The 1,153,433-nt window shown below is 35.9% G+C and overlaps 6 protein-coding genes, 2 long non-coding RNA genes, 1 other non-coding gene and 3 pseudogenes across 40 annotated transcripts; 7 read left to right on the forward strand and 5 right to left on the reverse strand.

Annotated features, from left to right (window-relative positions):
* Positions 1-1,477: 1,477 nt before the first annotated feature.
* FAM76B (family with sequence similarity 76 member B) lies at positions 1,478-219,024 on the reverse strand. Of its 8 annotated transcripts, XR_012474351.1 has the most exons (12): positions 198,973-199,150; positions 198,218-198,282; positions 197,828-197,882; positions 196,573-196,728; positions 195,601-195,800; positions 192,528-192,575; positions 191,973-192,053; positions 191,195-191,330; positions 188,247-188,348; positions 134,584-134,644; positions 43,334-43,492; positions 1,478-1,492 (listed from the first exon to the last, which is right to left on the reverse strand). XR_012474351.1 is itself a non-coding variant. In XM_074216526.1 (11 exons), exons 1-10 carry the CDS (start codon positions 199,057-199,059, stop codon positions 134,621-134,623), a joined length of 954 nt encoding a protein of 317 aa, XP_074072627.1. In that variant the 5' UTR covers positions 199,060-199,150; the 3' UTR covers positions 43,325-43,492; positions 134,584-134,620. The 8 variants fall into 8 exon arrangements, 7 of the variants coding, with proteins under 7 accessions (XP_074072627.1, XP_074072628.1, XP_074072625.1 ...); XM_074216526.1 differs by lacking the exon at positions 1,478-1,492 and having other exon boundaries at positions 43,325-43,492; XM_074216527.1 differs by lacking the exons at positions 1,478-1,492; positions 43,334-43,492 and adding an exon at positions 127,528-128,075.
* CEP57 (centrosomal protein 57) lies at positions 199,412-317,493 on the forward strand. 17 transcript variants are annotated; one of them, XM_074216510.1, is made up of 18 exons: positions 200,145-200,383; positions 208,889-209,045; positions 233,309-233,386; positions 233,653-233,832; positions 234,312-234,433; positions 238,602-238,718; positions 239,311-239,388; positions 247,463-247,570; positions 253,270-253,389; positions 260,604-260,681; positions 262,372-262,610; positions 264,032-264,176; positions 265,609-265,819; positions 268,143-268,212; positions 271,774-271,890; positions 276,337-276,521; positions 288,049-288,166; positions 317,389-317,485. In XM_074216510.1, exons 1-14 carry the CDS (start codon positions 200,351-200,353, stop codon positions 268,148-268,150), a joined length of 1,674 nt encoding a protein of 557 aa, XP_074072611.1. In that variant the 5' UTR covers positions 200,145-200,350; the 3' UTR covers positions 268,151-268,212; positions 271,774-271,890; positions 276,337-276,521; positions 288,049-288,166; positions 317,389-317,485. The 17 variants fall into 17 exon arrangements, with proteins under 17 accessions (XP_074072614.1, XP_074072613.1, XP_074072611.1 ...); XM_074216511.1 differs by having other exon boundaries at positions 268,146-268,212; XM_074216513.1 differs by lacking the exons at positions 200,145-200,383; positions 268,143-268,212 and adding an exon at positions 199,412-199,740.
* MTMR2 (myotubularin related protein 2) lies at positions 265,376-363,423 on the reverse strand. Of its 3 annotated transcripts, none has more exons than XM_074216502.1 (15): positions 363,197-363,423; positions 334,266-334,371; positions 312,142-312,217; positions 309,958-310,052; positions 309,720-309,830; positions 307,482-307,583; positions 306,028-306,111; positions 296,025-296,174; positions 295,035-295,223; positions 282,920-283,105; positions 280,334-280,540; positions 276,385-276,477; positions 272,121-272,234; positions 271,004-271,180; positions 265,376-269,737 (listed from the first exon to the last, which is right to left on the reverse strand). In XM_074216502.1, exons 1-15 carry the CDS (start codon positions 363,274-363,276, stop codon positions 269,576-269,578), a joined length of 1,932 nt encoding a protein of 643 aa, XP_074072603.1. In that variant the 5' UTR covers positions 363,277-363,423; the 3' UTR covers positions 265,376-269,575. The 3 variants fall into 3 exon arrangements, with proteins under 3 accessions (XP_074072603.1, XP_074072602.1, XP_074072604.1); XM_074216501.1 differs by lacking the exon at positions 363,197-363,423 and adding an exon at positions 362,744-363,066; XM_074216503.1 differs by lacking the exon at positions 363,197-363,423 and adding an exon at positions 340,578-340,975.
* On the forward strand, positions 328,119-331,576 carry LOC141510220 (cyclin-Q-like; annotated as a pseudogene).
* LOC141508153 (uncharacterized) lies at positions 363,202-371,780 on the forward strand. Its single transcript, XR_012474353.1, has 3 exons — positions 363,202-363,882; positions 367,265-367,403; positions 371,088-371,780. It is a non-coding gene; the product is annotated as an uncharacterized LOC141508153 (long non-coding RNA).
* Positions 371,781-416,078: 44,298 nt separating this feature from the next.
* On the reverse strand, positions 416,079-839,089 carry MAML2 (mastermind like transcriptional coactivator 2). Its single transcript, XM_074216528.1, has 5 exons — positions 836,994-839,089; positions 564,285-565,862; positions 436,754-436,957; positions 428,402-428,513; positions 416,079-423,774 (listed from the first exon to the last, which is right to left on the reverse strand). The coding sequence occupies exons 1-5, from the start codon at positions 837,525-837,527 to the stop codon at positions 422,774-422,776; spliced, it is 3,429 nt and encodes a 1,142-aa protein (XP_074072629.1). The 5' UTR covers positions 837,528-839,089; the 3' UTR covers positions 416,079-422,773.
* On the forward strand, positions 502,538-512,508 carry LOC141508155 (uncharacterized). Of its 2 annotated transcripts, none has more exons than XR_012474355.1 (3): positions 502,538-502,684; positions 507,428-507,503; positions 511,559-512,508. It is a non-coding gene; the product is annotated as an uncharacterized LOC141508155 (long non-coding RNA). The 2 variants fall into 2 exon arrangements; XR_012474354.1 differs by lacking the exon at positions 511,559-512,508 and adding an exon at positions 509,339-510,143.
* A 1,563-nt stretch (positions 839,090-840,652) lies between the features above and the next one.
* Positions 840,653-840,759, reverse strand: LOC141510508 (U6 spliceosomal RNA). The gene has a single exon (XR_012474986.1). It is a non-coding gene; the product is annotated as a U6 spliceosomal RNA (small nuclear RNA).
* Positions 840,760-840,880: 121 nt separating this feature from the next.
* On the reverse strand, positions 840,881-912,044 carry CCDC82 (coiled-coil domain containing 82). 6 transcript variants are annotated; one of them, XM_074216531.1, is made up of 9 exons: positions 911,949-912,044; positions 892,597-892,812; positions 890,447-891,216; positions 889,728-889,926; positions 887,028-887,120; positions 882,897-883,021; positions 881,105-881,275; positions 848,359-848,544; positions 840,881-845,036 (listed from the first exon to the last, which is right to left on the reverse strand). In XM_074216531.1, the coding sequence occupies exons 3-9, from the start codon at positions 891,200-891,202 to the stop codon at positions 844,971-844,973; spliced, it is 1,596 nt and encodes a 531-aa protein (XP_074072632.1). In that variant the 5' UTR covers positions 891,203-891,216; positions 892,597-892,812; positions 911,949-912,044; the 3' UTR covers positions 840,881-844,970. The 6 variants fall into 6 exon arrangements, with proteins under 6 accessions (XP_074072632.1, XP_074072630.1, XP_074072631.1 ...); XM_074216529.1 differs by lacking the exon at positions 911,949-912,044 and adding an exon at positions 897,647-897,731; XM_074216530.1 differs by lacking the exon at positions 911,949-912,044 and having other exon boundaries at positions 892,597-897,306.
* Positions 898,463-900,040, forward strand: JRKL (JRK like). Its single transcript, XM_074213903.1, has one exon. It carries the CDS (start codon positions 898,463-898,465, stop codon positions 900,038-900,040), a length of 1,578 nt encoding a protein of 525 aa, XP_074070004.1.
* A 24,606-nt stretch (positions 912,045-936,650) lies between the features above and the next one.
* LOC141488157 (RNA ligase 1 pseudogene) lies at positions 936,651-937,503 on the forward strand (annotated as a pseudogene).
* A 33,421-nt stretch (positions 937,504-970,924) lies between these two features.
* LOC141488162 (bridging integrator 3 pseudogene) lies at positions 970,925-972,526 on the forward strand (annotated as a pseudogene).
* Positions 972,527-1,153,433: the final 180,907 nt, after the last annotated feature.

The following is a 1,153,433-nucleotide window of genomic DNA, read 5'->3' on the forward strand; positions in this document are numbered from 1 at the left end:
CCATCCATAGAAATATTTCCCAACCTACTACCTGGCAACCCTTTGCTGTTTTGTAAATGGGCACACCTCCTCACGACGCTGTTGAGGTTTACTGAGGTTCCTTCCTCTCAGGATTCACTAGATTCCTTTCTGAGAACAAACTGGCTTATTGGAAGCAAGGTGGTGGGAGTTCTTCAGGCAAACAAAGGAGATCTTTGGAAGGAGTATTACCAACATTTCTGAAGCCACAAAGGCTGCCCTACACAGGGATAATAAATCTTTATCTCCCCATCTTGTTTTGTAAGGTTGGCAAGAATACACTGAGGCTCCAAAGGGAGATGATGTAGGTGGTGAGAACTTTTGCTGAATGTCAGCATAAAGGCTCAATGGAGCTACACAGGCCTTGCAAAATCAGAGAGATGGAGAGGCTCCCTGGCAGAACCCACCCCAAATGGATAGTCATGTGGAGGGTATCTTTCTAACCCTAGACCCTGAATTGACAAGAGCCTCCTTCTTTGAATATTTGCTCAACAAGAAACTTGAAAGTGAATGAAGTAGATGTGGTCTGCCAGTGGATCTTTTTCTGGATTGCCTTCTCTTAAATGGACAAAAAAAGACCCTCTATTCATTTCATATTCTCTCAACAATAGACCAGAATCGACTAGTGGATTTCAAAATCTTGCATAAACCCATTCCCCTCCCCCACCACATACTGCATGAAGCAAATTTTTTAGCAACATGTCCCCATACTTTCTGCCCCACACCAAAATTCTTCAATAGAACTATTTGCCTTTCCCCTAGAAAATTCATTAATAATAAACACTCAGAGGACAAAGGGAGCAGTTCAGAGATGACATAGAAGTACAGTTGACAAAATTGCCATTTGGTGGGTTGGGGAGGGGGCTGATGAAGGAGAATGTAGAACTGGGGAAGTCTGGTGTTGCCAAGGCAACTGCAGTCAGGATTCAAAATTCAATAAATCCAGGAGTGAATTAATTAAATGTCTGATCAAATATAACCCAGGAATGATGTTATAAATATCCAAATAGCCCTTGGCAGAAAAAAAAGTTTTCCTACCCCTAATGTAGAGTTAAGAATGATCTCAAAGTTGGGAAACTGAGTGACTAGAAGGATTTGGGGTGTCATTGATAGAAAAAAAGGAAATTAAGGGAGGGATTGTTTAGAGGACAATTAATGAGTTTGATTTTGGACATGTTGAGTTTGAGGTGTCTATAAGATATCCAAGTATATCAATCCAAGTAGGAAGATAGAAATGTTGGACTGGAACTCAGGAGAAAGGTGCTATAGTGATCTAGGGTTTATCTGCAAAAAAAGTGATAGGATCTTATGAGGTCACCCAGGAAAAAGGATATAGCAGAGGACACAGGGAAAAGGTCCCCAAAAGAGCTTCCAAGAGTAAACATACCTTTTGTCACTAAAGTGCCACTTGGTCACAATCAATCAATCAATCAGCAAGTATTTATTAAGCACTTACCATATCTTAGGCACTATCCTGTGGAAACAGAAAAAATGAAAAAATTCTGATGAGCCCACATTCTAGTGTCAGAGAAAATAAGTACTTATAATAATGTTCAGTGTAAATTTAACATATACTTATGTAATAATACATTTATATATAATATATAAAATATGTAATAATATGCAAGATTTTGAATACAAATACATACAAAGCAGATAAATACAAGGTAGTTTAGGACAGTTGGAGGGATTGGGGAAGATTATACTTGAGCTATATATTAAAGGAAAAAGAAGCAGTGTATAAGTAGGGTAGAAGAAGGGAGTGACTTCCAAGCATGAAGAACAATCAATACAAATGCAAGGAGACAGACCATGGAATGTTACAGGTGAGAAACTGAAAAAAGTCCAGTTTGGCTACACAATAGAGTGAGGGAGAAGGGGCAATTTATAAATAAGGATGGTGGAAAAACAGGTTGGAGGCTGGTGGTGTATGAAGGCTTTAAGAGCCAAACTGAGGAATTAATATTGCCTAAGGGCCATAGGAAGTCACTGGAATTGGTTGGAGAGAGAGAGAGAGAGAGAGAGAGAGAGAGAGAGAGAGAGAGAGAGAGAGAGAGAGAGAAGGTGAGTCATACAATCAGAGAAGCATTTTTAAGGAAAATTATCTTGGCAGGAATGTTTAAGACAAAGTGGAAAAGGGAGAGACTTGAAGTACAGAGACCATAGGTGGCCAGATGCTCAGATGGGAGATCTCCAAATTTTCCAACTAGAATATTTTGGATCGTTTTACATGTCATTTTTACTGCCACTTATTTTCACTTTTAAGATTATGAACTACTTATTTTTACTTAGTACAAGTATTCCCAATACATGTCTAAATATGCCTTTCTAAGGTTTTTTACCTAAGAGTCAAACAAAGCTAAATGTCCCCCTCAGTTAAGGTTTTAAATGGTACCCCCTTATGCTTGAAAATGTCATAATCTATCAGAGGCTTTTAAGACTTCATTGTTAGGGGGCAGCTAGGTGGCACAGTGGATGGAGCACCAGCCCTGGAGTCAGGAGGACCTGAGTTCAAATGCGGTCTCAGACAGTTAATAATTGCCTAGTTGTGTGACCTTGGGCAAGTCACTTAACCTCTTTGCTTTAGATAAAAAAATTTAAAAAGACTTCACTGTCACCCAGATCATTTGTTTTTTTTTAAAAACAAATACATATATGTCATAGAGCTGAGGTTCTTGGCACTAAATGTATATACACTTTAAAAACATATTTAAAAGTATTGGTCTAGTGGGGGGGATTGGGTTGTCTAATATTGCATACACTGTCAGATATAAACACTATGTCAATTGTGGTTTTGCCTAATTGTTTTTCTTTGTTACAAGGAAAAGTTCGTTTGTGAGGGTCAGATTATATCTTGATATGACTACAAAATAAAAACATAAAGCATTTTAAAAATAAAACATTTTAAAAGATAACCATCTTTGTCCCTCCTGAGTGTTCAAATGTTGACTAGATGACCATTTATTTGTTGTTTATATGGTATAGGACATTTTTGTTCCAGTATAGGTTGAACTAGATCAGTACGGTCAATACTCAATTAGAAACAAGAACCATTAAAGCCCAAGTAAGCCCTAGGATAGCTACCTATTGACTTAGAAAATGTTATACATACACATACATGCACATATATACTTTTATTAATACAACACATTAAAATCAGACTAGAAATCTATTTTAATTTGATTCACACCACTTTTGGTGAAGTTAGGTGGCTCAGTGGATGGAGTGCTGATCCTGGAATCAGAAAGGTGCATCTTCTTGAGTTTCAGTCTGGTCTCAGACACTCGTGACCCTGGGCAGGTCACTTCACCCTGTTTGCCTCAAATCCTCATCTTTAAAATGAGCTAGTGAAGAAAATGACAAACCACTCCAGCATCTTTGCCAAGAAAACCTCATGTGAAGTCATGAAGAGTCAGATTAGATTGAAAGACTGAAAACAGGTGAACAAACCCAATGCCACATTCAGAGAGTTATGGGTCACTTTGGGTGCTGGGGCTAGGTGTTTACATTTTCTGACTAGATAGATATTTGAGGTTTCTTCTAGATCTGAGATTCTATGATTGTGCTGAGACCTGGAATACTCTTCTTCCCATCTCTGCCTCTGATAATATACTACATTTCATAAGAATTACTGAGTTTCTCTCATTTTTACCACAAAGTTTTAAAAATATCATTCATTTTTACATCAATACATCTATAAGGATTCTGTTTTAAATTATTCTTAGCCCTTACATCACTCATAGCCCTCCTTGGTAATAGAACCTACAAGATACATATACACACACACACACTCTTGTATGAACATACATAAACACACATACCTAATCATTTTCCAACTGACTTCTATCTATTCTCTATCTCACCAACCCCAGGAACCTTCTACCTAGCTCTCCCTCACCTGCTAGCTGTCAGCCAAAGCTGTGTGAAGGATGCCGCAACTGCCCCATCTGCTGGTCAAGTACGTCAGGGTGCTCTCCTGGCCTGAGACTGACCTCCCCAGACCAAAGAGGAGAAGAAGCACAAGCTAATATGCTAATATTACATGCACCAAAATACATCCACTTCAGGAATGGCTAGCCAAACAGTGGTTAAAGTGCTAGCATAAAGAAAAGCCTTAATGAAAATCATGTTCAATAAACAAAATATTTGTATATCTGTTTATATATAGATATAGATATATACACAGTAGGGCCTATTTATAAAGCTATTTTGCTAAAGGACAAGTTTAATGTTTGTGTAATAACCATGACTATGTTATAACCACATATAGCAAAATCCAGATGTTTTGGCAGGGGGATAAAATGACCCCTAAACAAATATGATTTGACCTCTGGTATATCCAAATCAAGGTAAAAATAAATTCTGTTGACCAAATTTCTCTATTTTAACTCTACTGCTTGGCATGTTGTGTTTTATTGTTGAGGACTGTAACTTTAGAAGAAACTGGTTTGTTTGAGTAAGTGACTAATGTGCATCCAGATCCAACTCAAGTGTAACTCGTAGTTTTGTCTTAAAATAAAATGGGAAATAATTCAAGTTTTCTAATAGGCAACTCTGCTAGTGGTCTCATAGATCTAGAACTGGAAGGAACCTTAATGCCCTTCTGGTCCATTTCTCTTATTTTACAGATGAAAAACACAGGACCCTGAAAAACTGAAGTTATTTTCTCAAGGTCACACCAACAGGAAATGGCCAAGCCGGTATTTGAATTCAGGACATGAGATTCTCTCCAGTAGGCATGAATAGTGTCACAGTCCTTTTGTACCTTTTGACAGGAAATGGGTATATAGCCTACAAAACATCAACATACATGTGTCTTTTTATATCTCCTTGAACCATAAAATAAATATTTAGTCAATAAACATTTATTAAGCACCATTTTATTAAGTGCCAGGCACTGGAACAGTTATATGTTTCAAATGAGTAAACAGATTCGATCAAGTGACTCTTCTGTTCAAAAATCTTTCCTCTCTCTCTATTGTTTAGGGAGTAAAGTTCCAAGGTCTTTTCTTTCCCAGATCTTCAAAGCCCTCCAGAATCTGTCATCACACTGTGTTTTCAACTTCATCTTCTGCTACTCTAACCTCAAAACATTCTCCTGTTGCCAACTCTAATCCCTGAACAAGCTCTGTTTACCCTTGTACTTTTACTTTTTTTCTCTATCCTAAGCCTACCATGTTCTCTCAAGAATGCTTTAAAGCCCAACTTAAATGTTGCCTCCTCCATGAAGCCTTCCCCAGTCCTCTTTATTAGCAGTGACCTCCCCCCCCTCATTTTGTGTGGCTCTTAAATAATGATTCATTATTTACGGATGTCTTTTCTCTGGCATTCCTCAATTCTGTCTATTGCCTTCTCTTGTTTCAATTAAAATTCTGTCTTAAAGAGGAAACCTTTCTCCCTCCTCTTGATTCTAGTGCCTTAATCTGTGAATTATTTCCTATATATCCCATATTTAGCTTGTTTTCTATATATTTGTTTGCATATTGTCTCTCCCATTAGATTATAAGTTCCTTGAGGACAAGGTCTGTTCAACCTCCTTTTGTATCTCCAGTCCTTAGCACAGTGCCTTAATAAATGTTGACTAAAATGTAAGCACCATAAGAGAAGTGATCATGGCATAGCTAATCTCTGTATTTTTCCAGCACAAGTTCAACACAGAATAAATACTTAATGAATGCTTGTTGAAATTAAAATATTTGAAGTGAGAGATCAGAGCTGTCCTGTGTTCTCTGCTCCTCTAGAAGTCTAGACTATAGCTAGAGACAGATTTCATCTTAACATAAGGAAGAACATTCTAATGAATAGAGACATCCAGTCGTTGCCAGGGAGATGGTGAATTTGTGAACACTAGAAGTAATGAAGCAAAATACTGACAACCCTCCAGGAGGAATGTTGTAGGAGAGATTCCTGTATTGGATAAGGTTAAGCTAGGTGACCTCTCAACTCTTTTCTAACTCTTAGATTCATTAATTACAATTCTAGCCTCCAAACATAGTGTGTATTTTTCTTCCATATTCCAAGATCAATCAATCAACAAGTACTAAGTAAGTTCCCAACATGTGTCAGACTTTTTGCTGGGTGTGAAGTTACAAGTACAACACAGAAATAATCCAGACTTAAAATGAGCTTATATTCTAAACAATCAACAGCAATTATCTATGCATCTGGTTTTTTTGCTACAAAACAGCCTAACATGTATATAGGATCTTGTTTGATTTTCACAATAACTCTGTTAAGCAGATAATACAAATGATATCAATTCCATTTTACTTATGAGGAAATTGACTTGACTAAGTATGTCAGAGCCACAACATAAAATCAGAACCCAAATCTCATATTCCTCCTACAACATACCACTGCCTTAAACTATGACTGATGATGATGATGATGATGATGATGATGACAATGAATCAGGACAGACAAGAATAATCCTAGCAAAAAGTTTCACATAAACCCTGTCAGATAATTAGTACAAACAGCATCATTCCCATTTTAAAAATGAAAAAAAAACAACAACTGAGGATCAATGAGGTTAAGTGACTGGCCTGTAGTCACATAGCCAGTAACTATCAGGGCTAAAATTCAAAATTCTCCTGTCTCCAAGATAAGGAGTTTTTCCACTACAACAAAATTGCTTTCTACAAAGTTAGGAGAAGGTATGATTGCATTTTTTAAAAATCTGCCATGCTTTATCATTTTGTCTCTGATTCACCTTCTCTTCAAGGCCTTTTGCAATCCCTATTTCTGATGGCTTCCTTCCAGCTCCTACTGCTTCTTTTCCCAGAAGCTCACAGCAAGATATCAAGCCATCAGTCTAAGAATGCTTCATTGGCAAGAATTCTACCTGCCCAATCACCAATATCCTCATGTGCAATATCCCCATTTCTCCTTGGAGACTGGCTGTCCAAAGACTGAGCAGACCCAGATCTGGGAGGTGATGACAGCTCAGTCTAATGTAGAATGATAAGGGCAATGGCTATGTGGAGTTCCATCCTACTCTCAAGAGGTAGTGCATAGGTGCAGAAGACTTCCATCTCAGGGATTTAAGAGCCTCACAAAGTGAGGGGGAAGGTCACTGATAATAAATAGGGTTGGGAAGGCTTCAAGGAGGAGGTAACATTTAAGTTAGACTTTAAAGCATTCTTGGGAGGACATTGTAGGCTTAGGATATAGAAAAAAAGTAAAGGTACATGGGTTGAAAGAGCTTGTTCAGGAATAGAGTTGGTAACAGAAGAATGTTTTCAGGTGGAGTAGTAGAAGATGAAGTTGGAATCAACCTGAAGGAAGATGATTCGTTGTTCTATTTTGTACAAGCCAACAAAGGGGACCAGAAAATCCTTTGTTAGGCTTGCAATGATATTCATCTGAAGTGACCAGCTTCCAAGAACTACTTTAACATTTAGCCCTTAAACTCAGAGAAAGGAGAGAGGAGGGTGTGATCAGATTGGTTATTTTCATATTTGTCTTAAAAAAGAATTATGACCTTCACTAAGTAGCATCCTCAGGGAGCAAGTTAATAAATAAGACCATCCAATAAATGATTGCATGTCTAGGGAAAAAACAAAAATAAATGAGTGGCAATATTCAACACATAATGAAAATCAGTTTCAAAACAAGAACTGTCTCTGACTCATACTCATTGCCCACTGGGATGAGGTTGGCAGGATGCTTCAAACTGGGCCTTCCAGAGTACTTATTGTACCCTTAAAAATCATCACAAGTCTCAGCTTTGGGAGTTTAGAAGCTTGATCTCATCAGCTCAGGCAGAGGCAATTAGGCTGATGAATTGATTCCTGCTAATCCAACTCAAGAGATTGGCCAATAAACCTGTGCATTTATTTAAACTGAGAAATATGCCTGCCAAAGAGACCAGGTATCCTCATTTGCTGGCTAGTACATTTTCCTCCCTATAAGAGAGTATGCTTTGAAAAACCAAATTAACATCAAGAAGTAGCTAGAAAAATCAAGGTCCTCTATATTAGAAATGCTTTGAGAATGTACAGTGGAAATTTGTATCCAGAGTCAAAAGAACTGGATGCAAATCTTGATTCTTTCACCTCCCTACTTCTATGGAATGCCTAAGTAAGTAAATAGTTCTCTGGGTCTCAGTTACTTTATCAGCAAAATGAGAGGGTTAGACTAAGAAGACTTCTGAAATCCCTGCTGGTTCTAAATCAATATACAACTCTTTAAGATTTATACAACTCTTTAAGATTTGTAAAGCACTTTACATCATTTTATCTTCATGTAAACCCTGTGAAATAAGTTCTCTAGATGTTGTTTTCCCTATTTCGCAGATGAAGAAACTAGGAGATGAGAAAGTTAAAATATTACTGGTATCACTAGACCATTAATGTCCAAGGTAGAATTTGATTCTTCTTCCCAAATGTTTCCTATATCTACCCATTAATACCTTCTCTTATAAACTAAGGGTGGATTGATATATACTAAGGGTATCTGTCTACCAAGTAAACAGGATATTCTTATAAGCCTGTTCAGAGTACTCTGTAAGAGATACGGTGAAAATTCGTACTCTAATTCTTTGCTTTCAAAACTCAATACAGACCCTTAATTCATATTTTTGGAATTACCATTATCCATCACCCTTCTTCATTTCAACATAATCTCATAAAAACATAATTCTTAGGGTTATGTATTTTTTTACATTAATTACTACCAAGTCAGCCACTTCCTGACAATAATATTATGGTTTTATATGTCTCTCTATATAAAGAGTACAGGAAATAAATAAGGTGAACTTGACATTTTAAACATGAGAAGGTAAACCACTATTTTGAGAGGGGTGGAAAGGGCATGTGATTTGTTCATTTGTTCATTTATTCAAGGTCACTTAGCTGGTAAGGAATGAAGCCAGTATTCAAAACCAGTTTGGAGAATAGTAGGGGGAAATACTATTCTGCATATAAATTTGACCAACAAAAAGGAAATTATGGGAACCTTAGGAGGACATGCCTACATCATCCTAGAATTCATGATAAATAAGGAGGGTTATGCTGGGCATTATCTGATATTTTAAGAAAGTAGATTTTAAGACATATTCCATATCCCAAGAGAAATGGGATGTTTTCAAGGTTGAATTTTTTTATAACACAAATTCAAATTATCCCAATGCCAAATAAGAGACTCATCAAACAAGTCAGATTTAGAAAGTAACTTCAGAGATTCTACCATAGTCTTGGGGATCACCAAGAAAAATAAAAAAAGATCTCAGATGCAAGATGTATTTTGGATCAGTTTATACTCAAAACCAAAACTGATAAAATTCTTGGTGATGTTTCTTTTTTTACACCAATAGGAAAACACATTTAATCAAAAAAATACATTTTATTAAACACATAAGATGAAAAAGAAAATTCCTCACATGTACAGAATGGTACACTTTCCCATAGATTACCATATCATTGGTGGGAGAAGAAATTCATTTGAAGAATGCTTATAGTCAAGGAACATTTATGAAAGAGGTTACATATGGAAGAAACTTGTGGTACAGGAACGCTGTGGAGAGGGTTTAAGAATGGGAGCAACACATTCTTCTCTGCCCCTACTTGTTGCCATCCATTTACCCTAGGCAACAGAACTGACTCCTGGCTAGACTACCAAACTGTCCAACTGGGATATTCTCTCTGCGACACTGCCATCTGTTGAACGCTCATGGTTTGTCTCTGTGACTTTTGCTGCCCTCTATTGCCATCTGCCAATCTTCCCCAATTATATGACCTTTTTCCCTTTAAGGAGAAAAAGTCTATCTGCTCTCTTAGCTCATAGTCCCTAGGGCTATCCTAGTTCTGGTTCTTTTGCAATTCCTTAGATCCAGTCATAGCAATCCTTAGTATTGTTGAATAGTGTTGAGCAAGAGGAAAATCCATGAAAGAATAGAACTGCTACTTTGGGTAGATGGAACAGTGACAATGGATGGCAAAAAGAAGGCAAAACAATGCACACCTGTTTCAATTCTGTTTTTCTCCACCATGAATGTTCATCAGACTATCAAGTCAGAACAAAAATTAACAATCAATTAAAACGCAAGACAAATGAAAAGATGACATAGAACAAAGTTCAAGTCACCAGGGCCAGAGACAAAGATAGAGACAGAAACAGACAGAAAGATAGACATATACTGGAGCTAGCTTAGACCAGTTTATGAGAGCCAATTGTTAAATTATCATTGTGAGCATTTACATTTTGGACATTGGCAAATGCTATAAACCATTTCTTGATTTATTATTTTGTTTATTATCTAGATTTTAAAAAAGTGATGGGGGGGGGGGCGGAGAGCAAGATGTCCACAAGAAGGGATCGAGTCTTAGGAGCTCTCTGATAAAACTTCTAAACTAAGGACTCTAACTAAACTTTCAAGAGACAGATCCCACAAAGGGACCCAGTGAGGCAGTTCTCCTACTCAAGGTAACCTGGAAAAGAGCAAAAAGGCTCTGCTCCCCGGGGTCGGAGGGGCGGCCCACCAGAGGGGTGGCCCACCAGAGCAAAAGAACTTCAGCCTCCTGGAGGTAGCCCCAGGGCACTGAGAGCCATGGCTCACAGCAGCAGGGGAGTCTCCTGAGCTGCACCCCGGGGAGCACGGGCACAAAGTGGGGGAACAGCTGGGGATCTCTGCCAGCGCGAGCACGTGGAGCCCAGCCCTAAGGGCACACAGCAAGCAGCTTGGTCTTTCGGCAGCCCAGACCCAGAAACAGAAGCAGGCGGAGCCAGTAAGCAGGAGCCCCCAGAGCATGAGCCCATTGAGCTGAGGGAGGGGAGTGAAGAGAGAGAGACTGCGGAGCTCTGTCCTCTGCCCCTGGAACAGGACTCTGGGGTTCTGACCACATTCAGATCCTGATCACAGTCTAGGCCCCCCAATAGAACAGCAGGGCCCCCTCCACCTCGGCCCATGGCAGAGGTGGGTGCTTATATGGTCATTCACAGACCAGAAGGGAGGACAGAGCCTCACACACTGAGATCCTTGTGGGAGTGTCCAAAAGCTCAGGAAGCACCCCAAAACCAGGCCCAGGCTGGGAAAATGAGCAAGCAGAGAAATAAGAGGAAGACTATTGAGAAATATTTTGCAAATGAGCTCAAGAAGGATCAAAATACTCAGTCTGAAGATGAGAAAGCACAAGCTCCTGCATCTAAAGACTCCAAGAAAAACAGAAATTGGGCTCAGGCTATGACAGAGCTCAAAAAAGACTTTGAAAATCAAATGAGGGAGTTGGAAGAAAAACTGGGAAAAGAAAGGAGAGAGAGATGCAGGAAAAACATGAAAGTCCGCAACTTAGTCAAGGAAATCCAAAAAAAAAAAAATGCTGAAGAAAATAGCATGCTAAAAACCAGCTTAGGTCAAATGGATAAAACAGTTCAAAAAGTTATTGAGGAAAAGAATGCTATAAAAAGCAAAATTGGCTAGATGGAAAAAGAGATAAGAAAACTCTCTGAGGAGAACAAATCCTTCAGACAAAGAATAGAATTCAGGGAGATTGATGAATTTAACAGAAACCAGGAATCAATACTTCAAAACCAAAAAAAAATGAAAAATTAGAAGAAAATGTGAAATATCTCATTGAAAAAACAACTGATATGGAAAACAGACTTAGGAAAGATAATTTGAAAATTATTGGAATACCTGAAAGTCATGATCAGGAAAAGAACCTTGACATAATTTTCAAAGAATTCCTACAGGAAAATTGCCCTGATATTCTAGAAGCAGAGGGCAAAATAGAAATGGAGAGAATCCACCGACCCCCCTGAGAAAGAGATCCCAAAAAACCAACCCCCAGGAATATTATAGCCAAGTTCCAGAACTCCCAAGTCAAAGAGAAAATATTACAAGCAGCCAGAAGGACACAGTTCAAATATCGTGGAGCTGCAGTCAGGATCACACAGGACTTAGCAGCAGCTACATTGGAAGCTCATAGGGCTTGGAATACAATATACCGGAAGGCAAAAGAGCTTAGAATGCAGCCAAGAATGAACTACCCAGCAAGGCTGAATGTCCTCTTCCAGGGAAAAAGATGGACTTTCAATGAACCAGGGGAATTTCAAAGGTTCCTTTTGGAATGGCCAGAGCTGAACAGAAGGTTTGATCTTCAGGACTCAGGTGAAGCATAGAGATTGGAGGAGAGGGGGGAAATATGAGGGACTTAATGAGGATGAACTGCATGTATAGAAAAATGATACTGATAATATTCATATGAACCTTCTCAGTTAATAGAGCAGGTAGAGAGAGCTTTTATAGTTGAAGCACAGGAGAAAACTGAATTTGAAGATAAAATATGGTGTAAAAATGGAGTCAATAGAAAAAAAAAGGGAAATGGAATGGGAGAAAGAAAAAGGAGAGGGGGAGTAGTCCAAGATATTTCACATAAGATTTTTTTTATTACAATGAGCTATTGCAATGATATGGAAGGGGGGAGGCAAGGGGGAAATGAAGGAACCTTTGCTCTCATCAGAGATGACTAGGAGAGGAAACAGCAAATGTACTTAATGGGGTATAGACAACTGGAGTAAGAAGGAGGGGGGAACAGGGGGAAGGGGTGGGGATGTGAATAAAGGAGGAGAGGATGGACCATGGGGAGAGAGTGGTCAGATATAACACATTTTCTTTCTTACTTCTTGCAAGGGGCTGGGATTGGAAGGCCTGTCCAGGACCATAGGGCCAGGTGGATTCTGGGCTTAAGGGGTGGTATGGGGGCTCAGGGCTTCTTTGGCCCCAGGACTAGGGATCTGTCTGCTGAGCCACTCAGCGACCCTACAGCAGAGTCAGAGTGAAAGGAGGGAGAAAATATAGTACATGGTAGTGGAGAAATAAGAAAGGAGGGAGTTGCAATCAGCAATGGCAACGTTGGAAAAATATGGAAGCAACTTTTGTGATGGACTTATCATAAAGAATGTGATCCACCCGTGACAGAGTTGTTGGTGTTGAAACAAAGACTGAAGCACATTTTTTGTTATTACTATTTGGGGGAGGGTGCAGGGCAAGTGGGGCTGGGTGGCCTGCCTGGGGCCGCATAGCAGGATGATCTTTGGGTGTCTGGGGCCGGATTTGGACCCAGGTGCTCCTGGCTCAAGGGCCAATGCTCTATCTGCCACCCAGCTACTCCTACTATTATTACTATTTTATTTTATTTTGGGTCTTTTTTTTTCTTCTTCTTTTTGCAGGGCAGTGGGGATCAGATGGCTTGCATGTCACATGGCTGGGTGATTGTTAGGTTTATGAGGCTGGATATGGACTCGGGTGCTCGTGGCTCCAGGGCTGGTGCTTCATCCATTGCCCCACCTGGCCATACCTACAATTATTACTATTATTTTTTATTTTAATTTTTTTCTCTCCCCTTTACTTTTTTCACCCAAGCAAGTCTATCTGTATTCATGGGGGGGGTATTTTGTTTACTTGTAAACAAGCATATTTTATTAATGTAAAAAAACATTTGTACAAAATGAGAATAAAAAATAAAAAATAATTTTAAAAAAGTGATGAAGAAAATTTTATAATGAAGATTAAGCTTAAAAGTGTATTATATAGGGGCAGCTAGGTGGCATAGTGGATAGAACACTACCCTGGAGTTAGGAGGGGCTGAGTTCAAATCTAGTCTCAGACACTTAATAATTACCTAGCTGTATTACCTTGAGCAAGTCACTTAACCCCATTGCCTTGGAAAAAAAAGTAGGATATGCATATATTTCCCCCAAAAAAGATACATTATTGTTGAACATTTACTAATACATGAAGAGAGAGAGGGGGAGAGAGGTTCATGGAGATGAAGAGAGGGAAAGATTTACAGGAAACAGAAGGAGAGGGAGGGAAAGAGACAGAGATAGAGAGAGAAATCCAAGAGTAGTTAAAGAACTTGTAGGTGGAATTGATAACACCCTTACAACCTCAACCACTATTGGTAAGCTTTGGGGGGAAAAAAGCCCATAGCATTAGAGATCAGGTTGGAGATGGAATAATGTCCTTTATTCAAAAGTGAGGTAAAGAGCTGAATTACTATAGGCCAATGAACTTGGTGTCAATTCTTGAAAACATTCTAGAATGCAATTGTAAATTGGCTGGACTTTTTAGCATGCCTAGCTTGTCCAATATTAAGCCATGTGGTTAGAGATACCTCCTTGATTGACTATCTGCATTTTTTTAAATGATGAAAAGGAAACACTCTTTCTCTTCCTACCATCTTTTCAGCAGCAATCTTTTTGGTTACTCTAAGCTAACTGGATAGATAGATTGAGGCCAGATTGTGGAAGGTTCTAAATGCCAGGTTGAACATTTTTATACTATCCTACAGGCAAAATGATGCATTAGAGTTTTTGAACATGGGAATTACCTGGTCAAGCCTTGGGAAGAGTCTTTTAGTAGCTGTATAGAGGATGAATTGGAAAGGGAAAGGAAAATGGAGGGAGACAGGTAGGGATACCAATGAGGCTGTTGCAACATTGTTCATGATATCTTTGTGGACAAGAGGGAACCAATTGTATATTTGGAGTTTGGTGGATTTAGAACTCACAGAATAACTGGAAAGGGTGATGATTGAGCTAACTATGAAGACACTTCTCTAATGAACTGACACAGTGCCTTGACCTGGACTCTGTTTTAGTTTTTTATTAATAACCATGAAGCAATCAACATCTTAGAAGGGGCCTAGGGCAAAGCTGCCAGTGCTGATCTAGACAGAGTTGAATAATCAACCCTGCCCTCCTTTTACATCAAGTTCCCAGGCACCAGGCCTCTCAACTCTCAGTCACCTGGAATCCAGCCATGGACCAGAGCCCTAGCCACCAAGGGAATACAAGAAAATTAACATTAGAACTAGAACCTGGGTTGTAATTAACTCTCCTATGGCTTATAAGTCATCTTCCTCTCTGAATTCCTGGGATTCAGATTTGAAGTTTGCTCAAATGAAAACTCTGTTCTCCTGCCAGCTTTGCCTGTTCCTTCAACCTTATTCATTTCAACCCTATTCCTTTCAAAGCCCTGTTCCTCCCCAGAGTCTTTCCTTTTTTATGCTCTCTGAAGCCCCCATCTTCTTACACTAATATTCAACTCCAGAAGACACTGCATACCTCATCACCACCTCTAGTACTAGAACTTTCTTCCATATTCCCCCCACACACACAGACAGAGAGAAGTTCACATGTCCTCTATTCCTTTCTTCCATTTCTATACCCTCATTCTACCTACATCACTTAGCTAACTCTCCTTAGAGATTCAGCTCATATTCCTATATAACCATATTTAGATCTAGTGGCTATTTTCTACCAAATCTCAAGTGATTCACTTTCATAAGGAGTTCAGCACTTTGGGTGACAATCTTCTTTATCACCCACGTAGCTCAAAAACAAACTTTGGTTTCCCACTTCAACAACCTCTTCAACATCTATTATCTACATTTTGGTTTTACTTTAGTCACACATAGGTATGGATCATACCTTGGATCTCACCATAACCCATAATTGTTCAACTTCCATGATCCAGAATTTTGAACTTCTTTTGGAAAATACCTCCTATCCATCTTTCTCTCCCTCTTCCCCAATCATCCTAAATCTATTCTTCCTCATTACCTCTAGTCATTCCAGCCCTTGGCTGCCTCCCAGTTTATCCCTCCTATCCTAGTCTCATAACCCTCCCTTCAAAATTTTTACTCTTAAGTTAACCTGACCAACTTTTCAAAGCCCTCTTGCCTCAATCAAGTGTTATTTTGTTCAATTGCCACTGTCTTCCAATACTTCAAACCTGGGTCATCCCTAACATCCCTATCATCTGGCCTTACCTTACCTAATTAATCTTTCTAAGGAAGACATATAGTTCTATCAACAGGGTCTTCTGCATTGGATATTATCAAATCTCAAGTAGCACCTTCCATATTCACCAAAGCAGAGGGCCTTGCATCATAATTAACTCAAAAAAATGGAAACTATTTGCCAGGAGCTTTCTCTGCCAGGAATTTCTTTCTGATTCTACCCCTCAAATTCTCCAACATCATATCCATATCTGTAATTCCTGAGGAGTCTGAAGTTGAAGAATCATTTGAGCTCTGGATTCTGTGTCGCAGTGGGGGAAGCTAAACAAATTCAGTGTCTGAACTAAGTCTGGCATCAATATAGGAACTCCAGGTCTTTAAGATGGTATAAGTAGATTAAGGTCTTTAAGATGGTATAAGGTATTAGCCCATTTTGGAAATGAAGTACATCGAAGATTTCATACCATTAGTGGGATAAAGCCTTAAGTGCTCATTAAACTTTGTCAATCAAGAATAAAACTCAAAACCAAAAAAAGTTTTAGAAAGAATTTTATTGAGGTGATTTGGTGAAAGGAAGAACAAGAAAGTTAAGACTCCATTCCTAAGAAACTCTAAGATTAATATCATATCATATCATATATATTATAATCTAATATAAACAGCATAAAGAAAAGGTTGCTTGAGATGTTTATCAACAGGTAATTATAAACTTTTGATAAAATTTGGGCAAAGTCAAAAACTGTTAGGTAAACCCAAAACACAAGACTTTTGAATGTACCTAAGTCCTGGGTTTGACTCAAAACAAAAACCTGGGTATAAGTTCAAGTGTTTCTTGCGACCTTCTCTGGGTTAAGCATTAAAGTTAAGCTCAAATAGTATTAATAAAGTATTCTCCCTCAACCTTAGTCTGGATTTAAAATAAATAATGATAAGGCAGATTCTGCTTATAAATGGATTTTTTAATTGATATGCAAGCTTAAAGACTATATATAGTCCACCTCAATCATTTCACAGAAGAGGAAACTGAGATTCAGAAAGGCTCCCTCAATTTTACCCACTGTCACAACCCAGGACCTCTGATTCCAAATTCAGTCATCATCCTACATTCTATCTTCTCTAATACCAACTCTTGTTAATCCACTAACAGGATGTCATACCTCTTCATTTCATTAGGTAAAAGAAGACAAATGTTGATGATGAAATGATGAAATCCCTTTGATTTATAGTTCCATTTTGTAGCATACTTGCAAGGTTCTATATCTCCCTCCAGACAGGAACTGCTCCTGATTCTCAGACATTCTGAGACTCCTTATATCCATGTGATCCAACACCTCTCTCTATACACTTAGTCAAACTTTCTCTTCTCAATAACAAAGTGGAACCTTGTTTTTTCTGACCTCTTCTGTTCTCATCATAGCTTCCATCTATCTGTAGAGATAGGAAATGACCCAGGAGAGCTCCCTTTAAATATCATTGCCTCCCTCAAAGGTTTATTCTATTTGTCACTTTGATTTTTAATATTTGAGATGAGGGTTACTCCCTCTCATTGTCTAAGAAAGAGCAAAGGCAGTCTTGACTGTTGTTTCTGTAAAGTTCAACCTCTCTTCCTAGGGTGTGATTCATGGGCAGTGTACGTTGCATTCATGTTAGACAAATATCTGGCAGCACCAACTTCTGTTACCAAAGAAAAAGCAGGGAGGTCATTCAGGACAAAATAAAGGACTTTAATTCCTCAAGGACTAAACTTTTACCTCAGTCCCTAATAAGGTAACACAGAGGCTTAAGTTTTTTTTTCTATCAGGAAAAAAATGCTATCTCTAGTGAGGCAGATATTCTGTCAGTCAATAAACATTTATGAGACTCTTGCTATGGTCCAAGTATTATGATAAGCTCTGAAAATACTAAGGGGCAGCTAAGTGGCACAGTGGATAGAGCACCTGCCCTAGTGTCAGGAAGACCTGAGCTCAAATCCAGCTTCAGATACTTATTTCTTAATACTTGCTTAGCTGTGTGACCTTGGGCAAGACACTTAATCCCATAGCCTTATTAAAAAAAGAGAGAAAGAGAGTTCCTTCCTCCAAGGAGTTCACAATCTAATGGAGAAAACAACAAGTAAACAAATATGTATAAACTAGCAATATACAGGATAAATAGAAAATAATTAATAGAGGGAAGACACTAGAATTAAGAAAATGAAGGCTTCCTGTAGAAGATGGGATTTTGGTTGGGACTTGAAGGAAGCCAGAAAGTCAGAGATGAGGAGGAAAAACATTGTAGACATAGGAGCTTGCCAGAGAAAATGCCCAGAGTAAAGAGATAAAATGTCTTGATCATGAAACTTGGATTGAAAGTACACAGTAGGGAACAAAGTTTAAGAAGATCAGAAAAATGAGAGGGGAGGGCAAAATTATGAAGGGCTTTGAATGCCAAACACAGGATTATCTATCTAATCCTGAAGGAGCCACTGCCATTTATTGATTGTTGGGGATGAGAACAGGGATGAGTTGATTGGATCTGTACTTTAGGAAAATCACTTTAGTGACTGAATAGAAAATGGAGTAGACTAGCAAGAGGACTTGAGGCAGGTAGACCTACCAGTATACTATTCCAATAGTCTAGGCATTAATTGATGAAGGCCTACACCAGAATTGTGGCATCATCTAGAGAGAAGGGGACATATTTGAGAGATGATGTCAAGGTGACATTGACAGGCCTTGAAATAGATTGGACATGGCGGGGCAAAGGGCAGGGAGATGGTGAGGAATCTAGGATGAATTCTAGATTGTGAACCTGAAGGCCTGGGAATATGGCACCCTCAACAGTAATAAGAAGTGGAGGAGGGGGCAGTAGGGGGAAAGATAATTAATTCAGTTTGGTACATGTTGAGCTCGAGATATCTTCTAGACTTCTGATCCAAAATGTCTAAAAAGGTAGTAGAGAGGAAAGATTGGTGGTCATCAGAGAAGTTAGAGGACAGGTAGATTTGAGAATCATCAGAATAAAGATGGTAATAGAATCCATAGGAGGATGTAGGGTGAACATAATTTACATGCAGGGCAACAATACTTAGGGGGAACACTTCCTCTAATCAACAATATCCATCCCCAAGTCTCACCTTTTGATAACATGGAAGCATATTGTTATATCTTTAGATGGTACCTCATTCTCTTCTCCTGTGGCCTACTTTCCCTCTTAATCTACACAAGTGGTAAAAACTAGACTCTTTGATGCAATGGATTGTTCTCTCCTAACATGAATACATTCACAGAAGACCTATGTTTTGGGTTACACCCTTCTTCCCACTCCAACACTAAGATGAGTTTTATCTAGGTAAAATTATAGCTAATTACATTTCTGATATAAAGGCTAGATCTTGAATAAAAGAAAATAAAGTATTTTGAAAAGTAGCACAAAAAGGTAATTATGTTACTGCCATACCAAAATTAATAAACTTTTTTGGGGCGGGGGAGATTGTGTCTTCCTATCTCATTTAGGTTGGATGTACTGGTCACTCATTCCCAAAGCTTCACCATATTGGTGCCAGACTTAATGGGGACATCTGATTGACTTTAGTGCTACTGCATTTGAGGACTCCTATACTCAAGGTATCCTTAGCCTCCCCAAAGAATAATTATGGAAATGAGTCACCACACCTCGCTCTCCTTTTTCCCCCCAAACAAGCTTCTCAAAACAGAATTTCATGTTTTCATACAGAATCCTCTTTTTTCTTTTTTATGGATTGAAATGTTTGGGTTTGTTGACAACTGTCAAGATAATTATTAAAAATAAAATTTTTTTAAAAAGAAAAGAATTTTTTAATTAAAATGAAATGAAATCCTTCAGAAGGCAGTAAATACACTCCTCAACCCCCTTTAGAATTTTTAAGTGGGGCCTAGTTGACCAATACATTACCATTTTGCTATAATGGAAATTTCTTTTTGGTAATGGGTTGGATTAGATGGGCCCTTAGATCCCTCACAATTTAGAATTATTTGATTCTTTTCTTCATGGAAATAATTTAGTTCCCTAACAACCCATGGCCACAATTCACAGGAATGTTGAACTTACAACAAGCAAGAATTTGACTGCTATTCATTGGGAGGTTTCTTAGGATAGTTGAATTTCTGTTTTATACTCTTGTCTTCACTAAAGCAGATTTTGTGACTGACTCCAGACCAACTATCATCAGATGCTTTTATTCCAAAGGAAAAAAAATCAAGTATTCCATAGCTAAAGCTTTCTATCTTATCAGCTTGGGAAAACACTAAAGACAAAGTAACCACCTGAGAGAGAAGAGAGACAACTTGGTCAGCAGTCACCAGCGAACTCTGAAAAATAAAACATAAAAAAGTACAATTTTTAGAAAATTGTAAAAACAGTCTGAAGAAGACTGCTAGTAAAAAGAGGGAAAGAGTCAAGAAAGTAGAAACTTAGAATTCTGTTGCAAGGTTCTATATCTCCCTATATCTATATCTCTATATTTATATTCATCCTCTGCAACCCAGAAGTCACTAGGGCTGTTTTGGGATTCAGTTCAAAATCATTACCTTGAGTAATGAAATCCTAAGGTCTTTATGATATTTTTAATGTTATCAGTAGACAATGTCTCAGAAATCATTTTTGGTGCAAAAATACCCCTAAATGTTGCCTATGGGGAGAGACAGAAAAAGAAAGAGACAGACAGACACAGACAGAGAGTGATTTGAGGTTTGCAAAGGGCGATGAAAGTGAACTGGTCTGGGAATAGAGAAGAACTGGTTCTGAATCTTACTGCTAAAACGTCATGATTGTGTGACCCTGAACAGGGCCAAATAATTCTCTAAGACAAGAGATTGCAGAGAAGGGGCTGAGTTGCATTGGTGGAGAGTGTTTCCTCACTAGGAGTCATCTACACATATTCTCTCCTCTCTTGATTTTTGTGATACTGGTTTCTCCTGCTTCTCCTCCTATCTGCTTGACCACTCTTTCTCAGTCTCTTTTGTGTCTCTGATGCCTTCTGTGGTTGTGCATCAAGGCTCCATCCTTGGTCCCCTTCTCTTTTTGATTCATATAATCTTATCTGATGATGCCCTTATGATGCCCTGAAGGCTGTTTATGGGCCAAAGACCTATAGTGCATCTTAATTACTCAGTGCTGATGAAACTACATTGATTAATGATAGAAACATGATCCTAGAGAGATTGGCTGAACATTTCCATAGTGATCTTAACAGCCCATCATCAATCAATGCAGAAACAATTGACCATTTACCTCAAGTTGAAGTCAATCAGTCCCTAGCTGAAGTTCCAACTGAAGAAGAGGTTTTGAATGCCATTAGGCCCCTTTCAAGTGACAAACCACCTGGCGCTGATTCTATTCCAGCTGAGATCCACAAGGTGTGGGGTTCATTGATCATCCAAGAAATCTTGACTGAAATTTTCCAGGTTATATGGCATGAAGAGATTATTCCCCAAAAATTCAAGGATGCCTCCATTGTCCATCTCTATAAAGGTAAAGGGAATAGATTGTTCTGTGGCAGTCACAGGGGTTTAGTCATTGCTGATAAGATTCTTGCCAGAGTCCTTCCCAGTAGACTGATCCTTTACCTGGAAGCCAATGTGGCTTTAGAAAGGGTCAAAGATAGTGTTTGCTGCCCAACAACTCCAGGAAAAAATGTCAGGAACAGAATAGAGGTTTGTAGACAATGTTTGTAGATCTGACCAAGGTTTTTGATACTGTCAGTGATGAAGGTTTATGGAAAATTATGTCAAAATTTCCCAGAAGTTCATCAGTATTGTATGTCAGTTCCATGACAGCATGTATGCCTGGGTTCTAGATAGTAGATGATGCTCTGGAGATTTCCCAGTCAACAGGGGAGTGAAACAAGGCTGTGTCCTTGCTCCAATGCTTTTTAGCATGATATTTTCAGCCATGTTATCAAACTCCTTCATTGAAGATGAACATGATCTCAAGGTCACCTACCACACTGATGGCAAATTCTTCAACTTGAAAAGGCTACAAGCCAAGTCCAAAGTGGAGGGAGTGTTGGTGCAAGATCTTCTTTTTGCAGATGACAGTGCACTCAATGCAGCCTCTGAAGCGGAGATGCAACAAAGAATGGATCGATTCTCTCCTGCTTGTGCTAACTTTGATCTAACAATTAACACCAAGAACACAGAAGATCTCCATCAGCCAGCATCACACTATTCATGTGGAACCATCAATTACAGCAAATGGAGAGGTTTTGAGTTCTGTGGACAAGTTCACTTACTTTGGCAGGGAAGTACACATTGATAATGAGATTGATACACACTGTTAGAACTAGCTCATAGTTTGGGAGGCTCTGAAAGAAAGTGTAGGGGAGAAAAGGGAGAGAAGGGATATTGAACCTAATGACCAAACTGAAGGTCTATAGAGCCATTATGCTGACCTCATTGCTATCCTATGTAACCTGGAAAGTGCCGTGCCAGAAAACTATCACTTCTATTTAAATTGTCTTGGGAAAATTTTGAAGATCACCTGGCAGGAGAAGGTACCAGACATGAAGGTCCTTTCTTGAGCTAAACTGTCTAGCATTCCAATGTTACTACAGAGAGTGTAACTACAATGGACTGGGAACATTAGAATGCCAGATGTGTACTTGCCAAAAAGATAACAAAGGACAAGAATCAACCATCTCACTTGGTGATCCCATAATTTACCATGATTTCAATGACCATCTCTAAGCAGATTATTCCTAGAGCTCTATAACCTTTAGAAATATCCTCTCTTCTCAGCTATAGTCACAACTCTACAGTTTGGCACCTCAAACTTTATGTCCTGTAGATATATTAAATTAACAGGTCCAAAACAGTCCCTTTCTCCCATTAATACAGATGGCATCAGTATCTTTCCAGTCACTGATACTTGTAACATTAATTTCTTGACTCTCACTTTCATTTGCCCCATATAGGCAGTTCATTTTCAAATCTTGTCATTTCTAATTTCACATTTCTCATAAATGTTCTCTTTTTTTTCTGATTACACATTCACAATCCTTGTTCAGACCCTTATCACATAGCACTATATCATAACTTTTTAACTCACCTTCCTGCCTCAAGTCTTTCCTCATTACATTCAAACTTCCCATCATTTGCTGAGATAATTTTTCCAAAGTAGATCATGTCACCTCCTTGCTTAGGAGCTCCATAACCAATTGTAAGAACTTTTGGCCTTTCCAGACTTCTTATATTCTACTTTTCTCTATACGTTCCAATATTCTGCCACAGTAGTCTCTTGCAATTCCTCAAATACATATCATCTCTCAATTAGGCTTCTTTGTATCCATTGTCCTCCAAGATGGCAATGTTCTGTTGCCTTCACCTTTACTTGTGGCTTTCCTTGTTTTGTTGAAGACTTAGTTTAAATCTACTGTCTTCAGAAGGTTTTTCCCAGTCCCTAAGCTGCTAGAATTCCCCTCAGAGTATCTTCCATCTACTCTGTGTATGTATGTGTATAAAAAATTTATTTTACATATTATTTTCCCCATTAGATGTAACTTCTTTGAAGGAAAAGATTTTTGCTTTTCTTTGTATTCCCAGTACTTAACAATGTCTGACATATAATTAGAGCTTAATAAATGCTTGTTAATAATTGACCATGCCAATGAAATTACAGATCTGATAAAAAAAAGTTATTTTTATTTCTTCCATTATTAGACTGCCTTTTATGTATTCATGGATCTACCTATTTATTATGATTTAGATAGTTCCATAACAGTATAGTGTTAAGAGCACAGAATCTGGAGTCAAAAAAATCTAGGTTCAAAGCACATCCCTTATGACAATTAACTATGTGACCTTAAGTTAGTCACATAATTTCCTTGGGTCTCCCTTGGTTCCCCTATAAAATGGGAATCTTAGAAGGGTTTGTGTACATAGTGGTTTAGGAGAAAAGGGGGTTGGGTCAGTGAACTTGGATTCAAACCTTGCCTCTGCTAACCTTACTCCCTGTGTGATTTTGGGCAAGTCACTTAGATTCTCTGGTTCTTTATCTGTAAAATGAAGGAACTGCACAAGATGGTCTCAAAGGCCCCTTCCAGTTCTAGATAAAGAATCATCAGCTCCTTGGCAGCTGCATCTTCCTAGTTGATTGTGGTATAAAGAGGCATTTTTGAGGCAGTGACTAAACAGCTAGATATGACTGTTATCTTTGGGTTTCAAGTTCCATTTCTGATATTGGGTAATTATGTGACCTTGAAAAGCCATATAACTTCTGAGTCTTAGTTTCCTTATCTGTAAAAATGTAATATCTACCTGATTTGAGTTGTTACAAGGCTTGAATGATAAAAGAAATAACTATTACTTATGTAGTGCTCTAAGTCTGCAAAGGGTATATATTACCTCACTTGGTTCTAACAACTCTGTGAAACCAAGGCTAAGAGGTTAAATGATTTGCCTGGAGTCAAATAGTCAAGAGTCAAGAAAAGATTTGCCTAACTGTTCAGCTTCCTAACCTCCTAGCTAACTTTATTTGTGCCAAGTGTTTGGCACACATATATAAATAACATCTATTATTATTTATTATCATATCATTGTATAGAGTTAAACACTTTTTGGTTTAGGCAGGTTTCTCAGAAGTGGAATTTTGTCTCTTATGCCAAATGGGATCTAGGATATACAGATGAATTAAAGGATACTGCTAATTACTAACCTGGCTGTAGGTCAATAATCTACACTTTGTCCTCTCTGACACTTTCAGGAAACATTAGCAAGAATCAAAATTGATTTTGATTTAGAGTTTCAGTCAAGTTTTCTCTTTTCTCTTCTCTGCCTTCTGACAAAAGCCTTGTTAGGCAGAAATAGTCAAAGGTCCTGAAAATCCACAAACTCGATCAGCAGGGGAAATGATTGCCAGCTAAGCATAAACAATAGGAAGGTCACAGACCTACTCCACTTTCCTTTTGTCTTAAAGGGGGGCGGGTCATACAGAAGTTTGTTTGGAAAGGTTGGTTGAGCTATGCATAATAAAACAGAAGAAGGAAAGAGAAGAGGAAGAGAGGAGGGAGAAAAATGGAGCAGGAAAGACAAAAAACAAAAAAAAGACAGAAAATGGAGAGACAGGAAAAAGGGAGGGTGGGAGGGAGGGAGAGAGAGAGAGGAGAGAGAGAGAGAGAGAGAGAGAGAGAGAGAGAGAGAGAGAGAGAGAGAGAGATTGAGAGAGAGAGAGAGAGAGAACACAAAGTCAGAGGGAGAAAGACAAAAAGAGCTGGAAATACATCTGGAAAAAGCAAAAAGGACAGGATTGCAGCTGAGATTTAAATTATCTGTATACCACAGAAAAATAAAATTTCCAATATGCTTGCATGAACACAGCTGCACATGGAAGTCCTCCCCTCTCTCTAAACTCCCAAGGAAAAAGGTCACACAACAGATGCACAAATGAAAATGAAGTTCATTCCTTTCCTATCTTTTTCCCCAAAGTCCCTGGCAATTAATCCAGTAAAGAGAGGCCAGTGACTTAATTTGCATGGGAGAAAAAAGGAAGAAATACTAACCAGGTTAGCAATAACCAAAATCCAAAGTTGGCCTGGTTTTTGGTGCCTAAAGCAGGGAGATAATAATACATACATATATATGGATATAGATATAGATATAGATAGATATCCATCCATAAAGTGGAAATAACAAAAGTCCCTACCTCACAGAATTAATTTTAGGACCGTCAGGTAATATATGCACTTTGCAGACCTTAGAGCATAAATATTAGTTATCATTATTATCATATATAAGTATTAGTTATCATTATTACCATTCAAGTCTTGTTTCAAATCAAATCAGGTAGATATTACATGTTACCATTTTACAATAAGAAAACTGAGTCTCAGAAGGACCAGGTTCAAATCCTCTACTCAGACACTTACTTTGTGGCTAGGTTATTTAACTTCTCTGGAACTTGGTTCTCTCATCTGCAAAATGGGGAAGTTGGATTCAATGATCTCTAAGGTTCTTCCAGGGCTAAATCTATGATCTTAGGATCCTACTCAACACTGTCCCACAAATAAATGAGTAGAGGTTGAAGAAATGAAAAGAATAAGTAGTTATTGTTATCATTCTTAATATTACCTACTATATCCTAGGCACTATTCTAACCTTTTTTTTTTTTTTTACAAATATCATCTCGAGGGGGATGGAGCCAAGATGGTAGCATGAAGGCAGCATTTCCCAGGAACTCCTTTCCCCCAAAATTCCAAAAGCCAACAAATTATGACTCTAGCCAAAATTTAGAGGGGCAGAACCCACAGAAAGACTGAGTGATACATTTTTCCCAGTCCAAGATAACTTAGAAGTTCCATAAGAAAGGTGTGTTTCACCAGGACCAGGAGTTAGAAAAAGTCCCAGTCACAGCACAGCCCCAGAATAGCTTGAAGGGGCGGGGAGAGAATTCTGCTACACTAGAATGAATGTGGAGTGAGGCAGCACTGGCCACAGAACCTGCAGCAAGAATCTGGAGAAAGCAGCCTGCACCTCCAGAACACAGCAAAGGTAAGGGGGTGGGGGGGACTACAGAAATTTCTCTGCTCTCCCTCAGGGTAGAACTCTGCTGTTTGCCCACACTCAGAACCAGGTTGTAGTTTGGGCTTCCATACTAAGATTGCCAAGCAGGACCCCTCCTTACAGCTCCAGGGCAGAGGGAAGTGAGGTGGTCATCTACATATCAAAGCACAGGCAAGAGAACATAAGACCTTAGAGGAATAAAGGTCCCAGTGGGGTGTCTCCCCCCCCCAAAAAAAAAACCAAAGTCTTGGAAATGCTGTAAATTAGTCTCGGACTGAGAAAATGAGTAAACAAAAGAAAAAGAAGAATCTGACCATAGAAAATTACTTTAATGCCATGGAAGATCAAAACACATACTCAGATGATGACAAAGGCAAACCTTCCATATCCAAAACTTCCAAGAGAAATGGAAAATGGACTCAGACTATGAATGAGCTAAGAAAAAAGACTTTGAAAAGCAATTAAGGGAGGTACAGGAAAAATTGGGAGGAGAAATGAGAGTGATGCAGAAAAATCATGAAAACCAAATCAACAACTTGATGAAAGAAATACAAAAAAAAAATACTGAAGAAAATAATATGCTAAAAACTAGTTTAGGCCTAATGGAAAAAGCAAAACAAAAGGCACATGAGGAGAAGAATGCCTTAAAAAGCAGAATTGGCCTGCTGAAAAGGAGATAAAAAAGCTCTCTGAAGAAAATAACTCCTTCAAATGCAGAATGGAACTAAAGGAAGCTGATGACTTTGCAAGAAATCAGGAAGAAATAAAACTCTTCCAAAAAAGCCAAAAAAAATTTTTGAACAAATATCTCATTTGATCTTCTTAACAACCCTGGGGAGGTAGGTGCCGTTATTATCCCCATTTTTCAGATGAATAAACTAAGACAAATAGAGGTTAAGTGACTGGCCCAGCATTACACAGCTAGTGAACTTCCAAGACCACATTTGAACTCAGGTCTTTCTGATTCCCCACCCACCCAACACTCAATTCACTGTTCCTCCTAGCTGCCCATAACTGAGTCATGAAGATTCAGACAACAGTGTGGGGGTATGGTTGTTGAACCTTAAGAGCATCTCAGAGAATCAAAATAATTTACCCTCTTTCCTTGTAAGATATGTGTGCCCAGATGTTCTGGACCACACTGGAGGATAGGAAGGGAGCCGGCATGAGAACTGGAAGAAGGGACAGGATGCTAGATTGGTACTCTTTCTTCCATTCTCCAGGTCTGGAATTCTATCTATCTCCCTAAATATTACTGATGTAAGGGCATGCAAACATCTCTACCTTAGAAATCAGCAAAAGTACAAGACAGATCTTGACTTGTCATTTTGCTAAGTGTTTTAGAGAAAGTGAAGGAGAAAATGCTAATAATGCAGATTAGACTTAAAAGGATATCATTGGTACATTCCCCCCCCCAAGATAGTTAATTGGTTGTTAAACCTTTACCAGAACACTACTGATTTTATGTAATCAAAATTGTCCATTTCATCTTTTTCAAGGATTCCCTTTTTTTATTGGTTTTCAGTTGTTTTCAGACATGTCCAACTTTTCATGACCCCAACTGGGGTTTTCTTGACAAAGATACTGAAGTGGTTTGCTGTTTCCTTCTCCAGTTCATTCTACAGATGAGCAAATGGAGGCCAACAAGGTTAAGTGACTTGCTCAGAGTCACACAGTTAGTATGTGCCTGAGACCTGAGTTGAACTCAGGAACATGAGTCTTCCTCACTCCAGGCTCAGTACCCTATCCACTGTGCAACACTTAGCTGCCCTCACCTCTTGCCCTCTCTTGTTTTTATTTTTTCCTTTTCATTCAAGAACTTTCCCTCTATTTCCAAAGTTATAGAAGGTATCTCCTCCTTCCTTGATGTTTTTATTTGTTTACAATAAGAATTTTTATTTCTAGGTCATATAATCATTTGGAATTTAGTGTGTAAAATGTTATTCTAAACTTAATTCCTGCCAGATTACTTACTAACATTTCCTATAACATTTGACTAGGTGTTAATAATGAAAATAAAATGAAAGTAAAAATAAAGTTATGTTGGAGGTGACTCATCTTTGTTAAAGTATTCAAGGATTAATTTTCAAAATATCTCAAAAGGGAAAGATTTCAAGAGATCCGCAAGATCATAGGCAATGGTTTTACTTTAAAAAAAAAGACAACCAAAAAGACATGAAAAACCAGCAACCCACTTACCTGCCTTCTATCTAAATGAAATCTTTATGAAAAGGGCCTATGAGCACATATGCAGGGTCTCCTCAATGGAAACATGAGAAGGGAAAAGAAAGCTTTTGCAAATGGTTTTCAATAACCTTTTGCTGTCTAGTAGTGAGAAACCTTTTTTTTCCTGCCAAGGGCCATTTAGGTATTTATAACATCATTTACCTACTATATTTAGTCAAACATTTAACTAATTTACCCCTAAAAAGCTCCTAGATTTATTGAATTTTGAGTCCCTGCCTGTGGTTGCCATGGAAGTACCAGATCAAATAATTTCATGAGCCTAATGGATCAGACAGGTCTCAGTGTCACACCATTGATTGAGAGATAGACTATTAAGTTCTATTGAGTTTATTATTCTGTGTTTTTAAAAGGTGTTTTGCTCAGTGGAAAATATATAGCTAAAGCCTTTAATATGGGAAGAAAAGACAAAAATCTAAAGCTCTGTACAATCACTCCTATCTCTGTACTCTCTCAAGTTCTTAATGAAGAATCAGTATGAATGCATCTTTCATATTAAGGACTATTTTAACTTTGTGTCTTTCTGGGTTAATTCAGAGTGAAACTTAACAATTTTTTTGCTTGGAAATAAAATAAACAAACTTCTAATAAAATCAGAGCTTACCAGCTAGCAAGACACTGATTTTGAAAATTCTCATAAAACAATTGGAAAGATCATTTTGTGATATTAAAATGTTTTACTAAAATGAATAAATGGACCATGGGGCTTTATTTAGTGTTGTTCTTTAAATGATTAACTCTTTTCTCCATTTATGGCCATTTCCATGAAAATCTTTTCATTGAATGAACTGACCATTAAGTATAATTGTACAACAGAACTGTAGGCAGTGAAAGTCTTTCTCATCCCAGCTGCTATAATAATTTGCTTTTGATTATCATTTTTCCTTTATTATGTTATTTCATTCTTACAGAATTTTTATAACAGGAAACTATATTTCACTTTTTTTTGCAAGATAATTGGGCTTAAGTTCCTTTCCCTGGGTCACACAGTTAATAAGTGTCAAGTATCTAGGGCCAGTTTTGAACTCAGATCCTCTTGACTCTAGGGCTAGTGCTTTATCCATTGTGCCAACTAAGTTGCCTTTTGCTTTCTTAAACATTACCTTCTATTTAACAATAAGATGAAAGTAATGCTAATGATGTCGTAGGTGTTTAAATAAGGCATATTCTGAAATTATATATATATATGTATATACATATATATATATATATATATCAGAGTATACATATAAGCATGAGATCATATATCCATCAATGCACTTAGTGGGAAATCTGGGGAAAAGTAGGCACATACTTAAAGAAACCTAGGAGGGAAATTCATGGGTCACTCATCACTGAGACTACAAAATCAGTTTTCTCTCTCTGTCTGAGAAACTGTCCATGAAAGGTCCTGGATGGATATAGCTTCTGAGTGGAACAGATGCTTTTATTACTAAATACCGAATCCATCCTGTGATTTACTAACACCTCAATGGCAAATATCTCAGTCAAATAAGCTGATCTACTGGATGTCTTCTTTGATTCTCTTCTTCTAAATTGTTGTGCCCAGCCAGACTTACATTTCTCAGAGTACAAAACAAAAAAAACTTACAGAATAAATAGAGTTACATTTTGAAATAACTTCTCTTAAGTGAGTGATAGAAAATTAATTGGAAATGGCTTTGTAAAAGGATTTCAAGCAGCACTTGAACATGTGTACAGCATACACACTTACAATTGCTTCCCCCACCAAACTAAAAAGCAATTACACAAATATTCCATCACATTTCAATCCCTTAGAAATATAATAAACTCAAATCTTTATTATTTCCCTGTTCTTATTTATGTTTCTGTTTCTTCAAAATATGCTTTTCCATTCTAGCATGTTTTTCTGGCTTTTTAAAGAAAATTTGTTTCAAATATTAACAGGCAAAACAACATAACATTCAAATCTATTTATAATTGCATTTTTAAAATTCAGAAACAGCCTTTCTTTTGTTTCCTCTATGTACTTTTCTGCACTATCTGTTCATTCCCCCTCTGAATATTTATATTATATAGATAGAGATAGAAATTGAGATGGAAAGTGAGATGTGAATATGGCAACATAGATATGAATATGTTATAGATATGGTTAGATATACACATGGATATGGATAAAGATACAAATACAAATATAGATATAGATACTGATATTGACATAGATATATTAGCACATGGCTCTGGGATCCTGTGATACTTTCCTAATTTGATATGCTCTCTTTGGCTAATGTATATTCAAATCCATAGTTCTGAGCCCCCATTCAATGACATTTTGCAGGACCAAGTCAGAAGACACATAAAATCAGAATAATATTACATATGTATGAGTATATATATATACACATATATTTGAAGATGATAGAAAGGCAAATAATAAAGAATCATCTGGGGGCTTCTGTTTTTTTTCCACAGTTCTTGCTGTTCTCAATTGAATAGTTGCTGCCCTCTGCTGCTGGGCTGCTTCTATACTGAGAATTCATTAAAAATATTCATCATAAATAATTAGAATTTATATTCTATTGTCAGATTTCATTTTTTAAACACAGAACAGCTGCCAACACACTACAGACAGGGATCATGCATTTAGAGCTAGAAGAAACATTAGATGTGATTACATTTCCACCCCATCCCTTTTCTTTTAAAGATTAAGAAACTACAAAGTGGAGTTACACAGATTGTAAACATCTGAGGCATAATTCGAACTCAGATCTTCCTGATTACAGGTCCAGCATAGCATTCACTGTACCACCTAACTGCTTCTTCTCTGATGAGTTGCTAGAGGATTTCCTCTTCTTTAAAAGAGAGTATTATCATTCTTTTATGAAATTACATATGCATAAGGATATTTTAGTTATTTTGTCAGTCAAACCCATACTTAACTGAGAGCCAAAGCAGAAAAGAATCCTTTAGAATAAGATGTCTTTTCCAACTTTGAGCTTCCTTTACTGGGAATCTTCCCAAGCAAATTTGATCCCTGAGGTGAGTAAATTGCCTTTAACTCTCATCATTCCCCTAGCATCCAGCTCTAGGACGTAGGTCATGCAATTTATGCTGCCTAGCAACACTGGAGTGGTAAGGGAGGAGGAGGTGGTGACTCATATTCCTCCTGTAAGGATGTTTCCTTCCTACAAAAAGTGCCCTGTTTTAAAGGGTATTATTATTTCACATTGTGCCAGAGTCACTCTTTCTTGTATAACCATTTGTTGGTTACTTTCAGGTATATAGGTAGCACAGTACAACCCTAATGAACTTTGAATGGGCTGGGTATCATGATTGACCCATAGCATTAATAGCTGTGTCATACAGGCATCAACCTTGTCAATCCAGACCATTTCATTATCAAATCCCTCCAGTGGCAATTGTGCTGCTCCCCACCACCATCCCAGCAGATCAAAGGCCTCTTCTCAAAGTGTATGAGAGCCAGTAAACAATGGAGCTCTTACATACCCCCTACATATTGAGAGATATCCTCTACTAAGCCTTATCTCTTACTTCCTGGGATCCTTTGATGCTATATGGAGTTTGCTCTAATGAGACCCATCTTGGAATCTAGTAGGGAACCTTGAGAGAAGTCCTTTCTAAAGGAGCATCTTCACAGAGCTTAAAAAAGCAATATCTAGTCCTGAAATTATGCTTCATTTATTTGGAGAAGTAAAGAAGAAAATCTTTTTTTATTGTCACTCTGCATATTTCCAACTAGAATACAGTGATAGACTTTCTTGGTCTTCCTTCTTATCATATCCTCAGAGCCTTAACTAGGAATGCTGACAAATTCAATTAATCTAGGTGAGCCAGGGGAGTTGGGGGGGGGGGGGAAGGCAGGGAGGGATGCCAGCAATTCCAGCAGCACATGACTCCCTATTCTGGAGCTCATTTTCCCCCTTGAACTGCCCTGGGTGGTTTAGGTCAAATAAAGAAGAAACATTCTAGTGAAGTTTTTCATTACACTAAGTTCATGATTCTTTCCCTATTACATATATCACCACTTAGCGTAATGCTAACTTTAGCCTCCTTTTCCTTTCAGGAAGATGGGCTATGTCCTTAAAGCAAGCATTCTAGTCTCTCCCAGGGCTTCTAACCTTGATAAGATACAGGTCATAATTCCTGACTCCCATTTGAAGAGATCATGTGCAATTTAGGGTTATGAACATTCCTTTTAAATGGGCTTAGTCCCTGACCTACCCTTAAAGGGTCTGTTTAATAATAAAAATAGCTCACATTTTTACATTGTTTGAAGATTTGTAAAACACTTTACATATCTCATTTGAGGTTCAAAATAATCTTGCGATACAGGTGCTATAATTATCACCCATTGATGGAGAACAAACCCAAGAAGTTTAAGTTTTAGAAAGAAGTTTATTAAGTCTTCCAGGAGAAATAAGGGCTGACTTGGCAGTGGATGGCATTGCTCCCCTAAAGTATCATATTATGTAGAATTCAAACAAAGGAAAAGCTAAACAGCCACTGACAGACCAGCACAGAGGCAGTTTCCAGATAAGATATGTAAGTTGCTTGAAATATATAATAGGAGGAAACTTCTTAAATTTCTTGCAGCAATATTCAACTCCCCTGGAAGTTTTGTGGGGTCAGTATGACCTAGATGTCCTGAGTAAAAGTCTGAAGTAAATCTGGTCTCTAAGCAACAAGTCTGTTCTCTGTCATGTAGGGCTATATTCACATAACACAATTAGTTTTCTCTACACACCACTTATAGAGGCAGAAACTAAAGTCTCAGAGACTAAATAATATGATCTAATTGTCATTTAGATCATAAGTGTCTGAGCCAAAATTTGAAGTCTTTCTCACTCTAAAACTAATTTTCCAGAATAGCTGTAGTACCATTACTACCTCTTCTTTAGAAGCTAACACAAACTCATTTCTAAGAAGACTGAAATTTCCTCCAATACCCTACTTTGACAGGATAATTTTTAATTAAAGGAAATTATAATTCAACATTTGTTAACTAAGGGATGATGGTGATGGAAATGGGGAAAAAATTAATTTTGATCTATTGGAAGAAAAAATTTCCTAAAACAAGAGTAAGAACTTAAATTCCTTTTGTTCCAAGACTACCCAATAGAAATCATGAAATTGATTCCCTACTTTATAATACTTCATATTTTTCCATGTTTCATATATCAGAATATTTTTTCTGTTATATGACATATTGGGTAGTTTGTGTTCTCTTCCATTATTGCCACAATGTGATTCCCTTATGGAATACTACAAATGGAGTCTAGTCCATAGAGGGGTATAAACATTCCCCTATTATTTCTGAGTGTGGCTTACTTCTTCAACCTCCTTGAGAGGTAGAACACCACATATAGTTATATTCAACCTCTCTCAGAGTCCTAGGGGAAACCCTGTTGAGAGGGAAATATACACTTCCCAAATCTAGCACTTTAACTTTTGAGCCCCAATCCAGTGTCTTTTCTTTATACACATCATTCACAATAATGACAGTTTTCTATTTTAAAAATAACTATATACAGCAGATACTATATATGGCAGCAGATACTAATACAAAAAAATCCATAAATAATAACATATACTTAAATATATCTATAAGTAGCTCATACTCTTTTTTTGGCAAGGCAATGGGGTTTAGTGACTTGCTCTAGGTCAGAAGTATTGTAGATCATAGTGATTACAAATTTATAAGAACCTGACAAAGAAACAATGAGGGAGGAAAAACTCATGACTTTAGAAAACCAGGACCAAATGAAACTCCTCTTTTCACTGCTTGACTTCAACTGTTCTTTAGCTGGGAAAAATATTTTTTTTACTTGAACACAGGATTTACAAAAAGCAACTACCATATGGTTTTATTAACCATATTTGATAAAAATTAATATTTTTGAAAGGACCTTTAGAAAATTTAGTTCAATATAAATAGCAATTCTCTTTAAACTAGAGACTTAATAAATTCTTTAAACTTATCAGATATCTCTGAGCAATACAAATAAATACCAGTCAATTATTCATTCACTTGAATGTTGCCTTGTTTAATGGAACTCACAGCCACACAGTTCAAGTTCATTCTTGAGGGAATTGAGGAGATTAGAACACCAAGTGGTAGTGGGAATTGGGTGAACCACACTGACTCCATTTTGTGATTCAATTCCTCCCACCCATGAACAATGAGAATTTTTTCCAATTGTTTAGATGATTTTACTTGTGTAAAAAGTGCTTTTTGATTGTGTTCATATAGTTCCTGGGTTTATCTTGGCAGGTACAGTCCCAAGTATTTTATATTGTCTATGGTTAATTTCAATGGAATTTCTCTAATCTCCTTGATAATGTTTTATTTAAATTTTTGTATCAATAATCATTTCAGAAATTAGTCTATAATTTTCTTTCTCTGTTTTGGCTCTTCTTGATTTAAGCAACAGCACCATTTTGAAATATATAATAGGAGGAATTTAGTAAACTTTTTTGCCTATTTTTCTAAATAGTTTTATTTAATAATGGAATTAATTGTTCTTTATGTTTGGTAGAATTTCTTTGTGAATCCATCTGGTCCTGGTGATTTTTCTTATGAAATCATTGATGATTTATTCAATTTCTTTTTCTAACAGAGTTGTTTTTCTATTTCCTCTTTTGTTAACCAAGGCAATTTATATTCTTGAAAATATTCATCCATTTTACTCACATTATGAGACTTACTGGCATATAATTGAGCAAAATAGCTCCTAATAATTGATTTAATTTCATCTTCAGTGGTAGTGAGTTCACTCTTTTTTATTTTTAATATTGGTAATTTGATTTTCTTTTTTTTGTTTATAGAACATATTAATCAATAGTTGATCCATCTTATTATTGCTGTGGTTTTTTTCCCCCCATATAATCAACTCCTAGTTTTATTCAATATTCAATGATTTTCTTACTTTCATTTTATTAATTTCTCCTTTTATTGTCAGGATTTCCAATTTGGTGTTTAATTGGAAATACTTTTTTTCTTTTTCTAGTTTCTTTTTAGTTTCAATGCATTCATTGATCTTCTCTTTCTGTTTTACTGATCTAAGTGTTTAGAGATATAAAAGTTCCCTTAAATACTGTGTTGGCTGCATCCCATAAATTTTGATTTGTTGCTTTCATTACATTCTCTGTAATGAAATTATCGGTTGTTTCTATAATTTGTTCTTTGAATCACTCATTCCCCCCCACACACTCATTCTCTAGGATTCGATTATTTAGTTTTCAATTAACTTTTAATCTATGTTTCCACAGGTCTTAATGAAATGTAATTTTTTACTGAATTATGATCTGAAAAGGATATCCTTGATATTTCTACTTTTCTGTATTTAGTAATATGGTTTTTATCCCCTAATACAAGGTCAATTTTTGTGTAGGTCTTACATATCACTGAGAAAAAAGATATATTTCTTTCTATTCCTATTTACTTTTTTTTCAGAGGCCTAAAAATTTCTCTAAAATTTTATTTATCTGCTGAAGCTCTTTTTTTTGTTAATTTATCTAGTTATGAGTGAGGAAAGTAGAGGTTTCCCCCGACAAAAGTTTAGTTTTGCTGTCTATTTCTTCTTATGACTCATTTAACTTTTCGTTTAAGAATTTGAATACTATATCATTTGATGCATGTGTGTTTAGTTTTGATATTACTTCACTGTTTAACACAACATGGCAGAATGTAGTTTCCCTGCTTATCTCTCTTAATTAGATGTATTTTTGTTTTTTCTTTGTCTGAAATCATGATAGCTACCCCTGCTTTTTTTTTTTAGGTTTTTGCAAGCCAAATGGGGTTAAGTGGCTTGCCCAAGGCCACACAGCTAGGTAATTATTAAGTGTCTGAGACTGTATTTGAACCCAGGTACTCCTGACTCCAGGGCCAGTGTTTTATCCACTAGACCACCTAGCCTCACCCCCCCACCCCGCTTATTTTTTAACTTCAGTTGAAGCATAATAGATGCTACTCTTGCTCCTTACCTTTACACTATGTACATCTCTCTCCTTCAACAGTGCTGCTTATAAATACAATATTGTAGGCTTATTGTTTTTAATCTATTCTCCTACCTATTTCTGTTTTATTGATGAATTCATCCCATTCACTTTCATAGTTACAATTTCTGTATATTTTCATCCATCCTATTCTCATTCTCTCTGTCTCTCTGTCTCTCTCTCTCTATGTCTCTCTCTCTCTCTCTCTCTCTCTCTCTCTCTCTCTCTCTCTCTCTCTCTCCCCTTTCACCTTTTCAAAAGTTCTTTGGTTTTGATTACCACCTCTCATGATCTACCCTCTCTTTTATCAGCTCTCCCCACTTCTCTCATTCTTCTCCCTTCCTATATCCCTGTAGGATAAGATAGATTTCTATATCCAATTGAGTATGTTAGTCCCTCTTTGAGTCAATTCCATAGAGAGCAGAGTTCAAGCATTCCCACATCACCCTCATTTTCCCCTCCACTGTAATAGTTCTTCCTTCCACACCTCTTTTTAATGTGTTAAATTTGCCCTACTCTGCTGTTCTTTTCCCCTTCTTCTAGTGTTTCCTTCTTTCTTGTCCCTTAATTTTATATTTGAAAATCATCCCATTATACTCAACTACAACTATGATCTCTTTCCAGGTATACTTTTTCCAACTGCCATAATAATGAGAAAGCTCTTAGCTTCACATGTAGAAATATAAACAGTTCAACTTTATTGAATCTTTTATAATTTGTTTTTCATATTTCCTTTTTTTATATTTCTCTGTCATTTTATATTTGGAAATTGATTCTTCTATTCATCTGGTCTTTTCATCACAAATATCTCAAAGTCCTCTATTTCATTAAATATCCATTTTTTTAGCCTGACGAAATACTCTCACTTTTGTTGGGTAGGTTATTTTTGGTTGTAAACCTAGCTCTTTTTCCCTTAGAATATCTAATCCTTTAATGTAGAAGCTTCTAAATCTTATGCCAATCTGATATTTAAATTGTTTCTTTATATATTTATAATATTTTCTCCTTGACTCAGGGGCTCTGGAACTGACCATAATAGTCCTTGGCATTTCGTTTAGGGACATCTTTAAGGAGATGACAAATTGATTCTTTTCATTTCTATTTACCCTCTGGTACTAGGATTTCAGGGCAGTTTATGATTTCTAGATTATTGTTTTTAATCATGGCTTTTAGGTAGTACAATAATTCTTTAATTATCTCTCTATGATCTTATTTCAGGTTAGTTGAAGTATAATTAGATATTTCACATTTTCTTCTACTTTTTTCATTTTGTTTTTGCTTTTTAATGGAGTCATTAGTTTCTAATTCTAATTTTTAATGAATTTTTTTTTCAGTGAGCTTGTACTTCATTTTCCATTTGGCTAATTCTACTTTTTTTAAGGAGTTTTTTTGTTTAATGAATTTTTGTATCTCTTTTTTCATTTGGTCAATTCTGATCTTTAAGATATTTTCTTCAGTATCTTTTATGCTCCTTTACCAAGTTGATGACTCTTTTTTCATGATTTTCTTGCATTGTTCTCATTTTTCCTCAACCTTTCTTATTTGATTTTTAGAAGCCTTTTTGAGTTTTTCCAGGAATACATTTTGAGTCTGTGAACAATTCACAATTTTCTTTGAGGCTTTGCATGTGGCTATTTTGACTTTGTTTTCTTCTTCTTCTGAGTTTGTGTCTTGATATTCCCATAATAACTTTTTATGGCCAGGTTCTTTTTTGGTGTTGTTTGCTCACCTTTCTTGCCTATTTATTGACTTTTTACTTTATGTTAAAGTTGAACTCTGCTCCTGGGGTGGCGGAAACACTGTCCCAAGATTCAGGGGTGTTTTTAGCTGTTATTTTCAGAGTCAGATGGGGGGGGAGGAGTCTTTATGTTTTTGTTTCTTCCAAGGTGGTATGATCTAAAGTGAGGTGCAGTCATAGCTTTCTTAGTCAGTGGTCAGGTTGATGAGCATCAAAATCATGATCAGGGTCCTCGTTTCTCTACAGCTACAAACATTGGTGTGTCACTGCTCCTCTTCTTCTCCCTGCTTCTGCAACCTGGAACTCTGTATCCACAGATCCCCTTTAATCTCCTTCTGAGCAATATTACAACCCACTTTCTGTCAGTGGCTAATAACTCCAGAAGCCACTGCTGCTGACTTGCTGGGTTGTGACTTTGTTGCTCTGAGTTCTACTCTCACCCCAACAAGATAAGCCCTTCTTTTTTTTTTAGGTTTTTGCAAGGCAAATGGGGTTAAGTGGCTTGCCCAAGGCCACACAGCTAGGTAATTATTAAGTGTCTGAGACCAGATTTGAATCCAGGTACTCCTGACTCCAAGACTGGTGCTTTCTCCACTACACCACCTAGCCACCCCGAGATAAGCCCTTCTAAGTTGTCTTGGACTGGAAAGTGTTTTCATTCCCACTTTTTATTGGTTCTTCTGCTCCAGAATTTAAAGTAACAGCAACATCATATGATAATCAATTATGAATCATTTTAGCTAATGATCCAAGACAATTACAAAGGACTTTATGATAGAAAATGTTATCCACATCCAGATAAAGGATTGTTTGACTCTTAAGTAGAACAAAGCATACATTTTTCACTTCACTGTTTTTGATTTTTCCTTTTACTCTGTTTTTTTCACAATTAAGACTAATAAGGAAACATGTTTTACATGATTACACAAATATAACCTATATCAAATTGCTTACCATTTAGGAAGAGGAGAGGGGAGGGAAAGAAAAATAATTAGAATTGTAAAATTGAAAAAATGAATGTTAAAAATTGTCTTTACATATAATTGTGGGAAAATACTATTAAAAATAAAACAATTTTGAAAAATAAATGATACACCTTTTCAGTTTTGAAATTGAGTTACTATTTTGTATTTGTCTTGAAGAAACTTCTGTATTCCTTTAATGTATGTCTATCCTAAGTATGCTTGAAGATAATTTTAAAATGAGTATAAATCTTACAAGACACATTGTAGAAAAGCCTTTCCACTTCAAGATATTGACTCAAGAGCACATATTTATATATAAAATGTTTTAAGCACTTAGTACATACTAAGTGTACTTTGTATACAACACTAGATTGATGCTAGATGCTAGAGACACAAAAATAAAAACAGAATAGAGTCAGTTTTCAAGAAGCTCATATTCTTCTGTTTTATAAATTCCAATTGCTCTGCTTGCTTCCTCCACCCCCACCCTGAGTTTTTGGCCTTTTAACTCACAGTATATTTATAATGCCCATGTAGAACCCTCTGCCCCATCATACTGGCTACTCCTAGTCCCATGACATTCAAGGGTTGGGGAGAGTAGCAATGCTTATTTCAGTCCACAGCTCATGAACCCACTGTTCCACTAACTCTTTCCAACCAAGCCAAAATAAAACTTGTAATGCCATGTCCAGGCCCTTTATTTCAAACAGAAGGCAAGATAATAAGAAATGAAGTCAATCAAGTGTCACACTACTCACAAAAACCACTATTGGCTAATTCCCTATACCCAGAGAATGCTACCTCAATGTTGTCTTGGCATGTATATTAAAGAATCCTGGTACTAATACGGCAGTTTTTGTCATTGCTTCTATCTTGGAGCCATAGGTTTGATTGGTCTAGAGATATGGTCCCTTTCTGGCTCTATCATCTTCATCCCAGAGCCCTTGTCTCAATCTCTCCACAATCCTCCTTTTAACCTAACTCCTCAGATTTCTTGAAAATATAGTTCAGAGACTCCCAGAACTTTTTACATATTTTTTTAGCATTTCCCTTCACTAAAATGCTCTTCTTATGCCTCATCCCAAGGTGACCTCACATTCTCAAAGAAAATTCTATTATGGCACAATCTTGCATAGAGCCTACTGAACTAAACAAGTTACCAGTGCTGCATCTCATCTAGAATCCATTCTTTCTAAGTTTGGAAAGGTTTATCAACTATTGACTGATCAAAATGATGATAAACTCCTTTAGCCACAGCAGTGCATAAGAAGCCCCTATGAAACAACATGAAAGCTTGTTCTCTGGGTTACCAGAAGGAGTATGCTTGGTGATAGAATGGCAGATCCTTGATATTTTGAAGCAGGTCAAATGTTTTATGGATGATACTTCCATGGGTCACTGTACAAAAAAAAGGCCAACTTCTAGTGATAAGCCTCACTAGAGTCAGCTATGTTAGCAGACATTCTGTCTCTGGGACCATATAGTTCCAGTTGAATAAATAAACATACATTTGGAAGAAGTTTTAAAAACATTCATTCAGCCTGGGCAAGAAATGAACAGTTAAATATCAACCTCATCCAAAGTTTTGTTTTCTCAAACACATTCCTATCCCTTAAGACTGTATTTTCCAACACCAGGCCATTTGGCTAATTCTAATCCTCAATTAGCTGAAAATATCTAATGTCTCTCACTCCCTGCAGATCTGCCTAATTGCATTCTATTGGCCATGAAGGCCTAGCCACAGTATGTAAAAGCACTGTACAATTTTCTTTTGTGGAAATTAGATTGTCATATTAAAACAAAGTTCCTGAATAATCCTTGAAATTTTATGCATTGGTGATTTTACCAACTATTGAAATACAGATGTAGAATGAGGAATAAGATTTAGGAATAAGGAGAACTAGATTCTAGTCCTATCTTTACTACTAACTATTTTTGTAACTTTTTATAAATTCTTCAGACCTAGGTTTTCTCATCTGTAAAATAAGGTTAGACTAAATCAGTAATTCCTATCTTCCTCCAATCTCCTAGTCCCTTAACTTTCAATAAACTGGTCCATATTCCCTTTTCAGTATAAAATAAAACTGAGATTGATTAATTTAAATAGGATAATCATTATATTTACAATATTTCTTATACCTCCTTGGCAAGCTTCTTCTACCCTTGTAGACATGAATACCCAAGACTGGAAACCCTTGGATTAGAGGGCTCTTGCTGGTTCTCAAATTTTGTAATAATGAACCTATCTGTCCTCTGAAAAACAACTTTAATTCTATCTCTGCCCGGAAGCCTGCCCTCATCCTCATAACTGATAATGCCCTTTTCCCTCAGAGCTCATAAAGCAGTGAGTTGGAGCTATTGAAAGAAACTAATAACAAAAGTGGAGAGCTGAAAAGAAGGTGTTGGTCACTAGTTCCTGATTAGCTAAATGCAGAATACAATACAAACTATTGCTCTCCATTGCACATAAGGTCTAAAAGATGTGAAACTTCACAGAAACAAACATTATTTGCTCTTTTCTGACCCCTCTAGTTTATGAGAGAAAAGCAGAAAATGGAAAGATCCAGTTGCTGCTGTGCTATATGTGAAGAGCTGGCTAGGTTGGATTTGCCTTACACAACCTGAATTGATTTGACATGAGCTTGCTCCTTACTGGACAAAGCCACATCTTGATGAGTAAAGAAGTGGTTGGGTTGAATAGGCCAAGGATAGAAAGCCTAATGAGTTTTGCAGTTTCCTGACATAAAGGAAATTGCTTTTTACACTAGAGATGTAACACTTTCTAAATGTCCTTTGAAGGATGATTCTAAATCGAAAGAGATTATAAATCCTATATTCAGATATAGAGGAAAAGAGAATCTGTCCAGTTGAGAAGTCATAGCAAAAAAGTGGTTTTGAGTGGTGTGTATGTTATTGAATGGACTAATGATGTCAAAACTTACAAGAATTATTTTGTGATAACAAAGATTTTCCTCCTTCATATGTTTTCCTGACAAGTTCCCATAAGTTTGTACCCATTCCCTTTCACAGATTTTAAAAGCAATGGTAGGAGATTGTGACATAGGCTTTTTAAATGTATTCTGGTGTATTTTATCATTCATATACTTTTAAAAATAATATCTGTGCTATTATCAATAATTCTTTTACCTTATTAACAAAATGGTTTAGTTTAAGCTCCAAATATTGTCATGGTGAGTAGTTGTTTGTAGAAATAGAAATACATAAGTGGGACATTCAAAGATGACAGTGGTGAATAGAGAAATTGGATTCTCCCATAATGGGGCTATCTCTAGGGTCCTGAGAGAATTTAGTATAACTATGCAGTGGTAGTCCTTTCCTGAATTAAAAAACTACACCTAGAATTATAATCATATAATCTGAATAAAAGATCCAGAAGGGATCTTTGGAGGCCATCTGCCCAGCCCTGCCATTTTACAATGTACTCAGTCATAACTATCCCAGGGCAGAGGAGACAATCTCATAATATTGACATCCAGCAGTGGGAAGAATTTATTCTTTTTAGAAAGAAGAAATGAACACTTATTAAGTACCCACATGCCATCACTATGTTAAGGGATTTATAAATATTATCTTATTTATCTTCACAACAAGCCTGGAAGATAGATACTATTATTATTATTCTCACTTTCCAGTTGAGGAAACTGAGGCAGAGATAAGTTAAGTGACATGTCTAGGCCAATAAGTAACTGAAGCCAGTTTCCTGGACTCCAGGTTCAGAGCTCCATCTATTGCCCTAACCAACTAGGATTATATTTTGCATATACCTTATATTTGCACTTACTAAAATGAATATGTTGCTTGCCCCCCAGTAAAATGCAAATTTTCTAAGAGTAAGGATTGCTTTACTTTTGTCTCTATACCCTCAGTGTCTTGAATTCAGTAGGCACTTAATAAATGCTTTGTTAATCCAAGGCAAGGGGCAGAATTAGGCTCAATTATAGGCAGATGTCCTTCAGATAAGTCCCTCATTTGTCTGTCTCATAGCTTACAGTTGAACCAAGGGTACAGGTTGTTCAAGAGGACTAAGCATCTCTACTGTGAGGATTTGTTGAGACCTTTTGGGGGCTGCTCATTCATCTTTGGTGTCCACCTGATTCATCCAACTCTTACCTGTGGCTCTAAGAAGTTGCAGAATGTGCAATGGTCATATTCCGGTCAACCTTCTTTGCAAAGGAATTGGTTGAGGGTGACTGATGGGTCTCAAACCAACCCATCAGTGAGTTAGAGGAATGTCTGTTCCAAGAATGTGAAGATTTTACCCAGTGGAATCTGCAAAAGAGAACAATTTATTCTAATGACCATGAAGTTGGCAGCATGGAGCACTTAGAGCTTGGCCATACATGGAAGATGCCAAGGTCATCCACTGCATTCAAAATATAACTGACAGCAGTCCTGACTTTTGTCTTGCCACTAGACTTCAATGACTTGGGAAGAGAGAATGAGACTGATGACTCTGCAATTATACTTCATTTAAATCCAATCCTCCTGCCAGTAAAGACATCACCTGGTGATGTCATTGGTCCTCTTGGAAAAGGAAGGACAAACAACAGCGTGCTGTGAAGCCTTTCCATACTTCAATTGTAAATTCTTTTTAGAAAGGGTAATAACCTTAATTTATTATCACTGAAAACATTAATGGGGATTTATTGACGATTTATTAAGAGCAAGAAATTGCTGGGAATGGAACTTAGGCTAGACATTTATGGTGGGGTGAAATTAGGAGCATTCAGAGCAGGAAATGGAAGACTTGGAGATGAGAAGATTCTAAAAAGTAAATCTGCCTACTTCAAAATCTTGCCTAAAGTTGTTCTGAACAATGGATAATTCAAAAAAAGATCTTCTTTTCTGATCTTAAAATGAATAGTGTGTTTTTATTTATAGCAAATTTGCTAGGTCACATTATGTGTGTTATACAAATAATGATTTTAGTTTACTTTTCATCTCCTAAATTTAGTGGCTTCAAAGGAAAGGCACTCAGAAAGGTGTATAAAAATTTGGAACCAGATGAGGTTAAAAATTTGCCACCCATAATCTTCCAAAAATGAATAATAATAGATGAAGAAAGTATTGGAGTCCAAAAGACTTGGATTCAATTCAACCTCAATGACCACAGTGGTTGATCAAGTCCTTTAACTTCTCACTGCCTCTAGCAACACATTAACAATGTAGATTACTAATGGAGGCAGTTTCCAAAATAGGACTTTCCTACACAGAGGAATCACACTCACAGTTGTTCCACTGGCTCCCTAAGACCTCCAAGATCAAATACAAAATCCTCTGATACCCAAAACCCTTCATGATCTATTCTCTTTTTCTTCTCTCACCCTTTTTCCAGTCTTCTTACACCTTCCTCCCCACCGTGATTCATGGCATTGGCTTCTTGGGGGTTCCACAAACAAGACACTCTCTCTTGGTTCTTCAGCTTTTCTCTGACTCTTCCCCCATGCCTGAAATGTTCTCCCTGCTCAACTCCATCCACTGACTTCCCTGACTTCCTTTACATTCAAATTAAAAAGCCTATCTTCTACAAAAAACTTCTCCCTCTCATTTTTTTTATTTATCTTGCATTTAGTATATTTGTGCATATTGATTTGCTTACTGTCTCCAATATTAGATCATGAGCTCCTTGAAGTCAGGGACTGTCTCACCTTTTTTTTTTGTATTTCCAGCTGTTATTTGACTGACTTTGGATTCTATTACTGTATCTATAATTTCTGTGACAGTACCTTTTGAAATAGGGGTTATAATAGGATAAACTTAAGGTTGGTGGAAAGAGTACTAGGCTCAGAGATGGAAAACCTGGGTTTCCAGGAAAACCTGGGCAGTTGACTCTGCCACCTACTTACCATCTTGGACAGGTCATTAAAAAAAATCTCAGTCTCAAGTTCCTTATCTGTAAAATAAATATGATGATATTTGTACTCCCTAGGATTTGCATAGGATTTTTTTTGATGATCAAAGGAAATAATTTTTGTAAGGCATTTTGTCAACATTAAAGTGTTATTCAGAACTAACATAAAATGATTTTTTAAACTACAGTAATTTATTTCCCCTTCCACTAGTCTCCTATTCTAATTATATGGAAAATGGCAATGACTTTTGGGCTTGAGTAGAACTTAAGCTAAAGCAGAATCTCTTCAAGTGAGAGCCCAGTTTGGCTACCTGAGGAGCATCTTGGCAAATTCAGAGAGATTCTTCTCCAGAAGGTTGGAGATGGGGGCATGTTTTTTTCAGGCAGAGAAAAGAAGAGAATTTATTTAAAGTTAGAGGACCTACAATCTGTACCCATAGCAAGCTTGTCCCCACCATGGATGAAATCCCAGATACTTGAAATCTTCTGGTTTTTTTCCTTTAGGTTTTTTGCAAGGCAAATGGGGTTAAGTGGCTTGCCCAAGGCCACACAGCTAGGTAATTATTAAGTGTCTGAGACCAGATTTGAACCCAGGTACTCCTGACTCCAGGGCTGGTACTTTATCCACTTTGCCACCTAGCCACCCCTACTTCAAATCTTCTGATGACTATTTTTGGATGACATGCTCTTAGTGAACTTAAAGGACATTGTTTTAGTGCACCATGATTAAATACTCTTCTGAAAAAAAAAAGTAGCGAGGTAGGTAATGTTGCTAGGAATAGAGTTCTAATAAAGGCTAAAAGATTTGGTTACTCATCACATCAAAAAACATCTCTGGATCATACAGGTTACATACTGGTGCTAAAATGCTTCAACCTTGATCTCCCTTTGTTTCTTAGCTTGGTAGCAAGAAAATGGGAGATGGGATTTTCAAATGAGTCACTAGTAACAAATAATTTTCAAAGGACACACTTTGAAGTTTGAACCAGGTGGGTACCAAGTAAGAAATAAAATCATTACAACATTTTTGACCCCATAAACTTCAGTAATCCAGTTTAGCTCCATCAATAGAATGTATATAGCTTAAATATGTATAGTTCTCCTGGTAGCCCTAGGGAAATGAGTCCTCACTGTGAGAAGCCAAGAGTGTGGTTAACACATCTTCTGCCAAAATAGTACATTTCGACTTTTTTGTTTTTATGGATAGTTTCCTAAAATAAACTATACACTTCCTGCCATCTTAAACAGTGCAATGAACTTATAAATGGAATCATAAATCTTTTCTTGATGACTTAGATTATTTAATCAGTTTAGGATTCAGTTTCTTTGTCTGTAAAATGAAGGGATTAGATCACATGACCTCTGAGATCTTTTCCAGTTCTAGATCTATGATCTTATGATCCTAGGATTATCATAAATAAGTTGTTGTGATGTGTTATAAAAGTAGTACATGGTACTAAGTAGATAGTAGCCCCAGCAGTAAGGTAGCACAATGGATAAACTTCCAGGTTAGAATCATGAATATTTGAATTCAAACCTGGGCAAATCACATGAAGCTCAATTTGCCTCAGATCCTAATCTGTAAAATGGGGCTATCTTGGAATGAAATGACAAACTATTCCAATAACTTTGCCAAGAAAAATCCCTGGAACAACTAACTGAACAACAAATCCAGAAGCAGTCCTAAAACTTTTTTTCTTTGAGAACTGTTTTCTAGTAATTTTTTCTTTTTTTAAAATCTCCTATAAAGTTGGAATGAATTAAGTATTTAATCAAAAAATGTTTATCAAGCATCTACTATGATGGTAGCACCATGCTTTGAGTACTAAGAAACAAAGACAAAATTGAAACTGTTTCTGCCTTCAAGTAGCTTACTTTCTAATGGGTGAGACACTTTTATATATAGGTATATGTGGAATACATACAAATGAATTCAAGATGGAGGATAGAATAAAAGAAGAAAATAAAAACAAAAGTTCTTACAATCAAGGGACTTACAGTTTACTTGGGGGAAATCATTCTATAGAGAATTTTTTTTAAAAAATGTATTGTCTGATCTTGTTACCTCTTAGACTTCTTGTTGCTTCCTTAAGGATACGATTTCTCTCTTATCACACTCAATTTGATTCAATGTACAACATGGAAACAAAGTAAAGACTGACAGATTGCTTTCCGTGGTGGGGGGGGAAGTAAGATTGGGGGAAAAATTGTAAACCTCAAATAATATCTTTAATAAAAAAAATTTTAAATAAAATCAAGAAATTCTGACCAATATCCAAAGGATTTAAGTTTAATAATAGTTTTTGGGAAAAGAAAGGTAAATTATCAAGAAACATCCAAAAAAATCTTTAAAATTACTAATATTCAGAGAAGTGCAAATTTAAACAACTGAAATCTCACCTCACCCATCAAATTGGTAAAGATGGAAAGATTCAATGTTGGAGAGATCATGGGATCTTAGCAGAATTCTAGACACAAGTAATATAAACAATTCTTTTATTGTTATACCAATTTGAAGGTCATGCTTAAAGTCTTCATAATGGTACATCTTTTCTCATTAAATGCCTCCTGTAAAAACATTCTGCCTTCTGAAAAAAAAATGCCAGGATCCATAGCCTCAAGGGTTCAGTCAATGTGAAACACTGGAATTTAGTGCAGGAGGAAGGAGAAAACAAGGGAAACATTTTTTTTAAATAATTTCAATCACTAAATATGCTCTTTGGAATGAATTCTATAATTACATGGCAATAAAAGCCTTCCATATTTCTGAGTTGGTAATAACTTTTTCCCTAAGACAATACATCATTTTGTGCCTTCCTAATGCATTTATCAGGGTTTCTTGTACATCACAGACATCTCTGTTGGCATCTTTTCCTATCTAGGTTGTAAGTTCCATGAAATCAGTACCTGTCTTTTGTATATTTTGTGTCTTCTCTAGACCCTCTCTGTACCCAGTAGGTGTTTTAAAAATACTGTTGAATTGAATGGCACAGGAATTGATACTAATGTCAAATTTTATTCTCAAGCATCCTGTACAAAGTAGTAGAATAATCTTATATTTGAGGAGAAATATTTAACAGAGTATTAAATATATAACATGTGTATTTACATACATAGGTGGTGTAGTGGATGGAGTCCCAGACCTAGAATCAAGAAGATTCATCTTCCTGAGTTCAAATATGGCCTCAAAAACTGTGTGACCCTAGAAAAGTCACTTAACCCTGTTTGCCTTGGTTTCCTCATCCTTATTCTTTTTTAGTTTTTGCAAGGCAATGGGGTTAAGTGGCTTGCCCAAGACCACACAGCTAGGTCATTATTAAGTGCCTGAGGTTGGATTTGAACTCAGGTACTCCTGACTTGAGGGCCAGTGCTCTATCCACTGTACCACCTAGCTACCCTGTTTCCTCATCTTTAAAATGAGCTAGAGGAGGAAATGACAAACCCCTCCAGTCTTTGCCAAGAAAACCAAAAAATGAGGTCATCCACAACTGAAATGATTCAACAACAAATGTGTATGTGTGTGCATATATATATATATATATATATATATATATATATATATATATACATATATGTTTTAAGGATGTGAGGTTTCTTTTTTTGGAAGGAAGGATTTGAAACAGAGATAACACGTACTTTGGCTAAATGATTTCCTAGAAGATTAAACTTGTAATGGTGAACTTGGTACATACATAAGGAAAAAGTTACAGAGGTGGGGGTTGATTCAAAAAGTGAAGAAATCCAAAAATTTAAAGAGTTGGGAGATTTGGATAAAGAGTATAAATTTGTTGTATTAATCAAGTTAAATGCTTATGAGTTAGAGAGGCATAGAATTACCAATATGTTCCTCTGGAGGAAATGTCTAACAAGAATGCAGAGCAGAATAGTCACGTTTGGGGATTTTTAATCATTTTTGTGTCATGAACCCCTTTGCAGTCTGGTTGGGTCTTTGGGTACCTTTTTAATTATAGAAAATTAAGAAAATTTTAAGAAAGTTCACACACCCCAACTTAAGAAATTCTACTTTACAAGCCTTCACATAAAGACAAGACAATCAAGAGAAACCTGGACTTCTGTTTGGGATCTTAAAATCCAAAATAATTACTCTTTCCCAACTAAACAAGGTTTTTTGTCTCAACATTCATTTTCAGAAAGTGTACAGTTAGCGAATCAACCTTGGGTAAAGATAGCAGTTTTTTAGTTAAAAACAAAGGTAGGGAAGCGGAGCCAAGATGGCAACAAGAAGGGATCAAGTCTTAGGAGCATTCAGATAAAATTCATCAGCTAAGGATTCTAACTAAACTTTCGAGAGACAGAACCCACAAAGGGACCCAGTGAGGCAGTTCTCCTACTCAAGGTAACCTGGAAAAGAGCAGAAAGGCTCTGCTCCCCGGGGTCAGAGAGGCAGCCTGCCAGAGGGGTGGCCCACCAGAGCCAAAGAACCTCAGCCTCCCAGAGGCAGCCCCAGGGCACTGGGGGTCTCAGCTCATAGCAGCAGGGGAGTCTCCTGAGCTGCACCCTGAGGAGCACTGGCACAAAGTGGGGGAACAGTGGGGGACCTCTGCCAGAGTGAGCACGTGGAGCCCAGCCCTCAGGGCACACAGCAAGCAGCATCCTGTTTCCCCAGCCCTGATCCAGGAAACAGAAGCAGGCAGAGCCTGTAAGCAGGAGCCCCCAGGGCATGAGCCCATTGAGCTGAGGGAGGGAAGTGAAGAGAGACTGCCTAGCTCTGTCCTCTGCCCCTGAAACAAGACTCTGGGGCTCTGACCACATTCAGATACTGACCATAGTCTAGGCCTCCCCATAGAACAGCAGCCCCCCCCACATCAGCCCCTTGGCAGAGGGGGGCACTTATGGTCATTCACAGACCAGGAGAGAGGACAGAACCTCACACACTGAGACCCTTGTGGGAGTGTCCCAAAAGCTCAAGAAACACCCCAAACCAGGCCCAGGCTGGGAAAATGAGCAAGCAGAGAAACAAAAAGAAGACTATTGAGAAATATTTTGCAAATGAGCCCAAGAATGACCAAAATACTAAGTCTGAAGATGAGGAAGCACAAGCTCCTGCATCTAAAGACTCCAAGAAAAAACAGAAATTAGGCTCAGGCTATGATAGAGCTCAAAAAAGACTGAAAATCAAATGAGGGAGTTGGAAGAAAAACTGGGAAAAGAAAGGAGAGAGATGCAGGAAAAACATGAAAATGAAGTCAGCAGCTTAGTCAAGGAAATCCAAAAAAATGCTGAAGAAAATAGCATGCTAAAAACCATCTCAGGTCAAATGGATAAAACAGTTCAAAAAGTTATTGAGGAGAAGAATGCTTTAAAAAAGCAAAATTGGCCAGATAGAAAAAGAGATAAGAAAACTCTCTGAGGAGAACAAATCCTTCAGACAAAGAACAGAATTCAGGGAGATTGATGAATTTAACAGAAATCAGGAATCAATACTTCAAAACCAAAATAAATGAAAAATTAGAAGAAAATGTGAAATATCTCATTGAAAAAAACAACTGATATGGAAAACAGACTTAGGAAAGATAATTTAAAAATTATTGGAATACCTGAAAGTCATGATCAGGAAAAGAGCCTTGACATCATTTTCAAAGAATTACTACAGGAAAATTGCCCTGATATTCTAGAAGCAGGGGGCAAAATAGAAATGGAAAGAATCCACCGATCCCCCAGAGAAAGAGATCCCAAAAAACCAACCCCTAGGAATATTATAGCCAAGTTCCAGAATTCCCAAGTCAAAGAGAAAATATTACAAGCAGCCACAAGGACATAGTTCAAATATCATGGAGCTGCAGTCAGGATCACACAGGACTTAGCAGCAGCTACATTGGAAGCTCCTAGGGCTTGGAATACAATATACTGGAAGGCAAGAGAGCTTAGAATGCAGCCAAGAATGAACTACCCAGCAAGGCTGAATGTCTTCTTCCAGGAAAAAAGATGGACTTTCAATGAACCAGGGGAATTTCAAAGGTTCCTTTTGGAATGGCCAGAGCTGAACAGAAGGTTTGATCTTCAGATACAGGACCCAGGTGAAGCATGGAGATTGGAGGAGAGGGGGGAAATATGAGGGACTTAATGAGGATGAACTGCATGTATTCCTGCATAGAAAAATGACACTGATAATACTCATATGAACCTTCTCAGTTAATAGAGCAGGTAGAGAGAGCTTTTATAGTTGAAGCACAGGAGAAAACTGAATTTGAAGATAAAATATGGTGTAAAAATGGAGTCAATAGAAAAAAAAGGGAAATGGAATGGGAGAAAGAAAAAAGAGAGGGGGAATAGTCCAAGATATTTCATATAATAAGATTTCTTTTATTACAATGAACTATTGCAATGATATGGAAGGGGGGAGGCAAGGGGGAATGAGGGAAACTTTGCTCTCATCAGAGATGGCTAGGAGAGGAAACAGCAAATATACTCAATGGGGTATAGACATCTGGAGTAAGAAGGAGGGGGGAGCGGGGGGGGGGGGAAGGGGTGGGGATGTGAATAAAGGAGGAGAGGATGGACCATGGGGGGAGAGTGGCCAGATATAACACATTTTCTTTCTTACTTCTTGCAAGGGGCTGGGAATGGAAGGCCTGCCCAGGACCACAGGGCCAGGTGGATTCTGGGCCTAAGGGGTGGTATGGGGGCTCAGGGCTTCTTTGGCCCCAGGACCAGGGATCTGTCTGCTGAGCCACTCAGCTACCCTACAGCAGTCATAGTGAAAGGAGAGAGAAAATAGAGTACATGGTAGTGGAGAAATAAGAAAGGAGGGAGATGCGATCAGCAATGGCAATGGTGGGAAAAAATGGAAATAACTTTTGTGATGGACTTATCATAAAGAATGAGATCCACCCATGACAGAGTTGTTGGTGTTGGAACAAAGACTCAAGCACATTTTTTGTTATAATTATTTGGGGGAGGGTGCAGGGCAAGTAGGGCTGGATGGCCTGCCTGGGGCCACATAGCGGGGTGATCTTTGGGTGTCTGGGGCCAGATTTGGACCCAAGTGCTCCTGGCTCAAGGGCCAATGCTCTGTTTTTGGTTTTTTTTTTTTGGTTTTTGCAGGGCAGTGGGGATCGGGTGGCTTGCATGTCACACGGCTGGGTGATTGTTGGGTTTACGAGGCTGGATGTGGACCCGGGTGCTCGTGGCTCCAGGGCTGTTGCTTCGTCCATTGCACCACCTGGCCATACCTACAATTATTACTATTATTATTTTTTATTTTAATTTTTTTCCTCTCCCCTTTACTTTTTTCACCCAAACAAGTCTATCTATATTCATGGGGGAGGAGGGGTATTTTGTTTACTTGTAAACAAGAATATTTTATTAATGTAAAAAAACATTTGTACAAAATGAGAATAAAAAAATAAATTAAAAAAAACAAAAGTAGTTTCTTTGAGAAACCTTAACTACTACATAAGCCCATCTTAATGGTGGCTCTGAAGCAAAACTCAGTGTTTTTCTTCCTTTAATGTAATTTAATATGTAGGTCAGTACCATTATCTAGCGTTCAGTTCGGTGTCAGGAAGACCTGGGTATGAATCTAGCCTCTGACACTTATTAGCTGAGTGATCTTGGACAAGTCAGTTAACCTCTGGGTTTCAGCTTTTTCTTCCATTAAAGTACAGGGATTTGATACTTTTTCCAACTTTAAATCTCAGATCCCAAGTGATCCAGAAGTCTGCTATGGTGCTTCTATCTAGGCTGAGCAGGAGATGGGTTTACTTCCTTCTCATCTATTGAGAACTCAGAGGGCTCACCAGATAAATGTAAAGACAATAGTCTTTCTCAGGTACTGAGATTTCAGCATTCATTCACTGGGCAAGTCTTCACTTGCAATGTTGAGCCCAAAATTAGATCCATGAAGCAGGGACATAGAGTCTCACAATAACATGACTCTGAAAATCATGATGTGGGGAGATTGTATTTAGAATAAATATTCCTTAGTATTTACCTTGCGTGCTTTTTCACTGGCATGTTGCCCATTGGGGGCATTGGCATCTTCATAGTTCAAGTTTGCTTTTGGAATGAAATGAGTCACTCATAAGTCATTGAATAGTTAACAAAGGGATATTTACTTAGTTCCAACACAGCACAGATATGCAATAGGATACAGTGGAATTTATCATCTATAAATGCAGCCTTTCTTATCTCCCCTTGGAAACCATCTGGTCAACAGGGCAGGACCTGAAGACCATGTGGCCAGCAAACAATCACCATGTGGGTGGGGTTTTTTGTGCCCTTGGGTAACTTAGAAGCTTAATCAGGGAAGGCAGGGGATCATCAGTTTCCAGGGACAGCACTGTTACCTTTGAGGGGGAAAAAAATTAATCCCTGTGGAGGAGAGGGAAAGGGGGAGCAGGGAAGGGGAAGGGAGGTGCTAAAGAAGGGGTGAAGGAGAGAAAGGAATAAGTATTTATTTAGCACCTAGTCTGTACCTTTCTTATTTGTTTTTTTCTTCTAGAAAAGGATCAGGTGATGCCTGGTCATGGCATCATGGCATCAGGAAGGTGATGCCATGACTTGCAAGTGAATGAGATTTAAGGGAGTGTGTGTGGGGGGGGTGCAAAGGCACCAGCCTCACTCTGTCCTCCAGAGCCATCTGGGTCCAGTGGTCAGATATAAATCAAGTCAACTGGAGATAACCCCCTATTCTGTTAAGCATTGTGCTTCTACAAATATCTCCTTTGACCTAAATAACGAACTTGAGTTGGGGGTTGTTATTCCCCTTTTGCTGAGAATAATAATTTAGTTGAGGAAACTAAGGCAGATAAGACTTTCCTTGGGTTATACTGCTAGTAAATGTTTGGTGCACAATTTGAACTCGGGGCTTCCTGACTCCCCTGGATTCTAGAAGAATCCTGGGAGATAATGGCCTTATCATAATGCCCCATGATTAATTATCAACTATTCTGGGGGAATTTGGAGAGGGGAAAGTGGGAATCTGGAGCTATGCTTTTGATTAGAGGAAGAATCCAAAAAACATTGTAATAATCTGAACCTTTAAGATGTTGCATAAAAAATAAGGTAGGTAGAAGATAGATAATACTAATGGTCTCTGATACTAAATGCAAAGGATCAACTTTAAGAAAACTGATATTGTATATAAAAATACAGATAGATGAAACAGATGTAATTCTTCTACTAAAAGATTCTTAGTTTGACATCAGGATTCACATAAGGAATTCTTTAAATAGCAACCATAGTAGATTGAATATGATTTGATTTACCAAAATTCGATTTGTACATAGCTTTTCAAGATCCTATCAATTTCATGAAATGAAATATACCTATATCCCCCTGAAAATAGCATTCCTCAAAAATATTTTCCTAGCCTCACCACTCTTCCCTAGGGCATATATAGTAAGTCAAATTATTGCAATCTTATTCCTTACAATGACTTCATACAAATTGTTATTCAGGTCACCTGTCTGAGTGGGTGTAGCTATTTGACAGACTGATGTATCTCATGATGTGAAGGGCAACCTTTAAATCACTGGGTTTATTAGAAGAAAGTGGTTTGCAGCACTTTAGCTTTTTCTCTCCAAGCATATACATGGTAATAAGCTATTTTCCTGTAGTGATCACCCATTTAGGAGATATTGGTTTCAGTCTATTTCCAAACTCAATTCAAGAATGATGGGGTTGGGTTTTTAAAATTTTAGATTAAAAACTATGTACTTATTCTTGTTACTAAATGCAGTGAGTTACAACTAAACCTTAATTGGCCCCTAGCCATGTGCCATGTACAGGTATGTATAAGAGAAATATAATTTTATGATTATGCCGAAGGAGGTTTGAAAATATTAGGTTCCCTGGGTGTACTGGAACACACTTACAGTCCTTGCTATTGAGGAGACTGAGACTGGTGGATCTCTTGAAGAGAGAATTCTGAGCTAGAATAGGGTTGAGAAAAATGATTATTAATTACTAGTAATTTGGGGTAATTCAGATCTTTCTCTTTTAATTTTATTCTCATTTCAAGACCTCAGCCTGTGAAGGTTGAGCTAACCTTCTCTATCCAAAGTCCCTCACTGCAACCAGAGCACCTTGAGTCATCCTAAACCATATTTGGTCACTGAACTCAAATGGCTCCAGGGGAGAAAATAAGACTGGTGTGATTTTGCCCGGCCTAATGCTGAGCAAGAAGCAGACACAAGAGCTGAATGAGATCTCCCTACTAGCTCTGATCAGCTGGGGGTAATCCACTATGAACTACCATGAGGAGTGATCACAGTATGAAGCTTTGTACCTAGAAAGCAGTAAGACCAAAAGTGACCCTGGAATATCATTTTTGATTCAGCTCAGATCCAGTCTAAGACCAATAGTGGGGATCTTAGACCAAGGGGAAGCCTGAAATTTTAGAACTTTCTGGATAGAAGACAAAGGCTGGGACTGGAGTCAGGAAGCCCAAAGTAGACACTTCTTAACTGTATTACCCTGAGCAAAACACTTAACCTTTATCTATCTGAGTTTCCTCAATTATAAAATGAGGAAAATTATAACATCTACCTTATAGGGTTATTAAGGATTAATAAGGTACTATTTTAAAATCAATTTAATGGTGCACATAGAAGGCTCTTCAATATTCATTTTTTGGTAAGATTTTGAGTTCCTCATTTCTCTCTCTCCCCTCCCCTCCCCTCCCCTCTCCTCTCCTCTCCTCTCCTCTCCTCTCCTCTCCCTCTCCCTCTCCCTTCCCTCCTCTTGACAGTAAGTAATCTGATTACTTATTCTCTTCCCCCACTTCATTTCTGGTGCTACCAACCTAGGTGTGCTCCTCCCTACCTCTCAGGGAAAGAGCCTTTTAACTAGTCTCTCCATCTTATTTCTCCTCCAAAAGACATACTGCTGCTTGGAATTATTTTTCTAAAGACAAATCAGATTATGTATTTCCCTATTTAAAAAAATCTCTTCAGTAGCTCCTTATTGCTTATATGATAAAAGTTCTAACTCCTAAGGGAGACATCCAAGGCTCTCCTACTATTTTTTATAATCTCCTACTGCATGGTCTTACCCATTTCCATTGCTTAGCCACACCCGATTACTTGCCAGGACTGAATCCACCCTATATCTTTGCTTATTTTGTTCTTTCTGCACCACCCTATCTCCAAACCTATCTCTTCCCATCAAAATTCTACTCATTCTTCAAGGACTAGATCACATTCCAACTCAGCAACATTGCCTTTTTCTTCTAACAGCAATAACAAGATTTAACTGGTTTCTATGCTTTCTAATTGCTAGCATCTTCTTGTCCCTTACCAGATTTCCTATCTATGCACCTGTAGGGAAAGGTGCAAGACTGTTTCTTGTACTTCTGCTATATGAAAACAAGACCCTGAGCATCCTTCACATTTTAAAAGGATATTTTTAAATGAACAGTCTTTGCACACATAGCACACAATAAATGTTTGTTCATTTGAATTACAAAAGAACTACAGGGAAACACACTGGATAAAATCATAAACTTCAAACTAGAAAGGACCTTAAGAGCTATTGAGTGCAATCCCTTCATTTTACAAATGAGGAAATTGAGGTATCAAAAGATGCCATGTCCAGTATCACATAGTATCTGAGGATTTGAAAGGAAGTCTTTCTGACTCTAATTCCAGTACTCCATCCTTACTCCATATTGCCATGGCAAGAGGTAGGATAATGTCAATTAATAAATGGAAAATAGGAAAGTCTTACAATAATTCAAAGGTCAGGAACTCTACTCTGTCTCTATAGATTGATAAGTGAAATTCCAAAGTAACTGGCATAGATCCAGTGTAAAAAATCAGGGATATGATGGGAGCTGAAAGGAATTTTCTCACCCCACACCCTTCAATCCTGAAGAAATTGCAGATGGCATAAAAATCAAAAGAATCCAAAGGACAGATATGACCCATGGGATTTTGATTGCTGGCTAGATGTGACTATGTGTATGACTCACAAAAGAATTGGAATAGCACTGAGGCTAAATTACACACAAAGTACAGTCAATATTCCCTGGTGGAGATTAGGCCGCACAGCTGCTGAAATTTAGTGGAGCCCTATCAGAAAGTTTAATAGTTCAATGGTGAATCAGCAAAGCCTTCCTTCTCCTACTAGGGATGTAGAAATCTGTGGGAGGGTATGCACCTGTGCATATAAGGGTAGGAGGACTTCTTTCATTGTTTATTTTATGTGGCAAATGAAATGGTTTTTTGCTCTGAATATAAATTTTCTCTGATTTGGTCTTTTAAAAGAAAATCAGACATTCAAGAGCTGTAGTTTTGAACAGCTGCCTATTCAACCATGCCATAAACAGGGGAAATCCATCCATCTATATTTGAGAGGGTAAATGGGGGAGGGTCCTAGGTTATGTTTGTATTATTATATGTCTATATACCTTATCTCCCCAGGTAAAATAAAAATGCCTTGAAGGCAGAAGTAATGTTTCCAGGGACAAGCCTTATACTGACAGTCTTAGTGAAGGCTCATATTTTGGGATAAATTGAGACACTCGTAAGTTAACAGTGAACAGGGGGGTGGCTAGGTGGTGCTAGGTGGATAAAGCACTGGCCCTGGAGTCAGGAGTACCTGGGTTCAAATCTGGCCTCAGACACTTAATAATTACCTAGCTGTGTGGCCTTGGGCAAGCCACTTAACCCCATTGCCTTGCAAAAATCTAAAAAAAAAAAAATGTGAACAAAAGGAAGGATCCAGGTGACATATCCCTCCACCAAACCCTAAATAAGTCCATTCAGCAAGGCAGAATTTGCCAACCCAGGCAGTCTTTAAGCAGCCACTAAGAAAGAGACTCCACACCATCTTTGTATATCTTTATACAAAGGGAGGCTGAGACCAATACCATGCCTCAGATAACTTTGATGCTTTTTAGGGAAAACTAATCCCTCTCACAAGGAAACAGGGAATCTTGAGCCTATCACAGATAGGCTTTATATACCCAACATAAGCTAGTTTACACCTTTGGCATATGATAGGCACTCAGCAAATAGCTATTGAATTGTTGAATTCAACACCTTCCCTGGGCAAATGGTGCCACCTACTGCACCCTCTCTATTTCTTTTCCAACTCAGACTGACAAAACAAAATCCTTCTGCACATCCATGTAATCAATTTTTGATCTACTTCAAGTCTAATATTGACAAATTACAACTAAGAAAGCTTGATATGGAAGTCTTGGGCTGTTGTTTCTGGGGAGCATTGAACTCATAGGAGAGAAGGGTCAATGATGGAGGAATAAGCATCAATGAAGATTAGGGATGGAGTGGGGAGAGCAAGGTTTTTTCCCATCACTCAGACACTTGTTGTCCAGCATTCCTTCAGCAGGGACTTCACAAAATTTTAAAAATGAGCAGAATCTCTAATATTTTATTTTTTCCTCAAGATATTATTTTTTTCTCATAGCACATTCAATTTTGATCAATGTATAGCATGGAAACAATGTAAGGATTATCAGACTGCCTTCTGTGGGGAGGGGGAATGTGTAAAATTTAAAACCTTATCAAAAAATGATAGGTAGAAACTACTATTGTATATAATTGGAAAACAAATAAAATATTTACATATTAAAAAAAAGAAAACTGAGTAGTCATATGGCATAGTCATAGCAGCTGCTAGAATTTGGTTTCTTTTGTCCTGAAAACCAAATCGAAGTGAGATCATTATTAAAGAAAGAAAGGAAGACAGTCAAGGTTAGAGAGAAAGAAAGAGTCAAAACCACAATGGAGATTCATCCAAACAAAAGACATGAACAGACAATGGAAAAATAAAGACAATGAGAAAGCAAAAAACACAACAATCTCTTTTTGCTTGCAGATTCAATAATCTATGATTCTCAAAAATAGAAAAACTCCTCAGTTACATTAACCCCGTTCTCACTTTATCCACTTCAGGAATAATAAGTACAATCATTTTTCCCAAATAAAAATGTACCTATGACCACATGATCCAATCATACCAACTTCCTTTCTCATTACTGAATGCATAGTGTTCTGTTTCTCTTTGTTCCAGTTAATTAAATTTTAATAGTTGGGCTTTCCCCAACTCACTGGGCTTTGTCAACTTTTCTCAAGGACTTTGCACCATAGCTCAGGCTCCAAAAAGGCTCTCCTCCCTATAAAGTATCTGCAGATCCCTCTGCTACCAAAGCCTGGGGGGAATTCTAAAGTTCTGATATCTGTATAATCTGTGGGAACTCCTCCATGACTCTGGGAGGTGATGGAAAGCTAATCCAGGAGCTAACCCAATTACAAGAAGTGAAAAGAAATTAGCCTTAGCTAGAAAGAAACATGAATTTTATAGCAATTAAAATCTTCAATGAATTCAACTGCTCCACCCTATAATATTTCTCTCATGTACCTTGTTCTTTCCTTTTCTTTCCTTTCTCTACCTACTTCTTTTTCACTATGAAGCATTTTCCATTGTCATCATCCTAGCTTGGGTAGTTAATGATAATGGAATTTCTAGAATAACTCCTGAATGTACTTGCCTGCATAGAGACTTCTTTCTGTGCCTTGCCCCTCATCTTTCTTGCAGTCAGCAAAAAAACATCATTACCCTGCTTGGAAACTCCCACAGGTCTCCAAAATCCACCAAATAAAGTTTAGTCTCCTTTTATTCAAAGTTCTCCATAATCAGGTTCAAACCTACTTTGCCAGTGTTATTCACCTCTTACACTCATTCATGAAGCCTCCAGATAAAATGATTAACTCAGCCCTAAAACATACATTAGCAGACAGGTCAATAATAACATATTGCAGAATAAGCACATCTAAGACATTTAAAAAAAAACCTGGTGACTGCATAAACAACTTCTAATTTTCCTTTTCTACATTGTTGTTCATACCTTTTTCCCCTGCCTAGAGTTAGGCATGACTGAAAAAATGACTTACCAACAACAGCAAAAAATAAACAGTATGTTACTGAGGAAAGATCTGGAGTTAGGGACCTGCATTCAAGTTTCCATCATGCCACTTAATACTGATGTGATCTAAGGGAAGTCATTTTAAGACCTTGTTAGTCTCAATTTCCTCATTTTGTAATGGAGTTGTATTGGATGACTTCTAAGGTCTCGTCTAAGTATCTGGGTAGTGTAATGGATAGAGGGCTGGATCTAGAGGCAGGAAGATCTGAGTTCAAATCCACTCTCAGATACTTATTAGCTATGTGACCCCAGGCAAGTTGATTAACCTTCTGCTTCAGTTTCTTCAGCTATAAAATGAGAACAATAAGAGTATTCTAGGATTGTTGTATCAAATGAGATAATATTTGTGAGGCACTTAGGACAGTGTCTGGCACACATAGCAGGTTCCTTGACAAATGCTTGTTTTCCCCCTCCCCACACTTGATTCTCAGTGCCACCCACCTAGGACACCTCTTCATTACCTCTCAACTGGACAAATTCAGTATCTTTAACTTTAAATAACTTTAAATGGAGATAATAATAGAAACTACCTCCTAAGGCTGTGAGGATTGAATGAGAATACATGCAAAAAGTATTAAGAACAAATCTGGTCCTTTCACTAAATCCATGATCCTATGATTCTTTGCTTTAAGTCCCTTTCTCCTCCATGAAGGCTGCCCTTATGCTTTGACTTTACTACTCACATACAGGTATTTAATTCATATCTTTCTTTAACTTATTACTGCCAATTCCTTGCATTTCCAGTGGTGTCACACCTGGTCCTAGTTCCCAATCTCCTTTTTTTGCACAATGCAAATTTTCCTATAGCAGGCAACTTCTAAATTAGGTTATAACCACCTTCTAAATCCATCCTTTAACATAGTTCATCCTAAAGGAGAGCGCTTTTGATTTCTTAGCCTAACATCTCATCAGAAACAAAAGCTTCACCTTATACTCTAATGCTATACAAGGTGTAATTGTCTATAAAATGAATGAACTAACATTCTGGACTTTTCATTCTTTGTTCCCTCAACACCTTTTTTTAAATTTTTTTTATTTATTTAAGGCAATGGGATTTAAGAGTGACTTGCCCAAAGTCACACAGCTAGGCAATTATTAAGTATCTGAGTCCAGATTTGAGCTTAAATCCTCCTGACTCTAGGGCCAGTGCTCTATCCACTGAGTCAGCTGGCTGGTCCCATATATTACTGAGTTTGCACCAGCAACTGACAAATCAAAAAAATATTCATCCCAGTCATTTTTTTTAAATTTAAATCTTATTTTTTCCAATTACATGTAAAGGCAGTTTTTTTTTTGCTTTTGCTAAGCAATGGGGTTAGGTAATTATTAAGTGTCTGAGGTCGGATTTGAACTCAGGTACTCCTGACTCCAGGGCCGGTGCTCTGTCCACTGTGCTACCTAGCCACCCCTAAAAGCAGTTTTCAATATTCACTTTCTGTAAGATTTTGAGTTCCATATTTTTCTACCTCCCTCCCTTCCCTTCCCCATCCCTATGATGTGAATAATTTGATTTAGGTTATACATGTACAATCATGTTGAATACATTTCCATATTACACATATTGTAAAAGAAGAATTAGAACAAAAGGGGAAAAACCATGAAAAAGAAATAACATAAAACCAATTTTTTTAAAAATGAAAATAAAATACTTTGGTCTACATTAATACTTCACAATTCTTTCTCTAGATGTGGATGTTATTTTTCTGTCACAAGGCTTTTAGAATTATCTTTGGTCATCATACAATGAGCTGAGAAGAGCATTGATCATCATACAATATTGTTGTTAAGGTGTATAAGGTTCTGGTTCTGCTCCCTTCATTCAGCATCAGTTTGTGTCTTTTAGAGTTTTTCTGAAATCTACCTGTTCATGATTTTTTACAGAATATTAATATTCTATCATAATAATAAATCACAATTTCTTTAGCTATTCCTCAACTGATGTAATGCTCTCAATTTCCAATTCTTTGCCACTACAAAAATATTTTTACTATAATTTTATTATTTTTGTGTATGTGGATCTTTCTACTTTTTTTAAAAAAATCATCTCTTTGAGATACATTCCCAAGTAATAGTCTTGTTGGTTCAAAGGGTGTGCACAGTTTTATTGCCCTTTGAATGTAGTTCCAAATAGCTCTCCTATGATGGATGGATCAGTTCACAGCTCCACCAACAGAGCATTAGTGTACCAATTTTCCCACAGTCCTTCCAACATTGATCATTTCTCTTTATATTAGTCAATCTGATAAGTGTAGGATGGTACCACAGAGATGTTTTAATTTGCATTTCTCTTAACAATAATGATTTAAAGCATTTTTTCATATGAATATCCATAGCTTTAATGTCTTCATCTGAAAACTGCATGTCCACGTCCTTTAACCATTTATCAATTGCATCCTAGTCATTTCTTGCACTCGACCATAGGAGAGTAGATAGCAATCAACATCCTAGCACTGATTTCTTCTTTTATTATTTATTTTTAAGGATTTTAAAAATAAATGCTTTCCATGACCTATAAAGTGATTTTTAAGGTTGTAGGAAGACTCAAATGTAATATTTTTAAGTCTTAAGTTACTATATAAATGTCGGTTATTAATTTCTCTTTCAGTGCCAGTGTGGAATTGTAGATAAGAGTGTAAAACCTGGAATCAGGAAGACCTTGGTTCAAATCTGATCTTGGTTTCATCTCCTTCTCTCTCTACCTTTTGCTTTACTCATTTTGATTGCCCTCTTTCCTTCTTCCCCCTTTTCCTTCCCTGATATTTGAGCCAGTGTAGGGGAGAGGAGAGAGACTAGAATGAGTGAGAGGGAACCCTAGTCACTCAGAAATGCATCAAAAAACAGTTTGACTGACAAGTTTAATTGTGTGCTCACTGTAGGATGATAGAAAAGGAATAATTAGCTAGGTACCATAATTATGTATTCAGGACTTGTTTACCTCAACCATAGCTCCTTTGAGGGTATATATCATACTCATTAGTCATAATAGCCACTTAAATTGTTTTTTAACTGAGCCGCTGGATTCTTTCTTCCTATGGAAATTAGTATAGTATATTCCATATGACAAATCAAAAAATCTCCATCCCAGTTATTTTTTAATCTCAATTTTTTCCAATTACTTTAAAAGAGTTTTCAATAATCATTTTCTGTAACATTCATTTTCACTAACTTGTCTAAAACATTGAAACATTCGTTGATTTTATTTTGCCTCTTTGATAATCTATTTTTACTTAGTGTGACACAGGAATTTATGCCTATATGTGAGTTGTGTATTTGTCTGCAGCAAATTCTGTATTATATTAGTTTAGATATTTAACAAGTAGGAGACGAGAGTTAAGGCAAGAGAAGTGGGAGGAGGTTTTGACAGCAGAAGATAGCACCTAATTTTTTTTTTCCCAGAAGGTTTTTAACCAAACTGTAAGACTGGCCTTAACCACATTTTCTGACATGCAGTGAAGGACTGTATTCTTTTGAATCCCATATCTTTGTCTAGCAATTCTCTTTCCCCTTGAATGTGTTTTATATAAATACTAGACTTCAAAATAAAACAAAAATACAGTGAGGAAAAGAAAAAACATCTAAAAACAATAACCTTCAAAAGTTTTAGCATTAACAGACTAATGTAAATGTAAGTGTAGGAAGGGAGCAGAAGAGTATAGGAGCAACTTAAAATTGCATATAATTCATATTCCACTGGGGAAAGGGTTTCCTAATCCTCTCAATCATTGCCATACCATCTCTGGTATGTCACTATGTAGACTTACTGCTCCCACTTGGCTCTCTTGGAATTGTTATCAGCTTCCCCTACTTGGATTTCCTGAGTGTTTATTTTTGAGAGGAAAAAGTCTCAAGGTGCAATCTATTGGGTGGAACTGATGAACAGGTGCCTCAAGGGTTACATGTAATATTAAAGTGAGAGACTAAAAATGAGCTTCTAGCTCAGTTTATGAACAATATGCATTTTTGCTTGATAATTTGTACAAATTTCTCATTGTTATCTAGCCAGAGTGGACAGAGTTGAGTCAGATTATCAATGCCTTTGTTCTGGATATAAATAGTATCATCTTTCAGATTCAGCCTAAAAGATATTTATCTGATCCTCTGCAAGCATATTGAAGGAGTTATATTTATATAGTCTCCATGTAAGTATAGTTATAATTAAGAGAACACTAGATTTAAAATTGCCATGTTGGACAAATCATTTAATGTCCCCAGACCTCAGTTTTCTCCTCTATAAAATGAGATTGAATTAGAAGACTTTACATCTCTGAGGTACCACTTCACACCTTTCAGACTGGCCAATATGACCAGAAAAGACAATGATCAATGTTGGAAGGGATGTGGGAAATCTGAGATACTAATACATTGGTGGAGCTGTGAACTCATCCAATCTTTCTGAAGAGCAGTTTGGAATTATGTCCAAAGGGAAATAAAAATGTGCATACCCTTTGATCCAGCAATAGCACTACCGGGTCCATACCCTGAAGAGATCATGAAAAGGGATAAAAAAAAATACTTATACAAAAATATTCATAGCAGCCCTGTTTGTGGTGGCAAAGAATTGTTAATTGAGTGAGAATGTCCATCAGTTGGGGAATGGCTGAACAAATTGTGGTATATGTGCATCAAGGAAAACTATCGTTCTATTAGAGACCAGGAAGGATGGGAATTTAGAGAAGCCTGGAAGGATTTGCATGAACTGATGCCAAGCAAAATGAGCAGAACCAGAAGAAGATTGTACACCCTAATAGCAACATGGGGGTGATAGTCATTCCATCAGTGCAACAATCAGGGACAATTTTGGGGTATCTGCGATGTAGAATACCATCTATATCCAAAGAAGGAATTGTGAAGTTTGAACAAAAACCAAAGATTACCTTTAATTTTAAAAAAAACTGCTATCTTATTATGCAATTTTGCTATCTCTTATACTTTATTTTTCTTCCTTGAGGATATGATTTCTCTCTCATCACATTCAACTTAGATCAAGGTACACCATGGAAACAATGTAAAGACTAACAGACTGCCTTATGTGGGGGTGGGGTGGGGGGAGGGAAGCAAGATTAGAGGAAAAATTGTAAAATTCAAAATAAATAAATTAAATTAAAAAAAAGAATTAGAAGATTTTAACTCTACCAGTTACAGGTAGCCCAATTTCATATTAAAGACCTTCCCACTCCAAACCTAGGATCCTGGGATCCTAGGATCCTAAAAACTAATTCAGAATATTGGCAATTGGATAATCAAGTTCAAGGGGAAACCATGTAGATTAGTTTTAGAAGTTTAGGCCTGCCAAATGTAAATAGAACAATCAACTCTTCATTATCAGAGAGTGGATTATTAGTTTGTAGTGACCAGGGCCCTCCTCTCCCCAAACTGAAGAATCTAAAGACAGACTAGGAAGTGATTAAAACCTAGCCAAATGTATGCTAGTGTGACCAAGATCCTTTTGGACTATATATGTCTAACTGATAGAGTTTTAAACTGAAAAAGGAGAGGAAGAGAGAAATATCTGCCCATATATATATATATATATATATATATATATATATATATATATATACATATATATATACATATATACATATATATATACATATATATATATATATATATGCCAAATCAGATACCATAGAGATTAAGTTTAAAACACAAGAAGAAAAATAGCAGTTGAAAGACTGATAATTCACAGAAGACAACATCCAAGAGAAGAGGGATAGTAATTAAATTTGAACTATTAAATATCTGTACAGAAAGGAACAGATTAGGGGGTAGTAAAAAAAAAAAGATAAATAGAATACTCAAATGCAAGGAGATAAAACTCATATATCATGAGAATATGTATGATTGGGATCGATTTATTCAAAAGAAAACAGATTAGATAAAAAGGACAGGATAGTCTCAGAATCAAGAAAATATGTAGATGCATTCATTTATGTAAATTATATGTATGAATATGTATGTCTATGTGCATATACATATATGGATCTATAGTTATACTTTTATGAAAGTATACATGGATTTATATAATATTCCTTTTATATATATAAATCATAGCATTAATTAATAATATATACTTATGTATAATAAAGGATAGGTTTAATAGTTCTGCTTTTTTGAATTATTGTGAGATTTTATGTTCGAATATATGGTAAATTTTTGCGAAAGTTCCATATATACCTGAAAATATGTATGCTTTTTCTATTACCATTCAATAATTGCCAGCTATTATATTTTCTAAAACTCTATGTCCTTGATTTTTAAGCTTTATTTAAATTAGTCTAGGTATGAAAGGGGAACATGGATATACCTATTATATTTTTAATATATATTTCTTCACATATATATATAAATATATATAGATAGATGATTAGATATAGATATAGATGATATAGATAGAGATAGAGATAGATGATATAGATATAGATATAGATATAGATATAGATATAGATATAGATATAGATATAGATATAGATATAGATATAGATATAGATATAGATATAGATATAGATATAGATATAGATATAGATATAGATATAGATATAGATATAGATATAGATATAGATATAGATATAGTGGGCTAAACATCTAATCCCAGTCACCCCAAGAATTGAGGATGGCAGAACTTTTGAGATCTAAATTCACCCTTATAAGGAAGGAGGGTGTCATTAAGTTGCCTAAAAAAAGGAGATTTGTTCAAGTCAAAAATAAAGTTGCCCATGACCCTGAAAAGTCTATGGCAGATAGTGAGATTCAGTCTGGTTTTAAATCTACATTCTCTTTATAAATCATTTAACTTATTCTTTAAGTACTTAGATGCAATACCATTTGATGCATATATTAAATATTTATATAAAGGCATTGTGTTATCTTTAAGCACCATAAATATGATTGTCTTTTTTTATCTTTTAACTCAAATCTATTTTTACTGTTGTCTTATAGAATATCATAATTGCTATTTTGAGTTGATATGAAGCAGAATAGATATTGCTCCAGCCCTTTATTTTTACGCAAGTGTATTTCTCATCAATTATGCATTGTTGCATTCCACTTTTTAATCTATTCTTCTATTCTGTTTTATTTATAAATGAGTTTAGCCCATACAAGTTCACAACTATGATGACTATTTATTGTATATTCCTCTCCAGTTCATCTTATTATTTTTTCCTCTTTTTGCCAACCCCATGTCCTTTCTTTATTGAAAAGATGAAAGGAATATATTCAACATTACTTGACTTGAGTTGAAGCAAAAATACTTTCACTCCATTTTTCTTTCCTTCACTCAGTTCCTGATTACAGAATCTTTCTCTTTTTTCTTTCCTTTTAAGCTCACTTCAGACAAAGCTTGTGTTTCTTATATCTATCCCTGAATCTACCCTCCCTCTTATTTTTCTCTCTTCCTGTTCCCTTTTCTTTTCTTGTTGAATTGAATATACTTCTATATCCAACTGTGTATATGTGTATGAGTTAATATCTATGTTCTAGCCTCCTTTACATGATTCAGATGAAAATGAAGCTCAAGAGAAACTTTGTCCTTTCATTTCTTCTTCCATGTTTGTACCTACATCTTTTGTATCTCAATTTTGTGAGGTAGTAAGTTTCATTCCCTTCATTTCTTCTAAATGTATTCTTTATTTCCTTACTGATAACAGAAAGAAGGCAGAGCTATTCAAGTCTTTATTTGTTTATTTTGTCTGCAAAGGAGAATATCTGCACTGGAAAGAAGAGAATTAAAACATCCAAGGGCCAGCTGATACTTAAGTAAGAAGTAAAAAAAAAAATAGTAAGAGAACATCCAGGGCACTAGGTGGCATAGTGGAAAAAGCACCGGCCCAAAAGTTCATTATGAATTTAAGTCACCTGATGACTCACATCATCAGATCCAGAAAGAACTGGCAGATGTGATGAGCTCTATGAAGTACTAGTTGAAGATAAGAAGAAATAAGAGATGTATCAATATCTAGAGATTAATAAATGTTATTACAATTTTCCAAAAAAGGAATAGAAAGTCTGGAATTGATAGGCCAGTTAACTTGACTTTGATTACCAAGAAAATTCTAGAACAAATCACTGAAGAGAAGTTGACAAACATCTTAAAAACTCATCATGGCTTCATTAAGACAGATTATGTCAATTTCATATTTATAATAGGTATTAAATTTCTTGCTTGTCTACGGGGGGAATTTGAAAATGAAAATAATTTAAGTTTTTAAATTAAGTTAAATTAGTTAATAAAAATTAAAACTAAAACTCTTAAAAAATGTCCCATCAAGCCTAAGCTTATTTTCTTTTTTTTGACAGGATTCCTAAACTGATAGATGAGGAGAATACTGGGGATTTAGCATATTTAGATTTTAGCAAAGTTTTTGAAAAAGTATCCCATCCTATTCTCGTAGAGAAAGTGGAGAGATGTAGAAAAGATGATAAAATGATTAGATGAATTCAGACCTGGTTGCATAATGGACTCACAGAATAGCTGTTAGTATCTTCACAACAATATGGCAAGAGGTCTCCGGTAGAGTTCCCCAAGGATTGGTGCTTGATCCCATGTTGTTGAACATTTTTATCATTGACTTAGATAAAGGAATGTATGGCACAAATACTTATTAAATTTGCATATGATAGAAAGCAGTTGGCAGGGATAGCTAACCCAAAGGATAACTGAGTGATGATACAAAAGATCAGGGACTGATTACCTAAGGTATTTAAACTTTAAAAAAATTTCAATAATTGTAGTTTAATATTCTTGCCTTTCTTTGTAATCCAATATATTTTATTATATGCACTTTAAAACATTATTCTGAGATGGGTTACTAGGCTTCAGAAGACTGTCAAAAAAGTCCATCACACTGAAAGTCTAGGATCCCCTGTGCTAAAGCATTGGACTGAATTTAATAAAATGAAATTCAGTAAAATTGCATGTGAAAAAATCAGCTTCACAAATATAATATGAAACAGGGAATGATTAGACAAGAGTTCTGAAAAAGATCTGGTGTTTTTAGTGGACTGCAACTTCAACACATGTTAAAAAATTTCAGTTAAGAAAGTCATGGCACGAAGGAGTAGAGAACCAATGGTTCCAATGTACTCTGCTTTCATCAGACATTAAAGTATTGTATGAAAATGAAAATAATTTAAGTTTTTAAATTAAATTAAATTAGATAATAAAAATTAAAACTAGTTACAAGTTTCTCTTAAAAAAAGGTCCCATCAAGCCTAAGCTTATTTCCTTTTTCGACAGAATTCCTAAACTCTTAGATGAGGAGAATGCTCCAGTTTTACTGAAGCATGTTTTACTAGAGCATGACCAAAGAAGGGCAGTGAGGATATTGCAGGAACTCAGATGCATGATGTAAAAGGATCATTGAAGGAACTAGAAATATGACTTAGGGGAGTCAGGTAAGCTATGTCCAAGTACTTGAAGAGGCATTAAAAGGAGGAAAGTTTTAACTTAGTCTGTCAACAGAGGGAAGAACCATAAACAATAAGAAATAACCAAGGGGCTCAATTCTGTGCAGAAATGGAATGGGCCTCTAGAGGTGGTGGCTTCCCCCTCTTTAGACACCTTCAAGCATAAACTGGAAGACAACTTGTCAGGTTTATAGTGGAGATTCCTTTTGAGTATGGATCCAATAAAACAGCTAAGATCCCTTCAGACTCTCTAATTTGTGATTTTGTGAACTGAACTTGCCAAAATAATATTTTCTGTGCTACCAAATTAAATTTGCTCCCAATACAGCATAATTCCTGGTTCCAATCCTATCGGTTCATCTTACATCCACTGGAAATGGCATTTTCCCTCCATTCTTAAAGACCATAGCTAAATGTCTGTTTAGTAGAATAGTGGTGCAAATATTCTCAAAGCACTTTTTCTGCTCTCCTCCTTTCTGTGACTCACTAGGCTACCCTAGTTATAGTACCATGATAACCCCATGCTTCCCCACAAGGGATTTTTCTCATGAGAAGTAAGTTGGATACTAGGATAGACTGGGAGAGGGAAATAAAATGGTCCCTGAGACACACTGAACTCTGAAATTCTAAAGGAGTAAGAAGAAATATAGTCATTGAACTGTACAGTCAATGATGCTCAAAGGGCAACAAAAAATGTGCGTACCCTTTGATCCAGCAATACCACTACTGGATCTATACCCTGAAGAGATGATGAAAAAGGTACAAACATCACTTATACAAAAATATTCATAGCAGCCCTGTTTGTGGTGGAAAAGAATTGGAAATTAAGTAAATGTGCTTCAATTGGGGAATGGCTTAGCAAACTGGTATATGTATGTAATAGAATACTATTGTTCTATTAGAAACCAGGAGGGATGGGAATCCAGGGAAGCCTGGAAGTATTTGCATGAATTGGTGCTGAGTGAGATGAGCAGAACCAGAACAGCAATATGGGGGCGATGATCAACCTTGATGGACTCGTTCATTCAATCAGTGCAATAATCAGGGACAATTTGGGGCTCTCTGCAATGGAGAATACCATCTGTTTCCAGAGAAATAATGGTGGAATTAGACCAAGGACTATTATCTTAAATTTAGGAAAAAAACTGATATCTTATTGTCTGATCTTGCTATCTCTTATACTTTATGTTTCTTCCTTAAGGATATGATTTCTCTCTCATCACATTCAATTTGGATCAATGTACAACATGGAAACAATGTAAAGACTGGCAAATTACCTTCTGTGGGGGTGGGAGAGGGAAGTAAGATTAGGGGAAAATTTGTAAAACTAAAAATAAATAAAATCTTTAATTAAAAAAAAAGAAATGTATAGTCAATGGAAGAGGGCGTAGACATATTCCACTGTCCCAAGAGTCCATTCACATATTTCTTTTGCTCTTTGGCATCCTGTAGTCACTAACTGCTTTTCCCATTTCCTCCTATTTTCATTCACATCAATTTACCCTGAAGTGTTTAAAAAGAGTTTCCTGGACTGTGTATGTTTTTAAATTCTTCTCTTTTTTAAAATAAGTTTTGTGGAAAGATATTTTGCTTCACATCCAAAGGAAACATTGGCCCAGCCCATTGTAAGTGGTAGAGAGAAGAGCTTGCCTAAAAAAATTCATTTGACATGGAAATTTCCTCTAGGTTTGGTCTTATGTTTTCTAATATTATTACACTAAAGCACAGTAACTGAATTGAAAGCATGTATGCATATATGTATATAGATATATAGTTATATACCTATATCTATATCTATATGTATGTATAGTTTTAAATGTAGATATAAATATAGTCATAAGCAGAAACAGAGATGGAGACACAGAGAAAGGGATAGAGATAAGATAGATGTAGCAGCCTTTCATCAGAATTCTATTCAGAGGATCTTGAGTTGGCTACTTGACTTTGGACATGTGTTTTGACCACAACTCTATACTTTATGCATGAAGATCTGCACATATTCCCTAACACACACACACATATACCTCAACCCTCTACCTAAAATTAAACAGAGCTTAAAACCAATTACATTACAATTTTCCTGAGACTTATAAATGTGTATCTTAACATTCTGGACTTAAAACTCTGTACCACCCTAGCTGTGCCATCTAGCTGACCTATAATGATAATCAAAAAAGATAAAATTTAAAATATATGACAAACCTCAAACTGCTTTACAAGCATCAGCTATTATTAGTATCTGTGTATGTTTAGATTGAAAACCCATTCATAGGATCAGAGCTCTAGAGCTGGCAGAAACCAAAGAAGTCATCCAGTCCAGGAAACTGAGGCCCAGGGAAATCAAGTCATTTGCACATAGTGACATAGGTACTAAGTGTCAGAGGCAGAACCTGATTCCAAATCAAGCCCATTTTCAGACCACACAGCAGCTTCACAGGAGACCATGGAACAAAAATGTATATTTTTTGCTGATAGCCTGTTAAATGTTTGGGAAACATTTTTCCTTTTCTTTATTATATTTGATTGTTTATATCTGTTTATTGATAGTTATTGGATTTTTATTTGTTATTGATGGTTATTAAGTATATGTGTACACACATACATATACTTCAATACTCCAAGGGATCTACATCTTCTATGTGGAGATACTCCTTCCAATATAGACACTACCATTCGATGCCAATCTGACTTGTACTTTTGTCCATGTCCCTCCATAATGATGGTCAGTTCAATGTGCTGGGTGGCTTTCTTGTTTTCTCTTGAAAAATCATAAAGTTTCCAATGGAGTGCATGATTAGTTACTGCTTGGTCTTACCACATCTTTCTTTGGTAATATCTTTGACACTGCTTCTCCTGTGTGTTTCCTTGTTCATTGTATTGTATCCTAATAACACCTATCGTGTATCTTTCCATTACCCTTTCTCAATCAGTCAGTCAATAAATATTTATTAAGAGTCTTTTATGGTTCAGTCACTAGACTTCTTTTCTTCTCCCTCTATACTACTCACTTGATGTTCTCATTACTCCCATGGATTTAATTACTATCTTAATACTTATCATTCTCAAAAGGACCTATCCTTCACAAATTTCTCTGCTGACCTCCAATTTCACATCTCTCATTGTTTTTGAAACAGTGTAACCTGGATGCCCAGTAGACATCTTATGCTCAACCTGTAATAGAACTCACAACCTTTATCCCTCAATTCTCCATTCCTCCTAACTTCTCAATTACTGTACAGGGCAATACTATTTCCCTAGTCAGCCAGTCTTGCAACTTAGGTGTCATTCTCAACTCATCACTACCTCTCTATCCTCTTAACTAATCTATTGCCGAGATGTATTTCACTTTTGTGACATCACTCAAATATATCTCCTTCTCTCCTCTAATACTGCCACTGGCCTGGTGTAGGCATTCATCATCTCAAGTTTAGACTATTGCAGTAGTCCACTGTGTGGGTAGACTCAGTTCCCCCCCAATTAGAATCCATCCTTCATTCTGTCGAGTGATTTTCCTAAAGTACAGGTCCAACCATGTCACCCTCTAATCAATAAACTCTATCAATTCCCTGTCACCTCTAGGATAAAATATAAAATGTTCTGTTTGCCATTCAAAAGCTTTTTTAACATTACTTTCTCCTACCTATTGATTCTTCTCACATCTTACTCCTAACCATGTACTCTTTGATCCAGTAGCCTCTTGTCTGTTCCACAAACAAGATACTCTATTTCTTGCCTTTGGGCATTTTCTCTGGCTTTCCCACATGCTAACCTTACTCATCTCCTCCTAGACTACTGGCTTCTCTGGTTTCCTTTAAATCCCAATTAAAATCTTCTCTTCTATAGGAGTCTCTCCCAATTCCTGTTAATTCTAGTGCCTTCCTCTATTAATTATGTCATATTTTTACTGTATGTAGTTTTTGAGATATATACATATATGTGTATATATATATATATATATATATATATATATATATATATATATATATATTTGTTTGATTCTCATCTCTCCCATTAGACTGTGGACTCCTTAAGAGCAAGGACTGTCTTTTGCCTCTTTTTGAATATCCAATGCTTACTTTACACAGTGGCACATAATAGGCATTTAGAGCTGTGGAAATAAAGGCAAAAAGCGCTAATTACTCTAAAGGAACTAACAGTCCAAAAAGAAAACGACTATATACAAATAAGATACACATAATAATTTGGAAATAATCAATATAAGGGAATTGGAAAAGGCTTCCTGTGGAAAGTAATGTTTTCACCAGAACTTGAAGTAATCCAGGGCAGTAAGCATGAAGATTTGAGAGGGAGACCATTCCAGGCAAGGATGGGATCTCAAATACGGGGGGATAAGCCAGGTGTAAATATGCTGGAAAAACAGAGGAGGAAGCAGGTTATGAAGGCTTTGTACAACAGAGAATTTGAGTTTTATTGAATGATAGAGGATGTGTGCCCTTTGCTTTAGGGAGATCCAAATACAGGGGAAAGGACCTAAACAAATATTTATAACAGCAGTCTTTTTGGCAGCTAAGATTGGAAATCAAAGGGATGTCCATCAAGTGGAGAATAGATAAACAAGTTGTAGTATATAATTGTAATGAAATATTATTGGGATATAAGAAATAACAAGCAGGATGATTTTTAGGAAAACCTGGCCTTACAAAGTGAACTGATACATAGTGAACAAAACTAAGAGAATCTTGTACACAGTCACAGCAATATTGTTCAGTGAAGAATTGTGAATGACTTAGCTGTTTTCAGCAGTACAATGATCTAAGATGGGGAAGGGAACCTTTTTTCTGCTAAGGGCCATTTGGATATTTATAACATCATTTGTGGACCATATTTGGTCAAACTTTTGATTAATTAAACTTCTAGATTTATTGCATTTCAAGTCCTGCCTGTGGTCACCTTGGCAATGCCAGACCAATGCTGTCCACAAGAGACATTCTCTGTCCCTGATCTAAGATAATCCCAAAGGATAATGATAAAGCATACTATATACCTCCAGAGAAAGAACTGATATTGACTGAAAACAGACTGAAGCATGTGATTTTTCAGTTTCTTTTTTTCTTTTATTTGAGTTTTCTTGTCTAAAATACCATTGCACATATATAAGCTATATCTTATTATTTTTATCATATCAGGGAAGGGGGAGAGATAGAATTTGGAACTCAAAACTTTAATTAAAAATAAAAAAATAAAATGACATATCTTTGGATTAGGAAGAAACTTGGTGGGTAGAAGGTGTCATAAAAATAATATAGTTTCCCCCTACTTACCATAGGTGATCAGGATCACATAATGATAGATGCAGCCCACTCTCCTACTGTTTATTTCTGGTTGCAATTCATTGTTTATAATTTTTTATAATTTCCTTTCTAGAAATCAGGTTTGTTTCATAAGATCAGGAAACTATAACTTTACAACCTCTCTCCCCAGTCCTTTGTGCTATCTTCTGGCTGATGAAGGTCTGCCATTTATAGCAATTTACCTAAACCTATCTCTGTTCCTGTCAAAATGTAGGTTTCGTGTATTCCATGGCCGCTGGATCTTGCTAATGATCCTTGTCAGTGTGTAAGCAGGTGTTAATGTCCTCTGTTGCCATCAAGGTAGATGGAAGGTACTATTGCTGCAAATACCAAAAGCCAAGACCTGGTCCCAGAAACTCAAATGTTCTAGGAAAGGGATTGTAGATTATTATTAATCATTTATTGATATTGTTTGAACCTAGCTTGTGTGATTAGAAAATCATCTAACCCAAAAAGTTTATTGTAGAGGTCAGACTGACCTCAGAGACACTCCCGGAAATTCAGATAGTTGTAACATCTTAAAGACCTGTAGAGGGAACTATCTATTCTTTTCGGCTTTCTCTATCAAACTACTAAATAAATTTCTTTTTTAAAAAAAAATTTATTAATTTAAGGCAATGGGATTAAGTGACATGCCCAACGTCACACAGCTAGGCAATTATTAAGTATCTGAGGCCGGATTTGAACTCAGGTCCCCCTAATGTCAGGGCGGGTGCTCTATCCACTGCACTACCTAACTGCCCCCAAAAAATTTGTTTTAAGAACTATTTCAGATTTGGGGGTTTGTTCTCATTAACAACAATATGGTGTCAGAAATAGGATTCCCTGATGGTATAAATTAAACCAGAAGATTCTGAAACCATGGAAGATGAGGAAATTTTTGTGATTTTGGGATTGAGCAAGAGCAGAAGCAATACAGAATCACATTGAACACAGTAAACACAGTCCAGACAGGTTCAGTTCTTGGTGTTCAGAAAACTAAAGGGCTACATTTGGCTTTAATCCAGGAAAAGTCTCAGACAGGCCACCCTAATCTGCCAACAAGTAATTTCCTTTAATTGATCACTCAAGAACTTAGTAAAGAACTAAAATATTTGGCTAAAATTAGGCTAGAGGTGCTTTGGTAGTTTTTTTCCCTTTCTTCTTTCTCTTTTTCCTTCCTCTTAATGTTTTTTCTCCTCACCTCTTCCTATATATATCCTGGTGAACATAGGCATTAATTCTACAGTCTAACTGGCTCTTTATTTGGCCTCCCTTCCTTTGCATTACCTTTTATGGGGATCTATAGAACATCTGTTTTATCAATAGTCTTCCTGCCATCCTAGATCTCTACTTCTCACTTGTGGTCCATCTGGTGATGGTCACAGAAGCTTGACTTTATCCAGGAGGTGTTCCATCCACTGCCACACTCTCTGGAATTGGCTGCTTCTCTCATGCCCTTTAATGCACTAGGAAATAAAATGGCATAAGCATATTTTGTGTTTCCTGTTACCACCCCCAGATGGTTTCTTTCCATCCTCCCTCAAAAACCTTTTTTCAGATTCACTCCATACTTCTATATTAGATGTCAAACACAGAGAACTTTGGAATACTGCTCAAACCAAATTAAAAAAACTATTCAAAATAGAGTTGGTTCAGTACCTACCCACAGTCTTCCTCTCTAGCCTAATCCCTGACCTCACTCTTGGAATTTCAATATTATTTCCTTAAATACCCAGATTTTGCAAATCATCAACCTCCTCAATCTCCATGACCTACATTGTCAAACTATTTCAGTTGCTATAGCAATGGTCACACCTGAGACCTCACCATCACCTAAAACTATATGACTCCCAACACCTTGAATTTTGAAATTCTCTTATCGATCCTTTCACCTCTGTCTCAACTATTCCCCCTGAACAAGACCTCTAGTTCCTGCCTCCCTGTTCTCCCAATCCATCACCCCATTCCAGGTTTCTTCCTCATCAGACTTAAATTGATAGTCAATTTAATTTTGTCTCCCACTTTTGATGCCCTTGTCCTTTTTTCCTACCACTATCCATGACCAGCCAATGCTAAATCCTAGAGAACCCTTGCCATCTACTTTTTCTGTTTCAGTTCCAGAACTGCTAAATATTGTCCTTTGATAAAGTCATACAACTGCTGAATAGATTGTGAACTCATGGGCATCTAAGTGGCAAAGTGGGAATGGATTTGGATTCAGGAAGACCTAAGCTTACATCCTACCTCATCCACTTATTAGTTCTGTGACCCTGAACATCAATTAACCTCTCTATGCCTCAATTTTATTAACTGTAAAATGAAAGGTTAGACTCAACAATCTCCAAATTCCCTTCTACCTATAAATATATCATCCTATAATCTAACCATAACTGGATCCTCACTGCTTTATTCTCTTAATTAACTCTCTATTTGTTCCCAGAGCTGCTGTTACAGACCTTTTTCCCAGTCTCTCCCAGCAGGTGACCTTGCCAAAAATATTGAGAACATTCATTTATTTGAGAAATAGCTAAACAAGTGATTGTTATGTGTGTGCCATAGATATTATTGCATCACAGAAAATTATGAATATGAAAACTCAGCAAAATATGAAATATTTTAAATGGACTGATACAAAAATGAAGTAATCAGAATCAGAAAAAATAACATCCACAATGATTACAACTGAATAAATAGAAAAAAATAATATAATTAAACACTGTAATTATAATGACTAAGTTTGGTCCCAAAGAAGAATTGAGAAAAATATACCTCCCTCTTCTATGGTAGTGTGGAGGGGGTGTATAGATGTAGAACACTACAGTCAAATAATAATGATAATCAGGTCAGTTTTTCCCTTTACCCTTTATTCTTTGTTAATAGAGATGGCTCACTGGGCAAGGAAAAAAGAAAAATATATATTTAGTGATCAGGGAAATAGAAAAAAACAAAAGAATCAGTACCATTTAAAAAAATTTAAATAAAGAATTGAGGACATTCATCATAAGCTCTTTTGTGTCCCCTCTCTACACCTCAAAACTCCCATCACCCATTTTCTTTAGAGATATTTTTGTGCCACTGAACCTTTTGGCAATCAAGCGAAGCTTACTGATTCCTTTTCAGAATAATGTTTTGAAAATACAAAGCATATAGGATTATAAAAGAAGTTAATTATTGAAATGCAGTGATCAAAATATAAAACAAATTCCTGGATTCCACATTAAGGTTTGCTCTAATCACAAAGGATAAAGTACTCTCTCTCTCTCTCTCTCTCTCTCTCTCTCTCTCTCTCTCTCTCTCTCTCATGTATCTCTCTCTCTCTCTCTCTCTCTCATTCTCTCTCTCTCTCTCTCTCTCTCTCTCTCTCTCTCTCTCTCTCTCTCTCTCTCTCTCTCTCTCTCCTCCAACCCTTTACTTGGGCCTCCTCAGGAACTGGAATATTGTCCCATTAATCATTCTTTATCTCATATCTTCAATCTTTTGCTTTTGTGTGGACTCCTTTGCCAGTAACACACAAACATGCTCAGGTCTCCCCCCCCTCCTTGGAAAGACTTCTTTTGAACCTAACCTTCCCTGTAGCAATCATCTTCTCTCTTTCCTCCCTTTTCCTGCCAAATTCTTATAAATAGACATCTAAGCTCACTGCCTCCACTTCCTTACCACCCACTTACTTCTCAGTCCCTTGGAATCTGGCTTCTGACCTCGACACTCTACTGAAACTGTTTTTTGAAGTTACCAAAAACTCTACTGCTTATCTCCAGTGGCCTCTCAGTATGAATCCTCCTTTCCTTTTTTGCTGCTGTTGACACTGTGGAATATACTCTCTCTCTCCTGGATTCTCCTCTCTTTACATTTGTGACCTTTTATGATACATTTCTCTTTCTTCTTTTTCTACTAGTCTCAGAACTAATTATCTTTGTTTTGCATCTACCCTTTTCTTTTAACTCTGCCTCACTTAAATCCAATTCACTTGCAAATCAAGACATAGCCCTCCTGATACCATTGGTCCTCTTTCAGAATGAAAGACAAACAAACAATAACAAAAATTTCTTTCCTCTAATTTTACCATTTTTATCATATGTCTTGAAAATGCTCCTCACTATCCTTCCAACTGACTTTCCATTCTCTCTCAACCTTATCCCTTTCTCTGCACCACCACCACCACCCTGCTCAACCATATCCAATCACCTATGGAATCTTACTGATTCCTCTGATCCTTTTCCCAAATGGGCATACATAAGCCTCTACTAACCAAGTAATGCAAGGAAAAAAAGCTTTCACTGACTACCTTAGGGGTAGATATTAAATACTGTTCAAAACTGTTTTATTATTATTATTCAGTTGTTTTCAGTTGTGTCTAACTCTTAGTGACTCCATTTGAATTTTTCTTGGCAAACTAGTTGTTTGCCATTTCTTTCTCCAGTTCAGCTTACAGATGAAAAGGATAAGCTGAAAATTACAAAAATTTAACTAAATCTCTATTATTCTGACCCCAACCAATGCAACATTTGTTAAAGCCACTTCATGCTCAACTGTCTCTGTGTATATTATCTAAGTAAAAAATTTCTTAGTCACATAATTTACTTAGTCAATTAATCCAAAAGCATTTATTAAATACCTTCTTTATGCCAGACACTGAACTAAGCACATAAAAAATGAAATATTTCCTGCCCTCAAGGAGCTTACATTTTATAAGAGGAGACATTTTAATTAAATATATGCAAATGAATTCCAAGTAATAGGGAATCAGGAAATATCTCGTGTAGAAAGTAGTAACTGAATTGAGCTTTGAAGAAAATCAGAAAATCTAAGAAGAGATAAGGAGGATACGAATTAGGGAATGACAGGTAAAGTATGGAGAAAGGAGACAGGGAATCATATGCGAGGAAAAGCAAGAAGGTCAGTCTAGATGTAGGGCTAAGGACTTGACAGGGAGTAATTCTCCTTGCCTACAGTCTTCCTTTTTTCAATATTGCATTTTCACCAGTTTTCCTCCCCCTTCCTTGAACTTTCTTCCTCTTCACTTGGGCCTTCTTAACTTTTCTAGGCTCTTCAAGTATCTGCTAAAATTCTGCCCTTCCTAATCTTCCTTAATCTTATTTCTCTTTTGCTGGGATTATCTCCAATTTATCACGTATATATATTTTGTTTGAAGTATATGGTTGTTTGAATGTTGTTTCCTTCATTAGATTGTGAGTTGCTAGAGAACAGGGATTGAAGGTTTCCCCCCTTGATTTTCTTAATATTCCCAGGGATTGGTACATAACAGGTATTTAATGAATTTATTTAATAAATTTGCTTAATAAAATTATTGGCTTGGCTTGACCATAATAAAGCTGAAAAGATAGATTGTATCTAGGTTATACAGATCTTCACCTGCCAATAGAGTTTGTATTTGTCCAGAGTAATAGGGACCATTGAATTTGAAGCAGGGGAAGTCATGGTTAGACTTATTCTTTAGGAAATTCACTTTGGCAGCTGGGTAAAGAATAGACCAGAGAGAAGACTATATATTATATATTGCCAAGAGACCGATTAGTAGATTATTTCAATTGTCCTTCTGAGAGCTGATGAAGGTCTGAACTATGGTCATATAGTAGGGAAAAAATGAGATGTAAGAGGCATTATGGAAATATTGTACTAAATCTTATCAATGTAAATTTAGTAAGATTTGACAATTGATCAAACATGAGACATGAAGAAGAATGAGGAGCTAAAGAGGATGCCAAGTTTGAGAGCCTGAATGATTGGAAGGATGGTGGGGGGGCTTGACAGAAATAGGGATGCTTAGAAGAGGGATGGATTTAGCATAGAAGAAAGTTAAAAAGAAATAGACTTAAGCTCTTACAGGGTGTCCCCACATAACCATATCTCCCATCTTCCTCCTGCACCCTTTGGTGATGCCATAAAGAGATTGGGAAGTACAAGGCCATTCTCTGTCTGAGAACCAGAGACTAAGGTAGACCTTATCTCTTGGGAGTCATATGACTTTTTTCAGAGAATGTCTGGGGTCCCTCCCCAATAAAAGGTCAATCTTATCAAACAAAATCAAACCACAAGAGTATAGATAAGAATGACAAAACAGTGGTCAACCTGACCTAGACTTTTCTGAAGATGCCATCAGTTCTGGCTACATAGTCAATAGGAAAAAATTCCTTCCAATCACATGGTAAGCAAAATTGAACCATTTCAAGACATATGATAAAAATGGTAAAATTAGAGGAAAGAGTTTTGTTATTGTTTGTCTTTCATTCTGAAAGAGTGGTATTGGGTGGGCGATGTCTTGACTTGCAAGTAACTTGGATTTAAGTGAGTCAGGAAGATGTGACTTCAGAGGGCAGGAAATATTTCATTTTTATGTGCTTAGTTCTGTATCTGGCATAGAGAAGGTATTTAATAAATGCTTTTGGATTAATTGATTAAGTAAATTTTGTGACTAAGAAAGTTTTTTGCTTAGATAATATATACAGAGACAGTTGAGCATGAGGTGGCTTTAACAAATGTTGGATTGGTTGGGATCAGAACAATAGAGATTTATTTAAAATTAACACATATGCCAATCTCTCCAAGGAACCTCCATCAAGAGCTAGATGGCACAATGGATAGAGTGTTGGGCCTGGAGTCAGGAAGATGTGGCTTCAGAGATTTACTAGCTGTGTGACCATGAGTAAAATCATGAGACCTCTGTTTGTTTTGGTTTCCTCATCCTATCTCACAGGGTTATTGGGAGGGCCAAATAAGAGAATATTTGTAAAGTACTTAAAACAGTGACTGGCACATAATAAAAGATATTTAAGTATGTTATAACAATAATAATAAATTATAATGTAATATAGTATGATATAATATAATAAATATAATGATATGATATGATGTGATATCATATATCATATCATATCATATCAATATAATATAATAACCAAAGACTAAGTAGACCTTATCTCTTGGGAGTCATATGACTTTTGTCAGAGAAGGTCTGGGGTCCTTCCCCAATAAAAGGTCAGTCTTATCAAACAAAATCAAACCACAATAGTATAGATAAGAATGACAAAACAGTGGTCAATCTGACCTGGACTTTTCTGAAGATGATATCAGTTCTGGCATATTATTATGTAATATAATATAATAATTGGTTATAATTATAATCAATTATTATTGTAATTGATTTTTTATCATAATTCTCCCAAAAGTAGATCCCTAGCACTGACAACATGAATTCATCAATTGCTCCTGTGTATACCTTCCATGCAGAGACAACATCTTAGCACAATGAAGGGGCCTATACAAGCTCCTTACATTTTGTTCAGCTATATGTTAATGTGATAGGAAAATGGAGCTTTGAAGAAAGAATAGAACTTGCAAGAAAGATAGAATACAGATGACCAGTAAAGAAAAGGAAGAGCTTTTCTCCATGTAACATATATCCAACTGAAACCCAGAATCAAACTGTTACTTATATTGTAGGTTTTCAGTCATTTCAGTCATGTCCCACTTTTCATGATCCCATTTGGGGTTTTCTTGGTCAAGGTACTAGAGTGATTGTCATTTCCTTCTCCAGTTCATTTTGCAGATGAGAAAACTGAGGAAAAGAGGATTAAGTAACTTGCCCTGGGCCATACAAGTGTCTTGTCAGATTTGAACTCAAGAAAATGAGTCTTACTGACCTCATACCAGGCATTCTATCCACCAAATCACCTCTATCCCCTTATTAATTATATGTCTTAGATTTAACTTGTGCCCCCAAGCTAGAGTCTTCTCAACCACTAGGACCAAGAATGAGCCATAAATGACATAAAATATTTACTTGAGACAGAATAGCAAAATAATTAACAAGGGGAAGTTGAACATTAGAATCATTCTCAGCCTCCACAACCTCTCCCTTCTCTTTCCCCCTATACATTGATAGCTACAACTTCCCCCAGTCTCACACATTTGTGGAAAAAGAGAACAGATCCCAAGGAATTTTATATTTTGGGCATAAATTCATCCTGGGAAGCCACTATACATTTACATTACATCATGGATGGAGAATACCTCTTTCCTCAAGTGCCCTTCAGCTTCTCTCATACCCACCCACCCCCCCCCCACACACACATACTCAGCTTCTTGGCATGGTCCAGGAACTTCACAGGTTATTGTTTGCACCCTGCATCTGTTTCCTTCAAGGCCAAAAAAACCCCATCATCCAAAGTTGTGTTCCATAATTTTCATCAAGACCTCCATCTGGCTGCTAGTTTCAGCTCTTCACCATTTTTTCTGGAAAAAGTATTTTGTTATCACCTTTGATGTGAAGTCTCTCATAAGGTATCCAAGAGGATTCCCTAGATATAGGTGCGACTTTCTTTCTTTGATCCTATCTATGAAGTATTCTCAGACCTCCATCCTAACTACATTAGAGGATCATAGATAAAAACCTAAAAGGGAGGTCATCGAATCTTCTCTTGCAGAAGAGGAAACTGAGGACCAGAGAGGTTAAATAACATTGCCATGAAAAACTATTAATATCAGAGAAAGGATTTGAATTCAAGCCATACTAATTCCAAATCCAGCATGCTATTTACCGTATCATGTTATGTCTCAAAGGGAAATGAATTCTTTTCACAGCTTCTGTAGCTCAAGATATAGGCAAGACTCATTTCAATGGGCAGTACCACTTATGAGTTTGAGACTGGGAAATATATATAAATCTATATATTTATATATATATATGAATATTTACATATTTACATAATTCCCCTTCCCCTTTTGCTTGTCCTTTCGGTTCTTGCCATGCCCCTGTTAACTAGTGTCCCACTATGCAAATGAACATTAAATACTGATAAATGTCCAGAAAAGACTAGAAACATTAAATGGGAAGGAACTAGTGGCTTTCATCATCATTCCTGTCATGATAGCAAATGTGCCTTGTCTCCCATAAATCTACCAAGGTAAATAATCTTGTCATTGGAAATGACAGTATAAAAAAATAAATAACTAATGGAAAATTGAAATCTCAAAAAAGTAGAAAGATAGTAAAAGAGTCCCCTGGTCAAACTTGAGAAATTCAAGATATCAGATTCCAATCAAACTATATTCCTGGGTAGTGAAAGAACTGGCAGATTCAATTACAGGAACAATGACAGTGACCTCTGAAAGACTTATGTGAAGAGAAGAGGTGCCATAGGACTGGAGAAGGAAGAATGTTGTCTCTATTTTACTAAAAAAAGGGATGAAAATAGCATTTTAAAGCCTGGAAGCTTGACTTTAATTATTGGCAAAGTTCTAAAATGCATTATAAAATGATTAGTGAGAATCTGGCAGGAGCGGGAGGAGAGAGAGAAGAATCATCAAAAAGAGCCAAAATGGCTTCATCAAGATGTCATGCCAAACCAATTTTGCTTCCTTTTTTGAAAAGCCAAATAGATTAGAGTCCAAAAGAGCCCCCCAAAATTACCCTAGTCAGCAAATACTTTAAATTAATTGCCAAGTGGAAGGATAGGGCAGCCAAGGGCACCACTGATTTAAAACATAAACTCATTTATAAAATCTTCAAAGGGTGGTTGAAAAATATGAGCCTATTATCTTATAAAACAGCAAAAAAAGGAGTAGAAGGAAAATTCAGTTTAATGTAAGCTTAAGGAGAGACCAGACTGAGCCCCATCCTGAAGCAATTTAAGGACAAGATCATAAGGAGAGCAACAAACAGATGAAAAACAGAAAAGATCTGTAAAGATTTTTATAATGAACTCTTTCATTATCAAGAACCCACAGTTGCAGATGTATATCCAGAGACAAGAATTGTTCTGAAGACAGAACACTGGGAAAAGAAAAGTTGGATAGACAGAAGTTTACATGAAGGAGACCTATATTGGGTGCAAGGAACACAATTTTAAGGGTTTATAAGATCATTTCTCAAAGATTATTCAGAGAGGAAGATACTATTCATGTAAAAAACATCTCCAACCTTATTATTACCCCCAAAATGACCGATAGTATACAAAAAAAAACTAGCACATAAGACTTACTATCATTGATATAAAATTTTTATGAGAACAATCTATCCATACATTGAGGGTGTCCAATAATGAGTATATTAGAAGAAGACAGACTTTCAAAATACATTACACAGTAGACCACATTTTAATGTCATACAATTTATTGAAAGATGTAGAGAATACATCATTCTGCTTGTTTGCTGATCATATCTTTTTTATGGAGCAAAAAACTTAATGACTTTAATAAAGTCAATTTGCATCAGTCTAATTTCTGCATGAAATTATCCCATCTGTTCATATTCAGAGAAACATAGGGAAATCTTTGTGATCTGCTGCAGAATGAATTAAGAAAAAAACAAAAGAATACCAATAGTTGACTACAATAATGTAAACAAAAAGAACACTAAAATGAACATCAATGCTGACTATAAATGATCACTCAACCCCAGGGAAAATACAAAAATAAACCTCCTTCTATATAAAGAATGCTTATTCCTTATTTCTTCCTTTAAAAATTTTCTTTTGAACTATTCTGGCAACTCTTGCTGTGCTTCCAAGATTTGGGGGGAATATGCAGGGTCTCTTTTTCATATGATAATTGTAGTTGATCTTCTTTCATAATACAATATTTAAGTTCTCTGATATAATTTGATAAGTTTTAAAAATTATTTTAATCATTTGAGGTTTCTGTTTTCTTAGTTTGGGGATTAAACTTTAGTTCTATATCAAGCATGTAATTTCTTTCGGAGGAGGTTTTGAGCTTGTTAAAGGTGTAGAAAACAATTATATGACTAGTAATTCATATAAGTAATCTGATTTTTAGTTAAGTATATTGTGAACAAAGTCAGGTAGTTCTCCTTGAGTTATAGCTTGAAGCTATAATGAAGAAAGGTTAATTTAAATAATAGATCACCATGTTTCCATTCTTCTTTGTCATTCTGAGCTTCATTTTTGTGCTCTGAAACATGAGGTTCATCTTCATCATAATACCAAGTTGCTAGTGGCTTTGGAATAAGTGATTATTCCCTGTGCAAAGGAGGTCTTATAACTGATGTTAAACTGGATATTACACAGTGCTTTTAGACTTGGAAGAGAACCCTAATTCATAGCTAAGTAAAAATAGAAATGTGTTGAATGATCTTTTAGTTTTCTACAATCCTAAGAACCACAATGGCATGCAATGAGGTCCAACTAAAGACTAGTCTGATGAAAGTGATTCAGCCCTAGTGAAGGGATGAGGTCTTATCTTGAGAGCCCATTTTATAAAAAAAAATAATAATAAAGTTCATATACTTCTTTCACTAAAATAATACTGTTTATCTCTGAATTTAAAATTACTTCACTACATATATAACAAAAGCTATTTAAATATTTGACAAAAATATCAGCATCTAAAAAGTAGAAAACACTAAAGAACACAGAATAGAAATAATAATGGTGTTTTAACAAATGGTGCCATTCACATATTTGACCGAAGAATCTACTCCATAATATGTTTCACTATATAATTGAATAGATGTTCATCAACTTGGTCTGCTTTATATTATCTACACAGTGTTTCACACAGCATACATAAAGAAACTAACCAGGAGAGGCAGTAGAAAATATGAAAAACATTTCTACATACTATCAACAAAATGCAACAAGAAGAAATAGAAAGAGAAATTCTATGTAAAATAACTGCAAACATAAAATATTTGAGACTCTATCTACTGAGGCAAACCCAGGGATTACATGAAAATAATTACAAAATGTTTTTCACACAAATAAAGATAGATCTAAACAAACTGGAGAAATATTAACTGCTCAAGGGTAGGCCAAGCCAATATAATAGAAATGACAATTCTACCTAAATTAATTTACTTATTCGGTGCCCTACTAGCCAAACTAACAATTATTTTATAGAACTAGAAAAACTAGTAATAAAATTCATTTAGAAGAACAAAGCATCAAAATATCAAGGGAATCAACAAAAAAGAATGTGAAAGAAGTCAGGATAGGAGTACCAGATTTCACATCAACAAGGCAGTAAGCATGAAAACACTCTGGTACTGGCTAAGAAATAGAGTGGAATAGGTTAGGTGCATAATGCGTAGTAATAAATGACCATAGTAATCTTGTGTTTGTTAAACATAAAGATTCAATCTTTGGAGGCAAGAACATACCATTTGACAGATATTTCTGGGAAAACAATTTGACAGCAAGTAGGCATAGATCAAAATCTCACCCCATATACCAAAATAAGGTCAGAATGGGTAAATGGGTCATAATGGGTAATATAAGGGAAGCATGGAAAATTTTGTTAGACCTCTTGATAAGGGAAGAGTTTATGATCAAACAAAAGTTAGAGATAATCATAAAAAATAAAATGAATAATTTAAATTATATGAAATTAACAGTTTTTGCACTAATAAATAAAGTCAAAATTAGAAGAAAAGTGGGAAACTGCCCAGGGGAAGGGGGGGTATAAGGAACAATTTTTTTCTCTCAAATATAAAGGAAGTGAGTCCAATTTGTAAAAATTGAGAGTCATTTTCCAATTGAGAGATGATCAGAGGATATGAACAGATAGTTTTTGGAAGAAAAAATTAAACTGTCAATAGTGACATGGAAAAATTTATTATTGATTAGAGAAATGTAAATTAAAAGTTCTTCAGTTACCACCTCACATCTATCAGATTGGCTTCCATGACCGAAAAGGAAAATGATAAATGCTAGGGGGACATAGAAAATAAGTACACTAAAACAATGTCCAATCATTTTGGAAAATAATTTGGAGAAAGGGAGAGTGAAAAAGAGAAAGTGAGAGGGGGGGAGAGAGGGGGAGGGGGAGGAGGGAGAAAAGAGAAAAGAGAAAAAAGAAAAGAAACATTAAGACATCTATTCATTTCTTGCTACTCCCATACTCCCTCAATCAAATTATACATAATCACCACCTTATATTATATTATATTATATATCAAAATTCACATCATTCAATAATAGTGATAGAAAAGTCATCTGAATTTTTGAATTCATCAGTTTATATATGCATGTCTTTATACAGACATACATATATTTGTTGTTGCTGTTCTTCAGTCATTTTAGTCTTATCTGAATCTTCATGACCCAATGCTTTATTATTTCCTTCTCCAGTTCATTTTACAGATTAAGAAACTGAGACAAAATAGATTAAATGGCTTGTCTAGGGTCTCATAGCTAGTTATTGTCTGAGGTGAAATTTGAATTTGAGTCTTTCTTATTCCAGGCACAATTCTATACTTACAAGCTACTTAGTTGCTATATACACACACAGATATATTACACATATGTGCATACATACAAATGACCATACAACATAACATATGTGCATGAAATTTCCATGTTACTAAATGTGTACTTTATTGGAGTGATTATAATTATGATTCCAAAATTCAATAACAGATTTCTATGAACAAGAAAAATCATCAAATCAAATAAAATATGATTAAATGATGTTTGAAACTCATCACTTATCAAGTTCATTAGTATTTAGTGATACAGTTAATCAAATAGGTCAACTACACCTTGATTCTTCAAATGATCAGTGAAATCCATAGCCAGCCTGGTCAGGTACAGTTTTCATTCAAAAATCTCCACTAAGGAATGACATTCTAAGGGTGATATCAGTAATATCAACTAATTTTTAAAAAAAAACTTCTCAGAATTGATACCCTTGAGAAGATAATTTTATATTAGATCTTAGAGAAATCACTGTGACAAAATTCTACAAAGGGGAAACATACAGGATTCAAGGTAGGGGGGATGAGAGATTTGTCAAGAAAGGGGTTTTAAATGACTATCTTAATTTCCTTCTACAATGATTCTCTTTCTTCTGGTCAGAAACTAATCAAAAGTTCCATCCTTCATTTAAAACCCCATTTTTTAATGCTTTTAGTACTATTTCATATAAGACTGGCACACCAACATTCTATTTTAAAAAAAAACAAGATTCTAGGGGCGGCTAGGTGGCGCAGTGGCCCTGGAGTCAGAAGTACCTAAGTTCAAATGCGATCTCAGACATTTAATAATTACCTAAGCTGTGTGGACTTAGGCAAGCCACTTACCCCATTTGCCTTGCAAACACCTAAAAAAAGATTCTACAGGGGAAAAACAGTAATTCACACTGACATAGTGCTTTATAGTTTAAATCTCATTTCAGCAAACTTTTAAGATAGAAAAGGAATTATTATTGTCATCTTACAGATGAGGAAACAGAACCAAAGGAATTAAATGACTTGCCTAAAGACACATGACTGAGTTAGGATTCAATTCCATGCTTTTTAATCCTGACTCCATTGTTTTTTCTCCTGCATTGTTACTGTTTCATAAGATTTTTGTGAAGATCAAATGAGATAACATCCAAAAGTATTTTGTGAACCTTACAGTGCTATATAAAACCCTAATTAGTCTTATAACTACTATTTCTTAATCTCTCCATGCTCTAGCCAACTCTATAAGACTCTAAATTACAGAGAAAGTATCAGCTTCTATTGGTAAGAATCTGAACAATTAGAAGTTTCCTATACCAGCAAAAATCACAGGTCCACCAGCAGAATCAAAGATCCAAACCTTATATCCCTATCCTATTTATTGGATCTTTCCTTGTCCCTTATCTGTTTCCTTTCTGCCTACAACTACAACCAAGATAGACCAAGGTTATACTGCATCCTGAGCTAATTGGTCATCTTGACTTTGGAGGAAAGAGCAAGTCTTGATGTCTTTGCACAACTCTGCCTCACCCAAATCCAATTCACAAGCAAATCAAGACATCACCCTTGTCATGGCATTGGTTCTCTTCAAGAGTACTTCCCATACAGAGTCAAAATGGTGACATGAAGCTAGGAAACTCCTGGAACTTTTCCTGAAATTGCTTTAAAAGAAACTTCTAAACATCCTCTAAAGCAACAGAACCCACCAAAAATAAACAAAAAAAAAACAAAGTAAAACACCTTTTCAGTTCAAGAAAGCTTGGAGGATCTTCAGAAAGGGGAGTGCAGCCCAGCATATCTGGGAAGAGAGTGGGAAGCTGTTACCCAGATTCTAACTTAGCACACCAGAGATATAGCAGGCCAGCAGTGAGGGGCCCAACCCCAACTCTGAAGGCAAAGTTTGAGCCAGGGAACACTGATGCAACAGACAGGACTGGGTTGGGCTATTCTAACCCATGAGCAAACTATGAACATCTGAAATGCCAGAGCAGGAAACTTAGAACTCTACCCACTGTGCCCCAGAGCAGATCTCAACTTTTAAAATGAGGGGAAAAAAGAGTGCTATCCATATAAAGCTACAATTCTCATAGGGATAATAAAAATGCCATCTCAGAAGAAGGAAAGCAATGATAAACTGCTTCAAAGATCTCTTGGAAGAACTCAAAAAAGGATTTTAAAAACCAAAGAATAGAAGAAGAAAAATTGAGAAAAGAAATCAGTTATGCAAGAGAGTTATGAAAAATTAACTGAAGAGAATACCTTTAAAAGTAAAATTAGCTGTGCCACCTAACTGCTATACATTAAACAAGAACATCACAATTCATCTGTCATAGACTCCTATGGATTTTGCTTAGGCAGAGAAACCTTGTAATAACAGATTCTTTGAGGTTCAATTTTGCTTTACTAATTCAAATGCTTTTGTAAAGTCACAATTAATAGATAGCAAGATGTAATCTCTGCAACTCCTTTAAAAATAAAATTAAACAACTTGAAAAGGAAAACAACTCATCTAAAAGTAAAATCAACCAAATGGAAAAGGAAAAACAAAAGCTAACTGAAGAATGAATGAGAATGAAGTATGAACAACTAACTGCTCTTCAGCTGTCCTGCCTAGTGGTAATACAATCAATGAGAGGAGGAGGAGAAAGACAAATTCACAGAAAGTAAATAGACCATAAACTAGATCCATAAAATTGCAAAGTAACTGAAGGATCTTCTGACCCTCTTTTCCTTGGGGTTGGGGTGGGGGAAGGAAATAGCTTAAAAATTCCCTTAGTTGTGGAAAATTTGTCAGAACTTTGTCACATTGTGAGAGTGAGAGTTTTTCTTTCTCTTTTAAAGTTTTACTGGTGCAGTTTGTTTTTATGTTATATTTATAGATTCCTTGTACATTCATCAGTTTATAAAAGTTCTCAAAAATGTTCATTTTTATGTTGATGCTATGATATAAATTATTCTTCTGATTCTGTTCACTTCACTCTATCAGGCCATAGAAGACTTTCTATGTCTGTTTTCTTATTTCTTATCATGCAATAGTATTTCACATTCATTATGACACAACTTAATGTGTCATTCTCATTTGAGAGAATGACCTTAGATTTCAAGATTTGTCAACACATAAAAGATCTTTAATTAATATAAATAATTAATATAAATAATAAATCTGTAATTTGGGGTATAGGCCTAACAGTGACAGAGCTGGGTCAAAGGGCACACATCATTTAGTAACTTTTTGTGTATAATTCCAAATTCTTTTCCAAGTGCTCCAAAAATACATCAATGTACATTTTCCCCACAGCCTCTCCAACATTGATCATTATCCTTTTTTGTCATCTTTAGTGACAAAGTTCAGTAGAATACTATAATTGCTTTAACTTACATTCCTCTAATTAAGAGTAATTTGGAGAATTTTTTTTATCTAGTTATACATAACCTGATCTTTTTCTTCTCTTGGGAACTGACTGTTCCTTAGATCATTTGTCAATCAGGGAATGGCTCTTTTCCTCATAAAGTTGATTCAGTGCCTAATATATCTTGAAAATAAGAACTTTATCAGAGAAACATGTTAACAAAGATTTTTTTCCTTCTCTTAATTGTTGTAAGGATAAACCCTGGGAGGTAAGCGCAATTATTATTCTCATTTACAAATAAAGAAACTAAGACAGACAGAGGTTAAATCACTTGCTCAGAGTCACACAGCAAATAGCAATTAAGTGTCTGAAGCTGGATTTGAACTTAATATTTCCTGATTCTCAGTCTGACACTATTCATTGTGCCACCTAACTGCTATACATTAAACAAGAACATCACAATACATCTGTCATAGACTCCAATATGATTTTGCTTAGGCAGAGAAACCTTGTTTTAACAGATTCTTTGAGGTTCAATTTTGCTTTACTAATTCAAATGCTTTTTTAAAGATAGATAGCAACATGTAATCTTCTCTGCAGTTCTCTCATTTAGTTGTTTGTAAAGATATGGTCTATTACAGAAAATTACCTGCAAAAGCCAACCTGATCTCTTCTATTTTTATCAACAATAAACTTAAAGACCTTCCTTAGAGACATTTTCTAGAAATTAGAAAGCAGCCATACATGTCAGAAGTTGATAATTTTTTTCCTTTAGACATCTGTGATCTTTTCCATCCTTTTAGAATTTTACCCTCTGTCAATTACCTTGAAAATCAATGCCTGGGCAACCTATACCATAGGATCATAGATCTAAGGCTGAAAAAGTACCTAAAGACTATCGGTCTGAACCCATCAGATGTGAAAAGTGAAGTCTAAGGAGATTAAGTGACACTAAGCATCAGAGGAAGGATTTGAGCCAGTTCCATCAACTCTTCCCACTCTACCACAAACAAATTGGGATACTTGAAAGTACTGGAATATTCCTGAAATTTAAGGAACAATAAATAGGAAGAATTAAGATAAGTATGGAAAGATATAAATGCAAAAAATGATGCAAAGTGAAGTTTCCAATTAAAATGGAAATATGAAAGTTATCAGTTGAGTTCAGTTCACCCACTTTTATTCTGACTATGATCTAAAAAGGTCACTAGGTCAAATAATGACCAAGAAATCTAAAGAGAAACAATAGTAATTTTTTTCATTTAGCCTAGAACTGCACCCAAAAAATTTAATGGGAAGTCATAGGTACTAAAATTGAAGTCTCACCAAGAAAGACAATACTAGCTCAGGTGTTGTTCTTGATCCTTCATTTTCAAAGAGGACCCATGACCTCATATTGTATATATTAACCCATTTATGAATTGGATTTAAGTGAGGCATAGTTGTGAAAACTTGCCAGCCTCACTCTTTTCTTCCAGAGTCATCAAAGTCCAACAGCAAGACAAAAGTCTAGATGATTGGCAACGGCCCAGAAAGCAGTGGATGACCTTGGCATCTTCAATGTCTGACAAGCACTCCACAGCACCTGCTTCATTGACCACCATGGCTGATGGAACAAATTATCCTCATCCACCCATTGCACCATGTCTAAGGAAAGCATCCTCTAATTCCTTAATGGCTTTGTGGTCTGTCACTTATCCTTAACTTGGTTTAGCCCATTTGCCAAGATGATTTACCAGGGAGTAGTGAATGTACATTACAGTCTCAGTTGAGAGTTGAGTGTCAGATGGATGCCCTGAAAAGGGCTGATCACTCCAATAGCTCAGATAGTGTTGACCTGAAATCCATAGCAGTGCTCCTATTGGAGACACTCTAAAGAATTCTGAAGATCTCCAAGTCATAATTAGGTCGATGGATCCCTTTGAGAGACCATGAATCCCAGGTTAAGAACTTCTGTTCTAACTTATTGAGGTCTTTTTTCAATTCCAAATCTGTCATTCAACATATTAGCTATCCTTTCCAATTTTTCATCTGCAAATTTGTCAAATATATCTCAGAACTCAGTCATCTCAGAGTCCATATAGTATGTATGATATCTGAACAAGAATTCTACCTATAACAGCTTCAAAGAGATTCTCCAGTTTTTTCTTGAAACTTTGCAGTGAATGAGAAATTATGATTTCCTAAAGTAGCCCAGTCCGCATTTGAATATCACTGATGAATAGGAGTTTTTTTTTCCCACCTTGTATCAAACCTAAATTATTCAGTTCTCACTTATTAGCCCTAGATTTGCCCTCCAGGGAGTTTAGGAATATCAATTTGGCAGCTGTGTAGAGGATGAATTTGAATGGAAAGGATATGACCAATTAGAATGCCATTGCCATAATCTAGAGATGAGGGCTTGAATTAGACTGGTAACTGGGTGAGAGGACAGAAAGCAGATGCAGGAAATTTTGTGGAAGTAGAATGAATAAGACTTGACAACTCCTTAGATATGGGGGGGGTGGCAAGGGGAGTAATGACAGAAAAGAAAAAGTAACAGATGATTCCAAGGAAAATGGAGTACCCTCATCAGAAATAGAAAAAGTTAGAAAGTGTGAGAGGGTGGATGAGTTCTGGTGGGGCAGACATAATAAGAAACACCTATAGAATATCCCATTAAATAAATCTACCCACCTAATATCTACTTATCCCTGATTTCTAAGTTCCCCACTCTACTTCCCACTGATGCTTAGCATTCTAACCTAAGATAGGACTATCATAATAACTCATTTCTAAAGAACTTTGTAATCTAAAAAATCATAATCCACCATATTGGCTATATAAGTAATCTTATCTCCATTTTACAAGATAAAGAAACTGAGACTCAAAGTGGTAATGATTTCAAAATGGCAAATCTAGAACTCAAAAACCAAAGATCTTTTAATTCCTGAATTGTTTTATCATAAACAGATGCTAATATGTTGGATGACAGAGTTGGAACTGAAAAAAAAAAGACCTCAATAAGTTAGAACAGGTGTTCTTAACCTGAGATTCATGGACCCCCCCCAAAGGGATTATGATACACTGTCTTTTTTAGTGTGTCGTGTATATGTACACATATATTCATGTATTTAATTATACCACACTGCCTCTTTTAATATATGCTGAGTATATAAATAGACAAGTATCTGATTATATCACATGGCTTTTTTAACGTATGCTTTGTGTATGCATGCATGCATGTATTTGATTATGCCACACTGTCATGAAAGCTTAGGTCTGTGACTGGTAGAAAGGAATCTGGTATATAATAGAGCCATAACTAAAATGGAACACTTTATATTTTGAGTAATGAAACTATTTCTTGATAAATTCTGCCTGATTCTTCTGGATAGTTAAAATGGATTCCAATGATTTGGAATGACTAACAAGTGTCTTTGCAATACATTAGATGAGTTGAAAATAGAAGGTAATGCAGAACATAGAGCTCTTAGTTTAAAACAGAAATTGGTTCATTTGGCTAGAAAGGGTTTGAAAAGAGGGCATTTCTGGAAGTTTGCATTGGTGACCTCTCACTTTCAATCTCCCATTGCTTGTTTGTTGCCAATAAGAGGGAACAAATATCCTTAACAGAAAAGCTAAGGAAAAAAAGATTTCCATTGCTTCTGCCTATTTTTAAATGCATTGTTTGACCAAAGGTCATCAGTTAGATATTGTATGAGTCCTCTGACCACTAACCAGCTCTAAACATATCCTTGAATATTTGAAGTTTTTAGGACAGACAAGTCTCAGCAACTCCACAGGGTCCTATAATTGGGTCTGTTATGTTTTCCCTCAGAGAAGAAGTCATTGAGAATAGCTTGTACTTTTGTTTCTCTAATCCCATCATTGTTTTCTTTTCTGAAAAGCTGGTTAATTGTGAAGTGGATGTTTTAGAATACAGCCTATTTCATAGTGCCCCATGGACAAGTTTACATCTTTATCAAAGAAAAAAATTGGGGGGATTCTGAGGAAATAGAAAGGAAAATTGGTTTTGTTCTTTTTCTTTTTAACCTGATAATGATGATGCAATCCAGTTTTTATATCCAGTTCCACAGAGTCTGAAGTAATGATTTGTAGACAAATGCTTGATCCTGATTATTATTAGTACCAGATTTGAATGGTTATATTTACTGCTATGGTCAACAATAAAATAACAATAGTTACCATTTAAATACTTATGTGACACCAAGAGGTGTCTCTAACACCATGAACAGTTTTTGTCACAGAAGACAAATAATAGTAATAGACATATTTTGCTTCTTTCTGACTCAGAAAAACTGAATACCTAACCCTTTTGAGTGTGTTATTAATATTCCTATATGTCTAGGGTAGGATGTTTTCCCAAATCAGATCATGTTTTGGCCCCAAGATTAAACAACAATTCTTAAATGTTTAATAATCTACTTTCTAAAGAGGGAAAATGTACTTTTAATTTTAATCTGAATTATTAACATCTCCATCAATTATTTAAATCTAGACAATCAACAAAAAAAACAAATCAAGAACTGATTTGTAGCTTTTGTTGATTTCTGAAATGTAAAAAAATACTCACTTTGAAAATTTAATAATCAGCTCTGATAGACATGCTAGAGCAGACTTCACTTCACTACTGATTAGCTGCCATCTTAATAGCTTCTGTCCTGGTCTTGTGGAGGTTCAAATTTATTATTAATTAATCAGCACAATCCCTTACCCAACTTTGTTTCCCTGGGTTTCTTACAAAGATGTAATAATGTATAGATGTTTTTAATCAGAATATTAAAAATGAATCAAAGTAGCTTAGCACCAATTCACACAGTTGGTGTATTCCATTAAATTTCCCAGTGACATATAAACCAAAAGCCTAGAAATTCAGCCACCAGCCCCAGCCCCACTACTCAACTCCCTAGGAGTGAATCAGCAGGGACATTTTTCCAGTGCTTTTAATTTACAACAGAAACTCTGTGGTTGATTGTTAAGTTCCTGTTAGACTAGCTGCTCAGGATGTGTTAGGCTCCTGCCGGCTAGTGCATCCTTACCTACGCAAATGTTGAAGGGGCAGGAGACAAGGATGGAAAGCTCTCCTTAAAGTTCTCCAAGTTCTTCCAGATCTCCTAGATCTCTGTTTATTAAACCAAATACAAGCACTTAAATATCCTCCCCAGTCCCTGGTCCACTCCCACTCCCATGGCACTCTACAATCAACCAGTAAAACAAGGCTCTGGCACTTGGGGATACCAGGTGATGAAAGTTTACAGTACTCCTACATACAACAGTCCCTTCCATTTGATCATTCCACTGATGTGATTTGGGAATTTGGAGGACTCTGTTTGACATCCCTGAAGAAGCTATGTAGATGCAACTGCATCAGAAATGGTCTTACATGCCATAGGCCGTGGTATGATAGGACGATCAGTTGTATGAATTTATTTCTCCCACCTTAGTCTCCATCATCCTAGGACCAAGGTCCTAGGAAATTTCATATATAAGGAATATCATTTGCCTCTCTATCACTGTCCTGACAAAGGAGCCAGGGAGCAAAAAAATGGTAGAGTTTCCATAGCAGGATGCCATTTGCTTCATCCTACAAGCCCATTATCTTTGCCAAGAAATCTGCAAATGGAGTCACAAAGAGTTGGATATGACTGAAAATGACTGAACAACAACTCCCATATTTCAACTTGTTCTTTTGAATTCCTACATCAATCATATGACCATTCAGTTATACTACTTCCCAAACTTTGTAGGTAGAGCATGGATGCTACATTCAAAAAAGTGCTTTCTAATTTATATACTTTTCTACAGTGTTGTAGAGAAATTATTATTACTGTCCCTATTTTATAAGGCAAAACAAATCATGATGCTTGGACTGTCAAGCCCTGGGGATACCAAGAAAGGCAAGATTCCTGTTCTTTGAGAGTTTACAGTCTAATGGGAGAGACAACAAGGAAGCAAATATGTACAAATAAAATATATACAGAATAGATTGGAAAGAATCTCAGAGGGAAGGCATTAGCATTTTTTAATTAAAAATTTTTTCCACAAAAATTCATTTTCTTTCCCACCCATCTTTCCAACCTGGAGAAAAGGAAATTGGTCTCTCTCCTTTGATCTACCCTCCTTTTTTCTTTATATTTCCCCTTTTCTTCCTATTTTCCTATAGAATGAGATATATTTCTGGACTCAAGTGTGGGGATGGGTGTGGTTGTGTGCAAGTGTATGTGTGCACAATTCAGATTAAACTTGATCTCCTTCCTTCCTTTGACTAGTTCAGATGAGTATAAGGTTCAAGAGTTGTATGATTACCCTCCCCAACCCCTCCTCCTTCCTTGTATAGACTTACTTGTGTAGCCAATTATGTGATCTTTCCCCACCCTTCCTTTACCTTCTACCCTACAGTGTATTCTTCCTATTCATTCTTTTCCACTCTGTTTTTAAGATCATTGAAATATAATAGAACTATTCCCATTACCTCTACATAATTGCTGTTTTTTGTTGTTCAGTCATGTCTGACCCTTGGTAATCCCTTTTGGGATTTTCTTGGCAAAGATATGAGAGTGCTGTGCCATTTCCTTTTCCAGTTCATTTTACAGATGAAGAAATGAAGGTAAACAGATTAAGTGACTTGCCCAGGGTCACAGAACTAGAACATGTCTGAAGCTGGATTTGAACTCAGGTCTTCCTGTCTCCAGATACAACACTCTATCCACTGGGTCATCCAGTTGCATATCCTTTATAGTACAAATCCATTTTTTTCTGTTGGATTATACTATCTTTTCTTGGTAAATTATTGTTGGTTGTTAGTCTATATCCTTTGGTGTCTGCTCCTTTATAGTGGTGGTGCTAAATCATGTATAATTCTGACTGTGGCTCCTTAGTATTTCAGTTTTTTCTGGTTGTTTGCAATATATATTTTTTTATTTCTCTTTCTGGAAGCTCTGGCTGTTTACTATAATGTACTTAGGAGTTTTTCCTTTTAGAATTTCTTTCAGGAGATGATTAATGAATTCTTTCTATTTCCCTTTTGCTCTCCAAGCTAAGAGATCCAGGTGCAGTTTTCTATTATGACTTCTTAAAATATGATTTCTAAGCTCTGTTTTTGGCCATGGCTTTCAGGTAGTCCAACGATTTTTTAATTATTCTCTTCAATTTGCTTTCTAGGTCAGGTATTTTTAATATTATCTTATATTTTCTTCTATTTTTTTTTTAGGTTTTTGCAAAGCAAATGGGGTTAAGTGGCTTGCCCAAGGCCACACAGCTAGGTAATTATTAAGTATCTGAGACCAGATTTGAACTCAGGTACTCCTGACTCCAGGGCCAATGCTCTATCCACTGTGCCACCTAGCCACCCCTATTTACTTCTATTTTTTAAAGTCTTTTGACTTTGTTTTAATACTTCTGGTTGCCTCACAGCCTCGTTATCATCTCTTTGATCTATTCTAATTTTCAGCAAGCTTGCTTATTGACTAAGGTTTTACTATTAATTCTCTTTTGAATTCTTTCATGTATTGCTTTCATTTCTTTCCCCAGTTTTCATCTAGCTCTCTCATTTGATTTTTAAAAATATTTTTGGCTCTAAAAAAAAATCAGAAGCTCTTGTTTCTTCTCATCCAAGAATTCTATTTGAACTTTGCTAAAGCTGAATTTTTCTTCAAAGCTGTGCCTATAAAATGTTTGGGAGTTATTCTCTTCTTCTTAATTTGTCTTAAATATCCATCATCATAACAGCTCTTTATGGAAGAATTCTTTTTTTTCTTTTCCAGTCTACTTCCTAACTTCAGAATTAATGTTGGGGTCAGACTGCACACTTAGAGTAATGACTGTGCTTGGGTCCTCTTGGGTCCTTCAGCTGCTTTCCTGGGCTATTGAGTATTGTTCCTCCAGGATCTTGGGGACAACTTGTGCTGAGGATTTGTAAACTTTTAATAATCCCTAACAGTTCTGATCCAGAGCAAAGGGTGATCTTGACCTCAGTTTGGGTCTAAGTAATAGGATAATTAACTGGTGCAATGGATAGAGTGTTGAGTCTGAAGTCAAGAAGACCTGAGTTCAGATTTGATCTGTAATTACTCTCTGTAAATGGTATATAATGTTGAGACTAAAGTTAGTGCCAGAAGCCCAGTGAAATGATTGACCCTGGCAAAGGACCCTTCCCTCCTTTCCAAGGCAACTGGTTTGGCACATGATGACAAAGAAGGTGACACCCCAAATAACAACTTTAAACAAAGTCACAAAACTAAAAAATGGGAAAATTTGCAAGACCTCAAATGTCTCCAAAACCAAATACTCTTTGTATGTTTGATTTAATAATGATCTAAAAAGACTTCCTAAAGGAACAACCAACATAGAAATTTCTATCCTTCTTTTACTATGTGACCACTAATCTGTTACTGCCACAACAGCTGATGTCTATAAAACAAAGATTGCAATTTTAAGTAATGATTTGGGGATTTGAAATCTGGTTCCTTTATCTGTGAAACTTTGGGCAAATTACTTTCTCTCTCTGAGTCCTTTTTTATGTTTACAAGGTAATGAGGTTAAGTGACTTGTTTAAGGTCACGTAGTTAAATAAGTGTATGAGTCTTTTCTATAAAATGAGGGAATTGAACTAACTTACCTGTTAAGTACTGATATTCTATAATCTCAAAGAAACAAAGTGAACAGTCCTTTAACTCTACAGATAGTGGGACATGAAACAGGTTTAAGGAAATACAGGCTACATACTAATATAATACACTTGTAAGAATACTTTGAATATTTAGGCTGATTATAGAGTTTGGTTGGGTTGAACACTTCTTGAAAGTCTGTCATTAGCTGGCAGTCAGCCATTTTTTGGTCCACTTGGTAATAGTTGCTTTGCAACAGTATATGTGATAATGAAATTTGACTGTATAAGATAGCATCTTAATCTAGCTATTTAAAGGCCTTCAAGAGTCCTCCTCCAAGGCAGGTGTTAGCAATAATACTGAGTAATAAATGTAATTCTATTTCTAAGAACAGTATCTCAATAAAACTAGAACTAATGAAGACACCTGCCAAGTTTGGTTTAATGAGGATCTAAAAATAAGGAATATGTGTTATCATAGAGATAAACACAGTAAAGGACTTGTTAGAAGTGAACAATTTAAGACTACAGGGACATGTTCCCCTTGTGGAACTTCCATGCCAGGTCTCTTGAAACCCTAAAGTAATTATTCCATAGCTAGGAGTGAGTTTAATGGTAAAAGGACAGTTTACTCTTGACATTGTCATCTATGAATTTTAAACAATTTTGTATACCATTCTGTCAGTTATAAGATATACAGAAATTGGAACCCAAACAGAAACTGATGGTTGGAAAGACCTAAGAATTAATTGGAAAACAATTCGGAAATCAGTGCCCCAGTTCCTTCATTTTACAAAGGACCAGAGACCCCTAAGAAGTTAAATGACTTGCCCAATATCACACAGTTTTTTTATAACAATTGATCACATTAAAATCAAGTATGTAAAGGCACCAAAAAAGATGAAAAAACTGGACAAAATTGAAATCAACACATAAAATCAGGGAATGAAATATCTGAAACTTAGGTTTGATTCTTTTTCTTACACAACTCTTTCATATTTGAAATATCAATAAAATGAGTTATAATAGATATTTGAGGATTACTTATCATGTAAAAAAAGCATTACTTCGCAACTTTGATGCATTTCTCTGTGTGTCTCTGTCTCTGTCTCTCTGTCTCTGACTCTCTCTGTCTCTGTCTATCTCTCTGTCTCTCTCTGTCTCTCTCTGTCTCTCTCTGTCTCTCTCTCTCTCTCTCTCTCTCTCTCTGAATCAGGTTCTAGGATAGGGTTTTTTTAGAGAATAAAATAGTCCCTTTGGTAGAGAGAAAAAAATTTCTGGCATATCTCTTAAAAATTGAAGTCCTCTATCAGTACTTCAGCAGCATAACATAATATATAGAGTATGGGTCTTGGCATGAAGAAGACTTGGGTTCAAGGCTTGCCTCCAACTCATATGAGCTATGTGACCCTAGTCAAGTGACTTTATCCCTCTTGATACCAAGGTGCAGAACTTGGTACTGTAAAGGGATTTTTCTCACTGAGAACTCTCTATGCCAATGAATGATAATTCTGGTTCCCCCAAAACCACTACATTCACTGATATGCAATCAGCATCATGATTTGTTTTCCAAAATCTTAATTTAAGTTTTACTTCCTTCCAGGGACGCAAAATATTCCCATTATTCTATTCTGTTTCTTAATCCTCTGAAGTCCAAAACTCCAAATAGGGTCACAGAGAATCAGACACACTGGAACAAATTAACAAATGACAAGCAAAATGAAGCAAGTAAATGATCAAGTCTACGCTCATCTGATCCTAGGGATTTTCTCATTTGTGATTTTATTTTAAATTTACCCCCCCAAAAAAAATTCCCTCCTAAACAGAACACAGAGGGAAATTCTATGAAAAACCACTAATCTCTCATATCACTTCTTTTTAAGAATTATATTATATATCAAATTGTTTGCCTTCTCAAGGATGAGTATGGTAAATATGATGCAATAAGCATTCATTTAGCACTCGGTATTGTAAGTTCCTATGTTAGGTGATGGAGACACAAGGACAAAAAAACCAGTACCTACCCTCAAAGAACTTACATTCTATTGGAAAGGAGAATGGATTAACCATTTATATAGCACTAATTATATGCCAAAGCGCTATGTGCTAGTAGTTTTTTACAAAAAAATTCTAATTTGATCCTCACAGAAACCCTGAAAAGTAGGTGTCAATATTATTTTCATTTTATATTTGCGGAAATTGAGGCAAATAGAAGTTAAGTGGCTGCCCAGTATGTCACAAGGCTATTAAGAATCTGAGACTATATCTAAACTTAGGTCTTCCCAGCCCACAAAAATGTAAGATTAACCATTCAAATAAATGTTGCTGCTCTAAACACTCATAATATACACAATAAATTAAATGAAGTTTTCAAATTACACAATTATAGAAGAAATCAAAACCATGTTCATAAAGGAAGAACTATATAGTATCCATGTCATCTTTTGTGATACCAAAATTATCTGGACTTTTTATAGTTTATAGAGATGGGATCCAAACATTTTTCGTTCAAGTACTTGTTTTAAATCATTTTTAGTTCCTATGCAATAGTTAACCAAAGATTAAACATGAAAGGACAACAGTAGGATATCCAATTAACCCAGAATCATTTCTATTTAAACAAAATAAAAATATAATAATACCATACCTTTGAATAGAACTTTACTATTTAAAAGAAGTTTCAATATGCTATTCAATGAAAATAGTCATTAGCATAAACATATTGCTTTAAAGTTTATAAAGTATTTTTACATACATTATCTGATTTGATTTTCATATCCTTTAAGGAGGATGAAGCATACAAAAGTAAATATCCATATGGTTATTCTCAAATGGATCTGAGATCACATTATTTTGGGAGCTCTCTCTCTCCAGTGATGCAGATCGCAGTCCATTCATGCCTATAATAACTTGAATAATGCTTGTCCTTGCAATCCCAGAAGTTTGCTCTAGGGAGTCCACCCCAAATGTCAGAATCTTTCCTCATTTTCTACTGATATTGCAAAGGTCCCAGTGGAGTTCAGTGGTTGTTTTTCAGGACTCTCTCATTCTTGCCATATGACCAGACCATCTTTTCTGATTACACAATTGCTGAATGACTTCTTTTATTCCTAATTTTCAGGGGTTCTCATTGTTTATATGTTGTGGTCTTTTCAGTTCCAACATGTGCCTCTCCTTTGACTTTTGAATTATTTTTTAAGTCTGCAGAGGCTTTTGTATTATATGTCTTGCTTCGATACAATATTTCTAAAGATGTATCTATAATAAGTAAAATCTTGGAGGGGATGTTACAAGTTGATGGGAGTATGAATGACAAATGTAAATTTAAAATAAAAATAAGGAAATGTTTTTACACCAATAAAACCCTGAATGGTAATAGCATATGTACCCATTATTAAATTCCCTAAATCTGCCTGAGCAAGGAAAAAAATCATTTCTACCTAGATCACACATTGCCAGTATTTGCTAGAGACAGGTCTTGAACCCAGGTCTTCTTGAATTTGACCCAAACCACCAAACTATGCTTTCTTCCATCCAAATACTAACCTTAGATGCCAGCAATAGTGGTATAATTACAAGGTGCAAGTCTACTGACTCTCATCTCTATTGCTTTCTATAGTAATTGTGAGATGAATCTTTTATTCTGAGTTTTTGGAAAATTTCCAGGGTATACACATTGTTATCTTTAGTTGTTTCCTTTGTTCCTCAATAAGATAATTTGTAAATCTATCATCAGAATTTCAATTTCGAGAGGCTTCTATTCATTTTAAGCTATCTTCCTTTTGAGAATTTCAAGGTATAAAATTATACCTATTTTTCCAAGCTTTGAGGAATATGACTTTCTAAAGGTTACAGCAGTAGTTCTCAACTTCTTTTTTTTCAAATAGAAAGACAGTTTCTTAACTCCAAAAAGTTTTATATATCCCAAAAGATAATAGTTTCTATTTTTTGTTTGAGAAAAAAACACAATGGAAAAATGCTAAGAATTGAGAAATTCTTTTAAGGAAATTTGTGATTTATTGTTAACAAAATTAGCACAGTATAGTGGAAAGAGAACTGACATTACTAAAATCCAAACTTCTTCTGAAAAATATTGACTATATGACATTGGTTAAGTTGCTTGTGCCAGGGCAAACCTCTAAGAATCTTTGCAAAACATGTATTGATCTTCTTTGGTTATACAGTGAAAGGTTTTTTTTGAATTTTAAAGTATATATGTTCACATATTTATTTATATAAAGATATATGCATAGAAATATATATATAGTATATTTGTGATGCTAATTACTACACCAAGTTTATTTTACTATCCTAAGTCATTCTGCAATTTTGATGGGTTGAAAAAAAAGATCAAAATAACAGTGATTGTACCAAGGCCTTTAAAATATCTCTGTAGTCCCTTAGGATCTGCAACTCATAGGTCGACAAGGTTGGCAACCTTTGAGCTAAGTCACATGTCTCACTATATTTGGCTTTTACCATTTTGGTTATCATAAATTCCAGTATATGATAGCCAGACTGTTGAGTGGTGGAATGGATAGAATGCCAGGCCCAAAGTCAGGAAAAGTCATCTTCCAGAGTTCAAATCTAGCTGTGTGTTTCTGGGCAAACACTTAATTCGGATTGCCTCAGTTCCATCAACTGAAAAATGAGCTTTAGAAGAAAACTCGACATGGGGTCATGATCAGGCAGACATGACTGAAAACAACTAATCAACATTCAGGATTTAAAGAGATTTTTGAGTTGGGAGTTGGGTGGGAATGGAACAAAATATAATAGAGATAAATGCAAAGTATTACACTTGAGTTAAAAAAAATCAACTGAATTTTGGATCATGATATACTATTTCTCCTTCCTCTGAATCTTAGAAATCTTTACCCCTGAGATGCAGAACAAGTCAGTTTTTGACCAATTTTCCAATCTGTATCTATTTTTGACTCTAAGGTAGAATGGTCTTTTTCCTCTCAAGATTCCATAATTTCTACTTAAACGGCCAGTTTTTCTCTCTTCTCTCCTCTCCCCTCCCCTTTCCTCCTCTCCCCTCATCTCCTCTCCTCTCTCTCCCTCTCTGTCTCTGTGTCTCTGTCTCCCTATGTCTGTCTATGTCTGTCTATGTCTGTCTGTCTGTCTGTCTGTCTCTCTCTCCATCTTTCTGTCTCTCTGTCTCTTTGTCTGTCTCTGTGTCTGTCTCTACTCTCTCTCTCTCTCTCTCTCTCTCTCTCTCTCTCTCTCTCTCTCTCTGTCTCTCTCCCTCTCTCTGAATTAGGTTTTAGAACAGGAATTTTTTAGAGAACAAAATTATTCTTTTGTTAGAGAGAATCAAATTCTAGCAGATCTCTTAAAAAATCCCCTATCAGTACATGAGCAGCATAACATAATATATAGAGTGAGTCTTGTCATGAGGAAGATCTGGGTTCAATTCATATGAGCGATGTGACCCTGGGCAAGTGACTTTATCTCTGTGATCCCTCTTGATAACAAGGTGCAGAACTTGGTAATTGATAAAGGGATTTATCTCACTGAGAAATAATACTCTATGCCAATGAAATCATAATTCTGGTTCCCCCAAAACCACTACACTCACTAATATGCGCATCAAACATCATGATCTATTTTCCAAATCGTAATCTAAGTTTTACTTCTTTCCAGGGACTCAAAATTTTCCTATTATTCTATTCTGTTTCTTACTCCTCTGAACTCCATGCTGGAACAAATGAACAAACAACAAGCAAAATGAATCAGGTCAATGTTCAATGTCTATCTGATCCTAGGAATTTTTTCATATATGATTTTATTTTGAATTTATCCCCCCCAAAAAAAATTTCCTTATAAGCAGAACACAGAAAATTTTATGAGAAACCACAAATCTCTCATATGACATATCAAATTGTTTGCCTTCTCAAGGAGGGGTATGGGGAGAAAGAATTTTGGGACTCATGATTTTTTAAAATAATGTTAAAATTTTTACATGTAATTGGGAAATATTTAATGAGATAAAAATACATTAAAAAATTAAATCATAAACAAATTTGATATGTTACTTTCAAAACTGTTCCATTTATCTGTGCATTCTTTTCAACTTGCTTCTATTCTCTTCTGCATGTAACCTTGACAAACCTAGCCTCAACTACCTAAAAGTTACATATGTTTTTCACCCCTTCTCCTGGGGTTTTGGGAGTGTCTGTCTCTCTGCCACTGGCTCAGGCCAATACAAATGTTGTACCTCCCAATTTTAGAGGTCTCTTATACCTTGGTTCCACTTAACTATTTAATAGCCAGAAAAGCTTTTCAAAGGGTTAGAAAATACAAATGTCCCCCCCCAATATTGATGGGCTCATATTCTCCCCTCTTTTTTTGTCACTTTAGTGTCTAGGGAGGGAAAGGAGATTAGGTTCAAAGTTAACTTTAGTTCACTCAAAGTTCCATATCACAGTTCCATATCCTGGGTTTGGGACTCAGCATACTATTTTCTCAGAGCTTCCCTACTAATCTAGTAATAACACTGGCTTCAAATCTGGCCATCAAGGTCACCTTCCCAATTAACCAAAATAAAGGAGGGAACAAAATCACTATGTAACAAAGGCTGAGTGGTACAATGAATAGAGGGCTGGACTTGGAGTCAAGAAGACCTGAGTTCAAATTCAGTCTCAGACACTAGCTGTGTGGCCCTGGACAAGTCACTTGACACTGTTTGCCTAAATTTTCACATCTGTAAATTTAGATGGAGAAGGAAATGATAAACTCAGTCTTTGCCAAGAAAACTCCAAATAGGGTCACAGAGAGTCAGACATGCTGGAACAAATATACAAATGAAAAGCAAAACGAATCAAGTCAATGATCAAGTCTATGTCCATCTGATTCCAGAGATTTTCTTATTCATGATACAATAGAATTAACATTCATTATTTTTATGCTTGCCTTGTTCCAGACATTGTACTAATATGTGGGAAAAGATAATACCCAAAAGGTAGCTAAAAAGGTCAAGTTGAAGTAGAAGTCTGGGAGGAAAATGATTAAAATAGAGTCCAAACTAAGCAGATCAGCAGGTGAGAAAAGAAGACATAGGAGACTAGAAGGCCTTGGGGGGGAGTTATTTGCTCTACCTTCCAACCATACAATTAGAGAGAGAGAGAGAGAGAGAGAAGGCAACTGATGATGGTGATGATGTTTGTTCTTCATTCTTATTTTTTTTAGTTAGTTTGTTTGTTTTTGCAAGGTAAATGGGGTTAAGTGGCTTGCCTAGGGCCACACAGCTAAGTAATTATTAAGTATCTGAGGCTGGATTTGAACTCAGGTACTCCTGACTCCAGGGCCAGTGCTCTATCCACTGCACCACCTAGCCGCCCCTTGTTCATCATTCTTGAAGAAAACCACATCAGGGAGATGATGCCATGACAAGCCCATGAACTGGATTTGAGTGAGGAGTACTGTGCTAGGTCGTTAGCTTCACTCTCTCCTCCAGAACCATCTGGTAGGTTCCCTGCCCAGATATGAAACAGGATAATGGGAGATGGTCCTGACATCATGGTCTTCTTCAAGAATGAAAAACAAACATCATCCTCATGGAAGCAACTTAAGATATTGTTGAGGTATGAGTAGCAAAACTGAAGAATCTTTCTGATGATGAGTTTTCTTGTGGTAGTTATCCAGGATAGTGCATAATGAGGATAAAGATGGAGTTGAAACCAAACAAAGTATCTAGTAACAAATGAAGAAATGACTGTAGCTTTTTAAGATATATACACATACATACATATACACAATACACATACATCCCTATCTTAGTTTCCATGTTTTATCTAGCCTCTTCCTTTTAAATAAAATATACCCTTTCCAGAGAATCATATTCCAGTCATGGGTTCTATTCTGCCAAGTATTATTAATGTCAATATGATTAAATTTGCCTGCTACTAAATGGCAAAGAATCGGAAAAACTGAACAACAAACTGAGCATTCTGAACCTCCCTATACAGAATCTCTGTAAATCTTGGTCATTGTTAATGATTATCTATCTCAAATGCATCATAATTCTGTTTGTCCAATTTTAAGTTGTCAATCTGGATTTCTTATTTATAGTTTATTAAAACTTGGTATTCAGTTCCTCCAATAAAGAAACTAATAATACTAATATGAGATTGATCCTCTGGGCCCTTTGGAACAGTTCTATGTACATATGAAAAATCCAAAGAACTGATTAGACCTGTACAAGAGAGTATGACCAAGTTTAGCTTATTTTTGTGATTTTTTTCTACTCCCACTCATCTTCACAGAAGTACAAAGAGTCCTAGCATTTGAAAACTGAACAATACAGAATCCCGGAGCTTAGCATCTAACTTGCATAGATCAAAAATTGGATGGTATGTGAGATTACCTCCAAAAGATAAAGTAGTATCTCTGATACGGCACCCAGGGCCATGGAATAGAAAAGATAAACCTAAAAGAAATTAAAGATTTCTGCCTTTTCTAAAGAACTGGGAAATACTGTAGGCTTTATGATACAAAAGTATTTCTTCTCTGAGGAAGAAATGGCCAAGGATTTCAACTGAGCCATCAGTTAGAGGCAACAAAGACTACAGTCAATCAGCATGCAGAAGTGGACAGTGGAGCCACATCTAATAGACCAGCATCTAGGGGACCAGAGCAGAGAGACTATTCTTCAGAGCTTCAATCGGTGGAGACTAGACAATGAACTGAGTAGTATCCAACAGGAACCAGTAGCAAGGCAACCTTGCAAGAGCAGCATAATAACATAGCTAGAGTAGAACCAGTTCTGCATCATTGGAAAAATAAGTCGTCCCTCCATGTAAATGGCCTGACTTCACATATTTCCTATGTATGAGTCTTACCATGTTTATGCCTGGCTACATGTGTTGCCTAAATGTGTACTTCTCTTTTCTTACATGTGTCCAGTCTTCTCAGTGACCTTGTATTTTTAATTCAAATGTGTCCCCCTAGGTTTATTTTTTTTCTTACTATGCTACTTCACTGTTTTTGTTTTGAATTAATTGAACTCTGAATACTAGTGTGATTCATGAATTAATATTTTTTAAGGAATAAAGACCCACAAAGTAACTTGTGGTGCCATGTCAAATTATGCAATAAAATCTTCCTGGCCAAACCTGGATTCATGTACTAATTATCATAACTTAAATCATGAGACACTATGGCCCACTGCAAAAAGCACAGAACTGAGAGACAGAAGTCCACATTTTTATTCTGCTAATCACTGAATATCACATTCTAGCTCAGTTTTCTAGTACATCAGATGAGTATAATAAGATCTCCTCTACCTTGTTGGATTACTAGGAAGATCAAAGGAGATAATGAATGCAGAGTACCCTTATATAAGTATCAAGCATCATGAAAAGTAGGTATAATTATTAAACAAAAGACTGTTGATGATTCTTTTTATGGAAGCTTTCTGGGCAATGTTTTCTTATGTTATACTTTCTACAACCCTTTAAGGTCAGTTTAGTGAGATGGTTAAAGAAAAAAAGGAATTCAAATTAAAAATTGGATTTAAGTCAAAATCTAGCAGTTCTTTCTATGATTAATATCTGTTGAGAAGAAAAATATATCATTTGAATTCACTGGGCATGAGGAAGGAGATTTCACTCAAGAAATTACCTCCATGCTTAGCTTTCTTAACCTTTGTTTGACATTTGATACAGATAATCACCCACTTCTTTTGCATACATCAACACCAATGGCATAACTAAGAATAATATATTTTAAAACTAAAATTCCCAAATTGTCTGATATTAACATTAATCTTGATGTTTACCAACCAGAAAAGTGTTGAAATGAAAGAGGAGGAAGTATACTACCATGTTATTAATATAATCTTAACACGTTGATGATCTTGCTTCTAAATGCTGACTTGTGGAATACAATATACATTCTCTGAGGACAAAAATAAACTGGCTAATATCAATATCAGGTATAGTTAAAGTTTTCACATATGTGTGTGTGTGTGTGTGTGTGTGTGTGTGTGTGTGTGTGTCTTGCAAATATCTCCTCACACACCAAAAGATCTTTTCTGAAGTTTCAAATGCTGTTTTTCTCTTCCAATTACCTTCTATCTTTTCAGGGAAGTGAATGGAAGAGTTCCTGCTGTCATCATCTAACCTTCTTCCCTTGCTATATAAATGTATAGAAAGTAAGGTAGGTGATATGGTAGCTAGAGCACAGACCCTAGGGTCAAGAAGACCTGAGTTCAAATCTGGTCTCAGACACTTGATGCTTACTAGCTGTGTGAACTTGAGCAAGTCACTTAATTCTGAATGCCTCACATCCAGAGCTGTCTGCAATCTTCTGGTTTATATCTGATCATTGGACCCAGAAAGCTCTGAAAGAGGAAGTGAAACTGGTGACTTAGCCTAGCACCCCCTCACTCAAGTCCAATTCATTTGCATGTTATAGCATCACCTCCCGATTGTCATGGTGTTCTTCAAGAATGAAGGACAAACATGATCATGAGAAAGTAACCTGACCTGATACTTCCTCCAAAGAATTCATTTCAGGACCATTCCAGAGTGCTTTACAGGAAACAAATGAGTAATTTTCTATTTCCCTAGTCCTCCTTTGATATTAATTTGGGTAGTTTGTAAGATCTCAGGGCTAGAGTTGCTTCTGAAATTCTAGATCAGAAAAATATCATTTATCCCAATAGGTTGAGATATAGTATGATCTGAAAACATAAAGAAGATTTACATAATTAACTAAGAACTAAACAAATTGAGAAAATTAAAGTTATTCTGTATCATTAAATCATATTCCATAATTGACCCTATTCTGCATCAATGCCCCATTTTGTCAATCCATATTTCTCTAAATTTGAGTTGACTGTGGAAGAATTTTTCTTCCAAGTGAGTTTAGAAATATGGTTGAAAGGAAAAATTTATCATCCATGTCATTAACACCAGAGATACTTCATGTTAAGCCCCAACCAGGGGTGCCATCCCCTCAAACAATATGCCAAGTCTTGTATGTCCAAATGCAATTGGAGAGATTTGATCTCCCAGAGACAGCAAGTCTGGTGGTATTGATTCCCTAGAAAAAATTCCAAAATGCAGATGAGTTCCATAAAGCCTTAATTGTCTTAATTGTCCATGCCTTAATTGTCAGATTGGGGTATAATTAGCCACACCTGAGTGCCTTTTCATTTTTCCTATGTAGCTAATTGTAATGGTCCTAGACCTCCTTCTTTCTTGTGTGTCAATAAAGAGAGAATCTCTACCCTCTCTCTGGGGTGACCAGCTTTACTGAGATGGCCAGTCTGACCCACTTTGTTAAGAGTAATTTGTGTCTTTATTAATACAGTGATTTTGTTCAGAATATGTACCTCCATTTACCTTTGTTGATTTACTCAGGACAAAAGACAAAGAAAACATGACTAAATCTAGTGGCACAAGCTGGAAAGCCTTATTGTTATTATTAAGAAGGCTGAATGACTTAATGGAAAGAGTAATAACTGTAAAGTCAGACAACCTTGGGCTCTAGTCCACAAAAATATATTTGTCCATGATTCTGGCATAGAAGATGTGAATGTATACATGTGTGCATGTGTAACTAGATAGTCTTTGGAGTGAATTTTCTGATCAAAATGTCTTTAACCTGAAAAGAGAAGGAAGATTAAAAAAACTGTTCACATATATTTGTCAAGCCAAAAAATACTACAGAGAAAAGCAGCTACAAAAAAGAATTGTATCATCAGAAAGAATCAATAATGTGGAGGGCACCATGACCATGTTAGAAATAGAACTATTATTCAAAGGAACAGAGTTGGTTGATTTTTTTTAAAAAGGGAAAAAAGAATAGTTACAGGATATCTCAAATATCCTGACATCTGAAAGAGTTCCATCTTTTTTACAAAAGAAAGACAGCAAATAAATTCTTGATTTGCCTTAAAGAGAATTTTGTTCTTCAAAAGTTGAAACAAACATGAGAGATAACCTCTTTGGAATCTGATTTTGGCCAATGAGGAGGCCAAAGTAGAGATGGTAGAAATGATGGGAACCTTGGGGAAAAGTTATTCTTCATAATTTCAGAGTTTAGAAGAATATATTTCAGAGTTCAGAGAAAGGATCCCATGTTGAAACTGGTTATAAATTCTAAGGACAAAAATAAGTTCTTTTGTGTGTATTAAGAAATAATTAGGAGACCAAATGAAACAAAGCACTGATAATCCTTGAGGGTCAATGAGAACAGGTTACTGAACATAGGGGGGAAAAAGATGAACTACTCAAAGCCTATTTTGCTCCTGTTTTCTCAACCAAGAAAAATGTCAGTGAAGAAAAATGATATTGCAATATCCTGAGAGAGTGTAGTACAGTGGATATTTAGCAGGGAACCAGAGTCAAAATACAGACTCTATCAATTATGACCTATTTGACTTTGGGAAAATCATTTCATGTCTGTGGGCATCTTTCAGTTTCCTGATCTGTTAAAAGAAAGAATTAGATTAGATGACATTCTAGACTCCTTATGATTCTAAATTTGTAATCCTATAATCCTATGATTATCATACAACATAGTGCTATTTGCTGAAGATACAAAAATTATATTAAAAACTTTCATGGAGTTTGGAAATAAAATGTACCCAGAAAAATAGAAAATATAAACATACAAAATTTGAGAGTGGATAAAGAGTGCTACAATTGGAAAAATCGAAAAAAGTTTCTTGTATAAGATGGTGTGTAAATTAAACCTGGAAGATAACAAAAGGTTTCAAGAAATAATAATAATGTTTTGTCCTTCATTTTAAAGATGATGATGACAACAGGGAGGTGATGTCATGACAAGCAGGTGAATTAGATTTGAGTGTGGGTATGCTGTGCTAAGTCACCAGTCTCACTTTCTCCTCCACAGCCATGTGATTCCAGTGGCCAGATATGAATCAGCATGCCTGGAGATGGCCCTGGATGTGAGGCAATCAAGTGACTTGCCCAAGGTCACACAGATAGTAAATGGCAAGTATCTGAGGTTGGATTTGAACTCCTGTCCTCCTGAATCCAAGGTTAGTACTCTATCTACTGCACCACCTAGTTGCAAAAGATAGAGGTGAGAAGGAAGAGCATTTCAGGCCTACTATGTAGAAAGGCCTAGGAATAGTATTATGAAAAAATGCACTAAATCACTTTTTAAAGAAATTAAATGAAAACAAGTCTGAGGTACCACTTCATACCTATCAGATTGTCTAATAGGACAGAAAAGGAAAGTGATATATGTTGGAGAAGATGTGAGAAAATCAGGACACTAAAGTATTTTTGGTAGAGTTGTGAACTGATCCAACCATTCTAGACAGCAATTTGGAATTCTGCCCAAAGGACAATAAAACTGTTATGCTCTTTGATTCAGCAACACCACTGCTAGGTCTGTATCCAAAGAGATTTTTAAAAAGGGGGGTCAGGGGACAATGACCTATTTGTAAAAAAAAATTACAGCAGCTCTTTTTGTGGTGGCAAAGAAATAAAAACTGAGGAAATGTCTCAAATTAGGGAAAGGCTGGACAAGTTGTGGTATATGATTGTAATCAAATAATATTTTCTATAGGATATGATGATGAGACTGATTTCAGAAAAACCTGAAAAGACTTACATGAAGTGATGCAAAGTGAAATCAAAAGTTCCAGAACCATATTCATAGTAACATCAATAATGTACAATGATCAACTATGAATGACTTAGTTATTCCCAGCAAATCCAATGCAATACAATTTCAAAGAACTCATGATAAGAAATGCAATTTGCTTCCAGAAAAAAGAATTGATGCAGTTTGAATACAGATAAAAGCATTCTATTTTCAGTTTCTTTTTCCCCCCATTTTTTCCCTTTTGGTTTGTATGTTTTTTACACGACATAACTAATAAGGGAATATATTGCATATGTATCACATATATTAAATTGCTTACCTTCTCAGGTAGGCAAAAGGGAATAGGAGGAGGGAAAAAAGTTTTGGAACTTAAATTTTTTAAATGAATATTTTAAAAAATGTTATACATGTAATTAGGAAACAAATTTATTTTAAAAAAGGCACAAGGGAAGAAATATCATGTAAGGGGAACACCAATTAGACTTGACTGGAAAACTATGTGAAGAATACTTATTTGTTAATCAACTCAAAAAGATTGAGGGGAATAGACAATTACAATTTTTAAATGGCATAAAAAGTTTTAATTTAGAGGCAATAGGGAGAAAAAAAGAGTGGTATAGTCATGACCTATAGGAATACTACTTTGGCATCTCTGGGGAGATGGCTTGGAGAGGGGAGAGGCTAAATGCACTAAATTATTTTACTATCTTTTAGCAAATAATTTGTCCCAGACAAACCAGTTTAAGAAAATTAAATTAGGTTCAGTGTTTTAGGAAGCACATTGACAAGTTGGATAGTGTAGAGAAGAGAAATAGTAGGTGATGGAGCTGGAGACCTTATCACAGAAGAATTAGTTGAAGGAGCAAGAATTCATGGAGAGGGGAAGACAGGAGAAAAAAGCTACTGTCTTCAAGTATTTGAAATACAGGAAGGACCTCTGAGGCAGGGTTCAAATGAGATAATGTATGTAAAGTACTTTGTAAACTTTAATAGATTATAGAAATGATTACTGCTATTGTTGTTTGTTTTTATTATTTGCTTCCAGACACTAGGGCTCCAGCCTCGAAATGACTTTGTTCCCTATGCACCTGCTGAGCTCAAATAATATTTCTAAAGGACTCAAGGTGTGTTCTGATAAATGCTTAGCAAGGAGAGCAAGGCAGAAATGTATACAATATACGTTTAAAATAATATTTTCCAATTACACGTAAAAACAATTAACATTTTTAAAATTTTGAATTTCAAATTCTCTCATTCCTCCCCTCCCTTCCCTCCCTACTTCCTAAAACAGTAAACAATTTGATATAGATTATATTCCCTCTTAGTCATGATATAAAAGGAGACACAAAAAAACACCTCACAAAAAAGAAAGTGAAAAACAATATACTTCAATCTACATTCAGACTTTATTAGTTCTTTCTCTTGAGATGGATAGTATTTTTCATCATGAGTCCTTTGGAATTGTCTTGTAACATTGTATTCCTGAGAACAGATAACTCATTCACAGTTAATTTTATGATATAGTTCTTACTATATACAATGTTCTCCTGGTTCTGCTCACTTCACTTTGCATCAGTTTATGTAAGGCATTTCAGGTTATTCTAAAAGCATCAAGCTTGTCATGTCTTGTCACACAATAATATTCCATTTCAATCATATACTCTGCTTGTTCAGTCTTTATCCATTTGATGTGCCTCCCCTCCATCTCTTTTTTATTAAAGATTTTATTTATTTTGAGTTTTATAATTTTCCCCCATTCTTAATTCCCTCCCCCACCCCTCACAGAAGGTAATTTGCCAGACTTTACAGTGTTTCCATGGCATACATTGATTCAAATTGAATTTTATAAGAGAGAAATCATATCCTTAAGGAAGAAACATAGAGTATAAGAGATAGCAAGATCAGACAATAAGATATAAGGTTTTTTACTAAGTTAAAGGTAATAGTCCTTGGTCTTTGTTAAAACTCCACAGTTCTTTCTCTGGATACAGATGATATTCTCCATTGGCTCAAATTGTCCCTGATTGTTGCACTGATGGAATGAGCAAGTCCATCAAGGTTGATTATCACCCCCATGTTGCTGTTAGGGTGTACAATGTTTTTCTAGTTCTGGTCATCTCACTCAGCATCGTTTCATGCAAATCCATCCAAGCTTCCCTAAATTCCCATCCCTCCTGGTTTCTAATAGAACAATAGTGTTCCATCCCATACATATGCCACAGTTTGTTAAGCCATTCCCCTATTGAAGAACATTTATTTGATATCCAATTCTTTGCCACCACAAACAGGGCTGCTATGAATATTTTTGTACAAGTGATGTTTTACCCTTTTTCATCATCTCTTCAGGGTATAGACCCAATAGTGATATTGCTGGATCAAAGGGCATGAACATTTTTGTTGACCTTTGGTCATACTTCCAGACTACTATCCAGAAAGGTTGGATGAGTTCACAGCTCCATCAAAAATGTATTAGTATCCCAGATTTCCCACAACCTTTCCAACAATGATCATTGTCCTTTCTGGTCATATTGTCCAATCTGAGAGGTGTGAGGTGGTACCTCAGAGAAGCTTTAATTTGCATTTCTTTAATAAGTAATGATTTAGAGAATTTTTTCATATGAATATGGATCTCTTTGATCTCATCTGTAAATTGCCTTTGCATATCCTTTGACCATTTTTCAGTTGGGGAATTTTTTTAAAATTTGACTCAGTTCTCTGTATATTCTAGAAATGAGTCCTTTGTCAGAAATACTAGTTGTAAAGATTGTTTCCCAGTTTACTACATTTCTTTTGATCTTTGTTACAGTGGTTTTGTCTGTGCAAAAGTTTTTTAATTTAATGGAATCAAAATCATCTAGTTTGTTTTTAGTGATGTGCTCCATCTCTTCCTTAGTCATAAATTGCTTCCCTTTCCATAGATCTGACAGGTAAACTACTCCTTGATCTTCTAGTTTGCTTATAATATTGTTTCTTATGTCTAAATCATATATCCATTTTGATCTTATCTTGGTATAGGGTGTGAGATGTCGCTCTAATCTAAGTTTCTTTCATAACTTCCAATTTTCCCAGCAGTTTTTATTGAAGAGAGAGTTATTATGCTAATAGCTGGACTCTTTGGGTTTCTCAAACAGCAGATTACTATAATCATTTCCTGCTATTGCACCTAGTCTATTCCACTGGTCCACTACTCTATTTCTTAGCCAATACCAGACAGTTTTGATGACTGATGGTAATATTTTAGATCTGGTAGGGCTAAGCCACCTTCTTTTGAAATTTTTTTCATTGAATCCCTAGAAATTCTTGATGTTTTATTTCTCCATATGAATTTACTTAAAACTTGTTCTAACTCATTAAAGTAATTTTTTTGGAATTTTTATTGGTAGGGCACTAAACAGATAGTTTAGTTTTGGTAGAATTGTCATGTTTATTATATTAGCTCAACCTATCCATGAGCAGTTGATGTTTGTCCAGTTATTTAAATCTGAGTTTGTGTGAGAAATGTTTTGTAATTGTTTTCAAAAAGTTTTTGAGTCTGCCTTGGTAGGTAGACTCCCAGGTATTTTAGATTGTCTGAATGGGATATCTCTTTCTAGCTCTTCCTGCTGTACCTTGCTAGTCATATATAGAAAAGTTGAGGATTTATGAGGGTTTATTTTATATCCTGCAACTTTGCTAAAGTTGTTGTTTCCAGTAGTTTTTTTTAATGATTTCTTGGGCTTCTCTAGGTATAGCATCATGTCATCTGCAAAGAGTGAGAGTTTTGTCTCTTCCTTCCCTTCTAATTCCTTCAATTTCTTTTTCTTTTCTTATTGCTGAAGCTAGCATTTCTAATACAATATTGAATAGTATTGGTGATAATGGGCATACTTGTTTTCACCCCTGATCTTATTGGGAATGCCTCTAGCCTTTCCCAGTTGAATATAATGCTTGTTGATGGTTTCAGATAAATACTGCTTATTATTCTAAGGAACAGTTTATTTATTCCTATACTCTCTAGTGTTTTAGTAGGAATGGGTGCTGTATTTTGTCAAAAGCCTTTTCAGCATCTATTGATAAGATTTCTGATAGGACTGCTATACTAACAGTTTTCCTAATATTGAACCAACCCTGCATTCCTGGGATAAATCCTACTTGATCACAATGTATTATCCTAGTGATAAATTGTAATCATTTTGCTAAGATTTTATTTAGGATTTTTTGCATCTCTATTCATCAGGGAAATAGGTCTATAATTTTCTGTTTTAACTCTTCCTGGTTTAGGTATCAGCTCCATACAGGTGTCATAGAAAGAGTTAGGCAGAGTCTTTACCTATTTTTCCAAAGAGTTTATAATAGAATTGGAACTAATGGTTCCTTAAATGTTTGGTAGAATTCACTTGTGAATCTATCAGGCCCCAGAGATATTTTTTCTTAGGGAGTTCAATGATGGCTTGTTGAATTTCTTTTTCTGAGATAGGGTTAATTAGGTATTTAATCTCCTCTTCATTTAACCTAGGCAGCATATTTTTTAAAAATATTCATCCATTTCACTTACATTGTCAAATTTATTGGCTTACAGTTGGACAAAATAATTCTGAATTATTACTTTAATTTCCTCATTGGTGGTGAGTTGACCTTTTTTAATTTATAACACTATCAATCTGGTTTTCTTCTCTTTTTTAATCAAATTGACCACAGGTTTATCAATTTTATTGGTTTTTATTAATTCAATAGTTTTTTTGCTTTCGATTTCATTAATTTCTCCTTTAATTTTAAGGATTTCTAATTTGGTATTTAATTGGGGATTTTAATTTTTCTTTCCCTATTTTTTAATTGCATATTTAGTTCTTTGATTTCCTCTTTTGCTAATTTATTCATGTAAGCATTTAAAGATTAATATATCCCCTGACAGCCACTTTGAATGAATCCCATAGGTTTTGGTATGTTGTTTCATTATTGTCATTATAAGGAATAAAATAATTCTTTCTATAGTTTGTTGTTTGATCCACTCATTCTTTAAAATGAGGTTATTTAGTTTCCAACTAGTTTTGGTTCTATATCTCCCTGGGCTAATATTGCATATGATTTTTATTGCATTATGATCTGAGAAAGATGTATTCACTATTTTTGCCTTTCTGCAATTGATTATTAGGTTTTTATGCCCTAGTACATGGTCAATAGTGCCATGTACTGCAGAAAAAATGGTATGTTCCTTTCTATCCCCATTCAGTTTCTCCATAAGTCTATCATATCTAGGTTTTCTAACAATCTATTTACCTCTTTAACTTCTTTCTTGTGTATTTTATGATTTCATTTATCTAAATCTGAGAGTGGGAGGTTGGGATCTCAATCTAGTAGAGTTTTGCTATCTATGTCTTCCTGTAGTTCTTTCAGCTTCTCCTCTAAGAATTCGTGTCCTATCACATTGGGTGCGTACATATTCAGTACTGAAACTACTTTATTGTATGGTATCTTTTAGGAGGATATAGTTTCCTTCCTTATCTCTTTTAAAGCTATCAATTTTTGCAGCTGCTTTGTCTGAGATATGGATTACTACCCCTTTTTTCACTTCAACTGAAGCAAAATATATTTTGCTCCAACCTTTTACCTTTATATGTATCTCTCTTCTTCAAATGAGTTTCTTGTAAGCAGCATATTGCTTTTTAATCCAGTCTGCTATTTGCTTATGTTTTAAGGGAGAGTTCATCCCATTCACATTCAAAGTTATAATTACTCTTTATTGCCCTCCATGCTATCTTCCCTCTGTATTTTTCCCCTGTCCCCCCCTTTATCCATATTCCCCAGTATTTTGTTTCTGAATACCACCACCTTCAGTGTGTTTGCCCTCTTATATCCACCCATCACCTTTCTTTCCCCTTTCCCTTTTCGCACCTTTTCTTTTGCTTCTTTCTGTTAGTTCCCCCTTTTCTCCCTCTCCCTGTCTCCTTCACCACCTCCCCTTTTCCCCTTTTAATATGTGAAAGGAAAGATGTTTTTAAATTAACTGTGTGTGTGTGTGTGTGTGTGTGTGTGTGTGTGTGTGTGTATGTGTGTGTGTAAGTTAACTTTAAGCCAAATCTGATGAGAGGAAGATTCAGGTGTTTCTCATCTCCTCCCTTCTTCCTCTCTATTACAAAAGGTCTTTTGTACCTCTTAATGTAATGAGATTTACCCCATTCAATCCCCTCTATCCTTCCATCTCCTTCTTGTCCCCCTTTTAAAGGAGGAAGTGCTTTTAAATAATTCTATCTGAGTTATAGGAAATCCTGAGTATCCATCACTTCTGGCTAAGTATATTCTCTCTAATAGAGTTACAACTTGTGAGACTCCCAAGTAGGGTATAGCCAGTTTCATTCCCATTGGATAGAAGTCTCATGGATAAGTTATGAGTGTCCATCACTTCTGGCTAGGTATATTCTCTCTATTAGAGTTATGAGAATCTTTTTCTTATGCTGGGATAAAGCCAGTTTCCTCTTATTGGATAGCAGTTTTTTCCTTTATCCCCCCTTTTTTAACCTTTTCATGTGTCTCTTGAACCTCCTGTTTGATGTCGAAATTTTCTATTTAGCTCTGGTCTTTTCATCAGGAATTGTTGGAATTACTCCATTTAACAAAATGTCCATCTTTTCTCCTGAAAGAAAAGGCTCAGCTTTGCTGGATAGTGGATTCTTGGCTGCATTCCAAGCTCCCTTACTCTTCAGAATATCTTGTTCCAGGCCCTTTTCATTTTAGGATCTCTTTCTGGAGGGGATCGATGTATTCTTTCAATAACTATTTTGCCCTCTGGTTCCATGATATCAGGACAATTTTCTATCACTAAATCCTGTAATATTAAATCCAGGCTTTTTTCTCCTCGATGTTTTCAGGAATATTTATAATTCTCAAGTTGTCCCTTCTTGATCTGTTCTCAAGGTCAGTAGTTTTGATGATGAGGCATTTTACATTTTCTTCTATTTTTTTTTTTATTTTTTGGTTTTATTTAACAGACTCTTGCTGTCTCATGAAGTCATTAGTTTCCACAGACTCCATTCTTTTTTTTCGAGAAGAATTTTCTTCATTTACCTTTTGCAACTGCTTTTCCAATTGGTCAATTCTATTTTTCTAAGAGTTTTCCATTTGATCAATTAAGGTATTTTTTTAGGTTGTTTTTTTTTGCAAGGCAGTGGGGTTAAGTGGCTTGCCCAAGGCCACAGAACTAGGTAATTACTAAGTATCTGAGGCCAGATTTGAACTCAGGTACTCCTGACTCCAGGGCCAGTGCTCTGTTCACTGCGCCACCTAGCTTCCGGACCAATTGAGGTTTTGAGAGAATTGTTTTCTTGTTGCAAGGTGTTAATTTTCTCTCCCAAGTTTTCCAATTGATTTTTAAATTCCTTCTTTATTTCTTCAAGGAAGTCTTTCTGTGCTGGAAAGCAGGTCATATTCTTCTCAGAGGTTCTAGGTCTCTCTGAGTTAGTGTCTTTTCCTTCCAAGAATTTTTCTATGGACCCTCCTTTACACTGGCCTTTCTTCATTCTCCTAAGACCTTGTGTTGGAAAGGGGTTGGTTCACAGAGGTTTGGTGTTGGGATCCCTAGAGGCTTTACTCACTGAGTGTAATATCTGCAGATGGCCAGTAGGGGGTGCTAGACTTTTTCTCAGAGTGTAATTTCTCCAGCTGGCCAGTCAGGGGTGCTGGTTGCTTTCTCTGGAGTTCCTGTGACCTTGATTGAGGCTCTCTCCCTTGGCCTGGAGGGAGTGGTTGAAGCTGTTAAATACTTTTGTCTTTGATCAATGGTGACTATACCCTGGGTTGAGGTCATGCCTCTCCCTGTTGTCAGCTGAGGTGGTTCTGTGCTCACACACCTGTGCCTGGGGCAGAGGTAGTCTGTAATTGTGTTTGTTCTGGGAAGAGGCTTCAGCTAATATGGAGGTATGGACTCTGAGTTCCTTCTAACCAGAGGACTCCAGGGATCTTTGTCTGCAGCACTTCCGCACCAGAACTCTCCCTCCAGCCCTGCTGGCAAGCTCCAATCAGGGCCACCACCAATGCCTCTGCTCCCTAGTTGACCCAAGCCCCAGCAGTAGACCAGGTTCGAGCCCTGCCACTGATCATGCTGGTCCAGTTCTCAGGCCCTCAATCTCCAGGGCTCCAGCCCCTCTACTAATCAGGATAATTTGAGGCTAATCCAGGCTTCCAAGATCTCACTGATCCTGTGCTCCTGGCAGTCTGCCCTCTGTGCCCAGACTCACCCATGATCTCCGAAGACAAATCCTGAGGTAGATGTTCTTTTTCTGACTTTTCTTTCTGGGTTTTCTCGATTGGATTTCTGTTAAAAGGTTTGTTTCATATTATTTATGAGGGGAGATCAGGAGACTTTAGAACTGTGCCTGTCTTCTCTCTGCCATCTTGGCCACAAGTCCATCCCCTCAAATCTCTGATTCTTTGACACCACAAAAAGAACCATTGAAAATATTTTTATACAATGTCCTTTTTCTTTTTAAAAATCTCTTTGGCATACAAATCTAGAAGTGGTACTACTAGGTTAAAAAGTATGCATCAGGGCAGTGGATAGAGCACCAGCCCTGGAGTCAGGAGGATTGGAATTCAAATCCAGTCTCAGACACTTAATAATTGCCTAGCTGTGTGACCTTAGGCAAGTCACTCAGTCCCTGTGCCTTAAATAAATATTTTTTTAAAATATGCACAGATTTGGGCATAGTTCCAAATTGCTGTCCTTAATGGTTGGATCACTTCACAATTCCAACAACAGTGCATTAATGTACCGATTTCCCAACATCCTCCAACATTTATCACTTTTATTCTGTCATATTAACCAATCTAAAAGGTGTGAGGTAGTACCTCAGAGTTGTTTTAATTTGCATTTCTCTAATTACTAGTGCTTTAGAGCATTTTTTTATGTGCCTATAGATAGCTTTTATTTCTTTTTCTGAAAATTTTCTGTTCAAATCCTTCAACCATTCCTCAATTAGGGAATAATTTGTACTCATAAATTTGGCTCAGTTCTCTGTTTTTCATCCTTTGATGTTGAAGAGAACAATTACATCACAGGGTAATGTCTTGACTCATGTATGAATAGGATTTAAGTGAGGGAGAATTGTACAAAGTCGTCACACATGAAATCCAGTCTCAAGACAAAAGTCAAGATGATTGATGCTAGCCCAGAAGGCAGTGAATGACCTTGGCATCTTTATTGTCTGACAAAAATCTAAGCACTCTATAGCAACTGCTCCAACCACCTTCAAAGCTTTTGGAACAAATTTTTCTCATCTGCTCATTCTGCCGGTGGGAGTTTTCACATGCTTAGATATCCCCTATCTCATTGATGACTTGGAGACCCATCTGTTACCTTCAACCTGATTCAGTCCATCTGCTGAGATTGTTTTGCCAAGGATGTGACCACCATGCAGGCTACAGCTTCTTGAAGCCACAGGTGAGAGTTGAGTGCCAGGTGAGCATCAAAAGTGGAAGAGCAACCTTGAAAAGAGCTCAGAAAACATTCACACCAGAGAGAGGTGCTAAACCTCCTTGAAGATAGTTTTATATACATATGTATATATATATATATATATATATATATATATATATATATATACATATGTATATATTTGAAAAATGAGATTTGTATCTACTTTTATTGCCAAAAAAAAATTTTTTCAGCTTTCTGCTTTTCTTCTAATCTTGGCTGCATTGGTTCTATTTGTAATCAAAATTTAATATAAGTAAAATTATCCATTTTACCTCTTGTAATGTTCTCTGCCTCTTGTTTGATCATAAATTCTTCCTTGATCCAGATCTGACAGGTAAACTATTCCACGTTCCCCTAATTTACTAATGATATCACTTTTTATGTCCAAATTGTGTCCCCTTTTTGCCCTTATCTGGTATACAGTATGAGATATAGTATGAGATGTTGATTTATACCCACTTTTTGCAGACTGTTTTTCAGTTTTCCCAGCAGTTTTTGGTCAAATAATGATTTATGTCAAAAACTTAAATCTTTGGATTTTTAGAACACTAAACTATTATGGCCATTTACTAATGTATATTATGTACTTAATGGTCAGAACCTAATGGTACTGACCATTCCTCTATTTCTTAGGCAGTACCAGATTGTTTTGATGATTTCTGTTTTATAATATCATTTGAGATCTGGCAGGGCTTGGGTCTTCTTTCATATTTTTTCATTAATTCTCTAGATATTCTTAACCTTTTTTTCTAAATGGATTTCATTATTTTTTTCTAGCTCCACAAAATAATTTTTACAATTTGTTATTGTCCTAAATAAGCAAATTAATACAAATAAAATCATTATCTTAGTTCAGCCTACATATGGGTAATTAATATTTTTCTAATTGCTCAGATATCATTTTATTTGTATGAAAAGTGTTTTGTAATTGTCTTCCTATAGATCTTGGGTTTATCTTGGTAGGTAGAGTTTCAAGTGTTTTATGTTGCCTATTATTTCATTTATTTATTTATTTTAAAGTAATTTAATTATTTTAGATGGATTTTTTATATCTTGCTACTGACTTTGTTGGCATTAAATAGAAATGCTGATGATTTATCTGGGTTTATTTTATATCCTTCAACCTTGCTGAAATTGTTAATTATTTCAACTAGTTTTTTAGTTAATTCTCTAAGTATACCATCATATCATCTGAAAAGAGTGACAATATTGTTTCCTAATTGCTTATTCTAATTTTAGTTTCTTTTTCTTCTCTCACTGATATAGGCACATATACTTTTAAGTTTACTCTTCTTTACTAACACTTTTTATGTCTAATTAATCAGCAAAACAATAAATCAATCCCTGATCAAGGCCAATAGATCAAGGCTATTTTAGAGCATGTCTCTGCCGAAATGTAACTTTGACTCCTGTCCCGAGCCCATTGCTATGGAACTCTCTCCTTATTGGTGGAAATGAATGCCCTCCTCTGTTAAGGGATAAGTTGGAGTTGAATAGAATAAAAGAATGTCAATGTTCTTTGTCCTCTTTGGGACTCTTCCAGTTTCAAGTTGCTTCAGGCACTTCTGGTTTTCAGCTTCAAGAAAAAAAAAACTGAATAGTTCAATTCTACTTCAGAATGCTGAAGGAAAAGACTCTAAGAACACATGAGAGAAGTTGGCAGTCTCCATCATTTCCCTATCCCCAATTTGCTGCACTTGAGACTTTGGGGAGTTTCCCCTTAGGCAAAATAAAGGACACTATCTCTTGGCTGAATTGAGTTTTCTTGCTCTCAATGAGAGAGCTCCTTCACTCTACTGTATTATCTGGTATATATTTTTCTACATAGATATTCCCTATTTTCTGTTTTGTTATGATTTGAATAAATAGTATTCTTTGCCTTTTGCTCTGTGTTTATAAGATAACCGGTATTTGGTAGGAGAGAAGTCAATCCTTGAGTATAGAGCTTAAGTCCTACTTCCCCCTAAAGATGACACAGCAATCAGAAAGTAGATTGAATTCAATCCTACCCTCTCTAGACTAACAATATTTAAAAAAGCAGACAGGCATAATTCTATCATAGTACCCCCTCTCTATGAGGAAGGCAAATTCCTGCTTCCCCTCTTATCAGGAATTTAAAATCTCTTTTTGGAGAAGGGTGGGGGGAAAAAAAAGCTGGAGTTGTCTTTTTTGCCTCCCTTCAGGTTACATAATGACCTCCCTCTTCAGCCCCTGTTATACATGGGGTCTTGCCACATGAGATCTCCTTATATAATTATCAACTCTGAAAACTAGTTAAAGTTGGCTCCATCATTTCTTCTCTCTGAAGTCCCTTCCAAGTTTGAGTATCTGATTCTGTGACTTACAACCCATGTGTGGGCAAATCATATCTTCTTGGTATTTGTTTCCTCATTTGGAAAAATACATGTGATTATATTTTCATTGTCTACTCTATGGAGGTGCTACAGAGAAGGTACTTTGTAAACCATAAAACAATATCTAAATAGGAACTATTATTCTTTCTACTTTCTATTCAATGAGAATTAGGTATATCATTACTCACTAGTGATACATTCTAAATCTTTGGAATCAGAGTTAATCTGGTTTTAATGGTTCATAAGTTAGAATGTATGTTTTGGCTTTGATTCATTCCCCAAAGGATAATTTCTCATCCAAAAATATATAAAATTTAACTCTTTTTAACCCCTTGTAAAATATATTGAGTTTTCCTATATGAAAGGAAAAGACCTGTCACTCCTTCTGTAGAAATCAATTTTTCTGCCTTTTGCAATCCTCTTAAGCTCATCCCAAATCCAGTTGTGATGGATAAGGGTGCTAAAGAGAAGACAAGAGTCTTCAAACATTTATAGTGGGTGATAAAATAACACATTTTGGACATAAATTATACCTACTGAACCTGTTGTTATATCTCACTAAGAGAAACACGCCACTATGCGTAGTGGAAAAAGTTTTGAACTATCAATAGATCAATCAAGAAACAATTATTAAGGGTCTCCTATGTTCCAGACACTATATAGGACACTTGAGCTACAAAAGTAAAACAGCTCCAACCTTCAAGAAGCTTAATGTCGCCATCCACTGCTAGTGGCGCAGTGGATAAAGCACCGACCCTGGAGTCAGGAGTACCTGGGTTCAAATCCGGTCTCAGACACTTAATAATTACCTAGCTGTGTGACCTCGGGCAAGCCACTTAACCCCATATGCCTTGCAAAAAAACAAAAAAACAAAAAAAGAAGCTTAATGTCTACCTAGGGAGGTATCTAGGGAGGAAAGATGAGTAGAAATACACACACACACACACACACACACACACACATATATATATATATATACATATAAACACATATATATGAAAATATATACTGTACAAAATAAGTACAGTACATAGCATGAAGTAGACTCTTAATAAATGTTGATTGATTAATAAATTGGAGCACTAATAGCTAAGGGTATCTGGAAAGGCCAAATATAGAAGGTGGCATTCAAGCTAAGCTTTGAAGCAAATGATGGATTTTAAGAGTAAAAATGAGGAGAAAATATATTTCAGGAATAGAGGACATTATTTACAAATGCATGGAGGGAAGAAATGTAAAGGCATAAAAGGGGAACAAGAAAGTAGGCTAATTTGACCATGACATAGAATATGTGAAGGGAAATAAGGAAGATTGTCTTGGGCTAGATTGCAAAGGATTTTAACCATCAAAGTTAAGATTTTAAGGTAAGAAAAATAATAAACCACTGAAACTTTTTTTTAGGTTTTTGCAAGGGAAATGGGGTTAAGTGGCTTGCCCGAGGCCACACAGCTAGGTAATTTCAAGTGTCTGAGACCGGATTTGAACCCAGGTTCTCCTGACTCCAGGGCTGGTGCTTTATCCACTGTGCCACCTAGCTGCCCCTCCACTGAAACTTCTTAAGTGACATAGCTGGGTCCATGCTTTAGGAATATCAACTTGTCATCTTTGTATAGAATACGTTGAAAAAGGCTAGTCTAGATGAAAAAGGGCATAGTCTAGTTGCTGGAGACCAATTAGAATATTCTAATAATGTAGGAAAAAAACTAATGAGGGTCTGGACTAGGGTGATTGTAGTATGAATAGAAAGAAAGGAAAAGATGTCAGAGATTTTGAGGATGTGAACTTGTCAAGATTTGGGAACTGACTGGATATATGAGATAAAGTGAAGAGTTGAAAATGACTAATAAGTTGCAAATTTTATTCACCTGAGAAAATGGTGGCATCCTCCAGAGAAAGAGAGACATTAGGACTGGTTGTTGTAAGGATGGATGGGTTCTAGGAGAACTTCTTTGATTTCAGTTTCAGCATCCTCCCTCCCCACCACCCATGTTCCACCTTCCCTTGGTCAGAAGAGGACTTCTCAAGTTTCATAACAGCAAGAGGATAGGACTTCTCAGATCTCTCATCTTAAAATTCTAGAAGAATTGAAAATATATTTGACATTAAATCCTGAACTCTCTCAGGTCAGAGGTATCATGCAGTATATTGAATAAATATGCTTGTTAGGATGGTCAGTCACTCCAGAATAATATACTATTCTTGGGAAAGATGGGCATTGCAGGCCCACCATCAATAGTACAGATGAGTTACATTTTCAATAAAAGAGTTGTTTTTGCACTCACTTTTCTGTACTGTCATCTAATTTCCTTCCTTACCATCAACATACAGTGGCTGACTGGATATTTTTTTTGATGTTTTGTCTAGAGTATTTATTTATTTTTTTTAATTAATTTTTATTAAAGATATTATTTGAGTTTTACAATTTTCCCCCCAATCTTGCTTCCTCCCCGCCGCCACGGAAAGCAATCTGTCAGTCTTTACTTTGTTTCCATGTTGTACCTTGATCCAAATTGGGTGTGATGAGAGAGAAATCATATCCTTAAAGAAGAGAAGTCTAAGAGGTAACAAAATCAGACAAAAAGATATCTGTTTTTTCCTAAATTAAAGGGAATAGTCCTTGAACTTTGTTCAAACTCCACAGATCCTTATCTGGATACAGATGGCACTCTCCTTTGCAGACAGCCCAAAATTGTTCCCGGTTGTTGCACTGATGGAATGAGCGAGTCCTTTAAGGTTGAACATCACTCCCATGTTGCTGTTAGGGTGCACAGTGTTTTTCTGGTTCTGCTCATCTCACTCAGCATCAGTTCATGCAAATCCCTCCAGGCTGACTGGATTTTGAAATATAGTTGATAGCCATAAAGGAAAGAAAAGACTATGCACTCAACTCATCAATAAGTTTAGACCCACTCATTTGTATGGCTCCACTTTAGTTCCTGCTGTTTAAAAGGCTTTTAAGAATTTCTCCAAACATTAGTCCTCTACAACATACCAATATGATCAAACAGATTTTTTTTCTTGAAGATTTCTAAAGTAGGGGGAATCACTACCTCCTGGTGCAACTCACTATATTTTGGGGAAAGAGCTAACTGAAAGGAAAATTGTGGGATTGGGGGGAAGGGGCTTCCTGACATTAAATCTAAAGCTGCCTCTTGGCTCTTTTCACACATTGATCCCACTTCTGCTCTCAGGAGCCAGTTGAAATACTTCTGATCTCTAAGGACCTAAATGGGTCAGAATTGTCCTTAGCAAATGAAAAGTTCTGGGTCTTATCCTTCAATAACCCCCCTCTCTGACCATTGTAGGTATTAGAGTAGTGATTTGGTGCACAATTTTCCTCTCAAATCACCTCACCACATCCTTCAGACTTTCATTTTGCCATTCTTTTCTCTTTCAAGAGTTCATGTGATGGTTATTTGAACCTGTTTTGCATAAAAATACTGTGGATGGATCAAACAGTAGGACATGTTTCAGACTTCAAATCTTCTAGGTAATGACCCCATGACCCCATGGAATTCATTCTTCCAAAAGACAAAATATAGATTTCTTTGAACCAATGATGTTCTTTTGGTATGTATTTATGAAACCATTCCTGTGGTTTCTCCTTTAACAAAAGCAGATTATAATCCAAGATCATGCCTTCAGAATCTATGAAATTATTGCATATGTCTTTACATAAATCCCCCATAGGGCATCTACCCATGTGCTGGAGATCTTTCTTTGTATCTAGAATGTACTAGATGTCCAGATGTCATATATTGTCCATATATATTAACTTCCATATATTCATATTCCTTATGGTGTCTTTAGGACACTTCTTATCCACAAGTTATCCCTGGTGATGTTGCTTAGACCTTTTGTGTCCATTATAAATTATTCCATTGATTTTTGAACAACTCATAATTCTGGTCCTTCAGAGACAGTTATGGTCCATGATTGAGGAAACGGTATTGCAAGACAGGAAGAAGAATTTCATAAGTAGAATAATATAATATTATAGTTGTAATTAATTTATAAATAGGCATCTAGAAATCATGAGATTCCTTCTAATTATTCATCTTAACTCAGTGTCCTCTAAACTTTTTTTCTCTTAGGTTGCTGAGATCATTCTAATGCTTTTGCTAACTGCCTTGAAATTGAATTGGTCAATGAAATGGGGAGGAGGGGAATATGGAAAGATGATGAACACAGGACCATTTTTTCACAAAACTTAAGAATATAAATACATGGAGAGAGAATAATTTGAAGGATACAGTTTTGAAAATCCCCACTTTATTCCATTGTTTGGGTTAGACTTTCTGTTAAAATATAGATGCTATTGAGTAAGCAGATCTTCACTAATCTGTTAACATTTTGGATCAAAAAATGAGTGTTGAGGGGTGGCTAGGTGGCACAGTGGATAGAGCACCGGCCCTGGAGTCAGGAGTACCTGAGTTCAAATCCGGCCTCAGACACTTAATAATTACCTAGCTGTGTGGCCTTGGGCAAGCCACTTAACCCCATTGCCTAGCAAAAAACTTAAAAAAAAAAGTGAATGTTGCAAAATTACAAAGAACAAGCATGACACCAAAGAAGAGATATGATACAACCCCATCCCAACCCTTTGCTGAGGTAAGAGATTCATTATTATAGTATATTGTATATATATTCTCAGATTTTTTCAATATATTTATAAGCTTTGCTGATACTTTTCTCTTTTTTTCCCTTTGAAAATTTACTTTTTTTTTAGTTTTTTGTTTTTTTTTTTGCAAGGCAAATGGGGTTAAGTGGCTTGCCCAAGGCCACACAGCTAGGTAATTATTAAGTGTCTGAGCCCGGATTTGAACCCAGGTACTCCTGACTCCAGGGCCGGTGCTCTATCCACTATGCCACCTAGCCGCCCCCCAAAATTTACTTTCAATACAGATGGTTCTTCTGCCTTGAAGGGGGAAGGACATGGGGCATTTTTGGTATTATAAGGAAATCATTATATTGAAAAAAAGACAGCAAGAGTTTGGATATGCATAAAATATCATACCCACCCTATTTTTAAAAATAATTCATTAATTTTTAGGATGCTACGGTAGATTGAAGTATGGAACATACTGTGGAAAGAGCATTGGTTTTGGAATAAAGAACCAGATATGCTACTTGGTTTTTGTATGTCCTTGAGGAAGTCACTTAAACTTTCAGTTTCAAGCTTCAGTTTCCTCATTTACAGAATGTGGTAGATGGACCAGATGACTTTTAATATCCTTTCAAACTCTTATCCTGTGATCTCCAATTCCTATTCTCAGCCTTAATCTACTTAATTTAGGCTTTTCTACTCCTACTTTACTTTTATCTCCTGATTTCATTATGTCCAAAAAATGTAACTGAGAAGATCAGAAGGATAGAAAACAATTAATGGCAGGAAGGTAGTGAATGATTAAGGGAATCACATAATCTAGGCTTGCTGACTAATTAGCTTTAATTCTCCAGATATTAACATTTATCAGCCATGAATTTTTCTTTTAAATAAAGAAATACTTGGAGGAATCAGGATTGGCAATTGGAAAGACATTATAGATTTGAGATCTATTGGATGAACTTTTTTTCAAGAATACTAAGTGATCTTTGAAAAATTATGGAGTATGAAAGTGTTGCTATAGCACAAATGTCCCAATTAACAACAAGCAAAAAAAACCATAAAGAGGAATAAACTAGTGGACCTGATTAATTTTAGAATATAGATGGAGTATCCCTGTGATTGAGGACAACTCTAAGAATGTTTTTGGTGCTCTTAAGTATGTGAATCCCAGAGTTTTTCTCAAGAGCCTTGTTCTAGACAGACTTTTTGATCACTGGACTTTGGAGATGAAAGGCAGAGGGCAGATCTCTTGGTCTCTTCTCTGACTGAAGAAGAAACTTTCTATTCCTCTAATAAAGAAATCAGGAAGTATGATCAACAGAACAAACAAGATTGTATAAATTATTATGGGAACTCTACAAAGTTGATGAAAAGTAAAAAAGGGGGATCTAGATTCCTGTCGTTCTTAGATTCATGGTATTCTACTTCTAAAATCTTTTTTCCTGTCTAACAATACAATTTCTCAATAAATCATGGACCATAACTGTCTCTGAAGGATCAGAACCTTGAAAGAGGGAAATGGTCAGCACTAACAGGAACACTGAGAAAAGGTCATGTCAGAGTAACCTCATTTCCTTTTTCCAATAATGTCAAATGATTATTACAAACATAATTTAACTAGATTTTAGCAAAGTATTTAACAAAATTTCTTGTGCTATTCTTGTGGAATAGAAGGAAAGTTATAGGTTGGGTTACAGAATCTCAGAGAGGGAGGGACCTCATCTAGACTAGAGGTAGTGAGTGAGAATACCATGAACAAAGGGTCTTTGAGCACCTGTACTGAAGGAGAGCTCACTGCATCCAGAGGCAGCTCATTCCTCTAGGGATACTCCTAACTGGAAGTTTTTTTTTCCCTTTCATGGACCCTCTCTACAGTTACCAACCATTTCTCCTAATTTATCTTCTGGGACCAAGTCAAAGAATCAAGTTAGCTAGGGGAAAAAATTCCAGAAACTGGAGCAAGTATGATTTCCAACACATCCTTAAGGAAGAACCATCTGGGATAGAGAAAAGGAAGAGTAAAGATAGCTGTTTAAGCTTTGACCAGAACTCCTTCCCCTCTTAATTTTAATAGAAGAAAAGCTTCTAGTTTGAAAGGGTCTTCCCACTTCCCATTAATGTTTTAAACTGTACTCCCAGATCATCTGGCAGCAGTGTCTGCATTATCTTAGCCAAGAACAAATTAGACTACCCCATAAGGAACCAGCAAAGAGCCTATGGAAACCCCCCACCCTCAAAATGGAATAAAAGGCTGCCTAGCAACCAGTTGTCAGTAACCCTTTTGCCAAAGATATTCTCTTAGACTGAGCCCATTTTTTCTCTTTATCTTGTTTAATCAGTTCTAACATAACATATACATATCTCCAAAGCACTGTGCTATGCAAAATGATGAAATAAAAAATCACAGAGCTTATAAGAGAAATAGGGCCTGGGGCCCAACACTCAAAATATCATCACTGTCATTAAAAAAAAGATAGGTACCTAATAAAAATTGGTAGCACAATTTTATACATCTTAAATCATTATAAATTCTACAATAAATAGCGAAGTCTTTGACTATGGCAAAATGGGGTGGGGGAAGCAGCTCCTTTCTGCTCACAGCTTGCACAACACCAAAATTTATCCAATAAATAGGGTTTTACCTTGATAAAGACCTGAAGCTTCTGGAAGTGGTGGCAGCTTGTAAATAATTGTGAAGTGGTACAGTTTTCTGCATTCTCAGCTTTTCTCAGGAAAGGAATTTCACAGAAGCAAACTCAAAATTTGAGCTACGCTCAAAGTGTTTCTTATTATATCAATCACATTGGAACAAATGTGTATTTTCAAAAATGGACATTACAGCAGAACTATTCTCTTATGGGAGTTTGTGTCATAGACTTTGGAGATGGGACATGAGGGAGTAGAGGTACCAACTATACCAACTATTCTTACTGAGTTGATTTATTAAAACCCCCCTTATACCAAAAACTAAGGTTGACTGACTAAATTGATTCTCATCTGATACCCATAGAGAGACATGACTAGTGGGGGTTCTAGCCAAAGGCATTAGAGAATCATCCTTTACTCCTCAAAGGATAGCTTTCACTCCATAGAACAATATGCCCTCCTCTCCAGAATAAACAGATCTCCTGAAATCTCACCATCTTGAAGACTGGCTCAGGTTTGGATGCTCTACACCTTCTCAACTCTCAACCCTCATTTTTCTCTGCCCTCTGATTGAAGGACTAGAGGATGGAGCACTAAACTTCCAAAGCTTTCCTTTGAAAAGCTCTCACAACCTCTCTGGGAACTCCATTCTCCATCATTTTGCTTAACTTAATTCCACAGAACATCATCCTTCCAGGCAGGGTATCCTTTAATGTAACACCCTATCTCACAACCCCATTTTCAGTTTCCTTTCTGTATTGTCTTTCTCCATTAGATTGTAAACTCCTCAAGGGCAGGGGCTATATCTTTTTCTTCTTTGTATCCCCAACACTTAGTTTAGTATTAATAAATGATTTTGAGTTATCTACATCCAGAGGAAAAAAATCATGGAATCTGAATGCATACTATGTCTATTTTTTAAAACTTCTCTTATGTTTTTTTCCTTCCTATCTCACGGTTTTCTTTCTTCTCCCTTAGTTCTAATTCCTCTTACAGAAAAATGACTAAATCATAAATATGTTCAACACAAAGGTACGTATACAATTTGTACCAGACTGTTCACTGCCATGAAGAAGGGGAAGGGAAGGGAAGGTGGTAGAAAAATGTATAACTCATAAATCTTCAAATGGATGAATGTTGAAAAACTACCATAGCATGAAATTGGAAAAATAAAGTTTCAATTAAAAAATAAATGCTATTGAAATTGAAATATTGTCAACCTCTAGGCACTCAAAACTCATCTTCTGTGAGTGGGAGTTAGAATATGAATCCCTAGAGTTTATGAAGGCTACACATATCTATTCATTTTGTATACAATTCTTTGTACATGACTCCCCCAACAGAATGTCTGCACCTTGATATCAGAGATTTTCCTTTTTTCTTTTTTTTAGCTATGCATCCCCAGCTCTAGCCTAGAGCACATAATAGGAACTCAATAAATGTGTATTGATAGATTGATTATGTAACTTATTATGAATATAGATTATTTTTAGTGCTAATACATTTTCCAAACTTTAGGACATAGATTGTAGATTATCTAAGGATCCCATATCTTACAGCATATATCTACATGGAACTGTGGCACCACAGACCCCCAAAAGACAGAACTAAAGGGACAGGCAAACACAATGTTTGATGATTTTTCCTTTGAGAAAACACCTGTCTTACACTCAGGATACCAGTCATCACGAATGCTGTCCAATATTAGCATATTTCTAGCCATCTGGGGTGTTTGCCTCCCACTTACACAAGCTTAGTCACTCTCTCTCTCTCTCTCTCTCTCTCTCTCTCTCTCTCTCTCTCTCTCTCCACACACACACACACACACACAGACACAAACACACACCCCTTTTGCCTGCACTTTGGAGGTATGCTCCCTGTCAAGGAAGTACTTTTCTGGAAGGACCCACAAGAAATTAGCTAGTCCACATTTCTACCCTCAGGAAAGTCTGTGGTGGCTTAGTGGTGGTACAAGGGAAGGGGAAGTAGAGACCTGGGTTTTCATCCTAACTCACCAACACATCACTTCTCCTCTCTGAAATACACTGGACTTGATGTCAAAAAAGCCATTGTTCAAATCTCACCTTCAGTAGTAGCTGTGACCCTGATCAGATACTTCATCTATCTGAATCTCAGTTCCTTCACCTGTAAAAGAGAAAATTATATATATATACTTACCTTATAAAGTTATCATTATTCATGTTAAATGTATGGAAAATGACCATCAGATGATCTCTAGGGCCCCTCCCAGTTCTAGCATCCTCTGATTCTAGAATTTTACACTTAGTTATAAATCTATTTTTCTGAGAAGTCAAGAAAGGAAATTTCACAAGGTCTCTAAATCTACCTTCTTAAGCAATGTAATCAAATCTACCTTTTTTTAAAATGATATGATAAAAATTGTAATCAATGCATCTTTAAGTTGTGGATAATATTGGCATTATCAGTCAATTACTATTTATGTGGATTCCAAATGCAGATAAGCAAATGTCTTTTCCATTCTTACTACTCTTGGTGCTATTGCATCTGCAACCATTAGAATTGTTTTAAATGGTAGGTGATGAACATAACACAGTCAGAGGTAGGATTGCTACAGTGGAGGTGGAGAAGTAATAGCATAATATTCTAAATTCTATTTGATTATTATGGTGACTCATGACTCAAGTCTTGATATTTCTAGAGCCCGGTGAAGGCCCTGGGGACAAACCAGGCTTCAGTCTGGGATGGTTTTGTTTAATTATTTTCCTTTGTGACAAGTGAGGATTCAATCTAGAAATGGGGGAAGGAAGGATGATTGTATTATAAAGAAAAAAGATCCATAAAACTTATTAAAACAAAACAACAAAAGAGATGAACTTTTAGACCTTTTGTTACAGTCTTGAGGACCCAGAGAAATCAGTGTTCTGAGGTCCATGGAGGAAATTTCCAGGTTTATCCTTTTCTAGTTTTCATCCACTATTCTTGCTGAATTCCAAATGTACCTAAAGAATATATTACTATTGTCCAACTTGAGGGGGGAAAAGTTGTTGTATGGATTAATTTAGTAAGGAATTATTTTATATTCAGACACAATTTTGAGAGTTGAGGTTTTTCCATTCTAGTGGGTAATACTGGTCACTAACCTAAGAGGATTAGCATCTCTCTTAACAAATTCAAGTTCTTTCTTGAAGCTACTCTTTCATGAATAATATTAGATCGAGGAAGATTTGAACCATCTCAGCTAAAAATCCAAGATCAAGCATCTATTTTGCTTTGGTGTTCTAGAAAGGAATTCTAATCCTCTCTCAAACTTCTGTTTAACTTGATCCCTATCTATGACCATCCCATAACCTGCTACTCTAACCTATTCCTTTGTGAGCCTCTGTCTTTGGACAAATGCTTAACCCCAGCTCTATAATGAATTTACCTGATTTTAATCTCAGCCTGACCAACAATACTCCTTTCTTCCAAATAGGTCACACAGGCACCAAACTCTGCTTGAAAACCAAATTCCCAGACTATGAGAGAGAGAGAGAGAGAGAGAGAGAGAGAGAGAGAGAGAGAGAGAAGAAGAAGAAGAAGAGGAGGAGGAGGAGGAGGAGGAGGAGGAGGAGGAGGAGGAGGAGGAGGAGGAGGAGGAGGAGGAGGAGGAGGAGGAGGAGGAGGAGGAGGAGGAGGAGGAGGAGGAGGAGGAGGAAAGAAGAAGAGGTGGAGAGGAGGTAAAGAGGTGAGGAGAAAAGAGAAAATACATAGAAGAAAAATAAGAGGTGAATATAAAAAGATAGGCTGATAAAGAAATGGATGGGCAACAGATGGATCACTGGATGTATATATATATATATATATATATACACACACACACACACACACACACACACACACACACACACATAAATAACAGATAGGAGGATAGATGGATGGATGGATGAGTAAGTAGATACTGTAACTAAAGCAGGTTAATTCCCTAATAGATATTCCTCTTGATTCTATCTAGTCCCCTTAATTGCAATCAGATAGAATTATACTCCAAATCAGGAAAGTGGTCATGAAAATAGACTTCAGAAAATTCTGAGAGAATTGCTCTGGAACTGATGGGAGAAAAGGAAATAGCTAGATTTCTCTTGGGTTTTTTTCTTGTACACACAGTAGTGTACAATGAAAAGAAAACCTGATAATCCAGCATTCTCTTTTTATTTGGGAAAAAATCTCCTACATTGCAACTACTAAATTTGATTTATTACTTTTCTTCTTTTGTTTCATTGTTTTTGATTGGTGCTAACAGTCATGTCTCTTCTTAGTTAAAAAGTTAGCAAGGGAGTCAGAGAGCTACCTTGCCTGATTCTGGCCCACCATGTTTGTGCTAACTCGGTACATAGGTGTTTGGGGGGTGGAGAGGGCGTTGAGACCCTGGACACATATTTTTGACTGGTCATATTCCTAGAGCACTGAACAACTCCAGAACTTTGAGGCTTATGAATCAACTCCTTATTGACCACTTAACAAAAAAAGTTAGATGTGGTATATGTATGTCATGGAACACCCATTAGAAACCAAGAGGGACGGGATTTCAGGGAAGCCTGGAGGGATTTGCATGAACTGATGCTGAGTGAGATGAGCAGAACCAAAAAAACACTGTACACCCTAACAGCAATGTGGGGGTGATGTTCTACCTTAAAGGACTTGCTCATTCCATCAGTGCAACAATAGGGAACAATTTTGAGCAGTCTGCAAAGGAGAGTGCCATCTGTATCCAGATAAAGAGCCGTGGTGTTTGAACAAAGTTCAAGGACTATTCCCTTTAATCTAGAAAAAAAACAGATATCTTATTGTATGATCTTGTTACCTCTTAGACTTCTTGTCTCTTCCTTAAGGATATGATTTTTTCTCTCATCACACTCAATTTGGATCAATGTACAACATGGAAACAAAGTAAAGACTGACAGATTTCTTTCTGTAGGAGGGTGGGGGGAGGGAAGTAAGATTGGGGGGGAAATTGTGAAACTTAAATAATATCTTTATTTTTATTAAAAAAATAAAAAAAGAGTTAAAGACTCAGTAGATCTTTAGAAGGAAGTAATACACCCTTTGTCATTTCTTCTCTTCTTTTCTTCAAACTGAACTTGTCAAGACTATTTACGTCTGTCTCTGAAAAGATATAGAGGGTGAACTCAAGTTTTTCTCCCAACCCTGAAAGAAATAGTGCACTACTAGCATGTGGCAATTAAAACAGTGGCTCAACTACATGAGCTGAGTCGGGATTGCAAGGTCTCTAACTCTTTTCTTCTCTGTTTCCTTTCCTATATATTTTCCTGAATAGTAATCCCAAGAAGGACATACCCAGTCTTGGAGTCAACCATGTGAATTTGAGAGGCTGGAGATACTAGGTCCCTTAATCAGAGACAATTAAGTATCAAGGACAATTTTAATGCCTTTAAACAGAAAAGAACTAGCCGATTTCACACGATAGGGACATAATGGATATTGTTACTACATAGATTTAAGGGGTTTTTTTTTTTTGTCAGTTTATGCTTTTGGGTCTTATGTGAGTTAAGCATTTCTTTTTTGTAGAGAAAATAAAGAGATATCTCATACCTGATTCATATTGTACATTGAGTACCTTTTTAGAGGAAAAAATAGCTATCCCATACCTTATCTCCAATAAATGGCAGAACAGCTAAAATCCCAAATTCATCATCCATTTCATTCTTTTGTCCTAGTAGTTTTTAAACATACTATTATTATATTACTGCTTTTTTCTTTCCCTCCACTGATCATCATCTAAATTAGACAGTATATTTCCATTTTTCTGATTCATAAACGTCCTTATTTTTCATTAATATGCAATAGTAGTCTAACAACCTTTTTTAAATCTTTTTAAATAAAGTATATCCATTCATAATCATCTTTGGGAGTTTGGACCTTTGTGAAGCAGTGAAAGGAGAAATAATTGTACTCCAAAGCAACAAGGGAATGTAGATACCTATGAAGCAGAGACCTATTTATCAACATCCATCTATGTTTGGTATTTTAGAAGTTTAAAAACTGCTCTGGGAAGAATGAACAATGGAACAAGGAAGGACTATGACAATAATTAGCATATATTCTTACTATATAATTCCTGAAAATCTTCTATCCTTTAAGAATGCTAGGGTTTCAAGTCCAGCTTGTCCCCGCCTGATGCTGAATCAGCATGATCATTAATCAAATGAACACTGAAGGTTTTGTACCTTGCTCTTGATGTGTCCTCCAGATTCTACTTCCCGAAATAAGAAAAGTAGAGCCTCAAAAGCACAATCACATCAAAGCTCAACAACTTGACATGGACATCAGAAGGGAGATGCCTCAATATGTCAGATCCAATAGGAGTAATACAGGCCTCAGTAGTCCCCATATCCAGGGCCATTACTTCTTTCCCACTTCCTTTCCCAACTCTCTCATCCATTTCTGTCTCTTCATATCCCTACTGGGTGAAATCATTATTCATTGAACTCAAATAGACTTTTGGAGGATGTAGTCCCAGACAGAATATGGTATCATCCTAGATCAGAGACAAGCCTCCTATTATTCTATGATATTTAATTCTTACATTAAGTTCTTTGTTTTACCTTGTTTATTATCCATACTCTGGTCACTTGAAAATAAGCTTATGAGATCACAGGCTTTATCACTTCCTTCCTTCTTGAATATTGAATACTCTAAATTATTGGTCCACTTCACTGGTAATTTTTTTCTTCTTTTCTGTTCTTATGCTGTACCTGTACCAGTACCTGTACCTGTACCTGTACCTGTACCTGTACCTGTACCTGTACCTGTACCTGTATCTGAAGGGGCAGGGATATGTGAACAATTTTTTCCTCTCCTTTAATGTTCAATTTAAAGACTTACATTGAAGCACTGAAGGGGAAAAGAGTCAGTTCAAGCATACATATTCACATCCTCTTTGCCTGATTACAATACATTTTGGTCTTGACCTAGTTAGAGTTCAGAATTTGAGTCTGAGTATGTAAGGAAGTCCAAGTAATATGCATATATGTGTGATATGTGTGCATGTATGTATGTGTATATATATATATATATATATATATATATATAGTCTATTCATTGATAACAAGGAGTTGATTTGACTAGGTATATTAGCTTAGACTTTAAAGACCAACATAAAAGATTTCTCTCACTATGCTTTAAACACACCTGCTAATATTCCCAACAAATCTAGCATCATTTTATAGCACAATTAATTAAAAGTAACAAAAAAAAGTAATAAAAAGTTAAGGGCCTTAGTACTGGACCACGTAAAAAAAGATTGCTATGAATCTGTGGGACAAATCATCAATGTTCCTATCTATCCCATGGGTTCAGAAGCAGATTCTTATGGTAACACTATCCCCCAGGCAAATTTATGACTGTCTTTCCTAGAAGATCAGTCACCATGAAGAGCCACATAAAGTAAACACAGAGGGAAGAGGGAAGATCACCAGACCAATTCAAAACTTCCAGAGTTTTATTTAGTCATTCATTTCCATATTCTCCCACAAATGGCACTATGAATTTAATAACTGATATCAGTTTGTATTTTTTCAAATGTTATAATTATTTATTCTAATTCTAAACTTAACATCAAATGAGATGAACATTTCCAGTTACAAATAGCACAGAAAAAAGGATCATATGAATCTCCATTGTGTATGCTTGCCTTTTAAGTATGTAATAAATCCTGTTTTTAATAGCTTCCTTCTGATTTTCCTTTTTTCTCATCAGTGATTTTTTAATGCCTCAATGACCTCCTTTTCTATAACTTTGTCTTTTCTGTTTTTTATTTTTGTCAACCCTATAATTAGTCTCACTTATCTTCCCTTTGTTCCCTCCCCCAAAAGAAAAAGCAAAACCTTAAATACATATGTATATAGTAAAGCTAAAATGATTCCTAAATTGATTGTGACCCCCCAAAATACATGTCTTATTCTATACCTTGAATCTATCATCTCTTTGCCATTGTTGCTCTGGAATCCTGGTTGGTCATTGCATTGATTAGAATTCTTAAATTTTCAAAGTTTTGGGGTATTTTCCCTTGTTATGTTCCGGTGCTCAGGATGTGCTAGATTCCTGTCAGCTAGCCTATCCTTACCCAGGCCAATGTTGAAGGGGGTGGGAGACAAGGGAGACAAGTTCTCCAAGTTTTCCAAGATCTCCATCAAGCCAAATACAAGTGCTTAAATATCCTCTCCAGTCCCTGGTCCACTCCCACTCCAGTAGCACTTAGTAAAACAAAGCCCTGGTGCTCAAGGACACCAGGCAATGAAGGTTCACAGCACTCCCACACACAACAGTCCCTAACATTTCCCCAGTAGCATGGTGAAAGAAAAATATAAAAGCTAGCTTAAAGCTTAAAATGTAAAAAACTCAGATCGTGGCAACTAATCCCATCACTTCTTGGAAAATAGAGGGAGAAGAAATGGAAATAGTGTCAGATTTTATATTCTTGGGCTCAAAGATTACTATAAACAATGACTATAGTCATCTATTTAAAAGACCCTTTCAACCTGATGGAAAACTATGGCAAATCTGAACAATATGCTAAAGAGAAGAGACATCTCCTTGCTGATAAAGTCCATATAGTCAAAGCTGTGGTTTTTCTAGTAGTAATTCACGGATGTGAAATATAAGGAATATAAGGAAATATATGGAATATATGTGGAATATAAGGAAAACTGAGCAATGAAGAATCAACACCTGAGGATTTTGGTGCTGGAGAGGGCTTTTGAGAATCCCTTGGACAACAAAGAGCAAATCAGTCAATACCTAAATCAATTCAGACTTGTCATTAGAAGGACAAATACTGAAGTTGGAATTTAATTACTTGGGTCACATAACGAGAAGACAAGACATATTGGAAAAAGACCCTGATATTGGGAAAGATTGAAGGCAAGAGGAGAAGGGAATGGAACAGGATGAGATGGATAAATGTTATGGAAGCAATGAACATTAATTTGGACAGTCTTTGGGAGATAGTGGAGGATAGAAGATCCTGTAGTATTATGGTCTGTGGGGTCATGAAGAATAAGACACAACAGAATGACTAAACAACAAAAATAATGCTGTTATTAAATAATTTGTTCTCCTATTTCTGCTCACTTCATTCTGCACCAGATTATTTGTCTTTCCAGATTTATCTGTGCCTATCCCTTTCATTTCTTTCTTTTTATTAAAGATTTTATTTGAGTTTTACAATTTTCACCCAATCTTGCTTCCACCCCCCCACAGATAGCACTCCATTAGTCTTTACTTTGTTTCCATGTTGTACCTTGCTCCAAATTGGGTGTGATGAGAGAGAAATCATATCCTTAAAGAGAACAGAATTCTCAGAGGTAAACAGATCAGACAATAAGATATCTGGGTTTTTTTCCAAATTAAAGGGAATAGTCCTTGTACTTTGTTCAAACTCCACAGCTCCTTATCTGGATACAGCTGGCACTCTCCTTTGCAGACAGCCCAAACTTGTTCCCAATTGTTGCACTGATGGAATGAGCAAGTCCTTCAAGGTTGAACATCACCCCCATGTTGCTGTTAGGGTGTACAGTGTTTTTCTGGTTCTGCTCATCTCACTCAGCATCAGTTCATGCAAATCCCTCCAGGTTTCCCTGAAATCCCATCCCTCCTGTCTTGTAATAGAACAATAGTGTTCCATGACATACATATACCACAGTTTGCTAAGCCATTCCCCAATTGAAGGACATTTACTGGATTTCCAATTCTTTGCCACCACAAACAGGGCTGCTATAAATATTTTTGTACAAGTAATGGTTTTACCCTTTTTCCTCATCTCTTCAGAGTATAAACCCAGTAGTGGTATTGCTGGGTCAAAGGGTATGCACATTTTTGTTGCCCTTTGGGCATAGTTCCAAATAGCTCTCCAGAAGGGTTGGATGAGTTCACAGCTCCACCAACAGTGTAATAGTGTCCCAGATTTCCCACATCCCTTCCAACAATGATCATTATCCTTCCTGGTCATACTGGCCAATCTGAGAGGTGTGAGGTGGTACCTCAGAGAAGCTTTAATTTGCATTTCTCTAATAATTAATGATTTAGAGCATTTTTTCATATGGCTATGGATTGCTTTGATCTCCTCATCTGTAAATTGCCTTTGCATATCCTTTGACCATTTGTCAATTGGGGAATGGCTTTTTGTTTTAAAAATATGACTCAGTTCTCTGTATATTTTAGAAATGAGTCCTTTGTCAGAATCATTAATTGTAAAGATTGTTTCCCAATTTACTACTTTTCTTTTGATCTTGATTACATTGGTTTTATCTGTGCAAAAGCTTTTTAATTTAATGTAATCGAAATCATCTAATTGGTAGCAAAGAGGGAGTTTTTATCCCAGTGGCCAGAGTCTTTGGGTTTATCAAACAGCAGATTACTATACTCCTCTCCTGCTTTTACACCTAGTCTATTCCACTGGTCCACCACTCTATTTCTTAGCCAATACCAAACAGTTTTGATGACTGATGCTTTATAATGTAATTTTAGATCGGGTAGTGCTAAGCCACCTTCGTTTGCATTTTTTTCATTAAGCTCCTGGCAATTCTTGACTTTTTATTTCTCCATATGAATTTACTTACAATTTTTTCTAACTCATTAAAGTAATTTTTTGGAATTTTGATTGGTAGGGCACTGAACAGATAGTTTAGTTTTGGTAGAATTGTCATTTTTATTATATTAGCTCTCCCTATCCATGAGCAGTTGATATGTGCCCAGTTATTTAAATCTGATTTAATTTGTATGAGAAGTGTTTTATAATTGTTTTCAAAAAGATTCTGAGTCTGTCTTGGCAAATAGACTCCCAAATATTTTACACTGTCTGAGGTTACTTTGAATGGGATTTCTCTTTCTAGCTCTTCCTGCTGTTTCTTGCTAGACATATATAGAAAAGTTGAGGATTTATGGGGGTTTATTTTATAACCTGCAACTTTGCTAAAATTGCTAATTGTTTCCAGTAGTTTTTAGATGATTTCTTGGGATTCTCTAGGTAGACCATCATGTCATCTGCGAAGACTGAGAGTTTTGTCTCTTCCTTCCCAATTCTAATTCCTTCAATTTCTTTTTCTTCTCTAATTGCTGATGCTAACATTTCTAATACAATATTGAATAGTAGTGGTGATAATGGACACCCTTGTTTGACCCCTGATCTTATTGGGAATGCCTTTAGCCTCTCCCCATTGAATATAATGCTTGTCAATGGTTTCAGATAGATTCATCATTTCTTATGACAAGATAATATCCATGATATTCATGTACCATCATTGGTTCAGATATTCTTCAGTTGGTGGGTACCCCTTTTGTTTTTTTATTTTTATTTTTATTTTATTTATTTTTTTTAGGTTTTTGCAAGGTAAATGGGGGTTAAGTGGCTTACCCAAGGCCACACAGCTAGGTAATTATTAAGTGTCTGAGACCGTATTTGAACCCAGGTACTCCTGACTCCAAGGCCAGTGCTTTATTCACTACACCACCTAGCTGCCCCTGGGTACCCCTTTTGCTTCTAATACTTTTTTATTAAGAGATTATATAAATATTTGTGAACATATAGGTCCTTTCCCCTCTTTTTTCGTCTCATTTCTGAGAACAGAAAAGGTTATAGGCTTAATAATAAGGGTATTACTGGATCAAAGGACTTAGATTAAATTATAATTTAGTGATTTAGGAGGTGGGGTTCCCAGAACAATGAGATTAATTCACAGCTCAAGCAAAGGCACATCAGTGTTTTTATTTACCTACAACTCTTCCAACATTAACCATTTTCCTTTATTGTCATTTTTTCAATCTAATATGTCTAAGGCAGAACCTCAAAGTTTCTTTCATCTTCAGTTCTCTAAGTATTAGTGATTTTGAAACTTTTTTCTTATGGTTGCTGATAGCTTGGTTTTGTTTTTTTTTTTTTTGAAAATTGCCTATTAGATAAGGCAGTTTGGTAACTGCGTGCTAGCACTTACCTCAGCATGAACCTAGTTTAAATGTCTCCAAAACCTGTCTCTGGTTTGCACAACCATCTGTGTTCCTTTGCTCCCACGCCTGTTGCAAACAGTGAGCTCCTAAACGCCCTTTCTATCATTAAGGCAGTTACTATAGAAACCATACAATCATTACTATGGCAGTTTATGCCATAATCCTAGTTACTACTCTGCACTAGAAGCTCATGTAAGGCCTGGAAGCCAAAAAGCTAAAGAAGACTCAAGACCAATCTGGAATCTGGGTGGTTAAAATTTAACAATTGACTTTCTGATTCATTTTTAAGTTGTTTGCATTGTTGGCATTATTATTAGCTGTATCACTTTTTTTTTTGTTTTTGCAAGGCAATAGGTTTAAGTGACTTGTCCACAGTCACATAGCTAGATAATTAATAAGTGTTTGAGACAGGATTTGAACTTGGGTCCTCCTGACTTCCAGGGTCAGTGTTCTATCCACTGTGTCACTTCGCTGCCCCAGCTGTATCCCTCTCTTAAGTCTAGATGATCAACAAGCCCTAATTTATAGCATTTGCTGATTTTCTAGGAATAAATATTTGCACTGAAAATATAACAGTTCATACAGTTTGAGCTGGCTCCAGTACACTCTTGCCTGTAAGTCACAGTCTGTAGTCTTCTATGGTAGTTCAGATTCTTTCACATGTAATTCAGAGTCTAATTAATTTAATAATTAACACTTACAAAATTTAAGAAGTTTCTCAAATTCCCAGAAGGTCTAAATTTAAATATACTATCCACTTGAATTAATCCCACTAAATAAGCAAAAGTCTCTGGTCTTCAGAAAAATCAAGCCAATAAAAGCTTATTGAAAACAACATAGTCTTCTGTAGATACAGTGCAAAGGAAGTAAGTATGATATGATCCTCTCCCAAGAAGCTTGCAATCAAGGGGAGTAAAAATATTCTTACACAATACCTTAAAATAAAGAACAATGTAGTTTTTGATTGCCAAACAAGCAGGAGAGATAATAAAGGCAACAAGTTCAGAGAAAAGAGAGCCCATGATGGACTGGAATGGAGTAGAGAAACTTCATGGAAAAGAAATAAATTTGGAGATGGACTTTGGTATAAGGACAATAAAAACACAATAGTGGTAGCTCTCTGAATGATATAGCTGAAGAACACTGAATAAAACACTGTCCAGACTAGAGGTGGAGGAAGAGGAAGATTTCAGACATAAAGTTGGATAGGTAGATTGGGTCTGTATAATACAGGTTTGCAATGTCAGGTTAAGGAATACTGTGGGCCCCTAGTGATTCTCATGCAGTGTATTGATAGCTGTACAACATAAAAGAAGGCTTGAAGAGACCCTAAGGAATGACTATAAAAATGGGGTGGACATTGTGTCTAAATATATTGGAAATACTTAACTAAAATCCTCTGCCCCAAGGCAGAACAATGTCTAGGAAAAAACAAACAAACATGAAGAAGCCCTATTCCTCACTTCCTCCTAAACTTCCTTCTATTAGCACCATTTCTTTTCTCAACTCTGACACACAGGAAACCTCCCAACATCCTATCAAAAAGCATCTTGTTGAAGCACTATGTTCTAAATTCATAAGTTATTTTGAGCAACTATCATACTCACAAAGACAGTTTGACCCCTTGTATAATCTTAACTTTTTGACTTTTAATTTCAGTAGTTGATTAAAAAAATCTGAAATTCTAATATATTTTTATTTTCCAGATTTTTTCCTCCATGTTTCTTTTTCATTACCTTCAAATGAATAGTATGCATTCAAGTTTTCTGAGGGGTATTTTTTATTTTTATGTCATCTTTTAATGTCTTTCTGTAGCTCTTCTCAGGCTCCTCTTTCTATGTTTGGCACCTGTCCTTAGGAATTTTAATTGTTAACTTCACTTTTATTTCTATGGTTTTTACCAGGGTAATGGACGTAGTTGATTGTTATTATAAGGAAATCCTGAAATATTTTTATGTTTTTCTATCTAATATAGTGGAAGGATGCATTTTTTGTGATGTTTACAGCAAATACCAGGTTTTTAAAATAATTATTGTTTTGAAATACTTGGTCTGGTAGTAGGATTCATGACATCAAACTCAAAAAGAATTTTTTGAAATTCTTGTCTAATTATGCCCATATGTTCTTCAAAATCATTTGATGCATCAGCATTATATTTGCCAAGTCTTTCATTCTTTGAAAGGCTTTCTTTACATTGAGTGAAACTCATCAACTTCAACTTTTCTCAGGATTTTAGTAGCCCTCCAAATTCATCTTTTATCAAGAAATCTTGAGATTTCTTATGATTATTCTGCACTGGTCAGCAATAACATTATTATGTGACATGAAAGTAATACTGACAAAAGATATTGTACTGAAACATAAAAGACTCATGTCTTCAATCTACCTCAAGTATACTCGATGGTCAATACCATCTGCACTGAAGTATTATTTGAGTGTCTGATTTATTCTGTTATACCTTGCCTTCTTTGGGTATCAGTCAATCCATCAGTCAATAAACATTTATTTAGGGCTAAGCACTGGGGATACAAAGGCTTAAGATAGTCTCTTACCTTAAGGAACTCATAATTTAATGGAGAAAGACAACATATGAAAAGAAATGATAAAAGGGGGAGCTAGGGAGGAGAAACAATGAAGTCCTGTGAAATCAGGTAAAAAATTAGAAGGATCTAAGAGAAGTTCTCCAAATTCTAACTTTCACCCTCTTTGATGTGTGAGAGGGGGTAGTATCAAAGGGCAGTGAATACTGAGGAGTGAAATTCAGAGTTTATTTGATTTTTCAAGAAGATGAGTTTCTGGAGACAATGGAGAAATGCAATGGAGCAGTCAGGTTGAAAGTGAGGAACAAAGGAATCAAAAGGGCCTTTGTGACCTCATTTGGAGTTTTGTTGGCAAAGCTGCTAGAGTTGCCACTTCCTTCTCTGGTTCATTTTATAGATGAAGAAACTGTTTTCAATGCTTTTCAAATGGTTTTCAATGATTTTCCCAGGGGTCACATAGCTAGTCAGAGGCTGAATCTGAACATAGGAAGATGAGTCTTCTAGACTTCCATTGAGCTACCTGTTGCTTGTTCAGTTGTTTCAGTCATGTTTGATTCTTTGTGACCCCAGGAGAGATGTTTTCTTGGCAAAGATCCTGAAGAGGTATGTCATTTCTTTCTTCATCTAATTTTACAGATGGGGAAACTGAGGCAGAGTTAAGTGAATTGCCTAGGGTCACACATCTAGAAAATGTCTGAGCCTAAATTTGATCTCAGCAAAATTTTTCTTCCTTACTTCAGGCCTAGCATTCTATCCACTGAGCCAACTAGCTGAGCCAAACTTTTATTAAGTATTTATTATCTGCCAGGCAAAGTGCTGGAGATACAAAGAAAGGGGGAAAAAAACCACAATCTCTGCCCTCAAGAAGCTCACATTGGAGTGAGAGACACATGTAAACAACTACAATAAAGAAAGGAATATATAACATTCATGGAAGGTAAAGTCATAGAGAGCATGGTGAAGTGGAGAGCTAGGGAAAGAAGCTCTAGCAGAAGGCAGGATATGAATAGAATATTGGAGGAAACTAGGGGAACTGAGAAGCAGAGGTGAGGAGAAAGGCCATAGTAAACATGGGGAACAGGCAATCTAAAGGTACAGACTCTGGAGGTGGAACAGCTTCAAGTGATAGTTTTCTGGGGTATCAAGCCATGATGATAACTGAGGCTACTGAAAACCCATGCCCACAGAGCTACTGCAGGTCATACCAAGCTAGAAAGAATTCAAGTATAGACAAAGTGATGACCAATGTATCACTTGTGAAGAGCCACCTAAGTAAGTTTGGAAGAACTCATCATTCACTTAGTGGGAGTGAGGTGGTATTTTCCAATTATAGCTACTCACAGTAGCTGTGAATTGTGACAGGAGAGAAATTCCTCATACCAATAATATCACAGCCGCTCAAAAGTTTTCCATAGTTTCATGTCCAGTTTGGTGGGGAGTCAGGGAAGATGATGTAGACTTCTCAGGCACATTGTTTCTGCAGACCTTAAATCAGCCTGAATGGTGTTAGTTGCTCCTCTGTCTAAGGACAGATATTTCTACTTGGTCCCCAGTTCCCTTATGACTAAATTCCAGGTATAATAATAGTTCATTAGGTTAGGTCCAGGTTTGATAAGGCAGATTTTTAAAGATCCAAAATTCATCATAGTTATGTGTTTGGAAGTATAGTCTAAGAAAACAAGTAAAAAAAATAATAAAAATCTATAAATGGTTCAGGAGGACCCTGTTTAAAGAAGAAAAACTCCCTGACAATGGATTGGAACCCCTCTGGGAGTGATCATTCTATTTTGTTTATCTCTCAAAGCTGTCCTACAGCCTCATGTCATGTGCTATGACATACATATAAAGAAATGAAAGAACAGTTTCAAATACAGGCTTTTATAAAAAATAACTTTAGGTCACCCAGATAGCTTTTAACAGAATAAAAGGGCACAATTAGGGATAGGTACCCATCTGAAATAATACAAGGGGTTCAGGGTCCTTTCATTGTTTCTCTCATTGTTCCAGCACCTTGAGTGATGCTGGAAATTTGAAAACACAAATTTATACTTTCTACTTGTCTTTTTAATTTGTATTTCTCATGAATTCTCTTGCAGGTTTTACTTTGAAGCAAGGAATTGTAGATGTATTGCTAACAACCTCTGAGGTTGTACTGCTGCTCTATTTGTGGAAAAAGATCTCACTTCTCTCTTTTCCTTTTCTGTGTCTTCTGTCTCACTTTTCCTCTGAAAAAAAATCTTTTAAAAATTCATACTATATGGGGGAAACCCTGGCTGGAAGGTCTACCTAATGTTAGCATCTTATCTTCCTACACTAGGATGAAATATAATTCCCAAGGTCTCAGAGACTAGATCAAGCCTTACCAAAGGGCTATTACATTCTACCCACAATAAAGAATTTTGTTGTCCCTTGAAAAAGCAACTGTGACCCACCTAGTATCTGTACTTACATAAAATAGCACTAAATACTCAATGTTTACTACAAGAAAAATTATTAACCAATATTGCAAAAAAAATCATATTGGAGTAAGATATACAACCAATAGACACTAATGTGTACAATATGCATATCAAAAGGCACAGTATCACTCAGCAATTTGCATTAGTAATGATGGGTCTCAATTAAAAATAGTTGCCTTTGAGGACCTTGGGTCTCATTTGTCTTTATAAATTCTCTGATGTTTCCTATTACTTAAAAAAAAAACCCAGGGGTGTGTGTGTGTGTGTGTGTGTGTGTGTGTGTGTGTGTGTGTGTGTAGGTGTGGGTATCAGAAGTTTTTAAATTTGATCCTGGGGTGTTTATCAAATGGGGTGTCTATTTGACAAAGTCAGATCTATGCTTTAGGAAGATCATTTTGGTGTTTATTGATGTATAGCCATATTGACTGTTCTGTATTATGATAGTGCTGCCTCTCTTTATCATTTGTTTGTCCAGGACTAAACATAGTACTTCATTAACTTGAATGCTCAATGTGTTTTCAGGAGGCATTTTCAATATAAAGTTGAACTTAGCAAAGTCAGAGAATTGGGGAATAAAAGCAAAAGCAAATGACTAATAGTGTGTTTTTAGTAATTTCCATTCACTTTAGAGAAATTGGGTCAAGATGAGTTCTTACTTAGTTTGATCTCAATATAAAATTAGATCTCAATAATCACACACACACACTTTTGCTTGAATGAGAATCTGTCAAATATTTGTTAGCACAGATCATTTCACTGTCTAAAATGATCTCCATTTAAGTTTTTGCTTTTGTTTATCTATGTGGAGACTTTAATAAGGAATCCATAATCTTTTTTTTTTTTTCTGGGTAAGTATCAGATCTAAGCTTGGGCTGAGAATTTAGCATGAAAATCTAAGGAGGAGGCAGTAATTGGGAGTTCTGGTTATTTCCATTCCAGTCACTGCCTCTGAACAGAGCTTGACCGAAGACCACAGAAGCTTTGACTCTGATGAGTCAAAGTAATCCCCAGACCAGTCAGATACTGTGTCTTCTGTGCTGAAGAGGGAAAGGGGGTTTCCTCAACTCCACCTGTGCTCAACCCCTCCCATTCCTGCTTGGGAATTTGGATGGAATGAGGTCTTTGGATGAGAGGATTGGAATTTGTGATTTAGTGAAAAGGTGGGTGGAAACAAAGTTGATATTTCCTTTATTATATCTTTGATTTCACCATGCTTTTATTACTTCATTTAAACATTCACTCTAATTATGCATGTAAACTTGTATAAGTAGGAAATATAACAGGGATCTGAACCAAGGGAAGAATTTTCCTGGAATGGGGAGGGGAGAAGGGGTAAAGGAGATCTGATTGAATAATCCACACATTAACCCCTCAATAAAGGAAGAGAAAAAATTTACTATTTACAAAAGATTAGTGTTAAAAGACAGTCAACTTTCTGTAAGTCAATGAACTAGCTACATTTTTAAAGAGGAGCTTGATATTCCCAATTAATCTCCAGGTGATATTCCAGATGGTGGGCACCAAATTTTCCTTCCCTTTGGTCGACATTTTCTGAAAGAAGGGGCTTCTCCCATCTGATCCCTGAGATTAAAAGGAGTCCTAGGAAGCTCTTGATTTCCTTGCTTCCCTCTCCTACAGTTTTTCCTCCCATGGATCTTAGCAATATTTCCTCAAAGCATGGACTTCTAGCCTCTTGGTTTTTTCCCCTCTGAAATCTGTCCTTCACTAAAGTCCTTCTTTGATTCTTCATTATGGAAGAGACTGTGAAACAGAAGCTCTGTCAAGGCTACCAGATTGGAAAGGCTTCAGGTCTGAGCCCCATGGCAGATTGTGTCTGTCTGCTTCTTGAAATCACAACCTTGCTAAATTTGAAGAAGCTCTGCCCCCAGGTGGACAATGAGGTGATCAATATTTTAGCCAGAGCAACTCTTAAAAAACATTTTAAAAGCTGCAATGCATGTCTGTGAAGAAATGTCCACAAACTGCATAACATTTTACTGTTCTGTCTGGGACTAGGGAATTAAGAGGTATGGTAGTGATCCCCAAAAGCAAGTAAGAAGTGGTCACAAAAGGATTGTGAGTAACCTTTATGACTCTGAATTTTGCCCTTTATTCACTTTCCATTTGCCAGTTAAGAAGGAAAAAGGGGCAGGGACTAAGAGTGAATTCTAGTGTAACAGTAAAAAAGAAACAACTAGACTTGAAATTAGGGAACTAACTAACTAATCTAACTGCATGACCTTAGACAAGTCATTTAATCTCTTCAAGTTTCAGTTTCCTCATCCCTGAGACAGTTATTGATATGGTACTCTATCTCATAGGTTTGTTGTGAGGAAGGTGCTTTAATAAACCTTAATGTTTAAAAATGGGAAGCACTCTTATTAATCAGAGGCACTTTGAGCAGCTATTTCTTTGATGGAAGTTTCTGCCAGCCAGCCCCCACCCCACAAAAAAGAATAAAGCAGTACATCAGAAGCATAGTGATGAATAGCACAAACCTGTCCCATTCCAATGATTTATGAGGTAATAAACATGCAATTGAATTTGGGGATGTTCATATAATTCCTTATTACAGATATACTCAAGTCCATACCATAATCAAAAATGGATTGTCTTGGCCTTACACCAAGGTTAGTGCTTCATGGAACATTTCTTCAATCACTGTTTGCCTGACATTCACTAAGCTGAGAAAGCATTTTCTTCAGTAAGATTGGTTTTGAAAGCTTCTCTCTTTTTAGGGCATTTTTTTTCCTTTTCCTACTCAATTTAGGAAGGTCAGAGATGATGCCAGGGAAATGATGAACCAGGTAAAAAAATATATCTTATGGATATATTATACCCTATACTTTCAGCATTTCCCCATCCCCTTCCCCAGTATATATTCATTCATGCACTTATAGTATAACTCATAAGATTATACATTGAGCTTCAATGGACCCCAGTGGTGATCTAGTCTAACCCCCTTCTTTTAGACAGCAGTCCTGGTCCTCAAGGAAACATCATGTACAGACATTTGACTGGGTGGGCATGGGGGTGATTCCCTAAAAGACTATGCTGTATTTCAAGTTCCTAGGACAAGCAGTGGGATATGATTGCTGACTGAATGATAGATTGCTGATAATGAGGACTCATGCCCACCTAAAATTCATTCAGTTGGTTCAAGATAGTTTTGGAAGAAAAATATGGAGAAAGGATGAGAAGAGATTTCCAAACCTTGTCTTTCCAGGGCCTTTCCTTCCCTCCTCCTCAGCTATCATACTGGTGGTATAGGCACAGTCTTTCTCCTACTACCTATAAAGGTAGACTAGACCTCAGCTCATATCTACTCCTACTACTCTTGAGTTAGTTGACATATTTAAAAAATTCATACTAATATATGAGTAAATTATATATATATATATATATGTGTGTGTGTGTGTGTGTGTGTGTGTGTGTGTGTGTACATATGTGTGTATAATAAATAAAAAATAATATGGTGGGGTAGGTAGGGCAAAAAATTGGAGAAATTAGGGAAGGAAAAAAACTCTTAAAGGAAGATGTCACTTCAGACAAGCCATGAAGGAAGGTAGGGATAAGCCATGAAGGAAAGGATTTTAAGGGAGTAGAACTGAGGTGGGATTAGAAGGGTACAAAGCTTCACCCTGGGGTTCAGGGCCTCCCTTGCTTTGGCTCTACCTGCCAAGTTCCTTAATTCGTTTTTTAATAGATGCTGTTAACTCATATTTAATGTTTATCACTTGCATAATAATTTTATTACAGTTCCTATGAAATATTTCCCCATCTCATAAAGAAATACTAAGGTTTGAAACATGTAAGTGGCTCCACTATAGTTACCAATTATTATTAAGTGTCAGAGTCAGGACTAAAAAAAAAAAAAGTTTAGGCCAAACCCTGTACCAAGCTGCCTCATCATTAAAGAGTAGGGAGGAATTTTAAAGGTCACTGAGTAGAAGCCCTCCATGAGGAAAAGAGAAACTCAGAGGGAGGAATTGATATCAAAAATATATAATTCTACATGTCATCCCTTCTCTCAAGAGAGCTAATAACTAATCTGATGAATGATACAATATCAATGGGAGAGAGATAGCCCCTGAGTCACCCTTTTCTTCCAGGTAACATATATATTTTAACAAGTGCCTTGAGAACAAAATATTCTTACCATTGCTGCCTAGGATGAAAAAAAAATTAATCTAATCAAGCCAAGTAGACATTGCTGCCACCCTATTTCCCTGGGCATCCTGGATCTGGAGACATGGAATTTGAAAATCAATTAAATGAAAGAAAGAAAATCTCTTTTCTTCTCTCAAAGCAGCAAAAGAAATAATGACCAAGATAGTTTCTAATTAAATAAGGCAGGAGGTGGCATAGTGAATAGAGTCCTAAAATGGGAGTCATTATGACTGAGTGGGATTCTTATCCTGACACCAGTTGTGTGATCTTGGGCTTTTAAACTTCACTCAGACTCAGTTTCCTCATTTGTAAAATGGGATAATAATAGTACCTACTCCACAGGATGACTGACAAAATCAAATTAGACAACATGCAGAAAGCAAACATCAAAGCAAAGTAAAAATGGCAATAATTATTATATAAATGTCAGCCATTCATTATCAGCCCAAGAATAGAGCACATAAATCTGGTAAATTGTAACAAAATCAGTTTTGCTCAAATTCATTAAACTTTGAACAAAATTGGGGACAGTCATAAGTTTAGACTAGAAGTAATCTTAGAGTCCATCTACTCTAACCCTCCTTAGCCTTGATGATGTACTGCATTCTTTTTTTAGTTATATTTTTAAATTATGTAAATATTTTGTTTTCCAATTACATACAATGGTAATTCCTACCACTCATTTTTTGGCAAGGTTTGGAAATTTACAATTTTTTTTTCTCCCTCCCTGCCTTCCCTCTCTCCCTCCTCTCAAGAGAAGGCAATTTTGGGGTGGCTAGGTGGCACAGTGGATAGAGCACCAGCCCTGGAGTCAGGAGTACCTGAGTTCAAATTCGGCCTCAGACATTTAATAATTACCTAGCTGTGTTGGCCTTGGGCAAGCCACTTAACCCCATTGCCTTAGGGGAAAAAAAAGAGAAGGCAATTTGATATAGTCTTTACATTTTCTCCTGTGATATTCATAGATAAAAAATGAATGTGTTGATAGAAGAAATAGATCCATAAGGAAGAAAAAAACATTAGAGATAGTAAAGTTATGCTAAAACCCAAGTTTTAAAATTGAAAATAACAATCTTTGGTTTTTCATTTAAACTCCACAGTTCCTTCTCTGGACACAGATGGTCTTCTCTATCACAGATTCCCTAAAATTGTCCCTAATTATTGCACTGATGGAGTGAGCAGATCCATCAAGGTTGATCATCATCCCCATATTGCTGTTAGAGTGTACACTGTTCTTCTGGTTCTGTTCAACTCATTCAGCATCAATTCATGTAAATATTTCTGGGTTTTTCTGAAATCTCACCCCTCATGATTTCTAATAGAACAATAGTGTTCCAACACATACATATACTACAATTTGTTCAGTCATTCCCCCAAAATTGGATGTCCTGCATTCTTTTTTTTTTTTAAGATTTTTCAAAGCAATGGGGTTAAGTGGTTTGCCCAAGGCCACATGGCTAGGTAATTATTAACTGTCTGAGGTCAGATTTGAACCCAGGTACTCCTGACTCCAAGGCCAAGGCTGGTGCTCTATCCACTGTGCCACCTAGCCGCCCTAGATGTCCTGCATTCTTAAAAAAGAATCTCAGACACGTACTTAGTAATTGCCTAGCTAGCAAGCCACTTAACCCCATTTGCCTTGCAAAAAACCTAAAAAAAAAAAAAAAGATCATGACATCAAGGAGGTAATGCCATGACAAGCACATGAATTGGATTTGAGTGGAGGGCTGCCATGCAAAGTCACCAGCCTCACTTTCTTCTGACCAGATATGATCAGGATGACTAAAGATAATCCCAGATTCAAAGCAATCTTAGGTGAGGTAAGACCCAGAAATGCTGAAGGACTTGCTCAAGGTCATACAAGTATTAAACCAGAATATAAACTAAACCCTTTTCACTTTAGGAACAGAATACAGAAAAACACTAGATGATGCTCAGTCATTTTAATCATATCTGACTCTTCATGACCCCATTGGGGTTTTCTTGATAAAGACATTAGAGTGGCTTGCTATTTCCTTCTCCAGCTCATTCAACAGATCAGGAAACTGAGGCAAACAAGGTTTAGTGACTTAATCAGTGTCTCATAGCTAGTGTCTGAGATCAGATTTGAATTCATGAAGATGAGTATTCCCACCTCTAGAGCCAGCACTGTATCCACTGTGCCAACTTGTTGCCTTAGAACACTAGACTGAGAGTCAAAAAGAACTGGATTCTGATCTCTCTTTGGTAGTTAGTATCTAAAGGACTCTGGTCAAGTCAATCAACCTCTTTGAAATTCAATTTCTTCAATTGCAATGAACATAATAATACCTACCATTTCTCCCTCACAAGTTGTTAGAATAATCAAGCTATATCATATGCTCTGTAAACTTTAAAGCACTAGGTTATTATCTTCCACATAATGTTATTGACATATTTTGTTTTAATGTCACTTTTATTTCTGAATATACCTCTCCCTTTTTTCCACATACATACCTATCCAGCAAGTCATCCCTTATGCTGTTCAGTCATGCCTGACTCTTCATAACCCTGTGGACCATACTTTCCACAGCGTTTTCTTGGCAAAGATACTAGAATGCTTTGCCATTTCCTTTTCCAGTGGACTAAGGCAAACAAGAAAGTGACTTGCCCAAGGTCATATAGCTAGCTAGTGTCTAAAGCTGAATATGAACTCAAGTCTTCCTGATTCCAGGTCCATCACGCTAACAACTGAGCAATCTAGGTGCCCCCTCCCCCATCTATTATAGTTAAGGATGAAAGAAATTGTTGAAAGGACTATGGAAATTCAGACACATTAATGAAAAATTGGTGGGGCTGTGAACTGGTTCAATAGAAAAGTAAACTGAAAATATTCCTCAGGTCACTATCCTTTGACCCAGCAATACAACTAATGGGCATATTTTCCAAAGAAATGAAAGCCAGAGGGGAAAAGGGGCATATTACCAAAGTAATTATAGAAAGACTTTGTTTTAATAAAGAAGAGGAAAGAAATAAAAGGAAGAGGTAGTTTTAAGGTGACAACTAGACAAGAAGAAAAGAAATTCCTCAATTTAATGGTACTATAAGTTGTAGGTGATAAGATGAAGACAACTGATACCTCAGGGTCTTTCAAATGAATGACTGCCTAAAAGAACACACTTGTGGACCATAAAAAGTGATAGCCAGCTCCGTAGGCTGTGAACAGTGGAGAAAAGAATCACCTCTGGAGGAGGAGCACATTAGCTGAGGTTGCTATGCACTTTCCCCTTGTGAGTCTTACATAGTATTAATAAGGTGGAGAAGGAGATGATCTCCTTGCCTCAACATCCTTCAATAACCACCTCTATTGGCAACAGCATCTTGCAACAGAAGCCTAGAGTCTGATTGTGAAGATGAGCAAATCAGGGAGAAGAGTAGGGAGTCAAGTGCTCAGAGCTTGAATTCTCCTTAGGAGATGACAGGACCTCATTTTACAAATAAACAGAGAAGTGAGTCAAATTTATAGGAATATAAGTCATTCCCAATTGATAAATAATCAAAGGATATGAACAGGAAGTCATGAAAATATATTCTAAATCACTATTGATTAGAGAAATGCAAAATTAAAACAACTCACACCTAATATGACCAAAAAAGAAAGAAAAATTGTAAAAGTTGAAGAGGAAGGGGAGGCTAGGTGGCATAGTGGATAAAGCACTGGCCCTGGAGTCAGGAGTACCTGGGTTCAAGCCCGGTCTCAGACACTTAATAATTACCTAGCTGTGTGACCTTGGGCAAGCCACTTAACCCCGTTTGCCTTGCAAAAACCTAAAAAAACAAAAAGGTTGAAGAGGATGTAGAAAAATTAGGATATTAATGCACTATTGGTGAAATTGTGAACTCATCCAGTTATTCTGGAGAACAATTTGGAATTATGCCCAAAGGGCAATAAATCTGTTAATAGCCTTTGACACAACAATACCACTACTGGGGAACAACTAGATGGCACAGGGTAGAATGCCAGCCCTGACATCAGGAGGACCTGAGTTTAAACTGGCTTCACACACTTACTAGATGGGTGACCTTGAGCAAGTCACTTAACTCTGAATGCCTCTCATCCAGGGCCATCTCCAGTAGTCCTAATCCATATCTGGTCATTAGATCCAGATGCTTTTGGAGAAAATGAGGCTAGTGACTTAGCCCAGCCCCCCCTCACTCAAATTAAATTTATGTGCTTGTCCCTAAAGGATAAACATCACCACTACTAGATTGATATTTCAAAGATATCATAAAAGGGGAAAAGACCTACATGTACAATATTATTTTTATAGCATATGCTTAACATAGTCATACATGTATAACCCATATTAGATTGCTTTCTGTCAGGGGAGGGGGAGGGAAAGGAAGGAGGGAAAATATGTAAATTGCCAAAAAATGATTGTTGAAAACTTTCTTTGCATGTATTTGGAAAAATAAATTAAAAAGAATAATAATAAAAATTATTTTTAGCACCTTTTTTGTGGTGGCAAGGAAGTATAAATTGTGGGGATGCTCACAATTGAGGAATGGCTGAACAAATTGTGGTATGTGAATATGTCATACTATTGTGCTATAAGAAATGATGAGCAGGTGGATTTCAGAAAAACCTGAAAAGACTTACATGAACTGATACAAAGTGAAGTGAGCAGAACCAGAAGAACAAAGTACACAGTAAACAGCAATATTATGCAATTATCAGTTATAAATGTGTCCAGAACTCATGTTAGAAAATGAGGTCCAGGGGGCAGCTAAGTGGCGCAGTAGATAGAGACTGGCCCTGGAGTCAAGAGGATCTGAATTCAAATCCAGACTCAGACACTTAATAATTGCCTAGCTGTTTGACCCTGGACAAGTCATTTGCCTTAAATAACCCCATTGCCTTAAATAAATAAAAAAACAACACCATTGCCTTAAGTAAATAAATAAATAAATAAATGATTTAAAAGAAAGAACAAAAAGAAAATAAGATCCATATCCAGAGAAAGAACTGATAGAATCTAAATGTAGATCAAAGTATGTTATTCTTGCTTTATCCATTTCCCTTTTTTTTCTATTGGCCTGATTTTTTCTTTCAGAACATGACCAGTATGGAAATATGTTTTATATGATTATACATTTATATCCTATATCTAATTGCTCAACATCTTAGAAAGGGAAGAAATGAGGGAGGGAGGAAAAAATTGGGAACTCAAAATTTTTTTAAGTGAATGTTAAAAATTATCTTTACATGTAATTGAAAAATACTATTTAAAAAGAAAAAATTAATTATTTCCAATCATATCATTATATTCATTGTTTATCTCTTTCTGTTTACTTCACTGCATCAATCAGCTCATGTAGGCCTTCCCAGAGCCTTTTAATTTTAATTTAATAGAACTTCAAATGTTTGTTGTTAACAGGCAACAAGGAATATATGCAACCCTTTACCAATGCTGACAGTTTTAAATGAGATAATTCTGTGAGATAGGGAAGCTAGTTGGCACAGTGAATAGTGTATGGTCTAAAAGTCAGAAGATTCATTTTCTTAAATTCAAATCTGCCCTCAGACACTTACTAGCTATGTGACCCTGGAAAAGCCACCCATTTGCTTTAGTTTCTCATGTAAAATGAGCTAGAGAAAGAAATGGCAGACAGACCCCAGTATCTTTGCCAAGAAAACCCCAAATGAGGTCACAAAGAGTCAGACAGGACTGAAATGGATGAACAACAACAAGTCTAGTAGTATAAACGTAGCTGTCTGAGAATAGACAGTGGCAAGCTAAGGCAAAATCCAGGAATATGACGACTTTGCATTTGACAAGTGCTTTCCCCCAAAGCAGGTCACCTTACATAAGTTAAGGTCAGAAAGCTGCATACACATCTTTCCACCTTTGAGATCCAAGCAAGTAACCAAAAATAGAAGCTGACACCCAGAATTTTTATTTTTCAGGAAAGAAAATCCCAAGGTATCTCTTGGTTACAGTTTTGTTTAGAATAGCAAATATAAAAGTCAGTAAAGGTATAAGGGGAAGAGCACTAAATTTGGAGGCAGAGGATCTGAGTTCAAATGTGACTGCAGCTTTAATGTATTAGACAGGTCATTTGACAAACTCTGAGTTTTAGTTTCCTTACATGTAAAATCAAGGTTGATCTAAATGACTCCCAAGGTCTCTGCTACTTCAAATCCTCTGAATTGATGTTCATAATTAAAGAATATCTGAGCTGTAAGTGAACTAAATAACAAGAGAGTAAACAATAAATTGGATAGTTATATTCTGTTTTGGGAGGCAGGTGTAGGGAGGATGATGAGTCTGGGACTGGCAAGGAGTTAAGGAAAACCTCTAGTTCCCCTTGAAGTCTTGCTAAATGAAATTCTGGGAAGCTCATTTGTAAGTTATTCTATGGGAAATGCTAGGCAGAAATAAAGATGTTTAAAAGACTTAATGTCTTAAAGAGACTGTTAGGTGGCACAGTAGATAGTGTGCCAGACTTGGAGTCAAAAAGACTCATCTTTCTGAATTCAAAACTGATTTCAGACACTTACTAACAGTATGATCCTAAGCAAGTCACTTCACCCTGTTTAGTCCTTAGTTCCTCATCTGTGAAATGAGCCAGAGAAGGAAATGGCAAACCACTCTGGTATCTTTGCCAAGAAAACTTCAAATGGAGTCACAAAGGACTCAAAACCACTGAACAATAACAAAGTTTTAGAATTTCTCTGATTAACTGTGGAAATGAATCACAAAAGAGTTAAAACCTCCCCAAAGGCTAAAATAGCTGAGAAACTCCTACCCTACAGGAAAAGTCTACATAATAGCTTTAATTAAGTAAATATCAGCAGAGAAGCACCAAACTAACAGAACAACTCCAAGGTTTCAGGAGACAGCTTCGCTGCAGAAGAGATAGACCAGAAGATGATGCCAACAGTGTGCATCGGGGAGAAACATCCCCCAGTTTAATGATATCACTAGACAAGAGTTGAAGACAAAAACATATTCTAGTGAACAGACAGAGGAACATTACAGTGGGGATGCCAACCAAGGAAAATCATTACCTAGGTTATATGAATTCCCAGGTTCTACACATATACTCTTTCCAACATATCACCTAAATATACATTTCCTATATATTTTCTCCAAGTATCTTCCATATATGTGACCTTTTCAGTCAAGTTCCTTGACCACAATGTGTGTTACCCTAGCCAAAGAAGTTCCCTATGTATTTTCCCTTCACTATAAAATGTGAAGGAGCATATCACTATGTGGTAGGGTGAAATTTTTCTAGTCATTTATTTTACTGTGTTATTTAAGTAAAAGTCTCTTGCCTTGAACTAGTGTTATCTTCTGATTGGACCAGTAAAAGAGGGTTTGAGAGTTGTGATTTGATTAGATGGTCCAATCTACCTGGGGTAATTTCTCATTGCAGTCCAGGCTAAGCAGGGGGATGCGTGATGCATTTTACAAAGACTTTCATTAAAGAAAGAAAGAAAGAAAGAAAGAAAGAAAGAAAGAAAGAAAGAAAGAAAGAAAGAAAGAAAGAAAGAAAGAAAGAAAGAAAGAAAGAAAAGAAAGAAAAGACTATAGTATTAAAATTATTAAACTTTAAGTTATTAAGAAAATCAACAGGGGCAGCTAGATGGCACAGTGCATAGAGCACCAGCTCTGGAGTCAGGAGGACCTGAGTTCAAATCTGACCTCAAACATTTAGTAGTTCTGTGACTTTGGGCAAGTCTCTCCAGTTATCCTAATCTATATCTGGACACTGGACCTAGATGGTTCTGGAGGAAAAAATGAGGCTGCTGAATTAGCACAGCAACCCCCTCACTCAAATCCAATTTATGTGCTTGTCATGATCTTCTCTGAGAACAAAAGAGAAACATCATCATGACCTGTCTAACTACTGAGCTTCCTTCCCTCATTCATCATCCATTTCATATCCTGAAACTGGTTATTTCCCAAGGTTCTGTCTTTGGCCTTCCTCTTTTCTCCCTCTTCAATTTCTCTTAGTAACTTCATCAACAAACATAGACAATGACTTCTAATGGAGTCTTCAAAAAGGATCATCTAGAGACCTTCCAGTTTCAAAATGTCTTAAAATGAATTCTTTATCCTTATTCCAAAGGAAGATACATTTTCTGAATGTCCTTATTTTTGTCAAAAGTGCCACCATCTTCCAATTTTACAGGTTCAAAATCTTAGCATTATCCCTGAGTCTTCATTCTCTTTATTCCACAAAGCAAATAAGTTATTAAACTCTATTACTTCTACCTATATAATCTTTCACATTTCATCCCTTCTATTTACACAGCTACCATCTTAGTTCAACCTTCATGTAAATTATTGGAATAGCCTCCTATTTCATATCTCAGTGTTCCAATCCATGATATATACTTCTACCCTTGTAATGTTCTTTAAAAATATTAGTCCATGTGATTCCCCTACTCTGTCACTTCCAGTGACTCCCTATTATCCCTAGGATAAAATAGAAAAATAAAGCATTATATAAATACATAAATTTTTTTTATTCTTGTTTGCTTGTTTTTTTTAAAAGAACTGCTAAAGTTTTTTCAACCTGGCCCCTCTTGAGATTACCAACTTCACTAGATATTATTCCCCTGCCTAAAAATTCTTTGATTTATCCTTATTGGCCTTCTCTATTCTCACACAAAATGGTCCATTTCTGGTCTTTATAACAGCTATTCCACATGCTTGAAAAGACTCTCTCTCCTTCACTTTTATCTCTCTTAAAGTTTCAGTTCCTGTAAAATGAAGCTTAAATTCCATCTTCTGAATGGAACCTTTCCTGACTCCTCTGATAGCTAATGCCCTCTTTTCCAAACTACCTTGCCTTGAACTATTTTGTAAATATATATATATATATATATATATATAATATATATATGTATCTCAAATATAGTTGGAATTGTTTTATTCTTTGAATTTGTTTCCTCAGTGCCTAATAAAATGCCTGACAAATAGTATATACTTAATAAATGCTTGTTGGTTAATTGATTAATCAATTTTTGCATACTTAATAATTTAACAGAGAAGAAATACATGAGTATATTTTGATAATCTGGTTAAAATGAAGAGGTTTTTAAATTTTCATTTTAAAAAATGCTTGTATTCTAAAAACAGCAAAGCAAACATTTTTACAACCCAAGCCCCTAGATATTTATAGGCTAGGTTATAGATAGCTTAAAGCTCTTGATAATCAGGGGTTATAATAACATCACGGTAACCATAGGAGCGCACAGAGGTACCTGGTAAATCAGAATCTTAAAGTACAGCTTCTCCTATTTGCTCAGTGCTGCATTTGAAGGAAACCACCAAAAAAAATTTATTTCTAAAATGTCAAGTCCTCCCCCCCCCTTCAGTTGTTTTCCTCCTTTCAGTTTGTTAGAGGAAACCCAAGAAGTCTTGGAGTCTTAAAAAAAAGTCATACACACAAGCAACTATTTCTATCTTTCTTTTCATAGAGAAGCAGTTAGAACAACCTTGAAAACAAATAAAAATAGCTATCCCTTATTTATATATAGTACCTCCACTGGACTATTCTTTCAACTTGGACTTGGACTCAGGAAGTCTCCAGAGTATCATCTACTCTCAAGATTAAAGAGGTGGTATGGGCGACCCAATTGACCCATCTATCTCAATCTTCACCCAAGAATGGGGTTCCTAAGTTACAAACTATCCACTCCATAAGCCTGGAGCACATCTCTCACCACTACTAGAAGTGACAATAACACTGGTGGGCAAATCATTCTGCCATTTTTAAAACTGCTATATGCTCTCCATTGCTCTTCAGAAAAAAGAGACTTGAGCCTAGATCTGGCAGTAGTAGCATTTCCAATTCTTTCAGATTTAGGATTCTGAGGCTTTAAACTCCTTTTCATCCATGCAAATTGATGGATTAATAAAAAGGTACAGAAGCCTGGGGACAAATCTCTGCCCTAGGGACAAATTAATTGTCCCTGTTGTTCTTTTTATATGCAAATAAGATACTCAAAATATCTTACCCTTTACTAGGAATAGAATAATCTGCTCATAAAATAAAGGGACTCACTAGCTACACAGAACAAATTCAGTTAAGTGGAATCTACTCTTACATATCATTATCTCTGCAAATTTTCTGAAATCTAAAAAAGATCATCCTTTTAGCATTTGTGAAGGCTTAACATAGTATCTGACATATGATGAAAACTTTATAAATGCTTCCCTCATCCCTTACACATGGATGAAGAGGGTTCCCCAAAGGCTTTCTCTTGTCTTGTTTCATTCAAGTCACATCAAAAAAACAAAAGTATAATTTACACAAAGACCCTAATGTTAAGGAAAAAAACAATCAAAGTGCCTACTATGTGCCTACAAATTAGAAAAAGGCATTCCCTATCCTCAAGGATCTACTGGGGAGAAAATGATACACAAAAAGGTAATAAGATTCTTAGAATCAAGACCAAGCAGAATACCTAATGAAAAATGAAATGGAAAATTCTGAGCTCTCTCTATGGGGAGACTCTGGGAGAAATTTATTGTTCCACCCTACAATTATAATTCATTCCTGTCTTTGTTGACTCCATTTGGGATTTTCTTGGCAAAGATATTGAAGTGATTTGACATTCCCTTCTCCAATTCATTAAATGACTCACCCAGGGTCACACAGTTAGCAAGTATTTGGGGCTGAATTTGAAGTCAGTCTTCTTGCCTCCAGGGTAGCAACTCCCTTTATTGTGCCACCTAGCTGCACCCCCCCACATACTTCTATCTACTCCACATATATCTTGTATGTAACTAGTTGTCAACATATTACTTCCCCCTTTAGATTCTGTAAGCTCCTTAAGAGGAATAATTGTTTTCATTTTCCCTTGGTATCTAACACAGTCTCTATACCTCACACACTTAATGCTTGTAGATTTGTTGACTTGAATCTTTTGAAAGGATCATTAGATTTGTTATCTTGACTACTGGGGTTTTTAATGTGTTTCATTTTATTTTTTCAATCACATGCCTAGATAGTTTTCAACATTCATCTTTTTGTAAGTGTTTGAATTTTGACTATCTTGAAAGGATTTATCTTTAGTGATGGGTAATGGATAACACAGAATACAGATATAATTGCGCATTAGCCTTTACTACCACTTCATATCTACTTATCACAGTCTAATAAAGTGAACTTCCTTTTTTTTCTCCTCATATAAGAGAAACTAACAGCATTTTATAGTGACTTCAGTCTGGGCTGGAGTCTAGAGCATATCAGAGGTCCCTTTTGCTGATTCTTGATGGTAAATTGTATATCCAATATAATTTTTAAGATGTTTTAAAAAGGAGGTTTCTTCCGGGTTAATAAAAGGATGCTGGCAGTGGGGCAGTGGGAGAGGGAAATCAGAGAAGCCCAGAGGATGGTTGAAAGGAAGATAAAATAGGACATAAAGGTAGCAGTATAGTTCAGATAGGAATGGATGATAAATGACAAAAGTCTTACTTTTAAATGTCAAAAATGCTTTACTAACTTAAAAAAAAACCCACTATGGTCATTTCCTAATAACCACCCAGTAGAACCCTCCCTTGTAACAAAAAGGTACAGTCAAGTAAGACAAACCAACATGTTGACTATGTATCTAAAAGTATGTTTCTTTTCATGTCCTTATTTTAGAGTAGAAGGAAAATTAGTTGCCTCATCAGAATTCTTAATGTCTTCCATCATTTTCTGCCCCCCTTCCAAAGGTCATCACCAGAAATGACCTGATGATGATGATGTTTGTCCTTCATTCTTGAAGAAGACCATGACACCAGGGAGGTGATGCTGTGACATCAAGTAAATTGGACTGGAGTGAGGGAGTGCTGTGCTAAATCACCAGTCTCACTTTGTGAGAGGGTCAATAAGGGTCAAGGTCATACAGTTAGTAAGAGGTAAGTATCTGAGGTGAGTCTCTGAGGTCAGATTTGAACCCAGACCCTCCTGGGCCTGACCAGAGCAGGTATTCTATCTACTGTGCCATCTAGCTGTCCCAGAAATATAATCACAAAAACTGATTCAGCTTTGATACTGAATACCTCCTCATCCTTCTCAACTTATATTATTTAGATCAGAAATCATTTCTCCTTTTACAGAAACTAGACACTAGATAATGATGACAAGGGTAGTTACAGAGCTTTTCAGCTCCAGGTATTAGTGCTCTTTCCACTTTGGGGTACCTCCTCCATGTGTTCAATCTGCTTTTGGATCTCTTTCCCACCTATCCAGCTTCCATTGTGTCCCATCTCCAAAGAAAGACTCAGCAAGGAGATGATTTTGGCCCTCAACTTGGTGTCAGTGATGGTCCTTGGAATGATCAGATTCATAAAATATGTGGTTTTTTAAATTAATACTTTAACATCTTAAAAAAACAGACATGTCAGGATTTTAACTGAACCCCTCTGAGGCCCAGGGCACTATTATTTATATTTGCATAGCATCTTTTTTCAATCTGGCAGCATTGATCTCTTCTTCACCTTCCCCTCCCTTCCCCCTCATTTCATTAGTCTGGCTAAGCCAGCTCAGCTGGCTTAGAAGGTACAAGCCCAAGAACTTTTCTGATCCCTAAACATAAGAGCAGCCCAATCAGGAGAATGAAGGAACCTTACCTCGAAGTCTAGAGAGGGAGTAACAATAGTAATGAGAATTAGCAATTATAAAGCAATTTAAAGGTTACCAAAGCTTTACCAAATTAGCTCATTTCATCCTCAGTTGTTACTCTGATTGTTATGCTATAATTATATAGATACTTATATAAAATATCCTTATTTTATAGATGAGGAAATTAATTCAGTCAAGGGTTAAGGGACTCATCCAGAGTCTAATCCTGAGTTTGAGAATGGATTTGAACTCTGGTTTTCCTGACTCCTGCACCATATCCACTGGGTCACTGAGCGATTCTTCCAGCTCCATGTGGTGGGAAATCAGAGGATCCTTAAGGCTAGAAGTCATAAGAATGATAGATAGGATATCTGACATTCGAATAAGTTTTTAAGGTTTGCCAAGCCCTTTGAATGTTAAGGTAAATAACTGTAGGTGTTATTATTACCCTATTTTTAAGAGGGGGGAAAAACTGAGACTGAGAAGTTTAAAAATTTCCATAGGGTCACATAACTAGTATAGTCTAGAAATAGAGTTAGTCCAGAAATCATAAAGATTCAGGAGATACCAAAGCTAATAAAACCAATCACAAATTTAGTCTCCAACCTTCTTCTCTCAACTTTTAAGTATTTTTGACAGAATTTGAATGGAGGTCTTTCTGACACCAAGTCCAGTCCTCTAGATACTATATCAATACAAATCACCTACATGGGCAGGTGAAAATGCAACTAGGCCCTCACAGACACTCTAAGTGGAAAAGGAAAGATTGCTTTAAGGTAGATAGAAAAATATAATTTTATTGACTTTTTAAAAAGATAAAAACTGATTCTTTAAAAAATACACTGTACTTAAAGGAAGAAATAGCATATTAAAAATTATTTTCACTGAATTTAAAAACAATACCATCCCAGTGACAATTATGGTAATGCACTGCTTAATTGGGAAGTTGGCAAAAGAGATGAATTATGACTTAAAGTGCTTTCTGGCAGAGAAAGACCTAGATCAGGATTGTTTTCTTCATTTTAGCACTTTGGTAATTTTGGAGTATTAATGAGACATATTTGTATTTTGTAGTATAACACTCCCCCTAGTGGAAAAATTGGTAATTCTGCAAAAAGTTGGGTTCTTTTTAAATTCTCTTATTTCAAATAATTTTGAAAAGACATTAGATGTCATCTAGTTATCTCCTCACTTTGTAGATGAAAAAAACAGAGCCTCATAAAGGTCAAAGTATTTTCCCTCATTATCCCTGACCTGGACTTTTGTATTAACATTCCTCTCTTTTGTGTTCTCTCATTTGTGGAAATATGACTTCACATCTCTACTTTCTAGATCATTTTTCACACAGTTGCCAAAGAGATCTCCCTAAAGTACAGTTCTGATTGTATTGTTCCTTCTTGTAGAATTCCCTTGCTTCTTGGATCAAAGACAAACTTCTGTTTTGCCTTGAAGGCCCTTCAACAAACTGGGTCCAACCTACATTAAGATGCTTGTTATAATTTATTTCTCTTCATGTACTCCAAGTTGGAGCCAAACTGGATTTTTTGCTATTCCTTAACCATGATGTTGTATCTCCCATCTCCATACCTTGGTAAAGACAGTCCCCCCAAGCTCAGAATTCCTTCCTTCCTCATTTCAACCATCTAGACTCTTTTTGCTGTTTTCAAAGATCAGTTTAAAAGTCACTTTCCACATGAGGCCTTTCCTGATTTCCTTAGCTTCAAGTGCCTCCTCATGTATATACATATACATACATACACCTACACATTCTGTTTCCTCAAATAGAATGTTAAGTTTCTAAAGGACATTATTTATTTTTGTCTTTGTCTTCACATAGTAGGTGTTTGATAATTTTTTTTTTTTGGATTCATCACTCTCAGGGCCACATGGGTAGTAAATATTGTGGCTAGGAATTCAAATACAAACAAAGATGGTGAAATGGAGAGAGGATAGGAAAGACCCTGAACCACAATAATATATGGTCTATGTAAAAAAAGGAACCCAAGCTGCTCTCTTTTTGGAAGTATCATCTTGACTAAGAGTTACTGAGAGAGTAAAAAGAACATTTCTAGTAAAAGCCCACAGAGCACTTGAAAGTATATCTTAGAAGAAGAAAGATGGAGAAAAAAGTTCTGCAAAAAAACCCCAAAATATCAAAAAAGTCTGACATTATCTGTCATATTCCATGCTCATGAACTTCTTTCTACTTTGGCAAAGGAGTTTGGGGGAAGTATTCTCTCTTTGGAGCTTCTCTTGGCCACTATAATTTCTGAGAAGTCAATTTTAATTGCAGTTTTCCTTTTATTTACATTGTTGTAATTGTGATACTGTTTTCCCGAATCTGTCTTAATTTGTTTTTATTTTTATTTTTATTTCATTTTGCATTCATTTAAGTCTTTCCAGGTCTCTTTGAATTTACTATATTTATCATTTCTTACAAGTACAGAAATACTCCATTACATTCATATGCATCCATTTGTTTAACCATTCCCTAATTGAAAGGCATCTACTTTGTTTCCAGATCTCCCTAAAGTACAGTTCTTTTAGGCCACAAAAAGTGCAGCTATAAATATTTTGCTGTATATGGATGGGGCTTTTCATTTTATCATTGACCTTCTGAGGAATATGCCTAATAGTGAAATCTAGAGATTAAAAGATATAGACATTTTAAATCACTTTCCTTGCATTATTCCAAATTACTTTTCATAATGGTGCACAATCATCATGATATACTGCACTCAGCCATAAAATAAGTGTTAAAGACAGAAAATGAATTCTAAAACAGAACTCAACTATGATAGGGCCACTCTCTACAAGGGTTCTCCCTTCCCCTGAAATGTGAATTAGGCAATAGTTGTCTTTTTTACACCCTATTGTAACCAGGAAACAAGACAATAAAATGTTTCTGGGACTGCCTTGGCCCAAAACCCAAGATTTAAATGGCACCTTCCTTTGACCCAGATTCCTGGTAGCCTCTGACTGTGTGGGTAGCAATAAGATTCTAGTTTCCTGGTTACAATAGAGTGTAAAAGGCCCACCCATGGGGAGCCCTTCAGACAAGACAGATGTTCCAAGATGACCATACCTTACTCAGTGTTCAAACACATGTCTATATGAAGAGGATGGAGAAATAGGACACAATTTCTACCCAAGCTGAGAAGTGTCCTTATTGAATATTCTTTCTATGACATAACTGAGTAAACCATAACAAAGTAAACTATTTTGTTAACCATTGAATGCCTACTTGTCTCATTTTGTTTTAAGATTATTGAATCCAAACAGAACAGGATATCAGCTTGCCCCATCACTCCAACAGATTTTCTACAAAAAAAAAAATACACCTAAAACAGAAACATGTAAAGAGTTTAAATGAAAATAATGGGAAAAATTATTATGCTTCTGATGAATTAAAAAAAAAGTAGAAATATCAATCATTTTGGAAAGGCAACAGTAAAAATAAATATTGACAAGAAAAAAAGTATTATGCTTAAAGACAACATGGAAAATGAAGATTCATATTCAACATCAATATTAAATTTATTGCACCAAAAGGCATAGTAACCAATTGAATAAAAATAAAACTGAAATGCAAAAATAAAATCTTGATAGTAACAGGAGTCATCTTCCACCTACCTTGAACCATGCAAGTTCAGCAGTCATTCATGATGACCATGTGAAAGCTTAGAGTGAGCAAGCTTCCAGTTATGTGTATCTGTGATAATTCAAAAATTGGTTGCTGAGCCAGAGGAGATGATTAATCTGGGGACTTGCTAATTGAAGAGCCTCTTCTCTGTGGCTTTCTGGGAAAAAAGATGCAATTCCACTAAGAAGTTTCAGATAGGTCCCTTGGTCCACCTAGGTCTTTATCCCAAAGAGATTCCGAAAAAGGGTAAAAAATCCACATGCACAAAAACATTTATAGCAACTCTTTTCGATGTGGCAAAGAATTGGGAGTTGAAAGAATGCCCATCAATTGGGGAATAACTGAACAATTTGTGACATATGAACGTGATATAACACTAACTATTGCTTTATAAGAAATTATAAGGGACAGAACTTCAGAATAGACTTCCATGAACTAATTCTGAGTGAAAGGAGCTGACCCAGATAAACATTACATACCCTAACAGCAACATTAAGTGATGATCTACTATGATGGACTTCATCATTTCAACAGCACAATAATCAAAGAATTCTAAGACTTGTGATGGAAAATATCATCCATCTAGAGTAGGAACTGCGGAGTTTAAATGCAGATCAATGCTTATTACTATCCTCAATTTTTAAAGGTTGTCCTAGGTTTTTTTTTTGTAATGTTTTTATTCTGTTTTGATTTGCTTCTTCTTCTTTCACAAGACTAATATAGATCTGTGTTTAGCATGGTTATACATGTATAGTCTATATTAGACTGCTTTCTGTCAGGGGTGGGGGGAGGGGAAAGGAGGGAAGGAGAAAAATATGGAACTCAAAAGTTTGCAAAAAAATGATTGCTGAAAACTACTACTGTGCATGTAGTTGGAAAAATAAATAAATAAAATATTTTTAAAATGTAATAAAACAAATGGCTCCATGGGAACTTGTCATTGTTTTAAAATTTTCCATTTAAAAACAGTTAAAAGAAATTGATACTTAAAAGAGTAAATCATATTTGGAAAAATTCACTTTTTTAGACTAAATGTTGTTAGATTAAAAAAAAGAAAAAGTAAAAGACCGTTCTCTACCCTAATAACATGGTAATTTTACATGGAGCATGGGCTTAACCAGGAGGAACCTTGGCAGCTTTTGCCCTTTTGTGTTTGTTTTCTCTTGATAATAAATGAATGAATTTTCTGTGGGTCTTATGAGTTTGGAACAACTGGAGGCCTCATCAGAGGTCTCTAAATAATAGCAACAGTGGATCCAAACTGACAATGACTGATGGCAGATGTAGCATCTAACATCAGAAAAAAAGGTCGCTGGAAAAAAAAAGACCAAACAAAAAAATTGACTGTTAGATCAAACAGTTAATAACATTGGCCAGCTGAAATGTTAAATGACTACCTCGAGGTCACAATTAATATGAGTTCAATTAGGGCAATAATTGTAGGTGACTTTAATAACAAGAATAAATAAATAAAGAGAAAAGGAAGAAAAAATATTGGAAAAATAAATTTGATCTATCTATGGTGATTACTGAATGGAAAATTAGACTATATTTATTTTAAAGAAGCAATCAAACATTTATTAAGTACTCACTAGGTGTTGAGGATATGAAAAGTCACTGAGGAAATAAAAAAAAAATCAGTGATATGTTTGAAAAAACCAATTATGCAATCGGACTTAAAAAACTCATAAATAAATATATTGGAAAAATATTAAAAACAGCCTTTGCTGTGTTTGCATGAAAATCAATAAAAGACATATAAGCAAAAAAATAGTCTCATGTGAAATGATCCCCTACATTTTGCAAAAGAGAAAGTTGAAGTCCAGAGAGAATATTTATTCAAAGTCTCACAGGTAATAAACGGTAGAACAGGATTCTAACTTGGTTCTTAGAAATGCAAGTTAAGGGGCGGCTGGGTGGCGCAGTGGATAGAGCACTGGCCTTGGAGTCAGGAGTACCTGAGTTCAAATCCGGCCCCAGACACTTAATAATTGCCTAGCTGTGTGGCCTTGGGCAAGTCACTTAACCCCATTGCCTTGCAAAAACTATAAATAAATAAATAAATAAATAAATAAATAAATAAGCAAATAAATAAATAAATAAATGAAAATACAAGTTAAGCAGTCTTTAGGGGGAATATAGCCTGTAAGTGTTATAAAGCAATATATTAAAGATTTTTGATGAAATATTATATGTAATTGTAAAAAAAATGAAAAAACTCTGAAACAACTTAAATGTTCACTAATAAGGACACAGTTAAATAAATTATAGTATATTAATGTAATATAATACTGTGATGCAATTAAGACCACAAGGTGAGGAATACAAAGAAATCTAATAAAAAGTTTTTTTTAAATGAAAATTGACAAAAAGCAGATCCAGAAAGATGAGATACACGTTAACTTTGCTCTTGTAAGAGGAAAAGTGAATGACAATGTAAACAAAAAATCCTCAGCATGATTTAGGGACAGGTGAAAAATTGTTTTGATACTTTATAGTTTGAAATTTATTTACATATAATAGTTACTAATAATATAATATTATGAACTAAGTCTCCTTGATTATAGTGTTATTCAATGTTAAGAGCTTAATAAAAATAACTTACTTTTCTTTGTTGGGTTTTTTTAAGTTTTTGCAAGGCAAAAGGGGTTAAAGTGGTTTGCCCAAGGCCACACAGCTAGGTAACTATTATGTGTCTGAGATCGGATTTGAACCCAGGTACTCCTGACTCCAGGGTCAGTGCTTTATCTACTGTGCCACCTAGCCAACTTACTTTTAAAAACAAAAATGAACCAAATGGAAATATTTCTGTAGAAAGCTCAAATTTCAATTCAGAAATTAAATTCTTTAAATTTAAATTCAGAATCATCAATAATTAATGAAGAGTATATACTAATTCACATTACCTTTCCTCACAATAACCCTTTAAGATAGAGATTCAAAGTATTATCATCTCCATTTTAAAGTAAGTATTGGAGCCTGAGTTTTAACTCATCATCAGTGAGGTTTTCTTTAACAGACAAGCAGATGCCATACTGATTCAAATCAAGACACATTTAATTAATCGCCATAGAAGTAAGTGACAAGACAGATTACCTCCTTATACCCACAACTGCAATAATAATACAATTTATTACTGAACTTACAATGGGAAAAGGGATAAAAAATAGGAAATAGGAGAGCTACCTTTTCCCTTCCTTTAATTTCTACAGAATTGCTTCCTTCTAACACCTTTTTAGGTCCTTGGTTGTTGTGTCCCTTCTGGTACATTCTTCCAATAATTCCATTGAGCTGCTCTATGCTGCCATCTATTGGCATTTTAGCTGAATTCAGTAAAATTACACCAGATAAAATCAGGGAGGGATATTTCAACTTTTTTTTTTAAACCAAACTATACTCAGCTACCCCACAAACTAGTTAATAAAGGAGAAAGCTGGTGCTCCAGTTTGGTATCTCTCAATTTAAAATCTTATTTGAATTATAATCAACAAAGTTCTTTTAACTCCTGTAATAACCACTATAATTTCTGAGAAGTCAATTTTAATTGCAGTTTTCCTTTTATTTACATTGTTGTAATTGTGATAGTTTTCCTGAATCTGTCTTAATTTGTTTTTTTTTTAATTTTTATTTCATTTTACATTCATTTAAGTCTTTCCAGGTCTCTTTGAACTTACTATATTTATCATTTCTTACAAGTACAGAAATATTCTATTACATCCATATGCATCCATTTGTTTAACCATTCCCTAATTGAAAGGCATCTACTTTGTTTCCAATTCTTTTAGGCCACAAAAAGTGCTGCTATAAATATTTTGCTGTATATGGATGGGGCTTTCCATTTTATCACTGCAAATCATGCTATGAATTAGTTTAGCAAAACTAACAATGCAATAAATGGAGCCATGGTATTTACCAATTGTCTCTTAATGTTAGTAGGTACTAAGAGACGAACAATAGGTTACCCCATTCCACCCCAGTAGCTGATGATTTGAGACAGTAGCTCAGGAGAGAGATGAGAAATCAAGGTGTAGATTTGGGAGTAATCTTCAAGGGAATGATGATGAAATCCATGATGGTTTTCATATGATACGATGAGAGTAGCCAAGGAAATTGTAAGCAAGTATTAGCCTCAAAGGCACAAAAAAAGGCAATAATTTTCATGGCATTCTTTTTGAAAATAATTATGAGTACTACAGTATGAAAGGACCAAAATATCCCATGGAATGATTTTTGTTGCCTTCAGGCATATAATAAAAATACATTTAATTATATATATAATTATATTAAATATTATTATATTATAATGTACTATTTATATTACATAATATATAATAAAACTAATTCTACCAACTCCATCTTTTCATTATTAAAAATGACATAACTTTTTCAAGAAGTATTTTTGTCTCTGTTTCTTTGTCTCTCTTCTTTCTCCTTTTCTGTCTGTCTCTCTGAAAGCATAGCAATTAAAAGGGATTAAACAGGAGGAAGAAAGTAGGTTGAACTGCCTTCAGAAAATGACAGTTTCTTTAATAACTCTAAACTTCTTGAAAAAAGTTCTATCATTTTAATATTAATATTGCAAGAAGGTTGCATGGCTGATGGAACACTACAATTTTGGAAGAATTCAAAATGGCAGAAGGCAATGGAGAGGCACATGATTAGTATTAGTAGGTTTTAGCAAAATAAAAAAGAAATTCTGAAATAGAATTGAGATATCATCAAAGAAGGATGATTAAAAAAACTTGCTAGTCCCATCAGCAAAGGCTAATCAATAATGCAGGATAAGTAAAGGGATAATACACTTCAAAATTAGATAGTTGAGCTCCTTGAAAATAGGCTTTGTTGTTGAAGGTTCTAAGAAGATGGCATAATAGGTGAAAAAAAAACAACAGAAAATCACCTCAGAGCAGCAGAAATAAACTTAAAATAAAAATTATCCTCCTACAATTTGAGAAGCTCCTAGGAAATACTGGACTTCCTAGGGCAGAGGTTTGGTGGCTTGGATGATCTCAGAAGAACAAACAAGCCTGGAGGGATTGGGCAGAGAGGCAGTCTCAGTCTTAGAAACTTTTATTTTGTAGACAATGTGGGGAATCTGAAGGCTCAGTAAGAGAGGATTCAAAGATCTTCCACCTCAGCACTACTGTGCTAACCAGACAGACGGGACAGAGCCTGGGCTGTGGCTGAGGGGAGAAGGACCTAATACACACCTGGTGATGCAGCAGTGAGGGTTGGAGACCTCATTGTTTGAAGGAGAGCAGAGTCCCTGGTTTCAGTTCCAGGGCAGGGAGGATAGTGTTTGCAGCCACAGAAGGGACCACAGGGAGAAAGATCATTTGCAGGACTGTGTAGGTAGGAGTCCAAGCCATGGTGTAGGAGTAGAGAAAGAAGAGCCTAAGATTGAGCCTGGGACATCCTCAAAAAATAACATTAAGAAGGACTTGAGACTTGAGACCCCAATTCCCATATCTGGGGACTACAACTTATTACACTAAAAGCTGCTAAAAAATAAATAAGATGTAAGCAAATCCAACCATACATAGCTACAATGGAGACTGTATAGTTTGTCCTTTGTTCTAAAAAAGAACGTTGATATTAGGGAGGTGATGCTATGACAAGCAAGTGAATTGGATTTAAATGAGGAAGGGCTGTGCAAAGTTACCAGTCTTTCTTTCTCCTCTAGAGCCATTTGGATGCAGAGCTCAGATCAGGACTGAAGGGAGATGGCCCTGGATGCAATGAGAGATCTAGGCCTTTTTAAACTAGGATATTTCCCAGGCCTCAGTTTAACTTGAGGCACTGGTCTTTTCATAATTAAGGCAAGTAAGAAGGAAAAGAGGCAAAGAATGCTCTTCTTTACATAGTCAAAAAAAAAAATCAGTTTAGGAGGGGAAGACCCTTAGGGTTTCTGCTCAAAACAGAAACAATTGCCAGTTACATTCACTCTGAGCCAATCAGGGTCCAAACAAAGCCCAAGTGGGGCTTAGCCCAGGACCTTTTATTGACCAATCAATGAGAGCCAGAGTGATTTGGGTTTTAAGCTTTAAGCTTGGTCCTTAAGAAACAAATCTTTCTGGTAAACCCCAAGATGGCTTGGAGGTTTCTGAGATCAAAATTTACATCAATTTGGACTATAGGAATAGAGAAGATCTGGGTTCATATTCAGAAGATGATAATAGATTTAAAAATATCATTCCTTTTTCAAAGAGAAATGTCAAATGGTCCCAAGCACAAAAAGAGTTCTTGGAATTACTATAGACAAGACTTGAAATATCAAATAAGAGACATTAAGGAAAAATTAGAAAAAAAGAACAATCCAAGAAAATACAAGAATTTATGAAAAGAAATTCAAACAACTGGACATAGAGAATCAAAAACTTAAAAATCAAAAGAATGAAAAAATAGAAGGGCAAGTAAAACATATCATCAGAAAAACATCTGATTTGGAGAAGAAATATAATAGTTGAAATGCCATAAAATTACAATAAAAAGAATATTGATACAATATTACAAGAAATTATCAAAGAAAATTGCCTTTAAGTTCTAGAACAAAAAAACCAAAGCAGAAGTGGAAAAAAAAATCTACCAATCACTACCTCAGAGATTACAGAGGAAAACTTACAGGAATATTATAGACAAGTTTCAAAACTCCCAGGTTAAGGAAAAAATATTGGAAGCAAAAAGAAAATACAACTTAAACATCATAGAGGATTACAAAAGATCTAGCAGCTACTTCAAAAACCCAGAAAAAAAAGATGTAAAGAAAGTAGATTCATTGGTATCAGTCCTTAACCTATATAAGGGAGAACATTATTGAAGTATAAAAAGAATAATTTCAATTATTTTAAATTAGATTTTTCTTATATAAAAATCTACATAGTCAAAAATAGAAAGAATATAGAATATTGGAAAAAACTTTCATAAACAATCTCTTAGATAAGGTGTGATTGGATTGGAATAGTGCAATGATGTAGGAAATGATGAGTTGGTTGATTTAGGAAAGCATGGAAAGACTTGAAACCTATGAAGATGCTATCCACTTTCAGAAAAACAGATGACAGTGGGAATAAGGATAGTAGTCTTGCATATATGTATATCAGTTTATGTGTGTGTATATGTGTATGCTTATAGATATTTATGTAATATTAAGCCTTCTTTGAGGAGGAGGGGAGAATAAAGTTATAGTGCACAGCAGAGAACAAAAGAACCAACAAGGAAGCAAAGAAAAACTGGGCAGCATTGAAAACTATATAGTATTTATTATATAGGTTTTCATGAAATTTGTTGCTTTTATGCTGAATGACCTGCTATATACATGGCAATTTTTTTTCTTTTCTCATTTTACATTTCTTTAAAATAAAAAAATTATTTAAAAAATGGAACACAAATGAGATATTTTGGGATCTGGATGAGACAATTTGTCTGAATTGTGTATATTTATTATGAGTTTTTTATTATTATTTAAAAGGAGAATGCAGTAGAAGATATAATAAATGCTTATAAAATAAACAATATAATAAAGTTTTGAAAAACAGAAACTAAGCATTGTTTTATTTTTTGCATCCAAATCCCAGGTGGCTGGCACTTAGGAGAGATATGGGACAATAGCTAGTGGGCTGAATGAATCAACTGAGGTTTTTTTTAAGAATGGGGAGAATTAAATATATATGTAGGTAGTAGGGAAATAGCCAGTAATCAGAGAGAGATTGAAATTGTGGGAAAGAATCAAGTGTTTTGCTTTCACAAGGGTGAGACAGGGTATTGCCAGAGTCTCACAGATGTCTGTGAGGATAATACATTACAAAAGCCAGGAAGACTGGTCTTTATGGAAACTCAAGAGATGCCAACCTGTTTACAGGAAGGAGAGAGTTAGACAAAGGGAAAAGGTGAAATAACTTTGTAGGGGTTGAATGGAAGTCTGTGCTATTGTCCTTTGCACCTTGCTCATTAATATAATGGGGAAATATAGTGAGGAAAATGTCTGGGGGTGAATATATCAATTAGATTTGTGACCCCAGCCAATGATCTGCACAGAGGGGAGGAACAAAGCCTTTCAAAGTGCATATAACATTTAGCATTTTGGGATTTCAAGGCCCCTTTCCCCTTGAGAGAGGTGTGCCATTTATTAAGATGACTTAATAAAAAAATACCATTTTAATCACTCTGGACTAAGTATTCATGAGCCATTTATAACAGAAGATAAATAAGAGAATAAGGAATGGCAGAGGGGACAATCTGTTGGGGAAAATGGTTTGGATTAGATCACTTGTTCAGGTAGATGGGTTTGCCTTGGGAAGAAGGGTGACCTTATCTGAGACACAATTAAGGTGGAAATATTTTTTGAAACTATTTGTCATTTGGAGGAGGGGACAAGAGGAAGCTCTTTGCAAATGACTTCAATTTTTTGAGTTAAATATTAGGTAAGCTTCTTAAGCTGAGATGGAGCAAGGGGAAGCCATGGTAGGTTTGTGGAGAGATGAAAAGGTTCTGAAAAACTGAGGCTCTGGTGAATGAATCTACTAAGGATTGTCTTGCTACACTGAGGTACCAGATGAGATTATATAACATAAATTTGTACTTAATTTTTTAGTATGGTTTTGTTATCTTCTGAAGCTTCATTCAATAGCACATGAGTAGAAACAAAGGTAGCAGAGGATGAAGTCATCCAAGAATGAGATTTGATGGGCCATCATCAGTGATAGGATAAAAGTGCAATGAACTAGAAAGAAGGGGCTAGAATTGTCTAATTGGTTCATCTAGAGTTCAAGATGAGGAAGGAAGTAGTAGAAGGGTGATGGTCTTGGAAGAAACAAAGAGACTGGAGGTCAGTGAGGATGAAGAACAGGGTTAAAGGATAGGGAGAGAGAGACAGACAGACAGACAGACAGACAGACAGACAGACAGAAAGACAGAGAGACAGAGAGGAGGAGGAGGAGGAATGATGTTATAATAAAGATACGGGAAATTTCAGTCTATAAAAGAGGTACATCTGACAGTGACACAAAGATCAAGGATACAGTAATGTCTGAGTGTAGGTTAGGTGGGATGGAAGAGTAGATAATGAGAAATAAATTGAGGAATTGAGAAGTTAAGGAGTTTGAGGGAGTATACATACATACATATATACACACATATATTCATATGTAAATGAATATGTATATACATTGAAGAAAGGTTTTCAGGAGGTACTCACCTCATTGACAAAAGAAGATTGATATTTTCCAAAGGTCAAAAGAAAAGTTACCAGAGCTTTGTTTGAATGACAGAATGAACCTCAAAGAAGTCAGGTCTCAGTGACTTGTAAGATGGGGAGACTTATAACAAAGGCAAATTTGTTACTTCTGGAACAGGCATTCCAGAAAAGTGAAAAGAGTAGATAATCTTGGAGGGGATTCTAGAGGTATTGACTTTGTGATGGGAATAAGGGAGAGGACAGTGAGAGGATGGAAAACTGAGTCTAAATAATGATAGTTGAGATTTTAATCATAGTTATGGGGAAGGTGTGACATTTTTTGAGGAACGAATTCTGTTAAGTTATCAGTATCTCTAAGAATATGGGATCAGGACAGAACTTTCAGGATTAGGTAGTTCAGGTGAAGGGGGAATAATAGAGGGCTAGTGGATCATCACAGATGAAAGTTTTTCTCCAGAATGGAGGCAGAAGACCTCACCAAGAGATAGGCAAGATAGGATGTAGTTTCTCTATCACCCACAAGGAGGAAGAGACCAAATTTGAAGACTAGGAAATTCTGGCTGACCTCACCACTCTTGTGAAATTGCCTTCTTTTGATGATTCTCTTTATCACTAAAACCAACAACAGTCTCTCACTCCAGGCCTATCCAAACTAGCAACTCTGGAATATATGATACTGTTGCCCAATATTGGTCTTGGTTTCTTGTAACCCTTTTCTCTTAGTTTCCATATGTCCTCTACCTTCCATAATGCCCTGTCTCAGACATTCTATTTGGCTGGTTCCTAAATCATCTTCTTGCTTTTTAAACACTGACATCTTCCCATATTTTTGGGCCTCCTTTCTTACTTCCCCCCTTAATGATCTTGTTCACTCCCATCGTATCAAACATCACATTCATTCAAATAACTTTAAAAAGCAAGATGATAGGTAATTATGGAAGGTAGAGGACATATGGAAACCAAGAGGGGCAGAACCCACAGAAAGACTGAGTGATACAATTTCCCAGTCCAAGACAACTTAGAAGATCCATAGGAAAGGTCTGTTTCACCAGGACTCAGGAGTTGGAAAGGGCTGCATGCAGCACAGCCGGGCCAAAGAAACCAGCTCCAGCCTTCAATGAACAGCCTGTGTGGTGCTTGGGTGCCTGGCAGCACCTGGGTCTGTGGCAGAGGGAGATGGTTTCCAGACTTCTTGGCCCAGGGCTCACTGGGGACAACCTGAAGGGGTGGTGAGAGAACTCTGCTGCACCAGAGTAAGCTGGCCACAGAACAGCCTGTGGTGAGCACGTCCAAAGCTCCCAGCCCTCTAAGGGGGTAGGAAACTGCAGAGGTCTCTCTGCTCTCCCTGGGGCAAGACTCAAGTTGTCTGCCAAACTCAGATCCAGGTGGCAGTCTGGGTCCCCATACTACCATAGTAGAGCAGGGACCCTTCTTACAGTTCCAGGGCAGCAGGGAAGACTTGTGGTTGTTCACATACCAGCGCACAGGCAAGAGAGCAAAGTCTCTCATTAAGACTTTGGAGGAATTAAGGTCCCTGTGGATTATCCCCAAAAGCTCTCAAAGTCTTGGAAATGCAGTAAATCAGATACAGGCTGAGGAAAGGGGCAAACAACAGAAAAAGAGGCATCTGACCATAGAAAATTACTTTGGTCTCAAAGAGAATCAAAATACATACTTAGAAGATACCAAAGTGGAAACTTCAATATCCAAAACCTCCAAGAGAAATAGAAATTGGGCTCAGGCTATGGATGAGCTTAAAAAAGGCTCTGAAAAGTAATTTAAGGGAGGTAGAGGAAAAGTTGGGGGGGGGGAGAAATAAGAGCAAGGCAGATAAATCATAAGAAGCAAGTCAGCAGCTTGGTGAAAGAAATATGAAAAAATGCTTAAGAAAATGAAATGTTAAAAAACCAGTTTGGGCCAAATAGAAAAAGCAAAACAAAAGGCAAATGAGAAGAATGCCTTTAAAAGCAGAATTGGCCAGCTGGAAAAGGAGATAAAAAAGCTCTCTGGAGAAAATAACTCCTTCAAATGCAGAAAGGAACTAAAGGAAGTCAATGACTGTGAGAAATCAGGAAGAAATAAAACTATACCAAAAGAACCAAAAATTAGAAGAAAATGTGAAATATCTCATTGGAAAAACCACTGACCTCAAAAACAGATGCAGGAGGGGTAATTTAAAAATTATGGGCTACGTGAAAATCATGACCAGGAAAAGAGCCTAGACTTCATTTTTCAAGAAATAATAATAGAAAATTGCCATGAGATCCTAGAAGCAGAGGGTGAAATAGAAATTGCGGGAATTCACTCATCATCTACTGAAAGAGATCCCAAAAGAAAAACTTCCAGGATATTATAGCCAAATTCCAAAACTCCTATGCCAAAGAGAAAATACTAAAAAAGCTGCTAGAAAAAAATTCAACTACCATGGCTCCATAGTCAGGATTACACAGGATCTGGCAGCAGCTACATTATGGGCTCATAGGGCTTGAAATATGATACTCCAGAAGACAAAAGATCTTGGTTAATAACTGAGAATCAACTACCCAGCAAAACTGAACATCCTTTTTCAGGGGAAAAGATGGACTTTCAATTAAACAGGGGACTTTCAGACTTTCCTATTGAAACAACTAGAGCTGAACAGAAAGTTTGATCTCCAAGTACAAGACTCAGGTGAAGCATAGAGGGAGTGGATGAGAAGGACAAACTATGAGGAACTTAATGATGTTGAACTGATTGTATTCCTGCTTGGGAAGAAGAGATTGATAACTCATGAACTTTCTCAATCATAAGAGCAGTTAGAAGGAGCATATATAGACAAGGCACAAGGAGTCGAATATGATGGTATAATATAGTAAAAAGATGGAGTCAATAGGTGATGAAGGAAAATACTGGGAGGAAGGGAAATGAGAGGAAGAAGGAGCTAAGATATTTCACTGAAGAGTCAAGATAAAGGTTTTTCAATGGAGTGGAAAGGGAGAAGGCAAGGGGGAATGAGTAAGCCTTCATTCTCATCAGAAATGGCTGAGAGGAACATACACACTTATTAGGGTATAGAAATCTATCTTACCTGAGAGAAAAATGAGAGGAAAGGGCTGGGGATAAGGGAAAATTGGGGGAGGTAAGAGGGGAGTAGATGATAGAAGAGAGGGAAGATTGTGAGAGGGGGAACTCAGATACAACACACTTCTGAGCAGGGACAAGGTGAAAGGAGAGAAAGAATAGAAGTGAGAATGGGGAGGAATATAGTAGAAGTACAGCTAGTAATAGCAATTGTGGAAAAAAAAAAGTGAAGCAACTTCTCTGATGGACTTATGATAAAGAAGACAACTCTCCCTAGTGACAGAGTTGTTGGAATGTGACCACAGAGTGATATACACATTTCTTCCTCACTATTCTTGAGGTTTCTTTTTTGAGGTTAGGAAGTCTTCTCACAAGATTATCGTAATAATAAAAATAAATGAATCAAAAAAATAAAAAAAAAAGATGCAGGAAAATATATAAAGTGAAAAGCATTTATTCCAGAATGGGAAGTCAAAGGATATTAACAAATATTTCTCAAAAAAGAACTGCAAACAATTAACTAAATAGAAGAATGAAGCAAAAGAGTCAAAGGAGAAATGATAATCAAAACAACTAAGGTTTCTTCACACTAGGCACATATTGGCAAAGATGACAGATGCAAAATTGGATGGACTTTGGGGATAAATGAAACTATGGTTAAAAAAAAAAATCACTAAAATATTCATGTCCCTTTAGCCACAGGTGCCACCGATAGAAGCAAATATCCCCGAGGGAAAGTTTTGATATATACCAAGATTCTCATAGATTATAGAAACTGGATAAAAACAATGGCACACAAATGTAAATGAATCCTGTTGTTATATGAAGCAATGAATGTGAATTAAAAAAAAGAATTATGGGAACTTAAATAGATTGATGTAAAACGAATAGAGAAAAACAGGATACAATAAAAACTAAATATTTATGAAGATGCAGGACATTTCCTTCTTTGCATGGATGGGAAGCAGACCATACACCATCAGACTTGCTATGTTGGTTAGTTTTGTGGAACTGCCCCCCCCCCCTTTTTTTGGCTATAGCAAGGGATGCCTCACTACATTTTCATTGATGAGGATGCAGCAAGATATATTTTGAAAAGTTAAAAAAAGAACAAATGATGTTAACACAAATTTTTTAAACTATAAAAATAGGAAAAAAATGAAGCCCAAAGAATACATTAATCTATTGGTCAATATCATAATGAAAGATTGTGGAATTAGAAACTGAACTCTTAATCTTTAATTTATTATTTGGGGAAAAGGAAAATAAGATAAAGAACATGTTTTTGAAAGCTTTTTATTGTGAAATATTGGATTTAGAAAAAGTACAAAATGTCAACAGTCAGATGTGTGCAAGTACAGTATTTCAATAATCTATACATGTGAACAGCTTAACAGCTTCACTGCAAAATGCATATTTAGACCAATACTATCTAAAAATGACTGCAATATTAACAAGCTTAAAGTACATAAATAACTTGAGCCAAAGAGGCTATTACTTGTCAATGCTAATGAACAGCTGAAAACAAGCTAAAAAGCACAATACAGCACACAATAGTTTCTCTTTACAGATCCACAGTTAAAGAACATCAGGCCGTTTTGTCAATATACTACAGACCCAGGACATGATGGTCTAGAACTCAATGTATTTGTTTACAACCTTAAAAATTTAAGTTTTAAAATGAGGTCATGGAATAAAAAGGGTATATTTAAATTAGGACTAAAGACTGTGAAGCCCCTAAAAGATTTTAGCATTAGGATTTACAAAGCTGCCATATTTCAATTGAATTACAAGGTGTTCCTTAAAACAAAACTAATTTTAAATTGCAGCAACTTCCATGAGTTTGAATATGAATGTTACTAAAATGGATGGTTTGCTTAAAAACCATAATGACCACTGTAAAATGAGAAATATTTATGAAATTGGAAAAATACCAGTTATGAAAGATTTTAAATGAAAATAAGGGTCTTTTTTATGTAGCAAATCTCATCAGCATTAAAATGCACTAGAGTATATAATACAACTAGGGCAGAAAATGTTAGGCTAAAAGTACAGTATGTTTATTAAACCTAAGAAAACCATATATATATGTGTGTATGTACATACATGCACACATGTGCATATATATATATATATATATATATATATATATATATATATTCATTTAAAAACTTGATGGAAATAAATTGCTGCTTTTTTTTCCAAGTTAGAAGTATTCAGGTTATGCTTTACTTGAAAACTACCCTAACTTTGAACTTCTAAATAGGGCATCAGAGAATGAGAATGTGATTTTACACTAAACAGCTGTAGGAATAAGCTACTAAAGTACAAGCCATTTCAAAAAGAGTAGCACCACCCACAACTGTATTTGAGAAGGCCACCCTTCCCAAGGGCAATAAAATTCAAATGCTTTTTGATCATACTTCAAAACATGAAAAACTTGATATGTCTAGTAAAACAAAAAATGTGGTGGGCAGAAGTAGATTGCCCAGAGAAGAATTGAGCTGGTTTAACCTTTAAGATATAAGGGGAAGAATTGTTGATTTCATTCTACGTAAATAGTGAACCCAAAAAGCTGAAGCGATACATTTAAAAGCAGACCAATTCCAATTCAAGGTTCACAGTCACTTTTTTAAAAAAAGGCCCAATAAATACATTCTACATTAACATCATCCATACATCAGCCTATACTATGCTTTGAGAATAATGATTTAAGACGTTGGGACAGCTTTCTTTGTAAACACCACCAAAATCTATTAGTAATTCCCATTTATTCAAAGAAAATTAATCAACAGCTTCAAAGGAAATTTAAAGAAAATTTAGAAAACTTAGAATTTATCCAACTATGCAGTGGTGACCACTGATATTATCTATCAGGTAAAAGAAGGGAAAGCAGTAGTAAGAATGTTTTGAAAATATTAATATTCAACCAAGAAGAAATATGTAGAACTATGTACATAGCTATACATGCATATTTCTGCACACAAATACTAAGATTCATTGTGGCAGAATTAAAATATAGTATTGTCAAGAGAATGAAATCATTTGGGAAATGATTGACATAATACTAGGACCAATACCATCCCTTATCCTATAGACACAAATCACAAAGACCTAAAAAACCTATATGAGCTAGTTGTCTGCTAGTTCCTAATGCAACTTCAAGCATCTCACTAGCAGTTTACATTTCCTTTTTCATGTCTCCTGTACATACGCATTTATATACAAACATTTATTAAACATGATCTTAAAAACAAAACCTTATGTACAAAAGACCAGCATTCCTATAAATAAAAAACATTGGGTGGCAAAAAGGCACTTGTAAGTAAAAATCTACAGTAGTCTTTACAAAACAAAAACATGTATTTACCTTGGATACTGTACAATAAATGTTAAATTCTATCACAGTAATGAAAATACTAGGCTACTCAATGACTACTACTAATGATGCAACTATTAAAACATATTTACATATATTTCTAAATTTCATTTAATAAAAGCACCATGATTTCCCTAAGTTTACTGTATTTTAATAGAAAGTAAAAGAACACAGTTGCCAAAAATTTAAGTGTTCATTATAATTCCTTATTCCAAAAAGTTATATATTCCTAAACTTGAAAATGGATCATCTGAAGTTAAGCAGGGTCAAACAAAAAAATCATTACTTTTAGCTCTTAAAAATGACATTTATCCTATTATTTATTGCATGTTGCTTTTTAAAAAGAGCATTGTTTCCTGTCCTTTTACAACTGTTTTAATACTATTGCTGGCAAAAAAAAGTTCTTGGATATCAAAAAATTAAAAAGGTTCTTCAAGCCAGTTGAAGTATTATATTTGAGTACTTTGAACAACTTAAAAAAAATGCTGCATTAGTTACAAAAGTGAATAGGAAACACACCAATTCATTTGGTATGCAAAAATATGTTTTCTACTACACAGAATTTTAAGGGCTTCACAGAATTATTCAAATTTACATTTTAAGCAGAACACTAAATATGAATAATTATTTCCTCAAGGAGATGTTAATATACTTCCACTTTTATCAAACTTTTTACCCTTCGACAATGCTGCAACCTGTTTGAGTAGTTCTCTATTTTTGGCCTGTAGTAGACAAAAAACACTTGTGATTAAAAACAAAGTCTTTTGTAATAAAAAGATTTATAAGGCTAATTTTATTAATACAACATAAACATTACCATTATTACAATTTCCTTAATAAAAGATTCCATTAAGAGCAAAAGCTAACAAATATAAAAGATAAAAGTTCAAAATTAATAGAGAAACTCATTGCTTCCTGTTAAGACTGGACTGTAATACTGTAAACAATTGTCACTTTTCCCAATATTATTCTTAAGAATAAAGACTAGTTTACTCCATATTATGCTTTATGTTTACCAACGTCATTCATGTACATCATTTCATTTGATCCTCACAAAAATTCTATGAGGTAGCTAAGGTGAGAACTTATCCCAATTATACAAATGAGGAAATCAATGCTGATAAAAGACTTTTCCAATTCAGTATGATTCTCTTCTACTATACCACCTGTGTTTTAGAAAACAAATGACTAAGTCCTGGCAATGAAGACCAAATCCAAACAAAAGGTTTTGCTCAGTATAATTTTTTGGATACTGGAAACTTTAAATTCCAAAGCTATAACCTAACCAATAAAAACTCTTCCTGTCTATTGGTTTCAATCCTCAATCTTACCTGTTGTTACTCAATTTAAAAGGCTTCCTTCTGTTCTATTTGTGACATTTTTTTCCCTCTTCGTGTATATCCTTCTACCTTAAAGTTATTTCAGAAAATATTTACTATATCTCAACAACCCACTTTATCTTTTTGGAAACACTATATTTATTCCCCTATGTCTAATACGGAACCATTTGCTACCTTCGTACTTTCTTTCCAACACTCCAAAACTCTTATCAATATTTTGATACTTTTTCTTACTTCTTCTCAAAGCAAGGAAGGTTGAGAGCTTGTCAATTTAAACTTTGCAAAATCAAAATCCCAAACCTGTATGTATTTTCTCTTTGTGCATTGAGGGTGGGGCAGTGGGAATGAGAGAAGAGGGAAACCAACAATTTTAAGATTGAAAAATAACTAGAAAGCTATCACCAAACTGAAATTTCTTACTAAATAGTATTCCTTACTTGCTTATTCTGAGACATTAGCTTATTTATAACTTAAAAAATTTCATTAGAAAGTCCAGATATAAATACTGGAAGGTAGAAAAGCCATTGAATCGATGGCCCAACCTTATAGAAGTAATTAGAAAAATCTAACAAAGAAATTTGGCTCTAAGGGTGACATACATGGAAGTTAACTGAAAAAATAGAGGGCAAAAGGTTATTGGAACTTTCAGAGTTCTCCAAGAGAAAGAGCTACATAATACATTCAAACCCTAACTTAAAAGAACACAGGTAAAATATGTATATGCTATCTTTAGTTCTACTGTATTTAATCATGGACTATCTTGCAAAATATTTAAAATTCAGACAAGAACTCAACATATAAACCTGAAAAAAAAAATAGAATCAATCACTAAGGTCTTTATAAAAAACAATACATGTTGACTATCATCAACACAACTCTCTCTAAATGTATTAATTAACCAAAAAAAGACCCCAAAAAACCCATGGCATAAACAAATCTGTATGGGGCACACAAAGCTATATAATCTTAAAAAGTTGCCCAAATGGTAAAGACAGAAAAGGGAGACCTGGAATAAGGACTTGCTAATAAATTATTTATCACTTGTTTTCTTCTGTGCTGAAATCATACTTAAACCATTGTTTACAATTTCTCTCTAGGCAACCTGCTTCATAAATCAAAATAAAATAAAATTAAATGGATCCTGGAATTAGATACTCCCCTGCCCTCCATGTGATTTTACCTATAGCAAAATACTGCTCACTCTTATGGTAGACAGTAGGGGAAAACAATGGATAAGAAAAGAGAGACACATGAAGTAGGGGGATTGCATATGTGTGCCTAGGGTAAATGCTTACTTACAAAAGATATACTCCAAGAACAAGGCAATTTGTACTTTTTGCTCTTTGAAATTCATAGTTTCAAAAAAACATACACTAAAAAAAGTATTTACCTGTAGTTGTTCCACAGTTTCCTTGTGAGCTTTCTCCATACTGTTCATTTTTGTTCTTAAATTAGATTCCTGGTATTGGAAGTCTGCCTTCAGTTCAGTTAACTAAAAAAATACATCATTATTCATGAATTTCATTTGCAATTTCTTTACAGCATCATTCACAAAGCAGTTCATATTAATAGCAATTTCATGAATTCCATCATCTAGTTTATACTTTATCCCAAGTATTGTTTTGTCAAATCACAAATACTTAAGTCTTACTAAATCCATTATTATGAATTATATTTTCAAGTCAGCAACTGAATACATATGAAGTTTAGAATTTAAACAGCTGCTTTTTTAAAAACATCTGGCATTTTTTACAAACAGGACAGCTTATGCAGTATACTTTAGTTGTGTCCTATGTACTTGAAAATACTTCCAAGATTGAAAAAAAAATAATGCATTTTATGTTGCCAGTGGTTTATATAATAGATTTTACTTTAAAATAACAATTGGAAACCAAAAATGAATAGACTTTTGGATAAAAGTATAAATTGGAAAAAATTCTAACAAGCTTAAGGAAATCTTTTCAAACTAAACACTAAAATAATGATCTAAGATTTTTCTTTCTCATTTTAAATAAATTAAACAAAGGAACTAACCTGCTCTCCCCTCAAAACCCTAAGTTTTTACATTAAGCACAAAAAGAAACTAATAAAAGCCTGTTTTTCCAATAATCTGAAAAATTCCATTGTACAATTTGCTCATTGATATTTGATTTTCCTAATTGAACTAGAAGTTAGAAATAGAGTACAGAAGAAGTATTATGGATGAAGAAAGGGGAGCAGCAAATTTCAAAACTTTTTGCAAGTCACTTGGATAATAGCTATATTTATAAGTCATATATTTGCGTTCTCATAAAAGCTAAACACTTTTAGCATAATCAAACTAAAACCCCCATAAAATATCAACATATAAATAATCTCACACTTAAATATAAAAATTATATATATATTATATGTATGTTTATAAAGAGAAATCAGGACATTAAACATCTACAGGCTTGAAGAAAGCTGGCAGTAGATACTGTTCCAACTATAACACTATTATAACAATGGAATTTTCATCCACAGAAAACTAGCATACTCTAATGTACAAAATCTATTCTTAAAATGCAAATATAAAGCAAAATCCTTTATGCTAAAAAAAGCAGCTCAATCATTTAATTACCAAAAAGATGTCCAACATATTATGTAATAACATAACTAAAATCCTTGACTTTGTTGTGGATTCAAATAGCAAATAAATTCTGCTTTCATCTGATCTATTGGTTCAAACCACCTCACCCATATTGTTAATCTATTCATAATAATGAACTGGGTATTTCTACATATGTAATTGGTGAGTCATACTTGATATATATGCTTTTTTTGTAACATATTTTTAGTACTGTTGATTTGTAAAATGCCAATCACCTTGATAAATTACAAAAAACAAAATCAACTAAATTATCTGCATTGATGTGATATTATGACGATTTAAAAACGCACAACAATAATGAAATTCATTTCCATTTTTCTTTGGAATTATATTTCTTCAAATGGATATGTCTTAATTCAAGTTAATTAGACATAATAAGTGGAGTCCTGATTTCAATTAAAAATGATTTCCTAATTTAAAAACTATAGTTCATCTCTATGAAATTTAAAATTGGTTTAAAATTGGTTATCAAATAAACAATAACCATCTTAAATTTATTTTTGCTTCTCTTTTTAAAGGGGTAGCTGGATAACTCAATGGATAGGGAGCTGAGTCTGGAGTCAGGAAGATCTGATTCCAGTTCAAATCTGACAAACACTATTAAACCCTGGACAAGTCAATTAACCCTAGCTGTCTCAGTTTCCTCATCTGTAAAATGAGCTGGAGAAGAAAATGTCAAACTACTTTAGTTATCTTTGTCAAGAAAACCCCAAAAGGGTCATGAAGAGTTGGACATGACTGAAAAAATGAACAATGAAAAGTAGTCTAAACTTGGCAATCAAATAATCAATAACCACTCTATATTTTTGCTTAAATATGAATTTTTACATAAGTTTGCAAAGTACCCATTTTAAAAATGAGTTTTCCCCTTTAGGCAACATCTGATAATGAAGACTCTTTAGGATTACAAAGAGCTGAAGCAATAGGTTTGAGAATTATTTTAGATATTCAAGGAGATTAATTCACACAACTCTCTGTTCAACATACTTTTTGTAATCAGAGTACTAGACAACAAAAATAAGTTCAAATTTATTGCAAGTTTGAAAGAATGTTAATTCATCTAAATATGATGAAAGCACACAAAACATGAATTAAAATGAATGAGGGTGCCTTAAATTGGTATTCTAATTTCACTTCTAAAAAACAGTCTTTTACATTTACCTAGTGCAGAATAACTTAAATCTACAACCCATAATTTGCTATATATTGACCCTTGTAAAGAAAAGTCTCATAAGGATAATTTTTATTATTGACTCTCATTGGTCAGATTAAGAAATGAGAGTAATTGAAAACTAAAAGCTGTAAATTACTTGCCTAAATCATTAACGTTCACATAATGGTATTTCTACCCACAGAATGACCTTCATTCATTAAAACAAAAGGAGACATTTAAAATATATGTAAATATATGTACATAAAATATACATAAATAAAGGTGTGTGTGTGTGTGTGTGTTGATAGTAAACATTCAGAAATCAATAAAATTCTTACTAATTGGTTTCTGATAAGAACTTCAAGCTTCTCTCTTGATGTAGGTGTTTCAAGAAAAACCATCATTAAATATTTCTGTTTCAGATAGAACTATGCACAGTGACCAATAAAGAATATTATAAACACTGTCAAAGAAGGTCTATTCTTAGATTTGCAACACTCAAATAAGAGTTAAGATAATAGCTCACCAGACTTAAAATGGTCCACATTCTCACCTTTTTATCTTTTTCTAAAATGGTTTGGTCTCTTTGTTGTAAGAGACGTTTAAGTGACATCACTTCTTCTTTCAGCTGGCTTATAAGGACAAAATTGTCAGTTCCTCCACTATCTGCTGACTGATTTATAGAGCTACTAAAAATAAGAAGTAAAATATAATTAACAGAAGACCAAGAAAAACAGCATGTGTTCAAAATGCATAAATTAGACAATTCCACAAACATCCTTAAGGCTAATGCAAAAAAATATGTACCTGACAGAAATGGATGCAACTGGCAAATTACCTTACTAATGGCACACATTACAAATACCTGCAGAAATATAATTCAGTATTAGCTTTTAGGGGGTCAATATTTCTAGTGTAAAGCAATAGGCAGCCAATTTGTACAGTAATATCAGTATATGTTTGGCTAATGTACTATGTAATAATTCTATTCTAACAAAACTTAAAAGTTTAAAGATACTTATTGAGATCAAACTTGCATTTCTCTGAAGGGTCCCATAGTTAGAAAATGTTCTTTGAAAGTATGTGGCCTTTTCCAAATTACTTATACTCAAAAAAACACTTTTTGACTAAACAAAGCAGTAGGAACAGTGCCATTTTCATTCTATTAAATTTTCACTAAAAAACATCCAATTGATTATGGTCACTGTCCTATGTGACACAAAGAAATTAAAATAGAATATATAGTTTTCTTTATCAAATAATTGTAAACTATCAACCATCACTGTTCTCTTGGACTGAAATTTCATAGCACTGAAGAAATTCAATTTTACCTATCTCCATTGGATGGCTTGGATTCCAGTTTGGGTTTTTTCTTTGGAGTTTCATTCTGAATTGTTGCAGAGGTTTTATGGCTGAAACCAAATAAGAATCCTAAGTATAGAATACTAGCTACAGAAGTACTAACAATCAATTTAAAAAAAATAAATATAATCAATCAAAACTCATTTTGAGGTGCTTACTATATGCCTGACATTGTGCAAAGTGCTGGGGATACAAGACAAAAATATGGTCCCAGTGATTCAGAAACTCATTCAAATGGGAAGACAATTTTAAAAAAAGTACTCTGGGAGCAGAAAAGGAAATAGATCCACTGCAGAAAAAATAGGACTGAACTGACACTTGAAATGAAATTTATGATATTAAAAAGTCTAACTACTACAGAAGTGGCAGATGGGGAGGGGAGAAAAACACAAAGACACAAACCTGAAAGTCAGGAGTTCATAGGATTTTAAATTCTATTTATAACTTAGAAAATAAAAAGGTACAACTATATTCAAAATGCAAAAACACTATACTCAAATAGTTCAGAAATGATAAGCATTTACCTCTGTTTCCACAGTCCTTGCTCTTGTTCTGGACTCAGACTGCTGATTCTGAAATACACACAATTAACATCTAATAATATCTATTAATAATATTTATTATCATTGGAAAACAAAATTAAACTTTTATAAGCATGTTTTTGTCACCAAAGGAGATTCATTTATTAGAATGAAAATTGCAAAGCTAATAGTGATCCTCTACTTGTCTACACCATTTTCAGATTAAGAGTTTGTGAACTTAATTAAACAAACCATATGAATAATTTGGTCAAAGAACTCCGCTATACATCTTTATGGGTTCCTGGAAAGAAAACACAGCAATGGGGGGGGGGGGGTCTTTATAATTTGTTCCAACATCTCCAGGCTACAATCTAATATATGGGGTCTTTTAAGAATATGAAAATCACCAGATGGGTACAATAACTTCAAAGTCTGAAAGCCATCAATTTAAGACCATAGTTATGGATGGTTAAAATTTAACCATCTTATAAATCAATTGAGATTTTTACCCTAATTTAAAAATTAAGGCACGCCTCAGTAAAATTTCTGAACCTAATAAAACTCTTCCTTACTATAAAAAACTGCTTTTGCTGTATTTTAAATTAGTATCATTTTATTTATGGGGTTTGAAAAACCATCAATCATCCTCAAGGGGTGAAAAAACTTTTTTCCACATAGAACATTTTGGTTTCTCTTAATCCTATAACTTTTCCTTGCTTTCCTAAACCATTCTCCTGATTTTCTATACATATTCTGTTGGTAAATTAGATAAACAATCATCTAGTAAAGATTAAGACCATAATTGGAACATTTAAAGAGTTCACAATTCTAATTTTTAATACTGTTTATATATCATAGTATTCTTACTTCTTAAACCACTATGATACATTCCTAACTCACAGTTAGCTTGTTACTCATTATGACCTTTGGACTTTTTTTCTGCTGTACTTACACATATCTAGTCCTTCACAATCTTGCATTCATATACTTTAGTTTTTCTTCAAGTACACTATTCTGCATGTGTCCTTACTGAACTGCTGGGAAAAGAGAGTGGCATACAGACCAACCTGGAAGGCAGCAATCAGAAATTAGGTGGGTCTTTCTGAGCAAATGTGAAGAGCAAGCCATAGATTTAAAGACACAGTTGTGTATAAGTTCTTCAAACTGGTTATAACATCAATCCAAAAGAATCTTTACTTGCATTCAGCATAACAATTATTGTTTTGTTTCTGGCCACACTCAAGATACAAACAAGTAACACTAGTCACATTATCTTTAAAAACAAGGAAAAAAATTTTTCTCCATATACTCTGAGAAATACGATCCTACCAGATTATAGTGAATCTGGGATCCAACTTGATCTTTGCCTTGAACTTACTTAGCATGCACCTTCTGGTGATCTATTGTTTTAATTACTCTATAGATAGGACCCTATAGTCAGTTGTGTACTCACCTAATAGTTGGGAGGTCTAGACCATATTTTTTCCAGTTTAATGATGAGAATTTCTTGGGGGGACAAAACCAAAAACCTCAATGAAATTAAATTTTATTAACATCAACTTCCTCGTGTTAATCTACAAGACCTACCATTCTGACAGAAAAAAAAAATTGATAAGTCTCATAGGATTTGAACTTTGTAAGCTAATTGGTTCCCTTTTTCTTTATCCTCATAGAACCTATTAATTTGGGTTAGGGAGAAAACTATACTGGTACTGAGCTATCAGTATTCAAAACACATTGACAAACGTTATCTATGGTTTGTGTTCTTCCATCACCCCAAAAAAGTACAACTTGGTAATAGGTAAGACTTTCATCCTTTGTCTCCTAAATCTAGACAACTCTGTTGCAAAAGCCTAGGGGAAGGAGTTCCAAATCATATTTGAAATCATTAGTAAATTTAGATTCCCTATTGAAAAATTTGAGATATGAGAATTTAAGGCAAGTGGGAAAGTTGTAATGCTAAGTCTCAATCTTTTAATTTACTTCACACAGATTCAGGAAACTCAACTATAATACAAATGCTTCCTTTCTAATCTCTAAATCACAACTTTTAACTAATTAAATGACAGAACACAAATTTGACTTTACAAAATATCTCCTTCAAGTCCTAATTCTTTTTTCTACTCACTGGGCCAAATTTCCAGTAAACACTACATACAGACATATTTCTACCATTCTATATATCCTCTTAATTATGTATTTTCTTTGGAGGTAGGAAGGTACATCAAATATTATCTTCAGTGTGCTAGGAAAACTTGCCATCTGAAGGAAGTTTGCAGTAAATTTTGAAATGCAAAGAATCTTTACTTTCTACTTTTTCATTCCCTTATCTTTTACCATTTAGATTTTTCTTATACTATTTTCTTATACAATGTGCAAAGATCAGATAATTTTAGTGTCAAAAACCCTAGAAAGTTTTTTTTTAAATGTTACGATATTGTTGGCATCTTTTACCCAAAATTTAAAAATGGCAAATATTTCCCTTGAGTATAAAGTTCATGCAAATATGTCTGAATTAACCAGAACACAAAAGTTTTTAAAATGTTCATGGTTTTCTTTTATGGAAAAATCTCTTTAAATTGCAAATTTCCCCCACTCCACCCCAGTTTTGATATTTAGTTTTCATAAACTATTTTTATGAGAATGGTCCTTATACTAACAGTCCAATGTAATGTATAAGAAACAATGAAATACTGAAGCTTCTGATAGCCCAAGTCTATGAACTGATCATTTTTTAATATACTTTCCTTTCAATACTACTCTGTAATTACTGCCCTCTTCAAGCTGTGATTTGAGAATTAGCTTAAAGCAAATTATTCTCAGTCATATCATCATTAACATCACAAGAATTAGTAAAGAAAAAAAAATCCAAATACAAAAACATAAAGTTGTAAGTGGTGATGGTCGATGGGGAAGATGGGGACAAAATACAGTATCTGTGACCTTCAAAGAATTGACAACATGGAAAGGAAGAATAACAGGGCAAATACCCTAACCAACAAGCAAGTTGTTTTCTTATAAATGTTGAGGGAGTTCTTGAATTACAGAACTAGATACTGAAATTCTAAGTACTTACTTGTGGTGACTACTGCTGTGACGATGGTGGTGATGATGGTGGTGGTGATGGTGTTTTGAATGGTGCTGGTCTTTCTCAGTAAGTGATGAGGAAGATGAATTAGAATGTGAAGAACCCAGGCTCTTTCTCTGTTCCTTTGTCTTCTGTAAAACTCTCTTATATGACAGGGTACAAAGCCAGCATAGTAATTTTCCATCAACCTTTTAGAAGAACATTTATATTAGATCAAATAGATTCTCAATTATAACTGAAATCTCTTAAGAAATCACCTAAAATGCAGTGAAGCCTTTTAAAGAGTTTGAGTAAAATTATTCTCAAACTTGGAAAACAGAATCTTCTAAGGAATATTTAATAGGCACTCTAATGCAATTTCAGATAGATTTCAGCAATGCATTTTAGTTTAGTTTTTGATGACTCTTTTTTGTGCCATAATGGCCACTTGATGTTTGTGGAATTAATTTGAAATGAGAATGTATAAACATATAATCCATTAAGGGTAAATTATTCTTCTTCCTATTCCTAAAGTTCACATTTCTGTTTAATTTCTAGAAATATTAGCAAGAGATAATCTACTATGCCATTATTGACATTTATTTCAGTACATATTGTATATTCTCTGATAAATTATACCTCATTTTCCACAAAAGCAAAACACTCAAATTTGGTTGAAGGAATGGAAAGAAACTCAATAACAAATCTGAGTAAAATTTAAAAAGGTTTAAGCTAAAGTGCTGTTTCTAAGAAGCAAAAACCTGTTATCTACATTTAAACTAAGAACTGACTCAAGAGAACTGCAACTACCCAGTCTGACTCCTGGGTTCAGTGATGTCTTGACAAGGCCTCCTGGGGTTGCAGCAATGGAAGCAGCCACCCAGAAATATACACATTTTATCAATTTCACCTTGAATTCAAATCAGTGATGTCAGTATTTCCAGGTATCACAATACCATGAACAACAACAAAAAAAATCACCTTTCTTCTTCCTTCCTCTTTCCGATCAAAAGCACATTGTTGTTTGCACTGTTCACAGGTTTGAGGTGGTCCATATTTCTTTTCTGAATTTGTGCAACGCTGACACTTTGTGCCAATAAACGCTGCAATAATATTACAGTACTGACATGGCTTGGGCTGAAATTGATAAGAAAACAACTTTCTTTAATTTATGCATTTTAATACTGAAAATTCTAATAATACTACAATATGAAATAAAAATCAAATACTTTTATTACTATTTGGAATAGTGTTCAATGGTTATCTGCTCAAACTTGATCTCACAACTCATGAACATTATTTTTGTTTTCTTTTTTGGACTTCTGAGCTCACAAAGATAATATGAAAGCAGGAATGACAGCTGTGTTTTTAAAAGCACTAAATTATATGGAAAGAAATGAAATACTATGAATGTATACTGCCAATTCCTTAATCATACTAAATGAGAAGTCACATAAATCTTGAATTAAGATTTATCATATCTGTCAGTTTCGAAAAACTTTGTACAGTGCATGCAAACTACATCAAACATAATACCATCTTTCTTTCATGAGAAAGTATTTCATAATCTTCTAGCACCCAAGGTCCTCAAGATCATCATCAACACATTATACTGTATTACATACTATACTGGATCTAAGTGCATGAGATTTGACCAAATTTGTATCTATTTATATAATATAAAATGGTTTTTGGAAGTGAATCCTTTATACTGCTCTCATGAAATGCTTAAGTTTGAGGAAGAGGAAAGACAGGCAAATTTCAATTTTCTGAATGTTTAGGTTCTGAATAAAGAGTCCCATATCTGCTTAAAATGTTTTTTTCGCCAGGAACTATGGCTTCTCAAACCCTAGATTTAAAATGGGCATAGAAGGGGCAGCAAGGTGATGCAGCAGATAGAGCACCGGCCCTGGAGTCAGGTGTACCTGAGTTCAAATCCAGCCTCAGACACTTAATAATAATTGCCTACCTGTATGGCCTTGGGCAAGTCACTTAACACCATTGCCCTAAATTAAAAAAAAAATTAAAATGGCCATAGAAATTGTTAGTTTCATGATTGAGGACATGAGTTCCTCATTCTGTTTATTCTACTTTTAATTGAATTTATGAAGTAATGATTTCAGTTGTGTGTGCTGAAACTATGTAGCCCAAATCAACACATTTTCCATATAAATGCTTTGTCTTTAGAAAGAAACATCATTTGGCAAAGTGAAAATGTAAGTAAACACAGACTTACTGTCCCAAACTGCTTCACATTTTGAGCACACTTCTTGCAAATTGTGTTAGTTTTGCTGAAAAAAAAAATTCACGTACCATAATTAAGTCTAAATACAACTTTTAATTTACTGAAAAACCATACAGATGAACATACATAGTTGATTGTAATAGGTCAGGAACAGCTCAAACTATGTACTTCTTCGAAGTAGATAGTGAACATTGTTTTTATAGTTTGTTTTAAAACAAACAGCAAGTATAATTTTTTCAACATTAACTCTTGATCCTATCAGTAAATATTACAACTTAAACAAATTTATATGCTTTATAAGAAATAATCACAAAACCGGGATTATTACAGCCTGGATAAAACTTTTATAATCTTAAAGGTTTTAGCTCTTTTTATACAAACCTCTCCTGCTGAAATTCTGATCTGCAGTAAGTACATTTTACAATAGGATGTGCAATCCGACATTCCTGCAAGAAATTAATACAGAAATCAGTATTTAATTATACAGTCAAATCTCTTCTCCAAAAGGAGAGCAAATCTCTATAAATAATTTAAAATCAAGAGTATGTCTCTGCGAGTAGAATTGGATTATTGTTCCGTTAAATTGTTCAATTAAAACATACTGCAATCCCTTAGGGAAAAGGTAGATCTCTTTGTGTTTATTAAATTTCTGTATGCTACTGGTAGGGTTAAATAACCATGGTAACCTTGTACAGGCAGTTTTAAGGTTTTGCAGTTTTGCAACGCTGCTTACAAACGATGGGTTTGATTTTAATAGGATCTGAGAGGATTCGAATGAGACCAATTCTCTCTGTGTCCATCCCCAGACAAGTCCTTCTGCTTTTTCTGCGCTGAAGAGGTCACCATTCAGTCCCCTCGTGAGGTTTCAAGTGATCCCTAAATGCTGAAAGGGGAGAGCTTGAAAGGGCTGGGAACCGGGACAAAAACGCCGCCTCCGGGGGACAGGTGGCTGGCAGGCTCCGGGGCTCGGCCCCACCCCGGGCGCCTCGGGTCCCGGCCCCCAGGCGCGAGGGCGCCTCCCGAGCCCCAGCCCGCAGCCCCCGAGGCGCCGGCGAGGGGAGGAAGGAGGCGGAGCGCGGGACACCCAGCCCCCTCCCAGGCCACGTCCGACCAGACCCCGCCCGGCGCACACGGACCTTGCAGAGCTGCTGCCCCTGGGAGAGCTCCTCGAAGGGATAGCGCTGGGTACACTTGGTGCAGGCGTACAAGGCCGAGGCCGCCATCCTCTCCCTCCTCCGCCGACGCGGGGCCCCGCGGGGCGCTCCGGGGCAGCCTGGGCACCGGGCCCCGGCCGCGCGCCGCTCCAGACGCTGCCCCCCTCAACCCCCTCCCGCGCCCACCACGGCCCGACTACGGCGCCGCCGCCGAGGCGGACTCCACACCGACGCCACGGCCGTCTCCCTCCGCCTGGCTGCGCCACCCGCCCGCCCAGCCCCGCAACGGTTCCCGGCCGCTCCCTCCTAGGCCCCGACAGCGGCGGAGGGAGACGAAAGGGAGAGTCCAAGCCTAGATTAGCTGCGAGGCGACAGATCCGCTTCCTCCTTCTTCTCTCTATTCTCAGCCGGATTGGCTGTGGCCGCCTTGACGTTATTCAGACGCCACGCCCCCGTCCTCACCCCGGATACGCGCAGAGCCCCCACAAAGGAAGGAGGTCGCTGGCCAATAGCAGCTCGCTGATGTCCGCGCGGGAAACTCGCTTAAAAAAATCTTTCCCCAGCCCAGAGGCCAGGGTCCTTGTGCTCGCTAGCGGCCAATCCGGTGTCAAGGGGAGGATTCTTGAATCCGATTGGGCATATGCCACCAAAGACTTTCCCTCCTGCTCTTCTGACTCGCTGTATTTTTGACTCTAATTGGACCGTGTAATTTGAGCGCCTTCCATACTCCCTCGTCATTGGTCGGACTTGGTAAGCACCGCCCTCTGAGAACTACCCTAATCCATTGTCATCTTCTCCGACCCTGAGCCAATGGGAATGTTTTGTATTCCCGGGAATACAAACGTCAGTTGGGCTTATTGACTTCGGAAGGCCATTTTAAGACACCGACCCAAAATAAAACCCCGAAGAATTTCCTTTGCCCGCGTTGCCCGGCTCAAACTAGTTCTGCCCCTTCCTCGCATCGCCTTTGGAGTTATCCGGTTTTGTTATTGGCCCTCTTTGCTCTCAATCTGACACTTTATGGCGTCATCCCGCGAAGGGGCGGGTTCTTTTTCTCCCACCACTCCCGGACGAGGTCCTCTTCTTTGATTGGTTATTTGTGACGCCTCTCCAGGTTTGTTGTCCTTTGGCTGTGCGCAGGGAGCGTGCGCGGGAAGGGGGTGGGTAGATCTCCGGCTTCCTTACTAGCGGCGCTACCCCGGGGCCTCCTCCGCCTGCACCCCGCCGCTGGCTCGGTGGTGGACCGGGCTGCGCCGGGAAGGCTCGGCGGCCCCCTCGTGGGCGGGGCACGAGCCTGGAGGCCGGGCCAGTGAACCCCCGCAGCCCTGTCCGGAGGAGGAGCCTGCTGGCAGGCGGGAAGATGGCGGCGTCGCCTGGTTACTCCCGATGCTCGGTAAGGGACTGTTTGCGTTCCAACGGGGGCCGGGAGGGCGCCTCCGGGCCAGCCGCGACCCTGACGCCCTCGCCTGGCTCCCGTCGGCTTCCTGGGGAGTCACCAGAGCTCCCCGAGCTCCCCCGGCTCCTTCCTTCCTCTCTTCCCGCCTTCCCGCAGTGTCTCCCGCTTCCTGGAGGTGAACATGACCTCTGCCCCCAGGCCCACCGAGGGTCCTTAAGTCACCCCGGGCCCGGCTGCCCGGGTATTCTCAGGGCCCTCCTCCCTGCAGCCCCCCAGCCTGGGCAGAGGGGCGCACCGGTCGGAATGGCAGGATTTAACGCGGTTGAGTCACGCTTGGACATTTAAAAAAAATTCCATTTCACAAATGTAAAACGGGGGGAGGCTTTCTGGTCAGAAGTACCCGAGTTCAAGTCCGGCCCCAGACACTTAATAATGACCTAGCTGTGTGGCCTTGGACAAGGTAACCTCATTGTCTAGCAAAAAAAAAAACTAAAAAAAAACAGATTCGGGGCTTTCGGGGTACTCCAGACTCAAGGTAAGTGAAGCCTGTGATAAGCAGGAAGATGGAAGCCACAGTCTCGTTGGTAGTACCCTTAATGAGCCAGTGATTGTATTTTAACGCCTTGGATTCCCGTCCACATTCAGGTTTGGATACTCCTTAGAAGGGCAAGAGTTAGCTGGAAAAGAGTAGCATTAGCTTGGGTAGTACGGTGCCATAGAAAGAGCCCTGGATTTGGAATGAATTTGAATCCGGGCTTTGCCAATTCGCGGGATTTGTGGGACCCCGTGCAAAACATATTGTGTCTCTGGGCCTGCTTCCTCATCTGTCAAATGAAGGTCTGAAGTCTCTGCTCGATGATCCTATGAAATATAAATAGGAGTCATTCAACTTTGCTAAAAGCTGTGGGTATAAATTGTAAATAGGCCAGATTAGGTTTGATATAAGGAAAAAAAACTTAACTGTTTCAAAAAATGGAAGAGTGCCTTAGGAAATAAACTCTCACTAGAGATATTCTAGATATTCTATCTAGCAAAGACTGGATGACCACTATCAGGTTCACCTTTCCAACTTCTCTTAAATATGCCCACTTCTCTTTTGACACTCATTCCTGGATTATTTATTGTAATAATAAAACCTGGCGGGTCTGCCTGCCTCAAGTCTCTCCCCACTCCAGTTCATTCTCCATTTAGCCACTGAAGTGATTTCCCTAAAATGCAGGTCATACTCATCTTCCTAATAAACTCCTGTGGCTTCTGTGATCTGCTTGGCATTCAAAGCACTTGATAATCTAGCCCCCTCCCATGTTTCCATACCATATTATGCAATAAGTACTCCTTAATCCAATTACACCAGCCTTCTGGACTCTCCCATTAAACAGCTAACTCCTCCTGATTCTAAGTATTTTCTTTATCCTCCATGCTTGGAATGCTCTCCTTCCTCCACTCCTATTACTAACTTCCTAGCTGCTAAAATCCTGCCTTCTAAGGAATCCTCTCCCCAATCCCTCTTAATTCCAGTGCCTTCTCTCTGTAATTTCCTATTTATCCAAAGACTTACTATGTATAAGTATTGTTTGCATGTTGTCTCCCCCATTAGATGGTAAACTGCTTGAGGACAGGGACTATTTTATGCTTCTTTTTCTATCCCCAGTGCTTAGCATGGTGCTTGACATATTTTAGGTGTTTGATAAATGCTTATTAATTGATCTGTGGGATTTACTCTAGGGAAGATTCTTGCTCAGATCATAGCTTGAACTAGAGAGCCTCTGTTTTCCCCTGTTCTAAACTTTGTAGATTATTTTAATGTCAAAATCAGAATCTCAGACTTGGAAGAGACCTCAGTAGCCAAGTGGTTGAGTCTGTCCCTGGACAAGTCTCCACCAAAGTATAATTGACAAGTGTTAACCAGCTTGAACTGGAGATCTGCAGTGGAGAGAACAGTTTCTCCTCTTGCAACTAATTTTAACTTTTAGAAAGCATTTCACTAAACTTAAACTAGGCCTCTTTACAACTAACATCTACTGTTTCTATTTTATCCTGATGTCGTTTTTTTTTTTTACTATTTGATCTTGAGCAGATCACTTTTCTTCTCATCTCAGCAATGAAATGAAGAATATGCTTGTAATTTGTAATGTTTTTCTAGTTTTGCAAGATTAAATCTTGTGAAATAAGCATTGAGTTTTGAACTCAGTAGATGAGTTTGAATCTTGGTCCAGTCGCATAACTGGTCTTTGATTGTGAACAAAATCCTTTCTCTTCTGAGTTGTAAAATAAGAGAATTGACTAGATTATCTCTAAGGGACTTTCTTGTTCTATGTTTTATGAATGTGTGAAATCTCTTGTTCAAATATGTATGGCACATCTGCAGACATCTGCCCACTTTCTGATAATCCCATCATTTAGTTAAGCTAACATTTATTGAAGAGTTTTTCTCCTTCCCATTTTTTTTGTTTGTGTAGTTCTTCTGTTTTCCACCAAAATCTTAATTATCCTTTATGGCCCAGTTGAAATCTCCACTTTACTGAAATCTTTCCTGATTAACCTCTGGCTTTCTTTTGATAAAGGATTATGGCATATTTAGTTACCTCCCCTATCAAATCGCAAACATGTAGAAGTAAGGAAACCCTGACTTATGTTTTTCATTTCTCATTGTGTTCTTTACAGTCAGTAAAACAATTTATTAAGTTTCTGCTATGTTCCATGCATTATGCTAAGTGTTGGGGATAATAATAATAACAATTATATAACTACCCATACTAGGTTCTATGGTAAACATTTTTTCTCATTTACTCAGGTGCTGCTATTATTCCCTTTTTACAGATGAGGAAACCAAGGCAGACAGAGGTTAAGTAACTTGTCAGGGGTCTCACAGGTAGTGTCAGAGACCAGACTTCCATGATCAGTGAGTGCTTTCTCTACTGTGTCACTAAAGGCAAAAAGCATTCTCAGCTCTAATTGGGAGAGACAGCATGCAAATTTGAAAATCCAGTATATATACAGGATAAATTGGAGAAAATACTCTAGAATTAAAAGGGTTTAGGAAAGACTTCCTGTAGTAAGTGAGATTTTGGCTGAAATCTGAAAGAATTCTGGGCATTGGGATACCAAGTAAAAATGCCTGGAATCAAGAAGATTTTTCTGTCTTCTGAAGGAACAGTATGGAGGCCAGTGTCACTGGAACACATAGATGGGTAGGGGAAGTGACATCAATTTATTAAAGTCTTTGAATGCCAAACATAATTTTACATCTGATGCTGATTTATTGAATAGGGAAGGTGACATGGCCAGAGCTGGGCTTTAAGAGAATCACTTTGACAACTGAGTATAGAATGAACATGATTCCATCTCATATACTTGTTTTAAGGAGAAAGAATTAGGGCAGGGAGATCAATCATCAAGTTATACAACAATAGAGATTTTAATGATGAGGGCCTACACTAGGGTGGTGCAGTTGTTAGAGAAGAGAAAGAGATATAAATGAGAGAGGTAAAATCAACAGGTCTTGATGGGGGGGGGGGTGATGGCAGACATCAAGAATGGACATCTATTAGGAAAGAGGAGGTCTAGGGGAAAGATAATGAATTACAATTTGTACCTGTTGAGTTTGCTTGTTTCTGTGATTAGTTCTCAGAATAGAAGTTTGGAGGTGTGGCTGGAACTGGTAGAAAGGTTGGGACTGAAGTAAATATAGAATGATCATCATAGAGGTGCTAATTAAATTCCCGTGGGAGTTGAAGAGAACACCAGTAAAATCGAATAGAGGGAGAAGGGAAGAGAGCCCAGGACAGAGCTCTAATCAAAAAATTATTTAAGAAATGAATGAATGACTTCTACTATGTACTAATAATACAGGACTTTGGGGATATAATTTAATGGGTCATTGAACTCACTAATGTTTATATGTCCCTTCAGAGATTCAGATTGTGACTCCTCAGATCTTCTCATTTTGTATTATTCTTGACCAGATCCACACATGTGCTCAGGGTTCTCCTTGAATTCTTTTGACATTGTTTGTACAAACACCTCAGAAACACACCCAGCCAGCATTATCTCCTTTTCTGGTATTTATCATATCTGATATTTTTAAAGACTCATTATTCTTCAGTAATAATAATAAAATTGTTGCCTCCTATATTTCACCCCGTGTCTCCATGGCTCTCTGGTTGACCTTCAACTTTATTTCTTTGAAGATTGTATATTATTCTTTGATTCAGAGCCATACAGTAGCATCCCCAGAACAACATTAATTTTGGAAAAACTGGCCCTTTGTTTGAAGGTGTCATTTAGAGACATTATGAGAATTGTTCAGTGTTTTGCAACAGGGTATTGATGATGGTGGTATGTGATAAACAAGACTAAGAATAATAGTTAACATGGGGCAGCTAGGTGGTACAGCGGATAGAGCACTGGCTCTGGAGTCAGATGCACCTCAGTTCAAATCTGACCTCAGACACTCAATAATTACCCAGCTGTGTGGCCTTTGGGCAAGCCACTTAACCCCATTGCCTTGCCAAAAAAAACAAAAAACAATCCACAAGAATAATAGTTAACAAATTTGCATGAGACAGTCAGGAGCCAAATGATAGAGCACCAGACCAACGTTAATGCAATTAAATGGAACTCGTAGACTTAAAAATAAAGCATTGTTACACAAGTTTAACAACTTCATAAATTCACAAGTAGATCTGGGGGTTTTAGTGAACCACAAACTCAGTTACTTCATTAATATGGTATAAAGACAATGCTCAAATAGGTTTTAATGATTGGCTAAGCTTTTTTTGTGTATTTTGTGATTAGTTCTGGATACCTTATTTTAGAAAGGACATTGACCAACTTCAGAGCATCCAGAAGAGAACAACCATGATGGTGAAAAGCTTCAAGATCATATTTTATAGGACAGATATTTGAAGGAAGGAGGGAAGTTTAACTTGAAGAATAGAAGACTTAGATGACATGATAGTTATCTTTTAAGTGTTTAAGATGACTTAGGTGGTACAGTGGATGGTATTGTATCTCATCCTGAAGATAAATTTGTCCTCAGACACTTTACCAACCATAAGATCCTAGTTAACCTTTCCAATTTCCTTACATGCCAAATGGGGCTAATAGTGCCCACTATTCTGGGTTGTTTTGAGGATAAGATGAGATATTATTCATAAAACATTTTGCAAAATTTAAAGCACCATCTATGCTAGTTCTTTGAAGGGCTGTTATGGAGAAAAGAAATTAGATTTGTTTTGCTTGACCCCAAAGGACAGAACTAGGAACAAGGGTTGAAGTTTCTGGTAGTAAGGGAAAACATCGTAATAAATAGAAATAACAATAAAATAGAATGAACAACACCAGGAAGTGGTGCATCTTTCTTACTAATCTTTAAGCAAATTTAGATGGTAAGATACAGGTTGAATAAAATGGCCCCTAAAATTTTTATTCAGTTCTAACTCCTATTTTGTTGTGAAAAGCAATAGAAGGTTTTTTCAGCTAAGTATTAAAGTAATTATAGTGCAGTTTCTGGACCTTAATTTTCTTATATGTAAAATGAAGGGAATTGAGTAGATTGCCTTTAAGGTCTCTTGAAGTTCTGAATTTATGATTCTAAATTTAATTGAATGTCTAGATACAAAATGATTGGGAAGAAATGGGGAAAGAGACTGAACTCCCTGCCCTCATAATTCACAGAAGGATGATTTTACTTTTAATTGTGCTATGTTCATGACCCTCAACCCTTCAATTCCCAACATGTCTTTTTCCCTATTTTTCTCTGCCATATTTTTTATTCTCTCTGGGAGCTTCAATCCCTTCATTGCTCTTTGGTTCTCCCAGTCTCCCACCCAAGCAAAACATGAATGCCACCAAAAAAAAAGTTAATGTGGTCTCAAAGGACACTCAAGACCTAAAGCCAGAAGATAAAACTCTAAAGATTCTACAAAAGCAAGCATCAAAGAAAATAAGGTTTGAGCTCAAATTCAACTAGAATTCCTGAAAAAGATGAAGCAGCAATGTAGAAAAAAAAGACTAAAATGATTTTTGTCAATGAAATTTAGAGTCAAGGTAAAAAGCAGAGAAGTAAAACCTTTGGAAGAAAGAATGTAACAGCTTGGCAAAAGAGGTACAAAGTACAAGTAACAAACTCCCAGAAAATTAAAATGGACCAAATAGAAGCCAATAGCTCCATGAGACAGCCTTTAAACAAAAGTTAAATGATTGAAAACAGAAAAGAAAATGTAGATATATCAAAAACTACTGATCTAGAAAACAGATTGAGGAGAAACAAATTTAAGACTCAATGAACTATCTGAATGTAGTGAACATAAAAAAGCCTAGATACCATATTTCAAAATTTTTTTTTATAAAAAGCTTTCCAGAATGCTTAAAACCAGAGGGCAAAGTGAATAGAAAGCATCAATTTACCTCTTCCTGAAAGAAACCCCCAAAAGAAAACTGAGGAACATCCCATCAAAATCTAGAACTTGTAGGTCAAAGAAGTATTGTAAGAAGGCTGCAAGAAATAATTCAATCACAAATCATAACATCCAACACTAAAAAAGGAACAGAGAACTTGGAATACAAATTCCAGAAAGCAAAGGCTACGAATTTACCACCAAAAATAACTTAACTAGCAAAAAAAAAAATGAGTGTAATGTTACATGGGGGGGGGGGGATTGCATTTTAGTAAAGTAGACTTCAAGCATTCCTGATGAAAAGACCAGAGCAGTGTAGAGAAACTTTATGTCTTGATTTTAAGAATGAAAGGAGAAGGAAAGAGAAAAACACCCAGAAGGATGGAGAAATGAAAGGAAAATTAGGGAGTATCTCACATAATCGGAGAATGCAAATAGAAATCTCTATAAACAAGGAGAAGTGGTTGAGGAGAAGTTGCTGACACTTGAACCTCATTCTCATTTGAACTGGTCTAAAGAGGGAAGAATATATGCACACACCCAAAAACATGTATATTGGATAGAGAAATTCATTTTAATCAATAGGAGGAAAAGGGAATGTGAGAAGAAGTGATCAGAGAAATTAGAAGAAGGGTAGATTAAGGGATGGATTAACACTAAACAAAACAAACTTTAAGTATGTACAAAAATATTTCAACCTCTTTTTGAAGTAGCAAAAATTGGAAATTTAAATAATTTGTGGAATGATTGAATGTGATGGAATGCTAATATGCTGTGAAAAATGATGGAGGGAATGGTTTCAGTTAAACCTGGGGGAGACATGTATGAACTGATGCAGAGTGAAGGGAACAGAAGGAGCACCATTTATGCAATAACATCAATATGGTAAAGACAAAAACTATGAAAGAATTAAGGAACTCTGATTACCAGATACATAATCCTTTAGGACTAACAATGAAATTTAGCTACCTATTGATAGATGAAAGATTCAGAGTTCAGAATAAGACATATTTATTCATTTATTTAGCCATTTTCTTATTTGTAGTATTTTTTTAGGGTTTTTTTGCAAGGCAAATGGGGTTAAGTGACTTGCCCAAGGCCACACAGCTAGGTAATTATTAAATGTCTGAGACCAGATTTGAACCCAGGTACTCCTGACTCCAGGGCCAGTGCTTTATCCACTGCGCCACCTATCTGCCCCATTCTTATAGTATTGACCAACATGTGCATGTTTTGTTTGCCTTTAAAAAGATTTTGATAAGTCTTAGCATAAGATTAGCTATTAGGGGTAAGAGTGAGGAGCCAAAGATAACACTTAAATTACAAATCTGTACCCTCAGCAATAATAGGGAAATTGAGAAAGAAGTGAATGTTTTGGGGGAAAAGATAAATGAGTTCATTTTTGGACATGTTTAGTTGGACGTGTGTATGAGATATCAAGATTGAGATATCCAAAAAGCACTTAGATATACAAAATTGGAACTTTGGAAAGAGGAGTGGATAAATCTGGGAATCTTTTGAATGGTGATTTCAATTGAATCCAGTAAAGCTAAGAGGATTACCAAATAAATATAGATGACTCCTGACAGATCTTTAGGGAATATACATGGTTGGGGTACAACCTAATTGAAGATCCAGCAAAGAGTGAAGGAGAACCAGGAAAGAGCAGTGTCAGGAACAAACACACACACACACATACACACACACACACACACACACACACACACACACACACACACGCTGTAGAAGAGGATTGATAAAAGGCCCTTTGCTTTTGGAGGTGGGGAGCTGGAGAAAGAGGTTTAATTTGAATGAAGCTTGGAAGCCAGATTGTAGAGCTAAAGAGAAATAAAATTGTAGATATCTTTTGTAAATGACCTTTAATAAAAAGGAAGGTGTGTGTGTGTGTGTGTGTGTGTGTATAGTACAATAACTAGTAGGAATGGACAAATCAATTGAGGGCTTTTTTGAGTATGAGAGAAAAGATTAGGAAAAATGGGAATGATAGGGCAGGTTGCTGGAGAATTTAAGATGATTTAGAATTTACAATGAGATAACAACCATTCATTATTAACAAAACTAAATCTGTTTCCTTTTTCAGAACATCCTACCTGAACCACCTCTTTCTACTGCAGCCATGGTTCGACTGTCTACATCTTCATATGTAGTCTATCCACCTGATAAACCTTTCCTTAATTCAGATATAAGAATCTCTCCACAAAAGCCAACATGTGCTTATCCAGAAAGCAATAGCAGAGGTAAAGTAGACAAATAAATTTGATTTTTATCTGAGGTTAATTTGGGTTAAAATTGTGTTGTAGTCAATATTTTTCAATTCAGATCCTCATTTCCTCCTTTTTTTTTAATGATATTTTGGTTTGCATTTGAATGTTTGTGAACTAACAGCAAAAAGAGAATTGTATAAGTTTAAATCTTATGTAGACTTGAGGGTATTTTTCTAGTCTAATTCCATTCCAAAACATACTTATGTTATCCAAAACAGGTATGTATTTATAGGATCATAGATTTACAACTGAAAAGGGACCTAAAAGACTTTCTAATCCATCTCTATTATTTTATAGATGAGAAAATTAAGATTTAGAGAAGTAATGTGACTTGTCTATAGTCACATAGTATATTAAGCAAATAACTAAGTTTAGAGATTTTCAGGAGTCAGTTGATGCCATAGCTCAGTGTTTGAGCATCATTACTGAAAGACATTGTTTACATATAACCACCCTCTCTTCCTGCAAATTAATCTTACAAAATATTTGTGATTTTAAAAGGTGAGTAAATTTTGTGAATTATTATTTTAAATTTATTAAAGTAACAAAAGCCAAATATTTTTTGTTAAAGAGGATGCTTTTTGTTAAGTGAGAAATAAAATCATTCTGTTTTGTATTTTAACTCACTAAAGAGAATTTTAGAGCCAGACTCCTAGCCAGAAAGATCTTGTTTCAAATCCTGCTTCTAACTGTGAATTAGTCACTTCATCTCCTTGAGCCTCAGTTTCCTCATCTATAAAAGGGGAAATAAAAATACATAACAGGGTTTTAATGAAGTTCAAATGAGATAATTTAAGTTAATTTTGCAAACTTAATAATGTATTTCTTTTATATCTTCCTGCAATTCTTTGCTTAGTGCTGAATACTAATTAACTTAATTTTTAATGTAAATTTTAAGACTCCAGATATGAAGTAAACTACTATTTATGCAGAATTCAAATAGCCAGATAGTTCAGTGGTTTCAATTTTAATTGATCATATTAATGATTCAGAAGTATTGTAAGATTATATTTTAAAGTTAAAAATTATAATAGAAAGAGGTGTATGATGTGTCATTATGTTTGATATGATTTAGATGCTGCATATTATAAATATTTTTGAATTCTTGATTGAAATATACCATATAGTAATTCTTAGTTGACTAGAACATTCAGTTTTTCATTTGTAGGAATTCTCTAATAATTCAATGTAACTATAATTCTAATGTAAATATAAAAATAATTAGTTGGTATCTTTCTTTTGATCTACCAGAAGTTAGTTATAACCAAATCCTTAAATCATTTTTACCAGACTTAAATATGCCTTCTTGTACAGCTGGTCACCTAGCAACTTTCTGTTCTCTTCCTTCATTTGTGCTTGAAATTTTCCATTTTCTTCCCTTACCTCCCTCCTTGGCTGCTACATGGAGAATTTTGCCTACTCTACTCTGACCATATTTTATACTACACCTCTTTTTAATATGCTGCAATTTGTGTATTATGGGCATTGTTTTCCTTTTGTACTATTTCATATCCCACTTAGAGGTTCATCCTACTTTTCATCTAGAGACCCAGCCTTAATTCTTTGGTGAAACAACCAATATTTCATTAAACCTTATAGAGGACTTGAATATGATCTAACCCAATCCTCATTTTAAAGAATAGGAATCTTTAAATTCAGAGATCTGAAATTCATTTCAGAATTTTTCTGAAGTATAAATGAATTTTATTTCAGTTCTTTTTGAACCTACAAATAGCTTGGGGGTTTTTTTGGGTTTTTTTTAGTGAAGTCTGTGGAGCAGGATGGAAATAAGAAAATTCAAGCAATTTTTTTAACCTCTTTTTTCTGTTGTTGCTCTCATTTTAAAAACAAAACAGCAGCCTTAGAAAACTTCAGAAACTGTGTTTTTGTTTTAGGGACAGAAAAATGGGGAAGTTGTAAGATTTCTTCAGAGACTCAAGGGATTATGACAGGTGTTAATGGTAGAAATAGAAGCAGGCAAGGCAGTCCCTTGGGTTCCTCAGGAAAAAAAAAGAAAGGATGTGACAAGGAAAACACATGAGGTTTCAACATCATTAAGCCCTGATCTCCTTCCATTTGTCCTCCATCCTCCTATACTTTCTAACTTTGCTGAGGCTCCTGCTGTAAGTGATGGCCCAATCAATTCTTTAGTCAACATTAATTAAATGCTTACTTAATAATACCAATCAGTATTCTAGACGCTAAAGATAGACAAAGACAAAATAGTCCTGGACCTCATGGAACTTATGTGAAATAAATACAAGGTGGTGAAGTGCTGGGTTGGAAGCAAGCAGGAAGAACCAAAAAAGAATTCATGTTAAATGTAGCATTTGTCTTGAATATTGAAGGCAGGGGCAGAGATGAAGCAAGTACATTCGTGCCATATACAGAGAGAAGGAGAAAGAAGCATTACCTGTCAGGAAAAATAAGAAGACCCATCTAGTTAGATTGAAGATTTGAGGAAGAAGATTGTATATTTGAAAAGTGGGCTGGACTTGGTTGTTTTTTAAAGTCAAACAAAGGAATTTATATTTTATCATTAGGGGAAGCTAGGTTGCACAGTGGATAGAGCACTGGCCCTGAGTTCAAATCCGGCCTCAGACACTTAATAATTACCTAGCTGTGTGGCCTTGGGCAAGCCACTTAACCCCATTTGCCTTGCAAAATCCTAAAAAAAAATGCATTTTATCATAGAGGCATTTGGGAACCACTGTAATTTATTGAGTTAGAGGAGTGACACTGTCAAACTTGTGTTTTAAGAAAATCAATTTAGCAGGTATGTGATAGATAAATTAGAGAATAGAGATACTTGAGGCAGAGGTCCAGTTAGTACCTGCAAGATGTATCACCACTAAAGTGGTGGCTATGAGAGTAGAGTAGAGGATTGATGGAAGTGTTATAGAGGTAGAGATGACAAGATTAGATATATAGGATGAGGGAGATAGAAGATTTTAAGATGACTTTGCAGTTATGGTTATAAACCTCTGCCTGAAGAGGGTAGTGCCCAAAATAAAAGAGTGGATATTTAGAAGAGGGGTGGATTTTAGAGGAGAGATAAATATTTTATCTGATACCAAGGTAGATGCTATTATTATCCTCATTTTATAGATGAGGAAAGTGACTGAGTAAGCTAATTAGTGACTTGCCCACAGTAACACAGCTAGTAAATATCTTAGACAAGATTTAGACTTAAGTTTTCCAGATGCCAAGCTCACTAACAGCTTTTATCCATCATACTACCTAACTTCCTTTATTTATGACTAAGGTGGATATTGAGAATTATAGAAATCATTTGCATAAAGTTGATAACTATGAGAACTAATGAAATCACCAAGTGAGAACATACAGAAAGAGAAGAGAACAGAGCCCAAGATAACTACAGTTACTGGTTATATTATGAAGAATCAGCAAAAGGCATTTAAAAGGACTAATAGTCTGGCAGGCAAATAATTAAAGAGAGAACAGTATCATGAAAACTCAAGAGAGTATAGGCAACAATTTCAGATATGTGGATCACTGGTACCTTTGAAGAGAAGAGTGAACTTGAAAGTCATATACATAAAGTTAGAAAGGATGGGGAGAAAAGAGGGATAAAGATAGGAAAATTGTTTTGTAGATTATTCTACCTGAATTGAGCCATAAAAAAATATTGGAGATTTATACAGTGCTTTTAAGATTTACAAAGTACTTTTACAGAGCATTTTCTCATTTGATCCTCAGAACATCCATGGAATTTTGAAATAGCTTCCTTACAATACTTGCCTTGATGGAACTTTATCCCTATGCTCAGCACAGTGGCAAGCACATAATAGGTGTTTAATAAATGATTCTTTTATTTATTTATTTATTCATTCATTCATTCATTCATTCTTTTATTTATTTAGGTTTTTGCAATGCCATGGGGTTAAGTGGCTTGCCCAAGGCCACACAGCTAGGTAATTATTAACTCTGAGGTCAGAATTGGAACTCAGGTACCTCTGACTCCAGGGTCAGTGCTCTATCCACTGCACCACCTAGCCACCCCCAAAAATGATTCTTCATTGATTTTTGCATGCCCCTGCATCCCCTGCTCACCCGCATAAGGGGAAAAGACACTTGGATTGCTGTATTCCACATGACTATATAACAGTAAAGGGATATTTCTACTATTTTCTTGATGCATATGGTTCCCTGAGGGGATCATGCAGGTGCACAATTGAGTTTGTGTCTTTGTTGTATCCTTTCTCTGGCTTGTTTCTATTTCCAGTCATTTAAAAGGCCAAATACAAGACTTGAATTAGCTGAAGACTTTAATCATTATCAGAATAACAGTTGCCAGTAGAGATAGTATTATCCCTATTTACAGATGAAGTAATTATATCTATGGCTGTGTATTTTGCACAGTCCCACAGTTAGTCTCATTCATTTTAGACTTGGTATTACTTCTCTAGGCTTAAAGAGGTTGTTGATGGAGAATGTATATATTGAACACAACTTCTTTAATCTTTCTATTATTTGATGATTTATTATTTTGTTTAGGAACCTCTCTAAAGTATCTATATAAATACAGACAACAGAAATGGTCTGAGGTTTTTTAAATGTGTTTTGTTTTTAGATGAAGAAATTTTTTTGATGTTATTTTTTCTATTACATGCAAAGATAATTTTCAACATTCTTTTTGTAAGCTTTTGAGTTTCACATTTATTTTGATCCCTTCACTCCCACCTCCCCATTTAACATATTTCCATTTTAGTTATGCTATGAAAGAAGAATCAGTACTGAAGGGGAAAAAAATATAAGACAAGTTTTAAAAAGTGAAAATAGCATACTTTGGGCAGACTCCATGGTCGTCCCCCCCCCCCCCATGTGGATGTCATTTTTCCATCACGAGTTTTTTTAGAATCATTCTTGATCAATGAGAGGAGCAGAGACCATCATAGTTGATTATCACACAATATTGCTTTTAATGTGTATAATATTTTCCTGCTTCTCACTTCATGCAGCAAGTCTTTTCAGGTTTTCCTGAAGTTGGCCTGCTCATGATTTCTTTTTGTTTTAATGAAATACTCCTTTAATGGCCATCAGTATTATATGATGATCTCCACATAACACCCTAGGCCTCCTCTAAATTCTTGGAATCATCTTTATTTTTTTTTAAGAATGATTTTATTTTTGAGTCTTACAATTTTTCCCCTAATCTTGTTTCCCTCCCCCCACCCTCACAGAAGGCAATCTGTTAGTCTTTACATTGTTTCCATGGTATACATTGATCTAAGTTGAATTTGAAGAGATAGAAATCATATCCTTGAGGGAAAAAAATAAAATATAAGAGATAGCAAAATTACAATGAAATATTCTTTGATCTTTGTTCAAACTCCACAATTCTTTCTCTGGCTCTTCATTGCAGATATCACAAAATTGTGCCTGATTGTTGCAATGATGGAATGAGCAAGTCCATTAATGTTGATCATCAACCCCATGTTGCTGTTAGGGTGTACAATGCTTTTCTGGTTCTGCTCATCTCACTTAGCATCAGTTCATGAAAATCCTTCCAGGCTTCCCTGAACTCCATCCCTCCTGGTTTCTAATAGAACAATAGTGTTCCATCACATACATATACCACAGTTTCTTAAGCCATTCCCCAATTGAAGGACATTCACTTAATTTTCAATTCTTTGCTACCAGAAACAGGGCTGCTATGAATATTTTTATACGAGTGATGTTTTTCCCCTTTTTCATAATTTCTTCAGGGTATAGACCTAGTAGTGGTATTTCTGGATCAAAAGGTATACACATTTTTGTTGCCCTTTGGGTATAGTTCCAAATTGCTCTCCAGAAAGGTTGGATGCATTCACAGCTCTACCAACAATGTATTAGTGTCCCAGATTTCCCACATCCTTTCCAACATTAATCATTGTCTTTTCTGGTCATAATGACCAGTCCGAGAGGGCTGAGGTAGCACCTCAGAGATGCTTTAATTTGCACTTATCTAATAAGTAATGATTTGGAGCAATTTTTCATGTGACTATGGATCGCTTTGATTTCCTCATCAGACACTTAATAATTGCCTAGCTGTGTAGCCTTGGGCAAGCCACTTAACCCCATTTGCCTTGCAAAAACCTCAAAAAAAAATGCTAGTTGTAAAAATTATTTCCCAATTTACTACATTTCTTTTGATCTTGGTTACAATGGTTTTGTCTGTTCAAAAGCTTTTTAATTTAATGTAATCAAAATTATCTAGTTTGTTTTTAGTGATGTTCTCCATCTCTTCCTTGGTCAAACTGCTTCCCTTTCCATAGATCTGACAGATAAACTACTCTTTGATCTTCTAGTTTGCTTATAATATTGCTTTCTGTTTCTAAATCCTGTATCTATTTTGATCTTATCTTGGTATAGGGTGTGAGATGTTGGTCTAATCCAAGTTTCTTCCAGACTAATGTCCAATTTTCCCAACGGTTTTTATCAAAGAGTTTTTATCCCAATAGCTAGATTCTTCAAACAGCAGATTACTATAATCATTTCCTGCTACTGCACCTAGTCTATTCCACTGATCCTCCACTATTTCTTAGCCAATATGAAACAGTTTTGATGACTGATGCTTTATAATATAATTTTAGATCTTCTTTTGCAGTTTTTTTTCATTGGATCCCTGGAAATTCTCGACTTTTTATTTCTCCATTTGAATTGACTTACAATTTTTTTTCTAACCCATTGAGGTTATTTTTTTGGAATTTTGATTGGTAGGGCACTAAACAAGTAGATTAATTTGTAGAATTGCCATTTTTATTATATTAGCTCAACCTATCCATGAGCAGTTGATGTTTGCCCTGTTATTTCAATGTGATTATATTTGTGTGAGAAGTGTTTTGTAATTGTTTTTTTAAAAGTTTTTGAGGCTACCTTGGCAAGTAGACTCCCAGCTATTTTTTATTGTTTGAAGTTACTTTGAATGGCATTTCTCTTTCTGGCTCTTTCTGCTGTATCTTGCTATTCATATATAGGAATGTTGAACATTTTTGAGGGTTTATTTTACATCCTGCAACTTTGCTAAAGTTGCTCATTATTTCTAGTAGTTTTTTAGATGAGTTTTTGGGATTCTCTAGGTATACCATCATGTCATCTGCAAAGAGTGAGAGTTTTGTCTCTTCCTTCTCAATTCTAATTCCTTCTATTTCTTTTTCTCTTATTGCTGAAGCTAAAATTTCTAATATGATATTGAATAGTAGTGATGATAATGGGGTGATATTGAGATCCTTGTTTCACATCTCTAGCCTTTCCCTGTTGAATATAACGCTTGTTGATGGTTTCAGATAGATACTGCTTATCATTCTAAGGAACAGTTCATTTATTCCTACACTCTCTAGTGTAGGAATGGGTGCTACATTTTGTCAAAAGCCTTCTCAACATCTATTGATATAATCATATGCTTTCTGATAGGTTTGTTATTGGTATAATTAATTATACCAACGGTTTTTCCTATGAACCAACCCTGCATTCCTGGGATAAATCCTACTTGGTCAGAATGTATTATCTTAGTGATAACTTGTAATCATTTTGCTAAGATTTTTATTAAGATTTTTGCATCTTTATTCATCAGAGAGATAGGTCTATAATTTTCTGTTTTAACTCTTTGTGGCTTAGGTATCAGCATCATATTGATGTCATAGAAAGAGTTAGGCAGAGTTCCATCTTCACCCATTTTTCCAAAGAGTTTATATAGAATTAGAACCAGTTGGGACCAATTGTTCCTTTAATGTTTGATAAAATTCACTTGTGATTCCATCTGGCCCTGGGTTTGTTTTTTTTTTTTTTCATAAAACTAACTCTTGGTTTGATTTATTAGTTCAATAGTTTTCTTGCTTTTGATTTTATTAATTTCTCCTTTAATTTTTTAGAATTTCTAATTTGGTTTTTAATTTGTTCTTTTTTAAAATTTTTTTAGTTGCCTATTTAGTTCATTGAGTTTCTTTTTCTCTAATTTATTCATGTAAGCATTTAAAAATATAATATATCTCCTGGCAGCCACTTTGAGTGAATCCCATAGGTTTTGGTATGTTGTTTCATTATTGTCATTATCTAGGATAAAATAATTAATTTTTTCTATAATTTGTTGTTTGATCCACTCATTCTTTAAAATGAATTTTTTTTTAGATTTTTCAAGGCAATGGGGTTAAATGACTTGCCCAAGGCCACACGGCTAGGTAATTATTAAGTGTCTGACGTCAGATTTGAACCCAGGTACTCCTGACTCCAAGGCCGGTGCTCTATCCACTGCACCACCTAGCCGCCCCTAAAATGAAATTTTATACTAAAATTTAGTTTCCAATTAGTTTTGGGTCTATATCTCCCTGGCCCACTTTTGCATATGATTTTTATTGCACTATGAGCTAAGAAAGATGTATTCACTATTTCTGCTTCTCTGCAATTCATTATTATGTTTTTATGCTCTAGTTCATGGTCAGTTTTTGTGTAAGTGCCATGTACTGCAGGAAAAAAGGATATTCCTTTCTATCCCCATTCAATTTCCTACATAAGTCTATCATATCTAGGTTTTCTAACAATCTATTTAACTCCTTAAATTACTTCTTGTTTATTTTATGATTAAAATGATCTAAATCTGAGAGTAGGAGATTAAGGTCTCCCACTAGTAGAGTTTTACTATCTATGTCTTCCTGTTGGCTCTTTCAACTTCTCTAAGAATTTTGATACTATATGTCATTGGGTGCATACATATTTAGTATTGAAATTACTTTATTGTCTTTGGTACCTTTTAGGAGGATATAGTTTCCTTCCTTATCTCTTTTAAAGCTATTTTTGCAGCTACTTTGTCTGAGGTAAGAATTGCTAATCCTCCTTTTTTCACTTCAGCTAAAGCAAAATATATTTTGCTCCAACCTTTTACCTTTAGTTTATATGTATCTCTCTGCCTCAAATGGGTTTCTTGTAAGCAGCATATTGTAGGATTCTGGTTTTTCATCCATTCTGCTATTTGTTTATGTTTTAAGGCACAGTTCATCCCATTCACATTCAAAGTTATAATTACTAACTCTTTATTGCCCTCCATTCTATCTTTCCCCCGTTGGTATTTTTTCACTTTATCCATATTCCCCAGTATTTTGTTTCTGAATACCACCACCTTCAGTGTGTTTGCCCTCCTATATCAACCCCCCCACTTTCTTTCCCCTTTCTCCTTTCCCTTCCTTCTGTTAGTTCCCCTTTTTCTCCCCTCCCTTCCCCCCCTTTTAATACTTGAAAGGTAAGATAAGTTTCTTAACTGAGTATTGTTTAAGTTAATTTTAAACCAAGTCTGATGAGAGGAAGATTCTCACCTCTTCCCTTCTTCCCCTCTATTGCAATAGGTCCTTTATACCTCTTAATTTAAGGAGATTTACCCCCATTCAATCTCCTCCATTCCCCCATCTCCTTACTGTCCCCCTTTTTAAGGAGGTATTGTTTTAAAATCATTCTGAGTCACAGAAAAGTCATGAGCTTCCATCACTTCTAGCTAAGTATTTTCTCTCTAATAGACTTACAATTCTCCAGAGTTATTAGAGTCTTTCTCCCAGGTAGGGATATAACAAATTTCATCTTATTGGATAATAATCCCACTGATAAATCATGATTGTCCATCACTTCTGGCTAAGTGTGTCCTCTCTGATAGAGTTACAATTCTCAAGAGTTATGAGAATCTTTCTCCCAGGTGGGGATATACCCAATTTCATCTTATTGGATGGCATTTTGTTTTCCTTTACCTTTTTTTTTTTACCTTTTCAGGATCTTGAACCTCCTGTTTGATGTCCAAACGGGGAATCAGGAAATGTTGGAAGTCTCCCATTTTGTTAAATGTCCATCTTTTCCCCTAGAAGAGAAGGCTCAACTTTGCTGGATAATGGATTCTTGGCTGAATTCCAAGCTCCCTTGCTCTTCTGAATATCTCATTCCAGGCCCTTCAATCCCTTAATGTTGATGTGGCCAGGTCCTTTGTAATCCTTACAGTGGTTCCTTGGTGTTTAAATTGTTTGTTTCTGGCTGCTTGCAGAATTGTCTCTTTTATCTGATAGTTCTGGAATTTGGCCTCAACATTCCTCAGTGTTTTCATTTTTAAGATCTCTTTCCAGAGGGGATCAATGTATTCTTTCAATAACTATTTTGCCCTCTTCTTCTATGATATCAGGCCAGTTTTTCATCACTAAATCCTGTAATATAAGTCCAGGCTTTTTTGCTCTTCCATGTTTTCAGGAAGACCTTTAATTGTCCCTTCTTACTCTATTCTCCAGGTCAGTGCTTTTGCTGATGAGGTATTTTACATTTTCTTCTTTTTTTTCCATCTTTTGGTTTTATTTAACAGAATCTTGTTGTCTTATGAAGTCATTAGTTTCCATAGACTTTTTTTTAGAGAATTTTCTTCCTTTACCTTTTACAACTCCTTTTCCAATTGGTCAGTTCTATTTTTGAAGGAGTTTTGCATTTGTCTAATTGAGAAGCTGAGAGAATTATTCTCATTTTGGATTTGTCTAATTGTATTTCCCAAGGATTTATTTTCTTGTTTGTTGCAAGGTGTTAATCTTCTCTTGGGTTTCTTTTCCCAAATTTTCCAATTGATTTTTAAACTCCTTCCTAATTTCTTCAAGGAAGTCTTTCTGTGCTAGAGACCAATTCATATTCTCCTCCGAAGTGCTAGATCTCTCTGGGTAGGAATCTGTTTCTTCTAAGTATTTCTTCATTGGTCCCCCTTCTACTGGCCTTTCTTCGTTTTCCTAGGGTCTTGTGTTGGAGGAGGGGCTGGCTCTCAGAGGTTTCCTTTTGAAAACTCTAGAGGCTTTGTTAACTTGGCTTAGTAACTCCAAGTGGGCCATCCAGTAGGAGGTGCTGGTTGCTTTCTCTGGAGTGTTTGAAGCCCTCTCCCTAATTCTGGAGGGGGTGAGGAGAAGCAGCAGGGTCTGGGTTGACCTTGAACAATGGGCTTGGCCCTGGGGGGAAGGATCTCCCTTTCAGCTAAATGAACTCTGTTGCCCACACCTGGGGGGGGGGGGGCAGCAGCATTTACCATTTGATCTGGGAAGAATGCTCTTCAAAAAGTATGATTCCCCTCAAGAATAACATGAAAGAAACCTCTTAACAGAAATTCAATCAACAAAATCCAGAAAAAAGAAGCTAGGAGAAGAACACCTACCAACACGGTCTGTCTCGGGAACATGGGTAAACCAGGAGCAGCACTTAGCACAATACCTGTCTTCTCTCTGCCATCTTGGCCAGAAGTCTATAATTTCTTATAGAACAATAGGTGGCGCAATGGATAGAACACTGACTTTGCAATCAGGAGGTTGGGAGTTCATATCCAACCTCTGACACTTACTAGCTGTGGGCAAATCACTTAATCCTGATTGCCCTGCTTCCAGGGCCATCTCCAGTCATCCTGATCCATACCTAGCCACTGGACCCAGATGGCTCTGGAGGAGAAAGTGAGACTGGTGACTTAGCACAGCACCTCCTAACTCAGATTCAATTCACTTACTTGATGTGGTATCACCTCCCTGATGTTGTAGTCTTCTTTGAGAATGAAGGAAAAAGCATTATTAGTGCTCCATCACATTCATATTACCTCAGATCATTCAGTCATTCCTCAGTTGATGAACATCTCCTCATTTTATAATTCTTTGCCACTACAAAAATAGCTTTAATTTCTTCATCTGAGAACTGCCTTTTCATATCCTTTGACTATCAGTTGGGGAATGACTTATATACTTATAAATTTGACTCAGTTCTCTACATATTTTAGAAATGAATCATTTATCAGAAACATTGATAAAATTGTTTCCCAACATTTCTTGTAATCTTGGTTCCTTTGGTTTTATTTGTGCAAAATTTAAATTTAATGTAATGGAAATTATCTGTTTTGCATTTTATAATGTCTCTCTTGTTTGGTCACAAACTACTCCCCTCTCCAAAGATCTGACAAATAAATGATTCCTTATTCTTCTAATTAGTATGTGATAGTACACATTACATCTAATTCTTGTATAAAAATGTTGGTCTTTGCCTATTTTCTGCCATACTATTTTCCTGTTTGCCCAGCAATTTTGGTCAAATGGTGAGCTTCTATCCTAGAAGGTGGAGTTTTGGGGTTTATCAAACAGCAGATTACTATAATCATTACTTCTGTTTCTTTTGTATCTAATCTATTACACTGATCTTAGCCAGGATCAGACAGTTTTTGATGACTGCCACTTTAGTCTTAGATCTTTATCTTGCTTTGATTTCCTTGATACTCTGGAGTTTTTGTTCCTCCAGATAAATTGTTACTATTTTTTTCTAGCTGTAGTCTGATTGTTATGGTACTAAATAAGTAATTTGATGCAGGTGTAATTGTTATTTTTATTAGTAGCTCGGCTTAGATGTGAGCAGTTAACATTTTTTCAGTTGTTTAGATCTGACTTTATTGGTGTGGAAACTGTTTTATAATTGTGTTCATATAGTTTCTGGAATCATCTTGGCAAGTAGGCTCCCAAATGTTTCATGTTTTCTACATAAAGGGAATTTCTCTTTGTCTATTTTTGCTGGAGTTTGTTGATAATATACAGAAATTCTGATGTTTTATGTGGGTTTATTTTATATCCTGCAACTTTGCTAAAATTGTTAATAATTTTTTATTTTTTTCTTGAATTTCTAAGTATATCATCATATAATTTGCAAAGTTCTTTTCCTACTTTGTTTCCTACTATTTTAATTCCTTCACTTTCTTTTTCTTATTGCTAAAGCTAACATTTCTAGGGGTTTTTTTTAGTTTTTTTTCAAGGCAATGGGGTTAAGTGGCTTGCCCAAGGCCACACAGCTAGTGTCTGAGACCGGATTTGAACCCAGGTACTCCTGACTCCAGGGCCGGTGCTTTATCCACTGCGCCACCTAGCCGCCCCTAAAGCTAACATTTCTAAAACAATATTGTACAATAACTGGCATCTTGCTCTTTCAACCTTGATCTTATTGCAATGTGTCTAACTTATCCCCATTTCATATATATGCTTGCTGATTGCTTTAGAACAGATATCACTTTAAGTAAAGCACCATTTATCTTTATGATCTCTAGTGTTTTGGGGTTTTTTTATGTTTTTTTCTCTTTTGCAAGGCAATGGGGTTAAGTGGCTTGCCCAAGGCCACACAGCTAAGTAATAATAAGTGTCTGAGGCCGGATTTGAACCCAGGTACTCCTGACTCCAGGGCCAGTGCTCTATCCACTGTGCCACCTAGGCACCCCCGATCTCTAGTGTTTTTAATAGGAATAGGTGCTATATTCTGTCAAAAGCTTTTCAGAATCTATTGAAATAATCATGATTTCTATTACTCTTGCTGTTGATTCAATCAATTGTGCTGATTGTTTTCCTGATATTGAACCATCCATACATTTCTGGTATAAATTCTGTTTGATCATATTGTATTATCTTAGTGATAACTTGCTGTAAATGTTTTACTGATATTGTATTTAAAATTTCTGCATGGGGGCAGAGCCTAGTTGGCATAATGGAGGCAAGAATTCCCACAAGTTCTCCCCCAGACCACTTCAAATACCTTTAAATAATGACTATAAATTCTAGAGTAGCAGAACTTACAGAAAGACTGGATGAAACAGTTTCCCAGCCCAAGACAACTTGGAAGATCTGCAGGAAAGGTTTAATACATTGGGGTTAGAAAGGCCCACAGTACAACTGGCCTCACCAGAGGAAACTGGTTCCAGTCATCCAGGAACAGACTGAGGGGTGCTTTGGTCCCTGGGGATGCCTGGGTCTGTGACTGTAGCAGCAGTTTCCAGACTTCTCAGCCCAAGATTGCCAAGAACAACTTGGATGCTCAGCAGGAAAACTCTGCCTCACCAGAGTGAATGTGGCGCCCAGTCTGGTCCAGGCCCAGGAACCGGGAGCAGGCCTTCAGATTCACCCAACAGGGAGCCACCTGGCTGCTGCCTTCCCAGAGCATTCAGTCCACAGACAATAAGGAGGTCAGGGGTCTCTCTGCTATCTGTCCCTAAGGCAGGATTCTGTGACTGCTGATACTCAGATCTAGTCTGCAGTCTGAGCCCCAGTTTCAAGAAAAGGAGCTTTATTGCCATAGTGGAATGGGGAACCCTCCTCATAGTTCCAGGAAAGAAAGGAGTGCTTGTGGTCATCCACAGGCCAGGAGAAGAAGCAGCCAGAGCCTTTCTTAAGACCTTGAAGGAACTGAGGTCCCTGGAAGACAGTTGCAGAAACCCTCAAAAGCTTGGGATGATGTATTCTCCATCCTGGAAGCAGAGCCCCACCTTAACGAAGACTTAAAGTCAAGTCATAGGCAGAGAAAATGAGCACATGACAAAAGGAAAAAAAAATCTGACCATAGACAATTACTTTGGTCCTATGGAATATCAAATTACACATTCAGTAGATTATAATGGCAAAGTTTCTGTATCCAAAGCCTCAAAGGGAAAATATGAATTGGTCTCAAGCTATGGAAGAACTCAAAAAATATTTTGAAAATCAAATAAAGGAAGTATAGGAAAAATTAGAAAGAGAAATGAGAGTGAATGAGAGTGATGTGGGAAGAATATGAAAATTAAGTCAGCAGTTTGGTAAAGGAGATAAAAAAAAGTACTGAAGAAAATAATATCTTAAAAACCAGTTTAGGTTAATTGGAAAAAGTAGCCCAAAAAGTAAAAAAAAAAAAAAAAAAGTTAAAAAACAGAATTGGCCGGAAGGAAAAGAAGATATGAAAGTTCTCCAAAGAAAATAACTTCTTCTAATATAGAATATAGCTAAGGGAAGCTGATTACTTTGTGAGAAATCAAGAAACAATAGATCAAAACCCAAAGATTGAAAAACTAGAAGAAAATATGAAGTATGTCATTGTAAAAACAACCAGCCTGGAAAACAGATCCAGGAAAGTCATGATCAGGAAAAAGAACCTAGACTTCATTTTTCAAGAAATAATCAAGCAAAATTTCCTTGATATCCTATAAGGAGGGGGCAAAACAGAAATTGAGAAAATTCTTCAATCACTTTCTGAAAGAGATCCCAAAATGAAAACTCCCAGGAATGATATAGCCAAATTCGAGAACTCCCAAGTCAAGGAGAGCTGAATATGAAGGTATAATATATTATAATGATATATTATAACTATTTGTAATAATGTGAAAAAATTTTAATAATAAAAAATAAATTTGATTACTGGCAAGCTCAATTTTTTTGTTACATCCATATTCTTTAGGGAAATTAATCTATAATTTTTTTTGGCTCTTCTTGGTTTAGGTGTCAGTACCATATTGGTGTAATAGAAGGAATTTGGGTAGAGCTCATTCTCCACTTATTTTTTTCAAATAGTATATTTAGGATTTGAATTGTTTTTTAAATGTTTGGTAAATGCATTTGTGAATTCATCTGGCTCTAGAGAATTTTTTAATTTCCTCCTGATTAGTGGTAAATTCATCCTTTTCATTTTTGATACTAGTAATTTATTTTTCTTTCTTTTTTTAATCAAAGTAACAAAGTGCATTTTAAAATAGATTATTTTAAAATGTTTTTTCATGAATTCAATTTTTAATCTTATTTATTCAGACTTTTTTTAACTTTCAATTTTATTAACTTCCTTGATTTTCAGAATTCTAATTTGGTATTTAATTGGGGGTTTTTCATTTATTCTTCCAGCTTTTTTAGTTATGTGTCCAATTTTCATTGATCTCTTTCTATATTTTATTCATGTCAGCATTTAGAGATATAAAATTTCCCCAAATGATTGCTTTGGCTGCATTGCACAAATTTTGGTATATTGTCTCATTATTGTCATTGTCTTGGATGAAATCATTATTTATTTCTATGATTTGCTGTTTGTGACATGTGTTCTTTTTGGGGGGGTAATGTAATGGGGTTGTTACTTGAACACAGTCACACAGCGAGGTAATTATTAAGTGTCTGAGGTCAAATTTGAACTCAGGTCTTCCTGACTCCAGGACCAGTGCTCTATCCACTGCGCTGCACCACCTAGCTGCCCCTAAGCCATTCATTCTTTAAAATTAGATTATTTAGTTTCCAATTAATTTTAGGTCTCTCTTTCCAGGACCCTTTATTACATGTGATTTTTATTTCATCATGATCTGAAAAGGATGCATTTAATATTTCTGCCTTTCTGCATTTGATTGTGATGTTTTATGCCCTAATTATATAGTCATTTTTTTGTGTGGGTACTAGTGTAAAAAAGATTTTTTTTCCTTTCTCCTTTCAATTTTCTTCTGAGGTCTACCAAATCTAACTTTTCTAAAATTATATTCATCTCCTTAAATTCTTTCTTGTTAATTTTGTGGTTTGATACATGCAGTTCTGAAAGGGAGAGGTTGAGGTCCCCCAATAGCATAGATTTTCTGTCTACCTCTTCCTGTAACTCACTTAATTTCTCTAAGAATTTGGATGCTATACTGCCTATGGTACCTTTCAGGAAGCTAAAGTTTTCTTCCATGACTTTTAATTAGATCTGTTTTTGCTTTTGCTTTATTTCTTCACTTGATTGTTTTTTAAACTTCAACTGAAGCATAATATATACTGCTCTAGTCTTTTACCTTTACTCTTTGTATAACTCTCTACTTCTTCATATATGTTTCTTGTAAACAATTTGTTGTAGGATTCTAGTTTCTAATCTACTCTGCTGTCCACTTATGTTTTATAAAATTCAATCCATCTCATTCACATCCATGGTAATGATTAATAATTCTGCATTACCCTCTAGCTTATTTCCCCATTTTACCTCCTCCCCCTCAGTTGTATTATCCTCTCTCTCTCTCTCTCTCTCTCTCTCTCTCTCTCTCTCTCTACCTACCTAATCCCTCATCACCAATATTTTCCTTCTGACCACCATCACCTCTCTCAATCAACCCCACCCCCTTTTTCCCCTTTCCCCTCCTAATTCCTATAAGGTTAAGATAAATTCCTAAAACCCAACTGAGGGTATAAATAATTCTCACTATGAGCTAAATCAAATTTTGAGTAAAATTTAAGTATTTCTCACCCCCCCTCCCTTCTTTCCCTTTACTGTAATGGGTCCTTTATGCCTCTTCATGTAATGGTATTTTCCCTATTCTGCCTCCCCCTTATATTTTCCCAATATAATCCTTTTTTGTGTTATTATGTTCAATGTCTGTTTTCCTGAAAGAATATGCTCAACTTTGCATAGTAGTTGATTCTTTGTTGTAATTCAAGCTTTTTTGCCCTCCAGAATATTATATTCAAGCTCTTATGAGCCCTTAATGTTAGAACTTCCAAGTCCTATGGAATTTTGACTAAGGTTCCTTGATTTTTGAATTTGTTTCTTCTTCGCTGCCTGTAGTATTTCTCCTTGATGTGATAATTCTGAAAATTCTGTGATGTTTTCATTTTGTCATCCCTTTCAGGAGATGATTGGAGGATTCTTTCAATGATTATGATTATTTTACCCTCTGATTTTAGGACATCAGGACAGTTTTCCTTGATTATTTGTTGAAAGATACTATCCTGGCTCTTTTTTTGATCATGACTTTCAGGAAAAATAAAGTGAGGGAGAAAAAGTATGCTTCATTGTATTCAGATACCATCAGTTCTGTCTTTGGGATGAATAGCATTTTTTTTAAGATTTTATTTATTTTGAGTTTTACAATTTTCCCCTTAATCTTCCTTTCCCCCCATCCCCCCCACACACAGAAGGCAGTCTGTTAGGCGTTACATTGTTTCCATGGTATACATCGAAATAAGTTGAATGTGATGAGAGAGAAATGATATCCTTAAAGAACACAAATGGTATTCTCCATCACAGATTCCCCAGAATTGTCCCTGATTGTTGCACTGATGGAATGAGGAAGTCCATCAATGTTGGTCATCACCCCCATGTTGTTGTTAGGGTGTACAATGTTTTCCTGGTTCTGTTCATTTTGCTCAGCATGAATTCATGCATATCCTTCCAGGCTTCCCTGAATTCCTGTCCCTCCTGGTTTCTAATAGAACAGTAGTGTTCCATGACATATACCACAGTTTGTTAAGCCATTCCCCAATTGAAGAATATTTACTTAATTTCCAATACTTTGCCACTACAAACAGGGCCCCTATGAATATTTTTGTTCAAGTGATGTTTTTCCCCTTTTTCATCATCTCTTCAGGGTATAGACCCAATAGTGGTATTGCTGGATCAAAGAGTATGCACATTTTTGTTGCCCTTTGCGCACATGAATAACATTCTTTATCATAAGTCCATCAGAGAAATTGCTTCAATATTTTTTCCCCTCACATTTGCTATTTTTAGCTGTATTTTCCTCAGTCTTATCCCTCCTACCCCAATTCTATTCTCTTTCTCCTTTCACCCTGTTCCTCCTCAGAATTGTATTGCATCTGGATTATCCTCTTGCATGATCTCCTTCTCTTCTTACACTTACACCTCTCCCCCCCAATCCTTTCCCTTCCCTCACCTTCCTTCTGTCCCTTTCTTCTCCTGTTTTCCTGTAGGGTAAGATAGATTTCTATGTTCAAATGAATGTTATTTCCCTCTCTGAGCCACTTCTGATAAGAGTAAGGCTCACTCACTCACTCACCTTCCTCTTCTTCCATTCCTTTGCAAAAGCTTTTTCTTGCTTCTTTTATATGAAATAACTTAGTCTGTTACACCTCTCCTTTCCCTTTCTCCCAGGATACTCCTTTCCTGCCCATTAACTCCATCTTTATAATATATCTTCATATTCAACTCCCTCCTATATCTTGTCTATATAGGCTCCATCTAACTAACAAATGAGAAGGTTGATAGGAATTATCAGTATCATCATTCCCATGCAGGAATACATGCAGCTCAGCATCATTAAATTCTTCATGATTTGCCCTTTCTATCCACCCTCTCTGTGCTTCACCTGAGTCCTATCCTTGAATATCAGACTTTATGTTCAGCTCTGGTCATTTCATCAGGAAAGTTTGAAAGTTCCCTATTTCATTGAATGTCCCCTGAAAAAGTATATTCAGTTTTTCTGGGTAGTTGATTCTTAGTTGTAATCCAAGTTCTTTGGATTGCCAGAATATCATTGCAAACCTTATGGGCCCTCAATATAGAGAACACTAAATCTTTATATTATCCTGACTAGCTCCACAATATTTAAATTATTTCTTTCTGGCTGCTTGTAATTTTTTTTTCCTTGACTTGGGATTTCTGAAATTTGGCTATAATATTCCTGAAAGTTTTCATTTTAGGACTTCTTTCTGGAGGTGGTTGGTGAATTCTTTCAGTTTTTATTTTATAGGGTATCTGGGAAGTTTTTCTGAAGAATTTCTTGGAAAATGAAGTCTAGGTTTTTGGTTTTAATTTTTTTGGTCATGATTTTCAGGTCCTTTAATTATCTCAAATCTGTTTTCCAGGTCAGTTGTTTTTCCAAGGGCATATTTCACATTTTCTTTCTTTTAGTTTTGTTTTATTGTTTCTTGATTTCTTTCAGTCATCAGCTTCCCTTCACTCTGTTCTATATTTTCTTCAGAGAGTTTTTGTATCTCCTGTTCCATCTGGCCAATTCTGCTTTTTCAGGTATTCTTATTAGTGGTCTTTTGACCTGTTTTTTCCATTTGATCCAAACTGGTTTTTAAGTGTTATTTTCTTCAGTATTTTTTTTTGATATCACCTTTTCCAAGCTGCTGATTGGTTGATTTCCCTGCATCACTCTCATTTCTCTTCTCAATTTTTCCTCTACCTCCCTTACTTGATTTTCAAAATCTCAATCCAAAGACTGAGACCAGTTCATATTTTTCTTAGAGCTTTTGGATTCAGAAGCTTTGACTTTGTTATCATCTAAATGTGTATTTTGATCCTCCATAGGGCCAAAGTAATTGTCCGTTATCAATTTTTTTTTCTTTCTGTTGTTTGCTCATTTCATCAACCTATGATTGCTTTTAACTCTTTTAAGGTGGAGCTCTGCTTTCAAGGCAGAGGACACAGTATCTCAAGCTTTTGCGGGGTTTTGCATCTGTTTTCAGGGATTCTCCAGGGCTCTACAAGTTCTCAAATCCTCCAAGATCTTATGAAAGGTTCTGACTGCTCTCCTGGCCTGTGCTCAGGTCTGTGGATGACTACAAGCCCTCCCCTCTGCCCTGGAGTTGTAAGGAGGGACCCTGCTCCTCTATGGTAGTATGCTAGTAGTAAGGGAGTGCTGACAATAATCTGATTTATACACTATAATTTAGGAATACATATTTCAAAAAATTTAAAAGTAAGATAGGGAGAATCCCTTGACTTTAAAAGAAAGTCTCTAGAGTGATATGCTAAGTGTGTATTCCCTTTTTGAGCCAATTTAAATGAAAGTAAGTTTCAGGTGTTCCCCACCTTGCTCATCTTCCCCTCACCCATAAACGCTTTCATGCCTCTTTTATGTAAGATAACTTTCCCTTCTCCTAAGTGCATTCTTCTTTCTCATCCCTTAATTTATTTTTTTTAACATCTCACCATAGTCAACTCATACTCATACCCTCTGTCTCCTTCTACCTGCCCTAATAATAATTAAAGGTTTTAGGAGTTATAGGTATCATCTTCCTAAGTAAGAATATAAGGAGTTTAACCTTATTGAACCCCTTTAAATTTCTCTTTGCTGTTTACTTTTTTTTGCTTCTCTTGAATCTTGTGTTTTAAAGTTAAACTTTCTGTTCAGTTCTGGTCTTTTCATCAGGAATGCTTCCAAATCTTCTATTTCATTAATGTCTATTTTTCTATCTGAAAGATGAAACTTAGTTTTTCTAGGTTTTACTTCTTGGTCCTTTGCTCTCCTCCAAAATAGCATATTCCAAGTATTCCAATCCTTTCATATAGAAGCTGCTAAATTGTGTGTTTTCCTGACCTTGGTTCCACAATACTTGAATTGTGTTTCTGGCTGTTTGCATTAGTTTTTTTTTCTTGTCTTCAGAGAGCTCTGGAATTTGGCTATAATGACTCCTGGAAGTTTCCAGCTTGTAATCTCTTCTAAGAGGCAATTGATGGATTCTTTCAAATTCTATTTTAGCCTTAATTTCTAAGAAAGATATCAGGGCACTTAACAATTTCTCGAAAGCATGATGTCTAGGCCTTTTTCCCCCCTTGATTATGACTTTGAGTTAGTCCAGTAATTCTTAAGTTATCTCTCCTAGATCTATTTCCATGTCAGTTTTTCCAATGAGATTTTTCACATTATTTTATATTTCCTCATTCTTTTGATTTTGCTTTATTGTTCTTTGATGTCTCATGTAGGCATTGTCTTCTAACTTTTAATTTTTTTCTTAATAGTATTTTTTCAAAATACATGTAAAAATAGTTTCCAACATTTATTTTTGTGAAATTTTCTCCCTCTATTTCCTCTTCCCTCCCTAAGAAAGAAAGTAGTCTGATATAGGTCTCATACCTTCACAATCATATGTCCTTATCTTATTTTAATTTTTAAGGAATCATTTTCTTCATTGAGCTCTGTACTTCTTTCCAATAAGCCCATTCTACTTTTTTAAGGAATTCTTCAGAGAATTTTGGTACATACATCTTTTCCAATATAGCTAATTCTTTATGAGGAGTTCTTCTCTTCAATGACTTTTGTACCTCTTTCACCATGTAACCTGTTCTTTTTTGTAAGGTCTTATTTTCTTCAGCATTTTTTTTTGTGCTTCTTTTATCAAGTTAACTTTTTTCATGACTTTCTTGCATCACTATCATTTCTTTTCCTAATTTTTCTTCTACTTCTCTTAGTTAATTTTGTAAAAACCTTGTTATAATGACTCATCCAAGAATTCTTTTTGGGCGATCAGTCCACATTTTTCTTTGAGACTTTCGATGCAGTGATTTTGATTTTTTTATTTCCCTGTCATTACATTCCTTTTTTATTGTTTCTTTGTTTCATCCTGTTTCTTAACTATGCTAAAAGTGGTCCCTGCTTCTAGTGTAGAGAAAGGATTGTCCCAAACTTCAAGTATTTTTGTGCAGCTGCTTTCATAGGCTGTTCTGGAGATCAGTAAGTTTTCAGTTCTTCCAAGATGTGATCTAAGGAGAGTTGTTTTTACTTTATAGGTGTATGAGCTACCACAAGCACTCTTTCACCCTGGAACTTTTACTGAGGGTCCTCATTCCCTTCTGATGTGCTAATGCTTCTCCTCCTCCTCCTCCTTACATTTGAACTGTGACATAGATCCCTATTTGGGCAATGCCCAGGGCCAGTAAAGGGACCCTTATACTCTCCTTCTAACCAGTTGTCTGATCCCTTTACCATCTGTGACCTGAAAGTGCCAGAGGCCACTGCTGATTCAGGTGCCCCCAAGTTTTTGTGGCTTACTGAGATGCCACCTGTTGCTGGCTTGCTGGGATGTTGCCAGCATTAGACTTCGCTCTGCTTGCATCCCAGTGAGACAGACCTTTCCTGCTGAAGACACCTTACTAAGGTGTCTTGGGCTGGAAAATTATTTTACCCCATTGTTTGGAGGGGAATTTGGAAGAGCTCAAGGAAGTCTCTGCCTTTGTTTCCTTGACTGCCCCTTAGAGATTGAAATTCTTTGAATATGTTATGTAGGATGACTGGATGAATGAATAATTTTACCAGTCTATCTCTTCTTGCCTACTACTACTTTTCATAATTTATAGCACTTGACCATTGATTGCCACAACAGCAAGGTCTTCTAGCTTCTTTGTTTTATACATGAGACTATCTAGTTTATATAAAATTACTAAATTCTTTAGTAGGATTTAATTGAAAAACTAAATTTCTAATCTAATTAAAAAAACTCATTGCCTACTTCCCCAAAATAATAAATTATGAAACCAGGCCTTTTAATGATGTCTTTTCATACTCCTTTGTGGAAAATGATAGAATGGATACCATTATTAAGAAAATATAAAAGACACTAATGAAATGCTTTCTTACAATTAACTAAATGTTGAATGCCCACTTTAGACAAAAAAAAATTATATAAGCCATGGTTCTTGTCATAGGATCGTAGGAATCTTAGATTTAGAGCTAGGAAAAGATGCCCTATAGGTTATGTAATCCAATCTTTTTTCACAATACAAATGAGGATCCTCAGAAGAATCAAGAGATTGTGAATTTCTTATTGCAACAGAGTTAATAAATAGCCGAACAGAACTTGAGCCTAGATTCGCTTGATTCCAAATCTAGTACTTCCCTTGCTATCTTAGAAGACAAGATTCTTCTACTTCCAAAAATAGATATTTTATTCGTTCTTTCAAGAGTTAGTGTCAGGGCGGCTAGGTGGAGCAGTGGATAAAGCATCGGCTCTGGAGTCAGGAGTACCTGAGTTCAAATCTGGGATCAGACACTTAATAATTACCTAGCTATGTGGCCTTGGGCGCAAGCTGCTTAACCCCATTTGCCTTGCAAAAAAAAAAAAGAGTTAGTGCCTATAAGGTATCATGTCAAATACAAAGTTGAATAAAAATAAAGCAAGTAAAATGTACACAGATGTTTTACACAATGTGGTGGGTAGATTGCAGTATAAATAGAATGAACTGAATCCTGAAGGGGGTCATCATGGATCATAAATCTAAAGCTAAGAGCATGTCACAATTTATATGGTTCCTTTCCCCTTCTTCAACAAGTTAAGAAATTAAAGGCCTGAAATCAAGTGACTAGTCCACAGTTTTAGACAGTTCTCTATTTACATAATTCCCATTACATAGACACACAGAAAGACCACTGCTACGGAATCCTGGATTGAGAGTTTAACTTGAGACCTCTGGTGCCAAGAGAGGAGACTTTTGCCCCACTCGGCTCTCATGTACCTTTTCTCTGGCCCCAGCCCCTTGTAATGTTACCCATCCTTTTTAAGTCAATGTCTACCGCTCCATACATCCTCTCCCCACCTTGTTCTCTGTTCCAGCCAGGCAGAACACCATATGACTGACCCTGGCCCCCATGTGTTCCTTCTCCTCTCATTTTGATGTCCATGGCCCCCAAGTGTCCTTGAACCATGTGCCAGCCCCTCTCCCTCCATAACTTTCCAAAATATTTAATAATAAAAAAGAAAATTACAGTTTTCCCTTCTTTTCTCCCTTCCTCCCTTGCCTATACTAACAGGGAAATTTGTTTTGTATAAAAACCATTTTACATTGAGGACATTACATCCTCCTACGTAAAGCAAGAACCATCTATACTTACATATTAAGTGACAGAGCTAAGATTTGACATCAGGTTCCATAAATCTATATTTAGCAGGAAAGTATTATGCTCTTTATCTTTATTCATTGCTAAACTATCTCACTAATTATTTCTGATTTGGAGTGATTAGGAAAGATATCATCAATGAAGTGGCAAAATGTGCAAATGGGACCTTTGAAAAAGGAAGAATGTGATAGAAGAATGTCAGGTACAACATCAATTAGTAGCTATTAGCTTCTGCTTAAATTTTTTTGATGCTGGTTATTGTTCATAGTGTAACCATTAGTATTATTGGTAGGTACCATGAGGCACTTGATATGTGAAAATTGAAAGTAATGCTGAGAGATCATTGAACCCAAAGAATATTCTATTAAACATACATCAGCCATACTTCTAAGCATTCATTGCTCACAAAGAACTAACATCTCAAATATGATATATTTCTTCTAACGGCAAAGTGTTTTCATATGACAGCCATATTTTCTGCACTGAAGAATCTTCAAGAGAAGATTCGACGTTTAGAGCTTGAACGGATTCAAGCAGAAGAAAGTGTGAAAACCTTGTCTAGAGAAACAAGTGAATACAAGAAAGTGCTGGATGAACAAATACAAGAAAGGGAAAACTCAAGGAATGAAGAGTCAAAACACAATCAAGGTTTGTTTAACTGTTAAGTAATGAAACTGCCTTCTGTGGAGGGTGGGAGGAGGGAAGCAAGGGGGGGGGGATTGTAAAATTCAAAAAAAATTTTTTTAAAAAGATAGTAATGAAACCACAGGTCATAATTGGGAAGTTATTCTAAGAGCTTGTTTTAAAGGCCTTGACAATATTCTATAGAAGTTTAGTTGTTATTAGGGCTCTGGTTTTTATATAGGTATTCTGAAATAATAATGAACCAGCTATATATTCTTGATAAAGAACTTAGAATGCTCACTTTGTATTGTAAAACTGTTGCTCCCTCATTGCAGCATAGGATTGATTAGAATACAACTGATGACCTGAGATAATTTGGAAGTTGCTTTTAGTTGCAATGGGGACCTTCTTAGTTTTTAATAGGAACTATAGTTTCATTATTAATATTTTTAACTGTATCAAGATAAATGGGCTAATAGAAGTTTTTCTTCTGTCCTCTTTAGAACTGACATCCCAGTTGTTAGCTGCAGAAAGTAAATGTAATCTTTTAGAAAAACAATTGGAATACATGAGAGACATGATAAAGCATGCAAAAAACGAAAGGACAACTGTCTTGGAAAAACAGGTATAGCCATGTGCTGTTCTAAATATGTCCAGATATTAAATTATAAAGTAATTGACACTTATTTTTTCTTAATAAGAATTATATTATTTTTGTGAAGTTCATGCTTTATGGAAGAGAACAGTGAAGAGAAGTCTTAATTTTAGTTTTCATGCATTCAACAAACATTTTAGTGCCTGCTATGGACATTCATAGACATTTCCAAATGTTATGAGTCTATCTCTATTTTTATCACAGGGACTCTTCTAAAAAGTTAAATGTAATGAATAATAACACACACACATAGGATTTAGGATCATACTGTTCTGAGAAGAGCTAGAAAATCATTCAGACATTACTAGGCTGGAAGAAGAGAGGAATCTATATGGACTGGAATGATGAAGGAAAGTTTCATGGAATTGACTTGAATTAATGAAAAGTATGTGGAGAAGACCATATGGGAGCACACAGTAAAGGCATCAAGGTAGAACTGAGTATGGCACATTACAAGCACAGTGGAGAAACAATTCTTATTAAAAATGGAGTTTTCTTTTTTTATTATTAAATTTTTTATTTTTCCAAAGTGGCTTGCCCAAGGCCACACAGCTAGGTAATTATTAAGTGTCTGAGACCAGATTTGAACTCAGGTACTCCTGACTCCACGGCCGGTGCTCTATCCACTGCGCCACCTAGCCGCCCCATGTTCACTCTTTAAAGTTCACTTGATAAGTTCACTCTTTTAAAAAAAAGTTAGTAAACTCCATAGTTCTTTCTCTGGGTATGGATGGTATTTTTTAATTTTCATTTATTTTGATAAATATTTCCCAGCTACATTTTTAATCTGGTTCAAGCTCAGAATTGTTGTAGATTCCTTTTAGCATGTAGTGCATGTTGTTTGATTACTTGTGACCTAGCTAATTTCTTCTCTGGATACTCAACACTTAGGTATTCTTTTTTCTCCATATGTTGTAATACTGCTCCTTTGTTGATTCATCACCTCCTGCCTCTACATATATATACACACACACACACACACACATATATCCCAAGACACTATCTTCTCTTTCTATATTTTCTTACTTGGCAGTTGCTTCAGCTTCCATAGATTCTGTTTTCATTTCTGTACAGATAACTACCAAATTTTGGTGATTTCAAATTGAATGTCTCATAGCCATTTTCAGTTCAGCATGTCCAGGCAGAATATTATCCTTCCTGCGAAGAGCCAAAAGAATATTGTACACATTAACAACAACATTGTGAGTTGATCAGTCTTGTTGGATGCAACTCCTCTCAGTTCAGAGAGCTAGGTTAACCCCAAGAGACCTGATATGGACAATGCTATCTACAACCAGAAGAAGAAAAAAAAAGCCTACAGAATCTGAATGAACACTACATTACATTACTTCACTCTTTAAAATTTTGTTTCTTTCCTATCTCATGGTTTTCTTTCTTTTTCCTTAATCTTAATTCTTCATACAGAATGACTGATTTGCAAACATGTTAAATACAAACGGGCATGTACAACATTTACCAGAATATTCAACACTGAGAGGAGGGGGGGGTGAGAAGGGGGCATGGAAGGAAATTATGTAACTTAAAAATATGCATATGAATGTTGAAAACTTTCATAACATGTAATTTGAAAGATAAAATAAAATACTAAAGCACACCTCTCGGGCGGCTAGGTCACACAGTGGATAGAGCACCGGCCCTGGAGTCAGGAGTACCTAGGTTCAAATCCGGTCTCAGACACTTAATAATTACCTAGCTGTGTGGCCTTGGGCAAGCCACTTAACCCCATTTGCCTTGCAAAAAACTAAAAAAAAAAATAAAATAAAAAAATAAAGCACACCTCTCTTCAAAACTGACCTATAGTCAAGGATAGTATCAATCTTCCCAAGACATCAGGTTCATAATCTCAATGGTATTCTTGTCTGTTTGTTGTTCTACATCTCCTGTATCCAGTCAATTTCCAAATCTTGCCATTTCTGTTTCCACATCTTTCACATCTATCCCTTTCTCAATTTAAAATTTACATCCAGGTCCATAATTGCTTCTCACATTATTACAATAGCATCTGCACTAAATAAATAAAATGAATGAACAAATAAAACAGGTTTATATACACCTATAAATGACATCAGCTGCCTTGGTTGGAAAAATGACTCACTGTCACTTTTTCTTGGCTTTCCTGATTGGAATTCCATCTGGCACTCTTTATGAGCATTCCTAGTGAAGGCTATCAAGGAGCTAAGCAAGAATTGCTAGCTCTTGCTCCACTATCTTGACTCCCATCTTCTCCACAACATGTTTCTATAAATGTTTTTGTACATATGGACCCTTTACCTCTGAATTTGACATCTTTTAAGGGAATATGGATTATGCTTATAATTGTAGTATTATTTTTATGTCAAAGATTATACACAATTAATGACTTTTAGGTTATAATTTCAAATTGCTTTCCAGAATAATTAGCAAAACCACAGTTCTACTAAGAAAGCATTAGTGTCCCTCTTTCTCCCACAGTCCTCAAACAAATATTCTTTTTCTCTCTTTTTTTTTTTGTCCTCAATTTGAGGGATCTTTTATAGTATTCATAGGCTCTCTTAGAGAGTACAAAGCTGAATGAATGGTTATTGACAGTCTGATGAGTACAATGTTAAACCTCAGAATTGTTTAAATTTGAAATTCTCTTATTGTGATATGGAGCATTTTTCACGTGGTTGATAAATTTTGTAATTCTTCTTTTTGAAAACTACTTGTTCATATTGTTTGATTATTTCCCTTCAGGATCTTCAACCACTTATCTATTAAGAGAGTGGTTTTTGGTCTTATATGTTTATTTCAATTCCCTATATATTTTGAGTAACTGATTTTTATCAAAGGAACTTGCTGCAAAGATTTTTGTCTCCTTAGTCAACTATATATTTTCTAACTGAATTGATTCTGTGTTTATCAAATTTTTCAATTTTATGTTACTAGCATTGCCTGTTTTGGATAATAGTCACAAAATTAAATAGTCATAAGAAAATATTTATTTCCCTCTCTTTCTTGGGCCATCTTGTCTAAACAAGTTTCTTTTGAGTGTATATAGATTTTACATTCTTTGCTTTGTTATTCTTTGTCTTGTTCTATACTTCGTTGTAATTTTTTTTTTAGGGTTTTTTGCAAGGCAAGTGGGGTTGAATGACTTCCCCAAGGCCACACAGCTAGGTAATTATTAAGTGTCTGACGCCAGATTTGAACTCAGGTACTCCTGACTCCAGGGCCAGTGCTCTATCCACTGCGCCACCTACCTGCCCCTTAAAAAAAGCAGAATTATTCTCCTTCCTCCCTTGCTACTTGGGAACCTTTCCTAATTCCAGCTTTTAGCACACTCCCTCTTCCAAATTGCTTGCTTTGTGCATTTCATGCTTGCTTGACCTTGTAAACATTTTTTCCCTTAGTAAAATGAAAGGTTCTTGGGTTTCAGTGACTATAACCCTTGTATTTATACTTTCATACCTAGCATAATGCCTGTCTCCTAGTATTTAGTAAATACTTGTCGAATTGACCTAATCTATTTTGGAAGCAATTTTTAAAACCTTTTTCCTCCATTTTAAAATACAGGCCAAAAAAGGGTTATTTGTTTGTTTGTTTGTTTTTGCAAGGCAAACAGGGTTAAGTGGCTTGCCCAAGGCCACACAGCTAGGTAATTATTAAATGTCTGAGACCAGATTTGAACCCAGGTACTCCTGACTCCAGGGCCGGTGCTTTATCCACTGCGCCACCTAGCCGCCCCTATTTATTTCTTTCAAATGTTTGTTTGAAGAATGATAAATAAAACAAAGAGAAATTGAGAAATTGACGTGGAAGGCTTATTCTATACCATGTTTGCTTCAATAATTCATTAAAGATATGTCTTAGCTCAACCTGGTCCACCCATCAAGACATAAAAATAACCCTGTCCTGTGGAACAGATTTTCAGTAAACATGGTATTCCACCATTATGCTCTAATGTGTTGAATGAAGCCCACATTTTTCATCTTTTGATTATGTAGTGTTAAATTTATGTTCAATATAGAAGTTTTGCAGTTAGCTTGTTGCAAAGTGAGAAGGTATTACATTGTGTTTTATAAAACATTCACATACATTTCTGTGTTTTGATGGCCAGCCGCATTTTCAATTTTGTTTTTCTGATGTTCTTTTCTAGGATTTGATAGAGAGAGACCAGCAACAGGGTCGAATGCATGTTGAGAACCAACTTGAAAAACTGGATATTCTTGAGCAGGAATATAACAAGCTTACTGCTATGCAGGCTCTTGCAGAGGTCAGCAAATGACTTTATTATTCATTAGCATAAAATTTCCTTGTTTGCAAAGGGTATTATTGAGTATTCTTCTAGCAAAAAGGGATGTGTAAAAAATCTTAATAGAAGGAATAGGAATAGGCATAAGTAATTTAAAAAAATAATTTTGTAAACCCAGTTTAGAATTTACTTTCTAAGACCATTGGGAGAAACATTTTAACTCTTTTTAAAAGTTGATATGGTAAAAATATAACAAATACGGTTTTTCCTGGGTTTTTTTAAATTATTGCTCATTGTCAAAAATGCTGAGATCCAAGGTTCCAACTTTATGTCAGCCTCATATTTCCCTTTACATTAAAAAAAATCCTTTTTTTTTTGATCAAAGAATGTACTCATAGTCCTATCCAGTCTTACACAGATATCTGCCATTTGATCATAAAGAAAAAGTGAAGGAGGAATCGAGGCAAAGCCATCCACTACTATTAGAAAAATAATTGAATAATAATGGGTCATCTCCATCACCTTTGTGCACTAAAATTTTAATATGATTAGATAGCAGGAAGGAGATACAATTTCTTGCTTTTCATTATTACTTCTTTGTATTTATTGCTAGAAAAAAATGCAAGAACTGGAATCAAAGCTCCATGAAGAAGAACAGGAAAGAAAACGAATGCAGGATAAAGCAGCCCAGGTATCTAAAGTTAAAAAAAAAAGTAGATCTTTTCTTTGTATTAAAATCATATTGTGTATACATTTAATGAAACGATTAAAAATTTACCTTTTACATTTTAATCTAAAAGAATTTCAGCTTGTCTGAAAGACACTCATGTTTATCTCCTATGGTAGGGGCATCGCATATAATTATTGGAATTCTAACATATACGGCCTTATGTGGATTGTTGTGCAAAAGTTATGCACAGAGTACAAAATTCAGGTCTTTAACCTAATTAGATCATAAAGAATGATTAGTTGCTTTCTAAATTTATAATTTCAATAATTGTCTGAAATAAAGAGGTAGGCATGCTTCGGTAACCATTCCCAGGAAACACTGCTTTGCCATTTATTTATAAATAACTCTTGCTGAAATAGAATCTTGTGTTGAGTTTTTCCCTTTAAATGTATCATTTAGTAATAAGGTAACCATCACTTTTTAGGCACTATTTAAAAAAGGAAATCATAGCATCCAACCAGACTTTCTCAAACTTTTCTTTGGTAATTTTTGTATATTCTTGATGGTTGCTGAGATTTCTTCAGTAAAAAGAATTATAAGAACATTTTCAAGAATTTTCCAAGGTCTTTCTTGGGCCACCTTCCAACATTTCTTGGATTTGCTGTCCTCAGATGTTTGAGCTAATAGAATATTGTCTTCCTGCTTCATAAGAGCATAAAAATTTTAGAGGGAGTAATTTTCTGACAAGCTTTTTAAGAACATGACCAGAGTCTATTCTGGTCAAAAGAAAGCTGTCCATATGAGATCACGTAATAAATTGGCCCTATGAGTAGTCTGTCTTATCTGTCTCAGCCAACTCCTTGCCATTTTTTGGTTTCATCTGGATCTGGGGTAAGCTCTCTCAAGTGGTCTATAGGCTAGACTAACTCAGCAACCAGATTTAGCCAGAGTTCTTAGAAGACTTGAATCAGTGTCTTAAAGTTAACTTAGAGATCTGCAGTCTATTTAGGTACTGAAGCTTCACCCCATTTAAAAAAATTTTATTCTGTACTTAATTACCAAAAAAAAGTATTATCATATACAGAGTATAATAGAACACAAAAAAAGATTATATGTGAAAGCATAAACTCTGTTAAAGTATATAATGAATTCCAAAGCAATCCTATTTGTCTGGACATCCTTCTGTTCTGTGCATTTTTTTAAAAAAATATTTCAGTGACACATTGGAAGGGCATCACTATTATTGATTACTGCTCCCCCACAAACATCTACTCCTCTCTTTACCCTTTACAGAAGAAAAAACACCCTTCTAACAAGTAAGCAAAACAGACTTATACTAGGAAGAAACAAGCAGTTGTTTTTTTTAATTCTAGAAAGGTAATCTTGCTTCCCTACCCCCACACAGAAGGCAGTTTTTAGTCTTTACATCATTCCCATAGTATGCATTGATGTAAGTTGAATATGATGAGAGAGAAATCATATCCTTAAGGAAGAAACATATAGTATGAGATATAGCAGAATTACATAATAAGACAATTTTTTTTTTAATTAAAGGTACATAGAAAGTCTTTGGTTTTGTTCAGACTCCACAATTCTTTCTCCGTATACAGATGGCATTCTCCATCGCAGATATCCCAGAATTATGCCTGATTGTTGCCCTCTTGGTATGAGCAAGTCCGTTAAGGATCATCACCCCCCATGTTGCTGTTAGGGTGTACAGTGTTTTTCTGGTTCTGCTCATCTCACTCAGCATCAGTTCATGCAAATCCTTCCAGGCTTCTCTGAATTCCCATCCCTCCTGGTTTCTAATAGAACCATAATGTTCCATCACATACATATACCACAGTTTGTTAAGCCATTCCCCAATTGATGGACATTCCCTCAGTTTCCATTTCTTTGCCACCACAAACAGGGCTGCTATGAACATTTTTGTACAGGTGATGAAACAAGCAGTTATTAAATACTTATCTTTTGCCAGGTATCATGCTAAACTTTACAAATATTATTTTAACCAATCTTCACTGCAGTCCTTTGGGATAAATGCTATTTTTATTGTCATTTTATAGTTGAGGACACTGACGCAAACAGCAATTAAGTGATTTGCCCAGCAAGTCTGTGATCAGATTTGAGTTTAGGTTTTCCTTACTCCAGGACCAGGACTATCACTGTACCCAGCTAGGATGGGGACCTGTCTGAAAATGTATGTGTTGTTCTGTACCTTGAGATGGCACCTCTATTAGAATATGAGTTGGCATGCTTTATCATCATATAGATTAATGTTTGATCATTGCTGTGATTAAAGAGCTTAAGTCTTTCAAAGCTCTTTTTCTTTATCATGTTGTTATAGTGTAAATTGTTTTCCTAGTCCTGCTTACTTGACCTTGCATCAGCTTATACAAGTTTTCTCAGGATTCTCTAAAACATCTTTCATCATTTCCTATAAGGCAAGAATATTCCAGTACATTCATATACCATATTTGTTCAGCTCTTCTTCAATTGAGGGGCACCCTCTTAGTTTCCAGTTCTTTTCCTTTCCTTTAATTTCTCCTTTAGGATCCACCATTGGAATCTGGAAACAAGAAAAAGGCCTCCTGCATAAGGGAGGGATTTAAGATGAGTCTTGAAGCCAGGAGGCAGAGGTAATAAGAGAGAATTCCAGGTATGAGAGACAATCAGTAAAAAGGTACATAGATATGGAATATCATGTGAAAGGAATAGCAAGAAGACCATAATCATTGAATTGTCGAGTATTGGGAAGAGACAAAGAATAGAAATACTGGAAGGGTTTTTTAATACAGGATATTTTATATTTGATCTCGGAGGTAATAAGGATCCTCCCTGGCTTTTATAGAATAAAGAGTTGCCATCAGAATTGCCCTTTAGAGAAATCAGATTGGCAGCAGTGTGGCAGATGGATTGAACTGGGGAGACTTGAGTCAGGTAGACCAGTTAGAAAGTTACTAAAGTAGTTCAAGCATGAGGTGAACTAGGGTAGTTGTAATATCAGTAGAAAGGAGAACACTTAACAACAGTTTGGATATATGGCGTAAGTGAATGGGCTCAACAATAGCATTGAGATTGTGCTGGCCTGATTAATTGAAAGGACACAATAGGGAAATTTGGGGAAAAGGGAGTATTAGGGCCAGAACAAAAATGAGTTCTATTTTTGACATTATTGAGTTTGAGGTGCCTTTATGATACACAGTTACACAGTTAAAGATGCCTAAAAGGAAATTGATGACCCAAGACTAGAACTAAGGAGTTTTTATATCTTTTTATTCATATATATATATGTATGTATATATACATATATATATTAATCTTCAAATCATCTGTGTAGAAATGATAATTGATTCATAAGAACTGATTAGAACACCAAGTGAGATATATAGAGGGGGGGGAAACCCTTGGGAGGAGATCCACGTTTAGTGAGCATGACCTCTAGAGGAAGAAAAAGAGTGATCAGACAGATAAAAGAAGTAGGAAAGAGTGGAACATGAAAAGCAGAGATTAGCAAGGAGAAGATGGTGATTTTTATAGTGCCATAGGATCCAGAAAGGTTAAGAATGATAAGAATTGAAAAAAGGAGATTATATTTCTCAACTAGAGATCAGGAAATAATTTGAAGCAATTATAATTCTTGAACTGAACTGCACCTCAGGGTGGATTCCTGTCTTTCAAAGCAATGAACCTTCACCATCTAGAGTCTCTGGACAGATGTCTTGGGACATAGGTATTACTACAAGCTCTTTTGTTATAAGTAAAGTTCCTGACCACACTGATGCTTTTTCAGAAACTCAGAGTTTAGAGCCACACAGGCTTTAGGTTCTTCACTTCATTTCTGGCATTTTCAGGGGGTTGCTGACTGGTCCTGTATAAGACACTGACATTTGTTGTCCTGTAATTCTTTGCTTTTGTTTTCTAATCTTTTCCCTCAGTATTCCAGGATTTTTAAAAGAAGAAAAAAACCCAGATTCTGATTGTCTCTTTCACCAAATCAGTTCATTTTACTAGTCAAAATCAGTTTCAAAATAGCAGTTTCCCTGTGTTTTCCTTTACTTTCCAAAGGATAAAATTGTCTATAAGTATACATTAGCTGTTCTGATATTAGCAGAGAGGAAGCTCCATTGCTACATTTTTATCTCTCTGCCAGCTTTATCTTTTTCTGTCAAGAAATTGTCATTCATTTCTTCCAGGTAGCTTCACCATCTATGGTATGTGCTCACATTGATAGTCTCCCATTTCCAATAGGATACTGTTTTTATAAGTGATAATTAAATTTCAAACATTCTTATTGTATGGGCATCCTGGGTAGTTAGGTTTGAAAGTAGATAGAGTTTTAGATATACAGTCAGAAAGAGCTGATTATAAATCCTGCCTCAAATACTTATTGACTCTATGGCCCCGGGCAAGTCACATAACTTCAGTCAACTTGTTTCCTGATTTGCTAAATGAACACTTATCTCAGAGATGTTGTGAGAATCCAATGAGGTAATATAATAACATATATAGTTATATATTATTGGTTTTATTTATTAGTTATTCATTTTACATATATATAAATATAAAGTGCTCTGCAAATCTTAAAGATTCAGGTAAAAATGGTAGGATTTGGCCATTGAATTGTTACGTGAGGGGTAAGAGAAGAATCAAAGATAGAGCTTGGGTTGGAGAATTTAGCATAAAAAAAAAACCTAGAAAGGGAGTATGAAGATTAATTAAATTATTTAAATTAATCATTAAATTAATCATCAAATGATTAAATCAATCATCAAAGACCATTTGATTTGGTGATTAGACTTTTAGTGGCTTTGAAGAGTACTAAGTCAATAGACAAGACTGCAGAGAGTAAAGTAGAGAATCAGTGGAAGGGAAATGGGGTTATCAATTATAGACAGCCTTCTCAAGTAGTTAAGCCACAAAAGAGAGGAGAAATATGAGATGATGGCCAACAGGAATATATGGATACAGGGAAAGATTGAAGATAATTGAGAAAAGTAGGGATGATAATGGAAGGAATCTACTGAAAAAGATAGAATAGAATGGAATCTATTGTACATGGAGAAGATTTTTCCGTTGACCAGAAGGGCCACCTCTTCATTTAAGATCTATGAAGGAGGAGCAAAAACCTTATTTTTTTCAATGAAGTATGAGGTTCTCAGCTGAAAATGTGGTGCAAAGGAAAACCTTAAGAAGTCTGAGGAAGAAATGAAAAAGTTTGGATAAACTCCTGGGGTGCATGGGATAGTGAATTCATTGGGGAGATGTAAAAAAAAATAAAAGCTTTGCCTGATTGAGGGCCCAGTTGAAATTATGTAACATAATTTTGTAGTGGACCCAGGCAGCATAGTTGTGTGATTTTCTTTAATATTAAAGTGGGGGCAAAGGCAGATGGATTGTGGAAGTGATCCAAGATAGCACCTTGGGCAGGACAAGCACTTCAACAAAGGGACAAAACTCAAGAGAAGACAGTGTACAGTTGAACTGATTCACCAGGGGAATCCCAATGAAGAAGGAAAAAATGTCTAGTCAATGTAGTGGTGATGGCCTTGGAAAGAATTGAGGCAGATGGTTTAGAGGGTATTCTGAGAACTAAGAACTTAATGATAAGACAAAAAGGAAGAGGAAGAGGTGGGATTGAAACACATTATGATTAGATAATGGAATTTCAGGTTTCATGAACATGGAAGTTAAGTATCTCTGTAACTTCTAGTGTTCTTGGTTTTCTAGAGCCAAACAAAACAAGATAAATCCCTCTTCTACATTACTGTCCTTCAAGTACTTAAAGAAAGCTTTCATGTTCTTAAGTCTTTTCTCCTGCAGATTAAGTACCTACTTGAATTTAACTAATTTCAGATGATTTTGAGTCCTTTCACCATTCTTTCTTTTTTACTTTGAAAACTGCCACATTTGTTCTTAAGGACTTCCTCATTTCTTTGCAATTTTTCCATACAGTTACCTACAAGTTCTTTCATTATCCTTAGATACAGTACACCTAGACCTGGAGTTTTTAACTCCAGGGAATTTTAGATGCCAGAACTCTTACTCTCACTTTTTTCTATTCTGTTCTTGCAAGTTTAAAGATCCTTCTTGGTAGTAAAAATGGAAGCCAAAAAAAAAGGATACAGTTTAATTTTCTCATGTACTGTAGTTCTGTCCTCTCTTTGTGCTTTTCTTAGTCCCCAGAATAGCTTAGTCACACACTCTTTTTTGTTGTTAATTATCCCAAGCATCAGTCAACTATTTTAATTGTAAAGCCAAGTCCTCTTACTCCTACTAGCCTTCAGACATGTTATCCTCACCTTGTCAGCTATATACCTCTTCTGGCTGGTAATGTCTCTTATATTTTAAACCATGTTTCAAAATTTTAATTATTTTCTTCCAATATCGATTTTTAATCAGTTGTTCATTTCCTAAATCCCTACTTTCTGTTCTGAAATACCTTCTTTAAATAAGCATGAATGAATAAAATAACCTGCTGTGCACTTAAATCCTTCAGTTTCTGGTCTTGAGCTTCAGTCTTTAATTAAGTCTTTACAAATTCCTTGTGGCAGTATTAACAGTTTCTGCAGGTTTAAAAAAATATAGTATTCCTCAGATTTTTCTAGTTTTATGAGATGAGGAAGTGAACATATTTCATGATCATGATTGTTCATGTTAAGTCAACATTTGGTTTCCTCAGTATCTTTGACCTGCCACCAGGAAGGGTCTCTGTTCTTCCTTGAATCAGTGTGAATGTTCTCGATCTCAGGGTTGGATCCCTTCTATGAGGAAAGAGACACTGCTTCCTGACGCTCCTTCTCAGTGGGAAGAACTCTGCATTCATAAGCTCTAGTTAATCAGAGACCGTTCTTCATTTTATTTAAAAAAGACAAACATTTAAGTGCCTACTCTCAGCAGAACTCTCTTAGACTTTCTCACTATCATTCTTTTACCTTCCATCCTATTTTTTAATATCCCTAGTTTGGACTAGTTTAGATTTTTTTTTTCTTTTTCTCTTGAATCATTTTATTTGTCCTGAAATCTTTAGCTTTCTCCCTCCCCACTCCCTTGCCCCATTGTTTTATTTTTACCTATGTAATCCCAACATCTTGCATACATAGTAGTAGTAGGAGGAATTTAGCCAATATTTAACACATGAAATGAAAACTCCATCCTCTATGATAAACTTTAAAATATTCTTCTAAATTGTGCACCCTGCTAGTATATTTGCCTTTTAGTGAATGGAATGATTTTTTCTTAAAATTTAGTTTAATTATTTTTGACTTTTATTTCATTGCAAAGGGAAATATCCTTCACTGACAACATAGATTGTCTTAAGGGAGTTAGTTGCCTTAAACACTGGAAGATTAAGTTACTTGCCTTACAGAATTTGAACAAGGCTTTCCTGATTCCAATCCTAATCCCAGCTCTGTTCATGTATAATGCCCTGTTCTCTTATCTTTAATCCTGCAGAAATTAGAACCTGTTTTTCTCCTCACCTTAATATATGCTCATGTTTTTGAACTAAGGAGTCCTAACTTTGATAAGTCACCAAGTGATCTTTTGATTTCCCCTGCCAACATAATCTTCCAGATATAATTGAATAATGATTTTATCAATGTCCTAATTAAGTAGATTATAGTCCTGATATAATCAGTGGCTTAAATGAAAGGTTACCTTGGGGAAGCCCTATTTGAAAATTTCTAAACTAGATCACATAACCCCCATTGTCCTCTTTCCTGCTGTCTGTTTTCTATGCATATAATTAATGGTCTTTATAATTATATGGAATTTTAAAATGAAGTTTGATAAATAAACTGCAGTTAAAAATAACAGATGAAGTATTCTTGACCAAAATAATAAGAAAAAATAGAAAATAAAACAGTAATGATTATTAGGAATAAGATGCTGAACATGTATAACTGTGGTGTAGGTAGGTTTATAATAATGTAATCACAATTGTGGCTTTGATTTTTAGTAGTTGTTTCCAATGATTCTTTTTCATTGTCAGATATTGTCAATAACTTCTAGTTTTTGGTTAGCTATTTATAGATTTGTATGATAGTTCTACTTTGTTTTTTAGTAAATTAACTAGCCTCTTTATATTTCCCAGTTGCAGACTGGAATAGAAACAAATAGACAGTTATTTGAGGAAAAGATCCCTTCGTACTCTACCAGTGCAAGAAGAATAAAGAAAAAGAAAACAAAACAGCCAGACAAGGTAATTGAGGGGAGTCTTACTAGGCCTTATTTTTTAAAACATGTTTTTATTCATGTCTCTTTTTTATATTACCACAATTACCCTCCCAGTTTTCTAACTCCCCTCAGAGCTATCCCATTAAGCAAATTGTATTTTTTTAAAAAGATAAAGCAAAGGAAGAAATAAAAATAAGAAAATATATATGCTATACATCATTTGGGGACTTCCTATCTCTGTAAAAGGAATTGAGAATTTCTTTTCATATTGCTTTCTCTGAGCCATGTTTGTTTGTGATCATTTTAAAACCATGTACCTAGCTGTGTGACCTTGGGCAAGTCATTTAACTCCATTTCCTTAAATAAATAAAATTAAAAACAAACCAAAAACAAACCCCATGACTTGATTTGGGGGGGGGTGATGATGATGATTTTATTCTTATTTTTGTACAAATTTTTTTATATATTACTAAAATATTCTTGTTTAAGAGTGAACATAATACCCCCTCCCCCCAAAAAAGTATAGACCCACATGAGCAATAAAGTAAAGAGAAAAAAATTTAAATGATGATGATGATGGTGTTGATGGTGGTGGCAGCCAGGTGGCACAGATGATGGAGCACTGGCTCTGGAGCCAGGAGCACCCGAGCCCAAATTGGGGTATAGTTCTTTACATTTGTTTTCCTGCAGTCATTGCTTACATTGTTATAGCCATGCTTTTTTCATTACATTTTTCAGGTAGATCTTTCCAGGTTTCTCTATATTTATCACATTTATTATTCTTTTAGCACAGTAATATCCTGTTATATTCAAATACCACAACTTATTTAGTTATTACCCAATTTATGGGTATTCACTTTTGTTATAAGTTCTTTGTTATCACAAAAAAATTCTATTGAGATTTTTGTATATTTACAGATTTCTTATCAACAGCCTCCAAGTGTAACCCTAGGAATATTTTCATTGGATGAAAGGGGATGGTTTCTTAGTCACACTGTATTTGAATAATTCCTAATTACTTTCCAGAATGATCCAGACAGCTCCACCAATAATGCACTAATTTCCCTGTCTTTCTTCATCTCCCCCCAACATTGATTATTTCCATTTTTGTCATCTTTGCTTTTTTTAGCATGTGAGGAGAAACTTAAGGGTTGTTTTCATTTGCATTTTACTAATGATTAGTGATTTGGAGCATTTTCTCATGTGGTTTACAATTCTTTAGAGAACTTTGTTCTTATCCTTTGATCACATATATATTGGGGGGGGTGTGTGTGTGTGTGTGTGTGTGTGTGTGTGTGTGTGATATCTTGACTACTGACCTTTTGAAATTTGATGCAACTTATTTTCATAGGCAACATTAATTTTATTGGCATAACCTTTTCAGCTTCATGTAACAAAAGTTGTGAGATTTTTCCTCAGAATCAAGATGGATAATTTGTGGCCAAAGTCAAACTCTCCTCAAAACTCTTCTAGAAAATGTATCAGATCATATCCTATTGAGAAAATTAAAAAAAAAAGTCATAGTGAGTCATTTCTCCAGCCCAGCTTAGCTTAGGGAGAAGAGACACAAAGGTTTTATAATCTTAAGAATTGATAGAGCTAGGAGCACACTACAAATAGGACATTCTATTGTCCAGGGAGAGGTTCTACACCAGGACAAGACTTCCCAAGTCCATAATGGGTACCTTGAAAGTGTCAGGTGCCAGCTAGCAGTTTTGTACCCAAGCAGATCTAGAGCAGAGTGAGAAGACTTTTGGATAGAGAGTCCCTAACTGCTATACCAAGAAGGGATTGAAGTTCAGGGACAGGCATCAGACCTCAGACCCTAGAATCAAGATCTCAATTCCTGCATCTATCCCAGCCATACAGGAATGAACTGGGCAGGAATTAAAGACCAAAGGGGAGCCTATAATACCATTACTCTCAACAGCAGAACTTTCCAGCTGGTTGAAAGGACTGAATCCAGCATCAGAATACTCTTGCTCAGACCCCTAATTTAGGTCAAGAACTTGCAGGGTTCAGACCAGGGATACAGCAATCAGACTTTTGCCCATCCTTCAGTCCTGAAATGACAGAAAAACTAATACTTCCGAAAAAATAGCAACAGAACCAATCCAGACCTTTCCTCTAGAAATGTGACATAGCCCAGCTCCAACATCAAGTCTGGGTCATGAAGTAGACTAAAATAATGAATAAACATAAAGAATCCCTCATAATTAACTGATGTCCACAGGAATGCTCACGTTAAACCCAAAAAGAATTACTCCAAAACATTTACAAACAAAACCTTAGAAAAACACAACTTGAGCTCAAAACTCAACAAGAAGTCCTAGAAGAACTGAAGCAAGATTTAAAAAAAAAAATTTTATAAATGGAATAAAAGTACTTAGGGAAAAAATTGGGGGGGAAAATTAAAACCATGGAAGAATTAGAAAGAGAATTAACATCTTGGTCCAAGAAACCTTGGCCAAGCAACAAACTCCCTGAAAATTAAAGTGGAACAAATAAAGGCAGGGACTCCATGAAGCAACTAGAAATAATAAAACAAAGTTCAAAAAGAATGAAAAAACTAAATATAAGCTATTTCATAACCAGAAAAAATCCCCCCAAAAAGCAAAAAAAATACAAACTAATCTGGGAAACAGAATAAAGAGGGGGAAAGTATTCATTAGATTCCCAGAACACCATGACCATAAAATGAACTTAGACATAATATTTCACAAAATTTTAAAACTATCCAACTCTTAAAGCAGAGTGCAAAGTAGACAGAAAAAGGATCCACAAGTTATTTTCTGAAAGAAACCTCAGAATGAAAATTCCTAGGAATATCATAACCAAATTCAGAGTTTCTAAGTCAAAGAAAAGATACTACAAGCAGCCAGAAAGAATTAGGAGTCACATGGAGTCACAGTTAGAATCTCAATGACTCAATAATCACACCATAAAGGAGCAAAAAACTTGGAATAAAATATTCTAGAAGAAAAAGAATGCAAGTTTACAGCAAAGAATAACTTAACCAGCAAAACTAAATATATTGTGAGAGGGAGAAAAAATAGATCTTTAATGAAGTGGAAACCTGCCAAACATTCTTTTTTTAAGAAATTATTGTTGATTTCTTATTTATCTATTGGAGGCCATCAGGGTCAAGTGACTTGCCCAGGGTCACAGGACTAGCAAGTGTCCAAGCCAGATTTAAACTTAGGTCCTCCTGACTACAGTGCCAGTGCTCTAACTGTTCTGCCAACTATTCATTTACTTTTAACATTTAATTTTAATTTCAGTTTTGAATTTTCTCCTACCTTTCCCCCCATCCATTGAAAAGGTTAAAAATATGATATCAATTACACCTGTGAAATCATTTAAGTCTTTCTAGATTTTTCTGATACCATCCTGCTTATCGTGTTTCAAAACACTGTAGTATTCCATTGTGATCATATACCAAAACTTGTTCAGCCATTCTCTAATTGGGTAGCCCTTCAATTTTTTTTTTCCTTTGATCTCTGTGGCATATAAACCTAGTACTGTGTTGAAGATTAGGCACAGTTTTATAGCCCTTTATGCACCATTCCAAATTTTTCTACAGAATGGTTCTACATTCCCTCCAATATTTGTCATTTTCCTTCTCTGTCACGTCAAAAACAATCTGTTAAGTCTTAGTGGTACCTTGGAGTTGTTTTAATTTGCAATTTTCTAAATTGTAGTGATTTACAGTATTTTTTCAGGTGATTATTAATAGTTTTAATTTCTTCTGAAAATTTCCTGTTCATATCCTTTGACTATCAATTGGACAGCAACTCATTTGTGTAAATTTCACTCAGTTCCCTGCCCATTTGATAAATGAGACCTTTATCATAGAAATTTGCTGTGCATTTTTCCCAGTTTCCTGCTTTCTTTCTAATTTTTGACTACATTGTTTTCTTACTTTAATGTAATAGGAAAATTATCCATTTTACTTGCTTTGATTCTGTCTTGTGCTACTGCTAAAAATCTGTGTTCTTCTCTGAAGCTTATAATCTTAGATTATTGCTTTGAGTACTGATGAGACCAGTTCCTGTTGTTGTCTCTATTTCTTATTTAGTCTTAAATTCTTCCTTTATCCATAGATTTGACAGGTAAAATTTCCCATTTTCCCCCCTAATTTGCTTATGTTACCACCTTTTATGCTTTCAGGTGCCCATTTTAACTTATCTTGGTATACAGTGTGAGAGGTTGTTCTATACCATTTATACCTCATTTTTGCCAAAACTGCTCTCTTAATTTTTCCAGAAAGTTTTTGGCAACTAGTGGGATCTTGTTCCAAAAACTTGGTTCCTTGAGTTTATCAAATATTAGATTGCTATAGTCATTTACTACTATGTATTTTGTACAAAAGAGTCATACAGAATATTTTTGCCCATCCTGTACTTAAGCCTTCCAAGCTTATAATGGTCTGATTCACCACAATTGATACATTATATCTTGACCCCAAAATAGTTGTGCATTTTGGTCCTCTTCAGGCAAGAAGAACAAACATCATTGGGTACTTAATCTATTCGACTGGCCCACCACTGTGTTTCTTAGTGCAGTGCCAAGTTATTTTCTTGATTACTTCTTTGTAATATAGTTTAAAATCTGGTAGTTTGACTCTTCTTTTATTTATTTATGTTTGTTTTTGTTTTTTATTTGTTTGTTTTATTTTATTTTTTATTAAAAAAAGACACTTGTTTTGGTCATGTAACCTTGGACAATAATAATGACAGCTATCATTTGAATAGTACTTTAAAGTTTGTCATTATTATCTTATTAGATGCCCATAATAACCTTGAGACGTGTATGCATTTTACAGATTAGGAAACTTGAGGCCAAACAAGGTTAAGATAGCTAGTCGGTGTCTAAGGAAAGATTTGAACCTGAGTCTTATTAATTTCAGGGCAGCTAGGTGATGCAGTGGAGAGAGCACCAAGTCTAGCCTTAGACACTGACCCTGGGCATTTCTCACTTAACTTGTTTATTATCTATGAAATGAGCTGGAAAAGGAAATGACAAATCACTCCAGTATCTTTGCCAAGAAGACCCCAAATAGGATCATAAAGAGTTGGACATGACTAAAGAAGAACTAAATAAAAAAGGATTACTGGGAATGGCTTCTTAGACTGAAGTTAGACTGAAATAAGACCTCCTCCATCATCCTCTTTGCCTTATAGAGCTTTGGGACTTTGGCTCTGGACTATTGATTCCATAATTGAATTAGTCACTGATGAAAGCCATTGATTTCTCCCCTCTGGAAGCCCCAGATTATCAGACACTTAAAAGGATTAGAAAAACAGCTTCAGGGCTAAATGAACTAGAATGAGTCTTAAGAGGTAATGACTCTGAAAGGGGCACTCAGACCTTCAGGGTGGCCTTGGGTTTTTTTTAATTTTACTATTTAAAAAATTTTTCTTTATTTATTTACACATTACTAAAATAGTCCTATTGTAAAAGTAAACATTTTACACACACACACAAATAGAAAAAACTCACAAAAAATAAAGTGAGAGAAAAAGAAAATTGTACTTGTCTGTGTTCAAATACCATCAGCCCTGTCTCTGGAATGGATCGCAATTCTTTATCATAAGTCCATTAGAGAAGTTACTTTAATATTTTTTTTCTTACAGTTGCTTTTGCTAATTTATTTTCCTCCATTCCTTTGCACTCCCATTTATTCTATTTTCTCTCTCTTTTCACTTCATCCCTTCTTAAAAGTGTGTTGTGGGGCAACTGAGTGGCAGAGCAGACAGAGCACTGGCCTTGGAGCCAGGAGGATTCAAGTCCAAATCCTGCCCCAGACACCCAACAACCATGGAGCTGTGTGGACCTGGGCAGGTCAGCTAACCCTTCCACCTTGCAAAAAAAACAAAAAAGTGTATCTGAATATCCTCTCCCATGATCTTCCCTCTTGTCTATTACCTAGACCCCCACTCCTGTCCCCTTTCTCCTATCCCCTTTTTCTTCTTTTTTTCCTCTAGTGTAAGATAGATTTCTATACCCTATTAAGTGTGTTTGTTCCTCTGAGCAATTTTTGATGAGAATGAAGGCTCACTTATTTCTCCTCACCTAACCCCCTTCCACTCTATTGCAAAAGTTTTGACTCTTTCATGTGAAATATCTTAGCCCATTCTCCCTCTCCTTTCCCTTTTCCCCAGTTCATTCCTTTTTTTACCCAGTGGCTCCATCTTTATATTATACCTTCATATTCAGCTCTCTCCTGTGCCTTGTCTAAATATACTCCTCCTAACTGCTCCATTAATTGAGATGGTTCATATGAGTTATCAGTATCATCTTCCCATGAAGGAATTAATGCAGTTCAACATCATTAAATCCCTCATAATATACCCTTCTTGTCTACCCCCTTTATGTTTCACCTGAATCCTGTCCTTGAAGATTAAATTGCTGTTTAGCTCTGGTTGTTTCAACAGTAAAGTTTGAAAGTCCCCTGATTCATTGAATATACATCTTTTGTCCTGGAAGAGGATGTTCAGTTTTTCTGGGTAGTTGATTCTCGGTTTTAATTAAGGATCTTTTGCCTTCTGGAATATTACAAGCCCTTAATGTGAATACTGCTAAGTCCTGTGTAATCCTGACTGCAGCACCACAATATTTGACTTATTTCTTTCTAGCTGCTTGTAAAATTTTCTCTTCGACTTGGGAGTTCTGAAATTTGGCTCTAATATTCCTGGGAGTTATTTTGGGGGAATTTCTTTCAGGAGGAGATCAGTGGCTTCCCTCAATTTCCATTTTACCCTCTGCTTCTAGGATTTCAGGGCAATTTTTCTGTAGAAATTTTTAAAAATGAAGTCAAGACTCCTTTCCTTGTCATGACTTTCAGGTAGCCTAATAATTTTTAAATTACCTCTTCTGGTTCTGTTTTCCAGATCTGTTGTTTTTTCAATAAGATATTTCACGTTTTCTTCTAGTTTTTCATTCTTTTGATATTGTTTTGTGTCTTGATTCCTCACAAAGTCATCAGCTTCCTTTAACTCCATTCTACATTTGAAAGATTTGTTTTCTTCAGAGAGCTTTCTTATCTCCTTTTCCATCTTGTAGCCCAAGCATTTTTAAATTGTCTGTTCTGGATCTGTTTTCCAAGTCAGTTGTTTTTCCAATGAGATATATCATATTTTCTTCTAATTTTTCATTCTTTTGGTTTTGTTTTGTTTCTTGATTCCTCATAAAGTTGTTATCAGTTTCCCTTAGCTACATTCTACATTGGAAGTTGTTTTCTTCTTTCCTTATTTCCTTTTCCATCTATCCAGTTCTGTTTTTGTAAGGCATACTTTTCCTCATTGACCTTTTGGATTACTTTTTTCCATTTGACCTAAACTGGTTTTTAACGTTATTTTCTTTGGTGGTTTTTTGGTATCTCCTTCACCAAGCTGCTGACTTGGTTCCCATGATTTACCTGCATCATTCTCATTTGTCTTCCCAATTTTTCCTCTTATCTCCCTTACTTGCTTTTCAAAATCCTTTTGAGCTCTGCCATAGCCTGAGATCAATTTCTATTTTTCTTGGAGGCTTTGGATGCAGAAGCTTTGACTTTGTCATCTTCTGAGTATGTTTTGATCCTCCCTGGGACCAAAGTAATTATCTATGGTAAGATACTTTTTTTTCTGTTTACTTATTTCCCCAACCTGTGCCCTGGTTTTGGCATGCTTCCTGAGTTTTTGAGTGTTATTGGAATATCCCCACAAGGGTCTCACTTCCTTTAATGTCTTATAAGTGGGTCTGACTGCTCTCCTGCCTGTGCGCTGATCATTGGTTGACCACAAGCACTGCCCTCTGTCCTGGAGCTGTGAGGAGAGTCTCTGTTTTGCTTATGGCAGTGGGGTGCCCCAGACCGCCATTATGGTCTGAATATGGACAAAGCAACAGAGTCCTTTCTCAGGGGTAGTGGAGAGACTTGGACAATCTCCCCCAATCCCCTTAACTTCTGTGGGCAGAGTGCTCTGGGAGCAGTTGCTGGGTGACTCTGTGGGCCTGCTTATGTTTCCTGGGATCTGGGCTTCATTGACAGCTGTGGCTGCATTGAGGGCCACACTGGCATGGGGTCCACAATCACTCTGGCAGAGGTTTCCTGCTGAACTTGATGTGCTTGGTGATCCCTGTGTTGGGAGGTCTGGAAACTGCTTCTGCTGCCATAAGCCCCAGGCATCCTCACAGACCCAGGCACCTTGTAGAATGTTTCTGGAAGACTCCAGGTCTTCCCTGTTACCTTGGGCTGGAGAATTGATTCCCTGGGTCTTTCTGTGGTTTCTGCCTTTCTAAAATTTGGATTGAGTAATATTAAGGTTTTTGAAATATTTTGGAAGAGACCTTATAGAAATTCCTGTCTTCATGCTGCCATCTTGATTCTGTCCCCCTAAATTCTTCTTTCATATTTTTAATTGATTTACCTTGATATTCTTGACCACCTTTGTTCTTCCAGATGAATTTTATTATTTTTTCCCCTACCTCTATAAAATAATTTTTGGTATGATTGGTGTGGCACCGAACTAGTACATAAATTTAGATAGAATGATCATTTTTATCGTATTGCCTGAGCCTACTCCTGAGCAATGAATGTTTCTCCCATTGCTTTGCTCTTTTTGTGTGAAAAGTATTTTGTGATTGTGTTCATATCATTCTTAGGATTATCTTAATAGGTAGACTTCTTAGTATTTTATAATTGTTTGAAGTGATTTAATGAAATTTCTCTTTCTATCTCTTCTTGATAGACTTCATTAGTAATATATAGAAATGCTAATGACTTACATGTTTATTATCTTGCAATTTTGCTAAAGTTAGTTTAAAGTATTTTTAATTGATTCTCTAGGACTCTTAAATATACCGTCTATCATCTGCAAAGAGTGGCAGTTTTGTTTTCTCATTGCTTATTCTAATTCAGTTTTTTCTTCTCATTGCCTTAACAAGCATTTCTACTACAGTATTGAATAGTAGTAGTAGTGATACTGGGAATCCTTGCTTCACACTGATCTTACTGGGAAGGCTTCTACCTTATCTCCATTATGTAGATAATGCTTGCTGGTTGATTTAGATAAATATTATTTAGCATTTAAGGAAGCTCCAATTATTCCTGTGCTTGCTAGTGTTACTAAAGTGTTACCTCAAAGCATTCTTGATGAAAAACCCAGAGTTGTGTAGAAACTTTGAAGTTCAAACACAAGAATTAAAATACGTAAAAAAGTACACACAAATGAATAATCATAAATGGATAAACAAGGAAAAACTTCTTACATTCTACTGTGGGGAGATGATAAATGTGATTCCTCTGAACCCTGTTATCCTCAAGCTTCATAGAGTCAAATCAGACACCTCAGAGTAGCTCTATTAGTTTTTGAGGGAAGAAGAAGAATACACTAGGGGGGAAAGGAAAAGATGGTTTGAGAAAATTATCTCACCTATTCAGGTGAGGGAAAGTATACATCTAAACAAATAGTAAGGGGTTTTGGTGTGGGGAAATGGGGTGAGCAACTCAACAACAATTAAACTTCACTTTTCAAACTGGTCAGAGGAAGAAAGAACACACACATAGTTGAGAACAAAAAATACATTTTATTCAATGGGGAAATAGGGGGAATTAGTATGAGAATAGATTGAGAGAGGATTAAACTTAAAGATTTTTTTAAAATAAATATTTGTGTGGTGTCAGAGAATGATAATTTGAAAGAATATCCACAAATTGAGTAAGGCTTAACATGTTGTGGTATCCTAATGTGATGGATTATTATTATGCTGAAAGAAATAATGGCGAGGCAACTAGGTGACAAGTGGATAGTCAGAATTACCTAAGTGTGTGACCCTTGGGTAAGTCTCTTAAACCCCATTGCCTTGCAAAAACAAACAAAAAAATAATAATATAGTAGACTGTTTCAGAGAGAAATGATACAGAGTAAAGTGGATAGAACAATTTCAATAGTAAAGGCAAACAGCCCTGTTCAGAATTCGGAACTCTCATTAGCACAGTAACCAACCATGATTCCAGAGAGCTATGGTTGAAACTGCCTTTTAGAAAGATGAAAGATTCAGTGTGTGTAATTCAGACCAGGGCTGTCCAAAATGGGATTTGTGGCAATGAGATTTTATGCAGCCCCTTGTGGCTTTACTAAATGCATTAGAAGCTGAGCTACTGCAGAGCTCTCAATAAAATGACAAATCAAAATATATTGTCTATTTTCCAATAAAAAAAAACTTTTTAAAGTTGGACAGCCCTGATTTAGGAAAAAAATTGGGGATTGTGACCAATTTGGAAATTTATTTTGATTGACTATACATGTTTGTAATGGTTTTCCTTTGTTCTCAAATAGGATTTAGGGATAGAATGAGGGAGAGTGAGAAGGAGGGTTTTTGCTGATTGAATACAATATCATTTAAAAAAATTTTTAAAGAAAGGTATGTGATCTTTTCTGATTTCTTCAATAGTAGGATCTTTAAAATTAAGGTCATAAATATTCAATTTAGTGGAATGTGGTGTAGAGTATTGATGTAAACTGAGGTTTTTTCTTTTTGAGTTAACTCTTTTTTATAATCATTATTAGGACTTGTTTTGTGACTGCTATTTTATAGTATTGATACCTGAACATGTTTTCATCATTTTTCTTTTTTTATTAATTTTTATTAAAGATATTATCTGAGTTTTACAATTTTCCCCCCATCTTAATTCCCTCCCCCCACCCCCCATGGAAAGCAATCTGTCAATCTTTACTTTGTTTCCATGTTGTACCTTGATCCAAATTAGGTGTGATGAGAGAGAAATCATATCCTTAGAGAAGAGACAAGAATTCTAAGTGGTAACAAGATCAGACAATAAGATATCTGTTTTTTTCTAAATTAAAGGGAATAGTCCTTGAACTTTGTTCAAACTCCACAGCTCCTTAACTGGACACAGATGGCACTCTCCTTTGCAGACAACCCAAAATTGCTCCCGATTGTTGCACTGATGGAATGAGCAAGTCCTTCAAGGTTGAACATCACCCCCATGTTGCTGTTAGGGTGTATAGTGTTTTTCTGGTTCTGCTCATCTCACTCAGCATCAGTTCGTGCAAATACCTCCAGGCTTCCCTGAAATCCCGTCCCTCCTGTTTACTAATAGAACAATAGTATTCCATGACATACATATACCACAGTTTGCTAAGCCATTCCCCAATTGGGACCATCATTTTTCTTGATATTCTAGATCTAGTGTTTTTAATTTATGAAAAATATTGAATATCCCTTTCCTAATTTCATTGGTATTGCATTAAAACCATAAATTAACTTTGATAAGTATCATTTTTATTTTAGTTTATTTGCACAGCCCAGCCATGAAACTAAATATACTATTGTTTAAGTTGTTCTTTCTATCTTTAAAGGATAGCTCCTAAATTGAATCAGGCTATACAATGGTACTGTAGTGGATAGAATGCCAAGCTTGAAGTCAGGGAGATTTATTTATCTTTCTGAGTTCAAATCTGACCTCAAACACTAGCTGTGTGACCCTGGGCAAGTCATTTAACTCTGCCTCAAAGTTTCTCATCTCTAAAATGAGCTGAAGAAGGAAATGGCAAACTGCTTCAGTATCTCTGCCAAGAAAACCCCATTTGGGGTCATGAAGAGTATGACACAACTTGAAAGGACTTTAAATTGAATCTGGATAAGTATTTTGTGTCCTTTGATAGATTGATCTCTCTCTAAATATTTTAGTCATTTTGTAGTTATTTGCAATTGAATTTCTCCTTCTATTATTGCTATTTAGATTTTGCCATAATTGTATAGAAATGCTATTGATTTTTGAGGATTCATTCTGTAGGCTGCAACATTAGTGAAGCTATTGTCTCAACTTAGTTATCTTTGCTGATTCTTTAGGATTTCCCAAACAAACTAAATATGTGTGTAGTCTTTTAAAAAGACAAGTAGCTTAAGTTTCTGAGCAAATATTGTGACTTTTTTCTTTCAAAAAAAAGGTTTAATTGATGGATTTTATTTCATTTTTAAAATTATATACATTTTGTAAAGATAAAAGAAAATAAGAAAGTTTCTCAAAAACCAACATATTGACCATGTTCTGCCAACAATTGCAATATTTTGTACCCACAGTCTCCCTTTTCCTTGATAAATGTTTTTTGTTTGCTTGCTTGTTTTTTGAAAGGCAATGGGGTGGTGTGGAGCTTTTATTTCATTTTAAACTAAGCATCTGATATCATCAGTATAGAGAACTCAGAAAGTGCTGCTACTGTTGCAGATCTGTGTCCTTCTCTAAAGCTTAAAATCTTAAGATTGTTATCTTCAGTATTGCCAGGAGCTTCCATCAGTGACTTGTTTAGCATAACACAAACTGAAGGGAGATCTGAGTCTAAGACCAATATTATATCACTAAGTTTCTCTTAGAAAGCTTTTCTTATAATTAAAATAACAATATGAATTATTATTATATTATTGTTGTTTGTCCTTCATTCTTGAAGAAGACCATGAAATCAGGGAGGTAATGTCATGATAAGTAAGTGCTAGGTCACCAGTCTCACTTTCTTCTCCAGAGTCATCTGGGTCCAGTGGCCAAATATGAATCTGGAGATGACCCTGGATAAGGGGCAATCAGGGTTAAGTGACTTGCCCAAGATCACATAGCTAGTAAGTATTGGGGCCAAATTTGAACTTCTCTCCTCTTGACTCCAAGATCAGTTCTATCCACTGCACCACCTAGCTGCCCTGTATGAATTATTAACCATTGGCTATAACTATCATCTAGGTTTTTTAGGTTTTTGAAATTCACTCCTTTATTTTTCTTCAGCAATTTTTTTACTCAAATTAGCATTAAATTAAATGTTACTTTGTAAATCTTGTGTGTGTGTGTGTGTGTGTGTGTGTGTGTGTGTGTGTGTGTGTGTGTCTGCCAACTAAACTGGAAACCTAGAGACTACATACCAGTCTTTTTTTCTTTGTAATTTAACACAGTTAAGATATAGTACTTGTTGACTAATTACTCAAGTTAATCATATATAATATAGACAACTTTAAATTACTGATAAATGGATATTGATTCATTGCCCTTTTTTCTTTAAACCTAGAAATCTCCTAGACACCATTTTCATGTACAGCCACATTATAGATTGTGCTTGGGTGATATGCCATTTGTAGCTGGAAAGGTGAGTTGGATAAAAAGGGAATTTATGTTCTTTTATTGAAATCTACTTTTTGAAGCTAAAATCACATTAGAATTCAGAATTTACCAAAGTATCATTCTAAGAATTTTTTCAATTATGTACCAATATTCTGAAAACAGTTCATCTAGGATGTAAAAGAAGCCCTTATGTAGGAGAGATCTAGACAGTATTGTAGAACAAGAGAAGGAAATTGTTAAGAAAAGAACCCAGAGAAGGATGGGACAGCTAGGTGGATAGAGTACCAGTCCTGAAGTCAGAAAGACCTGAGTTCAAATCTAGCCTCAGACACTTGACACCTACTAACTGTATGACTTGGGCAAGTAACTTATCCCCATTGCCTCACCAAAACCAAAAAAGAACTCATGGGAAGGGAAGACAGCAGGTCTGAATATGAAGATCAACACATAGATTTAGAACTGGAGTTTGGCTTTCAGGTTCAGGCACTGCAACTTGTTTGCTTTTTGATATTGAGCTTCATTTTCCTAATCTGTAAAATGAAGGGGACTGGACTAGATCAAGGTTCTTAATCTGGGATCTGTGAATTTGACCAGTAGCCCATTGTGCTCACAAATTATTTTCAGACCATATTTTAGATTGGCTATGTCTATCTTTTCTGCTTTATCTTTTCTTCTAATTCTGTTCCTTTTCTGTAGTCAAACTAACCAATTTCTGAGTCCTTTGATTCTAGACTCAGAGCATCATTTCTTAACTTGGGGTCTGTGTTTTGGGAATTTTTTTGCTTTTCTTTTTTTATAAAGCAACTTTTGATAACTATTTCAATATAACTGGTTTCCTTTGCAGTTCCATGTATTTCACTTTATGCACTTACAAACCTTAGTTTGAAAGAGTCCATAAGTTTTATCATACTGTCATAGAATGATGCAAAATAAAAAAATTAAGAACCTCTTCTCTAGAATCAGTGTAATAGATAGACCTTCCTGTAGGTGACCCTAAGCAAGTCATTTAGCTTCTCTAGGCCTCAGTTTCCTTATCTGCACAAAAAGAGCTTCTCAATAGTTATTTCCTGCTCTAACTAGCTGATCCTATTCATATCTTCTGCTCCTGACACTTTCCTATTTATTAGGGTCTTGTTGTCTTTTGAGTTATATAGGGGACTTCTGTAGATACTCATCTGCCTCTTTGAAACATAGAATCTTGTGTGTGTTACTGGTTTTTGGTAATATGACATCATCCAGTAAAAGTTCATACAGGAAAAGGAACTTGTGTTGAGGCAAGTCCATTATTGCATGATAGTTAATACTCAAGAACTTTAAAGTATGCAAAATGTGTTCTATGTATTATCTTATTTGATCCTCACAATTCTGTGAAAAAGGAGCTGCTGCTATTTTCATTTTGCTAATGAGAAAACTGAGGCCAAATAGTGAAGTGAATTGTCCAGGATCATATAGATAATGTATAAGGTACTTTTTTCTTCCTCCTTGCTTCTCATTACTCCATGCCAAATAGCTAAATAGCTAGCTGATCATTTTTTATTTGATCATTAAAATGATCCTAGTGTAGGGAAGAATACAGATCTGTTTATCTTCATTCATGTGACCCTGATCAAGTATAATGTTTTAAAGGGGGAAATAAAATTAGGATCAATTTGTGTCTTTAAATTTGTAATATATGTTCATAAAAAGTAATATTTTTTCTGTTTTCTTCCTTTAAGTCTACTACCCCCAGCCATGCAGTGGTAGCCAATGTACAACATGTTTTACATTTAATGAAGCAACATAATAAAGCTTTATGCAATGATCGTGTAGTCAACAGTGTTCCCCTGGCAAAGCAGGGGTCTCCTCAAAATGGTAAAGGCAGGAAGATATCAGCATCATCTTCTTCTTCCACCTGTTATGAAGAGCTAATTGAAGTCTTACAGACCTTACAGGATGAATTTGGACAAATGAGTTTGTAAGTGGCTTTTATTTTGATATATTTTGTTTTTACATTTCTAAATATAAAATGTCCCAAAAGTCTTTGTGCATTTTAAAGGTTTTAATGGCTTGGAATACTCTGTATGTTTCTCCTCATTTCCTTATCCACAAAGACATCCCCCATTACAAGAATGAAAGAGAAGAAAGGGTGTTTTGGAGGGGCAGCAATTCTGCAAATAATTTTCAGCCTGCTCTTGATGATATTTGCAGAGGTTTTATGCATCTGGTACTCTGACTCAGAAAAGGGAGAGCATTACAAGGTTTCAAGTTCGTTCTTATTTCATAAAAATCACTCTTTTCCTTTGTTTTCATCCTTTACATTTATATTACTGAAGTCATTAATTTCCCAGTTCTGCTTACATTATTTTGTATCAGTTCACATGGGTTCCCTTGCAGTTCAGAAATCTATTACATTTGTATACATCAAATTTCTTTTAGCTATTTGGCATCTACTTTATTTCCATTTTTTTGCTGCTATATATTTTTGTATGAATTTTGAATTAACCTGAGTAGAGTTACACACTTAAGTATTTTATCTGAGTCAAAGGCTGTGAGCATTTAAGTCCAAATTGCTTCCAGAATAGTTCAACTAATTGCTCTAGAAACAGCATGTTAGTTTGCCTTATCTTGCTTATAACTCTGCCAACACTGTTTTCATCTTCTCATTGTTGTGAGGATCAAATGATAGTATGAAATACTTAGCACATTACCTAATACATAGTAGATGATTTGTAAATATTTATTCCCTACTCTTATCAGAGATACAGGATGCAAACTTTTTTCTCATTCCAAAGCCTTCCCTTTTCATAGGTGCATTGATTTTATTCCCTTGAAAGCTTTTCAGTTTATCCAGTTTGTCTTTTCTATATCTGTCTTATGGTGTCAGCAATTGTAGTTATTAAACACCTTCACTGAACCAGGCACTACGTTAGATGCTTTGGCTATATATTTTTAAAAATGAAATAGTTCCTCTCAAGAACCTTCAAATCATACCTTCATTTTTGAGTCTCTTTTGCTACTTCGTATAAGATACTGGTCCAAATTTAATTTCTGATTTATTGTTTTCAGTTTTCTCAATAATTCTTGTTCATAGGGGAAGTTTTTCCCCAAGGAGTTAATGTTCTCAGGCTTATTAAAAGTTACATTTTTGTTGCTTCCAAGTTAATGATTTTGTTTAGAAATCTTAGTATTTCATCAAATAGATACTAGAATTTATACATTTATTCTCCTTTATATAATGATCTAGCATCTTTTTACAAGTTAAAAAAACTTTTTTCTTGTGTTCTGATAGTCTAACAGTCAACACAACAGGATACCATAAGTAAATGATAATATATTGTGATTATTTTATATATAAAAATAAAGAGAATTTTATCAACTCATATTTTTCATTTAAAGCGATCACCAGCAACTAGCCAAACTTATCCAGGAAACACCAACTAAGGAACTGAAAGAGGATCTTGAGCTGGAACTTGAGGAATTAGTAGAAAGGATGGAAGCTAAGGCTAATCAGATAACTAAAGTTCGAAAACATCAGGCTCGGGTAAGTCATTTTATCCGTACTCAGCTTTCTTTTAAAAAATGCCTATTTTTAATGTATTATTTGTATACTATTATATATATATATATATATATATATATATATTATACAAAAAATTTTTTTCCATTGTTGATCGATATGATGTCTTTGTCAGAAAGTCACTTTATTAAATATCTGCTGTGCTTCCATTAGAAAAGTTACTTGCTGTTTCCAAAGGAGTAAACAAATCAGACTAGGGAAAAATCTTTAGTACACGGGAGTTAGAGGATGACAAGCAGCTGCCTTGATAATCTGACTCTTTTATCTTGTTTGCAGGTCTTAAAAAGGATTGACAGGACTGTATTGTATTACTTTATTCCTACATCACCACCTTCCATGTCATCCTTTAAGTTCCTTGCCAGTGTTAACTTCTACCTGCTTTCATTTACTTTCTTGTTCTGTAACAAGTGTTAATGGAAGCAGGTTTGTATTTTGTACACTCATACATTTTAATGTAGGGTTGTAACTATTTTAAGACATCTTTTTCTTTGAACTCTTAGAACACTAGATTTGGAAAAAAACAAATGGAAATCTCCATAAGATTATTAATTACTTTTGTCTACCTCCAAAATAAATAGTAGTGTGGTCATTAGCCAAAAGTTTGGCTTCTAGAATACTCCACTACTACTGTCTGTAGATAAAACCCTATCTAAGGTTTGTTCATTCATTGAGGAACCTTTAGGTACCAGATAATTAATCTCAGCACCTGAAACTTGAATTCCTCACATAAAGGGCAAATTTGCATCCCAAATAAAGAACCTTAATTGTTGGGTATGGGCTTTATTTCTTCCAGGAGACTTTGAATTGATAATGCTAATTAGAAAAGTATGCCCCTTCATCATCAGTAGGAGAGATACCATGACAATGCAGGGCACTTTATGTTAGCTTCCAGGAATATAATGTGAAGGGTGGGCTGGAATTTCATTCTTTGAACCCTTCCTGTTAACTACTTGAGGTATGTAAAATTAAGTAGACACTGAACCATCTTAGCTTTATTGTATTACAATTATATGGAGAATGTGCAGCCTAAAGAATGGGGTATTTTTTTAAATTATATATTTAAATATTTATCTAAGGAATTTCCAATAAGGAAATGGTTAAGGTGATTCTTATGAAAACTGAACATGTTTTAAGTAATGAAATTATACTTTATTTTCTTCTAATAAAAAGAACATAAATAGTCAACAGAATTTTTGGAATAGTATTCTTCCACATTTACTTGTAGTGGCAAATAAGAATGGAACAAATACTCTGGAGGACCCTTTTGCACTTATGGTCCAATGTGTTATCAGTGACACAGGATTGTTTCATAATATCATTTTGGAGTAAGGGCCCTTTCTAGTAAAGGACATTGCTTCCACTAACATTTATTTTTTCCCTTTTGGATGCTTTTCAGCTGGAAAGACAGATGAAGGAGCTAAAGGGCAGCAAGACGTGTTGGGAGGGCCCCGAAAACAGCAGCAAGCTCAGTCCTGGAGTCACTGGGAGCTCCCCAAAGAAGGACTCTGTTTCTATCAAACGGAAACCTGGAGAAAAAAGTCGTCAGAATCTACGATTATTGAAGGACATGCAAACCATACAGACTTCAATTCAAAAAGACAACCTAGGTTGGGAATATTGATTGGTACTAGGTCAGACATTTTATTCATCTAATTTATATTTCGTCACATGTTGACAGATCATATTAAAACACAGTATGTTCATATACTTTTGGAGGGACTGGCTACTAGCTGTGCTGAGAACTACAAGCATCAACATTCAGACGCCCTGTACTAAACCGCTGTAGTAAAGGTTGAAGTTTTACTACATAAGAAGCCACATTTTACTGAATTCCCTTTAGCAAATCTTGCTGTACTTGTGCAATGAATGCACTTTTGTAAACAAACGCCTAGGTTTTTATTTGTAGATTTTTTTTTAAATAATGTCTACTATGCCCGAATTAAAATTAAGTTTAAATTATTAAAAACCTGTATGTGGAGAGTTATCAGCACTATCTGCTTGAAAAGTCTCATAAACCTCACCCCAAGGCATTTTCATCACCTCTATTTCCCCCATTTCTACTGATGGAGGCTTTCTGAATTTTAAATCTTGAATATTTTCTTCTGGTAATTCATATTGTAGAGTAGAACTTTGCCCATGAATGAGTAAAAATCATTTTTCTCCCATTGGTGTGTTGTCTCAATAGCTAATTAGTAAAAAAAAGCACAAAAAAATTGTTTTTTTAAACAAAAATATATTTTAAGTTTCTAGTCAATTTTTAGTAAAATTAGTGTTGTTTCATAAAAAAATAAAATTATTCTTCTGTTTTTCATTTCAGAAAACCCAAATAATCATTTATGGTAGTTACTTATATGAGGTTATAGAAAAATTTTTTTTAAATTTACCTGAGTATTTTCCAATGTGAACAAACTTTGATGAGAAAATAGATAATACGATTTAGGAATAAAACAAAACAGCCTGGGGGGTAGAGGATGTTTGTTATAAAAGCATATACATTTACTGTTTTTAAATATTGCCTCTTCATAATCATGCCATTCAATCCTGGCAGAGTGTTTTTTAATCTTGAAATAGTTACTGAACACCCTGGATAAATTAACTTTATTAGCGTTCTGTACATATACAAAATAAACTGTACACAGCATCTGTTATTTATTATGTTGATGATGTAAAAAAATTCTTCCTATTTTGGAATATACAAAAAACATGTTAACTTTTTATAAATGTGCCATTAAAGTCAATAAAGCCAGCTTTGTTTTAAGGAAATGCTGAAATTTTCCTTAAAGTAGCAGATTTTTATTATAGATGGCATTGTTTGTTTAGTTAACAAAAAAGAAAACAAAATTTCAGTTATGATTAGCAGGAGCAACATAAGTTACTCATAGACTTTTGATAATCTGATAAGAAAACATTGAAAATGGGATTATCTAAGCATAATAAGGTTATAAGTACTTAAAATTAAATCTAAGTAAGCATCTCAATCGTTGAGATATTGGCTAGCATTCTGAATCACTATGTATATATACGAGCACCAGGGAAACTATACTTGAAGTAATCGGGGGGCACTCCACAATTTCATTAGGTTACTATCCTCATAGCAAGTCCATAGTTGTTTTGTTGCTAATAACTTTTGTTAAAAATTAATACTTTTCTAGAAATCAGATTTAGAGGCTGCAGGATCCAGTGAGGAAACAACTGAAGCATGGAATTTAGTAAAAGAAGTGTGAAGGATGTTGGAATAAGGACTTTTTATTCAAATTCCCCCTCTTAACATTTGTTGGCAGTGTAACTGAGTAGGTCACTTAACTTATCTGCACTCAATTTCTTTATCCATAAAATAAAGATATTTAATACAGGTACTTCACAGGATTGTTAGGAGAACATAAAGTGCTATTCAAATGTAACTGTTGATCGAAGGGAAATAAGGAAAATGTATTTTTTTCCTCCATAATTGGTTAATGGGTCTAGGATGCTAATGTTAACCTGGGTGATAAGAGATCTATCTGTGCTGAAAGTTGGAACAGATCATAAACTCAGTTTCTCATTTGACAAATATGGATCATAATTTTCACTTTGTTCACAAGAAGTGTTGGGGAAATTGAAGTGACAAATTTTCATATGAAAATGTGGTGTTGTGGTCCATAAAAAAAATAACAAATGATCTTAAAGTTCCTTATAGCCAATGTGACTGTAACTGTAATGACAGTACTTGTATTGGAATTGCCAGGGTGATTTCCACTTTTGCCTGTTTTTATTAGGTGGCTGCCCACATAAAAGAATGTTTTAAATGTTTGTTGACTCTTAACAAAAAACCACCATATTTTATATAGGACTAGATTTAGAGAGGGAAAGAGATTTAAAAAATGACTAAAAAGTTAGCAATTATTAGAGGTTCATTTCAGTGCCTGAGGCAGTTTCTTTTTTTATACTTAGCAGATTAAGAAACCAAGATTCAGAGGTTCACTATGTCAGACCACCTATCCCACTGAGTTTTAAGGATCAAGTAAGTGTTTTTAAAATCTTGCCAAAACACTATATAAATGTCAGCTATTAATTATTGCTACAAATAGCTAAAAAGAAAATGAAGGGGGTTTGGTGCCCTACAGAAATCTTTGTACACATGTGCACACACATATATATTATAGAACAATGAGTTTCATAGGGTGGGGTGGTTGTAGCTCTTCCTCTTTTTTACAAATATGTAAATAATGATAAGCACATTTGTAAGACAGACAACTTGCCACAAAGTTTAAAATTGAATTGAATTGTGTTTGTTTTAATTAAAGATCCAAGGGGGCAACAAGCTTGTTATTGTTACAGTACATTACATTACACATGGCTCTTAGTAGACATCGAGGGAGTCAAGTATTTAGAGCCAACGAAGGTTACCTCTACTTACAATGAGAATGTAATGAATACATGTTTTTACATGCAATAATAGTTTCTTTGGTTGGTAGGTTTAATCATTCAACAGAATTATTGGATTCATTATGGGGAAAAGTAGTAAAAGTACTTGGTATAAACTTTTGAGTATATCACTGATCTCAAACTATTTGTACATAAAATCCTGGGGGGCTGTAAATCAAGAATTTCATACTGTCACTTTATACCTACCAGTTACCTTGATATTGCCTCTGAAAAAAAGTTAGCATCGGAACCAAAGTTTTCAAAATCCAGCTTAATGATTAATAAAACTGGTGGGAGATGTGGGTAAAGTAAAACTTGAAGAGCTTTCAATTAACTGAACTTCAGAGTCCACCATATTTTCTTCCATAAGAATCGTAATAAATCTTACACAGTGATATTAGTTTAATAATCTATGACTGTCACCACCCCAACAACAGCCTCAAAACTTGGTCTTTCACATTATAAAAAAAGAGAAAAGTAATTCTGTGGCCCATCACTTAAATATTTGTGATGCCATTCACCACTCTGTGATGTCATTCAAGTTCCAGGGTTCACTTGATACTCTTATGAATTGATTATTCTCTGTGGAAGGCTATTTTTGCCCCAGACAACCTTTATTCTGTTTCCACTGGATAATGATGAATTCCTGAAGCTGTATTTTCCTATTAAAAGTTCCCATTCTGGATCCAGAGATGAGCATTCTAATAGTCTGTAGGTGTCATGGTGGGATTAGTGTTAACAGAACATAATCAGGTAATTGCATAGGGGAGTTATTTTTAAATACGATACTTTAAGTACTAAAGTACTAATTCACCCTAGAGAGAGAGACATAATAAATAAAGTGGCTGAGAGCTCTCTCATATGGGTCCTAAATTCAGAAGACAAGTCTATCAGAAAAGCTGCCGTGATAAGGGGAATCAGTGATAAAAATTCCTCCTTGCCAAAAAGAAAAGTCTTTTTTATACGACAGTTTGGACTGGAGTGGCACATTGTGCAGGAGAACTGGCCCTTTCTGAGGATGAAGCTGAGCGGCTAGAGATTTCTCTCTGTAGTTCCTCCACCTTCTTCTGAAGCTCTGTTCGTTTAGCAAGAAGTTCTTTATATCGATTATGGATAGGCTCCTATGAAGAAAGAGAGCACAAAAAAGTTGCTTTGTGAATTCAGCTATATGAATGGACCACCCATTTCAATACTGCCACTATGGCCTACAGTGGCAAACATGGTTATTACTTGATTAAACCTAATTGGAAGAAACAGCATGCACCATAGATGAGCTGATATAAAACTTGGGGAAGTCAGGTTTAAGATGAGCCTTGAAGCCAGTATTCTAAGTGGCAAAGGACTGAGAAAAGCATTCCTGGGGTGGGGAAGGGCAATCTATATAAAGGCACAGGCGGAATAAAACATGACGAAGAGTAATAGGAAAGCAGGACAGAACTAGACTGAAGGATTTTAAAATGCTGGTGTTGTCTCCCCCAATATTCCCCCAAAAGAGGGTAAATATTTTATTCAAGTCAATTAAGCCACTGAAGCTTGAGTAGCATGATGACAAAAGACATAGGAGCAACTGGAAAGGAGATTGTATACAGGGAGCCAGGTTTTTGCAACAGTGCAGGTAAATAATGATGCAAAAGTGGTAGTCATGAAAGTAAAGATAGAAATGAATATGAAATATAGAGGGGGAATATACAAGCCATGGCAACTGGTTGAATATGTGAGCTGCCAAGCTTGAACAACAGAAAATGGCTACGGTTTAAAATCTAGGTGGCTGAAAGTAGTGTTGTACAGAGTGGCAATGCCAGAAATAAGGAAGTTAAAAATGAATAAAGAAGTTCCATTTTAGACATGTTGAGTTTGGGACAGGCACAATACTTGATCAGAAGAAAGATAACAGATGAGTGGGTGGGTGTGTGTGTGTGTGTGTGTGTGTGTGTGTGTGTATTTGAAGATCATCTGTCTAGACAGACTGATTGGAGCCTTGAGGACTGATGAAATTATCAATGTTCCACTGCTAACAGGAAATTACTGTTATTTTCCCATAGTGCATAACTAAGTATAGCTACTTACAAAATTATAATTAACTTAAAAACCAAGACTCTAAGATCGGCTAAAATTCCATGCTTCTGGGTTTTAGTTTTATTTTTGAATAATTATAATTTATAAAAATTATCTACTCTTCAAAAATTATATACTCTTCAAAAATATTAAAGGATTTCATGAAATTTTAGATAAAGCAATTTTATGTAACATTTTAAAAAGCATTTGTTTCAATTCTATATTCATAAGCCCAAGATACTTTTGCTCATTTGTTTTTAAAGGTAAGAGAGGGACTCATCAAACGTCCTTAAATGAAAAATCCCAGGGCATATTTTATGAAGAAATTTTACCTGTGGCTTCATCCGTGGGTTCCATCTGATGTAATATCCCACCCAAAGCTCTAGATGGCGCATGCTGGCTACTGGATAAAGGACATGATTGGAGTAGCTCACATACAAGGGATTAGTGAAGTCTTCAAGCTGGCTATTTATATAGGACCACAATGACACTGTTCTTTTAGGAAGATTCTACGAAAAAATAAAAACATTTTACCAAATACTACATAAACTATATGTGTGTGTGTGTGTGTGTGTGTGTGTGTGTGTGTGCGCATATATATGTATATGTACATATATATATACATACATATATATATATATATAAAATGTAATCAAGATCTGATTTTTCTATCATTAAATCTTTTTTTGGGAAATGTAAATAGTTTATATTTCAAAAGGGTTACTACAATAAGGATCTATGATAAATGGAATTTTCAGTCATCAATACCATAATTCATTAATAACACCTGTTTTAAGACATGATTTTGCATAAAATGAGGAATGATACAAATTTTTAATTATTTCTTTTTTTAGAACTAAAATTAGTGTCCAGGAAAGATAACTACTAGTGAGATCATTATGAGAATCCTCAGAACAAGTATTTTGGAAAGAGGTAAAAGAAAGGGTCAGGAAGATACTTAAGAGATCAGCATGAAACAATCAGAAAAATCTTCCTAATTTACACTTTTCATCCTAAGCCACAGAATATGATCCATGATTGACCTGTACTCATTTAAAATAGGCCATCTTCTCTAACTCTGTTTTCCATATTTGCCTTGAAGGAGTGCCATACTACAAGTAGTCAACACTACAGAAATTGGAAGACACTGCTTTATCTCATTTCTTGGGGCATGCTACCACTTACCCATGAGCAACCTGTTCCACTCTGCTTACAAACGGTATGTGAGCTGACAAAATAGGTTCTTTCAGGATAATAACAGGAATTTTGAAAATTAAACCACATCCAGATGTATGGAAGAAAGTAGTAATATTATGGTAAGAGAACTGAGCAACAAATATGATCCATAATCTCAACTGTTGAAATACAGCGTAGACTACCTAGTTATAAGGATAAAGGACATGGTGGAGAAAGTCTAACCATCAGTTGTGGAAATTCATGGTATTTTACCTCTTTAACTCTTTGCTGCTCACTGTTACACAGGAATGTTCCAAATAAACAGCTGTATAGGTGGTCCAATATGGTAATCAGAAAATATTCATTGAATTCAAATGCTGTGGGAAACTGCAAATAGAATAATGCACATGTACACAAAAATCTTTAAGACTTTGTTTTTCAGGAAAATTCTGTAAATGCATCTAACACATTTACAACTAAACAATAAGCTGAAAAATATTCAAACATATGTAATTCTAAAGTATTACTTGTTTATGTTATCTTGCTGGCTCTTTTCTAAAAAAAAAAAAAGTCACTTTTCTGAACAGTAGTTTCTGCCAAAGACTCCTTTACATGTTTAATGAGGAATTTTGAGCAGAAGCCAAATAGATTGTTGGGTTGACCACTGTGTTTATGTACAGCCAGTATCTCTACTCATCTAAACTTCAATGATCCTTAATTTGGACTCTCTTCTAGCTGTTCTAACCTTCTTCTGCCAAAATTGCCATAAACAATATGATGAGTTAGGTGCAAAATCAGAGAGAATAAATAGAATTTTCGTGATTGTTCAAACGGTACATTTGATTCTAGTAATTACACAAAAATATCAACTACATTCTTTTAAGACCACTTTGCCTCAAAGCAAACATCATAATGTACATATGTGGATAATTTCACAAGTCAGCTCACTTTTCTTTTTAAGAACACACAATTTGCCAATGTGGCACAAATACTAGTCATTCACTTTAATCTAGCACAACTTGTCAGTAGAAAAAATTCTATTTCCTTTCATCAAGATAGAAAGTTAGGTTAGTTAGATTAATTTTGAATAAAGAAAACAAAATTTTCAGGCACTAGCAAAGAAAGAAATACAGACCCAATAAAGAGTGTAAAAACCTCATCTTAAGCCACCTTATCCACTGGATGTTTCAAATGAATTTGGAAATTTCTGTAGGGTTAGGCCAACTACATGACTATCAAATGAAATTCCCTAAGTTGTTAAGATGGCAATTTGGGGGAAAATAAATACCTCCACAGTTTTGATTTCATTTCCTGTTTAAAAGAGGAGGAAAATAGCCTCAATCCAAGAAAGGAATAAAAGGTTATGGGTTATAAGCAACTTTAGTTAAAATTTTCCTGCAGGAAAAGTCAGCAAACAATCTTTTGGCAAGAAATGCTCCTGAGCCTCTAGCATTGAGTTTGGGAAAAGGGGATAAGGGGATAAGGGATGTGAAAGAAGGGAGGAACTGCAAAAAAGACAGGTGATGAGGAAAGCACAGCCAACAACAAAAGCCTAGTTATTTCAGAGTATTTCCAAAGCAATTCCATTTCCTATTTCTTTACATTATTCTTCAAAGTATGACTAGATATTGACTTGCTATCCTCTAATTCTGTCATATATCCCTCTGCCTGGATAGAGTTGTCATCTTCCCTCACAAAACTATCTACATGCTTCTGAGAAAAAAGGCTAACTTAGGGGAAGTTTCCTCAAAGCAAAGAAAATTGTGAAAGCACTATCTGCTACTACTAGGATTTATTTTGCTTTTATGAGTGTGGATTTTTTTTTTGTTTGGTTCTTGAGGAATATTTAAAATCAAAAGGACCATCATCAAGTGTTAACAAACTCTAAGTGTCTAAATTTGGAGACAAAACATCTCACTAAGTGACATATTTTAACTATCTCCTACGTGCATCATTGTCCCCTTTATAAATAAAATATAGTGTCATTTTATTAATATCAAATATTTTTAGAACTAGGAACATAATTAGGTGGTTGAAATAAAACAAACACTGAATACTGTTTAAAAGCTTGTCAAAGAAATAAAAAATTTGAACTGATTTTCCTGTGATTTTGAACATATGCTTCAAATGAGAAAAGAATTATTTTATCCTAAATTTAAAAAAAATTAAAACTTTTAGATTAAGAGTAAAGAAGAAATATAGCTCTCTGCAGTGGAATCAAATATGACCACAAATAAGAGGTGTGATAATTACATAATATGAATGATTTTTAACAACTATAATAGGACTTAACCAGTTATTTTGGAAGGTTATACACTTATTGCCAATAATGCTGCCACTGCACAAAGCAAGTTTGAAACTCGACTCTTTGGGACTTGCCTTTCAAAACCTGAACATATTCTTTTTCATATACTCAGTGGTAGTAAGCTTTTGTCTTTTGGAAATGGATTTGCTTTTGGAATCAGCAAAAGATCAGTCTTTGTCAAGTGTAGTGCATAAGATGGATAATCAAACTAGATGATAAATAGCATGTAGAACATTGTCCCTTCTAAAATTGGGGATCTTAAACTGGCTATATATTAAAATCTAGATGAGTCTAGATGGCCAAAACAGAGTATTTTCTGGTCTTTGTTATGAAAATTATGCTTAATTGATGCAGGTAAAGAATTGATACCATCTTAAATAGATATTATTACTGCTCAAAATGTCAGTTCTGTACTCTACTGCTTTGGTAGTAAATTATCTAGACTACTACTTATTTGAAAAGTCAGGATATGTCCAGAGAAGGGAGATTATGCTGGACAGACAAATTCAAAACCTAAGGGGTAAAAGAACTCAATATTTAAGTTGAGCAAAATAAGGCATTAGAGCAAGATGAAAGTGAATGGAAATAACAGTAATCTTAAATATTTGAATAGTTCACTATCAAGGGGAAGATAATATAACTTTTGTTCTAGAAGAATGTAGAAGTTACTGAGAGGCATATCTCAACCTTAACATCAAGAAAAATTTGACCACTGAGTCAGAATGGGGAATAAGCTCCAAGAAGGGGGGGGCGAAGGAGAGATGATTTCTCCATCAGAGTTAAGTTCCTCAAAGCAGAAGCCAAAAGGACCATTTATCAGGGAGTTTATAGAAAGGATTCATTATTTGTATAGAGGCTGGGCTTACATGATGCCTGACTTTCCTTCCAAATCTAATGTTCTATGATGATTTATTTTAAAAACAAAAAACCATCAAAATGTAATTAATGAAGTAGTGAAACTGCTTTTTTTGATATGGTTTGTAAACTTGCTCTGAAGGTGATTTCAAAGGAAGACTCCAAAAACGTTTTGAGCATTATAGGAATAGGTGTGAGTGCAGAGGAAAGACTGGATCTGGAATCAGAAGACCTGGCTTTTAATCCTGGCTCTGCTTTAATTTTTCTACTGTCCAATTTTGGCCAAACTACTCACTATGTTTAAAATGAGTTTTATGTTATCATTTGTAAAACTGAAGGTTGGAGTTTCTTTCCAATTCTGCTCTAATGGACACTCATTTGAGTATATACTTATATATTTGATTTTTGTTTTATTAATACCAATGACTCCACTTCCTGCTCAACCTTAAAATTAAGATAATCCAAATTGAAGTTGAAGAAATAAAACTGAATACATAAATTACATACCTCACCTCTAAGTTTTGTTTCTTTACACTAATGACATTTCCCTCAAGTGAATATCCAAAATGAATTACTGGCTCAAAGCCAGACAGAGCTTACAATGCTCCAATGTCATACTCCATTAAGTAGTCTTTGGTCTCAAAAAAAATTGTAAATATACAAGTAGCAAGAGGACAAAAATTCTATTTATACTCACAGTTTTTGAGGTGTTTCAGAAATATAAATCATATTATTCGAGTAGGTGGATAAAATTTGCTTTCGACCATACTATGTCAGCATACCCAGGACCAAACTTATTTTTGTTATGTTACTAAAACCATGTTTTCATCGTTACCTAGAACCTTTCTAGAAATGTTAACTTTCATATGTTAACTTTCATAAACCTTTTAAGTAAATTAACTTGTTAATAGATGATATAGTTACAAAACATTATGACTGTCTACACATACAAAAGGATCTGAAGTATTAGGCCAATTAACCCTTCTGTGCAGTATTTGGGGTCAAAAACATTTTTTTTTACTTGAAATAGATGAAATCATATTAGGTTTTACTTGCTTGAATTCTCCAGATAACTGCTTTATTTCTCAATGTGAACATCCAAAAATGCAATTATTTAACACATTGTCCAAAACAAAGAAGAGGTCAATGTCACATCTTACAAATTAAAAAAAAGTACTCCAACTGAATGCTTATATAATCAGCTGTCAAGTGTGCAGTCCTACAGTGAATGATGACTTGTTGCTTTCTTAATGTGACAGTGAATAATAGACATTCTATTTCACATCAACCTGGGCTGTGCAATCAATGGCTACATCTCTTCATTTCCAGCTTGAAGACTTTATAGGGGAATGTTCTGAGAAAGATCCTGGAAATTACCTGTCTTGTCATCTGCCAGACACAGTCAATAAACTGAAGAAACACAGGTGATCTATCTGCATCTGCATGGTTCTTATCTCCATGACCAATTCTCTAAAGCAAAAAGAAGACAGTAAAAAATGAGTGCCCACTTTCAGGTAACCACTGAGATCATGCTGATTATACCAAGCACTCAATGACAGTGGAGAACACTGCTTAGGTGAAGGAGAGTTGCTAATCCAATAATCCACAGCAACTTCATTATGGTCATTGATGATTTGGATTGTATTTCTTGAAGCAAATGTGGCAAGTTTTCTCCTAAGTAATCTTTTCATATTTAGTGCCCTTTTATAGCAAACTATAAAACATAAGCAGGGGCCCAGATGCTCTTCTGGCAACAATTTCACTTAACAGTTCAAGTTCAAAAGAGCAGAACAATGTTAAGCATTGCTCCTTCTGTTATTTAGAAGTACCCTGGTAACTCTGGGATTCTCCAAGGCAAAGAGCTGAAAGTAAGATGAGAGACTAACTGAACTAAAATCTTGAAGAGCCAGAGCATGCAAGAATGTCTACCAGTGCTAAGCAAGTGGAAGGCTCTAGATAATCTGCCACCACCCTTCCTATTCAATCTAATTTCCTGATTTCCTCTAACAAACCTCCAGCCTGAGCCAAACAAGTATCCTCATCATCCCCATATTATGCCATACTAGTTCTTACTTCAATATACTGTTCATTCAGCTACTTCTGCTTTAAATGTTTTCTCTTCCAATCCTTTTCTACAAAATTCAACTTGAGCCCTACCTCCTCAATGAAGCCACCCACACTGCAGTAAGTCTTTTTTGGACTCCAATTTAACTTCATAATCAAGATCACACAATTTATATCACTTAATTGCTCCAGTTATAGCTTTTATTTTTTTAATTATACTATGACTCCTTGAGGATGGGTTCTACTAGTTCCAGTACTGGCCATAAACATTCCATATATTTCCTGACTGAATGAACAGTAAAGCTTTGGGGAATGGAGGAAGGGCCTAGACTGAAGGCAAGATAGAGATCTACATAAGGATGGGCTCATAGGATCCTGCTGTTCTTGTAATCACAATACCTAACAATTAAAATAATTTAGCCCAAAACAAGGTACTTAGTCTAATGAGCTGAGAGATGAAAATTAACCTTTCTACCCTTATTCATCATAGACTGTTTACTATATATACTTTCATATTAGATGGCAGTTTCAGACAATTCCTTAAACCCAAGAGCCTTGTCCCAATTTTAGCTTTTTAAGTTCTAAGAGTTGACTACACTGCATAAAATATCTAAGTGGGCACTGAACTGTCACAGCCTTTGAAGCACAGAAGATTTATGTGGCTGCCCCAACACTGCAATGGAAAGGTAGGCCCAGACTGGGTTGGTCGACAATAATAGCATTTATACAGCTCTTTAATGTTTGTAAACAATTTTGCATATATCATCTCATTTTATCCTTAGAACAAGCTTATAAACAAAGAGCTGCTGTTAGCCTCATTTTTCATGTAAGGAAAGTGAGGCACAGGGAAGCCAAATGACTGGATTAGTCTAGCTTTCTATCAACTGTCACATAGTAGCTTATATTAAAATGTATTCATTTCCTTCCTCTTTAGAAAATACTAAATAATATTTAATTAACTTAAGGACACACAGCATGCAATTTCAAGCCTATGTTCAAGTCCAAGTTCCCACTTACTAGTTGTACAACACTGATCAACTTCCATTTCTCATAACCCTATCAGTCTCCTAATCTGTAGAATGGAGATAAGTAACAACTGTCCTGTCTAGGTCTCAGGTTTGTTGTGGGATTAAAATATGACATGTATAAATGTACTTTGTAAACTGTAAACAGTCCACAATATTTGCCTCTGATTATGATAGTGACTTAGAGTTAAATGGATTATTTTGGGGTGTTAAGTAACTTGCCCAGGGTCACAAAGCTATTAAGAGTCAAAAGTGTCTGAGAACAGATTTGAACTTGGGTCTTCCTAACTCCAGGACTGGTGCTCTATCCACTGTGCTACCTAACTACCCCTTAGTGTATTATGATTATAAAATTTTAAAAAGTCCTCAATTTTGGAAAACATAATCTATGTCCAGAGGTGGGGAAAAAACTATGGAGGTCAATGAATGCAGAGCAAAGCATACTGTGTTCACTTTTTGAATTTTCTTTTTATGTTTTTTCTCTTTCTCTGTGATTATTCCTCCCTTCTTTTTTCTGGTTTTTATGGGGTAATGAGGTTAAATAAACTACCCAAGTTCACACAACCACTAAGTATTAAGTGTCAAAGGCCAGATTTGAATTCAGGTCCTACTTATTCCAGGGTCAGTGCTCTATCCACTGAGCCATCTAGCTGCCCCTAGTTCTAATTCCTCCTTCACAACTTCACTAATAGACATGTTAAACATAATTACACGTGTACAACCTACATAAGACTGTTCACTGCCATGGGGAGGTGGGAAGAAAGGGACAGTGGTAAAAAACTTTCAATTTCAAAACTTAGAAAACTGGAATTTCAAAACTTGCATCCTTTGCATAAGGATAACTGTAGAAACTTTGCATGTGACTGGGGGAAAAAAATCTATAGAGACTGCTTATTATCACAAAATCCCAAAGTTTTTTCTTCAATTCTTAAAAGACAGACATTATGATAGGTAAAAGAAGGCTAGTGCGAAGTGGTACAAAAGACATCATAAAGAATGCAAATGGTGGGAAAAGGTAAGTTTTCCAGTCAGGTATCAAGAATATGGGACACAACAGATAAAACAGACTAAATTCTATACTGATAACTGAGATCTTAAAAGAGGCAAAAGCATTGTTAAGGATTACACAGAATGTGGGGCGGCTAGGTGGCGCAGTGGATAGAGCACTGGTCCTGGAGTCAGGAGTACCTGAGTTCAAATACGGCCTCAGACACTTAATTACCTAGCTGTGTGGCCTTGGGCAAGCCACTTAACCCCACTGCCTTGAGAAAAACCTTAATTAAAGGGGGGGGTGATTAACACAGAATGAAAAGGGGCTGAAGAAATGGAATCCATATCAATGAAGAACAAACCCACCAATGAAATCACAAGGAAGTGTAAAGTTTTTGAAGTCACTTTGAGCTAAAAATTTTCATTTCTGTTTATCCATTTTATCAATGTTTATCAATTTTGTCCAGTACTAGTTACTGTGAAAGATCCATGGTTCCTTCAGTGCTGGTTTGCAATCTTAAACATTTCATGAATTAAAGTAGATGAAAAAAATCATCTAATAGCCAACCTAGTGATAAGCTAGATCAATCAGCTAGCTCCCCATCAAAATGAGCCTCTGGTAGAAGCAAGTCTATGATGAAGGGCACAATCCTTTGCTTTTCAATTTGAGTTAAAATTATACTTATAATAAAATTTAGTTTTAAGTCTTGACTAGAGACTAGGTCAATGAGAACAATACTTTTATGGATAAATGCTTTGAATCAAACTAAACATTTTTCCTTTTTAGAATTCTAAAAATTGTGTTTGAATCCTACTATTATTTATGCTTATATCCAATCTAATAGATTTTGCTACAGATTAAATATCCTAATGAATATGAATCCTGGCCTTAGGTTTATAATGTGGCTTTGGGCCATCACATATGTACAGAAGTAGGAAAAATATAAGAGTCTGTATTGGACATAACATTTCCACAGAACAATCAGTACAGCCTTCTAATATCACAGAAAAAAACTCATACAGAAGATGTATGACATATCAACAAAACGAAGTCCCAGACTAGAGTTTCAAAGTCAAATATACTACTGCTTTCTAGGGAAAAAAAATGAGAAATTTTCTCTTAAAAGATGCAAATGTGCCCTGAACCAATTAACTGATTAAAATATGCATATTAAATTAAAAAAGACATTTTTTTTTCCCTGATGCAGTGAGGAAGATCATATTTTGGCCCAAATTTATTTACTCACTAGTTGAAATCGGTGTCCAAAGCTCAACCATTCTTTTTCCACAAGAACTTCAAATCCTCTGATAGTTCGATAATACCCATCCAGCATAAGCATAGCCAAGGAAGTGAGTTGAGCAGTTCGGTCCCATCCATCACTACAATGCACCACTACAGAGGTTTTCCCTGACTCCACTTTATCAGCAATTCTAAGAGCCCCAGCAAGAATGAGCTAGAAGACAAGTTTAGGAAAAAATACAATAAATGAAAAAAATAAAGTTCTTCCTGGTATATGAAGAATTCTTAAGGTTAAAAGATTTGTCATTTGTAATAATGGGAGGACTATCACTTACCAAGTGGTCCCTTTTTTCCTAAGGATGTTATCTGAAGATGCTAACCATAAGAAAGCTTTTGAAAGCATTAAACATAGACATTTATTTTAAATATGGTAAAACTCATTAATTCTGGCCCTCCTAATTTGGATGAAAGACTGGAAAGGGATCTCTGTATTATATTTGAAGAAGAGGTTTGTTAAACAATAAATTGCATATAAGAATAATTAACTACTTAAAAGAACAAACTCTTAATTACCTTAAAAACTCTTTCAAAGCACCTAAATCAATAGAAATAACTAGTATATGTAAATCATTTCTATCATGCTATTCTTTCCCTTCTGGGCAACAGTGAGTCACTGAACTTCTCTGAATAGGTAAGAACTACACTCTAGGAAGATTACTTGCAGTTGAATGTAGAGTAAACTGGTGGGGAAAGACTTGAGGCAAAGACACAAAACAATAAACTATGGCAATAATCCAGGTGTGAGATGATGAAAGGATATATGAGATATGAAAATAAGACAAAACTGACAGAACCATGGCAATAGTCTAGATAAAAAGACTGAAGAGAAAACTGGAAGAAGCATGAACTTGAGGTTGCAAGCTTAGGTGATTGGGAGCAATAGGGAAGTTAGTTTGGAAGGAACATTCTGAGGATAAATACGTTTAGTTAGGAGCATGTGCTTAAAAAGTAAACTATGAAACTGAAGACCAACAGCAATTGGTCCTGAATAAGTAGATTTAAAAAATATTGGCATAGAGATAATTGAATCCATGAGATTTAATTACAAACTATAAAGAAGGACCAAGACAGCACTTTGTACAAAAAGCAGGGTTAGCAGCTATACAGATCTATCCGAGGAGACCGGAAAGGAGTGGGTAGATAAGTAGGAGGAGAAACAGGATAGAACAGTGTCATAAAAATTTAGACAGAAGGGACTATAAGGAGAAAAGGGTGATCAACAGTGTCAAAGATTGTAGAAAAGTCAAGAAGGACAAGGACTGAGAAATGACATTAGATCATTAGTAACTCCATAGACGTTTCAGTTGAAAGATGAAGTTGGAAGGCAGAAAGGAGATAGTAGAGACTGAGAGGGAAAGGAGTAGAAACAACTATAGGAGATAGTCTTAACAAAGAGTTTAGGTACAAAAGAAATATGTAGAGCAATAGCTGGATTGAAGGATCAAGTAAAAGTTTTCTGAGTGAGGACAGAGAAGCCATGGACATGTTTGTAGATAGTGGAAAGTGACCAGGAAATAAGGACAGACTAGAGAGGAGAGAGAGGATAGGATATAGGACTAACAATCTGAAGATAATGGGGTGAAATGGAATTGCTTGTGTATGTAGAGGGGTTTGACTTGGCAAGGAGGAAGGCTAATTCATTATATGAGATAGGTGAAAGCAAAACATCTAGGAGATGTCAACTGAGGAAGAAGAGTGAAAAGGAAGCTTTTGGTAAATGACTCAATTTCTTCACTGAATATGAGGTAAGATTCCCAGCTAAGAGAGTAGAGTGAGGGGAGGAAGAACCCTACAAGGGTTGATGAGGAATAAAAAGGTTTTGGGGAAAAAAGTCACTGTGGTGAGTAGTCTAGAGGTATAAAAGGATTGCCATACTGCAGGTAGGGTCCAGTTGAGATTATTCTGTAATGATCTAAATTATGTAACAAAAATGTAATGGCCACAACCATGTGAGTTTCTTCTGCTGCTTTAGAAAGTACATGAGAAGGAATAAAGGTGGGAATGATCCAGAGCTGAGGCTTTAGCAGGTCAATCTTGGTGATAAGATAATGGGTCGAGGCATTAGAGAGAAGAGAGCAGCACAATGAAAAGGGAGCCAGTGATGGAAAAGGAGACTGTGTCATTAGGAGGGAGCCAGAAATCCCTGAACCAGATGAAAGGAGTGAGAAAAACAAATGATTTAATATGAAAGTAAGTTTTTGCCTATGGAACATGAATTTCAGGGAACACAGCAGAAAGAGTGGATAGATTTGAGTGTGACACTGAGTGAGTGGGTTGAGGCAGGTAGAAAAAGGGAGGATGGAGAACAGAGTTCAGTGATGGTTCAGAATCACTGAAAAGGGGAATGTATGACCAGGTGGAAGTTGGCAAGCCCCTGCCAAACAAGTTCAGTAAAATTACTAACAAGTTCAGGATGGTGTCTTCTCAGTGTTAGGTCAGGAAAAGGGATCAAGTGAAGGGGGCTCATGAAATGAAATTTCTCTCCTATCCTTGAAGACAGGAAGAGTCCCTCAAAAGAGCAAAGAAGACCTACCTTAATATGTTCTAGCCAATGAGTAGATTCCAAGTTAGAAAGCCAATGAGTTTCCTCAATGTTTGGGTACACAATCTCTTTTAGTTTTCTTAATGATTCTCTCATGACATGAATATTGTGGATATCCAGAAAAACTAGTTCTGCATTCTGATATGCATCCTCACTCTCATAACCACCACCTTTAGCCTAGAAAGAAAAGACAACACAGGAAATCATGAATGAACATAGTCAACATTAGCATCAGTGAATAGTAATTAGTAGAGAGGACAAGGAAAAAGTTATTTATCATCAAGATGATCCAGTGAAAAAGTGTGAATGTTTCAGTCCTTTTCCTCCACTGAAAAGTCTCTGAAATATTTACTACCATTGACCATTGAAACTCTCTTTGACCTTGAAACTCTCCTTTCTTGACTTTTATACTGTTTAAGTTCTCCTTAGAGCTTACTCCAATCCAGACTAATAAATTACCACTGTCCATTCTCCTACTCAAAAAATCTTTAGTAGCTCCCAATTACTTACAGAATAAAAGGAGACTCCTTAGCCTGAAATTCAAGGTCTTCTATGATGGAGCCTCCACCTACCTTTCTAAACACCTCCAAATATTCTACTTCATAGGCATAATAAATATATATTTTTTAATCAGTTTTCAAAAAGTCCAATGACCTTTAAGAAATTTCTCTTTGACATGTTTTCCAGAACAATTTTTAGTAGCAGATATCTTACATTTTCTTCACTTTTTTTGAATGTCATTTTTCACCAATTCACTTTTGCAGTCATAAGATGTCCCTTCAAGGAATCTCTCATGAGGAACAACAGAGTAACACTTTCCAAATGAGATGATTATTTATGATGTTTTTAGTTCTGTATCACACTGTCAGTACTTGAAGCAGTTCCTTATTAATGTAAACTGATAAAAATTCCCAATAGACTATAAACTTCTTGAGGGCAGGAACAATTGCCTTTCTTTAGATTCCTAACACCTGGCACAATGACTTGTTTAACAGCAGGTCCTTGATACCTACCTGTTGAACTGAATTGAATTTGATATTCTGATCAAAAACAAAAACAAAACTTATTCATAAATTAAAATGATCAATAGGAGGTAAAGAACAAACCATGCCAGACTAGTCTAACTTCCTCTTTTGGTAGAGTTACTAGATTTGCATGAATAAGGACTTTGATTTCAATGATGTTGGGAACTCTCTGGATGAGGAGACTCCCTCAAGTAGTACCGGATATCAGAGGTTCCACTGACTTCCCAGGATCATCACACAGCAGGATGCATGGGGTCAGGTCTAGAGGCCAGGCCATCCTGACTCCAAGATATCATGCTCTGTCTCACTCTAGACTATATGGAGGAAATGCTATAGACAAGGTTTCTGATAGTCTGTCTTAAAATGTGCTTGTGGTCAAGATGGAGAGAAAGGAGACAGATGATGGTGATGAAGAACTAGTTGAAAACCCAGGCAGATCCAAAGAATTGAAAACAAGGAATACAGATGAATGTGAACCTGAAAGGTTTCTACTGGTATGCCATATGGCTCTATTCTCAATTCTGTTCTATTAAATGTTTTTATCAATAAACTGAAATGTTTCCTTTAAATTTGTGAATGATATGAAATTAGGAAGATAGCTGAATACTAAAAATAAATGCAGAAGTCAAAAAAAAATTTTGACAGATGACAAAAAGAGAAATCTAAAATGACAGGTGAAAACAGAAATAAATATTAATTTCTACATTTAGATTTTTTTAAAAAAGCTACATAAGGGAAGGTGCAGTTTCACAGAAGTTCATGTGAAAAATAAAAAGATAGATCAACTAATTCTACCTTATTCTACTTTTATTGATGAAAAGTGAGTCTATAGGATTTTATTCAATTATCCATACCTCCCTACCCCCCAAAAAATAGTAGCTTCTGGACTATAAAAATCCTTCAAGATGGAGAGGATGAAAAATTGTTTTCTCAGTGACTCCACTAGGTTACCTTTTTCTCTATCCCATTTCCCTATCCTAAAAACAATATTCATGTTGTTAACATTTCCCTATTCTAAAGATGTTTCAATATTCATGTTGATGACACTTCAAAATCTCCTTCAGTTAGGACACAACCTCTTTCTCCCTCTTTAGTCATAACTTATATCCAAAAGGTAAAAAAGAGCAATAAGAGGTAGAGAAGTCACAGAGGCAGATTTCAAATTTCAAACCAATTTCTGGTAACCTCCAAATCCCTTCTGTTCTCCATTGCCTCCTTAGTTCTGTTTCTGACTTGCAGGATTTCAAAACTATGCCTTCTCTTCAGCTAGCTCATTCTGGAACTTCCCTCAGAGCTGGAGCATCTTCACGCCAAAACAGCCTATTGTTCCTGTAGTCTGTTCCTGCAGAAGCTGCCCCCTTGCTTCCTCATTGGTGAGCTCCTTCTGAAGTCTTCATTTTGTGAAAGGACCTAAATTGGTCTTCCTTCAACCTCCTCTTGACTAACTCAGTTCCTGACTTTCTAGACTTAAAATTCATGACTTCACAATATATATTTTCCTTCTCTACAGCTTTTTAGATCTTTCTCATGCATTTGCATTTGTAGCTCTTTCTGAGTGTGATTCCCCTTGCCCCGAAATATAAACAGCTCCTTGTTTTTGTTTGGTTGTTGTTTGTTTTTTAATTTTTTAATTTGTTTTCATCCATTTGTACATGCATATTTCCAAGTTACAAAGTTTACTTCCACCCTCCCCTCCCACTCCCCTCCCCCTCAGTTGGGAACAGTCAGGTTAGCATTTTACATACATATTTTGTTAAACATTTATAAATTAGCAATTTTGGGCATGAGGAATTATAATTAAGGGAAAGAGATACATAAGAGATAATTTTTATAGTGTTCATATTTGGTAGGGGTAGTGGGTTTTTTTTCTGTGTTTTATTTTGCTTTTCTTCCTCTGGTTGGGGATAATATAGTCAATAATCTGTCAAATATGGTTGTTCAAGCTCTCTGAAATGCTGAGAGGGATTGCTTCCATCAAGGTTGTTCATCTCATAAGGTTGGTGTGTAAATTGTTTTCTTGGCTCTATTCTCTTTGCTCAGCATCAGATCCTGTAAGTCATTCCATGCTTCTCTAGAGTCCAACCATTTATGGTTTCTTATAAAACAGTAATATTCCATAGTATTCATGTACCATAACTTGTTTAGCCATTCCCCAATTGATGGGCATCCCCCTCAATTTCCAATTCTTTGTCACTTCAAAAAAGAGCTGCTATGAATATTTTGGAACATGTAGTACTTTCCCCATTTTTTACAATTTCTTCTGGATATAGTCCTAGAATTGGAATTGCTGGGTCAAAGGGTATGAACAGTTTTATTGCTCTTTGGACATAGTTCCATATTGCTCTCCAGAAAGGTTGGATCCATTCACAACTCCAGCAATACCTCAATGTCCCAATCCTCCCACACCCTCTCATCTGGGCTATAAACAGCTCCTTGTGGAAAAAAAAAAAAGACTATTTTTCTTTTTGCTTTGATTTGAATCCCCTGCCTGGCACATAATAAACACTTAAATGCTTGTTTCCTTCCCTCCTCTTCAATATCATTGGAACCTCTGGAGTTGTGATACGTTCTTCCTATCTTCCTAACACATTGCCTTTACTCTTGCTTTATGTGCTTCCACAGTAAACCTAAAAACTCTGGTCTGCCTCTTCTGTGATTTGCACATCACCACCCAGACACTAGACTCATAATCTGCTTGCCACTTCCCACCTATAGGATTCATCCTGAGCAATATTTACCATAAGGTTGCTCTGTTACTCCGCTCAGGTTGCTAAGCATTGTGGGATAAATAATGAAAATTGAGACACTCTACTGATAATATATAACTGCAGTTGGGTAAAGCAAACTTAAAATCTATACACAAAAATGTCAAAAATGAGAGGAGAAACAGGAGAGATGTGAGAGAAGAGCATGAAGGTAAAACAGAAGTGACTGCTGAACTACTGACAGTGATATCTTAAGATCATTGAATGCAAGGGAGGTGTCAGAAGATTAAAAAACTGGCACTACCATTCCTTAAGGGGGTGAATTCATTGCTCTGGTGTTCCTAATAGTCTAAGCAAAAAGAGAACTCCCAGGGCTTCACAAATGACTGGCTATAAAAATAAAAACCTTACAGAGATAAATTCAACTTCCAGAGGAGCTGAGACTGTCTAGGTCAGCATGCCTGTAAGATAGAAAGGTTGCTGTCTCTTCTGCATGAGGCTTAGAGTACTGACTGACCCTGAGAACTACCCATACTGAACCCAAAAGACGACTTCTGAGAGAGGGATTCAATCAAGTGGGAATTAAACTGTTTCCTCCTGAGAAGGGTCCATAGAGTTTCTATCACTTGCCTGGCATTTGTAGGGAATGAAGTTCCCTGATAAGTGAAAAGCTCACAGAGTTCCCAGAATGTTCCTACACCCTAACTTCTACATTTGCTCAGGGAGGAGAACTCCATTACTATTTTAGGGCTATACTGGTTGTCTGGAGCTAGCCTTTTTCCATGCTTCAGTATGGTTAAGGGGATGACAATATCATTCCACTTCTCTTTTTACCATGCCCTTGTTATTGTCAACTTCAATACTCAGAGGACTGGGAAGAGTCAACACACTTTCACTTACATTTTTTTCATTAGAGAAAATAATATATTTTATTTATTATTCCAACTACATGCATCAGTAGTTTTCAAAAATCATTTTTTCCTAGGTTTTGACTTTTACATTTTTCTCCCTTCCTCCCTTACCTCCCCTCTCCTCTGATAGAAAGTAATTTAATATAGGCTCTATATGTAAAACCATGCTAAAAAAAGATTCATATTAATCATGTTGTGAAAGAAATCAAATCTAAATGGAAAATAAATTAGAGAGAGAAAAAAATAATACCTAAGACAACTTTTAAAAACTGAAGATAGTAATAAGCATTGGTCTGCATTTAAACTCCACAATTCCTTCTCTGGGTATGCACAGTATTTTCCATCACAAGTCTTTTAGAATTTTCTTTGATTATTGTGCAGTTGAAATGAAGTCCATCATAGTTGATCACCACCCAGTGTTGTGTTCATGAAAGTTTTTCCAGGCTATTCTAAAGTCCCATCCCTCATTTTTCTTACAGAACAACAGTTTCACCTACATTCTTCAAGAAGGCCAAAATAGGATCTTGTTGTGAACTAGTGCTACTGGATTTGGGAAGTCTCACTATTTGTGTCTGAGCAACATATGGGCTTCATGAGGTGAGTAGCAATAAGATCTAACATAGCACCCCCTAAAGGGTGGGGGAAAGTCACAAATCTCACCTACTGAAGTCAAGAGTAATGGGAAACCTATTCAGGCAAGAAGATGAAGGATTCTGAAACAGAATTATGCTGTGATCCATGAGAAGGCTTTTGCCCTCACAGGTGCCCACTTCAAGTGGTTTCCCACCATCAGTCCTTACAGTAACCTTACAGTCATCACAAATCATTTTAGAGTGCACCATGTTTGGGGTAACTTCATGGATACAGGAACAGAGATGATCCTTCTTACATTTCCTCTTTTCTTTGATTTACCATACCTTTCCTCATTAAAAGAAAAGACAAACTTTACTCTTGTAAAGAACATTTAGATGTTCCCAGGCTATAGCAAGAGGAAAAATTCGACCACATGTTAAAGCAGCTGTTTCCAGTAGCCTAGACCATTTGGTAGATACAGCTAATAAATTTTTGAAGACTGAGTGAGGGTTTTAAGGGACTCCAAGCTCAATATAAGTAAACAATGTGATGGGGTATCCAAAACAGTTAATAAAAGCTTGGGCTGCATTAAGAGAGGCACAGATTCCAGGAAGAGGGAAGTAACAGTCATACTGAATTCTGCCCTCAGCTAGAACACTGAATTAAAACTGGGAACCAGTTCTTAATAAGAACACTGATAAACTGGAAATATTAGCCAGAGGGCAAACAAAATAATGAGTACATAACATGAGAATTAGTTGAAGAAAACAGGCATGTTAGCTTAGAGAAAAAAAATTAAGAGGGACACGTGATAGTTATCATCAAATACTTAAAGGGTTGTCACAAAGAGGGGTAATTTAACTTGTTATGAAGGTCCCTTAAAACAGAACCAGGATATGTATATATGTGTGTCTGTGTCTGTGTGTGTGTGTGTGTGTGTGTGTGTGTGTGTGTGTTTGTGTAGAGAGAGAGACAGAGACAGAGAGAGAGAGACAGAGACAGAGAGAGTGCACCTTCAAGGATTTGCATGAACTGATGCTGACTCAGGCGAGATGATCAAAACCAGACAAACAATGTATACCCTAACAGCAACATGGGGGTGATGATCAGCCTTGATGGACTTGCTCAGTGCAACAATCAGGGAAAATTTTGGGCTATCTGCGATGGATAATACCATCCATATCCAGAGAAAGAATTATGGAATTTGAACAAAGACCAAAGATTATTATCTTCAATTTTGAAAAAAAACAAACTGTTATCTTATGTAATTTTGCTATTTCTTATACTTTATTTTTCTTCCTTAAGAATATGATTTCTCTCTCATCACATTCATCTAAATTAATGTATACCATGGAAACAGTGTAAAGACTAACAGACTGCCTTCTGTGGGGGGTGGGGGGAGGGAAGCAAGAATAGGGGGAAAAACTGTAAAAAAAAACTGTAAAACTGTAAAACTCAAAATAAATAACATCTTTCTTTAAAAAAAAAAACAGAACCAGGAGATAGAAGTCATGGTTGCAGAGAGACCAATCTAGGTTTCATAAAAGGAAAAATTCTTATTAATTAGAACTTTCAAAAAGTAAAAAGACCTGCCTTGGAAGGTGCTAGGTGAACTTTCTCTCTTTCGGAGATTTTCTACATCAATTATATGATAGCAAGGAGAGATAGCTGCTGATATTCTTTCCAAATCTCAAATTCTGTCATTTATACAGTATCTCCATGCTGCTTGCCCTCCTAAGTATGTGTGTTAGTTTGTCAATCCATTTCCTAACACAAAAGACCCAGAAGGAACACAGAACCATTTTCCTAACAATATAGGATCCACCACACTTCATATGTGATCTACCTAACACAAAGGAGAATGGCACTGTTCCTCACCTTATACTGGACATTCTGTTTCTATTAATGCAGCCTAAAATTATGTTCAGTGGTTTTACTGCTGCATCACATTTTGAACTTATGTTGAGTCTTTACTGGCCCAGATGTCTTTCACATGAATTGCTTCTTGGTGTTTTCTATTTTGTAAGTGTAGAATCTATTTTTTAAGCACAGTTTACAACTTTGCATTCAAACTTCATGCAGTGAATACTATTAATAATCTCATTTTATAGCTGAGGAAACTTCAGCATTAAGTGAATTGCCTTAGATCAAACACATAAGGTCGGAGGCAAGATTTGAACTTGTCTTCCTGGATACACATCCACTGGTCTATCCACTGAACCAACTAACTGTTGATCTAATAACCCATTCCAAAAAAAGTAAGGATAATATATTCTTGATTACCCAACACTGGCTCTTAGTCATTGCCATTTTCCTTGTATATGCTCACAAACCATCTCTCTAAAAACATTCTAGAATTGTGCCAAGTTCATTGGTCTATAGATTGAGAAATTCACTTCCTTTCCTCTTTTGAAAGTTGACATTTTGGGGGGCCGAGCCAAGATGGCGACATGAAGGGATCGAGTCTTAGGAGCTCTCTGATAAAAACTCATAAACTAAGGACTCTAACTAAACTTTCAAGAGACAGAACCCACAAAGGGACCCAGTGAGGCAGTTCTCCTACTCAAGGTAACTTGGAAAAGAGCAGACAGGCCAGAGCCAAAGAACTTCAGCCTCCTGGAGGCAGCCCCAGGGCGCTGGGAGCCGCGGCTCACAGCAGCTGGGGGGGGGGGGGGAGTCTCCTGAGCTGCACCAGCACAAAGTGGGGGAACAGCAGGGGACCTCTGGAGAGCGAGCTCCTGGAGCCCAGCCCTCAGGGCACACAGCAAGCAGCTTGGTCTTTCAGCAGCCTAGACCTAGAAACAGAAGAAGGTGGAGTGACTAAGCAGGAGCCCCCAGGGCATGAGCCCATTGAGCTGAGAGAGGGAGTGAAGAGAGAGACTGCAGAGCTCTGTCCTCTGCCCTTGGAACAGGACTCTGGGGCTCTGACCACATTCAGATCCTGATCACAGTCTAGGCCCCCCCATAGAACAACAGGGCCCCCCCCCCACCTCGGCCCTGTGGCAGAGGGGGTCGCTTATACTCATTCACAGACCAGGAGAGAGGACAGAGCCTCACACACTGAGACCCTTGTGGGAGTATCCCAAAAGCTCAGGAAGCACCCCCAAAAGCAGGCTTAGGCTGGGAAAATGAACAAGCAAAGACACAAGAGGAAGACCATTGAGAAATATTTTGCAAATGAGCCCAAGAAGGATCAAAATAATCAGTCTGAAGATGAGGAAGCATAAGCTCCTGCATCTAAAGACTCCAAGAAAAACAGAAATTGGGCTCAGGCTATGACAGAGCTCAAAAAAGATTTTGAAAATCAAATGAGGGAGTTGGAAGAAAAACTGGGAAAAGAAAGGAGACAGATGCAGGAAAAACATGAAAATGAAGTCAGCAGCTTAGTCAAGGAAATCCAAAAAAATGCTGAAGAAAATAGCATGCTAAAAAAACAGCTTAGGTCAAATGGATAAAACAGTTCAAAAAGTTATGGAGGAGAAAAATGCTTTAAAAAGCAAAATTGGCCAGATGGAAAAAGAGATAAGGAAACTCTCCAAGGAGAACAAATCCTTCAGACAAAGAATAGAATTCAGGGAGATTGATGAATTTACCAGAAATCAGGAATCAATACTTCAAAACCAAAAAAATGAAAAATTAGAAGAAAATGTGAAATATTTCATTGAAAAAACAACTGATATGGAAAATAGACTTAGGAAAGATAATTTGAAAATTATTGGAATACCTGAAAGTCATGATCAGGAAAAGAGCCTTGACATCATTTTCAAAGAATTACTACAGGAAAATTGCCCTGATATTCTAGAAGCAGAGGGCAAAATAGAAATGGAGAGAATCTACCAATCCCCCCAAGAAAGAGATCCCAAAAAGCCAGCCCCCAGGAATATTATAGCCAAGTTCCAGAACTCCCAACTCAAAGAGAAAATATTACAAACAGCCAGAAAGACACAGTTCAAATATGGTGGAGCTGCAGTCAGGATCACACAGGACTTAGCAGCAACTACATTGGAAGCTCGTAGGGCTTGGAATACTATATACCAGAAGGCAAAAGAGCTTAGAATGCAGCCAAGAATGAACTACCCAGCAAGGCTGAATGTCCTCTTCCAGGGAAAAAGATGGACTTTCAATGAACCAGGGGAATTTCAAAGGTTCTTTTTGGAATGGCCAGAGCTGAACAGAAGGTTTGATCTTCAGATACAGGACTCAGGTGAAGCATGGAGATTGGAGGAGAGGGGGGAAATATGAAGGACTTAATGAGGATGAACTGCATGTATAGAAAAATGATACTGATAATATTCATATGAACCATCTCTGTTAATAGAACAGGTAGAGGGAGCTTTTATAGTTGAAGCACAGGAGAAAGCTGAATTTGAAGATAAAATATGGTGTAAAAATGGAGTCAATAGGAAAAAAAGGGAAATGGAATGGGAGAAAGAAAAAGGAGGGGGGAATAGTTGGGGAATAGTCCAAGATATTTCACATAATAAGTTTTTTTTATTACAATGAGCTACTGCAATGATATGGAAGCGGGGAGGCAAGGGGGAATGAGGGAACCTTCGTTCTCATCAGAGGTGGCTAGGAGAGGAAACAGCAAATATGGGGTATAGACAACTGGAGTAAGAAGGAGGGGGGAGCAGGGGGAAGGGGTGGGGATGTGAATAAAGGAGGAGAGGATGGACCATGGTGGGAGAGTGGTCAGATATAACATTTTCTTTTTTACTTCCTGCAAGGGGCTGGGATTGGATGGCTGGTCCAGGACCATAGGGCCAGGTGGATTCTGGGCCTAAGGGGTGATAGTGGGGCTCAGGGCTTCTTGGCCCCAGGAACAAGGATCTGTCTGCTGCGCTACTCAGCGACCCTACAGCAGAGTCAGAGTAAAAGGAGAGAGAAAATATAGTACATGGTAGTGGAGAAATAAGAAAGGAGGGAGTTGCGATCAGCAATGGCAACGTTGGAAAAATATGGAAGTAACTTTTGTGATGGACTTGTCATAAAGAATGTGATCCACTCATGACAGAGTTGATGGTGTTGGAACAAAGACTGAAGCACATTTTTTGTTATTATTATTTGGGGGAGGGTGCAGGGCAAGTGGGGCTGGGTGGCCTGCCTGGGGCCACATAGTGGGGTGATCTTTGGATGTCTGAGGCCGGATTCAGACCCAGGTGCTCCTGGCTCAAGGGCCAATGCTCTGTCTGCCACCCAGCCACCCTTACTATTATTACTATTTTATTTTATTTTGGGTCTTTTTTTTTTCTTCTTTTTGGTTTTTGCAGGGCAGTGGGGATTGAGTGGCTTTTATGTTACATGGCTGGGTGATTATTGGGTTTACGAGGCTGGATATGGACTCGGGTGCTCGTGGCTCCAGGGCTGGTGCTTCATCCATTACACCACTTGGCCATACCTACAATTATTACTATTATTTTTTTTATTTTAATTTTTTTTCTCTCCCCTTTACTTTTTCGCCCAAGCAAGTCTATCTATATTCAAGGGGGGAGGGATATTTTGTTTACTTGTAAACAAGTATGTTTTATTAATGTAAAAAAAAACATTTGTACAAAATGAGAATAAAAATAAACTTAAAAAAACAAAAAAAACAAAGAAAATTAACATCAATGAGATCATTTATTAGTGATAGAATTAAAAAATCTAATATGCAAAAAAAATTAAAAAAAAGAAAGTTGACATTTGAAAGTGAGAGATTTGCCCATCTTCAGCCCTGTACCAACATTCCAATTTCCTATTAGCAGCTGAAAAGCCAAACAGAAAGTACCAAAGTTCAGCATTCTGGACTCCAAGTAAATTTCTATAGTATATCAATTGAAGGAAGCCTATTGATCATTAACTCTTAGTTAAATGGAATGTTTAATGACTACTCATAAGTCCTGTTTTTCTAATATTGTAATTATCCTTGTTAGGCAGAAAAAAGAAAGGAAAAAAAGGAGGCTACAAGGAATCCTTTCCCCCAAAATGAATCTCAAACTTTTAAAATAATAAATCTTTGATTTAGGTGACTTATGAGGACTCAAACTTTCAATCCTAAGGAAAGGATCTACATGTAATGATATGAAATGTGATTCTTCAAATATAAATGAGAAGTCATCCAAATTTCAAATTTAGACAAGAAGAAAAAGACTGTGTGGAAAAGAACTAGAAATAGAGGGGATGCCCACCAATTGGGGAAAGGTTGAACAAATTACAGTATATGAATGTTATGGAGTTTTATTGTCCTATAAGAAACTGAATGGTTGGATTCTAGAGAAGCATGAAAGGAATAACAGAACTGATGCTAAGCAAAGGGAGCAGAACCAAGACATTGTACACATTGATAACAATATTGTGAGTTGATCAACTTTGATGGATACAGTTCCTCTCAGCAGTTCAGAGAGCTAGGACACCTCTGGGAGACCTGTTATGGAAAATGCTATCCATATCCAGATGAAGACAAAAACAACAACAAAAAAAACACCATATTTACTTTTTTTTAAAATTTCTCTTACAGTTTTCCTTCTTTCTATAGTTTTCTTTCTTTTCCTTTAGTCCCAATTTCTCATACAGAAATTGAGTAATCTGTAAACATGTTAAACACAATGTATATGTACAATGTTCACCATAGTGTTTGCCACTGAGGGGAGGGGGGTGGGAAAGGAGGATGGAATCAAATTTTGTAACTTAAAAATATGCATATGTATGTGGATGAATGTTGATAAACTTTCATACAATGTAACTGGAAAAATAACAAAATATCACTTGGTAAAGAAAGAAGGAAAACTACATAGCATGGAACTTCTCTTATTCTGTAATGCCTTTTCTTAAATTCTTTAAAATCGCACGCTTGAAACATCATCAACTTATGAAATACTTATACTTAGTGACAGAGAGAAAAAAATAATCTCACCTTATTAGCAACAGCATTAACACTTGGTCGTGCATCAAAAATGAAGATTTTATGGGACTGAGCATTAGAATCCATGATAGCCTGAAGATATTTTTCATCCTCTTTGCTTCTCTTTCCACTCACTCCAACCATAGGCTGACTACATCGTGTAATCGTTGCTTGACTTTCAGGATGAATCCATGCTAAAACCTTAAATAGAATACTGAGGAAAATAAGGGACAAATCCTAATAGATTTCCCTATTTCCCATTTTTCAGTAAAGTACCACACTCTGAGCCTAAATTTTCTACCCAAAGTCAAACTCTGGCTGTGAAAATATGAAAGCAGATATTCAACACAACTTTTCCTAGGCAAACTCTGTCAGAAAGAAAATGACATATTACTAATTTATGAGAGTCATAGCTGTGCTGCAGTGTACAAAATATTACTACTAGAAAAGATAAAATAGAAAATAGAAATGAGGCAGCCAAAGTTTCAGATTTCTTTTTTCTTCATGCATAAGAAGATTCTGAAATGTAGGGACTTCAGATTTTTTTTTTAAGTATTTCAGCTGACCATTCTGGAAGGTGACAGACATTCCATTACCAAATCATTCAATACAAATACACCTAATAGTTTGCAATAAAAGATCTGGGGCTTAAGGTGAGAGGATTCATCACTTAGACTAAAGAATGAATTTAAAAAAGAAATTGTGAATAATATACTAACTTTGTTTTTGAGGGAAAATGCTAGCACTTCTGTTTAGGATTTAATAATAGCCATACTTATCCTCCCAGACTGTTTCTTTAATCTAAATTTTTTCTCTGGTTTTCCTAAAAAACTTGTCTTCAATATCCCTTGTAAAAGTTCTACTGCTACAGCTATTTTTATGTTCCATCTCTGCCTCTGTTTATTTTTTGTATGAAATCTCAAATTAAACATTCTCTAATCTTGGCATTATGCATGTACGGTACAAAGGCATTTGCAAAATACATCAAGGTTTCAAACTTACAGGAACACGGCCCCTTGATCTGAAAGATGCCACTCTCTTCAGTTCCTCATCTGGAATATTTGCTGGCACAACCAGGAGGGAGGGATACGTATCACATAACTCATAACGTTCATTAATCTTTGTAATTCTCCAACTTTCATTGGGAATTCCCTATATTTTAAATAAAACATATGGTAGGTTATTACCTAATCAAAAGTTTCAATGGACACAAAAGAGAAACAAACAGACCAATCCAGAGCCAGGAATTATTTATATTCAAGAAAGTCCCTCTTACCTTCATGGTGCAGCCTCTCAGTTACTCAGATGATGGAATGCCTATACCTACTTGCTTTTAGATTTATGTTGTCTAATTAGAAATCTTATAACACTTTTTTTTTCATCTTGATAATGAATTATATACAACATCTACTCAGTGAGCATTATGTACTAGGTGCTCTGAGAAATAAAAAAAAGATAAATGATATTTTCCATCTTCAGGAAGCTTACAAATTAGTAAATTGTTTTGATTTATTCATTGACAATAAAATCTAATTTTTTTGCATATAGTTGTTATTTCCCCAAAGAGAACATTAGGTAAAGATTATGTCTTCAATCCTTTAGGTTAAGGATTGTGTTTAATAGTTTGGGTTTTGTTTTGGTTTTATTCAGTGTCTAGTATACAGTAGGTATTTAACTTACTGATTTTTACTCTTGTATCATAAGTAGTATAATGAAAATGTTAGGAATTCAGGTCTTAATTGCAAATAGGAAACACAGTTATGGAAAGATTTAAGGAAATGAAGAAATTTAAATCAATTCACTTTTAACAAATGGTAATTTACTAAGTTTTCATACTATTTTTAGCAGTTTCCAAATTTTTTAAACATATTTCATTGATTAATTCTTAAAACTGTCTAACAAGATCAATAATATTTAACAATTTCCTTCTTAAAAATAAAAGACACCAGAGACAAAAAACAAAGTTAGTGAAAGAATTCATAAATCTTCTATACTCTCCTATGTCCCAAGACAAACCCAGAAACCATAAAAATAATTTTCATACAAATAAAGTCGGATCTAAACAACTGGAAAAAGGTCAACTGCTCTTGAGTTGGAGAGGAAAATATAATAAAAATGACAATTCTACCTAAATTAAATTACTCATTCAGGGCCATACCAAACTACAAAAAATTATTTTATAGATCTAGAAAATATACTAACAGAATTCATCTGGAGCAAGAAAAAGTCAAGAATATCAAGGAAATTAATGAAAAAAATGGAAAAGAAGATGGCCTAGCTGTACCAGATCTAAAGCTGTATTATAAAAAAGCAGTCAACAAAATGATCTGGTACTGGCTAAGAAATAGAGAAGTGGACCACTAGATTACATTAGCTACAAAAGAATCAGTAGTAAATGACTGGCAATCTGCTGTTTGAAAACACAAAGCTTCCAGCCTCTGGGATAAAAACTCACTATTTGGAAAAAACTTCTGGGGACAACTGGAAACTAGCATGGCAAAAACTAGGCATAGACCAAGTCTGAAAATGTAAACAGTTTTTAGACATAAAGGGGAATATCATAGGGCAAATAGGAGAACAAAGAATAGTCTGCCAGATCTATGAAGAGGGGAGTTTTTAAATGAGATAGAGAATATTATAAATTGCAAAATGAATCATTTCAACTATATTAACTTAAAAAAGTTTTTGTAAAAATAAAACCAACACAACCAGATTAGAAGGAATGCGGGAAGCTGGGAAACAATTTTCACTGATAGTACTTCTGATAAAGGACTCACTTCTAAAAATATATAGAGATCTGTGTCAAGTTTATAAGAATACAAGTCTTTCTCCAACTAATAAATGGTCAGATATGAACACAGTTTTCAGATGAAGAAATTAAAGTTATCTATAATCTTATGAAAAAAATGCTCCAAATCATTATTGATTAGAGAAAAGCAAATTAAAACAACTCTGGGATACCACTTCAGATATATCAGATTGGCTAAAATGACCAAAAAGCAAAATGATAAATGTTGGAGAGAATGTGGGAAAACTACAGCATTAATACACTACTGATAAGAGTTATGAACTGATCCAACCATTCTGGAGTACAATTTGGAACTATGCCTAAAAGGCAGTAAAACCGAGTATACTCTTTGATCCAACAATATCACTACTAGGTCTATATTCCAAAGAGATCATGGGGGGGGGGGGAATCTCACATGTATAAAAATATTTATAGCAGTCCTTTTTATAGTGGCAAAGAATTAGAAACTAAGGGAATGTCAATCAATAGGAGATAGGATGAACAAGTCACAATATGGGTTCCTGTCCTTCATTATCGAAGACAACCAAAATGACATCACTATGTTAGAGACAAGTTACAGTATGTCCAACTGTGGCTGATCAACCCATTAAGATGATCTAAGAATGCTCTACCATAGATCAGGCAGAAATCATCTATGTGAACACCTGGGGTGAATTCTCTAAACACATACATCTCACGTTTCCTTTGAGCTGCTTCAATTCTGCCTTGCTCATGGAGCAACAGTACCCTTTCTGATAAGGGTACATCATGTGGGGTGGTCCTGTGTCAATGGCTCCCATGCTGAACAATCAGTTCCAAAGTTCTTAAGAGAGACCTTTGAAGTGTCTCTGTAATCACTTCTTCTGACCCCACCATAAGTGCTTGCCCTAAGTGAGTTCTCCATGGAATAGTCTTTTTAGCAAGTGTACATTTGATATTCTAACAGTGTGCCCAACTTATCATAGTTACACGCTCTGTAGGAAAGTTTGAATGCTAGGTAGTTTAGCTTGAGAAAGGACCTCATGTCTGGCATATTCTCCTGCCAGGTGATCTTCAGAATCTTCCTAAGACAATTTAAATGGAAGCAATTTAGTTCCTGACATGGCACTGGTAGACTGTCCAGGTTTCACAGGCTTGTAGCAATGAGAGCAGCACAAGAGCTCTTCAATTTGGTAATCAGTCTAACACCTCTTCTCTCCCATACTTCCTTTTAGAACCTCCCAAATACTGAGCTAGCTCTGGCAATGCATATGTCAACCTCACTGTCAATGTGTACCTCCTGAACCTGTCCCCAGTACTCAAGACTTCTCCATTTGCTGTAACTGATGGTTCCACATATGGATGCTATTGTGCTGGCTGATGTAGCACCTGTGTTTCCTTGGTGTTAACTGTTAGATCTAAATGAGCACAAGAAGCAGAGAATTGATCTGTACTTTGTTGCATCTCAGCTTCAGAGGCTGCATTGAGTACACAATCATCTGCAAACAGAAAATCATGCACGAACACTCCCTCCACTTTGTTCTTGGCTTGTAGCCTTTTCAAGTTGAAGAATCTGCTGTCAGTACAGTAACTGACCTTGATGCTGTGTTCATCCTCAGAGAAAACATCTATACCATGGCTGAAAATATCACGCTAAAACCTATGGGAGAGAGAGCAAGGACACAGTTGTTTTACTACACTGGTGCCTGGGAAATCTCAAGAGCATCATCTGCTATCCAGAACCCAGGCATGCATGCCATCATAGCACTGACATACAATATTAATGCCTCTCTAGTCAATCAAATTTTGACATAATTTTCCATAAATCTTCACAACTGACAGTATCAAAGGCCTTGGTCAGATCTACAAACATTGTATACAGAACTCTGTTCTACTCCTAACATTTTTCCTAGAGTTGTCAGACAGCAAACACCATATCGACTGTTCCTTGGTCCTTTCAATACCTCACTGGCTCTCGGGGAGGTGACCAACTTCTAGGTGAAGGATTAGTCTATTGAGGATTCTGACAAGAATCTTATCAGCAATGACTAAAAGAGAAATACCCTGTGATTGTCACAGGACAATCTATTCCCTCTACCTTTACAAAGATGAAAAATGGAGGCATCCTTGAATTCTTGGGGAATAATCTCTTCATGCCATATAACCTGGAAAATTTCAGTCAGTGTCTATATGAGCATTGAATCCCCCACCTTGTAGATCTCAGCTGGAATAGAATCAGCATCAGGTGCTTTGCCATGTGAAAGGAGCCTAATGGTATTTCAAAACCTATTCTTCAGTTGGAGTTTCAGTTAGGGATGGATTGTCTTCAACTTGAGATAAACAGTCAATGGCTTCTACATTGATTGATGATGGTCTATTAGAACACTATGGTATACAAATTTAATGGAATACTATTGTTCTATAAGAAATCTTGAGCTTCAGAAAAGCCTGGAAAGACTTGCAAGAACTGATGCTGAGTGAAGTGAGCAGAACCATGAGAACATTATACATATTAAAAGTAACATTGTCAAATGATCAACTATGACAGATGCAGCTCCTCTCAAGCTGTTTAGTGATCAAAGCTATCCTGAGATAATGGAAAATGCAATTCATATCTAGAGAAAAACTATGGAATCTGAATATAGGACAAAGCATCACTTTTTAAAACTCCCCCCCCTTAGTTCTCATTCCTTTTTCACAACATGGAAATATATTATTCACATATGGAAATCTATTAAAAACTATTATACATGTACAACCTATATCAGATTGTTCACTGCCATAGGGAAAGGGAAGGGAAGGGAGGGTGGCAGAAAAATGTGGAACTCAAAAGTTTGAAAGATGATGAATGCTGAAACCTATCATTTTACTTCATTATTTTTCTTAAATATCTAAAATAAATCAGATGACTGACCAGTTAAAATTAACATTTTGCTTTACTGGTATTATCTTGATTGTGAAAAACAGAAGACAGGTTATTAGGAGGTACTCTACTGTGAGTATTTCTCATGTTGGTTACTTGGAGTCCCAAGAGGGAATTCAGGTATAAGTGTTAGAGAAGAATGAGTCAATTAATCAACCCACCCCGATATCCTTAGCAAATGAGAATATTTCCACTGAACCAATCAAAGGTATTTCAACTGGGTTTGACCAGAAGTCCTTTGTATTGGTCAAGGAAACTTATTCATGCAATGAAAGAATTGCTTAAAACTAGCAAGCTGGGGGGGGGGAGGGGGCAGCTAGGTAGCACAATGGGTAGAGCACCAGCCCTGGAGTCAGGAGTACCTGAGTTCAAATCCAGCCTCAGACACACAGCTTAGCTGTGTGACCTTAGGCAAGTCACTTAATCCCATTGCCTTACATAAAAATAAAAATTAAAAAGTAAAGCTAGCAAGTTAGTTTAGAATCTGGGATTCAAGAATTTGGTAATGGAGAAAAGAGAACCATTCAAGTCAAGCCTGAAAAATAATCACTTTAGGGAGAAGAAAAGCTGCAGACTTGGCCTCTATGTCTTCTCCCATTCAGAGTAGAGGAAGAACCTTTTGAACTTCAGAGAACTGGAGAATTTGAAGTTCTCAACAAGATCCTGGAATCATCTCCTGAATAGCAGTGAACTTCCAGCACTATTTGGATCAGAAGCTAAGGACATATCACATGCACTGAGTAAAAAAGATGGCTTCAGAATTCTATGAAAAGGCAAGGAAAAAACTATATTGTGCTAAGGGGAACAGTAGCTAAGTGAGGTAGAAATTCCAGGAACAAGGTCTATGAGTTACCTCCCATCCGCCATTACTCCCTTTTTTGAGACATATGCTCTTTGAGCTTTTGTTCACTTTCCCCTTGTTTCCATAGGTATTGTTGGAAGAATGTGTCACAGATTTGGGGGCGGGTGGGGGGGAAGAGGCAGCTAGGTGGTATGGTGGAACACTGACCCTGGAATCAGGAGGACTTGAGTTCAAATCCAACCTCAGATATTTAATACTTACTGTGTGACCTTGGACAAGTCACTTAATCCCACTGCCTTGCAAAAAAAAAAGGAAAGATTTATGGGAAGATACTTTGAACCAATTAGTTTCAGTAAAAATCATCTTAGTTAAAATATTCCTTTCTAAAAGTTAGTTAAGTTTGCCCAAAATCCATAGCAACCAGTTATTATAGGAGATACACTGATATGGAATCATGAATTACAACACTTGAAAAGACACCCCAACTTAACACCTCAAAACTACCCCTAGAATCCTGAGAGGACACAGTAGCTAAGTTTAGGGAATCCAACCTAGTAGCAGGGATGGGGGGTTGCAGAAAGCGCCATGAAAGAAAAAACTCCAGAGTCTCTAAGTTCTCTTTAAGAAATTCAGTGAATCAAATATGCCCTCTTCCTTGTGATCATATCCACCCTATCAACAATGTTTTCACCTCTTCTTAACTACAATCTGCACCATGACTGACTTTGTCTATAGTTCATTCTTTGTCAGTACATCATCCTTTACTCTTTATTGCCATACTTCTTCTATCTATTCTTTGTCTTCTATAGACTAAATCATAGAGCTCATATAAGAACTCAGTCAGCTGGAAAAAGACAAGATTGTACTACAGGTAAAATTAAATTTTAACTAACAGTGAAATATCAAGTGAAACCAGTGCTCTGAACATAGTATTATAAAGTGTTGGTTATCATGCCTACTTTTTTATTCCCTTTACTCCAAGAAGTGACTTTTTCAAGTGGGTTTATTATGATAGTTTATATAAGAAGGAGAGAGATAATTTCTGCTAAATGAATGAAAATGAAGGATGAATGAACATCAGAATAATAGATTTGTCATTTCACCTATACTCTCCCTAGGCACTTTCATTAAAGAGATTAATGTCATGGTGAAAAGGATCAGAGAAAGTACTTGCAGGTCATAATATTTACTAGGGAAAATTCATTTCATAACCAAATTGACAAAGCATTATTTTAAAAATCTACAACTTATCCACCCCATGAGTAGATATGAATATTGTAAACAATACAAAGAAGGATAATAGTCCAAGCCCTCAAGAAGCTTATGGTGTAGTAGAAGAGATACCACAAGTACAAATATGTGAAAGGGCACCAAGAGAAATACAGATTATTAGTTAGTTAGTTAGTTCAAGGTAATCAAGAAAATTACAGAAGAGGATTATTTGACTTGGGTATTGAAAGAAGGAAAGGATCTAAATAAATCTTAGGGTAAAATCACTCTAAGCCGGACAAACTAGTATACTCCTGACTGGACCAAGGACACTCTGGAACAAAGCTATGGGAAAGAAGACTGAAGAGGTCAGGTTAAACCAAGCTGCCAGGCTAAGAACTTTAGATTTTATTAGACTCAACTTCCAAACAGCATGCTCTTCCCATTCCACCAAAAAAAAAAAAAAAAAAGATTATCTACCAACTGAAAAACATTTCATTTCTAGAATGGAGCATTTTTCAAGACAGGATAGAAAATACAGTTGGTACAAAAGTATTTGTGATTCATTCTTCCAAGTATAGAGAATTCAAGGAAAGATGGGAAAGAAGGAATAAAGCATTTACTAAATGCTTACTATGTAAAAGCAAATAAAAATAAAAAAGTGAGACAATTCCTGCTGCATCATCCTCTCTCCCCACCCCTCTCCTGGAGTTCATGTTCCAATGGACAGAAACAACCCATATGGAAGGTATTAGCTCCAAGTAAGATGGAAAAGTCATCCCATAGTCCTCAGAGTACAACAACAAAGTATATGATAATATTTCTTTAAGATACTTTCCACTAACAACCAACATCCATTTCTGATGATGAATCATTTAACAATGCCAAAGACTTTGGTGGAAGAGCTTATTTTTCTGGGTCTTCAGTAGCTGTGGCTCTAGCTTTAAGTTGCAAGGTGGCATTTTGACCCAGGATGGTGGGTTGGGCTGGAAACAGGACCAGCGGCCTGAGAGGTATTGTCCACTCCCAGGGCTTCTGTACCCATCTGATTGTTAGTGGCCAGTCAGCACTTGTTCTGGTGGTGTTAAGAAAAGTGATCCTTCTCTCCACAATGATTTCTCTCTGCAATGTGAGATCAAGTTTAGAGAGCACCAAGAAGTAATTTATTTGTAGCTCTTCGTTGCAAAAATTCCCTTGAGTAAAAGAGTGGCAGGGCTTTGAGGCTGTCACACCTGTTAACAATCCATTTTCATATGGAGTGAGGGATTGAAACTGCAAACTGGCTTTAATTATAGGATAGAGAGGCAGCTAGGTCACACAGTGGATAAAGCACCAGCCCTGAAGTCAAGAAGATCTTAGTTCAAAACTGGCCTCAGACACTTAATACTTATTTATCTGTGTGACCTAAGGCAAGTCACTTAACCCTATTGTCTTGCAAAAATAAAAACCAAAAAAAGTAGGACACAGAGGATTATGTATCATTGTATTTACAGGGAGAGGGGGAGGGAGAGGAAAAATTAGTAGTAGAAATAGTAGCATTTATGATATACTTTAAGGTCTGAAAAACATATTGTAAATATTATTTCATTTGGAGGTTACACAGAAAGGATATGTCCCTCCTACAGTTTACACTTTGCTCTTAATTTCCTATGGGGGAAAAAACAATACCTGGTATATGTGTCAGAAAAGATGATCTATTGTCAATCCTTTAACAGGGAAATGTTGTCCTTATTCCACAGAAAATAACCAAATACTCATTGTCAGTAGTCTGACAAAAGAAACTAGAGGTGTGAAAAGATTCAACTTGAATATTATCTTCTTACTACCTTTTGCTGATCTCTCCTGATGATGCTGTCCTCCCCAAATTACCTCACCTTTATTTTGTATTCACTTATATTTGAACATGTCTCCTCCAAAAGATTATAAACTCTTTGAGGGCAGGAATTATTTCATTTTTGTCTTTGCACATCCACATATCACCTTAACACATAATAGGCACTTAATAAATGCGTGTTAATCTTGACACTTCATCTAGGAGTCTTCAGTTGTTGAGAAAATTAAACTTGCTGAATTTTTTAAATTAACTGTTCTTTTTGCTCACTGGTTCAGAGAATTATCATTTAACATCACCTGTGATCATTTCACAAATCTTCGAACATTTATTAAAGATTTACAATGTGCTAAACCGGGAATATAAAACAAAAGTAGACTGTTCTCAAGAAGCTTACAATTCTAATGGGGGAAGAGAATACATAAAGAAAGCTGAAAGGAGGTAGAGGAGGGAAGCACCCACAACAAAATAAGCTGTCAAAACTCTGAGAATGTGAAATGGAACTCACCATTGGGAAAAGAGGGTCATGAAGGAGGAGGAAAGGGTGTCAAAAGCCAGACATGGAAACTTGGCTGGCATGATCACCCAACTAGAAAGAGTCAGAGGAAGGATTCATGCCCAAGTACAGAACTAAGTCAACTGCAAGAGATGGACTCTCTTAGTAGGTAGCAAAGTCCTTCAGCAAAGCAGGTCGTCCCCTTGGCTGTATAACAACTTTTCAGAATATTATAAAGGGACCTCTAGGGTTCTTTCCAATTTTGTGATCCTCTGGCTTGAATTTTTTTATTTTAGTTTTGTTTTTGGGGGGTTTTTGGCAAGGCAATGGAGTTAAGTGGCTTGCCCAAGGCCACACAGCTAGGTAATTATTAAGTGTCTGAGGCTGCATTTGAACTCAGGTACTCCTGACTCCAGGACCCGTGCTCTATCTACTGTGCCACCTAGTCACACACCCCCCCACTTGAATTTTAAGAATTACTTACCCTAAATTTTATGAAGGCCTAAAAATAGTCTAAGCTTTCTAGTATTTCTCAGGAAAATTAATTATACAATCAAAAAAATCTGAATAAACAATACTGAATGTCAAATCAACTTCAACTTCACTAAAATCTAAAAACTGTCCAATATCTTAAAAGAACCAGAATTGTTTTAAAACTCTGCTTTAGGAAGGCTAGATGGCACAGTGACTAGAGCACCGGTCCTGGAGTCAGGAGTACCTGAGTTCAAATCCAGACTCAGACACTTAATAATTACCTAGCTGTGTGGCCTTGGGCAAGCCACTTAATCCCATTGCCTAGCCAAAAAAAAAAAAACAAACTCTGCTTTAGACCAACAGGATTCAAAGATCTAGAACACAACCTGAAAAAGCAGATAAAAATCTCTTCATGGAACTAAATAATGGCCAAAGATTATTAATAATTATTTTAATGAAAAGTTTTAATCTACTAATACAGTTCCAAGAAGTGAAGAGCTTACCTGCCTTCGGTATTCCAAAAAAGGATCATACAATTTCCATCCATTTTCTGAAAATACTTCTTTATATTCAAATGCAAAGAGAGGCTACAAAAAGTAATCAGTAAATTATTTATAAAGATTTACCATTTATCTTGTTATAACTTAACTGGTTTTCATTTTATCATGACTATCAATACATCCTATCAGAAATACATAATCATTATATCCAAAAGCACTAGGTATATATAGCCTTATTTCAGTACTTTTTTGCTGGATAACAGAAATAACAGGTTTGTGAAATATTCTGTTTTGCCTTTGTATAAGAAATAAAAAGTGAAAAGTATTTCTTCAAATTTAATTGATTTATAACATCACAGAAATCAGAAATTTGTTGAAGATTACATATTTAATGTTCAATTAATTTAATTCCCTCAGAAAGCATGTAAAGGGATACTAGTTTCTTATTTTTACAGCACATAAACCAAAATGCTATGTCACACCAAACATTTTAATAGAGTGAGCTTCATTTTGACTTTATATAAGAATAAGACCATTACTTTACATCTCAAAAAACTCTTAAGAGAAAATTTTTCCTATTTTTTTCTCAGAAAAAAAATCATCACTCAAATTCCACCTAGATGTTAACATCCTATTGTGGAGGTAAAACTGGTTATAGCAGTTGTCTGACACAAGATTGGATAAAACCCTAACTAGTTGAAAAAGTTTCAAGTGAAGACCTTGGAGAGGGTCTATCTACCCCTTACCTGAAGAATGATACTCCTAAAATTTGGAGGGCTCCTCATGAGATTGGCTACTCCATAGTTGAGAATGGAATAGCTGGAAATATTGGGGAGTCCTTGTTAAAAATAGGGAAGAAAGGAAGAAGTTTTGGTTTGAGTAAATAAAAGTTTTGTTTTAGACATGCTGAGTCTGAAACTTCTGAGATACCTACAAAATGGAGTTGAAGATATCAAATAGCATTTGATAATGTGGAGCTATGTTTTAGGAAAGAAACCAGGACTAGATAGACAGCTTCAGGGAGTCATTTCTATAGTAATGAACCCAAGTGGTTGATGACATCTCTGAAAGAGGATATAGGACAGAGAAGATGAGGCAGAACAGAGCTTTGGTTATCCAAGGATAGTGGGAAAGGAAATTCATGATGCAAAGGCATCTAAGACTAAACAGTCAAAAAAGGTAGTAGGTGTTCAAAAAAACGTGGGGAGAAAGGGTTTCAGGAAGGGGAAAGGATCAAGGGGTTAAGAAAAGACAAGAATTAGAAAAACTTCATCTGATTTAGCAATCTTGATAATCAGATTTCGTAATCTTGAAGAAAGCAGTTGTTGAGTCATTAAGTTTGTTAGCTACTGGTATCTGAGAGTAAAATCCACAAAAATCAAATCACAAACCCTTAATGGAACTACTACATGATTATATCACAGAAGAAATTACAGATCACAGAAGAAATATCTTACCAAGTTATTGGACACCGGAAATGCATATTTCATTAGATTCTCAAATATAGATCTTCGTGTTCGTCCCTCTGGTTTATGAGCAAACCGTAAATTCCGAATATCCTAGAAGAGATTTAGGAACTAAATCAGTCAGCCAAAGTTTTATAACTTCTTTTGTTCATTACATCCTCCCTGGAACTCATTTTCACTGTTACCTTCTTTTACTAGCATCCTTGTGATGGACTAGGAGGATTTGATGCTGTTTATGGGTCTATCTCATCAATTCCATGCACGGCTTTATCTAATTCTATAACCATCTAATACTAAAATCAGAAATGTTTTCAGTGACAATGCTATTTTGGGGGATTAAGATGAGATCAGAAAGTCAGGATGGGTCCTAAGATTTGGTATCACCTCAAACTATTGTCTTCAAGAAAGCATTATTTTGCTCAAGTCAAAGCTCAAGCCTTGATTTATGGTCACATTTTGACTATGCTTCCAGCTAATTAATAACTAACCAAAATTAAAAGACTGGATTATCCAGAGTTGAAGCACTTTATACATGTACTCTAATGTCCGGGTTTAAGGGACCTGGGTGGTGGGAGGGAGGAAGACGGGGATGAGGAACTGGATCAGATGTCATCAGTATAGGATGTCTCAGGAACACCCACCACCAACTGATTGACACTTGCTCTATCACTGAAAATAAGATAGCTAATATCCCTACATTATATGATTAATTATATCCCTACTTATATGATCTTCATGATTAATTATATCCCTACTTATATGATCTTCAGAACAAGCATATGAGGTAGGTGTTATTATTCCTATTTTACACATAAGTACAAACCATGTGAAATGACTAGCCTGGGTCACAATCTGTAAGTGTCCGAGGCAGAATTTTTACCTCAGCTCTTCCTGACTAGAAGTCTAGAATTCTAATCACTTATGCATAGTTGCTTCTCTGCAATGATTCATTATACAAAGAAGATTCAAAATATATATGCAGAATGTTAAAAACACAATTTGATTGTAGCACAAACTAGATAAAAAAATCAACTCATGCTAAGCATAAAAACCATTAAACATAAAAATGGGGGTGGCTAGGTTGGCACAGTGGATAAAGAACCGGTCCTGGAGTCAGGAGTACCTGGGTTCAAATCCGGTCTGGTCTCAGACACTTAATAATCACCTAGCCGTGTGGCCTTGGGCAAGCCACTTAACCCCATTTGCCTTGCAAAAAAAAAAAAAACCTTAAAAAAAACAACATAAAAATGTCAATTTTGCTTTCTGAGAATTTAAAGAATTCTTTAGGAATTAGGTATGAGGCAGCTTTTGTTCCTTTCCTCTTTCAAACCTCTTCAGATTAAAGCATGGTTCATTTTAGACCAAATAAAGACTGTTAAGGATCCAAAAAGTTCCACTTGACACCTAACCAAAAAAAAAAAGAACACTTCACTGGAAAGCCATAAAAAACTATCAGACACTCAGGAACTTTTTGAAAGAGAGAATCAAAACATTACTCAAAAAATTTATTAAGGGAGACACCAGAAAGAATACTAGCCATATGCTCTCCCCCTTCTGTACTTGGTAAGGTAGCCCTCCAAATAAATATATAGAGATGAGACTAGAGGTAAAGGATTTAGACAACTCCAAATGCATGGAACAATGAAAGGCAAAAAATACAAACTTTAATAAATGATTCAAATATGACAAATGCATCTAAAATTTGGCATTATTTTAAAATTTCCACTAAATGTTAGCACAGCAACGACTCAATTATCCTATTTTTCTACCACTGCCTATGAGACAAAAAAGGTGAAGAATGAAAACTTTTTTCATTTTTGCTAATATATCTAAATAAAGACTTCAAAATTTCAGCAAGAAAAAAACCACTAAAAATAACTTTTGATATAAAAAAGAGCAAATATGAAAATGAAAGCTGTTTACTTTGTTTCTTTTCTTTGTATATTTTGCTTTTACCAAATCATGGTTATTGGACATAGTTCCTCAAAAATTACCATGAACAGTATAGACACTTAATATTAATGAACTAAACTTACATGCATTTAAGCTACCATCTACTACTTACCAAATTTTATTTGCACTACTCCTGAAACCAATTAACATTAATATATAGTTTAGGTCTAATATGAATTTCATTGTTTTCTTGGGGGGGGGAATTAAAACAATCCTTTTAAGAAAAATTTTCCAAATCAAAATGAACTCATTCACAAAGAGAAAAAATAAACTTGCCTTGCATACAGTTTCTAGTCCATAAGAGTTTTCACCTCTACTAGAAGCACCACCAATTTTTTCTACTCTACTGATCACACCAAGTGAAGCATCTAAAACAAATGGAGGATCCTGGGGGATGGAGGGAGAAAAACCATTACTCATTACTAAGGGAAAAAAATTTACATTCACTGCATTACAAAATAATCTTAGTTAGAAACATAGGAACATGAACAGGATCCTCTTAGATAAGTCTTACCCTTTCCATGCTTTTGAAATATAACCGGTAATTTGTAACAGTCAAAGTTCCTCGTACAGCCCCAGTGAATGGGCATATATAAGTAACATCTTTGGCTGAAAATGAAAAAGAGTTCACAGGTTACAATCACATAGCATTTTTAAAAAATCCATTCTCAGTGGTTCACAGATATAACTTAATGAGAATTTGTTTGTTGTTTTTTAAAGACCAAAGAACTTCCACTAAGAATCTTTCTTAGCAGCCAAAATCTGCAAAGGGTCCATATGGCCCAATCTTCCACTTATACAATCTCTTCCCTATAGCATCTCTGATAAGTGATTATCTAGTCCATGCTACATCACTGTTCATTCTATTTTTGGAATATGATTTTATACCAAATCAAAATCTTAATTCTATTCACTGATTCTAGTTACTAAACAAGTTGCTAAACTAGTTTCATCCTTCCTTATGGCTATGGCAGCCCTTAAAATAACTATTATGTGTACTCCTACTCTTCTAGTCTCAGTTTTGCCATTTATTTGATAGAAAATACTGGTCAAGCTCTTACCAAGCCAGTAACGTCTAATAAATATCTGTACATCTTTCATCAAGGACAACTCCAATGAAATGTCAAGAGTCTTTTCACCAAGAGGATGACCAGATAATAAATTTTTAGGTCATGGTGAGTTGTAAAGATAATCCAATTTTTATCAGTGAAAAGGAATCATATATTTCAAATGATCAAATTCCCACTAGCTATTTTGGTTTTACTATCTCCTATCATTGGTTTACATTGAATTTAGAGTTCACTTTTCTTGCTTGTGTTTTTTTCCACCAAGTAGAATGATTATTAGGCTAGAAAGGAAAGAACAAAAATGGCTAGTAAGGAAGATTCCAGATGAATATGAAAATGAGTATCTAACCACAAGGATCTCAAGTTATTTAGTCTATATCTTAAAAAAAATTAAAGAATTCACAATCAAGACTCTTGAACAAATTGTCACTAATTTTTAAGCAATCAAGGATATTGGCAAAGATGATGAAAATGAGTGAAAAAATCCAAAGACTCTTTTTATATGAATTGTTAGGTAGTTATATATACCTTGTGGTTTATTTTTATCTTTTTAAAAAGCATGCTATTTTGTTTATTGCTTAGCGATTTGATCCTTCTGGCTTAATATATATATTCCAATTGTTAAAATTTTTTGTAAATCCCAATTCAGTCAAATGCAAATTTGATATAAACAACAGTTACGTATTAGAAAGTCCTCTAAGGAGATCTCTACTTCCTACAGTTTTCTTTACTATTTTGTTTTCTTCCTTTTACTCCATATATATTCAATAGACTTTCTTCGAAGATCCATAGAGAATTAGAAACTTTAATAAATACCTTTTAAAAAATATAATAAATGGAGTTCTAAGTCTAAGAAAATACTTCATTTCTCCCTAATATAGATATTTTATTTTGCCAAAGCTATTTTATAGAATTATCTAGAATAACATATATAACAAGTAAAATGCAAGTATTGGGGTACAGTAGTGGCTTAGATCTCATTTTCTAATCAGAGATGTAAAGTAAATATTCTTTAATAAAATGGAGAGAAAATGTTTTCTTCTAATAAATTAACTAATCCTATTTTCTGAGGAAGGAAAACAAAAGAAAGATATACCTGAGAAAGGTGTAGTATCTAAGGAGTAGTATCTAAGTAACCCAGCATTTAATATCTTAGTTCAAACTTTGAGTACCATTTTGATCAGGAACAATGACCCCTCAAGAAATGATGGCTATAAGAGCAGCTAGGTGGTACAGCGGACAGAGAAATGGTCCTGGAGTCAGAAATTCAAAGCTGGCCTCAGACAGTTAATTACCTGACTGTGTGATGGTGGGCAAGTCACTTAAACCCATTGTCTTGCCAAAAAAAAGAAAGCAAAACAGAAAAAAAAGAAGCATAATTAGCTTATATATTTTCTAATAGTTTTAATTTGAAAAACAAGGATATGTCTAAATATGGGTTTGCTGAACAAATTAAAAAGTTGAAATATTGCAGTTAGTTAATTATGATCTTTCTGTGACAATGGAGTCATTTTCTGTGTTCTAAGGATATTAAGATAATATATGTAAAATGGCTTTGAAAAACTTAAAGTATTATATGTTAGCCAGTCAAAAAGAAAATGAAAAATTATATAAAAGTCATTTTTACATACCCATGTCTTTTATATTTTCTCCTGGAAGTAAAGGTGGTTCTTCCATTTCTGCTAATTTGTTAGTCTCCCTCAGAACCTGTATCAAAGGTGAGCAGGGGAAGGGAGAGAAAGGGAAGGAAAGAAATGTTGATGCTTAGAATGTTTAAAAGTTTGACAGAATTTTCTAAGGACCACAAGTTTTTTGTTTGTTCTCCTTCCCTTACTTTCCTTTTGGTAGAGGGAAATATTTGAGATCTCTATTTGGTCTTCTGCAATTTTGGGTAATTTTCTTATATATTCTCAGCATTACTATATAACAATACCTATATAAGCATCACTATAAATATATGTATAAATACATACACATACATACATATACACAAACACACACACACACACATATATATATATATGTGTGTATGTGGACAATTCTTTTTCTTCTGCATCTATTGTGATTTCATTTTGTTTACTGGCTGTTTTGTTAATTTGATGTTCTACTCTCTTCTTTTTAATCAGATGATCTAAAAATTCTTAATTTTCTGTCTTTTGAAAGAATTAGTTTTTAGTTTTATCATTTCCATGGGGGGTTTTTTGGGGGGGTTCCAGTATATGTATTTCTTTCATGATTTTTAATATTTATTCTTTTTTGCTTATTTTAAGCTTTTAACTTGCTGGCTTTTGATTTTTAAAAAATACAAAATCAGTTAATCTTCTCATTTCATTTTCTTAAAGCATATTTACAAGGATATATATTTCCTCTGAAGGGAACTATCTCAAAGATGCTGATATATTGCTTCACCATTATCATTTTTTTTCACATAATTATTGCCTCAAAGATATGTAATTTGATTCTTTCATTATTCAGGATTTCATTGTTAAGTTTCTATTTTGATCTGTCTTTTATTTGTGATTCCTGAATTGAATACTAGTTTTATGACATTACATTCTGCAAAGTATGAGTTGTTACTGCTCTATTTATACTGTTTTGCAATATCTCTGTACCTCAGCATATGGTCAGTTTTTGCAAAAGTTTGATATGGTGCTGAGAAACACACATATTTTTTAGCAATTTCATTTAGAAGATGCAAAAAGACTTTTTCCACTCTAGTTTATCTAATATTTTGTTCAATTCAATGTCCTTTCCCTTTTATTTTTATTTCTGTTTAAGAGAGGGCATTGAGGACAGAAAGACAAGAAAGAAATAATCCCTGACCTCAAGGAATTTACCTTCTATTATGGACAAACAACTTGAACACAGATAACTAAACATAAAGCCCATACAAAGTACCTGCAAAGGAAGTGGGGGAAGAATGCGAAGAATGCTGGCAGATGGGAAAATCAGTATTGATGCCATATAGTAGCCTTTAAAGTGAGTCTTAAAAAGAATCTAAGCATACTTAAAGGTGGAGGTGAGGAAGGAATGTATTCCTGATATGAGAGAAAAAGGGTAATAGCATGTACAAAAAAGGAGGGAGATGAAATGTCATGCAGGACAGAGACAATAAGAGATCAGGAAAGACTGCAGAGATTTCTCTGCTCTCCCTTAGGGTAGGACTCTGCTGCTAGCCTACACTCAGATCCAGGTTGCAGTTTGGCTTCCATACTAAGTAGCCAAGCTGGATCCCTCCTTATAACTCCAGGATAGAGGGAAGTACCAGGGTCATCTACATATCAGAACACAGGTAAGAGAGGTAAGGTATTGGAGGAATAAAGGTCCCAGTGAGGTGGCCCCCCACCAAAAAAAAGTCTTAGAAGTGCTGTCTTGGACTAAGGAAATGAGTAAACAGAAAAACAATCTGACCATAGAGAATTACTTTAGTCCCATGGAAGATCAAAACACATACTCAGATGATGACAAAAATCAAAGCTTCCATATCCAAAACCTCCAAAAGAAATAGAAAATGGGCTCAGACTATGGATGAGCTCAAAAAAGACTTTAAAAACAATTAAAGGAAATGGAGGAAAAATTGGAAGGAGAAATGAGAGAGATTGAGAGCGATGAAGAAAAATAATGAAAACCAAATCAACAGCTTGGTGAAATATATACAAAAAAATAATACGGGAGAAAATAATATGTTAACAACTAGTTTAGACCTAATGGAAAAAGCAAAACAAAAGGTAAATGAGGAGAAGAATGCCTTAAAAAGCAGAATTGGCCAGCTGGAAAAGTAGATAGACAAAGGGGAATGAGTGAGCCTTCATTCTCATCAGAAATGGCAGAGAGAAGAAATAACATATACACTTAACAGAGTGAGGAAATCTATCTTACCCTACAGAAAAATAAGAAGAAAGGGACAAGATAAGAGGGAATGGGGGGAGGGAAGGGGGAAACAGGTGATAGAAGAGAGGGAAGATGGAGGGAGAGGGTACTCAGATTCAACACACTTTTGGACAGGGGCCAGGATGAAAGGAGAGAGAGAATAGAATAAGAGTGGGGAGGAATAGAGTGGAGGTACAACTAGTAATAGCAACTGTGGGGAAAATACTGAAGCAGCTTCTCTGGTGGACTTATGATAAAGAAAGAAACTCACACCAGAGACAGAGCCATTGGAATCTGAACTCAAAATGAAGTACATTTTTTTCTCTCTATTCTTGAGTTTTCTCATCTTCTTGGGGGGGGGGGTATGTTTACTCTTATAACACATTCAATTTACATCAACTTATAACATGGAAACAATGTAAAGACTATCAGACAGCCTTCTGTGGGGGGGGAGGGGAGGAATTGTAAAATTCAAAACCTTACAAAAAATGATAGGTAGACATTACTTTTATGTATAATTAGAAAACAAATAAAATGTTAACAAATAAAATGTTAAAAAAAAATAATAACTGGGGCGACTAGGTGGTGCAGTGGATAGAGTACCTGCCCTGGAGTCAGGAGTATCTGAGTTCAAATCCGGCCTCAAACACTTAATAATTACCTAGCTGTGTGGCCTTGGGCAAACCACTTAACCCGTTTGCCTTGCAAAAGCACTAAATAATAATAATAATAATAATAATAATAATAATAATAACAAATTACCTATCTTTGTGACCTTGGGCAAGTCACTTGACCTCACTGCCTTGCAAAAAACAAAAAAATAAAATTTACATTCTTTCCAAAAAAAAAATCATCACTCCATGATATGGGCAAATGAGAACAATTTTTTCCAATGGCCATGAAAGTGGTTGAAGCGGGTGCTAGGGAGAGCTTAGAGTTAGGTCAGGTATCAAAGATACTTAGAATGATGGGGTTTTAGTTCCAACTCTGACTATTTTTAGAAAGTAGCTGATTATTATTGTCTGATTATAATGGCCTAATGATCATGATGCTGCTGCTATTAATAATAGCATTTCTATAGTGCTTTAAAATTGTAAAGATCTTTATACAATATTATTTCAGTCTATTCCCACAACACTGGAAGACAGGTTGTATTATTCCATTTTATAGATGAGGAAACTGAGGCAAACAGAATTTAAGGGAGCAGCCCAGTTATACAACTAGTAAATGTTTGAGGCTAGAATTGAACTCAGGGTCTTCTATTCTATCAATTCTGCCATCTAGCTGTCTAATTGAGACTTCAAGTCTTTCCTCATTCAAATCCATCTTCAACATGGCTGCCAAAATAACTTTTCTCAACGACAGTCCTGACGATATCAGTCCCTTCTACCTCAAATATTAACTCCTCTGTTTGGCTTTTAAACCTCCTTACAACCTATTGTTTTAGCTTCCTAACAACCTCATTTCCCTTCTTGCACTCAAGACTTCAGCAACACTGGCCTTCTTCCTGCTCCTCACATATGAAAGACCCTTGTTTCTTCCCTGTGTTTCCTTCTACCTAGAAGGTTCATCTCACAGAATGCAACAACTCCTTCAAGTCTCAAGACCACCATGAAGACATGAAGATATTCCTGACTGACTACACTGTTAGTGCCTTCCTTTCCAAAGGGTCTCATTTATTCTGCACTGATTTTTCTATGTGTTTACATATGTACATAAATTCTGATAAAATACAAGTACTTTGAGATAGGGACTTTTTTTTTACATTTAGAACAACATCGTGCACATATTAGGTACAGATTAAAGGATTGTGACAATATAAGTTGTCCCTGTCGCATGAGAAATTCTATTATGTTAACACACTTGTCCCATTATTTTATGGATAATTTATACTTTAAATAATTTTATCTAAGTTTGTCATCTATTTTCTGTCCCACAGAAACTCCATGAGAACATGAGAGCTAAAGGGGCAGGTTTTTGGCCAAGAACAGGCAGGGAACTTTGAAAACACAGCTCTTTTTCCTAATAGTGAGTTGGACCAGCTTGCTCCCCTAAACCATTCTAGGCCCAACCTGGGGGGATGGTGTGCAGCACCAAGACAAGGCTATAGTCTCATTAGAATGGGCTTTCCAAACATATTTATTTTTCTTTACTGAATAGTTAGCAGAATCCCATTCATATAACTGGCACAGTAAGACTCTGTAGCACTCCAAGGTTCCCGGAACTGATGTATCATTAATTTGGCAAACTTCAATAACACTAAATTCATTAATAATATGAAATCTTTCTTTTGATTAAGCTTAACATCTTCTATGATGTGATAAGCACCTCAGGTGAATGAGTGTGTGTGTGTGTGTGTGTGTATTTCCTTAAGCACTGGAAGTTTTGTTCTTGAAAAACTAAGGCACGTAGCAAGAGGATAATATATATACAAAAAGCAACAATGGTGTAAATGAGAACACTGAAAGAGATTAAAATTCAAATTAATTGGAAAGGTCAATATTAATTCTAGTGGGACAGTCAATGATATATATATACTTCTCTCCTATAGATTTCAAATGGTAAAATAGATGTAGAATGCTGTATTCACTGTCAGATGCAGTTTTTGAAATGGTTTTGTTTCTTTGTTAATAAAGAAGAAGAAAGCAGAGTTAAAAAAAAGTATATCAACAAAATATATAAAATATATGTTGCCTTTGTCTGGCATCATGTTTGATGTCTATGCTTATTAAATCATTAAAGAAAGTTATCTTCATAATCAAATCCACCATTAAAATAGCTATAAAATGAAAGGTAGGAATGCTACTCTCAGTTACTTTCAGACTTATGATCTTATGATGCTAAGATCCAATTTTAATCTTAGTCTATTTTTAGCTACTCTTAATTCTAATTCCATGTCTGTTTGCAATATGTTTTAATTATGTTAGCAATACTATTATCATCTTTTACATCTATAGTGTTTTATAATTAAAAATTCTTTCTTAAATGTACTCTCACTTAATTTTCAGAAATTAAGAGACTCAAACAGCATAGCATGGATTAGAACCCACCCTTGACTGAGACTACTAGAGAAGCATTCTTCCCACTGTTGTTTTCCTGATGAATGTTTTGTGGAGTGTCAAATAAAATCTTTATCAAAACTAAAATCATCTTTTATATTTTCCATCTATGTGAATTTATTACTTTATTAAATTGACTGTCATTCAATTTTCCTGTAATGACTGGTTGTGATAAATCCTCCATCCTCAACATACTTCTGAAAATAATTATAACTGAATTGTTCACATGACATTAATAAATTTTAACATGTATTTAACATCGGCGGAGCCAAGATGGCAACAAGAGAGCAACAGCTCTTATAAGCTCTGTCATAAAACTTCAATACTAAGGACTCCAATTAAACTTTTGAGAGACAGAACCGAAAGAGGGACTCGGTGAGGCAGTTCTCCTACTCAAGGTAACCTGGAAAAGAGCAGAAAGGCTGTGCTCCCCGGGGTAGGAGGGGCTGCCCGCCAGAGCTTCAGCCTCCCAGAGGCAGCCCCAGGGCTCACAGCAGCAGGGGAGTCTCCGGAGCTACGCCCCCAGGGAGCACCAGGCACAAATTGGAGGAACAGCGGGGGACCTCTGCCAGAAGGAGCACATAGAGCCCAGCCCTCAGAGCACACAGCGAGCAGCTTGGTCTTTCTGCAGCCCAGATCCCAGAACAGAAGTAGGCAGAGCCAGTAAGCATGAGCCCATTGAACCTAGGGAGGGGAGTGAAGAGAGAGACTGCCCCTGGAACAGGACTCTGCCCCTGGAACAGGACTCTGGGACTCTGACCACATTCAGATCCTGATCACAGTCTAGGCCCCCCCATAGAACAGCAGGGCGCCCCTACCTCAGCCCCGTGGTGGTGTGGGGCGCATATGGTCATTCACAGACCAGGAGAGAGGACAGAGCCTCACACACTGAGACCCTTGTGGGAGTGCCCCAAAAGCTCAGAAAGCACCCCAAAACAGGCTAAGGCTGGGAAAAATGAGCAGAGAAACAAAAGGAACACCATTGAGAAATATTTTGCATATGAGCCCAAGAAGGATCAAAATACTCAGTCTGAAGATGAGGAAGCACAAGCTCCTGCATCTAAAGACTCCAAGAAAAAACAGAAATTGGGCTCAGACTATGACAGAGCTCAAAAAAGACTTTGAAAATCAAATGAGGGAGTTGAAAGAAAAACTGGGAAAAAGAAAGGAGAGAGATGCAGGAAAAACATGAAAATGAAGTCAGCAGCTTAGTCAAGGAAATCCAAAAAAATGCTGAAGAAAATAGCATGCTAAAAAACAGCTTAGGTCAAATGGATAAAACAGTTCAAAAAGTTATTGAGGAGAAGAATGCTTTAAAAAAGCAAAACTGGTCAGATGGAAAAAGAGAAAAGAGAAACTCTCTGAGGAGAACAAATCCTTCAAAGAATGGAACTCAGGGAGACTGATGAATTTACGAGAAACCAGGATTCATTACTTCAAAACCAAAAAAAATGAAAAATTAGAAGAAAATGTGAAACATCTCATTGAAAAACAACTGATATGGAAAACAGACTTAGGAAAGATAATTTAAAAATTATTGGAATACCTGAAAGTCATGATCAGGAAAAGAGCCTTGACATCATTTTCAAAGAATTACTACAGGAAAATTGCCCTGATATTCTAGAAGCAGAGGGCAAAATAGAAATGGAGAGAATCCACTGATCCCCCTGAGAAAGAGATCCCAAAAAAACAACCCCTAGGAATATTATAGCCAAGTTCCAGAACTCCCAACTCAAAGAGAAAATATTACAAGCAGCCAGAAGGACACAGTTCAAATATTGTGGAGCTGCAGCCAGGATCACACAGTACTTAGCAGCAACTACATGGGAAGCTCGTAGGGCTTGGAATATAATATACCAGAAGGCAAAAGAACTTAGAATGCAACCGAGAATCAACTACCCAGCAAGGCTGAATGTCCTCTTCCAGGGAAAAAGATGAACTTTCAATGAACCAGGGGAATTTCAAATGTTCCTATTAGAATGGCCAGAGCTGAACAAAAGGTTTGACCTTCAGACACAGGACTCAGGTGAAGTATGGAGATTGAAGGAGAGGGGGAAAATATGAGGGACTTGATGATGAACTGCATGTATTCCTGCATAGAAAAATGACACTGATAATACTCATAGGAACTTTCTCAGTTAATAGAGCATGTAGAGGGAGCTTTTATAGTTGAAGCACAGGAGAAAGTTAAATTTGAAGATAAAATATGGTGTAAAAATGGAGTCAATAGAAAAAAAAGGGAAATGTAATGGGAGAAAGAAAAAGGAGAGGGGGGGATAGGCCAAGATATCTCATATAATAAGTTTTTTCTTTATTACAATGAGCTATTGCAACGATATGGAAGGGGGGAAAGGCAAGGGGGAATGAGGGAATCTTTGCTCTCATCATAGGTGGCTAGGAGAGGAAACAGCATATATACTCAATGGGGTATAGGCACCTGAAGTTAAGAAGAGGGGGACAGAGGGAAGGGGGGGATGTGAGTTATGGAGAACAGGATGGACCATGGAGGGAAAGTGGTCAGATATAACACATTTTCCTTTTCACTTCTTGCAAGGGGCTAGGATTGGATGGCCTGTCTGGGACCATAGGGCCAGGTGGATGCTGGGCCTAAGGGGTGGTAGGGGGGGCTCAGGGCCTCTTGGCCCCAGGACCAGGAATCTGTCTGCGCCACTCAGATACCCTACAGCAGAGTCAGAGTGAAAGGACAGAGAAAATATAGTACATGGTAGTGGAGAAAGACGAAAGGAGGGAGTTGCGATCAGCAATGGCAACGATGGAAAAATATGGAAGTAACTTTTGCCATGGACTTACCATAAAGAATGTGATCCACCCAAGACAACAGAGTTGTTGGTGTTGGAACAAAGACTGAAGCACATTTTTTATTATTTTTTTGGGGGGGGGTGCAGGGCAAGTGGGGCTGGGTGGCCTGCCTGGAGCCACATAGGTGATCTTTGGGTGTCTGAGGCCGGATTTGGACCCAGGTGCTCCTGACTCAAGGGCCAATGCTTTGTCCGCCACCCTGCCACCCCTACTATTATTACTATTTTATTTTATTTTGGGTCTTTTTTTTCTTTTTTCAGTTTTTCCAGGGCAGTGGGGTTGGGGTGGCTTGCATGTCACACGGCTGGGTGATTGTTGGGTGCATGGGGCCAGATATGGGCTTGGGTGCTCCTGGCTCCAGGGCTGGGGCTCCGTCCATTGCGCCACCTGGCCATACCTACAATTATTACTGTTAATTTTTAAATTTTAATTTTTTTCTCTCCCCCTTTACTTTATTGCTCAAGCGAGTCTATATTTTTTGGGGGGAGGGGGTATTCTGTTTACTCTTAAACAAGAATATTTTATTAATGTATAAAAAATTATTTGTACAAAAAGAGAATAAATATTTTAAAAAATTTTTTAATTATTTAACATTGAGTACAACATAAAGAAATTAGATTGAGAAGAACCTGAACAGAGAAAAAACATTCGATATTGAGGGAAACTAGTAGTTTATTTATATTTTTAAATTAACAATATACTAAGTATATTCAACTTGACAAATTTTAGAATCATATTTGCTATTATTTTTACCTCCAATAGTATAAATAATATAAAATAGAAACTTCAATATTAAAAAGAGTATAATAAATGAAAATTCAGCAATTTCATCATTTCAAAGTCAGAAAGACAATTACTATCTTTCTTTTTCTTTAAAAACCTAAAACCTCTGAATAATGCTGAAGTTTCTAACAAGATTTATATATTGATTCTTTAGAACATGCTTCTATCATATTCATTAACATACACTCAAAGAAATGATCCAGTTTGATCTGGCCTTTGCTTTCTAGAGAAAATATGCAAAATATAACACATCTTTTGAAGAGCACCCTGCCTGACTGAATTTTATTAAGTATTTTAAACTAAGCACAGATGGTAAAGAAGAAAACATAAACTGTTTCACTATTTATCAAATCTCTCATTTGTGAGATCAAGCAGACCATCTAAAGTAAAGAAGGAAAGGAAGGAAAAGATAGTGCTATTTTCATTTTCAATTCTGAATTCTACCCCAAAGACCTTATACAATAAAAAATAAAAAACCCAATATATATTTATATATATACACACACATATACACATATGCATGCATGTTTATGGGGTATGTGTGTACTTCTTGGTTAGCTGATTTTAATTTATCACTTTATCAAGCACCAGCATTTTGGAAGTGCATTTCATTTAAGAGCAAGGATCAAGTTTTTAAAAATAGAAACAAAAAAAGGAAATAGATCATCTTTTTACAAAGCTTTTAAAACCCTGATTTTATGTAGATGCATTCAAGAAAGAAAAATGTGTGTGTGTGTGTGTGTGTGTGTGTGTGTGTGTGTGTTTGTGTGTGCTGGCACAAAATTGTGGCAGACACCTATAAAAGAAATTTAGGAAAGCCTGAAGTACAAATTCAGAAAACTCTTAAGTAATTTTCTGTGAATAGTATTCTTCACTACTATTTTAGAGATTATTAGAAAATAGGAAAATTATAATTCAATTGACTACAATTTGATTTACCTGATTTTTCCAGAAAACACATCTACTATATCTATTTGTATAAGATGATTTTTATAGCAAGTTAGGCTAACCCAGAAAAAAAAAAACAGTAATGTGGGTAACATTCCATTTTAATTAATATCTCAATAGCACTAACATCTAGTTTGACAAAAAACTAAGTCCTTGCTAGTCAACATCCATAACAACAGTAACTTTCACTGTGAATGCAATGACTTCTATGAATAAAAAATGAATGCAAGTGTCCAAGTTTAAAAGCTTATTTATTTAATATATTACCTTTTGATAAGGCATCACGTATACAATCAGAAAATCTGTTAAATGGTCTTAATAAAATGTGAAATGGTTTTAAGAGATTGTACTCACTGAAGCTTTTGCAAGATGAAGATTTTTTAAAAATTTGCTTCAATTATAAAAGGGATTCTGTCTCAATGCTAAATCTAATGCAACATAAAAATTTTACCTACAAAATTTTTATAATTTTATACTTAAATCTGTTCAAAACATTTTGGAATAGATTGTGTTAAATGCTAGAGAAAACGAAGATGATTAAGTCTCTGTCTACACTTAAATTTTTCTTTAAAAATAATAGCACAGAAAAAACCCTTCTGAACAATGTAACTCTATTCTTTCTTATTATAAGGTTTGCATAAAAACAGAGAAACATTGGTGTACTTGCCTGTTAAATCCACATTCTACATAGAATGTTCCATCAAACTGTTCCCACTATCTTCCCTTCTCTCTCTAATTTTCAGTCTTTCCTTACCTATTCATTTCTACCCTGCGACATATAAGCACAACCAAGTTTCCCAAATTCTTTTTTTTAAAGGCAAATGGGGTTAAGTGGCTTGCCCAAGGCCACACAGCTAGGTAATTATTAAGTGTCTGAGGCCAGATTTGAACTCAGGTACTCCTGACTCTAGGACCGGTGCTCTATCCATTGAGTCACCTAGCCACCCCCCAAATTCTTTAAAAAAACCCCACACTGTATCCCAACAGCCCTGTCAGATCATTATCCCATCTTTTTCCTTCCTCAGTGAAAATCTTTGAAAAAAGCCATTTATATTCAGTGTTTTCCTTTCTTCTTCTCTACTTTCTGCAACCTGGTTTCTGACCTTATCAATCAAATGAAGAGATATCTCTGAAGTTAGCAATGATCCCTTACCTGTCAAATTTAATAAACTTCATCATTTTCACCCTTCGTGATCTTCTGGACACATTTTCCTCCCTTGATTTTAAATATCTGACTGTTCCTTTCTCAGTTTCCTTTGCTGACTAATCATGCATGTCACTGATTGTAGGCACCTTGGGGTGCCATACTACCTATATTTGCTCCCATGGATGGGTTCTATGATTTTTTTTATATGCAGATAATACCTGGATCATAATATCTGGTATGATTCTCTAAGTTCTGGTCCTACATGATCTTACATTTCAAAGTGGAAATACCCTAAGTACCTTAAATTCAACACCATCAAAACAAAGACTATTCTATTCTGACTATTCCCCTTCCTCTCCTCCCCCCCACCCTCGCCAAACCAGCCCTCTTTAAAACTTCCCTTTTACTGTTGAGGGTACCACCAGCACTTTAGTTACCAACCTAGGAACACTGATATTGTAAAAGTGTCCCCAAAATTAATATATCTATTTGCTATGAGTTACCTTACCAGGCAGGTAGCCTAGCCACAGTAAAAGGAGTCAATAAGGAGCCTGCAGGGAGCCATAGTCTTTCTCATTGCCAGGCACCTTTGCTGGTGTTTACAGGCTGAACTTACTGAGCTATGCACCACAAGCTTAAACCAAGCTTGTAGTTTACTGTTCTTGTAAAATACCCTGCCTCTATGTCCCACCTGTTCCTGGGAAAAACTGCCCCTACTTTAAAATAACTCTTCTCTGAACCTCCCCTTTGTGGTTTCAAGCATAATCTGCACCTGCCTCTTCTAGACTTGTGGGCTCCTTTGTAGTTTTGTAATAGTGTCCTATAAAACTTTTCTGCTTTCAACTCAGACTGCAATTTGAGGACTTCATCCAATTGATATTTCCATCCTTGATTCCTTACTCTCATACATTCAATATATCCAATTAAGCTACCAAATTTTATCATTTATATGACAACATCATTTCTCATAGAGTCCTTTCTTTCCATTCATACCCCTATGCTTAGACCCTCATCACTTCTTGCCAGGACAATTGCAATATCCCCTTATTTAATCTCCCTGTCTTCAAGTCTCTGATGTTGGTTGTTCCCCTTTACTTCTCCAAATTTCTTATACAAGACTCCCCTCCACCACTTTGAAGTCCAATTATACTGGCCCAACTTGTTCCTCATACTTGAAGTTCCATCTCACATCTCCATGCCCCCATTCTGATCAACCGTCATTCCTGCAATGTGCTCTCTCCACAGCTCTACCACTTGAATCTTTCTTTAAGAATAAGCTCAAGAATTTACAGAAGAGAAAGTTTAAAAGACACAGTCGAGTAAGCATTTTTGTTAGCTTGTTAAATCTGCTTTGCATGTGAAATTGAGAACATTTTTAAAACCATTACGGGGCGGCTAGGTGGTGCGGTGGATAGAGCACCAGCCCTGGAGTCAGGAGTACCTGAGTTCAAATCCGGCCTCAGATACTTAATAATTACCTAGCTGTGTGGCCTTGGGCAAGCCACTTAACCCAATTGCCTTGCAAAAAAACTAAAAAAAAAAAACCATATAATCAAAGTTTAGTTTCATACACACTCCTTTTTCTGTTATTCTTTGTATAGTAAAAGGTGCATGTTCATTAAGTTTGTTGGTCCAGAACTTGTATGGTTGCAATGTAAGTGGAGAGAAGAAACTGAGTATAAGAGATTACTAAGGGGGTAAAATTAATAAAATTTAACATATAAGAGTGGAAAATAATTATGGAGAGGGAAGAGTTAGAGATAACTCCTAGGATGCAAATCTGAGTGACTAAAACGCAGTAAGTAGACTTGACAGAAAAAGACATTAGAAAGAGGGGTGAGTTTGGGGGAAAAGGTGTTGAGTTTTGGTTTGGTCATATGATGTCAAAAATTCCTTGAGTACATCAGTTCCAAATGTTCAATATACTGGTTAGTTGGTTTTTGTCCTTAGTTACTGAAGAAGACCAAAATGAAATCACCATGTTTGAGACAAATTACAGTGTGTCCAACTGTGGCTAATCAGACCAACAGAGCTCAGAATGCTCCACCACAGGTTGAGCACAGATTGTGAACACCTGAGGTGGGTACGCTAAACTTACAGATGTCACATTTCCTTTGAACTGCTTCAATTCTGCCTTCCTTATAGAGTGTAAGCATTCTCACTAATGAGGGCATGCCATGCTGTGCAGTCCTATGCCAGTGTCTCACATACTGTACAACCGGTTCTGAAGTTCTTCAATGAGACCTTCAGTATCACTTCTTCTGACCCCCTTGTGAGTACTTGGCCAGGGTAAGTTCTCCATATAACAGTTTTTTTTTTTTGTTAAGCATACATCTGGCATTCTAACAACATGTCCAGTCCATCGTAGTTGCACTCTCTGTAGTAATGTTGGAATACTAGGCAGTGTAGCTTGAGAAAGGACCTCAGTGTCTGGTATCTTCTCCTGCCAGGTGATCTTCAGAATCTTCCTAAGACAATTTAAACAGAAGCAATTCAGTTTCCTGACAGGGTGTGGATAGACTGTCCAGGTTTCACAGGCATATAGCAATGAGGTCAGCACAATGACTCTATAGACCTCTAGTTTGGTGTCAGTCTAATACCTCTTCTCTCTCGTACTTTCTTTTGGAGCCTCCCAAATACTGAGCTAGCCCTGGCAATACATGTGTCCAACTCATTGTTAATGAGTACCTCTTTGGAAAGGTACAAAACTTCTCCATTTCCTGTAACCAATGGTTCAAAATATGAATAGTGTGGTGCTGGCTGATGGAATACCTGTGTTTTCTTGGCATTAACTTTTAGACCAAAATGAGCACAAGCAGCAGAGAATTGATCTGTACTTTGTCGCATCTCAGCTTCAGAGGCTGCACTGAAGGCATAATCATCTGCAAACAGAAGATCATGCACCAACACTCCCTCCACTTTAGTCTTGGCTTGTAGCCTTTTCAAGTTGAAGAATTTGCCATCAGTGCCATATAACCTGGAAAATTTCAGTTAGTTTTTGGATGAGCAATGGATCCCCCACCTTGTAGATCTCAGCTGGAATAGAATCAGCACCAGGTACTTTGTCTCTTGAAAGGGGCCTAAATGGCATTCAGAATTCCTTCTTCAGTTAGAACTTCAGTTAGGGACTGATTGACTTTAACTTGAGGTAAATGGTTAATGACTTCAGCATTGATTGATGATGGTCTGTTAAGAACATTATGGAAGTGTTCAACCCATCTAGGATCATGTCCCTATCATTAATCAATATTGATCCATCAGCACTGAGTACTGAGTACTTGAGATGCACCATATATCTTTGGCCCATAAGTAGCCTTCAGGGTATCATAAAAGTATTTTGGCTTGTTACTGTCTGCATAAAATTGAATTTCATTACTCTTGATGGAATTAAATACTACCTTATTAGAAATGAATGAACCACCCTGTGGAGTCCTTTTTTTTTCATTTAGCATCTTCTGTATTTTCCCATCATTTTCATCAAACCAGTCTTGGTGTTTTCGAGTGTTCTGGCCCAGATGAAGAAATGCAATGCTGTACAACAGATGTCTGAAAGCTGTTCCATTGTTGTCAACCATGTGCTGCCTCAGTTTTCCCTACAATTTAGCAAGAAACTATTCCCACTCAGAGAGAAACTCTAATCTCAACATGAATTCTTCTAGTATTCATTTTGCCTTGGGGCCAATGCTCTGGTTAAATGTCAGTATTTAGCTTAAAGAATCAGTCTGTGATCAGTCAGCACTCTGCACCACATATTGCCTTTGTCACTCTTACATCCTGTCTCTTCTCCTTATAATCAACAGTCTATTAGATGCCAATGTTTATTATGAGGGTGTATTTAGGGAGTTTTTAATTGCATTTAGGTAAATGGAAGACAGTTTGTGATGAAATCATGAGATATGCAAGTCTTCAGTAAAAGGTGACCATTGTTATTGCTATTTCCAACTCCATTTCTCCCAAGGATGCCCTGCCATGTCTGGTAATCTGAGCCTACTCTAGCATTAAAGTCACTCAGAATTATTAGTTTGTCCTCTTTTGGTATAATGATGATAAGGGTCTCCAGGTCTTCATAAAATTTTTCTTTAACTTCATCAGTGTTGTCATGGTGGGAGCATAGGCACTGTGATGGTGGCATGGCATTTTCCTGGGAGTGGCAGTCTCATTGTCATGAGCCTGACATTCACTCCTTTTGGCAGGCATTCAAGAATGTTGACTAGATTAGTTTTCATTGCAAAATCTACCCCAGCATTCCCTTTCACTGAGACCACTCCAGAAAAATGTGTATCCAGCTCCAACTTCAGTTAAGTTGGCCTTCATTTGCAAGCCTTGTTTCACTCAGGGCTGCTAATTTGGATATCAAATCTGCTGAGCTCTCTCACAACAAGAGCTGTTCATCTTTCAGGTCTATTGAATCTTGTGTTGTCTATGAGTATACACATGTTCTATTCTTTTGGAGTTTCTGTAGATTTTTTTTGTGTCTCATTCACACTGTGGGATCCCTGCCTGCTATGGTAATCAAGCCAGGATTGGGGAAGCAGACAATTTTTAGGGCACCTTTTCTAGCCCCTTCCTCACATCAAGAGGAGAGCAGTATAATCTATAAATGGGCTGCTCAGTAACCCAGGGGACTGCTGAATTCCACTGCTGCTTTCAGTGGGGAAATGACCCTATAGCCCAGGCCACCCATATGCAGGGTTGTGACTAGAGCTCCCAGTGTATCTGCACCTGCTGCTTCAACACTTGCCTGTCCCCGCAGGACTTTAAGGAATAGTTATGTCTTTTTTGTGTGCATAGACTGAATTTAAGAGAGGCATAGCTGCACAAAGTCAACTGCCTCACTCTCTCTTCCAAAATCATCATGATCCAGCATAGAAAGACAGAGTCAAGACAACTGGTGATAGCTCCAGATGCAGTGGATGACCTTGGCATCTTCAATGTCTAACCAAGCACTAAGTGATCCACAGCACCTGCTTTAGCTGACTTCATGGCTGTTAGAACAAACTGTTCTCTTCTGCCCCTTCTACCAGTGGAAGACTTCACAATGCTTGGGGTAAATAAGCCAAGAAGAGATAATGATGCTTTATACAGAAATACAGGAATCAGCAAAGAGATGAAATTAAACCCACAGGAGTTGATGTGGTAGAGAGAGAAAAAAAGGAGAATCTAGTGCAGAGCTTTGGCAGTATATCAAATCAAATAAGGACAAAACTAGAAAAATATGTCAGGGTAGGGGTAGAGATTCACTATAAGTGATTTGTTTTACAAGTGAATTGAAATCTGCTTAGTCTGTAATTAACATAATTAGAAGAAATCCATAGAGGTTCAAGGACAAACATCTTGAAAAGTGAGGAAGTTTCAAAAGCTAAAGTAAAATTTTCAAAAGTCACAATTTTGCAAATGGCCATTATTACTACTAATTGAGGTGTAAATTTGGTGTAAAATATATAACTTTACCCTAGCTTAACTAAATAAACTGAAATCACATTTCAACTGTGGGCTTGAAACTAAATTTTTATTTTTAAAAGTCAATATACTAATCTATTACAGTAATATAACTATTACAAATACTACCATATACAATAAAATGCCACTTAACTGAATCAATTTTTATTTGATTAAACTGAATAATTGTCAATTTAAATAATAATGAATGCTTTCAATTGGTGCCTCAGAACATAAAATATTAACTCAATCTGGATTCATGCTATTAAATGAAAGATAATAATAATAATAATTAAAGTTTGCAAAGCATATCACATAATATGATTTCTTTTGAGCTTCCCAAAGTTTAGAGGGGTTAAATAAAATTACTAAGTCTATGCTTACACAGCCAAGATAGAGATGGCATTTGAACACAGATTTTCCTGACTTCAAGCCCTATATCCAAGGCACTATTATCATACTAACTCTTACATAAAAAAATTCAGATGTATTTTCAGTTCATCATAGGTACTAATGAGTTTAAGACAAATCATTTTACTTGAAACACTCAGTAATATGTAGAAACCACAGAAAAGTAAGTTTTGGGTTGAAGTCAAAAGAAACTTCCTAACAAATGGAATGCTCCAAAAACAAAAAGGGTAGGTTCAGGAAGCAGTGCTCTATCCCTTACTCAAGCTAGGAAATTCTTATGGGTTGAACTAGAACTAGACCATCTCTGAGCTATCCTACAAATCTGTGATTCTGTACATCTGTAATTCTAAATTTCTATTTCTCAGGGAAACAGGAGGAATAATGTAATACATGAGGGATTAAGGCAAGATGAGTAAATTTGAGAATTTAGCACAGAGATCAATCTATGTGAGCTGATCAGATTACCAAGTGACACAGCTTTGAGGGAGATGAAGAGGACAAGGACAGAACCCTGAGGGATACTTATGATGAGATCAACATGACCTCAATGAGGATTCATTAAAAGAATGATCTGATAGTGGAAAACTAGCAAGGAGAGTATCAAGGAAGAGAAAATGATCAAGTGTCAACAGCTGTGTGACTCTGGACAAGTCACCCATTAACCCTCATTGCCTTACAGAAAAAAAAGAAAGGAAAAGGGAAAGCGGGGAGGGGAGGGGAGGACAAAGAAAGAGAAAGAGAGAAAAAGAAAAAGAACAAAAAAGAAAAAGAAAAAGAGAAAGAAAAAGAAAAAGAAAAAGAAAAAATTGTAGGGGCTATTAGCTCCCTGGCCAGCTCCACCTCTGAATCATAGGCCAGGTTCCTGGATCCCACAGGTCACATCAGGCCAAGCTCCACCATCTGCCTGCTTCATAGACATGGTCACCTGAGGCATCCAATACCCAGGTCCAGCTGCCCACCAGCAGCAACTATTTATGACCCTGGGCCACACCAGGAGGCACCACCACTCCAAATCAGAAAAGCATCACTGCTGGGCTCCCCAGGAACCAGTTCCAGACCTTCTTTCTCCTCCTCTTCCTCCTCTCCTAGGTTGCAGGAAGTGCTGAGGGCCAGCTCCACCCAATGCTGAGCAGGGCTTGGCACAGGGGAGAAACAACTTGAAGCAGCTTTAACAAATGATACTGTAGATGCTGAAAATACAAAATGAATGCCCTTCAGAATTTTACAAATATAGTTCCAGTGTACTTTCTTCCAGGATACTTTCTTCCACCTATGTAATCTGCCATCCATCTAATGTCTATTTCATGAACTGATGTATTGATTCAGCTGCCTGGTCATCCAATTGCATGTCATATTTCAAACAAGAGGCACTTTTCATCCTTTTTTATTCCTGTTTGGAAGTTTCATGTTCTGGGGCTTGATGTAATCAACACAATATTATTCACAACCAGGAACATCAGAGTACCTCACAGTCCACTTTTAGTGCGTAAAGGGCATCTTCCATAAAACTGACATGAACTTTTGGTGAACATCCCTCTTATGTTTTATGGTTTATTTGACAACGGTCATTGAAATGTTGTTTATCAGCATTAACTCTAAGTGCATTCATCAAGGAATATCGTATTATCTTAACATACTTATGAAAGACTTCTGGTTGGAAGAAGTATTCTATGTGGTGTTCTAATCTGTGAAGTCAGAGGCTTCCAGAAAACACTAAAAACAGTGGAATCTTTTCTTCTCTGGAGGATTAATGATATATACTGTAGTATACTGTTGGAAATCTTTTGGGAAGGCTAACAGGTTCATAGTTTCAAGGTTTCCATGATATGTGTATAGATGGTTCATCTTATTTTGTCATTCCTTGTGACCTGAATTGGATTTTTGTTTGGAAATGAGGAACCCAAGGGGCCAGGTATATTTTGGGGTGAGGGTGCTGGCTATGGTGTCTTGATAGAGTGAGGGCAACAGAGGGTGCTGACTTCTGAGGTCAAAGTCCACTTCAAAGTGACACAGTTCATCACGGAGACCAGGGATTCAATCCATTCCAATAGCCACAGTCTATACCATTTACCATAATTTTTTCTTTGACAGGTAAAGTGGAAGAGCAACACCTCAGAACAAGAGACATCATCAATGTCTCTCACAGGTATTTAAATCCTAGGAATGAACCTTTAGAGTTAGACTCCTAATTCTGGGAATTTAAGGACAGTACTGTTCAGTATGAATTACTTATATTGAAAGTTTAGCATTTCATCAGGCTCTTCTCCAACCTTCCCATAAATCTCTGCTCAACAATCTTACTTCTGTAAAGAATTGGATGAACCATCATAGTTGGGAGAGGACTACCATCTCCCTGGAAGGCTGGGCACTGCCTGCTATCATGGAATATTATGCCTCCAATATCCCAGCTAACACAAAGCTGCAAAGATGCTCTAACTTGTCTTGTAGTGCTACAGAGCAGAGATGCCTGCTAATTCAGAGACAGAAAAGCCTAGCAGGTTTTTAATGAAGACCTTACCAAGCCACTCCATTAATAACATTGTGTCTCACCTGATTCAGATTTACACAATGATCACAGAAGTTTCTTAATTGATCTAGGACCATCCAAGGAAAAGCAAACATTTGCTTTGTTTTGAGGGTTGGATATGACCCACTTAAATGGGTCCCAACTTCAAAAGGAGCATAAGTCACACAAGGAGCAACTTTGCACTGACAAAGGGAGAACTAAACTTGGCTTACTTTCTGATTGCTCTGGTATTTATTTATATGGTATCGCAGTACATGAGTGAGAATAGGCATTATCCTAAAAGCAGGTTTAGAGCTTATCTTGTCTGAATATGAATAAGTTCAAACTTAGTTCAGTTGCCTTTTACACTTGAGGAATTATTTGAAGATGAACCTTTTAAATTTGATGTATTTAGGTGTCTCTTCATTAACACAAAAGGCAAAATAGAATATTCGACTGTACCCTTTGGGATAGCTTTTCAAGTCATACCCAAGCTTAGCCTTCTAACATAAGTGAACAGTACACTTTATTTTACACAATAAAAGATAAACAAAAAGTTTTTTTGGTAAAGATATGAAAACAGATGTATATTTTAAGAAATTTCAATATTCTCTGGATCACACTGGGGAAGGGGTAATATTAGTCTTTTTTTCATTTTGTGTTGTCTTCTCCCTGAAATATAATATGATCATCTTTTTTTTTTCTTTTTTGGTTTTTTGCAAGGCAATGGAGGTTAAGTGACTTGCCCAAGATCACAGAGCTAGGAGGTATCTAGTGTCTGAGGCCAGATTTGAACTCAGATCTGCCTGACTCCAGGATCAGTGCTCTAACCACTGTACCACCTAACTGCCCCATGATCATATTTCCAACACAAATATTCTTCCAACTATTTTATATGTTCAAAATCTTGGAACATCTTGATCTCTAATTGGATTTTCCAGGAAACCCAGGGGTAAATGAGAGTTAGGTAGAGGGCAAAATCATGACTATTTCCACTGATAACCTGTGAATAAGAAATGGTGTAAAAGGAGAAAAACTATGTAGCAGTCATGTAGAAACCATCAGAGACTAACAGAAATACAGCATAAATGATGGACTGGTACTTACAAAATGTAAAAAGCAGAGAAAGGCTGCTAGCATTCTAGGTACCTATGAAGAATTGCTGTGGTACCAGAGGAAAAAAATCATAGAGAAAGAGATAGTAGAGATGGGTGACTATTAGTTTCAATAGCAGGAGTGCCCTCATTAAAAAACTAAGGCCATATTGCCAACAGTAAGTCAAAGAACAAAAACAAAAACAAATCATCTTAAGATTTTCACTTATTTCATTTACAAAACAAATGTTGTTTTATATATTAAATCAGCTTGTTGGTTTTCTAATAAAATTTTTTTCATTTTAGAAATCAAGATTGTAAGGGATTAGTCTAGAAGAAAGTGTGAGAAGAGAGAAAGTAGATGCATCTACCCTAATGTCCTTTTTTGAGGAGTTTAGTTACAAAGGGCGGAAGAAGAGTTATGGGACAGTAATTATCTGGGATGGAAGGATTTAGTGAGTGTTTTTTTCCAAAATGGGGAGACCTGGGTATGTTTGTAGACAGTAAGAAATTAGGCAGTAGACAGGACAGATTGAAATATGTGAAGGGGCGATCTTCTAGAGGAGAAAAAAATAGGATGGGATTGCTGGAACAAGAAGTGTTAGCTTGAGAAGGATTAAGGTGACCTCATCCTCATTCATTTCTTTCTTTCTCTCTCTCTCTCTCTCTCTAACTACTAATTTCACAAATATTTCTGAAGTGTCTATTATGCACAATGCACAACAGTGAGTGTTGATGTACATCTTGTAATTCAGAAATTTAAGGGGAAATTTGCAGAAATTTTTGTTTGGAAAGATTAAATTTGTAGTTCTACCACTAACTTCAAGATTTTTATCTTAGCCATTCCATGTAAAAATATGTATATAAACAAAAACAAAATGGAACCATACAATCTCATTGAGAGTATGTTATAGGCAATAATAAGTATTAATACAAAATGCTATGAAAAAAGAAAGAGCACTAGCAACTAGAAACATCAGAGAAAAGACTTCAAGGAAGAAAAAAAGCAATTTTCACAAATATAAATAAATAGTGCAAATTAATTGGTTCAAAATCTTGGAACATCTTGATCTCTGAAGGAGACACCTAATAAATAAATAGTGCAAATTAATTGAATGCTATAAATAAATAAGATTTTTACTTATATATGTTATCTCACTTGAGCCTCACAGCACCTCCCCATGAGGAAAATATTAAAGAAATCATGATTTTTTTTTATTACAGATGGGAAAATTGAAGCTCAGAGAAGTATGGTGACTTGCAGATGGTCAAAGAACTAACAAGGTTCACACTCAAGAGTTCAAAGCCATGACCTCCCTGCTTTAAGTTAAGCATTACCTTGCAAGTTTCCAACAGTGCTTCAAAAAGATCATTTATCAAATTAGTCAAAACTAAGAACACAATTTGTGCTATCAGCTGAACTTCAGAGACTCCTTCAAACTCTGAATGGCTAGTTTGAGAGAGGTTGTTTTGGTTGGTGGTTATATGACTATATTTTTATTTCTTTTGTCAAACACTTTCCAATTATGTTTTAATCTGGTTTGGACTATATTGGAGAATTCTACAGGTCACACCCAGGCAACAAGTTTGATCCTGTGGCTTAGATACCTATGCTCATCAAAGTACCATTATCAACTTAAATCAACTGATCATCACTTTTAAAAGTTAAAGTACATACCCTCAAGTCAGGAGAAAAGTTGTCTGCTGAAGTTGAAATGGAATCCGATGATATGACAGAAGCTGATTTTAAATGTACTGAATGGTCCGAATGAGAGGTAGAGGCACTATGAAATTTAAAAAAATTAAAAAGAGATTATGAGAGATATATAGATTATAGCTAACATAATATTTCTAATGCATGAGAATTTTAAAAATACTCTTTCCAATTCTATCAAATAGTCCCACCTTGTCTACTTAACAACTCCTTTCAATATTTCCCAATTCAGGACACTTTAGTCAGGACACTATTCATATCTTCTTCTACATATCATGTCATTTCTTTGTTTATGCTGCCCTACAGATAATGTATCCATGCCATAGTATTCTTTCTTCTGTCAATCCAAACTCTAGACTTCTTTCAAGGTCAATTTCAAGTACCTCCTCAATTATATTAACCAAAATAATTCCAATCCACATTGATTCTTTTCCATATTGAAGTTTCTATAGCATAAAATAAGTATTTGTAAAAAGTGGAAAGGAAAATGATTTTTCAATAAAACTCTTTAAATAAGAGCAGATGTTGTCTGTTGTTTATCCTTCATTCTAAAAGAGGACCATGTCATCATGGAAACAATACCATGATTTACAAATTAATTGGATATAAGTGAGGAAAGGCTATGCAAAGTCATCAGTCTCATTTTCTCCTCAGAGTCATCTGGGACCAGTGGAAAGACATTCATCAGGATGAGTGGATATGACCCTAGATGTTGTGGGAGACCTTGGCCTTTTAAGTTAAGGTCTTTCCTAGGTCTCATTTGACTGAGGTAACCCCATTCAGTGATTAAGAATAGGGAGGAAAGGAGACAAAGCATAGTATCTTTTACCTATCAAAAAAAAAACCATATGTCTGGGAGAATAAGACCCTCAGTTTCCTCATCTGTAAAATTAGGATTGTTTTGATTTGTTGTGAGGTTTAAGCAAAATAATATATTTAGAATGATAAGCAAACTACATAAATATACACTATCATTATTATCTCATGGCATCTTATCAGTTCCCATGGGTTTAATTATCAGTTCCAGGCAGATGATTGCCAGATCTATTTATCCAGCCCTGATCTGTCTTTCTGAACTTTAACATCATAGCATCAATATTTTCAACTGGGGGCAGCTAGGTGGTGCAGTGGATAGAGCACCGGCCCTGGAGTCAGGAGGACCTCAGTTCAAATGTGACCTCAGACACTAAATAATTACCTAGCCGTGTGGCCTTGGGCAAGCCACTTAACCCCATTGCCTTGCAAAAAACAAACATTAAAAAAAAAACATTTCCAACTGAATATTCGATAGATATCTCAAACTAAATAACTCATTCATTACCATTCTTCCAAAATCCACTCCTCCCTTTTACTTTCCTATTACTGGGGACAGCATCATCAACCTTCCCCTTACCCAAAGTCATTCTCAATTCTTTTCTTTCATATAATATTATATATCCATTCGGTTGCTAAATGTTTTAATTTCTTTCTCAACATCTCTTGCATACTTCCCATTCACTCTACTCAATAAGTTCAGACAGTTTTGCTTTAACTATTATAATAACCTTCTAATTGTATTCTCTGCCTCAAATATCTTCCTTTCTCAAAATTATCCTCCATAAACATGCAAAATACATTCCCCATAGTTCCTCAATAACTTCACCAAGGAACTCACTGCATGACTTGGGGTATAATAATCACATATCAATTTTGCTATATTCTACCAGCAATTCTTTGTGATACCAATTGATGAAAGAAATATACAAATAATTCACATTCATAAATGCTTTTATATGCCAATCTTTTTTTGTTCAGTCATTTTCAGTTATGTTCAACTATGATCCCTTTTGTGATTTTCTTGGTAAAGAAACTTGAGTGGTTTGCCATTTCTTTCTCTATTTAGGCAAACAGGGTTAAGTGACTGTCCAGGATCACATAGTCAGTAAAAGTCTGAGGCCACATTTGAACTCAGGTCTTCCTGACTCCAGACTCCACACATTTTCTACCAGGTGTGGGTAAAGAAAAGAAAGAAAAGAGAGCCTAGGTCAGATTTTTTGGGACAAGCACAGGGGCCATCTTAAATATGCCAGCACATACATGAAACATATTACAAGCATTTATTTTTTCACAATTCTCTTTTCTTCCTTTGGGAATAGTAAATTATTTTCTCATTCTCAGACCTTCTCCTTTTTTTTTAGGTTTTTTTTTTTTGCAAGGCAATGGGGTTAAATGGCTTGTCCAAGGCCACATGGTTAGGTAATTATTAAGTATCTGAGGATGGATTTGAACTCAGGTCCTCCTGACTCCAGGGCCAGTGCTCTATCCACTGCACCACCTAGCCCCTCCTCTTTTCCAAGGAATAGTATTTCTCAGTTTTGTACTCAATTTTTTTAGTTCCAAAACAATCTATTAAAAACATGAACCTCAGAACTCACAGAATTACAGTGATTTCAAAATAACACAGTAATTCTGTCAATATCTCAGGAAAAGCGTTTTCAATACAAAATCAAAAACAAAAACCATCACCTGATAGTGAGTTACTTCTGATCCTTTAATACATATTGCTGTAATGACCTTTGTTTTACTACTCTGGAGAAGATAATTTGATATTTCATCTCAAAAAGCTACTATTTAAAATGGTTACATTTTGTTGGACATTTGTTAAATTTATACTGAAAAAATGTTTTATACACTTAATAGCAATCTGAATAATGAAATAAGAAAAAGCTTCAATTTTTCTTTTTGTTTAATTTTTTAAAGGAGGTTTTTGTTATTCCTGCCCTTATAAATGAATCAAAGGTAAAGGAAACTTTAAAATCATGTTGTAACTTTGTTTCATGGAATGAATATCAAAACAAAGTTTATTTCAGAAGATATAAACAGGTCGTTACTCTACAAACAGCACTGGTGTAAAGGTTTCTGTGTTCTGAATAAAGAGTTTCTTCTTATTCTAACACCATCCCATACCTGTAGCCACACTTCTTCAGGGGCACCATACCTGTCCTGATAACAATTAGGGTAGCAACTAGAGATAACACAGTGGACTAAAGTCCACTTAGCCACATTCTTTCTATCCACCATGTCATTTGTTCTTTGGATAAAAGCTTTTTTTAATGACTTTTCTTTTTATTTTTTTTTATTTTATTTATTTTTCTTTTTTGCAAGGCAAATAGGGTTAAGTAGCTTGCCCAAGGCCACACAGCTAGGTAATTATTAAGTGTCTGAGGCGGAATTTGAACTCAGGTACTCCTGACTCCAGGACTGGTGCTCTATCCACTCTTATCCACTTGGATAAGAGTTTCTTCTTAATCTAAAGAAGAATCCACTTGTCTCTCATGCTCCACTCCTCAACTCACAGGATTCCAGTGGAACACAGCTTTCTGTTTTGAGGACTAGTCAATGAACCTGGTCTATGTGAGCTGGACAACAAATCCTGACTAATTAGTGCCTGACTCAAATCTTCAATTCTCAGAGATCACAAGAAAATGACAAAAACAGAGAAGTAAACAGATTGAAAGAAACAGACCAAGGAGAAAAAAATCCCAAGTAAAATTAGAAAAGGAATTCTGAGGACTAAGATTTAGATTCCTTCCTTAATGAAAACAGTACACATTCAATCTAAGTCCCAATACAGTCCTAATCATGGCTGACAGACCTAAGAGGAGTACCAGACTTCCAACTGTATCAAGAGAAATTAAAGTCTTCCAAATGCATAAACATTTTTATAAGAATTTGCTTTACAAAGGGCGGCTAGGTGGTGTAGTGGATAAAGCACCGGCCTTGGAGTCAGAAGTACCTGGGTTCAAATCTGGTCTCAGACACTTAATAACTACCTAGCTGTGTGGCCTTGGGCAAGCCACTTAAGCCCATCTGCCTTGAAAAAAACCTAAAAAAAAATTTGCTTTACAAAAATATAAAGTGATAATAAGAGTAGAGAAGGGATGGGCATTTATATAACACATATGATACAGTGCTTAAACTTTTTTTCTATGAATATTTTTCCCAATTACATGTAAAAATATTTTTTTAACTGATTTCCAAATTCTCTCCCTCCCTCTATTTCTCCTTTCCTGAAACAGTACATACTAAATCACTTTTACAAGTATTATTTCATTCCATTCTCACTACAATTCTGTGAGGTAAGTGCTATTATTATTATTCCCTTTTTACAGATGACAACACTGAGGCAAATAGGTTAAATGACTTGCCAAGGAACATATAGCTACTAAGTATTTGAAGTTAGATGTGATCTCAGGTCTTTTTTAAATTATCCCTTCTCAAGTTACATTGTTTTTCAAGTTTGGTTAATTGCTAGTGTTGAAACATTGCTTGTTAACTTTTCTTGGCAAAATATATAATATTTCAAGCCTCATAATGGGTTGAGGCCTTTTTTCAATTATCCTAAGAACCGAACTCCCGTCTTAAAAGACTATTTCTATGAGAAAAGATATCACATGTTCCAAGTTTCAAATAACCTTGTAGAATGAAACACTTTGAATCATGTAAGATGACATTTTTGTTCAATATTTGTTCTTTCCTAGTTAGTCTCTTACATGAATAAAAAGTCATACAAATATAATTTCTGGTCATATCAAAATAGAACAAAATCTATTGAAAGACATACTGATTGTTTTGTTTGTTGTGTTGGAGCTTGAGTTTCTCCCCCAGCTGGAAATGTCATTCACAGGCCCAATCACAGTGCCTCACCAATTAGTCCCATTGGAAGCCTGAGGATCTAGACACCTATCAGCTTATTGCAGAAGGGAGCTCTTAACTCATAAAATTCCCAAGTGTAATTTTCTCTCCCCACCCCCACCCCCACCCCCAGCCAGATTAAAACAGGGAAACATTTATCAAAAAAAAAAAAAATAGAAAACATATAACATAGAAGTTAATGGGTGGTTTTCTAAGTCAATATGCCATCAGCAGAGATCCTTTCTACTTGTATTGTTTGACATTTGACTAGGTATATTATAGTTCAGAACTCCTGAGTTCAAGTCTCCATAGATCAAAGGGATTTACCAACTTGTGCTATCAAGCCAGTTTCTTAAGCAATACAGTAGACAAATTAGTTTGCTCATTTGGAAGTGTTGCTACTTAATGACAACACTGAAAATTAGGGAGAAGCAGTTGTTCAAAGAATAAAATAAAATGCATACCAAGCAAAAAAAATAAGTATTATTAACAGGTCACATAAATATGTTTATATTCATATTTTTATATTTCTTAAAACAATTCATATTCTTTGGAAAAGTGGAAGGGCATCTCTAAAAATCTGAAAAGCAAATAATTTAATGTTATCACCCATTTAAATCAAAAGTCCTGGAAATATTAATACTAGCACCATGTTAGGAGGGTTAATTTTAGTAAATACATAAAAAGGATGTCAGGAATTTTTTATGGAGGGAAAAAAGTACGGTTTAATTGGCTGCAATTTTTTTCTAAATAGTATCTAAACTACTTGCCTGACTTATAGACTCCTACTGCCAATTCAACTTGACTGTGGTATTCCAAGGCAAGAAAAGTCATTTTTCAAAGGTAGCTTCTTTTAAGTGTAATGTTCTTAGCTGAAAATGTAGTATGTTTCCCCAAGACCAATAAATAATGTGTCCCATATCCCTATTCTGAATAAGCTTTTCTAGGAATGCAAATTTTGCTCTCAATACTTACACAATAGACTTCAGTGTCATAAGCACAGTTCATGCTCTATTAGTCATTCTGCTGCAAATTTTATTAAAAACAATAAAAGGCCTACAGTGTGCATAAAGCATCTGTGACACAAAAGATGATTGTTTTATTGCTTTCAAACTTCCATAAATAGAAAACATCCAATACCCAAATAAAAATTAAAATATAGCTTAGAATTTTTTAAAGCACCCTGTCCATATTACCATGTGATTATCAATGAACAAATCTGATAAAGACAAGACACAGAATGACCTTAGTGTTGGCTTCTGAGATGATAGCATCACATTTTGTATTTTCAGGAAAACAAAGAGAACTTTAGCTCTGGAAAACCTTCCAACTGGTGCACACTGGCACTTAGTTTTAAAGATAACTGAAAAATTCTAGTAGCCTAAGAGATGTATTGCAGATGACAGTGGTTAGTTTATATTATTTTGCTTCCTGGACATTTATTCAAGAACAATTCATTAATAGCTAAGAATAAAATTTGGTTATGTTTATCAGTAAGCTAATGAAAATAAGCTTATTCAATTTCATTTAAGAGATGGTGGAGTAAGCAAGGTATTCGGAATCAGAAGAGCTGGGTTTTCTGGTCTTGGATTCACCACTTACCACTTGTATGAATTTGGATAAGTCAGCAAGAGAATGGATTTCATCTTCAAGCAAAGGGTGTTATGACCATTTGTCAGGTATGTAATAGAGGGGATTCTTGCTTACATATGAATTTGATTAAATTGCCTCTGGTGTTCAGAGCTTCAGTTTCTTCATCTATAAAATAGGAATAATAGCATCTTCCTGGACAGCCTCAGAGTTATTGTGAAGATAAACAATTTATGGAAAAGCCCTTTATAAACAAGAAAATATCATTCAAAGTATTAATAATAGTAGTAGTAGTGGCTACAGAATAGCTAGATCATCAGAAATGAAGACACCTTAGAGATCAATGGATCCAACCCCCTTCATCTTAAATATGAGAAAGCCAAGTCCCAGAAAGAGGTAATAAAAGTAATACCACACTGTCTCAAAACTGAATTGCTCTGATCTTTTTTTTTTTTAAGGAAGGGAACCATATACATGAGAAAAACAATAAAAACCTTTCAAAAACCACATTAATAAGTTTCTAGAACAGAAATGTTAAAATAAAGGGGATGATGATTAATCAATCAATACATATTTAATCAATAATTATTGATTAGCATTTATGTATTTATTTTTAGCTATTTTCCCTGGCAAAAAGAATTCCTGGTTATGAGAGGGAGACACAAAGGGGTGAAAGAGTTTAATGAACAATGTAGCTAAAATAGTATACATAAAAGATCAAAGAGGGGTCAAAATACCCACAGCAAAATGCTTACATTAAATTAATTTTTTCATAAATTAACATGCCAGTGTTCGAATATTTTACTTAAACCTGACAAAGGATAAATAAATATTCTCCATATATAAAGATGACACTATTGCTTACTACATCAGAAGAATGTTGAGTTTACCCCAATACAGCCACAAATCTTGTATCTGGAGCTGAAAAGTGTCAGAAAACACCCGCTTGCTATAAAACAAAACTACACTATTTGGTCAAAAAAAGGTACACTATAAAGTCCCTTCCTACTAATCCTAAAATTTGATGAATCCACATTTAATTTTAAGTATCAAATTCTTGCAATTAAGTCAATAAGTCAAAGTCTTGTACTATAATTAAAAAGAAAACACCCTCTAAGCTACCTTGATAGCCCAATAAATGTAAAGACTGAGGAGAATAAAATAGGCAGTAAATGGAATCTGAAAGTCAGATTGAGAATTTCTTTTTGAAAGGAAACCAGTTACACTCTAGAACTATGAAATAAACTGATTAGCATCAGGATAAAAAGGCCACCAAAAGACAACATAGTAGCAGTGACATGATAGATTTATCTATGCTTTAGGAAAATCACTTTAGCAGCTAAATGGAGGATGTAAGTAGGGAAAGAACTTATGAGTGGCTATGTGAATGAAGAAAATGGAATATAGAGATGGAGATATATATATATATATATATATATAGAGAGAGAGAGAGAGAGAGAGAGAGAGAGAGAGAGAGAGAGAGATTATATGAGAAATATTGTGAAAATAGCAACATGACAAATAATAACAACAAGGGCTTTTCAAAGGCACAAGGAGAAGACATTTTGGGAGTAGGAACAATATTAGTTCCACTAAATTTAACAAAAATTACTATAAAGAACACTGAATTTGGGGTCAGAGGATGTGGGTGTTTGAATCCTGGCTTGATTTCTACCTTCATGGGTAGAATCATTGGGAAAATCATTGTTAACCTCTCTGAACATAAAATTCCTTATCTGTAAAAGTGTCTAATGATTGCAATTACTAATCATTATTCTAAGTATATCTCATTTTGTATAAAAGATGTGTTTCTGAAGAACTGCATATAAGCGTTTTTGATTAAGCTGATTTTCTACATTGAATTAAATTATAATTTGTTAAAGCTTTTAATCTTCTTTTCTTACTACCTGTACTTGGTGGTGATTTTTACTTTAACCATCCAGGTAAAATCTGATATTTAAAGAAACAGCTATCATTTATTTTTGTAAAGTCAGAAAAATCATGTAATCATTCTAGATTCACAGAAAAATATTCATTTCTATAAAGAAATGAAAGAACCTCAAAGTTGGAAGAAAACCCAGTGATCTAACATTTTCCTCAAGTAGGAATCTCTTCTCTACATTATTTTATTAAAATTCATGATTAGTTCAGTAAGAAGCACAGCAGTTTACTGCCAGGAACTCTAGATGTGGCAACTTCTAGCAGATCTCCAACTTATATGACAAACCCTATATGAGACATAGAAGCTGAGTGATTGGTCCAAGGTCATAGAGTTAGTAAAAGTCAGAATCAGCATTTAAATCCAGATCTCCAATTCACTACTTAAGTCAGTAGTCTTAATTCCATTAAAAAGCAAAAAGTAAAAATGCAACTTCCTGGCTTAAATAGAGCTAACTTCAAGGTTTGTTAAGTGGAGGGGAGGAGAATCCAAGGGAATATCTCCAAATACAGGCAATCCCTATCATTCAAAAATGTTTACTAAAGGTTAGCAAATTAGTAGCTCAAAATTAACAATATAGTATTCTATAGAAATAGTCTTATACAATGTTAAAAATTAATGACAGTGAGGATTCCATGCTTACAGTACAGTATTATTTTAACCATAATTGGTCAGCATGCATTAAGCACTTACTACATAAAGTCATATAAGTACAAGTAAAAAGACAATTCCTGCCCCTAACAAGCTTGAATTCTCTCAGAAAAGACAACCCATGAAAGGAAGCTGAAAGCTGATGGGGGAGAGAAGGTATTTGAGGAAGAAAGGGGTGATGGAGAAGTCCAGAGGGATGCAATCTGGGAAATGGACACTGAAAAGTCTTTCATCCTCCAATCATTAACTTCCCCCATTCTCTACTACTGTAGCATCTTCAGACATTAAGTGTCATCCTCTACCCTTTGTCCCTCTCACTCCACAAACTCCAACCTGCTACCACAATGAGCCTTCTCTCCACTCATCCAGGCATCTCCTCAGACCTGGATTACTGCAATTGCCTTCTGGATCATTGACCCAGACTCTCTCTACTCATATTATCTACCCAACTGCCAAAGTGATTTCCTGAAGCATAGATTTTCCTACTCAATAAATTCCATTGTCTCCCAATTACCTACTCACTCCAAGATCAATTATAAAATCTTCTATTTGGCACTGAATGCCCTTCACACCCTTGTCTCTTCACTGTCTTATATTTGACTTCCTTTCAGGCACAGCCTTCACAAAATTTCTCACATAAAAAAAAAAAAACAAGTCTCAGCTCAAATTTCAGTTTCTGAATAAGGTCTTTCTAAGCCTCTTCCAGTGCTAATGCCTCCCAAGACTACTCATCTATGCCTCCTCTGCACATAGATGATTGTATGTTATTTCTCCTATTAAGAAGTGAGCTCCTCGAGAACAAAAACTATATTTCTTCCTTTCTTTGTATTCCAGAGGTGAGTGCAGAGCCTACCACATATTAAGAGTTTCATGAATACTGATAACTCATAAGAACCTTCTCATTTATAAGAACAGTTAGAAGCATCTATAGACAAGGCACAGGAAGGAGTTGAATATAATGGTATAATATAGTATAAAGATGGGAGTCAATGGGTGATAAAGGAAAGTACTGGGAGAAAGGAAAAGGAGAGGAAGAATGGGCTAAGATATTTCACATAAAAGAGTCAAGAAAAAGCTTTTGCAATAGAGTGGAAAGGAGGAAAGTGAGGGGGAATGAGTGAGCCTTCATTCTCATCAGAAATGGCTCAGTGAAGAAATAACATACACACTCAATAGGGTATAGAAATCTATCTTACCCTAGAGAAAAATGATAGGAAAGGGATGGGAGAAGGGGGACAGGGGGAGGGAAAGGGGAGTGTAGCTGATAGAAGAGAGGGAAGACCATGGGAAGGGGTAATCAGATACAACACACTTCTGAGGAGGGACAGGGTGAAAGGAGTAAGAGAACAGAATAAATGGGAATGAGGAAGAATAGGATGGAGGGAAATATAGCTAGAAATAGTAATTGTGAGAAAAGATACTGAAACAATTTCTCTGATGGACTTCTGATAAAGAAGGCAACTCATTCCAGAGACAGAGCCAAAGGAATCTGAACACAGACTGAAGTACACTTTTTTCTCTCATTTCATTTCTTTTGAGGTTTCTCTTTCTTGGAGGAGGGGGGTTATGTTTACTTTCACAAAATTATTTTAATAATATGAAAATAAATAAACCATTAAAAAGTTCAATATAAAAACATAAACAAGAAAAGATGTTGGAATATGCGATATCAAAAATAAAAATTAGCTTTATCAAAAAAAAAAGGGCTTCATGAAGCTCCTGACGGAGTCATAATACTTGCCTGAATGACTGATTGACTGATAGTACAGATACAAAATTAGGCTCATTACTTGGCACATGCACAACATACATACCACACACAAGACACACATACACACCATATCCCACACACACACACATAGTACACCCTGCCTACCCACCCACCTACACACACACACACACACACACACACACATAGAGTTACCCCTACATACAAAGCTTCCCCTAGGCTCAAGTCACTAGTGGTAGATGCCATGATCTAGATAAAAAAGCTTCAGTTGGGCAAAGGGAGCAGGGGTTGTTGAAGGGCAAAGAGGACGGTTCTAGAGTTAATTTAAGAATCTAGGATGAAGAGCCTGAGTAGTTGAGTCAGAAATCAGGACTTCATGCTCATATTAAAAAATAAAAACAAAAAACTGCATCAAAGGGATACTTCTGAATCAGTATCAGCTCCCCATTTTCTACTCCCAGGCACTGCTGTGCCTACCTCCCATAAACGATCACTATACTACTATTATCACTTGGAGGGTTTTCCCCACCATGGTTTTTTCCTTCTGTTCTGTTTCTTCACAATGTGATTAATGTGGAAATATATTCTACATTACTGCATATGTACAATCTGTATCAGACTGCTGTCTTCGGGAGGGTGGAAGGGAGAGAGGGAGAAAAATTTGCAACTCAAAATCTTACAAAAAATTAATGTTGAACATTGTCTTTACATGAAATTAGAAAAAATAAAATGCTAGTAACTTTTTAAAAAAAGAGCAAAAGGTCAAGAATTATCAAAGGAATTAATTTCAGAAATATAAGGAAGAAGGCTTAGCACATGCACATAAACTATATTATATTATCAAAACTATCTGGTACTGGCTAAGAAATAGAGAGAGGTAGATCATTGGACCTAAGTAGACATATAATGTGCAATAACAAATGATTGCATAATGTTGTGTTTGACAAGATTTAAGCTTTTGGGGGGGGGGGCTAGGTGGCGCAGTAGATAGAGCACCAGCCCTGGAGTCAGGAGTACCTGAGTTCAAATCTGGCCTTAGACACTTAATAATTAACTAGCTGTGTGGCTTTGGGCAAGTCACTTAACTCCACTGCCTTGCAAAAAAAAAAAAACAACCTAAAAAAAGATTTAAGCTTTTGGGATAAGAATTCTTTATTTGGTAAATATTATTGAGAAACTGGAAAGCAAATTTGACAGAAATTGGATATAGATCAATATCTTACACTACTTACCAAGATAAGGTCAAAAGGTATACATGATCTATATATATCAAAGGAGATTTCAAAAGAAAATTGGAACACAATTCTGACATAGATAGGAGAACAATTTATGAATATACTAGATATAGAACATTGTGAGATCCAAAATAAATAATTTTGATTATATTAAGTTAAAAAAGGTTTGAACAAATATAACCAATGAAGCTAACATTAGAAATAAAGCACACAACTGGGGGGGAGGGAAATATACACACTCATCTCAATTATAGAGAGAACTTTTGTCAAATTTAAAAGCATAGGAGTATAAGGAAATAAGTATGCAAAAATATAAGACTATTCCCTTATTGATAGATGGTCAAAGGACATTATGAACAGACAGCGTGAACAAATAAAGGGAATACCCACACCCACAATGATTAAGGATCCATCAAAACATAAACTATATCACTTTATTTTTCACAATAGTTTAAATTTAGATAAAAAATAGTGATTGAAACAGGCATCAAAAATTGGCAGTGTCATGTTAAGTCTTGGAATTCTATATTTGCACATATTATCTTTTAGTGTCTTGATTTTTTATAATATTCAAGTACATTAATCTTAAAACGAACAGTATTAATTTCAAGTAAAAGAGTTATGTAGTCTTTCTCAGTTTTAAAGTCAGAGTTTTTCTTTATAAGAAATATGTTATTTTGAGCATCTTTTCCCTTAATTAGTCCAGTCTTATCAATAGTCTTATCAACTTGATGTTACGAACATTTTACTTTATTATAGTAGTAAAAATCTCAACTAAATCATTAACTGCTTTTTCCGCAATACTATCTAGATGGTTAGCTATATAACAAAAGTCTGTCTTGTTATGACAAGATTGTTACCTGGAATACTGAAAAGCTATACCAAAGGATTGGAAGTACCAAGTTAAAAAGGCTTTGACTATAAGTCCAATGAAGACCTGTTTGTTTACATGACCAGTCTACGTATATTTGGAGAGGGTCATCAACAAATTGTCTTCAGGGTGGCAAAGTTTTTGATCAAGCCACTCTAGAAGATTTTGTACCAAGTCACAGAACACGATGAGATCTGCACCAGTGAAAAGAGAACCTAAATTGATGAATCAAAGAGCTTTGAAGTATAAAAGTAGATGGTCCAGAAAAAAAGGTAGGTCATCACAACACTGTAGAATCCATGCATATCTGGATTATTGTGTTCAATTCTAGAAGCTACACTTGTGAATGGATATTAACAAAGTGAGAGGTCAACCAATAAAGAAAGAGGTTCAAAATCCTGTTTTATCAGCATCATCATGGAAGCTGGGAAAGTTTAATCTGTGAAGCAAAGACTTATGGGAATATGAAAACTATCACAAATGCCTAACAAAGTATCATCCTGAAGTCCGATTAGATTTGGTTCAACAGGGAAAAACTAGGAACAATGAGTGTAAGTTGTAAGGAGGTAAATTTCCATTCAATATAGAAAGGAAAAAACCTTGTTAATATTTAAACCTTACTAAATATTAATGGGCTACCTCAAAAGGCAATAAATTTCCTATTAATTCACAAATTTGTTCAAGCTAATGCTGAACACTAACATGTTGGAGATGTAAAGTGAATTTATGCTTTGGATTAAATCCTGATAATTTTTAATTTGAGGTCCTTATTTCTATGATTTTAAGTTGAATTTTTGCATTTGAGGGATTGTCTAGACTTATTGTTGAAGAATGATATATCAATAGTGGGGCATATGTATTGAACACTATTGTTCAGAGTAAAAGAAAGTAAAATTAAGGTTTATTTTCACTAGCACTTCTGATAATAGTTAACTACTGACAAATCCCTTCCTAAATGACTCCCTTTTCATTAGTGTCAAAGGTGTTTCAAGTGGCAAGGGGAAATTATGTGTGAACTTAGGCAGTAATGCCTTTTTAAAACTTATCTGCTAAAAGAAAAGCAAAAGCCTACTTCATAACTCCCAATTCTTGTGTTTAGCCTTTACAAGCAAGATGGTAGCCACACTCCAAGGACCAGTATACCTCCAAGTTCAATTTCATCACCAAAAGCTTGGCCACTAGATAACGAATACTTTGCCTGCAACAATGGACAATTCAGTCAAAAAACATTCAGTGTCTACTCTGATCCAGGCCCTGTGCTAAGCTGGGGGGTGTAAAAAGAATGGTAAATGGCAATCCCCGTCCTCAAGGAGCTCAAAATCTAATGGGGGAAAATAACTGGCAATTAACACAAACATATGAACTATATACAAATGATATGGAGGAAATAATCAACAAAGGGAAGACACTAGAAGGAAGGGGAATGAAGAAAGAATAAAAGATGGAACTTGAAAGAGATTAGGGAAGCCAATAGACATAGAAGAAGAGGTAGTGTTCCAAGCATGGCAGATGGGCAGAGAAACCTAGAGCCTCAAGGTGAGTGTCTTGTTAAGGGAACAATAGGGAGGCCAATGTTATTGAATCAAAGAGTACAGTATAGGAAGACTGGAATGGTGAGAGGAAGGTTAGGCTATAAAGGACTTTGGCCATAGGGAGTGACTGAGTAGAGCAGTCACACAGTCATACTTATGTAGGAAAATCCCTTTGACAGCTAAATAAGGAAAGGTTATAATTCAAAGATTCAAGGCAACAAGAAAAGTAAAAGTGAGATGAGGAGGACCTGCACCACTGTGGCAGCAGAGTCAGAGGAGAGAAAGGGGAGTATTCAAGAGATGTTAGAAATGTAAACCCAACAGATACTGACAAAGATTGAATGGAGGAGAAGGTGTGAGGAGTCAGGGCTGACAGTTATGTTGAAAGGGTGAAGGGTTAGAAGAATGGGGGTGCTCTCAAGAGTAATAGAGAAATTGGGGGTGGCAGAAGGCTTACAAAGAAAGGTAATAAATTCAGTTTTGAACGTGTTGAGTTTATGATAACCACTGGAATTGATGAGATCACCAAAGTGAAGTAGTACAGAGGAAAAGAAAAAGGAACACAGGATAGAACCGTGTAGGGCATTGAAGTTGTATAACAAATTTGCAATGAACCAAATCAAAATGTTGTGTGATTTTTCTTCACCTATACTTAACAGTACGTTTGTAACTTAACAGCACATTGTTAGCACCAGGTGAAGGTTTGATGGAGTTGGATATGGTAAGGGTCAGGAACTGAATAGGATAATGCAGAGTTAAAATGCATCACAATCAGTTCAATATGGGGGAAAAAAAAGGAGAATTGTGACCTACAGTGGAGATAGCCTGGGAAAGAGTTGAAGGCTCAAGGGATTAGTATGTCCACAGTATGAATAAAGAATAGAAAATGGTGAGGGGTAAACAAAGGGAGAAGTAGAAAAGCAATAGATTGTAGTCAAATATTGAGATTTCAGCAGTTGTGAACATGAAGGTGGTGCATTTGTGGGTGATGAAGAGATCAAAGATATGACCATCTTTGTATGTGACTGAGGTGAGATGGAGGAATAGGTCACGGGAAATGAGAAGGATGAGGAAATGAGGTGGTGATAGCTTTTGAAAGGAAATAAGGAATTCCAGGTGGGGGATGGAGGATTTGGAATCAGAGTTATTACAGCATATGCTCAAGTGTGAGAATGTTCATCACTGAGAAGGGGCTCTCCTCTTCTCAAGAAGCTGGAGAACTGATTGCTCCTCTTACCAGATGCTTTCAACATTACAGACAGATGAAATCTGACTAGCAATAGGAAGTGAAAGCTGCCTTGGGTGGAAATCCAACTGCCTGCCCCAAAAAGCTTCTCTTTGAGAATACGCCCATCAGGAGACTAAGAGTGTGCTCCAAAGAAGGTCTTGCTCCTCTTCTAAGCTCAGGTTATCAAGAAGTGGAAGTCTTTATGCAGGGGAAATCTGACAGTAATGGAAATCAGCCAGATTGCTTACTTTCCCTTAACAGGCATTTCCACCAGGAAATGGAAGGTATTCAGTTCAGCATAAAAATATCAAAAATATGCCAGCTAACAAGCAAAACAGACTTTTGGCTTCTCAGTAAGTATAATGAAAAAGTTTAGATCAAAAATACAGTGACTAACACCACAATCTATACAATACTCAGCAAAGATAGTAGGGACTTTTTTTTAAATTAAATTTTATTTTGTTACATTTTATGTTCTGAACTATCTCTCTTCCTCCTCCCCCCCATATTAGAGAAGGTCATTTGACACAGTTGTATAAATACATGTAAAAACCATACTTCTATTTATCATTTCTTTCTCTAAAGACAGATAATATCATCCTTCAAAGGGTCTTTGTAATTATTTTGAGTATTTGGAATATTCAGAACAGTTTAATCATTCACAGTTATTCTAATAATACTGTTGTTAGTTACTATATGCAACATTCACTTGGTTCCACCCATTTCATTCTCTATTATTATATAGATGTGGATGGCATTTTCCATCACAAGTCTCTAAGGATTGTCCTTGATCATAGAACTGTTGAGAGAAGTTGAATTCATCATATTTGATCATCTTACAATATTGTTGTTATTGTGTACTGTGTTTCATTCTGCTCATTTTACTCAGTATCAGTTCATACAAGTCTTTCCAGGCATTTCCAAAGTCGGTCCATTCATTATTTCTTACAGAAAAACTGGCTGAGAAAATTGTTTCCCAGCTTTTTGTCTTCCTTCTAATTTTGTCATGGTGGTGCAGGTCATCCTCATCTCACTTTTACTCTTGTCATTGGCTTGAGACTTTGAATTCTAACCTTTCCTTTATATATATTATATCTTTTCATACTTTTCTAAAATCAACCAACTCATTACAGTATAGTGATATTCAATACAATCATAAATCTCATGTTCAGCCATCCCTCAATTTCAATTCCTTTGGCACTACAAAGAGAGTTGCTATAAATATTTTAGAACATACAGGGCTTTTTTCCCCTTTTATCACCTTATTATAAAGATCTGTTAGTGTTACTGCATGTTCAAGGGGTATACAAGTTTTATAACTCTTTGGGTATAATTCCAAACTGCTTTCCAAAAATGTTAGATCAATTAAGTTACACCAAGAGAGTTCTGGTGTCCCAACTTTTCCACATCACTCAGTCATTACTCTCTTGCCAAAGACCAAATTCTCAGAGCTCAAATGAGACATAATTTAAACTTCTGAACTAGTAACTTTTGAGGGGAAAGATATATAGAGAGAGAATTGGTTGGGAAAAGGATATTACGTTGAGAAATGAGTAGGGCAGATTTCATCATCATTATTATTGCCATTATTTACTAGGAAAGCCCTTGCTTTTCTGACAAGAAAAAGACTGTAGCTTCATATCCTTACAAGAATATAGGATACTTAGTTACAATGATTTGGCCTAAAGTATCCTACAAAGAGGCTGCACTTAGGCATTTGAGATTAAAGCACCTCAAATAAGTAAGCAGCTACTCTGCCCAGTGCAAATCCTATACCAATTTGGACTCTACACAACTTCTCAGCATCAGTTTCCTCAGGTAAAATAGGGATACCAACTTTACAGCAATAAGGATCAAATGAGAACAGAAAGAAAGCACTTTATAAATCTTCAAATGCCATATAAAGGCTAAATCTTCTGCTTAGGAGAAACTATTACACTTCCTTAACATAAGAAATTATAAATCACAACTTTATTAAGTCTAGGTGCATAAGAGTTTTCAAAAGGCAAAATATGAATCCAAGTTTTCCTGATTGTAAACCCAAGACACTACCACAATATCATGTTGCCTCTTTCTGTACTTAATTTACATTATTATTACCTCTCTATTTTCACAAATGTTCAAATTCCATAATCCTTCACAAAAATGGGCTACTGCAGACAAAGTAGTCAGTTTCATTTTACTCTCTGTTAAGATTTTTCCCCTTTGAGAAGATAGGATGAAGGGAAAGAAAAAGTTTTTGCACAAAAAAAAAACTAATTGATCACTTCCTAAATACTAAGTACTATACTAGGCACTATATTTGCTGTGAAGATAAAATGAGATGTTTGTACAGCACTTTAACAGGGTGCCAGGAATATAGTAGGCACTATATAAATGTCAGCTGCCCATATAAGTAGTTCTCCAAATAAAAGGTACAGTAAATAGAGTAAATTGATTTTTTAAATGAAAATAGTTAAATCAATCTTTTAAAAATGTAATTCTTATATATTTTAGATATAGTGATCTTTAGTTAACATAATGTCTTAAGGGCGGCTAGGTGGCGCAGTGGATAAAGCAATACCCCTAGAGTCAGGAGTACCTGGGTTCAAATACGGTCTCAGACACTTAATAATTACCTAGCTGTGTGGCCTTGGGCAAGCCACTTAACCCCATTTGCCTTGCAAAAACCTAAAAAATAATAATAATAATGTCTTAAAATTATCCAAAAAATATCACGCCAAATACTCTAAGATACTTTGAAAGGTTAACTACAAACTAAACTACTGACAGCATGTCTTTCATGTGCTTCAGCTGTGGAAAAATTATTGCACTTACTCATTAGTAATCTCTGGTGTTGAAAAAATTGGTACTCATACCTTAAGATGGAGAAGAATAAATTAGTTCTGTATAATAAAGGCAGAAGATCTGAATGAGGTTATTCTCATTAAAAGGGCATCTTTCATAGATTTATTTTTAATCTGACTCCCTATGGAAATGAGGAATATTATTTTAAAATAAAAATTACTCAATGTCTCTAACCATTTCCTTTTTAATAGTTTTTGTTCTCTACAAGTGACTTAAACGAAATTTAACATTTTTTAATCATGAAGTCCCTTATACATTTTAAATCTATTTTTCTTAAAAATGGAAATTAGTGCCCACTAAGAACTAGAAGTTTCCATTAGACAAACTCTGAGTTACATGTAACCTTTGGTCCATAGGATTTCAAAAGCAACTGCACTGCTTTGGCAGTTTTTCAAGATAAATTCAATGCTTTCTGGACATCTGTATCCAGGTTATTTCCTTCCCCTGGTTGTAATTCAAATTATATTGGATCAGGTGTTGGTCTCATAAAACAATTTCCTTATCATACTTAAAAAAAACTTTAACATAATCCATCATGATTAAGGAAATGAAAGGAAGAGGAAAGAATAAACATTTACGTAACACCCACTATGTACCACATCACTGACAACAAGGTTGCAAGACAGGTATTAGTATCTCCATCATACTGTTGAAAAAATTGAGGCAAACCATGAGCTCTTGGCTTGTATTACCCAAATCTGAGAAAATTTTCTTTTCTTAACAGGTATTTCAAAATGCCAACGATGATGATGATGTTGACAATCAACAAGCATAAATTAAGTATTTACTCTGTACCCTCACCTGCAATAAGGAGCAGAAGCAGCTCCATTACCGCCACCACTACCACTACTGTCACTATTACTACCACTACTACAGCAGCCAAGCAATAAGTTTAGTGGACAGAGTACTAGAGTTGGAGTCAAAAAGACTTGAATTCAAATTCTGATTAGTGGTATGACTGCTCAAATCACTTAACCTCTCCCAGTCTGTCTCCTCATCATAAAATGGCATCTATTTCATCTCAGATGAGATAATATATGAAAAACACTAACCTTAAAGAACTATATATGATAACTATTTACCATAAATACCATAAGTTCATTTATCAAACTTCAATTACTTTTTTTGGAAATACTATATACCAATTAGCAAAAAACACAATTACATAATAACAAAAACAAAATAATAAATACAAATATGTAATAACATAATAACAGGCATTGTAAGCAAAAGACTTCAGAGTCAAAAGTACTGAGGTAAAGTAATGGCTTTGTCAAGATGTGTGACCTTGGGTAAATAACTTCCCCTCTCTAAACCTCAGTTTTCTGTTCTATAAAATGAGGGAGTTAAACAAAAAGATCTCTAAAATATCTTTCGGTTCTAATATTCTGTCTTTGTAAAACATAATACAGTAAATTAATAACAGATACAATACATAATAATATACATACAATAAATGTTTATTTAAAAAGACTAAGAAACAATCTCAGCTTCATACTGACTTATCTACTTTGGTTATCTATTTCACCAATATAACTTTGCTCCTCTTTCAATAGTTAATTTCTGACTAATTCACAATATTAGATACTGTTAAAGATTTTCTCAGTAGATTTAAAAATCTTAACAGTGCTGGATTAATTTAAATTAATCATCAGTCCATAAATAATTTTAATAGCAGAACATTGGTATTAATAATGCCAAGGTCACTAGCTGAATTCCCATTTAAGACAGTCAGCTTCACTTTTTTTCCCCCAGTCACCAATGATTCTACCACTAATGCTGACTAGTTGCCAAAAGCACAAGGGAAGTAAACAAAATATGAACATGGAACACCACAAATGCATTACTATTATTACTAGGAAAAAACAACTCAAAACACAGATCCTTTGGTAAGAGGTCATCTTAAAGATGCAACTAGGGAAAAGGTGATAAAAAGATGGTTTAGTAACCTCGGGCACAACAGACTATTAGAAGTCAGAAATGATCAACTAATATTTGTTTTATTCAGACAGAACCCTCCAAGCACATCTGCAAGGAAAATTATAATCGACTGAAGAACACTTAAATGTGCATGTATTAACAGTAAGTTCGAAGAAAAATAAGTACATTTGTTAATGACAAAAAACATTTCAAGCAACTATTAGAAAAGAAAATGTTATTAGCCACTTCCTTCAGCTGTTTATTATAGGTGTGCAACCCATACATACACACTCACTTTTTCAGCAAACACTTAAGTCCACTTGTAAATCATAGAAGTTCTACTTTTCCGTTTCCATGTGGGAATCCCCTCTTACAACATACTTGATGGTTAGTGATCCACCTTCAATTGTTTCCAGTGACAAAAATACAGCATCCATCTCATAAAAGCTCAATTCAATTCATATTAAGCTCTTCAAAATTTATAAAACACTTTCTCAACAACAACCCTATGACAAAGCTAATGTCGGTGTTGTTATGCCTATTTTAATAGATGAGTAAAATGACTCCAAATTCAGTGCTCCTTCTACATCACCTTGAGGCAGTGCTGATCATTAGGAAGTTCTTAATATTGAGCTAAGATCTGCTTCTCTATAACTTTCACCTGTCCTGTTTCTTCCCTCCAGAACTACAAAGATAAAGTCTAAACTACAAAACTAATTGAAATGAAATAGATATAGAAATATAGACTGAACCCAGAATAACTAGAACATGGGAGACTGAAAGATAGAAGAGGCAGCAGTAGAGGGGTCAAGTAATTACGCTGCATACATTTAAGCTGCCTATGGCCCTGTATTCTTTACTCAGAAATTATTCAGAGAGTAGTCAAGTTGTTGTCAAATACTAAATAGCTGATTATGTGTGTGACATTTCACAAGATTCATTACAAATGGGTTTTGCTGAAGGAGAGGGAAGAGAAGAGAGGAAGCAGAAGGGAGAATATTAAGAAAAACTGAGGAGAAGAGCTGTCTTCTCAAGATCTTGTCAAGTCTCTGTAGCCATTTGAGCGGACAGGAGATAAAACCAGTTGTTGGGATGATACCAATATTTTGTTATAAAGAGAGATAAAAGTTATCACTGAATTCTGTCATTTAAGCAGTATATTCTACAATGATGAACTGAATAAGAAATAAAAAAAATCATAACTATTATACCTTAAACTGATAGGTGGGAGAAGTTTTATTCTTCAGCAGTTTTCAGTCACGTCCAACTCTTCCTGATCATATTTGGAATACTAATGACAAAGAAACTGGAGTGCTTTGCCATTTCCTTCTCCAATTCATTTTACAGATGAGGAAACTGAGGAAAAAAGGGCTAAGTGACTTGCTCAGGGTCACACAGCTAGTGTCCGAGACCTGACTCTAGGTCTGGTACTCTATCCATTTTACCGCCTAACTGCTAAGTATGGTGATAATGTGTCTTCAAGCTCCAAACCACTAAAAGTAAATAGTTTCCTGAAACTATTTTTAACAGTTTTTATGATACATGTGTCGATGTCTCTTAAATCCAATATTTTGAACAATCTCCTAGCAATGTTATATATTGATTATATTGATGTCAAATGAAAGAACATTAAGACTTCTAAACTAATCAGTTTCTTGACATTTAAGTGACAACTTTTTATACCATATACCTGTTGGACTGGTATATAAAAAGATAAATAATAACAATAAGTCTAAGCAGGTAGTAAATAGTGAGCTGTAGCAGGAAAAATCACAGAGAATGAAAAAGAAACTTTATTTAGGGGCTCACAGAAGCAGTATGGCAACCATGGATAGTCACAAAACAATTACGACTAACTAGTATAATATGGCTATAGTACACAAAAATAAAGTTATTTTCTAAATATGAGCTTTAAGCCTAACAGGAATCTAGGAGGCAGTATACAAAGAAATGAGGGACATTTGGATAGTAATCATTTTAACAAAGGAAATACTTTACAAATGGTTCAGTGTGATCATGATCTGTATACACAATGGTGTGATTTTAAAAAACAGGTAGTAGTACAAGTGAGTACTGTTATGATTTAAACAAAAATAACTTCCAACCTATAGATAAACACATAGTTTAAAGTATGATAAGTGATTTTAGCTAGTGAAACACAGGGTATTTAAGGGACAGCAGAAGTACTTTCAGACAATGAAGTTGAATACGTGGGCAAATAAATCTGACTACATTTCCTAATCACTGGAAAGAAAATAAAAACACAGTTTGAAAGTTTTCATTTTCTGATAGAAATCCATATTTATCAATGATATTTTTTCCTTGAAAATAAACTCAAACAGAAATTTATCAAGTGATTCTTAAATGAATGGCACAAAGTAACAAAGTAAATTGTCTCTTTAGCTACTTTACAAAAAATACATAAAGGCTTTCAAAACAGACAATTCTTATGTTTACTTTTTATAAAAGTAGAACACATGATAGCAAAATGTAATTCAAACAATTCATTTCTACAAGTGATTGCAATAACGTAGATGTTCTGACTTAATAAAACGAAAAAACTTGGGAGAATCTTAATGATTGGATAGTTAAGGTGTTTAAGGAAATTTTCTCTCACCTTCCTTCAAATATCAGGTATCTTAAATTAAATTCAGCAACTGCTGGGTTTCATCCATCTTATTATCAGAGTCTCTTATAGATATCTTTAATTGTTGATAATTATTTTTAGGATTGAAGTGAGGACCAAAAGCTTTAGATTCTAGACATAAGAAGGGCAAAGTTGACATTTTTCCATAAGATTATGAGCTGGACCCTTAGTCTGGCTCCCATCTACTTTTCCAGTCTTATTTTCCTTTCCTTTCATTTCATACTACTCTCCTTCAAAAATTCTATCTTCCAGTCAAACTGGATTACTACATATGCCCTGAACTCAAAATTATATCTCCTACCTCCAGGCATTCACAAAAACTATTCCCAATTCATTAAATATGCTCCCTTCCTATCTTCCAGCCAAATAGGTATCTTGTGGTAACTCATAAACATTTCAGCTCCCACCTCTGGCCTTTGCATTGGCTATTACTCATTCCTGGAATGACTTCCCTCCTCATTCCCAACTCTGAGAATCCCTTGTTTTCTTCAAAACTCAGCTCAAGTTCTCCCTTCTAGGTGTTTTCCAACCCAAAGGCCACCAGCCACATGCAGTCCTAAAAGCCCATTCAAGTGACCCCCCGTCATATAACCAGAAAATGAAGAAGTGAGCACATACACCAACACTGCTAATCCATAATTAACATGACTTGACTTTTTCATGTAACTAACATGCAATTTTACAGACTGCTGGAATTTTTGGTTTTTATATAAAAGCTATGCATATAGAAATCAGGATCTTTATTTTAAAATGTTTTATGACTCATAATTGCGAAAGATAACTTTATTGTAATTATTTTTTCTTTTATATACTGAAAAAAATTAACACATTTATATGTACATTTGCAAGCAGCTTTTTTTCCCCATAGGAAGCACATAAAAAGTAAAAATAGAATAAATATATCAGATGAGCACCTTGAAAATATTCTTTGCTTTGCTACAACCTCTATCAAACCAGATATAGATATACACTGATATCAAAAAATCAAGTCAGTGTTCACATTTAAAAATGGCATGTTCTTATTTTTTGTTTAAAAAGTAAATGTTCTATTATTGTACTCATTATTTTTATACTTTGTAACATTATTATATTTATTATTATACTCAATGATATATGGGTTACACTGTAGTCATAAACATGCATAGTGAATAGAGCATTAGCCCTGGAGTCAGGAAGATTTGAGTTCAAATCCTGTCTTAGACACTAGCATGTGAACTTGGGCAAGTCATTTAATGCTAATTGCCTCACAACCAGGGCCATCTCTAGTCATCCCAATTCATTTCTGGCCAGTGGACCCAGATGACTCCAGAGAAGAGAATGAGGCTGGTAACTAAGCACAACATTCCCCCACTCAAATCCAATTCATTTGTTTGACATGGCATGATCTCCCTGATGTCATGGTCTTCTTTGAGAATGAAGAACAAACATCATCATCATCATCATCATCATTCATAAATAAATATTAAATTATGTGAGCAGTCCTTGACAAGTTTTTGTGGGCAATGCAGCCCAGAAGAACTAAAAAGTGGAACACCCAAGTCTACATGAAGATTTTATCCTGAACACTCTAGCTGTAAGTGCTTTCCCCAAAAAACTACCTTGTATTTATTTTGTATATACTTATGTAAAACATTTTATATGTTGGCCTTCCCAGTAAACTATAAGTTCCTTAAAGGTAAGACTGGCACAAAAAAGGCACTTAATAAATGCTTGTTGATTTTTCTCTCTCAGAATCTTCATCTTCATTTAAAGTTTCATGAAGTCTTCCCCTGATTTCTTCAATTGTCAGTACTTTCTCTTATTTTCTTTGTCCATGATGCATCCCCATTTTCTTTTTTTTTTTAAGGTTTTTGCAAGGTAAACGGGGTTAAGTGGCTTGCCTAAGGCCACACAGTTAGGTAATTATTAAGTGTCTGAGACTGGATTTGAACCCAGGTACTCCTGACTCCAGGGCCGGTGCTCTATCCACTACACCACCTAGCCGCCCCTTGCATCCCCACTTTCTATAGAGTGCTGCTTGTCTTTTGTCTTTATATCTTAACATGAGTTCAACCAGTATCTTACACCTAAGTATTCAGTAAATGCTTGTTGAATTGAAATTATCAAACTTTCAGACTAACAACAGAATCAGGCTCCAAAAAAACCCTCAACAGAACAAAAAACAGAATCAAAGAAAATCAAATAAACTATAATAGCATTAAGTGGAAATTAAATTTTGTTCTTAGGAAGTTTGTTGTTAACCTTAAGTAGAGGATGGAGAAGACATATCTAAATAGTAGTTCTTTTTAAAAAAAGATCATAGCAGTTTTGTGAACTGAAAGTTTAAAGTATGTTAATGGAATGACTCAGCATTCAAAAAGAAAAATATCTGATCTAAAGCTACATTAACAGAATAAAGTGCTCAGGACTTAAGCAATAATTTCACTGTGCTCTGACTTGATCAGTTTGTCTACAGAGTTGTTTTCATTTCTAGGAACCATATTTTAGGAATAATACTGATGGACTGGAAAAATGTTCAGAGAATGGCAACTACATTAAGAGGCCTCAGATAAAGTCACATAAACACTGCTGAAGAAACAAAGAATGTTCAGCATGATAAAAAAAGACTTGAGAGACATGATATATGTGTGTGTGTGTGTGTGTACATATATATGTATATACATATAAATAAAGGGCTTTCATATGGAAAAGAAATTAAACATGTCCTGCTTGGCTCACAAAGGAAGAACAAGGAATAAATTTTCAATGAAGGAATTTGGGCTTCATGAAAGGAAAATTTCCGAACAACTAGAGCAGTCCAAAGGTAGAATGGTCTGCCTTGGAAGGGAGTGAGTTCCCTTGTACCAGAGGTTGTCAGACAAAGGCTGGATGATCTCTTGTTGACTATACTGTATGGAGGACTTGTTCAGTCACAGATTGACCTTGATGGTATCTGAAGTCCCTTCCGATTCTGAAAGTTTTAGGATTATATGTGATTCTAGCCACACAAATGTTTTGGTGTGAGGAGAAGAGGGTATCTAGAGGTAGAGCCTTTTTATTCGGGGGGGGGGGGAAGCTTTACATCTCAAGCTACCATGCAGGTGAGCATCATAACTTTTTTTTAAAAGAGTAAACATATAGGCATACATGAACCTCAATACATGAGGTTCAACTAAAGACTGTTTTTACAGTTGTTCAAAAATGAATATAGCTCAGCTGACAGGGTTAAAAATCTAGCCACCAACACTTACAAGCTGTGTGATTGAGTGCCCATCAAAGAAATTCTCTGAACATCAGTTTTCACATCTACAAGATGGAAATAGGATAAGATATAGAACTGAAAAAGCAATTACTACAATCCCTTCATTCTGAAGATGGGTTTGGTATGAATAAAAAGATAACCCAATGGGCAAGTAGGGGATGCAGTGGATAGAGCACTAGCCCTGGAGTCAGGAGGGCCTGAGTTTAAAGTTGGGTTCAGGGGGTGGCTAGGTGGCACAGTGGATAGAGCACCGGCTTTGGAGTCAGGAGTACCTGAGTTCAAATTCGGCCTCAGACACTTAATAATTACCTAGCCATGTGGCCTTGGGCAAGCCACTTAACCCCATTGCCTTGCAAAATCTAAAAAAAAAAATTTTTTTTTTAAAAAGTTGGCTTCAGACACTTAATAATTGCCTAGCTGTGACCTTGGGCAAGCCACTTAATCCCATTGTCTTAAATAAATAAAATTTTTAAAAAAGACAACTCATAGTCAGAAAACTGAGATGAGGCAGATGAAGAAACTGAGGGTACAGGAAATCTTCATGAAGTACCCAAGACCAAATAAATAATAAGCACCAAAGACTAAATTGTGAGGATCTAATAAAATGTTAAAAAAAAAGTACTATATAAAGTAAACTATAATCTGTATTTCTTCTAAACTATAGTTAGGTCTACTGGATTTAATAAAATAGTATGCTATAAAATACTATATAAAGTAAACTATAATCTGCATGTACTTCTAAACTATAATTGGAATCTGTATTTTTCCTATATAGTTGTAACTTTTACATCTGCTGTTGTATTTCTAAATAATTTTCAACTTTTTTTAGCAATCATTAGTGATTTAATGTTAAAAAAGTAATCAGAGTTAAGTTCTAACTTTCCGGCATAATTTCAGAATTAAGTATCAAAAGGCAAGAAAAGATTAATGTATGACGCTTCTGTATTATTTATACCGTTTTTCACCGGCAAACAGAATGATAGAGCACTAGACCTTGAATTAGTAAGACAGCAACTCAAATCCTGCCTCAGCTACTTACTAGCAAGTCATTCAAACTCTCTAGGTCTTAGTTCCTCATTAGTAAAATAAAAGATGCATCTACAGTAGCTTTAAGCTCTAAAAATCTGATGCTAATTTATGATGCCCATTATCCACTTATAAATTCAATATTCCCAAGTCTTTCTATGATGATATAACAACTGTGCCATTTCAGTTTTTTTCATTAAAAAAAAACTGAAATGGCACTGAAAAAAACTGAAATGGCACAAACACAAGTATTCCAAGACACTAGAGATTTTAAAGACTAGCAGGTTTTCAGTTATTATTCACAGAGAACTCTAATGGAAACTGGCAATTTACTAATCTATTGCTTTCTCTTGAACTTCTAAAATTTAAAAACAAAGCAGAAAAACAATCCTTGATAAGCACACAGGCCATAAACTGAAGTTTTATTTTTTCCTCTTTACTTTACTGTTTATGAGGGTCTATATTTTAGGGGGGAGGGGTATTATGTTTACTCTTAAAAAAGAATCTTTTAGTAATGTATAAAAAACATCATTTGTACAAAAATAAATATAATAAAAAAACTAAAGATTTATTTTTTCTCTTTACTTTATTGCTCATGAGGGTCTATATTTTGGGGGAGGGGGTATTATGTTTACTCTTAAACAAGAATATTTTAGTAATGTTTAAAAAACATCATTTGTACAAAAATAAATATAATAAAAAACTGAAGATTTTTTTCCTCTCCTTTCCTTTAATGCTCATGAGGGTCTATATTTTGGGGGGGAGGGGGTATTATGTTTACTCTGAAACAAGAATATTTTAGTAATGTATAAAAAAATTGTACAAAAATAAATATAATAAAAAAACTGAAGTTTTTTTTCCTCTCCTTTCCTTTATTGCTCATGAGGGTGTATATTTTTTGGGGGAGGGTATTATGTTTACTCTTAAGAATATTTTAGTAATGTATAAAAAAACACCATTTGTACAAAAATATAATAAAAAACTGAAGACTTATTTTTTTCTCTTTACTTTATTGCTCAAGAGGGTCTATATTTTGGGGGAGAGGGTATTATGTTTACTCTTAAACAAGAATATTTTAGTAATGTTTAAAAAACATCATTTGTACAAAAATAAATATAATAAAAAACTGAAGATTTTTTTTCCTCTCCTTTCCTTTAATGCTCATGAGGGTCTATATTTTGGGGGTGAGGGGGTATTATGTTTGCTCTGAAACAAGAATATTTTAGTAATGTATAAAAAAAATTTGTACAAAAATACAAACATAAAAAAAAAAACTGAAGGCATGGGGGCAGAGGGGAAGGGGCCTACCTACCTGACCCATTCTATAAGAGGGTTTTCTTTTTCCATCCACTCCCTCGGGGCGAAGGCTACCCAAGAATCCCCAAAACTGAAGTGTTGGTCGGGGGAGTTGGAGAAGAGTTGAGGCGTTTCCATGGCAACCCTTAACAGACTCAGGGGAAGGAGTTTCCAGGGAGAGCACGAGGAGGAAGGGGCAAGATGGGAAAACGGGAAGGAGGAGAACGATGGGAAAGAAGGGAGGAAAAGGGGAGGAAAGGGAAGAGGAAGAAGAAAGCGAGGAGGGAAGGGATGGAGAGGAAGCCGGGAAGTTGGAAAGGAGACACGAAGGAGGAAAAGGCGGACTGTGAAGCGTCAGGTGCCCGGGAGGGTCCTGGCGCGGGCGCGGGCGCGGGGGGCCGGGGTGGGGCCGGGCAGCCCCCCCCCCCCCGGCGGCGCCTCCCTCCCCCCGCCCGGCGGCGCCGCTCACCTGGACAGCGAGTCCACGCTGGGCTGCCGCGCGGCCGCGGGCCGGGGGCCCAGGCTCTCGCAGCTGGAGCTCTTCTCCATGGCGGGGGCCGGCGGGGCGCAAGGCCGGGCGGCGGCGGCGGGCAGGAGGAGCCGCGCTCAGCCCCGAGCCTCCCGGCCCCGCCGCAGACAGGAAGCGGCCATGTTCGCCCAGACTGCACCGCGAGCGAGTCGGGGCTGCGGGAGGGGGCCCTCCCCCCCCGGGCCGCCCCCGCCCCGCCCCGGGCCGCCCCCGCCCCCCGCGCATCCCGCGCCGGGGGGCATTCTGGGAGACGGCACCCGGGCGGGAAGTGGGCCGGGAAGCGGGGGTCGAGGCAAGGCGCGATGGAGGAGGGCGCGGGTGGGCTTCGGCCAGAGGCGCGGGGCGGCCGGACTCGGACCCTGTGGCTCTGGGCCAGGCACTTGGCTGCCTCCATGGCCTCAAGTGTAAAAATGAGCCGGAGAAGGGAGTGGCAAACGGGCCAATGCCCAGAAGCCCCGAGGGAGGCCGGGGAGCCAGACACACATGCACACAGTTGGGGTGAAAAGGGACAAGTGACTTGGGAAATAAGGGGGGACGATGATGAGGGAACAGCTGAGGCAAGGGGGGGCTCGGGATTGGAGGTCTCTACAGCAAGGCTGAAGTTTAGTATCTCTGAAGGATGGCAGGTAGGTGGAGGCTCTCTTCCCAGCTCCTAGATTCAGGAATCATTAATGAATTTTTTTTAACTGCTAATACCGATGTAGAGGTGAGAGGCACAGACTAGGTCATTTGGAGAAAAAAAAGTACAGGGAGTATTTCCAAAATCCCCATTCCTTTCCATCACCTGATTTCTGGGAAATAAGAACCGAGGCCTATATGGTTTGAACTAATTTAGTACTATGTCCCCTGAAAAGTCAGCATTTCTACTCCTCACAAAAGTAATAGAAAATATGATCAGTAAGATGACACTGGATACTTGGAGTCAGGGAGGAACCTGAGTGCCAATGTGACCTCAAACACTAACTATGATCCCAGGCAAAGCCATTTAACTCTATTTTCTTTAGTTCCTCCTCTATAAAATAAGCTAGGGAGAAAACTGCAGACCAATGCAGTCTCTTGCCAGAAAAATCCCAAACGGGGACTTGGAGAGTTGAACAAGATGGAAACAAAGTCAACAATAATAGAAAATATAATAAAGTATGCAGTCTGCATAACTTGGAATGAGTGGGGCTGCTAAGTGGATAAGAGCACTGGCCCTGGAGTCAGGAGGACCTGAGTTCAAACTCGACCTCCGACCTAATAATTACCTAGCTGTGTGGTCTTGGGCAAGCCACTTAACCCCATTGTCTTGCAAAAAAAAAAAAAAAACAACTAAAAAAAACTTGGAATGAATGGATAGGAGCATAAGACTGGTGTGAGCTTGGTATTCTTGGTAATGTGTAAAATATGGAAGAAATAATAAAAGGAAATTGTCTTACAAAAAAAAAACTTGGAATGAGAGGATTAGGAGCATAAGATTGATGTGAGCTTAGTATTCTTGATAATGTGTAAAATATGGAAGAAATAAAAGGAAATTGTCTTGCAAAAAAACAAAAAAAAAACTTGGAATGAGTGGATAGGAGCATAAGATTGGTGTGAGCTTGGTATTCTTGGTAATGTGTAAAATATGGAAGAAATAATAAAAGGAAAAACATGGAAAAGAGACTTCAGGGTTGAACCAGCACTCTTCCCTCTTCTTAGTTGCTTGCCCACAAAACAATATAGGAAAGAGTGGACATAAATAATTCAAGAGGAAAATTAAATATATCATGGGGTGAGACCTAGGTTAAACTTATGGACTCCTTTCAATTTCCCATGTAAAACAGGAAGGCGGGTTAAAGAGATAGCCAGACATTGATTGTGATGATAAGCGAACAGAAATGGGCAAAGGGAAAATGCTGCTGTCCGTAATCATCTCCCAACAGAGGATACAGGAAGATCAGAGGAAGGTCACCAGTGAGGCATTTTTAAATTGATAGTGAACAATTGAAATTTCATCTCTTGGAGTATAGAGAGTGAGTCAAAGATGTTATTAACCATTAGCAATTAATACAATGATCCTATTTTTTTTAAGTACTTTCATGTACTTTTTAAAAAGTACTTTCATGATAGGGAATTTTTTTTTTCATCTTGATTTTTGAACCCAGACTTATTCTATTGGGCTGCAGGATTTTTTGATTTCCATAACTAACATTAAATTAACTAGAGACAAGAAATGAATTGAGCTGTCCACTACACACACACACACATACACACACACACACACACACACACACACACACACACACACATACATCGGATCAAATATAGCTCTGTTCACTAGACACTTAACAGCTTATTACTGAATGTGTTTGTGTTTAAACACAAAGGATTTTGCCTCTTCCACCCACAGTTTGCTGGTGACCAACTGTGGCCATTCAGTAGCCACATAATGGTTACATCATTTTATTTCCACAGTTGGCAAAGAAAGCTTTACTGTACTATGATGGGTGGAGTAACTGGTTAGTCAGAACCCAGTTTGACAAACATCTGCAATAACAGCTTTGGGAATATAACTTACTATTTGTTTCCCCCCCACTTCCTCACCATCTCCCTTATCTTCAGAATTTTTTTCTTTCCAGTTGATTCACTACCACCATGTTCTTTAATTCAATCTAGTCCACAAGGCTCTTTCCAGTACTGAGGAATGAAGAGAATGCTGGTTCTGGAGTCATGAGACCCATAAACAAGTCACTTAATTTCAAGTTCTCTAAGAAACTCAAACTATATTTCTAGATACTCTTAAGAAACTCAAACCATTAATTACAAGGAAACTGCTAACCCACATAGGTAGAGGGAGTCTCCTCATTTTGTATATCAGTGAAATTTCAGGTCCAGACCTTTCTCCCTATCTTTGACAAGGTGGGGCAGCTAGGTGGCATAGTGGATAAAGCACCGGCCTTGGAGTCAGGAGTACCTGGGTTCAAATCCGGTCTCAGACACTTAATAATTACCTAGCCGTGTGGCCTTGGGCAAGCCACTTAACCCCATTTGCCTTGCAAAAAAACCTAAAAAAAAAAAACCCTATCTTTGACAAGGTAACATGGAATAAAGACCCATGAGCTTTAGAAAGGACATCTAGATAATGATTATATCCTATGGTTTATTCTCAGGGCAAAACTGACACAATTTATAAACCATTAAGCTTTCCAAATGGTATCATCTTATATTGTACCTTCTGCTCTCAAGATTGTTAAGCAGTTCAACATCTTCTAAGAACACATCTAAGCCAATAGGTTGTGATTAAAAGTTGGATTCAGACTAAATTTATTTTTGGTTTAGCGGTTTCTACATTGTTTACCTGGGAAAAAAAATCACTTGACAATACTTTTCTCATACTTTCTTTAAGTAACTCCTAAACTTTCTTTTTTGTCAACAGCTACAAAGTATTATTCTTTCTCAATGATTTCTTGGTATTACACACCAGACAATTTTAAAATAGATGATCTAATTAACAGACTATAGAACTTCAATCTAGATTTCTCTTGCCCACACTTAAGCTAGTCAACTGAATAGCTTACTGCAAACAAGATTTTCTTACAAGTCATCTAGATCCACAACACTAATGCAGTTCATCACTCAAAGCTCTGAGTGAAAAAGTTAGAAACCAAAGACCTGAATTCAGAACCTGATTCTACTACTTATTACCTATGAACATAGGCAAGTTACTTTTCTGAAGCTGTTTTCTCATCTATTAAATGAGAAGTTTGACTCAGATGACTCCTAAATTTATTTCCAGTTATAATCTATGATAATTAAAATAAATTTAGGCTGCAAAGGCAAAGCAAAGAGGTAACAATCTTAGGTCCATGAAAGAATGCAAGATGGGAAGAAAGGCACCAGACTAAATTATTTCCAGCAATATCCCTTCATTCTCTAGCAGAGCTACTACAGGATAATTTGTAACCAGCAATAATCCCCAAAGATCATTCATTATTCATTCAAATATTTATTAAGTAGGTAACACTTTATTGTTTTGTTTTGTTTTAGATTTTTCAAGGCAATGGGGTTAAGTGACTTGCCCAAAGGCCACACGGCTAGGTAATTATTGTCTGAGGTCGGATTTGAACCCAGGTACTCCTGACTCCAAGGCCTGTGCTCTATCCACTGCGCCACCTAGCCACGCCAAGTAGGTAACACTTTACTGGATCATTATCAAATTTTTTTGTTGTTGTTGTTGTACCTTAAGATACCAGCTTTCAGTAAAATATTCCCTTTGTACACTGTACCATTCAGTCAGAGTATCATATCTATAACTTACAACCTTGTGTCTCAGTGAGTTTTTACTCTAGGAAGCTTGGATTTAATCAAAGGGGAGTCAACTTTTAACCCTAATCTATCTATATAAAGAATGTCAAAGTTCTGTTTCCTAAATCTGATAGGCACATAACCTTACTCTCTAATCCTAAATTACATTTACCCTTGATCTGTATGTTATATAAATATTTTGCATCTACTTATTCTTAGTTTATGGTTTAATTTTGATTGTTTTAAAAGTCCTTTGTATAGATGTATACCTCAGTGTCCTGGGTCAGAAGCATGATAGAATGAATCACAGCATAATTTTCCATACATAGAACCTCACACAATATTATAATTAGCACTTAAACATATTTTGGTGATGAGTTCAGGAATATCTACAAATACATCATCAAATATGGATCCAAGGGAACTTCCAATTGAGGGATAGTCCAGGGATTCCAGGTGAATTAATTAGTTCTGGTACCCTCGAAGAACTTTGCACTTTCTCCTAAAGGGCCTGGTTTGGTCCAAATCTAGGCTTCTTAGAGGAATCATTATAGAAACAATCAATGGAGCTAGGTTTTTCAAAACAGATGCATTATCTTAAAAATCCCTTGTCATACCCATCCTATGTAGGCTCAGAACAGATCTAAGCACTGTGTGTACCCAACCTGATGCTACTTGTATAGTTTTATCAGATTAGCAGCAATCCCAATATCCCACACACCTCTAAGAGCAACAAAATGGTTTGCAGTTGTAGCACATACTTTTTTTTTGGTTTTTTGCTAGGCAATAGGGTTAAGTGACTTGCCCAAGGTCACACAGCTAGGTGATTATTAAGTGTCTGAGGCCAGATTTGAACTCAGGTACTCTTGACTCCAGGGCTGGTGCTCTGTCCACTGCGCCACCTAGCAGCCCCTGTAGCACATACATTATGGTAACTATCCCAATTCACACTCAAACTGAGAAGTCCCCAGAACATGGCTACTGTATTTTCTCAGAGCTATATGGTTAGTCCTGAGGGAAGTGTTTTGTCCTAATGCTACAGCTCACAAGTCCCCTCTGGTAGCCTTCTTGTTATGATTATAAGTTAAAATCAGTTAGCTAAACTTTATTAGCTTTTAGGAAAAATCATTAAAAAGGTGCACTAAAAACAACTGATACAAAACATCCACTCAAAGGTCTCTGGTACCCTCTACCACAAGTAAATTCAGAGTTCAAAATTAAGTGGACAAACTTAGAGCACATGTGGAAAAAGGGGTAATGATAACTCATGGAGTCCTTAATATCTTCTTCATCATTATCCTCAAATATTCTCCTTAGGTAAGGTGAAGAGTTTTTCTTTCATAGCATTTACCATTCAATCTGTCCCTATGTCTTGATGTGAAAACTGCCCTTACCTGTTTCTGGGATCCTGTCAGAATTCTAGTGGGAAAGATGGACTTTCAAAGTTTAAAACATCTTCCTCCAGTCAAGGACTTGGGAGATGGGGGTGGAAAGACCAAAGTCCAGAGTTCTACTCCTCCTCCATTCCTTTTTAGGAATTTAACTGGAGTGCACTCTCCAGTTTCTCAAATATATTGGGTTCTGAAGTAAATCCTCATTTTATACAGGTCAGACAGGGTATTATTAAATATAACATTTAATTGGGGCAGCTAGGTGGCGCAGTGGATAGAGCACCAACCCTGGAGTCAGGAGTATCTGAGTTCAAGTCCGGCCTCAGACACTTAATAATCACCTAGATGTGTGGTCTTGGGCAAGCCACTTAACACCATTTGCCTTGCGCGCGCGCGCACACACACACACACACACACACACCACTTAATCAGAATAGACTTCCTATGAAATTCATGGCAGTTCATTCAATGGCTTCAAAGACTTTACATACTTAAGGTCTTCAATTGACTGATTCAGATGTGTTCTCACCTGATAAATGTATCAGGGTTAAGATCTTTCCACATGATAAATGTACAAAAGCTATATGGAGTAGGATAATTTCAACCCCACCCTTAGACTATAAACTTTTGATTATCCATGCCAGTGAAGATGAGTTTTGTCATGAATAATCCACAAGTTGTGAATGATTTATATAGCTTTTAAGAGGTTAATCATGGGAAAACTTTAAATAAGAAGTCAGAATAAAATAGACACAAATTGTAGATAGGGAGTTGTAGGAAACAACAGGAACACTCCTTTCTAGTCAATTAGATTATAGAAAGTGATGCTTTATTAAGAATATTTTAGGGGCAGCTAGGTGGTGCAGTGAATAAAGCACTAGCCCTGGAGTTAGGAGTACATGGGTTCAAATCCGGTCTCAGACACTTAATATTGACCTAGCTGTGTGGCCTTGGGCAAGCCACTTAACCCCATTTGCCTTGGAAAAAAACCTAAAAATTATATATATATATATATATATATATATATATATATATATATATATATAATATTTTATAGGTTATGAAGAAAGCATGATGTGTCAGATACTATACCAAGTGCTTTACAAATTTTATTTTATTTGATCCTCACAACAATCCTAAGAAGAAGGTGCTATTGTTATTCCCATATTACAGTTGGAAAAATTAAGGCAAAAGGTTTAAGTGACTTCTCCAAGACCATAGCTAGATAGCACTAACTTTGCTTTATTTGCTTAATATTCAGCATAGTACTATTGATAATGTGTTGGATTTGTTGTTAGTCAGGTTTGGGCTCAAATCCCACCTGCAAAATTTAGCCATGGGATCTTGGGCAAATTTCTTAATCTTCCTAAGTAGAAATAATTATATTGTTTTGTTAATTTGGTTGTTGTGAAGCTTGAATGAGATAATAGATACTCAGTTCTTTGCAAACTTTAAAGCAGTATGTAACAGTTATAAGTCTGCTCAAATAATTAATCTTAGAATTACATTTGGAATTGGAATCCAAGGTCTATATTATTTTGTTATGCTTCTAAAGCACTTAGTACTGCAAAGGACTATAGGTATAATGAATATTACAACTCTGAGGGATTATGAAGTATTTTCTTTCTCAAGGGGAAAATTTGCTGCCTCTTAGTAAAACAATACAAAACACCATCTCAAATTGCTATAATCAAGGGCAGCTAGGTGGAGCAGTGAATAGAGCACCAGCCCTGGAGTCAGGAGTACCTGAGTTCAAATCCGGCCTCAGACACTTAATAATTACCTAGCTGTGTGGCCTTGGGCAAGCCACTTAACCCCATTGCCTTGCAAAAACTAAAAAAAAAATTGCTATAATCAATTATCTATTAACATGTAACCTATGTTCAAAAGAAACACACACACATACACACACACACATACACACACACAGACAAACTAATACCTCCTTCAGTCACCTTCTTTGTATCTTCCTCTCCCAGATCATTTTGCACAATCCTCATTTGACTTTTCAGTGCTCTCAAAAGATTATATATTGCCCACCAAACTCAGTTCATGAGAAGAGTGGTTATAGTACCCAGTCAACATGTCAGTAGTTTGGCTTCTCCTTTTCTCAAGAAATAAAAATGTCTTAATTAAGCTGAAATGCTACTGCTCTGGGTTAATTTTTGACACAGGATTTTCATATTGGAAGGGACCATATAAGCTGCCTAGTCCAACCCATACCCCAAAAGGAATCCCAACTGTAACATGGTAAGTGTTCATTCAGCTTCTGCTTAGTTATCTTTGGTAAGGAATCCACTACTCTTAAGGCAGACTATTCCATTTTGAGATAGCTCTGATGATTAGGAATTGTTTTCTCATATGAAGATTAAAGGTGCTTCCTTGCAATTTTCCCCCATGACTCCTAGTTCTGTCCTCTGGGGTCAAACAGCTCAAGTCTAATCCCATTCCTGTGTCACTCACCACAGTTCAGCATCATATGCATCATCATTTCAGTCCTGAGGATATACAGTTATCCTTTCCAAATTTGGTGGGGGGTTAGGGGTGAGATACCCTCATGATCTGGAAAATCCACATAAAATTTTTGATCCTTCCTTCATACTAGAGAAGAAGGCTGAATTATTATGGCATTAAAAGGTAAAATATGTTGATAGTATACAATACTGAGCAAATATTTTATGTATTTCTGAGTTTCTAAATTTTTCCTGTGTCATCTGCTAGTCTTCATGTGTCATTCCTACCCCACCCCCTCCAAATTCCCTAAAGGCTGATCCACAATATAATGAAACTGCAATGGGGAAAGTTTCAATGTGGAAGGGATAACTGTTCATCTAGACAAGGTGACTTGAATTCATTAAGAACAACTAGGTGATTTCTTGCTATCTCCTTACTCATTTTTGTTATTGTCTGTTACTCATTTTTATTCTGTCACTTTCACTGAGTTTTCTCCTTGGCAGAGAAAACAAAAACAAATAATTAAACAGTTCTCTCTTCTCTCTGTGGTCACTAACACTGTTCTCCCTTCACTCTACTCCCACTCCCAAGCAGTGATCCTGCCCTTTTCTGCGATCCTCATCTTTGCCTCAATTATACCCAGGGTAGGGTGGAAAAGAACAATTTTTATTGTTCTTAGTTTCCCTTGACAGTTTTAGCTCATTGTGGGTTTTACTACTTCTGATATTATTTTTACAAACCTCTGTCAAAAACTCTTATATTTATCTTCTGTTACTTGTACTGATTCTGGAGTTTTTTCCCTTGTTTGTTTTTATATATATAGGGAATAGGATCTGGCCTCAGATTTTGGGAGTATCTCTTTTTTAATGCTACCAGTTCAAGTCCCTGTTGATTATGTTTCTTTCACTGTTACTTGCCAATGGCTAGTACTCAGTTTCAGTTAACCATTTAACTTCAATTAACTTTTGCAAATGGATATTTGCTTCAGAAATATAACCATCTGGAGCACAATCTTCCCTATATTAACTCAAGCTCAATTCTATACTCTCTGTCTACATAATTTTGATCTACCAAGTTCAAGTCCAATTGTGGCATAGTTATAAGTATTCATTTCAACTACTGCTGGGATGAATCTTAAATGTCACTCATGGGGGTGGCTAGGTTGCACAGTGGATAGAGCACTGGCCCTGGAGTCAGGAGTACCTGAGTTCAAATCTGGCCTCAGACACTTAATAATTACCTAGGTGTGTGGCCTTGGGCAAGCCACTTAACCCCATTGCCTTGCAAAAAAAAAAAAAACTAAAGAAAAAGGTCACTCACAAAGATCACAGCCTATACCTAGACTTTCAGATGCCAGGATACTCATAATCTTTCTTGATTTTTCAAACTCACAAAGTCAGTCTCTCATTCATTTAAAAATGACAAAAACTTGGGCAAAAGAACAGGAGCCCATTTCACTATGTCACATCTTAATCTCAGTTTGGAGGGTCCAAGGTCTCTTTTGTCATAGATGTTTCTCACCAGATACCTTCAACAAAAGAATCAAACTAAGAAGCTGAAAAGAAGATGTCTGAGGATCTGGTCACTGGAGTCTTTTGGAAGATATTTTCAGTTCTAATTATGCAGCCAATCAAAAAGATGTCTCAAAACAACATAGCAGACTAGAACAAGTTACAAAATGTTCCAAGTTCAAGTTCAAAAAAATTTCAATTATACTCAAGTCTCTCCAAGGTCCTTTCATTTCAAATCATCATGACTCCTATAAATAGGTTTCTCAGCCTCTGCATAAAGGGAGATACCAACAAAGGCACTTTGCATGTGCCTATTCTGTAACATGTATATATCTTTTAAAAATTCTACATTGGTTAGATGATTCACTTTTAACAGTGTCTATCTTTCCATTTGCTTCCTTTTACTTCTTCAAAATTTTATTTTTAAGAGTTTCCCATTCTTCCTAGATTGATTATCCCTATACAGTTTTATTGTTTTATTGTTTATTGTTCTTCCAAACAATGTTTTTTTAAAATCTGTTCTTCCAGATTTTAGGGTGCACTTGAGACTCTGACTGACATTCATCTCTTCTATTACATGTAAGAGGCAGAGGGCACTTCCTCCCAGTCTCCCATCATTTCTATCCCCAGCAACAAGTTTATCCCCATTAAGATTCAGATCCAAACAGCTCTCTGATTTTGTCAGAAACAGAGTTCTAACAGGTATTTGGAGTCTCCTATGACTTCTCTCTCATGCCCCTATGGTAGGCAGAGGCCCTTATGATTTCCAAATCATGCCCCCATGCCAGACTTACAATGTTTCCTGTACTAATTTAATTTCGATTTTAGTAGGTGGCGTATAATAAAACCCAGTGACACAAAAAGCACTTCTGTTTCTCCTTCCATTGGTGTTCAATTACCACATGATTCTCTCTACCACACTTTCCCTTCTGGTTCTTGAATTAATATGAGTGTACCTTTTTTTTTGTTTATTTTTTGCAAGGCAATGGGGTTAAGTAATTTGCCCAAGGTCACACAGCTAGGTAATTATTAAATGTCTGAAGCCAGATCTGAACTCAGGTCCTCCTGATGCCAGGGCCAGTATTCTATCCACTATGCCACCTAGCTGCCCCAGAGTGTGTACCTTCTTTATATAAAATGCTACTAGGAAGTCAATTCAATTATGTGTGTAAATCAATGTACTTATTCATTGCCATCAATCAAATTACCAAAGTATTACTTTATAAAGCTAGAAAAAATAATGTTGAATGCATCCGGCAGATCCAAAGGTCAAGAATCTAATTTGCTGAGAGTGGAAAGGGAAAGGGAGAAAAGAAGAAATGGAAGAAGATCTTGTAGTACCATATAGCAAGTTATACTTCAAACCAGTAAACATTAAAATAATTTGGAGCTGGTTAAGAAATAGAAAGGTTAAACAGAGGAACAGATTAGGAAGACAACATTTAGAAACAAAAAGGCACAGTAGCCTAGTATTTGATAAACCCAAGTAAACCAACCACTGGTATAAGGACTCACTATTCAACAAAATCTTCTAAGAAAATTGGAAAGTGGTGTAGAAGAAATTAAATACAGAAGAATATAAAATATAAAAAGAATGGTCATTTGGCCATCTCTCTTAGATCAAAAGACAAATCCATTCATCACTTAGGTGCCCTTGGAAGAGTGGGTATTCCTGAGGAAATCAACTCTGATTGCTCAATAAATAATGAGAGAATGAATATTATAATAAGAGGCTGACCTATTCTAATGTAAGGTCTGGGAGACCTAATTTTGATTTTGTTATTTTCTCTCAAATCACCCCCCAACCTTGGGCAACATAATCAAAGAATTTATCTACCCAAAACCTAAGTAGGACACAATGGACCTCCCCACCTGGGTAGCCTCTGAACAGATTGAAGAGAAAGTCAATCCATTATCATTATCATTATCCTTCAGAGACTTGTTTGGCCTAGTAGAGAATGAGGTTCAGACAGGGATAAATCCTGTTTCTCCCCAATATTAACAATTAGTTATTTAATAATCTTTTCTCTCAACTGGAAATTTCAAGGACTAGAAGTAGTGTCAACCAATCTAGATGTGGCAGAGCACACTAAGCTCAGGTTATTAGGATTTTGTCTCTTTTATTCAGTCAAAGGCCAGTATTTGCTGACCCTTATCATAGAGAGCCTTGCTGAACCGGAGCTCTATACCTCAAAGATCTAGAGGAGCCTAGACCTAGTCATTGGAGAGAACTCAGGTGTAGGAACAGAGGTGATTCAGGTTGAGACTAACAAGGGCCAACCATCCCATTCAAAAGTGCAATAGGGGAAAACCTTGGCCCTGGCACAAAGTCCCAGTTCAGAAACCTTAAGGCTTGAAAGATACTCAAAGAGAAAAAGTTCCAAGACTATCATAGTCAAAATCCCTAATTTGTATGTCAAAGAAAAAATACTTCAAGTAGCCAGAAAGAGTTCAAATATCCAGGAACCACAGGAACATACAAAACTTGGAAGCTTCTTTTATAAAGAAGCAATATTTCAAAAGGCAATATATATCTATATATATTTCCACCAAAGAGTAAAGGTACCAAATATACATTATTTCTTTCATTCAGTAAATATTCACTGAATTCCAGTATGTACTGTGCTATGTGCTATGGATAGTTAATATTGGTAGTGTCCCTTAGTATTTGTGGGATGTTCTATTATCAAGGCTCACTGAAGCCTTTTGAAGGCTGCTAATTCACTTTTGGTGTCTACCTTTACCTAACTCTCATTTGTGGCTCCAAGAAGCTGTAGCATACAAAATGACTATAGCCCAATCTTGGCAAAGGAACTGAATCAGGTAGAGGGTTTAGGGAGACCTAAACTTTCAGTGAGTTAGGGCATCTCTATCCCAAGCATGTGAATGAGGAACGGGGTGATGAGAACAATTTGGTTCAACAGCCATGAAGATGGCTAAAGCAGGTGTTACAGAGAACCTAGAGCTTGACCAGGCATTGAATGCCAAGACCATCCACTGCATTCCAAACCATCACCAGTCATCCTTACTTTTGTTTTGCCACTGGACTTTGATGACTAGAGGAGAGAGTGAAGTTGCTTCATCTAAGTCCAATTCACATGCAAATCAAGACATCTTCCATAATGTCATTGGCAATAGAAAAATTTCAAACATTCCAGATGAAAAGAATAGGCAAGAAAGAAGGTTAAAATGCAACATAAAATTCAGGAGAAATTTAGAAAAGTACATTTATTTGAGCAATTCACAGAAACTTGATATTGAAAGGCTAACGTTGTGATAAAGGCAAAAAGAAAAAGTGTTATTTAATTAAATTAATTTCTTCTTTTAAAAAAATTTACTTAGTTTGGCATTCTTTTATTTTTCATTTTGAGTTCCAAATTCTTTCCCTCTCTTTCCTCCCCCCACTCATTGAGAACGCAAGTAATATATCAATTATACTTATGAAGTCATCAAAACATATTTCCATGTTAGCCATGTTGAAAAAAAAGCAAGAAAAATGAAAACAGTATTTTTCAATCTGCATTCATAGTTCATTAGTTCTCTCTTTGGAGATGGGTAGCATTTTTCATCTTGAGGTCTTTGCAATTATCTTAGATCATTGTATTGATCATAGTATTTTAGTCTTTCACAGTTGATCATCATTACACTATTTCTGCTATTGTGTTCAGTATTCAAAGGGAATTGAATTAAATAAGATAGAGAATGTGAGTGTATATTGAGTCTGCGTTGTGTTCTGATGGTTTTAAGAAGGAAAGATTAAAGGATTGAAGGGTATAGAACTTAGTATGTCTCATAATTGGAGTGTTTGAGAAGAATAAGTATAAAAATAAGAAGGAAGAGATAGTGGACTGGGCATCAAAGAAATCTCATTAATAATCTAAAATGAACAAAGGAGAGTTGAGCACATACATATTCACAGTTTGATGTAGAAATATATTAAGCTCAGGGAAACAGGAAGGGATGGGGTGGGGAGTAAGAGGAAAGATAATAAAAGGGAGAGAATAGTTGCAATCAAAACAAACTTCCTTTATCCTGAAGGGAGTAATTAAAAGGAAAAGAAATAGAAACTAAAGGGGGGGAACCCACATTATTGAGGAGAATGGATGAATAAACTACCTTATGTGAATGTAATGGGATTTATTTGAATTTTTTTATTTAATGGAATGGAATATTATTGTCTTTAAGACAGTTAAAAAAATGATTTTAGAGAATCCTAGGAATCAGGAATTGTTGCCGAGTGAAGAGAGCAAAACCAGAAGAAAAATTAATACAATGACAACACTTTAAAGAAAAACAACTTTTAATATATAAAACATATGATCAAAGCAATGAATAATTTTTTCTCCAAAGGACCTATGATGAAGTATGTTTCCAGAGAGAGAGAGAAATGATTGATACAAAGTGAAGAATGAGATATACATTTTTTTGTATATGGCTGTTCTGTGTATGTTCTGCTTGACTGATAATAGTTGCAAGAAATTTTTGTTTTGTTTTATTTTCTGTTTTTAATTAGGCATGGGGTAGCAATAGTGATACTCCCCCCAAAAAAAGAAAAGAAAAAAAACCCGTTGAGATATTTTTTAAAGTGCACTGGAATACATAAAGTAGCAGAAAGCAGTATAAACAAGTTAGTAATTGGTTTCAAAATAATTAAATTTGATATGTACCTTTTTTTAAGGTGAGCAGTATGGAATATAGATATATCTATTTTTAATCCTTTTATCATGTTCTATTTTGTATGTAGAGCTGCTCATTTTAAATTTATGTTCAATTAAAACTGTATACAATGAAGCAACTTGATGGCACAGTGGAGCTAGTTGACTGGGCCTGGGGACAGTAAGACTTGACTTAAAATCTAACCTCAGATACTTAATAATACCTATTTTTTTTACTAGTTACTTTCTAACTGTGTAATTGTGAGTAAATCATTTAACCTTATCTACCTTAGTTTCTTCAACTGTAGAATGGGAGTATTAATAGCACCTACCTACTAGGTTTGAGGTATGGATCAAATGAGATCATATTTACAGAGTGCTTAGCACAGTGCCAGTGCTTAATAACTATTTGTTTCCTTCCTTTCTACTCTATCATTCTCCCCAATTCCCCAATTCTTTTTTTCCCAGTTCCCCTGTCGTTTGCATATCCTGTTGCTTTTGAATAAGGTATATCCATCTAGAGGTATAATATAATCACAAATTTCATACTATTTAATCTAAATGATACCTAGTCCCCTTCACTTGTCACCTAAACTTTGGGCATTTGGGGCTATGGGTATACTTTGCTCTTCAAATTTTTCTTTCACAAACTTCAAAGTCCCTCAAGTGTTTTTCATCCTCCTTCATTATAATCACTTCCTATGATATCGATTTTGGTGGATATATCTACATATAGAGGCAGTTTTCTTCCTTTCTCTGTCCCTTTAATTTTAAAGACTTTCATGAGATTTTCAAGACATCAGGTAATATATTCTTATTATGGCCTTTGTAGATGTACATTATGGTTCAGAAAGTCAAATTCTATTCTTAGACACTATCTTTGTAGCCAACTGTTTATGTCCCAAATAATTTTTTTTTCTTCTTCACTTGTGTGAACTTGGTCTCTGATTTCATTTGCAACATTTGTAATTTTTGGAAATATTCTCTAGGTTTCCTCTGAAAATTTTTGCCCATGAGAGTTACTAGAAGTAGGCAGTATTTATTCATTTTTAAAGTCTTGAAAGGTTCTCTAACGCTTTAGGTTCTCTAACACCTCTCTTAAGACTATAGTTTGCAAAACAATTATCAGAATTGGTGGGAGTTTCTTTCTGGGGACAGAAATACAATTTCCCTATACCAATGAAACCAGAAATCCAGTTAAACTGAATTAAATTAAACTAAATTAGATCAACTCAAACTCAACTAAACCAAATCAAACCTCACCACCCACTTCAATGTAAAGAACTGTGCCAGGTACTGAGAAAGACATTTACTGTAACTAAAGTATAAATTCTGCATTCACAGAAATATCTGACACTTAGCATTGAACCTTTGTATCTGTGCAATGGAATATGATGATGATGATCATGATGATGATGTTTGTACTTCATTCTCGAAGACCATGACATCAGGGAGGTGATACCATGACAAACACAGGAAATGAAGGGGTGCTGCCTCATTTTCTCCTCCAGAGCCATGTGAGTCCAGTGACCAGATATGAATCAGGATGATTGGAGATAGTCCTGGATGCAAGGTAACCAGAGTTCAGTGATGTGCCCAAGATCGCACAGCTAGTAAGTGGCCTGTGACTGAGGCTGACTTTGAACTTCCATCCTCCTGACTCCAAGGTCAGAGCTCTATCCTGTGTGCAATGAAATATAACAGACAGATAAAGGGGGGGAGAGGAGAGAGAGAGAGAGAGAATTATAATATTAATTAGAGCTCGTGCATACAAGAAGGAATAAAATAAAGCATGAAGGAAAGTTTCTTACTAATTAGAGGAATTAGGGAAGATATTTTGAAGAAAGGGATTGAGTTGGACTTTAAAGAATGAATAGGAAATCAAGTTAAAGAGGAAGGTCTGAGGAGACAATGAGAAGTCCCTGTCTCCTATTCTTGTGTGAAAAATGATACATCAATAAGAATTCAATCTTGAATGATAAAAGCCAGTGAAGCTAGCTGAGGTTACACACTATTAATTAATGCCATGAAGTAGGCTTCATTTTCTAGCTCCTCAGTGGCACTTGATAGTCTAGAAGCAGGAATGGAGGATTTAGAAGGTGGGTCAAACCCTAGAATGGCAGCTTGTGAGTCATGCAAGTCATGGCATCACCTTCTTGATATCACAGTCCTCTTCAAAAATGAAGAACAGGGCAGCTAGGTGGCATAGTGGATAAAGCACCGACCCTGGAGTCAGGAGTACCTGGGTTCAAATCCGGTCTCAGATACTTAATAATTACCTAGCTGTGTTGCCTTGGGCAAGCCACTTAACCCCGTTTGCCTTAGGAAAACCTAAAAAAAAAAAAAAAAAAGAATGAACAGACAGCAAACAAAGTGGTAGGACTTGGTGTGGGTGCTAGTAAAGTTGGAGTGGAGTTGATGGTCTTTCTAATAAAGGCTTATTTTCCTATAGTTACTCTATTTATAATCAACTATTTTTATTCTATTCCTAACCCCCAACTTTCTGGTTTGGAATCAGTAAGGGAAGGGGAAGAAATGGAAAGTTGCAAAGAAAGGGTGGGGGAGGAAGGAGAGGAATAAGGAAGAAGGGAAAGAAGGGAATACTAAGAAGAAACAGTAGAAGAGTAAAAAATATGGACATGGGGGCAGCTAGGTGGTGCAATGAATAGCCAGCCCTGGATTCTGGAGGACCTGAGTTCAAATCCAGCCTCAGACATTAATTGCCTAGCTGTGTGACCTTGGGCAAGTCACTTAACCCCATTTCCTTGCAAAGAAAACAAAAAAACATATGGACATGAGTGGAAGAAAAGGGGTAAAAGAAATGTGTGGAGACATACCTTGAAGGCCTTCTACCTATAACAATATAGTTGAAGTCTTTCTTCATTTCTCCCCCCCTACCGGCCCTTTTCCATCATTATAATATGGTTAATCCATTTAATCAACATGACTTCTTTTTGTTAATGGACATCACCCATCAAATTCTCTAGTGATCCCTTTCAGGACCTTGTTTTGTGAAATGTGAAAAGTTGAAAATCCCAAAGTTCTAATAGAATCATAGATTCGTAGGTTCAGAGTAGGACTGTACCTTCTAGCCTAACTTCTTCCTCTCATCTTTTTTTTTTTAATTTAAGGCAATGGGGTTAAGTGACTTGTGTGTCTGAGTTCAGATTTGAATTTGGGTCCTCCTGACTCTAGGGCTGGTGCTCTATCCACTGTACTACTTCTTCTCATCCTGAGAAAAAATGAAACTCTGAGAAATCAAGTGACTTGTTACTTCTTACTCACATAGGTAGCCAGAGTCAGGTCTCTTGGAGTTAAAACTAAATATATTGCTTCTTATACAGCATAATCATGAGTTCTTTTGAATCTTTCAGTAGCAAGCTTTCTAAGTTGTAGGAATAGTTATTCTTTATTAGAGATATGTTCTTCCAAGTTTCAGAGAATTAATATGCTATTCCAAATTTCAGAGAATTTATTGTAAATTTGGAGTAATTATAAACAGAATTACCACAGTTTGGAGTCTAGTTTTTCCAGTCCATGTTTTCATTGAATCCCCCTCTATATAATGCAATATCAACTATTCTTTAACTGGAGAATGCCTTTACTGTGAATTTGGTCTATGACTCATAATTTACTGATTAAAAGAAAAGTAACCCTGCCAGCTCAACATCTTGCTTTCATTTTTTTTTTAAATCCTGCTTAGTCTACTTGAATTTAAAGAAGCTATTTGAGGGGGGGAAAAAAGGTTTTTGATGGCTTTTATTTTGTTTTAACTTCCCATTTTTTATATATCTTAATCTAAATCTTTACAGAAAAAGTGGAGAGATGATCAATTACATGTACTTATCTACAGTTATATCTGTCATAAGAGCAGCTAGGTTTCACAATCAATAGAGTGCCAGGCCTGGAGTCAGGAAAATTTGTGTTCTTGAGTTCAAATCTGGTCTGAGCGACCTAGGCAAGTGACTGTTTGCCTCAGTTTCTACATCTATATTGTGAGGGAAAAGGAAGAGAAGGAGACAAGAAACAAAATATTCTATTTGTGATCTGACTAGCACAGAGCATCAGGTTCCTCATTGCATACACAATATCGCCTTCAGGATAGTTTTTAGCTACATTGATAATTGATGCATTACACTGTTGATTCATATTGAACTCTCTAGCTACTTAAACCCAGTCTCAGATATTTTTCACATGAGCAACATGTTATTTAATCATCCTTTCACATCTTGTACTTGTGAAGTTGATTTTTTTTTAGATTTTACAAGGCAATGGGGTTAAGTGGCTTGCCCAAGGCCACAGGCTAGGTAATTATTTAAGTGTCTGAGGTTGAATTTGAACCCAGGTACTTCTAACTCCAAGGCTGGTGCACCTATCCACTGCACCACCTAGATGCCTCTGAAGTTGATTTTTGATGCTCAAATGCTTATCTTTATTAAATTTCATCTAATTAGGCCTTGCTCACCCTTCTAGCTTGTTTTCTACTCCTACTGTTTTTGGATTTTGACACTTTTTCAAAGTGCTAAAGTACCCCACCCAGCTACATGTTGGTATAAATTTGATGTCTGTATTTTTATGCCTTCTTTCACCATGGTATAATAATGTGTTGGATGAGGAGTCAGGGATACCTAAGTTTGAATCTAGCTTCTAATAGTAGCTATTATGACCAGCTGTTAGTGATTTTCTCAGAGTTTCATTTTACTTATCTGTAAAATGGAGATAATAATACCTGGAGAATCTATCTCATATGGTCATTGTGAGACTTTAATGAGATAATGATGCATATAAGTTGTTCTATAAACATTAAAGTGCTGTGTAAACAGTAATTTGGTATTATTGATGTTGATTTTTAAAATACTAATTAGTATATGACAAAGTATCCATGTGACATTCAATAAGAAAACTCTTTCCAAGCTCATTTGCTAATGAGGACTATTCTTTGGGACTTAAGCAATCCCAAATCCAGTGTACTAACAATTTTCATCTATCTCACATATCTCCAGTGTGTTCCCTCAACTCAATTAACTTCAATGTCTCTATATTGTCTTTAGGACCAAATATAAGTTCCTCTGGTTAGTATTTAAACTCTTCTACAATTGTCCCAAATCTACCTTTTCAATTTTTATATGTTACTCCCTTTCCTGAACTCCTAAACTGTCTTTCTCTCTTCTCCATACCTTTGCCCTGGTCTACTCCATCTCCACCCCTCACCCCTATCTATAAGCTACTTTCTTCTTGCTTTCCCATTCTAAAATCCCTTATTTACTTCAAGACTATTCAAAAAGCACTTATTACATATAATCTCTTCTGCTACCCTTAGCTGCTAGTGCCCTTCTACCAAAAATGTACTTTTTATTTATTTAGAATACATGTACATATACATATTTTTGTCCATGCTTCCTTTAATAAAATTGTATCTTGAGACAAGAACTTATTTTTGTGATTGTATGCATTGAAGATGATACACACCATGTTTCCCTAAAAATAAAACCTAGCCTGAATTTTTCCTTTCAAGATTCTCATCATATAAACCCTGCCTCCAAAATAAACCCTAATTAAGATTGTCAGCCAGATGTATGCATTTAGTCTTCATTGCAACCTACAATGGACATATTGAATTATAAAATAATATTAATAGATAATTAAATATAAATAATATTATTGACATTGATACCTAAAATGATAATTAAATATTTGTAAATGACCAAGCAAGTGCCTTTGGACTAGAGATAAAAATTTATGTAAACAGATGAACTTGAAATTTATTACTGAATAACCAATTGCAGTACAGACAGAACACATGACTAGTGTGTGTACTTGATAGTGTCTGGATGGAAAGAAAGCACTACCTCTAATCACACTAAGGGCAAGAAAGATAAGATTGAATGTGTTTTGGGAATTTATGTTCTTTTTTTAAAATTGTTTTTATTTTTTTTTCCAATTACATGTTCTGAAAGTTTTTCATCATTCATCCACTTGCATATTTATGTTACACATTTTTCTACCACCCTCCATCCCCTCAGCGGTAAACAGTCTAGTAAAAGTTGTATATATGCATGTCTGCTTAACATGTTTACATATTAGTCATTTGATGTAGGAAGAATTAAGACTAAGAGAAAAGAATGAAAACTATGGGATAGGAAGGAAAAAATAAGAGAAGTTTTTGTAAATGTGAACACAGTATCCATTCAGATTCTGTGGTTTTCTTCCTTTGTTTAAGTTTTCCTCTGGATGGGGATGGCATTGTCCATAACAAGTATCCCAGTATTGTCCTAGATCTCTGAACTGCTGAGAGGAGCTTCATCATCTACAGTTGGTCAATTCACAATGTTGTTGCTAATGTGCACAATGTTCTCTTGGTTCTGTCCCCTTGCTCAACCTCAATTCATGTAATTTTTTCCATGCTTCTCTATATTCCGATCATTGATGGTTTCTTATAGAGCAATAGTACTACATAACATTCATACACTACAACTTATTCAACCATCCCCCAATTGATGGACATTCCTTCAATTTCCAATTCTTTGCTATTACAAAAAGAGATGCTATAAATATATTTGAACATGTGGGACTTTTTTCATTTTTAAAAAAAATTCTTTTGGATATAGGCCTAGTAATAGTATTGCTGGGTCAAAGGTATGAACAGTTTTATTGCTATTTGGGCATAACTCCATATTGCTCTCTAGAATGATTGGATCAATTCACAACTCCACCAGCAATGCATTAATTTCTCAATCTTCCCACAATCTCTCCAAAATTGATCATTTTCCCTTTTAGTTATTTTAACCAATCTGATAGGTATGAGGTGGTATCTTATAGTTATTTTAATTTGCATTTCTCCAATCAACAATGATTTGAAGTATTTTTTCATATGATTATATAGAGCTTTAATTTCTTCATTCGAAAAACTTCATATCTTTTGATCATTTATCAATTGAGGAATGACTTATAAACTTATAAATTTGATTCAATTATCTATATATTTTTGAAATGAAATATATATCAGAACCTCTAGCTGTGAAAATTGTTTCCCAGCTTTCCATTTTCCTTCTAATCTTGGCTGCATTAGCTTTGTTAGTGCAAAACCTTTTTAATTTAATATAGTCAAAATCATTCATTTTGCATTTTATAATGTACTCAATTTCTTGTTTGGTTATAAATTTCTCCTCTTTCCATATACCCAACAGATAGAGTATTTCTTGATCTTTTAATTGATATAGGGTATTACCCTTTATGTCTAAATCCTGTACCCACTGAAACCTTAGTTTGGAATAGGATGTCAAACAATAGATTAATGTACTAATTTACTGCTCTATCTTTTGTAGCTATTGTAATCCATTAGTCCATTACTCTATATATCTTTTTTTTTTTTTTTTTTAGTTTTTGCAAGGTAATGGGGTTAAGTGGTTTGCCCAAGGCCACACAGCTAGGTAATTATTAAGTGTCTGAGGTCGGATTTGAACTCAGGTATTCCTGACTCCAGGACTGGTGCTCTATCCACTGCACTACCTAGCCGCCCCTTTTACTTTATATATTTTAACCAGTACCAGAAAGTTTTGATGATTGCTGCTTTATAGTATAACTTTAGTTCTGGTACAGCTAGGCTACTTGGCTATTCCTAGTTTAGGAATCAATACCATATTGGTGATATTGGTGTCATAAAAGGAATTTGGCAGAATGCCTTCCTCTCCTATTTTTAAAAATAGCTCATATAGAATTGAAATTAATTATTACTTAAATATTTGGTAGAATTTACTTGTAAGTCCATCTGAACCTGGAGTCTTTTTCTTTATGGAGTTTATTGATGATTTCTTCAATTTTTTTCTGAAATGAGGTTAAGTATTTTATTTCCATTTCTATTAATCCAGGTAGTTTATATTTTTGTAAATTTTCATCATTTTCACTCAGGAAGTCAAATTTATTGGTATGCAGTTGGGCAAAATAGCTCCAAATTATCTCTTTAATTTCTTTCTCATTAGTGGTGAGTTTACCCTTTTCATTTTTCTTGATATTTTATTTATTTTGAATTTTACAATTTCCCCCCCCAATCTTGCTTCCCTCCCCACCCCCCACAGAAAGCAATCTGTTAGTCTTTACATTTTTTCCATGGTATGCATTGATCTAAGTTGAATGTGATGAGAGAGAAATCATATCCTTAAGGAAGAAACATAAAGTATAAGAGATATCAAAATTACATAAAATAATGGTGGGTTTTTTTAAATTAAAGGTAATAGTCTCTGGTCTTTGTTCAAACTCCACAATTCTTTTGCTGGATATAGATTGTAGTCTCCAACGCAGATACCCCAGAATTGTGCCTGATTGTTACACTGATGGAATGAGCAAGTCCATTAAGGTTGACCATCACCCCCATGTTGCTGTTAGGGTGTACAATGTTCTTCTGGTTCTGCTCATCTCATTCAGTATCAGTTCATGCAAATCCTTCCAGGCTTCCCTGAATTCACATCCCTCCTCGTTTCTAATAGAACAATAGTGTTCCATCACATACATGTACCACAGTTTGTTAAGCCATTCCCCAGTTGAAGGACATTCACTTAATTTCCAACTTTTTGCCACCACAAACAGGGCTGCTATAAATATTTTTGTACAAGTGATATTTTTACCCCTTTTCATAATATCTTCAGGGTATAGACCCAGTAATGGTATTGCTGGATCAAAGGGTATGCATATTTTTGTTGCCCTTTGGGCCTAATTCCAAATTGCTCTCCAGAAAGGTTGAATGAGTTCATGACTCCACCAACAATGTATTAGTGTCCCAGATTTCCCATATCCCTTCCAACATTGATCACTGTCCTTCCTGGTCTTACTGGCCAGTCTGGGAGGTGTAAGGTGGTACCTCAGAGATGCTCTAATTTGTATTTCTCTAATAAGTAGTGATTTGGAGCAATTTCTCATATGACTATGGATCACTTTGATTTCCTCATCTGTAAATTGCCTTTGCATATCCTTTGACCATTTGTCAATTGGGGAATGGCTTATCTTTTCAAAAATTTGACTCAGTTCTCTGTATATTTTAGAAATGAATCCTTTGTCAGAAATACTAGTTGTAAAAATTGTTTTGCAATTTACTACATTTCTTTTCATCTTGGTTACAGTGGTTTTGTCTGTACAAAAGCTTTTCAATTTAATGCAATCAAAATTGTCTAGTTTATTTTAAATGATATTCTCCATCTCTTCATTGGTCATAAACTGCTTCCCTTTCCATAGATCTGACAGGTAAACTATTCCTTGATCTCCTTGTTTGCTTATAATATTGCTTTTTATGTCTAAATACTGTATCCATTTTGATCTTATCTTGGTATAGGGTGTAAGGTATTGGTCTAATCCAAGTTTCTGCCATACTAACTTCCAATTTTCCCAACAGCTTTTATCAAAGAGAGAGTTTTTATCCCAATAGCTGGACTCTGGGTTTATCAAACAACAGATTACTATAATCAATTCCTGCTATTGAACCTAGTCTATTCCACCACTCTACTTCTTAGCTGATACCAGACAATTTTGATGACTGATGCTTTATAATATAATTTTAGATCTGGTAGAGCTAAACCACCTTCTGTTGTGCTTTTTTTCCATTAAATCCCTGGAGATTCTCAACTTTTAATTTCTCCATATGAATTGAATTACAATTTTTTCTAACTCATTAAAGTAATTTATTGGAATTTTGATTGGTAGGGCACTAAACAAGTAGTTTAATTTTGGTAGAATTGTCATTTTTATTATATTAGTTTGGCCTATTCATGAGCAGTTGATATTTGCCCAGTTATTTAAATCTGATTTTATTTGTGTGAGAAGTGTTTTGTAATTGAAACCCTTTTCACTTTTGATGCTGGTAATTTGGTATTCTTCTTGCTTTTCATTTATGTTCTTGAAACCAAAAAAGCCTAGTGAATACAAGCAGTTATAAGGAATTCAGTCAATTTAATGCTTTCACTTGTTTTACAAGGTGGCCAAAGAGATTTGCTAGTCTGGGATTCAGTCAGTACTCATCATGCTAAAGATATATAAAGAACTTCCTTGCAGAAAGAAGAATAGATCAAATAATGATTCCCACAGTAATAACTGCTATCTCCAGACATCCCCTGAAAATAAGCTCTAATGTATCTTTAGGAGCAAAAATTAATACAAGACCCGGTCTTATTTTGGGGAAAATACAATAGTAGCATCTTTTTTTTAAGAAAGATTTTATTTATTTTGAGTTTTATAATTTTTCCCCCATTCTTGCTTCCCTCTTGCCCCCACCCACACAGAAGGCATTCTGTTAGTCTTTACATTGGTTCCATGTTATATATTGATCTCAGTTGAATGTGATGACAGAGAAATCATATCCTTAAGGAAGAAAAATAAAGTATGAGTTAGTAAAATTACTTAATAATATAACTTTTTTCTAATTTGATGGTAATAGTCTTTGGTCTTTGTTCAAAGTCCATAATTCTTTCACTGGATACAGATGGTATTCTCCATTGCAAATGGCCCAAAATTGTCCCTGATTGTTGCCTTGCAGGGATGAGTAAGTCATCACCCCCATGTTGCTGTTAGGGTGCACAATATTTTTCTGGTTCTGCTCACCTCGCTCAGCATCAGTTCATGCAAATCCTTCCAGGTTTCCCTGAATTCACATCCCTCCTGGTTTCTAATAGAACAATAGTGTTCCATCACATACATATACCACAGTTTGTTAAGCCATTCCCCAATTGAAGGACATTCACTTAATTTCCAATTTTTTGCCACCACAAACAGGACTGCCATAAATATATTTGTACAAATGATGTTTTTATCCTTTTTCATAATCTCTTCAGGGTATAGACCCAGAAGTGGTATTGCTGGGTCAAAGGGTATGCAAATTTTTGTTGCCTTTTGGGCATAATCCCAAATTGCTCTCCAGAAAGGTTGGATGAGTTCACAGCTCCACCAACAATATATTTGCGTCCCAGATTTCCCACATCCCTTCCAACATTGATCATTGTCCTTTCTGGACATATTGGCCAGTCTGAGATGTGTAAGGTGGTATCTCAGATATGTTTTAATTTACATTTCTCAAAAGTAGCATCTTTTAAAAAATGGTTTGAACAATCCGTGAACATTTTTTTCTTTTTTTTAATTAATTACACTTTTAAAAAATTTCCCCTAGCTACATGCAAAAGCAAGTTTCGACATTTACTTCCAAAATCTTGAGTTCCAAACTCCCTTCCTTCCTCACACCCCATTTCCTCCATTGAGAATTCAAGTTACTTGGTGTAGATTAAAAACGTGTAACTGTGAAAAACATTACTACAAGTAATGGTTGGTTTTTTGTTTGTTTTGTTAGGTTTTTTTTTTGCAAGGTAAATGGGGTTAAATGGCTTGCTTAAGGCCACACAACTAGGTAATTATTAAGTGTCTGAGACTGAATTTGAACTCAGGTACTCCTGACTCCAGGGCTGGTGCTCCATCCACTGTGCCATCTAGCCGCCCTACAAGTAATGTTGTACAAGTAAATGTAACCCCCTCTTCCCACTGAAGAAAAATACAGTGACAAAAAAAATGCTTCAGTCTGTGTTCAGACATCATCAGCTCTATCTCTGGGATTGATAACATTCTTTATCCTAAGTCCATCAGAGAAATTGCTTCAATATTTCTTTGTTTCAGTTACTATTGCTAGCTGTATTTCCCTCAGTCCTCTTTCCCCACCCCCATTTATTCTATTCCCTATTTTCTTTCACCCTGGTCTTAATCAAAAGTATGCTGCATCTGACTACCTTCTCTCACAATTTTCTCTCTCTTCTATCACCTACACCCCACTCCATCCCTCTGTCTCCTTTCTTCCATCCCTTCCCTCTCCAATTTTCCTCTAGAGTAAGATAGATCTCTATACCAAATTGAGTATATGTGTGTGTGTGTGTGTGTGTTATTCCCTGTCTGAGCCATTTCTGATGATAGTAAGGCTCACTCACTCTTCCTCACATTCACCCTCTTCTGCTCCACTACCATAGCTTTTTCTTGCCTCTTTTATGTGAAACAACTTTGTGAAATTCTTCTCCTTTCCCTTTCACTCTATACATTCCTTTCTCATTCATCAGTTCCATCTTTTTTAATATATTATGCTCTAATAAATGAAAAGGTTCATTTGAGTTTTCAGTGTCATCTTCCCATGAAGAAATACAAGCAATTCAACATCATTAATTCTTTCATGATTTGCCCTTCCTGTCTATCCTCTCTATGCTTCACCTGAGTCCTGTGCTTGAAGATCAGACTTTCTGTTCAGCTCTTGTTTTTTTCATCAGGAAAGTTGAAAAGTCCCCCATTTCATTGAATGTTCATCTTTTTTCCCTGAATGTTCAGTTTTGCTGGGTAGTTGATTCTGGATTGTGAAGTTTTTTTTTTGCCTTCTATAAAATTCATATTTCAAGCTCTATGAGACCTTAATGTAGATGCTGCTAAATCCTGTGTAATCCTGACTGTACCTCTAGATATTTGAATTGTTTCTTTCTGGCTGCTTGTAATATTTTCTCCTTGGGAGTTCTGAAATTTGGCTCTAATTTTTTGGGATCTCTTTCAGGAGGTGATTGGTGGATTCTTTCATTTTCTATTTTATTATCTGTTTCTAGGCTACCAGGCAATTTTTCTAGATAATGTCTTGAAAAATGAAATCTAGAGTCTTTTTTGATTATGACTTTCAGGTACTCCAATATTTTTAAAATTATTCCTCCTGGATTTGCTTTCAAGGTTAGTTGCTTTTCAATGAAATATTTTACATTTTTTTGATTTTTTTCATTCTTTTAGTTTTGTTTTATTGTTTCTTAATTTTTCACAAAATCATCAACTTCTCTTAGCTCCATTCTACATATTAAAGAATTATTATTTTCTTCAGAGAAGAAAGCATTTCTGCTTTTTTTTTAGGCATTATTCTCCTAATTGTCCTTTTGAACTGCTTTTTTCCATTTGACCCTACTTATCCTCCTCCACCCCCTTTCTACTGGATGAGACAGTTAAGTCTAGATAGGTGGCCTCTCCTGTCCTTGATGGAGCCAAAATGCACATCAGTATATTTGTTTAGTTGCTTCTGAAATTTTGCCGGGAATTAAAGTCTAGCTCACATTTTATAGTGAGAAGTTGTGTCCTTCTTCCCTTTTATGAAAATTGGCACATTTATCCTCCTGAGTTGGTTCTATTATTGAATAAAGGAGGATGATGAACTATATTACAATGGGTAGCTTATGAGAGGGAGCTAGGTAGAGTAGTGGAAAGTGTCCTAGACCTGGAGTCAGAGAGTCAAATTCATTTTCAATTTTGTGGCCCTGAGCAAGTAAATTAATCTATCTTTAAACTTTAATTCCTTCAATTGAAAAAATAAGGATAATAATAATAGGAGTTACCTCTCAGGGTTGTTGTAAGGATCAAATGAGATGATAATATATATAAAATTTTATGCAAATTTCAAAGTGTTTCAATAAATGATTTATATTGTCTTTATCATTGTATGGTATCTTTTTAAATTTTCCACTTAATAATATTTTTAATTATGTGCAAAAGTAGTTTTCAAATTCAGTTTATAAGATTTTGATTTTATAAGATTTGATTTCCAAATTTTTCTGTCTTCCTCCCTTTTTTCCTCCCCAAGATAGCAAGCAATCTGGCTACATAGTATAGTCATGTTAAACATTTTCCCATATTAATCACATAGTGAAAAAAAAACAGAACAAAAGGGAAAAACTACAATAGAGAAAAACAAGGGAATCCAAAATGGAATACTTTGATCCTCATTCAGTTCCATAGTTCTTTCTCAGTATGTAGACAGTGCTTTCCATCATGAGTCTTTTGGAATTGACTTGAGTAATTTTATTGCTGAGAACTAAGTCTGTCATAATTGATCATCACTAAATTTTACAATGTTCCCTTGTTCTACTCATTTCATTCAGCATCAGTTCATGTCTTTCTTTTTCTGAAATCTGCCCACTCATCATTGCTTATAGCATACTAGTATTCCATTGCATTCATATGCCACTACTTGTCCATCCTTTTCCAAATTGGTGAATATCCCCTCAATTTCCAATTCCTTGTCACCACAAAAAAAGAGATTTTATAAATATTTTTATTGTGTAGCATTTTCTTTTCTTTTTCCCTTTTGTTTGTTGCAAGGCAATGAGGTTAAGTGACATGCCCAAGGTCTCACAGTTAAATAAATAGTAATTATCTGAGCCTGGATTTGAATTCAGATTCTCCCGACTCCTGGGCCATTGCTCTATCCACTGCACCACTAGCTATCCTGTATCTTTAGTGAATCCCCTCTGCTTTCTAAAACAAAAAATCCATCTTTTAAACATCTTATTCTAATGATTCTATAGGGTTAAGAATCATGGAACAACACTGTCAACACTTAACCATAATTTGCAATAAATAATTATCTATTAAATGCTTAGGATACTCACAGTACTGTAGAAGGTATGAATTATGTAAGATGTATTTTTCTATCCTCATAGAACTTACATTCTTATAGAAAGTTATGACATAAACATATAAAACATCAACAATACATAGTTTCCTTGATGTGGAATATTACTTGAACTCTACCTTTCTCAGGTTTATCATTGGCTCATAGTACTATAATAATTCTAAAGATTGTTTTACAGTCATTTCTATATCTGCTCTTGAAAATTTGAGTTTCTACAGACCATATTCACAGAACCAATTCATCATAACTCTCTTGTAATTGGTGAAGCTAGATGCTTTTTAAAGAATTAAGTAGCAATTTTATATTCAGGGAGTATAGAATGCAATGATAATACTTTGAAAAGGTAGCAAATCATTAAATTTTTTATTCTTAATTTTCCTCATCTATAAAAAGAGCATAATAATAACTACTTTGTATAACCCACAAGGTTGTTTTTAGGTGAAACATTGATAACATATGCAAAAACGTTTTAAAAATTTTAAAAATTTACTGTACAAATATAAAAGGTAATTATCAATAATAATTAACCTGGGCCCATTACTTTGATGCCTTGGTAGATCTTTGACATCATTTCTCTACCATATCAGATTCCTCTCTTTTCTCACCTCTCAGATAGCCATGATCCCAGGCCCCTCCTTACCTTTGTTCCCAACTATCACAATAGTTTTCATTTCTCTAAAACACAAATCCTACTATTTCACTTCCCTAGTCAATAAACTTTGGTGATTGTTATCTCTAGGAACAAATATAAAATCCTCTAGTTGTCATTTAAAACTTTTCACAACCTGTCCTCAATCTACCTTTTTCAATCTTATGCATTTCTCCTCTCACCATATGTTATGGATTAGGCGATTGGTCTTTTTGCTTTTTCTTATATACAACACTCTATCTCCCACTTCTGGGAGCAGAGTGGCCTGGCACATACTAATTGCTTAATAGATTAACTGTTTGTCTGTCTGTCCATCTATCTGTCTTTCCTCTCTTCTCACTCTTTTTCTCTCTCTCTGTCTCTGTCTTTTTTCCCATTTCTGCTGGCTATCTTCCATATCTGGAATGCTTTTCCTCCTCATTTCTCAGATTTCTAGTTTTTTTAGGGCTCAGTTCAGTAACCCCTTCTATCTGAGATCTCTGCAAATGTCTTCTCCCCCAAATCACATTTAATATATACTTTGTTTTGCATATGTCTAGAACCATATATCTCTTTCTACAATGATGTCTTCCACAAGTAGACTGTAAGATTCTTTTTTCCCCCAATTCAATGGGATTAAGTGACTTGCCCAAGGTCACATAGCTAGGGGATTATTAAGTGTCTGAAGTAAAATTTGAACTCAGGTCTGCCTGACTCCAGGGCTAGTGGGTGCTCTATTCACTGTGCCACCTAGCTGCCCCAGACTGTAAGATTCTTGATGGCAAGAACTGTTTTCACATTGGCCTTTGTATTTTTATTACTTCAGACAATGTCTGACCCATAATAAAGACTTAATAATTGTTTATATTGATTGACTTAGAGCAAATGAATAGAAGAAAAAGAATTAATTAAGGGCTAAGCATTGTGCTAAGTGATGGTAAATGATGCTAAAAGAAAACTAATTCCTGCTCTAAACGATTTTAAACTAATTGGAGGAGCTAACACATATAAAGGTATCCACTGTAGAGAAACTTCCCATGCAATCTGGAGGGCAGAGAAGCAAGGCAGATGGCAATACCTGGATGACCTTGGAATGAAGGAGCAGAGCAAATGATAAGACCACCTGCTACTGTGTTTTATTGTATGGGTTAGAGATGGTAATTCCTACATCATCTAAGTGATGTCAGTAATCTTGTCATTCATACCACCTTTTGTAATAGAGCATCTGGCTGGGTGGTTGGGCAGTTTGGGAGTAAAATTCAATCAAAACTAGACCTTAGTCTCAGTTATCTGTAAGATAATTTTCTCTTTGAATGATATGTATAAATCTGAAATCCTGCAATATATTTAATAATCAGCTGTATAAGTATAGAACAGGGAGAATGGAGCTAAAAATTTTATGTGAACAAGTCCTGGAGGTATTAAAATTGATTATGATTTAGCAGTGTGATGTTTGCCTTAAAATGCTAATTTGAGGGAGAAAGAAAAGTCTAGGGTTAGATTGAGCTTTTAAATTTAGCCAGCTTGAAAGATGGTGATGACCTTGATGGAAAGGGGTAGTTTTAGCAGGACAGTTGACTTCTGATTTAGATATGTTGAGTTTGAGATGCCTATAGGACATCCAGTTCAAAATGTCATATAGATGGAGAGGATTCTGGGAAGGTGTCAATATAGGTTAGAAAATTCCAAGCTCTTCAGATTTCCTTCACAAACAAGTCAAAAAAACACCTCAGGGTGAATGTAGAGCAGCAAAAATAGGCAAGCATTGAGGTAGTCCTGGAAAAATCAGAAGATTGAAAGAAAGATCCTGGGTGGAAGGTTCAGACTGAGTTTCAAGTGTAAACACCTCTAGGCTAGTTCCCTGAAAAAGTAAAAGATGAACCCTAGGGGTAGCCAGGATTCTGCCTCAGCCACAGGAATTCTTACCTCCCAGGCAATATAGGGAGTTAAGCGTCTGAGTTGAAGTGAGGGAACTTCTGCTAATAAGACACTAGGCCAAGCTGTGTCTGCTGCACAGTCCTGGGAAAAAGGAACCAACACACCTCGGTGAGTGAAGGAGCAGTGGAGCATTATGTTACTGGCCCTGGACATTTATAAGAGACCTGAGCTCTCAGTCTTGTTTCCAGGGCAGAGGGGAGAACTGAAGGCTATAGCCATTGAGGTTCTCAGGAAGTAAGATTATATCTAGTACAGTGTGTGAGAGGGCCAAAGCTGTAGCTAAGGCAAAGGAGTCCAGAGGTTGGGCCTAGGACAAAACTCCTGAGGCCAGAAGCTCCAATCCCCCACAATGCAGGATTAGAGGTGAATATAGCAACTTGCTAAAAAAAATTAAAAATAAACATGCAAAGGAGAAAGAATCCAACCACAAACATTTACTATGGGAATAGGAAAGACTAGAGTTACTTTTCAGAGGAAGATGCTGAAGCAAAAATAGTCTTTCCTACTTTTCCTACCTTTCCTACCTTCCTACCATTCTCAAAAAGAATTCATAGAAGAACTCAAAAAACACTAAAAAGCAAATGAGAGAGATTGAGAAAAAAACTAAAAGAAAAAAGAACAATTCAAGAAAAATAAGATTATTAGAAGAAAGTTACTGAATTGGAAAAAGAGATTCAGAATCTTTTTTTTTAGATTTTTTTCAAGGCAATGGGGATAAGTGGCTTGCCCAAGGCCACACAGCTAGGCAATTATTAAGTGTCTGAGGTTAGATTTGAACCCAGGTACTCCTGACTCCAAGGCTGGCACTCTATTCACTGTGCCACCTAGCCACCCCAAGATTCAGAATCTTTAGGATGAAAATAACTCCCTGAAAATTAGAAATGTGAAAGGGGAAGCCAGTGAAGTTATTAGGTGCAAAAAAAGTAATGAAACAAAATATAATGGAAGAAAAAAATAAAAGAATGTGAAATATCACACAAGAAAAATATCTGATCTAAAGAACAGATCTAGTAAAGAAAACATAAGAATAATCAGACTACCTGAAAACTATGATTAAAAAAATACTCTTGATACAGTAATATAAGAAATAATTTTTTAAATGATACTAAAGTGGGAAAGTAGAAATAGAAAAAATTCATTGATCATCACCTGAAAGGATCTTAGGAGGAAAAGTGACAAGATTATCATAGTTAAATTTCAAAACTCCCAGGTTAAGGAGAAAATATTAAGATCAATAAGAAAAAAACAATTTAAATATGGCAGAGCTACATTAGAATTACACAAGACCCAGCAGTGACAACATTAAAAGATCTTGGAACACTGCATGTCAAAAAACAAAAGAAGTGGGGTTGTTGCCAAAAATATCAAGAAAGACAGACATTATCAAAATCCAAATAGGAGATAGCAGATAGCATCATGAGAGAGTGATTAACAGTGTCTAATACTAAAGAGAGATTAAGTAGGATTAGGACAAAGCTAGGTAGATGATTTGATTAATTCATACCCAGATTAATATTGTAAATGGGTATAACTACTTGTTGACCATAATACAGATGAGATTAATGTTCAGATATAGGTTTGATGAAGTGGACTTTGAGCTGTCTTCTGGTTCTGAAACTTTGTATTTTTGAAATTAAATTTAATGTTAGATTACACTTAAATTCCGTAAATTAAAAACTAAAATTAAAATTAAAAAACAGCTTAAATGAGTATATATATATATATATATATATTTATACATATATGTCTATATATGTACACACATTTATATATTAATTTAATATACATATATAAGATGGAATCAAGAACAAATACAAAAATATAGCATAGTCTGGTAAGAAGCATTAAAGCCCAGAACAAGCTGAGTCATTTTTAGGTCTTTTGGAGAAAGATTAAAGAAAGGTTAGGGTAGTTGTTTAGAGATATATGGAATAATGGTTTTTGGGGAATAACTCTGAATTTGTGATTTTCCTGGTGAAGGAATTCCCATTGAAAAAACTCTGCAGATTAAAATCTTAAACTTGTATGGGTGCATTCAGAGGATTATGTGGCTTGTCCAGTGTCACACAATGATTATGTGTTAGAGATAGGATCTGAACCCTCCAAGTCTTCATGATTTTTATGCCAGCTGACTATCTGATGAATCAGATTGATTCTCTGGGATAATGATGATGGATTATAAAAAAGAAGCAAAAAACATTTTATTTTGTTTTTCTCTATAAAATATTGTTCATATTGGAAAGAATAAAATGAAAATGATTAATAGGGAATTAAAATCTAAGCACTTATGCAATGAGTTTAAGTCACCAGGGTTTCTATGAAAGGTACTAAAGGAAATGACAGACATGATTGCTGAAATGTCAGGATCTTTGAAATATCATGGATTTAGGAATACCAATATTAGGTCTATATTCCGAGGTGATTTGGGAAAATGGAAAAGAAACACTATGTTCTAAAATATTTATAGCAGCTTTTTTTGTGGTGGCAAAGAACTAAAAATTGAGGGGATTACCATCAATTGGAGAATGGATAAGCAAGTTTTGATTGGACTACTACTATGCTTTAAGATATGATTAGTAGGTTGGTTTTAGAAAAAAGGGAAAGACTTGCATGAATGTGGAATAAGCATAATTAAGAGAATGTTATATACAGCAACAGCAATATTATCTGAAGAACTGATACAACTGATAAATTATTCTGAGAATTATAAATACTAAATCAACAACAAAGAACCTATGAAGGAAAATGCTCTCCACAGAACCAATATATAGAAATATGCATAGTACAGTTTTATACATATTTCTAAATCTGTGACAAATGGTGGCCTTCTCTCATGCAGGGTGGGGAGGGAGGCTGGGGACAGTTTGGAACTTAAAGTGTAACAAAAATTAATTAAAAAAGAAAGAAATATCATGGACAGAGAGATGGTTTAAGACAGGTCAAGGAACAATATTACCTCATTTCAAGAAAAGGGGGGAGGGTGGAATATTCAAATCAAAGGTCAAGATGAACTGACTTTGATTCCTGAAAAAAAAAAATTCTGGAATGTGTTATTAAAGGAATGATTTATGAATATTTAGAAAGGCAAGAAATAGTTGCTAACATTAGTATCATGTGATCAAGTATAGGTCATGATAATGTTATTTTTGTTTTTAACAGTCTTCCTAGACTGGTAGAAAAGGAACTGCTGTAGACATAATTTACCTAAATTATAACAAAACCTTTGATACAGTCTCACATATAACTTTGCAGACAAAAATAGAGATTTTTCAATTCAATGGATTTTGAAATGGGTGTATTATTGGATCCAAATATTTAGTGACTCAATATTGGAGGGAAGTCTCTAGTGTAGAGTCTTGAACATCCTTATCCCCCCCCCCCAACCCCGTGTTGCTTGTCTTGTTTTCAAGATCACCTCTGACACTTCCTACTCCAACTCATAGTAAAAATATTGATCTTACTGACTTTAATGAACTTATAATGGACATACATTCTTACCAAATTTGAATAGATACAAAAATGAGAGGAATGGCTAAGATATGTGATATTGAATCAAAATAAGAGACTTCATTGGAGGAAGATATAGTAACTATATCCAGGTATGTAGAAGAGGGATTAGATTTGTCTTACATGGCCTCAGCATATCAGAATGGGTGGGAGCTGAAGAAAGACAGATTTAGGTTCCAATTAAAGAAAAATTTCGTGATAATTAGAAGTGCCCCAAAGTGGAAAAGATTGTAATGTATTCCACTCTCTCATCAACCCCATCAACCCCATCAACCTCAAACTGAAGTTGGATGACTGCTTGTCAGGGATATTGTGGAGAGGCAAAACTTGCAGGGCTATGGGTTGAAATAGATTGCCTCTCAGGTCCCTTTGTTCATTCCAGGAGTCTGTTAGTCTATAATTCAGTTAACTTGTATTACTCTGTAGTATATTAATTTGTATATATGCATTCTATCTTCTTACTACATGTAATTTTTATGTGAACTGTAATAATGTCTTAACTATACTAAGTACTTAAAATGGATTGAATTGAACTGTAACATGGAATGCACTGCTATGTTTCATAATGAAATTTCTGAATAAGATTTCAAATATAGGCTGAGTGATACTTCCCAATATTTTTGTAGATGGAATTCATGCTTAGGAAAAGATCAGAATAATTCCAAGGTTTTGTTCAACTTTTACAGTCTATGATTCTATTTCTGAGACAAAGACAATGGACCATCCTTTTTTTCAGTTTAAGAATAGGAAGGTTTTTCCAAGATTTAAGTTTCTTTGAACCTTTTGTATTAAAGTATTGTATGATCTCAATGTATTTAGGTCAGAGAGAGAGAGAGAGAGGGAGGGAGGGAGAGAGAGAGAGAGAGAGAGAGAGAGAGAGAGAGAGAGAGAGAGAGAGAGAATACATTGGAAATCATTAGACTACTGATGGCAATAGTATATCCATTTGTCTTTCCAGTTGATCTTGAAGATGTGCTAAGCAATATTAGCCAAAAGAGCTAATTAAAATGAGAATTAATATGTTAAAATCTACCTCAATGCTGCTAGAGATATGAAAATCAGAAATAATTTTCTGCATGTAAACTATTTTGTAGTATGCATATATGTAATTTTGTGCTAACCTCATATGATTAATGAAAAATGATCTGTTCATAGTCATAGTGAGTTGATCTTGCAACATGATGTCATTTTTGTAGTCAATTTTTGACCCTAACCCTAATTAGTCTGCAACATAGCTTAGTAATACATTCCTTCAACAATATAGTCTCAAAGATGTTTCATTCCTTCTTTGATTCATTAAAACAGCCTTCAAATTTAAGGCATTTGTCATAACTCTTTGATAAATTGCTTCAAGTTCTGAGAAGCTGATAAAAGATTTCTGGTATCTTGGGAAAGATGAATTTGTCCCTGAAGAGATTACATCTTGATATATTGTTATTGGAGTTGACTGAAAGAGTCATAGGAGTAGTCAAGTTTTGGCACCTTCAATTCTGCTGTATCTATTTCTGGATATCTAAAGTCATGATTCATATACATCTAGATGGCTGATTGATGTGGCTTGCTTTTCTTTTCAAGATCACCTCTGACACTTCCTACTCCAACTCATAGTAAAAAGTTAAGGATGGAGGCAGGAGCGAAATTTTTTTTTTGACCTTGAATGAATTTCTATACCTTGGAACTGACAACTAATCCAAACCAAATGTGTCTTTACTTGACTTTACAAGTTCTTTGAAATTTCAGAATTGGAGATTACACGGAAGGAGAAATGTTAAATTATTCTGTGTCTTTCTGTGTGTTCCTTGCTAGAGGGCTTTTAGATGTTATTCAATTGTAATTTTTCCATCCCTATATTTTCCTGACAGTTTCCAAAGTACTACCTGCCCATGGGGGAAAAAAATTTCATGGTAAGCTCTTTTTGGGGGTGAATAATGACTTTCTAAAGATTGTGTTCTCTTGGCAGAATATTTTCATGTTTCTCCCCTCCTCAGGGCAACTGTGACTTTTCTCTGGAAATTTCAAAAATAAAATCCTTTTGACAAGTCTTGAATTTTGGTTATGACCAAGTTTTGTGTTAATAGGCATGTTAATTATTTTATAATGCATTCAAATATTTTGTTATTTTGGGGGGATAGGGAGATGTTGAAGTCGAGTCCTGTGGCTTCATAGATGGAGGGGACTCCTAGAATGAAACCTACTTCACTGATGCTGCTCTACAAGTTCTCTATTATTTAAAGTTGCAAAGAGTTATCTCAGTGGCACTGAAATCTTAAGTGATTTTTCCATTTTCAGTCAGATATTGTGTTAAATGGCAGAGTGTTCCTAACTTCAAATCTGTCTCTCTATTCATGATCCCATCTTGCTTTCAATATGTCACTTGTATTATTAGGCTAATACAAAATACAAATACAATAATACAAAATGAAAAAAATTGGTCGAGTGTAATACTGTCTTCATTTTTCAGCTATTCAGTGAAGGTACAAGAGGAAGCAATAAAAAAGCCACATTGAACTAATTTTTTTTTGCATATCAGAGTTACTATCTCAAAGTATTGAGAGGGATGTTGTTATTGTTTTGTGACAATAGTTTTTATAAATAACTGTGAAGATGTGAAAAAAAGCAAATAGTTAAAAAGTTGATTAGGAAACATTTTAATTTTTACTTTAATGAAAGTTGTGGAGGAGCAGTAATGGTAGAATGAACCCCATATTATATATTTTAAATTAAATATAACAAATTTTATAGGTATGCCAGCTTCTGTAATAACCAGTCAGTAATAATCATACTTCATTCAACTTTGCTGAAATTTATACACTATATGATTCTAACCCTCACCTATCATATTCTCCTCTCACAAAATCACACCAATCAACAAAATAATAGAGACAATGATTTAAAGAGAAACAACTTGGAAGTATCTGCATTTGCTTTCAACTTTGTTAAATTTACTGGCTAATTTCTTTCTTCTCACCTGTCTTGATGCTTATTCCTGGAAGTTTTAGTTTGTTGGAATAATATGTCATTGTATCAGGGGTCTTTGATGATTCAGGAAGCCTTACTACCCTAGTCCCATGTGGTGTGCTTTGTATACTTTTAATTATATATTTCTCAAGCCTCCTTCCAGTGCATTCTCTACTAATATACCAGGTAGGAATCACAAATAAAATAACAGCTTAATTTAATTGGGATAGAATAACAAAGTAAATAGTAAAAAATATAAGCAGTAGAATTATCCTTATCTCTCTATTCATAAAGAGATAAAAAGCCTTCCATGGGCTTCCATGATGGTGGGGTGGGAAAGAGAATAATCCCTAGACAGATAGGGAAAAATTGTATCACGACTAGGCTATCTCCAATTAATTATTCCATCTCCTGCCAATTTACTCAATCTCCCTGCTCCTTCACTCTACCTTTTCAAAGGTCCTATGAATCTGTTTGCTGCTTCTTTGCCGCCATCTACTGGAGGTATCAACTGCTGTTGAGACTTCTTTGAAATAGAGGAAATTTTATCAATCTTTTGTAAGACACATACCGACATGTGTGGAGTCTCTCGGTACATTTTTTTCTTTTATTTGTGTGACAGTGGTTGTCCTCTACATGTAACATGGGGGTGTCATATAGCTTAAGGGAAGACAGGCAGAACAATCATCTTTAATTTCTTTTTCCTCCCATCCTTTCCCAAGAGAGATATAATTTTTTTTTAGTTTTAATTCCTTCCAGTATAGGAAGAACCAAATGAATGGAAGGCAGGGGACTCTTTCTCAGAGGGAGGGGAATATTAGGCTAAGATTGTATCAATCTGGTCCTTTAAATATTGTTAGTCTGGGGGGGGGTGATTTTTCAAGTTTCAAGATAACTTCTGATTGCTATTTCTTTAATTGGGGGGAGGAAAACCCTAAGACTTGATTTCCTTGTCTCTAAATACTGGTTACACAGAGACCTTAGGAAAAGAAAAGTCATTTATCCAATTCAATAACCAAATAGAAATCAGAAAACATAGCTGTTGTTGTTCAGTTGTTTTCAGTTATATCCAGCTCTTTGTGATCTCATTGGTGGTTTTCTTGGTAAGGATACTGGAGTCATTGCCATTTCTTTTTTAAATTTATTTTACAGATGAGGAAACTGAGGCAGATAGGGTTAAGTGATTTGACTTAGGAAGAGATTTGAATTTAGGAAGATGAGTCTTACTGACTCCATTTCTAGGTTTAGCATTCCATCCACTGCTCCACCTTGCTGTCCCATATGTGACCAGGCAATGCAGATTGAAGAAACTCTTCCTTTGGAAATGAGGTAACAGTTCAACCAGAGAAAGTCCTAAATCTCATCCAACAGGAAATTCTCTGCAGTCTCTAGTGTAGCACGTTGGAGATAGAGACATAATGGAGATATCTTTCATCTTCTTTTTTAAAGATGGAATTCCAAAACACCCAAAGTGACTTAAAGAAACTTGCAGATTTGAAGCAACTAAAGAGACTGGACTTCTCACACTCAACTCATCCCTCACACAGGCAGGTGATTGATCTTTATCAATAGAGAGTCTAATACAAAAGAGCTATGGGACTGAGGTTATCTTAGAAAGTCTTCACAACTCTTGTAAAGGCAAAAGCTTGGCTTAGGTTGTAGTCAAGATATTTTGTTTTTGTTTTGCCATTTTTTTGCCCCACACAATGGAAAATTTCATCTTTTTATTCATATTTAAATTAAAGCCAATTAATTCCTTTTAATTTAATGCAAGCAGATGACGAAAATTTCCTTGAAACTTCCATAAGTCTCAAGAAGGCACTTAACATTTTGGATATAAGAGTAGCACTAGTGATTTTTGTCCTATTTTCCTATTTTTATAGCAAATAGCCTTGTTCCCTTCAAACATCAATTGATCTAACTTTTTCAGTTCATGTAGAGAGGTGGAATCACTGTTCCCTTTAGAAACTAATAATAGAAACAATGATGCTTTTGTTGTTAATGCAACAGCAAAAATTTGGTGTCTAGTTTTTATAAAATTTCAAAAATAAATTATTGATTCTTCCCCAAAATAAAAATACAGATTTTTTGAACATGAACATGGAATTCTACAAGAGACCAGTATCCAGACCACCCAGAGCTCTCCAGACCACACTTCGAAGGCAGAGGAAAAGGAAGATATCATGGGAGGGAGAAAACCTATAGTCATGTCATGCAAATCTCTCAGTTTGTCCAATTAAATTGACAGGATTTAAGGAATATATTCATAAAATGTTCCTCACCATTTGAGACCATGCTGGAAAGGGAAAATAATTCATCAATAAAAAAGGATTTCTTTTTAAGTCTGAGTCTTTTGAATAGGGCACTCTGTGTTTTAAATTAGAAACTGAAATAATTATAGATTATTTCTTTAAGGTAAAATATATCTTGCTATAATCTGAACCTTAATGAAATACAAATGAACAGGTAACTTTATTGTTTACTTTTAAAATTTACTCAATTCCAAGATCAACTAGATACAGAATCTCAAATCTTGATCAGTTTTTTTTTTTAGGAAGTATTTGTTGCTTTTAAAAAAACATCATTTTAAACATTCATATCATTGAATAAATATAAGTAACTTCCTCAAACAAAAGAAATTGCTTAAAATACAACAATATTTCATGTCCTAATTGAGACATCTGTGTACACAGTGACATTCATGAGTCACTAGCAGGTTATTTTATAAGCTGATTTAAAAAAATATAAGCTTTTCCCTACCACCCTTGTTGTTCACTGCTTTTTTAAAGCTTCACTATAATCTTTATTTAAAAGAAGGGAAACATATTTTTTCAAATATTATCTGTTGCCTTTGAAGTTGTGTTAAAGTGAGAGCCATGGGATAAATTCTTGAATAATCTTGAGTAATCCCATCCACAAAAAATATGTAACACTCAAATGAACTCACCCATTACTGCCCTTTAGCAGCTGCCTTTCTTCTTCTAACCCTTAATTTTAAAATTTGCAACTGCATTGTAGTGTAGCTGTAATGCTTTCTCTATGAAGATACTTTCTGGGAAAGATAGAAGAACTGAATGTTTTCCATAAGAAAGCAGTCATCTGGATTGAATTGCAGATATCTAATCCTCAAACACACTCTTTTTGTTTGGTTTTGTGAAATGAACAAAGACATCTACTTTGACGTGCTCAAGGAAGGATTAAGACATCCCTCCAACCTTCAGATCATTCCGAAGATGAACAAAAATGTTCTTAAACTGAAAGGCCAGATGTAGACTAATCTTTCTTTTTTTTTCAAGAAGTACTGGAAAATGGCAACATTTTCAATATGCATAGACTTATAAGCCATACATAAATACATATATATGTTTTCTACACACACACACACACACACACACACACACACACACGAGTCTTGCTTTTTTCTTTAGTATTTTGAAAGTTTACAAGTCTCATTTAAGTTACCACACAGGAGGCAAATGAAGGAAGGACATAAAAATAGGAAAATACTTTGAGGATTATTTAATATCTTTGCAATTTAAAATTGAGATGATCTCCTGTGTTTTTGAAATAGGACACAATGTGATTAGCCTATAACAGGCTAAGTTCTGGCTAGAATTCATATAGCAACTGCTATGTACCAGAAATTCCATTAATATTTACAAACATTATCTTATTTTATTCTTAAAACAACCTTGCCCAAGTTCAGACATCTAGTTAGTTTCTAAGGTCATAGTTGAACTCCGGACCAGCATTATGTCCACTGTACAACCCATTGTTTCCATTTTTGCATAGTTTATTGAAAATTGATTTTCAGTTGTAAAGAAAGATACTATCTATACAGAGTGAATTAACAACACAATTGCTCTGACATTTCTGATCAGTTTAGATAGTTATACACATTTTAGTTTCCTTCAAATCCCCAATATTTTCTCTATTGGTTTCTTTTCTTCTTGGGTCAGATCCTTTATGCAATCACCTTATTTCTCCACTTTACCCATTCAGAGTTTTATACATACTTATGCTGACAGGGCTCATCCAAGTAAAGGTATACATCAGGCAGTTGTAAACATGGAGCCAGAATTTAGAAGAGCGATAGCAGTAACTAGAGATACAGAATTGATTCATCTGCTTTGCAGTGAGATTTGAAAAGCTAGAAACAGGTTAGCAGTAGGGAAAGCAAGAAGAGAAAAGAGAAGAGAACCAAAGATAGACTTGTGATGCATTTAAAATAAGCGGGTGAGAGGAAGAAAAAGAACCAGTGAAGGAAACGGAGAAGAAATAAAAGAACAAGAGTATCATCACAGCCTCCAGGAAAAAGGTAACGACCAAGATGGTGATCCTCAAGGAGAATGGGACTGGGTAAAGGCAATTGGATTTAAATATTCAAAATAATTAATGGTTTTGGAGAGAGTTATAGGAAATGAAAATTGAAGCTAAATTGCAAAGGTTTGAGGAAGAAATATGTGAGATTGAGGGGATATTGAAATAAAGAGAAAGATTTTAACTACATATATTTTTTAATTCTTTGTTGAATTGTTTCAGTGATGTCTGACTCTTTGTATCCCCATTTGGTGTTTTCTTGACAAATATACTAGAGTGATTTGCCATTTCCTTCTCTAGCTCATTTTATAGATGAGAAACTGAGGCAAACAGTATTAAATGACTTGTTTGCTTGTCGAACAACTGGTAGGTGTCTGAGGACAGATTTGAACTCAGATGCATCTTTCTGACTTCAGATGAGAACTCTATTCATTTATTCCCCCCCCCCGAAAACAAAGAAAAACAACACCCCCCCTTTAATAAATATGTGTAGTTAAGCAAAATGAATTCCCCTGTTGGGTACATAAGGACATTTTACAAAAAGGATTGTAGAGACCTGAACGTATGATGGGAAAAAACAAGAAGTGAGAGAGACAGAGAAACAGAGTGACAGAGAGAGAGAGAGACAGAGACAGAGACAGAGACAGACACGGGGGGGGGGGGGGGGGAGTGGAGAGGGGAGACTGGGACGATTGATGGAGCAAGGCCCTGAATTAGGAGAGAAAGAGATAGGAGAAGGAACGCAAATGAAAGGATTGACCTTAGCAAGGAGAAAAGCAGATTCATCTTCATATAATCTTCCTTATAATGTGTCTTTGGCATCTATATATTTCCTGAAGCATCAAACATAGTCTTGCATATGGAACATAAATTATAGATCGTAGAACCTAGATTTCAGTCTAGAAGAGGCTTTAGCTTTAAATGAATGCAATCCCTCATTTTACAAATGTAAACAATGGGGTCCCAAGAAGTTCAGTGATTTTGCAGGAGATAATAAGCAGCCAGGTCTACATATAAACTAAGGTCCTAAAATTCCAAATCCAGAGCTATTTGTAAAGTTGAATAGAATTGAAGGTTATTGGAAAGGGAAGCAAACCAATAGTAAAAGCAAATTTCCACAGTGTCTATGTCTGACTGTGTATATTTTATTCTGTAACCTGAGTTCATTACCTTTCTTTTGGAAGGTGGGTAACATGCTTCTTTATCAGTCCTGGTGGTAGTACATCATTTCACTGATTTAAACTCTCATGACCTTGAGATAGCTATAGACAGATCATTTAAGAGGCACTTCCTTTGTGCTAGGCATTGTCTTAAGAAAATAAGACAGTTCTTCCTATACAAATAAGGGAAATCAAAACATAAAAGGAACTGGGAAAAAATGAGGGAGAGAGGGGAGGCAGTAAGGAAAATTTTTTTTAATGTTATTGTTACTGTATATATATTGAATTTCACATTCTTCTTACTTGGTTCTACATTAGTTCATACAAGTGCTACTAGCTTTCTCTGAAACCATCCCTTTTTATTATTTCTCATGATATACCATTTATATTATTATTATATTATATAGTATAATATATATTATAATAGTATAGTATAATAATATAATATATAGTATAATAATAATAGTAGTATTATCATTTGTTCTACCATTCCCCAAGATATGGGCACCCCCTTAGTTTCCACTTCTTTGCTAGAACATAAAGAGCCTCTATAAATATTTTTGAACATAGGAATTTTTTCTTCTTTTCTTTATTTGGAGAATGGAAGAGAATAAGCATTTATAAAGTGCCTACTAGATGTATCAGTTACTAGCTAAGAGCTTTCTACAAATTTTATCTCATTTGACCCTCACAATAACTTTGAGGAGTAGGTACTGTTATTTTCAAAGTGTTTATTTCCCTAAATATATCCCAAATATATGTAAATTTTTAACAATCATTTAAAAAAATTTCATTACAAATAGTTATTACCCTCATTTTGTAGTCGAAGGAATGGAGGAAACCAAGGATTAAGCAATTTGCTCAGAATCATAGAGCTAGGAAGTATGTTAGTCTGAATTTGAATCAGATCTTCCTGACTTCAGGTTCAGCACTCTCTTCCCTGCTCTACTAACTGCCTTTTTGGAGTGTTGGTCTAGTCTTCTTATATCTGGGTCAAAGAATATATAGGGTTAAGTGAATATTTTGATTACTGATAACTGAATAAGTTATTAAGCTCTTAATTTTGAATCTCAACACTGTAAGGGAAACTTACAAAAAAAATAAATAAGTTGGATGGTATTATGGAATCACTCTGGTGTTGAAGGTCCTACATTTGAATCCCACCTTTGTGATTTAGTTCCTGGGTGACCTTGGTCTAGTCACTTATTCTCCTTGGGATTCAGTTTCAGTATCAGTGTAGCCTTTATGGAGTTGGAAGGTTGGGGAATGAGTAGGAGGGAGTGTCATCATTCTAATTCCTGCTAGCATGGTTCCCCAAAGGGTGACTGGCCACATCTTCCCAGGAACTCTAGTAGTATTTTGAGGGTACTAGAGGCCCCCCATTCTGGTGTGTTCTCTCCGATATTAATTCCTACTTAAATTAAATATCTCCTTTATATCATAGATTAAGTAATTAGCACTTTCATAGCACAACAAATTAACATCAGTTAACTTTTACAAAGGGATATTTGCTGTTTGTCTTTTTCCAAGGAGACCATGACATAGCACCTGTATGTTACTCTTATCAATGAACAGTCATTGGTTTTAGTCACAGTAATAAAAAAGGGGATTAGGCATCCTTTCCAAGACTTCTCTTCAGCTTCAAAAGAGGAAGTAACCCTTTCTCTCACCAAAGTCAATTAATTCCTCACCTCTGTTCTTAATTCCATTCCCACTTATCCTCTCCATTATTCCATCAATCAAACTATATCCCTCATAAAATGTTAAAGCTGTTCTTTTAGGATCATGCATATATATATAGGTGTACATGAATATGTAAACCACACATGTATACATGTGATTAATTATGTATGTCTGGATATATGCACATGTACAACCACATATTGTCTACTATATATTTGTTAATATGTTTATACATGTATGCTTGTGTGAGTATATGAATATAATCGTGCATTAATATATGTGTATCTATTTATCTATTTACCTCCCTGTTCTTTTTTGCATGAAACACTCTTATCTCTCCACTCATTGCCTTTTTATGTTCCCCATGCTTGGAAAATCCTCCTCCATATCTGCCTCTTGGCTCCTTTTAAGTCTCAGTTCAAATCCTACTTTCTGCTGAAGTACTTTCCAAGACCTCCTCAGCCTCAATGCTATGGTCTTTCCCAAATACTCCAATTTATCTTTATATGTTCTTTGTTCCCCTCCTCCCATGGGTGCTTCTTAAATTTCCCTTTCTTTGTATTCTCAGCCCTTAGCACAGTGGCTGACACATTAATAAATGCTTGTTTACTTACTGCTTGAGTTGCATAAACAGAAACATAGCAAAATACACAGTCCAGGAGATTAACATACACACAATGACTATAATAATACTGTAAATAAAAACATCACTAACAGGTACCAGAAATCAGATTAATTGCAATGATCATACATAAAGAAGTAACACAATTCTGTCATTTTAGTAGAAAAGTGGGAGGGCTATAGATATTAATTAATGCATATTCCATCAGATACTTTATCTTTTATTTTGGTTTTAAACAAGCATTAATTTTCTCTCTTCCCACCTCTTCTTTCACTAAAAAAAAAAAGAAAACAAAACCCTTGTACAAATATACATAATCAAGCAAAGCAAATTCCCTAATTGACCATGTCCAAAAATATGTCTCATTTTGCATCTTGAATTCTTTTCCTCTCTGTCAGGAGGCAGCTAACATATTTCATTATTGTTACTCTGGAATTGTGTTTGGTCATTGCAATGATCAGAGTCCCTAAGTTTTTTAAAGTTGTTTACTTTTGCAGTGGAGTTGTTATATCTTTCTCATTTTATTGTTGAGGCACATGGGCTAGAGAAGTTATTTAACTTGCCTGAGGTCTCATAAGTAGTAAGTGGTTGAGTCTAGACTTGAACCCGGGTCCTCTGGCTTCAAACTGAACATTTCCTCCCAATTGTACCCCACATAGCCTTTTGCTAGTGAATTTTATGGAACTATTTTTGTTGTAAGGTAGGTGAGTTTTGTGGAGGGGAAAATGAGGTGACCAGGGAATGCCTACTATAGATAAGCACACACATATCTGCTAGATATAAACATGCATATATATATATATATATATATATATATGCATATATATATATATATATATATATGACATCATCAGAATTGTTCCTTCAATTGGTAGATTTGCCATGGATGTAAATATGTACAGTTCACAAATATGAAAAAAAGGGCAAGTAAATCAGTAGATTCAGAGACAAAATTAGACAAATAAGAATTTCAATTTCATTACTTACTGTTCTTAAATCATATTTTTGTTTTCCAGAACAATTTAATTGCAATGTTTATAACTTGCAAAATTAAGACATTTATCTTAAAATGCATTTTTAAAGTTATTTCAGGGTCATTAAATTTGTTTATTAATATTTTATACAATGTGCTTACTTGAAGTCCTGGTTCTTCACTGTCAGTGAGTCAAAAACCATTTTTCCTTCAGAAATGTTATCACTCCCTCAGCAGGAAAAGTGTAATTCATTTAATATGTCACATTTTACATCTTAATCCTGTAGTGTTCAGGTCATATAAGACTACAGGATGGCTCATACCCATTGCTTTTGCATTTCAGATAATTTATGGGCTATGTTTTTCAAATGGTCAACTTACAGAGTATGATATTATTGATCTATCTGTTATTTCTTGTGACTGTCCTTATATAAGTACAAAGAATAGTGAGAGATAGAAAGGTAGAGTCTGCCTTGGAGTTTGGAAGACTTCATTTTTTTCTGACACATACTTGTGGTGTGACCCTGGTCAAGTCATTTAATCTTTCATTGCCCCATTTAGGTCTTCAAGTACCTGTTCTTAACCTTCTTTCCCCCCAATTATGGAACCCTTTGGAGTCTAGTGAAGTCTGTGGATCCCTACTCAGAATAAAGTTTTTAATGCACAAATTAAAATACACCAAATTACAAAGAAAACCAATTATATTGAAATATAGTTATCAAGATAAGTACTTTTTTAAAAAAAATTGCAAATCCAGAGTTAAAAACGTTGCTCTAAAGACTGAATTGCTAATTCAGATAGGCAGAGAAGTTTCCATAGGTCAGGGTTACTACTACAATTGCTATTGCAGTTACAAAACACGATGATAAAGAATCCCAGAAGATAATTGAATGGGATTTTAGATATCTTCTAGCCCAAATCTTTCACTGTAGAGTTGAGGATCTGTGGCCCAGAAAGTTATTGTATTATTTTTAGATCACACAGCAAATTGGAGACTAAAATTCAGGTCTTTGACTCCTAGTCCAAGGTTCATTTTGCTCTTCCAGATCTTGTTTTGTTTCTCATTAGTAAGGAGAATTTATTTTTAAATGAAAATTCTTTGAGTAAGTTGTACTTCAAGGAACTTAACATTATTTTGGAGAATTCTTTTTTGTTGCCTCGCTTACCAATGGTCATTTCAGTCTCTGCTTGAACTATGTATCCAGCTCCTTGTCACTGTGTATTATAATCTCCTAGTCGTGTTCTTTCCTTTCTCAAGGAATTAGCTCATGGTTTTCCTCTGTATCACAAGTCTTCCTCTCCTCAGGATATTTAGTATTCATTTTGACATTTCTTTAAATATTCTAGCCTATGTCCATTAACCTTCTAAACTTCCATGGCTATATTTTCACTCTACCTTTACCACCCAGCAAGGTGGTCACAGCTTAGACCTCAATATTACCCCAAACTCAGCCACATCCAGGATCCAAGTTCCTTCTGGTAATTTCATTACTTAATCCTTCTTAGGTTTCATTCCTCCCCAAACCATTATTCATCCTCACTCTGATCTTCTCATTTTCTCCTTATTCTTCCAGTAAAATCACTCATCTTCTCCCTTCACTTTCCTCCTTTCTTAGCCTTGACCATCTACTTTAAGCACTTCAATAAAGCACCTTTGACCATCCTTGAAACCCTTCCCATTTTTCTCTGCTGCAGTTAACAAAGTCAATCCTTAACTCTCCATCACACTAATCTTATTTCTTCATTCCTACTCCAGAACTGTTGAGTTTCTAAATATTGCTAGAGGAAATCACATCACCAGACCAACTGAATACACAATACTTGCACTTTTATCTGACCTCAAATGGGGCCTTTAGATCTTCCTTGATTGAATTTTATGTATTCTCTTGAATATCTGTCCTAAGCCTTCAGATTTCTCAAGTCCCCGTCATCATCATGCCCTATGCCAAATGACCTCTCCTCCTAGTTTCCTGAGAAGAGTATTACTATAATACTTATTAAGACTTATTAATTACCTAATAAGTAATAAATAATTAAGTACTTTGTATACTATATACAAAGCACTGGGCTAGATTTGGAATGGGCTCTCTCAGCTAACTTACATTTTCTTACTGGTTCTCTTCTCCTTAGCTTCAGGCTATAAGGAAAAAGTTGCTCTTCTTGCCCAAAGAAGGTCTCCACTTGCAGTCTGGATCCAGATCTCTTTCACTGCTTCTTGACCTATTGATTGTTCCCTAAAGTTGAGTCATATTCAGACTTTCCTATTGCCTCTTTGCCCATTAGAAAGAGTCTTGGGCCCTGGACCTGAGTTCAAATTCTGCCTCTGATGCTTATTACCTTGGTAACTTTGGTTAAGTCACATCGTCCCTGGGCCTCAGTTTTCTCAACTGTAAAGTGAGTAGGTTGGGCTAGATGACTTCTGCGGTACCTTCTGACTCTAGATCTAAGACCTACAACCATGCCCAGGTCCTCTGACCCATAGAAAAACCTTCACTTGACTATGTTCTCCACTCACACTATTGTCTTCTAGCCCTCCTTCCTTTCATTGCTAAGCTCCCAGAAAATTATCTGCTCTTAACTGCCTCAGATTCCTCCTACCCCATTCAGTCAGCCCCTTGAAATTTCATCACTCAACATAAACTAGCCTTCACAATTACCAATATTTCCTCTCTTAAAAGTTTTATGGGTGTTTTTTTTAATAACATCATAATTACTTCCTAATATATCCTTCCTCATGGAACTCTTTTGAATGGAACTCATGATTAATGAAATGGTCTTCCTCATAGAACCAAAGGACCCAGTTTTTCTTTATATGTGCACATACAAAACCCTTCACTTGTGGTTATCCATCGCTCTACCCAGAAGAAGGAAATGTATTTCAGTTACTCATTCAAGACATTTATTAAAAACTTTATATATGGAAAGTATCATGCTATATATTCAAGACTGAAAACCCCAAAACAAAAATAGTCCCATACCTCAAGGAGCTTGAAAAGACTATGTACACAAAAAAAGTTCCATGAAGAAGAATATATTGAGAATTAACTTATTAAAAAACAACCAAAGCACCAAGAAAACTTTTAAGAAGAAAAACTGTTGATAACCATGAAAAGAGCCAGTCCTTTATGGCTCTATTCTGAGCCCTCTTCACTTCTTTCTCAGTACTTACTCCCTTGGTATTCTCTTCAGTTCCCACAGGCTCAATTATTTTTAAACTGTGATTGTTAAATAATTATATCATGCTCCACTGAATGTCCCAATAGCATCTCAAATTCAAAAAGTCTAACACCAATTCACCATCTTCTCTGACTAAATCTAATCCTATATATAACTTTCTTATTTATTTCTGTTAAGGATATCACCATTCTCCCAGGCCTTGAGATTCATTGCACTAGAAGCTCCTTACCTGTCCTCCCTTGGTCTCTCATATCAAATCAGCTGCAAAGTCCTGTCAGCTATAACTTTAAAACATCTCCTTCTTACCAATTCCACTGTCATGGCTGGTTCAGAAGCTCATCCCCTTTGCCCAGACTACTATAATAGCCTTACAATTGTCTCTCAACTTTCATTCTCTCTTTTTGCCTAGATATCACATATTATCATCCTGCTCAAAAGCCTTCAGTAGTTTTTATTTCTTCTAGGATAAAATACAAACTCTTTATTCTGATTCTGAAATCTTCCATTATCAGACTCCCATCTCCCTTTCTAGAATTATTTCACATTACTTCCCTCCAATCCAACAAAATGGATATTCCCCAAATAAGATATTACATTCCTGCAGTCAAGTAAGCTATCTCCTATGCCTGTAATTCATAAAGGGGTTCTTCCTCCTTTCCAGGTTTCATAATTTGTATTTTCCTTGAAGGTTAAGTCCAGCTGCTGGGTCCTCCATGAAATCTTCAGTGATCCCCCCAGATGTCTCTGCCTTAGCAAATTGCTTTGCATTTATTTATCCACTAATGTTTTCTCTCTTTCTCTTTCCTTCTTTTTCCCCTTCCCTCCCTCTTCCTCAATTCTCTCTCAGTAGAATTAGAAACTTCCTGAGGATAAGGATGGTTTCATTTTTTCTTCCTTTATATTACTCATAATGGAGAACAACTAAATATTTGTTGAACTAAATTGAACTGACCTAACAACTGCATTTCAACTTTATATTTTTTTAGGTTTTTTCCAAGGCAAATGGGTTAAGTGGCTTGCCCAAGGCCACACAGCTAGGTCATTAGTAAGTGTTTGATACCGGATTTGAACCCAGGTACTCCGAACTCCAGGGCTGGTGCTTTATCCACTGCGCACCTAGCTGCCCCTAACAACTGCATTTCAGCCCAGGTTCTTAGTTCTTTAGCTTTAATAATCACACAGAATATCTACTACCTTTTCACCATAGCAGTCCTTAAATTATTTGAAAATAGCTATCTTGTCTTCCTTTAAGTCATCTCTCAACATGCATAATTCCTTCCTCTTTTCTTTATGTGATATGGTTTCATTACCTTCCCCAATTTTTAATGTCCCTCTTAAAGGACTGCCTAGAATTGATGTGGACAACACAACAATGTAATTCCCTCTCTTGGTCTGGACATTATGCCTTGATTAATCAATCTGAAGATTACACTAAGTTTTTGACTACATAATACAATGTTGACTAACAGTGAACTTTTAGTTAACTGATCTCTTAAGTTTTTTTTGCATGTTTATTATTTTCAAGGCAGTTCTTCACAGTTCTGTATTTGCACAATTGATTTTTTAAAAAATTAAATGTAGAAAATTTATATCTTGTTCTACTTAAATTTTAATTAGTTTGTTTTAGTCAATTTTTGGAAATAAGAATAATGTTAGTAAAGATAATACTTGTAAAAACCACATTTCTAATTTCAAACCTGATGTCCTATAGATATCTTAAACTCAATAAGTCTAAAATTGAATTCATTTTCTTTCTCTCTCTCTCTCTCTCTCTCTCTCTCTCTCTCCCTCTCCCTCTCCCTCTCCCTCTCCCTCTCCCTCTCCCTCTCCCTTCCTTCCTTCCTTCCTTCCTTCCTTCCTTCCTTCCTTCCTTCCTTCCTTCCTTCCTTCCTTTCTTTCTTTCTTTCTTTCTTTCTTTCTTTCTTTCTTTCTTTCTTTCTTTCTTTCTTTCTTTCTGTAAGACAATGGGTTTAAGTGACTTGCCTAAAGTCACACAACTAGGTAAGTATTATATGTCTGAAGTTGGATTTGACCATAGGTCCTCCTGACTCCAGGGCCAGTACTCTATTTATTGTGCCAGCTAAGTGCTCCTTCAAAAGCATTCTTTTTTCCTAACTTTCTTATTATTGTGAAGGGCACCATTATCCTCCTAATTACCCAAACTTACAATTAGGTGTCATTCTTGAATCCTGTCTCACTCCCCATGTTTAATCTTTTGCCAAATCTTGTCAATTTTATCTCCATAAAATTTCTGCTATATACTCCCTTCTCTCTGACACTGCCAGCACTCTGGTGCAAGCCTTTACCACCTTACACCTAAATTATTGCAATAACCTGATGGTGGATCTGCCTGCCTCAAGTCTCTCCCCACTCCAATTCACTCTCTATTCTGCCTCCAAAATGATTTTCTTTGAGCACAGGTCCTACCATGTTACCCTTCTCTTTAATAAATTCCAGTGACTCCTTATCACCTCTAGGATCAAATATAAATCATCTGATATTCAAAGCAATTCATAACCTTGGCTCCTACTTTTCCAGTCTTCTTACACCTTACATGCCCTCTCTTCACACCACCCTTCTCCTTAGCTCTGAGTATTCTTTAATCTAGTGACACTGGCATCTAGTTTGAGACATTTTTTCTTACTGGTTTCCATCCCTGGAATGTTTTACTTCCCAATCTTTGTTTACTGTCTTCTCTGATTTTATTAAAGTTCTCCACTAAAATTCCATTTTCTACAGGGAGCCTTTCCCAAACCCTTTTAACTCCCCCTCTCAATTATTTCCTCCTTATCCTGTATGTAGCTTTTTTATACATATTTGCTCGCTTGTTGATTAGCCCATTACACTGTGAGCTCCTTGAGGGCAGGGACTGTCTTTTGCTACTTTTTGTATCTTCATTTAGCACAGTGCCTGATCCTTAATGAATATTTATTGACTGATTATGTTGTCATTTAAAAATCAATTGATTATTTTAGATTAATAAAAAGTTGAAAAGATTCTGTCTTAATATATATAGGGAATAAAAGTATGAAAGTGTGAAAACAAAGGTTGAAGACACATCTAATTTTATCAGCTAGAGACTCCAAGAAGAATTCAATTTTCCATTTGATAATACTACTTTAATTCCCTTGCTTCCAAATTGTCCTATAATTAAGCTGGGCTGAATTATTTTTCCTGTCCTTTAAAGCCTGATTTAAGTATGACATGAGGGATGAGAAGGGGAAAGGGAGAGACTGCAAAGTGGTTAGTAATAGCTCTCCTAGGAATAATATGATATGGTAATTAGAAAGCAGGATTTAGGGTCTGGGGCCCTAATCCCACCTTTGACAATTACCTACTGGATGCCCATGAGAAAATCCCAAGTTCTCTGAGCTTCAGGTTGCTCTCTAAATTACAGGGAGCACCTTTAAAATCTTCCATCTGCTATTTTTTTTCTGGTTTAAGGAATATCCATGTCTTTGGCAGCTCCAAGGAGACTGGAGCAGCCTTCTTGCCCTGTTAAGACTCTTCTTCCTTGGGGACATAGGATTCATGGGAAATTATAAAATTGATTTTCTTCACATGCCTTAAAAGTATGGTAATTAGGCTATATTTCCTGGATCCCTTTTCGATGAATGTTTTATGTTGACAACTATAAAAACCCTCTGGTTAAAGCCTATGTTTTTGAAAGCACTTAGCCTAAGTCAATAAGTGGTAAATATTTTACCCAGGAATGCCAGAATTCATGGGGAAATGTAGATGTGTGGCACTTCCTCTACTCATGCAGATTTTGTAATAGTTAAATCTTAGCTAGTGGAAAGAAAACTGATTTTTTGCCAGGAAAGGACTTTGGCTGAAATCCTAGCTCTGCTCCCTCTGTAACTTTAGGTTAGTCACTTAATATTCCATGGGCCTCAGTTTTCCTCACCTGTAAAATGAGAGGGTTGGGACTAGGGCTCTTGATTTTTGACTCTAAGATGTGTGCAACACATAGAGGTAAATACATTTGTCTGGGGTCACAGTTAAAAAAGTATCAGAAGCTCCTGAATCCAAGCTACACCCTAATGCCTCTCTGCTTTATACTTTATATGATCTTGCTCTATTAACAATGAAAGTCATCCATCAAAGTTCTCCTCTATGCTTCATCATGGCACTTTGCTGAACCTGGAATTCTAAAGATTAGCCAACAGAGTGTGAGCACTGGTAGGTTCTACCAGTCTAGAAAGGTTTTGCTTAAGGGGCTTAGTGAGGCCTATAACCAGAAGCCTAGTTCACAGGTGATGGGATAAGTTTGATCAATGAAATTCATAATGGCCACTGACTGGTATCAATGGAAGATGATTAAAATCACAAAATACTCTATGAATAACACTAATTAAAAACAGAAGCAATGTTCATTATACCTGGGTAATGCATTACAATGGTGGGGCTGGAGGTAGGGGAGAGGAATGGATTCATGGAAGCATTGGTAGCCAGTGTATGGAATCAATTGAACTTGATGACTGATTGGAAATGAGAAGTGACAGACAAGGAAGAGTCCAGGATAATCTCAGGGTGTTACAATATGAGCCACAGAGATAGGTGAACTGTGTTAGAAATAATGAAGTCAGTAAGGGATGCATGGGGAAAGAGAATAACCTCAGTCTAGGGGCATGTTGAGTTTGAGATGCTGGTGGGACATTCAGGTAAAGATGTTCAATAGGTTACCAAAAATGTTGAGCAACAGGAACAAAAGAAAGACTAAGCTGGAAACAGAGATTTGGGAGTCATCTACCATATTTTCATGTATAACAACCTTTTCCAAAAAATTTGGGGTCTAAAAACTGGAAGCGTCTTATACAGTGGTTGTAGATCATTTTACTTGCATTTTCCACTTCTTCACACTTGTTGTCTTTGCACTCATTGTTTCACATTTGTTACCAGTATATTAGGTGACATTTGTCATGTTCTGCTCAGAAATGGCTCAGAAAAGATTTACATTCAGTGCTGAATTCAAGTTCAAAGTGATCCAATTTGCAAAAGTGAATAGAAATTGAGCTCCTGAATGTCAGTCTGGTCCTCCTCCAACTGAGAAAACAATTGGAAAAGGCCATGAGAAGCAAGTCAGCCAAATGGTCTGATGGAGAGAGGGAGTTGAGATGGATTGAAGGGCACAGGGCCGGTGGAATTCCTGTGTCCACAAAGATGGCTCAGCAAGAGGCAAGAAGAATCACTGATGAAAAAGAAGTAAGTGACTGATTTCCAAGGAGGACATGATTGCTTCAGGTTCATGAAATGGAATGAACTAAGCATGTGTCTGTGCACCAGACTTGCCCAGGGAGTGCTTGTGGTCAACCCCAGACCAGAGCACAGGCAGGAGAGCAGTCAGAGTCTCTCCTGAGACAGTGATTTGTCATCAAACACAGATGAGGACAAGCTCATGGATAGGAGTTTTGAAGTGATGAGGAGGTGTATGAATTTTATGATGAAAAACTTGATTCAATAATTTTATGTAATAGCTGTTCAAATTTCAGACCCCAAAATTAAGCTGCATCTTATTGGAGCATCTTATACATGGGGGAAAATGGTTCTTAGAGGTGGCAGTTAAAATTATGGAAGTAAAGGAGACCCCAAGGGAGAAAGAGAGAACCATAGATTCATTAAATTAAAAAAAATTAAAGTAAATGATTCATAAAACAACATTTAACTTAATTGAGTTCAGAAGAAATTTCTTATATAAATGAGAGGATTGGATGAAATGATCTTAAAAATTTGTTGCAGATAATATTTTATAATTCCATGATCCTAATGTGGAAGAGTGGACAGAATTACTTCCTTGCTTTTTTATTTTTGCACGGCAATGGGGTCATGTGACTTGCCCAAGGTCACATAGCTAAATATATGAGCTCTGAATTTGAACTCAGGTCCCTCTGTCTCCAGGACCAATGCTTTTTCCACTGCACCATCTAGCTGCCCTTTCCTTGCTTCTTTTATTCCCGTTTTATCACCACATTTCATCCACCTATCTTTCTCCTTGTCTGAGAAATCAGGCTATCTGAAGTAATATGTCATAGGGAATATGATCTAAGTATAGAGTCCAAAGATCCAGGATAAAATTCTCACCTCTGGTCTTACTTGTGTGACCTCGGATGAATCACTTAACTTTCCTGGGCCTCATTTACCACACTTGTAAATTGAGGTACTGAATTACACAGTTCCTGAGATATCTTTCAGCTTTAGATATATGATTCTATATAGCAATTCCAGGACTGCAGTTATTCATGAAATAAATTTTTTGTGCTCAGTTCACAGTTAGAACTGAACAAATCCTGTAGAGCAGGCCAGGAGAAGTCATATTATTACATCATTAGAATTTCTGAGTTCGTGAGTTACAGTGAAGAGAGTCCTGGACCTGAGAGTCAGAAATTCTGGTTTTAACAGACCCTCATTTTTTAAGATTGGGGTATTTATATTGACTCCCTGAAAGATTATTATTAGGGAAATATGAGATGTCACTATTAGTAAAGGGCTGTATACACAATAAGCTCTTAATGAATAGTGAATGAATAAATTTTGTACATTTCACTTAGAAGCCACCATTTTCACTTGCAGAAAACAAAAAGAAGTTTCCTAGAGAATTAATGGACAACTCTGGGAAGACATCAAAGGACATGGGGAAGTTTAACTTGGAAAGAGAAGACCCAGGCAGGAATATGATGGTTTATTCCAAGAGAAAAGAGGTTTAAGATCTGTTCTATTTTGTATTAGAAGGTAGATCTTAGAGCAATGGGTGAAAATTGCAAAGAGGCGATTTTATGCTCCAGATAAAGAAAAGAAAAATTTCCTAATAGAGCTATGGGATGGATTTTCCTTCATTTGAGGCCTTTAAATAGAAGTTGGATAACAATTTTCTGAGTATGATGAAGAAATTCTACTTTGAATACCATTTGGGCTAGGTTACTCTGGTTCCTTCTAACTCTGAAAAATTATGATATGGGGGATTTATTGGTATGAAAAAAATGTGATTACATGCAAATAAGATTTTTTAAAAACTATTTTTTCTTAAACACATGGAATTACACACAATACAAAATAATTGTTTACATATTAGAGTCTTTACAGTAATGGGTATATGTCATGATACACAGATGCAAGCAATATTAGTGCATTCATTCATAATATAAACTTTTATTTTTCCTTGTCATTGGATTTAAAACAAAGCATAGAAGGAACTGCTGAAATTACCCTTTAGACTTTTACTTTTTTTTAAGTTAATTCTATCTCCTAGATAATATGTAAGGAAGATCAACAATATCATCAATTCAATAGTCTGGTATTTCTTTCAAAGGGAGGTTGTATTCCAGCAGCAAATAAGTCATAAATTCCAAAGTTGTGGCTATATTGCATCTATCAAGTTTTCCTTATTGTTTCAGGAAAATCCCATTATTGTTGGGAGTAGGATGCGAGCAAAGAGGAAATATAGAGCCATCATTTCCTTACCATTTTTTCTGCATTTTAATGAGTAGCTGAATAAATAGACATGAATGATGAAATTCACATTAAGAAAGAAGCAATTCCAAATACTCTGATTGTTTTACTTTGCTTAATTTTGAGAACTACTGAAAAACATACTATTTGTTAGGGTAAAAATATAAGCTGAATCAAAGATGTACAACTGCTGAGTGCTAGCTGGTATATACAGTAACATGGAAAAGGCAAAAAACATAAGTATTTATGTACAGTTGTGTTTCCTTCCCATTTGCTAGGAGAAAACACTTTTATAAAATAGAACAGTAAAAAGCAGACCAAGTGCTGTGAGGATCAATATAGTACACACAGTGTAACAAAATGAAAACACAAGAACTATGGGTTCAAAAAATAATATGACTGCAGAAAGGAAAAAAGACTTGAAACCTGGAATGCTTTTTATGGAGGTTTCATAATGTACATTTCTATCTGTAAGCCTGTTAATCGTTTTCTAAAATTCCCAGTTGGCCACCTGCAGTTTAGGCAAAGAGCAAAAAATAAACCATGTATTATACAAAAACTTTGTATATTAGCATACAAAAGGTAACAATTTACTTTTTGTATAAAATATAACTTTCTGATAGTATATTTATTTCACATATGTATAAATATAACCCAAAGAATATGTTTTTAATTATTTCTACCAAAATATTTTTTTTACAAAAGTTTACAAAACAAATAATTTCTTTATATTTACAAGCCAACACTGAGAAGATCCTGGGTCAATGGATGCTGCCTTGCAGAAGGTGGGACAGTGTGTTTAGTCATGTTAGAGAATGACAGGTGAGTTTTAAGAGGTCACAAAAATGGTTTTGTATTGATGTTATTTTTATAGAATTGACATTTTCATTTTTGGGCATAAAAGGCATGAGTGAAATCCCATTTCAAAGTGTGTAGGACTTGAAAGGGCAGAAAAGAACAATTATGCCACTTGCAATGAGATCAATTCCATTCTCTAGGAGAATTTTGTATATAACTTAAATAGGCTAAATTATTCACCCAGAGTCACTTAGTCATTCATTCAGTGAGGCAGTGGGCACCACTGAAAATAGAAATCTAGATTTTGAATCCTGGGTATAGAGGTTGTGTCTAGCCTTAAAATGTTTCCTTCCTTGTTGTTAAGTGATGGGTTGAAGACTTAATAGAGGGTAGGTCCATTTTAGCTATTCACCAAGGCAGTTTACTGTCCCTTACCTTCCCAGTTTGGGTTCCTTCTAGGGCTTCCTGTCTCTTTTTGCCATCAGCGAAGACAGTATGGAATTTAAACTTTGGTGAGCATTTCCAACCTTCTGAGACTTAGAAATCTATGTTTTGTCAGGTCAAGAAATAGGGTGGATTTCAATTTCAGTCATCTTCAGAACTGACCAGAGAATTTTCACAACAAACCCTCTACCCCCTCCCCACCCCTAATTACAGTTGTAAGCCAAAGAAATCTCTTTTATGACCATGCCCAGCTGGATATTTTTCAAACATTGTGGTGTGTGAGTGATTAAAAGAGTGAAATCTAATGCATACAGATAGGCATGCAGCAACTTTTGATCCAGGTCTTGGTTGAATATAAAACTTGGGAATAGATTGAGGAATCAGTTGTGGATTCAGTCAAAAGAGCAAAGTTCCCCCCTCCCCCCCCCTACATTTCCCTCCCCCAGAGGCTGCAACAACTTTAACTCTTGGTTTCAATATTAGGGACTGAACCCTTGGTTGTCTTCCACTAAGAGAGGCATATGTCAGCACAAGGTGGCTGGGATATAGCCTGGACTCACTCCAGACCTTTGCTTACTCAGGTCAATTTTCTTATATTCCAAACAAATCTTGTAGTTTTCTCCACAGAAGTTCTAGGTGGTTTAAAATAATAAACCAGAGATAAAGCTAAAACAGCACAAAGAGCAACCAAGTGTATAGGAGAATCTGTTACTCTCTGCTCCATTTGGAGCCAGTTCCCCTGTATCACAGGAGGCCTAAATGATTTACAAATTCCCATCAATTTCTTTCACAGAGGAAGGAAAGAAAAGAAGTTTTGTGGCCCATTTTACCCAAGAAAAAATATACATTGACATTACAGTTCCATTTGAATGAATTGGATATCCTATCCTATAATTCAGAGCTATCAAAGTCATCTCATACTTTGCTTTCAACAAGTTTACTATTTGGGAAATTTTTTGTACCAACATTTTAAATACAGCAATCATCCTTTTGTTTCCCAAGGATTAAGCCATGGTATCTACATAGTTCCACTAAAAGGGAAAAAAAATCCTAAAAATCAACAGCTTAACCTTTACAGAATCCATCTAAAATACTGCCTTTTAGTGCTTAAGAGTTTATAGCTCCCATCTCTTCTTGCCTTCATGAATTGCTGCCTAAGATTTCATCGAGATTGATGTCTTTCATCCAGTCATCGTTGCCAGGCTCCGTTTTCAGTAAGGAGTCTATGAAGTCGGAGTCACTATTCAGCGCTGGTCCCATGTTATCAGTCTGTTGACTGAGAAAGTCAAAGGCTAAGTCACTGCCATGGTCAGTCCCTTGGAAGGCCCTGGTGCTTTGGTTTGTAGCAGGAAAGCTGTTGGAGGGCAGGGACGGCGCCTGAGTGATGCCAGTCCCGGCCTGGCTCAAACCAGGTCCTGGCAAAGTCTGTGTGCTTAGCTGATTTGGTCTGAGAGTCAGACCTCTGAGGGACCCAAGAGCTTGTCCATTTAACGTCTGGCTCACTGGATTCATGGGTCTCATTTGCACTGCCGGTGTCAGCGGGTTTGGGGGAGCCACGGCACGTTGGGAAAATTGCTGGTTGCCCACCGCACGCTGCAGAGACTGGTTGGAGGTGTATGAGGCTGCAGGGGTGCCAGTCGGGAAGCGCACGCCCGCCGGCTTCAGGGCCTCGGGCTGCTTGGCTGAGGCGTCCGCAGAGACCCAGGTGGGGGCTGTGGGGCTGGACGTGATCAGGACATTGGGGGGTCTTTGGGCCGGGATGCTCGTGACGCCGGGGTTTAAGGTCTGTCTCACCTGTTGGGAACCGACGATGGATCCAGACCCAAAAGCGTTCACACCGTTGTTGCTGCCTGGCCCAAGGGTGGAGGGCCGCAGCAACATGGGATTATTTTGACTGGGAATCATTTGGTTGGTGTTTCGGTGCTGGGCCATTTGAGTCATTCCTGAAGCCACATTGTATGTGCCAGGCTGGTTGCAGGGTAGGTTTCCATATATCCCGATGTTGCGGACAGCTGGTAAAGAAGGCATTCTTGTTCCTTGGGAAGTAGACAGGAGGTTGGAAGTTTGGGTCAAAATGCTGGGCGTGGAAACAGGGTTTGCCAAAGTATGGTTTGAGTTTAAACTCACTGTTGCTGAGCCTCCTAGGAAAAGAAAGAGAGTTGTGTCAATGCCCATGCTGGAACTGTCATACTTCTACCATGTCATGAAAAACACTATAATTTTGATGTATTATAGAAAGAAATATAATAAATAAAAATTACTGGTGGTTAAATGACATGCTAATGTTTGCAAAAAATTTTACATTGATTACTATATTTGGGTTTCACAACAACCCTCTGTAGTAGGTACAGGTATGCATATCCCTGTTTTAGAAATGAGAAAAGTGAAGTTCAGAGAGGTTAAGGGCTTTGTTCAGGCTCACATAGCTAAGAAGTGTCAAAGGTGCGAGCTGAACCCAGACCTTGATTTCAGGTACAGCATTCTATCCACTACTCTATCCTGCTCCTTAATATATAATCCAAGGGATATAATATATCCAGTATTCATACTGATTTCTTGAGTTATACCCCTATTCTAAATGACTAAAAGATCATATTCTAGGAAGAGAAGATTCATAGGTTCATAGTTTGAGAACTGGAAAGAGTCTTAGAAATCATCTTGTCTAATAATAAGTGAGGAAACAAGCCTAAATCTGCTCAAGGTTTCACAGTGAGAGAGCTAGGCTTTGATTGGAGGGTCCCTGATTTTAATTCCAGTATTATTTCCATTGTACACTGACTAAAAGAATACAAGTCTACCTATCTCTCAATCTAATTTTTCATATGAATTTTTGTTTCATAGTTTAGGCCATGTTCCCCAGAGAGACAGACTGAAGTGTCCTTTCCCATTTCTCTTCGTTTTAAGCCTCCATTTCTCTCAGAATCCAGTTTAAATACAACATGCTCAGTGAAATCTCCCCTGATCACCTCACTCCTCAGGGACTGTTCTCTCCTATAAAAATGAGAGCTTGCATTTACATAGCCCTTTAAAGTTTACAAAGGACTTTGTATATATATATATATATATATATATATATATATATATATATATATATTATCTCATTTAATCTCACAAAAACTGTAAAGTTACTAGCCTCTTGTATTATTATCCTCATTTTACAAATGAGGAAGTGACTTGACCATGGTCACACAGTGAATGGGTATTAGAAGTGATTCAAACCCAGGTCTTCATGATTCCAAGCTCAGTGCTCCTTTTCTCATACTATTCTGCCTTATATGAGCTTCTGTAGTATGGATTATCAATATTACCCTCTTGACACTTACATTTTACTATCCTGTTTTGTTAGTTATTTTCTTACAATTGAGTCTGAACTTCTTAGCTAGATTGCTGAGCCTAGAAACTGTTTCTTGTATTTCTTTGTACATTCCCAGTGTTTATGTAATGTTCTGCCCATTATAGGTACTCAACAAATGCTGGTTCTTATAGTTTTTAATGATTATCATGAGGAGAACCTAAAGCAAATCCATCACTATTACAGTTAATCAACTCAAAGTATATGCCCTACTAATGGTGGCTCAGTGACACCCTCTTTGCATACTAAGAACATCGCCCTTTTAAAAACAATTAAACTATCGATCAATAAATATTAAGTGCTTTCACACTTCAAACCCTGTCAGACAGTGTTAAGTGATGGGAAATACAAAAAGAGACAAAAGACAGTCCCTGCTCTTAAGAAATTTAAAATCTAATGGGGGAGACAACATACAAATATATACAACCAAGTTACCTGCTGGATAAATAAAAGATGATTAATGGCATTGGACTTAAGAGTGATTGGGAAAGACTTCCTGAAGAAGGTACTACTTTAGCTGGGACTTAAAGGAAGCCAGGGAGGTTGATAATGAGAGAAGGAGGCATGCCTTCCAGGCATGGAGGACAACCAGAGAGAAAGCCTGGAGCCAAAATATGGAGTATCTTGTATTACTACTTGGAAGAGTGCATGTTGAGGAGTAAGGTAAAAGGAAATGTAAGAGGGAGTTAAGTTATAAAGGACTTTGAACACATATGGAAGGTTTTATGGGGAAACTGAAAAGCATCAGAAGGAACCTCAGGAAGCAATCTAATTCAGTCCCTTATTCTAGACAGGATTGTACTTTAAACCATCTGCTCTGATAAAATAAAGGGTAGAATCTTAAAAATTGGCATAACTAGAATTCTCAAAGTGAAATGGACCTAATAATCACTTTAGAGGCCATTATTTTTCAAAGAATCTGATCAGAGAGGCTACAAACAGAACTCAAATATTTCATCACAACAAAGTATTTCATCACATATCAATGATCATTATCCTTTGACCATGAAAACTCATTAAACTGTTAAAAACAGAAGATGGACCTCAATCATAGAATGGAGAGTCTCTCACTATTAAGCATTAATGGTGATAAAGTTGTAGAAAAGGGGACAGAGTATACCAACATTCATATTTGAGTTGAGGTACTCGATCTTTTTTTAACTTTTTGATCATTTCATAATTTATTCAAAACTCTTCTGATTTGAGTTCCAAATGTTTATACATTATTATTTCTGGAAAATTTGAAGGCAGTTATAAATAGCAATAGAAATGAGCCAGAATCATTTGCCTTTCATCTACTAATATGTAGTAAACTAATAATACATTAGGATTTTTTTTAACTAGTAGATCATTCCAAAAAAATTAGGTGACATTGCAGTGTTTGTGTAGTATAGACGAGGTACTCAGTCTTGATCTTTGCTTCATATTCAGTGAGTTGACATACTAATAAGAGTACTGGGATGCATCCATATGGACGTCCTTGTGATAAATGGAACCAAAACATACACAGAGAATGGATAGCGATAGAAGACAGATTATACTTTTCCTTAGAGAAATGAATATAATAGTTGGTGGAACTGATTTTTTCATAAAGACACCAACTATTTGTGATAACTTCCAGATATCAATCAATAAAAGGAAGTTAGGAAGGGGAAACAACTTCAACTCAAACATTTATTGGTCTACTATGCACAAGTCATTGTACTTGATGGTGGACATTTTAAAAAAGGAGACAAAAAATAGAGCAATCACTGCTTTCAAGGACCAGATGGTAGGAACAAATGAGTTCAGTTTTGAAAGTGTGGAAACTGAGGCACTATGGGAAGAACCCTGGCCTTAAATTAGGAGATCTGTATTCCTATCCTGTCTTTGCTAGTTATTAATCATGTGAAGTAGGAGAAGTCATTTAACTTTTCTGGGCATCCTTTGTAAGGTAGGGATTAAAGCTCAGGAAAAATACTACTCTTACATATGTATAGCTTTGAGTCAGCTACCCAGAAGTAATCACTGAACACTGGGGACAAGATACTATTTCCAAAGAAGAGAGAAGAAGAATGGAAGACAGAGTCTTCTAAGAAACTCAAATTTGGAAAAGGTAAGAATAAGTTTACTCACTAAAGATTTAGAAGACAGGAAGAAGAACCAAGAGAAAGCAGTATCATGGAAACCAGGAAAGGAGAGAATCTTAAGAAAGATATCAAATATCTTGGATTGCTTTATGGTTTTTTTGTTTGTTTTTTTTAAACCCAGTATCTATTACAATGGCTTACATACAGTATACATTTATTATGTTTGTTGAGTTGAACTCCCCCTTCCTAGCTTCTTTCCTTTTGTTGATTGGAATCTGGAAATCATCTTTCTTTTTTTCTCTCCTTTCATCCTTTGCATCCAAATGGTTGCTAGGAATTTACTTTCTTAATATTGTTCATATTTACCCCATCTTCTCCATACAAATTACAATCAGTCTTCTTTAGGCCCCCCCTCCCCTCCATCACTCACTTAGCCTAATGCATTTGTATTTTGACTAGCATTCCCTTATTGTATTATATATTGTTACCTCTCCCCCTTACCTCCCATTATATTGCAAAGGCAGGGATCTATCATTTTTCATCTTTTTTTATTCCTGTTGCCTAGCATTAGACCTTGTATATAGTGGGAGCTTGATAATGTTTATTGAATTATATTGAACCAGTGACCTCATATGTCTCATCAAATGAAGTATCTCAAAGGGAGAAATGAATAGATGCTATTTTCATAGCAAGAAATGAGGGAAGAGCAATTCAGTATCCCCAAGGACACTTAGCAAAATCAGGGCCAAGTTTTTAAAAGAACAAAATGTAGCAACTTTTACCAACCCTAGATTATATGAGACAGAATATATAAGTAGGTATAGAAAAAATGGAAGTAAAGAGATGAGATTTTCTAAAACACCTAGCAAATATCAATCACCTAAAATTGTCACGCTAAATTAAATTGAATCAAAGTTTCAGAAGGATACAGGAGAGCAGAGGCAAGAAAAAATAAGTATGAAGGGTTGACAAAGATAGAACAAAACAAATGTAAGCAACTGGATTTTGGTAGGCAAAAATGAAGAGAACTAGACTTGAATTTAAAGATACAAGTTCAAATCCTTCCTCAGACACTTACATTGTAAGTGACCCTGAGGAAGTCAATTAACCTTAGGAACTCCCCTAGAATTTATTTACTAAATCATAAATGCATCATCAAATGGATGGCAGGAATTCCCCTTGAGGAAAAAAGCATAAATATTTCCTTCTATGGAGGAAAACTGGAAGGTTGTAGAAGATAGTGATGATAAGACAATTAACATTTGAAAGTAAAAAATCACAAAACATACCAAATTACATTTTTTCTGTTTATAATTACGAGTTTGGTTTAATTTCACATCCACTTACCAGAATATTGGCTTGTTGGTTGCATGTTGACCATGTTTCTTCTTTGGTCTTTATAATCTGGGGGTGGTCTTGTCAAGTGTCTGTTTATCTGATCTTGTGGGGCGATTTTCTCCTGAAAAGATGAAATAATATCAATAAATAAGTTGATAATTTAGGTGCCTTTCTTCCTTAACTAGTGGGATTGTGTGAATTCAAAGACATGCAAATAATTTCAAATCACTAATTTAATCTTCTGGCCACAAAACTGTGGATTAAATTAAGACAACATTCTTTTTCATTTCAGTAGGCTTCTAGTAATGAATGACATAAAAGTTCTCCTTCCTTATAACCATTAACATCTCTGTTCTTTTCCTGGTTATTCTTCACAACTTCTTTATTTTGGATTTTTTTTTTGAGAGAACATGTCTTCTTTGAATTTCCAAAGTGACCATGTTTCTAGTTCAAAGTTGTGAAAACAGACATGTCTGGTACCTTTGTATTTGTGAATCCTTCTGGAACCAAGAAGCCTAGGATTATGGGAGGATAGATGGGATAGGCTAGTAGAATAATTAGGCATTATCCTACTCAATTCCCTAATTCCTCTACCTTAAAGTTATGAACATTTTCTTACCATTTCCTCACTCTTTAAAAAATAATTAAATTTTTTACTAAATTATTAATATTTAACATAAGAAAGAAAACCAGATTAGGAATAAGAGGACCTGAATTCAAATCCTATCTAAATAATTTAATACTTGTATAAATTTGGGCAAGTCACTTAATCTCTGGGTCATAATGTCCTTATCTGTAAAATGAGGGGGTTGAACTTTTTGACCAATAAGTTTCCTTCCATCTCTAAGTTTATGAATCTATGAATTAACCAAACATTCTTAGTAATTAATTATATTAATTTCAACCCATAATAAATAATAACAAACTTTTGGTCCCTCTTGCTAAATCTCCTTCTTTCTTCTTTACTTCTGTTATTAGTCACCTGCAGAACCTGAGAGTTTAGAAAATAACTGGATGCCTGGGAAGTCCCAAAGTTGCTTTTCTGGCAACTTTAGGGTTCCACTCACAGACAGAAGTGATCTCTGTTTTAACAAAGAAAATCAGTTTTCTAAGTGTACATGGAATAGTATTAATTGGGTAAATTAAAAGATGATAAAATATAGTCAGAAGAATTTAACAACCAATTAAAACTTGAGTTTCCAGACAAGACAAACTTCTAAATAGAGCCAACTAAAAAGGAAAGAAAGTAATCCCTAAAATGATGATAAATGCAACTCCCCCCCTTTTTTTTTAGGATTTTGCTAGGCAAATGGGGTTAAGTGGCTTGCCCAAGGCCACACAGTTAGGTAATTATTAATTGTCTGTTGGATTTGAACTCAGGTACTCCTGACTCCAGGGCTGGTGCTCTATCCACTGTGCCACCTAGCTGCCACGCCCTGCCCAGTGCAAATTATCATATAGCCTTGGTAGATTGGGATTTCATACCAAATTTCAGACTTTTCAAAAATTCCTTAAATGTGCCCATGACTTTTGCCAGTATAATTTGTCATTCTTGGTCTTTGTGTTTTTAGAATCACTGAATCTCAGAGTGAGAAAGGATTTGGAGATTGTCTTTTCCAACCCACATCTGAATAGAAAGTCCCAATGAATGGAGAGAGAACGTAAGGTATAGCGTCAGAGAATCTGAGTTCAGATACTGTTTCTACTCTTTGCTGCCTTGACCTTGGACAAATCATTTCCCCTCCATAGACTTCATTTTATTCATTTATTCAATGAGGGGGTTGATGATGCCATTTGAACTTGGGAAGTTTTAGGTTGATGATAGCTCCTTGCTCATCTACTCCTTGGGCCCATGTTTGAAGCCTTTCCAGCCTGGCAGGGTTCCCCAAAGCTTGTACTCTATTGACAAAAGCTTTATGAATCAGGGCCATTTCTACCTTACAGTGAGGATGTTTGTCCTTCATTCTCAAAGAAGACTATGACATCAGAGAGATGTTGTCATGACAAGTATGTGAACTGGATTTGAGTGGGGGGATGCTGTGCTAAGTCATCAGCCTCACTTTCTCCTCCAGAATCATCTGAATCCAGGGGCCAGATATAAATCAGGATGATTGATGATGGCCCTAGATGTAAGGCAGTTAGGATTAAGTGACTTGCCCAAGGTCACACAGCTAGTAAGTGTCAAGTGTCTGAGGTCACATTCGAACTCTCATCCTCCTGACTTCAAGGCCAGTGCTCTGTCCATTGCTCCACCTAGCTGTCCATATTACAGTGAGATAATAGCGTAGGGCTATTATGTCTTGAGAGTAGACTTAGGAATATCTCCTCAGCCCACCCTCATTTTTTTAATAGGCTATTTAGAAAAGTAGTTTGGAATTTGGAATAACAGATAGAAGTTCCAGTTTGGAGACAGGACTTGGACTCAAGGTTTTGCCTCTGAATACCAGCTGTGTGACCCTGGGCAAGGCATTTAACTTCTCAGTGACCCAGGTAGAGCTCAAAGAATCTTAAGTTGCAGAATGGTTCCCTATCTGTGATAGCAGAAAGAATTTCTGCACTGGGAGCTCCCTGCATAGGCAAAATCACAGGTCCATGAGAGAAAAATATTACTAATTTGGCTAAACTAATGTATTTTAATAAGTGCTACACCTCTTCTTATGTCATGCACAAAAAGCTTCCTCAGAGAAGAAAAAACAGGTAATAATTATACTCCTGGGAGAAATACTCTGCTAAAGGTCTCAGATCTAGCCTAGCCAAACTGATTAAAATGATCATAAAGCATATACTAATAAAAGATACTATCAAAGATCATTTCTTCCTTGGATTTGTTAAACACACATTCAAATTCAACAAATAATCTCCAGATAATAACAAATGTGAACCCCCTTTAAAATCATGCAAGGAAGTTTCATTCTTATTGATTTATTACAACTTAAAACATTGTCCTTTGCAATTAGAACCCTGTGGGAGATAGGAAATTGCAAGGAAATGAACTCTTTCTGGAAAATAGGCTACCTTCAATTCACTGCCATAATTAAAGTAATGGCACAGTGGAAAAAATATTGGATTTAGAACCAAATACCTTAGAAATTACCTTATTCAACCTTCTCATTTCACAGATGAAGAAACAGGTTTCTAAAAGTACAGTGACTTGTTAACGATCACAAGGATAGATAAATGACAGATGGATGGATGAATAGATGAATGAAATATAAAAATACCAGTCAAAAATGACAATCCCTGTCTTCAAGGAGTGCATATTCTAATGGAGGAAGAGAATAAATGATGAGGAACTGAAAAGTAGGAAAAGGGAGGCAGTTATAATATGCCTAAGTGGGGTCAAGGTTACTACCAAAGGGATGAAGTTTGGACGGCAAGTGGCAGAGTTATGATTCAAACCCAGAGCCTCTGAACTAAAATCTAGGACTTTATCTGAAGCACTAAATTTCCCTTTATGACATTTGTTACTCTAGACCAGGGGTGGGTAATGTCTGGTCTGCAGGCTACATCATTTGGTCTGGTGCTGCCACAGCAACTGCAGGTAGGACTTGAAATTCAATAAATCCAGGAGCTTTTTAGGGGTGAATTAATTAAATGTTTGACCATATAGAGCAGGCTAATTTTTAAGCTGGTAATTTTGTATGACCTGTGAATGATGTTATAAATATCCAAATGGCCCTTGGTTAAAAAAAAAAAAGATTCCCCACCCCTGCTCTGTGCCTTCCATGAGTCTTTTTTTTTTTTTTTGATGTATGGAAATGACTGAATTTTTAAAGTGAACAAGCATTCAAAAATTATTTTAAAAGTGGCTCCTTTGTGCTAGGAACTGTGTTAAGTGCTGGGGATACAAAGAAAGACAAAAACAATTCCTGATCTCAAGGAGCTGACAGTTTTATGTGAGAGATGATATGTAAATAACTATGGACAACTAGATATATTCAGGATAAATTGGAGCTAATCTTAGAAGGAAGGCACTAACATTAAGGAAAGCTATGAAAAGTTTATTGTGGAAAGTGGTATTTTATCTGGCATTTGAAAAAAGCCAGGAAAACCAGAAGCTGGAGATGAGGAGAGAGGGAATTCCAGGCATGGGAGCCTGCCAGTCAAAATGCTGGAAGCTGAGAAAAAGAGTTTGAGGAGCATCAAAGAGACCAGTGTCAATGGATGGCAGAGAACATGGGAGAGGTAGGCACAAGAAGGCTAAAAATGTTGCTAGAGGTCAAATTATGAAGGGTTTTAAAAGTCAAATTAAAGATTTTATATTTTATCCTAGAAGTAGGGAACCACTGGAGTCTATCCACTTGAATGATGACTATCAAAACTTTAAGAAAATCAGTTTGACAGCTGAATGGAATATAATGAATGGAGTGGATAGAGGTTTGAGAATGGGAGTTCAATTGGCAAATTATTACAAAGGCCCAGGTATGAGGTGTTGACAGTCTGAATTTTAGATGGTGGCAATGTTAGAGGAGAGGAAGTCAACATGAGAGATGTTACAAATAGAACCAACAGACTTTGGCAACTGATTGGATGGGGATGGGGAGGTGGGAAAGAGTAAAGAATTGAATTTGACACAGATTGCAAGCCTAGGTGATTGAAAGAATTGGGGTGTTAGAAGGAGAGAGGAGTATGGGGGAGACAGTTCAAGACATCAGATAGCCAGTTGGAGATTAGAGACTGGAAGTGAAGAAAGGGGTTGTGGCTGGATAAGTAGATTTCAGAGATAGTTATTGAATGTGGAAGCTGATGAGACCACCAAATGAAGGAGGTCTATGGGGGAAAGAAGAGTCTGACTGGAGAGCCTCATTTTTAGTTGTATATTCCTACTTCGAACATCACACTTTACCATTGGAGCTGAGTGAAATATAGGAAATTACAAGGATATGGGTCTTTCCATGGAAAATGTCCTGCCTTTGGGCTTTGGCAGGCCCAAAGGGAAAGGCCAAACCAACAGCTTCATTGTAAAACTCTTAAGCAGAGGCTGGAGAATCATTTATTGGCAATGTTGGAGCAAAGATTCTTTTTTGAGCATGGGTTGGACTAGATTCTGGTCCCTGAACTGCCTTCCAACCCTACAAGGCTGGGATTCAATAATTGTGTGTCTATCATCCAAGGACTGGCCAGCTTAAGTGCAGAGAGGCTTATAAGTAGACTGCTGACCACCAAGGAAAGAATGGGTTTTTGGCCATAGCAACTCATGAAGACCTCCAACCAAGGTGTGAAATGGCTGTGTGGATGATGAAGTCATGGAATTTGCAAAGTGCAAAAGTATGTAGCATAATATGGAAGCAAAAAGTGTAAGGGTCATTTAATCAAGCCCTTTATTATTATCATTCTTTTTTTTTTTTTTTAGGTTTTTGCAAGGCAAATGGGGTTAAGTGGCTTGCCCGAGGCCACACAGCTAGGTAATTTAAGTGTCTGAGACCAGATTTGAACCCAGGTACTCCTGACTCCAGGACTGGTGCTTTATCCACTGCACCACCTAGCTGCCCCTATTTTTATCATTCTTAAAGTTAGTGGTAATGGGGGTGCTTTCCTTTCAGTGAATTGGTTTTCCTTTCTCTTTTCTTTTTTAAGGAGTTCATTTTATGAAGCAGGAAGAAAATATAGGATTTTCCCAGTTATGAGTTGCAAAATAACTTAAATAGACAATGTAAAATATTTTATTCTACTCTGTTATAGATACCATATCTCTATTAACTTGATATCATTACATTTATTTTACCCTTTTTCTCTTGTAGTTAGACAGGGCATCTGTATCAGGGCCAAAAGAAATAATTTTAGTTTTCATTAATGAAGATAGCATAGCCAGGACTAAGGAGGTACTAGAATTTCCTGTACTCTCCCCTGACCAGATTGGAGCACTGGGTTCAGTTCTAGGTGACATATATTAGAAATGACATTGATAAATTGGAGAGTATCCAGAAGAGGACAAGTATGATGGTTAAGGGCTTCAAGATCATGTCAGATCTAATAATAATAATAATAATAATGATAATAATAATAATGATGATGATGATGATGATGATGTTAGCCATTAATTGATACAGTGAATAGAGTGCTTGTCCTGGAGTCAAGAAAGTATGAGTTCAAGTCTGGCCTAAGGCGCTTACCAGCTGGGTGACTTTAAGCAAATCATTTAATTTCTTTTTTGCCTCAGTTTGTGCTATTGTAAAATAAGGATTATATCACCTACCTTTCAGGGTTATTGTGAGGATCATATGAAATAATAATTGTAATTATATATGCCATATAAATGTTAGCTAATATCAATTTTAATAATCATTTAATTAATTTAGATTTTATTTAATAATAATTTTCATATTAACTAACATTTATTTAAAGCTTTAAGGTTTATAAATAACTTTTCAGATATTTCTCATTTGATATATTTTATATATCTCATTTTTTTTAGGTTTTGCAAGGCAAATGGGGTTAAGTGGCTTGCCCAAGGCCACACAGCTAGGTAATTATTAAGTGTCTGAGGTTGGATTTGAACCCAGGTACTCCTGACTCCAGGGCCAGTGCTTTATCCACTGCACCACCTAGCCGCCCCTATATATCTCATTTGATTCTTATAACAACTCCCTGAGATAAGAATTAATTGAAAAAAAGAACCTTCAAACAAAAGCAGGCTATAATATATTTGTTGGGTATATTATAGAGAGGATTCTTGTTCCAAGAGACAGTAGTCTGACAAGTCTGTGCTACTGAGAAATAAGATGTTAGTGAGAGAACAGATGAGGGACTATACCTCAAGATATAGAAAAGAAGCAAGCATTTTTAAAGTACCTACCATGTGCTAGTCATTGCACAAAATGCTTTATAAATAATTTCATTTGATTCTCACAACAGTCCTGTGAGGTAGGTGCTGTTGTTATCCCCATTTTACAGATAAGGAAACTGAGGCAAACAGGTTAAGTGACTTGTCCAGGTTACACAACTAGTAAATATCTGAGGCAAAATTTGAATTCAGGTCTTTCTGCTGCCAGGTCCTGAAGTCTCTCCATTGCATTACCTAGCTGCCTAGGAGAGATTGGGGTCCAGAGCACAAGCAGAGGGTCAGCTTTTCAGGGCATAAAAAGATAGAATGTCTATAAAAAACAGGATTTGGAAATTGTGTGAGAAATTGGCAGGTGGGTTATGAAAATTCTACAACCTCAGTGGTCTTGTCCCCTTTCTAATGGCATCACAGATAATTTCAAAAGGAAAGCATTTCACTTTTCATTTCTTTGAACAATAACCCAATCAAAAAGAATGGAATAACAAGTGGTGCAGTGAGATTGCTAACCCCACCTCTTCAAACTCTTCTACACTGATCTAGAAAATAGACCAGACTGAATTTTGATTGGGAAGGTCAAGAAAACAATCACAATGATTAATTCATCCAATCATGATGGCACAGGAAGACAGAGTGATTTATGGATATTGGGAATGGGTCTGGTCGGAAATGTGAATTGTGACCAAAGGTAAGGCAAGGGGCAAGACAAGATCCCAGACTAACTTAGGCATGATCTCAGTTGGCAGCTTTATTACCCACCACCTAGATCTAGGTCACAGATCAAGGTGTGTGTGTGGGGCGGGGTACTGAGGAAGGGACCCTTCCCGGGAGCGAGAAGTTTTTCCTGGTCATACCTTGTGTTTAGAGAAAGGAGGGAATTCAGAGGCAAGCTCTTAGAGCAGAGTACCTTCTAGCTTCTAGTCCAATTTGAACTTGGTTGAAGGAATAATCAGGGCAGGAATACCAGACCTAGGAGGAGCCTGAAGTTTCCTAGCTGACCCAGTAAGAGCTTCCAGGCTAGGGGATGTATTTGAGAAACAAAACTTTGCCTTTGTAATTACTCCTTGTGTAACCTAAGATCCTTGAGGGCAGGGACTCTCTTGTTTGGGTTTTTGTCTCCTCAGTAGCCAGGGCAGTACCCTGAGGCTTAGTGAATATTTATTGAATTGAACTGATTTGCCCCTATTCCCTATTGAAATACACTTGGACTGGAGATTTCTGAAGCTCCTTCTATCACTGCTGTGGACCATAGCAGAGAAACAATTCCAGTTCCTCCCAGGAACCAGTATTGCCTGCTTGGTATTTGTGGTTTCCATACATTCCTGAGCTGGGCTGGGCTGGAATATTTAGATGAAGATGCTATGAATTCCAACATTGTTGCCCCTGAATGAAGCAATTTTCTTTCCATTGCCTTATTTGTGCAGATTTAGTCTTGAAACCTGGGAACTCCCAGGCTCACCTTGTTGTTCCCAGAATACTTGGGGCAGAGGACAAGGAGCAGCAGGGGAATGCATATGGGGCTCCCCTACCTCCCACAGTTCTGGGGGGAAAACTGATCTGAAGTAGTAGTTATCACTTACTGCATCTGCAAGCATGTGCTGCTGAAGGAGGAGATGCTGTTTCTGCTCCATAATCTGCCTCTGGATAGCCTGCTTCTTCTCCATCAGTTGCTGATTCAACATCGATTGCTGGGAGTTCATATAACTACTTCCAGTGCTTGGATTCGAGCAAGAAGTGGAACTTGGACAGGGGCCTGTGTTCTGGCCTACCACAGAGTGTTGATCCTGAAGAAATGATAGAAAAGAGGGAGAATGCTGTGAATTAAAGGGAAGAATGTTGCCCAGAGATTAGGAACTCAGCTTTTACAAATTTTCATATTGTCAAAATATCAAGCATGATGAATAGACTATATCTCAGGGAATTGTTTTTTTTTAAGGTAGGAGGAATGACCATTTGGTATTACAAATAAAAGCAAGAAAAAGTAACATTAGGACTTTATTGGAAAGGACAAACTCCCCCATGACTCTTATGATGATAACTCCACTATATTACACAAAGCAGTTTTGGGCGCTCCAAGAAAAATCCAACAGAATTTTTTGGATGGTTCCAAGTGTTCAGAAATCTTATTCAGAACCATGTGAATATTCCATTCTTGTGTTTTACATTTGCACATATACTGAGTCAACAATGGGAATTTTTATGTTGATCTAAATGTAGACTGTTCTTAAAATAGGTCAAGTCCTTAAAATGACTGCCTCTTAGAAATATGCAATACAATATCAAATGTAAAATGCAATACTAGACTTGTAATTTCATTGGTATAGAAAGACCCAATTTGGAAACTTGCTCAGTCAGACAAAAAAAAAAAAGCAACTTACTATCCGCTACTCATTGTACTAAGGGCTGGGAATGCAAAAGAAAGGCAAAAATCGGTTCTTTCCAGCAACACTGTTAGATGGTCAACTATGATGGTCTCAGTTCTTCTCAACAGTTCAGTGATCAAGGACAATCATAAAAGATTTGCACTGGAAATTGCCATCCACAACCAGAGAAAAATCTGTGGAGTCTGAATGCAGACAAAGCATACTATGTTCACTTTTTAAAACCTCTTTTACGTTTTTTCTTTTCTTTCTCATGAACTTTTTTCCCCTTTAGTTCTAATTTTTTTTTTACAACATGACTAATGGAAATATTAAATGTGACTGAATACATACAAACTATATCAGATTACTCAGTGTCATGGAAGGGGGAGGAAAGAGAGAGAGGCAGAAAAATGTGGAACTCAAAAGTTTGTACAAGGATGAATGTTGAAAACTCTCTTTGCATGTACTTGGAAAAATAAAATAAAATAAAATCTATCCTTTCATCAAGTAACTTGTATTCTAAAGAGGGAAATAACATGTAAATAAATCTATTTATATAAGATATATGCAAAATAGAGGATATTATTCTCAGAAAGGGAAGGCTCCAGCAGCAGAGGAACCAGGAGATATCTCCTTTAGAAAGTAGAATTTGAAGTTTGTAAAGAAAGTCAGGAAAATGCCAAGTTGGAGGTGAGGAAAGAGAACACTCTAGGCATTGGGAAGGAAAGAAGGAAATAAGCCTTTATTAAACATCACCTTGTGCTAGTCGAGTACTTTGTAAATATTTCATTTAATCCTCACAATAACCCTGAGAGGAATCAATGTTATTATTATCCCAGTGAGGAAACTGAGGCAGGTAGATGTTAAGTCATTTGTCCAAGATTACACAGATAGAGAATACCTGGGGAAAAAAATTGAAGTCAGGTCTTCTTGACTCCACACCCAGTGTTTTAACTACTGCCTCTAGGCTTGGAGAACAACCTTTGCAAAAATCAAGTGATAGGAGATTAGAATTTTGTGTTCCAGGAACCAGGCTGAAATTTATTATGTATAAAAAGGAATAAACACAAAAGAAAACAAAAGTAGGAAGAGGTCTAGTTGTGAAGGCTTTTGAATGCCAAAGAATGTTATAGTTGCTCCTAGAGATAATGAGTCACTGAAGTTTGTTGAGTAAAGGAGGGAGTGCTGTAGTTATACCTTCATTCTAGAAAAATCACTTTGGCAGCTGTTTGTGGGGAAGATTATGTGAGGAGAAACTTGAGGTAGAAAAACCATTTAGAATACAATTATGATAGTTCTGGGAAGAGGAATGAGAACTAGAATTAGACTGGTGGCTATGAGTTTGAGAAAAGAGAGTATGTATTTCATTTTTCCCTTATCTATCTGTCTGTATTTATTTCCTAATTACATAAAAAGATAGTTTTCAACATTCATGTGTTTGCATACTTTTGAGTAATACATTTTTCTACCACCCTGCCTTCCCAGCTCCTTCCCCATTATAGCTAAGCAATCTGATATAGATTGTACATGTAAAATGAAGTTTACCATATTTCTATATTAGTTAAACTGTGAAAGAACAACTAGAACTAAGGAGGAAAAAATGAGAAAAAGAAAAAACATAAAGGAAGTTTTAGTATGCTCTACATTCAGAATTCATAGGTTTGATTTTTTCCCTCTGGATGTGGATGAAAATTTCCTTAACAGGATTATCTTTGATTACTGAACTACTGGGAGGAGTTGGTTTGATCATTGATCATCTCACAATGTTGCGGTTAGTATGCATACTAGTCTCCTGATTCTGCCTACTTCACTCAGTATCAGTTCATGCAAATCTTTCCATGCTTTTCTAAAAAAAGGCCACCCATGATTTCTTTAGTATTCCTTAGCCTTCTTACATCATAGCTTATTCATTCCCCATTAATAGGCATCCCCTCAATTTCCAGTTCTTTAGCACTACAAAAAAAATTGCTATAAATTTTTTTTGTACATGTGGGTCCTTTGGGGATATATATTTTATATGAAAGATGAAGGAAAGGTAGAAACAACTTGATCTAGCAATTGATTTAATATATATGGAGTGAGAGAAAGCAAAGAATAAATATCTCTGAGGGTGTGAACCTGATTGAGAAGTTGGGGGAAGGAGTGGTACTTTCATTAGAATAGGGAATTCAACTGATGGGAAGATTTTGAGAGAACAGTAATGGGTTCTCTTTTGAATATGTTGAGTTTGAGATGTCTAAGGAACATCTGATTCAAAATATCTAATAGGCAATTGGTGATATGGAACTGTAACTCAGAAGAGTTTGGGATTTGATATAGAAATCTGGAAATTGTGTGCATAGAGAAGATAATTGAACTCATGGAAGTCAATGAGATCATGAAAGGAAAGAGTATTGGGGAGAAGAGAAATGGGTCCACAGCAGAGCCTTGGGAGGTACCCACAGTTAGTGAAAAAGACAGATGAAGATTCAAAAAAAAAAGACACTGAAAAGGAACTATCTGGATTGGGTAGGAAAACCTAGAGAGGAAAGAGCATCCAGAAGAGAGTGAGTGTCAAAAACTGTAGAGAGATCAAAAAGGATGAGGAATGAGAAAAGTCTGTTAGATTTGAAAATTATAAGATCATTGGTGTCTTTAGAAGGAACAGTTTCAGTTGAATAATGAATGAGGTTGAAAACTTGATTGCAGAAGATTTAAACCTGAAGAGGAGAAAAAATAGAAGTAATGAGTATGGTTGGCTTTCTCAAGGGGTTTAGTCCCAAAAGAAAGAGATAGGGAGGATGGTACCTCACAGAAACAGAGGAATCAAGTGAGAATTTTTAAGATTGGGTTAAGAAATGGGTATCTTTGGAGACAGCCAAGGTAGAAGCCCATAATTAAATTAGAGAGTGAGAGCGAGAGCGAGAGCAAGAGTGAGAGAGAGACTGAAAATTAGAGAGAGAGAGAGAGATGGGTCAATTTATTAGACAAGCTGGACTGGGATCACATGTGTATTAAGGAAGCAGGGAAGAAGCCAATAGATAAGGAAATATTGAAGATTAGAGAAAAATTGGGAGTGGTAATAGGAACAATCCAGAGGGTACTGTGGGAGACCTGAGGAATGACGAGAGAAGTCAGTCAATTCGTTTCAACAAATATCCATACATATACCTTAGAGAGGTCTGTCTAGGACATTTAAAAGTGAAGTTACTTGCTCAAGGGCTGCTAGGTGGCTCAGCTGATAGAGCTCTGGGACTAGAGTCAGTCAGATTCATCTTCCTGAGTTAAAATCTGACTTCAGATTCTTACTATGTGACCCTGGGCAAGTCATCTAACCTTGTTTGCTTCAGTTTCCACATCTGTAAAATGATCTGGAGAAGGAGTTGATAAATCACTCCAGTATTTTTGCCAAGAGAACTCCAGATGGTGTCAGAAAGAGTTGGGCAACAGTGAAAACAACTGAACAAATGCCAACCAAAACTTGTCCATGCTAACAATGAGAGTATATGTTAGAAGTAGGACTGAACTGTTGTTTCTCACTATTGTATGAGGTATAAATTTAGAACTGGAAGGAAATTATTAAGTGAAAACACAAAACTCAAAATATGTGAAAAAATCCACATTTAGATTTTATACAAACTATGGGAATATGAGGACTAATGTTTGGGGAAGTTACTTTAAAACTCAGATGGTCCTCAACTCTAAATTTAAAAGATTGGGTTAGCTGATCTCTTTTTGTTTTTGCAAGGCAATTGGGTTAAGTGACTTGCCCAAGGTCACACAGCTAGATAATTATTAAGAGTGTGAGGCAGCATTTGAACTCAGGTCCTCCTGACTCCAGGACCGGTGCTCTGTCTACTGTTCCACTTAGCTGCCTTAGATGATCTCTTTTTAAACTCCCTTTTAGTTCTAAAGCTTTCTGTCTACTCTTTTGATTGATATTATCATCACTTTGGACACCCTTAATTAGAATAGTTCTCAACTACTCCATGCATTCTTATCCTATACTATTCTTGTCCCATCATCCTATAAATTTTCTCTATAGGCTCTACCTAATTGAGGACTAATGCAACATTCAAACTATTCATCCCTGTCTTTCTTGGTTTATTATAAGATTATAAGAACATAAATTTAAAGCTGAAAGGAAATTATTAAGTATTTACTGTATATGCTAGGCACTTTGTTAAGTACTTTACAAATATCTCATTTGGTCCTCAAAATAACCCAAAGAAGTTGGTGTTATTATTATCTGAGGCAGACAGAAGTTAAGTGCTTTGCTAGATCCATACATCTAGGAAGTATCTGAGGTCACATTTGAGCATAGGTCTTCCTGACTCCAGTGAACTATCCCCTGCCAACTTTTGTATTCAGTCCTCCCCTCCCTCTGGGTCTATCAATTGTTCAAAATCAGCCTCTTCTCCTGATGGTAGAGGTCAGGAAACCAACATCCAATCCAAATACCACCTTCTCCATGAAATGAAGCTTCTTGGATGACCTCAATTAATTCTGATTTTTCTTTCCCAATGTTCTTATGCACTTCTTCATTTTGTATGCTAATTATATCTATTCATACAGTGTAATATAAATTGTACTGACTCTGGAACTAGAAGACTTGAGTTCAAATTTGACCTGTGATGGTTATGACCTATGTAATCTCCAGCAAGTCATTTAACCCAGCATCAGTTTCCTCATCTGTAAAATGAGCAGGTGATACTAGATGGTTTCAGAGGGTCTTTCCCATTCTATGATCCTATAATAGTATGTATTATCCCCAAATCATTGTTTTATGCATAGTAGTGACTCAATATTTCTAAATGATTACAAGGCAGAGGTACAGAATATATTAGAGTTATTAGGTAGGAGAGATGACTTTTGGTTTCTAGGGGTGGGGAAACATCTTAGAAAGGGGAAGAAGAGAAGGTAGATGGAATCTCTGACATTAGAATTCCACCATTTGATGGAATAGAATTCTTGAATGTCACACTCCTCCAAAAGAATCATTTTCCAAGAAAGTCGACGTCATCTTCCCTCTACACCAAAACAGATGGACAGTGCTAAATTTAGTCTTGTTCCCTCTCTATCCCATATATAAACCAACAAATATTTTCAGTCTCTTTTTTCCTGAAGCCATGTACTACAAGCTGTGCCTACTGGAAATGCATAATAAGATGGCAGAAGAAGGGGGTACTGTTTATATTTGAAGAAACAAAGACACCACCAGAATGAAGGAAGGAAAAAGATGAAGCAATGAGAGAAGAGTTTTATTTTACCATTATGAAGAGGGCATATAAACATAAAAAGTTTCTCCCTGAGAAAACTTTAAGGGCTTTAACAACAACAACAACCAAAAAAAAAAAAAAAAGCACTGTGCACATTCTTTCAATTGAGGGAAGAATTCTGATTTAGTTGTTGCTACATTTTTTTGTCCTTACGTTAAATGTGAAACACAAAACACCTCCTTCCACAGGCTTGCAGTTCTTGCCAAGATGTTGTGCAAACTCTGGTACATAAAATATTTTGAAAGAAAAAATATGTTATAATGGATTGGTTTTGATTTCCATATTCAGCTCACTCTTGCCTTAAACCCTGCCCACGTGTATCCACAATTAATAAAAGTCATCTGTTTCCCTGCATACATTTCTCCTTGATAGGCTATGGGAGCTTTCCTAAAAATGACAGACTCTCACAGATGCAAGTATTTTTAAAATGAATTAATCTATTTATATTCATGTTATCTAGTAAATGATAAAATAGCTTGCTCTAGCAGCTGGGACAAAAGATTGATTCAGGGGCAGAGAGCCCCCATGTTTGAAATCATGAATCTGGAGTTGTATTCTATTTCATGATTTAGTCTTGTTTTTTGAAGCCCATGAAATTATATGATTTGACTTTAACATTTAAAATGAATTTCTGGTCTTTCTGGCTGAAGCTTTGTGAGCAGTTATGTGCATTCATTTCTGAAAGTACCCCTTCACCCCAAAGGAAATCTTGAAGTGCTTTAAAAATTATAATTAATGGAGCCACCATCATCTTAGGTTGGTATTCCTGGTGCATAAATTTGTATAGTGTGAACCAGGCTAGTGGTATCTTTTTTGAATAATAATAATAATATATATTTTAAATTAAAAAAAATCCTGACAGATTAAGATTTTCAGGCTAACATCTGCAGATGATCTGGCAATAATCAAGATGCAAGTCCCCATATGTTTTTTGTGTAACATTCTGTCCAGGCAGGGTAGACAGTTAGTTCCTTGAAGTGACTTGCGATCTGTGTACTACATACACAGATTGTGTTGAGAGATTTCAGTACAACAAAATAGAAGTGGTCAGAAATTTCAGATTAGTAGAAAATCCACAAATCTGAACTAAGAGAAGCATAGAGGAAATTCAATAGAGGTAAAGGCACTCTTTTTCATTGATAGGAGAGCTCTCTCTGAAGTCATGTCGGGAAGCCAGCCTTCAACATATTCTTGGACTTCTAGCTCCTCCTGAAGCAAATAGAGATCAGTTAGCTTTTCCAGTGAGATTATTTTCTTCTTAGCCAAGTGGGGAATTTCTCTTTCTCTCAGTTGAAGAACTCATCTTCTCTGTGTATTCTTTCACTCATTCTAAACTTTCACAATTTCTGTATTCAGCTGACTTGGATAAATAGGTTTGTTCACTCTGTTTTTAATGTGTCACCTATTTGGTGAGAGGGAATTGAGCTGATAAAAGTAAGTTACCTGTTCCCATTCTTCTGAAAGTAATACAAAAATAACATTTATCCTAAACCTTAAAAGAATCATACCCCTATATAATGTGAGTGAGACGGATGCACTTTTAGCCCTATATTTCTCTTAGGCATAGGAGAGTGGAATGAGTATTCAGCCATGACTCTCTTTTTGCTCTCCACAAAGGTAGAAATCATAGTCTCCCTTGGAAACTGGATGAATAAGAACCTAAATAATATACATACATACATATATATATATCTATATCTATCTATATCTATCTATATCTATATATATATATATATATGCCACATGAAGGCCAGCTATTTTTATATTAGGAGGAGGTATCCACACATTTACATTACTAGTATATAGCCTTGATTTTCTATTTTGCAAGAAGAGTACAGGGAGGAAAGATCAAGAGATAAATGCAGCATCATAAAGGACTAATTCTGTAGGAGAACTATAAAACCAAATCACATTTTCAGATTTTCCCATAGGCTGACTGAGTGGGTTAAATCCTCATCCGTACCTCTAAAGTAAAAAAAAAAAAAATTGGAATTGGTTTTGGTGCTGAATCAAAGTTTAAAAGTAAACTTCCTGAGGTTATGCCTTAGATATTCTTGAGTATGTGGAAGGACTTTCCTAAGCAAGGTTTTCCTAACTTTCCTATTATTCATTCATAGGATCATAGTTTTTGAACTAGACAACAAATATAAAAGACTCTTCGGGAAATGGGGGCCTTTAGTATGCATTGTTAAACACCTTTCTACTCTGGATCAAGAATTAGGATGAGTTAAAAAAATTAATGTTTCCTAAATAATTTTTACTTACTAATTCATAACTTTATAAGGGTTCTTAACAACTTTTGAATCATGGACTCCAAATGGCAGTCTGGCAAAATCTTTTGACCTTTTTTCAGACTAATGTTTTTAAAAGCATAAAATTAAATATAGAAGATTCTAAAGGAAACCAATTATATTAAAAGTTATTTAATTTTTTAAATGAATATAAGTTCATGAATGTTGGATTAAGAATCTGTACTTAGACTTAATGTGAAAAGTCTATGAAAACCATTACATGAAGTAAAATGACATCAGCAAGAAGTCTGTTCTAAGTGATTGAGGTATTTTGTTTCACCTCCTCTGTACTTTATAGAAACAACCAGTTAGTTGAAATAGGAAAATTGAAGCAGAAACTTTTTGAGAAGGTGCTGCTTTTGGGGTAAAGAGAAGTCTTGGCTTCAGCCTTGGGTCTTTTCTCCTCCTTCTCTTATCCCCCATCTAAGGGCAGTGAGGTGGTGCAATTGGCCTTGGAGTCAGGAGGCTAGGAGTTTGAATCCAGCTGCAGACATTTACTAGCTGGGTGACCTTAGGTAAGTCACTTAACCTTGCTTGCCTCATATCCAGGGCCATCTCCAATCATCCTGATCCATATCTGGCCACTGAACCCAGATGGCTCTGAAGGAGAAGGTGAGACTGTTGACTGGGCACAGCCCCCCTCCCCCACTCCAATTCATGTGCTTGTCATGACATCACTTCCCTGATGTCATGGTCTTCTTCAGGAATGAAGGACAAGCATTAAAAAAAAAAATTAAAAAATTAAAAATCCCCCATCTCCTCCAAGGAGGTCCCAAGAAGGCTCTGGATGTCAGACTTCCTACCATCCCATAGTCTTAGAGTGTCCTAAAGTTTTCCTCAAATCAGCTAATGGTAGCCAAGGACTGAGGGGAGACAGATGAACAATTCAGGAACCTAGCAAAGAAGCTATTTCATGACGAAGGGAACTTTCTGAAGCCTAAGCAAAAGGGAGAAAATGACTCCCAGCAATTAGGAACAATAAGTCGTCCTAATTGCTACATGTATTTTCTAAGTTTGAACCTTCTTTTCCTGGGTCACTTTATGTATTTGTGGGTCAGTGTATCATGGATTTTTGAGGAGATGAGGGAGTACAAATTTGGCCCAAGGCAATGATTAGCTGTGTGATCCTGGGTAAAGCACTTAATCTCTGCTTGTCTTAGTTTCTACCTCTATAAAATGGGAATAGTAACAGCACCTACCTCTCAGGATTCTAGTGAGGATCAAATGAGATAATTTTAAAGCACTTAAAAATGGTGCCTGGCACATGGTAAGAACAACATAAATATTTCATATTAATATTACTGAGGCAGCTAAGTGATGAGGTGGATAGAGTACCAAGGCCTGGAGTCAGGAAGACTCATCTTCCTGAGTTCAAATTTGGCTTCAGTTACTTACTAACTTTATGACCTTGGACAAGTCCCTTAACTCTGTTTGTCTCAACTTCCTCATCTATAAAATGAACTGAATAAGGGAATGGCAAACCCCTCTAGTACCCTTGTCAAGAAAATTCCAAATGGGATCAAGAAAGAGTCAAATAACTGATTGAAAATAACTGAACATATTATCATCAATCGGACTTACTCTACCACCTTAATAAATACCCTTTCTAAAAACTACTTAAATCTAGCTGATGTACTTCATTTTTTAAATTTTTTTAGGTTTTTGCAAGGCAATAGGGTTAAGTGACTTGCCCAAGGCCACACAACTAGGTAATTATTAAATGTCTGAGGTCACATTTGAACTCAGGTACTCCTGACTCCAGGGCCAGTGCTCTATCCATTGAGCCACCTAACTGCCCCATAATTTATTTTCAATTGATAATATTGGGGAAGGGAGCACACCAGTATGCACCTGAGTCAATGGTAGAGAATCACATCCAAGAGCTCAAGGGCTTCCCTAGTATCCAAAACAAACAGAGAAGATGCAACCTTGCTCTGAGAAACCAGGTTCATCAGTGTGAATGACAGTTGGGATGCAGGCTCCTCAAAGCTTATATGGGCTACAAATGTAATTATTTTGTTATTTTCAGAGAAATTTATCATAGATCACAAATTCAATTATAGAAACCTTAGGTGTTATTAACATTAACCCCTTTAATTTAAAGTTGAGGAAATTGAGACCCATACAGATCAAACAACTTATTCAAGGTATTAGGAATAGTTAAGTAGCAGAATTAGAATTTGAGCCCTAGGCTCCTGGCTCCAAAGTCAGTGTAATTGCCACTGAGTCACACAGTTACCTGTTCCCTTACATGAGGAAGCCCTCACAGGAGAATTAGATGTCCATGATCTGTTTTAGGCAATTCATCATCTACCTGCTTTGGGTTATAATTAGAATATTCTCTTTCCTTGGAGCACAGATCAGATGTGTCCTACGTTTACTATGTTCACCCCAGAGGTCTGAGGTCCTTTGAAAATTTCATCAAATTGCCACCCCCAGACTCCCACAAGAAAGAACACTCCAAAAACAAATCCAAATACTTTAGCTCCAAGAGCCAGGCTTCAAGGTCTTTTCTTTTCTTTTTCTTTTCTTTTTTTTAAAGCCTACAGCTTCATGGGATAAATGTTCAAAGAAACAGTATGTATGAGGGAGATAATCATGTAAATCCCGTTAACAAATCCCAGGGTTTGGGACCTAGGCACTAGGCCCCATTTTGCAAATGTACCTCTGTACAAATCATGGCCACAGCTTTGAAAGATCTTTTAAAAAGATGTTAATCTAATTAAAATGCTGGGATTCTCCTTTCATTTCACTTTGGTATCATGCAAGGGTTCTGTCAGGCAGAACTGATTCCACCAAAAGGTAGAAAGAATTGGTTCCAATTAAATATGAGCTTGATAATTTTAAAAAACTCTATGATTTCTTTGAAGGGTCCTAAAATATCACGAGTCCTCTGAATTTATGACAGTTTCACTGTTTGAACAACCAGTTGTGTGGACTGAATGGGGAAGGATCAGCCAGATATTATTCTCTTAAAGAAGTCGCTCACCACTACCCCCAACATATACATACACACACACACACACCCCTAAAAACTACTGGTCTGATTCTGAGAATCTGGTCAGAATGCTTCTCTGTTTTCTTTTAATTTTTTTTGAAGAGTTACTTTATTATATTTTTTCATTAAAAATGAAGTAACGTAAGCAATTTGATAACCATGAGAATATTTTGGCATGATATGAGTATCTTTTCTTTTTCTTGGCTTTCAGAGCCAGGCATCTGCAACTGCAATGTTAAATTTGAGATAAAATACCCAGCTGGGCAAGTTTGTACAGTAGATCCCACAAATTGGTTTGCTATTCAATCAATATATATATTTTTAATTCCTTCTTCCCTGTTTCAATGAACTAACTAGCTCAATGTTTCCTAGAGGCTTTTCATCTCATGGATTGACTGCTAAGGAAGCCATTTTACTTATCGCTCAATCTTATGAATAAGTTGTCTTAACTTTTTCAGATTCTCCACAATCTGGCAATCTAGTTACTGAAGGTTTTTGTGAGCTGACTGGCTAAGTTACTGCAATAATTCTCATTAGGCTGAAGAAAAGTACAGTTATTAAGGATCAACAGGCTCCCAGACTTAGGGCTCAATAGAAACTTGGAAGGGGTAGGGAGGGAATGGAACTCATTGACTGATTGCTGATATATTCCTTCTTTCTCTTTGATTGAATGATTCTCTCTCTCTGTGATTTGACCTTTCATCTTTTAACTGAATTACAAAGGTTCTCTTAGATCATAGGTGATAGATTTAAAGCTAGAAGGCACATAGAGGCTTTTAGTCCAAAGTCCCCCATTTTATAGACAAGGAAATTGAGTTCAAGGGATGAACTCAAAATTCACACAGGAAGTCAGTGTCAGTGAACAAGTCATCTGAATTCAAAACCAGCCTTGCACACACTGCTTTAATTTCTTTCTAGAATAAGCATTTTAGACATGGTAAAATATTCATACTATCAAAAACTATTTAAATCATTCCTCCATCAATGACTTGTGTGTCATAAATTATGAATTTACACCCCCAAACTCCTGAGATATAACAAACTCACTTCCAACTTCTTAAAAAACAACATCTACACTGTCATATGATCATGATGTTGTCGTTGGGAGCAAGATACAAAATGTAAAGAGGAATAAATGTGTAAAGGCAGAAAAGCATTTAGACAAGAAAGAAAACCCCCAAAACCCATTTGTTCAAGTTGGGGAATTGGTTTTTGTAGGTTGGAATCAATGTGTTGTTGGGATGGAGAGGGAACTGGAGAGGGAAAGGTGTGTGCATGGCAAAGTCATTTATATCAAAAGAAAAATGTACTTGGATAAACTTTTCCATGATCCCTTTGCAATTATGGGTTGCAGATTTTATTCTTTTAAATAAAGAGCTTCTCTCTCCATGCTCAGCACCTTCTGTGTGATCCTGCAGAGAGACTGTAGCTGTATGGTTATAGTGGTTAGTCCAAAATGATTAGAATGAGCTCTGTGGTCACTGTAGAGTTCATCTTTCAGATGTTACCTAATTTTCAAGTCAGTGTGACACCAGGACATGGAATCTATTCTTAGCAGTGGAGCTTGGGCGCTTATTATGGATTAGCATGGAGGGCTGATTCCATAGACGAGGAGGTGACCAGGAACAAGACGTCTTTATGTCAGAATGGAGGAAGAGAAATGGAGGAGAGAGGGTTTGGTAGCTGTAGGGGAAGGATGAAAAATCTCATAAAGGGGATTCCCCCAGTGGGCAAGACTCTGTGGCTAATGACCTTCTTACCATATATTCCTTTTTGACTTCTTGGGGTTTCATTTATATCAAAAGGAACAAAAGTCTATTCAAACAGCAGAAATGAAAAGAAAATAGATTTGGGTCTCCATATTTCATGGCATAGTTTGTGGGTGTAATCAACTGGTTAGTCTACAAGAATCAGATCACAGATTCGGAGGCTATCACAGTCCAACAAAGGTGAATGAGGTTGCTTACTTATCGTGGAACTGCCAATTCAGGGATCCAAGGAGCTAGCATAAAGGAGAATGGGGATGTATATGTCAGTGGTAGAAAGGAAGTTGTTGGTCTTGATGGCACATTATCTTCCAATTTACAAGTATATATGCTTCTAAATGTAATCATTTAATGTTTTTGAGCTCAATGACGCTATGTAACTGATAAATTGTGCTCCAAACACCCCTTTGTTAATAACTATTTTAAGACTTGGTACAGATTGGCTTATTGTTAGTTTGCTCTAAAATGACACAAATTCTGTTCACCAGAGAGGGTGGCATGATGTTTATAATAATACCAGTAACAAGACAAAACCTAAGCCAAAGGTTTTGTTCTATATGCATTTGTGAAATACTTATTAGATTCAGGGCTTTTGTTGGTCCTACAGAATACAGAGATAAAAACTAAACTAGGTCCTGCCTTGAGGAATTGCATATGCACAAATAACTAAAATAATCTCATTCATTCAATCAGATTTTAGCTAGCACCTACTCTATGTACCAAACATTCTGGTAATAGAAAAATTTAAAAATAACAACAATAAAAAACCAAGTCTTGACTTATAGGATCCTATATTCTGTTTGTGGTGGATGAATGCAAAAATAGGTACCCGGGGCAGCTAAGTGGCACAGCGGACAGGGCACCAGCCCTGGAGTAAGAAGGACCTGAGTTCAAATGCAGCCTCAGACAATAATTACCTACCCGTGTGACCTTGGGCAAGTCACTTAACCCCACTGGCAAAAACAAACAAAAAAAAAGAGATCCCTAATATATCCAAAGTAGATACTATATAATTTCATAGCTAGAGGGAGGGTAGATGGGTGGAGAGCCACTAGCAACTAGGGAATGAGGACAGTCTTTCTATTAGGAGAAAGAAGTAAAGCTAAATTTTAAAGAATGTGAGGGAAATCAAGAGGCCAGAGTAAGGAACAAGAGAATTTTAGAAATGGAGGGTGGGGGACAGACAACCTGTGCAAAGACAAAGTTGGAGAATGTTATGAATGAGGAACAATAAGTTAAACTAGTTTGATTGGTCCATAGAGTGTGAGAAGATTGTAATGGACCAGATTAGAGAGAGCTGGGATAGGATCAGAGAAAGATTTATGATGGGGGTAACCTCTCAGTTGGCACTAAAAATAATAAGATTGGAGAATTATTTTTGAGAAGGTAGTTTTATTCATTGGAGGAATAATTTTGTATTTCAGAAAAGTTATTTTAGAAATTCAAGGATTAGAGTATGAGAGCTGGAAAGACCCTAAGAGGTCAGTTAATTCCAGAATCTCATTTGATTGCGGAGGAAACGGGCTATAGAGAAATTAGATGACTGTGCAAAGACTTCCACTCAACTAGTGTGTAGAAAAACCAATATTAGAGTCACATCCTAGTCCTATCTGTGCTCCCAATCAGGTTTGTAACATCAGACAAGATGGTTCATTTGCTTGGACCTAGAAAATCCTAAGCTTTTGACTCTCCTCTCTTTGGCATATTTTATCAAAATGTTCAGGTTTATAAACTCTACCATATTAAAAATAAATAGTGTACATTTCTAGGATAATAAAATTGGATGGGACCTAAGATTAATGCTGTGATCTAATTGTCATCATCTCTTGCCGATTAACAATGGGAGGGACACAATGAGATGGGAGATTTTGGAGAATGAGATGCATGCCACTTAGAGTTCAAAGGCAAGGAGATCTACTTGCAAGATACAGTTCTGAAGTCTAATCTAGTCTATGATTATGTGAATTTAAACAAGAAATAAATCAGCACACTTACCATTACTTTCAAAACACAATATTTTATACCTTTAAGAAACTTCTAGATTTTCTTTGAAGGAAAAAAAATGCATTTTTAGGTTTTTTTTGCTTTGTCCTGCTTTTATTTACTACTCTTTATTCTTATTCTGATTAGTGAGGTGCTTAGTAACCATTTTGTTTGTTCTCCTTCTAACTAAGAATATATTCTATACCAAAACAGTTCATATTTCTATAGAGGCTTTACAACATGGAAATATAAATGTTGCTGCAACATCATTATGGTTCTTATCACTTCCACTCTCCCCTAATCAAACCTAATGTCAGAATGATCTTTCTTGTCACTTCAAGTCAGTACGGTGCTTAAAAATCTTCAATGGCTTCACAGTTTCCATTAAGAAAAAAGTGCAAACCTTTTTGGCAGATATTCAAGGTATGCCACAGGCTGGTATAGTCATATCTTCGTAATTTGAACTTCTATCACTCTATGCTCCAGTCAAATTGATCTATCTTTGGTTTTCTGAAAGCACCTTATCCCCTCTTGCCTCCATGTCTTTGTTCAAGCTGTTTCCCATCCCTGGAATGCCTTCATGAATTCTGTGTTCAAGTCATTTACTGAAATCAGTTACCACATCTCACTGATGAGAATTTGCACCAGGTACTTTCCAGGTCTGGAAAGCTCTCCCTGTTTTCTGCCTTTCAAAATACCTTTACTCCTTTAAGGTTTAACACAGACGCTGCCTGCTTTGTGAAACCTTTCCTGATTCTCCAGTTGTTAGTTCTTTCTCCTCAATTTTTCTTCGGTACCTTGAAGGTATGGAGGAGAATGATTAAATATAAATCTGGAAGGATAGCATTGTGACAGATTTTGAAGAACCTTGAATATCAAATGAGATAATATATATAAAATGTTTTACAAACTAAAATGCTATATTAATGTTAGTTATTATTACAGCAGTCAAAGAGGTTTGAACATCCTCCATCCACAGATGTCCCACAGAATTCCGTCCTGGAGTTCTTCTTTTCTCACTCTATACTATTTCACTTGGTGATTTCATTAGCTCCCATAGATTCAATTTAATCTCTGTGTTGACGATTTTCAGATCTACTAATGCAAACCTAATTTCTCCATCAACCTCCATCTCCAATTGTCTATTAGTCATTCCAAATAGATATCATGTAAAATTCTTAAACATGATAGCATGTCAAAAACTAAATTCATTAACTTTTCCCCCTAAATCATTCCTTCCGAATTTTTATTTTACTGTAAAGGGCACTACTATCCTCCTAGTCCCCCAGGCTTACAACCTAGTGTCATCCTCTCCCCCCTTATCCAATATATTGCTAAGACTTATTGATGTCACCTGAGCAATCTATTGGATAAATTCCATGTCTCCCCTAATTGTCATCCCCTTGGTGGAGGCCCTCATGTCCTCACACTTGGACTTTAACAATAGACTGCTGGTTGTTTTGACCACTTCAAATCTCTCCCCACTCAAGTCCATCTTTCATTTAGCCACTGGAGTGATTTTTTTTTTAAATGGGCAGGTGTGCGGCGGCTAGGTGGCATAGTGGATAAAGCACCAGCCTTGGAGTCAGGAGTACCTGGGTTCAAATCCGGTCTCAGACACTTAATAATTACCTAGCTCTGTGGCTGTGGGCAAGCCACTTAACCCCATTTGCCTTGCAAAAACCTAAAAAAAATAAAATAAAAAGAAATAAAAATGTGCAGGTGTCATTCCCCAGTTGATAAAATCTAATGACTCCCTATTTCCTCCAGGATCAAACATAAAATTTTCTGTCATTCAAAGACTTTCAAAACCTAGCCTTCTTCCTTTCCTACTTTTCTAGTCTTTTTCTATCTTATATTCTTTCTATCTTATCTCCCCCAATCATATGCTTGTGATCTGGTGATACCCTGAGCTCCTTGAAATTCCTTGAACAAAACAACTCATTGCTCACCTATAGGTATTTTCTCTGGCTGTCTTCCACATCTAGAATGCTCTCCTTCCAGGATTCCTTGCTTCCTTCAAAGTGTAAATTAAATCTCAAAGTGTCTTAATACCAGTGCTTTCCCTATGTTCATTTATCCTCTCTTTATCCAGTACATAGCTTGTTTGTTTATATTGCTTGCATACTGTCTCTCCAATTAGATCAACAGCACCTCTAGAGTAGAAACATTTTTTCCTCTCCTTCTTTTCATCCTTAAGTTTCACATTGTATCTGGTACACTGTGAATTCTTAATAAATGCTTATTGGCTGACCAATTGATCCCCAATATACTACTACATTTCCCCTGAGGGTATTTCATAGGATTGTAGATGATTGAATCACAGATTTGGGACTTTAAGGGTCTTTTAGGAAGGAAGTACGAATCTGTCTAGTTCAACCTTTTCATTTTCTATATGAGGAGAGAGATACCCAGAAAGATAAAGAATTTTGCCCAACATCATTCAGGTAGTAATGACTCAAATTCAGGTGCTCTGACACAAGACCCAGTGCTTTTTTTTTAAATCCAGAATTCTTTTATCTCTTTCTACTTCACCTGGCTACCATTTGGCAACTAAAGTTGTAGATGAAATTATTATCTATAGATAGTGTGCTTATCACAGTGTCTGGCAATTAGAAAGTACTTATTAAATGTTTATTGATTATCTCTCTGTTCTGCTTTACTCTGGGGTATGAGCTCTGATCTTTATTTTGTGAACTTAAACATTTTTCAGCTAGGGCATAGGCCCTAATATGAGATTCTTGAGTTTATAGTGAGGTATCTTTATAAACCGAATTTCCTACTATTTTCACTGGTGAAGAAGAAAGGAAAATTTTGGTTTCTCACCTCTGAATATTATTCCTTTGATATGTTTTTTTATTCTTTTACTTATTTATAATTTTAATTGTGGGATGTTCTCTTGGCCTCTAGGAACGTGGCAAAACTAAAAAAAATGTTTCATTGATGACTTAGTTTTATGTTGCAATTATTTCCAGAATATCTTGCCTCTCTCTCCCAATATAGTTTTAATACTGATGTTTGGATTCAATTCTTGGCCATACAGAAATCTGGAAAATGTAGTTGTTTTAAAAGAAACCAAGGGGGGGGGGGGGCAGCTAGGCGGTGAAGGGGATAGAGGACCGACCCAAATCAGGAGTGCCTGAGTTCAAATCGGACTTCCACACTTAATAATTACCTAGCTGTGTGGCCTCGGGCAAGCCACTTAACCTCATTTGCCTTGCAAAAACCTAAAAAAAAAAAGAAAAGAAAAGAAAAGAAACCAAGGGATTGAGGTTAAAGTTTAGGTGCAGCTGCTCCAGCATTATGATCTTTATTATTATTATTATTATTATTATTGTTGTTGTTGTTGTTGTTGTTGTTGTTGTTGTTGTTACTCAGAGTTGAAAGCATATGACTTAGATTTATCACTGTGATGACCACAACATGATAATGAAAGATTTCCCTCCCCCAACCCCAGAAAATTTAAGTGATTTTTTTTAATAAACAAGATATCTAAGTCGTTAATACTTGAATGGAACTTCAATGAAGCTTAACCCTCTCAGAAGAGTTAGTGAGGGATGAACTTCAAATGGTTAGGGCTTCATTTGAATCAATTCCCAGAAAACTGTGTTATTTTGAGAACCTTATTTATTCTAACTATAAAAACACCCTTTGGCCTTTAGAGTAACACAATATTACTGTAGAAAATAATATTTGTGAATAGAAACCCTACAAAGTAAAAGACTGAGAAATAGATTTTGAATCACTGGACTTTCCTGTTGAGTTATAGACTGATCCAATTAACTGACTATTTCATTTACAATTTATTTGGGACTGAGTATAAAACCCAATTCAGGAGTCTAGTCACTTTTAGGAATATACATTTCCATTCATTTCTTTCATAGAATACCTTCCTCATTATATAGTTCAAATACTACATCCTATTCCCATAATTATTTTTTTCCTAATCCCCATAATCATTAGTGTGCTCTAAATTATTTTTCCATGTTTATATTTCCTTATCTGCACATGCCTTTTATCCACCCAGGAAAATGTAAACTTCTTGAAACCAAGCATTGTGTTTTCTTATTTTTGTCTTTGTCTTCTCAGGTCTTGTACATGGTTGATGCTAAATCAATATTTGCTGAATTGAACTACATTGGGAGAGATGTAAAAGGCAATAGAATAGAAAATTTATATTCATTTCAGCATAAAAATACATAGATAATATCTATTTGTATTGTAAAGTATGCTGAATTTGTAACTGGGAGAGATCTGGATTTGAATCCACCTTCCACACTTGCTAGCTGTGTAGATAGGTGACCTAAAATCTCTGAGTTTCAGGAACAAACCTCAAAACCTGTAAGGTAGGTGTCCTATAACTGAAGTGGGGAAAGCTTTTTTCTGCCAAGGGTCATTTAGATATTTATAACATCATTCACCTGCTATATTTGGTCAAACATTTAATTAATTCCACCCCTTAAAAACCCCTAGATTTATTGAATTTTGAGTTCTGCCTGAAGTTGCCATAGTAGTGCCAGATCAAATGGCCCATGGGCCAGATATTCCCCTGCTTCTGTCTTATAAGAAGGAGCATCCTTCACTAAATACTGAGAATTATCATACCTATAATGTTCACTTCCTAGGATGTTTTCATATATATATATATATATATGTATATGTATATATATATACATATATATAATTATATCAAATGCTGTGTAGACTTAAAGCACTATGTAAATGCCAAGTATAATTAATAACCATAATTTCTCATTTAGAAGGTATGTGTAACCCAAGTTGATTTATTCGTGTCTCAGGCATAGTCCAACTCTGCTCTAATCTAACCCATTGACGGGTGGAATTCAGGGTAAGGCAGGTCTATCTTGGAACATATCCCAAGTCATCTATTACTGGAAACACCAGAGGGATCTCATTCATGCCATCTATTATAGGCTCCCACATGGACACCCAAGGACAACAAAGCTTCTGCCTATGAGAGATCTGTACAATAACATTTTAAATCATGTGTCAGTCACTAATTCAGTGAGTGTGCATTTATTTTATTTATTCTTTTACCCACTTTAGTGGGTATTCAAAGGAAGGCAAAGGGACAGGGATAAATATGGTCAGCAATATCACACCTCCCACATATTCTTATGCAGTTTTAATTCACTCGAAAAGTAGATTTGAAATCACCTCATTGGAGAGTGGTGAAGTGATTTTTAAGTAAAGGTCAACAGTATAATTTCAGAACCAGAAAATTATAAAATTTCAGGATTGATATTGATTATTATTATGAATATAGTACCCTCAATTAAAATTTTATTGGAATATAATTAAATAATATAATAATATAATTAAAAAGACAAATATCAATGAAATATATATATGTATATATATATATATATATATATATGAAATATTTTGCTAGTGATTGGCTTGTGATAGGTAATTAAACAGAGTCCTGGAGTCAAAAAGATTCATCTATAAAATGGGGTTAATAACAGGTGTGATATCTATCACACTGGGTTGTGTCAAGATTCAAGTAAAGAGAACAGAACAAGTTTATGCTTATGTTCATATCTGTAATTATTAAGTAAATTGAATAATGAACAAATGTATAACCTGGTATTTAAAACTGAACTAAAAGTAAGAACACACTTACTGATAAGACCTTTCCTCCTTTTTTCCTCTCGTTAATTTGAGATGATGAATTGAATAGGATTTTGATACTTGTAACTGGAAGAAGATCTGAGAATTTCATGTAATTGAGTTTTTGGTTTAGTGAACAGTTGTTCCCTGTGCTCCTTTGTAATTAGGAAAGAATGACTGTAAGAAGGGGGACTGAGATTTATTGTACTTTCCAGTGTTTACATGGTTTGGTACTTTTCTTTTTTCTAAGTTCCTTTTTTTGCCAGTCCATTTAAAAATGGTATATAGAGAGAAGCATTATAACTTTTTAGCTGGAGCCTGGACCCTAATATCAGGTCCTTGAGTTTATAGGGAGGCAACCCCTTACCAACTCAAATTCAGGATGTGATTAATATGGAGCCATATGATACCCAGACAACTGTGAAAGACTCAATTAACTGGTAGGATTGTCTCATCAACAACAAATAATTAGTTTTAGTTGATTTTTATTTTTACAGGACCAACTGCGTTTTTATTTTAAGGTTCAAATTAGCTGAATGAGCCAGTATTTATAACACTGAGTGGAAAGCTTGAATATCTCCCCTCCCAGAGCCTAAATTGGGAGTTGGAGTGGATTGGGGGAGGGGAAGGAAAGAGGAATTGGGGCTGTCGAAAATGAATTCAATTTATCCAATAATGATTTCACCTTCAACTTCATTTTGCACTTTATAAACACAGAAAGCTCACTGTGAACAGATTCTCCTATGGTATAGATTATTTATTATGTTTTAAAAGTTATTTTCTTAGAGCAGCTGTCAGGTATCCCTTTATATATAGAAAGGTAGTATGGTGTCCAGGATCAAGCCTTGGACTTGGAGTTAAAAAGATCTCACAAATCTTGCCTTGGACATCTCTTAGCTAGATGAACATGAGCAAATTACTTAGATTCTCTAAGCTTCAGTTTTCTCATATATAAAATGGGGATAATAAAACATGTAGAACCTACCTCATAGAACTGAGCCAGGTGTATGCTCTCAACCTTTCATGATCAGATATAAGGCTCAGCTCTGCCTCACCTGCTGCCCCCTCGCTGCTACAATTCCTTTGAAGCCTCCCAGCCTGTCTAATCAATTCCTCATTTTTAGCTAGGTGGAGCAGTGGTAGAGCACTGGTTTTGGAATCAGGATGGGAATTCAAATCCAGCCTCTGACACTTACTAGTTGTGTTACCTTGGATAAGTCACTTAACTCTGATTGTCTTGCATCCAGGACCATCTCCAGTCATCCTGATTCATATCTGACCATTGGACCCAGATGGCTCTAGAGGAGAAAGTGAGGCTGGTAACTTAGCACAGCACCCCCCTCACTTAAATCGAATTCATGTGATTATCATGGTATCACCTCCCTAATGTCATGATCCTCTTTGAAAATGAAGGACAAACATATTCCCTTGCTCAGTTGGTTCCCCTTCTCTCTCTCTCTCTCTTTCTTTCTTCTTTAAATACCCTAATCAAGACTCTAATCATTTTTCACCTGGACTATTAACCTAATTGGATCCTACTCTTACTTAAATTCATCCTTCAGACAGATGTCAAAATCAAAGAAAAACTACTTTGGCAAGGGAAGGTCTTCACAATTTGAATCTAGCCTTCTCTCTTTCCAGACTGATTGCACATTAATCTTTTCTGCTCCAGCCAAAGTCATCTGCTTGTTCTTTTTGAAACTGGCCATTCCAACACCTTCTTCCATACTTTTGCATAAGTGGGTCTCCTATTGCCTTGACATCTCTCTCCTCCTCACTCTCATGTCAAAGCTAAGCTCAAGTCTGGTCCCTTCAGTAAGCCTTTCCTGTTTTCTTCAGAAATTAGGACCCCTCCATTCCCACAAGTTACTATGAATTTACTTTGTATTTTGTATATGTTTACTCATCTGTGGACAATAGAACCTCGATTTCTTCAGAACAGAGAATTTGAATCTCAAGCTAACTAGCACAATCTTTGCTCATTATTCAGTCTTTTGCTGTGGATTAAAAAATGCATTTTATGTAGTTAATTAAGAAAGTTCTATGGTCTGATAACTGATGATTATGAGAAGCATCCTGGTCCTTCTAAGACTATGATTTTTATCTCCTAATTGATTCTGTACATTTTGTTCAAATATATTCTTTAATTTTGTCTCAATTGGTTTTAAATTTGTAGGGCTGTGTGTGTGTGTGTGTGTGTAATAGCTAGGCAATGGTTGGAGTATTGGGTCTGGAGTCAGAAAGATCTGCAGCCTCAGACATTCACTAGCTGTGTGACTATGGGTAAATCATTTCATCCTGTTTGACTCAGTTTCCTCATCTGTAAAATAATCTAGGAAATGCAAAACCACTCCAGTATCTTTGCCAAGAAAATCCCAAATGGAGTCATGAAGAGTTGAACCTGACTGAAATGACAGAACAACAAAAATCACAAGTCACACATATATACCATGCATACACATGTTTTATATATATATATATATATATATATATATATATATATACACACAGGCATTTGTATGCTTTCTTGTGTATTATGTACATATGTATATACATGTACACAATATTTTTTCTCTTGCTAAAAACCTTAATATCTTGTTATTCCATGCTATTGTGAACATCTGAGATTTTACCAATTCTTTTTCCGAACAGCAAGCTTAATATGCCTTATCTTTCCAAGAAAACCACTGCAGCATGAGCACTGTTCAGGGTTATTTCAGAAAACTAGCTCTATTGACTATCCTGCCATATGAATTATATTTGTACCCTCTTCCATTTCCCAGAAGACCTGAGAGAGACTGCTAGAACAAGGTGAATGACTTTGAGTTAGTGTGAAGATCAGCAGAATTCATCACTACCACTCTGGACTTTAGTTCTGGGAAGAAAAATAATATGAGTTGGGGCCTGTGAATTTTTCTCCTCTAGGAGAAATGAAATATAAGTTAACCTACCTGCCATAGGAAGGGCAGGTGGCAACTTTCCTATTTAAATGCAAATACCAATCCTCATCTCTCTATAGAGAGTAATTTATTTGGATAACCCAATGTTTTAGACTAGTTCTTGGAAATAGTATCTGAGACTGTCTGGGCAAAGACTTCTCTATATTGCTAAAACAGTCAGGTGACACTTGGTGTTCTTTCATACAGTTAAGGGAATAAACCATTTGTTCTATCAAGTTATAGGAAGCTTAAGTTACTGAAAGACATTTTTCTTGGGGGACCAGAAGTCTACAAATTATAACAGCAATAATTTATAACTTACATAATAATGTCACTTGCTAGGTACCTCAATAAATCTTTTAAATGTCAAAATCAATGACATAGTTATTTTTTTCCCCCAAGGCAAATGGGGCTAAGTGGCTTGCCCAAGGCCACACAGCTAGGTAATTATTAAGTGTCTGAGACCGGATTTGAACCCAGGTACTCCTGACTCCAGGGCCAGTGCTTTATCCACTGTGCCACCTAGCCACCCCAGACCTAGCATTTCTATTAACCAGTACTGTACCTAGTACCAGTTCAGGCTCTGAGAAATATGGTTCAGGTAATTTTGTGGCATTCGATATCTTTATTTAGAATAAACAAACATACAAAAACCAATCAACCAAACACAAAACCTTGGTCCAAACTTCTCGTGAGGAAATGTCTTTCACCAATAGAGATTAGCAGCTCATCTCCAACATTACTTTAGTCCAGAGTTGTCTACAGGGTTAAGTGTTTGCTTCACTGGCACATACCTACTTTAGGTTAGGGGCAAGACTCAGGTCTTTCTGACTCCAGGTCTTATTTTTGTAGTCACTACACAATGATGTTTCTCTCCCATCTAAATAGGGAAGTATTTTTGAAATGAAGGACACTTTTCTATAGACATCTTTGGGTTTAGGTTAGGATAGGAAAAATGAGGAATTTAAGAATGAACATCCAACTTCTGGGGGTTGGAAATGGCTTATCATAGGAGATTTTACCTTTTTTAAAAAAAAAAAAACACTATTTGGAGGGGATAATTTCAAAGTGGTTTGACCTAGAGATGAAGAATTTAAGCCCTTTAAAAGCCTTAAAGCAGTATAGGACTAGATTTTAATTCCTTATGTGTCTTAGGCCAATGGTGTCAAGCTCAAAATAGAAACAGGAACCATTACTATGTACATAAGGATCCATGCTGGTTGCATATTAACTTAGTTTGAAAATGTAATCCTATCTATGTTTTATTGTATGTTTTTATTTTGGTAAGTATTTCCCAATTCCATTTTAATCTGGTTTCCACCAGGAATTTAGGCATAATGGGCCACATGTGGCCTATGGATCAGTACAATTGACAATCGATACTGCAGCCTTAGACCATGTATAGTCTATGTTTTCTAACATTATCTAGATGATCTTTGTGGCCTGTAACTGAATGGTATGCTGGCAGTAAATGTTTAACAATCAGCTTTCTGGGGGAAGAGGTAGATTGTATACATGATATACTTTTCTTTTTGTAGGTTTTTACAAGGCAATGGGGTTAAGTGGCTTGCCCAAGGCCACACAGCTAGGTAATTATTAAGTGTCTGAGACCGGATTTGAACCCAGGTACTCCTGACTCCAGGGCTAGTGCTGTATCCACTGTGCCACCTAGCCGTCCCATGATACATTTTTTAAGTTTAATCTTCTTCATTATTAACATTTTCTCCATCGAGTTCTTAAGTCTAGATAATTGACAAAACAATAAACCAAACCCTGATTTTTGGTATCAGTTTATTTCTGAGGTGAAAATGCTTCCAAAGAAAACTTAATGGAGAACCTGACTTGAGCTGACTCTAGTCTACTCTTGTAGACTACATAGATACAATGACTTTCTGTGGCATTACCTGGTTTCCCAGGTAACAAAGACTATGGAGCCCTTGATTATCTTAGATATCAGTAGTGGCAGCTTCTGGTTAAATGAAGAACCACATGGGATATGATTAGAAATAACCTTTTAGACCCATGAGGGTACGACCCCAAGGGTGGGTATTGTCTTATTTCTTCATGGGTTGCTTATTGTTTTTAATGTCATATGCTTTATAACTCCTTTTGGGGTTTTCTTGACAGAGATACTGGAATGGTTTGCCATTTCCTTCTCCAGCTCCATTTTACAGAGGTGGCAACTGAGGCAAATAGGATTAAGTGACTTGCCCAGGGTCATATAACTAGCAAGTATCTGAGGCCAAATTTGAAAAAAATTCTAACTCCAGGGAAATCTATCCACTGTGCCATCTATCAGCCTGGGTGGTAGAAGGCAAAGCAACAAGTAGGAAAGGGATCCTCATCAAAAGAAAACCACAAAGGATATAGTAGAATTCCAAAAGTGACTGCCTTTTGTTGAACTACTCACTAGCTAAAAATTAGCAGTTAGACTATGAGTTTCTTGAAGATGATGACAGTTTAGTTTTTTAATTCCCTTTCTTTGTATTTCTAGTTCTTAGTTCAATGTCTGGTACATGGTAGATGTTTCCTCAATCAATGTTTATTGATTTGACTTGACTGAAAAAGAGTATTTGGGCCATAGAGATCCAGATTGAATAAAGCTTTCATTTTGAATAGAATGGATAACTAACATTGAGTTACCTCTCATTATTTCTTTTTTAAGAGTGGGAAGGTATATTAGAGATCATTTAATCTAATAACTTCAATTTAAAGATGAGAAAATGGAAGCTTAAGGAAGGCTTGTACTAGCCTTGATACTCTTTACCTTGGAGAATTGTAGAATGCAATAGGACTCTGAGATTAAATCAGTATGAAGAATGCTCAGTGAGGGAACTCTATTTCATGTACATTGATCCAAAGATATGAATGACTTCAAAGAATCTGAGATTTGGCGCTTCAAAGACTTAGGGGTCATCTTATTTAACATCATCATTTTTACAGAAAAGGAAGTTGACTTGGAAAGGCTATGTGAGGGGCAGCTAGGTGGCATAGTGGATAAAGCACTGGCCTTGGAGTCAGGAGTACCTGGGTTCAAATCTGGTCTCAGACACTTAATAATTACCTAGCTGTGTGGCTTTGGGCAAGCCACTTAACCCCATTTGCCTTGCAAAAAACCTAAAAAACAAAAGGCTATGTGACACCCAAGGTTACACAGGTAGCAGAACAGGGATATAAACCCATGTCCTAAGATCATGGACCTACAACTTAAAGAGTCCTCATTATCTAGTGCAATCCTCTCCTCTTGTGAGGAAAATGAGGTCCAGGGACTTCAGATTCTAGAGTCAGGGCACTCGCCACCAAGCCAAGCTGCCTCCTAAAGACATCCTAGGAAGGCACCTGAACCTATAAGTGACTTTTTCAGAGTCACAGAGCTAGTTAATGTCAGAGGTGGGATTTGTATATGGATTTTTCTGACTCAAGCCTAGATGTCTTATTTTCCTCTAAATCATACTAAAATTGAATAAATGCATTAAACACACATCCACATAGCCTTTCTTTGAAAAGTTTTATAAGAAAGAAAATTAGAAAGTGAAAAATTAAATAGCAGGATGTTTTTTCTGACCTTTCCACTCTCAATCAGACTTTTTGGCCTTTTAAAGAGAAAATAAAGTTAACCATGGCATATGCTCAGCAGCCACCTACTCAATCATGGCTGGATTGGGTTATTTATTTGTCCCTAGGAACAAAAGTCAAGTCACTCTCTATTCTAGGAGGAGGATTTGTGGCTGCAAAATTGATTAGCCAAAAACAATTCAATATTTTATTTATGGAGGGCAGGCGAACCAACTAAGCATGGTCACAGGACCAGCAAAATGTTAAAAGGTTGTCTTTCCCAGAGCATCTGAACTTGTAAGATTTAGAGGGTGTCCTTTACAGATGATATGATTACATGTGATGCAACTGTGATCTTACATACACTTTCTATTGTGGAAGCCCCTTTGTCTTGCTAAAAACCACATGCCAACCTTCCGCCTAGCAACGCCTTAAGATGTGTTGGGTTTTTTCTTTCTTTCTATTTTTTTTTTTTTTTTTTGCAGGGGGCGGGAGTTAAGGTGAGTGGAGGATGAAATGTTTTGTAAGCAAAATGTCTTTTTCCCAGAGGACCACTAGCAGGCACTGTTTGAACACTTTCATTTCAGCTCATTCAGGTTGGGGCAAAATCGAGCAGAGTTTGCATCCACCAAAGAACAGCCTTCGGATCTCATAGCAACAGACACCAAAACACTCCCTCATTACTGCCCTTGTCCAACAATCAACTCTTTAACGAGAACAAAGGTTGACAGTGATTAATCATTAAGCAGTTCCTTGTTTCTTTCTGCACGTGGTCTTTGCAGCCTCCTGCAGAGGCAGTCTGGCAGATTTCCTGTCTCTGGGCTCCACCGTGCCATGGCTGAAGGGTCTCTATATGAATTTCCAATGCTGAAAACCTAGGCCATGGTTTCGAAAGGCCTATGTCTTGATTTTCATCGTCAACATGCTTCACCCTAACAGACATATTGGATACAAAAAGGACAAGCCTGAATTTCAATGCTTGCCTGGTGGATTATTTTTTGGACGCTACAGACTCACGTACATTTTTGTATTCTGCTGTTCCCATATACCCTCTCTCCCAACTTCCCCATGCCCAGTGGCTGTTGGTCTTGGGCCTCTTTTGTTACTTGCCCTGGGCACAAAAATTACCAGTTGTGGCTCTGCTGCAGGTTTGTTTATGAAGATGGAATGAGGCGATTACCAAATGATAGCCATTTAACTTAAAGGTAAAGGCCAAATCTAACATGTTCAAATGTGTTATTTCCAATTAATGGTGCAGGTTTAGAGTGAAATTAACAGTGTAATTAAGAATTCATAATCTAAGAATTGTTCAGCAATTAGTCAAAGAAACCCAAATGTAATAGGGTTTGCCAATGTCCCAGATCCAAGCTAGATGTATGAAATGGGTGCTCTATCTGTATGAAATGTGATCTAAGTGAATGAGCTCTCACAGTTAAAAAATAATTTGTGATCATAAACACTAGGGATTTATAAAACACTATGTAAATATCCCTTATTATTACTATTAGGCACTATCAATTCAGTTAGAATATTTTGTCATCCAAAATCACAAAAGGTACTTGGATCAATCAGCATAGAACTAATATGAACACAGCTGATATTTATGCATCTAAGTTTGAACTCATGTGTCAGCTGAGGCAGTGGAAAGGAATTTTGGTTGCTAGATTTCTTGGGGAAAGAAAGTCAGGAAACAAATATTTGTAAAGCTTTCTGAAGTGCAGAAGACTAAAGACTAACCTCACATTTACCTGCTGCCAGAGAGGTGATTACATGAACATACAGAGAGGTACATTCTTTTACAAATGATGGCCAACATGAGAAGTTTTTAATGCCTAGCACCAAGGAAATAAAGGAAGGCAAAAACCTTGGTCCCTGCCCACAAGGAGCTCATATTTTAATTGATCAGACACATGAAAATAACCAGGTAAAAAGAATAGAAAAAACAAACAGACCAGTAAGTCAGTTCATTTGGACTAGGTTCCAAGTTTCTATCAGTTTGTGAATTGGAATCTGTCATAGAGCATTTCAATTCTTCAATGGATTTGGGATCTGTAGGTCCTCCCTCTAGTGAGGCAGATTACATAACCATCCAGTGCCTGTTTACTGAGTGTGAATCTTGTCTAGCTCTCCATTATGTCTTCTTTTAGGTTGATGACATGATGTCCCACTCCTGTGATGTTTTACATGGCTATCTCTCAATTTCTTGACATTTGAGGATATCAATGGAATGGTCATTCTTTACTCTCATTTTATGATCAAGGAATATTTTTTCTGGTCATATGATGTCTTGATGGCATCTTTTATATCTCTGAGAAGTATATAATAGCAAACACTGCTTTTTAACAACAGTTATATGAACTAAGATATGAGTATGTGCAATGTTTTAAAAGACCAATATAGTCTCTTTATTTCCTCTTTTACACTTCTTTGTTTCTTGCTCACTTAGCAGAAAGTACTTTTGTATTTTGTAATATTAACTCTGTCCAATATTAGAATGTTCATTTTTTTAAACTAAGAATGCCCAACAAATCTTAAGTGTGACTGCACACAATACAAAATATGTACCTGTCAAGTATTTGCATTTTCTGCTGGGAAATTCAAAGTTCTCTGAAGGAAAGCTGAATTGGCTAGAGAAAGAATATAATGAAGTCATTTCAAGAACAAAAAGACCACAAAATTATTGGCCATGGAACCCTTCCTTCAAATGGACATGACAGGATGACATAATAGTTGGAGACTCGTGTAAAGATCAAAGAGGGCCTGCTAGTCAAAGGACTAGCAAACAAGTATCTTAAAAAAGGAACCTCCTGGGATTAACTTTTTAAACTAATACTGAACTTTCAACTATGACAGAAAACAGTGATGAATTCTAAAAATTTATATTGCTTACTACATGGGTGTCCAACCTTTTAATTCTTCTGGGCCACATCACCGAACAAAAACTTGTTAAGGATTGCATATAGAATTTAATATTTATTTGTGACTACAATGTTACCCATATTATCAATGAGTAAAATAATAAAAGGTAATAATGCCAAATGAATGAAGTTTGAGGGCCAAATGCAGCTTACATGCTATGGGATAAACATACCTGCTATAGAAGGATGGCCTTAGAGTTGCCATGGTCTCAGACAAATCCATTCAATAAATTTGATTGAATTATTTTTCTGTTTTGTTCATAAAGGCTTAACTGATCAATGAGAATGTATATCAAAGTATTTTGTATTTTAAAATGTTTTATATACAATTATATATGTGTATATAATGTACATATTCAGATGTTTTGTGGATTAATAGGTAATCAGTCAAGAAATATTTATTTAGCACATACTATGGACAAATCACTTAATCCTTTTTTCCTCTATTTCCTCATCTGTAAAATGAGCTGGAGAAGGAAATGAAAAATCACTACAGCATCTTTGTAAAGAAAACCTCCAAAATGGGGTCATAAAGAAGAGACCAAATGACTAAACAATAGCAATGTACAATCCATTGTGTTAAGTATTAGGGATACAGATATGAAAAAAGAAATATAGTCCCTGCGCTCAAGGAGCTAACAACCTAATTGTGGAAGAAAATACAAAAGGAAGCTCAGTGGGGCAGCTAGGTGGTACAGTGTATAGAGCACTGGCCCTGGATTCAGGAGGACCCAAGTGCAATTTGAACCTCAGACATTTGACACTACCTGTGACCCTGGGCACGTTAACTTTGATTGCCTTGCCAAAAAAAAAAAAGTGAAAAGGAGGGGAGAAAAAAGGAAGGTAGTCATCAGAAGACAGAATGGAAAGGAAAATAATGAAACCATTTCAAGAACAAAAAAGGAGACATAACTTTGATCCATGGAGTCAATATGCAGCTAAACACTACATATATGCATGTATATGTAAGCACATGTACAAGTGTATGTATGTATAATATGTTATGATTATATCATATTATTATATTATATTATTAGACAACTTGTGGCCCAGTGAGTTGAGTGTTGGACTTGGGGTTAGGATAGACTTGAGCTGAAACTGCACTTTAAGACTCATACTAGCTGTGTGATCCTGGGTAAGTCACCTAACTTTTAACTGCCTCAGTTTGCATATCTGTAAAGTGGGAATATTCCAACCATTACAGAAGTTTAGGATTACTGTGAGGATTGAGTTCCTCCTAGGATGGTTGTAATGATAGAAAGAAATAATATTTGCAAATCACTGTGCAAAACTTTACAAATTAAAAATGCTAAGCATTACAAGAAGCAGCTAGGTGGTGCAGCAGATAGAATGTTGGAATTGGAGTCCAGAAGTTAAATATGACTTCAGACTATTGTTAAGTGAGTGTCTCTGGGCAAGTCATTTATCCTGTTTGCCTCACTTTCCCCATCTGTAAAATGAGGATATAATAGGACCCATCTCCCAGGATTATAGTGAGGATAAAATGAGATATAATTGTAAAATGGTCTGCAAACTTTAAACTACTGAAAATATTATTATTATTATTATATTATTATTATTATTATAAAATAGTAGCAGTAACAGAACAAGCAGTAATAGTAGTAATAGTGAGGTAGTAGTAGTGGCAGTAGCAGTAGTAGTAGTAGTAGTAGTAGTAGTAGTAGCAGTAGTTGTAGAAGTGGTAGTTGGTACAGTTAGGTGGTACAGTGGAAAGAGCACTGGCCCTATACTCAAGAGAATCTGAGTTGAAATCTAATCTCAGGTGATAATTACCTAGCTTTTTGACCTTGGGCAAGTCACTTAACCCCATTGCCTTGAAAAAAAAGTAGTAGCAGTAGTAGTGGAAATACCAATGGTATGTAATATGTTAGACTTATTCAAAAGGATAACACCTTCTATCCATTCTATTTGTTGTCTTCTTTTATGACAGAAGAGAGAAGAACAGGATTCAGGCCAGCCCTAAGATTTTCCTGAAATCCTTATCAACTTCCTTCTGGTCATATCCTTCTAGATATCCCTTAGGCATTCCAATATCAACATGAAATATCACACTGAATTATCAAAAATTCATATGACCCTCTCCCCTCCTTTCTGGTGACTAGAGATTAGTATGTTGCCCCAAGGCACCCAAGGCTTTCCAAATACCAATCATACTTTCTTTGACAACACATTGTACTCTTGGTAAATGATGGGAAAGGGACTTCTCTCTCATCCATCAAAACATCCTTTCAGAGACTCAATAGTTAACCTGATATACTGATTTGAGCTAAAATGTGGCTGATAATGGTCTAACATTTTATTTTTCTCATATAACATTTGGGAGAATTTTGTAATCTAACTAAATGAGTGAGGTAAGTGGAAATCTGAGGGATTGAGGCAGGGAAAATGGGAACAATATAGGAGAGCCTGGGTCTATGATCATATCTCAGATTTTACTGTGTAGTTAGCAAGAGCATAGAATATAGAACAACACTAGACTTGTAGTCAGAAAACCTGGGTTTAAATTCTGGTCCCAATATTAACTAATTATATAACTTTGAGAGTCACTTGAACCCCTCTGGGGTTTAAATTCTCATTTATAAAAAGGGACTAATAATGACTTCATTTTCCACCTCACAGGACTGTTGCAAGAATGAAATTAGAGAATGAATGGAAAAGTGCCTTGAGGTCATCAAATGCTATATAAACATTAATTATTAGTCTTTAAACAAAATGACTTTCCTGTTATATTTAGCCCATTTTCTAGTTGAAGATGTTCTCTTGAGCTGATACTGAAAGAGATTTCAAGTAGTGTAAACAAGGTGAGTATCTTAGGAATGAGAGGCAGTCTGTATGTAAAGACAGAGAATAAAGAGATGAATTCTAGCTAGAAGCTAGAATATGTGGGGTGGACGAACATGTTGGCACCAAGTTATGAAGGGCTTTAAGAGATAATAGAGGAGTTTACATTTTGTCATAGGGAACCATTGGAAGTTGCTTGAATAAGACAGTAGCAAGGTCCTGGGTATATTGATTGGGCAACTAGATAAAGAATGAATTTGACAGGGATGTGAAACTATATATTCTCTACCTTAAACAGGGATTCAGTCTGGTATAGAGAGTGCTGTACCTAAGTTCAAATCCTGGCCCTGGCACTTACTATTGAATGGGCAAATCATTCATTCCTTCTTTTTACATCTGTAAAATGGGGATTCTGATACTGCCTATCTCAAGAGGTTATTTTGATGTTTTTTAAATACCCTAAATCAATGATTTCAAACTCACATTGAAACTGGGGCCACTGGAGAATATACTAAGATCACTGTGGGCACATATTGACTTAGAAAAAGCATGTATTAGTATTATCTGTGTTTTATTGTATTTTTATTTGTTTTGTTAAATATTTCCCAATTACATTTTCATCTGATTCCTCCACATTGGGGAATAGTGTGGGGAGCATAATACCTAAGAGATTTATGTTTGCCTTAAATGACGATAGAAATGTAATTTATTATTATTAGGAGGCAAGTTGGGGTTCAAAGGCAAGGAGATTTTGGAGGAATGTGCTTTTTCAGATTATGACATTGCTTGGAGGGTCCACTGATTGATGCAGCAGTCATGGTTTAATATACTAAACTCATGGTAGTCTGGATCACTGAGTTAAGTTAAATCTGAAGTGGGCTCTTGAGAAATTATTCTATAAATCTTCCCATTTATCTGTTCTTATTTCAAAGGAACATGGATATGCTCTAAACATCTTTCTTACCCAATTTCCTTTAACATTTTCTATTGATATCCCAACTAAAACTTGTCACTATGTTATGATAAAGCATCACAGGCAGAATTTAATCTGTAGTCCATGCCTACAATTTAGTAATTTTTGTTTATAGTGGAAGAAAATGGTAAGTAGAAGAGTTAGGAAGGCAGTAAGTAGAGAAGAGAAATATCAAATGAGTCTCCATCTGTGGAAGGCATAATGAGCTGAGAGGTGATGGAATGAGATAAAAGGCAGGAAAATTTAATGGTGAGAAGGAAGGGGAGAGAGGCAGAAATAAGCTCTGGCTGTTTGGGTAGGAAAGCAAGGAGACGCCAGTGGAGAAGATGGACCCAGATATTGTGCTCCCAATAGTAACTTGGTTTAATTGGGGGACAGGAAAAATTTCTTAGAAATATTAGGGGCAGAGGAGGCTAGGTGGCACAGTGGATAGAGCACTGGTCTTGGAGTCAGGAGTACCTGAGTTCAAATCCAGCCTCAGACACTTAATAATTACCTAGCCATGGGGCCTTCGGCAAGCCACTTAACCCCATTGCCTTGCAAAAAAACTAAAAAAAGAAAAGAAAAGAAATATTAGGGGCAGACAATTTCCTAGTCCAAGACAATGTAGAAGATATCCAGGGCAGGTCTGTTCCACCAGGACCTGGGGTTGGAAAAAATTGCACTGCAGCCACAGCCACAGCACAGCACAGCCAGGCTGGCCTCCTTGGTCAGTGGTAGGAGGGCAGTTTAATCATCGGTAACAGCTGGAAGGGATGGTGAAAGAATGCTGCTGCACCAGAATGAGTGTGGAGCAGAGTGCTAGCCTCAGCACAACCCTGTAGTGAGAACCTGCAGTGGGAGTCGGCAGAGTCACCCAGCATGTGCAGAGCTCTCAGCCCATAGACAGTATGGGGGTGGGGGTGGGGAGTCTGCAGAGGTCTCTCTGCTCTCCCTGGGGCAGGACTCAGCTGTTTGCCCACACTCAGATCCAGGTTGCAGTTGGTGCTCCCAATCACCACAACTGAGCAGAGGGAAGAACCTGAACACAGGCAAGAGAGTAGTCAGAGCTTCTCATAAGACTTTGGAGGAATTAAGGTCCCTATGAGTTGTCCCAAATCCCCCCCCCTCAAAGTGTTGGAAGTGCAGTTAATCATTCATAGGCTGAGGAAATGAGCAAACAAAAGAAAAAGAAGAACTGGACCATTGAAAAAATACATACTCAGATGATGACAAAAATTGAAGCTTCTGGATCCAAAACCTCCAAGAGAAATAGAAAATGGGCTTGGGCTATGGATGAGCTCAAGAAAGACCTTGAAAAGCAATTGGGGGGGGGGGGAGCTAGGTGGTGTGGTGGATAAAGCACTGGCCCTGGAGTCAGGAGTACCTGGGTTCAAATCAGGTCTCAGACACTTAATAATTACCTAGCTGTGTGGCCTTGGACAAGCCACTTAACCCCATTGCCTAGCAAAAACCTAAAAAAAAAGCAATTAAGGGAGGTAGAGGAAAATTTGGGAGGAGAAATGAGAGCAATGCAGATAAATCATGAAAACTAAGTCTGCAACTTGGTGAATGAAATACAAAAAGAGATACTGAAGAAAATAATATGTTAAAAATCAGTTTAGGCCAAATGGAAAAAGCAACAGAAAAAGCAAATGAGGGGAAGAATGCCTTAAATTGCAGGACTGGCCAGCGAGAAAAAGAGATAAAAAAGCTGTCTCTGAAGAAAATAACTCCTTCAAATGCAGAATGGAACTAAAGGAAGCTGATGACTTTGCAAGAAATCAGGAAGAAATAAAAATGTACCAAAAAAAAATTAGAAGGAAATGTGAAATATCTCATTGGAAAAACAACTGACCTTGAAAAGAGATCCAGAAGAGATAATTTAAAAATTATTGGGCTACCTGAAAGTCATGACCAGTAAAAGAGCCTAGACTTCACTTTTCAAGAAATAGTGCAGCAAAATTGCCCTGAGATCCTAGAAGCAGAGGATAAAATAGAAATTTAGGGAATTTACTGATCACCTCCTGAAAGAGATGCCAAAATAAAAACCCAGGAATATTATAACCAAACTCCAAAACTCTCAAGTCAAAGAGAAAATACTAAAAGCTGCCAGAAACAAGCAATTCAACTACCATAGCTCTATAGTCAGGATTACACAGGATCTGGCAGCATCTACATTAAAGGCTTGTGGGGCTTGGAATATGATATTCCGGAAGGCAAGAAATCTTGGTTTACAACTGGGAATCAACTACCCAGCAAAACTGAACATCCTCTTTCAGGGGAAAAGATGGACTTTCAATGAAACAGGGGACTTTCAAACTTTCCTATTGAAACAACCAGAGCTGAACAGAAAGTTTGATCTCCACCTACAGGACTCAGGTGAACCTTAGAGGGGAGTGGATGAGATTATATATAAGCTTGTATACAGAGGCTTTTTTAGGAAACCAGTAGGAGAAAAATAGGATTTTATTTTATTAATTAATTCAATTAATTAATTAATTAATTGAATTCATTAATATTTAGAGTGTAACTTTGAAAAGAACCTGTGAAATAAATGAAATTTCTCATTGGCTTTTTGTTCATTCCACCATTTATCTCCCCCTTTTTCAGTTCTCTTTTTTTCATCATGCATCCTAATTTGACACCTTCCTTCTTTTTTTCCCAAGTATTTGTAAGTATGTGTGTATTAATGTGAACAAACATGCAGGCAGACAGATAACAAAGGGGAGGTAACAGGCATTTAAATGTACTTGTTATTATGCTAAGTGATCTACAAATATTTTATCATTTCATCAACAGTTTTATCCTAGCGAGACATCTAGGACACTGAGAAGTTCTATGATTTACCTGTGTCCCATAACAAGTATCTCTCTAGGACATGATTTGGGATTAGGTCTTCCTGACTTCAAGAATAATGCTTAACTCATTGTCATGCTGTGATATATAGAATACCATAAAGACTTATGGAACAGATGTTTTGTAAACAGGAGAGGGTTGACTATCCCTTTATGTCAACATTAGTTACCATCTCATCCTTATGTCAACATTAGTTTCCATCTCATCCTCTTTGTACAAGCAATCCCCTCCCTTTCCAGCTTCGCTTTATATATGTTTTTCTTCCCCCCATTAGAAGATCAGCTCCTTGAGGAGACAGACTGTCCTGATTACTTTTAATTTTAATCCTCCATGCTTAGCCCAGAACTTAATGCACAGTGAAAGCTGAATGGATCTTATTGGCTTTTCTATATCCAGATTTCTGCATCGCCTTCCCCTGTCTTGAGTAGGTTCCCATGAAATTGAAATGCACTTCAAACTTCTTCAGTTGCTTAGTAGTCAGCCATAAGTTGCTGGCAAGCCTTCCTAGGATGCAGCCTGGACCACCCTGGCAGATGGACTACTGATGTGGGGTGTGGGATCACTCTGGAGTGTTGTGGGCTTGCACTCTTACGTGGGAGGTTGTAAGATGTGGGAGCTTGATCTTACAGACTATTGATGTGGGACAAATTAGCTGGGTGAGGTAGATGGGCTCTGGTTCTTAAACTCTGACACAGAAGTTATTGGACACATTATGAGCAGGCAGTCATCACAAATCTCTTTCCACTTGGTGGTTTTCCACAACGGTTATTCACAGCTTAGGGGGGAAAAAATCAAGGCACCATATAGGAAAAAAAAATGGTTGAGGAAGTCAGAGAGGAATGAGTAGTAAGTCATGTTCATTAATTGAAGGAAGAAAAAATATGTAGTTAGAATAATTAGATATATTATTACAGTATAACTGAAAAAAATCCTTGGATAGTTGGAGAATCAAAACAAGAAAACAGGAGAATATAAAAAGATAGAATACTAGAAAAGTGAGTTGTCTTCATCTGTTTTATTTTGTTTTGTTTTTGAGAGAAGAATTTTGAATGGAGGGCATTTTTTTTTTAAAATGAAGTGGGGATGGTGATAATAAAGTTCTACTTAATTCTTTAAAGGGCAAAAATAGCTGATTTTCACAGTTCCATTAAAATAAAAAGACATTTATCAAACACCTAATAAATTCAGAACATGATGCTAGACTCTGGGCAATAGTCAAAAGTTAGATAGTCCCTAATTCCTGTTCTAGTCTTTCTGGTTTCCCTAAGATACAAATTCCTCTGCTTAGTCATTCATAATTTTGTTCCAAATTATCTTGCGAAGCTGTTTTTACATTACTCCCCCCTCAGACAATCTACTTTCCAGACAAACTGGCATATTTACAATTCCCTATATATAATGTTCCCTTTCCCACCTCCATGCCTTTGACCAGGCTGTCCCCTAAGCCTCTAATACTTGTCTTCCCCATTTCAACCTATTGCATTCTAAGCCTCTAATACTTGTCCTCCCCATTTCAACCTATTGCATTCCTGTCTCTCTTTAATTGTCAGTTCAAGTACCAACTCCTTCATGAAGCATTCCCTCCTTCCAGCTGTTTGTGTTCTCAGACCCTCCCCCTCTCACATTACCTTGTTTCTATTTTGCATTGATTCATCCAAGTACAATGTTCAACCAGGTACTTATTCATGCAGAAGTAACATAGAAAATAAGCTACTTGAAGAGAGGAACAGTTTTCTTTTGGATTTTGTATCTCTTGCACCTAGGCTAGTGTCTTGTATACAACAGATACTTTATTTTAAAAAAAATGCTGACTGAATACAATTGAATTTAAATGGAATCTAGTTTGTACCTACAAAGATATGACATATAGATAATAGTTCTTTGGATTCCTTCATGTGGGGGGAAATGAAAGTGTCAGATACCTCTAAAAGGGAAAATTCCAGATACCAGGATACAAAATGAAGGAGACAAGGATTAGGGAAAAAAAACCCAGGAAAATGCTAACATTTAAGCATTGTTTGAGAGAACATAGACAAAAGGAAACCGTGGGAGGAGAAAAAAAGGCTTTGAATGGATGACTAAGAGACATTTGGAAAAAAATTTTAAGGTTTGCATTATTGGAACAGTGCTGAAAGTCAGAAGGGATTTTTTTTTTTGCTAGACCAATTCATTCATTCTTAAATTAACTCATTTAGCAAATTCAAATTTTAAAACCTCAATTAAACACCTACTCTGGGTTAGGCACTGTCCTAGGAGCTTGGGATAAAAGGACAAAAATATTATATGGTCCTTTTCTCAAAAGGAAGTCAGTATTAAGCTTCCTATAATGTCAATTAAAAAGCCCTTCTTTCCCACATTTACATATACAGTTTAGTGACATGCATTAGACAACTGTTGCTGAGCATGTACTTGTAGACACAATAAGTGACTGATAAATTATATTATATTGGATTTCTTGCTTAGAGGTGTACTTTCTGTAATGAGGCAAAATGAGGCTCTGTAATGAGCTGGACACTAGCTGGGTGACCCTGGACAAGTTTGCCTCAGTTTCCTCATCTGAAAATAATTTTATAATAATGGCACTCATCTCTCAGAGTATAGTATATATATATATATATATATATATATATATATATATATATGTATATATATATATTTTGCAGAATTTAAAATGTTATATAAATGCTAACTTTTATAAAGGTGGAAATGATAGGCAGAATTTTTGCTGGCATATGATCTACACATATATGCTTACATAGCATAAGTTGAGTGACCTATCTTAGGACAAAATGTGTGAGCTGGAAAGAATAATAAAGATTATTCAGTTCAAGTCCCTCATTTTAAAGATGAGGAAACTGAGGCTTAAGAGAGAGTAATTCCTCCTCTCCCCATTGTTGCATAGTGTCTATAATGTCTATAAAATATGTCTATAAATAATATCTATAATGTCTATAAAACTGGATTCAATTCTCTGATCTTTTGATTCTTGGTTTAACCTGATGTTTATATGTAGTGTCTTTGGGTGGTAGTTATAAATGTAATTATTTAAGCAATATATGAGTCCACCAAGTTGGAGGAATTCCCCTGTTAGATAAAATACAAAAGAAATACAGATTTGTCATGGAGTTAAAGTGAGTGTTAGACGCAATTAGGTGGCACAGTGCATAGAGCACTGCCCTAGAATCAGGAGAACCCAACTTCAAATCCATCCTGAGACACTTCCTAACTAACTATGTGACCCTGGAAAAATTCATTTAACCTCAATTACCTTTAAGAAGGAAAAAGGAAAAAAATAGAATGAGGAATAAAGGAGGGATGACATGAGTGCCTAGAATTCATAATAGATTTAATAGATAATGGTATCATAATTGATTTAGGGCTGAAAGGGAACTTTGCAGTCATCAAATCCAGCCTCCTTATTTTATAGATGAGGAAACTGAGTCATAGAGAAGTTAAATATCTTATTGTCCACACAGCTAGGGAAGGCACAACAAAGTTCAAAAGTAACTTGGGAGGAAAAGTCAGAGAAATATTTATCCATTTAAAATGTTTTCATTTTTGTTGATGTTCAATTATTTAAATTGTGTTTGATTCTTAGGGACTCCATCTAGGGTTCTCTTGGCACAGATATTGGAGTGGTTTGTCATTTCCTTCTCCATATCATTTTACAGAAAAGGAAATGGAGTCAATCAGGGTCAGTTGACTTGCCCAGGGTCACACAGCTAGTAATTGAGGCCAGATTTTTAACTCAGTAAGATGAGTCTTCCTGACTCCTAGTCTGTCACTCTATCCTCTATGCCACCTAGCTGCCTATATCAAACCTCTATTTGGAGTTTTCTCTGGAGTGGTTTGCCATTTCCTTTTCCAACTCATTTTGTTAATGATGAACTGGGGCAAATGGGGTTAAGTGACTTGCCTGGGATCATAGAAATTATCTGAGGTCAGATTTTTAACTCAGGAAGATGAGTCTTTCTGACTTCAGACCTCGCACTCTAACCTTTGTTCCACTGAATCACCATAAAAATGCAGGGTTCTATAGTAGACACTTTGGATTGATTTATGGAGACAAAACAAACTGAAAAAAAAAGCTTTTTTTTTTTGCTTTTCCATTGGCTCCCCTAAAGCCATAGCTAGCAAATATACCTTAACAGACAGAATCCATTTTGGATTCTGGTACCTTATTGTCTCTCTTTTAAAGGAAAAAAATTGCTAATTTTCAACAAAATCATTCATGAAATGGGAGAGAAGGAATGGAAAAAAAGAGGAAAGAGAGAATTGCATATTCCTTTCAAAAGAAGACAATCTGGCAAATATCAAAAACTACCATTTTCTTCATTTGTATTTCCCATATATCCTTATATCTGAAGTCTACTTTTCTAGTTTGATCTTACAAATCCCCAACCCATAGCTTAATTAAGGAAGGGAAATTTTATCCCATTTAGACTGGGGATGTTCTTGCTAATTTTCTGGCAGCTTATCAATAATAAAATCTATCAAGTTGGAGAAATTTCCCTGCGAGGTATGACAGTTTTTATCTTCTTCACATTTTGAACTCTATTCTCAGTTTGTAGATTGGTCAGCCTTACTTTATTGGACTGGACATCTATTTCGTTTCTGGAACGTGCAACATCTGCTAGGGAAGTGAAGAGTGAAACGATTTTTAAAGTTCATATAATGAAAAAAAAATTCTGACTAGTTCGGTATTTTCAATCTGTTCCACATGAGAATATTTCAGGAAATTGCCTTTTAACTGATGCTCATCTTGTTTTTGCATTAATATGTCTTTGAAAATAGATGGACTGGGATCTAAGAGATTTTTTTTTCTATCTTTCAATTCTAGTAGTCTGTAGTTCAAAGTCAGGCTGCAAGATCACTTTGTCTTCCTAGCTCCCCATCATCTGTGAAGAGCACTTTGCCTGTTTGGGAGACCACTCTTCTCCTCTTTCTAAAAAAAGGCACAGATTTAGGACCAAAGGACCTAATCTGTCAACAGACTTTGAGATGAATGGTCTTGGTATCATAATTTTTAGTCCAGATACCAAGAATAGCACTAATATGGACAGGTTTTTTAGTAGGGAATTTTTATCCATGGAGACTCAGAATAGCTATGGCTCCTTGACAACCTCAACCCACAGTGGGGAAAAATGAAGAGCTCATTCTTCTCCTTTCACCAATGTCACTGAGCTTTCAATCACCTTCCAACAATCTATGGATAGTTTAATTCCTTGTTATATCAACAATACAGCAAGCCAGTGATAGGGAACACTAAAATGTTGGCTAATACTTTACTTCTCTTCTCTGACTTCCTCTTTCCCCTCCTTATAGGAGGGTTCAGGGAGAGAAGATTCCTTCAGAGTGCTCTCCAATCTGAGTATCCAAAGTACAAGGTGTTGCTCAGTCAATACTGGAGGGACCACAGATTTAGCCTGAGATGTCCTTTTGCTGTCAAATAATCTCCCTTACTTGACCCTAAGCATTAGGAATTAGAATCTCAGAATTCCTCCCATTGCCTTTGGAGTCAAAACATTGTAGACTCCTGATAAAATGCAATTATTTCCTGGGAAAGAAAGTGAAAAGATCATTAGAATTGGAACCAGAAACTCCAAGGGTTGAATTCTTTAAATGGAAGCCTTAGGCTTCTGCTTAGAGATGCCTGGGTAAGGGAGGGAGGGAGGAAGAAGGAGAGGATAGAAAAGAGAGAATATGTCCATCTTGGCTCTGGAACCAACAAAAGGTCAAATGAGTTCTGCCGTAAGCAGTGTATTAGAGTGGAAATAACGTAGTTTTTTTTTTTTTATTAGACAAACACCTCTAATGCTTAGCTATGCGACCATGGCACAACATTTACCCATCTGACCCTTAGTTTCCTCATCTATAAACTGGGAACAATAAAATATCTCCTATCAATACTTACTGGGTATACCTTATCCTGGGAAAGTCATTTTATCTCTTAGAGTTTTAGGGGTTTTTCCTCCCTCTAAAATGGGGATAATATTAACTGTCTGATAACTAGTGTATTATGCTGGGCAAGTCATTTATATTCTCTCAGATTCAGTTTTCTCATCTCTACAATCGGTACACTTATCTCTCAGAATCAAATGAGATGTAAAACATTTTGTCAACCTTGAAGAGATATATAAATATTATCTATTGATTTTGCTGTCACTGATCCTTCTACTTCTGTAGAGCCTAGCTCTTTATACCCTAGGGTGCTTGGAAAGGAGAAATCACCAAATATGCTTCTGTAGATGGATCAGCTAGGAAAGGCTCCAAAGAAACAGAATTTATGGGATAAGCCTTAATGGAAACCTGGTGGGAAAGAGCATTGGAGTTAGAGTCAAGAGTGAGACTCTGGTAAGATAACATCTATGTAGTGCTTTGCAAGTCTTTTTCTAGCACTTTGCAAAAAGCTATATGGAAGAGGTCTGAATTCCACAGGTTTAGGCTGAGATGTCCTTATGCTGTCAAATAATCTCCCTTACTTGACCCCAAACACTAGGAATTAGAATCTCAGAATTCCTCCCATTACCTTTGGAGTCAAGACTCCTGATTATTTCCTGGGAAAGAGAGTGAAAAGATCATTAGAATTGGAACTAGAAGCTCCAAGGATTTGAATTCTTCAAATGACTTGCCCAACATTTTGCTGCCTTTCATAACACAGTGTTTGCCCAAGGTCACACAGCTAGGTAATTATTGTCTAAGACCAGATTTGAACTCAGATACTCTTGACTCCAGGGCCGGTGCTTTATCCACTGCAACACTTAGCCACCCCTTCACTTTTAAAGGTCTTATTTTACTTATCTAAAAAAATCTGAATGAGTTGGACTTGCTGACAATCTTTCCAACAATTAAGTTGATAATAGGATTTAGAGCTAGAAAGGGCCTTAGAAATCATTTAATCTTACCCCTCATTTTTCTGGATGAGGAAATTGAGGACTGGAGAGGCACAGATAATTGTTTATGGCTACATCAATAATACAAAATCAAACCAATATTTAAAGCCATATCTTCTGCCTATAAATTCCAGTGCTTTTTCTATTACCTAGAATAAAAGCATCCAGGAAATGGCTTTTGTGGTTTCACTCTGATGAAGTCATTCTGAAAATGTTTCTATTGGTCACAAAGTGGGTAGAGGGAGAAAATCTGAAAAGATTATTACCAACCTCTCAATGCTATTGGAAAAATAACCTAAAGTTAATGTTTTATTAATCATATGGCCAGCAAGGTCCTCTTGTTATGTAGAGGACACGAAGTTAGAACTACTACATGTCTAACATCAGTCAGATCTCAATATGAGAAGATACTGTTGGTCCAGAGATCCACTATGAATGGTTCCATTTTCCAGAAGTGATGATCCCAAGAACTGACAGCATTCTACCAGTCCTAGTCCCCTCTCTTCCCACAGAAAGATGAGAAATACAAAAGCTTCCAGGCATAATCCTAGAGCATTAAAAGACATTAATTTTGAGTTCACTTACAAATATTAGGATCAAAAAGCTACCATACCAAGACATCCAAAGGTTCAGTCACAGTGTCAACATAGGGCTGGGGACTATTTTACCATTGTATGGAAGGCTGAAAAGGGTTGCCCACCCCTGAAATAATCTAATGCAATTAGACACTAACCATAGATCCTTTCTTCTGAACTCCTGTAACATTGACAATCTGCAATCAAAATTTAGCACTTGAAAATGGAATTTAATTTTATTTAATTTAATTTTATTTAATTAGGTATCCATGTTGTACTAGACAATGTACTATGCTGAAAAACAAAATAGAAGAGCCTCTGCTCTCAAGAGGCAGTGGATACATACACATGGGCAATACATACACATAAAGCAATATTAGTAATTTTAGGAGGCAGCATGTGATAACATTTGAGAGAATCTAAAAAGGAATTGTTGCCTACTATTGTTCCTGTTCATGTGAGATTTAGTTTCACACTTAAAATGTGTATATATACATATTTTAAGTGTGAAAGTAAATCTCGTGTGTATATATATATATATATATATATACAAATAACTACCTATCTTTATATAGATATACATATATATAATACACATATATGTATTATATATATAATGTTGGGAATAGTTGTCTGTATCTTATTTCTCTTTCTCTCCCCCATTAGACTGAAAGGGACAGTATCTTGCCTAAACTTTTTAATCCTCCCATAACTTTGCATAATGCTCTGCTTTGATCAGCATAGGATGGTGCTAGGTTGTTGAGGGCTAGGCAAAAGCAATTAAATTTGGCTCAGTAGGCAAGAGAGTTTTGACCAGTATGACTAGATCTCTATATAAAAGAAGAATATACATTACAGCATGAAGGATTAACCAGAGGGAAGAGAGAGTGGGCAGATCTTTTAGGATAAGACTTACTGGGTTTTTTTTTAATTTAATCAATAGCTTCTTCTTCTTACATCATCATTGTTTTTTTCCAGGATTCTCTCCCTAGTCTTTCCTAGAAAGCTATACCAAATAACAAACAGTATTTTTTAAGAGAAAAACTGATCAATACATTGAAAAAGTCTGAAAACATGCAATATATAGTATTTATGGACTTCTCACTTCCATGAAGGGTATAGTTTGGGACTGAGAAGATGTGTTGTTGATGAGTGATTGAATGAATGAATGAATGATGATTCTTACCCTGGAACATCAAAGGGACTGTGGGCACTAGTGCAAAGAGGATTATTGGAGAAAAGGATATGGGATGATAGTTTTGGGTCAAAGTAGTTGATTGATTGAAGGGAGTCAAAGAGGCAAATGGGAAATGGTTCCTTTTCTGAAGAATTTAGTAGCAGGAAAAACATTTTGCTGCCCTTCATAACACAATCCTCAGCATGTCTTATTTTAAACTCTTCTCTGAGGGCACAAGATAGGAAGAGAGACTTTATGTGGATCAAGTTAGAATACTAAGAGAAGTTGGGCTCACAGCTATTAGCTATGGCAGGTTGCTTAAAGTTGCTAACTATGTTTTTAGACTTGTCACTACCCCTAGAAACTATAATGAAGATTTGGTTTGTAAAGTAAAAATAACAACAACAACAAAACCCCTAACAGAACAAAAAAAAAAAAACAAAGGAAAATATTTTAACACAATTTCTTAGTTCCTTACTGGTAATTTTCAAATTTTAATCTTTCTCTATTTCTTGGCATTTGGTGGGGGGGAATGGGGACAGAGAAGAGATAATTTTTCTCCATTAACTTTTTAAACTATCAAACTAAGGAGAAGCACTGAAATTTTTCTACAAGTTGCATTTTATGAGGTTTTAATTGTTATAATTACATTTAAATAGTTTGACATCCCAAGCAGTATGGTACCTTATGTAGCCTCAGGGATATGGTATCAGAGAGATATAAAATAGCAATTATCACATAGGAAACCAGAGTTTTATACTCCCTGTAACCAGTGACTAAGCATGTCTTGACCAGGAAGCACAGAATTTGGACTTTTATCTGTTTCCAAACTCCTATCTCCCCTTCCTCCCCATTCCTATAATTTTGAATAGTCAGCTCCAGTGGGCAGTAGGTCCAAGACTTCAGCTTCTGTCTTTAACTTATTCTATTTTGAAACTTATGCTAAGAACCTTTCAATTCATTAAAACACTTAATTTGAATATTGATCAAAACAGATCATTTTAATTTGCCCAGCCTCTTCTCTTCATTTAAAGAACGGGGCTTTACTGAAGTAGAGAGAGTACTCAGATCATTTTTTAAAAACTTCCTTCATGACAAATTTCCTCTAAGAAATGATAGGTATTCTATAGAAGAAATCTATTGAAAAAAGAAATTGCTTGCTATTTTCATAGCACTTATGCTATGAATATTGGTCTATTTCATAGACCAATATTAGACTTTTAATGACAGCTTCTAGCCCTTCAACAGGGGCTTTCTTCAGTTTGGACCTCTTGATTCTGGCAGAAGGCCATTTCTTTTGAGTGGGGCTAGAATGTTTATCCAGTTAACTCAGCTGGTTAGAAGATCATGCTAATGAGGCCAAGGTTATGAGTTCTATCTCTCTGTGGGCCAAGTTAGCTTTGATCTGTGCTATTGCCACAGACTTCATTGGCCAGCTGTCTTGCAAATTCTCCCTTGGAAACAAGAGGGACCACATGAAAGAGTATGGGAGGATCAATGCAAATCATCCATAAATACTAGAGAATTAACTCATCCTCCTACCCCTGCTTTTGGTAGCTTAGTTGTATCATTAAATACATTAATAAATGTTTGTTGAGTTGAATTAGATTGAATTAAATAACCCCTATGTGCAAAAGGATTGCAGTTGAGAAGGCAATCTTATCTTTAATCAATCAATTGAACAACAAATTATTGTTTTACATCTATTTTACAAGAAATACTGCATTAAGCTCTGGGGATACAGAAGCAAAATTAAAAAAAACAAGTTGACAGTATAGCTGGGGAGAAGGTATATCCATATATGATGATGATGATGATGATGATATTTGTCCTTTGTTCTTGAAGCAGGCCATGTCATCAGGGGAGGTGACGCCATGACAAGTACATGAATTGTATTTGAGTGAGGGGATGTTGTGCTAAGTTACCAGCTTCATTTTTGTCCTCCACTGGGTCCAGTGGCCAGATATGAATCAGAACAACTGGAGATGGTCTTGAATGTGAGGCAATCATGTTCATATATAGTAAATATGTAAAAGATGAGTTGATTTTTAGGGAAAGGCAATAGTAGTAGAGGGAGATCATTTAGAAAATAGTACTTGAAAGAAAGCAAGGATTCTGAGAAGTGAAATAGAAAGGGAAGTCCATATTATGTATGGGGATCAGTCAGTGTGAAGGTAGGGAGGATGGAGATGGAGTACTATATATGGGAACCAGCAAGACATCAGTTTGGCTAGGCCACTATATATGTGAATGAAAGTTATATGTATTGAGGATAGAAATGTAGCCAAATAGAGGAGCTGCTGTTTGATCTGCAAGTAATAGGGAACCTCTGAAATTTTTTGAGTAAGAGAATGATATGGATATATTAGTTTGACAGTGGTGTAAAGGATAGATTGGAGGAGAGACATGAAGCAGGGAGACAAATTAGAAAGTTATTTTAGAATATAGAGTTTTGTTTTTAGGTTTTTGCAAGGCAAATGGGGTTAAGTAGCTTGCCCAAGGCTATACAGCTAGGTAATTATTAAGTGTCTGAGACCAAATTTGAACCCAGGTACTCCTGACTCCAGGGCCGGTGCTTTATCCACTGCACCATCTAGCTGCCCCTAGAAAGATATTTTAGCAGTCCAAATGAGAATTGATGAGAGCCTTAACTAAAGTGATAGCTGTTTGAGTGGACAGAATAGGAGAGATGCAAGAGATGTCATGGAAGAATGCTTCCAAGAGAAGATGGGGATAAGAGAAGAAACTTGCAGTGAGAAGGGAGTTTCCTGGTATATTATCAGGAGAAAAGTTGGAGCTTAAATTTAGATGAGACTAACCTCTAGAACACAGAAAGTTTAAAAATAAGAGGAGGACTTAAAAAAGTTAACAAGTTAAAATAATGGGATCCCCTTCCCTGGGATGATGAGAGTATATTACAATCCAACTTTGAAGATGAGGGTAGCCTCAAGATCCCTTCAATCTAATGAATTTATGTCCTCCATAACACAGATTTATTTAGAGCTGGAAGAGATGATAGGGGTCATTTAATACAGCCCCTTCATTTTACAGATGAATAAACTTAGGTTTAGAGAGGTGAAGTGATTTGCCCAAGGTGATGCAAGTAAAATGTGGCAGAGTTAGAATTTGAATCCAGGGATTGTGACTTTAAAGCAACCACTCTTTGTAATGCACCATCCTGCCTCAAAGTTCATATGACTCCAACATATATGATGGACTAGAAAAGAGCCATATGGAGAAGCTAAGTTTAACCATCATGAAGTAGGGCAAAATGGCATTTTAGTTCTTCTTTGGGGGTTAAGAAGAGGCTCATTTCTTCCTACTTTAGAGAGATTGAACACTGTTCTGGGATGTCCTTCAATCCTAATGGGCTGGGATAATTCTCCCTTGCACGTGTTATTGCTAACTTCCTGCTACTAGGATTCTGGCTTTAGTCTTCAGAGGCTGATTCCAATTCAGAGTCTCAGTTCTGATTAGCAAGGGGATGATAATTGGACAGAAAAGTGGTTGCTCAGCATGGCACACAGGAATGAGATTTTTGTTTTCCCCTTATACCTTAAGGCAGACCTTGGACCTAGCAGGATTGATTTTCTAATTGACTGATGATTTGGGGAAATAATTCTCCAGATGTAGGAATATTTCAAATGAGTCGAATTTTAGTGAGTGAGGGATAGCAGATGCTAATCCCAAGTGCTACAGTGGTATTAAAAAACCTAAAGGAACAGCAGATGTATCTTCCAAGCAAAACTTTTGGAAAGACATAGACAGGCAGATTAGATTTAAAAAGAAAGCATGGGTGATTTGGCTTCTATATCAGTGGCAGGAGTACCACTGTGGATGAGATCATGAATTCATCAAAATGGTCAACTACCAACTATCTAAATTAAGAGATTTTATTAAAAAGTTCTGTCTCCAAATAATCCAGTGCCAAAAGAAAGACAGTGGGATATAAATCCCTGCATATCTTAACAAATGTAATTTTTATTAACCAAAAGTTTCCAGGAATGTTAATGCACTCCAAATTCCTAAGTGTGCTGCAACCAATTAAATAGAGTGAAGCACCTTCTATGGTAATTGACAGTTGCTTCACTCTTCCCTTTATATACATACACACGCACACACACACACACACACACACACACACACACACACACACACACACACACCGACTCCCATTCCTTACCCAAGGCACCATATTTCTAGACTTTGAAGACCATCAAAGATCTGTAAAAACCTAGCAGATAATTTTGAATCTGATCCATTCTGAGAATTTGACCCTACTCTAAGAACACTGACTAGGTTTGTTCCTGTCCTGGAGTTAGGAGCCAATGAGCCCGGGAGTTTTGCCAATGCACTCTTTTTTGCCCAATTACCAGCTGCATTCTGGGAAGTTTCTGCCCACAAGCGAAAACTTTGGCTTGTTTCTCTTCATAGTAACTAATGCCTCAGCAAAAACTCTGGCTTTGCAGTTTCCCTGCAATCTTTAAACCTGTATGGCTGAATGGCACACCCACAATAAAAAGAAAATAAATGCACTCCAATGTTAAATACTAACAGTGCTCATGATATCTTTCTTTGCACTTATTCAAAAGACTGGGTTTTTGCATATAAACATCATCTCATGCCTACAACTTTATAAGATGGCTGACCACATTTTTAGCATTGTGACTGAAACTTTAGTTGGCATTTGGCTAGTGAATGGGGAAGAAGTATGAATTCTTAATGAAGTCTGGATTTCTGTGCTTTAGTGTCATCATCAATCACTTAGTATATTGTCATTCACCAATGACCCTCAGAGGAAAGACAGAAAACCCACAGAAACTCAAAACCAATGACTGACAATATTTTTGCTTCAGTGTGAAGTATATGATGGGTTCTAGAAAGACTGGATTCTTTTGACTGATTGCTGACTCTTCACCATCCAAACTTTGTCCCATGCATTCAGATCCTCTGTCTTCTTATTACATTGCTCTTGGTCCTTTATTCCTAGGTATTGGCTGGAGCCCAGTTATTAAGTGATTTAAATAGAATTGGTACAAAGACATTCACTTACCTTAGGACGAGTTTGAAAATTGCACCTCCACAAAATCAGAGAAATGTGAGAGAATTTAGAATAAACTGTTGGTAAGTGTAGTGGACAGAAGCAAGAGTACAATTTATACAATGATTACATTGTTGTAAAGAAAAATAACTGAGAAGGACATAACTATGGTCAGTTCAATCAATGTTAGACTGCTTTAAAAAATAACAAAAATGTTTTGCTTTCTGTCTCTTGACAAAGGTAATGGACTTTAGGTACAGACTTAGACGTGTTTTCAGATGTAGTCAATTTCTGAATTGGTTTTGCTTGACTATGCTTATTTACAATACATTTCTTCCAGTTCTAGGTCTATGATCTTGTGAAAGAATGCATTTAAGAAACAAAAAAAACCATGGGAATATCAAGATATGACTTTGTCAACATTGTTTTTGCTTGTATTCATTCATTAAATAAATATTCATTTTATAGCTATTGTCTACACTCTACTAGGAGGAATATAAAAATAGAAAAGAGATAGTTCCTGCCCTCAGAAAATAAATATTTATTGAGTACTTACTTTTTTTTTTTTTACAGACATCACTACAAGTATAGGGCAGGTGCTGTTTTCAAGGAGACTTCAATTTAATTTGGGAGAAGGGGTGGGCACACATGAAGAGATCTTTCTGTTCTAGCACCACAAGTCAGTACATGTTAAGGAAATACTTTTAAAATCATAAAGCCTAAAACAAATGTGACACTTCCTTATCATTGTTGTCATCATTATTTTTTTATTTCATGGATTACTAATGCACTGTGTCCATAAAATACATACTGAAAGAATGAAGAAAAGACCTCCAGAATATTAGGTTAGTGGTTGAGGATAATAATGCCCAAGGTTCAGGAACATTTTAAATAGATGATGAGAGAGAATCTCAGACAGAGCTGAGACAGCCCTGTGTGCTATACTCCAAACATAAAAGAACCAGAAAGAGGCTAATTGGTTGGAACCACTATGGAACATTATGAAAAATTATGGACAAGAATCACAAAGAAGGAGAGGGATTAAGAGATGTCCAAATGAAGGATCACTTACACCAAGAATAACACCGTAACTAAGACTATGACTAAGACTAGGAATAAAGATAATATGAACAGACAACAAACTGTCTCCATATTAAACTGCATATTAAATACATTGAAAAACATGATAATGAGAATAATGAAAATCCTAATACTTTTATTCAACTACAAAAAAGTCTTTCAAAAACATTTAAAAGATCAAAGGATGAGATAATAAAAGCACTAGAATTAGTAGCAGTAACAACCACAACAACAATAATGCCTTCCTTTGGTGATGTTGACATGAACTCAGTCTATTTAATAACATGCTGATAAAAAGATATTGAACAAATTTCTGGATCTATCTGATCAAGATCCACAAGACACAAGATTTGATCACAACCAACAAAAGGTCATCAAATAAGTGCTGAACAAATGTCTGAGTCTTGTCAATTTGTTTATAAGACCAGAGGGTTTAAGATAATGTTGTAAGACCAGATCAGATGTACAAGAAATTACAGAAAGATAATTCATAAGGAGCTCAAGGTTTGTTTCTGGTTGGTTTTGTTTTGTTTTGTTTTTTTAGATCTATACATATTTTGCAAGGAAGCAGCAAAAACTGTGTCATATCAAGGCAAATTGAAAATTTTAGCACCTACTGAATACTTAGAAAGACATGATCAAGTGGTCAGAATTATACATCAGAAGAATGCTATTTTTCATAAACCAGAAGATGGTAAATTCTAACATACAATTTCCCAAATGTCTTTGGAGATTCCATAAATACATTGACTGAAGCGAGAGGATCTCATTCTAGAAAAAAACAAACCAAAACTGTTGCTTACAATCTCCTGGATGTAACACTGTTCCACAAAAATGGACGAACATCTCAAGTTTGGCATTTAAAGAATTTCTTAATCTGTATACCATCCACCTTTCCAGTTTTCAGGCAGGAGTATTTTTCAGCACCCATAATTTTCCTGATAATAACTCTGTTCCATTGAAACAGTCCTGCTAACTGTTGCTTCTACATGACAGTCCACCTCTTCTCTCTTATCCATTGTATTAGTTGTCTTTCATGTCTCAAATGTTTTTAAGTGCACAAAATAAAAAATTTGAAGGTTTACAAAGGAAATAGAGTATATTGAAATTCCATTACCAAAATATTTTTTAAAGAATTTATGAATTTCAGGTTAAGAACTCTGGCTCTAATTTTAACCTGCTGTTCTAAGTCAGAGGACCTGGACCATCAAATATTTCTACCATTTAAAAGTCCTAGCTTTCTTTAAAGCCCACCTCAACATGCCACCTCTTATAGATGACCTTTCCTGATTCCTTTATCTTTCCCTTCTGACCTCCCACATTTCTGTTTGCTCTTTTTAAAAATTATATCATATATACTTTTGTAAGTCATTGATGCTTTCCTAAGTGGACATTTTGGTTACAGAAAGCTTTGGATTATATTTGGCTTTCCTTATCCAACCTTATATTGTCACACCTTCATCTTCCACAGCTCCAAGAATACAGGGAATACTTCATTTTTGTCTTTGTATTAGTAAGTACTTGGAGGCAGCTGGGTTGTGCATTGGACAAAATGCTGGACCTGGAGTCAAGAAGACCTGGGTTCTAATTCAGCCTCAAAAATTTACTAGCTGGGTGACCATGAGCAAATCATTTAACCTCTATCTGCCTCAGTTTCCTAGTCTATAAAATGAAGATAATAATAGTAGTTACCTCCTAGGATGATTGTGGAGATCAAGTGAGATAATATTTGTAAAGTGCTAAACAAAAAACAAAAAATAATCTCTCTATATTTACTCTGTATTCCTGGTACAGTAAATTCTATATAAATGTTAGCTGTCATCATCATCATCATCATCATCATCAGTTTCATCACCAACATCATCAGCATCTCCTGAACCCTAGCGTAGTGTTTGAATGAGTGTTTAGTAAATATATGTTGCCTTGACTTGAAGGCATGAATTGTTTACATTGAAACCAAGTGCTCACATTGATGAGATCATAGCTTCCTACAGTATTAGATGAAGAAAAAATAAATTCTGTTTAGTTCAGAGGAAGGAGAGATTATAGTTAGATTAGGCTGATGGAAAAGCTTCAGGCAGGTTGTGACATTAGTTCAATATTTCCTTGATAATTCTTTCCTGGTCTTAGGCTAGTTTTTAGAAGTCAAAATAATAGTCTGATGATTGAGAAGTTCAAGTATGAGCTTGTTATGCAATTTCATTGTTGCTATTGAGTTAAAGAAAACACATTTTATATCTGAAAAATATATATTTATATAAATGCATGTGTGTTTATATACATATACATATATATGCATACATATACATATATATATGTATATTTCACTTGTACTGATATGCTTGTTGAATTGTTTCAACAATTCTTTATGACCTCATTTTGTTGTTTATTTTGGCCATGATACTGGAGTTTGCCATTTTTCCTTCTTCAGCTCATTTTACAGATGAGGAAACTGAGGCAAAGAGGGTTAAGTGACTTGTGTAGGCTCACAGAAATAGTGTCTGAAACTGGATTTGAACTCTGGAAAATGAGTCTTCCTGATTCCAAGTCCAGTGATCTATCTACTGTGACAGCAAGTTACCTGAAATATTATATTACATTATAGAATTTTTGATTATTTATTTATTTTAATATTATTACAATAATCTTGTTGTGAAAGTATACATTAAACCTCCTCCCCCCAAAAGATAGAGAAACCTCAAGAGAAATGAAGTATAGAGGGTCTTAATCTATGATCCATTATAATTTTAAAAAAAGTTTTGGTAATGGAATTTCATTAAAATTGGTTTCTTTCATAATCCTTTGCATTTTATTCTACTTTATTTAGATTCACACACATATGTATATTTTCCCCCTTGAAGAGTTCATAGATTTCACCAAATTGTCCAAAGGATCCATGACACAAAGAAAGGCTAAGAACCCCTGTTACACACACACACACACACACACACACACACACACACACAAACACACAATAATAAATATCATTCTTCTATTCTTTATTTACTCATCAAACATTTATTTAGTCCCTGTTTGCAAGACACTGTGCTTGGGACTAGGGAAGGTAAAAAATTTAGATAAGTGGTAGGGGAATCTCCCTTGTGGAACTTAAAAAGTCTTAAGAAATTTTCCTTAATTCAACTTCAAGAAATATAATAACTATTACTCCTATAGGCAGGATGACAGAAGATTAGATAGGGCAGCTAATGGAGTCCTAGTCTAATGAGCAAAACAAGATCTCACAGGAAACACATAATGATGGGAGGGATCAAGAGGTCTAAGAGGAGAGAGTCCAACCTTTCCATTCCATATAGGAAGAGGAAAGTCACTCACAAAGAAAGAATAATGGAAGACTTTCAAGGGGGATGGGAGGAAGGATATTTCAAGAAGAGGGAAGATAAGATTGCCATCTATTCTATGGTGGAATTATAGTACCTTACTTTATTGCTGCCAAATGTAATTTAATGGACACTTTATAAACCTAACTTGCCAATGGAAAGAGAAATACTTCTGGAGCTTATTCAGAACCCAGATGGCAAATACATTTCCAGTGAATATATTATTTTTTTTTTTCTGTCAAAGGATGACCAGAATCTATGAGAAACCCCAATTCACCTCCTCTAGTATAGTGGGCAATACATTATTCTTTCTTACCAACAATATCCTTTTCTAATGTTTCTTTGTGGGGCTCCAGTGATCCTTCATCCTTGAAGGCTGTGCCAGTGGAGCGCAAGCCCTGGTATTTCCTACCATAATGATAAGGCTTTAAATGGAAGTTAGCAATGAACTGTGCATCTGCTGGCTAAGGTCTAGACTGAAGAAGTTGAGCAATGTTCATCCCCAGAGGACAAGTCACCAGGTGATGAATTTCTTTTCTGTCTAAAGTACTTCCCCAAGACTTTTCTTAAAATGTAATTTTCTTCACTCACATTGAGAAACCTTGAAGTTTTTTTTTTTATCTTTTGTTGTTTGTTTTTGCAAGGCAATGGTGTTAAGTGACTTGCCCAAGGTCATATAGCTAGGTAATTATTAATTGTCTGAGGCTGGATTTGAACTTGGATCCTCCTGAATCTAAGGTCAATTCTCTATCCACTGTGTCACCTAGCTGTTCCATTGAAGTTTATTATCTATATGAATTTGAGCAAGTCATCTGATTTCCCTTGCTCTCAATTTCCTCAAAATAAAATAAGTGTTGGGACTAGGGAAAGGTAAAAAATTTAGATAAGCAAAGGGGAATCTCCCTTGTGGAACTTAAAAAGTCTTAAGAAATTTTCCTTAATTCAACTTCAAGAAATGTAATAACTATTACTCCTATAGGCAGGATGATAGAAGATTAGATAGGGCAGCTAATGGAGTCCTAGTCTAATGAGCAAAACAAGTAAGATCTCACAGATCTCACTCTTCAAAGTCTTCTCCAGATTTTTATACACAATACCTCGATAAAACCTTGCTGCAAATATAACCTGAAAAGTCATTGACTGCTGGCAACAAAATCCTGCCATCATTATAAGGAAAGATAATTTCTCTCATGAGGTGAGAATCAGGCTGAGGGAACTAGGGGATTGTTAATACTGTGAGCTTAATAAATGCTTATTGGTTGACTGATTGATAGTCCCCCCCCACCTGAAATTGCAGATATCCCTTGGAGGAACAATAACTTAAACCATTATTAGCCAATACCTTGGGGGATATTAGAGGAGCTGGATGAGAATGAGAACCTTTAGGAAAGAGGCAGAGGATAATTAAGGTGGTTTGGGAAAAGAACCATAGGTAAAGAGATATTAAGCCCTTCAGTTTTGCTGGTTACCAACAATTATGAAATGGGAAGCTTGGTGTGTGGTGGTGGTGAGAGATTGGGTAAGAGTTGGAGGGGGGTGGAGAAGGAATTGGTGCTTGAGGTTAAACTTCATTACTTCACCTGAATGACTGGAAGTCAAAGTAGCCTCAGTTTCCTCATTTAGAAAATGAGGGAGTTGAGCTAAATGGTCTCCTGGGTTCCTTCTAGTTTTAAATACCTGAGTAATGGATGGATGGAGTCTTTTGTCTTTTAGACACCTGAGTTAAATAGAAAATAACCCTGGCTTTGAGGAGCAATGCCTTTCAGACTTGCTTGTCTGGGAAGTTAGAGACAGAAATGATTGGCCCATAGGAGTGTTTAGCTGCCAGAATGCTATAATCATGGGGATTGTTTTCTCTTAACCTTTTGTTCCCTATTTTTTTTCCCTCACAGCAAAGTTCTGTTTTCTGCCTTTCTGGTTGCTGTTGTTTTCTGTTTTGTCCTTGGCTTTCTTCATTCCTAGGTCTTCCTTGTTTCTGAAAGAAGGGCTGTTAAACCACAAATATTACTTTTGAAAGAAAGAATTAGACCATTTCCTTTTTCATTCCCTATACCAGTCTCCTGCCAACTTCATCCCTGTTGATGTTCTGTAACCTTGAGTCCAGGGCCCAAATACTGGTCTGGAATGGGGTGGGTAAAGGATGGAGAAAGTCTGCTAGAGGAAAGGGGGGAGAAAGAGATGGGGGAGGGGAACAATGGTGTGATCAGACAGGTGAGGATAAATCAGTGCTAATGACCAGCATATGCCACCAAGTGTTTTAAAGGCTTTCCGAGCCAAGGTAACCGATGAATTGTAAGAATGTGTTCTTTTCACCGCTTGGAATCTGGGAAAGAAACTTGGATAAATAAATAGCTTAGCTGGAGGAATATTATGGAAGTTCTTTTTATTGAGTTGTAATCTTTTAAAAGAAAAATTATTTGTCTGTCAGCAGGATATCCATTTACAAACCTGTGAAGGCTAGCGATACATTCTAACAATAGTAGTATCTTTTGCACTTTCCAGAATTCTACCTTTGAGTTAGAGGAGTAAAGGTAGTTCTAAAATGAATAGACTTAAAATAACAGCTCTAATTTGCAGAAAGTTCTTACAATATGGAGTAAAATTTCAATCCTTGCTTAGAGTCTCTCTAGTTGTGTGACTATGGGAGTCAACTGGTCTTTTGGAATCTAGAATAGAATGATTGCTTACTTTTCCTTTACTTTCCATTTCATCCCCCAACTCTGTGCCTTTGTAAAGGTGGTGCCTAGAATTCACTTGTTCCTCCCCTTGCCTCAGAATCAGAAGCTTCTTCAAGTTTTAGCTCAACCCTCGCCTCCTTTTGGAAATCTGTCCTGATTCAGTTGCAAAGTGTGCTCCTCCACTTGAAGGAATTGTGTGTGTGTGTGTGTGTGTGTGTGTGTGTGTGTGTGTGTGTGTTTACTATGCACATTTTAATTCTACTTTTCCAAGTACACATTGTTTTTCTCCCAATAATATTTAAGGTCCTTGAAGATATGGACTGTTTCATTGTTTTCTATGACCACTGGTGTCGAACCCAGCCCCTGGCAGAGTATGGACTCAAAAAAAGCTGTGTTGAATGAATGAATGACTTTTCCCTTGGTTTACTGATCTGTGAAGAAAATGCTCCTTAGAGCCTAAAGAGACATAGAAATGCATATACTTAGACACACACATACACACACACACACACACACACACACACACACATATGCATTCTTATCATTTCATTTTATTTTTTCCCATATATTTCATAAGGCATGATACTGGGACAAGCTGTTATATTTTTATTATTCTTTATTATTTTTACTAATTATTATTTATAATAAGTACATGGACAAGGCAAAGAAAAACATTTTTATAAGTATATAACTGTATGAAATATTAGAATCTGATCTAAGCCCCAGGAAAAGATGGGAAATAGAAACTCTTTATTTACTGTCATCACATGGACAACTTGGGAGACAATCCATGGAGAAGTGGGAAGTAGAAAAAGAGTACTGGTTCTGGAATCTTAGAGTTTGAGTAAAAAGGCACTACTCTGATGCTTCCTACCTTTGTGACAAGTCACTTAAACTCCCTGGGCTTTGGTTTCCTCAACTATAAAATGAGAGGGATTGGATTAGATAGATTGTAAAGTCTTTTCCAGCTCTGAAATTATGACTTTAGGATCCCACCATAGGAGTCACAAGATTTCCAGAGATGGTGAATTCAAGGATCCTCAACTTGAGGTCTTATAATGATGGAACTCCCCCACAATTGAACTCTAGTGTACTTGTCTCACTTGGAGGGGGAAGAGGGTAAAATCAATCTAGATTGGATACTGAGAAAGTCACAGACCACTGCTTGGCAATCAGCATATAAAGCAAACCAATGTTTGATGTTGGTGCCTTTCCATCTCTGTTTCTAGGTTCCTTTCTTCTACCTCCTAGGTAACCAAGACTTTCATGCCCTGGGATCTAAAATTCCTCCAGTCCTCCATTTAACTCTCCATTCCCTTAACCTAGGAAATGCAATTCAATTCAACAGATATTCATTAAGAATCTACTATGTAATATAGCACTGTGCAAGAAAGTGTGGGCAGGAGGATACAATGATGAATAAAAGTTTCTCCTAAAAGAGTTTATTGTCTAATATAGGAGATAAAACAGGGAAGTAATTCTGATAAAAGTAGACATTAAAACCCTTAGTAGGAAAATAAAGGAGGCAGAAATTACTTCCAAGGGTTGGGAAGTGTGAGGGTCAAGAATTTCAGGGAGGCAGGACATTTGGGGGATTGGTGATTAATCCAGTTTGAATTAATTGTAGCACCAGTATTTGAAAAAAAAGTAGAGGAAGATAAAAGCTTGAAAGATAGAATGAAGTCAGAGAATGGGAAGACCTTATATATGCCATGCTAAGAAGGTTAAGCTCTATTCAATAGAAAGACCACTGAAAGGTTTTTAAAACATAATCTGAGAATACTTCAAGAGCATTATATTGACATTGATTTATAGGGTGGATTGTAAGGAAAAGAAACTATGAGTAGGGAGATCTGTTTGAAACCAATATATTGCAATAGTGTAGGGATTAACAGTCTATAGAGGGTAGTGGGAATAGAAAGGAGGAAATGGAACCTATATTTACAATAGAAAGTCATGGGAATAGAAAGGAGAAAATGAAGATCCTAGACATACAGAATCACATTATTATTGATTGGAGTTGAGAAGTCCTCAGGGCTCACTTTGTCCAACCTCCTTCATTTTACAGATGAAAAGATTGAGGCTCAGAAAGATGACTTGCCAAAGATCACATGGCCAGTCAGTGGGAAGGTTCTTTGATTCTAAATCTATTTTTTTTTGACAACAAAAGACTACCGCAAGCAGGCTGTGACCTCTCCAACCTGATCTATCACAAGAATGTTCAATCCAGGTATAGTGGTCTCATCTTTGTACACCATTCAAAATTTTATTGATATGCTTTTGTCATATTATTTTCTATTCTGAAATAATAATATTATAATAGCATTTATATAGTTTTTTGAGGTTTTCAAAGTGCTTTACATGTGTTATCATTTCATTCTTACAACTTTGTGAATTATTTTTTATTTTTGTACATATTAAGTAATGATGAAGATTATTGACCTCCCCATTTTACATTTAGGGAAACTGAGGTGGAAAGAAATTAAGTGATTTACTGAGGGTCACACAACTAGCATGTATCTAGGCAAGTTTTGAACCCGGGTCTTCCTGACATCAAGTATAGGAAATACTACATCCATTGTGTCACCTAATTGCCTTTGTTCTTCCCATTCCTCTCAGCTTAGCTTTCCTTCAGGTACCAGCTAAAACTCTACTTCTGTTAAGCCTTCCTGTCTCTCCTTTGTTTTGCTCTGTTATTGCTGTCTGCCTTAACAATAACAAAAAAAAATAGCTGCCCATTTATATTTTAAAGTTTGCAAAACACTACACAGGGAGTCACTCAAGATTTTCAAGCTCAGGTGTGATATGGTTAGATATGAACATTAGGAAGATTATTTGGGCAGCTTTATGGAGAGATTGGAGAAAGATATTGTAAATAAGAGAACAATTAGCAGATAACTGTAATAATGCTAGGAAAGAGATGTAGCTCCAGTATGTAATTATATTAGTATTATATTGTCAGTATAATAATAAACAAATAAACAAAATAAGCAAGTTCAACCTTCCTTGGGAAAGTTGCTGAAATGTAAGGGGTGAAATGTTTCTGAGCAAGGCAATCTTCCAGTATCCTTTATTTACTTCTCAATGTTTCCACTTCTCCAGGCCCTACCAAAGCCCTACCTAATACACTTACCCCTCCTCTGCCCTTACCTCACTGCCCTGGCATTCCAAAAGTATAAGAAGTCAGCAACTTGGGTTCCCATTTCTGAAAAATTGCCAAGCCCTGTCATATATCATGACTGATTTTTTTGGGGGAGGGGGACTTCTGCTTAATGAATGATAAAACTGACAGAAAACAATGAAATCTGTACTAATATGAATAAATGATCTGTACAGAAATAACATAATCAAAAAAAATCTCACAGATAAATTTTCATTCATTATTTTACTTTGATGTCTTAAACAATGAGTCCAAGTAGGATAAAAACATTCTGATACAATCCATCATGTATTCGGCACAAAACTGATCTTTTTACACTCTGCTGATGAATTCAAGGCAGGAAGAAAGGATTATTTGAAATGAAATCTAATTTTTTACATGTGTTAGTAAGCTGCTTTGTTTGTACAAGTACTTTCAAGTGGAAATTCACATTAGGGTTTGCAGGAGAAAAACTGAAGCTTGGAATTTTCTTACTTTCACCTTCATTGAAAAGTAATTTCACTGAATAGATTTATCTAACAAGTTGTGCCAAATTTTCTGATGGGGCCCGATTACCTGGTATGACATAACTAAAGTGTTTAAGTTTTCTTTCTTCCCTTCTGCTGGCATATGCAGGAAAATGCCCTTATATCTGGGTCCAAAGTGCCTGGTTAGTTACATATAACCAACCACTCCTCCACCCCACCCCACAATGTTTAAGTTTATTTGACAAAGAAACTACCTAAGTTGAATTTTGCTTGCCAACTACAAATTCCTTCTGCTGACAAATCTATGAATTAATCAGAATAAAGCAAGAAAATGCTAGCCATCCTGGAAGATCTTTGCTTTTTGGCAAGCAGGCATGTTCAAGCACGTTATAAGGAGAAGAAATATGAGCTTGAACATTTTTGTAAAAGAGCTATTAAACTTTATACTGTAATGAAACAGTGACAGCTTTGACCCTCCAAGCTGAAATCTATGGAGTTGGAACTTATAATCCAGGTTGTCCTGGGGTCAGGTAATGATCCAAAATTATTACTTCATAGAAAGAGGTATGAACAAATGAATGGAAAAGGCATTCTTGGGAAATACTTATGTTTTGCTATACTCCTTATACTCTTCCTTAGTTTTCCTTCTCTACTTTAGATTATTTGCATTGTTAGTGTTACTAAGTAAAATTCAGATCAAACAAGGACACTCTTTACTACTTGCATAACTTTTCTTTCCTATATAAAATATGCCATCCTTTATTAACAGAACAGGAGCACAGACTTCTTGGACATTTTACTAAGTCCCCCTTTTGTCCTAAAGGAAATAAAAATCATAAAATGCTATGTGAAACTTATGCTTATAAGGTGATCCAAACGAGAAAACAATGTACACCCTATGAAAAATAGAAGGCCACTGGACTAGAAGCCCAGAGACTTGGGTCCTAATACTGGCTCTGGCACTAACTAGCTGTGACTTTGGGTGAGCAAGTTCTTTAACCCTTCTAGTGAGATTTGGTTTACTCAACTACAAAACAAGGGAACTAGATTAGGTGATATTTCTGGTACTTTTAGGTTTTATTATTCTGTGAAACATCTGTGATGAAATTTAAAAAGTTAGTATATTTCTGGGAAAGGAAATAGTATTAAATAAACCCTTTTTATCAATAGAGGTTGGCACTACCAATCTCTGCCCCCCCCCCCAAAAAAACTAACCAAAAACCCCTCATATAATCAGCATATAATCAGCACAAGAAACTATGGTGTGGTAATTCACCAGCAGATGAAATGAAAATGAGTGTCTAGTAAGGCTGGCCTCCCATACTTAGCAAAGCTCCTGATTCCTACTGACAGAAATGTGTAATAATAATTCAATTAATCTGGTAGGAGTTAGGTAGGGAATAAATAGTGATGCTTACTTTATTGGAATTTTACTTAATAGAGTACATTAAAAATGTTCCTTAAATTGCAAACAATTTGAGGTGAAGAGGGAAGGGAGGAAAACATTCAGCTTATTTCACCAAAAAAACTACATAAGTGTCTTATCATGAATGGAGAAAAGTTGACCTGGGGTTCTCCAAGTTGGTTCCAGCAGATCATAAACCCTGGCAAACCTCACAAATGGCAAAGATTTTATTACTGGTTAAGCAATATGCTGCCATTATTTGAAGATCAACATAAGTCTGGAGTAGATTGGTCAACAGGCAATGATATATTAGGTCACAAATACACATTAAGATTGTCTAATAGTTCCTGGAGAGGTTTGCTTTTGTTTTTGCTGGTTTGTTTGTTTTTTAAGTCTTTGCAAGGCAATGGGGTTAAGTGACTTGCCCAAGGTCACACAGCTAGGTAATTATTAAGTGTCTGAGGGGGTTTGCTTTTGTTTTGAGAGGGAGCACCCACCCAAAGAAACTACAGATTTTTTTTGAACCATTAACTTTAATTTGATTCCACACAAAATCATTGGGTGGGTATGTAAGACACTAATGAGGGAACTACAAAGATAACCTTCCAGGGCTTAACATCTATTTGTGAGAGTATAACAAAGGATCAATTGGTGCATAACACTGATAAGGGTCATGTACTATAGAAAAATTACTCCTCCAAAATGCTCTAGGGATGCAGGAAAGATAACATTTATTCAAAAAACATTTAAACAAGGCATTGTACTTTAGTGGAGGGACACAACAAGTCTTGGAATGAGGAAGTCCTGTGTTCAAGGCCCATCCCTGATCTATACAGGCTAGACAAATTTCTAAACCTCTAAGCAACCCCAGGGAAACTGAAGAATATGATACTAGGGACTTTTCTGATATGCATTGTCAGAGGGAATTTCCCCACATTAATGAACCCATAGATCTGAATCAAAAATGTGTAGAGGGCTTTGCTAGGTGCTAAGAAAAATTACAAAGATTAAATAATTTCCCATCTGAATGTTTACCTGTATTTCACCATTATCTCTAGAAACTCATCTTCCTGCAAGATCATACCAATTTTTTTTTAATTTTTGCAAGGTAAAAAGTTAAGTGACTTGCCCAAGGTCACACAGCTTAGTAAGCATTAAGTGTCTGAGGCCATATTTGAACTCTTGTCCTCCCAGCTCCAAAGCCAGTGCTCAGTCCACCTTGCTCTTATCAATTCCGAGTTTCACACCTCTTCAGTAACTTCCTCTTTCCAGTTGGATGGAGAGAGTGGAGGGTATGCACCCATGAGAAAGTTCCTCTCATTTCCTCCAGGGAAGGAGGGGCTCAGAGCAGTTATCTCTATTTCTCACCTGGCACAGGACTATGTCCCCTGCTCCAGGTATCCTTTTCTTCCTTCCTTCTCTCTATCCTTCTTTACAGCTTTTTATTTATTGTCTTTCCCCACTGGAGTGTGAGCTCCTTGAGAACAAGTACCATATTTCGCCTTTCTTTGTATTTTCAGTCCTTAGAATAGGGTCTCCTCACATGTGGCAGGAACTCAATAAATGTATATTGACTGACTAAGATTATATAATTTCTGTCTTCATGAAGCTTTCAGTCCAATGGTGAGATATAAATGAAGGAGCTCTAAGATATAGACTACTATGTGAAGTTTGAAAAGGAATTATCATTACTGACTTAGAAATACAATAAGAAGGAGGTGACATTTGAGATGGAGTTTTTAGGCTGGGTTAGAATTCAATGATTCAACAATTTGCCACAATCTCATATCCCCATCACCAAATATCCTCCTCTTTCTTGGCAAGGCAAGGGTTAAGTGACTTTCCCAAGGTCACACAGCTAGGTGTCTGAGGCCGAATTTGAACTCAGGCCCTGACTCCACGGCGGCCGGTGCTCTAGCCACTGTACCATCTACCCGCCCCTAAACATCCTCTTCTTTGGGACCAAGCATTGTGTTTAATCATAGAGGATCAGATAGGCATTCTAGGTTGAGTCTGTGATGTATATTACCATTACTCATATCTCTTTTTAATGGTATTTGTCTCTACTCTGGAAAAGCATAGATCTCAATCACAAACCCCTATGTAGGTACCTGGAGAATACAAATAATTTCCATTACTTTATGACTATCTTTCTTAGAGGAATAACATTCAAGGACATACAGAATTAACATTCAAGGGACCATTATAGTTATGTTGCTCTACTATGCCCTTACTTATCCATTCTTTCTCATTCTCCCCCAAAATATGGAAACGTGGATGGTGACTACTCTCAAAGATTGACTAATTTTATCTCTATATATCAGCTCTATTCTGCTGTGCTGAGGTCATGTAAGTAATTTCTGTTTTTTGACCCATGGACAGATAGAAACCCAAGAATCTATAGAATATGACAAAACAGATATGGAAATGGTTAGAAGACTAATTTTGTTAGATTATGGAGAACATGATGGATGGAGAATAGTGAGAAATTGGGAAAGGAAGATAAAGTGATGCTTGATTGTGAAGAGCCTTAAGTAATGGGTTAAAGAGTTTGAACTTTGCTTGCAAATAGAGAATCATGAAAGGTTTTTGGCCAGAGCATAGTCATGAACAGACCCTTGCATAAAGAAAACTAATTTGGCAGAATGAATGAAGAATGGATTTGAGGCAGGGAGGAAGGAATTTAGATGTAGAAATATTGATTATGAATCTTCAGTAACAGTCCAATGGAGGGTCCTGTGATATTGGTGAATATGGTGAGGAGAAAAGAGGATATCTTTCAGAGTTGAAACTATATGGCTTGTGACTAGATGTAGAAGAGAGAAGAAAGGTCAAAGAAATCAGTAAGGTTTTGGACATGAGAGACACTAGTGAAGCTACCATGCTTCTGATAGAAACAGGGCAGTCAGGAAAAGAAGCAGGGTTGGAGAAAAAAGATGAGGAGTTGAGTTTAAGGTACTGGTGAGACATACAAAAGGAAGTGTGGAGGGAAGGAGGGTATTAAAAGACTGGAATGATAGGAAGGGGTCAGATTATGAAAAGTTTTTTGAAAGCCAAACAAAGAAATTTATATTTGATTCTAGAGGTGATAGGCAGCCACTAGAATTTACTGAGTAGGCTATTGACGTGGTCAAATTTGCACTTTGCCACTCTGGGAAGGCAGAAATGAGATATGAAGTAAGGTTGAAAGATAGAGATGACTATGACTTCACAAAGGGGGCAGTTTCTCACTACAGCAAAAAAGAGGAACAAGGGGACAGGGATTCTGAAGTTCCTTCTAAATGAGGGGTTCTGATTCTGGTATTCTATTAAGAAGACTTCTAGCTTCTCTTGTCAGCAACTGAAATCTCCAGGGCTGATCCTCATGGCAAGTCAGAAGGTTAGGACGTGCTAGTTAGGAATTTAGGCTTAGACACTAAAGGCCTCACCTGTCATAGACCTCAACCACAGATCAATTATTTTTCTTCCTTAAACTCACTTTTTGGGGCAGCTAGGTGGCGCAGTGGATAGAGCACTAGCCCTGAAGTCAGGAGTACCTGGGTTCAAATCTGACCTCAGAAACTTAATAATTACCTAGCTGTGTGGCCTTGGGCAAGCCACTTAACCCCATTTGCCTTGCAAAAACCTACCCCCCCCAAACAAACAAACAAAAAAACCCCTCACTTTTCATCAGTCAATCCTTGATAAACCCACACTGGGTAAAGTGAGGATACATGATCAAAAAATAATATATATTGTCTTAATAGATCAAAGACTTTCAGATCTAGGAGGGACTAAAAGATTAGAGATGATCTATGAAGCAATTTAATCATTTTGCATATAAGGAAATTGAGACTCAGGGAGATTTAGATGATTGTATGTGGTGGGACTGAGAAGAGCACCTGTATCTTCAACAAACCCTATATTCTACTAGGTTTATCTGTCCTAAGAGATCAAAATATTTTAAAATCACAATTATAGCCACTCTGTAAGAGCTGACTCCGGAGAAGCTAGGCAGTTATCCAACTTCTCCATCTTACCTCAATGCTAAAAATTATCTATTCCACAGAGTATTGTGGTACTGGGGAAAGAATGTTGGACTGGAATAAAAAGAGATGGGTTCAAAACAGCTCGCTTCTTAGAATTTATGTAATCTTGTAAGAAGCAATTCACTTGTCTCTTGGTCTTAGTTTAATAATCCATAAGGATGTGGAACTCTATGAACTCTAAGATTTCTTATTGTTCTAAATCTAAAAACCTTGAAATTTCTGGTGAAAATAATAATTCCCATTTGTATTATGTTATAAGATTTACAAATATAACTGTGGTAGTTAATTATAATATGAGAAAACAAAGTGTTAGGCAACAGGATGTACTGCCTGAAAATCAAATCAACACAAGACATTTTCCAATATAAACTAGAAAAAATCAACTGAAGAAAGATACTCCAGAGATACTGCTCTGCATGGTTTCAAATCCACAGAAAAAGATGCCCTTCCTAAAATCATGACTTCTAATCACTTCACCATACTGCTAACTCAAACCTTCATTGACACTATATTTCTCAGTCTCTTCTTTCTTCGGAAGAGAAGGTTGGAGGATGGAGTACCAAATTCCTCCCAAAACTTTCTTTTATGAAGGATAGAACCTGGACTTTCTCAGTTCATTCCAATCGGCATAAGCTGTTCTTCCTGGTTTCAACTACATGTAACAAAACACTCCTGTTCCTGGACACCCCTGATCTCCCCTTCCCACTCTTTCCTTCTTTCATATGTTATAAGCTCTTTGAAGTCAGGGACTGACATTAATTTTTATTTATTTATTTGTTTGTTTCTTTTGCAAGGTAATGGGGTTAAGTGACTTGCCCAAGGTCACACAGGTAATTAGTAAGCATCTGAGGCTGAATTTGAACTCAGATCTTCCTGACTCCAGGACTGGTGCTCTTATCCACTGTGCCACCTAGCTGCTTCCAGGGACTGACTTAAAAAAATATTTATATTTCCAGTATTTAGTACAGACTGAATTGGATAATGAAAAGACATTAGATTTTTTTTAGGTTTTTGCAAGGCAAATGGGGTTAAGTGGCTTGTCTGAGACTGGATTTGAACCCAGGTACTCCTGACTCCAGGGCCAGTGCTTTATCCACTGTGCCACCTAGCCACCCCATGAAAAGACATTAGAAAAGGTTTCCTATAGAAAGTCTTTCACCTATGTCATCTTTCATCTAGACTTTGCAATAGTCCTCTAACTGGTCCCCATGCCTTAAATTTACATTTTCTCCCCACTCCAATCCCTCCTACACTTAGCTGCCAGGATGATTTTTTTAATATATCTTAAATCTTATTATGTCACTCTCCTACTCAAAAAGCTTCATAACTCCCTATTACATGCAAGATCAAATATAAATTCCTGTGCTTGGCATTCAAAGTCCTTCCTCTTTCCTAACTTTTCAGTTTTTCCACACTCAATTCAGCATCATACACCCCATGCTCCAACCACACTAACCTTTATATTGACAGTTCATACCACTGCAGTTCCCATATTTTGCATTGGTTACCCAACATGCCTAAAATGTTTTCCCTTTTTCCTAGGAGCTGGTAACTTTGTACAGCTCTGCCTCACTTAAATCCAATTCATTTGCAAGTCAAGACATCACCCTCCTGATGTCATTGGTCCTCTTTGAGAATGAAAGATAAACAATGAGCTTCCTTCAATACAATTTAAATTCCACCTACTAAAGATATCTTTTCTTGGACTACCAAATGCTAATACTCTCCCTTCTCAGATTGTATTTCATCTGCTTTATGTTAAATATGTACCTAGTGGTTTATATGTTTTCTCCTTCATAAGAATATAAACTCCTTGAGGGCAGACTCAACATTTTTACCTTTATTTGTATTCCTAGCACTTAGCAGAGTGCTTGACAAGGTGCTTAGTAAATACTTAACAAATTCTTTTTGATGACATAATAGTTGCTTAAATTCATTTTTATTAGATGGAATTGCTTAGAAATGCTCTCTCCACTTGAGCCTCTATAGCTTCCCCAATCCCTTCCAAGATGTAATACAGTAGAATGAGTACTGGTTCTTAAGTCAGAAGATATGAGTTCAAATTCCTTGGGCAAGTAAGTTAGCCTATTTGACTCTTGGTTTCCTAAACTGTAAAATAATCAGGTTGAAAGAGATGGCCTTTGGGGTCCCTTCCACCTCTAGATCAATGATAGTATGACTAGAGTTGTGACTCTTGGATCACTTTAGTTTCAGATCTCTGGTTTATCAAGTCAGAAATGAGAACTAGACTATGGCCCAACCTTGGGAAAATTGTGTCTGGACTCTACCTGAGCAGAGAATTTATATTTTGGATGCCAAAGAGGGCTATAAATATAGTTGACCCCATCCTTCTACCCAAAGCTACACATTAAATTGTAGCCTCATATACTCAACTGTCACTGTTTGATGCTTATGCAATATGGAAGTCTGCTCATTGAGAATGTTTATTGACTCACAACTTTAAAAACAAAAAATATTAAAAACTCCCATAGCTATCAAGGAAGATGTGCCTGCCACACCCTTCAACAGAGATTTCCAAAATGTCTGACTTCATGAAGGAAAATACCTTCAAATGTCACCAAAGATTCCCCAGAAAGAAAAGATACTGGCTGTGGAGTGATTTTGATTATTCCAGAAATCCTAGACAGAAATGGAAGGCATATAAATAAACAAAAAGAAAATAGAGGTGCTGTAACACCACTATAAATTGCTCTTCTTCCCAGACTGACTTCCAAACACCCAGGGCAAAAGAAGGAAGTTGGTCTTTGTGTCAGAGAATATACCAGCAGCTGTTCTTCATCTTGCCAAGAGGAGGACGACTTATTATAAATAATAGCCAACGAGATGTCCTCTGGGACTCAAGACTCAGCCAGTTGGGGAAGGAGGGAGGAGAGCTGGCAGAGGGGATACAAGCAAGAACAAACCAAAGCAGCAGAAGATGAATGTGGAGGCAACTCTATCAAGCTTGCCTTTGCTCTTATGTTTCTATTACCTCATTAGGACAATTACATAATGCTGCTCTCCATTTAGAAACCAAAGGCCAGGGTAAATGGGATCCTCAGTAATGGCTGATGTTAGAAGTTAACAGACTGAGAAGGAACACAGGAAAATTCTTAATATGTCTGGAAATCTCTTTCCCTTTCTTTTCTCATCTGTTTGATATTTTGCTTGCCTCTTTCCTCTTCTTGGCCTATATGTTTATATGTGACTCAGAGACTGAGCTAGAGCAGGCAACTTTTGTGCCCACATTTCCAGTTTCCTCATGATGGGAAGCATGTGAGAAATGTCAGGGGTTGAGTACTATTCTATATTTCATCTGAAAAAGGAAAAAAAAAACCTCATTATCCTGTGTAGGTCTTGTTAATGAGACAAAATACCACATCTCTTGAAGCAAACTTGTCATCTCCATTCTCATGGAGTTGCAGGGGTGTGTGTGTGTGTGTGTGTGTGTGTGTGTGTGTGTGTGTATCTCTATGACTGAGGGTCTCACTCTTTTTGCACAGTCTACCTGGTGTCAGCTGATTTATTCTGTTGTCATAGTCTCCTCTCCCAAACCTGGCTTTGTTCTCTTTGGCTACAGATGCTTTGAAAGATATGGTTTCGGGATGTTCTCTCTACTGGTGATCATCAGATTTTTCTGAGAATGTCTTCCAGTGAGTTTTCCCCTCACAGAGTGGAGATATCTGGTATCACTGGGCCACTGTGTAGCATTTCTCAAGGAAGCCAACTATAGCATTCCCTATGTAGCTGCTGCTCCAACAGTGAATTTGTGGTGGAAATGTGAGGGGGGGGGGGAGAAAAGATGTTAAAGTCATGATCTTCTATGTAGAAAAGACCAGTCCAAAGACATAATTATCTATTTAGCTTAGCTTTATTTCTCACATGTGTTTTAAATTTGATATACTTTTTGTTACTGCATATCTCTGTTTAATAATGTTCTCATTTCTTTCCTAAGGCACCTCCTTCTGCTTTCCTTTTTTCTTTCATTTATTATGTTTCTACCTTTTCCATGTGCTTTAAAAACAAAGCCATCATTTTTTTTCTGAAAATGATCACTTATTTGCTCTGTTTTTATATAACCACTGGCTAACCAGATGATGTTTAGTGATCTAGGATGACATGTGAAGAGGAAAGCCAACCCCTTGTCCTCCGCCTTCACTCTCCTTCCAGGTATGAAAATGTATTTTAAAAGCCATAAATATTCAGCAGCAATAGACCACACTGTGCTTTGATGTCAGAAATTGCTGTTCATTTGAATTAATGATCAGACATTCATTAAGCATGTGATTAGAAAGGACTGGAGCTTCTACAGTTCCATGGGACAATACCCTAAACCTCCAGCAGATGGCGCCTGTCTCAAAAGTCAAAAATTCTGTTTCAAGCTCAGGGGCAGACCAAATTTTCACAAAATAACATTCTTTATTTTCCTTTTCCAAATTGATTTTTGCACATGATGGGTGGGAAAAGGCAGTCTGAGAAGCATTAGAACATAAGTAGAAAGAGCATATCCAGGAGTCTTTCTGTTTTTGTCCCAGAGAGCCCTTTTCCTCTTTCATTCTCTCTGACATCTTGAATATTCAGACTGTTTTTTTTTTTAGGGAAGGCATCATTTCCAGAAAGCTCAGTTAAAAGAAAACAAAATCCTAGGTATGATCTGAATCTATCTTTAAAATTCTACTAGTGCAGCTAAACCACTGGCTAGGATCAGAGCATTAACTGTGGGACTAAGAAAAAAGACAATTCTCCAATTCAGGAGAAAGGCAGGCAAAAAAGGCCATTACTTCAGAGAAGTGGCCAGTGAATGAATAGACAAAGCTTTGTTGAGAGTGACACTCAGGAACCCCATCCCTTTTCACTGAGTATGAAGACACGGGTGTGATTGAAGGACTTGTAAGGCTCAGTGGCACCTTTACCCCCCTTGCCTTTGTAAACCCCTCACATGAATACAACTGATCCATCTCCAGATGATCCTGGGGGCCCCCATTCCTTTGTGTCAAACACAAAGGAGAGCAGGAGAGAGATAGAGACAAAGGAAGAGCCCATGTAAGCCAGCCTTGGACAAGATTTAAACAACTAACTTGGTAAACATTGGTCTTATGATGTGCTGGGGTGAAATTGAGTCATCTTCCAAAATGAAACTCTGGATCCGTTTAAAAGATCACTTTGTCTAAATAAAAGGCCAAATAAGATTTCCAAGGAGTAAGTCATCTTTCCCCATGAAACTGGAAAAACAAAGGCAGCCATGTGAAAAGGTGAGGGAAGATGGCTTATCTCAGCAAAGTAGGAGTGTTGCAATCCTTTTTGGGAGGGGAAAAATAAAAGTGCTGCAGGTTCTTGCCCTAAAAAAGACTAAATTCCTTATGCTTTGTTTGTTAAGAGTTTATGACATAGTGAAAAGAGCACTCTGTTGGAAGTCAGGAGTCATGGTCTCTCTTATTAGTGGAACCTTTGGAAAGTTATTTCACCTCTAGAAAAAGAGGAGCTTTGGACTGGATGAGCTTTGAGGGCCTCCCAGTCTCTAATATTCTGTGATTCAATCATTCTAATCTGCATTTACAGATGATGAGGCTGTTAAGTCTAAAAATGCAACACCATATAATAAGGATGAATGTGACTTCATTGTAAAGCAGAAGTCCCACTTAAGGTGGGCTCTGTGAAAGACATTAAGAGAGCTTTCAGAGAGCTTTAGGTCCTATGAGTACATGATTAAGAGTTAGAGGGACCTCAGAAATCATTTAGGTCAACTCTTTTTAAAATAAAAGTTTTATAAATGTCCTCTTTGCCACTGCAGCCTGTTCTGTATGTAGCATCCCTCCCCTATCTCTCCTTTAAAATAAAGGTAGTTAAAGAAACTTCAGATCGCAGTGATATCTTCTTACAATATATGTAACATTCTGCTCCTATGGCTTTCTATGGAAAAGAAGGAAGGATGTTTTATCATCTGTATTCTAGGACCAAGGCTGGCTGTTAAAATTCCTCAGAGTTCCAACCCTCTTCTTTTACAGAAAGAGACACACAGAACCTGTCTATTATTCCACAGGTTACAAGGAAGAGAACAGGATTGATGATTCCAGATACAGTGCTATTTCCACAAAGTACCATGTTGCTAGGTTTGTGGGGGTTTTGTTTTTGCTATGCTATTACTTGTTCCACTCCTGCAGGTACCCTGTTCTTAGTATCCCTATGCTCCTCCTATTCATAAACTTCTTCTCTGATAAATTCATTTAATCTAGGATATAAATGATTAATAAGACTTAACGTGACTCTCTAAGTCAGACCACACAATGGCCATTTCTTTTGTGAATTCTGTGACTATGGGCCACAACTTTTAATATCTACCTTTACTAAGAAGTTGAGGCAACATATTACAAAAGAAAATGCTCTAAATCTGAACTTGGATTCAAATCCTGGCTATATGTGATTTTGAGAAATCTCTGACTTCTTCTGAACTTCGTTTTCCTCATTGTTAGAAAAGAGAATTGAACTAGATGATCTTAAAGATTCCTTCCAGTTCTAAACTTCTGACTCTTTGATGAAATACTTCAAAATGTAGACTATCACCCATTTTTCACAGATTTCAGATAAAGACCTAACTTAACCCTCCACTTTTTTTTAGTTTTTTTTTCTTTTTGCAAGGCAAATGGGGTTAAGTGGTTTGCCTAAGACCACATAGCTAGGTAATAAGTATCTGAGGTCGGATTTGAACTCAGATACTCCTGACTCCAGGGTCGGTGCTCTATCCACTGCACCACCTAGCTGCCCCAACCCTCCACTTTTAAGATGAGAGAATTGTGATCTACAGATGTTCAACCATTTCAGTCATGTCTAATGCTTCTTGACCCAATTTGGGGTTTTCTTGGGAAAGATACTAGAGTGGTCTGCCATGCCCATTTCTTGCTCATTTTACAGATGAAGAAACCGAGATAAACAGGTATAAGAGACTTGGCCAGAGTTACTTAGCTAGTAAGCAGGCAGATTTGAAATCAGACTGTCTTCAGGTTTGGCACACTTTCCAATGAACTGGCTAGCTGCTCTAAGATTTATAGAAGATATCTGGATTCAATACAGTGGCATAACTAGTTAGGAACAGAATTAAGACCTGAGATTAATGACTTGATGCTAATGCTCTTTCCACTACTATCAACTGGCCTGGAGGTCTCCTTGGTCATTTATTTTTTTTAGATTATGCAAGTTAAGTGGCTTGCCCAAGGCCACACAGCTAGGTAATAATTAAGTATCTGAGGCTGGATTTGAACTCAGGTACTCCTGACTCCAGGGCCCGTGATCTATCCACCTAGCCACCCCCTCCTTGGTCATTTCTGATGTTAAATCTATGCTCCAATGAAGTTATCTAATCTCTCTATGCATCAATTTATTAATCTCTGAAATGAAAGAATTCAACTAGATATTCTCATTCCATCTCCAAAAAGGTAGACTTTTTTCCTGACTTGAAATTCACATTTTTTTTTCATTCAGAGCATGTATGTGGCAAGGTTTGACATATAATGCTCTACCATAGTTACATTATTCAAAAGGTTTACAATGAGACCAGAATACCATAGATTTAGTGCTGAGAGGACTCTTAGAGACCATCTATTGGTAGAGTCATCATCTAGAAAAGACCTCAGAGAGCATCAAAGGCAATCTATTCACTTTATAGATAAGGAAACTGAGGACAAAGGAGATTATATGACTTGATCAAGGTCCTATAAATGGGAAGTTACAGGAGTGGGTTTTGATTCTTTTTAAAAGAAGGGGATTGAAACTTTGTGTAATTTTAGTAATCAACTTTAGTTCTGGAAAATAGATTGTAAGCATACTTCTCTCCTTTCAATAAAAAAGTAGGGAGATGGGTAAAGGAGCAGAATGTTGTATTTGTTCTACGATATCACTCTTTCCACTGTGTCATGAAGAAAATCTTTTTAGATCAAGTTGAAATTCTTCCCCCTTTCATTCAGTGTCATTTTTGATAAAAAAAAAAAACCCACCAAACTTGAACAAATTACTGCCACTCACTCCCCACCCCAAATTGTTCCTACTCTCTTGTGTTTCCTGATTTTCACATCTGGCCACTGGACTCACATGACTCTGGAGGAGAAAGTGAGGCTAGTGACTTAGCACAGCATCCCCTCACTCAAATCCATTTCATTTGTTTGTCATGACATTGCCTCCCTGATGTCATGGTCTTTTTCAAAAATGAAATTTTTACTTGTTTCTACTTACAGGCTGTAAAGAAATTGTATTCTTACTATGTTTGCAAAAAAACACAACTTCTTGAAGATTTGATGCTGTTTTGGTCCTCTTTGAGAATGAAGGACAACATCCAACCAACTAATCAACCATGTATGAAACCACCACACCTTGAAGATGGCAAAGTGGTGGTTACTTGTAATTCAGAATGTTTATATCTACTAATATGCAAGATGGAATCCTCAGATAAGAAGAATGAGAAGGGGGGTCTAAAAATTATTGCCATATATGTTGAAAATATAAAATGGTTACAAAATATATCTTAGCCATCTCAGTTTCAGAAGCTTTGTTCATTCACAAGTCTAATCTGTTTCCACCTCAGAATTAATTATCTCTCTAGTTCTCAACTGTATATATAGGCTACCATTCAGAAATCAATTCAACTGCTACATGTGGGAGGCAAAAGGCTTTCCATTAAAAAAAATGTGGGCAAGTTCTTTTTGACTGCATAGGATGTGTCTCAGACAAGGCCACAAGATGCTAACTGTATTCTAAGAATGCTTCAATAACTGACACTTAAGGGGTAGTTTCAATATATTTCTTCTCCCCAATCATCTTTATTTCTCCATAACTTTCTAAGGATTATGGATCTAAAGCTGGAAAGGACCACTGGGGCCATCAAGTGTAATATATCCATTTCATAACAAACTGAGACCCAGAGAGGTTGTGATTCACTCAAGTTCACTTGAACTTGAACCTTGACTTGGGACTTGAACCTTGGTCCTATACCCTTTTGGTTCACTGTACCCTTTATTCCTCTGATGGTCCTTTCATTTAATTGTGCTTTCACTTTTCTCTTTCTTTTGTGTTAATCCATACCATAAGTATCCCATTTATCACTAGTAGCATAGTCTCTTATCTTCTTTATGCTCCTTCTAAAAGAGGCATCTAAAAAGTGATCATTGTTGTTCTGACTTTTCATGATCCTGAGGACCAATTATTCATGAGGTTTTTGTAGCAAAGATCCTGCAGGGGTTTGCCATTTTCTTGGTTTATACATATAGGGGTTAAGTGACTTGCAGGGGGCCATACAGCTAGCAGCAGCTAGTAAGTATCTGAGAGCAATTTTAAAGTCTGGTCTTTCTTCCTTTGGGACTATGCTCTATCTACTGTGTCACCAGCTGATCTGACTATAGTCTTAAAAATGTTTTAAATTATTCAAATACTATTTTTCTAAATTTTATTTTTCCATCACCTAGATTTCTTTTTGTATCCCTTTCCTCCTCTTCCTTGCATAAACCTATCTCTTATAATAAAGAATTCTTTTTTAAAAAAGAAAATGAGCAGGGCGGCTAGGTGGTGTAGTGGCTAAAGCACCTGCCTTGTAGTCAGGAGTACCTGGGTTCAAATCTGGTCTCAGACACTTAATAATTACCTAGCTGTGTGGCCTTGGGCAAGCCACTTAACCCCATTTGCCTTGCAAAAACCTAAAAAAAAATGAGCAATAAGAAGAAAAAGTCAACAAAACTGATCGATATGATAAAAAAAAGACATATGCAATATCTACTCACCTCTGCAAGGGAAAAGGCAAAGGATGAGATGTTTTCTCATATTTCCTCTTTGGGGATGTTTGTTCTTTAAAATTTTTAAACATTGATTTTCTTTTAAAAATAAAGTCTAATTAGCATCTTTTGCTTTAACATTGCTTTATTTTTTCCCATTATTCCAACTCTTCCTCCCCAGAAAGCCATCTCAAATAATAAAGAATATGTTTATTTATTTATTTGTTTGTTTGTTTGTTTATTTAGTTATTTTCAAGGCAATGGAGTTAAGTGACTTGCCCAAAGCCACACAACCAGATAATTATTAAGTGTCTGAGGCCAGTCTCAGGTTCTCCTGACTCCAGGGCCAGTGCGCTATCCACTGTGCCATCTAGCTGTCCCAAAGAATATTTTTTAAATTAATAAATAAGAAAAAAGAGGAAGAAGAGAAAACAACCCAGCAAAAATGGATACATTGGAAAAAAAGACCAAAAAGACACTCTGTCTTTGCCTAAGTGCCTCCCAGTTGGAAAGAATTGATGAAGCTTCTCTCTTCTCTTCTTTAGTGCCATGCTTATTCTTTGTAATTCTGCTGCTTTCTGTTTCAATTGTCTAGGGGCTGCTGTTCAGTCATTTACATTTTTTTTAGGCTTTTGCAAGGCAAATGGGGTTGTGGCTTGCCCAAGGCCACACATCTAGGTAATTATTAAGTGTCTGAGGTTGAATTTGAACACAGGTACTCCTGACTCCAGGGCAGGTGCTCTATCCACTGTGCCACCTAGTTCAGCTAGTCATTTACATTGTTGAAAGTTCATGTGAATGCTGTTTTTTCTGGGCCTTGTTTACTTTACCCTGCATCAGTTCTTATAAGTTTTTCTGTTTCTCTGTATTCATTATCTTCCCTGCTTTTCACTATACAGTAATATTTCATTACATTCATGCCCCACAATTTGTTAGCCATTCCCTAATTGAAAGGCATCTTCTTTCTAGATCATTCCTATCAAAAGTGCTGCCAAAAATATTTTGATGCATTTTTTTTTGGCATAGCAGTATAATTTTTGGGACACTTTTTAACACTTTATTTGAGTAAATCCAAATTGCTTTCCAGAATATTTACACTAATAACTTAAGGTTTAATAATATAAATATATCATTATGTTCTATAATATAAAATTTAAATAAATTTAATATTACTAATAATATGTGATGATGAAGAGGGAGTAAAGAATATTGGGAGGGGAGAAGTAAAGAGAAGGAATAGAAGAGCTACTCCAACCCAACTAGTGTTTATAAAACACCTGCTTTATTTTAAGCACTCTGCTAGGCCTTCTGTATACAAAGACAAATTGAAAAAAATAGTTCCTGACCTCAAAGAGATTACATTCTCCTAATTCTGGGAAGGTGAGAGGAGCATATTATTATTGTAAAATTATCATGCTTTTAGAAAGAAACTGCTGCTCTGCCTTCTCTTCAGTCCCAGGGTAGTTGGTTTTCAAGCTAGGTTTCATTTGAACTATATTGGGGTCAAGTGGCTAGAAGGGCCCCTTTTCTGGGTCTAAGCCTTACCAGTTATGAAATAGTTGGTGAATTATCAGCCTAGTTTAGTCATGATCATTCACAAAATATTTCAGTTTTCTGAGCCTGGTGATTCTACTGTGGCAACATTTTCTAGAATTTATAACCACTTAGGCCAGGTCAAAAACTTAATTACATGAAAGTAGAATAACTAGTCTCCTTATCTTAGGTTAGTTCTTCCAATCAAAGAGTTACATACATGGACTACACTATTTAGAAGGCACTTTAATTTCCTAGATTTGAACCCCCAAAACATTTCTTTCAAGAAAACAATTTGAGTAGCTCCATGGGGTCACGTTTTATCCATTTGTATTTGAACTCACTTCCTTGTGCATCTGAGCATTTGCTCTGATATGACTTGTTTTGTATTCATTTAATTTTTGGGCTCATTAGATGGCCCAGTTCATAGAGTGCTGGGCTTGGAGTCAGAAAGACTCACCTTCCTGAGTTCTAATGATCAAAAATATTTAGTAGCTGTATGACCCTGGGCAAGTCACCTAACCTTCTTTGCCTCAGTTTCCTCATCTGAAACTGAGCCAGAGAAGGAAATGACATACCATTCCAGTATCTCTGCCAAAAAGACCCCCAGATAGGTTGCAAAGAGTTGAATATGACTGATAAATGACTTAATACTAAAAATTAAGGTTTTGTTTATATGTGGAAACAGGCATAATCACCAATGGGCAACTTTATAAACAAACAACACTACTCTCCTCTGATTTCTTTAAATAAAACTTTAAAAGTTACCAGAATTATTTAGTTTGACTTAGTCAAATAATATCAGAGATGGAGAGCTGGAAAAGAACTCAGAAGTTATCTGGCCTTTTTTTTTTTGCAGATAAGGATATTAAGGCACACAGAAGTTTAGTGATTTGACAAAGGTCACACAAGTAAGTGGCAGAGCCAGTATTTGAACTTAGCTCCTTTACTTCCAAATCCAATCCCTCTTTACATATAAAATGATGCAACATGGCAGGATCAAAACTAAGATCATATTCTTTTAAAAGAATCTGGTCTTGTTCTTTGGGAAGTTTCTGTAGCTTTGTGAGGTGTCTGTCTGTCAAATCAACAACTACAAAAGCTCAAATTCATCATTTTGCCCTAAGGTCTGCCCTGGATATTGTCAACAACTGAGAGAGAGAAAAACCCAGAAATTGAGTAATTTTCTCAAAGTCACCAAGGCTGTTGTCACCAGCATCTAATAGCTTCATATTTAAATCTCCAGAATTTTGCAAAACTTTTTTTTGACCACATACAAATTGGATCATAACAAAAGGGGGGATCTATTATGGAGAAAACCACTGATCCCTTTTTCAGGTCTTATAAAGAGATCTTATTGGCATCCATGATTGAACAAGAGTCCTTGATCAGTCACTATATGATCTTAAATAAGGAATTTAGATTCTGTGATTACTTAAATCACAGCTTCTAAGTTCAGCTCTATGATCCTATGATTATGTTATATCTTCCCTTTACCTATTCAAATTGAAACCCTTCTATGATGTCTTAGATAAATTTTCCCGATTATCTGAGGATCAAAAAAATGTTATGTGACTTGCTCAAGATCACACAGCAAGTATGTGCTAGAGACAAGATTCCTGAATCCAAATACATTAATCCTTTCACTACTCTATATTTCCTTTGGATTTTCATCTATACCAAGTAGTAAAAAAAATAATTCACATTAAGAAAGTCCTACTCCCCTTGTGACCCCCCAACTATTCCCAACATGTCTCAAACACTTGACATAGAGAAGGAGGGGGTCTCACTCAAATTATGTGTCCAAGAAACTAATGGATACCCTTTCATGCATAAACATTTAAAAAACAATTTAAATTATTTTGGATGAAAATATTTCTGGGCTTCTACAGAGGTTGCTGAATATAATTTACCCTTTTCTTGATGATTCATGATCATTTTAATGAATATCTATTATCCTGCAATGGATACTCTAATCTAGTTGTATCTGCCTTCTAGTCTTTTGTTTTCCACTCCAGATGTCAGCTGGTCAGTTATCACTCCATCCTTGACTGTGCCTGCATTTAATAACTCCCTTCTTCCCTGCTTCCAAATTCCTAATTTGAAGTTTTAATCTACAAGTAAAAGTCAATGAAATTCTGAGTAAGGGCTTAATAAAGGGTGGGTCTGACTTTGAGTCAAAAAAAAAACAACCTGAGACATTTTATTTAAGTCAAGGTTTGGGATCATTTTTCTAGTTGCCAGAAATTTGGCTTTGGGATAAGTGAGGTCTTATTAAAATGACTACTAGATTTCAAGGTATCCTCTTCAGTTTTGTCTCCATTATGGAGGGCAGCATAATAGTTAGTTGGGGGGCAATGAGAACACTGAAGCTGATTCAGAACAGAGGTGGCCTCCAGCTTGGGCATAACCAGCTTAAATGAAACGGTCACCTGTATCTGAATTAAAATGACCCAGTTCTTTTTACTCCTATCAGCACTTAACTTGAAACATAAAGAGATATTTCTGGAAATGTGACCTCCTCCCATCTACTAGCAAGAAATACCATTTCCCAAGAGCCTTGCCCTGAAGGCCTCTTTGGTAATGTTTCAAAAATCAGTGGCTGAAAGGTTTGCTCTGTGGATGGAAGATTATTCTAAATCTTTTTAGGCCCCACCTAATAATAATAGTATGATGAACTCTTATGTAAACTGAAGGCCAAGGGTAGATAGACAAACAGGGTGAGGATCATGGATATGGAAAACATATTTTAAGAAATATAAATCTGGAAATCTCTGTATTGCTGACTTATCCCAAGAATACTCTCCATCTTTCCATCTTTCCTTCCATGTTCATTGCCTATGGCCTTTGCTGAGGCAGCAGGTTAAAGAGATCAGCAGGCATCCCAGTAGAGGCACGGAGCCAGATCCTGAAAGGGCTTTTCTCTCATAGGAGGACTCAGATTTTCTGTTCTGCAAAGTAGTGTCATCACAATGAAGAACACAGGCTCTCAAACTTGGCCAAGAACCCAATGACAGAGATCATGGAAGGATGGAGAGAACACCAGAAGGCATTGGCAGGTCTATTCTGGAATGCTGATCATCTCCCTCCTCTCAGGTAATTCTTTGAGGCTCTAAATTATAGAAAAATTGCTTTAACTATTGGGAAAGGAATTCTCCATACTAGAATAATTCTATAGGAATGAAATCACAAGCTAGATTAAATCCCTCCCTTCTTTTACCCCCTCCCCTAAAGAAACCAAAAAACCCTGTCTTCCCAAGGAGTCTAAGGTACTACATGAGTATTAGTCAGATCCTCCCAGTATTAGCTCTTTCTGTAGAATAATGGTTTTATATGAGTTAGACTTGAGGACAGGGACTGATCTTTTGTTGTTTTTTTCATCTTCAGCTCTCAGCAAAGTGCAGCTACTTTATAAAGTATTTTTCATTTTTCATCTTTCCTTCCTTCCTTCCTTCCTTCCTTCCTTCCTTCCTTCCTTCCTTCCTTCTTTCTTTTGGTTCTTGTGGGGCAATGGGGTTAAGTGACTTGTCCTAGATCACACGGCTAATAAGTATCTAAGGCTGAATTTGAACTCAGGTCTTCTTGACTTCAGGCTTGGTGCTCTATCCACTACACCACCTGGTTGCCCCCAAGTGTTTTTCATTTCTAAGATTCTAGGATTATAAAATTCTGTAAACTAAATTAATTGCTTTCAAGCTCCTACTAAGCTCTGGATAGTTTTGTGATCTGGGTAGTCCCTTCCCCCAGTACATGCAGTTTCTAAATTGGAGTAAGTAGTTTGGGAACTGGATAACTATTCTTGATCATCTTTTCATGAAATAGGCATAAAGAAATATTATACCCATCTTACACATAAGGAAACTTATGGAATGCTTAACTACTTTCCTATATTCTGCAATGAATTTAGAACTGAAATTATGTCTCCTTCCTGGGTCTCATTCTTTGTGAGGAAGAAAAGTTATGGCTGAAATACTGGAAAGAAGAATCAACTCATCTCACCTCTTTGCAGCAGTTACTGTTTCTTCTGAAAGCACTTATCTGCTGGGACTGCTGAAATCAAATCCCAAGAACCTGATTACACAAGGGATTCATTTAGAAATACTCTGAATTTTGGTCTGTGCTCAGCTGCATCTTCTATTCTCTGAAGCTGCCTGTTCAGTTTGTCTTTTCCTCTGCATTTTTTTTTTCTGAACTTAAAAAAAGGTGAGATTTTAATAGTTGAGTAAAGGGCAAAAGTTCATGGGCAGACCAAGCTTGCATCCAGAATGGTGGTTGAATGCTTTTTAAAATGAGAGAAAAGCTAACAGGCAGGAAGCTACCTATTTTCTTGTGTCTGAATAGTGTTTCTCTGAAGAGAGGCATGTTAAAAAAAAAAAGAATATAACACCCTGTAAAACACAAGTAATATTTGGGAATGCTGAGAGAGAGAAAACCCCAAAGTCAGTTTTCTTCCCTGGGGTATTTGGTGGATGACAGCAGCCTACTAACTATTCATGCCAGCTTGACACCAAGATGCCAGGGGATGGGTTGGGGGAGGGGAGACCCACAGATCTCCTAGCAAGTCACTCTATTCCCAGATGATTAGAATAAAACATATCCCATTTGCATCTTCGAACAATGGTTCTGAATTTCAGGAAGCATTTTTCAGACAAGAGAATACCACCCAACCAAATTTTTACAACCCCTCTCTGTTTTTTTAAATTTGAGGAATGTATTACAGCTCTTGATTCTTCCAAAGAAGATAATTAAGTAATCAAATGATAACAAAATCATTGAGTGTGGATTTTTCTCTAATTGTTCCAATAAGTGAGCAAATTCATGTGTTTAATTTTTTTTTTTTTTGTGCTCCTGGTTACAAAATAGGTGTACAAGAAAGATTTGTTGATTGAGATCTGGCATTTTCTTTGAGTTAAAGAATTCTCTTGTCTGAATTGATATGAAACATCCCTTTAAGTTTCCCTTAAGGGATACTCCTCTTCTTTAACTTACTGGTGAAGAAATCTCTGCACTCATGAATCCACAGTTTCCTTCACTTGCCCATAAATTACCATGTGTTCCCCAGATTCTTCTCCATAATGCTAACTGAAAATAATGAGAGCACAGTGTAACATGAAAGTTATTTCATCTCCAAGTATATTGGTGGCTACAAAAATGAGTAAGATTCATTTACTAACTAAAAAACCATGCCTTGATTCAAGAAAAGTGAATTAGTACTATATGTGAAAGCCTAACTCATTGCTGAGTATAAACCTCATTACAAAATATGAAACTAACACTGATAGAAAAATTCTATTTTCTGCATTATTTATAAGGCAAAAATTGCTATGATTTTCCAACTTCCAAAATAGAGATCTGATTTATATGTTATGTACACATAGATTACATATATGTAAATATATGTGTATTATAGGCACATAAAAATTGCAATAAATTTGTTCTACAACCAGTGTAAATACCCAGTTTCAGTATCTTTTCACAAACTGAAGTCATGACAAGGTGAGTGTATGAAATACAGATGAGCTCAGGGAAACAGAAATGGAGTTGGGGTTGGGGTTCTGACATTGCTCTTTTAATAAGGGGCTCAGACTTCTGATGTGCTCTGTCAGGGGGATGATATAGCATTGATTACATTATTTTGACTTTTCAAAAACCAGGGTGTGCTTCAGTCAGACTCAGGTAAAAAGTTCATGACTGGTGAGTGCTCACAAGAAGGGCAGCTCCAAGCAGCTAAGGGGTTGTGTACACAACCCAGCTGGAAATAACTTTGTAGGAATCTAAGAAACAATCACACATGGGAATGATTTAAAAACCAGAGAAGGTAGCACTCTGGGATAGGCATGTTGTGAAGTCAAGCCTTTTCTCAACGAATTTTGGAAGCAAAATAATGGAGAGAAGGAAATGATAGAAACAATTCAAGATGGTGGCTGAAGAAGATGGACACTCTTGTCTAATTTGAATATGTATGTGAATATACAAAGAATCTGTGATTTTGATTTTATGGGGAACTCAGAGTTGGAAATCCCCTTCAACAAGATAGATCCAATCTTTTCTCTTCCTCACCCTTAAAATCCAATTAGTTGCTAAGTCTTTTTATTATTATACTTCTAAAAATAGATTATATTCTTTCTTCTCCTCATACATAGTTGCCATCTTATTCTGGTTCTTATCAACTTTCCATGGAATATTCAATCCAACAATAAACATGTATTAAGTCCAGGCACTGTGCAAGAGACTGGGATATAAAGACAAAAGTGAAATTGTCTCTTCCCAGAAGGAATTTATACTAACAGGAGAAAGAAATACATTTATCAGTATATATATAATTTAAAATGAGATCAAACTGTGACATGTGAGTTTCCCTTGTGAATATATCAAATTTGAGGAGGTGGGCACCAGCACCTGAAGTGTTCAGGAAAGTCTTAGTCTTAGAGGAAATCAGGGATTCCAGCAGGTAGGGGTGAGGGGAGAGTGATCTCCAGTCATGGGGGATATTCAGTGCAAATTCATGAGAATTGGTCTCTTTTGAAATCATACTCCAAACAACTGCCGGATGTGACCACATCACCCCTCTGCTCAAGAAGCTTCAATGGCTCCCTATAGACTCTAGGACAGAAAACAAGTCTATCACAGAATGAAAAATTCTTTTAATGCTCTTCATAATCTGGTTCCAGTCTTCTGAACTGGTATTATTTTACTTTGCTTCAAATATTTCTCTCAAATTGGCCACATATAGCACTTCCTGACTTCACACAAGTTGCAATAAACTTCCTCTATATTTCTGCCTTATAGAATTCTTGAAAGCACAGTTCAGATGCCATATCCCATAGGGAGTCTTTTTTCTGAGTGCCCCAGTTATTAATATTCTCCTGGCTCCATGAAATTTGCATTTGTTCTCTATATTCAATATAGACATCTCTGTTTAGATGTTGTTGTTAATAACAATAATATTTAGAATAATGATAATAATAGAATTCTTTTTTTTTTTGACAAGGCAAATGGGGTTAAGTGGCTTGCCCAAGGCCACAGAGCTAGGTAATTATTAAGTGTCTGAGGTCGGATTTTAACTCAGGTACTCCTGACTCCAGGATTGGTGCTCTATCCACTGTGCCACCTAGCCACCCCTAATAATAGAATTCTAATAGAATATAAATACCTTGAAGGAAGAGACTGATTTATTTTTAACTGTATTTTCCCACAATAATGCTTAGCACATAGTAGAGTTTCAAAAAATGCTTAACTGAATTGAATTGGTTTTGCTAAATAAATAAATCCTCAGGAGTTGTCTAAGAAACAGAAGTTAAGTGATTTACTTAAGATCACATAGTATGTTTCGGGGGGGGGGGGGGGGAGATTTGAACTCAGATTTTCCTGACTCTGAGCTTTCAAAATCCCTAAGGCAATCTACTTCCATCTATATTTTTCATGAATGCTTAGTAAATATTTGGTATGTAAAAAGAGATTGATCTATTTTCTCCTTTCAAACTGAAAATTATTTTTCACAATGTTAGAGTTTATTTGAACTTAGTGGTTCCTTTTATTTTTAAAGTATCTCTAAAATTAGTCATGATTTACTCACTCTTCTGCCCATTTGTACAATCTAGTTAGTCTAGCATTTACTTAAGAAGATATTTATCATAGTTTCTACCATCTAAGCATCTCAGAATTCACTTGAGTAGATATTTGTCATATTTTTTTAACATCCACACATATCAAAGTTCAAGGAATCTTAGAAGTCATTGACCCATACCCAAACCTTCTTTCTATAATAATGCTGACAAATGAATGGTCATCCCCCAATGACAGGGGACTTATTACTTCCCAAAGGCAGCCAATTCCACTTTTATCCAGCTCTAATAATTAGGAAGTTCTTCCTTCTATAGAATCAAACTCCCTTGATCTTCTGGGGCACAAGAAGATAAATCAAATCCTCCTTTAATATGATAGCTCTTTAAATATTTGAAGACAGAAATCATGTCCTAATGTAAGTTGTCCCTTCTCCTGTTTAAACATTCCCAGGTCTTTCAGTCTTAGCTCCTTCATGATGCCTGCATATCACCTGAATGACTAAGGTGTGAGATGAATTTGTGTGGCATTATAGCAATCTAAGAAGAAGAATCAAACAGAGCTCCTTTTGCCTAGGGATTCTCAGGCTCAAGACTAGGAACAGACTATATTCATGAGGCAAGGGACAAGCTTTCCTAACAAGTTCCTTAAAGATGAGTGACAACCTCATAACTGATCAGTGGTAGTACCACCACTGGCCCTCAGGACCCCTTACACCAGTCATGTCCAATAAAACAGACATACAAACTACAGTTGTAAGTAATCATTCTATTGTTCTTGTCTGTGTGTTATTCAAGAGCTGGAAAGAGAAACATTTCCCTCTTTTTATAGGGAAGTTGGTAGAGCAATATTAACACTGTTTAACTATACAGATTTAGTTTATTCTTCTAAGTGCACAATTAAGAACTCAAAACTGAGAAATGACTAATATCATAGCTTCAAACTAGAAAGTCAGCAATCCAACAAAGAGGATGCATTTTTTGTTTTGCAAGGCAAAGGGGTTAAGTGGCTTGCCCAAGGCCACACAGCTAGGTAATTATTAAATGTCTGGGGCTGGATTTGAACTCAGGTACTCCTGACTCCAGGACCAGTGCTTTATCCACTGCACCACCTAGCCACTCCAAGGGGCTGCATTCTTAGCAAGATAGTAAGAATGTTTTTGTGTTCAAATGAACAGGAAAGAGCCTATTTCCAGAATCCAGAATCACAAAAGTGATATTTAAAAAATGATTTGGAAGAAGCTTTGTAAACATATCTAATACATGTAAAAATGTGACACACTAAAGAAATGAGAAAATTTTCTTATTCAACTAATGTTTTTATTCAGTTTTTTCTCCTCCCAGAAAAAAAAAAACAGTCCACTAAAATGAATGAATGGGAAAGATATCTTGCATCAGAGTTAGTATGACAGATTTTTTTTCATTCTCATTGACAGAACAGGACAATTCCATTTGCAAAGAACATTTCATCACTAAAAATCCTTCAGCCTTCAGTGCACTGTTCTGTGGGACCAATGACAAAGAAACTGGTATGGTAAGGTAAATGGTTTAAAAAAGTGATATGAGCTTCATCCTAATCCCTAACGGATAGCCCAGTCCAGGCCTGGTCTTGGAGAGCTTGATAGGAAGAAGGAGAGCCTGAATGGTTCACTCTGGTGCAACATGAGATCTCTTTGGAGAGCCAATCTAGGTCACTTAAGACCAAAAAAGTGATTCTCTGTTTCAGAGCCAAAGCACAAATTTTGAATGTAACTTAAAACAGTATACTCAAAATGGCTTCAGACTATTCTTACAGCAGTAGTTTGTTTTTGTTTTTTTTTACAAAAAGGAATCAGAGTTAAATGGCTTTCCTGGGGGTGGGGGAGGGGTGTGTATCATACAACTAGTAAGTATCTGAGGTCAAATTTGAACTCAAGTCCTCCTAACTCCAAGGCTAGTGTTATATATCCACTACACCACATAGCTGCCTCACAGTTAAGCCTTTAAGGCTAGGTCAATCTGACTCACATATTCAGAGTCTCCTCAAGACCAGTCTGAAGCAAAACAATAAAGTTGTCTTTGAAGTCCCCTATCTTCTCAGTTCTGTGGCTTTTTTTTTCTTCCCTTTGGTATTGCCCAATGTCCTCATATTGAGAAAACTTGTTATTTATTTGCTTGTTTTTGCCATGCTCCTGGCAATTCCCTGTATGACTTCAAGTCTATGTAAAATGGAGAAGAAAATCCAAATGTATTTCCTATTGCTACTAGATTAACACTCTGGGTGAAGAATGATGTTAGCCCTAAATTGCTGTTCTTCTGGGAATGTCCTTTCCAGTTATCCAGAAGCTGCCTATAGTTATTTTAAAACAATTTCTTCTTCTACCTGTCAATCTAACTGCTCTTGTCTTCATAATTTTTCTAGCCACTAGAACTTTAGTCTGACCTTCTTCAATGCTCTTTACTGATTCAACATATCTTTGGACACATTTACTGAAATCATTACTCCAGTCAAGACCCAGTTTCTTTCTCTTCTTGGAACTAGCCATGATGCCTTCATTCACATTAGACTGACACTTGGTATTCCCTCTAGTGCCTTCTACAAACATCTGCATGAACACCTACCATTCCTAGTATTTTGAGAAGGCTAATGACATATTATTGAAAAAGATCTCCATCTAAAACGTCACAATTTCTGTCACCAAACCACTGGATTCTCATCTCTTCCTAACAGACTACATTCTTAAGTAAAGATCTGAAACTCACATTAATTTGTAATGGACATTCAGAAGTGTTCTCCTTTCTAAGACCATATGTGATTTAACAGAATAAACAACTTAGCTAATTAAATGAACCTTCTCAGACATCAGATGGAAGTGAAGTTTTGTGGGGAAGAAGGGCTTCCCTATTTTCCTCTGGCATCACATAATGTGACTGTGAAAAATGATCATTTACTTTTTGTCAATACAGCACAGTAATGGCCATGAGGGAGATCATGATGTGATTTCATTGAATAGAATTTTTGAGTTGGAAGGAACTTTAAAGTGTCTTGAATGAAAAGAAGAGCTGGAAGGAGTGGAAGGAACTTGAAATCCACATTATGACTTTTGGAATAGTTTCTCATGACTTGGATCCATATGAGAATAGATTTTGAGCAATAAGAGATCTTAAAGCACATTATCAAAACTCCTCATTTTACAGATGAAGAAACAGAGATGTAAAGTGATTTATTTATTTACCCAAGGTCACAGTTAAAAAGTGACAAATCCAAGATGAAAATCTAGGTCCTCTGATCACAAATCCAGAATTCTTTTTTATTCTGCCTCATTTTATTTGATAGCAAGGCCTGATATTACAATTATTTATAGTAGCTTACATATGTATATAGTGCTTTAAAATTGATGAAGTATCTTATTTGAATCTTACAACAACCTTATGAGGAAGGGCTATTATATCCATTTTACAGATAAGAAAACTGAGTTTTGGAAAGATTAATTACCTTGCCTATTATTTCATAGTATCCAAGGTCATCTCCAGTCAGCCTGATTTATTTCTGACTACTGGACCCCAATGGCTTTGGAGTAGAAAGTGAGGCTGGAGACCCAGCACAGCACCTCCTCACTCAAGTCCAATTCATGTGCTTGTCATGGTATCACCTCCCTGTCATGGTCTTCTTTGAAAATGAAAGACAAACATCATCATCATCATCATCAATCAGTAAGTATAAGTAGGATTCTTATTCGAGTCTTCTTGCCTTCAAATCAGTGCTCAATTCATTAGCTTAGTTTAGTTTTACAGAAGAATATCCTGTGTCCAGGATAGGGGAATCTAGCTGAACAATGTTTTATGGGTATAGAGGAAGTAGGTCACTTTTACCATTAGGAGCCTCTCAAATCATGCCCACACAGTCTGGACAACTTCAGAATAGTCTTGGTTCTCCAGTAACTCAGGATGGTTGGAAGAAGAATTGTTTTGTAGATTGATCAGAGAAGAGATGCTGGTTTCTGGGCATGCTATTCCTGATGTCATTTTATTGGGTACCTCTTCTTTCCTTCCTTCATGTTTACTTCATTTAGGTGGAGAACTTCTGGGTGAGGAAACTTCTTTTATTGATGCAGAGTGGCAACTATTCTTTAATTTCTTATGTTTGAGGCTGACTTGCCTGGAGTCATACAACTAATATGTATTATAACAGATTAAGATTCTGACACTAGCTCTTGAAAGATAATATGGCTTAATAATCTTTTAGTTTTATTCTACTGTTTATATAGAATCAAAATCACAACTTTCTTTTCTATAGTTAGATAACACTTTTGTTCATCTCTCAATTAACATAGCTTTTATACATTTATTGATGGACTCAGGATTGTGAGTTTTTGGAGGGTGGAACTGTGTTCTTGGAACTCACTGTAAGTTGTAACACAGTACTTAGCCAAGTACTATTTCCAACTTGCTGTTTAATACATTTTGAATGATTATTATAACAATCAAGTTGCTTTGGGTAAAGGACAAGTTGAAGACAAGATTTAGCAGACCTGACCTCATCTGGAACTGAAAGACCAGACAACACTAGACAAGGAATTGATGGGATGAGCAGCCAGTTGCCTCTGTGCATTGTTTTCAATACCAGTGTTCCACAGATCCAAAATTTCCCCTTCTAATATGGAATTAATCTTTTCCTTTGTATGTAATTTTCTTCAATAGGTTAGTTTCTGTTTTACTGATGTTCCTGTTTCACATTTATATATGACCTTTTGTTACAAAATGTTGTCACAGACATTAACTTATTTAATCACCATTAAAAAGACCTGTGAGATAGGCAGTGGAATCACAATAGTAACAAGGGAACAGAGGCATCATGGGATCATGGATAGAGAACTAGACCCTGGCACTGCCCCTCATCCCCAAACCCAGACATCCACATCACTTAAGGTGATAAATCTCTGCACCTTCACTAAAGTGAGGAGAGAGAATGATAATTTGAGTGTCTAACCTGGGGAGATCCCCAGAGGGGAAAAAAACTTATAGTTATCTGATGCTTGCCCTCCTAAGTAAACATAGCATATTATCCCTGTTTTGCAGATGGGGCAATTGAGACTTAGAGAGACCAAATGGCTTAAGTGCCTATGGCCATCCAGTTAATAAGAGTCAAGGGAAGGATCTGGACTCTGAGTCTTGTCAAGACAAGTCAATAAGCATTTATTAAATCCTTTAAGCTAGTCACTACTAGATACATTGGATATAAAGAAAGCAAAAAAAAAATTCCTGTTCTCAAGGAGTTTACATTTTAATGACAGAAACTACATTCAAACAACTATACAAATAAGTTATATAGGATAAATTGAAAATGAATTCAGGGAGATGGAAAGGATTCTTAAAAAGGTAAGATTTTAGCAGGGACCTGAAGAAAGTCAGGAAAGCCAGGAGATGGAGATGAGGAGGAACAGAATTCCAGACATGGAGGACAAAATGCCTAGAATCAGAGCAAGGAGGCCAATGCTATTGGATGGCACTTGACCCTGTCTCTCAAGCATCATTAGCCCAATTTACAGATGAGGAAATCAAGGCAAGGTCTAATGAAGTTTTTATAGTATTTTTTGACAGTGCTAGGGCTTGAATCCAAGTCTTGAGACTCAAATGCTCTTCCTACTACCCATACTCTCACATTTCTCCTCAAGAGTAACATTTCCCAGTCTGATGCCAGTCTGTCAAAGATAGGCTGACACCATTTTAAAAACAACCCTTCAAGACACGGAACGCCTTTCAAAATGCCTTCTGCTTCAACACAGAGACTGCATTTAAACAAGTAACAAGGGGCCGTTTCTGTGAGAGCAAATGTATTTCTTGCAGCCAATGGTACATCCACATAACAGTAATGTTTCTATTTCAGCGAGCAAGTCTATTATGTCAGTGACTGTCCAGCCACAATCATTCGGAGCACAAAAGCTAGCACATAATCCCCGTTCTCTGGGAAAGATAAGTCAGGTTCCCATAAATGAAATACTTTTCTTCTTTCAGATTAAATCCCCATTTGAAGATTGTGGGGTTTTGGGGGGTGGGTGGGAAGGGAGTTGTTTATCATCCTTTTTAATCAGCCCCTGGTAAACAAGGATTTAGAACCTCTGCAGCTCCTTAAAGCCTTCCCTTGTGTGTACTTATGTGAATGTATATGCCTGGTCATTTAGATAGGATAATATATAAGTAGGGCTCCATTCCCTAATTCAGCAGTTGCCTTTTAAAGTCACATTTCTATACCTTCCCAAAGAGAAACTTCAAATACCATCCATTTTTAAGCAAGCAGTTTCAAGTTGCAGCCTTAAAGGTTTGGACTGAACTCTATACATAATTTAACTCCCTCCTCCCACTCTGTTGGCTTGAGGGTGATGACAGAATTAACCATACTTTGTAAACAGGTCCAAGGAACATGAAAATCCTTTCCCAAAGAGGCTTTTATTTTTGGTTGTCATTGGTTAGGAAAATACCTGTTTAAAGCTCTCAGCCTCTGACACTATCTCCTGGTTCAACAGGTTTCCTTTATAATGTAGGCAAATGTCAACTAGACAATGACTTTTATTAATTGCCTTCTAATGGCTCTGAGTCACACTAATGATGCATGGATCACTTTTATACTTAAGAAACACTTTGAGTTTAATTACATTAGCTTTGTCTTATAGGAAGTCTTATGAAAGAACCAAATTAAAGTGGTAAAGAGGTCATTGGTAGGCTACATTTGAATTTCACCTTGAAATGCAAATGGAATCATATTTGGGATGCTGCCTAGGTTACAGACAAATAATGAGATTTATTGCTTGGAACATGGAACAAACCTAGATTCTTGTTAGCCATTGAACTTTGGGTACATCAATTTTTCTTTCTGGACTCTTTTATGCTATCTAATCCTAAGTGGGCTTCATTAGCCCCTTCCTAACTGACTCTCTTTTTACTCTCCATAGTGACAATTCAAACTTTTCTCTTCTCTGCCTACTTTTCCCACCTCTCCCTCTCCTACACTCACAGCAATATGTCTTGCCAAATACTTGACAGAGAACATAGAGACTACTTTCCCAGAGCTCCTTCTTATCTTCTTCATCTCCCAATTCTTTTGACACCATCCTCATTATTTTTCTTTTACTTCACTTTCTAAGAGATGGATTTTATCCTCAAACAGGCCAATCCCTCTACAGATACCTTTGATCACATCTCTTCCCTTCTTTTTTCCAGTAGACTACTCCTACTATTATTTTCCATTCATCTTTAACCTCTATTCTTTCTTTTTCTGTTATTTCTTCTATTCTGCCTAAAACAAGTTCAAATTTCTTCTATCCTTTAAAAAAAGCCCAACTCTTACATTCCCTTATTTCCTCAATGAGATTCCCTTAAGTATATTTCCTCAGTAAGATTCCTAGATAAAATTTTCTATATATTCATTGCCCTTATTCATACTCTTCTCATTTACTTTTCAGTCCTTTGCCCTGGTTTCAGAGTTCATTATTCAACTAAAATATTCCTTTTCAAAGTTACCAGTGATTTCTTAATTGCCATATCCAATGGCTTTGTCTCAGTCTTCATTCTTCTTATCTCTCTGTAGCATCTGTCTCTACTAAATACTTTCTTCTATTGGATACTTTCTCCTCTATGGTTTTCCCAACACTGTTATCTCTTGGTTCTCCTACCTGCCTGACCACTCTTCTTGGTCTTTTTTGCTGGATCATAATTCATATCACACCCTTGAATTGAAGGTAAACTCAGAGACTTCATACTTGGACCTTTTCTCTTCTCTTTTTACACACTCTCATACTTAGTGACCTCATTAATTTCCATAGGTTGAATTATGATATTATGAACTCTAGGCTAAAAACTCCCATATTGATATATTTGTATGTAGATTTGTATATATTTTTAGCATTGATCGCTTTCCTCATCTTTAATTCTGCATCACAAACTGCCTATTGGACATTTCTAACTAGAGGCCTATAGGCATCTAAACTCAATATGTCCAACAATAAACTTATGATCTCTCCTCTCCAAATTTACTCCTTTTCTGAATTTCCCCTTGTCAATTTGAGGCATTGCTTTACTTTCAGTTATCCAAGTTTGTAACCTTACTGTCATTCTTGACTTTTTACTCTTTTTTAAAAGTTTTTGCAAGGCAGTGGGGTTAAGTGGCTTGCCTAAGACCTAAGGTAAGACCTTGCCTAAGGTAATTATTAAGTATCTGAGGTCGGATTTGAACTCAGGTCCTCCTGACTCCAGGGCTGTTGCTCTATCCACTGTGCCACCTAGCTGCCCCTTGACTTTTTACTCTTACTTAGCATGATCACAGTAATCTTTCAGGTATTTTCCCTATATTTGTTCACCAGTGTGCTATGATCCCCTCACTTCAAATTTGGATTGGTTTAATAGTTTCCTATTGGTCTTATTACCTTAAGTTTATCTCTATTCCAATTCATCCTCCACAGCAAAATAATTTTCTTAAAGAGTAGACCTGACCACATTACTTGCCTGTGTTCAGTGGTTCCCAGTGACTTCAATCAAATCAAACATTTTTGGAGGGTTTGGAGCCCTTTACAACCTGGCACCATCCTACTTTTCCAGGCTTTCACATTACCTTCCTTCTACACACAGAAATATTATTATTTCTCATGAGAGAGATAAGATAGCAGTGTTTAGAGTGCTGGGTCTGGAATTAAGAAGACTTGTGTTCAAATTGATGCCTGAGATTTACTAGCTTTTTGACTTTGGGTAAGTACCTTATCCATAGTATTTCTCAGTTTCTTCAATTGTAAAATGAGAATAGTTCTAGCACCTTTCTCCCTGAGTTGCTAGAAAGATCAAATGAAATATTTTAAAAAATACTTATAGGCACTACATAATTACTATTACTATTAAATACTGATATGTGATATCTTATCTCCTACTTATATCCCTTTGTATTGACTCTCTCACATACTGAGAATGTACTTCTGATTCTAAGAATTTCAGTTTCCATGAAGGCTCAGCTCAAGTGAGGAGTTTTTTTTTCTCCCTGCTCTCTCAGCTGCTGGGCCTTCCCTGCATCATCTGGATCTGTCTGTACAGACTTTGCATATACCTGTAAAGGATGGTTCCAGGTTGTAAAGGGCTTTAAATCCCCCCACCACCACCAAAAAAAGGTTTGAATTAATTGAAGTCACTGGGATCCACTTGAACACAGGCAAGTAACGTGGTCAGGTCTATTCTTTAGAAAAGGAGGTCTTTCCCCTGACCTCATTGGCTCAGCTGATGGAATCCTGGGATATGACGAGGTGTTAATGTGTAAAAATGTTAACAACTAGTCATCACTTTACAAAATACCTATGAATATCTCTATCTAATTCAGTTGAAAGGGAGCAATGTCAATGGCCAGCAAAGATGTGCCATGTTCCTGGGTGACTTAAAAATAAAGTTGGCAGTTGGAGAGATTGTAGAGTGTGACTTCCCCTCCATCCATACCCAGACTATATCAGGGGACAGAAAAGTGTGGAGAGGAGAGTTTCTTTTCTTCGTTTTCACCTTCCCTTCTTCAACATAATCACATCAGCCATAGTTGCTTCATGCTTAGAAGGATATCCCACCTAGCAGCTGGAAATTCAGTTCTAGAGAGTTCAGGGGGGAATTACATCCTCTCTAGTCACAGATAATGAAGGCAGCCAGTCACTGAAAGTTGGAGGCAATTTCAAGGAGTAGGATTTTTGGATCAAGAGAAAATCAGTCCTGGAAACTCAAATGGCAGGGAAGAGTCGACCCTGGAAGCTTGAGGTATCCAAGGGGGAGCTTCCTGATGGCTATGGGAGGAGAGAGAGGGCATTGAGGCTCTGTGAGCTAGAGGTATGAACTTGGTCACACATTTTTCTTATGCATATGTCATACGGCTACTGTGTCATACGTTTGTGCCAATTCTTCCCACAGACACTCTATGTATTTGTAGGAGAACATGACTCAGGTTTACAAGGGATACTTTTATAGGTAGCTAGGTGGCACAGTGGGCAGCTAGGTGACACAGTAGATAGAAGCCTGGCCTGGAGTCAGTAAGACTCATCTTTCTGAGTTCAAATCTGGCCCCAGACATTTACTAGTTATGTGACCCTCACTTAACCCTTTTTGCCTTAGTTTCCTCAGCTGTAAAATGTACTAGAGAAGAAAATGACAAATCACTCTAGTATCTCTGCTAGGAAAACTCCAAATGGGGTCACAAAGAGTCAGACACAATTGGAATGACTGAACTATAACAAGGGAATGTAGTGGATTGACTGCTGGACTTGAATCTAAGACCTTTCTCAGACATTTACTAAACTGCATGACCTTGGGTAAGTCACTTAACTTCTGTCTGTTTCTATTCCTGAGTTCAGGCCTAGCACTCTATCAACTGCCACCTTGCTACCCCAAAGGGAGAAAAGATTTTAAATTGGGGGAATCAGTGTCAACTTTGCGGAAGAGATGTCACTTGAGCTGAACCTTGAAAGAAGACAACTTCAACTTGTGAAAATCAGGGGAAAGTAGAGTCTAGACATGGAAGATAGTCTGAGTGAATACAGAAAGGGAGAGGAATATGGGATAAGATCTAAATTAATAATGATAACAACTGACATTTATAAAGCTCTTTAAGATTTGCAAAGCACTTTCCATATATTAATCCAATTGACTCTCAGAAAGACTTTCAAAAATAGGTGCTATTTTTATCACCATTTTAGATTTAAGGAAATTGAGTCATAGAGAAGTAAAGTGACTTGCCTAAGGTCATACCACTAAGTAGGTCAAGGAGGCAGGATTTAAACTCAGTCTTTTTGACTTTAAGTCCTGTACTTTATCTAATGGGTTCCCACAGAAAGTGTGAAAGATGATTGGAGGTCTATATTGATCTCTTAAGAATATTTAGTGAGTAGAATGAAATTGAAACAGCCACTCTATAAAACTAAGTTATTGTGAAATCATAAAGGATAGAGCCAAGTAATGGGTTCATCTCATACTGGCTGTGTGATCCTGGGAAATTATTTTATCAGTCAGAGGATCTTGACTTAATAATATCCCATTCAAAAGATAATAAATTCAAGCTTGTCTCCTTATCACATAAGATAACTCTTTTTTCCTCTTTGAATAATTTTATGTTAGGTTTGTATTCCAGATTTTTGGTCTTAGGGTCCCATTTTCTATTGACCTCGGACCAAACCCCTTCTCTGAGCTTTCAGCTTTGAAGAGAAATGGCCCTATCTATAAATACTCTTATTTATACTTTCTACCTGTAAGGAACCTGTTTTCTAAATTCCTTATACTCCCAAAAACCTAGACTACAATCTTGGGGCATAAACCTCCCTCCTCCTCCCCCTTCCCTTGGGTGTTTAATATTTATAGTGAACACTGTTGGCCTCTCCATTAATATTGTAGAAAGAGTGAATAATTCAGTTGATTGTTTTATATTCTATGTACTGTAAGTTCTTCTCCCTCTTTCCAACACACACACACACACACACACTTATTTTTAGATGCAAATCTGATCTCACTAAAAAGTTCTCAATATTGCTTTTGATTATTCTCCTTCTCCTTATAGCTGCCCTTAGTTTCTTTTTGTTTGGTTTCCCCATTACTAGATTTAACCCTCAAAAGGTGAGTAGGCTGAATGTTGAAGAGAACAATAACAATTTCGTGGAAATGGATTCTTTGCCTGGGGTTGGAATGGCATTATAGATTTGGTAGCACCTTTGCTATTCTGGTGAGCTGGAAGCCAAAGATTTAAAAAAAATTATTTTTTCATTAGCAACTCAACTCAAGGTGGATAAATTCTTGACCTTTTATTTTTTTTATAAGTTGCATTGTTCCCCATAGGAATCAGAGATTTTTTTTAAACTTGAAAAGAACTTGATCACCTAAAATGATCCTTTTTTTTAAAAAAATTTTTTTAGTTTTTTTTTTTGCAAGGCAATGGGGTTAAGTGGCTTGCCCAAGACCATACAGCTGGGTAATTATTAAGTGTCTGAGGTCGGATTTGAACTCAGGTACTCCTGACTCCAGGGCTGGTGCTCTATCCACTGCACCACCTAGCCACCCTTAAAAATGATCCTTTTATAGATGAAGAAAGAGAAATTTTGCCTTTTATTCAAGGTCGCATAATGGCAGTCAGGATCAGAGATAGAACCCATGTTTTGAGACCCTAAATCCAATCTTTTCCACCTTACTACAGTTAGTAAACTGGTCACCTCAAAAAATCAGAGCAGTGGTTAATTTGAATTATCAAGTCATAAAGTGAAATATTCAAGTTAAGAAACACAGGCATCATAAATTTAGAACTGGAATCTATATTTTTACAGATGAAAAGACAGGGTCAAAGATGTTAAGGGGCTTGCTCAGTCACAATGTCTGTAGATATGTGTGTGTGTGTTGGGTGGAGCATCAGAGGACAATTCTCCAACCACAATCCCTCATTGATAAATATTTGGTGAGTTATAATAGGATGTAAGAGCCTAATATGTAGCAATTACTGTGCTAAGCCCTGGGGAATATAAAGAAAGGTAAAAAGACAAATCCTTACTCTTAGAGAACTCAGTGGGAGAGACAAACAACGATATGCAGTATAAATAGGAAATACTAAGTGTCACAGATAGGTTTTGAACTCTGTCTTCCTAACTTCAATACTCAATCCCCTATACCAAGCTGCCTCTCTTTAGGGTGAAATTTCATCAGATTTTAGTTCTGATAGATTTCTCAGAGATCACAAACAACTTTGTGTGTGTGTGTGTGTGTGTGTGTGTGTGTGTGACCTTTTAACAGAAAATAGACACACACACACACACACACACACACACTGCACTGAAAGGCACTATGTACTGAGAGAAGAGATTCAATTTAATTCCACAAGTATGTACAATCCTGTTACCAATACAAAGATGTATAAGACAGGAGGAAAGTATATAGAATTCTAGTGGAATATAATCTCCATGAAAACAAAGACTGTTTTACTTTGATTTATTTTTTTTTTGTTTGCTTTTAGGTTTTTTTGCAAGGCAAACGGGGTTAAGTGGCTTGCCCAAAGCCACACAGCTAGGTAATTAAGTGTCTGAGACTGGATTCGAACCCAGGTACTCCTGACTCCAGGGCCGGTGCTTTATCCACTACTCCACCTAGCCGCGCCTACTTTGATTTATTTTGAATTTACTTATATTTGAACGTAGCCCTAGACAAAGAGCAGCAGAGGCACAGGGTACTCTTAACCACATGGCATCTGCAAAGAGGAACAATTTGGTCTGAATGGTGTGAATTTCTGAATCCTTTCCTTCTACTAAGAGAATATCCTAGAGCTTAGCTACTTAATAAGAGAATTTATTGAGTAGCACCAGTCTTTGGAATGTCTTCTTGAGTAACTTTCAATTTGAGATTTTGGGGGATTTGCCCTTTTCTTGACAGAAGAGGAATTTCTTAGGTAGCATGCACATAGACTCTTTGGCCTGGGAAGAATTAACAAGGAATTAAAGTCATTATTTGGGGGGGGGGAACTCATTTTATCCTCTATTATTAGTAAACTTTTCCATTGATTCAGGTACATTGGGAAGGAGCTTACCAAGTATATTTCCCTTCTGGGAGAATTAAACCCTCAGCAGATATACTTGGAGTCACATTGGGATTCAACAGTTGGGAAAAGTGTTACATTTTTGTATGGATCTGTGAATCTTTTAAAGTGTTTTTGCATTTTTTTTTGTAGAGCAGGGGAAAAATTATCCTTTACTGGATGCTATTATCTTAAATGCTTATACAGGCTCCAGGTACCCATTTTTTTTTTTATCAACATCAGTAGAGAGCAAGAGCTATATGTGGAGATTTTTTTCAGAATAAACTCTAGGCAGGGGGCATACAGGCAGCTAGGTGGTAATAGTGGATAGAATGTCATCCTGGAGTCGGACCTCAGATTCTTACTAGCTGCATGACCCTGGGCAAGTCATTCAACTCTTTGCCTCAGTTTTCTCATTAAAAATGATCTGGAGAAGGAAATGGAAAACTACTTCAGTGTATTTGCCAAGAATATTGCAAATGGCATTACGAAGAGTCCAACATGACTGAAAAATGACAGCAGTGACATAAATCAAAAAGCATGAATTTTTTGAGAGGAAAGTACTCCCCAATATTGGACAAGGTATGTGTCAATAGACCATAGGTTATGCCTGTTAACCACACTTATCTGTGTAGGTAGGATCATGGATTTACAGCTAGAAGTGACCTTAGAAGGCATCTGTGAATGGAGGAGTTCACACAGCCAAAAGGGTTTTCAGAAACTATTTAATCCTACTCATTTTTTTAAACCAAGTAACTAAGGCCTAGAAAGTAACTCAAAGGGTCCCCAAGGCCCCACAGATATTAAATGGCAATGGTTGGATGTGAACGTGAATGCAGGTCTTCTGACCCCCAATCTGGAACTCTATAGCCCTTTGTGGTCTATAAGCTCCTTTTAGGGAGCTAGATAGTTTCATTTTGAATCAATCCTCATTGAATTGGATTAAAAATAAAATTTTAAAAGTACAATGGAAAATCATGGAAGAGTTACAAAGTAATATGAAACTTCAAAGGAGGGAAGAAAAGGAGGGAGTGGTCCCTTCCCTTAGGGCATTGACAATATTCAATGCTAAAAAGATATCAAATCATTCTTTTTACATGTATAGAAAAGCAAAATTCCTGTAAGAGAGTTTAACTATCCTTCTAAATAGCCCCTCTGATGGAATCAGTGAGCCCCCAAGGCTACAGACTTCATTTTCTCTTACTCCTCTTTGGTGCCAAACACACTTGGGAGAGCTCAATAAATAAACTGGTAAAGATCAAAGAAAGGCCAAGGGATATGAGGTGTTCCTTACACTTTACTTTTGAGTATGTTTTCTCTAAAATGAATGACATGAGAGAAAAACAAAGGAGGAGGAAACAAACCCGCACATGGCAGTAGTCTCAGGTATTATTATTTTTTCTCTCTCTGTCTCTTTAAAGTCTTATTGCAAAATTATTTCAGAAAATCCCTGCGATAGCCAAAGTTTAGTTACTTAATGTTATTTATATAGAAGGCAGATAAATATAGTTTCCAACAGTGTTCTTGGAGGGAGAGATGTTTGGAATATTTCATGTTTTATGACACACTCATGGTTTCCTCTTCCATTAAAACTCCCTAATACACTATACTCGCCAACAAAAGCTATGGCCTCTTCTGGTTTGTTGGTTTATAAAAAAAATTATTATTTCTATCCTTGCAGCAAATTTGAAACAGATACCAAGTAGCAAGGAAATTAGGAGTGCTGCATACTATGTCTTGCTGGTAGCAGTGTGGAGGGACCATTATATTTGGAGTCAGGAAGTTCTGGGTTCAAATCCTGAATCTGGCACTTATTAGTTGTGTGATCCAAGGCAGGTCACTTCCCTTTTCTGGGCACCAAATTCTTTATATCTCTAAAAAAATTGGAATTGATAACCTCTAAGTTCCCATCCCGTTCTAGATTTATGCTTTGACTTTATCTTTGTGTTTTACAGGAGCATGTAGTAAGATCAGAAGTTCCATATTTAGTTTTCTCCCATTTAAGACACAAAAGATTCCTTTTCAATCCTTTTAAAAGAACTTAGTAAGACACTATGGAGCAATATGCTAGACATGGATTTCCTTGTCATGAATTATAAAAGTCAATGTAAAAATGCATCTGCTTTCATTGATTCCTCTAGGTTTTGGTATTCTTTCCAGGAATTGTTTTTTCCATTCCCTTTGGAAGGAAAAGGTCTTACTCTTAGTTTTAAGGATGCTGTCACTTTGTGTGACTTTGGGAAAGTCATTTAAATACATGGAGGTATTGATTCCATGGCCTCTGAGGTCCCTTCCAGCTTTAAATCTATGAGCCCATGATACAGGCAGCTCTATAGCATGTTTCATATTCCATCTAACCATTCTCCATGTCACCAGGACTGCTGTGGCAGGTATGTCTTGCCATGTTCCCTACTTATGTGTGGTCTCTTTTGTCTCTTATTCTTGTTCCAAGAGCACTAACAAATCAATATTACCATTACTGTAGGAAATGGCCTGATAATCTACTGTCTCATGGCTCCATTTGCAATTCCTATGGGTGTCTAGACCAATATTTCTTTCCCTGGCACCACTGTCCTTTATGCATTGTAGCTCTCTATTAGAAAACTCCCTGAGGGCAGGGACTGCCTAGTTTGTATCTGTATCCTCAGGACCTCACATATCATACATCCTTATTGACTGATTAATTCTTTCTCTACACTAACCTTACCATGGTCCAAATCTAGGTCTCTCCATTGCTCATTCTACCTCAAAAACTATTTCAATGAAGATCATTTGTTATTTGCCAGCCAGGTTCATAATGTTATAGACTTAGAGCTGAAGGAGACTGCCTCTTACAGGCAAGAAAACTGAGACTAAGAGAGTATTAGTGAGTTGCCCAAAGTCACTTAGAGAATAAGTGTCAGAATTTGAATGCAGATCCTCTGACTCCAAATGCAGAGCTCTTTCTGCCATACTGTGCTTCTGCCTCAAAAGTAGCCCATTAATAAATTATCCTCTTTATTATGATTGAGCAGAAAAGTCTGAAAATTTTACATACCCATAGGTGTGTGAGTATATATATATATATATATATATTTATATATACATACATATATAGATATACATGTGTTTAGATATGAAAATATAGATAGATACTATAGAGACATATATTCATATTAATTTGTATATATATATATAAATCTATATATTAATAGTATCCATCTATCTATATGTTTATATGCAGAGACAAGGGATTTCACCAGTATGGAAATTCCCTCCCCTGAGAGGGATCTCTAACTTACAGTCTTAGAGAGAAATGCCTGGGATGCTGGGAAATTAAATGACTTTCCTATTCTCACACAGCTAGTATGAGTCAGAAAAGGAACTTGAACCCAGGCTTTCTTGATACCAAAGACAGTTTTCTATTTACCATGACACGGTGCCTCTTATAGATGCCTGGACATGTATCCTCACATGTATAAATTACAATTGAATTATTTTTGAGTCTGATGCTCTCAGTCGTTTGTGAAGCCTCAGGGAAAGTCATTTGTGGTAGGTAAACGAGTCAACCCTAGGACATGGTGGCCTTTCTATGATGAAGACCCTGGCAGGAGTACCAGCTACAAAGAGTTTGCCTTGTGTCTCTCTTTTGCTCTGTTTACTATTTTCTCTCCGTGAAATGTTAAATTGATACCACATGCACCAACACCAGAGTACAGTGGCAAAGGCTCTCTCCCTTTTTACTGAAACACACTGACACGAACCCAAGTCTTTACAGCTGCCTGCCTCAGCTTCTCACAGAAACCTCCTCCATTTGGAGCCCGGCTGTGGTCCCTGAGGGATTCTCTGGCATCTCAGTTTGGCAAGGAGTCCCATTCCCATGGAATTCAGTGTGGCCTTCACACCGCCATCTAATGACATGGCAATGGTACATTCTCATGAATTTCATTCATTGCTTACTGCCCTGCCTGTGAAGCACATGGTCCTACAGAGCATGCGGATGTCACGAAGGCCAGTCAACCAGGAAGAAGAGTTTCCCTGAACTTCCCATCTTCTTAGAGGGAAAAGACGCTCATCAACTGTTCTCAATGTTGCTGGCCCTTTGAGGATTGAGAAAAAAAGTACTAAAGGAATTTGGATCATTCTTTCCCTTGCCTTCAAAATCAACATTATTCAGCAGTTTTACATATTGAAGTTGTTGGACAAAGTCCTGCAGTTTGGGCCCCATGAATTATGCTGAACCCATAGCCTTTTAGTCCTGACCCAATTTCAAGAATTCAGGAATAAAAATATGATCAGCATTTTTTCAATAGTTCTCCTAGTATACAAATAGGAGTAGAAAAATAAATGAAGAGATTTTGAAAGTGATCAGATGCATCTGTGGTTGAAAAGAATGGTAATCAAAGTTTAAATATTTTTATAAAAGATATTTTATAGAGAGCCAGCTTCAGTATCAGGAAGATCTGGATTCAAATTCCAGTTCTAATAGTTACTGAATGGAAAAGTGACTCAATTTCTTAGGGCTTCAGACAATTCATATGACTACACTTGCTGGAATAATTGTTGATGACTTTTAGTAGAAGGAATTTTTTCACCAGAGAAGAACATTCTCTTTCTCTCTCTCTCTCTCTCTCTCTCTCTCTCTCTCTCTCTCTCTCTCTCTCTCTCTCTCTCTCTCTCTCTCTCCTCTCCCTACCTATCCATTCATCCATCCATCTATCTATAATTAATCTCTTTCTTCCATCTATGTACAAGTGTCCTTGTTTTCACATGTGTGTGTGTGTGTGTGTGTGTGTGTATATATATACATATACATATATATATATATATAATTACTTTATTAAAGCTATGATATAGGAAACTCAGAAATTCATTATTTGGCTGTGATTTTTCTTCTTGACTCCTCCCAACACCCTTCCCCATTTGTCTTCTTTCTTAGTCTTTCCCTTTATAATTATACTGATTCTTTCTGTGTCTGCTGGTTGGTATTTCTCTGCCTTTATCTATTTAGGACAAAGGGATAAAACAATTGGGTCAAAACCTGAGTCTTTTGGCAACAAAAATGCAGCTTTTCAAGGGTGAATGTATGGTTTGATGGATAGATGCATACTCATGATGGTAATGGTTGGAAAGTGGTACTGAGTCTTTATCAGCTCAGGTACCAAATATTGTGAAGCTCTGGGCCACAAGCTTAGGGAGATCACTTTGGGAACAACCTAAGGAATGGTACCTCCTATCTTGGTTTCTTTTGTAAGCAGAAGGGATGATCTTAGTTCCATTTCTCAAATAAAAACAAAAACAAAAACACAAAATTTGGTTTAGAACTTTAAACTTTAATACGGCAGAATTTGATACCTAAATTTTCAGTGACTATATCCATCATGACCACATGAATGAGTCATCAGAACTTGCTCCCGATCCTGTCATTTTGAAGAAACTTGTCCTTCCTGCCTCTTAGAGCTCCTCTCAGTATTCAGTATGAGGGTGGGGATTCAGAGAAGTCTCTGATCCCATTTCTTGGACTGGAAAGTGTGAGAGAAGTCCCTGTTCCTGTTTGTGGGGTTAGGGTTGAAAAGGTCAGTAGAAGTGCCGCTATCTCTGCTATGAAATTAGGGCATGAAAAATGAAGAAGAGCCCTTGATATCATTATTATGGGGGCACAAGGGAGTGAGGCCAAGTTGCATACCTGCTACTAAAACTATCCTCATTTAGAACTTATATTCCTAAAGGAAACAATCAGGGTTAACTTTTATAATATTCCAATTTGAACACTACAAACTGCTTCAGGGGGTAATGAGTTTCTCATCACCGGATAGCTTCAAGAAGAAGCTAAGTACCTAACTATTTTGTTTTCTATGTTTTAGTAGAAATTCCCATTCAGGTGCAGGTGGAAATAGATAAAAATAGATAAATATGATTGCCTGTCTGGCTTTCTATCTATCTATGTATTCAATTATTTGGTACTAGCTTAGGAACTTAATTACCATTTGTAATACTAGTTTTATAGGAAAGTGCTTTTGTAGTTTTAGAAAACTCTTTAGAAAAGACTTTTAATATAATGACACATTCAATAATTTGGGAATTGCCTGAGTACAGTATCCCTGATAAAAGTGTGTGTGTGTTTGTCTTTTTTTTTTTTTTTTGCTTTAACAATACTCATCTCATTTCTGGGAACTCTGTTACAAAGTTTTTCCTTATCTGAAACTGAATTTTTACCTTTCTGTAACTTCAATTACTTGTTATTATTTCTTTTTTCTAAGGTTAAATATAATGCTTATCTCTCTTCCATGTTAGAACCATTTAAATATTTGAATACAATGCTCTTGTTGACTGCATATCCATAAGCTAAATACTCCTGCTATCTTCAAGATCTTCATATGATATGATTTTGAGTCCTCTCATCATTGTGATTATCCATTTCTGGAGCATTTTGATTTGTTAATGTTCCATTCTAAAATGGTGAGCCCCAAACATAATGCAATGCTTTAGATGTGGTCTGATCAACATACACTATGGTAGGACTCACCTTAATCTAGATACTCTATATCTATTAATGCAAACTAAAATTATATTAGTTCTTTGTTAATTGCCATCTCTTATTGATGCACCAATCTAATAAATTCTTCATGATGTTTTTTTAATGAGAAATTAGGTGAAATTTTAAAAATAAAATTAAGCTACTCTGCCTATATTCCTGTAGTTCAGATTCTTTAGTTTGAGAAATTTTATAAAAAGCATCATGAAGGACAAGTATAATTGGAAAAAAAAGAGATGGATTTCTCATTTGGCAAAATAAAGGGATAAAAGATGAATGGCTTAAGTGCTTCATTGCTACCCACAAAATATTAAAAAACCAGAAGAAGGTCTTCAGGCATTAGATAGGTCTTTTATGATTGATTTGTGGAAAGGCACAGGCTAGGGTTATGCAGATTGAAAAGTGAGTTGTGGTTGTTGATTTTTACTATTGGGTGGATACTCTCACATCAAGGAAATCATGGGTCCAACACAATCAAAAATGAATGGGAAGAAAAGTCTAATCAATGGATTTTTGTTGTTGTTTTTTTAATAGCTATTACCAAACATTGTGGGCTCTATTTTTTTTTCTTTGTTTTGCAATTAGTTTGGAAACTGCCATGTAAACAACTCCTTTCTCTATATTATCATCCTCTATTTTTCCATAGGTAAGGCGAGCAGCAGTTCTGTTCTCAAGGGAGTTAGAGATTGAAATAATCTATTAGAGGGAAGATGAGCACAGATATGTCCATCCTTTTAACATGTCAATTCCCTGTCAGCAATTCTGGGTTTCTCCTGGGCATGAGCTGAATGTGATACAATTTGGCAAATGAGCTGAATGTGATATAAACCCCAGTTCACCAGGGAGCAGGACAAACCACAAACATATTTTCAGTAGTACCACAAATATATTTTCAATTGAACCCTAATCAGACTGTCACTGTGTGATCCTTTTTTACATTAGAGAGGAAAGAATTGAAACCTCTTTAAACAATTAAAAAACCCAACCACAAAGCTTTTACCTATAATTTGAATCAAAATAGTAAAATGTCATAAATTTGTTATTCACAGAACCACAAAAATAGTAATTTTAATAGCCCTTCAATAAGTAGGGTTTGAAATATATTTTAGGTTCAAATAATCGATGAATGAAAACGGTCCTACCAATGTTATTTGGCTGAGGCACTGAGATTAGGTATATTTAGTCCAGGGTCACAAGGGCAATATGCATAATAGAAAGGATTTGGATCCATGTCTTCCTGTCTCCAAAGTCGGCCTTTTTATCCACCAAATCATGTTTCTCTTCAATGGCAAGTATACATACTCATACCTTAAACTATAAAGCAATATAATATTGAGTTCAATCAAAAAAATTACAGGTGGTCCTGAGGGTAATTGACACTGGAAAAAGGTCACTTAAAGCACAATTTCTAATAAACAATTTTATTTTATAGCCTTTCTAGTTGATAGTGCACTTCCTTTTTTCAAATTATCCGGTATTTACTTGAATATTTATTAAAACAACTACCAAAAGTCAGTGACTCTGCTAAGTACCGGGGATACAAAACAAATAAATACAAAAACAATACTTGTCTTCAACCTTATAATCTATTGAGGGAAGATGACATACAAAAGCAAGCTGAAAAAGATGAGGAAAAGGGGGAGGTTTACAAGGCAATTCTCTCAGAAGAACATAAATTTCTTCAGGGCTGGTATTGTTTTCTCTTTCTTCCTCTTTAGTCTTATAATCCATAGTTCCTTGTACATAGTAGGCAATTGACAAATACTAGCTCAATTGAAATGAGTAATTCCCTCCAGAAGCAAGGGAGAGGTCTTTTTTTGGTATATCTATTTCTATCAATCAATCAATCAACCAATCACTCAGACAGTATAAGGCATGATCTGTGACTTTGAGAGGATTATAGTCCTGTTGAGACAAATGCTGTTCAGTGTGCTAAATACAGGGAATGCATGATAATCAAAAATAGGTATAGTCCCTGTCTTGAAGGGAAAACGACGATACAGGGAAAAATACCTAAAAAACCATGGCAGAGATGTCTGGGAAGTCAGGAGAAAGGAGAAGGAGTGAACATGTCTGGGTTGGACACTTCCTCAAAATAGTGGTTCTAAGAAGAACTCACTAATCAACCATAAGAGCCTCCAGTATGAGGGATCTTTTAGTATGAGAAGGTTATAGTGACAGAGCTATAGGATGAGAAGAAAAGATCAATATATATACACACATATATATGTATATATATAATATATAAAATAACAGTAAGTGATACAAAATAGAATATATTCCAGTGTAAAATGAATAGTACTAATGATACACATCCTATGATTCTATAGATCCTCTTGATAAAGGGTGCCTCGAATATTTCCCTAATATTTCTCCTTCAATACTCTTAGTAATGATTGAGGGCCATATATCTGAAATAACATAGCATATTTTTCTGCTGAATGCTATAGTTTGTACCTTGACTATTAGTCAATGTTTCAATTCACACATCATTGCCTCTGAAGTCAGCATGCAAAGGTTCAAATGCTGCTCCTGATATTTTATACCTACATAATTTTTTTTTCAAATCACGTGAACTTCCTGGACCTCAGAATTTTCAATTGTAAAATGAGGATGTTGGATTAGATGACTTCAGTATTTCCTTCCAGTTTGACATCCAGGATTATGTGCATTATTCAAATGACTGAAAAAATGTTTTTTTTTTTTTGACAAAAACAGACATGATGAAGTATTCTGTGGGAGTCTGACAATAATGGTAATATCTTTTTGGGGAGGGAGAAAAAATCGAAAGAATTCCTTAGATAACATGTGAAGGACCCTAAAATCACTATAGCTCTAACCCCAGGATGCATATAGGTCCAATTAAGGTGCTCCTGGGACAAAACTGGGCCTAGATAAGACTTTTGTTTTACCTTAGTTTTGGAGAATAATCAACCACAGAAATTTACCCGAGTCTACTAGATTTTCTAACTCAATTTCAGAGAAAAGTTGGAACTAAACTGGCCTCCAAAGACTGGGGTTCAATGCAGGAGAAGATGCTATTTCTTGAGACTCCTGAAACTATGACATTTGATACTTGCCAAGAAACCCAGTTTATTACATTTTTCACAGCTAAGTATTTTACACAAAGAAGTTCTCCATGACTATGTCATCAGTTGGATGGAAATAAGTTCCTCCCTATGGCCATTAATGTAATTGTTTTATTTTTTTAAGATCATCCAGAGGAAAAACATCTATTTCTTTTTAGTATCTAAAGTTAAATGTCTTGAATCTTTGTTAACTGAATATGCATCACCTATTGAACATCTTTTGCACATACAAACACAAATTAATATATAAAACATATATGCATACATAGACATATGCACCTAAATATACATATGTGTATACATACATTGAAGCAGTCAAACATTCTTGTGTCATTCTTTGGAAAAAAACTCTAAAAAAATACCTGGAAGCTGTAACTCAGTCTGACTGGAGGGTATTTCTCAAGGAAAAGGGCATGGGTTACATCCCAGTAACGGCTGTGCAGCCCATTAAATCTTCATTTATACATTTTATACAAATATTGCAACAATAATAAAAATGTTCAGTATCCAGCATCCAAAACTAGAATTGTGACAACAGTTTCTATTGGTCAAATAACATTACAAGGAGAGGGACAAGGGTGGGGACAAACAGGAAATTATGGCAGAAATGCAAGACAGTCTAGCATTGTGGATGGATAGAGCTGACCTTTGGTGTCAGGAGAACTAACTGCTTTTGACTCATATTGGCTTAATTTAACCTCTTAGTCCTATCCTACTGTTGCTGAAGGAGTTTCCTCATATGGGAGTTCTCTATACCAAGGAAATCACAAGACCAGTTCCTGTCTCTAACTTATTGTGGAAAAGCTGTTTCCTCTGAAGATTATTCAACTGCAGGTCAGTTAATAAGCATTCATTGTTCACTATATACTAGACACTGTAGTAAATATTGGGAATGCAAAAAAAAAAGGCAACCCCTCAAACCATCTCAGCTCAAGTCCCAACTATGGTGAGCATGGTGCTCCCAAGACCAACACATACTTCTTTGTCCTGAGTTTTGGAAGTTTTGGTCAGGACAAGAGAGATTAACTCAAATCTATTTCATTTTGTATCTCAACTTCAGAATAAGGATGGAACTGAAGTGACCTCCAAAGATTGGGGTGGATGAAAGAGAAGATATTATTTCTTGAAACCCTGAAACTATGACATTTGATGGAGGTTCAAAGATTGGAGGACCATACTCTCGGAAAGCTCAGCTGATGTGATAAAGAGGGCTGGTAGGATAGTGGAAAGGAGGAATAATGAGCAAATAGGTAGGATCGGGAAAGATGCATGACATTGTGAATATGCAACTGAATGTGAAGTCAGGAAATTGAGATATGAATCCCATTTTAGTCACTTATTAGTGTTATAAGCACCTTGAATCTCCATTTATTCATCTATGAATGGGAACACCACACGTCACAACATTGTCTTGAGTGAAAACCTTTGTAAATCTTAAAGAGCTATAGAAGTATAATCATGGTTATAATTCACATTCCCAGTATTGTTTTATCAAACCATGAACGCAGCTGGAGTATCTAAGTAGCATGTGAGAGCAGGTAGACTTAGATTCAGCAACCCAATAAAAGGGAATAGGGACCCTGCCCTTGTTTTTCTTCTGAGACCTTGGAAACATCATATTGTAACATGCCTCCTCCAGGAAAACAGCTGTGGGCTTTACCCTGTTCAGCCCCATACAATGTGTTGCTCAGAGAATAATGTCCCCATGATATTGTTCAGGTTCATTGCATCCAATGCAAATTTTCCACCAGAGGGCTCTAATTAGTATCCCAAGAGCTGTGTCTGCTTTGTCAGTGTGTTCATGTATATGTGAGTGTGTCTCTGTGTGTGTTTAAACTCGGGCCCCACTGCTGACTTGAAGCCCAACAATGCAGATGGATAAGATGATTCATTAGCATTACGTCTCCCAGATCCCAGACGTCTAAACATTTTTACAATCCTTGGTTTCAAAACTAGAGCTGCTCATAATAAACACCTTCGGTCTTTTGCATCTTAGTACATGACTTTAATTAACCATTAATGTGCAAATGGCATGATTAGTTTATAGCTTAAATGGTTTTTAACTTCCTTTGGATTCCACACTCCCCTCCCCCCTCAATCTCCTTCTGAATGGATAACCAGTGGCTGCTGATTAGAAAAAGCAAAACTAATTAGAATGGGTGCAAAGGGGGCGCTTTGGGTCACCTACATTAATGCACATTACAGTTAAGGATCTGTCAGATTTTCCATTAACCCTCTTGCCCAACCTCCTTCCCATCTCTGGGATCAAATCATCTTTTCATCCCCTCAGCCCCCCTTTTCTTGGCTGGAAAGTTGACATTCAACAGGCAAAATTACCCTGTTAACACTGCAAACACACAACCCCCATTAATGAGATTGATGCATGTATGTAGGCCCTAGGATAGGAATACTATAAACCATTTCCTCATTCAGAAGCCTAGAATGAACTGAACTGTCTTCCATAGGGTAATACTGTCCTTATTAGAGCTATAAAGACAAGTATATGTGCATAGATGCATGTATACATTCAGAGGAAGAGGCAGGGAAGAGAGAGACAAGGAGATAGGGGGAAGAAAATAAGAGTGAGGGAGAAGGAAGACAAAGAGAAAGAAGGGAAAAGAAAAGAAAAGGAAAGGATAGAAAAGGGGAAAAAATAAAGGGAAGTTACATGAAAAGGAAGGAAGAAAGGAAGGGGGAAAAGAAAAAAAGATGAATGAAATCTGTTATACAAATTGAATCCCTTGATAATGCTCTGAGATTTTAAAGACCAGTGAAGGAAAAATAGAATTTTTTTTAAAGAGGATATTTAGAAAATACATCTCTGCTGTGTAAACAGTTAAATTTATATCTTGCAAAGATAATCTCACAGGTTTAAGGGGAAAGGATTAAACTATTTGGCTTCATTTCCTAAGATATCTATTAAACCATTTCTAAATCTATGATTGTATAACTAGAATATTGGCCATAATTAATGATGAAGGAATCATAGATTCAGTGCCAGAAAGACCTTCAGAAATCATACCATTTCCTAATTTTACAGGTAATAAAAACGAGATCCAGAGGGATTAAATGATTTATTTGTCCATGGCAATACAGGTGGAGAGTGACAGAACCTATATTTGAACCCAAGTGTTTATTAGAAATCTATCATTGTATCACATTGCTTGCCATTCATCCATGAGAGACTCCTTTACAATGAAGCCTACTGAAGAAAGGTAGTGTTATTTCATTGGATCCTACAATAATAATAGCAATAGCAATAGAAATAGTTGACATAGAGTACTTTCAGGTTTGCCAAGCATCTTAGCTATGTTATTTCACTGGATTCTTATGATAACTTTGAGAAGCAGGTGTTATTGTTAGCCTTATTTTACAGAAGAGGAAGCTGAAGATCAAAAAGGTGCAACTAACTTGTCTATAGTTACACACACACACACACACACACACACACACACACACACTTATTTCTGATACAAAACTCTCTGGATCTCACGTTGAAGGGTTTTTTTCCCCCCACTACAGTGCCTCTAGCAGAGCCGCTATTGTGTGCTCAACACAAAGCCACAACTACAGATAGCACCACTTCAATGTGTTCCCTGGTGATAAAAAAAATAAAATAAAAAATTAGAGAAATGAGAAAATGTTACTCATAGCTTAAAGTCAAAGAAAGTCTCAAATTTTGAGACCTAGAATCTCATTAAAAGTTGTTTTCAGTTGGAATCAAGAGTAGAATTACTGAAATGCCCATTTAGTCCCACTGGCAGGGTTTCTAGTTAGATAGAAACAAGAAAATGCGTGAACAGAATGAGAATACAGATCTGAAAGACTTCCAAACCTACTGCCAGACTTATGGTTAGAGACAAGTTGGGCATTTTGGTTTATGGTTCTGCCAAAGGCACATAGGCAGAGTCAAACAAACAACAGAATCACAATTTCTCATCTTATAGGAGGAAACTCTGAAACTATCTACTTCAGTCTATAGCAGCAATATACCAAGGGCTATTTAGATATTTATAACATCATTCTTGGGTCATTCTTAAATTACTTAAAAACTATTAGCTTATTAGGCATTTTATTATTAAGTTTCAATTTCAATTTATTATTAAGATTTCAATTTCCACCTGCAGTTGCTTTGGCTTTGCCAGACTAAATGATTTTGTGGCCCTTATACGTCTGGGTGGAAGTTCCCTGCCCCTGATCTATAGACAAATAGGACTAGTGATTGAAACTTTCACATTGATGGTAATTGAGTCCTCTAGTGATGTGGACCCTAATACAAGGCAGCTCCCACTAATTATTAGGAGCTAGCAGATAGCAAGGTAGATAAAGTGCTAAGCCTGCAGTCAAGAAGACTCATCCTCCAGAGTTTAAATCTGAACTCAGACATTTACTAGTTGTTACCCTGAGTAAGTCACTTACCCCTGTTTACCCCAGTTTCCTCAGGTGTTAAAAAATAGGCTAGAAAAGGGAATGGCAAACCATTCCAGTATCTTTGCCAAGAAACAGATATACCATTTTACAACCATTATCAGAATGTGATCTCCTTGAAGGCAGGGGTTATGTTTTTGCTTTCTTTGTATCCTTAGGGCTATATAGTATGTGTTTCATAAATGTTTGTTGACTGAATGACTCATGTTGTATGATTTCCAGGCTCTTTGGCACTTTGTTCACCTGGCTCTGTCTCACAAATATTCCTCATAAAGGATGACATTAAGAACTGAATATAATCTTCTTGATGTAGCCTGCTAAGGCAGGTCTGGGGAGAGGAGAAGATAGAAGGGAATAATTTATAAAGTACCTACTATGGGCCAGGCAGTAGCTAAATATAAATATAAATAACTTATAAATAGTATCTCCTTTGTTCCTCACAACATACTTGGGAGGAAGTGTCATCATTCCTATGTTACATCTGAGAAAACTAAGTCAGAAAATGATTTACCTAGGGTCAAAAAATTAGTAAAGGTTGAGGCTAGATTTGAAGTCAAACCTTCCTCCCTCTATGCCACATGCTCTATTCACTGAGCCACCAGCTGCCTCTGGGCATTATCTTGTTTTTTAAAATTGAATTATCTCTTTTTTGTGCTGTCATTTCATGTTCTTGATGTATACAGAGTTTATAATCCATTAAACCACTAAGCTTTTTCTCAGAGATGTTGGTTTTTTCCAGTCATAACCTCCCCCATTCTGTATTATGCAGCTGAGGCTTCCACCTCAAGTATAATAATTCAGATTTGTCCCTATTAAATTTCATTTTATTGGATTAGACCCATAATTTTGGCTTGTCACAATCATATTGCATACTGACTCTGTCATTCAATGTGTTGACTGGCTATCCTACTCAGCTTTGTGCCATCTTCAAATTAAGAAGTACACCTAACTGTATTAGGACCTAGTCTACATTTTTCCTTATCTTGTCCATTACGTTATCATGAAAATCTTTGTTCAATGCTTTGTTGCCATTCAAGTATGCTATGTTTATGGAGTACACTCAACCTATCATACTAAAAACTGTCAAGAAGGAAAAGGTGCATATGGTTCATTTTTTATGAGGCTTTGGCTGATAGTGATTGTTGCCTTTTCTAAATACAAGTATTCTCTTTAATACCATCTTCTCTTAATTTTATTATTATTTCTTTAATTTTTGCAAGGCAACATGGTTAAGTAAGTCACTTGCCCAGGGTCACACATCACATTTGAACTCAGTTTCCTCTGGACTCCAAGGCCAGTATGCTATTCACTGTACCACCTCATTGTCTCTTTAATATTATCTAATATGGGAATCAAAGTCAAAATCAAATTTACAAGCCTATATTTCTGGAAAATTCACCTTATCTCTCTTTTTTTAAGTCGGGATATCTGCCCAGTCCTAGGAAGCTTTTTCTCAGTTTTCTGAATTTTCAAAAATCATTTGTAGTAGTACAACAATTACATCCAGTAGTTCTTTTAATTCTTATATAAGTCTTATAATTTGAATTCATTTAGTGTAAATAGGTACTCTAACAACCCCCTTATATATATCATAGTTTTCAATTCTCTGCTCATAATTTTTGAACAACTTTCCTATTAGAGCATCTTCAAAGATTATTCTCCTAGGTATAGGCAACAGGGACAAAAATAAAAGTTGACTAGTTCATCCATTATCATCATCTCATTCAGTCTGACTCCTTTCTCTTCTTTCCACTTCCTATCTTTTCTTTGATCATCTTTTTTACGCTCATGGTAGTTTAAAAAAAAAGAAAAGTGCCTTTTTTATTGTCTTTAACATTTATTACAAGCCCCAGTTTATTCTGACTTTAGCATTCCAGAAATTATTCTTAACACTCTTTTATATTCACCATCAGTTACCTGTACTTATTTTCATCTGTACATGTATTTTTAAAATCTAATTTGATCTATGAGTTCCCTGTGCATTTATATTAGTAATTTTAGAAAGCTCCATTTTTTCCTTTCCATCAGAATTATTTCTGTTTGTGTCACTAAACTTTCTTGAGAGGAATGGTATCCCATCATCTCTGAGATAAACCTACTGTTCTATTTTTGAATGCTTTGTAATTATTCATAGCCATATTCCCATCATGAGTCACATGCCAACCAAGTCTCATATTGATACATAGAAGAGACATTATAGTATAATGGAAGGAGCACTGAATCTGGAATCAGGAGATCTGGGTTTGAATCCTAGCACCAATATTTATGAGTTGTATAATCATAAGGAAGCTATTTAATCTCAGTGAGTTTCACTTTTCTTTGAAAAATGAGGAGATTGGATTGGATGAATCCTAAGATAAATGAATAAATTTTAAAAATCGATTAGGCACTTAGTGCTTAATAGTAATATTCTTTTTCTGGTAGGAGTAAATAATACACTATTACTGAAATCAGTGCTGGGAATATAAATAAAAAAGTGAAGACAGTCCTTGTTCTCAAATGGCTAACATCCTAATGAGGGAGACAACAGTAGCCTGGGAAGAGAATTTTGTCTTGGAAAGTTACTGATATGGTGAGTAGAGCCAAAGGAGAGTAGATTGGCAGGCAGTTCTGTCCTTTGATTATGCTTCTTGAATTAGAAAAATGGGGTGAGGGGTAATATTTGCTTCTGGGAAGATGGGAGGCAGTAAATAGTCTGAAGTTGGTTTTGGTATAGTAACACATATGAGGCACTCAACAATCAGGACAGCAACTCTAACATTCTATGACTCTTAGGTAACCTCTGTGTGCCTCAGTTTTCTTATCAGCAAAATGAAAAAGTTGGACTTGATAGTCTCTAATATTTTTCTATCTCTGAGTTTCTAATATTTTTCTATCTCTGAGTTCTATGAATACAATAGTAATCATTTTCCTTATTACCCACACTCTACAAGTTTGTGTATAGACATCTGAAACCATGAGTTTAATAACTATCCTTTTAGATAGTATTTCATATGAAACACTCTTCCTCTCCATGGATATTTTTCTTCTGTACATACCATATCTATTACATTTTGTTGTATCTGGCAAGACAGATTCAGTGAACTTACTAAGGGAGAAGGCTTCTTCCTAAACTAGAAGAAAAAAAATTCAGTTTTGCCTGGTTTGATAATAAACTGAATGTTTTTGGAGATCAATGACACATGGTGTAATTGGTGTAATTTTAAGACTACTGGAAGCCCAACATCCAACAGTTTCCCTAAGATGTCAGAATGTGTAGAATTCTTTTAGATTCATTCTTTTTGCTTCATTAAAGATTTTCAATATTCAAGAATTTTCTACTAAAAAAATCAGTACTCCTGGAAGGAGTACTCATTCTTATCAACAAAACCCTGAGTGGGTACTGGTTGTCTATACTTACTGGGGATAATGGAGTCCCTAGCATAACACTGCAACAAGAAGTGGCAGAGTGCTAAAATCATACTTTTTCCCATTTCACAATTCTGGTTTAGGGACAATCCTTATGAAACAATTTATTAGTTAACATTTAAATCACATTACATGCTTGCAAAGTATTTCACATTGATTTCTCATTGGATCTTGATGACAAGTATTTTTACTAAGAGGCAGCTAGGTGGCACAGTGAATAGAGTACTTGAACTGGAGTCAGGTAGATGAGTTCAAATCCAATTTCAAACACTTATTAGCTGTGTAATCTTGGTCAAATTACTCAGTTTCTTCAACTGTGAAGTGGGGATAATAATCTCTCTTATCTCTCAGAGTATTTTTGAACATCAAATGTTTTAATATTTGAAAAGCACTTAGCACAGTAACACACATTGGCACTTTATACATTTTACCAATAAGGAAACAAAGGCTGAAAGGTAAAGCAATCTTCCCAGGGTCATATGTTTAACTTATGGTGGAATATGGATTCAAGCAGATCTTCTGATACAATGCCCTTTCCACTACCCTCCACTGACTTTTGTCTCTTTAAACCCTACTATTTTTTCAATCATAGCTATACATAAACAATTACAACAACATTGTTATATTTGTTGGGGAAATTACTATTATTTGTCATCAGCCTAGCAAGAGTTTCCTGAAGTGCTATTCAGTAATCATTTCCTCCACTTTCTCTCCTCTCACTCTCTTCTTAAAGCCTTACAATAAGTCTTTAGACCTTATCATTCCATGGAAACTCTTCTCTCTAAATTTATTAATGATCTCTTAGTTGCCAAATCAACTGATCTTTTCTCAATCCTCATTCTCCTTCACTCTGCAGCATTTGGCATTGTTGATCATCCTCTCCTCCTTGATACTCTCTTCTCTCTAGGTTTCTGGGACACCACACTCTTCTGGTTCTACCTACCTCTCTGAAAGTTCCTTCTCCCTCTCCTTTGCTCAGAGTTCTGTCCTGGGCCCTTTTCTTTTATACCTCTATATTACTTTACCTGGTTATCTCAACCCTCATGGATTTAATTGTCATATCTATGCTGGTGATTCAGTTGCCATCTCTATGCCCTGATCTCTCTGCTGACCTTCAATATCACATCTATCACTGCCTTTCAGACATCACTAACTGGATGTCCAATAAACTCAACATGCCCCAAACCAAACACATTATCTTTTCCTCTAGACATTCCTTTCTTCCTACCTTTCCGATTACTGTAGAGGGTAATCTGCCATTTTCCCAGTCCTCTAGATTTGCTCATCCTCATCATCTTTCATCTCCCTATATTTATCTGTTGTCAATATCTGCCAGTTTTACTCTTGCAAAATATCTCAAGTACAACCTTTTTTTCTCCTCTGACACTGCCACTTCTCTACTGCATCATCTCATGCCTAGACTATTGCAATAGCCTGCTGATAGGAGAGCCTACTTCAAGCCTCTTCCCCCTTCCAATCTATTCTCCATTCAGCCACTAAAATGATTTTATTTTAAAGTGCAGGTCTGTTGGGATTCTCTTCTTCTTCAATAATCCCCTGTGGCTCCCTATTCCCTCCCAGGATCAACTACCGAAATGCTCTGTTTGGCATTCAAATTCCTTCATAACCTAGCCCTCTCCTACCTTTCTAATCTTCCTATATCTTACACTCTGAAAACATGCTCTTTGATCCAGTCATCTCCTGACTGTTTCACAACAAAGACCCCCCATTCTTGGCTCTAGGCATTTTCTCTGGCTGTCCTCCATCTCTAGAATGTTCTATCTCCTCATCTCTGCCAACTGGTTTCCCTTCAAGTCCCAATTAAAATCCCATTTTCTAATAGAAAACTTTCTAATACCCTCTTAATTCTAGTGACTTCTCTCTCTTAATTATTTCCTATTTACCCAGTATATATATACATACACAAGCAACAAGTAAACAGATTTCTATATATATAAATTATTGCTTTTCCCATAAGATTGTGAGCATCTTTTTTTTTTTGACAAGGCAATGGGGTTAAGTGGTTTACCCAAGGCCACACAGCCAGGTAATTATTTAAGTGTCTGAGGTGGGATTTGAACTCAGGTACTCCTGACTCCAGGGCTGGTGCTCTATCCATTGCACCACCTAGCCACCCCAAGATTGTGCGCATCTTAAAGGACTGTCTTTTACCATTTTGCATCTCCCTAGGTGCTTTACAAATTTTCTAGCACATAGTAGGGTTTAATAAATGTTTGACTGACTATTTTTTTTTAGAAATGGTGAAAGATATTCAAGTATCAAAGGTAAAACAAACTCAAAGCTTATGAGAACTAATAAGGATAGGGAAGGAAAAGAATCTGTGACTTCATTGGTATGGGGAATTTTTAGAAGAGGAAACTCCATCTACAGATGTACATTGGCACTTACTCTGCAAGTAAGAGAGTTTTATTAAAGCACTGAGAGGTTAAGAGATGCCTTGCATCACATAGATTGAATGGGAATCCAGGTCAACCTGACTTTGAGGTCAGCTCTCTATCTACTAAACAAAGCTGATATTTATTGTTTGCTGAAATGAATTAATTGAAACTTCAATAGACTTGAAGTCTATCAGTAAAGAATTTTAATATGTTATTGTTATACAATGGCTGGGGGCTAGAACATAAAGGTATTATCTGTGCAAAGTTTCAGGATACACTTTTTAAAACTGCTCATATTACTTCTAAATTCAGAAAATGGAAAAACAAGCAAACACTTCACTGGTTTCTTCTCACTCAATGTCAATTGTGGTTGAGGGAATCTTCCTGACATTTCTTTAGTATACTAAATTCATGACTAATATTTGCTCAGTGGAAATTCAATTCCCTGCTGTTAGGATGCTGCTTTCTTCTTCCCTGTCACCACCATTAACCAATGCTGTACTTTAATATCAACTCATAAAAAAAAACTTGATAATCAAATGGAGCTCACATAGACAAACATAAGGATCTCAGATTTAGAGCTAAAAGAATATTGGAAGAAATTGAGTCTAAATTATCTATATGAAAAGCGAGACATTTAATTCTGTGTGACCCTGGGCAAGTCACTTAACCTTGTTTACCTCAGTTTCCTCATGTGTAAAATGAACTGAACAAGGAAATGGCAAAGAAATCCAATATGTTTGCCAAGAAAATCACAAAACAGGTCATGGAGAGTTGGACATGAGTGAAATATGACTGAACAATAGATAGTGAAAGGCAAACCATGAAAGAGGAAAATAGGCTAAGGCAAGGAAGTAGGAATTAGCATAATGAATATACTTATATGTTTTGGGGGAAAGAACTCAATCTGCTTGAGCAGAAATTTGTTAATAGTCAGCAGGAGATAAATTTGGAAAGGCTGAATGAGAACAGATTACAGAGGGTCCTACATGTTACATTGAGGAATCTGGTCAGAGTCCAAAAGGGAGAAGGTAGCCATTAAGGCAGAAGAAACTCCCTATTCTTCTTTCCCAGAATTTTTGGAGATGGGTGAACTCTAAAATAAATATGCAATCTATTTGAGTTGTATAGAACCAAAATTAGAAAGAAATTCACGCTTTTAAGCATTTGATTACATAGTTCTGAAAAAAAAAAGATCATACTTCTCAGTTCAAAGGGAAAAACCCCTTTGGAATAGAGCTTCATGTGCCATAGACAACAAATAACTCCTCCAAACCTAAAACAAGTATTCAATTATTTGGAAATAAAACAGAAACACATGCATTTATCCTCTCCCTACACCCTCTCTCCTGTCCTCAAGTAAAGCAGGGAAGAATAAATAAGGGAAAGAGGTGACTCCATTTGCCAACTCAAAGACATCAGAACTGCTGGAGACCTTTTGTGAAACCCTATATATTACTAAATCTCCCAGCCTAGAGAGGATCGATTTCTGTATCCCATTTTGGACATGAAACAATAAGGGTTCCCGCAGCAACCCAATAGTGTGTTTGCATAGGAATAATTGCATTCCAGGGCAATGGGCAACAGATATGAAATGGGGCATGGAACAGAAGGTAGAGGGAATGTCCCAGGGCAGTTCCTGGTTGAACTTTCTTGAGGTGGTGTGGCTGGGCAGAAGACTGTGAAAGCTAAAGACTACTTCTCTTCCAAACTCTGAGGCCAAAATATCATCCTCAGATCCTCAAATGACATTTGCCCTTTTGTGCTAGGGAGCCAAAAAGATCCTCCACCATTTCTAAGGTCAAGAACAATTCTAATAAACATATCCCATTGCAAAGATTCCCAAGTTTGAACCAAAATAAGTCTAAAAGGCAAAGAAATTATAAGATAAGCATTTTCACTCAGAAAGTTTGAGCTGTGAGGCTCTAGAATAGCTGCTTATTTTCCTTTCCTATCTTAAGACATGAAAAACAGAGATAACTATTTCAGGATAAGAAACTTAAATTTCTGTGGTCTGTTGTGAATAGTTGAGCGAAAACAACTCTGAAAGTAGACTCTTGGGCTATAGGCATTGTCTAACTAGAAAGAAATGAGATTTTGTTTTTTTAGGGTTTTTTTTTTTTTTGGTAAGGCAATGGGGTTAAGTGGCTTGCCCAGTGCCACACAGGTAATTATTAAGTGTCTGAGGCCGGATTTGAACTCAGGTACTCCTGACTCCAGGGCCGGTGCTGGTGGATAAGGGATAGCCACTGCGCCACCTAGCCACCCCAAGTAATGAGATTTTTAAAAAACTCAAATATAGCCTTCACTTCATGGACATGTATTAATAGCTAATTGTGAGTGGAGCATTGTGCTTGGTGTTAGGAGAAATGCAAAGGTTAGATAAGATGTGGTCTGAGTGCTCACAGAGTTGGCATTCTAGTAGTGGTATAAGAAATCAACATGTCACTTCAAAACATGGTGTTTTTTGATAAACAAGAGATTCAGCAGTGCTAGATAAAGCCTGAGGGATGATTAATTGGGGCCAGGATAATAGAAAAAAATGGAATTTTAGAAGGTTCAAGTACTAACTCTCTTATTTACCTGTGGGACCTTATGCAAATCCTTTCTTGACCTTAGTTTCCTCAATTGTAAAATGTAGAATTTGGACTAAGAGATTTTAAAGTTTCTAGTCATGTCTTATCCTATGATCTTAAGATAAGAGGATGGAGAAGGCAGGCCTTCCAGGCATGGTAAAGAGCTTCTGTAAAGGCAAGGAGGCATAATCAAGAAGAGAAAGTACTATGATTAAATGGAACATAGAATGGATGGAAAATAATTAATATGCTAAGGGAAGAAAGCCATGGCTGGGGTAGATTGTAGAAAGCCAGCAGGGTTTGCTCAGGAATCCACCAATGTTTTGTTCGGGGCCTTTTTCTCTCTTCTCCCTTTTTACTACTTTTATCAGGGTCCTCATCAGCTCTCATGGATTCAATTAACATCTACATGCCAATGATTCTCAGACATAGTGATCCAGCCCTTGCCTTTCTCCTGACCTCCAGCCTCAAAACTCTAATTGTCTATAGAAGATGAACTGGATGTCTATAGACATCTTCAACTCAACATGTCCAAAATTGGACTCATTATCTTTCCTCCCCAAACCTCTCCTTTGCCTAAGTGCCTTATTATTATTGAGGGTACCACCATACTTCCAGTCATCCAGATTAGTTATTGTCTTGGACTCCTCACCCTTTCTCACTCAATCCATTCAATCACATACTATGTTCTGTCATTTCTCCTCTGACATTATCACCACCTCTCTTCAGGCCCTGGATGTCACTTCATATCTAGACTACTGCAATAGCTTTCTTAGTGGTTTCCTTGCCCCAAGACTCTCCCCAATTCATTTCACCAGCCTTCTTAAATCTCACATTGACCAGTTGCCCTCCATCCAAATCCACATTCAATAAATTCCTTTGATTCCTATTACATCAAGAACCATACATAAAATGCTCTGCTTAAACTCTAAAATACTTCCCATCTTCCCAGACTTCTTTTATGGATGAGCTGGTCTTCAGCTCCAGCTGTCCAGCCTGTTTTGCCATTTTCTTTCTCCTGTCACTGCCATTGCATTTCTCTGACCCACTCTAGTCCCAACAAGACCCTCCAGACAAAACTTCCAGACACCATGTCCTATATCCCTGGTGAAATGGCCAACTTTGAAGTTGCTGCCATGCAACTGAGGTGTCTTAATTGAAGAATGAATACAATTCATCCAGCAACCCCAGCTCTGACCAAACATCCCATTTAGTTGATTATTCTGTCCATTTTGTCATCTTCTCTGTCCTTTTCTCTTTCTTCATGCATGAACACTGGCCTCTTTTCCACATCTTTATCTGACTATATAATAATGAAATCAATACTATCCTTTCCTTTAGTCTGTGGATTAATTTGCCATTCATGAGATTCCCTAGGCCAAATTTCACTTCCACATATAACATCCCATTATATGTGTTGCCTTGGCTTCAGGGTAGGGACTATCTCACTTTTATATATTTAGCTTTAGCACTTATCACAGAACCTACCACATAGTAAACATTTAATAAATGATATTTTTAGTCATCCATTCATCTGGTCCAATCCCCCTTAAACAAAGGGAAGCAGGGATATGCCTTTGGGACATGGTTTGAGGAGTGTAAACCCTATTTTCCCTTACCTCAATCAATAGTACTTTGGCCAGTGGCCTGCCATGATGTCCATCAATGCCCATCATTCTCATACCTCTTTAATTAAGACCATGCTTAAAGAGTTGTGGAATGCAATTGTGTTTGGCACCATACTACCTGGGAGCAGTAACACATTAGCAAAAAAATGAAGTATCAAGGGTTTATGGTTCTCATCAATTTATAATCACTGCCAAATAACCAGTTGACAGAGATCTAGAGCTGGAAGGGACCTTCAAGGTTCTTCAACTTCCTGATTTTACAGATAAGAAAACTGAGACCCTTGGGACAGCTAGGTAATGCAGTAGATAGAGAACCAGCCCTGGAGTCAGAGGACCTGAGATCAAGTCAGGCTTCAGACACATAATAATTTTCTGGCTGTGTGAGTTTGGGTAAGTCACTTAACCCCATTGCCTTGCAAAAAAAAAAAAGAAAAGAAAAGAAGAAAAGGAAAGGAAAGGAAAGGAAAGGAAAGGAAAGGAAAGGAAAGGAAAGGAAAGGAAAGGAAAGGAAAGGAAAGGAAAGGAAAGGAAAGGAAAGGAAAGGAAAGGAAAGGAAAAGAAAAAGAAAAAAAAAAGAAAAAGAAAAGAAAAGGAAAAGAAAAAGAAAAAGGAAAAGAAAAGAAAAAGGAAAAGAAAAAGAAAAAGAAAAAGAAAAGAAAAAGAAAAGAAAAAGAAAAAGAAAAGAAAAAGAAAAAGAGAAAGGAAAAGAAAAAGAGAAAGGAAAAGAAAGGAAAAGAAAAAGAAAAAGAAAAAGAAAAGAAAAAGAAAAAGAGAAAGGAAAAGAAAAGAAAAAGAAAAAGAGAAAGGAAAAGAAAGGAAAAGAAAAAGAAAAAGAAAAAGAAAAGAAAAAGAAAAAGAGAAAGGAAAAGAAAAGAAAAAGAAAAAGAAAAAGAAAAAGAAAAAGAAAAGAAAAAGAAAAGAAAAAGAAAAAGAGAAAGGAAAAGAAAAGAAAAAGAAAAGAAAAAGAAAAAGGAAAAGAAAAAGAAAAGAAAAAGAAAAAGAAAAAGAAAAGAAAAAGAAAAAGAAAAGAAAAAGGAAAAGAAAAAGAAAAAGAAAAGAAAAAGAAAAAGGAAGAGAAAAGAAAAAGAAAAAGAAAAGAAAAAGAAAAAGAAAAAGAAAAGAAAAAGGAAAAGAAAAAAGAAAAAGAAAAGAAAAAGAAAAAGGAAGAAAAAAGAAAAAGAAAAAGAAAAGAAAAAGGAAAAGAAAAAGAAAAGAAAAAGGAAAAGAAAAAGAAAAAGAAAAAGAAAAGAAAAAGGAAAAGAAAAAGAAAAAGAAAAGAAAAAGAAAAAGAAAAAGGAAGAGAAAAGAAAAAGAAAAGAAAAGAAAAAGAAAAAGGAAAAGGAAAAAGAAAAAGAAAAGAAAAAGAAAAAGGAAGAAAAAAGAAAAAGAAAAAGAAAAGAAAAAGGAAAAGAAAAAGGAAAAGAAAAAGAAAAAGGAAGAGAAAAGAAAAAGAAAAAGAAAAGAAAAAGAAAAAGAAAAGGAAAAGGAAAAGAAAAAGAAAAAGAAAAGGAAAAGAAAAAAGAAAAAGAAAAAGGAAGAGAAAAGAAAAAGAAAAGGAAAAGAAAAAAGAAAAAGAAAAAGAAAAGAAAAAGGAAAAGAAAAAGAAAAAGGATAAGGAAAAGAAAAAGAAAAAGGAAAAGGAAAAGAAAAGAAAAAGGAAAAGAAAAAGAAAAAGGAAAAGAAAAGAAAACTGAAACCTAGAGAGAATAAGTGACTTGCCCCTTGACCATACATGGAATTTGAACCAGGTCCTCTGACTTCAAATCCCACACACTATCCGTTGCAACATGGGATCTGGAGGAGAAGAGTGTTGCCTGGAATGTCAATGCTCATAAAAAGGTAAGAATAAAGGACTTGGGGGGCAGAGAGGGGACTGTTAAAAACTGAATAGATCACACCAAAGGTAAACGTAGCTTACTTCACACTTTTGTGTACAGTAGTCCCAGAGGACACTTTGGATAGAGTTGGATGAATATGGTTAGAATGGACCTGAAGATGAACAGGGGTGATTAGAATAGACAAGTTTCAAGAGGAGATAGTATGGACAGACTGTTTGAACCTAATACATTATTGCTACTTTTATGGAACACCGTAAAGCACTTTCCATATTTAAAGGCCCATATAAATGCTAGGTATCATCAGATAGGAGAAGAGGGGAAATTTTTCTTCAGATTATATATGTTAAAGGAAGTGTGATATTAGAATGTAATCTCCTTGAGAGAAAGGATTATTTCATTTTTTGAATATGTCCCTGGTCCCGAGCACCCAAAAGACATGTAATAAACTCTTGTCGACTGGCAGATTGATGCAGCAAATACAGAACTGACTTTGGAGTCAAAAAGACCTGGATTCATGTCATGCTTCCTACAAATAAACACTAGTTATATCACAAACCTTATATGCTCTAAGCAAATTATGGTAACTTCTCAATGCCCTTGAGATTCTCTGAGACTACATTACTACAAACACCTGACCTTAATCAATCTGCATTGATACCAGCATTTCTCCACACTGATAGAATCACAAATTCAGACCTCCTCTCTTAAAAAAAAAAGTTAGAATTTAGGATCCATTCTAACACTGTTCCTCCACAGCTGCAGCTGCCTTGTAGAAAGATGTCTTTTTCAATATGATATCAGAACTAAGTTGTACATAATCTTTGTTAAAAAGTGACCTCCCTTACAAATGCTGTGACTGTGGCTTAAAATAAACTTTTTTGGAGTATACTCTGGGCTAAGTTCATTCCCATTATCTGAAGCCAATAATGCCTCCCTAACCCCTATTTCATGTTAGTTTCCATTTGGTCACAAGTATTCAGTTAAATCTGAGTCATTTTTTTCTGTTTAATTCATCAAACTATTTCAAGATCCATGATCATTTAAGGTGGGCTGTGAAGACATGTTTGTAGGCCAATGGTGGACCCAATGAATTAAAGGCCCAGGAGAGAATTCAAATATATTTTCCTTAGGTAGGGTAGAGTTCCTTTGTTCATTAATTCTTACTTAATATTCATGTTTTACCTAAAGGCAGTAGAATGAAATTCCTATAATAATGCCTATATTAGGGCACTTATTGAAAAGATTATATTAGAACCTCTTGTATAATGGAATCTCTTTATTGATGTTCTAAATTATAATTATTAAATTCATTGTTTTAGATTAGAAAGTACCTTAGAGGTCCTGTTGTCCAATCCTTTCATTTTATAGATGTGAAGACTCAAGGCCAGAGATGTTAAGTGATTTGTTCTCACTGGGAGTAAATACAAGATCCAGGATTTGAATTAAGCCCGATGAAATCTAATTCTGTATCCTTGCCAAATTGACATTGTGTCTTCCTCTTCTACCACAGAATTATAGAATCTTGAAGTTGGAAGGGATATCAGATACTGCCTATTCCACTTATCTCCTTTCCAGGCTACACTGATATATTAGCGATTACACTTTGAATATCAATGGTTATCCTGATTTCAGAAACACCTGACTACAATTATCTAGAGCACATTTCTATATTTTCCCCACAAATATAACTTCAGATATATTTTCAGATGAGTATCCCTCTTAGAAAAGGAAATAAGGTTAGTTTAACATGACCTGTTCTTGATGAAATCATGCTGGATGATAGCAACATTTTCATCTCTTTCTAAATGCTCACAAACCATTCTTTTAATGAAAATATGATCTTCTGTATGGTCAAAAGTTCTCATGTTCCTATTGTGCCCCCATGAAAATAAATAAAAATACTTTCCCAATACTTTCCCAAAAAAATCTAAATGTAGGATTATAGAATATAGTCTAGAAATCCAACACACAGCCAGAAACACTCAAGTATGGCCTGAAATAGTTTTAAATGATAATGAGAAATCTTTTAAAAATTACAATAAATGCAAATAACTTTACATTTAAAAACTAAGTTAATATATGTTTGTCAGGGAGTCTTATGTACAGATTAATGGTCCCCATTTCCATTTGAGTTTGATAACACTAGTCTAATCCAATTCTTACTGGAAGCAGGACTTAACTCTACAATATTCAATGAAAGTGCTTCTGTTTGGTTACTCAGTGAATAGTGGTATTCAATGCATCTGTAGATAACCAATTCCATAAATATACATATATATGTATATTTTATATATATGTGCACAATATATAATATACATATAATAAATCTTAAGTCATAGAGCTGGAGCTAAAAGGGATCTTATTAGAAGTTTCTTCCTTATACAGCCAATATCTTTTCCCCTAGAATTTCTCTCCATTGTTCTTAGCTCCTTCTAGAGGAGCTACACAGAAAGATCCAACACCCCTTCCACATAGCCACCCTTCAAATATTTGAAAATGATGGTTATATTCTCCTTAACAACCCCCCACATGTCCCAACTCTTTTCTAAAGTTGCATTTTGTATACATTGCTGAATAAAGAGAAAATCCACTGCCATCTCTGACTCTGTGCCTGGCACCACACATAAATGTTTCATACGTAGAAAGACAACAGATATGCATGTACTTAGGAAGTTGGATTAACAAGTTCTTACCGGTCTGTGCTGTTGAGAGACTGCATAGGGCAATCCAGAGATGGGCTGACCCTGCATCTTTTGAAGCATGATCTTTTGCTGTAGTGGGAGGGATGACCTTAGAAGAGGCTGTGTTGGCAGGGTTTGGGCAGGCTGTGGTTGCTGCTGTGGTTGTGGTTGCTGTGACTGTGGTGGTGCTGCCACTGAGCTCTGTGGTTGCTGTGTTGGAGGTGGTGGTAGTGGCGGTGGCTGCTGCTGCTGTGGCGGCGGCTGCTGTTGCGATGACTGAGGCTGCTGCTGCTGCGGTGGTGGCTGCTGCTGTTGTTGCTGAGTATAATGGAGGAGAGAAGGTTTACTTTGGGAAGCCAAAACTGAAGGCAATTGTTGGTTTGCTTGTTCCGAGTTAAAGTGGAACAAGGGCTTGGTGCTGCTGTGATGCGGCTCCAGGGGTGGGTGAGGGTTGCTCATGAAGCTTCTGTTGATGTCCTGAGACTTTTGCTGCATGAGGATGTCCAGATGATTGCTTTGGGTGGTGGGACTTGCTTTGTACATGTAGCTGGTCATCGCTTTTGACTGACTGCCATTAGCTGGCACCCCAGGGATAGCTGGACTCTGAGGGCTGAACTGTTGCTGACGGAAAGAAGGGCTGGGGATTTTCTCCTGGCCAAATGGCCCTGGGGAAGGCACCGCAGGGGACAAGGCTGACCAGCTGGAAGGCTGGTTGGGCTGGTGCTGCTGTTGCTGCTGCTGCTGCTGCTGCTGCTGCTGCTGCTGAATGAGAGCGTGCTGCTGGCGATTGGCAGCTATCTGTTTGAGTTGTTGAGCATGAGAGACTTCTTGCCAGTTGGTCAGGGGCCTATTTGCTCCTGAAGAAGCTTGGGGCTGATTCTGACTTGGAGGTCCTGAGGGAATTGGGGAAGAAGTGGAAAGGGCAGAACTGGCCATAGAGAAGGCAGGTCCTGTTGAGGGAGGCCTCAGCTGAGGGGAACCAACTGGGGCTTGGGTCAAGCCTGGTGAGTACTCGCTCTTGATCACCATCTTCTCCATCTGCAAAGGAGGCCTTGGAGTGCTCCTTTGATTCTGCTGGCCCAAATCAATGTTAAATGGGTCATCCTGCTTTATGGTGGCATTGATCATATTTTCCAGCTCCAGATCACTCATAGGAGGCACAGATATATTGGTCAGCTCATTAAACAACTCTTGGAGTTCTGGATCCATCATCATCTGTTCCCCAGGGGCATCTCCATATCTATTGGGAAATATAATTTCCTGTGTCATCTGGCCATCCAAGTGCTTGCTGCAAGACACTGTCTCCCCTGGTTCTTTCTTGACCTCCTTTAGACCCAGGTTATACATACCATTCCCAGGAGAATGGGCACTAGCTGGAAGTGTATTGGCCTTCCTCAAAGGCCCTTGGTTTAGAGGCATTAACTGGTTTTGCCCATTGTTGACATGGTGTCCAGTTTGTCCTGCAGGGAGATTTTCCCCTACTCGTATTCTCTTAATATCTAGGAAGGAGCTCTCCACAATGCCATTGGGCCTTTTGGTGTTGGCTGGAGACAGATTCACCACCTGCTTTCTCTTCAAGGAACCCTGGAGCTGAAAGAGAGAACCCCCCCCCAAAATGAATAAATTATACTTATAACAGATGCCTAATAATAAACAACATTTTGTCTTTATCATTTGAATGTTTCTGTCTTTCACATAGAAGAGCCTTTGAGGAAGAAAAATTAATAAATGTAACAGTCAGTGGATAGCCAAGCTTTTGATTGTATGACCAGTATCAAAATAAAAGAGTTTGAAGATCATATAAGAAATTTCTCTTTGTGGGTAGGGACCATATGGAGCTTTGTATTTCAGGGCTCCATAGATGATCAACATTGTTTTCTATTTTTTAATTAAATTATTTTTTAATTATCAATTATTTATTTTTTCTCCCCTCCACTTCCCCTTCTCTCTCCAAACTGAAAAAAAAGAAGTAAAACCTTATAACAAGTTTAGTTAAAGGTTTGCACACACAAACATACATACAAATTTCCAAATTCAAAAATGTGCCTCATTCTGTATATTATTCTATCACCAATTTGTCACAAAATGGGTAGAGTCCTTCATAATCAATTCTCTAGAATCATGATTGAGACAATCATTGTCTTTTAATGAAAGAATTAAGAGAGTGCTATATCTCTTTCTATATGCACAAGGCCAGAAGGGTTACATTTTGGCCCCAGACCAGAAAAGGAGCCAATCAGGGACCTAGGTCACAAACTCAAAACACATTGACAGGCCCTGTTCTAACCTCTCCATCACCATCACCCTCTAAATAAAGGCTCTGAATGGTTGTTGGTGGGTTGCAATGAGCTTATTGAACCTTTTTTTGTTCATGTTCTTTTCTAACTGTGATTCCACTACTAGGCACCAAAGTCTAGATAGTGTTACTTTTATATCCTGTAACAACCAAAAGATTAATTCTTATCCAAAGTGAGACACTCCCAGAGGTAAAGCAACCCCACAGATTTTCCTGGGATGGAAGTGGGGTTGCAGTGGGGAGGTGAGGAAGGAAGACTGGTCTTCTTGTGTTGCCTGAACAAAACTAGAATGTGGCTTCTACCTCTTTAAGAGATGGGAAGCTTTAAATAAATTGTTTTAAGTGCTTCATTCATCAACCTAATAGAGTGTGTAATATGAACTTCAAAAAAATGTAGAGATTGATTCTGAAGGCCATTCCCCCATATCAGCAAATTAACAGGGGCCAGAAAATGTCCATCATTGATCCTTAGGTCCTCATAAAGGCTTCTTATCGATCTGACCAGCAAAGTACAAAAATGGCATCCATCAAAAAATGGTCTTCCCAATGTGGTTGGCCCATTTAAATTATTTACAAATAATTACATAAGATCTGGGGCAGAGAGATATTTTTTTCAGCCACAAAATTCAAGCTTTCAACCTTCATTTATCACATTTCTCCACTGCCTCCAGACTCTTTTTGAAATTAATTTCGATTCATTAAGCATATATGATTCACTAAGCAGGTACCAGGGATACAAAGACAGAAAGTGAAATAGGCCTTGTCCTCTAGGAGATTATATCTTCTGCTAAAGCTATATGGTAAGGTATAAATCTATAAGATAATTTGAAGAGGGAGACAGTACTGACAAGGAGTGGGATCAGCTAAGGTTTTCATAGAAAGAGGCATTGAGTTTGACTTGGAAAGAACCTGGGGATTCAGAAAGAAGGGCATGCAAAACAGTCTGTACAAAAGCATGAGAACATCATAATAGATGTCTGGGAAGAATAGACTAGGTCATTTTGCCTGGAATATAGTGTGAGAAGAAGAGTAATTTGGAATGTCTGGAAAGAGAGGCTAGATAGCTTTGGGTCCATTCCCCTCCATTACCAATCATGTTTTAGGAGGAGCCCTATCATGTCTCAGATCTGACATTACTCCATTCTGAAAGTTTAACCTAATGATTTGTAAGGACATAACTCAGGACATAGTGTTTGGAGCTTGAAGGTATTTTAGAGATCATTTAGTGAAATCTTTTTATAGCTAAAGAAACTGTGGGATCTATGTTCTCTACTGGACAGGTAGAGACCAAGATCATAAATACAGAAAGATCTCGTGGTCACCTTACCCAGCCACCATCACCAAATAATATAATAACAGCTGATATTTATTTAGTCTTGACAAATATTAAATGCTAATGTTTCACAACAATTTGTGGGAGAGATTGTAAAAGTATGATTCCCACTGTTACAGATGAGGAAACTGAGCCACAGAAAAATTGAAGTGACTTGCCAGACTTATACATCTAGTAAAGTCAGAGGTCAGATTTCAACTTAGGTCTTCCTGCCCCCAAGAGAATGTTGATAAGCTGGCAAGTGTCCTAGAGAAGTATAACCAAGACATTGAAAGACATTAAAAGGATTGAGACAGGATATGGTATAGAATTAGTTGAAGAAAATGAATATGTTTAGTCTGACAAAAAAGAAAATTGGGGTTTGGGGGGTTGGTAACTGTATTCCAAATATCTGAAGAGGGAATGAGGACTAGTGGGCAGAACTTGAGATGAGATAAATTTAATTAAGCTCAGTATCAGGAAAAACAGTTTCACAAGTAGAATGGGCTGGCCTGAAAGCTAGTGGTGCATATCCCCTCCTTGGAGATCTTCAAGCAAAGGTTGGACGGCCACTTATCAGGCACATTATAGCGGGGATTTCTTCACATACAGATTGGACTAGGTTGTTGCTAGTCTTAAAATTCTTTGATTCTGAGATTCAGAGATGTGAAGTAAGATACACAACAAGTTCTGCATCAGAATTAGGGCTTAAATTCCACATCAGGTCCTTTTCATGTCATAGCCATCATCATTATCATAGCTAATATTTCTATAGCTCTTATTATGTGCCAGTGGTTGCTACAGGGGTTAGAGTGCTGGTCCTGAAGTCAGGAGGATCTGTATTCAAATTCCACCTCAGACACAAGACCTTGGGCAAGTCCTTTAATTCTGATTGCTTCATATCCAGGTCCATCTGTCCTGTTCTATATCTGGCCACTGTACTCATATAACTCCAGAGGAGAAAGTGAGGCTGGTGTCTTAGCACAGCACCTTTTTCACTCAAATCCAATTCACTTGAGTGTCATGGTATCATCTCCTTGATGTCATGGTCTTTTCAAAGTACAAACATCATTAAGAGCCAAGCAATAGGCTAAATACTTTACAATTATTATCTCATTTGATTCTCACAATAACTCTGGGAAATAGCTGCTTTTATTATCCCCATTTTATAGTTGAGACAGATAAACTGAGGTTAAATAATTTACTCAAAGTCACATAGTCTGAGGTTGGATTTAAATTCTGGTCTTCTTGACTCTAGGAACAGTCACCAACTGTCTGTAACTCTAACTCCCATCATGCCCCAGGGAAGAGTTAAGGGTTTTAAAGAAAGAAGATGTTCAGGAAAGACTTGGGGATGGACATAAATTTTCAATTGTAAAGTTAATTTTCTGTGTCCTAGACTTTTTCTGTGTTTCACTTAATCTAAAACTGGGCCCATGACTACCCACCTATTCTAGGACCCATCAAACTGAATGGCAAAACTGATGCCTGTTTATAAGGAAGTGGGATCATCATAGACTATGGTGGTTCCACTCATGTTGCTCTAGAAGTTCACAAGTTACTTCTGCCATTAGAATGTAAGACCCTTGAAGCAAAGGACTGTCTTTTACCTTTTTTTTGGGGGGGGGTATCCTCAATGCTTGGGACCTAGTAGGCATTGATTAAATGCTTATTGACTACTTGAGAAAATTCAGCTGATGTAGTGGAAAGAGAAATGAACCTGGAGCCAGGAGAAAAACAGTATCAAATTATCAAATCCTGTCTTTATTATTAATAAAGTGACTTTGGGCAAGTCATTTGACTTTCTGAGTCTCAGTTTCCTCATCTGTAAAGTAGAGATAAGAATCCCTGAATTACTGATTTTGCTGGGTTATAAGTAAAGAATTTATCATGTTAAAGGGCTTTTTGCTCTCTGTTAAGCCTCCTGTTGTACTTAGAGTCATTCTGCCACTAAGCAGATGGACAGAACCTATAACTGTTCCCACAAAGAACAAACAGAGGGTGGTGAATTCCTTAGTTGGTGCTTGGGTTATCAGCTTTTGATTTATTTCCCCACTGCCATGAGAAAACCTGTTTATCCAGATTCTCCCATTGCTTTAGCCACTCCCTGGGTTGTAAGTGAGGCACTCTGGGAAGCAACCTTAACTCTTTCAAGTCACCAAGTCCCCATTAAATAAATTCTGTTTGCCTGCTATCCCAATATTGAAATATGACTTTGCTAGAGACATAGTGGAAGATGCTATGGACTTGGAGGAAGGAGATCTGATCTTTCCCACTGGCTCCCCATGTGACCTTGGGTCTCATTTCACATCTGAGAAATTCTGTTTCCTTACCTGTAAAAAATAAAGAGGGCAAGTCAATGATCTCTCTCTTTCTCTCACTCTCTCTTTTCTTCCTTTTCCCTATGTTTCCCAAGTTGGAAATTCAATGCCTACCCCTGACACATGATATTAAATTTTGATTTGTTCTGTTTCTGTTTCTGATCCAGGCTGGATCTTCGCTCTTCCCCCACCCCTTACTCCTAAAAGGTCACCATATTGGTGAGTTACTGTGGAAACCTGATTAGTTTAGCCTTATTATAACTTGGAATTCTTGAGCTCAAGGGAATCATCTTTGGCTTCTCTAGTACCAAGGATTATAAGTATGTACCACTTTGCCTACATCCTGACTCTAACTTCCTATGAATCCATGACTCTGAAAAGCTGCCCATTTCAGGAAGCAATGAAGGCATTGGCAAAAACTGGCTCATCATACATGATCCTAGGTAGAAGAATTGCTACAGTACATAATATCCAAAGCTGGATCATGGTTCCCTTGTAATGGGGTGGCAAAACTCTGATGATATTATAGAAAATATACTCACAACTAGAAGAATTCTAATTGTCATTATTAATAGCAATTATTCAGAGCCTCCTTATGGACGAATTTGTTCAAAGAGAACTTTGACTCTGCCCTTTAGGAGCTCATAGTCTGAGAGATAACTAGGGACAGCCTTATGCATAGCTGAAGGAGGCAGCTGTCTATAACAATATATGATGCCAGAAAGACCCATCTGTCTTGAAATCTTTCCCTCACTGTTCTGAAGTTCCAATATTAAAGGTTCAGGTTTTGAGATTAGGCATTGTATCTCTAAAAGACTTCTGTTAAAATGCAAATTCAATTCAATCAGCTCAGCGTAAAAATATTGAAAACCCTTTGTAGTCAAGGTTTATGTTCTGCTACCATTTTTCCTCTTTCTGTCTCTCTCTGTCTCTCTCTCTGTCTCTCTCTGTCTCTCTCTCTGTCTCTGTCTCTCTCTGTCTCTCTGTCTCTCTGTCTCTCTCTCTCTCTCTCTGTCTCTCTCTCTCTCTCGACTTGTGCTGAGGAGTGATCTCATCTATCATCCTTTAGGATACTCTGTAGTATTCAGTAAATTCTTTGCAATCAACTGACTGATCTTTGGGTTCTTTCCTTTATCATCCTAGAAGATTCAGGAGTCATTCTATGACTCCTTCATGGTAAAATCTCCACCCAGTTGTCTGAACTGCTTGCCACACCTAGTTCCCAATTCCTGTTAGCCCTACAGAGAATTTATTCTTTCCTTACCCATAATATGAATATTTTCTGTTTATCAACTAATTAATTGCTTCATTTATTTATTTGATCATTCCACAAACAAGGAAACAAGCAAAGCTAATTCAAACCTTGTCCCCACCTCATCTTCTTTTTATGCTCTTTATGTCCTGGCCACTGGGGTCTACAACAATCTGACTTGTGAGTCAGTCCCAGGCCCTCTCTGCTTTATGTGTTTGTGTAACTGCTATATTTCTCTGTCTAGCTTATAAACTCCTTGAGAGCAGGATTCGGTGTCTTAGGCATCTTTGTAATTCCTTTAGTACCTAGCAAAGTGCCTGTCAGATCCTAGACATTTAATAATGTTTTTTTCTTTTCTTTTCTTTTCTTCTCTTTTCTTTTTTTTCATGGTGATCTTCAGAATAACAAATAAAATCTGGTTTGCATATGAAGCATGAGTCACTGTACTTTCCTTTTTAGAACCAATAAACTATGCTGCTTTTTCACTGTCATCTTTGTTCTCCTAGTTGAACATCTCAGTGTTATTTCAAATCCTCCATTTAGCGTGAGAGTCCTTCTGGTGATACACCCCCCCCAGTGGGTTTGACAGCAGGAGAGGAATAAAGGGGTGGCAAATGAGGGGAGAGATAGGTTTGTAGAGAAAATGATCTTAGTTCAAAAGAGGAATCAAGGATGATTTTTCTCAGTGAAATGGTCATTTTAAAGCAGCTTTGAAACACCCTTGGTCTTCCAAAATACTTGAAACTCAAACTTCCTGAAGTGATTTAAAAACAAGACTATTGCACAAGATTTCAGGCCTTCCCCTCTCTTTCTACTAGCTAAAAGCACTCCCTTGTTTAATCTTAAGCTCTACACAAAGGGCTCAGATAAAAGGCATTTTGGTTCATGGGTCATGTTTTGCATGAAAAAGTAAAAAAGGGTCCAATCTTGCATTGGTACAATCCTTAGACAATTTTACCTATATTTAATTCAGTTAAATATTTGTTAGTGTAAGGCACAGTGCTAGGGAAAGGGGGAATACAAAAAACAAAGGTGAAAATGGTTCCTGCCCTCAAGCATCTTACATTCTACTTGGGAACTATAGAGCCCAACCTGGTCGTTTGCATTTTCCCGTGATTCATTGTTGGCATTTCCGACAAATATGATAAAAGACAAGGATGGTTAGATAGCAGCTTATCTGAGAAAGATTTGGGAATGCTAAGGTACTCCAGGTTGAATGTTAGGTACTGAAACCAAGAAAGCTGATCAAGTCAATCAGCATTTATGAAGCAGTTACTAAGGGCCAGAAACTGTTCTCAAGCACAAAGACTGGCAAATACCAGTCCCTACTCTCAAATAGCTCTTAGTCCAATGGAGAGATAACATGCAGTTATGGACAAGCAGGCTAGATAAAGTTAAATAAAAGACAATCAGCAGTAAGAAGATATTAACATTAAAGGGCATCAGGAAAGATCTTGCACCAGGTGGGCTTTGAAGGAAACCAGAAAAAGCAGGGAGCAGAGATAAAGAGAAAGAGTATTTTTGGCATGGGAGACAACAGTTAATATGGAGAGTCTTGTGCAAGGAAAAGCCAGGAGGTCAGTGTCACTGGATTAGAGTGTGGAGGGGGTTTGTAAGGTGGAAGAAAAATGCAAGCTAGGAAGGGTCCAGATTTGAAGAGCATTAAATGACACCAGAGACTTTTATATTTGATTCTGGAGGTGATAGGGAAACACTGGAGTATATATGGTAGTGGTACTGGTGACATGGCAAAATCTTGTTTTGGGAAGATAACTAGGCCAGCTGAATGGAGCAAGGAAAGATTTAAACCAGTGAGATTTAACAAGCAGGCTACTGTCATAGTCTAAAAGTGAGGTGATGCTTGAGGTCTGTACTAGAATGGTGGTACCAAAGAAAAGAAAGTATATGTGAGAGATATCACAAGGATAATGATCTTAGACTGAAGTAAGAGAACCTTAATTCCAGGACTTGGGAGATAATAATCCTATTCTTTTGTCCCTCTCATCTTTGTTGAGATTTTTTTTTCATTCTGCTTTTCAAATCTTAACAAGACACTGAAAAATTAGAGGGCAGTCAGAAAAGGTAAGGATGTTGAGTCTAAGTCAAATGAGGACTGGCTGACAGAAATGGGAATGATTAATATGAAGAAGAGAAAATAAAAGGGAGTGAGGATGTGATAGCTTTCTTCAAGTACTTGTTTCAAGGAGGAAGTAGACCTATGTGAATTGACCCCAGGATACAGAGTTAACAATAATGGGTGGAAATTGTAAGGAAGCAAATTTAAGATTGGGATAAGGGAAAACTTCCTAATTCTATCCCAGAATGTAATGGGCTGCCTCAAGGGTAATTGGTAACCCTTCAATTAAGTTCTTCAAGCAAAGACTGGCTGATCACTTGTCAGGCATTTTGTAGAGGTTTTTCTGCTCATGATTTGCTTTGCAAACCTGAAGGATAAATATAAATAATAAATATTTAATATAATAAATGTCAGTTAGTGCTATTATTATAGATTAGTCTAGATGGCCTCTGAGATTCTGTGATTCTATGAACTATTTTCAGGCATCTGTTAACTCAGCAGAGCCTGGTGCCCAATCTGATCATAAGATAATTCTCATTGTGACCTAAGAAAGTTTGGTTATACCTTTGGCTTGCTCTGATTACTCATACTCAAACAATCTTCTGGATTCTGAATTTCAAGGAAAGAAACTCTGACATTATACCATTATACATGAAGAGGAACAGGGATGACAATTGATGATCACTATGAGTGTTCTTCCTTGAACTGACTTGGCAAACCTACCTTGATGCTGCAGACTTGCTCTTGCTAAGATGGTCATTCTGAAGATCACCAATGTCAAAGAACATTCTGATGCTTATATACTAAGCATTTTCTATGGGTCAGTTGTCAACCATGAACAAACTGCAACATTTGCACATGGGCTTTCCACCTCAGACATTCCCTATGCCATTTGATCTTTAAAGGGACAAGATCACTCTTAGCTTTCATAATAGCTATAATTGCTCCTGTGCTGCAAAGCATTTCTCACTCATTTCTGAAAACAGTATAGAGATATAGTCACTCCCTATAACAGTCCTTGCACTCAGTCAGTTTCTTCTGCTACAGTGCGAAATTCTGGGACTGAATGACAGTTCTTGGATTTTATTGCTTTGTTCAGCCTAGAAGATGATGCTATCTCCTCTGTCTGAGCCCAAATCCTCTAAGTGCTTTCTTTTCCTCACATTTTGTCAAGCATGGGTTCTTGACCTCATTCTCAGCAGCCAATCTGGACCTATACCAACTACTTATTTGACACTTAGATTTACTTATAATACTGATTATTATTTTTATTTGTCTCATCTTTCCAACTTTAAAATGCTTTCAAAAGCTTTTTGTTATGCCATCTCCCTCAATAACTGGATACACAGGAGAGAGACTCAGAGATTTATGTAAGATATTGAAGGGATCTTGGGAAACCCTCAGAGGCAAGTGACTTGCCCACAGTTGCAAAAGTGGCAGAGTTGTAAGAAGGCACATTCTTGAGTTCCAAATTTAGTGATTAGTCCATTAGACTCCACTCACCATTTAATAATTGTTTTTGACTGAATGTCAGGGAATAATGAAACTTGGCTCTTTTTCAATTGAGATCTAGAGTATTGGGATTTAGGAGGGCATATTTTTTTTTTCTGCAAGGCAAATGGGGTTAAGTGGCTTGCCCAAGGCCACACAGCTAGGTAATTATTAAGTGTCTGAGACCGGATTTGAATCCAGGTATTCCTGACTCCAAGGCTGGTGCTTTATTCACTAAGCCACCTAGCCGCCCCTGGAGGGCATATTTTTTAAAGTACTACACTTATACACACTAACCAACTTAAATCTTTTGTAGTTGGTAGTTCAATTAAATATTTTCTAGGTCTTGCTTTGGGAATGATAAAAGCAAAAAGCAACAATATGAAAAGGAACCATTAAAGTGACTCCTGCATTCAACATTGTTCTTTTAGAACCAATAGTTAAAACTATCTGTGACTGTTGACTCCACTTAGTTATCTCAACCAGTTGTAGAAATGAGAGAAAATCAAGGAAAGAAGGACCTATTATTCTAAATTAACTTCACTATGTTTAGAAGGAAAAAAATAAAGTTTTTTTTTTGTTTGAGTGGAAAAAATCAGGTCTACTGTCTATGAAATACTTTTATTGTGACTCACTTTTTGCCCAAGACTTTTATCCTTTATATGTCTTGCACTGTAGTTTGTATATTGCTTTCTCCATTGGATTGTGAAGTCCTAGAGAGCAGGGACTATCTTTTGCTTTTCTTTTTATCTCCAGCACTTGTTGAGGATGTTGTAGATGAGATCTTTTTCAGGTGTGGGTTGAAAGCTGAAGTCTTCCACCCTTAAGATTTTTTGATTTTATGAGATTTTGAGTTCTGACCCTAAAACCATGCTGTACTCCTCTCTCACACATTCTTCTGCCAAGGTACCTTAGCACTGCTCATCAGGGGTCAAATAAGGATTGAAAGCTCCTGCTTTCTACCAATTACTTCTAGGTAGAGGTGGGAGGCTTGGGTGCAGGATTGTCTCCAACAGATTGGTCTAAAACAAAGTCACATAGGAAACCCACCAATTACCCAAGAATAATGGTTTTCATACACTGCCTTCTTGGATAGACTTCAAAGAAGCAACCTACAAATGACTGGCTCATTCCCCTCCTACTTTCTTGTGTCACCCACTCTCTGAACACTCATAATTTCAGTTTAAAGAATGATAGTCCAAGGCAGAAATGGAGATGGCTTAGAGGGCTCCAACAGTTTTACTTACTGTTCATTTATAGCAATGCTCCTTTAGAAAGTTCTTAAATAAACCATGGGGCACCACACATAGTAGTATAAATAAAGGAGCTCTCCCAATAAAGCAGAAGTACCTAACAAGGATTATCTTGTTTCTATTCTATTACCATTAAGTGTTTACTACCTAGTAAATGCCATTTATAATGTAGTCCTGGGAGGTCCTGAGATCAAGGAATCATAGGTTCAAAGAAAGAAAGAACCTCAGAAAAATCTAGTTCAGCTTTCCTCATGCACAGTTGAACAAACAAGGCCTAGGGAGGTCCTGTGATTTGGTCAGTCTTCAAGGTAATAATGTATCAAAGTCAGGAGTCTAACCTGGGTTTAACATTCCAAATCTATTGTTTTCTCTGCTGTGTCATGATGCTGTAACTATGAATGGTTTCACTAATTTACATGAAAATTTTGGAAAACAAAAACTCCTTCTCCCCCCCCCCCCCCGTGCCCCCCCCATCTCCATTTGAATTTCCTTGCCTTGGTTGGAACTTACATAGTTTTAATGCATTCATGCCTAGAGACAGGAGACCAGGCTATCTGACCTTTTGGAAGGGCTATTCCAGCTTTAGGCTCACTACTTAATCTAGGACAAAGGAAAGAGAACTGCATTCCTGGCAAAGCACCTGAGAGCACCAATCCAGCCCTTTGATGTTTCGGTCCTGATGTCATGAAACTTTTAAAGAGACATTTTTCTTATAGCAACGGTATCTATGTTTCCCATGCAGTGAGCTGTTGATGTGTGTTTTCTCTCCTCTTTCCATCAGCCCTGAAGACTCTGAACTGTATAGACAGAGGCTCTTTAGAGCGTGCCTTAGCTTTCACTCCCAGTCTGTGTTTATTTTAACATCAAAGACTCATCTAGGGGGAAATTGCTTAACTAGTTCCATGAAACACGAAGGGCTTTGCAGAGAGATTTGGTTGCAACTAAAAAAAAAAAAATTAATATACTCTAGCCCAGTTCATTAAACCTCTGTTCTCCTGAAATCAAAAACTGTCCTGACAAGATGGGGCTGTTCCTTGGCTCTTCCATGAATGTCAAAGGCTGAAATGATAACCACTGTATTAGACTCCCATCACTTGCCTTATATTTATGGGAGGAAAAAAGGATCAGGTTAATTTAAATGATGGGATTAAATGAGGGTGGGGGTGAGGGAAATGCCTTTATACTATATTGTTCCCAGTTTAGCTCTTTGAAACAAGTGGCCCTTGCCATAACAATAGCTAAGCTTTGATTTAACTTGCTGTAGCCATGTAATTATCTCACTGAGGGGGAGAGAGGTATCTCTCTGACAAAGCAGCATATTTCCTCAGCTATGTGTTTTATAAGTGAGGGTGTGAGGAGGGAGAAGCCCAAGACAAAACACAGAGGAAAAAGACCTTTAAATAGGTCGAAGTTGTAAAATCAAACAGAAGCCTGTGGGTTATTCTGTGCCAAACAAGTAGGCTTGAAAGACCTCCCTTTTTCATATCAAACCCTCTATGTATTTTCTGAAGAGGGTTTAAGTCAGTCTTGAAAACTCTCTGATCATCAACATGTCACAGTGCCTTGAAGAGAACTGTTCCTGAAATTAATATCAATGGCTATTCTCTTGAGATATAGTGTGAAGAGTAAACTGACCCAAGATTTGGGAAATTCAACTGCTTACTGATTGGATCCTGTTGAGAAAGAAATACCAAGCAGCATGATGAATGTCAATAGGGATAATGAAGCATGTAAAAGAGGTCATCTTGCACCATCCTTATAAGAACATCAACTGTTTACAGGGGTGATAAGTCTGCTGAAAATATTAAAAGCCCAGACTTAACAGAAGAAATGCATACTCCCCAAACAACGTACCTACAGTTTCTTTCATTTCTTTTTTTAGAAATAATGTGAGGCAGATTTAGACTGAGCAATATCTCTGGGAATGACCTTGCAAATTGCTTTCAGTGCAGGATGCTGGCAAGATTGATGTCACAGAGACATTTATCACCAACGCTGGAGCACATGTATTCCCTTTACCTGCCTCAAGATTATCATTTTTTGATTCCAAGACCTGTTTTTTTTAGAAAATTACCCACTGTGACCTATCTATGACTCATTCTCATTAGTTCTTTGTTTTTGCACTTGCCTTTACTCAGCTTGACCTAGAGACTGGAGCACTGGACTTGGAACCAAGAAGACCTGGGTTCAAATCTCGCCTTTAATACTTACAGGCCTTGGAAGCTTCAGCTGGTACCTTTGATCTTTTGTATTTAGAAAAATGGAGGTATTATGTTACCTACTTGTAGCACAGGATTATTGTAAGGTTAAAGTGAGATGTTTGAAAAGAACCACATAACATCCTTTGTATTTAACTATTTTGTGTTTGTATTTATTTACTTTATGCTGTAGATGTTTTTACATGTTCTTCTTGTTTCCCTCACTGGAAAATAAGTTCCTTTTGAGCAGGGATTTATTCTTGTATTTCCAGCTCTTAGCGACATGTTTGATCTGTAGTGTAACCAAGGCGTCTAAGTAATCCTAAAACATTTTGTATGAGATAATTGGTGAAGACAATTCAAACTGGATATCTGTGTGAGAAGTGCAGATATCACAATCATTTTGGAGAGAAAGATTCTTTCTTTCTACCAAAGAGAGTCACATTCATGGTTCTAGACTCTAGTGAAGAGAAGAAAAAGATTTTCTCATAATTTGTAGTCTCAACATGTTCTTGAGTTCTACCTTGCTTCCCTAGAAGGTTCAGGGAATTTCTTCTTGGAAGAGAGGGGAGGTCTCTCTTGAACTGGAAATTGGGATTATGTTCATAATTACTGGCTAAGTCTTAGGATCATAGATCTAGAACTAGAAGGAACCCTGGGGGACATCCAGACCAATTCACCCTAGAGAGGAAATGATTTTTCTGAGGTAATAAATGTAATCATCATCATCTTCATCAAAGATAGCATTTGAACTTAACTTCCCTAACACCAAAGCCATAGACATTTCCATTTTAGTACACTGACTTCTCAATTTTGTTGCCTCCATCTGGAATATTCTTCTTCCTTTTTCTCAGCTACCCAACATCATAACCTATCTCATAATGTACTTTCTTCTAAAAACCTTCTGTGAATAATGTAGGCAGACAATAATCATTCCATTAATTTACAACCCCTGAGCATAAGAGTATGTGTTGGACATTCCAATAGGCATATTGTCCACTGACCTGTAATATCTCTAGTTCTTTTTTAAGTCCCTCTAGCATGAAAATATCCATTGGTCTATTCTCTTTTCTTCTGTTTTTTCCCCACGGGGCTTTATTTAGTTCTTTGCACATATTAGGTATTCAGGAAATGTTCATGATTAAGATTATTCTATCAACAATCAACTAATATTTATGTGTCAGACTCCATTATAAGCACTGGGGGGTACAAAGAAAGACAAAAAAAAGGCCTTGCCCTCAATGTGCTCACATTCCAATATAATTAGATTAAGAACACAATTACCTCATTTCTATTCTAATAGTCAACTGAGAGAACATAGTAATAATAACTAGGCCCTCAGGCAAATGAATCCAAAGCACAACACTGCTGAGCCATTATGGGGGGAAAAAGTGGTCTTAAAACATCTCCAGTTGTTTTGGTACCCTGGGAAGAACATTAACTCTGGAGTCAGAGAACCTGGGTTCAAATCCTGCCTCTGACAACTCCTACCTATATATGTAAACTTGGATATCTAAACAATAAGCAATTATGATTCATCTACTATGCACCCCACACTGTTGTTAGGTCTTAGAGACACAACTACAAAAGCAATATTGTTCCGACCCTCAAGGAGTTTATGTTCAACATGGGGAATCTGAAATGTTCACAGAGATATACAGTAAAGATAGATTGTACCCAAAAAACATGTTATGAGGAGAGTAAGGCATTCAGGAGAGCGGAGGTAGTGGGACATGGTGGATTAAAAGGAGTCAGATCTCAAGGCGAAAAGAATAAAAGGGACTCTTGAAGTCCTTTTCTTTCCTGCTGCTTCCTATTAGAGCCACCTCTTCAGCATTCAGACATCAACTGCCACTCCACCTGGACCTGAACCCTTCTTTTCTTTACCTCTCTGCCTTAATTTCCCTTATCTGTAAAATGAGGGTGATGGAGCTAGACGGCCATAGCTCTATGATCCTCTGAGTTTATTTTTGCCTCAACTCACAGAGCTATATCTAGGAAGAGGAATATTAGATTTAGAAGTTACTGACAGTACTTAATATTTTAGAAATGTAGAAACAAGCAGAGAATTTAACACTGAATTAGCAAGAACACTTAGTTAATAGGAAGTCAGCAGATGGATACCGGAGGAGGTGGGAAGAGAGCTCCTCCCCAACACCAAAGCTACCCCCTTCTTCTAGGGTTTTTCCAGCAGAGGTCTCAGCATAGTATTCTAGGATCTCTGTATCTCTCCCTTAAAGCAGTGTCCATTTTCTCCAACCTGCACAAATCAGGGTATGTTTCAAACAACTCACAGGTGTTTAGAACAAAACTTCTGAACATATTCTGATATCTGCTGTCAGGTCCGTGACTCTATTTGGCTTCTTTCCTTTCCCAGCTATTAGGAAACGTACATTATGATGCACTCAGAACAAATATCTCTAAGTCTGGGATTTGGATGAGTCCTGATGTCAGAGAAGGAAGTTCCTTTATTTCCTACTCTTCCATTACTTCCAAGCTTCAAATTCTCCTGTAACATTATTTTGAGAAATCATTTTCTTCTAACCCCTCAAGGGCTCTAGATTCCTCCCAAATCCTGCAGGTTTTTTTGTTCTCTAGTGATACTTATATCCTGGCCCTCTACTGTAGTGATTTGTGAATATATCCAATCTTCTTTTATATGTGTTCTTTGAATTCCACAAGCTTGATAAGCTTGATAAGGAAATTGCAAATTACTTCAGTATCCCTACCAAGAAAACTCCAAATGGAGTCCCAGAGTCAGATACAACTGAAAATGACTGAATGACAATAACAAGGCTGCTGCTACTTGAGCTCAATGTGTGAACATCTCTTGGTGCATTAGGATGGGGCCTAATCATATTCCAAATTTAATATCCATCTGGGAATCACATTTGACCTGACAGCTTCATGATTCTGATAATGAAGGATCTAATGAAAACTGTTCTATGGCTAGTTCTCCTCATGGCTTATCTAAGCTATCATTGCCATCTTCAAAGTTACTAGAATCTGGAAATGCTGAAGAAACACCTTGATTTATGCAACACTTCAGAACAATTCACATTATCTGTGTTAACTTCTCCAATACATTTCTTCTCACTCTCCTATTTGCTTCTCATTCCATTTCTTCCCTTTCAGAATCCTTTTATAAAATTACTATCTATTATTTTTTTTCAGTCTAATGATACTAGGAAATTTGCCATACCTGGTGGCTTAATATGCTATATGTCTTTGATTTCTTTCTCTTGATTACTTTTGACTGCTGAAAAGGAAAATTCTCCCTACAGTGACCTTTTCCTAGTGCTGGTGAATTCATTGCTTGATGTGATTAGCCATCCCTGATCATAGCAGATGCTATTTAGCTATTTAACACCAATCATTTGTGTGTGCAAGCTCCCCTCCATCCCCTTCCATTGTTTAACCTCTTTTAACTTCATACAAGCCTCTTGGATCAGAGTTTAGCCTTCACCTGTATTTTTCTAGGGGAGAGCAGAAAAAAGTCCACCTCATACTGCTAAGACCAATTCTGTCAAGGAAATTGTCTAATCCCATTGGTCTGGAGCCACATTAAAAGATGAGAATGCAAGGTTTTTAACAGAGACTGGCATACAATACGCCCACCCTCCTAGGCCTTGATGGGGGATACTGTTCTCTGCCTTGGAGATCTCCTCCATAATTAAAGGCAAGCTTTTGAGTAGGAATAGGGCTGTTTGATTTTCATGCTGAAACATTATTACAGGAATGCACAGCGCACAGTCAGCACTGTCCAAACCAGAGCATGGAAATTGTTCACACAAATCTTTTCATGAGGCTGACAGAGCTTTCTGTATTCTCTTCTCATTCTGTTCCAAGGGGATTGGGAGTGGGGGGGTTGGTGTGGAGATCAGTGATGGAATTTAATTTCTTATGATTTCTTATGTGTCCATTCACAAGGTTAGGGTATTTTTTTTTTAGGGAGAAAAGTTGCTATGGTAACAGCCACATATCTCAGGGTTCTTATCTGAGCCCTAACAAATACTGCTTCTTAAAGAAATAAACGAATCCCTGGGCCCCAAGAAAAGCCACAGAGAAATATCAGCATATCTACCCAAGGATAGATTTGGCACAAGTTGAAAATGAACATTTCTTAGGGAGAAGGAAGCAGAGGCTATGATGGACAAGGGGAGGTGGGGAGCCCTCCCTGATCATCAAGTTGGGGTATTGTTTCTCTGAACAGTTCCAGGAGAACAATTCCTTGGTTGCCAGGGTTGACAGTCTGAAAAGAGGTATAAAAAAGGAATGGCTGTCTCAGGAAGATACAATGGGATCCTGAAACTCCAACTTTCAAGAGGCCAGTGTATGTTTGATCTGGGCAGCCATGCTTGTGGCCTGAGTAGTGAGCAGTGAGGTGGCGGCCTTCTGTTCCATTGCTAGCAGACAGATGATATCACAGCCGGCCCCTTCGGCAGTGGCATGACAGTTTAGTCAAAGCTTCCGTTGAATATGCTCTCCCCTCTCATAGGGATGTTTAAATGGCCTGCTGTGCTCTGATGTCTGGGTGTGGATCCACCAAAGACATAAGCTGGTGGGCGTGTCATTGCCCACTCTACATCCCACCAGGTCCATGCTGGTTTATTCTTCTTTATTTGAGGAGCTCTGACTTAGAGAAGGGAAAGGGAAGCAGCATGAAGAATTAAAGGGAGGCTGCATATAATTTCACTCCATAGCATTGACTCTAGCTTTTCTTTCCCAAATTTACCCTTTGAGATTGTGCTTTGGGGCAATTATTTGGTCTGAGAGAAAAACTGTGCTAATAGGCATTTAAATAGCACTTGAAAGTTTTCAAATTGTTTTTCAGATATTATTTCAGTTGATGCTCACGACAACCCTCTGAAATAGATAATAAGGTATCAGTATTCCCATTTTACAGATGAGAAAATTGAGGCACAGAGTAAGGATTAAGTGACTTAATCAGGGTCACATGGTAGGGAACTGTCAGGGAAGAAATTTGAACTCAGATCTAGCTGCCTTAATATTTAAGTCCCTTGAGGACAAAATCTGCCTCACCTTTTAACTTGTAGCTGTCATAGGTCAGTGCTCTATGTAGCTATTACTTCATACTGTCTCTTATTTATTCTTTCATATTTACTCTACCATCCTTTCTTAGTCATGTATGCAGTTTTGTTGTAATGGTACCTGACCACCAACCAGCTCTAGTCCACCTTCACTATGTTTCTATCTTCAAGAAGGTAGAGTTGACACAATAACAAAGGTAGTTTAATTAGCCTAATTTTTTTCAGTTCAATGGTACCTAGTAACAAAATTTGGCCTACTGGTGGGTTGCCTCTGAAAAAAAAATTGAGTGAAGAGAAAAAGTCAAGAAATGGAGAATAAATGTAAGACATGCTCCAAGGTTAAAAAGAGGAAAGGTTAAGATTCTCTCTTTCTGTCTGTTAGCTAAAAGGAAAGCTTTTGAATTTTTCACAATGTGCCCACTCTCCTTGCATGTGAGTCATGGAAAACCAATGAGCAACAGGCAAGAATGTAGGAATATGTCTGATCCCTCAGTCTTCACAAACTCAAAAATTCATTTTGGTTTTGTGTGTGTGTGTGTGTGTGTGTGTGTGTGTGTGTGTGTGTGTGTAGGGGGTATTTAATACAAAAGAAAAGAAAGAGTACCACAAGAAAAGGCTTTTAAGAAGACGGAAAAATACTTCACAGTTTTTCCTCTCCTTAATGACAAGCAAAGGACACATTTGAACATGTTGTAGAAAAGCAAAAAAAAAAGTACAAATTGATGTGAAGAGAAATGAACTGCATTGGCATTGTTTTTCTTAAATTGTAAGTTACTGTAAATCTGTAGTTTCAAATTCTCTCTTTGGATAAAGATTTCTATAGCCTTAGGCAGATACATTGGCTCACTTTGTATAGGGACTTTCATTACACCAAGCAAGCAATCCTAGGCTTGATTAAGTGACTCCTCCCCCCCCCCCCCCCCATATAACCTGTATTTGAGTTTTCTACCAGCTTTCCCCAAAGTCTGCTGGCTGCCAAACTATAAATGCTATTTTTGACTGAGTCACCCAGGCAAGAAAAAAAGAGAGAGAGAAAAAAAAAAAGAACAGTTTTTACTCCAGTTTCTAATGTTTCCCCAGCCCAGTTGTTTGACTAAAGGGGAACAAGTCCTTCCGTGGGGGTTTTGTTTGCAAAAGATGTGAATGATGGAAGAAAAACTGGAGGCTAAGAACAGGGTGTTAGGCCCCAAGGGAGTAAGAAATAGTTTGCCCTTCTTCTAACTGCTGTGGATCCCCCAAAGGGTGATGTTCTCCTATCCGTAATTAAACATTACAGGAGTGAGAACTGAGAACTACTGAAAGGCATTCAAAGCTAGTTGTGTAAGTAAGCACACAATGTTTCATTTATTCTTAAGAAGAAAGTATTTGGAGTCCCTCATGGTGGGCGTGGTTAGAAACACCTCCTGGAAAAATGAAAAATAAAACATTGGATGAAATCCTGCCTGGGGAGGCTGGCATACTATCTCAAAATTTGCATGGTTTTGGTGAAATCAAAAGCAAGCCATACATTCTTTGGGAGAGTTGAACCACTCTTTAATCGACCTAGAACTGGTTCCTAGGTGGAAAATATATATAAGATTTTTTTGATAATTTGCTAGAACCAGAGATCATAGGAACAAAGATTTGGAGTTATAATGGATCTTAGATATCATCCAATCCAACTTTATAATTTTATAAATGAAGAAACTCAGGTTCTGAAATGACAAGCAATTTGCCCAAGGTCACACAGGTAATACAGTTTGAACCCAGATTTTCTGATTCCAAAGTTAGTACTTTTTTCCCCTGAACCAAGCTGCCTCTCATGTCAGGGATTAACCTTCTGGAGGCAGGATATTTATCCTGCTAAAAATCCCATCAGAAGGTGCAGTCATCTTGTTGCAATCAAAGAAAAAGGTCTCTGTGTCTTCTTTGTCAACTCCACAAGTTGACCACTTCCAAGGATACCAATACCACCAGTTTTATGTAGCTTCAGTTAAAGTTCAGGACCTATAAATCCATTCTTCTTTCATAGCTCTAATCTACAAATTGCCTATTCAATGCTTTGAACAGGATGTCTTATATGTAGCTTAAATTCAACATGTCAAAAACCGAACTCATTATCTTTCTCTTCAAACCTTCTTTTTCAGACTTTCTTGTTTTGATCAAAGGTACTCCATTCTCCCAATTTCTTGAGTTTCCAACTTCATTAGCATCTTTGGTTCCTAACTCTCCTCACCAGTTGTCCTGACTCTTGTGTTGCCACTGGACTTCAATGACTCAAGAAGAAAGAATGAGACTGATGACTTTGGCAGCTATGCCTCACTTAATTCCAATTCACACAGGAGTCAAGACATCACTCTGTGACGTCATTGGTCCTCTTCAAAAAGGAAGGATGAACAACACCTCATGTATTCAAATAGTTGCCAATTCTTGACATTTCTACCTCTGCACTGTCTCAATCATGCGGCTCCTTCCAGCCACACAACCACTACACTAGTTCTAGGGTTTATGATTTCCTCTTTTGGATTATTTCCAGAGCTTCCTAATTGGTCTGCCATCCTCAAATCTCTTCCTCTCTAATCTACACCCTATATAACTGCCAAAGTAATTGTCAGACTTGACCATATAACTCCTCTCCTCAATAAACTTCAGTAATTGCCTCTAGAACAAAATATAACTCCTCTTTTGGTATTTAAAGTTGTTAACAAGTACTTATTAAATATCTGGTAGACACTGTGCTAAACTCTAGGGATACAAAGAAACAACCAACCCATGCCTTTTTCTCAAGGAACAGCCAGTCTAAATGGAAGAGATTGCATATAAACAATTATATACAAACAAGATAAATACAAGATAAATTGAAGATAAATCAACAGAGGGAGGGTACTAAGATTAAGGAGAACTGGGGAGGCCTCTTGCAGCTTTGACTTTAGTTAAGACTTGGAGGAAGCCAAGGAAGCCTAGTTATGGAAATGAAGAGGGTTTCAAGGCAAGGGAGACAGTCAGAGAAATTGTCCTCTAGAATTTGATGATAAGGTGTCTTGATTGAGAAATAGCAAGGAGGTTAGTATCACTGAATCATATAGTGCACTAAAGAAAACTTTGAAAGGGGAGTAGATTAAATAGATTAAAAGGACTTTAAAAGCCAAAAAGATGATTTTATATTTTTTTCTTGGAGGCAATAGGAACTTTCAGTTTACTGAATGTGGGAAGAGATAACATGGTCAGACTTGGATTTTAGGAAAAATTAATTTGACAGACTGAGGGGAGAATGGTCTGGAGTGGGGAGAGACTTGTGTCAAGGAGACCAACCAGCAGCATATGATAATAATTCAGGTTTAAGGTAAGGAGAGCCTGAATCAGACAGTCAGTTTTAGGGATATACACAAGAGATGAGAACTGAATCAACAGGAGTTGATGAGCTCATCAAAACTGTATAGAGGAGTTGGAAAAGAGACCCCAGGACAGAACTCTGGTGTGAGATTGAGAAGGAGCAGTCAGAGAGGCAGAAGACCTGGAAGAGCATAGTATCATGAAAATATATAGAGAAAAGATAGAGCAAGGAAATGAAGTCAATCATGAGTGTCAAAGGTTGCCAACAAGTCAAGAAACAGAAGGCCATTAGACTTGGTAATTAAGAAATATTTCGTAATTTTTCAGTCTCTTTACATTTAAATCCATGGTCCCATGTTACCTTTCAAGTGTATTAGCCATTGATCCCCTTAACACATATTGTTAAACACATACAACACTCCATCTCATTTCCAGGCTTTTGCACTATCTGACTCCTTGTCTTGAACCCTCTTTCTTTTTAACCTATATCTGTAAGAATCTTTTGGGTCCTTCAATACTCAACTTAAGCAGCAGCATCTTCTCCACAAAACTTCTGATTTCCCTCACTGGCTTGTGTTTCTGAACCTCTCCCCCCAATTACCTTGCATTTATTTTGCATCTGTCTATATATGAACACATTATTACACTTGGTTCAAAGACTGGATTGTTTTACTTTTGTTGTGTCTCCAGCAACTAGTCCAATGTCTGGTATACAGTAGGCACTTAATAAATTCTTGATGATTGCCTGATTGAATGCAAGCTTCCATGCACATTTTGCCTATATATGCTTCTCTAGGGCTTAATAATTGACTGGTTCTTATTGCAAACCTTCCCTTTATGCCTACCCAACCAAACAACTCAGAAATATTTTGTGAGAAAAAGAGAGGGTGGTATCAACAAGATGGTGATCATTAAATGCATATCTGAAAAGAGTAACTTGATCAAAGAATCATGTTAATATAGCCCAAGTCCATCTATTTTCATTTCAGTTGAGCTCCCCTCATTAGAGCCTGATGGGTGAGAACAGGACAGAGGAAGAGGTCCAGTACGATGGAAAAGGAAAATCTGGCACTGGAATCAGATTATCACGCTGGGGTCAGAAATCCAGAAGTACGGATTTTGGAGGAGGAGAAACAGTGGATAGGAAAGAAAGTTATTCTATATGCAGTTTTGGAACACAGAGGACCAGGGAAAGGAGGTGTTAAGGATACAATGAACTTCAGATTCATGGGCAGGAACTGTTTAGGTCCAGGGAAGTAGATTACAAAGAAGGAGGAGAGGGTCTATGGCCCTGTCACTTAAAACCCTCCTGAGTCTGAAATTCATTTACCTTTTCAGACATTTCTTATTATTTCTCTTCTCACACTTTGTGACGGCCAAACTAACACATTAGACCCCAAACTCAACATTCCATTTCCTGCTACTGTACCTTTGAAATGCCTTTGTCAGGCCTAGAAGGCTCTCTCTCTCTCTCTCTCTCTCTCTCTCTCTCTCTCTCTCTCTCTCTCTCTCTCTCTCTTTCTCTCTTAGAATTCCTAGTTTCCTTCAAGGTTCAGTTCAAATGCCAATTTTCCTCCAGTCTTTCCTGCCTCCTTTAATGCCTAGGATCACCTAGTCTTTTATTTGTAAAAGCTTGGCATATGTAGCAGGTGCTTACAAAATACTTGCTCTCTTCTTTCCCTGCCACTCCCTCTTCTTTCCCTTTAATAGAATGTAAAAGCTTTAAGAGCAGGGATTTTTTGTCTTGATATCTTCAATGGCATTCATAGGGTTTTGTGGACATCTTGACCCAGGATCTATGTATCCAGGACCATGTTCTTGTCCAAAAGTAGGTGGTTATTAAACACATATTAAATTGAATTGAATTTTAAAAAGCTCTCTGACATTACTTTTGTATCTCCCTACCCTTGCATCTTAGCTTAGAGCTTTGTATATATTAGCTGTGGAATAAATGGTTTATTGAATGGATTTTTAAAATTTTCAGCTAGTGGCATTTTGGATACAGTACTGGGTCTGGAGTAAGGAAGACTCATCTTCTTGAGTTTGAATCTGCTCTCAGAAACTTTCTTGGGTAAATCACTTAACCTTGTTGACCTTAGTTTCCTCATCTGTAAAATGAGCTAGAGAAGGAAATGGCAAACCACTTCAGTATTTTTTGCCAAGAAAATCCCAAATTAAGTCATGAAGGGTCAGCCACAATGAGATGACTGAACAACAACAAAAAAGCTATCATTTTTAGTGGCAAATGTAACGTGCTTGACTGCCAGTTCATTGCTCTACTATCTATCCAATTTTCACTTACTATAGCAGAGTTATAACTATCTCTTTTTATTATTTCACTTTATTTCTTTTCTTTTCTTTTTTGTCTAAAGCAATTCAGAGTGAATATGGAGATGGGGAAGGCAGGCCACTTTGGAGCTCACCTGGAATACTGTAGGCTTTGGCTGGAAAGAAAATGGGCCATCTGGCAGCTTCCTATTTGAACTAATTATTCTTGCTAACTAGGTGCTAAGCTCAGTTGTTTCTACTATGTAGAAGGTGAGCAAGTATCTCCAATATTCTCTAAATTTTGGTGCCTTGGGCTAGAATCCCAGAAGTACCATTATGGTTACCCTCTGTTCTGAGCTGTCTTTGTATCTTGCCACCAAGGATCCCTTGGCCTTTCATTGGTTTTTCAGCAGGACAAAAGCAGAATCAGCTCATTCTATATTGTACCTCTTTCTGTGATCTACTGTGGTCTGACAACATGACATGTAGGAGGTCTTGGCTTGTGAATGCAATTCAGAGGCTGGTTTTGTACTTAGCTGCTAAGCTTTCTGATGCTTAGCCACAGGAACATATGGACTCAGGCTTCTGCAGTGTTAGGAGGCAGAAGGTATGGGCAGCAGGAAAGTAAAACAAGTCTGTGTCCTGGACTCCCTGAACAATGACCCCCTGGGCTCAGATGATCACAAACTCCATCTCCTACATAGAATACAGTTCTGTTCAGAATGACTCACCAGCAAAGAAGTATATACACTAATCAACAAATTCTGAGGACCTACTATGTACAAGATACTTTATTGGCGACCTGTGGGAAATGGAGAATTATCTTTAGTGAATACTTATTGGACCCTTCTTATGTGCAATGTCCTGTAAAGGATAGGTAAGAAGTAGAAGGAACCGTAAGTAGTTTCAAGATTACAGTAAAGTTAGGGAGATTTGGGTCTGCACTTGTGTATACTCCTGGGGAGGAAACTCCCTATACCAAAGCACATAAGCAACTATTCTCCAGTCTTAGAGAATTGCCTAGGGGTGAAGCACTGAGAGGAAACTGACTTCTTGATCAGCATCTTATAGTCGAATTCGATGGGAATGAAGAGACCTATCTGTGCTATAGGTACTATGCTAAGCACTTGACAGATATTATCTCTTTGAATCATTTTAATAGCCCTGCCAGGTAGATATTATTATCCCAATTTTATATATAAGAAAGTTGATACTGACAGAGGTTAAGTGACTTGCCTAGGGTCACATAACTACTAAGTGTCTGAGGTTGAATTTGAACTCCTCCAGTTGATGCTGGGTCTGTAGTACAGAAGATTCATCCTCCTGAGTTCCAATCTGGTTTCGGATGCTCTATGTGAACCTGAGCAAGTCACTTATTTCAGTTTCCTCTTCTTTTAAAATGAGCTGTGAAGGAAATGGCAACCGTTCCAGTATCATTGCCAAGAATACCCCAAATGGGGTCATGAAGAGTCAGAAAGGACAGAAAATAACTAAACATCAACTTCCTGACTCCAGGCCCAGTGCTTTATCCACTTCTGCCTACAGATGTGAAGTTTATACTGTTATTCTTGACACTAGAACTCTGGACTGCATTATCTATTTCGCTTTTTCTTCAGTTCACTTTTTCCTTTCCAACTGTCTATTTACTACCCTTCAGTGCTACTCTATTTGGGGAGATAAGCCATAAAATCAACAATATAAAAGTTAAATAACATAAGAAAATACACAGAGTAGTGTGATTAATTACCAGGGCCTTTTAGTATTATGAGTCAGTGGGAGGCGAAAATCTCAATGAGTTGGATTGATCTGGGATGATTTCATGGAGAAGATAGTATTTAAAAGCTTTCAAGGAGGGATGGGATTTTGGAAAAAAGAATGGCATCTAGGCCAAGTCAGACAGTATAAGCAAATGCATAGAGGTAAGAAGGTAAAGTTAAGTTTTAATATGGCATTGGAAGGGAGAACTGGACTTTAAAAAGAGAGGCTTATTTGGTTTGGCACAGTTTGATTTGGGCATATCCCTCCAGTTGTAAGAGTCAAAATTGCAATGCTGAGAGAGGATGGGAAAGAGAAATAACTAAGAACAAATAATTCCAAACAAATGATCATAAAAATTGAATTCCCTAGGAACAACCCCAGACTAAAGTCATAGTCATCACAGCATCTTGACAATGCCCTACCCTGTTTTCAGGGTCCTGGAATTCCAATAGCCAGGAATGATATTGTAAAAGGGACCTATTTAATCACTTACCAAAAACACTTCAACATCACTGTAAATTAGCTGAAAATCACATTTATTGACAATGAATAGGAACAGGGAGTCCAAGAACTTCCAGGCAAGATTAGGGGGTTGGGCTCCAGGGAAAGCATCTAGTCAGACCTTGAGGCAAATTGTATTTGTTTATTCTCTGGGGAAAAGGTCAGCACCCTTCTTCAGTAGTTCATTCCTGTGTTTAGATCCTTAGTCTAAAACATATAGGAATTTGTTTTACCACTCTGTATCTTTCAGATAAAGAATATAAATCCTCTGGAGGAGGGCTTCATAACCTTTTTTGACTCATAGACCCCTCTGACGTCTGCTGAGGCTTATGAAATTCTTCTCAGTATTTTTTAAATGCATAAAGTAAAATACATATTACAGAATTACAAAGGAAACCAATGATATTGAAATCTAGTTATCAACTTTTTAAAAAAGTTCATAAACACAGGTTAAGAATTCCTATTTAGAACTTCCAAGATCTTCTCAAAGTGGCAGAGAACCTGACTGACTCATTACGCACTTACATTCCTTGGTAAGACTTCTGGGAACATTAACTAGGATGTGGCAACTCCATATGTAACTTTAGCCAATAGGGAAACTATGAACAGATTTGGCAATCAAGAATAGGCTTTCAGGCTCCTAGGTCACTGCTTTAAACCAGCAAATTATAATTCTTTATTAATTCAATAGTGATTTTTGTATTATATGAATCTTCTTTTTCCCTTCCCTTCCCTTCCCTCTTCATTTCTTTTCTCTTCTTTCTTTTCTATATTATATTAATGGAGTTATTCTATATTATGGAGTTTTAAAAGTAATTAAGATTAAAAATGTGTTAAGGGAAAAGAAGCATTTAATAAGAGGATAATAGTAGAAAACTTAAGAAATAATTGTATTTATTGGGGATACAGTTATGAGGTTGGACCAAAAATGGTTAATATCAGTATTTGACAAATATCTCTTCATTTTATCATCACAACAACCTTGGGGTGAGAGGGAGGCACTACTATTATCTCCAGTTTATAATTCAAAAAAACTGAGTCATATGGAAGTTAAATGACTTGCTCAAGAGTTAATAAGTATTTGAGACTAGCTTTAAACTCATATTCAAGATCCAGCACTTTAGTATATTTATTCCTTACTAACAAATAGAAAGTGTCATTAAATTATAACTATTTCATATCAAATAAAGTATTCAGTTCTATAAACTATTTACTTGATCATTATGAATTCATCTCATTAATGTGGATGCTTACTACTACTAATAATAATTAAGATTAATGATAATAACAAAAATAATAATGGTTTGACTTATCAGTCATCTTTAAATTACCACCACAATGAGGAACAATTTGGCAAGGTTAGATATCAGATAAAAATGGAAAAAGGGTAGAATAAGAGGAATAGAATGACACTAAGTATAGCTTAAGAAGTTGACACTTTATTCTATCCTCCAGAATTCTGTTCTACCCCTTTAGGTTTTGTTCCTTAGAATCCACATGAATGAGCTAAGAGCTGGGAGAGGGGGAATGGTATCAAAATAAAAATGAAACTACCTTTGCGATCTTTGTTCTGGGTCATATAAGAATACTTGCTTAATATCTCTTTGGTTTTGCGGTCTGCCCTGTCTCATGATGGTACTCTCAAGAACTTTTACCCTTTTCTTGAGTTTCAATAAGTCAATCAGTAAGCTTTTAGTTGGGGGTGGGGTCCTACAATATGCTCATGTAGGCAGCAGCCAAGAGCAGGGACTGGAGGGGATGCCATCAGGAAATTTAAATGGAATCACTGCAAATCTCTTAGGGCAGTTCTTTTTTTTTGTCACAAGGAAGTGACAAAAAATTACTTTAGAAATCTCCAGATTTTTCCAGGAAAAAACCCAAGTTAGCTATAATACCTGTAGGCTTTTATTTTTCACTAAGAGTGCTGTCAAATCAAAGTCAACCTTTTGAAATTATGTATGGTTTAGAGGAAATGCAACAAATTCCAACAGAACTGGAAAAGATCAATTATCCCATTCTTTACCTGTCCAGTCTTGCATTCAGAAAAATCCCTTCTAGATGGAATTTAATGCAATGGAAGATGGCGACACATATTTGACACATGAATTCTATAGAGGAGAATCCTCTGAGAGACATGAGATCTAGGTACTAAAATATAGACAAGTATGACTAGAACAAAAAGACTAATCTGAATGAATGAATAGCTAAATGCTATATTACAATGATACACTGATATCTTCAAAATCCTAAAAGGGGGTTCTTAATTTGGGGTCTGTAAGATTAAAGCAACTTTGGATGGGGGGAAGTTATATCTTTATTTTTACTAATCTCTAACTAAAACTTGGGCAGCTAGATAGGTTGGGTCAGGAAGACTCATGTTCCTGAGTTCAATTCTGACCTCAGACACTTAATAATTGTGTGACCCTGATCAAGTCACTGTAAAATGAACTGGAGAAGAAAATGGCAAACCATCTAGTATCTTTGCTAAGAAAACCCCAAATGAGGTCATGAAAAATTGGACACAACTAAAAAAAAATGACTCAACAAACTGAAACTTATAGTTTCCTCTGATTATGAATTTTGCCTAAGACTTCCACAGAACAAAGAAGGCAAAGAACCTGAGCCTTAGAAGAATAAGAGGAAAACCTTTAGCCAGAAATAAATGTATTTGGGGAAAAAACAGTTATGAGGATAGGCAAAAGGATTAATATAAGTGTAACAAGAAATTGTTGGGATAAGGTCAATGAGAGGGGATCGCTATGATGATTAAAATAAAGATGATAGCATTTTTTACCCTGACTTCCACTTGTGAAAAATGTTACACCAAGATGATTTATATTTTGGCACAGATATTGACATTGCTTTGGGATGAGGAGACATGCAAATTTATGAAAAGTTTTCTTTTGCCTCTCTTCCTTTGCATTGCATAGCATGGTATAGTAATAGATGAAGTTCTGGAAATCAGAAAGACTTACAGTACATCTAGGTCCCTCTTTGGTTACCTGTGTTACTCTGAGACAAACATGCAACTTCTGTGGACCTAGGACAATTCTTTGAGATTTACTTATTTAAGTTATGAAATCATTGCCTTTTCCTCATGACGCCCTTTGCCTACTCCCTTCCTCTCCATTGCTACCTGCTAAATCCTACTCATTTTCGAAAGTCAATGGCATTCTCACATGCCATTCTTTCTGTGAAGTCTCTTCTTTACTCTTACCTTATATAACCCTTTGTTCACCCTCCTTTCAGACTCCCAGGCTCATATCCTAGAAATCATTATGGACTCATCTCTTTCCATCAGCCCTGCAATTGAAATCAGTTTTCTAGGCTTATCATTTCTACTGGTCAATAGCTCTTTCTTCAATCTCCTCCTTTCCATCTCACTGCAATGACCCCAATTCAGGTTCTCCTGTCTTCTTGCCTAGACAATTATAATAGTTAGAAATCCTGCCTTCATTGTCTCCTCTCTCTAATCCATCCTTCATACCATTTCCTGAGTAATCTTAACTCTTTGGTCACATCACTCTTCTATTGAAAAATCTTCAGTGGATGTACATTGTCTGCTAAATAAAGCATAAACTTGTGATACTGGCATTCAAAGCTTTTAACATTTTTAACATTTTAACATTAATTTAACCTTTCTACCTTTTCCTCATACTACTACATTTGATAAAATTTCTTAATTTTTTTATGCAGTCAAGGTCGAGAAATCTGGGCTGTAGTTCAATGGATTCAAAGATATGATAGCAATTTTAAAGTATTTGAAGGGTTTTCATGTGGAATTGGTATTCAACTTGTTTTGTTTGGCCCCTAAACAGATCAAGGTGGTAGAAAATGCCCAGAGGTAGAATTTGACTTAAAGAAAAACTTGGCAGAGTGGATAGAGGGCAGGGCTTGGAGTTAGGAAGTCTTGAGTTCAAATCCAGTTTCATATACTAGCTATATGACCCCAGGCAAGTCAATAATCCTGTTTGCCTCAGGTTTCTCATTTGTTTTTTGCAAGGTAGTAGGGTTAAGTGACTTGCCCAAGGTCATACAACTAGGTAATTATGAAGTGTCTGAGTCCAGGGCCAGTGCTAGTTTCCTCATTTGTAAATGGAGAAGGAAATGGCAATCCATTCCAGTATCTTTGCCAAGAACATCCCAAATGGGGTCACAAAGAATAGAACTGGAAAAAAACCACCTAACAGAGCTCTCCCAAAGTGGAACAGGCTGCTTTAGCAGTAGAAGAGGAAGTACAGAGACGGAGGAAGAGGAAAAGAAGAAATAGTAGCATTCCAACTTCTGCCTGAAATGGCAGGTTGGGTCTTCATATAAACTACACTATACTATATACTTCATGTATACTTTATTCCAGCCAGTCAATGCTCTCTTCTATTCTCTTGCTCCCTAAATCTTTTTTTTTTCAAAGATTATTTTGAGTTTTACATTTTTTCCCCTTATCTTGCTTCCCTCCCCCCACAGAAGGCAATTTGCCAGTCTATACATTGTTTCCATGTTATACACTAATCCAAATTGAATATGATGAGGGAGAAATCATATCCTTAAGGAAGAAAAATAAAGTATAAGACATAGCAAGATTACATAAGATAATGGTTTTTTTCCCTAAATTGAAGGTAATAGTCTTTGGTCTTTGTTCAAACTCCACAATTCTTTCTCTGTTTACAGATGGTATTCTCCATTGCAGATAGCCCAAAACTGTCCCTGATTGTTGCACTGATGGAATGATGAGTCCATCAAGGTTGATCATCACCCCCATGTTACTGTTAGGATGCTCCCTTAGTTTTTAATCCTTTATTTACCCTGTCCTCCATACCAGAATAGACTCATCATCTTCATCTATTGAAGTCCTTCCCCTTCTTCCCTAGCTTTTTCCCCTAGTGAGGAGAGAAGCTCCCTAGACTCGGGAGTAGCATCTGTACCTCCTTTATTACTATATTTCTCATTATTGTTCACATCAGTTGATTTGTAAACTCAAAGATCATCAACCCTTAAGCATAAAAGCAGCTAGTGTCCAATCTGTTTCTTTGTGATGAAAACCCCACATGGACAGTAAGAGTTTTCACAGTAATAAGACTAGAGTATGGATGGTCAATAGAGAAGTTAAAAGGATCATAGAATTGAACTGACTTCCAAAGTACACTTCCAAGAGCACTGATTTAAATTTTTTCCACAGTTCTTAAAGATACAAGCTATATCATTGCAGTCAGAAAGACAATGATAGCTATTTCTAAGTACACTAATATGCTGACCCTAATTGACTTAAAAAAGTTCGTACAAATGCTTTAAGAGCAGGAGATGAAAACAGTAACCAAAAACAAGTGGATATCAGATAAATACTGAATAAAACTATTTATGGTGTAGTCAAGTAGTTGAATTTGACCTTATTTAGAGTGGACTTATTTAGGCCAAGTGTTCCCTGATCCAAAGTGCCTGATGATTGGGTAAGATCTTTTTTTTCCTAATCTCAGGGACAACTTTCAGTTTTCAAACATCTCTATAGCTGTAGAAATGGCACACATATCCTGAACAAAATAGAGTTATGAGATTTTTTAAAGGTTTTTTTTAAAGGCAAATGGGGTTAAAATGGCTTGCCCAAGGCTACAAGGCTAGGTAATTATTAAGCGTCTGAGACCGGATTTGAACCAGGTACAGGGCCGGTGCTCTATCCACTGCACTACCTAGCTGCCCCCAAAATAGAGTTATGATAGGCAACCTCTAATACTACTCCAGGGCCAGCACCAATCAAAAATATGATATATCTGACTTCTAGGTGACACAATGGATAGAGAGGTTGACCTTAAATCAGGAAGACAGGAGTCCAAATCTAGCCTTATACACTTTTTAACTGTGTGATCGCTTCAGTTTCTTCAACGGTAAAATGGGAACAAATGGAGATGGAAAAGGCAACCACTATGGTATTTTTACCAAGAAACCTCCACAAGGTTATGAAGATTTGGACCTGAATGATTGAACAGCAACAACTCCATTTCTGGTTTTGTAGGAGGGAGTAGGGTAGTGGATAGGAAAGCAGCCTTGGAGTTAGGAATATTTCCCTTTAAGTTCTGCCCCTGACTCATACTCTTCCTATGACCAAGGACAAGTCACTTACCCTCTTGATGCCTCAAGACAATTCCAAAAGACTAAATGACTATAGTTGCCAACCTGTATCACTGGAGGGCATTTCCAGAAGGGGGACTTCCCTATCCCATTGAACTCACAAGTCAGTACAGAAATTTACAAAAAAAGACTATCTCTGGTCCTTTGGATACCCATGGACATAGTGTGAGAGAGGCTCTTAGATGTGGTAAGCTAAGTGAGCATATTCAAAAATCATAAATACATTATTACTCTCAGTTGTAGAGCTGCCGTGACCAGTTTGTTTTATTTACGACCTGAGCAGCCTCTGACATGTTACTAATAGTGTAGTGAAAGGCAATAAGTAAAGTCCTTCAGCAAGAGAAGCCTGAAATGAGTCATTTAATCATCTCCTCTTTCCCTTCTTCATCATGCACCAGAATGGCTTATGGTACTGTGTTATGCAGAATAATTATATGGATCTGCCAAATCACTGAAAAATGAAAGCTTTCTCTAAATGGAGGCTCACCTGTTGGAGGATCAGAGTGGCTGGTACTGTGTTGATGTACAGGGATAGAATGGGACAGAGAACAAGGCCCTGGACAAATAAGGTGAAAGTAAGGAAGACAGCAACTTCACAGTGGCAGAAAACTTTCCATCTTGGGGGATAGAAGGGGATCATGGGAGACAGAGATGGCTATTGGAATAAAACCTTCCTTCTGATACACTGAACAGTTAAGTCAATCCATAATCACTAAAAGTTTATTGAGTTTATATTATGTATGATCGAAATAATAATGTTGTTGATGGTGATGATAGAACTTATATAGTGATTTAAGGTTGACAAAGCACTTTAAAAATATTATTTCATTTTAACCTTATAGCAATTCCCCATTTTGCAGTTGGGTAAACTGAGGAGGATAGAAGTTAAATGACTTGCCCAGAGTCAAACCACTAGTAAGTTTTGATGCTAAATTTTTATTTAGGTCTTTCTGATTTCAGGCCCAGCAACTATAACTACTGCATCACAAAATGAATATGTGGTTTCATTGTATAGAAAGCTTTTTTTTTAGATTTTTTTTTGCAAGGCAAATGGGGTTAAGTGGCTTGCCCAAGGCCACACAGCTAGGTGATTATTAAGCGTCTGAGACCAGATTTGAACCCAGGTACTCCTGACTCCGAGGCCGGTGCTTTATCCACTACACCACCTAGCCGCCCCTAGAAAGCTTTTGATGAGGAATGTCTTTGGTCAATGGAAGTTGGCATTTTCTTTCTAACCTATAATCTTAGAGAGCTTGCCTGGGATAATACAGCTAGTATGCCTTTGACCTCCATTAACATCCTACTTTGACTATCCAGCTTGGTGGAAGCAGAGCACAAATTCTGGCATCTTCTTCAAAGCTGGGGAGGTTTCAACTTGTTGGCCAGCTATATCTTTTATCTAAAGAACTCCAAAAAATTGACATGAAGTGGTAGATTCTTGGGGCTACCTAACTCATGAAACCAACTGTTCAAGTGGATTGAAGTAGTTAGATTCTGGGAGTGACTATGTTGATGAAATTACAAATCTTTGAAGCAGTGAAATAATATGAAGTTCTGTGGTTTTGTGTCTGTTCCTCAGGACTGGGTGGAGAACAAAAAAATTTAAGATATGATCCCAGTCCTCAAATGGTCTCAGAATACAATTAGAAATGATACAACATCTAGATGTGGAAAGATAATTATGCCAGGTGGCAAATCATGTGTTAAGTGATTAGCACATAATGAGTGTTTTCAGAGTTCAGATTCGGATAGATCTTTTGGAGCTGTGTTGAGGATTTGAACTGACCCTTGAAATATATGAGTAAAGTTTTGGTAGACAGAAAAGGAAGAAGGAAATGCCAAGTAGGAGGGGATTAGTGGGATCAAAGTTTTGGATGGCAGAAAAACCCAGAATGCACTCTGGGGACAATGAGTAGACTAGTTTGTCTGGAAGAGAGATTTAGTAGTGAGAAAATCAGAGCACTGGAGAGATCAATGGAGATCAGGTTGTAGAGTCTCTAGAATAGAAGGCTAAGGGTTTTGCTTTTTTTTTTTTTTTGGTTAAAGCCTTGATAAGTTAGGGTAGAATAAAAAGATAATGGGGTCAATATAAAGGATGAATGAGGGCAAGTAATGGAAAATCTGTGATTAAATGGAGGGCATTTTCTAAAGAAAGATAGACATGATAATGGTGACCTTATTCATTGCAAGGGCATCATGGTGTCTCTAAATGTTAGTCTGGGGTCAGGAAATTGCTTCAAATCTGGCTCATCATGACTCATGAAAATATAATCTTTCACATAATTTCTTGCTGGCTCAGTTTTTCATTCAGGAAATAAGGAAATTCATACTTACTGATTCTTGAAATCTCTTGTAATGCCCAGCAGAATGATGGGTAAAATCACCTAAGTATATATATATACTTGGGTTCTCTCTGCTCAGTGAATTGGCCATGGGATGGATGGAATACTGTGCTAAGAAGTCAGACTAACAAGTTGGTCAATACTTAAACCTAAATATTTCTTGCTACTCTTCACTGCTTCAGTTACTGCTCTGCTAAAGAAAAGCCTTTTCTCCAGATTGAATGGTCCACTGTTGTTGGATTATTTATTAAAGAGGAATGATAGGTCGAAGCTGTTTCCACTTAGAGCTTGTATGAAATGTTCATAACTGAGATGGAGAGTTACCATAGTTACCTGTGAAGGTTGTTAAATAGAGCACAGTTACTGTTATAATCTATCCATCAAGGTCAACTAAATATTTTCAATCAACAGCAAACCATTTGTTGCCTAATGAAAGTTAACTGAAATTATTAAAAGAATAGGAGGTATTGAAAATAATGAAGAAAAAGTTGGCTTTTTAGAGGGGAGGAAGGGTAGTAAGTCAGCCATTTTTGTAGGGTTCTAACCAGCTGGAAATTCTACAGTGTGACTGGACATCTGGAGAGGAGTTGAGAGTAAAAACACATTTAGATCTTGGCACAGATCTTTGCCTTTGAATCCAGCCCATCATTAACAGCTTCTGTACAGTATTGTTCTTTCTCTAGGGGATGTAAAAATGAACAAAATGTTGTTCAACCTAAACTTCCTTTCCTTGTCCACCATTCTTGTTGACTTTCCATTCTAAGAATCTTATTGTGTCACTTGGAAATGGCAGACCTGGATGGACCGCCTATTCTATAAGGAGCATCTTCCATGTGAAAAGGCCATTGAGAAAAATAGCATGAGTGTATGTATGCATGTATTTGTGCATGTATGCACAAATTTTACTCTGATATGTCATCATTCATCATCTTGAAGCCAATGGCCAGCATTAAAACCGAGGCAGCCCTCATGCTGCTTTCATGGAGCATAAATACACTTTGTCTCCACCCATCCACTCATCTGTTTTTGCCAGCATAGGTGCTCTTGGTTTACTAAAATAAAATAGTTCCACAATTCCCTTTTCACCAGACCATTAGAACATAGACTTTTCCATGTTTTACATCTCAACTTATGGAACTTCCTTTCCAACCTGGCATTAGCACAGAAGAAAAATGAGAAACTAGTGAATAGCTAAGACACTGGTCCCAAGGTATAATAGAATTTGATTTATTTACACTCTTTAACAATGAATGAAGGTCCAAGTTGAAAGTAAATCAGTCAGCTCAAGGCAAATCAGAATCCCATCAGTTTATGACATTGACAAAAAGCACAGAGCAGAATACTCAGTGTTATTATTTATTTAAAATACAGCTTCTAGGGATAACCTTTCCATAGACACACTTCATCTGTGTCTGTTTTCAGTGGCTACAGACTACAAGTGTAGCATAATATAAGGCAAAAATATCTGAGGTAGAAGAATTGTGGAAATTACTAGGTTTTTTTACACTCAAACATTTCAAAGATTCTATTATCTTGTCCTTATGATCATAGGCAGCTATGATCATAGGAATGGTGTGGTGAACTTGGATTCAGGAAGATCTGAGTTAAAATCCTGTTGCAGTCACTTACTAACTCATGTGGTTCCTGAACATCTCTTAGCTTAAATTTTCTACTCTATTAAAATGGAAGATAACAACTATTCTCATAGATAATATTGTGAGAATCAAATGATATGATGAAAATATTTTGCAAACCTAACAAACTCATAAAAGGTAGCTATATAAGTATTTTCTTCAACAATACAGATCTCAAGCCATACATACTTACCCATCCAGTGTGTCCCTTTTTATATTTGTCCATAAGTTTTCCAAAAGGGGTGGACTGATTATGGGAGGTTTGAGATAAATTATGATTCCTTAAAGTCAATGGACTCCAATGTACTTAATAATTATTCTGATAGTCATAGAATGAAGGTAAATTTGGTAGAAAATGCTAAATTCGCTACATAAATGCAAAATTGTGGAATATTTAATAATCACAGCCACGATTCTCCCAGTAAGGTCCCATTCCATTCTACCTTGAGTACTCATTGGGGGCAGATTATTAATTCTACATTGTCATTTACAATCAAACATATGTGCTTTGCTCAGGAGTAAGGCTTTTTTTTTCCAACTCTAAGATTTGATATAAATTAACTTCCAAATGAACAACATATGTTTTTTTTTTTTTCCAGGGAAATTTTGGCATGTTTCCTGTTTCATAGATATCATTTTATCTGTTATTTATCCCACACTTATCCCACATTTATACATGAAAGTTTTCTCCCATCAATCATTATCAACATTTAACACCAATTTAGCCTCTTATGTTGGCAAAAAATGAGAGCAGCAAAATAGCAAAAAAATGAAAAACCCTTGAAATATTCTAATCAGGTCAACCCTTTCATTTGTACTATGGTTGACTGTTTTGATCTTTAGAGAGTCCATTATTACATTGATGCTTCAGATGAGGCAAGAGACATAGCTTGGGTTTCATCTGGATCTAAGGTCATTCACCATAGTCAAACAATACTTCCTTATTTGTGAAGCTGCTTAGACAAACTGTTTGGAGACTATGTTGATATCTTGGTTTTGTTGTATTTAAATAATTTAATAAATAAGATGGGTGTAATGCCTGTTAGATTGTTTACCAGGTGATTTTGTTATTTGAGTTTGGGTTTGCTTCAGAGTTCAGTTTGGTTAATTTATTTTCTTTTATATATTTGGGCTCCATTCAAGGCTCAGCAAATATGTGCGGTGGGCTCTGGTTTATGGCTAGTTTGGTTCAAATATATCATTGGCATTAAGAAACAGCTTCCCCAACTTTGGTGTCTATCACAAATAGAGGTAGTGGAATGGAAAATTTCTAGTGTATTAAGCATGTGCAGAAATGGAAGGTGCAAGAAGATGGGGCTTGACAGGTCTCCTCTGTTGGTGTATTCATCTGCCAGTTTGTGAGGTAGTTGCAGTGTCAACAACATACACCTTAATATTTCAAACTTCTTTAAATTATAAATCTATCAAGATTAACATATAGCAGATATAAGAATAAACTATGAAAGACTGGTATGGATTTCTAATGGATATTTCACACATTGATCTGAAAGAGAATGTATATAACAATCATTCAGTGAAATATTTTTGTGCCTTCAAAGAGTACTTAAAACTTTATTATGTAGGACATATATATATGTATATATATATATATTTGTGGACAGATATTAATGCTAAAGATTAAATTCTGGTAAACTCTCAGAATAGAAAATCAATGAAAAAATCCAAATTGTGCTTCTTTTGATACTTTCATTTTTAAATCTAGCTATTTGCTTTTTCTTCAATTAGCACTATGAACACATGGCCATGTGTTTATCTTCTGGCTCCCTATTGTGAAATGTAATGGGAAATTCTAACGGATGTGTGAAAAGGGAATATGTTTCATTTATTAGAGTACTGATCACAGAAGAAATTCTTATTTACACAAATAAACAATCAATCTTTCTACTAGAGGCAAGCTCATAAAATTGCTAGTTCTTTCCCAATATGGACATCAGCTTTGTATGAATGATAAGCAAATTAATCATTTCAGTGAAAAAAAATCAGTCAAGCTGGATAATTAGTATTTTAGGTCATGAGAGGAAATCTGACTGAGTGGATAGAGAGCTGACTAACCTCTGAGTCATAAAGAACTGGGTTTAAGTCCCTCTTTTAACTGGACAAGCCACTGAACCCTTCAGTGTTCAAAGCAATTCTGAAAGTTTCCAAAAAGGTTCCAATCTGTAATGGTAGAGAGAATTTCCTTATCTGAGATTTACTTATTCAAATAAATTCACAGTTCTATCCCTTTTCTCATGTAGACTTCTTCTTCCTCTACCTGTCCTTCCCTGCCATCCACCAAAAAGGTGTTCTGGTTTTTTTTTCCTTTGTCAACTAGCTGTGTTAGAGCCTTTTAAACCAAGGCATATAAGTAGAGTACAATATATTACATTATTATTTATCAAACCCTTACAAATATCCCAGCATTAGTCACAATTGACATTTATAGTCGTCTTTGGAAGTTCACAGGCAGGCTATGTCTTCTGAAATGTGTGTCCTTAATCCTAGTGGACAGTTACCATTCAACTTGGTAGGAATGTAAAAGGGATTTTTGTAAAAAAAAAGTTATCTCTAAAAGAAATTGGATATGATTTTAAAGGAATGTTGGTTTCACTCAATCAGTATTTTCAATATTCACCATGTAGAATCTTAACTTTAATTTAAAGTTAAACTGACATGTGTCATTGGTATCCATGTGGTGTTAAGATATCTGGAGGAAGGTTCCTTCTCCTCTCCCCAACTTTCATGCAGGATTTATGAGAAGAGAGGCCAATTACCACAAAGGATGAAATAGAAGACATGGAAGGGCTCCCATTTACACTGGTAGAGACAGCTCATGAATCCATCCAAATCCTGGAGTTGAATAGGTACAAGGCACTATGCTGGTCCCTATGATGGGTTTGAAGAAGAATAAAATAGGATTTCTATGGCAAGAAATGGATAGACTATAAGAAGGGGTATAAGAAATCATATACATATGAATAAAGAACAAGGTAGTGTGTAATATATTCAATAGGGAATGCAAACAGAGCTTGGGAGAAGAAAGTATTCACTTCAGAATAATTTGGAGTTTTGGGGAGGCTAGGTGGTGCAGTGGATTAGAGCACTGGCCTTGGAGTCAGGAGTACCTGAGTTCAAATCCAGCCTCAGACACTTAATAATTACCTAGCTGTGTGGCCTTGGGCAAGCCTTGCAAAAACTAAAAAAAAAAGAAAAGAAAAGAAAAGAAAAAAAAGAATAATTTGGAGTTTATCATTCATGAACAGACAAACTGAAAACATGAATTCAAATCTATTTTATTTAGTTCAAGTCTATCTAGTCAACTAAAACCATATAAAAAAGAACAATAAAAAATTGCTCTGAATGTTGTTTTTACTCCAATTAGTGTTTTGGAGTGGTACTAAAACACTGTATTCATATATTCAGAGTGGTGAATCTGGAGTAAGATGACCTGTCAGATTCTTATGTGACCTTGGGAAAATCATTTGACTTTCTGATTTTCATTTTTTTTGTCTCTTACTTGGGAAGAGGGGATGGAGGAGGGTGGTGGTCGGATAAAGTTCTTTCCAGCTCTGAATCTGTGATCCTAGGATTCTCTCTTCCATGCCATATCCATCCCCAGATCTTTACTCTAGTTGAAGCATGCAATAATGTATTGGGCACCTTATTTGAAAGAGGCATTTTAATATTTTTCTTTATTACTATCATTTATGGCCTAAATTCTCTCTAAGAAAGATATTTCACAAAGGAGGCAATCTCAACCTTTTCCTGAGGAGGTACAACATAGATACAAATAAATAATTAAAAATAAACACAGGGTATCCCAAAAGTCTTAATGAAGTTTTAAGCTTAAGTAGCTTCCAAAGGGGTAAGGTCTTTCTTAATCTCCTCTTCCCCTAACTTCTCCAAAATTACTTTGTATACAAGGTGTCCCAAAATGTAGTTTACAGCTTTAGCGCAGATGGGGAGGGAGCACCTTTAGAAGGGAGCTAAGAAGTCCAAGATGTGAAGGTGATGAGGCAAAAAACTCAAAGGCAGGAGATGGGTCATGGAACATAAAGTTTAAGAAGAATCAAATGATAAACAATCTGTTGATGCATAGAGTCATAGGAGGCATCTCCTAGCTTCTGCATTTAACCAGTGATGTTCTTCATTTAGAAATGGGATAAAAGCCATTGATGGTGATACATACATATATACATATATATGTATATTCATCCATTTACATACAATATATACATATGTAAATGGATGAAAAAGAGTTGAGCCAGTTATGAAGTGAGAATTAGAAAGGATGGATGGACAACCTCTGTGTTATACTTGCATTTTGAAGATATTTTAAGAAGCAAAGGAAGATCTCTTTTTTGGTTGGGTTAAACCTTGTGGAGGGTAGTCAGGGGACCTGGATGGAACCCTGCCTCTGTCACTTATTGTCTATGTGAGGAATTCAGGAAAGTCATTTCTTTGGACCTCTATTATATTTTGATATTGTTGTAGTACAGTTGTGTTTGACTGTTTGTGATCCCATTTGGGGTTTTCTTGGCAAAGACACTGAAGTGGTTTGCCATTTCCTTTCCCTCTTATTTTACAGATGGAAAAAACAAGGCAAACAGGATTAAATGACTTGTCCAGGATCACAAAGCTAGTGTTTAAGGCTGGTTTTGAACTCATGAAGATGAGTGTTTGTGATTCTAAGTCCAGTGCTCTATCCACTGTGCCACCCAGCTACCCCACATATAGAGAGGATTGGAATAAATAATTTTAAAGTCCATTACAACTTTAACTATATAACCCAATGATATAAGTAAAGATAGGGATATGAAAATGTGAAGAAGGTATGAAAGGATGGTGACCTGAGCTGATCTGCTCTGATGGAGAATGAAGAATGTAAGTTTCTTGAAGGCAAGGGTTATTTTTATTTTTGCCTTTGTCCCTCTGGGTCTTCTACAGTGTGTTGTACATGATAGGAGGTTATTTAATATATATTTATTGAATTTTAAAAAACCATGCCTATGTTATCTCAAAGAACATCTAATACAACCTCTTCACTTTAGAGATGGGAACCTGGCTCTAGAGACCTTAATTGACTTATTTAAGGTCACACTGGTAGTATGAAGGCAGAGCTGAATCTACTGGCTCTAAAACTATCCCTCTTTTCCCACTGTTCATTGATGCCTCTCAAGGGTGTAATACCTCAGATAGACTGATGGATGTGTGATTTCATTGAGAGGCACCATTAAATGTTAGCCCAAGTTCTTGAGCAAGCAAGCAGTTTCTGTATTGGGGTAGGAAGGAGGGGGAGCAGCATGCGGTGGACTTGAGGTTTTTCTTTATTGAAATTGATCCATCTGTTCTACTTTATTTGTAATTCTATATCACAGTATCACCTTAACCACTTAGTAGATTGAAATTTTCAGACTATGCTTCTAGGCTTTTACTTCTTACTCAGCTCATTGTGCTAAAAGGTGAATGACACATTACAGTTAAGCTATAGACATAACCTCTGAATCCTTTATTTCCTGTAGTTAATAAGGGTAAACAGAAGTGGTTACCATAGAGAATCACAAACATCAGGGCAAATTCCTTTATTTGTCGATCACTTCTACCTATGCAACTTACTGAGAAAGTATCATTCAAAAAAACCAACAATAAAAAAACAAACCCAGAACAGTGTTTCTTAAAAAATGGAATTTCAACCCTTTGATGAGCACCAGATAGACAGCTGTGATGGTAATAGGGGTAGCAGTCATCTTTCTGACCTCCTCTGTTAATGTGGCCCCCCTTTTTTGCTTTCCTACAGTACTGAACTCCAGGAAAATGATTTTGAGCAATTTTGAATTTGGCCAAAATAATCTATATAAAATCAATTCAGTGTTATGTCAAATGGCTATCAGTGGCCTGGGGAAGCTGATACTTTTTTTCCTTACTAACTCATACCTTTTCCATAATGTTCCTTTTGGCCCTTAAACTGAAAGAGAATCTTACATTTAAAAACTACCCTAGAAAAAAGTAGTTTCCAATACTTACAGTACTGTCCATGATCAATCCACTGACTTAAAATACAATAGAATTGAAGTTCCTTGAGGACAACGGTTGTTTTATTGTTGTCTTTGTACTCATAGGATTTAATGCAATATAAGGGATATATAATTATATAATTTGTTATTTTTATTAAATTTTATTAATTATACATTATTTTGTGTTTATATTATCAATATATTATTACACTAATTATATATCCTACAGAATATAAAATATAATATACAACCTATTTATATATTTAATATATGAGTATATAATAAATATCAATTTTATATTAATATAAGCCCATTGAACTTAACTGAATAGAATCTTGCTCTTGAGTCAAATAGTGCTATAATGAAGACTGCTTATTTGAAATAATCTACTCCCTTCCCACAGGTCATAAATTCATCCTTTGACTATTAGAATTATCCTATCAAAGGTCTATTGAGCTAATAACCTAGAGGCAGAAAGCTCTGTGCTTCAATAGAAGGATTTCAAACTGTATAAATTGAACATAGCACTAAGAAGAATTTGTTGTTCGGTCTTTTTTTCAATTATGTCTGATTCTTCATGACCCTATTTGAGAGGTTTTTTTTGGCAAATATAATAGAGTGTTTTGTCATTTCCCTTTCCAGCTCATTTTATAGATGAGGAAACTGAGGCAAACAGGGTTAAGTGACTTGCCCAGAGTCACATAGCTAGTAGGTGTCTGAGGTTAGATTTTAATTCAAGTCTTCCTGACTCCAGACCTGTTATTCTATTCACTGAGCCATCTCTCTGCCCTGCTTAAAAAAAACAAAAAAACAACTGCATATATATATATATATATATATATATAGATAGATAGATAGATAGAACTTTTTGTTTTTTAAAAATACTTTTATATACCATATTCCTTCCTTGCCCCTCAAATATATGGTAATAAAAGTATTGTATTAGAACATTTTTATAGGTAACTGAGTCCCTAACGGCTAAATTAAGGTACTTGTCCAAGGTCATATAGTTAGTTAGAAAAGAACACAGGACTAGAAATCAGGTCCTCTGACTCCAATCTAGTGGTTTTTTTTTTTCATTATGCAGAAATTCATGTTCATTTAGTAAACTTAAGGACAGGGCTTTGCAATAATAATATTAACAAGTAATTCCTACAGTAGATACTGTAAATATTTTTATCATTATATAACAAATGAAGAAACTTAGGTTCAGAAACTTATGAAGTTCATACAACTAGAAGACAAGTTGTAGTTCTTTGTTTTTTTCCACTATATCATGCTGCCTCTTCATAGTATGATTTCCAAAAATATATGTTAATTAGATCTCACCAAACAATAATCTCATGTCTAATAAAATGTTAGTATTTTGAGGGCAGGTTCTATTTCCTCATTGTCTGTATCATCAATGCCTAATATGGCCCCTTGCCACAGAGTAGGCACTTAGATGCCTGTTGAATTGAGTTGGAGTTTTATAGCTAGAGTTAAGATAATTCAGACTCATCTCTTCCTCCTACTAGTCTTTAGCAAGGTTCCCCCCCCTCCCCTTTTTTCTCATTGGAATGAGCCATGTAATTGGTTTAATGTGCCACTTTCCTTTGCCAGATGTAGCTATACATAGAAATGTAATACATACACACATAAACACTAGTTGAAGGCAATTTGGATAACTACAGACAAGAAATCCTTAATGATGTTGCTTAGTATAGTGTTATCACAGGCTGTTTTGTTAACATTCCACTTTTGGAAAATATCATTAGCTCCTCTTGGTAGCCTATTGATCTATATCTATTTATCTATCTATGGATAGATAGATATTCCATATTTTTGCTTACAACTCTAATCTGTGGCTTTTTAATTTCCTGTTTTCCTATCCAAATGTGAGGAATGGGGGTGGGGAGGAAAAGAGAGAAACAAATGCCTGTAATTTCAGAATTCTGAGTTTATAACATACTTCTGAGTGACATGGATATTTATTGAACTTTCATATATGAAGGTAGGCATCTGATTTCTTTCAACTGATGACAACAGTTAGTTTTTCCCTGAATATACAGAGGCATTTCAGAGTTCATGAAAGCCTATTCTCTGCTTCATTTCCTGTAAATAACTTTACACTCGCTTCAAAAGTTGACCTTTCCCTTAGAAAGAAATCCATGTTACTAAACACTCAGAGAGAAGAAAATTGAATCAAGTAGGGAGACATGGTAACCATTTTATGGTTTTATTTACCATACTTGGAACACCTTTATGGCTTCATCATTCTTGGGGATTCCCTAAACATCCAGTAGAACAGATCTGCCAAAGATCACATCTGACTACTGACTGCCCTGTTATTTTTTCCTTTCTGCTGTATCAGAGAATGCCATCAGGGAAACCTAACTACAACAGTTCTCTCCGAGTCATCAACTTTCCATGAGTTCAGGCAGGATCAATGCACAGCTCTCAAACATATGCAAAACCATAGATGGAAAGTAGGTTCAAAGGAGTGTATGAAATGCTCCCACCAAAATATGAGGTCAAATATGCAAGAACAGCTATTGCCTGGCCCAGAGAAATGAGAGCAGGGATACATTCTTCTCTGTCCAGAGGGCTGCCATGAATTTAATGACTCTTTGCTATATAGGAGCAGATGGTTTTAAAGTAAGTCATTCCCTCTAGTCTATTTCACAATGATTTTTTTTCTTTAGGAAATTTGGGTCCAAAGAAATTCAACTGATTGCAAATAAGCTTTCCTGAAAAAAGCTAATACATTTAACTTCTCAAGAATTTGGATGAGTTTAACTTTAGTTTTTATTATCCAGACCTGTGATTTCACTGTGTAGGGAACTACTACTGGTGAAGAAATTTCTTCTTCTAATGCAATGGCAACTGACTTCGATATGTTAGAGTCTGGGGGCAATAATCACACAGCCAGTAGGTGTCAGAAGTGGGAACTCAACCCATGTTAGCTAGCTCTCTATCCATTATGCAACACTGCTTTTCAAAATTTATCTTAGTGGCTACTTACAAGGAGCTGTAATATCACATCTGCTAAAAGCCAAAAGAGAGTTCCTTCATGTGATCTGAGCACTGGAACGCCTTTGTCTCTGAATCTCTTTCAGAAGGATGATTATTACTCTGTTTGTGGATTCAATGACTACTCAGTTTTAATATACTCTATTTGTACAATAGAGCATATTCATTCATGTCATGGCTCAGGCTAATAGATGGGCTAATGTTAATTTGTGATCAAAACATTAGAAATTGCTGAGCCTTGGTGAAGTGAGATTGCTTGTATTTACTCTTTGGCTCCCAAATTTTATACTCATAGAATGTTAAAAACTTGAAAGGACCTTGGAGATCACTTAGTCTAATTCCCTATTTTATTATTTAAAATTTTGTTAATTTAAAAATAATTATTAAATCCTCTTACTCCTTCTTCAATTTCACTATTCCCCATTAAAAAGAAAGACAAACCAAAATCCTTATTAAAAAAATACTTATGGTAATGCAAAAAAAGAATTCACATTAACCATCTCCAAAAAAATATGTCTTTATATTCATCTCTCTCTTTTTTATAGATGAAGAAGGAAACTAAAGTCTAGGAAACTGCATAAGTCATATAAGTAGTAAGTGCCTTCTGCTACTTAGAAATCAATGTTTCTATGTTTTAAATTTTTAATTATTTTATTTTCAGGTGCAAGGAGGGTTGGGGGTAGAGACAGGGTTCTGCTGTAGACCAGGACTGAGGGACAGTGTGCTAGGGTGTCACAACTGAAAATTGTTCTTGGTGTCTGTGTCCATATGGGCTTGATACCTAATAACAACCAGCTAGTAACAACTTTTGGTGAATCCTCCAGTTTCAAGAAGAGACTTGCTCAATAAAAGTTGACAGTAATTAACAGTGGTAGAAACTATTCAGCCACAGTCTATTGAAAGATGAGTGTAGAAAAATGAGGAGTCAGACTGCTAATAGATCCTTTAGCTCTGGACTTGGTTTTTGACTGTCTTACTGTCCCTGGCTCCAATCACCATTTTTGTCCCTGACATTTCATCTCTGATCTATCCTAGCATTATTTTAAGCCTCTGGTTATTTTCTAAAATGAAATCTCTTGCCTATGATCTCTCTTTTGCTCCCAAGACAATGAAGCAACAATGGGAATGCACCTTGGAACACTCTCCACTTCAACCAGTAAAGCATTCTGTCATCAACCCTGCCCTAAGACTGGACCAGGAACAACGGTACAATAAATGGCAGAGCTACAATCATAACCTAAATTTTCTGATTCCCAGTTCTATACTCTTCATATTACTTTTCTTGTTCTTTTTTAAAACACACTTTTGATGCTTGCTAGAAATATCAAATGAAGAAGAAATATTTTCCTAAGTATGCAAATAAAACAGAAGAATAATAAGCAGTACAGGTTACTGATAATAGTTGAAGCATGATGAAATCAAACAAATTTATATGGGGATATTTATATGAAGTGATGGAGTTGAGAAAGCAGGGCCCAAAGAACAATAAATATAATGACAACATCAATGTAAATGAAATGAATACAAAGGAGAAATGAAACTCTGGTCAATTACAAAGGGCAATAGTTACTAAAAGTATAGAATATATCCATTCTTTCTGTAAATTATTCCTAATCAAACTACTTTTTTTCAGAGGCTGTAGTATATAGAGGGGTTGTTTTGAGTGAGAGAGGGAATATCTGTTGTGAAAAGAACTCATAATTATCTCATTTGGTCCTATCATATGGTCTATATATCTTATGCATTAATAATGACAAATAATAATGGATAATATCCCCCTTTCATAGATGAAGAAAGTGAGGTTAAAAGCAATTAAATGACTTGTCCATGTTCACAGCAGATGGCAAGTGCCTGAGGCAAGATTCAAACTCAGCTCTCTGACTTCAAATTCAAAGTTCTTTCTACTTTAGGGCATGGCTGCTCTGATTCATTGCTCTTTTCTTTGATTCACTGATTTTTGGTATACACAGGCCACTTAATCATGTACCTTTGGCCTTCATGCCTCTTTGAGTTTTTCCATGTCTTAACACATTTTTTTAGGAGGTGCCCTGGTGCTATGCAGTGAATGGTCAGCAATGATGATGAAAATATTTGTCATGAAAAACAAACAAAATATAATAGGATAACATTCATATGAAGGTCCTAAGAAACTTAGAAGTAAGTTCAACACATATCAGTTTTCCTATTTTAATTACCATAGAGAATGTGACTATATATTAAACAAAAACAACTATTATATTGAGCATAATAAATTAGACATTTTATCTACACAATGCCCCCCAAAATTGGTTTGGCTGAGTGCCTGAATGCTTTGGCATTGGGAAAATTGATCTGAAAAGTTTTAAGTTTTATTACTTTCTATGTTACAACTTCTTTTGGCAATATTTTATTTCCCTATAAAATAACCTAGTCTCTGTCAAGAGAGTTGAATTCCACTTTCAACTCTGTCCCTAATTGTCTAATTTTTTTTTTTTTGGCAAATCATTTCACTTTTGTGAAATTTTACTTAATTTCTTCCACTTTTAACCAAGGGGATGTGATGGAGATTCTAAGATCCCTTCTAGGGTGATATGGAATGTATACAGATATTTTAGGAATATAAATTTTGCAGTTATGTGGAAGTTGGATGATAGAGCGAAAGAGGCTAGAAACAAGAAGACCTATTAAAAGGCTATTCATGTGAGATATGAAAGCCTGAAACAGGTAGAAGTCATCCTCCATGCCTGGAATGCTCTTCCTCCCTAAATTAACCTATTACCTTCCTGACCTTCTTTAAGTTTCAACTAAAATTCAATCTTTTACTGGAAGCCTTCTCTAACCTCTCTTAATTCTAATGCTTTCCCTCTGTTAGTTATTTCCCATTTATTCTGAATATCATTTGCTTTATATATATTTGTTTACATGTTACTTCCTCCTATTAAATTGTAAGCTCTTTGAAGGCAGGGATTTGTTTTTGCTTTTTTTTTTATATACCATCAGTACTTAGTACATTGCCTGGAACATAATAAACCCTTAAAAATGTTTATTGAAAGGGGGAAGCTAGGTGGCGCAGTGGATAGAGCACCAGCCCTGAAGTCAGGAGAACGTGAGCTCTCTGATTGTTAGAACATCTTCCCTCTTGAAATTATGTATTACTTCACATGTATTCTGTATTTAATCTACTTTTAGTGATGTCATATCACCTATCCTACATAGAGCATAAAAGCTCTTTGAGGGTAAGCACTGTTCCATTTTTTGTCTTTGTAACTTCAGTTCCAACCACAGAGCCTTGCCCAAAGTAGATAATTCATAAAAAGTCTGTTGAACTGAATTGAAAGTTTTTTGATTGATAGAATGACTATTTAGGTTACCTTTGGGCCCAGCTGTATCATTGTTGTCTCAAAGAAACTGGTTTTAATCAACATGAGCAGATCATCTGTGCCATCTGACTAAAATATTGGAAATCACAAATGCTTCCTTGAATGGGGTCTTTTCAGGGTCTTATTCTCTCTTTTTGACTTCAAACTTGAATTATGAATGTTATTTAGTTTGAGGATTAGGAGGTATAGTCTGAAGCAGCCCTACTACAGCTTTTCCCTCTGTTGGGGAGAAAGGTATCCTCAAAGAAGCTTCAAAGTCAAAAGCAAAGACCCTACTGAAAACAACCAGGAGTCAATAGTTTGCATAGCCAATGGATTATGGCAGATCCAGTTACACTAAAGGCAATTCAGGCAGCATTGGAGGCAAACTGATTCTCTAAATCTGCCCAGCTTTGGCTAGACCCTATGCTATACCTACCTCTGCTGGTTTGTTCCACCAACTGTCATCCTGAAGACTATCTTTACAATCACCTTGGAGATATCACTTATTCTTTCACTTAAATAACTATATTGCTGGTAAGTGAAATGGAATCCTTTGAAACCTTTATAATATTACCTATTAAGAGTTTTATTTTTTTTTGGTGGGGGGACACTTCAGGCTTTTGAGGATAATGACCTTTGGCTTATGGATAGATGGGTCTCAACATTGAGCTGTCATTGCTCACACAACTGTCCTCCATTTTCTGGCTTGGTCTTTCAGTTTAGGTGGTGAAGTGCAAGGAACAGTTTTGCTTGTGTTGAGGGACTGCCAAGGTGAGCACGTGTGATGTGTGGACTTAAGATCATAAAACTTGCAACATAAAGTGTGAGTTAGGTTAAGGAGTTATTTTATTTCTCTTTTTTTTTTTTTTGGAGTTGGTGTCTGGATTGCTGACATTACATAATCTCCAAGCAGGCAGGACATTTTTGCATTTTGAGAGCCCTCCCATAGCTTCAGGAAGTGTAGCAAAAGCCAAAATAATTAAATTATTCTTCTTTCCCATTACTTGCTTTGAGGAAATGAAACTCAGAAGGCTACAACAATCAGCCAGAAATGTAGTAGTGACAAGATTACCCCAGACTTGTAAAGTGTCTCTCCTTTAAGCTTCTCAGGATTCTTTCTCTTTATCTTACTTGGGTCAGGAACATTCTCAAAATAATAGGTTCGAGGCTAAGAAAACAACTATTTTTTTGTTTAATTTTAATAATAGGGTGTTGCAGGTTTGACTAATGGAAGCCAGAAAGCTTGATGGCCTAAGATGTTCAGATACTGGTTGATGTGTTAGGAGGGAGAAAAAATAAGTAAAATAATGCAGGTCCTTGTCTAAATAAGATTTATAAATGTGCCAGCTAAATGGGAAAAAATAGCAATAACCTTTTAAAACATTAATTTAGACTTTTATTGGAATACAAAGGAGCTCTAGTGTCTGAAAGCAAGCATTGTCTCTTCTCTTTCTTTCAATAGAACTGAGTCCTGAATGCAACACAGCAGGGTGTGTGTTTTCTAAGGCTGGGTCATTATCAAAGTGTTCACTGCAGTTTGCCAATAAGCCTTTATTTGGCAAAGCTTAAAACTGCTGACAAATGGGATTCTTCCTGTCTCAGTCTAACATGGCACAGCTAAATATGCCTAATTACAAAAACACACCAAGGGCATTCGTGAAATCCATCGTTTGGGGAAGGTTCAAAGGGATGATTCCCCATTTAGGAAATGGGAAAACCTATGAGCCCCTGGTCATGTCCCTCCTCCTCCCATTCTTATGAATTTTAAGTGAGCAGACCTGGAAGTACATTCAAAAAGATGCCTTATTTTATGGAGAGCAACAGGGCCTCCCCACAGAGGCAGCAGAGACAATTAAGCAAAGGTTTTCACTCTAGCACACTCTCTTCCCTCTGTTTCTGGGGGCCTCTGTAACTTCTCCTTCCCTGCATGTGCTCTGAGACAAAGAGACAGGAAGACAACGAACACCCCGGTGAATAATGCGTTGCCCATATATCTTGCTTTGGGTCTCAAAGGATGATGGACAATTCCTTTGGGATGAAAAGGAAGGAGGGAGACAATTTTTGAAATCATTTAAACTCATTCCCCATCTCTAGCATCCTCATTCAAAGCCTAGAAGCAAACTCCCCTGGAGCAGGTTTTCTTGGGAGAATGTGCATTGCAAACCTTGCACTCTAATTACAGGAGGGAGAATATGAGGTTTGTTTGGATTCACATACAGCTTTCATCCACCATAATTACACATTTTATTTCAAACACCTAACTACAATGTTTAAAGACTTTAGCACAATGGTACTGAATATTATACTAGAATCTGTAGTGAGGAGGGGAGCCAAGGAGGGAAGGACACAAGACAATAATTAGAATGACTTGCTTATAAAGCTTAGACTGATAATGTCAGGAGAGAAAAGATGACTTCAGGGAATGGGCAATGGGCTTTTAGCTTAGACAGAGACCAGGAATTTTATTCCTTATTTCATCCTTACCATTACCCCCAGGTATTTGTTGTTAAACTGATACATTTTACAAAAGCACAATGCTTTATGGATATTGATTAATGTTCAGGATAACAACAACAACAAAAACAAAAGTACTGGATAGCCCTGGAGCATGAAGAAGAGGAATATGAGGAAGATCTCTAATATGTAAGAAGGAAAAAGGGAAGAAGGAGCAGCTGGTGAGTAACTGTGTGGGGTGATGGACTGAACCCTAGCCTGGGAGTCACTGGGGAGTCACTCAAGAGCCCAGGGATGGATCCTGTTACAGACATCCCCAAACAGCGTGAGTATGGGTAAACCACTTAACTTCTCTGGATCTTTGTCCTTAGTTGTGAAACGCAAAAGAACTAATTCACAGGATTTTTATGAAAGAAATAATCTGTATTAGAAGGAGAAAAGCCAAGCAACTATCATCTCATTGCTTGATACCATATCATTTTGGGGAGTTTTTAGTACACCATTAAATACTTAGGATAAATGAGATATCTTCTCTTTAAGGAATCTTCACCCAAATATTTTCCCTCACTTTTTCTTCATTTAAATACCAAAACATTTCCAACAGCAATTCAGATAGTGCCCTTTGTGGTTTTTTTTGGATAACAGGGAAAATGGGTAGGAATCGAAAGATCAGTATTACCGAAATTTCATAAAATATGAGGACACCATGAGATCTAAGTAAAGTAAGATCAAACCAAGCATGGAACTATGTCTTCATCCTCATCCCAGGCAGTAATGCTGGTAAGAACGTGTCTTGTTTAAGACCAAGTGACATGCTTCTTGCAGGACTGATCTTATAGGCTATCACATTTAGTAGGTTTAATTTGATAGGACCTTTGAAAACAAAAGGTTTTCAAGAATGTCATGGGAAAGCATGACAGGTTTAAAATATATGGTCTTATTTATTATGATTAATAATTTTAATGATGGCATGTGATGATACTATAGCCAACATCTTCTAACTATATTCCTTTTGTCCAGAATTCACTTAAAAATTTTCATTAAATATTTATTCATAATATTGGTTTATTGTTCCCTTTTCTTTGTTCTTTCACAGTCTAGGTATTTAGTGCTATATTTTCCTCATGGAAATAGTTCCTTTTTTCACCCAATTTTTGAGATTAACTTGTGCAATATAGTTATTCTTTCTTTAAAAGTATAGTAGAATTCAAAAATAAACTCATTGAAACTAAATTTTTGTTTTCTTGCTTTTAGGGTTTTTTAATGCCTAGTTCAAGTTTTTTTTCTGAAATTGAGACAATTTTGAGTGTTTATATATATATATATACTTGAAGAGATAGGATGACAGCAAGAATAGCTGGCTGGCTATGCAACCAAGAAGACTTGACTTCAAATCCTCCCTCTGTTATATACTGATTTTTGGACCTGGGGCAAGTCACTTATCAGTCTCCAGGCAACATTCTAGGAAATTGCAGAGAAAGTGAATATCTAGATAGGGAGAGGAATTACCTTACCAGGAATTCTTTATATCTATAAAATCAAAGATCTAAGAAAAACTAAATAAATAAGTAAATAGATATAAAGATATATAGTTATTTCCTCTTCAAAATTTTCAGTTTTGCTAACATGAAGTATATATGCTGATCATGTGTTTTACTTTGCCATTGGAATTTCACATTGTTCTTTTTTATTATGGCAATTTGATTTTCTTCTCTCTTTTCAATTAGGTTAGCTAAAAGTTTATTGGTTTTGATAATTTTTTCAAAGAATCAACTTTTAGTGTTATTAAATCTACTGTCTTTTTTTAGGTTTTTTTTTTTTTGCAAGGCAAATGGGGTTAAGTGGCTTGCCCAAGGCCACACAGCTAGGTAATTATTAAGTGTTTGAGACTGGATTTGAACCCAGGTACTCTTGACTCCAGGGCGGGTGCTTTATCCACTGCACCACCTAGCTGCCCCCTATTTCTCTTTTAATTTAAAATAATTTTCCTTATTTTTGGCTTATTTATTTTCTAATTTTCAAACTATAAGCTAAACTGATTAATAAGTCAAGCTTAATAATCCAAAAGTTTTGTTATATATTCTGAGACAAGTTTTTCATCTTTTCTTATATTTTAGCTTCATCTTAGAAGTTTCTGGATGTGGTCTCATTTTCAGCATTCCCTTTCACATAGTTATTGATTTATTTAACTATTTATTTTTGACATTATTTTGGGTGTCATTATTATGTCTTAATTTATGTCCATATCAATTGTTTGTATTTTCTCTATTAATTAGTATTTTAATTACAGTTTACTTTGTAAAGGTTATTTAGTATGTATGTTTTGAAAAACATTTATTTATAATTTCTCCATGCTAAAAGCATATGGCCTATTTTAATAATACCATGTATTTCTGATAAATATGCATATTCTTAATGTTACTATTCAGAAGATGCCATTAGTCTTCCAGTTTCAAATTTCCCAACATTTTGTTTAGTTCTACATTTAAAAAAAATTTAGATTTGTGGTACTCTGAAAGAAGAACATTAAGGTCTTCTGTAATTTTTGCAATGTCTTATCTTACAACAACATCTTTATTATTATGTCTTATTGCATTTTGGTTGACTTTTTTTTTTAGTTTTTTTGCAAGGCAATGGGGTTAAGTGGCTTGCCCAAGGCTACACAGCTAGGTAATTATTAAGCGTCTGAGGTTGGATTTGAACTCAGGTTCTCCTGACTCCAGGGCCGGTGCTCCATCCACTGTGCCACCTAGCTGCCCCTTTGGTTGACTTCTTTATGAGTTTAGCTGCTCTTCTAACTGGTGTTTTTAAGTTTAATAATGATTATAATAATAATAAATGATAATAATGATAGTAATAACAAATGACAGTTACCACTTCTATAGCACTTTAAGGTTTTTAAGGCACTTTATAAATATTATCTTACCTTAATCTCCTAGTAACCCTAGGATGTACATACTATTAATATCATCATTTTACAGTTGAGGCAAAATTGAGGCAAAAAGAAGTTAAATGTCTTGTTGAGGGTCACATAGCTAGTAAGCATTTGAGGCCAACTTTGGTGTTCCTGACTTAAGGAACAATCCTTTATCTACCGCACCATCTTACTTCATAGAAGGAAGAACATAAGTATTTTTTTAAGTGCTCATTCTGTTTCAAATAATATGCTAAGTGCTTCAGAAATATTATCTCATTTGATCATCATAACAACCTTGGGAGGTAGTTGCTATTATTATCTCCATTGTACAATTGGAGAAAATGAGGTAGATAGAAATTAATTGACTTTCCTAGGCTCACTCAACTAGTCAAATTTGAACTCAGGTCTTTCTGATTCTAGGTTCAGTGGTCTATCTATTTGCTGTGACATCTGGCTAACAAAAGGTTTGTGATTCAATTAAATGGAGAGAATTCCCTTACAGATGAAATCACAATTTAATCTAAATTTCCTAAGTACAATGAATTATAATATGACCTTAACTTCACCAACAATTTTTTGTTTGTTTGTTTGTTTTTTTAGGTTTTTGCAAGGCAAATGGGGTTAAGTGGCTTGCCCAAGGCCACACAGCTAGGTAATTATTAAGTGTCTGAGACCAGATTTGAACCCAGGTACTCCTGACTCCAAAGCTCGTGCTTTATCCACTACGCCACCTAGCCGCCCCAAGTTCACCAAGAATTTTACAAAAGCACTTTTACCTCCTTTGTCTCATTTGACCCTCACTAAAGTACTAATTGTAGCAGCTAAGTGGCACAATGATAGAGTAACAAACCTGGATTCAGGAAGATTCATCTTCCTGAATTCAAATCTGATCTCAAATATTAGCTGTGTGATCTTGGGCAAGTCACTTTAACCATATTTATTTCAGTTTCCTCATCTATAAAATGAACTGGAGAAGGAAATAGCAAACTACTCTAATATCTTTGCCAAGAACTGGAGTCATGAAGAGTTGGACATGATTGAACAAGACCAACAGCAACAATGATAACAATGTCCTATGATGTACATAGTACAAGGAAAATCCCTTTCTTAAAAATAAGAAAATTGATACCTCAGAATTATCCAAGGTAATCCAATAAATCAAAGGAAAGGAAGGTAGTTTGAACTCAAATCCAAGTATTTGAACTCTAAGGTTGGACCAGGTTTGTTGGGCACTTCTTGAATTCCCAGAGGTTTTAGACCATGGTTCCTGTTGGCAAAACCCCCTCCTTGAATCTTATACATTTGAATATTGCTTTCTTAACTTACAAGTTTTTCTATTGGCTCTATCAGCAAATCCAGGATCACCTGTATCTGAACAAAGGTTATATATTTCAGAGGAGAGAAATGTGGTTTGGTTTTTTTCCCCCCCTCTGCATAAACTGAAATAAAACAGCAAAAGTCAACTTAGCCAAATGTTCCAAATTTGAGGCTTCTTTCCTGTTTCTGACTAGGAATTAATTGGAGTGAAGGAACAAAGAATGATGTTTGATTAGGTTAGAAGGAAGCAGTATATATGAACCCATGATAAATAATGTCTCCTCTAGGCAGTCTACAACACACAGACACCTAGTGGTATGGTCAGGCAAGGCGAACATTTGGATTACCTCCATTTTGTTTTTAAAAGGGGATTTCTTTGGCTATCTTCTCAGTCCCATAGAGTGTAGGCCATATAAAAGAACAATCTGTCTCACGCCAGTCACAGCATCTGACACTGAATGAATAGCAAGGGACCATAAGTTTAATGAGACTGATGCCTAAAACGCCTGGTGTTTATCTCCAGCTTTTCAGATAGAAATACATTCCCGTCCTCAGTGAACCATCTCCCAGAACAAGACCACAGCCTGTATTCATCTCTCCTGCATATACAGGATGAGTACACCTCATCCGTCACGTCCAGACATGTTAACAGGAATCTTCTTTCACCGCTCTTTTCCACTCTGAATAAGTAATTATGAAAAACAAACCAGCACACTGTCTCTTTCTTTCTTTACTTTTATTGGGTTTTGTCTGCCTGCCCTCCCATAGGATATTAAGATTTGTTCTATTCATTCAGATTTAGTGATTTTTTTTCGGTGCTAGTTCAGATAAAAGAGGTCCTATTGTATCAGGTAAAACAGCTTTTCATGTCTCGGAGAGCAGCCGTGTAGCTGAATCTGAGGTTCAAATGTTGTTTGGGGCTGGTTTGCTTTTATGGGAGTTACATAGTAAAAGTGTATATAGTGGAGATCTGTGGAAACGTTGAGGTGCGGAAACAATGAAAACTAGCAGGTCTGGCAATTCCTCAGGGACATCCAAGAAAGGACTGGGGGTTAGCTTTGATTTTTTGAGGGGTTGTCCCTCTTTCATTACCCAGAAATTTCTACTAGGAGAAAAACTCTTTTGGGTTAAGACATTATTTCACAAGAACAATGTCCCTGACAAAATGGACATATTCTCTAGGAAGGGCATCACATTAAGTCATTAAAACCCATTAACATATTAGCACAGATTGCTTTATCAGATTATCTAACTGGTCACCTTGAAAAGCACTGAGCTAGGTCTAGATGGAATAGAAAGTAAGTAGGTCATTTTTATTTGAGGAGGATAAAAGGTTGGGTGTGGAGAGAGAAAGGTCTGAAAAACAGTATGTTCCCCTAATAAGATGCTGGGAAATTAAACCACAAGACAACAGTGTACACACAAAAATGGGTTCTTTTACCTAATGCCTAGTTGTTTTAGGGTTCTCGGGCATCTTCAACCTAGGACCTACCTCTCTGTTTCTCTTCAAGTTTCCTGTAATCTCATAAGCCTCCTTGTCCTATATCACCCTCTTCACCAAGTAATGAAAACCTAAAATTTTTCTTCTTGGCCTAAAACCAAGTCTTTGAGGGATGGGAAAATCATGGGAAGCCTACCCAGGAAGTGACAAAAAGGCCAATCTAGTAAGTATCTAATTCTACTCCTAACAGCAAAGAGTAAATCTTATAGTACTGGGTCTCGGCAACTTCCAAGAAATTATCTGCTAGAGGTTTTAATTACTAGAGTGAGAGACACTATATTTCCCTTTCTCCTATATGTAGTCTTATCCTTCGCAAACATCTTAGCTACACAGGATATGATGGATGTAAAAGATCATTGAGAGAAAATTCTCTGTCTGATGACTTGTCCTGCATTTTGTAATTTTCATTTCTCAGTTTAAAATGGGATGATATATCAGTAACACAAAACCTCTTTCTTCTTTTTAAAACCCTGGGAGCTGGGAATGGTGGTTTTCATTGACTAGACTGACTCTTTTACTTTCAGAGCATCCTTTGCATTATGTGACAGTCTCTATATAAACATTAACAATTCTTTTGATTTTTTTGACACATTAATATATCTATCAATAATCTTTCTATAACAACTAAAAAAAAAAGAAAGGAAAATCAGAACTGACTCAGCAATACTGTTCGGCATTTGGAGACAATTTAACTGCCTAGGTAAAATGCTGATTTGATATAGGGAGAGGGCTGTTACAGGTCACTTAGAGAATACCAATGTATGGTAACAAGACATTTCAAAGACAGCAGGGCATTCTCAGTGACCAGCTCCCAATGATAATCATCCCATTTCAATCTGCCCAGCTGCCAATGTAAGGGTCCTTCTGAGCATATAGAGAACAGCTCAATCTACCTCATCAAAGGTGAAGGGACCAGAGAGGGCAGATCTGCTTCCATTAAGTGATTCTAATTATCCAATTCAGTCAGAAAGAATGCAAGGCATTTTCTCATGTTGACTCTTCCAGCTGTGGCTGGCCTGAGGCACAATTGTGAAGGAGGCTGTTTGTCTGGAGAGCCTCCTCCCTCCCTCCCATTTCATGCCCCTTCCTCACTTTGGAGGTCTTCTCTCCCTACCCCAGTCCTAACACCAGTGCAATCATGTTGCAGCCCTAAATGTCCAGGCTCTTGGCAAAAAGATCTAGTTTAGCAAGCATTAAATGTTAGTCCAAATACCATCAGCTAAAATGGAGATCTGGCTGTGATCCAGCTTGATCTGTCTACATAGACGTACTACCTAATTTAGGCCCCAAAGGAGATTTTCTTTTTACCCTTTGAGAAATATGTCTTTTGTAAGAAGTATCTTTGAAATTGAAATGTTATAAAGGCTATCATGAACTGAATGTCCTGGCAATGTCTATAACTTAACATATCCAAAACTAAATTCATCTTTTTCCCAAATCATTCCCCTCTTCCTACCTCCCATATTACCAGTGAGACAACACCAACCTCCCAGTCATCCCGGTTTGTAATCAAGTTGGCATCCTCAAACTCATCACTATGTCTCATCTCCCATATGCAATCTTTTGTCAAATCTTGTCAACTCTTCCTTTGTAAGTGTTCTCATCTAAGCCCCCTACTTTCTTCTGACGCTATCACCATTGTGGTTCTGAGCCCTTTCCATTCAATCCTCCACTCAGCTGTCAAAGTGATCTTCCTAATGCACAGATCTGACCATGTCATCACCCTACTCAATAAATGTCAGTGACTCTCTGTTGCCTCCAAAATCAAATGGGAAATCTTTTCTTTGTCTTTTTAAAGCCCTTATATATATACTTATATTTGGAGACATGGTGGACAGTGGATAGAGAACTCGACTGAGTTAATAAAACGTTGATTAAAATCCTGCCTGTCACACATACTAGCTGTGTGACCCTGGGCAGACAATTTAACATCTCAGTGCTCTGGGCACCTCTCTGACTATAAGCTAACTTTAGAGGTTGTGGGAGTTTCATTCTTAGGAATTCCTTGAACCAATGAAATTACAGGTATCCTCCAAATGAGGGATATCTTTATGTATAGTAATATTTCTTTCTTTCTTTCTTTCTTTCTTTCTTTCTTTCTTTCTTTCTTTCTTCTTTCTTTCTTTCATCTATCTAATCAATATCTATATCCATGTTTATATTTAAACAAGTTATATTTACATAATCAAGATTACATACATATTTTTAAAAAATTATATCTATATAATCTGGATCTATATCTACTGCAAGGGTATCTTTGGTGAATGATGAAAACAAAAAGGTTTTCAGCAAAGGGACTTCTATATCTATATTATAGGGTTATTACATCACTGTTGATATAGATGTATAGCAAAACAACCATCATGCTTCACTTCACTCCCACTCTCTAGAAATCTCTCCCATAGTCTCACCCACTTACTTGTCACCCTACATAGTCAGTACCCTCCTTCTCTCTGCCCTTCCTTCCCCCACTCCGATTTTGGAATCATGAATCATAACCAGATTGACTTTCTTATTCCTCTTGGGTGGAGTGTGTTAATATACTACTCTATGGCCCCACTCATAATCCCTATAAATTTCCAGATTTAAATGCCCTTCTATGACTACTTTCTTCTTTGTGTGTTTCTGCCTCATTAGAAGATAAACTCCAAAAGGCAAAGATCTGGATGTTTGTCTTGTAACTCCAGAGCTTAGTTTTGTGCTTAACAAATAGCATTTAATAAATGCTTCATTCATATTTATATTTCAACTGCAAAGAAACTTTATCTCTGACCTCAGTGCTCAAGGATATCTTTTTTTTTGTATACATACACACTGAAGGGATGAATACAATATATTGTTATAAACATGTGCAGCCTGATCCTCAAGGCTCATCTAATTACAGAATCTTCTTTAGAATATCTTCAACAGGTCATCATAGAGTCTTTGCTTGCACTCTTGGTCTCAATTTGGAAAGCTCTCCCTCCTACTAGAATCTTTTTCTGATTTCCCCAATTATTAACTGTCTCTCCTTCCTTCCTTCTTGAAGTTATTTTGTATTATTTTGAATATATCTTGTATTTACTTACATACATGTTGGGTATACTCCCAGGAGAAGATGAAGGGTTTCATAGAATCATCTTTATTTTATATCTATAATATTTTCCTATATGTAGCTTGTTTATACATAGTTGTTTGCATGTCTCTCTCAAGGGAGGAACTGTCTTTGGTCTTTCTTTGCATCCCCAGTGTGCAGCACTGAGTACCATGAGTTAGGCGCCACAGTAGACAATTAATAAATGTTTATTGATTGACTGACTGCATAACACATTGCCTTATACATGGTAAGTGGAATATTTGTTGAATAAATTAAATTTTCAAGGAATGTATTATACCACAGGGCATCCACTTCAGATAGGGAAAACTTTCACTTTTAGGAAATTCTTGCAGCGACTCCAAATTTGTCACCCTGTGACCTCCAGTCAATGCTCCTAGTCCTGCTCTCTTAGGTCTCACAAAGAAAAATCTGCTTCCTCCTTCATGTAATAGTTCTTCATATTCTTGAAGATAGTCATCACACCCCCTGCCCCTCCACCTAACTCCTTCAGGTAGTCCCTAGATGTCATGGTCTCCTGTCCTTTCACCAACTTGTTCCAATTCTTCAAGGCTTCTGGTTAAAATTTCTGGTCAGCTTGCTCTTGAGAATATCCAAAACCACATCTTATAAGTCCTCATGCTCACATCAAGACACAAACTGGCACTTTAAATGAATTCTTGGAATTCCATTACAGTTGTTCCTGACACCCCCTGGAGCTCTGAATTTTGGCTCAAAAGACTAGTTTCTATCATGAGGAATGGGGAGAATAGCAATGGTTTGAAACCAGAGATATATAAAGAGAGTAACCTACCAGATACAATCCTGAGAGATGCACAGAGGCACCCTGGAATCTCAGCACAATCCCCTTTCTATGAACATATTTACATATTTTCAATATTCTTGTTCACATCCCTCAAAGCAACAAGCAAACATCAAGTCTTTTTTCTCTCCCATATCCCCTTCATAGTAAGAGTACGACTAGGACACAGTAGGTAGCTTAGTGAATGTTGTTGCCTGCCTGGAAGCATGGCCATTTATTCTGTTTCAGAGAGGTGAGAGGAAGTCATCTTTCCATACTTGGATCTACAGATCCTGCTTGGGGCAGGAATGTGGGATGCTTTTCTCGGAACCCCCAAGGACCTTGGCAAAGCAAGTTATACTTCTGGAAAAGAGGTTTCTACCCTGAACAAGGACACTCTGCAAATCTGTGACTCAGAAGTGATGAGGCAGCTTTTGTTTGAATAGCATGAAAAGGAAAAAGAAAAGAGACCATTCTATATTAAAAATAAATGCATGATTTAGTGATATAAGATTTTAAAAAATCATGTAGTATTACTTTCTCATTTTATGGAGAAGGAAATTGAGGCCCAGCGAAATGAACTTATTTTCCTCAAGTCACACATTCATTCATTTTTTTCAACAAGCTAGTAAATAGCAGCCAGGCTTTGACACCTAAGGCTTCTGATGCCAAACTTAGAACTCTTGTCTTTGCACCATGCTGACATGTATCTTCATTTCAGTTGATAAAGGCCAGCAGAAGAAAATTGTTATGATGAAACCCTGTTGGTTCATATTTCTAGTTCATCACAGACTTGGCTTTAGGCCTCCTAACAGACAAGAACTGCTCCTGCTTCCCTGACATGCTTGGATTCTGTGATCTTCTGTCTTCTTCTTTCCATGGGGGCCAGACTCTGTCTCCTCTACCATATATTAGAACCTGTTTCCTTCTGATCCCTTCTGTTCTCATCTTTCCCTCTACCTCCCTTTCCAGGATAGAAATGACCCAGTAGGGCTGCTTGCCTGTGTCAGCCTGCCCCAAGTTTCTAGCCTCTCCCTAAAGGAGGATGATTAAATTGGTCACTTTAACTTTTAACATCCAACACCCCAGACAAGACCAAGGCTGGTTCCCTGGCATGATGTCGGTAGGCTTTTCTCTGAGGGTGCAAACAATGTTGTATAGTTTTTAAAAAGTGCTGGTTCTGGAGTCACAGAACCCAGGTTCAAATTTGAAAATGTTTATTACCTGAGTGACCTTGGACTTTATCTTCCCTGCTCCTGTGTTCTTTTCTGTAAAAGGAGAGAAGTGGTCTAAATGGTCTCTGAAATCCTTTCCAGCTATCCATCTTGATCCCATGATCCAGTTTATGCTCAGTTCACTTTGTACTCGTGGCCAGAATATTGACATTGGGCAGCAAAGGCTGCTGAAAGGGAGGACCACTAATTCAAAATGGAGGGTTTCAACTCCCCTAAGACTCAGCTCTTGCCTCAGATGCTGATAGGCTAAGACAATTGCTACAGTTTTTTCATACAGGAAAAAGAAAAAACAACAACAACCACCAGGACACTGTGCCCTCAAAGGGGTGATATAAGGACAAGTGAAGTAATTTCTGAAAACCACTTTGAGATTGGAGATTTTTGACTAGAGAGGACAGAAAATGGTTTGTATTCAGCCAAGTGTCCTGTGAGGTAAAAAACAAAACCCTATACCTGATTTTTCAAGGGACTGAAAATCAAATCCATGGAAAATCAAACCCATTAAATCTCTTTCCATAACTTTTCATGTTTGAGCTGAAACTTTAACATTATAAGGTAGGGGAAAAAATTCTGGATCACAAACCAAATGACCTCTTAGCCCCATGTCTAGCAATGGTAGATGGACCCCATAATTTCAGTGATGGTAGGAGTCCCCACATTGTTTCTCAGTCAGGCAACATGGGCAGCCCTGGCCCTGTCCTAGGAATTATAGGCAGCTATAGTGGAGGAAGGTTCAGTTTGTTCTTTGGGCACCATTGCAGTAATTCAGTTAAAAGAGAAAGGAAGTTTGAGAAAAACAAGGAATATAAACCAGGTTTATGGACAATCATTGCAAGGTAATCTTTGGATGAATGTTTGTGAAGTTTGAAAACTGCAGGTGAATAGGAACAAATGAATATTAGAATGACCAGCACCATGTTGCCTCCTGACTTTCACTGACTCAATATAAGTTCATCTCTGATAGTGGCACTGTACTGGTTGTCCTCCTTGGAAGCATCTCCAAAATCTGTAAATGTTCCTCTCTCATCCAGTAACTATTAAATCCTTGCTTTCAGGGTTTAAAACAGACAGCTAACTCTAGAATGTGACTCGGTTTTGTCAAATTTCTACCTATTTTTTTCAATTTCAAAGCCCAAGTTGGAAGCCATCTTCCATGGAAGGAAGTGCAAGGTTTGAAGTCAGAAATCTGGATTCAACACATACTTCTGTGTAGTCTTATCATTTATCTTTTCTGTTCTCAGCTTCATCTGAAGATTTTTCTCCTTAACATTATCACAACAACCACTGTTACAATGTCATCTGTACAGAACATTGTCAGGTACTAGGAAAGGTATAAGGTTGAGAAAAGACATGATCCTTACCCTTGAGGAACATTTTCCTCTCTTTTAGCACTTATCACAGAATGCATGTGGATATGCCTTGAAACTTCTCTCTATACCCCAAGACTTCCACATTCTCCAAATAGTATCTCTGTCTATTTGAAATATAAACCCACTGCCTCACCTCTTTCTCTGTGAAACCTATGGAAGTAAAAAAAGACTAGCATGAATATTTGAGAAAGAAGAAGAAGAGTAGAGGCATTCAAGACAAGGAGGTCTTAGTGCCTGGGCATTCTTCCTAGTCACCTCATCAATATGGTCTCTTTCCTCATGGTAAAGAATACTAGAAAATGAACAGGAAAAGTAAGAGAATGAATGACTTAGCAAGGACTTTGCATAAAATAGAAGTCCAATAAATATGTGTTGCTGAATTGAACCAAATCCAATTCAACTCAACAAGCACTATCTGCTACAAGCCTAGCTCTGTCCTAGGTGAGGTAGGGGTGGAGGAAATAAAAAAAAAACCCTAATTAATCCATCATTAAGCATTTCCTAAGCATATAACATGTATCAGGAACTGTGATTCCAGACACACACATACTCCCACATGTGCAGCATGCATGTGCACATGCACACACACACATAGGCAAAAGCAGTTCTTGTCTTCAAGGAGCTGACATTCTATTGGTACAGATTATATGTAAATAAAAAGGTATATACTACAAATATACTGTAGATGAAAATAAAACCTAGAATACAAGGCTCAAAAGAAACATAAAGGCCACTTATTTTAAGTAGTTTTCAGTTTGTTGTAATGATAATTAATTAACTGAGTTGTAGAAGTTCCAAAAAATATATTAAAAAAAACTATGGTGGTATTCTGGGGTTTTACAAACAAATCTTTGTATATTCTATTCATACTTTTCTTGAGCTAATATTTTTTTGTCTTCCCAAATGGAAATGTCTAAATTCTTTTAGTCTGTTTCATCTGGTAGCACCTTTTTCTCACCTCACCCTGCCCTAAGTAATTTTTTTTAGTTATCTTCGGGACTTTCTCCAGCTCTATGTCTGTCTTAAAAATGACAGGTTCTGCATGTGGGAAGGTCTGTTCACAGTGGCAAGCTCTGAAGACAGTAGTCACAAAGATTTGCCATCTGTCCAGGTTTCCCTAAATAGTATGAACAAGAATGGGGCTTCCTGGGAACCTCAGATTAGTTCTCCCTGGACTCTTGAGGTGCCAAAGGAGAGAGACAGTCTGGAGCTGACAGATGCCCTCATTCCTGAGGCCTTGGAAAACTCAAATCATAGGTAGAATTCTATGGTTGAAGTCAGGGCAGGCTTCTTCTAGTGGATGGAGGCTGATGATAAAAACTCATTCTAGGTTTGAGTCACACACACATATATATATTATGTATCTATGTATATATTGTTATTCCTTCTACATTGTGATTTTTCTTATCATAGTTTTGATATATTATCGGTTGGTATAAGAAATTAAATGGGAATTTTTGAAGTTTTGTGGAAGCCATAGACAAAACACGAGGGCCAGCAGACAACACAGAACCTATGACCAAATACTTATGTAGATTTTCCTGATGAGGGGATGGGCATCACACTCTTAACCCCTGAAATGTGAAGGGATAACTATATATGTACATACACATACAGACACACACACACACACATCATCTATTTTAAAAATGCACCAATATACTTTGACCAGGCTTTGGGATAGATGTTGTCAACACTGCTTAAAATCTCTCTATTCCTCCTCTTCCAACCCCATCCTAGTTTCACTTGGAGAACAGCAATCATTCAAGTGACAATCTCTAGAGGCAACCTTATTGTTGAAAGGGTGTTAGGCACACATTGTTTTGCCTACCTTACCTGTCTGTGTAGGAAATAAGACAGTAGCATTTGGGCCTGTTGGAGAGCAAGGGTCATTTATTGGAGAAGGGAACACAAGGTGTCAAGGTGTGTTCCCAAATCTTCCCAGCAGAGCAGGGGTGAACAAAGTATTCTTACTGTGATGACACAGGGAGCTTCTGTTTGGTTTTCATTGACTAGGATTGTACCAAAGCATATAGCAAATAAGAGTGAGTGAGCTCTTGTTGAGGAACCTCCCTGCCTCCCCCGCCCCATAAATAGCCTCTACTAATGGTGATTGGAACAGAGTCCATCTTCTGCTTGATATTCTTTAACAGATGAAGTCCTGCTTCTGTTGTGATGGAATCCAATGGGTTGACTGAATGATTGGGGTATGCAGCTTGACATAGGCAAGAATATGTGTAGGTTCAGTGATGAACCTTTGCCAGGTGACCTTATGACTTCTCCTCTAGTGAAATAAAATGGCTGAAGAAATACTATCCTGGGATAGCTGCCAAGGTCTTTTCCCCTCCAGAAATTAGCTTTGTCCAGAAGTCACCTTGCTCCTTATGACTCATGCCTAGTAAGGAGGGTGACCTGCTTTCCAAGGGGGAGGAGGGAGGGTGAAGCTGCTACTTGTCCCATTCCCCCAAAGCAAGCTGTGGATAGTGGAGGGGAAGGAGATTTAGTCTACCCCTAATTTGACAACACTATCCTTTTGCTTGGACTCTGAATTCACCAAGAAATTTAACTTTCTTTTGGACCCTAAGAAGACATAACTACTGGAGAGAACAGAAGTCCTAATCAATTTAACATGAATATAGTAATAATTATACTTTAAGGTTACAAAGGTCTGTTAGATTATATTGGCTTGGGACTTCCCCAATGGCTATAGAACCTAATCCCTTCACAGTGTAATAAACAGTCTTTGTGTGTTGTTTTAGCTGGGGGAAAAAAAAGTCACCATTTGGAAACTGGTTCTCTTATGACCATCCTGTCTGAGCTTAGTCAAGCTGGTCTTTGGAAGTTGGTTTCACAAGAGATTGGTTGTAGTTCCATACTCCAAGCTTTTCCACACTTTGGACAGAAAACTCGGTGGTCAGGAAGAGTTAAGAATGCACTGGAGAAAGCAAGTGAAGAAATTTCCAGGGCATCTATGAATTAGCCACCAAAGAATTATAAATTTAAGAAAAAAATGCTCTCCTTGTATTTAAAATGTTTATTCTGCTCAATTGTAGGGTAGCAGAAAGAACAGTGTTTGGAGTCAGAATTACCTGGATTCATACCTTGACTTTGCTACTTGGTGAGTGTCCTTGGCAAAACAATTAAATTTCCCAGGGTTTATGATCCTCAAATCAACCCTAAGAGATAGTGTTATCATTATCTACAAATGAGGAACCTGCAGCTGAGAAAGGTGAAGACACTTATCCAGGGTCCTCTAACTAGGTAGCTTCTGTGGCATGATTCAAACCTAGATATTCCTGATTCCATATTGAGAATTCTATCCTCTATATCATATTATCCAGGACCAGCATTTATGGATTCCACCAACATGGCTAAAGTTTCAAAATGTCCTGTGGTCAAATTTGTTTAAGAAATACTGCTATAGACCATTCCCTTAGAAGGAGAATGAGTTTTGTAAATGAAAATAAATTAGTGACTACATTCAAGGTTTGAGAATTTTAAGAGTTCTGATAGCAGCAAATATTGAACACTTTACAAAGAAGATCTCAAAGCCCAGCCAATCTAATCGTTTTTACAGAGGTATCATTTAAATGGAACAATCCATTTTTTGCATCATTCTAGAAGACATTGTTACTTGCTGAAGGGTGAGGTGGGTCTCCAAGGGCTTTCCTCAATGCCATTTTGAAAACCTGGATAGTCAGAGCTCAAGAACTGGACATATCCTTTTTTTTTTCTTTAAAAGACCCTCATTTGCAATGGGTTCTGCATACTGGTCATATATCCATGTCATTATCACTTCCTGGTTGGATTAGTGTAATCCATGCTATGTAGGTCTCTGGGCTCTAGCATTTCCTCTAAGGATTTGCAACTTTCACAAAACCCTTGCTTTAGAATGCTCACAAGAGCCAAGATTTCATTACTCACGCTACTTCTTTGCCAAATGCATGTCACAGGCTTCTTTTAAAAAGGAGAGCATGGTTTATAAAGGTCTCTGACTTAAATGGCTGAACTATAAGTTTTACCAGGAAACTGAGACTGTCCCTGTAGTTGTAGATAGAAACATTAAACTATACAATTCCCAACAACATTTTGCTAGGGTGCTCACTCCAGTCATACCCTAAGGGTTGAGGGCCTCCTTTATTGTGTATGATATAGATTCTCAAAGGTCATTTTGCTAATTTAATTCATGTTAAAACTATTTTTTCTCTATTGCTTTTCACATTTTTATTAATCTTTTAAAAAAATCACTTCATTTCCATATATTTACTACTATATTTCTTACCTTGAGAGTTATCCCTTGAAACCAAGAAAAAAGAAGAAATGAGAAAGAAAGAAAGGTTGTTTAGGAAAACTAACTCAAACACTAACCAGATCTGACACTAGGTATTGCATACCCATTCTGGCATACAAAGGAGAAAAATGTATTTTCTCATTTCTTATTCAAGGTCAATGGTAGAAGAGAAATCAAATTATCATTATAAAACACTGATCTCTGTCTTCAGAGTTTATAGTTTAATTCTTGGAATCATAAAAATCATAGAATTTTAGAGCTGAAAAGGATGTTGGAGATAACTTACAAGGTTACAAATGAAAAAACTGAGACCCAACAAAGATAAATATAACAGTCTCTGTCTGAAACCACTGGCTTCAAAATAATGTATATCTGTGCTGTAATAATATTTGACATTTGGCCAAGGACAGAAGCCCTGGACTCTTGTAATACAACTCATTTTGGTTCACCTACAACTGAAAGACTCTAAAACAGCATCACAAATGCATTCAGAAAACAATTAGGCCATTTGATTCCCCCTTCCAATTATATTTTTCCAGATGTATTTTTATGGTAGCTAATTAACCAATATGGAGGCTGGGGTTATTTTGGCAAGAGGGGAGGTAATCAGTGAAACCAGGCATCCTTGCCATCAGTAATTGTGGGATCTGCCAGTCCAGTGGTATGAACCCTCTCCAGCCTCCCTAGATCCTTCCTGGGACATTTCTGCTTAGTGGAAGGGGTCCTCATTTTTCTTTCCTTTGCTCTGCAGAGACTAAGGAGAACTATTTGAAAGAACAAGCACTTCACTCATTACTTCTGACTAATGGTAGTCATCTGGAAGGATCTCAGGATTGATTTTAGGTTAAGACAGACAGCTTATGCTGGGCAGAGGATGTTGTCGCAATATCACAATACAAAATGTCATTGGATCCTGGAGATAGTCTGAGTATAACTGTATCATAGAACATTATATCATCTGCAGGGTGATCCCATGCCTGGAAATAACAGGCTACTCTTAATCAAATCTAATCAGAGTCTTAGAATTTTGGCTAAAAGCAGGAAAACATAGATGAATTTTGTACCCATTGAACCCCTGTATTAATGTGGGCCTATAATATTAGGAATTAGCTAAGCAATCATCATCATGCCAATCAATGCACATTTAGGTTGTTTTATTTTTATTGGTTGCCTGGACAGTTTAGCTAACCAGAGACAGAAGATGCAGAGATAAATCCAGGTACTTATCCCCCTCCTCTTTGTTAACTTGTTCCTGTTCCAGAAATTCTGAAACAAAGAGAAAGCACTATTTCTGCTTAGTATTTCTAACTAGGGTCTGAGGAGTGGTGGTGGTGGTAGATTGAGTGGCAATTTATGATATCTACATAGGACCATAAGTAGTGTGGTTTAGTGGAAACAATGCCAATAGGAAATCAGGAGACTTGGGTTTTAGTGTTCATTCTACTTCTTTTTTTCTTCTTTTCTTTTTTCTTCATTTTATTTCTAACTAACTATCACTTCACCATCCTAAATTTAACTTTTCTCATTTGCAAAATAAGGAATTAAAATTTGATTAAAATTAACTGAGGTCATAGATCATTTTGTAGACATTGCCCCATTAGGAGAGAACACCAGCCAAATACTACCTATTTAGTTTCTAGGAGTTCTTAGGGAAAAAAATAAACATGTACCTTGAACAATACTCTTGATGTAGAGATAAGATCATGTGATATGTAATAAAGTTGATTTATAAAAATTCAAGAACTTATTTTGACCACTTCCAATTCAAAGGTGAGAGCAGAAAATATGAGGACCTTAGTTCAGATTTCTATTCTACCACTAATTAGTTGTGTGACATTGGACAAGTCACTAGACCCCTCCTGGCCTCAAGTTTCCTTGGCTTTAAAATGAGGGTGTTGGACTAAATGATCTCTAAGCTCCCCAAATCAGTGATCTAATTGAATGATCCCTATTGAAGAAACATAAAATCAAAATGTGCATCTAAATGTGCAGCCTGAATGAAGTAACCCTGGTGCTCTAAACTACTGATTCCAGGTTCATAGACTTAGAACTGTATGGGGTCTTAGACATCATTTAGTATAATCCCTTATTTTATAGATGAAGAAACTGAGGCCCAAAGAGAGGAGGAAGTATGACCTACCTCACCATCAAAACAATCATTACATTCAGTCAAGCAAACTATTGTTTAAATTTATGACTAATTAGTAACTGGTTTATCTAACAGTTATTTTAAGAATAACTAATTGTTAGAATGAATTCAGTTATCCCCACCTTAACCCCTTCCTTACCAGTTTGTCTGCTTGCACAAATGTGGTCATTATAATGCCTTTCAACGGAAGTTAGAAGAAAGATAACTCTGGGAAAACATTTGAGTCTGCTAATCTTTCGAAAATTTCAGACCCAGCTGCCCTTATTCTCAAAATCTTTTTGGTATATACCCTCCGGTGATATCTTTCCTGAAAAAATTTTTCATTCTTGGGCAGTCTTCTCCACAGGCTAGAATCCTTTGAGATGTGTTTATAGGCTCTGAAATAACTTGGAGAAGGTGAGCCAGATGCCTCCAAAGTTTCAGGAGGAAGCTGCTGCTTCTGCCATCAGTTTTTTGGCTGAGTTATGGAGACAAATTACAGGTTTTGGTGGAGAAAAAATGGGAAGTTCATCTCTCAGAATAAAAACTGTGATTCTACTAGTTAGGCCAGGTTATTGTCAATTGATAAAGCTTTTAGTATAAGCAAATATAAGCAAAAGAGAGTCCCTGCCCACAAGGAGATGGCATCTCATGGAAGAAGCCAACATATAAAAGAGAGCTGGGGGCAGCTAGGTGGCACAGTGGATACAGCACTGGCCCTGGAGTCAGGAGGACCTGAGTTCAAATTCGACCTCAGACACTTAATAATCAACGTAGCTGTGTGGTCTTGGGCAAGCCACTTAACCCCATTGCCTAGCAAAAACAAACCAAAATAACTAAAAAAAAAAAGACAGCTGAAAAGTAGTTCATCTTCCATTGTGTCATGTTATGGACCGTCTTTTTATTGCATTTCTAAAGCTGGATGATCATCTGGAAAGCCATTGTAGTGAGGCTGCTGAAGATCTCTGCTGAACTATACAGAGAACATTCTAAAACCATTTGAGGTACAGGGAAAATTCTGTTAGGTGAGATAGTATTTTATTTATTTATTATTTTTTTTAAAGATATTTTGCAAGGCAATGGGGTTAAGTGGCTTGCCCAAGGCCACACAGCTAGGTTAATCTGGTCTGAGACCAGATTTGAACTCAGGTACTCCTGACTCCAGGGCCAGGCTCTATCGATACACTGAGCCACCTAGCTGCCCCTATTTCTTTTAAAAAAAATCAATGCAATCTAACATAACTGTTTTTCCATGAATAAAAAAACCAGAAATCATATTTTGGGTTCTTTGTCTCCTGGGCATTGCTATCCAGATTGGAAGATAGATTCATGCTGAGATATCATCATCATCATTATTGGTATTATTTATTTTTATTTATTTTTTTATTTTTAAAGCAATGGGGTCAAGTGACTTGCCCAAGGTCACACAGCTAGATAATTATTAAGTGTCTGAGGCTAGATTCGAACTTAAGTATTCCTGACTCCAGGGCCGGTGCTCTATCCACTGCGCCACCTAGCTGTCCCCAATTATTGTTATTATTTCTATTATTATCCATTATTAACTAATTGGAACTTTAGGCAAATAATATAACATTGATGACTCTAAGTTTTTCCATTTATAGCAGACTTGACCTAGATAACCTTGAAGGTCCTCTCTGTCTCCAAAATTCTCTGATTCTATGCTAGATTAAGTCTTACCACTACTAATCTTTCTTTTGATCTCTTATTTCTTCTGTATGGTAAACTCCCTGTACAGAAACTTCCCTCACCAATGCTAATATTAAACTTCAATTTAGAATTTTTAACAGTTGCCTGGAAGACCCTGTGAGTTAAGAGATTTAGGAATAACTCCCAGTTTATATATATCACAACCAGAACTTGAATTAGGATTTCCTGAGTCTTAATTGACCCACTATAAATCAGTACCACTCTAAAAAGTCATGAATCATAAAGTAAAAATAATGATCACTCAGAATGTTAAAGTGAGTTTTATAACACTATGAAATTGTGAGTGGTTATTATTTTCATTTTAGGATTCATGAACTTTTTTTGACTTTTGATTTTTCTTTTTCAAAAGTTCTGTGATGTCATTTATATAGGAAGCACCAAATGAGGAATTCCCACTAGTTGGCACTTTCTGGGAAAGGTATTTAGAATAAATTGTATCAGTCTCATTTCATAGATAAGAAAAATGAGACTCAGAGGTGTTAAGCAGTTTGGCCATGCAGCTAGTAAGCTTTAAAACTCTGACCCCAACCTAGATATCTGATAGATATCCAATGTTATTTACACTACCATCAAATGAAAACTTGGAGATGAGAGTTTCATTCAAGATCATAACATATCCAAAAGGTTTTCAAAAAGCTTCTGAATGCATATTTAAAACTCACATCCAAAGTACTTTAAATTTGTCACAAACTAGTGAAATTAGCTTCCTTAAGGAGGAGGGTCTCACAACTCAGATGCTATGCAGGGTAGGGCAGGGCAGGAAGAAACCTGGACAGCCTAACTTTTATCTGAGATTACGTGTAAACTCTTGGTTGTTTCCTAGTGCTGGAGATCCTTCCTTTGCAAAACCAAACTCATAATATTTTCCTAGGCTTCATCCCAGGGATTCAAGAGTTAATAGCTAAATGGTTTCAGAGGAAGATCATTTTCCTCCCCCCACTTTATCCATGAAACTCACTACTAGCATTCCAGGGCTCCTGGGTATTTGGGTGAGAGGTAGTAACTGCAAAATAGAGAGAACATTAGATAGTCTTCTTTGACAAAAGACCTTCTGTAAGTACAAGGTAATATTTACCCTGTTCTTTGTGAAAGGAAAAATGTTGAGTCTTCTAGAAACAATGGGATGGGTTTAATTAACCTATTGTTTTATTTGATCATAAATCCCATTCTCTCTTGCACAGGCAGAATTATTTCTAACTTATGCATCATCTTGAGGGCTCATTAAAGGAGATGTCGTGGGAGAAGACATAGCTAGGGTGCTAATAGCAAAGCAAAAAGCGCTGTATGTTCTCTCTGCCGATTTAGCTATCTGAAAACATATTTTTTTAGGTCATTCCCTTTATCCTAAAGAAAAACACACACACACACACACACACACACACACACACACACACACACACAAACACCTTTTATGATGCTACATTAACTTTAAAAGAATAAGATCCAATGAGATCCTATATAACCAAGATCTTTGATCCTATCTAAAGTAAAATTACTAAATACTTGTTCCAGTTATTCTAGCTAAACATTGCTTTGATCAGTCCATTCCATTAAGATGTAGATGTACTCATTGTGGTAAGTTGGGAAAAAACACAGCATTGGAAGTTAGAGGGTCTGAGTGGGGACAAAGTTTTATCTCTTTCTGCTAGTTACTAGCTAGTCAAATTAATCACTTAACCCCTCTGAGCCTTAGTTTCCTTATCTGTAAGAATAATAACAGTAACAACCTATCTATTCCCAGGTCACTCTGGTCATGATTTTGTATGTTTTTGCATTTAATTTCTTATGTGTACAGTTTTTCTCCTAAGAGAATTAAATTCCTTGAGGACAGGAACTGTTTCATTTTTTTTTTTGTCTTTGAATCCTCAACACTTAGTATAGTAGTTGTCACACAAAAATAATAAAGACACTAATCATAATTTACATATTGATTTAAGGCTTTCAGATTCCTTTACATATGTTATCTCATTTCATCTTCACAACTTTGGGAGATGAATACTATGATCATCAGTCTCATTTTACATATGAAGAAACTGAGGCTGAAAGATGTTAAAAGACTGCTCAGTCACATAGCTAGTAAGGACTTAAAGTAGGATTTGAACTCAGGTCTTTCTGTTTTCAAGTTTAACATTCTGTCCACTGTGTCACTCAGCTGCCTCTTTTTTAGGCATTTAATAAATGCTCATTGAATTCAGTATCTATTTAGTACCACAAATTTTTTTATGTCACTTACTCATAACAAAACAATTTTTTGAGGTAGTTTTTGTGGACTTTAGAGGGTCATAGAGGAGCAGGACCTATGAGCATGGATACTCCCCTTGTGCAGACAGAAACCTCATCTATAATTTATATCCTCAGAGATCTACCCAAAGCACTATAAAACCGAATGACTTGATGAGGGTCATTACTAGAATGTGTCAGAGGTAGGATATGATCTTCTGACTCCAATAACTGCCCTTTATCCACAATGGTAAGCTTCTTTCATGTGCTACCTTTAGTAGGTTTAAAAAAATGCTGGTAAGCTGAAATGAATAATGCTAAGCACTTTGTAAGAAAAAAAGTATAAACATAAATTAATACTATTTATCTTGGATATGCACTAAGTGGTAGCATGACCTTGGGCAAGTCATTATCATGTTTCTTCAATAAATTGGGATGTTCTCCAAAGCTCCATCCAAAGCTAAGGTATAAAAATACTGTTATTCTGGGAGACTGCTGTCCTGACAGTTAGTGAGTAGCAATAAATGACTGAACACATGTAGTAGCAGCAAAAGGAGTTAATTTACCTTCTGCATTAGAACAATTTACTCTACACTCACCCTCAGGGTCAGTTTCCAAATGTCAATCACTTACAACACTCCACTTTCAGAGGTGAAAACAAAGTGTCAGCCCTTGTCATGAATACTGACTCTCTATGCCAAAATAAGCCAGTGGAAAGGCAACCTTAAACAAAGAGGTTTTCTTTTCTTTCCTCTCCTTTGCAAAAAATAAAGTTGCTCAACCGTTTTATCAGTAAGTTAAAAAACCTACCATGTGGATTGAAGGATCCAGTACCCAGAGAACTTCTCAGTCCCTCCAGAGACAGGGAAAGAGGAGGTATAATGAACAGGAGGGTGAGTGATTCCTTTCTAGAAGAGTTTAGTTTCAGGCACAGGAAGGAAATAGTTTGATGACCTATCATCTCCATTTCTGAATCTATCATTAAAAGGATGACATAATTCTTAGTGTCCTTTTAAGAGAGGTTAGTGACTGAGTAGGGATAGTCAAGCTGAAGCAATAATATTTTTGTAGCCATCTCCTTGTCTGGTTTCATAGATATTTCATGTATACCCTATCATCTCTCTTGTTCCATCTCATTCCCACACTTAACATGTAGAAAATCATCAACCACTTGGCAAAAAAAAATAAAATTTTATTCTATCCCAACATAGCATCACAGATTAATAACTAAGAGTAAGTTTGTAAGTAATTTAGTCTAACTCTTCTCATTTGGAAAACAAAGAAAATGAATCACTGAAAGGCCAATTGGTTTGTGCAAGGCCACACAGATGGAAATTGGCAATTGCATCTCTCGGAGTTCAAATCTGGTCTCAGATACTTACTAGCTTGTGTGGCTTTGAGTAAGTCACTTAACCCTGTTTGTTTCAATCTCTTCATCCATAAAATGAAATGGAGAAAGAAATGACAAATTACTCCAGTATCTGCCAAGAAAACACCAGATGGGGTCATGAAGATGTGGACACAACTAAAAACAACTCACACAAGTAGTAAGGGGCAGAGTCAGGATTTTTGTATCCAAAGTTTATATACTGCAAATCCAAGGCTCTTTGCAAAGGCTTTTCCAGATCAGAGGTAAGATCATTTTAACTGAGACTAACATTTGAAAGATGAGATTCCCATCTTAGTGGCAACCTCTTTGCTGCTTTAGACTGTACCTCTTTAGGTTTTCTACTATAATTAAAGAATATTACTGATAAAAATGTGTTTCCAAAGGACAGGGACTATTTCATTTTTGTTTTTATATAACAAGGAAAGGCTGGTCAATGGAAATTTTGTCTGCCATCCCATCCACTTCAGAGAACGTGCAGTGATTTTTTGATTGTTGCCTGTCCACTTGATGCTCTATGCAGAAACACTTTTCAATTTGCTTTGTGTCTCCAGAGTCTAGTTCAGTACCTGGCAAATAATATAAATGTCTTTTCTATCTATCTATCCATCTATCTATCTATCATCTATCTAAACTCTTAAAAGCCTTTCAACTTTGGATCTATGAACAGGAGAATTTCTGTAGCAAATGTTAAAGGATCTTAGTCTTCAAGACTAAGACAACCTTCTATTAAAACTGAAGCTGCAGGTAGAATGGAATAAGATGATGATATCCTAATACCCATGGGGGCTTGAACTGTTATGTTGCTTGGTGTAGCAGGTGGTGTAGTAATCAAATCAAATAAAAAAAACATTATTCTGAGAAGAGTTTTATAGGCTTTACCAGACTCCTAGAGGGGAAACAACACTTATCTAGATAAGTCAATACAAAATAAATACAAAACTGGTGGGGTTGCATATGAGTGAGGAAGAACCAAGGGGATCAGGAAAGGCTTCATGTGAGAGGTAATACTTGAACCTTGAAGCCAGCAAGGGATTCCTAGAAGCAGAAGCAAGAAGGAAGAGCATCCCAGTTAATCGTATGCAAAGGAATGGAGGAAGGAAATGAAAAATCCCTTATGTGTTCTGAAGTCCTCTTCCTTACTTCCAGAAGTGAGCTTCTTCCAGTGTGAATCTCTTCCAGTGGTCCAGGGTGAGCATTAATACTTCTGAAATCAGCAAACCACAAATCAGGGTTTGGTTTTAGTTTTGTTTAGACTTAAGAGAGTGATGGAAAAATAGGAATGATGCAAATTAAACATAAAAGTATGTTGTATGTACATGTCTTTTCCTGGAGACTCAGTTGTTAAATATCTATTGTTATAAATAGCATTTGTTTCTGTTCTGGCCAGAAACTCTGAGGGTCTTCCCCTCCCATACCAGACTGATTCTTTTGAGAAAGCAAACCATGTCATCTCTTGCCTTGGTTCTTGCCTAGCCTTTATTTATGGATAGTCTCACACAAATGGGAGTCCTACCAAAGATCTTAGCTTAAAAAGGTCAAGGTCTCTAACTATATCTGGGGCATGGTCCCATTCTTCCTGACCTATGTCTAGCAATTGACCTCTGATGACTATGGAAAAGGTAATGAGGCTGGTGATTTTGCATAGCCTTGCCTCACTTAAATCTAATTCACTGGCAAGTCAAGACATCACCCTGCTGATGTCATTGGTCCTCTTCAAGAATGTAGGATAAACAACAAACAAACGACAGTCATAGAGAACAGGAAATAGATTAGTTTGTCTGGAATGTAGAGGTAGAATACTATGAAATCAATATGGAAATGGAGATTGATGCCAACTTTTGAAAGTCAAATATACCTAATAGAAGACATTATATTTTATCCTAGAAGCAAGAAGACACCACTGAAGCAGTTCAATCAAGGGATTTAAATCTGTGTTTTATGAACACCAATCTTTGCCCTGGGGTGGGGGTGGGAGGGTAGAAGATATAGTTAAAAAGTCCTGGACTTGAGGCAGTGGTCTTGTCTTTGAATCCCAGTTTCTGACTGCATAGCCCTCTACAAATTCCTTTATTTCCCCAAACCTGTATATGTTTTCTCATCTACCAAAAGATGAAGGGGTTTGAGTTTGTCAGATGATCAATAAGCATTTTTTCAGTTCTAGACTTTACGATTCTAGGAATTAGCAATAGGCATTCAGCCCAAACATAGCTCCTGTATATTGGTGGTGGAGGGCTTGGAGGAATGAATGAATGAAGAGATTGTCCTTAAAATTCTTCCTTATTCTCTTGATTCACTCCAGAAACAAAATTAAAAACTAGACATAGCTTATAGGCGTGAGGCAATCAGTTCTACTTTCAAACCAGCTTCTGCCAAGGCTCTCAAGGATAGGAAGGGGAGAACTACTTGGTGGGTAGCAAATGCTAAATTTCAAAATTTGGTGGTAGAAATAAGTATCATTCTCATATGACCTTTTTTTTTCCTTTCTCAAAAATGACTTGAAAACTACTAGATGAAAATATAATGCCGTTATGGTATCTTCTGGAATAAATTTCACATGAAGTACTATACACGTTAAAGGCATTTATATTACCAGAGAATGTGGGTATATTTCGCTTGTCCAGTTACAACTTCCTATGAATTTACTCAGCTGGTTTTAATAAAATGGGGGAAAAAAAATCTAAAACCCAACAACTGTGGGAATCTTTTCTCTGTGTGTACATTATGAAGCTAGAAGGTCCTTGCAACAATAATTTCACACCAGCCACACACATGTGCACAGATGGGAAATCATGAGTAATTCCCTGTCATATATTTTCCAGCTTCCAGATATGTGGGATACTGGCAGGTACTAATCCAACAGGCACACCTTGTGTCACCTCCCAGAGAAGATCCAAGGCCCTCCACTTATTTGCTTGCTGTCACCCTGATCCCCATAATAAAATTATTTCTGGTATTTATAAGCCCTCTTTGGCCAGAAAAGTAGTCCTCAGTGAATAGGCTACCCTCTTCTCTTTGCCAGATTCAATTTAATTCAGTTCAGTAGGGAGGAAAACGTATGTTGTTATAGAAAGAATCTGAGGAACTGTGTTCAAACTCTGGCCTTGCTACTTACTACATTATGTGACCTCAGGGAAATCACTTAATTCTCTGAACATTGGTTTTTCCATCAAAAAAAAAAAGAACCTAGGGACTATTTGACCTCTAGGATCCATTCCAGGTTTAAACTATGACTGTAGGAGCCTGGAAGATCTGATTGAGCTCAAATCCAGCCTTAAGCTGGGGCAAGTTTAACTTCTCATTTGTCTCTATTTCTTCTACTGTAAAATAGGAAAATGATAGCATCTACCTCCCAGGGTTGTTATGAAGAGCAAATGAGATAATATTTATGAAGTGTTTAGTATAGTGCCCAGCATATGTGCTTAGCATAGCACACAGTAGATACTCAATAAATCCTCTCTGCTTTCTTTCCTTCTTTCTTTCTCTTCTTCCTTCCCTCTTCTTTCTTTCTTTCCTTCCCTCCTTCCCTCTTTTCCTTCCTTCCTATCTAGGATCTTAGAATTATAGATACAAAGCAGAAAAAGTCTGTAGAAGTCATTAAGTCTAATTCCCTCATTTTATAGAAAACTGATACATAGAAGTCATAAAGCTAGTAAGTCAAAAACACAACTGAATTCTATTCTTACTTCTAGGCTGGGGTGCTACCTATTGTGATACCTAGCTACCTTAGTCAAAGCCCACTTCTAAATAATTCTATCTTGGTGTTTTAATACTGGTCAAAGAGTAACTTTATTTCATGGACCCATGAACCCAAAGCACTAATAATTACAACTGTTTAATATTTACTGAACACCTACAGGGACCCAGGAACCAAAGAGAAGAACATCATAGCAGGCAGTTCCTGTCCAGTGACTTTTTCAATCAATACCCCACACTCAGAAAATTTTTGTTTTTTTTAAAAAAGGAAAGAATGGCCCCACACTTTAGACTGGTGCTTTCTAAATCGAATAATAATTACTGCTGATATTATCACTTTGCGGAGTCTTATGTGCACCTTCATTTCTTTCTCCATTGGTTTCTTTGTGACCCAGAAAATTGTACCAGTCACTGAAAAAAAAAGGATATAGAAGTTATAGGTTCTTTTGCAGCAGGGATGCTATTTCTTATTAGAGGAACTGGAGACAAAATTAGACTTGTTCTGCATTTAATGTGTTCCCAATTACTGCAGACCAAGAACTTGCCAATTTTAATAACATGAACTGATAGTGTGCAAGGCAGACCACTAAAGATGATCTAGTTTTAAGACCCTGGGAGTACACCCACAAATGCAGACTCATAACAAACTTGGGGGGTATCAGAACTCAGCTCCACAGCATCATAATTTAAGGGGTGCTGACAACACTTACACTCCTTCAGCAGCTTAGAAACAACTAAGCTTAGCACCGAGTTAGCAAGAATAACTAATTAAAATAGCAAACAAGATGATGTGCTTTTCTAGTCAAACCTTAGGTAAGCTGCCCCACACCCAAGGAGAACAATTTTGCTTTGTCCTGGGGTACCTATGATCTTCATACCCTAACTAAATTTGTCTTTAAAACTGATTTAAGGGCTTTATGTACTACTTGCCCCAGTTGCATTTTGTGAAGTTTGTCCTTTGCAAACCCACAAAAAAATGCTAGTTACAGCTCTTCATGGATAATTCTGGATATACCTCTGAAAACTAAGAGAAGAAAATATTGTCAGAGTTACATGAAGTGTTGGAAGTATATGAAATACAAACTTTTTAAGAGGTTTGTTTGGAAAAAAAATAAAATAAATTTGAAGAAAACAACAATAAGAAAAGAGGAGATTTGCATGTCAACTCTATACTCAGCCCAACTGGGGTTGTTCCCAAGTGACATTGTAAAATTGTTTTCTAAACCTATTATTTAGAACTTAGAATGTAGTTGCTCATAAAAACAATGTTAAAAGTAGTGGCTAGGTTCCTAGGTCAGACCACAAGTCTACATTTGCTGCACTCTAGTACTGATGGGATAATGTGTTACAAGAAGTTTGTGGATTCTAACATAGCATTCTATTGGGAAATGACTTTTGAGTTGGTAGAGAAGGGACTCTCCTGACACCTTGGCGAGAAGGAAAGCCCCCCCCCCCCACCTGGTAGGGAGAGATGAAGTCTTTCTGGTAAAAGAAAAGAATTTCCCATTATGGCAGCAAGGAGGGAATCTCCTTACTTTTGAAGGGATAGTCTTTTTTTTTAAGGTTTTTGCAAGGCAAATGGGGTTAAGTGGCTTGCCCAAGGCCACACAGCTAGGTAATTATTAAGTGTCTGAGACCGAATTTGAACCCAGGTATTCCTGACTCCAGGGCCGGTGCTTTATCCACTGCACCACCTAGCCACCCCTGAAAGGATAGTCTTAAGGCAAGTGTTTATGTGATAAGGACTACCTGTAAAACATGTGAAATGTTCCGTTATTAGCCATGACACATCCCTGGAGCCAATAGAATAATAAGCTCCTGAGGGTAGAGACTCTTTTGCTTTTGTCTTTATTCCCTCAGAACATAACCCAGTGCTTGGCACCCAATAGTAGGCCTTTCAGAAATGCTTACTGAATGCTGTATAAGAAAATCATTGAGTCTTTGGCACATAGACTGCTTTGGCAGGTTGATAGCTATGGACTATGTAAAGCTGGGGTGTGTAAGCATAAGAAGGGTGAGACAATACAGGGGATAGAAGACTAGACTGGCTTAAAGTCACTTTCCACTATTGTTTAGCTATGGATTCTTGGACAAAGCAGCCACCATCTATGTGGCATAATGGATAGTGTACCAGACCTGGAGTCAAGAAGACCTGAGTTCAAATCTGGGTTCAGATACATTATTAGCTATGTGGCACTAGGCAAGTCATTCAACCCTTGTTTGCCTCAGTTCCTCATCTGTAAAATGAGCTAGAGAAGGAAACTGCAAATCATTCTAGTATCTTTGCCAAGAAAACCTCAAATGAGGTCACAAAAAGTTGGGCATGATTGAAATAAACAACATCAACAAATTGAACAAATCACTTAATTTTTCTAAGCCTCAATTTCCTCATCTGAAAAAATGAGGATTTACAATGCCATTACTACCACCCTACAGTGTTTTTGTGAGGAAAAAAATTTGTGAACTAAAAAGCACTCAATAAATGAGGGCTATTATTGTTTTGGATTGGTATTTTTTTAAAATCCATATATATATATATATATACACATATATGTGTGTGTATGTGTGTGTGTGTGTGTGTGTGTGTGTGTGATTTCTCTGTGTGTGTGTGTGTGTGGAAACTGCCTCTACTAGTGCAGATGAACAAATCATTTATAACTCTTATAGTTTCAAAAAGTTACTCAGGACACTGAGAAACCATTATGTATTAGTGGCAGGATTTGAACCCAGGCTTTTCTGATTTCCAAGTTAGCTCTCTCTTTATCCACTTTTTACTCATTATTATAATCCATCATAATTTATGTGGAATATAGAGAATAGTTTAAATGTGACCATTTTTCTTTAGGTCTTGATTAAACCATTAAAACTGTGTTCATTTTCCTCATTGCAAGATATGCTAAGATTCATGAATTCAAGTTGTTATGGCCAGGGGCCCTTTGAGGATTATGAATCACTAATGGAACCATCTTATTAACTGGAAAAATATGTTATGATAGAAAGCAGCTATCAGTGTTAAGGAGCATTAAAATCTTCTGAAGGCAAACAAGATTTGGAGAAGATGAACCAGAAACAGGGTAGCAGGGACAGTTGAAAGTTGATTTATATATTTTTATATCTGACATGTGGTAGACCCATACTCTTTTAATTTATGCATATAAAAATCTATATGACAACATTATGACAAATATTAAGTTATGAGTTTTATTAATTAAAATTTGGGACTGGTTTGTGTGTCTATAACATACACATTGCAATTGTCCCTTGGGTCTTGGAGAAGCTTCAGGAAATATCAAGATCATTTCACCCTTTGTTTGAATGTCTTTTATCTAGTTTATGCTCAAATTTCATTGTGAAGGCTATGCCTCATTTCTGTCTGTAGGGTGCATAGTCCAAAAAGGGACCATCTTTTTTAATAGAAAGTACCAAGGGAGAAATTCATTTCTCCCTTAAAAAAATGGAGTTCTGAAGGAAGTGTGGAAAAAATACTTTGTAGGAAAATTCTGGGAACTCCAGGGGCTCATGTGACTGACTCAGCATAGTAGAGTCTTGCTTTTCCTTCAAGATCCACTGAATCATTAGGTCTTCTTGCTCAAAAGTCAATGAGAGGATTGCTTTATTACCTTAAAATACCAGGCCTATATATGCCTATTCCTACCCATAATCCAGGTCCCATAGATATGTGTATTTTTCCATGTACACTAATAGTAAAAAAAAATTTTTAAACATTTATTAAGCATCTACAATATGCTAAACACCTTAGAAACATCTCATTTGAGCTTCAAAAATAACCCTGGAGGTAGGAGTTATTGTTATCCCTACCCCAATTTTATAGTCAAACAATATAAACCATTTTATAGATAAGGTAACTGAGGCAATTGAAAGTTAATGGTCTTGATTTGGGTCTCAATAGTAATGTCAAAGAACAGATTTTTCAGCTCAGGTCTTCCTAATTTCAGCCTCAGATCTCTATCCACTATGCTAACTAAGCTGTCTCTCAACAGAAACTAGATATGGAGTTCACAATGACTTTGGGATGAATCCTGAGCTTAGGTTTAATTCAAAGGTATTCAAGTAATGTAAGAAGTGGACTTGAAATTCTAAGGATTCCCCAAGACCCAAGGTATATCCTGAGGTATATTTAACTGCCAGAAATTTTAATTAAAAAAAAATTTACACACTTAATTTTTTGTAGCATTCCCATTAGAATATTGATTGATTTGAGCATAATGGAACTTCAGAGGTTTTATAGTCCAAATCCCTCATTTTAAAGATGAAGAACCTGAGTTCCAGGAAAGCTAAATGAACTGACTCAAAGCTAAATTACTTCCTCAGTAAGGAAGCAAGCATCAGAGACAGGATTTGAACCTAGGTCTGCTGACTTCAAATCTAATATTTTTCCTCTTTTGAAAAAAATTTCTGAAATCTAATATGAACCTTAATCAAACCTATAATCAATATTTTAAAAATATTTAAATTTAGTTTTTAAATTTAAATATAAAAAATTAAAAAATTAAAACTAAAAAAATTAAAAGTTGAAGAGGAAATATAACAATATTCCTTTAAGGAAATAATGTTAGGCTAGGTGCACAAACAGCTACTAAAATCTAAGTGAAAACCTGTTATAAGTGATTAGAGAAACCTTAAAAGACATCCATGTGCAACTAACTCTTAGGTTTTGTGTAGCAGGATCAAGGTTGTGAGTATCTAACAATGAATTGAGAAGGTCAAGTAACAGGGTGGATACTAGCCATATGAGATGGTCATTTTTAATGATTGTGCAGAAGAATCTGTATAAAATAATGTAGTGAAATGAGAATTTAAATGATCTCACACTTTGATCAGAAGGCAAAATGAAGAGGAGGGAAAAGATATTTACCAACTAAGTCAAATTCTCTAACTGGCTTTAAAGGGAATAAATACTCTGGCTATGCAGCTTCACCAGTGAAAGAGTACTAGTAACTGATTTCAAGCACACCCTCCTCAGCCTCACAGGAAAAGACTGACAGATTGACTCTTAAGAAGTGAAAGTCAGAGAAGGGCAACCTGTCACACAAGCTACCCACACAGCCACGACCGAATGAGGTCATCCCGAAAAGCAGTTCTTATCAGGTTTAATGGTGAGAAATGCTAAACCACAACCATCTTCAGCACAGCTTCTTAGTCAATGTAATGAGGCCAGAGATGCCCTTAAATGGCTGGGTCTGCCTATACCAGGGTACCCATCTTGCCACTGACCTGAACAGGGATTAGATGTGAGGAAGAACAAAAAGATCAGAAAGAATTCTAGATGATACCAACTAGAAGAGAGGGCTTTTGACAACTGGGACAGGAAGATAATGCTATGGTAATTCAAATGTTGGCCTCCTTATGAAAAGGAATAAAATTGTAATAATTATTGTCCAATGAAATATATATCTTTCCAAGACTTCAGGACTGTGTGCACTCCTGAATTTGATTATGCAGTGCCCTCAGAAAGAGGACTATTCAACATGGCAAACCACTACAGTCCCTTTGCCAAAAAAATCCCAAATGGGGTCATGAAGAGTCAGACATGACTGAAAATTAACTGAACAAAACTGAAAGCTTCTTTGAGGGTCTGTAAGACTTAAATGACTCTGTGATATTATGCTTCTGCTAGGCAACACCATGTTGCTTGTTATGACAACAAACTTTCCTTTCTCTTTTCAAAGCTTTTCAGAAAAAAATTACAAGGTTTGTTATAATCAGATAATGCCAATCTTCCTCCAATAATAAAAGGAAAGAAAAATTCCAGGTGCCCAGAAATGAGAATATATATTTAAGTAACAGAATCTGGAACTGTGTCTTCCCTGATATAAGGAACTCTCTTTCAGTGTAGATGAGAAAGTGTTAGGCAGCTGATGTTCTTAAGGACTTTCATGGGACACTCAAAGGTTAAATGATAAGCCTAGAATCACACAACCAGAACATATTAAGAGGCAGGATTTGAATTCATATCTTCTCAGCTTCAAGCCAGTTCTCTACTTCACTATACTATGTTGTTTTTCTAATAAGGACAGAGCACCACAAAATAGCATAGCACTTAAAAGTTGCCAAAGTGTCCTTCATGTTTTATCTCATGTGATCCTCATAACAACCCTGTGATATAGGTGATAGGGACAATAATAATTATCTACATTTTAAAATAAAGAAACAAACTTAGGTTGAGGCAAAATGTGAACTTGGTCCTGACTCCAAGTCCTGAACTCTATGCACTTACCTCAGTTTACCCTTTTTTGTACTGCTCCCTGTCCATCCCCACTCCTATAGTACTAAATGCCCTCTTTTTTTAAAAAAAAATTATTTTACTTAAGGCAATGGGGTTAAATGATTTGCCTAAGGTCACACAGCTAGACAATTATTAAATGTCTGAGGCCTGATTTGAACTCAAATCTTCCTTACTCCAAGGCCAGGGCTCTATCCACTGTACCACCTAGCTGCCCACTACCACAAACTCTCATTTCAAAACCTGCTCTTGGGGAAAGTTCTATCATATATAACAGCAACTAGGGAATTCAGTCATCTTCTTGATTTTACAATTACTCTAAGACACTTAATAGCTGTGTGATCCTGGGCAAGTCACTTAAATCTTTTTGTATCAGTTTCCTCATCTGTAAAATGAACTGGAGAAGGAAAAGGCAAACCACTCCAGTATCTTTGCCAAGAAAACCCCATAAAAAATTGGAAACTACTGAACAATAACAACATCATATATCATACTCAAAATTTGGCTAGATTAAGCTAGTCTTTGCCTTACTTTTCTAGAGTTTAAGTTTCATCAAACATTTTGGACTAAAAACCTTTGTTTCTTGCTAAGAAACTCAGACATCTAAGAGCCTGATGGGGAAAGATATAAGGAAGGGAGGAGGGAAAGCATTAGGGGAGAGGCTGTCTTCAAAGGTGGCACCTCCTCCATCTGCCCCAAGGCCAGTCCTGTGCAGTCATTCACTTTTGAAAAGAATCTTGTTTTTCAGCCCAGTAAACAACCCCATTCAGGCCTATTGTCTATTCTCAAGGTTAACCTTTTTGTGTGGATTAGAGAAGCCTTTCCAGGAGTCTCTCTTTTCTTTTCCTCTCAAGAACAAGCAGGCATATGCTCATGTTTGAGTGTTTCCTACTGATTTGAGACTATAACCTGATTCCTCATATGGCTGCTTCTCGCCTGAGGTAAGGATGGAACCATTGTCTAGGATCATGCTTATAAAATTAGTAAAGGATCATAGATTCTGAATTAAAATGAACCCATGGGAGGTTATATGATTTGCCTAGGTTTATATAGCTCTGATCTGAAGTAGAAAGTGAGACTGATGACTTTGCACAGCCCTCCCTCACTTAAATCCATTTTTCTGACATGTCATGGCATCACCTCCCTGATGATATAGTCCTCTCTGAGAAGAAAGGATAAACAATAGCAGAAGCACAAGTGTCTGAGGGAGGATCCACTCAAGTTTTCTAATATTGTCCACTCTGCCATGAAACTGTTTCTTTTTTTTTATTTTTTTGAAACTGTTTCTTAGTGAGATAATAGAGAAAGTGTGAAGAGAGGAAAGGGATACTTGTGAATGGGACAAAAGACAGCAAAGATTGGGGATGGAGCATACATGATAATTCTGCATAAGGTTAGCGCATATCCTAATACAACCACAGAAAAAGGGGGAAATACTACTGTCAGCTTGAGAAAGAAACAGTGGGTAAGTTTAAATGATAGGTTATTTATCTGACCAAGGGCTACCAACTTGACTAACTGAGAAGTGGTTGTACTTGAGGATCCTGACAAAGAGAATCTCTCTCCCAACAAAGAAAGTTAATTCTTGTTTCTTGGCTGTCTGTATAAAAAAACTAACCTATGCTTTATCTATTGGTCTAATTACCTAGAAAGCTGTCTTTTAGCTTTCATTGATGACAGTCTCCATTGCTTTTCTTTTCCTTTCTCTATCCACTCATGTAAAGGACAGAACATAGTGTAGTGAAAGATCATTGATTCTGGAGTGAAAAGACCTGAGTTCAAATTCTACCTGTAGTAATTACTTACTGTGTGACCATAACAAATGATTTCATCTCATTGGACTTCAGTTTCCTCATTTATAAAATTAGGATATAGAACTCAATGGCCATAAACATTTATAATATAAACTTTAAATTTTTTTATTTTTATTGTTATGAACTTGCTAAGCATCCACATACGTGATCATGTCCAACTCTTTGTGACCCCATTTAGAGGATCATTAAAGTGGTTTTCCATTTTCTTTTCCAGTTCATTTTACAAATGAGGGAACTGAGGCAAGTAGGGTTAAGTGACTTGCCCAAGGTCACACAACTAATATCTATGAAGATGTATTAGAATTTATGAAGATTAGTCTTCCTGACTCCAAGCCTGGAACTTTATCCACTGTGCCACCTAGGTGCCCATTTATTCTATTCTATAGTTGAGGAAACTAAGGCAAAGGTTAAATGACTTGCCCAGGATCACTCATGTTTCTGTGGCTGGATTTGAACTCTAGTCTTTTTTTTTTTAGGTTTTTGCAAGGCAAATGGGGTTAAGTGGCTTGCCCAAGGCCACACAGCTAGGTAATTATTAAATGTCTGAGACCAGATTTGAACCCAGGTACTCTTGACTCCAGGGCCAGTGCTTTATCCACTACGCCACCTAGCCACCGAACTCTAGTCTTTCTGACTCTAGCCTTGGTGCTCTATCTATTGTACCACCAATGGCAGAACTGAAACCTGAACCAAGTCTTATGATTTTCTGAGAGCTATGTTTTTTTCTACTATGCCAAGGCAGAAAGGCTGGCTTCCTTTCATTTACTTATATAGCCCAAGTGTAAACACAGTAGAAATGACTCCTATGGAAGGCAAAGAATCTAAAACAAAGTTTTCTATTATTTTCACTAATCCTTTCTAAATTAACCTCTCTTCTTGAATAGCATTTCTAGAAATTTCTTATACCACATATCCGCTGTTTTCTTTCTTTCTCTCTCTCTCTCTTTTTTTGAGTTGATTCATTCTACAGTTTTACATTCAAGCCAGGCAAATTGAATCTGAACTCCCCTCTGACTCTAACTGTATAATCACGAACAAATCATTTAACATCCTTGAGTCCTAGTTTTCTCATTTATGAAATAGAGAAAGTAATACGTGAACCAGGCTTGTTGTAGAGAAAGGTTTTTTTTGGTAAATTATAAAGTACTTTAAAAACATAGATAATCGAATTCAATTATTTTCATAATCTCCTTGATGCTATTCACTCAAGCTATTAGAGTGCATTGACTGGGATGTTGCCCTAAACAACTAACAACTGATGAGTAAAACAGTATTTTATTTCTTTAGCAGGTAGAAATAACTGATTTTAGCCTCAATAAGAGAGAAAAATTACCTTAAGTAGAAAGCTATTATGTGGTATTCTTCTTTCCCTTTCCCTAGGTAGCAGTATCTCAGGTAAGCTCCATACTGCTCTGGTCCCATCCTATCTTCTACCTTGACATTGCTCTCCCTATCAGTGTCATAGAATCTCTATCCATAGGAGTCAGCATCTCAAGGTCTCTCCCGTCATGAGCCCTCAAGTCCTAAGGTCCAAGAAGTCTCACTGATGCTTCCCTCCACCTCTGCTTTCCTCTTGAGAATTTTATATTTGTTCTGAATATCCTTGAAGAGAGCACTGTAATTCTTCAAATCTGCACTTCACACTCATGTCCTGAGACTTAGGGTTGAGAGGCACCATCCAACTTTCTCACTTTACAGTTAAGGATGGTGAAGGAGTTAAAGATCTTGCCCAACATCACAGTATAAGTGAAAGAACCAGCATTTAAACCCAGATTTCTCATTACGAAGCCCATTGTCCTTTCCATAATACCATATTGCCTTCACATAGATTGAGATCTCAGAAGAAAACTGTTTCTGCTATGGGAAGCAGTTGTGGAAAAATTTCTAGTTGCAAGTCAGCAAAGCAGGGAAGTTATATGTTCCTAATTTCTGCTGTTAGATGAGTGGGTACCCACTGAAAACCCTCTCTACTTCTTATTGTATAAGGCAAAAAATAGTCTGGGATGATGACTATATATGAACCTTTTTTGGAATGAATAAGTCAAAGTCTTATTTTCATTGCTTTTTCTACTTCAGGCCTTAAGTTAAAACTTGGCTTTTAAAAGGACTCTGGATAGTGTCATTATTTCTACACTCATCCTACATCTATCTCTAAGATCTCTTTACAAAAAAAAAACAGTTTCTCTAGGATCTGTTCTTTGGCACAAAATCATTTTAGGGAGGGTTTGTGATTTTTTCCCAGAGAAACTCACTCACAGGAAGAAGGACAGAAATGTGTGCTCTCTGCCTTTTGCTGCTTTTGTTTTTATTAGGTCAATTAGTCTAAAAAATCCTTTAAAGTAAGGCATTAAATACTTCATAGCTGAGAAGAAATCTTGTGGTATGCTGAATGAGGAAAGATATATGTAGGATCTGTTCAGAGATGTTGTTTTATTTAGATGAGATCCACTCAAGGAATAGAAGAAAAATCCAATATCTAATAATTTAATTCAATTTGATAAGTATTTATTAAATATCTATCACTGTTTTTACTGCTAGCAATGCAAAACCAAAAAGGAAACATTGATTTCTCTTAAGGAATTTGTATTCTACTGGGAACAGGAGAAGGGAAGGGGAGACAACATGTTTGTAGATAAATATATTCAGTGTACTGGGAAGCATTAATATTTGGGGGGTGAAATCAGGAAAATCTTCGTAGCATTTGAGCTGACCCATTAATGGACATGGATATTCCAAGAGGTAAAGGTAAGAAGAGAGACAGAGAGGAAAGAAATAAGAATATCATTGCACAAGTAATAACAAGAAGATTGGTTTATTTGGAATGCAAAAGGCAAACAGGGGTGGGGGGAGGGAAGATAATAAGAAATATTATGGATGACCTAGTATGTTTAGGCCTGAACATTATCAGAAGAGATGGGGTTTTAGTGGGTTGCAATTCTCTATGAGTCAACAATATAACACAGTAGTTAAAAATAATATTTTGATCTAAAGCTGCATTAATTAAGGCATAGGGTCTATAACAAAGGATGCTTAACCAGTGTTCTACTGTGGTCAGATCTTATCTGAAGGATTGAATTCAGTTTTAGATATTAAATATGGGTGGGTGGGGGGAGGAAATCAAATAAAGGAGAACTAGATGACCTCTTAGGTCCCTTCCAACTCCAAGAATCAATGCACAGAGTGACCAGGATGGTAAATGGATAGAAGTTAGATCCTATGAGGAATAACTGAAGAAACTGGAAAGTATAACTTGGAGAAGAGAAGACTCATGGAAGGAAAGGTATTCAAAGAAAGTCTTTAAATATCTGAAATGCTCTAAAGAATTATTGGAAATATCATGGAAGTTGCTGGCCATGTGGAAAAAGAAAATTTTTTTTATGTAAAGCATCATGTAACTGCTTTATATGTATAAATGCTGCTGCTACATCATGAAAGGGAATAACAGACCAGTAAAGCATAGGAATCAAATTTTGATTCACCTAAATGAAAAAAAAAAACCTTCTTAACAATTAAAGCTGCCTGAAAAACAAAATAAACATCATTGCTTCTCTCTCTCTCTAGAAGTGTGCAAATGGATTTTGGGAACCACTTTAAAGGATGTGGACAGACTTCATCTATTCAACAGGGAACTGGGTTAGTTGATAACTTTTGAGGTTCCTTTTAAATTTGAGATAATAAGAACTTATAATCCTAAGGTACTTGGTTTTGGGGAGCAACTGGTCTTCTGGAATATGAAGAACAAAGTCATATATAAAGAAAGAAAAACATCAGATTTCAAAAGCAGGCATTGTAGGACTATAATCTGTTGAGAAGTAGCTCTTTTTCTTGTAACAGTTATTATCTGGTAGATTTCAAGTATACATGGGAAAAAATTACTTATACAGTACTTATACAAGTACAATAACTTATTCCATTGGAGTAGAGATAGAATATTATATACTCCTTCCCCCATTAGAAAAATATATTAGAATCCTAAAAATTAGAGAATCTAGTGACAGATAGCATGGTAAGAATAAAGACTGGAAAGAGTAGAGGCTGGCATGTGCTGTTATTGGGGGCAGGTCTACTTGTGGTTGTCAGAGATGTAATTCAAACCCAGATCTTCCTAACTTCAGGGTCATCATTTTATTTACTCTACCATACTAACTCAAATGAAACTCAAAACTTTTTTTTAATTCTGAATGTCAGTCTAAAAATTACTGACAGTGGTTCAAGAAACTAGATTGACTCAGAACTAAAGTATTATGCCTGAGAAAGTACTTGTGTCATTATCTAGTGGTAGTTCTTACTTCCATAGTTAACCTTATATTTGAACAGAACTAATTATTCAAAATATGGTATGATTTCAGATTTTGGTCTTCTCTTCAAAACCACTACCCTTACTATGTCATTTAGCCTAAAATTTCCCTACTACTAAGATCCAAGTCTTTGATTCTACAATGAAGGATATGGGAAAGATAAATTTAGTTATTTAAATTTACCCTAAAGTATAAATGATTGATATCAGAATCTTTCCTCTGAGCAAGTTGTGATGAAAGACAAAAACTAGAATGATACTCAAGGGAGAAAGAGGGTAGCAATGAAGACAAACTTTAGTGACTTTCTAATTTTCTCTGAAACTTGAATTACTAATCTGAAGTAAGATTTGGGGACAAAAAAGGATAATCTTATCTGTGAAGAGGAGCTAGGAGTCATACATATCATTGGAATCAGTCAATAAATATTTCATTAAGTGCCTATCATGTGCCAGATACTGTGATAAATACTGAATAGTAGAGACCTAGTTCAAGTCACCCTCCTTAATGTTTCATTTGGCAGCAAAATCTTAGTAGCAATAAGCATCAGGAAAAGATCCCTACTATTAAGCCTTTTCTAGAAAGTGATAGGAAAAATGCTTTCCTTGCATGAGAAAATAATTATGTTTGGAGCAAACAAAATGAGAAATAGTCAAGCGTTTAGATTGTTTTAAAAATACACACACATGGGGCGGCTAGGTGGCGCAGTGGATAAAGCACTGGCCCTGGAGTCAGGAGTACCTGGGTTCAAATCCGGTCTCAGACACTTAATAATTACCTAGCCGTGTGGCCTTGGGCAAGCCACTTAACCCCATCACCTTGCAAAAACCTAAAAAACAAAAATGAAAAAAAAATACACACACATGCCTGCTTTAAACTTCAAAAACTTTTTTCTTTTTCAAGCGTTCCTATGTTGTAAAAACATGATTGAACAGATTCAAAGTGATGCAGTTACCTCTCCACAACTGAGAAAAATATCAAATTGGTTCTTTCCTAAATTATCCTGGTGCCTGGGGATAGGTAGAAATCAGTTTTCCCACCTTATATTATTTAGATTCTTGCCTGATTCTCTGTCATATTACCCTGGGAAATGCAGACCTTGGCTATGGAAAAATGGTATCCTATTTCATTGAAACCCAGTGAAAACGTGTGATCTGAAAACCATTCAAAGGAAAGCATGGCTTTGAGGGGGTTAACAAGAAAGAAGAGGGAATAGTCTCATTGCAGCAACTCAATAAAACAGCACATGGAGATCCTGTGGAAGATGATTTTCTCTGAAAGAATTGAGTTTCCTGTGAACTTTTATGTCCCTATTGCAGCAAAGCTTTCTCTAGAATGTCTTATAAAAAATATGAGTAGTAGGTAGTACAGAAAGACTGGAAGACTAGGGTAGCTGGAGTGGCAAGTGAATTTGAGTGTGGGAGGGAACTGATAATGGAAACTTGGTGGTGTACACAGAGTGTGGGCAGAGGAAATAAATCATATGTGAACTCCTTACTGGAGGGAAATACTGGGGGGGGGGGGAACCCAAACAAAACAGATGAAATAGCATTCTGTTCTGCTGGTCACTAAGCAGTGCAAGGAAGCCACCCAAACTGAGCTTGCATGGTTTTTGATTGAAAAACTATTGGCGGGGAGGGGAGTAGTTTAAAGCAGCCCACCACATGCTAAACCACTGGTAGGAATTGTTACTGAAGTAACGACATAGTGAATTTTCCTAGATTTTGGTTGCATCTCTTTAGCAAAAAGGTCATTCTGGTTCAGAGATGAGGTTCTGATCATGTGTGCACATTTGCCTGCCTCTTCTCCTGGATATAGTTACCTCTTGCACCTCTTAGTATCAAGGATTTTTTTTTTCTTACTGCTTTTTTTCAGGGCATTGCCATTACTTAGTTTAGTTTGATGTTTTAGAAAGTGCATGGAGATGCATTTCCATTAGCCCATGTATCTATAGGGCAGAATCTAATCCTTAGGGCATCCCGAGTATTACTGAGACTTTAATGCAAAAGTATGCACACTGGAACTAGAAGCATTTGCATAAAACTAGTTCTGTGCTCATGAAGAACAACCTAGTAAATCTTTCTCTACAAATTATCCTGGTATTTTTAATTACAGAGTTATAGTCCTCAGAGATCTTGGGCTTTAAAATTCATTTTGAAATGAATACATGCAATTTGAGTCAACAAACAGAACTGCAGAATCTCATATAGAACCATAAGAACTAGCAATAAGATCTAGAGGAGAAAGGGACTTGGGAGGTCATCTAATCCAGTGCTCATCTTTTTTACAAAAGAGGAAACAGAGACCCACAGAGGTTAACTAATTTGCTTAAGGTCACACCAGTAATAGTAACATGTGACAAGGGCCTTATTTGAACATAGGTCTTTTGGTTCTAAATCTTTCCAATGTTTCAACTACTGCTCTGCATTCAACTCATCAACATAATCAACTGAATCAACACAGGAGATAACATTTATGGGAGGATGTCTTAAGGTCGGTAAAGAGAGTTACATAAATTATCTTATTTGATTTTTCACAACAATCCCTTGAGTTAGCTGTATTATAACCTCTTTCTTTTCAAATAAGTAAACTGAAGCTCAGATTTGTCCCCAGTTAACTACCTAATAATAGTTTGAAGTGGGATTAGGACCTAGGAATTCTCTTCCAAGTGCCTTGTTCACTATACAATGCTATTTGGTGTACCTTGGATGAGTATTCATCTAGTTTTGCTTCACTGCATTCATATGGAGTTAGAATAATCTCCAGAGGTAACACATTCTACCCTGGGATTATTCTATTTACAAGGCAATATGTGAAATAGTCCCTTCAAAGGGCTTAAACCAGTTAGGGCACAAGTATGAACACTAGCTTTATAACACTGAAAATTTAATACATTAAAATAACAGCATAACTAGTTGACTTCCTCTAATGAAATTATTATTATTATTATTATTATTATTATTAGGATTTTGCAAGGCAAAAGTGAGTGTTTTCATGAACTGGCTAAACTGACCAACTATAATTAGCAGCAAAAAAAAAAGTATTAGAGAATAGATAGTCCATGACCAATAGATGCCCAAGACTACACAGCTAGGTAATTATTAAGTGTCTGAGGTCGCATTTGAACTCCTGACTCCAGGGCCGGCACTCTATCTACTGCACCACCCAGCCTCTCCTGATGAAATTATTTTTGTCATGTACCATGATCCAATGGATGTCCAATTTAACTTATTTAAGATCACTAAAGCCTCTCTTGCTACTGGATGCTCTACTTTGTTGTGACCATTTAGGTAAGGTCATGGGTATCACTTAGAACTAGAAGAGGGTTTAGAGATCATCTAATCCAACATCTTCATTTATAGATGAGGAAACTGAGGCCTAGAAATTGGAGCAAGATTAGAGAAATAGAATTAGAATTTGAACTTTTAATTCCAAATTTGGTGCTCTAGTTTCTACTATGTTATGCTGGCCTCCATGTAAGCATCTCATCTAATGCCATCCAGGTATTTGACTATTAGGAATTCAGTGAAAATCTATCTCCAGAAAAGGATAATTCTGCCTAGAAACAGTTATAAATGACAGCAGACTGAAGCTGCCTCTATGTCCTCTGGTTTGTTTGGATTCTTCTAGATAAAAATTTGGCACTAAAGTGGAAGGCTTTATCATACAATTATAATTTTGTGATTTTAAACAAATGAGACTAAAATTCTTCTATTTTCTCAATTTCTAATAATGTCAAGGACTTGTGACAAGTTCCAGATGATTTTTTTAGTTAGGCAGCCTGAAGCCCTCAGCTTATTCCAAAACGGATTCAGAATAAGTGGCAATGACATTGTACCAATTCTACCTTAAGCCTTGTTAGAGCTCTTTACTTCTGTTCTGTACCAATTGCTTTTACAGGGATAGGGGAGACTTCAGTTTTCAAAATTACATTTCTTATCTCCAAGGAAATGAGACCCATTTATCTCCTATTTTGTTCCACTTCTTAGTTTTCAAATTACTCATATGGATGGGGTCAGAGAACAATCTAGTAATTTGGATGGAGCCTGCGATCTAACTTGCTCTTGGGACATTTTCCCATCTTTGAGGATCTCCTTATAACTTTTAGAAACTCTACATAGTAATCTAGAATTAAAAAAATGAATCTTCCTTAATTCTGCAAATGCCATATACCTTAAAATGAATCTCCTAAGGGATGAGCTACATCATTGTGTTGGCAATTCTAACACAGTGGTCAATGTAGTTTAGCAGCCATCTTGAATCCCTTCCTGAATGACCAAAGCAGTATTCCCTTAGCTAAAGTATAATGCAGTAGATTGAAAAGCTGTGTGGCTTTGTAATCCCCCCTTAGAAAGGCACTGTCAGTTTAATCAGATTGCAAAACTCACTCTGCAGAACACTATGTTAAAAGGCACTCTTGTGGGTTTTGCAAGGTATCCTATTTCTATAACATCTTTAGCTCCAGAATAAGGAGAAAGAGTAATACAAACAACTAATCCTGTAAATGGGGTTCAAGAGGTTAAGTTACATCTTCTGAAAGAGAAGATGCAAAACAATGTCACCCTGCCTCTTGTAACAAGATGGAAATTAGTTTTAAAAGTTTTGCTTGTACCTTTTTAGAAAATAAAAATACAGTTCCTTACTGATATTAAGCTTCCCTTTCCCCCAAGAAATTCTTTCTTGAAAGAAGATAAACTAAATCAATGAACAAAAGAATAACTATGATATGGTGAATTCAACATTTGGTAATTGTGGGCACCCACCCTCCATTATCTCCATACCCAGAGGCCAGTAGTAGGTTTCATCTTCTGCTCTTCTGAATGAGATTATTCACTGATGTTAATCTGAACGAAGTGAATCTGAGTAACTAAATCTAAACTCAATTTTCTTGGAAATCATTTTTTGAACAAGCAAAGTCTTCTGTTTCATAAACAATCATTGCTCTTTTTCTTATGAATGCATTCAAGCAGAATTATTTAGTGCCAATTATGTAGACACAAAATGCTAGGCAATGGTAATAAAAGTGGAAAAAAAAATTGTGTTCAGGGCCCAAAGAAGGATCTAGATTTAATTGAGTCAACTGCCTCTCTCATTTTAAACTGGTCTTTGTGTTGCTTTGACCAAGTATGTTTAGAAATGTGATAAAAACCAGCTAGTGAAATTTTTCATGGACTATCTATTCTCTAATATTTTTTTTTTTTGCTGCTAATTATAGTTGGTCAGTTTAGCCAGTTCACGAAAACACTCATCAGTCAATTCACTGAAAAACACAAATTAAGTGTAGTGACTGTTTGTTGAATCAAAATTATGCATGGGTCACTGCCATGACCATATAGTCAAATAAAGTGGAGAGTGGAGACAATTAACTAGGTAATTCAACCCCTATCTCCCTTTTCTCTCCTCCTCCAAATGGCAGCTACAACAGCATCAGCAGTTATAACAACAACAACAAGAAACCACATACACAACTGTTGCTGGGGAAAAGGCCAGGGGACCTGAGGATCTGGTTGGGCTGCCTCCCTAGCTGGAATTCACCAGATAAATGGCTCAGCCCTTCACCTCACTCCTCCCTCACAAAGCAGTCTGTGTTAGTTAAGGCCACAGGATTAGATCATTCCAGTGCTTTTTTTCAGTACAACCTGGTGTTAGATGAGATCAAAACCAGCAAAACTCCAAGAAAGAGAAATGCATTTTAAAATGTTGCTTCCCTTTGTTCCTGAGTTAAATGCCTCTCTTTTTCATTAGCCAAAGGCAGAAGAACTAAATACAAAATTCCTTGGGGAAAAATGCTGCTTTAGGGGCTGACTCTATTGGCTCCTTTCCCTCCTTTTATTCTCTGGAAGAAAGGCACCGAAGGGAAAGCATTATAAATCCTTTAGAGGCTTAATTCATGATGTCTCCCTGCCCTCTCAACCTCTTCAGTTGCTCTGACATTTAAAAGAACACTGTCACATAGGTGAGATTTTGTATTTGGAATGAAAGTAATTAAAAAAATGCCTAATGAGAATAGATACATTTTCATGATATTTATAAGAGAGAAAAGGCATTAAAATAAAAGCATTGAACATTTTCCAGTTTTTTTCTACAAAAATAAAATAAAAATTATAGTATAAAAATCATATCATTTCAAAGAGTTTACACTCTATTGGAGAAAATAGCAAGTAAGCAGATAAGTATATGCATGATATTTTGAGGAGAGAGCAGTAACACTAGGCAGATGAAAGAAAGGCTTCCCTGAGAAGTCCTTTGGAGAGCAGAGTTCCCTCTCATCATCTTAAAGATGAGGAAACTGGCAGTCAGGCAGATGCAGAAACTAGTCCTGGTTCAGCCTTCAAAGATTTAGTTTCCTTATCTATAAAAAGGGACAGCTGGATTCAAAGATCTCAAAGGTCCCTGTTAGCTCTAATAGTCTACAATATATCAGTTAATGTATATGACCAATCTATATAAATCAGGTTTCTTCTTTTCTTCTTCAGTGGTAGACATATGTTGGTAGATTGTATTCTAGTAGAATTCTTGGATCATATTAGTATTGGGGGCAGGTTTGCTAGCCCTAACATTCATGTAATGTAGCTATATTCTATATAGTTTTGTTTCAGAAGTTATGGTTTGACCTTTCAGTTCATCTGAATTTACACAGTAAGGTTCCACTGTGAGAAGGTGGCACAGAAATAATGTGAGGTAGACTAATATTGTTGAAAAAGATTGTTTTTAAGTTAGAAGAAAATTCCTACTTCATTACTTTGTCAGTCAGTCAATAAACATTTATTAAGTGCCTTTTATAGCCAGGCTCTCACCCATCACTTAACCACTCTACAATTCCTTTAAAATGGGTGTAATAATTGATTGTCCTTCTTACTTTTCAGGCTTGTGAATCAAATGAGATAATGCATGCAAGTGAAAAGGCTTTACAGAAAATTGCTTTATAAATACAAACTTATTATATTTTGTTATATCATATATTATATCTGGATAATTACACTAATGGGAATGTTGGAGAAAAGATATTTTCAAAGAAAACCTTGGATAAGCTTTATGCAACTGAAGCAGTCATTGCTTATTTCAGTATTAGGTTTCTCTGTACAACAATCACATGGACATGTTTCTTAAAAAAAAACCCAAAAGCAATACAACAATGCAGGAAGGGAAGAGGGGTGAGGGATGATTGGTAGATAGAATGAACTTTCATCATTATTTTCATGATATTAGAAGTGTTAAACAGAAAAAAAATGAGAAAAAGTCTGTCATCCTGAGAGAACTTGTGGAGGACATGAACCACAGAAGCACACATTATTAGCTGCAATCTGCATCTCTGGAGAGAGCTTCCAAATTGATGATATTGAAAATACAGTTGAATATCAAGTATTTGAGTATTAATCATCTCAATTCAGACTAAGGACCAATTTAAGCCTGAACAGAGAAGAGGTATTGAAAGGACCTAACTCTATCCTTGACTTCCTCCTACATACAGGACAGTTTGAGAAGAAAAGTTGTTTACATTTTTGATGGAGTCTCCCTTTTGCTCACTAGTAAAATGTGAGAGAAAGATCTTTCCCTGATCAGCAGTACTTCCCAAGCCTGGGGGAACAGAACTCAAACCTCAAAATCTCCTGGGTGTCAGCTTCATTAGGTTCTTCTGTCATAGAGCCAAAAGGCAGGAATTAGGAAAAGAGCATGACTTTATCAACAAAGATTCAGAAGTGGTCAACAAGAAGACAGCTTGTTCAGGGCAACTGTTAAAATATACAGCCATAGAGAGTAAGGTTAAATAATTTAGACTACCCAAAGTGCAGTTCAAAGGGACCTTCAGTTCAAAGGAAGGGCAAGACCTCTCTGAGAAAATATGGTCCCAGGAAAAGCACTTTAAAAGTACAGGCTGAGGGCGGCTAGGTGGTGTAGTGGATAAAGCACCTGCCTTGGAGTCAGGAGTACCTGGGTTCAAATCTGGTCTCAGACACTTAATAATTACCTAGCTGTGTGGCCTTGGGCAAATCACTTAATCCCATTTGTCTTGCAAAAACTTAAAAAAAAGTACAGGCTGATCTTACAGCAACAATGACCTGTGGGCAAGTGAGAAAGGATGAGTTCTAGCATCCTTTCTCTCTTGGTTTTCACATCAGATGGCAAAGGGTTAACACTCTCAGTTCCCTAATCCTCTAAAAATAGGTTAATGATTATTGGATAAGATTTTTTTTTTTTGCTTATTTCAAGATGCTCTATACAACAGTTATACAGACATGCACCTTTAAAAAAAAAGCTAAACAATGATACAGGTTTAAACCTGGGATAAAAAGATGACCAAAATGGAGCTGCCAGAAAGCATGGTAAAATATTTATTGAGCAGACAAGTGAAAATGACTAATGTAAATCAATCATTGTAGTGAGGGCCCATGAAGGGCACATATCTTTCTTTTAAAAGTAGAGAAGGCAATGAGTATGATTCACACATTTTCTTGCAGCAATTTAGAAAATGAACAACATCCTCCATGTTCAACTTCCATTCTGGGAAGGGTTAATCATTTCCAATCAACCCTTGGCAAAAACATTTTTCCAAATGTGCACAGCTCTGAGCTTCACAATCTGCCTCCTGCTTTTTTTTTTAAGACTTATTCCACATTTTTCCCCTTTGCTCACTCTAAACTCCAGCCAAATTGGCTTACTTGGTGTTCCCTGAAGTCAGGATTTCACTTCCTGCTTTTACATAGGCTATTCCCATGTCTGGAATGCACTGTGTCCTCAACTCTGCCTCTTAAAATCCCTAGATTCTACTAATGCCAGTGAATGGGCTGTCTCTTTTCTGATTCCCCATGTTATTGATTAATATTCTCCCCTCCTTAAATGATCAGATGAATACTTATAGAGAGCTGACCTTGAAAGTCAGAAAACCTGGGTTTAAGTCTTGGCCTAAACCAAGACAATCACATCCCAGTGGTGGGTTGGGCAAGCTGAGTAACCACACAATGTTCTACTCCTCTCTCTAAGCCCCTCCTCACACAAATCCAATTCATGTGCTACTCATGGCATCACCTCCCTGATGTCGTGGTCTTTGGGAATGAAAGACAAAATATTAACCTGCATTGGTGGAAGGAATTTTTTCCCTGGGAGTTTCCTATAGTAATGAAGCCACAGGTTCTGTAGTTATTTGTTTACCTATTATATCACTCTCTGCAAAACTTGAGCTGGAGGAAAAGTAGTTTCCATTCAATCTTTGTATATGTCTACAATAGTTTCCTTACATATAGTGATTGATCAATTGGGAGGTAGTCAGTTCTTCATTCCTGGAGGTTTTCAAACTAAGGTTGGGTGACTGCTTGTCAGATATTTGTGGAAAGTCTTGCATCCCTTTTGGATATGAGTTGGATTAGATGACTACTGATTTTTGTTGTTCTATCATTTTTCAGTCATGTCCAGCTCTATATGACTCCTTTTGGGGTTTCTTCACAAAAATATTGCATTTGATTACCATTTCCTTCTCAGTTCATTAAACAAATGAGGTAACTGAGACAAATGGGGATGTGACTTGCTCAGGGTCCCAGAGCTAGTAAGTGCCAGAGAGTGAATTGAACTCTGGTCTTCCTAACTCTAAGCCCAACACTCTGTGCCACTGTGTTACCTAACTGCTCTAGATGGCTGTGAGGTCCTTTTTAAATCCAAAATTTTCTGATATTTTTGGTGGATTAGATCAGCTTCCACTGTGTGTGTGTGTGTGTGTGTGTGTGTGTGTGTTGAGACTGTTATTTTCGTCTGCCCTATACTTATCTGCAAATCAAATTCAACAAGCATATATTAAAGTCCTTTTAGGTTCAAGGCACTTTCCTTTTCCTTTCTGTTGAACTATGAATACAAACAGAAGTAACTAATCACACACATACACAACACACATACACACGCACACACAACACACACATATACATGCATACATGCATGAATGTATGATTCACCAAGTGGAAAATTAAGTTTAAAAATCTGGCCCTCTTCTTCACCTGAAATGACTCTGAGGTTAAGGACTTCCACAGGGGAAACATTAACATTCATGTAAATTCCTTACTGGGGAGAGATGAGATGTTTAAGGAAGTAGAATATAAATTGTATAACCCACACAGGGACAGAACTACCATTTCCCAAGAAAAATCCCACACCCAATTGAGAATCATCATCAAGTATTCATTAAATTTCTAATTTACTAAATGTTGAGGCCTATAAGGGACATAAATACAAAAGGAATTAACCTTTTATTGGCTGAGACACAATATTTTTACAGATAGGTATATCTAGAAAGATCTCTTTAGGAAACTGGCAGTGGAGTAAGCCATGGAGGAGAGAGTTCCAATGGACAGAAGTGAGAAAGAAGGATGTACCAGGCATGAAGCCCAGACTATGCAAAAGTAAGACAAGTAGACCACTCTGGCTACTCCCAGTGTCCTGAATGAGTAAAGGCAATATATAAGCAACCAGGAAAGATTGACTTGGACCAGAATGGGAAAGGTTTTAAATACCAGATACAGCATAAAGCAAATGACTTTCAGTATAGGTCTCTGCTAGGAAATGCCAGAACTTAATACTTTGGTCTCATGAACATGTAAACCAACAGTCTTGGAATTTCAAGCACATTATCTATTGTAATGAAGTAAAATGCCCTTTGCTGAAATAGATGAATAATTATAGTTGACAATAGAAATGTAAACATGACCCTATTTACAAATTTGCTAACAGTTGGTCTGTTTTTCAATCTTCACTAACTCACACTGGTAATTTAGTTAATTATAACATTTGTCTCTGGTTAGCAGATTCTATCGTTGATTTGTAAGCCCCCTAAAAAGTTCATTGCTCAGATAACATCCAAGAGTAAACTAAAAATGCTCCTTAAAGTTGTACTTCATCTCTAGGGAAAAGTACCAATTAGAAATCATTGTCTTTCTTATATTCCTTTCCTAGGAATGAGAGAAATCCCTTTGGGGAATCAAGCTAGTCCTAATTAGAAAACAAATAAAATAGTTCCCTTATTTGGAAAATTGAGGGTCTGACAGATTTCAATTAAGGCCAGTACTCCTTGTTAGCATATTTTTTCAGAGTAAAAATTTATATATCCTTTAGGTCATGGCTGTACCCAATTCTGTTACTTCTTCCCCTTGCCATCTAATACCTTCTAGAATCTGACACGCTAACATTTATAATTCTGAAAAAAAAGAAAAAAATGTTAAAACATTAAGGGTCTGACTGAAAGCCTCCAACTGCAGGACAGGAGGGGTGAAGGTACAAAGGTAACAAAAGTCTATGGTACCATCCTAAGCTTGTAGAGTGCATAAGAAAAGGAATGAAGTCAACAAGGAAAAAAAAAAGCAGGGTAGCATCTTCCATAAAAGAAGACTAGGCCTATTTATGAACTTTTTGGAATGGCAATAAGTAGCATTTATATAGCACTTTGAGGTTTGTAAAGGACCTTACGTGTTTTCCTCAGTTGATCCTCAGAATAACTGGGACTATTATAGTCATTCTCATTTTTATAGATGAGGAAACTAAGGTTTAACAAAATCAAATAACTTTCTCAGGTTTATTTAGCTGCTGCTGCTGCTGCTGTTTGTTCTTCATTCTTGAAGAAGACTATGATATCAGGGAGGTGATGTCATGTTGTGCAAGTGAATTGGAATTGAGTGAGCAGGGTGTTGTGTAGACACCAGTTTCACTTTTTTCCTCCAGTGCTATCTGAGTCTAGTGGCCAGATCTGAATCAGGATGACTGAAGATGGCCCTGGATGGGAGGCAATCAGGGTTAAGAGACTTGCCCAACACCACACAGCTGGGTTGATAGATCCTCCTGACTTCAGGGCCAGTGATCTACCTTCTGTGACATCTAGTTGAGTCTTAGTGTTTGCAACAGGATATGAACTTGAGTTTTCCTAACCCTAAACTCATGCTGTCTCTATCAGGAATTGTAAAACATAGCCAAGCATAATTAACTGGTGATCTCAGGATTGTCTCAGTTTAGATCCTTGGAAACAAATCTAACTATGCAGCTCTAAGAGTGTGTTCCAAATATGGTTAGTTTATACCAATAGAACTGGTCTATAAGAATGATTCATAATAAGCCCCTTTTTGTAGCAAAATAATTAATCTACTATCAACAACCTATGGCTTTTTTTTTCCTGATTACAAGTTGCACAGAACCATGAATCAAGAGCTATCCATCCATTGACTGGAGGTACATAAACAAGTGGAATCCTAAGGCTGGGATGGTCTAAAATCACATAAAAATCTTCAGTTTATCACAACTATGATAGTCTACCTATGAGATCCAGGAAAACTAGTAGAATGTGAATATAGCTCTGTAGTAATAATAGACAATGTAAAGAAATGTAAAGATTCTGGCATTATTTAAAGGATGTTTATCAACTTTCTTTCCTTGCAAATAGGATTTCAAGGTAGAAAATCATAGCAGAAATGATGGTTGAGTGGTTTCATCACTGACATCCATAAAACATTCTTCCTCTACAGCACTGAAGAATCACCACCAATGGTCAAAATGACCAACTTCTGTTTAGCAAAGACAGCTGCAACATACACTTCCAGGGCAAATGGCAACAAGAGGTAGTTATTTTTTTTTCTACAACTACATTGCATGGCACAAGAAGTGATAAAGCAAAGCCACTGAGACAAAATCTACAGAGAATGTCTCCATCAACTAAACCAGAAGGCTGTCATCAAAGCAATAAAAGGCAAATTAGTAGAGATAGAGATCGGTATTAGATATGTGATTTCATTGGATGTGAATTTCCAGGGATTCCCATTCCCTATCCCCATCTCTGAAACATAGGTTTTTACTTTTTCTACAACCCGTAGTCTTAGAATGAGTGGCTGAAAGCCTGAGAGGTTAAGAATTCCAATGTGACTCAGTCAATTTGCATCAGAGAAGGGATTTCAGCCAGTTCTCTACTCTTTTGCTCAACAAAACAGATTTAAGTAACACGGTGAATGTTCTACATTTTTTTACTAGAAAATACTTCAAAGAAAGAAGTTTAAATAATTTGAAATAATTATTGAAATAATTTGATAAAACAATTGGTAAATAGCAGGAATATTCAGGAGAACTTCTGAATGATTCCATTTTATCCTAGCAAAGTACATACCTCTCAGTTAAGTGGTCAACTTGCATGCCCAATCCCATAGGAAGTGTGTCATTTCACAAAGATCCATGGAATCTCATTTCATGGGTTGAAGTACATATCAAATCTACTAAAGGTTCCCCTGAACACCCTTGCTACAGATATGTGGTAGAAAAAAGTCACTTATGTACAATCTACCTGGATGCTTCATTTCCTGATGAGAATCTGGGGGAAAATATGTAAGTTAAAATTTCAAAAGCAGGCCTGAAAAGAAAATGAGACAAAATTCTGCCTGTAAGATGCAGGTTATTATCTACTGAAATATTCACAAAAATTCACAAACATTTAAATTTTGCAGACCCAGACTCTCAGACTATTGACCAGTTATGTTTATTAAGCACCGATTTACTGTCAATTAGGCATGGAGCATTAGAAAACACAAAATCTAGCTACTTGTCCTCCTACCCCTTGGTAGGGTTACATTTCAACATGAATCATGAGCACAAAATAATTAATACAAACTCAAATAACATAAAACCATGATGATGATGAGGAGGAGGAGGACCTCATATGTGTAGTCCTTTTCAGTTTACCATGAAATTATTAAAAAAAAATTGTTAGCCCGCTCTGTTTCAGGCATTGTCCTGGGGAGATAAATTGTGCTGGACCTATAAAGACAGAAATTTGGCCCCAGGTTTTCTGATTTCAAAGCTACCTCTTTTTCACTGGAACACTTTGCTCTCCACAATGCTACCTCTCTCAAAGCCTCTCCCAAATCTGAGATTCTGTGATTCTAATCTGGAGAGTCCATAGAAATACTTCTGTGTCAGTGAAGCTATAAGTGATCTAAAACACTACACATTTTATAAGGACTGTCTAACCATGTGCAAGCATGCAAGCATACCTGTCCATACCAGAATTTTACTGAACAAATTTACAAAAGAAATGCAGTTTACTTTAATTATCTGAAGGCAAAAATGTGCTTTAAATTCATGACTGTCTTTTTCTCACATTCGCCAACAGCAGTTATCACATTACCAAGCAATCGACCCTTTCAAATGGGGAACAGTCACAGAAATGCTGACACAGTCTCAACTGCAATATCAAGTTAATTACATAGCACATAATGAAGAGGCCAGTGAATTGGGGACCCACAATTCTATGACTTTTTGGAAAGATAAACAGGGGAGCTTAGGAAGGGGATACATATATGTATATATATTTATAAGTGAATACATATGCTTGTATATATAGATATTTGTCTTACTTGTAATATGAGATACTGCATGAGATAATCTTTCTGATAACTGAATTAAATCAGTTCCCTTTTTTCTTCTCAAACTGACATTAGATTATTTTTCCCTTTCCCCCTTTCCCCTTTGTTCTTTTATCCAATGCCCGAGCAACTTTTTTAGAGTTGGACCAGAAATCTGTAAAGATGCTGAAAAAGAGGCTCTAGGAGGGAGATTTTCTAGGAACCTAAGATTTGATTTGTTTAGTTGAATCGGGGTCTTTGTGACCCCATTTGGGATTTTCTTGGCAAAGATACTGGTATTGCTTGCCATTTCCTTCCCCAGCTCATTTTATAGATGAGGAAACTGAGGCAAACAGGGTTAAGGGTCACATAGCTAGTGTCTGAAACTAGATTTGAATCTTGGAAGATGAGTCTTCCTGACTATCTGGCTATACTTTTGACAGACCACATAGACTGAACTACACTGTGGTGGAAGAAGACAGTAAGAATGTAGTCTATGCTCTACTGTTTGTTGAATCCTGTACTTTGCTGGGAATGATTTTTCTCTATATAATATGTAACTTTTACAATGTGATGTCACCTTGGTAAAATGTGCAACCATATGGTTGCTATGTTATTAAAGGCTCCAAATGATGAATCATACTATTAGAAAATGCAATAGTGACCTAATTGTTGTCTTTTTTTCCCTTTTGATAGAGATGGTCTTTCAGAACACTTTTTAAAGTAGTACTATTCTAGTACATTTGAATTACTTGGAATCTAAGCAGGGGTATAGTTTGAACAGTTTAGGATGAATCAGGAAATGAAATCTTATGGCAAACAGGCCCAAAACACCACATGGCATGGTTTTAATTGTCACATTGCCTTGTTGCTGCTGCCTTGCAGCCTTACCCTTCCCTCCACCCTGCTCTCTTCCCTCCTCCCCCCATGAAGAACTGCTTCTTGCTCCAGGGGTCATCAGCTGGATCCTATTCTCTTCTCACTTGGAAGTTGGTGGCCAGACACTTGTTCCCCAGCCATAACCCTTCCTAACCATTCCCACTCCATTTACTTTAAGGGAGTTGCCAGGCTGTAGTCAACACCCTTCTCCAACTCCATTCCTCCAGGCTTGGGCAAAAGCAAAGTGTTCAGAACCTCCTTGAAAACGATAACCCTCTCTAGGAAAAAAAAAATTATGCAGAAATAGTTGAAAATCAAATTGACCCATGCTATATTTAGCATGTGTGGGCAGAGGAGAGACATATATTTAGAAAACATCTGGATTCTTTTTCTTTCAGTTCTACACACCATACTTCAGGAAGGGCACCAGTATGCTTTAGTGACCTCAGGAGGGTGATTGATGGTAAAGAGCCTCAAAACCATTCTGTATTAGAAATGTTTAAAGAATAAGAATAGTTAATCTAGGATATCCTTGAAGGTGGCAAAGATGGTACATGATTTCCATCTTTAACTAGTTCATAGACCTAGAGCTAAAAGGGATAGGAGAGGTCATCTAGTCCAAACTTCTAATTTTAAAGTGTAGGAAACTAAGGCTTAGGATGATTAAATGATTTACCCAAGGTCGTATAGATAAAAAGCATCATAGATGGAATTTGACTCCAGATCTCCTTACATCAGCATTAATGCTTTTCTCACTATACCAAAAAGGGCCTCATGTGGAAGAAAAATTAGGTTTATTCTGTTGACTCTAGAATGGAGAAAGTTTTAAGGTAGCTGATTTCAGTTTAATTTAGGAAAAACAAGGGCAGTTTGGTGTTCCAGTAGATAAGAGTTCTTGATCAGCAGTCAGGAAGACTCATCTCCCTGAGTTCAATCTGGCCTCAGACACTTACTAACTGGGTGACCCTGGGCAAGTCATTTAATCCTATTTATCTCAGTTTTTCATCTGCAAAATAATCAGGAGAATGAAATGGTAAACCACTTTAGTATCTTTGCCAAAAAAAAATCACCAAACAGGGTCATGAAGTACTGAACACAACTGAAAAACAATTCAACAACAAAGAGGAAAAAACATCTTTACCATTGGAGCTGTCTAAAATAGAAGAGACTGCTTCAGGAGAAATTGAGTTTCTTGATACTAGAGGCTTTTGAAAAGAGGTTAGATGACCATCACTTATAGGAGATGGTATCAAATAGAAACAGGGACCACTGAGCATAGCTAAAGATCCTTCTGGATACTTATTACCTTCAAAGATCATATTTAATCTTATCATTATTTTGTTATAATTTTATTTTGTTAAATATTTTTTAATTACATTTTAATCTGTTTTGGTCTGCAATTGAGAGTTTTGAGGACCACATGCCTGATACTTGTATGTAGAGGATATCTCTCAGTTCAGGTAAAGTTTGTACTAGATTACTCTCAAATTTTTGGTTTTAGGTTTCTATCATAAAGCTTGGTGTTGCAATGGATAAGGCACACAACTTAGAGTCAAGATTACTTGAGTTCACATCCAGCCTCAGATACTGACTGCCATGATTAACTCTGGGCAAGTCAGTCTCAGTTTTTTGTCTGTCAAATGGTAATAATAATAATAATAATAATAGCACCTATCTCTCAGGGTTGCCTGAAGGACAAATGAGATAATATGTAAAGCATTTTTGTAAATCTTAGATTTAATATAAAATAAATAGATAAAAATACTATTATTTGAAATTTCTTCTTTAAAAAATAGTTAAGGCAATGGGGTTAAGTGACTTGCCCAAGGTCACACAGCTATATTTGAAATTTCTAATCCATATATCTAATTAGCTATGTCTACTTGTTTTTATAACAACAATTCACAAAAAATATAGTTTTTTTAAGGCTCATCAAGTACTCTTTTTCTCTTATTTATTATCATTTATAATTATTACCGCTCTATAGTTCTAGAAAAGAGATTCTATCTTTCAGGTGCCCTTCCCAGGTTTTCCTCTAGTTCCTCAATGGAAACTAACTGGGTGTTTATAAGAAAAAGAAGGAAAAAAGTATTTAATATTTGTGTGCCTAACTGGAACATAGTCTATCAAGCCAAACCAATATCTTGTTAAGAGTTTACATCTAGATGATTTGCTTTGTTAACTTTTTCTACTAAAGAAGCTAAGCTTTTAGTCTGGTTTGGTTATTTGTTTCTTTTTTATTTTTTAAATCAGATATCTAAACAAGATTTTTTGCTTGCATTTGTTTTTTTAACTAAAAAAATAATAATTAAAAAAATTCAAGAAGAATGGTCAAGTGTGAGGATGGAATAACAAACCATAGAGACCAGAGAAGGCAGTTTTGGTGAAATATTCAACTGAGGGAAAAAGCCTAGATCATCTTGATTGGCTATGAGTTTAGCCCAGATTTGCTAGATAATAGTCCAGTTTTCTTTTCACCCCTGTGTTCAGTAGACCTGACACAAAAGTTTCCAGATGTTCTCCTCTGCTGTTCTTTCCTGATACATATTCATATTACCTAAGGGAGGCTACATCAGGAAATAACAATAGGCTGAGGTTCTGAAGTTTGAAAATCCACCTCTCTTCGATAAAGACTCTGCTTTCACATTAAAGAAGCTTGTGCTACACTTTGGAAATTCCTAAAAAATAGGTATTATAATTAAAAAAAATCTTAGAGGAAAGATATGATTTGTGAGAAATGAAGCATGAAAAATAAAGAAAGAAAAAAGTACATAGAACAAAACATATTTAAGAGGTTAAGAGTAGGGAGAGGAAAATACCCCAACCTCTTGAATAAATATTATAAAATTAAAACATAACATTCTTTCAAGGTAACTTAAGGAAAGATGCTAAGTTCTCTTTCCCTTTGCATTTTATAAAAGAGATTTATTCTGCCCTCAATAAAAAAAGAAAATTTAAAAACCCTTAGTTTTCTTGTAACTCTGGCAGTGTCTTCTCTATCATAATCTGAAAATCTGTGACTTTAGAGTATTTTGAATTTGGCCCATTTTCTATATGTGTTTTCTGCAAATGTAACACAGGGTTGATGAAGATGTCATTTCAATTATTTGCTGGTCCATCTATTAAGATCCCTAAAGGGTCCTGGGCAAGCTCTGTCAAAGCATTCACTGTATTACCATAGTTGTTATTTAAAAGTCAATATAAGACATCATCTAGGGCTTTATGAAGGACTTTTGGATCACACAGTTGATGGCTCATGCAGAGAATTCCCCAGGTTTGGTAAGAGAGGTGTGGTCACTTTAAAATTATTGAATCATAGAACCTTGTAATGAGAAGTACCTCCAGCCCAACTCATAGCTTTAATATGACTGCCCTAGTACTCCCCACATCTAGGCTTTAAATCTATTCCACTTAGGAATCTACTCTTCAGAGCAGAAGAGATTCTCAGGTATTCCTGCTAGCTCATTGTGGAATTTCAGATTTGGAAAGGATCTTGATATTTTAGTCCAATCTATACCCCGAAGATTACTCATGTCATCCTCTTTGAAGACCTCCATCTTAAAGGAAGTCACTGTCTCCCAAAGCTCACCTTTTTCATAGCTCTAAATGCTAACCATATGCACACACACACACACAAACACACACACACACACACACACACACACACACACATATCAAGCTTAAATTTGCTTGTTTGCAAGTGTTACCCATTGATTCTGGTTCTGCCCCCAGAACCAGCCCTAACAAGTCTAGCCTAAATATCATTATTTGTAATCTCATCATCAGTAAGAGCAATGTCCCTATATAAAAAGATGCCCAATTAATGACTTTGTATTGGTCTACTCACTTGCCTTAATTCTACCTCAGAACACTTACTATTCCCCCTGACCAAACTCTGTCTCTTGTGATAAAGACCAATGTTATACTTTCATAGATTCTTGTTTCTTGTCTTTCACCCATCCTAATACTCTCTTTGTGATGCTCTATTTGACTGGGGATAATGAGCCCCACAGTGGTTGAATTAAAACTTTAGGTCATATCCTCTCCCTTCTGGACACATCTTAAACTAAGACTTGGTAATTTAATATTTTTGGTAATTCAACAGTAAAAAAACTAGGTTCCACTGGGTCCCAATCTTTTCCTTTACCTTCTAATTTTAGACAGTCCTTGAGAGAACAGAGGATTATAGGAACCTAGATTTAGTACAAGGAACTTAAAAGATCTTTGTGTACAAGTCCTTCATTTTACAGTTGAGGATACTGAGACTTGTGAGAGCTAAGATTTATATCCAAAGTCTGACTCCAGAGTCAACATTCCTTCCATAAAGAAGTCTTTATAAAAATGGTAAGGTCAGCCTGTGTCAAACCATTATATACTAGACCCATATGAAATGTTGCCACACATTTCTCCTTTTTATCTCTTATACAGAATAGAATAATAACAATAGGAAAGGCTAACATTAATAGTGGTGTGCTATACACTTTGCAATTATTATCTCATTTGATCTGAACAACAAAGTAGTATTTCCCTTTTATAGATAAGAAAACTGAGGCAGATAATGGTTAAGTGACTTGCATAGGGTCACACAGCTAGTACTTATCTGAAGGAGCCTTTGAACTCAGGTTTTCCTGACTCCAGGCCTGGGGTTTTATCCACTGTGTCATCCAGCTGTATTAATTAAAGGCTGAATACACAGTAAGCATTATCGAGTCTGAGATGGAGCATGGCCTGGTAGGATGTCTGGCTGTTCCAGGCCACACTACCATTTAAAATGAGGGCCTGAAATCCATTTCATTGGATGGTAATGGAATACTGTCCCCTAGAACACTGTCCAGGCAGTTTATGCTTGGGTGTCCCTATGCGGTCAACCACAGAAAAACAACAAACCTAACACCAATATGACAGCCCCACCCTGGGTCTCGCCCTTTACCAACAGAGAAGACGTTGGCGGGCTTTATTTTTTTTTTTTTAAAGCTGATGACCATGGCTTGTATAAACATATATGGTCATCACTAAATAGTTGTCTCTCTGTTTCAGTCAACAAAGAACAAGAAAAAAAAAGCCCCCGCTTCCTCTCCAGGAAATGGTGTATGCTTAGAGAGGAAGTTGTCTTCCTGTTTTCTCCATAATAACAGCTTTGCATGGTTTTTACAAAAGTTCCATGACTCGGCGCCTCCTCCATATGGAACATGCTCTTCTTAACATCTGGCTACATTTTTTTAGCACAGTGATAAAATAGATTTATTTTCCACAAATAATATAAACTATTACTAGCCTAATTTATCATTCATTGAATTCTTAAGTCCTCCCCCCCACCCCATAATAAAAACACAACAAGAGCAATAGACTCATTGATTTGGGTTATACTCCTGTCAAAATCTTTGACAAAAGGACATTAACCATTCGTTTCACAATTAGGAAAGAAAGTTGACAGGGCACCTGCTTTTTATTAGGTTAGTGTTTCTTAATGCAAACCTAATGTGCCTAGCACCCAGGAATGAAATAAAATTCAAGAACATTTTGTACATTAGAATCTGAACTTTTGGTATTTCAGCACTGATTTTTGGAACTATCTGTTAAAATAAAACATTTGGAAGAAAACAAAACAGTTCTTTTTTCTCTCCTCTATGAGCTTTTAAAGTGAGCTGAGACACTCTTGAGGTCATTTATTTCATTTGGGTGATGCTTAAAGCAACAAGGTTCAGACAAGGCCAAGTATAAATGGCAAGGTCCTGAAGTCTGTCTTTGGGCACATTCCAACCTCCCCTTTCAGCACCTGCTATACCAACACCAACCACCTCTCTCATTTACAGTCAACAAATGAGTGAAGGAATTAAGTGATAATGGAGGAAGAAAGAGGACTTTTCCCAAGAGACACCGGAATATTAATTGAGGACTCTTTTTTTGGGAACCCAAAGAATTAATTGCTAGTGGTGGAATTTCAGCCATTTTTATAAGCAATTGAGAAGGGATTTTGATATAACAGTAAAAGCAGCAGATATATAACCAGAAGTTCTGAATTTAGTTTGTAGCTTTGACACTTACTATGGGTAAGTCACTTAATCTTCTCTGAACCTCAGTTTCTTCATTCATAAATTGAAGATAACTATCTCATAGAATTGTGATAAAGGCATTTTGCAAAGCCTCAGAGCATGATACAAATATAAGCTATTATTATGCTTTAGGACAGAAGATACTCATCATATTCAGAGGATGTCAATTTTGCTGATTAATGAAGCTGATCCTGACAAAGGGAGCCAGGGTCTTACTAAGACATAGAATGACATAGTTATTATTATTTAATAGCAATCTACCTAAAATGAAAAATAAAACAGGGAAAAGATTAATAGGCAAAACAATGACATATTTGTAGGTTTTACAGTCTCTTTCTTTATATATATATATATATATATATATATATATATATATGAATATATAATTTAGAGGTATTCCTTTCCTGATCCCTCTTACTGCTGAAAATTTCTCTTCATTGATTATCTCCAATTTTGATAGATGTGTACACATACACAATGCATATATACATACATGTTGTATATACATATATATATAATATATATATATATATATATATATACACATATGTATATAGTTGCTTTCATATAGTGTTCCCTATTAGACCATCAGCTCCTTTAAATCTTTCTTTATATCTCCAGGGATCAGCACATATAAGGAGGTGCTAAATGAATGCTCCTTGATTTGACTTGACACTGTCTTCAAATACAATGATTCATTGTATCCTCTGGAGAGCCTTGTGATATAAACACAGCAGGTATCATCATTCCCATTTGAGAGATGAGGAAAAGAACCCCAAATCTCAGAATTGGAAGAAATCTCAGTAGTCATCCAAGTCCAATCAAGAACACCCAATATGATTTATTTCTCCTCCCCTGCAACATATTTGGCACCTAGTTATTTTGCCTTTGTTTGAATATTATCAGGGAAAGGGATCTTCCAGGATTCTCCAAGCCTCTAGGTGGCACAGGAGATAGAATGTCAGACCTGTAGTTACCTTCCTGAGTTCGAATATGGCCTCAGACATTTACCAGCTGTGTGACCTTGGGCAAATCACTTTAACCTTGTTTGTCTCAAGTTTCCTCATCTATAAGATGAGCTAGAGAAGGAAATGGTAAACCATTCCACTATCTTTGCCAAGAAAACCCCAAATGGAGTCAGGAAGAGTCACACATGACAGCAACAACAACAAAAAATAAGGTAACTTATTCCCTATTTAAATAACTCTGTTAGGAAATTTTTACTTACAAGAAGCCTAAATTAACTCAGAGAAGTTGTGATTTATTCTTTTTTATCTAACAATTATTCTATATTAATATATAATATATTATTTTTATTTTTAAATAATAGGTATTATTTATTTTATATTTGACTTTGAATTCTACATCTGTCTCTGCCGGTCCACCACCCATTTACTATTTGTAATGATCTTGATCAAGGCATTTTAGCACTATGATCTCAGTTTCCTCATTGTGAAAGTGAGGGAGCTGGTTAGTTCTCTTCTAGCTCTAAAGCTTTTAGACTCTGGAGAACTTTGCTTGATTTTTTGGGAAAGCAAGAAAAAAAAGTACGTGTTACAATTACATGTAGTCAAACAAAACAAATTTCTGCATTAACCATATCCAAAAAAATATAGTTTAATCTTCAGTGAGTCCATCAGTTCTCTATCTTTTCTTTTACCCATGTAAATACACTTTATCATGAGTACTCTTGGAAGTGTGGTTGGACATTGTGTTGCTGTGGATCAGCATTTCTAAGTTTTTCAAAGTTGCTTCTCTTCTCAATATTATTATTGTAGAAGTTGTTCCCCTGGAGAACTTCATTTTGCATCATTTCATATTAGTCTTCTCAAATTTCTCTGAAACCTTTCCTTTCATCATTTCTTAGTGCATAATACCATTCCAAATTGTGATTTATTTTTACCTCACCTAAATGACATGTAGCAAGGTTAGGAATAACCTAAGGCCTTCTGACTCCAAGTCTAGCTCTCTTTCCATCAGCCTGAGCCATCTCCTAATATAATTGCTGGAGACACTACAGAATGAGCCTAGGACCTCACACACTCAAAGTTCCATGGGGCTACATCCCCTCCAAAGACATTACAAATCCTGTGGTTATGTAAATTGCTATTATGTTTAGTATCCCTGCATGCATTGTGAAGCAGCAGGATCACGGAGCCCTCTACCAAGAATTTTTAAAATTTCCCCCAGCGGGAAGTCAATTTTCCCAGATCATGTTTCTGACCTCAAAATGTTTTGTATATACTCCACACTGAAAATGAATGAGTGGTCTTCAGTGGGAGCTGTCAGGCTTTGTGTTGGACAGTTTCTTACATTTCTAGGTAAAGGTAACTTTTGTATCAAATGTCTTTTAATATAAATCATCTTTAAGACTCAAATCTTTGATTTGGGATCAGACTTTACAACTCAGTTCAAAGGATGAACTTGACAATCAAAATGAAACAACAGAGAATTTATCACCACTTCGAAATATAAATTTCTACATAATTTTCTTACTTCTTTTCTATTGATGGTGAAAATCTGATGAAGTACCAATGGCAAAAAAGGTCATGGGGCAGCCTGCACATGATACAGTATTTGGTGTTACAAGATCTGGGTTTAAATCCTACCTCTTCAACTTACTATGTGACTGATTAAAGACACTATCATTCTGGACCTCAGTTTCCTATTGCAAAGTAAGGGAATTAAACTATGTGATCCCTATTAAAGTCCCTTCTAGCTCTTACCTCTAAGGGATTCTTAAGTACTTTGACAATGACTACACACAAATTGTATTGTTGAGTTGCTAAGAATTTAATTCAATTCAACAACCATTTATTAAATGTGCCAGACATTATGCTAGTAGTTGAAGAGGTCAAACAACCAGTTGGAAGTCCTGCCATTCTGTCAAGGTGGTCAAATCCCCCAGATCCTTTTAAAGATAAAACAGTAGACAATCAAAAGCATTCCTATTTCTTTTTACAAATACAATGTGCTCTTTTATTACATTACTTTTGCTTATTGGCTTCATCTCAGCAAATGCTAGAATTTTGTAGGGAAAAGTTTGAGGGAAGTTTTTTTTCCCTTCTACCCTTCCTTTTTTACATTCCTTTCTCCACCCACTGCTTCTTAATTTCACTTTTCAACCAATTTGATTCTATCCATTTTTATTAAGATGTGGTTAGGACTCAAGACTATAAATAACTTACAATTTTATGCACAATTAAAAATGCTAGTCACAAAAGTTCATAAGTTCAACTAGTCAATTTTGTTTTGTTTTGTTCTTAGGAAGTTGGATAAAAACTCTTTAAATTTACTTTGTAGTACCTTGAAAAGCATTGAGTCAGAAGATGCTAAAAAACAAACCCAAACCCTCGAATTCTTTCATACTGAACTTCTTAAATTGGCCACAAATGCAATTTGCTTGAGAATCTTTCTGTTGACTGGTATAACAGGGATGCTGTAAAGAACAGTTAATTAACACTTATCAAAGATTCACTTTATCATTTTTGGAAATGGTAGGCATGGGCATGTGAAATCCATAGCTAAACCTCAGATTGCAGTTTAATGATCAGTTTTGATCTTTTATCCCAAGAAACAAAGTTACCAATATGAAGTCAAGTTAACACAACCTCCAATAGAACACTAAACAAGCACAAAAACAATTCTAAGATGAAGTAGAGAAGAAGGAAAAAAGAAAGGGGAAGAATAATAATAAAAGTTTGTTGAACATCAGTCAAAACCATACCTACAATGATCAGAATGGGAAGGGGTAAAGGAGCCAAAGTAGTTGAAGGAAGAAGAGCAACAACTGAAGAAAGAAAGCAAAATGATGAGGAAAAGGGGAAGGGAGGAGGACATAGAAGAGGAAAAAAATGATGGTGATTAAGTCAACAAGTACTTACTATATTCCAGATTCTGGGCGGGGGAGAATAAAAGGTAAAAACAAGGTAGATGTTCACCCTCTAATGAGGGAGACATGCAAATAAATAGGTATGTGCAAGATCAAGAGAGGTAATCTCTGAGGAAAAGGCATAGTCATCTTGGAATATCTGGAAATATCATGGAATATCTGCAGTAGTTGGGCTTTAAAGGGATTCTAGAAGGAAACTAGGGAACCTAAGAAGCAGAGGCGAGAATAAAAAACATTCTAGGAAAGGCCAATGCAAAGACATGTGATAGGAGATGATGTATCAAGATTGAGGAACAACAAGTAAGGCTGATATTACTGGATGATGCTGGAAACAATAATAAGAATGAGAGAGGAAAAGAGGAGAAGAAAAGCTACTCATTTTACTCTGCTTTAGTGGCTATTGTCATTAATTGAAGTGGCTAAGTAGCCCAGTAGATAGTGTTTTTGACTTGGAGTCAGGAAGACTCATCTTCTTGATATCAAATGAGGCACTTATTAGCTGTGTGATCCTGGACAAGTCACTTTATGGTTGTCTCATTTTCCTCATCTGTAAAATGATCTGGAGAAAGAAATGGCAACTACTCCAGGATCTTTAAAAGAATGCCCCAAACGGAGTCATGGAGAGTCATTTTACCATGACTGAACAACAACACAATTATCTACCAAATAGTTGCCAGACTAGATCCTACCTTTCCAGGATTATTCTATATTATTCTACTCCAAACATGTTCTTATTCAGTCAACCAGGATTCTATTTGGGCTGTGAACATTCCTTGCACTTTCCTGTCTTCATTACTTTGCTCAAGCTAGTTGCTTTATCTAGAACGCCCTCCCTCTTCCTCAATGTTTTGTGTTTTATTATCCATCATTTAAAGTTGAACTCCTGACAGCTAGGTAGTGCAGTGGAAAGAGTACTGGCCCTGGAGTCAGGATTACCTGGGTTCAAATTTGACCTCAGACACTTCATAATGACCTAGCTGTGTGGCCTTGTGCAAGTCACTTAATCCCATTGTCTTGCAAAAACCTAAAAAAAAGTAAAATAAAAAATAAAGTTCAACTTCTCTTACAGTGATCTGTACATTAGTAAATTAACTACTATTTTTAGAATCAGTTTGCAGTTTAGTATAGTAATATATAGTACAATGATAATATATTATTTTAATTAATATTATATTAATTTAATATATAGTATATTTTAAGTATTTGTGTTTGTGCACTATCTCTTTTATGTAAATCCCATGAGGATAGAGGACATATCTAAATTTTCTCCAAAGTTTAGCACAAATGTCCTATGCATAGCAGGCATCCAATATAAATATTATTTGAATGAATTAATAAGTGTTATCCCTCTCAGGTGTATTTGTATTTAACAGGGACCCAAGCCCTGAGCTAAAGGATGTAGCTGCAACAGATGGAATTTCCAGCCTCTGCTAGTGTGTGGGAGAACATTTTATTGAGCACTGGAGACTTCCTGGCTTCTGAAATCACACCATAGAGGCAGTTCATAAGATCATAGCTTTAGAGAAGTAAGAGACCTTGGAGACCATTTAATTCCATTCACTTTACAGATGAAGAAACTGAGGCTCAGAGAACTTAGGGACAATGCCAAAATTAATGCTCATGTCCTCTGAACTCCAAGTCAATTGCTCTTTTCACTGTGGTACATTACCTTCCATAGGGTCGAAAGGGGTCAAGAGAAACAATTTTTAATAATGTCAAAGGATCGCATGATGCATTTTGAATTTCCAAAGACTTTTAAGAAATAGATCACCTTAGAAAGACAAATCATACTCTAAATTAAAGCAAAGACAGACCAAGAAAATAATGATCCTTTGAAAACTCCACAAAATATTTTTGTTTTCTACACATTAAAGCACTGCAGACATAAATCATCTGAGATGCTGCTTGGGGAAAGTTTAGATGGCAGCTTAAGTACAGCACTCTAAAAAGTAGCAGCTCTTCTCTCTATCATCTTAATAGTTAATCTTCCTGGGAACAGGCTGATATTTACTCATCCCGAGAGAGCTGAATTGTCCAGACTCCAAAAGATACCAAGGATAAGGTTTAAAGTTCTCTACCATTAGTCATCACATGGAGGAAAGTGCCACGGTTCTTTATGGAAGCAAGGCTTTTTCTTTCCCCTTAAACTGGTAGTGGAGACACTATCGTGTGAGGGGACGGGGGGGGGAGAGGGCCAAGTCTGAATTGGAAAATGAGCAAAAGAAACCCCTCCCTTCCCCTGAATGTGATTTATTCAACCAGCAAGTAGAGTGTAAAATGGCTTTCAGGTCCCAGACAAAAGGAATCAGCTTTCTGATTTCTCTCTGAAACGTCAGAACTTTCATTACAGAAAGAAAGATTTAAACATTTACAAAACTGTTGTTCAATTTTGTTCCATTCTTAGTGAACCCATTTGGGATTTCCTTGGCAAGACACTGGAGCAGTCTGCTATTTTCTTCTCCAGCTCATTTTACAGATGAGGAAACTGAGGCAAACAGGGTTAAGTGACTTACACAGGGTCTCTAGTAAGCTGATAAGTATAGGATAGGCAGATTTGAACTCAGGAAGATGAATCTTCCTGACTCCTGGCCTGGTATCCACTATGCCAAGTAAGCATGTAGGGCTCTAAGAAGATAAAGGTATTGTTTTTCCTGGTCAACCCTAGTCAAGACAATTTTCTTGAATAGGACTTTAAAATTGAAAAGTATCTTAAAAGATGACATAAACACAGACTTTTAGGAATTGGAAATGATCTTAGAGATCATTTTTTCCAACCCCTTCATTTTTATAGATGAGCTAACCAAGGCCTAGAGAAGTTAAATGAAACTTATTCAGAGTTACACAACTTGGATAGAGTAGGTATTCTAATCCGTCCAAGGCTATCTTCTGCCATTATTTTATGGATGAGACCCAGAGAAGATGTCTGAGGTGGGTGAGCAGGATAGTAAAGGCCAGGATTTCTAACTACATGAGTATCAATTAAATGAATTAGGGATGTTGAACTAGGAGATAAGAAGGATTGGGGAAAGACATAATAGTTGTTTTAAAGTATCTGAAGGGTAATTTAAAAGTCACCTGGAAAAATGGTAGATGTGTACTGTTTGGTATTAGAGGGAAGAAGTAAGAATATGAAGAAATAAATGTATGACTTGATTTCAAGAAATACTTCCTAATAATTAGAGGTATACAAAAATGGAAAGTGTTGCTTGGGAAGTGATGGTTTTCCTCACATCAGAAGTTTTTGAGCAAAAGCTGGCTAACTACTTCTTGAGAATGTTGAAGAAAGAATTCTTATATAGATATAAATTGGTTTAAATGGCCACAGGTTTCTCTGTGAAGTAAAAAGACTTCACCAAGATAATCTAGTTATATCAAAACTAACTGGTTATCAGCAGCCATAATTCTCATTTCAATTTTCTTTCTCCTAAATAGTTTGTTTGCTCTGATTTTGTTGTGAGCAACTAATATTTCTTTTGAGCATATCTGATTTCAATGGTATTTTTAAAGCAGATTCTTCTCTTATCTTTTTAACCATTCATGTATAAACTGAATCTAAAAGAAAGGTATGAGACAAAAAAATCCTTTGATATTGTATCCTATTTTTTCTCTCTCTGGGAGTACATAATCCTGAGACCTGGTGCTGGTGATGTTACTTCAACTCTTCTTCAGGCCAAGAAGTTTAATCAAGAAAATTCCAATGCCTTTGTTGACACAGTTGTCTTTCAAATGACAAATGCCCTAATTAATGTCAAGATTACAGTGTGAACTTGTCTTAGTGTCCTTTGCCAGAATTTCCCTCACTTTCCAGTGGGTTATTCTACTCTTCAAGGAAGATGTATAGAGTGTCCCAAAAATCTTAGAGCAGTTTTAAGCTATTAAAGCATTAGAATGGAAAGCTAAGAAGATACCACTTTCTGGATGGCCTAGAAGAATAGATGAAGGTGCTCAAACTATATTCCACAGACTATCAGGATCTATTTGATGACTTTTAGAAGAATTTATCTGTGCATAAAAAGATTAAATTTTAATATTGAAACTACAGTAATAATTTTGGGACACTATTTCAGAATGTAAAACTAAAGTACTGATTCAACACAGTATAAACATTTCAGGCTTTAGACTTTATACAAACTACCTATTCTTTGGATTCATAATTTAATCCATTATAAACAGTTAAAGCATGACTAAAATGAAGACTTCTGGGCTCTTGGTGATGATGGAAGTTCTTGATGATGGAGCTCAGTCCATCCCATACAGGTTGCCAACCAAACTTCCACCACACTTTCCCTGGTCTTGTCTAGTTTGCAGTTGAATTTGAGTGTCCTCTCATCCATATATCTTCCAAAGTATTCCTCAGTTTTCTCCTTTAGAGACGGGAAGAACCAGCTGATTTTTAAGGTTAGAATCAACTTGGCAATTTGAACTTATTAAGGATCCAATCCAAAACATTACTGCATGAACAGAACTGTCATTAAGGAATGGCAAATAGGGCTTTGACCATGGGTATCAAATTTGGAGGCAGCTAAGGGGCACAATGGATAGAATGCTGGGTCTAGAGTCAGGAAGACCTGAATTCAAATCCAACCTTAGACATTACTAGATATGTCATCCCGGGCAGGTCACTTAGCCCTGTTTGCCTCTGCTTCCTTACCTGTAACTAGAAGGAAACAACAAATCACTTCAGCATCTTTGCCAATAAAACCCTAAATTGCGTCACAAAGAACTGGATATGACTGAGAGACTGAATACCACCACCACCAGATTTGAAGGTGACTGGCAATACTTGCTGTGTTTGGTACATGCAGATAACAATACTTAGTGCCTAAAAAGCAATAATAATGTTAAAATGGAATACTACCACACAACCAGCTGAGATCAGCCTTCCTTACTCTATTCTTCCCCACCTCCCTTATTAACTGTGGATGTGCTTTTTATCACTTACCTTAGAAACAGTTTGGATTACTTGCTTCAGTACAAAATATTTTCAAGTTATACCTATGATCTCAGTATGCTGTCCTTTATGAGTAGTAAAGGAAAAGTTGCATAAGATTTCAATTTGTGAAAAGGCCATCTTTGAAAGGTTCCATATTGCCCTCTGAGTGGTAAAATTCATTGCAATGCATTCATTAAGTAGACTATATATGTTCAGTAACCATGTATAGCACAAAGATGTGTAAAGTATTGTAAATATACAGCTAACCTAAGCCTCCAACTTTATGGAACTTAAAGATATCAGAAGAGTACAAATATGAGTGTCATATAATAACTAGAATACAAAATAGAATAGAAGATCACAAGAAAAGCACAATATGCTATATAAAAGCAGAGGAAGATAAGATTATATCTGACTGGGGGGAGGGAAAGGATGGAGTAGGGGAGTCTTCCTGGAAGAAGTGGCAATTGAGCTGGGTCATGAAAGATGGACAGGATTTCAAAAGGATAAGAAGTCAGGGCAGTTATCTTTCAGGTATAGGGATGGCATAAACAAAGATATTAAACCAAGAAAGGACTGACTATGAACACAGTGCTAGGGTATAATGCACATGGAAAGGGATAGAGACAGAAATGTCTGTAAATATAGGGAGATGCCAGTTCCTGGATGGTCTAGAATGAGAAATGAAAGGGCTTGAACTATAATTCCAAAGACAATCAGGAATAGAAGAGTTCTGAACAGAATAGGAATGGGTCTGTGCATAAGGATGATTAATCTGGCAGAAAACAGAAAAATGGATTAGAGGGAAGAGAGAATAGACTTGGAGGCCAAGAGAGTGGTGAATCCATGGAACAAATTCCCCTTTAGTACATTAGTCTTTGGCACACAAGAAATAAACTGATTTCCTAGGGCCACTAATATTGGATCTCTAATATCTCCATTATCACTAGAAATTAGTCTTTCTTTTAAAAACATATTATTATGTATTTTAATTGTCAAGCATTCATTTATTTCTCCCTCCACATTGAAAAGAAGGGAAAAAAAGGAAGGAAGCAAGGAAAGAAGGAAAGAAGAATATTTTATCACATAAGCAAAGTCAAGAAAAATATATTTTCACATTGATTATGTCCAAAAGTTCATTTCTTATTTTGCATATTTGTTCATCATCTATGTATCATGAAGTAAGCAGTATTTTCCAATTTAGTCCCCTGGAATCATAGATATTCATTTATTTAATCAGAGTTCTTCAGTCTTTAAGATGATTATTTTTATAATATTAATGTTATTATATAAATTGTTCTTCTGGTTATACTCATTTCACTGCCTATCTTTTCCCTGCCTCTTTCTTTGCAACACTTTTTCCTATTTCTTGCAGTATCATTACATTCATATGTCATAATTTTCCTATTTGATGGGTACCCCCTTGGTTTACAATATTTTACCAAAGCAAAATTTCACTGCTATAAATACTTTTGAACATTTAGAATCTTAAGATGTAAAAGCTAAGTAATAGTCCAGCTGAGTCAAAAGGAAGACACAGTAACTTTTTGTGAATAATTCCAAATGTCTTTCCATTGTGATTGAAACAAAGAGTCCAATGAGCAATTAGTCTTTTTTGAATTCTTGACTTAAGTGGCACTAGACTGAGTACATTCTATAGCAATGGTGTCATACTCAAATAGAAAGGGAAAGGGCCACAAAATCCTAGTAAAGACTCCTGCAAGCTGTATATTGATTTAGAAAACCACATACTGAGGCAGCTAGGTAGTACAGCGTTTAGAGCATTGACCCTAGAGTCAGGAGGACTTGAGTTCAAATATGGTCTCAGATACTTAATAATTACCTAGCTGTGTGACCTTGGGTAAGTCACTTAGCCCCATTGCCTTGCAAAAAAAAGAAAGAAAAGCACATATTAACATTATCTGTCTTCCACTGTATTTATCTGTTTTTGTAAATACTTCCAATTTCCCTACAGGATACATGTTTGACACCTCTGTTCTAGAGCACTGAGTATTAACTGAAGGGCAAAGTTCTCTCTTAGTCTCTATCTCTATGTCTCTATATATCTGTCTTCTCTCATGCCTCTTCCTGATATCCAGATTTGTTTGTTAGGATTCTTGTTTTCAAAGAACTGTGTGGTCATTTTTATGAATAGTTTCTAAATAAGTAATTATTCTGATGAATACACTGTTATCCCCATTTTAGGGATGAGCAAATCTGATGATGTTGGGAGTGGGGGTTGGGAAAGAGTAGCAATTTGTAGGTTTTGCTACCTAGTTGAGGGGGACAACAGTTCACTGCTTAGCTCACTGAGCCATGATGCCACCTGGAACTTAACCCACCCTCCCTTCTGCCACTTCCTCCCTCACATCTGGTGGGACTGAGCCCTGCTGCAGTCCCTACCACTTTCAGCTGCTTTGCCTTTCTCCCTCCCATCTCTTCTCAATTTCTCTTTCCACACAATGGTCAGAGGATTTAGATCTGGAAAGGATAGTAGAGATCCTCTAGCTCAACCCCACATTAAATTTCCTCTGAGGCCCAGAGAAATTAAATGACTTCCCCATAATTACACAGTTAATAGCAGAGTTAGGGTTTGAAGTTTGGTCTTCTGATTCCCAATCTAATGCCTTTTCCATCTACCAAAGATGGAACTCCATTATGAGTTCAGAAAGTACTTATTCTTTAAGATGAATGTCAAATCAATTCGGTTCCACAATTATTAAAAATACCTACTGTGTGCAAAGAGTTGTGCTAGGCATTAGAGATACATAAAAAAATCTGCCCCCACCCCAAAGGAGGTGGCATAGATTTTTATTGATGTTTTGTTTTTACATGGTCTAGACTACCCTCTCACCATTGGAGTTTATTTTTATTATAGTTAATATGTATTAAATATATATTTATATTTTATTCAGGGATCTTGAATATAAAGCTGGAATAGTCTTTGGGGTCATCTAGTTTGGTAGTATCAAATTCAAATAGAAATGGGGCAACTGAAAGGGATTATTATAGGCTGTATAATGACAGTTTTAAAATGTAATATATGTTTTACTATATTTTTATTAATTTTGCTAAAGAGTTCCCAAATTGATTTTAATATGATTCAGACTGTACTCAGGAGTCTTGCAGGTCATGAACTTTATGTTTGAAACCTTTTGATCCAGTTCATCCTAGCTTATTTTATAAATGAGGGAATTAAAATCCAGGGAGAAAGGTAGAAATTATCAGGACTTGAACTCAGATCCTAGACTAGCACCATTGCCAATTTCATCGAATTATAGTACTAACATAAAAAGTATAGGCAGGGGGGTGGCTACGTGGTGCAGTGGATAAAACACCAGCCCTGGACACAGGAGTACCTGAGTTCAAATCCAGCCTCAGACACTAAATAGTCACCTAGCTGTGTAGCCTTGGGCAAGCCACTTAACCCCATTGCTTTGCAAACACTAAAAAAAAAAGTATAGGCAGACAATATGACCTATATGGTAGGGAGCAAAAAGATGAAGGGGGAAGTGAGACAAAGTGGCTCAGGAATAGTTGATCAAGGAGAGACCACCATGATCTGGGGAGCTTCTTGGTGAAGCTGATACTTTAATTGAATGTTGAAGGAAGATAACAGAAATCTAGAACCTAGAATCTAGAAGTATGAGATGACATTTTGAGTTTGGGAAAAAGTTAATAGTCTGATTTTGCTAGTACATAGATAATGTGAAATAAACTGAAAAGATGGGTGGAACCCAATTTGTGAAATATCTTAAATGATAAACTAGGGAGATGATATTTTATATTAGAAGCAGAAGGTAGCCCCTGGAAACTTTTTGAACTGAGGAATGCTTGTTCATGACCTTTATAGAGGAGCTAAAAGAAGCAGGAGCAAAAATTCCAAAGCAGAGGTTTCTAGTCAAGCTGTTAATGGTTATTTAACACCTTCCTAACAGCTTCCCCAGTATAATTCCACATTCAGGGGTCTTTACATATGGTATTGATGAAGGCTTAAGTCTTTTAGAGAAGTCTTCTGGGATAGTGGGATGTTGTTTTAGGAAACCCTGAGGAAAGAACTGTAATAAACTAAAGAGGGCTATATTGGTAACCTCAGGTGAGGAACAAGAGATTTTCAACTTAATTTCAGCCCAAATCTTAGACTCTAGTCTAATTCTCCAACATGCCATCTTTATTTCTGCTCCAGCACCTTTACTTTTGCTAAATCCTCTCTCTTAACTCATTTCTCCTTTTCCTTCTATCCAAATCCAATTAAATTATAATTACTAATTCCTATTTATTCTTCCAGGGTTAGCTCAAGTCTCTTCCTTCTCTGTGAAGTCTTCCCCAAGAATACATTTCCTTGTACAATTTATTATGTTTTTGGCACAGTAAGAAATTAATAAATATATGTCAAATTGAATTAAAAAATAATTTGTAATTCACTATCTCTATATCCTATCTTTTCCAGTGGATTGCCAGTTCCTCCAAGACAGAGACTTTGTACTTGCTTTTGAATTCTCCACAATCAATATCTCGCACTAGGTTAGACATAAAGTAGGTTTTGGATGAATACTTACTGAATATATGAATTCATCATGATGACTTTATTTAGTAATTTAGCTTTAAAGTAATTGCAATAAAAATGACAAATATAAGCCCCGATGTTTTAGGAAGGACATTGACAAACTGGCTTATTTTCTGAGAAGGCCGACCAGGATGGTAAGAAGAAAACTGTAGACTTTTCCATCTAAGAATTGGTTGAAGAAACTGGAAATATTTAAAAGGAAGAACTAGGAGAAATAGACAGAAGTTTCAAAGATAAAGGTGCTTACTCAATGGAGTCCAACAACAATTGGACCAATCCAAAAGTGGAAAGAGTTGCCTCAACTGAAAATGGGATTCTCTATCATAAATAGTCTTTGGTAGAAAACTGGATGACTAATTGTTCAGAATATTGCTGAAGGTATCCAGGCACAGGTGGAACTTCATGACTGCTGATGGATTTGAGCTTCTTTGAATCTGTGATTCTGGGATTTGAGGAAGTAATAGACCATTACTTAGAAATTTCCCTCAATTTGTACTTTTTCATCATCTTCAAAATTTCTTCCAGTTTACAAAAAGTGTATTTTTTTTAAAAAAGCTGTAGTTGTGCATTTATTATAATGACCTATGATATATTTGTATATTATATGTGTATATTACATATATTTTTACATGCATACATAATATATGTACATATGGTATATGTGTATGTATATAGTATATGTGTTTATTTCTATTGCATTCTACTTAAAGAGGAAGAATATATTTCTAAAGCACTGTAAGTCAACTATACAATAAGTGTACTCTTCTGGATTATCATTTATTTCTCACTTATTAATAAATGCACATGCTCTCATTGTTCCTGTCAAACTAATCTGCTGCTTATTTTCTCCTCTATATGATGGTCCATCTTCTACTTCCACACTTTGCCCAGGTGGTGCCCCATGATTGATGTGTGCTTCTTTCTCTTTCCAAATATAGGATACTTAACTCAAAGGATAGCTCACTCAGTTGTCAGCTTCACTATAAAATCTCCATGATTATCAACCTTCTTTCCCTCTTATCATTACTTTGCATATTTCATCAATAGAATGTAAGCTCTATAAGAACAGAGACAGTCTCATTATTCTTTCTGTATTCTTAGCATATAACAGACTACTTAACTGATAGTAGGTGTTTGATAAATAATGAACTGCATGGAGGTAGATGGCAGACAGTAGATATTTCTATCCCTAGAACAGGATTCATTAAACAGGTAATATTTATCATGAAGGCTATAATTCCACATGCCCTATTATTTTCTTCCTGTTTCTCATAGACTCTAGATTCTCTCTTTTAACCCATGGTGTCTAACTTTAAACTAGAACAACATAGAACTAAGGGAATGGGAATAATGGTTGGCAACTTTACAAGTGTTTCCCAAAGGTCGCTCCTGAGAATGTCTCTCCAAAGGGATGTCATCCCCTTTGATAACATAAAATTAGGCAGTCTCCTCCAGTTGCATTACAAGCATTAGGGTTTTGCTCTGTAGCCACTACATTAATTTATGATTTTTTGCTTAATGTAAGCTCTTAGAACTTTTAACATAGTATAATTCAGTTCTTCCTTGTAAACCTTCCGTAGGAAGATTAAAAGAATTTTTTCATGATTAAGAACTATCTAGGCTTTGCAGATGCCAGTAATCTATGGGAATTATGAAGTCAAAGGATTTATGTCTAAATGTGACTTAAATTCTCCCTTCCTCAAATCTCCATCTACTCTTTCATGATTTGCATTCCTTGAACTAAATTACTCTACAGTAATTGTTTTTTCTCTCCTTAAATAAACATAGAAAAGTTGGATTTGCAACCAGTAAATTATCTGTTTTGTTTTCCTGAAAACTTCCCACTTTGGGGGTGTCTGCCTCAAATCTATGTTTTTCTCTCTTTAAAAAAAATGCTTCAGATAAAAATGGTGAGTGAACTTTTTTGAATTTCTCCACTGTGGTGTCAATGACAAAAGGCAGCTGTGGAGTCCTACCTCTATTTGTTTTAAGGGCTGATATTTGATTCTCCTTCAAATAACCCTAAAGACAGTCTTCTCTTACAACTTAACCTGAAGACCCACTGCCTTTTATGTGAACTCTACTGGGTCTACATCTTTTTTTTATCTTGATATACAAGAAGCTACTCATCTGGGTTGAACTTTTGAGATTGGCATTTCATTGGCATTTTCATTAAGATGCAAAAGAAAAAGAATCTGTCTTGTAGCTGATTTGCAAGATTTCTTTGAAAAATCATTTCTTCTTTTTCTATGAACTATTTTGTGTTGAAAAAGGACTCCCTCCTTGATGGTAGGAGACAACAGAAGACATCTTTGAGATTACCAATCTAAACCTGGTTTAACACCTCTCAGATTAGAAGTAGATCTGATATGGTACAGAAATCAGAGCTTGAAAATGTTCTTCCAACTCCCACTTGGAAATATTTGGGAAATGGTTAGAGTTGGACTATCTCCACAAAACACAGCCGAGAAATTCCCATGATTCCAGGTCACTCAGCAGCCTTTCCAGGGGGCAGCAGGCTGCTGCTGCTGCTTCCTTCCCTGGGAAAGTGCAAAAAGTGTAGGTTATCCCACAGAACAATTCCCAGTTGCCCTGTGGAACACTATAACCCTTTTGCAGTAGATCTAAGCCCTGGGGACCAGGAACTGACCAATCCCTACTTAATTTTCACCCTGAGGTTTAGAGTCAAGTTTTGGTGGATAAGGTGAGGGCAGCCAATTTGATAATTTACCATGTATACCCCTTTCTCATTTCCCCTTTCCTCTCCAGTTATGTCAATTCTATGCAGCCTTTAGAGCCACCTCAGATCTCACCTCCTTCATGGAGGTTTTCCTGACTATTCTGGCACCAGAAAGTCTCTCCCTCTTCCAAACTCTTATAGAACATGATGCTGATGTCATTCATTTGGCACTTACTATAAACTATACATGTTAGTTATTTTTCTATGTGTATAAATAAAATAAATAGAATTTACATAACACCTTAGGATTTGCAAAGCACTTTGAATGTATTAGCTAATTTTATCCTCATAACATATCCTGGGAGATAGTTATTATCATTATTATCCCATGTCATGAAGCCAAGAGGGTCACAGAGCTAGTAAATGAGGTAGAATTGCATGTCTTCATCCCCCTATTAGACTAAAACCCACTTGAAGGTAGTAGACTTATGTCTTAGACATCTTTGTATATGGCAATGATTAGTACAGTATCTTGTCCACGAATAATACTCAGTTTGTTTCCATATAGCTTTACTGCTCTCACATTCTGTCTCATCGCTCTGAACTTCATATAGATATATCTTTTGTCCTTATTATCTACTTTGTTTTTAAGTTATTGGTATTGCTCTTATCTCCCCACTAGACTATCAGTTTCTTGGAGACAGGATTGTAGTACAATGGAAAAGTCTTTGCATTTGGAATCAGAGGACCTCAGTTGGAATCTGTTCTCTTCCATTAAAAAGCTATGAGGCCCTGGGTAAGTCATTTGAATTTTCTGAGACTAGACATGATCATCTTCAGAATTAATAGGTTGGAATAATTGATTTCTAAGACTCCTTTCAATTCTATAAACACTAGTTACATGCCTCCTTAGTTATCTATGTCCCTCTCTTAACACAGTGTAGATAAATAAGCACATAAGCAATATTTGTTAAATTGAACTAATCATTGACTAATTTTCAGTAATCTAGTTCCAGTGTTGTCCCTACACTTTCATGTGTTGAGAGCAATCAAATGGCAGGGAGGGATCTCAGGTTCTATCATCCAGATGCTGATCTCAATTACAGAACACTGTTTTGAAATCAGAGATTCTGAATTCAAATCCAACTTTCAAAGGTTGCTCCTTGTGTAATCAAGGGCAAATCACTGGCCCTCTCTATACTCAGTATCTTCATTTGTAAAATGGAAGATTTCAGTTTCTTTCAGCTCCACAGCTTTGATGACCCCATAGTTTTTTCTATTCCATAAAACCCATGACTGAATTGAAATGTAACCTTAGTTGAGAATGCAATGACTTGTGGCCTTGTTACCTCTCTCCCTCTCATTTTCAGTCATCAAAAGAGAGTCTGACTGAGGATTTCAAAGCTGGAATGATCTACCCTATAACCTGCAGTTATGTCCCTCTTGCCTCCACATTACATTGACTTCATTCCCTTCTGTCTCCACATTACAAGATCATCATCTGAATGCTGCACATTACTATTTCAAATATCATGTTGTGAGCCTTTCATTTCATTTCAAGGGAGTCCACATATGGTATTATAGGAAGCATGCTGGATTGGGGATCAAAGGCTTGAATTCAAGTCCTGCCTTTGCCACTAGTGGGACAAATGGAGTGGTATTAAATGATCTTTAGGGTCCCTGATAGTTCTAAATCTAAGCAGATTCTATGGTATTTTTGGTTTATTCATTCATCCAACAGTGGCTTATTTAAGCTAATAGAACAGATAGGTAACACAATAGATAAAATATCAGGCCTAGAATCAGGAAGAGTTGAGTTCAAATCCAGCTTCAAACACTTACTAGTTGGGTAACCTTGGGCAAGTCACTTAATCTCTCAGTTTCTATGTCACAGGATGATTGTGAGGATCAAATAAGGTAATATTTGTAGAGAGCTTGGCACATGTCTGTTATATATTAAGCACTTATAAATATTAAATATAGTTTTTATGATTGTTTCTATTATCTCCTAATACCCATTAGGAACCTAGCATATTTCTAGTACATCATTTCTTTAATTGTCACTGGTATTTCTATTGTTATCATGTTCACACTATAGCCATACAGTTATGAAAAACGTTGATAGCAATGAAAATTTAAAACCATCATAATGTCTATTACACAATTACAAGTTAGGGGAGGTATAGCTAGAAAGCAATTCTTCTGAAAAAGTATTTTTTGGGGGCAGGGGGGTACTGAAAGCTCAATATCAATCAATAGTACAACAAAGGAACCAAGAAAAGGAATGCGATTGTAGTTTTCATTAAGACAGGCATGGGGTTGGGAGATTGATAGTCCCACCATCCTTTGACTATGTCTGGAGTGCAATGGTCAGTTTTAGGTGACACATTTTAGAAGAACATTGAGAAGCTGAAGGACATCCAGAGGAAACAGAAAATATTTATTAAGATTTTAGACACTATGCTAAACCCTAGGGTTACAAAGAAAGGCCCCAATAATCCCTGGCCTTGAAAAAGGTACATTCTAACAGAGAAGAATATATGTAACTAAGTAAGCATCTAGGTAATCAAAAAAAAAAGGCACTGGTATTTGGAGGTCTTGGAAAGGTCTCTTGTAGAGAAATGGGGGGAATTTAAGGAGAGTCTTGGAGGAACTAAAAAGGCAGAGGTGAGAGGATAGGGAGCCTTCCAGGAGTGGGAAGCAGTGAGGAAAAGGCAGTGAGAAAAGTTCACACCATATCAGCTGAAGGGACAAGGACTGTTTAGGATGAAGAAAACTTCCAAGGGAACATGATACTTGTCTTCAAGAATTTGAAATGCAGAGACACACGAAAGAGGGAGATGTTCTTCTTGAGCCCAGAGGCCAGAAGTATAATTAAGAGGTAGAAATTATAGAGAGGCAAATTTAGGTTTGATATATGAAAACAAAACAATAACTTCCTAACTATTAGAATTATCTGAAAGTGAAATCAGCTTCCTTAGGAGGTGATGGATGGGTATGATGCTGAGTATGATATAAAGGGAACTCTTGTTCAATCAATCAACAAGCATTTATTAAATGCTTACTATATTCCTGGAACTGCTAAGCACTGGGGATACATCAAAAAAGGAGCAAAAATAGTCCTTTTCTTTAATGAACTTGTATTCTAATTGTTCAGCTATGAATTGGAATAGAAGACAACTACTAAGGTTATTTCCATTTCTGAGAGGCTATGATTCTGTGTTCTTCAGGACTTAACTCTAATGCAGTTAAGGACCTCAGAATAATTTCCATTCTCTGTTCCATTGTGACCATAAGGAAAAAAAAGGTTTCTAGGCATATCATCTATTTTTATTGTATTAATTAATCAACCAATCAATAAACATGTATTTTTCAGTAGTTTTTCAGTCATGTCTGACTCTCTGTGACCCCATTTGAAGTTTTCTAGGCAAAGATACTGGAATAGCTTCCACTTCCTTCTCCAGCACATTTGACAAATGAGGACAATGAGGCAGAGTTAAGTGACTTGCTCAGAACCACACAGCTAGTATGTTTACACAGCTACTAATATTCCTGGAAATGTGCTAGATACTAAGGACACACACACACACACACACACACACACAAATGCAAGATGTTTACAGTCTTCTGTATATGTACATGTATAAATAAACAAATAAATAAATATAAAATAAATAATAAATTTATACAAGGCAATCTTAGTAGGGAAGCACATTAGAACAGTTGATGGGATCAGGAAAGGAGATTGTACTTGGCTGAGATTAAGCAAGGAATAAAGGGGACCTGTAGGTCACTTGTGATCATAACACTTTCAAGTATGGCCTAAATCAGATTAAAATGTAATTGAGAAACATTTGAAAAAATAAAACAAAATAGATAATATTAATATGGGGTCTTCTAAGTCAATATGCAGGCCTTCAGGGATTCTCATTTGTGGTTCAGTAGCCTTCTCCTTGCTTCCATTTGAGTCTGACATTACAGAGGAGTGGATACAGAGCTGGCCTGGGAATCAGAAGGGCATTTCTGTCCTTGGGACATTTAGTAAGCTATCAACCTTCTCCTCTGTATCAAGTCAGGAGAGGGATGGGGAGAACGGTGGACTACTTGCTGTTTAAGGTTCTTTTTACCTATTAGTCTATAAACTCATGAGAAAATTTCAGACATGGTGATCAGCCCAGACAGAAACTTAGATGAAAAAGGATGTGTTCTGTGTGAAGAAAAGAAAGGACATAATAACATAAAATTACCAATACCAAAACTCAGACAAATTCTCTTTCACCACCCGTCTCTCTCTTTCTATGTCTCTCTGATTTTCTTATTCTCTTTCTCTCTCATGCATCCAGAGTATGCTCCATGAACCTACAGCAATTGGTTTCAAGCCTGTCCTCCCTGCATCCCTTGCCACTTATTAAGTGAATATTTTCCTAATAGAAGGTCATTTAGGAGATTCAGGTATGTCTCCACACCTGAAGTTTAATGTTCTACCTAAACTAATTATAGGACAAAGCAAAAAAAAATATTGCTTTAGTCATATGGATAACAAATGGATAACTATGAATATACACTTGAAAGGTATGCTGCAGTTAGCATTGACAACAAAACCAAAATACTCACCTGATTGTGGGAAGAATTAAATGGCTAGTTAGCTCCATTTTTTCAGCTTCTGCTGCTTTTCTTTTACTGTTATTGATAGGCAACAGATCTGGATCAATATGACTAGCAACCAATTGGAATTAGTCATATTGGCAGGTATGGAGAAACAAAGCCAGGGCATCTAGGAGCCAACCCAAAGTACCATTAAGCAGAAAAAGTTTCTCAAAGCTCTTCCCCAGGTGTTTCTATTCTTCACTGGCTTTCAGTCCCTATTTCCAATCCATCATTCCCTGGTGTTTCACCTCATTTCCTCCCAGTTTCCGTCTCCACTTTGTCACTTAATCATTTAGACCCTGTAACCTCTAATTTTCTCCTGGTAGAAATTTGGCGACTTTATTAAATCCAGATTCTTTCACTCGGGGAAAATGTTTACAGGTAACTTCTTCTTGCAGGAAGCCCCTCCAAACTGTGTTTAATCTTGCAGCTGTCTGTTGAGGTAAGGTAAATCACTGACAGCTGAGTTCACAAGTTTCTCTCTGGTTGAAATCCAACAACAGGACTGTTCTTTGGAATTATCTTTTACATGCATTTACCATAGGGGCATCTGGGAAGTATTCTTGAAACCAAGGTTTCTCAAACTGTTGCAAGGAACCTTGAAACACCCCCAATTTTTTCCCTTTTAATGATCTTTATATTGTTTATTAATAAGCATTAAAACTAATAAGTTTAGAAGATTTTATTACTAATGTCCTAGCAAAGATTTTTGGTTTTGTTTTGATTTGAAGGGTTCTACCATTATGGAAAAGTGTAAGAATCACTGCTCTCTCTAATCCAGTCAACTCCATGAGCTCAGCAAGGTGAGTGGTTTCCTAATTAGGGGCATTAGAATCAGAGTGAAGAAGGAAAAGTAATTTGGTAGAATGCTAAAAACACTACACTGGGGAGGCATCAAACATGGATTATATTCCTAGTTCTGCCCCTCACTAACAGAGTGACATGGAACAAGTCAATGTACTTTTCAGGGATTGAGTTTTCTCAGCTGCAAAATGAAAGATTTTGATTAATTGATGTTTAAGGGAGACAACATGATCTAAATGGATTTGGTATTGATAAAGATTTGTCACATTAGAATCTGATTCTGCTGTTAGAATTTAGAGAATTGTGAGACCAAATGGCTCACAGTACCAAAAGACTAGGATTCAAATCCCAGCTTAATTACTTACTTGTGTGACAGGGGTAAGTAATTTTTCCTTTCTGGGTCTCAGTTTCTTCATTTGTGAAAGGAGAGGCTATAGAGTGTTCTAAATGACTTTTTTTAAGTATTTTTTTTTGCAAGGCAATGGGGTTAAGTAGCTTGCCCAAGGCCACACAGCTAGGTAATTATTAAGTGTCTGAGACCAGATTTGAACCCAGGTACTCATGACTCCAGGGCCGGTGCTTTATCCATTGCATCACCTAGCCCCCCCTCTAAATGACTTTTAAATCAGTTAGGTGGTACACTGGATAAAGGACTGGACCCAGAGTCAAAAAGATGCCAGTAGAAATCAGACCTCACAACACTTACTAGCTGTGTGACCCTGAGCAAGTCACTTAAATCTATCTTCCTCAGTTTCCTCAACTATAAAATGAAGATAATAGCACCTACTTCCCAAGTAGCAAAGTGTTAGGGCCAGCTGATGTGAGACTAAAAGGGACTAGACTGTATTTTTTTTTTGGATTTTTTTGCAAGGCAAATGGGGTTAAGTGGCTTGCCCAAAGCCACATAGCCAGGAAATTATTAAGTGTCTGAGGTCAGATTTGAACTCAGGTACTCCTGACTCCAGGGCCAGTGCTCTATCCATTGGACCACCTAGCCGCCCCTGACTATACTGCATTTTAAGTAATCATTCTCATTCATGGACTTATTAAGCCTGTTAATGGATTATTTTTATTGCTAATTCTTTTCTGAAAATATTTCCTGAAAATTAAGTTGATTAGTGGGGGCATGTTTTATTTATGAAATTTGGGCATGCTGGATCTGAAAGACTTTTTAGATAATTAAGATATGTGCCTTTCATGTGCTAGTATGTTTCATCTGCAAATCAGAAAATTTATAAACTGTCTATCCCATCCTACCCCTAGAGTGCTAGACAGATGACCTAAAAGAAAGTTGGCCATTCTGTTACTGTGAGCCTTTCAAGGAAAGATGACATTCACATGCACAAAGATGATAGTGGTAATATTAATAATGATAATACTGAAATACTCTCTGATGGATTTGTCTTTTTGTAGGCTTTTTTTCCCAATGAGGCAGACAACCAATCCATGCCTCCTTATTGTGTGATTCTTAATGCATGCCCTCCCATAAATTTGCCACAGGAGTTCTATCCAATACAGATTATAATGGAAATGACAAAACAATAAAGCACCAAATGCTTTACATTCATTATCTAATTTGAGTCTTGAAGCAATCCTGTGAGGTAGGTACTAAAGGTTTTTTCTCTCTATTTTACAGATAAAGAAACAAAGGTGAAGTGTGATAAAACGACTTTCCTATAGTGACAAAGCTATATCAGAAACTGTATTTGAACCCAGGAAATTCTATTTGATACAGGGGAAGAATGTCTATTATTTGGGGGCAAAGACTTCATCTCTAGCCAAATCAGGAGTATAATAATAAAAAAAGGATACCAGATAATTCAGAACTCCATAAGCAGATTAGATAACAGGTAATAGAGTGTTTAAAAGGGAAAGAGTGCTGACTATGTGAATGGTTTTCTCATCTCCTTTCACATACATGCAGACAAGCAATCACTGTCAGAAATGTCATCTTCAGAAAAGAAGGGAAAGAGATGTATTAATGGGCAGTAAAATGCTCCATCAGTAAAATATATCCTGATTAATATTAATTTGCTCACTGCAAAGTCTGCTTGATGGGAAAGACATTTTTTTCTCCCAGATACCAGATTGCTGAGTATTAACTTCATGCTAAACTTTCCATATGATCTCAAGGAATATTGAATAACTGTGCACTTAATGAAATTTTAAAATGAGTCTGTTTTCATAGTTTGCATAATGCATGAAGTCAACAATATCATTAGCTTTCCATTTCAAACTGATCATTTTAGCTAAAGACAAGAGTCCTCAAAGTCTTGATGTAGATTTAAGCTTTAATAAGACCCTCTATCATTCCTTTTCGAAAAGACATTTTACTTGTACTTAATCATATTCTGTTATTATACTTAATCTCTGTAGCTGTTTTATCTTGCTTATTGGACTATAAGCTCTCTGAAGGGAGGAACTGTGGCTTTGATCTTTTCTACTGCATGAAATAGATATTCAATAAATGTTAAATTAATTTCACCCATATCTTCCTTGAAATCCATTTATTATTATTAATTACCCAATCAGGTTAAATAAAGCATACTTTTCAACAATGTAATCAAGAAATTATGCTCTTATAATATAAGGGAGATAAAAATGAGGCACACATACATACAATCATGGAAATGATATACTAAATTTAAAAAAAATCTTTTAAATCAGTGTATTTGGGGAAGTGTCATACTGGGTGAATTATTTGTCCTCTTTTGTAATTATATAATTTTTAATGCTGTAAATGTGGATTCCATTCTGGTGATGTTGCTCCTGACTGGCTCCTGGCCAGACATTTTAGCAAAGTCTTGGGGCCAGCTGATGTGAGACTAGAAAGGGCTAGGCTTTAAGCACCCATTTTCATTCATGGACTTGTTAAGACTGCTGATGGATTATGTTTATTGCTAATCACTTTTTGAAAATTGGTCTCTCTTCCAGTTGATGGCATTTAATAGTTCAACCCCCCAAAAAGAGAGTTTTGTCAAGAAAGTTGTAGAAATAAGGATCTTTTGTGAAGTTTAGAGTTTGAGAAAACAGCTTCTCAGCAGAAAAAAGTCAACCAAAGACTTTTCTTCTTACCAAATAACTCAAGAATGTCTGAACAAAACCATCTAAATTCTAAAACCTAACTAGTGCCAAAATCTCCCAGATAATTTGGAAGAGAAAAACTCAAAGCCTCAAGAACTTTATGAATGAGTAAAGTATCCCTCAGTAATCATTCAAAATGTTTTAAAATATAAAAATATATCCTCCACTAAATGCATTCATTTCCCCCCCCCCAGCCCCCTGCCCCAGCCCCCATAATATACTAAGAGTTAGTGTTCTGCCTTTAAACAGTCTACCTCCAGAAAAAAAGCAAACAGGGACCTAGCTAAAATCTTCTTTGTTCTACAAAGCCTTCCCAAAACATTCCAGACTAAATGATTTCTCTCTCTTTTGCATTCATAGCATATGTCTGACATTCATTGGGCACTTAATCATATACTGTTTGGTGAGATTTGTCCCTTGTTATTGTCTTATGTTCTTTTTGAACTTTCTGTCTGTATATGCCTTGCCTCTAGAGTCTAAGTTCCTTGAAGGAAGGCACCAGGTTTTATATTTCTTGAGATCCCCTAATAGTGCTTTACTGTAGATAGAAAATAAATAGTAGTTGATTGACTTATTGTTGAAAAGAGTGCAAATACTTCCCTCTAATCTACAAAGAGAAATGCCCCCCAAAGAGTACTTTAAGAATATATATGGACAGGGACCCTAGAAGCCATCAGATTCAACTCACTGTGAAAAGAAATTGAATATATCAAATCCTTCAAGTGATCCACTAGCTTTGGCTTGAAAATCTCCATTGAAGAGGAACTCATTGCCTCCCAAAAGATTTAGAAACGAAGGATTAGAATCTAGGATTTACACTAAGGTATCAATAAGCTAAACAGAGTCAATTAATGATCTTGTCAATAGGACTATACAGTGTGGGGGGGGGGAGGGGAAGAAGTCCAGGTTCAAATTCTGTCAAGCTAGTGACCTTTCCAACTTTTGCAACAGGTCTCTCCCAAAACTATCCAGTTTCTATATAATATCTTGTGAAGACCTGCTTATAAATAGGTTTCTTTATTTGCTGTATTTCCAAGCATTCAAGCTTCTTGAAGACAGAGGTTGTTTTTGCTTTTCTTTGTTTTTCTAGCACTTAACACATTGCTGTATCTGTAATATTCATTATTGCTCGTTTTCTAATATGGAACTATGTTTTATGTGATTTCATGTGTATAGTTGGTATCATACTGCTTACCTTCTTGGTAGAAAGGGGAAAGAATGGAGGGGGAGAAAGAGAATTTAGAACTTAATTAAAAAAAAATAAATGTCTAAAATAAATTAAAGTTTGTTTTATGCTTTCCAGCCTCAGTTTCCTCTACAAAATGAAAGTGCTTAAGTAGAGCACCTCTATGACTCCTTCTGGCTGTAAATCTATGAAATGAAGGGCCATGGATTCAGAAATAGAAGGGAAGTCATTTAGTCCTATGCCTTCTTATATGATCTCAGATAAAAGTGACTTGGCCAAGGTCATACAGGTAGTAAATATTGTTATTTCCGGAGAGAAATTACAAGACTGAGTGAAATATTGGGTCTGACTTAGGGAACCTGGATTAGAGTTTTTTGGTTTCAAGTTGTTCTTTCTGTATGATGAAGAGGTTGGACTAGATAAAATCTAAGGATCTTTCTAGCTTTAAGTCTTTGATTCTTTGATGGCTCCTCTGTTTTTGAGAGATTGGCACATTGGAGTCTAATTTGAAAAAAAGAGAAAATAGATTAGTCTTGAGAACATTGAGTTCTCATCACTTTTCTTCTCTCCCTCCCTTGCCCCCACCCCCACCCCATTGCTCTGACAGCATCCTTATGAGCTGGGAATGGAACTTGTCTTATTATTCCCCCTCTTCATACACAGGGAAATTGAAACATAGAGAGGTTAAGTGACCTGTCAAAAGTTATATGGGGCTATATCTTGGATCTCCTGATTTCTAAAGAGCCTGCTTCCTCTTTTTTTCACTGTACCACAGACTCTTCAGAGTATCCAGGTCCTCTGATTACATTCACATGTTGTCATTGAGGTAGCCAGCAGGGGATGATGTGATATTAAGTTTAATGTGCTGTGATATCTGTAGAATAGATTTGACACTTTTCTGGCTTATTACAGACATGATTAGCTACCAGGTAATGAGCTTTGCAAAAGATTATCCTACTCAGTTCTGCATTTTCTGGACAATTTAATGTTCTCATGGCCACAGGAGAACACTATATATTTATGTCCTCGCTTGCATTTTTATGTTAAGTGAACCAGGAAGAAGAGTGAAAGATTTAACTAGTGACACTTTTGACCTGATCTCAAGACTAAACTGGAGTAAATTTCACAGTGAATGAATGGACATGACTAGGGATTGTGGGTGGGGGGAGGGATAGTGAAAATGGAAGAGCTGAATTTTTAGATTTTTTTAATAGATAACAAACTGAATTTAAATAAAGGTACTAAACATCTGAAAATAAAATACTAGAAAAGGTCATGCATTCTTTCAACAAGTATTTATTGATTACATGCTTGTGTCCTCTCCTCATTAGGTTAGCTACACACACACACACACACACACACATCTTATGGATAATACAGAAGATTAAAATATCTATTCATGAAGGAGATGATTGATACTCTGGTTGGGAAGCCTGTCAAGAAGTCAACAATTACTGTGTGACTATTGTATGTCTACTATGTATTTATTATATAACAGAAATTAAAAGATTGGAAATATAATAGTAATAGTGTAATAACTGATATCTACCTAATTTTTTTAAAGGTTTGCTAAGTTCTACATATATATATATATATATATATATATATATATATATATATATATATATATATGTTGTGAGTTTAAGGAAGGCTTCATAGAGGAAGAAAGCCTTGAGCTGATCCCTTAGTACTGTTTAGTCAAGTCCAATAAAATCAACAAATATTTATTAAATGCCTACTAGGTCGTAGACATTGTGTGAGGTGTTAGATTTGGATTATTGAAAAAGAGCAAGAAGGGCATTCACAAAACAAGCGAGCACAAGTCAAAATGAAAGTTCACATGGTTATATCCTGGAATTTATATACCAGATCAATTAATTATGTTTCCTACTCATTAAAAAATTGAAACCTAAAAATTTAAGGAAAAAATGATGATTCACTTAATTATTAAATAATTCTCAATGGATTAAAAAAATCCCAAATCATAGTAACTATGCAGTATACCAAGGAATGTCTTAATCCTCATGCTTTATCTGCTCACTCTTCTTTCCCTATCCATTATTCATATACGTGTGTGTGTGTGTGTGTGTGTGTGTGTGTGTGTGTGCTGGATTCGCTACATATCGAGATATAGTCTTTATTGTAGATTTATTTTAAAAAGATTGTTTACTTTTCCACTATTTATATTACCTATATATCTAAGAGATGAGGTGGAAATGAACTGAACAACAACATTTAGTGCCTTAATGTTTGCCAAGTCTTTTACATATATATATATATGCATATATATATATATATATTATTTCATTTGATCCTTACAACAACACTGTGAGGTAGATGTTATCATTATCCCCATTTTATAATAGTTCTGAAGTTGAGTGACTTGTTCAAGGTTATATCCTTTATATGGGTCTGGGGGGTGGAATTTGAACTTTGGTCTTCTTGACTCCAGTGCCATACCTAGCTGCCAATAGTTGTAAAGCATCAAGGTCCTGGAAAAGTTCCTCTACACAATAATCCAATAACCATGACCATGTTCTTTTATGTACCTGCTAGTTTGGGTTTTGGTTATAAAGAAGATAACAAAGAATAGCAGAAAGGGATGGAAGGGGGAATGAAAGTTCAACTAAGAAATGAGGAAGCAGTAGGAGTACTAAAGGCTTCCAGAGTAGAACTAGAGGACCATTTTCTGTCATTTCTTTCACTTCAAACAAGTTCAGCAGGCTAGCCTATATATTTTTTCCTCTACTGGGAAAACTATACTTTTGGACGAAGACCAACATAAAGAATGTAATTCACAAAGGATCACTTTTCACAAAATTATGCATATAGAGAAGTCCATAATGCAACTTTAAGAATGATGTTCTGACCTAATTCCATTATGGATTGCAATCCTAACTTAACTAAAATGCATTTCAAATGGAAAAAGCTTTTAAACTTCAGAACAACAATTGTCAGGGATGTCTACAAACTCTTCCCAAAGGAATACACATACTTTGACTTCAAATGTTTTACTTTTTAATTTGGAAAATTATTTTGAGCTTTCTTTATACCTTATTGGAATTTTTGCATCAGAAATGTACATAATCCTGATACTCATCCTTTTCTGTATATATGTAGGAGAAAACTTTTATGATGCAGGGGCAAGGAACATCTGGCCCTCCAGCTATAAAGGTCTGTGAAATCATTTGGTCTGCCAAATGTAACTGTAGGTGGGACTCAAAATTCAATAAATCTGGGAACTTTTTAGAGGTGAGTTAATTAAAATATATTTGTCTAATTTTTAAGTTAATAATTTTGCATGGTCCGTGATGTTATACTATCCAAATGACCTTGGCAAAAAATAGTTTCCCTACCCTGGATTTAGAGAATTAAGTTTGGGTTTAGGTTTAGTTTCAGAACTTAATTCAGTATTTAGCTCTGGCACTTGCTAGTGCTGTTACTTTAGGCAAGTCGATTAGCCCTGGAGCCTCAGTTTGCCCATCTGTGTGGACAACTTACCTCATTTGGTTGTTTTGAATAAGTATTTTACAAACTAAAGTAGAGCTTCTTAATTTTGTATGTATGTGTGTGCCCCGGCCCAAGAATATTTATGAATCCTAAGAACTTCTTTTCACAATAATGCTTATAAATACATGAAACAGAATACATAGGAGTACAAAGGAAACCAATTGTATTGAAGTGTAGTTATAAAAAACATTTTATTTTTTAAAGTTTACAAACCCTAAATTAAATTTAAGAAGGATAAAGGATATAAGGATAAAGATGTGACAACTGGCATAGTTCTTAATACATAAGGAAAAGATAGAGAAAGTGAGATGAATTTTTTTATTTCAAAGTAAAATTATATTATCTGCTTGAAATTACTTGAATTTAAAGAGTATTTACACAGGATAAATTATAGGCAGTTATTTTTTTTAAAAAGAGTCAATTGACATTTCTGGACTTTCTAATGTTAAGACTCACTGCTGTAAAGATAAAACATCAAATGAGTTTCTCTGATTGCCTAAAAATTATAATACTTCAAAAACTAATTATTTAACTGGCTTATATGTTCTCTCCACTAATGGAGATGAAAATCATCTATGACTCAGTAAAGAAGAGTTGCTCATGGGGGTGATGATCAACCTTAATGGACTTGTTCATTCCATCAATGCAATAATTAGGGACAATTTTACCTGCGACAGAGAATACCATCTATATCCAGAGAAAGAACTGTGGAGTTTAAACAAAGACCAAAGTCTATTACCTTCATTTTTTAGTGTGTCTTATGTACTACATAATTTTGCAATCTCCAATTTTTCTCCTCAAGGATATGATTTTTCTCTTAACACATTAAATTTATACCAATGTATAGCATGGAAACAATGTAAAGATTATCACATTGCCTTGGGAGGGGAATTGTAAAATTCAAAACCTTACAAAAATGATAGGCAGAAACTAGTATTGTATATAATTGGAAAACAAATAAAATATTAAAAAATAAAAAAGAGTTGTTATGATTGGATAATTTGGCCACCTATGTCCAGCCTATGATAAGGCTCTCCAATTTTGGCTAGTTTGGGTTCTCAGATTGACTGGTTTTCAGTTAATCTCCAAGTTATCACTAAGCCTTTATTGGAAGCATTTCCTTCATCATAGGATGTATTCTATATAATTTACAGACTACTGATATAACCTTTAAGTATCCATGGTCACTCCCCATCTCACTCACAATCCCCATCATAACAAGGCATCAAAGGAGGATTTTAGTGGAATTGCTGGATAACAGAGAGAAAAAATTACATTATTAATACTAATCATGAAATTAGAAGACTTTGATTTTTTAAAATATCATCTTAATGCTACATGGAACATATAAATCTTTTATACTTAAGTGGAACAAAAAGACCATAAGAAAATTCTGAAGAATGAATCTTCAATACTCTGGAATTCTCAAAAACAGCCCTTTCTTGGGAAATCTATTTTTTTTTAAAGTCAATTTTGCTTGAGTAAGAACAATTTTGCCAGACTAACAGCACCCTCTGGGCTTTTAAAAATGGCATTTGCAATGACTAATCAAATCTGAGTTCATTATTCTTTAAGAACTTCTTGGAGAAGATTTTGAAATCCTGCATGAAACAATGAATGCTTTCTCTTACCTCTTTCCTTACCCTGCTTCAAAGGACCTGGGTTCTAGTTCTATCCAGCTCTGCCAAATCCTAACTGTATAACTCTGGAAAATTAAATTATTTGGGCCTCAATTTCCTCTACATATAAAAGAAGAAAGTCAGATTATATGATCTCTGATGGTCTTCCTATTCTATTATTCTATGATTCTACATGACTTAAGGTTGTTTGATGGACAGGTTGAGGGTGGGGAATGGGGAAGGAGTCACATTCATGGAAAATTTTTGAAAGAAATTTGGCTCCAGGTTTTTAGTCTATCCCAAAAAGCTTCTCTAATCACTAGCCATTGGTACTCCATGCTACTGTCTTATAGACTTGCCAGAAAGAGGCAGATTGAAATTGTGTTAAGAATGTAAACAGCAGTAAAACCTTCTGTAGACAAGGAAGCACATCTGTCCTGCACTTTCCCAGAACAGCTGTATTACATTCTTTTGCAACAGCTAAGATTGCACATTTCTGTTCTGTTCTTCTTAGATGCACCAAATGAAGAATCCTCACCCCTCACAATTTAGTGGTATATCTATGAACAAATGGTGAAGTTTTATCACACCAATAGTGTATGTATGACTATCCATAAACACAAAGCATCCCTATTCCTGTAGAATTCCTGTAGAGATTCACTGAAGCACTGTCCTTGCCAAAACCTGGCAGTGGCTTGCTGATTCCATTTCTACAGTGAGTCTTGCGGCTGTTCCCTTCTCTCCACTCACAGGGTCACTGCTTCCACTTGGACTCCTAATTTGTTTCTTTGTCTCCCTTTCCCAATCCACCTTCTATATAAGTACTAAATTGATATTCCTAAAGGTCTGATCAAGTCACCGCCCTCTTGAGAAGTCCCCATTTGTATATAGGATAAAAATATAAACTCCTCCATCTGGTATTTAAACCTCTTCACAATCTGACTCTAATTTACTTTTCTAGATTAATTGCACTTTACTCCCCTTTATACATCCTACATTCTAGTCTAACAGATTTACTTTGTTTTTCTCACATTCCATTTCTTGTATCCATACCTTGTACAAACTGTCCCCTATGCCTGGAATACTCTGTTTCTCTTCACCTCAACCTCAAGGAATTCCTAGCCCTTCCTAATTTCTCCCTGTTGTCACAACTCTCACTGTTCTTGAAATGACTTTGCTCTTATTTTGTGTGTGTATGTGTGTGTGGGGGTATAATATTATATATGCATGTATATATAATACAATATTATACACACTCACACACATATATTTGGTTTTTTTCTTATTCCCTTTACTAAAACATAAGACAGTTGAATGAGAGGGATGTTTCCATTTTTATTGTTGTTGTTTCTCTTTGCATCCCCAATGCTTTGTGAAGTATCCAGTATGAAGTAAGTGCTTAATAGTTGTTGACTTGTATCACATATACAACATACTTGAGCTATTTGTGACATTAGGCATTATTTTCCCCATGATAGTAGTTTCCAAAGAGGGTGAGGCTGGTGGTTCTCTTGCATTTGAGAATTCTGAGTTATAGGAGTGCTGCCAATTGGGAGTCCACACTCAATTTGGCATTATTGTGAATCTCTAAGTAGTTAGCCACAGGGTAGGATGGCAAACCAGGCTAGGTCTGAAACAGAGCAATTTAAAGCTTAGAGCAGGACGTGAGTCATGAGTAGCTCCTGTACCCTAGGCCAGAGTAACCAGAGATATGCAGTCTTAATAAACAAATGAATGAACACAAAAATAAGTAAATAAGTAGCTAAATAAACGAAGAAACAAAAAAATAAACTGCAGCAAAACAAGAACAGTCTTTCTTCTAAATTAGAGTTTAAAGGATTCAGGATTTTCTAATTTACAAGTATCACATATTTATAAAGTGCTTTAAATAGCAAACCAAAAAGCATTGGACCTTAATGTTTGTAAGAATGGTTTAAAGAATTTGTTAACCTTTAAATGTTTTTAAAAAAACTTGTTAGATCTTTTCTGATTGAGAAATAATGGTGCCTCTCCATATTACAGAGCCTCTGAACCACAATATATAGGAGCCCGGTCTCCATAGACACCTTTGAAGAAGAAGCACACACAATTTCTCACAGGGTTTAGAATTGCTCATTCACTTTAACTCATCTTTTAAAACAGAAGAGAGTGCATGCATGTCAAGCTGTGCTACTTCAGAGTTTGAGCAAACTATAAAGGGATCCAACCCTGCAAATGACACCCAATGATGGTTTACTATCATCTGCAGGAAATGCTTCAGATGGCATTGTCCATTTCGAGTGCTATGCATTTACCACATTTCAGAGGATGCGTCAGATGTCATTGTTTTCACTAGGTGACCTTTCTTTGCAGAAAACGATGCTTGTGAATAGTCTTTCATCTCAGCTAGATCGTTCTCCAGATTCCCAATAAGCCATGCTATCCATCCCTTCTGTTCCATCTTAACTTGTTGCTCATATTTATAACCTTGGTCATGTCACCTCATTTCTTTAAACCTCCTCTATAAAATAAGAGAGGTTGGACTCAGTAATAACAATGGCCCACAATAGATTGGATGATATCAAAGGTCTCTTTCAGTTCTAAAATTTGATGAATCTACGATTTTTCAGATGAGGCTTTATCCCAGCATAGATTAAAAACAACAAATAAAACTAGATTACTGTCTTTGCTCCAACTCTTTTTGAGGTCAAACTAAGCAGAGCCAAACTGTATTTCTCATTTGCTCTTCAAATGTATGTGAATAAATGTGTGTGAATTTGTGTATCTCACTTTCCTCTCTGTCAATCCACATCTTAGCCATGCTCAATCTTTACCCAAGCTATATATATAAGAAAAGACTTTCTTTAATAATCCATTTTTATCCTCTACAATGCCTGAGGCAATACCATTATATAGCAAGCACTCCATAGATAATTATTTTTGCATTTGATTCCTTTTCCTGACAATTCCAGACTATAATGGTCTACCTTTACTCTAATTCCTACTTCCATAAGTATTGTAAAATATTTTTAGGGGGTAGATGCAATGGTGAAATAGGACAAGGAAACTCCTCTTATGGAAACTATCTCCAGAAATGTAAATCAGCAACTTTCCAAGACTGTAAATTGTCTGGATTACACTGAGGTTAAATGAATTGACTATGGTCACACAACATGAGTCAGAGGCAGGACTGTAACCCATATCTGCTGATTCCAAGGCTGCTTCTCTATCTTCTACCTTGTTTTCTTTTACCCACAATTAATTCTTTAATTATATGTTTATCAAATTAATTTCCTTTTGTATCTCATTATTGTCTTACTCCCAAATTGCTTCATGTCTATGTAAGTATGGATTCCTCAACCAGATTGTAAGCTCCTTGTGGGCAGTCTGCAATATTTTATTTGTTCCCTAGAAAGCCTAGCATAAAACCAGAACAAAGATAATCAATAAATACTACTTGATGGCTGATTGAGTGATTATAGTATTCTCACTATTTAAAAAGCTTTGGAGGGGGCAACTAGGTGGATAGAGCAGCAACCCTGGATTCAGGAAGACCTGAGTTCAAATTTTGCTGCAGACACAATAATTGCCCAGCTGTGTGACCTTGGGCAAGTCACTCTTAAACCTACTGCTTTAAATAAATAAAATTAATTATTAAAAAAGTTGTGTAGCTTTGGAACTATGCCTCCAAAGCTATTAAACTGTGTATACCCTTTGACCCAGAGGTCCAGCTACTAGGTCGGTACTGCAAGACAACAGAAAAAGAGAAGAAAATGTCACATATATTTAAAAAAATATTTTTCAAGTAGCTCTTTTCTGATGGCAAAGAAATGGAAACCAAGAGGATGTCCAGCAATTGGGGAATGACTGAACAAGTTATGGAATATGAATGTGATAGAACATTATTATGCCATAAGAAATGATGAATGGGATGGTTTCCAAAAAAACCTGAGGAGAGTTGTATGAACTAATGCAAAGTGAAGTGAGAAAAAAGGAACAGTTTATATAATCACAACAATATTATAAAGATGATAAAATTTGAAAGATGTAGGAATTCTTATTAAACCAATAACTAGCTATAATTCCAAACAGACTCATGATGAAACATGTTATCAATCTTCAGATAGTGAGCTGATGACTCAGAGTACAACTTGCAGATTCTTTCCTTCTTTTTTTCCTTTCTTTCTTCACATGTAAGAAATTTGTAAAATTTTGTTTTTCTTGCCTTTTCAATGGATGGGGGAGAGAGAGGTAGAGAATTTGTAATTGAAAATGAAATAAAATCAAAGTCAAAGTGTGTGATATTTTGTTCAATTTATTATCTTGGTGTTGGGGACCTTCTCTCCAGTGATATGACTCTCAACATATCCACGTCCTCTCATCCTATAAAATTTTTGTCCCTATACAGTTATACATCCTTCATGAGGGATTCACCCAACATATGGCTACCTTCATCTAGTTCTGATATCAGATGGGTGCCAGTAGAGGTATGGCAGGCTGTCTATTGGTTGCCCCTTGCTCAGATTACATAAGCGGCTTTTCTATTCTTCTGTTCATACTTCGTTCTGAGCAGATCCTTTATCCTATTATATAATTATTGCTTGATAATGTTGCAGATGACTCAAATCCAGCATGTACCTCTCCATTGACCTTTGAGTGACCCTCAACTTTAATTCTTAGGTCACTGTGATGTTTCAAAATTTCCAGCTACATGATATTACTGAAAGAGTAATGTTAAAAATATGAGTCTCCATGCATGAATCTAGTAGTGTAGATGAAATCATAAAATCTTTTCTTTTATGAAAATGCCATTACCTACACTTAACCATGTTGCCTTGCCAAAAATTTTTTTTAAAAAAAAATACTATCACTTAGGAGTCCAATGTACCCTGTCCCCTCAGAGACCATATTTGCCCTTAGTTACCACATAGTATTATTTGAAATGAAAAACAATCACCACCAAATAATTATGGCTGATTTTTGCCTTTTAATATAAAAACTAAACATCATGAATTGGGAATTTGATAATTCATTCCTTCATTTGGTGAGCAATAATTGAGTAACTACTGTGTGCACAGAACAGATACAAAACAGCATGGTACTTAATGCCCTGCCTGGTTGTATTTTAATGCCTGTATTCCCTTTGTCACTGTTCAGAAGGCATTGGCAATGGGAAATAATTGCTAAAGCTTGTTTCTATAAACATTGTATGTGGGTGTATCTTAACAGTGCAAACATCTGTTTCAGTTATAAACATTAGTTGAGTTGCCTCTTCTGCCTGGATCAAAGTTAGATAATTACTCAATGATCTGTTCTGCCCCCCCCAACTGTAGACGGACCAATTGTTCTTTCTGATATCAAATTAGTCCCTAAGTAGTTAAACAGTCAAGGGAGCTCTTGCAAAATTCTATACCAGCTGGCATATTAATGGAAATTAGACCTTCTAAAATATCCAACTAAACAATTAAATAACTAGCTTTGCTATACATTTTATTATTATATTTCAGGAATATGTGATTTCATTCATGAGGGGATCTTCCACATATTGACTAAAACTCTGGATGATAAATTTATTCTTCTCAGTAGTATGCTGGGTATGTGCTTAATAACTGACTCCTCCCAAAACTACATTTTTGTCAGTTTTAGATTTAATCTGCATTATTGTTTTCTACATCACTTTCTTAAGTCTAGACAATCAACAAAATGATAAATCAAGCCCCCATCTGTGGTACTTGCTGATTGGTATAAATGCTCACAGTAAAAATTTAATATCTATGGAGAACCAATAACCCTGATTCACCAATAGCCAGGTTAGTGGTCCTTTCTTAGTTCTTGAATGCCAAAATAAGTTCATATCAAATGCCTTTCCAACTCAGTACAATAATATTTTATGTAAAAATGAAATAATATAAATCTGTTACATGTAGTATGAACTGGTTCCACATTTCATCACAGGACAGCTTCTTTCCTTTAAATTCCTTTAATTCAAGACTTGCATTAGTAGGAATAGCAACACTGTGTTCATCAAATCAAAAGATCAATTACTTTTTAATTTAGAAATGCAGGGATGGTAGTGTATTTGTTGTATTTTAAGTCAAACAAAAGTCTTTACTTTTCTAAAGAAGATTTTATACTCCCCTCAGGTAAGATTTTGGGGACAACAAAGGGATTAAATGAACAAAACCAACTTCATATGACATCTATCTCTTGGGAAACTGATCCAGACCTGTGTCTCCCTTTCCCTGGCTGCTGATTCATCATTTTCTGGAGTTATTCTAAGACTGGATTTAATTTAATTTAATGTCTGTGAACTTTTGGAAAAATAATTTGATGACTGTATTTCAATATCATTGGCTTCCTTTGTAATAGTATACATTTATGTTGTGTATTAGAAAAAAACACATTATTCTGGGAAGGGGGGGTCATAGACTTCATCAGGTTGTCAAAGGGGGCATATATATTCAAAAGTTAAGAAACCTTGTTCTAACATCAAAGATTACAGTGGAGTAGCTAGGGGGCTTAATGGATAGAGAACCAGCCCTGGAGTCAGTAGGATCTGAGTTCAAATATGACCTCAGATGCTTAATAATTGTCTAGTTGTGTTACCTTCAGCAAGTCACTTAACCAGATTGCCTTAAACAAATAAAATTTAAAAAGAGAGAGATTACAGAAAGTCAACAAACATTTATTAAGCACCTACTTAATTAGGCACTAGGTTAAGTATTAGGATACAAAGCAAAAACAGTCCCTTCTCCTTGAGGAGCTCAGTCTTTTAAAATAAATTTTAAAGAAGGAACTGAAGATTTCCTTTAATTTTTTCTTCTTCAAGTGCCTTATAAAAATGCCTTCACATAATTTACTTCAAAGTGCTCAAAACAATCCCTTGAAGTAGTCAAGTCCCCTTTTTACAGAAGAAGAAACTGAGATTCACCAAGGTTAACCGACTTGATATTAAGCAATAGAGTCAAGACAGGAATTCAAGTCAACTGTGACTTCCAGTTCTATCACAATTTCTACAGTGATATATATTCTTCAGTGGTATGTATTATATCCTTCCACATTTTAAATAAAAGTTTATTTATGAATGATATGCAAATTTATCTCGAGGGAATACTAATTTTCTATCAGGATCATAAAATGGGAGTACAAGCTGTTTTGGCATTAAGAGAATTGAATGCTTGGAAATGTGTGGTCAATTTGTGTTTGGGTAATAGTGTAGTAGATAATTAAAAAGAGAAAAAGAAGAAGGAGATTTTTCTTTTTTAAATTTTATTGATATTATTTGTTTTTTACATTATCTTCATTTCCAATTATATCCCTTTCCCTTTCCTACCCAGATAGTCATTCTTATTTAGAAGATGAAGAAAAGCTGTTCAGAAAAACTGTCCCATGCATCAACTAAATCTGACAGTGCATGCAATATTCTCCTAACTCTTCAAGAAAAGTCAGATACATTCTCTCCAGGCTTCTCTGTGTCTGTTTTTATCATTATAAGGTGAAGTTTTTAAAAGGCTGTTAGAAGTTACGTTAGGCTAGAGCGTGATGAGAGGTCTCTCAGGAAAGTTTACTGGATAGGGAAGGTTAGGAAAAGGAGCTTGTTGAAGAGCACTGTGAAATGAATTGGAGTTTAGGTGATTGTCTAGACTACATTTCTCAGGACTAGCATTGCTACCTGAAGTCCAAGAAGAATATGCAACAGGGCTAACAGGGAAAGCTTCAGCAACCTAAAGATGAATCAGGTAGAGTAAAAAAACCAAGAGAGAGAGATGTGGTCCTTAAATCAATGGAATTTAAATCCAATGGAATCTATGAGCAAGCAGAGTAGAATATGTTTTTAAGTTTCTCAAGATGCAGTAGGTCAAAAACTTTTGAAATGTACCTATAAAAATCTGATTCACAGCAGAAAAAAAGTATATGGAAGCAGACCTTAGGATGCAGTTTAAAGTGGCAAATTCCCTTTATTCTCTGGATGGTGGTGGTGACAGGTGACTTTGGGATAAGCAGTACATCCTTCAAAGCTTCATCAGTAATCCAAGGGAGGACTCCCCTTCAGGAAATCTCAGAGAGAGGTGCTCTCAAGTCTGGATAAGCTACTTGGGCAAGAAGTAGAATTCCTGAGAAAGACTGTTTTTTACTTCCTATAGAGTTGATGGGTACAGAGTCCATATCAAAAGATTAGAGGCTTAGGTGGTCCAGAAAGCCATGAAGAGTATGTTATCAATCATGATTTCACTGGATATAATTGAAAATTGAAAGGCCCTAGGTTCTAGTGCCTCTACTAGGATTCACTTTCCACATCTGTAAAACAAGAAGGTCAGAGTGAACTATCTCTAAGATCTCACCCATCCTTTGATTGTCTAGTCAGAATTGAGAGATGAAGCATTTAGGTTCCTAGACAGTGAGTTCTATTGTGCTTGGGATGAATCTCTTACCCATTAAGGAATTCAGAAATCAATGAATACTCTTGTCACACTATTTATAAAGCCAAATGCTTACTAGTTCTGAAATTCCCATCTGTGAACTGGGAAATATGAAGAGATTTAATATTTGAGAAGTCATTTCATTCATTCTTCTTACAAAATATTTGGATAAGAAAATTCTATAATGCCATGTAACCAAATCACCAGCAAAGTTCTGAGTACTAATATATAGACTCTTGGGTACTTGTTTGAAGATGAAATTCTCCTAGTTATTTTATTTCTTTTAAAGACAATTGATTTCATAAGGGGAGATACCTAGTGCTAGGTTCTTGGTCCTTGAGAAAGTCACATTCAAAAATATAGACCTGAAGAGAAGGCAACTCATTGTAAAGTAAGAATATTCCAGAAAAGTTGGCAAAGCATTTGTAGTTCCTTTATCTAGATCTGTTTTTGTATAGCTTGTATATGTAAATAGAGAATTTATTATTCTTTTTGTAATGTATTGGTACTGCTCAATTTTAAATTCAATACCACACTATAATTTTGGCAATGCTCACTGTTCCAAATATTGCCCAGATGTAAAATCTGATTTTCTTCCCAAGGGAAGGTTACCAAGGAAAAGGTGATATGTAAAATGAAGAATTGAAAAGTCTTGTTGAAACCTCAAAGTAATCATAGCTCTAGTTTCAAAAGCATAGACTACCTACCCATAAAAATACCTAAGGAAAATATACTTATATACATGTATACATTACATATATAGTGTTTTAAGATGTCTAATGCTCCTTGAAATAACTCTTTAATATATAATAATCACTAAAGGAAGAATGAATTAAATTATATTTCCCAAATTGAAGTGGGCATTCTTCTAGACCTAAGAAGTATACCCATTCTCATTATTATTATAGAATGTGAAATTTAAAATTAATTGGAATTAGAAAGTCTTTTAAAATCAATTCTGTGTATTTAAGAAAATAGTTTTGTTTTTTAAAAAAATATTTTTCACTAGTACTGATATAAATTAGATATCTCTGTAGTTCTGTACAGCTCTAGAATACAACCTTTCAAACTCCTAGGTTAGACCAAATGAATGCCTTTGAGCAGGAAATCATATAATCTCAGTGTCAGAAGGTATTGCAGAGAACATATAGCCCTACCTCTACTTGTTCAAAAATGCCTTTAACAAGTTGAATCCAGCTTTTGTTTGAAGGCCTGTAATGAAGAAGGAAATGGCAAACCACTCCAGTATCTTTGCCAACAAAATACCAAATTGGGTCACAAAGAATTGGACAGAACTGAAACAACTCAACCACAGAAACAATGAAGAAGAACACGTTATTTCCAGAGGTATTCCATTTCACCTTTGGATAAGTGTAATTATTAGGAAATGTTTCCTTGTATCTTGTATGTACATAGTTTTTTTTCCCTACCATATTGTCTCAGCCATTAAAATATGAGATCCTTGAGGAAAGAGATTGTTTTTTGCCTTTCTTTGTATTTCAAGTACTTTTATGCAGGGCCTGGCACATATTAAGCACTTAAAAAATGTTTGTTGATTTGATTTACATGAAGCCTCAATGTGAATTTTGTTTTTTTTTCTTTAAATCTATCTAATGAAAATCCTTTTTGGGGTAGTGGGGCAGGGTGCATATAAAACAAGGACTATCTACTTCTGTTTAGTCTAACAGAGAGTCAATAGAGGATCTGAATTAAAATCTTCACTCTATGCACACTGTAGGAAACCCTTTTTATCTATGACAATGGGTAATTTAATGTCCCAACCTTGGATATTGAATCTTTAAGCCAGAAGAGATATAGAATGGGGGTTAGGAGGAAGGAGGAAGAGACAACTATCATAACAAACCTTATCAATTGATTTTCACTCTTCCTTTCCCTGCCCCTCTTTCCAATTTTGAACCTCTAATTAACTATCTTAACTCTTGAATACCTCAGCTCTTTTTCTTATTACTACTTCTTCTTTACTGAATTCTCAGCCCTGGATTCTACCATCCCAATCCTCTTCTCCTACTCATTAGCCTCTAATTGGAGATGAAAATTCACTTTAAATTCAGTTAGACCCTCAATGAATTCTTACAATCCTTATATTCTTCCTTAATTGATTGCTGTCTCACCTTCCATTGAAGTTATCCTAAATCTTCTCTTCCTTCCTTAAGAATCCCATACCTCAACCTTCCCTACTCCTTGTCTCTCAGCTGAGCTGTAGTTTTAAGAATGTAGACACGTAAAAATTCCTCTGAACTTGGATGTTTTGGGGCAGGGTAATAGTTGCCTTCCCTTCCCTGATTGACCCAATAATTTGCACTGTCTCACATCAATTGTTGGTCATAATATGAGATGAAGTATATAAAAAGCAAGGTAAATGTGAGTAATTATTACTTTGTCTTTGCAAAGAATGTTGGATTGGGAGTTCTGCCATACTTGACTTTGGACAAGTTGCTTATCCTTTGTATCTCAGTTTCCTTAGATGTATTATGAATGAATTGGACTAAATGAACTATATTGTCCCTTCCAGCTCTAAATCTATGGTTCTTTTTACTTTAGGGTGGGAGTATGAGAGCAGGGGTTCATTATATTTTGATGCACGTGTTTAGATCTATTTCAATCATTTTGGAAAAAAGTTCAGTTCAAGTTTGAATTGATTGATGAAGTGTTGATTGGGAAGATACTTTGGTTCAGTAAAAGGAAAAAAAAAGATGACAGAATGGTTAAGTAGGGTTAAGTTCAAAGTTCAACCAACTGGAATTCTAAATTTGGAGGGGTTTTTGTATTATGAATCATTTTGGTTTGCCTCTCTGCATTTGTGTCTACATAAGTGCCCCACTTCGCAGAGTTAAGGCACTTCCCATGAAGTTGGGCAAAGTGATAGGATTTAAGTGAATTTAAGAAGCAATGATAGTGATCTCATGATAGACTTTCTCTCTTTCTCAGTGCCAGGATAAAGAATGATTGTTCAAAATAGGATAGATCCTTTCTTTTTATGGATAGGTTCAAAATTGTGAAGATTCAGCTAATAAAAACAGGAGAGGCATAATGTTCATGCAAAGGGATAAATAATTCTTTATTCATGTAGTCTTTTTGGAACGGTTTATTGTTAAGTGTTTAAAAAGTGAGGGGGGAACCCTTAAACTTCTCCAGGGATTCCCTCCCTCTCATGCTTCCTCCCCCACTCCCCATCTTGTTTAGCTGTTTCGCAAGGACTTCAGTTGTGAAATCATAAGACTGAGAAAGTGGGGGGAGTATGTTATGGGTGGATTGTTAGTGACCAAATTTTCTTAAGTCTGTAAACAAACCAAAATCATTAAGAAAAAGGAGTGGCCAAATCTCAAAATGAGGCGAGCAAGGGAAGAAAAGTCGTCCTCAATATTAGGAGAGGGAGGCTAGGAAACATGGCTGTTTCATTTTTAAGAATCTGGGGGTTGTTTTTTTTTTTGTTTGTTTGTTTTGGGGAGTGCTTTCCATTTAAGCTCAAGAAATCCTCCTGCACCTGTTCCTAAACGAGGACAGAACACCACCCTGGGGAGCTCACAAGCATTTTCACGTACTCGGCTAAGAAGGGGTGTTCTCTGGAAATACAAATCGAGAAACAGGGAGGAAAGAAGGGGGCTATGAAACGTTTTTAAAAAAACAGCACCTTTACACACGGACACACAAGGAGCTAAACAGAGCTTGGAAGGAGTCATTCCTTTTCACCTGTAGCATTAACACGTCCAGTTCAGTTTTATGTTAAAAGCAAGGTGACTGAACCTCAATGTGATGGGCTTTTTCTTTTATGTAGCCTAGGGTTGAATGAATTACTGGCAGGAAACTTCAGCCCATGAATTCAATCAAAAATCCTTTCATTTGTCAGAGCTGCTTCCTGTCCGTCCTTTTAAGCATCTGCTTCTCTAGTTCAGGACCCCGACCAAAAAAAAAAATGTTCTTTGTTAAAATAATAAGCAATCACCAATACTTTCCTTGGGAAAAAAAGTGCACAGTTTCTCAATTAAACACACTTTCCCCCTGTAGAGTTTATTTAATATATCTTTAATAGCTTCCTTGTACCCTTCTTCTTCTTTCCGCTTTGAAATTCTGGAAAATCTCAAGCTGACAAAAGAAGACATTTTTAAAACGCTAACCTTCGCAGGCAGAAGCGGCTTCCAGCCTCGGGGCCAATCAGAAGGCAGCAGAGGGAGAGAATGGGAGGCCGAGGGAGGCTCGCTGTCCTTAAAAGGCCGTTACTTCCTGCGAGGGAGGGGGGCTGCTCTGGGCAAACAGGACGGTGGGGGGGAGGGGAGGGGAGGGGAGGGAGAGGGAGGGGAGGGGAGAGGGGGCGCCGAGAGAGTGCCAGGGACTGAGGCAGGCGGGGTCTCAAGTTAAAGCTCGGGGTGGATGCGGGAGTATCCCACAGCAGCTGTTGGCTCAACCGGAGCAAGCACCATCACCTGATGGAACCACCAGCTTTTTCTCATCAGCCCCCAGGCCGGGTCCTGGTGTTGACTACAGCTCAACAAATAGGAAGACCCAGATGTTTGGACTGTGAGAAGAAGGGAAAAAAGCCCCAAGTAGCTTTTAAATGATCGCAAAGCATGCAGCAGGGAGGCATCCTCCTCCCCGCCTGCTGTCCATGCTGAGGAAGGGGCAAAACTCCGAGTCATTTATTCCTCGGCTTAAAAATCGTTTCGTCCTCTCCCAGAGGAAGCTGAAAGAAAAATGAGCCCCCATCTGATGGTTTTAACCCTTTCCATCTATTCTAATAATAACCTTTGTCTTCCTCCTGAGACACCGAAGGTACACAGAGTAGGAAAAAGACCTGTGCTCCAGGAACAAGTCCCCAGGATCTATTTACCTTTTACAGGGCACAAATGGTTGTACTTTAACACGATTTGACAGAAGTGATTGTGCTGTGGTGGAGCATTAAATGTTTCCACATCTAAGTCTACCTAACTACTGATGGTTGTTTTGTTTTGTTTCGTTTGCTTTTGTTCGTTTGTTTGTTTTTTGAGGTTGGATGGATGGACCAGGTTGATCTCATTTGGAAATGATCATGGATTCCCAATATATTGGAACCTTCTGTCAAAATTTCTGTTTTTAAAAAAGATTATTCCTTGTTCAACATTTTTTAGTTTGGGTTGGATGGAATTAATTCTACTTTCCAGAGCTTAGCATATTGTAGTCACTTAATAAATCTTAGTTGATTGATTGCTGTCCACATAATACAAAAAGAATAAAATGCAAAATAGCAACTTGTTAAAAGTGTCAGGTTTGTTTCTGACAATTCCAATATAGCAATAACAACAGATATTAATACATTCCTTTCTAGTGTGCAAAGCACTTATCTGAGTCTCAAAGCAACCCCCTAGGAGAAGGGTTAGTGTTGTGATCTTATCCCCTGTTTACAAATGAGAATAAAGGACTTGTCTAGGATTAATCAGCTAGTAAATTCTCAACCGAAGTCATTTTTGACTCTACCAACACTCTGTCCAAGCTGCCTCCCAAATGAAGGTACATTAATGTAATATAAATATAAATTTATTTCCCACACCCCATGTTTCATTTGAGATAAGTACAGGGAAGGCAAGGCAGCATAATGGAAAGGAAAATAGATATAAGAATCAGCAAAGTCTGAAGACAAGGACTTAAGTCTTTACCACCTACTCTGTGTGACCCTGAGCAAGTCACTTCTCTATAACTCTGATTCTTTTTAGTTTTTGTAAAACAGATAGAATTGAATTAGGATATCTAATATTTTGTTTAGCTTTTGTGTCCTGAGCTTCTACAAAAGTAGTTAATGAATTAGTAAAGAAATATTTTGTCTTTCAAATATTAAAATGTATTTTAATGATATCCTGTGAAAGCAAGATCATTTTGTTCTTTCATTTCTGTTACACATATATGCGTATACACACACACACACACACACACACAAAGTGAGAGAGAGACAGAGAGAGAGAGAACTAACTGTGGAAGCATTTGAAAACAACACATTTCCAAACAAAGCTTTATCAGTTATTTTAATTGTCCAACTTTAATCCTTTTTTAAAAAAGTTCATTAGTGAAACTAAAATTCCACTCAAGTCAATATATTTCATGTGAGTGAATCAAGTCATATAAAAGTTTTCTTGAATTTTCATCTGTTTTTACTTCTCTCATGAATTTTCACACTTGAACCTCACTATTCAACTTTAATACCTACTCCCATTATTAGATTGTACTTTAGGAGCCATCTAGTCATTTTGCATATCAGGAAAGGGAGGTCTAGAGAAGTAACAACTTGGCCAAAATATGTGTCACAGGTAGTTAATTACAGAAAAGCACTTTGTCAAAAAGACTACTCAGCTCTTAATAGTTGTGGAACCCTTGGCAAGTTATTTAATCTTTAACTGACATTGGCAATTCCCTCTTACTTAGGGAGGCAGCATAGTATAGTAGAGAGGGTACTGAACTTGGAAGCAGGATAGACCTCGGTTCAAATCTTACTGTAGACACCTACTCTGTGGGATCCTGGCTAAACCACTTAACTCAGTGAGGGGCTGTGACTTGATGACACTGTAAATCCCTACTAGCTTTAATTCTATGATTTATCTTTCAGAACACAGATTTCCATCTCTTAAATTTGCATGAGTAGAGGGAATTCCACACTTTGATATGTGTTTAAGGCAGCAGATCAAATCCCTATTTATATCCACTTTTGATTTTTGCTGAAGCTAGAGATTCACAACTTACCAAACTCTGATTTCGTCTGCAAATAAAACCCAGTGTAAGCTTGGTTAGGGGTCGGTTTAAGAATATTCAAGGTCATGTCTTTTGACCTATTGACCTGAAAGACCATTGAAAGGACAGTTAGAGAATGCTCATGTTGGTGAGTTTTAATATAGTGACAAAGACATCTCCCCTTCCCCCTTATTGCTGGTGTCTGAAAGGGCATTTTTACTTGTAATGTAGGTGTAGGCTAAGTGAGAAAAACATGTAGGAACAGGTTGCTGAAACATTTTCAATGCCAGAGCAAAGCTGAAATACTAATATGATTTATTGAGCATTGATATCACTTAGCAACTCAATACTATAACTGGAGCAGGTTTTGAAGAGTCTCTCTCTCTCTCTCTCTCTCTCTCTCTCTCTCTCCCCCTCCCTCCCTCCCTCCCTCTCCTTCTCCTCCCCTTTGCCTTCTTTCTTCCTTCCTCTCCCTCTCCTCCAGCCTCCATTTCCTCCTCCTTCTCCTCCTCCTCTTCCTCCTCCTCCTCCCTCCTCAGGTATTTAATTAAATCCTCACTGTGGGCCAGGCACTTTCAAAGGACTGGGGATAAAAAAAAAAAGAAAGGCAAAACAATCTCCTGCCTTCAAGGAGTTCATATTCTAAGGAAGAAACATGCAAATGACTGTGGTACATCTAAGATATACAGTGCAAATGGGAGATAACCACAGAGGGAAAGCATAGCAATATGATAGGTGAGATTTGGACTGAGTCTTGAAGGAAGCCTGGAGGCAAAGATGAGGAGGGAGGATGTTCCAAGCATAAGGGAGAGTCAATGAAAAGGCTCCTGCTTGAGGCAGAGCAAAGAGACTAGTGACACCATCACCAGATCACAGAATATGTGGAGGGATGTAAGGCAGAAAGGTAGGAGGGGGCCAGGTCTGGAATGGCTTTAACCAAAAGTTTGAGGATTTTGAACAAAATGATAAAACAGGCTCTAGGGAACCACTTGTTGTAAAGGCACCATCTTTGGAGAAGTGCCTTGCTAATTAAAATTGGAGGAGTCATCTCAGAGTCCGATCCCTTTCTTAGACCAGCAATTCTCCCAGACTCCTTACTCTGTTCCAGTTGCTAATTTTAAGTGAAACAAGGACGTGATTCATACCCAGTTGCTCCTCTTTTCATGTATAGCATGATCAAAAGAATAATTACACAGAGTGGAATTCTGCAAAGACAAAAATTGAGTGTGATCCTCCTTACATAAGGGACTCAGTGTGTGCCTGCAAACCTTCTGACTTGTTCTGTTGACAGGCAGCTTCAGGTTACAGGCAGGGAATAGAGCTCCTTCATTAATATCTTTCCAGAGTCCAACAATTACGCAGTCTACCCAACCAACCCATTCAGTCTTTTTAAGTATGCATATATATCAGTTTCAGACTCCCCCAGGGCGCTCTCCGGAGTTTCATTTGTGTGTCAAATTCCATTTAAGGATACTTATTATAATACTCAATAAACTGGTTTTTATGCCCATGAATAGAAGAGACAAGGACCCTTACTCTTGTGCTGAAGAAACCTAGAAAAAGAGTGTGAAGAATTTGCTGGGAGCAGAATTCTAGGACAGGAGCTGCAGTTTGCACAGTAAAATGTCACTCCCCTGTCATCTTCTACCACTACCATATCACTCTCCCCTCCTCTTCTCTTTCCCAGAACGCATATCAAGGGCTTAGATCAGAAAGTGAGAAGATTATATTTCCTAAGAGGAAAGTTTAGCAAAGCCTTCCATTCGTACTGGAGTGGCAGAATGGAGTGTGTTTTCTGTTATTGGCAATGGGCCACCCTGGATGATGATGAAAGCCTGCACTTCCTCTCCTGTTTAAACTGTGAGTGATGGGCACATCTCAAACAGCAAGGTATTTACTTTGTCTGCTCAGCCTACCTTCAATTTTTCAAAACCTTCTGAGCAGTAGATTTCTAATCTTCTAAAACAGATCAGCCACATTTCAGACTTGAAAATCATGAACTAGGTCATGGTAACTGTTTTAATAGGCACCTTGGGTCATTTAAATTAATTCATTAATTAATTCACCATAAGCATGGTTTTTAAGCTTCCTCTTGTGTGCCTCTAAATCTGCTAACTGACCATCCTTCTAGGATGAATTGTAATGGTCCCTGCCCACCCCCACCCAGGGATCAGTACTATGACTGGCAACTCCTGACAGTTTGGAGAGTGAGTGACAGATTTGGGCTCGTATTTTAAGAAAACTTTCCTAAAAATTAGAGCTCCTAAAGGGGGAATGGATTGCTTCAGAAGGCAGTGGGTTTTCCCTCATGGGAGAGGACCTGGATGACCACTTTTTAACAATGTTGGAAAAGGAGAAAGAGTTTTCATCAAGATTAAAGTCAAAGAGGTTGAACACTTGTGCTGTGATGATGATATGATTTTGTGATGCTATGATTTTGAATTTGGATTAAGGATTTGGGACTTAAAAAAATTTTATACAAATAAAAAGTATTAATATAATTCCTATCACAAGCATTCCCCAAAACTCTGGACTAGGACTAGGCAAGGTAGGTACAATGTACTAAAGAACAAATGAAGTATACTTTAAAAATATTACTTATTACAGAAGCATATATTTTTAATGCCAGAAAATTCCATTTTCCATGGAATTTATTTTGAAGTCAAATTATATGAGTTTCAGTAAAGGCTCCAAACCTCTAATATATGGGAACACACCAGGGACATGACTTTCAAATTTGGCTGGAGAATCCAAATGCAGATTCTAACTCTAGCATTCTCCAACTTAATAACATTCTGCACATAATCTAGCCTTAGAAAAAGGTACACATTGTTCCCCCAAACCAGTCACCATTAATTCTTTTCTGCCCCTGCTCCTTTCTGCCATGTTCTCCATCAAATCACCTCTCTCACTTCCTTTAAAATCCCCTAAATCCCCTGACCTAACCCCACCCATTCTGACTTATTCTGAATTTCTTTCGGTCTATGATATAATTAAATGCTATAACCACTGTATCTTCTTTATGTTATATTGTAATTGTTATCTAACTACATCTTGAACATAGAGAGCTAGCTTTTCTGTTCATATTTTCACATCTGCAAGGGTAAGGACCATATCTTCCACCTATTTCTATGATTCCCACCCTTTGTTATAGACAATGTCTTCTACATAGCAGACATTCAACAAACGAATAAAAGAGAACAAAGTTAAAGACAGTTTTTGCCTCATGGGTAAGGATTAGCCAAAATAATACCCTTGCCACAGGTCCAGTGGCTCTCCCTTTTGTTCCTGAGGAAAGTCTAGGGAAAGCTAGCTTTGTCTTATTTTAATCTGCCTTTGATTTATACAACACTACAAGAAAATCAATGCTAAGACAACTACAGAAAGCCATAGGAGATAGAGTGATCTAATGTGACATAACAAAGAAATTCAGACTTTAAATGGATTTTATAATCTAAATTCCCCCTTTTGAATTCTGACAGAAAAGAATCACAAGGAAATCCATTTAAATCTTATATAAAGAAAGAATTATTATAGCCAAGTTGTAATGTTTGTCATTTGCTAAGAACAGAAAGAATAATATTACAAAATATTGCTTGGGAACAACCAGGGCTGCCATTCATGTTTGAGTGAACTAGTGTTCTCTCTTTTTAATGGTCAGAAATTTTGCTGGTCCTGGACTGGAAGACATCAGTGACCCACATTTGCCTACAATTTTCAAAGGTTCTCTGATAATATTCCATCTTTTTGAGAGACAAGACTGGAGGTGTAACCCCCATTTTTTATCTATTCAAGAAGCCAAGGCTACATAACTCATTTGAGATGACAGTAGATATTCAAGTCCTCACAGGAATTTATAACACAATTTCAAGCTGTCCATGTTGTTTTTCCACCTAGTCTCACTGCTCAGCACCTAGCATATAATACCTCCTCTCCCAGATAGTCAACCCTGCAATTAACTGCTCCATAACTCTCTGGACTTTATGAACAGAAATGGACCCCATGTATATTCTGTTTAATTTCCCATGATGTCACTGACAGCACATTCATAAAAGGGATGATATATAATAAGTACAAGAAATACTTTTTGGTGGTCGCCATTCTAAACCAGATGATCTCCTACTTAGCTGAGTTTCTCCTTCACAAGCTGTCCTCAACCTCTTTCTAGATTTATCATATATTATTCCCCTTTGTGTGGTTTCCAGTTTAGACAAACTAGAGCCTTTTATATTCATTACATACAATACCAAATCTCTGAAATCCAACTCTTTATACTGGCTGCCTCCATGCAGCCTTTCCTTCTCTTAGAATCCGTAGTTGACTTAAAAGCTCAACTGAAGCATCACATGAGGCCATTCCTGATTTTTCTCAGGTGCTACTTTGAATTTATTTTGATTTATGTTTATATATGTATTGGCTACCCTCCTGGCAGAATGTAAGCATTCTGATGGCAGGGAATATTTTCATTTTTGTTTTACCTTCAGCACCTAATACAGTAACTGGAACTTTGTAGAGACTTAATAAATGCTTGCTGATTGAATGACTGGTTTCATATTCTCTTTTTTGCACCTTGGTACCAGTTGTTTCTTTTGTCTGGAATGCACACCCTCCTCATCTTTGGCTTGTACATTCCCTAACTTCCTTCAAAACCCATCTCAGGTATCACTTCCTTTGGGAAGTCTTTTCTAATCCTCCCAGTTATTATCATTCTCTCCTTGAAACAACTTTGTATGGATTTGCTTATTTGCCTAGTTGCTTCCTTGTGGGCATGCTTTATTCTCCCCAGTGGAACATAAAGATTATAAGAACTGGGACTGCTTTATTTGTATCTTTAGATCCTCTATACCTAACATGTTGATTTGCACATAGTAAGCATTTAATAAATGTTAGCTTAATTGAATCAGTATTTGCTAACTTGCTGAAGTCAATAAATGAGAAAGAAAAATTCCAATTTGCATATGGCACTGCAGAAGGAACAGTGACAGATGCTATATGCCCAATTAAGATGATTGTAGAAAACATAAGGAAAATCCATTTGTGTTTGACTAGTAGCAGCCAGAAATAATCACATCTTTCCCCAACCCACCAAAAGAAACCCAAATGAGCATGTGATTTTACTATTGAACATAAAATTCCACCATTTCTATGCAAGGAGAAATAGTGCTTTCCTGAAAGATACAAAATTAAGTGACACACAACATACATAAAAATTCTCATTCTCTCTCTCTCTCTCTCTCTCTGTAGTAGCACAAAATATCCTTTGTTACCGGACGTGAGAACAACACACTGGCTTCTAAAAAAAGCTATAGGAAGGAAGTGGAAGAACCTCAGAGGCGAGTAGGAGTGTGAAAGGAATGCTGTAGCAATTTTTTAAAGCCGTGTGTATTTGCCATAGTGCTTAGCAATGTGCAACAGGAATCTGAATAGTTGAGATTCTAGACTTTCTGATAATATTTTTATTATGAGTAGAAACAAATCTGCTTAGAAATTCTAAGAAAATAGGTTAGGTTTCTGGTACTAATGATCCAGAATTAAAAATCCTAAATAAGCTACTGAATTTGATTTCATAAGATTCAAAAAACTACCAAGGGTCTCAAAACAAACAAACAATCAAAGCTAAGTCACCTATGGACAAAGTCATATTAACAAATCAATTTTGCAAATATTTGGAAACTAAACATAAGGAAGAATATATCAGTAGAGAATAAATCCATGTTTTCTTTCATTCTCTGTAACATGGTAGAAAGAGCATCATACTAAGAAGTTGAAAGATGTATTTAAGTTCCAATTCTATGTGACCTTGGGCAAGCCACTTAAATAAAATGAGGGAGTTGAATAGGATGATCTCCAAAGTTTCTTCTAAATCTAACAATCTATAATTTCCTATATCTTCAAAGGGAAGAACAAGAATTAATGAATAAAAATTATAGGGAAGCAGATTTTGGCTCAATTAAAGGAAAAATTTCCTTTTCATTTTTTAAATTCATGGAATAAAACAAACATTTATATAACAGGATAATAAAAAGCTGATTGCATATAAAATTTCCTTGTCATTTGAATTATCTATAAAGACCTATGAATTTCATATCATTTGTTGGGGATATATAGAAGGGATTTTTGCCTTGAATTAAGAATTGGGTTAGGGGCAGCTAGGTGGTTCAGTGGATAGAGCACCGGCCCCTGAGTCAGGAGTAACTGAGTTCAAATCCGGCCTTAGACACTTAATAATTACCTACCTGTGTGGCCTTGGGCAAGCCACTTAACCCCATTGCCTTGCAAAAAACCCCAAAACTATAAAAAAAAAAGAGTTGGGTTAGATGATCTCTGAGTTCTTTTCCAGTTCTGCAATTTTACAACTCTAATTTCTGAGATTTAAAAATTTATCAACCTGCATCTATTAAAAGGATCCTTTAGATAACTACAAGAATTCAAATTTAAGAAATTGTCAGACTGGAGTTACCATATGTTGAATAGTAGCAACTACTGATAAAATGAGATTTTTCATCCCAGTATATTTTAATTTCTGATATTTTATGATTCATTTAACTTTTTTTCCTAAAGGAATCATTCATTTTAAGCAAATGATACACAGGAATTAGAAATTACAGATTGATGAATGGGGAGTTTACCTAATTGAAGGTTCAGATTTAAGAAATATGGTGAATACCACATGCTGGTATCTACTGCTAAAGTTTGATTCCTTAGGCCAGACTCATTTGATTCATTTGAAATGAAATATTTATTAAATATCTCCTTGAAATAATGATTTTGAATTGTGACAAATCATGAGACTGCCATAGGCTCTAAGGTATTAAAAACTGTAGGTCAACCAAATGTGATGGAGAAACACATTGTGGATATAATTAAGCTGCGAGATAGTACCAATGATAATGCCAAGAGGAGGACTTCTGTTCTTCTTGAGAAATAGATTAGTGGACAACTTGTGAAGGATTTATTTGAGCAAATGTATAAAAGTCACACAGGATGAGAAAAATCAATCAAGCAAAGAAGGTACCTTTGAGATCATACAATTCATACTGTCATTTTACAAATGAGGAAACAAAGGCCTTACAGATACCAGTCAGAAGTAGAAACATATCTGGTTTGTGCTGAAGTCAGAGCTAGAAACAAGTACTTCTGACTCTCAGTGCTTTCCAATATACCTCTAACTCCCTGGGAAAGACCTCAAGGTAGCTTCATTATGGTAAATTAATTGTTTCAATTTTGTGAAGCAATATATTGAAAATTAAATTTGGGAATTTTGGTTCCTACTCTTGATCAAAATGTCTTGCCTTATACCAGAATTAACATCAAGGAATATATAAAACAAGAAACAAGTTGGTGACCATCTCACTTCTCTAACTGTAATTTCTAGGAAGGTTAAGTGGGAAAAAAGAATAGAATTATCTTCTATTTATCCTGGTCTGTTCTCCCTTAACCTGAAGTTCCAATTTATTCATGCACTAAATATGAAACTTTGTGTTTTGGATTGCCAAGAATTACTGAAGCAGGTAGTAGGTTGTCTGCTTTACTCTAGTGACAATTAATACCATAGTAATGAGTATGAATGTGCTCAGGCCTGTCCAGAAGGAGAGCCTTGCCAGTTGTAGGCCAAAGGGTTGGTGTTGGGGTAGATTTGTGAAACTTAGTTTTTCAAACATCTTGATGATTCAGTTAGAGAGAGGTTGAGGGTCTGGAGATATGTGTGTATGTGTATGTGTGTGTAAGATGCATGTGTATTATCCATATATGTGTGTGTATATACATATAATGTGTGTATAATGTATATGTATACATATCCATATTTGTATGTATTCCAAAAGGATTAATCAAGTGAAATTCCCCTAGTAGATGAGAGAGAGAGTGTAGTAGACTCCTCTCTCAGAGAGGATGAATGGGAAGGATATAGAGGAAGGAGAATATATAGAATTTGATGACTGATTGGATATAGGAGTGAAAAAAAGGGAAGAATCAGAGATAATTCTATTATTTCCATCCTAAATAATTGGGAAGATGGTGATACTATAAATTCAATTAAATTCAACAAGTATTCATTAGGTGATGGCTATGTGCAAAGACCCGAGGATACAAACCACAGCTATCAACATAAAAATAGGAAAATTAGAGTGGAAGAGTACATATGGAAGGTAGAAATAAGTCGAATTTTGAATATATGTTAGGTTAAAAGTAGGCAGAAAATCCAAGAAGAGGTATACAATAAATATCTAGAAACTTCAAATGAGAACTCTAAGGGAAGGTGAAGGCTGAGGTGGTAGATAAGGGAAACATCTACAGAAAAGTCATAACTGGAACCATAGGAGTAGATAGGACTGCTAAGGGAAAAGTTTTCAGAGAGAAGAGAAGGTCAAGAAAAGGGAGATAACTACAGGGATAGAATGGAATTAGGGCAGTGAGTAAAGGAAACAGAGGATTAGTCAGAAAAGTAGAATGATGATCACTAAGGTAGAATAGCATAAATATCAGAAAAGCATAGAATATCAAGACAAAGGAGGTAGCCAATAATGTCACAGAGTCAAAAAGGATGATGACCCAAAAGTAGGCATTATAGTTATCATAAGTCGCTCACTTGCAACATCATAGAAGCTAATTTCAGTTAAGGGATTTGTAAGAGGATGATAAAGACATGGAAACATTCATCAAGTGTAAATAATCCATTGTAGAAATCTGGCAATGAAGGATAGTGGAGAGATGTAACTATAGCTTAAGAAAGTGATTTTGTGTGTCTGTGTGTCTGTGTGTCTGTGTGTCTGTGTGTCTGTGTGTGTGTGTGTGTGTGTGTGTGTGAGCATAAACAAAAGGAAAGAGAGGAAATGATGTTCCAAAAGCTGTCTGTGTATGAGGAGATCCATAGACATAATGATATAATATGAATTTTACTAAGGAATCTTGGAATCAGGAAAATGTATAAGAAGAGTGAACCATTGGATTCAAAATTGAAATTACTTTATGATGAACAATAAAATTTCTGGAAGGCAAAACACTAGCATATCACAATGTTCAAGATGACTTGGGGCTAAATATTGCTTTAGTCTTTTACTCATTCAAATTTTTCAAGTAAAGACATAAAAAGGTTTTTCTGAGAAACACATTTCCAATTTGATAATAGAGTCAATAAAAAATGCTCCACTTTATAGAAATTTTATTTAAAGACAACATATGGTAATGTACCATATGTGCCCCATCTAACAAAGCATACCTTAGCTTTATGTTAGATCTCCTAATCAAGTGCTGAACCATACATAGTTACAGAATTGAATCTTGAACACCCAATTAAAAATTCCTTGAAAAACAACTTCTATAACATTGCCCAGGGCATATTAATGACTTCAGTCATTTCTTTAGGTTTTGTAATTTAAAGAAAAGCTCACATTCACATAGCACCTTAAGGTTTGAAAAGTGCTTTATACCACATGATCTCATTTGTGATTCACAACAGTCCAATGAAATGGGTACTATTAATGCCATTTTATAAATGAGAAAATGAAGGCTTAAGGAGATTATCACTTGCCCATGGTCATACAACAACAGTACCAGAGGTGAGATTTGAATCCAGGGATTCCTAATCTACCTTTCTATGCATTAGGACAGCTCTCTTAAGCTATGCCACTTCTAAAGGTGTTATCCATTATCTTTCTTGGGCATGCCTTGCATGGAGGGAATACCCGGTATATTTTGTCATATACAGAAACCTAGAAAGGTTTTTTTTGTAGTTTAATATGATCAGTCCCTTGAAGCCCTATAAGCAGCCCAATTTTTTTTTAGATGTTTTTCAAGGCAATGGGGTTAAGTGGCTTGCCCAAGGCCACACAGCTAGGTAATTATTAAGTGTCTCAGATCGGATTTGAACCCAGGTACTCCTGACTCCAAGGCCGATGCTCTATTCACTGCACCACCTAGCCATCCCCTAAGCAGCCCAATTTTTAACTTGATAATAGTTGCAACCACATTTTGGTTGGTGCAATGTTGATCTATAAAACTGGCTTTGGAAAAAGTAAATTGAATCCACCCCCTAAATAGAGCAAAAATGCAATGATAAAAACATCTTTTCTGTGGGGGGGGGAGAGAGAGAGGGAGACAGACAGAGGGAGACAGACAGAGGGAGACTGAGGGAGACAGAGAGAGATAGAGAGCAATAGAGAGAGATAGAGAGAGACAGAGAGAAACTAAGAACACAGTTTGAAAAAGCTAATAAATACCCACATCCTGTTGTTATCCATTGACCTGCTACTTGCTGTCTATCAGTGGCAGCTGTGAAGTGAACTTTCCCTCTGGTGTCTGAAGGTCCTTTTCCCCTGCTTTTTCAAAGCAGGGAGAGAGAAAGAGAAATCATGTTTTCTTTCTTCTTTTCCCTGGACAACAGCTAACTCCCCATTAGAGTTGTCTAGGATCATTTATTAGCCAAATTTGCATAATCAAGAATATTGTTATTTAATGAAAATAGACCATCAAAGTACAATTTCAAAGATGAACTTATGTTTGGATATGACTTCTCTCAGTAGATTCTAACCCATTCTTGAAAATAAATATTGACCCATATGCCTGGAAACCTATGAGAAATCAAGGAAGGGTCTCTTAAAAGACAAGCAAGCAGGATTTAGTGAACTGTTAATACACTATACTTCACTTTTCCATTCCCTTTGATTTGAATTTGTCTGTTTTTGTTCCTTCAGGTAGATTCTGGTATCCTTAGCATATTGTCATTGGAATTGTAACAAGGGATGAGGAGGATAAGGGATAAAATGGGGAAAGATGATACTAAACACAAATGAAGCAAAATTTGGGGGGGGTCAAATAGAACTTTTGTAAGCCTGAACATGCTGAAAATGTTCATAATTATTTATATTGTCAGTACTTCAAAGAATAAAAGCATAAATAACAACTTGTAGCCCAAAAATTTGCTGAGAGTTGTTTTAAACTTTTACCTTGAAGGTCCCCTTTATACTGTTCTACTGGACAACCAGAGACTCTCCTCTTGCTTCCTACCAGCTGCTGACATGTCTTTTTAATTTCCTAAGACAAGACCAGCCTTTTTCAAGATGTTCCATCAACTCCACTCCCCTTTTCTCAAATGTTTCTTTTTTTCTTTCTTCTGAAAAAAAACATGTGTTGATAGGTTACAGGGAATAAATTAAGATTTATTTATTCATTTATTTATTTATATATTTGCTCAAACGGTGTTCTTCCTTTCTTCCTATTGTAAATCTGCCTTATTCTGAAGGGAAGGAGGGGCAAATGATCTTAATGCATTTTGCTCTGAAGTCTGTATCTTTGTGACCCTTTAAAAATGAACTTTAGAGAGGGCAATGAAGTTACCCCCATCTGGAAGCATTTATAGATTGAGGTGTCTGAACTCCAGCTGTTTGTCTAGAATATTCATTTACAAGTCAACTTGCTTTTCTGTTGTGATGAGCAAGCAATGGTTTTTCAAAATCCCTTTTAAACAACTTTGAAATTCCTTCAAACTAAGTCAGGTTGAATATACTAATGATAGCTTACAAGATTCCTTGATTCCCTCTACCCCTAAAAGGAATTAGGAAAAGTAAGTCTAAAGTTTAATCTCAAGTTGGAAGGGACTTCAGAGGACATCTCTTCCTACCCTGCTTACAAGTTCCCTAGTGATGTGCCCTGAGGCATACCCTTCCACTTTTGGACAGCTCTAATTGGTAGGGAGATCTTATATTATGTAGAAATCTGCTTGATTATTAGTTTATTATTATAAACACCCTTTTTTGCTATGAAGGACTTGATTATAGAGTTGTCAATCTTATATTTGCCAAACTAACAAAAAAGGACAGTGAAAAGCAGGGGATTTAGAGTCAAAGGATTATAGTTTGAAATCTGACTCTTCCATCACTTATATTACCATGGTGAAGTCACAGAGCCTCACTGTATTTCACTTTTCTCATTCATAAAAAGAAACAGGTGGAATAGGTCGTCTTGAAGATTTCCCCTAGGTCTAAATCTATGAACTTAAAGATGGAGTCTATCATCCTTTTATCTTTCATTTTGAAGATTACTTAGGCAGGGAGAAGTCAAGGAAATTTTAGGATGACCTTTTCTCCCTTTTAAAAAATGTTACCTTAAGTAGGTTTAGTTCATTCATTTCATTCTTTGCACTTTTATCCCCAGCACCTCAAATAGTAACTGGTACATATTAATGCTTAGTAGGGAAAGGAAAGGTGACAAGAACCTGCTATGTTTAAACATTGTGCTATGTGCTTTACAAATATTATTTAACTTTGACATTATTTGATAGTTAACTCATTTGACATATCTCATTTAGTAATTATTAGTTGAGTCTTTTTTTAAAGACTCATAAAGGTCTCAAAAATAAGATCTTCATTGTATTTTTTTATATTCACAGTCATAGAAATACAGGGCTTCAGGGTAGGAAAGGAGCTTTGAGGCCATTTAGTATAATTTGTAAGAGAGTAAGAATTTACCCTTTTGGTTCTCTCACTAGCAGTCGATGCTAGTGATAGTGATAGTATTTGAATGATTGGGGGAAGGTACCCAAATACCTCTTGGTAATTCTTTCACTAGTTCTGAATGTTGAGAAATTCTTCCTTTAATGTAATTTAAGTTTGCTTCATTGCTCCAACTCCCCATTTCAACTAGCTCCATCCCTGAATTCAATGATCAGTATAGTCTGAGTAGGCAGATTCTGGTTGTGTGTATTGCATGTCACCAGGATGTGAATATGTGAGTGTTTGTGTTTGTGTGAGTGTGTGTGTCAGAGAGAGAGAGAGCACATTGGTTCATGAGTCAGGAGGATCTGAGTTCAAATGTGACCTCTGACACTTGATAATTACCTAGCTGTGTGACCTTGGACAGTCACTTGACCCCTTTGCCTTAAATAAATAAAAATTAAAAAAATTAAAAGTATTTCCTTCACACTTTCAGAGAACTGATTATTAAACATTACCAGTCCCTTACTGCAAGATTAGAGTTGGTTCTGAAACTTTATGGGAGACTGCATCAGTTTAAAGGGTACAAGAATTTTTGAAGAGGAGAGGGAAGCCAGGCTTGTTAAATGAATACCACAATTAGAATCTTTACTGTTTTCACTAGTCTCTGAAGGTCATGGTGATAATCAACTTTGTAAAATTGTCTTCACTGACTAGTTGCATTTTTGGCACAATAGATAATAGATAATAGAGCTGGCAAGGGAAGAAGGAAGGGTTGTTGTACAGATATATCCATATGAAACAGGTGGATTTTAGAGGTGCTTTATAGGAGAAATGTCACATTGTTAAAAAGAACTTTGACTTCTCAAAATCACAAGGTTTAGATTGCAGTTCCTGGTTAGTGACTAGTTATGCTATCTTAAAGTCAGTTAGTTACTTAACTATTGGCCTGTTTTCTCACCTGTAAAATGAGGAACCAGGGCTACATGTATTATGTTGGATTATCTCCAAATGTCTTTCTGTTCTAGAATTCTGATTCCTTTCTAATATCTTTTATAATTTAGACAATAGTTTGCTGAGTAGCTTTGGCTAAAACCATCATCATCATCATCTCTTGGTTATCTCTTCAGATGAGAGACAGTAAGTTAGTTGGAAGTATGCTCTCAAGAATTTCTTTTGGGCAGGGCATGTGAAAACTTGGTGGTACACTAACAAAATAAATTTCAAAAAGTCAGGATTACTTGTACCTCAAGATGATGCTTTGGAGTAAGATATTATAGACTTCCTAACATAAAAGCTTCATATGAGAGTATTGTGGTTCACACAGTCCTCATCATGATATAAACAATACTAAAATTTGAGGTGATTATAAAGTAATCAGGTTCTGAGTATTGGTTCAAAATCTTACTTACCAAGTCCCTTTATTATAAAAATGACAGGTTAAAAAGACAATTCCTATTGTTAATTATCTATTGTCCTCTTGACTTTCCTTCCTTTCCAAGTCACTCTTTGTCCTTATTATTGTCTCAAGTCCCCTTTTCCCCCTTAAAATCTCTCATTTGGTACCTGCAAAATACTTAATAGAAAAGATCAATGGTTTACCTTAGTTCTACCTTGCCTTTTCTTACTACTCATCAATCCTCTCCCCCCACAAACAAAACAAATAGTCTACTTTACTTCATGGGCATTTCCTAGTGATTTATTCCATGTGTTTATCACACATTATATGCCAGATCTTATGTCAAGTCACATAGTTTTATAAACTTTTAAGTTTATAGCTTTAAGGTTTGCTAAGTACTTTACAAATATTATCACATTTTATTCTCACAACAACACTGGGAGGTATGTGTGATTATTATCCTCGTTTCACAGATGAGGAAACTGAGGCAAAAAGTGGTTAATTGACTTGCCCAGCATCACATAGTACATATTTGAGGCTGAATTTAGCTCAGATCTTGATGACTCAGATGCCCTTTAATGATTCAGCATAGTGAAAACCGTTTTATAAGTAATAATTTCATCACAATAATATACAGTGTATTTCTAAATTATTTTTCACCAAGATATCTTCATGTGCTCTACAAGATTTATATTTCATATCAAAGATTTTCTATAGAGGGCATGCTATTTGGATAAGATACTTAAAAGAGAAAACAAGTAAAACTTTGAGATATGGACAGGGGATTTTGCAGTTAGACCCTGATATGGCACACCTTAATAATATTTTCCATCTATCTCATCTGATCCTCACAACAATTTTTCTAGGTAGATAGGAAGGACAGGTATTGTCCTGAATATTTTACAGATGAGGTAACAGGTTAAAAGTTGTGAAACTGCTTTCTAGCCTTGCCATGTAAATGACCATGCAAATATGAGCTATTAAGCAATTTGCCAAGACCACAGCGCTATAAAATGGTGGAGCTGGAATTAGAATTCAGGTAAGTCTTCTGAAGACTAGTTTGATGGTCCTTCCCTCTTAAGCACATTCCCCATCTTTTCATGTCCTCCAGTTGTGGGGAAGGGGGGTTGGAATAAATGCCTATGATGGTTCTTCTGCACCCGTTCATTATACAAACACTAGGTTCCAGGCTTCTTTCTCTTCCTGGAGCCAAAATTATACCTAAAGAATCTGAACCCTAATTCCTCCCATCCTACTTTCCCATTATCAACTATCCTCTTAGCCTGATAGGATGCCAGGGAGGGAGAGGGAGGCAGAGGACTCTTCCTGTAGCAGAGCCAAGGAGTTATTTCCTTTTTGTCTTCCTTACTTTGTTTTTGTAGGTCAGGTTAAATGACTTGTCCAAAGTCACACAACTAACCATTGTCCACCAGTCTTCTTCGGTGAGGAATCCAAGCACCTCACCCAGTAAAAGTGAGCTCCCCAAAATCAGGGATCTTCACTCTTTGTCTCTATGTCCCTGGGGTTTAATACAGTGTCTAACATGTAATTAAACCTTGGTGATTCATTAATTATACTACTCATGCTGAAGAGATCTTGACAATAAATAATGAAGCCATAATGACAATAAACTGTTTTAGACTGAAGTTGTTTTCTATCAGGTGTTAATGAATTGGTTAGAAGTCATTGAACTAATTAATTCTTCTTAAACACGACCTAGATTTCTGCTCTGGATCCCCCCATATCTCTAAAATTCTGACTTCTACACAAATGAGAATAAATTGAGATAAAATAAGTTGGGAGGATATCAAACCCAATAATGTGTACTCATATGTGACATGACTGAACTTAAATTTTTTTGTGATTATTAACATTGTGTTCAATTTTGTATCACCCACGCAGAAAGAATATTTCCTGGGAACCATAATTTATTCTTGACCCAATTAGTCACCCTGGGCAAGTTGTTTTAACTTATTTGAGGTTTGTTTTGTTCATCTTTGCAATAGTCTTAGAATCCCTAATGGTCAACCTCACTGAGGTTCAAGAGATTGTATTCAAGCAAAACTTTCCCAAGTTCAATCTTCAATTAATCATAGTATTTTTAGGAGATGAGGTGGGTACGGTGCATGCACAGGCTTAGACGTATAATTTCAACATTATAAGGAATTCCTGGTATGAAAATTCCTTGATCCATAGAGATCAACAGTTCATTCACAACCAACTTAGAAGGGATAGTTAAGTAGCTCAGTGGATATAGAATCTGGAGTCAGGAAGATGAGTCTTCCTGAGTTTAAATCTGGCCTCAGACACTTACCAGTTCTGTGACTCTGGGCAAGTCACTTAACCCTGTTTGCCTCAGTTCTCTATCTTTAAAATGAACTAGAGAAGGAAATGGCAAACTAACATAGCATCTTTACCAAGAAAACCCCAATGGAATCATTGAGAGTTAGGTAAGACTGAAAAATGACTCAACAACAGCAACAAAATTCATAGTCTTAGAGTTGCCTGGAATTCTGAGAAGAGATTTGCTCATAGTGACACAACTAATATGTGACAGAAGTGTGACTTGGGTTCAAGTCTTCTCGATTTTAATACTGACTCTTTATGTCACATTGTCTTTTTTTAATACTGAAGTAATGGACTTGAAACCAAACTATCTTTCCTCTGTCCTTCTCCCAACTCTCTAGGATGAAAGAATTGAAAAGTGGGAACAATCCATTACTTCTCATCCTCCAAAGATTGCCTGGTGTGGCGGATGGAGGAGTGACCTCAGAGTCAGGAAGACCTAGATTCAAAACATACCTCCGAAATTTTCTGACTGGGTCTGTGTGTGATTTTAGGCAAGTCACTTTCCAGTCAGATTCTCAATTACTTTGTTAAATTGGAATTGTATATGGAATACCTGCCTCTCAGTATTTTGTTGAGGCTCAAAAGACAGTACTTGCTTTACATAAATTATGTATGCATTATGAAATTTAACTCTCTGGCAGGAGGGGAACAGGCCCAGATACCACCCAGGACTTGGATTTGGATCCTAACTGGAAGTGCCACAGGTTCTTTGCCCTAGGAACAGAAGCTGCCCTAGCTTCTGGGGCCCCAAGAACTGAAGTCACTCTGGAAGTTGGGGCTATGGGGGGGGTCTTTGCAGAAAGTCCATTTACATTGAGAACTGGATGTACACATACATACATGCATACATACAGATAGATATACACATCACTTTGCAAATTTTAAATATTCATCATTTCTTATTGCTTTTAAAAACAGAAGGCTTCCTATCTGTAGTGGATGTGTGCCAGTTGGGAAGATGAATTGAAGATGCTAATCATACCTTCCATCAACTATAAATACGCTACATTTTGAAGAAAGAGTTGGTCTCAGTAGCATGCCCCTTTGGCTTCAAAATAGTTAACAGATGGTGAAAGACTCAACACTACCAAGGTTATAAAATCAGCTTTAAAAAAATCAAAGCAGTTCAAATTCTTACATAAACAAACTGTGCTATTTACTCTTTTCAGCACCAAACACATGGTGTTAGCAAACTTCCATACGGGACACAGTAAAGACAGCTAACAGAGGACCAAATGGATTGCCAGATCCTGCATTCTTAATTCAAAGTCTTACAGCTCAAAAAAAAAATGAACATGAAAGCATAGGCTTTCTCTGGCATTCATGCTGGGAGGGGAGTGGGGGAGAGTTGGCAGGTGAAGAAATGTGATGGAAAAACAACAGAAATTTTCCCCTATGAATAATTGTCCACAAGTGGTATAATGCTTTAAGTTATGGCTCATGGAGGAGATTCTACATGCACAGAACTAAAGTCCTCACTCCTAAGGTTGAAAGTAAGGATCCAGACTCTCAGAGAGCCAGTTGTGTTGTGTGACTCATGACTTAGTAGATGACATTTCTGTTGACTAGATATTTTAATAAAATTGAAGAGCCCAAGAAAACTAATTTTTACAATGGTGTGATTCTAACCTTGTCTGATAAATTAAGATTGCTCCAATCTTCTAGTTAATGATTTATTTAGAGGAATGTGCTCTTTTCAAAAGACTAGAAGACTAAGAAAACCAAGTGTTGATTATAAAGGTAGAAATCAATGGTGGTATGGAAATGTTATGGGACCCTCTTTAACTTGTCATGTGTGGTCGGGCTTTCACTTGTCTAGGATGTTTTAAGGGCCATGGTATAACTAAGTCCATTAAAATAATGAGTCATAGGAGGGGAAGAGAGTTATTTGGATCCAGACTTGAGATTTCATCAGAATAAGGAACTAGGGTGGAAATTCCCCCCACTAGTACACATTAACAACTCATCTATATGGTATTAAAGAACTGCCTAGGGACCTGAAAGAATAAGTGATTCCCCCATGGTCATCAGTTAGTATGTATCACAGGCAGGGCTTCCTGACTCTCTAGTCAGTCCTCTTGCCACTCTCCCTCAAGATTTTTCATTATTAAAATTATATATGAACCAATTCAATACTGTAATATTAGAACTATATGTAGCCTTGGGTGAATATGAAATGTTTTTTAAAAATAATAATGTTTTATGGACTATGGCTCCAATTTTATGGACTTATATCAATTTATGAATTAGTCATATAGTTACTATGAACTGCTTTCTCACTAAGTACTCAGTTATGCTCAACTATGAACCATTCCTTACAGGAGGGGAATATTAATCCTGACCTAGCTTGGAATGCTATGCCTTGAGTCATGATCATTGATTCCAATGAGATAGAACTTTGCATAGGTCTAATAGGCCAAAAAACTATGGACCTGATAATTCATTTGGTTTTAATTTGGCAATAGAACAGATATCCAAAAGAGTGGTCTATATAGAGTATTACCACATAGTGGGAGAGGAGAGGAGAACCCAGGAGAAAAGGAGAAAGAGAAAACTTAAAGTGAAGAATGATGAAATGAAGAAAGACTAGTGAAGAAGGAGATCTGAAGAGTTTGGGGCTTTTGGAAAGGTGCAGAGAACAAAATTTGGAAAGGGGTGGAATTTAAGACAACTTGAGAAAAAAGAGGAGAATTTAAGGAAAGATCCCAAATAGGAAAAGAGGAAAAGAATTTAGGTTAAATGAAGGTATGGAAGAAAGAAAAATATGTAAGCAGAAGGGGAATGAATGGGCCATTCTTTAAAGTCCATTTATATATGAAAAAACTAAGTGGAAATCTTTCTTGAAGACACAGAAAATATATCAATAGTGACTTCTTGCATGTTTGTTTCCCTTGGTTTATACTGATCTTTAAGCCTAGAATGTCTTTCTTTCCCATGACCTGATGAATTTTGACTTATTCTTTCTTCTTTTAAAAAAGATTATTTTATTTTTCAATTCAGGGAACAAAACAAGTATTTCCATTACACAGGATAATAAAAAAGATGATTGTACATGAAACAGCAAATCTATTTTATACAATTTGCTATTCCCTTCAAATATATAACAAAGTTATGGAGGACAGAATTCAGAAAATAAAAGTAAGGAGGATCTGAGGCCTAGGGCAATATTACCCACCACTCAGCTTTAAAACTGATAACACATTGTTAAAATTAAAGCAAAAAAATAATTAAAAGAAAAAGAGCTCAGCTATAGATTGATACTTTAGTGTAAAAGAAAATTCATAGGACTGCCTATGACACATAGTGCCTGTGAGGTCCTGGGTATGTCATTTAATCACTGAGCACTATAAGTAATTCTCTAAAACTAATTTCAGAGGAGGTACCAATCTCTCTTTATAGGAGTTTTCTCAACCAGTGAAACCATAGATCTAGACCCTTTCTTTTAATCCCAAATCAAAAGCCACTTCATTTAGTAAGCTTTTCTGTCTTTGAACCCTCTCCCTCATGCCTGCCAGAGCATTTTGTTTTGCAACTCTTAAATGTATTGATCATGCATTGTTTTGTGTTATTGTTATTGGTGTGTATTCATATTAAGCCTATTGAATCATAAGCTTCATCTGAGCAATTTGACTTCTCTAAGTTTTATATGTCTCCTAGTGCCTAGCATAGTTCCTCTGCTCACAAAAACAACACTTAAACAAATGTTTGTTGAATTCAATTAAATTGAGGCCACTGAGATTCTAAAGAGAATTGTAAAGTATTATAACACTGAAGCCAATAAATAAAGATGAGTGGGTATTGAATGAATGTAAATAAACACTCAGTAAAACAACAGAAAACATCATTTTAGTTACATAACATTCTCTCTCCTTCAGATTAAGACTAGGACACAATAGTCAAAAGAAAGGAAATCTATGATTATAGATGCTTTATTCTGACAACACAAAAGCCAGCAATTCTATTTCCATACAAAATTGAAGAAGTTTCTAACAAGACAAATACATTCTATGGCAGCTGCCCAAGGCAACCAGAAAACAAAATTGAATTAGACAAGTAAAATTTAATTACATATTGCCTGCCAGACATACTGCAGGCTTGCACTTAAAAGTCTAGAAGACCTAGTAACTAACTTGTAACCACTTGAAGATAGGACAGAGGACTCTGTGTTTTATATCACCATACAGCAGCAGGAGAATTGAATTCATTGCCTTTCTGTTCTGTGATTCATTGACTTAGTTAAATTCTTCCTGTGGTCAGGTTACAAGAGTCACATACATTAATCAGGGAACTATAAGTTGAGTTTACAGGCTAAATTTATAGAACAAACTGTTTCTCAAGTATGGTATCCAATCTGACTATTCTTTTGGGGAGGCATGAATGGGGAATATTAAAGAGAGATGATTTCTCATTTGTCAGGCTCTGGATCTGGACCTCTGTCTTGATCTTTCAAGAGCTTATTATTATTATTATTGTTGCTGTTGGAGGCAATTGGGGTAAGTGACTTGCCTAGGGTCACTAGTTAATAAGTTTCTGAGGTTGGATTTGAACTCAGGTCTTCCTGACTAAGTGCTACTTAGCTGCCCCAGTAATTGTTCTTCATGTACTAATCAGACCTGCTCTGAGACATTCAACATGAAATAAAATTTCATTTGACCACTGGAAAAACCTAGGAGGCCTTATCATTGTCAGGGATGTTTATTTGGACTTGAGTATTGCTTTGAGGGGTACATCTTAACAGCAATAAAGAAGGTTAGACAAGGCTACAAATCTTTATAATTCTTGATTGCTTTGGAGCTCTGTTCCATGTTGATGAGATTTATTAATAAAACCCTTTCTGGAGGCAGCATGGGATACAGGAAAAGTATAAGACTTGTAGTCTAAAGAGCTAGGTTCAAATCCTATCTCTGATATTTACTAGCTGTGTGATCCTAAGTTCGCCATTCTCTGAGCCTCAATTTTCTTGTCTATAAAATAATGATAAAGATTTCTCTAGTGCCTAGATTGTGGGGTTGGTCGTATACAATTATGTATGTAAACAGTACTTTACAAACCTTAAAGTGGCTTTGACAGTGGCAGTTATTAGTTATTAACATCATTGAAGAATTTTAAAACTATTTCAAGCTCATTCCCTTAGCAATCTTTCAAGAGGGTAATTAGGTGGGGCAGTGGAGTCAGGAGCATGGGAGTTTGAATCCAGCCTTAGGCACTTAACACTCACTAGCTGTGTGACCTTGGGCAAGTCACTTAACCCTGATTGCCTCACATCCAGGGTCATCTCCAGTTGCCCTGATTCATATCTGGATCCAGATGATTCTGGAGAAGAAAGTGAGGCTGGCAATCTAGTGGTTACCACTCACTCAAATCTAATTCATGTGCTTGTCACGGCATCACCATGGTCTTCTTACAGAACAAAGGACAAACAAACATCATCAGCTTTTAAGATGTTTGTCATGCTTAAAATAATAACTGAGCAACTGACAAACATTTATTGAAACTTATTCTATGCCTAAACAGAGCAGGAATTTGCTGAATAATTGAATAGATAAGTAATTAGACACAGACAAAACAAAAAACTATAGCCACCAATAAATGTTTTCAGAAAGTGTATATAAATAAAACAGTTGTGTATTATCTGCTCCATTCATTTAATGTGATAAAGTCAGAGATAGTTTTCCTGGCTCTAACCATGGAAAAGAAGCTGGCAAGCATCACTTGCATAGATTGATTTGTAAGCTGAGGGCAGAAATGATGTCTTAATAATTCATTCTAACACATAGTACACCATATTGCTTACACTTTATGTCCCAAGTGTCTATTGAAAAGAAAACACCAACTAATAGGATAGGGACTAGAGCAATGAGTTCATTGATAGAAAGAACTCATAGGAGAAGAAATTCTCCCTCCCAACATAAAAGGGCACTCTCTCTGCATTTTATAGTGTAGGGCACTGAGAGTTAAGTGACCTGGTCAAGTGGTTATACAACCAGTATGTGGAACTAATAAAGATAAAAATAATAATCATCATAACAACAACTAATATTTATACAGCTCTTTGGGGTTTGCAAAGTGCTTTATATATGCTATCTTATTTGAGTCTTAAAACAACCCAAGAAATCACTGCTATTTTTATCCCCATCTTATAGTCGAAGAAACTGAGGCTCAGAGGTTAAATGACCTGCCCATGGTCTTACAGTTAACAATTGTCAGAGGCAGGATTTGAATCTCTTCTTACAGACTATTGAATCAATTGCAATGTCCATCTCTTAAATGGTTATTTTGGTTGACTCTCCCTTGAGTTCAATTTAATTTGATTCACCAAACATATATTAAGTGGGTAGTGTGTGAGGCATTGGGAAAGACACAAAATTTAAAAAATACATAGCCTTATGCTATCAGAGATTGCAGTCTAGTAGGGATAATGAAGCCCTTTCTCACCTCTTGCCTGGATTATTAGAAGAACTTCCTTATTGGCTTTTATGCAAAGGTAGAATCAATAAAACTCAGAAATAAGAACTAAAGGACAGACAAGTCAAAGGAAGCATGAAGGTTTTAAACATGAGAGACTAGATTAACAGGGATGCCTCTGATTGAAATGGCTATTCCCAAAAGAAGTGTGAGTTTTGGACATGGAAAAATTGAGGTACTTATAGGATATCCAGGTTTCTAGGCTGAAATGTCCTGTAAACAGTTGGATATGAAAGTTTTGGGTTAGAGAGAGAGATTAAGATTAGATAGATTTTGGAGCTACCTGTATAAGGTAGGAGTGAAAGGCACTGCCAAATAAAGAGAGAATATAGACTAAAGAGAGGGGAAGGGGAAAGAGAACAAGAGAGAACAAGAACAAAGAGAACAAGTAATTAGAGAAGTTAAAAGGAGAATCAGATGGACTGTGATGCTTCACAAACCAAAGGAAGAGAAAATATCTGAGGCTTGTTAACAGTGTCAAATGCTACAAATAACTCAAGGAACATAAGGAGTAAAAATGGGGCTATAAGACTTGATATTTAGAAGATCACCTTTGAGCAGTTAGTTTCAGCAGAGTAGTGACTAAGAAAGCTTTATTACAAAGCACCTTAGAATAGATGGTGAAGAAATTGAAGAACTAAATGTTGACTCCTTAGTTAAAAAGAAAAGAAAGAAAAGAAAGAAATTAGGGAGCAGGGAGGAAAGAGACAGAATGGTGGCTATATGGGATTGAAAGGTCATAAGATGAATTTGTTTTTAGATGTAATCATAGAAGAGAGCAAATCAAACCAGTTTCTTCTGAGTCCATCTGGTATGTCTTGTGAAACTCTTATAACCAAGTAAAGTTTTCCTTCTCAGGTCCCTCCCTTTACCATGGCTATGTGTGACTGGTAAGGTCATGGCATAATATTTGAGTACTGATTATGAGCAGAGCACAATGTACTATGGCATATGATTTTAAAACATAAAGGATGCTTAAAATGATCACTTAATTCCTGGGTCTCTTAGTCCATACATACAGATTAATTTTCCCTCCTCTTCATCAGAGGGCTCTAAGGATCATGTAAAAGTCATTCACTTTACCCTGGATACCAGACTCTTAAAAGCTGTTTTAAAAATGTATAATGACAATTGTGACAGGGTCCAGACTTTTTATCAGATGAAGGATCATATCAGAAGCCAAAAACAAACAAACTAAAAAGACATTCAAATTCTTTCCAAGGAGGAAAAATCCAATCAGGCTTAGATAACTAGCATTTGGCTATACTGCCCAGCAAAAGTTAGAAATGCAAGGAAGCTCTGGAAGTCAGTAAATGCTGGTATTTGGGTTTAAACTGATTTAACACGAAAAATGGCACTGTGCCTTTAGAAACCTGGAATGCAGCATTACGGGTTTTCTCCAAAACAGCTTCATTTACTTAACATGACTCTGACCCTTTAACTTTTAACATGCTTCACAATTAAGCTATTTAAGCCTCAAACTTGGACAGCTGTTGTGGTACATTCTGCAAATGTCCAGAGTAAAGCAAAAATAACACCATACCTTACAACTCAATCAATGTCTTTTCTTGTCCCTCTGATTTGGGCATTAACTTTTCTTTTTTAGCATGACATTAGATGAATGAGAATTTATCTAATTAGCCACTTTTTTTGCCGGTTTCACTCAGACATATCACTATTTAGATCTTGTTATATATAATGCATTGTAATAGAAATCATGAGACTGTCACAAACACCATGCCTGGCTTTGAGCAGTTCTGAGAATTGTACATGACTTTTGATGGTAATAAAAGGCCATCAAAATTTTGTGTCATTTATAATTCAGGGCCAAGCTCTTGTGACTGCTTCATGAGACTTGTCATTTTTCCATAAAAACTATATTATTTTAATTGCCAAAGCCTAGTCCCCTCCAAAATGAACAAAAAGGTTTAATTTACATTAAAAGAACCAAATTTGAGTAGAATTCACAAATATCTATCTGACTGGAGAAAACTTTGAAAAAATGATTCCAGTACAAAATAGGCAATTTCATCCAAATAATGGGAATTTGCTTTCATCAATTTAAACAACACTACACTTGTCTCTTTTGGCAAGATAAAATCTTTCTTGTTTTCTCTTATTTCCACTTCTTCTTTTTCTAATTTTCTTTTCCTCTTTTCTTCAAGTCATTCTCTTGTCTTTTTTTTTTGTCTCATACCTTTCCTCCATCCTTAATTCTCACTGGATCTTAATGCATCTCTTTTTTCTCCTTCATCATTTCCTGTTTGACCCTTCATGTACCTATTCTCCCATCTCTTTCTTCCTATATCCAAGTCTACTGCCACTCTTGGGTTATTAACCCCTTTATTAGGTACATCCTTTTAGCTTACCGTTTCTATTCTTCAGGGCTCCTCTCTTTGACCTTTGTGAATTATCCTGTCACATCTTACATTTGAAATTTAGAAATAGCCACATAAAATTAGGCTATAGAATACTAAAACATGTTTCTGATTGGTGGGACAGAATCACATGGAAGTGTTTGGAAAAATCTGAAAGTGGTTAAAAATGGAAACTACTACATAGCTATAGATTATTAACATCAATCTTGAGCAAAACATGCTGGTTATTTAATCAAACAATGGAAAGGTTGAGAACATCTGAAAATTTCAGAGCAACCACCTGATAATAATAAATCTCTTACAGATGTAATCCTTCTCTTCAACAGTCTTGAGGACTTCAGACAAGGGGTTACTTCTTAAAGGAATTGTGCATACAAGGAATTAGAATAATCAAATGCGAAACTCATTAGCTGCCAGAAAGTTTCAAATCAGAATTGAATTTTAAGTTTTTAAAGTTGCTGACATACATGATGAATTCAGATCATTTGACATTTTTAAACTTTCTAAAATATTTTAATTTTTAGTAAAATGGCTAAACCTTAAAAGGCAAAGATTATTTGGGTTTAGCTTTGTATCTACAGGGTTTAATACTTTACAAATAGAAGGTACTTAATAAATTTTTTGGTGGGGGAAGTTGGAGAGCTTGGACTGGTGATTTCATTGTGTAGGGGAACTTCCAGCAAAGAAACTCCCTTCAATGATGCAATCAGTCAATAAATATTAAATGCCTACTATGTTATAAGTAGTATGCTAAGCACTGGGGATACAAAAAGAATCAAATGATCATTCTTGCCCTTAAGAAGTTTATAATCTATTGGATACAGATTATCAATTCTTTTAAGACATTGAAATGTTATCCAACTTATTTGTTACCCAATTTATCTATGGCCAGAATATATCAGAGAAAAGACACAGGTCTTCCTTCCCAGTGCCATTTAGACTACCTAATAAATGTCTCCTGATTTTCAAGTAAAATTTAAAAGTTCAATATCAGTGCTGTTTTAGAAATATACCTTTACATCTTAGGGCATGTGTTGACTAACATACTGTTGGAATGTTAAAATATAAACATTTTAACAAAAGAAGTGTTTAAGCACACACATATTTTCCCAAAACAAAACAAAGTACTAGTCATCTATAACAATGAAAATTTATATCTACAAATGTATAATCAATATAAATAATAATATCAAAAAGGTAGATAATAGTAGATACCTTCTATAAGTGTCACAATGTATGAGTAACCACTACTGACTTCAGTTCAAGTCAATTTTATAAATATTATTTAAGCACCTCCTCTATAATAAGACACTGTACTTCTGATGATGCAGAAACAAAAGTGAAACAGTTCAGAGTCTCAAGAATTTTATGTTCTTCTAAGATGAAACAGCATTTATTGTATACATAAATACACACACACACACACACACACACACACACACACACACAAAACTATCCAAAGAAATTTCAGGGATAGGGGATAGCACTAATTACAGGGGATGGGGAGATATATTAAAAAATATATAGCAAGTCACAAATGAACTGAATCTTGAAGTTATAAAAAGGAGGATTCTAAGTATGGACAATACCCATGCAAAGCATTAGGGAAGGAAGTGGAATGTCATTTAAAGGAATAGCCAAATAGGTCCACTTGACTGGAACACAGAATGTTTGAGTAGGAGTAATGTGGTGTGAAGAGTAATATATCTAAAAAGAAGCAGATGCCAGACAGAGGAATTTGGATTTTATCTTAGTAGTTCTCAATCTTGTTGGTCTTGGGACCCCTTTAAACTCTTAAATTTGATTGAGACCCCCCAAAAGAGCTTTTGTTTATGTGGGTTATAGCTATTGGTATTTATTATATAAAAGTTAAAACATCTTAATATTACCATGAAAACAATTTTGAACTCATGGACTTTAAAAACCCTTGAGTCCCCAGATCCTACTTTGAAAACAATAGTCTAGAAGAAAGAGAAACTCAACAATTCTGTGTGATATGTTCATGATGCTCTCGAGAGGGAGTTGATGTTGTAGAGCAGATATAGAACTGGCTCTGCAATCAGAAGATGTAGGTTCAGTACCTACCTCTAAAACTGCTTATGTAACCATGGGCAAATTAGAATCTCCCTGGACCTCAGTGTCTTTATGTATAAAATAGGTGGGGTTGGATTAGATGGTCTTTGAGGTTCCTTCAAACTCAATCTCCATGGTATTTATGATCCATGGTTGCCAACCACAGTGACCACTAGTGACCTCAGACCACTGTGGGGGATGAGTTAGAATAAATACAAAGGTCTACCAACCCATAAAATCATATACTTTCTCAAGACTGAATAAGTATGTCTTGTAGGACAAATATTCCTATTTTTCAAATATGTAGAGGTATAATATAACATTAAAATACAAATTCATTTATGTCATTGAATTTATAGTAGCTTTTTTCATTCTGTATTTTCTTAATCCTTTTGAGGATATTGTGGGAACAGTTAAATCATGTGAAAGAAAAATTTATGGATTTGAGATGAAAAGAACTAGTTTGGGATCTTGCTTTTACTACTTGTCACTTGGAGTGGTCAATTTAGTTTCCTTATCTACAAAGTGGGAATAGAAATAGCATCTACCTCACAGAATTGTGTTTAGAATAAGATATTTGCACAATGTTGTTCCAATATTAAAACACAAGTTAAATTTATTATAAAAATGAAAGTTTATATGTAGATAGCTTTAAAGATTCCTTCTGCTTCTAAAGCCAAGAGCTGACATGATTAGTACAAATTTTATCACGTGGGAATCTGTGAATTTATTTTTCACAATAGAAAAAAGTTCTCATAATCAAAAAGATTGAGAACCACTATGTCTCTTGAAGATATCATGACTGCCTCTGATCAGAGAATTATAGATTTTGAGATAAAAGGAACTTCAGAGGTCATCAAGTCTAGCTGCCTCATTTTAGAGATGAAGAAACTGAGACTGAGAACAGTTAAGTGACATGCCCAGAATCAAACAACTGGTATTTTTCTGGGACAGGAATCAAACCAAATCCATCCCTGGTGCTCTATCCAAATTTCCATTTCATTGGTGAGCAGATTGAGTTAAAATAGACCCTTTAGGTCTAGAAGATGGAGAATACATTCATTTAATACTGCATACCTGGGTCTTTCTGGTTGTTTTTAAGGTTGTGGGACTTCCTTGTGTACTACCCAATCATGGAAACCATGGGATTAAAATGGAATGGAGGATGGAAAATCAAGGTGGATATAGGGACTGAGCTCATTTGTGGTGTAAAAGTGATGCTCTTTTTAAATTAATTCACATTTGAAGCCTTCCCCATCTCCCAAGTACCTCAAATAAGTGAGGTCACATAAGTATAAGCTACTGTAATTATTATAACACAAATATTTTCATTTTGACCCTTGCATTTGTAGTTTCTTCTGATAAAAGGTCACATTGAACCCTGAGCCCGTCATTTAAGAAATAAAAATTTTCACTTAGACCCAAATGCCCAAGGCAGTGGTTGAGTTTAATTTTCAAGTAAAAGAGAGGGAGTAGACACTGCAAAAATCATATGAGAGATTCCTTTCAATTAGATTTGTGAGATATGATGGCAAATATAATATCAACCACTAGCTACCAGGTTTCTTCTCACTCATTTCCAGAGAAGCAGATGACAAAGAAATGAGTGCATAGTGATAGTATTTGTTTTAATTCTCCAGCAAACTTTCCTTTGCTTATTCTTTCTCTTTCCATAGCCAATGGATGAAAATATTCAGCTTTGCACAGAAAGAACATTCGCTTGTTCCAATGAGCTGATTGTTGACTATTTAAGACTATTCACCAAGGAAGAATCATTTTGCATTCTTTTGAACAGTGAAGGTAACACTTGGCCTCCGTCACACCAAAGAAGATGCTAGGTGGGGGAACATCAACTAACAAAATACTGGAGGACAGGAAATCTAATACAATTCATTTCTTTGAAGGAATTTCCTCTACAACATCCCAGGCAAATGATCCTCCAGACTTTGCTTAAAGACATTTAAAGATAGGGAACTTCTTCCTGAGATGGTTCATTTCATTTTTTTTTAAACTCTGATTGTTGTGAAATTATCCTGACTTGAAATCTCAATCTGCCTCACTGTATCTTCCACTCATTGCTCTTACTTCCAGGACTGAAATAGAAAAATTCTGATTCCCTTATCTAGTCTGGTTATCAGGTCCTTCCTAATCTCTTCTTTCCTCCAGAAAATGTCCTCTTAAAAACAATCCACTCAATTGAAAATTTCCACTCAATCCAAACCTAGTGGCTGTAGTATTCCAAACTGTATGTGGCTATTTCTCCTCTCCCCAGGAGTTAAGTACTTGGTTTACCATCTTTTTCTCTTATTCAAGAGACCTTAAATATTCACACTAAAGCTCCCTTCAAATTTGCTATCCTCCCAATCCTTAGCATCCTTAAATCCCGCAAACGATTCCTTCACTCCACACATAAATATGATCACAGAATGAATTTCATTATCTATAAGTGATTCACTTCCTTAATTAGAAATTCTGCCACTCCTCTACCCATATCATAGCTTCCTATCGTTTCATCTCCTTATAGGCTTCACCCCTTCTAAGCCAATTCTTTACTGACATTGACTTCCAATTCCTCTGGTCCCTTCAGTTCTTTCTTGGCCTATTACTCAGATTGCTTTCATCTCTTTCCGATCTTGACACAATAATTAGTCATTTCAACTCTATAACTGCTTTTGAGTCCCTCACCCTTTGACCCTATCACTTTATATTTATTTGTAGATACCTATCTGGACTCATTTTCTTCATCAGAATGGAGACTCTTTGTGGGTAGCAGTCTTTGCATTTCTAAGCCCAGTATCATAGGAAGCACTTAAGAAATTCTTGATTGATCAATTCAAAGTAAAATAGGAAGAATCCATTGCCTTTCAATTAATGGAGAGAAAGAAAGTGTATTAGGGTAATGTGGAGAAGTGAAAAAGGCAGCATCTGGAAGCAATGATAGAGGTGAAAAATAACTTTTCTTTGAGATTTATATGATTTTAAAGTATTACTTTTTTCTTCACAACATTATGAGGTAGGTAATACAAGCATCATTTCCTCTATTTTATGGAGGATGAACTGATATTTGGAAAAGTTAGGTAACTTGTCCCAAGGTCAATATTTCCAATTAGCCTCCTCTCATAACAAGTCCAGAACTCCTTTCACTAGAACACTCAACCTCAAGGCTCAAGATAAGCATGATTCTGTTAGAATCATACAGTTACAGAGCTGAGATCAGCTACTTAGAGAGCACCTTTTATAAACTCCTTCATTTTACAATTGAGACAACTGTGATTGAGAAGTTAAGTCACACAACTCAGTGGGAACATTTGCTGAGGAATAGAAAAACTATAAAAAAGAGGACCTACCTGTGAGATACTAAAACTCATCAGCCAGCTGGGTGTCTAGGAATATATTCATTTAATATATTAAGTCTTTAATATATGAAATATAAAAAATATATAGCTATAGATATGGATATAAATATGTATGTGTCCAGGAAGGCTGGACTTAAGAGTCAGGAATACTTGTGTTCAAATCTCTCCTCAGATACTTAATGAGCTATATGACCATGAACAAGTCACTTAACTTCTCTCAGTTTTTTCATTTTATAAAATAGAGATGATAATAATTGTCCATTCCTCACAGAGTTATTGTAAGGATCAAATGAGAAAATATATATAAATGCTTTGCAAATCTTAAACTCAATCTCTTATCATTATTATACATATTTGCCAAAATTCATCTAATGCCCAAGCTATGGTACACTTGTAAATTAAGCACCTGCACAAGTGGCATTAACTTTTTCAAGAACCTTGAGAAGAGTCAGCTTTTTGTTTGGTTTTATTTTTTTGTTTTCTTTTTTTCATACTAAATGCCATCGTACCCTCGTGGCTCAAGAGTTATAAGAGACTTAAACTAGAAAGAAAGGACAAACAACAGTACTGGAAGAATTTAATTCCATAACTACTTTTTCTATATATTGTAGATGGGTATATGAGATATCTCAGCATAGCAGGATCATAAATTTGAATATTTAAAGTTGGCAGGGATCTTACAAACCAACTAGAAACCATGAAACAGAATCCATGTCTTTTCACTCATGTCATTATAAAGTTTGTGCGGATGGATGCTGGAGTCCAGAAAAATCAGTTTCACATCTCACATCTGAGATACCAGCAGTGTGATGTCAAGGAAGTTAACCTTTCAAGCAACTTCCAGAAATTTATCTACTCAGTCATATGATGAGTTGTGATCTACTTTGGTGAAGTGGCTTTCCAAACTAGGAGATCTCTTTACTGAAGAAATTGATGATTCTGGGCATAGCCACATGTATTATAGGGAAAGAAAGAATATTATCCCTTAGAAGAGTGAAATGGTTTCTGAAGGAATATGTTTATCCATGTGAGACAAGTCACCTAACTTCTGTCTGCTACTGTGCAGTTGTAGGGGTCAAATGAGATAATAATTCTAAAGGGCCTTGCAAACTTTAAAAAGCTCTATGTAAATGCTGGCAATTAAGAAAATATTTGGGCAAGTAGTAGAGAACAGGGCAGGGAGGCAGGTTGATGATGTAACAAGTCAATCAGAGGAGAGAAAAAGAACAGTGCTTAGAGTCACATCTACACCTCTTAGGCAAATTTCAACTCTCTTTCCCACAGCATTTCAATCATTAGTCTGTAAGCTTCTTGAAGGTAAGGACTGTATTTTTTCTCTTTTTGTGTCTTCTGGCATTTGGTAGACACTCGATCAATGCTTATTGATTAATTCAGAGGTCTCACATCTGGTTAGGATCTTTTAAAGGCTTACCTCTGAACTTCTTGCCTAGTAAGTAAATAATATATTCAAGGAGAATACAAGAATGAGCACTGGTTTGTGTGACCTTAGGAAAGTCATTTAACTTTATTGAGCCTCAGTTTCCTAATCAGTAATATGAAACAGACTAGATGAACTGTACGATTCCTTCTAACTTTGAAATCTAATCAGGTTCCAATGAACTATGAATGCCCTGAATAATGGATAGGATAATCTTTAGATGGACATAAGCTGTCATTTGGAATAGCTTTTGTCACAGTACAGAAAATCAGTTTTAGTGGGACTTTTACTATATATTCCAGGTGGTAATAGATTAAATGGTAAATGAAAGAATTCTTTTAGCTTATTTAAGCAGATGTTTCATCAAAAATAATATTTTACTCATGTTGGTTTACCATGGGACCAGGCCAAATCCAAATGAATATGGCATGCATAAAACATACTTATAAATAGATATATGGATATAGCTCCACATAGCTTTCTATGGACCAGTGTACAATAGTTCTTTCATTCTAGGTGAGAACTGCTGGGCATTTAGTTTAGGTCAGACATAGGTCAGGAGCCTTCAAACTAATTTTGGAAAGCAGTCTCCTCATCATTGGTAGGTGGAGTGAAAAGAAAACAAAATAATTAATGTCCCACTCTTCCTGGTCTAGAACCTTTCGTGGAAAAAGGGCAAGAGCCCAAATGTTATTCAAATTTTGGAAAAATTCTACAAATAAGCAATGTAGTAATAGTATGAAGTAATTTTCTTGCAGTCATTCACAACATATAGCTATCCTTTCTGGTGAAATCCCATGTAATTAATTGAAAGTTTATTACCTATGAATCTTTTTTTTTGAATCTTTCTTTTTTCTCCAGTGCCCTAAAGAAGTTAGTTTCTCTGCTTCTTACTTAACAAGGATTTTTAAAAAAACCCTAAAACACTATGTTTGGGAGAATACATTTCTAAGTGCTTAGACACTATACCACTGAAAGGGCCTTAGAAGAAACATTTATTAATTGCCTACTATGTATCAAAACTGTAAATGATACTGAGAATACAAACATAAGAACTGAAAAAAATCCCTGTTGTCAAGAAGTTTATATTCTAATGTACTTGGATATTTAGCACATGGACATCATTCATTATAACTATGTGGTACTTGTGTAAGATGTGTGTATCGCCCATGTGGGCTTGATGTGTTCTCATGAGTTTGTCTCGATATGGTTTTGAGTAATCATTCTCTCCACTAACGAGCACAGCCATATGCAAATGTCAGACTGTAGCCCTGGCTACATTTGCAAGACTGTTTCTCACTAAGCTATTATATTAGTGATTTTGTTTCTTCATTCTACATCATGATCTGTGACGCAGATCATTCCCATCCAGCAAAAGTGAAAGAATGAGAAGACTTGAATGAATCAAAGAATACAAATGAAAGCTTATGAACTGTTTTTTCCAAATGATCCAAAGAAGAACCATGTGTACTCTGCTGCTTTTTAAGAATAATAAAATATGATCCTATAGAAACGTTCAAAATTGAATCTAATTTTAAATAGAATTTTAACTTTTGAAATGAAATACTGGCAGTATGGTGCAGTATTGGAATTAGAATAAGAGGACATAGGTATCCTGGCTCTTTCCACTTATCACCTATGTGATCTTGGGCCAAATCATTTAAACTCTCAGCTTTAATTTCATCATTTGTAACATGAAGGAGATGGGGCTGGATAGCTTTTAAGCTCCCTTTAAATACTAAAATTTAAAATCTGTGGTCTTATGAGGATGAAGAATTATGAGGATGAACTTAAGGGTTCCTTTTAAATTTTTTTCTACAATAACTGGAACAGATAAAACAAATAAATTGGAGTCTGGAGATTCTTCACTTAATGAAAGGATGTGTAGGTTTTTCTTTAAACTATTATATTCCCTATATTCAATTCACAAAAATTTTCTTTATGGTTCAACATTACCAAAACACTTCTACTAAAGAACAAAAATGATGTTTAAAAAATAGAGAAATATTTTAAAAGAACAGCTATACCAATTTTGGTAGGCCAGCAAATGAAGCAAAGTACAAGATTGCAGCAATTTTCAAAAAACTTCAGCTTTTAAGGCTGAACAGCCACGAAAAAACTCTACTTCTGTTTAAAATGACTCATTCCATCTCATCATTAGATTAGAAGAGGCTTTTGTCTGAATGATTCAGCCCAGTTGTTTTTTTTTTGGGGGGGGTAGTGAGTTATTGTTTGAATTATCTGGAAAATTGTTTGATTTTATTCTATTTCAGCCAAGAGACCATCTTCCTTAGGATAGCTGATCCAATCCAGATTAATTTAAAAGAGCTCCTGCTACACCTTTAGAGGTAGTTGTCATTAATTATCTTTTTGTGTCTCCATGAGAACTGGTAAAATAACCCAAAAGAATGTGAATAAGAATTCAGTCATCTCCTCCCACATTTTTCTTTCCATTTTTCACTTCAACCTTCAAGAATACACTTGCACAATTTTTTTCTCTTATGTTTTCCTTTAAAGGCCAGTTTCTAGTAGACAATTTAACTAACTGCTGTATTTTTCCATATATGATGCCAGGGAATAGAAAAAAGCAAGATAGTTTCTTATATGATATAATTGTTTCCATTAAAAGTCCAGGAAAGCAGGAACCAATCCATCAACAATAGCAAACAAAAGGCAGAGCAATCTACAATCTGGAAATTTTGATCATTTTAAAAATTTAAATTCATAATCCAAACACCAACTAGTAGGTGGTAGCTAACAAAGCACAGTTGATTCATTGTTTATTTCAAGTTACCAAACTCTGGGATGAGTTAAAAAATCACATTGGCAAGCACTCAAATTGCAATGCTAACCTTATTTACTTCTCTTAATCTTCTATTGATATTGAGCAGAAAATAAGGAGTGATATATATTTTGCTATGAAAGTATTTCTTCCTGTTTGCATTTAGAGATGAAATAAGTGGCACAGTGGAAGGCTGAACTTGGAATCAAGAAGTTCTGAGTTTAAAACCTGTTTAAGACACTTCATAGTTGTGTGTCTATGGGTAAGTCACCTAACCTATCAGGGCCTCAGTTATCTTATCTGTAAAATGAAGAGACTGGGCCATCCAGATGGTCTTTAAGATCCAATGGTCCAATAAAGAACCATGTGGGCTCTGCTACTTTTTAAGAATAATAAAATATCCCACAAAAACTTTCAACATTTAATTTAATTTTTAATAGGATTTTAACTTTTGAAATTAAATACTGGCAGTATTTAAGATCCAGTTGTCTAATCAAAGATCTGAGTGTGTGTGTGTGTGTGTGTGTGTGTGTGTGTGTATATTGGGGATGGCTTCCCAATATGGTATATATGTGTATGCACATGCATGTATATGTATGTATATTGCATATGAGTGGATTTACACAACAGATGAGTATCCTTTTGTATGTGGGAGAGAGCAGATGAATGTGCATCTGTGGGTGCCTGACTGTACTCCTTTATTCGATGGGTAGAACACATTAATAGAGCCATGGAGCTAATAGAGACCCTGATAACTGGTGAAATACAAATGCAAGATATGTTTATTTGTAAAGTTTTTCTTCCAAAGCTATAGAGCTTTGGAAGGATTAACAATGATGACTGATTTTTATTGCTCTTGAATCTCAGAATTGAAGAAAGGCTCAGTACCTTGCTTCATCAATTATTTCTCTTTTCCACCAGCAATCATTCTCTACCAATTGGCTCCTTCTTTTCTCCTTATAAAGCTGCTCCTTTTCACTCTTTCTTACATAGATACACACATGCACATACAGCACCATTTTTTAAACAAAAACACATACATACACACTCACACATACACAGAGATTTACATACAGCTTCCCCCACCAAAAACATCACTTTCCTTGACACTATTACTCAGAAGATAGGTGGGGAAAGGGATAGAGTGCCAGTCTTAGAGTCTAAGGAAACTATTCTAAGAAAAAAACATTCTAAATTCAAACTCAACTATTTACTATTTGTGTAGCCCCAAGTAAATCACCTAAGTTCTCATTTTTCTTACCTGAACCATGGTAATAATAATAATAATAATAATAATAATAATAATAATAATAATAATAATAATAATAATGATACTGACCTCACAGGGTTACCAAATGAGATAAATATGTAAAAAGTATAAAAATCCATCCATCTATCTATCTTATTTGAGCCTCAGTTATTAGTGTGTTGTTTCCCTTTCCCATTAGATTGTAAGCTCCTTGAGAGCAGGGAATATTTTTGTGCCTTTAAGATCCCTAATACTTGACACATAGTAGTAGATATTTAATAAATAAATTGTTGATTTGACTTAAATAAACATAAAGTTAAGTCTCAAGCACTTTAGGTACTAGGGATACAATGACAAAAATGTAAACATTTTTTGCCCTCAAGAAGCCTACATTCTACCACAGATAGAAGTAATCTCTCCCTTCTCTGAATTCTCAAAGTAAATTGTACTTTTCAAGGCACTTATTACATTAAATCTTAGATTACAGTACTTGTATATTTGTCCTATTACTCTGTTATTGTTGTTTGTCCTTCCTGCTTAAAGAGGATCAATGACATCACAATGGTGGGGTCAAGGTACAATGTGTCAGACTGTAACTCATCTGCCCAATATGATCTCAAAAGGCTCTACCTCAGATCGGGCATAAATAGTTCATATGAATATCTGGAGTGGAGATGTCTCTAAATTTGGGCATCTCATGTTTCTTTTATATCTCTGTAATGAACACAGGACCTTCTTTGTTTAGTCACACTATACTGAGTCAGTCCTATACCTGTGTCTCTCATGTCTTAAAATTGATCCTAAAGTATTCACAGAGATCTTGAGAGAGTCCTTGTACCACCTCTTCTGACCTTCATGTAAGCACTTGTCTTATACAAGCACTCCATAAAATGATCTTTTTAGGCAAACAGTTATTTGGCATTTGAACAACGTGACCAACTCATTGAAGTTGCTTCTCTATAGTACAGTTTAAATTCTTGGCAGTTCATTTCCAGAAAAGACCTCAATGTCTGCTGCTTTATCTTACCAGGTGATCTTCAGATTCTTTCTAAGACATTTCAAATGGAAGCAGTTCAATTTTCTGGCATGGTTGTCCAGTTTACCTGAGATCTTTTTTTTTTTACCTTTTCTTCATCTTTGTCTTCATACTAAAGAAGCCTGCACACACTTTATTCCCAAATAAATGGCTCTTGAATGAATATATATATATATATATATATATATATATACATTTCATTGGAAAAGAGCCTGATATTTCACTGGCAATAACAACAAAGGAATAAAGTATGTTTCATAATAAAAGTAAACATTAAAAGTATTTACTCTTGTGTAACAGGCCTTCAAACGTTTATCACACAACTAAGGCTAATTTTAGGCAGAATAAACATTTATTTGGTGTGGATTCATCTAAAGACATATGTGATCACATAGAATCATAGACTTACAGCTAGAAGGGGTCTCTAACTTCATTTTTTACATTTGCCTAATTGTCAAAACCTTCTATAAGAAAAGGGGACAATAACCATCATCTTCACTATGGAGTATAGCCAAGAGTAGAGTATTTTTTTCCCACTGAGCTTACCAGAATTGACAACTGAATGGAGACTTCCCAACCCAGGGTTGCTGTGCTAGGTTAAGAAGCTATTTTTATAAGGGGATAACTACATATAAGTCTCAAAGGTGGATGCTAAATTTAAATCTGTTTGTCTATTCAGGGCCCTGATGGATATCTGGGGTTTTGCTAGTCCACTAAAGTCATTTAGATGACAGAACAATAGTAAAAAATAGTTGGCATTTGTACAATTTAAGGTTCACAAAACACGATACAATGTATTACCTCACTTTCTCCTCATAACAGCCCTATGAGGTTAGTACTTTGGATACTATTGTTGTTATTCATCTTTTATTCTTGAAGAGATGGTGTCTTGACTTGCAAGTTAATTGGATTTAAGTGAGATGGGGCTAGACAGAGTCATCATCCTCACTCTCTCCTCCAGAGTCTTCATTATTTTCATTTTTGAAATTAGGAAATTAGCACTCAGAAAAGTTAAATGATTTGTCTATGTTCATAATGATAGTGTCAGAGACAGAATTCAGCACCAGATATTCCTTTTCATCAAGTGCAAGGCTCTTTCCACATAAATCTTGCATCACTTTGGTTTCACGGACAACAAATATCTGTGTGTATTCTTACAGGTGAGTATATATGTCAGAGAAAGACTGAATACAGAAATATATATGTGTGTGCGTGTGTATATATGTCTGTAAATGGACAGTATTGTTTTTCTTTTGTTAATTAGTTATGTCCAACTCTCTGTGACCCCATTTGGGGTTTTCTTGGCAAAGATACTTGAGTATTTTGCCATTTCCTTCTCCAGTTCTTTTTATAGATGAAGAAATTAGGGCAAGCAAGGTGAAATGACTTGCCCAAGGTCACTCAGTAAGCATTTGAGGCTACAGTTGACCTAAGATCTTCCTGACTCCAGAGCCAGAATTCTATCCATTTTGCCAACTAGTTATCCCAAGTATATATGTTTGAAATATGCCAGTAGTGGAAACTGAGGCAGGAGAAAAGAAGAGAATTTAAAGAGGTTGGTGAATAATAAAACAATAGTTCCTGTTTATATATCATTTAAGGCATATAATGTGTTTTTTATGCATTATCTCTGGATGCTTTTAGCAACTCTGTTAGCTAAGTACTCTCATTGTCTTCCCTTTTACAGATGAGGCAGCTGATGCTCAGAGAGAAGTGATTTGAGGTGAAGGGTCACATAACTACTGAGAAACATGGTTTAAGCCCACATCTTGACTCCAAAGTAATTTAGCCATCATGCAACTGTTTCTGCAAAATGGCTAAGATGCTTGTATATCACAGGTTTATTTGGAACAGGTTCTTTGATTTTGGAATAGACATGGTGGGTGCTGCTAGATAATGACAATGTAATTGAAAAGTGAAATTTTTAATCAACCAGTTGCTTTGAATATGTGACAAGAAAAGACCAAACTGACCACACTTTCTTCCTCCTTGAAATTACTCTACCAATCAACAATATAGTTTGGTAAGATGTAGACTAAAACCTTTAAACTTAGCAAAGTCAGAAGCTTTGAAAGTTGAAAAATGTCAATAGTTCTTTGCAATGGAAAATAGATAAATGCCCTCATATTCCAGAACCATGACAGGTAGAGAAAGTTGTATGAACCAAGCCAAAGTCACAATTGGTACTGTGTTTTTTATCATCTTGTCCAGAAGTAGTTAACTTAGGGCTACAATTACTAGCATCAGGGACTTCTCTGGCGTAGCCATCCATTGCCTATCTCAACTTGTTGTGAGCATTTAATGTAAAGAGAACAATGTACAAGACTTTAAACAAGTATCCTAGCTATAGAATCAGATTATTCCCACTACATGCAACTCTAATCAGTGAACTTAGTCATTACCAGAGTTGAGTTAAAAGGGAATAAGGATGAAGCTATGTGGGAGGCTGACAGCAGTCAGACTTGTTGCACCATTAGTAATGTATTTTTATTATCCTGTCCAGAAGCAGTTAACTTTGGGGGGCTATAATTACTAGTATCAAGGATTTTTCTGAGGCTGGTGATCTTATCATTACTAGCTAACCATCTAGCTAAACAATTATTTTAGATATCCATATGTTTTTGCCTTTCTCAACTTGTCAAAAGCATTTAGTGCAGTGAAACAATTTGATTCTATAGCCAGGACAAGTGTTTGACCATAATCCCTTTCCTAAACAGTTATTTGTTTGAATCTAAATATCTACCTTTGGGTCAGTACTGAGAAGAGTGACTGATGTTTTTTTCCCTAAGCATCTTTTTTTGTATGAATAAGTATCTTCCTCTGAGCCAATACATTGAGAGACCTAACTTGCCCTTGTGTTCTTAGTAAAGTGGGAATTTGAGAGGAGAAGTTTCATTCTGTTTCTATATGTGGGCAACAAGAAAGAGAAGGGTAACTAATATGAGTTGATCATGTTGCTATGGATACAGCTGTTGATATAACAGGCCCCCAGACTAACTTAAATAGGTTCTTGTAGGAGAATACTCTTGTGCTCTCCCTGTGTCAAGGGAAAACATTTATGGAAGAAAACAGTATTCTTGCCTATTAGAATCCTACTGCCTTGGCGAGGCCTTTGGCACAGAACAGCATTGTGACTTTCTTCCTCTTATCATTCCATTCTTGCCACAAAAGAAAGTGTAGTGTAGTAGAACGAACATTGGATTTGCAGTGGGAGGACCTAAGGTCAAATCCTGGTTCTGTGACTCACCACTTAGATGATCTTGGTCAAGTCACGGTTTCTTTGCCTCGGTTTCCTTAACTACAAAATGAAGATGCTGAATTAAATGGTCTTTAACATTCCTTGAAGATCTCAGTCTATGATTCTATGATCTGTCATACTGGAGATTCACCCATTTGCTCAGAGTGTAATGGGTATAGTGAGGAGTCTAACTAAAGGGATCAGATCTTGAGGAGAATATTCATTTGTCCCGAGAATAAGCTGTCGAGGTGAATACTACTACTACTACTACTACATTCTTCTACATAGGGCTTTCCCAAAGCTTCAAAAGTATGGTTTAAATAAAGCTTTCCTACTTCTTAATGCATAACAATAACTCCCACAAGTATGAATCACTAAATTTTATTCTGTGTGTAAATATGCTGTAAGCCTGTGATAGAGTAGATGGAATGAGCATAGTGAATAGTTTTGATCCCATGTGACCAGCCTTGGCTAATCTGTTCTGGTATAGTGGAAAAAGTACTACATTTGTACTCACAGAAACAAGATCCAAATCTTGGTTTTGTTTTTCAATCTATATGTTCATGAGTAAATCACTTAAATCTCTGCAGGCTTCAGTTTGGTCATCTATAAAATGACAGGTCTGGATTGTGAATATTCTGAGATCCCTTCTAGTTTGGAGCCCTGTGATCCTATGTTATCTAATTAATTCCTAATGGAAATTCATTTAGCTATTTAGATGAGGAACTCAGTTTAAATGGATTTTTTTGGCTATTCAGAGTACCATTCATTGAGTAATATAGAAAAAAATGAATTTGAATTATAAATATTTGTTCATACTAGAACTAGAAAAAGGCATTCTTAAGCCAATCTGATCTTTTCCTTGGTAACTGTGGTAATAATAAGCTTTGCTGAAGAGATACTGTGAAAAGGAAAATCAAAGCTAATACTTATCAGATCCATAAGGAAAGAAAAAAATGATATTCACCATATTTAAGGCATAAAGGCTATTGCCATCACACAATTTAAATAAAAGGGACCTCTGACAGTTTGATAGAATATAGAAAGGGGGAAAATGGCAATTGACTCATATGAATTTGAGTATTAACATTTATTAAAATTTCTTTTGAACAACTGCCCATGGTCAGAAATTTACAAATAAGCAAAAAAAGTTGATAGCAGCTAAAACACCACTTGAGATATATATATTTCTGTGATGAAAATTCTCTGAAGATTGTAACAGAATAAATAAAAATGTCAAATTACACAGATACTTTCTGAAGTGATAACTGTGTATGAAAAACTTATAATTCTGGGTTTGATGAGACACTAGCATCATTTAGGTTTCTATGACCTGAGTTGCCAATTAAAAAAAATACCAAGAAAAGCTGATTTTTAAAAATGTAGCTTTCTATAAATTTTTGAGTATTGAATGAGTACTCAAAGAACCTATGTTCACATCTACTTGGTAGTTATATGATTCTTTGGGGAAGCCATGTAACCTCTGTGAGCCTCAGTTTCCTTATCTGTGAAATGAGAGGGTTGAAATGTCTTATCCAGATCTAAATTTATAATCTTAATTGGTCTTGCTTGTTTTGGTCAAAAAATAACTATGAAAATGAGATTCTTTCTTTAAATAAATTTCATTTTTAATCACTTATTTTCTTTTCATGGTTGTTTTTTACATACCACATTCATTTTTGTATGTATTTTCCCTCTTTTGATCTTCAGGGGAGGACATTACCTCTAATCATTGTAATAAAAATTTTAAAAGGGAATGAAATAAAGTAGCTCAGTAAAACTTACTATAGGTAATATTCTATACCCACTGTGTCCCACTCTCATAATGAAAGCACATTTTCTCAATTCTTTCCTGCAGTCATGACTGTTCAGTATAATCACAAAGAATTCAGATTGCGCATGATTGTGTGTGAGTATGTTTTGTTCCTTTTGTTTACATTGTTGCAGGACACATTTTAAAATTCATGAATGACAGAGATAAAATGGTTAAAAAGTTTCAAGAAAGACAATCTTACCTTGTAATATCTCAGGAGACAGTACCACAAGGAGGCTTTATCGGTCTAATCTCTAAGTGCATTTTCCTTGCAAACTCAGACAACCAAAGACATTGAATCCCAACTGGGCCCCCACATGACCTCTGAGGTTAAGTATAATGGTATCAGGATATGCCATTTACCATGCCACTGATATTATTTACTTTGGGTGTTATAAATCTGCCTGACATGACACAATGTATGTTGGGAAACCACCTAAAAACCACGGGGACTATTCTGCCCTCATTAAATATATGGAAGTAGCTGAAGTCTGTTGAGAGTTCAGAAGGTTGACTGAACAGGCAACTTTATCTAAGAATGACCTTCTTTCCTGAGTGCTGTTTGCCTGTTGATTCATTCATTCTTTCATCCAATCATTCACTTTTCTTTTTTTCTTATTTATTGATTTGGGATAGAGGTGGAATTAGACATGAAATTTTATTGCTAGAGGAAAATCCTATTGAGAAAAACATTTATATTCCTCTCTCTTTTCTGAAACTTAAAGAGCCTTAGAAAGTTGCCTAGCAAATTGAGAGGTTAAAGTGACTTATTCTGTGTCATAAAATCAGAGACACACCAAACCTGAACCTTGGTTAACTCGATTTGGAGGCCACCTTCTTAGTCAACCCACCATTCCACCTGCTCTAATGAAAATTGTGGTCATTTTACTTTAGCTAACAGATATACTCTCCGAATGGTCACCAAAAGAACAAATATATTATCCACAAAGAGCAAGGCCAACACTGAAAAACATTTATTTCCAAGGCAATTGATTATTCATTAGTTTTTTAACTCTTTTAGCCTAATTATCACAAAATTAATATGTTCTTCAAAAATATCTTGAAATCCAGAAGCATTGATACAAATTTGACCCATTTTCCAAAATGTTGACATTTCTTTAATTAATTAAGAAGAAAATAAAACATGAGACCTGAATTTAGGAGGCCTGGATTCAGGTTCTCACTCTGAACATCAATAACTATATATCAGTGAGGACAGTAGCAAAGCTATGTAGAATAATGGCTAGAGAGCTGTCCACAAGTAGGAAAATCTGGGTTTGAACCTTGCCTCAAATTCATACTAGCTGGGTGACTCTGGTCAAGTCACTTAATTTCTCAGTGCCCTAAAGAGTATCACTTGTAGAGTAGACACAGAGTAGGTTCCTCCAACTGCCCCTAGGGTTTTCAAAATTTGAAAAAAAACTTAGCTGATTTTTTTTTAACTTGCTAAAAACTTTTCTAACTTGTTAAAAATAAGGTTTTAAAAAACATATATTTTATTAAAATTGATAATTTTTTAAAATTATTTTTTATTTAGGTTTTTGCAAGGCAAATGGGGTTAAGTGGCTTGCCCAAGGCCACACAGCTAGGTAATTATTAAGTATCTGAGGCCGGATTTGAACTCAGGTACTCCTGACTACAGGGCTGGTGCTTTATCCACTGTGCCACCTTAGCCACCCCACTGCGCCACCTAGCCGCCCCTAAAATTGATAATTTCAAAGTTCAAGATTCATATGAAATAAAATTAAAACAATTCACATATGTATATATGTATATATGTATATATATATATATATATACATAAATATATGTGTATGTATGTATGTGTTTATAATGAGACCTATTGACAGCAAATGGTAATTCTAAAGGGCCTGGTCTGCATTCTTCCAAGTCTGCCATCTTTGTTGCATAGTTGGAAATCATTTTTATAAATTCAATAATCATCAGAAAGGTGTGTTCCACAGACATACATAGATAATAATATAGTTTGTCTGTAGCCAAGAAAGATGATTAGTATAACATATCCAAGAAACACAATCATTATTCCTGTTAAAATAATAATGCTGGAAGTTTTATGTTTAGCCCAATAATTCTCTTCTTATTGCTCTCTCTGGGTTGAGGTGAGCACTGTATCACCAACGACTTCTATCTGGGGTTAATTCTTAATTCTTTTATCAAGGAAGAAAGGAGATTTGGTTTTGTTTACAGAGGTGGGTAAATTTAGCATTTACTGAATGAGGAAAAATCATTTAATAAGTAATTTTAATCCCTCCAAAATCATGACCACAACTATGCATGTGTAGAAAAGAAGGTGGCTTTAACAAAACTTGACTCATTTAAACCAATACTCATTGGATGGTTATATCATAGAATGGGAAGGGTCCTTAAAGACCATTTCAGTCAACATTTAACTGAACAAGTAACCTTACCTGTAACCATAACCAACAATACTGATCCATCTGGAGTCAGAAGACCTGGGGTCAAATCCAGACTCATCTACATATGTGATTTTGGGTAAATCATCCCATCTCTCATGGCTTCATTTTCCTCCTCTGTAAAATTAAGTGGCTAGATGAGAGTGTTTCTGAGGTCCCTTCCAGCTCTTGCTCTATTATCTTGTATTCTTTCTCATGTGCAAGGAAAACAAATTTCTCTTAATTAATACCTATAATGAGCAGGTTTGTACCACAGCCTTAAGGTTAATAATAGCTAGAATTTACATAGCACTTTGAAATTTGACAGGTGCTTTATGTGTGCATATATATATATATATGCTTACACACATGTCTGCACACATTCTTATTCATATTATTGAAAACACATGCAATATTCATGTGTCTATATGTTTATATATGCATATGTGAATATATATGTACATATACATAATATCCTTTGAGTCTCTCAACAATCCTGTGAGGTAGGCTCCATTGTTATCCCCACTTTACAGATTACAGATTAGGAAATTAAGACTAAGTGATTGGCCCAGAGTTACATTGCCAATATATTCCAGTGGCAGAATGTGAAGTCAAATTCTCTTGACTCTAAACTCCAATATTCTATTTACCCTAATACCTAGATACTTCTGCAATCTTGTCATTAATCTATATTTTTGTCAAAGTTAAAAAATTGTTCAGATAAGACAGTGGACAAATCTGTGCACCAGTTATTGTACACCTTTTCCTGAATATTTAGCATAAGAGTTAATATAGATTCAAAAGTTAAGCTGAAGTAATTTGGAAGATTGAGCATATAAAATGTAAGATATAGAATGACTGAACATGGTTATGATTCAGTGTCTTTGCTAACTCAGAGACTTCCTCAATTTCATCCAATCTTGTTTTAAGGGGAAATTGCACAAGAATTCTTTCACTCTTCTTTAAACTTCTAATAGAGGATGAAACTAAAGGACCCATGGCCCCAGTTTCCTTAATGGATTATTCAGTAATGTCTATTATAACTAGCATAATAAAGCAAAATACACTGGGGCCTAGTGCAATGACATCTATCCTGTAGAGCCTCAATGGAACTCCCCAGAGGTTTAGTCACTCCTGGGTAATAAGTAGAGTACAAATGGGAGGGTTCTGTCACTCTTTTAAGCCATTGGAGTATCATTTAATTTATCACTCCACCATTCAAAATGGTACCCTGGTGGTTTGAAAGAGACAGTGGGGAGAATCTGGCTCATTAAATGGTAACCGATGCTGCTAGTGTGAGTGTTCATGCTGCTGCCACTGTCTCTGCCAAAATAATTGTGATCCTTCAACTCTGGTTTTTCTAAATCAGAGTGAAAAGCCAGCCCATCTCTTGAATGGGTTATCTTTTCAATCTCTAATCCACCAGTGTAAGACAGGGAGTGTGAATGACTATATAAGAATAACAATTAGGAGTCATTTGTTGGGGGAGAGTAAATTTCTTCAATTTGGGAATGTGGTAATAGGATCATAGAATCATAGATTTATAGAGGGGAAAGAGTTTAGAACTCATTGAGTCCAATTTCCTCTCCACCCTCTTGAAATATGAAAGTTAAATCACTGGCCTAAAGTCATACAGGTATTAGTTGGCAGAATTGGAAATCAGACTGAGGTTCTTTCACTCAAAATCCAGCTCAGGTAATCTATATAAGGGGGATTTCCAGAGTACTACAGTTTAAATCATTTTTCCTGGCAATCTTTCTGAAATAGACCATTGTTTTTCTGCTTTCTTTAAGTGCATGAAACATAATTTAACCTTTTATTGATGCTTTAGGTCTTATTGTGTTCATTAATATGTACATCAATTATTGTATTCAATTCAAATTCTCTCATGCCTTCAGGAACTATTAAGTGAACAGAAGTTGTTTCTCTTTGCTAAATGGCACCAGAGAGGTTTACTTTTAAAATTCTTATGTCACTTTTTATAGTTTTTCTGTCTACTTCCTTGCATTGCTTATCAGCTTTTATTCCTGTGTATTCAGACTGGAAAGACTCAGGTTCAAATCCCCTCTCTGCTATTAACAATCAGTCTAGTCACTCTGAGCCTCAGCTTCCTCATCTAAAAAAAATGAGGGGATTGGGCTAGATAATCTCAAGATGAAGTCCAGTTCTAAATTAATGATCTTGCATGAACTCTCTCCTACTAAGCTACTTCTACTCTGTGAAGGAATAGGAAATGATAATTAGCTTATTAGAATAGTCTGAAATAAGAACAGTTTCTGAGTGAGAACCTGAGGTTATCTCCTTTGAATACAAAACTTGAACTTTAATGATGAGTTTTGTAATTGATATTTTAGCTAATCAAAGGATTTTTAATTTTTATATATTTCTTCATATTTTCATATATATGTGCAGATATATAATATAAAATATAAATTTATTATATAGAGAAAAACAGTATGTGTATGTATACTTCTATTACATGATAACTTTACTATATATTTAAAAGTAATAGCAAGTTGTACATAGTAGATATGCAATATCAGTGAAATCATATTTTTTATTATACTGTTATCATGGAAATGCTTGTTTTATTCCATAAATTACAAATAAAATGAATCTTTTATATACATATATAAAAAGAAAGCATGTATATAAAGAGAAACTATGAAAATATATACATACACAATTTACATAATAAATATATTCATTTACACAATATTCATAGACATATATTGTGCAGTTAGGTGGCACAGTGGATGGAGAGAGTACTGGTCTTGTAGTCAGGAGGACAGGAGTTTGCATCCACTCAGACACTTGCTATGTACTAGCTCTGTGACCTTGGGCAAGTCATTTAACCCTGACTACTTCACATCCAGGACCATCCCCAGTCATTCTGATTCATATCTGGCCACTGGACCCAGATGACTCTGGAGAAGAAAGTGAGGCCTGTGACTTAGTACAGCACCCCCCAAATGTGATTCATGTGCTTGAAGGGCAAAATATCATCACATACACATATTTGTAAATGTGTTCCCACATATACTTATATATTTATGTATTATGGATTTTTTTGTATATATATATATATATATATACACACATATATATGCAGATGAGGGAGTGCTAGAGCTGGAGTCAGCTCCAACAGACTTGTGAGAGCCCATTGTTAAACGTTCAGTTGGGAGCGTCCCTCAGACATTAGAAATTGTTGTAAATCATGGTTTGATTGTTTGTGGATTGCCTAGGATTAAGAAAGGGTTAATAGTTCAGATTAAATTTAAATGTATATGTGAATACTCTTGTGTGTTCCAGAGAGCCCAGTTGTTGAAAATTTATGGCTGTGGGTATAGGCATGTGTTTGTGTGTATATGTATGAAATAAAATTCTCATTTGTGTCCTACTTCTACTGACAAAGTTGATGTCAGTGGTATTAGATGCGGGCCCTTTTTTAAATTCCTATTCTCAGATCTCAATACAATAAAACCATACCAACAATAACAGCAAACATTTATATGACATTTACTAATGTGCCAATTTCCTTACTAATGTGCTAAGTGCTTAAGAAATATTATCTTATTCTATCTTCACAACAATCCCATGAAGTAGATATGGTTTTTATCCTTATTTTATAGATGAGGAAACCAAGGCAAATAGAGGGAAAATGACTTTTGCAGAGTCACACAGCTAATCAGTATATGAGATCATATTTGAATTCAGTTCTTCCTGACTCCTAGGTCACCACTCTTATCTACTGCACCACCTTGCCACCCTAGATAATAAGATTAGTCCTGCTTCCAAAGGCTATGTTAGTGGACTGGAAGCTTTGGAATGTACCACCAACCTGTAGAAAAAAACCACAAAAACCAGTCTAGTGATGAACCAAAATGCTTCTTTGTTAAGCCAGAGACACTTGTGGCTAAAAGGCTGATCACCAAGTCTTCTTAGACTGTGTGAGAATTTATGAAACTCTTCTAAGGGCTGTAATCATCTTCCTTGGTGAAGGGAACACCTATCCTGCTAAAATTATAGGCCCACAAGAAGTAAATGAGGATGTGAACAACACCACTGGCCATGTTTTTGATTAAACCTCCTCTCATCTGGCAGGATGCTCATGCCTTCTCATGGCATGAGCTAAAACCTAAATGTTTCTGCCAAGTTCTCTGATGCCATATCCATGGTAGAGGCTCAGCTGACTCAGCTGCAGTTCCATGTCTGAGCATTTACACATGAGAAGAAGAATACTACTTCTCATAGGTCCTCTCCAGAATCCTGTTCTCATAAAAAGCTGACCAAGAAGTAAAGTCACTTAAAGAGGCACCCCTATGTCCAGGAGTTTTGGCCAAATTGTCATAACCAGTTGTGTGAAGACAACCAGAAGAAGGGTTGTCCTACAGTATCCTTAGCTGTCATTTAAAGGCTCTTCTGTGAGTTGGATTTGCTCTCCTTCCTTAGTTTGTTGTATTTGTTTGTCTTATACTGGGAATTATAATAGTGTGAAATGAAATTACACAAATGTCATGGAATGTTAGAAATGGTATCTGGGTCATGGGGATTTGTATGGAATATAAACTTTGAAAAATACTACACATCATTTCATTTATTTGTCTTCGGAGTTTTACATTTAACTGTAACCTAGAAGTTCAGGTGGCTGAGTGCCTCCAAAAACCAGAATTTTAAGACTCTATCCTTTAGATAGCAGCCCTTCTCCATCCTCTCCATCCTCACCTAGCATTGTCGCTGGTAGACACTTGGATACTTGCTATAAAATTGAGAACTAAAATGTCCAGCTCTTCATGACTCCATTTGGGGATTTCTTGGCAAATGTACTGGAGTAGATTGCCATTTCCTTCTCCAGCTCATTTTACATATAACTTGCTTGGGTTTAACAATTAATAAGTATCTAAAGCCAGATACTAACTCAAGAAGATGAATTTTCTTGACTCCAGATCTAGTACTCTATCCACTACCAATAATTTAGTACCTTGTAACCCAATCCCCTAATGATAAGACTGAGCCCCCAGAAGGGTATGATAATTCTCAATCTTAGAGGTAGCATGAGAAAGTGTTGACTTTAGAGTTAGGAAAACTAGGACATGAATTCCTCAGATACTGTGTGACACTGGACAAGAGACTTAAACTTTCTGGATCTTCCTCAAGTGTAAAATATGAGGAGTGGACTTGATGTCTTTTAAGGTTCTTTCTACTCTTAGACCTATCATCTTAGAATACATCACCCCCTTTTGTAAGGGAATGAGGCCTGAGCAAGTCATCTCACTCAGTCTGCTTAGTTTTCCTCATCTATATAATGATCTGGAGGAAGAAATGGCAAACCAAGTGGTTTATCTTCATCAAGATGGGGTCGCCAAGAATAGGGCATGACTGAAAAATGACAAAAAATAAAAAAAAGACCTTGGTACCCACCCTCCTGAACCACCCCCCACCTCCAACCTCGCCTTCATTCAGTATCCCAGGCTCACCAGAGCTCCTTAGTTTCAGTCTGTTCTTGGTTTTAAAAAAAGTAGGAAATATTTCAGTCATGCTCAAAGGAGTTATCAAGACTGAAATCCTATCCAAACATTTTACCAAGCACATTTGTAAGTCAAGAAATATCTTCTTTTCACTGTCATAGCATCTCAAAGAAAAATACCTGCACTGTCCTCACAGAAATCTTGGAGCCTGCCTGTTTTTTACCCACTTATTCAATCTAACAGACTCAGATATGAAACAATCACTGTAATCAGATCTTGTTGAATTTGTTATACCTTTCAAGCCATTCACCAGAAAAGCAGGCAATTTCACTCTTTAATACACTGCAAGAGAGTAACAAGGAAGGGATGAATTCTGGTGTTCAAAGGCTTATTAACTCACACAACTTTCTATGACCATTAAGATTACAGGCTTAAAGGATTGCATCTGTGATTTCATTAATATAGGGAATTCCTGGATGAGAAAACTCCCTCTACAAATGAATGTCAGCATTTTCTCTGCAATTTGTAATTTTAAGAAAAGTGCCTTAGGGTCCTGGAAATTGATGTGAATCCTCCAGGTTTACCTGGCTACTCTATGAGCAATAGGACTTGAATGCTCTGGCTCTGAGGCCAGCTTTCTCTCTATACTATTCCATGTTGAGTCTATTATTAAACTAGTAATGACAAAAACAAATTAACAGTTGAGTAAAAGAGAAAGTTTAAAGCAAAAACAAAATTTTTTGAAAGAGGAAATGGTAACAGTAATACGCCACCAACCTTGACTATGTGAGCAGCAGGATCCCCTAAAAATGTTTGACTGAAGAAAGTGGGTAGTGAGAGCTCAGGGAAGCAACACCATGGTTTAGCCTTCTCAGAAAGCTACACAATCTTAGGGTGTAAGAGCCAGGCATTTCTGAGATGGTTCTTAAGCATTTTAAAAATCAAGATGAAAACAATTTATGACCTAAATTACAAAAGCAAAGAGGAATAAGGATGCCTAACAAATTCAGCAGACTCAGAAGGGTCCAGAAAACCAATTTGGCTAATTCAGATCCATAACATTTTAAAGTAGATTGGAAAAAATAATCCTTCAGTCTTCTATACTTTGGTTGCACAGGTCTGGCCTGAATATCTCATTGCAGCTTGAGAATAATGCTGAGTGGAACCAAATCCAGAAATTACCCTGGAGGCCAACTAGGGCTTTTAAATATTATTTTCAGCATTTGTGCCCTTTTTTAAAGGAAGAAAAAAAAAGAAAGCTCTCATAAACACAGCCGGGTTCCTTCTGAATTCTCCTCATCCAAAAAAGAGCTCTGTCCCTCATGAGTAAGTGTATCATGAAGGGAAACTTAGACAAATGCCAAACTTAAATACTTTCCCTTTGCAAACCAAGCAGGGTCCAGAAAAATACTACAAACAGCTAATCCACAGCTTGTGGATTTGCTCTCCTTTGGGGACTAGGATATAATATAGTCTCAAATCAAAGGCAATGTGTTGAAAAGAAACATTTACTGAATTTTGGTAGACACTACAAAAATTCAGACAGTGCTGAAGATAAACAATCACTAGAAATACCCAAACACCATGATAAGCCTACACTAGAAGGAGAGGCAGCAAATGGCTTTTTTAAAGCTAATTTGACAGCAGTGTTTCATTAAATTAAGGTCAACAACTTGTTCTAGCCCCTGCTGTGTGTGTAGAAATTCTGCACTAAGGACAGTGGGAAGTTACAAAAGCAAAAGGGATCTCAGTTCTCAGGGAATTTACTTTTTTGCAGTAAGGCAGAACCGAGGTATGAAAGACAAGCATCATAACAATGTTCATTCCAGGGGTTGGAGTTAGGGATGAGATGGAGAAAGAACTTCTAGAGGAAAAGAGTGTTCACTAGGTGTGACTTTATTCTTTTTGGCAGAGCAAGAACAATGAAATTAATGATAGCCCTGAAGTTCTAGGGAATAACATTTGTCCATTGGAGAATTTGAGAAGTACAAGAGGATAAAGCACATTTTAAAGCAACTTTGACTAAACAAGACTAGATTAGATGGTACTACCAACTCATGAGAAGATTGGCCTAATGCCATGCTCTTGCAGAACATTCCATCACCTGCTGCCATCTTTGCAAGACTGCCCCTTATGTTTGAATCTTCTCTATCTTCATATCTACTTCTTAGATCCCTTTTTTACTCTTCCAGTTTTAGCACCATCTCCTTCAAGAGGAGTTTTCTGTTCCTCCAGTTGTTAATTTCCTTTCATCTCATCACAATGTCTTTTATGTATATATTATAATTTTAATATGTTGTAGTTCATAGAATGTAAGCAATTGTCTCTACAATTCAGGGCTGTTTTACTTTTTCTATTTGTATGCCAAGGATTTGGCATAATGCCTGAAAAATAACTGATTAGTAATAAATGCTTGATGATTGGTTGATAACACCAGGTGGAAAGAGAATCTTAATTGAGGTAGGATGCGTATATATACAGATACATACAGATGTGTATATAAAATGCCAACATAATTTATTTTTATAAATTAATTAGACCATTTAAAAAGCCATAAAATAGTTTATATACATATGTATGTATGTATGAAACACCAATATAATTTATTTTTGTAAATTAATTAGATCATTTCAAAAACCATAAAATAGTTTATCATCATCAACATTTTCATTATAATCATTTATTGGCATTTATATAGATGTTGCTTTAAGTTTGCAGACTATTTCATATATATATATATGTATATAAATTTGATCTATTTCAACATAAACTGTGGTAATATAATGTAAAAAATCCTTCCTTGTGCTTGGTATAACAAATATAGATTTTGTTTTTGGACAGTCAACAAGCATTTATTAGGAATTGACTAAAGGTCAGAAATATGCCAAGCATTGAGAATACAAATGAAGCAGAGAGCTAGTCCCCACCCTCAAAGAGCTTACCTTCTAATAGAGGAAGAGATCACTTAAAAGAATGTAAAAAATTTTGAGGGGAGGGGCAGATGAAGGTACCTGGCACAGTTGTAAAATAAAGTTCAGATCTTGGCCTGGAAAAGAAACCGTGACTAGCTTTAGTGGACTCCTTAAATGGAGATTTTAGGAATCATCCAATCAGAGTGAGAGGCTGTAGGGGATATAGGATGCTTCCAACATGTGAATTCCAAGACCAAAGTGGGCTTCCAGAATAAAGAGATTTCTGAAGCATGGTAGAGAAAGCCCAGCACACAGTCATTAATTGTGTGTGGAAACAGGTATAACATGCTTATTGTTTTCTTGTTTTTTTGTTTGTTTAGTGGGGGGAAGATACTATAGATGCAATATAAACAGACTTTGACCTTAAACTGACTCAAGATGCACTAGGAATGGAGACCCAGAGAACTTGATTCCAGAGATATTTTTGAATGCCTACCAATATTTCCAAGGTACTGATGGAGACTGGTAGATAGAAAGAGAAAGAAATGGACAGAGGCAGAGACACACAAAGAGAAGCAGAGAGGAAGATAGAGAAAGACAGAGACAGAGAGAGCTGGCTTCTCCTGCCCATCATCTGAAATCTGTTTCATCTTGAGACCAACAGAATCCTAAACTACTACTTATGTGGTTGCATGGTAGTAATTTAAACATGAAGTCCTGTTATTCAATTGAATCCCAACTGGCTGTTAAGCTACATCATGGGACAATGAAATTACTGCTACTCTGCTCTGGGGGTGGCAGCTATGAAGTTTTATACACAGCTCCAACAACCTAGAAATGCTTGATCAGAGGAATGTAGATTGGAAGCTAGAAGGAACATCAAAAATTATTAGGTGCAAGCTCTTCATTTTATAGATTAAGAGATCGAGGTTCAGAGAGATTTGGTGGATTTCCTAAGGTAGTAAGAAGCAGATTTGGACTTAGAACCCAAGAGCCAAAAATTTTGGCAACACAAAAACCAAAAATAGAGAACTAGAGGTAGTGTGTAATGAAATGTCATCCCCCCCACAAAGAAGCAAAAGAACATTATTTAGGAGACAGAGATTCTGCTCCAGCTTTTGCCACACTAACTCAATGATCTTGAGGAATCACTTCATTTCTGTAGACATGGTTTCCTCATCTGTAAAATTAATCAAGTATTTTTTAAACACAAGGGACACAAAAACAAAGTGAAGCAGTTTCTATACACAAGAAGCTTACATTTAGAAGGGGACATAATTACATATACAGGTATCTATAAAACACAAGACAGACACAAGAAAAGCTGGGATGGGAGTATGGAGTAGGAATTAGCTGCTAAGGAGGACTAGGAAAGGTCTCAGGCCTTGAAGGAAGCCAAAGATGAAGAGGTTGAATTAAATGGCCTCTAAAGTCTTTTCTATGTCCCTAGAAGAAGCAAATACACTGTCAAATCCTTTATAACAGCTTCTTGTTGTTCCTTACTTTTTGAGGAAAATGGGAAGAGAAAATAAAAATGGCAGCCAAATCTAGCAAATCCAGAATCAAGGGTAGGAGAAGCTACATGGTACAGTGGATAAAGTACTTCTTCCAGAAGTCAAATCTAGTCTCAGACACTTACTAGCCATGTGACCCAAAGCAAATTATTTAACCCTGTTTGCCTCACTTTCTTCATCTGTAAAATGAGTTGGAAAAGGAAATGACAAACCTCTCTAGTATCTCTGCCAAGAAAACCCCAAATAAAGTCACAGTCAGATACCGAAAATGAATGAGTAGTAACAACACCAAAAGAATTGAATAACCTCCAAAATTACTTCTTGTCAGCAGATTAAGAGATGTGTTCATCCTTCAGCAGAAAGGATTTTGGTTAAATATCAGTAAAACTTAATGGTCAAGAAGGTTGTTAAATATTGCCACAGGCTACTGATGAAAATCTCCTTTCCTGAAAGTCTAGGGATAGTGCTGGGGGTTGCAGATATCCACATACTGAGCCTGGAGAAACAGAGGAGGACTTGCTGATCTTTCTTGGTCTTGTTCCCCCAACCAAGATTTTACATGGAAAACAACTTGAAAAGATAGCAGTTTACTGTGGCTACTCCTATCTCCATCACATTTTTTTCTCAAGAGAAACATTAGTATTTCATAAAGGTCATGCTCAATTAATCAGTCAGTCAATTAATTATCTTTTATCAATTATCAATTATCTAGGCACTCGAAGCAAAGACATATAAAACACTGTTTCTGACTTCATACAATTCACACAGAGGCAGCATGATTGAATGATAGGAGTTCTGGGCCAGAAGACTCAAAGTTCAATCTTAGCACCTATAATAATTATATATTAGAACAGGGACAAACCTCTACCTTGGAGCCTCAGATACTCAATCTATAGGTGGAGTGAATAATATTAGTAGACCTACTTCAAACGGTGTTTGTGAAGATCAAATCAAATATGAATATAAGGGGCACTTAGGTGGTATAATAGATAGAGCACTGGCCAGACACTTAATAACTGACTAGTTATATGACCTTAGAGAAGTCATTTAACCCCATTGTGTTGCAAAAAAACCCCAAAAAGGTGAATGTAAAGTACTTTTGCAAAAGACCCTACAAAATATCAGCAATTATTATGTCACTTAAAAATGACACAAGAATCAAGTTTTTTTTAAGAAAAAATGGGGAGGAGTGAAGGAAATAGTTCTTAATAAACAAAATTAATGTTCGTGTATTAAAAGATTTTGGGGTTTTTTTTCAATGCCCCCACAAGGGCAATTTGACTTTTTTTAAAACATTTTTAATTATTTATTTCTAACATTCATTTAAAAAATTCTTTTGAGTTCCAAATTTTCTACCCTTCTTACACCTCCCCCACTCCTGAGAAGGCAAGCAACATAACAAATATATGAAATCTTGCAAAAATATTTCTATATTTGCCAAAAGCAAGAAAAATAAAGTTAAAAAAACTATACTCCAATTTGCAATTAGTTCATCAGTTTTCTCTGCAGATAGACAGCATTTTTTATTCTAAGGTCTTTGGAATTATATTGGATCAGGGCAGCTAGACAGAGGATAGAGTACTGGTCCTGGAGTCGGGAATACCTGGGCTCAAATTCAATCTCAGACACTTAATAATTATCTAGCTGTGTGATCTTGGGCAAGTCACTTAAACCAACTGCCTTGCACAAAAACAAAGAAAAGGAAAAAAGGAATTATATTGGATCATTGTATTGATCAGAGTAGCTTAGTCTTTAACAGATGATGGTGTAACTATGCACAGTGATCTCATGACTCTGCTCACTTCACTGTGATTCAATTCATATAGTTCATATAGTTCTTAGGTTTTTCTGAAACTATGCTCCTTGTCATTTCTTATAGTACAATAGTATGAACACAACTTGTTAAGCCATTCTTCAATTGATAGCCCTTCAATTTAAAATTCTTTGGTACCTCAAAAGAGAGCTAATATAAATATTTTTATATACATAAGTCCTTTCCCTTTAAAAAAAAATCTCTTTGTAATACAGACCTACTAGTGGTATTGCTAGGTCAAAGGATGTGCACAGTTTTATAGCTCTTTGAGCATAGTCTCAAATTGTTCTCCAGAAAGACTGGATCATTTCACAAGGTTCATTCAATTCTTACTTTGTAAAAAGTAGTAGTGATTTGATGATTTGGTTTTTTAGCCCATAGTAAATTGAAACTGGTAAATTAGGGAAAGAAGGGGTGCTTTAGATGAGTATGCTGCCACTAGCAAGAAGTAACAGATGGCAACCTTATGGCAAGAGAACTAAAAGGAAAAATAAGAAACAGACACAAAAATTCAAAAAAGTAGATAAATCCAATGCTATTTCATATAGAACAAATAATCGTGTTATTGAATACCTACCCTGGCTTTGTTATATTCAGGTTCTCCAAACTAATAAATTAGTGCCAGCTGCTTTACCCAATACCAGTCTCCCTACCACTCCATCACTTATCACACTTGCCCAGGCTTGGCTCCATTTGTTCAGCCCTGAGAATTGTTCCCCTCCCCTGTTGCTGGCTCCTTCTCTTTCTTATCCACTTCCCCCTACCTGCTTTTATCCTCTCTATTTATCTTGTGACCAGTTTAAAAAAAAAACACCATCACTTGAGAGCATGAGGGGACCTTACAGTATTTCTAAAGAGTAGTACCCCATGGCAAATACAATACTAGTTCTGGAATCATAAGACCTAGGTTAAAAGCTGGTCTCAATTACATACTAGCTATGTTCCTTTGAGCCAGCAACTGTGCCTCTCCTAACCTCAGGTTTATACAGAGCCAATAAATGAGACAATATATATTAGTACATATACCTTGCTAATCTTAAAGCTCTATATTAATTTTAGCTGATATTACTGTCTGCCTCTCCCCACAAAAGATTGTAAGCTTCTTGAAGGTAGGGACAATTTAATTTCAGTATCCTCCAGAACTTAACAGGTTTATTGATTAATCATTACCTAGTTCAGGGGCGGCTAGGTGGTGCAGTGGATAGAGCACTGGCCTTGGAGTCAGGAGTACCTGAGTTCAAATCCGCCTCAGAAACTTAATAATTACCTAGCTGTGTGGCCTTGGGCAAGCCACTTAACCCCATTGCCTTGCAAAAACTAAAAAAAAAAAATCATTACCTAGTCCAATTCCTTCATTTATCGTATGAGGAAAAGAAACAAAGGAAGTGATTTGTTCAAGATCACACAACTGGTTGATGTCCCAGCTGGGATTTGTAACCAATTTCTTTACATCTAAATCTATTTCCCGTTCTACTGCACAATGTTGCTTCCCCCAAAGAAAGGGCTTAGGTTCAAGCTAAACTTTGAGAGATCAAATTTATCCTTATTTTTTGTTGTTGTTTATTTATTTCAGTCACGTTCTATTCTTTGTGACCCCATTTGGGATTTTCTTGGCAGACTCTGGAGTACTTTGCCATTTCCTTTTCCAGCTCATTACAGATAAGGAAACTGAGGCAAACAGGGTTACATGACTTATCTAGGATTACATAGCTAACAAGTGTCTGAAACCAGATTTGAACTCAGGAAGATGAGTCTTCCTGATTCCAGGGCCAGTACTCTGTCCATTAGCATTTTCAATTAAATAAAAACGGTTTCTGTCAGTTCAAATCATTCATCAAATGGCAAGACTAGCAAATGGAAGTTAGGTGACTTACTAAAGATGGCTCAGCTGCTTCAGTGGGTAGATTCGTACCCATTGAATTCCACAAATTGAGTCATGCTACCTATGTGAAAGTAATATGCCTAATCCACCCACTCATCTATTTACATCGCATGCATGTGCTCTCTCTGTCTCTCTCTCTCTCTGTCTCTCTCTGTCTCTCTGTCTCTCTGTCTCTCTCCCTCCCCCACCCCCACCCCCACCCCCACAGGCTTTGCCCTGAGGAGCAAGACAGATCACTGTTGCTCAGATAAAGTTCCAGGTTAGAGAGCTGTCTGTCTTTGAACTTCCCCTGAGATAGAGGCAGCTCAGAAGATGAACATGACAATTCTAGCACTCTACCAAGAATTTCTCTCTCTTTCTTCTCTCCTTTCCTCCTGGCCCATTATTTCTTTTCATTTTCATTAAAACACACAAGGATTCTGTATCTAACCTTAAAACAATTTTGTGATCTGGACAAGTCACTTTAACCTGCTGGGGTCTCAGTTTTCTCATCTGTAATATATTAACAAAATTGATTTTCCTTGCAATCGTACCTATTTCCTTTTTATACATTTAAAAACATTCTGAGGAGTCCTTCCATCGGCTTTATCAGTCTGCCAAAAGGGCCCATGATATAAAAAAGATTAAGAATTCCTAGAATAGATGAGTTCCTATCAGGGTTGTGAAGTAACTGTTTAACAGCTGATTCTTGTTGGGGGGGCAACCTTTTGTACTTATGTCACACTTTAACAATAGGCTAACCATTCACATCACTGCTTCCAGATTTAAATCTATGATCCTATAAAACCCCAGAGAATATTACCAGTGAGACTTTCAAGTACAAATTGGCACCCCTATAACCAAACAATGTTCTGTTAACTGTCACAGACTTGGTTCAGATTGCCTATCCAACTTCGACAAACAAGGCAGCGTGGGACTTGCTCCTTCTTCCCAGCTGGCTTTCTTTCCCCTGAGCAGTCAATATACAACACAGCACAGTATTAATATGAAAACCCATGGCTAATACTTAGCAGTAGATGGGGACTTAGCAGGAACTATTTGCAGTATGATCAAGTTTCTCATAGGAGTCACTGAACTCTCTTTGCTTACTGGTTCCTAAAGTATTAACTATTTAATGAAAAGTTGCCTACAGTGACTTTGTCATTTCTTAATTGCTCAAGTGGAAGAGGAGAAGGGAGGAAAATACAACATACTCTCCGGCATATTTATTTCTTTTTAAATGCACTTATGGTTCCTTCTTTCCTTTATTCCCCTAGTCTTCGTTGGGTGCTTACTCAATCACCTTTCATCTACCTCCCCACAAACTCTCAAATTCCCCCTCCCCCAAACCCTCTCCACCCAGGAAAGATAAACATTTTTTTTCAAGCTTGTATGACCTTGCTGAAAGTAACCTGACTCTCCTGCAGTCCTGAAAGCCGACTTGGCAGTCATTGGCTGTAAGGAAGTCTTCCATTGTGCAGACTTGCCTGACCTCTGAAGCAATATGCTATATATCCTTGTTGCATTAAAGCAAGAATGCAGTTTACATATACTAAGTCAAAGAAAGAATTTAAAGAAACTGACCTGGCTCACTTCAGAAATCTCTAGGGGAAAAGGGGGGGACTTGATCACAGACAGTTGTAAGTATTTATAGTCATCAAGCTTTATAGTCAGGCTTAGAAATAGTGGAAAGCAAGAAAAAATAAGGTGGAGAAGAAACAAAGAGAAACATAAAAAGTAGAGGAAGAGTTGGAAAAAAGATGCTGAAATTCATTGCAACTGAAAGCTAGATTTTGTCAGGGAAGAGAATTGTTATGTTTAATTTAGGCCAATCCTCAAATTTGACGAAGATCTGATTTAAAGAGAGAGTTGAATTTGGGCATGATGACTTCTTTTAACCTAGAAGAGACTGGTTTCATATTCATGCTTACAACGTCTAGCTCAGTCAAAACCAGACACTCATCTCTAAGAAAAAATAATTTATTGTTAGGACTAGGATAAGTCACAATATAGTCATAAATATAAATTTTGTGTCTAGGGACAATGTTTTTGGATTTTGCACATGGACCAACACTTAGATTATGCTTATATACCAAATGGTAGATTTGTATCCATTGTAACTACTGATCAGACCAATATGCCATAGTTGATCTTACACATAGTTCCGTAGAAATGACTGATTCTCTCAAGAGTTATCATGCTTCATGATTGATTGGTTCAACTAAACATATAATTCTGGAATCATTATCCTATTATGCATGCAGATCTAGTCACAGTAGACTTTTTAAATAATCTATATATTTCATATATAGAATAAGTGAAATTAAAAATACTTATAGAAATTTAAGTGCATTTATATGTGTTTATAGTCTCCATTAATGATAGGACATTTTGCTTAAAATAAGTTGCCTTAATTTCACATTTGCTATATTTTATTATGCTCAGATAATCCTTTCATATGCCAACAGCTCACAAAGAAAATCTAACCATAATTTGTAAATGTTATGCCTATTGTGAACATTAGATATTCCTTGTTCCATAACCATACCATAGGCACCACCTTGTGATAGTTCCATTGACAAGAGGGTCCTTGCCAGAAATCATCTATACTAGTTATAAGGAATGAAATATGTGATGTAAAAAAGTGTGTGAGAATGCAATTGCTTAAAGGACACAAGTTTTTTTGACAATTCTACCCTGGTTAAGGTAGACTTTCCAAGTAGTTAGTGGTTCTCTAAAAGAATCAATTATTAATAGTAACAGCTGACACATATATTCATAAAGTGTTTTATTTACATAGGTTCATTTGATACCTACAGAATCACAGGATTTGAAAAATTAGAAGAGATTTCAGTGACCAACCATTCCCACCATATTCAAAAGGAATCTTCACTCTAATATACCCAATAAGTGACCACTCTGCTTGAAGACCTCCAAGGAGGGGGAAAATTTCCCCACTTAAAAGCAGTGCATTTCTCTTTTGGACAGCTCTCATGTGTTAGGGGGGATTTTCCCAAACACGGAGCCTAAATTTTCCTTTTTTGCAACTTTCACTCATTGGTTCTACATTCTGGGGCTAAATGGAACAAAACTAATCCCACTTCCACACAACAATCCTTCAAATACCTGAAGTCAGATATCATCCCTCCATTCCCCAGCTGTACATGTCCAGTTCTTTCAACTGTTTCTCATGAACTCAAGGCCCTTTATCATCTTGCTTGTCCTCCTTTGGAAACTCTCTAGTTTAACAGTTTCTTTTTAAAACCAAGTTTCCCAGAATTTAACACAATAATCCAAATAAGCTTTGAGAAGGGCAAAGTTCAATAGGACTATCAACTCCCTATTCCTAGAAGTTATGTTTTTCTTAATAAAGCCCAAGATTAAATTAATTTTTTGGCTTTCCCATCGTACTTCTGTAACACAATGAGCTTAAAGATCACTAAAATAGTTTGATTTTTTCAAAACAATTATCAAACTTTTTTAAAAAGAACTATTATCAAGTCCTCATCTTGTAGAATTGATTTTTTTTTTGTATTCAAGTGCAAGACTTCACATTTATTCCCAAGAAATTTCATCTTATTAGATTCAAGCTAATGTTCCAGCCTGTCAACATCATTGTTGAGTCTGACTTAGTCATCAAATATGTTGGTATACCTTCCAGTTTTGTGTGAACTGCAATTTTAATAATCATGCCATCCATAGCATTACCTAAATCACTGGCAAAAATGTTAAAACATACAGTTTAATATTAAGTATCATTATCCCCATTCTGTAGATGGGGAAGCTGAGACTGAGACTGAGACTGAGAGAAATAAAGTGACTTGTCTATACAAGTGGCATGACCTTTGAACAAAGGTCCTTCTGATTTGAAATCTAGGGCTCTTTCTAAAATACCCCATCCCCTTTGAAAGGAAGAAAAAAAAATTGGTTTTGCTGATCCTATATTTCAAGGATCCAGCAGCTAGGTAGTGGAGTGAATGGAATGATAGGCCTGGAGTCAGGAGGACTCATCTTCTTGAGTTCAAATCTGGCCTCAGATACTCACTAACTGTGTGACACTGGACAAGTCACCTGACCCTGTTTGTCTCAGTTTCCTCATCTGTAAAATGGACTGTAAAAGGAAATAGCAATATCTTTGCCAAGAAAACCCCAAATGGGCTCATGAAAAGTCTGACAACTGACTACAGCAATTGCAATGCATGGATATGTTCTCTTATGATCATCTATACCTGTTGGGTCTAACAAGTCAAGCCTCTATCCTATATGAATTGATTCAAAGGAGAGTCCCTAATCAATCTATTTAGCCTCTTTGGATAATCAATATTCTGACCTTGAAAATTTGTCAAGTGAAAGTCAGAACATCTTTAAATCATTTGTATCTATGCAAAAGAAATACATTAGAAACAAAATGGATAAAAATATATTAAACTGGCAACTACAAAAAGTTACAAAACAAAACTCAGTAATTATACTTAACTCATGTCCAAATCACTCTGAAATGTCTATTTTGAAAATCAAAATGCTTCCAGAGAATTCACTTACATAAATATATGATTTCTTTTAAGACTTCTTCATATTATACCACAAATAGAGGCTGTTTCTGCATCCAAGGCATTTCTCTAATTGTTAACAATTCAAGGCAAAAAGACTCAATCTATCTTTTTACTATTCATAAGTATACTTGGAAAATCTATAGCATGTCATATCTTTTTCAGTATGGTTACAAACACAGGACCCATGACAAATGTGTTAATGTGGTGACCTCAATGTTTCCTTAAAAAGGAAAATGTTGATGTTCTCCTTTCTTCCCCCTTCACCTCATAGGTGAAGAGCTGTGAAAGATTTGGAACTTTGGAAGATTTGAAAGAGAACTTTTAGGCAAACTCTTTACAATGCAAATGGAAGAGGAAGCTTGATGATCACAACTATAACAATAAATTTCTGGTCCCCAGTTTGCATTTTGTAACTTGAAATCTAAATTTACATAACTTTAGCTAAATATTTAACACTTTAAATAATCTTCAATACTTTTTTCTACATTGGCTTATATGGTTCTGGATGATAATTACTTAGCTAAGTTAGTCAAAATAGTGAAATGGATTAACATTCCAATTGTGTCATTTAATAGTTGCATGATTTTGGAAAAGTCACTTCACTCATCTATAAAATAAGGAAGTTAGACTAGATGACCTCAGAAGTCCCTTCCAGTTCTATGATTCTGTGAATTTGAGGGTGGGGGCAAAGGGGAAACCAGCAAAGAAACTCAACCCCAGACAATTAAAGATCACCAATTTGTTTGTAAATGGCTAAGAACTATGTTCTCAAATAATTTATCTAATCATGCAAAAGTTCATCTAGTTTCCATTTCTCTATTCAATTCAATAAACATTTATTAAATAGTATAATATAAGGCATTGTGATAGATGTAATGATGTGGCATTAAGTTGTAAGGTCCTTTGTGAGGGAACAATTAAGGAAGAGATTTCTTATAATTGTACTTTCTTTTTTACCATTCATTTAAAAAAATTTTTTGAATTCCAAATTTTCTTCCTCTCTCACTTATTGAGAAGGCAAGCATTTTGAGATCAATTATACATGTAAAGTCATACAAAATATATTTCCAGTGTAGTCATGTTGCCAAAAAAACTCCAAGAATAAAATGTAAAAACATGCTTCAGTCTGCATTCAAGAATTCATGAGTTCTCTTTCTGGAGATAGCATTTTTTCATCATGAATCCTGTGGAATTAACTCAGATAACTGACTTGAATTCAGTAGTTAAATCTTTTATATTTTATCATCATTATAATATTGCTGTTACTATATATATGCAATATTCTGGTTCTGCTCATTTAACTTTGCATCAGTTCAGATAAATCTTGCCAGGTTTTTCTAAAACCATCCTATTCATAATTCCTTATAGCATAATAATGTTCTATCACTGCTAAGTGGCACAGTGGATAGAGTGCTGGGTCTAGAATCAGTAATATTCATATTCCTAAGTTCAAATCTAGCCTCAGACACTTATGTGTGACCCTGGGCAAGTCATGTAAGCCTGTTAGCCTCGGTTTCTCCATCTGTAAAATTAGCTGGAGAAGGAAATGGCAAACTATTCCAGTATCTTTGCCAAGAAAACCCCAAATTGAGTCAAAATGACTGCTAGAACTGAACAACATTCCATCACAATCAAATATTACACATTTTTCAGCCATTCCCCAACTGATTCAGGCCATTCCCTCAATTTCCAAATCTGCTATCACAAAAAAAAGAGCTACTATAAGTATTTTGTATTTGTTGATCCTTTTCTTTTTCTTTGATCTCCCTGGGATACAGATCTAGTATGCTATTTCTGGATAAAAAAGCACACATAGTTTTATAGCATTTGTGCATAGTTCCAATTTGTTCTCCAGAATGTTTGGACTAATTCATAACTCCACCAAAGGTGCATGAATGTCCCAATTTTTTTTCACATCTCCTTTTCTTGAGTTATTTTATATTATTTCCCATTATGTACTCCAGAGAAACTGGTCTTGTTTTTTCTAAAATTACATATTCCATCTCCTACTCCTGTATCTTCGTATAAGCTGTCCCCTAGATTGGGGGGAAAATCCCACTCTCTTCTCATGTCTCTTTTTTATAATTCTTAGTATCCTTCAAAACTTAGTGCAGCCATCTCCCAGAGGAAACCCTTTCCAAATCCTGATTCACTTCATTTTTAGAGCCCTATTCTGTTTCAAATTATCTTGCATTTAGATGTCTGTGAACATGTATTTTTCAAAAGAAACAGAGAATATTTCTTATATTTGCCTCTATCAAGACACTGTGCTAAATAATGAGCTCACAATGAACACAATTACTAAAAGCTATGTCACCAACACCTAACACAATCCCTAATATACAGTAGGTGCTTAACAAATGTTTGCTGAATAGAGAATTTGCTGAATAATAAATTGATTGATTAATCTTTTGCAATACTGAATAAATTATTCTAGAGTATATTTCTTAGCAATTTAAAAGCAATTGGCAATTTTTGGGTGTGTGGTGATTTTTTTGGTTTATTTCTTCCTTCTCCCTGACCCCAAAAGTTTAAAAGACCAAAGTGAGATACTCATAATCTGTTTGATATATTTACCTTCTTTGTTCATGGTGAAGTAACATATAATGTTAATAAATAGTGCTCTATCTTTTCCTGATTAAAGCAATCCTGTCTTTTGAATTGCTACACAGGATGCTGTTCTCTAAGGCTAACTCACACTGTTGTAATAAGTCACAGCAGCTTGGCCCTCAGCCCAAGGAAACACAAACCCCTCCTGAAGTCTTAAGCTTTCCCATGGCAACATCATAATCACCAACACAGCAAACAATCACTCCAGTCCTTTCTACCTCTCCCCTTTTAGAATGGCAAAGGATACCATTGCAGTCAGCCTCCTCAACCTGTGCTAATTATCATCTATGAAAGGAGATAGGGATGGAGATCGAGTTGCCTTCAGCTCAGATCATGAAATGAGATCAAAGGCTGGATCAGCCACATGAACACTGGACGTTTTGGTTATACTTTCACTTTAAAAGAAAAGTCAGGGGCTGTGTATAAAGTATATTTCTTAAGGATTAATGTGCCCACAGCCCTGATTACCAGGGGGCTCTCTGTCTCACCCACAGCCTTTTTTACAGAGCTTCTATTCACAGTGGAATAGGGCTCTCCATCTGCAAGGAAAGCAGAAAAATGCCATTTTCAAGTTAGCTCCATCTCGTTCCCTAAACTGGCTGAGAAGCTGGGAAGACTTTCTCAAGACAGTTGCCCTCTGCCATGAGATGAAATGACAGGTTTTCATACATTAATATAGAATACTTAAAAGATAACAGTTCTCTGGGAAGATAAAAGACTTTCACCTCTCTTTTCTGACTCTCATATCATCGAAAGTGAAAGCCTCCGTTAAAAAAACGACTGCTACAAATGCTCTGTAAGAAAATCTTAACCTTAGACTATGATGTTAGGGTTGGCAGCCAGGACTCTGAAGGCAATAGAGTGGGTTCAACAGACTTATTTTTAGTTTCCCATTTAGATCTTTCTACATCATTTGGGTATGTTCTTGACTCTGTTCAAGTCTCCCATAGGGTAGGTTGGAGGAACCTTTGATTTTCATAAAAGTCTACTGTGTTTCTGAATATTGGGCAATAATATAGATTACATCTGGGCTCACTCAATTTCAGTTTTGAGACAAAATTTCACTAAATGATTCAGATAAAGTGTAAAACTATTTTTGGAGGGAAGGAAAGGTTATAGATGCAATTTGGGGTGAAGTAGGCCCTTTCTTTGAACTACCATTAGTATTGCAGTTTAGCACCTATTTAGAAATTTTTAGTCCCAGTTTCTTGGGACACTGAGAGGTTAAGACTTGCCCAGTCAGTTTAGGATATAAACCCAGGTATTCCTAACTTTGAGGCAAGCTATCTAATCTCCAAGCAGCCACTCAGAATTTGAAATATTAAACACCAGAGTATGGATTATGGCAAGACATTTCACTGAGGGAGAAAACTCAAGTAATGTTGAAAAGAAATGCTGAATTCTGAAATGTAACTGAAACCTTAATCATATATGTAGTATGTATATGTGGGTGGAGGGAAGGTTTATAGGTATATCAGTTATATTCTTACACAGTAATCCCTAAATCTATCCTTATGGTGGTTTTTATCAGTGTATTTTTTTTAATATTGATAGAAACTTTTCACTTGTCAAGAGTTCATTAATATCTTATTTTCATAGAAGCCATAATTAAATTACAATTTTTAACAAAATAGTTACAATTTTTTTGCATTTTAACAAGTTTTATTTTTCCCTTTCAGAAAATAATGTAATATTTGTGAATAAAATGTTGATATGAGAAGTTTAAATATGGGGGACTAAAATAGGAAAGTTAATCCTCAAATTCTCATATATGTGTATATTACATGTATAAATGTATATATGTATATATATATCTTTATTTATTAATCTGTTTATATGCATTATCTCCTTGGATCATTATCTCTCATCACTGCCTGACTAACTTAAACATATGAATCTGGAAAAGAAAGTCAAAATACAAAGGACTTACAAATCTTAGTTGCCAGATGAGTTTTCATATATATATTTCCATGCTGACATATACATAATGATCATTTCCTGCACTGGTGTTTTTCCTGTCATTATATAGATACCCATTCATAAGCTCAAGATAAAGTACTAAGGGGTTAAGCTCATGCCAACCCAGACTTGAAAGGAACAAAATACAAAACATCACCTTGGCTTTGAGAGCTGACAGTCTTGTCATTAGCATGAGTTGAAATTTTGGAAATGAACCCCCTAATATTTTGAGAAAATTAACTCCCACTGAAATGAATCTGACCTCACACTGAGGGCTAGAATAACATTCTTATTTCACAATATGAAATGGCAGAACAAGCAATTTCCTCTCACATCCTAAAGTTTCCTGTAGAAGTGATTTGGACTCTGCTGTTAGACTGAGAGATGAACAATTACAAGGTCTACACTTATTTTCTGTTTCTTAGCCTCAAACCTAGAAGAAGGTGCCCACAAGGCAGGAAAGGTAGCAGAACTCCTTGAGGGCAGTAATTGTTTTTGTTTTCTCTTAATTTTCTGTTTTTACTCCCAGATCCTAATTACTCTCACTGCTGGATAACTGTAGCTATGGAATTAAAATAAATTCTGTGCAGGCAATCTGCTTTCAGTGGCTCTTAACCTTTTGTGTTATGGACTTCTCAAAGAAATTAGCAAAGCCTGTGCTTCCCTTCTCAGAATCATGTTTTTAGAGAAAATAAAATAAATGGAATTACAAAAGAATCATAGCTATAGAAGTATATATATATATATACTTCTATAGCTATGATTCTTTTGTATATGTGTATATATCATAACAACAAATTCACAGATCCTAGGTTAAAAGCCCTTGCACTAGAAAGAAAGTTAAATCCAAACCTTTAGGTTAAGTTCAGTGAGTTAAATAGATTCTGTGAATCTTAGGTTCCAACCCTAAACTACCTTATGATATTTCAGTTCTTCTCAAAAAATCAATGTGGTATTTGGGGGATAAAATGTTGATTTGAGGAGTTTAAATGGAGGAAAGATAGCTAAAAGTTAATCTTTCTCAAAATGTCATATATATATCTACATGAATATTTATTTATTCTTCTGTTTACCTTTAGTATCTCCCAGGTTGTCCAGGAATATAGCAAAATATAAACTCCTTGAGGATAAGGTTTATTTTTTCATTTTGTCTTATACTTCTAGCAATTAGCATAGCACCACCCTTCTCCTGTATGAACACAAACTGTGGGTGCTTAATTGCTTTGTGAGATTGGATTAGAAGTTTCCCTCTCTTTTTAAGGAAAATCGAGGGAATGACTTCTGGAAAATAAACTTTCATATTTAGGGGCTCCACACAACTACTCTGAGTATTCATTGAAGACCTTAGAAAATTGCTTACTCTCCCTCCTCACCTACCTCCTGGCTTGGCTTACTTCCTTTAAGAGTCAGCTAAAATTCTGCCTTTAGTGAAAATCCTTTCCCTCTCTCCCTTAATGTTAATGCCTTTCCTCTGAGAGTACCTCTAATTTACCCTATATATAGCTTGTATGTACATAGTTTGCATATTGCCATCCCTATTAGAATGTGAGCTCCTGAAAAATAGCAATCATATTTTTGCCTTTCTTTGAATCTAAGTATGCTTGATAAATGCTTGTTGATTGATTTTTGTGGTCTAAAAATTCAACACTGCAGCTATCTTGGGGATGACTCCAAATAGTAAAACCCCAAACCCCAAAACAAACAGACAATAAATTTGAGGAAGGTCTTCAGCAAGTTAGTAGATTCTTTAGAAAGAATGTGAACAAATAGGACAAGAAGATAGGAATAGTTTGAAATCATGGATCCATTGAAGTATAATTGATGTCACAATATATGGAAGAGAAAGTCTGAAACAACTTTTCTCAAACATTTTTAAAGGTCACAAAGGGCCCAATCATGATTTCTACCATTCACTCAACTGTAAATTATCTCAGTGCTGATAAATCCCTGCCAGCTCAAAATCTATGGATCCTTTGATCCTACTTGAGAGTATGTTGCTTCACCCCAATGTGACCTGAAACAATCAAAAACATGAGATTCTTTCATCTTTCATCTTAAAAATGTTACAATTAGGTTGAGGACTGAAAAACATGGAAGAAAAGCAAAAGACAATATTAATATTATGACTTCTTGGATAAATTATCTGAAAAACAAATCCTGTTCAACAAGCATTTAAAAATATGTGCCAGTCACTTTGCCATTTGCCATTATTCTCATTTGATTCTCATGGCAACTCTAAGAAGTAGGTACTATCATTAAATCTATTTCACAGTTGAAGAAACTGAGACAGTTTGGGTAGCATAGCACAGCTAGTAAATGTCTAAGGTTAGATTTGAATTCAGGTCTTGCTCACTCCTGGCCAAGTGTTCTCTTGGTGGTGCCAAATAGTTGCTTTAAGTTGACAGATACTACAGATAACAAATTAAAAAAACAAACTTACAGCTCCTGCCTTCAAAGAACTTACATTCTTTTAGGTAACAATAATATAGCTACAGAGAGAAATAAATTCAAAAGTATCTGCAAAGTAATTTGGGGTGGGGAGAATACTAAAGGGTTCCCTACAGGAAGACATCTAAGATAAGCTTGGAAAGTAACTATGTATTTTAAGATGCTGAGGCAAGAAGAGAGAGCATGGGGAGGGGAGCTTGGGTAGGGGTAGAGAGATAAGGACAGTCTAGCCACAGGCAAATTTTGGCTTTCAGTTGAAGATATAAAATCTGCTACTTTGTTTTTCAGATGTTTAGCAGTCATTAAGACTTCTGACATGTTATAAAATGCTATTAGAAAGTAAAGTATTCACATAGTAAACACAGCAATGTGAATTTAATAGAGAGGAACTATTCATTCTAGGGATTTTTTTCACTAAAAACTTTTATTTCAAATCTTGCTTCTACTATATTGTGTAAAATTATCTGGGCATAAGTTCCCTAATTTTCAACCTTTGAGTTAGTTATGTTACCAAACAGTATAGAAGTAGGGAAAAAAATCCTGTAGTGTTTCTATCACAAGGTCCTTTGAGAATAACATTTTAAAAGTTATTCTAACATATTTCCTTGAAGGTTTTGTGTTTTCATGTGCTATAATCTTCATCTATTTTGTAATGATATGATCATTTGAAATACTATGAACTCAAGGAGACTTCAAAGGTCATTTTAGTCTAACTTTTTTCTATTTTATAGATGGGGAAATTGTGGCCCAGGAACCTCAGGTCACAGAAGTGACTTGTCACTTTTTCAGTCTTACAGTGACTTATGGTCACAAAAATATTAAGTGAAAAAAGTTGAGATTTGAATTCTACCATAATTGCTATTGTACCTCACAGGAATTTCATATTTTTTTATTGTTTCATTTCACAAAGAGGTAAAATTGTACATATTTTATACTCATTTCACCAAGATGACAATACTGCTGAAATAGTGAAAACTGATGCATTCTTTTTTTTTTTTTTGGTTTTTGCAAGGCAAATGGGGTTAAGTGGCTTGCCCAAGGCCACACAGCTAGGTAATTATTTAGTGTCTGAGACTGGGTTTGAACCCAGGTACTCCTGACTCCAGGGCCAGTGCTTTATCCACTGCGCTACCTAGCCGCCCTACTAATGGATTCTTTAAAATTATTTTTAAAAAATTTATAGCCTTAAACAATCAGATATAAAACTTCAGTATTTAACTCACTGATAATGTGAAATAACTTTTTTTCCCTCAGCTATAATCAAATGAAGATTTTAAAATCAATCACAGTATTAAGAGATTATGTTTCACATGAGCAGATGAATAAAAAAATGCATGTTGAAAAGTAACATTAAGTTATCCAAGGAAAAGGCATTGCTTTTATGATGTTACTTCAGACTAAGAGATGACATAACCCACCATGGTGTTGAAAGTGGTGTTAAACAGGGAATAGAATGGGAGCACTTGGTTAGTTGGATCTTTAGTTACTTCAAGATCTGAAGAATCCATGATTTGCTGCTTGGATTGATGAACATCAAAACTTCTCCAAACCTTAATAGATGGCTTTCTTGAATTATGGGCATTAAAAAGGCTATTATTGTTCTATGTGGTTACAATTGGTGTTGAGTCTTTCAGAATGTAGTCTGGATACAACAGACACATAATGGATCTCTGCCCTGTCTTGACAACCTTTCTGGAATGGTAAGCCATACCCAAATTTGGATCATACTGAGAACCCAGAGTCATCTCCATGTAGGCATCCTTAGCATTGCTATACTAAGAACTTCAAAAAAGTTGGACCTTTACAATATGCTTCTTCTTATTCTGTTATTGCTATTTTATCTTACAAACCATGTGCAAAATACCTTAAAAAGGCAAAAGTCATGGGGAAGTATAGGGTAAAATGGAAACTCAGAATTTCAATTTTTGGGGACCTAATGCTAAAAAGAGTTAACTTAATATGCACCAATTTGGTCTAGTTAGAAGAGGGTGAGCCATAGCATAAAGAACTTTGTTATGTTGGACCTTCGGTTAGTTTTTGCTCTCATTCAATAGTATGTTTCTTGGAACTATATTTCTTTCTCAGGATTAATTTGGGCTTCCTTTCCTCCCTCCAAAAAGATACCTCTCTACAAACAGGTAACACAGTCCTAGCTACTTCAAGAAGAGCTAGCTCTAGGAAAACTTGCTTTAAGTAATATTTAGTTTAAAATCTGTAGTTAAACCAAACCTCAGGGTTACAATAGTAAGTGACTGAGGCCATTAGGTTTTCTTGATTCCAGGTCTAGCACTCTATCTACTGGCTGCCTTGCTGCTAATGAAATAGCATCACGGAAACAATATCCAGAATTGGACTAAGAAGATTGGGTTTGAATCCTGACTTGGCTAATAACCAGCCATGGGACCTTAAATAACTCATATCATCTCTCTAATTGTAAAATGCATATAATGAAACACTCTCTACTTCATTAGGTAGTTGTAGAGCTATAGAAATGAGACATCTTGTTTTTATCTAAATTTGAATGACAAGGATTATTACCCCAAAGGAAGAATTATACACATTTTGACAGGGGAGAGAGGGAGTATCATTTTTTCAAAAATTGTTGGGGGCAGGCAGAGAGGAAAATATCTTAATTCATCCCTCACAGATAGAATAATTAATTATATAACCCAGATTGTCTAAGGTAGTACCAACTTCAAGAAATAAATATGCATTCCAGGGGAACTAGGTGGCAAGGATAGCTCATCAGCCTTGGGGTCAGGAGGACCTGAGTTCAAAGCTAAATTCAGACACCTAATACTAACTTAGCAATATGACTTTGGGTAAGTCATTTAATCCCATTGCCTTGCAAAAACCAAAAAAGAAAAAGAAAAGAGTAGAAGAAATTTAAAATAAATAAAAATAAAAATGCATTTTAAAAATAAAACTTTGTAAAAGGAGTCAGACTCCTTTGTTAGACCACATGTACTAATTTTGTTTTGGAAAACTGGAAAAAAATCATTGACAATACTCTAAAGATTTATGACAATAATTAGAGGTATAAAAGAATGCCTCAGATAGCCCAGGAGTCAAAAGTTGGAAAGTATGAACTGCAAAGAATAGATAAAGCCAGCAGTCAATGGTTATAACCAAAAGTGAACTGTTGGATTTTGTGTGGACCTGATTGCTACATCATAGACCTCAAAACTAGAAGGGACTTTAGAAGTCATGGACTTTCAGAAAAGAGGAAACTAAGGGAGGCCCAAAGGAAGTAAAGAGTCTGAAATAGGATTCAGACCCAGTTCTTGTCTCCAAACTTAGTGCTCTAAGACTACTTTAAGTAGTCTTCACAGGAAGTTTTGAATTCATTACCTTTATCTACTAATGAAGGTGGCACAGTGGGTGCTGGACTTGGAGTCAGGAAGATGAGTCCAAAATAGACCTCAGATACTCAAAATCAAACCTGGCATGAAATCACATGCTCACTAGCTGTGTTGCTCTGGGCAAGTCACTTAATTCTGTTTGTCTCAGTTTCCTCACCTGTAAAATGAGCTGGAGAAAGAAATGACAAACCACTCTAGCACCTTTGCTGAGAAAATCCTAAATGGAGTCACAAAGAATTGGACATGACCATTATGACTGAACAACACTAGTCAATGACTGATGGATTTACATTTCAGAATCACAAAATCTCAGATTCAGAGAATTACTGAATTGAAAGAGACCTGGAGATCATTAAGTCCAGTGAAAATTTATTAACAATTCTCTCTACAACATCCCTGACAAGTAGTCACCTAACCTTCATCTGAAGACTTCTGATGAGAGGGAAACCATTACTATCTGGGCTCCTTTTTCATAGCTCTAACTAGTAGGGATTTTTTTCCTTCTTGATAAGTTGTCTGACTTTGGGCAAGTCTGCTAGCACCTTAGGACCTCAGTTTCTTCTACAACTGCACAATGAGGGAGTAGATGCTTTCTATGGTGCCTTCCAGTTCTGAAGCCTGCATTATCCCACTTTTCCCCAGTGAGAACAGGACCAGCTTGTTTCACATTTCCTCATACCTTAGACTTTTTTTTTCATTTGAGGCCTCACCCTCTCCCAGACAATAACAACATCCTTCCTGTGGGTTGGTGACCAATGCCACATCGAAGAGGCTTAACAAGCACTTTACACAGCTGCACCGTCACCTCATTTTCTTTGTTTCTAATCCTTCTGCTAAGATAACCTAAAACACAGCGTCACTGTACAATGAGCAGATTGTTTCACCCTCCCCCACTTTTCCCCTTTTCCACTCTGCCTCCCAAATTCCTCTCCTGAGCCAACCACAGTTGCATTATTCTGCTCAAAAGATAACGCTACACTGATTTTGCACTCAGAATAAGTATTTGGCCTGAAGACAGCCTTGTCCAGTGTGGGGCCAGAAAGGGAAATCACCATGGGAGTGGCAGGGACAGAGCAAATAAGGGGAGCTCCCTTCCTAGGCTCCATCCTCCTGGAGCACCCAGGAGAACAGAATGGAACCAAGGTAACATAATGGCACTAAGGTTCTAGGTTCATGCTGAAGGCAATTTCACAAGAACAGTTTGTTTAAAATGTGAATGCTTGCCAAAATGGAAAGACCCCCTAAATCTCAGTCTGTCTCTCATAAGGAAGCAGAAAATAAAGTTTATAAATGCTTTCTCTAGATAAGGTAGCAGACAGTCTGACAAACTTATGAAAAATATGAGGTGAGAGGAGTTAGTCTGTTTTCCACATGTAGGCTACACTAAGTAGTGGGATGTACACTAATACATAGTGTTAAAAATGAAACATCTAGTTGATACTTTAAAAAAATCATAAAAAGGTATAGCTTTAAAGAAAATTCATAATATGCACCTGGACTGCTAGAACTCTGATCCCTGTCTCCTTATGCAAGGGAAAAAGAGTCTCTTGGAGGAGTAGTTATGGTCTGTATGAGAGGAGAGACATGGGAAACTACGTTTTATCAAGGTAATACCTCTCTTGTAAGAAAGAGGTCAATAGAAATTCCTGAGCTCCATGTGGTTCCCATCTTTCCCTCAATAAAACCAACTGTAACAGTGTTTCCCAATCACTGGTCTATACCAATAATTCATGGTATATTTTTACTAGTCTTCAAAACTTTTACTACCAAAGAGCTTGACTTTTTAAAACTTGTAAAGTTAAATTTTTTATTTCCTTCTTTTACTCCTCTTTGCCTCTTGCTTCTTCTGGCCTCTGACTACCTCCTCTTCAGGTAATAATTATAATTATGATCATTATTAATGCTACTACTTACTATGTGTGAAGCACTGAGATGCTTTACCATTATTATCTCATTTGATAATGAGGAGGTTGATAAGTATTATTATCTTTATTTTACAGATGAGGAAACTGAGGCAAACAGAGGTTAAGTATCGTGCTTAGACTCACCCAGATAATTAATTGTCTCTGTCCAGATTTGAATTTAGGTTTTCCTGATATCAAGTCCATTGTACCACCCACCTAACAGTGCTGCTTTCACTCTTCCTAAACTTACCTGGACTAGCCTCCTGAGACTAAGAAAGACACGAGGCTAAGTAATTTTCACCAAAAATTGGGTGTTTTACCAGACTTCAATATAGTTTGAATTAGGAATCATTAGATAATAATTTTAAAAAATAAAAAGAAGACTATCTGTTCTTTACCTCTTACATTTCTAGTTGCCTAGTGGACTTCTCCATGAGTATGTTCTCCCTGAATCCCCCCAAAAATCAGTATATCCAAAATGGAATTGTCTTTTTCACCCCTAAACTGGCCCCTCTGCCAAACTTCCCTTTCTCTAACAACAGCATCATCATCTGATAGCACCATCATCATGCCAGTCACCCACGATCGAAACCTCAAAGTCAATTTTTACTTACTCACCATGTATAATTACTTTCCAAGTCCTGTCAGTACTATCTCCACAGCATTTCTCTAAACCATATCCTGGACTTTCTGGGCTTTATCACCTAGCACTTTGAAGGAAAATGTTAATAGTCTTCTAATTGGTCTCCTTGCTTCCCTCTCTGATCTAAAACTTCACAGAGCTTCTCAAATAATCTTCATAAGTCAGGGGTCTTACCATGTCACTTCTTAAAACTCTTCAGTGACTCTCTAATGCCTCTAGGATAAAATGCAAACTTCTAGGCTTGACAAGTAAGACCCTCCAGATTTAGACTCCAAACTGCCTTTGTAGCATTGTTTCTTTTTTATTCCAATTTACATACTCTTATGTTCTAACCAAACCAGACTCCTAGGTTATTTTGCAATTTCTACAACTCTTGCTTTTGTCTTTCTAACACAGGCTATGTCCTATGTTTGTGGTACCCAACATCCTCATATCTATATTTCAGACTGCTTCCCTTCTTTGACCATTGCCTTTCCTGATTACTCGAATATAAAAATATTCCACCCCTTCTAATTTTCCTACATCAGTATTAAGTAAACAATCATGTAGCAAGTATAGATTATACATACTAAACATTGTACTCAATGCTGGGAATACAAAGAAAGACAAAAAAAAAGTCCCTGCACTCAAAGAACTCCAATTCTAATGGTGGAGTCAAAATGCCAACAACAGTATTAGGCCCCAAAGTCACATCCTATTTTGCGTTATATTTGTCTAATTACATGTACTATATCCCCCAGGAGAATGAAAACTCCTTGAGAACTTAGCTGTGTCATTTTTATTTTTGTATACCTAGTGCCAAGAAAAGTGTCATACTCCACAAGGTGCTTAGAAAATGTTTATTGAATTGAACTAAAATCCCATGGCTCTATCACATTCTGCCTTGTAAATAATTTTCTTAATCCACATTTTTATTTTCCTGATAGATCATATAGTTCTTGAAGGAAGAGAAATTGTCTTATTCATCTTGCTTAATAATATTGCCTTTTGTTATAGGCTTTAATAAGTATGAATTCAATCTAAACATAAGAATTTCTCTACTGGATCAGACTCAAGGTCCATTGACCACAGTTCTATGTCAATGGCACCACAGGAGGGTAGGAAAGCATGGTTGTTTTACTTGATATAAACCTCAGATTAGGAAGATCCAACATATACGCATAATTTCTTTTCCTTTAATATCCATTAGGAAGCTATTTTTGTGGACTTTTCTGAATATTTCTTGAGAATATTTCTATGTTTAGCTTCTAATTTTGTGCAACTTCAGCATTTTTCACCTTTTGGTAAAGAAGCAAAGAAGTTTTGGTAGATTTGTAGAAGTCTTAATCTCATTGCTCTTTTTTCCCCTTGGGCAAGGCAATTGGGGTTAAGTGATTTGCTCAGGGTCAAACAGCTATTAAGTGTCAAGTATCTGAAGTTGGGATTTGAATTCAGTTCTTCCTGATTTCAGGGCCAATACTCTACTCATTATACCACCTAGCTGCCCTCCAAAAAATGTTCTCTTAATAGGGTATATATGAGGTCCTCTACTGGGAACAAAAATTATATTTATGGGTATAAAACTATTTATGTCATAATTGTGGATTCAGATCTCATTCTTGGTTACATGAAACAAGTACTTGGGAACAAAGTAGGGTTGCTGTCAGTACCCCAGAGGCAGTGGCATCAAGGATGCCAAAATCTTCTAATGTATCATTTGCAGAAATAGGAACAATAGTACTACAAGTGTAATAACACTGTTTACTATTTAGTTGAGATTATATCTTTTGGGGTTAGAGCTTTTATAAATTTGAAATCTACTAAGAAAAGTTTTTTATTGTTATTGATCTTAAACCAAGTCTATCGGGTTACTACTAGAAGTATGAGGATCCCTAGATCTTACATTCCAGGATATGAGGCCAGATTTAGGGAATGAGTAGGCAGAGTAGACCAAACACTAGACCTGGAATCAGGAAAATTTGAATTCAAATGCAGCCACAAACATTTAATAACAATGTGACTCTGGGAAAGTCACTTACCTGCTTTGGTTTCATCTGTAAAATAGATATTAAAAATTACACCTACTTCTCAGGTTTATTGCAAGGATAAAATGAGAATATTTTTAAAGTGCTTTACAAACCTTAAAGTGATATATAAAATGCTAACTGCTATTATAAGTATAGACCTCTTTCTTCCTTCTTTTTTCTCTCTCTTTCTCCCTTCTTTCCTCCCTTCTCTTCTATATCTTATTTCAGTTTTTCTCAAGACTGAATATCTAATCTTTTTAGCCAGTAGTTATATGAAAGTTAGTAGAACACAACAGGTTTGATTTAGTTAGTCTTCTCATTCCCAGTGACCATAAGGCTGATCAGAAAAACAGTAACTATCATTTCCCTTTGGAATATAGTCCAAATTCACCCTATCATCTTATTTGAATAATGCTGTTCATCAGGTATTCCAGTAGTCTGTCTGAGTTAAGAGTATGTCTGAGAGCAAGCTTTTGGAGATTCAGCCTCACAAGCCATCTTTATGATCAATTTATGCACAATGGATAAGGCCACCTGGGCTCCTGATCCAATTTGGGCACTAAATTGGCCCAAAGTACCAGGTCAACCTCTGTTGATCTGGTGGTTTTTCCATTATGTAAACATTACCTTATTTTTGTTTGGGCAGCAACTAAGTGCTGTAAGTTTTCTGGAAAAAAGTAGGTAATTTTTGGTTCCTTAGACCTAGGAAGGGTACTCCTGGTTAGGAAGGCCCCTGAAACACACATTGGAAATTCCTTCTATTTTCTAATTCTAAGGGTAGAGGATTTGCAGTCAATAAAGGAGAAAAGTCAGTATTTCTGTATTCTTAGGACCTAATGTCCCTGGTGACAAAGCTGCAGTGGGTCGTAAATAGCCTATAACATCAGAGAACTGCAGTGACATCTTTCTGCCACTCTCACTTTAAATTTACAGTTGTTTCAGTCTAGAATCTTATAATCTACGCATTGGAAGGACCTCATATGTCATCTATCCTAATTTGTACTGAGCAAGAATCTCAAATCAAATGAGATATTTTATATGACACCTTGCAAATATCTGTTATTCAATCACTATTAAGTTCATTCAATTCAATAAATATGTATTGATGTGTGTGCCAAGTCCTATGCATGGTCATAAGATAAGAAAAATGATAAGAAACTGATGAATAGAGTGGATCCTGAGAGTCATCTCTAGTTCCTCGGTTGGGGCTAAGGGGAGGGGAATAAGAAGATCAGTAAGATAAAGCCTCTAAACTCAAGAAATTTATAATTCAGTGGAGTACAACTTTCTCTTAAAGTGTTTAAGAGAAAGGCAAAGGGCACCTGTTCACAGCTTGTCCAGAGCATTGGTACATAAAAGAGGGAGGGATAGTCTCGAGGAGGCTTAAGTATTCCTCCTAACAACATCTCTGAAGAACCTTGGGATTCCCTCCTTACCTCTGTCTTAGAACTCTTGATTTCCTTCAAAACTTTGCTCAAATGCCACCTTCAGCACAAAGCCTCTCCTGATCATTCCAAATGCTGCTGTCTTTCCTTCCCATTCACCTTGAATCTAGTTTGTAGGATTATACACACAATACATATATATTTGTGTAATATTTAGGTATATCCACACACATATGTATATTTTCACACGTACCAATACTTACAAACATGACGATACAATTACACATTTGTGGATTTATATATACATGCACATATGTATATGAATATGCAAAATAAAATCAAGGTGATTCGGCAGGAAAGACACTACTTATGTCTCTATTGGTTGATTCTTGTCCTTCATTATCGAAGACGACCAATAGGCATGTGTGTATGTATGTGTATGTATATATATATATATATATATATAATATGTAGTTAAGTATATATCTATTTATATACAATATGTATATATATTATCTGTTCCATCTGCCTTTCTTAGAATATAAATTCCTTGAGAGCAAAGACTTTCTCTTTTTCATTTTCCTAATGTGTGGTGCATAAGAGGTACTTTTTTTTGTTAGTGTTTAGTTATTTTTTTTTCAGTTACATCCATCTCTTTGTGATCCCATTTGGAGTTTTCTTGGCAGAGAAACCAGACACAGAGTGGTTTGACATTTCTTCCTTTTAGCTCATCTTTACAGACTGGTTTAAGTGACTTACCCAGGGTCACACATAGTGTCATAAATCCAGATTTGAACTTATGAAGATGAATCTTCCTGATTACAAGCCCAGTGCTCCATCCACTGGGTGATCTAGCTGTTAACTTAATGAATTCTTTCTGGCTGATTATTCTCTCTGGTAACTATCAAGGACTGAGAAGGAAATAGATCCTGTTACTTAGAGCTGAAAGGGACCTTGAAAATTAAGAAATACCCTGCCTACTCACTCACTCACACTCCTTATAGAACAGGAAATAGAGACCCAAATAAGTGTAATTATGAAGTGGATATGGGAACTCAGGTCCGATAATGCAAATAACCAATTCAGTATATAATAATGAAATCAGAACATCTGCCGGCCCTTTCTGATTGCCAACAGGTCCCTTCCAGCTCCGGATCTATGATTCAATGAACCCTTTTCCAGCAGGGGAAAGAAAGGAAAATGAACACCACACTAGTCCTTGGATTCATCATACAGTCATCAGACTGCAATGCAAGTTGGAAGCATATTCCCTGGGCAAGATCACAATGACCTAAACCAGGCAATAGGCTATACTCAGGAAGGATTTAATCAGAGGATAGTCAACAGCAAATACCCTCCTTGGGTAATTATATGAAAGAGATCCATTAGTTTCCAGCAGAGACCAAAGCCTTGTTCACTAATGAGCCTTTTCTTCTCATTAATATGAGGAGTACTTCCTGTAAGTCTGATCTAAATTGTGAAAAGCAGTATGAGCTTAAGGAAGTTGAACTGCTCAGATCTGCCTAGGAAGACAACAGCTTGTCCCTAGTTCAACTCCCACTAGAAGCTTAAAAAACCCCTCAAAACCCTAGGGATTAACAGTTGATCCTCTTGGTTTGGTTTCATTTCATCTATATATCTACTTATTGAAGTACTAGAAACAATTCTAGAAGTTGGAGAAGCTGGCCTTTGGATCATACAGGTAATGTTAGGTGACACAGTGGAAAAGAGTACCAGACCTGGAGTCAGGAGAACTCATCTTCCTGAGTCCAAATGTGATCTCAGACACTGAATAGCTGTGTGATTCTGGACAAGTCACTTCAGCTGTTTGCCTCAGTTTCTCATTTGTAAATGAACTGGAGAAGAAAATGACAAAACACTCCAGTATCTCTGCCAAGAAAACCCCAAATGGGGTCAATAATGAGTCAGACAATGATTGGGGGAAAAAAAATCACTTAATAAAAAGGTGATATTAAAGGTCCAGGAGCAGACCAAATATCTGAGATCAGACATTTTGTTGACTTTATATGAAAATAACAACTTACAAAACTTCTCTCTGAAGTTAAATATTATCCATATATTTTAATGAGATCTAATATTTTAATGCTCACCGAGCAGAATATTTTGAATTAACTGAATTAATTAACTGCAGGCAGTTAGGTAGCAATATAGATAGAATGTTGGGTCTGAGTTCAATCTGATTCAGATACATACTACTAGCTGTGGGATGCTGGGCAAGTTACTTAATTTAAAGTCTCCAAGCTTCAGTTTCTTAATCACAGAATAGGGATAATAACATCTACCTCCCAGGATTGTTGTGAGAATCAAATGAGATAATATTTGTAAAGCACTTATGACAGTGAGTTACATAGTATTATAAATTATAATTTATATAATTATATATAAATTATAATACATTAGAAATTAATACTTTTCCTTCCTACCTCCCTCCCCTTCTTTCTTTCCTCCCTCCTCCTCTCCTTTTCTTTCCCTGCCTCACCTTTTTCCTTCTCCCTCTTCTTCCCTCTCTTCTTTCCTTCCTTCCTTCCTTCCTTCCTTCCTTCCTTCCTTCCTTCCTTCCTTCCTTCCTTCCTTCCTTCCTTCCTTCCTTCCTTCCTTCCTTCCTTCCTCCCTCTCTCCGTCTTTCCCTCCCTCAACACAAAACAGTCAATCCTTGCTGCTGAAGATTTATCAGTCCTTTCCTGGTTAATAAAGTATAATGAATGTAACAATTTCTTTAATAACTAAGGATCTTACAGGATTTCAGTTCATCATTCTGCTCATCATTTATCATTGATTAGGACTATAGATCATAATGCTTGAACAGATATCCATAGGCTACATCTAATCTTAGACTAAAGATCAAGAAGTAATTAGCTGTAAATGGCAGAAGATGCACACACACAGAAGACAAATGTCCTGACCTCTTCCCATTAAAACATACCTGTGTCCTATTTCTTCAGAGTCCTACTCACTGTTGGTTGACATCTAACTAATTGAGTAAGTAACCCTTACTAATGTGTGAATGTTATACACCCGATAAACACATACACATCTAAACTGGAGGCAATATCTTGGGTCATAGGAGTGATTCCAATGTTAGATCTTTCAGGTAACATAGCTGGCTAGTGATTGGCAGAGATATTTTATGGTAGCTGGGCCCATGTGATACCTGACAAATCACATGTCATTTAGTCAGCTTCCAGTTCCAACTGAGTATTATCTTATTCCTGAGAAGCAGCATGATGGAGTAGATAGAATAATGGACCTCGAGTCAGGAAGAGCTGAGTTTGACTCTCACTTCATATGCTTACTGCATATGAGGTGATGCTGTGATACCTGACAAAACACATGCCATTTAGTCAGTTTCCACTTCCAATAGTAAAACAAGGATAATATACTAAAAGAATACTGGGTTTCATATTAATTTTTGCTCCAAAAGTGGCATTAAGGCTTCTTTTGAAGGGATGACTAGAAATAGGCAGTAATTCCTGCAGGAATCATTATTTGATCTAGTGTTCTCTCTGCAAGGAAGTTCTTCATGTCTTTAGCATGGTGAATGCTGGCTGAATCCCAGATTAGCAGACCTTTTTGGCCACCTCACAAAACAAGTGGCAGCACTACATTGACCCACTTCCTTATAACTGCTTGTGTAACTTTTTCAGTTTCAAGAACATAAATGCCCCAAACACATTTAATCTTATCTTTCTTGCCCTTAGTAATGATTGGGGGGGGGTTCTTTCCATTCAGATGTTATCAAGGGCTCAAGACACATTATTCATTTGTTATGTCTATACTCTGATTGATCATTGGGCAATAGGTTTGGAGTTCATCTGTTTACATAGGTTTTTTAATTCTCATCCAAAGGCTCCCACTTGGGTATTTACAAATAATCATAACAATTTATATTATTGTGTAAGTATTAATGTCAAAAATATTTATGTTTAATTATATATTAATATTGTTACTTTATAATTCAATACATCTGTAATATGTTGCAATGGGCTTACTAAATATGTCCATATGACAGATGATCCTAACTGGGGCTTATTTGGGGGTAGGGCTTATATTATGAGCATACTTAAAAAAATCATGCTAGGGCTAATTTTGTGGTTAAGTCTTTATTGGGGAAATATGGTAGCATGTACTTCATAAAATTATTGTGAGGATCAAATAAGATAATATAAATAAATATTTTATAAACATCAAAGTAATGTCAGATGATATTACTTCTATAGAGAATGTTTTCACATTTTTCCAAGGGAATATATGTAACTAGAATTCTTGGTAGAGATAAAAGATCATCAAACTATGTCTCTATGTCTCCCTTCAATTCTAGGGATTTACCGCCAATCCTTGAAAGCTACAACCTCATAATTTCCACTCAATGGTCAAAATCACAGAACTATGTGGGCTCTGTTGGGCAGAAGTAACTTGACCACAATCATAGACAGCAATTTTTTTGCATAGGGCAGTGTGTATATGTGTCTATGGAGGATAGAGGGTGGGGTGTGGGGTGGGAGGATATATGGGGAAGGAAGGGCTGTGCATGCAACCAGGGGGATAGAGAACTCCTTCCCTAAGATGAGGCTACTGCTGGGGTGGGGACAGGAAGGGGAGGAAGCTCAGTATGGGAGAGTGCTATCTATATTTTCCACCCTGGGGCAAAGTTCCTTTGGCCCCACCCTAGTTAGAGCTGTAGATCTGACCCTGCCTACTACAAGCTGCCTAAGACAAGTTAACTTGTGGAAGGCACAACATAATTTTCCATATTTTTCAGAAATTTGATATGTAACTTCACTCAAATAAATAATCATTTGGTGTTTAATAAATGCAGGTTTTTATTCATTCATTTGTTGTTAACAACTAATGAATTAGCGTATGCTGCTAATTGCCCTAATGGCAACAAACTTAAAGCATTATGGCAGACCCGATAGTCTTCTGCAGCTTCTTTAGCAGGAATGATAACTTTCATCAGGAGAGTGTCATGCGGTCAGGATGCTTTTGTAAAAATGTTAAAAACTCATCAACTTTAGGAAACAAAGTAAAGTATAGCTACCCATAACTCAACTCCTTCATATTAATATGCCATGGATCAATCAATAAACATTTATTAAGCTCTATGTAGTAGACACTGTGCTAAGAACTGGTGGTTACAAAAAGAGATAAAAGATAGTCTCTGCCCACAAAGTGCTTAAAGGCCAAGGGGAAACAACATATAAACAAATAATATATATATATATATATGTATATATATATATATAGCTATATACTTGATAAAAGGGGAATAATGAACAGAGGGAAAATATTGGAATTAAGAGGTGTTGGCTTAAATCATGTCCTGGCTTTTTTCCCCTTCCTTATGTCACTTTAATGTCTATAAATTAAGAATAGCTTATGTTTATACTAGGTATCAATCTAAGCACTTTATAATTATTATCTTATTTGACCTTAATTAACAACAACTCTGGGAAGAAGGACTATTATTTTCCCCATTTTACAGTTGATAAAACTGAGGCAAGTAGAGGTTAAATGACTTGCCCAGGGTAACACAGCTAGTAAGTATCTGAGTCTAAAATTGAATTCAGGTTCACTTGAACACAGGTTGACTCCGAGTCTGGCATTCTTGTACTAAAAAATCCCAAATTCTCTTCCTTTTGTCAGTCTATGGGCTGATTACCCAAGGTTCACCTAGACATCCCCTAGAAAAAGTAAAAACTTGGTGTCTTCTAAGGGATGCTGTCATACAAATGCCCCACTTGGTCTGTGGGACTTGTCTCCTCAGCTGACTCAAAAGGGCATTTACACACTCCTTACAAGCTTTCTGATAAGTCCAAGGCCTGCACACACAAGCTTCACTTGGCAAGAATGAACAGAGAGTGATGGAGCCTCTTTGGTAAGAATTCTCATTGACATTCACATCACAGTTACCACCAGGGAGTCGCTGGAACAGTAGGGAGCAGGGTGGAGAATTTGCCTCTGCCCTGGTCAGTAGTGTTTTCTCTCCCCTAAACTTCAGTTGTCCTGGAGACATTATCACTTGAATTTCCTGATTTTTATAACCCTTTAGAGTCTCACTCTTTGTGTGTGTGTGTGTGTGTGTGTGTGTGTGTGTGTGTGTTCAGGGACTCTTTCTAACACTCTCAATAGATGAACTGTAGTTCCATCCAGGGAGCTCTCCCTGGGGCTTGGAGTTTCTATTTCACAAAAGAAAAGCACTGAGAACAGAAAGTGTTTCAAAAAAAGTCAGAACAGGAAACACGGCAAGGAGACAACAGATTAAATGACCAAGTACTGAGGAAAGAGAACATCTTCTGAGTGCACAACAATTGGAAGGAATTGACCAAACATGTGGAAACCATGTGTTTTATGGGGTCATTGCACCTCTGCCACTGATGGTGAAGAAGAGACAGGATCCAAATACAGCATGATGGGTAAAAACACCAGGCCATGCAGAGGTGACTTCAAACAGTGTGTGCATGGGGGCATGCTGCTGGAAGAGACCATAGAGATCAACTAGTCTACTCCATTCATTTATGGATGAGGAAGCTGGGACTTAGAGACATGGTGGGACTTCCCTGAGGCCAAACAGGTATTAGAGTTTGAATCCTGACCTCCAAATCCAATATTATTTCCACTGTACTGCACAGCTCTTTAGTGATGGCTCCCATAGTAGTTTGAGAAGAACGTGCTTTATTAACTGGAAAGCAACAAGAAAAATGGGAAGCAGAGCAGGCTGGGGCATTTCTGATTTTGGATTTCTCCCCTACATTTCTGATTTTGGACTTCTCCCCTCATCTTGAAAATGTTTCCCCAAATTCAATCTGCAGATGCTTCCCTTTACAAATATGCCAATACAAAAAATCCTGCTATGTATAAGAATATGCTAAGAAATATAGGTAAGTGGAAAATTTTGACACTCTTCCAGAGATGAAGGCTAGCAATGGCTAGCAATTTGCCCAGCTCTGCTGATTCATTTACAATCTGAAACCACAGAAAAAAAAGGTTGAAGGTCACCATTTCAGTCTTAACATTGAAATTCCTTAAGTTTCTGGTTTAGCATCACCAGCTCTGATCTATTTAAACCTATGTTTGGATTTTCTCCATTTTCCTTAAATTCCATTAAAAGATGTTAAAAACAAAGCCAGTGGAAACCATCAATCTCTGATTTTTTTTTAAGGATAAACTTTTAAACAACATAAATATGTATTTATGAGTTCTCTGACACAAGCACCTATACAGATCTTTCTTAAATTGTGCTTCTATTTCCATAAGGGCACCAATGAGTCCTTTAAAGTTTGGAATGTGCAATAACTGTGCATATAGTAAGTATTTATTCTAAATATAGAAAATTTTTAAAGCATATACTATTTACTTAGACTGGACCAACTTCCTTTGAGCTATTCTGGTCTATCATGTAAATATGTATAGCAATCATTCTTAGCAATAGTCCTTTTTCTATGTGTTATTGGGTACTTTGGGGAACAAAATAGGTATTTGACTACCATCTCCCTTAAAATTACCAACAGCAACTAGACAGTCATATGGGACAAGTGAATTTCAAATTTTATTCTGCAACTCAAGAATGGTTTTTAGTTAGATGGTGGAAAAATACACTCAACCCTACGAATAATTTTTTTCAACAGTTGAACCACTTTTAGAAAATAAATGTAAGAAAGTGAGCCTCTAGTCATAGCAAATGTTTACAACTGAGTTAAAGGCTCTTAAAAATAAGGCATTTGATGGTCCACTGCCAAAATATGGACTCTCGCAGTCTGAATTGCAGTTATTAATAAAGAGTTAGTGTTACCATGAAAAACCCAGGGAAAAAGTACCAATTCAGTTTTTCTCCTGGTCTCTAAAAAGTTGTCAGTGAATGATGATGTGTAGATATGGCTTCTAAGTTTGTTACTCTGGAGAGGAAAAAAAAACAAAGTGGGGAAATGTGAAAGGACACTTCTAAACAATTTTAAAATGGATAATAAGAGAAAATGCAACTTCCTAGACTCAAATCTTGTTCACAAAGGTGAGAGAACAGTGCTACCTGGGTATGTTCACTCTTTCCTGAAAGGGAAAAATACCCTTAAAGGAAAAGGAAATAAAGAGTCTAGTAGAAAGAACTTATATCAGACACTAGTATAACTCCTCTTAGTTTCTCTGAGAAAGTGAGATGATGGTAGTGAGCCAACCAACTACGGAAACATCCAAAACTGTCCTAGATAGAGCAAACAGTTAAATTAAGCAGTCGTGAATTGATCAAGTAGATTCTCCTCATTGTCACTTTTCTTCTTCCATGAGAACAAGGACTGAATCCAAGTCAGAATAAGAATTATTCGAAAGAGAATATTTCCAGGAATCAGTAAAGCCTCAAATGCCTTGTCCAGCTACAAAATTCTTCATGATGGGTGTTCATTCTGATGTATGGCAATGTCACCCATACCCAAAGAAAGATTCCATTATATGTAACATATTCTCCTTGATAAATTGGAAAGTAGACTAAGGTCATAGATCTAGAGTTGGAAGGGATCTCTCATCCCCTTCCTTTTATAGATGAGGAAAATGCAATCTAGAAAGGTTGAGTAACATTGCCCAAGATCACAGAAGTAGCAAGTTTAAGGGGAAGGAATGAATCTTGGTCCTCTGCACAACAGAAGCAGTGTTTTTTTTTTTCATTGCATGAATGCATTTTAGAAATATTTATAGCAGATAATGGAAAAAACAGTTCCCTATGTGATCCTGCCTCAACCAGAAAATCTAATTAATTAGAACATCTCAACCAATAAGCCTTCTGTTTAATCACGGCTTAGCTGTATTTTATAATAATATTCCCACAGGTATCTATAATAATGATGTTCCTGATTCTGTTCCCTGAATCCCTCAGGGGCTATGTATCATTATGTTCTTTCATTCTTCTTCAAATTTATTATCAATTAAAATAATGAATGTGGATTTCACAAAATGATACTCCATCCTTACTCTTTCTACATCTTATTTTTCACAAGTTCTCTTTCAAATATTTGCCTCTTTCTTGAGGTGCTAAACCACATTTCCAAGCTTCACAATGAGAGCAGATGCCTACTGAGAGAGAACTCCAACAATCCTTCCTTTAATTTAATACATGGAAACTCCCAATTCCTTCCAGTAATAGAGGAAGAGGTATGGCTAATTCTCACTAAATCTTTCTGCCTGAACCCCATCCTATTTTCTTCCCATCTCTTCCAGGACCTTGCTTTAGCAGCTACCCCCTCATATTTTTTCTTTTTGTTTAAGGTTATTGGATGCCTTCTTATTTTTACACTGCAACTGTCATACATTTTCAATCTCACCTTCTCCATGATAGTTATTTCCTATTTGCTCACAAATATGCTCAAGATATCCGCTATCTTAAAAAAAATTCCTTTGACCCTTCTTCTAAATTATCCAACTATCAACCATCTTTTTTCTTCTTCCTTTATTGTTAAACTTTTGAAAAAAGTTGTCAATATTTAATGCTTCCACTTCCTCACAATTGACTATTCTTCACTCCCTTGAAATCTGATTTCAATCTCCACATTCAACTGAAAGTGCTCTCTTATAGGTCAACAATGATGTTCCGAATCACCATATCCAGTGCTTTCTCACCTTGGCTCAAACTGTTCTCTTTGCCTGGAATATCCTCCTCCTGCTCTCTTTTCTTTTGAATTGCTACCAATCCTGGGACTATGTGATTGTAGAAAGATGTAAGAGATCCACTTAATTCATTCCTCTATGGCAGATGCTGTTAAAGGCTTTGCCAAAACTTATAATTATGTGCTGATGCTGATCCACAGTATTTCAGAGTTGAAATTATGAAGAGTCAGATATGATCCGCTCCAAATTCCTAATTTTTATACATGAAGAAACCTAGGAAGTTCAATTCCCTTTACCAATGTCACATTTAGTGGCAAAGATGACTTGAATACTAGCCAAGTGTGGTTAAGGCTCTTCCTCTGGGAAGGAATTTGGAAGTGCAGCTCATTCCACCCCCATCCTGCTTCCCAGCTAGTAATAGGAATTTTAAAGAATAGATGCTTGATGAGACAAAACACACTGAATAAAAAAAGATAATTTTTCCTGAGAGAGACAGAGGGAAATATTTGATGAGGGTTTGAAAAACCCATATGAACTTTGGGGGAAATTTGTAGCTCAGTGAAAACATGCAAATCCATCTTAGATGACTTTTATAAACTGAGAAGATTTTATTAAACCTTAACTCTACAGAAATATATTCAAAAGCATTCTTGCAATGTCGATGGAATTAGATAATCAATTATTACCCATCTGAGACCCAGTTCACCCTCCCATGCAACACCTGGAGGAAGAGTTAAAGAGAAAGCCAGCAATGTGCTGCCACTGACACCTCTGCCCCCTAGAAAGGGCAGGGATAACTCCGAAGATCTGGGATTGCCAAGTTTTTCTCCTTCTGGCCTAATTCTAGTTCCTACTGATATTTCTATAGCCACAGTCGGCTCCTCAATATTCCCCCATGGTTGAAGACAACATCTCTTCTCTTCTATATGTGTAATTCTAGGCCAAACCTGAGGTTCAGTAGATGTATTACCCTTTCTTAAGAAAAAGGTCAGTTTTAAAGTGAGTTTCAGTCATGTTAACATCAGAACCTTCTCATTTGACTTGTCCCTATTAGGAGACCCACTGTCCTTGTAACTATCTATGAGAATCGCAAGTTACTATGTCTCCCTCTTCCTTCCAAATAGCTAAAAGTGAAGAAGTATCAGTTGATAATTGTGACATTGTAAAAGGCTATTAAGCAGATGAGCTCCTAGAATAACATTTAGTTTATTTTCAGAACCTAGTAATCAACATAAGCCTAAATCTGAATTTACTCAAAATCATGAGCACAGTAATAACTAATACCTATTCCAAGTTGAACCTAAACTAAAATCACTTTGGTCAAAGAGTTTCCTGACTAGATATGATTTGAGACATGAAGACCCTATTCCTTGGTCTCTGACAGAAAATTAAGTCTCTTTTTGCAACAAAACACCAATATCTTCCCTCTATTCCTGGGAGATAACTCCCAAGAAATCCAACTAAATCTCTATTTTCTTGGAAATAAAGAAATTCTTTAATTTTTTTTCCTAATCTCAGAAACAATTGGTTGGAAAAGTTACTTTTGCTATCCCATGTGTTTCTTCTAGTCTTAGTGTTATGAGAAGAGGATAATTACCTCATGCCACACCTATTAGCCATTCTTCATGAAATAGCTCCATGTAATATATTCTTTCTGTGCAGGTATATCTGAGAGTTTGGGGTACTGGACTTCTCAGTTAATCTGATAGCTACCAATCAATCACTTGTCTCTGCTTAACTCCTTATTACTTGCTATGTCTCACCATGAATTTTTGCTCCTGAAGTGGAACCACATTTTTGTTATTGTTGTTTCTTAAAAAAAAACCATAATCCTCTCAGAAACATCATTAAAAAATCTTAAAACCCAATAATTTCTAGCCCAGATGAATGAAGGACAACTTCTCTAGTACACAAAAGTTGCTGAAATGGCCATCTTCTTTCATTAAGGTAGTCAGAATCAACATTTCAAAACTGTATTGTTAAATTACCCAAAGCATCATTCAATATCACAAACTAGTCTGATTTTATCAGTGAAAATTACATTTAAAAATAAGACATTACCATCTTCTTTGTTACTTCATTCTAAGGACCCTGGGACCTGTAAGCTTCTTGAGAGCAACACCTTTTTTTTTCATTTGTATACCCAGGACTTAGCATTGTACTTACCATAAAGTAAGCACTTAAAATTTTTCATTTTCATTCATTCAATATGAAAAAGGAAAGGCCTAAAGAAGAATATTTTTAATGATGATCTTTTCCCATTTTCAAAAATTTCATTTTTTAAAAGAAAATCAAGATTGGCCTCTACAACTGTCACATTTTATACTAAACAAGCTGATTATAAATTACTTTTTTGGAGGAGAATGTCCTCAAGAATTCTTCAATACTAGAGCTAGAAGGAAGCTAAAAAAATCCTCATTTATTGGATAAGGAAATTGATGCCCAGTAAGGCCATCATCTAAAAGTCAAATAGCTAGTTTGAATTGAAGCTCAATTCCAGGCAGGTGTTGGATAGTCAGAGAACTGAGTTCATATTCTACCTCAGACAGATGTGACTGTTAAGTCACAAGTCTCAGTTTCCTCATTTCTCTTTTTTTGTTTGTTTGGGGCTTTTTTTTTGCAAGGTAGTGGGGTTAGGTGACTTGCCCATGATCACACAGCTATGTAATTATAAAGTGTCTGAAGCCAAATTTGAGCTCAGGTCCTCCTGACTCCAGGGCCAGTGCACTATCCACTAAGGCACCTAGATGCCTCTCAATTCTTCATTTCTAAAATAAGAATAAAAGTAACACTTATCTCAGAGATTGTCATGAGGATCAAATGAGATAACATATGTAAATCACTTTGCAAATTGCTTTATTAAGGGTAATTATCAAAGTTATTATAATTATCATTATTTCTTCATTCCTGGGCTTATCCACCATCCCACAACATTGCACTACTTTCCTAGGAAAGGACAATAGAACTTGATTTTAGCAGGTGATTTCCATTTTTGTACTAGTTAGTCTTAGCTTCCTCTGCTCCTGTGAGTGGTGTTTCTGAGAAAAGGCAGAGAAAGGAGTTGAAAAGTAATTCTTTTAATTTCAGAAAAATTAGCTCTGAGACATCAAATCATACAGTGTAGTAAGTACCATGCTGCTCTTTTCCTCTTCTGTGCTTGATATTCTCTTTGGTTCTCTGGCAGTTCCTTCTTACTTGAGCACTTTTTTCATACTTGTAGTTTTCTCATAGGCCCTTCTTGTGGCATATTAGTCAAAGTCCCTATGAACCACAAAAATTTGTGAATACGTGGAAGCCAACCTGAACTCTTGGTTTGAAGTATCATCATCATATTTCCCTGAAAACAAGATCAGGTCTTATATTTAATTTTTGCTCTAAAAGATGTATTAGAGCTTATTTTCAAGGAATGATTGGAGATAGGCAGTCATTCCAGCAGGAATCATTATTTGATCTATTCTCCTCTATGCAAGGAAGTTTTTCATGTCTTTAACGGGGTGAGTACTGGCTGAATCTCAGACTAGCAGACCTCTTTAGCCACCTCACAAATCAAGTGGTTGCATTTAATCGACTTTGTGTGCACCAGGCTTTTTCAGTTTCAAGAACATAAATACTTGAAACACATTCAATTTTATCTTTCTTTGCCTTTAGTGATGATTAGAAGTAGGCTTTCTTTCCATCCAGACATTATCAAGGGCTCACATTATTCCTGAGTTATATCTGTACTCCAACTGGTCATTCAGCAATGACTTTGAAGTTCATCTGTTTATATAGGCATTTATGTCTTGTTCAAAGGTGCCCACTTGGGTATTTACAATACTTAATTATAATTTACATTATCATTTATTTTAAATATCAACATCAATAATATTATTTGTATCTAATTATGTAATATTATTATTTTACAATTCAATACATCTGTAAGTGTGTTGCAATGGATGAACTAAATGTATTTGGCTGGTTGATGATTTTAACTAGGGCTTATTTGGGGGGAAACTTGGTAGGCCCTCAGACTGAAAGTTTGAGATTTAAAGAGCACATGTATTCCAATCTTCATTTTTTAGATGAAGAAAAAGAGGGTAGTGATCTATCTAAGGGTAACTAGGTATTAAGCAGCAGAGTCAGGATTTGATCCCAGGCCTTCAACTCCAAATTGTTTCTACTATACGATGCTTTTTTATATATAGATCATCTGGTCAGGTAGGGGTAAGGAGACACCTAAAATACACTTTTAAATTATAGATAAACCTCAACATTGAACAGAAATATTTTCCTTTCTTCTGGGTCTAAGATTGCATTGGACTAGGGGAACATGTCTAACAATAGAAAGTCTTGGAAAGTTACCAGGGGTACTGAGAAATTAATTGATCTATGCAGGGTCAAACAGTCAGAATATGTCAGGGGCAGGATTTGAACCCAACTTCTTTGACCCCAATGCATTGACCTTAATCCAGGTTCAAGTCCCACCTTTGACATATCCTGGCTGTGTGAACATGGATAAACCACTTAACACTCAGGGTCCCAGTGACCCTCTTAAGACAATGAGTTATAAATCAGTAGCTATATTGCAACAATAGTGGGAGCTTTCACTCTAGGAGATTCATATATCAATCAAAAGATAGAGTAGGACAATAATAATTGTAATTGTCATTCACATAGTACACTAAGGTATGTAAAACACTATACATACATGATTTCATCTGATACAACAGCTCTGTGTCAGAGTCTCCTTTATAGATAAAGAAAGTGAGGTCTGAGTTAGATTAGGCTAGATTTGACTCTATTATAAATCATTAGATAACCTTCAATCCTGGAACCTGTATGTATTCCCCTCGACAAAACTGTTCTCTACATATTATCAACTACTGTTGAGGATAGGATTAAGAATTCATAGAATTTCACTTTTGACACCTATTCAGTGAAATTCTAGGATGATAAAACAAGAAAACTTCCCTTTAATTGGCCTACTGGGAAAATCTTTTTAAGAGTCCCAACCATCTTTTTAGGGGTCCCAAAAAATCCTGGGCAGATTTGAGTTGGGGAGTTTAGAATCACTCTGAAGAGTTAGATGACTCACTACCCAGCCTGAGGTTTTATCAATCAGTCAAAGAGTAAGCAATTATTAAGCATTTAGTATATGCTTGGCATTATGCTAGGAAAGAGACAGTAGAGTTTCCTTTCCCCATCCCCCACTCAACCTCTTACAGGCTGGTTTTTCAGGGTCTTTCCTTTCAAGCTCCCTTTAAAGGAGTGGTAGCATATATTTTTTTTTAAAGTAGTTCTTCATTTGTAATCCCATCCATTAAGCTGTATCCTCCCTGTGTTTGCCAAAGGTAAGGGGGTAGCTAGCTGAAACCTGAGTACTTGATCCTGAGGCTAAAGATCAAAAAGAAATATTGCTTTTTCCTCCCTGAAGTTCTGACTTGTCATTTTACATTTAATGTGATTGTTGTGTAGGATTATATGGACATTGAAAATCTTTTTTTTTCTCTCCTTCTTCCTTTCTTTTTCTTTCTTTCCTTCTTTCCTCCTTTCTTTCTTTCTCTTTCGTTATTTCCTCCTTTTTCTTTCCTCCTTTCTTTCCTCTAGTCTCTTCTTTTTCTCTCTTTCTTTCTTTTCTCCTTTCTTCCATTCTTTCCTCCTTTCTTTCTCTCTTCCTATCTCTCTCTCTCCTCTTTCTTTTTTCCTCCCTCCCTCTTTCTTTTTTCCTTTCTTTCTTTCTTTCTTTCTTTCTTTCTTTCTTTCTTTCTTTCTTTCTTTCTTTCTTTCTTTCTTTCTTTCTCTTCCCCTCCCTCCCTCCTTGCCTTTGTTTCTCCCTTCTTTTCCTTCTTTCCTTCCTTCCTTCCTTCTTTCCTTCCTTCCTTCCTTCCTTCCTTCCTTCCTTCCTTCCTTCCTTCCTCCCTCCCTTCCTTCCTTCCCTTTTCTTTCCTTCTCACAAATACTATCTCCTATATTACCACTGAAATTGGGAGGGGTTGGGAAAGTTTGTACACTTGCTAGAAATAAAGATTAAAACTAGGGATTAAAGCTAAAATTTTATTGCTATGGGAAACTCCCCAGATGAGGAAACTCATGTGTTAATGTAGGCAGATGCCTCCTTTGCAGTCTTAGAGAGTTGCCCAGGACACTGCTTGCCTAAGGTCATATAGCCAATGTGTACCAAGGATAAACATGAACCCAAGATTATTTGGTTCTGGGAGGTGGTTCTCTATTCATGACACCAACTATCAAAAATGAATGGAGTAAGAGAAGACTCTTGTGGTAGGGGTTTGGATAAATTTAGGGGCAATCCCAATGGTAAGAAGTCAATCTCTATGGTAAAAGAAAGTTAGATAGTTAAATGGTGCAGAGGATAGAGTACCAGCCCTTAAGTCAGGAGGACCTAAGTTCAAATCTGGTCTCAGACACTTTCTAGTTGTGTGTCCTTGGGCAAGTCACTTAACAAAAAAGTTAAGTGATGATACCCCTGCATTGGTGATGATGGGGAGGGTTGGTTGGGGTCTATTGATTGCCTCAAATTCAGGGCTATCTCCAGTCATCTTGATTCATATCTGGTCACTGGACCCAGATAGTTCAGGAAGAAAAAGTGAGACTGGTAACTTAGCATAGCATCTCCCCTCACTCAAATCCAATTCATGTGCTTGTCATGGTATTACCTTCCTGATGTCATGGCCTTCTTCGAAAATGAAGAACAAACATTAAGAGTAAGTTACAATAATTCCTTTGTTATCTTCTAGGAACTTGCTCAACAATCAGTGAGCATCCTCATATTGAGCACTGGGGATAGTCTAGTCAGAGTTCATTTAAAGCACCACCTCCAACATGCAGGCTTTCCAGATGTTCCCAGATCTGGAACCTCCTATCCACTGCTGAAATTAGTGTTGTGTTTTATGTGTATATCATTTAATTCAATCTAGTCTATAGTATGTGTATATATATATATATATATATATATATGTCTGAAAATAGGTATGCATTATATATATATATATATATTATATGTTAACTTGTTTTTAGTTAAGTGCAACTCTTCATGCATGACCCCATTTGATACTGGCAAGTTTTGTCATTTCCTTCTCCAGTTCGTTTATAGATGAGGAAACTGAGGTAAACAGGGTTCACAGAATTGTTGAAGGGAAAGATAATATATGTAAAAATATAAAATGTGTTTTGAACCTTAAAGTTCCATTCAAATGGGAGCTATTATTAGTATTACTGAAAATGATTTACCCAAAATCACACAACTAGTAAGGCTGAGGCCAGACAAGAAGATGAGCCTACCTGACTCTAGGCCTAGAACTATTTTGTACCATCTAGCTACCTACCTATATAATATATATATATATATATATATATTATGTGTTGCATAAATAATTTTATTATAAACATGTATTCATAGGTATATATATTACATATTATATAGCATACATACTATATATAAGTAATAGATATTTGGTAATATAGTATATATTATTATATAGTATATAATATACTATATATACTGCATTGTTACAGACAGTATATATTATATATGCATATAGCATACATAGGTTATATGTATACATGTATATGTGACTAGTATGTTTAGCATAGTACACATATACACATGCATGTGGAATTTTAATATATATTACTAATAACTACATATATAATACATGAAAAATATTATTATACTCACTTTTACATATATGGGCTAATATAATACAATATACATATACCTGTTACATGTGTGTGTGTGTGTGTGTATATATGTGTGTATATATATATGTGTGTGTGTATATATATATATATATATATATATATATATATATATATATGTCATATAACATGCTTGTATAAAGTATACCTTCTCCTGAATCACTGCCTCTTTGTTGCAGACGGGCTTAGGTAGACTTACCAATGTTGGGCAGGTCATGGTAGAATTCTGACAAAAGTTTCTACTGGAGAAGGAAATGATATCACTCCAATATCTTTGCCAAGAAAATCTCATGGACAGTATTGGTGTGCTATGGTCTATGGAGTCATGAAGAATCATGTATGACTGAACAACAAATACAGTATACATAGAATGTATATTTCATATGTAGGAATATACATATATTAAATATATTCATATTGTAGATGTTGTAAATCCACTCCCCTGTCCTCCCCTAGAGGACAGGAACTGTTTCATTTCTTTCTATCTTTGTTTCCAAAGAAGCTGGGGCAGTGTTTGATATATAAGAGGCACTTAATAAATATTCCACTTAGCTCCCCATCTCATTCAACCACTAAACTTCTCACTACATTGTAGTAGCTCACTGTGGTTGAAAATAAGAAGTTAAGGGAGGTTTAGCTATGTGAACCTGAACAACTCAAGCTTTTTGAGCCTACCGGTAAATTGGGGATACTTGCCAAATTTACTTCACAGAATTGTTGTAGGGGAAGATAATATATACAAAGAAAAAATATAAAATATGTTTTAAACCTTAAAGTTCTATTCAAATGGGAGTTATTATTAGTATTACTGAAAAAGATGGGACATGACACAATGGACGATTAGCCCCACTCAGAACCAGGAAGATATAGGTTAGGTTCTTCTTTTGAAATATACTGATTTCTATGCCTCTGGGCAAATGACTTTGCCTCTTAATGTTCTGGCAATCTTTAAAACTATGAACTTCAGGGAAGATGGTACCCCTGCATTGCTGATAATGGGGTGGGGTTGGGGAGCATTGCCTAATCTAAAGTATTCTCTAAAGCAATGAAACCACAGCTCCAGGCCTTATCTCTGTTATTATTGGAAGTCCTAAAGTACTATGAAATGCAAATTAGTGTAATTCTCTCTTCTAGGTATTTCTAAAAAAGTAGCACTGAAAAGCAAAAATTTGACAAACAAAAGCAAAGGGTTATTTATCGAATAGATTGGGGTATTCAGGGAATTCTACCCAAGATAATGTTTTTTAATAAGATGAAAAAGAGGGAGAAACATTGCTCTTGAAAAATAAAACATTTATTTTCTCTTATGGATAACATGAAGCCTTCTGATCTGACCAAAAAGATCGAATGTAATTACATTATGTCATATATATATTTGTTCTACTGTTTTACCTGTCTCAAGAGCAACCTAGCAGTATTTCCAAAGAGACATCTTGACAGAATTAACTGTATAATGGTTTCATGGTGGGTTACTGGAGGCCAAGGAAGCCTCAAGAATGTGAGGAAAGTACTCTGAACTGGATGCTTGGTGGAAGAAATGACATCAGCGTATCCTCCAGAAATGACAATAGCAGCACAACATCCAGAAAGAATGGAATGGGATTCAGTGTGAAAAAGCAAGGGAACAGGAAGTGTAAAGCTTCAAGGAGGAAAGATGAAAATGAGTCAGAAACTAATTTGATCATACATGATCAAGAAAAGAGAATTGAGAAAGAAGATAAAAATGATCCTAAAGCCCAACCAACTTTGGGGGAGGGGAGAGACTGCATAAAAGTATGTGGCAAGTAAAAGGGACAGGAAGTTTTGGATCCAGAAGATCTGGGTTTAAGCCCCCACTTTGACACAAAGGATCATAAACAAATAGATTGAAACCTAGAAGGAACTTCAGAGCAATTCAGTTTAACTCCCTCATTTCAAAGATGAGGAAACTTGGACCCAGGGAGGTTATATAATACACTAGGCTTGCGATCATGGACAAATTACTTGACCTCTCACTGCCTCCAGGAAGCTCTCTAAGATAATAAGTTATAGAGAAGTTGCTTATCTGTACCATGGGGAGAATCTAGAATCTCCATTCTGGGAGTTCCCCCATACTATATTGGTGCAATCAGAGTTATGTCTAGATTTAAGTGTATGTATGTGTGTGTGTGTGTGTGTGTGTGTGTGTGTGTGAGAGAGAGAGAGAGAGAGAGAGAGAGACAGACAGACAGACAGACAGACAGAGACAAAGAGAGAGTTGAAATGAAGGTTGTTTAATTTGAACAAAACAGTATTCACTATTTTCTGTTCACCTCTCTGGTCCTTGTTTTCTTGCTTTATAACATGAAGGGCTTAGAACAGATATTTTCAAGTTCCAATTTCCTAAAAGTAACTGTCACTGGGGAGTCAGGAGATCTGTGTTCTCTGTTGCCACGTTCCCTGGAGGCAATTCACTTAATTCTTGGCCTCAGTTTCCACAAGAGTAAAAAATATGAGAACCTGAGGAGTGGGGGAAAATATAGAGGAGTGACCTAGATGAGTTTCAAGTTTCTGTGCCATTCTGATGTTCTAAAATTCTGATCTTGTGGCAATGGGGGTGAGGAGTAGAAGAGACGAGTCCCCTAATCAACCCCTTCTCCTTTGTGAAGCCCTGGTTTAAAATGAGCAGAACTCTGCAATTCTCCTAAGAGAGATCTTGCAGCCACTGGCGGGGGGTGGGGGGGTTGACTAGGGTGGACTAGGAGTGTGGTATGGTCCGGGCTGATTACTGCTGTTATCCAATACACAGTCCCTTCTATTGCTTTAGGAGCAGGAACCCACGAGGCTCCAGGAGGTAGGAACAAACAGGAAACTGATGGTGGAGCTGGAATCTCACGCCATCAGGCTGCCGCCGAGACTGTTGTTATTTATTGCAAACTGGACACCAACAGCTCCTTCAGCATTATACTGAAGACCCAGTTCTTGCTCTAAGGACTTCTGATCTGAGCAAGATGGACAAAACAGTGCAACACACACACACACACACACACACACACACACACACACACACACACATACACACACTTCGGCTACCTCAGAAGGTAGCTGAATTACAGAAGTGAAAAGGCCCCAGAGATTTTTCTTTTCCTGGGGAAAACAGTTAACTTGCAGACTTTCCCTGAAAGCAAAGCCATTGTTGGCTGCATCACAGAAGGTAGGAGTTTCTAGGGAGTAAACTAATGTTTAATTTAGCATAAGAGAAAGTTCAGTCTCCTCTCTGAAGAGTTTGTACTCAGCTAAATTCAAATGTCCCATTACATTTTATAATGGATTTTTTTTACTGATCTAAGGACTAGGCCCAGAACCCAAACTTTTGTGTTACTTCTATTTGGCACAGTAGGACTGACTGGTAACATGTGCCTTTGATTTTTGTGGATGTCTGTACTTTAAATTTTCCAAACACATTTTAGGGGGAAAACTCAAACTGAGATATTACTCCGAGCACATAATTTGTTTTTGTTTTTGTTTTCCTCTGTGAAATTTTATAGTACGATGTGATAATCTCACAAGCATTAGCAGGTTTAGCAACTATCATTCCACTCTTGCATGCAAAAACAGCTAGATTTCTCAGATGCTACCACAGGAAAAACACTACTGTGTTTTAAATAATAGAGACTCCAGAGACCTCCAAAAATGAACTGTAGTAGATACAAGCATGACCAATTCAGAGACACAATACATATTGTATTCTATTAAGCATGTTTCCAAGGTCTGAAAGAGATTCTTCTGTGTTTACAACAAATTTCTGATAAGTTCATCATACTTTTGCCTTGAGGGATTGGGGGGGAGGGGTTAGGTACAGAGAGGGAAAAACTAAATCTCTGTTCAAATCAGTTGAAATCACCTGAAAAGACCTAGTTACAAAGAAAAATTCACAGTCACAGAGTTAGAGAGTTTGGAAAGACCTTTCATGTCCATCTAGTACAACCCTTACAAAGATGAAATATTCCACTATCACATACCAGAAAAAGTGCCATATAGCCTTTGCTTGAAAGATTTCTAAGGATGAGAAGGGGAGGAACCTTTTCCTCCAGAAACAGCTGCTTTGGGGCAGCTCTAATTGTTTTCAGTCATCAAGCCTCAGTGGGTATTATTAGTAACTTTTACCCTTTGCTCCTGATTCTGCCTATAGGACCAAAGAGGCCAAGTCTAATTTCTATTCCATAGTGAAAGCCCTACAAATATGTGAAGACAGCTACCATACAGTTTATCATCTTCTCTCACTTTGACTCTTCTTTTCTTTAGGCTAAACATGCCCACTTATTTCACCTGATCTATGCCATAAACTCAAGGTTTTTCACCATGCTATTATCTTTGATTCTCTCTTTAGGTTATTTATATTATTAAATTGTGGGACCCTGAAGGACCAGAAGAGGTCCAATGAGGGAAAAGTGTAAAGGGACTATCATCTTCCTGGGCATAACTGTAAGATGCTGGGCAACTCACTTCACCCAGTTTGCCTCAGTTTCCTCATCTTTAAAATGAGCTGGAGAAGGAAATGGTGAGCCACCTTAGTATCTTTGCCAAGAAAACCCTAATGTGGTCACAAAGAGTTGGATATGACAAACAACTGAATGAGAAATCACCTCCCTATTCCTGGAAGCTAAGCCCCTCTTAAGGCAGCCCAAGTTTGGTTTAGTTATTTTGGCAGCTACATTATAATGTTGAGTCATAATTTGCTTGCAATCTACTACCTTTTCAACCCTGATCTTTTCAGAATTATTGCTGTTAACCATGCAGCCTCCATACCATACTTTGCATTGATCCCTATTTAATTTTATCTTATTATATTCAGCCTAATGCTGTAGCCCATCAGGATCCATTTGGTCCTTGACCCTGTCATCAAGTGTGTTAGTTATCTCTCCTGATTTTGTTAGTTGCAGATTTGATGAGTATACCATATCTGCCTTTATCCAAGTTACTGATAGAAATTCCAAGCGGGGAAAAAGCCTAGGGACATGAGCAAATCCCTAGGGTACTCCACTAGAAACCTCTGGCTGCTCTGACATTGAATCATTAATAATAATTTGATGAGTTGGACAATCCAATTTTCTTTTGAATTTCAGCCCAATCCATATTGTTCACCTTCTCCACCTAAATATATGAGAAACTTTATAAAAAACTTTGCTAAAATCCAAGTAAACTATACACACAGCATTCAGTTCATCTACCAGTTCAGCAATCATTTCACAAATGGCAAAGTTCTTGTCCTGTATGGTTCTTGATGAAGCCATAACAGGCACTTTGTAATCACTGCTTATCTTTGCCCTTTGCTAACCATCTCTTTGATAATTTGTCCTAGAATTTTCTCAGGAAATGAAGCCTAATTCACTGGTCTCTGGTTTGCATACTTTGCCCTCTTCCCCTTTTTTGAAAACAAGGCATTTGTCTTTTTCCTATCTTGTGCTATCTTTCCTATTCTCAGTAATCTTTCAAATATAGCTATCCCTTCCACATTGTGACTTTCCCCATTGTGATTTGGATATATCACTGGTCAGCATAAGAAATTAAATGGGAATTTGGGGGAAGTTTTGTGGAAACCATGGATGACACACAAAGGCCAGCAGACAACATGAACAAAACATGAACAAATAACCCCAAATTTACAATAAGGTACATCCCATAAAAGAAAAAGAAAAAAAATTCCAATTTCTCTGGTACAAAGGGAGGTCCAAAAATTTTTACAAGGATTATCCAGATTGCAGGGTCTGGGGGCCCCTAATCCCTGAGATGTGGAAGGAATAACTATCACTGACTGTGACTTGGCAATCATCTGCCAATCTATTCAGGACCTGAGGGTGTAGTCTATCTGGGCCAAGTGACTTGATTTCCTCAAGAACTAGGTGCTCTCTATCTTCTTATCTTGCATATCAACTCCATTTTAGTCATTTGGGTGCCTTCATCTACACTGTAAAGGTCATTCTCCTTTGCAGAGGAAGTAGAAATAGAATTAGAATTAGGTACCTTGGCCTTATCTCCATTACAGGTTATCATGGTCCTATTGATAGGCATTGTTCTTTCTTTTTTATTTTTTGAGTATTATTTGTGTTAGTTTAAAACCCAAGATGAAAAGAAGGTAACTTTGATTCCAAGAAAATATTATTTAAAATAAGAAGTTAATGTGAATGGTTTCATACGGCTGCAGAAGTCTTAAATAATAACTCACTATTTTAAAACAACAAAGGAAAATTATTCTTAACAAAACAAAACAAAAATGAGTTCAATTTCAACTGGTCTAAAAACCATTACTGGAGAACAAGGAAAAAATTATCTAGCTGAATTATGGTCTTTAGACAATGTTCTTTGCACTATCTAATTAGATTTAGTGTCTCCATTCCCTGGCTCAATTGCACCACTGAGCAATGATGACTTCAAATACCTAAGCTAATGACTGGTTCATATAAACACTTGACTTATGACTAAGAGTTATCAAAACTCAGAAAAATGACTTGGACGCTTCATCAACATCTTCCTCATGTTTCTTCCTGAAAGTAATACGTCATGTGGAGTTAAGCAAAGCAGGAATAGCTGAGGACCACATCAAGGCAAAGAGCTTTCAACATAGCACTGTCAGACCAGAGCACAGGGAAAACTGGTTTTTCCAGCTCATTAGTGGGGGTTAACTTACTGATAACTTCTCAAAGTGAGAATGAATGAGCTTTCTGGTTTTCAGAGTATAGGAATGGGGGGGGTCCCATAAATTGCCAATTTTATGCAAATAGAGGTTGTTCAATCTCCTCAGTGATTCAGAAAGCTAAGTGTTTAGGATTGGGTTCTCTTTGAATCACCCACCCTGGTTTAGAAAGTCACATTTACCAGAAATTTGACAATTTGACCCTTCCCTTTGACTCTAAGAGCCTAGTGGACACTCATAACTAGAGGGAAATCTTTTGCTTATATTGGAAAGAACTCTGAACTGAGAATCAGGAGACTTGATTTTTGGTATTTGTATCCACATTGGCTAACATAGTACTTAACAAGTAATACTAATGATATTTACATAACTCTTGAGGTTTACAAAGATTTACAAAGCATCTTTACAAATATTATCTCATTTTATCCTCACAACAACTCCAGAGGTAGGTGCTATTATTATTCCTACTTTATAGTTGAGGAAACTGATGTTAATGATTTTACTAGAGTCACATAATTATTAAATGTCTGAGGCAGAATTTGAACTTAGGACTCCTGAATCAAGGTTCTATGCTAACTGGCATCTTAGGTGTATAGAATGGCTAATAAATGCTTCTTGATTGATTATCTAATTTTTACTATAACTTGGATGACTTGTAATGCCATATAATCTTTCTGTTCTCTTTCATCATGTCTAAATAGAAGAAATTTCCTGCATGATTTCCTTCCACATCTAATCTTCTGTTAGTCTACATCAAGAATTATGGCATCCTAAAGCTAAAGCTTTTAAGGCTACCTAAAATGTATCTGGAAACTTTAAAGGGAAAATAAATATTAGTTATTATATTTTTATTATTGCTGAGATATCATATCTAATTCATAGATGAAACTTTCTTGGATTTCAGTAATATATTGAGTTATTGAGGGAATCTAGTAAGCATGGGAAAAATCCAGGAGCCTGCTGATAAATGTTCAACAACTGGCTCTTTCATTAAAAAAGCACACATGATACAATTTGGAATTTAATTTTCATTATTAATATTTTCTCCATCACTTTTTAAAGTGTAAAAATCAACAAAACAAAAAATCAAGTCCAGATTTGTATAATTTGCTGATTTCTTTTTTATTTTAGATTTGTATTCATTTCAAATAGAAATATGGGGCGGCTAGGTGTCCTAGTGGATAAAGCACGGGCCCTGGAGTCAGTAGTACCTGGGTTCAAATCCGGTCTTAAACACTTAATAATTGCCTAGCTGTGTGGCCTTGGGCAAGCCACTTAACCCCGTTTGCCTTGCAAAAAAACCCTAAAAAAATAGAAATACAAAAAGATCCACAAAAAAAGAGCATGTCCATGTTTACAGGATTCAATATAAAACTATGAATTTCAATTTGAGACTGCTTACTTTTTTAAACTATGTAATAAAAATTGCACATTGTTTTCAAAGCTACTCTGCTTTTCTGTGCTTCCAAGTTTTCTTTTGTTCTCTATTGTATGCTTTTCATTTTTTCTTCATTCCTTTCTACCCTAAGTTTGCTGATTTCTGAAGTATAAATGTTAACCTGGAAAATTTAACAGTTCAAACTTGTTCTAGTATGTCCCTGAATCCTTAATTGGGTAAAGGCCAAATCTTCTCCCCAAACACCCTTGACACTATTTATTGTCACAGAGAAAATACCAGGCTATGTGGAACATGACCCAGGATGGAAATACTTAAGTTTTTATTAAATCTTTAAGGAAGCAATATATCATAAATTCCTCAACTTTAACATTTCTGATTTTTCTCCCTCAATCCCAAATACATACCATGCCTAGACTCTCTTCAAGTGTCATTTATATGTGACTCTAAAACATTTGCTAAATTCAGCCAAAGCCACAGGGAAAACTATACCAACTAACCTAATAATCTAACTAATACACCGAGACTAGAGATCAGTGTGATGTTAAGGGGAGGAATGAATGAATTATTTTTCCCTTAGGAATGGGTCAGAATCTGTTCTTGTATTCTTCCTCTCAGAGATGGGTAGGAAACTTCCTATCTGGCAGACATATATAAATTACTTATAACTTACAAATAATAGTATATAACTGCTTATAAACTTGAACTATACAAAAGATCCATCAGGGAAAAGGAAAGAAAATCTTTCTCCTCTACTTTACCTCTCACATTTCTGTGCCTTATGAAACCAGAAGGGCCCAAAGTTGGGCCAATTGGTACATTGTTGAAATTAAATTAAATCTGAGGTATAATAAAATTCCCTAAAGCATCTTTGGCATATTGGTGTTTAAAAACTGATCTGAATCAGAAAGCTATCTGGAAAAACAATTTTTTGGTGTTTTTCCTGATAATAAAGGAAGCACAGTGATCTTTTTTAGAACATCAGTTTCTGCAAGGATTGAGAGGTCCTTGAATAACAGAGAAAGACGGCCTAGAAATGGAGGTATTTTTGGAGCATCTTAAGAGAAAAGCAGACTTAGATGATTCTTTTGGTTTCTCTTCTGTTTCTAGTCAGCATCATTTCATGTTAATCTGTCTCTTTTCTGTGTCAAAGGCCATGTCACTCGTGTTCATAATTCACTATAAATGGGATCTGTGTGCAAAGATCAAGACTTGCATTACACACTCAAAGGTAAGCTAGGATATTTGAGCAATGCTCTTCAGTGGGGGAATGTGAAATCTGTCTTCAAGTAAGTGAAGGAAGATTACATCATTAATAATTTGATGATTTTTCAATACCCAAATGTAATTTTTTAATTTTAGAATATATTAATACCTTGCATTTGTATCTTTAGAGTTTTTCAAATGCTTTCACAGAAGCCAAGAGACATCATGTAATAGTAAACAGAGGTCTAGTCTTAGAGTCAGAAGGAATCTCCCCTCTGACACATACTGGCTTTGTGACTCTGGGCAGTTTTGTCACTTAACCTCTCAGGGGCCCCAGGAAACTCTCTAAGATTTTAAGTTACAAAATAATTGCTATCCACATTGGTAGAAAGAGCTTCTTCATGGGCCATTCTCTACAGCAGTAAAAGTTTGGGTCCAGACCAAAAATTGAACAAATGCCCTCCAAACCCAAAAATCATTCTCTGAGGTGGATAGAAAATATTATCCCCATTTTATAGGTGAGAAAACTGTTGTTTAGAAAGGATAAATACATTGTTCAAAGTCATGCAGCTATTATGTTGTCAAATATGAATTAGAACTGAGGTATTTTTAATGCTTATTATATTAGACTATATTGCTTTTCTCTCTTTATCAAATGGATGATGATCAAACTCCACTAGGAATCCTGTTCAGAGACCTTCTATAGCTGCCTCTTTCCTATGATATTAAATCACAGAATATAAGACTTGGAGGGAAATCACTGGACACCACACACAAACATGATTGTCACCCAATTCTGCTAAAAAGTTTAATTTCAATCTCCAGTAACATGAAACCCCCATTCTATTTGGGGGAAGTTCCAATTATTAGGTAGATTTTCTTTAGCTGAATTTCAATCTGCCACTTTGTACTACTTCACTCTTCTGGAGTCAAGTAGGAAAAACAAACAAACAAACAAAAATCCTCCCTAACTCCTTTTCCACAAGTCAGCCCTCTAAATGCTTAAAGACATCATATTTCACTCTGTCTTGTTCTTTTCCAGATAGAAACATTCACAATTCTTTCAACTGATCTTTGAATGATAAGAGTTTCCAGTCCTCTGATCATCTTGCTTACCCCTCCTTTGGCATACCAACTTGTTAATATGTCTTGTAAAATGTGGCAGTTAGAAATCTTAATTTCTCTATCTAGACTTCAAGGTCTTCTTTAGACTATCTTCATATCAAATCTCAAAAATTACCTTTTGTTACCCCCTAATTCACAATCTCAGTCCCAGTCAACCCTATATCTCATAAACATATGAGAGTTATTCTCATTTTTATGCCTTTGCTCAAGTTTCCCCTTAATCCTCTTATTCTTTTCATTTTTCCCCATATCCAAATTCTACCCATCCTTCAAGACAGATCTAGAATTCATTACTTTCTTCATTCACGTATTCATTCAATAAATATTCAGTAAGGACCTATTGTGTAAAGCTCTTTATAATCAATCTAGTCAAATTTTTGAAACACATACTCAGTTTTATACTTACTGAAATGCTGACCCATGCTATTTGTTGTTGTTACATATATATTGATCCTGTCCCTTTTACTAGATTGCAAATTTCTTTAGAACATGAAATTCCTTAGGTTTCTTCTGTAGCCCCCACTTAATTTAGCACAGGACTGAGACCAAATTCTAAATTAAAATTAAAATAGTAAGCCTGTATCATATACAATGTGCTTAACTTAAAATAGATAGGGAACGTGACCTGCTTATAAATAAGCATGTCACAAGGTGGACTATATGAGAGCAAAGGAGCTGAGACAAAGCTCACCAGGAACATTTGAGGGGAAACCCATTAGCAATTCCTTAATTCTTTGGGTTGGTTGATTGAATCAACAAAGGAGAATAGGGTTAAATTGTTAGAGTGGGGTGAGTACGATTAGAACTGAAGGTGGGGGGAGGGAATCCTGGTTATGTAGTGTCCTGATCCACTCTAACTAAAGGAGTGTAAAGCCTCTTTTACCCTGGAAAGTACTAAGAATGCTTCAACAGACAACTAGCTGGCAAAATAGCTAGACAACTGGACAGAGTCAGGAAGATCTAAGTTCAGGTCCTGCTTCACATCCTTAACTACTTTTGTGACTCTGAGCAAGTCATAGCCTCTTTCTTCCTTACTTTCCTCCCCTCTAAACTGGGGATGATAATAATGACTCCAACCTCCAGGATTGCTATAAGGATCAAATAAGATAATATTTGGAAATGGTTTAGACAGTGTCTGGCATATATAGTAGGTGCTTAACAATTACTTGTTGACAGAAATATAGATAAGCCTTATGAATTTCCATGTGTATATCACATTTGTATGTATATACATGTACAATATATGCCCTATGTATGTTTTTCGTGTATAAGCCCCCAACATATATACTTATACATCCCAAGTGTATAAATGTGTTTCCAATGAGTTTTCAATAAAAAATGCATATGAACATCAAAATATAAAAAAGAATACTTTTATAATCTTTTAAACTGTGCCTGTGCCCAGCACATGGAATGGACTTCCCTTCCAAGTTATGATTTTCTTTGAGGACAAAATGTATCTAACTAAAATGGAGCTATTTTTGTCCATTTGTATATGTCAGAACTAGGAATATTAAAAGTCCATCACTCTGTCATTTTCACCTAGTTCTAGAGTAAACGGAAAAAGCAAAGTGACTTTGAAATTAAGAATTCTATGAAAGTTGCCTAATTGTTTGGTAAAGTGGATAAAGAGTTCCTTTGAAGTCAGTAAAATGTGAGTTCAGCTCCCACTTATGATATCCCTTTTACTATACAGCTATGAACTGATCATAGCCTCTCTGAGCCAACTGTAAAAATAAGAATGATGATCCTTGTAATATCTACCTTATAGGGTTGTTACAAAGTTCAAATGAGTGTGCATGGAAAAGCATTTTTTGACTTACTATCAAGTGATATGTAAATGTCAGTCATTATTTATTTGTTGCTGTACTATTTTGTACTATATTGTACTATTTGTTGCTGTAGTAGTAATAACTAAAAAGATTCTGAAAGAGCCAACACTGTGCTAAACAAGCATGAGTTTAACCTGCAGTTTTAAGTTGTCCTTTATAAAAGTGCTTCTTCTTAATGTCTGATAAGGAAAAATACTGTTCTGGATTGGTTCCTATCTCCACTGGAACCTTTTACCTTTGTGAGATCTTTTAATTCCTAAGTAATTGAAGGAAAGGAAAGGAAGATCCCCTGCAGATAAGAATGCTCTCTGCCTAACTCCCAACAAAAAATGTCAGTTTTTTAGGAAATGTCTGCTGCATCTTAGTAATGTAAAAGCTCCTATTGGTGTCTTGGAAAAGAAATTTGTCACTCTGGCAGCTCTAGATACCCAGCCTAAGCTGGGCTGTCCCTGGACTCTGTACATGCCTCCCTGCTTGGCCTTCTTAGCAGCTCCCCTAGCTTTGAATTGTCCATTGGAAACTTGATTATCATCAAATAAAAATAACCAAGGAGCCCTGGCAATGATTTAACTTGTTTGACATTCTCAAGCTAACAATTAACGTTTTAGGCTATTGTGAACAAAATATTTAACTTTCCCAGGCCCATTTGTGTAAACGACCTTTCTAATATTCCTTAGAAGCAGTAGCTTTTGCCTATCAGGGCTGTTTGTACACACCCTTTCAGGCTCTTCAGTAAAGCCTCTGAGCTATAATATGTGCCTGTCAAAGAGCATGTTTTCTGAGACCCCAACACATTGCTAACAGCAGCCACACATTGTAACTAGGATTTACTAGGGCCTTTAAGAGCGCTTAAGTGAATTGATATCTCTCCTGATAGCCTTATCTTGACAACCCTGAATCTGAAATAGCAACAGCTGTGTTGAGAATAAAAGTTATTTTATTATTAGGCATGGACAAACTAAAAAACTTTAGTATACCAGTCAAACATTGAAGAACTCTTTTTGTAATCAAAACCAGAGCTTTATACAGGATGCTCTCACAAAGGTGAATTCTGTTGACTCTCTTAAGAAAAGAAGAGAGCAGATTTAGAGAAGTAAGACTTCAGAAATCATCAGGTTCAATCTCCTCATTTTAGGAACAAGGAAATAGAGGCACAGAAGGGTCAAGAGACCTGTTTAAGATCACACAGGTAGTAATGGATAAACCAGAATTTGAATCCAGTTCCTCTGATATCAGACACAGACACAGAACTCCCACTGTATCATGCTGACTTTCAGATTGACAATGCTAATAATTATAGACAGGGAAACCAGTGAAAAGGGGTAACTTGTGTGAAATTATAGAGCTAGTGACAGAGCAGGGACAAGAACACAGGTCTCCAAACACATGGTATGGCTGTCCTTTTCACCCACTTTATGTTGGTGATTGTTTCAAGGATGACTTAGAATCATTTATCTCTCCTAGCAAAAACCCCTACACTTAAAAAAAAGATCTACCCCAAGCAAAAGAAAAATTAACTATGGCCAACAATGGTTCCACAATGATGGACCAGAAATTATTTAATGACAGAAGCTCTGACTTAGATTCACACATAATTAATCCACAATTTAAATCATATGATTATTAATAATACCCATAGGCTCAAATCATTTTTTTCACCTTAAGAACTTCTGAAAGCAAAACCCCCATCCTGGTGTTTACTACAGAGCAGGTTCCCCTCTGAACTTATACTTGAGTTATATGTAGATTTTGGCTGAATGAAGGCTCCAGGTTGCAGTTTTCAATTTGTACAGAATTACATAGGGATTGAGGATTATGCTGTACTGTCCCTACAGCTTTATCTCTTGGAAAGGATAGAGACTAAATATCCATCTGTAGCTGAATTGTATCCCCCAGATCCCAGCCTGTCACAGAGAACATTGAGCTTTCTTTTCAGTCTCATTCACTCATTCCTTCTTATTCACAAGAAATATTTATTGAGCAACTAACTGCAAGGGGCAAAGTACCCCTAGGAAGTACTGTGGGGATTCTTTTATATTGAGGACTCTAGAATGTATTTCACTCCAGGTTAGTATCCTCATTAATGCTTTTCTCCAAAAGTTGCTCCTGAATCTTTATGACCTCATAGTTCTTAATAATTAACTACAAAAATTGAACACATCCAGGCCACATAAATCTGCATACATCTATGATGTCAATCATTTTAAGAGTTTTGACACATGTACTGAGGAGAAAAAAAGACATTTTAAACTGAGACTTTCTGAGAATAAAGGTTAGCCTAGCTTAGCTAACTACAGATTTAATTTGTCCAGTGAATCACTCCCAAATGACTTGGCCTCTCTTTGGACACAATGTTATCAGGTTAATACAGCACTTATATTCCCATATTTATATGCCATACTGAGTAATGGAGCACCAAATTTAGAAGACAAAGTCTAAATGGAATTTCCAACAACCAAAGGGGGGGAGGAATAAATCCCATGGAACATCACATTTTCTTTGAAAACCAACTACTAAGCTAAGAAAGGCTGTTTTCACTCCCTGTTCCAACCTTACCTGTCAGAAAACTCTTCCAAATTTGTGCCCAAGGGGGAACCATATTAGGAAAAGACAAAATTGATTCACTCTTAGGAAAAATAAGTAAGTATTACAGTAGGGTAAAACAGCTGAAGCAGAGCATCCTTTCTAGTGCCATATGACTATAGGGTTCCCTGGGAGCACTGATAAATCTTAGTATGCTCAGAAGCTTGTTTCCTTTTCTATTCCTAAATACTAGGAGTAAAAATATCATTTATGTTAGTCCCTACATCCAATCCCAAGTCATTTGTCCCTTACTAGTGAAAAACAAAAACCCCTTTATGATCATTTAGGAAGAAAGTTTTGGGGGAATCACTGCCAAGGTAGGAATTTTTCAGGCTTCCTAAAAAAATCCCAAAATACTTTCTCTCCCTCACCAACCTTGGCAAAGAGAGCAAAGACCAAGCTATTCTACTTTCTATTGGGATGGGTGCTTCACTCTTGATGGGTCATACATAGGCACACTGACTCGAACACGAGACAGCACACACAGCTGTATTCTGAGTAGACTTGAAGACAGATTACTAATTTAATGTAGGAGACAATCAATGCCTTTAAGCCCCCAGATGCCTGTATCACATATACATAAATACAAACTCTATTCTTTTCTTCATTGATTTAATTATTACTATTCCCAATCCTTCAACCTCTCTCAACCTCTAACTTCCATTTTTTGCTTCACATTTCATATGAATTTTTTTTCATACTCTCTTGCACAATCAAAATTTCTGTTGCCCTCTGATAGATCTTGATTCACTGGTCAGTGGTAGAGGAATAGAGAACCAAAGATTATGAAGAAAAATGAAGTCAGAAGATCTAAATATATTTATCACACATAGATCTTTCAGTAATGCCAAAATGCCAGATTTCCCCAGTAATATTTGGAGGGAGTAAAAATAGGGGTGACAGTGGGTCCCTAGAATAATTCAGGGGTTGCTTGGTCAGTAGTACCATATGATGATAATAATTAATAACAATAGTTAGCCTTTATAGAACACATACTACTTGTCAGTCGCTTTGCAAATATTTTATTTGATCCTCACAACACTTCACAACCACCCTGGGGAGAATGTGCTATTACCTATTTTATAGTTGAAGAAACTAAGGCAGATGGCGATTTGCTCAAGGTCACACCGCTAGTAAATATCTGAGGCCCAATTTGAACTCAAGTCTTCCTGACTCCAGACCTGGTGCTCTATCCAGTGTGCTACCTAGCTACCTCTTATAGCTATCATGGCTGCCATCCACGATTCCCAAACCCAAAGTACATTGTCTGGGTCATTAAACAGGTGACTTGCATCTGCCTTCTCGTCCATTCCAGTGGGCTTCCTGAATACTTTAGAGTTGGCTTGCTTGGCCATTTCCTGTGGCTGGCTTTCATTAGAATTGGCTGAGGCTGAATTGAGCTATGCTATGTGAACAGATGCAAAGCATCAGTGGCATAACATAACTGGGGATGCTGTGGGATGGGGCGCCACCTTCCATCCAAGGACCGCTGACCAGCTAGCTACATGTATCTGTAGGAAGCCATGCACACAACTAGAGGTCAGGTGACTGTGCCTGGCACCAAAAGCCAATGATTGAAAAGATCCTCCCTCTGGGACAGGGTGTGTCTGTGCAGCTGGGGAAGAATTCCAGGCCAGAAACTTAATCAGATCCTTCAAGTATGATATCCTGTCTCTGGGAGCAGCCAACAACTGGGCACTTCCTTAGAAGAAGTTGTGCAAATACACCTTTGTTCCTGTGCATACTGACACAGGCAAGTTTGTCTACTGCAGGGATAGCTGATGGGGGCTCATTTGCCCATTGCAGGAAAGAAAACAGGCAGGATCTAGACTAGAGAAAATCAAGTAACAGCCACCAAGGAACTATATCAGAATCAAACTTCCCTTCTATTTCATTTCTGGGAACTTTTTTTACTGGAAGGAATTAACTATTTACTTTGCAACTACAGGTAGTTACAGGTATCCGCAAAACTGCGATATGAGGCAGTCTGAGAAGAGTTCACAGAACTATAGTAGGGTAGAGGTGACCAATGTACACTTTAAAGCAAATGAATGGTTGGTTGGGCCTAAAAGTGTTTCAAATCCATTCTCATGGTACATGCAATAAAAAGAACCAACTGTAACAGAGGCAGAGTTGTATTAGAGGCTTGACTAGGCCTTCCTTGCCAGGTTCAGCCTGTTTGTGCATTCCATGAACTCCAAAGATGGCTAGAGAAGATGCATGGGTTCTGATTGGGAGATCATCTATATAGGTGGAGAAAACAGTGTAAATATCAGTGTACATGATGGTGATATTTCAAAACCATCAGTCTGGAGTCTTTGAAGGGAAGACTCCCCCATCAGACAACGAATGGACAAACCACAAGCTCAATGGTACCGAAGACCACCAGATTTTTGCTAGAATGAGTAGGAAAGTATTGCTTACCGCAATCAAGGCTGAGTTCCTCTGGTCCCCAGTAGCTGAAGCGGGAGGTGGCTGGGGCTGGTGCTGCTCGCCATTGATCCCGCTCCCACCAGAGTTACTGCTATTGTTGAGCAGGTGCTGTGGGTGGTGGTGGTGATGGTGGTGATAGTCTGGTGGAGGTGGTGGGGCTGGCACTGCTGCTGCTGCTGAGGTTGGAGGAGGAGGAGCGGCAGTGGGAGGAGGCGCGGCGGTGGCTGTGACATTGGCATTAGCCTTAGCATGTTTGCCACCCTTCCTTGAACCCTGACCATGCTGCACAAGACTCAGAAGCTGCAAGGTGCTCTCACGCTCTCGGTCAGAGCTCTCAGCTCGACCTCGCTCATAGCGTCCCTCGCAACTTAGGTGATGTTGGCGGCAGATGGCGATGCGGGCACGAAGACGTTCCACAATAGCGCTGTGTACTCTGGGGGCAACTGTGCCTCCTCCAAGGAGCCCTGCCCCAGGAGCCCCCCCTAACCCACCTGCTGGGGCCTGAGGGGGAGCCGTGTCCCCCATCCTATTGGCCACAATGATTGCTGCCTCTGGGATATTATGGTGGTTAACTCTGGCTAGAGCTGGAAACTTAAAGTTTTCAATAATAATGATAATACTAATACTAATTATTATAATTATAAGGACTCTGTTTTCAGTGCCACATGTATAGAGAATAAGTATTGAGAAACTAAGGGTTGAAGTAGAAGTGAAGATGTTAACAGGAGTGGAGGAATGGCCTGGTGGAAAAGGATGGGGAGGAAGTCAATTGGAAAGGTCAAGTAAGATGACAACAAACCCTAATCAACTTAGTCTGATTGCAACTGACAGCTCTGGAGAAGTTGGGTAGAGTTTTTTGTTGTTGTTTTTTTTTAATCAGGCAGTTAAGAGCCTCTGCTGCGTACTTTGGCAATGTTATAGGACACCCGGCTTAGCTATAAGGACTCAGAAGTTGTCAAGGGAAAACGAGACAGAAGAAAGGAGTTGAGGGAGAGGTTAAGCAAGACCTGAACTTCCCCCCACCCCCCCCTTACCTAATTGTTTCTTATATTTATGGGGAAATGTCAGCAAAGAAGCATAATGCAAAGCTGCCTGGCTTCATGGCTTCCCCACAGTCACTTTTTCTCATGTTTTTTGTTTAAAAAAAATGTGCCGTCTTTTGAATAGAGTTTAGAAGCCGAGGATCACAATATGCCAACAGGAACTACAGTCTTTGGGGTTTTAATTTCTTTTTTCTCTCCCTTTTCCTCTCTGAGCTCCCTAGGCTTCCTCCTTGTTTGATTACTGTCGCTGCTGCAACAGAGGTCCTCTTATTTCTTCTCCCCCCCCCAAAAAAAAAGAGGGAGACAGTTTCTCGGTGGTTCACAATGTCAATTCCTGGACTTCTAGAGCATGCTCTTTGCTTGCGCGAATCCAGTCCCTGGGAAGAGCCTCATCTCTGGTACGGTTCCCCTTTCCTTAACGAAAGCAATCTAAAGTGGCTAGGCAGGCAGATGGCTTAGCGCAGTGCTTTCCCGCTTGTGCCGCTCTTCCCCACCCGGGCTCTACCCAGACCCAGGGGCGACAGAGAACTCTTCCCAGAGTAATTTATAAACGACAGTCCAACTTACAAACTTCCAGCGTATTGCACCAAGTAACGTCCAGGCACTTTCCTCTCTCTTTTTGAACATTCCATCCCCGGCCAGTGGATCTGCGGGGTTTGGACTCGCAAGGACCAATGTGAATCTCTTGGATCGCTCCGATTTATATATGGAAAAAAAAAGTAGCTGGTATTTTCCTTTCTCTTTCTCCTCTGTTGTTGGTCGCTTTGCTGACACTCGCTCCACTGCTCGGAGTCACGGAGATACACAGGCTTTCATTGTGCTCGGATAGGAGAGAAAGAGAGAGAGTGAGACAGAGAGAGAGAGAGAGAGAGAAAGAGAGAGCCAGCAAAGCTGCAGATGGGGGGGGGGGGTGTTGAGGAGGAGAGGGAGGGGGAGGGAAAGCAGGCTTATTTGGAGACTCCCTGGTGGATGGCTGGTGCCACTGCACCAGTGAGTAATTAATTGGAGATGGGCAGAGGGGAAAGAGGAGCACAGAGGGCCTCCCAGTGGCAGAAAAAGTAAATCAGAAAGCTATTCTTGAATATTTAACTGAAAGGATTCTTGTGGGGAAAAGCTAGGGAAATTCCCCAACTTCTCTCCTACTGGCGCATCAGCTCTAAATAATGAAGAAATTCCCAATCAGGGAATGTGTTTTCCCTCCCTCTGAGGAAGTTCGTTTTCATTTTTTAAATTGCTGTAAGGTAGGCAGTACAAGTCATTGGGCAGCCGCCACATGGTGATGGTCTGGTCATCTCGATTACTGATATTCAACAGCAATTGGCGCTGAAGGTAGCAAGCCCCCTGGAGGCAGGTGCTGTGTGTGCTGAGATCGGCCTGGGGCGCAACAGAGAGAAGAAACTAGCAGGGTTTATGAGTGATCATTAACTAGGCTTATCGATAACAGTCCTTACAACTAAGAAGTAGGGCAGTGAGGTGTGGAAATGGATAGAAGAGCACATGGTCTCCAGCCTCAGACACTTATTAGCTGTGTGTTCCCAGGCAATTCGCCTACTCCATGTTTGCCTCAGTTTCCTCAACTGTACAATGAGCTGGAGAAGGGAATTGTAAAGCACTCTGGTATCTCTACCAAGAAAACCCCAAATGGGAGTCACAGATACGACTGAAAAACATTGAACTACTCATGTAAGAAATAGACTGCTCTTCTTTGTAGCCCATGAGGTTACTTGCACCCACTTAAATTCTCTCATTTTCAGTGAAATCTTCGAGTTTGTTTTGGCATATAAATGAAATTATAAATACTTGTGTGGATCCTAGGTTGTCCCTCAACAGCTTAAAATGCGTTGAAAACCCATGGCATCTTTATGATGATTTTTTCTTTTACCATTTTCTACGACTAGGTTTCTGATGTAGGTAGGCCAACACTTTCCCTGCTTTGGAGACCTGATCCTAGTCCTGGAGACCACTGGATCATCCTATGAACCTGTGTTAAAATTGAAACCTGGTCTTCCTAACTCTTACTCTGAATCTCTGTCCAATTACACTGTACTGCCTCTCCATTAGCACGTTTACAGATTATTATACTAAAGGAATTGGTGATGTAAACAGGAATGCATCAAAACTAGGATTTATTCATTTTTTTATTTAAACATTTCAATTCCTATACAGAATTGCATTTCTCAGATTTTTTTTTTTCTTCAGATTCTTGTGTGTTGGTTTGGAACTGGGTAGACATTAATTCTAATTGAAAAAAAAACCCAACTCTTTACTAACCCTTTCATTGGTACATAATTTAAAAATGTTTAAAATAAAGAAAATATTCTTTTTTTCTGTCCTGTACACTTCCCAGGTCCAGTACTCCTAAGGTCAAAAGGGCAGAACTTGCAAAAAGATTTTGTGGTTCCATGAGTGTATGGTAAGATGTTTGAGAATTGATAGTTTCATTCATACCTCAATAAGTTAACATGATGAAAAATGACATAATTAGATTTAGAAAATGTTTCTACTACCAGGCCTGGAATAATTTGGCTTTCTGGATATCAGTCAGCGGTCCAAGGGAATCAAATTCATTATTCTATAAAATTATAAGCACATTAGTGCAGTTTAGAAAGCCTTTTTTTTATCTTCACTAAATTTGTGTATCATCCTTCTGCAGGGGCCATGCTAATTTTTCTGTATCATTCCAATTTTGGTATATGTGCTACTAAAGCGAGCACTAGAAAACCTTTTTTAAAGTCAAAGATTCATAAATCATGCAATAATAAAATTTCTATTTCCTGTTCTGGGGGTATCAATGAAAGATTTATCTACTTTTTTATCTATTGAACCCACAGACATTATTTAACTTCAAGTACACATTTAATTCAATTCAACAAATATTTATTAAGCACCAACTGTGTGCAGAGCACTGTTTGAGAGCTGAGAGATACAAAGTTTAGATAAGACATGGTCCCTGCCCTCATGGGGCTTACAATCTAGTAGGGAAATAAGACACATACACGGACAACCATAATATACAAGAATACATAACAAGTGCATTAGAGCAGTGCAAAACAAAGTGCCATGTGAGGTACAAAAGGGAAGGTCATCACTGACAACAGGGATCCAGGAAAGCTTCTAGGAGAAGGTGGTGCTTGAGTTGGGCTTTCAAGGATGAGTAAGGAATTCAAAAGGCAGGGAGAACATTACAGGCATAGGGAACAGCAAAAGCGAAGGCACAGAGGCGAGAGAGCACAGGGTGTGTTAGGGGAGAAAGAGAAGTCCAGTTTGGCCAGAGCAGAACATGTGAAGGGAATTAATGGAAGATAAGGCTGGAAAGGTAGGATTATAGGATTTAGAGCTAGAGGGACCTCAGAGATCATCTAGTCCAACTTCCTCAACTTACTGAAGAAGAAACTGGATTAGGGAAATCAATGACTACAGTCATATAGGTAGTGAGTAGCATCAAGCCAAGATTGGAACTCAAGTCCCCTAACTCCAAACCCTGTGCTCTTTCCACCTCACCATGTAGAGGGGCACCAGGTTGTGGAGGGCCTTGAATACCAGGCAAAGGCATATGAAGTTTACTCAGTAGGCAATAGAAAGCTACTGAAGATATTTGAGCTGAGCAATATGACCAGACCTATGCATAAGAAGATAACTCTGGCAGAAATATAATAGCTGACAACTATAGAACACTTTAAAGCTTGCAAAGCATTTTACATACAATATCTCATTTGATCCTCACAACAACCCTGTGAGGTAGGTACTACAGGTATTACTATCCTCATTTTACAGATGAGGAAACTGAGGCTCAGAGAGGTTAAGTGATTTGCCTATGGTCACATAGTTAAGTATCAGAACCTGGATCTGAACCCAGAATCCTGACTCTTAAGTTTAACACTCTATCCATTATACCATGCTAAAGGATAGATTACAAAAGGGGAGTGTTCATGTAAATGAATTAGGGGAAATAGTAAGAAGGTCTATACTGGGTGAAGGAAACTGGAATAAAGGGAAGATGACTGTGAATGACATGGATGTCACAAGATGAACTAGAAAGAAGTCAGAGAAAAGAAACAGACAAAATAACCTAAGAATCTGAACAGAGAAGACTCAATGAACGTATGTGCCAATGTCAAAACCAGAGAAGTCAGAGGAAGGAGCAGGGTTGAGCAGGGGCAAAGTAATAAGCTGAGCACCAGACATATTGAGTTTGAAGTGCCAGTAAGGACATCTAGATTAAGATATGTTTGGAAGCAGCTAAAGCTAATGGTCTAGATTAGAACTTAGGAAAGAAGTTATGGCTGGAGACACAGTCTTGGGAATTATTTCAAATAGAAATGGTAGTTTAAGCCATGAATAGAAATGTGAGTGCCAAAGCAAAGAGTATAGACAGGATGAGAAAGAGGATGAATTCAAAAATTAAACAGAAATGTGAAAAGAGAATCAGTAACATAGAAGAGTGTAGCTAATGCTTTTTAGGGCAAACCACGCATGGGGCACCTCATGGACTAGGCTTCAACTCTCTAGCAATCCTAACTTAAGCAGGCCTCATAACTGAGCCTCATTGGTGATGAAGGGTGGGGAGAATGAGTGGCTTACAGAAACAATTTAGCACTACTATTCTCTCCTCAAACAATGCTGCCAGGCAAAAGGAGAATGTCCAACAAAAAGACTTTTTTCCTTCCTTTCCTTTTCTTCCTCTACAGCTACCACTTGTTTCCATTTACTTAATTTAGACAAACATATCCAACACTTGAAATTATAATAAAACAACCTTTGGAAAAACAATACTCTTACAGATAGTTCTCCCTTCACCCTTATTCAGAGGTCCATGAATAAATTTAACAAATTCATAAACTCTTAAGTTCTTTCAAATGCTATAGAGATGATATATCTACTATCATTAATAGTAGGTGAACTAGAACAATGCTGTGAATATTTCTATATTATCAAAATTCTTAATTTGCCTAAAGACTGCTTTTGGTACATATTATTTTTCTCCTTACCTGACTGGCACCAAGTGATTCACCTAACAGCCTATCCCTTTCCATTGGTTTTTAGTGGTTTTTCTTTTAAAATATTTTAAAAATCCTGCTCCTAAAACTTTTCCTTTTGTATTAGGTAAAACAAATACTGATAACTCTGGAATAGGAATGGGAATAACCATCTCAGGATCCTAAAAGTGCTACAGGTATCTGAGAAGCTACCCATAAGTACTTCTCAACTGCAGTCACACTGCTATTCACTATATAAAATGCCTCAGCTCACTAGACTCTTGTATTTCAAGAATGATCCAGTCTTGGCATTTTCCTGGCCTCTCTGTCTTGCCCTGGACTTTACAGAAAGGGTAGTTTCCAGAGTCGAGTCCAGTACAGTAGAGGAAGCCGATTTCTTTTTGTTTCTCCTGCTCTTCTTTGTTCCAAGTTATTTATCACATCTTCTTATACTCTACCTTCCAACTTGACCAACATGTCTCTCCCAATCTCTCCTTGCTTAAAGAGTTCCTCTTTGAACAGTTTATCCTCTTATTCCAACTCTGTGTCTGTTTCCTTCCCTAGAAAACAGCTAAGAATTATTTCCATGAGCCATCCAGAAGGATGAAGAGGTTTGCAAGTGAAATTTTAGCTATCCACACTTTTAACTATGTGCTCCACAATACTGTAATACATTGACAAATCCACTCTATTTTGTGGGATTTTTTTTAAAAAGTAGATTACTATGAGAGGAGCCATATTTAAGAAATGAACTGAAGAAACATGATAATTAAGCAATCTCTAATAGTACCCATTTTTAGACACCAAAGCCTCATTCCATTCTACTCTGTCCTTGGCACCTATGCCATGGAACATATTATTGTTGAGACCATATTATGATGTCCATCTGATACTTCCTGTATCTAAGCCACACTGGAAAAGGGCCAAGATGAACTTATGTTATACTGAAGTCCACACTATAAAACCTTGGTTTACTATAATGGGACCCAAGTACAAAAGACAAATAACTGACAAGGCCCATTTGTTTCCTCTGAATCTGTACAGTTTATTTCACCAGTCTAAACTGGATTTTTCTAGATTTGGCACAAGACAAAATATACTTTCTAAGGGTTTTTTTTGGCTAAAAATCACTTTTGACATTTTTACATCTCCACAGATTAAATAAACTTAGATATGGGAACATTTACAATTTTAAAAATATAAAATATACCTCAATCATTTATATCTAGACTTAACACTGAGCAAGCACGAAGAAAGAATATTCCAATCATGAAAGGACACTACATTAAAGTATTCCTGAGTGTGAGGATTGTGAGACACTGGAATGGACTAGTAAGAGGTCTGAAATCCCCTTCCAGGGGACATTTAAGAACACATATGACACTATCTAGGTGGCTGAGGTACAGTCCTGCAGTGATTGAATGGGTAGGAAATGAATGAAAGGTCTACTGAGATTTCTTCCAGCCCACTGATTTTAAGTCATAGCATGATTAACATTTTAGTGAAGATCATTTAATACTGCAAGATGGACAGGCAAAAAGTTTGGGAGAGGGAAGGCAATAAATACACATAAATATTTAAGACTAAATACAACTTTAAAATACAACATATCTCCATCAAACTACACTAAAATTAACAACTCATATTTACTTGACATATAGTAATCTATTACACAGTCACTGACATGATTTTGAAAATACATTGATTAGCTTTTAAAAAATTATTTAGCATACGCTTTCTATGTACCACAGATAAAATATTAAAATAAGATCACTGATTGATTTCACAAAAATTAAAATGGACCTATAATATTTAAAAACAAGAGCTTTTCCTATGAAAATCTTCAAAAATGTGCAAATATATTCAGCATGGTATGCAGAAACAAGTACTCATTGTTCTTCATGTTCACCGCAATTTTATAAAATCTTCTCCAAAGGAAGTGTTACAACTTAGTCAAACTTCTCATCATGAAAGTAATCCGCAAAATTGAGATATTCTTCAAGTTGATCATATTTCTGCACATATAACAAAAATACTGGTTATTTCACAGAGGGCAAGAACTGATTAAAGATGAATTGGGCCTTATGTGACATATAAACAAGAGTAGCATTAATTCATGTTAAAGGCAAAAAACCATTGGCATAAATATAATTCAATCAAGGATTTCTAATTTTGGGGAAAGTTTTTAAAGGGATTTTTTTTTAAAGACTGGAACCATGACTTCACCTGCTTAAGGAAATCAACGTTGAAAATTCCTTCTTTCATGAAGATCAGCAACTTATATAAAACTGAAAGTTTTTAAAAGTTACCTGGAACACTGGGAAAGCTAGGAGACTAGGTATACTGAGTTCAAAAATGATCTTAGACTCATACTAGGTGTTTGACCCTGGGCAAGTTACTTAACTGTAAAATGAGCTGGAAAAAGAAATGGCAAACCACTCCAGTATCTTTGCATTGAAAATCCCAAATGGGATCATAAAGAATCAGATATAACAAGCAACAAAAACTGGCACTGAGGGATTAAGTGACCTACTATAGCTAGTATGTGTCAGAAGCAGAACTAGAACCTTAGTATCCCTATGTCCAAATCTGATTCTCATTCCTGTGTGTCATACTACCCTCTCAAAAGGTAAATATAAAAGTGAAAATAAGTTTTTAGCTTACACTTACATGCAACATATTTTTATCCAAATATAGGATTCTAACAGAAGTCCAACTATTCAATCAACTCAAACCCTTGATTACATAATTTAGGACATACACAATATATTACAAATTACTCATAACTGTCCAGGATGCTAAATTGGCATGCCCTCCTTATTTCCTGGTTCTTATATAATCTCCCAGAGAGTTACAATATATAAGCTCCCAGAAAGTAACAATATTCTACTAAATTGCTTACAAAGTTTCAGAAATTACTTGTTCCTTCTTAGAGGAAAAACATGTTAGAATATTACATCTTTTCTTTCTCTACTTAAAGTAGGGAGCATGCTCTTTTATGATTTTTGTAACATAGTTTGATTTTCTCATGCTTTTATTATATTTTGCTATAGATTTCTCCTATTTAAATCACTGAAAATTGTGCTCTTTCATTAACAGAATAATAACAGAACATGAAAGTAAAGAAGGAATAAACAGAATGAGAGTATAGCCTATTTGGCAGGTCTTTAGAAGCATGTCCTGAGATATCCATAAATAGGATAATGTCTATTAATTTAGTAGAGTGCTGGGGCTTTTTGGGATTGGGGGTAAGGACTAAAAAAGAGACTAAAAGAAAATAGGGAAATGAAAAAATACAAATAGGAGGAGGGAATAACACGAGCATACAATTTTGCAATAGGATGGATGTGTTTGGGAGGCAAAAATTAAAGTTAGGAATGTGAGAATTCAGATAGTGGAGAATGGCAAGGACAGTAAGGGGATTGTAGCAATTACACGGAGAGGGAACAGGATCCTGAGAAGCAACATGCATGAAAAAAGTGTATGTAGTAGCATGCAGATGACCCAAAGAAAGGAATAGATATATCCTGTCAACTGCCAGGATCTGTTAAAGCTTTTAATTTAATTGCAATATGTAAGGTCCCTTGGAATTTATCTGGAGAGTTTACAGTACTTAGGTTTAAATGAAGTTATATAAGAAGTCTAGGGACAAAATATTTTTAAGTGTGAGGAAAGAAGGAGTGATGGCTGAGAATAAAATAAAGATCTTTTAGAATTAAGCCCTAGACACACATCACCTTGAGAACCCTTTAATGTCAACTGTAAAATGATATTCTCAATGTAATATGATACAGTTGTCTTTCCTTCCCCATGAATAGCCTTTCCTTTTCTAGATCCAGGAACTGAGTCACTTCTGCCGTCCTAAACCTTTGGGGCAGTTTTTCTTAAACCTACAAGGTATGCGATTGGCAAAAGATACTGTATCCAAAAAATGCTTCAGTTTCTTAAACTTCTTTAAGTTTTTAAAATTTATTGTATGCTTAAATAGTACCCTTCTAAAAAAAGTAATATAATCTCTATTGAAGCAAAGCTGAACTAGGTTAAGTTTTCAACTAGAGAAGTAAAGTAGATAAAACAATAAATAATAATAAAGGGAAATAAAGATTAGATGCTACCCAGGAAAGGTGGTGGCAGAAGTTGCTGAGTTGAGCATGGATCTCTCCTCTCTTCTCTAATATAGATGAATGATGAAGCGTAAGAAAGGGAGGAAAGAATAGAACTTGGGTCAAGAGATAAAAATAAAAGGTAAAAAGCTTAAGTAAAAAAAAAGAATGAAAATCCAAGAAATCACAATGAGAATAATGGTAAAGGAGAGCATGGTGGAAGGATAATTACCAAAGGGGAAAACCAACAACGTCATTCCCTGTGAGGACAGCCCTTCAAAAAGCAAGAAATGGATTCAGTAGTTCCTCCTTTTTTGTTCCCTTTTTCCTCTTCCCTTTGCTTACTACTACTACAGAGAGTTTGTTCTCAAAATTAATTTCCCATTATTTCCTTTCTACTAAAACATTTCCTCTAAATACCCTCAGGCATTGGACAGGTCAATGATTGTTTAAAATTTAGGGCAAATCCCTAACTAGAAACTTTACTTGGAAATCCATTTGTTATATCTTAAGTATTTGTATAACTAGATAATGATTTAAAAGATTGTCACTACATTCTCTTTTTTACAAATGTAAAATAAACATAACAGTTGTCTGACCTCACCAGAATTTGTAAGCTGCCAAGAGATCTTTAGGAGGCCATCTATACTTTTTAAAACCACTGGCTATATAACTTTTAGCAAATTTACTAAATTTGAGAGGTTTAAAAAATCAGCAACATGGCCTGAAATTTCTGTATTCCTTTTCATCTTCAGTTCTAGTACTCACTAGATACAAAATTAATTCTATATACCCAAAAGGAGAATGTAGGTGGCAGCAGAACTGGCCTCAGGTACCTCCTTATTCCCAGTCACATGAATTTATCTAAATAGAAAGTAGACATAGGTTAAGTCTTGTACTTTCTCAATAACAGAGAAAGGTGGACTACGCAAGAAGCAAAGACAACATAAATATAAAAGTAAGAAAGTAGAGACCTTGTTCCACTGTCCTTGTCTCTTAAAATTATTTGGTGGAGTGAATGGATGAGATTGTCTAAATTATTATATAAGAGAGAAACACAATGTGCATGGAAAAGGCTTACATGGGAAGAAGAGAAAATAATGAGAGGCAGAGGATAGGGAGAACTATTTTAAACTTTGTTTGCTCTAGTCACTTCCAATTGCTGGCTAGCTGTTAAAGGCTCCTTCCTCAACTGAAAAGGATCACTGTTACAATAACAAAGAATCCAATTTACCTCCTGAATCCAGCCACTCTCTTTTGACTGACTGAAAATTCTTTCCACAGTTTCTTTGACCTGTTCATCTTCAACTTCTTCAGTCTTTGCAATAGAGCAACATTCCTGGTACAGCTTGTATTTGAAATGTTTCAGTTGGTGGTAAATCCTAGTACGATCAGCACAAACTTTGCCAACCTTCAGAACCTAAATTATGAGATAAATGTAGTTATTCTACTAGTGACAGCATTATGTTATATGTACTTATTTTATCTGAACAAATTTTGATAGAATAACTTGATAAAGTAATTTGCTTTGATAATAAACTATAATCATGACAGATTCTAAGGTTGGCTAATCTTGACAAGGTTACTAAAAATCATTACTTTAGCTACTAATGTTACTGTTAAAGGTAGCATAAGAACATGATACACATTCATTAAAAAAGAAAATGCCTGGGTCTCAAGTCTTTTCCACACAAGTTCCAAGACTTTTCCATACAAAATAGAAATAAACAGTTATGTTTTCTAAGTTTTGATTTTTGTCTTGAAAACATTTGGCACTTTTTTGGATTTTCCAATGGATTTCTCAATAGATTTTCTAAATAGCTAAAGGTTTGTTTCAACATTAGGCTAAATTAGTATTTCACTTTTTTAAAAAAAGTATGTAACTTTATTGCAATGCAAATGTTTGAAGGATCAGTGATTTCTTCAATGTTAGATAAAAGTGATAGAAATCCTGCTATTAATAAATTTCACCACAGGAAAAGAGTTTTTAGGGAATTTCTTGGGACCGGGAGCAAGAAGTAAAGTGACTCAATGATTTCAGTGTAAGGAGTGGTAGTATTTGAATCCACATTTCCAATACAAATACTACCTTTGATGTCATATTGTTTCCTATTTTTAAAGTTAGTCAAATTTTATTTTGTATTAGTGTTTTATGGCTAGTTGGAGATTAAGATAATTACACATAGGTAAAGTGTGCTTATTATGGGTATATAAGTTTTTAACAGATCTGTGATTGCATTCTTGGAGCTAATCTGGATCCTCCCTCAGAGTTTGAGGCTCTAAAAAGGTCAAATGACTTGCCCAGAGTGACAAATACAGTGTGTGTGTGTGTGTGTGTATGTAAGTAACTTGTCTTGGACCATTGTCTTCCTAATTCTGAGGGAAGTTCTATTCCTACTCTATGTTGCACTCAGAATTAAATATATTCCACCATGAGGTCTGATAAGGTGGAGTATAATGGACATTATGTCTTTTTTAATGTAGCCCCAAATCATTCTGTTGTTTTGTTTTAGCAGAGGAGGGAGGAAAATGCCTCCTGTAGGGTAGGGTCTTATGGAATCTTGAAGAAAAATCAGGAAAGCTAGGATATAAAAGTGAAGATGGAGGGCACTCCAAGAAAAGAGACAATTCATTCAAAAAGAGACAAAGACAGACAGGAGATGGAGTGTCACATGTGAAGAACCAGTAAGGCATTGGGGCTAGGTCACAGAGCACATGGAAGGTATGAAAGGGGTCAGGTGATAAAGGACTTTAAGTAACAAATGGAGAATTTTCTATTTGATCCTGGATGACATGGTCAGACTTTAGTGTGGGAAGGACAGGTATGGGAAGAGATATAAGGCAGAGAGAACCATGAGAAGAGGTAATGGAGGTCTTTCTATTCAAGGGTAGTAGCTATGGGAATTTGGAGAAGGTGATGTAGTAAAGGTAGAAAAATATTCTCACAAAATACTGGATATATGGAATGAGTTCACGTAGAGTTGAGGATCACATCAAAGTTGGAAGCCAGGTTGGAGCCCTCAATCATAATAGGAAAGGGTTGAATGTGGAAGTGAAGAGAATGACGTGCTTAAAACATTGAGTTTAAGATACTGTAACATCCAATTTGAAATATTCAAAAAGTAGATGATTGATGATCTGGTACTGAAGTTGAGGAGAGAGTAGGGTTTGACGTATAGATGTGAGAATTACCAACATAGAGGTAATAGCTGAACCTGTGGGAGTTGTTTACCAAAAGAAAAAATATAGGGGAAGAAAAATACTAGGATGGAGCCTTGGGGGCACACTCACACATAGTAAATGTGACATGGATCCAGCAAAGGCAAATGAGAAGGAGCAGAAGAATATTAAGAGAATCAGGAGAAAGTACTTTCATGAATGCCCAGGAGGGGGACTATCAAAGGCTACAGATAGGTCAAAAACAATGAAGACCGACAAAAGGCAATTAGATTTGGCAATTAAGAGATCACTTTTGGGGTTTTTAAATTTTCTTTTTAAATTAAATTTTCTTTTTCTAAATAATAAAAATTACTTTTTCTCCCTCTTACATGCCCACTGGAGGGGGCAAGTGAAGAATCAAGACAAAATCTTTGCACAAATACACATGGCCAAGCAAAACAAATTTCCATATATATTTCATTTGCATCCTAAGTCCATAATCTCTCTGGCAGAGGTTAAGTAGAGTGTTTCATCACATGTCCTTTAAAAGCATGATTGATCATTAATCAGAATTCCTAAATCTTTAAGAGTTGTCTTTGCAATGACATTACTCTAGAAATTGTTCTAGTTCTGCTTATTTCTCTCAGAACCAGTTCCTACCAAGTATTTCGAGCTTTCTATGAAATGGTCTTCATCATTTCTTGTGACAGTAGTATTCTATTACATTAATATACCACCCTTTGCCCAGTCACTCCCCTATTCATAGTTACTTCCTTAGTTTCCAGCTCACTGACACCATAAAAAGAGCAGTTACATTTGGGTCCTTTTCCTATATCTTTGATCTCTTTGGGACACAGGTGTGATAGCAGTATTAATAAACTAAAGGGTGTACACATTTAATAACTTTCTAGGCTTAGTTAAAAATTACTTTGCAATAATTTGGAGAGAAAATTTCAATTGCTTGATGAGGATCGTTAAGTTAAAATCCAGTGAGATGGATTTCAGTTCTGCAGGAACTGAAATCCATCTCACTGGATTTTAATCTGAAGACTTTCTTTTGGGGAAAGTCATAAATTTACCCTTTCGCAGTCCTTTAGCACTACTATGTCCTCAGTTCTACTGAATGGAGAAATCCATTCAATACAATCTTTTCAATTTAACTATTTTTGCCTTATCCACCAATTTTTTTCATTGCTCAGGGATATAGTTCTTGTGTCTTATGTGATCTGAATTCATCATTGGACAAGTAATTTCTTACTATGTCCTTATTTACACTGATTGTCAACTCCCTATATGCTGTTTTTATTTTGCCCTTTTTGATCCAAAGGATCTGGATACCATGACAGAAGAGAATTATGATGAAGAAAAAGATGAGAAAATAATAAAAGGTTATTTCTATCTACAATTTTAGTGCTTTTAAGATTTGTAAAGTGTTTTATATATTTCATTTGCTCTTCACATCAACCTTGTGAGGTAGTGTTTTTGTTATACTATATATTTAAAAAAACCTTATTCTCAAAGAGGTCACATGACTTATCCAAGGTGAAAGAGTTAGGAAATATCTGCATTGGGATTTGAAATCATGTCTCCTGAATGTCCCCCCAAAAGCATGCCATTTCACTGATGCTTTGCTCATTCACTTTTAACAGAAAACAAATCAAAACACAAAAAAGCATGTATTCTCAACATATGCATATTTATTTATAAATTATTGCTCTAGACAACACAGTAGGACAATAAGTTGCAGAGAAAGTGTTAACATGCATTTGATAGAGGCTTTTTTTAATCAGAAAGTTTTCTAAATCAATGGATCATAGGTTCAATCCTTGTTCCTATTCCTATACATGTATATGGCTTTAAATTCTGATTATTTTTTACATTTAGTTTCACTGACCAGTATGACTAAAAAATTTTATTTCACAAGAATTGCAGCTTCAGATGGAAGCAGTGGATTGTTGGTTGTGCCTTCTAAATCATTATACTCTTTTTTTCAACCTCTTTACCAATTATGCAGAAGTTTTTCTTGAAATTCAGCTAAAAAAGTCCATATTCATGAATCAGTTATTCTTGAATATAAAATTCAAACATGTTGAATTTTACATTTTTAACATATAGCTTAAAAATACTACTGAAACTATTCATTTGGAATTAATTCATTTATTCAACAAGTATTTATTAAATACCAACTGAGCTGAGTATTAAGTGATAAGGACACACATAATAAATGAAACAATCTTTTTTTTTAAGAACAACAGGGACATATGCATATGCATAAGTAAATAGATGTACAGGATAAATACAAAATAGTTATGTATAAGAGTACTAGACATTACAGGAAAAGCTTCATGTAAATGATGGTCATTGAACTATATCTTGAGAAGCGAGGAATGCTATGAGGCATAAATGAGGAAGAAATATGAATTCTAAATATATCAGAAGATAAGAGTATTATAAGAAACAGAGAGAAGTCCAGTTTCGCCAGACAACAGTGCAGTAGGGGGAGCAATGAACAATGAATCTAAAAAGATAGTCAAGATAAGGTTGTGAAGGGGCTTTAAAATAAAAACAAAAGGAACTATGTTTAATTTTTCAAGCAATAAGAACTCACTGGAGTTGGAGTAGGAAAGTAACATGGTTAGATTTATACTTAAAGAAAATCACTTAGGCAGTAGTAGGAATTATTCACTGAAGTATAGTTCATCTCTTGACTTGAGGCAAAAGAATAATCAGGAGGAGGAGGCTACTGCAATAATCTAAGTGAAAGGTAATAAAGCCTGAACTAAGGTAGCAACTGTATGAGTATAGAAATGAAATCAGATGCAAGGTATGCTTTTGAAGTGGGAAGCATAAGATTTGGGAAGTGATTGTATTTAGAAGTCAAGATTAATGCCAAGTATATGAACCTGGAAGATTAGAAGACTCATGGTATCTTTGACAGAAATAATGAAGTTTGGAGGAACAATTTGGAGGTGGGGCCTTAGACAAAGTGAATTTTAGATGGTTCCAAGGCAACAAGTTTAAAACATCAAATAGACGATTGGTTACACAGGATTGAAGTTTACAGGAGAGATTGTGACTAGATAAATAGATTTGGGAGTCCTAAGAACAGGCAAGATGATTAAATCCATGGAAGCTGATAGGGTCCCCAAGTAATGAGTACATAAAAGAAGAGTTGAAGGCTTAGAGCCTAGGGGATTATCAACAGTAAAATATTATTTGGATGATAAAACAAAGATAATAGGAAAGGAGCAGTTGAAAAGGTAATAGAACTAGAAGAAAGATTAGCAGGAATGTGCTGGTAAAAATTTTAATGAATAGCTGAGGAAAAAAATTCACACGACAAACTTTTAAGGTTTTAAAAAAATCATACTACTTGTTCACTCAGCAAAAATCCATTTTCTATCTTCCTACCGAAATTTCCACATTAGACATGTCTAAAAATATCATGTCTCATTCTGAGTCCATCAGTTCTCTATTGGGGGGGGCAAGGGGAGGAAACATCAATACTCTTCTGGATTCATGGTCGGTCATTAGACACTGATCAGTCCCTAATTCTTTCAAAGTTGCTTGTCTTTACTATATTGTAATTGTAAAAGTTCTTCTGGTTCTGTCCAATTCACACAGTTCATACAAGTCTTCCCAAGTTTCTAAGAAACCATCCCTTTAAACATTTTTTCTTTTTGCAAGGCAATGGGGTTAAGTGGGTTGCCCAAAGCCACACAGCTAGGCAATTATTAAGTGAGGCCGGATTTGAACTCAGGTACTCCTGAATAAAGGGCCGTTGATTAATCCACTGCGCCACCTAGCTGCCCCTCCTTTCAACATTTTTTAAAAGCATTTTTTTTATCATATTTATATAACTTGTTTAGCCCTTCCACAACTTATTGTCATCTCTTCAGATTCTCATTCTTTCACTCTGAAAAATTATAATTTTATATATCATTAGTTTGTTTTGCTTAGGACTATTATCTCCCTTAATCTACCTTTTCCCCTAATTCCTCTTCTTCCCTTTCCCTCTTATTTCTCTGAGTAAAATATATTTCTGTACCCAACTCTTGAGTGTGTGTGTGTGTGTGTGTGTGTGTATACATGCATGTATGTATGTGTTCTTCCCTCCTTGACCAATTTAGGTGACAATGACATTCAAGTTTCAGCTGCTCCTCATACCACTACCTCTTTATTTATAGAGATGCCTACTTGCATACCTTAATTATGTGAGATAATTTTTCCTAATCTTTTCCCCCTTTCCTGTCTTCCCAGTGTATCCCTTTTCCTCTTTCTATTCATTTTTCTCTTAAAATTGTCAAAAACAAAACAGGATCACTCCTAGATCTTGTAGATTAGATTCCCTCTATGCTCCACAGAGGTAGCTAGGTGGTATAGTGGGTAGAATGGCAGGCCTGGAATCAGGGAGATTCATCTTCAAGAATTCAAATCTGGGGGCAGCTAGGTAGCACAGTGGATATAGTACCAGCCCTTGGATTCTAGAGGACCTGAGTTCAAATCCGGCCTCAAATATTTAACAATTGCTTAGCTGTGTGACCTTGGGAAGTCACTTAACCCCATTGCCTTAAATAAAAAAAAAAAAAAGAATTCAAATCTGGTCTCAGAAAATTAATAGCTCTGTGACCCTGAGTAACTCACTTAACCCTTCTTGCTTCAATTTCCTCATCTGTAAAATGAGCATGAGAGGGAAAAAGCAAACCACTCTAGTATCTCTACCAAAAGTGTTGGGATGTAAGGTGTATTCAAGGAAGACTAGTACCTTTTGAATGAGGGCTGCTGAGAGCTTTTCAGAGCTATTTTCTACCTTTTATGTCCACCTGAGTCACCTAACTCTCCCCTGTGGCTCCAAGAAATGGTAGCATGCAGAGTGGCCACCCCTCAGTAACCCGGCTAAACCAGGTTGAGGGTAACCAAGTAGTCTCAAACTCATCGGTGAGTAGTGGGGGTGTCTTCCCCAAGCATGAAGCTGCTGTGGAGCACTTGGTTAGATATCGAAGATGCCAAGGTCATCCACTGCACCTAGAACCATCACCAGTTGTCTTGACTGTCATACCACACTGGATCATGATGTCTTTGGAAGAGAGTGAGGTGGATGACCTTGAGCAGTCCTATCTCACTTAAATCTAATTTACTCATGTATCAAAAGACATCACCCATATTTTTCCATTACTTAAAGTCTTGTGGTGACAGGCAAGTGACGATGCTGCAGGTGCAGCTACCTTTGGGAGCTGTAGTCAAAACCCTGCAGACATGGTAGGCCATGACTATAGGAATATTTTCTCACTGAATGCATCAGTGAAATTCAGCAGCCCCCTGGGTAACTGAGCAGCCATTTTAAGGATCACACTGCTTACCTCCTGATGTGAGGAAGGGGACAAGTGCCCTAAAAGTTGTCCTGATTACCAAGGCAGGTGGGGATCCCACAGTGTAATTGAGTTACAAAAAAAAATGTACAAAAACTTCTTCATAGAAGATTCCACTCACTATTGTGTGCTCTCATAGAAAACGTGAGATTCAATAGACCTGAAAGACCAACAGCTCTTGTTGCAAGAGAACTCAGCAGGTATCACAGCCAAATAGCAGTCCTGAATGAATCAAGGCTGGCAAATGAAGGTCATCTGACTGAAGTCAGAGCCAGATAGACATTTTTTCTGGAGTGGCCACAGTGAAGAGTTTCTGGAGTGGTTGCAGTGAAGAGGAGCACTGTGAAGCTGGGGTAGGTTTTTCAACCAAACTAGTCAACATTCTTGAATGCCTACCAAAAGGAGTGAATGACAATGAAGACCCTTATCCTCAATGTACCAAAAGAAGACAAGCTCATAATTCTGGGTGACTTTAATGCTAGAGTAGGCACAGATTACCAGACATGGCAGGGAGTTCTTGGAAGGAATGGAGTTGGAAACAGAAATAGCAATGGTCACCTTCTACTGAAGACTTGTACATCTCAATATTTTCTCATCACAAACACTGCCTTTGTTTACCTAAATGCAATAAAACTTCCTGGATGCACCTTTGTAGCAAACATTGGTATCTATTAGACTATGTGACTTTAAAGAGGAGAGACAGACAGAATGTGAGCATGACAAAGATAATATGTGGTGCAGAGTGCTGGATTGATTATAGACTCATCCTCTCTGAGCTAAATATTCACATTCAACCAAAGCACTGGCTCCAAGGCAAAATTACTACTAAAAGAATTAATGTCAAGAGATCTGAGTATCTCTCTAAGTGAGAATAGTTTATTGGTAACTTGGAGGGAAAACTGAGCCAACACACAGTTGGCAATAGTGTAGCAGAAAAAGAATGGGGAGCTTTCAGAGCTGTTGTACAGCACTACATTTCTTCATCTGGGCCAGAACATTTACAAATATCAAGACTGGTTTGATGAAAATGATGGGGAAATAGATACTACTAAATGAAAAACAGGAACTCCACAGGATCTACCAGCAGGACAGTTCATCCATTTCTAAGAAAGCAGTACTGAATTAAATCAAATGTAAAGTACAAGGAAAGCTTAGAGAGATGCAGGACTCTTGGCTCAATAAGAAGGCAGATGAAATTTGGTTTTACACAGCAGTAACAAACCAAAATGCTTTTGACACCCTGAAAGCTAGTTATGGGCCAAAGGCTTATGGTACATCTCAACTAGTCAGTGCTGATGGATCCACATTTGATTAACGATAGGGACATGATCCTGGAGATGGGCTGAACACTTCCATAGTGTTCTTAGCAGACCATCATCAATTAATGCAGAAGTCATTGACCATTTATCTCAAGTTGAAATCAATCAGTCTCTAGTAGAAGTTCTATTTGAAGAAGAGGGTTTGGATGTTATTCCATTCCTTTCAAGTGGCAAAGCACCTGGTGCTGATTCTATTCCAGTGGAGATCTACAAAGGGGGGGGGGACTTTTCTCATCCAAAAATTGACTGAAATTTTCCATGCTATATGGCATAAAGAGATTATTCCCCCAAGAATTCAAAGATGCCTCCATTGCCCATCTTCTATAGAGGTAAAGGGAATAGATTGTCCTGTGACTATCACAAGGGTATTTCTCTTTTAGTCATTGCTGGTAACATTCTTGCCAGAATCCTTCTCAATAGGCCGATCCTTCACCTGGAAGATGATCACTTTCCTGAGAGCCAGTGTAGCTTCAGAAATTGTTGAGTAACAGTTGATATGGTTTTTGCTGCCTGACAACTCCAGGAAAAAAAATGTCAGGAATAGAACAGAGGTCTATACACATTTTTAGATCTGGACAAGGCCTTTGATAACGTCAGTTGTGAGGGTTTATGGAAAATTATGCCCAAATTTTGTTGCTCAGAGTTCATCAGAATATCATGATGTCATGTTTGCCACTAATGGAGTGAAACAAGGATGTGTCCTTGCTCCCTTCAGCCATGCTATCAACACCTTCAGTGAGGATGAACATGGTCTCAAGGTCAGCTACTGCACTGATGGCATTCTTTAACTTGAAAAGACTATAAACCAAGACCAAAGTGGAGGGGGTATTGGTGCATGATCTTGTTTGTAGATGACTGTGCATTCCATGCAGCCTCTGAAGCTGAGATACAACAAAGTATGGATTGATTCTTGCTGATTGTGCTCATTTTGATCTAAGAATTAATACCAAGAAACCACAAGGTGCTCCATCAGTCAGCACCAAACCATCCATATGTAGAAACATTGACTATAGCAAATGGAGAAGTTTTAAGTACAATGAACAAGTTCACTTACCTTGGTAGTGTCCTTTCCACAAGGAAGTACATATTAACAATGAGGTTGACACATGCATTGCCAGAGTTAGCTCAGTATTTGGGAGACTCCAAAAGAAAGTGTGGGAGAGAAGAGTAACTATTAGACTAACTGCCAGATTGAAAGTGTACAAAGACATTTTGCTGACCCCATTGCTATATCCTGTGAAACCTGGACAGTCTACCAGTGCCATGTCAGGAAACTGAATCATTTCCATTTATATTGTATTAGGAAGATTCTAAAGATCACCTGGCAGGAAAAGATACCAGACACTGAAGTCCTTTCTTGAGCTAAACTGCCTTGCATTCTAACATTACTGCAGAGAGGGCAACTACAATTGACTGGCCATATTGTCAGAATGCCAGAAGTATATTTGCTAAAAGACCATTCTAAGGAAAATTCAGCAAGCACTCATAAGGGGGTCAGAAGAATTAATACTGGGACACCCTGAAGATCTCTCTTAAGAACTTTAGAACTGACTGTGAAGCATGGTAGACACTAGCACAGGACTATCCAGCATCAGTGTGGGTGCTACACTGCATGAGAAGGGCAGAACTGAAGCAGCTCAAAGGAAACATGATATACCTAAGTTTAGAGAACCCACCCCAGGTGTTCACATGGACTAATTATATCTGACCTGTGGTAGAGCATTTTGAGCTCATATTGGTATGATCAGCCACATTTAGACACAATCATTTGTCTCAAACAGGGTGATATCATTTTGATCTTCCATAATGAAAGACAAGAACCAACCAACCAACCAATCTACCAAGAAAACTCTAAATGGGGTCACAAAAAGTTGGACACAACTGCCCTCTGATCATGACAGGTTTCAGAGGAAACAAAAGTATCTATCATCATAAACTTAGCTCTACTCAATAATAAAGTAATTGAAGAGAATTCTAAAAGACCTGCAATGTAAAATGTCATTCACATCCAGAGAAAGAACTATGTATGCAATCTGAATGCAGATCAAAGCACAATATTTTCACTTAAAATTTTTTGTTTTTCCTTCTCATGTTTTCACCTTTTTGCTCTGAATCTTCTTTCACAGAGTGACTATTTTGGAAAATTGTGTACATCATCCTATATGTATAACAACCTATACCAGGTTACTTGTTATCTTAAGGTGAGGGAAGGGAAGGGTGAAAGGGAAAAAAACTTTACAAAAATGAATTTGAAAATTATCTTTACATATAATTGGAAAAAATAAATATCTATCATCTTTTCCTATTTGAATAGTTTATTCTTGTTTTTTGTCATTCTTTTGTGTTTACTTTTTTGTAATTAAGTTCTGTATTTGAATTTCAAAGTTTCTACAAAGTTTTTGTCTTTTTACCATAGATTAGAAATCCTCCATTAAAAATGCATTTTCACCCTTGTTGAGAGTTATTAGCTAGGTAATGTAGCAGATTGCACAGATAGCTCCTTGACACGTAATTTAATCTTGTTTGCCTCAGTTTCCTCAACTACAAAATAAGCAAAAGAGGAAATGGCAAATCACTACAGTACATTTGCTGAGAAAGCCCCAAATGGGATCATTAATAGTTGGACATGATTGATCAACAACAGAAATGTATTCAGTTTTGTTGGGTAATTTTTTTTTTAGGTTTTTGCAAGGCAAATGGGGTTAAGTGGCTTGCCCAAGGCCAAACAGCTAGGTAATTATTAAGTGTCTGAGACCGGATTTGAACCCAGGTACTCCTGACTCCAGGGCCGGTGCTTTATCCATTGTGCCACCTAGCCACCCCCTGGGTAATTCTTGACTATAAGTCTATGTCGTTTGTCTAAAATCATATTCCAGGATTTCTGATCCTTCACAGCAGTGGTTGCTAACTCTTGGGCTATTTTAAATTACGTGTGGTCCCACAGCAATTGAATTCTTTCTTGTTGGTTGCTTTCAGTATTTTTTTTTTCTTTCACCTGGGACCTCTGGAATTTGGCTATAATGGTGCTGAGAATTTTGCTGTTGTATTTTCTCCAAGGAGTGTTTTTTTTTCAATTTCTACTTTGATCTCTGTTTCTGAGAGACATGTTAAGTCTTTTTAAAAATTTCTTGAAATAGAATGCTCGGGGTGGGGCAGCTAGGTAGCCCAGTGGCTAGAGCACAAGCCCTGAGTTCAAATCTAACCTCAGACACTTAATAACTGCCTAGCTAGGGTGTCCAGGTGGCACAGTGGATAAAGCACCGGCCCTGGAGTCAGGAGTACCTGGGTTCAAATCCGGTCTCAGACACTTAATAATTACCTAGCTGTGTGGCCTTGGGCAAGCCACCTAACCCCATTTGCCTTGCAAAAAAACCTAAAAAAAATAATTGCCTAGCTGTGTGACCTTGGGCAAATCAACTTAACCCCATTGCCTTGCAAAAACTCAAAAAAAAGAATAAAAAGAATAAAGTTAAAGAAACAGAATGCCCAGGTGCTTTTGTGTGCATTCTCTCTCTCCCTCTCTCTGGTCATGGCATTCAGGTAGTCCTATAATTATTTTTTCTCTTTTATTTGACTTCCAAATCAGTTGTTTTTGCTATGAGATACCATGTTTTCTTATATTTTTCCTGTCTCTTGACTTTTTTTTTTTAGATTTTTGCAAGGCAAATGGGGTTAGGTGGCTTGCCCAAGGCCACACAGCTAGGTAGTTATTAAGTGTCTGAGACCGGATTTGAACCCAGGTACTCCTGACTCTAAGGCCGGTGCTTTTTCCACTACGCCACCTAGCCACCCCCGTCTCTTGATTTTTAAAATATATTTCTTATTGTCTCATTGGCTTCTATTTGGTCCAATTTAATTTTATGGGAGTTTTGTACCTTTTGTGCTAAGCTTTAAATTTTCTTTGCAATTCTTTCTTCCAGTGTTCTCATTTCTTTTCCATTTTTTCCTCTATTTAGAAAAAAAAAACCATTTAAATGTTTTAAATTCTTGTTTTATTTCTTCCAGGAAGTTGAAGATTTGTTTGTTTTGGACTCATTCACTTCTCAATTTGTGTCTTGAGCATCTTTGTCACCATAATACTTTCAATAGTAGGATTTTCTTTTTGCTTGGACTTCTAGCTTATTTCCTGAATTGATTTTAGGGTCAGTCTCTGGGTTCTTCTGTACGGAAAGTATAGGCTGGCCTTGTTGCTTCTTCCTGGAATACGGATTGTTGTTTTTTTCCAGGCTCTTGCAGACAATTCAGGGCTGATGACTATTAAGTTTCTAGTGTCCCCAAACTGTTTGATCCAAGGCAAAGTCTAATTGCTGAATGCTGCTAGTTCGTCTTCCAGATTTGGGTCTGAACAACAGTATACTACCACTGGATACGTGGTCCCTCCCTATCAATCAGCTGGCGAGGTCTGCTGGTTCTGAGTGATAGAATTATACCCCTCTTTTTGGTCTGGAATTTCAGCTCTGGCTATTCCTCTGCAGGCCGCATACTAAGAGAAACTGGTACTGAGACCTTCCTCTGCTTCTGAAATCTGAAACACACAATAGTTTTTTATTTCTGAACTTTATCTTTTCTGGATATGCTGCATCAGGCCAGCAACCACTCTTCACACAGGAACATCCTTCAATGCAGTTTCTCTCCTCGGTCTCCAATGTATCTGTGACCTAAAATGTGTACCAGGTGACAAAATTTTCAGCTGGGACCTGTTCTCATACCCTATGCTTGGTACAAAGGTTTGAGTCTGGCCCTTCCTCTTGCCCTTGCCTAGCACAATCTCCCTGAATGCTAGAAAATGCTCCATATGATCCTTGGTTCCTGGGAAGATCCTGTCTCGAGTCTACAGACCTTATAAACTGTTTCCCTGGATCATCCTGGGTTGGAAAAAAGTAAATCACTGTGACATAAAAGAAATCCATCCATGGGATTCATTCTGGTGCATTTTCTAGATCTGTTTGAAAGGCTGTTTTGGGGAGGTATTTTTGCAGGGGAGGATCTTCTTGATAACATCTTGGCTCTGCCAACATCCTGGCTCTGCCTCCTTCACACTTTGTCTAATTTGCATTATTAACATTTTCCCCCACTTCTTTCTTAAATCTAAACAATCCACAAAACAATTTAAACTCTAATATTTTGTGCTTGGTTTTGAGATTTAAATGCTAACATTGAAAATTTAATAATCTACATGCTTTAGAGTTAACTCCAGCATCCCCTGAAGAGGATGATCCTCATAGTCCAGAGAGGATAAAGTATTCAGAAAGAAAGAAAAGTGGAAAGGAAGGGGAAGAAATAAGCTTTTATATGGCACCTCCATTGTGCTAAACACTTTACAAAAATTATCTCTTTTGAAAATAGGTAGTAGACAGTGCAAAAGGCAACAGATAAATCAAGAAAGATGGGTATTGCAAAAAATATCATTAGATATAGCCATTAAGAGATCAGTAGTAGTTTTGGATAAAGATATTTCAGTTGAGTGATGTTATTAGATAGATTGCAAAAGGTTAAGGAGTCAGTAAAAAGAGAGGAACTAGAGATAATGAATATCGACAGTATTTTCTGGGAGTTTGGGCTGATTAAGGGAAGAGATATAATTTCAGAGACTAGTAGTGAAGATTTTTAAGGATGGGAAGCTAAGAAATAGATGTTTTAAATAATTAATCAGAGAAATGTAATTTAACTCTGAGTTTCAAACTTATTCCCAAGCCTGACAAAGATGACAAAAGAAAATGAGAAATGTTAGAGTAACTGTGGGAAAACAGTTGCCCTTTTGTTGGGGATACAAATGGTCCAGTCATTCACAAAAGAATTGGAACTGTACTATCAAAGTTACTAAACTGTATATACTTTTTGATGTATTTATGCCACTACTAGATTCACACTCCAAAAAAGATGAAAGAATAAAAGGACCTATATGTACAAAATATTTTAGTAGCCAAAAATTTGAAACTAAAGAAGTCTATATAGAAATGGCTAAAAGAAATGAAGCTTAAAGAATGGAATGAATATTGTTATCACATAAGAAATGAGAAAAAGGGGGCAGCTATGAGGCACAGTGAATAGAGCGCTGGTCCTGGAGTAAGGAGGACCTGAGTTCAAATCCGGCATCAGACACTTAAAAATTACCTAGCTTTGAGACCTTGGGCAAGTCACTTTTAACCCCATTGTTTTAAAAAAAAGTAATAAGAAAAAGGACAGTTTCGGTGAAAACTGGAAGGATGTCTATCAACTCATATAGAGGAAAGTGAGCATAATTAGGAGAATAATTTATATGATGAAAATATAATAGAGAAAAAACAATTTTGAAAGACTGATAAATTCAATTATAAACTATAAGTTCCAAAATCATGAAGAAGAAACACTACTATTTATTTCCTGACTGAGAGAAACAAACAAAAAACTAACAAGAGAGTAGGGATCCTGGTCATGATTCCAGGGCCAAGAGAAACCCTAATACTTGCAGTTGCAGGAGAGAAGTAAAGACCAGAGCAGTGCTTTATTGGGATAGGCCTGTTATTAATATTAATTTTGTTAGAAATGAATGGGGAGTACTTATTGAAAGAAAATTTGCTAAGTTTGTAACATTTAAAATGGATGGCATTTGTATTTTTCAGCTATTGCATTACTAAGATGTGATGTATAATAATTTTTTAAGAGGATGGGGAGAAATGGGCATATTTGAAGGAAATAGGAAACAATTTTAAACAATTTAAAAAATTGTTTCTAAGTTTTTCAAGAAGATGAATATAAGAATTTTTATAGATTTTTCCCAAAATTTTACATTATTTTGGGGAAAATGTTGACAAAAGTATTTAATAATGGAAATATTTCCAAATATTGACTTTAAAAATGGTTTTACCAAATTATGAGTTTCTATCAAAAGTAATTACTTCCTGTTTTATTTTTTTTGTTATTCAATCATGTTTGATTCTTCTTCATAACCCCAATATCTTGTCAAGAAATTCCAAATAGGGTCAAGAAGAGTCAAGCATTACTGGAAAATGACTGAAATCACAGAGCCTCTACCACAGATCAACTTTCTTTAGAATTGGCCAAATAGAAAAGGAGATGCAAAAACTCATTTAAAGAAAATGCTTAAAAATTAGAACTGGGCAAATGGAAGCTAATGGCTCCATGAGATATCAAGAAACAATAAAACAATGTCAAAAGAATGGGGGGGGGGAGTAGAAGACAAAGTAAGATATTTCATTGGAGGCAACTAACCTGAAAAACACAGAGGAGAGTAATTTAAGAACTATTGGATTACCTGATAGACATGGTTTTTTTAAAAAGAGCCTAGACATATTTTCAAAAAAATTATAAAAGAAAACCCTTCTGACATCTCAGATTCAGAAGATAAAGTAGAAATTGAAAGAATCCACTGATTTCCTACTGAAAGAAATTTCAAAATGAAAACTTCCAGGAATATCAATCAAATTCCAGAGCTTTTAAGTCAAGGAGAAAATACTGCAGGTAACCGTAACCAAAAACAATTCAAATAATATGGGGTCAAAGTCAAGATCACACAAGATTTAGCTTCTATGTTAAAAGAATGGACAGTTTAGAATATCCAGAAGGAAATGTAGTTTTCCTGATTATCTATTTTAATTGGCTGTGATTTTGCTTTTTGCTTTGAGATCATAATTGGTACCCGCACCTTTTTTACTTCAGTTAAAGCATAACAGATTCTGCTCCAGCCCTTTATTTTTTCTATATCATGTGTCTCTCAAATAAAACATATTGTTGGATTCTAGTTTCTAATTCAATCTTCTATACACTTCAATTTTATGGGTTGTTTATTACATTGACAGTTATGATGACTAATTGTATATTTCCCTTTCATCCTGTTTTCTTCTGTTCATCCTTTTCTCTCTTTTTATCCTTTCCCTCATCAAAAAAAAATCTGTTTTGACCACTACCAGCCTTATTTTGCCCTTCCTTTTATCATTTCCTCCACTTTCCTTATCTCTTATCACCTTCCCTTACTATTTTTCTATTGGGTGAAATAGATTTCTGAACCTGAGGATATGTGTGTGTGTGTGTGTGTGTGTGTGTGTGTGTGTGTATACATTTGTATGTGTGTGTGTGTGTATATATATCTATATCTATTTGTATATTCTCTTTTTTTAAGTTGTTTTTTACAAGGCAATGGGGTTAAGTGGCTTGCCCAAGACCACACAGCTAGATAATTAAGTGTCTGAGGCTGTATTTGAACACAAGTACTCCTGACTCCAGGGATGATGCTTTATCCACTGTGCCACCTAGCCGCCCCAATTCTTCTCTTTTTGAATCAATTCTGATATGAGGTTCAAACATTGCCCCTCCTCCCCTTCTCTCCTCCACCTAGATGAACTCTGAGTGCAACTTGAGGCAAATTTTCTCATTGTATTTTATGCTTTTTCTTTGGCTAATGGAAATATATTGTACGTGATTTTACATGTATAATTGATATATTGTTTACCTTCTCAGTGTTCAGGGAGGGGTGGGAGGAAGGGAAAAAATTTAGAACTCAAAATTTTAAAAGAATGTTAAAAAATTTTTTAAAGAAAAAATCATCAACAACTATTTATAATCAACAAATGATTTCTGATATTGTACTATGGTGTTTTCTGTTTTTTTTTTTTTGCCTGATATTGAGAAGTAAATTGCTCTACTGTGATAGTATTATGTCCTCTTCTTTACATTTAACAAAAAAGGAAACAAATAAATAGAAGGAAAAAATATATAAAGATATTGATGGTTACTGAATGGAAATAGAAAGGAGCTTATTTACATATTTCTCAGCTACACAAGGCAGCTTACCAAAAGTGATTAAATTTTAGGACTTAACTTCACATATGCAGAAAAGCAAAAATATTACACATATCCTTTACTGACCACTGTACTATATATATGTATGTGTATATATATATATATATATATATATATATATATATATATATATATATTAAAATCAGTTGAAAACTAAATAATTTAATCATAAGGAATTGTTGGGTCAAAAACATAGATTTAGGGTACAGAATGAGACAAATAATGTGACATATGTGGTATAGAGTCATTATGTGTGTGTTTGTGTGTGTATATATATGTGTATATATATGTATGTACACATACACATTCATACATACAGTCAATGAAAAATTTTGTTTTGCTTGACTAAGAATATTTGTTACAATACATTTGTTTTTCTTTTTCACTGAGGTGAAAGGTGAGTGGAAGAAAAAAATTTATTTTTTCCATTTGAAAAATTTTTTTTAAAAAAGATAAGCAGAGAAGGTTGCAGATGTCACAAATATAGAATGTTGCAGTGCACTCAAATGAGGTTATTGTATTGTTAGTTTTCCGTAATTACTTTGCATTGTTAGAAGAAACCTTTCAGAGAGGAAGTAATCTATAAATATTTGTAAAGTAAACAGAAAACATAGCAATAAAACTTTAAAAAACATTAACAACCATATGAAAAATTATTACAAATGATTAATAAGAGGAAATTAAATTAAAAACAACTGTGGTTTCACTGTATATGTAGCAAATTGACAAAGATAGCAAAATATTTTGACAGTCAAGTTTGGAGGGTTTATGGAAAGATAGTCACATTACCATGTTTTGAAATGCTCCAGTCATGCTGTAAAGCAATTTGGAATTATGTTAAGACAGTGTGACTAAAAATGTTTATACTCTTTGATCCATTCTCTAATACTATTAGGCATGTTTTCCTAAGGAGGTAATAAGAAGAAAGATTTAATATTTAAGAAAATAATTGCAGCAGCATTTTTTTTTTTGCAAAGAACTGCAAATGAAATAGATGTTTACCTACCAGAGAATGGATATAAAGATTGTGGAACTTTATCATAAGAAATGAATGCATAGGGAGGCAAGGAAAGAATTATATGTATTGAGGCAAAACATAAGCAGTACTAGGAAAACAGGATACACAATAACATTTTAAATGTAAAGAACAAAACAAGAAAATAGAATGCTATGTAATAACCATCAAGTTGGTCTGAATAAAGGATATGAAAATATACCTGCTTTCACTTTTTTCAGAGGAAGGCAACTGTTTTGCTTAGCTTTCCTGGCTTGATTTTCCCCTCTTTCAAAAATGTTTGTCATAAGGTACACATATTTGGGAAAGGATATACAAATAAAGTAGATAAACCTAAGATATCAATATTTTTTAAAATGTCACCTTTATATTAAAGGAACATATTCAATATATCTATTTTATTTTTCAAAAATCTATTAGGACATATGCTATTAACATAAGAAAAAAGTCAGTAAACTTAGGATACCTCTTTTTTGTGAGAGAAAAAAATGTATAACACATCATTAAATCTAGTAGTTAAGTACAGTCCCAGGAGACAAACAGCAAATGTTTGTGTAGAGAAAATATTGGTGTATATCAGTTTTTCCCGGTGAAGGTTTTTGGAGGGTTTTTTTTTTTTTTTTTTGGTTTATGTGTTTTAGCAGCATTCACCAAAAAATAATTCATGGTAAAATATTCCCATTCTCCTAAATTTTTCATCAAGAATCCATAAAGCCTTTTCTTAAAAAAATGTATCGCCCCTCTTTTTGTAACCTTTTCCCAATAGATTTTATTTTTCCCAAGGCTTTATTTCATAACATAATGATTCAATTGTTTTTAGATGTTGAAATAAAAAATATGAATCTTTTAAATATATAATCTGTGATTCCACTGATTTAGAAATTAATCAAGTTTTTATTAAGTATCTACATCATGTCAGACATTTTATTAGGTGCTACAGATGTAAAGAGAAAATGCCTGCACTTATGGAGCTTATGTTTTTAAAGGGAGGGGATAAGCCCATAAATCAGCATTATGTGGAACATATACAGAGCAATATGGGGGGGGAGGATACTAGAATTTAGGCAGGTGTAATAATTAGAAGGCTTAAGTTGAGTCTTGAAGTAAATGAAAAAATCTCGAAGGCAAAAATTGAGGAGTGTTGCAAGTACAGCGGACATTCAATGAAAAGGCACAGAAATGGAAGATGGAAGACAAAAATATCCCACGACAAAAAAAAATAGCCAGTTTGGCTGAACTTTATAGTGCTGGACAGAGGTGGAGGGTATATAATAAGTCTATAATGTGATAGCTTTTTAATGTCAAACACAGTAATGTATTTTATTGTGGATATATTTTATAAATGGATCTTACCAGTTGGAGGTTGACAGCAGAATGGTGCTTATCATTTAAGCAGCTGTGTGAGGGACTGATTGGAGAGGGGACACAGGAAGCAAGGAGATTAATTAGAAAGTTGTTGAAATAGGGGTGGCTAGGTGGCACAGTGGATAGAGCACCGGCCCTGGAGTCAGGAGCACCTGAGTTCAAATCTGGCCTCAGACACTTAATAATTACCTAGCTGGCCTTAGGTAAGTCACTTAACCCCATTTTCCTTGCAAAAAAACCCTAGAAAGTTGTTGAAATAGTCTACATGAGGGGTGATGAGAGTCACTGCTTAGTGGTAGCTGTGTAGATGAAGACAAGGGGAAAGATGCAAGATGCTAAAGAGTAAGAAATAATAAGATGTTTCTTATTTGAAAACAGATGTGTAGGGTGAAGATGTCTCCAGCATCTTCTTTTGTAAATCATTTATTGTAAATCTGAGAGAATAGAAAGGTATCTCGACAGATACAGGATAACTAAGATGGGGAAAGATATTAAGATTGTGTGATACAGACTAACAAAGCCATTCCAAAATATCTTCTGCAAGCCATTCCAATATATCTTCTGCAACTTGCTAGCCCACTGAAAATGAAAAGGTAGAAGGAAACAAGAATCTTACTTAATAACCATTGCTCTGGTCTCCAGAGCCAGCCAAGAGGCAATTAAAAGCATGAGGTGATGTGAAGAATAGGATCTGGATATTTTGGGGGAAAAGAAGGATTTTTCCTAAAGATACCTTGCAGTAGGTATGTCTCTGGGTCAAAGCTAGGCTGTAATTCCTCCAAAGGAGTTGTGTAAAGGAAAAAGTTGGAAATCTATACAGAGATGGGGGTGTTAAGGTGACAATGAGTAAAGATGTGATGCCTTTGAACAAGTCTCTTAAATAGTATTTTGGAGAGAGTAGGATATAATCCATCTTTCCATTCTTCTACTGGGTCAGTCAGGAATTCCAAAGAATCATCCTAAGGCTCTGGAGAGTACAAAGCTCACACTCTGGAGACAACATTATGCTTACTTTTGGAAGCAAATAAGAATGGGGCACCTATGCCTTCTTGATTATTCTATCCATTCTGAGTATCGGTCTTTTTCCTTTCTTTGATCTTTACCTTCCCCTTTCCCCAGAACTTTTGTTTACCTTTCTATACCAGCCTTACCTTGTTCTGAAATTTAGCAATATTGAGTTACTTAAAAATATTGTCCCATGCTCTTAATGTTAATTACCTTTGCTTTCATCTGTATATTTCTTATTAAAATTAGTTGGTGATATCTGAATGCATCTCTGTAATTTTAAGAGTTCATCTGGTTCAAGTGAAGCCCAGAGTGGGCAAGTCATTTTTCCCAAGGTCATGCATAAACTCAAATCTTCTGACTCCCATGTCCAGTATTCTTTTCATTATGCTACATTATGCTCTGCCAGTACTCTTTTCACTATGCTTCATATTTGAACTTGCTTACAAGTATAGATATTTTAAAAAGTACTAATAGAAAGGATTTAGGGCTAATTTACCAATGCATGCAAAGTCTCTGTGAACAAGAAAAATTATTAATCTTAACTTAAACTATGGCATTTGGTTATGTTTTTTCCTTAGAGATATATAGTTTTTTTAAATTTTCAAATGAGCTTTCAAAAACATAGTTTGTGAAGTTTAATGAGTAGAAAATGGAAATTATTTTTAGTTTTATTTGAATAAAATATCAACTTTTTTAGAATCATAAATTTTGGAAAAATCCACACTTCAAAACTTCAACACAACTGTGATTTTGTCAGCATGGTTATTCCCTCCAATAATGCAGACTACTGCCTTTTCATGATATGCATCTCACTTCCGTGTTCTCCCAGAAATTTTCTATATATGATTTAACCAAAACAATGAAAGCATCCCTTTTATATCTTTTAACATTCCTTCAGAATCAGTCTAACAATCAGAATGTTGATTAGATATTCCTGGCTTTCAATACATGACTGGCCTAATTCCTTTCCTCATCATACATTTATTACTTGGATGAAATATTTTTTGTCCTAGTTTTATGAGAGTTATTATTGTAAAAATACTGAAGTCTACATATACCCACAAATGCCCTCTAGGTTACCCAAAATTTTGTGTTTTAGAATACTGTTACATTCCATAATTCCTAACCATATATCTTCATAGGAAGAATATTGGCTTTTATAATATGAGTTTTCTGTCATGATTTGGAACCAGAGAAAATGCTTGTACATTTCCCAAATGCATTTCAATCTACTCCCGTTCTCCATTTCATTTCTTGGTTCTGCTCTACTACTTGAACAAGATTCAAGGTGCTGATGGGTCTATCCAACTGTATATGGTAGTCTGGGTAACACAGTCTTAATTCATTTAATCCTAACCTACTGTATGTGTACATAGTATGGTATGGTGTGGTGTGGTAGATAGAAAGTTGGCTTTGAAGTCAGGAAGATCAGGATTCGTGTTCTGCCTCTGATAAATACTGGTAATATAAGTAGGTTCTCTTAATGTCCCAGGAAACTATAAAACTATGTTTTAGGTTACTTCAATAAAACATTAATTAAACTTCTTTTGGAATGTCAGTCAGTCTTTATGTCACCTGAAGCATAAAGTTGGGGAAAAAAAGTCGCATTTATTTTCCCCAGAACAGAATGAAGACAAAAGAAATATCTGCAGTGAGATCAATTGCTTATACTTTGCCAACATTGAGCTTTTCAGGATGTCACTCTTTAACTACTGACCTTTGTTTTATAAATGATTAAATTTTTAAATAAGATGTGCATTTACTACAGAGTTCATGTTTCCAACTTTATTCTCTCAGATAAAGTATCAGATGGGTTGCCTTGAAATAAATCCTTTCAGATCATTTACAACTGAACATAGACAAAAGGATCTCTAACAAAAACATTACCTAGAACAGTGGTTCCAAACCCAAAGATTCATTACAAGCTGTCCAAGAATCCATAGTCAAACCAAGAATTATCATTATGATCTTCATAACTGCCTTTTCTGCATCCAGATTGTCCTATTGTTCACCATATGATTCTGTATCTCACTCCCCAACACTAACACAAAGCTTTACTTCTTACTCCTAAATTCTTGCTAGTTTTGATTATGACATCACCCTAATGAAACTGCTCTCTCCAAAGTTAATGAGTTCTTAGCTGGAGTGTCTGATTATTTTTTTTTCAGTCCTTATCATTTTTGACCTATTATTATACAGCTGACAATGTTGACCACTTTTGCCTCTTTGGACTTCCATGTCACTTACTCTTTTGGTTTTCCTACTTCTTTGACTGCTCTTCAGGTTCCTTTTCTGATTATTACCCAGGCTATGCCTTCTATCATGAGTTTTCTTCAGGATCTTTCTTAAGCCCTGACTCTTTTTACTCTATACTCCCTAAGTAACATCCTTAGTCCCAAAGTTAATAAAAATCTCTCTACTCCTGCCATCTATATATCTGGCCCCAGGCTCTCTTGTCATCTTCAATTATACCTTACTAACTGCCTATTAAACATTTCAAACTGGATGTGCTAGAGAATCTCAAACTCACTATGTTCAAAAATTATCTCCACACCCTCCACCCTAATTCATTCCTCTTTCACTTTCCTGTTGACAACAGAATTTTTTCAATGTTTTAGATATGTAGCCTTCGCATTATCTTCAACTTGTACTGTCCATATATCCAATCACTTTTCAAATATTACTAATTTTCTACCACATTTAAGCCCTTCTCTCTAAGTTATTATCTTAGTCCAGATGATCACTTCTTGCCTAGATAACTGCAAAAGCCTCTTAATTGGTCTCCTGTCTCAAATCTCTACCTTCTTCAGTCCATCCTTTACATTGCTGCCAAAGTCATTTTTCTCAATTGCAGATGACTGTCATTAAATTCCACTGGTTTCCTTTGTCTTTAGAATTAAATAGAACTACCTCTGTCTAGCTTTAACTTAAGCCCTACATAACCAGGTTCCAAATTATTTTCCAGCATCTTAGAACATTACTCTCTTTCTGCAGTCTGTGATCCAGTCAAACTGGTCTTCCTTTCGTTCATCTCCCATCACCATGCCTTTGCATGGGCTATCCTTCATGATGTAAATTCCTCCTTAGCTCTGCATCGGAGTCTTTTTTTTAAGATGCAGCTCAAAGACAACTTTCTACATTTAGTCTTTCTTGATCCCCTTAAATGTTAAAACCTTCTCTTCCAAACCACCTTGTATTTCAAACTTTCCTAGTATTTATTTATTCCATTTATATTTGTCTTCTATCAACATATATACTTGTTGCATTAGAATACAGGTTTCTTGTGAGTAGGAATCATTTATTCATTGTTTCTAGGCCCTAGCACAGTACCTGAAACATAGGAAATGCTTAATAAATATTTATTGATTGATAGGTTACAAGGAATCTCATTACTTAGTATTTCCTTGTACCAATGACACAACTCCAGTACTAATCTTAGTGTACAAACATATCTAAGATCATGGATTAGCTCAACAAGTAACCTATTGAGGGACATGTTATAGTATTCACACAAACACAAATACACACACGTGCATGCGCACACACACACACACATTTTTCTCCCACTTTATTTGTTGATAGTTAAACCAATCTTTCACAATGCTGTAGACTTAACTAAAAAAGCTTTGGTGCACATCATCAGGAGGGAATTCTTTTGCTGGCACCTTACACAAGATATTTTCTATGGCAATGGAAAAGACTGGTAATCTTCTATCTTCACATTTTGCAACTCATTTGGAACTAATAGTATATTTCTTAAAATCAGTATATAATAGGTCCAATGATTCTTAATATTCTATCCTCAGGCAATTTTGTAACCATAAATACATGATCTTGGCATTATGATGGGCTGTCATCCTCCACCATTACCCACTCAAATCTTATCATCCCATGGGATTCTGATCCATGTGTTTTAATAAATCCTCCATGGGCAGCTAAATAGTGCAGTGGATAGAGCACTGGACTCAGAGTCAGGAGGATCCTGACTCTGACCTCAGATACTCGATCCTTACTAGCTCTGTGATCTTGAGCAAGTTACTTAACCCTATTGTATGTGTCTCTCTCTCTCTCACAACATATACAGGCATCCATAATAGCCGCATTCTATCTTCTAAAATATTTTGTGAGTATCATGGCATTGTAGATCTCATCTTTCAATCTTTGTATGCAATGAATCTATTTCTTTTTTCTGGTCATTCATGTCTGTGGGGTCTTTTATACTATATTTTTATGATATAACTTAAACTGAGGCAAAGTCCTTTTTTTTAAAAATTTTGTCCATTTCCCATTTTTAAGAGTTAGTTATTTAGGCTCTATCAAAGTTGTAGTAATCGCAAAAGGTATCTTCTCAAGTTTATTCTTTCTTTTTGTTCAGTATTTACTTTGATCTTTGATCTTTGGTCCTACTAGCCACAATCTGATTGCATAATTGATTTCAAAAATGACTCCACCTGTAACAAACTAGTTTCAGTATGTTAAAATATGGTCAACTTAATTTTTTGCTGTGTACCAAAGTACTTTCTATGATCTGCATTATTCACCTCTTCTTGAATCAAGTATTCATAATACATAGGTATTTATTTGGTTCTGAGTTTTATATTTCTCAATCCAAAAATATATTTTCCAACAAGTTTTGGTTTCCTCTCCTCCATCTATTTTTGCAATGAATCTACACTTGGAAGATCATGCCAAGCTCCTTATTGACCTTCTCAAATTTTTCATTCTCTGCAATGGATCTTAGCATATAAATTGCAATTATTTTCATGATGGTCTTTTTTCTTATGTTCCTGATGGACAACGCAAGGCAAAAGGGTCAAATATTTCATGAAATGTTATGTCTTGTCTTTTGGCACATGATGAAATCAAGGCCTATCCTTCGACTTAGTTGTTGCATTGTTTTTACCTTTCTTTATATCTTCAATGCTTAGTATAGTGCCTGCCACATGGTTATCACTATAAAATGCATATTTATTGATTTCATTTATAGGGAAAATCTCATTATTCATATTATGCACCTTCCTCCAATAGTGTACTCATTCTTGGTTATTGGTCAGTTTCTATTGAGATGATTAATGTTTGTAGACAGTATTTTTTAGCATTCTCTGACCCCTTTCTAGCCCCTATGTCAACTTTTAGAGTAGCATTTACTAAAGGCCACTTAGTATTTTTTATCTGTGGTTGTTATAGGAAAAAAAAATTGTCACCAGTGGTCAACCTACTGGTGATGAATTTTTTCATAAAGGGAAAAATTTTATTATTTCAATAAGTTATTCCAACCTAAGATTAGGGAGAATTGTGGCTACAATGAGTCACCTTCAACAAAGGGCAGTGATGAAGGGAGTAGGTTCATTATTTATGGAATCCGATTACTCGTATAAATATACTCCAAAATTTGTGATATAAATCTTATAAAAATATTATCATGTAAAAACACTGTAATTTACTAAAGTATTAAATATGAAAAACATCTTTTGAGACCTAACTACATATTTTTAAGTCAAATTGTTATTTTTGAAATTTATGGTCTCTAATAATGGTGATTAAACTGAGTGTTAGTGTATATTAATTTACATTTTAATTTGGGATCTCAGTGCCCTCTGCTTCTGTGGTATAATTCTGTTGTCATATGTCAGATTGTTAAACTGGATTTAGATTTTTAAGAAATTCCATTTTTAGTATTAAAATAAAAGCATGTTGATGTACAACAAATATTAAGTAATTACGTCTATAGGAACCTATAATCTTATTCTATCTGGATCACTATGGAATAAAAGGAATTATAAATACAATGGAAAAATAAAAGTACATAAAGCTTCCTCTACACATTTAAAATTTAAAGAAACAACCAGACTCATTGATGACATATATTGCCACAAATGGACTTGTCTAGATCCTTGTGTGAAATTTAAGACTAGCAGATGAGATGGGGGTGACGTTGGGAAAGATTATTGTATAAGGAGCTACTAAAAATTGTCAGTATAAAGGTTAATTAATAAAAGTAAAATAAATTAATAAATTAAATTAAATTAAAATAAATTAAATTAAAAATAAATTAATAAAAAATTAATAAAATTTGTTCTCTTGAAAGTACAAATTTTCCCTCTCCTCTCAATATATGAAAAGGGTCACAATTATGGAAACTACCTCTAGTCATATCTTTTGATTAACTTTACTGATTTTTTTCAAATACAGCAGAGGTACTCTAGATTACATTGGTATTGTTATTCAATCTAATCCTTACCTTATTTTACTATAGTTAGTAAAACTGTGGTTCAAGAGACAAGAATTGAATTATGTCTAAGTAAAAACTGTAGGTTAAAATGCAAACACACACAATACTAGGTGCACATTCCATAACAGACATTTTGACTAAATTTTTTAGTCAAGAGTCTGTACTCTATCAAGAGTGTAGAATAAGATAACATTAAAGGTTTTTAAAGAAAATTTTAATAATAATTTGGATAGGTAAAGTTCTAATCCAGGATGCTAATGGAAGTAAGTAGACAGATATATTATCTATAAAGAATGTTTTTGTTTCTAGGAAACTGAAAGATAAAATATTTTTATTCCTCTTCTCTCCAACTTAAAAACTGACTATAAAAATATTTCTTATACTTTGTGGAAATAAAAAGCAATAGATTTAGATTTAGGAGACCTAATTTAAACATGGGACAATATTTAATCTACAATTTAATCTCACAAAGTTATGTGAATCAAATGTGATAATATATTTAAAGTGGTTTTGTAAATGTAAATAATGACTATTATTATGCAAACTAAATTAAATTTTAACCTCCTGAATTATCCACTATCTGTGTTGTATAAAAGCAGTTATAGAAAATTATCCTAGGCAAGCTGTTGCAATTACCAACAGCAGTGTTTCTGTGGACAGTTCTGGAATACTAAAAAAGTTTGCAATGCAGATTTCTAAAATGTTGTTAAATTGGACACTTTAAAGAAGGCAAGTAAATTGATCATGACAACACTTGTAGTATTTTTATTCTCAATTTCTGGTTGGATCATGGTTGGAATTTTCTTTAGTCAGCTGACATCATTATTAAATCCCTTTCAACTGTGATTTTACAGAACACAATATGATGTTTCCTATCAAAAAATAGTGTAGGATCAGAGAACATCCAGGCTACATTATCATTGTTCATATGAAAGTATGACTTTAAAAGACATGAACTCTGAAAATCCTTTAAATTGGTTGCCCTAATTAGTTCACTAATTTTAACTCCCACTTTATTACATGACTGCATGGTTGGTATCCCTTTTCTCTGTCATCAATGGAGTAAATCATGGGTTGTACAATATAGCTGATACACCATTGTTTAACTAATTCAATGCTACTGTGCTCTTAGATGAAATAAAAGTCCTTCATAAATTGGCATTTATATATTTCTGAATAATTGAAATTTTTTTTTTTAACAAAAGAGACTAATATAAAAGATTCCCATAGTAATCCAGAGACTGAAATGCTCCAGGAAGACTCAACGGGTTTCACTGACAAAATAACTAGAAGCTCTCAATTTATTATCCCAAGGAGGCAGCAAGCTGGCACAGTGGATAAAGCACCAGCTCTTAAGTCAGGAGGACCCGAGTTCAAATTTGACCTCAGACGCTTAATGATTACCTAGTTGTGTGACCTTGGGCAAGTCACTTAACCCCATTGCCTTGTAAAAAGAAAAGTATAAATTGCACTAAATCAGTTGATGTGTTAATTGAAAAAGCGATAGAATTCAATTCAACAAGGATTTATTAAGTGCTTACCATGTGTCAAGCCTTCTGTTATGTTTTGGGGGTATACAAAAAAGTCCCTGCCAACAAAGAGTTTATATTCCACCAGGGAAGGAGAATAGGAGATGAAATGTACACAGAGAAGCATATACAAAATAAATACACAACAATTTGTGTGTAGAAACCTAAAAATTGGAGGAAGAAGGAAATAACTTGTGTAGGAGGTGTCACGTGAGCTGAGCGATGAAGGAAGCTAGGGATTCTAAAAGGCAGAGGTGAAGAGAAGAACATTCCAGGCATGGGGGATAGCCTGCAAAGACAGAGGTGGGAGGTGAAATATCATGTATGGAGAACATCAAGTACACCAATTTGGCTAGAACACAGAGTGCATGATGGAAGTAACGTGACATCAGTCTAAAGCATGAATTCTTATGTCATGAACCCTTTTGGCAATCTGGTGACTTCTAAAGGTCTTTGAATATCGATTTTAAAGGCATGAAATAAAAATACACAGAATTACAAAGGAAACCAATTATATTGAAATATAATAATCATCACATTTTTCCCATTTAAAGTATAGGAAAAGTGATGGAAACTCTAAGTCAGAAATTTATTTTTGCATTAAAATTTTCCATTGGGTTCACCCCTTTTCAAAACCTCCAGAACCTATTTTGTTTTTTCAGTTTCTAATTCCAGTTAAACAGGTACTTACATATTAGTGTAAACTGCATATATGTATACTAATATCTAAACATGCCATTGGTCCATCAACAAATGTACAGACAAAGCATAAGGATAACAAGTCTAGACCTGAACATGAAGGAAAGAGTGGAATGTACTGTATTTGGCAAAATGTTCATCATTTTCATAAATTTTTCTCCAAAGCCAAAACCCCATATTTTAACACCAATATTATTCTATTAGTCTATATGATTGGACCTCACAGAGTCAACCTCTAAAGAATCAAAATTGTAGGCTGCCCAAAAGACAATGGAGATATGGGCATAAATATGCAGCATTACTTTTCAAAAGAAAAGTATGAGATGGAAATAAGGTGGGATGGTCATGTAGAGAAGCTGAAGGTCAGTAGATGGAAAGTCAAGGCGTTGCAGGTATAATACTCCATAAAAATTTAGAGAAAGGACCCTAGGAAAGTGAGGTTGCCACTTTGTGGAGGATTTATGGGAGGATTCCAAGGACTTAAATCAGGCAGGTAAAAATGACTAGATGGAGACTGGCACTATTCAAAGAGGTTCCTACATAGATCAGATCAGAATTCCAAGGGAAGAAACTTTTCTAATCGTCAGGTCCAGTAAGCAGTTAAAAAATCAATTGGTAAGTAAATGGGATACATAATTAAACAAAATCATATTCTGAAAATAGAGTAAACTACTAGTTTGGTTTGAATCTCAATCTGATGGAACAAGTTATATAAATTCTGATAGTAAAATGATCCACCTTAATTTTTCATTGATACTTATGTTTAATTATTGTTCTAACCATTGATTTCTGATATACAAGGTTTATCTTGTGGGTACCGGATTTCAGTGCAACAGAGTGGAAAAGGTACTGGATTGGAGTCAGGAGACGTGTCTGAAACCAGGACCTGCTTCTTAATTACCTATGTGATCTTGGATAAGTTACTTCATATTACTGGGTCTCAGATTCCTCATATGTAAAATGAAGAGTTTGAATTAGATGATCTTTAAGGTTCCTCCAGATCTATATTATGAGCCTATCTATATTATGACCCAAAAGACCTGGGTTTATGACAGTAGTTGTTTTTTAAAATTTAGATGGAATTTAACTAGTGTTACTAATACCTTAAAGATAAGTTAAAAAGTTATAAATTTGAATACCCTAATCAATTAGGTATTTCATATACCCTAGGATATTCTGGTTGAAGGGTCTCTGGTTTCACTGTTGTGTGCACTGACCACACTAATTAGGACCAAATTCTTCCTTTATCTTATAAGACTCTTGTTTATGTTTTATCACAAATTCTCATATCCTATATACTAGAGCTTTCTTCCTGTTCTTTTTGTTTAAATGTTTCATAAGTTGTCTTCATTTCTTCCTATTTGACAGATTCACTTCTTTTCCTTCAGTGCACTTAAGTCCATTAAATTTTCTTTTCACTTATGAAACCTCAGTTCCGTATAGCATCTGAGAGATGTAGGAGAAAAGGCACCTTCTCAAATGCATTAAAGAAGCAAGTTTTCTGCTTTTCCCTGACTTAACTGTCATATCACTGTAGGCTCTCCTTGGGAAATAAGATAAATTAGGTGATAGTGGGCTCTGTTTGATGATGGAGCAACTCAAGATCCCTAGGACTCCTATGGAAAGGTTTCAAATAAAATTTTCAATTTACCTAGGTAAATATTCACAGAAAGTTCCCTCCTTCTCAATTTATAGTAGGTTGCAAATGACCCATAGGATAGTTTAAACTATAGATTTATTTTCATTTTTTAAAAGAACTCATCGTTAATCCAATGAGGCTTAATTTGTAGTTTTATGAAGAAAGGAGAAACTTATGGTGGATTTTTTCAAGTGCTCAATGAATCATATCTGCTTTTTTCAGCCAGCCCTACTAAGTTTTAAGTCCAGGGACTGACGCACAGGCCACTGTAGAAGGATTTTTTTCCTGTCAATAAAGAAGAAAAATGCTCAGGACCATGGAATCTGGCTTATCTTGTCTCTTCACAATGGCAAGTATTACCTGATCTCAAGACATTTAGGGAACTTGGATATCTTGAGTTATAGTTTATGGAATCTTTAGAGAAGCCTCAATAAAACTGATGATCCTGCTTAGACCATCCCATATAAAATAGTCCTAGAAATTCATGAGTAGCCAATTCTCCTCGGTTGCTCTGTTTTACTCTCTAGGTCCAAACCCCATTCTGTTAAGAGCTGATATGTATCCTTTTCCTCTGTCTGTCTTTCACCCACCACTGTGTGTTGGCTTCATGATCAAACAGATGGGAGGCTTTTCGGGGACCAGCTAAATGTGATAAATACAATGTAAAGAGGTATTTTTAATTCTACAAACACAAAGTTGGGAAATCGTATTTCTATGACTGATATATCATGTTCTACTGGGAAAGACACATACTATATGGTTGTCTATTTACTCATATGATAATTTATCAAATAAATTAACTAGACAGTATAAGTAATGCATAAAACATCAAAAAAGGGAGAAGTTTTATAATGATTTATTTAATTAATAAATCTAATTTTGAATTCACTACCTGTTGTGAATCTTCTGAGAGGTATTCACAACATAAATTCTCCATAAGAACCTGGTCATTCACTGCACAAGAGTTATGAAAAAACACATTACCTTACAGGATAGAAAATTCAGGCCTTGCCATACTGATGACTGGTTGGGAAGAACTAGAGTTCAGATTTAGGTTTCCAACTCCAGACAATGGAAATGCTGATTACTCTTCAAGAACATATCTCAATCACAGACAATATTTTTTGTTTATAAATGCAGTACATTTTAGAATGTAGATTTTCCCAAAAATGCATATTAATAGGCCCCAATTGGGGTAGGACAGTTTGACATTTTCTTGTTTTAATTCATCACATATTATCTAGCAAGAAACTTAATTTTGCTATCTTTTAGTTATCCAGTTGATGCTTTCTGCTGCAATTCAAACAAGTATAACTGCATATGCATAAGTCTTTATAGCGATCTCTTCAAGACATATCGTTAGGAATACGTTGAACCCCAAAAGTAAGAATCCTTTATGTACTTCTTAAACTATAGTGACATATTACAGATACTTCTGAAATTATAGTTTAATGTATGAGAAAAGGAATTAAATTTTATTTTATTAATAAAATTAGTAAATTCATCCATTCAATGAATTATCTGTAGTAAAATTTTCATTATGGATTAATTTCACCCGATTCCCTAATACTTTCCTGAACTGCCTACTATAAAATATCTCTATCCAGTTAATATGTTTTAGAGAACATAAAACTTTATGTTCAAATGAGCATAACCAGAATATAAGTAAGGGAAATCTATTATGTAAAGTCATAAATTTATTCCAGATTCAATCAGATATTATTAATGTGCCCTTTCCATTTTGAATCTATATTTTTCCATTGGTTCTGATAGTTAAAGGATATGTTTACTTACCACAAAATTCTAAATCCTAGCTATTGAGAGCAATTTAGAATAAAACAAATTACCTGTTTGTCATGTGACATGAAATCATCTGTTTCCATGGTTCTGTCATTGTACAATTTTCCTGATAAATGTACTGTATATTTACAGTATCGATGGAGTCCACAGGCCTGGCAAGAACAATTTTCAGGAGTTCTCCAACGGATACTTACATTAGGATAATTTTCCACCCGCTCCTGAAAATAATGAATAAATTAATGAATGACTGATGCTAAAAAGTAAATTCAAAATGACCTCAGGAAATTTATTAAGGAGGGGCTGCTAGGTGGCATAGTGGATAGAACACCAGTCCTGGAATCAGGAGGACCCGAGTTCAGATACAACTGCAGACATTTAATAATTACCTAGCTAAGTGATTTTGGGAAAGTCACTTAAACCCCATTGCCTTACCAAAAAAACCAAAAAAAAAAAAAAAAACCCAAAAGGAATTACATAAGGAAAACTAACAATAGTTTTTATTTCTTCTTACATATAATGTCTTGCATATAACAGATATCTGATAAATGGTCTGCTAAATGCATGGATTCTTAGTTCATTACATTAACTGAATTCATGTAAAGAAACCATATATATATATATATATATATATATATATATATATATATATATATATGTTAAAAATGAATCCATTCATATTTTCTCATGCATATTTTTATATTTACATATTTGTAAATGTGTGTAAATTATAATAATTGATAACAAGTAGTAGAATTGAGTGATTTTCCTTATTAAAGAACCAGAAAGAAAATGAAGCAAAGGGACTGTATAATGCAAAAGGTAGATTTTTTAATTTACGTCTGTCAAAAGTTGACCACGCTACACTTCAACCAATGTAACAATTTTAAAAAAATGCAATAAATGCACAAATTTCTCATGTATGTGAACTACATGAAGTAAAATGGTTAAAATACTCATTATTTGTCTACTCTGAATGTTAATACAACCTATACTGTAACAGAAACTATCTCCTCTGATATTGTCAAAGTTTTTGGTAAACAACAAAACAGAAAGGGAGGTCTTATCTGTAAAAAAAAAAGAGCTGCAATATAACAAGTGCAAAATAATGTAGTTTAGGTACAAACTGAAGCAAGTTGCCTAATTTCTGGACAGGCTTATACTATTTTATAAATGCCAGGTGGCGCTGTGGTACAGGATTGGTTTTGGTTTTTTTCTTAAATCCTTTTAAAATGACCATAGTTGTATCTATAGAAATTCACGATGGGAATGTCCTAGAATAATCTTGTAGTAATAAAGGATCTTATGTGGAGGCCTATTTCTTCCTTGCCATTAGAACAGTGCAAAAGAGGGGCAGCTAGGTGGCGCAGTGGATAAAAGCACCGGCCCTGGAGTCAGGAGTTCCTGGGTTCAAATCCAGTCTCAGACACTTATTACCTAGCTGTGTGGCCTTGGGCAAGCCACTTAACCCCATTGCCTAGTAAAAAAAAAAAAAAAAAAAAGGAATAGTGCAAAAGGAAATAAGATTTTCAAGGTTTATTAGCTCAATATGAAAGTTTGGCATTAAGTTCAATAGTCAAGTAAAGAATTTGAAATTACTGACTCTTGGAATCAGTAACTACATATAAGGGTAGAATAATGAAAAGTCAACATCTTCCAAAAATGGAGAGTGAAAACAAGATAATTTTATAACATGCAGAAATGTCACCACATTTGAGTAGGATCAAAAGTTTTAGATATACAAATGTAAATAAGTGAAGAAAACTTTTCTGGGAGGCTGTGATAAATCTATTATTGTTGCCTTTAGGACCCTTATGCACTAATTATAAAGAAACTGAATACCTTATACTGCTCTTTCCAGCGACTTCTGGAAACTAAGTTTTCTAGACGAGGCTGAACAAAACGGCCATCCAAATAATGAAGAGATGTTAACATATCTTGTGCATATGACTTTTGCCTTGTGCCATCTATTAAGAGTCAATTTAAAAAAATGAGTAAGTAAATAATAAAGTAACTTTGCAGTGATAAAAATATTTAGCTAACTTTATTCTGAAGAATCTCTTCCTCTATTTTCTGGCAGATTCCATGATTAGTCAGGAAGAACAAAGTACATTTTGAGAGAAAATGAGCTATCAAACTTACTTTGACATAATGGAGCCGTGATCCCATCGATATAGGTAATCCCTCCAATAGTACAGATCACAACTCTTCCGCGCCTGCTCATCCTGTACGGTTTTTGTCCATTATTTTCCATAAGTCCTCCGTAGAGGATCTATTCAAATTGCTGAAGGCCTTCCTATAGTTATTTTAATATTTCATGAATAGCAGACAAGCACTCAGATTGTACAATCTATAATTTCTGATTCTTATTACAAGACTTGCTAGTGTGTTTTCTAGTCTTGTGTGTCCATGATATCTAACACTTACATATAAGTCATCACTGGTATAATACTACAGTCTGTTTATAATCACAATGACCCTTTCAATTGCCCTTTGAGTCACCTGTACTTCTGATTCTTCTGTGGTTATGATTTTCCATGGTTATCAGCAAAGTAGCAACAAGGAGAGACTACTGGTATTAGAGAAATGGACTTGTGTGTGGCAGCTTGGGATCACTGAAGAAACTGTGCCATTTCCCAAATGTGATCCAGTTCAACCTCTTCTGTCCAGGATGTATGGCTGGCTGGCAGGCTGTATTAATTTAACGAGTAGAACATCCTATTATATTTCATAATCTGGTCAATATGCATTCTTCAACCACTTATTTTCTTCATATGGATTGCTAAAAGGAAGTCTTTTAGCAATGTGTCTCCTTTATATAGCTTATGTTCCTCAACATGATATACTTACAATGTCATCTGCATATAACACCAAGAAAAGACTCCTCAACCATAAAAGAAGTTCTCTTCTATCTGGACTTGATACAAGACATTCTCCATGATATTTGAGAGCACCTTTAGTGAGTATATCTCTGTTTTATGTTTTACTTGATGTTCACAATGATAAAAATCCCTAAACAAACTTAACCTTGTTGATTATCAAAGATGCTTATTCAATCTTAAAATACGTACAAGAGACATTTTATTGAAGAAAACAATTTAAGGATGCATTTTGCTCTACTGAATTTTTATTTGAATAGACCAAAAATAATCTTATGTTTTCATCACAATCAATTGTCTGACTGTGAAGATGTGAAATGTAGCACTAAATTACCTAAAAGCCTGCCTATCCCTTTGTTTCGTTTTCATCAAGCATACCTGTGTATGTATTCTATACATATGCATCTCTCTATATATATCGTCCTCATGAAGATTTGAATAGAGAAAAAGTATATGATCTGACAGTTGATTATCTCTTCTTGTTCACTTTGCATCTGTTAACAACACGAACCGTGATCCTTTCAATTGATTTGGAAATTTCCTTTTTTAGATTTATTTTGAAAAGATGAAAAGAATACCATCTAGCATAAATTTCTTCAGTATTTGGAAAATTCAGATGCTATTCCTATTTGTATCTTTTTAAGTATTATTATTACTTTTTCATATAGCACACCTAATGCTATGATGGAAGAATCGAAATGTGATAGTTCTACTATCATTGCTGATAACAGACTATTACAAAAGAGTTGGTAAACTGGTTCTGTTTCATATCTATTTGGGGTCTTTCCAATTTCATCTATGAATTCTCTTGAATCTCACACCAAATTCTCTTCAGGATTATCCTAGAGTTTTTCATTATTTAGTTGGAGCAAAGATACTGCTGGACATTCTTGTGTCATCTTGTTCCAGGTTTTATGAATTTGTAGTCTGAACTGATGAGTCTTCTAGGGTAAGCTTCTGGGCTCTTTTAGCCCCTTGTTGTGGCAACTGTTTTATATTGGTTTTAAGTTTTTAAATAAATGATAGCCAAAGTTAATGTTTTTGCATTTCTATAGTTCCAATTTTTGAGACTTAACAAATTGTTTAAATAAGGTAAGATTGAATTATTGTAATTGCCTGCATTGCTGTCTTCTCATTTTTTCTTTCTTCTAATTCTGCATTAGTTCTAAGCTTTCTCTAACCAGCTACTAAAACCCGACTGCACAACCAGTGATTCTCAAATGATTTCCAAGTCAGGAACTAGTCATTTCCTCTCTATAAAGATACACTTAATCTCATCTTTTGGATCGAAGTTTGGACATGGGCAGTGATTTTCAAATCCTTCCTGAAGAACTTATTCAGGATATACAACTTATTATCCAGGATATACAAGAATGAGACTTCTAAGTAGTTCTCAAGACTTTACTTCCTTTCATTGCTAATCCCAAATTATATTTTCCAATGTATATTTTTACCTCCATACTTTTTTCACTTTTTCATTGAAATCACTTACGTTGACTTAATTCAGAGAATCATATCAAATTTGTGATAGAATTTCTCTATATCTTCATAATCTGCAACAGACGTTGACACAAAAGCTTCAATTATCTTCATGGTAGTCTGCTTATGTTTACCATGAGAACTACCGAGGCAAAATGGCCAAGTGGCACAAGAAATGATGTGTTTTTGTTGTCTTTGGAAACACCATGAAACCAACTCCGTTATATTCTTTATTCATCTCTTCATAAAAACTTGTGAACAATTTTTCATTTTAGATGAAATTTCTTTATATTTTCAGACTTTTTTAATGTCATTATAAATGTGGTTCAATTTCTCTGAGAGCCTGTCAATTTGGTTGCTGCACCAAAATCTTATATTAAGAGTACCAACTATTAAATTAACGTCTCTAGATGACTAAACACTGTTATTCTTAGTACTCCCTATCTCCCCTTTTTCCATTACTGTCACTGTGGAAATGGAAGCAGACTGCATAAGATGAAAGGCCATCTTTTACTTTTATGTTTCATAGGTCAGCATGGACAAAGAATTCATCACCTAGAGGCCAGCCTTCTGGTGATGAGCCTCTCTGTACTTAGCTAGGCTGGTCCTTGGACAGCAGACACAGTCTGTCATTGGGACCATACTCGAAGCCTTTCCAGCTTGGTAGAACCTGTCAGAGCTTGCGCTCCGCTGGCATAGCCTTCGAGAACCCAGGGTCACCTCCACACCACGATGAAGCATCAGAGTAGGACTTTTGTGGAGGAGAGCTATCAAAAAGAAGTAAAAATCACACTATCAAAAGGAAGTAAAAATAACTTATTGTCCCAATGGTAGGGAAGAGGTTTCTAGTTTTCTTTGTACAATATCTTGCATAGTACTATAAACAATTTAGTATTTATTAAATACTTTCTGATGGAATTAGATGGCCAATGACCAGACGTACAGGCTTGCCATTTTAATATCTCTCTCATTTCCTTACTTAAAAGCTCTCTAATGACTTCACAATACATAGTAGCTCAAACTCCACAGAGGCTCTCCATAATATCCCCATCTTACCTTCCCAATATTATTTCCTACTACTCCTATTACTCCAACAAAGGTAGGTTCTTTGTTGCTCATCAAACATAACTTACCTATTTGTCATTTGATCATGCTATTTCTCTCTTGTTAGCTATAAAAATTCCCTACCTATCTATCCTTCTAAGACCTCAAGTCCCACCTCCTCCATGAAACCTCTCCTGGTCAATCCAACCCACAGTGATGGTTCCCTTTTCTGAATTCTTTAGATCATTTTATTGTCTATTAATTATTTTGAAATTTAAGACTATATTGCTTTGTATTGCTATTTAGTGGCTTTATATATTTTGTCTTTCCTACTAGGCTGAAGGAATTTGAAGGCAATGACCACTTATTCTTCCTACTTTTTAAATGATTTATATAGCACTTTGAATACAGGAGGAGTCCAATAACTATATGTTGAACTGACCTGACTTTGATGAAGTTGTTTATGGGGTGAAAAAGGAAAATGTCTTAAGGACAGTTTTTCTTTGTTTCAAATGAGAAAAAGAGGAAAAAAATTCACAACTAAATGTGCTATTAGATACTATTCACTTACCATATAATGTTCCCAGAAAAGTATCATCCAAAGCATTGATCAGAAAAGCCTTGACAACTCTTTCAAAGTGAGTGTAGTGGTCACTGAAAGAATCTGTAATGTGTTTTAAATAAAATTTAGAAAGTAATAGCAAAAGCATTCTCTCTCTCTCTCTCCCCATACACACACACACACACACACACACACACACACACACACGTATGTATGAAAGTCTATTGATTAAATTTAAGAAAAGTTATCAGTTTACTAGTGTTCAAATATCCAGCACATGGATACGGGATCTGGTTTTATCCTCCTAAAGTCATATTCTTATTTTGTCCAACCATAAGACAAGTTTTGAGATCTCAAATCTCTTAACTCCAAATATAGTATTTTTGGCTGCTATCTCATGCAGTCTCCCTAGAAAAGTCTAACTGACAATGAAAAGAGAAAATCACGAACAGGATTCTAAATACATAATTAAAAGGGTTCTCTTAAAACATAGTATGAAGGTTAACATTATTACTACTATATAAAAATTACTCTAAAAATACTAAAATTTCTTTGCATTATATTCTTTTCTAACAATTTCTATTGTAATTCATTAAGGAGGATTATAAAACAGAAATGCACACAAAAATCTGGAATTTGACATATAGAACAAATCTTTTTCTACTATTCTTTTCAATTCAGTACAGACTGGTTCTAGGTATGGGGACAGAATGAGAAGAAACAGGAAAAGACATGGAATATGGCAACAGTAAAGATATTATATAAGGGTTTAAGAAAAAGTAAATTGTAAAAATCAGTAAATATAATCTGGACAACCTGTAATAAAATAAGAATTACAGTTTCATGAGGTAAAATTTTTAAAAAATTATTTATTTTTTATTTAGAGAAGATGATTTTGTGCCAGTGAATTTTAAGAGAATAGATGAATGAAAGGGAAATATTGCTCTGGTGAGAAGAGATGAATGAAAGGGAAAAGAGATCCTATTAATAAGAATGGCACCATGGTGTTAATAAATTTAATGTTAAAGAGGCAGAATTTAAATTCTAGCCCTAAAACCAAATGGATCTTAATCCCAATAAAGAAACTTGCAGGGGACAGCAAGGTGGAGCAGTATAGAGAGTACTGGCTCTGGAGTCAGGAGGTCCTGAGTTCCAATCCTGCCTCAGACACAATAATTGCCTAGCTGTGTGACCTAGGGTAAGTCACTTAACCCCATCGCCCTGTTTAAAAAAAAACAACAAACCTTGCAGTGAGAGTAAGCTTCTTATCACAGAAAATGTAGTACCTTTTTTCAGGTTCTCTAACCCTTTTTTTTTTTTTTGCTAGGCAATGGGGTTAAGTGGCTTGCCCAAGGCCACACAGCTAGGTAATTATTATGTGTCTGGGGCCAGATTTGAACTCAGGTAGTCCTGATTCCAGGGCTAGTGCTCTATCCACTGTGCCACCTAGCCACCCCTTCTCTAACCTCTTTGTGTTTTAAATATAATCCAATCCTAAGATCAGTAGCTAATAATTGCCTGGTTAATCAGGAATATATCTTTGTGAGGGAAAGATACAGGCTACAGGTTGGTTTGAGACAAGAGAACTGATCTTGTGGTATACATGGGTCAAGTTTGTAAATGAAAAATCAAGTTCCATGAAACTGAAATTAATATGTAGAGCTCAGAGGGAATCAGGAAGAGATCTATATTTTGCTGGCTACTTCCAGAATTCTTTTAACTTTTGTGGAAATTCTTTTCTTTTCCATTCTTTTTTGTACCTGAATTAGTATAGCTGATCAGTTGTTTTTAATTGGGATTTTTGGATTTCTATGCTAGCTTATCTCCCAGATGGCAGCTCAAACGTTTAATATTTATAGATAAAATTGTCTGACACTCCCAAGTATACATGGCTACTAATTTATATAGCTCATTAGGGAAGGTGAATTTTCCTGAAATTTCTACTGTTCTTATTCCTTAATTATATTATATGGCTCAACAGTCTGAGCATAATAAGATGTTATTTTAATAAATTTAATGTTATAGAATTACCTTTAAATCAAAATGAAAAATATGAAAAGTTCATGAAACTTTACAAAGAAAAAAGAGTCATCTGTCTAAAAACCTGTTTTTTTAAACTTTGACACGCAATAATAAAATTCTATTTATCTTCACCCAATAGATAGGGAGAAAAGAGAAAAAATTTAATACTTGATATTTATTGTTTACATTTTCCTGTACTGGTTTTTTAAAAAATAATTGTCACCAAAAAATGGCTTGCTAAATAGGGGAGGGAAAAAGGGGGTGTATTAAACAATTGATCTGATATTTTTTTTTAAAAAAAAGTAAGAAGATACCAAGAACTCTCATCTAGTCATGCTCAAAGATTACAAGAATAGCATTAAACTAATGAAATATCTAAAAAATATTAACCCTGCATTTCAAATTCATACTAAACTTCTCTTAAACCTATATGGTACTAGAACTGATTATTACAAATTTCATTTCCCTTTATTTAAAGTGTTTGACTTTTTACTTATACACCAAAAGAATTCTGCAAAAAACAAAATGTCTAAGCAAGCTAGAGAACTAGATTACCTAAGCCAAAAGACTATTTAAAAATCAGCATTCCTGAAAATGATTATTTACAAAGCTAAAATAAATGGATATCATGATTAGAAGCTGTATGCAAAACAAAAACAAAACCCCTACCCTTAATATTTAACTTACAAAGAGAATTTCTTTTCACTAATTGAAGCTGTGATGCTGTCATTTTTTCTCCTGATTGGTTTTGATTTTCTTCATCACCTTCCTCATCTTGAACTACAAAACCATCAATAATATAATCATCTCCTTCCTCATCATCATCATCTTCATCATCTTCATCATCATCTTCCTCATCATCAAGATCACTATCCTCTTCAGAATCCTAATTAAATTAGAACATGCAAATTAGTACATTTTATATATAACATTTAGCTTTTTAAACAAGTATAATAAATTCAATATGAATGTGAAACACAATGACCAATTCATACTTCTAAGCATGACAAAGAGAAATTAAGTAAATTCAAGACTTAAAGTTAAAAAAATGACTCCCTTTTATATTAACTTTTAAAATGAAGATAAAACATTATTTTCTTAATGTTTAAATGATACAAAATGATTGATTGAAAATGAAAGCATTAATAAAAGTTGAAAATTGAAAGGACTGTAAAAAACCAAAAGCAGTCTTCAATTCTTAAAACAGAACTGATGATGGACTAGCTGATTCTTATGTTGGTATGACAAATAAAAATTATATATGACAGTGCAGTCAAAATGTACACAGGAAATTTTAAATAAGGAAAAAAATAATAATTTGATTCATTGAAAATATATGATAATTAATACTTCTTTTTGATAAAATGCAAATATTCTTCAAGTGAAATTCAATAAAAAAAACACACCTCAAAATCTCTACCACTATTGCGTCTCTGACGAGATCTTTGTTTTGAGAGCTCTTTCAGCTTCTGGAGTTGTTCCTGTTTCCGAATGGCTGAGCTTTTTTCAGATTTAAGAGGTTTCTGATCCACCTCCACTGAAGAACAGTCATCATCCTCCACTATACGACGACGCTTAACATCTACTCTTCTAACTAAAATGTCACTGTCAGTACTATCATCACTGTCATACATCACAGAAGATACCCTTTTTCGCTTTCCTCGAGTGATGTGTTCTTCTTCTTCTATATCCTCCTCTGTAACTATTTGGTCACTCTGTTGTTTAGAATCAATGTGTTGTTGACTTAGATCCTTTTCATAATCTGTGTTAATGGTCTTACATTTATTTTCATTTTTTTCTTCCTCATGATTTGTAAGGCCACCACTCTTAGTTATATGTTCTTTGTTATTTTCTGCCTTATTAGTTAAGTCAAGCTCTTTATGATCATGCTTTTTATGACTATCAATACTTTCATCACTGTCATGACTTTCATCACTGTCATGACTTTCATCACTGTCATGACTTTCATCACTGTCATGACTTTCATCACTATCAACACTTTCATCACTATCAAGCTCTTCATCACTATCAAGCTCTTCATCACTATCAAGTAACTGTAAGATATTATTTCGTTTAGTCCGTCTCCAGTCAACCCGGGATTTCAACGCTGGTACTTGAGTCTTAGAATTATTCCTTGTTTCATATCTTCTAACATGTACCATTTTCACTTAAGCTTCTACAAAAAAAAATGTTATTAGGAATAATCTCATAATAAAGAAGATGATAGGTTACGGTAATAAATGTATTTATGATGTTAATTATATTAATCTAGTGTTATATTATGATCATTCTAGAAAATCATACATAGTATCCTAGAGGTATTGATAAAACAATCACTCACCAAGTAATGAGTGACTACAATAACCATATGTCTGAAAGATGCTGAGAGGGCTACAAACAATTTAAGATGTACTCTCTACCTTTAAAAAGTCTGTAATATAAGTTTAGAAACAAGACACACATAAAACAGTTAAGTAACAGCATCCAAGGAGACTGTGATTTAGTTGCATAATGAGTGATTCTGACATTAATGCTACAAGAGTTCAGAGATAAGGGAAAGCAATTGAAGTAGGAGTATCAAAGACTCTCTGGAAGATCTAAGATTTAGGAGAAATGTTGAGGGAGTCATTCAAGATATGAAAATCAGCAAAAATAAAGGTTTGAAGTTCATCTAGAATATGGTACATTTCAAGAACTATGAAAAGGACTACTTAAAAAGGGAAGTAAGTTTTTTGGTTTGTGGGTTTTTTTTTGGGGGGGGGGTTCAAGGAACGTTTAGAAGAAGGGTATTGCCTTATTGTGGAAGGTTTTAAATGCCAAGTTGAAAAGTCAGTATTGGATTTCCTCAGCAGGAAAATGAGATGAAACAAAAACTGAAAAGATCATTCAATTATGAAAAAAGTGGTTGGGCTTTAAGTAACATCAACAAATATAGAAATGTCAAATGAACCATTCAGGAATGACTTCTAAAGAAACTTAGAAGATTGCAATTTATAGTGACTGGCTGTTAAACATGACCATAGTTAAAAGCAACAGAATGTGAAGGCAGAGTAAAACACACAGAAAAACTACAAATAACCTGACAGAATATTCAGATATCAAAAAACCGTACTGTATCACATCATCATTACCAATATTATGTTTAATTTATGCCTGAGGCAAGACACTGTATTGCTGAGGCTAAAAGGTGTTATCATGGAGATTTACAATAGGACAACTGCTACAAAACATTTTCACAAGGAGGCAATAGGAAAAGAACTGGTTAATGATAGAGGCCAAAATATAGAATGATTAGCAAAGTGATGGAACATATAATCAGAGGATGAGCTGTTGAGGGTGCTGAAAAGTATGAGATTGACTAAAGTAGGATTCACACACACAAATAAATATTGTCCTTCAAAGGCATCACTTTGGGAGTATGTATTTCAATGATGATACCATTACTCAAAATATTTGTGGATCTCCTCATTTGGAAATGCCTTCAAAAAGTTTTCAATTAATTTAAGAAAGCCACTCTCAGTTCTCTAGTGACAACTCATTTTTTGAGATTACCTACCTTATTCACCAGCCTTGACTCCAAATGACTTTTGGATCTTTCCAGAAATAAAATCCACCCTCAAAGGACAAAGATTTTTGGCGCTGCTACAGGTTACAAAGGCAATTCCAAAAGAGGTATTTCAAAAATGTATAGAGCAACAGATGCATCACTAGAGCCTCCAAAGTGACTACTTTGAGGGAGGCAATCCTTCTCTGGACATAGGTTCTGGTATGTCTGTTAAAAAAATGAGCCATATTACTTTGCAGTCACACCTTCTAGTAAAAAGCTCAATAATGTTGCTGTTGTTATATACTTAAAATCAGCTTTAGGTAAGGATTGGCATGATTTTAGATAATAATAGAAATATGACAGCTAATATAATTTAGAAAATAACTATTAAAAGACATAATAATATATAGAATTAATAAACTTCAAGTTAAATGTGACACATAAGTTAGTATATAATGTAAAAACATACAAAGAAACGAATTTTAGCAGATGAGCAGATGCAAATTTAAAGGTTCCAGAAAATAAAAATAAAGTTGGCTATCTCAGCAAGTAAATTGATGTTCTAAATACTAATGGTCATATTATATAACTATATATCTAATATGCAACAATTAATAAATCAATCATTATAAATACATGTCACATGATTGAGAAATTTGTGTATCAATTATAAGTTATGATACTAAACATGTCTGAATAGGGCTCATTATGCAATAAAAAAGAATGCATTTGTCACATTATTTTTAATTTTTGTTAAATATTTTTCCATAATACTATTTTATCCTTTCAGTAATTCCATGTAAACTTTAAGACACCACATCTATGTGAGTTACTGTTATTATTCTGAGAAACTGAGAAACAGAGAAGCTAAGTGACCTTTCCTACATAATAGAAATGTTAAACAGAACAGGTATTTAGCACCCAAAATCCACTGCTTCAAAATGATAGATGTCAACATTATTTATATTTAAGATTGTTCAAATGAGAGACTAATAAAATAGTCAATAGTTTATATAGCAATCCTACCAAATTATAATTTCAGGATAAAACATTAGGAAAAAAATTCCTTAAGTCAGAAATTTATGTAAGCTATGAAAGCCACCGGGTAGAGAGAGAATACATAGCATTGATAAAAATTTGTATATCTTGTCTATACCATAATTACCACTGGTTTTCAGCACTTATAATTTTCAAATTTAAATTTCCATTAAGGGGGGGAAAGGAAATTTTTTAAAGAGGGGCTGTGTTGGTCTCCAAACTGTGAAAATAATTTCTTCTGGGGCACTCTGAAGACCCATCACTTAAGAAGGAAAATTCTAGTATATAGTAATCACTTAATAAATGGTTGTTGACTGATTAATAAAAGAATTTAGAGATTATAGAATCCTGAGTTGGAAAGGACTTTAATAGTATGGTCTAGTCCAACACCTACCTGAAGCATGAGCTTCAACATTCCCTTGACTTTTGCTTGAAAACTCTTTAAGGAGTTCATTTTTGTACACTTCTAATCCTTAGAAGTTTCCTCCTTAAGAGCTAAAATTTGACTCCCTTTAATTTTTACCCTATGTTCTTTGTTCTCCCTCTGGGGAAAATTAAAAAAAAAAACTTCCATAAAGAGCTATCATTTCTCCCCTAAATCTTCTATTCTCCATATTGATCTTCAATTAGTATAAATAATTCTATGTAGTTTTCCGGCCCTTACCATTCTTGTTACTCTTCTCTGGGAAAGCTCCAGTTTATCAGTGTCCCTACCAAAATATGGTCCCAAGGACTACACGTGAGATTTGACAAATAAAGAGTACAGTAGAGTGTTAGTCACCTGCTCTTGACATTATATTTTCATTAATGCCACCTAAAATCATATTAGTTTTTCTGGCTATTATACAGTTCAATCAAATTGAGTTTAATTTAGCTAAAACCCCAGTTCTTTCCCCAATGGATGATTTAACTATTATCTCTTGAATCTAGTACTGTAGGTGTAATTTTTTTTTAACTAAGACCAGTATTTTACACATTTATCTCCAATAAATTTCATGTTATTGAAATTTTTGGGTACCTCTAAGATTTCCATGATATCTCAAAGTTTGCTGACCTGGGTCAGCAATCATAGCTACAATTCTTTCTATATCCTGGATTTGTAATAAATCCAGGCTAGATGATTAGATTTAGATATTCTCTTACTACTTCCTCATTTATCTTCGAGGAAATTCCCTCATAATTATCTTAATTCTGTTCTTTTCAGTCTAAAGATAATTCTACTTGACAAAGAAAACAGGAATAAAATAGGAGCTAAATAATTCTGCTTTCTTTCTTCTGTTAACATTATCCTAGTCACACCATGCAATGGCTAATTTTTCCTAAGTTTTCTTATCTCCAAGATAGGTTAAAAGCAAAATTGAAAATGTTTCATTGTCTTTAGCATTTTTCACAAGCCTCTGGCCATTTTGGCCTTAACCTTCATACATTATTCTCATGGGTCTATGCCATTCTTTTATATTTGTCCTTGATTCTGTGAATTTGTAGTCATCTTTTGTACATATTCTTCTTTAAAAAGATCAGTTTCACCAAAGTACTCTCAGTAAAGTCATGTAAATTTGTTTAGATAACTCCTTTTTTCCCCCCAATAAATTTTTTGTAAGAGACTTAGGTAAAAAGGTTGCACAACACAATTAGTAAATCTGTAGATAACATAAGCACAGGAGAAATACTAGCTTAATAGAAACTAATGATAGCATAAGTCTAACAAGATAAAATTTGGTATGGACAAATGTAAAATCAACTGCACCAAATACTATGTGGGGGATGCAACACCAGAAAACAATGACCGGAAAAAAAAAAAGATCAAGAAGCTTAATAGAGCACAATCAGGTGGTCAAATAAGCCTTTATTAAGAGTTTACTATATATCAGCCACAATGCTAAATATTGGGTATACAAAGAAAAGTAAAACTACCTTCAAGGAGCTCTCATCTTAACTGGGGAGACATGTAAACAATTGAGTAAATTAGAGATAGTGTCAGAGGGAGAAAAGTAGATATGATAACCAAAAAATTATCATAATCTTAGGCTTCTTTAAAAAAAAAACAACAAACAAACAAAAAAAACCCCAGGGATTCCAGAACAAGGGAGATTACAAGAGCAGTCCCAACACAGTTGGGACATTTTGCCTCTGGAATATAGTATTCAATTCTGGTTGTTAAATCTTCAAGATAGTTTCAGGAATCAGATTTAACAAAGTGAAGAAATAGTTAAATAGTTAGAAAACTAGAGACCATGCCAAACTAGGATCACTTAAAGTAAATGGGAGTAGTCTGAAGGAGAGGAAAGAGTAAATAAACGGAGGGGAAACAATATTAAAGTTCTCCAAATACTTGAAAGTCTATCCTGTAGAAGCTTGATTTTGTTATTTCAGTTCTATCCCACCTTTCACGACCCTTTTGGGGTTTTCTTTGCAAAGATACATGAGTAGTTTGCCATTTCCTGATCCAGATTATTTTTACAAATGAGAAAAGTGAGGCAAGCAGGATTAAATGACTTGCCCAATTATCTAGTAAGTGCCTTGGGTCACATTTGAACTCAGGAAGATAAATCTTCCCAACTCCAGGTCAGGTACCTTCTCTACCATGCCTCTTTATCCCGAAGATAATGGGACTTTAGTAAAGGGAGAAGCAAATTTGACCTAGATGTAAAGGGAAACTTTTTAATCAGAATTTTCCATAGTAGAATGTGCTGCCTTAAAACAGGATAATTTTCTAATAATTAGATGTCTTTTAGTATAATTTTTTTTTGTTATCATATAAGGTATTAAAAGGAGGAATGTGCTATGGTGTTGGTCTTTGGGTTTTTTTTTTTCCAGAGACAAGACAAAGAAGAAAGCAAATACCAGTTAAATGAAAAATTAATTTTTCAAAAAGGGTTGATTTCCTTTAAAGGCAGATCCCACAGAAGTGCTCAGTGGGTAGGCAGCAGGAGGAGAGAGGTTGAAGGTCAGCTAAAGAAAAGTGAAATCTGAGATATGAAATGAGAAGTAGGAAAAGAATGGTGAAGGTAAACGGACAGAGAGATTAAAAAAAACATCTCTGCCAGTTTTCAGGAGGAGATGGCATGTTTATCAACCGCTGAACAGTTGTAGTTATTTGGGAATTGTACTTATGCTGCATTTCATGAAATTAGTCATTATTATTAAACCTGTTTACTGCGATTTTGCCTGTAGTGAAGTGAAAACTCCTAGCAGAGAAGGCGAGGAACAGGTGGAAACAGATATGCCAGGGCTATTTCTCCGTATTTGATATTTAACATCGTACAAGACACACTAGAGCTCTTCAAGCAGGGGGCGAGACAACTTTTCGGGAACAGAGAGGGGGATCGCTGGACTAGTTTCCCTTCGAGATCCCTTCCAACCGAATGCGTAATTATGAATGAGCTCATTCAGTTTTTTCCTCCAGCTGCCCGGGCAATAAACATGACGATGAGCCGGGGGGGATTAAAGGCATAGAACAATAGAAACACCAACAGTCCCGGAGTCAGAAAAATTAGGTTTGAATAACGTTTCCTCTACTTAAGACGCCTTTGCCTTTCTCGATAGCAAAAAAAAAAAAAATGGTCTTAAAAACACGAGCCAGTTCCAGTGAAGATGAAGGGAGCCCCAGGCACGCAGCTCTTTGTTGCCTTACAAACCAAGCAACAACCATCCGAGGCTCGCCAGCCTGGGACGCACCGGGCTCGGCCCCCCGCGCTCACACACCTGCAAGCCGGCGGCGACCCGCATCTGGAGGGGAGGGGGAGCACCACCATGGCGCATTCCACAAAAACGAGCGGCGTTCTGTCCCCTGGCTGCAGCGCGCGCCACGGCCCGGGCTACATACAAGTAACACAGGCACACACACGCACACGCACACACACACGCATTTACCCCGCCACTTCTGCCGGAGGGAGCACGCGTAACAGAAAAGCGGAGGCTGGGGCTCGGCAGCGGGAAAACAGCCGCCGCCGAAGGGCTCGGGGCGGAGCGGAGGCCGAAGCCCGGGGAATCGGAGAGGCGGCTTCCCGGGCCGACTTACCTGCTCTCCCCCGGCGGGCCCGGGAGTCCCCAGGGGCTGCAGGCGGCGGCGGCGCGCGGCTCCGCTCGGCTCGGCTCGGCTCGGCTCGGAGGGAAGGCTGTCACGGGCGGCCCCGCCCCGCCCCGCCGCGCCGCCCTCCCGCGGGAGCCCCCGCCCTCGGCGGTCCCGCTCCCTCACCTTTCAAACCGCCGCAGCCGCCTCCGCCCCCGCCCCCGTCTCCGCCCCCGCCCCCGCCTCGGGCGTCAGCTCGCCCGGCTGGCGCGTCCCGCGGCTCCGCCCTGAAGCGGACGGCCGGAAGTCCCGCCTCCTTCCGGGGAGCCTCGCGGGCGGCCGGGCGGGGCGGGCTTCCGGGAGCGCGTGCCGGAGTGGGAGGAGCCGGCTGGGCGGTGTAGTGAGGGCGCCGCGCGGGGGGCCCCCTGGCCGGGAGCTCAGAGGTGGGGAGCGGGCCCCCGCGGGGTCCGGAGGGACGCGGGGAGACCCCCGGAGGAAAGAGCCGCGGCGGCGGGGTGGGCCTCGAGTCCGGGGGGGGGGCGGCGCTCCACTTGGACTTGGGGGGGGTTACACCTGTCCCGCCCCCGCGACTGCGCGCTCTCTCCCTCCGAAGTAAACAAACATTCCCACCCCGGACTAACCGCGCGCTCGGGCCTGGGCCTGCCTCCCGCCCCCCGCAGCCCCTCGCCAGCCCGGCCTGACAGCGTCCAGGCCCGCAGCCCCCGAGTCTGGACCTGGGAAAGGGGGCACACGTGCGGGAGACGGGGAGCCTCCCTCAAGCCCCTCGGAGGGTTTTTCCTCCCGTGTTTCATGCTGAGGCTAAAAATGTCAGGGAAACGCAAGCGGGTGGTGTTGACCATTAAGGACAAGCTTGACATAATAAAGAAGCTTGAAGAAGGCAGCTCCTCCAAGCAGCTCTCCCTCATCTATGGGATCGGTGAGACCACGGTTAGGGATATAAGGAAGAATAAGGAAAAAATCATCACTTATGCCAGCAGCTCGGATTCAACAAGTCTCTTGGCCAAGAGAAAGTCGATGAAGCCCTCCATGTACGAAGAGCTGGACAGAGCCATGCTGGAATGGTTTAACCAGCAAAGAGCAAAAGGGAATCCCATATCTGGACCGATTTGTGCAAAAAGAGCAGAGTTTTTCTTTTATGCCTTAGGAATGGATGGAGATTTTAATCCTTCCGCCGGTTGGTTAACTCGTTTTAAGCAGAGACACAGCATTCGTGAGATTAACATCAGAGGAGAAAAGTTAAATGGAGATGAAACGGCTGTGGAAGAGTTTTGTAGCAACTTTCGGGAATTTATTCAGAGGGAGAATTTACAGCCCGAGCAAATCTATAATGCCGATGAAACTGGATTGTTTTGGAAGTGCCTACCCACGAGGACATCAACCTTCAAGGGTAAATACACTGCTTCTGGGCGCAAGCTAATTGAAGAAAGAGTCACGGTCATGTGTTGTGCCAATGCAACAGGTTTACACAAACTTAAACTCTGTGTGGTGGGAAAAGCAAAAAAACCACGGTCCTTTAAAGGGACCGACACCTCAAATCTACCAGTCTCCTATTTCAGTCAAAAAGGCGCATGGATGGACCTTTCTATTTTCAGACAATGGTTTGACAAAATCTTTGTGCCGCAAGTTCGAGAGTACTTAAGATCCAAAGGCCTTCAGGAAAAGGCAGTGCTATTATTGGATAATTCACCCACACATCCAAATGAAAATGTCCTGAGATCAGATGATGGCCAAATATTTGTAAAATATCTGCCACCTAATGTAGCCTCATTGATTCAACCTATGGATCAGGGTGTCATAGCTGTAATGAAGAGACATTATAGAGCAGGACTTCTCCAAAACAACCTAGAGGAGGGTAATGATCTGAAAATGTTTTGGAAGAAACTGACTTTATTAGATGCTCTATATGAAATTTCAATGGCATGGAACATGGTTAAGCCAGTTACTGTTATAAGAGCATGGAATAAAATTTTCCCAGGCAATGAAGAGAAAGAAGGTTTGGACTTTGACGAAGAAGAAATTTCAGCAGCTACTTTAGCCACCATCTTACAGCACACACAAGGATGTGAAAAGGTAGACACTGAGAATATTCAACAGTGGTTTGAAATAGACAGTACTGAACCAGGTTATGAGGTGTTAACTGATAGTGAAATAATCAGAAGAGCACAAGGCCAAACTGATGAATCAAGTGAAAATGAGGAGGAGGAAATAGAACTGATCCCAGAGAGGAATATTAATCATGCAGCCGCTCTCAAATGGACTGAAAATTTATTGGATTATCTAGAACAGCAAGGCGATATGATTCTGCCTGACAAACTGGTAATCCGGAAGCTCCGGGCAACCATCAGAAATAAACAGAAGATGACAATGAATCCAACTCAATAACAGTATTTTAAAATTTAACTATCCTGGTAATTGTATTTGTGACTATTAATCTATTTGTAATATAGCTTAGTTTTAAGTTTTCCAAATTCTCAGACAAATTCAAATGCAAAAATGTATTCCAAAGCCATACAAATGGTTTGGGGATTGTCTGTATTATTTTTCTTTCCCCCCTCCATTTCTGCAGATAATCAGGAGCTGATATATAGCTCTGTACGTGTGTATATATGTGTATATGTATATACATATATACACACACACACATATATGTAAAACTTTTATGTGTCTGTCACTTGTCCCATTCCTTATTTTTGACCAGGTGGCATTTCCCTAAGTATTAGTGGCAAGAAGATTCTGCAAGTAACAAATAGTCACCGAGCACCTTCTTTACACATGGAATAATTTTTTACCTGATTCATGGGGCTGCTACAGTTATCTTTCCTTTGTGTCAACTATTGCCATCTTGAACAGTTGTTTGATTTATTTACATAGGTTGTCAGGGTGAAGAAAAACCTTATAGCATTAGACCCAAAGTTAAGTAATAATTATATTTACCAGTTAATTCTAAAATTTCCACAATAATAGAGTAGTTTGTATGCAGTTTTTTCTTAAATAGTTCAAATGGTTGTACTATTCCCTCTAACATTAATGAAGGTGACAGGAGGAAAGGCTGTTCGGGAAATGTGAATTGTTGGCTAATTTTGGATTCTCTTACTGTAAAACTGCTTGGGGGAAAATAAACTCTGATAGATGAAAGAACAAGATTTTCTACCCCATCTATTTGTGGATAAATGAGAGTTAAATATATTATCTGAAAATTTTGCTAAACTACTAGGTTCATAGTAAATACAGGGTATTGTATAGAGTAAAACAGACTTCTTTTCAACAAACCAGCCAAATTATAGATAGAATCGGCTGTCTCTCCAAGAATAATTATTAAACATTCATTGGGATCACAGCATAAGTCTCTCTTCCCCCAGAAACTATCTATCGAGGTAGTTTTGGGGAACATCATCCTTCTAATTCAGAAGCTATCAAAAGGTCCCTGTGGGGGATTTTGAGTTGCTATCCATAATAAAGGTTACAAAAGTTCTTGTAATACAAAAAAAGAAGAAAACCTTAAAATGGAAAGATGAAGTAATAATTTTAAATAAGCCATATGTTTACATCCTGTTAATGAAGAAAACAAGTTACTTTGAAAGATTCCAGACAATAAGGAATTTAATTGCTCTCTATGTATGTTGGTTTTAAGGACTTAAAGAGATTTTTCTTTCTATTGATTTTTAATTTGAATCAATCAGGATTTTGCTATAATTTTGTATAGTGAACTCAGTATGTTTACCTAATGTTGCTGAAGCATTCAAAAGACTTATATGATTATTGTTTTACAATGTTTGTAATTTGAAATCAAAATGTCTCTATTGAAATTGATACTTGGATTGGCTCTAATGTGGATGTAATTTTTAAAGAACTGCCCTTCAATTCATTAGTCATTAGGAATAATAACTAGCTTTATCATCTACATATTGTCATCTTTATAGTGCCTTTCTTAGACCTCTAAAGCCTCTTACAGATATTTCTAACTTTCCATAATTGCCATCTGAAATTTTCATGTACCATATCTAGGATTTAAAGTAGGATCCATAATGAAATATTTGTTTTAAAAAACTATCTGTTGCATGAACTGCTTCAGGCCACAGAAACAAATAATAGTAATTTTAAAAACCCTTTTATTTATCTGAAATGAAACATCTGTACTACAGATCTCAGAAATTCTGTTCAGGTTTGCCCATGATTACCTTGTTAGTGAAATCTAGCCAGTATTATTGCCACCTAGTGGTAAGTAAACATTACTGTTCAGTGAGATGTGATTTTTAAAATATTTGTTATTAAATAAGGAATTCATTTATGTTATGAGCATTGCATCCATGCCTATTTCTAGCTAACTACCCTCCAATCTGAAAACTGACATTATTGCTAGTTTATCATCTCTGGTCCAGTACTTTTATCCATTCTCAGAAATAAAAGTTTTTAATGTTCAAACTTTGAACTCACCTGCAGTCTTTCCCTGCCATTCTGTCTTCACCCTTTTAATACCTTATCCCTTTGAGGTTTCCCTGTGTAGGTTCTTGATAACACATTTAACATGTTTCTATTTTTTTTAATTTATTTTAAGGCAACAGTAGTAAGTGACTTGCCCAAGGTCACACAGCTAGTATTTTAGGCAAGATATGAACTCTGGTCCTCCTTCCTCCAGGGCTGGTACTCTATCTACCATCTATCTTCCCTAACATGTTTCTAAAACCCAACTTCAATAGCAAATATTCCTTTTTTTCCTATAGCTAGCTCTGTGGTAACAACTGAAATACATATCTGAATATATTTTACTGCCTTTCTACAACCTGATATCTCAGTGTTCTATCTCCAACTGTATATTTAGTCTAGCAGAATACCTGCTTATTCACTTTCATGGAGCCATTATAGTAATAATTTACATTAATACCTTATAGTTACAAAACATTTTCATGTATCTTATTAAATTTTCTATACCATGTAGGGGTAGAACAGGTTTTTTTTTTTCCCCTTGTGATTAAAAATAACAAAACAAAAGCATTGGATACAGTCATCACATCTGACATTGTATAAAATATTCTGTTCTGGTAACTCCCTCTTCTGAGTTGGGAGACATATTTATCTTTTTTTTCTGGGATTCTCTGCTTTTTTTTTTTAGTTACTCTGAATTTGACTTCCTTTAATGTTCTCTTCAGTTACATTGTTGGACTTACTTTGTGTATTCTCCTGGGTCTGCTTATTTTTAAGTTCATACAAAATTTTTCATGTTTTTTGAATTTCCAATTATACTCATTTTATAGATGATGAATATGAATCCCTTGAGAGATTAGTGTGTTGCCTAAGGTTGCATAGCTAGTAAGTGGTAGATTGTCAGTGAGTTCTGGCTCCAATTCTAGTTCTTCTGCTATGCTAAATTATTTCACATGACTAGTCAGGAAACACTTTCCACAGTATTTAGTGGAACATTTAAACTTTCTAACACTTTCCAAAAACTCTTTCTCAAAGCATATGGACCAGTCTGGACAAGAACTATAATTTAAGGCAGTGCTACCTCTATGGTAGCCCTAATTGAGCCAAAGTCACCTATAGAAACTGCTCCTCAAACACAAATAAGTATCAAGATTTATACTCAAAATATAAAGTGATGGCACAGTGGATAGTGCTGGGGTTCAAATCAGACACTAGCAATGTGATGCTTATTAAGTCACTTAATCCTGTTTGCATCTTCCTTTATCTGTATAGTGAATTTAAGAAGGAAATGGCAAACCACATCAGTATTTATGCCAAGAAAACCCCAAATGACACCATGAAGAATTGTATGTGACTGAAATGACTGAACAGTAGAATGAAAAACAGAGAGACTGCTGAGGGTGACAGGGAGGTTGCTAGAAGAGGGATGGAACTACAGGAAGAGTTCCATAGATCCAAGATGAAGTATGATCATAAGAAAGGAAAATAGAAGAGGAAAAAATAAGAGACAAGCCTTTTTTTTTAAGATTGGAGGATGGGGAGCAGAGCACAAGAAAACAAAATAGGAATCCACAAGAAAATAAAAATACAAAAAAAGAATTACATTAGAAAAAAGGTGAAAGATATAAAAGGGATCGGATATGCCCCTTACTCTCAAAAGAATTCAAGGCAAAATATATAGGTGTGGAGATAGGTTTGGAAAAGAGATCTGTGATTTAATTTATTTATGTAATTATGTATTTCTACATCCTTGGAACAAGTTTCCAATAGGTGTTTTTCAGTCTTTTACCAAACATAGTTTTGGTCTAATTCTCTCATAACATAATACAGATACTGGGAAGTTTTTGTGACTTACCCTTAGGTTACACAGAAGTGGTAAGAACTGAGATTTGAATTCAGGATCTTGTTCCAAATCATATCCCTTTCCCATATTACACAGTATTTTTTGATGCAATCAATGTATGTTCATTCTTTCCTTTTTCCCCAAAGGCAACTTTGGCTCTTTCCCAGGGTATTCCCACCAGCCCTTTGAGGTTTCCCTATACTGGTTCCTAATATCACATTTAATGTTTCTAAAACCCAAGTGCCTCACCAGATGTTTATAGATTAATTTTGAGAGTTAGGTAGTGGCAGGTCTACAAGTGGTTACAAATGTAGAATCAATGTTGCTTAGAGCTTGAAGAATTCTAATTTGAATTTCAAAGCCAATTCAGTTCAGCAGAGATTTATTATTTGTTGGCACTAAGAGTTGTGGAAGATGTTGTGGGGGGGAACTAAACAATTCCTATTGTTGAGCTAGTAAGACACAGGTATTTAAAATAACCCTAGAGAAGAATTCTAAGGCACTCTGAACAACTTTGAGATGTATTTGCCAATCCACAGTGCTAGTAATGTAGCCCCTACAACTCCTTTCTCATATTACATCTAGCAAAGAATCTAATACAAATGTTAATTTCTTTTTAATATTTTAGAGTGGTCTCTAGGAAACTTCTCTAGATTATTTATATGTGATTTTTTTCCTTATTCAAAACAACTTTATAATATATTTTCAGGAAATAGTTGGGACTCTACAAGGAAGATTGGGGTTGGGGTGGGAAGTATTTCTTCCAAAAAATGGACAAGTGGAATGAATGTCAGGTCAGAAGAGAGAGTGGATTTTTACAGGATTTAAAAAAAAAGGAAATGGAAATTGATTAATAAAAGGGTAAAGTGAGTCCTTGAAGATTCAAGACTTAAGAGAATGTGAAAAGGATTAGTAATTTTTCTAACATTCTGTTATGGCGGGGGGGGGGGGGGTTGTTGGGGGGAGGGGCTTGTTTGGTTCAACCAGAACCCAATTTTGTGCAAAGACTCCAAACAAAAACAACAGAAAAAGTCCTTACCAGGCCTTGGACCCAAATTTCACCCAAATCCCAAGAAGGGTGGGAATGGTGGGAAATCCAAAGCACCCTCATTAATTCCTCATTGCCCTTAGCTCTCTACTGAGCTACAAAGTAGGGTTTGATCCTCTTAATTGACCTTGAATTTCTTCAGTTCTCACATAGCACTGTTTTGCATTTCTCTAATGTCTCATTGTGTTTAATTCTATCAGTCTTGGTCTTAAATAATTGTACTAGATTGTAAACACCCTGTGGGAAGATACCACCTAAACACATCTTCATCTTTTTCCGTGCATAGTTGACACTAAGTGTGTTATGTTGTACAACCTGGGAGGAGAATCAAGGAAGATTTTGTGGGAGAGGTAATATTTAAGTTGAGATTTTAACAAATGAGTAGAATTCAATACAAGCATAAGGGAAGAGAGAACACTTTATAAATAGAGAAGAATGTGGGCAAAGTTTCACTATCTAGAAAGTAAAGACCATGTTTGAGATGTAATTTGAAAGAGGAAATGAAAGAAAACAAGAAATACCATTGGTATTTGGGTGTAGAATTCTTGAACACTAGCCAAATCTTGTTGTTCAGTTGTTTTCAGTTGTATCTCCTTGTGACCCCATTTCGGATTTATTTTGTTTTTGGCAAAACTACTGGAGTGGTTTGCCATTTCCTTTCCCAGTTAATTTTACAGTTAAGCAAACTGAGACAAACAAGTTTAAGTGGCTTACCTAGCTAGTAGCCAGATTTGAACCATAGAAGAAGAGTCTTCCTATCTATCCACTGTGCCACCTCTCTGCCCTAATCTGTTAACTCTATTTCAGCATTATTCCATGTATATTAGAAAAGCACTGAAGGAATTTTGAGCAAAGTGCCTTGACAAATTTATGCAACATTCAGCATTTATTATGCTCCCACTGTATGACAGATTCTGGCAATGCAAAGACAAAAATAAAAGGTTCTTTGAACAATGGAAACAATGAAAATAGAAATAAAATAGAAATAAGATATGGTGCCTGTATGGGGAACAGAGTAGAAGTAAATGAAATGGAAATATACTTTTGCTGCTATAGCCCTTTGTCCTGGATCTTCTCTGGTGCCCAGGATGCCATCCTTCTATCTTTGTACTCTAATGGTATCCTTCCCCTTTGTTTGTGACTTTGTTGGATATCTGAAAAACATCAAAATGATAAGGTATATGGCAGGCTCAGGAGTTGAGATGAGATTGATAAGATATTCTAAGCATTCCCTTTCCTTCAAAGTATGTTTAGGGTAATTGGTAGGTAGCTTTAATAAAAGTAGTTATTACTCATGTTCCTAACATGTTCCTATTACTCATTTTCCTATTCTCTGAATAAGAATCCTCCTTGTTCTGTATGTATAGCTGATGAAAATTCCTTCCCTTAAGCAGTTCCTGCTGCCAGAGCCACACATCTCTAGAAACATGTAGCCTGGAGAATATTCATGGTTATTACTCAGTTGGTCTGGGTTATGTTGTTTCTCTGAAGAGAAGGAAATGAGCTTTGGGAGTCTGCCATATCCTCCCCCCACCAACTTTCAGAAATATCCTATTCACAGTAACATATACCATTTGGAGACAAACAAGTGTTCATAATTGACATTTAGTCTTTAATTGGCTTCATGCTTGCATTTTCAAGCTTTGCTAATTATTGAGTATTTAAATTATGTTTTATTAATTGTGACATCAGAATATCTCTGCCTTGTCCTATTGAGTCACAGCAGGAGTTGCCTGATTCAACAACAAAAAAAAAGGAATGGATTTGAATTCAGTGAATATGGTATCATGGATAAGAAATGGGACTTGAAGTCATGAAGATCTAAGTTCATATTTACTTATGTGTGACCTTGGGCAAGATCCCTAATCCTCTATGTTTCAGAATTTTTGCCATGTGCAAAATGAAGCAACTTGGCTTTATGATCTCTAAGGTCTCATCCATCTTTCTTAATCTATGATTCTATGACCTGAATTCAAATCCTGACTGCCATTAATTACTTTTGTAAACTCAGATAAATCCCTTAATCTTTCAGTGACTCTGTTTCTTCAAATGTAGAATGAGGGGATCCATCTACATAACTTCTAAGTTCCCTTTTAGCTTTAAAACTATGCTTTTAAAATTTATTCCATATCACCACAGTATGTTCTTAGAATTCCCTTTATTACTATTTGCTATATGCTCTGTATTCCAATCATCAATGGAATACAACAAACATTTAATGTGTACAGAGCAATTATGCTAGATAGCAGGGTAGATGCAAGATGCTGATAAGACTTGACTCTAGCCCTCATGGAGCTTGCAGCCCCATATTCTTCCCTCTACTTTTTTAAAAACACTTCCTAGTACTATTTCCCTCTTTCAAATACTAGTAAATGGGTAGAATATTTTTGGTCCCTAATAGCAAAATGGAGCTATAATCCATTAACAAGAAGTACAAGAAGGAAGCCCACTACAAAAAAAAAATCAAGCATTGTTATGATTTTAATTGTCCACTGCAAATAATAGTGATAGCCTTTTCCATCAACATTCTCCCAAAATTAAATACCTTTGTGCCACAATGCATGGAAATACATTGATACAGTGCTTTTCCATACTGTACTTGAGCAAGAAAAATGTTATTTAGAATGGAGTAGAACCAAAACAAAACTATCTAACCACTTGCCCCCCCCCCACTTCTTTCCATGGTAGTAAGCTTGAGCTGCTTTGTACTCCCAACAGGAATGCATGATTCCTGTCCTTGAGGAATAAGCATTGTCACAAGAAAAAAAAAAACTTGGTAGATTCCAAAAACTTGAAAAATTCCATCTTAGATCCATTTCTCTCTTATAGAGAAGAACAAGTTCCTAAATTGGAAGTAATGGGAATCTTGTAGAGGAGTGGCCATTACTTTTTAGAATTTGTGATAGAGTAGAACCAGATATAGTCTGACATGTAGCCTAAATGTTCCAAGAACAAATTTCAAAGGGTTCAGAGAAAGGATAGGTAGAGTTGCCATGGTTTTAAAATCCTCTAGGGTAGAGTCCTGAAGTGCTTCAAGAATGAGATTAAAATATAATTGGGAAATGTTTTGCAAAATAAAAATACAACAAAGATGATATTAATTTGTGATTTTCCAAGTCCATATGATGCCCACAGGGATTTGTTTCTGAGCTGGAAGAGAGAGTTCTGAGGGACTGTTCAGTCCAAGAGAGATAAGAAATTTTCAAGAATGAAATAATGAAGATTCATTAGAAACAAATGAGACAAAGCCATAAAATGGGAATTATCTGAAAAGACTAATGTGGTTAATTAGGAAACTCACCAAATTTTAATCTATGTAAGGAAGATGGACGAAAGTATCTAGATGGCTCAGGGCTAGAATGCTAGACCTTGAATGAGGAGAGTTCAAATCCAGACTCAGAAACTAGCTTTGTGACCCTAGGCACTAACCACTGTCTTGCTTCAGTTTCCTCAATTATGAAATAGGATTAGTAATAGTACCTATACACAGAAAAGGACAATGAAAAATGCTGGAGGGGATATAGGGAAAAGGAAACATTAATGTATTGTTGGTGTAGTTGTGAACTAATATAATTTGGAACTATGTTCAAAGGACCTTTAAATCATGCATGCCCTTTGACCAGGCAAAGCCATAACTAGATCTGTATCCCCAAAGAGAAGCAAAACAAAAAGGAAAAGGACTTATATGTAGAAGGATATAACAGCTCACTTTTGGTGGCAAGGAATTGGAAATTGAGGGGATACCCATCTGTTGGGGAATGGTTGAACAAATTATGGCATGTGATGATGAGGAATATTTTTCTGTTATATGAAATGATGAGTAGAATGCTTTCAGAAAACCTGGAACTACATCAGCTGATGCAAAGTGAATATTATCCATTTCCAGAGAAAGAACTTGTGATGTCTGAATATAGGTCGAAACATACTTTTTTTAAATTCTATTTTTCTTGATGTTTCATTTTTTTTGGGGGGTGTCCATTTTCTTTCACAACATGACTATTTTGGAAATGTTTTGCGCAACTATACATTTATAATCTATATCTAATTGCTTGATTTCTCATTGGGGAGAGTAGGGAGGGAGGGAGGAAAAGAATTTGGAACTCAAGTTTTAAAAATGAAGGTTAGAAGTTGTTTTTGCATGTAACCCAGGAAAAATAAAATAAAATTGATGCAAAAAAAGTAATAGCATCTACTTCCCAGAGTTTTCGCATGGCTCAAATGAAATATAATTTGTATAGTACTTTGCAAATCCCAAAATGCTATATATAATTGCTAGCTGTCATTATCAACAAGGTCCAATACTCAAACCTAAATTATGAGCACCTACTTTTTTGAACAGAGCAACTAGATGGTTCAGTGGATAGGAGCCAGACCTGCAGTCAGGAAGATTCTCTTCCTAAATTCAGATCTGACCTTAGACTTAATAAACTGTGTGACCCTAGGCAAATCACTTAATCCTGTTTGCCTCAGTTTTCTCATCTGTAAATGAACTGGGGAAGAAAATGGCAAACACACTCCAGTATCTTTCCTAAAAAAAAAACCCTAAATAGGGTCACAAACAGTCAGACACAACTGAAAAACAATATTTTTTTTGTATCTCTTATATAACCAACCAAAGGAAATCATTTGTCCTTCCTGTTGCCACTGAATGTTCCCCTTTCCTTTTGAGAGAGGACTAACTCATTTATTTGCTCTGACTATTCATCCCTCCATCCCCCACCTTTCCCTACCCTCAGTATTATCAATAAATTAATCAATGTTGATGATGCCCAACATCCTGCTAATAATAATTGTCACATGTAGTATTTTAAGTAATGTTCAGTGCTTAACAACACATAGTCTCATTTGATTTGGATTATAATACAAGTTATTGTTTCTATTTTGTTCAGATGAACAAATTGTAAGTTCAAAGAGGTTAAGTGATTTGGAATTTGAAACTGGTCTTCTGATACCTTGTAGATGCTTAATAAAAGCTTGTGGATTTGATTGACTATGCTGCACTGCAGCTCATTTTTCAGACATTATGCAGGTAACAAAAGAAATTGTGAGTCACACTCTCTAATCAGCAAATGACAAAACCAATATAAAATGTACATGAGATTATCCGTGAATAATGGAAGACCAGTTTTTCCCCTGCCCAATATGCTCCCCAGGAAGGCATTCTTTACTTCTTGACTCACTTCCCTTCTGCTGAAAAACCTGTTTTCTCTATTTAATCTAGGCAGCAATTTCTTTTATGATCTTTTTTTACTATCTTACCATCTCTCCAGCCTAATAGTGTTGTCAGCCAAATGAAGATGTGAAGGTCAATGAGGGGACATGAAGCCAGAAGCCAGAATAGAAGAAATGAAGTGTTCCTCCAACTACTGTTTCATGTTCCTTTGAGGGATTGCAGTAGCTAGTTTGGTTTGAAGGATGGTCAGACTTATAGGGATATTTGCTATCAGCCTGGGATAGAGAGACAAATTGTGATGTAACAACAAACAAGCAGCCTCTTTCCTTTTTATGTAGTAATGCCTTTTTTTGTCAATCAAGCAGATTGTATTTGCCTTCTTAGTAATCTTATTGTTGACCAGAGTCTGTCTCACAACTCTCTTTCCCCTTTTGATCTCTCTGTCTATGACTCAGGTGTGACCATGACAACAAGAAATGAGCCTGAGTGGACCTTTCTAAAATTATACTGGTTAATGCTTCCCTTCTTCAGTCTACATAATTGAGAAGTAACATTATCTCTATACCTATGTATATGTATTGTCAAAAATCTAAGAAAACTGTTTTACGGCAAAGCCTGTCTTGTTTGAAAAAGGCATGTTCTTTGTACAAGCAAGGCATTTAGAGAAAATTGCCAGTGGGGTGTTGTATGAGGACTCCATGGCAACCAAAAGCAAGCAGCTGCATTCTGTCTTGTAATCAAGCTCCCCGACTGATAATTTGCCATTTGTATTTAAGACTGGTGTGTTTTGATTCTGTGCATTACAAATGTAGTGTAAAACAAAGTGAACTTAATTGTAATATACAAAAGACTATTAGTCTCTAATTAGCTGTTTAAGCTAATTTGTACCCATATTGGAACTGTATTCAGAGTCTCTGGATCTGAATCACTGTTATAAAACTACCTTATTTCTACTCTTTCTTAGATAGTTTATGTAGTGAAATTAAAATATTTGTATATATTTATGAAATATATATGTTTATTTTATATAGTGAAATTAAAATATATATATATGTATATATAAAATCATCCTCTTACTTTATTTTTTAATAATGCTGGTTAACTTTGCCCTACCAACTCTTCTTAAGTAGATTAGATGGGAGAGAAGGGACAAGAAAAGAATTGGTCTGTAAGCACTAAATTCAGTCAGAAAAATGTAGGTTGAAAGACAGGCTCCCTAATTTATTATCTGTATGATCCCTCCCTATGCCTCTGTAAAAAGGAAAGGATTTGACTGACTGACCTCCAAAGTTTCTTTCAACTCTAAAGCCTATGATAATTCACATATTGTTTGTAGTCCTATAAAGCCATAGAAAGGGAGGAGACCAATTCAAGTCAATAAATATTAAGCAACTAAGACACTGCTATCACAAACTTGAAATTATTTGAACTTTCATGAAGCTGGGTGATACAACAGGTTCATAAGTAAATATAAATCTTTACAATGAAATTTTAAAGAGTGCTAATAACAGGGATATCAAGAAAAGCAAGGAAGGAGTTTTCCCAGATTTATAACCAGTAAGTTGCCAGATTTTGTTGATTCTATGCACAGCCTCTCCCCACCACTACCCCCCACCCCCAGCCCTGGACATCTCTCTCCTTAGTCTCTTTTTTTTAGGTGTTTTTTTTTTATGCAAGGCAAACGGGGTTAAGTGGCTTGCCCAAGGCCACACAGCTTGGTGTCTGAGACCGGATTTGAACCCAGGTACTCCTGACAACTGTGCCACCAAGCTGCCCCTAGTCTCTTTTTACAGTCCCTCATTACCTCTTTTTCTGGAGTAGCAGGATGGCTTGCTTCCTTTAATCCCTTTTTCTATCTGTCCTCGATACAACTACTACAGTAATACTGTTTAAGCACAAATCTCTCCATGTCAGTCTGTTGTTTAATATTCTAGTGGCTTCCTGTTGCTCCTAGGATACTGTTTGGCACAAAAAGCCCTCTTTAACCTGGCTCTAGTCTGCCTTTTCAGGATAATCTTCCTCATACACTCTCTGTTCCAGTCAAAGATGTCTTTCTGTTCTTCACACATAAAAGTTCCCTAAAACCTAGAGAGAATAGAATATTAAGGAGAAAAGGGTATCTGACAGTATTGAAAGCTTCAGAGAGGTCAAGAAGAATGAAGACTGAGAATAAGCCATTAAAATTGACAAGTAAGAGATAACTTCTGAAGTCATATCAGAGAGAACAGTTTTGGTTAAATAGCAGGATCAGAAGTCAGGCTGTAGAGTTAAGATGAGAGTGAGAAGAGAGAAAGCAGAGGCACCTACAGTAGATGCCCTTCTTTGGCAACTTTATCCACAAAGGGCAGGGGAGCTATAGTTAGCAGAGATGGAAGGATTAAATGAAAGCTTTTTAATAATGGATGAGATATTGGCATGTTTATGGGCAATAGTTGTGGGGCTGATAAATGAGTTTGCCTTGGCAAGGAAAATGGACCATCTTTTCATGTGAGACAGGCATCTGAGTGATATGAGGTCAGGAGAAGAGAAGAGGAACTAATATTGAATGTCCTTGACTTTTTTCAGTAAAATAAGGTCCAAAGTTCTCATTGTGAGCATGGGAGAGAAGGAACAATAGAAGGTTTGAGTGGAATGAAATATTTTGGAAGAGCTGCTCTAGTGAGTAGGATAACTGTGTTAATTAGGGAGCTATAGGATGATGGTGTAACAACAGAGAGGTTCCAATTGACATTATGCAACATAAATTTGTAGTGGATTTAGTTAGCACAAATATAGGACATAGCCAAAATTTAGGCTTAGCAGTACACAATAATAAGAGAAGAGGAAAAGGGACTGGAGAAGAAGGCAGTGTGGATATATATGAAATGCTTGCCATGTATAAAATACTGCACTTTATGGATGTTGTACCAGCTGGTCTCTACCTGAGGAGCTCAAATTCTAATGGGGAGAGAGAGGAGCAGCACATTAATCACAAGATATATACAACATAGGTGAAATGTAATCTCAATAGGGAAAAAACTATCACTTAGCCTGGGAAAAGCCTCCTGCAGAAGGTGGGATTTGGGTTGAGTCTTTAAAGAAGTCAGGGAAAAGGCTCAGGTGAAAAGGGTGAGCATTTCAAGAATAAGGGGAGAGAAGAACAGAAACATGGAAGGAGTGACATGTCTAAAGGAGAGCAAGTAAGCCAATGCTGCTATAGAAGACTGGAGAGCAATGAAGTTTAAGAAAATGGAAAGGTATAAAGGGGCCAGGCTATAAGGAAAGAAATCAACCTTTAATAAGCATCTACTATGTTTTAGGTACTGTATTAAGTGCTTTACAAATATTATCTCATTTGCTCCTCACTTCAACTCTTTGAATTAGGTTCTATTATTATTTCTATTTTATAGTAAAGGAAACTGAGGCAGAACAGGGATTAAATGAATTTCCCAGGATCACAAAGTAGTAAGTATCTGAGGCTAGATTTGAATGTAGATCTTCCAGACTCTAGGACCAGCCTTTATATTTGATTATGGAGATAATAAGGACCCATAGGAATTTTCTGAGTTGGAGTTGTCTTGGGCAGACTTCTGCTTTGGGTAAATCACTTTAGCAGTCCAGTTAAGGGTGAATTGGAGTAGGGAAAGACTTGAGGCTGGAAAATCCATTAGAAAAGCTGACCATGAAGTCAAGATGACAGGATTTAAATTCTGCCTCTGATTATAACTACTAAATACCTTAACCATATTCTCCTGTGTGCCAGACCTCTCCCTCTATTTGTATATTATTTTTCCTTATAAAATATCTGTAATATGAGTTTGATTAATATCTTCTTTTATCCATGAGATCTCTCAAACTGTTAAACAATCTTTTTTTAATTGCCTAGAGATATATTTGTTTGACATTTTTTGTCACATGTAAACAGAAAAGTTAAAGGAAAATCATTGGCAGTATAATTGATCTGTAGTAGAAAGAGTGTGAGATTCAGATTGAGATTAGGAGTTAGAGTCCTCCGCTTCCTCTTCTGACTCTGCTTCAGAATTCCTGGAAAATCTTGAGGTTTAGTGGGGAGTACTGTTTCTTTAAGATCGACTGACTGGGGTTGGAAGGAAGATAGCAAGCAAGCAACATTAAGCATTTATATATGAAATATATTGTGTTATATACTGGGGATATGAAACAGTCTCTGATGCTGGAAATAGGAAACAAAAATTAGGAGGATAGGAAACCAGCTCCTACCTAATCCTTGTCCACCATTCAGAGGGGCATGGTTTAAAACTGCATGGTGTCAGCCTGCCCTTGTGGTGCCAAGGTAAAGGCAAAAAGCCTCTGCCAATGTAGTTGCAGACTGACAGTCATAATTAGAGAACCTACGTCAGCAAGGGATTGTGTGCCATTCAGTCCCTTCTTTCTCCTTTCCCTTCAGAACTCTACATCAACCTCAGGCTGATTGCCATGACAACAGGCATGCTCTCTTTATATTCTCTGCACCAGCTTCCTCTGTTAGTGTACATGGCCACAGGTGAAAAAAAAGTGCTAGATTTTCATCCATATTCAATCTCATATTTGTAGGCAGGAGGGGCTGTCCTACTCATAATAAATGGAAAGGTTTAGATTGCAATATCCCACTGTGCTGATTTCTTATTAAAAAATGATTAGGGAAAAAATCACTTTAAAGGATTTCCTTTAACTCTCTCATTCACATGACAAAATCCTGCAAGATTCTTTGAAAGATGGTATAACAGATGATTTGGCAACCATTTAATTACTGATATCAAGGGAGGTATAAAACAAGGATATATGTACTCACCAAAGATGTCTACTGCTGTCATGAAAAATGTTTAGTGTAGAATCTAAATGAAGAGGAATTCTCCATATGTAATGAGTTCGAGGATGTCATGTTGATTTCATCAAGCCCTGAAACATTGCATACCATCTTAAGTTAGATCTATAATCACAAAAGGCTTTGGCATAATTATTCACATACATACAAAAACCCAAGTGAATAATTATCCAATCCATCAAGCAATCAATAAGTATTTTTTAAATGCCTACTGTGTTTCAGGCACTGTCAACCCTGGGAATGCAAAGACACAGGTGAACCAGTTCCTGCCCTCAAAAGTGTTCACAATGTAGCCTAGGGTCATCTACATTTACAGATAAAGGTATACAAATAGTAAATACAGAAAAAGAAAGGATGAAGAAAGGTTCCATATAAAAGCAGGATTTTAAGGGGGGGGTGGAAGTGAGGAGGGAATGTTTTTCAGGGGATTGGCCAGTAAAAATGCAAAGGGATAGATAATAGAATATTGTTAGTAAGGAGCTCAAAGAAAAACAGACTTAGGTAGATTATAAAAGTGGAAAGCAAGCTGGACAGTGAAGATGTTTAAATGCCAAAATGAATAATTTATATTTGATACTTGAATTAACAGGGAACTACTTCTGTTGTCTATTACATGATATGCAGTTAACTACCCATAGAATTTATCCCTTAGTGCATATCTTGAACAATCATTTCAAACAGAGAATGAACTGGTCTTAAAACTGAATATGAGTGTTCCTATTCAGTGGACTAGATTGCCTTTGGAAACAGTTTGATTTCACCTTGAAATAAAGGTCCATTTAAAAAAATCAATATTCTGTTACTGTTATATGAGTAAGTATATATATCATAGTAAAATATCCGAAGAATCAAAGTTGAGATCCACCCAAAAGGCAATGCCAAGGCACATAGTAAGCATAAGTGAACTGTAATGCATTGCAAGCAAGGCTATTAAGAATATCATCAGAAAAAAAAATAAATGACCAGGAAAAAATGACACAAGTGAAGTACAAAGTGATAACTGATAGATTGCCCTGATGATCTACTGGGATTCATATATTGTAATTGGGTTTTCCCTGAGCATGTCAGGTTGACTACATCTGGCAAAATTTATGGGAAGACATGAACAAGAATTGTACAGGATTGGTAGACATGAAAGGATTTTGATCTGCATCAGTAGAGGAAATACCATATCAGGAGATCATCAATGCATTGGGCTATTCGAGTTTACCCAAGTTCATTCAAGGGAATACATAAAACTTAATAAGAAACACATGGGACTAGGGACTGGGGTGTTCAGATAGGATACCAATGGTTCTCAATTAAGGAGATTGCTGGTCTTTGATACAACAATCAATCATTAGGATACAACAAGAGGAAGAAAGGGGTCAACTACAATCTTGTATGATGCTGTCCCCTGCCTTGATATTATCTAGATTACACCAAACTCTTTTCACTACTCCTAGTTCAATTTGTTAGATACCTGGACCTTTCATCTTCCACACCAGAGTAGTTCAAATAAGTCAAACAAGAACCATTTCTCTCTCAAGAGAGATTCAATCTTTCTTTCATCATTTGTTTATATATCATTTATATATCACAGGTTGGGCAATCAGCCAGGGGCCATTAAGTATCCAGGTCCCATTTCTTTAAAAGATATTTTCAAAATATTTTAATTAATTTTTTAAATCACATAGATTATTTTCCTTCATTTTTTTAGTTCCTAATTCTATGCCTCCACCCAATGAGAAAGAAAAAACCTAAAATCAATTACAAATATTGTGCAGTAAAACAAATTTACATATTAGCCATATTCCAAAAAAAAAAAAGGAAAAATGCTTCAATCTGCCCTCTAAATCCAATAGTTCTCTATTTGAAGGTGTATAGCACATTTCATCATGGGTTATTTGGAATATAGCTGGGTCATTGTTTTGATTAGAGTTTTTGAAATTTATAACATTATTGTTAATGGGTAGATTGTTCTGTTCTACTTAGTTTAATTTGTATCAATTCAATAAACATTTATTAAATGTCTACTATGTCCCAGGCATGTGCTAAGCATATACATATATATATGTATATATACATATATATTATATTTCATATATATGGAATGTTGATAGTATTTTTGTAGCTTTAGATCATGAGGGGAATACAAGTTTTCTTTCTACTTCCCTTTCTTGAGAGTGCCAAGCTCATTATCCCTCTTTGGAAGATAAATTGTTACGGTTCTACTTTTATTTTTGTTAGCCACTAATATTTGTGAGACATGAGGGACATTAGCACACGATAATCTGCATGCTCAATGATTTGGAGGATCATTGTGCCGACAGCCAAGATCTGCTGAGATAGAAGTGAATTCTATGGAAGGAAGGGATAATAAATGGTAGCAAGTCTATGAGCATTATCTTGCAAGCAGGAACTAACTAGACTGTAGTGAATTAAGTGACCCCTGGTAAGTAAATTCTATGGAGGAAGGGAGAAATTTCTTAGTGACACTGATGGTGAATTACTGAGGGGGTGGCAATATTTCAAAGACATTGATTAAAAAGAGTGAATACAGAAGGGTATGACCAGGATGAAGATCTGAAAACCATGCTATGTTAAGACTCATTTAAAAATCTGGAAAGAGAAAATATGACAGTCTTGAAATAGTTTAAAGATTAGCATGTAAGAGATACCAAATTATTCTGTTTTACTTAAGGGGGCATAAATTAGGACCAATGGGTGGTTAAGGAAAATTAACAACAATTCATATGTGGAAGAACTAAAATACCCTCTTACCACTGAATCATGCTTCAGGGTGTTCAAAGTACTTTTGCCTATGTCCTAAGCAGCTGTCAAAAGATTCCTTTTCTTCTTTGTGTAAGATGGAAGAAAAATGAGGATAGTCATGAAATAATAAGATAGGGCTTATAGGAAATGTGACCACAAAGAATGTAGGAACATAATGAAAATAAGATTCAAAAAGAAAATACTGAAGTGATAGTTAATGCCATAGGGGCTGGACCAATGGAGTGACTGATCAGAGAGAGAAGTAGGCATGTAGTGAAATGTAGACTTTTTTTTTCCATTAAGTTCATCATTCCACTCATGCTTCTGGCATGTTTGTAAATGCAATGTAGGGGGAATTTTTTTTTTTCTTTTTGGTGGTGGTGGTGGTGATGGTGGTGGAGGGAATACTATACTAAATCTTCTGGGGGATGGGAAATAGAATTCACCTAAAGGAATAATAGGTATACAAGTTTGGATACCACTCCCTCTCTTTTCTTTCTTGCATTTAAACCTGTTTTCTGATTAATGCTTCTGTTATTCTGAGTGCTTGCAAGACCTTTGGAAACGTTTTAAGAGACATGAACCAGACTCTGAAATTATTACAGAGTATCCAAGATTAAACCCAGGGTCTTGGGGAATATATAATGAAGCATATCTCCTATCTCAAGGCAGAAAAATAGAGAATTACCAGGATAGGAGGTTATATTCAATAACAGGGGATAGGGATTGGTTCTAAGATTTCATTGTTGAAAAGAGTTCCCGATGAAGTTAACTGCTTTTGAAGAGGCAGGTCAGCACCTTTGAAAACTTCTAAGCACCTCCAAAACTAAGCTTGGAGTTTTAAAGGTCATCCAGGAATACTGAAAGATAAAGTGATCTGCCCCAGGGTCATACAGCTAGGTCTTCCTGATTCTGAGACTCCTTTTATCTCTTAAGTATTCTGCTTTTCAACACATGAGCATGACTTTGCATAATAATATTTTTTAATCACAAGAGAGGTTTTAATTGAGGAAGAGTTATTCAAGATAAGATATCAGTAAAAAGGCATCAACAAAATGTATTTTAAAATATAAAAATAAAGTTATTCATCTACAGATATGTCTTCCCTAGAAATATTGAATTTAGGATACCAGATTCAGACACTGGGGTTATCCATATATTATCAAGCTTCAGATATAATTGTATTAGATGTTTTCTGACATCTATAAATTCTAACTATAACTATTTCTATCTATCTATATTTAAATTCTCAGTGGATAGGTGAAAGAGTATAGTTGGGAGGGAATTTGTGAGTTCAAGATTTTGGAAGTGGAGTAATTTCTAAAAATGACAGAGTTTAAAAGTGTATTGCTAGAGAAATGCCTACGTGAAGTGGAGATGAAGATTATTGGAGCTAAAGAGATTAAGGAACTGTTGAACTATTTTGGTAATAAGCTCTTTGGGGGTAGATACCTTATCTTCTTTAATTTTTATAATCTTAGGACCTAGTACAGTGCCTTCAAGATTATTGGAGTTCAATGTATGCTAAATTCAATTGAATTGTAAGAAGGGTTGCCAATGTGGATGTTATCCAGGATGATAACAGAGGATAGTTTGAGGAAGTGAATTGTAAATCAATGTTTTAGGATTACTGAGGAAAGTGGGAGAATATAATTTGTTTACGTTTTTCTATAATAGTTACTAGGACACTCTTAGCACCTGATGATTGGGAAGAAAAGCATCTCAGTATTGTAGCACTAGGGGAAAAAATCCAAATATTTGCCTTGGATCCTGGGGTTGTGTGTGTGTGTGTGTGTGTGTGTTGATGGAGAAGTTGTATGGGAAGAAGTGAGAAAGCTCATCATCTCTAATTATTGTCCTATTATTAGATTTCTGGAATCCTGACATAGCTTCTGGGAAGTATCAGCTTCTGGGGAGTATATAAGTATGGGTATGAGTGAGTGATCAGAGATTTAGGGGGAAAGCTGTCACTGAATAATATAAATAATGTTTATTTAGTTTGTATCTTCCAATAGATATTGAATAATATAATAAATATAATGATATATATATATATATATATATATATATATATATATATATATTGAAAAAGAATAAATATATCCTGGAATGTTTCTGGAAATTTTCATATCTGCCAGCACATTTTATGTTTTTAATCTGTGTCAGCCTAATGTAGACTAATTCAAATCAGAATTTTTTCTAGTTCTCCAGGGGGGGCAGAGTCCTATCTAGATTCTCCAAGACTAAGCCTTTGCCTGCTTCTGAATGGTTTAAGTCTAGTTTCTTGGGTTCTGTATAATTGTACATCAATACCTGTTTCAAGGTTGGGTTTTGAAGGAGGTCTTTAAAAAGCTAATCACCTTACTCTTTTAATAGACCCCTTTCCACATTGTTATTCTACCTGGACTCATTCCTCAATGGTTCACATATTCTCACCTTGCTATAGACTACTTATCTCAGTTATTGAACTTGTTGACTTTCATTGTACAAATTCCATTCCCAATCCCTATTACCTACTATCTTGCTTCCATTTCTCTCAATCTTATCCCCCACCCCAAGCAAATGTCCCACTTCAAATCTCTCTGCCCCTTTTTCTGTGCTCAATGGAATGGCTGCTCCATAGTTAATAGTTGCTTTCATTTTAAATGCTTTTTATTTCCTATTTTTTCCATCTTTTAGTTCTCACTGAGACTAGACTCCCTCTTATTGATTCTTCTTCCTGACTATCCTTATAAGCACTAGTTGCACATTATCTCATACTTCCTGATCTCCTGGTCATGGTGGGGAGGTCAGAATTTTCCTTGCTTTTGACTACCATTTCCATACTCTCATTCCCTCTGCTATCACTAGGATGGTTGTGGTCTGGTTCCAGTGAAGTCATGACATGGTTTAAACAGAGGGAAGTATGCTCATTTCCATCACATCTGCTATCCACTCAACTGCTCAGTTATTTTTACTTTTTAAAAAAATACAAACGCTATCAATAGTCTCTAAATTTTGGTGCCCAGGGTGAAGTCCTAATTGCCCAACCCAGTTAAGTTCTGGTCACATACAATCACAAAGCATGAATTGAGGATAGTTCAGATGATCTATTATGAAATCTTAAAAGACAACTTATTATTGAGGGGGTTGTTGATGTTGTTCTCTTCCTCCTCTCCCCACTTCTGCTCTTCCTCTCCCTCCTTTCTTTTCTTCCTCTCCTTTCTTTTCTCCCCTCCCTCTCCTTTTCCTTCTTCCTTCTGGTCTTCCTCCCTCACTTCCCTATCTGATCCTCCTTTCTTTTTTCTCCTCCTTTTTCTCCTTCTGCTCTTCTTTCTTATTCTCTTTAATCTGCTTTTTTGCTTCTTCTCCCCCTCCTGATTCTCCTAACTTCTCTTGCTCTTCCTTCTCTACCTCTTTCTCTTGCTTCTCTTCCTCTTTTCCTCCTCCCTCCCTTCTCTTCCTCTTCTTTCACCCTCCTAAACTTGTTTAACAAGAAAAATAGCCAACTTTAAATTCAAATACACATGAAATCTTTTTTAAGGTGAATTAATTCACAGCAAAAGCCATTTGCTTTAGAATCTTCAATATTCAACTATGTTCAGGGCTGATAAGGACAAGAACATTATTTTAAACAGATTTTCAAGGTTTCTATTCTTAGTTTGGTGGAATAGAAACATACAGGTTCTAACTAGGTAACCCCTACCCCTCATCTTGAAGAATGGGATTTCTATAAGAGTCAGCCTGAACCAACATGACTTTTCCTGTTTTCATCAATGAAAAAGAAGGTATAAAAATGTTTATCCAGATGTTAAAAAAGACAAAAAAAATTGATTTCCTCCCTTCCAATTTGGCATTTACTCCCATGAATTTTCATTACTTCTTGTGATTTTCAAGATGAAGTTTAAGGATGTGTTTGCTGACTTTGCAATTCTTGTTTTGTCTCTTCCATATAAAGCAGTGTTTTGGTTAAAAGGATTAGGGTTCAAAAAAATAAGTTGTATCTTCAAAGATAAATTATCTTAAGATTAATCTTGATGAAAACCATAAGAAGAAGCAGGATCCTGAGTTTCCCTCTCCCCCTCCCAAAGCTTAAGTTCTTTAAAAATCACATCTCTTTAACTTTAAGGTAAAATAATTCATAACAGTTATAAAGGATGGCGAATGACCTCAAGAGAAATACATGAAAGTGACAATCACACAATCTTTCTTAGAAGTATCATAAAATAGAGACTATGGCCTGAATCAAACTGGCTATATTAGCATCATGCATTTGAATGTATAACTTTTAAGAATCGAACATCAAGTATAAGGGAATCTACAATGTTACCCAAAGAAACATTTATTTGTCTGAGGGCAATTCAGGCAACTAAGAACGGCAAACTCAGCAGCTACCAACAAACATTCTAAAGTCAAATCTTATTGTCATCAGCCAGAGATAGCTTGACTATTTTAGAAAAATCAGTGAGTCAGACCATGCCATAGATGATTGATTGATAGATAGATACATAGATAGAGCATTTCTTAAGTACTTAAGTATGAACCAGGTCCTATTTGTTTATATTCTACAAATACTAAAACAAGTAAATTGCATAGACCTTTCCCACAAGGAACTTCTGCTGTAATGGAGGAATTTATGTTCTAATGGATTACTGTCTCAAAATTACATTTTGTTCTGTTCTCCCTGACTATCCCCTCCCCTTCTAGTCAGTATAGTAAGTTAATAAGTAGCCCCCAAAAGTACCAATAGCAGGAAATAAGATGGCAAAGGAGAACATAGAAGTCCTGTACAAACTGTCTCAAAGATCAAAGGAGCATATTTTGAAAATTATATATTAACTAAAAATTACATCCTCTGGGGAATCGGGGAAGCTATCTAAGCTTTGCTGCAGGACCTTTTGATCTTGTGATAGTAATCTCAGAAAATTTCTAGACATCTGAAATAAGACCAGCAGAATACCCAATGTTGCGGATAACTTTGAGATGCTTTAGATATATTAAATTTAAAGTTTTACTGATAACTTTGAGATGATCTGGATGTACTAATAAACTAACCCCAGTGTAGCATAACCCTACTAAAAAATGAAACCTCAAATTCCTTCCTTTCTTCTCTCTCCACTGGATTCATGTTATTGAATGCTCCCAATTTTAATTCATAGTTACTGAGTTATTCTCAGTATTTTTCCTTCTCCCTCTCCTCTTCCTCATGCTACCTACCTTCCTTCACTACCCTACCCATCTCCATGCTGTTTCCTCTGTATACCTTTTCACTTTTTGCCTCTCTGATTTTCAGTGTTGTTTCCTTCTGCCCTTTGTAATTTATTAAAATGTAATTGCAACCTCACTTCTCAATGCCATTGTGATCTTTCCAGTTAAGTACTCAAAGAACCAGGCATGCCTAGCCATTTAATAATTTCATAAATTAATCATCAGTTCATTTGCCATTTGAAAGTTAGTTCATATAGGTGTTAGCAAAAATGCAACAGGAAGACAAACTACATGCTCCAGTTCAGATCAACTATGATTTGGATAAATATACTCAGAAGCAAAATAATTTCATAACTTAGTAAGGTACAAATCTCACCTGGAGGAGCAGATGGAGAACTGACTTTGTCTCTCTTAGGCCCCTGAGCAGTCCTCTTTCCCCAAAGATTCTGAAAGAAAAGCTCAGGTAACTAAACACGTATCAGATGTTTAAAAGAGGGAATGATGGATAAGGCCTTAGGAAAATGCTCCAGTGACACTGACTACCAGAGTAGCCCTAGGTGAGGAGCACAAATGCACAAATCTCAGAGTTTATGTAGATGATGATATTTGTCAAAGATTAACTCTAGTTTGTGTTATGGAAAACTTTTCCCTTTTATTTGAATAACAGAGCTAATATCAGTGACATCTTAGGTTTTGTAAGTACTTAGACAGTACATACACAAAGTCACATACACACAGACACACCCAAACATACACATAATTAAAAAAATGAAACAATCTAAAAAACTAATTAACGGACAATGACTATAAAAATTAGTGATTTTGGCAATAAATAATACTAATCACATTCTGCCAACTAACTTCATCTGACATTAAACGATCATTATTCATATCCTTTATTAAAAAAAACTCTTCCAAAATATGGTAAAATGCAGTTAATTATAATGGCATTGGCAGAGTGGACATGTTTTAGATGGCTTATGTTGATGATAAAACTGCCTTATATATAAGGGCAAGGTGAGAGAAACTTTAAGCCACAAACTATACACATTATTTGCAAATTAAACACATACTTGGGGATTCTGTGTGAAAATTAAAGACACTTATTCTGAATTCTAGTATCAGCTTTAATCCACAAAATTCCAGAAATAGATGTCTGAGGAGAACAGCTACACTGAAAGATGGAGAAGATCAGAGAGCCCACCAGCCTACCTTGTTCATTCTACACTAATAGAATGACCGAGAATATTTCCCTGATACTTTATCTTAACCCAAATGTTTCTCAGAGTCTAAATGCCTTTACATAGTTTCTTTATAGTAGAAAGAAAGAAAATTCCACCATCTGCTCACTTCTGGGAAGAAATCTCCTCTAATTATATAAAATTAGAGATCAGCTAAATATAGAACATGATATGAGCAATACTAACAACCTGAAATTTCTTCTCTCTTTGTGAGTAAAGAGCAATCTTAGTGCAGATTACTAACACATTTTGAAAAAAAATCCCCTTGGCAATGTATTCATGACATGGTACACAGACATTAAGTGCAAAAAGTTCAAATAGAGAAGAGAAAATCACTAGTGATTTGTTTCTATGGTTAGAACTCCTGATAATGGAATGATTTTTTGAAATAGAAAAAAGTTCATGAATGGAAAAGAAAAAACCCCCCAACAAATCCACCCAAGGATCCCAAAACCATAGAAGAATGAGGAGGTTGATGAAGAACCTGTGACAGATGTGCCCAGGGCTCCAGTTACCAAGATGAGGCTAATGCTGGAAAGCAGGGTGGAGTCTTTTTCACCCAGGTCAAGATTAAGGGAGGATGATTATTTCTTTTTTAATGGGAAAACAATTACAATTAAAAAAAAACAAGAATGGATAATGCTAGTGTATGCCACCAAGAAACTATTTGAGAAATGCTATGAATGCCACTGGAAGTTAATCATGCACCAATCATAGTTCACACTAATCAATGGAAAAGAGATAGAATGTGGTCTTCATAGAATCCTACTAAGGTTGAAGACAGGTAGCTGGTCTGAAATGTTTTCTATTTAAATCTAAACATACACTTTATCCCTCACCCCCAAATAAGATTTTCTTTTTTTTTTTCTGGTTCAAGCTTCTTAAGGTCAGTGGCTGTTAATTGTCCTGGTATTCTCAGAACTTAATATTTGCTGAATTGAATTAAACCGTCTATTTCACAAGAAGTATCATTTGTTTTCACACTCTTCCTAAAGCTGTATAATAATTCCTAATACTGTTTCTAAAGATGTTCTGTACCCTTTAATATGAACCACTACTTTTAGGTATGACATATAATATCTTTACTGTACATCTTCATTTTCACTGATTCTTTAATATCCTAACACAGTCTACAAAGTAGATAATTGGTCCAGATTTAGAGAAACTCTTTGACCTGATGTCCCAACTTGGCATTCTTACTACCATTAGTTTTTCTTGTTCCCAAATTAGGAGGGCTCCAACTTTAGTTTTCTCCTCCCCAGTGAAATAACACTAATGAGATACCATGTATAGGAATGTCAACTTGGCAGTCTTAGAGATTTTACGACTATTTGGAAGAAACAGAATAATAATGGATGTTTTAGATTGGTTTAGACTTAAATCTCATAGTCATTTTTAGGCTAGAACATTAAGCCTGAAAACAACCTGTTTGTATACCTAGTCACCTGATCATTCCCAGGAATCCAACAAATCTTTCCTAAATCAAATTATAGTGCTTTCCCCTCTCTTATTTTCTATTTATTCTGTATTTAACTTGCTTCCATATATTTATTTGCTTATTGTCTTCCTTTCCCTATTAGACGTGAGCTCCTTGAAGATAGGGATTGTCTTTTGCCTCTTTTGTATCTCCAACTTCGGACAGTGTCTGGCTTCTAGTAAGTGCCTAATAGGTAGCAATAGACTGATTGATCTGAGTGGACCCTTCATATCTGAACCCTGTCATAAATGTTGTGAATTGAACTTCAGTAAGGTCATATTTTCTTTTATGAGATATCAGCTCCTATCAGTCCTTGCTAGCTTATGACAAAAAAAAGTAATAAAGGTAAATTAAGATACAGGACTGAGCAAAATCAGTTTATTTTTGTTGATTTTGTTTATCACAATTAATAGAGATTGGGGGGTTGATCAGAGTGCATATACCATATTGACACTCTTTAGAACCTATGAAGAATTGGAAATGCTTTTTATCCTGGTTGGAGAGGAGAATAATTATAAAATAGAACAAATGATAATGAATCTCACCATTTATCTGAAAAAAGAGATTTTTATGTGTTCACATTGATTTTCACAAATCTTGAATAATCTTGTGTCTGATTATTTGTTTAAATCAAGCTGTTTTCTTCTCATGACCAGATCAGCTTGGGAAGTTTTGTGTAGTGTGGGAAGTTTTGTCTAGTGAAGTCTTTCTTCTGAATCTGGTCAAATAAAAAAGTAGACAAGAGACACAGATAAGGAGACTTCAAGGAATTTTTGGTGTCACAAACTAATCAGAGACTAAAATATAATTTCTCTACTGTGAATTTCCAAATTGTGATATGAATGTTTTTAATAAAGCTAAAATATCTAAGTGAGTTTCAGAGCACCATTCTGTAGAAATTTGTTTTAAGGCAAAATTTTTAAAAAATAGGTGGCAATAAACAGATTTGAGAAAAGCACTGGATGTCTCTCTCTAGCTATTTCCTTAAATTAAAAAAAGATGTAAAAGTAGTAGGCAGAATTTAGGTTTAGATCCATTCAAACCATAAAGGCAATGAAGAAACAATCATCTTTGCTTTAGTTAATAATTCCTGCCAGAGATCAAATGCTATTTGTATATTTTATGTCTTAGTTGGCAAGAAAAAGGCCTAAGGAACCTAAAAACCATTGGCCTATATGTATTTGAGTGTAGGAACAAAGAAAGGGAAATCAGTTTGGGCTATATCAAAGCAAATTTACGATTTGAATTTTAAGAATTGTCTTTCTTTTTGACCCCAAATAATTTTTTTAAATCAAGAAATGATTTGAGCGTGAGTGAAACTTAATCCTTGCTTTTAAATAACAAATAAAATTGAGTTGAAATATTATAAACTATAACTCCATATTTAAATGGGTTCTGAAGTTTTTTTTTAAAAGAATTATTCAGGTTGTCATGAAAAAGGAATTGATGAGTTAAAAGATATAGTGTAGTATGTCTCTGAGGGAAAAGATTAGGAAAATGAAAAATTTAAGCCAAGGGATTAAATTAGATATTTCTACTGGATTTTAAGAATCCTAAAAGGGGTGGGTAGACTTGATATCATTTAATAACTGGCATTTAAGAAACATTGTTTCTCCATTGAATCAAAGGTAGAACTGAGATGATCAAAATTAATATAGCCTTAAGTTTCCTATGTATTGGTTTCTACTGCATTGATTCTATGGTGTAATTTATTTTATGTTGTATTGAATTTTTTTTTTTTTAGGTTTTTGTAAGGCAAACGGGGTTAAGTGGCTTGCCCAAGGCCACACAGCTAGGTAATTATTAAGTGTCTGAGATCGGATTTGAACCCAGGTACGCCTGACTCCAAGGCCGGTGCTTTATCCACTACGCCACCTGGCTGCCCCATGTTGTATTGAATTTTACAGTTGAATCTACAACTATGTAAAGTTATTTTTTAATGTCCTTGAGTTGAGTTCTGGAGTTTTGTTTTACCTGACTTAGTTTAAAATATAATTAAAAGAAGAGTTCTCTCTCATACCAGTAGTCCCCAGGAATACTCCCAGGATATCTATTTCCTATCTTTAAGCCCCACAAGTTAACTTGGTGCCATCCCATTTATCCTTGCCAGTTGTTGTACAATTAGAAGAGTTTTTATTACTTCTAAGAAGACAGCAAGTCTGGTAATTTTGATCCTTAGTAAAGAATGAAAGATGCATATGGATCCCATAACGCAATTAATATTCCTTAGTTGTCAGAAGGATCATGATTAGCCTCATATGAATGCTAGTCAATTGAAATGTTCCATGCCTACTAAGACATCTTCTTTGTTGTTTTTCAATAAAGAAGTTACCAATCTGACCCACTTTGTCCACAATTAATAAGGTGGTTTTGCTCAGAATCATGGTCTTCAGTTTACCTTTGTTGATTCAATTTACCACAAATTGTACTAGGTTCTGGTTGAATACATTGCCATAAAATTTGTTTTTTTTTCCTGACTAAACAAATGTACTAATTCTCAACACAATTTCAGAACCACTGATACAAAACTAATATTAGAAATTAAAAATGTATGGTGCTCTCTTTGTCCTAGTTGTACTGTTCCAGACATTCAGGAAGAGCTATAATTTAATCTGATACTGCTGTAGCTACTAAATTCTAATGAGAATCTGACCAGTAATACAATCTAAACAGGTTCAAATTAAACTAGTTCAATTTTGTCTAAACTGGTTCAAATTGGTTTAATTTGACTGAATTCATATAACTAGATAATTAGGTACTTAGGCACAAAACTAATTGTATGACCCTGGGTGAGTTACTTGATCTCTCTCATTTGTTAAATAGAGATAATAATGACACCAATCTCACAGAAGTTCTGTGTGGAAAAAATAAGACATTATACACAAACACACATATCTCTATCTTCATATTTTAAGGATTACAAGTTTTTGAGAAGAATGTAAACTTCCTGAAAATGGAACCTATATTTCAATTTTGATTTTATATCATTTGGACCTAGCAAAATGTGTATAATTGAGTAAGCATATAGTAAAAAATTGTTAAATTGTTGACTCCATTTTGCTTTGAGGATAGATATTTTTAATATCTTTATACCATTCTGAATAATTAACAAACATTTGAGAAATTTTCATTTGAAGGAAGAAATAAATAGGCTTGAGATAGCTGATGATGAATTTCATGTTGACCTAAAGACATTTGCAGAGAGAATCTTCCTGCAAAGACTATTTACAATAATGACAAATTTGCATGGTTTGGGGTGTTGGTTTTTAAAAGGAATAGCTGCCATCTGTGCTACCAAAATGACAGGTTTATGCAAACTTAATCATTGATTTTTTGGAGGAAGCAAACATAAATTTTGTTAAAGGGATAGACAAGATTCTTTTTGTGAGTAGGTTTAAGTCATGAAAAGCTACCACAGTTTTTGCTAAACTGTGAACATATTAGACTATGCAGAGTCTAATATCCCTGAACATCTGTTCCTTTTATACTGACATGGTGATCTTATTTTATCTTTTGAATCCAAAGATGAGTACTGGATGGACCATACCCCATCATATGTACGTCCAAGATCAAGCCAGTATAGGAGTGAGGCAGTGACCCTGATGTATTAATTATTTTGCCTTGCCTTAGAACAAGGATTCGTGTGTGTGTTTAACTGACAATCTATTGAAGTCTATGAATTCCCTTCTTAGAATGTTTTTAAATGAATAAAACAAAATACAGAGGATGACAAAAGAGACTAATTATAACAAAGTATAGTTTTTTTTAAAGTCAATACAACCAATTCCTCCTTGTCAACATGACAAATATGGAAATATGTCAAACACAATTGTACGTGTACAACTTTTGCCCGATTGGTTGTTGCCATGGGGAGGAATTAGGGAAGAAAGAGTGGTAGAAAAATGTGAACTTCATAAACTTGCAAATGGATGAATGCTGAAAACTACCTTTGCATGTAATTGGGAAATTTTTTTTAAAAGAATGATTAGCATCCCCCCCAAATTACATAGTCAGTGGAATCCATGTTAAGAATACCTGGCCTGTGAGGAAAGCATCTAAAACTAGCTGTACTCAAAATCAAGAAACAGTTCTAGTTTGACATTAATGCTCTTTCACTTCCATTTCTGTGTCGGAGAGGAAAATCAGCTTGAGGACATAGTGGATAGAGTAATTTTGTAGCCAGGAAATTCAAACAATAAAAGACAATTCAGTTATGTAGGTCTTAAGTTTATAGCATCTCTTCTTTGTAAACAGGTTCAGAGGACAGAGATGGAGGAAGGATGGAAAACGGTTACCTATGTTGCCATCCTTCAATAAGCCTTGAAATTCCTCACCATGATGACATGCCAAATGTGTTCTGGAGTAGAAGACTAAAAATTTTTGTTTGAACTTAAAAGAAAATGAACAACTATATACAAATTGAAAAAAGATGAGCACTGGAAAACTATTGATCATTCCCCTTTCTTAGCAAAATTCTTATAAAGAGCTGACTACAATCATTGTTTCCACTTCCTCTTGCTTTGGTTTCTTTGACTGACCACCCTCCAAAAGGACCAACAATCATGCAGTTGTCAAAGCTAAAGATTCTCCCCCCAACCCCAGTCTTCATTTTTCTTGACTTCTCTGCTGTGTTGTCACTTTCAACCAATTCTCTTTTTGATACTCTTTCTCCTTAATATTTTCTTTCTTGGGGGCAGCCAGGTGGCACAATGGATATAGCACCGACCCTGGAGTCAGGAGAACCTGAATTCTAATCTGACCTCAGACACTTAATAATTACCTAGCTGTGTGACCTTGGACATATCACTTAACTCCATTGCCTTGCAAAAACAAAAACAAAAACAAAAACAAAAAAAGATTTTCTTTCTTGGTTTGTTCCTGCCTATCCAACCATTCCTTAGTCTCTCATACCCATATCACATAGTTCTGTAGGTGTTCCCCAAGGATCTGTCTTGGAATGTCTTCTCTTTTCTTTCTATACTTTCATAAATGACTTCACAAATTTCTATGCATATAATTATCATCTCTAAGCAGATGAATCATTGATATTTATCATTAGTGTAATTTTATATATATATATATATATATATAAATATATGTAACTACCTGTATATTTATGTAATAAATGTATATATGTATCTGTCCTTCTACTTACCATCTCTAGTCCTAGTTTCTCCCCTAAGTTTCAGTCTTGCTATCTATTATATATTTTAAACTACTTTTTTCAGAAGACATCACAACATAAAATGTTCAAAAGAGAACTTACTATCTTTTGCTCAAATCTCTTCCCTCTTTCTTCAAATCCACCCAGCTATCCTATTTCTATCAGAGTCACCATCATTCTTTCTGGCAGCTAAGTATTTTTTTTTGTAAGGCAATGGGGTTAAGTGACTTGCCTAAGGTCACACAGTTAAGTAATTATTAAGTGTCTGAGTCCAAATTTGAACCCAGGTACTCCTGACTCCAGGGCTGGTGCTCTCTCTCCACTATGCCACCTAGCTGCCCTTCACTAAGTATCTAATACTTCTTACTTGCTCCTCTCACATAAATCAAGTAACAAATCTTGCATTTCCAGGTCCACAAAATCTCTTAAATCTGATCATTTCTCCTTACTCATTTAGCCATCAATCTTAGTTCAGCCCTAATTTCCGTTCAATTAAATTATTACAAAGGATTTCTAATCAGTATCCCTGCTTCAATTTTCTCTCTCTTTTAGTCTATCCACTACACTATGGCCAAATTAATTTTTCTTAAACCCAGATCTGACCACATCACCCCACTATTCAATAAACTCTACTGTCCTATTTTGCTTTTTAGGATGAAAGATAAACTTTGTTTATTTTTTAAAGCCCCTTACAACCTGACTCCAACATATTTTTTTTTTTTTTAGTTTCATTGCTTTATTGCTTTATTCATTGCTTTATTCCCCCCCAGTTTTCTCTTGGTTCATCTTGGTGAAGGAGAAATATCTGTCTAGTTTTTTAATATTAAGAAAATATCATTTGTGCATGTAAATCCCTCAAATTGTCCAAAGTAACTCCATTGTTAATTGTGCAAGATAACCCATCCCTCCCTCTGACCCAGGTTGCTCAGCATAAATCCCTCACAGATGTAAATTCTCCCCCTTCTAATTGTCCAGTGTAATTCCATTAAATGTCCAAGATAAGAGCAACCTCAGCCCATCCTTCTATCCCTCCTACAGCTTCCTGCCTCTTAATCTTCCATAGTGGGTACCTAATCCTAATTACATAGAGGGGGTAGGTTACCCTTTAAAACTCTCTTTTCCCTGACTTCCTTGCACAGGAAGTGGACAAGACTAAATTTTTTGCTCACATTTCTCTCTGTGAAATTGTTTCCTTTCTTTCTTTTCCTCAGGCATTCTCACCTAGGCCTTTGTTTTTCATTCTTATGTATGATTATGGTTGGTTGGTTATGGTTCTTGTCCTTTGTTATTGAAGAAGACCAAAATGACATCACTCTGAGATAAATTACAGTGTGTACTATTGTGGCTGATCAGACTTATATGAATTCAAAATACTCTACCACAGGTTGAGCACAAATAGTCCATATGAACACCTGGGATGGGTACTCTAAACTTAAGGATGTTTCCTTTCTGCTTCAATTCTGCTTTCCTCATAGAATGCAGCATCCTCATTGATGAGGGCATGGGTGGTCCTGTGCCAATGTTTCCCATATGTACAATTAGTTCTAAAGTTCTTCAGTGAAGTCTTCAGGGTGTCTTGGTATCATGTCTTCTGATCCCCTTGTCAGCACTTGTCATATGTAAGTTCTCCATAAAACAATTTTTTTTTGAAAGCTTATATCTGGCATTCTATTGTGTCCAGCCAATCATAGTTGTACTTTCTGTAATAATGTGTCATGATGACATGCATGTCTGTGTTCTAGGTAGTTAATGATGCTCTTGAGATATTCCAGACACCAATGGAGTAAAGCAAGGATGTGTCCTTGCTCCCTTACTTTTTTTTTTTTAGTTTTTGCAAGGCAATGGGGTTAAGTGGCTTGCCCAAGGCCACATAGCTAGGTAATTATTAAGTGTCTGAGGCTGGATTTGAACTCAGGTACTCCTGATTCCAGGGTCCGTGCTCTACACATTGTGCCACTTAGCCACCCCACTCCCTTACTTTTTAGAATGATGTTTTTAGCCATGATATCAAATGCCTTCTCTGATGATGAATGTGACCTTAAAGTCAGCTACTGTAACTGATGGCAAATTCTTCAAATTGAAAAGGCTACAAAGTGGAGGAAGTCTTGGTGCATGATCTTATTTACAGATGATTGTGCCCTCAATGCAGCCTTGGAAACTGAGCTATATGGATCAATTCTCTGCTGCTTATGCTAATTTTGATCTGACAATTAACATAAAGGAAACACAGGTGCTCTATCCACCAGCACCACTCCATCTATATGGGAAATCATTGAATACAACAAATGGAGAAGTGTTGAGTACTATGGACAAGCTCACTTACCCTTGGCAGTGTCCTTTCCAGTGTCCTTGCCTTCCCAGTGTCTATTGTCACATTTAATCTGTGAATTGCTTCTGCTTTGTAGACCTCTATGAACATAGCAGATTTGTGAATTTAAAAAAAAAAATCTGAGTTTTTACAACTCATGGGTCAGTCATGAGTTCTTCACTTAAGAATGAGCCTTTACTTCTGGGTTGGAGCATGTTAGCATGAAGCTAATATGCTCCCAAAGCTTTTCCCCTATCAAAGATAAATGAAGCCTCTGCTACATTCAAGCTATAGATCTCACCAAGAAAAAGAAATTTTCAAAAAAGTTTTTAATGGTAGACATTGAGGAGGATCTTCAGTGAAGGTCTGTCTCTTAGGGGGGAAGGGGGAAGTAAAGTCCAGGTGAGAGCAGGAAAGCCATTGTGAGACTCTAAACCACAGTTCAATCCAAATCCTGAGAGCTTGACAACAACAGAGGTCCTGGCAGCTAGATAGTAAGCCATCTGGGAGGACCGAAAACTCAAACAAAATCTGAAGCCTGGGAACATCAGGGTAAAAGACAGGACTGGGTCAGGAACAAACCACTGCTAAGTCTTAACCTGGACAAAAAGGAGGAAACAAGCCTCCTCAAAGGCAAGGCCTGTACTGCATTGGCAACTTCTTGGGCCAACGACAAGCTAGGGATCAGACCCCAGCCTCAGCAAAATAAAACCTCAAAACAAATAACAACAACAACAAAAAACAAGCTTGGAACCTTATTCCCTATACCCCAGGAGCAGAGCTAAAACAACAAAGATGAGCAAAAAAGCTAAAAGAGCACTCACTATAGAAAACTACTTTATAGACAAAGATTATAATACTGCCATGTCTGAAGAAGAAATCAGTGAAAAAATCACTTATGGGGAAGTCTCATAATAGTCTATGAATTGGACTTAAATCCAAAAGCTCATTGAAGAAATTAAAAAAGAATTCAAAAACCAAAGAAAAGAGGCAGAAGAAAAATGGAAAAAAGAAATTAGTCATGAAGGAAAATTATGAAAAATTGACCATAGTTGAATAGAGAATTCAATTGCCAAATACAAGACTCAAGAATTGCATGAAATGGTAAATGGAAAGGGGAAGAAAAAACAAAATAAAACAAAAAACAAATGGTCAAGACCATCAAATTGTATACAACCCTGAAAGGTAAGATATAACACTTCTAATTCCTGGGAACTTTACTTCTCTTGGGATAATTAAAGGGTCAAATACAATTGAAGACATTTGAACTTAAAGGATATGGGTATAGTTGGGTCTTGTCTCTCTATTGAAGAGGTCCAAGATGACATCCCTATGTTTGAGACAAAAAGCCTTGTTGAAAAATAGGGAGGTTAACTCTAAACTTAAGTGTCTCACTGTCCTTTGACCCACTTTAATTCTGCTGAGTTAACACAGCTTAGCATTTTGTGTGATGAGGCATCATAAACTGGGCAGTTCTGAGTCAGTGTCTTCCATAACTTACAAGCATTTATAAAGTTCTCAAATGAGATCTTCAGAGCCTCACAGTACTTAGAGCCCTTTAAGATTCCTGTAGTTAATTAAATCAGAGTTTGACTTAATCTTCGCTTTACTTAAAAATGGGTTAAGTACCCTGGGTGGTGGTGGGGGGAGGGGGGCGTAAAGTGTGAGAGAAAATAGACCTGGGTGGAGGAGCATAAGTAGTTCAAGAAATGATTTGGCTTAGGATGATACTTTGACTCATGAGGAGGATTGTTTGTCCTTGGAGGGTACTTGAAAAGGTGGTAAGGTCAAAAATGATTATAATTATAATTTGAGGTAATATGAGACAATGTTTATCAAACAATCAATCTGTAATGATACTTTGATAACAATATGAGCTTATCAAAATATCAAATAATCTTATTGATGATTTATAATACTTTAGCAATAAATAACAATAGGTGAAAAGGCACAAAAATTTATAATTTTAGAGGGAAAGAAGGGAGAGTGTGAACACTGAGTAAATTCTATTCAGTAGATTTGGCCTAGAGAGGGAATAAGATACACTCCCACTTGGGTTTAAAAATCTGTCTTAATCTACAGGAAAGGGGGGGCAGGCAAAGGGAAAGATAATGGAAGAAGGGACTGATAAAAGGGAAAGTGAAGGTGTAAGTGAAAATAAAGTGAAAATTAAATTTTTAAAAAAGGTAAAGGGGAAAGGGAGTAAATTTTTGGTGAGGAAGAATAAGAGGAGAGGAAAGAGAAAAATATAAATGGAGAAAGATAGTATGGAGGGAAATACAGAATTAATTAAATGTAAATGTCAATGGAACAAACTGTCCTGTAAAACAGAAGTGGATAGCAGAATGGATTAAAAACTAAAATCTTACAATATGTTATTTACAAGAAACACATTTGAAGCAAAGAGATACACAAAGGATAAATGTAAAGGGATGGAGCAAAATATATTACATCTCAGCTGAAGTAAAAGAAAAATCAGGGGTAGAGATCCTGATCTCAGATTAATTAAAAGCAAAAGAATATGTAATTCTTAAAAGACATCATTGGTAATGAAGTCATATCATTACTAAACATATATGCAGGTTTAGCATGTGTAACATCCAAATTCCTAGGGGAAAAGTTGAGTGAATTACTAGGAGACATAGCAAAACTTTAATGATTGGGGGCTTCAACTTCTCTCTCTCAGAACTAGATAAATCTAACCACAAAATAAACAAGGAGGAAGTTAAGAAGGTAAATGAAATCTTAGAAAATTTATATATGACAGACCACTGGAGAAAACTTAAAGGGGATAGAAAAGAATATAACTTTTTCTTGACAGTACATGGCACCCATATCATAATTGACCATGGACAAGGGCACAAAAACCTTATAATCAAATGCAGAAAGGCAGAAATAATAAATAGACACTTTTTAGATCATGATGCAATAAAAATTACATGTAATAAAGGTCCTGGAAAGATAAACCAGTAACTTATTGGAAAATAAATAATTTAATCTTAAATAATGGGTGGATCCAAGAACAAATAATAGAAATAATCAATAATTAATTTTATCCTATAAAATGATACTTATGAGGCATCATATCAAAATTTATGGGATTCAGCCAAGGCAATTTTGAAGGGAAATTTTATATCTCTAAATGCCTATATGAATGAAATAGAGAAAGAAGAAAATCAATGAATTTGGTATGCAAATAAAAAAGCTAGAAAAGGAACAAATTAAAGTCCCCAATTAAATATTAAATTAGAAATTCTAAAACTCAACAGAGAGATTAATAAAATCAAAAGCAAGAAAACCCTTGATCTCATAAATAAAACTGAGTTGGTTTTATGAAAAATCCAATCAATAGACAAAACTTTGGTTAATCTGATTTTACAAAAGAAAGAAGATAACCAAATTACCAGTATCAAAAACAAAAAGACCCGCTTCCTGGAGCCCCGGCTTGTGGTGTGGGGCTCGGGGTGCCTCCGCGCGGGCCGGCACCCGCCACCCTGTCAACAGGGGGCTCGCTGGGTGGCAGCAGCGGCAGCATCGGCCGCTGTGGCCCGCGATGCGGCACCTGGGCTCGGTGCAGAGGAAGGTGCCCTGCGTGTTTGTGAAGGAGGTGAAGGACGAGCCGTCGGGCAAGAGGGAGCACCAGGTCAGCCATACCTTTGGGCTCGATTAGATAGAAAACCAGACAAGCAAGCAGAGAAGAGGTTTAAAAGATTCCTGTATTCAAAGGAAGACTCAAAAGAGTTTATTTGGAATGTTGAAGAAGATTTCAAATCTTTTCCAGAGTTTTGGATTCCAGCAAAGGATATAGAACAGTTAAATGGAAATCCAGTGCCTGATGAGAATGGACATATCCCGGGTTGGGTGCCAGTGGAAAAAAATAAACAATATTGTTGGCATTCCTCAGTGGTCAGTTATGAGTTTGCCCTTGCTTTAGTGTTGAAGTACCACCCTGAGGACCCTGGACTTCTGGAAATCAGTGTAGTGCCCGTTGTCTGATCTCATGGAACAAACACTGGAACTTATAGGAACAAACATTAATGGAAATCCTTACGGATTAGGAAGCAAAAAGCATCCATCTTCTTGTACCACATGGAGCATTTCAAATAAAAAAACAACCCACAGTGAAGCATAATGACCTTTTGTCTTGGTTTGAGGGTTTCAGAGAAGGAAAAATTGAAGGAATAGTTTGGCACTGCAATGATGGCTGTTTGATAAAGGTTCATCGTCATCATCTTGGGTTACCGTGGCCTATTCCAGATACTTACATGAATTCCCGACCAGTTGTTATCAATATGAACTGGACCAAATTTGACTGTGCTTTTGATTCCCAATGTTTATTTAGTCATTTTTCAAAGCTAGATAATCAAAAATTTGGCAAACTCAGAGATATAAAACTGGATGTATGACTTTGAAGTGAAAATGCAATTGAAAATCAGATATATTATTTTTATTACTTGTGATTATTGGGTCTTTCTCCCATCTGAAAAGTGAAATATCTCAAGAAAGTGTTTGACACAACGGAATTACTTGCCCTAGTGTTCAAGTGAAATATGACCAGTTCTTAACTTCCAGACCTGAAGTATAAATCCTAAGCTTGTGACACAGAAGAAATTATCTATTTAAAAAAACTAACTGGTGCAGATGTGTATTAAGGGATTATAAGGACAACAGTTTATATTTTTCCTTTTTTTTTAAAAAAAGACTACATTAGACCAACAATTTTTATATCATTTATTTGCATAGTTAGGCCATAAATATTGTTGGATATCTTCGTGACCTTTTTGGTAAATCAAGTAGAAAAGTTAACTTATGTAAGCAGCACTACAATTGTTTGCTGAACTCCCTTAATAGGACTCAGTTCAACATTTATATATATAATATAATATATAATATATATATATATATAATATAATAATAATTTTAATTAAGAACATTGTGATGGCTTTGAAAACTCATCATAAAAAAAAGATAAGGAACTGACAACTTCTACCTAAGAAGTTAAATATTATTTCACATAAATACACTATTTAATCCACTGCTTGGAATTATTTAAGAAAATAAGTAAACTCTTTAGTTCAAAAGGTGTCATTTGATTACTATTTACAACTTCTATAAAACAGAAAATAGTGCCTAAAGTTGGGGTTGGAAATAACCCTCAGCAGATTGGTACGTTATCAGTGCTATCCATTTCAGCTTCCAAGTGTCCAGAACTCTCTGGTTCAAGATGGAACTGTTCATGAAGTTGTTTCAACTTCTCTTCTAAAATGATATATTTTTTTAACTTCTTCCTTGTAATTGTACTTCAGATCTTCAATTTCTTCAAAAAATGAGGGATCCAAGTTCTCTAGTTTTTTCTTAAGCTTTTCTGTTTTCTGCCTGATAGAAACACATTCCATTAAAATGTGGTGGAATAAAATATATGAAAAATAGAAAAAAAACCCCCAAAAGAATAAACTATCCACCAATGAGATGGATATTTATAATTTAGAGCTACTTTGTCAAACTGTATGCCAATAAATTTGATAACCTGAGTAAAATGAATGAATATATACAAAAATGCAAACTGCCCAGAGTAACAGAAGATGAAATAAAATACTTAACCCCATTTCAGAAAAAGAAATTGAAGAAACCATCAATAAATTCCCTAAGAAAAAGTCTCCAGGTCCAGATGGATTTACAAGTGAATTCTACCAAACATTAAACAAACAATCTTATTCTATTCTACATAAGCTATTTTAAAAAATAGGAGAAGAAGGAGTTCTACCAAATTCCTTTAATGACAGTAACATGGTACTGACACCTAAACCAGGAAGAAACAAATTAAAGAAAATCATAGACCAATCTCCCTAATGAACACAAAAATCTTAAATAAAATTTTAGCCATGAGACTACTGCAAGTTATTACTAGGATAATGCCATGTCTTCAGGCAGGATTTATACCAGGAAGGCAGGAAAGATTCAACATTAGGAAAATACTCAACATAATTGAACATATCAATAGCAAAACCAACAGAAATCATATGATTATGTCAATAGTTGCTGAAGAAGTCTTTGATTAAAAAACAACATCATTTCTATTAAAAACACTAGAAAGTTTAGGAATAAATGGAGTTTTTCCTTAAAATAATACTCTAAAACATCAACAAATATTATATGTAATGAGCATTTCTAGTAGGATCAGTAGTGAAACAAGGATGCTCATTATCACCATTGCTATTCAATATAGTTTTAGAAATGTTAGCTCTAGCAATATGAGAGGAAAAAGAAATTGAAGGAATCAGATTTGGCAATAAGGAAGCAAAACTTTCATTCTTTGCAGATGATATGATGGAATACTTAGAAAACCTGAGAAAATCATCTAAAAACTCATTGAAACAATTAGCAAATTGAGTAAAGTAGCAGCATGTAAAATAAAACCACAGAAATCATCAGCATTTAAAGCCCAAGGCCAAGAGATAAAAAGAGAAATTCCATTTAAAGTAACTGTAGACAACATCAAATACTTGGGAATCTACCTCCTGAGACAAATCCAGAAACTGAATGAACACAATTGTAAAGCACTTCTTACCCAAATAAAGTCAGATCTAAACAATTAGGAAAATGTCAGTTGCTCATGGTTAGGTTGAACTAGTATAATAAAAATGGCAATTCTACCCAAATTAAATTATTTATTCAATGCCCTGCCAAACTACCAAATAATTATTTTATTGAGCTAGAAAAAATAGTAACAAAATTTATCTAGAACAACAAAAGGTCATGAATAGCAAGGGAAATGATGAACAAGTAAATAAAGGAAGGTGACCTAGCTCTACCAGATCTAAAACTATGCTATAAAGCAGCAGTCATCAAAACTTCCAAGTACTGGTTAAGAAATAGAATAATGGGTGGATTAGGACAGTTTCAAAAGAAACCACAGCAAATGACTACAGCAAGCTACTATTTGACAAACCCAAAGACATCAGCTTCTGGGATAAGAACTCACTATTTGACAAAAATTGTTGGGAAAAACTGGAAAATAGTATGGCAAAAACTAGGCATAGGCCCACATCTCATACCCTATATCAAAATAAGGTCAAAATGAGTTAAGGTTTTAGACTTAAAGGGTGACAGTATAGATAAATTAATAGATCAAGAAGTACTCTATCAGATCTATGGAAAGGGGATAAATTTATGACCAAAGAAGAATTAGAGTACATTATAAACTGCAAGTTGAATAATTTTGACTGTTTTTAATTAAAAAGGTTTTGCACTCATAAAGTCAATGCTGCCAAAATTAAAAGGGAAGCAGAAACTGGGAAATAATCTTTACAACTAGGAATTGTAATAAAGGTTTCATTTCTAAAATATATGGAGAATTGCATCAAATTTATAAGCTTACAAGTTATTCTCCAATTGATAAATGGTCAGAGGATATGAATAGATAGTTTTTAAATGAAGAAATTAAAGTTATATTTAATCACATGAAAAAATGCTCCAAATCATTATTGATAGAGAAATGCTAATTAAAACAACTATGAGGTATCACCTCATACCTATCAGATTAGCTAAAATGAGAAAATGGGAAAATGTTCACTGATGAAGAGGTTGTAGGAAGATTGAGACATTCATGCATTGCTGAAGGAGTTGTAAATGGATCCAACCATTCTGGAGAGCAATATGGAACTATGCCCAAAAAGCAATAAAACTGTTCATACCCTTTGACCTAGCAATTCTAATTCTAGGTCTGTACATAGAAGAAATCATAAAAAATGGGAAAAGTCCCATATGTTTCAAAATATTCATAGCAGATCGTTTTGTAGTGGCAAAGAATTGAAAATTGAGGTGATGCCTATCAATTGGGAAGTGGCTAAACAAGTTATGGTATATGAATACTATGGAATATTATTGTTCTATAAGAATCTAGAGGACTCTAGAGAAACTAGGATCTGATGCTAAGTGAAGGTGGCAGAACCAAGATAACAATATACACATTAACAGCAACTTTGTGGGATGATCAGTCTTGATGGAAGCAGCTTCTCTCAGCAAAGAGCTAGTACAACCATATTAGACAGGCTTTGGACAATGTTATCACCATCCGGAGGAACAAAAACAAAACAAAGGAAAAAAAACTCTTCAGAATATGATGAACAGTTTATAAAAATTATCTCATATATCTTTCCCTTAATCTTAATTTCTCATTCCAAAAATGACTAATCTATAAATATATTTATCAAAAATATGTATGTATAAAGTTAACTTGACTGCTGCTGAGGGGAGTGGGGTAGGAAGGAAAGGTGCATGGAAATTTTTAAACTTAAAAATATACATTATATGCATAGGGATGAATGTTGGAAAAAAAACTTTCATAACATGTATTTGAAAAAATAAAATATCTATTAAAAATGAGCCTTTATCTTTGAGCTCTTTAGGAAGCCCCTACTCCCCCTCCAATTTCCTATCATCAATCATACATGGCAAATCTTGTGGTTCTTTACCTTGGCACTGACATAGTCTGTCTCCTTTCCTCTAGTTTTCCTCTCTTCTTTTAAGAAGCTGTCCATTTTGTGACACTAATACGTTGTTGGTGGAGCTGTGAACTCATCCAACATTTCTGGAGAGCAATTTGGAATTATGCCCAAAGGACAATATCCAACAATACCACTACTGGGTTTATACCCTGAAGAGATTATGAAAAAGGATAAAAACACCACCTGTACAAAAATGTTAATAGCAGCTCTGTTTGTGGTTGCAAAGAAATGGAAACTGAGGAAAAGTCCATCAATTGGGGAATGGCTTAACAAACTGTGATATATATATATATATATATATATATATATATATATATCTGTATGTGATGGAACACTATTGTTCTATTAGAAACCAGGAAGGATGGGAATTCAGGGGAGTCTGGAGGGATTTGCATGAACTGATGCTGAGCGAGATGAGCAGGACCAGAAGAACATTATACACCCTAACAACAACATGGGAGTGATGGTAAACCTTAATGGACTTGCTCATACCAACAGGGCAGCAAGCAGGCACAATTTTGGGGTGTCTGTACAATTTTGGGGTTTTCTATGATGAAGAATGCTATCTGTATCCTGAGAAAGAATTGTGGAGTTTGAACAAAGATCAAGGATTATTACCTTTAATTTAAAAAAAAATGTTGTCTTATTATGTAATTCTGATATATCTCATACTGCATGTTTCTTCCTTAAGCATATAATTTCTCTCCCATCACATTCAACTTAGATCAATCAATACTATGGGAATGATGCAAAGACTAGCAAACTGCCTTCTGTGGGGGATGGGGGAAGGAAGAGAGATTAGGGGAAAATTGTAAAACAAAAAAAAATAAAACCTTTCTAAATTTTTTTTTAAAAAAAGAAGCTGTTTATATACTATCTTCTGGATGAAGTCATTTCTGCTTCCCCCAACTGTTAGGATCCTTCCTCCCAAATTATCTGACTACTAGGTCTTACTCAGGTCCTTACTCTCATAGTTTAGGGTCAATACTGAAATAGAGCATTCAACACTTAAAAGATTTTCTAAATAATAAATGAAGAAAAAGGATATGCAACAAGGATAGCATTAAAGATACCTCAAACTAATTTAGCTGCAAAGGTTCCTTGCTTGAGATTCCTATTGGTTTCCTCTAGAAGAGCAGCAGAGAACATCTTGTGTGCTTCATGGCTAATTTGTACTCAAACAATGAGAAAGTCATGTCAACTGCCTGAGTGTTTAGTCACCTGAACTAGTTAGTCTCAAGGAAGTTCTTAATCCCTTTTAAGAAAAAAAAAACAACTAGCCTCTTTTGCATGAAAAAGGCTTGGATTGTTGCTCCTACCACAATCCCTTTGTATTTATTTGTATTTATTCTCTGTAGTTTTTCTACATATAATTGTATATCTACTTGTTATATTCATTAGAATATAAGCTGCTTGCAAGTAGGGATGACTGTCCTCTGTATCCTTAGTGCTTAAAATAGAACTTAGAACATAGTAGATATTTAATAAATGCTTATTGATTGATTAATCAACATAATATTAAGTCATCTTTTTTAATTATGTTGATCAATCAACTGGGATTGATTGGGATTGAGTTTAGGCAGAGTGTTCATTTACTTTTGGGAGTCAGACTGGAAAATAGCATTGATAATGGCTTCCAACTATAGTTGAATAGCTTCAGGTCCATCATGATACTGAATGTGACCTGAATCATCCATTTATACTCCAACAATAGCACCTCCAGATGCATGCACCCTGCTGGAAAAGCACTTGAGCACCTTCTGCTTGATGAAGCCTGCTTCAGGTTAGTCTGCTTCAGCAGTAGGAAGATGGCCACATTCTTGCGCCAACTAGGTGTAAGGGACTGTTGAGGGTCAAAGAGGTCATTGTGTGACTGGGAATGGTCTAGTGGTCCTCTTGCCCAGGTACACCCTTAGCCCAATTTTCTGGGTTGGCTGTCTGGATCATCTTATCTGTTCCTCCTGTTTGGCAACTCCTGGAATATTATGTGAGAGCACTAAACCTCAGAAAGTATACTTTCTGAGTTCTCTGATCATCTACTGTCCACAAGCAGGGAAGCAATGTTTGATTGGCTGTTTGGAGAATGTTATGTGTATGGGAGGAAACCAGGAACTAAAAAGTATATTTAAACTCTTGATTGCTGCTTTAAATGAACAGAGAACACGCCTTCTTCATCTACTGCCTCTTCAACGCTCTCCTGAGAACTTGACTTCAGCTGGACTGAGTCAAGCAATAGGTTACAATAGTTGTAAGTAATAGATTAGCCAGCTGGCACACAACAACTAGGCACACTCCCAACCTTTGTGGGATGGAGGCAGCTTGCTGTTCTGGGACTCCTCTGGCAGAATAGCCATGGGCTCTCATAGTAGTACTGTACCATGTCAATCATGGCACCAGACTAGACCTTGGGCATCATACTGAGCATCAGCCTTTCCAGTGCCATACACGTCCAGTCAGCATGATCTTGGAGTCTCTGGCAAATAGGTCAAAGATATGACCCCTCAAGCTCTAGTTCTGGTATGTGCTGCTATCATGTGCTACTATCACTCATGTAGCCAGAGACTTTGATGGGTAGATGCTGGCACTGAATTAACTGTATCTCTGATATTGAAGCTGCTAACCTGCTGTGAAATCTGGGTCTAATACTAGTATCTCTTGGGTCAGATTCTTCTTCTTGATGTTGGGGTTGTAATAATGTAATAATGTAATAATGTTGGGGTCAATCAGGTGATGCAGTGCATAGAGCACTAGCCTTGGATTCAGGAGGATGGGAGTTTGACTATGGCCTCAGACACTTGACTCAAACTAGCTGTGTGTCATCGACCAAGTCACTTAACCCTGATTGGCTCACATCCAGGACCATCTCTAGTCGACCTGATTCATATCCTAGCCACTGGACCCAGCTGACTCTGGAGGAGAAAGTATGGCTGGTGACTTAGCACAGCACCCCCTCACCCACATCTAATTCACGTGCTTGTCATGGCATCACTTCCCTGATGTTGTAGTCTTCTTCAAATAATGAAAGACAAACTTTTTTTAAAATTATATTTAGCTGGTGCAGCTCCTTCTCTATCATCTCTCCGCAATGGAGCTTTAATTAGGTATTATAATGATTCTGCTGAAAGCTACTTATGTGATTTTGGGCAGCTCGTGTCCTTTCCTTTGGTGTTGGGTTCTTCATCTGTAGAGGGTGTGTGTGTGTGTGTGTGTGTATGTGCTTGTGTCAATAGATGATCTCTAGTGAACTTGGTGACAAACTAGATAGAGCCCTGGACTTGACATCAGGAAAAACCCAAGTTTAAATTTGACGCCAGACACTTAGTAGCTGTATGACCCTAGGCTTAACCTTTGTCTGCCTCAGTTTCCTCATCTGGATAATATGGATAAAAATAGTGCCCACCTTCCAGGTCTGTTGTGCGAATCACATGAGATAATATTTACAAAATGCTCAGCAAAGGATCTGGCATATTTTTGGTGCTTAATAAATGCTTGTTATAACTAAAAAAAATCTTGGTTCTAAAATTCTATGATCTATGTCTATAGCTTTGGATTTAAAAAAATTAAGCAGTTTTACTGTGAGTGATCTATAAAGCCTTTCACCAAACATTTTAGTTACTAACAATTCTCATCTTAAGTTGTGCTGTCAAGAAAGTTTATATAAATTTTATATAGGGGATTGGAACTGGCTCTGATTTCAGTGGTATAGGGAACTCATTGGTGAAAAAGTTGCCCCCAGCAATGTAAGTTCCCCCCTTCTCTGTATTTTATAATCTTTTTTTTTTAGGGTTTTTTTTTTTTTGCAAGGCAAATGGGGTTAAGTGGCTTGCCCAAGGCCACACAGCTAGGTAATTATTAAGTGTCTGAGACCAGATTTGAACCCAGGTACTCCTGACTCCAAGGCCAGTGCTTTATCCACTACACCACCTAGCCACCCCACATTTTATAATCTTAAAGTGTCACCAAAACACTGAAAGGTTAAATGAGCGACATGTCTGGGGTCATATAGCCTGTGTGTGATATTGGAAGACTTGAATCCAAGTTTTCCTGACTCTAAGGATGGCTTCTATCCTCCAAGTTACATGAGCTCTTTAAAAACAGGGGACATTAAAAAAAATCTATTACAAGACACAGTTTCTCAATAGTTTAAGGAGATAATTAGCCTTAGTCAATAAGCACTGAAATGCATAACAGTACAACATAGGGATAATGGATCATTTTTGGCTTAAATTAATTTGCTAAAGGATACTTTTATTTACCTGAAAATGAACTTCTATCTCAACAAAAATGTGTTTTCCTGACAGCCCCTTGTGATTCACCTTGTTAGTGAAATTGAGCTTTTACGATTGCCACCTAGTGGCAAAAATGAACACTGCAAAAATGAACACTGCAATTTATTCATTTATTTTTTTTTTTTGTTTCAAGAAACTCAGATTAAGAAAAAAGGAATTACTTTATTTCAATAACGTGGACACACAATGGCTCATCTATGTCTTCTTTTTTAATTTTTTCTGGTTTTTGCAAGGCAATGGGGCTTGCCCAGGGTCATTCAGTTAGGTAATTATTAAGTGTCTGAAGCCAGATTTGAATTCTAGGGCTGGTGCTCTATCCACTGCACCATCTAGTTGCTTCACATCTATGTCTTCTTAGGAACATTTATACAATTCTTGCCTTCTCCTAAGTCCTTAAAAGATCCATCCACCATTGTGTTGGAGACCCTCTTCAATGTCTTCTCTTAGCTTTTTGGAACATTGCATACTTATTGTTCCAACCTATCTCTAATCGGGGATTGAAGGAACTTTGGCATGAAAGGGGAATTGGATAACTATTTAGTCACAGGGACTAGGCTAACTGTTATGTTTGCTTCATAATTTACTTCCTATTCCTAACACACATGTCCTTCCTTGATAATGATATTTATACTTTCTCCCATGCAAATCATCACTGGTAACAAGTTAGTTTAACCCATACCATAGGTTCGTAGAATTTAGTTTTCCAAAGGAACCTGAAAGATCATTTAGTCTAACTCACTCAGTTTTTGGTGAGGTACAGAGTCCAGATGATCTTTCAAGGTCACATAGATGGTAAGTTGTCCAGTCAGGGTTTAGATTCAACTTTCTTAACTTTTAATCTTGTGTTCTGTCCTCTGTACTAGATTACCTCCATAAATTTACTATTTCTACCTAATCCCAAAGTTGGGATTAAGGGGAATTTTGTATGTTGTTAATAGAAAAACCACTTAACTAGAAAATTAGGCCATGATTTTTTTCCTTTGCCCTTTCCATTTACCAAATAGATAATAATGATAATAATAGTTCACCTTATGATCTACTATTTACTAAGTTCTTTACATTTTACGTTTAAAAATCTTGTATGGTAGACAAGACACTTTTTATTACCCCTCTTTTATAGATGAATAAATTAGGGCGGCTAGGTGGTACAATGGATAGAGCACCAGCCCTGGAGTCAGGAGTATTTGAGTTCAAATCCAGCCTCAGATACTTAATAATTACCTATCTGTGTGGCCTTGAGCAAACCACTTAACCCCATTGCCTTGCAAAAAAAAATCATCTAATATAGATGAATAAATTGAGGCTCAGAAATGTTTTGATTTGCCTTAAGTCACAGAGTCAGATAGTAGCAGAGCCATTCTCAATCCTGACATACTGATATTCAAGGCTTAAGTATTTACTTTATGAAATATTTTTTTTATTTTTCAAAGGATTCGTTATATGTATTTAAATAGCAAATTTCACTGAGTAATTTTAAATATAATTTGATTTATAATAATATGCTTTATACTTAATGTTTTAGAAACATACCATTTGAGTTAAACAAGGCATACCTGTAATGTTATATAGAAATTTAGTTAAATGAATTATTTGATTCATTAAAGGATGCATTTTTGAACAATTATATTTCATAGTAATGGATTTAGAGCTATAAAGGACCTTGAAATCCATCTAGTACAACCTCCCTTTCCCACTTTTACTGATACTCAGGAAGGTTATGTGACTTATTCAGGGTCACACAGGTGAGATTGGACACAAGCTTTTGATTCCTTGGTGTCAGAGAAGTCAATCTTCTTTCCATTGTATTATGCTCATTTCTTTGGTGGATAATTTTCAATGAAAAGAAAAATGTTCTGATTGCTGACTGGGAGAGACTGTTTAGTTCTCAGCACTGATTTTATTAGACTCAGAAGAGAATGCCAGTAAGTGTTATCAGGGGAAAAAAACCAAAAAAAAACTTTGATTGTACTATATTTGCAGCTAATTACAGGTGTCAATCTACCTAGAGGTTGCCAGAATATATTTGGTATATCAACTTATATTCCCACAGAGATGGAAGTGCTCAGAGTTACCATCTAACAAAGCATATCTAAGAATGAATTCACTCTATAACATATTTACAAAGTGGTCAGAGAGGATTGCTTAGAGATCTTCAGAGACGGGGAGCTCCCTGGCATCCCCAAGATAGATTGGATGATCAGACTGGTCTTCCTGAAATTCTGACCCTAAAACCCTTCATATTCTGTTTCAGGGTCTTTACATTAAATATTCTACATGCCTGGAATACAATCCTTTTCTGCTTGGACCTGACCAAATACATAATGAAGAAATCCATTCTGGATGTGGCAAAATTTGAAAAGTACTCAAAAATCAAATTTCATGATATATCAGGAAGAAGACTATTCTAAAATTATGGAAATAATCACAAAGGTGATTTTACATTTTTTTAAAAAAAGAACAAAATAAACCAACTGTGTGACTGTTTTCTCATCTCTATAAACTTTCTATAAGAGTATTCTATGTAGACATTGAGGGGGTATCTAATGAAAATAAGAGAAGGGAAACAAGCAGAGTTTTATAGTTTTATAGTTTTAACTTTCCTACAATTTTTAATCCTATGTCTCAGTCTTTCAGTCATACAACTTATAAAACATTAGAGCATATATTTGTCCAAAATGTTTGTCATTTTCTCTTTTACACTTTTATCCTTTGAAGGAAAAGACTGTATTATTTTCGTATCTGTAACATTAATTGCTGAATGAAATAGTCTTTGAATCCAGATTACAAAAATTTCCTCTTACAGGAAATCTGAAATGAAATTATCTTTTGAAATTGGGGAAGGTATACTTAGAAAAGCTCAAACTGTTTTTATTGATATTCACCTCTCCCTATCTAGGGTCAAAGAATTGATCAGATTCTGCCTCTATGAATAGACATTGAGATTGGACAAATTTGAGAAGAGTAGGTTGGATAGTATTTCTAAAACTGTAGTGTGGATTGGGTTGTGTGTTGTCTATTAGTGTGCACACATTCCATGCACTACTGGTGAGTGGAATCTTTTTTGAAGAAGTTTTGTACATTTTTTTTGCTTATTTGTTTCAACCACAGGGTGGGATCCCCTCCTGTAGTGGCAATCAGGCTGAGATTGTATAAGCAGACAATTTTGGGGCACCTTTTCTAGTCTCCTCCTTACACCAGAAGATGAGCACAGCTATCCTTAAAAGATTGCTCAGTCACCCAGGGGGCTGCCGAATCTCTGCTGCTTCTAGTGGAGAAATGACCCTATGGCCTGTGTGCAGGATTGTGACTACAGCTTCCAGTGTATTTGCACCTACTGCTTTATCACTTTCTAGTTATCACAGGACTCTGAGATAGGAATGATAAAATGGGTGATGTCTTTTGATTCTTGCATAAATTGGATTTAAGTATGGCAGAGTTATGAAGGCATTGACCTCTCTCTACCAAAGCCATCATGATCCAGTGACAAGACAAAGTCAAGACAACTGGTGATAGTTTTAGATGCAGTGGATGATCTTGTCATCTTTGATGTCTAACCAAGCTCTCAGAGCTCCACAGCACCTGCTGCAGCTACTTTTTCTGGCTATTGGAATGAGTTGTTCTCATTTGCAAATTCTACTAGTAGAAGACTTCACATGCTTGGGTAGGCAGCCTTCTTAACTCACTGATGGGTTTGTCACCCTCAAACTAGTTTAGGCAGTCTAATATGCCTAATTGGGTGGCTCAGATGAACATCAAATGTAGAAAGCAGCCTTGAAAAGGGCTTGACATCCTTCACACCAGAAGTATTAGTCTTCCTTGAACATAGCCTATATTCTTATTTCCACATTAGTTATGTTGCAAAAGAGAAATTAGAACTGATGGGCAAAACCCAGGAGAAAGAAAGAAAAACTTAACAGGAATTTAAAAAAAGTGAATATAGTATGTTTTTCTGTGCATTCAGACTCTAGAGGGTTCTTTTATTGTTTTTGTTTTCTGGATAAGGACGCCATTTTCCATAACAGGTCCCTCAGGGTTGTCTTTGATCTCTGAAATGTGGAGAGGCACTATGTTCATGATGGTTGATCCCTCTCTAAATGCTTATGTTAATGTGCACAATGTTCTCCTGGTTCTGCTCACTTCACTAGCCACATTTTCTACAGGATTTAAATCTAGGCCATACCAAATGATAAATCAAACACTTTTTTTCTTTGTTTTGTTTTTTTTTTATTTTGGAAGGTATTTGAAGTGTAAATGTTTACCCTTTAACAATGGACTCCCTTGAGGAGGTAGGAAACAAGATTTTAAACTTCTTTTAGAACTATGTCTAAAATAGGAAAACATGATTTCTGAGTGAAAGGCTAGTTATTTTTTTTCACAAAGTATTTTATTTTATTTTTTCAATTACATACAAAGATAGCTTTCAACATTCATCCTTTTGCAAGCTTTTGAGTTTCAGGTTTTTCTACCACATTCACTTCCCCCTCCCCCTCCCCAAGCAATCTGATATAAGTTATACATGTACAATCATGTTTAATGCATTTTCATATTTGACTCAGTCTTCTATATATTTTAGAAATGAATTCTCTATCAGAAACACTCTCTGGGAAAATTATTTCCCATTTTTCTGCATTCCTTCTAATCTTGGCTACATTGGTTATATTTTTGCAAACCGTTTTCAATTTAATGTGGCTGAAATTATTCATTTTGCAATTTATTATATTCTCTATCTGTTCCTTGGTCATAAATTTCTCCTCATTCCATAGATCTGACAGATAGACTATTTCTTGTTCTCCTAAATGTCTCTTGGCATCACATTTTATATCCAAATCCTGTACCCATTTTGACCATATCTTATTATAGAGTATGAGATGTTGGTCTATGTCTAGTTTTTGCCATACTGTTTTCCAGTTTTGCCAGCAGATTTTGTCCAATAGTGAATTCTTCTCCCAGATATTGGAGTGTTTGGGTTTATCCAAATAGTAGGGTCTTATAATCATTTACTACTGTTTCTTTTGTATGCAATCTATATCATTGATCTACCATTCTCTTTCTTAGCCAGTACCAAATAGTTTTGATAGTTGTTACTTTATAATATAGTTTTAGATCTGTACAACTTCTTTGTCATCTCTTTTTTCAGTAGTTCCTTGGATATTTTTGATCTTTTGTTCCTCCAGATGAATTTTATTACTATTTTTTTCTAGGTCTGTAAAGTAATTTTTTGGTAGCTTACTTTGCATGGCATTGAATAAGTAATTGAATTTAGGTAGGCTTGTGATTTTTGTTACATTTGTTTGATCTACCCATGAGTGATTTACATTTTTCCAGTTTAGATCTGACTTTAAATGTGTGAAAAGTGTTGTGTAATTGTGTTCAAATCGTTTCTAGGTTTGTTTTGGGAGGTAGATCCCCAAGTATTTTATATTGTCTGCAGTTACTTTCAATGGAATTTTTCTTTCTATCTCTTGCTTTTGGGCTTTGTTGGTAGAAATGCTGCTGATTTATGTGAATTTATTTTATATCCTGCTATTTTTCTAAAGCTGTTCATTGTTTAGTTGATTTTTCTAGGATTCTCTAAGTGTGGTATCATAATTTACAAAGTCTAAGAGTATTTTTTCCTTTTTGCCTATTCTAATTCATTTCTTTTTCTTCTCTTTTTTGCTAAAGCTAACATTTTTAATACAATATTGAATAATAGTGTTGATAATGGATATCCTTTCTCACCCCTGATCTTATTGGGAATGTTTCTAACTTATCCCATTACCTATAATGTAATAATATTATATAAAGCATATAATACTTGCTGATGATTTTAAATAGCTATTACTTATCATTTTAAGGAAAACTCCATTTCTTCCTAGCTCTCTAATACTTTTGTTTCTTTGTTTTTAGGTTTTTGCAAGGCAATGGGGTTAAGTGGCTTGCCCGAGGCAAGTTAGGTAATTATTAAATGCTGCATTTGAACTCAGGTACTCCTGACTCCAGGGCCGGTACTGTATCCATTGCACCACCTAGCTTCCCCTCTCTAATGTTTTTTTTAATAGGAATGGGTGCTGTATTTTGTCAAAGACTTTTTCAGCATCCATTGAGATAACTATAAGCTTCTTTTAATTTTGTTATTGATATGGTCAATTATGCTGATTATTTTCCTGATTTTGAACCATCCCTGAATACCTGGTATAATTCGTACTGATCATAGTATATAATCCTAGTGATAATTTGCTGTAATTGCTTTGCTAAAATTTTATTTTAAAATTTTGCATCAATATTCTTTAGGAAAAATAATCTATCATTTTCTTTGTTTTGACTTTTCCTAGTTTAGGTATCAGCACTATGTTGATTTGGCAGAACTCCATCTATTTTTTCAAATAGTTTATATAGAAATAGAAAGAATTGTTTTTTAAATGTTTGGTAGAATTTACTTGAAAGGAGTATCTGCAGACATCTTATATGAATTTATAGAACTTTTGAATTGAATGCATTTCTACACCTAAATCTCTGAGTTGTGTGTCTATTCTGATCTTTTTTTTTTTGACCAGTTTATATGAAAGTTAAATTCCTCCCTTCCATGTTGGCATATAGTTCTACTTTACATCATTTGAATATATGTCTTAGTAAGTTCCCCATTTTTCCTTCTCATTTTCCCTTACACTTTCATTTCTTCTATCTTCTTAATATTTTTTCTTACTTAGGATTTTATTTTATTTTTTCACTTTTTCAATGGATACATTTTATTTTATTTTTTATTTATTTTGATAATTCCATAATTACATCATGAAAGTTTTTCAACATTAATCCACATGAATATGCATATTTTTAAGTTTCATAATTTCCTTATACCCTCCCTTCCTACCCTTCTCCCCTCAACAGCAATCAGGTGAATATCTTACATAGGATGTTTTTTTAGGTTTATTTTATTTATTTCTTTTTTTTTTTGCAAGGCAAATGGGGTTAAGTGGCTTGCCCAAGGCCACACAGCTAGGTAATTATTAAGTGTCTGAGACCGGATTTGAACCCAGGTACTCCTGACTCCAGGGCTGGTGCTTTATCCACTGTACCACCTAGCCGCCCCTTACATAGGATTTTAAAAGAACTCTTTTAACAATCCTCATCTCAGCCTTAGAATGTAAACAATTCATTCTTATTAAGTTCCTTCTATTTCCAGTTACCTTTTCACATTTCCTTTGACTTTTGTATTTATATCTCCAAATTCCTTTTCAGCTCTGAGTTTTTCAACAAGGAAATCTAAGACTCCTCTATTTTGTTGACTGTGGGATCATACTTGTGGGATGATACGCTCAGTTTTGATGATCAAACTATTCTTGGTTTTAAATGTTTGTCTTGATTTTTGAAATATCTTAACTCATGTTCTCCACTTCTTTGAAGTGATAGCTGATAAATCTTATATAATCCTCAATATGTTTCCTTTATATTTAAATTCTTTCTTTTTGATTACTTGTAGTTTTTTTCTTTTGTCTTGAAGTTTTAGATTTTTGGCAATAACATTCCTTGAAATTTTCATTTTGAGGTTTATTTCAAAAGTTAATGAGTAGATTCATTTGATTTTCATATTTCTCTCTTGTTCTATTGTTTCTGAGCAATTACATCTTGAAATAACATGTGAAGGCTTTATTTTCTTTAGTTATTGATTTCAGGTAATGCTACGATTTTAGTAAAACCATAATCACTTTCAGGTACTCAAAGAGATAGCAATGAATAATTTCAAACCTTCTCGAGTGCTTCTCAAGTGATTTAACATTTTAAACATATTTGTGAAGGAACTTTTATGCATTTGGTTTAGAAGCTAAAAATTCAGGTTGATTTTTGGTTGTGAAGAACCTAAGCAAGGTGATATAGGTCTTCTTGAATTAATATGAGGTTTTGATGTTAGAGAGATTCATATTGGTGATCATTATCTTCCTGTTATCCTATCTTATAAGAGCATCTAATGGCATAGTGGATATTTGTAGGCTGGGAATCAGGAAGACTTATTTTCCTGTCTGATCTCAGATATTTACTAGTTGTATGACCACAGGGAAGTCATTTAACCTCATTTGCCTCAACTTCCCATCTGTGGAATAAACTGGGAAAGGAAATGACAAGCCATTCCAGTATCTTTGCCAAGAAAACCCAAAAATGGGGTCATGAAGAGTCAGGCATGACTGAACAACAATTATTTTCTTAATGGAAGTCATAGTATTTTATTTCTTAGCTTTAAAAGTCAGTTCGTTGCACATGTAACAAAGCTGTTTGAATGATTGATGTGCTTACTAGGCTCGCTGAGATTTTAAGTACCCCCACCACAACATGTTCACAGTACAAATTGCTTGAGAAAACAGAATTAGAAATAATATTGTTCACCAAATGATGTCTGGCATTTGACAAACAGAGTAGTCTGTTACAAATTGAGAATTCCACTGCATAACTTAACACATACGAAAATGTCCTAGCCTATCCTACCAATACATATATTTAAGAGACTGTTGAGGATCACAGGAAGGTCATTGCGTGACTGGGAATGAATTAAAGGTCCTCTTGCCCACATGCATCAATGGCCTACTCACCTGGGTCGGCTCTCTGGATCTTCTCATCTGTTCCTTATGTTTTGGCACTTCCTAGAGCCTTGTGTGTAAGCAGTAAACCAGTGATAGCAACATTTTGTGAGAGTACTAGCCTGAGGAAGTAAACTTTTATCACCTGCTGTCTACCAGCACCTGAGCATTATTTGTTAATTAGAGAATGCCTTGTGATTGGGAGTGAACCAGGGACTAAAAAAAAAAGGGTATTTAAGCTCTTGCATTCTGTAAAATAAAGGGAGAATTTGACATCTTTGTCTCCAGCCTCTTCAAAGTTCCCCTGAGAACTTGACTACAGCTGGACTGAGTCAAGCAATAGGTTATGAATAAATAAGTTAGCCTACTGGCACACAACACATATAATAACAAGGAATGTAGAGAATTTATTAAATACCTACTATATTCTAGGCTTTATGCCAAGTGCTTTGCAAATATGTTCTCATTTGATTTTTACAGTAAATCAGTGAGAGAGGTAATATTTCTTCCATTTTACAATTGAGGAAATTGAAAAATTAAGTGACTAGTCCAAGGTCATATTGTTAGGTAAGTGTCTCAGACTGGATTTGAACTCAGGCCTTCCTGACTCCTAGTCCAGAACTCTATCCTTTATGTCAATTAACTGCTTAAAACAAATAAACTTCTAGAGATGCTCAATCATAATGATAAATCATATGCAGATGCAGGGGACCAAAGAATTAGGACATAGTGCTAATTTTCTCCAGTATCTACTATCCCTTCCTTTGATTCTTCTCTCTTCAGGTCATCTACATAGTTACTAAGACAATCTGAGGCACCCCAAAATTAAATGACTTACCTAGAGTCACAGAGTAAAGGTCTTTCTGACTTCAGGCCCTACATTCTATCCACTGTGCCACCTAATTACCAAGTGACTTCTTGATACCTAAACTCTGTCCCCCCTCACCACCACACACTAAACCATACTTTTTTTTTGCTTGAGACTTTCATCAAATAATTTGTGTCAGAATTCATATACTATTCAATAACAGGGGTAATAGATAAATTCTACTGTTCCTGTTTTTGAATTCAACATAGGAAAGCAAGTTTTTTTTTTCATGTGATAAAATTTGTGTTGAACAATTAATCAGCAAATATCTTTTTAGCATGTGCCAAGGAGATATAAAGACCAAAGGTCTCTTTCTTTAAGGGATTCACAATCTACTTGGGGGGGGGGAGACAATGCAGACAAATAAGTATATACAGTAAGTCAATTGATAGGGAAGACAGTGCTATAGTCTATTTTTTTCCTTCTATGGAAATTTTACTGAGCTTAAAATCCAAAAGACTTAAAGCATATACACATTGCCATTTAATAACTCAATATGGACACAATTTTGAGTTTCATGTTTTTTAAAATATCACACAGAAAAAAGATTATAAAATGCAAATTTTAATTATTTAATTAATTATTTTAATTGATCAATTATTCATTTAATTATTTAAAGAAAAATTTAAAGAAAAATTCAAGCTCCTCCAGTAGAGTGGGATTTATCTTTATCAAAACAGATTCTCTCTTCTTATTGAGCAGAGGAGGGGGTAGTCAGGGATTGGATGCTTAATAGTTAGCATTATTAATTGGTTGGTACTGATAATATTCCCTACAACTTGAGATATTTATTCTACATATTGGCTATTGTTATTGGCCATATTGGGGTAGCTAGGATATCTAAATTTAGTCTAATCAGAATTGATTATTTTTAGTTAAACAAAGATTCCTGCAGACTATGTCACTATGAGTATTAGGAGTAAGTTTGGTTTTATTAAGATTCAATAACTTTTCTACTGGAGGATTATAACAATTTCAAAAGTTTCATATAATCTTTAGGTGACTTGATTTTGAAAAGGTTTCAAAGTCAAATAAAAACACATAAAACATGTTTATTACTACACAGAAGAGTCATAAGAAATCCACTTTAATCACTATCATTTGAAGTGAGGAATTGAATAGTCCAGCAGTATTCAATAAAAATAATTTTTTGTCTTTTTGGGCTGGAAGAACTTTGGAATGATGAAGGTTAGAGTAGGTTATAACTACAAGGAAATGACTTTGTTCTGTTTTTGTAACACTGTTGGCCTTGTGTCCTCAGACATAGAAATAAATGTCATTTAATATGTGTAGGGCCTAAATGCAGGTTAAGTTTAATGAGAAGTAGGGAACAAACCTATCACACTCACCCTCCTGAGTTATTCATGTACCCCTGTGTATACAAGGGAACAAGCGTGGACATAATGCATATGCACACAGGCAGGCAGAAATACCCTTTATGAAGAAATTTATGAAAACATAATATTCATCTGCTTACTCCCTTGCTAGTTTTTTTTGTTTAAAATAACAATCCCTGCTATTTCATATCCAAACAGATGGAGCTGTCATTTTTGTAGACAAAAAATTGTTAGAGGAGTATTTTTGATCCTATATAGGAGAGATGAATATCAATAAAACAATTTGGGGTTTTCTTATCATCCAAGTTCTTTTCCCCAGTTTCAAAAGGTGACTCCATTTCAGATTTCATGTAAGAGGTAAATTTTTCATACTTCAGATTCATAAAGATACCATTTCATTCAACAGCAAATGTTTCAGAGATGGAAAACAGCACAGTCTCTAACTTCAAAGAGTATAGTATAAAAGGAGAAATAAGGTGTTTATTTATTTATTTTGTAAGGCAATGTGATTGTGTCTTGCCCAAGGTCACACAGCTAAGTAGGTATTAAGTGTCTGAGATCAAATTTGAACTCAGCTCCTCCAGACTCCATAGCCAGTATTCATTTCACTACACCTCTTAGCTGCCCAATAAGTTATTTATTTAATTAAATTTAATACAAGTCAGAATGTCATAGGGTAAGGAAGGGATTCAGATGAATTATTAACTATAAGGAATATTGAGGAGGGAAAGATAATTTTCAGATGGGAAAGTCAGAGAGGACTTCATGGAAGAAGTGACACCTGAACTGATCTTGAAGGAAGATGTTTTAAAGATACAATTTTCTTCCCTGAACCTCCAATAAATCATACCATCAGTCATGTAAAACTTGCACCAATCACTTTGGAAAACTGTTAGCTCATAAATAACACATTTACCAAGATAACTTTCATTTGCACTGAAGCAGAAAATTTTTTTATATGACAATTATATAGAAAGAGTTGATATAATTATACATCACAAGGCTGGTATCATTAGATGGAAGGGAGAAATGTATACAAAGACTAGAAATGCAGGAGGAGGGCTTCAAAAGGAGGGTTTTATTGTTGATTTTAGATGTGATCGGGAGCCATGAGAGTTTATTGAGTAGGGGAGTGACACAATCCAACCTGTATTTTAGGAAATCATATATGGAGGATGGATTAGAGTGAGGAGAGACTTGAGGCAGGTAGACTCACTGCAGGCTACTTCAGTAGTTTGGGCATGAGGTGGTGAGGATCTGAACCAGAGTGGTGACAGTGTCAGAGGAGAGCAGGGGACATTTTCAAGAACTATTGCAAAAGTGAAACTAATAGGTTTTGATAACAGAATGGATATGGGAGTGAGTGATAGTGAGCTGTAGAGGATGAAACCTTGGTGCTAAGCCTGAGGAATTTGGACCAAGGTGTTGTTCTCTATAGTAACAGGGAAGGTAGGGGCTGGGGTTGTATCTAGGGGGAAACAAAATGAACTTGATTTTGGATTTGTTTGTTTGAGATGACTACTGGATAGTATGAGATATCTGAAAGATAGTTGAAGATTTGAGATTAGAGACTAGCAAATATATCTGGACAGGTTAGGTAGATATGTAACTCTTCAGCATAGAGATGGTAATTAAATCTTTAGGAACTGATGAGATTATCAAATGAAGTAGTTCAGAGGGGGAAGAAGAGAAGGCTCAAGACAACCCCATGGGACTCCTTTGGAAACTGAGGAAACTCTAGAGAACTGAGAAAGAATAGTTTGATAAATAGGGGTTTGTTAAGTAGGAGGAGAACCAGGAAAGAAAACCTGAAGACAGTATCAAAGAGGAGAGATGATCAACAGGGAAAAGACTGCTGAAAGTTTGAGGAGAATAAGGACTGAGAAAGGGCCATTGGATTTGACACAAGCTTTTCCCTGAAATAAAGGCTTTTCTTTATAAGATATATAAGATATTTATTTTACTCTTTGATTTTGAAGCATCCTGGCATATTGCATGAAAAGCCAACCTTTGAATCAGTAAGACCTAGATTCAAATGTTCCTTCTGATGCCTACTGCCTGTGGATTTGGGGCTGGTAAATTAATCTCTTAGTGTTCCAAGGCTGCTCTCTAAGATTATATATTTCGGGGAACTGGAAGAAATTATCCTATCACTCAGGATTTTGTTATTCCAGTGAAATTACAGGTCAAATTCTTTTTTGTGAACCTATATAGTGGCAAGTCAAAGAGTACTATTATATAATGGAATAACTGAAGTTGGCATTACACAGGAGGCAATGGAGAAGTTCTTGATGAATATGAGTAGACTATAATAAGAAAAATGTATAATTTTACAGTGGATCTGATAAAAAACAGAAAGGTAATTAAAAAAATCTATGAATGGAAACAAAAAAGATAGGCTAGTTTTATAGCTCAAGTATGTGACAACTGTTGCACCCTGCATACTCCACTGATATATACAATGTACTCCAGATTAATTTCATTATTATTTTGTCCGATTCTCTAACATAACCCTTTAGCAGTATGATTAGTATGTCAATAAAAATATAAAATAATTTATATAATATTATCAATTATATTAACTCTGTCAAGTCACAAACACAGTATCTTTCCAATTACTTGTTGCTTTTTATTTTCACAGTGTTTTACAGTTGTATTCCATTAAGTTCTAAGCAGGTCTGCTCAGGTCAATACCTAAATATTTTATGTATTGTGTATTTATTTTGAATAGAATTTATCTCTGCTAGCTTCTGTTGATAACATACATAATGACTCTTTCTATGAAACCAATATGGTGTTGATACCTAAACCAGGAAGAGTTAAAACAGAGAAAGAAAATTATAGACCTATTTCCCTGATGAATATAGATGCAAAAATCCTAAATAAAATCTTAGCAAAATGATTATAACAAGTTATTACTAGGATAATACATTATGATCAAGTAGGATCTATTCCAGGAATGCAGGGTTGGTTCAATATTAGGAAAACTGTTAGTATACTCAATTATATCAACAACAAACTCATCAGAAATCATATGATCATATCAATAGATGCTGAAAAAACTTTTGACAAAATACAGCATCCATTCCTATTAAAAACACGAGACTGTAGGAATAAATGGACTGTCCCTTAAAATAATTAGCAGTATCTATCTGAAACCATCAACAAGCATTATATTCAATGGGGAGAGGCTAGAGGCATTCCCAATAAGATTGGGGTGAAACAAGGGTGCCCATTATCACCAATACTATTCAATATTGTATTAGAAATGTCAGCATCAGCAATTAGAGAAGAAAAAGAAATTGAAGGAATTAGAATTGGGAAGGAAGAGACAAAACTCTCACTCTTTGCAGATGACATGATGGTCTACCTAGAGAATCCCAAGAAATCATCCAAAAAACTACTAGAAACAATTAGCAATTTTAGCAAAGTTGCAGGTTATAAAATAAACCCTCATAAATCCTCAACTTTTCTTTATATGTCTAGCAAGATACAGCAGGAAGAGCTAGAAAGAGAAATCCCATTCAAAGTAACCCCAGACAATATAAAATACTTGGGAGTCTATTTGCCAAGACAGACTGAGAATCTTTTTGAAAGCAATTATAAAACATTTCCCACACAAATTAAATCAGATTTAAATAACTGGGCAAATATCAACTGCTCATGGATAGGTAGAGCTAAAATAATAAAAATGGCAATTCTACCAAAACTAAACTATCTGTTTAGTGCCCTACCAATCAAAATTCCAAAAAATTACTTTAATGAGTTAGAAAAAAATTGTAAGTAAATTCATATGGAGAAATAAAAAGTCAAGAATTGCCAGGAGCTTAATGAAAAAAGTGTAAAAGAAGGTGGCTTAGCCCTACTTGATCTAAAATTATATTATAAAGCATCAGTCATCAAAACTGTTTGGTATTGGCTAAGAAATAGAGTGGTGGACCAGTGGAACAGACTAGGTGTAAAAGCAGGAGATGATTACAGTAATCTGCTGTTTGATAAACCCAAAGAGTCCAGCTATTGGGAAAAAAACAACTCCCTCTTTGACAAAAACTGCTGGGATAAATGGAAGTTAGTATGGAAGAAACTTAGATTAGACCAACACCTCACACCCTTTACCAAGATGAGATCCAAATGGTTACAGGACTTAGACATAAAAAACAATACTATAAGCAAATTAGAAGATCTAGGATTAGTTTACCTGTCAGATCTATGGAAAGGGGAGCAGTTTATGACTAAGGAAGAGCTGGAGAACATCACCAAAAGCCAATTAAATGACTTCTATTACATTAAATTAAAAAGCTTTTGCACAGATAAAACCAATGTAACCAAGATCAAAAGGAATGTAGTAAACTGGGAAACAATCTTTACAATTAATGATTCTGACAAAGGACTCATTTCTAAAATATACAGAGAACTGAGCCATATTTTTAAAACAAAAAAGCCATTCCCCAATTGACAAATGGTCAAAGGATATGCAAAGGCAATTTACAGATTAGATCAAAGCAATTCATAGCCATATGAAAAAATGCTCTAAATCATTAATTATTAGAGAAATGCAAATTAAAGCTTCTCTGAGGTACCACCTCACACCACTCAGATTGGCCAATATGAACAGGAAGGATAATGATCATTGTTGGAAGGGATGTGGGAAATCTGGGACACTATTACACTGTTGGTGGAGCTGTGAACTCATCCAACTGTTCTGGAGAGCTATTTGGAACTATGCCCAAAGGGCAACAAAAATGTGCATACCCTTTGACCCAGCAATACCACTACTGGGTCCATACCCTGAAGAGATGAGGAAAAAGGGTAAAAACGTTACTTGTACAAAAATATTTATAGCAGCCCTGTTTGTGTTGGCAAAGAATTGGAAATCAAGTAAATGTCTTTCAATTGGGGAATGGCTTAGAAAACTGTGGTATATGTATGTCATGGAATACTATTGTTCTATTAGAAACCAGGAGGGATGGGATTTCAGGGAAGCCTGGAGGGATTTGCATGAACTGATGCTGAGTGAGATGAGCAGAACCAGAAACACTGTACACCCTAACAGCAACATGGGAGTGATGTTCAACCTTGAAGGACTCACTCATTCCATCAGTGCAACAATCAGGGACAATTTTGGGCTGTCTGCAAAGGAGAGTGCCAGCTGTATCCAGATAAGGAGCTGGGGAGTTTGAACAAAGTTCAAGGACTATTCCCTTTAATTTAGGAAAAAACCCAGATATCTTAATGTCTGATCTTCTCACCTCTTAGACTTCTCTTCTCTTCTTTAAGGATATGATTTCTCTCTCATCACACCCAATTTGGATCAAGGAACAACATGGAAACAAAGTAAAGACTGACAGAGTGCTTTCTGGGGGGGCGGGGGAAGGAAGCAAGATGGGGGGGGAATTGTAAAACTCAGATAACATACATAAAAGTTGTTGATGTTTTGTGAGTTTATTTAATATCCGGTAGTTACTGAAGTTACTGTTTCAATTAATGTTGAATCTCCAGGGTTCTTTGAATAAAATATCCAATCACATGCAAAAAAAAGCAACAATTTTATTTTCTATTTCCCTCTGTTTATTCTTTTAAATTCTTTATTTTATATTATTGTTATAGCTAGCATTTTTAGGACTATATAAAAAATGTTGATGAAAATGTACACACTTGATTTATCTCTGAAAAGTCTCTCCATTGGGTTCAATGTAGCTCAATTTTAGATAGATATTATGTAGCATATTAAGAAAGGGTCCTTGTAGGCCTTCAACATAAATAGGCATTGTAGTTCATCAAAACCTTTATCTGAATTTATTAACAACCAAAAATTTATTGTTTCTATTACTTTTGTTTATTATTATTGTTTTCCTAATATCAATCAATTCCACATTCCTGATATAAATCCAACCATCTTCATAATGTATAATGTATTAAATATGTTGTTTTCATCACTTTTTGCAGGTCAGGATAGGGAAATGGATTCAGTCATGATCTCATTGGTTTAGAACACTCCCCATGAAGAAGCTACATCTACAATATGGACTGGTACTTGTTCTTCAACTTACAACCTTAGAGAGTTGTCTAGGACACTGAAACAATTAAGTGACTAGCCTGACATTACAATTAGGAGGTTTCGGAGGCAATAGTTGAAACCAGGTTTTTTGATACCAAGACTGGCTCTTTTAGGCAATCTTTTATTGTTGGACCTGGAGTCAGAAAGACCTGCTTTCAAATCTAGCATCAGATACTTACTTCCCGTGTGAATTTTGACAAATCATTTAATGTCCATTTAATTCAGTTTTCTCAACTATAAAATGGGAATAACAGTAACCTTATGTTACAAAGTTGTCATGAGAATGAAATATTTGTAAAGTGCTTAGTCTAATGCTTAATATGGACTGTGCTAAATAAATGCTTATTCCCTTCTCCTTTTTGTTCCCTCTTTATTCACTATGAAACAACTGCCTGGATCCTTCCTTCCAACTTCTGATCTAGAATTTTTGGAACTTTTTTGGAAATTTTGGCTTTTGGGAGAATTCTTTTTCTTGATTTTTGCCCTTTAGCACCCCCTAGAGGTCAAAGTTTAAATTGTACCTTTTATCTTCTAAGGATGTGTAGTGCACCAGATGGAATCAGAAGGTATCTGATCCATTTCTCAAAGAAAACCCAAAATCCAACCACACTATACACAACATTCCCTTCTCTTAGTCTTTTATTTTGATAGAATCTATTCCTTGAGGATAAGTAGGATGCCCAAAGGGTTATTTAACTCATCATTCAAGAATTCAGGCTTCTTAAAGGGGGGGAAATAGAGGCACAAATTATTCACATTATTTCTTTTTTCCCTAAATCAATGCCTCTCTTTATAGTCTTACTTTCTCCAATTTCCCTAAATCCATCCCCAACTCTCTAGGAAGATAATAGCAGGTTGAAATGAGATTGAAGCTGTAGCCTAGCTCCTTGGTCCTAGAATTGCAAATGATTTGGCTCCAAACCAGACTCTTACAACAAAGAAAATATAAATATTTAGTTAAAAAATTAGGGAATTTTAGCGTTGGTGGGAACCTTACAGAAAGATCACCATGTCTCACCTTTCCAATGTAGGGATATTTTGGGCAGCATCCTTGAGAGATGTTCATAAATTTCCACTTGAACTTTCCAATAATGACTAGCAGTCTGGTTTATAAGGCTGCCTATTAATAGTATTATTTAGATAGCTATAATTATTAGAATGTTTTTCCTTTTATTGAAAACCCCTTTGTAAGTCATACTGCAATGCTTCACTATGGTGTACCTGGGACATTAGTTTTCTCTTTCCCTTCCCCAAGTGATATATTCATGTAGGAAATTTCCAGTGAGAAAATTCTCATTATCAATACAGAGAAATAATAGCTCTGTAATTATTGTTTTAAAGAGTTGCTTGGGTCACTGAGAGATCAAGTAATTTGCCTAGAGTAATCTTCTGTCTTCAGTGTCAGTTCATATGAAAGGCGGAATTCTAATCCAGGTCTTCCTGAATCCTGAGTCAAGTCTCCTTTGACACTAGCTTCTTGAATGCTATACCATAGGGAACTAACAATGATGGACTATTATTTAGTATAGCTCTGGTTTGTCTAAAATTTGAGCATTTATTTAAATAAATTTAAATCATTTGAAAGGAGGTTGACTGTAGGATGAAGAATTTTTCAATCTCAGTAATCCAAAAACCAGCTACAGAGTTGAAATCTATGTTTCTCATACCTATAAAGGCATAACTTCTTTCTTTATTTCTGATTACATACTTTCAATTTTCAAGCTTAAGAGTTATTCTTGACTTTTCACTTGACTCTTCAAACAATTTGGCCAATTGGTTGTTACATCTTGCTTATTCAACCTTTGCAGTTATCTCTCAATCTGTTTCTTCTCTCTATTTAGTTAATTATTATGCTAGTTCATTGGGTCATTTCCCTAGATCAAACTCTCATCACCTCACTGTTGGGCTACTGTAATTTCTTTCTGATTGGTCCTCTGACCTCAAATCTCTCCCCTGTCCACAATGTACTGTGTGCAGGGGCCAGAGTAATATTCATGTGTTCTGATATTATCAGTTTTGTCTCAGGTGAATTGTATTCTTTATCATAAGTTCATCATAGAACTTCCATATTTTTCCACTGCTGTTGCTGATTGTAATTCACTCCATCCATTGCTCTGCACTACCATCTATTATTTTTTTTCTCTCTCCTTTCACTCCTTCCCTCTTCAAAAATGTGCTGTTGGGCAGCTGAGTGGCACAGTGGACAGAGCACCGGCCCTGGGGCCAAGAAGCCCCAAACCTACATCTTACCCCAGAGACCCAGCAATCACCCAGCTTCATGGTCACAGATAGGCCACCCAATCCCACCACCTTGCAAAAATTAAAAAAGAAAATGTGTTATATCTGATTATCCTCTCTTATGATCTACCCTCTCCTCCATCACACACATCCTTCCTCTCCTCCCCCTGTCTCCCTTCTCTCCTTTTTCTTCTAGATGTCTATATGCTATTGAGTATGTATGCTGTTTCCTCTCTGAGCTATTTCCAATGAGAATGAAGGCTCCCTCATTCCCTCTCACCTTTTCCCCCTTCTATGCCATTGCAAAAGCTACATGAAATATCTTTTATATGAAATATCTTAGCCTATTCTACCTCTTCTTTCTCTTACTTCCAGTACATTTCCCTTTCACCCATTGACTCCATTTTTACAATATATTCTATCTTCAAATTCAGCCCTCTCCTGTGCCTCATCTATAAAAGCTCCTTCTATTTGCTCTATTAAATGAGGTTAGGGCATCTAGGTAGCACAGTGGATAGAGCACCAGCCCTGGAGTCAGGAGGACCTGACTCTAAATCTGGCCTCAGACACTTAATAATTACCTGTGTGACCTTCTGCAAGTCATTTAACCCCATTGCCTTGCAAAAATTAAAAAAAATGAGAAGGTTCATATGAGTATTATTAGTATCATCTTTCTATGCAGGAATACACACAGTTCATCATCATTAAATTCCTCACAATTCAGTCTTCTTGTCCTCTTTCTCTATGCTTCACTTGAGTCCTATACTTGAAGATCAGACTTTCTGTTTAGCTCTGGTCATTTCAACAGGAGCATTTGAAATTTCCTTGTTTCATTGAACGTCCATCTTTTTCCTTAGAAGAGGATGTTCAGTTTTGTTGATTCTTGGTTGCATTCCAAGCTCTTTTGTTTCCCAGAATATTATATTCCAAGCCCTATGAGCCCTTAATGTAGATGCTGCTAAGTCCTGGGTAATCCTGACAGTAGCTTCATGATATTTGAATTGTTTCCTTCTGGCTGCTTGTAATATTTTCTCTTTGGCTTGGGAGTTCTGTAACTTGGCTATAATATTCCTGGGGGTTGTTGTTGGGTTTTTTTTTTGGATCTTCTCTCAATTTCTATTTTTATCCTCTACTTCTAGGATATCAGGGCAATTTTCCTGTAGAAATTCTTTAAAAATGAGTTCAAGGCACTTTTCCTGATCATGACTTTCGAGTAGCCCAATAATTTTTAAATGATCTTTTCTGGATCTGTTTTCCAGATCAGTTGTTTCTTCAATGAGATATTTCACATTTTCTTCTAGTTTTTCATTCTTTTGGTGTTGAATTACTGTATCTTGACTTTTTGTAAAGTCATCATCTTCCTTTAGCTCCATTCTACATCTGAAGGATTTGCTTTGTCAGAGAGCTTTCTTATTTCCTTTTCTATCTGGCCAACTCTGCTTTTTAAAGCATTCTTCTCCTCAATAACTTTTTGAACTGTTTTATCCATTTGACCTAAACTGGTTTTTAATATGTTATTTTCCTTAGCATCTTTTGGATCTCCTTGACTAAGCTGCTGACTTTGTTTCATGTTTTTCTTGCATCTCTCTCATTTCTTTTTCCAAATTTTCTTCTACATCCTTTATTTGATTTTTGAAAACTTTTGTGAGCTCTGTCCATAACCTGAGCCCACCTTCTATATTTCTTGGAATCTTTAGATGCAGAAGCTTGGACTTTCTCATCTTCAGTTTGTGTGTTTTGGTCTTCCATGGGACCAGAGTAATTGTCTATGGTCAGGTTCCTTATTTTTCTGTTTATTCATTTCCCTAGCTTGTGTCTGGTTTGGGGGGGGGTGCTTTATGAGTTTTGGGGTATTATTGGGACACCCCTGAAAGGAACTCAATATGTAAGGCTCTGACTGCTCTCCTGGTCTATTGAATGACCACAAGCTTACCCCTCTGGGGCCCCAGACTGCCACCAGGGTGTGAATGTGGTCAAAGCTCCAGAGTCCTATCCCAGGGACAGAGGACAGACCTTGGCAGTCTCCTTCCACTCCCTTACCTTCCATGGACTGAGCAATCAAGGAGCAGCTATCTGGTGGCTCCTGCTGGGCAACTCCACAGGCCTGCTTCCATTTCCTGGAATCTGGGCTGCACAGTGCTGAGGGCTGCTGCTGTGCTGAGGCAGATCACTCTGGCCTGGGCTTCATGCTTACTCTGGCAGAGGTCTCCCTGCTGACCTTCCAAGTTATGGTTTGTGCTGCCTGGGGTGGAAGGTCAGGAAACTGCTTCTGTTGCCAGGAGCTGGGGCTCCTAGTGATTTAGGTGCTCCTAGGGACCTAGTGCCCTGGGCCTATTCCCAGAAGACTGAAGCTCCTTTGCTCTGGTGTGCTGCCACCCCTCTGTGGAACAGAGCCTTCCCACTATTTTTCCAGGTTACCTTGGGCTGAAGAATTGCCTCACTGGATCTTTCTGTGGGTTCTGTCTCTTGAAAATTTGGTTAGGGTCATAATTTTAAGGTTTTTGAAATTTTTTGGAGAGAGCACCTAAGAGAAGCTGTTTTCCTGCTGTCATCTTGGCTCTGCCCCCCCCCCCCCCCCCCATAAAGTAATATTCCTAAAGCACATTTCTGAAGATGTCACTCTCCTGCCCCCAAAATTTCAGTGATTCCTTATTATACCTAGGTTCAAATATGAATTTCTCTATTAAGCATTTGAAGACCTTCATAAACTGACTACAGTCTGTCTTTCTAGCTTTATTATATGTTACCCCTCTTCTGTCCAAAGTATTTCTCACATTGTACAGGCTATCTCCTTGCTTGGAATGAACTCCCTTCTTAAAAACTCCTCTTAGAATTCTTAGTTTCCTTTAAAGATGTTCAAATATCACCTCCTACATGAGATCTTTCATAATGGCTTTAGTTGTTATCTGCATCCTTCCTGTCAAAAAATGTCATGTTTATGTGTATAAATAAATATGGATAGCTAGATGGCACAGTGGATAGATCACCAGGCCAGAATCAGGAAGTTCAAGCTCTCTCAGTTTAAATGTAGCCTCAGACATGTAATGGCTATGTGATCCTGGGAGAGTCACTTAAAGCAGTTTCTCATCTGTAAAATGTCCTGGAGAAGGAAATGACAAACCATATCCAATATCTTTGCCCAGCAAATTCCAAATGGGGACATGAAGAGTCAGATATGACTGAAAACAACTGAATAACAACATACACTTTCTGTTTCAAATAACATATAAACTCTTTGGAGACAGGGCCTATTTTTTTTTTCTATGCATCTGTAATATCTTAGTATAGTTATAAAATATACTAGGAATTTAATGAATTCATACAGGTTGATTTTTAAAAATATGAACCACATTAAGCTAGATTTCTGCTATTTGATACCTCTTCTCTTGTACTTCTTTATTATTTAATTTGTTGATCTCAGCAGTTCCCTTGAATACAATTATCATCTCATATTGATAATTCTCAAATCTATTTACCTGGGTTTAACTTACCTATTGACATCTAGTTTCGCATATCTAGCTTCTTTTTTTTTTTATAATTGGATGTCCTATAGATGTTTCAAACTTAACATGTCCAAAACTGAATTCATTATCCTTTTCACCAGAAAGTTTTTCTTTTTTTTTGAAAACCTCTTTGTAAGCCATATTGCAATGCTTCACTATGGTGTACCTGGGATTGTTTTTTTTGCATGGCAAATGGGGTTAAGTGGCTTGCCCAAGGCCACACAGCTAGGTAATTATTAAGTGTCTGAGGCTGGATTTGAACTCAGGTACTCCTGACTCCAAGACTGGTGCTCTATCCACTGTGCCATGTAGCTGCCCTGGAACATTAGTTTTCTGAACTTCCCTATTACTGTTGAGGGTGTCACCATCCTCCCAGACACCTAGGCTCACACTTTGATTCCTCACTCTCATCTTCCCCCATTTCCAATCTCTTGTCAAGTCCTATTAATTTCACCTTCATAAAAACCTGGGAAGACATATATGAACACATGCAAAGTGAAGTGGGCAGAACCAGAATAATACTATGCAAAGTTACAATAGTATTGTAAGATGATCATTTGTGAAAAACTTAGCATCTCTGATCAAAATAATGATCCTAGAGAATTCTAAAAGACCCAAGTTGGAAAATACTATTCACTTCCAGAGAGAGGACTGATGAACTCTAAATGAAGAATGAAGCATATTTAAAAAAATACAAAATAATGTTTCTATTTTTTTGTGTGTTTTCTTTCACAGCATGGCTAATATGGAAATATGTTTTACATGACTTCACATGGATATATTGTTATCATATTGCCCACTTTCCTAAGGAAGGGAGGGTTTTGGGAGGGAGGGAGAGAACATAGAATGTAAAATTTTTAAAAAGTTAAAATATTTTTGCATATAATTGGAAAATATTTCATATAATAAAAATAAAACAATTATCCCCATAACAACTTTCCTATATAACTTCTCTCCCCTGTCTTTGATACCATTATAGTGCAGGTCCTTATTACCACATTTCTAGACTATTACAATAGCCTATTAGTTTTTCTCTCTACCTCAAAACTATTTCTATTCTAGTCCTTCATCCATTAAACCACCAAACCAATCCTTCTAAAGCATAGATTTCAATATGTGTCCCCCTCCCCATTCAATAAACGCTACTGGCTCTTTATTACCTTCAGGATCAAAAATAAATGATCTGTTTGACATTCAAATCCCTTAAAAACCTTTCTACTCCCTGTCTTACCCAGTTTTTTTTTTTTTTACATTTTACTTCCTTCCATACTATTTAGTCCAGTAACACTATTATCTCTGTTGTTTTTAAAAAAGATACATCTCTTAGTTCCATATAGTTTCACATTCTGTCCTGGAATGCCTTTTCTCTTTATTGCTACTTACTTGGTTTCCTTTAAGTCCCAGTAAAGGGCTCACTTTGAACAAGAAGCTTTTCCATATTCCCCTTAATTCTAGGGCTTTTCCTCTGTTGATTATTTCTATTTCATTCTGTAGTATCTTCTTTATAGGTAGGTGTTGTGTGTTTTATCTTCCAATAGATTGTGAGTTCCTTTTAAAAAATCATTCAGATTTATTAAGTGTTTTCAATTATGGTGACTTCCTCCCCTAAAAGTTACAAATGAATATTTACATGAACATTATTATAATTTCACTATGTAATATTTTACCTATTATTTTGAGAACCCCTTGGATTGGAAGGAGATTGAATCAGAAAATGCTTAAAGAAATTAATTCAGGCTAATCTCTAGAAGTTCAAATACTACAGCTGAAGCTTCTCACATGATGACAAGATGAGACTCATTGGAAAAGATACTGTTGTTAGCAAAGATTAAGGGTTAATAAAAAGGTGGTAACAGAAGATGAGATGGATAGTGCCATGGAAACAGTGAACATGAACTTGGTCAGACTTTGAAAGATATGAAGGATAGAAGGGTCTGGTTTAATGGTCTATGGCATCTGGACATGACTGAACATTGAACTGATATACTACTATCTATGAAATTTAATCTTAAATTTATCTTGAAAATTTTGCTGAATATAGAGAACATTTTAATGAAATAAGCTATTTTGAAAGTTTTTCAACATAATCATTTACAAACAATTTGGATATTGGACTTTTTAAATTTGATTAAAGGTTAACAATATCTGGCTCAGCACCAGACAAACACAGCTCCTTGGGAGCAGAGGCTATCATTTGCCTTCCTTTGTTTCACCAGAATTTAACAAAGTGCTAAATTTGACATCTTAAGAGTAGTGAAGTGAAAGGGGAAAATTGATTACATCAAATTCAACTGACTGGAAAATTTCCTTTCTATTCTGGTGATCAAAAGAATCACCTTATGGGCACTGAACATTATGAATTTTGTTAAAATCAGAATTTCAAAGGTTTCTAACTTTTCAGAGAAGTCAGGTGGTTTGAGTGGCTGTGGCAAAGCCCGCCAAGGCCTGGGCGGGGGGCCAGAAGGCGCGGCGTGGACGCTGGGGCTGCCACCATGAGCTGGATTCCATTCAAGATTGGGGAACCAAAGAAACAGATTGTTCCCAAGACAGTGGAGAGAGATTTTGAAAGAGAATATGGAAAACTCCAACAGCTGGAAGATCAGACCAAGAAGCTGCAGAAGGACCTGAAGAAGAGCACTGATGCAGATCTAGCCATGTCCAAATCAGCTGTGAAGATATTTTCTGATCTCCTCTCCAACCCCCTTTGTGATCAAGACCAGGAATTTTTAAACATGGTGACTGCACTTGATACAGCTATGAAACGGATGGATGCCTTCAACCAGGAAAAGGTAAATCAGATCCAAAAGACAGTGATTGAACCCTTAAAAAAGTTTGGTAGTGTCTTCCCCAGCCTCAACAGGGAGGTGAAGAGATGGGAATAGGCCCTACAGGACTACAAACGATTGCAGTTCAAGGTGGAAAAGTATGAGGAAAAGGAAGAAACAGGACCAGTCCTAGCCAAACTCCACCAGGTACTATAAGAGCTCTGGCCTGTGAAGGATGATTGTGAAGCCAAGAACAGACAACTACTGGAGGAGATGCTGTTTTGATTACTTCCAGCCAAATTTTGAGTCTCAGGTTGTATACTATACTGAGATGCACAAGATCTTCAGACACTTAACCCAACAGCTCGACCAATGCAATCATACTGATGAGAAGGAGCAGGAGAATGAGGCAAAGCTGAGTGAGCTCCAAGCCCTCTCCATCATGGCTGATGACTGAACTCTACACTGAATGCCCCCTGAGGCAGAGATCCTCATCCCATAGCCACTGTCAGACCCAGTAAAGCCAACTTTGTGGTGAAGGACAGTAGCTATGTGACCTACTGGCAAAGGGAGGAAAGACAGCATCTGCTACCTTTTACTGACCCTTTGACCGAGTCTAACCCTCTTATGGGAGAGCCCCCCCCACCTCTAGTTGCAGTTGGTCTCATTTTAGTGCCATGCCATAGAATGTCTGGCTCCAAGCAAGTTACTGCCTCCTTTGCAAAGGGACACTAGAAGACAGTGAAACTGGATAATTAGTATAAAAGAAACAGCGATGAGAGCTTTTATTTCCAAGTGGTCTACCATATAGCTGTTTCCTGCCTCTGTCTAGAGCAGAAGGCAACAAGTCCAACAGCAACAAGTATGGGCCAGTCAGCTCAGACTGGGCCAGAACATTGAAGTCTTCAAGTCAGGAGTTTTTTGGATTTTAGGCCATCTTATCTAGAATACACTGATTTGTCTTACTGTCTTGCCTCAGTACTCTAGCCTTGCTTCTGGTGGTGAACCTTTCACCTCACATGTCATTTTGTCTGAGTTAGAGATAAGGCGATAACTTTTAAGAGACAAACCAAAGCTGTTGTCCTCCTTGATCTGCCCAGGCAATGGCAAAGGAACCTGTCCCAGCTTCCAAGTGTTAAGAAAAAGCTAGTTTGTCTTCATCCTGTGCCTCAATAAAGCAAAGAGTTCTAAGTTTTCCAATGGAGATAACCTGGGGACTGAAACCTATTTTAAAATGTAAATTTAAGGCTGTTTTTCTATTCATCTGTCAACTCAGGAGCTCCATGGAAAGAGCAAAAATTCTGAGCTTCTCTGACTTCAATACAAGGTATTACATTTTTTCAAGGAAACTTAAAATAAAGCCTACACATATTTCTGGTTGCTTAAAAAAAAAAGTCAGGTGGTTCAGGGAGTCTAGATGAAAACTTTCTGAACCTAATCTCATTATATCCAAGGAGGTCCCATTGGTAGCTTTTGGGTTATTTCTACTATACAAGTTGAATGAGGGGAGGGAAAATCTAAATAGACCCCTCAAGAGAAACTCATGCCCTAAATTGGCCCAACTAGATAAAGATAGATGTGGTCAGAAAGAACTGATTCCAGTCATTGCCCTGAAGAAGGTGAAGTAGAATGCTCAAATCCAAAATGGTGTCCACAACATCTATTGATACTGAGTCAAAATATGCAACTTTTACTTTGAATATAAGTACTTTTTTTGAATGATTGTCCTCTAAATACTTGAAGATATGCATTAGACTCTTCCTATGTTTTTGCTTCTCTGGGCTAAATAGCCCTAATCTTTCAAAGAGACCTAATATTCATGAGCTCTAGCTCCTAATATTCATGACCAATCAATTAATCAATATCTATTTATTAATTGTTTACTATGTGTCTAACACTGTATTTAGTACTGAGGACACAAAGATAAATGTTTTTCCTACCCTCAAGGAGCCAAAATTCTAAAGGTGGACACTAAAATATAAGTATGTACATAATATAGACAAAAATGAATACAAGGTAATTTTGAGAGGGAGTTTATGGAAGCTGGGAAGATCAAGAAAGAATTCATGTCAAGCTGGTGCAATGTGTCTCTCTGATTGGAGTGTTGGAGGGCAGAGCCTAAAATTCATCCCAAAGCCTTCCTTTAAAGAAAACTGGGAAGTTGTCAACTCTGTTTTGCTCCCCCTTCAGTTCTTCTCTCCTCCCTACTCCCCCATGTTTTCAGATTCCTTTTGTGCTATTGTCTTCCTGCATTAGATTGTAAGTTTGAGTACTGAGCATTATTGTACTTGAGCTGCCTTTTGAAGGAAATCAGGAATCTGAGGGAGAGCATTTAATAGAAAAGAAGCAGTTAATGCCAAAGGCACAGAGATGGGAGGTAAGAGTAAAACTTGACCCCTTATTTTCTCTCCTTAAACCCCAAGCAGTTGTTGATTTGTTGTGTTCATCTCCTCAAAATCTGCTATTTTCTCTCCTCTAAATGTCCTCTAATTTGCTAAGTCTTTTCTAAAATGTAGTTCTGAGCACAATAGGACAATTGACCTTTCCTAGGTCTGACTAGGGAAAGTAGAAAAATAGATTAAAATTCTCCACTATCACCCCATTTTGATATCTTGTCAGGGAGGTAACCTTGTCTTTTCCAAAATCATATTAGTGTTAGTTCTGGTAGCTTCTGTCAAACTAGAAAAGCTTCAAATTCTATCTTTGATGGTGAACTGTTAATGCATCAAATGATTGAACAAAGTATTATTTTAAGAGTACTTAGCATTGCAACTGGTGTATGATAGGGACTTAATAGATGCTCTTTCCTTCTCTCTCATTTTCTTCTGGAAAATTTGGAGAAGCTTACTACCAAGTGTTTAACTGCCAGGTTGTAACATTTCCCCCCCCAACCTGAGTATCTTATGAAGGAAGAGAGGAACTGCAATATACATTGGTGAATATAATTCTTACATTTAGGGAAAAAAAACCCATGGATCCTTGAAATAGCACATAAGATTGTAGTAGCTACAAGATTACATAAACTTTTTTAGATAGCATATCAAATTATTGACTAACATTGAACTTGCATTCCATTAAAACTCTAGATTTGTTTCATATAAATTATTTAGCTACACATCTCATATTATTTTTGAAGCTGATAGTTTTAAAGTTAAGTGAATGACTTTACATTTATCTTCTTTGAGGAAACTAATATTTTAATTTATTCATATCTGTGATATCTCTTTCATCTAAGATGATAGCTAAATCTCTTAACTTTGTGTCATCTGCAGATTTGTTAAGCATCCACTTATACAGTTCAAATTGTTTTTTAGGTTTTTTGCAAAGCAGTGGAGTTAAGTGGCTTGCCCAAGGCCACACAGCTAGATACTCATTAAGTATCTGAGGTCAGATTTGAACTCAGGTACTCCTGACTCCAGGGTCGGTGCTCTATCCACTATGCCACCTAGCTGCCCCCAGTCCAAATTGTTAATACAATTTTTGAACAGTATTGTGCCAAGGACAGAGCCCTGGGCTTCTCCATTAAAGACCTCCTTTCAGAATGATATGAATCCACCAATGATTATTCTTTCAGACTGATGATTCTGCTGTTTTTTTTTTTCATCTAGTCCATATTTTTCTATTTCATTTACCAAGAAATGTTTTTCTACAATCTAGGTCTACTATCTTGCCACATCTAGTATACTAACTGAAAAAGGAAATGTCATTTGACATGACCTTGACTCTATAAACCCAGGCTGACTTTTAGTGATTAGCATTTCTCTTTCTCTATATGTTCATAAATAATCCTTTTAATAATATTTTTTAGATTTTTTTTCCTTGGGAGTAAAGTGAATCATCCTACAGTGGGGGAAAAATCTGCCTTCCTTCTTTTCTCAAAGATTTGAACTTTTTTTATTTCTAGTCAAGGCAACACTCTTCTGTTCTCCCTAATTTTTAAATGATCATGAATGGAAGTTCAGAAATAGCAGTTTTTTAGATCAAAGCTCATTTGACCCTTGAAATCTGAACTCATTGAAGACAGTGAGTCATTTTCTTCCCATTTCTTTTCTTATAGTTTCTGCACTTGGATTTCAACTCCTCTTTAGTTTCCTCATGTTAGTTTTCTTTCCCAGTATGAAAATTATTGCATAAATTTTCATTTGTCATTTCAGCCTGTTGAGTTATTTTAACATTGAATCTATCATTCAATATATTGACTATCACCTCCATTTTGGTGTTCAATTCATTGTTATGATGTTGAACAGGATTACTGATGGCACACAAATCATAGTTCCTCCATGTTGACACTAAATCATTAATTATAATACTTTAGCAATGATAATGCTAATGCATTTATATGGTAATTCTAGGTTTACACAGCAATTTTATTACATTGTAAGTTATGTAGTATAAGCATTATCAAATCCATTTTAGAGATTAGGAAACTGAGAAACTTGGAGAGATTAAATTATTTGTCCATGGCAACACAGTTCATTAGAGTCAAAACTGAGATTAAAATCTAAGCCCAGTTCATTAATCTTTCTCCTAAATTTCAGTGTCTCAATTGTAGGTTTTCAGTTAATCACAACTCTCTATTTCTCTCTCTGCCTGTCTGTTTCTCTCTCTCTGTCTCTCTGTCTCTCTCTCTCTCTCTTTCTCTCTCCCTCTGTCTCACTCTCTCTCTCCCATTCTTCCCCTCCCTTCTACCCTTTCCTTCATCTTCTCTCTTTCTCTGTTTCACTTTTATCTGTTTCTGTCTTTCTCTGTTCTCTCTGTATGACTTCATCATCTGTCACTTTCTTACTGTGTCTTCTCTATCTAGTCTGTCTTTCTTTCTGTTTCTCTGAATGTCTTATGTCTTTTGTTTTTTGCCAGTCTTGCTTTTTGCACTCTGTTTTCTGTACCTCTAGCTTTTTTTAAAAGCTCTTTTTCTCTCTCTTTATCATTTATGCATTTTCTTCTCTTCTTCTTGAAGTGGGAAAAGTTTAAGGACAGAAGAAATTTTACTGTTGATAATTTCAGAATCCTAGCAGAGACACAATATCTGTATGTTCATTGACGTGGTATAATGTACTATCTACATGTCAACATGGGGTGTAGGGTATGTTCAAGATAGACTATTACCTTGGTGTGAGGACTGATGAGCCCTCTTCAGGGCTCCTTTCTACCTTTGATGTCCACTTAAGTCACCTAAACTCTCACCTGTGGCTCTAGTTTGTGTAGCAGCCACACCCCAGTAAACCATTTCTGCAGATGGGCTAAACCAGGTTGAGGGTAACTGAGGAGTGTCAAACTCATCCGTGAGTAGTGGGGGGTGTCTACTCCACACATGTGAAATCTTCCACTGGTGGAATAGGTGGAAGAGAACAATTTGTTCCAATGGCCATGATGTCAGCTGAAGCAGGTGCTGTGGAGTGCTTAGAACTTGGTTAGACATTGAAGATGCCAAGGTCATCCAATGCATCTAGAGTCATCACCAATTGTCTTGACTCTGTCTTGCTATGCTGGATTGTGATGACTTTGGAAGAAAGAGTGAGGCAGATGACCTTGTGCAGCTCTACCTCACTTAAATCCAATTTACTTATGCAACAAAAGACATCACTCATAACCATTCCTCAAAGTCTTGTGGGAACAGGCAAGTGATGAAGCAGCAGTTGTGGATACACTGGGAGTTATAGTCACCCTGCATATAGGCAGCCCAGGCCATAAGGTCATTTCCCCACTGAAAACAGCAGTGAGATTCAGCAGCCCTCTGGGTGACAATTCCTATTAAGGATTGCACTGTTCACCTTCTAATGTAAAGAAGGGGCTAGAAAAGGTGCCTTAAAACTTGTCTGCTTACCCAACCCTGGCCTGATAACTATAGCAGTCAGGGAATTCCAAAGAGTGGTCAAGACACACACACACACACACACACACACACACACACAGACATACACACACACACACACACACACACACACACACACACACACACACACCCCAAACTACAAAAACTTCTTCAAAGAAGATTCCACTTACTATCAGTGCATGGAACCTGTGCACACTCATAGACAACACAAGATCCAATAGACCTGAAAGACCAACTGTTCTTGTTGCAAGAGAACTCAGCAGGTGTCTTATCCAAATAGCATCCCTGAGGGGAACAAGGCTAACAAATGAAAGACCAGCTGACTGAAGTTGGAGCTGGATACATGGTTTTCTGGAGTGGCCGCAGTGAAGCAGAATGCTGTAAAACTAGGGTAGGTTTTGCAATCAAAACTAATCTAATCAACATTCTTTAATGCCTACTAAAGGAATGAATAACACATTCATGACAATGAGATTGCCATTTCTAGGAAAATGCCATCCTACCATCATCAATGCCTATGCTCTCACAATGATGAACAATGATGAAGTTAAGGAAAAATTTTATCAAGACCTAGAGACCCTTATCATCAATGTCCCCAAAAAGGACAAGCTTATCATTCTGGGTGATTTTAATACCAGAGTAGGCTCAGATTACCAGACATGGCAGGAAGTCCTTGGGAGGAATAGAGTTGGAAACAGCAACAGCAATGGTCACCTGAAGACTTGTGCAATTAATGACCTCATCACAAACACTGTCTTCCATTTATCTAAACACAATAAAACTTCCTGAATGCACTCTTGTAGCAAACTCTGGTATCTAATAGACAATGTGATTGTAAGAAGAAGAAACAGATAAGATGTGAGAGTGACAAAGGCAATGTATGGTATAGAATACAGGACTGATCACAACCTCTCCCTTTTTAAGCTAAATATTGACATTCAACCAAAACAGTGGCCACAAGGCAAAATGAATATTAGAAGAATTAATGTCAAGGGATTAGAGTGTCTCTCTGAGTGGGAATAGTTTATTGCTAACTTGGAGGGAAAACTGAACCAACACACAGTTGACAACAGATCTGATGCATGATACTGCATTTGCTCATGTGGACCAGAACACTTGAAAACACCAAGACTGGTTTGATGAAAAAAACGGGGAAATACAGAAGTTGTTAAATGAAAGACAAGAACTACACAGTGTTTACCAGCAGGATAGTTAATCCATTTCTAAGAAAGCAGCATTTGATTCCATCAAAAGTAAAGTACAAGTGAATATTAGTGAGAAACAAGATTCTTGGCTCACTAAGAAGGCAAATGAAATTCAATTTTATGCAGTTACAAACATTAATGCTTTTATGATGCCCTGAAGGCGATTTAATGGCCAAAGACCTATGGTACATCTCAAGTACTCAGTGTTGATGGATCCACATTGTTTAATGATAGGGACATGATCCTAGAGAGATGGATTGAACACTTCCATAGTGTTCTTAATAAACCATCATCAATCAATGCAGAAGTCATTGACCATTTACCTCAAGTTGAAGTCAATCAGTCACTAGCTGAAGTTTCAACTGTAGAAGAGATTTTGAATGTCATTAGGCTCCTTTCAAGTGGCAAAGCAACTGGTGCTGATACAAGGTAGGGGATCCATTGCTCATCCCAAAACCGACTGAAATGTTCCAGGTTTTTTGGCATGAAGTGGTTATACTCCAAGAATTCAGGGATTCCTTCATTGTCCATTTCCATAAAGGTAAAGGAATTAGATTATACTGTGACAATCACAGGAATATTTCTCTTTTTGTTATTGCTGATAAGATTCTTGAGATAGTCCTCCTTAATAGGCTGATCTGATCATCTTCCTGAGAGCCAATGTGACTTCAGAAAGGGTCAAGAAACAGTCAATATGGTATTTGCTGCCTGATAACTCCAGGAAAAATTCCAGGAACAGAACAGAGATCTGTATACAACATTTGTAGATCTGACCAAGGCCTTTGATCATCAGTCATGAGGGTTTATGGAAAATTATGTCAAAATTTAGTTGCCCAGAGAAGTTCATCAATATTGTACATTTATTTCATGATGGAATGTATGCCCTGGGTTCTGGATAGTGGACAAAGCTCTTGAGATTTCCCAGTCATCAATGGAATAAAATAAGGATGTGTACTTGCTCATACTTTTTAGCCTGATGTTTTCAGTCAAAAACCTTTACTGAGGATGAACATGAACTCAAGGTCAGCTACGTACTGATGGCAAATTCTTCAACTTGAAAGGCCAAGACCAAAGTGAAGGGAATATTTGCAGATGATTGTGCATTCAATGCAGCCTCTGAAGCTGAGATGTAACAAAGTATGGATCAATTCTTTGCTGCTTGTGCTAATTTTGGTCTGACAATTAACACCAAGAAAAAACAGGGGCTCCATCCTGCCAGCACCACACCATTCATATGTGGAACCATCTATTACAACAAATGGAGAAGTTTTGAGTATTGTGGGGAAGTTCACTTACCTTGACAGTGTCCTTTCCACACATTGACAATGAGATTGACACAAGCATTGACAGAGATAGCTCAATATTTTGGAGGCTCTGAAAGAAAGTGTGAGAAAGAAGAAGTATTAGACTAATTAACAAACTGAAGGTCTACAGAGCTGTTGTGCTGACCTCATTGCTAAATGTCTGTGGAACATGGACAGTCTACCAGTACCATGTCAAGAAACTGAATTGTTTCCATTTAAATAGTCCTAGGAAGATTCTGAAGATCACCTGGCAGGGGAAGATACCAGGCACTGAGGTCCTTTCTAGAATTAAAATGCCTAGCATTCCAACATTACTACAGAAAGCAAAACTACAATGGTTGGACACATTGTTAGAATACCAGAAGTAAGCTTGTCAAAAAAAAATTTTTTATGGAGAGCTCACACAGGGTAAGTGCTCACTATGGGGGTCAGAAGAAGCAATACCAAGAAACCCTGAAAGTTTCATTGAAGAACTTTAGAATTGATTGTACAGCATGGGTGACACTGGCACAGGACCACTCAGCATGGTGTGCCCTCATCAATGAGCATGCTGCACTCTCTGAGGAAGGCAGGATTGAAGCAGCTCTAAGAAAATGTGCCATACATAGGTTTAGAATACCCACCCCAGGTGTTCACATGGACTATTTATGCCCAATTTCTGTTGGAGCATTGCAAGATTGTTTTGGTCTGATTAGCCACTGTAGGATAGATTGTAATTTATCTCAAACAGTGATGTCACTTTGGTCTTCTTCGATAACAAAGGACAAAAACCAAACAATCAACCCCCCATGTCAACAATCAACATGGTTTTAATTTAAATTAAATTTTATTTTTAGATATCCATTTCTTATCTCCCCTTCTTACCCAATTGAGAAGTCAATTTCATATATATATATATATATATATATATATATATATATATATATATATATATCAAGATTACAATTGCAAACATGTAGAGTCAAGTAAAACAAATTCCAATATTGACCATGTTTGCACTCAACATATAATGTTGGGTGGCACTCAACATATAATTATGTAGACATCTATTATATGTCAGGAATTGTTTTAGGTACTAGAAATATAAACACAAAGACTGAATCAATGTACTTTCAAAGAGCTTACAATTCAGTGGTGAAGACTACAAATATGTTTTTATATTAGTATATACATAGTGAAAATATCTCTAAAAATTTCCAGAACATTCTGAGATCAGGGAGGGAGTTTTGGTTATGGATTTTTCAGTAGAGCATGTGATATCAATCCATTTCAGGTAAGTCTTCCAGAAGTACTAGGAACATGATGTAACTTTCAATTCCAAGGATTGTAGAGATACCTCTATATGTTGATTGTGAGGTGTGTTTTGAAAATTGGTTGGTCCAGGGATGAGTGAGGCTGATCATAATAGGCTAGTCTGTTTAATTGCCTTGTGTATGCAAGGCATCTAATTTAAATCAAAAGCACTTATTAAATACTTATGTACCAGGTGCTCAGCTAAACACCAGGATTAGAAGTACAAACAAAAAGAAAAATTCCTTCTCAAAGAGCTTTCTTTCTAGTACAGGGAAGTCAACACATAAAAAGGAGCTGAAAATCAAGAGAAGGGGAAGGGAGAAGGTATCCATTTAAGGACATGTTGGTAAAAGATGATTGGCTTGGGCCCATGCTTAAAGAAAAAGAAGGTTTTAGGAAAATTTTATTAATGGGAGAAAGGGGTGTAAGGGGATACAGTGTGGGCAATAGGTCTTGATCTGATTCAATGCCCTTTGAACTCCATGACCCCCACCCCCCATATGCAACTGTACTTTGAGTTACCAATGAATGGAGTAGGAGAATGTAAAGCTCTTTAACTTTGACAAAATGATAACAGGATTTAATGAGAACATATTGCTGAAGAAGCCAAGGCAGTTTGGTGGTTACCTTGAGCTGGGCTAATTCATCCCATAAAAATTGTTCTACTAGTTCAGGAATATTCCATGCCAAATCTTAACTGAGTATATAGAAGGATGTATCATGGTCTCTGGTGATCTTATGCATATGTTGGAGACAATCAATCTATTAGTTGGCAATTTCTGTTTGTGTTAAGTGTGTAAGAAGTCTCTTGGGGGGAGTTTTCAAAATCCAGTCTTCTTTTCTACTGGAGGCTCTTTTTTGTGAGGTAAGGAATAGACAAATTATTAAACTGTTGGCAGGTAGGATATAACAAAGTCCAATTTGGCCTAGGTTGAAGAATGTTTTTAGAGGTGCAAGTCCAACCTAAATCTATGTTGGACAAAAAATACTGGCAAGTTCTTTATTTGAAAGGATCTGGAAATTTTACCAAGCTGGTTAGTTATAGGCAGCACAGCTGTTTTGATTGCCTTCCTGAGATACTCATTATGCTTTTTATAAAACTGCAAAAGAATCTTGTTCCTTAGTCAGTTCTGAGGAGGGTTTCAGTCCCTGGATCCTCCTTGGAGTACCCCCAAATTAGCAAGTGGCAGAGCTACTTGCTAGAGAGTAGCTAGAGAAAAGAGTTTGATTTGGGTATGATAACTAGGATATCTAATCCCCAAGAAGAAATTGGGAGTGAAGCATTCAGGGAATAAAGGGCAAATGTCACATCCTGAAAGAAGAATCCTCCTGAAGAAAAAGGTTAGACATGATTAGAAAGAGCCAATTGGAATGCATATGAATGCATATAAAGTTTGAGTTTTCCAAGGACCTTTATCCAAATAGGGGCACTAAGAAATGAAATGGAATTAACAGATGTGATTTTAAAGCTGAATCATCAACACAGAGAATTTTAGGGTGTAAATGGAAGCAGTAACAGTAACCAAAGTAATAACAACTGCTGATTCTGGGAGAAGACTCTAGAGTTCACCATCCATTATGCTTTTAGTTGGCATTAGCAGTGTAATCAGTTCTTTTACTCTACTTCCCTCCCCTGTTCAGTTCTCTTTTATAACAGGGAAGTGCTAGGTAGAGCCTTTGTTCTTTATTCAAATTTAGTATTTGGTATTTATTTTGACTTTTGCTCTAAGAAGCTGGATTGTCTGACTTGTTATGGTCATCTGATTTTGAAATGATTGCTCTGTATCCTGTCTGCCACAATATAATTTTCTCCCCCCCTCCCTGTTTTTTGGTGATGTTGTTTGGTGCTTTTCACCTTGAATAAAATTCATGGGCAAAAGATACTTTAGTTGTTTAGTGGCAAAGATACTGGAGTAATTTGCCCTTTCTATCTCCAGATCATTTTTATAGATGAAGAACTGAAGCAAACAGGATTCAATGATTTGCTCAGGGTTATATAACTTGGAACTGACTGAGACCAGATTAGAATTCAGTAAGATATGTCTTTCTGACTCCAGGCTTGTTGCTCTATATACTCTGACCCCTATCTGCCCTAGGAAGTCATAAGATCATAGATTTTGTTCTAGAAACTTAGAGATTGAGTAGTTTAAACGTTTGGTTTTTTAAGTAAGAAAACTGAGGTCCCCAAATGTTAAGGGTCTTGGTCAAATACATACATACATACATACATACATACATACATACATATATATACACACACACACACACACACACACACACATATATATATATATATATATATATATATATATATGCTAATGGGCATTGACCAGGTTCATAAATGGGGATTATATGGACATGTTCATTGCTTTCTTAGCACAGATCAGAGACTGGAGTCTTAATAATAGATTTTTTCCCCCAAGATATATCAGGAGCCAGGACACTAATGGATTTTCTGCCGAAGAATGTGATGGAAGCTTATGGATGATGCTTTTGAAACCCAGACTACTAAAATAGTGGTATGCAAGGGGATAAATTGTGATTTTCAAGATAGCATTATCCAAGAATTTTGACTTCAAGACAGAGAAGGGAAATCTACTGAGCAACACTAGAATAGGGATATACATTGTGAAAAGTTAAAGAGCTCTCATGTTGATATTTTGATAGCCCTTTTAGAGATAAAAGGGACCTGGACTTTTCTCTCCCATGAGAAATTCAGACAGTGAAAGTCAGTTGGGTGAAATATTGCTTGTTTATCCACCCTCCCCACAAATGATTCATTTTTTATGAGCACAGGATGTGCTTTCTGTACCCTGCACAGCATATACAAGATAGTCATCACTTAATAAATGTTGGGAGAAAGAGTTGACTAGATTTTCAGATGGGGAGGGGAGTAGGGCAATAGTAATTCAAAGAAGATATGACTGTTATGGGATTAACCCTCCAGATTGCATCTGGTCCTTATGAACTAGAATCTTGAGGCAGAGAGTCCTGGCTTATACCAGAATGGAATTCTATAGTCATGATATCTAGAACCAGAAGGGACCTTCAAGTGTACCTCATATTGCAAATGAGAGAATCAAGTCCCAGAGAGAGCAAGTAGCTTATATAAGATTATTAAATTATTGTTATAATCAGTGTTATAAGTGATTTCAGATTCATAGTTCTTTTCACTCTACTATGCTGCTTTTGCCACTCTTTCCTAATTTCCATTCCATCTTTTTGAAGTATCTCTTTGATTTTTCTATACTCAAATTTCTTTACCTCATTCTCTAAGAGATGCTATGGCAAACTCTAAGTGAATTTATTTCTATCTCTTTGCTTATGTTTATGGTAGGCACAAAAGGTAAGATAATAAAATATCCCATTTATTGTTGTTGTTGAGTTTTTCAGTTAAGTCTTACTCTTTGAAATTATACTGTCCATGGTGTTTTCTTGGAAAAGACACTGAAGTGATTTGCCATTTCCTTTTATAGTGTATTAAAGGAAACAGGCTAAGTGACTTGCTAGGGTTACACAACTAATTGGTGTCTGAGCCCAGATTTGAACTTAGTTTTCTTTGCTCCAGGTCCAGCACTCTATCCTTTGAACTACCAAGCTGCTTCTAATCCCTTTAGATAATGTTTCTTACTGATGAAGCCACACTGATGGATCCTTTAGTCCCCTTTTCAAAAAAGATAGAGGCTATCCTTTCATTTAGCAGCAACTTTTGTCTTCTAGTGTCATTTTGCTAAAAATATCAGTTTAGATATGACTTAGTTCTACAAGTAAAGGAGCTTTCTTGGTTGTTGGAGCAAGGATAGTATGACAAGGGTATCAGTTATAATAATATTTAGTAAGATCTAAGAAGACAAACCACTCTGCTACTGTTAAGGGCATGGAACTTAAGTCCCTTTTGTATTTTTGTTTGCCTTAAACATTGCTGAAGGAGAAAAAAACATCGCAATCATTTCTTTTTTATTTGATATTTTATTTTTCCAAATATATGTTATAAAAGGTTTTTCAACATTCATCCATATGCAAATGCATATTTTTAAGTTACAAAATTTCCTTCCACCTTCCCTTCCCACCCCTCTCTCCTCAGGGGCAAACAGTTAACATTGTACATAGGTATTTTTGATTAGCGTGTTTACAGATTAGTCATTTTCCTTATGAAGAATTAGGATTAAGGTAAAGAGATAGATAAGAGATAATTTGTATAAAAGGTTTATCAGATTCTGAAAGGTTTTTATTTTTGGTTTTGTTTTTCTTCCTCTGGATGGGGATAACATCGTCCATTGCCAGTCTAACAAAGTTGTCCTAGCTTTCTGAACTGCTGAAAAATGATTGTTTCCAGTAAGGCTGATCATCTCACAGTGTTGTTGTTATTGTGTGTATTGTTCTCTTGGTTTTGCTCCCTAGCTGCCCCCCTTTATGATTTCTTATAGAACAATAGTATTCCATAGTATTCATGTACCATAACTTATTTAGCTATTCTCCAGTTGATGGATGTCCCCTTAATTTCCAATTCTTTGCCACTACAAAAAGAGCTGCTATGAATATTTTGTAACATGTGGGACTTTTCCCTTTTTTAAAATGATTTATTCTGAATATGGGCCTAGAATTGGAACTGCTGGGTCAAAGGAAGTGATTATTTCTATTGCTCTTTGGGCATATTACTCTCCAGAACTCCAATGCATCAATGTCCCAATCATCCCACAATCTCTTCAACATTGATCATTTCCCCCTTTTCTCATCTTAACCAATCTGATAGGTGTGAGGTGATACCTCATAGTTGTTTTAATTTTCATTTTTCTAAATAATAATGATTTGGAGTATTTTTTCTCATGATTATATATAAAATTTTAATTTCTTCATTTGAAAACTGTCTTCATATCCTTTGGCCATTTATCAGTTGGAGAATGACTTGTAACCTTATAAATTTGATGTAATTCTCTCTGTATTTTAGAAATGAGATCTTTATCAGAATCCCTAGTTGTGAAGATAATTTTCCAGCTCTCTACTTTCCTTCTAATTTTGAAAGCATTGATTTTATTAGTACAAACCCTTTTTAATTTATTAAATTCAAAATCATTCATTTTGCACTTTTTAATGCTCTCTAATTCATCTGGTCAGACATTTTCCCCCGTTTCATAGTGTATTTGAGAGATAGAATATTTCTTGGTTTGTTAATTTATCTATGGTGTTGCTCTTTATGTCTAAATCTTGTACCCATTTTGACCTTAATTTGGTCACACAATCATTTCTAAGGGAACATGTTTCTAATGATGAATCTTTCCAGGTTTATCTATCTTAGTTGACCCATGAAGCAAACAATAAATAAACAAGAGAACAGGGTACTAGATTTGAATCAGTAAGAACCATGCTCAAATCCTACTTCAGATACTTATTGGATGTTGTTCATGATCAAGTAATTGTGCCTCTGTGCCTTGGTTTTCTCATCTTTAAAATTAAAAGATTAGATTAGATGATCTGTAAAGTCTCTTCCAGGTCTTAATCTATGATGCTATAATTCTATAACATACATAATCTATATTTAGTACTAGGAGTACAAAGACAGAAAAGAAATAGTTTTTGCCTTTGAATAACATTATATTGGAAGAGGAAATATGTATATAACCAAATATATATATCTATATATATATAAAATGCATACAGGATAAATACAAGGTAATAAGGAGGGGAAGTCTTTAAAAACAAAGAATGTAACTATAAAGAATGTAGCATTTGAATTTAGCTTTGATGGAAACTAGAATTTTAGAAAGTAGAGGTAAGGATTTGCATTTCAGATTTCAGGATAGTCTGTTCAAAGGCTTGGATACAGTAGATATGCCATCAGTAAAATTAGCTGAAGAAGGAACTGACAAACCACTCCAGTATCTTTGCCAAGAAAATCTCAAATACAGTCATGAAGAGTCAAACACAATTGAAACTACTGAACAACAATAATAACTGTGTACCAAGGCACTGCTAAGCACTTTATGATTATTATCTCATTTGATCTTCTCAACATACCCAGAACCTAGGTGCCTGTTTTATCCCCACTTTTCAGGTGAGAGAACTGTCACTCAGGTTAAGTGTCTCAGGGCAAATTTGAAATCCAGGTCCAGTGCTCTATCCACTGCACAAGTATTATATTAAATGCTTAGTAATTTAACAAGGTGATGACAGACCATCAATGTTTACAACTCTACAAATTTTACCAAACTAGAAAGGGCCTTCCAGACCAAATGAACTAACTGGATAGGTATCTGGGCAGCTGTTGGAACTCTCCCCATCTGCCTGAGCATGCGGCAAAGACTTTCTGTGACTCTCAGATCAGTCCTGACTGTATTTGAGATTTCTTGGCAAAGATATTGGAATGGTTTGTCAATTCCTTCTCCAACTAATTTTACGGATGGCATATAATAAGAGCTATCTAAATGTTAGCTCTTAAGGCTGCTGCTGCTGCTGCTGCTGCTACAACTATTCCTGGAACCTTAACATTTCAATCAAAATTAATGAACAACCCATTAATTCTAGCATTTCAGGTATCAGTGGGTAAAATTTTGAGGTGGAGGAAGAAAAGAAACAGATCCTTTAAATCATATCTCAGCAGGCTGTATCTTTTCTCATCTCCAAATAAGTTCACTAAGTTTTGTTTTCCTGGTATATTTATTTGAAATTTGGCAGCTGTGCATCAGCTCTCTGAAGCGAAGAAACAAATAAAAATCTTCAGAACATTTCTTTTTCTTGTAGTACAGCAAGGTGTTATACACCAGTAAGATGTATGTATACTCTATTAATCATAGTAATTCGCCTAAGGTGATTTAAAACAGTGACACAATTATTCTAATCCTAAAAGTGATAATGTTTTTCTCATCTTGGGTCCATTATAATATTATATTTTTTTTACCTCTTTGCTCATGATTCAATTTTTTTAGTTTAATGAACTTGAACCTAGTTCAAGTTTTTTAGTTTAATAAGATTTAGTTAATAAGATTGTTGTTTCACCTTTGAGTCCAGGAAGTTGTTGACTTTTGTTCTTTTTCTTTTTTTTTCTCCTTTCTGATTATTTTCCCTATTAAGTTCTCTGATTTTCTAGAGTTGTTGGAAAAAAGTTGAGGCTTTTATAGTTTCAGAGGCCTTTAAGAGAAGAAATCAAAAAAATGAAACTGGGACAGTTTGACTTCACAGATGTGAGATCTGAATTGTGCAGAAGTTGTATGACCAGGCTTTAACTACAGAATACTTTGCCATTTTTCACATAAATCAACAAAGGATTTATTATTTTCCCCCTTTCAGAAGAATTTTTTTGATATCCTCAAACCTGATGTGGCTACTGGGACAAAAACTTTTGAAAATGCTGGGTTTCTTGCTTTCCTCTTCTAAAAAGGAAACTCTTTTCTTTCCTGAGGGCTGTCAGGTAAAGAAGAAATAAGTTTCTAAGTACTAGAGAGCAAAAAGTTAAGGTAGAATTTTTTTTTCCCTTAAATTGTACATGGTTTGCTTTCAAATGGTTTCCAAATTCTTATCTAGGCAATCATATTTGAAAAGAGTTAAGCAATAAAGGAAAGAATGGCATTGAAAACTATTCATACAGCTACAATAAAATCTTTAATGAACTTTTCCTTTTAAGATTTTAATATAAAACTTGATCCTATAGTCCCTGTAATGGGCAGAACTCCCATGGATTTTTAATGGGATTTTGGAGTGAATTGAATCTCCAGGGGAGATTCTAAATAGGAGAATAAAACAGCAATAATAGATTGAATACTTCTAAGTCCAGCAGAGGGCACTTGGACCTCACAGAAAGCAAGAAACGGCAACATTTAAAATCCTGGTTTTTCATAGCCCTAGTGACGGTTAATTAACACCTGGCAACAAGTTTTTATTAGCACTGGCAAAATGAGGTCACTGTAACCTTGATTAATAAAATGTGAAGTCATTAGGGAAATTTTGGGATGTAGAAATTTAACAAGAATTTCTTTTTGGCCATTACATTGACTTGTAATCAATAATGCTAAATTTAAACTGCAAAGCACATGAGCTTTTTCTAGGCTACAACTTTTATTTTTTTTCCCTAAAAAATGGGAAGAAAAAACTTTCATGGAAAGTAAGGTTGAGAAGAAAACTCATAGTAAACTAAGCAACTTAACAAGCATTTATTAAGGGCTTCCATGTGCCAGGCACTGGGAATACAAAGATAGAAAAGAAACAAGGATCTTATAATCATAGACATAGAATCAGAAGGAATCTCAGAGACCATTTAGTTGAAACCTCTCATTTTACAAAATCTGAGGAAACCAAGGATGAAAGTTTATTTTTGTTATCATGATATTTCAACCACTTGTAATATTTTAAAATAACACAAGCAAATTTAATATAGGAACACAACAGAAAAGCATGTCATGCTTTTTTTTGTGACACATTTCTAGAATTCTAACTTTTGTCCACATTAAAGTCTGCTTTAAGCAAGTAAAGCAAATGAAATTCTTCTTTTGCCTTGAAATTGCAATAACCCAAGTTTTACGCTAGAGGGTGGTATTCACTCAGTTATTTTAAAGAATTCATTTTCCCACCCTTTCTGTGCCCACCTCCTGCTGGACTGATCATTTTATAAACAATATTGTATAAGGTTTTGTGACTTGTTAAGGAATAACAGAGACCCACCCCCACCTTTATGGGCAGGATTCTCCATGACATTCTTCTAGAAAGGTCAAATTCAGTTTCCTCTTAATGAATAATTTGCTGAACCAATGTAATTTTTAAAGAGGGTTCTTGATTTTCATTTTTTTTCTTGAGTAATGTTTAGTGGCAAAAAAGATAAGTTAATCTGGTGCAATGGAAAAAGTGCTGGATTCGGAATCAGAGGAGATGGGTGCAAATCTCAGCTCTGCCATTTTCTACTTGTGTGATCTTGGGCAAATCTCAATTTTACTAACCAAGTTTACAATGACCTCTGGTTCTTAATTTCCCAGTCTGTTAAAGGAAGAGTTGCATTCAGTGATATTTAAAATCCCTTCCAGTTCTACATCTATATTTATAAAAATGAATTGAACTTTTGTCCCCTTTGTAAAGTTTTTAAAAATTAGACAATTTTAATAATTTATAAACAATTTTGTAAATAAATATTACTTTGCTATTTTACTTTTAAATATTTCCCATACTGAGTGGTGGACAGATTATTGTTCATTTATGTTGAATGATGATTTAACTGATTTTCTGGTTATTGTTTCAATAAATGACCTTCTTTGGGTTTGGCATCACATTCCCCCCCCCAAAAGAAGTAAATAAAGGCATTTATTCACTTTTTATAAACCAGGTTTTACTAATTCTTTGGGCCTCATATCCTCAGTTTAAGGATAAAGGGAATAAAATTTATTCTTGAACCTTTATTGTTCAGTGAAATGATCTCCAGCTGATGGTGGAACGTCCAACATAGGAAATAGCTTCTTTAATTAATTGTTACACTTCAAAACCATGCTTCATTCAAAACCATTCCTTCATTCTGGAATATCCATTCAATCACTCTTCTGCCTTTCTCACCCTGGAATATCTTCCAGATATGGATATGCTGGCACTTTTTTTCCCCATTGGTTCCTTTTAGGCTCTTCATTTTTTGGAGGAGTCGAGGCTGGTCAAACTTCATTCCTCCCACCTCTACTCCAGCCTTTCTGGAGAAAACACAAACCTATTCCTCCTTCCTTTTATCTTCTCCCTTTCAACTTCCCTTTGTTGTTGTTTTCCCAAATTAGAATATAAGCTCCTTGAGAGCAAAGTGCTTGGCACAGGCTCAATTCTTGATAAAAGTTTTTTTTTTCCTTCCTTTCAGTTTGGACTTAGGAGGAGAAGAATGGCAAAGGATGCCAGGAAAATCATCTGTGCACAGGTATCTTCCATATTCATTCTACCTTAGAACATAGGACTTTGAAGACCATATAATTCAACATATACCTGAGTAGGAAGCCTCCTTGACAAGGGTTTATCTAGTCACTGTTTGAAGCCCTCCAATTTTCAGTAACCTAGTCTTTCTTGAAGTTTTCTTGTTCTACTATTAGACTATTCTAATTGTTAGTAAGTTTTCCTTACATCAAGTCAAACTCTATTCCCTGCACCTCCTTCCCATTACTCACAAGACCAAATAGAACAAATCTAATCCTATTACCTCTTAAAGACCTTTTCTTGTCTTTCTACTGGTACAAATAAAACTAATCCTTATTTTATATGATCAATTTTGCAAATTCTGTGGCGGTAGGCCATCTTCAGGCTGATCATCTGTTTGCTGTTTTCCACCTACTACATGAATGAGCAACTTTTCCCCTCCCTCCCCCATTTATACAAATCCCTAATCATGCTTTTAAAAAACATTTGCCTTCTATTAACACAACATAAAATTAAATTGTGGGAAATGTTGCATAGTGGACAGAGTACTCTCTTTTGACTCACAAAGAACTAGTTTTATGTCCCAACTCTGGGATATACGTGACCTTTGGCAAAATTCTTAGCCTCTCAATGAGTTAAATAATTCTCTAAAATTATAAGTTGCAGACTAGATGCTATGCTGCACTAGTAATGAGTCCCTTATGTACATTAAATTATAGATCTACAGTAAAAAATAATAAAAAGACTAAATTAGTTTATACCCCCTGCATAATTAGTGTTTATTCCATTGAAATTTTGGATATTTTCTTTTTAAAATTTTTTAAAAATTTTATTATTTTAAAAATTTTATTTTTTTTACAATTTCCCCCCTAATCTTTCTTCCCAGCCCCCATTCCCCACAGAAGGCTATCTGTTAGTCCCTACATTGTTTCCATAGCATACATTGATCTAAGTTGAATGTGATGAGACAGAAATTATATCCTTAAGGAAGAAAAATAAAGTGTTGTGCCTGATTGTTGCACTAATGGAATGAGCAAGTCCATCAAGGTTGGTTATCACTGCCATATTGCTGCTATGGTGCACAATGTTCCTCTGGTTCTGCTTATCTTGCTAAGCATCAATCCATGCAAATCTTTCTGGGCTTCCCTGAATTCCCATCCCTCCTGGCTTCTAATAGAACAATAGTGTTCCATCACATACATATACCACATTTTGTTAAGCCATTCCCCAATTGATGGACATCTACTCAATATCCATTTCTTTGCCACCACAGAGCTGCTATGAATATTTCTGCACAAGCTATGCTTTTTTAAATACTTTGCTAAAATATTCTTGTTTAAGAGTAAACATAATATCACCTCCCCCCCCCAAATATAGACCCTTATGAGAAAAAAAAGGAAAGAGGAAAAAAGTGTCTCAGTCTGTGTTCTGATACTCAGCTCTGTCTTGGGTGGATCACATTCTTTATGATAAGTCCACATAAAAGTTACTTCAATATTTTTCTACTGTTGCTGTTGCTGATTGTCATCCCTTCAATCCATTCTTCCCCACTACCATATATTATATTTTCTCTCTCCTTTCACTCTGTCCCTCTTCTAAAATGTGCTGTAGGGTAGCTGAGTGGCCCAGTGGACTGATCACTGGCCCTGGGGCCAAGAGGCCCCAAGCCCACATACTATCTCTGAGACCCAGCAATCACCCATCCCTGTGGTCCTGGACAGGCCACCCCATTCCAGCCCCTTGTAAAAGGTAAAAAAGAAAATGTGTAATATCTGACTATTCTCTCCTATGATGTACCCTATCCTCTATCACCCACATCACCCCTTTCCCCCTTTCCCCCTTCTCTCCTTTTTTAATCTAGATGTCTATATCCTATTGAGTATGTATGCTGTTTCCTCTCTGAGCCATTTCTGATGAGAGTGAAGGTTCCCTCATTCCCTCTTGCCTTCCCCCTTCCATATCATTGCAATAGCACATTGCAATAAAAAATCTTATTACAAGAAATATCTTAGCCTATTCCACCTCTCATTTCTTTTACTCCCAGTACATTTCCCTTTTAGCCATTGACTCCATTTTTGCAATATCTTATATCTTTAAATTCAGCTCTCTCCTGTGCTTCATCTATAAAAGCTCCTTCTACTTGCTCTATTAAATGAGAAGTTTCATATGAGTATTATCAGTATCATTTTTCTATGCAGGAATACATGCAGTTCATCACCATTAAGTCCCTCATATTTTACCCTTCTCCTCCTTTCTCTATGCTTTACTTGAGTCCTATATTTGAAGGTCAGATTTTCTGTTTAGCTGTGATCATTTCAACAGGAACATGTGAAATTCTCCTGGTTCATTGAAAGTTCATCTTTTCCCCTGGAAGAGGATTTCAGTTTTGCTGGGTAGTTGATTCTCTTTTTGCATTCTGAGCTCTTTTGCCTTCTGGAATATTATATTTCAATCCCTAAGAGCCCTTAATGTAGTTTCTGCTAAGTCCTGTGTGATCCTGACTGCAGCTACACGATATTTGAATTGTGTCCTTCTGGCTGCTTGTAATATTTTCTCTTTGACTTGGGAGTTCTGGAATTTGGCTATAATATTCCTGTTGTTTTATTTTGCCCTCTGCTTCTGGGCTATCTAGGCAAATTTTCTGTAGGATTTCCTTTAAAATGAGGTCAAGACTCTTTTCCTGATCATGACTTTCAGGTATACCAATAATTTTTAAATTATCTTTCCTGAATCTGTTTTCTAGATCAGTTGTTTTTTTCAATGAGATGTTTCACATTTTCTTCTAATTTTTCATTCTTTTGGTCTTGAAGTATTGTATCTTGACTTCTAGTAGAGTCATCAGCTTCCTTTAGCTCCATTCTAGATTTGAAGAATTTGTTTTCTTCATAGAGCTTTCTTATCTCCTTTTCTATCTGGCCAATTCTGTTTTTTAAAGCATTCTTCTCCTCAATAACTTTTTGAACTGTTTTATCTATTTGACCTATGCCGTTATTTAACATGTTATTATCTTCAGTATTTTTCTGGATCTCCTTGACTAAGCTGCTGACTTCTTTTTCATGTTTTTCCTGTATTTCTTTCATTTCTTTTTCCAATTTTTCTTTTATCTCCCTTACTTGATTTTCAAAATCCTTTTTGAGCTCTGTTATAGTCTGAGCCCAACTCCCATTTTTCTTGGAGTCTTTAGATGCAGGAGCTTATACTTGCTCATCTTCAGATTGAATATTTTGATCCTTCTTGGGATCATAGACAAAAATTTCTCAATGATGTTCCTCTTTTTTTTCTGTTTACTTATTTCTCCAGACTGTGCCTGGTTTTGAGATGCTTCTTGAGTCTTTCAGTATTATTGGGACACCCACTTTGGGGTGTTTTTTTGGGACACTCCACTGGGACCTTTATTCCTCCAAGGTCTTATGCTCTCTTGCCTGTGCTTTGATATGTAGATGACCACAGGCACTTCCTTCTGCCCTGTAGTTGTAAGGAGGAGCCCTGCTATCTTAGTATGGAAGGCCAAGCTGCAACCTGGATCTGAGAGTGGACAAATAGCAGAGTCCTACCCCAAGGAGAGCAGAGAGATTTCTGCAGTTTCCCCTGACCCCCTTACCATCTGAGGGTTGTGCTCTGGAGGTGCAGGCTTGTTTCTCCAAATTCCTGCTGCAGGTTCTCCCCTCGGGGCTGCTCTGAGGCTGGTGCTCCTCATTCCACATTCTGGTGCAGCAGAGTTCTCTCACTGTCTCTTCAAGCTGTTCCTGGTGATCCCCAGGCTGAGCTGGGCTACGTCATGCTGAGCTGTGCCTGGGTTTTTTTTTTCCCAACCCCTAGTCCTGGTAAAACACACCTTTTCTATGGACCTTCTAAGATCTTGGACTGGGAGAATGTATCACTCAGTCTTTCTGTGGGTTCTACCCCTCTAAATATTGGCTAGAGTCATAATTTGATGACTTTGGAGTTTATTGGGGAATGAGTTTCGGGGAAATGCTGCCTTCGTGATGCCATCTTGGCTCCACCCCCTGATATTTTCTTACCAAATTGTCTATTAATTTTACCTGTCTTGTATCTATGCAGTTCATTGTGCAAATACAAGTGTTGAACTTAAAATTTATTCTTTTTTTTAAGGTTTTGCAAGGCAAATGGGGTTAAGTGGCTTGCCCAAGGCCAGACAGCTAGGTAATCATTAAGTGTCTGAGGTCTGATTTGAACTCAGGTATTCCTGACTCCCGTGCTCTAAATACTGGACCACGTAGCTGCCCTTTGGCTATTTTCTTAAGGAATTTAATTTCTCTTCTTTATGCTGCTCATCCTCAATGGCTGCTGCTGATTAGCCCAGCTGCAACACTCTTGTAACTGTCTGTACTTTTCTTCTTTACTTTGCTAAATTTCCTAGCTGCTGCTTATAAGCTTACAACTGCCTTTACTTACTTTTTCTCTTTTACTAGATTTCCTTAAGAGAGCTAGTTCTTATTATAGCCACAATGATATACAATAAATTTTCATGTCCCTATATCACTGAGTCAGTCAAGAGTCTGTATAGAATTCATTCCTGACTTTCCAAAGAACCTGGCTCTTCTTGCCTTCATTATATCTATTATCTAGTGATTTTCATAAAAAAATGAAATGAAATTTGTATACATAGCATGAATCGTTTTTGGTGAACTCATTTGACCCTTAGTGATAACCATATTCCTTTAAAAAATCTAAGTCTTAACAAGTACAGATTTAATAATTAATTTAAATTGCTGAGTCAAAATCAAGCTGCTCAATCTTTTCAGGTAAATTAACTTTTTCATTGAGAATTGGGAAAATATTTTCTTTTATTCAATCTTATTCCAACTCTCTCATTCTCCAAATTTATTTTTTGAGGGAGTTCTAACAGCAGCTTAATGGTCATAGCTGCAGGTTCTTTGTGGTCTCCTTACAGTATTCTATTCACAAATGGAAATTTGAATGCATTGAGGTAGAACATCTTTATAAGAATCAAATGAGATAATAAAGTGTGTTGTACAGTGTTAAGCACATTGCTTGGTATCTACTAGTGTTTAATAAATGCTTATTCTCTTCATCTCCTCTTTCCTTCATATTTCCCCATTTCCTTGTAGACTAGATGCTAATCTGTACTAGGAGTGAGTGGGGTTTCAGTTCATTGGCAATTATTTTTCTGTACTTTTTAATCTATCTTTCTTTTTGATAGGGAAAATGAGGTAAAAGAAGGGTTGATTTATCCTGTTTTTCCTGTATTGAGTTTTAACATCTTGCCATCAACTTCAAATTGCCTTTCTAACCTTTCTGGTCACCTTTTCTTGAAATAGTTTAAAAAAGACCCTTTTTGCTTTTCTTAATAGAGCTCTCAATTACTTTGAGATATTATTGTTTTCAACAGAAAAATTGCTAAAATTTTTATAGTGCTTTAAGTTTGTAAATCATTTCACAAATTTATTTCAGTTATCCTCACAAAAACCCTGAGAGCATTCTATTATCATTATCCCCATTTTGCATATGAGGAAACTGAGGCAGAGAGAGATATAAAGACTTGCCCTGGGTCAAATAGCTATTAAATGCCTGAGGTCAGTTTTGAGCTTAAGTCTCTCCTTGAATCCAGGTCCAGTTGCTCTATCTACTACATCACCCTATTACTTCTTTGCCTGTTTTATTTTAATTCCTTCATTCAATAAATATTAAATGGTTACTACTACAATAATAGCATTTAAAAAGGATAATAATGATAATGATAAGCTCATATTTGCATAATAGTTTAAGGTTTATAAAATTCTTTATTAAGAAAATAGTATAAGCTTTGGTGTATCAAGATGAGTAATAATAACTTGAATTACTATAGCTTTTAAAAATGATTGGATGCTTATCCTTAAGGAGCTTAATAATATATTTAGGAAGGAAAAATATTATTATTAATAATAATAGCTATCATTTAAATTGCTTTAAGCGTTGCAAAGTATTTTACATATATTTGTTTCTCACAAAACCCCTGTAATGCAGGTGATGTTATTTTTCCATTTACAGATGAGGAAACTTAGAAAAAAGAGGTTACATGATTTATCCAGGGTCATATATATAGCTATAAGTATCTGAGGCTAGGTTTCAACTCAGTTCTTTCTGACTGCAAGACCAAAACTCAATCCAATATGTCACTTTTTCAATTATATATATATATATATGTAAATTTTTTTGTTGTTCATTCATTTCAGTTGTGTCTGACTCTTTAGGACTCCATCTGGGGATTTCTTGGCAAAGATCCCAGAGTGGTTTACTATTTTCTTCATCAGTTCCTTTTACAGATGAAGAAACTGAGGCAAACAAGGTTAAATGACTTGCCTAGGGTCACAAAGCTAGTGGATGTCTGAGTCAAAGTTAGATTAATGCAGTGTAAATTATGTATTACTTCTCTGATAGTGTACAGGTAAATATAAACAAAAATGCTACAGGAGATTAGAGGCAACAATTTTAGACTTACAAAAACATGCAGAAAGGAAATATATGTTTGAATAGGGGGAAGAGGAAATTTGAAGCATAGAACACTTGGGGAAGACAGCCTATTCTTTTTGTTTTTTGTTTTTTTAGGTTTTGCAAGGCAAATGGGGTTAAGTGGCTTGCCTAAGGCCACACAGCTAGGTAATTATTAAGTGTCTGAGACCAGATTTGAACCCAGGTACTCCTGACTCCAGGGCGGGTGCTTTATCCACTGCGCCACCTAGCCGCCCAAGACAGCCTATTTTCAAAAGACACAGCGGGATACTGTAGATTCCAAGTAGTAACAAATGGGAACCTGGATCCAGGGAAAGAAAGAAATGAAGGAGGCACCCAAGGAAAGGGTGTGAAGGCCATTAGAGAGGAAGGCTAAAAACTACTTGAGGTAAAATACACATACTTTGCAATTTCCCTGAGTGTTGACCACAGACCAAACACTGCTGAAAAGATTTTTTCTTGCAACCTTTGGAGTGGCCTCAATGACTGATGTCTGGTGCAAATTATTCTCAGGAAACTCATAAGTACCAATGAGGAACATTAGAAGATGCCATTTTATTGCCATTATCACAATTGTGACTGGCATTGATTTGAGGATATGACTAGTTATCCTCTGTATATCCCTTCCATATGTCACACCATTGCTTTGAGCCTGATTCCTCCTCATTTATACAATAAAGGAGTTGGTAGGACCAGTTGATCTCTGTGTCCATCCCTGCTCTTTCTGATGACCCCATTCCCCTAGTCTCTGGTTGCAGCAACTGTTTATAATATGTTTATAAAGAATTTCAGTTCTTCTGTTTTCCTTAAGGGATGCAATGTATCTTCATTCCATAAAGAACACTCCTAATCCTGTTCTCCACTGGCCATTTACTTGACTTTCCATGCCAGATAATTTATATCTCTTTCCATGTTTCACAACTTGGGGTGATGTTGTGGTGTGTGTGTGTGTGTGTGTGTGTGTGTGTGTGTGTGTGTGTGTGTGTAATTGTTGGGAGCAGAGGTCCTGAGTTCATTTCCTATCTGTCTGACCTTGGGCAAATCTCTTCATCTTTCTGGGTCAATCCAATTCTCTTTCCATTACACAACTGTATTCTCTATATTCTAATATACTCAGTGATTCCATCATGGAATCACAGACTTTTAGCTCTATAAAGATCTTTAAACTAATTTCTCTTAACTTTCTCATTAGGCCTAGAGAGGTAAATTGACTTTCTTAAGATGATATATACAGCAGCACTATCAATAGTAGTATTAATAAAAACAGCTATTTTTAAATACAGCTAGCTGCTTTAATGTTTGCAAAGTATTATCTCATTTGAGTCTCCCAATAACCTTGGGGGGTAGTGCTATTATTTTCCCTAGAGAAAGATTAAATAATTTGACTGGAGCCCCATAGCTAGTAAGTATCCAAGTCCCACATTACACATAGCATGGTGGTGAAGTAGAAAGATAATTAAATTTGTAACCAACCAGAGGTCTTTAGCTCAAATCCTGACTCTTTTAATTTATTGCCATATGACCACAGGCAAATTACTTAACCTCCCTGGGTTTCAGTATCTCCTTTTGTAAATTAAGGGAGTAGTAATAGATAATTTCTCAGGTTCCAACTCTAAATTCATCCTTATAATCCTATAAATCAGAATTTGAACTTATGTCCTCTAATTTGAGATCCCATGATCTTTCCACTCCTCTCTTCTACTCTGTTAGCAATGTATTAAAATGGAAGTCAAAGGAGTGTGGTGGTGTTAAATTTCTCCATATATTAGCTTGCAAAGTGAAAGAATTTGACTTATTTTAATTTGCATTTATATCAAGGTGTAACTCTGAAGATGACAAAGTTCTTGAAAGCTATAATAAAACAAATAGCCACAACTCATCAATAGGTAATTAGAACCCCTGTGCCATTGTTACAAATTTGAATGCACAAAGAAGGTTCAGCCTCGAGTGAGAAGCTAAAGGTTAATATAATGGATCTATAGCAAAACTAGATAGAAAAACTCAGTTCTTGTTTCTGAGTTCAGTAGCAGGTACTTTATGAGATCTAAGGGACCACATCTTTTTTAGATGATGCAATGATGTGTTTAACGTTTTTAATTGCTGAAATTTAAAAATAAAAGAGTTGATTTCAGGCATCAATTAATTTTTTAGGCATGTGGTAAGGTGACGTGGATTCAGCTGGATCAACTCAGTTGGTCTGGAGTCAAATATCACCAGCTAAGCAGCATTCCATGCCCCCTATGTTCAGGGCTGCCTCTTAACTGCTGGACCAGCATGCTCTCATTTTATTTTAATAGTCTCTCTTTTGTCTCTCTGTCTCCCTTTACCTCTCTCATTTTTGACTATGCCTCAAGCTAAAAATAGATTTTTTTGGAAACTCAGTTTCTAATAATAATAATAATAACTAATACTGTAATTTTTATTTCAAGGAATTCAAACCACTTTAGAGTCATTATTAGTTGTAATCATAGTTGTAATAACTTGCATTGTCTAGTTTATGAGCTCATGCTTAGATCTCAAAAAAAGCAGGCTTATCTGATCAGATGAGGTTTGAGTTCTCTGTCAAAGACTTAAATGTATATCAAAGACATTTTAAAAGTATCTCATTTTGTATCTGTGTAATTACTGAAGCAGCCTCAAGGGATCTTTTGAAGTAGGAGGAGCATAAATCCTAAATGAATATAAAAATAAACCAGGAATTTCATCAGCAGGTTTTCAATTGTTCAGTCAACTGTTGATTAAACTTTTCAGTGTTTTGCCTCTAAGTTAGGGGTAATCCTGCAAACTAGTCATTACCAGAGCTTAGTAAATGGTCTCTTAGCCTCTGATCTCTAAGACACTTGCTTCAGCATGCCAATAAACACATCTAGTCATTACTGCTGCAAGACATCAATGCTAATTCCATTTTTAGTTACTGTTTGGTGCAACTATTAATGGAGAAAGGAGACAGGAACATTCTTTTCTAAAAGCTAAAAACCTAACTTAGTAACTCAGAAGCTATAATTCCCAGTGCATTGCTATTCTGTCTTTAAATGTAATTTCAAAACAGCTGTAATGGCAAATTAGTTTCTTTCTAATAGTTAAATGATTATACACCAATCAGAACTGAATACACACCCTATTAAGTTTATAATTATATTTGAGAATTTCACAGTCCACTTAATCTTCTGTTTGAGTTCTTTGAATGCTCTCCAGTCTCTTTCAGCTTCTTGAAGGGGTGGGGAATGCTTTTAGCAGATTTTTCAACATGGTTATCTTGGAGGAGGGTATTTGAAGTCAGGCTTAGACAATGGCTTCTTGGCTCTTTTCCCTTCCTTGCTGGTTTGAAAACAGGCTAACAAAAAGTGATTGTCTCAATCCCTTAGTGGTCTAGGAGCAGTGACTTGGCACCATCATCTCCCTGACTTGGCAAAGAGACCAAAGATCAAATCGAGTATTAGCAATGGCTGTACAGGGTAGAAGATTTTTTTGCCAAGGTCAGATACTTTCAAGATACAGTGGAGGAGATTTTACAAGAGGTCTTCATGAAGCACTTTTCTTGCCATCTTTACTGATATCTGAAATGTCACAAAAGAGGTTTTATTTCTTTAGACAAAACTGTGAGATTTATTTTTTTCTTGGTTGAGTTTACTGTTTCATCTAGTCACAATAGAGATGTAGGGTGCCAGTGGAGATAGGGGCAGGCTTTAGAGTCCAGGGGACCTTGGTTTAGCTCCCATTTCTGATGAATAATAGCTGTGTGACCTGGTCAAGTGAACTTCTTAGAAAGTTACAGACAAGTTGGGAATTCCATGTTGGGAGTTCCCTGCACAGATGGAATCATTTTATTGTACTCCAACAAACATTTGCAAGACCAATAGTTTATCATTACAAATTATTCCAGGCAATTACTTGGAATGGGTTATGGTGGTAGCTTTAAAAACTAGATTAAGAAATTTGTGTTTTCTCCAAGAGATAATAGAAAACCAATGACTAATAACCAATGATTAGTAATAATAATAGTAATAATAGTTAAAATTTACATAGCCAAAGCACTATACACATATTTTCTCAGTTGACTGTAACCAAACGGAGACCAAGAGAGGTTAAATGATTTGACCAGGGTAACAAAGCTAGTTAAGTCCAAGGCAGAATTTGAACTCAGGTTCAAATAGCAACTCCAGTTACTAACAAGAATAGAGAGAGAAGAGAAGAGAAGCAAGAGATGTTATGGAATTATAATTTTTTGATTAGCAAACAGGGATCTGAATCCTTGCTATCTCCCTGGCTCAGCAGAAACCAAAGAACAAAAGGAATTGATCATTAGCAGTAGCCAGTAAAAAGGACCAGATTAATTCAAGGTGAGATGCATGATCTTATTACTTATGCCACCATAATGGAATATTGTGGACTTGCAAGTGATTAGATGAGGTGGTGGTGGTAAGGGAGATAAAAGATTATAAAACCACAGAATCAGAGTTGGAAAGAACCTCAGATACTATCTAGTCCAAAACATAACTGACCACAAATTTCCTCAGCATCCTCAACTAGTAATTTTCCAGTCACTTTTACTGAAGGGAATCCACTCACTAACTACTGGGTTTGTCCATTTCACTTTCGAATAAGAAATTTTTTTTTTCAGAAAGTTATTTAAACACTAACCCTAAATCTCCTTCTTTTGAACTTTACCTGTGCTCCTAACTCTTCATTTGTTTTTATGTGCCTGGACCTTAATTTCTTCTGTAAAATGGGTTGTTCCAGTCATATGATCTTTAAGGTCCCTTTCTAGCTCTAAATCTTATGATACTAAGTTGACTGTGCTCCTGATTTTTCTTTGCCCTCTTATAACAGTTCAATTAGATCTTTTTCTTTCCTCTTTGTGAACTAACTCTACTTTTTGTACCTCAGTCCCAATAACTGAGTCCCTGTCTTGCTTTCTGCATGCTGGCATTTATATATTTCCTATTGTTTCGTCTAGGAAAAAGATCCTCTCTAGTATTACTCCTAGAAATTCATTCCTCTAGTCCTTCTGGGGAGTGGAGATATCCTCCTAAACCTTAATCTTGTATGTGTGCCCTTATACCTGCTGCCGCTTCACCTTGATTATAGCTTGCCTATACTGCTACTTCTTCTACCAAACTTTATTAATGCTTTGCTTCATCCACTTCCAGGACACCTAGCTTTGTCACTACCAGAGACCTTTTTGATGCCAATGTTTACCTATTGCCTGGAACCTTCTAAAGCAGGGATTCTTAACCATCTTTTAAGAAGTCCTTTTCTGAAATCATCTCTACTTCCCTGTCAATGAATCCTTTCTCTTCACCTCCCAAGCACAGGCCCAGTGTCCCGAACACACCAGGAGCAAAACTCAACTTTAAAAATCACAAAATAGGCTGGAAATAAACAAATACCATAGAAAGCTACTTATAGGGAAATATCAAAATACAGGTTCAGAAGAAGAAAACAATGTCAAAATGTCTACATACAAAATTTCAAAGAGAAATAGGAATTGATCTCAGACTTAAAAATCCTTCTGGAAGAACTTCAAAAGGATTTTAAAGATTGAATAAGAGAGATAGAAGAAAAATTGGGAAAGGAAATAAGAGTGATGCAAGAGAATCTTGAAATAAGAGTCAATGGTTTAGAAAAAAATACCTCCTTAAAAAGTAGAGTTGAACAAATGGAAAAGGAGATACAAAAATCTGGGGTGGCTAGGTGGCGCAGTGGATAGAGCAGTGGATAGAGCACCGGCCCTGGAGTCAGGAGTACCTGGGTTCAAATCTGGTCTCAGACACTTAATAATTACCCAGTTGTGTGGCCTTGGGCAAGCCACTTAACCCCATTTGCCTTGCAAAAAAAAAATCCACTGAAGAAAACAACTCCTTAAAAAAAGTAATTATTGCTCTCTCATCATGTGATTTCTGGGCAACTGGTTTAACCTTTCCATATCTCAGGTGTTTTATTTAAAAAGTGATGATAAGATAATGGTTCCTGTCTTTCTTCACAGGGCTATTGTGAAGGTAAAAATGAAATAAAATTCTGAATATAAAACTGTTTTGAAAAAGTTTTAATACATTCTAAGTCAAGCTAGTCTTCTATAAAAAATATTCTTCTATTTATTGGTTGCCATGGCTATACTGAGTGAGAGTGAACAAGTAACAATATAGTACCAACAAAATTGCAAAGGAAAACTTATTTAATCAAAATAATGTATATAAAAATATAACTTAGTCACAATAGGAGCAAAGGATAACCACTGGGCAGTCCATGTATTCTACTACTATCCTTTTGGTGTCAAAAGAAAGTATGTTGGGTTGGCCACTGTAGGTAAAATGATGTGAGGACATGGTTGAGAGACCACACAGGCTGGGCATGTATGACATCTTGTTGATTGGATTATTAGAGGTGGTATTCATCAGACAGCAGATCCTTTGGGAATATTTGGGATATTACATATCCCAGGTACAAGTGGATAAAATTATGAGCTAGACTTTTGATTTTGGTATTGCCTACTTCCTTACTTTCCTTTTCAATATTACTTTCCTTCCACGGAGTCCAGGGGTCATGTCACTGTTGCCCTTGTCCCTGGAAGGCAGGCAATTAGCCCCTGATTTTGACATCATTTCTTCTGGGGAGTCCTGTCTTAAAATTCAAAATTCAAATCTTAGCCCCTGATTTTGACATCATTTCTTCTGGGGAGTTGACTCCCCAGAAGAAATGATGTCAAAATCAGGGGCTAATTGCCTGCCTTCCAGGGTTGTTGTGAGGATCAAATGAGATAATGTTCATAAATGTGCTCAGTACAGAGTCTGGAACATACTACACACTATAAAAATGCTAGTTAATGCTATTATTGTTATATCTCAATAACTTCAAGATTCTGTTATTTTATTTTTGTAGGTATTTCAAGATCTTTGATTTATAGCTGTAAGGAACTAGGGGGATCAACTATGCCAATCCCTTCATTTCACAGATTGTGAAACTGAAGTCTAAAGCACTTAAATGATTCATTCAAATTTGTAGACAAGGTCAGAGGTAGATTTGTGACCCTGCCTCTCTGACTTCAATGGAGAGAGTGCTGAACCTCAAGTTAGGAAGACCTGTATTAGATACCCATGATGTGACCCTGGGCACACTTATCCTCTGCTTACCTAAGTTATCTTCAACAATAAAGTGGTGATAATTATAACAACTACTTCCCTGGTTTCTTGTGAGGATCAAATGCAAAAATATTAGTAAAGCATTTGGCATAAGACTGGCATATAGTATGCACTTAATATATGCTTGTTTCCTTCCTTCCTTCCTTCCTTCCTTCCTTCCTTCCTTCCTTCCTTCCTTCCTTCCTTCCTTCCTTCCTTCCTTCCTTCCTTCCTTCCTTCCTTCCTCTCTTCCTTCCTTCCTTCCTCTCTTCCTCCCTCCCTTCCTTCCTTCTTTTTCTACTTCCTATTGTATGATGCTGTCTCATGCCTTTGGTTATTCCTAGAGTCAGAGCTAAGATTCAGGTTTTCTTGTCTAGTCCTGTTTCTCTAACTTGTTAAATCCTAACAGCATTTTTATCATTTTTCACAGATTTTCTGTTATATTCGTTCCTGAATTTTAGTTACTCTTCTCTGAACTCTCCAAAGTTTCCCCATTATCTTTGAATTTATTTATGGAAGATAGAGCAGATAAATGAATTCTTTATATTACCACTTGTCATATCCCCATTTAGGATCTCAGTTTCATGGTTGCCATTTCATTTTTGGGAAAAGACTCTGCTGTCTCTGACTTTTGTTTAGCTTGAGGTCCATTGTGACCTCTAGCTCTTTTTCTTTCCCCTTTCCCCCACCCCCAGGTACCAGTTGTTTCTCATCTTGATGCTCTAAACTTTGATTTTCATCTCTAAAGGTGCACTTATGCCTCTTTGACATCATTAGTTTTGACTTCTGCTGTCTAGGTCATTTGGAACTCTATTTCTCTCTTCTTCCAAGGTTTAAGTGACCCCCCACCCTCCCTCAGGGTTGCTTCTGCAAATGTAATGAGCAGGCCCTCTTTTTCACTAGACAGGTCATTGAGGAAAATGCTAAATAGCTTTAGGCACAGGATGATCTCCTGCATGAACTTTAATTAAAAAGCTCATAAGTTTTCAATACTGCAAAGATAATTAAGGAGAGGAAACTGTCTTCCAAATAGCTAAAATAAACTTTTGCTGCTAAAGCACAGTGCCCAGGGTCTAGCACAGTGCTATGCATTGGGTAAGTGCTTAATCAATTGAGCATCAGTTACTTGGAAATTTATCTGATGTGGAAATCTCCATAACCTGACAATACTGGATAGATGTGTTGTCTCTTTAATAATAAGAATCCCCCAGAGCTTGAGATGGGGACAAATAAGATCTGGAATGATTTGGAGTGATGAAAAACACATCCATCACTCATCTGATACTATGGATTTTAGGGTCGAGAGGAGGAAAGATGAAAGAAAAGGGAGGAGAGGTGTCTTGGAGCTGTTTTTTTTTCTCTTAATCTTCTTGATTATTCTGTGAGGCAGATAGGTGGTACAGTGGATAGAGGCCAATGGACTACTTTTCTGGAATCAGAAAGACTTGAGTTCAAATTTGACCTCAGACACTTATTAGTTATGTGATCTAGGGCAAGTCATTTCATCTCTATTTCAGGTTTCTCAGTTGCATAATGGGGATCATAACAGTACCTAGCTCAAAGGGTTGCTGTGGATATAGTATCTGCACAGTGGCTGTCACATAGCAAGTACTTATTCCCTTCATTTCTACATGTAAGTGAAACTAAAGAAACCCAAAGATGAGTGGAACCAGCTTTCTTTCTCCTGACTCCAAGAACTGTACATGCACTATTTCACTATTAGCATGCAAAACTATTTTGTATACAAATGTTAGATTTATGGAAAATCTTAGCTTTAGACTGGAAGAAGTTTTAGAAAAGATATTTTGTGGATGAGGAATCTGAAATCTGGAAGTGAAATTACTAGCTCAATTACTGTTCAGTTAGTGCTGGATCTAACTCCAAAATTCAGGTCTCTGGTTTTCCATTGCTTCATGAAGTCTGTTTTCTTTAGCTTTCTTAAAACTGGAAACTTCTTTTATTCTTTCTCTTATACTCTCCTTGCTCCTTTAATTCCTGCCCTCTGAGTGTCTCCATCTGTATGAAGAAGAGGCTGCTTTTTAGAGTGTCTTCCTTTCTCACTTATTGCTTCCCTCTTCCAGCTGCTGGTGCCTGCCTTCAACTGCACATTGAAGATGAGGTCATTGCCCTCCAGTCACAGGGTATACTCTACGGCATATTAGCTGAGCTGGGGCCAGTTCAGTACAGGAAAACTCTTCCCTTGCTACTGGAATAAAAAGCCGGGGTGCATAGGTGAAGAGTTTGCAGCAGCCTTGATAACTAATGTCTTTATTTCTTTTATCGAATGTGACTTGAGTGCAGTGGGAAGGTGGACCAAACATGTTACTAATCATAGGTGTCAGTGATGAAAAGGATCAATGATCTGAAAAAACTTTTGTACCAGCAGCCAGTACAGAATTGGTCTCTTATGGTATATTCTGAATTCTTTGTCTATTTCAGGAGTTCTTAACCTTTTGTGTATCATGGACCCTTTTGGCAGTCTGGGGAAGCCTGTTTCAGATTAGAGAAAAGACTCGGGTTTGAGATTTCAGGAAAATGTTATTTAGGAAGTTAGTACAAATATGAAAGTAGGCAAAACACACATACAGACACACACACAAACATACACACACACAGACACACATACACTACTGTTATTCCTTTCATTATGTCCAGGAAAAGGGCATTTAGTGCCCCTGAGATCTGGAAAATCTGAGTAAAATTATTTGACCCTCTCTCTGAACCTGAGAAGTCTGAATCATTATGGTATTAAAAGATAAAATATGTTTCTTTTATACAATGCTATACATATATTTTATGCATCTTTGAGTTTCTAGATTTTTTTCTGTGTCATCTACTGGACTTTGAATGTCATTTGTGACTTCCTCAAAACTCTTCCCAAAATTCCATTTAATTTCTTATGTTGACCTTATAAAAAGGTCAAAACCATGATGGGGAAAGTCATGATGTGGAAGGGATAATTAAATATGGAAATATGGATAGATAGATTTTGTCACTTATATGAGGGACATGTATACGCTGGTAGATTTTGGTGGGAGTACAAATTAAGAGTAGGATCTAAGTATGAAAGTTTCATATCTTAAAGCTAGGCTTGATTGAGAATAGGTAATTGATACCAGATATGGGCTGGGGTATTCTTAATCAGATCCTGACTTGTTAGGGAATTTCCTTGAGGTTGCTTAGATACCAGAGTAAAGTAGAGGAGTTTCCAAAAATAAATCAAAACTAGAAACTGGGTGAAGGTCCAAATCTATTGTCAGGGATGCCAGAAACAAATGTTGGCATGCAGCTCCTCTTGTCAGCTGGCAGTCTCATTTAATCACTCCTTTCCAGATTCTTGATCAATTAGGAGCTATGACCATTTACATTTTTGAAATTGGACCAGAATGATTTTGGGGACAGCATCAAAGTACAACCTGTTTGTCATAGTTTATGCTTATGATCATTAAGACCACTTTTCAGGGGAAGCTAGGTGGCACAGTGGATAGAGCACCGGCCCTGGAGTCAGGAGGACCTGAGTTTAAATCCAACCTCAGCCATTTAATAATTACCTAGTTGTGTGACTTTGGGCAAGTCATTTAACCCCATTGCCTTGAAAAAATAAAAAAACAGACCAGTTTTCCTAAATGACTCCATATTGACATCCCAACTTTTATAAACTACAACATCATACATTATATTTTAAAAAGTACATTATTACAATTCCTCAGGACAATGTTTTAGTCTATTGAAATATGGTTAGTGCCATATATGTATCTCATGAAATCTATCCATGACCTCTTGGGATCTTCTTTCAGACATAAATGGTTCAAATATTGAGGTTTTCACCCTCCCCTCCCTCCCAGCAAACACTGCATTCTTTATTATCAAGGATCCTCAAAGAAGTAGTGTTAGATGACTAATATGGAAATATGTTAAACATGATTGTGCATGTATAACCTATATCAGATTACTTTCTGGGGAGGAGGGAGGGAACAGAAGGGAGGAGGGAGGGAAGAGCAGGCAGTAGAAAAATGTGTAACTCAAAAAAGATGAATGTTGAAAACTATCTTTGCATGTAATTGAAAAAATAAATAATATCCAAAATATAGTATATTTTCAAACATTCAAACTTTCAAAAATATAGTGTATAGTATAATATTGTATAATGAGAGATGTGGTGTCAGGAGAGAATTCTCCTACAGACTTACTTCTGGTACCATATGAATGTCAATGAATCTTCTCAGTTTGTTCATCTATACAATAGAGAGAAAGAACTGAAAGTTTTTTGGGAATCAGTTTGGTTGAACAGTAAGATTAGCTTTCTGGTTGCCCAGGTCCAAATCCAGTTCCCTTTCAATAACCTTACAGAGAGATTTCAATAACCTTACAAAGGGGTAGTGAAGATCAAATGAGATAGTGGCTGTAAGGTTTCATGTGAGTCAGTTATTATTTGGGTAAAGGATGACAGGTGGCACATTGAACAGAGAGACCCTGTGGCAAACTGAGGAAGGACATGGATGAGAGTCAAAACATGGGCAAAGATGGATGGATTATGGTTGTCTTTGTTGGGGGGAAATCCAAGTTAATAAGGATACAAAACCTTGGAGCAGTTGAATATCACAATCTAAGAGACAGAATTATGAGTATATTTTTGGTACTCTGAACTTTTCATTTCGAACCTTTTAAAACTCTCAGGGGGTATTTCCTCCCTGCCTCCCTGTGCTACCCATCACCTTTATGTTCTCTTTCTTTTTAATGTAAAATGTTTTTTTCTGAAGAAAAAAATGTAAAATTTATTTTTAACAAGGTCTTAGCGCTTTATAATTTAAGCTAGGTTGCTAAGTGGTTAGAGTGTCAGGCCTAAAGTCAGGAAGACTCATCATTCTGAGTTCAAATTTTACTTTAAACATTTACTAGTTGTGTGATCCCTGGCAAGTAACTTAACCCTCTTTCCTCAGTTTCCTGATCTGAATATGAGCTGAAGAAGGAAATTATAGATTTTTCAATTCGTTCCCACATGACTCAATTTTTTTTCCTGTAAACCTCTATATTGTGAAAGCTGTTCATTTGATGCAGTTTGGAGATAATAAATATTTTTTGCAACTATATTTATTAAACATTCTGAGAGTTTTGTGGATAATTATCATCATTATCATTATTAAAGATAACACCACAAATATGACACAATAGAATGTAAAAGTATATAATATATTCTGACAGTTGAAATTATAGAAAATAGTTACTGACCTCAAGGGACTTAAAGTGTAATTGGAGATATAAGACACACACACACACACACACACACACACACACACACACACACACATACACACATACACACCCACATGATAAGCAGAATCCAGGTCCTTATCCACAATAAGCAGAAAGTTAAATAAAATTGTATTTAAATATATCTGACATGATTCCATCCATGATCATTAGTGAAATTATATAACAGACAATAGATACTATCATTTTATTGAAGGGAGAGAAAACAGAGACTTGAGTAGCTTGGTAAGACTTCACAAAGGCAACAATATTTGAAGGATAGATAAAATTTGGATTAGGAGCATCCTGGAGCCCAGTGTAACCAGTTAGTGAGACTGATTGTAAAATTTTCTGTTTAACACTTTACACCTTAAAATTGACAGTTGCTATAAATTCAGATTTGATTCATTCTATGATTAATTGTATAGACTTAAAAAACTATTAATAATGCAGTTTAAATTTAGAAATGTGTGCATACTTTTTTTTTTCCCCATGGAGAGTAGCATTGCTCTATCAATATTGCTAGAGCCCTGCAGGGTGCAGTAAAAGATTCACCAAACATATTGGAGAGCTGGCAATTATAGGCTAATAATAACAACAATAACAATAATAATAATAATAATAATAATAACTGGCATTTACATAGTACTTTAAGTTTTGCAAAGTTCTTCACATTCATTTTTTTTCTTGAGTCTCACAACACTCCAGTTTTTGGATAGTTGCGCAAGGAAGAATGCAGACATAATAGGGAAAATAGGACAGAAAGTGGGAAGAGGAACAGGAAAAGTCAGTAATTGCTAAAGAAACATTTGATTTAATTCACAATTTTGTCTTAGATATTCCTGTATGTGAGGTTAGAAAAAACTTTGTTTTATAAGATGATAGATCTAGCAGAAAGAGACCTCAGAGGCCAACTAACTCCCTTATGTTACAGAAGAGGAAATTGCCACTCAGGGAGATTAAATAATTGCTCAGGTATTTGAGTAAGTACATGAGTACGTAAACATCAGAGAGTAGATATGAATTCAGGTCTTAGAACCTTGATCCAGTGCTTTCCCTATGGGAAGCTGTCAAGATCAAGATTCCTCCAGAACTAGAAAGGCAAAAAGCTGCACCCACTATCTGAGAGGGCAGTCAGGAAAGTTGTCAGTGCAAGGGAGATGGGAGCTGCATATAGAAGTTTAATATTTTTTTCCTCTAGGTGACAGTGCTAGGGTCACATTTACTCACTACTTTCTGTCCAAGTAATTGCAAGCAGGGTATAAAAACCAGCAGAAAATGCCAGTTAACCAGTGGTGATCTGTTCATCTGGTGTTTGAAGATGCTGTTGGTATAGCTGGGAGTTCCTTTCTTGCTTACCCATTTGTATAAGTTTACTTATCTTCTCAGGCTGCTATGCCATTGATCCTAGCATAAGGCTAGATTGCTGATATAAGGTTGAGGGGGGGTCAACCGAATCAATCTATCAATCAATCTAACAGGATGCTACTAGATGTTGCTAACAAGAGGATTGTCACTCTAATTCCTTTGAAATGAGGAAATTTCTTATTGAATCAATTAATCAATCAAAAGCATTAAACTGTGTATAAAACGTTCTCAATAAATTTATCAACTATGAAAGTCACTAGATGAAATAGCATGATAATACATAGGAAATATACTTTAATTGATTGAAGAACTAGTCATGCTCCATGGAGCTTAGATAAAAATAGCATTCCAGTTCAAAATTGGAGCTTCCAATGGTGATCCAGCTAATACGAAGAGCAGCTTCAACTAAACCCCTGAGAGGGAATTGAATGAGTGTGGGCATAGGGTAGATAATAGACATCCTATAACCCCCTAAACCTTGATCAGAAAATAACTCTGTGAACTTCAAAAGACTGAAAGGTTTTAGACTTTCATGAGCATCCTAGGGATGTTCCTAGAACAGTGGCTAATAATACGATTATAAAGGAAAACAGAAACCACTTCAAAAAACTACCTACTACATTAATTTAAGGCCACATTCAGAGATTATGTGTTAAATTAGGAGAGGACAACCAGGTACCAATAAAATAGCCCCTATGTCTCAATCATTACCTTTTAGTCTGTAAGTTGCAATAAGCTTCAGTCATGTGTGGTAAAAATCAGAGAAATATTAAACAAATGTTAATTAAAAAACTTAACCTGGCACTGATAATTTTGATATCATATTATATGTTAATGAGCAAACCCTAAGGTGGTCTGGATAAGAGTTGGAGTGTTCCCCACCACCAGAGCTTTCTAGTGATGAGATCACAAAACCTTGCTTCCTCAACCAATGCAACAGATGCATACTACCTGAATGATTCCAAATCTATATTCAGTTAAGTAAATACTGCCTCACTTCCTCACCCCCCCCCACTGTCAGCCTCCCCACCACACCATCTGCCTCTGTACTCTTTGACTTATTAATGTGTGATTGATGTATTACTCTCCACTTACTGCTAGCATGATCTTTCCCAGAGTGTCCTAAGAATTGGGCTTGTTTTATCTGACCCAACTGGGGATAGGTTCCTTTTCTTTAAATCATAAACATAGGGCATCTGGGTTGGAATTATTTATGAGCTGCAGCTCACAGTGGGGAAACAGGATCCTGTGACAGGGTTAGAAAAGGAATCCCATCTCTCTTGTGAGTTAGATTCTTCAGTTGGATCATAATAAAACACCAAGGAAAACTAGATATGCCAAGGAAAGGTAGCTTTAGGACTATGAATAGAGACTAGTAAGAAGCTAAACCATACCTCCAGAGAACTGCATGAGAATTCCACCAAAGGAGAAAAAGATTTCCGTCTAATCAGGAACTTTGAGTTAACCTTTGGCCATATATGCTCTCTAAACTTGAGATTGCTTTCTCTTAGACTTTGTACAAACTTGTGCGATGGTGTGCCTACTCCCAGTCTGGAGGGATGCCTTATACCAACTCTTCTTATTATACCTTGGCTTTTATTATTTATTATTTATAGTAAATATCTGTTTCTAAAAGCTAATTAAGTCTGGCTAAAAATTGCTATCAACTGATAATGATGGGAGCCTACCAATGGGGTCTCCTGAGCAATAGGTAACACTAGAATCAGAAGAACAAAAGTTGTAACTGTGCTCTAGAGACCTGACCTACTAATTCAATGTGTGTTGGGAAACATATAGCTCAGAGTCTATATGCTTCAGTTGTTCTGTATGTTTAAGACAGATTCTTTTGGTATAGATACTGTCATTTTTTATTCATCTGGGAGGGAGAAATATCTGAAGCTTATTCAGAGCTGGTCAGATCATAAGAGGCATAAAGCACTGATGAAATGTGGCTGCTTATTCTGTGAATAGATTGCATATCTAATGGAAAATTGCTGAAGTTTCTATGCATTACAAAGGATCTAAGTCTTCAGAAGTGAGAAACTCCCTCATGAATACAACCATGTATTATTGAGGTTCCTCCCTCTATTCATTGTGGTGAATCTATGTCTTGGAAAGTAACTCCCTCACAGGGGAAACAGTACAACCATGTATTATTGGAAATCCTTAATGATGTCTCCTGAGTTTAACCTGCCTGAATCTAGCTGGCAAAACAATTCTACACTTTACTATGCTTTTTAACTCAAATGTCAAAAATGCAAAGCTCTTCAAATGATGTCAACATGATTCATTTAAGTCCTGTTCATTGTTAATGGTAGCACATTTATATTTCATGGTGTCCAAATTCAAAGTAGTATAATAACCAGATCTAGTTGGCTGCTTTCAGGGCACAATGATGAACAGTACTGTCCCTTGAAGTTAGAAAGCAATGCTGAAGAACAGTCCACTCAGCGGCAAACCAAGAGATTTATATTAAGAGAAGAGGATGTCATATTAATTTTGCCCACATAGCATGAGTGTTGGTAACTTATTCAAAATGGAATGAGGAAGTTACATATGGAAGAAGTTGATTACATCTACCCCTGGGAACATAATAGTTCAAAGAGGAGAGAGATTCTGTGTATAATATTGAAGTAATATTTTTCTAACACTAATTAAAATGGAAAACTTGATTTCTGTGTATGCGGCAAAAGACATATCTAGTCCTGGTGAAGCTGCAAGTAGGTGATTATAATATAGGAGTACAATAGTTCTAAATTATATTAGATATCCTTCTGGGAGTATTCAACACATATTTAGGTCTTTAAAACACTGTGAATATATGATTTTGAGGGGATCTGGCATATAATATTGTTGCAGTTGTGAAGCACACTGGAAATATGCTTCTTAAATAAATGCTAGTGACTAATATTTCAGTATGATGACATAATATTCATTAGTCATTAGGAAAAGCAAAGAGAGTTACATAAATTCAAGGTAAACCATTCATCCTTACTCTGTTTATTAATGAGATTTTAAGCATGCAAAGTAATTTTGGTTTTAAGATCTTCATAAACTCCTTTTGGCAATCAAACCTACTTGGTACATGGCAGTAGGAGTATGGATTATGTTCAAAGCTTTTTATTTGTTTAATGAAAGTTACCTATGTATCTTTTTTTAATTGTGATTTCAATGTGTTGATATTGCTTGCATATTTTCTGTAGGTAACATTCAGGAAGATTTAAAAATCTGAGCTTTTGCAAGGTGAACCCCTTCTCTACTTAATCCTATTTTCTAGGAAATATCCTTATTTTACTCTTTGTATTACTAGCTGTGGCTCTGGTGGGTTACTAAAGTGCTTTCTCAAAAGTTCTCAAAATTACTTTCCACCTTGGACACAGTACACTGGGAGAGAGAGGGAAAGACTATTTTCCAGAGTCCAGACCCTATATCATAGGGGGACTGCAATAAAGACAGGCCCTGAGAAAGGGATGCTATGACATGGTGACTCTTGTGGCAGTGGCTCAATGCTGGTTGAGGAAGTAAGATCTTATCATTCAATGAAGGCAGGAAGTGTGAGAAAGCTGTCCGTTAGCATGGTGAAAATACTGGTGGGTCTTCCCTAGGCACAGCTCAGAAGACAGAAAAGTAATGAAACTGAAAAGTGACTCAGAAACGTGCCAGAAACAGTCTGATTTGTCAGATTTGATAGTACCGAGCACTCTTTCTTCTTGTCAATCAGTCAATACATATTTGTAATATGCCTTTTATGTGCCAGGCACTGTTCTGGTAGAGATTACCCTCTTTCTAGGAGTCACAACATGTTAATATATCAGTACATATATTGTATGCTTTATATTAATATATAAGGACATGTTCCATGTTAACATTCATAGATATGGAGAAAACAAATCTAACAAAATAAGGGAACCATTAACCATAAAGTGTCTTGGAGGAAATGACATGATCTCAACCTGAAAAGGAAGTAAGGTTTACAAAAGATGAAAGTAAGGAAGGAAAGTATTCTAGGCATTGGAGATATCCCTCACCAAGACAAAGAAGCAGGAGATAGAAAGCTGTGTACAAATAGCAAATGGTTCAGTTTGTCAGTAGTGTACAGTGTGAGGGGAAATAATGTCTAATCAACTTATAAAGATAGCTAGAGCCAAAGTATACAGAACTTTGAATGCCTGGAAAAGAGGAATTTATATTTTTTTCTAGAGGTTAAGAGGAAGCCACTGAAGATCCTTGAACTGATCAATAATGTGAAACTTAGGCTTTAGAAATATCAATTTGACAGCTATTTGAACTTGTAAATAAATAATCATTGATAATATGCTTTTACTCTTTTAACCTTTAAAATATATTATTTTATTTCTTTTCCCCCCAGTTCCATGCAAAACCAAATTTCAACATTAACTTCCAAAACCCTGAGTTCTGAATTCTCTTCCTTTCTCCTGTACCACTCTCCTTCATTGAAAAAGCAAGTTACTTGATATAGGTTAAAAATGTATAGTCATGATAAAATTACCACAATAGTCAGTTGTAAAAATAAATACAACTCCCACCTCTCCCCCATGGAAAAAAAGAGAGACCTCAGGAAAAAAAGCAAAAAAATATGCTTTAGTCTTTATTCAGACAATATCAGCTCTGACTTTGTAATGGATAGTATTCTTTATCATAAGTCCTTCAAAGTTCTCTTGAATCACAGCATTACTGAGAAAAGGTAGGTCATTTACAGCTGATAATCCTGCAATATTGCTGTTACTTTGTATATAGTACATTTCCCATTGTATCTGCTCATGAATGTTTTTTTTTTATGGAGAGCATCCTGTTTATCATTTCCCATAATGTAACAACATTTTATCTCAATCACTGTTTTTGAGAGAATAGAGTGGTTATTGAATGAAATATGAAAACAAAGTAGACTGATGTGGCACTTCTATTGTGTTCCTGTAAGGAGGCTATATGTGTCCATACATGCATATAATATATATGTACATATATCATGTATACTAAACACACAGATATCTATATATTAAGTGTTTATGTATGTATGAGTGTATTTATCTAGATGTCTAAATCTATATCTATATATCATCTATCTCTGTCTCTGTTTCTCTGTTTCTGTCACCCTATCTTTATATATATATATATGTATGTATATATATATACATACATATATATATATATATATATATATATATATATATATATATATATATATATATATATATGGAGAGAGAGAGAGAGAGAGAGAGAGAGAGAGAATGAGATAGGTATATGGAACAATTCTGTTCTGACCAAATGGGGATTGGACCCTATGGAAGCCCTAGGGCAGATAACTCTTCATGAGCCCTGTTAAAGTACAAGAAGATCCTAGGACCTAAACCCACAGAGTCTGTCCTATGGTTCTCATGGTATGGGGTGGGAATAGTAGGATTAAGATGTAAGAAAGCTATAAAGTTGGAGGGCACCAAGTTTTGAAGGGATTTGCATGCCAGACAGGGAATTTTATATGATTCTTGAGGTGATAGAAAACCATTGGGTTTTATGAAACAGTATATATATGTATATTCAATTCAATACATTTAGAAGATTAATTTGACAGCTCAGTGGAGGATGGTTTGAAATGGAGAGAGATAAGACACGAAGCCCAATCAACAGATTACTGCCAGGTCTGAAGTGATGAGAGCCTGCACCAGGATGGTGGCAGTGTCATTGAAGAGGACTATACAAGGGATATTACTTAGATAAAATCAATAGAACCTAGCAACAGATTGAAGGGGGGCAATGTGTGTGTGTGTGTGTGTGTGTGTGTGTGTGTGTGTGTGTGTGTGTGTGTGTAGACAGAGAGAGAAAGGAGGGAGAGGGAGAGAATGAGGAGTAAGGATGGCACCTTTGTTGAAAAGCCTGGGTAACTGGAAGGATGGTGGTAATTTCAGTGATAGTTTGGAAACAGGAAAGATTTAGGGAGAAAGATAATGAATTCAGCTTTTGACATTGATTATTTTTTATTACCTATGTTTTAATTATTTTATTTTTAAATTTTCTTAAAAAAATTCTCTATGATATTTTTATGTTATATATTTTTATTTTTTTTTTTTATTTTTTCCTCAGTTACTTGCAAAGCAAGTTTCAACATTTACTTTTAAAACCTTGAGTTCAAAATTCTGTCCCTTTTCCCACTCCAGTCCCCCTCATTGAGAAAGTAAATTATTTGATATAGGTTAAAAATGTGTAGTCATGAAAAACTAATGTTTAACAAAAAACAGCAGTCATGTTATAAAGGTAAACATACTCCTCCCACCAAAGAAGCCTCAAGAAAATAAAGATAAAAAAAATGCTTCAGTCTGTATTCAGATACCATCAGCTTTGTCTTTGGGATGGATAGCAGTGTTGTCTTGGGTCCACGGCATTACTGAACAAAGGTAAGACATTCACAGCTGATCATTCTACAGCATTGCTGTTACTTTGTATATAGTACAATTTCCATTGCATCTGTTCATGCAAGATTTTACTGAGAGTACCCTGTTCATCATTTTTTTTTCATAATAGGAAATCATTTCATCTTAATCACATATCACAGTTTGTTCAGCCATTCCCCAACTGATGGGCATGGGCATCTCTTCAATTTCCAGTTCCTTTCCACGAGAAAAGAGCTGCTGTAAATATACATATAGGTCCTCTACCCCATTTCATCTCTTCTGGAATGGAATATCCTTCTGGAAAGGACAGACATAGTTCCAAATTGCTCTACAGAATTTTTGATTCCTTTCCCAACTCCTTCAACAGTGCATTAATGTCTTAATTTCCCTACATCCCTTCCAACAGTTGTCATTTTCTCCTTCTGTCTAATCCAGTAGGTAAAAGGTAGTACCCCAGAATTGTTTCAACCCACATTTCTCCTATCAATAGTGAATTAGGACATTAACAATGATTTAAAAAGATTGTATTGATAACCAAATCTAAAAACTGTTCATATCTTTTTATCATTTATCAGTTGTGGAATGGTTCTTTTTTTCATAAATTTGACTCAATTCTATGTTTGAGAAATGAGGTCTTTATCAGAGAAACTTATTTCAAAAATATTTATGTATATGTATGTAGCTATATATATGTATATATACATAAAATTGACAAAAATCTAACTTCTCTCTTCCCAACTCATCTTTCACTCCTATTGAGAAAGAAAGAAAAATAAAACTCTAATTAAAAATATGCATAGTCAAACATAATTAATTTTTTCTTTGGCTGTGTCCAAATACATATTTATGTTTCTCTATCTAGATATCTGATAGTACTTAGACTTATGTGCATGTCTGTGTGTGTGTGTGTGTGTGTGTGTGTGTGTGTGTGTGTGCGCAAGCATACATACATATTCATCTCAAGTACTCTCTGAGTTATTTACCTCTTTTAGGAGGTAGCATAATTCCTCATTGGTTTCTGGAATCATGGATGGTCATTACACTGATCAGATGTCCCAATTCCTTCAAAAGTTTCTCCCCCATATTGTCAGTATATAACAACTTTTCACTATTCACTCTTAGATTATGAGTTCTAGGTTTTTTGGAAACCATTTCTTAATCATTTCTTTTGCTGTTGTTCAGTTGTGTCTGACTCTTTGTGACCCCATTTGGGATTTTCTTGGCACAGATAGTGGAGTGATTTACATTTTCCCCTCCTGGCCATTTTACAGATGAGGAACTGAGGCAAATAGGATTAAGTGAATTGCCCAGTATCATTTAGTTAGCAATTATCTGGCCAGATTTTAACTCAGGAAGATGAATTTTCCTGACTCTTGACCACTCTATTCACTGTGCCACCCAGAACAATATTTATAGTTTGTCACATTGACAAGCGATAACCTGTTCAGTCATTCCTCAGTTTAAGGGAAACCAGCCTTTGTCCCCAAAAGAGTCATAAATATTTTTTATGCTTTAACTAGAACTTGTTTTGTTTAGGACTAATCACTCCCTTAATCCATTCTCCCTCTAATTCATCCTCCCTTCTCCCCTTTCTCTCCTATTTACTGTTGAATGAAATGTCTTTCTGTACCCAACTATGCTTGTGTACTTTTTTCTATTCTAATGAGAGTATAGTGAGACTAAAATTCAAATGTCTTCCACTCTTTCCTCCATCCCTCCTTCCACTCCACCTCTGCCTACTTGTACAACTAGCGTTTCTTAGATAATTTTACTTAACCTTCATTTCCCTTTGCTCCCTAATGTCTTCCTCTCTCTTGCCATTCATCTGTTAAATTCACAGCCTTATTTAATTAGACTCTATGATTCCTGATAATGATAGGCTTCATAGGGAAAAATTGTATAAGCAGTTTATTTTGTTTAATCCAGTATGATTGTTCCTCTTAACTCTTATAGTTAAACTTCAAAACTTCAAAAGTTCCATGTAATGCTGATCTTTAGGAATGCTTTAAAAATAATTTTCTGGGGGTGGTTAGGTGGCACAGTGGATAGAGCACTGGTCTTGGAGTCAGGAGTACCTGAGTTCAAACCTGGCCTCAGACACTTAATAATTACCTAGCCATGTGGCCTTGGGCAAGCCACTTAACCCCATTGCCTTGAAAAATCTTAAAAAAAATCATTTTCCCCCTTTCAAATTACATTCAATTTTGTTGAGTAAATTATTATTCACTGTATACCTATCCTTCTCATCTTTGGAATACTGTATTTCAAGTTCCCTGCTTTTTTATAGTGGTGGCTGCTAAATCAGGCATGATCCTGATTATGACTCCTTGTTAGTTCATTTCTTTTTTTTTCTGGTTGCATGAAGTAATTTTTCTTTGTCTTGGAAACTCTGGATTTTGACTGTCATGTTCTTGGGATTCTTCATTTTGGGGCTTCTTTTAGAAAGTGTCTAGTAGATTCTTTCTGTTTCTACTTTGCCCTCTGGTTCTAAGAAATCTAGGCAGTTTTCTTTCAAGTCTTTTTGGAATAAGAGGGAAGTCAAATTATTCTTACATTTTTTTCCCCTTCTCAATCTATTATTTGTCAGTTGTTTTGCTATGAGAAATCTTAAATTTTATTCTATTTTTTTCAGTTTTATTTTTTTACACTGAAGAGATCCTTTGAAATATTATTAAAGTAGCTCATTCTCTCATGGTGGCTTATGTTGATATTGCTCCTATACTTTTCTTACTGTTCAACATTTCATGGTGTCTGGTTGCTTAGGTTGTTTAGGTTGCTTAAGGATCAGTGGTTTCCTACCTTTAGTCTTTCTTTTTCTAAACTTCTGCTATACTACATATACCACAGCTATTAATACTTAAATAAACCTTTTTGTCATTTAAATTTCTTCTGGGTCAGAGTAGGTCTTTTATGTAAATTCTTTCAAGTTCAAACCATTAGCTGACTACTTTTTTTTTTTGGTATTAATAATATCTACCTCCCAGGCTTGTCCTAAGGGTCAAATTAGCTATGATATTTGTAAAATACTTTGCAAACACTAAAGAGTCATTTAAATACTAGTTTTTGTTATTGATGTTGGGTTCTTTTATTTTTAGGATTTTGCAAGACAAATGGGGTTAAGTGACTTACCCAACACCACCCAGCTAGGTAATTATTAAGTGTCTGGGGTCAGATTTGAACTCAGGTACTCCTGATTCTAGGGCCGGTGTTCTCTCCACTGTGCCATCCAGATGCCCCTGTTATTGGTATTGTTAAGAGAAAGGGAAAGCATAATGTAATATGATGTACATCCATGATTTTTGTAGAGCAAACTTCAAAAAAGTTCAGAGAAGTGATAGGTATAATAATCTCAAGGTATACAATTCTGTGGAATAAGTTGGGAAAAAAAGAAGAATGAGATACTTTCTAGGATGAAATTCCAATAGTATAAGCATAAATAATTCTAATGAGAAAGAAAAGTGTCTCTAAGTTGTCAGAAAACTTATTTTCCAACTTAATATTAGTTTTTAAAAGAGATATAAAGATGATGAAGGTAAGGGAAAGGTGAATACAAAAGACTGGCTTGGCTAAAGTCTAGAAGGTAAGGCTGACACTGAATTCTAAGGACTTTTTGAGGGTTTTAAAAGTCATAGTAGTAGTTTAGAGGGAGACAAATCGCAAGATTAGGATCCCTGCTTGAATGAATTGAGGTTAAAAATAATGGACAGTGGAGAGAAGGCAGAATGACCAAGAAGGAGAGAAAAATTAGCCAACTGGGAGATGAAACTCAAGATAAATGAGGACATTGCAGGAGAATACTTAGTTTCCTCTAATGAATTCAAGTCATCCCACTCAGGAAATCTATACCCCTAGAGTACTTAAAGAATTCATGAATGTGATTTCTTAATTAATCAAGAACCTACAGGAGAATAGAATCTCTGCAAAACTTGAGATAAGAAAATGTTCTTATTTTCAAAACTGGAAGGATGGAAGTGGTAAGCAATTGAGTTTGATTTCAAATACTTGAAAAAATTCTAGAAAATATGAAAAGGGAAGTTGTGAGAATTTAGAAAGGGAAATAATGATCAACTAACAGTAAAATTCACTAGGAACAGGTAATACCAGACTAATATACTAATATAGTTTAATATAGTTTCTCTCTCTCTCTCTCTCTCTCTCTCTCTCTCTCTCTCTCTCTAGCTCTCACTCTTCGCTTCCTTCCTTCCTTCCTTCCTTCCTTCCTTCCTTCCTTCCTTCCTTCCTTCCTTCCTCCCTTCTTTCCTTCCTCTTCTTTGTCCATTCTTTCTCTTTTATTCATCCTTCTCTTTTTCTTTATCTCTCTTTCTCTTTATGTCTCTCTTTCTCTCTTTCTCTCTCTCTCTCTCTCTCTCTCTCTCTCTCTCTCTCTCTCTCTCTCTCTCTCTCTTTCTTTCTTTTTTGTTACCTAACTACCAGATCGTATATTTGGATTTTAGTATGACATTTTAAATAGTTTTCCATGATATTCTTTTGAAGTAGAAATATAATACAGTTAGGTGGCTCAGAACTAGATGAATGAAGGAACTCAAAACTAATTAATGGATTATTGTCAATCTGATGGGAGGTCTCCAATGCAATATTCCAGAAATCTTGCCAAGAATCCTATTCTCTGTAGGATTTTTATTGATGACATTAATACTTACCACATTTTAAAATTACACAAAAATGGTAGGGAGAACGATAGCTAATACATTGAACAATTCTAAACTGATAGGTTAGGATAATGTGTACAAACTAATACTATGAACTTGTGTTAAAAAAAATCAACACCATAAGAGTAGGATGGAGGAATTGTCACTAAGATGACATTTGTACCAAAAAGCTATCATAGTTTTAACTTACTTTCTTTCATAAAGGTCAATAGTATGACATGTCAGGATCTGGAATAGACTATGTCAAGACCAGGAAAACTAACCTCATCTATAAAAAATGATTCTACATTAATAAGAGTTTAGTGTCCAGAACAAGGGAAGTGTTGGTAGTTCTATATTTTGTCCTCATCAGTGGTATTTGGAGATCTATTTTCAGTTCTGGGTAATATATTTTAGGAAAGATATTGACAAACGGAAATGCCTTTAGAGGCAAGTGGTCTGAATGCTAAGGGGCTTGGAGACCATGCTGGGGTGGGGGAGGGAAAGAATAAATTACAGACTGCTATGTGTCAGACACTGTACTGATTGCCATAAGGATATTATCTCATTTGATTAGTTGATTATACTGTAAAGCAATCATGAAGCAGCATGTGGAAAGAGTGCTGGATTTGGGGCCAGATGACACACATTCAAATATTCCTTTGTCATTTACTACCTGTGTGAATTTAAGCATGGCATTCACCCTCTCTGGGTCTCTAACATGAAGAAGTAGGATTAGATATCTGTTTCTTTCCAGCTTCAAATCTATGATTCATTGAAGGAACTGAGGATGCTTAGGCTGGAAAAAAAAGACTTTTGGGGTATATGAAAGATGTCTATGAGTACTTGAGATTCTTATGTGAGCAAGAAAGTGCCTAGTAAATACGGAATCATATGAATGAGACCTATACAGAATGGAGAGTGAATATGAGGAAGGAGTACATGTGAGAATGGATCTTCAGAATTGATTTGGCATTCAGCAGCATGAGGAACTTGGAATTGGGTTTGCCTGAGGAGAGTGGGTTCTAGGACTTAGAGAGGCAAGTTTCCCTTTCCTTTCTAGCTGGTCTTAGGTGCCTTTGGTCCTATGACAAATTGTCAGGAGAGAGGCTTTACAGATGTATATCTGAAAATTCTAGGTTTAACTACCCAGTAGTCCTCATATTCAATTTAATTCAAGTCATTTCAACAAGCATTTATTCTGAACCTAGGAAGATGTTAATGTGATGCTCACTGTGACTCTGGGGAGTCACTTAACTTCCCTCAGTCTCCTCATCTGACAAATGAAGGAGTTAAACTACATAATTTCTTATAATTTCTGATAGATAATTTCTGAAGGCCTTTCTAGTTCAAGATTGAGGATTTTAAGACCAGAGTTTAGATGGGGTATAATGAGCATTGCAAGTGATGTAGTGCTCATGAGCATGTGTGAGTGTGAGAGGGGGGGGTCATTTTCTCATCCCCAGAGAACAGAATTAGACAGTAGGCTGAAGTTGCAAGATTTTGATTTAACTTAAAGAACAAATTCCTAATCATTAAAGTTGTCCCTAATTCTCTGTGCTGGAAATGGTGAATTGTAGGACTGGCTATTTAATCTCAAAGGACAAAAGGGAGGCGAGTTAAAAATCTCCTAGAGCTCTGAAGAAAGATCTGTACATTGTTTAGCCAGGGGCTATGTATAGTGAAGTAGACTTGACACAGTTGGAAACCTGCTATATAGGATGGGGCATCCCAAAGGTCACCTTTACTGTTTTGGGATTATCTGGATTTGGAGTTCCATTAGCAGTTTGCCTTGGGGCAGGAACACTGAGAGGTCTTGGACCCACTTAATGAATGTCTAAGGAAGAAGGAAAACCTTCTCTGTAGTGCTCTAACCTCTAAACTAAGAATTTGCCACTTTCAGAATTATATAAATATACCTACCAGCACTGCTATGTCCTCAGGTGATTGGAACAATTGATGCTTTAGTTCTTTGGTTTGGGGAATCCCCATCCTGGAGGCTTGTATTGAAGCTTGGATTCTGCTACTCTTATCTCAAGAAGACTGTTTCAGAGTTGGACAATGCTGTCGTATCCCACCAAAGTCATGTGTGAGTGGTGAGGAAAACATAATCTCTCCCTGGGGGTGATAAAAGCAGTATCTCTGTTGTTAGGTGTACAAGTGTAAGTTGAAAAAACAGCCTTGGTTGGTACCAAGGTATCTGAGGAAAGACAAAATCCAATAGATTGAGGCAAAGAGGAAAAGAATTTTCTGGAGCAGCAATTAAGTCTGAGAAGTTCATAGGAATCCAGTGAGTAAACAGAAGGGAGAAAAAGGTAATTAATCATTTGTTTGGCTCTACCTGTCTCCCCCAGAGCCTCAATGTTACTTTTTGAAGATGCTGTAGAGTGAGTTCTTCTCAGGTATAGATTGGATTAAAATTACTTTATAATAATAGATTTAGGACTGGAAGGGAGTTTATAGATCATATAAACCAGCTCTCCAATTGAATAGATGAGAAAACTGAGGCCTAGAGGAAAGAGAAGTCATTTGCCCACTTGTTAGAAAATAATAGGCAGCCAGGTGGTGTTATGGTTAGAGTGCTGGAGAAAGAGTTCAAATGTAATCTCTGACACTTCCTAGCTCTGTGACCCTGTGCAAGTTACTTAACTCTGTTTGCTTCAGTTTTCTCTGAATAGAGAAGGAAAGGGCAAGCCAGTATATTTGCTAAGAAAACTAAATGGGATGATTGGACTCGACTGAAATGACATGATCCAGCTAGGTAATTATTAAGTATCTGAGGCCACATTTGAACTCAGGTCCTCCTGACTTCAGGGTTGGTGCTCTATCCACTGTGCTTCCTAGCTAGCCCTTAAAATATAAGTAAATTTCAGAGGTGGGATATGAAACCAGGTCTTCTGATGCTGGATTTAGTCAGAAACTCAATGAGGTCCCTTCAAGTTCCTGTATAAAATGTTTGTGAAATGAATGAGGGACATGGATCCATACCTCATGGGGCCATTGCATTTTTCTCACTTCTCTGATTCCTTGGTTCTTTTGAGGTTTGGTCATTTTTGTAAACTCTTCTTTTCTACTTAACACCCTGTTTTAGTGAATGGTGCACAAAGTATAATATAACCAAAGGAAAGGTAGCAGGATGAATAAAGGTGAGAATGTCTTGCAAAATCCAACAGGAGGATAATAAACTCCTGAGGAATTCAGATTTGATCACACATTTACAGATATGTTTGCATTAAAAGACAAAAAGTAATTTACTTGGATACATATATAGTGTGTCTCTTGAGAAACTAAAATCTAATTTCACTTCATGATCTACTTCATATGCATTTCAATGCTGTGAATTGCTATTATTTTATTTTCAGAGAAGATTATCACTGAGGAAATTGTACCCAGAGATTCTTCAACAGGATTCTTGATTTGAATGTAATGCAAATCAAACATATTTAAGAGACGAAGTCAATGTGATTGATTGGATGAAGTGGTGGAAAGATTACTGTATTTGGAGTCAGAATTTCAGTATTAAAATCACTTTGTCTGTTGTAGATAGCCTAAATGGCATAGTATTTGGAGTCAGGAAAGCACTAGTTCTGGTCCCTCCACAGATATTCATTAACTGTAATCCTGGGAAAATTTCTGAATTTCCCTTAGCCTCAGTAGTTTCTTCATTTGTACAATGGGGATAAGAAGAATCTACACCTCATAGAGTGTTGTGAGACTCTAATCTGAAAACATAAGGAAAATCTATGCATTCTTCTATGCTGCTTCCTCCCTAGCATTGCTTATGTTACAGGGATATTCTGAGGATCAAATGGCTTAATGTTGGCCAAACCAATAAGGGAGCAATGAATGCATACATAATGCAGAAATGAAATGAATTAATGAGTGTAAAAAGTATTCCTTTAACACCTTATGTACTAAGGTAGCCAGATCGTGCAGTGGATAGAGTGCTGGGCCTTGAGTCAAGAAGACTCATCATTTTGAGTTCAAATTTGGCCTCAGACACTAACTAGTTGTTTGATCCTGGACAAGTCCCTTAACCCAGTTTGCCTCAGTTTCTAATAAAAAAGTGGACTGGAGAAAGAAATGGAAGGAAACCCCAAATAGGATCATGAAGAATCAAGAACTGAAATATCTGAATATATTATGTGCTAACTCTGGGGATACAAAGCAAACATGAGATAATCCCTGCCCTCAAGGAATTTACTATATTCTAATGAGGGAGACTGCATATATATATATATACATATATATATATGTATAATATATATGTATATATGGACAGTGTCCTATAAGGGAAGGCTATTTAGTTCCATGAACTTGCAGAGATGGTGAAGGGCATTCCAGGTATTGTTGGTTTGATATTTTTGATTAGCAGTTAATGGTAAATGTTTGGAGTCCATAAAAATTGACATCCCTTATGCAAAGGCAATTTACAGATGGTGAGATCAAAGCAATCCATAGTCATATGAAAAATTGCTCTAAATCATTACTTATTAGAGAAATGCAAATTAAAGCTTGTCTCAGATACTATATCACATATCTTAGACTGGCCAATATAACCAGAAAGAATAATGATCATTGTTGGAAGGGTTGTGGAAAATCTGGGACACTATTACATTGTTGGCGGGACTGTGAATTCATCAGCTTTTCTGGAGAGCAATTTGGAACTATGCCCAAAGGGCAACAAATATGTGCATACCCTTTGATCCAGCAATACCACTACTGGGTCTGTACTCTGAAGAGATGATGAAAAAGGGTAAAAACATCACTTGTACAAAAATATTCATAGCAGCCCTGTTTGTGGTGACAAAGAATTAGAAATTAAGTAAATGTCCTTCAATTGGGGAATGGCTTAGCAAACTGTAATGGGTCACTATTGATCTATTAGAAACCAGGAGAGATGGGATTTCAGGGATTTGCATGAACTGATGTTGAGTGAGATGAGCAGAACAGCAACATGGGGATGATGATCAACCTTGATGGACTTGCTCATTCCATCAGTGCAACAATCAGGGACTATTTGGGGCTGTCTGCAATGGAGAATACCATCTGTATCCAGAGAAACAACTGTGGAGTTTGAACAAAGACCAAGGACTATTACCTTAAATTTAGGGAAAAAAAGCCTGATATCTTATTGTCTGATCTTGCTATCTCTTATACTTTATGTTTCTTCCTTAAGAATATGATTTCTCTCTCATCACATTCAATTTGGATCAATGTATATACCATGGAAACAATGTAAAGACTGACAATGTAAAGCCTTCTGTGGGGGGGGGGTGGGGAGTAAGATTAGGGGAAAAATTGTAAAACTCAAGACTCAAAATAAATAAAATCCTTAATAGAATGAAAAAAATTGACATCCCTGTTGTGCAGAGGCCTATTGAACATACTTTTTAGACTTCTGTAGCAGAAAAGATTAGTTAATTAATTATATTTTATTGATATTAGCAAGATAAGGAATGTTCTGGGTAAAGAAGGACAAAAGACCCCTGAATATTCACCTTCTAGAGACAGTCTCCAGTGGTTCATTTTTGAGGATCTAGTGGCAGCATCAGGTGGAAATTGTAGTTTCATAATAAGAAAAAAAGATCTCCCACCTTCCCATATTAATAATTCTGAAGGTACATTTGCTTAATAGCTAAAAGTTAGAGCTCTGCAAGTATCCAGTTAACAATAAGAATTTCCGAAGATTTATCAATTTTAGATCTCTGGAGAAGCCTTGATGATTGGTTGGTTCAGGCTCTGAATATGATCTATGAAAAAATTTGGTCTCAGAGATACTCTTTTGCCCAAACCACACAGCTAGTGAGTGGGATGGTTCCTGACATTCTCCCCTCCCCCGGTCCAGTTGTCTTTTCAAGACCTACATCTCTGAACTTCTCTCTAGGGTTGCTTTATTAGGCTTTTTAGTTTAATAATCTTGTTTTTTCCTTATCTGCCCATGTTTTTATAAGGCCTTTAAAGTATACTTAACATTTGGTAGACATTTTATCCACTTACTATCTTTCCCTATATGCAATATCAAAGCAAGAAAACTGATGGCCTCATGTTTCCTCATAATCCTGTTCTTTTATTTCATTTACAGTTCTAAACATAGTTCTAGAAATGGCCTCCATCCTGGGATATACATCAGTCTCTGACACCCCAGATGGTCTCTTTAAAAAAGGGGAAGATGAAGGTAAATGATTGGAGTCCATAGAAATCAGCATCCCTGTTGTGCACAGAGGCCTATTGAGCATACTTTCTAGGAGTCAGTAACAGAAAAGATTAGAGATTTCCATCTCTTTATGATGCCCTATTTTCCTGCTCAGAACTGCAATACAACCAATTTTTGAGTTCTTTTCTTCCCAGTAACAGGGTTATCAATCCCTAATATTATCTTGCGACATGGAAATGAAATACCAGCAGCTTCGGTGGGAATCAGTCTCTTTCTTTAAAGGGTCAGAGTATGTAGTGAGCTAAGATGAGTTAAATACTCATTGGGAGGTAAATTATTTCTGTGTAGGGACCCTAGGGTACCATCCAGTTTCCTGGAAGAGGTAATAGCCAAATGGTTTAATGATGCCCTGAAAGAGAAAATGTACCTTATATGAACAGGCACTTTTCTCTGAGAAAGTATATTATTTATGCTAGCTATCTATAGGACCAAGTCTTTTAATTCTATAATTCTATAGACCCACATTTTCTCCAAATAAACAAACAAAACCACAACAAAAATAAAGAGAAAATGTATTTTTCTTGTCTTTGTTATTGACTTTCCTTTCTTTGATGACTTTCTATTTGTACCACTTTTTACATTTTGCTTTTATAAAGTTCAATGTAGAAGAAAATCTTGTTATTTGAAGTTTACAACTCCTACTAATTCTTATTTTTAATATCAAAAATAATTCTTGCACCAAACTCTCCTTGAAAGGTAGAAGCCTCTATGTTTTGCATTTTTTTAACTCAACCTGCAATTTTATTACTGTAGAGAATGCTTGGTAAGAAAATTCATTTTTTCTCACTAAAGATAATCAGTTGTCCTATAATTTATTATCTTAGAGTGTTATATGGTTTCCTTTGAAATTAAGTGATTTAATCAGGGTCATATTACCATTAATAGAATGTAGAATTTGAACCCAGCTATTTTTTATTTGATGTTGGTTCTATATCTGGACAACTGCTGCCTCTGACATTTTAGATCATCTTCAGACTTGTTTTCTCTTGGGTACTATTAATAGTTGAAGTATACATATACATATATACATATATATATATATATATATATATATATATATATATAACTTGTTAAGATTTGCAAATTTCTTTATTTACAATATCTCAGTCGAACCTCACAATAACTTTGGGAGGCAGCTGCTGCAGGCATTATTATCTCCATTTTACACATGAGGAAACTGAGATTCAGGAAAGTTGAATGACTTGCCTTTGATCACACAACTAGCAAAAGATCCAAATGGAATTAAAACCTCTGCCTTCTTTATGCTAGATCTAACTCACTATTTATTTGGTTTCCTGACTTTCAAGTGACACTGTACCTATAAATGAAAAAAAAATACCATCTCAACAAGTTGGGAGTAATTGTCTTCATATTTCTAATCAACCTCCCTGAGTCATATATATATATATATATATATATATATATATATATATATATATATATATATTTCTTAATTTATTATGGGATAAAGATTTATTAATGGAACAACTGTTTATTAACAAGAATACCTCACATTTGGATAAAGTCTAATTACTTTCATAGACATCATCTCACTCAATCCTCACAACATCTCTAGAAGCTTGAGAGAGCAGTTATTGCCATCCTTGTTTTATGGATGAGGAACTAGAGCATCAAAGATATTCAATTATATTTCCCAAGTGGTAAAGTTGGGACTAATTCAGGCATTCTGATTTCAAGTCTTTTCTCTGCCTATGATACTTGAAGCAGTCTATTTTTTTGTAGCTCTATTGCTCATCAATTAAAAAAGGATAAGAAAGTTCCTATTACCAAAGATCTTCAAGTATCTATCATCTATATTTCTTAGTCCTTCCTTCCTTCCTTCCTTCCTTCCTTCCTTCCTTCCTTCCTTCCTTCCTTCCTTCCTTCCTTCCTTCCTTCCTTCCTTCCTTCCTTTTCCTCTTCCTTCTTCCTTCTTTCATCTTTTTTTCTTTCCCTTTCTTTCTTTCTCTACCTCTCTCTCTCTCTCTCTCTTTCTTACTTTCAAAATTTATTATAGTAGCAAAAAGTATAGGGACAGCTTTCCACTATAAATAAAAATGATAACTTCAAAAAACCCTTTAGCGCAAGATATTTCTTTGAACTGGTCTTGTAAATGAGTATTGATATTCCACAAATAACAATTATTGGTATTAAGACTCTCTCCTCAAATTTTCTGGTTAGAACAGTATCTCCAATGGTGGGGTACTACATTAAAACAACAATTATAAGCACATTATGGATAGACAGCATGGCCAAATGAGTAAAAGGCTGGCATTGGAGTCAGGAAGATCTGGCTTAAAATCCTGTGTCTGAATTGTATTAATTATGGAATCATGGGAAATCATTTAACCTTTCATTGCCCCAGGGAATAATCTGAGACTCAAAGGAGGATGTGCTTCAGGACTCAGCTAAGTAAAATCTCTTTTCTTTCCAGCCATGGGGTCAAGACCATATAAAGTTGCTACTTAAGAGAGGTTGAGGGAAGGAAGAGCAACTTAGTACAACCCCCTTTGCCCTCCCTGTTAACATGAGCACATTCCAGTTAAAGCTCCTATGTAGGTAAATCTGATCTTGGGATACCTCTTCCTTGCTTATTCTTTCTTAAGCTTAGGTAAATGAGCATGAGTACTGAGATGGATCTGTCTGGACTTAGAGATTACCTAAGAGGTTTAAAGATTCAGCCACAAGCGTGGCTTGTGACACTGCTAAAGTAGTCCCTGAAAGCTACTCCAGTGCTCTGGGGAAAAGATAACCACTGTCTCAGTTGATGAGTTCAGCCCTTGATCTGACTTGACAGAGGACATGAACTTTGAGGGAGGAGAGTAAAGAATATGAGGGGAAAATCAAAATGTCCCATCAGTAGTCCTTCACACTGCTTCAGGTTTAGATTCTCTTTTAATATACCAACTTCCTGGCAATGTTTTGGGTAGTTAGTTCTGTTGGTTTAGTGTAAATCTTTCTATGAATGCATGCTTACTTGTCCCATATTTGATTCATAATGCATATTGAATACCTTTTTACATCTTCCTTTTTGGGAGATCCTAGACCAGAGCCACAGCCTAGGTTTTCAATAAAATTATCCCTGAGTTGGGTGAATGTTTAACACTAAAGAATGAGAGAAAAACAGATGTCAGTCTGGGCTTCATTCATGGGTCCAAATGAGAAGAGGACTGAGAAGAGAAGGAAAAGGAGCAGGAACCTCCATCTTTGTAGTCCAGGAGTGATTATTATGGTTAGACCCATACATACATATTATTTCTTCATATAAAATAGAAGTGTCTTGGGGACAATGATTGTTTCATTTTTTGTCTCTGCATCCCCAGTGCCTTGAAGAGTAATTGGCACATAGTATTTGTTTAATCAATGCTTGTGGATTGGTTAAATGGTGGGAGGGAGTTCTCACAAATATAATTTTGCACATTAATTAAATCACAGATCCAAATTCTACTCTCTACCAAAGATATGATAATGAGTTAAAATGTCATATAACTAGATCTTATCTCAGATAGCTGAGATGCAGGCTCTGAGGAAATGACTGAAAAGATATGCTGTTATACAGGCAAAAAGAAAGGAGAGTTCTTACAATGTCAAGGTAAGGCAGTTGTATGGGTAGTGTGGAGGCACTATCTATTTCTTAGTTCTGGGTAAAAGGTGTTAAAAGAGGAAAGGCTCCAGTTATCACTAGGATAATATATTATACTAGTAAAATTTATCCCAGGAAAGCAGGATTGGTTCAATATTAAGAAAACTGTCAGTATAATTAATTATATCAATAACAAACCTATAGGGGTGGCTAGGTGGTGCAGTAGATAGAGCACCGGTCCTGGAATCAGGAGTACCTGAGTTCAGATCAGCCTCAGGCACTTAATAATTACCTAGCTGTGTGGCCTTGGGCAAGCCATTTAACCCCATTTGCCCTGCAAAAACAAAAAAAAATGTTAGCTTCAGCAATAAGAGAAGAAAAAGAAATTGAAGGATTTAGAATAGGGAAGGAAAAAACAAAGCTCTCACTCTTTGTAGATGAAATAATGGCATACCTAGAGAATCCCAAAAAATCATCTAAAACCCTACTAGAAATAATTAGCAACTTCAGTAAAGTCTCAGTATATAAAATAAACCCTCATAAATTCTCAACATTTCTATATATGACTAGCAAGATGCAGCAGAAAGAGCTAGAAAGAGAAATCTCATTCAAAGTAACTTTCAGACAATATAAAATACCTGGGAGTCTACCTGTCAAGGTAGACTAAAAAAAATTTTGAAAACAATTACAAAACACTTCTCACACAAATAAAATCAGATTTAAATAACTGGGCAAACATTAACAGCTCATGGCTAGACCAAGCTACTATGATAAAAATGACAATTCTTTTTTTTAAGGTTTTTGCAAGGCAAATGGGGTTAAGTGGCTTGCCCAAGGCCACACGGTTAGGTAATTATTAAGTGTTTGAGACTGGATTTGAACTAAGGTACTTCTGACTCCAGGGCTGGTGCTCTATCCATTGCGCCACCTAGCCACCCCCAAAATGACAATTCTACCAAAATTAAGACTTGTTTAATTTAATTTAAATGGTGGGAGGGAGTTATCACAAATATAATTTTGCATATTAATTAATTCACAGATACAAATTCTACCCTCTACCCAAGATATGATTAATGAGTTAAAATGTCATATAACTAGATTTTATCTCAGAAAGCTGAGATGCAGGCTCTGAGGAAATGACTGAAAAGATATGCCCTACCAATCAAAATTCCAATAAATTAATGAGTTAGAAAAAAATTGTAAGTAAATTCATATGGAGAAATAAAAGTTGAAAATCTCCATGGATTTAATGAAAAAAGTGCAAAAGAAGATGGCTTAGCCCTACCAGATCTAAAATTATAGTATAAAGCATCTGTCATCACAACTGTCTGGTATTGACTAAGAAATAGAGTGGTGGACCAGTGGAATAGACTAGGTGCAATAGCAGGAATTGATTATAGTAATCTCCTGTTTTATAAACCCAAAGAGTGCAACTATTGGGATAAAAACTCTCTTCGATAAAAAGTATTGGGAAAATTGCAAGTTAGTATGGAAGAAACTTGGATTAGACCAACACCTCATACCCTATACCAAGATAAGATCCAAATGGATACAGGATCTAGACATAAAAAAACCAATATTATAAGTAAGGTAGAAGATCAAGAAATACTTTACTTGTGAGATGTATGGAAAGGGAAGCAGTTTATGACCAAAGAAGAGATGGAGAACATCATTAAAAATAAACTAGACAATTTTGATTACATTAAATTAAAAAGCTTTTGCACAGACAAAACCCACTGTAATCAAGATCAAAAGAAATGTAGTTAATTGGGAAACAATTTTTATGACTAGTATTTCTGACAAAGGGCTTATTTCTAAAATATGCAGAGAACTGAGTCAAATTTTTTTAAAAAGACAAGCCATTCCCCAAATGACAAATGGTCAAAGCATATGCAAAGGCAATTTTCAGATGAGCAAATCAAAGTGATCTATAATCATTTGAAAAATTTCTCCAAATCACTTATTATTAGAAAAATGCAAATTAAAACATCTCTGAGGTATCACCTCACACCCCTCAGATTGGCCAATATGACCAGAAAGGACAATGATCAATGTTGGAAGGAATGTGGGAAATGTGGGACACTAACACATTGTTGGTGGAGCTGTGAACTCATCCAGACTTTCTGGAGAGCAATTTGGAATTATGCCCAAAAGGCAACAAAAATGTGCATACCCTTTGATCTAGCAATATTGCTACTGGGGATATACCTTGAAGAAATTATGAAAAAAGGATAAAAAATTACCTGTACAAAAATATTGATAGCAGCTCTATTTTTGGTAACAAAGAATTAGAAATTGAGGGGATGTCCATAAATTGGGGAAATGGCTTAATAAACTGTGATATATGTATGTGATGGAACACTATTGTTCTATTTGAAACCAGAAGGGATGGGAATTCAGGAAGCCTGGAAGCATTTGCATGAATTGATGCTGAGCAAGATGAGCAGAACCAGAACACTGTACACCCTAATAGCAACATGGGAGTGATGATCAACTTTAATGGACTTACTCATACCAACAGGGCAACAATCAGGTACTTTTTTGAGGTTTCTGTGATGGAGAATACCATTTGTATTCTGAGAAAGAATTGTGGAGTTTGAACAAAGACCAAAGACTATTACTTTTAATTTTAAAAAAATGTTAAATTCTGCAATATCTCATACTTTGTTTCTTCTTTAAGGATATGATTTCTTTCTCATCACATAGCAATGCATACCATGGAAACAATGTAAAGACTAACAGATCACCTTCTATGGGGGGGGGTAGGGAGAGGGAAGCAAGATTGGGGGAAAATTGTAAAATTCAAAATAAATAAAATCTTTCAAAGAAAAAGAGGAAAGGCTCATTTGGGCAAAATAGGCAGCCAGCTACAGTAAACAATAGAGGAAATTGTGAGAGAGGGATTAGTCATTTTTAATATTGTTTTTGTAAATGTTATAATAGTAGCTGACATATACATATCTATATCTCTTTTTATCTCTCTCTCTCTCTCCATATACATATAATACTTATATGTTCGCCAAGTCCTTTCCATATATCATGTCATTTAATCTTCATGAAGTTCTTATGAGGTGAGTGCTATTGTTATCTCTATTTTTATAGATGAAGATACTGAAACTCTGGAAGATTAGCACTAGGTAGTCAATGTCTGAGGCAGGATTCATCAGCTCTTTGTTATTTCTGGTCTAACAAGCTACTTATTATTCTACCCAGCTACCTTTTGATACTTTCTTCCTTAAGACATTTTGGGTCACTTCTAGCATGGAGTCAAGATAGTGGTGTGAAGCTACAAAGCTCCTGGAGTTTTTTCTGATAAAACTTTAAGTGAAGCATCTATACAGACATTAAAGCTACAGATCCCAACAAAAAAAGGAAAAAAACCAAATTAACTCAAAATATCATGGAGGTTCTTCAGCAAAGGTCTGTCTTTTCAATGGTAAAAGGCAAGTATAGCCCAGCTTAGATGAAAGCCAGAAGAAGGCTCTTAACCCCAGCGTAGCCCGGTCCTAGGTCAACAAGCCAGCATGAGAGATGAGTAGCACTGAGGGTCCCAAACCCAGACAAAGTCCCAACCCTGGGAACACTGACAGGATTGAGTTGGGAGTAAATTGCTTCACAGGCATATGCCTATGTCATAAAGGAAGAAATGAACCTCTGCACAGGTAATACCTTGGCTGAACTGGCAGCACCTTGGAAAGTGATAAACTAGGGACCAGATCACAGCCCTAGCAAAAAAATTTTGGGAGTCTATTCCCTGTACTCCAGGAGCAGAGCTCAACTATCAACATGAGCAAAAATCCCCAAAAGATTGCTAACCATAGAAAGCTACTATTCTGATAAGGATGATTAAAAATTCCATTTCAGAGAAAGAAAGCAAGACAAATTGCCTACACATGAAGACTCAAAGGAATTTATGAATTGACCTTAAATCCAAATTTCTTGGAAGGGCTCTAAAAAATTTTGAAAACCAAAGAAGAGAGAGAGAAGAAAATGAAAAAAAAAGAAACGAGAGCCATTTAGGAGAATTATGAAAACTGAGTGAATAAATAAACTTCTTTAAAAGTAAAAATTACCAAGGGAAAAGGAATTTAACTCATCAGAAAGTAAAATTAACCAACTAAAAAAGGAAATACAAAAGCTAACTGAAGACAACAAAACCCTAAAATTAAAACTGTACAAATGATATTTTGAGACACCAAGATTTGAACAAAGAAAACCAAAAGGTTGAAAAATAGAAGAAAACGTAAAATGCCTTTTAGGAAAAACAAACAGCTGGAAAAATAGGCCCAGGAGAGATAATTTATGAATTAAAAACCTGAAAGCCTCAATCTTAAAAAGAACCTAGTCAATATTATATAAAAATTATCATGGAAAACTGTCTGGTTGCAATCAGAATTACACAGGACTTATCAACTTATCAACTTCAACATTAAAGGATAGGAAGACCTAGAATATGATATTCCATAGGGCATAGGACCTTGGATTGCAACCAATATATAACTACCCTATAAAATTCAACATATTCTTTAAGGGGAAAAGATGAATTTTCAGTGAAAAAGAGGACTTCCAAAATTTTCTGATTAAAAAGATCAGGTATAAAAAGGGAAACAGAAAGGGGAAAAAACACTCGTCACAACATTAAACCATATACATCCTTACAAGGGAAGATAATAGTTGTAACTCTTGAAAATTGTATTTCTCTTAGGATTATTTAAAGAAAAATACTTAGGCATAGGGTATGCCCACAGGATGACCATGAAAGTATTGAGCCTTTAGTCAATACTTTATCTAATGAGAGTTGAATATAGTTGGAGGGATTGTACTTAGAGGGTATGGCTATAAATAGATCATGAAGTAATGTTGTATATGAGGGTTGTATTTCTATCCAGACAGAGGAAGGTAGTTTACTTAAAGGATCTGTCCATAATTAAATCATGAAATGATCTTACTTGATATTTTAGTTGATGGAAGCTATATTACTATAGGGACATATTGAGGAAGTATACCTGTTACTCTAGTTGATGTACAATAGAGACAGAGAAGGAGTATGCACTTAGTAGGGCTGGACATAAATAGACCATGAAGTGAACTTGCCTTATCCTATACTTTAGTTAATAAGGAGTATAGTATTACAGTTGTAGTACTATAGGAAGAGAGGGAAAGAGTGTACTTGATACTTTAGTTAATGAAGATTGTAGTAATATAGGGACAGAGGGAGAGAGTGTACTTAGAGGGACTGGACATAAATAGATCATGAAGTGATTTTCCTTTATACTTTACTTTAGCTACAGAGGGAATGTACTTGGGAGGATATAAGCGGTTCATGAAGGGATTTTACTTTATATGACATCTGAGTTCCTGAAAATTGTATGTCTATACAACATACTTGAAAAGAGGGTTTGGCATAAATTGATTATAATTTGATGTTGTTTTTGACTCTTGAGAAGTGTATTTCCAATGGGACAAAAGAGGGGAGTCTACTTGCTCATCAATCAATCAATCAATCAAACACTTATTCAGACCTTGAGAATCATACTTCTATCAGGACAGATAAAATGATTATATTTTGACAGCAGAGTTGTAGTTACAAGACAGGGTTAAACAATAAAGAGGAGAAGGAAAAAATAGGAGAAGATCAGGCATTAAAGAATAAATAATTCCACACAAAGAGACACAAAAGTCTATTATAGTAGAGGGAAAGAAGAGATAATGTGAACACTGAGTAAATACTTCTTTCAATAGATTTGACCCAAAGAGGGAATAACATACATACCCAGTTGGGTTTAAAAACCTTACAGGGAAGTAGAGGGGGAAAGCAAGAATATGGGGGCAAAGAGACTGATAAAAGGATAGACCTAAGTAAAAGTTAAAATTAAAAAGAACATTTAAAGGGGAAAGTGAATGAAACATTGGTGAAGAGAGATAAGGGGAAAAGAAAGAAAAAAGTTAAATGGGAGAAGATAGATTGGAGGAAAATATAGAGTTAGTAATCTTAAATTGTAAATGTGATTGGGATGAGCTCGCTCATAAAATGGAAGCAGATAGCAGAATGGATGAAAAACCAGAGTACTACAATATGTTGTTTACAAGAAAGTAGAAAGATATACAGAGGAAAGGTAAAAGTTTGGAAAATATATTATGCTTCAGCTGAAGAAAAAAAAAAATCAGGGGTTGCAATACTGATCTCAGAGAAAGTAAAAGCAAATATAGATCTTATTAAAAGGGATTAAGAAGGAAAATTACATCTTCTTAAAAGGCATCATAAGTAATGAAATAATATCATTATTAAACATATATGCACCAAGTGGTATAGCATTGGAATTCTTAGAAGAAAAGCTTAACAAATTGTAGGGAGACATAGTTAGGTAAACTATAATAGTGGGGGCCTTACCTTCCCTCTATCAGAATTAGATAAATCTAACCACAAAATAAATAAAAAGGAAGTTAAGAAGGTGAATAGAATTTTAGAAAATTCAAATATGATAGAAGACATCTTGAGAAAGTGGAATGGGGTTAAAAAAAGGAATATTCCTTTTTCTCTACATCTCTGTATCAAATGCATAAAATTAGAAATATTAAATATATCCTTTTATGATCATGAGGCAATAAAAATTATATGTAATAAAGGGCCATGGAAATATAAACCAAACATTAATTGGAAATTATAAAATAATATTATAGACATGTGTGGAGCAAACAAAAAACCCCATAAAAATAGTCAACAATTTCATCCAAGACAAAGACAAGAGCCTATCAAAATTTATGGGATGCAGCCAAAGTTATTTTTAGGAGAAATTTTATATCTCCAAATGCTTATATTAATAAAATAGAGAAAGAAGAGATGAATGAATTGGGTATGCAAATACAAAGGTAGGAAAAAGAACAAATTAAAAATCATCTATTAAATACCAAATTAGAAATTCTGAAATTTAAAGGAGAAATTAATAAAATTGAATGTAAGAAAACCATTGAACTAATACATAAAATTAAGATTTGGTTTTCTGAAAAAGCTAATAAAGTAGATAAAGCTTTAGTTAATATGATTTAAGAAAAGAAAGAATACCAAATTACTGATATCAAAATTGAGAAGGGTGAACTCATCACCAATGAGGAGGAATTTAAAACAATAATTTGGAGCTATTTTGCCCAACTGTATTCCAATAAATTTGACAATCTAAATGAAATGGATAAATATTTACAAAAATATAAACTGCTCTGATTAACAGAAGAGGAAATAAAGTACTTAACCCCATTTAAAAAAAAGAAATTGGGGTGGCTAGGTGGTACAGTGGATAGAGCTTGAGTTTAGCACCTGAGTTCAGTACCTGAGTTCAAATCCGGCTTCAGACATGTAATAATTACCTAGCTGTGTGGCCTTGGGCAAGCTACTTAACCCCATTGCCTTGCGAAAACCAAAAAATAAAAAATAAAAATAAAGAAACTAACAATAAACTCCTTAAGAAAAAACTTTCAGGTCCAGATGTATTTACAAGTGAATTCTACCAAACATTTAAGGAATAATTAATTCAAATTCTATATATGCTATTTAAAAAATAGGAGAAATTCTGCCAAATTCCTTTTATGACACCAATATGGTGCTGATATCTAAACCAGGAAGAGCCAAAACAAAGAAAATTATAGACCAATCTTCCCAATGAACATTGATGTAAAAATTTTGGTAAAGAGATTATAACAAGTTATTACTAGGATGATACATCACGACCAAGTAGGATTTAGACAAGAATGGTTCAATAGTAGGAAAAGAATCAACATAACTGATCAAAACTAATAAAAATCATATGACTATTTGAACAAATGCTGAAAAAGCCTTTGACAAAATGCAACATCCATTCTTATTAAAACCATGATAGAGTATAGGAATAAATGGAGTTTTCCTTAAAATAATAAGCTGTATCTATCTAAAACTATCAATAAGCATATTATATAATGGGAATAAATTAGGAGCATTTCCAATAAGATCAGTAGTAAAACAAATAGTGAAAACCGTTGTTATTTAATATAGTATTAGAAATGTTAGCTTTAGCAATAAGAGAAGAAAAAGAAATTGAAGTAATTTAGAATTGGCAACAAGGAAGCAAAACTTGGACTATTTGCAGATGATATGATTGGTATACTTAGAGAACCGTAAGAAATAAGCTAAAAAAACTACTTCAATGAACAACTTCAGTAAAGTAGCAGAATATAAAATAAACCCATATAAATCACCATCATTTTCTTATATATGAACAACAAAGCCCAAGGACAAGAGTTAGAAAGAGAAATTCCATTTAAAGTAATTGTAGATAACACAAAATACTTGAGAATCTAATTCCCAAGACAAACCCAGAAACTGTATGAATAGAGAAACAGTCAGATCAAAACAATTGAAATAATGTTAATTGCTCATGGTTAGGCCAAGCTAATATAATAAAAATAGGCAATTCTACTCAATTTAAATTACTTATTCTATGCCATACCAATCAAACTACCAAAACACAACTAATTTATTGAGCTAGAAAAAAATAGTAACAATTCATCTGGAGCAACAAAAGGTCAAGAATACATGGAATTGATGAAAAAAATTTACAAAGGAAGATGGCCTAGCTGCATCAGATCTAAAACTATATTATAAAGTGGCAGTCATCAAAACTTCCTGGTACTGGTTAAGAAATAGAATAATGGACCAGTGAATTAGAGTAGGTAGAAAAGAAGCAATAGTAAATAACTATAGGGATAAGAACTCACTATTCAACAAAAACTTCTGAGAAAAATGGAAAATTATATGGAAAAACTAGGCATAGACTCACAAACCCTATACCAAAATAAGGTCAAAATGAGTACAAGACTTATGCATAAAGGATGATATCATAGAGCAATTAAAAGAACAAAAAAATTATCTATTGAATCCATGGAGAGGGGAGAAATTTATAACCAAACAAAAAATAGAGAATATTATAAATTGCAGAATGGATGATTTTGACTATATTAAATTATTTAATTAAAAAAAATTTTTGCAAGACAATGGGATTAAATGATTTGCCCAAGGTCACACAGCTAGGTAATTAAGTGTCTGAGGCCAAAGTTGAACTCAGGTACTCCTGACTCCAGGTCTGGTGCTCTATCCATTGCACCACCTAGCTGCCCTGACAATATTAAATTATCAAATTTTGTATTAATAAAACCAATGTAGCCAAGATTAAAAGGAAGGCAGGAAACTGGGAAATTATTTTCACAGTTAGTGTATCTGATTAACCATTCATTTCTCCCCCCCCACTGTTTTCTTTATTTTTTTTAAATTGATATCTTATTTTTCCAACTACAAGTTATGAAAGTTTTTCAATATTCATCTTTATACATACGTATATTTTTAAGTTACAAAATTTCCTTCCACCTTCCTTCCCCCTCACCCCCCCCCCAAAGGGTTGAATAGTCAGGTTAATATTGTGCATACACATTTCTGTATACACAGATAAGTCATTTTCATTATGAAGAATTAGGATTAAGGGAAAGAAATATATGAGATATTTTTTAAAAAAGTAAATGTAGTATTCATCAGATTCTGAAAAGTTTGTTTTCTTTTGTTTTTTTCCTCTCAATGGGATATCATTATTCATAGCAGATCTAATGGGATTGTCCCAAGTCTTTGAACTGCTGGGATGCTGCATCCATCAAGGTAGATTATCTCACAATGTTGATGTTAATGTGTACAATGTTTTCCTGCTTTTGCTCCCTTCCTTCAATATCAAATCCTGTCATTCATTCCATGCTTCTCTAGACTTCAACCATTTATGGTTTCTTATAGAACAATAGTATTTTATAATATTCATATACCATAACTTGTTCAACGAATTCCCCAGTTGATGGACATCCCCTCAACTTCCAATTCTTTGCCACTACAAAAATAGCTGCTCTAAATATTTTGGAACATGTGGGACTTTTCCCAATTTTTATGATTTTTTTTTCAGGATTTTTCTAGAATTTGAATTGCTAGGTCAAAAGGTATGAACAATTTTATTGTTTTTTAGGCATAGTTCCATATTGCTCACCAGAATTGTTGGGTCAGTTCACCACTCCACCAGCAATGCATTAATGTCCCAATCCTCCCACAACCTCTCCAATATTGATCATTTTTCCTTTTTGTCATCTTAGCCAATCTGCTAGATGTTAGATGTTACCTCATAGTTGTTTTAATTTGCATTTCTCTAATCAATAATGATTTGGAGTATTTTTTCATATGATTATATATAGCTTTAATTTCTTCATTTGAAAACTATCTATTAATATCCTTTGATCATTTATCAATTGGGAATGACTTGTAGTCTTATAAATTTGATATAATTCTCTTTATATTTTAGAAATGAGATCTTTATTAGAACTCCAAATTGTGAAGATTTTTTTTAGCTCTTTCTCTACTTTCCTTCTAATTTTGGCAGCATTGATTTTATTAGTGTAAAAACTTTTAAATTTAATATGATCAAAATCATTTTTGATAATGTAGTCTCTTTCTTGTTTGGTTATAAATTTATCCCCTTTCCATAGATCTGATAGGTAGAGCACTTCTTGGTCTATTAATTTATCTATGGTTTGTCAAATTGTGAATTCTTATCCCAGAAGCTAATGTTTTTGATTCTGTCAAACAGTTGATTATTGAAGTTTTTTACCACTGTTTTTTTTAAACCTGACCTATTCATCAATCCATTACTGTGTTTCTACCAGGCAGTTTTCATGACTGCTGCTTTATAGTATAGTTTTAGATCTGGTAGAGCTATATATTCCTTTATATTTTTTCTCAACAGTTACCTTGCTATTCTCGACCTTTTGATGCTCCAGATGAATTTTGTTACTATTTTTCTTAGCTTGATAAAATAGTTATTTGGCAGTTTTATTTCTAAAATATATAGAGAACTGAATCAAATTTATAATATTACAAGCCATTTACCAAATGATAAATGATCAAAGAATCTCAACAGGCAGTTTTTATAAGAAATTAAAGCTATTTTTAGTCACGTGAAAAAATGCTTCAAATAATTATTGATTTGAGAATTTCAAATTAATACAACTTTGAGGTACCTCATACCTAATCAGATTGGCTAAGATGGCAAAAATGGAAAATGATCAATGTTGAAGAGGATGTAGGAAAATTGGGATATTAATACACTGTTTGTGGAGTTATGAACTGATCTAACCATTCTGGAGGCAATCTGGAATTATGCCCAGAGAGCAATGAAACTGATGATATCTTGTCATTCAGTAATATCAATACTAGGTCTATATTCCAAAGAAATCAGAAAAAAATGGGAAAAGTCTCATGTTTGAAAATATAGCAGCTATTTTTGTAGTGGAAAAGAGTTGGAAATTGAGGGGATTTCCATTAATTGGGGAATGACTGAACAAGTTATTGTATATGAATGTTTTGGAGTACTACTGTTCTATAAGAAATTATAAGCCAATGGACTTTAGAGAAGCATGGAAAGAATTGCATTAAGCTGATGCTGAGTGAAGTGAGCAGAACCAAGAAGATCATTGTACATATTAACAAGATTGTGAGATGATCAATTATGATGAATGCAGTTCCTCTCAGCAGCTCCTTTAACCCTGAGAGACCTTCTATGGATAATGCCATCCACATCCAAAGAAAGAAAATACAGTTTGAATGCAGAGTAAAGCATACAATATTCACTTTTTAAAGGTTTTTTGCAAGGCAAATGGGGTTAAGTGGCTTGCCCAAGGCCACACAGCTAGGTAATTATTAAGTATCTGAGGTTGGATTTGAACTCAGGTACTCCTGACTGCAGGGCTGGTGCTTTATCCGCTGCGCCACCTAGCCACCCCTAATATTCACTTAAAAAAAAAACAATTTCTTTTATGTTTTTCCTTTCTCCCTCATGGTTTTTTCTTTCCCCTCAGTTCTAATCATTTTTCCACAACATGACTGACATGTAAATATGCTAAACAGCAATGTACATGTGCAACTTTTATCAGACTATTTGCCTCCCTGGGGAGAGGGCATGGAAGGGAGATTGTTAGAAGAATGTGGAACTCATAAATTTTCAAATGGATGAATGTTGAAAAACTACCATTGCATGTAATTGAAAAACTTTTTACTCCCTATGGTATGTAGTTATTTATGACATGCCAATATACATGTGTTATTATGATATATGAAAATTACCTGGTTTGCAACAGATAAGGACATAAAACCAAAGTTAGTGCATGTGTGTATATGTATATGTTTATAAGACTTTTCTAGGCACCCTCAATATCTTGTCTTCATCTAGAATGATGTTTTATTTTCCCCTTCCCTCCATTGAATTTTTGGTCCTCTTCAACCTCCCCTGTCCCAGGGAGGTTTTCAGCCTGACACTATAAACCCAAATCATCCACTTGGCTGAATTATTTCCATTTGGCACAGAGCTCTCAGTACCTTAGAGGTTAGTCCAATCTCTATGGAGAAGGGCATTGAGGAGGCTTTGCAGGGTTGAGAACTGTGGAAGGTCATTTTAATTCTAACCTATATTTAGTTTTAGTGTTACAAAATATTTGTTAAAGCTTCCCATGTGTGCAGTGAAGTAGAATAGAGTTCCCCAAAAATATCGGTCAATTTGCTGTGAAAAAGGCACATGATCCCTTGCAAACACAGCCCAGGTGGTTACATGCTGCTTTCCCTTAGCAATTTTGGTAATTGTTCCTAGACACTAATTTGCAGCCTCAGGCAAAGACTGTTATGGAAACACCAAAAATATATGTGGTATGCATGTACCTATCTTTTCCACATTTAGATTTCTTCCTATTACCTTGAGAAGAGTAGCAGTGGGGGAAAAAAGCTTTTTAGGACTTCTCTGTTCTCTTCCTTATGTTGTCTTAAAGAACATTGTGTACCTTACCAAAGAAAAAATATATTTCCCCAGCTGCATGGGTAAGTACTTTGTTTTTTCACATTTCTTTAAAGCTGTTATGAATCTGGCACAAGATGCATGAGAAAAATTCTGACGTTTGGCAGATATAATGTAACCAGCATGATGGAAACTCACCTGGAAACTCATTTTTTCAGTCTCCTCAGAAGGGTCTGTGGAGGCCTTTGACCTATGCCATCCATTTCAGCTTGCACAATTTCATGCTGGGTTTCACTAAGAGAAAGCCAGGTCATGAGCAGGTCTGAAAAAATTCAAGGCACCCTTTTCTGTTCTAATAATAAAGTTCTCAGGCTCCTTTCCTACATATGGTGCAACAGAACTGGAGATAGTCCTTCTGTGGAGTAGACTTCCCCATATAATAAATGTGCCTTTGTTGAATGAATGATAATCCTTCCTTCCTTCCTTCCTTCCTTCCTTCCTTCCTTCCTTCCTTCCTTCCTTCCTTCCTTCCTTCCTTCCTTCCTTCCTTCCTTCCTTCCTTCCTTATGCCTTCCCTCCTTCTTTCCTCCCTTTCTTTTCTTCCTCCCTCCTTTCTTTCCTTTCCCTTCTTTATTTCTCCCTCCCTCTCCTTTTTCCTTCTTTCCCTTTATTTTTCTCCATTTTGCTCCTTTTCCCCCATTCTTTCCCTCCATTTTCTCTCCTTTCTTGCCCAGCAGGAATTACAGTGACTACTTACTGACCTGACTCCAATGATGATTGGCAGAGAAGCTTTGACCTCTATTTTCAACCTGAACTGTTCCCTTCTTATGCAATCTTCTTCTCATTCTGGAGCCTCACCCTAATAGAGCCAGAGTTGTTTAGACATTTGATTAAATTTAGCCCTCAAAATTTCTGAACTCAAGTGATACACAAATCTCAGCCTTCCCTTACAGGTACGACTATTACTAGTATATACCATCACACCTGGCTACATTTTTTTCACTTTTATCTCCTTAGCAATGGAGTTCAGGGGAAAGAAACCCTTTGTTTACAATTTTCTCATCTGTAAAATGGACTAGATAGATCCTGATGTTCCTTCTAGTTTTTATTGATGACTTTATGAGATTCAGTACAGTAAAATATGTATTAAGCACCTAAAATATGAGTCATTGAACTACTCTCTGGGACATAAAAGACAAACAACAGAAAATTTCCAATTCCTTAAGGCCTATATTCTATTCGATTGGACATGACCTCCATCCATTATTGCTGAGCTGTAAAGAAGAAATGTTTCTTCATTACAGACTTTGGTGAAGCTTTATTTGAGACCCATTTCTTTTTCTCTCTTGGTATAAGGTCAAGTTTATCAGCTTCACCTGACCTAAGCCAGATCTATTCATTTAAGTTGTCTGATGATCAATACTGATCTCTGCAACCAAATTGATTCATGATACCATCTGCATGGTTGTCAGTATAACTGAAACGATTGACTAACCTATGCGGCCTATCTCTTAATTTTGTTTTCCTAAATGGCCTTAAACTTGTAGTGTTTTTTAAAATCTTTTTAAAGAGAAACCAGAATTCTTTAAATATCATGATCCTTAGTCTTTGCCCTTGAAATTGATGGTGTCCATTTTAATTAGTGTTTTGCTTTCATTAGTTTCTTATTCTCCTGAAATCTTATTAACTTCACAGTCTACATTTACATTGACTTGAAGTGTTACCTTTATTTTAAAAAATGTTTATTTTCTCAGTATTTTTGTTATTCTAAGCAGCATCTATTTCACTGTTTATCTACCTTCCTCCCTGACAGAGCTAAATTCAAACATTGTGATTTCTCTAAACTAAAGGTTAAAAATGAGATAAAACTCTAAAAATAGTATAGCCCATATCTCCAGAGGACTAAGATTTATCTTTCTCTTAGGGTTCTAGGGGTAACTTTAAAGATTTATGGGGTTTTCACTAATGCTGTCAGTTAAAAAATCATTCTGGAGTCTCCTCAGTATCAATAGTCAATTAAATGAAATAATTTACCAATATTATTGTCTCAGTGATCAACACCTTATTATCATTTAACCAATTAACATCAATTAGCTTCTAAAAAGGAATAATACTGAAAATACACATAGCAAGACTAGGACAAACACTCCCTCTCCCCCCTCAAAAAATCAATTGAGACATACTTTACTTCTCAGTCTCTGGGAAGAGTAGGTTCAACTTAAACTCCAACTCATTTAGAATACTAACATCAGTCCTGAAAACAGCATAGGCAATGAAGGAAGTTATTCATTCCCTTGTAGAAAATGATATCTTGATTACTAATCAATTAATTGCTATGTTTGGGCAAGCAGTTTGATCTTAGGAGCTATACTGTGTACCTCACTCTGTTCAACTTTTAATAAACTAGTATGAATTCCACTTCCTGGATCTCTGGTGGTTATACTAACTATCCAGATTTCACAGAGATACAGTCTAGTTTTTTTCATCACCAATGCCCTCCAAAAAGAGAGGTGCGGAACAGAATCACCATATCACCTACGAGCCTGGGAATAATATTAGGGAGAGTAGGGCCTCTTATTACCTGCCCACCTGGAGGCTTACATTAATTATTGCCTTACTTTCAGGAAAACAATAACAACAAAAGCAATTTTGTTATGAACTAATATTTATATGCACATTTAGTTTTGACTGAGTAGTCAGTCAAATATCTTTGTTTCAGCACACAGTAAAGGAAAGAAATCAATATATTTCAGTTTTAGTTTAGTTTTTTAAAAAAGATATAGAAAGAGGTTAAACTCAGGTGACTTTAAAAACAATGAAGGTAAGCCCTTTTCAGAAGTTAAATAGATATATTAAATGCTTTAATTTCATTTTCTACTCAGTTAAGGAGAAAACTGGAAGAGGAATAAAAGAGAAAGAAAAAGGAATAGTGTTAGAAATGGAAGAAAAGAAAGGGAAAGATTGATAAAAGAGACAGGGAGAAGGGAGAAGATTAAGCCAAGAGATGACAGTCCTTTGTACTCAAATAAACACGTGATTTTTTTGATTTTCTTGTTCTCTGCCATAATGCAGGTAAATGTTTCTAGTTTATATTTTTGGATCCTGATGTAGGTAATGCTATCAGCCATGGCTGTTCCCCTGGGGCAGAGTTAGGAAACTCCAAATCTTCTGATCTTTTCATCTCTTTCTTTCTCCAGCCCCTTTTGCTTTCCTTCTCAGGGGGTTTGCAGGAATTGCTTTCATCATCAGAATGGTCTTACACTGGAATATTCTGTTCAAAACTAGCTTGATGTTTTTAATTGAAACACTATGGGGTATAACCAGGAATACACTTACTGTAGATCATCATTTCATCCATTAGCTGAATGTATTGGCTGTTTACAAATTGGCCATTGTTTAATGTCTTTGATTAATTGATTGATTAAATAGAGGTAAAAGTAGAAGGTCATAGAATATCTTGTTATTAATTGTTTTTAATAGGTTAGAGTGATTGGCTAGTTGAGTCTCTATGCCTATATTATCTTATTCCTTAATAAAGTCTATTCTTCTAGTCATATTCTAGTGATGTATTTCTTCCCATCAAATTTCAGCATCATTTATTAGATAAAATTTGCATCTTTGCATAAAAAACTCTAACTTCACATATTTTGTGCATTTGTGTAACAATTAGTCAATCAGTCAATAGGTATTTAAGGGTCTACCACATGCCAGACCCTGTGGAAGGTGCTGGAGATACAAGTAACAAAGATTTGAATAAAACAACTTATACTCACAGGGCATATATAATCTAATGAGGAAATAAATAAGTACTTATAGAACATATGCAGCATAAAGAAGTGAATGAATACAAATATATGCAAAGTAGTTCAACATAAACTAATTTTGTAAGAAGGTTGCTTCCAGTTGAAGGGACAGGCTTTACTCAGACAATAGAGCCTGACCTGTATCTTAGTGGAAGAGAGGGACTTTATAAGGCAGAGGTACGGAGGGAGTGATATCCAATCAAGGGGGAAAGCAGGTGTAAAGCCATAATAGAGATAGGACATGTGGGGTTATTTGAAAAATAGAGAAAAGGCCAGTATGTCTGGGTCACAAAATGTGGAATGGAGAGTAATATCCAAGGAAGCTGGAATATAAGTAGGGGATAGGCCTTATAGTGCTTTCAAAGCCAAGCAGACAAGTTTATATTTCATATAGGCAATAGGAAGCAAATGTAATTAGTTGAGTAGGGGAGTCATGAATTCATATTTATGCTCTAGGAAAATTATTTTGGCAGTAGTGTGTGGGATGTATGGGATATCAATTAGGAAGTTATCAAAATAATCTACATGAAATGTGATAAGGGATTGAATTAAGGTGGCAGTGGTGTAAGTGAAGAGGTGGGTTCAGATGTAGATATTGTGAAGATAGAATCAGCACAGCATTGCTAATTTGGATAGACAGGAATTAGGGAAGTTTAGAAGAAGAAAAGATTTAGTGGAAAGTTAATGATATGTTGAATTAAAGATATCTAAGGACTACTCATTTTTAAAATATCCAGTAGGCAATTGGTGATGTGGAACTGAAACTCAGGATAGATTTGACAGAATATATGTAGTTATCTTTAGGGATAACAGTGACAACCATAGGGACTAATGGTATTATCAATAGAGTATAGAGGGATAAGAGAAGAGGGCTCAGTTCCCCAGTGTGTGGTGAACACTTGCAGTTAGGGAGGGTAATATAGATGCTGAGGTAGCAAGATAGACTGAGAAGGATCAGTCAGCCAGGTAGGAGGTAAACCAAGAGAGATAATATTATAAGATCCCAGAATGAAGTTAGTTACCAGTATCAAATGCAGCAGATATGTAAAGAAAGATTGATTCTGAGAAAAGTTCATTTATTCTGGCAATTAGTACAACATAGGTAACTTTGGAGAATATTGTTGGAGAGTACAGTGTGATGAGGTCAGAATTCAGATCATAAAGAACTGAGAAATGAATGAGAGGAGAGCAAATGGAGGCAGTGGTTATAGAAAGTTTTTCAAGGAATTATTGTGAAAAAGAAAGATATTGAAAGATATCTTGAGAGGTTTGGAAGACCTAAGAAGTTTTTTCTAGGATGGAGGAACCTTGAACATGTTTGAAGACACAAAAAGGAGTAGGTTTTTATGGAGAGATTTAAGATTTATGGTGTGAGAGTTACTTATTGAAAATTCAATCTGCTGGAGAAGATGAGAGGGGATAGGATACAGTATACATGAAAGGGGGCTAGCCTTAGCACTAAGACATAATGACAATATTTTTGACTGATGTAGCAAAAATTTAAGTCCTATTTTCCTGGAGAGGATATGTGAGGTGTTTGCTTAATGCTGAACAAAAGAACTAAAGAATTGTCTCTAGGACATCTTGCTTGAAGTGTCTAAAAATCAATGACATAGATTTAGAGCTCAAAGGAGAGACTGGGAATGAATGTCTATACTTGTAAGTCATCTGCATAAAGATGATAATTAAATCTATGAGGACTGAATGAAAGTGAAGAAATAGAAGAGATGGAGTTTTGAGGAGCAGCCAGAGTTAAGGAATATGATATAGAATATTTAGCAAAAAAGTCATTCAAGTAGAATGAGAGGAGAGTGAATCTAGGGGGAAGAAAGTCGTCAATAGTATCCAGATGCAGCCAAAAGGTAGAGAGATATGAAGACATAGAAAAGACTTGATAATTAAGAAATTGTTATTACGCATGTTATGCATTATATTGTATGATTTAGTCAAGTACAAGTTATTCACCATGAACCCCTGATTCTCAATTGGAAGAGGTAGAATGAAACCTGGAATGGAGGAGTTGGTTGACAAACCATGACACTGATGGTTTAAACTCTTGGAATTTTTATCTTTATTTACTTAGAGGGCAGAACTAAGGTGAAAGATTAGAAAAAGCAGACTGGCAGACTTTGATTTCTTAAAAGAATTATGTCTTAATAATTAGAGATGTCACAAATTGGAATAGGTTGTTTTAGGAGGTAATGGATTCCCCTTTACTGGAAGTCCACTAGTGAGGTTGGATGTCAGTTATTGGGTTTTAACTGTTTATCCATGGATTAAACTTTTGAATGAATGTAGAGTCAGGGAATATATTAATTGTCCTCCAGGTGGATCTGAGATGTCTCCTTTGAACAGAATTTTCTGAGGAAGAGAAAGCAATTTCTTGAGATTATCGCCAAAGAAACAGATAAATATCTTTGCCATTTTTGACTTGGAGCACTTACCTAGTTAGAAAGGAATTAAAATACTATGGAATCATAATTTTAAAGTTCAAAGGAACCTTAGAAATCATTGAGTTCAGTCTTTTGTTGGAAAGATGAAGAAACTGAAACGCAAAAAGGTGAAGGAAGCAAATAAATGGTACAGTGAGTAAATGATGAACTTGTTAGTCAGGAAGACTTGAGTCCAAATCTAGCTTCTGAGCCATTATTTGAACCCAGGTCATCTGATCACAAATCTGTACTTTTTTCTATTCTACTTCTCTGGGAACAGTCTGAAGGTAAATGTATGCATTTACTTTGGAGAAGAGCTGTTATAGGGAAGGAAAGTATAGCAGGTTTAAGTTTCTGATGAATGTGACTCTAAGGCCATATTTACAATAATAGAATTCTCTGAGACTTATGGAATGTTTTAGCTGAAATAGATACTTGCCAATGAGGTATATCTTTGATCAATTGATCAATCAACAAACCTTTGTTAGTACCTTACTATGTGCAAAAGAATTTTGGATATAAAATATAAAAAAATGAAAAATCTTTACTCTTGAGGAACTTAGCAGGTAATTATTCTACAACGTATTACAATTACAATTACAACATATTCTACAATAGTATTTTAGCTCATCTAGTTTTCTTCAAGGGGACCTAAAGTTGAGACTATGAAAAGTAGCTGTTACAGCAATAAACCAAGTTATAAATCCAAATTTTACAGCTTGGTAAGTATTTTTTTCAAGCTATATGCAAATTAATTTTTTGCAGGATATTGGTGTTGTTTAGTTCTGCTTTTATTTTCTCTTGAAGGTGTAAAAGAATGTTTTATTACTTTAGAAACAGCCAAGTAAATGTGACTTTTCAATGATCTATGATTTCATGAGTATGGGTGTTCCTTCATCTAGTACAGATCTTGACCTCATTATACCTAAATAGAGGTAGATCAATAGAGGCCTGTATTCTCCTGATACTGTCCTAGAAACCTAGGGTCACTTTTTTTTTTAAAAAAAGATTTTTTAGTATTTTATTTTCCTATAATTACATGTAAAACAATTTTTTTTAACATTTTGCAAGGCAATGCGGTTAAGTGGCTTGCCCAAGGCCGCACGGTTAGGTAATTATTAAGTGTCTGAGGCTGGATTTGAACTCAGTTACTCCTGAATCCAGGGCTGGTGCTTTATCCACTGTGCCACCTAGCCACCCCCATAAAAACAATTTTTAACATTAATTTTTAAATCTTTGTGTGCCAAATTATTTCCCTCTCCCTCCCTCCACCAATGAGAAGGCAAAGAATTCCATACAGATTATGCCTGTATAGTCATGCAAGACATTTCCTTATTAGTCATTTTGTGAAAGCAAACATAGGCAAAAAACCTAAAGAAATATTAAGAAAGTAAAAAAAGAAGTATACTTTAATCCATATTCAAACACCATCAGTTCTTTCTTAAAGGATGAATGGTATTTTTCTTTTTTTTGAAGTTGTATCTTTTTATTGTTCAAATTACATGTTATGAAAATTTCTCAGCATTCATCTACTTGCATATTTATATGTTCATACTTTTCTACCACCCTCCTTTCCTGCACCCCTCACCTCAATGATGAATATAGTCAGGTAAAAATTTTAATGTACATTTGTGTTTAACATGTGTGCATATTAGTCATTTTGTTTATGAGGAATTAGGACTAAAGGAAAAGAAAGAAAACAATGAAATAGGAAGGAAAAACATAAGAGCAGCTTTTAAAAAGTGAATATAGTATCCATTCAGATTCTGTTTTTGTTTTTTCATTTGGAAGTGGATGGTGTTGTCCAGAACAAGTCTCCCAGGGTTATCCTAGCTCTGAACTGCTGAGAGGAGCATTCATCATAGGTGATCAACTCATAATGTTGTTGTTAATGTCTACAATGATCTCTTGGTTCTGATCTCTTCACTCAACATCAGTTTGTGTAATTCTTTCCCTGCTTCTCTAAAGTTCAACCAATGATGATTTCTTATAGAACAATAGTGCTAGCCATTCCCCAAGTGATTGGCATCCGCTCGATTTCTAATTCTTTGCCACTACAAAAAAAGCCGGTGTGAATATTTTTGAACATGTAGGTCTTTTCCCAGTTTTATGATTTCTTTTGGATATATGACTGTATTGGTATTGATGGATCAAAGAGTGTGATCAATTCTATTGCTCTTTGGGCATAGTTCCATATTGCTTTCCAGAGTGGCTGGATGAGTTCACAACTCCAGCAACAGTGCATTAATGTCCCAATCTTTCCCAACCTCTCCAATATTGATCATTTCCCCTTTTAGTCATCTTAACCAATCTGATATGTGTGAGGTGGCACCTTAGTTATTTTAATTTGTATTCCTCTAGTCAATAATGATTTGGAGTATTTTTCATATGATTATGTAGAACTTTAATTTCTTCATTTGAAAACTGCCTATTGATAACCTTTGACCATTTTTCAATTTGGTAAATGACTTGTAAATTTCATAAATTTGATTCAATTATTTATATATTTTAGAAATGAAACCTTTATCAGAACCCTTAGTTGGCAATTTTATTTCCAAGCTTTCTGTTTTTTTTTTCTAATCCTGACTGCAGCAGTTTTATTAGGGCAAAACTTTTAAATTTAATATAGTCAAAATTATCCATTTAGCAATTTATAATGTGCTCTATTTCTTATTTAGTCATAAATTTCTCCCCTTTCCAGAGATTTGACAAAGTATTTCTTGTTCTCTTAATTGGTCTATGGTATCATCCTTTATGTCTAAATCCTGTACCCATTTTGACTTAAATTTGGTATAAGCTGTGAGATGTGGTCTATACCTGACTTTTCTCTTGCTATTTTCCAGTTTTCCCAAATATTTTTGTCAAACAGTGAGTTCTTGTCCTAGAAGCTAATGTCTTTGGGTTTGTCAAAAAATAGATTGTTATAGTCATTTACTCCTGTATCTTTTATACCTATTCTAAGCCACTGTTCCATTACTCTATTTCTTAACAAGTACCAGGCAGTTTTGAGGACTGCCTCTTTATAGTATAGTTTTAGATTGATAGAGTTAGATTACCTTCCTTTGAATTTTTTTTATGAATTCCCTTTATATTCTTGACCTTTTATTGCTTCAGGTAAATTTTGTTATTATTTTTTCCAGTTCTTTAAAATAGGTTTTTGAAATTTTGATTGGTATGGCACTGAATAAGTAATTTGGGTAGAATTGCCATTTTTATTATATTAGCTTGGTTTAACCATGGGCAATTGATGTTTTTCCAATTGCTTTGATCTGACTTTGTGTTGAAAGTGTTTTGTAATTGGGCTCATATGGTTTCTGAGTTTATCTTGGGAAATAGATTTCCAAGTATTTTATGTTGTCTACATTTACTTTGGATGGAATTTCTCTTTCTAGCTCTTGTCCTTGGACTTTGTTGTTCATATATAGAAATGACAATGATTTATGTGGGTCTATTTTATATCCTGCTACTTCACTGAAATTGTTAATTAAGTAGCTTTTTAGTTGATTTTCTAGGATTCTCTAACTATACCATCATATCATCTACAAATAGTGAAAGTTTTGCCAATTCTAATTCCTTCAATTCTTTTTCTTCTCTTATTCTAATACTATATTGAATAATACTGGTGATAATGGGTATCCTTGTTTTACTTCTGATCTTATTGTCATTGCTCCTAGTTTATCCCCATTGCACATGATGTTTGTTGATAGTTTTAGAGAGATATTGCTTATTATTTTAAGGAAAACTCCATTTATTTCTATACTCTCTCATGTTTTTAATAGGAATTGGTGTTGTATTTTTTCAAAGGCTTTTTCAGTATCTATTGAGATGATCATATGATTTCTGTTGGTATTGTTGCTGATATGTTCAATTATGTTGATTGTTTTCCTCATATTGAACTGTCCTTAGCTAGTATAAGTTCTACCTGATCATGATGTATTATTCTAGTAATAATTTGTTGTAAGCTCTTTGTTAAAATTTTATTGCATCAATCTCCATTAGGGAGATTGTTCTATAATTTTCTTTGTCTATTTGGACTCTTCCTAGTGTAGAATTGGAATTAATTATTCCTTAAATGTTTGGTAGAACTCAATTGTAAATCTGACTAGATTTGAAGACTTTTTCTTAGGGAATTTATAAATGGTTTCTTCAATTTATTTTTCTGAAATTGGGTTACATCTGTTATTCTGGGTATTTTATATTTTTGTGAATATTCATCTGTTTCACTTAGATTGTCAAATTTGTTGGCATATATTTGGACAAAATAGCTTCAAATTATCTCTTTGATTTCCTCTTCATTGGTAGTGAGTTCACCTTTTCACTTTTGATACTGGTAATCTGGTATTATTTCTTTTTTCTTAAATCAGATTAACCAGAGGTTTGTCTATTTTATTAACTTTTTCAAAAAACCAATTCTTAGTTTTGTTACTTAGATCAGTGGTTTTCTTCCTTTCAATTTTATTAATCTCTCCTTTGATTTTCAAAATTTCTGATTTGATATTTGAGGATCTTTATTTTGTTCTTTTTCTAGATTTTTTTAGTTGTATACCCAATTCATTGATCTCCTCTTTCTCTATTTTTTTCATAAAAGCATTTAGAGATATGAAATTTCCTCTCAAAATGGTTTTGGCTATATCCCATAAATTTTGATATGATGGCTCATTGTTGTCATTTTCTTGTATGAAATTGTTGATTATCTCCACAATTTGTTGTTTGATCTACTCATTCTTTAAAATTAGGTTATTTAGTTTCCAATTAATTTTTGTTTTATCATTCCTTGGTCCTTTATTTCATGAAATTTTTACTGCATCATTATCTGAAAAGTATGCATTTATTATTTCGGCCTTTCTGCAATTAATTGTAAGGTTTTTATGTTCTAACACATGGTCAATTTTGGTATAGGTACTGTATATTTTAGAGAAAAAGGTATATTCTTTTCTACCCCCCTTCAGTTTTCTCAGAGGTCTACTATATCTGTTTTATAAGATTTTTATTCATCTTCTTAAATTCCTTGTACCTTATTTTATGGTGCAATTTATCCAATTCTGAGAAAGGGAGATTGAGATCCTTACTATTGTAGTATTCTTGCGTATGTTTTCTTGTAATTTGTTCAGCTTCTTCTCTAAGAATTTGGAACTTATACCACTTGATGCATATATGTTTAATTATGATATAACTTCATTGACTATTGTATCTTTTACAAAGATGTAGTTTCCTTCCATATTGCTTTGAATGAGATTTATTTTTGCATGTGCTTTGGTTTGAGACTCTATTGTTGCCCCTTATTTATTTTTAGATTTTGCAAGGCAATGGGGTTAAGTGGCTTGCCCAAGGCCACATGGCTAGGTAATTATTAAGTGTCTGAAGTCAGGTTTGAACCCAGGTACTCCTGACTCCAAGGCCAGTGCTCTATCCACTGCGCAACCTAGCCGCCCCCCCCAATTTTTTTTTTACTTTATCTAAAGCATAATATATTGCTCCAACCTTTTACCTTTAGCCTCTATGTATCTCTGCTTCAAATGTGTTTTTTTGTAAGCAACATATTGAAGGATTCTGGTTTTTAATCCATTCTGCTATCTGCTTCCATTTTATGGGATAGTTCATTCTATTCACATGTATAGTTAAGATTACTAATTCTGTATTTTCCTCCATGATATCTTTCCTCATTTATTTTTCACTTTTCTTTCCTCTTATTCCTCTTCACCAATGTTTTGTGCCCTTCACCCTTTAAATGTTCTTTTAAATTTTAACTTTACTTTTGCTTTCCCTTTTATTAGTCCATTCTTCCCCTTTCTTTCCTCCCCCACCTCCACTTCCCTGTAGGGTAAGATAGACTTTTAAATCCCATTTGAAATGTATGTTATGTATGTTATTCTCTCACTGGGCCAAATCTATTGAGAGTAGTATTTACTCAGTGTTCACATGCTTCCTTTTACCCTTTACTATAATAGATCTTTGAGCCTGGTGTTATTTAGCCACTATTGCCTAGCTTTCTGCTAGTATAGTCCTTCTTTTTATATCTTTATTGTTTTAACACTGTCTTATATCTACAATTCATTTGTCAAAATTTACTCCTATTTTTCAAATGAAGAAATTAAAACTATATATATATATATATATATATATATATATATATATGAAAAAATGCCCCAAATCATTATTGAATAGAGAAATGCAAATTAAAACAACTACGAGGTACCACCTCACACCTATCAGACTAGCTAAGATGACAAAAAGGGAAAACTATCAATGTTAGAGAGACTGTGGAGGATTGGGACATTAGGGCACTATTGGTGGAGTTATGAACTAATCAATTCATTCTGGACAGTGATATGTCTCTAAGCTCAAACAACAATAAAATTGATTATACTCTTTGGCCAAGTAATACCAATACCAGACCTATGGAAAAAGTCCCAAAGATTCCAAAATATTTGCACAGCTCTTTATGAAATGGAAAAGAATTGGAAATTGAGGGAATGTCTCTCAATTGAGGAATGACTGAACAAAGTTATGGTATATGAATATTATGGCATACTGTTGTTCTATAAGAAACCATGAATGTTTGGACTCTAGAGAAGCATGAAAGAATTATACAAACTGATGTTGAGTGAAGGGGGCAAAACCAAGAGAAGTTGTACACATTAACAACAAAATTGTGCTTTGATCAGGTATGATGGATGCAGCTCCTCTCAGCAGTTCAGAGAGCTAGAACTATCCTGGGAGACTGTTATGGACGATACCATCCAATCTAGATAAAAAAACACCCAAACAAAACAAAACGCAAAATCCATGGAATCTGAATGAACAACATGCTTACTTTTTACAGATTTCTCTTTTCTTCCTTTCTATTCCATGGTTTTCTTTCTTTTCCCTTAGTTCAAATTCCTCAGACATAAAATGATTACTATGCAAACATGTTAAACACAAATGTACATGTACAACATTTACTAGACTGCTTGCTGGTATAGAGAGGGGGTGGGAAGGAAGGATACAAGAAAATTGTGTAAAATATATATGCAAGTAGAATAATGTTGAAAAACTTTCATCACATGTAATTGGAAAAATAAAATAAATATTAATAAAAATATACTCCTTTTATTTGTCCTGAGAGAAGTATCACTTTCAAAAAGTTTGATTGCTTGCCTGCTTGATTGATTGATAACACCATTACCTCAGATTCACTAAATAACCTCCCCTCTTCTGTCTCATTGGAAATATACTTCTCAAGAGTCATAAATTATATCAAATTATGATTGATTTATATTGCCCCCTCTTTTAAAGTACCCTCCATGGATACACAAGTCTTACAAGCCAAAGTATCATGCAAAATCAAATCATTTCATGAGTTGTTTAAACTCCACCCACCAAGCCAATTCCCTCCAATTACAGCCAAGGTGTCAAGCAAAGCAAAATCGCTTGATTTTTTAAAGTCCAGTCCCTCTGAGTTTGTTTTCTCTTCCTCTGTCTCAAAATACTTCAAACATAGTCCTATAACCCTCCCCAATCAAAGTATTAGGTACTCTCTCCCTTTGTCTCTTTAGCAGGTCAACCATGATACTATAGTCCGTGTAAACTAAAGTATGGATTAAAACCAAGATAATTTCTTAATTTATTTATGCCCAACCCTTCTAAGTGTGCTCCAACCTTCTATCCTTATTGTACTACAACCTGCCTTTACTAAAGTAGCTATTAAAGTAAGTACCATCCCTTCACCCCTATTCAATCCTTTAGCTGTCCTAAGAGAAATATAATTCTCAAGAGCTTCAAGTGTTATTTTCCCTAGTAGGATGTATTTTTTTTAGGTTTTTGCAAGGCAAATGGGGTTAAGTGGCTTGCCCAAGGCCACACAGCTAGGTAGTTATTAAGTGTCTGAGACCGGATTTGAACCCAGGTACTCCTGACTCCAAGGCCGGTGCTTTATCCACTATGCCACCTAGCCGCCCCATGTAGGATGTATTTAGTTTAATTTTCTTGACTAACATTCTTTCTCCTTTCTGTTTACCTTTTTATGCATCTCTTGATTCTTGTATTTGAAGACCAAATTTTCTGTTGATTAAATAGTATTTATAAACATGATGGGTTTGCTATTATTTAAATAGATTAATTAATATTTAAAAAGTTATCAGTTTTAATTTCTAAACTGATCAATATTGATACATATAACTTAAATAAACAAAATATATTTGGGATCCTCAATAATTTTTCAGAGAATAAAGGGGTCTTGTGACCAAAAAGTTTGAGAATTACTTAGATGAAGAGAAAATTATATAAACTTTAAATCTTCCATAGAACAGATAAAGAAGGGTCTGGTTGATGCTGCTAAAACTTTTGAAGCCCTAAACAGGACCTTTACTAGTAAGATTCAGTCATATCAAGAAGGACAAAGCAGAATTAACATACAGCTGCAGCTGTCACAATGAAAGGAGACTAGGATATTACAATAAGCCTTTTTGTCTTTGTAAAAAAGGTTCAGTGGTTAAAAAAATACAAAACAAATCTCATATTCTTCTCATGCGAAAAAAATTTACAACTATCTATTTAATCTCACTAAAGATTTATTATTATGAAACTCAATTTTCTGTCTAATAGGTATCAAGCAATCTTAAATCGAACCATTTATTACAAAAATACATTTAAATCCTTGCCTGTGTGTGCTGAACTCAAACTCTGTAGATCGATAAAACTCAAATTGCTTTAAAAAATAGATTTCACAAAAATGAAAAGAAGAAATCTCCCAAAGCAGATCAAGATTACAAATTGAGTTCAATCACATGGGGAAATATAGAACATGTATTAACCAAACTCAGTAATATTAGAATAGAGGTTGAGAAGGCAGAAGGTGCTCAATAAGTATTACTTTAGATGGATTGATTTTTTTTTAAAAAACATAATAAAACTAATTCATTCAAACAAATATTTTCTGCTTCCAAGTAATCCTCTAGGGAAACTAAGAAGACAAAGTGGTAATGGTATTATTGGATACTCATATATACTCAAGAATACTTAAATATTCAAAACTAATGAATTCTCATTTTGAAATAAAGTGCCCATTGAGCAATTAATAAACATCTTAGCATATATCATATAATCACTAAAACAATTATAGGAGTTAGGTATTTAGCATAGTGTCATTATTCTAATTTTCACAGAATCATACTATCTTATCCTACCTGTATGAACAAAAATCCATTCTATGTAATTCCCAAAAAGAAAATCATCCAATTTTTCTTGAAGATCTGTTGTAAAAGGAAATCTATCCTCACCTGATGTAGAATGTCTTTTGTTTAGTACTCATTATTAAGAAGTTTTTCCTTATGCTGATTCCCAAACCTGCCACTTTCAACCTCAAGACAGGGCTACTGGCTCTTACTTCTGTACCCTAATAGAATAAGTTTAAATCCTTTTCCATTTGAAAGAACCTCAAAAACCTGAAGATTGCTGTTGTATGTCCTATAAATATTTTCTTCCTCATGTTAAACATCTCGTATTCTTTTGATTGATGCTTTTCTGGTATGAGCCCTTTATTGTCCCTCCTTTGGATTCTGTCTGGTTTATCAATGTTCTTTTAAAATGTAGAACCTAGAACATAATCCTCAAGATGTGATCTTATAAGTTCTGAGTAATATGGAATTATCATTTCTGTTTTCTATAATGTTTCTTTAAATATTATCTAAAATTATATTGTTTTTCCTTGTCTGCAATAGCAAACTCATCACTAATTGAACTTCCAGGCCAGGCCATCAAAAGCCCCAGCTATTTTTCATATGAACTGTGTAGCTATACCTACCCATCTTATGCTTGTTAAATTGAGCTTTTGATACCAAGTTTGAAACTTTCCATTTATGCCTATTAAATTTCATTATTAGATGTGTGTTATTATTCTAGGCCATTGTATCTTGACACCGTTATATAATTACAAGGCAAAAGTAAAAGTCCTTGTGTTCAAGGAGTTTATCCTCTGTTAAAGAAATATCCTTTTTGTAAAGACATGAGACAATTTTAAGAGCTTCTTTTACTCTTTCCTCCAACTACCCACCTTTACTAAGAAGCAAAGTATCTTGTAGAAATGGAAGGGAGAATATTTCATCACATTATACTTTGATTAAGTAGATACTATGTACCCAACACTTCAATAGATTATATGGAGCATCCAAAAGAAGGACATGATAGAATCCCTGCCCTTGAAAAGTTTGCCTGTTACTTGGGGAAGCAAGGCATATTACATAAATATCCCTTTAATCCCTTACATAAAGATACAACACTTAAAGATTCCTTTAATCTCTAACATTTTGTGATCCATGAACTATGGAACACAACAACAACAACAACAACAACAACAACAAAGGACGCAATCAATTGCATGGAACCAAGTTTCATATTGTCAGTGTAGGATGTCAAGTACCATGAGTATTCAGGAACAGGAGAGAGCAATGTCTGTTGCAGTTATCAGGGAAAGTTTCATGGAGAAATTGGGGTTTGAGACAGGGCTTGAAGATCTCTTTAACTTTAGGACTTAAATTGACCTTTAGGAAATGGTTGTGATGATTTCTCTTCTCCTCTATAACCTAATCTCTATAGTGGTTTTCCAACCACTTTTCTTTCTAATAATCTGACTTCTAATTTGTAGGTTAGAAAATCAGACTAATTAACAACTGTTCCTTTGCTTCTGATTTTCAGCTTTTCCTCATATGATTTATTTCCTATATTTTGAGCCTATTTTCTCTGCTCTTCCTTGGACCATCTGAAGTTTCCCAATAGCTTTTAAACTTTTAAAAAAATAATATTGAACTATTGCAAAAGGCTCTCTGAGAAATCATCATTAAAATATTGTTATTGCATTTTAAAGATATAAAAATGACAATATAAATGTTAAAAGTAAAATGTTCATAGTCTAATAACTGTTGCCAATTAAATTATATTAAGCTAGAACATAAAACTTTGAATTAGAATTTGAAGGCATATTAGATACTTGGAAAAATTTTTTGAAAAGATGATTTCAGAAGGGAAAATTCCACACTGAGAAAAAGGTATAACTTAACCAACCAGGAAATTGTTTTTGTATGATATTCGGTTAGCTGTGGCTGGAATAGATTCCATTCTTCTTTCCACCTGGAAAAATCCTTTCCTTGCTTAAAGATCCACCTCAGATCTTAATATCTTCCATGATTCTTCCTGACTGGAATCATCTCATTCAGCAAGTTTTCATTTTGTCTGGATCTCCAATTTTTGCTTAAATGCATTCTGCCTATTTTTTGATTTTTTGTGGACATAGTAACAATCCTATTTGACTAGGAGTCCCTTCATGGCAAAGACTTTGCCTTTGTCTCCTAGCACCTAGTAGTACTAAGCTATACATATAATAGCAGATGCTTTCAGGTTATAAGGGGTCTAGGTTGTCACTGTTACACAAAGATCTAGAAGTTATCAACATAGATGCCATTTTTAATCTCTCTCAAAGTCTGTGATATCACCAAGAAGAAATGGAAAGAAAGAAAAGAAGGGGGGCCCAAGATAGATCCCTAGGTACATAATGATCTGCCAAAAGAGGCTAGAAAAGGAGTGATCAGATTGGAATGAGGAGAATCAGATATGCCTCAAAACAAACACACAAACAAATGCCAAACCAAAAGACAACTCAAAGAGGAGAGAGCATCTAGGAGGGAGGAAGGAGTAATGAACATTGTCAAATGCTTCAGAAAGGTAAAGAATGGTTAAGATTACAAATAAAAGGCCATTGACATTTAGAGGTCACTGGTAATTTGACTAAGAACAGTTTAAGTTTAATAATGATTTGTGGAAGGAAGGAAGCAAGGAAGTAGGAAAAACTGTATGCTTTAAAATATTGTGGATGTTTGTTATGAGTTTATTTGTATTATAACAGAGAGGGAAAAAAGGAAAAAACCCCTTCCCCCCCTATAGTTTCTTTGTTACTTTGAATTTTATTTTCTGCTTGCAAACTGATGCTCTTGGTAGGAGGCAGGTACAGAAGGTGATGGCTACTTTTTAAATGGCATAAACAAAGGTTCTTGACATTTCTAATATACATATACATACACACACACACACACACACACACACACACATATATAAGAACTTGCAAAAGAATGGCAAAACTTGGTCAAACAATTTATTATCTCTCGATCTGTGCAATAATTGTAATCATAATAGTTTGCTTTTATAAGATATTTTTAAGATAAATGTTTGTAGCTATATAGTAATATGTCATAGGGTAATCTTAATATCTTCCTCAAATGTTATCTTTTTGGATTATCTGGTCAAACTATATAGCTAAAATATGAAAAAAAATCTGAATTCTGGATTAAGGCAAACAAGAGACTAGTATGCTTCTAATAGGGGGACAAATTGTCAGTTTTCAATACTATCAGTCTTTAAATTGTTCCTCCTGTTATGCTATTAATTTCTTCTTATCTCTGTGTTTTTGAATGCTTTATGGGATTACTATTTAATCCCAATATTTCTGAAGGGCTCAATTTTTGCCTTCTAGTCTAGCTCTTTGTGAATATTTCACTGGTTACTCTAACCACTGTCCAGCTTTTAAGAAACAATTCCATTTGCCATAGTTGTTCAATAGGAAATAGTATTCTGATTTGGGAGATTAGAAATGTATTATTTTTCTAAGTTGCAGCCTGGGAAAAATGAAAGTAGAAGTTATATCTTGAATTCTAGTCAAAACTTTATATCTTATTAGTTAATTAAGTGACTGGTCAACTCTCTTTCCTCTTTGATTTTCTTCTCTCATTCACAGAGAAGAAATATCTACAATGAAGTAGATACTCTGGTCTCCCATTTTGTTAACTTCTTCATTTGCCATGACTTACATTGTCAGCCACACACAAGGATATTCATATTTTTTTAAAAAAAATCTCATCATGATGTCAAATTCTGTCATCTTCTTGATTCTGAACTCAGAAATCACCTTCTCATATGACAATCTCTTACCCTTTCTTCTCTCTTGCATCCATCTTCCTAAGCCTATTCTTTGGGAGACCTTCAGTGCTTCTGTTTTCCCTAGTCCCAAACTCTGTTTTATGGTTATTTTTTCCTCTTTCCTCTTTTGATTTTTCAATTGATCAGTTTAGTTGTATACTCTCCTATATTCCTAAAACCTTTGCTCCACCATCCTTTCCCAGATGCTGCCCTTTAAACTTTAGATTTGGAGTTGAACTCTTAACTTTTTTGCACAGGTGCTTTACTACTTGCATGCTGATGAACAATACTTGAGTTCAATCAATTCATTACAAATTTATGGTATCTATTAGCAGCTGGGTCCTTATTGCTGGACATAATCCTTTAATTCCTCCATGAATTCCTAATAAACTCTCCTTATCAGCTACTCTAAACTTTATTTTGTCCCCAAGTCTACAGGGTCTCATTCAATCCCCTCTCTTTCAGAAAACATCATTACTTCTTATATTACTGAAGAAATAGGGAACATTCATCCTATATTCTCTCCATAACTATTCCATACCTCAAAATCCTCCTCCAACATCCCCCCTCCCAATTTTCTCTTCTTTAGTTGTCTTATCTCAAGAAAAGTTGGTCCTTCTGTTTGCCAATATCAGCCTTACTACCTTGTGCTCTTGATTTTAACCTCTCTTATCTTCTTGGAAAGTTGGATTTTTCAGTTATTCTCACATACAGAATATCTGAATCTGAAAGAAATTCAGAAGTCATCCTGAGTTAAACTTTAGCAAAGATCCCCTCTATAACACCATAATAGTAGTAATGATAATGATAATAATAATAATAATAGCTGATGCAAAGATTTTTAAAGTTTACAAAATACTTTATATATATATATATATATATATATATATATATATACTCATTTGATATAAAAACAGTGAGATAGATAAGAAGGTACATCAATCCCTTTTTATAGGAGAGAAAACAGGTTCAGAAAGGTGAAATGACTTGTCTAATCTCACAACTATCAGAACCAGAATTCAAGTTTAGACTTTTCTGACAAAGAGTTTAACACTTAACATGAAATACTGCACTTAAATATAATTAAGTGGCCCCCAGTCTTTGCCTGAGGAGCTTCATTAAAAAGAGAAAAAAGAGAGCATTATTACTCTTCAACTTTTTTCAAATCCCTGATGATTGGAAATTTTTCCTGGTATCTTTTTTTCAGGTTTTTTTTTTTTTTGCAGGCAATGGGGTTGAGTGACTTGCCCAAGGTAACGCAGCTAGGTAATTATTGAGTGTCTGAGGCTGGATTTGAACTCAGGTACTCCTGAATCCAGGGCAGGTTCTCTATCCATTGTGCCACCTAGCTGCCCCTTTTCCTGGTATCTTAACCAAATTGCCTCTTTGCAGTTTCCATTAATTATTATAGGTTCTGCTCTATGGGTTCAAATAGAATGTCATGTTACCATCTGACACCTTTTGAAATAGCAGAAAAAAGTTTTTGGAGTTGGAGGGTCTGGGTTTAAAATTCCTCTTCATTGGAGGAATATAGTCATTGGAGTTAAATTCCACTTCTGTTTACTAGCTATGTAATCTTAGTCAATTATTTAACCTCTTGAGACCTCAGTTTCCTCATCTATAAAGTCAAGGGGTTGGATCAGATTGTCTCAGGGTTTCCTTACAGATATATATATATATATATATATATATATATATATATATATATATATATATATATATATTTATATATGTGATTCTGAAGATTCTAAAGATCTCCTGGCAGGGGGAGATACCAGACATGGAGGTCCTTTCTCAAGCTAAACTGCCTAGCATTCGAACATCACTACAGAGAGGGCAATTATGATGGGCTGGACATATTGTTAAAATGCCAGATGTGTGCTTGCCCAAAAAACCTCCTGTTTTATAGAGAACTCACACAGGGAAAGTGCTCACAAGGGGATCAGAAGAAGCAATACTGGGACACCCTGAAGGTCTCATTGAAGAACTTTAGAATTGATCGTATAGTATGGGAGACACTGGCACAGGTCCACCCAGCATGGTGTGCCCTCATCAATGAGGGGACTGTGCTGTATGAGGAAGGCAGCTCAAAGGAAATGTGACATACATAAGTTTAGAATACCAACCCCAAGTGTTCACATGAACTATTTGTGCCCAACCAGTGGAAGAGCATTCCCAAGCTCATATTGGTCTGATCAGCCACAGTTGGATATACTGTAGTTTGTCTCAAACATAATAATGTCATTTTTGTCTGCTTTGATAAGGAAGGACAAGAACCAACCGATCAACCAAATCTATGATCCTACTTGAAGATGGATATTATCCTCATCTTTGCCACTCAGGGCTATACAGCTTCAGTTCATTCAATTATCTCTCACATATAGTATTATTTCAAGACCCATTAGTCTCCTAATTACACTCTTATGGATGAATCCAAGGTTATCAACAATCTTTTGAAAATATGATGCCTAGATCTGATGTAGTCTATCTATGACATTACAGTAAATATAACTACTTACAAAATCATAAAAATACAATTATTTGATAAAAAAAAGTTAAAGAAAGAATCAAATATGAAAGGGAGATCATATCTCTGTGGGTCAAAAGAAGGGTGAAGTGTGAACTTGAAGAATCAGGCTCCCCACTGCAGGCCTAGAATGTGTTTCCTTTCATTTCTATATCTTAGACTCTCTAGTTTGCTTCAAAGTGCAATTTATATGCCACTTCTTATGAGAAGTCTTTTTTGACCCTCCCTCACATTGTAACCACTCTCTTCCTCCTCAATCATGTATTTACTTTTATACATGTTGCACATTCTAGTGGTGTGCAAATTCTTTTAGGTTTAGATTTTCCTTATTCCTTTGTGCTTAGCGTGGTATCTTGGACACAATAGATGCTTAATAAAAGATCACTGGATTGGGTTGAAATTACCTGAATCCACCATCTCTCTCTGTCTCTCGTTGTCTCTGTCACTCTGTTGTTGTCTCTGTTTCTATCTGTCTGTTTCTCTTCTATGTTTCCTTCATTTTTGTCTGTTTAGATAACTTCTAGTATTGATACAAATTATCAGCTAATCTGTAATTTATAGTCCTATAGCCATTAAGGAATTCTGGGTCCTAAAAGATTAAATGAATTGTCCTTATTTCCACAGTTGTTCAAGACTCAAATCTAGGTTTCCCTGACCTCGATCCCAGATCTGTATCCACTGTGTCAGATAGCCTCTCACAATTTCTGTACTCTTAACACCTTACTCATTTGATATATAAAGAACACTGTTGCAATTATTTTTCAAACATTGTGCCCAAAGATCCTGTCTACCCTAAAAGTATCCTAAAAAGGACTGACATTTGTTATCTGACATTTGATAAAATTCTCCTTAGGGATGGCAGGAGCTAGTCTGGTGTAAGAGAAAGGACAGAGCAAAAAATATTTGGGTTCCTCTCCAGTGATTTTTAGATTGATTCCCCTTTGCTAGGTATCAGTGCCTCTAATCTAGAACTCAGTGGAGGTGTCAAGATCTGTTAGATTTGGCGAGTTAAGATATTAGAGGTAGTCAGGTAAAAATGGGTTCCTACACTGTATACAGACTATACTATAGGATTAACCAATATGCTCTAACAAAAAGTGTCCCTAATTTTCTTTGGTTTAAGCCAAATGTAACAGGTTCCAAGTATCTTTCAATTCCTCTGCCTTTGAAGTTCCTGTGGATTTCCCTGAATTCTGGTTGCCTTACCAAGATTATTGCCTTCTTCTTCCATTTTCTAAAGAGCTGGTTCTGGAGTTGTAAGATCAACATTTGATTTCTAGTTTTAAAATCTTATCAAATATGTACCTTGGACAAGTCACTTAAAGTATCTTATCTGGAAAATGATCATCCTTGAGTTCTCTCCACTTAATTATTTTCATACTTCTTTTTTGACATGTTTTCTTTCTTCTCCCAGTAATTTGGAGTCAAAATGACTTTCATTTATGCAGTATCACAATGGCTTACAAGGTCCTGTCTTCATAATCACTCTATGGAATATGATTGTCATTTTCCAGATGAAAAAAATAGAGCCTCAGAGAGATTTAAGATATTAGAACAAAGTAGTGCAGCTTGTAAGTTTCAGAGTCAAGGCTAAAAACTAACAAACATAAACCAAAAATCAAAAGACAGGTTTCCTGATTTTAGGTCCTGTTCTTTCAGCACTCTGCTACTGTTGCTTCTCTCATTTTCTGAGGGGCACTTTTCTTTGACTCTGTTGGAGAATAAAGCTCATGCCAACCGGAGGGCGGTGAGAACCACAGACCTGAGCCATAAGCCTGGGAGTGAAAAAGAAACTCTTGTTTTCTGTTGTCTAGTTGTCTGCACACAGTATGGAAACCTTTTCAGGAAACTTCAGTGATTTATTATTAATCAATTTCTTCTTTTCTTCCCTTAAAAATTTATTTTATCTTTGGGAATTTCATTCAATTGTTACATTTTGGTAGCCATAATAAAGTTCTGACTGACATCTCTGGAAAGAAGGGATCTTTCATCAGTAGCCTGTATACTCTCCTCTTTTCTCCTTCCCCTCTTGTCCTAAAAGGGAGAGCTCTCTCCCTCTACTCTCTCTCTCTCTCCTCCCTCTCTCCCTCCCTCTGTGTATCTCTGTCTCTGTCTTTCTGTCTCTCTACTCCACCTCCCTCCTTCTCTCCCTCTCTGTCTCTCCCTCCCTGTGTCTATCTCTGTCTCTCTCTCTCTGTCTGTTTCTCTCTCTCTCTCTGTCTATGTCTGTATCTATCTCTGTCTCTCTCCCCCCTCTCCCTCCTCTCTCTCTCTCTCTCTCTCTCTCTCTCTCTCTTTCTGTTTCTGTCTATCTCTGTGTCTCTGTGTCTCTCTCCCTCCCCCCTCCCTCCTTCTCTCTCCCTCCCTCCCTATCTTTCTCCCCCCCTCTCTCTGTCTATGTCTGTCTCTATCTCTGTCTCTCTCCTTCTCTCTCCCTCTCTCTCTCTCTCTCTCTCTCTCTCTCTCTCTCTCTCTCTCTCTCTCTCTCTCTCTCTCTCTCTCCCTTCCTTTGTCTCTCCCCTCCCTCTCCCTCCCTCTCCCTTTCCCTCCCTTCTCCCTCTCTTTCCCTCCTACCCTCTCTCTCTCTCCCTGTCTTTCTCTCTGTCTCTTTGTCTCTCTATCTCTCTGCCTCTCTCTGTCTCTGTCTCTCTGTCTCTCTCCCCCTCTATGTAAGGGGTAGGGGGATTGAAAATTGACCCAACTTCTGAGAAGCTACCAGAACAAAAGAAGTCTAAAATCATTATAATTCACCCACTGTACTATTTTGACATGATCTAAAAGTAAATGGAAATTAAAAACAGAATCATATTATGCAGGTGTATTAAACCAAAGGAGAAAATATCTCATAGTGGATAGAATGATTGCTTCAAAGTCAGAAAAACCTGGGTTCAAGTTCCACCTCTGATACATATTTAACCTTTCTTTTGTCCTAGGTGAGTCTGAAGAACTTTAAGTTGTAAAGCAGGTGCTAATATTTTCTTAAGGTAGTTCCATCCTAGTTTTCATAGAACAGTGCAATCATAGATAAGACCTAGAAGAGATTTTAGAGGCTATTAAGTAAAACTCCCTCACTTAACTGGAGTGTGGAAGAGTTCAGATAGAAAATTTCTCATTTCTGAGGATAGATTGTGTAACACTATTGAAAATTTCTCTAAAACTTCACATTTCAATGGAAAGAGTGCTGGAATTGGTGTCAAAGGCCCTGGGCTCAAATTCTGGTTCTTCTCCTTATGAGCTGTGTGGCCTTGGATGAGTTCCCTAATTGCTCTGGGACTCAGTTTTCTTATCTGTAAAATGAAGGGGTTGAATTTCATATCTCTTCCAATTAAAAAAAAATCTATGATACTATGATTCTCTGATGACCGAGGTGTAATTAAGAAAAATATCAGGAAGTTAGATGTTAAGAGAAAAGTCACTGTATTGCTTTTCCAGACTCCTTTTGTCTGAGAAAACTTACAAAGAGAAATCAATAGTAGCTTGGAAAAGTAAAATTATCCTATTTATCTTTTTCTTGGTTTCAGCTTTTGATATTTGAATTTGGTTTGAACCCTTAGACTTTTTCTTGAACAATATTAGAGAGCAGTGGTTTTAAGTATAAGATAGAGCCCACACTTGTAGGAGGTGTTTATTCTGACCTTGGCTATGAATTGTCCATGGTCCTTTATCATTTAACCACTCTTACCTACAGCTTCTCCAATTGTTTTAAAAAAAGATGCTATTTTCCAGATAACCATGGAAATATTGCAGGGCATCAGTCCCATTAGGAAGGTGCTTGGAGATCTTGGAGATCTTTAGATGGGAGCAGAAATAATCATCCAGTCTTAAAGCTAGTTTTACTAAGGGTTTAGAATATGGAAGGGAAAATTATCCCAGTTCATTCTAGAGATTGATGAGAGCCTTGGTAATGCTGATTATGTATCCTTGGGTAATAAATTAAGCCCACTGCATGTTATGCATATCATTTACACACCCCAAGATATAGGAGTCCTGATGCTATAGTCACTAAATTATCATTTTCTCCTCCAAATGGACTAACTGCTCTCAAATGTGTAAGTTAGCCCACCAGGAGCCTTTGTAGTTCCTGTACCAGGAGATTGATTGATATTAAGCTTTATTGTGTTCCATGAGAATCTGACAGATGACACTCACTACTGTGTCTTTTAAAGGATGGGTGAAGGCCACCATTGTACACTCGGTTTTATAATGGGCTCTTTGAATGATGGGAATGTAAGTCTCTTCAATTCAGGTAACAGTTATTAGGTGTATAGATGGAAAGTTAGTCTCAGTGTCAGGAAGACCTGGATTTAGGTCCTTATGACATATACTGGCAAGTCCTTTAACTTTACAGTTCCCTGAGTGGGCTTCTGTGTGTGTGTGTGTGTGTGTGTGTGTGTGTGTGTGTGTGTGAAAGAGAGAGAGAGAGAGAGAGAGACAGAGAGAGACAGAGAGATAGAGAGAGAGGTAGAGAGACAGAGAGAGAGACAGCCACAGAGAGACAGAGACATGCAGTGTTTGTGTATACATGTGTGTGAGCTTGCTAGAGACCCATAATTACAGTAGACAGTACTTTTTTGTTCTACTACCAGGAGTGACTGGAAGCTAAGGTGGGGCCCTATAGCTTTTTGCAAAAATATTATTGTGTGATAAGTTTCTTCAAAGCTATATTCTGAACTCCAGGGAAGCTCTGAGACATCAAATAGCATGAATTATTGAATCACAGAGTCTCAGAGTTGGAAGGGACTTTAGAATTCAGTTAATTGTATCCATTACTCCATGCAGGAGCTGCTATTACATACAACATGACTATAAAAGTGAGCATCCAGTAGTTGACATTATTTAGACAGGAATACTGACTGAACTGGGAACTTACTGTCTGAGTAGGCAACCCATCTTGTTGTTAGGCATTTCTAATCTTGATGTGAGTGCTCTTTTCATCTTATAAATTTTGGGTTGAAGAATTGGCAATTTCCTACCTTCATTCACCCTGATAACACTTCAAAGTTTGCAAGCCACTGATATGTTGCTTATTCTAGTGATTGTATGAATATGTGTTTAAAATGACCAATTTTTATTGCAGCTCCTGTGAGAAACAATCCAAACTTAACCTGGCATGTCAACCTATTTGTTTTCCAACTACAGAATCCATAGGTTTCCTATACAAGTCTCAAAATTATCAACAACTTGAATAAAAGAATAATCAAATTTGCAGATGCTGTGAAAATTGAACTAGCTAGGTAATAGAGTGGACAATAGTTTCATCTCAACTGGATGAAACATTTGGCCAAATACATTAAGATGAGACCATTTCCTTGCAATTTATACATTATGCCTTCTGCACTTAGGCTATTATCCTTATCTTAGAAATTTGAACTCTGCCCTTAGATTCCCTGGCTTCAATGGGTAAGCTTTCACCCTATTTTGCTAAGGGTCAGGCTTCCACTTCTCTTCATTATCATTTTCTTCCTCTTTCCCAGTACTCTTTATGAGTTGCCTATGTCCACTGAAATGTAAGTTATTTGCTTCTTTGCTTTTGTAATCCTCTGCACTTAGCACAGTGTTTGATACCTCTCTCTCTCTCTCTCTCTCTCTCTCTCTCCATATTTATCTACTTCTAATAGGGATAAATGTAGTCTATACTTGGGTTCAAAAAATCAACCTTACAAGAGACTGAGTGTGGCTAGATGACTTTTCATCTAAAAATATCTGATTTTTCATAGTTTGCATATTTTATTTGAGAACAATGTGACATAAGTCAAAGGGATAGATCAATAGGATCTTTACTTTCATTAAGAAAGATGTGACATCAGAGAATTATTAGATGATAGTCTTGATTTAATCTTCCTTGGTCAGATCACATGTGGAGTACATTTAGTTATACTTGCTATATTTTAGAAAGGGGTTTGGATAAGTTACTGAATGTCAAGAGGAGGATAATCAATCATTCAACCAACAAATACTTATTAAGTACCTAGGTAGCATAGATACAAAGACAAAATAAAACAGTTCCTTTGTCAGGTGGTGAAAGACTGCGATCATGTCAAATGAAGATCAGCTGAAGGAAGGAAAGATGTTTAGCTTACATAAAAGCAGACTCGGAGGGCCTAAAATGGTTGTCTTAATGCATTTGAAGGGTGGGAAACTAATTCTACTTGACCCTTCAGAGCAGAAAAGGAACAAAATGAAAGTTTTAAAAAATGGTACTTTTTGGCTTGTTGTAAGGGAAAACTTCCTACAAAATTAGATGTCCAATAGTGGAATGGGTTGCCTTAGGTCACAGTGTATTGCCTAACTTTGCTATTTTAACAAAGATCCAGTGGGTGTGTAATAGGAGGGAATTTGGTTCCCATCTGGGTTAGCCATAGATGGCATCTGAGATCTGTTCTCTTTTTAAGCCTCCAGTTCCGTAACTCAGAATGGTGACTGTTTTCTTCTATGTGTTATCATGTGTTATCATGGAGGCAGGAATCAGAAGAGTGGACTTTGGAGGAGTCAGTTAGAGGCAAGGAGGGGTTATACCAACTGCTGAAGGCAGAGAACTAGAGCTTTTATTGATTCCTCAGCTGATTGCCTGGTGTTGCTGGAACACCATGGTGCCTCACTGATATGGGAGGGATCCACATCCATAAAGTCAAGGGCTCCCATAGCATACCAAAGTCCTGTTTCCTATTAAATCAGGTCATGGAGTGATAATGGTCCTGAAATAGGGAGAAGGAGGGTTTCTCACAGCATCCCCTCACTATAATCAACATAATATGCATGTTATAGCATCATTCATTCCATGCCAAGGTTTTCTTCAATTACAAAGGACAACAATCATTGATGGGAGAGTAAGAATATCTCTTTGATATCCTTCTTGATGCCATTTACATTGGATCAGATCAAAGAGAGGGGGTTTTGTGTGTGTGTGTGAGAGAGAGACAGAGAGAGAGAGAGTATACACATATTTAAAGGTGATAATGAAATGAAAAAAATCTATCTTGTCAGGGCAGTTTGAGCAATATAAGACATTAAGACAGTATACATTAGCAACTGTTCAGACTGAAATTTAGGGATTTCTGGGGCTTTTGTTATATCAGGACACTTCAGATTTGCCTTTTACTTGCAGTCCTCTCTTATTTAACACATTTTCTTGGTGGCATTTACTCCCCATCTCTATGTTAGAAACAATTTTGAAACAATATTGCTTGTCACCTATACACAGACCAGTTCCCTTCTTCTCTTTCTGATCTACTAACATCCCCAGCCCACCCTCAGACCTAGCGTTTTCGTGCTGATTGGAGTCATCAAGAAACCTGGGAAGATTGATTAGTTATTATTCTTTTTGCTCTCACCCCTACCCCGATGATCATTTAGTTGTTTTTGCCAGCTCCAACTAGAGGTACTCCGGCAGCCAATTATACTGCCTTAATAAAGTCAATGCAGGCACTGGATTTTCATGTAGCACTGTTTCACATTCACTTTGTCCAGGCCTAGAGAAAATCATGCTTGGAAGCAATGTGAAATGACTTATAGAGAACTGGCAGGAATTCAATATTGTATGGAAAATCAAGTGGGGATGAACTACTGAGAAATCAAAGGTAAAAAGTGCAAGGGAAAATTATATGGTGGAATAGGAAAGGAAAAATCAAAGTAAGAGACAAATAAGGCCTTTTAGGAGCAATAAAGAAGGAGCAAATGTGATGCCAAGGTAATAACTCCATTTTCTAACAACAGAAATAGATACTCCTCAGGATGGGATCCTTGAACCACTGAACACATAGAGGGTGCCAGGTATGACAGTTTTCCAGGGCTTTTGTTACCCCTTTTTTATAATGACTTACAAACATTTGACACAGAAATTTATTTTAATCAAGATTTTGATCCAGGGCACATGTCTTGAGATAGTCATGGATTTTATCTATCTATTATCTATTTTTAAATTACATTTTTTTAAATTTTGAATTGATTCAATGATGCATGCATCAATATGCTAATATCCTTTCTACAATGTCATATACAAAATTGAACATCTTACTAAAGATTTGGCCAAATCAGATTGGTACTAATCTTTCCCAGTTCTGGCATGAAGGCTTTCAAAGTTACCCCAGATAACATAATTATTTTGCTTAACTATGTAACTCTTTTGTTTTAAATTGAGCTTTAAACTAACTGAAGCCAGTAGATTTTTTTTGAAACATGAACTCTTACCTAGCCATGCCTCTTTTTCAGTATATTTTTGTAATTGTTTGAACTCTGAGGTAAAATTATGTTTTTATTCCCCTCTGATTTTTTCCTATTAAATTTAATCTTACTATTTCTAACCCCTTGTTTTAGCCTGTCAATATCTTTTAGATGTTTATTTTGTTGTCCAATAAATTAGTTACCCCACTTAGCTTGCGCATTTACTCGGGAAATCACCTATGTCTTCACTGAAAATATTGATAAAACATGGTGAGTAATAATGGGGCATGCTACTAAAGAAAAAATTGTGTTTGCTTATTAGGACTATTTTCTAGTCATTCATCCAGTTCTCTAACCTACATTCCTTTTCTCTACCTTGTCCACAAGAAGGCCTAATTCCCCTTCTTGGAAATATCAACTGAATAGAGTGAATGTTTCTATGGTATTTCTTTATAATGCTGTAGTGAAGCAGAGCATTTAACATTCTTACTTTCATCTTACTGATGGGGGAACCAAGGTTCAGAGAGGTTAAGACTCATACTCAGGCCTTCTAATTTTTAATTTAGTGTTCTTTACTATACTCTTTTCTCTAGAATACTCACTCCATGTTTAATATCTTTGAAGGTCCTGAAGGTCTTCTTGGTGGAGAGGGAATAAATATTTAAATAGAATCCACTCCATGCCTAAAACTGTGATAAATACTTTTACATTTTTATGTCATTTAATATTCACAATAATCATGTGAGGTAGGTGTTCTTATTATTTCCATTTCTGCTATGTTTGAGGAAATACACAAAAAAAGAGGTTAAGAGAATAGCCTAAGGTCTCCCAGCTAGCATGTACTGTGGTACTTTGATTCTCTTCAATAATTCATTCTGGAACTGTTGACAAATGATGACACTGAGTAGGGAACAGATTTTTTCTATAATAAACAATGTAATTAGAAATAATTTGTGGAAATTCCACATTTTACTTTCACATTTTACTGGGTTAATATTAAGTAAGAAAGTTTTTTAGTAATATCAAACCTTAAACTAAATAGACACATGATCCGCTAGGTGGCGCAGTGGATAGAGCATGGGTCCTGGAGTCAGGAGTATCTGAATTCAAATTTGACCTCAGACACGTACCTAGCTGTGTGACCTTGGGCAAGTCACTTAACCCTATTGCCTTGCAAAATAAAAAAAAAAACCCTAAATAGACACGATAAAAAGCAATTAATTACATAAAAATAAAATAAAATTTTATTTCACTTTACCTGTACTGAGAGTAGTTCCTGCCATAAAGGACTGTTTGTTCTTTGCTCTCAAAGATCACCATGACATCAAGGAGGTGATGCCATGATATGTAATTGAATTGGATTTGTCACCAGTCTCAGTTTCTCCTCTGGAGCCATCTGAGTTCAGTGACCAGATATGGATCCGGACAACTGGAGAAGGCCTTGGATGCAGTAGAAGATGTCTTTCCCAGGTCACAGTTTTCAGCAAAACCCATTCAGTGATCAAGGCTAGGTAAGAGAGAGATGAAGCAAAACTCTCAGTTTCTCAGTGATTAAGGCAGGTAAGTAAGAAATGAAGCAAAGAATAACCTCTTTTTCAGTCTAAAAAGAAAAAAAAAATCAATCTGAGAAAGGACGCCCCCAGAATTTCTGGCCAAAACAGAAACAATTGCTTTTTATAGTCACTCTGAACCAATCAATGTTAAAGGAGCAAGTGGGCTTATCTTGAGATTCTGCACTGTTTGTGAGCTATTGTGAGACTGACAGTGGACCTCTGCTTCATTGCATGAAAGGATCTCCGAGCAGCAAGCAAGTCACAAGTGATGAAGCATTTTTTTCTTGTGGGGGCAGTGTTGTGATTCCTACAAGGTTTAGCAAATGTCTTTAGTCTTGAGCAAGCACAAGGGGCTGAAACATTTTTTTTTGTCAAAATGTGATGTGTTACAGGTTTAATGAGTTATAAAGACAATGAGTATCAAGGTATCACTATATCTCAAGATGAATTTGAACTCTTATTTTACTGACTCCAGGCTGGGTATTCTATTCATTGCTCCACTGGCTTTCTCTGGATCAGTAAGAAATAGCAATACTTGATGAATAGTGCAGGAATTTGTAGGAACAGTAGGAGGGTGGTTGAATAATGGCATTGTGAATCAAACCATGGATAGAGGAATCAAGAGGAAGTTACAGATTGAAAACAGAGAATTCAATATTTTATACTCAATAAAGAAGCAAAGACACAGTGCCTAGGGAGCTGATCTCTGAATCAAGAAAAGCTGGGTTCAAGTGCTATCTCTGGAACATACCCACTGATCCCAGAGAAGTCATGTAATCTCATAGTGCCTCAGGCAACTCTTTAAGACTACTACATAGAGCAAATTATTAATCTGCATTCCCTACTATGAATGCCTTACAAGCAACAAATCAAGTGCCTACTATATTTTTAGATAATAACAAATAAATAAAAACAAATAAAAGAACATAAGACAGTAAGAGGATAATATAGATCAAGCATAGTTGTGAGTTTACTGTATAAACTATTTTTTTTAGGTTTTTTTCAAGGCAAATGGGGTTGAGTGGCTTGCCCAAGGCCACACAGCTAGGTAATTATTAAGTGTCTGTGACTGGATTTGAACCCAGGTACTCCTGACTCCAAGGCTGGTGCTTTATCCACTATGCCACGTAGCTGCCTCTGTATAAACTATTCTTGCCTGTCGGTCAGGGTATCTTTAATGAAGAAGGGATATGATTCCTCTAATAAAAAAAAAAAAAAAACTAGCTTTCATTGAAAGCAACATTGATCTTTTAGATCACTAAGCTCCACATACTTGGGGGTAAATTTCTTATGCCTTGGCAAGATCAGAACAATTATGAGGAAATCCCTTACTGGCAATTAGAACTTGAGTAATATTAATGTCCATGAAGAATAAGATGGATTTGGAACACAGTGATGTTTTCCCTAGTTGATATACTGCTTGTCCTTTGCCAAGAGAGATATTTGTCATAAAACTTCCTTTTAATTTAACATTTCTCAATTCTTCATATTTCTTCATAATCATTACTTGTTAAATACCACACTAGAGTTTTTACTATCTTTCCAAAACACTGCTCTCTGATTATGTCAGTTCCTTGTTTATAATCCATTAATAGCTTCCCATTGCCTCCTAATAAAGTCTACAATTTTTTATCTGGCCCTAAACTGGCCTGAATCCAATCTTATCTCTTACTATGTTCTTACATCTGTGTTATATCTTTATGAATGTTCTGTATTCTCCATTCCATGACTAGACATTCTATATCATTCTCTGAAATCTTTGTCTATGCTTTTTCTTGTCATACCTTCACAAACTCAATTTTTTAGAGTCCATCTCAAAAGTTCCGTCCTCATGAAAATCTTTTCTATTCACTCTGGCTGGAAATTATCTTTCTTCTCTCTGAAATCTATAGCATTCTGTATCTCTCATATGGTATTTACTGTATTTTACTTGAATTTTAATTTTTGACTGTATTTTTATTTGCTCAAATAGATTATAAATTCTGTCAAGACAGGAAAGACATTTATCAATTTTTGTGTTCACTATTGTGTATAGCACATAAATGGATGCACAATAAATATTTTGTTGAATTCTAGTCTCCTTGTGAGATATATTATTGAAACATGACAGAAGTGAATTAGTGACATGAGATCTTTTTGATACTTCCTAAAATAATTTCTCTTTGATCTAGTATTTACTGAATTCTAAGACATAGTGAATTATATTTGTTTTTCTGGTCTGGACTTGTGATTCCTTCTTTGTGGTGATCTCATGGTACAGAAACTCTCTACTAATGCAGACTGATAATTCATCTGCAACTTATTATCATAGAGAGATGCCTGGGAGCACTGAGAAGTTAAAGGAGTTATTTGTGAATCTAAAATTAGTATGTGCAAAAATAAGGCCTGAAGCCAGATCCTCTGATTGCAGAATTCTTTATCACTTGATTGGTCTCCTGAATCAGAATCTTCTAGAATAATCTTATTGATTAATTTGACCCTTTAAGATCAAGCAGCTCCTTCAACCCATCTTATTCATGCACCTCATTGTGAGCTCTAGTGTCTATATTAGTGGAAAACAGACAGGCAAAGAAGTCACTGCTATCAAGGGTGGCTGCTCAGGAGCAGTTGGGACACTTGAAAGGTGTGCACTATGTTGCTTTGGGGAGGGAACTCTCCATCCCTTTGGTAAAAGTTGTCATTCTTTGTTGTTCCAAGATTCCATTCTCCCTTTACTCTTGGTAATTCTATCTTTATGTTTTGACTTCTCTTGGAAAGTAGAAATTACTTTCTCTAAGCTTCAAACAAGTAATACTTCCTTGGTCTTCACATAAAAAGGAATTTTTCTTGAATTAATCTATTCTTTCTTGAATACACAGCTCTTACCACAAGCTCCCATGATTTACTTCCTTTCTTCGCTGATTTTCACATTTTATCTGAAGAGGAAGAGCCAAGATGGCAAAGTAGAGATGACAACTCAGTCAAATTCTCAACATTTCCCTTCAAACAATTTTTAGAATAATACCTCAGATCAAATTCTGGAGTAGCAGAGTCAAAAAATGTCAGAGTGAGAAATCTTTACAGCACAAGTATAAGCGGCAAGTCTTATAAGTGGGGTTGGAAAAAGCCTGGATCATGTATGGTAGAAATATCAGTAGTGTGCCTTGGAGATGGTAGCAATAGCAGCATCATTAGCTTTATGGCAAGTAAAAATCCTGAGACAATTCTGGGTATTAAAGATCAATTTTGGGGGGTTTGGCAAAGAGAAGCAAGGGACTTCCTTGAGCTCTTCCCAGATTCCTACAGAAACAATGTAAATCAAGCCTCTAAGAGATTGTGGAGAGGCAGAACCCTCAGAAAAACAGAATGGATCAATTTTCCAGCTTAAGATATTTTGGAAGGACTTCAGAAAAAGTCTGTCTCACAAGGGTGTAGGGGAAACTTGCCCTAGTGCAGGAGAGTGCAGTGAAGTTATTAATTAAGAGGCTCTCATTTGCAGCTCCAATCTACAACTGAGGCCACTGATTTAGGTTCAGCAGGCCAGTGGCATAGCAGACTAGTTGTGAAGCCTTCAGTCCCAATGCAGAAGGCAAATTGTGAGCTCCAGAATCCTGTGCTGTACAACTAGCCTGGGCAACCCTAGCACAGCGGGAAAGTTGCTAACACCTGAGGCCAAACCACAGAAAGTCTGTAAGTAAGCTCCTGACCCCTAGCTTGAATTAGTACCTGCCGTGGCCCAGAAGCACAGTGCAACTTTAAAAGCCATGAACTAGGCTAAAAAATGAGTAAGAAACAGAAAAATGTCCTGACCATAAAAAGCTACTTTAGTGAAAAGAAAGATTACAGCACCACTTCAAAATAGGATAGTGGGAAAATGTCTATATGTGAAACCCCAGAGTGAATATGAATTGATCTCAAGCCCAAAAGTCCTCTTGGAAGAGTTCAAAAGGGATTTTAAAAAGCAAGTAGAAAATTGGTAGAGAAATGAGAGCTATGCAAGAGAAAGTCAACATCTTGGAAAAGAAATCACAAAAAAAATAGGCTGAAGGAAACAACACCTTCAAAAGCACAATTGGCCAGATGGAAAAAGGAAAAAAACTCCTTTAAAAATAGAATTGTCCAAATGGAAAAAAAAAGATGCAAAAGCTCATTGAAGAGAATAATTCCTTAAAAATTAGAATTGGGCAATGAAAGCTAATGACTTTATAAAACATCAAGAATCAGTAAAACAAAATAAAAAAATGAAAAAACAGAAGAAAATATAAAATGTTTCACTGAAAAAATATCTGATCTGAAAAATAGATACAGGAGAAATGATTTAGGAGTTATTGGATTACCTGAAAGCCATGATCAAAAAAAAAAAAGAACCTGGACAACATTTTTCAAGAAATTAACAAGGAAAACTGTTCTGATATCCTAGAACTAGAAGGTAAAGTAGTCATTGAAAGAATCTACTGATCACATCCTGAAAGGGATTCCAAAATGAAAATGCCAACGAATATTGTAGCCAAATTCCATAACTATAAGATCAAGGAGAAAATAAGGCAGCCTGGAAGAAGCAATTCAAATATTAAGGAACCATAGTCAGGTTTTCACAGGATTTGGTAGCTAAAATATCAAGGGTTTGTACAACTTGGAATATGGTACCCCAGACGGCAAAGAGTTTGGTTTGCAACCAATGTTCAACAATCCTAGAAAACTGAGCATACCTTTTTAGGGAAAAGATGAACATTCCATGAAAGAGGGAACTTTCACATTTTCCTGATGAAAAAACCAGAGCTGAACAAAAAATTTGATCTTCCAACTCAAGCCTCAAGAGATGCATATAAAAATGAAAAGGAACTAAAAAAGTTGTATAATAAAATTAAACTTTGCATTCTTACATGGGAAAATGATACTTTTTAAATCTTGAGAATTGTATGATTTTGATGTGATGATATATAATAAAAAGGATTGTAGTGGGAAAAGAGGAAAGGAGGGCACTGAATAGGGTAAATTATATAACATAAAGAGGACCAAAAGACCCATTATAGTAGAAGGAAAGAAGGAAGGGGATAAGAATTGCTTGAATCTTAATCTCATCAGATTTGGCTCAAAGAGGGAATAACATATACTCTCAGTTGGGTTTAGAAATTTATCTTACCCACAGGGAATTAGAAGGAGAAAGGAGAAATAAAAGGGAAGTAGGGAATGATAGAAGGTAGAGCAGAAGAAAAGGTAGAAATAGGAGGGGAAAGTGGAATTAAAAGGGAGGGAGGTTGATAGCAAGAAAGGGCAGATTGAGAGAGGTTAGAAGCAAAACATTGGTAAGGAGGGGTAAGGTGAAAAGAGAGAAAAAAACAAATGGGGGAAAATAAGATGAAGGGCAATACAAAGTTAGTATTCATAATTCTGAATGTGAATGGGATGAACTCTCCAATAAAACACAAGTGGAGAGCAGAATGAATTAAAAACCAGAATCCTACAATATGCTATTTACAAGAAACACACTTGAAGCAGAGAGCCACACATAGAGTAAAGTTAAAAGTAAAAAGTAAAAGCAGAATATATTATGTTTCAACTCAAGTAAAAAAAAAGCAGGAGTAGAAATCCTGACCTCAGACAAAGCATAATCAAAAATAGATCTAATTAAAAGGGATAAGGAAGGAAACTATACCTTTCTAAAAAGTACCATAGACCATGAAGCAATATCAATATTAAATATATGTCACTAAAGTCTTAGAGAAGAAGCTAAATGAGTTAGTTATAGGAAGAAATAGAGAGCAAAACTAACCAGTGGGGAACCTCAACCTCCCTTTCTCAGAATTAGATAAATCTAACCACAGAAGAAAAATGAAATAAATTAAGAATGTGAATATAATTTTAGAAAAGTTAGATATGATAGATCTCTGAGGAAATAAAATACTTAAATAACCATATTTCAGAGGAATAAATTGAACAAGACATAAGTGGACTCCCAAGAGAGCATAGGAAGAAATGGAATTTTCCTTAAGTATAAGTAGTATCTATCCGAAGCCATCAGCAAACATTATGTGCCACAGATAAGCCAGAAGCATTCCTGATAAGATCAGGGGTGAAACAAGTATGCCTTTTATCACCACTATTATTCAATATAATATTAGAAGTGTTAGCTTTGGCAATAAGAGAAGAAAAAAAATTGAAGGAATTAGAATAGACAGTGAGGAAGCAGAACCCTCACTCTTTGCAGACTTTTTGATGATAAACATAGAGAATCCTAGAAAAAATCAACTAAAAAAAGCTTGAAACAATTAGCAACTTTAGCAAAGTTGCAGGATATAAAACAAACCCATAAATCATCAGTATTTCTACAAATAACGAAGTCCAGAAGCAAGAGAGAGAAAAAGAAATTCCATTTAAAGTAGTTGTAGATAATATAATATACTTGGTAGTTTATCTTTCAAGACAAATACCCAAACTATCAGGAAAAAATACAAAATACTTTTCACACAAATAAAGACAGATCTAAGCAACTGAAAAAATGTCAGTTGTTCATTGTTAAACTTAATAAAAATGACAATTCTAACTAAATTAAATAAGTTATTCAGTGCTATACCAATCAAACTTTTAAAAATTATATTATAGAGCTAGGAAAATACTAACAGAATTCATCTAGAGGAACAAAAGGTCAAGAATATCAAGGGATATCAAGGGAATTAATGAAAAATGCAAATGAAGGTGGCCTAGCCATACCAGATCTACTAATTTATTATAAAGTAGCAGTTATCAAAGCTGTTTGTACTGGTTTAGAAAAAGAGTGGTGGATTAGTGGAATGGTTTGGATTCAAAAGAAACAATATCAAATGACTACAGTAATCTATTTTTTGATAAACCCAAAGATGCCAGTTTCTAGGCTAAGAACTCACCATCTGACAAAAACTGCTGGGAAAATTGAAGAATAGTACGGCAGAAACTAGGCATAGACCAACATCTCACATCCTATTCTTGATAAGGTCAAAATGGCTACATAAAAGATGATACCCTAAGCCAGTTAGGAGAAGAAGGAATAGTTTAACTGGTCAAATCCATGTAGAGGAAGGAGTTTATGACCACAGATAGAGAGTATTATAAAATTCCAAGTGGATAATTTTGATTACATTAGATTAAAAAGGTTTTTGTTTTGTTTTTTTTTTTTTACAAATAAAACCAATGTAATAAAGAATAGAAGGGAATACAGAATGTTCAAAAATAATTTTTACAGCTAACATTTCTGATAAAGGAATGATTTCTAAAATAGAGAACTGCATCAAATTTATAAGACTACACCTATTCTTCAATTGATAAATGTACAAAAGATATGGACAGGCAATTTTCAGATGAAGAAGCTTAAGTTATCTATAGTCATATGAAAAATGCCTTAAATCATTGTTGATTAGAGAAAGGCAAATTAAAATAACTCTGAAGTACCACCTCACTCCTATCAGATTGATTATTCTAACAAAAAAGGAAAATGATCAATGTTGGAGAGGATGTGGGGAAAATTGGAATACTAATATATTTGTGGTGGAGTTGTGAACTGAGCTAACCATTCTGGATTTCAATTTGGAATTATGCCCACAGGGCTATAAAACTTTGACCCAGCAATAATGCTACTAAGTCTGTATCCCCCCCAAAAGAAAAAAACCCTACATATAAAAATGTTTTTTAAATGAAAGATTTTTATTTATTTTGAGTTTTACAATTTCCCCCCAATCTTACTTCCCTCCCCCACCTCCCACAGAAGGCAATTTGTCAGTCTTTGCATTGTTTCCACAGTATGCATTGATCCAAATTGAGTGTAATGAGAGATCATATCTTTAAGGAAGAAACATAAAGTATAAGAGATAGCAAGATCAGACAATAAGATATCAGGCTTTTCCCCCTAAATTTAAGGTAATATTCCTTGGTCTTTGTTCAAATTCCACAGTTCTTTCTCTGGATACAGATGGTATTCTCCATTTCAGAGAGTCCCAAATTGTCCCTGATTGTTGCACTGATGGAACGAGCATGTCCTTCAAGGTTGAACATCACTCCCATGTTGCTGTTAGGGTGTACAGTGTTTTTCTGGTTTTGCTCATCTCACTCAGCATCAGTTCATGCAAATCCTTCCAGGTTTCCATTAATTCCTATCCCTCCTGGTTTCTAATAGAACAATAGTGTTCCATGACATATACCAAAGTTTGCTAAGCCATTCCCCAACTGAAGTACATAAAAATATTTTTAATAGTCCTTTTTGTATTGGCATTTGGAAATTGAGGAGATGACTCTCAATTGTGGAATGGCTGAACAAATTGTCATATATGAATGTGATGGAATACTATAGATATGTAAGAAATCAAGAACAGCAAAATTTAAGATAAAATTGGACTTAGATGAACTGATACTGAGTGAAATGAGCAGAACGAGGAAAACATTGTACACATTACCAGCAATATTCTGTGAAATCAACTATGGAAGACAATTCTTCTTAGCAATAAAATGTTGAAAGCAATTCTAAAAGACTTGTGATGGAAAATACCATTTACATCTAAAGAAAGAACGATGGAATTTGAATGCAACCAAAATATATGATTTTCACTTTTAAAAATTTATTTTATAGTTCTTTCCTCATGATTTTTCCTCTTTTGTTCTGATTCTTCTTTCACAACATGACTAATATGGAAATGTATTCAACATGTATAACCTATATCAGATTACTCATTGTCAAGGTGAGGGGGAAAAAGAAAGAAGGAAATAGATAAATGTGGAACTCAAAATCTTTCAAAAATGAATTATATGTAATTGGAAAATAAAATCAAAATAAAATTCAATTTATTAATCAAGCTGAGCAATAATCAATAAATTTTGTTCAATGATTTCTCTTCATGAACAAAGACCAAAAAGGCAGGACTTCAGATCATCTTAAATCTCCCTGTTCCCCTTCAGGCAGGATCCTCTCCTGTCAAGTAAATAGCAAACCTGATTGGTGAATATTTAATGAGGAGGTGAACTAAGTCCTCTCCACTTCTCCCAAGGGATGAAGAAGGATGTCAGCTGAAGAAGAAAACTTGATCTTGAATTTTGAGCCCTCTATAGCAATCTGGGCATCTCTATCATTTTTTCTAGGCTGCATAAAACTCTTCCAAAGAAAACAATTTAAGCAATAGAATTAAGCTAGTGCCAAAAGAGCCCCAAAAATTCACTGGAGTAAAGAATATAAAAAATAGCATAGGCTAAGTAGAAAAAAAACAGATACAGAAGGTCACTGAAGAAAATAGTTCCTTAAAAATGGACAAGCAGAAGCTAATGATTCCATAACATGAAAGAAACAATATAAAAAAGCCAAAAGAATAAGAAAATAGAAGAAAATGTGAGATATTGAGAAAGTTGATTTGCAATTGATTCAGTAAGCTAGGTCCTTAAAATCTCATCTGTATTAGTTAATTGATTGGTCAATTGACTATATTCTAATCAATATCAGTCAAATCATTATGATTATATATAGAGTAGTGATTATCAATAATCAAGAATACATGCTCATTTAGTAAAACAAATATAATTAGTCATCTGGTATAAGAATAAGTAATATGTATATGCGCATATATATATATATATATATTCTTACTTTAAATTACATAGAAATATAGATTCAACTAAAGACCTGTAAGAGGCCTTAAAACTTCATTACTGCTTTTTTTGCCAAACCACCAGAACTGAAACAAGAAACTTCCTCTCTATTTTCTCAATTCCATAATCAAACTATGTAAGGGTGGTTGCATGGTAGGGAAAGTCCCTCCTCCCCCTCCATTCCCCCCTGACAGGTGATAACATGGTATGGAAAGTTACCATTCATGAACTGGTATGGAAAGACACCTTTTGCTTCCTTCTCCTTCCTTCCAACCATATTATTGGAACAAATGTTTAACTTTACCATGTCTTCTTGTTCAACCATAGAGATAACCTAACTGTAATCATCACCAGTTAGAAGTAGCCCATCTGTCCTATGGTAGACAGAAGAAATATTTTAATTTTGTCTAACTCAGGACACTAATGACTTTATTTTTGCTTATTCTAGCTCATTCTACTATATACCTCATATGTCAACCAATGAAATTGTGTCATGTTTAAGTTATCAAGTCCTATAAAAATAGATTCTTGAAAAGAGTTGAGACCTCAGATTATGAGGTCTGGGGTTAACTTCATTAAAGGAGTCCAGATCCTTTTAATAAAATGTTTGACTTAGAGTTCTAATTTAGTTTTACTTTTGATTGCTCAGCTAGAATTCCCCCCCCCCTCAACATTTCTCATTAGAACAAACAAACTTCTATGAAAAATAGATCAAGGAAAGATAACAAGAATCACTGAACTACCTGAAAAAAAACCATGATCAAAGCAAGAGATTAGACATTATATTTCAAGAAATTATAAGGAAAATTGCCTCAATATCTTAGAATCAAAGGGTAAAATAGAAATTAAAGGAAATTCACTCTCCTGAAAGAGATCCTAAAATGAAAATTCCCAGGAATACTATGGCCAAATTCCAGAGCTCCCAGATCAAGGTGACAATATTGGAAGCAGTTAGAAAGAAACCATTCAAATATCATCAGTCACAGTTAGTGTCACACAAGATTTAATGATTTTCACGTTACAAAATCCAGAGAGCTTGGAATATGATATTTTGGAAGGCAAAGGATTACAATCAAGAATAAATCATCCAATAAAATTGAGTATAACTGGGGTAGCTAGGTGGCACAATGGATAGAGCACCAGCCCTGGAGTCAGGAATATCTGAGTTCAAATCCAGCTTCAGACATTTAATAATTACCCAGTTGTGTGGCCTTGGGCAAGCCACTTAACCCCATTTGCCTTGCAAAAAAACTAAAAAAATTGAATATAATCTTTTATGGGAAAAAGCAGATATTTAAGGAAATAGAGGACTTTTAAGTCTCTGATGAAAAGATCGGAGTTAATTAAAAAAATTGATATTGAAACATAAGAATCAAGAGAAGCATAAAAAAGTAAACTTGAAAGGGAATTATAAGGAAATTAGATTAAGCAGTTTACATTTTTTATATGGGAAGATGGTACAGTAACAAGTAAGACTTTTATCATTACTAGGATAGAAGAAATCCACATCGACAGAATATACAAATGTAAATTCATTATATTGGAATGCTCTAAAAATGTGAAGGGGTGAGAAAGAGGAATGCTCTAAATCTAGGAAAAGGGTGAAGAATAAGGAATGATGGGGAAAATTTTTTCATGTAAAAGAAACATGCAAGATACCAACTCATGCCTGTCATATTGAGTAATATGACAAAAAAAAGAAAATGGCAAATGCTAAAAGGGATGTGAAAAAATCGGGACACATTTCCCTGTTGGTGAACTGGTCTCACCATCTGGAGAAAAATTTGGAACTCTGCCCAAAGGGCTAATAAAACTATTCATACTATTTGACCCAGTAATAGCACTACTGGGTCTTTATCCCAAAGAGACTAAATAAAAAGGGAAAGAAACTGTTAAGTACAAAAATATTAAGAGCAGTTCTTTTTTGTGGTGTAAAGAACTAGAATTTGAGGGAATACCCATCACTTGAGGAATGCCTATACAAATTGTAACATATGATTTTGGTGGAATACTATTGTACTATAAGGAAGTTTTCAGGAAAACTTGGTATGACCTGTATGAAATGATACAGTAAAAAGGGCAGAATCACAAGATCATTGTACAGTGTAACAGCTATGAAAGACTTAGCTACTCTTATCAATGCAATGATCTGAATAATTTCATGATGAAAAATGTAATCCATCTCCAGAGAGAAAATTGACAGACTCTGAGAGCATACTGAAGTATATTTTTCTTGTTTTTTTCAAGAATACATGACTAATAGGCAAAATGTGTTTTGCATGATTTCATATGTATAATTGAAGTGATGTTGCTTGTTTTCTCAATTGGTGAAAGGCAAGAAGAGAATTTGGAACTCAAAAAATATTAAAATGAGTAATAAATAAAAATGGTTAATATTCACAAGAAAATTGTATTAAGTCAGTTGGAGCTGACAAATCAAGAAGGGGAAAAAAATAGCAAGTAGAAGAAAGAATATCCTAGTGAGGTTTCATTCCTTTGGGAAGCTATTTCCTTTGTCTTCCAAAAATATGAGAAGCTTATTATTGCCTAGAAGTATTGGGGTTTCTTTCTTTTTAGATCAATACACTATACATCATTTATGTAGGTATGAATGCTGTCTGTGGTTTAGAAGAGCTACTATGGTTTAATGTTAGTAGTATTATTCTTTTTGAGAAACTGTAATTTTATACTTCAGTGATTTCTAAGTTAGGATTTTGCTCAGAATAGTTTTGCCACAATAATTGGACTGGACTGTCATATTGAAGGCCTATTCATCTCTTGCCCATTTTCTGATACCCAACATAAGAATTCTCTGCTGAAGAAGGTGGAATCTAAGGACAAGCATAAGCAGTGATTCCATCCTCCAGTGCAGTTGGCACTCATTTGATTATGACCATTACATTGGGACTTGATTAGATAAATGTTTAAAATGCTGTTTTGGGATGTATTAAAGAGCTTGTTGTTAGAAAACTGAGGTCCTAGAATTATTCCATGAATAGAGGACAGTTTTTTTTCCTTAAAGCAAAAGAAATAGGACACTGAAAAAGGCATATTGTGTTCCTGAAGCCAATGAATCCTGGCAGATACCGAAATATATTTTTCATTTACCAAGACTAGAACAACAAGCTTGTTAGGTACTGTTCTTGTTGCTAGGGTTACAAGAGACAAAAGTAAAGCAGAATTTGACATTAAGGTCTTTCAACTTGTACTCATAAGAAAAACTTAAATGATATAGTAAATAATGCAGCAATGGTAGGAGGCAGAGAACTATCAACTGGATGGAACAGGAAAGGCTTTACATGCAGTAGAGGGTACTTCAGCTAACTTTTGAAGAAAGCCAGGGATTCTAAGAATGAAAAGTAAAGACAGGACATTCCAGGTATGGAAAATGATCTCTGCACAAGCACAGAGATGGATTGTTATATATGAAGGGCAACAAGGGAGCTAGTCTGGCTAGTGTATGGATAATGCAAAGGAGTGAACTGTGTAATAATTTCAGAAAGGTAAACAGAAGTCAGATTGCAAAGTGCTTTAATATCTAACAGAGGAGTTTGTCTTGGTAGAGGCAGTAGAGCTATTAGTGATTTTTGAGTAACAGGTTGATGTGGTCTTATTTCTGTGCCTTAGGAATATTTCTTAGGTAGCTATGGGGTGGGTGGACTAGAGAGGGGAAAGGTTTGAGACTCAGAGACCAATTAAGAAATTTACACTAATCTAGGTAAGAGGTTAAGGACCTGAGTAAGGATAATACCCAGGGAGTGGAGAGATAGGGATTAATACAAGAGATAGAGAGGAAGAACCAACAATACATGGTAATAAATAAGATATGGGGTGAGTGTGAGTGTGAGTGAAGAGTCAAGTATGACTCCAGAGTTGTGAATCTGGATGATACAACGATCATATAAATACAGAAATCAGGAATATGAGTGGATTTGGGAGGAGAGGTAATATGTTCTAGTTTGAATATATTGAATTTGAGATACTATTCTAGGCCAGGCCTAACTCCTACCAGTTCAGTAATTTAGTCTAGAGGTTAGAGTAAAATGAGGCTCTTGTGGAATACAAGTTGTAACAAATAATATAAAGGATTATAATTATAATTATAAAGGATGAAATTTCTAATTAAATACAAATAAAATACCACTTTTCTCTGTCTCAGCATTCACTAAAGCAATCAGGAAAGTCAATAAGAAAGATCAGGTAAGAGAAATTCTACTTAAATCTGTGAGTCAATAATTCCTGTATTTGATTTTTCATGCTTTAGAGGTCAGGGAAGCTAAACTAATAATTCTAGCCTCAATTCCCCACAATAACTGAATTGAAGGCATGACCTCTTTGATCCCTTAAAGGGGAATCATCCATATATATATATATATATATATATATATATATATATATATATATATATATACACACACACACACACACACACACACACACACACACACACACACATAGGCAACTAAGTAATTCTCTCTTTTTCTCAAGGAATTCAACATTTAATTCTCCATCTTCCTCTCCATTCTAATTCCTGCCCTTTTACTAGAAGACTATAATATCCATATAGATACTCCCTCTTCAATAATTTCCCAATTCCTTACCTGCTTTAAAATTCTAAACATATTCCTTCCTTTAACCTAGGGATAATCATAGACCATTTCTCATTATTACCAAAAAGTGTTTCATTTGCTTAATCAGAAACTTTGATATTCATCTATCTGACCCTAATCTCCTTTCATTCCACCTTTCCCTATGTTTCACCTTTTTTAAATTTATTGTTTGCCTTCAGGGAGATCTAATTTCTCCATCCCTCAATACTTTCTTGGGTTGTTATCTATGTTCTGATTTTTTTTTCTCTCTTGAATTTCAGCCCAATTATTAGTTATCCCCATTCTACACTATCCTTTGCTTTTGAATTACAGGTCTTACACTTGTATATCTCTTGCCAAACCTCAACCCTAAATTACTCTAGCCATCTGTCGCTTATACTCCTATTTACAAGCTGTTGGATGAAGCTATAGAAATTCTCATAACCTTGCTGAATGGGTACATTATAAATTCATTCTATGAAACCTCAATTTGGCCCTCACTGTTAACTAGGTAGTCTTTTCATTTATTCCTGATTGATCCCGTCTATTTCTCTTTATAAAAGTTATTCAAAACATTCTTTTCCACTTCATATTCCCTTTCCTTCCACTCTCAGTAGAAACTCTTGTCATTTTAATTAAGACCTTAAAACTTTACCCTTGGCGTCTTCTATTCTCTTCCTTTGTTATGCCAGTCTTTGACAAACAGGTGGGATTAGATCAGCCCTACTACATGTGACTTTTATCCTATCATCTCTTCCAGAAGAGTGTATACTCAATTCCTCTTTAACTTCTCTCCATTTATTTATTCCTTCTTTACTACCTTCAAACATTCCTTTAATTTGCAAAAGAAATTTCACTAGAATTTATGATCTCTTTAATCCCTCATAGCATATTTCCTTCCTTTTCTCAACCAAATTCCTTGAAAAAGGAATGTGTACTCAATCAACATTATGTTACTGACTCTGGTTGACTAAACATATCTGAGGCAGAATTAGGAGTCACCAAAAAGGCAGTAATTGGTCAAAGTGAGCCTCCTTATCTTCCTTGCTCCTGATTGGCTGGTGTTTGGATAAGAAAGGCAAAAGTATATCTGAATGAAAAGAGATTTCAGGTTCTCACCATCTGGGGCTAATATGTGATTTTAGTTAATAAAATTGCATTACTATAAGTTCATAAGCATTTATTAAGTTTAAATTATTATCAGGAACTGCACTGGGGGCACTGCGGATACATGCAAAAAGCCCTTGTGAGATATGATTCATTTGGATCTCTACTCATTTCCAATCAGTATATATATTTTTAGTTTTTTTTGCAAGGCAATGGGGTTAAGTGGCTTGCCCAAGGCCACACAGCTAGGTGATTATTAAGTGTATGAGGCTGGATTTGAACTCAGGTACTCCTGACTCCAGAGCGGGTGCTCACTGCGTCACCTAGCCACCCCTCCAATCAGTATTAATAATAAAATAAATTTGAAATTTTCCATTAATCATATAAAGATAGATAGTTTATTATAGTGAGTTTAAACTTTTATGTAATTAATATTTATTACTTATTTAGCAAATTATGGGGCTCACTTTTAAAACTACAAGAATGCTAGCAAAGTTATTTCCATTCTTTTTTGCTCAAATTCCATATCCAAACTCAGCATGGGCATAATGCCCTAATGTTTTGTAAAGTACCCCAATTTATTTTTGTACCTTCAGATCATTCTCTCTCTCTTTTCCTATTTGAGCAAATGATCATCTTATGACCATCTTATAGCCCCTTAGTGTATATGCCTTATGGTGATCTGAGGAACTTAGCTTATTTACAAACCATAAAAATGACTCATTATTTATATTTCACAGGAGCATTTTGTGGTAAAATTTTGCCCTTATTCTAGAACTATCTAGATTATATCTGTTTAAGAGGAAGTCATAATAGAGTGTCAATCCTTGAGTCAGGAATACTGGGTTCAATTCTCCCAGAATTGTTTAATTATATGACAATGGGCAATAATATATTGATTTCTTTGCAAGCTGCCTACCTCATCTGACATGATCAAACAACTCAAGTTCTCTCATATCTCTGCTCCCATTCTTGACTAAATTCCATGAGATAAAATATCTATTTCCTCTCTTTTTAGTTGATTCTAAACCTTCTGCACTCAGTTTTCCAATTTCACCATTTAACAAAGCCCTTCCAAAGTTAGAATTGATTTCTTTAATAACCAAATCTAAAAATCTTTTCTCAGTTCTCATCCTTATTGACCTATCTGCATCCTTTGACACTGTTGAATAACATCTCCTCCTGGATGTTTTCTTCTCTCTAGGTTTGTAAGACACCACTTTATTAATTCTTCACCTGTCTGGCTGTTCTTTCTCAATTTCTTTTGCAAAATCTCCTTCCAGTTAGTGCCAGACTTATGTTAAGGCTCTGTTCTAGGACCTTTTTATTCTTTCTCTCTATAGTATTCACTTGTTGATCTCACTTGCTTCCATGCATTGAATTTTTATCTCTATGAAGAGGATTCCCTGATTTATAATTCTACTCCTAGTTTCTATCCCAAACTATAGACTAACATCATTAATTATCAATTAAACATCTCTAATTGTATATATCAAACTCAAAATGACCAAAACAGAATTCATTATATTTCCACTCTAAACATATCCTGCTCCCAACTTTCCTAATATTGTCCATGGTATTACCATCTTTCTAGCCACACAGGAATTCAACATTTGTATAGTTCTTGTCATCTTACTTGTACATATATCCATGTATATGGATATATGAATCCTTACTTCCACATATCCAACCTATTGTTCCTTTCTCTCCACTCACAGTCTCTTACCTAGTTCAGACTCTAATAACCTCATATTTAGATGACTGCCATAGCTTCTTGCTTATTTATTTAAGACCCTTCTTAAACAAACCTATTTTCCATTCAGTTACCAAAATATTTTTCTTAAAGCACAGATATGACCATGTTGTGTTTTTAATCCATATAGTATACTGGTTCCCTATTTATTATATCTTAGATAAAATATTTAATTCTTAGACATTTAAAGGCCTTTACAACCTATTCTGTCCCTACTTTTTATACTTTGTTATATCATCCCCATTTTATAGAGGAAGAAATAGAGATCTGGAAAAGATTATTCTGTGATCATGGTTTTACTGGCCTATTTGCAGTTTCATGGCTTTACACTGGTTATAATCTTGCCCTTTGCTTCTATCTCCTAACTCCTCAGTCTTCATATAATATTCACCTAAAATCTCACCTACTGAAGGAGACCTTTCCCAGTTCTAAGTGCTAGTTCCTTTCCTCTGAGATAATGTTTTATTTATTCTTTATATATCCTATATGGAAAAGTTATTTGCATGTTGTCTCCTCCATTACAGTGTGAGCTCCTTGAGTTATTGTTTACATTTCTTTTTTTTCTGAGGAAGAAACGAACTCAATGAGGTTAAGAGACTTCTAAGGTAGCAAGAGTTGGAGGCCACTGTGAAAATTTTCCTTCCAGGGAAATGACACTACTCTGTTGCTGGTTCTTTTCCTTCATTATTTTTTTAGGTTTATTTTTTGCAAGGCGATGCAGTTAAGTGGCTTGCCCAAGGCCACACAGCTAGGTAATTATTAAGTATCTGAGGCCAGATTTGAACTCTACTACTCCTGACTCCAGAACTGGTGCTCTATCTACTGTGCCACCTAGCCATCCCTCTTTTCCTTCATTATTGAAGAAGACCAAAATGACAATAGCAAACCCAGATGGAAGCTCATCTGTTTTTGGTTTTTGATTACCTCTTGGGAAAACTCACTAGAATCATGAATTAAAAAAAAAGTGAAATTTTTCTGCTGGGTCTTGCTGAAGTGAAATTCTCTGTTGTATCTAAACTTGTGAATCTTTTATTGACATTAGAATTAGTTTGTAATATTATTCCCAAATAGAAGATAGCATCCATATTGTAGTAGTTCTCAGAAAAAAAGCTATTTTGAAAAAAAGGGAGGGTTGTAACAGTCTTTAGGGAAAAATAAAGTATTGTATAATCCAGAGACAGAAAAAATATAGACAATATCTCATGTCATCCTTGGGATAGACTCAATGGGAAGGTACCCTGGAAAACAGAAGAGAACTGAACTGGATAGCATTTGATTACACTCCAGGGATATTTACATTAGATAAAAATTATGGGACTAGTGAATTTCTTCAAATGGACTATATTTGGTGATGAGAAGGTGTATAGTAATAATTATTGGAGTGGACACAGAAAAGCTAACAGTTGAGTTTGGAAAGAGCAGTGAACATATGGGACTCAGATCTTCTCCAAGTAGTACTAGCATTTGGCTCTCCTTCATGTGTATGATCATTGTGTGTAATGAAATTCTTCATATGCAGTTTGTTCCTTTGGAGAATATCATTAGCTACTTCAATGAGGTAGTAATGTATGCCTGTGAGTGTTGGACTCTAAGGAAAATGGAATAAAGCAGAATCAAAGTTTTTGAATTGTGTACTAGAGAGGACTTTTGAGCGTCCCTTTGACAACTAGAAGATCAAATCAGTCAATACTTAAAGAAACTAATTCAAGTTATCTATTGAAATGTCAAGTTCTAAAGCTGAAGATTAAACATTTTGGCTATAAAATGAAAAGACAGGATCATTGGGAAAAACCCTATATTGGAAAAAATTGAAGATGAAAAGAAAAGTGCCTAGCAGAGGTTGACATGAATGGATAGTGTCATGGAAGCAATGACCATGAACTTGGACAGAGTTTGGCAGAAAGTGGATAATAGAAAAACCTGGTATGTTATAGTCCATGAGGACATGGGGAATCTGACATGAAATCTAAAACTTGGGGCCAAGTGAGGCAGGGAATAGAAAAGCTTATTTAAAAAAGAGAATTCCTTTACTGATTAAAAGGTTTTTATAAACTAAACAGGATAGGATATATTATATGAATGTCAGAAGGTACTATAGTGACATGTCAGTATTTTTATTTTAGCATTTTGGTTCTTTTTAATGTTTTTGTAGTTGTGTGCTGTAGTGATTTTGAGGTTAGAGCTATATATAGGATAAGTTTATAGCAAAAAAGAAAGTATGAAATTAGCAGCCTAATTATTCCTAGCTTATTGATACCTGACATTTTAGAATGAAAGACTTGGAAGAATTCTTAGAAATAATCTATTTTACACCCTTCTTTTAAAGATGAAAGGATCAAGGAGATCAAAAGACATGTCCAAGATAATAAAGCACAGCTGAATCTTCCACTATATCACAACTTAACATTAAAATTGATTTTCCAATTTTTTGCAATCTTTTTATTAGACTACGAACTCCTCTAGGATAGGTATTTTTTTTTTAACCTTTCTTTGGATCCCCAATACTTAGAACAGTATCTGGAGCAAGAAGGTACATAATAAATGTTTATTGACTGATTACTGTGTGTAAGATCTATAGAGTTAATAAAAATCATGGAATGTACTTCAGCTTTGGAAATTATGTGTCTTAGATCAGAGGTATCAAGTACATGGCCCATTTTGGCCTACAACCAAAGTGAGGCCTGAATCAGATGAAAATGTTATTGGAAAGTATTTCATATTAAAACAAAAATGCTGTAACACAGGGATCTTTACAGATTTAGTAGCCCCCATTTTTGTTTGAGTTTGACTTTACCGTCTTAGATAATGACCCATTCAATAAAGGATCTTTGATTTCCACAACTCCAGTATTGTCTGTCTATCTGTCTGCATTAAGTATTTTCCACAAGACCACAGTCATGCTGCTATTTTGATAGCTGAGCTCTAACCTTCCTCTGAACTAAAAACATCACATTGTACCTCTAATTGTACATCTCATGATTTAGGTGGTTGTTCATAGACATGACATGGTTTATCTCTCTTGCTGGACCTATAAAATCCATGAAACATTTCTTCTGGTAGTTGCTTCTCTGATTCTCACACAGATCAGGAATACTGTCTTGCTGCTGTTAATCTCTTCTCTTATGTACTGCCAAGAAGAGCCTTGTTACTGAGGGACTGACTTCATCCCAGGACTTTCTCTCTTGACACTTGACATTCACATGGTTTGTAGGTTATTCTGATGAAACTGTTCCAGAAGTGAAGTAAGATGTTTTGATGATCATGGTGGAGGTTACCTCTCCAGCAGATATACAACCTCATATTTTTCAAGTCTCTTAATAATCAAAGCAATTTGTTTATAGACAGATTATTTGCCAGAATACATACAGAAAACACGAAGTCAAAATTTTTAAAGTTTTTGAGTGAAAAATCAAATGGGCTATAGAAATTTGGTGGAGAGTCTTTAAGATTATTTTTAGCTTTTATCTCCTAAAAGCTCTATTCCAATTTTCCCATTAAGACAATTTAGGTTTCATAATTTATCTATTTCTGTGATACTAATACAATATAGTTTCATTGAGTTTGAATAAATATTTAACTTGCCAATTCAAACTTTATCTCCTAATATAGGAAGATGTGACATTTGTTTATTGATTAGTTTTGGTTTTTATATTACTATGAAAAATAAAATAAAAGTAACTGGTCAATACTAATATTTATCATTAAAATCATAGCAATTTTGTAAACATCAGTGCCTGCCTAGGAGCTGAGGATCCTTTTATTTATTCATTTATTTTTGTAAATACCAAGACACAAACTTAATTTTAATAGTCTCAGGAGTAGCCCTGGGTAGCTAAGTTCTTATGTTGCTTGTGAAAAAAGCTTAGTAGAGGCTATTTCAAAAATTATTATTGAGAAGGGCCTAAAACTTAGCCTGGATCATGTCGATCGAAAGATCATGAATACTACTTAGAAATATCAATTCTCAGAAGTATATTGTTTTTCCTACATTTCTTACATTTCTATAGATATTGGCATAACCCAGTATCATTCCTAAATGGAATATTAAACAAAATTGAAGGACACGAATCTCTGAACTTTTGGTATATCCTAATAAAACTAAACACTGTTATTTCATTTTGACTTAGGAGTGTGTATGGTCTTATATCTTTAGCTCTTCCTCTAAATACAGCCCAAACTGAAATGAACACAGTTTATCATTAAGGCAATTTATTTCTCAGTTGTATGAGTTGCCCTTAGGAATATATCCTATTAGTTCTCTGTAGGTCAGTGCCTACATATTCAATGTCTTTCTCTCTGTCATAAAACCTTTAACAAGATTTAATTACCAGTAACATAGGATGATAGAAGCGCTTGGGCATTTTACATTGAATTCTAATTAAAATTCATGTGGAGCTACCCACAACTATTTTGGATTTTATTAAATAGAACACAAGACAAGAATAAAACTAATGAACTGCAAAGGTCAATATGTGATTTCTTTTTACCATAACAACTAGCTTGTGAAAATCAGGGGCATGATCAAGAATAAAATATTTGAATTGTTTGTTATTTTTTTATCTGATTAACTGTATATCTTGAGATCACAAGAGCTCTATTTCATGAACACCTCTCTCATGCCTCTTTGATAGTGCTATTTGGAAAATTCAAAATTCTGTTTTCTAGTTACTTTGCACTCCATCTGATCTCTCTGAGGTAAAAATAAAGGGGGCATAGTAAGAAAAAACATTTAATTTCTCATGTTTTGAAAGATTAATCAATGTTGTTTCTTACTAAAAAATTCATCAATTTTGTGAGCAGAAGAGTCCAGAGTGATCTCAGAAATTCTGAAAGAAATGACAAAACAGGTCCTGACCTTATTCTGCTTTCTGCTGTACATTTCTAGTAGTGGGGATGTCTGATGGGTGGATCAAGGTTAGTACCAAGCAACCACACATAGGATAAAGTGGGAGTAATGAGAAAAAGTTAGGGGGCTGGGTACTTTGAATATATGATCAAATAAGACCTAAAGGGGAGGTACTGGAAGATGGAGACGGTTAGGTTAATAAAGAAGAATGGCATATTTGTTAGACTCAGAGAATGAAGGCTATTTAAAGTTCACAGTAGGATTCAAAAATAGTTTGCCATGTGAATATGAAATTCCTCTGTTTATAAGCAAGTAGTGAAATCTTAGCATTAAGGCATTGAAATACAACTTTAGTTAAGAAAGGGGGGACATAGAAAGAGCATTCAAATTTACAGAACTATAGTAAATTATTGAATAAAGTCTATTTGATTAAAACAAAAAGTGAAACACTAGGGACAGTGACTGACTTTCATTGAAAGTTATACATATGTAATTCAAACACTAAAATCTGCCCTTAGTTCTCAACATGCACCAGCAGTTGACTTGAACTGCCTACAAGAGGCACTGGAGTAATTTGTGGGGACTGATTATTTACTGACTTAAAACAGGGAAAATTACACACTGTTTGCAGTTTAATAAAAATGTTTTAGTTATTTGGAAGCTCTGATCTGTGGAGAAGGCAAGTGTTTTTAAAGGAACTGCCAGAGAATTGGTAACCGGGATTTTTAAGATAGGTAACAAGGGAGTTTGGAAAAGCTTCCACACATACAAGAAGGATATGGAAAAAACTAGAAAATGAACTCTTCGTATTACAACGTGTGCTAATTCAGAGATGTCAGATACACTGCCTGTGGACTGGATATGATATACAACACTCCCTAAACATATTAAAATGTAATTGAGGAATATTGAACAAAATAAATAAAATATGATAAAATAGAGATATTAATCTGTTGTTTTCTAAGTCAATGTGCACCTATATAGTAGTTTCCATTGTTATATGTTTGATATTACTGCTCTAATGCACTAATGAATATCTGCTTTTAATAAAATGAGCATTCACTTCAATGATGAACCTAGGCCTGCCAACTCTGTTTCATTCTGATTCATATCTGTTTACAAGTTCAGTTCAAGGTAGGTTCATCCAATTGTTCTCTTTCTCTTGATATCATTAAAATACCCTTGGAATTCAGAGGTTCTTTATTATTTTCCCCCTTGTACTTGTAAGACTAGACTATCTTTTATTATTCTCCAGCTTATATATGTATATACACACATATACATACATATATATATATATATATATATATATATATATGGATTTTTAAAAATAATACTTCTACATAAATTCTTGGTAGTATATGGCAGCTGGATAACTCTGCTGTATCCCCCTCCAAAGTCTCTTCGTTACCTTTTGGGAAATTCTCAATCTTTTTTGTGTTATAGCAGGCCTTGTTTTTCAGCCATACAATGCCACCAGGATGATATCACAGAACATAATTTCATACAACAAAGCAATCATTTGAGAAATTTATGGATTGCCTATTATGTGAAAGGTGTTGTATGGGGAGGTGCAGGAAATCACAAGATGTTTTTAGCTCTCAAGGATCTTAGAGTCTAGATCAGCAGAGAAGACATAGGCATATGAATAGCTAACATAACAAATGAGATTCTTGCCAAGTGAGTGGTCCAGACAAGAGTAGTACAGAAGTTCAAAAATTGCAGATCATGGTGAGCTGGGATCATGAGACAAGGCTTCTTCCATGCAGCAGATGGTCATTAAATATTAACAACATAATGAAATGATCCTAGAGATCAAGGACCATGACTATTTACCCGGTTTTATAAATTCTTATTATAGTCCATTGCATGTTGGAGGCACCTATTCAGTACTGTAGGATGGAAAGATAATGGAACCTGAAGTCTAGTTACCATGGTAAAGGGAGACTGAATGGAAATGCAAAAGTAGAGTTCTGTGTGGTGATAGAAAACACAATAGCAGCAGGCAGCCAAACAGAAAAGAGGGCTACATTAAATCTATGCATCTTAACTGCATTTTCAGGTTGCTGAAAAATGGTATGTTGTTATCTGTTAATATCAAGCTGGTAAGATCAGTAAAGAAATGGGAAATGTCTGAAGGGAACAAAGAAAGTAATAATCATAGGCATAAAATAAAAAAGAAATATATGTTCATGCTATATTAATGAGCTGCAAATCAATAGTCATTTGAATGTGGAACAGAGAACCATAACGTTCCACTAAAATGTGATTTTTAAAAAGTTCTGACTGCAGTGTTTTGTAAAGATCTGTCAAATATTTTTAAAGTGAGAGCAAAAAGAAATAGAATATACAGATTTAAGATAATAGTGTAATGGGAAGGTCCACTGAGTACTTAAATTTGTCTTGGAAACAGTAATGAGATGAATGATAGAACAAAGAAAAGCTATATACACTCAAGATAGTTGATGCTGCCTATTCTTTAGACTTTGACAGTGAATTACATTAAGAATTGGCTGGTGAGATATTGTATTTATTATTGTCTTCAGTGATTAAGGGTCTATTTACCCAAACATCTTTGGGATACCTGCTTTTTAACAGTTGCCATCATCTTAGGGCCCACTAAGTTACTGAATTTGATTGGCTAATGAGTGAGTGCAGACTCACCTGAAGGATAATATCCTAATTTTCCTGGACTATGCTTCTCATCCAACAGTCTCAGCATCTTGGGAGACCTTATCATTTGATTTGTTATGGGTTCATCCTCCAGTTGGATAGTGATGAGATATGAAGTGATCAGCTTATCCTGCAAGGGGCAACTTGTTCAGAGAAATTGAAATCAAGAGCAGCTGCAGGTAGAAAATACAGAATTCATGCAGTTCCAGTGCATTCTGTAATCTCAGAATCTTAGCATTCAGAGTGAACTTAGAGGTTATCTAGTACACTTCCTCTCCTTATGTAGGAATTTCCATTACAGAATTTCTGACTGATAGTCCTTGAGTTTTTATTTAAGTATTTATAGCAGCCAGAAATCTTGTACTTCACAAAGTAATCCAAAGGAAATGAACTTTCATTAAATTGAACTAAAATCCATCTTTGTATGGCTTCCTGGCAATTAAAAGTATTTCACAGTGGAATGGGATGACTTGAGAGATAGTTTCACAACACTGAGGATCTTAAAGTAAAATTTTAATGATCATTTATATGGGTTGTTATAGAAGGAATTCCTGTCCAGGTACAGATTAGATTACAGATGGCCTCTGAATTCTTTTTCAGATCTAATCCTCCTTCCATATAACAGCTCTTCAAATACTTGAATAAAGCTATTATTCCTCTACTAACTCTTCTCTTTCTTAGGGTAAATATTCCTAGTTCCTTTAATAATTTTTTTAGAAGATTGGTTTTCCAGATTCCTTAACTACCCTTCTCTAGGCCTCATCTGATCAGGGAAGAATACAGCAGAGCTATCATCTTCCTTGTTCTGAACTTATTTTTAATGCAACAAAATGTTAGACCTCACTGTCACAGTGTTGCTCCTGTGCTGCTTGTAATCTGATCAACTCGAGGACCTTTTTTACCTGATTGTCTGTCAAGTCTCATTTCTGTCATCCTGAGATTTTTGTAGATGACTTTTTGAACCAACTGGCTGAACTTTACATTTATCACTTTAAAAATTTCTTTCATTACATAATTTTATTTTTATCATCAATATGAGGAGGAGTAGTTTTTGTACATCTATTGTTCTCCAAAGTGTTCATGGGGGAATAAATAATGGATGACTAGAAGTCATAGAATAGAATATCTCCTATTTAGGTGAAATTGGCTCCCTCAACTCCAGTTCATCAACAAGGCTGCCCCTTTATTTGAGCAGTGGGTTTAAATTTCTGGGTTATTAATTATTATTAGTTTTAAAGAAGTTTATTGGATATAGACTGATATATTGGTTATTACTCAGATATGATTATCATGAGAGACTGATCATATCTAGTTTCAGATAACTGACTATAGAAAACCAAGGCCATTACCCGAAGCACTAGTGTTTCTTGATATATGTTGTGCTAGCAGGTGTGTGTCCTGGTTGAAGGAAGAAGTTGATAATTGCTCACCTGGAGTCTGAAAAACCAAATTGTGGATGATGATCCCAGAGTGATTGAGAAGTCATTACAAAAGTTTTCCCATGTGGAGTGTCTGTCTTCCTATCTTGCCTCCTTTGGCAAAGGGAATGTTATGAACCCCAGTGTGGCTATAATACTTGTCTATCCATTCAGCCAGCTCTGTGTGGGTTTTATTTCTGAACTGCCTTGTTGGAGCAGTTTACTCTCTGTAGAATTTTGACAAACAGTATACCTGGATATGTGGAATCTTGTGAAAAATATAAGGTAGCTAGAATTAGGAAATATACATTGAAACTCTATTTCTTTCACTTCCTGCCTTTATGCTCTAAGGTAAGTTGTTTACTTACTCTGAGCCTCAATCTCTTATCTGTAAAATATGGGATTTGGACTACATGATCTCTAGGCTTCTTTCAAACTCTTAAGTGCAATGATTCAGTGAATGGCTTGACTGATCAAGAAAATTGGTAGGAGTATTGAATTCTTTCCTCTCCAAATGCAGTGAAAAAAAAAAACATGTTCTGAGTCTTTTAATCTGTTCTATGTGTTCTGTGTATGAATTTCAATCTCTGAATGTGCTTGGTTAGTTCAGTTGCTGAGTATAAATTGTGCTGATGAGACCAAGTCCAAGTGTTTGATCTTTATTCTGTTTTATTCTGTTTCCAATTCCATTCACAGCCACCAGAACCCCAGGTTGCTGTCTTGTCCCATAGTCATCTCAGATGGTATGATCAGATACTCTCAGCTGTTCATCGAACCTGAAACATGGAATTATCAAAAATCACTCCCAAGAGTGTAAATGTGCTTGGTACTGGAGTCATAATAATTCTGACTGAATGCATATAACCTCTAGGTAAATACGGAGCTGTGTTAGTGAGTTTTCCCATTATATTTAGTATTGTTGTCATATTTTATTTCCTTTTAAATACCTTTGTAAATGTAGCCTGGTATTGTAATGCCAGTGCAATCATCCATCACTCTCCCACAGCTGCTCTCTTCTCACCATTATGGTCCTGCTGTTTGTTGTATTGTGCAACAGTGCTAACATGCCATGTAAATAATAGTTGACATTCTTGACATCATTCTGTGGTTAATGAAGTGCTTTACATCTATGGTTTGTTGTGGATTCTCACAACAAACCTGTAAAATAGGTAGCACTGGCATTTTTAGCCTCATTGACAGGTTAAGGGAACTGATTCAGGAAGAAGTAGGATTACTTGTTCAAGGGCACACAACTACAAGAGAAAAAACTAGTTTTGAAATAAATTCTTTTGTCTCAAATCTGTCAGTCTTTCCACTATACTGCAGATATCTCTTGGTTCCTAGAGCAACTATATAAAAGAACAGAGATAGAGTCTATTGCTCGAAATCATCATCACCACCATGACCACCACGACCATCAACAATAGCAATAACTAAGATGATGAAAACACCTTAAAATGTAGGCTTGGCTGATAATGGATAAATCAGCTTAGAATTCAAAGGTCAGAATGAAGCACATTAATACAATATAATTTTCACATAAAGTCGTGTCGTACCTAGAGATAAGCCTATGCTCAAGATTCAGTTTAAAAAAATGGGATGAGAGGCAGCTAGGTGGCATAATGGATAGCACAACAGCCCTGGAGTCAGGAGGACCTGAGCTCAAATTTGACCTCAGACCCTTAATAATTGCTTAACTGTGTGGCCTTGTACAAGTCACGTTTAACCCCAATTGCCTTAAATAAATTTAAAAAAGGAAATGGGATCTCAAGAAAGTCACTATCATTAATAAGATTATCCTCTTAGAAAATTTATTTGATTTATGATTCCTTAATTGTTAATGTAATTTAAAAGTTACTTTTTCCTTCCTCAAATCTTTCATTGTCCCTCCCCCCAATTTTTTTTTCATTTTTATATTTCAACATGTCATGGATTTTTTCCTCCACTGATTACATTTTATTGCTTGCAAATCAACACCCTCTATAACTTAGCAAGTCAAGTCAATAAGTATTTATTAAGCACCTTCTGTTACCTGAGACTTGGAGAACTTGATTGATTTTCTAGGTCAGATAGCTAATCAATGACAAAATAAAGATTTGACTCTAAGTCGGCCACATTTCAAGTCCAACAATCAAATCACTACTCTAGTGTTATCCCCTTTTACTTGTTTGTACTTAGAAAAATTAGTGTCAAAAGTATCAGAGATGGAAGTACTTTAGCAATTAAATAGCCCAACCCCTTCATTTCATAAATGAATAAACTGAGAACCAGTGAGATAAAAGTCACTTGTGTCTTATTAGTGTAAGGACTAGAATTCAGCAACTCTAAAGCCTTAGGCATATTTTCTGGAATTCTAATGAAATAATTTCATACTAAAGTTTATAATGTAATAGTACAGAGTCTAATTTATATTTGATAATTTCAGGCAAAGAGATATGCTTTAAAATTCTTAAGATAATTTTTGTTTCTTGAAAATTGAGTTTTTCAATTAAAATTTTAGCCACTCAGCATCCTAATAATAAGCATCTAGATAATTTTAAATTGCAAATATGACCACATTATTCAGCTCTGAAAAAAGTGTGGTATGAATTTCAAAAAATACCCCAACCCTTTAAAAATATATGATTTAGAGGGGCAGCTAGGTGGCATTGAAAATACTAATACATACATATATATATATATATGTATATATATATATACATATATATATATATGTATATATATATATATAATGATTTAGAAAGGAAAGTGTTAAGACTTGAAGGATGCCGATTCCAATTCTAGGTCTATATCCAGAAGAAATTATAAAAGAAAGGGAAAAGTCCTACATGTTCCAAAATATTCATAGCAGCTCTTTTTGTAGTGGCAAAGAATTGGAAATTGAGGGGATACCCATCAATTGGGGAAAGGCTAAACAAATTGTGATACATGAATTCAATGGAATACAATTGTTCTATAAGAAACCATAAATGGTCGGACTCTAGAGAAGCATGGAATTTTTTTTTTTTTTTTTTTTAGTTTTTTATTTCTTTTTTGCAAGGCAGTGGGGTTAAGTGGCTTGCCCAAGCTAGGTAATTATTAAGTGTCAGGCCGGATTTGAAGTCAGGTGCTGCTGAGTCCAGGATCTGTGCTCTATCCACTGAGCTACCTAGCTGCCCCAAGCATGGAATGCCTTATGGGATCTGATGCTGAAACAAAAGGAGTAGAACTAAGAGAACAATGCACACATCAACATTGTGAGATGAACAACCTTGATGGAAGCAGCTCCTTTCAGCAGTCCAGAGAGCTAGGATAATTGTATTAGACTGGCTATGGGCTATATTATAACCATCTAGAAGAAGAAAAACAAAATAAAACAACACACATACACACACACACACCCCTTCTGAATCTGATAAACACTATAAAAATTATCTCATGTATCTCTTTACTCTAATTCTAATTCCTTATAACAAAAATTGCTAATCTGTAAATATGTTTATCAAAATATGTATGTACAATTCTAACCTGACTGTTCACCACTGAGGGGAAGGATTGGGAAGGGAGCCTGGAAGGAAATTTTTTTTACTTAAAAATATACATGTGCATATGGATGAAGATAAATAAATTTAAAAAAAACTTGAAGGCTGCCACTTTATAAATGCAAAGGGATGGGAAATCTGTATTTAATTTTAGTAGTATTTTCTAGATAAGTAGAAGTGTTCTAGAAATACTTCAAAGAAAATAGATTTAGAGTTGGAGTGACCCTCAGAGGTCATCTATTCCAACTTCCTCATTTTAGAGATGAAGAAACTGAAGTGAAGAAAGGTTAAATGATTTATCAAAAGTCTCATAAATAGGAAAATGAAGGACTAGGATTTGAATTCAATTTAAAAAAATATTCCTAATGGAACATTCTTTCCTCAAAACAAAGTTATTGTTTTTTGGTATAAATCTTTATTCAATTCAATTTGACAAATATGTATTAAATGTTTATTATGCAGTAAGCACTGTACTATGGACTTGGGATAGAAAAAGGAAAGTATCTACCTTCAGGGAACTTATATTCTAGTGCTTGCAAACAATTCATATATAGACAAATAGATGTAAAACATGTAAAGTAAACACAACAATTTTAAGAGAAGGGGCATAGCTGTGACTGTTAGAGCAGTCAGAGATAGTTTATGCTAATAAGTATTTAAACTAGACTTTATAGGTTTAGTAGGTCATAGATAGGAAAAAAAGCAAATGAGTTGTTCACTGGACATGACATGGGAAAAAGAACAAAGACCAGAAAAACAAATATTCTGCATGTGTTGGCAAAAGAATATGTTAAATATTGTGTTGATGGATTCGAGAATTAGGAGGATTAAAATAGGTTATTTAAATATCTTTTGTGTATATGTGTGTATGTGTGTGTGGGGGAATAATGGGGTTAAGTGACTTGCCCAAGGTCACATAGCTAGTAAGTATCAAGTAGCAGAGGCTGGATCTGAAGTTCAAGCTCCTTCTGACTCCAGGACTGGTGCTCTACTCACTGCTTCATCTAGCTGCCCGCTAAATATCTTTTAAATTGTAAATTTTAAAATTTAAATTGTAAAAACAAATTTGCTGGAATAGATGAGGAAAATCAGAAAAAAAGTACTTTTGTTCACAAAATCAATCTTTATTCTAAAATTTCAACTGAGAGGATAGAATCATAAATGCAGAGTTGGAAAGGACCTCAGGAATCATTTAAATTAGGATACTACTCTCTCCTGGTTTTATTCTACCTCTTTAAATGAACCTTCTCTTTCTCCTTTGCTGGAATCTCTTCTAGTTCATGCCTTTTAATTGTAGGTATCCTTCAGTGTTCTTTCTTGGGATTTCTTCACTTTTTACACTACTTCACTTGTTGATCTCATCAGCTCTCATGGTTTTAATTAACATCTCTTTGATAATGATTGTCAAATCTACCAGTCCTGCTCGAAGCACTCTGCTGACTTCCAATTTTGTATCTCCAACTGTCTTTCATGCCCCTCAAACCGAATGTCCAAAAGACATTTTAAATAAAAAATACAGAACAGAAGAAATTATCTTTCTCCCTAAATCCTTCCTCACCCATCTTCCTTATTACTTTAGAGGGTAATACCATCTTCCCAGTTTCCCAGGCTGGTAAAGTTGTATTATCTCAATTCCTCACTTTTTTTCATCTATTGCTAAGGCCTATTAATTTTGCTTTTACAACATCTCTCAAATACACATCCTTCTGGCTTCTGACACTGTCATCAATCTAGTGCAGGCCCTCATCACTTCATGGCTACTGTAATAGGCTGCTGGTGGGTCTGCCTACTTTATGTCTCTCCCCATTCCAATCCATCCTCCAGCCACCAAAGTATTGTCCTAAAGCACCTTTTACTCAATAAATTCCCTATCAGATACAAAATGCTTTGTTTGGCATTTAGGGACTTTTACAATCTAACCCCCTTCTATCTTTCCAGTCTTCTTGCACATTACTGGTCTTTGATCCATTGACACAAGCCTCTTGATGGATATACTAACAAGACACTCTGATTCTTAGCTACTGGTATTTTTCTGGTTGTCTCCCATGCCTGGTATGTTCTCCCTTCTCAGCTTTGCCTCCTGACTTCCCTAATTTCCTTTAAGTTCCAACTAAATTCCATTATTTTACTAGAAATCTTCCCCTTAATTCTTGTGTCTCCCTTCTGTCAATGACTCCTTATTTATCCTGTATATCTTTTCTTTTCTGTCTATATTTATTTGTATGTTATTTACCATGAGATCCTGGACTGCCTTTGACCTCTATTTGTGATTCCCATGCTTAATATAGTATCTGGTAGCTAGGTTGTGTAGTAGATAGAGCATTGGCATTGGAGTCAGAAGGACAGGAGTTTGAACATGGCCTCAGACACTTGACTTTTACTAACTGTGTGACCTTGAGCAAGTCACTTAATCCTGATTGCCTTGCATCCAGAGTCATCTCCAGTTGTCTGATTCATATCTGGCCACTGGACCCAGATGGCTCTGGAGTAGAGAGTGAGACTGGTGACTTAGCACAGCACCCCCGTCACTTGTATCTAATTCACCTGCTTGTCATGTCATCACCTCCCTGATGTCATGGTCTTCTTTGAGAACAAAGGACAAACATCAGTACATAGGAGTTAATTAATGTTTATTGATTGATTGTTTAATCAAACTTTATATATAAGATAAGCAAAGTCTAGAGAGTTTAAATGTTCTGTGTCCAAGATCATAAAAGATACTGGCAGAGCTGGGATAAGAGCCCAGGTCTTCTGAGTCCAAATTCAGTGCTCTTTTTCGTGAACGTTGACATTTCCACTAAAGTCACACTTGATTTTTTTCCTATTCCAGTGTGTATATGACCCTTAAGCCTCAGGGAAACCCAAGTTCTAACAGATCTTACATAGCTAGAAAGGCTTTGATTATTTTATGCCTGCTGTTCAAGTACCAATCTAAATAAATTTGAGAGATTCATTGCTACAAATATATAAATATTTGATAAATATTTGAAAATATAGCAATAATGAATGTCATCTACAAGGTGGAGATAGCTCACATGGGTGAAAAGCAGATCAAATAATATATTCTTCAAAAAATCTAAAAAGTACTATCAATAGGTCTTTGCATGGTGCTAAAATCTTTGGTAAGTATAACTGATGATTTTTTAAAAAAAAACTCCTTGCTTACATCAAATATATCAGAGAAACAATACCATATATTTAAAACTGAGAAAAATCTTTAAGATTACGAAGTCCAAACATCTAATTTTACATGAGGAAACTGAGGTACACAGAAAAGAAATGTGAATTGTCCTGAATGACTACTGAGATGCTTACCAACTCTGAAATTTTGTGACTCTAAGTGGTGCAGTGGATAGAGCACTGGTCCTGGAGTCAGGAGTTCCTGAGTTCAAATTTGGTCTCAGGCATTTGATGCTCACTAGCTGGGCAAGTTACTAAACTCCATTTCCCCACCAAACAAAACCAAAAGCTAAAATGTTAATAATTTGGATATTAAAATAGAAAGTAAATTAAAGCATGTTCTTTAAGTATTAATCATACAATTCATGTAATAATGATGCTAATTAACATTTATATAGCTCTTTGTATTTTCTAAAATGATTAGAGATGCTATTTTTGGAGGGATAAAGCCCTTTTGCTCTCTTCTGAATCCTTTTTAGATAAAGACACATATGGGTTTTATTTTTCATTCTATTTATTTCATGAAATGAAGTACTTGGTCAGTTCCCATTTACTAGACCTACCTGAAGAATAGGATTAAAAGAGAAAAATAATTTAGTTCCTATCTATAATATATGAATTATAACATCCCATAGGAAAATTATGAAATTTATCAGGTAAATTCTCAATAATTTTTTTCCAAGAAAAATGCTGATTGGTGACTGTATTCATCTTTTAAATATTAATACTATTCTGTCATTGAAGACTGAAATGAGATTAAATGACTGTTGTGTCTGGGGTAACCTTACTCCAGACTTTAGAGCTGAGCTAGAAAAATGATAACTGGGAGATAAGTTCTCCTGTAACATCAAGTAAGTGTTCTCACCTTTCATAGAAATCTCTCCCTTTAAAATTCTTGCCTAAATAGGCTTGTAGAACCTGAACTAATGGGATACATTAGAATCACTATAATGGAAGCGATTTTTTTGCTGAGGTCAGAACAGGATTTCTAACTCTGCAGAAATCTTTTCTTTATGCTCTATGGGACAAATAGATGTTCACATTTTTTTAATCTGGGCCCTAGTTTAGTAAGAACTATCAATGTGTCATATTATGAAATTAATTTTTGCATATTTTCTTAAGAATTTCCAGAGTTATAATTAGCAATATTGATATCCAGCAAAAGCCCAATAATATGTGCTTGGATCACTTCAAATAAAATTTTTAAGACAATTTCAGTTGTGGGAAGATTCTTCAAACACTTGGACAGAAATTTCTACTTGGGGAGTGAACCCAGGAGAAAACACTTAGGTTCTTCTAGGTCTTGTTTTTTTCTTCCTAATTCAGAAGTATCTTCCTTTTGCTAAGATGGTCATTTTCAATGTCTTGGTTTCATCTTTTTATTCCCTTTATCTACCAACGTTATCTGTTTTGAATTTGAACTCTTAATACAATAGAGCATCCTTAATATATTTTTCTGGTGATTTCTGGTGATAAGAGGATATTTGTAGATAAACTAGTTCAATCCAATATATATTTAAGAATTTACATGACTTGGGGAGTGGTGTCTTGGGAGAGTATCATAGGAGAATGGATTAGAGTAGAAGTGAGTTATTTTTTCCTGCAATGATATTGGAAGAATAATTTAGCAGATTTTGATTTTATTTCTTTTCACTAACTAGATACTAACCACTTTTCCCCCTTTCTCTCTCCCTCCCACTACCTTTATCCTGGAGTCCTAGTAACCATTAAAGCTCATTATTCAGGGTTGATGTACTGATTGTACTACCCTACTTACACTTTGAGAAGCCTTCCCTTCACTTCACCCTCACATGCAGTGTACACTGTAGACCTTGATATTCTATTGTGGCCCATGAAGCAAAGGCAAATCATTTTTATAACCTAAATACTTTATCAACATCCAGTCCAAATTTCACAGATAATCTTTTGCTTAGCATTGCTAAAACTGCAAGTTTGTGTTGTTAAGGCCATAAAATAAAAATCAATGTTAAATAGATAAAGGAGCATTCAATTTAGAGTTAGAAGTTCCGGGTTCAAGTTTTGCGTGATCTTTTACTCTCATAAAGCCACAGTAAAACATAATCTGCAAAATGGCAGAGATTGACCATTGTTCTGGTGCTATACCAGCCTCTTCTTCTTGCCAGTTATGCCTTTTGTCATCAGCTGACAGCTGTGGAAAATAGAAAACAGAAAACATTTTGAATCTAGAATAAAAGAGAAAGAATTTCAGAAACAGAATTAAGAAGGTGACATGAAGTTAATGAATCAATACCTTCATTTTCAAATTTGACCACTCACCCTTTTATATCAACTTCCAGTGACACAGAGAACAGTCGAAATTAAAATAATTCTTATGATATAAACAAACTCATGGGTCTCCTACTTCACATGGATACAAGGATAATGATGATGATGATGATGATGATGATGATGATAATGTAATACCAGATGATTAAAAAAAAAAACAAAATGTGTGCTTAATCCAAGAACAATTCAGGGAAAAAAGTGATTCCAACTCACATGCACATATATGATGTACAATGAGAAACTCATTGCAGGTGGCTGCTAGGATGAAAGCATCCATACCTGGAATAGAAAAATGACTGTTCATACAAAATTACATTGCAAGGAAGTTCATGATTTGGAACAGATATTTCCTGTGTGACATTTTTATTCAATGGCACTGTCTTTGCCTCTTAGGAAGGGGATGATACTTTAAAAATTTGGGAAACCCAACAGTTTAAGAAACCACTTTTTTTCAGCTTCAAATATTCCTTTTTCTTAGTAACTGACTGCTGACTCAGTTCAGTTGATAAGACTTTAGTTATTGGAACATCTGTTAAGAAGGGAGGTGACAGTATCAGACTTTTTTTGTGCATGTGTATGTGTGCCAGACATTCTATAAAATGTAAGAAATTGATGTTAACAATCCCAAGTTACATCAGATCATGTGTGAAACCAGAAATGGATCGACCAAAATGCATTATGATCCCAGTAAAAGTCAGAGAAGAGCAAAATTATGTGTAGTTAAAAACAAATAGAAGACTAGACAAACTGACACTTTAAGCCAGGGCTACATCATAACTCTAACAGCCTATGTTCTGTGAGCCATGCCAATACAATATGAAGAAGCAGTTGGAAAAGGATAGATTATATCCTCTGAAGTCTAACAAATTTGAACCCCCTGTGGCAGGCCAGGTCATGGTAGTTGGAGGAACTTTGTTATCATATATAGTGACTGATGAAAGCAATCCCCAGGAAGTCATTTTACAGCATCTGAAGGAAGATGAGGATAATCCATATTGAATTCCTCTAGTACATTCCAAAATTCAGCCCAAAAGAGTTTTTGTAGAAGTAGAATCTGATGATGAAGGAATAAAGAATGAATCAGTGTGAAAAAAATCATAAAATTTGAAGAAATCATTTTGAGATTAGAGAGATGTCATGGCTATTTTTCTTAATTCTTTTAAAATAAATTTTTATATTAATTCCTAACACCAATAATAAGTGTTTTAGAGCTTGATAAGAATTTTTGTTGCATTTATGAGGCTAGTTTATTTTAATTAAAGAATAAGCAGATTTTTAAGCTAAAAAAAATGGAGGGAATTAAACTATATGACCTCTAAGGCCCCTTTCAGGTTTAAATATATGACCATCTTTTGCTTTAGCAACAAATTCTGGTCAGAAGGGAGAAGTCACAGAGGATAAAATTTACATACTGGAAACTGAGTTGGAAAAGGTCAGTGATGCATAGTCATTCTACTAAATTTCACACAGTAGCATAGCTGATCCTTACTGTTTTTCTCCATCTTTTTGTCATTAATTGTTAATGTTACTTTTGAGTAAGGAGAGAGCATATTTGAATTTTTTCCCTATTTTGTTATGGATTTGCTTGATAATATTGAAATTATAAAATATTCATATACTAATTGCTCCTACTTATATGATATAGTTTTTATTTGGTTAAAAAAAAGATGAATAAATTAGTAGTGTGTCCCATGCCCTTGTCCAAGGTTATGGCCCTTAAATTCTTTTTACAATGTGACATCTGCAGTTCTGAGCACACAAAATATATATACCTGTTGCCAAATTAAGGAATGAAATAGGGATAAAAGCAAAGACTAACTAAGATAACCTAAGGTATAAGAGATTAAGAAGACATTGCTTAAATCTTTTCTCTTACATCATTTCAACAGTTCCATGACTATATGAAGCCTTTCAGTTTTGTTGAGAGAATTAGAGTGAACTAGACAGGAAATAGATAAATAGTCATATTTTAATTCAAAGCTTTATCAACATTTTATCAGTTTCAGAAATCAAAACAACTTATTCAAAACTATGACATTTGATTGATTATATGCCATTGACTCAGAGGCCCCTTTCCCAAAGACTTTGGAATTATAGAAATCAGATCCTGGGGAGGATCTGGATCATTTTTTTTTCTTTTTGATTCTTGTCCTAGCTTCAAAGGTTAGTGCTGGGAAAAATCTGAATAAAACTTCAGTATAATTTTCATCTAAGTTCCCTCAATTGTGAGTAGCAAAGGCCCCCAGCTTCTTAATAAGTCCTCAATTTAAAATATGGGAATCCAGTGTGGACTTTTATTTAACATATGACAGAAGATGACACAGGAGCCTATGAATCAAGATGGAAACCTAAAGTACTCAACCAGCCCATTAGAATCTCCCTCCACCTCCAAAGTAAAGACACTTGAGGACTAGAAAACTTCACAATCATCTCATACCTACAAGGTCCAAGGAGCTCAAAGGAATAGAAACAGAAGCAAGATTTAGACCTCTGCTCCTTCCCCAATGCATGGTTCAAATCCTCCAGCTTCAGAGCCCAGATTGACATTCTTCTTCCTTCTCCATAGAGAATGCTGCTGAGGAAACATGTTCACTCTAAGGGGTTAGTACATATAGTGTTTGATGTGAGGACTCTAATATTTGGTAGTGAGATTGTCCATGAAACCATGAAGTAAAACCCCAGGCATGGAGAGAGTTAAGTTTTAGAAACCCTGTTTTTTTTTCCTGTACTCAAGAAGTAAAGAGAAAAGCAGAAGACTAGCAGGACTAAAATATGTGGGAATGCTTTTCTAAGGCTCATCATGTGTTTATTCTATAAATTCTTCCTCACTGTAGTAAGAAAAATAAAGCATTCCTATTCTGAAACCCGTCTTAGAGGTTCAATGGAAAGAAAACTTCCTTTGAATCATGTTGAAGTATGAGGAGTCAGAACCTGGTGGACCCGTAGGGGAGGAAGGAATCATGGGAGGCTACCTAGAGGAAGTGGGATTTAAATTCAAGAGACTTAGTGGGTTGGAGATAGAACTGATGGGAAAGTTAGTTTCAAACTTGGTGATATCTGTGTTCAAATTTTGTCTCTTACATCTTTGTTGGCTGCATTGGCCCTTCCAACATAGACTGTTTTCATTTTTCGTCCTTTGCTGATGATGTATCTCTTGAATTGATTGAGTTCCTGTGACAGCTGGCCCATCTCTTGCTGCCCATGTCTTCTGAGAGGTTATGTGAGGCTATCAAGAGTGATTTCAATCTGTGCCATCTACCTCTTGCTATCATACTGATATCTCAATTCTGCTGTGCAAAGAGGAGCAACTTTCCTTTTGATCTCAGGCCTTCTATCTCTTCCATTATTCCTAGAAAGAAGAGAAAGAAGAAAATGAATGGGGAGAAGCACTTCCATCTCTTGTCTTGCGGAGTCAGCATCCAAGTTGTGTTTTGACACTAACTAATCTCCAGCTTTCAGAGGGAAGAGGAGTGGTGAAATGGGCCTACTATTGGACCATTTGACTGTATCTTCCTGCACTTGTTTCCAGATGGATATTCAGACTCCCCTGGGAAAAGCAGTGGTGTCACTTACACTGAACCTGAATTTTTTCATACCTAGGGTTACCCTACATATTTCAATGATTCTGAATTCTGTTTTCTGATGAAACTTACATTTACCATCTCCTGCTCCCTCCTTCCTCTACACCAAAGTTCCAATCAAATGTCACTCAAGTCTTTCATTGTGCCATCTGGAATGCTTGTTCCACAGACAAAAAACTTATCTTCATTTAAATCTTTTCAGCTCTTAGTTCTTCCATCTTCTACCTGACTCTGTCCTAATGACATATACTCCTTCGTCACCCTTTCTAGTTTGGTTGCATCTTCACTCATTTACTCATTCAGTTCACTAATAGAGTAGGGAAATTGAATTAATTGTGCACTATTTCTGTTTCTAGATTCTTTCCCTATCTTCAGTCACTCAGTAACCTCTTCTTTGAGGGTCATCCAATTCTTATCTATCACGCAATCAAAATTCTGGTACATGTTGTCAAGAGACCTTTAGATCATTCTCTTCCTTCCTCCATGAGTTTAGTACTTGGCTTACAATTTATTTCTTCTTTCCAAATCCTGCTTTCATACTTGGTGATTTCAGCATATATATTGAGTATCCCTCAAAATATACCAAAATATACTAATACCTCAATTCCTCAATCTACTTACTTTGCATGACTTATTTCTCCACTCCACCCCAGCTGGACACAAAAATGGTGTTACTCTTGACATTGTCATACTCATAGATGCACCGCCTCCTTGTTCAGAAATTCTTAACTTTCATTATCTGAGTATAATCTATTGTTTTTTCATCTCTCTTTCTGTCTTCCTTTCTAAACCCTACATTTTGTTCACATTGTGATCTCCAGTCCCTCCAACCCATAGTTTTCTCCTCAGCCTTCTTTCCTGTGGTTTACTATTCTCTTCTTTTTTTCCATCTTGTCTCTATGGTAAATCTTTCACCATGTCCTCTTTTCTGGAGTACTTGGTCAAGTTATCATATTAATGGTTATAGCCTACCAAACTTTATCCTGAATCCTTCCCACAATCTTTTGCTTTCATTCCTATACTTATTAACTGAATGAAGGTGGAGAAAATCACACAATTATCCTGATTGGGTTCACTACGCATTTATATCAATTTCTTTTTTTTTCAAAATCATACTTCTTTTTATTTATTTTTGTACAAATGATGTTTTTTTTATACATTACTAAAATATTCTTGTTTAAGAGTAAACATAATACCCCTTCCCCCCAAAATATAGACCCTCATGAGAAATAAAGTAAAGAGAAAAAAATAAAATAAAATAAAATAATAATAATATAAAGGGCAGCCAGGTGGTGCAGTGGACAAGAGCATCAGCCTTGGAGTCAGGAACACCAGAGCCCACATCCTACCCCAGACACCTCATTTATGTCAGTTTCAACCAGGCCCTCATAGCTATTAGGAAATCCTATTATATCTTCCATATCAACTCACTTCCCACAGCAGCTCTTCTAAACCCCTTTTCCTATACTACTACCCACTCAACTGAAAACCTTGTCTCTTTTGAAAAAAAATTGAGACCAATCACTGTGAACTTCCTCTTCTCCCCATTTCCTCATCTAATATCACTCATATGCTGTCTGCCACTATCTCTTCTTTGACTCACATGATAAAGTAGATTTATTCTTTACCAAGGCTAACCTTCCTGTTGGCTCAAGTGATCCTATTTCATTCCATCTTCTACAAAAGATCTCCTCCTCTAGCATCCCCACTATTTTCAGTTTCCCTCTGCTTATTGAATCATTCTCTATGTACAGACATAACCATATCTTTCCCATTATCAAAAAACTCTCATATGATCTTTCCATTCTTGCTATAACTACTCTCTATTATCTCTTTTGTGTTTTACTTCTAAAGTCCTTGAAAAGGTAATCTACAAGAGGTGCCTCCATTTTTTTCTCTTCTTATTAAACCCTTATAATTTGGCTTTCAGCCTTATTTCATTGAAACTTCTATTTCCAAAGATACTAATTATTTCTTAATTGCCAATTCCAAAGGTCATTTGAAAATCCACATTCTTTTCAACCTTTGACACTAGACCATTCCCTCCTTCTTGATACTGTTACATAACAAAAACCAATTTGTTTAGTTGAAAAACAAATACAAGTTAACAGATTGAAACAATGGATGCTTTAGGCATTATATAGAAAGGGCAGGAAGTCTAAGACTGGTTTCTTGTCAATTTTTTGATTCTCCTATCTGTAGGAGCCATGGTACAAGTTACAGAGCACAAGTTAAAGAAAGAAAGCCTATGAGGAAGATAGTGATACTTTTTTTTTTGAGTAAACTTTTTTCTTTTATCTCAGAAATATATAGATCTACATACCTCAGACTTCATCTTATCTAACCTGATCTAAAATAAGAATTCTCATTACATAATAAATGACAGTCTTTCAAGCTACTTCCCTTTTCCTACCTCAAGCCTTAGAATAGTCCTTATCTCTTAATTTAAATGTAGCCATGGAGGAAAAAAGAGAGAGAGAGAGAGAGAGAGAGAGAGAGAGAGAGAGAGAGAGAGAGAGAGAGAGAGAGAGAACTCATTTTGACTTGTTTTTGTCTTTTTAATGAAAATTTATTCCTGGCATTGCAATCAATCAAAAGTCTTTTCCTTCACTGCCTAGTCAGGGATGAGAAATAGGTATAGAATACCAACATACTGAAATGCAAAGGAAAGCCAATTCATTATTTGTCAAAGGGCAGGACTTGAACCCTGGGCCCCCCTGACTCTATGATATATGTGTATGTATATACATGCATATATATATATATATATACACACTTTGCTTATCTAGTGAAATCTCAATATGATTGGGTAACAAAATTTTTCTTTGAAGATTAGGAAACCACACTATACTTCAGCATTCTTTCTCCCTCTCTTCATATTTTGTATATATTCATATGTCTATATTTTATCTCTTCCCTAAGAAAATGTAAGCTTCTTGAAGTCTGGAACTATCCACTTTTGTCTTTATATCTCTTGTTCCTGGCAAATAAGCATGTACTTAATAAATTGTTTGTTGATTAGTTGAGTCATTGATTTCCTCTTAGGGTATTAGGAAGCAGAGATAGGGTAATGAAAAGGTCTTCTGTGTCAAATTCTTTCTCTTATTCTCTTCCTACTTTTCCTTTCTTTTCATTCAAAGTAAAGCTGGCTCCTCTCCAAGTTAAAAGTATCTATGACTTCATTTGCATGTTTCCAGATTATGATGCATCAGGGGAGAAAATCCTTAAACTATGGGGCTCTCTGTGTGTTTGCATTCAGAACAAGTTAAAATATGAGTAAATGTAATTTATGTTTAGACATTTCATTTATGGTGTGTTTTGGATACATTTTTTTGACTTATAAATAGTCACCACAATTTTCAGAGCAATAGAAAGAGATGGGGATGGAATGTAACAGATGGTAAATTAAGCTCTAAAATAAAGTAGATGAATGTTAATGTTAGGCATTGTTTTTATTAGGGTGTATGAGTTTTCTCACCAAGTAAATCTCTGTCAGAGTTAAACTCAATGACTATGAGGGATGCTTTGGAAACTGCTCACTTGAAAATGTTTTAATTAAATTTGTTTTTCAATAAATTGGCAAAGATCAAAGCCACCTATTTGTTTGTGGGAGGGTTATAGGATAAGGCCCTGACATAGATACATATGTCATGGCTTCTTTCCTTTGGTAAACTACTTCTTTTTATTTTATTTTATTTTTTATTTTAGTTTTTTTTTTCTTTTTTGCAAGACAATGGGGTTAAGCGGCTTGCCCAAGGCCACACAACTAGGTAATTATTAAGTGTCTGAGGCTGGGTTTGAACTCAAGTATTCCTGACTCCAGGGCTGGTGCTCTATCCACTGCGGCACCTAGCTGCCCCTTTGGTAAACTCTTTCTAGGGAGTCTATATGCTGATTGTCTTTAAGGGAGTTGGAATATTCTTTCCATGATTTGAATTACTGCGGCATGTCCTATAGAGATTGGTGAGTTGCTAGAGTCTTTGTAGTTATCCTTAATTACTGCCACTGGGTAGATGGCAGACCCTCTACTGGGTAATAATGCAGGAAAGGCAATTGGGCATCAGTGTATGGGATATGAAAAAAAAAAAGTCACTGAGATCTTAGAGATATCCTGCTCTACATTTCAGAACACCTTTTTAACAGTATGTAAATGCTGAGTTGAAATGAAGCAGAAATTAGGTACATCATTTTATAGGATGAGGACCACAATTCAAATCTTGATTCCAACATTTGGCCAAGATCAGTTAGTGATCTTAGTCAAGTGATTTAGTATCTCCACTTCTCAGTTTCTTAATCTGTAATGTAAGGTGGTAGGTTTTGATGGAACCTTGATGTTTCATCTTCTGATGGAACAATATTGAATCAGCAATACCAGATGAACTGCTCTGAATGGCATTCCCCTAAGAAAGAGGATCTAATCTATAATTAAGGAAACATCCAAAAAGGTCAAATGACTCATTCAAAGTGATACAAATATTAAATGGAAAAAAAAGCTGAGATCTGGAGCTAACTCTTTTGACTCCTAACTTAGATCTTCCCAGACCTATGTATATCTCTGTGCTGACTCTCAACATCAAATTGGGTGGAGAGAATAAATCAAAAATAAAAACATTTAGGAAATGTTTACTATTCTCTTTTTAAACTCAATGATGATTAAGTGCATATAACCATTTTTTTTTTGGTTTATTCGTTTTTAGCATTATCTTGTTTTTGTACTTTCTTTTCTTCGGTTGTTTGAATACTATGCTGACACTACTTTTCCACTTATTGTCACATTATCTGATTAGCTCCTTATAATTGATTGAATCTACTCCATTATTTATTATGTTTCAGAATAAATGACTAATAGTTTTCTAGCACTCTTCTAGAGCAATTCCACTTAGAATCATGGATTAATATAACATTAAAACCAAAAGAGATCAGAGAGAGAACCTCTTATCTATCATTACATCCATCCATACACTGGTAATAAGGAAAGAATTTAGGTACCCTGACTAAGTTCACCATATCATCTAATTATTATTTTGTATCTCCTTTCTTAGTTCTTTTTATCTTTTCTAAGAAGAGACATATGACCATCATAATATCTCTTAATAAGCTTCCTCAGACCTTTTTTCTGACTGACTCACGGATTAACATATGTCTTTGACGGAAGTAGACTATTTTTTAGCCACGTGATTTTTCTAAAATGATACCATTACAACTCCTTCCTTCCCTGCTATCAATTTTTCTCAAAGGGTCAAGAAAGTGAAGACAATTTCCTTTCAGAGTACTTATGACTAGAATTCTTAGGTAGGAAAGATTAGTAAACTCAGGATAGGTAAATTGGTTCCTCACTTGGTAAGTGACTCTCATGAGGTATTGTGGAATGGAGGAAGATGTCCTGGCTCTATAGTCAGAGTGTAAGTTCAAATCATACCACTGATGCTTATTTACAACCTGTGTAGCATTGAACACATTATTCAACCTGCTTCAGCCATAGCTTCTTCAATTCTAAAATGAAGGTGGGGGGAGATTGTGTTGAGTGGATGCTGACATCTATTCTACCTCCAAATTTATGTTCCTATAGTTAATGCTTGTTCTTTAGTATCAGTGAGGGTTCTTCTGTGTTGAAGTATGTGCTGTCTCAGATTAGTTGATCTAGTTTATTCTTAGTTAAATGATCTTTACTCAATATCAGTCTTTGGACCAAGAATGAGTTCTGAATAAGAGTACTTTGCTTTATCAAATTTCTAAAACAATTGTAGAAATTCAGATTAGACACAAACATAAAAGAACCCTAATGTACTCTATTGATTTCCAATTGTACACAATTTGGAGACCATGTTCCATTTTTCATCAAAGACTGTTTCAATTGGTTAATGAAGTATCTTTTTTTTGACTCTTTAATTGTATTTAGTTGCTTTGTATTTATTCTGTTTAACTTTATTCTTATATATATATATATATATATATATATATATATATATATATATATATATGCACTTAACTATGCACTTGTTTCCTCCAATAGGATAGAGGATGTGGTGAAGAGAATTGTTTCATTTAAAATGTTTATATCCTTCTCCCTAGCATGAATTATAATATGTGTTCATAATAAGCAATTCACAAATAATTTTAATTGATTGATTTACAGTTTCTAGATTCAAAAGAAATTCAAACAGCTGTTACTCATTTTATACATAAGGAAAACTAATGATCACCTTAGAATGTGAGTTTCTTGAGGGTAGGTACAGTCTTTTGACTCTTTTTATATACCCAGTGCTTATCACAGTACATCATATATAGCAGGTGCATAATAAATACTTATGATTGCTCAGTAAAAAGTAATGAATATATAGAGCTTTAAGGTCTGCAAAGCCCTTTACAGACATTATCTCATTTGATCTTCACAACTATCCTGAAAAGTTGATTATCTTCATTTTATAAAGGAAAAAACCAGACAGTATTAGGGATATTCCTAGGGATATGCAATTAGTAAGGTTCTGAACTGCAATTTGAACTCATTCAAAACCCAATAGTCTATCCATTATGCAATACAGTCTCTCTTGTTAATAATTGTTGGATAGGAATGAGAACTTTGGTTTCCAGGATATCTGGGTTTCTAACTATTCTCCTATACTTTGCTGATTGTAACAACCACAAGGTATATAGCATACTAGATAGAGAGCTGGCCTTTGGAGTGAGAAAGATTTTGGTTTAAATATTACCTTTGACAACTACTGTATGTGTGACCCTGAGCAAATCATTAACCTCTTAGTGGCCAGGTAACTTTCCAAGACTGTATATAGAGTCAAGTAAAGTCAAATTAATAAGTATTTATTAAGTGCCAGGTTCTATGCTTAGAACCAGGCATACAAAGACAGGCAAAACAGGTCATATTGTCAAGGAATTCACATTCAAAAAGGGAAATAACATGTACACAACTATTTATCAACAAGATAAATACGGGACAAATTGAGAGTTAAACTCAGAGAGAAGCGGTGGTTGTCAAAGAGAACTGGAAAAGGTTCCATACACAAGATGAGATTTAAGTTGAAACTTGAAGTAAGCTTTGAAAAGGAGGAGAGCTTTAAAATGAAAATTTCCAGGGATGGATCCAATGCATGTTTTTTGAGATTGGGAAAGATATGGGCATGTTGATAGGCAGATAAAGAATGGTCAGGAGATGGGGAAAGATTCAAGAAGTAAGGGAGAGGGATAATGGAAAAGGTATTACACTGATAAAAGTTCAGATCTTCATTGGTAGAGGAAATTCTTTTCTGGAGGGCTATGAAGTTATAGGGAAACATTGAAGACTCTGAAGTGATTGGCATGGATTTTGCTCACAAGAAAAACAGAGAAGTTTGGGGGACAAGTAGGTTTAGAAGGAGAAGAAGATGAGTTCCATTTTGGACATGTGAAGTTTAAGATATCTATAGGACCTTCAGATGGAGATATCTAGAAGCAGTGGGTGATGCCAGACTGGGGCTCAGAAAAGAGTTTAGTGTTGAGCATATAGTAGTATGCATAGAGACAATAGTTGATATTTCCCTCCCAGATTTCTGCCTTTCTGTGGACCAGAATCTGTAGCAATTGTTGAAACTGCTCAGTTTTTAATTAGTCTAGTTTGGCCATGGCACACTGATAATCATTTTAAATTGCACATACAATACAATACAGACATTCATTGAGCACCTGCTGCCTTCAAGATACAATGTTACATCTTGAGAGGAAACAAATATACAAAATACAATTATTTCCTGCCTTAGAATGTATAATCTAGGATTACAGATAAATTGTGGCCAAAAGTTAAATATGATGCAAATAATATTTACTTACAAAGTAAAAGGTTCCATGAGACATCAAAGATGGAGAGCTGGGGAGGCTGCATAATGAAACTGAAAGAACAATGTTTCTGGTGTTAGAAGACTTGGGTTTGGACCCTGGCTGTGCCACTTACAATACATGACTTTTTGAAAGTTACTCAAAAGTAATCTCTCTCTCTCTCTCTCTCTCTCTCTCTCTCTCTCTCTCTCTATTTGTATGCATATATATGAAATATGTAAATCACACATGTGTGTGTGTGATTTACATATTTCATTTCATTTGATCCTTACACAATCCAATGGGTTTGTGTTATTATTATGCCCATTTTGCAGATGAGAGCCTTAATGTTCCTTGAGGTAAAAAAGAAAAAAGCAAAGAAAGAAAACAACAGCTGGATTCAAAAGTGCATTCAATATTATTTAATCTTGAGGTTAAATCTGGGGCTCTAGACTCTACTATACCATCCAACCCCTTTGGGGTTTTGTTTCATCTGTTAAGTGAAGAAGCTGGACTAGATTATCTCTGAGTTTTTTCCCTAGCCCTAAATTTATGATCCTTTGATTTATGATATGAATTTCTGGCTAGCTTGGAGATCAGAGAGATAAATGCTTTTTTTTCTGATCCCCCCCCAGATATATAATCTTAAGTAAATCACTCAATTTTACTGAACCTGAGTTTACTTCCCTGTTAAACGAATGATCTTACTAGATAATTAGTCTACTGGAGGCAGCTAGCAATCTGAGGTCAAATTTAACTTCAGACATTTACTAGCTATATGACTCTGGGCAAGTCACTTAATCTCTATCAGAAACCAATCTAATCAGTATCTTCAACTACAAAATGAAGATATTGAAAATAATGAGTACCCATCTCCCATAGTTGTTGGAAGGAGATCAAATGACATATATTTGTATCTGCTTAGCATAGACACAGTAGGTCCATAATATATGCTTATTTCCTTATTTCCTAGATGACCTGTAGAGGGTCTCTTCAAGCAAGATCTATGAGCAAGTTAAGTCAGTAAGCATTTATGAAGCACAAATTCACATGCCAGATATTAAGCAAAGTGCTAGGTCCTATATATTTCCCAATAAATATTTCTTAGTTTCATTTGATTAAGTTTAGATACAAACATGTAGAGCAACAAATGTATAAACCTTTTTTTTAACTTTGCAGATCAACTTTTAGCCCAGTTTCTCAGTGGTTACTAATTTCCCCTAAGCAATTAATCCAATGATAGAAAAATCCTCATCATACTATTTAATCACTTCTTTTAGTGAATTCTTTTAAAGAAATTGATCTCATTTATATAATTTAAAATGCTCTTTTGAAGGCAACAAATGCAGCTATGCTTCAAAGGAAACCAATTTTATTTGTTTAGTACAATTGCAGGCCAAATATTATGAATGAGATTTCTGAATTATGGTGCTAGAGTTTAATGAGATGTAATTATGGGTCTTGGGTTATTTGTATGAGAAGGAAAGGCTTACTGTACATTGTTAAAGTGTTTTATGTATGGCTATGAGAGACAAAGCCCATTATGGAGTTTGAATAAGCATAATTGTCCAAGAAAAAATAATTGAAAATAATCCTTTAGATGTCACAATGTATCCATCTATCATATGACACTGTCAGCTGTATTTAATATCTTTGCTAGTTATAAACATTCATCCTTACTGACTCATAAATTATGTCACCCATAAGACATCTAACATTGTTGAAGATCAAACCCTTGTTTCAGGATATTGAAGCATAAATTGCCTGGGTGCATTAGCATTAAAACCCTATGATATTATCAATGTGATCTGAAATTGGTACTAATTAAAAGGATACAATTGAAGGCAAAAAGGAAAAATTACAATCCCTTAGATATTTTTTTGGTAGGACATTTTAAAAGATCAGAATGTATCCTCAGAAAATGCATCCAAATTACCTCAGGTAATGGAGGATGGAGCAATGGACAAAATTCTACACCTAAAGAGTCAGCATGCTTCTTTAGGGTCAATACTTCACTGGATGTCTGTCCAGTGCTCTGAAGGTAGAATGCTTGCAGTGTTCCTTTAGAATATTATGACATATTCCATAGGGTATAAATAAATAAATAAATGAATATCTATCTATATCTATATCTATATCTATACCTATATCTATATCTATATCTATATCTATATCTATATTCTCAAATCTCTGGGTACCTTAAGAATTTAGATAGAGATTGGTTGGAATGCTACTGAATAGAGATGAAGAGATTTTTTAATAGTCTTTCCATCTGCTAAGAGATTTTATTTTTTATTTTTTTTGTTGTTCCCTTTTCTTAGGGACATCAATTCTTTTATTTGTTATGATCTCTTGAAAAAATATCTTTCTTTTCAAGGCACTCTTTATTTGCAAAGAAATTCTTCTACAAGATACATGTTGCCTTTTTTACATCTTTCCTCAAATTATTCTTTTATGCTTTCATTATATTATTATCCCTTTCCTACATAGGATGTTAAGTCTGCTTTATTGACAGTTTGATCAGAAGCAATGCTAAATATTTTGAAATCTGTTTTCAGGGACTGGGTTAGGAAGTTAGGGAACAAAGAAAATCTGATTCTCTTCTGTATAATAAAGATCACAGTTCTTCAGTCAAAGCTTGAGGGCAGCCTAGGATAAGGAAAAAGAAGTGAACTTGGAATCAGGAGAGCTGGGCTTGGATTCCCATCCCTGGAATTATTTCACATCTTCAATATACTCATTCATAAAATAAGGATCATAATACATGGCTTACTTTACATCTTTAGAGAATTGTGAGGTTTGAGGACAGATAATGATGTATAAATGCTTTGCAGCACTGTGAAAGCAAGTTTTTGTACCGTCACCATTAAGCTATTTATTTTCTAGAGTCTATCTCAGAGTTCTGCTGGTCACAATTACTCCTTTGGGATTCCCAGATCTAAAGAATCTTTGGACCAAACAAAGAAACTCATAAATGTAAAGTGTTTACATAGATTTACAGTGTTAGATATATTTATGCAACTCAATATTAATGCTTGAATATAAATTGTTCTTCTGTTTCTGCTCACTTTGCATCAGTTCATATAAATCTTTCCATGTTAGCTATTCCTCAATTAAGGGTCATCTCTTTAGTTTCCATACATTGTCAACAGATAAAAAAGAGTGTTATAAATATTTTTTAAAATAAAGGACCTTTTCCTCTTTCTTGAATCTCTTTTGGGTATGGGCTTAACTATGACACAGCTAGGTGAAAGTGCATAAATTGTTTAGTGGATTTCAATATATAATTTCAAATTGCTTTCCCAAATGGTTCTAACTATTCACAGGTCCAACAGTTGTACATCAATCAAAAAATCAACATTATGAAGTGTCTGTTTTGTGCCAGGAACTAAAAATATGCCTGTTATTCCATAGCTCTCCAACACTGATCATTGTCCTTTTTCAATATCTTTACTACTTTGATGAATATAGGATAGAATTTCAGAATTGCTTTAATTTTTATTTCTCTAATAGCCTTTTGAAGCATTTTTTCACCTATTAGTAGCCTAGGTTTCATCCTTTGAGAAATGCCTTTCCTATCCTTAAGGATTTATCCCTTGGGGAATTGCTTTTGTTTCCTTATAAAATTTTTGTTATTTGTCCTTCATTCTTGAAGAGAACCAATGACATCAGAAGGGTGATGTCTGGCTTGCAAGTAAACTGAAATTAAATAAGGTGGGACTATGAAAAGTCATCAACCTAACTCTCTCCTCCAGAGTTATACAAGTCCAATGGCAAGACAGAGATCAGACAACTATCAATGACCCTCATGCAGGGGCCTTTTTAAGTGGAGGTTTTTGCCCCCAGGTCTCAGTTTATTTGATGCAATACCCATTCAGTGATTAAAGACTAGGTAAGAAGTGAAGCATAAGATAGCATAATGTGACTTCCCAAAAGAATCATTCTGGTAGAGGAAGCTTTTCAAAATTTTTTGGTCAGAACAGAAATAATTGCTATTTATACTCACTCTGAGCCATCAAAACCTAAACAATGAGTAAGTGAGGTTTGAAGTGGAACCTATTATTGGTCAGTGAGAGCCAGAGTAATTTGGGTTTAAAGGAATAGTCAGTCTAACGAGTGTAAACAAAACCTGTTTTACCAGAATTATATTTCAAGAAATCATAATTGAAAACTACATGTGACAAAAGAATTAATTATCCCAGTTTTTTTAAAAAAATGATAGAATAAATGGAGAAGAAAAATATCTAATGCAGCAATTCCCAAGATAGATTGCAAAGAATAAGTGATCAAAAGTACATGGAAGGAAAAAAAAGCAAAAAAAAAAGAAAAGTACATGGAAGTATCTGGCTCCCCATATAAATTTTAATTACTTCCTTAACATATCTTGGAATCGAGATCATTATTAGAGAAAATTGTTGTAAAGATTTCTTCCAGTTAATAGTTTTTCTTTTAATCTTATCTTTATTGGATTTGTTTGTGCAATTTTTTTAAATTTTATGTAATCTAAATAATCTTTTTTTCTGTGATCTTTACAATCCTTTGTTTGATCATGAACTGACCCTATTCTTATTGATCCTAGTTCTTGCTTTAGCTTCAGTTTTTGCTTAGATTTATACTAAATAACGTAATTGGAATATATCTGGCTCAGAAACTTGAAATTATAAACTTACCTCAAAATTTTGAAGATATGAAAAACATGTGGATGCCAAGGGAAAAAAAACTGCTTATCACTTAATGCCAATTCTGGTAACATCTTCTGGATAATTTGATTACATTGTTGAGAGGATTTGTAAAAACTTGAATCATGGTGCTTGACTGGGAAATTCTTATTTTTATTGGTGTTACATTTTCCTTCAACATAAGTAAATTGTGAATTTCTAATAATTACCAATCTAATAGATAATTTGTTCCATTTTTTTCTAATTTGTTTATGATATAAACTTTCATCACATACCCAGTTGGAGGTAATCTTTATTTAAGATGTGAAGTATTACTCTAAATCTAAATTCTCCACATTATATTATCTTATGCACAAAACAAATTTCTTCAATTTTCACAATTTTTTTACTTTAAGTTATTTTTAATAATTAAAATTCATAGTATTTAAATAATACTTTTTCTATTTTTTTGCCTATTTATTTTATATTATTATAATAATCTTGTTATGAGAGTAAACATAAACCCCCTCCCTTCCACCTAGAAAGATGAGAAACCTCAAAAATAGTGAGAGAGGGGAAAAAAGTGTACTTCCGTCTGTGTTCAGATTTCAATGGATTTTTCTCTGGGATGATTTGCCTTCTCTATCATAAATCCACAATAGAAGTTGCTTCAATATTTTTCCCATAGTTTCTATTACTTTATGTATTTCCTTCCACTCTATTCCTCCCCTCTCTCATTTATTCTATTCTTTCTCTCCTTTCATCTTGTCCATGTTCAGAAGTTAGTTGTAGTACCCTCTCCCATGATCTTCACTCTCTCTTCTATTACCCACTCCCCCCTTCCCTCCTCTCCCCTTCTCTCTTATCCCATCTCTTTCTTCTCATTTTTCTCTAGGGTAAGATAGATTTCCATACCCTATTAATAGTGTATGTTATTTCCTCTCTGAACCATTTCTGATTCCCTCTCACCTTCTCATTACCTGGGGTCTTTGTACTTATCAAATACTTAGGTACACTATGTACATATGCTTCTATAGGTTTTATATATAAATATATATGCATATATATATATATATCTACACATACACATATAAAATGTTACAGTAATCAAATCTTCCTTTTTGTTTTTAACTAAAACAAAAACCATTTTTTTACATGGATAATTGCTACTTCTGCTTGTAGTATAGTTTAAGATCTAAAACTGCTGGACCAACTTTATTCCCATATCTTTTCATGTCTTTTGAGATTCATGTCTTTTTGACCCCCCCCCCCCATTCTATAGGAATTTTGTTATGTTTTCTATCTCTGGAAAGTAATCTTTTGATAGTTTCATTGGTAGTAATCTTTTGATAGTTTCATTGGCAGGATAATGAAGAACTAAATTAATTATAAAAATTGCCATTTTTTATTAAACTAGTTCATTCAGTTTATGAGCAATGAATATTTTCCCAATTATTTATATGGCTTTGTTTCTGTGGACAAGAAAGACTTCTTATGTGTATTTCAGAAAGCATTCTCAAGTACTTTATAGATTCTGTAACAATTTTGAATAAAATTTACCTTTCTCTTTCTCCTGGTTTTATTGATATTACATGAAATGCTAAGGATTATTTTATAATTTATTTTATATTTATTTTATACCTTGCAAGTTGGAAGAAATTATTGTCTAAATTAATTTTAATTAACTCATTTTAGTTCTTTAAGTACTATACTTCCCCAAACATAAGATGTAGCCTTTTTTCAAGAATTTGGGATCTAAACACAGGGAGCCTCTTATACAGTGGTTATAGATTTTTTTATTTGCATTTCTGATTTTAAGTGCTTGTTTTTGTGCTCATTGTAGATACTTTTCCTTGTGTTTCCTGCTCATTTGTGCTTGCTGTCTTTGTGCTCATATTTTCACATTTGTTACCAGTTTATTAGATTAAGTTTTACCATGTTCTGCACAGAAATAGCTCAGAAAAGATTTTTGTACAGTGCTGAATTCAGGTTCAAGTGATCCAGTTTGCAAAAATGAACAGAAATCGTGCTGCTGAATGTGTTTGGTCCTCCTCCAAATGAAAAAAACAATCCAATACTGACTATGGGAAGAAGAAACACTACTGAAAACACTGTTGCAGAAGAAGGCCATGAGAGGCAAGGCAGCCAAATTAGAGAGGGAATTGCAAAGATGGATTGAAGAGCAAAGGGCCACTGGAATTCTTGTGTCCACAAAGATGGTTCAGCGTGAGGCAAGAAAACTGCTGATGAAAAAGTGACTGATTTCCAAGGAGGACACGATTGGTACTTCAGGTTCATGAAATGGAATGGACTAGTCCACACACCAGACTTGCCCAGGGAGAACTTGTGGTTAACTACAGATCAGAACACAGGCAGGAGAGCAGCCAGAGCCTCTCCTAAGACAGTGATTCATCATCAAACACAGATGAGGATGACCTCATGGATGGGAGTTTTGACAGTGATGAGGAGTTGTTTGAATTTTATGATGGAAAAACTTGAGTTCAATAACTTTATGTAATATATGTATATTTTTCAAATTTAGGGCCACAAAATTAAGGTGCGTCTTATACACAGGGAAATATTGTACATCATAGTGTCAATCTTTTTTTTTAAAATAACTTATGCTTTATTTCCTTAATTCCTATTACTCATCTAATTGATATGGGCAGAACTTCTAGTACTAAGTCAAAATAGAAATGCTGTCAATGGACATCCTTATTTAAACCCCGAATTTACTGGAAAGGATTCTAGTTAATCTCTGTTATATATAATGATAGCTCTTGATTTTGCAAATGCACTATTTGTAATTTAAGGAAAGTGTCTATTCATATTTCTAGTATTGTTTTTTCTTAACAATAATGGGAATTATATTATAAAACCTTTTTCTAACTCTATTATTATAATCACATATTAATATAGTCAAATAAGTTTATAATTTGTCAAATATTAAATTAACCCTACATTTGTTATATAATATAAATCTGAGCTAGTCATAATATATAATTTTTGTGTTATATTGTCAATATCTTGACTAGTATTTAATATTTTTTTTAAAAAATTAGGGGTTCATTAGGGGGATTGAGTTATAGTTTTCTTTTTTCTTTTTTCTTTCTTATATCTTCCTTGTATCATAGGAGGAATTTGATAGAATCTCTTATTATTTTTGTAAGTAATTTATATAACATTGAAATTAATTGTTATTTGAATGTTTGATAGAATCACTTAGGACATTTTTCTTTAGAAGTTCATTTATGGCTTCTAAATCTTACTCCTACAAAATTAAATTGTTTCAAATTCTCTAATTTTTATTTTGTTGAGCATTTGGGTATATATTCTTCAATTTCACTTAAGTTGCTAATTTATTGGTATGTACTCAGGTTAACAGGTTTTTTTTTTTTTTTTACAAAAGTAATCTCTTATTTCTTCTTCCTCTGCTGTGAATTCTCCTTTTTCACTTGTGATACTGTTGATTTGATTTTTTCTTTCTTATTTTAAATTAAATGAACTGAAGACTTAATTTTTTTACATCTTTCAAAAAAGCAGAACCAGGTCAATAATTTCTACAATAACAAGAAAACTGTACAAATAAACATATAAGAACTATAATCAATTATTTACTATTAATGCTATGTCATAGAGGCAATGGTTCAGGTTACAGAATGAGAAATATGTGTACATATGTGTATATGTGATGTATATATATATATATATATATTTGTATATAACTATTGAAGACAATTATTTTTCTTCACTATACAAATTTGTTATGGCATTTTATTTTTTCTTTCTTTCTTTTTTTCAGTGAGGTAGGGATGTGAGGTAGAGAACATAGATTTCTATTAATTAAAAAAATAGAAAGGTGGCAGGGTATGTTTCAAATGTGGGATGTTAAATGCATCTTCATATGCAGTCATTGCATATTGGTTTTATTTAATTGTTTTACATAGCTATTAGCATGGACTGAGGTTAATCTATACATATTTGTAATATAAAAACAAGAAAATCAATAAAATAAAAAGCAATTAGCTAAACCTTATGGATTTTCTAATTCTTATGCAAAACACCTTGTAGGATATCTAAATAATGTTCTGTAGCTAATGACTACAATTTTAAGCATTTCACAAAGACAGCGTAATGCCATAGATTTTGTACTGGAAGAGATTTGAAAGACAATCTCATCTAATTCCTTAATTTGATAAATGAAGATACGAGCCCAGAAAGGTTGTGATTGTGCAGTATCAATGACAGTATGGAAATCTTGTCTTGATTCAACATCCAGCATTCTTTCCTTTATAATTAGTGATAATGGATGAGGAGTGCTGGGATTCTTATGTTCATACACCTGTCACTCAATTGAAGCAATCAAAATAGATCAGAGGTGGAGGCTTCTGTATCTTCAGAAGCTTGGATCATATAAAAGCTAATAATAGTCTTTCCAGATAGTGCAGATTCACCCTCCTTCCTCTGAGAGAGGAACAAATAAGGATTTTTGTAGAGGTTATATTTTAAGTAGATTAAGGTTAAGAGTAGTCTCAAGCTCACAGGGTAAAACTGATCCATAGCAATGAAAGTTAGTTATCACCAGGTTAGCCCCCCAGATGATTAATGTTTGACTGCATGAATTCATGACAAACTAAAGTTTGTGACAGGTCAATTAAAACTGAAAAATTTTACCTCTGGAAGCATCAAAGAAGTCTAAGTGTGTCTGACACTAGTATCTGAAGTCTGATCTAAGGGCCACCTTTGATCTTCTATGTAAAAAAAAAATGTTTCCACTTGACTGTGCAATTTCAGGTTCAATGTGGGATTTTAGGTAATCATAGATATGCAAATATGATTTAAAAAAGCTTGGGTCTATGCTTAACCAATCAAAATGCACAAAACATATTGGGGGGGGAAACGTTAAAAGAGCTTTGATCATAGAATGTTACTATGCAGATAAAGATGATAAAATGCCACCTCAGAAGAAGACAATGAAAAAGTATTACAAGGGAAATCTCAAAGGAGTCTTTGAATTGGATTCAAATCTAAAAACTCATAGAAGAGCAAAAAAAAAGAAATATAAATATCAAAGAAAAAAGGAAGAAGAAAAATGAAAAAAAGAAATGAGAGCCATGCAGGAAAATTATGAAAAAAATTATAAGTAAAAATAACCAACTGGAATGGGAATGCAATTTAGCAAAAAGTAAAATTAACCAACTGGAAAAGGAAACACAAAAGCTAAGTGAAGAAAATGAAAACCTAAAAATTAGAATTTGACAAATAGAAACCAACAAATCTATGAGACTTGAAGGTTCCATCACATAAACTAAAAGACTGAAAAAAATTGAAGAAAGCATAAAGTACCTTTTAGGAAAATCAATCGACCTGGAAAATAGTTCCAGGAGAAATAATTTATAAATTATTGGTCTACCAGATACTCTAGATCAAAACAAGATCCTGGAAAATATCTTTCAGAAATTATCAGGTGAAACTACCTAAATCTGCTGGATCAAGAAGACAAAATAGCCATTGAAAGAATACACAGACCTTTCCCCAGAAAGAGACACCCAGAATGAAAACTCCAAGGACTATGATAGCCAAATTCCAGAATTCTCAAATAAAGGAGAAAACAAAAAAGAAGGAAGCACAATTAAACTTAACAGAATTTGTCAGTTTCAACATTGAAAGACCATAGAACCTGGAATACCATATTTCAGAGGGCAAAGGACCTTGGATACCTGCAAAATTAAACATCTTCTGTCAGGGGAAATGATGTGTTCAACTAAATAGAGGACTTCCAAAATTTCCTATAAAAAGACCAGAACTGCACAGAGAATTCAATCTTCAAAAATATGACTCAAGAGATACATAAAAATGTAAATGACAAGGGGAAAAGAAACAAAACAAATGTTAGTCAAGAACTTTCAATTATATACAACTCTAAAGGGAGGATAAATAACATTTTTAACTCTTGAGAATTGTATTTCTCTTAGGATAGTTAAAAATGTAGTTGAAGATATTGAAATTAGAGATTATGGGTATGGTTGATTCTTGTTCTTCTATTGAAGAAGACCAAAATGACAATACAATGTTTGAGAAAAATTACAGGGCTTCTGACTGTGGTTGATTAGAGCAATACAAGATCAGAATGCTTTACCACATGTAGTGCATAACTAGTTCAGGTGAAAAGCTAGGGTGTTAACTCTAAACTTATGTGACTCACATTTCCTTTGACCTTCTTTAATACTACCTTACTCACAGAGCTCTGCACTTTCTCTGAGGAGGGCATCCTATGCTGGGTGATACTGTGCCAGTGTCTCCTCTACCTTACAATCAATTGTAAAGTTAAGTGTCCCAATATTTAGAGTTTTTAGAGACTCTATATTTAATTAAATCAAAAGTGACTTTAATTTACTAGATATTTAGAGGTTTGTAGAACCATAGGGGCAGAGGATGGGAACCTATTTAGAAGAGTTAGATATAAAGAAATGAGGAAGTGATGTTATCTTAATCCATACTTAAGTTAAAGAGAGTTTAATTACCATGGTTGGAGAACTGGGGGCGGGGTGTGGGAGGGAGTATGCTTGGGGGTGGTGGTAAAAGGATTCATGAAATGCTTTGGTTTTTCATGATGCTTTGGCTCATTAGGATAGTGTATCTATGGAGGGTATTGAAAAGGGGATAATGTATAAAGTGACTATAATTTAATGTGATTCATGAGTCTTGAGAAGTGTATTTCTAATGAGACAGACTGAGGCAATGTTGCTTATCAATCAATGAAACAATCAATCAACTTATGATTGATTGTACTATGATAGAATTTTGAATTTATCATTCAATCAAGCAATCACTCAATCAACCTTTGATAGATAGTATTTTGATTGATAGTACTTTGATAGATAGTACTTCTACCAGGTCAGATAAATGGATATAATTTGACAAAAGGGATGTAAGTACAAGACAGGGTTAAAACAATAAAAACCTAAAAAGAAGGAGAAGGCTAGGCATTAGTGGATAAATAACACCAAGTGAAAGAGTTACAAAGACCTATTATAGAAGAGGGAAAGAAGGGAGGGTGTAAACACTGAGTAAAATTCTTTATAATAAATTTGACCCAGAGAGGTTTTAATCCCAGAGTTGGGTTTCAAGATCTATCCTACCCTACATGGAAATGGGGAGAGGAAGAGAAAGAAAAGGGAAGAAGGGACTTATAAGAGGGAAGATGGAATATAAGGGCAAATAAACTGAAAGTTAAAATATAAAAGAAAAGTTAAAGGGGAATGGGAGCAAGATTGGTGAGGAGGAATAAGAGGAAAGTAAAGAGAAAAATGTAAATGGGGAAAGATAAAATGGAGGGAAATACAGAGTTAATAATCTTAACTGTAAATGTGAATGTTATGAACTGTCCCATAAAAGGGGAAGCAGATAGCAGAATGGATTAAAAACCAGAATCCTACAATATGTTATTTATAAGAAACACGTATGATGCTGAGAGATACACAGAGGCTAAAGGTTAAAAGGCAAAAAGAGAAAAATATATTATGCTTCAACTGAAGTAAAAAAAAATAGTGATGCTAATTTCAGACAAAGCAAAAACAAAAATAGATCTCACTAAAAAGGATAAGGAAGGAAACTATGTCTTCTTAAAAGGCACCATAGACAATGGAGTTGGGTATGAATGAATTACAAGGAGATGTAGACAACAAAAATATAATAATGAGGGACCTTAACTTCCCTCTTCCAGAACTAGATAAATCTAATAACAAAATAAACAAAAGAAAGTTAAGAAGGTGAATAAAATCTTGGAAACTTAGATATGATAGATCTCTGGGGAAAAACTGAATGGGGATAGAAAAGAATATACCTTTTTTATCTGCAGTACATGGAACCCATACCAAAATTCACCATGTGTTAGGCCATTAAAAAAATCTTACAGTCAAATGCAGAAAGACAGAAACAATAAATACAAACTTTTCAGATCAATAATTCAATATAAATTATATGTAATTAAAAGATATTAGAAAGATAAACCAAAAATTAATTGGAAACTAAAAAACAATTTGAAATAATGAGTGGATCAAAGTACAAATCATAGAAATATTCTGTCATTTCATACAACAAAATGATAACAATGAGACATCATTGTTTATAGGATACAGCCAAAACCATTTTGAGGGGAATTTTATATCTAAATGCTTATATGAATAAAATAGAGAAAGAAGAGATTAATGAATTGGGTATGCAACTAAAAAAACTAGGTAAAGAACAAATTAAAGATCCTCAATTTAATTCCAAATTAGAAATTCTGAAAATCAAGGGAGAGATTAATAAAACTGAAAGCAAGAAAACCATTGATCCACAAAATAAAACTGAGAGTTAGTTTTATGAAATCACCATTAAAATAGATAAACCTTTGGTTAATCTAATTTTTAAAAAAGGAAAGAAATCAAATTACCATATCAATAGTGAAAAGGGTGAACTCACTACCAATGAAGATAAACTTATGGAGATAATTCAGAGCTATTTTGCTGAATTGTTTGCCAAAATATTTGATAACCTGAGTGAAATGGATGAATATTTGCAAAATGCAGACTGCCCAAATTAACAGAAGAGGAAATAAAATACTTTGCAGATGATATACTTTCTGAACCCTGGAAAAACATCTAAAAACCTCCATGAAACAATTAACAAATTTAGCAAAGTAACACAGTATAAAATAAATCCACATAAATCATCAGTATTTCTATATATGAACAAGAAAACTCAAGAGCAAGAGATAGAAAGAGAAATTCCATTTAAAGTAACTGCAGACATTAAATGCTTGGGAATCTGCCTCCCAAGACAAACCCCAAAAAATTTATGAACACAATTACAAAGCACTTTTTCACACAAAGTCATATCTAAACAATTGGGAAAAATGTCAATTGCTCATGGTTAAGACAAACTAATATAATAAAAATGACACTTCTACTCAAATTAAATTATTTATTCAGTGCCATACCAAACTGCCAAATCACTATTTTACTGAGCTAGAAAAAAATAATAAACCTTTTTTTTCTCTGGAGCAACAAAATTTCAAGAATATCTAGGGAATTGATAAAAAAAATATAAAAGAAGATGGCTTTGCTCTACCAGATCTAAAACTATGCTAGAAAGCAGCAGTCATCAAAACTGACTGGTACTGGTTAAAGAATAGAGTAATGGGCCAGTGGATTATTTCAAAAGAAATAATAGTCAATGAATACAGTAATCTGTTTGACATATCCAAAGACATTAGTTTCTGGAATAAGAACTATTTGACAAAAATTGTTGAGAAAACTGGAAAAATAGCATGGCAAAAACTAAGTATAGATCCATATCTCATACCCTATTCCAAAATAAGGTTATTTAGACATAAATGGTGATATCACAGACCAATTAATAGACCAAAAATATTCTGTCAAAACTATAGAAAGGGGGGAAATTTATTATAAATTGCAAAATGGATGATTTTGACTATATTAAATTAAAAAAGTTTTGCACTAATAATGCCAATGCTGGCATGATTAGAAGGAAAACAGAAAGCTGGGAAATAATTTTCACATATAGGGGTTCTGATAAAGGTTTAATTTCTATAGTATATGAGAAATGAATAAAATTTATAAGGTTACAAGTCATTCCTCAAATGACAAATGGTCAAAGGATTTGAATAGGTAGTTTTCAAATGAAGAAATTAAAGCTCCATATATAAAAATATGAATAGTCATAGAAAAAAGGCTCCAAATCATTACTATTTATAGAAATACAAATTGAGACAACTATGAGGTACTACCTCAAACCTATCAGATTGGCTGGGATAGCAAAAAGGGATTTTGGAGGTTGTGGGAGGATTGGGACATTCCTGCACTGTTGTTTGAGTTGTGAACTAATCTAACTATTCTGGAGAGCAATATGGAGATACACCCAAAGAGCAATAAAACTGATCATACCCTTTGAACCAGCAATACCACTTCTATGCCTATATCCAGAAGAAATCATAAAAAATGGGAAAATCCTGTATTTCCAAAATAATTTTTGCAGCTCTTTTTATAGTGGCAAAGAATTGAAAATTGAGGTGATGCCCATTAATTGGACAAAATGGCTGAACAAGTTATGGTATATGAATATTAAGGAGCACCATTGTCCTATAAGAGCCCTTGAATGGTTGGACTCTAGAGAAGCATGGAAACAATTATAGGAACTGAAGATGAATGAAGGGAGCTGAAAAGAGAACATTAATACCAACATTGTGATTTGATCAACCTTGATGGATTCAGCTCCTCTCAGCAGTTCAGAGAGCCAGGACAACCCTAGAGACCTGCTATGGACAATGCTATCCACATCCAGAAGAAGGGAAAAAAAACAAAACAGAATAAAACAAAAAATACCACAAAATCTGAATGAACATTACTATCATTTTTAAAAAAAATTTCTCTTTTTTCTTTCCTATCTCATGGTTTTCTTTCTTTTCCTTTGTTCTAATTCCTCATACAGAAAATGACTTATCTTTAAGCATTTTAAACACAAATGTATTATTTACATTATTCACCAGACTGTTCTCTGCTAAGAAGGGGTGGTGGTGGAAGGGAGGATGGAAGGAAATTATGTAACTTATAAATATGCATATGCATGTGGATGACTCTTGAAAAACTTTCATAATATGTAATTGAAACAATAAAATAAATTATCAATTGGAAAAAATAAATTAAAAAATCTTCTGTGTAACAAAGTTTTCACTTGACTGTGAAATCTCAGGTTCAATGTGGGGTTTTGGGTAATCACAGGCATGCAAATATGGCTCATTCTCATTAAGTACCTTCATTATCAGCAGAGGAAACAAGAAACATGAATGAAATTTAAAACAATTCCTCTGCAATAAAAGAGATTAATTTTCATTCTTTTATATATGAAGAGATATAATTCCAATAAGGATAAATTCATTCACACAAAGCCTGTGTTTATGATCTGAATTGAGGTAGTCAAACTACTTCATGTGAAGAAAATATACTTTTTATTAGACCAGTAGACAGGAATCTTATCTACTGGTGGTCCACATAAGAGTTGGAAACTTGCAGTTTTGTAGTTCTTTAGGGTTTTCAAAGCACTTTCATCACTACAACCCTAGGCAGTAAAGCAGGCAGAGAATTAATATCTCTATTTTACCCAGGAGCAAATATCAGATCAAGCAAGTTAAGTGACTTGCTTAGGGTCACAAAGTTATTAAGTGTTGATAACTGGATTTGACATTGGCAAGTCTTCTAACTGTAACACCAAGGCTTATGTCAAGCTGCCTCTTAGAGAGAGCTCAAATGCACTAAATGCTTACTTACACAGGCAGAGCTATATTTATGTCTTCTAGAAAGAATGACAGACATTCTTTGAGTCACTGAAATCTTTGATTCAATCGCTAACAAATAACCTAAAAATGATTTTCTTTCTTAAGACCATGTATATTCTTAATCCATTCATAAAATTCATAATAAAAATAAGAATTATAATTATCCTATTATCCCATAATTTATGTCTTGAGAGAGGGAAAATGACAAAGTAAAAGAATGTCATTTGGTGTGAGGAACAGTGAGGACTCTGCTTGGCCTGAGACTTCTCAGTAGCTGTGAAGGACTGAAAGAATCTCTGAAGTTCTGGTCATTTCGTCTCTAGTGATTCTAATGATTAAGTTAACACTATCGCTAATCAATATAATGAAATCCTTTGAATCTATTAAATAAGTGACATGGTGTTATAGGGTGTTACTATTTAAAGCTATTTTAATAATTTTCATAACATAGAGGATAGTTTAGCAAGTGACATACCATTGTGTTCAGGTTCTACAGGAAGACAAAATATTGGAACAAATCAGAAATACCGAACAAATCAGATATATCAATACTTAACTTCCTGGATATGATTCAGGGGAAATGGTGGTCATGACTCAAGTTAGCAAATCAACAGTATACTAAAGCTTATCAAAGATTTGGATTATTTTGTTATGTTCCATAAAAAATGGAAATTGTTGCCAATCACAGACAAGGATTTCATACTACCACTTTTCATCAATTTTTCTATAAGTCATGCAATAGATTGTTACCAATGCAGGGAAATCATAATACAAAATATAAAAAACTCACTAATATGAGCTTAGGTTGGAGGAAGAACATTACTAAAATTTGAAAAGGGTAGAAGTTGAAGATTATAAGGTTATTTGTTTAATGCCTCAGAAATATTATCTCATACTGAAATGGATGATTGAAACAGAACCAAGTATCTCAAATTATTTTGAAAAAGGAGATGAAAATACTCCAATAGGAATTCTGAAGAATCCTTTTTGAGTCTATCAGCAGAAATTCAATCAGTCAAACAATTATACAAAAACAGGTAATTAAAAAAAGTTGGTGTCTACTATAATACTGCTAATAAATATTTTTTTTCCTACAGAATTTATCAGAATATTCAAAAAAACATTTCAGGTACCATACACAAACAATATAAGTGGTGTCACAGAAAGCACAAGAGAAAGTTGGGCAGCTAAATGATGCAGTGCATAGAGTACTGGCCCTGGAGTCAGGAGGACCTGAGTTCAAATTCATCTTCAGACACTTAATAATTACCTAGCTGTGTGACCTTGGGTAAATCACTTAATCCCATTGCCTTGCAAAAACCAAGAATATATCCCTTAAGTTAAGCCACTTTCACTAATATGGCAAAAAAATTTGAGAGAACTATTGAAGATTTGCAGAAAAATGGAAGATCACATCCATATCTGTATGTGTGTGTGTATGTGTGTTTGTGTGTGTGTGTGTATCTGATATGTAGGAGAAAACTGGAATGCTACTTTGCCTAATTGAAAGCAATAAAAATGAAATGTAAATCACTCACTACTAGAGAAATTTTAATCTAAGGAATTCTGAATTCTGTGATTCCATTTCACACCCATCAGAAAGACAAAGATCACCAAAAAAAGGTCTCTCAGCATAAGAGGAGCTATAGGAAAACAGTTACATTGATATACTCTTGGTAGGACTATGAAGAGGTACAATCATTTTGGGAAATAATTTGGAAGTTGGCATTGAAAGTTACTAAAAAAAATGTATGTTTTTGACCTAGTCACATCATTATTAGGCCTTTACCAAAAAGAGATTCAAGAAAAAAATTAGGTATTGCTTAAGGAGCCAAAAGAATATACCCAACGTCCCACTAATATAAAGAACTACTTATGTACAGTGTTATTGTTATGGAAGAAGCTATTTTTATATTGCCTTTATTTAGCATTATAAAGTCATTAATTCAGATCTATACTCTTATTAATGTACTACAAATGTACAAAATATACCCAAGGACAGTGAGAATGCTAGAACATTCTCTGTTTATGTGGAAAAACTCTTTTCCATTTAGAATGTACCACCAAGATCACAGTCTCAAGATATGATACATGGTCTTTTCAGAGAGACATTTTAAGCTGCCTAGCCTTAAATCCATTATCATCTTTCCTAAATAAGTGTGGCTTCTAACTTAAATGGAGAGTCAAACCAAAACATCTTATTAATCATTTGCTGTGCATAATGTGTGTATGATTGATACCAAACATAATACATTAAACAGCTGCCATCTGATGGAATATTTTCCTACTGATTAAAAAAAGTCATTTGAACTAGAAGTCAGTCAATAAACATTTATTGTGTAGTTGCCAGGCATTGTGTTAAGTGTTGGAGATTCAAAGAATGGCAAAACATTTTCCTTGCTCTCAAAGAGTTCACAGTCAAATGAAAGCAACTACATTTATACAAGATAAATACAGGATAAATTGGAGATAATCAATAGAGGGAAGACAATAGAATTAAGAGGATTCTACGAAAGTCTTCCTTTTGTAGGTATTTAGAGATGAGGAGGAAGAGTATTTCAGATATGGGAAATGCCCAATGAAAAAACCCTGAGACTGGAGGAGTAACTTATATGAGAAACAGCAAAGAGGCCAATGTCACTGGATTGCAGAATATCTGGTTGAATGAGGTGTAAGGTGAAAGAAGATTGGAAAGATAGAAGGGGGGGTAGATTATGAAGAACTTTGAATGATAATGTTTTTTAATATCAGTATGATAGGGAGCTACTGGTGCTCATTTAATAGGGGGGGAACACTTGAGATGACCAGATATGTACTTTAAGAAGATTAATTAGTGAGTCAAGATGATTTAAAATGGAAAGAGAACAACCAGAAGCTAATTACAACAGTCCAGAAGTGAGGTGATAAGGGCCTGTATCACAGTAGTGGAGTGTTAGAGGAAAGAAGGGGGCATATACAAGTGAAATTAGGGAGGTAAAATCTGTAAGAATTAGCAACAATTTTGATATGAGGCTGATGATGTGGGGTGACAATGAAGTGAGGGGTCAAAAATGACACTTAGGTTGTGAGACTCAATGATTAGGATGGTGGGACCTTAGAACTATAAAGATGCTCTAAAGAGGGAGGGTTTTGGGGGGGAAGATGATTTTTAGCTTTGGACATTTTCAATTAAAATATGTATGGGACAATCAGTTTGAGGTATTTATGGGCAGTTGGAATTGAAAGGTTAAAGAGGGATCTGAATAGATCTGAGATTCATCAGCATTAAGATGGTAATTGAACCATGGGAGCTGTTGAGATCACCAAATGAAAAGGCATAGAAGCAGAAGAGGGTTTAGAATAGGGGCTCACAAAGATTCAGGAAAGGACACTGGGAAAGAGCAGACAGAAAGGGAGGAGAACCAAGGTAGTGTTAAATACATACAGAGAGGGAAGAGTTTATAAGGAAGAAGAAGGTGATCAACAGTTTCAAATTCAATGAGAAGATCAAGGAGGATGAGGGTTGAAAAAAAGGACATTATATTTGTCAATTAAGACTTAACTGATAATGTTGAAGGAAAAAAATTTTGCTTGAATGATGAGGTTAGAAACCATTCTATTTGCAATACGAGATTCTTAAAGACTGCCAAGGAAAGATAATCCAGCTTGAACCTAGAGGGTATGTTAATGGAAAGGATGAAGAAGATACCACAAATATCTTTGATTCCTCATAGCAAAATAAATAAAACTTAAAATTATTGTCACATGAACTTATCTATTTGACTAGCTAAAGACAATTAAGTCAACAGAAATCAGAAGACAGGTTTTATTACTTTCAGAATGTGGCATTCTCCACCAACAATTGATGGGGAATATATCATTCATAATTTAGTGACCAATATTACACACTATCTGATACAAACCAAAAAAGGAGGGCTGTTTATTTAAATGCAGTTAGTTATTTAAAGAAAAAAATAATATGCTTGTTGAGGGAAAATGTATATCATTTTTTCTATAAGGATAAGGAAGTTTCTTTTCCAGTGTAATTGATTTCATCAAATCAAAGAGAACTGTCTTCCACATGAGAAGAGAAAGGGGTGACATTCCAAGGATAGCTTCTCAGGAATCCTCTCTTCTCAGCTATAAAGTCTTTCTGTTTGGATTAAAAGAGAATAGAAAAAAATACTTCAAAAGCTGGGTTTGCAGTTTATGAAAGAACTGATATAGAAGAAGACAGAGTCATTTATGTTCTCCCCAAAACTTCACTTTCAACAATATCAAAGAGAAGGCTGTGGCTGAACATGTTAGAAGACTTATTTGCTTCCTGAATTAAAAAACAGAATGTTTAAAGTAATTAACTTCTATTCAGTATTGGCCTTAATGTACACTGAAATAGCCTAGAAGAGATTTGGAAGATTTTCTAACCCTCCCCACAAAATATTAAAATAAACACAAAATTCATCACCATAAAGAAGCAATAGAAAAATTAATGCTCCTATAGGAAAAAAATAGGAAAAGTACCATGGAGCATATAACAAATAGACCAAACAAAAGAAATACTTCATTCTAATAGTAGATATCACTTCAGAGAAAAGTGTGATGGTAGGTACATGCCAATGGATTCATTAAATGTTAAAAGGTGGCAATGTATCTTCATATGGAACTAATGAAATGGGTAAGTTCAAAGAATGAAATCAAAAGACTTTCTATTGAGTATATTCACATGAACTCAGCCAACAATATGGCAATTAGTTAAAGTGGTAAGCCATGTGGATTTGTTTATGGAAGCAAATGAGTGTATGATGGCATTTCATGACTAGACCATGCAACCAGAATTAGAGAAGGTTTGTGCTTATGAAGCACAAATTTAGTGCTTTAGTAGAAACTAAGCATCTCTTTATTATAGGCTGCAAAAAAAATTAGAATCTACTGAATATCTAAAAAAATGACGATAGAATTATGTATGAGAAGACCTTTTATATTCCATGAGCTTACAGATAAAAAAAATCAAAGTCCAATATGATTTTAAAAATATCATTCCTGTCCTTACATGCCTATGCTGAAATTAGACCTTTATCATGGACTGGTCTATTCCCCACAATTGACTGTCTATGGCATTGATTCATAAACTTTTAGGATCACATTTTTTTTATAGATAGTGCATAGTAAATATTTAACACCTCCTCCATGCTATATGGAATGCAAAACTTGAAAAAGGTAATGATCTGGCAGAAGGGCTCATAGGAATATGATAAGGAGCCTCTTCTTCCTCTTGTCCTGTCTGCTATGAGGCTGTACCATGGATGCTTCCAGTGAGCAAAGAATGAGCTTACATCCAATTCTTTTACTCAACTACTAAAGTATTATTTTTTCTTCTGTCTAATAGTCCATAGAACATTAACTACAGAGGACTAATAGCAGGATTTCAACTTGTCTCATGATTGTTTCTAACTGAATTCCTTTGCAAAAAAAGATGATAATATATAATGATAGAAATAATTACAAGATAGCTTGTGTTTATACTACATTTTAGAGTTAATAAGGAGTGTTGTTCACAACAGTCCCAATTCTTAGAATATGCTTTTTAATCAACAAGTTCCATCTGCCACACACCATGGTAGGTGTGGTGGGGAGCAAAGAAAAAGGCTGCCTTCAGTAGCTTATATTCTATGATTTACAGAAGTTAGAGAGGAGATACAACCTGTTCATAGAAAAATAAATATATATGGATCAAAACCACAGGATCTGGCAGGAAGTTTTGCAATCTTAAAGAAGCCGAATCTTAACTAGATCTACAGATTCTCTTCCTAACCACCCCTAATTTCTTTCTTGCTAGGCTTTCCTGTTCCATCTACAACCCCCTCTCTTTGATTTCAGAGTCATGGCTTTCACTCCTATGACTCGAACTTACTTTAATGACCATGAACTTAAGTCAACAAAATGCACCCGACTTGGGAAAACACAGCATCTGTCAAGGCCATGACGACAGCAATACCTTTGTCGCTAAAATTCACAAGCTAAGTGATGTGGGGGTGGCTCTGGCAGCTGCAAAATCTTAACTGAAAGCATTTCCCTCCTCTAAATTCCCTTATGGTACATTAATCTGTATGGATCACAAAGCACTCCTCCATTCTGAGACTACGGCTATTCTAAAAGCAAAGGACACATGCACACACAGAGAAATAAGCAGTGTCAGTTCTGCTGGAATGGTAAATCTGCTTAACAGTAGTATCATCTGTAATGACTTTTTTTATGTTTTCTTTTTTCCCTAGTGCCAACTTTGATTTATTAGAGGATTTATGTTTTATTGCTTTGCAAATGATTTTCTCCCTAGGGGTGGTGGGTGGGAAAAGAACAATTCTAAGTTAAGTGTGCATAGATTTGTCATTTTTTAGCCTCTACAAAATCCTGCTGTTCCCAGGGGGATTATTGTTAGCAATTAGCATAATCTAGGCCTTCTGAATATCAGAGGTCAGAGGCAGAAGAGGACAGAAGCAGAGGATTGACCGTTTTTTTATGTCATGGGTCTCTGTGGCAGTCTGGTGAAGCCTGTGGGCTCTATAGAAAACCGATCATTCTGAAATGCAATTATTATAAAGGCTTTTTTTTAAGTTCATAGACCTCTACTCAAATCTTTTTCATATGCAGGAAGAGCTTAAGTTTTCTAAGGTCCTAGAAAATCAGAGAGAACAAGTTACAATGAATGAATGAATGAACAAAAAAGTACTGTTTTAAGTACTAATAACCTAATATTATACTAATTATACCATTATACCTAATTATACTAATATTATACTAAATGCTGGGAATATAAGCAGAGGCACTAGACAGTTCTCATCTTAAGAACTTCATATTCTAGTTGGAGGAGACAACATATAGAAGAGTTTATAGCTTCAGGGTGGTTGAAAAGACCTGCAGGGCAGTTGGCAAGGTCCAGGGGTCCTTAGAATATGTTGTCAGGATAGGCAATGCCTGGGGTCCTAGAGAACATAGCAGCATGTCATATATGAAAAGAAGTAAATGCAAAGGTCAGAGAAATGATCATATGATATTTGGTCAGTGTTCAGTCCAATTATGAAGTAAATTAAGTTTGTCTTCGGTTTCCTCTCATTTACCTTTCCAATGCCAGACTCTGCAGCCTGGGAGATCCTTTTCATTGTTCAAAAAACTTGAGAAAGAGTCAATCTTCTAAATTATATCCGAGATTCACTCCAAGGTCCTAGAGGTCAGGGATTGTTTCATCTCTTTTAACCTTTGTGTTCTCAGGGCCTAACTCAGTATCTGGCACATAGTAGGCAACTTAAATCTTTGTTGAATTACTTAAGAAAGTTTCAAGGTGATTTACCTGAAATGTTAGTCCTATCAGCAGTTCTTACATCTTCATGGAAATCTCTAAAGCCTGAAAAATCTCAAGAACTGGAGGGATTAATCCATAACAGTGAAATTTTAGGTATCCCATGATGAACCAGAAATGTTTAAAGGTGTTATCCTTTCCAGAATCCCTTGCAATAAAGAAATATATATCTGACCACCTTCTGTAAGCAGTAAGAAGGCTGAATTTGATTTTCAGTTTTTCTGTTAATGATAGTTTAATTAATAAAAAGAAATTGTGTTTTTGGAGTCCTTCCTCTTTTGGAGACACATTCAAGGTTCAAAGCTAGAAAATATGATTTACCTAATGTTTTATATAAAGTCTTTATGATATTATCTCAACTATTAAAATAGAGATGGAGCATGGTAATTTTAGAACAATGGTCTGACAAAGGTTTTCTTTGTTCATTTGTGTTCCCCAAACTGGGGCAATTGCATAGATATTAAAATAAGCTTCAGAATTCTGGGATTCATAGGGTTTATAGTGATAAAAATTGACACCTGTTGCTATCATGTCCAAATCAGACCAGTTGCAGGATATAAGTAAGCCCCATGAATCCTTATGACATACATCACTTTAGTTATAGCATTCAGACATTTTCTGGAGTAATTGTGATCCTTCATCTCTTAAATCTGATTTATTCCATCTTTCAGGTTTCTTAATCTTCAGTGACATATATTTTTGACTTGTAATAGTTGTATAATGTTTACATATTTGCTTCATTTTGTTATTATTAATTAAAATATTGACATTTCCATTGTTGTGGAGACATCAAGCTAATTTGTTAAAACCAAGACTTTTGCAAAAATTGGGGGCATATGGTTACCATAAATATGGAAAACAGCAATAACTGGATAACTAACCAGAAGGAGGAAATTGATGAGAACTTCAGGAAACAGATCACAAACCTGGCAAGAAGGCGTGATATAGTTGTGATGGGGGACTTATCTCGACATCTGCTAATTCTCTCTGCCAAAAGAAGAGGAGCTGATAATTTCTTTACTGGCCCTAATTATAATTTAAGCCTTAAAAAGGTGAAAGAAGCTACTGGGGAATGGCTGTACTAGATCTCATTTCTATTAAGAAGGAGAGAGAAGCTGCTGTAGTAGTGGGGGAAATTGAAAGGGAAGTAAAAAATGCCAGTCAAAGGCTGACACAGATTAGATTTTGGGAGATTCCATTTAAATAAAGTTTGCAAAAAAAGATAGGGAGAATTCCATGGTTTAAGTTTCAATGGGGGACAAGAGAGATGAAAAATTCTTGGGAATGAAATTCAAATGATACAATCCTACATGATTTCAATGAGAAAGAAAAGATGACTTGTTAAAGAAATTACTATGAGTGTATGGAGAACTATTTGAATGACCTGGATTTAGTAGGATTGGAGTATAGTTGAGGATAGAGAAAGTTTATGCACCCCTCCATTCCCATTTTTTGGGGGGAGGAGAAGTTTGTATGTTCTTTTTATAACTTTGAAGTAAATATTCCTTTATAAAAAGATGTGCTATCAGTTGTTAATTTGAACTGGGGGTGGTACTAGTCTTTGAACTGAGGATTAGGGAAAAATAGTAGCTCTAGCTAATGGCAGAGAATCAGAAATCATATATCAGACTCAGCCTTCAGACAATGAGATCAGAGCAAATCCATGTTACTACATGTTCAGAAGATGGAAGCAAGCTGAAGTGGAATATTGTGCATAAATAGTTTCAGTAACACTAAGTCTCGTATAAGTTGAAGTTAGATATGAATGCTAAGAGCAACAGAAAGAGCATTTCTAAGGTATGTTGGTGTAAGAAGATTAAAGCAGGAACGATAATAATGATCAAATGTGAACAGGCAGAACTATTCACTCTTTTTTTTCAAACTTTCAATTCTTCCATCAAGGAAAATTATCTTGAGAATAGGTAAGAACAAAAATATCTAATAGAGGACTGATGTTAAATGAACCCCCCCACCCCTAAAAAAGACTAGACCTAGAGGATCTATACTACAAAGCATGAAAGAAATTGTAGAGATGATTGTTGACTTTGTTGTCAATCTTTGATAACCTGGGAGTGGGAGAGGAACTACAGACTGGAAATGAATGTATAAAGGGAAACTAGGGGGTCTTGAAACTATAGGAAAATTAGCTAATTAGCTTTACTTTAATTCTTGGCAAAATTCTAGGAAAAAAAGTAGTGATCACAAAAAGCCTCATGGTATCATCAAGAACAACTAATATGAGATTAACCATTTTTAATTAGGAGAAAGAGAGAGAGAGAGAGAGAGAGAGAGAGAGAGAGAGAGAGAGAGAGAGAGAGAGAGAGAGAGAGAGAGAGAGAGAGAGAGAGAGAGAGAGAGAGAGAGAGAGAGAGAGAGAGAGAGAGAGAGAGAATGAATCCTCTTGGCTGAGGAACCTCCCTCTACTCTCTCTATCAATAATAATCCAGGTCAGCCCCTTCTTTACAATTTAGTATTACAGAACTATCTTAAGGCAGTGGTGTCAAACTCAAATAGAATAAAGGGTCACAAAACCATACATAAGGATCTTTATGAGTCATATGTTGACTTATACACAAATAGATTAATATTTGTTTTGTTATATTTTTATTTATTTTGTTTAACATTTCTCAATTGCCTTTTTTTAGGTTTTGCAAGGCAATAGGGTTAAGTGGCTTGCACAAGACCACACAGCCAGGTAATTATTAAGTGTCTGAGGCCAAATTTGAACTAAGGTACTCCTGACTCCAGGGCTGGTGCTCAATCCACTGTACCACCTAGCTGCCCCAATTACATTTTAATATAATTTGGATCTTGTGAATGTTGGGAATTTGGATGTGTTCCAGCTGTGCTTTCTTGACACTCCTAGTCTAATGCATTGGGTGGGGAAGGATTCAAACTGGGCATGAAGTAGAGATGGCAAGGAAATGGTGTTGAGTCCTTGTGCTCAAAAAGACAAGGTGAAAGTTCACTTGTAGGAGTCAGATGACTCAGACTAGATTTTGAGAAACTGTAGGCATAGCATGACTGATTTTTAGCAAAAAAAATTGACAAAATTCCATCTCATTATTTGTACACAAGATGGGGAAATATGGATCAGGTGATAATATAAATAGGTGTATTTAAAAATCAAACAAAAGATGGATCCAAAATAAATGAATGGATTTATATTAAAACAGAGTAGATTTAATAAGACTAAACTTTGGAGATTGACATATAGCTATCATAAGCTCTATAAGTAGTTTCTAATGGAGGACAGGTACCTATCTTGGCCCTATTCTGTTTTATATATTTATCAATGACTTAGTTGAAAGCATAGATGAATAAATTAGTAATTGCAAAATAGCTTATCAATCATGTTTTGGATACGATGCATTTCCAGAATGCTAGCCATATTTATACAAAAAGTATAATAAACCTTGCCCTTATGGAATTTACACTGTAACATACATAGGGGAATGCTGAGGGGAGATTCTGTTTGGGGATGGGGGGAAAGATATGATGGTAGGTACATGGCAAAATTATCTCCTGGACTGCTGCATGGATTGGGAAACTTAAGCATGGTCTGTGCTTTGGGCCAGACAATTTTGTATTTATTCGGTCATTAAACAAGGTGACTAGAACCCTGGATGAAGTTCTCAAGATGGGTCAACTACATACCTCAAGGAACAGGAATATGAATTCTGGAGATTTGGTGTGGAGGTCCACTGTTAAGGGGGCTAGCCTGGTGGAATTGGAGAGAAGTGGGGCAGAGGCAGCAGGAAGATGGCAAGATGAGCTGTATGAAGCATGCCAATCTAATTTTTGCATGCCACAAAACCTGGAAAGGCAGGTAATGTTTTAGGCAAAGGAGCCAGGATCTGTAGCCTATAATGATGAACATAATCCAATAAGACTCAATTTAATGTGGATAAATGTAAAAGTTTACACTTGGGGTTCAAAAAATCCAGTGAATAGATAATAGACAATAGTTCATGTGGAAGAAGTCTCAGCATTTTAAGTGAACTTCTTGCTCAATAGGAGTTAATAATCTGACACAGGAGTTGCTGGGATCTTAGAATCCTTTAAAGAGGCATTGTTTACAGAATAAAGAAGATTATATGTACCTTTGGTACTTTACCTTGGTAGATCATATTTTGAGCAAATTCTTCCATTCTGATGTTAGATAGCACATTGACATGTTGTGTAATACATTCAGGGGGAACTGGAATTCATTACATATGAGGATTGGTTGAAGAAACTTAGGATACTTGTCTTGAATAAGGAAAGAAAAATAGGAACATGATAGTCTTGTTCAAGTATTTGAAAGGTTTTCATGTAGAAAAATGACTGACCCTCAAAATGGGGAATAGTGAGTGGATTTAGCAGAGGGTAAGGTAAAAGATTCCATCTAAAGAAGCATGTCTTAGAAATTATATGTGTCCAAAAATTCAGAGGGCTGCCTAAGGAGGTACTGGTTTTTCTTCAATTAGGGTAGTTTTTAAGCCAAGGCTTGATGGACATGTAGATGGGATTCTTGTTCAAGTATGACTTAGAATATATGTCCTCTGATGTCACTTCTACCTCTCAGGTATTATGATAATATTATTAAGTTAAAATTCTCATTTATGAAAAGGAAATTAAATGTATGTTTTTTCCTCCAGCTGTGGCATTTTTCATAGAATAGAAATAGGGAGTTAACCTGTGATTTTATTAGTAGCAGAAAGTACTGAGTGAGGAAACTCCCTCTACCAATTCAGGTCAGCATCTTCCTTGCAGTTTATAGTCTTAAGGAGTTGTTAATGACTCTGAGAAATAAAGGAATTTGCCCAGGTTTATATAGTAAGTAAATAACAGAGGCAGCCCTGCAACTGAGGTTTTTCTGGTTTTGAGATTTGTTCTGTTTCTGCTATGCTAAACTGTGACTCATATATAAATTTTATGTTGAACAAAAGTTCAGAGTAAACTGGAGACATATGGAAATATTGCCTCAATTTAAGCCTTACCTATACATCATCATGTATTACCACTGAACTTTTAACATTCAGAGCATGAGCTAATAGGCCAGGTCAAAAAAACCTCTAAGGTTCCTTCCAGCACTAAATCTATCACCCTCCAATCCTAACTCTTTGCTTGTTTGTGGCAAGCTGTTCTGTGATGATAGAAATGTAAGTGGTCCCTGTAGCTATGTCTGTGCCAAGACTTTAATGACAAGTCAAAAATATGAGGTTGAAATTCAAACATTTGTATCATGGCCAGACTGTTGGCATTTGGTAGGCATAGTTTAACAACTAGTCATTTATCTGGGGAAGGGAACTAGATTTCAGGTATGAGGAGTGGAGTTATTCAAGCTATTAGCAGAATGAAGGTGAGAGTCAAAAGTCAGTGTCTCAGGAAAGGACTATGATAGAAGATACAACAGGTCCTTTGAATCAAGGTCTGTTGGCTGGTTCTTCTAAATTAGAATTGTGAAACGGGAGTAGAAACCAGCAGAAATTGAACTATTGGTATGAAAGAAAGAGATCAAGAAAGCAGAGTAAAATTAGATCCAACCAAGAGTAGCAGATACACTGATTGACAGCTTGCCATGATCAGCACATGCCTCAGTGTCCTTTTAACAGAGGTCAGCAGGGGTCAGGAAGGGGCAGCTAGGTGGTGCAGTGGATATAGCACAGGCCCTGGAGTCAGGAGGACCTGAGTTCAGATACGACCTCAGACACAATAATTATCATACACCTAGCTGTGTGATCTTAGACAAGTCACTAAACCCCATTGCCTTGAAAAAAAAGATAAAGGGGGTCAGCAGGAATTAGTTTCACCCTCTGCAACTTTTTTTTAAAGGACAAAGCTATCAGAGATCAATGAATGCTTTTGAAATCAATAGCTCTAATTTCATTAAGCATTCTGCATTCCTATTTGGGTAGTCACTGTAGTTCTCCAGAAAGAATAGGATTGGAAATTACTGAGACAACCTTCCCAAATGGGTTGTAAGAAGTCCATATTTCAAGTCATATGGTACCCAGGTTGGTAATGTTTCGGCTCAGATAGGAAGAGAAAGTTACATTGCTTGCTAAAAATCTATATCCACGCTTCCATTTGGATTTCTTTGTGATTTTTACAATACCCTAATCCAAAAACTTAGTGGTGGATGAGTACTTGTGGAACTGCAACACAGTGTGAGTTCTTCCTGACTCCTATTGAGCCATATACAGTGATATCCATAAAAGAACCCCAGCTAGCCCAAGCAGTCCTCATGAGAATGACAAAACACCTTCTCCCCTTAAAATAATAATAAGGAACAGTGGGATGCAAAGTCCCATTAGGGAAATCTCATGCAAGACTTTGCTTTACTAATTTACAGGAATGAAAACACACCAGTGAAATTTGTCAGAACAATGCCACATGGGGCTCGATCAGGAGAAATTAATAGACAATCAAAGAGAACCAGAAGGCTTACTATGTTTCTTTTTTTTTTGAGATTCAGACTTAGGCACTCATTTATTTTTGTAGCTCTCTCTTTAATAGTCCAGTAACTTCTGCCATGCAGCAATTTCATTAAAGCTTTGATCAAATCAGTGACATAAACCAAGCTTGCTGCAGAGGCTGGCTCACCCTAAAGAGTTGGTAATTGGCCAGACGGATTGGGGAGCTTTGCTTGAATTCATCAAAGTACAAGTAAAAATTAATTACCCAACAGTATCTGAAACACCATAATATGAGTGTTGTCAAAACTTGCCTATCCAAATAGCACATCTTAGTATCAACCTAAATATGAGGTTTGCCATAAACATGATTTGTGGAGTTCATTAATGAAGTTCCAGACCTAATTGACTTCTCTTTCTTTTATGGTAACATAAAAAAGTTTTACACTAGTGATGGTAATTCTTCTGAAGTTTTCAGATTAGATGCTGTGATTGCTTCTTGTCTTTCCTATGAGGAAAGAGTTTGATATGATTTAGATGTTCTGGAGCTGCAATGCAATATGGTTAAAAAAATAACAAATGAATTCTTAAGAGTTCAAGAACTTGGGCAGCAGCTAGGTGGCATGGTGGATAGAGTACCAGCCCTGGAGTCAGGAGGACCTGAGTTCAAATGTGATCCCAGACACTTAATAATCACCTGTGTGACCCTATTGTCTTGCAAAATAAAAAACCTCAAAACAAACAGAGCTCAATTAAATTACAGAAATATATAGGAAACTATATTACCACATTGGGCATGGATATAGAGTAAGCAATGTTATTAGTATGTACAATAAATAGTACATCCTTCATTGAAAGAAAATATCTTTATTGAGGTACTTAATATGGTATATCACAAGATCCATTGTTCCCCCCAAATTCATGCTTATTTCACCAAATCAAAGAAATTTCATAGAAAAATATCACTTTTGAGTATTTCAGAAGGGCAAGATAATTCTGACTGGAGACTTTGCATAAGTCATTTAATGTTATTATTTTCTGATAATGGAAAAGTACAAAGATATGAAAAATTGCTTGGGTAGAATCTTGTCTGGACCTATAATTTCTTTAGCATAGAGAAATCTCATTGTGGAACTTTCTACTATTGTAGCTCAGCAACTCATGTCAATTAATTGTTCTAGACCAGCTGTTTTCAAACTTTGATTGAGCTCACAGGATCTCTTTATCCTTTTAAAAATTACTGAGAACTTTCCTACACCTTAGCTTTTTTTTTTGCAAGGCAAATGGGGTTAAGTGGTTTGCCCAAGGTCACAC

This window comes from Macrotis lagotis, chromosome 1 (genome assembly GCF_037893015.1).
Source record: "Macrotis lagotis isolate mMagLag1 chromosome 1, bilby.v1.9.chrom.fasta, whole genome shotgun sequence".
Lineage (NCBI taxonomy): Eukaryota > Metazoa > Chordata > Mammalia > Peramelemorphia > Peramelidae > Macrotis > Macrotis lagotis.

Bases quoted from the DNA above. Each gene is read 5' to 3' on its own strand.
- JRKL (XM_074213903.1), top strand. From the start codon at position 898,463: ATGTCAGGGAAACGCAAGCGGGTGGTGTTGACCATTAAGGACAAGCTT.
- CEP57 (XM_074216504.1), top strand. From the start codon at position 200,351: ATGGCGGCGTCGCCTGGTTACTCCCGATGCTCG. The intron at 247,571-253,269 runs GTAATTGAGGGG...CCTTCTTAAAAG, and splicing joins AAACAAAACAGCCAGACAAG to TGTGTTGTGGGGCAACTGAG. The intron at 262,611-264,031 runs GTAAGTGGCTTT...TTTCATTTAAAG, and splicing joins GAATTTGGACAAATGAGTTT to CGATCACCAGCAACTAGCCA.
- FAM76B (XM_074216521.1), bottom strand. From the start codon at position 199,059: ATGGCGGCCTCGGCCTTGTACGCCTGCACCAAGTGTACCCAGCGCTAT. The intron at 192,576-195,600 runs GTAAGTACTTAG...TGTGTATTTCAG, and splicing joins CACAGCAGTAGTCACCACAA to AATCAGCAGTCTGAGTCCAG. The intron at 188,349-191,194 runs GTGAGAATGTGG...GTATTTTTTTAG, and splicing joins TTTTAGAAAAAGATAAAAAG to TTAACTGAACTGAAGGCAGA.
- CCDC82 (XM_074216531.1), bottom strand. From the start codon at position 891,202: ATGGTACATGTTAGAAGATATGAAACAAGGAATAATTCTAAGACTCAA. The intron at 883,022-887,027 runs GTAAGTGAATAG...GACTCTTAATAG, and splicing joins TTTTCTGGGAACATTATATG to ATGGCACAAGGCAAAAGTCA. The intron at 848,545-881,104 runs GTAATTTGTTTT...CTCATAATTTAG, and splicing joins TCATGTCACATGACAAACAG to GTTCTGAAGGTTGGCAAAGT.
- MAML2 (XM_074216528.1), bottom strand. From the start codon at position 837,527: ATGGGGGACACGGCTCCCCCTCAGGCCCCAGCAGGTGGGTTAGGGGGG. The intron at 565,863-836,993 runs GTAAGCAATACT...TCTCTCTTTCAG, and splicing joins GGAACTCAGCCTTGATTGCG to CTCCAGGGTTCCTTGAAGAG. The intron at 436,958-564,284 runs GTAAGAACTTGT...TCATTTCTTCAG, and splicing joins TCTCTCAACAGCACAGACCG to GATCAACACTCTGTGGTAGG.
- MTMR2 (XM_074216501.1), bottom strand. From the start codon at position 362,865: ATGGAAACGCCTCAACTCTTCTCCAACTCCCCCGACCAACACTTCAGT. The intron at 296,175-306,027 runs GTAAGCTCTTCA...TTTAAAATATAG, and splicing joins TTTTGGAATACCGAAGGCAG to GGAATTCCCAATGAAAGTTG. The intron at 280,541-282,919 runs GTAGGTCTTCTT...CTTGTCTTCTAG, and splicing joins ATTGGCTAGAACATATTAAG to CTCATTCTTGCTGGGGCTCT.